At 37.6% G+C, this 1,153,433-nt stretch overlaps 7 protein-coding genes and 2 long non-coding RNA genes across 14 annotated transcripts; 6 read left to right on the top strand and 3 right to left on the bottom strand.

Moving 5' to 3' along the window:
* Window positions 1-21,798: 21,798 nt before the first annotated feature.
* TTC6 (tetratricopeptide repeat domain 6) lies at window positions 21,799-168,545 on the bottom strand. The gene is made up of 32 exons (XM_064486402.1): window positions 167,757-168,545; window positions 167,568-167,720; window positions 125,347-125,439; window positions 120,746-120,955; window positions 115,014-115,147; window positions 110,607-110,801; window positions 98,062-98,203; window positions 89,038-89,142; window positions 81,476-81,568; window positions 79,313-79,387; window positions 70,316-70,689; window positions 68,281-68,743; window positions 67,844-67,973; window positions 66,918-67,090; window positions 64,012-64,148; window positions 56,765-56,934; window positions 53,929-54,049; window positions 52,351-52,501; window positions 51,827-51,909; window positions 50,879-50,955; window positions 50,299-50,459; window positions 47,302-47,436; window positions 45,838-45,987; window positions 45,145-45,285; window positions 43,559-43,672; window positions 40,300-40,419; window positions 35,242-35,315; window positions 29,870-30,080; window positions 28,620-28,772; window positions 27,641-27,811; window positions 22,415-22,640; window positions 21,799-21,935 (listed from the first exon to the last, which is right to left on the bottom strand). The coding sequence occupies exons 1-32, from the start codon at window positions 168,528-168,530 to the stop codon at window positions 21,799-21,801; spliced, it is 5,646 nt and encodes a 1,881-aa protein (XP_064342472.1). The 5' UTR covers window positions 168,531-168,545.
* A 24,411-nt stretch (window positions 168,546-192,956) lies between these two features.
* FOXA1 (forkhead box A1) lies at window positions 192,957-198,289 on the top strand. Its single transcript, XM_010983786.3, has 2 exons — window positions 192,957-193,288; window positions 195,679-198,289. Exons 1-2 carry the CDS (start codon window positions 193,217-193,219, stop codon window positions 197,011-197,013), a joined length of 1,407 nt encoding a protein of 468 aa, XP_010982088.2. The 5' UTR covers window positions 192,957-193,216; the 3' UTR covers window positions 197,014-198,289.
* A 37,943-nt stretch (window positions 198,290-236,232) lies between these two features.
* Window positions 236,233-487,618, bottom strand: MIPOL1 (mirror-image polydactyly 1). 4 transcript variants are annotated; one of them, XM_031453611.2, is made up of 14 exons: window positions 442,909-443,490; window positions 441,855-441,916; window positions 438,276-438,354; window positions 430,441-430,511; window positions 421,084-421,315; window positions 419,458-419,593; window positions 418,003-418,108; window positions 405,965-406,094; window positions 396,488-396,521; window positions 396,058-396,228; window positions 367,865-367,972; window positions 318,075-318,169; window positions 273,437-273,667; window positions 236,233-236,992 (listed from the first exon to the last, which is right to left on the bottom strand). In XM_031453611.2, exons 2-14 carry the CDS (start codon window positions 441,874-441,876, stop codon window positions 236,926-236,928), a joined length of 1,482 nt encoding a protein of 493 aa, XP_031309471.1. In that variant the 5' UTR covers window positions 441,877-441,916; window positions 442,909-443,490; the 3' UTR covers window positions 236,233-236,925. The 4 variants fall into 4 exon arrangements, with proteins under 4 accessions (XP_031309471.1, XP_031309472.1, XP_031309473.1 ...); XM_031453612.2 differs by lacking the exons at window positions 430,441-430,511; window positions 441,855-441,916; window positions 442,909-443,490 and adding an exon at window positions 487,464-487,618; XM_031453613.2 differs by lacking the exons at window positions 430,441-430,511; window positions 441,855-441,916; window positions 442,909-443,490 and adding an exon at window positions 487,292-487,439.
* Window positions 487,619-496,930: 9,312 nt separating this feature from the next.
* SLC25A21 (solute carrier family 25 member 21) lies at window positions 496,931-908,233 on the top strand. Its single transcript, XM_031453618.2, has 10 exons — window positions 496,931-497,428; window positions 728,160-728,208; window positions 784,939-785,022; window positions 855,863-855,929; window positions 863,160-863,219; window positions 866,527-866,634; window positions 880,245-880,409; window positions 902,680-902,861; window positions 903,787-903,839; window positions 906,942-908,233. Exons 1-10 carry the CDS (start codon window positions 497,359-497,361, stop codon window positions 907,001-907,003), a joined length of 900 nt encoding a protein of 299 aa, XP_031309478.2. The 5' UTR covers window positions 496,931-497,358; the 3' UTR covers window positions 907,004-908,233.
* A 2,825-nt stretch (window positions 908,234-911,058) lies between these two features.
* PAX9 (paired box 9) lies at window positions 911,059-925,049 on the bottom strand. The gene is made up of 4 exons (XM_031453616.2): window positions 924,860-925,049; window positions 923,492-924,118; window positions 920,371-920,513; window positions 911,059-911,474 (listed from the first exon to the last, which is right to left on the bottom strand). Exons 1-4 carry the CDS (start codon window positions 924,861-924,863, stop codon window positions 911,220-911,222), a joined length of 1,029 nt encoding a protein of 342 aa, XP_031309476.1. The 5' UTR covers window positions 924,864-925,049; the 3' UTR covers window positions 911,059-911,219.
* A 67,472-nt stretch (window positions 925,050-992,521) lies between these two features.
* Window positions 992,522-994,360, top strand: NKX2-8 (NK2 homeobox 8). Its single transcript, XM_031453610.2, has 2 exons — window positions 992,522-992,911; window positions 993,604-994,360. Exons 1-2 carry the CDS (start codon window positions 992,755-992,757, stop codon window positions 994,158-994,160), a joined length of 714 nt encoding a protein of 237 aa, XP_031309470.1. The 5' UTR covers window positions 992,522-992,754; the 3' UTR covers window positions 994,161-994,360.
* A 15,502-nt stretch (window positions 994,361-1,009,862) lies between these two features.
* LOC116153340 (uncharacterized) lies at window positions 1,009,863-1,012,276 on the top strand. The gene is made up of 3 exons (XR_004137059.2): window positions 1,009,863-1,010,022; window positions 1,010,945-1,010,997; window positions 1,012,219-1,012,276. It is a non-coding gene; the product is annotated as an uncharacterized LOC116153340 (long non-coding RNA).
* Window positions 1,012,277-1,046,027: 33,751 nt separating this feature from the next.
* Window positions 1,046,028-1,050,382, top strand: NKX2-1 (NK2 homeobox 1). Of its 2 annotated transcripts, XM_031453609.2 has the most exons (3): window positions 1,046,028-1,046,342; window positions 1,047,030-1,047,415; window positions 1,048,332-1,049,996. In XM_031453609.2, exons 1-3 carry the CDS (start codon window positions 1,046,266-1,046,268, stop codon window positions 1,049,066-1,049,068), a joined length of 1,200 nt encoding a protein of 399 aa, XP_031309469.1. In that variant the 5' UTR covers window positions 1,046,028-1,046,265; the 3' UTR covers window positions 1,049,069-1,049,996. The 2 variants fall into 2 exon arrangements, with proteins under 2 accessions (XP_031309469.1, XP_031309468.1); XM_031453608.2 differs by lacking the exon at window positions 1,046,028-1,046,342 and having other exon boundaries at window positions 1,046,612-1,047,415; window positions 1,048,332-1,050,382.
* Window positions 1,050,383-1,121,324: 70,942 nt separating this feature from the next.
* Window positions 1,121,325-1,139,399, top strand: LOC135321401 (uncharacterized). Of its 2 annotated transcripts, none has more exons than XR_010381144.1 (4): window positions 1,121,325-1,121,520; window positions 1,121,809-1,121,972; window positions 1,123,465-1,123,587; window positions 1,139,318-1,139,399. It is a non-coding gene; the product is annotated as an uncharacterized LOC135321401 (long non-coding RNA). The 2 variants fall into 2 exon arrangements; XR_010381143.1 differs by lacking the exon at window positions 1,139,318-1,139,399 and adding an exon at window positions 1,127,836-1,127,898.
* The last annotated feature ends 14,034 nt before the right edge of the window (window positions 1,139,400-1,153,433 follow it).

Genomic DNA, 1,153,433 nt, shown 5'->3' with positions numbered 1-1,153,433 from the left:
CTGCCAAAAAGACGCACATCCCCTTCAGGACTCTTAGGTCTGCGCCACGCTGGTTCTGCATCAAAAATGCCAGAGGGCCGTCCATTCCAGCTCCATGTCCCACTTTGTTTCTTGGGCCTTAAAACAGCCTGACTTGTGCCCCACAGCTCACAAAATCTTCCGTGAGAACACCTTCATCGCTTCTGCCTTCTGCTTCTCTCTCCACCTGTCTCAGATCAAGGCCCTGGGAGTGGAATAAACACCCCTCCTCCATCACCCAAAGGAGTGCAGATGTCCTCCTTCCAAGAAATATTAAAGTCCCCCATGCGATTAAGTCCTCCGGGGCCTTCCCTCCCATTTGACAAACATGCCAAGATGTACTTGAACCTTAACCAGAGAGGGTCTAATCCTGTCTCACTCGATCTCTCACACCCAGGCACCTGGTCCTATAAATTTTTCCTTTGTAAAACTTCACCCTGACCTTCCTTTCCTTCTCATCTGCCACCATCTTCGGTCAAGCCTCTTATTTCTTTGCACGTGGCTAACCTCAGGGGTAAACTGATTGGAATCACTGCTCTGCTAAAAGCTGCTCCCAAAACAGTAATCCTGAGGTGCCGTCTTGAACACGTAAACTTCTTGCCTTAGTTTCTGAGTTTCCATTGGCTGTGTGAATCAGGTCCATTACAGAGAGAATGCTAGCCTTGGAGTCAGTCACCATGGGTCCAGATCTTAGCCCTGTGTAGCTTTTGTAACCTTAATTGACTTAAGCCTAAATTTCATCATCTGTAAAATGATATTAATATCAGCTTCATAGGGCTATTGGGAGGAAAAATAAAACAATAAATGTAAAGTGGTTTTTAAATGTCAAAATACAAATGTGAAGAATAACATTACGAAAATTCTAGCTCTTCCCCTGGGAACTAAAGTCCCCTGTAAGCTGGCCACCACCCACTCCTTCAACCTTTTCTCTAATTACTCCCATTTCCAGCCCTCCTTCCTGGACTTATCAACCTGTTTCTTGCCCTTCAAATGTATCTTTCACTTCCAGATAATGCTAGCTGCTGTAATAGATAAACAAAAATGTCACTGGCTTAATATAAGAGAAGTTTATTGCTTGCTCACTTCAAATCCAAGACAGGTGGTTCTCCTCCAAGTGATGATTCAGGGATTCAGGATCCTTCCATCTTGTGGCCTCACCATCCTTAACCTGTGCTTTCCAGGGTCACTCCAAAGGGAGAGCGAGCAGGGAGATTCACATGTGGAGGTTATTGTGGGTCAGGCCTGGAGGAGCTGCACAGCAGAGCGGGGCCACATAACAGCACATAACAGTAGAGTGTTCAGAAAGAAGAGGACACAGGTTTGGTGCCCAGCCAACTACTCTGTGCCACCACCACAGACACACAACTGGAATTCACTTCCCAGAATGTATTCCCCAGATACATCCTTCCAAAACCAGCTCAGGCCTTGCTCAATCCGTGAAGCCCTTTTGGAGCAATCTAGCTGATGATTTTATTCTTTGAATACAAACTCCTAGCATACATTGATGGCAATAGACTTTGACTCATTTGCCTCTTTTTTTGTTAGATCACAATGACTTTTGTCAAATCTCTTCCTTCTCAAACTCTGAGACATTTAAATCTGGTAATACCCTCCTCGATGAGACATTTCCTACATCGACATCCATGATTTCAGACCTTCTCCTGCCTCCCGTGAACTCCACAGCTGGCTCAGTGCTTTTCCCCGCTGAATAACTGTGAGAGACCCCCGCCCTGCTCCGAGAGTGATTCTTCTGGTTGAAGTGGCTGGGAGGCTGTGGTCAGGTCTCTGACCTCAACCCAAAATCCAGGAAGCACTGGCTGGGGAAGAAGCCGACTTCAGCCCGCAGATATTCCAAAGTTTCTAAGGCCCCTTCAGCTGTTAAGTAAAATTACGTGATGAAAAAAATTTAGACGTAAAACATAATAGAGTAGAATTTATACTTGTTTGTAGCCAAGGATCTGTGCTAAGTGGGGGGTTCTGGCTATAGAGATAGCAGAACTAATAGGAATTTAAATATATGAGTGATGTTGGGAGCAGCAGAAGATGTAAAAGTGTCTCTGTTCCTTTTCATAGTGCTCATTAGTCAGACGTAGTCAGTCATGTAATTCGTTCTCTCCCCAAGGAGGGCAACACATGTTCTATTCTCTCCTGTCTACTTCTTATTACTTTGGGGAACAAATGAGACTCTAGGAGACGAAAATAAGAGTATAATTTGGAGATGGAAGACATTTAAGAAATTGGATTCAACAGTAATTGCTTACAGAAATTTAAAATGTGAAAAAAAATAAAATTTACCAGAATTCCAAAAACCCACTTGCAATTGTAAAATATCCTCCAGTTCCCTCTCGTCTCCTCCTTGGGGGCCTGGATCTCATGGACGATTTGGCCAGCCCTACTCTGAAATCTCTAGGGAGGCCCAAAAGCTAACCATCACTGCTCTCAGCCACTTCAAACAGCACAGCAGGAAGCCTCTGGTGCTCCGGGTAGAGGAGCTGGCTCAGCCCGGCCTTTTGAACAGACACAAGCCTCAGTTCTCGTTCCGCTGCTGACAGCATGGAACAGTGTAAACGAAAGGCTCCTTCACATTTATTCAAGCAGCTCCACTCCTGCCCTGCTGACGTTCCTAGGCAGATGTACAAGCGCCCAAAGACAATTAACGTATGATTCATAGTCCAGGACGCCTGCTAAGGCAGGCTGCCGGGCTGTGCCTGAAAACACACTTGAGCAGTAGCTCATCTTTCCCTTTGGTTGAGGACCAAGTCAGACTAGGCATGGCTTTGAAGTTATTTCTGTCTCGGTGGATTAGAGGTATCAAAAGCAGCAGCTCCACAAACCTTTAACAAATATTTACAATTCTGCGCTAAACAACCTCCACCGTACCTTAACCTTTACTGTCTTGTGAAATGCTTGCCAGCCTCCCTGCCAAACTCGTACACTTGCCAAAACAGGAGAGAGGGCAGCAGCTCAAAGGAAATGAAGTGCAAACGGCAAGGGATCCACTGTCTTTGCCGTGGAGGAGGAGGCCTTTCCATGCTGACATACTGCAGAGCGGGACTCCTTTTCCCAGTCCCCATCCCACCCCGAGGGGCGCTCCCTCACCCCTGAGTGACTGCTCACCTTCTCGACTGGGCTGTTGAAGAGACATGTTCTGTATTCAGCTCAGCAAAGTCGGTGGGACTGCCCTGAAGCCAAAGTTTCCAAATGTGCCAAAGGGTGGCCATCGCCAGTGCAGAAAGGACGCAAAACAATAGGTGAAACCGCACAGGAGGCTGGTTATGGGGCTGTTGGTGTTCTCTGCATTTAGAGGACGGCCATGCTCTGCATAGTTTATTGGAAGCCTCCCTCCTCAGAGGTGTTTAAATGAAACTGCTCATCATAGAATTCTCTAGTTGCCTCTAAAATGCTGTAGGGATTAGTTAAATACAGGGCTGATGTATTTTCTATTTATAATATTCTTCACTGTGAGCACAAAAATCTCATAACAAAAAACAGATGGATAAATTTTTTTAAAAAAGAAGAAACGAAAGAAACCAGCAGGTGAATACCATGTTGACAGGGCAGAGGAGTGCAGCAGTCCGGCCCCTGGCTCTTCTCTGTCCTGACTTCTCGTGGGCCACTGCACTGTAACCCTGGAGTCAGACCCACGATGTGGTACATAAAGGAGACTCATAGCAGGGTCCACATTGGTGAGGTCCTTCAAGGGGCTTTAACCAGCAACAGAGGCCACTATCTGAGTTACCAAAAGAAGGCAGAGCTTTAGAGGGACCGATGGCAGCCACTGACATCACAGCCACCAAGGTTTATTATGAATCCCCACGACATAGTACCCAGGGACCCCCAGATCTTGCTGTGGAACTCTGAGGGGACCTAAACAGTAGCCCACAGCAGTAATGGAGGCAAGAGCTTAAAGTATGTGCTATACTGTTAACAGGACCACCAACTGTTACTTCCAGCTGGTTGGCCCAGGAAACACAAAGTTGAAGCAGATGAACTTGGAGATTTAGTGGCTAGGATCATGGCTAAGCAATTCATTAATTCATTCAACAAATGTTTATGTTTCCAGGTACTGGATTAAGTGCTTTGCAAAACAAAAATAAATTACACATAGGTCTTGCCACCTAAAAGCTTGCACTAATCACTGCTATAAGTACACAAATATTCATAATACAGGTCAGAAATGGGTCATTATATAGTCATAAATAAAATCTGCATGGGCCAGGTGGTAGAGAGATGATTTCTGTGTTGGAGGAATTTGGAAAGATTTTGTGCAGGAGCTAAGGGTTGAGGTAAAATTAGTGTGTGCAAAGGTGATGCAGAATGTCTTCTCAAAGAGAAACAGACTGAATGATGGTATTAAGAAGGGAAAGTTTGGACATGCTTAAAAATAAAAGCAGGTGGTTCCATTGTCTGGGCAATGGTGTGCAGGAAAGGGAATAGTGGAAATGGTGGTCAGAAGAGTGGGGTTGTCGGGAAATGCAGGGCCAAGTGTGCCAGCTCAAGGAGTCTGATTTTCTGTATCAAGTGACAGGGAGTCATTAAAGACTCCTTAGCAGGGGTGAGACTTGCTGACTACCTCAGGAAAATACATCTTTTAACAGCCAAGAAAACTTTTGTATACAGGACTATGTTGATGGTCAAACTTTGTAGTAGCTCCTGTCAAAATAACATTCAGTAGTGTGAACAAGCAAAAAGATTGACAGCTCATTTTATATATAAAATGACTCTCACTTACCAACAGGGAGCACATCCTCCAGGAAGCCTTTCTGGATGCCCCATAATCTCTCCTCATCTCAGATAGATGGGGGTGGGGAGGAGGGTCTTCAAAGCCCACAACCCCCAGGCGTGTACTCTTAATTTACTCAAATAACTTGCAAAGTTATTAATGCACAACCTCATTCCTGAAAATTGGTGGAAACACCTTTTTCTGCAGGGGTATGTTTGTTAATTATGTAATAGTAATAGCCCATAGACATTGTGAGTCTTCTTTTGAGGCATTAAGTACATGATAAACTCAATATACTTTATTACTCACATTTTAAGAACATCAAATAGGAACAATGAGCACACTCTATGAAATCTAGCCAACACCTGTTGGCTGTAATAAAAAGTCATAATCTCTATCTATAGAAAATGCTTCCATGACTCCTACAGCAGTTCATGAATATTTGCTTTTAACTACGGAATTGCTTTACAGTTTCAAAATTAAAAAGGGACTTAAAAAATTAAACTTTTTTCAGTTTTCAAAAAAGTATACATATTTATTTAGCAAAATTAGAAAAGGTATATAAGTAAAATAAAGAAAAATCTCTAATCCCACCATTCAAAGATAATGATTATTAATACAATATTGTATATATTCTTCAAGATACTTACGTAAACAGAAGCATACTTGCACGTTATCTTGTAGTTATATATTGAACAATATATTGCGAACACCTTTCTATGGAAAAAAATACTCAGTTATGATACACAGTATTTCTTAATAGAGAAACATTTTCTTACATAAATAGACCATAACTCATGTAGAGCGTTTCTAATTTTTCCATTTTAAAGGCAGAAGTTTTATGAGCATCCTATCTAAATACTTGCTTACGTTTGTAATCATTTCTTATGACACATTTATAGAAGTTTAATTTCTCGGGATAGGCATATTTTGATGAATACTGACAAATCATCCAGAAAACTTAAACCAATCTAATTTCCCTCCGGCAACAGGTGAAAGCGGCCATTTTCTTGGAAACTGGATAAGATTATATTTTATTATTTGTGTATTTGAATATTTTATAATGCATGTTATTCATGTGATTTCTTCCTTTTTGAGTTATGTTCTCTGCCCTTTTTAAAATTTGTAGGTTTGGGTCTTTGGAGGGGAAAAAGGGAGTTCAATCTCATGTTTAACAAGTCTTTATATATATGTTGCAGATATCTTTTATCATTTTGGTAGTATTTTTGATATAGAGCAGTTTAAATTTGTACATGGTCATATCTACCCACCTTTCTCTTCCATGATTTCTGGATTTGTTGTCAGCTTTAGAAAATCTAGCACACTCAAGATGACAAATATCATCAAATTTTTATACTATTCTTATGAATTTATGTTTGACATCTAAATTTCTTTAATTCACTTGGAATTTATTTTGGCATGTGGTGGCAGAGCAGTGGTTTGTCCCTGTGTGTTTTGCAAGTAGCTATCCAGCTGTCCCAACACTATTTGGTAAAAACTGCATTCTCTTTTCATCATTTCCCCCACTTAATCATATACCAAATTTTTATAGACGAAAGGACCAGTCTGAGGACTTCCTATTTTTTCTTTTAATCAGCACTCCACTCCTTAGCCAATACTATGCACTTATTTTAGCTTTATAGCACCTTATAATACCTTGCATGGTATGCTGAGGGCCTCATGATTGGTTTGTTTTGTTCAAACAGAAATTGCGCTAGTCTCATGCATTAATCCTTTCATGTTTTTCAATATGTTATGAAAATGTTTAACCATTTAAAGAGGCATATAGAATAACAAAATGAACATTCATGTACTTACCACACATAAGGCTCTTTTGAGTTTATTTATATCCTTACTATGTATATCAACATACACACCTGTTTAACACTGATGGTGTTTCATGTTATGTTTTTGAAGTTTGTGCACTTGATACATGTAGCTCTTGTCTTTCATTTTCATCACTTCCTAATATTCCATTGTGTGAACGAAATGTATCATTTAAATTATTTAGCCCTTACCTTGTAAATGAAGTTTTATGTGGTTTCTTTTGCTGTGAACATTCTTGTCCCCGTCTCCATACACACACGTAGGAATTTCTTGAGGATGTGTGCTGATAAGCAGAACTGCCAAGTTGTGGGATGTCCTCTTCAGCTTCATACTGGGTACCGTCCCACTGCTCTCCAGAGTAGTTGTACATTTACTTTGCTACCTACTAGCAGTGTGTAAGTTTCCATTGCTCCACAGCCTCACCGATTTTAGTGTTGTCAAGCTTTTAAACTTTCACCAATCTAATCAATGTATTCTTCCAGATGAACTTTAGAACTTACGTTGTTAAGTTCCAATAGAATTTGTAAATTCATATATTTGGAAAAATTAGCACATATATGAATATATAATATATGTACTCTTCTTATCTCAGAACATAATTTTTCTTTCCAATATTTTATTTTGCCTCTTTGAAAGGTTTTATACTTTTCCATACACTTGAATATTGCTTAAGATAATTCATATGCATTGTATATTTTGTTGCTATTGTGAATGAACTTTTCTTCCAAAAGTTGATTTTTAAGCCAAAAAGTTACTTTATTCTTTTATTGACTTTGAATATAAGTAGATTAGTGCCCCCCCCAAAAGATGGAAAATATGTTAAGAACAAATAACTGAGCACATCCATAGCATTATCTAAAATGTCAAATAAAAGGGCAGCACTGAAATTTAATTTCAGTACCATCACAAACACTGCTGGTCCCCTTCGCTGGATCTGCACCGCTCTCCAGAAGCCTGAGTTTTAAAAAGTCACTTTCAACGACTCCTCCTCCTAACAGGCTGGTACCTTGAGGTGGTCTAGAATTCAGAGGGTAGGCAATGCCTTTGGGACCCTCCTCCCCAGGGCACTATGCCAACACCTTACAAGTTTCACTAGCGGTCAGGACAGTGCTTAACCATTATCTTTAACCATATGCTCAAAACTCAAGGACATGAGAGAATAGGAGTAAGAATGGGGTCTCCTACCTTAATGCTCGTCCCTTTACCTCTAAGCATCCATCTCTTCATCAACAGAAGTTATCAAGTACCTATTATGGACCCAGGGCTGGGCCTGATGCTGTTAGGGTAGGAGAGAGAGATGAAAAGAGCCTAAGACGTGGTTTCTGTCCTCAAAGAGCATTACAGCCCAGCTGGAAAGAGGACTAGAGCGCATGCATGCAGAATTAGAGAGCAATTCAGTGCCCCTAAAGAGTACTCTCGTTTTTCCTGTAGTGCTTTTAGCTACATCGAATAATAGACACAGATATACAGATGATAGACAGATAGATAGATAGATAGATAGATAGATAGATAGATAGATAGATAGATAGATATAAAATACTTGGAGTATTTTAGTTTCTGTGCTACCCTGTGAATTGAAACATGGAAAATATTCTTTTAATATCACAACTGGATAGAAGACCTGTCTGTGGACAGCTGGGTACAAAGGATCCCATTATTTCCCTTTGAGCTCCAAGTGTGTCCCTCCTGCCGTCACCTCACACTGGCCCCGGCTGTGGGTTGTTCTGGACTACAGTACTTTTCTCCCCACCTGGGGGAGATATTATGTTGAGTCCCCAGCTCTGTTTAAGCAGCCTCTGGTATGATACAGTAAACTAACCTGCTTCTCAGAACTTTGAAAAGAGTAGGGGAAAAAAGTCCAGAACCCTGTGTACCTGGGATTAATTTTACCTCTGTTTAAAAAAGAAAAAAGAAAAAAGCTCCTCCCTCTAGCCTCTTGCTTTAGAATGACTTGGTGTAACATCTAGTGAGAGAGAGATTAGTCTGTTCATTTGTCTTGCATTATGGTGTACATCATTAAAGACCCAAATACAAAAGATATATACACAGTCTTGAAGATTAAAAGTAAACTGCAGGCTATTTTGATTCTTCAGAGGGAATTAATAGTATCACATTCCTTAATCTTTTGGAGAGGACTTACAAAGTAGTTTCATAAATATGATCTCCTTTAATTCCCACAACAACCCAGTTGCGTAGGCTAAGCAAGTAATACTATTCCCATCAAATCCACAGATCTTAAGGCTAGAAGGGACTTGAGGACCATATCCTGAAGATAGGAAAACAGGTTCAGAGCAACTGCTAGAGATGGAACTACAAAACCTAGTTCTGACAACCTGACCACTGTCTTCCCACTACACCATGATGCCTCATCTATCCCAAGTTGGGAAAGATAAAAGTGGTCATGCAGCCTGCGGACAAACATAAGGGAAGGAAGGAGGGCCAGGTGCTCAAGGGGTTCAGTGTCTCTGTTTTACGACCACATCACCTGAGACCCTCCCACATTCAAGACTATAAGAATGTGAGGTGGAGAACCCTTTAAATCTCCTGTGGTTCCTGTCCCAATGTCACGGCTGATGGAGGGGTGAAAAGCCCCACATCCAGCTTCTCCAGTTCCAGGGAAACATTGCTCCCCAGTCAGTGCATCCCACCTGGCTTTCTTGGGGGGGGGGGGGGGTTGCCCAGAATTCTGGAATTTCAGAATCTCTGAGAAGGATGGTCATTTCTAAGACTGACAATGATGCACAGAGCCCAAACTTAGTCCAAAATCTTGAAACCTCTTTAGAACAAATTCCATCTAGAATGGAATCAAATTTTACATTCTGCCCCCAGAACCAAAGCCATGGAATAGTTCTAGAGCCAGAATATCTGTCCAGCCCCTGCCTCCTTGAAATAACAATGCTGTGAACCCATAGATGTACTGACAAAGCTAGACAAGATGACAACCATGCTGTGAAGGGGGTGAGAGACCACTTATTTTATCTGGGATCCCTGTGTCTACCTTCATATTAATCAGCTGACATTTGAGAGGCAAAGGTGAGACTGGTTGCCCAAGAGCTGTGTCTCATGAGGCAGAGTAGTGTGCAGCCCCCTAGCTAAGCTCCTTACTTGGCAAGCCACCAGGCATTTGGGACAGATAACTGGATCACCATGCCCCTGTTCAGATATGGGAGCGAGTAAGACAGGAATTTGATCCAAAGATTGGTTTTGGAGACACACTCAGACTAGAAGGCTGAGCCCCTGAAAAAGATCTGTCTCGCCAGCTGGCCAAAATAAATACGTGCAAAAATAAAAGAAAAGGGGAGAAAAGCAGATTATGAATAGTTTTTCCAGACATGCAATTCTAAACCTAAGTCCAGATATGTGCTTTAGAAAAAAAAAACAGTGCCCTAGTCTTTTGAACTATTTCATCTCTGGAAATAGACTCATTTTACTTTAAATTTACTCTGATTTAGAAAACTGACATAGAGCGAGATCAAGGAACGTTTATGCATTTATGTATCAGTTTATTATTGTGAACATTAAAGCACATTAATACAAGACTGAAAGGCATGTTAGTTGATGATTACTGATACGAAACATATAGGACTACCTTCTATATCCTGGCAGTAAGACTTGACTTTTTGTTGTGAAATCACTAAAACCCATGTTCACATATTAAATTCTATTTTTTGTTTTGAGAAGTCAAATTTTCCCTCAGTATTAATGTACTTATTTCAACAAATAAGCATCAAATGCTTTCTCTATGCTACACAATCCATTACTGAATTCAGGATTTCTTGGTTTTTATGTGGAGGAGAGGAAGAAGAAAAAGAAAGTGAAGTTCCCCATGGAGAAATATAGCTTCTAAGAGATTTGACTGTTTACAATGGTAATTCCATATAACTTAGAAAAGTGCATATCAAAATTGGAGCTGTTTCGATTCTCCCGTTAAGAAGAGATATTTTTCTTAGTTCAGTCTTCCAAGGCAAAAGAAATAAAAGTAAAAACAAACAAATGGGACCTAATCAAACTTAAAAGGCTTTGCCCAGCAAAATAAATCATAAACAAAACAAAAAGACAACCTATGCCATGGGAGAAAATATTTGCAAACAATGCAAACAAGGGATTAATTTCCTAAATATACAAATAGCTCATATAGTTCAATGTCAAAAACAAACCACCAAATCAAAAAATGGACAGAAGACCTAAATAGACATTTCTCCAAAGAAGACATACAGATGGCCAATAGGCACATGAAAAGTTGCTCAGCATTGATAATTATTAGAGAAATACAAATTAAAACTACAATGAGGAATCACCTCACACCAGTCAGAACAGCCATCATCGAAGAGTCTACTAATAACAAATGCTGGAGAGGGTGTGGAGAAAAGGGAACCCTCCTACACTGTCGGTGGGAATGTAAATTAGTACAGCCACCATGGAGGTTCCTTAAAAACACAAAATAGCGTTACCATGTGATCCAGCAATCCCATTCCTGGGCATATATCCAAAGAAAGCTCTAATTCAAAAAGATACATACACCCCGATATTCATAGCAGCACCGTTTACAATAGCCAAGACATGGAAACAACCTAAGTGTCCATCAACAGATGAATGAATAAAGATGTGGTATATATATACAATGAAATATTATTCCATCATAAAAAAGAATAATGCCATTTGCAGCAACATGGATGGACCTAGAGATTATCATACTAAATGAAGTCAGACAAAGACAAATATCATATGATATCATTTATATATGGAATATAAAAAAAAGATACAAATGAACTTATTTACAAAACAGAAACAGACTCACAGACATAGACAACAAACTTATGGTTGCCAAAGGGGTAAAGTAGGGGTAGGGCTAAATTAGGAGTTTGGGATTAACAGATACAAACTACTACATAAAAAAATAGATAAACAACAAGGACCTACTATATAGCACAGGGGGCTATATTCAGTATCTTGTAGTAACCTATAATTGAAAAGAATCCAAAAGAGATATATGTATATATATATATATATATACACACACACATATATATGTATAATTGAATCACTATGCTGTATACCAGAAGCTAACACAACACTGTAAATCAACTACACTTCAATAAAAAGAAGAAGAGGTGGGTATCATTTTGTTTCTGCTCATAATGACCATGGTCATATTGTATTTTGATGAGATCGGGCGTGTTCAGGGTGGTATGGCCTAGACCTACTGTATTTTGCAATGGTAGTGTGCATTGGTTATTTTCAATCCCACTGTCTCATGTAAAGACAACATCAGTGAAACAAAATTATTATGAATAATACAATAATTATTATGTACTAGAAGTTTAACAGCAAGGATATAACTAGTAAGTAGACCATTTAGAAGTACAGTCTTCAATGGTAAAAAAAAATATAATTCATCTAGATACTATAATATGTAAAATGGAAAAGGATATTCTTATAATTAACTGCTGTATTCTCTTGTTCTAATACTCTCAGGACTGGGAGGGCAGAATGTTTACAGCCAGTATTACAATCCATAAATCCTAAACAGCTTTTTAATGACGCTGTTCCTCTTTGGTTAAATTATGTTACATAAAACCTCCCAGAGAAATGAAAGAACAAAGACATGAACAAGACATAGGAAGTTCCCAAACTCCTTTGACAGCCTTGTTGGTCTGCTCCTCCATTACCAAGCATGCTTTAAGAGCAGCCACTCTGACTTTACTCATGAGCGTCTTTGGAGAATCACAACTATCACAGAGAAAGAGGTCTTATTAACCAAGAAAGTTCATATTCCACGTAAGCCTCGCACATTAAATATTGCATAATCCATTCACAAGGGAGCAGGAAGGATCAATATTGTAAGAACAGTAATCTCAAATAAGCTTAAATAAATGTTTTTTTGTATTTGGATAATAATGACATACTTTGAACCCTAAATTATGAGTAAACATTTTAATACAAAGCCTATAAACACTTTCTCTTTTGACAATTTATTTAAAACTGTTAATTATGCCTTTGATGCCTGACCCATTTATACATAAGTTATACTACAAATGAAAGTCAAAGAGAAGATGCCTTTATTATCATGGCAGGGTACTATTTAATACCAAACTTCTGAATCCAAATAGCTAAAAATATCTTGTTTTAAAAACTATCAAATCAAATGTGGATAATAGGGGATGAATAATAACAAAAATGTTCAAAAACAAATCCACTCACGTTGCATCAATGCTGCACCTGTATGCTTCTTGTGTTTAGTTATGTCTTAATACGTGCTTCCCCACATCAGTGATGTGTAGTTCTGTGGTAAATCTCAGATTCATTACGTTTCTTTCACAGTGTCTAGCACAATACAAAGCCCATTTAATAAGAAACTTTGATGATGGTTACAAATCCCCAGCAGAACTCCCAGCTGCCACAAGGGTATCTTGTGAAAAAAAATATTTTTTTAACAAACTTATAATAGTGACTTGTCACTCTGTTTAAGGACTCTTCTTCAGTCAGAAGGAAATTCTCCTCAGTACTATAGTGCTCCTCTAACTAGAATGCACAAAGCACCTGCAGATTCTGATTCTGATCCCAATTCTGATTCTGATTCTGATCCTGGGATGAGGACCAAGATGCTATGTTTCTAATGTACTTCCATCCCAAGTGAGGCCAGTGTGGCGGATCCACAGTTTCTGTAACCAGATGGAGAATGATTTTTAGGAAACCAGTAAAGAGCCTCAGGATCTTACTGGAGTGCTCCTTGGATTTTAGTAAGTTTTACTCTAAAAATACTCATCCCAAACTCAACCTATCTCCTCAGCTAAATTAAAGAAAGACTATCACTGCTGTGAAGACAGATCCTTTAAATGGAAAATGTAAAGGATAAACAGTTTAGCTCTAACTTAGAGGAATTAAAATTATGCTTCTCCCACTGAAACATGCATTCATTAATGAAACATCTGTCAAGCATCAAGGAAGTGCCCCCCCCCGCCCCCGCCGTCAGGCAAGACAGAATTTTTAAAAGCGCACAAACCTCGTATTTAAACAGTTTGCAGTACGGTGGGAAAGATGAAACATCTTCCTCCAGACACAAATAGCTGTACCCTACGTAGAAAGGAGTCAGTGTCCTCGAACAAGTGAAAGGCGGGGAGGTGGGGAAGAGCTGGGGAGCAAGATGACTCACAGTTGTGTGAATCAAGCCTTCCTGAAGTGGGTGGGGGTCACCCTCTGAAGGATGAGCTGGGTTGAACATGCAGAGATGGAGAGTGAGGAATGGTCCCCACAGAGGTACAGAGAGAAGTTTCTGTGTTTCTGTTAACATTTTAATTTCTACAACCAAAATGCTTAACATTTAACATTTCAGAGCATGTTTTATTAAAACGTTTTCTAGACTACACCTTCTCAAACCTCTAGAGTTCACAAAGTGGGGTTTCCAAACCAGCAGTATCAGCGTCACCCAGGAACCCAACAGAAATGCAAGGGCTCGGCCCCGACCCAGTACCTACTGATCAGAAACTCTCAGATGAGCCCTAGAAATCTACTGTAACAAAGCTTCCATAACTAAGTCAGAAAACCACTGGCCTAGACCTTCTTTGCTTCAGTGTGGCTAGGAATCTCTCAGGAGCTTAGTGAAATGCAGAGTCCTTGGCTCCTTCTCAGAGAATGTTTTCGCACAATGGAGGTAAGGCCTGAAGGACGCATTTACTAAGCATTCTGGCCTATTCTGACCCAGGTGGACCCCAGGCCCCAGCTTGAGAAACACTGGGTTAGAGTCCAGTCTCAGAACAGGAGATGAAGGGAGGGGAAAAGGATGTGAAGAGAGTCAACAAAAACAGGAAAGGAAGAAAAAGAAAAAAAAAACGGCTCGGTGTTTATCAGTAGGAAAGCACCCAGTAAAGAAAGGGTTTGATTTTGAATGCTCTGGAAAGAAAATTAGATCCAGAAAGCTGATACCTTAGTAACTCACACATTTCATAAAGTTTGATGGACAGACCCACCAGGATTTCTCCATAGCCGTAAACAACTCCTCTTTTATAACAGAGGTCTCTGAGTATGACTCCTCTTGACACTACAAGTGTAGAGAAATCACTCGAGTTCTTCCCTGCTTGATGCCCAAGAATTCGATAAGCTAGTGCCGTTTTTAAAAGACTGTCATTTATTGCTTGTGGGTCGCAGGAGAGCTGAATGGCAGAAGTTACTCTTAAAGCCTTGTCCTGTTTAGAGAGTTAGGTCACATTAGCCATTTTCTCTGAAAGCCTCCTTCCTTTCTCCTGGGAACTTTCAGGGTGAAATCTCAGAGGCATGGTATCTAGAAAATAAAGTTGTGGCTCAGGAGGAGCTACACCCTACAGCAGCATGAGGTCAATCACTAGGTTTTAATGTCGAATTTTATCTTCTAGTCTCCCTCATTTTAAGATGAAATTGAATTGCCACTTTGGGTCTAGGTTATTCCAAAAAGAAGATGAAGCATGGAGTTCAGGAAGCTCTAAAGGAACGGTATGCTTTCTGGGGTGCCAAGAGATTTAGTTTCCAGGGCACAGATCTCCCTGAGACCTGCAAGCTGTGCCAGGTGACTCCCCTGAACAGGACGGGGCCTCCGTGTCTGCCCTCCCTTACACAGCTGAGAATGGGGGTGAAGAGCAAAGGCCCTGGGGTCAGACTGCTCAATCTCTTAATTTACATGTGATTTTAAGCAAATTACCTAATCTCCCTCCTGCTCAGTATTCTCATCTATAAGATGGGCATGTGAATCATAATAACTTTTGGGGGTGGTTGTAATAATTAAAGAGATAATACACACAGAGTGTTTAGAAAAGGTCTTGACACTGAATGAGCACTTACCTGTTTTCATTATTCCACATATTTTATTTAGCATAGAGTGGATCTAAGTAGACATGAGGATGACACTTAAAATAGTAAATAAAAACACATGTATCATTGAAAGTACTTTGAGAAATGAATTACTCTGCATCCAGTTAGTCAAAAATCCACTAGAGCAAACTCTAAAACAAATTAAAAAAAAAACCTCAGAAAGAGGAGCCTCCGCCCTTTTCATCTGGCTTTACTGGTATTTCCATTCCAAAGTATTCCTGAAACAGCATTTGTCGAATTTCTCAGGTTGCCTGGGTTTATATTATGGTTCCTTCCTTAAATGTGGGACCTCTGCTCTGCGGGTCTCCTAATCTTTCTGGACCCAAGTTTCCCCATCTGTAAAATGCGCTCATGGGCACCTGCTGTGGAGAGAGCCTCAGGAATAACACTGCTATGTCCCCATGGTGCTGAAGGCTGCTGTCTCATGGTTCCCAGCAGCAGAGGAGAGTGAATGCTGACCCCTATGGGTCTGTGGCACATCCCAAAGAAGCCCCCAAAAGGGAGAAATGTCTCCAAACTCGTACATTTTACTGTTAAGATTCATGTGAATTTTTAAAGTTCTATTCTATGACATTGCTGTTATCTTCTCATGTAAAAATGTTTACACTGCTTTCCAGTTAAATTACTTAAATTTCTCCCTTCTCTTTCTCTCTAACATTCCTCAAGTAAAATTAATACTCATTGGCTACCCATTTACTTCCCTTGTGGTAAAGACATCCCAGGTTCAGAAACCCAAGAGGAAAGTTCTATTCAAAAAATAACATTTCCAAAGCTAACTACACAGAAAAGTTTAGTGCATTAAGCAATTTTCTGGACTGTCAAGGACCTTCAGTTCTCAAACATTCTTCTCCCACCTTGTCTATTCACCAACAAAGATTCAATATGGCAAACACACAGCACAGGAATTGAAAGCAGGAGATGCAATACTAGAGAAACCAACTTTCCACGCAGATGAGAATATACTGCAGAGCCATTACACAACTCATACGTTACTCAGGGTAAACTACACCGAGGAAAACTGTGTTGAGATGTCACCCACATTTCAAAGACATAGAGTTGTACCACAGAATTTGTCAATTCCTGAATAGGGCTCCAAGACTTTAATAAAACCACTGTTCTATTATTTTTAAGAAAGAAGACCTCATCTCTAGTTTTTGTGCAATAACTCACTTTAACTTTGATACTAAAATTCTTACCTCATTCTTCAAATTCAAAAGAGAGATTTGTTCCTCGCTTATAAAGCAAACATATTAAATGGTAGTCTCCCAGTCTAATAAATTTGGAATATTATGATTTCTAATAGGCTTGTTAAAAAAAAACTTATTACTGTGTAATAGTCATAATGCCATAAAATATTAAGTTAAATTCCCAATTACTTTTTCTTTTTTAAAATATAAGTCAAGCTAAATTGATTTTATAGACTTACACAGGTTTCCTATGGAAAGGATATAGGAAAAAAAAGAAACATTTTATGTAACTTAATTAGGGATCTATTCCTTAAGTCTTAGAACCAGAACCACATAAGTAAAAATCGTATTTTAAAGTGTCAAATAATAATATATATTTAGTAACAATAAATGGAATTGTCTAACATATTAACCAATTAAAGTAAGATTAAGGAGCATTTTTATATTTGGACTGTAAATGATGGTTTTTCCACTTAGCGATTTATTTCTTTTAAGCAATGGTTATAAAATTACAAGTATCTTTAGCATAAACCATTGGTCTCTTAAGATTCCTTTCACTATTAAAATTTGTGTCATGAAGTTGATAGATACGTGGAAGCAAATTTCCCAGTGATTTTTTTTCTTTTTCATCAGAGACTTTGGAGATCTTTATGCTTTCAGAGAAGGAAGAGCTCTAAAGTAAAGCAAAATCAACCACATGAGTGCCTGCAGACTAGTACCGTCTCCTTTTGCAAATAAATCAAAATTGTAGTGTTGGGAAGACAAAGACTTCAACTGACTCACAGGTTTGCACAGCAAATTTTGTATTTTCCTTAGAAATGTAAGTGACTATGGTCATATCCTATGTATTTCAGAAAAAGAGTATTTCAAGACTAATTTTTTTCCAAAGGAATGGTGATGGTGCAAACATGGTCCTGAGGTGCTCTGTGAGCAGCACCTGCCTGAACCAGCTGGGCCTGTAAAGGGGGCCTGCCAGCCAGTCCTAGCTGCAAGCCCACTGCAGGCACCCAGGGGAAAAGGCACTGTGCATCATTTATAGAAAATGTTGCCTGAAAGAAACTAACTCAAGGGGTGAAGGACTTTTAAAAATATTTTTCTTATTATAAAACCACGACACGCTTAATGATTTAAAAATGAGTCAGTCAGAAAATGCAAAAATGTCAAAAGTAAAAAATCAAACTGAGCTTCTGTTAAACCTCCCACATACCCTCTACCAACAAACCCTACACCAGCAATCCCATTTGCCACAGGCACTCACTGCTAAAGGCTGGTGTATAAAAATCATTTCAGCCTTTTTATGAAATACAATAGGTATACTCTGTACATACAGAATTTTATAATTAAGTGGAATTATACTGTAAATATTGTTCTACATACGGAAAATCAAATTATCACTGGGAGATTTCTGAGATAGCACAGAATCAGAAAAAGAAAAAAAAAAAGAAGTAGCTGAATTGCCTTAATGGCTTAGTGGATTAAAACTATGACCAATGGTATGATCCATTACTTTACGGGGACTAACTAATAAGAAATCAAAAGATCAGAATGTTCCTATCCACTCTTCCGAGCACCAGTTGGCAGAAAGAGCCAGGAACATGCATATAAATGTTTGCACTCTGGCCATTCCTTCCCCTCATTATAGGTTCAATATACACCATACTCCCTTGACTCCTGCAAAATTTCTTTTTCAAAAAGTAGTAATTAAAAATTTGTTATAGTCTCTTATTCACTCTACTTGATTGGGTTACTGCTCAATTATGTCATAGCATCGTCCAATTATAAAAATCACAATGAGTGGCTGGAGGTGTTAATACATCATGATTGTCAGATATTTCACCCTCATCACCTTGACAGAGTTGTTTTTCAACTGCCTATAGTTGTTTTGACAGCAGATTGAGCTCATTCATTACATCTTGATCTTTCCTAATTCATTCTCTAAGGTTAGTCATCCTATAGTTTTAAGGGTGCCGTGTGTGTGTGTGTGTGTGTGTGTGTGTGTGTAAGTTAGGCATTGTGAAAGCTACATGGATGCTAAGAACCTCCCTACTCACAAGAAACGTTAAACAGGAACAGCACTGAGGACGCATGCTCTCACTGCTTTGACCTTTGAAGATTCTGGGCTTGCCTGGAATCTCTCAGGATGCTCACTTTAGCATAGAAATGAATAGTAAAACATGTATCTTTAGTGTGTTGGGTCACAGTGTCCTGTATTATGCATGTCCAGACCTGCATTTTATTTATCTAAATTCATCAAATATTTATGAAGCACCTGCTGTGTACCAGGAACTGTGGTAAGCCCTGGCGATACAGTGGTGAACAAGACAGACCTAGTCTGTGCCCTTGCAGAGTTCCTGGTCTAGTGGGGAAGACAACTATCAGACAAGGATATATAGGTGAAGGGTGTTCCAAAAGAGTAGGTAGCAGTGCTGTGGAAGCGTAGAGCACCAAGATCTAAGCCGCCCTCCTGGGAAGGGGAAGGACTCTCTTCCTGAAAATACGTCAGCCAGGCAAAGATGGGTGAGGAGAAAAAGAGAGGTTGAACATTGGGATCTCCTACAGGTTGGTCACAAAGTGCCTGTTATTTTTGGAAATCAATGATTCTAAGGCATTAATTAACCTCATTATACTAGGGGTTCTCTAAACTGATTATCTAACCTTTCTGTACTTTATAGTTTTCTTCTGTAAAATGGGAATAATAAGACCTAATTTATAATGATGAAAGGAAAATGTCCTCCAGCTGAGTCTCTGGTCCTTAGTAGGTTTTTAACAAATGATAGTTACCTAATTCTTCTCTTTCTTACTGCCTTTCTATACTGACCCTTCTACTGTCATTCCCAGCTGGCCTGTACTATTAAAGATAAAATGTAAAATATTGCCCGTTGACTGTATTTCAGATTCAAAGCTCAAGATAATCTTACTACTCTCACGCATTTATCTAAGGCTAGGCTGGATACATAGACATGTAAACACAGACATGAATACATACACATATATGCCAGTACAAAGGAAGGGAGAAAGACTGGACATCTTTTTCTGCACATACAATCATCAGACAGACAGAGGGCTCTAGTGTCATTATGACAAGTATTGTTTCACAGACTATGAGTTTATCTTGTTTTATTTCTCGCTAGGTGAAAAGGAGTAGGAGGAGCAGAGGCTTTTAAACTAGAACAGAGGTTGACTCAGCTTCACCATTCACTAGCCTAGTGACCCTGATCATGTAACTTGATCCTTCTGAGCCTCGTTTCCTCATCTAATGATACCTACTACCTTACTAGGCACAGGTAACAAGCAGAGACAGTGAGTGGGAGGCACAGGACACCACACTTTGCCTGCTCTGGCTTGGCCTATGTGTGGACGGAGAGGAAGGCCTCAGGGGAGAACGGTAGATTCATGCGATAGGACAGATCAGCACAGATAGAAGCTGTGGGTATCCAAGGGATATGCACTTTGGGACATGTAGCTTTTTGGCACATTAGATACTATGCTCCGTTATGCTATCATGGCCTTTGGTTTGTATCACTCCTGCCTCATAAGTATTTGTGTGTAATCAGGAAAAAAATATTAAATTACTGATTGTCTTAGCCTGGGTTGCCCCAGAAAGCAGAGCCAAAGGCAAATGTTTCTGTGCAATGACTTTATCAACAAGTGCAAACCCAAAAAAGGAGGAACAGTAATAAAAGGGAGCAAAGTAGGGAAGCCAAAAGCACCAGCACAAGACAATGTCTTGAGTTGGCCGCCAGTAACTGCAAACTGATTGCTTAATTTCCTGGGATGGTCCTCCAGGAGGCTGTATAAACTGAGTGTCTCAGGACCCTCCACCAAGAGGTGGAAGAGAAAAGAGCCTACCTACTAGTTCCATCGTCAAAAGTTCATCTGAATGGGACGTGGGTTCCCTGCACATCCACGGGGCATGTGGGTGGTGCTGGGAGAATCCCACAGCATGTGACACCTCTGCTTTACCAGAGATGCCCCAGGTCATGGGGGAGAGATGTGTGGCAGGTGACAAAGTGAGGGGCGGTCTGTCGGTGCATGAGGCTAGTCTGAATCTCATCTGTAGCCGGGCTGGGACTAAAAGGCCCAAAAACCAGTGAGAACAAGAGGATCTGAAGAGGCTTATTAAAGGTGTCTGATTCACCAGCTGAAATAACTCAGTCCTCATGTGGACCCAAGTACCATGCCAAGAAAATTATCCTGAAAGGATGTGAAGCATCCCCAGAGTGGCTTACAAATTACAATTAACTTTGTGTTGTGAAAACCTAGTACACCAAACTGAAAACAAAGGAAGCTGAGTAGATAGAGGATTTTTTTTTTCCCGTAATGCCTGACCTCAGTGAAAACTGGTCTCTGAGGAGCTGGAGATGTACTGGAAAAATGAAACAAAGAAGGAAAATAAACGGAGTAAAGCAAATCTGAATGAGTTCAAACAAGGAAACCTTGTTTGATAATGAAAGATAAATGAAAGGGGTTCTCTGGTTCACTCAAGAGATAGTCTATTAAGAATTTTTAGCTGTTTTAATTTATTTTTACTTGTCAAATTCTATGAAGCACTAGTTAGAAGGGTATGCGGATATTTTCTATATATTTATCAAATTTGCTTTAAGGAGGCAGAGGGATCTCAAGGAAAGCAGATGCTCAAAATCCTTATAGGTGCTGTCCTGCAACATGAAAAAGAGAAATGTGTTGATATGTTGGAAAAATATGATTAGCAGGAAGAATACAGACCTGTAATAAACATTGTTTAAAGGAGAAGAGAGGAAATGTGCTTGATTTCAATTTCTTTACAGTCATCAGCTCTTTGTTATTTAAATCTGGGTACTGTTAGCTTACATTTAGGTATTGATGAAAGGGTCACTTTTTCTACAATTATGCAGTATTATTTTTAAATGAATTACCTGACTTTAAAGAAAATATCCTAAGTGTTAATATTTCCCTTAAGAAACATTCCCATTTAAATTCTGCACCCTATGAAGCAATTCAGTTATTCCGTTGTTCCGAATCTGCAGAAAATGATCCAAAAGTTCTATAATTAATACATAACAAAAAGATGTTAAAAGGCATTAAAAAGTTACATAAGCCTAAACATAATGAATACAACAACGATGAAGATAATGCAAATTGGTTTTTTTTAGAGCAACAAATACGTTTCAATTTCTGGTAGAACAGCTGTATAAATTGTTACAGAATCCACAGTCTATATCATCATACCACTGAGGTATTTTCCTGAAGATCAAGTGCTTGGTTATAATCAGCCATAGCTTCCTCGATCAGACCTATTTTACCACGAACTTCTGCTCTAAAATTATATACTAGAGCATCATTAGGTTTCAAAGACAGAGCTGTAAATGAAAAAAAAAAATTCAAGACATTTTTATACGAGCACTCAAAAAGAATCTCTTTTTAAAATAAAATTTTAATAATATAAGAATATTACCTATTTGAAAATATTTTTCTTCATATATACCTAATTTAGTTAAATTTAAAATATTGAATCTTTCTAAGAAAATTAACTTGGGGAAACACAGTACAATATCTTTTTTTGGAAGGCTGGCAATGTTTACATATAGTTTTCCTAATAATTTTCTATATCTTATTTTTCTATATCTATATCTATATCTAATCTGTATTAGTTTACTAATACTGTAAGTTATTACATAAAGGAACTTATATTGATTACATTAGAGATATGATATTTAAAATCATTAATTTTAATGTAGGGTTTATCTAGGCAAAAAGACCTTACAATTTTCTTCTTTTGTCATCTGAAAACACGTATCAACCACTGTGATCTAACTCAAAAAAATTACAAAAAATATACCTTTACTTAGGTCTTCTTCAGCTAGTTCATATTGCTTTAAACAGCAGTAGAAGTACGCTCTGTTAAAATATACTGCAGCCCAAAATGGACAGCTTTCAACTACACATGCAAAATCTTCTTTTGCTTCTTCATATTTTTTTAATATTGTATTTGCAATAGCTCGATTCATGGTAGCACATTCATTTTCTGGATCAAACTTTAAAGCCTCTGAGAAGTAGTCACTAGCCTATAAAATGTGAAGATAATGATGATTTGAATATATTTTAATTGGCAGCTATACAGCAATCTGAAGCACTTTTACTCTTAATATAAAACTAAGGCCAGCGGCATACCAGGGAGATAGTAAAAGAATTTCATCCCAGATACAGGTGATAAAGAGGTGCCATGTTTGTAGAGGATGTAAAAGATAATCATAAAATCAACCAAAAGTTGGATCTACTTTTTGTTATCACCATGTGTCAGCAGTTCTAGACAATGTCAGTAATAAAATACTCCTCTCTGCTAAGGTGAAGTGTTCCATAACCCAGCCCCAACTCCCAGCCCAACAAACACAAAAATCCCACTTCCCTGTACAGCACTAGAGAAAGGTAAAATATAGGTTAGAAAAGAAGTTCGCAACAAGAAAATAAAATATAAGTTAGAAAATTAATATTTTTCATATAAAAGCAGAGAATTTAAGGGCTAAAGAGAGAAGCAAATTTTGACAGTAAGGTTCTAAACCATACCAGAAGGGATTAAAAACTCAGTCATATTATGAATAGCTATAAGGAAGGAAGACAGAAGATAAAAATCAGCTTGTCAAGAAGATCAAAGACTCTAGATGATTCACAACTCACCATCAAGCGGGAAGGGACCCTTCAAAGTGTGGTCCATGAACTGGTGTTAGGGCCTTGATTAACAGTAAGTTGGAAAATTTGTAGAAACTGGACCTTCACCACAAATAGCCTGAGATGCTGATTAGACATCCTACCACTCAAGCTGGAAATCTCATCTCTGACTCTATGATGAACGAAAATTTGGCTCCCACTTTAAAACCTACCCTAAAGGGAAGGTCATTTTTAACATTACAGCTTGCGGTCTCTAATTCTTTACCATTCAATTTTTCCCCCAAACACCACAGACTGGCCTCTATCTACCTCCCCCTATTCTGTGAGGTCTGCTTTTGCCAAAGTTGAAGGCATCCTCCAGCCCCGTAGACATTTTCTAGCCCTTTTCTTCCATGGCATTTCTGTGGCATGAACAGTCTTGGTCTCTCCTTCGTTCTTAAAACACTCTCTGTCTTTGAGACAGGGTGTCTCCCAGGTTTTTCTCCTACCTCACTGATCATTTTCAATCAGTCTTCTTTACTCAGCTATTTTTGTCTGCATTTTCCAGGGATTTGTCCTCAGTTCACTTAACTTCCATTGTGGGTGAAATGAAACACTGATAGCACGGTGGCCAGGGGCTCAGATGCCGGAGACAGATTTCTAGGTTCAAATTTGGGCTCTACCATTTATTATCTCTATGAGATATTACTCACTTGGGTGAGTAACTAAAGCTCTCTTTGCCTCAATTTTTCTCATCTGTAAAATGGAGGCAACAAATAGAACTTGACTTTCAGTGTTGCTATGAGGATTAAGTGAGCTAATAAGTAAATTACTGAGAACAATTTGCAGAATACAGTAAGGACTTAGTCAGTTATTATTGACATAGCATTTTTTTTTTTTTGGCCAGTGTCTACAAATGGAGAGATATCACAGCCCTCGGGCAATACTCCATGAATTTTGCTGCCTGTGACTTTTGAGAGGCTATTAGATCAAGATTGGGTAACCCATCTCATCCCAGGACGGGAGTTCTATGCTGTAGTTAAGTGCAGTTTAAGGATCTTTTGAGATGGCAGCAGAATAGACATCCCTCTGCAAAGAGCTTAAAGAGAATTCACTCCTGAACAGGAGGCTGGACTCAAGGTCATTATAAATGAGGCAAGGGAATGACTTGAAGCAGGGCCAAGACTTCCCTCAAAAAGTAATTTTAAGTTTCATCTTAATTCATCAATAAATGACCAGTAAAGGCTACACAATTCTACATCACCAAAGCATGACTTCAATCACGTAGAAGCAAAGGCCTCCCTCAGGTAAAATGACTGAACTCAGTAAAACACAACAGTATGCCTAACTTTGAACAATGTAACTTTCTATTACAGCTTTGAAAATGTATTACCTAGAAAATGAAAGCCCGTAGATGTAACGGGGTTACTTGAAGAACAGGAGCATTAACTATGAAGTAATCAGAGGCCAAGGGCACCTACCACAATGGATGGCCTTGATTCAGCAACTAGTCTAGTGCCTTCATATGTGTGATTACCGAGAAAGCAGATCCAGCTACTCTAAATCACCTGCACTTCATGATGCGTGAAGCTCATCCAAATGTGCTTTAAGATCATTAAGTCACTAACCAACCATAAAAGAAGCCAGAACACATACATGTTTTAACCCTCTAGGGATTATCTGACCTGTGGAGGGGCCCTTCCCCCTGGTCCTAAATCTTTCCGTATAGTCAGAAACAGAGGCCAGGGGAGGGTGCACAGGAACTAGGAGAATTTTCTCCACGGAGAGGCCTGCAGCATAGCAAAATAGCTGAAATACTGCCGTCAAAGTCTGCCTGTCTCTGAAGGGAGTGCAAAGCCCAGGTATCCAGTATATCAAAACAGAGGATGGAATACGTTTTAGATCAAATATTTGGCCAGCTATGTCCCCAGTTTGCGGAAAATGGAGCCATACTACACTTTAGATCTAACCTAAATAGTTTGATATGTGATGCTCATAGAGTTATTAAGGACAACTGAGTTTAAAACATGAAGGTTCCCTCTCATATGGACCTTAAACATTTTTGGAAACAGAAAATTGCTCTGGGCATTGTGTTTGTCTTCATCGCATTAGCTAACTCTCCAATGCAGAGAAACATTGCTAAGACGCAGCCAGAGAGTGGTCTGAGCCTGAGTGGTTTAAGGCAATCGACCTTGGCCTGTCAGCCTGGGAAAACACTAGCCTCCCAGCTGTCCACTGAGGTCTGAGCTACAACAGCCTCATTCACGCCTTACAGAATTAGACCTCGGATAACTCTCTGTTCCAGCATCCAGCCAGCAGCCGGCACCGATGTCAAGCAGCCTCATCACTGGGGTCAGCAAGCTAACTGATCTAATGCAGGAAAGAATAAGAGCTACACCAAGGCAATGGCAGTAGAAACAGAATGGAAAGGACAGATGTGAGAAAAAACTAAGAACCAAAACAGACAAGATGACATGACTGATTAGATGAAGAAGTTGGGGAAGAGAGAGTTATGGCTGGTGCTGACGCTTCCACTCAGGCGACTGTGGAAGACGACGTCCTGAATTGAGACGGGGTTTATACGAAGAAGAGATGGTTTGGGGTAGGAGACAGAGATTAATTCAGTTTGGGCTCTAACGCACTTGTAAAGTATACTGTTATAGCAACTGGTGATACATATGGGCTAGGAGTTCAGAAGAAAGGCGCAGGCTGACATGGAGTAGAAGCTGTGGGTGTAGGTGGGCTTTCTGAGTGAGGAAGTGAAGGGAGGAGAGGAAGGAGAGTGATCCCTCACGCTGATGAGTTTATAATCCAATTGGAGTGAGAAGATAAGAGATTGACGCATGGAAACAACAGAGCCATACTGAATCTGTGTGAGAAGAATTATACACAAAGCAGTGTAGGGTCAAGGTCTCACTTGAAATTTGACCACAAACCTCAAATGAGAACTTCAAGTTGTCTGGTAATCCAACTGCACCCCCCTTGCAGGTTCGCCCTACCACTTGCTACAACAATTATTTCACATTTTCTCTTTTCTCCTCAGAACTCCCAGCCATGCTGTCCCCCTTTTTATCGGTCCACCTTAACTCTTAACTAGTAACCGGTACTCCTATTCCACGGAGAAAATATCATCAGTAAACAGAAATGTGCCTACTATCAAAATCCAGCTGTGCCCCGACTCTGCCCTCCCCCTCTCTCCAGCACCGGCAATTTCTCCCTTTCTACCTGATCCTTTCATTAACATCGGGACATGAGCCACTTTCCCTCATATTTAAAAAAATTAAGAATAAGACCTTCTTACTCCACTTTGGCTATCACCCCCATTTTACTACTTCTCTTCACAGAAGAATTTCTTGAACTAGTTCCATTGTCTCTAATTCTTCACCTCACATTTCCTCCACAACTCTTCCATTCCAGGCTCTGCTTCCACTGCTACTCCGACAACGTTCCTGCCAAAGTCACTGCTGACTCTCTCCATCCTCGTCTTCCTTGATGTCTCAGCAGCACTTGACACAGGACACGTTTCCCTTCTTAAAGCACTTTATCCTTCAGGTGATACCATGCTCTCCTGCTTCTCTTCCCACCATCCTGGCTGGATCCTTCCTTCTCACTCTACACGCTGGCATCTCCTCTCTGCTTCACTTCTGAACACTGGTGTTGCCCCTGGGCTTGCTCCTTAAACCCGTTCTTTCCTATAGAATCTACTCAAGTAACCTCTTATAGTTACACACATATGTTAACACCGATATAATAACATGTATATGAGACTAAATTAGATGTTGATCACTACTCCTTAGTCAAAAGGGAAATAAAATTTCAAGTGCAACACTTGGGAAAAACAAAAATTAAAACATTAAAGACCTAAACACATAGGAATACTGCTGAATACAGTACTTGGAGAAAAGGCATAACCTTAACAACTTATCACAATGTAAAAGAAAGCATGACAGTAAATGAATTACGCTTCTGACTGAAAAAGACAAAGAACAAAATAAAATTGAAGACAAAGAACAAAAGAGTGAATACAGATTAGAAAACACAAAAATTAAAGTTGAACTTGAATCATGTAAATGCATTACAGTTCCAATAAAATAAATTCAAAATATAAAAAATATCATCTAATAACCCAACACTTCCATTTCAGACATTATAAATCGAGGTCCAAAAAACATTAAGTTGTCAAAACCAGAACTAACACACATATCTATCTCCTCACTCCCAGTGAAGTGCTCATGTGACTGAAACCCACAGAGGTGTAAACACTTAATAAATAATTGATTGACATTCTTATGAAAGAGAACTTTTTTGAAAAGAACTAACGAATGATTAGCCTGAGATGTAAAGCCTGAATTTTGAAACTATATATGACAAAGAAAGCATTCAGCGTCAAAAAGAAAATGTCAAGAAAAACTCACATTACCTGGGAAAACTGTCTGTGGTGAAAGTAGATATTTCCTGCATTAAAGTAAGCCAGCGAGTATGTGGGGTTTAGAGAAATTGCTGCTTGATAGTCTCTCATTGCGTTCTGTTGTTGTCCCATAAACTCATGAATCACACCCCGATTTGTTATGAATTCCGCTGTAGTATTGATCTGCAATATAACAGTATGAGTATTTAGCATCTGGGAATAGTACTTATCTCCAATTTCATGTCTGAAAAAATGAAGGTTATGAAATCTGCTTGTGGGAAACTAGTAATTTTATAGTGCAGGTGAAATTCCATTAGAGCAAACATTTTGAGAAAGGACTTGGTATGAAGTTGGTTCAGTGTCAACATTTTGTTGATTTGGTTGCAATAAAACAAATAATCTTAGTGTTTGACTCAGCTCCTTTGCAAAGAATAGATGCAAGGAAAAAGCTTGTGTGTTTAGCTTTGTTAAGCTGGAAAAGAAATTATATAGTTAACATGTTTATTTTTCCTGTGTAGTAGCAATTATCTTTCAGTTCTTCCCACTTCCCCATCTCAAAAATTACATCTACCCAATCTATAAAAAAATGAATAGAAAGTCTAGAAGAAAAAGGAAGATTTTTTTATCACTGCATAGAAAACCTGAGATTTTCACTTGCCGTTTCACTGCAGAAGAAGCTGAGGATTTACACTATTCTTTCTTTAGTTCCTTCGAACCCGGAACGTTATTTCATTTTTTGCATTCATTTTTTATTACAAAATAATATTGATGTCCCATGAAACTATACATTTGCATTTAGTGAGAGGAATCAAACACTTATTAGGAATTTGTTTTTTGAATTTTAAATACATTTAGGTTATTAAAAAAACAAAACAAATACTGTTTTCTCTATAAGTCACTTTGAAAAAGCAACAGAAAACTTCTTACTTAATCCTATTCATTGATGATGTTAATTTATGCTAATTATAATGTAATCTAGGTGGATTTTTACCTTTATGGCAGCGTTTATATCCTGAATTGCGGCGAAATTATCACCCATCTGGAGACAGACTACAGCTCTTCCTTCATAGGCTAGGCAGCTCTTTGGATCAATGTCTATGGCAATGGTAAAGTGGTTCCAAGCTTTCTGGAATTTTCCTTGGGCCTAAAATAATTTTCCATTTACACAAAGTAGGAAATTGTCCATAACATGACAAATGTTTATGATTCTAACTTAAATCAAATAAAGCCTTTAGTAAGGGTATATTTATATTGTGCTAAATCTAAACTACTTTAAACATGGATGTAGGCTGTACTGCAGGGGCATTCAATTGACTGATTACCTCTGAGTGATTATGCTGAAATTTTAATTAATTGAATCTAATTGTCAGAGTCATCTCATATCAATCTTGGACAACATAAAGTCACAACCACCATGGGAAACACCCAATGGTTCTGACAATCACCACAAAATTTACATTGAGCTCTGCACACACAGGCAGGAATCATTTACTTGCTTGGCATTGAATCTCCAGTTATACATAATATACAATAAAGTAAACGTGTTGAATAAGTAAATGGATAAGCTAATGGTGTAAAACCTATCTGATAAACTGTACCAGCATCTGGAATTTTAGGATCACTATACACATTCCATGAAAAATGCATGCAAATCTACCAACCTTAGCACCAACTAGAAAAAAAGAAAAAAGGTCAGGAGAGGGGCACCGTTAATAGGATGATGTCAGAGTATTTCCTAGAGAATTCAGAAGTCCCTATATAGAGGTTTGTCTGACCCAGGCATGGCTGGAGTCCACTTCAAAACTTTCATGCATTGTTTATCCTTTTAGCTTTTCACTAATTCAACAGGACAAAATCTATGGAGCCCAGGTATAAGCTAGTGAGACAAAACTGAGCCAGGCTCTTTTGTGAAATTCATCAGGCAAATTTTAAAAGTTATCTGTAAGTGTGGTAGGTTTAATGGGGTGAGGTAGAAAGGGGTGCAGGCTTAAGGAAACACAAGTTCAGAAGACTGGCATCTCACTAGCACACCAGGTCCCAGGGTATGCTGCCCAGGCAGGCTCTCTGTAACTCGTTAATCCCCTGCTTCCCACTGCTCCGCTGGATACTAACAAGGGAAAGGTGAAGTGCTCACAGCCAAAGAAATAACATGTATTCCCATCATCAGTGAAGGGCCAAATATATTGTTTTTCTTGTCCAACAGGTGTTTTCATGGTCCAAACTATTGTTATATAATATTACCTGCAAATTATAGCTTAAATAAATTCTGGCTTTTGTACACACTGGATTAAAATGCAGTGCTTTCACAAAGTCCTTCTGTGCTTGTCTGGTGGCCTCCTCATGTCCGTATTCCATGTAAGAATTTCCCCGTCCAATGTAAGCATCCAGAAAACACGGATCAATTTTAAGAGCCCAGGTGAAGAAATTGACAGCTTCTTCAAACTCTTTATTTCTGAAAATAAATGAAAATATTGATGTTTTCTGGTGAATTATCTAAGTGCTTTCCTATATATTAACTTTTTAATAAAGAAATGCTTTGTCTCTTAAAAAGGCTTTAATTTTTATTGTCTGTCATAGGAACTAAGTATGTAAGTCCACGTGACCGATGCGAGTCTGACAGGTTCTTTGAAGATACTGGTAAAGGAAATGGGTGACAGGGCCATTTTTATAGCAGAGTATGCTGAGATTATAATCTAGAGTTCTTTTTCAGAATTATATAAATCTGAATGGCATTCCTGAACCTGTTTTTAACAGCTATCAGTGGCCAATATAGAAAAACATGTGCTATTACTGATAAAATACACTATTTACATCTGTTTAAAATAAATTTACTGTTATATATTTAATATGTCCTCTATAATGAAAGGAACTAAATTTTCCCCACGTGGGAGTCCTTACTTCAGATATTCTACAAAGGTAGCCCATTTCACTTTAGATACTAAGAGAGGAAGGGAGAAAAAGAAGTGTATTTTATTTATTAACTTGTGACTAATTGTTAATTAATGTTAATTAATATGTGACTAAATGACAACTCTGTCTCTCTAGCTTCCCTAATTAGTCTCTTGTGGTGAGGTGGCGGCTGTTGAAGGAATCAAATATTTGTTCATGGGTATATAAAATCACTTTTCCATTTAAAATGCATATCTAATAATTATATGTAATCTCAATTAATATGGAGAGTCTAGAATTTTTTTAAAAATAGAATGAAGGCGCTAACTTTGAGTAACTGCTTACTTACCAGGTACTGTGCTAAGTCCTTTACATATGCAGTTTTACTTAATCCTGCCAACAATTCTGTAAGCTTGTTATAATTTTCCATATTTTATAGAGTAAAAGAATATCAAAGCTCAGAAAAGTTTGCACAAAGTAAGTAACATAGTAAATAGCATGCTAAGGTTGCACAGAGCAAATATCTGGAATTCAGACTTAGGTGAGCAGACTCCAAAATCCACACTTTCCCACACAGTCATCTCTACCCACATTCTTCACCTTTATCATACTTGTAGTTGGTGCACGAGAGCCAGGGAGCTGATATCCCAACAGTGCAGTCAGAAGAAAGGCTTAGAGTTCAAACCTAAGCTGAATATACAAATTACCACCAATTTTTCAAGGTTGTTAGGAGGATCAAACGACAGCATGTGAAAACCCTTGGCACAGAAACCCTCACCCAATAAAGACTATTATCTTCCTTCCAATCTTTTCATTATTTCTCAAAAAGGTTTCAAAATTTAACAAGATGCATCACTAAACTTTGCTAGCTTTCCAGGTAAAAATGCATGGAACCCAGGGTAACTGCTCTAGAAACTACCATCTCCTAGATATTACTCAGCAGTATCTCTCAAAATACTGCTTCCCAAACTTCAGCCCCTCCTGCACACAGCTGCCCTACGTTCCACCTACACTGTCATTTACTGAGTATCTTTAAGTCAAATCACATTTTTGCATACTAAATCTATTTTTTAAAAAAACTTAATTTTGATACCACAAATACAAAATCAATTATCTCATGCCATAAATAGAAGGCAACCAAAAAATAAAGAAATATTAGAGTTGGATACCATAGTCTACAGAAAGCTAAACCTGAGACCTGCACTGTCTATTACAAAGTGTTGGAAAGATGTTACAGGCTAACTCTTAGCTGAGACCTTCTCCTTGATGTATTCAGAGGGTCTGAGAAAGAATTCAGCTTGAAACCAAGAAAGCAATTCAATTGCTCGTAATGTGATTCAATTTTTTAATGAAAATTAATGAAAAAAATTAAGTGAAGCACCAGGAAACTTGGCTTCCAATGAAGGTTAACATCCATGTATATGAGCCAATGGGTGTCTTCTGAGCTCACTCTGTGGATTCTCACTAAGCAAACAGGTTCAGTTCCCTCGGGTAGTTTACAGTGAGATTGCGCTCCTCTTTTCTGGTAACTGGCACTATTTAAGAAGTAAAAGTTCACTGAATATAAGGTCGCAATGCCTGTGGTTGCTTTCTCACTATATTACAGAAAGAATTCTAGCATAGATAATAAATGCTTTATCGAGGATAATTACACAGAAGTAATTTTTGTACAAGCTGCATTTAGTTGATAGGTTCTTTTATGCTCAGTATTTCTACCTAAGGGTAATGAACTATTTACTTATGATGCATACCTATGGTGACCATGTAAACTGAAATTTCCAAGGTAACCCCCCATAAATCACTGAAATGTTTCTGACATCCAAATTGCACTGTACACATTGCTCCCTACTTACCCAGAGGGAGATTTAAAATCCTATGCCAATATATGGTTTATAAAACATAATCTCACTCTTTATATAGACTAACCAATTTAAAAAGAAAAAAAAATGAGGCAATAAATTGAAGTTATTTTTCTATGCTTATCTAGTTATCAGCACTAATGTTTAATGAACATCTAGTCTGCTCAGACTAAGTAAATAATCATTAAACCTTTAAGCTGGAAAGGGACCTTGAATGGCACCTAGCAAGCTCTTCAAAGCTGATGATAACTAAAAATCAAGTCCACAGGAGATGACAGAGGCAAACCAGAGACTCCTCAGCCCCCAGCACCATTAGGAAAAAACAAAACAAAACAAAACTCAGATACCACTATAGAAACAGCAACTTCATTTTTCTGAAGATGTGCGTATCACACAGTATCCTGTAGATCGAAGCTCTTGTTAAATAACCTGCAGTTAGACGATGGAGAAACGTGGCTGAGTATCTCCCTTGTATCAGGATACATGTTCGCTGGCACATAAATTGGTAAACATCAATCATCACAAACATGAAAGTATATTAAATTAACTTTTATAATATAAAAAGTGTTTGTATAAATCTAAAAGAACATGATTGCTGACAGAAGGTGCATGACTCTCACTACCATGTCGGTTTAACTAAGGATCGTGTGCTGAGCTCACAGGCCACAGGCCACAGACACTGAGGCCCACCACGTTGTCCAAATTAATCACATACGCGACCAGATGTGCCCTACTGCTGTACAAATAAATCATAAATACCTCCCAAAACTAAAGAATGTGGCTTGCAGAGCCAAAGGTCCAAAAATACTTTATGCAAAGATAAGAATAATAAAATAAATGTGCTCAAATAAAAAGTGGACAGAATATGTAACTCTGAGCCATCAGGCTCTCCTGTGAATTTTTTTTTAATCTAAAGGTGGTTTTCTCAAAGAGATCTAAAAATTAACTCTACCATAACACTCTTAGTGACCAAATGGGGCGACAAGTAGGATATTCAGCCTAAGGAATGTTGTCTCCTAGCAACCACAAGAGTGAGAGCCAGAGAGATACAAAGGCATACTTGAAAAGTCTGAAGCCCCACGAGTTCAAAGATCAAAGCCCTAAAATTTAGAGATGTATTCCTTTTTTAAAAATTTTCAAAATGGGACAAATTTTACCTTCTCCACTATGAGACGCCAATAGTGAACCTCAATATTTATTAACCATGCTGCTGTAGTAATAAGTGTGTTACAGCTCACCTTGAAAAGCACAAATATTTCTCCTGAAATAAATACAGCCAGTCACTAAACACTCCTTATGGTTAAATTCAGTGAAACTGTTGAAACTCGAAGTACATGGAATTGGGACTGTGAGTTATCGGAGCTTTACTGTCTATTTAAATTCTACTTTTATTAAAGGACAATAGAGATTCTAGCCGGCTGATGAAAGTTGGTTATTTGGAATTGCAAAGCAGTATCAGCTTAAGGAGGCTCCACCATATATACCCAGTGATTACATTTCATAAAAGAGATCGGGAAACGACACATGGAGGAATTTACTGAATCTAATAGTTGCAAAATACAGGAACGAGGTTGAGGAAAATTCTGGAGTCTGTTCTTAGTTTTAAGAGAATTCAGTGACCTCGGACGTTTTCGGTCTGGGCTCACCCACCAAAACAAACACACCAGTCCTCGTTATTCTGCCGCTTTTTAAGAATGACAGTTACTTAAAGAGACGGATCCTACAAAGGTTACTGGATTAGAATAGACAATGGTGTGACTATGTTTTGCTGTCTGTATAAAATTAAAGGTCTGAAACCAGTTTAGGCCTTTTAAACAAAAACACCTTCACAAGTTCTAGGTATTATACTATGTTCCTATTTTAAAAATCTAACTCTTACAGGGAAATGTAGCTGTACCACCTATGTCCTAAAAAGGGGGAAAGAATGTCAATTTTCTTAAATAATTCAAATCATGTTCTATTGTCTAAATTGGATATTTGCACAGCCTAGTCTACTACCCTAATTTCCTCATCCAATTAACTGTTACTGTTTCTCTCGAGAAAAATAACGTGTGAACTATTTCTTAGGCAAATACATTCGACATTGAAATATTCATGTGCTGAGTTTCCATGCTTTTAAAAGCAAAATGTCCAGAAAGCAATTTTTAGATGTAAAATGTATATGTAGCAATGTAAGTATTACAGTTAGAAAAATCAGTCACTGTACTCTACTATTATCTCAGAGTAAATTTTAAACTGATCTGCTTCTGTATCTTAGCCTTATGTCACTGTTCTTTTCTCCCCTTCTACACTTATTTATTTTTATTAATACCAGAAACAGGTAATAATGTTTTAAGTAGTATTTTTTTGTAGATTTTTATTCTATCTTGTAAATATTTACTGGTATTGTTTAAATTAGCTTTAGATTACAAAATGTTTTCTACATGCAAAATTCTTTTGGAAATACAATATTTTCCTAAATCAACCTCCCTTCCAGGAAATAGGCTTTTTTAAAAGTCAGTTCCATTTCATGAACAAAACTAATTACTTGATTTTATTCTTAGATATTTCAAGCTATGCATGATTCTATTCTGTGTATTACCACAGTCAAAATTTCCCAGTAAATGGGCTTGAATCATCAGATGGATGCCCCCAGTGCGGCGAAGCAGGGAATTTACTTGCTGCCTTGGCTGAAACAGTTCATTAGAAGGTAGAAGAGTGCTAAGGACACACTTAGATGTGGTCCCCACTTCTCTATAGGGCTTCTTTGTGTCTCTCCCCATTTCTGTACTGTCACTTCCACAACATTCTGCTCCCCTTCTTCTATTCTAATTATAATTCAATAGTCCCACGCATGTTCCCATCAACATAAATGGCACTCCATACCTGTGATAGCACATGGCAGTGGCTTGACAAAGGCTCACACTAGTCTTGCTTATCAGGGCAGCTTGTTTAAAATCCTGAAACAGTTTTACAAATTTCTGTTAATTTTATGACATTGTCTTTTGTGCTTTCTTAAACTTTCTTCTAACTTTGATTCTACCATGAAAATACTTAACACAAGCATTAAAATATACAACTTCTTAAAACTTTATTTTCCCTTTTAGTATCACATTAGAGTGGGAGTGGCTGGGACAGAGGAAACCCATAACCACAAGCTCACTCATAATCTGGTGCTACTCTCTCCACTTCTCCTGCGCTTCTGCCTGCTATGTATAACGAGGTCTCTCTTTTACCTTCTTTTTATTGTTGTTGTTTTTTTTTCCCCCAGTGAATACCACCAAGTACTTATCTATCCACACAGAGATAGAAACTGACCTGCAGAGAATCTTTGACGTTATGTGACTATAGGACAAGCAGGCACCCAGGCCCAGGGAAAGGGCATAACCGAGCCTTTCGTGTGGATTCTCTAAGGCTGCTCCTACCTTTGCAATCCACACTTCAGGAGAAAAGTTAAGTATCATTTGGTCCAGGGACCCTAGAGGCTTCCTGAGAGGGAGCAACGGAAACTCTAACCGCAAGATCTGAAGTCGGGGAAGTCAGCTGGGATGGACCTGAATGGCACTGGGGAAGAGGCTGTTTAAGGGAATTAAAAGTGCTAAGTCGGCCAGAGATCCCTGCCACTGTGGCCCCCAAACATGGTCCTCTATTAGGCACCAGGGTCTGAAGCTCAAAAGCTTTTCAAAGCCCTATAAAAACAACTGAATCCTGAAGCAAAGTAAGAACATCACTAAACTGAAATTAATAAAATATTTAAATAAATAGCTACATATCAAAGGATCATGTCAACTGCAATGAGATGTGTGCGTGTGTATGAGATATGAGATACAGACTGAATTCAATGTTTGCCATAATGTGAGAAGGAACCTTCCAAAAGTAAGAGTTCAAGACCTATGAAGGAATGAAAACAGCTCTGCTTTTTCCCAGAGGACAGCTTCAGCAGGCATCTTCTTGGGCAGTTCTCGTTGGGAGCTCCCTTGACCACGCTAGACTGTGGAGAGTACTTGTATCTCCCCTGGAGTGACAAAAGGAAATCCTTCCAGACTCCCTTCCCATTTCCCTGAGGCTGGGATGAGGGCCCTTGACAGCCTTAAAGGACAAGTGTCAGAGTTCTGGTTTCTGCCCAGCTAGAGAGGACCCAACCATAACGACAGCCTCCTTCTCCTCCCATCTCCTTCCCCTCCCCCTCCTCCTTCCACAAACCTTCCTTGCCGGTAGGAGGGAGAGGAAGCTGGCTGTTTTATGGGGTAGAATAAGTCTGGGGCTAATACTGGGGGTGGAAGCGGGAGCAGCAGGTCAAACCGAGCGCTCCACGGCCCTGCAGGAGGGGAGAGTATTAGTCTACGGAGCAGCCTGAGAATATGGACTCCCCACTTAGATTCCTGAAGCGTAATTTTGATACCAAATGGAATTATTTGGAAGAAAAGAAAAAATGTATTGTCTAATCAAATATAACCTAACCAAAATACTACTCACAATGCTTACACTTCTCCTTACCTCTGAGTTCCACTCTCCACAATCATTTTTATACCTTGCTGTTATTTCTTCACTATTTACCTTCAAATGTCTAAATAACATGAGTATCGTCTCATGTTTAACTTCAACGTAGGATAGAATTTAGCTATCTTACTCTATCACTCCATACACCTCCTCTTCTCCCACCATCCCTACATTATACCTGTGACAATGTGTTTTTTAACTCTCTACTTTTCTTCCTTCAAGAAAGCGTAGGATCTTTGATCACCCATTCATATTTAACTTTGAGGCACTAAAATCTGGAAAGGTAGTTTGTGGTGTCTAAGCATCTCTTCTCTGCTATCTTTAACTTTGTAGAATTATAGCTTTTTTATTCTTTTATGTTTTCTTGGTTTTCAAGAGGACAAAGAAATAAACAAATATTCTCAATCCAACAAGTTTAACCATTGACTTCCTAAACAATGCTGGTCTAAAGGATGCACACTACTTCCTGATCAAGGTGTTCTTATGAAGATCACACAACTATCAATTAACTAGTATGTTTTCATCTCTCATCCCACTACCTCTCTGCTAGTTAATTATTCCCAATAAAAATTTTTCCCTGCATATGTTTGAAGACTCTGCTCTCTCTCAGTTCTCCATTGAGTCCTCCTATTATTCAGTCGTATATTCCTTCATTGGTCTTCCTCAGCCACCATCTCTTTTTTTAATTTTTCAAATTAATTTCTAAATTTACACAAAGAAAAATTTTTTGGCTTTTAATTACAGGTATATCTTGTTTTCTTGTGCTTCACAGACACTGCGTGTGTTACAAATCAAAGGTTTATGGCAAGCCTGCTTCAAGCAAGTCTGTGGGCACCATTTTTCCCAATAGCATTTGCTCACTTCAGTCTCTGTGTCACCTTTTGGTGATTCTTGCAATATTTCAAACTTTTTCATTATTATTGTATTTGTTATGGTAATCTGCGATCATCAGTGATCTTTGATTTTACTGTTGTAAAAAGGTTGTGACAACGCTCAGATGATGGTTAGCATTTTTTATCAATAAATTCTTTTTCATTAAGATATGTACATTGTTAGACATAATGTTCTTACAAACTTATAGGCTGTAGCATCATGTAAACACAACTTTTATATACAGTGGGAAACCCCAAAATTTGCGTGAGTCATGTTATTGCAGTATCTCCAAGGCAAGCCCGTAGTGTGTGCATGGCGTATTTTTCTAGCCTTTTTATTTTTACTTATCTACATCACTATAGGTAAAGTGTGTGTCTCGCAGCCAGCATATTGTTGACACTTTTTTAAGATTCCAATTCAACACTCTCATTAGTTTAATTGGCGTGTTGACCATTTCCACTCAGTGTAACTACTGATGAGGCTGGATTTGGGTCTGCCATTTTATTTGTTTTCTGCTGATCTCCTCTGTTTTCTGTTCCTTTCTTTTCTTTTTCCAAAATTATTTTGGATTGTTTAAATTTTTCAATATTCCATTTTAATTAATGTACACTCTTTCTGACTGAGGAAGTCACATTTGAGCAGAAACCTGAAATGAAAGGAGGACATATGCAGATAGATGGGAAGAGTGTTCTATGCACAGGGAATAGCTTGCGTGAGGGCCCTGAAGCAGGAAGGAAGCCTGGCATTTCCCAGGAATGGCAGAACTTGAGTGGAGAAAAGAAGACTGTGGACAAGGAAGTCAGATCAGTGAGCAGCAGTCATATCATGCAGGGTCGTGGTCGGCCTCATCGAGAGTTAGATTTTATCCTAAGTGTGATGAGAAGCCATTGGAGGGTTCTGAGCAGAGGAATAACTTGCTCTGCTCCGGCTGCTGTGTGGAGAACAGCAGGCAGAGGGACAAGAGCAGAAGCAGAGAGGCCAGTGAGGAAGCTACGGCAGTCGTCCAGGGAGAGACGGCTGAGGCCTGAATGAGGAGGAGGGCAGTAGCAAAAATGAAAAACGACTGAATTCAAAATATGTTTTGGTGGTAGAGCTGACTGGCCTTGCTCATGATTTAGATGTAGGGTGTGAGGAGGCGGGGGGGGGGGGGGGTCCAAGAATGAGTAAGGAATGATCACCACCAGACCATGAGCTCCTCAAGGACTGGAAATCTTTTGTCTCCATATCTTAAAAGCCAGTGTCAGTGCCTTGCCTTGTCTGAAAGAACATGGGATTTGGAGTCAAGTGAGACCTGAGTTCAAATATTGCCCAGTACTTCCTAGCTAAAAGAGTTTATTTAACCTCTTTCGAATATCAGCTTCCTCATCTATAAGCTACAGTTATAAATTGTGCAGCATTGTGGAGAACCTGGTATGTAGCACCTATGGAACGAGTAGAGTTAATGTTGTTAAGTACAAAATAAACATTTACTAGGTAGATAACGCAGGCCCTGCAGTTAATTCTCCAACAGCTGAGGTCTTTTGCTTCCAACTCGCATTTTCCTCAATTTCTCCTCCCAACACTGTTGCCCAGAGTTCCATAGATTTTTTTTGCCTACTCCAAACAAAGTTCTTTAGCTTCCCCTACCTGAGCGAATTTCGACTGGTACATCTCAAAACCAAAATCTTAGGGAGTTCAACTCTTGAAATTACATTTCACCATAGTGTAAATTGCCTATAATAAGGTTTCTCAGACATTTCCTTAATGATGGGACAGAATCTCAGAAGATGACTCCAGAAGTTGAAAAATAATACAAGCTATCTCTGGAGGTGAAAAAATAGGAAGCACTTGGCTACATAGCGTTCTGTTGTGGTTCCTGAGAGACAAAGAAGCAAAGCTGCTATCACTGCACTGTGAACTTCAAGTTGCTATTTAATTTTTGCCTGTCTCTCTTAATCTCAATTCCAAAGTTAACTCAAAATAGACAATACAGACTATAAAAATGAGAATGGTGAATTTTGTTTAATTATTCTATAAAGTGATACACCTGAAACCACCTGTGTCTTTTCTGTATGTTGCAGTGTCTGTCTTCTACTGCAGTTCCGAGTATCTGTTCCCACTAACTCAAAAGCCTATTCCCGGTAGCCTAGTCTGAGCTGCTATTTTGTGAAGCAAACAAATTCATTTTGATATATTTTCAATGTGGAATGAAGAAAACTGTAAATGAGAAAGAGCACTGAGTAGCAAAGTAAACGGTTTATAAATCATTTTATCTGCCAAATAATTGAGTTTGGTCTATAGCTAAGACACTCCCTTTGAGGGAGATGATAATTTTGATATTTCATCAGTTCAGACTTTTTTTTTTTTAACATACTGGCCATTTACCTGTAATAAAAGACAAAGTGAAAATGCACATTTTTTTGCAAAGATTCCATTATTCATTCAAAGCATTTCAACACAATTCTTGCTCAAGTTGAATTATTATTCATTAATATTGCCATTTGATATCGAGAAAAACTTTTTCACTGGTTTTCAGAAGTGAACATGCAAGATCAAGTGGGTTCCTTTTTACAAATAAACAGGAAGGTTTACCTCCAATGCAAAGCTGAACTGCCCCAGTTCTACGTAGATTAGTCCACGATTAATGAGGGTGTTTAATGTCACAGTTTCTCCAGCATCAAGAAGAAGCACAATTCCATAATCTGTTAATGCCTAAAAATAAAATCATCACTTACAACCTAGAGTCCACTCTTTAGAGCCTTACTGCATGGGCCATGGGCAAATGAGTTTACACCCAAGCTAGGACCTCACAATTAGTTCCTTAATGTGACTTAAAATTTATGGCCAAACATAATCCCTGTTAGGTTTAAAGGGTCCCCTTATCTAAACACTATGGACGTTGCTACTTTCTGACAAGTGCTGTGCGCTGTGCTTGCACTTCACGTGCTATTTGTGAAACGGCCTCAGCATTTTTATCGTGTGTGGATTGAAGGTGGTGTGCAACACCCTTCCCCAACTCAGCAGTTTCACTAAGTGTCTGTTGACACTAAAGCTGAGTACTCGTTACCTTCTGACATTTAATTTCTTTTTAGTGTTTTATTGTTTTCCTCACTGAAACTTAAATATCATGGAGGCAGAGATAATCCACTTTGTTCACCACTGTAAAGCCAGTAACTGGCACCGTGCCTGCACATACTTGGCATTTGATTTTTTTCTGTTAAATGAATAAATCATAAAGCAATGAAAACAGAGATTATAAAATTAACAAGCACTTGTTGGAAAATTACTTCAATACTTTTATTTTTAAAAAGATACTCGTCTAAGATGAGAATCAAGTCAGAGGACCGTTCTCTCTTTCTTTTTTTTTTTTTTCCTAACATTCACTGAATGACAAGGTTTTACTGGTCATCTGCTCTGTACCACATTTGTGTTGGAGCTGAATCTCTTAACTCATTTTCCTACTGAACATTTTGTCCAAAAGAGCCATATGGTTTCATCAGAAAAGGGCCAAATCATATATGCCTGTAGCACATGCTAACTGAAAATGCAAATAAATAGTATTTTACCATTTGTTTATTGATTCTACTCTAATGTTTTATGATTGGGCACTCAAGTGTCTGAAAGAATTGTACAATTAACTATAAATAAACATTACCAGGACTGTAAAAATAATTTGTAATTCTTGTGAAACAAACAAAACAAAACTAGAATGTTAGCAATTTTCCTTTCACAGACTCACAGGTTATAAAACCTGTATATGTACCAAGATGCCTTAGAGATCCACTGAGCAGCTGATTATGTGACACGAGGAAACAACAGCTAGGAAATGAGATTTCACAAAGGTCACAATGAGCAGGCTTTGTATCATGCCTCTGTTATTATTGTCAACCTTTCAGCCTTAAGAAAGTTACTTAACCCTAAGCTTCAGTTTCCTCTTCCACAAAAATGGAATATTGATGTTGTTGTAAAAGTCCACTTTAAAATATTGTGATTGTGTGTTGGCAAAGGATTTAGCCCAGTGCCTGTCACACAAAAAGTCCTAAATGAGTGGTAACTGTTACTCTTTTTATTAATATAAGGTGGTAGGAACCAGAATTCACTTTTTCTTGGTTTTTAATGGAACCGTATCTCGGGAGGATACCTAAGTGGGTTTTCTGCAGAAAGTTACTTGGGTTTCCTCAGTCTAGTGATGCCAGGAATGCTGAAAAACAGGTGGAGGGGGTCAAAAGGGAAGAGGTGTCACTGTAAAATGGCATCCAGTCCACATGCTGGAGGTCAGATGGTTTTACAAAGCCACCTAATGACTATTAACCAGAAGCAAACAAACCTGTGAACACCAATACAGGTCTCGATTCCCTGTGTAACTTGGATGTGTTTCTAACCTCTCCCTACTTCCACTTCCTCATCTGTAAAATGAGTCCATTGGATGAAAAGCATTGGGTACCTGGCAGATCTAAAATAGCCAATATGTTCCTATTCTAGTTAGGGCTCTATTTGCGTAGTTTTTTGTTTTTCCTTATTCATAGGCCACTGGCTCTGCCACGTATCAGAGATAACAAAGTGGTGGTTCCCTGCCCCCACCTAGACCATTGTTTACCATTCAGGGTTACCCAGAAAAGGCAGGAATGGGGGTGGGGAGGGAGTTGTCAAAGATACCTGCTGTGCAGGTTACTCTGATAAATGATCCTTTAATTAGGTCCTAGAATGGTAACAACAGCCTGTGTTAAAAAAAAATTAGTTATTCATTTGTCAACATCTTTGGAGGAAACCTGATAATCTGGTTACCAGGAAGTCTACATCCTCATAGACAGAAACAATGTTTCTCAACTTCTTCCTTCCAGAGCAAATAAATCACTAAACTTTTAAATGTTTTAAACAGATTTAACTTTCCAAGTTTCAAAGAAATTGAGGCAGTGTGTCCAGAACAGCAGGTACATGAGGTAGACTTTCAGAAGAATGCTTCATTGACAATGGAAGTGGATAGAAACAAGGAGGGGGAGAAAAGTGGACCCCAGATAGAGAAGCAAGAGGATGGGACAGAACACTAAGAAACTACAGACTTTGGGGGGGCGGGTAGGGGGTGGGTACAGCTCAGTGGTAGAGCACATGCTTAGCATCACGAGGTTCTGGGTTCAATCCCCAGTACAAAAAAAAAGGAAGGAAGGAAGGAAGGAAGGAAGGAAGGAAGGAAGGAAGGAAGGAAAGAAATTACAGACCTGCCCTCTAGTGAGGAATCCTGATTGGAAAAGGACAAAAGGACAAGGGGACAGTGGAGGGGGTTAAGACTAAAAAATATAAAAGAGGGCTTGCACAGGTATCAGGACAAATAGAGGGAAAAAAAAAAAAAAACAAGTTTGCTGTAGCCATCAGTTGGGCCTTCAAAATGTACAGGCAATACTGGTCACTGATCCCCGGAGCTGGAAACCATCACTCATGCAACTCCCTGCTGCATCTGTGGTCTGAGCAGTATTAAACAAAATACCCCCACAAACTGTTGTAGCTAATGTTGAGATTTTTAAGTAAACAATATTGCTAGTGATCACTGCTTTAAAATTCTGCACACAATTTCTCAGTAGAAACATTTTCTCAAATGTCAATTATGTAATGTATTTTAATTTATATAGCTTTTAAATGCTTATATAAGCATTGTAAAATTAATTTTTCATTTGACATTGCAGAGGAGCACAAACAAATTAAATATTCTTTGAAATGGTTCTTTGGTTTCTCAAATTTTGTGTATTTCCACAGCAATTATTTTTCAAAATTATAACTGAAATAATAAGAAAATACACATGCTTTAAATATGTTTACAAATGCTTTAAAGTGTTATTTACCAAGATGGTCATCTTACCATTCGAAGTTCACTTATCTTGGTGTAACATAATGCTCTGTTATAAAATGCTATATAACTAGTTTTGTTCATGTTGATAGCTGTAGTTAAATCTGTAATTGCTAGTTTATAAGTCTATAAAGGAAAACATAATTAAGTGAGAAGGGTTAATCATAATGGACTGAAATTTAGTTGTAAAACAAATTCTTGATTCTATTAGAGTTTTGGGAATACTCATTTAACCATTCTGTGTATCATCTGTGAAATTAAGACAATCAAGCTAATCTTCCATAGAATTAATTAAGAAGATCCCTTGGTAGGAAATGTTATTATAGTTTCTCTTACCTTCAAATAAAATTCAATATATAAACAACTTTAATTTAGATGATTATCTGATTGCCACTGCTGTTATACAGCAAGGAAAAAAATTAAATGTCTTATTGGTTAAAGAGAAGCAAGCCATATTTATTCAGCAAACATGCACCAGAACTTGCTTCTGTCGCTAGTACTGTCATATCACATAATCGTCATGCTTTCTACCCATGTTCTCTTTTGCTTCTCTTTGATGCTTCTCTGATATCTTAGATCATCCATTTCTATAGATAGAAATTTTCATGGAATTAACAGGTAATGCAAGATCTTACCTTTTCTTTAAGGTATTATTTGCAAAATATTTTATACGAAATAGCTACAAAGAAAGGTTAGAAAAGAAACATAGGAGAAAAAAAAGTATTCCATGAAGTATCAGATAGCAGTGGTGCTGCTCACACCCCTTGACCCAGTAATTTTTTTAGGAATCAGTCATCAACTCAAGCAATGATTTTATTTTCAGTGTGTATAACTGTATTATTTAAAATAATAAAATAATAAAAAATTTCAATAAACAAGTTTATACTGTATAGCACAGGGAATTATATTCAATATCTTGTAGTAACTTATAGTGAAAAGAATATGAAAATGAATATATGTATATTCATGTATGACTGAAACATTGTGCTGTACACCAGAAATTGACACAACATTGTAAACTGACTATACCTCAATAAAAAAAAACAGAAAAAAAATTCAAACAATCCAAAGGCCCAGCAAAAAGTGGTTAAAAATAAACTATGGTGGAATATTATGCAGTCATTAAAAATTGTATCATCAAAAATTAAATGTAATAAGCAGGGCATTACACAAATTGTATAAGTAGCATAATCCCAATTTTGGAAAGTATATACTATTAGGGAAAAAGACTAAATGCAAATACATCAAAATGCTCCCAGGAATTGCCATTTGATGGTGGGACAATCAGTGATTTTAATCTTCTCCTTTATTCCTCTCTGTATTTTCCAAATTCTCTACAATCAATATATACTATCATCTTAATAAAAATAATCAGTGTTATTTAAATGTAAATGTCAAAAATATCACTATTTTATGAACAATTATGAATTAAAATCCCTTTCGATGTACTGTCAAGGTGTGCCATCTTGTACACAGTTCTGCCTTCATACCATGGCAATTCTCCTCTCACAGAGAAAAAAGGGAAGTGAGTCCCTGTTTGGCATCCGAGCATCTATCCACTCTAAAATGGCAGTGAACAAGGTAGGAGATTGCCTTACCTTGTTGTAGTATTTCAGAACTCCTCTGCAGATATAGGCATGCACACTCCGAGGGTAAATTTTGATGGCTTCATTACAATTCAAGATTGCTTTTGAGTATCTACCTTTCAAGCCATAGAAGGCTACTCGGCTTAAATATGCCTTTTCAGAGAAAGAGAGGAGGAAAGCAGGAGTAAACATTTTAGTAAAGGCATCAATTCTACCAAAATGTATGACAGTTTAAACAAATCCATGCCACCTAAAGATGGCTTAAAATACATACTTTTTCCCTACTCTTTTTTATTAAAAAATCTCAAACACACAGAATAATTGAAATAGTACAACGAACATCTATTTGACTATCACCTGGATTCAATCATTATTAACATTTTGCAATACCTGTTTTATCTATTTTTTCTTAACTATTTGAAAATAAGTTGTAGACATCATAAAACTTCATCCCAAGTCTTCCAGTATGTGTCTCCTGTGAAGAAGACATTCTCCTACATAACCATATTACCACTGTGTATATAAGAAAATTAATAGCACTCCCCTAAAATCATATAATATTTAGTCCAAATTCAAATTTAAAATAGCTGAAAAGTAGGCATAAGTGATAAGTGTTGCTAACTAATAACAATAACATTTAAAGAGTTAATCATTTTAGCAAATTTAACACACTTTCCAAACCACTGAAATTATTTATTTAATTACCTGGTAATGTTTTGGATTGAGGGTAATCGCACGATTAAAATCCAGGATTGAGCTATCTTTGTGGAGTTTTACTTTACAAAGCCCACGTTGATAAAAGCCTTCTGCAAAATCAGGATTTGCTTTCACAGCTTTTGTAAAAGAATCAACCGCCTAGAAGAGCATAGTGTTAAAAAGCAAATTACTTAGTAAGTAGAATATATTAATTTAAAATGTAAATAAATTACAGTATGTAGTTATTGCTGAACAGCTTTCATTCTATTTTTTCACCATTTTAAAATACATTTCTCCCAGTGAACCTTGTGGACCAAAAAAATATTTATGAACAAGCCAGATTTATTAACATAATATACAGATTCCCTTATTCCCAGAATAACATCTACATAATCCATGTGGTTGGATTACAGTACTTTGGGAGGTATACTTCTTATCATTATTCTTTACATTGTGTTTCTTCAAAGAAATCACAATTAGTACATTTATTTTCCATGCAAGCCAACAGATACCTAGTTATGAAATTTCAAAACAATGGAACTCCAAACATTTTTCCAATATTGTAAAGCAAAATGAGGTTTCCTCTGGTTGTCAAAAAGGGCTAAAAACATGAAAGAGATTTGTAATTAATCTTATATTTATTGGAATTTCTTAATGGAACAACTAATGAAGTGCAATTATTTTTTAAGGTTATGAAGATGCAAGTTTCAGACACTGTCCGCCCCGATGAATGTAAGGACTGGAATGGTGTGTGTGTGTGTGTGTGTGTGTGTGTGTGTGTGTGTGTGTGTGTGTGTGTGTGTGTGTGTGTGTGTGTGTGTGTGTGTGTGTGTGTGTGTGTGTGTGTGTGTGTGTGTGTGTGTGTGTGTGTGTGTTTGTATGGAGCTGTAATATAATCTAAGTAGTGACTAGAAAATATCAATTAATTTACATATTTATCATATCATTGACAATTTTGAAATGGAGAGTTGTGTAAAACAGTCAAATGCTGAATAAATACATAATAATTGAACCAACTAGCTTTCAGTGAGTCTGGCCATCTAAACAGTCAGTTTTATTCTGATTTGAATTGTTCAGTTGTCACTAAGAGAAATCAAACAATATCCTAATCAGTTTCCATTCATTCTACATTACATTGAAGCAATTTAAAGTACTTTTAATTTAATAAGTACATTTATATTAATATGATGAAATTATTTTGTTAGAATAATTTATTACAGTTAGATTTATTGTTTTGGTGGAAAACACACATTAGTCTTTAGAATATTGTTGACAAGCAAGTATCAATAAAATGTGAATAAATGAAACAATGTAGTAGGTATTGCAGTATCAGACTGACTTTAGCAAGCCAAGCTTTGTAAGAGGGTTTGGTCTAATCTATCACTGTTTAAGTAGACCTCAGAAATGGAACTGAAGGCAAGGAAACAATTTCTAAAATAAAAAATAACCTATGCTCCTAAATGCACAAATTACCATTTGTAAGTTGCCTTCCTCCATGTAACAAAGTCCCAAGTGATATAGACAGTCTGCTGAAGCTTCTATGGCATTTGGTCCTTTCTCAGAATGAGAAAACATATCCAGTGCCTTTTTGAACATTCTCATGGCTTCCTATAATGATTTTTTTTTAAAGAGAGAGGGAAAGGAATGTTTCTTTCTTATATTTATTTAACATGACAGCTTTAAGTGTTAAAATGAATCCTGAGCACACAGCTCTACTCTCATTTCACACGAGGACACGCCAACCAGCTAAAGACACTGAGAAGAGAACCCAGGTGGGGCATCTGATCACAGCAAGACCCACCCGGGGGCCTGTGCTGCAAGTAGGTACTAAGCAGGCTTACACACGTGGACTTTTGGAACTATAATTTCTAAATTCTAAAGGCTATTTTCCTGTAGTCTTAAATCAGACTGAAATTTATAGACTAGTTTATGACCAGTTTCCAAGCAATACTCCTGAAGGGAATACTGGACGGCTATTAGGCTGTAAAAGTTCTCCAATGACAGTATCTGAGATAGTTTTAATCAAACTTTATTATGTCCTGCTATGCTCTTAAGGGGGGGTTCCACTGACACTAGCAAATAAGGTAACATCAAAAAATTACTCATTTATAGATAAACAGCAAAGTTGTACTGTATAGCACAGAGAACTATATTCAGTATCTTGTAATAGCCTGTAACAAAAAAGAATATGAAAAGGAATATACATATGTATAACTGAATCCCTACGTCACACACCAGAAATTAACACAACATTGTAAACTGGCTATACATCAATAAAAATAAATAAATAAATAAATAAATAAATAAATAAATAAATAACCCATTTAAACTATTCTATCAAAATGGTTGAAACTCATTAGTGAAAAAAAATGTCAATTTTCCAGACAGAAACACCTTTTCATAACTAGCTACTCAGTGTATCTATACGGAAATACAAATACTTATGAATCTTTAGCCCATTTTCTCAATTATATTAAACTGCTAAAGAAACAGTGAGGTTTAACTTAGACATGCTAAGTGTCCTTTGTGCCCACCAAGTTTATGCCACATGGTTACAGCCCACTTCAACATCCATCCTTCCATTCTCACTCTTAGCACGAGAACTTGCCATAGAAAAAAATGCATCACCGTCTCAAATTCTATCCTTTTGACTTTTCAAAGTCTCTATCTTCTTCCCTTTGCACCTTTTCCCTCCTGTCTTTGGTTTCCTTTCTCCTCCTTTTCAGACCTAACTCCTCAAGCTGGGTCTTTGACTACCTGCTCCTTCTGCCCCAGCTGAGAAGCCTGTTACCTCTTTCCTCTTGCGGATCTCCGCCCCTTCACCGTCTCCGTGAGTCCATAATGCCTCCCTCCCGTTTAAGTTACAGTGAACACACCTTCACTTTCTCCTGCTTCCTCCTCTAGCTGACGCCCGCCTTTCTCTCCATCACTGTTCTAAAAAATCTCCTCAGGAAGCCCTGGAGGGGCTGCAGGTTAAGGCATACTTACATTCTGAACACAACACTGTGGCAGCTCTGTGGATAAAAGCTTGGAAGAGTGCAAGACTTTTCTATAATTCAAACAAAATAAAAATATGTTCTGGACTAGGATAACGACTATAGAAACAGAGAAAGGACGTGGATTTGAGAGATACTGAGAAAGAAAAACCAAGAGAAAATGACTATTGATTGGGTAGAAGAGGGCAATCCAAGGTAACCTCAGGCTCCTGGCAGAGCTACGTGGGGGAGGCAGGGAGGTGACTGTAAATGGAAGAGTATTCCAAAACAGGAATTCGGTATCTCAGAGATGTCGGTTCTCTCTAAAATAGTCTAGAGATTCAATACAATTCAATAAAAATTCCAGCAGGGTCTTTAATCAATCTTGACAAGCTGAATTTTAAAATGTATATGGAAGAATAAAAGCCTAAGAATAACCAGGAATTTCCTGGAGAAGAATATAGTGTGCTGACTTGCTCTATCAGGTGTCAAAACTTACAATACAGCTATGGTAATTAAGACATTGTATAATTAGGCCAGGGATAGGAAAATTGACCAAAGGAACAGAACAGGGAGCCCAAAATCAGATCTGCACATACATGAAAAGTTATGATAGATGTACCACTACAGATCTTTGAGTTAGGAGTACACTGTAATTAATGATCCTGGAACATTCGAGTATCCATATGGGGAAAACTGAAATTTTATCACTCTCTTGCACTCAAAAAAAATCAGTTTAGGGTAGAGTAAGGTCCTAAATGAAAAAGCAAAACTTTCAAACTTTTAGAAGAACATATGGGAAAATATCTTTATGACCTTAGCACAGGGAGGACTTCTTAAACAAGAGGGTTGTTCAACTACATTAAAATTAAGAATCTCTGTTCATCAAAAGACATCATCAAATTGCAAGAGGATACATGGCACACATATAACCAAGCAAGGATTAATACACAGCACTTAGTTTTTCAATGCCCGAAATCGATAAGAACAGAACAAACAAACAAAAAATGTGTACAGGATGTTGATAGAACAGGAAATGAGCAGCCAATCAACATATAAAAAGATGTTCAAACTGAAAAATGTGCATTAAGACCACAAGGAGACATTAGTTTTCATCCACCAAATTGACAGAAGTAAAGTCTGGCACCACCAGCCATCACAAAGGGTGGAGAGCAACAGGAACACTCATACCCCACAGGCGAGAGAAAAAATTGGTACCGCCCTACGGAACAATGTTATATTTTCTTGAAAGTAAAACATTTACATTCTCTCCATGCCAGTATGTTAACAAGACATGAGAAAGAATATTTATAACATCCTTACTCTTAAGAGGAAAAAAATAAATAAAAGGAAACAATCCAAATGTTAATTAACAGAAGAATAAATAAATAAATGGTATCATTTAAATTTGCAAAAAAAAATGTAAGCTGTAATTCTAAGCACAATATAAAAATTCCATTAATAGTTTTAGTAAACGTTACAGAAGACTTTTCACCTTGTTTCTCTTGGCCTTCATTTGAGCTTTTGCTAATAGAGCACACATGGTGATATCAGGCCTACTCAAAGTGATTCCGTCCAAGACCTGCATGGCCTTGTCATGGTTCTCACAAAATGAATAAATGAGGGCTTGCTGTATAGGACTCAATTCAATGAGACCTAAAAATAAAGGAAAGTTTATCAATAACTTTGCCAAGTAGCTAGGATTTAGGATATAATTATTTTAAGGAAGTTGAGCAATCTATAGTCTATCTTTCTAATATGAATTAATAAAGCAATATGATACTAAAATCTCTTTACTATCTATGAACAACAAGACATCCCAAATACAAACACAAAAAAATAAAATTATCAGCCTGGTATTTCTTATAACAATCTCTCACAAAATTTACTATGTTATGAAGCATTTTACTAATTGGTTATACACATGTGAAACTGAAGTTTTAAAGTTTCAAAATCTAACTCTGACTTTCAAGTGAGTCCTTCATGTTATACATTGCTGTTGCAAATAGTATAAAAAATTTAAAAGGTATTTTTTAAATTAAGATAATTTTAATTTTCTATTTAATTATATTTACCTTTGTTCATTTCTGCTATTTGATAAATAGTGAACTTTGCAAGATCATAAAATTTCATTTTAAGAAGATACTGTCCTCTGTAAGAAATAATAGCTTTTTAATTTGGAGCAGTTAAAAATCATTTTTTTCAAAAAAGATTTTTATACCCAGTTACTTAAAATTTTAAACTACAATACATTCATTTATACTTATATATATATGATGAAAACAATGTAAAGGTTATAAATATTTTATGCATGTCTAAATAGGCCAACCAGCATGGAGATGTAAGGAGAAGACAATTTAGGAAACATGAAGCTGAAAGAAAAGTACTCCAATCTTTCTATACTTATCAGTATTTAAAATGTTATATTCTGTTGCTGAGAAATTATAAAAGATAAACACAGTTCAAGGGACATAAAATATGGCTCAAGAGTTAAAAGACAAAGCCAGCCCTTATCAGAAAGCATTGTTCCAGTGCATTTTCCCACATCTGTTAAGCCCATTTCCCATGTTAGTGATTATAACATATGTTTTCTAGTGATAACTCATTAATTTGCAATGGGTCCCTTTATAGCAAGCTCTACTGCATTTGAAATACAACTCAATGTGTCATTTTCTTCCCCACAGAATTATCTGAGTTTTATACTCGGTACCTCTGGACACAATCAAACAACTGTTCATGAGATCTGTGATAACTATCTAACTAGTAATCGAGAGAGGCTTCAAAGAACTTAAACACTAAACAGTTGTGTTTTGATGCAAGGAGAGAACGAAGGGAAAGGTCTGGTTATCTCATAAATTATCTTAAAGCTTAACAAAAACAATAACTATATCTGACTGGTTGGGGATGGCCATTTCTGGGAGATTAAATATAGAACAAAGAAGGATCAAGAGAGACCTAAGAATTCCAACATCTAGTTCAGATGCTAAGTTATCCCAAGAAGAATTCCATTTCTATGTTCATACCTTATTATATATAACTGGGTCCTATCTGGCTGGAGGTGGATAGCACGAGATAACTCTCTCACTGCCTTTTTCAATTTATGCAACTGTTGAGTGATAAACAGAAACAGTATTATATTAGCTCATAATAATACTGATTGCTTCCTTTCTGATATTTATCCCCTCCCACACTTCAATACAGAAATTTTGCAGGAATCTCTCCTAATGTACATGTTTTTCTTAAGTATCATCAAAACACGTGGGATACAGAGAAGTAAAAGAAAAAAAAAGATGATGATGCAAAGCCTTCTTTTTTTTAAATTATCTTTAATTTTTGAAGAATGATCACATATACCCACTATATAGTTTAAAGTAAATATGATTATATCATACATTCTAGTTTTTTTTTTTTTTCTGTTTAGCTTTTCAGTTTTTTACCCTCAACCATAACATCTTTTTCACCAAACATTCAGGAAATTAAAATTTTTAAAAATCAAACTTTTAGAAATTAAAGATTTTAAAAACCCATATTCTCAAAACTTAAGTACCTTATGATAGGCTTCTGCTCGACAAATATACCCTTGAATATATGAAGGGTCAAGTCTAATAGCCTCAGAAAAATACCAAGTGGCTTTTATGTAGTTATCTAGGTATAGTAGATATATGAGGCCAATATTTATATAAGCCATAGTAACAGTTCTAAAAAAAAAAAAGAGAGAAAACAAAATCTTATTAGACATTTTAATTATTCCAAATGTTCTCAAATTATAAATGAACCTAATGAAATACACACATCAATAAATATCAGGGTTTTGTTTTTTTTCAATGTTTTACTAAAGCAAAGTACATTTGTTAATTACTTTCTATTAAAAATTATGAGCACCTTTATAAAATCCTTGATAAGGAATAAACATTTGTAGAGTCTATGCTAGGAACAGAATTCCTGAAGTCTCCTAGACTCTTAGCAACATTTCACTCTTCCTTGACTTAATCTTGACTTATCCTGAATTTACAAGCTTCTTTTTCCTCAACTCAATTTTTGCCTTAGGCTATGTTATATTCGCCATGAGGAAAGGTGAGGAACAGTGAGAAACAGCAATATTCTTGAGGCGTAGGGTTAAAAATCCTCTCCACATAAGTATTAACCCAGCTGCTTTTCTGTATCATATAAACGTTTTTCTCTCCTAGAATCAAACCGTTTTCAATATAGAAATGACCTTAGAAATCATTTGCCCCATGCCTCCATTTCAGAACGAGGAACCTACACAGCTTGCAGCCCAGCTTCATGGAAACCCTGACCCTTTGCCTACTGCCCACTTCCTGGCTTTCTGCAGCTGGTACTCATTTCTTTCTCTTCCTGACTCAAAAATATGCAAGAGAAAACCACTGTGGCCATTATGGAGCCATGCTCCATGACTTCCCTGAGTCAACGTCAAAGTTTACCTTAAATAAGCTAACTCAGCAGTCTGCTGGTTGCATAGAACTGGCATGATTTGCTACTCTTTCTGACACCCTCCATTTTAATGAATGCTTCTTTGGAAAGGAGAGTAATTATTTAATTAAATTCTGTTTTTTACAGCCTGGCTTTCTGACTGGTGTATGTAACTTTCAGTCTGTTTCTTCATGAACCTCTTTTCTAATGGTATTTGCTTTTTCCTTTTGCTTTACTAAACAAAATGTAGTCAGAAGTTCTAGATGGAAGATTTCCTCCCAGTGAGTCATACATTGTGCATACCAACAATATATCAAGCAGAATATTCTGCCATTATTTTAAAACTTGATGACAGTTTTCCATGAACTTAACTTCAAAAAGTCCTAATCTGGGCATCCCCAAACTGTTTTTAATTACTTACTGATTTTGTTATCCATGGATTTAAATTATTCTCAAATCCATTCAATCTCTAAAATTCGCAAAAGCATCTGAGGCAAACAGATGTTGAAAATAGCTCTTATTTTAGAAGTAATCTTATTTTTAGAAGTAGTATTCTAATTCTAGGATGACTTCATAATTGTCTCATATTTTACAAGGCCATTAATGATGAGAACAGAAAGCTTTTTCTTTCATTTAAGTATTTTCTTAAACTTACACAAAAATGAAATCAGTAAGACTAAAACGGAAAGCATACCTTTCCAGAGAAATAACAGCTTCAAAGTCACAAACTGCGAGCAACCAAAGTTTTAGATCTGCATAGAGTATGCCTCGATGTAGAAAACAACCAAGATTCTCACAGCCATCATATATGAGAGCTTAAAAATAAAAGTATGTATCTTATTTGGGTTCTGAAAAAACATATCCGAGTTAACTTTTAGTTTATACTCCTTTCTACTCTTATTCTTATTTTTTAACATTACACAAAATAAAACCTAGTTATAATAAGTGTACTTATTTGGTGAGGAAAAAATAGTATTCACGTAAAAAATGTATTTGTTCATAAGTAGCAATGTGACTATCACACTTCACAAACTCAATGGAGCTGGAAGAAATCCTGGTGGTAATCTAGGATAGTCCACTCACTTTACAGATGCAGAGATTCAGGTCCAAAGGGGTTAGGTACATTGGCTGTGGCTGTAATGCAAATCAACGGCAAAGACGGCCCTAGAATCTAACTTATTCAGTTCAGTGGATTGAAGTCAGAAAGGCGCCATTGCCCTTTATGACCTGTTATTATCAGGAAGACAGGAAGGCATCATTATTGGCCAAGGAGCAGGTTCCAGAACAAGCCCAGACTATGGCAAACAGCAGATATCAGGCTTCTAAACATCTACCAGGAAGTGCAGCTCAAAGGGGCTACTTCAATGCAAGCAGGCCTTAGAGTTAAGGCAGGCAACCTAACCATGCATGTCCCAAAAGACAGAAGCATGGGGCAAAAATAACCTCCTCTCAGTACTCCAGGTGTGTGGCTTTCATCAGTGACCAGTCTAGAGGTCATCTCATCTCCTCACTTACTGATTTCCCCCTTGACTTTCAAAAATATGTAGTGAATTAGATGAGATTTCCACATTTGATCCATATCTTCTAAGCTTCTCAAGCACATTCTGCGTAAAAAGGGAAAGTTTTGCCAAATGTGCATAATGCATGAAATGTGCAGAATGTTCAGAGTCTGGTACACAAGTATTCATGGTACTAGTTTTTGGGAAGTATACCTAGTGTAAGCAATGATCATACAGATTAAAGAAATAATCACTTGAAGGCAATCTGACTTTTCAATTCACAGTCTGATTGCCTAGCAAGGAGAAAGCCAGCTTCAGTTTTGGTAGTTAGTCTAGAAAAATAGAAACATTCTTCTTGAGGGAAAAAAAAATATATTAGAATTACTTAACCTCTCTGTGCTTTGGTTTTCTCCCATCCAAGTACTAAGCAGGCCCGACTCTGCTTAGCTTCCAAGATCAGACGAGACTGGGTGCATTCAGGATGGTATGGCTGTAGATTGTGCTTTGGTTTTCTCATCAGTAAAATGGGCATGACAACATTACTTACCTCACAGCATTATTCTGAAGAGTAATCGAGACACTCCATATATAGCATTTAGAATAGTGTCTGGCAAGTAGTAAAATACCTAATAAATGTTAGACATTATTATGCTTAGAAAAATATCTTGAAGGTCCTTTTTTGATTTTGGGAGATAAAACTCCTTAGGCTCGCCTCAGGGAAAGGATTGAGGCCAAAAGTAAGCAAGTCTGCTCTAAATAAAGAAATAACGAGGATTTGTATTATTGTGATAGCCTAGAAAAGAGCGGGTGAGGAACCCGAAACTTGGAGAAGAGGGAAATATGAAAAAGAGGCTTTTAGGAATACCAGGAAGAAAGCGGTTCAGCCAGATGGCAGATGGACAGGGCTGACAGAGCTAGATAAAAGCTAAACTTACAGAAATCGGGTTATTTACCCTTCAAATTTAAATTATCTGTGCTAACTTTATCCTCTGAACCCTAAAACTTTCAGTAACAGACAGTAGCCACAAGAAATGAATTGGTGAACAAAAATGGAGAATCAATCAGAGAGCAGAAATTAGATGTAAGGATGACAAGGGAACTGAACAGGAATCCCCAGCCCTCTCTTCCAAGAATCCTTGGAAATAGGCATGAGGGCTGTAGACTCCTCTCAGCACATAGGATGGGCTTTGAGTTACTTTATTTGAATATTCATGGGAAGGGTGATCTCAGAAGGCAAATGGACTTAGAGACATCAGGGAACAATCATCTTAGATTGCCTTCCCCAAGGAGCTGTGGATTCTCTTCCCAAGCGTTTAGTGACTTCCTTAATCTCTAGATTCTGCCTCACCTAGGACGATGAGATTGCAGCACTTGGCACCCAGATGAACACGGCTATGTTTGGAGTGTTGGACTCCGGCTAGACTTTGCCAGTCAAGATGAGCTAATTTATTCAGCTGGAAACTGTTTATTGAGCACTTAGCTCTGCCTAGAACTGTGCTAGACATATTTATATACCAAGAATGTGCTGGGACAGGTTAAGGTGGAAATGGCCACTCTTAGCTGTTGGTATCCTTTAACTGAGGATTCTCAAAGCCCACTTTTGGTTTAAGGGTTTAAAAAACTCTGAATTTAACTAATTTATGGGCTGGGAGTAGGACACAGCTCACCAGGAAAATTCACTGCCAATTTAGCCAGATGACTAAGAAGTACACCTGAATTTCCAAAAATATCCTTAGAACTCAATACATAGAAAGAGATTTCTTTGATATGCCATTCTCTCTTTACCACGGTTATACACGTGTAAATACACAATCACACACACTAAAAGAAACATTTTTAGCTAAACGATTATAGGTTATAAGTATAAATAAATATATATACTACAAAACATGTATTTATAAGTATGTACATAGAACTATATAATAATATACATATTTCATTAGTCATCCCACGTTAGTATTCCACCCCATGAAGGTGAGCCGCTGAACCTCAGATTAAATTCCTACGTATGTGCAGTTGAAGGTGAAGTACCTGAAACACTATAATCCTGTAGTGCTCTTAAAGGATTACTCTTTCTAAATAAGCAGGCTCTATAATACAATGCTAACCAGTTATTAGGATCTAAGTGAATTGCAATAGAAAGATCTTGAACTGCTTGCTTATAAAAGTGCCGTTTAAAATATGTTCTCCCTCGGTATGTCCTAGAAAAAGAAAAAAATTTCATTTTAACATGTATTGCAAAACGTAAGTTTTCTCTCTTTGGCAAACCTATGTAAATAATTTATATTTGAACGGCAATTGGCGATTATTTCTCTTCGCTTCCCGGGAAAGTTTAGCCATGATATTAACAGCAAAAAGGATATGAACTTTTTAGAAATAAATCAATTATACTTTATTATATATAAAATTATATGCTTATTAATTATATGTTTACTAGTCTTTGTTATATTTTACTTTCATCAGACAGGTATATCAATAAAATAAATGATATACTCAAGATGCATTGAAAATACACCAAAATAAATGAGAGGCTGCTTTATCTACATGGATAAAAGCTATTATATCCATTTTATGAAATAAATTCTATTTCCATTAAATTCTGATTTCAATGTCTTAATTTTCGTTGACCTATATCAACTCCTGAAAATCTCAGTTCTGATCACTTAATAATGTGAAGGAAATCGGTTTTTAGAACTAAAATAAAGAAGACAATTAAGGAAAAACAGGAATAAGCTTGTAGGTTGCCTGCTCTGATGAAGTTGAATCCAGAGGGGAGGAAAACAGGTGCTCAAGAAAGTTCTATGATGAAAACAATGGTAATCTGGAGAAAAGAGTGCAGTCAGTATGCTGGCAAACTAGTAACAGAGGTCTTTCAATATCCTGGAGCAAAATATTTTTCACTCAATGTGTAAGAAATGTCTTCTTAATTTTCTAATGAATATAAGTATCACATTAATTTTTTAAAATTTCTGATTGCTAAAGAATATTACTATTTTTTACCATACATATAATTCTGAACTTAAAATCTTACAGAATAAAACTTTAGTAATATTTTTTGTAGGATACCATTAAGTCATGTCAATTCTTCAAACACACTGACTTTTGCATCTGTTTCCTCTTTCAGTTCCACTGCCTCAATATTTCAGACCCTCATCAGCTCACACCTGGGCTTCTATATCACTCCATACCCATCTCTGGAGTGATAAGATTTGATCATCAGATAATAAAGATCATTTTCTTCAAAAACTTTCAACAGTCCCCCTTACTGACAATGGGATAAGGCCACTTTTAAATGGCATATAAGGCTTTCCACAACATAACACTACCTTACAATATCTTGAATTGACTTTCTTGTTCTCCAACTAATTTGATGCCTTCCTGCAAGTAATCCCCCTTTAAGTTAAGACGTAGACAACCAGAATAGACCAAGAACTAGGCAGGAATTTTAAAAGAGCTTCAAAAAAGTTTGCCCTCCCTTCAAATGGCTGCAAGCTGGGATAATTTTAGAAGTTATTTCAAACTTTCAGAACCCAAAAACTATCCAATCCTAAAGGACATGTTTCTAAGAAAAGAAAAAGATGAAAGGCTTAATTCATTTTGAGAAAGTAGCCAAGTCCTGAAATCAAAATCTGACTATGAATCTAGTGAACAATCTTACTCTGAATATAAATGAAAAAATCTTAAAGAAGGTAAAGACAAAGAGAATTCAGTATAGTTTAATAATATTCTATCTAAAAATATATGATGGCCAAGAGTCATTTATCCTTCAAAAATATAAAGCCTATTAACATGAAATTCTTTTAAGTAGATCACAGGAAAAAATTTAAACAGGGGAAAAAAAGATATTCCCTTGACATAATTAAAGGATAAATGGCTCAAAAACTGCAACTGTGATATTTCTTTGTAGAAGCCAAAGATATTTTCATTAAATTCAAAAGATGAAGATTCTTATTATCACTAACATTATTGTTAAGCTAAAGATGATGCAATGATAAAAAGAGTTGGGAGATTAGAGTAAAGCAAAAGTGGTAGAATAGGGAACTCCAAAACTCCACCTTTCCACAAAAGCAATGAATAAGCTGACAAAACCTGTCAGAATCAATTATTTGGGAACCCTGGAATCCAACTAAAAATTTAGAACTATCAGGGGAATGCTTAATAAAGGAGGAAAAGCTGCTGAATTTTGAAAAGAGAGTTCTGTGGCATTCTAACTTACTCTATTTCCCTACCCAACTTCCCAGACCTGTGGTGGCCTCGAGGTCAACAACCTGCATTCCTGGTACAGGTCACTAGTACAAGAGGGAGCAATACTGATTTTATTCTCAAAGAGCTGTAGCTGTGTGTTTTGACCTGTCTGGTGGATGACTGAAAGGTTGATGCAAATATGTCCCTCTGTTTTGACTGCCTTAGACCTTTCTCAGGGCTGATGTGACTTCCTGGGTGGTATTTATCAAAAGCATTTAAAGGCAAATGTATTAGCTGCTGCCACTTGGGGCAAGGATTACAGTTGGGGCAAGCAATAGGCAAACCAAAAAACCATGTGAAGAAAGAAGCTGGAGAAAGAGATACCAGGGGAATGAGGGCTTTAGAATGTTTCCACAAATTGCAGGGAATTTAAAAGGCCACATGCAAACCCAAGGCTGAAGGAATGCACAGAAAACACCTAAGAAGACCCTAAGCTCTCACCTCTGCTTAATTCAGGCTCTCTGCAAGTAGGACATGAAAGCTAAGGCACTGAAGTTGTCTAGATAAGCACTGAAGGAGTGCCCTAAAACAGTGCAAACCTGCAAAGATTGAGAAATGTTGTTTGGTTGGTTGGTTGGTTGGTTTCAGAAGTTTAAGGAAATCTCAGTCAGATCATGAGCTGCCAGCTAAGTTAGCAGAACAAAGACTTCAGTGGCCACACACGACAAAGAATACAGACTTTACCAAAACCTGTTCAAAAAAGTCACTAAACCAACAACATGAATGACAAAAAGTAGCAACAAAAAACCCTGGAAGAGGAGAAGGTGCATGTGATATCCAAAGGTGCCAAATTATAATATTCAAAGCCATTACTTTTCAACAAAAAATTACAAGTGATGCAAAGGAAGAAGAAAATATGGCCCATTCACAGGATAAAAGGAAATTAATAGAAGCCATCCCTGAAGAAGCCCAGACTTAAAATTAATTGTCTTAAAATCAGATTAAAAGATTTTAAATCAACTACCTTAAATATGCTCAAATAGCTAAAAGGAACCATAGATTAAGAACTGTAGGAAATGGAGAGAATGATGTCTCAACACACAGAGAGTATCAATAAGATAGACAGAAATAGATTAATAAATTATTGAAAAAAAGGAGCCAAATAGAAATTCTGGAGTTGAAAAGTACAAATACAAATGAAAATTCACTACAGGTTTCAACAACAGATTTAAGAAGACAAAAGAAAGACTCAGGAAACTTGAAGTTAGGTCAATTCAGATTATTCAGTCTGAGAAGCAGAAAGAAAAAAGAGTGGGAAAAAAGTCTGAGACACCTATGGAACATCATCAAGCATACCAACATGTACATACATTTCAAGTCACAAAAGGAAAGGAGATAGTAAAGGAGCAGAAATAACATTTTAAAGAGTAATGGTTAAATATACAACATCTTCTTTACCCAGTCATCTGTTGATGGACATTTATACATGGAATACTATTCAGCCATAAAAACCGACAACATAACGCCATTTGCAGCAACATGGATGTTACTGGAGAATGTCATTCTAAGTGAAGTAAGCCAGAAAGAGAAAGAAAAATACCATATGAGATCGCTAATATGTGGAATCTAAAAAAAAAAAAAACCAAAAAACCAAACATAAATACAAAACAGAAACAGACTCATAGACATAGAATACAAACTTGTGGTTGCCAGGGGGACAGGGGGTGGGAAGGGACTGGGATTTCAAAATGTAGAATAGATAAACAAGATTGTACTGTGTAGCACAGGGAAATATATACAGGATTTTGTGGTGGCTCACAGCAAAAGAGAATGTGACAATGAATGTATGTATGTTCATGCATAACTGAAAAATTGTGCTCTACACTGGAATGTGATACAACATTGTGAAATGACTATAACTCAATAAAAAAAATTCTTAAAAAAAAGTAGACTTATCATGTAATCCAGCAATCCCTCTCCTGGGCATATATATCCAGAGGGAACCTTAATTCAAAAAGACACATGCACCCCAGTGTTCATAGCAGCACTATTTACAATAGCCAAGACATGGAAACAACTCAAATGTCCATCAACAGATGATTGGATAAAGAAGATATGGTACATATATACAATGGAACACTACTCAGCCATAAAAAAGAATAAGACAATGCCATTTGCAACAATATGGATGGACCTGAAGATTGTCATTCTAAGTGAAGTGGGCCAGAAAGAGAAAGAAAAATGCCATATGACATCATTTATATGAGGAATTAAAAAAATAATAATAATAAGGACATGAATGAACTACTTATTATTTATAACTAAGATGATTGATTTCTTGAATATGTGTAAGCATACACATTTGACTGTCCTTTATGATTGGATTACTGCATCCTGCTGATTCTTATTTTGTAGTTGGCTTTATTCCTTTGATAACTATGTAAGTTTACAAAGCTAAAGCTCTAATCTGTTCTTAGAAACAATGATGAGTACATATATGTAAACTAAAAATACATGCAGTATACTGTATATATGTATTTACATGCAATACAATGTGTATGTGCAGTTGAACTGTAATAATTCTACCTAATAAAACTGAAAAAGGAAAAAAAAAAGAGTAATGGTTGAAAGCTTCTCAAATTTGACAAAAGAATTAAATCTATATATCCAAGAAGCTCAATGATTCCATGTAGGAGAAATACAAAGAAATCTACATAGAGACACTTAGTAATCAACCTGTTGAAAGCCAAAGATAAAAAGAGAATCTTGAAAGCATTAAGAGAGAAGCAACTCACCACGTACTTGGAATAATCAATAAGATTAGTAGCTGATTTCTAATCCAAAATCATGGAGGCCAGAAAGATTATGACTCACTGAATATTCTATAAACCATAAACACAAGTAAAGAGAAATCCACTCCTAGGCACAATACAGCCAAACTGTTGAAATTCAAAGACAATGAGCTAAGTTTAAAAGGAAAAAGACATATAACTTTCAAAGACACTGACTGACCACTGATTCTTTCACTTTAAAAAAAGAGCCTTAATGACACTGCATTGAAATACATTCAAAGTGCTAAAGGAAAATAACTGTCAACCTACAATTTCATATCAAGCAGAAACGCATAAATAACCTTTAAGAGCAAAGGTAAATAAAGATGTTTTCAGACAAACAAAAATTGAGGTGATTTGTTATCAGCAGGCCAGCCCTAAAGTAAATGGATAAACAGAAGGAAAATTATTCTAGATAGGTGATAGATGTAGGGAAAAAATACAAATAGACCAAGTACTACAATTAAAAGACACTGTCATACTGGTTAGAAAACAAAATTCCATTACATGCTGTTTTCAAGAGACATTTTTAAAACAAAATAATATAGAAAGTTTAAAAATAAGAGGTGGAAGAATATATAACATGTGTATATTAGCCAAAAGAAATTTAACCGTAATATTTGATAGTAAAATGTATCTGATGGTAAAATATTTCCCCTTGAGACTGGGAACAAGATAAAGACGCCTGCTACACCATTTCTGTTACAAGAATACAATAAGGAAATAAGGGGAAATATAATAAAAGGTAAAAAGATTGGAAAATAAAACTGGTATGCTTTGCAGATGATCTGATTGCACAAGGAGCAAATCCAGAAGAATCTGCAAACTGCTATATTTCAAAAGTTTAGCTAGATTGCTACACCACAGATCAACACGTATTTATCATCTGCATTTCCATATACCAGCAACAAAAGTTTAAAATAAAACTATACTAAAGTAGTACCTAAACTAAAATTAAGCAATACCAAATATATAGAAATAAATCAGGAAAAAGGTATGCATAAAGCTTCTTTACAGAAACTACAAAACATTACTGAACAAAAGGAACAAAGACCTAAAGAAATAATGTTCCACGCGTACGCGTGAAAAGACTCCATATTGTTGGGATGTCAGTTTTCCCTCTACTGCTCTAAAATTCATTGCAATTAAAATACAAAGGAAGTTGACACACTGATTCTACTAGGATAAACCAAATAAAATGGTGAAATTTTACTATTTTGATTTATAAAAAAGTGGATATCTGTATAGTTCAAGCCAACCCAATGTATTTGGAAATGCAAAAAGCCAAGGAAAGCTCTGACAATTTTGAAAGATCAAAAGAACAGTTCTACTGGATTTCAAGACTTATTATGAAACTATAGTATTCAAGACAACATAGTCTTGGTGCAAAGATAATTTTTTTTTAATTTCCAAAATAGAAAAAGGGACTGAGAAAGAAATCCATCCATACATAGATCTTCATTTTCTACAAAGCTAACACTGCAGAGCAATGGTAAAGTGACAGGCTTTCTACTAAATGTTGCTGGGAAAATTGGATATGCGTACAGAAAAAGTAAATTTTGGTCCCTACTTCACATAATATACAAAAATTGATTACATACAATAAAACTTCTAGATTAGCTAAGAGAACATCTATATAAGAGTAGGAAAACCTTACTTACAGGACACAAAAAGCACTAACCTTAAAGACAAAGTCTGCTAAATCAGACTATATTAAATTTTAAAACTCTGTTTACCAAAAGACAATACGTAAAGAGTACAATAACAATCCAGAGCAGGAAAAAATATTTGCTCTAAATATAACCAACAAAGGGCCCATATCAAGAATATGTAATCATTCATACAAATCAATAAGAAAGTGGAAATTGTATTATGCACAGTAAGTTTGAAAGAACCAAGTTTAATATCCAATTTACAATAAGATATTACAGAAATCTATGTGAACAGTTTGCTGTATTCAATAAATACAAAGGATACAAAAAAGAAATTCAAGGAAACAAAATATAGGTCAATACTTTAAAACTGATAATGTAACTAGTATTTAGGATTTGCAAATACAACAACTGTAAATTATTCTTTTATGCCTTTTAAATTAAATTACTCACTACTTTTAGGGTATAGGTAAATATTTTCATTCACTGGTAGCACTGAAAATTGATTCACTATTTTTAAATGGCTGTCTGATGTATTTCAAGCAATTTTCTTTTCTGAGAATGTATTTCAAAACAATTTGGAAAGCTGTATCTAAAAAAAAATTCTCACCTTGCTTGAGAATTTTGGGGATCTATATTTAACAAAGCTGTAAAATCCTGTTCTGCTGCAATCCAGTTTTCATTTTCATAGTAAAACATCCCACGTTTAAATAATGCATCTGTTCTTTTGGGATCATAAAAAATACACTACATGGGAAGCAGAGGAGAGGCACAAAAATATATCACATAATGAAAAAAAGTATATAAAAAGTATATACATAGCAAATTAAATGGACTACAACCATGTTTTTAATTTAGATTACATAAAAGCAAACTACTTTAAGATGACAAAACTTTCAGTTATACATTTAAAGACTTTAGGACGTCCATTTGTCATCAAATTTTAGAAAGGGGAGGTGTTAAAAAAACAAAAACTCACAGCATGTGATAATAAGAGTAGCCAAAACTTCCACACACTGAAATTTCTACTAATAAAACCTCGTAAGTGAATTGTTCAACTAGAGTGGGGTTATATTGGATCTATCACAGCATTTTATTCCAATTAAAGATGATACATACTAGAACACATCAAGGCTGACTCAATCAAATCAAATATTGATTAATCTAGGCCCTAAAATAGTGAAAAGAAATGAATTTATATTGGTATATTTCACCCATTTCACATTCACATATAGAGTAATAGAGTGAACAGACTAAATCATTGTATACTCAGTTGTAGAACTCCTTGCTTGTTGATGGTGGGGGGAAATTGAAACATAAATATTACAAGGTATTTTTAAAACAGAACCAAAAAACACTAAAGATTTGAAGCTTGTTTGACTTCAAGTTAGTGCATTAGCCAATTAAAATAAATTTATTGGAGTATAGCTGATTTACAACGTTTTAGTTATACAGAAAATGGTTTGGTTTTATATATATATGCATTATACGCATTCTTTATATATATATGCATTATATATATTCTTTTCAGATTCTTTTCCATTATAGGTTATTGCAAGATATTGAATATAGTTTCCTTTGCTATACTGTAGGTCCTTGTTGTTTATTTTATATATAGTAGTGTGCATCTGTTAATCCCAAACCCCTAATTTATCCCTACCCTCTTTTTCCCTTTGGTAAACGTAAGTTTGTTTTCTATGTCTGTGAGTATATTTCTGGTTTGTAAATAAGTTCATTTGTATCATTTATTATATTCCACACATAAGTGATGTAAGTGATACCACGGGTTTGTCTTTCTCTATCTGACTTACTTCACTAAGTATGATAATCTCTAGTTCCTTCCATGTTGCTACAGATAGTATTATTTCATTCTTTTTAATGGATGAGTAATATTCCGTTGTATATATATACATCTTCTTTATTCACTCATCTGCCATGGACATTTAGGTTGCTTACATGTCTTGGCTATTGTAAACAGTGCTTCTACGAACTTTGGGGTGCATGTATCTTTTTGAATTATATGCCCAGGAGTAGGATTACTGGATCATATGGTAACTCTATTTTTAGTTTTTAAAGGAAATTTCATCCTGTTTTCCATAGTGGCTGCACCAAGTTACATTTTCACCAATAGCATAGGAAGTCTTTTCTCCACACCCTCTCCAGCATTTATTATTTGTAGACTTTTCAATGATGGCCACTCTGACTGGTGTGAGGTGATACCTCACTACAGTTTTGACTTGCATTTCTCTAACAATTGACAATGTTGAGCATCTTTTCATGTGCCTGCTGGCCATCTAGATGTCTTCTTTGGAGAACTGTATATTAAGATCTTCTGCTTATTTTTTTGATTGGGTTGTTCATTTGTTTTGATATTAAACTGTATGAGCTGCTTGTATATTTTGGAAATCAATCCCTCGTTGGTCACATCATTTGCAAATACTTTCCCCCATTCTGTATGTTGTCTTTTTGTTTTGTTTATGGTTTGCTGTGCAAAAGTGTTTCTTTGATTAGGTCCCATTTGTTTATTTTTGCTCTTGCTTCCATTACTCTAGGAGATGGATCAAAAAAAATATTGCTGTGATATATGTCCAACAGTGTTCTGCCTGTTTTCCTCTAGGAGTTTTATAGTATCTAGTTTTACATTTAGGCTTTTAATCCATTTTGAGTTTATTTTGTACATGGTGTTAGAGAATGTTCCAATTTCATTCTTTTACATGTAGCTGTCCAGTTTTCCCAGCACCACTTATTGAAGAAACTGTCTTCTCTCCAGTGTATATTCTTGCCTCATTTGTTGTAGATCAATTGACCATAAGTGTGTGGGTTTATTTCTGGACTTTCTATCTTGTTCCATTAATCTGTGTGTCTGTTTTTGTGCCTGGATAATACTGTTTTGATTACTGTAGTTTTATGGTGTAGTCTGTAGTCAGAAAGCATAATTCCTCCAGCTCCGTTCTGCTTTCTCAAGATTGTTTTGGCTATTTAGGAGTCTTCTGTTTTAAATTTTTTGTTCCAGTTCTGTGAAAAATTTGATAGGGATTGCACTGAATCTGAATACTGCCTTGGGTAGTATGGTCATTTTTAACAATATTGATTCCTCCAAACCAAGAACATGGTATATCTTTCCATCTGTTTGTGTTGTCTTCAATTCTTTCATCGGTATTACAGTTTTTGGAGTACAGGTCTTTTGTACTCCAAAAGGTATGTTTATTCCTAGGTATTTTATTCTTTTTGATGCAATGGAGAGAGCTGGAAAAGTCAAGTCCCCTTCACAGCTGTCTCAATGCTCCCACACCCAACTCTGATATGAACCCATTTATTCACTAATAATTTTTTTAAAATATTGACATAATGTCAATAACAGTCCCAGAAATGAATGCTCCAGGCTCTAACCTATAATAAATTAATTTTGATTATACAACATATACAAAAGAATTTCAACAATTTGCTATAATATTAGGATAGGAATATCATCCTCTAAAATATATAAATGGCAACATTCTATGTGATACAGCTTACTTTAGAAAAGTCATCAATGGCCAGTACTTTGTTTTCTACTTCATACATCTCACCCCTCCTGAAATATGTATCAGCATCCATGGGCTTGCACTTAATTGCCTGAGTGTAGTTTAGAATCGCCAAAGTCATGTCTTTTTTTCTTCTGAAAATTTCTGCCTTTGAAAGATATGCCTCTAAAGAAAATTAAAAAGTCAAAATTTAGTGTTACAGTTCTAAATTTTAAAAGATTAATTCTTCTCCCTCCAAAAAATGTAGTCTCAGAATAGTGTTTCTCTATTATACCCTTTTAAACATTTAATTTAAGATTTGTTATTTATTTCAACAAAGCAAAATCATAACCTTTTAATGTTCATAGTAAAAGGTTAGATTTTGATGGCAGAAAATTTTATGGACTTTTAGCAGAGATGAGCATAGATTAAAAAAACATTTATTAAGCTCATTATTTTCCAGGGGTATGTTGTAAGTGCTAGGGATACAAAGATAAATACGACATTTTCTCATTCCTCAAATCTCCCACGTCTAGTAGTTTAAGTTGGTTAAAAGACGGTACATAAGCACAGATGTATACATTTCATCCATATGAGAAGTCTTAAGAACATTATAACACTAATTCAAATTAGGTTTGTACATTGTCTCTGTAATTCAAAATTTTAACTTTATATTCCTCTTATGGGATGAGCAGTAAGGAACCAATTTATTGTAATGTATACCAAAGATATCAACATTTCAAATCATGATGAGTATTTTTAAAAATATATATAGGATCACAAGAGCCCTAAATTTACAACATCAAGAATAAATTTATCTTAGAAAGTCACAACCACTTTTGGAGAATGATATGTCTTGAATTATGTATCTTTATAATAACACTAAATGACAAAATCTTAGGTAAAGATATAAGTAATATAACTGCACAGACAACCCACCTGCATTATTTTTATTATATTTATTTATATAATTCAAGTCATCCAAAGCTTCGTTAATTTTGCCTTGGAAAAGATAAATGAAATGTCGGTGCCAATAGGCATTGAGAAACAATGGCTCCAAGAGTATAGCCTAGAAAATAAATGTATAAATTCAATTTAAATTGCTTTATTAAAGGAAGATATCCTACCAAATAAATTTTCAAACATTATTGATCCCAATGGCTTTGTATGCATATAGTATAAAATGATGCTTCCCAACCTGACAAACAAAATCTAGTGTTTTTAGTGTTAATTATTTGAAAATGCCAGCAATTATAGTTTCACAATCCCACATGTATACTACAAATAGTCACTGTTCAAAATTCTAGTAAAAGTCAATATACAAATATAAGGAAGAGTAAATTTTAGTATTGTTATTTAGATTCAATAAAACTTACTTTCTGAAGATCATTCATGGCACTCTGTAACTTTCCCAATTTCCTGTAAAGAGCTCCACGCCTACAGTATAAAAATGCAGGATATTTCTTCTTACTATTTATTTCTTCGGTCAAGATCTTCACTTCGGATTCATAATGTCTAACGACCTCTGGAGGCAGATCAGACTTCAGACAATCACTCAACTCTAGTTTTAGCGGCTTTTTCACTCTTTCAGGAAAGTCTTTATCAACAGATATTTTAACAACTTTCTCCCTTGTGGTTGTCTTCTCACGTTTAGGCTTAGAGAACATTTCAAGAGCCCATGTTCGAGGATCACTATTCTTTGGAATACCTCCCTTACTCTGGGCAAATTTGTCAAAATATAAATACAAAGGTAGGCTGGGACACCGAAACTGACGTTCATATAATGGAACTTTGAGCAGAAATTTCTTCTGTTCTGGAAGGATTCCGTGAGACATTGATCTAGTTTTTAAAAGAGTGATTTTTAAATTACAAAAATACAATTATTTTTATAATCAATAAAACAACTCAGCCACAGACAAAATTACTATTTGTTATTGAAATAAAATCACATGTTATTTTTATACAAAGTCCTCCTGTTCTTTCATTAACATCATATGAAGACTCTCTAGAGTTTATAAAATCAGGAGACTGTTACTAAAGATGTAGCCTTTGTAGAGAACTGAAATAAGGGGTCAGTGCTCCTTTCAGTTTAATTTACACCCCCACCCCACAACCAGAGAAAATGCAAAGGAGGTAAAACTTGATGTGAGAAAGGAGATGCCATCCAAATGGTTGGTAAGGACATGAACTTGAGGAAACGGGAAGAAGGAAACTCTGACTTCATAGTAGATTGCCAAACAAACATCCCAGACCCCACCTTTCTTGAGTAGACTGTTAAATTAGATGACTTCTAACATGCTCTCAAATGCTGCATTTCTAGGATTATCCTCCTCAAATTCTCCATTATCTACACAGTTTTCATTCAGTAATATTTACTGTGTGCTAACTGTACTGACTACACAAAAGAGAATAAACATATCCCATTGGAAAGAAAAAAAATTAAATCCCATCATTTCATAAATATTTTACTGAGTGTGTACTATGAGAAAGACCTAGTGCTAAAATTTGGAGAATAGAAGTGAGAAAAGTCAATACCCCTCCCTTCCCTTACTTTGTGACGCTTCCCGCTCGTCTCCACATTCCAATACAAGCCACTATCGTCTCTTCTGCCTAGAGTACAATAATGTCTCAACTCCCTTCCTCTACTCTTGGTCTTTCATCATCCATTCTCCACGTAGCAACCGGCGCGGTTTTTTTTTTTTTTTTTTTAAACTTAAACCAATCATGTCACTCTTTCTAAGAGATTTCCTTACTACCCAGCATGCAAATCAAGCTCTCTCTCCACCATAGGCTACAAGACTCTACATGATGAGGTCTCACATCTTTAATAACACTACTCTCATTCCTTGCTCTTTGCCCTGGAGTATTAGTCTGTACAGGGTACATCCACAGGGCCCTTGTGGTTCTCTCAAGTATGTCCAGTCAGGAGCCCCAAAAAGGCAAGGAGAGTGAAGTCAAATATTTATTCCTCTGGCTCCCTCCTGAAGGGTTGCCTCAAACAGGCCACGATCCTTGACCAAAGTTCGTAACTTCTTTCAAGGAAATCCTTTCTATACAATTCTTCTTTTCCAAGTTATAGTAATCATCCCCCTACATTTTTTTTTTTTGTCCTCTCAGACTTAGGGGTAGACATTGGCTGTATTATTTCTATCCCCAAATACTTCTCTGTCATTTGTGTCTCCTGGTGCCCTGACATCCTTGCAAATTGCTCCTTTGTTACACTTCCCTAGAATTATCCTAACTTGACTGTGCTCTGTTTACTACTGGAACCCTGACTGATAAATTATTTGGTATCAGAGATGGGCCCAGGAAATACATATATAAAAGGATTCTTCAATGGGTAAATTATAAAATTAAGGACAAAACCATAATATATTTCTTAAACTATAACCATTATTGATTAAACAAGACCTTTTAAGAGTTTTTGGAGGCTTGGATAACTCATCACACACAACTGTAAGTTTACTAGGTTTCAATCCTTTCTTCAGTTTCATGCTCTTTCTCTTGGGATAAACAATGTAACTAATGCCAGCTTGTCTAGATGCTTCAATGAGAGAGAGAGACAGGTTTCTCAAACTGCCTTTGTCCTGAATGCTGTCTAAGATAGTATCTATATTTTCTTTCACAGAGGCGGATTCCTCAGCTTCCTTTTGCTCAATCATCGGACGCTCCAACTCCTTTGCTTTCTGAATCATCATCTCTTTCATATTGCTTTGCATGTCATCTTTAATCGCTAACGGAGCTGTGGTTTCCTCCTTCTTCAACTCAACTGCAGACTTTACTCTCTTATTTATAAAGAAACAAAGAAACAGAAAAAATCAATGTAACTGTTATACATACAAAATTAATCCAGTAACAATTACTATTAATGTAATTTGGTCACCACTGAAAATTTTTTAATCTTTTTCAATATTTTTCAAAAGTGAGTTTATAAGTTAATAAGTGGGTTAGTTAAACTATAATAATTTGTTTGGTCATATGACATTTCATTAGCTAAATAAAAATAACACCATAAAGTAGGTATGCATTAATTGTGATCTTATATATTTTTAATTAAAAGAGAATGCTTGAGTAGACTGTTCTAGGAGAACATTTTTGAGATGTATATCAGATAATGTTTTGCCTATATTTTCTTCTAGGAGGGACCCCTACTTGAAAATGACACCTGCACCCCAGTGTTCATAGCAGCACTATTTACAATAGCCAAGACATGGAAAAAGCCTAAATGTCCATCAACAGACGACTGGATAAAGAAGATGTGGTATATTTATACAATAGAATACTACTCAGCCATAAAAACCGACAACATAATGCCATTTGCAGCAACATGGATGCTCCTGGAGAATGTCATTCTAAGTGAAGTAAGCCAGAAAGAGAAAGAAAAATACCATATGAGATCGCTCATATGTGGAATCTTAAAAAAAAAAAAAAAAAGACAAACAAAGCATAAATACAAAACAAAAATAGACTCATAGACATAGAATACAAACTTGTGGGTGCCAAGGGGGCAGAGGGTGGGAAGGGATAGACAGGATTTCAAAATTGTAGAATAGATAAACAAGATTATACTGTATAGCACAGGGAAATATACACAAGATCTTATGGTAGCTCACAGAGAAAAAAATGTGACAATGAATATATATATGTTCATGTATAACTGAAAAATTGTGCTCTACACTGGAATTTGACACAACTTTGTAAAATGATTATAAAGCAATAAAAGATGTTAAAAAAAAGAGAGAGAGAATGCTCTTCACATATCCAAATAAAGTACACATTCTACTTTTACTTTTAATGCAAAAAAAATTGGTATAATGGGAAAATTATTAAAATGCCTTGCACTATAAAATCAATTTGTGAGTCTACTTTCAAAAGCACTTTAACAACTTGAATTTCTATACATAGCATTCAAATATTCTCCACAATAATTTTCAATTCGGCACTTATAGGCTTAAGTAACAGAATTTCAGCCTAATATTCATTTTATCTAATCATTAGAGTCAACTTAATTTTTAGCAATATTAATATTATAATACATTAATAAATATTTTACAATTGTGCATTAGTACCTAAAACTCTAACAACACTCACTATTAATAAAAGGGAGATTAGTTCCAAGCCTTTATATAGTATATTCTGCCTATTGAGCCACTGTCAATAAATCAACTGCATTTAATTTTGCTAATAAATAATAATTTGCTATAGAAATATTTTTCTTTGTAGTGAATATAGGTCCAAATTCTAAATATAACAATTCCATACAAGCTAGTCATTTACTTTAAGATGTACTAAAGTCCAATAGAGATACTGACCCTCTGTAACTTACTACACTTCCCCCATCTCAAGAAATAACAGAGAACTACAGACTATAGAATATATGCATATGTATATATCAAGAAATATAAACACATATGAATGTACCAAGAAAACATATGCCTGAAAAAAAGTAGAACGTAAGATACGCAAATTCCCCGCGTGCTGGCTAGATATGGATTATGCAGCTCTGTAGAACACTTGGGAGGGAATTACTGACAGAATCTGCAACTATGAAGAGAACTCTCAGAGTAGGTTTGGGTTTTTTATTTGTTTTCCAGCTTTACTCAGATATCATTGATATATAACATATTAAGTTAAAGGAACAGTGTGTAAAGATACGATACACATATATATATTGTGAAATGATTATCACAGTAAGGTTCGTTAACACCTCCATCCCCTCATATAATCACTGTTGTTTTTGTAATGGTGATAACATTTAAGAGCTACTCTTTTAACAACTTTCCAGTTTCATTTATCTTATAAACGGAAGATTGTACCCATTTACCAACATCTCCCCATTCCTATCCTCCTGCCCCAGCCCTGGCAACCACTATTCTACTTTATGTTTCTGTAAGTTCAGCTTTTTAGAGTCCATATATAAATGAGGACAGTATTTATCATTCTCTATCTTTTTTATTATATAAGTTTCAGGTGTTCAACACTATATGTCAACATCTGATGCACTACAAAGTTATCACCCCTAAAAGTCTAGTTACCATCCGTCACCACACAATTGACTCCTTCAGCCCTTTTCCCCACCCACCAGACCCCTTCTCTTCTGGTAACCACCAATTTGTTCTCTGTACCTATGAGTTTATTTTTGTTTTGTTTTGTTTGTTAATTTATTCTGGTTTTGTTTTGTTTTGCTTTGTCTTAGATTCCACAAATGAGTGAAATCATATGATATTTATCTTTTTCCTTCTGGCTTAGAATAATACCCTCAAAGTCCATCCACGTTGTTGCCAGTGACAAGATTTCATTCTTTTAAATGATTATAAATCAATAAAAAATGTTAAAAAAAATTTCATTCTTTTTTGTGGCTGAGTAGTAGTATATATACATATAATATATATAATGCTGCAATGAACATGAGGTGCTTATATCTTTTTCCAATTAGTGTTTTCATATTATCTGGATAAATATCCAGAAGTGGAATAGCTGGGTCACATGGTAGTTCTATTCTTAATTTTTTGAGGACTCTCCATACTGCTTTCCATAGCGGCTGTACCAATTTACAATCCCACCAATAATGAAGGTTTCCTCTTCTCCACATCCTCTCCAACACTTATAATTTCTTGCCTTCTGGATAACAGTCATTCCAACAGGTGTGAGATGATAGATCACTGGTTTCGATTTGCATTTCCCTAATAATTAGCAATGATTAATGTCTTGTCATGTACCTGTTGGACATCTGTATATCTTCTTTGGAAAAGTGTCTATTCAGACCCTGTGCCAATTTTTTAATCATGTTGTTTTTATGTTGTTGAGTATATGAGCACTTTATATATTTTGGATATTAATCCATTATCAGAAGTATGATTTTCATATTTTCTCCCATTCAATAGGTTACCTTTTCGTTTTGATGACGGTTTCCTTCACTGTACATAAGGTTTCTAGTTTGATACAGTCCTGTTTGTTTATTTTTACTTTAGTTTACTTTGCCTTCAGAGTCAGAGACAAAAACATTGCTAAGACGGATGTCAATAAGGTTAACATCCATGTTTTCTTCTAGAAATTTTAGGGTTTCAGGTCTTACATTCAAGTCTTAGTCCATTTTCAGTTAACTTTTGTGTACAGTGTAAGATAGTGGTCTAATTTCCTTCCTTTGCATGTAGCTGTCCAGTTTCCCCAAAAACATTTATTAAAGAGACGGTCCTTATTCCATTGTATGTTCCTGGCTCCTTTGTTGCAAATTAATTGCCCATGTATGTGTGGGTCTATTTCTGGGCTCTCAATCCAGTTCCACTGATCTGTGTGTCTGTGCCTATACCATACTGTTACGATTACTGTAGTTTTGTAGTATGCATTGAAATCAGGGAATGTGATACCTCCAGGTTTGTTGTTCTTTCTCAAGATTGTTCTGGCTATTCAGGATCTTCTGTGGTTCCATAATATTTTCAGAATTATTTGCTCTAGTTCTATGAAAAATGCCTTTGGAATTTTGATAAGGATTATATTCAATCTGTACATTGCTTTGGGTAGTATGGACATTTGAACAATACTGATTCTTCTAATCCTTGAGCACAGAGTATCTTTCCATTTATTTGTGTCTTCATCAATTTCTTTCACCAATAACTTAATAGTTTTCTGTGTACAAGTCTTTCACTTCCTTGGGCAAATTTATTCCTAGGTATTTTATTCTTTTTGATGCAATTGTAAATGGGATTTTTTTCTTAATTTCTCTGATACTTCATTATTAGTTTACACCACAGATCTCTCTATATTAATTTTGTACCCTGTGACTTCATTTATTAGTTCTAACAGGTTTTTGGTGGTATCCTTAGAGTTTTCTATATATAATATCATATATCTGTAACAGATTTAATGCTTCCTTTCAAATTTGGTTGTCTTTTATTTTTCTTACCTAGTTGCTGTGGCTAGGACTTCCATATTACGTTGAATAAAAGTAACAAGAGTTGACATCCTTGTCTTGTTTATGATCTTAGACAAAAAGCTTTCAACTTTTCACCATTGAGTATATTAGCTTTGGGTTTGTCACATGTGGCCTTTTATGTTGAGGTGCATTCCCACTATACCTGTTTTGTTGAGAGTTTTTAATCATAAATGTATGTTGAATTTTGTCAAATGCTTTCTCTGCATCTGTTGAGATGATCATATGATTTTTAGCCTTTGTTAATGAGGTGTAGCACACTGATTGATAGGAGGGTGTTGGACCACCCTTGCATCCCTGGTATAAAATCCATTTGATCATGGTGTATGATCCTTTCAATGTACTGTTGAATTCAGTTTGCTAATATTTTGTTGAGGATTTTTGCATCGATGTTCAAAAAAATTTGCCTGTAATTTTCTTTTTCTTTTCTTTTCTTTTTTTTTTTTTTTGTGATGTCCTTGTCTGGTTTTGGTATCAGGGCAATTCTGGCCTTATAAAATGTATCTGGAAGGTTTCTGTCTTCTTCAGTTTTTTGGAAGAGTTTGAAAAGGATAGGTATTAAATCTTCTATGACTGTTTGGAATAATTCATCAGTGAAGCAAGCTACCTAGTCCTGGACTTTTGTTGGTTGGGACATTTTTGATTTCTGATTCAATCTCCTTACTAGAAATCAGTCTATTCAGATTTTCTATTTCTTCATGACTCAGTCTTGGTAGACTGAATGTTTCTAGTAATTTTTCCGTATCTTCTGGGTTGTACAATTTGTTGGAATATAATTATTCATTGTATCATCATTCCCTTATGATCCTTTGTATTTCTACAATATCAGTTGTAACTTCTCCTCTTCAATTTGTGATTTTATTTATTTAAATCCTCTCTCTTTTTTTCTTGGATAGTCTAGCTAAAGGCTAGTCAACTTTATCTTCTCAAAGAACCAGCTAAGTTTCACTGAACTTTTCTGTTGTCTCTTTAATCTCTGCCTCTCCTACTCATCTGGATGCATCTTTTATCTTTGTTGTGGAAGCACTCTTCATCTAGTTCTCAGGTCCTTTTCAGAGGATAATTATTCCAAATAATATAACTTTAAATTTTTTGTGTGATGGAAGGTAAGTTCAGGATCTTTCTATTTCACCATCTTAAATCCAGTCCCCCTTTCTCTGTCATTTATCATAATGCCCAATGGTCCGTGCATGTTGTTACAAAAGGCAAGATTTTCTTATTTTTTTGTGACTGATATTCCATGAATGTAGATGCAAAAATTCTCAGGAAAGTACTAGTAAACTGAATTCAACAGCACATTAAACAGATCATATAACATGATCACGTGTGATTTATGCCTTGGATGCAAGGATGATTCAACATGCACCAATCAAGAAATGCGATATATCACATTAACAGAATGAAAGGTAAGGATCATGATCATCTCAATAAAGACATAAAAAGCATTTGAGAAAGTTCAACATCCTTTGAGGATAAAAATTCTCAACAAAGTGACTACAGAGGGAACATACCTCAACATAATAAAGGCCATATATGACAAACTCACAGCTAATACCATACTCACTTGTGAAAGGTTGATTGCTTTCCCACTAAGATCAGGAACAGGACAAGTGTGCTCACTCTTGTTAGTTTTATTTAACACAATACTGGAAGTTCTAGCCAGAGCAATTACAAAATAAAAAGCAAAAAAGCCATCCAAACCTGAAAAGAAGAAGTTAAACTGTCTCTGTATGCAGATGATATGGTCTTATATAGAGAAAACACTAAACGACATGAAAAAAAATGTTAGAACTAATAATGAATTCAGTAAGTTGCAGAAAACAAAATCAACATACAAAAATCAGTTGCATTTCTATACACTAATAATGAATTATCTGAAAAAGAAACAAAGTAATCCATTTACCATAGTATCAAAAATAATAAAATACTTGGGAATAAATTTAACCAAGGAAGTGAAGGATTTGTACACTAAAAGTTACAACATACTGATGAAAGCAATTGAATACACAAATAAATAAAAGATATCTCATGTTCATGAATCAGAAGAATTAGTATTTTTGAATATCCATACTATACAAAGCCATCTATAGATTCAAGACAAACCCTATCAAAATTCCAATAGTATTTCTCACAGAAACAGAGAAAAAAATCTTAAAATTTATATGGAACTACAAAAAGCCCCAAACAGCCAGAGCAATTCTGAGAAAGAAAAAAACTGGAGGCATCACAATTCCTGATTTCAAATTCAATTACTAAGCTATAGTAATCAAAACAGCTTAGGGTGCTGTCATAAAAACAGACACAGACCAATGGAACAGAATCAAGAGTTCAGAAATTATCCCACGCATATATGATCAACTAATATTTGACAAGGGAGCCAAGAATACTCAATGGTGAAAGTACAATAAACTCAATAAACTGTCCTGGGAAAACTGAATATTCACATGCTAAAGAATGAAATTGGACTTCTACCTTACATTACTCACAAAAAGTAACTCAAAATGGATTCAAGACTTAAGTATAAAACCCAAAACTGTAAAACTAGAAGAAATCATAGGGAAAAGCTCCTTGTTGTTCGTATTAGTGATAATTTTTTGGATATGACACCAGAAGCACAAGCAACAAAAGCAAAAATAAACAAGTGGGACCACACATCAAACTAAAAAACTATCTGCAGAGCAAGATGAACTGTCATCAAAATAAAAAGGCAACCTATGAAATGGGAGAAAATATTTACAAACCATCTATCTGATAAGGGGTTAGTTCTAAAATATGCAAGGAACTTTTACAATAGCAAGAAGAGCAAACAAGTCAATTTAAAAATGAGCAAAGGAACCCAACAGAGGTTTTTTCCAAAGAAGACATACAAAGGACCAAAGGTTCATGAAAAGATGCTTAACATCACTAATCATCAGGGAAACGCTAATCAAAATCACAATGAGATATCATCTCACACCTGTTAGAATGGCCATTATCAAAAAGATAAGAGACATCAAGTGCTGGTGAGACTCTAAAGAAAAGGGAACCTTTGTATGCTGTTGAAGGGAATGTGACTGGTACAGCCACTATGGAAATAGCACAGAGGTTCCTCAAAAGAATAAGAATAGAACTACTACATGATCCAGCAATCCTACTTCTGAGTATATATCCAAAGGGAAATGAAATCAGGATCTAGAAGAGATATCTACACTCCTGTGGTCACTGCAGCATTATTCACAACAGCCAAGATATGGAAACACCCTAAGTGCCCAACAATGAATGAATAAAGAAAATGTGATATAGACAGAGATATACACACAATAAAATGTCATTCAGCCATAGAAAAGAAGGAAATCCTGCCATTTGCAACAACCTGGATGGACCTTGAGGGCATTCTGCTAAGTGAAGTAAGTCAGAGAGAGAAAGAGAAATACTGTATGATCTCACTTATATGCAGAATCTAAAACAAACTCAAAGAGAACAGATTGGTGGTTGCCAGAGGCAGAGAGTGGGGCATGGGCAAAATGGTACAAACTTCTAGTTGTAAAATAAATAAGTCCTGGGGATGATTTAATGTAGAGCATGGTGACTATAGTTAAAATACCGTATTGTGTATTTGAAAGTTGCTAAGAAAGTAGATCTTAGCAGTTCTCACCACAAGAAAAAAAAATGCATGTGGGATGATGGACGTTAACTAGACTTACTGTGATGATCATTTCACAATGTATACAAATATCAAATAATTATGTTGTACACCCAAAATAATATAATGTCATATATCAATAGAAAAAATCTTAAGGATAGTGTCAGTGTACAGGGATACAAAACAGAACAATCAAAAAATCAGTAAGAAAGAAGAATGTCAGAAATGAAATAGGAAGCAGTCTAAAGTTAAGCAGGTTAAAAGCAAGTTAGAAGCAAGTAACATGAGGAATCAAGGAAGTTGACTGTCAGATTTCAGAGAGAAAAACAGAAGCTGAGAGCTAATGCCGCTGAGAGTAAGATCGGTGCTCAAAAAGGCCTATGGATTCTTGTTGCAAAGCAAAGTACATTGCATTTGGTAAGAGAAGGTGTGGGTTTAAGTACCGGCTCTGCCATTTATCACCTGACCTTTGCTTTTTCACATATAAAACAAGCATAATATCTGTCTCATCTTCCTTCTCATCAGGATGTTGTGAGGTCAAGATCAACCTGGAATAGTGTCCATGAAAATGCTTTAAAACTGGGAGCCCGATGCACGTGTAGATCAATACTGTAAGTGACTTGACTTATAATATACCGAGTAAAGTCAAAGTGTGAATATGAGACACTTCCATGAGATTTTGAAAATTGGCCCTACCAACAGCTACCAAATACACACTGGAATCCAAGATTTCAATCAACTCTGGATGAATCAACTGATGCTACCATTGCAAGAAAGCAACCAAAAAATATAGGTGGTGATTACTACTAGAAATGTAAACTTTTTTTGAATAACAGAAACTGAAAAATTATCATACCTTTAATTGTGGAGATTGTGTACTGAAATGCTTTCGGATATTTTCAAATGATGCAGATTTTCTTAGGAAAAAAAACTGTGAAATAATCAAATGATAAATATGCATTGACTCTAGATATTATTTGGCAAACTGAAATATCATATGACAATTGGCTAATGATAACTGTTTTAGGTAAATTTATGAAATGCAGAAATATTTATTAAACTACAAGTTATTACTGATTTTGAAATCGTTGACTTCACAGGAGTAAACTTAAAATCCATCAATTAATTTTAAAAAGTCTATAATAATGGAAACTATCTTTTTTTTTAATTCAACTTGATATTACAAACACCAGTTTCCAGTAAGTAGCACAAGTGTGTGTTAATGGGCTGCAGATACACTGAGCCACTAACCTCCTGAGCCCTGGGACTGCACAAGTGGGATCTGGAGTGGTTGCTGTTCCCTGAACAGTCTCCTCTAAATCATGAGCAGCCTCAACCTTTTACTCCTGAAGATCACACAAATATTATTACTCACTTGAGAACTATATACTAAAAGATTTGGGAAGTACTAATATACCACATAGAGTAGCAGATACCAAAAAAAAAAATGTTTCATGTATGATGGTGAAAACAGACATAAAGAAATAATTATAATTCAAAGCAGCTGTCACAATGACTGTAAAGCTGGCATGTAAACAGGTGTAAAGAGAGCACGGGAGAGGGAGAGGTCAGTTCTGAGCGGGAAGGACCCTGGACAGACCGGCTGGAAGAGGCAGCATTAGGCCTGGCCTGTGAAAGGCAGTGACATTCCCATAGACTGAGAAGGGGCTGAGAATATCCCAGGCCAACGGGACAGCCTAAACAAGCACAGAGAAGTAGCAAGGTGCCAGATTTTAGTCCCCAAGGACTCTGGTGCAGGCAGAGTGCAGGGCACAAGGAGGTCACACGGAAGCAGCAGCATAATGGGAGGTAAGGTGGAAAATACAGTTGAGGCCGGGTTATGAGGCTTCGTTAAGCACTCTGACTCTGATCACTGGACTTAGTCTCCTGAGACTGACTGACATAATTATTCCTGTGTTTAAAGAATATTGCCGGGGGCAGTGGGGAGGAGGGATTAGAAACAGCTGCTAAAAATGGGAGTATCTGGCAGGTAGGTATAAGCAGTGCTACAATAATACCCAAGCATCCCAAACTGCAAAGTGTCATTGTTGGTTCAGTTATTTTTTCAAGTGATGGTCACTGTTCCAGGTGCTGTGGATGAAACAGTAAACAAGAATGATATGACCACCAACCCCCACATATCACTCAAGCTGGCGAGAAATGAAAAGATCAAACATCCATAAGGACAGTGAGTAAGTGCTATAAGGAAAACAGCGAAAGTCATCTATATTACATAGGAAAATCACCCCCTCCAAGAAAAAAAAAGTATTATCTGACTGTATGAGGAATAAGGAAGGAGGCATAGGCACATGTTAAACCTAGTGAACTGACTAGAATAGGGATGTGATTTGTCCCAGGTCAATAAGGCTCCCTACTATGTGGCCCTCAGCATCCCAACATATCATCAAGGTGGGTAGAGGGCTGAAGGCCCTGAGGAAAGGGAAATAAAACCATTTCCTATTTGTCTCCCATGAAGTTCAAGACATTTATTAAACCAGTGATATAAATTTCATACCCTTCTTCTCTCCTCAATTGCTATCTCTTTATTCTCTAATTGTGTTTGTTACTTGATTAGTTTACTTGGATACACCGTAGTGATAATAAAGTTATGGGCATGAGTCCAATCACCACTTAGAGAATTCAACTTTACTCTGGTTCAGAGCCATAAACAATTTCCCTTTCCCCATTTGGTCAAAAGATTCATAAACATGTTCCTTTGATCATTTAAGGCTTGAGCAAGCAGTGATACATGAGTGCAAAACCAGACATTTTAGAAATTTTAGGAAAACTCACAGCAGATACCCTGCTACTACTTAGTAAATAACATCTTCTGAGTGTCATAAAGACAACATATTTGAAAAAGAGGAACTATGTCCTCAACAAAGACACCAGTGAATGTTCTGAGGCATTTCCCAGAATGAGGAAGCACCAAGAAATAACTTCTGAAAACACTAGAAATATCTGAATTGTAGTCTGATGAAGCAACCAACCCACAATTCCAAATAAAAATTATACATACCCTAGAACTTCTCCTACGCTGATTAAATGTAACAACACTTTCCTTGCTTTCAGATGTAAATTTCTCAATTAAAATTCTGCTTGCTTGCACACTCTGTGATAAAAAAGGTAAGTTTTAAATTATATAGTGAAATATTTTTAAAAGCCTATGATTACTGTTGCTTCATAGTACAACATTATTCCCAAAAGAGTAATGTATAGGAAAGGTAGAATTCCAGAAAACACCAGAGATACATCAAAGTCCAGTTGCAACCTTAGTATTTAGCCAAAACCCACAATTTGGCTTCATCGTTGGACTTTAGCCAAATAGATACTTCTGTATTATTCCTGTCATCCCTGTTCTTAGGAGCAATGATCCTGTGACGTCATAGGTTAGCACTGAATCTATTTAGCATACCAACATCAGGATTATGAATAAAACATAGCATTTGGACTTATTGTCAATATGCGACTATTCACTGACAAATACAAGTAGGCATTCTAAATGTTAACTGGAATGAAAATTTCCTTAAATGCTTTATAGTTTGAACTCTATCAGTCAGTTAAGTTATATTATGTATATTTATTGCTGTAAGGGTAACCTGCTGCAATAATTACGATAATTATTAAATGTGCTACTTCTCTATCTTGTAATCAGTGATTTGGATATGCAGAAACAAATAGAAGACCTAAGTTTCATAGCCTGGTGGATTCATGGTGAATTAAATCATTTTGCTGCTTTGTTTGCTGAAAGTTTTAGGTCTCAAGTAACATTTCAAGTTTTTTAAATATTTATTCAATAGAAAATCAGCTTTTAAAAGTATCATGTAATTATCACTGAGAATGGAACAGATATGGAGAAGGATACAGGTAATTTAGGAATCACCAGCACTGAATTTTTACTCATCCTCTCTGTTGCATTTTTGGAAAGTAGCTACAGCACAATGGAAGGTAAGAGAATTACCAGACACAGAGGAAAGATACTTGGTAACTTTCATCATTATTCTTCAAAGACAAACTATGCGACACACAGGAGACTTTGGAGCTATTCTGTCATATGCTTACACAAAATATTCAAATAGCAGCTATTACATATTTAAAAGAATGCTTTTAACAATAACAAGGACCAAAACTTTAATACTGTATTTTACAGATATCTAAACAGCAGAACTTACTAATAATCAATGATTGCTTTTTAAAAAGACAATGTGGTTCATATGCTGGGACCTGTCAGGATGTTGTCCATACTAATGTGCCTTGAGAGGGCAATTATAGCATTGCTCACATATACATGATATAAAAATTCTCCTGCTCTACTCCAGGGATATTGTTAAAATTATTATGCATGCAGTAAGAGCTGGGAGGCAGATGGAAATGGAAATAGTTTTGCTACCTTAAAGGTCAATTATGACTTCTGCTTCTAATTTTTGGAGGCTAGGTAATTCAGCTAAGAACAACTAAGAAAGCTACATGATAAATATATTCTTCAAAGCAAGAGCTTACAGGATGATGAAGAGGTACTGGGGCCAGAATATAGAAAAAGCAAAAACCTGGAAAGGTAAACCCAGTTCAAAGATGCTTTTGTTTACAGGATGTTTGCCAAAAAGGGGGCAAGGATGGCAGAAATACAAGCCCAGAGTCTCCCTGAAGTGTGGAAGCTGATTTTATATACACAAAATATACAAGTATCCATGGCTGCAGGGACACTTTAGGGCTACACCCTCAGATTAAGAGTGAATGTAAGTAAATCAACATTTGTGTAGACTTTCAACATAGGCTCTGTCACAAAAGTGATCAGAGACACTCAAGCCTCAACCTTAGATTTAGGCTGAGTAGTAAAAATCTCAGGTTCTGACAAAAATTTTTCTCCAGAAAAAGGAACTGCCGTGGTAGGTCTCAACTATATCCTAAAAATAGTGTTTTAAATACAGTGATAAACATTTAAAGACAGACAGGTACACAAAGAAAGAAAACACCAGAACATACTAGATTTGGAGAAAAAAAAGAAATTCTAAAATGAAAAATACAAAAACAAATTAAAAAATACAGAGAACAGGTTTAACAGTATACTAGATACAACTGAAAAAAGAATTTATGAGCCTGAACTGTAAGATAGATCAGAAGAAATTGTCCAGGATCCAGTATCAAGAGAAAAAAACGTAATTAATATATGTGACAAAAGTCCCAGGAAATGAAAGAGAATGGACAGAGGCAAAATTTGAAAAAACGGTGACTAAAAATTTTCCATAGCTGATGAAGATATCAAACAACAGATTCAAAAATCCCAATGATTCCAAAACATGATAAATAAAAAGAAATCTGCAACTAGCACATTATAGTGAAACTATAGGGAAGAAAAGAGGAAAATTTAAAAGTAACAAGTTAGGGAGGATGCAGAGAATTGATTATCTTCAATGAAAAGATTCATACTTAAGACATTTCTCAATAGCAACAGTGGCCACCAGAAAATTGTGGAACATCATTAGTGTGCTAAAGGAAAATATCTGCGATAATAAAAATACTCCTCAAGTATGAGGTAATATAAAAACATTTGAAACAAAGAAAAAACAGGGCTTTTATCAATTGCAGACCTCCCACTTCCCTTAAAGCAAATTCTAAAAGATATACTTTAGGCAGAGGGCAAAATGATTCCAGACAGAAAGGTCTGAGATGCTAGAAAAATATAAAGGAAAAAAGAGATAAACACATAGGCAAAACATAAGGAAAACTGCATAAAATGGTAAGAACAATGTCTTTGGAATTTTAAAAGATAAGGATCTAAATATATATCAAAGTAAGAGCATATTAAATCAAGAAGGAGTAAACAGAATAAAAAGCTTCAAAGTCACTGTGGTTCCCTGGAAAAGTATACAAGGTACTGATTAATATTAGATATTGATAAGTTAAAGATGTATACTCTAGGGAAGCCATCACAGGAATAAGAAACAACATATATAACTTCCAAAATAGGGATGATAAAACACAATTTATCCAAATAGTTGAAAAAATAAAAATAAAATCAGAATATATTATATGCAGTGAAATTTTTTAACAAAAAATATATATATTTAAGATAGGAAATAAAAGGAGACTATAAAACAAACAAAAGGCAGCATCTATAAAAAACATAAATGGCAGGATAAAACAAAAAAGTCAGTCATCAGAATACATGAAATGGGTAAAATCTGCTTTTAAAAAAATGAGAGACACAGATCTTTGTATTTGAATACCATTCCCCATTCAAAGGAATCAAGAATCTTTGAACAAAGGCCTGATTCCAGTTCTGGTGCATGGAAAGTGTCCTGGGCCCTCTTTTTGTACCAGAAAGTCCTGTTGGATCCTTTCTCTTCTGATCATTGGATGTGAACAACAACAGCACAAATTTACTTGGACTACCTTTCTAGTGGGTTGCTCTGTCATCACCAGCTCTAACCAGCTCTTCTTATACTTGTTACAATTCTTACTTCTGTTCAGACAATTCTACCTACTCTCAATTCCCTCTATTCACACTTCTTTATATATAAAGAAATACAGAAAAAAAATACATGCCCATACTTTATAAACATACAGTCTGAACAACACTGTACTCATATTACAGACTCCCCTATTGTGTCAGTTCAGTTAGAAGTAGATGATACCAGTGGAAAATAAAAAGAGAGGGAGCAATTGGCAGGGGGAGCCTTCAGACCATGATGCAGGTCTGTGGATGGGGAAGAGAGAGGAAGGATTGGATAGGAAGAGATTCAGACCATGGACCAGTTCTGAGGAAGAGTCAGCCGGGCAGATGGAAAGTCCTTAAGCCAAAGTATCCGTTAAAACCATCCCACAATGAGCAGAAATAGGTCAACTCCAGAAAGTCCCCTGTGCTCATTCAGTCCAGAAGCAGTCCAGAGGAAGAATGGACCTGCAGTGAATGCCATGGTGGATCTGATGGACAGCAGCTGGAGGCTGACAGTCAAGTATGCTCACTCAACAAATTCTCTTGAAGGACATGTGAGTGTCACATTTTTGTGGCTGCCACACTTATTTATACAATTAATGTTCACCGGTCTTTTACATTAAGGAAACTTTTATATAATTTATGTTATTAATCTTCTCTTTTTAGTTCATGGCATTCCTCCCCCCTGCCAAATAATGATTATTTTCTTAAGTAAATGAAAAGTTTAGACTACAGTTAAGAAAAGTAAGTGAAAATACACACAATAATCTTCCAATTTAAATTACACATATACTTTGGCCAGGAACTCCAGATAGAAAAATACACATATGTATGCAAAGACACATGTGTAAGTGTGTTTTAAGTGAAAAAATCAAGATGAAGAACAATACAGATTACATGATTCACATATGTAAAATCATTCATCTGCATATACCTGTATGACATAAATAAAAATGAAAATGTCCAAGTGGATATACACAGTGCATGTAACAGTGGTTAGTTTCAGGGAGAGAAGAGAGCCGGGGAGAGCAGCATTCATGGGGCGGGGAGCACACGTTATGCCATACACATTCTTGTATTTGAATTTCTTCTACAAGAAAGCATTCATATACTATTTGTGCAAGTTCTTAAGTAATTTTAATAGGCCTTGCCACTATGAAAACAGTGCAGACAGTAATATTGCTAAAGAAAATAATGGTGGTTTAACAAAAGACAGGCTACAAAGAAAATTTTGAAAAGAAACCACAAAGGGAACTAATATTCCTAAGACCAAATTAACCATATGCCACTTACATGGCTCATACAAAACAAAAACAAAGAGAAATAACAGAGAAATGATGTAAGTGAAAATATTCCGAAACACAAACAGAAAAGAACACAGGACTGGACATATTAGAATAGAATTCCAGCATTAAATAGGCCAAAGTAGGTCATTCAAAACTGATATGAGACAGAGTTCATAACAGAAATAAAATACTGCCAAATTCATGATAAACAACTTCTAATCACATAAAGTAAAAACTACTAGTAACATATGGAGAAACGGACAGATACAGCTGTGTTGAAAATCCCAAACAGTATTTTTTAGATCAAACCAAAGAATTACACCACAGAAGAACAGAATAATAAATCAATATAACAGTTATACCTATTATTAATTAAGCACTTACCATTCATCAAGTAATACACTATATAGCCTCACTCCATCCTCAGAACACCTACTTCATGTAGAAAAATCTGGGACTTCAAGGAGTTAATATACTAATACAAGGTTATCCAGGAAGTAAGTGGGAATTCAAAACCAAGACTCACTGCAAAGCCTGTGCTCTGCTTAGTGCAGCCGCAATATAAAAGTAGCCACTATGTACAACAGCATTGAACTGGTAGACAGTGTTGGGATATCTAGTACACCACAAAGCAAATATCAGTAGATTCCAAGACACTGTTATTCTAAAAAATATATTTTCTTATGTTAATAAGGATTAAAAATAAAATTTAAACAAAATAATTCCAACAAGTTAAAAGGTTTAAAAAACACTTTCCCTCATAAATTGTGTATCCAAAAGATGATGAAAACTACAATAGAAATTATTTAGAAAATAAATGAACCCACTATAAATAAAAATCTATGAAATAAGGTCAAAGTACTTCTATTACTTAAAAAGAAGAAAGGTAAATAAATTAAATTTTCAACACAAGAAATTAGGAAAATGCCCAAAGACGTCAACTTTCTGTGGAAGCAGGAAACCAATGACCAAAAAAATTTCAAAGAGAGAAGTAACAAAAATTCAGAGGGGTAAAAGTTGAATTTACAACTAATCCAAAAGTTTTTTGGTCGAAGATAGTAAGTTAAACTCGTTTGCTTTTCTGGATGACTGGCCATGATATTTAATAGCTGGTGGATCATATATCATAAACCTTGCTAAAAAAAATTAAAGGGATGGTTTTATATCAGTGTGAGTAATTTGACAAATAGAAACTAAAGCATTGGTAACTGAAAACAAATGAGAAAAGACCAAAAAAAAAAAAAACAAAAGCTAAACTAATTTCTAGAAGAACATCCCTCAAATATCATTAGAAATGGGAAAAAAAACAATGCAACTTTAAAAATGGGGATTAAAACTGAAGAGAGAATATATACAAATTCTGCAAATTTATAAATTTCAAATGAATAGATGGCTTTCTGTAAAAATATAGGTTACCAACTGACTTGAGAAAAAATATTAAGCATGAATAACCCAAGAATTAGAAAATGAAGTTTTAATTATCAAAAAATTACCTTCCCAGACAGCTCAAATGTTTCTAGACAGTGAATTCTTCCACATTTTCAAGATTATTCCTATGCTATTTCAATTCCAGAATATTAAAAAAGATGAAATGTTACCCAATTAACTTTATGAAGCAAGAATAACCTTGATACCAGAGTCCAACAAAAAAATACATTACATACATATTCCAAGCATGAGTATATATTTTAAAAAATAATAAAATATTGCCTAACAGAATTAAATGTAATATTTAAGAATACTAGATCATGATTAAGTAATCCAAGAAATGTAAAGGTGTTTCAATATCAACATTCTAAACATGCAGTGTCAATAATGAATGTGATTCCACACCTGCCTTGGTTGCAGGGAAGCTAAGAGGTAAACTGATGACACCATTTCTAGCAAGGGCACATATGGACAGAATTTCTTTGATTTAATCTTATCTCTGACTGTATTATGCTATCACCCTTAATGCTTTTCTCATGATTTCTTTAACTTTTTGGTTTTATCTTTTTCTGATACTTGTGTTATTAGTAAGCTGTCTAACAGCCTATGCAAATAAAATAATCCTAAATACCATTAAAATTTTATGTACTATTATTTTCATCACAGAATTATTTAAGGAGGAAAAAAGTAGGAAGAAGAAAATGGGGAAAGGAAAAAAAGGAGGAGGTAGAGAAAGAATTTTTAAAAATTAAAAAAAAAATAGATCAAAAAGTGGGCAGTAATTGTCTTGGGGGAGAAAAATAATAGATGATTTTAGTTTTCTTCTCTTGATTTCTCTAATTTTTAAAATAAGCAGTATAACATAAAATGATAGCAAGCAAACACTTAAAGGAACCAAAAAAATAGACTAATAATTGTACTGGATGAGTAGCTTTAAACTTTTTAAAACCTTAACTAAAAATGTACTTTTAAAAGCAAATGAAAATATCATAAAGATCTAAACAATCCAAGAAGTTTTATATCTTGTCAGTCAAATAAATTATGCTTTCAGAAAGAAAACAATATTCTTCCTGACTGGCTAAAGTAACATGGATAAGTACAAAATTTTTTAGAAATATATGTGTAATATAAGTATATGTGTATAAGTATACACAGAGTTATGGGCTTGTAAGTAGATTTATATATATATTTGCATTATATATATATATATTATATATATACACACATACACACACACATACAGACATATACATACATGTAATAGTTATTTACTATGTACATATATGATTTCTGTAGTGCCATCCAATCATTCAACTATGGCAATAGTTACCAACAATTTATGTAACAACTGTCCAGTAAAATTTAATGTCATAATCAATCATATGGTTTAATTATTAAACAACAATAGAGAAAAGCCATTCAGCAGTTTACCTCATATTTTGGATATACGGTTTCCTTCATGGCAGATACTGGAACAGAGAATTTGGGTGAAGTTAGATTCCAAAACAACTTTGTAAATCCTGGATAAGCAGACACCTTTGGAAATAATATAAAAGGCTATTAGAAACTAACAAATGGTCCCTAGGGTAAAAACCCAATCTCCTGTCAAAATTAGTTCTAGCTGCCAAGAAAATTAGGAGATTGGTTCCACAGTCTCTGTAAGCCTGGGAAAAACAACTTATCATACCTATCGGATTAGCAAAAATATAAAAGTCAGCGATTCCAAGTGATACCAAAGATGTGGGAAGTTAGCAGAGCCACACAAGAGGCAAACTGGGCATTTCTAATAAAATAGTAAATATACATGCCACATGACCCAATTATTTCACTTCCAGCTATATAATCTAAGGAAATTCTTCCACACATGCATGAAGAAATAAATACAAGGATATTCATACAGCATATGAAATAGCAAAATAACAAAGCCCAATTGAAATGTCAATTGATATAGAAACATGAACAAAATGTGGTATATTCATATCACTAAACATTATAAAGTTATTCAAGCACAAAAATTATAAACCATAAATGTCTCTTAGGAGCATAGTATGTCAGTAAAATAAGCAAGTTTTAGATATGTACAAAATCATGCCATTTACATAAATGTATCTAGAACACAGCACTAAGCATTTATTGCTTAAGGTCACAAACACATCTCATAAAGTATAAAATCATGGACTGGAAAAACCATAGTTGTAACAGTATCTAACCCTTGGCTAAAAAGGAAGAGAAACAGAATTAGTAAGCAGTACAAGAGGACTTAATTGCTTTTAAAATGTCTTTTATTTTGAAAAATCTGAAACAAGTATGACAAAATGTTCATTACAAATTCTTGATAGCATGTACCCACGTGTTTGTTAGTTTGGTTTCTGTATTTATTTGTTTCTTTATAAAGTTCTTCCAAATAAAAATTAATCAGGCATAGAGGAATTTTTAGAAAGGTGAAGCCATTCAGTATGACACCAGAATTGTGGCTATATGACATTACTCATTTGCCCAAATCTATTGAACTTTACAGCACAAAAAGTGAGCCTTAAAGCATGCAAATTTTTTTAAAAGTCACTTAGGCAGTCAAGAGGAATCCCAGGATGGAATATAGAATGTAACAAAACAATCTAACTATACTATTAATATATGCAACAACTTCACTGAAGGGGGTGAGACAAAAATTGCTGACCTTAGTAACTCTGGAAATGAGTGGAGTATATAAGACCAAAGGCAAAAGAAACTGTACGTAGCACCGAACTTCAGTTGATAAGGTTGCATCCCACAGGAATATGGGTTAATGATTCTGATACTTCTACACATGTACACTTCTATACTGGAATTGAACAATTAAGTAATTGGATGGAGGATGGTGGGAGCCAGTTGTGTCACTCACTACTGGAGTGGGAATTTAAAGAAAAGCAATGGAGGAGGTTAGAATTATCCATGTGGTCGTGAATCAGAGTTGCAGACATCAGTATGAACTCATGTTTAGCTTAATTTAGATAAAGATGGTTACATATAGAAATACTATGTTATGTGTGTTTATTATATAGTATATGGATTATAATATGCGTATTTACAGACATATATTTGCATGAGCTGAGAAGCCCTAGAAGCAACAAGGCTCCAGTAGCAACAAGCACATATAATGCCCAGAGTCTAGTTTCTAATTAAATTCTCTAACAAAGGGAACTGGGGCTTCCTGGAGAAATGGCTGATTCTATGGACTGGGGCAGGAAATATGCAAGATGAGCTTGGAGCATCTGTACTGCCGGTAATTAAGTAGTTTAAAAAAAAGTCCCACAATGATGGGACATGTCAAAGGGACCTAGGAGCTCTCAATGACCAAAGCTCAAACAATTTTAGCAAAATAATAATAATAATAATAATAAAAAAAAAATAAAGTAGTATTGGAGTATAACTCAAAGTACAACATAAACTTCCATGAGTCATACTGATGTAAATAAATGATTCAATAAATAAATAAATGGGAAGAACAGACAAATGTCCTGTCCAGATGAGTTTGAATTAACTTTTGCAGATACTCTGCCCTGAAGGAGGTGGAGCATAGCTCCCCATTCCTTAAGTGTGGGCTTCACATAGTAACTTCTTTGAAGAGACTACAGAATAGAAAGGGGCAAGCAGGGACACGACACTGAAGAAAGCTGGCAGACACCACCTCAGCCAGGCGGTTAAGGTTAACATCAACAACGATAAGTCACGTTCACAGTATGTACCCTAGACGTGATTTGATGAAAATGGGACCTTTCCTCAGGGAAGCCTCCTGAAATCACATTAACTACCAAATCAGAAAAACAGCAGGCAATCCCAGCTGGGGGACAGTCTACAAAATGCCTCACCAGTACTCCCCTAAACCATCAAGGTCACAACAAGGAAAGTCTCAGAAACTGTCACAGCCAAGAGAAGCCTAAGGAGAAGTGATGACTGGATGTAACATGGTGCCCTGGGTGGGATCCTGGAACAGCAAATGGACATTATGTTAAATCTAAGGAAATCTGAATGTTAGTTAATAATAACATATAAATACTGGTTCATTGGTTTAAAAAATGTACCATCCTGCTCTAAGATGTATTAGTAGTTTCTCTGGGCGACTGCAGCAAATTGACTGTGGCTTAAAACAAGAGGAATTTGTTCTCTCACAGATCTGGAAACAAGAAGTCCAAGATCAAGGTGTAGGGAGGGCCATGCTCCTTCTGAAGGCTACAGAGAATCCTTCCTCACCTCTTCCTGCTTCCAGCAGTTACCAGCAATCCGCGGCATTCCTTGGCCTGCAGCTGCACTGTTCCAGTCTGCCTCCATTATCACACAGAGTTCTTCCTTGTGTGTCTGTGTGCCTACCCTAAATCCAAGATGACCTCATTCCAAGATTCTTACTTTCATTACATCTGCAAAGATCCTATTGCCAAAAAAGGTCACATTCGCAAGTACTGTGGGTTACGACTTGGACATATCTTTTGGGAGCCACTATTAACCCACTATTATCATATTAATAATAGGAGAAACGGTGTGTGATGTGAGAAACCACCATACTGTCTTTGTAACTTTTCTCTCAGTTTAAAATTATTCTAAAAAATAAAGTTTACTATCAATAAAATAATAAAGCAAATGATAAAAGAAAATATAATTTTAAAAAATACTTGAAAGTGAAATTAATCAGGCGTTCATGACAAGATTTAAAAAACATGTGGCAAGATTTTTCAAAATAATAACTGTTTGAATCCATGATATTATTGGTAACTACGTTTTCGTTAATATTTCCATTGACTTTGAATAATATTTAATTGGACCAAGCATTTTCCCCAACAAGATTTGTCTTTCACCAGAAAAAATGACCTCAAACAATTAAGCATCAACTTGCAAGCATGATTCTAGCATTAAGTATGAAACCTTAACAGTGACATATCCTGGAGTGCGGGTGTTACACAGACTTTCTATATGGTAATATACAAAGACCCAAATGCAATAAATAAAGATTCACAATTATAAGCCGACAATGAGTCTCCAGCATTTTTACTTCTAGTTAACTATTCCATGATCACATTTCCTCTCTACCAACAGAGTATTGTATCTAGCAAAAGGCAGATTTTGCTGTTGCCAGTTTAATTTGTTCACTGTAGAAATTCAAATTGTTTCTATTTTACTCATCCTCTGCTTTGGTGGGCAAACTGCGTCACTTTATGCTGTATAGATCTAGAGCCAGGAATACCTCACTAAAAGATTAATAAACTCTTCCAAACTCAGCTGACAACTCTTCTGCTAAAGATGATCTAGAAATTGAGATTTCAGGTATTCAAATGACATGTCACATATCCCTTGTTGTAGATAAGCTTCCAGCAGTTTAAGCATCCAGAATAAAATTATTCCTCTAGAAGAAGGCAAAATACAGGCCTCTAAGTGGCAAGAGAGGTAAATCTATCACTAAACAACATGACTTTGCTCTCAAGGAAAAGCACAGATGCACCTTCAGGAGAGAATTTGTCCAATTAAACTAGCAAAGAAACACTCATCATGGTAAACTGGTTTCCCTGGAAATGCTCAGAACTTTCTAAGAGGAGAGTAGGAAAATGGCTACAAACAGCTGGGCTGGTGGCTGCTGGAACTTGACAGAGGGGTAGAGATTGCACAGCAAACTGAATTACTAACTAGAAAGCAAGCTAGGTTAATTTAGTATAATAGCACCTGCACAACCCCTAAGGTTACTGTGCATATTCCAACCCAGTACATAACTCATGTTCATAGTGAGACCGAAGGTCAGAACATTCTGTTCACAAAGGGAGAGAGACATGCAAATTAATTCAGGAGTAAGTTAAGCTTCATATAAATGAAATATAAAGACGAACAACAGATTCCAAAAAGTGGCTTGGGACTCTGGAGAGCCTCAAGACCTTTTCACACTAAAACTACAAAGAAGTCATTTGCCTTTTGTATTTGCCTTTTTCACAATGTTGAAATCTGCACTGTTGGTGTTAAAAAAAAAAAAGTAAAATTGATGGCACCTTGGCATAAATTAAAGAAGCAGAACCTTAAAAGTGACCCTCCCCTAGGAAGCAGGAAAAATGTTAATTTTATTAAATCTAACTTTTAAGTACATATCTTTTTAACATACAATGTAACTAAATGAGCAGTACACATAAAGTACTTCTGTGGCCATGGTGAAGTAGGATGCTGCTTTTGAGGAAAAACATGTGTGCTATTGTTTGAATTGTGAACTGAACTAGCCACCGTTTTTACTGGGGAGGACAAACATTAAACCGTGGTTATTCAGACTTCAGTATGTGGCAAGCATTTTCTTGAAAATGAATGAAGCAAATCTGTCATTTAAAATAAAGTAATTGAAAGTATTTGTGCCAATGAAAAAATTCAAGCTTTCAGCAAAAATTAGAATTTTGGAAAATATGTGTATTTCACCATAAGCTTGCCAGGTTCCCAGTGCTAAAAGACTTTTCTGATAATACTAAAATTGAGAAATTTTGATATTGTATATATGGTGAAACATGTCAACATTTGAAGAGCTACATAACTTGGACAGTATTTTCTAAATGACCAGTAAATAATGTTACAAAATCATGCATGGGTCAAAGTACAAAATAAGGCAATTGATTTTCATGTAATAAAGTATGAAAAAGTCATTGATATGGTTTCAGATTTCCACTGCAACAAGCTTTCTTAGCTGTACAAATTATCATTTAATACATTTTCTTTTTAACTAAGTTTAATTTTTCTTTTTCGTTTATTTGGTACTGGTCCAATAACTGTAATTTTTATTAAATTTTTTATTGAGATAATTATGGATTCACATGAAGTTTTAAGAAATAATACAGGGAAAAAATCTTAAATACTTTATTAAAAAAAAAAAAAGAAAGAATACAGGGAGACCTCCATCTATCCTTTACCCAATTTACCTCAAAGGCAGTATCTTGCAAAATTGTAATACAATATCACATACAAAATACTGACACTGGTTCACTTAAGATATTGAACATTTCTGCTACCACAAGGATCCCTCATGTTGTCCTTAACAGACACATTCCATTCATTCCCACCACCACCCCATCCTGAAACCCTGGAAACCACTAATCCATTCTCCATTTCTGTAATTTTGTCATTTCATTAATAAACATTATAAAATAAACTCATCCAGTACATAATGTTTTGGAATTGGTTTTTTCCAGCATAATTCTCTGAAGACTGGTTATAGTTGTATGTATTCATTCTGTAATGTGCTTAATCGTAGTTGCATGTTTATTTATTTATTAATTTTTAATTGCCAAACTATTTTCCAGAGGTCAGAGAAGGGAGTTTTTTAAATTATATACTTAATTTCCTTAACATTATAGTGCTTTTCAAATAATCTATTTCATAGAGTGAGTTGTGACAGTTTGTGTTTTTTGAGGAACTGCTCCATTTTGTCTGTTTTTAAATACATGTGTATAGAGTTGTTAACAGTATTCCCTTAATTATTCTTTGGATGTCTGCAAGTTCTGTAGTGATATCTCCTGTTTCACTTCTAATACTGTCAATTTGTGTCTTTTCTTTCCTTGTCAGTTTTGCTAGAGATCAATTTTATTGATATTTTCTAAAAACTACCTCTTTGTTTCACTGATTTTCTCTATGGCTTTTCTGCTTCCAATTTCATTGATTTATGCTCTTCATTATTCCTTCTCTACGCTTGCTTTGGGTTTATTTTGCTTTTCTTTTTCTAGGTTCTTGAGGTAGGAGCTTAAATTGATTTGAGAATTTCTCTTTTCAATTGTAAGCATTTAGTGCTATAAATTTCCCTCTCAGCACTGCATTATCTCTGTTCCACAAATTTTGATATGTTGTATCTTCATTTTAATTCAGTTCAGTTGATTTTCAACGTATTTTTAAGCCCCTTGAGAATTCCTCTGTAATCCATGGATTACTTATACCTGTATTGTTTAGATTCCAACAGTTTGGAGATTTTTCTGTTATCTTTGTTACTGATTTCTTGTTTGATTTCATTATGGATTTGTTCTATCTTGGTATATGTTCTGTGGAACTTGAAAAGAATGTGTATTGTTTGTTGGGTGTAGTGTTCTATACATTTTGATTAGACCTTGTTGTTGGATGGAATTAATGACTTCTCTATATCCTTGCTGATCTTCTGCCAACTGTTCAGAGAGGGGTGCTGAAATCTCCAACTATAACTGTGGAATTGTCTCTCCTTTCAGTTCTATCAGTTTTTGCTTCACATATATTACAGCTCTGTTGTTTTGTGCACATGCTTTTTTTAAGATTTCCTGGTGGATTGACATTTTAAAAATAATTTTTTCGTTTTATTTATTTTATTTTATTGGGGGGAGGAAATTAGGCTTGTTTATCTATCTATCTATCTATCTATCTATCTATCTATCTATCTATTTTTCATGGAGGTACTGGGGATTGAACCCAAGATCTCGTGTATGCTAAGCACACACTCTACCACTGAGCTATACTCTCCCTCTTGGATTGACATTTTCATTGTAATATAATGCCCTTCTCTGTCTCTGATAACTTTCTTTGCTGGAAAGTCTACTTTATCTGATATTAATACAGTCATTAATAATTAATGACTGCTTTATTAATACAGTCACTCCTGCTTTTCTTGATTAATGTTTCCATGGTTTACCTTTTTTTACCCTTTAACTTTCAACCTCCCCATATCATTATATTTGAGGTCAGTTTCTTGTAGACATTAAACAGGTGGGTTATGTCTTTTAATCCACTCTGCAAGCTCTGACACTTTATTGGCATATTGAGACCATCTACATTTATGTTAGGGATTTAGTCTGCCATTTTATTTTTTGTTTTCTGTTTGTTCTCTGGTTTCTTTTGTTACTGTTTCCTTTTCCCTGCTTTCTTGTTACACGGACTTATTTTAGAATTCTACTTTTATTTATCTATGGTGTTTCTGAATATCTCTGTACAGTTTTTTGGTTTTGCTCTAGGTATTACATTATATAAACATAACTTATCAAAGTCTACTGATGTCTCCATTTTACCAGTTCAAGTGGTGTGTAGAAACCTTACCTCCCTTTACTCTTTGTTTCAAGTGTGTTCATAGTTATCACTGAAGCATGTTTATGATGGTGGCTTTAAAATCATTGTCGTCTCTGTCATCTATTGATTATCTTTTTATATTCAGTTTGAAGTTTTCCTAGCTCTTTGTATGATTAGTGATTTTCAATTGAATCTGGATATTTGGGGTATTATGCTATGAGACTCTGGATCTTATTTAAACCTTCTGTTTAAGTTGACACTCTGCTAGGCCTCCTCTGATATCACCACAGTGGGCAGGGAGAGGAGTGGCTCATTATTACTAGGTGGGGAAGGAAGTCCAGGATCCCCATGTGGTCTCAACTGACACAATAAAGGGGAAACCTCATTCCCACTCTGTTAAGATGAAAGTCCCAGCCCCACACAGCCTTCTTTGACACCACCCTGGCAGGTGCCATCTTATACTGTGGCAAGAGTAAAAGTCTAGATTTCCTACCAGACCTTTGCTAGTAGAAGTGAGGGAAGGACCAAGGCCACCATTTTTTCTGTGGCGTTTAGCTGGGGTAGAGCAGTTCTTGTCAAAAAATTTTGTCTTGCTAGACTGCCCCTTTCCTGGTTTTTTGTCTAAAGAGAACAGGTTTTTGCTGCAACATTTTTTTTTTGTCTTTACCTGGTTTTGTTTCTAGGTTACCAGCTTTTTTCAGCTCTAGGTCTAGGATATGTGAAACTAAAAAGAAAACCCAAGGAACTAACTAACCACCATGTCATTTCCTGGGTCCCAAAGTTCCTAGCTAGTGCCTCAGTCTTTCCACCTTTCAGATCTGTCCTGTCTGTAACACCTAGGTTTTCACTTGTAGTTAGCAGGGAGAACAGGAAAAAGCACTTCTATTCCATCTTCCCCAGAAGGGGAAGTCTCACAACTTTTAAGAAACTATCACTTACAAAGCTTTGGCATATTATTAAAGGAGAATATCTATAATTATGTTAAAAGGCTATTAAAATAATCTTTCCTTTTCCAACTACATATCTGTGTGAGGCCAGAATTTTCCTCATATATTTCAGCTAAAACAGCCTACCACAAAATTGCATGCAGAAGCAGACACAAGAATCCAGCTGCCATCTATTAAGCCAGACGTTAAAGAGATTTGCACACACACACACAATCTAGTTTTTACACTAATTTTTTTGCTTTAAAAAATAATTACTTTTCATAAAAAATACATTATATATGTAACATATATGATTTTATTAGTTATTTTTAATCAAAAAAATAAACATTTTGGTATTCTCTCAGTTTTAATTTCCAACATTGTAAATGTTAATAGATAAAACCCACATAAATAATTATTTAAGTCCTCATAAATTTTTAAGAGTGTAAAAAGGGTCCTGAAACCAAAAAGTCTGAGAACCTGTGAGGTAGAGACAATGAATATTAAAGGAAGTACTCACTTCCTCTCCCGCGAGTTCTAGGTGTGGTTTGTGAGTGTTCTGTCTAGTTCCTGCTGGCAATTCAGGAGGTATCCCTGGTGTTGCTGGAAGGACGGCACCACGTTCTTCATTGTCACGCATAACTGGAATTCCTTGCAGTATTCTACAAAACAAGAAAATTGTGTGACAAGACAAAAACATTGTTTTTTAAGTCACTGATAAAGCAAAAGACGTTTGTTCTCATTTTATCTCTCTGCCAAAATAAATACATTGACATTTGATATCTGTACTAAACAGATACTGTCCATAATCTAAAATGGAAAATAATTCAAAAATAATTTGTTTGCTTCTGAATGCATTTTAGGAGTAAGCTTTATGATGGTTTTGTTTTATGATATTGGAATAACAAGTTCACCCTATGAAAGTCTGATTATAAAAGAGGCAAAAAATTTTCTATCTTCTGATCCCTAACCTGCTCCCCACTCCAAGCTCAAAGGAAATGGTCTCATTTCTCAGACTGGGGCAAAAAGCAGAGCTGCCTTTTCACATTAAGGTTTTCTCTTCTTGATTCTTATCTTGCCAGGATGAACAGAAAACTGTTACGGCATCCAGTCTTTACTTGTAGGTTATAAACCACGTATACATAAGAATATACATAGGAGGTTTAAAACTCATCAATAAAAGCCTTAATGAAACCAAAGAGATGACGTAAAACAAAATTTGAAGGCAAAATGTGTCATTAGTGACTGACTTACAGACTGCTTGAAAACACATTCATTTTTGTATTACAGATCTTACTGTGAAAGAAATATAAAACAAGTATAAAGTGGACCTACATAGACTATATCCATATCTCAATTTCACATGGGAGTTTTTAGACCCAACGTTCCCTCTAACTTTTTGGTATACCATTTTATGAATAGATAACCACTTTATGAGCCACCAAATGTTAAGACAAAGCACACACATACCAAACTGACTTGACTTAACAACATGCTGGAATCCTCAGATTCCATTATACCAGCTCTTCAAAAGCAGGTCCACCCGAATCCAGGCTGGAGAAGGCAGGGCTTTGCTAAAGTAGAGTCATGGGGAAAAGCTTCCTGTCTCACCTAGTCAAATCTCTGAATTCAAAGAGAAGATAAATCTCAACTCCCAGCACAGGGAATACAGTAGACTGCCATTCCACGTCCAACCCATCCTCCCTCCAATAATGCTTTCTTGAACTGCTGAGGATGGAGAGGTGAAGACTCTGCTGCAGCCGGTGTCCTAGATGCGAGTTAGGATCCACTAACCAGATGCACTCACGTACACTGTGGAAGGAAGAAGGTTCTATGTTTCTGTTGGCAAGCAGACATGGCAACACTGAGTTCTTCTGCAGCAGGGTTCCAGATACTTCTTTTGTGGGAAGCATGTTTCATTTTTGTTTTGGTTTTTTGCCAATGAGCATTTCAAACACTTATAGTATGGCTCCAGAGTCAAAAGTTGTGACAGTAGAGACCACATGATCCCTGAATCTCAATCAAGGTGGTATGTTGCCAGTGTCGGCTTCCAGATGTCCCACCTTCCTGACTATGCCAGAAGCAGTAGCATGCTATGTGAGCCATCTCTGGAAAGCCCTCCCTGCCTACAGCCCATTTTTCCAATCTTTCCATTGGTTTTAAAAGCATCATATTCTCATCACTAAATCCCTTTTTGCTTAAAATAGCTAAAAATATTTCTGTTTTCTGCAACTGAATCCTGAAGATACAACCAGGAAAAACAAAACAGGGTATTTTATCAGCTAGAACAATGAGCCAAGAGAGTACATATATCAAGATCAATAAAGTATTTCTAAGATCGGGAGGAGAAGGGTGAAGAAGCTACTTCAAGGCACTGCTATATTCTTACCTGGCCCTAAGCCAAAAACAGAATAGTAAAATCATTCACATGTTATTGTCTTTTCACATTCCAAATGTGCACCAAAGAAACAGAAATTCTGGCTGGACAGAAGGAACGTGAAAGAAGTCATTGCACCTTCCAGAGTGCGTAGCTCTGGTAGATGTAAACTGGGGACCTTAGTGGAAAGGCTACCCAAGGTTAGCAACGGTTCCTGTATGACAAAGATGAATCACTTACTTTGAAATTTTTGTCCAGATTATCCCTGTTTCCTTCTTTATTTCCAGAGAAAAGAATCAATCCTTTCTAAAGTTCTCCCCTCTAGAGACCACTATCACCTCAGTGGTTCAGGTTGAAAATTTCCTCATTTCCAATGCTCCCAAACTCCCAACAATAATTACTGGTCCTGATCCTTCTCCCTCCAGACTGTCTCTACCTTCCATTGCATTTTCTGTCAACTGAGTCCTATGATAACATCTTTGCTGTCCCTCACCTCTCAGTTTTTCCTCTTCCAACCCATGCTATATACATACCCCTGCCATTGTTGTCTTCAGTCATCCCCTTTCAAATACTTTAATGACTACACACACCATGTAAAACCCAAGCTCTTGAGCCTGGTAGTCAGGGTCCCCCACAGTATGGGCACCATCTACCTTATCAATCCTACTTTCCTCCTCTGACACCTGGCCCATCTACATTCACTACACAAAAGGGGCCCTGAGTGCTGAGATTACTAGCAGTGCAACAGGGGAGACGGGCAAACTTAACGATAATACAGTGTGGCTGTGAAAATGTTGAAAACAAGATTTTCAGATCTCAATCTTCCATGAGGCCTTTACAAAGACCCTCTACCCAGTCAAAATTCATCTTTGCCACCCTAGTTTTCCTGACACATTTGATCTGTAATTTCGTTGCACAATAAAATACATTTTAGTCTGTATTTTTCTATTTTTCTCAGTAGATTATAGGCTGGTTGGGTGGGGTAGGGGGAGGAGTGATTCTTATTCATTTTCTATCTCGTGAATATAGAAGATACTCAGTAAGTACTATTTAATACCGTAGTTGAAAAGTCCCACAGCCAAAGCCAGCCCAGACCCTGCCCGGAGAAATTGAGAATCATGGGTTGGCATGATGTACTGCAGTGGTTCTCAAAGTGTGTTCCCTAACCAGCATCATGAGCATCACATAGGAACTTGCTAGACATAAACATTTTTGAGCCCTATCACACCTAATGAAACAGAAGATCTAGGGATGGGATGGAACCCATCTATGTTTTAACCAGCCCTACAGTTGATTCTGGTGCACGATGAAGTTTGAAACCACTGATGTACTGCAATCTTTCCTAAAAGAGACTGATCATAAGAATACCCTGGGATGCTTGTCAAATCTATAGCTTCCTGGATACCTCCAATGGAGATTCTAATTCAGTAGGTTTGGAATAGAACCTGAGAACTGATACACTTAAACACTCCAATTGGTCCTCACCCTCAGGAGAAACCTAAAGATCACTGCTATTGTGAGAAGAGCTAGCCTTTGGAATGAGGTTAAAACCAGGATTTTAGCCGAGTTTGGCCACTTGATGTGCTGTGTTGGATAAGTCACTTTTCCTCCCTAACTCTCAGTTTCCTCATTTATGAACAGCAACAGTGATCCGGTCTTTCAGGGTCTAATGCTTAGAAAGAGTGTATGTCAAGAGTTGCGTAAAATACAAATAGTAAGTGGTTGATACTACCATCATTTTTGTTATTAATACTGACGGGGCTGAATGAAGGAAACCAGCCCACTTATCTCAGAGTGAGTTACACCTCCTTCTCAGTCAACAGTGGTCTCCCATGGGGCCAGAGATATAAAACGTATTTCTTATTGCATGTTGTCAAAGAAGTTTGGAAAACATTTGCTCTGGGATGTTAGCACTCTTAAAAAAAAAATCTCCACACACACCTCCTAGAAGTTACATAAGAGTGATTGTGAGCGCCATCCTGTGAAGCGTGGAGAAGGGTTCTCCCCCCAGCGACCTTCTCCCGTCCTTGGTGTGACTCTAGCAGAGAAGTCCCCCATCACATCTTCACTTCACTATCTCTTCCTTAGAAAATTTACTTTGGAGAAGACTTCACAGGATGGAACTCACAGTCACTTTTATGCAACTCAAAACAGATGTTTGCAGGGATACTTTAAGAGTGTTCACGTACAACGGTTTTGCCAAAGTAATACTTACATGCAATAGAGTATTCTATCCTAGAGATCATTTCTTTAAGGTGCTCACAGCAAGCCACTAAATTCACTTCACAGTCCACTTACTGGGTCACAATCCACAACTTAGAGAACAGTAGCTTACAAAGAATGTTGTTTGAAAAGAAAACTCCTAGGTCTAGAAAAGACTTTAGGAGTTCATCTTCTTAAAGATGCTAATCCACAAATAATTTTCTTTAGTAATGTCTGTAAAATCGACAGCAGAGGCAATGAATACTTTCAATACTTTAAAAAATTCAGGGAATATAGTCTTAATAAAATAATAAATCTGAAGACGAATGAGAGTATAACTATATAGAATTTTTTTACAAAACATGATTAGGGAGGGGGGATTTTATTTTGAATCAGTGTAACATCATTGCTACATGCAAACAGTGACATCTGGTGGAATGATATTGCTTTGCTTAAAAAATCCCAGCTTTCAGATTATTTCCAGTAGTTATGAAGTCAGTTATGAAATCAGACGAATTTCCAAATAATTCCCTTTTTTGGCATTTCTATGTAAAAACAAAAACACACTAGTCTCATATCTTATCAATTACTGATAGTGCATACTAAAATAAATTTGTTATCCCAATCTATATTTTTAAAAATATGCTTAAGGCTTAGTTAGGCATAGGGGCTACTTGTTGACAATGAATATAATAAAAATCTATTGGATATTATTGATTCTAGTTCTAACTCTGCCACCAGCTGTGATTTGGGCTGCAAAATTTTGCCTCTGTTTCCTCATCTGTAATATGAGATGGTTAGCCTAGAGAAAGGCTAAGATGTCTTACAGCTCTGATACATGTGCTTCTGTCACATATATCACCAGCTAGACCTCAAACAGGGATTAAGTCTTACATTCTTCAGCATTATATCATTGGTCATTTCCTGGATTATGCAGCAAGGAGCAAGTCCAAGTAAGGGGGGTGGGGCCAGGGCCAGGATTAGACCTGACCATTGAGGAATGGCAGACAATGCAGGTGAGGAAGAGTCAGTCCCAGATACCCACACTGGAAGGAATGTAGAGCCGAAGACAAAACACAGTATCCCAAATGCAGAGCTGCAGACCACAGGTGGTGGTGTACCACGAGTGACCTCAGAAAGGTCTAGCTTAAGATAATGTCACATTCTAGTCGGGGATGGGCGGTGGGGACAACCAGTGACAGGGAATACAGATACAGGCAGTATTCAGTGAAAGCTTTTAATAATTAAGTAATTAATATCAGGGAAGTCTCCCTCAGCAAGGCCCCAGGGCTGGCCCAGGACTCAGAAACAGGATTTCAGTTCCTAAGAGGGAACAAGCAATACAAGATAGAACACTCGCCCCTAAAAAAGCAGAAACCTTGCTTCCAAAAGTAGGTCACAATAGACCAAATATGAAACATCTAAGGTCAGTAAAATATGATTCTTCCTAGTTTGTATCAGATTAAATCTGAAAATAAGAGGAGAAGGAGTACTCAGAGTGAAACATAAAGAGAGAAAAATAAAAGGGATTTTCACAAGTTCACAAAGCAGCAGGACATAATGAAAACTACATTAGAATCAGAGAGACCTGGGTCTGAATTCTAGCTTAGTCATTTAATCTCTGAACTGCATTTTCTTCATTTGGGAAATAGAATAATTTTTATCTACATCACAGAGTTGCTGTTAATACTAAATTATGAAATAAATGCACCAAAATACATTTTCTATTAGATAATTTTCTGTTTTTCTATTCAAATATTGTTACCCTATTGGGGGGATGGGGGGCTCAGATAAAATCTTTCTAATGGAAGCATATCTTATATAGTTGATTTGTAAGCTATGTGTAGTACAGATAAGTCAAATTAATTACTCTTGTGCCCGTTCTTCAGTTTTAAAATAAAATTTCTCAAAGTAATACAAGCTGTCAAAACAACTTTAATGTTATTTTTGTAAAATGTATGCATATGCAATACGTGTGCATGCACAGAAAAAAAGCCTTGAATAATCTTTGCCATATAGAAAATCCATTAGGAAAAGGTTAGTTTCTAGTACAACAGTTTCAACAATCACAGAGAAAAACTGTAGAGACAAAATTTTCAGATCCTGTCCCCTCCCACCTCCTATACATTTCATGGTTCTGAATGCTTGAATAGTAATATAAACCTGCATCTCTGATTCTCCTACTTAAGATCTAAAAGTAGTATTCCAAAGCCTCCAAGAATAGTCAAGAATTGTCAGGTAAACCTAACTGATATTGACTTTGGGCAGACAGAAATGACCTATCTTCATTCAAAGATGAGCACACAGGAAAATCCAATATGGGTTCAATGAAGAGAGTCTGCAAAGTATAAGAAAGAAACAGAGGACTCTCCCCTTGAGAGTGTACTATCCATCTCATAATAAACCCTCACTTTAACAAGAAAGAAAAGAAAAGAAAAGAAAAGAAAAGAAAAGAAAAGAAAAGAAAAGAAAAGATCAAAAAATTATATGAAAAACATTCTGTCCAAAAAGATTTATTATAGAAATCAAAAAATATTTTTGAAAAGGTCTGCTTTGTGCTGTCAAGGAAATTTTTTTGATGCTTTCAGGAAACAGGTGGAAGACAAAAGACATGGATTTTTCTTAGGAGTCTGATAAAATTTTAAAAATTAGAAAAATGCCTTAGTGATATTCAAATGGTAATTAGAACAATTTTTTTTATATTTGCACTTCAGAAAATGAAATCATTGATACGCAACAGAGGTTTGAGAGATGAATGAAGGCAAAGGGGTGATAAATATAGATGATAGATAGTGAAGATTCAACATAAGGCTAATTAATATTCCTGAAGAAATATACCTAATAAACAGATGGAAACACTACTCAAAATAAAACAGAAAAAGCCCTAAACTGAAGAGCTGTATTTGCTATCAAAAAGGCTTTCCATGCACCAGGAAAATGTAATCAGAAAACAATCCACTCCCAAACATATGCTAGTGAAATTACTTAATTTAAAGCAAAATTTAAATCCTGTAAGCATCTATGAGTGAAGGTGAAACATCACATGCAAATAAAATAAAAACAGGAGGGCTTCAGATTTCTGTCTCACAACATTAGGTATCAGATAATGATACCAAAAAAACACATAGACAAATGTTGACAAATACAATAGATTATAGGAAATAGCAAAGAAGCAAAAAAGGGAGAGAGACTACAAAATTAGATGACAAGAATAATACCAAGTACATGTGATATAATAATAAACATGGGGTGATCCAACCTACTATAAGAAGAGTAATTTCTGATTGGTTAAAAAATATTCAATACTATGTAATCTACAGGGGACACAACTAAGAAAAATAAAAATAAAAGAAAGGGCAAATATATACAACATAAACAGAGAAAAAATAAGACAAATAAGAGTTTCACTTTTTAGTGATTTGGTGTACAATCTATAAGGAAAGCAGAGGGATCACAGTTAACAGTTTCCTGAATTTTCTTCCATGCAAAACATTTCTTTGTATTCAATCACATATCTATTATATACTTAGTTCTAACTCCTTTCAATGCACAGAGCTCTTACCTTATTCTTTATTGCAATTGCAGTAAATATATCCCATCACTGGGTGTGCTATAAAAAAAGCTTCCACTGAGGGACACTTGTTTCCAGTTTTTAGTTATTATAATGACAATGAAGGTCTTTATTCATTTATCTTAGTAAACGACAGTTATCAGCATACAGGTCATCTATAAAGCTATGATCCTGGATAAGATTACCCCGAAAGTACAGGTAGAGGAGAAAATGGGTCCCAGGATAAGCTTTGGGTGCTCCACTGTTTAGAAGTCAAGAGATGAGGAGACATCAGCAAGGGAGACTAGAAGACAAAGCAAAGGAGACAAGAATAGAACCAAGAAAGTGTGCAGCCCCGAAGGCCAAGGGATAAAACTGATTTAAGGACAAGCAAGTGACCCACTGTGCTAAATGCTGAGAAGTCATGATGAGGACAGTGGTGTCTTAAAGCAAATCTGATCATGTCATTCTTCCTCAAAAAATCCTATCAATGGCTTCCCAATACACTGTGAATAAAAATCTCTCCCCCAAGTCCTCAACCACACACTCTTACATACACATAGAGGACATCAATAAACCTGAGATGACCTGACCCTTGTGTCCTCTCCAGCATCAGCTGCATCTCTGCTCCTTCTAGTCTCTAATCCTGGACACCTTTTCAGTTCTCAGATGGGCTCCAACGGTCCACAGCAGAGAGAGACAAACTTTAATGTGCGTACAGATCGTCTGTATCTCTAACGAGCTCCCAGGTGATGGTGATGCTGCTACACTTCTGAGTAGTAGGAACTAAAAAAACTCTTTCCTCTCTTCCCAGCTATCTTCTATTCATCCCTCAGACTTCAATTTAAGTATCATTTCCTCAAACTTCCTCAGATATATGTTTCCATACACACTGCACGTCTGCATACTAATTGTCTCGCTCACAATAATGAATTCGTCACCTTCCTTCTCTGCTAGTCTTCAAATTCTGAGGGCAGGGATTAGGTTTCTCCTGTTTGTAGATGCTTTCCTAGTGCCTAACTCTATGTCTGCCACACAGTAGGTACACAAAAAATATTTGCTGGTCAATTTAAGTGATTATTCAGATCTGTATCTCCTGACAGAGAGAGATAATTACAATATAGTAAGTTTTAAAAATCAGGTTACAAAACATTATTTACATAGCATTATCTAAGTTTTGTTCCATATGATTTACCTGCATACAGAAAAGTCCAGAATCATGTATTTAAGAACAGTATTAATTCTCAATGGCAACATTTTCAGTAATTGTTTTCTTTTTTGCATTTCCTTGCATATTTGTACATATCTGCTAAAATACTGTATTTTTATTATTATTTTGTAGCAAAATAATAAATTAAATTAAACACTGAATTCTCACATTTAACCTTTGTTTTTCTAATTGTTGCTGTTGTAGTCACTTCTGTGTTAATGTACAGAACAGTCGGTCCACATTTTTCTAAAATGTGACTAGGAATTTCCCTTGTCGTCTGAAGCTAAGTTGAAGGCTAAATCTGGGATCTACAATCCAAGCAGTGCTCACCACCAGGAAGCTGGCTGCAGGGGGGCCTGACTGGAGCCGGTCAGCCAGTGCTTGTTAGGACAGCATTTTTGCCACCAACTCTCTGTTTATGGACAGTGGATCAACAAAATGCACAAGCAATTTTACACAGAAAAATCAGTGACACAGAATGTAAGTCCATAAACAGACACAATAACACACTGGAATTTAAGGTATGAAAAGCTGGCATTTCAAATTCATGAGAAAAAGAGGATTTATTGAATAAACAAAGTTGTGCAACTGCCCAGTCATTTGGGAAAGAAATGATAATGCTTCTTCTTCTTATCAAAGTAACCAAAGGTATGTGAAAGACTCAATTTTTTAAGAGAAAGCCATAAAATTACTCAAAAAAAATGAAAGAATATATTTAAATTTAAATATAGGAAAGCCCTTTCTAAGAATAACACCAAAACTAGAATACATAAAGGAAACTATTGGTAGTTTTTACTACTTCTGTATTAGCATAAAACACCATAAACGAAACTGAAAAGCAAACAATAAAGTAAAAAAAAAAAGTCTACATTATATATGACAGATAAAAAAGAACACCTACAAATCAGTAAGAAAAAGATGAATGTAACTCAACAGAATATGAATTGGTAATTCTCAAAAGGAGGAAAATAACCAAGAGACACCTAAAAATATGCTCCACCTCACTAGAAATGAATAAAAACATAAGTTTAAAAGGTTGAAAGGAAATGAACAATGTCATAAATTGTTGGTAGGCATACAAGTTGGTATAATTTTTCTAGAGAGAAGTCTAGCAATATACATCAAAAATTTTAAAGCAAAAAGTTAAGTAAGTAATGGCACACCTAGGAACTTTCTTACACTGCAGCTTTGTTAAGTTAGTGAATATTATGAAAATAATTTAAACGTTCACACATAATTTTGAGGGAAAAATATCAGTCTATAGAATGCCATATATGGTTTAAACACATGTATGCATACACAAGAGATGTTCAGAAGGCTATTCACCAAACTGCTAACATGGATCTGTATTTAAACAGTTTTAATAATTTCCCTAATTTTAAAACCCAAAATCTAAAATTTCATGTTAAGAATTCTAATTCTTAGATATCTATAAACTCCTTACAATACAGAAATTTTAAAAGTAAAAGTATGATCAATATGGAATATTTTTTAGTTCTTACCAAAATTACTATTTAGCAAAATAAACATAAGTTTGAACAGTACATTGCTAATTTAAATAAACGTATGTACCCATGTTATTCAATTGAAATATCCTTGGTATTTCCCACAAATAACAATTACTATATGCAAAATTAAGAAAGCATTAAAACTATATAACTACAAGTATTATGCTTTGTAGTTAACTGTTCATTGCACAGAAAAACCAAAAAGCCACCAAGTAAAAGGGTATTCATTTTGTGTTCACTATTACCTTTCTTGAGAAAGCTTATTAGCGCAGAAAAAATTATACATTTCTCTGAACTTGTAGGCTCAGCAGACAGATATATTTTGAAAAGGTTAAGCTATGTTTAGCAAGGTAATCCTCAAGAGATGGATGCCAGAGAATTAAATATTCAGTACTTAAATTAACTTCTTATTTGGTACTTAGGAACAAATTGCCAAGAATTATCATCATCAAATAGAACATTTATTGACTCTCTTGGAAAAAGAAAGTGAGATCTACTTGAAGAAAAAAAATTTAGAATTGGAAAGAAACCAGTATTTTTAACACTTCGCATGAATAATAGAAGCTGTAAGTCCTCAAAAGGATGCTTGGCTGGCACAGTGCTAATGGAAATGATTCAAAATAGTTTCTTGACTACCAGATTATGTTTACATCTTTATTTTCTCCACTCTCAGCTTTAGGCTTAAAGACATCCCAAAGAAGTCATACAGATCTGCTATTTCCTATCAGAGATACCAGAGCAATTTTGAAACTTCCGAAATTCTTCACATACAATTTTATTCATAAAATTATGAATAACACATTAATCCTTTAAAAAATCTTTCTGCGTAAATAGAAAGTGAACATGAAAATGACCTTCTTTTAGGGACTGAAAATGAAAAGCATTGTGATTACTAAACACAGGGAAACCAGATGACTATAAACCTTAGAAGAATGCAATAAAATGTTAAAATTTTTACTGAAAGTAAAGTTTGAGGAAATGGGAACAGAACATAGCATGAAAAGTGGGGATAAGTTATTAATTTGTTGATAGTGTAGTTAAAAGTGACCTTTCAAAATACTATTCTCATATATTTAGAAAAGTTAAAATATAACACTAAAAACACATCTACTTAAATTTAACTTAATATTTAATATTTTATTAATGTTAAAATACGTTGTAGATGATTTTTCAGGATTCCTACCGGCTGTCCTGAAAGGCAAGCGAGTTTAGAGTATGCTTTCTCCATGTGCAGGTGGTATCGCCCCTAAGGGAGTGAAAATTGGTGGCTGGCAGGGAGTGAGGGGAGTGACAAGAGCTCTATCTTTTTATGTGTAAGGCACAAATATACATACAGTACCAGAAACAGATACACAATATATCTAGGGTATTACAATTTAATGGGGATGGAAACTGGGGACGGGGAGTCTAAAAAAGCCTTCTTAAGGGGTGATAATGAAAAAACATTTGAGAAAATCTATGCTAAACAAATCTGGATTCTAATCACTATCTAAAGGTAAGAACTTGGGCAAGTAACCTGATATTATAAAGTCTAAGTTTCCTCATGAATAAAATGGAAATTATGGCTTCTCTTACAGCTAACAATTTTAACAGGGAAGACGTGAAGAGCACAGCACAGTGCAATGAACATAGTTTCTGTTAAGTAAATGTTAGCCCCCTTCATTTTTCTCCTCTCACTTGAGGATGTTATAAATTATATACTCTCTGCAAAAGAATACTCAGGTTCCAAAGCAGAGCGAGACAAGGCAACATGGAAAAAAACACCACAGGAAATGACTTTTGTACATGATCCCCAGATCAAGTATGCCCAATGATGGTGAAATCTGAAAACTGGTTTCAGCTCCCAAATCTGTGCTGTTCTTGGCTATACAAGCTTGGCAAAGTTGCTTGATTTTTATGAGCTTCAGTTTCCATACCTGTACTCCACAGGGCTGTTAAGAAGAACAGATGAGATCATGTATGTCACATTCTTTGGGAACGATAAACCACTAAACTGAAGTTACCTTACAATAGGGCATGTTTCATGTCAATAATGGCAGGAAATGAAGACACTGACACTGAAGACTGTGTACGTCCTGGGAAGGGATGGGGAGGACAAAAACTGCTCCTCCCTAGTGCCCAAGAACAGAAGCAAGTCTTCACAATCCAAGCCTCACAGGCAGACATTTGTTGACAGTTTAAATTTAGTTTAAAACAAAATTACTAGTGGAACCCTTACCTAACTCTTTGCTCTTCATCTGTATAGTGACCACCAAAGAAAGAGGTCCCAAATACTCTAATTACGGTATTGTGGCCTTTCTTGTCAGCTGTATGATACACGCGAGAAGCCACCTGCAAGTCAATGGGGAGCTCCTGGGCAGGGACCGTGGCACACAGATCATGAAGGGTTGGACTGGAGTAGTCTTGTGGAATTCTGCAGCAGAGATAAGAAAGTGGGCTTCTTTTAATAATTCTGTACTCTCGCTCTTTAGACATAAAATACATTTAAAATTGACAGTTTAGTTCAGGCCCTAAAAAGGATGCCTAATGTAGGAGATCACATTTAAAACTATAACAGTAGTTTATAGCAAATTTAATATTACAATCTCAGGTGATTGATCAGATCTTCAGTCATATATCCAACTGCCTGCTAAAGATCTCAACCTGTATGTCTTACAGATACCTCAGAATCAACAGGTCCAAAAGTAAACTCATTATCCTCCCACCCCACCCAAATCTCTTCTCTCTCGAATTTTCTAATTCAGTCAGTGACAACATAACTAGCCATCATACAGTCCTCCTTTGCTACTCAGCTCAAATGCTAATGTCAGGACACTATCCATTAACTAGCATCAATGGAAACCTGACTCTCTCTAAGTTAACATGGCATTTTCCTTCCCACCAGGCTAGAACTTGCCTCCCTCCTGCCTTTCCAAAGTGGAGAAGAGGGCATATGATCTGCTTTCTTACTCCCCAGGGTCACATGCCATCCAATCCAATCCACAAATGCTTTTTGAGAATATACTATGTACCAGATTTTGTGCTAGGCAATCTACACACATCGTCTCTAACTTTCACAATGACACTATATGGGAGGTAGTAGTATCCTTATTTTGGAGCAGGCTTATTTTGGATAGGTCGCAAAATTAGTGAGTGTCTATTAGGATCTAAACACAGTACTGCTAAGTATATGTCAGATTTGTTTCCAATAATGCCTATTAATGACCCCTGAGTAGTGCCCCATCTCCACCTCCCTACTAAAGTTATACTTTTACATTAACCAAATGACGACCTTCTCTTCCAACGAAATCAAAGGAATTCTAGATTGTGCAAATGAAATGAACATGAGCTTTTTAGTTCGTTGTCTCTATGACCTCTAAGCCACAACTGGCAGTATCGATGACCCTTCTTGAAATTGCTCTTCCTCCATAAGCTTTTTTTAAGCCTGCACTGTCCCAGCTTTCCATCCAGCTTTCAAATTCATCATAATTTGACTTAGTCATTGGTTTTTCTTTTGCCATCTTCTGAACTTGGGTATGGCTTCCAAGATCAAACTACTCTTTCTACACTGGAATCGTCATCTTCGGTGTTCCAGCAACTTCCTCCGTGCTGAGAGCTCCCAAATCCTACTTCTGGTATCCCTATCTCACCTACATGCCTCATTATCAAAGTACAAAACACTAGAGCCATCTCTGTCTCCTCTGCCCTTCATCAGCTTATCTGATGAACAACTGAGTTTCTCCCTTGCACAGAGTTGCTCCTTCTCCCTCCTCACTTCCACCACGCTCCAGTCCACGTCCTCATCACTTCAGCCTGCATCAGTGAAGGTCTGCCAGCTGGACTGAGCACTGCACCCTCTGTCTCTTCCCCCCCCTTCCATACCTTCTGCAAAAACCTATCACATAGATCTTTAAATATTCTTCTACCCTGCACAATGGCTCTTTGTTGCTTGCGCCTTTCATTCGACTTTCTCTAAGTTTCGAGCCTCGTAACATCGGGCCCCACTTCTAGCATAGTGGTTAAGACTGTAGACTCTGCAGTCAAACTATCTCTGTTCAAATCCTGTTTAAAATTCTCACTTGGCCATAAGCAAGTCAATTAATTTCTTTAAAATCAGCTAAGTTGGGAACAATTTTAGTGCATCCTGGGTAAAGCTGCTTTGAGAAAGAAAGGAGTGCATTTAAAACAGTATCTCTCACGTGGCAGGTGTGAGCTTTTATTTTCAGTCTACTGGACAATTCACAGGGCCAGCAAGACCTCTCAGTTCTTTCAGTTATGGATATCCTTTAGTCTGTGCCTAAGCATTCTGCAAACAATACCTCAAGGACAAGCCTCTCTACAAACTCTTCTTTTCTTTCCTACAAATATCTCTTTTCACACAGTACCCTATTCTTGTCCACTCATTCCCACCCTTCGTCTAATGGGTTAGGTGGGTCCATCCACTGACTGCTCCACATGCTGGTCAGCAGCACAGTATCAGTGTAGACTTTGGGGTTGGCTGGGCCTGGATCAGGATCCTCGTTCTGACACTTGCAAACGGTATCACTGGCCTCTCTGAAGGTCTTCTATAAAATGAGGATAGAAATTCTTAACTCCTGCCTTGTAAAAATTGGTAACAACAACAGTTGCTGATCTCTGAAGCTCTTAAGAAATGGCTGCTTAGTTTTATTGCTGTTGTTATTTACTTGCACTACACAGGACCTAACCCACTGCTAGGCACCATGTGTACATTATTCAATCACTAATAATCAGAGTGGTTTATGTCATTTCCAAAACAGCACAGGGCCCAACAAAAACAGGACATGAAATCTGCACACGTTTGAGTGGGGGAGGAAAAGAGAGGTAAATCTAAAGCATTTGGAAATGCCTGAGACAGAGACATAGCTCGGGCAGTGAAAATGGGTCTCCAGGAGGCCAAGGATCCCAGGCACTCAGGGCTCCTAAGAAAGGACCGGAAAAAAAGAGGAGAGAAAAAGGTGAGTTCTGATGTCAAGCTCACCTACATTTTCACTCTGTCTGGGACAGGTCCTGGCTAGTGGCATGTTCTTGAGATTACACTACAGATTTTTTTTTCCTTAAAAAAGCATCAGAACCCATCTGAATTCCTGTGTCCCTGTGACACTCTATAGTAGACATCTGCTCTCCCTTGGCTATTGAGCTTTAGCTTTTTAGCTATTTAGTTATTTATAACACTACGTTTTCAAGAGATGGCTGAATTCCCAAGAAAACAATTTAATGCGGAGGCTAGTCACTGGTAAGAAAAGTGAGGGGAAAAAAACTGAGTAGGGAAGAAGGAGCAGTGAATGAAAGATTTTCTAAAACTCTCCTTTGTTATATAAACTTTTTAAATACCAGATTTTTATTCCTCTGCATCTCATTCTTATTTCTTTGCAATGGAGATTTCTAATTTTCAGTTTTAATGAATTAACACAGTACTATATATATCAAAAAGATCTACAAATATTTTTGGCATGCTCAAGAAAGGCTGTGTGTTTTTATAGCACACTCTCCTTAAACAGGACTATTTGTCATTCTTTGAAACACTAAGACATAAAAAAGAAAAGACTCTGACTCTGTGTGTGGCCACACTACTTTGCCTAATGCACTAAATGCAAGGTTTTTCAGAAAAAAAAAATCAAGACGTTTCTGCTTCATTGATAATCTGACAGTAACTATTTATTGAAGGTAAAATACTTGTTGTCTGCTGTCACTATTTGTTTTAATACATAATCTTGCTAACTAAATGAGCTTAAAGCAATGCAGATAAGCAACGGCATGTACAGGGTCACTTAAATGCCAATTTGACTCTTTCATAAACTTTGGAATTCTTTTCCCATGAGTGTACTCTCAGCTACTAAATTGTGAGTAATATCCATTTACAAAGTTTAGGCTGGCCATAAAAAGCTTGTCTTCCACGTCCTGCACACCTTTCAGTGGCTGAAGCAACAACAAAAGCTAATAATTAAAGCTTCTCTAAGCCCCCATAAAAAGTTAAATGAAGAAGAGTCTAGAATAAACCAACCCATAAAAACCTAGAGGAGAAATGAAGAGAAAATCAGTTTCAACAAGGTAAATGGCAAAAGATAAACCATAAATCTAAATTGCATTTACACACTATTATTCGAAATTGTGGTTGCACCCTTATGCAATAAGAAACCCTACTGAAAATACGTGGTGTAGGGGGAGACAGGAATGAAACAGGAAATGATAGCAGAGGAAAATAAGGCCACCTAAATTCCCAAATCGATTGGACTGTGGACGTTTTGTGTTCAGCTGTCTTCTATTTTATCACAACAAAATTAACCAATATAATGAACAGTTCATCCAAATTAGGAATTATAGTGACCGACAATATCAAATCTGACATGCTAACATTTAATTTTCTTTTGTCTCACAATGAGCCATTTTTACTCTAGCTATTGTTATGACATTAAAATAAGTCCACTGGCTAAAAAAAAAAAGTGTGGAGTACAACATACATATCCTAACTGCTATCTGCCACCAATTCCTCCTGTGAGGTTTAACTTGGATCTCCTATATGAATTTCTAAAACACTCAGTTTTCCTTTAAAAACACACTTTCAGGTATCAATGCTACTGAATAACTTCTCTTCAGACAGTAAAATTTATAAAGTTAAGAAAGTTACTTTTTTTTAGGCAGTTTTTGATCATACAGGGGTTTTGAAACGTTTCTTTGCCTCTCTTGTGGAATTCTTAATTTACTTTTTCGCTTTCGCTTAACTTCTTTTCCTTTAATTTGCAACAATTCTGATGATTTCACCTTAAAAAAAAAAAATAAGGTGTGCTGTTGAGGAAAGTTGTAACTGAGAGTCAGATCTTTCTCTCATGGTCTATGTTCTATTTAAACTCCTAATTTCTATGTATATTTTATAACAAAATACAAATCCCAAAGGTGGAGTTGGTATTTTCCTCCAAATTCATTACTAAATTTTTACATATACATTTACATAGCAAAAAATATTAGTACCATATTTATTTATAATATTCTATATATTGCCTTAAAACTATTAAAGAAGAAATGTAAGATTTTTTTTCCCTCCGTAAATCTCTTCTTCTTGATTGGTGCTTTTAACAGAACTTACCTTTAGTCAGCTAAAAGTCTGGTGGTTGCAAGCACAAGCCAAAATGAACTTTCATGCTTAATATAACTGTTTTGAGCAATGCTTACCTATTTATATTTCTTACTGTTATACTGTTTTCTGTTTTCCTCTTGGGAAAAATCAAATGCATTTCTGTTTCTAAATAATAGCCTTTTAATCATTATAGATATTAGGAGTAGTGCTTTCCTAGATTATTTAGGAAATGTACAGAATTCATGGCAATAGTTCATCTAAAGATACTTCTCTCCGTGGGTTGCTCTGTACTTTTTTTTGAGACTAGATTTAAGAAAGAAAGAAGAGAGGTTTTCCTTGGGGAAAGCAGAGGGATATGACAGTAAGTAGAGGGAGACCAGATAAAGGGAGGTTCTTATAAACTAGGTAGAGGTTTTGGGCTCCATGTAGCAGTAAGGAGAGGGCTATTGCAGTGTCCTGGGTAAGGAAGAGGTGATGAATAAGGAAAGTTCAGAGTACAGGGCATTCCATCTCACCATCCAGTTTACGTATGAATTTCCTCTATAGTATCTCCACCACAGGCCATCCATCCTGACTTGAACACAATCAGAAACAGAGGACTTAGATACATGCAAAGGTAACCAGTCTCTCTTTGAAACCCTTCCAGGTGTTAGAATTTATGTTTATTACTGAGCCTAACAACTTTCATCTATTAGTCTCAATTCAAACCTCAGGACTGTACAGGCACAATCTGGCTCTCCTACATCTGACAGACAAATATTTGAATACAGTTGAGTCCCCTGGGCCTGCTTTTCCCCCAGATAAGCACCCCGAGTCCCTCCAACTCTGCCTTACTGACATGGTTTTGAAATACTCTGCTTTGTCATCCTAAGTGCTCTCTTCCAAACAGTCTCCAATTTGTCAGTGTCTCCCCTGGCGTTGGACACCCAGATCTGAACACAGTATCTGAGGTGTGATGTGATCAGACCCACCAGGAGAAAGATGATTCTCTTTTATGGGAATCCTCAATCAATACAAACTATGACTGCACGTGTCTTCTCGTAACAAACCTGAATTATAACTTAAAACCCTGAAATCCTTTTCACATTTGCTCTAAGTCATGCCATCCCATATCTATATACTTTGTGGAGCCAAGGACAGAATCATACATACATTTATTCCATGTAAATTTCACCTCAGGTCTGACCAACTAAATCTTACCAGTCACATTTTGGACATTATCTGAAAATCCAATCAATCTTCCATATTCTCATCCAAATTATTATAAAATACGCTGAACTGGACACAGCCTTCTAACAGTCCACTAAGGACTCATGACTAATTGTCCATCCTTTGCATAACTGGTTACAAATCTACCTGGCAGTTCACCTGATTGCAGTCTTTCTACAAAACTTTCTACAAAAATCAGGAGGCTTTCATACACATTGTAACTGACTATATTTTAATTAAAAAAGAAGAAGAAAAGAAAAGAAAGAAAGAAGGAGGCTTTTATAAATGGACTGCTGAAATCCAAAGGATAATAACAATTACTAATGTTTATTGAGTTTTCTGATAAGCCAGGCTCTTCCTCGTGATACTCTCGTGTTGAACCCCAGGTCTGACACTTTCCTTACGTTCAGTCTGATAATTGGAGGGAAAAGTAATAATAATAAGGTGGGTCTTCCATGGCTTGCCCTTAGGGAATCCATGCTGGCTCCAGGTGATTACTCCTTTTTATAAAGGTTCAAACACAATTCTTTTAATGATTTATTTAATCATTCCAGAGTTTGTCCAGGATCAGTGCACACATTAGAGAAACCATAACTTTTACTTTAAAAAAAATAAAATAAAACTCAGATTTGTAGTTGCCAGTCTCCAGGCTCCTAGCACCTCACCACTGCAGCTGCTCCTCAGAGCTGCCGCTAACAGGGGCACAGAGGCTTAAGCCTGCCTGCCCGAGCCAACAGGATCAGATATCTAAGTTAACTCTTAAAATCTTTTACCAGTCTTGGGCTGCGAGTTTCTTTTATCAATTCTTTTTCTCTTCTTTCTACACTAAGGATCTTTCTCCTTGTCAGACTTAAGAGAAGCAAAGTACAATTTTATCAGCTCCCCTTTCTCTTTGTCACAGTTCTGTTTGTTTAAAACCTCAACCTTTTTCCAAAAATAAATTAAGGCTGTTCTGTCATCTGTTGTCATCACACTATTCATCCGTAATGACAGGGTTATCCTTCCTTTTTTCTCTCTTTGCTCCAAAACTAACACCAAAAAAATACTTTCTTATTCTTAGCATTACTCACAGGCCTCAACCCATTCTGGATCTTAGCCTTCCTGATAGAACTGTTACAGCCACATGCCACTTTTATGTTTATCTGTGGATATGTATTTCTTGTTTCATCTTCGGTATATTTTTAAAACTCTGAATGCAATAGATCACTTAAAATTGTTTTGTGAAAATTTGGGGGCATTTCAGGTATTCCACATCTCTGAAACTCCCTTCTACTTAGAATCTCAGGACATGGGATTAGCTACATTCTTCAGACTTTTGACCTTTTTCCCTCCCAAAATGCTCAACAGTCTTCTCACGGGTTTTTCTGTTGGTCATTTCTTCACAGTCATTATTATCTAATTTCTCTTTTTGTCGGTCATGACTTAGACCAGAGTCCTAATAACCCTTATTATACTAATGAGCTTCTAAGGGTAGCAATGGTCAATAAAGTAAGGACTGGGCAAATTCTCTACTTTTGTTGCTGAGTGAGACCTTCTGGCATATATCTGGGCAGTGGGAGCCCTGCACTGTCACCCCTCTGTGCCACTTCTGTGAGCAATGTCAGAAGAGGCTTCCTCACCCCCCGCCCAAGTCTGGCCTGGCTGGCTGCAGTACACTGTTCCTCATTCCTGTGCCAGAGAGGCCAGAGACTAACTTTATGGGCTCAAATGTCCAAACAGGGTGAAGTTCACAGATGATAACTGACCTTGAGATGTTATCACAAATTTAAAAAAAAAGATGCAAGGTGAAGATTTGGAGGGATGAGTCAGAAAACCTCAAGCGCTACTTTCTATGGCACTTCTGATGTGTCCCACGATATTCATAACAATAAACCACAAAGTCTTATCAGACATTCTCTTCTCCTTCTTTTGAAACACTGCTGGTTTCAGTTGAGAACCCTTTTAATCCATTCCTTAAGGCTCTCTCACCAGCTCAATCCTCCCAGTTAAGTGAGGGACACTCCATCCACAGTCACTTCTGCCACTGTGAGTCTGTGCCCTTTTACTTATCCAGATACCTGTTAATTATTGTCATGAAAGGGCAGCGTTGCAAGGTGGAAAGAGCAAAGGCTCCAGAATTAGACCACCTCAGTTCAAGTCCTGCCTCTGTAACCCTAGGTTTGTACGAGGCAAGTTATTTATCTTCTCTATGACTCAATTTTTTCAACTATAAAGTGAGGATAATAATAAGATTATTAGGAAAAAGTAAAATAACATATGTAAGACACTTAGAAAAGTGGCTGGAACATGGTAAACACTCAATAAATTCTAGTTACCTTAGGAAATGATTGTGTTTTTACCAAAAATAAGTAATTGTGCATATTTCTTTTTTTAGTATCACCTTTATTATGGTATGATTCCTGCACAGTAAACTACACAGATTTCAGATGTACAATTTGATGAATTTTGATAGATGTATATCTATGTATTTGCGCCTCTTGGGGAGTGATGGAAATGTTAGCTATCTTGATCGTGGTGGTGGTTTCATTGGTGTATACATCTATCAAAATGCATATTTCTTGATAATACTTAATAGCACCCACAGTAAACCAAAAGAATGACCATTACGGGACTTTGTCACTGTCCAGAAAATTTACTTAATTCTTTGACACATTTAGTAGCTAACGCTGCCCATCATGCCCACATTTTATTTCCAAAGTCCCAATGTTCATCTGGGGGACTAGATAAAAACGCTACCTGTACTCACCAGCCTGACACTTTTTCACAGCAAGGCCATAGTTTTTAAAGATGCCTCCTAAGTTCTCCACACCTAGAAGGTGTCAGCCTAACACACAGGATTCACCTGGACTAGTAAGCGATGAGCAGGGGCACTAAGCCTCGGCAGGCTTCCCTTCACACCCCAAGGGTGTGTTTTAGAAAGACAGCATGAGCTCTGATGGAGTCAGTCACAGTCAGAGCACCAGCCCCTCCCCCCGACAGCAGTGGTGGCTTTTCTCTGGTCAGCTATTGTGCACCTTCCTTACCACCTATTATTTCAGGAAGACCAGTATGCTAGTGTCATACAGGATGAACCTAAGGAAGTAGGACTTGAGAAGTGAATAAAAACCAGGAGGCAGCTGTACTAATCCAGACATAAGGTCACCAGAACGCAGACTAAGATGGGGGCAACCAGAAAAGAGGAGGAAAAAAATTATAAGCAATAATGTTTAGGAGGAATCTAGGCCTTGGAGACTGACTGCTTTGTGAAAGGCTAGAAAACAATAAGGTCACAGATAAATCTAAGGTTTCAGAGTTGGGAGTTTGGGGCCAAAGTTGAAGAACTGGTAATAGCCAGTTGACTTGGGCAAAGCATAGTAGTAGGATTATGGTCACTGGTGGGGAAAGGGGGACCCAGAAGGAGAGGGACAGGCTAGAAAGGCTGTTTCTCCAAGAAGGAGTATCCATCTACATCAGCCAGAAAGGACCACTGGTGACAATCAAGATAATAAGCTGTGGTTCAGGAAAATGTGGCTTTTTAAAAAAATCCTAATCATATGCCTATTTTTAAATAAACTCATTTTTTAAGTCAAAAAGTGACTCAAAGAAAAGTACTAAGTAAATAATGGTAAGGCAATAGACAAATATGATAAAATTATGAAAATTATGTGTAAATAAAATGGAACAAAATTATAAATAAAATAAAATAAAATGCTCACAGTAGGAAAAGACTCAGGGAGTAGGATAAACCTAAATGGGGCAGAGTTAGGAAAGCTACAAAGCTCACCCAGTCCTGGCCCCTGGGCTACAGTTCCTGACTCTCTCAGGATGGTGACAGGAAGATTCCTAGTCAATTTCTGAAAGCCCTGAGGTTCCTTCACTCCTTAATAGTCTTTCTTCTCTCCTCGGAGTTGCAATTAGGTTTGAGACTAAAAGCCCTCAAAAAACAGAAGTCCCCTTTTCCCAAATGAGCCACGTTCACATCTAAGGCCCCTTTTTCAGGGTGAACCCTCCCCTGTGCCTTGGCCCTTGCCTGGGCCACATCTTTACACCTACACACCCTCAACTCTCATAACTTTACAGCTTAAGTAACGTTTTACCTTTAAAGATATTCTCTTGGTTGCTTTTGAATCACCTATGGGCTGTTCTCCTTCCAAAGATTTACTTGATTCATCTGCAGGCTGAACTTCCAAAGTTTCCTGAGGCTTAAATAATATGCTTTCTGCATCTGAGATTCCCCATTCTGATATATCCTCTTGTTCAATCTGGAAAACACTTGATACAGCTTCAGGAAGGTCCTCAAGTGCAGTCTGTTGGAAAATGTAAATGTACAAATATGCTCTTTTTATTGGTCCTTCCAAAGTTTTAAGTCATGCAATATTTTCCCTCTGACAACAAAATGATTATAAAAATGCATGATTAAAATTAAGCAGAGATAGTAAGTTTCCTCTGAAGATTTAGAAAAAGAAACTCAAATTGACTTAAGAAAAATGTGAAATTTGGCAAATTATTTTTCCTTGGCCCTTGTCTCAGAAAATATAGCTACTCCACACTTTTTATGCAACAACTTTAAGGAAATAACAAGACTCCAATCTTACCCTGACTCCACCTCACACTTACACAGAATCAAAGCCCACAGAAATATCCAACCTCTGTTCAACTTGAGGTTCTCTGGTCCTAAGACATGGAATTTCTGCCAACCAAATGCTCTTTCAGAAGTTTGACTTCAGTCCCTCAGAGAAGAGCTGACCCAGAGGCCCCAAGAAGACCATCCAGACACCCCAGCTCTATGCCAAGCCCTAATGAGAAATTCTCACAAAATATCATTTCTACACTTGTTTTGTGTTCCTTAAAAATATCTCACTGACTTAACCTGTATCTCACCAAGCCCTAAGGAAAGTATCTTTATAAACATATTGTGGGTATTACCCAATTTTAAACTAAGATTATTTGGGATTATAAGCACTGCTTCAAATTAACAGATAATGAAACCAGTCTTACTTACATAGAATCTGAATTTTATAGAATAACCTGAAAACACAATTGTATCGCTTTGCTCTTTTGTACGCTCATTTGCTAATAAGTAAAATAAAGAATAAAGACGGCATATAGTACCAAATATTATAGCCTCATCTTCCTCATTGTTAAAAAAAAAAAAAAGGTGTTAGTAAAGCCCTTCCATAAAAATGGCAGAAGAGATACATAAGAGTAACGTGTGCCATGGGCCCTATGCTGTCTACCTACGACAAACCCATTGATTTTATGTTCCAGAGCTTTTGGAACTGTTAGTCACCCCCTTCTTTTGACTCTCTATGCTCCTGGCTTCCTCAACACACTCTCCTAGGGTCTGGCTGGGAGACTGAACAGATAAAGGTACCACCTTCCAAAATTGAAAATGGAGGAAGAAAAGCTAGAGAGAGGATTGGTAATCCTCCAGCTGCAACTGACCCTCTCAGTATTCTGCCCAGCCTCACACCTTGTCCACAATGCCATTACTGATCTTATCACGACTCTGTGCCCTGCTCTATTTTAGCATATATCACACAATATATCATATTACAGTGTCTAAGTAATCATCATAATCATAATCGTCAACATATACGAGCATTATCTCATTCAATTTTAATCTTCTCCACAACTCCGTGAAGTAGGAATTGTTTGTAACCCCATTTTATGGATGAAGAAACTAAGGCTTAGTAACCTACCCAGGTCATACTGAGACTAAATAGCAGAACAGTATTTGAACCTTAACAACCTGATTCCAAATTGTACTTACTCTCTTACCCTCTTTCTCCTCTACCCAATAGACTAGTGGTTCTCAAAGTGTGGTCCACAGACTCCTGAGATCACTGAGACCCTTTCAGGGGATCTGCAGCATTAGAACTATTTTCAAAATAATATTAAGTTTATTTTCCTTTTTCACTCTGTTGACATTTGCATTTATAATGGAAAAGCACTGGGGGGTGGGATAAAACAGTGAGACAATACTTTTCAAGTAATTAACACATGAGATACTAAATAACGCAGGAGTTAAAGGTCCATTCAAAGAGCAAAATAGATCAATTAATTTTAATACAATGATATACAACAAGTTTATTTATCTGGTTTCAGATTCTCTATTTCAATTAATCTTAAAGAAACTACCACTTGTGGAGTTTTAGTGTATTAACAAAGAAAATCATTGATACCTATGTCAAAAGGTTATTAAAATATGACTTTTTTCTAATCTGCATCAGACTAGACTTAATATACTTCAACCAAAAGAACATATACAACAAACTGAATGTAGAAGCAGACATGAGAATCCAGCTCTCTGTTAAACCGGGTATTAAAGAGATTTGCAAAAAACGTGAAACAGTCCTACCCTTCTCACTGAACTGTTTTCTTTTGACATTATTTTTCCTAAAAAGTATGTTTTATGTTAATGTGTAATTCGCTTGCTATCATTTTAAATGAATAAATACATATTTTCTATTTTTCTCAGTTTCAATTTCTAGTATGGTAAATATTGGTTGATAGAATCCATATAAACAAAAACTCCTTTGGGTCCTTAAAATATTTTTTAAGAGTTTAAAGGCATTCTGAGACCAAAAATTTTGAGTACTTCAAAACCTTAAAGCTTGAGAATTCATTAATAAAGAAGTTGTGTCTCACCTATGTTTTATACCTCAAGCACTTAAGAGCATTATAGACTCTCTTCAATTATTTGTGAATGAGTGAACGAATAAATGAAAGAAAATCATATATATTTTTCTCTACTATGTAATTAGTCCCTATTTAGAATATTTATTAAACAGTGTCGTACTTTATCTCATTATATACTGATCTACACCATACAATGAGCTCCTCAAGAGCAGGAACTGTCTTTTCTATCTTTATATCAACCATGTCTAAAGCAATGCCTGCCACGTCATAGGAAAAGAACGAACGAATAAATTCCTTGATTTTCTTTTTGATAAGTATGTGAGGAAATCATTCTCTATGATGATTCAAAAACAATTATACTTAAAATGTTAGGTACTTAAAAAAGGAAAGATACTGCATTAAGGATGCTCTTTCTTAAAAGCAAATATATTGCATCAAAGAATTAAGAGCCCTCTGGCCTGTGGCACTGAGATGTTCACAACTGAAGCTGCCACGTTTTGAAGGTAGGGTGCCTGGTGCCACTTAGAAAGAGCAGGACCTCTCTGGATAGGAGCGTGCTGCCCAGACAAATCTCAGCCCAGGAGGCTTCTACAAGTCCAAAGGATAGATAGGATGGACGGACAGAGTTCTGCTCTCCTGTGCAGAGCAGGCACCCCCAAAATGTGTCTGGAATGAAAGATAAGGCAGAGAAGCTTTTTCACCATGGCCAGGTATCAACTTAAAGGTACTCTACCTCTAAAGAAGTGGTAAGCTTCCTCTTAAAAAGCCGGTGGCCAGGAGCGGTCCAGTGATTGTGTGTAAATGTCAAAGCTGAGAGTATGGTTCTCACAGAATTACAAAGCAATTGATAGTTTTGTTTAAATCTTTATTTTAAACAATCCAGATGATGTATAAGGTAGGTCTCTGATAACCGGCCTTTGTCATAGTTTCCTTAAAAATGGAATAGTCTCCTCTTATATTTTACATGAATATTCAATGAATGGTATTAAGTCAAGTTTATTCTATTAATGAAGATAACTATTTTTCTGAACTTAAATGATCTTATATTTTCAGTTTACTATACCGATTAGAAGCTTATGGGTCAGAGGGTTTGATATCTACCTGTAAATAGTGTCACCTAGAAGCAGCTACTCTGGATGTCAGTTTTTAAGCCTATAGCATACGTGGTAAGGCTTCAAAATTGAGTTATCCACATATCCACATGCCACACATGCTGGGTCTGGAGACAGACAATGCAAATACAAAGGGGAAAAATACATGCTCTCAACCCAGAGCATCTCAAACTCTAGTAGTCAACCATTTGTAATAACTCTAACATTTTGGATCCATAATTTTTGTGGAAAAAAATTCAGTACATATTCTAAACATGATATATTATCCTAAAAATGAATTGTGAACTGAATTTTTATGTATGTGGAATCATATTTTTAGGAACTAAAGGAGCCTGTTATTTAATGATATCATTTTAAAAATCCTTTCTTAAGGACTGATCGTCACACCATCATTTGTTTTATGTAAATACGGATTTCTATACACAGGGAGACACTCCCCATTCCCAGGGAATATGTTCCAGATTGTTTTGAATCCTGTAAGTATTTTGCCAATGATGGATGAAAAGGAAACTCTGTTTCTGAAACAAACTTCTGCCACCAAGTGTCCATATTTCTCTACAAAATACTCTCCTTGTCCGTGCTTCTCACTATTCTTCTAGCTAAATAAAGAATAAGGGGATGCTTTTTTAGAAGCTAATAGCTTTTAATTAATTCTCCAACTAACTTCTAGATCTAAATGCCTTTAGACCAAAAGAATTGTTAAAATCTTTTCCTTCTGAGAAGAGTTTGGGCCTTTAGTTCAAAAGGTCTGTGACAGGCAGCAGCCATGAGCCAAAGTAGCCCAGACTCTTGATGTGGTATTAGATTAGATGCGCTTACAGTTAAATATGTCTCTAAAGTAAGTCAGAAGAGTTTTTTTTTTTAACTCTCTAGATAAATATTCAAGCAACAAGCGGCAGACTATACTTCAATATAGCAAGGAGTATTTTTATAAAAGACTTTACCGTTTGAGGCTCCTTAATACTTGTCTGTAGTCCTTGCTCTGCTTGCACTTGGGGTGTTTTGTGCCAATACATTTTTCCCACTAAAGAAATATCCTTGAAAAAGGAAAAGAAAACAATTAAAATAATGCCAGTTTCAGAAATCATTGAAGCGTATTATTCAATGCAGTGAAATGCTAGTCAATATAATGCAGTAAATGAGAAATACAGAACAAAAGATACAATAAAATATTTTGTCTATTATTCCAATTTTAAGGCTTTTTAAATTACTGATCTCTATAGAAAAGTCATTAGACTTAATAAGACAATTAGGTGATATTAAATCAGACACTGCAAATCACTGCTATTAAATGGCTGCACAAGAAAGACAAAATCAAAACTAAAATTTAATCTAACCAAGAGCAAGAAGGAATATAAATATACTTTCAATTTCACTGGGCAGAACTGCCAGTGTCATTTTTATCATTACTAACACTAATTGCTACGATATACTCTCAACTCAGCAGCAGTGATAAGAAGATAGCACAGCACAGTGTCTAACGATGAATAGGAATAGAGCCAGTTTCTGCCCAAACTGTAAAGTCACAGTCCAGACATCAACAAGCAAGTTCTTTTGCTTCCCTTTACCTCAGTTTTATCATCCTTAAAATGGACATTCATGACTTTTCAATGCCCCTTTCTCCTCTAGCCTTTTAGTAATGTCAATAGCAAAATATGAACATTCTCTGTACCTTAAAATGCAGCTCTTCTACCTTTTCGTTGCTTCATTAAAAAGATTAAACTGAGGCGATTGGCCTCTACTTCTGCCCTCTTGTCATAAATAACTATAAAACTAGACAAAATAAAAGATTAACTCTTTTAGGGTTGGATGACAGGCAGGACAAGACTATACCAACTGAGAGAATGGAAACAAAAAGGCTAAGGGCTAAATCACCCAAGATTTCTGTTTTATGCAGTTTCCAGACCACAACACAATGAGAGAGAAATCACCTAGAGCCCAGGTTTCTCACTGCGTTGAAGGGACAGAAATTAGAATAAGGAGAAGACAAAGAGGGTAGAATTTGTAGGCACAGTATAGAGAGAAGGGAGCTGCAGCGAGAAAGAGCTCCAGAAATCTGCATAGAATCCTTGAGTCTTTGGCTGAATACCAATCTGTTCATGTAAGGGTGAAACCGATGAGACCAAAGAAAAACTGCCAGGGATGAAAGCAATGACCAAAGAGCTGAAGCCACAATTTCCAGAGCTCACACAATGCTAGGAATCATGAGGTCCCCAACAGACATTCTGAATACATGGTACACTCATTACAAACCAGAGACGGATCATACGTCAGTAGGGCTAAATCAGCCCTAAAGTGAAGGCTTCTCTGGACTTTGACAATACTTTAAAATAGTACCTGAAAAGATCAAGCTGATCTGCAGGTAGCTTAACTGCCTAATAACAAACTCCAACCCTTTTTAAAGGAAGGCAACAAAATCCACTACTCTACAATGTAAAACTCACAATGTTCATCACCCAATCAAAAGTTACTAGTCATATGAAGAAGCATGAGTATGTAACACATAACTGAAAGAAAAATCAATAGAAAAAGATCTAGAAATGACAAAGACATTCAAATTAAGAGACAAGGATCCTGAAACTTCTAATATTAATATTATAAATGCTCAAAGACATAAACATAATGAGAAGCAAATGCAGAATCAAATGAAATGTCTAGATAAAATATCCACTATCTGAAACAAAAATTTCACTAAGTGGCATAAATATCAGAGAAAACACTGCATAAGAAAAGGCCAGTTACCTTGAATACACAGCAGTAGAAACCATACAAAATGAATCACAGAGAGGAAATGAAAACTGAAACAAAATTAGCAAATATTCACACTAACATATATTTAATTAGAGTCACAGAAAGAAGGGTGTGAAGACAGCAGAAAATATTTGTAAAAAAATTGCCAAATTTTTTCTAAATTTGATGATGGCTATAACTCCTCGGTACAAAAGGCTCCATGAACTCCATACAGAAAGACACAAAGAACACTGTGCCAAGTATTTTATAATCAAAAAATTTTTAAAACAGTAATAAAGAAAAAAATTATAAGCATCCAGAGAAATGTTAAGCACAAAGACACAAAGAATCACTGGCAACTAATTACTGCAAATTAATATTGCAGGCTTCTTGTCAGAACAATGCAAAGCAGAAGACAAGGAAGTAACACATTTAGAGCACCTGTGCTAAAAGAAAACAACTGTCCACACAGAATTCCATATCCAGCAAAAATACCTTTTAAAACTGAAGGTGAAATACTTTTGTAAACAAAAGATGAAAAATTTATTGCTATCAAACCTGCATCACAAGTAATGTTAAAGGAAATTCTTCAGGCAGAAGGAGTAAAACTTGAATGTATATAATGAAAATAAGTGATAGAATGATAAAAAGTGAGTAACTAAAAAAAGACATTTTCTCTTTTTGAACATTGTTTAAATATAATAGACTTTAAATAAAAAATAACATATTTTGAGATTTATAACACATAGATGTGAGGTATGCATTAATGAGATCACAATAGTAGGATAAGGGAAAAAGAAGTACACTGCTGTAGGTTTCTTACAGTATATGTGAAATGGGATACTATTTACTGGGATAAGTTAAATATGCATATTGTAAATTCTATAGCACCCACTAAAATAATAAAACGAAAAGGTAAATAAGCTAACAGTATGAAATAGCATGAAATGCTAAAAAAATAAAAATAATGCAGGTAAAGAGAAAAAAAGAGGCAAAGAACAAATGTGACAAATAAAAATAAAGTAGCAAAATGTAAATACAAACCCAGCAATATCAATAATTGCATGTAAATGATTCTAAATGTTCCAGTTAAAAGACAAAGATTGTCACACAGCAGAAAAAACAAGATCCTACTATATGATTGCTATGGGAAACCTACTTTAAGTATAAAGACACAAATAGGTTAAAAGTAAAAGGAGGATCATTGCATAATAAAAAAACAGAAGTCAAGTCTCTCAGAAGACGTAATAGTATGTACTAATGACGAAGCTTCAAATGGCATAAAAGAAAAACTAAAAGAACTGAAAACAGGAACAGAAAAATTCGCTATTACAGTTGGAAATTTCAAACAATGACTATCTGGCTCCAGAGACAACACTTTATATACATATTATATACATATAATAACTAAATAGTTAATGTGAAATGTGAAAGCCTACAAAAAATTCTTCATAACCTTTTAGGTTTATAAATATACCATTAAATATAAAAACATGACAACAATGAACACCAAATTCAAAATATTGTTCACATCTGAGGCAGGAGGGAATTACTGGAAAGAGATACAAAGGGGGCCTCTATTTTACTTGTAATTTTCTATTGATTTAAACAATCTGAAGTGAATATGGTAAAAATAAATTAATTTTGAAAAATCTGAGTGATGAATATTTGTTCTGCAATTAAAATATATCATAATAAAAATAAATAAATTTCCCAACATATTTTATGTGAGTAACACAAAAATGTCAAAGATGGATAAAAACATCTTAATAAAGAAACCTAAAGCTTACATCACTAGTAAACATAAATGCAAAAATCCCAATTAAAATATTTGCAAATAAAATTAATCAGCAAATTTAGAAACAATGCATCTTTTTTACTGAAGTATAGTCAGTTTACAATATTGTGTTAATTTCTGATAGAGTGATTCAGTTACACATATATATTCCTTTTCATATTCTTTTTTGTTATAGGTTGCTACAAGGTAATGAATATAGTTCCCTGTGCTATACAATAGAACCTTGTTGTTTATCTGTTTTATATGCAGGAATTAGTATCTGCAAATCCCAAACTCCTACTTTATCCCTCTACCCACCTTTTTCCCCCTGGTAACCATAAGTTTGTTTTGTATATCTGTGAGTCTGTGTTTTGTAAATAAGTTCATTTGTGTCTTTTTTTTTTAGATTCCACATATAAGTGATATCACATGGTATTTTTCTTTCCCTTTTTGGCTTGCTTCACTTAGTATGACGATCTCCAGGTCCATCCATGTTGCTGCAAATGGCATTATTTTATTTGGCTGAGTAGTATTCCACTGTATATATATATATATATATACCACATCTTCTTTATCTAGTCATCTGTCAATGCCATTTAGGTTGCTTCCATGTCTTGGCTGTTGTAAATAGTGCTGCTATGAAGATTGGAGTGTGTGTATCTTTTCAAATTAGAGCTTCCTCTGGATATATGCCCAGGAGTGGGATTGCTAGATCATATGGTAAGCCTATTTTTAGTTTTTTGAGGAATCTCCATACTGTCTTCCATAATGGCTGCACCAAACTACATTTCCACCAACAACGTAGGAGGATTCCCTTTCTCCACACCCTCTCCAGCAGCTATTGAGAAATAATGCATCTTGATTGGATGGATAATTCATTACTAGTTTATGAGATTAACAGGTTAACATGGAAATTCACGTGATCCTCTCAATAACTGCTGAGGAAAATCATCAATAAAAATCAACATCTTATTTCTGAGTGAAAAGTAACTAGGAAAAGAAGAAAAGTTACTTAACCCTATGAGATATTTGGAGATTCCTGCACTAAACATTGTATTTCATAATAAAACATTAGACTGATCAGACCCACTGCAACAAGAAAACAATAATAAGTGTTATAAATAACATAAGGAAGAAAACCAAAATGTTGCTATTAATAGACTATGTGACCATGTATTTGGTGGAAAAAACAAAATTAACTGAAAAACTGTCAGACCACAGTACAGGTTAAAAGCATGTCTAATAAATTCAACAAATAAAATTCCATGCCGGAAAAAACTAAGATCCCATCCTCAAAATTAAAATTAGTTATGAATATATGTGGTGAAATGAATAAATCTCAAAAACATTGTGTTAAGCACAAAAGACCAGGTTAAAATGGCATCAGGACGACTAAAAATAGCCTCTCCAAACCACACAAAAAATAAGTATGAAGGCAAAAATATATGAAAACTTTAAAGTATTTGTCTCGTAAGTCCAATGCCTGGGCTTCTTCAAAGACCAGTTTCTATTAATTGCTGTTTTCCATGTATGGGCCATACTTTGTTTATTTGTGTGTCTCATAATTTATTGTTGGAAGACTTACAGCAGCCCAGGGAGCACTTATTCCATAAAGACTAACAAGTCTCAGTAAGAACAGTGAGGTTTTTAGTGTTGTAACTTGCTTTACTGCCATACTTTGCTGTCTAGCTCAGTAGTAGCCTTGAAAAATAAAGATAACAATAAAATAAATATTTTAGTGACTTTAGGCCATGTGACTGTGTAAGTTGATTGTTTTGAGTCAGTCTCAACCTATCGATAGTGAAGCTATCACCTAGAAATGCTTGTGGGCGCTCACTTGGGCTCATGCTCTACACGGCAAGCCCTCACAGATGTTTCTCTGACCGGAGTCAGAGAATTATGTTATGGCTGGACCAGCCCTAGTGGTTCTTTATGACTGGAAGGTGTACCTCAGCAACAACCATCAGGGAACTTTGGAAAGATAAGTTGTCTACTTATGGGTCCTGAACGATACACGGCATGCCCAGCGCCACACAACGAGGTCACAGGTAAAGGGAGAGAGAGGGAATGGACCCAGGGTTCTATCTTTACTGGAATCAAGGGTAGGGTGACCAGGATTTTACAGGGTCACTTGTTATTGGTGAATTGAAAACGTAACTGCGGAGATTAAAGTGCAGGAAGGGAAAAGCAGGCAGTCAGTTATCTAGGTCAATCAAGGTTTCCAGAAAGGGGAACTTCATGGGTAAGGTGGCCTGGCTCTTTATCTAGCTGTGTAGCTGGCAATGTGCTTATTTAAGAAGGATGTGTAGCTAGCAATGTGTTTATTTAAGTGGATGCCTCAGGAAACAGAAGCTTAATGTTAGGTACTTATATTACAATCAAAAAAGCTAATTGTCAAGTGTTTACACTACACTGATGTGCACACCCAAGGGCTGTACACATACTCACAAAAGACCTAGAAACCCTAAGTTTTCACATCTGACTGACCTTGAGGCCCTAGACAAGCTGGAAGTGAGGGCTTATGCAGAACTGTAAACTGCCTATTTGAGCACTGAGGCTCTGTCCCAACAAAAGAACCCCTAAGCAAAAACTGGGTGACACTGGCTCCAGGAATTTGAGCAAATCTATCTTCAATCATCACCTGACTATTAAGCTAAGCAAGCAGAGACTTCAGTAGTCACACATCACTACAAATGTAGATTTTACAAAATTAGTTCAAGAAAGCCACTAAATTTTTTCAATGATGACAGTAAGAATAAGAACAAGAGCAAACAGCATAACAATAACAAACCCTGAGGAGAAAGGAGAATCTGATTTCCACAATTAACACATTATATTATTTTAAATGTCCAATTTATATGCAAAGAAAAAAAAAAGTATGGCTCAACACAGGAAATGAGACAATAAACAGAAACTATCCTTGAGGAAGCACAGACATTGGACAAAGACTTTAAGTCACTGTGTCTAAACTGAAGGAAAGTATAACAACAAAGTCTCACCAAATAGTATCAATAAAGAGACAGAAGTTATAAAAATAAAACAAACAGAAATTCTGGAGCTGACAAGTACATTAACTGAAATGAGAAACTCCACAGAAGTGCCCAGTAGCAAATTTGAGCAGACTTAGAAGAAAGGATTAGTGAACTTGAAGATAGGCCAGCTGAGGTTATCCAGTCTGAGGAACAAAAAGAAAAAAATTGAACAGAGCCCAAATAAACAAAACTAAGAGAGTCTGTCACTAGCATAAATGCCCTACAAGAAACACTATAGGCTGAAATGAAAAGACACTAGACAATAACTCAAATATACATGAAAAATAAAGAGCACTAGTAAAAGTAACTAGGTAACATAACTAGGTAAATGTAAAGGAAAATATAAATAAAATTTTTGTTTGTAACTTTTTTCTCCTCTCTGACTTAAAACACAAATGAATAAAGCAATAATTATAAATATGTGTTGATGGACACAGAATGCATAAACATGTAATTTATATGATAATAGCCTCACAAAGAGAGGGCAATAGAGCTATAAAAGAGCAAAATTTTTATAGTATTGAAATTAAGTTGGTATAAATCTGAGCCAGATCGTAATGTTAGGATGTTAATTGTAATCTCTTAAGGTAACAACTAAGAAAATAAGTTTAAAATATACAGTAATATAAATAAAGGGATCAAAATGGTACAGAAAGAAACCTACAGCTTTTCATGCTTTCATCAGTTCAGCATTTCAGAAAACCACACCACGGATACTAAAGAATGTTCCACTACAGTGAAATAGAGATTCCACAGTGAAAGTCTGCTAGAACAAGGAAACGAGACTCAGAGGTAGGCAATTCAACCTACTCAGTAGATAGGGCTCTGGAAAAGAGTACAGGGTAAAAAATGTCTACAAACCTATTCAGTTCATAAACATCTAGACTTTACAGAATATATTTAGTTCATGAATAAAGAGAAAAAAGTAACTTAATTCCTATGGAAAATTATTGCAAGATAAGGGAAAGGAGACAACACTGAAATCTCTAAGGAATAAATTTTAATAAATTGTGTGATGTGCCCAAAAGATGCAAGAAGATATGAATTCTGTCAAAACACACAGAAATCCGTGCAGAGTAAAAACAACAAATTGAAAACTGCCAGATAAAAATGAAACTTACACCTAATCAACTAGAAAGGTCTGAAGAAAAACATAGTGCAATAATAGTATTAATATATTTACATACAGATTAAAAAGCAGATTTTTAAATATCTAAATGAAGAAAACTAAATCAGATGGTAGAGGACAAATTATAAGATCTTCAAAAATATAGAAGAAAATAAACAAAGAGCAATGAGGAGGATGGGGATGGAAGCAATGGGAAGATAGTAAGTAAATAAAATCAAAAGAGAGAAAATACAGAGACAAGGTGGGGATAATTGATGTTTCTGAATATTAAAGCAAATTAAATATAAGCAAAAGTCAGTAGCTTGATACAAATGATTTAACTGATTATTTTTAAAGGTGTAGGTAAGTTAAAAGGGTTTGCATTCTCATGTTCTAGGGAAAAAAAAAAACAGTGGAAATAAAAGCACACCTAAACATATGCTGTAAAATATTTAATTAGGAATGTAGCAGATGTCTGAGTCTGTGCCCAGAAAAAGGTGTTCTGACATACTCCTGGAAGCAAATAATGACCTGCTGGGCAGAGTCCCAATGGTCAATTTGGGCAGGAAATACAGAGAGGGTTTCAGGCAGACAGGAATGGGAAAGTTGGATGATTAGGAAAACAGCAGAATCTGTCTCAGATACTGGTCCTTGGTCCTTGGAAGTTCTACAGGCAGGAGCTGAAGGAAAACTTTTCACAGGTGACTCCATGAGGCTGAGAGACACACAAAGAACTCATTGACAATGAGCCTACACAAGTGGAGAACAGGGACATCCTCTCCTTTTGGCTCGGAACTCTGCATATTCCTTTGCAGTAGGAATCACAGACATACCCAGCTCAGAAAATCTGCCACACATGAAATGACTTTCTGGAAAAATTATTTGGAGATGCAATTAAGAGCTCCAAAATGGGAAGTTCAAGTATAAAAATAAATGAGTAAAGGAGGGATGCAATGAAACCATTTAAACATAAATAATAGTCTAAATAATTTTTAAATGGCTAACAAAACTGAGTGTAAACGTCAAGAATTAGATTTTAAAAGACAAATAAACTACTAAAACTGACCTAAGAAAAAGGAGGAAATTTGGTCAGACCTCTAATAAGAGATTGAATCAGTAATCAAAAACCTTCCAACAAATTAAAGTTCAGGACTAGATGGCTTCACTGGTGAACTTTACCAAACATTTGAAGAAAATTAACATCAATCCTTTTCAAACTTTTCCAAAAAATAGAAAAGGAAGAAACATTTCCTGACTCATTCTGTGAGGCCAATTTAACTCTGATAGCAAAGCCTGGTAAAGAAATTACTATAGACCATTTTCATTATGAATATAGATGCAAAAATCCTCAACAAATTACTAGCAAACTGAAGCAGCAGCAAAATTTGATGATTATAGGACATGATCAAGTGGGATTTATCCCAAGAGTGTAAGAATGGTTCAACATACAAAAAGCAATCAGTGTAATACACCCCATTAGTAGAATGAAGGGGACTAAAAACACAGGATAACCTCAATTGTTACAGAAAAAGGATTTAACAAAATCCAAAACCCTTTCATGATTGAAAAAAAAAAACACTAAAAAAACTGGGAATAGAGTGGAATTTCCTCAACCTGACAAAGGATATTTATGAAAAACCAAGACCTAACATTAAACTCAATGATAAAAGAGTGAAAGTTTTCCCCCTAACATCAGGACAAGACAATGGTATCTCATTTCACTACTTCTATTCATCATAGCACTAGAAATTCTAGTCAAAGCAATTAGGGGGAAAAAAGGCATCCAAACTGACAAGAAGTAAAGTTACTTTTACTCACAGATAATATGATCTTATATATAGAAAATCATAAATAACATCAAAAAACTACTAGAGATAATAAAATCACCAAAGTTGCAGGTACAAGATAAATATTTTTTAAAGTATTGAATTTCCATGGACTAGCAATGAACAATCTAAAAATTAAATTAAGGGAACTTTCTATTTACCACAGCAGCAATGAGAATAAAACACTTAGGAATAAATTTAACCAAGTTGGCACAAAACTTCTACAAAGCATTGCTGAAAGAAATTAAAGAAGACCTAAATAAAAGACAAGACATCACATGTTCATGGATGGAAGACTTAGTATTGTTAAGACGGCAAGATTCCCCATAGCAATCCACAGATTCAATGCAACCCCTATCAAAATCCCAAGGATTTCTTTTTTTTACAGAAATAGAAAAGCTGATCCTAAAATTCACATGGAATTGAAAATGACCCCGACTATGAAAAAAATCTTGAAAAAGAAAAATAAAGCTGATGCACTCACACTTTCAAAACTTGCTATCAAGTGACAGTAGTCAAAACTGTGATCCTAGCATAAGGAGATTTCATAAATCAATGGAATAGAATTGAGAGCCCTAAAGTAAACTCATCCAGTTGTCAGTTGTTGTTTACAAGGATGCCAATATCATTCCAAGAGGAATAAATAATCTTTTCAAATAGTGCTGGGACAACTAGATATCAACATGGCCCCCTATCTCACATGATATACAAATATTAACTCAAAATGGATCAAACACCTAAATGTAAGAACTTGAAACTATAAAATTCTTAGAAGAATATATATGAGTAAATCTTCATGGCCTTGGATTCTCAGAAATGACACCAAAAGCATAAGAAACAAAAAATTTGGACTTCAAAATTAAAAACTTTTGTGTATCAGAAAGTGAAAAGGCAACCTACAGAATGGGAAAAAATATTTACAAATCATTTATCTGGTAAGGGTCTAGTATCCAGAATGTAAAGAAAACTCTCAGAACTCAACAAAAACAAATATCACAGTTAAAAATTGGGCAAAAGATCCCTAGATCTGAAGTTAATAATACTTTGTGGCAATAACACTTGTCATTTTTAAGGTGAGAAAAGCAGAAGAAGGGGTCAAAGGAGCTGTACTGATTATTCAGCTTAAGGATTTCCCTCCCTTTCTCTTCCAACCTGTTGTAACTCTCCTGACCACCCCACTCTCTGACTTTAATCCTGTTATTAATCATTCCTCAGTGTCAATGACTTCAGCGTTTCTCATACAAGCATGCTTTTCCTCTCAGAATCACTTGTTTATCATTAATACCACCATGCAACAAAGAATTGTCTAGTATTCTTTCCTTTGGCACTGTCTTGATACTAACACGCAACAAGAATATTCTGAGAGTTGTAGCACTAACTCTTTGCTATAGAAAAACTTGTGATTTATTTGGTGAAAGTGAGAAGGGAATCACAGAAGAGAAAATAGGCAATAAATTTTCATTTCTACATAGTCAAAAAATAGGCAAAGGACCTGAATAGACATTTCTCTAAATAAGATATACAAATAGCCAATAAACACACAAATAGATATTCAACGTCTTTAGTCATTAGGGAAACACAAAACAAAATCACAGTGAAATAGCACTGCACACCAGGTCAATGTTGTAATAGTAAAAAGAAACAGACAATAACAAAAGTTGGCAAGGATGTGGAGAAATCAGAACCCTTATACATTGCTGGTGGGATGTAACGGTGCAGTCACTGTGGAAATTTGGTGGTTACTCAAAAACGTAAACATAGAATTACCATATGATCCAGCATTTCCACTTTTAGGAATATGCCCAAAAGAACTGAAAGCAGGTATTCAAACAGACATTTGTACATCATGTTCATAGTAACACTATTCATAATAGCCAAAAGATGGAAACAACCCAAATGTCTACCAACTGATGAATAAACAAACAAAATCTGGCATATACATACAATGGAAAACTATTCTGTCAAAAATACAAGTGAAGCACTGATACATGCTACAACATAGATGAACCTCAAACATACTATGCTAACTGAAGGAAGCCAGACACAAAAGGTCATGTATCGCATGATTCCATTTGTACAAAACATCCAGGAGAGTTAACTCCATCTAGACAGAAAACCAACTTGTGATTGCCAGGGGCTGGAGAGAGGGTAGTAGGTGAGGAGTGACTACTTAATGTATGTGGGATCCTTTGGGGATGATGAAATCATTTTGGAAACAGATGGAGGTGACAGTTGCTTAACACTGTGAATGTACTAGATGCCACTGAATAGTGCAATTGAAGATGGGTAATTTTATGTTATGTGAATTTCACCTCAACGTTTAAAAAAAAAGTGACTAGGTTTAATGAGCACTTGAAAATATTCCCTGCTCCTTTGATACTTTTCCTAATATAACAGCAAAATTTATTCTTGATAGTTCTAAGACATTGTCCAGTGACAAAAGGACTTACGTTTGCTTGTCCATATTATAGTAAGTTCATAGAAATAAAATTCACATTTGACATTTTTAAAAGACATGTAATGTAAAAAATAATGATTCATTGACAATTTTCTGGTTAATGTTAGACTGAAATTCTAGTAACAAAGATTTAGTAATGGATGTTGAGGTAACAGGTAAGAGTTTTCAAAAAGTGCTTCATTTAACATTAGGAAATCCATTAATTTATAAGAAACAAAATAACATATAATCATTATTTTAATAAAAACACCTATAATCATCTCCCTGGTAGTTTCAAGTGACAACCACGTGGAAGGCCGTGTGATAAGCTGGTTGAGCACACGTGCTTTGTAGTCAAACTGCTTCAATTCAAATCTTGAGTCACTCAAGGGCAGACTTAAACAAGTTACTTAATCTGTCTGGGCCTCAGTTTTATAAAATGAGGATAACAGTAGTACATACCTCTGGTGTTTACTGTGAGGAATAAATGAGATAATACACAAAAACAAAAAAAACTTAAATATAATAGTAACTATTACTGTTCACAGTGAAATAAAAAACAAAATAAGGATGCCTATTGTCACCATGATCATTTGACATTATACTGGAAATTCGAGATACGAAACAAATAAAATTTAAAATTGTAAGAAATTATTACCCCAATTACTCTCATCTGAAGAAGCTATGACCATATGCCTAGAAACCCAAAAAGAATCTATTAAGAAAGTATTCAAAATAAGGTTATTTAGATATAAAGTCAATTCACAAGAACCAAATTTAGAAAATGAGTAAAGGAACAAAACCAAAAAAATAAACTACCAAAACAGTGCCTTAGCAAATGTGAAGAGAACTAAAAAACTTTACTGAGATATAAAAATTGCCTTGCATTAGAAATCTTGGATTTAAGACCAAGAAAATCAGAGAATTTTTTAAAGAAATACAATTAGTATTTTGCCTAACATGTGTCACTTCTACCTTATCTCCCCAACTGAGTCTGAAACTGTAACGAGTAGTGTGTTTCTGCATCTTTCACATGGTCTGGCACAGTGTTGAACAAATTTTTTCAAAACTTGATAATTTATAAAGCCGTGAGCAGTCCAGCTTCACAATCCTGGGTAAGTTTTTCATGCATTTCAAAGAGCAGTTTCTACCTATGGTGTCTGACTTAGACTCCAAAATGTCAGAGCTAGAAGGAACTTGAAAGATTAGTAAAGTCTGAAGGAGACCCAAATTTTACAGACACTGAGACCAGAGCTTTGAGCCCCAAAGTGTGCTGTGTGGTATTCAAAACAAACAGAGTCCATGGTCTTTCCCCGAAACTACTTCCAGCAGAGGGACCAGCAACAGAAGCAGCAGTGTTCCTCTGGCCTGTTAGGCAGACCCAGTATTTTTTTAATCATCTTTAAAAAGAGATGGGGAGAGCAGCTCCCCCGCCCCCACTCTTCCTCATGCAATCCAGGTTCTCCCCAAATGACACTGGCTGCCAAGATATGGGCCAAAAGTATGTTTCTAACATCTACCCTTGTATGGTTTCAACGGCACTTATTCAAGGTACACTGCCTTTAAATAACTTACTATGAAGTTCAAGTTTCAGATAGAAGGAAAGAAAAGACATTTTTATGGCCCTAAGCAAATACTTGTCTGCACAGGTTATTTTCTTGAAAAACTGCTCTGATTTGCATTGACTTCTCTTGCTTCCCGGAGGCAAAACCCTGCCGGCATTGGCCTGTAGAATCCTGCGCATAGGCCCAAGAATGTGTCAGAGCTGCTTTGCATTCATTCTTAACCACATTTGACTTTTTTCTTCAATTGAACATTTCATGATTGTTCTGGATGGCTGGACCCTGAATTTAGAAAGCTGCAATTCTAAAAATTATGATTAAAAATACCAGAACCTGAAATGGCAGCCATATAAATGTGAACAACAAAATTACTACAGACACCATCTATGACTAAATATGTATGGTATCTTTTCCATAAAGTCCTAACAGAATAACGTCCATTACTTAAGCCTGTTCAGAAAAAAAAAAAGAAAAGATTTCCAGAATACCGGGTTTCGAGTAGATTTCCACTTTCTAATATCATTTTTCTGATAGGTGCCCTATACCATAAAACTACATTGTGCTTTTAGAAAAAAATTATTGAAGCATTCATGAAAAGCCTGTTTAACCCAGGTCATTGAAAACAGGTACAATCAGTAAAATATCTTCAGAATATGATCGAGTCTGTGGTCAAGCAGTGCACTCTCCTTGACTCCCTGACATTCATACCGGAGAAGACAACACAAAATCCGGGCTTTTCCTTTCCGAAGCCTGTAGATACATTTGAGTTAATATGCCTGCTTCTAGGTTATAGTATCTGCTGTATGAGATATGACATTCCTCTGAATTAAGCACCGACTACTTAGTGAGTTATGACCAGCTATGGGAGCAGCACCACACTACAGTGCATCAGGGCTGGGAACCTCTGAGAAATGTGACACAAGATTCTTTTCTTCAAGAAGTTTACAATCTGGTTAGAAAGATGAAAATAACAGACTACAAATAATGTTTTTTTTAAATGCAAGGCAATATATTCAATCAAGCATAATTATTATGCACAGGCTCCAAGTTCAATGGGGATTCAGTTTACATAGAGAGATAAGGATAGGAGAATAAAAATGCACCAGTTCCAGTTATGCCATTGGAGAAAAAAACTGGGGAAGAGCTGGGTTCTTGGGCTGGGGGGCAGAGGAAGAGGGAGAGGAGAACAGGGGTTCTCATTTTACATCTTAATATAAGACCACCTGCGAATAACTATGCACTTGTGTCAACTCATTCTGAAAGTTCTTACACCCCTTCTGTTTATTTAGTCAACAGGAATCTATAAAACTAAAAGTTTCAAGACACAGATTGAGGAAGGATGAAAACATACCTGTTATGGTCTGTATTAGTTTTTGCTGTCCTAAATCAAATAATAAGTTCAATAATTTTCTTAAATGTTTTCTATTGCAAAACCTTTCAAAAAGTTTGACTAAAATAAAACTCAACAAGCTAATACACAACTAACCTATCCTAATATTTAGCAAAAACATTCACAGTACCATTTGCAGATCTTATTACAAAAAGGCTCTGATAGCCAGTGTCCAAGATGGTCCCAAATGATTTCCATTTCCTGGTATTTATGTCCCAGAGTAGTCCCTGAGCTCCTCAGTGAATAGGGCAGAACTGTGTCATTAATAAGATAAAGTGGAAATGACAGTGTGTGATTATGTCATAAAAGATACTGCAACTTCTCCCTTGCTCTCTCTTAGAACACTTGCTCTGGGAGGCGCCAGCTGCCATGTACTGAGGACACTCAAGCAATATGGAGAGGTCCACATGGTAAGGGACTGAGGTCTCTGGGCAACAGCCAGCACCAAATTGCCAGTCTTGTGATTGAGGTATCCTGGAAGCAGATCCACAGGATCCCAGGACTCTCTGGAACACTGGAAATCACTGCTCTTGCTAAGTTACAATACAGATGGGCTGACTTAAATACAAATTTACACTTAGAACTCATCTCACTTGTAAACTGCTTTGTAATCACGTATTCATTTGTCTCCTATAAATGCTGGGAGTAGGGTAAGAAAAGAAATAAACTATTTAAATCAAGGCTCTGGTGTATGCATGAGATGAAAAGCTTCACTGGGCTGCTGCCTCAGTTCCTGATGCAGCCTCTGAGTATGAAAATCTCACCTAAGGAGTGCGATTCTGGTTTTGAGATGTACGGTCACAAAACATTAACCAGCCAGGTCATTTTGGGTTCAGCCTAGCTCCCCACTGCTTACTTGGAGAATGTGCAGCCATCCCACATGTCCCCTTTGCCTTCAAGATGTTCGGGGGTAGTTAGGGCTGTTCATCATTTTCAACCTAAGTGCTGATTTGGGAACCTGACTTCCTCATAAGATAAAACATCACATTAATTTTCATCATGGCAATTCTTTGATCTTCAAATAGTCAACAGTGGTACAAATGACACTATTTTCTAAAAACTTTATCTATGTTAATACCATGAACATCATGTCTGAAGCAACTGGCGCCTAATAAAGTAAAAAAGTTTCAATTTGGTAATATAAGTAGGAGAACTAATGATTTCGATTAACACTTGAAATTTTGGTAATTAATTATCATATAATTTCATTTCAAAGAAAAGTAAGCTCTGTGTCACACAATGATTACAGTTTTATGAGGCCAAGATACACATTTTAAAGTGGAAGAATAGATATATTCTCAAAAATGTCATGAGGTTCCATAACCATTTCACCTTACATACATTTCAAAAATGAAGGTGAAAGACTTCTTAGACATTCTACTTATTCAGGGTTTTTCTAAAAACAGAAAGCCAAGACTAGCAAAACCAAGAATACCCCCACCACCTCACACACACTTTTAAGTAACAACGGCCATGGTCCTCAAGGTCTCTCCTTCGTTCAAAAGAGGAAAATCTGATCACATAAAGTGGTAGACGAAGTGTTTCACGATATAATGTAAATCAAAGAGTTGGCAAAAGATGGCCCACTGACCAAATCTGGCCAACCACCTATTTTTCTTTGGCCCATAAGCTAAGAATGGTTTTTACATTTTAAAATGGTTTTTAAAAATCAAAAGTAAAATAACATTTCATAACGTGAACATTATGTGAAAGTCAAATTTCGAATTCTATTAATAATGTTTTTAATTTCATCAATAAATATTTGTGGAAATGTGTTTCCTCTCATTGTGTATGTACATACATACCATTCTTGATTTTTGGCTCCTGGCCCACAAAACTTAAACTATTTACTAACTAGTCCTTTACAGAGAAGTTTGGTGACCCCTGATGTAAATGACTGGTAACTAATAAGAAATCACCACTCCGTGGGAAAAATGCACCTCTAAAGAAAACCAAAGGAATTAATTTTTCACTCTGGAATTTCAGACAAAACAAATACTTTTAAGAGTTGGCACATATCAAAAAAAAAAAGAAATCAAACTATCTCCTTATGTAGACTTACACGGGTTATACTGATTTTATCACCTCACTACATACCATATTGTCTGAAAAACAAGATAAATTGGGATAGCCTCTCAAAATTAACTTCACTAGAAATTTAAGTCAAAGATTTAAGCAACCATTCTACTTTTCCCTTCTGCTTTAACTTGACAAGATTTTTATTAATCAAAACAATATTTTATAAAATTGATATCTGTGAAAAAAAATCTACTTAATGACAAGCAGTGTATTAAATAATTTTCAGTTCATGAAGCATACCATACACGTATATCTCATTTTACTGCACTTTGCTTTATTGCACTTAACAACTTGAGGTTGTAATTGGCAAATGCTAGAATGCAAAAAATAAGAAGCTGCCCAGCATTAATCCAATCATGAAACATCCATAGTAGATACGGTAGATAATGCATTTTTTACAAACTGAAGGTTTGTGGCAACCATTCATCAAGCAAGCCTACCAGTGCCATTTTTCCAACAGCAGTTGCTCACTTAGTGTCTCTGTGTCACATTTTGGTAATTCTTACAATATTTCAAACTTTTTCACTATTGGATTTGTTATGGTAATCTGTGATCACTGACCTTTGATGTTACTATTGCAAAAAGATTACGACTTGCTGGAGGCTTAGATGATGGTTTGCATTTTTTAGCAATAGAGTATTTTTTAATTAAGGTATGTACATTTTTAGACATAATGCTATTAACAGACTACAGTAGAGTGTAAACATAACTTTTATATGCACTAGGAAACTCGAAAATTTATGTGACTCACTTTATCACAAGGGTATGGAATGAACCTGCAATGTATCTGAGGTATGCCTGTAAACTTTTTATTTTTCTTTATAGATTGTTCAGATCTCTCATACTGGTATAGTTTCCCAAATACATTGGGTACTCTCTTGGCTCAGTGTCCTTGCTTATGTTTGTCCCTCCATCAGGAATTCTCTTCCATAACGCTGTCCGATAGTGGTTTCCTCCAGGGACCATAGATAAAGAAATAAGACATATGGGAAGTTTAGGGGAGAAGGGACTTTCCTTTTTTTTAATTGGAAAGCTTCCAAACCTTCGAAATCTTGTGAAAATAATTTTTTAGTGATATACCATTGCTCTTGAACGTTCACTCAGAATTCATTGCTCCCACATTACTTACACTTCTTTTTAGCACTTAAATGCCATTCTACCTGATTAGAATGTGATTTTAGAATTCTCCACCTCTATTTCTTTACAGATTTCAAGAAGCTGGTTGTTTTCTGACATTCCTCATCTCCAGATTGGCACCCCCAAGGTACAAATGCCAGAAAGGACGAGCCATCTTTGACATCTCTCTTCTTCCTCAACTCCCAAATCCAGTTCATCACCAAATCCTTAAATTGCTGCCTAAATATTTCTGGAACCCCCACTGTAGCCTCTTAACTATTATAACCCACAACCAATCTAACCACCCCATCACAGACATTCTTTCCCCACATCAGTCAGGGTAATCCTCTCAAATCAAACCCTCATCCATATACACACACGCACACACAGACATCCCGACCCATAGCACAAGGGATCACAGCACTACGTGGCTCGCAAAATTGTGTTTGAGTTTGAAGCTCTTCTCTCCCACTAAACATAAGGGTATGATCTGTATACAGAAGTCGCTCAAAGATGTTTCACGATTGGGTTAATGCTGAGAAACATCTTATTCTTTTCATTCTAGAAGTTGCCAACTATAACCTCAGATTGTTCAAGGAGGCCATTTTGGAAGTTCTATACTTCATTCTGTAATTTTTGGACTATTTTTCGGATTGCTTTCAGAGACAGTTTGCCATCCACAAAAGAAAAATTGTCTTTCTCCTTCATTGCTACACCTGGATTTTTTGATCCGGAATGGTTTTACTCCAATCAAAGTGCTCACCCATTTAATTTGAAAGACATTGCTTTAAATGACATTTGGTTGTTTCCGTAAGATCCAACCCACCCCTAATGGCTAGATACTTAACAAGAGGCAAGCAAAAGAATGTACCATGAGCTATGAAAGCTAACAGTTACTGGGTGCTAACAGCGTGCCAGCGATTGGCGAACATTTGACAAACATTATTCCATTTAGTTCTCACAACAAAGCCATGTGATAACTGCTACTATCATTCCAATTTTACACATTAAAAGAAAAGAGACAAATTAAGAAGTCTGGCTAAGAGTCTAAACTTATGCAGCCTTCTACTGTGTGACTGTAGCAGTCCCTTAAGGATGCCTGCAAATGAAACACTGGGTGGTGTACTATCAGATTGATGTTTATCTTTGCAGTTTCTGGGAATCGTCATTTATTCACTCTTTTGTGGGTCCCTGTTCAAAGCATTTTGGAACCCTTCAAGATGCTGTCATGCTGATTAAGTCTGAGAGGAGTAAGAAAAATAAAAATCTAGAACAGTGATATCACATGCCTTCATTAAAGATATAGCAAAAAGTTCAAAGAAAGGGATCTCACTTCAAATTGACACAAAGGTAGTTCTGGAAGAAAAGAGTGATCCTGGTTGGCTGTTTATACTCTAAATTCGAGGTATCGTGACTCATATTAATAGCATGGTAGAAAAGCAACAATACAGAAATTAAAACACAGGGTTTTATTTTAAAACTGCTGGAAATAGCTTAAACCACAGAAAGTGAAAGTGAAAACAGAATAATTAGTATGAATAGCTATCCATTTCATACATAGAGTATTTTTCTTTTTCAGTCTTTGCTCTTCTGGGTATCATTCAGTTTCTCTATTTAGGTAAACATATTTGTCATTTATGTTTTATCATAAATATTCATCTTTACAATATCAAAACTGAAGGGTGGTGTTTGGCCACGAGTCTTGCTTTCCCAGTCATTAAGTCAAAACCTGTAGGCCTACTACGCTAGACATGCAAGTGGTTGAAACAGCTTGGGGGTAGGGTGAGGGGTAGAGGGTGGCAGCGGCAGTAACTGTCACACACACCCTAAGAGCAGCCGAAACAGCTCACTCACAGACTTCCCAAACCCGTCCACGGGGTAATGAAATCACATGCTTAGTACGGATTTAGAAATTATTTAAGGAACAACATGATAAACGGAAAGCACAGTCTCCAGATCAGCATCAGCAGATTATAAGCAACTATAAAATCTAGCATCGTTCTCTATAAATCAGAAGACAAAGATTTTTAACGATTTAAATACCTGACTCGGCCGCTCCTCTCTCTCCCTCTTCGGAGACAGCCCACATATGTCTATGAAACATGTACCTGCTTTTAATCTAGCACCCAACCCCCACACCTCGTGGCCTTTCTCTTACCTTTCAATATATCTCTCTGAATAAATCTACCTTTACTCTAAATAAATAAATAAATAAATAAATAAATAAATACATACATACATACATACATACATACCTGGCTCACCATATTTCTGAGAGTGCTATTATTTAAATTAATTTAAATTTTGTCCAGGTACTAACCATATAGTTTTGTATGAATTCATGAGACTAAATAAAACAGGATAAAAATTGTTTATCCCTGAGCTGCTTTACTCTCTGACGATTCTGCCAGTTTCAACTTCTGTTTTCTTAAATTATGCTTTTACTATCTCCTCAATGAAAAGAGAATTTCTAAAAACTATCTATAGAGACAATTATCTTAGACAAGCTTTAATTATAAGAACACATTGCTTTAAATAAACACTCCTAATTGGGACAAACATATTACAGGAAGTTTACTTTGGACATGACTTGACAGAAAATAAGAACCTCAAAATGTATCCTACAAGACTATTATTTATTCTTGTGTCTTACTATTGTAACGCATATAGTAAGTTACCAAATAAATAAATAGATAAATAAATAAATAAAGGCAGACATTAAAAACAACAACAAACATTGGTGGGCTGACATGAGAATATCTTAAAAATTTTTTATCAAAAACCCTCTATGAAATATAACTTCATTTTACAAAAATGAAAGCCCAGGAGCAAAACAAGTCAAACTAGAACCTCAGAACTGGAAGCAACAATCTCCAAAAGCAGGAGTGCAAGTAGGGCTGAAGACAGCCTCCCTAGGCCCCTCTTCATACAGCCAAATAACTCTCTCTCCCACACCAGAGCAGAGGATAGAAAGGGCTGAAAATAAAATATGCCAGCTGGAATGAATACATCAATACAAAAAAAGAAGCAAAAATTGAGAAAATTCTCCTAGGACAGATGAGACAATGAGGAGAAAAATAGGAGAGAAATATATAAAAATAAAAGAATCGCTCCAGAGAACCAACATCCAAATAATAGGAGTTCCAGAATGCAAGACTTGAGAAAATAGAGGGGAAGACTATTTTTTTTAAATAATAAAAGGAAATTCCCCAGAACTGAAGAATATGAGTTATTAGAATGAAAGGGATACAGAGGGCCCACCACAAATAATAAAAGAACCACATCAAGTCATTGTGAAATTGCAGAAAACTTGGAGTAAAAAGCTTTGGGAAACGGAGAAAAAAAGGTCACTCAGAAAGGATGAGAAATGAGAACATCATTGGATTTCTCACCTGCAACCACAGATGTTAGAAGATGAAACAATGCCTCAAAATTCTGAGTATAACAACTTTAAACCTAGCATTCTGCGGCCAAACTTTTAAGTGAAGGTAAAATAATGCCATTTTCTCAATGGGATCTTTTTAAAGAAAGTACTTCCCAGGTATCCTTTCTTGGTAGTTAAATCAAGTAAGAGGAGAATATGGGATCCAATCAACAGATGATGGAGACAAATGCCAGGGCCACAGCTAAGTAGTAGCCCAGAGAGCAATTAATCCTGATCATACCAGGAAATCAAAACTGCAAAAGCAATGTCTCAAACAAAGAATATGAGAGATTATCAGATGTATCAAAGAATCCAGGAATAAATTAGTGATATATAAATAAAAAACTATGTATTGGGGGGAAAGAAGAAAATCACTGCAATCATCAACTCTAGGAAAAAGCAGTTACTCAACAAAAGAAAATGTTAGTTGTGATATCTTCCTAAATAATATATTGCAAACACCAAAGATGATTAACTGTATTGAGAACATAGGAAACTGTATGTGTGATGGGATGGGTGTAAGTGGTAGTAAAAGCATTAAATTGTCATATTCCATAAAATAAATCAATGGATGCTATCTAATATGAAGAAAAATCAGAAATAGAAGCATTAAAATATTATTTAGAAATACAAAGATATATGTAAGATGAAATAGCTAAAAGGTTGAATACTAATTTTCCACAGGGATGTATGTATATGCATGACTGGGACATTGTGCTGTACACCAGAAACTGATGCATTGTAACTGATGGTACGTCAATTAAAAAAATAATAATAAAATAAAATTATTTAAAAATTAAAAAATAAAAGTAATTTTCCACAGGGAGTAGGAATGGGATGTATGGAAAAGTTTGACAAGGAACTGTTGTTATAAACCTACTATTACTGTATGGTTTTTAAACTATTTTTATATATTACTTTGACCTAAATTAAAATTGTTAAAAATAAAACATATCAAGTACATTTAATAAAGTAGACAGAAGACAAAGCATTAAAAGAAACAACATGGTACAGCCATCATGGAAAACAGTATGGAGACTTCTCAAGAAACTAAAAATAGACTTACATATGATCCAGCAATCCCACTCCTAGGCATATATCCAGAGGTAACTCTAATTCGAAAAGATATATGCACCCCAATGTTCATATCAGCACTATTTACAATAGCCAAGACATGGAAACAACGTAAGTGTCCATCCACAGATAATTGGATAAAGAAGTTGTGGTATATTTATACAACGGAATACTACTCAGCCATAAAAAGAATGAACTAATGCCATTTGCAGCAACATGGATGGACGAGAGATCATCATTCTAAGTGAAGTAAGCCAAAAGAGAAAGAAAAATACCATAAGATACCATTCATATGTAGAATCTAAAAAAAGAAAAAAGAAGACACTAAAGAACTCATCTACAAAACAGAAACAGACTCACAGAGTAAACAATCTTATGGTTATCATGAGAAAAGGAGTGAGAAGGGATAAATTTGGGAGTTCCAGATTTGCAAATATTAACTACTATATATAAAAATAAATAAAAAACAAATTTCTTCTGTATAGCACAGGGAACTACATTCAATATCTTGTAATAACCTTTAATGAAAAAGAATATGAAAACAAACACACGTATGCATCTGTATGACGGGGACATTATGCTGTATACCAGAAATTGACACATAGTAACTGACTATACTTCAATTAAATAAATTAAATTAAATTAAAAAAAAAGAAACAACAAAACAACACTAAATCCACTATATCGTCAATCTCTCTCTCTCCCCAGGTGTTTCCCCTCAGCAATAAAAACACCTTTTCAAAGAAAATTCTTGTAGAATCTCTTAAGCTTAAGCAGAGGAGTGACATGATAGTGAATGTTTAGAAAGACTACCTGGCAGCAGTGCCAGCATGGCCTGATGGGGAGCAGACCCCCAATACCATCGAGTCAGACCTAAACTCTCTCCCATGACCACAGGCTGACCACTGCCTGCCTCTCTAGTTTATCTTCCTCCATTCTCTGCACCCAGCCGAGACTGACCTCAGCCTTGCACCCGAAGTTAAGTATGGGCTTGAGTCATACTAAACACTCAGTGTTCTCTTTAATGACCCAAAAATTAATCACAGATGAAAAAATATAAAGATTTAATTTCTTCTGTTGGCCAAGAGAATATTGATAAGGCTGAGTATGTTTAAATATTCAAATGTATAGTGACAGGGAACTAAGAACAACTTGAATTGAGACAGGAAAAGAGAGAGAAGGAAAGAACGAGAGAAAGAAAAAAAGGAGTGGAAAACGGAGGAGAGGAGAAGAGTCTGGGAAAAAACAGCTTCACCTCAATTTTAAATGTAATAACTACGTGAAGAAAATCTGCAAACATTACAACAAATCTGTGTACAGGAAATTGTTCTCCATTTTCCAAAAAGTGATAAAGCTGACCAACGTATGGTTAGCCTTAAAGAATATATGTACCAAGTATTAGTACTTCTATTTATTTTCTGGTGAAGAACGGCATCATTAAGTTTTAAAAGCTGTCCAACCAGTTCTCAAGCTAGCACCCCATCCAACAAAAATTTAATTGGGTTTAGAGTTTTGTTTAAACTGACAGCTGTGGTTCAAAAAGCCCCCAAGGTCAGCAGTATAGTTTGCATCTTAAATAATCAAATGGCCCAAAGGTAGTCTGTGGTTCTGTGGTTGTTATTTTTATTCTAACTTGCAACTATCCAGTTAATAGCTCTCTACTAAGAATATGGCTTATTCAAATTCAAAATATTTTTATAGTATCTCTGAATCAATAAAGAAAATAAGATTAAAAACAAAGCAGTTGTTCCTCACCTGTTCACTGTGCAGATATCCTGCATCCTCACGGATCTAACCTAGACAGAAAGCAGGATGTAGGCAAAAAAGGCCTTCGAGCAGGCAGAGATGTCAGCGAAGGCCTGAGCGGGCGGACAAAGCTCAAACACTTTCCCACAGGAAAGCTCTGGAGGCCCTTCCTCAGAGGCTATTTACTCTCACTTTACAAACAATATTACCAGGCTTATTTACCTAGATTCAAAGCCTAGGGCAGAATAGAAATAAGATATTAGGAAGAGAGCTGTGGGAGAGGGGCTACTTACAGCATACTGAAGTACTGACTGCAAAACAGAGACAGCTGTCAGCCTAATGAGAAGGAGGAAACAAAAATTATAAAAAGAAAACAAAAGAACGCAAAACACAGATGGATACAGTGTGTGGGACAAACACTTCACTCACCCAACAAGACCATGGGCATCACCGTGTTATAGCGTAGTATAAGGAACTTACATCCAAAATGATGTCCTTTCCTCAAGAAAAGGATTAACTTAGCACCTCCATGCCTAAGCTAGGTAGTGGGAATGCAAGGAGGAACAAGTACCACCCACTTTTAAAAAGGGGAAAAAACTATAACAGATTTTATAAAATGCTTCTACTGGAAGACCAAACATTTAAAAAGGGCATATTTGAGCTCAGTTGGTTAGAGCATGATGCTAATAAAAAGGGCATACTTGTCTTGAACCCATAATTATTAAGAAAATTCAGCATATACAGCAGTTCATTTGCTATGGGACCCTCATGATGGCAGTTACAACGTATTTAAAATCTAGGTGAAATATATATTGTGGTAGAGCATAAACTCCACACTGTTAAGACAATATATAACATCAAAGAACACAAGAGTAGTAGTTAGAGGATCTAGAATTTGGTCTCTCTGCTTCACCACTAACTATGTGACCTTGGCAAGTCAGTTGTTTCTCTGAGACTGTCTCCTCATCTGTCAAGTGAGGGTCTGAAGAGACAGTTTTGAAGAATACACTGATGTTTTCCTCCAATCCACATACCCAATATCCTCCCTTTATTCAACTTGGCTATTCTGGGCCCATGGTCTCAAGCAAAGATGCTACTGTAGTATATAAAGTGATAAAACAAGAGTCTTTTTCCAGCTTTCAGGTTTCAAAAACCAGGGAGTCTTGCGGAACAGAAGAACACAGGACAATAACAACTGATTTGGGAGAAAACAAAATGAGCTTGCCTGAGTAATGCACCCTTCCTCTACATCTAGAAAGAACTGAATTCCTGGACCGGAAGAAGTTTGTGAGGAGGTTATGAAAACATAGACGCGACTGGGTCCCTGGGATAGGGGCTCATACTCAGCTCCCCAGGGGCAAGCCCAAAGGAAACAGGAGGTAGATGTGTTTGTAGGAATGGGGAGCAGAAAAGATATGAGACCACGTCCCATGGAGAATCTAAGAAGCAGCAAGATCTTTGAGAAAAAATGTCCATGAGGGAGTGCTAGCAGGCTCCAGCATAGCATCAGAACAGAAAAATGACTTCTGTATGCCCAAGAGTGGCAAACACAGATGGGAAATCTGGAGAAACTGAAGGAGCCTTAGAGACAGGAACAAGGGGCAACTCAGCAGGGACCTGTGGAGACTGACGATGGAGGCGAGACCTGTTGAGCAAGTGGCATCTGTGCCTATCACAGGGAGCAGAAGTCTTCTTCTGCCCACTGCATCGTAAGTATTGGAGTCTCCAAGGAAAACAACACAGTCAAGCGCTGGAGAGAACAATGTTACATGAAGAGGAGACAGAATAAGACCAGCTTCACTAGTAGCCATTGGTCTGCCATGGCCAGCAAGTCCCTCCCGACAGCCGACGCAGGATCACAGGCCTTCCTACACCCCTCCTGCGCTGCAGAACAAAGAGCCCCGCCCCCTCCCCGCAGGGGACAAACATAGTAATGAGGTGGCCAAGTGCCATGTGACACACACACTTAAGCAGAACAAAGAAGTATTCGTTGTGTCTGAAACAGGAAAAGATATTTCCACACAAGGCTGCAAGCCAAGCACAAGCTGTGAGGACTCACGTTCTGGTAGGGAAGCACTCAAGCCCAAGGCCCATTTTCACATGGCTAAGTTGGGGCAGCTCAAAAGACTCCCTTTCCCAACATGACTTAAGTGGACCAAAGGACGGAAGAATGGATGTCCCAGCAGAGATGAGTATGCGATGTAATCTTAAGGAACTCTATAAATAGCCCAAGGATGGGGATGGGAAATCCCCAAATTGCTTAAGACCAAATTTCCGTGGTCCTGATGGAATGGGAACTCCAAATAAAGACTAAACTGAGTTCTAGAGAAACAGACATATTTCTTGCACATCTTTGTTTGGAGACTGAGATTCATATCCAGTACATGCTGAGACAGATTCCTCAACTATAAAATCAAAAGACTAAACCACAGAATAAGAAGAAATAATCTATGAATAACTTCATGCCAATAAATGCAGTGAAACTTGGATAAAAATTATTAGTATCTAGAAATGCATATTATAAAATTGACCTGGGGGAGGGAGGCAATTGAATGCCTGAATAAATTAATAATCTTTAAAGAAACTGAGATAATTTTTTAAAAATCTCTTTACCCAAGACACCACCCACAACATTACAGGTGAAAATTATCAAACTTCCAAGGAACAAATAACCTCTCTCTTACACAAACTGTTTTGAGAGAATAGAAGAAGATAAAAAGCATCCAACTTATGTGGCTAGTACAACCTGAATACCAAAAATGGACAAGGATAGTACAAGAAAAAAAGTATACACCAATCTCATGTATGAACATAAATGCAAAAACTCTAATAGAAATCCTCAGTGTATAAAAGCATACTGTAACATAAACAAGAATGTTTTTCCCAGAATGCAAGGATACTTCAGATGAACTAATATATTGCAACAACAGATTAAAAAAGCAAAAAATAATTCAATAAAATTCAGCATTCACTAATGATAAAAATTCTTAGCAAGGTGAGAAAGGAAGTCAAAATAAATTGTCTATCAAAAAGCTATAGTAAACATCATACTTGGTAGTGAAACTAAAAACCAAGCTTTTGTTTTAAAGTCAGAAATAAAATAGGGCTGCTCACTATCACAACTTCCATTCTGCACAAATTTTATTCAACAAGAAATTCTACAGGCAAACTCTTGGAACAAGTAAGAGAGTTCAGAGAGGTTATGGGATATATGATCAACACAATAAAACCAATGTAATAATAAACAATATGAAAATGTAAATAGAAAAACTCTCATTCACAAGAGCAATAAAATCTATAAGGCAGGGGTGTATGTGTGTGTCTAGTCAAATGTAATAGTTAAAACAGTGTAGTTAAACCTTACAGTGCTCATCTTACGTGACTTAGCAGATTTTGGCACAGTTATCAGATCCTTTTGGAAATACTTTCTTCACTTGGTTTCCAAGACCCCTTCTCCCAGTTTTCCTCCTACACCTGGCTCTTCTTAGCTCCTTTTGTTCATTCTACCTCTTCTCTCTAGCTCTATATAATAGTGGACCCCTCAGTCCTTAGATTTCCTCTCTTTTCCAACTACACTCCTCCCCTTGGTTATCTCTTCAAGTTTAATGAATTCAAATGCCACCTAATCCCTGATGATTCCCAATCTTTCCATCCCTAAACTCCCCACGGACCCCTAGAATTAAAAGTAACTGCCTATTCAACATCTCCACTTGGAAGTATATTAGGCATTTCAAACTTAACATGTCCAACCAAAATCAGTCCCACAACCTGGCTCACCCTTAGTTTTCACCAACTCAGAAAATGAAAATTACATTCTACTAGTTAGCTTCACTTACCAAAAACCATGGAGTCATCCTTGACTCTTCTCTCTCCACACATTCAACTCATAAGTGATCCTCAAAATGCATGCTCAATGAGACCACCTCTCACTTTCTTTACACCACTATCACCACAGCTGGCCCGAGCCGCCATCATCTCTCACAAGGATTACTGCAATAGGCGTCTAACTAGTCTTCCCTCCTGCACCACTCCCACCTCTGTAATCTCCTGTCCACGCGGTAATCAGATGATCATTTTAAAACAAGGTCAGATCATGTCATGCCTTTGCTCAAAACCCTCCAATGCCTCCCACATCACTCAGAGTGAAATCCAAAGTTCTTACCATGTTCTACAGCACTCTACACATCAATAATTCTCAGAAGGGATGACACTGCTCCCTAGGGAACGTTTATAAATAGCCTGAGTGGTGGAGGCAGCATTTGGGGTTGTCACAATGCGAAAGTGCTGCTGGCATTTAGTGGGCAGGGAAGGGCCAGAGATGTACTAGAGATCCCATGGTTCACAGGACAGTCCCACAAAACAAAAAATGCCCCATATCCTACATAAATTTTTCAAATGTCTGGAAGGCTTTCATGTGGGTGAAAAACATAACTATCTGAGACCAGAATTGAACTCCATTTTATATATTTAAACACAAAATATTCCCCTTATTTAACCCACACTGTATTTTATAGGAATGCAACTACTTCCTCAATCAAAGGAAGACTGTACTTCATTTTCTTGGAAACTTCAACAAGAGTTCCTTACCATTTTAGAATACCCGGTCAACCACAGGCAACTGTGCTAGTAGTAATCTACCTACCAGAACAACACATTTGTTTGATTCTGCATCGTTAGCAGTTGAATACAAACATGTACAAAGGATACATGAAGCTCATTTTGTAAACTGAGAACCAAACATAATTAATTTAGTAGAGACATGTGAAACATGTGAATAATAAATATTTAATTAATAAAGGAAACGTTCTAACTATTATATAATTACCAATCTATATAATTTTAAAATATTTTAGCAAAATGATGATAAATTTGTCGTGAATATTACATGTTGAAGTTATTTATTTAATTTTGAATGGCCTGGGGTTTTTTGTTTGCTTTACTCTCATACTGTCTACAATGGTCTACTTCTCCATGTCTTCTTGTATTACTTTCTTTTTTCCAGTCCATCCTGTAGTCTCATCATCTATCAAAAGATATGGCTTGCAAGCTCTTTTTAAGTTCCAGAAACTGTGTCCTGACACATATTAAAATTTCAAGTTGGACAGGGAAAGATACACAAAATCTTATGGTAGCTCACAGAGGAAAAAATGTGATAAGTGTGTATATGTCCATGTATGACTGAAAAATTGTGCTGAACACTAGAATTTGACACAACATTGTAAAATGATTATAAATCAATAAAAAATGTTTAAAAAAATTTCAAGTTCAGAGATAATGGTTTTTTTAAAAATACTTTGTCACTTTGTCTTATGTCACAAGAGAGATTTATTCTGACACGACATATAAAGAGGCCTAGCTCATTTTCTCCATTTCAGAAGTCATTAATTGGTCACAGCATACGTCCCTACTTCACTTAAGGTTAGCTCCCATTTTCTTTTATCATATACACATAAGTCTAGTCTGCCACATGCACTGCTTTTTATTTTTCTGGTCATTCTTATACATTATGGCTGCTTATATTTCTACCCAAAGCACATTCATTATCAGTAGACAAAAGCAGCTAACAACTTCATTATGTCTCCCAGTGCAGTCTAATTTTATTTATTATATTTTATATTTTACATAATTCATATTCTTTATTTAAATTTAGATAAATATATTTTTATTTATATTATATATTTTATTTACATTATATACTATATATTATATAGTATATATCATATATTATTATATAGTATATAGTATATATTGATTTATATAGTATATATTATATATTAATATATATTCTATTTTATTTACAAATTATTATGAAGAATTTATAATGTAATTATAAGTCACTCTCATTTTTTATGTTACAAATAGGGCATTGTATTAATTTTTTATATTACATGGGTAGGTAGGTGACAATTATCTATCAATTGGGTCTCAGGAGAGTAAAACAGGCAAAATATATGCAAAGTAAATGCAACGAGAATGGAGTGCTGAGTTTGATAGTATTGAAAACCTTGGCTGATCGGGCTCCTGGCTACCTCTCTGACTTTTCTTCTACCATAACCCCACTCAAGACTTCCACCTGACTGTTCCTCAAATACCGCAGGAACATTCCTACCTTGGAGGGTCACAATGTTTCTTCCCTCTGCCTAGAATGATCTTCCCCCACACATGTAGTGCATGACCTGCTCCATTACTTTCTTCAGACCTCTGCTCAAATGCCATATTCTCTAACTGGCCTTTTCTGACCATCTCATTTAAACATCTCTGCCCCATCATGCTCTCTCTCTCTTATCCTGCACTATTTTTCCTTATGTCATTTATTGCCACCTGAGACATTACTCTCTGCCTCCTGTCCCTAGAACATACGTCCCAAGAAAGCAGGGACTTCGTTTGTTCATTGTGTACTTCCCAGTGTCTGGTAGGGTGTCAGACATAATAGGCAACCAAGAACACTGAATGGATAGGCGAATGTCTTAAGGGTCAAAGAATGTGCTGGTAGGAGCCTGAATCTAGCAGGTAGGTTCCAGCTCCCTCATTCCCAACTGACACACTGCTGCCATGCTATTGAATGTCTGAGATATTGAACATTCACTGAATATTTCTTTGAAGAAAGGTTTCCACAAGTGAAAAGTACTGAAAAGCCACTGGCCTTTCAAATTAGCAAAGATTCAAAAACACAGTGATGCACAACTCTGATGAGGATGTAGGGAAACAGGCTGGTACTCACTATTTGTGGGAATGTAGGTGACAATTTTACTGGGAGGCAGTGTGGAAATACATACTAAGAGCCTTTAAAATCTGCAGTGTACTTAATGTGTGTTGTTTTATTTAAGATCATTTTACTCTCACAGTATTGTAAAATAAGTATTATTAACGCTACTGTGCAGATGAGAAAACTGAGGCACCGATAATTTTAAGGAGCAAATAAATTACAAGTCAAGAATCTCTAACAAGGCCATCACACTGCAATTCCAGGGCTTTCTCCACCAGTTTCCATTGTCTGCTATTCTCTTCTTAGGTTTACATAACTCCTTAAAAGCTAAAAAATGTGTCACATACAAAATCTTTCAATACTTAGTGCCTAGTGCAATGCTAAACATCGTGGGTGCTCAATAAACCTTTCCCAGAAGAGGGAATAACTCTTTGAGCTACAGAAGTCTCCATAGAAAGTGCATGACCCATAGAGACAACGAAAGAAACCCACTCAGTATTTCTTCTACCCTCTTCCATAGTAACAGAATGTGGACCTTGCTACACAGCTGCCCAGAATAATGACTTTATTTTCATCCTCTTTTATAGCTAGATGTGGTCATGTAGCTAAGTTCTGACTCATGAATTATAAACAGAACGGTGGGCAACTTCGGACACATGCTTTTCTTGTTCAAAGCCTTCCTGCTGGCTGAAGTGCAGATGTCACGGCCAGAGCAGCCATACTGTGGACCTTGAGATGACCTTAGTCATGAGGGGTACAGTCGGTCAAGCAGTAAGACAGCAGAACCCCCAACTGCAAAACACTGTATCAGTCCTACATTACCTTTTACATGACCTTTTTACAAGTGAAATAAACTTCTATCTTGTCTAAGTCACTGTTATTTGGGGTTTTCTGATTATCTGCACCCATTAGCTGCCTCGAACTAGTTCTATTGGGACTGCCACTTACTCCCATTTCCTTGTTACTTGATATTTGGCTAAACTGACTTGGCATTGTACTAGTGACAGCCTATATGAATTATGCATTCCATTTAGCATTTTCAAAGATTCCATTGTAGACGGATATTTAATAAGCTTTTTCATTTAACCCTAAAGAGCAACAGAATAGGAGTCATGCATAAAAAGCCGTAATTCTGTGAACTGTCTAATAATCACTTTCCAGAGTAATAATTGATTGTCAAAGACTGTACATCTAGGAAGGTCTCAACAGCATAATGAAATCAGAACAAAGAAAAGCGTCTCAGCTGTCTCAATCTTTAATTTCTTCAGAACCCTACTTCCAATGATCAAGAGATGAAGAGCTTGATACTAGAGATGTTCTTGAGGGGAAATCTGGCTAAAATGATGAGGTCTGGCTTTATTATAATCTTCTCCTGTGTGCCTAATAAATTTGTAGTAAGCCAAGCAAAGGACAGGAATCTTATTTACTGTTTTATCTGTGAGATCTAAAGGGAAGATAGACCACCAATTTAAAAGGTGGAAGAGAGGTGGAGAGCACAGAGGATTTTACTCATTATCAAGACTGGTCAAATCTGAGTTAACCATGTGATCATGATAACTCTGCAGCCTTACTTAGATAACATCTAAAGCGATGACTCTTCCTCCTGGCTTTTGCAAATTCCTGGTATGGCCACTGACACACTCCATCCTCTCAAGTCGAGGAGTCTCAACAAGACCCCAAACCCATGACAGATACTAAGATTTCGAGTATGTCAAAAGTAGCTCTCCTTCCCCATAAGGATGGGAACTCATAACCTATGCCACTGGACTAAGAAGAGAAAAAGTATTTGCAGGCATGTCTTCACTTTCAGAATAGCACAGATTTCAAAATAAAATAAAGCTAATAAAATGAAGTAGAAGTGGGTCAGTCTGATACTCTGCCATGGAGGATGGTAGATAATGGAGATTTCATCTTCTATTCATAGTAACAGCAACCTAAGTTGGCAGAATCAGGAGTACTTGACTGTGTATAACTGATCAGTGATCACATAACCAACTGCTAATGTCATCACTACCTGTAATCCATCCCACTTGTATTCGTTCACTTTATGACACAATCTTAGCCTGAGTCCCATCCCACACCTAACATCTCTGCCACCACCACAGGACTCTGTAAGCACCAATCCTTGCTTCTTGCTGACCTTCCCCAGCCTAAGTGCACTGGGCTCAGAATTCACTAGCAATAGGCTATAGGTGGCCATCCCATCCCAGGATGGGAGAGTGTGATGGTCCTCTCACTAATTCAGAGTCATCACAGAGATATGAGAGGGGAGAAATCACAGTGAGAAATAATTCTGGATACCTGGGGTCTAGGTCTTAAGACAGTGAGGGAAAAAAGAAGGGAAGTTGGGGCGAAAGAGGGAAAGGAAGTGCCATCAACATGATGTACTAAGAATAAAAATGATTCTGGTCTGGAAGTCAAACGAACTAAGTGGGTTCTGGTCTCAACTATGCTAACTGGCTGTACAGCCTTGCAAAAGTCACTTTCTCTCATTGGGTTACAGTTTTGTCATCTATAATACAAAGTTAATTAGGTTACCTTCCAGCTCCAGACACTATTTTAATGAAAAATGAGGGTAAGGAAATACTATGGAAAAACTTACCACAGGACTGTGAAAGTTCTTTTCCATATAATAAATACATAAAAATAAAGTAAAATATGTAAAAGAAAATTTATTAAATTAGAATGTATTATTTCCCTTTTCAATGCAATAGACTAAGAATTTAACCTTTTGTCTACTATGATTATAAAAACTCACAAAAATAATAAATATGGCTGATTTTGTCAAGCTATCCTTTTCCACTATAGTGAGACCAAGATTCAGTGCCCTTTACAGTGGACTAAGGAAATCAGGTACTTGTAAAAGAATGTTCTCCCCAAAATGACACACATATTCAGCACAACTGGGTAATGCACTACACCGTCTATTAGATTGCTTCTATTTGGGATGAAAGATGCTTAAACATGATTGTGGCTGCCTAGTTCTCAGGATTTTGATTTTACTATCAAAACTGTTTATCTACCTATCCTTAAAACCCACAAGTTTATCTACTATGCTTTAAAACAAGCATTGTAAAGCATACAGCTGCCTAGCTTCAGGCTATTTACAGCTACAGAATGACTGACTTAAATCACAACCAAATACTATAGTTCTCAGTGATAAAAAATAAACAGCTTCCTATGTACAATAAGTCAATGTGCAACCTAACTAGGACACTCCATCAATTCAATTTGCTGTCAAGGTATCCATATTCTAAATCCTTATATCAATTTTTGCATTTTTAAAAACTGCTTTAAATTGCATAAACTCTTTCCTCTCATTTTACACAAGAGATAAAAATCATGACTTGAAGACATCACAAAAATTACTCTTAAAATGGACCAAAATTCTACAATTTTAAGACGGCAAGTTGTGCTGGATTTTAAACATGCAGTTCATCGGCTATGCCCACCTCAACTCCCATTGAAATCAGAGATCTAAGCCCTTGGACTAGTCCTTAAAATTTAAAAGCATTAAAAAAGATGTACATTAGGAAATCAAAGTTAAAACTGAGTTATGTATTGAAGTAACAATCCACGGAGGGGAAATGTTTCTATCCTAAATATCCAAATAATTGTATCTGAAGTAGCCAGAAAAAGCAATTATTTTGCTAACATTTAAAAATTCCTCACTTTACCTCACATGTACTCAAACTGTAGTATACGGATCACTTTCAAAGTTCAAATGCTTTTGTCTTTTATAGTCTAAATTAAGAGATTTTATTACACAAACAAGCAAAGGAAAAAAATCATTGCTGGGCAGTATGTGTACTAAGAATCAGGGGGAAAAAAGTACATCTGAATTCTGCAATAAATTAGCATTCCATTTTTCAAGTAACTCTGTATGTCAGTCTTGAAAAAAAACTCCATGGAAAATAAACTGGACTTGTACCCAACAAAGAATAAGTTTATTTTAAAGGAGCAGTTCCTAGGTTGGCTCAAAATTATTATTAAAACCAAACCAGCTAAAGGAATAGGAATTTTCCCTCAAGAACTAATGTAAATATCTTATTTTTCACCTTTTAAAAATGAATGAAAATTAAATACATAAGCATTTTGTATTCACTGAAGGTATCCAAATGTTATCTGACAGACGTTAAAACTTTACAGAAAAAAAAACTAAATCAAGAAACTTCTTAATCATTATATCACTTGTACTAGTTTAAGCTGTTACGTCTATGAGAACAATAAAGTACTGCACAAAGGGAATGTGTAAGAGAAAAAGTGTAATAAACCTGTCACTTTGAAGAGAAAAGATTTGCCCAAACTAGTCCCTCCCAATTGTACTGGTGTCATTCAAACAACAGATTGTTTTTCTTTGCCCAGATCCTGGTATGCTCCCTGATTTATACCTCCAATGAGCAAAAATTTGTTCCTAGAATAGGGAAAGATGAAATTTGAAAAGTAAAGAGCCACGGAAATGTTTACATACTATGGAATAACACGCAGCTATCTAAAAGAATAAATTAGAAACTATACATATTGATGTATTTCCACTGACATGTCAAAAAGTAAGTTGCAAAATAATGCTTACCATATGTTCTTATTTTTATTACAAAAAAAACCTAAGTGTGTTGTATGTATGTGTACACATTTGTACTAAAGAATTATGGTAAGTGTAGAAGGATAAACAACAAATATTGATTGCTACTGGGGAGTTAAAGAGGGCATGAAGGGAATTTATTATTGTTTCCTTATGTTTCTTCCTCCAATGTGTAAAAAGAAGCATAAACTTTTATAAGAATCTGATAACATTTTAAATTAAAGTTTCAATTTTGGGATAATTATCTATTCATATTCACTTGTAACAAATAACTCAGAGCTATCCCATGTACCCTTTATCAGCTTTCCCCTATGGTAGTATCACGTAAAACTATAATACAAAATCACAACCAGGATACTGACCTGACATAGTCAAGATACAAAACATTTCCATCACTACAAAGATTTCCCATTCCCAAAGGTTGCCTTTCTAAAGCTACACATGCTTTCCTCTCACCCTCCCCCACTCCAAGCCCGTCCTCAACCCCCGGCAGCCACAGATCTGTTCTCCATTCCTATAATTAATTTAGCCATTTTAAGAATGTTGCAAAATGGAATTATAAAGTATGTAACATTAAGAGATTGGATTTTTTTTTTTTTTTGCCTCAGCATCATTTTCTGAAGATTCAGCCAAGTTGTTGCAGGTATCAGTACTTCGTCTCTTTCTATTGCTGAGTAATATATCCACTTATGCTTTGAAGGACATCTGGGTTATTTCTAGTTTTTGGTATTAAGTAATAAAAGCTGCTATTCATCTCAGATTTTTTGTTTGAATGTAAGTTTTCATTTATCTAGGATAAATGCACTGATTTACCTATATCCCATAAATTTTGATAGTTTGTATTTTTATTTTAATTTAGTTCAGTATTTATTTCCCTGCAACTTCCCCTATTTGACTCATGGATTACTTAGAACTATATTGTTTAGTTTTCAAGTGTTTGTAGATGTTCCTATTACTGTTCTGTTACTAGTTTCTAGATTGCATTATAGTCAGAGAACACATTCTGTACATCAATTCTTCTAAATTTACTGAAGTTCATTTTTATGGCCCTGATATGTCTTAGTATACGTCCTAAGGAGAGCTGACAAGAATGTGTATTCTGCTGTTGTTGGGTGCAGTGATCTATAAATGCTGATTAGATCCTGATGGTTGATGGTGTTGTTGAATTCTTCCAAATCCTTGGGGAATTTGTCTAGTCTTCTATCAACTGTTGAAAGAACGGTGTTGACATCTTCAACTATAATTTTAGATTTGTCTATTTCTCTTTTCAGCTTTTACTTCATATATTTTTCAGCTCTGTTATTTGGTTCATCCACATTTAGGACTGCTTTGTCTTCTTGGTGGATTGATCCTTTTATCACATTATACTGCCCACTGTGTTTCTGGTCATTTTCTTCTGAAGTCTACTTTATCTGAAATTAATATAGCCACCTCTTTCGAATAATGTGTGCCAGATATATTTTTTCATGCTTTACTTTCAACCTGCCTAAATCACTATACTGGAAGTTTCTTGTAAACAATATATAGTTGGGTTATGTATTGAATCCACTTGCCAATCTCTCTTTCAATCTGTATATTTACCATTTACATTTAATGTAGTTATTGATATGTTTTTGAAGCTATCGCTTTATTTTTTGTATTCCTTTTGTTCTCTGTTTTTTGCTTCTCTGTTTACTTTTACCTACCCTCTTGTGGGTTACTTAACATTTTTAAAATTCTATTTTGATTTATCTATAGTGTTTTTGAGTGAATTTTCTTTGTATAGCTTTTTTAGTCATTGCTCCAGATATTACATTATATATACACATAACTTAATCATAATCTACTGGTATTGTTATTTTCCAGTTAGAATAAAGCATAGAAACCTTATCTCCCTTTCTACCTGTTTACCTTCCTTTGCTTATAATTGTCTTAAATATTTCTTCTATGCACATTTAGAATCACATCAGACAATGTTATAATTTTAGCATCAGCCATCAAATACAATGAAAAGCTCGGGAGGAGAAAGAATGTGTACTATATTCAGCCATAGTTTTTGTTTACTGTGTTCTTTCTTCCTTGCCTGGTGTTTGTTCCAAGTCCTTTTTTCTAATCATTCATTTTTGTTTAGAGAATTTTCTTTAGCCATCTTTTTAGGATAAGACTGTGAGTGACAAATTCTCTTAGCTTTCCTTCATCTTAGAATGTCTTGATTTTTCCTTCATTCTTGAAGGATAATTTCATTGGATATAGAGTTCTTGGTATAATTCTTTCCTTTTAGCAGTTGAAAAATACTGTGTCATTCCTTCTGGCCTCTACAGTTTCTGATGAGAAATTCACTGTCATTTCAGGTTGTTTTCCCCTATATATAACACATTGTTTCTTTCTCATTGCTTTCAAGATTTTTTCTTTTCCTTTAGTTTTGAAAACTTTTGACCATTACGTGCTTTGGTTTGGATTTCCTTGGTTTGGGATTCTCTCTGCTTCCAGGACTTTGATGACATGAAGGTTAGATCTCCAGTTATAGTCCCACAAGTCCCTCAGGATCTATTTGTTTCCTCAGTCTATTGTCTCTCTGTTGCTCAGACTGAGTAAATTGCATTTCTGTATCTTCAGGTTCACTGGCTCTTTCCACTATCTCCTCTCCATTCAGTTTGTGAGCCATCCATCAAAGCTATTTTTCAGTTCTAAAATTTTTCTTTGGTTCCTCTTTATATGTTGTGTTTCTTTACTAAGACTTTCTATTTCTCTGCTAAGACTTTCTATTTTTTTTCTCATTGTTTCAAGTGTGCTCATTAGAGTTTTTTTTTTTTGTTTTTTTTTTTTGAAGGCCACTTAAAAATCTTTGTCAGATAATTCTAACATCTCTGTCATGTTGGTATCAAATGTCTTTGTTTCTTTCAGGTCTAAATGTTCCTGGTTCTTGGTATGGCAAGTGATGTTCTATAAAAACCTGAACATATTATGAGAGTCTGCATCCTACTTAAACTTTCTGTTTTAGCTGGCTTCCTCTGAAACTGCTCTAGTAGGGGCAGGAGGAGGAGAGCAGAGGCAGCCTCATTACTGCCAGGTATGGGTAGCAGTCCAAGTTCCCAGCTTGCCTTTGTTGATACCAGGGGTAAGGGGCTCCTTGTTACTGATGGTTGAGAGTAAGAGTTCTGGCTCCCCCTAGGTCTCTACTGACACTGGTTGGGAGGGATATGAGTGTCTCATTACTGTTCCCCAAATAGCATCCAGGGATCCCATAGAGAAAGGGGTGAGGGAGCCTCTTTACTGCTGGGCGGTGTTGAAAGTCTTGACTCTCCACTGACACCACATCATTAGCGAGGGAGTTGGAGTACCTTGTTACAGCCTGCTGAGACTGGAAGTTTAGGCTCCCCACTCAGCCCTGGCTGGTGGCACTGGGGATAAGGCCATAGGTTTTTCTGCAGTGTTACTGAGAGTAGCACAGTTATTGTCTAGAAGTTTTGTCCTGCTAGGCTTCTTGATTCTTTAGCTGAAGAGAGCAGGTTTTTTGTTGGGGCTTTTTCTGTCCACACCCACTGGCAGTCTTAGGTTACCAGCTTCTTTAGCTCCAAGTCTGGCAGATATGAGACAAAAAGAAAACTTGAGAACTCATCACTACATGATTCCTTGAATCCCCAAATCCTTGGCCAGTCTGTCTTCTCTCCAACTTTTGGTGTCTTCTCATGTTTGTCTTACATACGTTGTCCAGGGTTTGTACTTAGTTGTAATTAGCAGCAGAAATAAGAAAAGTACACCTATTTCATCTTCCCTGAAGTGAAAGTCGGCGTAAGTTTTATGATAAAGCATTTACTTGTGAGCTGTACATTATTTGTTTATAAGAGACCTTGGAACATGAACTCCCCCTTAATTAGGTCAGGGTAAGCTGTTTTTCTTTTGAGTTATGAGGCCAAAAACAACTACACATGACAGAAGCAAGGAGAGGCTGACTCCTTTATCCTCAATCAACATTTGGAGAGTAGTCTCTGAACGCCAGTCTCATGTAATTAGAATGTATTTTGTGAGTGACAGTATTGAATTCCTCGGCAAAACAAACGTAGGACCTATAACACTTCTGTCTCTCCTGCCATGGTGTATGCATACTGTTTAGGCCAGCAGTTCTCAGCTAGGTAGGAGGCTGAGAGGGGAGCGATTGTGCCCTTCTCCCCAGGGTCTCATTTGGCGATTGTTACAACTTGGGGTGGCGGGGGGGTGGGAAGAGTATCATACTTTTGGCATCTAATGAGTAAAGGCCAAGGATAATTCTAAACATCCTACAATTCAAAGGACCACCACCCACAGCGAAGAATTATCCAAACCAAAAAGTTAAGTGCCGAGGTTGAGAAACCCTGGTTTAGATGTTTGACCTATATTTGACAGCTAAGTTTAATCTTCAGGTATCCTGTGCACCTTTTGGTCTGTGTAATTGTTTGTGGTGCCCTGAATGCTAGGTCTGGAAGGGCCTTGCCCAAGCTCTAAACAGAGACAGCACACCCTGCCAAGACCGTCTTATCCTCTGGCTTTCCGTCAAGGGGCTGGCACAAGTCAAGATGTCTGAAGTGAAGAATCATATTCCTTGCTTATCATGGAGAGACCGTTGTTCATATAAACTTCAAATGCTTACAACAAATGCCCTTATTACTCTAATTTTAAGAATTTTTAAAATCAGAATTTTGACACCACTTTTACACTTGCATTTTCACTGCTGTCTCTCACATACCCAGCCACAGCCATTTCAACAAATTCCCCATGTTCCCTTCTCGCCCTAATAAAACTTCTGAGACCACCTTCTTTCAAAATAATGCAGAACTCCATCTTCTGGCATTGCTGAGGTGGGGGGAGCAGAATTTAAAAAGCAAGAATGAAATCTAGCTACATTAAAAGTCAATACAATGGGAGGCAAGGATGGGACTGAGGCATTTGATACTGGCCAAGTATTGGAACAAGGGGCTAGTGCCCCTGACTCCTGGCCCTAATCCTCCAGGCCACTCTCCTGCACAAAACAACTCGGGTAACTAAAGCACCAAAACAGGATACACAAGGGAAACGGAATACCAGGAAGAACAGAATTCACTGTCCTAGTGTTCATTCTTCATTTGATACTCTACTTTCTTATATTCTATTCTATTTGAACCCTTCAAAATGTGCTTGCTCTTATGGGCCCTTGCTCTAAAAGTGCGACCTTCCCCAACTGTACAGGACCTCTGAGCCAGTTTCTAACAGTTTATTCGTGTCAAGTCCCTTCACTATGTCACAGAACTCCTTCTCACAGGGCAGGCACTGAGGCCTTTGTTCTCTCTGTCCAGGCTCTCCAAGTGCACCCCTGATTCCTTTTTCTATCAGACCCACAGAAAACCTAATTAGAAATACCCATTTTGAGATGGCCTGAGCAGTCACACTCATCTTGTTCAGTAACTGCTGGGAGGTGTGGGTCTTAATTGAAAACATTTGTCCTATTCTGCCAACAAACATTAGGTCAAAGACAACACTGGGGACTCTTGTCCTTACATGTTTTTGTTTTCCTAATGGGCTTTAGGATCACATTGCTTAAATCACAGCCAAGAGTATATTCTGGGGCTGAAACTATTTTAAAGACATAATGTGGCAGCAGTATTCTGTGTACTAACAAGAGGTTTGGCACTGCAGCCAAGAACAGTAAAAGAATCTTCTTCTCTCTTACTGTCATTCTCATTGCCATTCTCAAAAATCTCTCTCTCACTTTCTACCTCCCTCCTTCCCTCCCTGTCTTTCTGTGTGGGACTCAGATTCCCCTGTTATTATTTTCACTTTAAATGTCCATGTCAGAGCAAGGGCTACATAATGAAGAAAATATCTTAAACCTCTACCCCATCTAGCTTTGCTCCCTGCTGGGGACACATCACAATCAACAAATAGATGGTCCTGGCATGGTTCCAGTCCGCTCACTGGGGTGTGACTGGCTGGAGTGGAATCCCAGCTCTGCCATGCCTTAGCTGCAGGACGGTGAGCCAATCCTTTCAACCTCACTAAAGCTTGGAAGGCTCCTATGTCAAATGGGGCTCTTACTGTATCCACCTGATAGGGTTGTTCTGGGGACAAAAATGCACACAAAGCATGTCCCATAGTGCTTGGCTCACAAGAAACACTTATGATCTCTATAATTGGGAAGGCCTAGAAAGTAAATTTTTAAAAGATATTTTAAGAGAATGGTTTTCACTAAAAATATTACACAACTCTTATGAATTCAACTTCTTAATAGTAGTACATTGATCATAGGATATAGATTCACAGTTAATAATGTTCAATGATACAGAAAAAGACTGAGTTTTTTAATACGAAACATCGGTTATGTCCATACTAAATAATCGGGAAGACTTTGGAAGGTTATCAGTGATGTACTACTCAAGTTCTTGGGACCAGCTTTCAATTTCTTTCACTTTGAAAAGATGATACCCTCCCTCGATGGAAAACTCAAAACTCAAAGAACTTGAATAACACCGCAGCATTTTGTCTAGCTGGTCTAGCTTGTAGCACACTGTACTCACTGAAAGATTTTATGTACCTATCCTAAAGCTGCATTTACCCAGGGAAACACCACTCTCCTGGTTCACCTACTTCCATCTTAATGTCGTAGTTCTGGCCGAGGACGCTCTGGATGAGTTCTTTGATGGTCTGGTCGGAGGCCAGCTGGGCCTCGGACTGCAGCGAGACGATGATCTCCTCTATGGACGTCGGGGCCGCGCGCAAGGGCTGCGGGGCCTGCGGGGCCTGCGGGGCCTGCGGGGCCTGCGGAGGCTGCGGGGCGGCCTCCCGCGCGTCGCTCGGCGCGTTGCTCTCGCGGTCGATTTTGGAAACCGGCCCCGAGGCCCCCCGCGGCTCGCCGCCCAGGCCCTCGCGTAAGGAGCGGGTGCGAATCCTCACTCTCCTCTGCAGGCCGGCCGCCTCCGCATCGCCGTCGTCGCTGGAAAGGGAGCTGCCCTTCCTCTCCCTGGCTCTGCGGGCCTCCGCGAGAGGAGCCGGCTCCCGGGCCGGGAGGAGGACCGGCTTGGAGCCCGCGGGTCGGGGGCTCCTCGGGCCCTGGCGCGCCCGGGCCTTCCCACTGGGCGCAGGCGGCGGCATCAGGACCACAGGTCTGGACGTGCCGGCCATGGAAGCGATGACCGGCGGCTTCTCCTGGGGCGGGTGCCGCCGGAACGCGGAGCTCCGCAAGTAGAAGTCCTGGGGGCGGAACGGCCGGGTCTTCCCGGGAGCGGCCGCCTGGCTCGGGCACGGGGGGAGCGCCGCGCCGCGGGGCGCCTGCTGCAGGAGGGCCGCAGCGCGGGGCGCAGGGCCCTTAGCCCGAGGGGGGCCTGGTGTCTTGAGGGGCCCGGCGTGGGAAGCGCTCCCCTTCTCCCCCTGCCAGGCCGGGCTGGGGACCTGGAGGCCTGAGATGACTTCACCCACAGCCGGTTTGGAAGCCAACTTCTGCTTGAATTGGAGAAAATCCTTTTTAGTCTCCTTGCGAACCTTCTCAAGCTCTTTAAAGATGTACGATTCTTCTTTGTATTTCAGTCCAAAACGCTTTGAAATTGTGGACATCTTGTCTAATTTGTCCTGTGAAAATAACAATACACTAATATATAATAACAATATTTTTATTGATAAATACAATTTCAGTTTTAAAAAGCTTCTCATGGTAGAACACTTCCTGAGGCACGAGTTGGGTAGTATTCGTTTGTATCATTTTAAATCCAACTATTGGCCTTCCCACAGAAACAATGACATATCTTTAAATCAGTAACTTTTTTATAGTGGGAGTTTCCGAAACCCCTATTGGATTTATTTTAACATTTGTTTAGACTGTAGCACCTCACTTCCAGGCAACCACTATACACAGGCGTAGAAAATCTGAAGTAACTCTAATGAGAATAAAGAAGAGGTCAGCTGTGGCCTGAATCCTACCTGCAAACATGTTTTTCAAATGCTCAGTGTTTTCCAAAAATATTAATTCATAGCCAGCAATTTTAAATTGAGAGATTTTTCACATAAAAATCCAGATTTGCAGTTTCTCTGGGGGAAAAAAAAGGCTCTGGTAATACAAGGGCCAAATCCCTACTCTTGTGGCAGGACTGCAATTTCCTTTCTTCTTCAGTTGGTCCCAGGTGTCCCCATCCCTTAGCAGCTTACTTGCCTCAATATGTCACCAGAGACAGAGCAGAGTGTATGAAGGGAGAGGGATGATCAGTCACAAGGTAGGCTGCAGCGAGATCATGAGGCCTTGAATGCCAAGTGTTTGTACTTTTTCTGTGGGCTACTGGAAACCATTCAAAAACTTTTCACAGAAAAGTGGCTTGATAGGATCTGGTGCTTGGGAGATACAAATATTAAGTGGGAGAAAAAAATAAAGGGAATGAGGGCAAAGAAGAGCTTCCATAACTTGAACCTAAGGCCTGGGTTTTGTAACAGAGGAGAGTGAAAACACCGTAGAAGGTAAAACTGATAGGATCTGGCCAATGATTAGGAATAAATGGGAGCAATTAAAGCTTCTTCATAAAATAGCTTTGAGTCACTTTGATGAAGTCTTGGTCATAACAAAGTGCATAATAGAGCTTTTGCTATTCATTGAATTCTACTCTTAAAAATGGTTAAGATGGTAAATTTTATGTGTATTATCACAATTTTTAAAAAAAGGGTATGCTGTTCAACACAGCCAGCTCTCTATGATTATCAGTGAATTGTGAGACCTTGAGAGCTCTGAGATCATTACCAAAAGCCAGGCTAACAGGAAATATAAGCAGAGAAGGACTAAAGACAGACTCTTTGGCACTCTCACAGGTGGGAGGTGGGAGGGGCAAGAGCAGTCACAGAGGTGAGAACATGAGAAGTCAGTTCCACAGAAGCCAAGAGGAGGAGAGTGTCAAGAAATAAGGGTAAAATGATGAAAATAAAAGCAGAAAATAATGAATTAGAAAAACTAATTTATTTATTTCTTAGAAAACCCAAGGCCAAGGTTCACTGAAGATAAAATACAATAATAAAGTAGAAACAGCTCTGGAATATCATCATTATTTGCAAATATGATTATCTATCTAGAAAATCTAAGCACTAAAGAACTATTTAGGATTATAACAGAGGTGTATGAATAAAAATCTTTAATTTTACTGAAGGACTTAAAAGAAAGACTTGACTGAATAGACAGTTAATGTTCCTTAGCGAGAAGACCAAATGTTTTAACTTTATCACATCTTCCCAAAATTCTTTACTGGTTTATTGCCATCATAATCAAAATCTAAAAATGATATTTTGAAATTTGAAAAGAAATTCTGAATTCATATGAAATAATAAACAGGGTAGATTAGCCAAAATTTTGAAAAAGAGAAATGAGGGAGCACTTGTCCAACAAGATAATTAAAACTCATACAGATAAAAGAACTAAAAATACTGTGGAGTCAACATAGAGACTGAGCAAAAGAATTAAGAGTAACATGGGTTATATTAGAAAAACAGCATTAAATTGGTGATAAAAGAATTATTCAATAAATTGTGCTGAGGCAATGGGTTGACTATGGGAGCAGGGGTGGGTAGTGAAGGGAATTACCTCAGTTTATGCCACACACTAAAATAAAATGGATTTAAGACGTAAATGTGGAAAGAAATACTTTTCTCATGTTACTTTGCATTTCTTGCTTATCACCTGTCCACATTTCTTGGTTGAATTTCTTTATATCAACTGATAAAAGTTATTTTTACAATTAGATTTCTTCATTTATCATGTAGTATGGGCAATATGAAGAAAACATCCTATTTAGCCTCTAAATATGGTCATAATGCTTTTAATCTCTAAAATATCCCCTGCTGGTTCTCAAATCCAAGACCCTGCTATATGACATCTGGGGATCAATAGGCTTTCTTTCTCTACCCAGTTCCACTACTGAATAGACCTTGAACAACTCAGTTCTATCTGTAACAAGATTTCATATTACAAAGTGAAAATAATAATCTGTTGCCCCTTTTCCCAGCCATAGTATATGAACATTAGAAATGACTTATAAAGCCCATAAGGAAGTTCTCTTATTTAAAAATTGCTGTATAATCCCCCCCGTAGTGTTTTGGCTGTTAATTGTTTGCACAGGTGGTAGTACGCTCACACTGACACCATCTGCATTTCTTCCTACAAAAGACTGAAAGGTAGTAACTGGAACAGAGCACAGACCAGAAACACATTAATACCTGATGGGAATCTGACTTGACTCTCTCAATTGCACTTCCCTTTTGTTTCTTAGTTCCTCCTTTGTATTCCTTCCCAGCTTGTCCCAGGCTTTTGGTTTGCTACTGAAGCTTAACAAGTGTTCATTGTTTAACACTTTTCAGTATATTCCCTCAAGCTCTTCATAGGAAAGTTGTTCTTTATATGTAAAAATGAAGCAATAGGAAATAGAACGTCTATTGTGTTTTCAAGGTAGGTGGTAGCTCAATGCTAAATGAGCCAGTCCTTCAAGTCCATCAAAACTGGTGCCTTTATTACCCCCACCCACCTCTTAACACTACAAAATGATTTTTAAGCATCCAATCTCACGGCAAAATAATATGTTCTCTTTTTTTGGTAGCAACTTATTAAAAGAAAGAGACCAGTTCTGGTCTGGAGGTACTCAAGGAAAAATAATATAGCTGTCCTGAAAGGAGGAAGTATTAATCTACATACAGTGTCACACCTGCTGCTCACAATCTAGATTGATTGTTTACCCTACACTTTAAAATGGGACAGGATGTGCTTGAAATCTTTGCAACCTGAGCAATAATTCCACTCTCCTCTTCCTTTCAATTATTGGAACTCTGTGCCTTTTCCTTCCTCCTCTACCAGGAGGTTCAATGTCTGAGCAGTGAGATAGAAAGACCAAGAGCCAGTCTTCTCTCTTCCACAAGGTCTGGTCAAACAAAGAGGAACCTCTCAGCCCAAAAGGGCTAAAGGTCCAGGGAGGGCTACCCATGTGAATTCTCCTGACTCTGAAACAGGTTGCTTACTGGTTCTTGCAGGTGTGGCTGTTCTGCCTGTTAGAACAGAAGATCCAAAACTGTGCTCTAGGCTGTAACCCAAGTGGAAATAAAGAAAGCAGACCACCAGATGACCTGGTTCCAAGCTACAGAAACACCTGACACAGGGGAAGGACTCATATGTTAGGCCTAGCCCATCAGAGTATTACGTTGGGAAATGGAGCCAAAGCCCCAGCTGGTTATATGAATTATTTGTCTTTGACCTCCTCCTATGTATAGTCACTGTCAATTCAGTGGGAAGAGTCACCCATTAAGGACAAGATTTAGGTTCTCTTGGGCCTATGGCCAAATATCATCTCAATTCACTTCCTAAATTTCCTACCAACATCAACTTCCAATACGCAGCACCACAGTTCCAAAAGAAACATGTAAGCCCAAGGACAGTCTATCTCATCTAGTAAAATCTTCAGCATTGCAAGGTAAATAAAAATATTCTGAAAACAGTGTTTGCTTTTGAAATATTAGTGGCAGAAACAAGCTCTGTTCACATACTTACAATTTATGAAAAAGTCTAAAAGGAAATATACAAACATTTTAATAATTTTGCTAAGAAATGGGATAATAGTAAGCTTGGTACATTCAAAGCTGGATAAAGTCAAAGAAAATCACATGTAAGTTGCTATAAACCAAAGACAAAGATAAAATACTGAAGGAAACAGAAAAACAATGCATTAATTATATGGCAATAATTCAAATGACCATGGACTTCCTATCAAACACCACTGCAACCAAAGGACAGTGAAACAAGATTTGTAACATGCGAAAAGACAAAAAAAACCGTCAACCCAGAATTAGATACCTAGCAAGCATATTCTTTTGAAAAAAAAAAGGAAGGTAAAATGAAGGCATACTCAGATGCAGAAAAACTAAGAGAATTACTCACCAGCTGACTAAAACTACAAGAAATGCTAAAGAAAGTTCTTCAGGCTGAAGGGAAATTATACCAGTGGAAAACCCAAATCTTCAGGAATGAATTAAGAAGATTAGAAATAGAAAACATCTGGGTAAGTTTAAAAAAAGCATATTTTCATTTTTGAATTGTATGAAAACTTACACCATTGTCTTGTTGGGTATTTGCATGCACAGACATAATGCATATGACAACACCTAACAAGACTGGAGTGGGGACAAGTAAGGGAACTACAGTTGTTAAGATTTCCACATTTTTTGTAAACTAATTCAATATTAACTTCGGACTATGAAATGTTAAGGACATATACTGTAATTCCTAGAGAAACAATTTTTAAAATAGAAAAAGTTGTAATAAAAAGTCAATGGATAATAAAATGGAACTCTAAAATATTATTAAATCTTAGGAAATATTTTAGACTAAAAAATAATGAAAATATAATATGTGAGAATGTGTGGAGTACAGCTAAAGCTGTGATTAGAAGGAAAATTAGAGTTTAAATGCTTAAATCAAAAAGAAAAAAGGCCTTAAGTCAATAACCTAAATTTCTACAATAAGAATCTAGAAAAAGAGTGAAATATACCCAAAGTAAATAGAAGGAATAAAGACATATATCACTCGAGAAGAAAACAAAAATACAGTTGAGACAATTAACAAAGCCAAGAGGTGGTTCTTTAAAAAACATTAACAAAATTTTTAAAACCCCTAGCTAGACTGTTCAAAAATAAAAGAGAACAAAAGTCACTAATATCAGGAATGATAAAAGGGTTTTCACGACAGATCCTAAAGATAGTAAAGGATAATAAGAGAATATGACAAATAACTTTATGCCAACAAATCCAATAATTTAGATGAAATGCATATATCTCTGAAAACTGCAACTTACCAAAATTAAAATAAGAAACAGAAAACCTAAATACTGTATTAAATAAACGTATTAATTACCAAAAATCTTACCCCAAAGAAACTTCCAGGTCCAGATAATTCTCTCAAACATTCAAGAAAGAAATAATACTACCTTAAAAATATATTCTCAGAAAAAGAGGAAGGAATTCATTTTCTGAGATTTGCATTACCCTAATACCAAACCTGACAAAGACATCCTTTTCAAAAAGTAAAATTACATAGCAATATTCCTCATAAACATAGATGCAGAAATCTTTAATAAAATATTAGCATATTAAATGCAAAAATATTTTTTAAAAAGAAAAATATATCCTGATCATATAGAGTTTATCCCAGGATTGAAAAATTGATTTAATATTTAAATATCAATATAATTCACAATATTAACAGGACATAGAAGAAAAAAATAAGATGATTTCAATAGTGGAAAATCACATGACAAAATCCAACACCCATTCATGATAAAAAAATAAATAAATAACTCGGAAAACTATGAGTCACAGAGAACAACCTCAGTCTAAGAGCATTTTTTTTAAAAAATGCAGTTAATGTTTTATTTTTGCTTTCCCCCTAAAGCTGAAACTAGACAAAAATGCCTCGACTCTAATCACATCTATTCAACATTGTACTGGAGGTCCTAGCCATTGCAATATGACAGGGAAAAGAAATAAAAGGAATAAAGACCAAAAAGGAAGAAGTAAAACTGCCCCTATTATCAGATGACATGACTTTTAGGTTAAAAATCCCAAGGAACTCACAAAACAATTACTAACGCTACTGAATGAATTATTTAAGTTGTACAATACAAGGTTAATGTACAAAATCAATTGTATTTTTATATACTAGCATCAAACAATTGGAAAATAATATCCCCCAAAACATAAGTACTTAGGAATTAATCTAACAAAAGATGTCCAAAATCTCTACATTGAAAATTACCAAAAAATGCTAAGAGAAATTAAAGACCTACGTAAATTTAGGAACCATGTTTGAAAACTGGAAGACTCAATATTGTTAAAATGGTAATTCTCCCCCAAAAGATCTATAGATTCCACGCATTCCCAATCAAAATTATAACAGGCTTTTTTTTTAACATAATTACAAGCTGATTCTAAAATGTATACAAAATTCAAATGACTTAAAATAACTAAAGAGATTTTTAAAAAGAAAAAAGAAGACTTACTTACACTACACAATTTCAAAATTTACTGTTTACTACAGTAATCAAGGCAAAGATCCCAGCAAATCATTATTCTCAGTAAAGGAAGCCAGGCACAAAAGAGCATGTATTGTATACTTTCATTTATATAAACTTAACAGAAAATGCAACCGATCCTATGGTGTTACACAGCAGATCAGTAGTTGGTTGGGGGCAGTAGGAGAGAGTGAGAACAGGGGTGGATGGCAAAGAGGGCAGAGGAATGAAAAGTGTCTGTTAATTTGATTGCAGTAGTTGTTTCAAAAGTGTGTACATCTGTCAAAACTCAACTTGTACACCTGTACATTATACCAACCATACATTCTGTACATTTTATTGAAAATAAATTATACCTCTAATAAGTTGTAAATGGAAAAAAAACAATTTGTTAAGTTTCTATATTTGCATATTAAACATAAAAAGAACTAATGAAGCCCTTTAGATTCCTGCAGTGGTAGCTGCAACAGATTCACAGTGGAGCTGTGGCTTTAACACCAAATAACCCCTGAATTAAGCCTACAGTGTCCCACTGTCCACTTAAGAGTTTTAGGGCCACACTGAGGAAAACAGCCCCCTATTCCAAAGTTAGACACACTGACCTCAGTGGGGAAGGTCACTTAACCGTGTTTAATGTTTGCCCAAAACCACCAGCCCCTGTCAAGGGACAGTAGAAAAGGTCAAGGGGTTGGAATTAAATTCCCTCCTCTGTGACCTTTCACCTTCCCCACAGCCCCTCTGACTCCTCCCCCTCTTTCGCTTTCCTAACCCTTATTCTTTTCCCCACAGCCTGGTCATCACAACATACCTATTATTTCCTCCCACCGGGTTTTCACTCCTCCCGGCTCGTCCTCACTCCGTGCTTCCAGCCCCAATTCCTTTTCCAACCTCAGCCCCATTCTCCGTCCTGATTTTCCCGGCGGTTAGAGAGGCCGAACGCAGGAGACAACTGCTCCGCCCAAATACCGCAGCCTCCCCTCTCCACACCTCCCAGACGAAAGTACCCGCGCCCCAGTCCGCGTCCTCCTCTCACCCGCCTCCCGGGACGCCTCTGCTCCCATTCAGGTGGCGGGGAAGTTGGCACCGTCGCCGACACCCGGCCAAGAGTCCAACCGGCCGTTCGGGGCTGAGCGGCCTGGTGGGCTCGCACCGGCTCTCGGGGACGCACCGACACGCCCCGTTGCCCAGCAACCAGCCGCATGCGCCCACCTCCGCCGGGGGCCCCCGCCCCTGGACTTGGCCCTCGCGGATTCATCCGCGCCGTGGGCTCCCACCTGGTGCGTTTCTACCTCCCAGAACCAGTTCTCGGACCGCCTCGAATTCGGAGTCCAACTCGCTGAGAAGCCTCCCCTTTCCAGGTGGTGTGGACCGTGGTCCCAAAGAGCCTCCTGAACTAATAATCTAGGTCGCCGTTTTCGCCCAGCTTTAACTCAACTGCTTTTTTTTTTTTTTTTTTTTTTGGCACTCTTGGCTGTTCTTTCTACATTTAAACGAATAATCTTGCATCAGGAGATCTGAAGTGGTTTTTTTTTTCCTTTCCTTTCCTTCCCTTTTTTTTTTTTCTTTCTTTCTTTCTTTCATATGTTTTTAACTATATGTCCACAGTACATGCCAGTTAAGCGTACATCTCAGGAGTTTTTTGTCATGCTTTCCACCTAAAGCCCAACTGGTAAAGAAAATCTGGAAATCAAAAAAATGAGATTGAGACTTCTGGAGAGTTCCTATTAAAATAGCAAGTTCAACCATATTCAGAGTTACTGATGTCCAAGGTAAGAAAGGTTTTAAGAAGCAAAAACTTGGCATTATCTATTAAAGTTTAATATTCAAATACTCTATGACTCAGAAACTCCACTCCCAGCAGAAATGCAGACACATGTGTACCAAGAAACATGTACATCGATATTCATAGCAGGTTCATTCTTAAATGCTAAAAACTGGGGAAAACCCAAATATCCAACAAAAGTAGGATGCGTAAATTACGGTGTACTCTTAAATGCAGACTATACTTGAAGGAAATGAACAAACTTCATCCGTGGGGAACAACATAAATGAATCCCTAACAAAAGTCATGTTGAGCTAAGAAGCCAGATACAAAGGAGTACAAACTGTACCATCCTGTTCATATACAGTTTAAAACCCACACCAGCAAAACTATAGTGCTTATGGATGCAAGCTCAGCTGCTGTATTACAGATAAACACAAGAACGTGATAACCCCAGGAGTCAAGACGGTGGTCATCTAGGGAGGGGGGCCGGTGATACTGAGCGGGTGGCCAGTACAGGGGAGTCGGGAGGTGCTAGCACTGCTGTTTTTTAATCTTGGTGATGGCTTTTTGAGTTTTTCTTTGATAAACCATTGTTTTCCATTTTGTTCATTTTTCTGTGTTATATTGCACCATTGTTTAAAAAGGCAAAAAGAAAAAGAAAAACCACTACTGGAAGTAATGTAGATAACAGTGCTTTGCTCAGTGCCTGGCACATAGCAGGCCCTCAAATGTTTACTTTATATTCCTCTACTCTTTACCAACCTGCCTCTCCCCAAACACCCAAGCAACTAGTAAATGAGATCTGGAAAGTGGCAGATAAAACCTTCTGGAAGTCCTCCATGAGATTCCAGGTGTTGGAAGGGAACAACATGCCTTCCAGAAGTTCAAGATAGAAGAATGCTCTGTGCTGTGCAATTCCCTGGTGCTGGGCCTCAGAGCAGCCCATCTGTGGAGATGGATGCACTCAGGCATCCTCAGGAAGCCCCTGCTCTACACACATACAGAGTCAGGTAAGGGCACCTTGCTTTGCCACTTGGGCAAGTTGCTTCCCTCTCTGGGATTCTGCAACCTCATCTGTAAAATGGAGATGACAGTCTTACCTCAAAGGTCTGTTGCTTTATCCCCAACAAAATGAGTTCAAAATGGTGGCTGATGCCCACAAAATGAGAAGCATTCTCCAGAGAAAGACCTGCCACCCACAGCACACCTCACCACCCTGTGGGTGCTCAATGAGGACAGCTTCACTCTAAGTGGGAGAGCAGCCCCTTCAGACAATAAGTAAGTTACTTTTCTGTGCTCATTAAAATAATAAGTAACCAAGTGCTTAGGAAGTGACTAATTGTTCTTGGTGCCATCCTGGGTGCTGCACAAAAATTAGATATAGGTCATGTTCCTAAACTTGGAAAACTTGAAAATTAATGTAACCTTGAAATATGTTTATCATACGGTCAGGAAACAATTTAAATGGTAAATAAATATTGTTGATCAATACTTTTATAATCAAAAATGGGAACTAAGCATTCAGATAGCCACATCATAGGATAATACAATCCATGAGCTAGATACTTAATAGTGTCTTCATTCCATAGATAAGGTATGAATGTTCAAAGAAATTAAGGATTTACCTTGGGTCCCCTAGCTAGTAATACCCGGTGCTAGGAACTCCATTCTAGGTCTCCTTTCACGAAAGAAAGAAAAGAAAGAGGGAAGGAGGAGGAAGAGGAATAGTTAATTATTGAGCTAAAGGCATTTCAAATTCATTGTTGATATTGTAACGCCTTCACATGAAAATGTTACTTTTGGTGCCATCTTAGAGAGAGAGAAACTAAACCCAAAAGGGCAACATAAAATTACTTGGGTGGAGGGTATAGCTCAAGCGGTAAAGCACACGTTTAGCATGTACAAGGTCCTGAGTTTGATCCTCAGTACCTCCTCTTAAAATAAATAAATAAATCTAACTACCACCACCCCCCAAAATTACTCAAGCAATCTCTGAAACACTGACTTCCTCGAGTTTTTATTACTCTCAAACCACCACCTACACCCATCCTCTTGTCATCTAGTTTTGGAACCCTCTGTTGGTTCACTTCACAGCAAGTAAAGAAAGACCCAAAGTACCAGGCAGCTTCTGTACCTCCAAAGTATCCTCACAAAACAACTTCCAAACAAAGTTCTCCAAAGAGAATTCAAGGCCCCTCACAATCAGGGCCTGCCCAAAGGTCTAGCTATTTGGAAAATAAATAATTAAGGTATATCTTCACTTCATACTATGTACCAAAATAAATTTCAACTGGAAGAAAGATTTTTATTATACCTAAGAGTAGCAGCTATAGATGAGACTTGTAAGCATTGAACAATAAAAGCCAGAAACTATAAATAAAATTATTGATGAATGTGTTTTTAAATCCATGCATTTAAAAATAAACAAAATTATAATGTAAATGAAAATTTGGTGAAAAACTCACAATATTTATGGCAGACATAGGATTAATGTTCTTCAAGTGAAAAATAGCTAAGCACTCAAAATTTTAACTTGACTAAAGAAAATGTGAACAGGCAGTTTCCAAAAGAAGATATGTCTTTTGATTTAGAAATTTCACTTTTATTAACTTTTCCTAATCATAGAGATATGCAAAATTAACAATAATGATACTGAAGTATTGTTTTAATCATTAGAAGGTAAAACTATTGTCTCAGATTTAGTCTCCCCAAACCTTGCTACACTGTTGGTGGGAATATAAATTTGTGCAGCCACTATAGAAGACAGTATGGAGGTTCCTTTAAAAACTAAAAATAGGTAAAACATTTTCTGACATAAATAGTAGCAATGTTTTCTTCAGTCAGTCTCCCAAGGCAATAGAAATAGAAGCAAAAATAAATAAATGGGACCTAATCAAGCTTATACGCTTTTGCACAGCAAAGGAAACCATAAACAAAACAAAAAGACAACCTACAGGCTGGGAGAAAATATTTACAAATGATGTGACCCAACAAGGGCTTAATTTCCAAAATATACAAATAGCTCATACAACTCAATAACAACAACAACAACAACAAAAACAATCAAAACATAGACAGAAAACCTAAATAGACATTTCTCCAAAGAAGACATACAGATGGCCAATAGGCACATGAAAAGATACTCAACATCACTAACTATTAGAGAAATGTAAATCAAAACTACAATGAGGGATCACCTCACATCCGTCAGAATGGCCATCATCAAAAAGTCCACAAACGAAAAATGCTAGAGAGGGTGTGGAGAAAAGGGGACCCTCCTACACTGTTCGTGGAAATGCAGTTTGGTGCAGCCATTATGGAGGACAGTATGGAGGTTCCTTAAAAAACAAAAAATAGACTTACCATATGATGCAGCAATCCCACTCCTGGGCATATATCCAGAGAAAACTCTAATTCTAAAGCTAATTATAAAACTCTAATTCAAAAGATACATCCACCCCAATGTTCATAGCAGCACTGTGTACAATAGCCAAGACATGGAAGCAATCAAAATGTCCAATGGATAGATAAAGAAAATGTGATATATATATGTACCACAATACTACTATACACACACACACACACACACACACACACACACAAACAGAGGAATACTACTAAGCTGTAAAAAAGAGTGAAATAATACCATTTGCAGCAACATCGATGGACCTAGATAGAGATTATCATATTGAGGGAAATAAGTCAGCCAAAAAGACAAATGTTATATGGTAACCACATATGTGGAATCTAAAAAATATGATACAAGTAAACTTATTTACAAACCAGAAATATACTCACAGACATAGAAAACAAACTTATGGTTACCAAAGGGGAAAGGGGGGGAGGAATAAATTTGGAATTTTGAATTAACAGATACACACTATATATAAAAAATAGATAAACAACAAGGACCTACTATATATAACAGGTAACTATGTTCAATATCTTGTAATAACCTATAATGGAAAAGAATCTGAAAAAGAGTATATATATACATATAACTGAATCACTTTGCTGTACACCTGAAACATTGTAAATTAACTATACTTCAATAAAAAATAAAAGTTAAGAAAATACAAATGAACTTATTTACAAACCAGAAAGAGACTAACAGACACAGAAAACAAACTTGTAGTTACCAGTAAGGAAGGGGAAAGGATAAACTAGGAATATGGGATTAACAGATACACACCACTATATATAAAATAGATAAACAATAAGAATTTATTGTATAGCACATGGAACTATATTCAATATCTTGTAATAACTTACAATGGAAAAGAAGCTGAAAATAAATAAATAAATAAAAATCACTTTGCTGTATGCCTGAAACTAACACAACATCATAAATCAAATATACTTCAATTAAAAAAAAATGTAGTCTCCTTAGTGTCTAGCACAGTGCCTGGGGCATGGAGCATGCTCGCTGACAGCCACACCTAAACAGCATCACTGAGTTAGCCTCAGTCAAGACTGAGCTGTTGCCAGAACACGGGTGTAGGGAGAACTGAGCTCTAGACTTAAATTCTAGCAATGAGCCAAAGCTGCTCAGGCCCTGGGGGAACACACAGGAATGCAAGCCCCTTGGTCACTGGACCTACTTTAGTGTCTAGTTATATTAACACAATCCACTCTAAGCAAAAGTCTCAGCCCTTGGTTTACAGGAAAGGTCAATTCACTCGAAGTCAAAAAAACAAAACCAGACAAACTTGGATACTATCAATATTTAGTCTTAACACCTTACTTTCACAATGATATCAAATGCAAATTAGCAAATTAATGTGGCAAATATAAAGCAAATATGCTCAGAGTTTGCTCCCCTGCTAGACCCAAAGGCAGCCTTGCTTGCAGAAAGCAATCACCACAGAAACCCTGGAGCCTTCACAGCTGCACTCCAAGACCACGACGAGGGAAGTGTAGAGCCTTTTAATGAGTTACAGTATGAGGGTGACACTGGAAAGAATCGAAGACACCGTATTTCACTTTCATTCCTCTCCTCATCAGTCAGATCCCCACAGGAAACAGATGGCATGCTCAAAAGGAGGGCAGGGGTTTACACAGAAAGAATGGAGAGAATTATTTACAGGGTATAGGTGAGGTTCAAAGGAACTAACATTCAAGGTCTAGCAGCAACAGAGCGGTATTAGTACCCTTCATCTGAAGGGACGGGGGGTAAAAGAGATGTTAGCAGAGGCCAGTGAGAGCTGAAACTGGCAGGAGGAGGTGCCTGACAGGAGCTACAGACACAGAGGCAGTAAAAGACAAAGCCACACCAATGCAGGAAGATAGCAGAATGAGTACTTCTAGCAGTCTGTCCTCCTGCTCTGCATACCTGCATCATTATCCCCACATTGGCCAAACCCAGTTGGAATCCCAAATGCAAGGAAAGCTGGGCAATGTGATCCATAGAGATTGGCTTCTGGGGCACAGAACAGAGGAGGAAGCTCAGAAGAATAAGACACTAGCTTGCAAAGTCTACTACCCAAAGTTGCCTGTACTTTTACCCACAGAAACTGATCAACTGAGACAGCTTCCCCTGCCTCAGGGTTCTCCTCAGCACTGCCTACCCCCAATCTGCTCACCCTACTTTCCCCATGGTGACTTAATTAACATATGCCAGTCTTCCCTCCTAACCTTAAACTCTGATTTGAACACCTGAGCTTATGGAGTTCAGGAATGGTCCCCTGGGAAGCCAGCCATCACCCTTCCCTGGGGTGCCTCAGAAGTCTGGCACCAGGCCTGATCTCAGGGTTTTTAAGGTAAGATTAAAAATAGCAAGCACTGAGCAGAAAGAAAACTCTGTGAGTAAAACTATCCACTTGAAAAGAAAAGATACAAATAACATTAATAAGCCTGGTCCAAAGCAGGTGTACCAGGCTGAGAATTAAGGATTTATTTTTCTCGGAGGTGGTGTCTGGTATTTGACATTCCAGTTACACTTCACACTTCCAAGGGGCTTTGCTGAGGTGTTCTCCAAGTATGGTAATGCACTAGAGATTCTGTGGAGTTTGAGGTCAGAACCATTCCTTTCTAAAGGTAGGCATATAAGACTGTTGGATGTACTTTGTAGCCTAAACATTGAGCTTAGGGAACTAATGCTCGGTTTATGCTTAGAAAAACTAACAACTCTCCATAAGTAAGCTGTAAAAACAGAAGCTGCATTTATCCAGAGATCACTTGCTGCCTAAGACTTCTGTGTACCAGACCACTTCTCCTAAATGCACCTCCCTCAATACCAATCCAAGAAAAATTAATAAGCTTTGAAGATGTGTTGTTTTTCTATCCTCCAGTGAAGGAAATATTTTATTTTATCTGTCTGGTTCTGATTACTAAGTGAAGCAGAATTTTAAAAACTCACTAGAGCCTTGTACACAGGACCCTTGTAGCCCATCCAAGCCCGGTCTGAAATACGTGTGTCATTATTCATAAGAGCTGCAGGGATTTATGCCAAAACTCCAGCTCTTCCAAGCCTCCTAAGTGGGAGGGGTTAATCAGCTTCTGAATTTCCACCTCATCAGATAGATCTGTATGTAACTGGCTAAATCCTTTTGTGGCTTGGTCTCTTCATATATTATATTATTTGTCTAAATTAAGCTTCAGCACCCCATTAAGCTTTCTCACATGTGCAAAGTATTACTTAGGGACTTTGATATTTGAAGGATCAGACATCAGTCCAACATGCTTGCTTCATTTCAAATGGACTTGGACTCCCAGAAAGAAACTTTTTTTAGGTGAATGTATATCAAATAACTCTAAAAGGAAGTAAAGCTTCTTTGCAGTAATATTGTCTCAGGTTTTGAAGATTTGAGAAAACATCTTAAGTGATACTTCTCCAAATGAGTCCTAAGTGGTTTCTTCTAACTCTGTCCATGACAGGAGAAGTGGAGAAGGGGATCTCAGGCAGGAAAAAAAAAAAGTGTCCAGGTGGATCAAGGGTCCTGCTTTCTCGTCTCATTCATTGCTCCCCAAGTTCAGGTGCTGTGGGTGGAGTAGCCTCCCAGAAGCCCAGACTCATTCTCTTCACCTCTCCTACAGGGATGCTTCCTGGATCCAGGCCCCAGGTCTTGCCTGAAGTCACCACAGCCCAGGAGACAGTGCAAGGCCATCTAGTGTGCCTGTGCCTTGTAGACCAAGGGGTGAGGGACTGGGGAGGGAGTTCTCCTTTCTCTTCTCACCGGAGAATGGGAGGAAGGATACCTTGTCTTGCTGCCCTGGGCGGGCTCTGCCCGGCCTAGGGGGCAGGAGGCACAGGACCTCTCACTCCTTCACCCCTTGAGCTTCTTCCCGCCAGAAAGTCCTTAACGCGTGCCTGATGCAGTCTCGGGACTCTCTTCAGGTGGCTTTTTTTCTTCTGCAATCGCCGACTCCCCAGAGAGAAGCACCGCGGGTCGGGGAAATTGGGTGGAGATTCTAGACAGGGTAGTGACAGACGCTGAGACGCAGCCGGACTTGCTGCCTGCGCTGGATCGCCAAGCGAAAGCTCCCTCCTCCCAATGGACCAGAGAGACCCTGATTTCGGGAAGCCCGGCTGGAAAAGATCTGTAAAACGGGAGAGGGGACGGCGCTTAGGTTGCAGCTCCGCGTTACCTGTCACAATGCGTTTCGGCATCCAGCACGGCCCAGGCTCCCAGAGTTCTGCAAAGGCTCTTTATTTTCAGTACCATTTATTGTACTTACTCTACACTCAACTGGTGTGAGGTAGGTACTAATGTGCCCGTTTTACAGTTGAAAAAAAAAAAAAGGGAGGTTCAGAGAGCGCGAGTCTCTTGCAGAGTACAGATTGGAACCCAGATCCGATTCCATATCCGTCCTGTTAAACATAAACTCTATTGTCCTTGTCCATTGCATGGACAAGTCTGGTTGGAGCTTGTGTAATGAGAGCCTAAGACTCAGAGCCCCTCAGCCTCAGAGGTGCCAGCGCTGCATCGCTTTCTAGCTAGAGACTTTTGCCTGGTCTTGGAAATTGAAACACACGCTCTGCTCTTGGTCCTGCTGCTTGCTGTCTTTGGAAATACTGGGAGGTGGGGTAAAAAGAAAGGCTTTGCCCAAAATTTACCATGAGACATAGACCACAAAACTAGAGCAAAAGAGGGGGAGAGGACCTTCCTGGTACCTGTTATCCCGGAGTCTTCGTCCCTTCCCCAAGAGATGCGTCACCACTCTGGGAACTAAGTCACCCCCTCAACCTCCATCAGCGTAACGGTTCCCTCCCTAGGTTCACACAGGTCCTGGTTCCCCTGGGTGGGGTCATCAGGCTTGACTGTCACAGCAGTCACTCCAGTCTTCGTTCCTATAAGTGACAGCTGCTGGGCCCCAGGCATCGAGTCCAGGCTCCTCATTTGGAAAAGGGGGAAACTGAGGCTGGAAATATATGCCCGGGTTCCTCAACAAATTCCAGGTCCGTTGGATCCCCGCCAAACTCCTGACCACACGCCCCCACTCCCTCCAATGTCCTGGCTGCATCTCCTCGTATCATCTCTAGTCCTCGCTTCCTCCCTCTCCCATCTCTTGGGACGAAGGTCTGGTTTATTCCCATTCCAGCACCTGCAGTTTTAGAAGCTTCTGCCCCAGTGTAAACTGACCTTCAACCCGAGCACTGTGCTTTATTTATTGAAACCACTTCTCTTGGCAGGGTGTGAGGGGAGGGTCATGAGGAGGTCAGAGGAGACCAGCAATCCACAATGGAAGGTATTTTGGCTGAAGGAGGCCAGTGGGGTGAAGAGAGTAGGATCCACCCGGTCGACTGCACCATCGAAAGCATTTGAAAGAAAACAAACCTATACCAGATCTATTAGAATTCTAAGTCTCCAAGGCGGGTCAAGCTCAACCCAAGTTCCGAGCGCCTGTCTTGGGCCGCGGGACAGAGGTCCACGTGGGCAGATGCCCAGGAAAGAAAGTGTGGTCTGAAAGCAGGGTGTTTGCCTCCCCCAGATCCGCGGCGGCACCCAAGCCATGGCTGAGCCCACACCGCCCAGTGCGAGTGGGTTGTAGGGAAACTGGTCATCAAGGACACCAGATGCAGCTGGAGTATCACGCTGCCAAGTGATTTCAAGAGTGACAGCAGCCCAGAAGAGGCAGACGTGCTTCCTCTCTCAATGACTCCCACGCATGCTTTCACGGCAAATAAAATTCAGGAAAAGTTGACACGAGGGGTCTCCAGTTAATACCTTGAAACAACACGGCAGGTTCTGAGAGGTCTGGTGGCCCTTTAAGAAAATGATTACATCACACTGGGAAGGCGGAATAAAACGCTTTAGATCCTAAAGATTGGAGGGAAGTTAAGGTAAATGCCAGGTAATTTCGAGCGCGCCGCCACCCGCCTGGCGCTCTGAGCGTCCGGCACGCGGGAGGATCACAGATGCGACTCTCGCTGTGCAACTCGACTCAGCTCGCACCCAGCGCCCCAGGCGCCCCCCAGCGCCGGGGCGGAAACGCTGCGCGCCTAGCTCTGAAAGCCCAGGAGCACAACTCCGGACTAACAGAGAGATCTGGAGCAAGACTTTTCCTTCTCACTGCGTGGGATTGGCTTCATTTGTTAGCCAACTTAAACATATTATTTAAACACGGACGTTTCCTTTACAGCTCCGAGTGAAACATTTTGCTGGATGGAAAGCTGATGGTGTTCTTTAACTTTTAATCAATATTTCTATTGAAGGGTGCTGCTGCTGCCTTTTCACAGCCAGGAAAACTGAAATATTTGTCTTGGCTCACACGTTAAAGGCCCTGGATAGGCAAGCGCTGATGCTGATTCTGCCAAAGTCCAGGTACAGGTGAGGTGGGGGTATTGCTGATTTGAATACACCACCCAGATGATTTTGGTTGAAATTAAGCGTCAGTGCCAGGGGGAAAGCCACACTCAGTGGGCCTGGAACTCAGGGATTCCAGGACTCTGAGACTCTGGCCATTCTGCCAGAAACATCTGTCCATCCATTCTACTGTCCATTAGTCTATTCATTTCACAAGCCCACTAGGCTGAGACTTGTCCCTGGGGTCTTCTCATTTGGAGACTTTGGAGTCAGCAGACACAGTTTTTAGACTCCAACATCCTTTCCCACCTGACACCAACCTGGCCAGTCTCTGGATTGGGGCAGTTAGTTCAGAGACTGAGTCAACAATCTTTATAGAACGTCTAATATGCTCCAGACTCTGCTCTGGCTGTGGAGACCACTATGGTCCCCACCCTCAGAGAGCTTGGGGAGGCAGGGGAGAAAAAAATGAAAAGACACAAATGGAATTTCCTGTCAGGGAGAAATAAGAGCCTGGCAGGAATCTAGAACAAGATGTGGACCTTAGGAGGGCAGAGCTCAGTTGGTTGGGGAGATCTAGGTAGCCTGCCCTGGACTTGCCACCACAGGTAATGCCCAGTGTTGGCAGCTGCATTTCCTTCCTTTGATCCGTTTAGAGTAGGCAACCAAGATGGCAGCATTCAGAAAGTGGCGACAGTTCCTGCACACCTTGCTAGTATCCCAGCAAAAGGGAATGTTGCCAAGGAGGCCTCTTTCTAGTGTTTCTGTTTAAAAGCAAACTCACTGCAATGTGTGCTAAGTACTGCTTTTGCTCTGTGGCCCTTAGGACAAGGAAAATCAAACAACTTCAAGTGCACTATTTTTAAAACAAAACTTTCCTCTGATGTTTGCTCTGGAATAACTGCTGGATGTCCCAGAAGCAGCCACTCAGTAGTGTCCTCTAATCGAATTTTAATTTTAAATAATGAATGTAACCTCCCTCTAGTTATGCCATGCCAGTCTAAAAGCACAAATCTAAAATTAGGGGAGAAATCAGGAAGCCAATACAATGAAAAAAAGCCTAGCCATAGTGCGTTTTTACCCTTTTCATTCCATGTGTAGGATATGATTTATATAATTGTTACAAAAGCTTCTATTAAATAGAACTATGTAAATTTGAGGGTAATCACATTTGAATAGCTGAAGTTAAACCACCAGGGCAGACCGAGGGGCCGTGGGAAAGCTCCTGGGTGTACGGGAGGTGGTGTAGGGGGCGCAGGAGGAGACGGGTGGATGAGGAAGGGGACTGAGAAGCTGAACATTCGTCGACCGTTCAGGACGGATTTAGGTTTTAGCTGGCAGCCTCGGCCCTGGGTTTCCTTCTATCATTGCTCCGCATTAGGGTGAGCCTCTGACTGTTTGGAGGAGTCTAGTTTCTGACCTACCCTCGCCAAGACTTCCAGCCTCCCAGGTCTTGTACACCCGGAGCATCAGAAGGGGGAAACGGCAGGATCTCAAAGCGCCCTCCCCGTCGGTGGCACACAGTAGGGCCTCCGCCACTCTAGTCCCTTTCTGCTCTCAGACCTAAAAGTTAGTCACGTTTCCCCCTAATTTTCCAATTCTGTCTGAAGCGCACGTTTCCAGTTCTTCCCCAAGACCACATCCCTAGCGGTTTTCAAAGAGCCACAGGAAAAGTACGGGCACCACTAAACAGAGATAGCACTCCGGGGGCGTGCAGGAGTCAGGAGACGACTTGGGATGGGGCACTTCCTCCAGCTGGCGCTGACTTATGTGAACAAATCGGTAGCTCGGAGAAACAGCTGCCTAGAGACACGCGACGGCCTCCGGGACCCAGGCCGGGCCGGGGTTCTGTATCCGCCACCCTCCAGGGAGAGAGGCTCCTCTTCCCTGCGAGGACCCATGGGATACTTATTCCTACCTTCCAAGGCTATGATTGATCAGGAGGGCAAGTCGCCCTTCCCAATCTTTCTCATTTAAATACATGAAAATGCGAGTTGATTTTGGCAAGGCAATGATCGCTCACAGCCAGAGAGACGGTTCTGTTGCCCGCGGGTGAGGCCGGATGGAGAGTAGCTCCGGCTCCGACATCCGGCTGCGGGCGAGCCAGGCCCCCGCCCCGGGCTGCTGAGAAACCCGGCAGCGGCTTCTGGAGCAGTAGGGGAAAGGACAAACCCAATGGTAAAGAATTGGAATTAAACTACTACATTGAAATTTTTTCAGTGAAATGAAAGTCCTAGATGTGCATATGTGATGTCACACAGACACCGGCCAGGAGTGCAGCCGGGGAAACTTAAGACTTCTCCGCATGCAACTGTCAAACAAGGCGGGTTAAGGAGGCCCCAGAGCCCTTACCTACTGAGGGTCGGACGCCTGGTGAATTAATGATTCCATAATGATAGAAGAAAGGGCAGAGGAAGGAAAGAAAGAAAAGTGAAGAAAAAGAAAAGAGAGGCAGTGAAGGAACAGGACCTCGATTCTTCCCTTCTGACCCCCTACGCCTCTTACTGGTCAGGGCAGCCGTGGGACCCGAAGGCCTGGGCCGCCGCGCCTCGGGCGCCTGTGGGCGGGAGGCTGAGGGCAGGCTCTGGGGTCCGCCCTCTCGCGGCTCCCGGGCCCTTCCCCGCTCCCGCACACACCTCTGTTGGTGAAGGCCAGCACACGCAAGTGTGAACAGATGCTTCCAGCGTCCCAGGCCTTTCTCAGTCCTAAACTGACTCAGGCTCTGGACCCGGGCGACTTTGAACCGCGTGAAAGACAACAGGTCTTAGTTTCATTGTGTCTGATTCTCCCCAGGAGGCGGAGGATTTAAACCTATCTGGGTGGCGGGCGGCATGGGTGGAGGAGCTCAGACCACCCTGCACCGAGTGTGGCTGGGCCCACGGCAGCCGAGATCTGGCCAAGCCCAATCGTGGGGAGGATCGGCGGGAAAAGGGGACTGACTTTTAGACCGGCCGCCCCACCCCGCAAAACGGTCCCGCGAAACAGGTAGGACCTGGCGCCTCCACGGGCAGCCAGCTGGGCCCGAGGCTCGAGCCCCCGGCCTTTTCTTCGGTCTCTCGCTGTCCTCACCCTCTGCTTCTCTCTGCCCCGGTGAAGATCTGCGAAAGGGGCTCCCAGCCAGGTAAATGCTGATAAAGAGAGGCAGAGGTGGCCAAGTTTAGCGGGTGGGCCGTGTGCAGCCGGGTCCCATGGCCTAACTGCGCGGGGAGAGGACCTCAAGGGCGTGGAATGTGCAGCTTCTGGAAAGGGAGGAGCCCCTTCCTCCGTCCTCGGCCACTTGGAGTAGCCGCGCATCTCACTGTTTGGACTACCCAGACTTGCTCCACCTAAGGAGCCTGCCCACTCCGCTGCCTGGGCCACTCCAGGCTCGCGCAATTCGTCCTTGTCCACACGAGTTTGGCCCGAGACGCCTCAGGAGCCGCCACGTGGCTGCCCTCGGGGCTCCCTTGCCCCGAGCCCCACCAGCCTCCCTGACCCTGAAAGCAGGTCTAGTTCTCTAGGAAAGCACAGCAGTCTTCTGCAGCGTGTAAAGACAGGGCCTGTCTGGGAGAAGAGGATGGGAATGAGCAGGCTGCAGCAGCCAGGCACGTCACCTGGCTGTCTACTGGCCAGCAACCCAGAGGCAGCAGCTTACTTTATTATCTATCCATCTATCTATCCATCTTTTTCCAAATCAAAGACTCAGCATGGCTCCGAGGATTTCCTTTTAACCCTCGGGGGAATGACCAGCTGGCATCTGGGTACATTAGAACTTCACCTCCTAAATTTTTTGGAATATTGGAACTAAGATGGAAAGAGGTTATGAGCTAACCAAGCTGCCACCTTTCCTTCCTCTTGGCCTCGAGCAGTCAGTTCTATAAAACAAAATCTCTGGTTGAGGGAGGAGTGCGGGTTCCAGTCTCGCCTGGCTGTGCTTGCTGGAGGCGCCTGGGGGAGGATTCAGCATTCCCTTCCCACGACAGGAGGCGCTGTGATCGCGGGAAATCCGCCGGCCGCGGACACGGGAACCCTCAAGCTGGCAGAGTCCACCCTTCACCTCTGGTCTTGGGCTTTGAAGAAGCCCTGGAGAAACTTTGCTATGGCTATCTGCTATGAAAAGTAGAAACTTTTTTTCACCTTAAGCTGACTTTGGGGTGTTTTATTTTGTTTTGTTTAGATGAGGCCTAGTAGGTCTGGGAAGTAGGCTGAAGAAAGGAGAATATTTGATTTTTTTAATTGACCCCCCCCCCCTTTAAGTTTACAGAGTTTTGTTTGGTTTGGTTTTTCCCTTAAAGCATCAGCTTTTTGTGCACCGTAAAAGCTATTACTAATTTGTTACTGCCCATAGTAGAAAACACCCTAGTCATGCACGATGTGGTTGAAGAGCCAAGAGAGTGTTGGAGAATCACCGCGGGAAGGAACAAGGAAGCTCATTAGCACAGAAAGTTCCCCCCACCCCTAAGCCTCCGTGTACTTTACAAATGAAATTAGGGTCCTGCTGCTAATGGGAACTTTGCTCAAAAGAATTAGTTTCTGACCGCCGTCCTGAGAAATATGTGCAGACCCATACATTTGCAGAGACATTTACACAAACTGATGGGACTAACTTGCAGTCACAAAGATGGGACAGACTGCAGTTGGGGAGGGTGCCTGCTCTGCTGAGTTCCAGGTGGATTTAATTTCACTCTCATTCCTTTCCTTAAAAATGTGACGTTTCTCTCCCCACTTTTTTTGCTTAAACGGGAATTGTAATCCAATGCTTTTATCTTTTTTATTTCCTTAACTGCACATCTTCACCCTCTCGTGCTCCCTTGCTGATTTAAGAGATTTGTTTGGTTCAAGGGTTTAACGTAATTCTCTTGCCAGATTTCAAGGAAGATTTAAAAGAACAAAGCACAGAGGGAAAAGGTATCTGTTTGGGAGACAAGTTAAAACACATTTCTTAAAATGAGATTAATAATATTTTTAAACCTTTGCCAAACAAGAATATTTTGTAGATTCTTAGTCATTTTAGAAAGACTTTATTTTATGCTACTTAGAGAAACCTAGTGGTTCTAAGGAAACTACAACACATACTTGGTCACACACTCAGAAACTCCCACACACACCTTTCACCAACTCAGTGCCTATCACCCAGTCATTTCAGTTGTTCCTTCCCAGGACTTGGGGGCAATCCAGGACCCAGGGCCTCACTGTAGCCAAGAGGCTTTGCTTGGGGGAGCACTTCCCACCAATGTCCAGAACCGATTAGAAACCAAGCGAGCACCGGGGGTCCTAGCCCAGCCACTCCAGATCAGAGATGTGACCAGGCACCGCCGCCGCCACCGCTGGCTTTGGCCTGGTACCTCTAGCCGAGGAGATGCACCCGCACCCGCGCCCAGGCTCTCCCAGCGCGTATTTAGGGAGATGTCCCCTCCCCCTGACCTTTCCCTATCAGAAACCAGACGGTCGCCTCCAGCTCAGTCCCCGAGGCCAAGGAAGGGGGGCGGGAGGAGGAGCTGGGCAGAGGGAGGACACCCGACTCGGGCCCGCCTGCCCTATCACGCAGACATCTGTTCTCAGTTTCTTCCTCTTTATGATCGCTACAGATGACAAGGGGAGTAGAAAGGACCGAGGTGGAAAAAAAAAAGTTATGTCATAAAGATATAAAACGGTGCTGTGACTCACCTGCTCTTAGCCGCAGGTACGGGTTTCGTGGCAGCGCCTTCACTCTGCTTACCAGGAGCCCAGATCCGCCTAACGTCACTCGGTTCGGCTGACTCAGATGGCCGAGTTTCTAGTGACGGGGCAAAAGTGGATCTTTTTCCTTTTTCAAGCCTTAAGTCCGAGGAGGGGGTGGGGGCGGGGGCGGAGAGGGGGGAGTCTTTATTCTCCCGGGGTTGAACTTTAGGATCAGAAATCAGAAGGCTCGAGGCTGGAAGCGGACGAAGAGCAAGAGGCAGGAGGGGCGCGGGACGGGACCACAGCTCGGGCCTCCGGAAGGCCGTGGGGCCCCCTGAGGAGACCCAAGGGTCAGGTAGCCTGCAATGCCCGGCGAGCCCAAGCTCCAAAGCCACCGCCCCTAGCCCTTGTCCGGCTGCGCGGTTCCCATCCAGAACCCTCGTTAGCCCGCCTGGCCCCGCCTATTTTTCTTTTTTCCTCTTTCAAAGGGGGTTACACCCCCCCACCACCACCCCATTTCCCTCTTCTTCCTGCCTCTGGGCTTAAACCAATTACGCTGCTTTGCAAACAAAGTGAGGGCCGGGTTTGGGGGAGGGGGCTTCGTGGGAGGGGGCGCAGGGGGCGCGCGCGGCAGCGGCGGCGCGGCTGGGCGGGAGGCGCGGCGGCTGGGCTGGCGGGCGGCCGCTTCGCAGGTGCACCTCGGGCTTTGTAGGTGCGAGCGTCTTTGTGCGGCTGACAAATGGGGAGAGGACGAGGAGGTGGGCACTCGAGCGACGTAAGATCCACATCAGCTCAACTGCACTCATCTCGCAGAGGCCGCCCGCTCACTTCCCGCGGAGGCGCTCCCGGGCGCCGCGCTCCGCGGCCGCCGCCTGCCCCCGCCCGCCGCGCCGCCGTCGTGCACGCCGCGCCCCGCAGCGCCTGGCTTCCTCCTCGCTAGGGTGGCGTTGGGCCGGCGCGGGCGCTCGGGTGACTGCAGCTGCTCGGCTCCCCGCCCCCCGCCCCGCTCCGCGCGGCTGCCTGTCGCTTAGCACAGGGCTGGATGGTTGCATCGAGCAGGGTGGCTCCAGGATGTTAGGGACTGTGAAGATGGAAGGGCATGAGAGCAGCGACTGGAACAGCTACTACGCGGACACACAGGAGGTGAGAGACGGGCAGCAGGCGCGACGTTCTTGGAGCCCGTGCCGCGGGAGACCGGACGAGGCGGGCGCCCGGCAGAGCGGGCGGCTGGAGGACTGGGGGCGCCTCCTCCGTCCTTGCCACTGCTGCCTGCGCACAGAGTTTGGCCCCCGCCGGGCCTTGGCCGGCCGGGCCTGGGAGCCAGATTCGCAGCCCTGCCGGGGAGGCTGGATCCCGGTGCTCGGCGCTCAGAGCAGGCGAGAGGGTTTTAGGAAACTCTGGCTTTGAAAGCACCCGCTCTGGGAAGCACTTGCCTCTTCCCTGCCGAGAGCGGGAGCCAGAACCTGGCCCGGGGTGCTTCGGGTTGGCGGGCGGGCGCGCGCCGGTACGAGTTGAAGGCAGCTCTGAAAAAGCTAGAGTTCTCCCGCAGGGCGGCCTCTTCCTTCTGCAGTTGAATTTTCAGCTGTCTTCTGATGAAACCGCGCAGCCGCTAAGCTGAGCGTCTTCATAATGAAACAATTCTGAAATTTTGTAAAACTTCTTCAAAAGCCCTGTTTGGGGAGAAGTGTACTCATTCTTCTCTAGAACCGCTGGGTGGCGCTGGTGCGAGCTGACTTTTCCTCCAGCACTCGGGGCGGAGAACCTGTTTCTCTTCATTGTCCCCTTGGTGGCACGTTCATGTGGTTTATTTTACAATGTGCACAAAGGAATTGTGAGGAAAACCAGGTACAGGCAGGGTCACCACCTACTAATAGTATTTCTCTGGAAATAGCTGCCGATTACCCCCCAAAAGTTTACCATTATTGAAAACGCTTATTGAAACTGCCTTGGATAATCTTGGGAAGAGGAAAAGAAAAAAAAAAAGTAAAAAATACTTTAAGACGTGGACAGAAAAAAATATAAAATCAGGAAATATTTTCATAGTAATTAATTTATTTAGATTTGTGTATGTATATATTCACAAATTTACCTCGAGTTTATTTGCATACCATAGCAGACTGTGTACTACCTAGTTAAATCTGTTCACGTTTTATGTTTTCAAATAAAGTCATATTTTCTGGTGAAAATGAATGTAAGGATATCATTATTTTTATTAAATTACCAGAGAGGTAGTTTTTTTTTAATTTCTGTACTCTATAGTTGCAACATATCTAGTGCATTCTCCAATTGCTATTCATAAGAGTTTTCTCCTACTGATGATTTAGGAAGGAGCTCAGAATTCTTCCTTAGAATTAATTCAGATGCAGTCATCTCCACTCACTAGTCAACTAAATTCTCTATGGAGAGAGCTTCCTGGTTAAAGCTGAGAATTGGGAAGTAGAATAGCATTAAGAGAAAATAAGTGGACTTAGATTTTGGAATTTTAAAGTACTTTAAACTATATATAGTCTCAAAGGCAGGTTTTGAGATGATCAGTGGTAAAATGTCAGAATGTGAAAAATAGATGATTATTCCTAGAAATTGTGTCACCAAAATTTTCCAACGTTAGGGACCTGGAAATAGGTAATGAAATTAGTACAAGTTTATGAATGGCTGTAAAGTCATGTTGAAGTTAAATGTATGTAGTGCATTGATGTTATTATGTGCCTCTCCCTGCCCCATTTCCTGTTACAGATCTGTTTTTAATTTTTTCCCCAAAACTTACTTAACTTCTGAGTTTCTTTCCGTTTTAGTATTACAGTTACTACAAGTAGATGGGAAACACTACTTCTAAATATAATAACAAAAAGTCACCATTTGGCAAAATTTGCTAAGACAGTAAAGCTATTTGGTCATATGGCCATGGATGATTTGCTCTATCCGGGAGAGTTTAATTAACAGCCAACCCTCACAGCCAAGGCCGCTACGTGGTCAGCGGGGCCTGGCAGGTTTAGGCGAGATGGGTGCAGGGCTGGTGCTGTTGTCCTCCCCGGGGGGTGGGGGTGGGGTGGGGGACTGCACCGCCGTACCCAGTGCACCCTTAAGGTGGAGTGAATGAGCAAAGGATCAGAGATTAATTCCATTTTCGGAGTTTTAACTCCTTTTAACCAAAAGGCCTCTTTGCCGAGGCCGATCTGAGGTGGAAACTGGGATATCGCCTGGCGTGGATAGAGGAGGCGATGGAGGGGCACTAGAAGCCGCCGCCCCCCCCCCCCCCAGCCTGTCGCGTAAGGCGATTACACATCTTCCTGGGGACATATTTTCTGTGAGCTCTTGTCTTTAATGCCTGCGGAGCTAGGATTTACCCCCCGCGGTGCAAGACCTCTCTTTGCTCTTTCTGGGGAGGGCGCCTGACAGTTTGCCTCTGATGGGGGGTCCTATGCTTTGCAGAAATGCTCTCCTCTGGTTCTAAGGTTTGCCCTGGCCCATAGGCCGCTTGCGCCCGCAACTAACTCCGCCCTTCGGGGCCTCTTCACTCGCTGTCTCCGCTCCAGGCCTACTCCTCGGTCCCGGTCAGCAACATGAACTCGGGCCTGGGCACCATGAATTCCATGAACACCTACATGACCATGAACACCATGACCACGAGCGGCAACATGACGCCAGCTTCGTTCAATATGTCCTACGCAAACCCAGGCCTAGGCGCCGGCCTGAGCCCAGGGCCTGTGGCTGGCATGCCAGGCGGCTCTGCGGGCGCCATGAATAGCATGACGGCAGGCGTGACGGCCATGGGGACGACGCTGAGCCCAGGCGGGATGGGAGCCATGGGCGCGCAGCCTGCGGCCTCCATGAACGGCCTGGGTCCCTACGCAGCCGCCATGAACCCGTGTATGAGCCCCATGGCGTACGCGCCGTCCAACCTGGGCCGCAGCCGGGCTGGTGGCGGCGGCGACGCCAAAACTTTCAAGCGCAGCTACCCGCACGCCAAGCCGCCCTACTCGTACATCTCACTCATCACCATGGCCATCCAGCAGGCGCCCAGCAAGATGCTCACGCTGAGCGAGATCTACCAGTGGATCATGGACCTCTTCCCCTATTACCGGCAGAACCAGCAGCGCTGGCAGAACTCCATCCGCCACTCGCTCTCCTTCAACGACTGTTTCGTCAAAGTGGCGCGCTCCCCGGACAAGCCGGGCAAGGGCTCCTACTGGACGCTGCACCCGGACTCCGGCAACATGTTCGAGAACGGCTGTTACTTGCGCCGCCAGAAGCGCTTCAAGTGCGAGAAGCAGCCAGGGACCGGGGGTGGGAGCGGGAGCGGCGGCGGTGCCAAGGGCGGCTCTGAGAGCCGCAAGGACCCCTCTAGCGCTGCCAACCTCAGCGCCGACTCACCCCTTCATCGGGGTGTGCACGGTAAGGCCGGCCAGCTAGAGGGCGCGCCGGGCCCGGGGCCCTCCGCCAGCCCCCAGACTCTGGACCACAGCGGGGCGGCGGCGACAGGGGGCGCCTCGGAGTTGAAGACTCCAGCCTCCTCGGCTGCACCTCCGATCAGCTCCGGGCCTGGGGCGCTGGTATCAGTGCCTCCCTCCCACCCGGCTCATGGCCTGGCACCACACGAGTCCCAGTTGCACCTGAAAGGGGACCCTCACTACTCCTTCAACCACCCCTTCTCCATCAACAACCTCATGTCCTCCTCGGAGCAGCAACACAAGCTGGACTTCAAGGCATACGAGCAGGCGCTACAGTACTCGCCCTACGGCACCGCATTGCCCGCCAGCCTGCCACTCGGGAGCGCCTCGGTGGCCACCAGGAACCCCATTGAGCCCTCAGCCCTGGAGCCGGCCTACTACCAAGGTGTGTATTCCAGACCCGTTCTAAATACTTCTTAGCTCCCTGGGACTGCGGGTGTGTCTGGCATGGCCATTCTGGTAGCAGGAGAGAGAGGGAGAGAGAAGGAAAAAAATCAACAGCAAACAAAACCACACATACCAAGCTTAATAAAATCCCACCTATTTTTATTTCATTTTTTGGTGCACAATCTTTTCCCCAGTGCAAAAGACTGTTACTTTGTTATTGTTGTTCAAAACGCCTTGTGTATATCATTACAAAGCAAACCAACCCCAAACCAACAAAAAAATTTCCTGCAAAGTTTCATGATCCACAAGTGTGTATATATAAAATCCTCCAACTTCCTTGTCCCTCTCTCCTTCTTCCCTCTTTTCCCTGCAGACCTGTTCAAATCTGTGCAGGGTTTATTTAAAAAAGAAAGAAAGAAAGAAAGAAAGAAAGATGGTCAAGCTTGTAAAATATTTGTTTGTGCTTTTTTCCCCCTCCTCACCTGACTTCCCACCCCCCCCCACCACCACCCACACAGAAGTTTACAGGTCTATGGCAATACTCTTAACCATAAGAACTGAAAGGGTGAAGAAACAAGTAGACACTAGGGCTGTTAAAAGTGTTGAAGGACAATGCTGCTGTTTGCAGCAAAACAAAAACAGATTATAAACATCAGAGCCATTTGTTTTTCAGCTCACGTTTTGGATACATTCAGATAGCAGATGTCTTAAAATGATATACATATACATCATATATGAACTTATTTATGCACATGCTCAGATATGTAGACATTCTCCACATATTTACATAACATATAGAGGTAATAGGTAGGTGATATACATGCTCTTGAAAGAGTTGCCTGACCAAGAAGTTACAAAGACACCCACCCCCTCTCCACCTACATAGAGCCCTGGGAATCAATTCTTCAAGAATTGCCCTCCTCAATAACTGCTCCTTGCTTTGCAGAGCGCCATGGTCATGTCATTCTGAGGTCACATAACATGTATAAAATTAGCTTCTATGTATCTATACCGTTTAAAGGATATTTTTTTCCAGAAAAAGGGAATATTACATTGTTGGAGGAGAGAGTACTTATAGGGAAATGTGTTTCAAAATTTGGTCCAAGATTCCAAAATCCAATTGATTGTGGCCATTTTTAACTATTGCCATCGTGTGCTTGTTTCATTCAGTGTTAATGCACTTTTCACAGTTGGACATGGTGTTAGTATAGCCAGACGGGTTTCATTATTATTCCTCTTCGCTTTCTCAATGTTAATTTATTGCATGGTTTATTCTTGTTTTTCTTTACAGCTGAAATTGCTTTAAATGATGGTTAAAATTACAAATTAAAATGTTAATTTTTATTAATGTGATTGTAATTAAAATATTTTGATTTAAAGAATGAAAATGATAAATTTTAAACTGTGGGATATGTTCTTGATCATTTGCAGTTAAGGACTTTAAATAAATCAAATGCTAACAAAAAAGGATTTTTGTTATTTTCCTTAATTAAATCCAAAATAGAAATTCTGAATATGATGTTTATCAAAATCTGGCATTGAATTAAGTAACAAAAAGGAAAACAATCTTAAAAAGTTGTTTTGTTTATGTTTATTATGTGAACATGTAGCTAGTAAAAATCAGTTAAGGAAATTCAATAAAAGTGGGTAGGTAAATAGATTTAGCATCCTAAGAACTGAGATTTTTAAGATTCTTTATTCCTAGTAATGTTTACTTCATTTTTTGACAAGGACTTAAGTCTTCTGTTTTCTTTGAACCTTTGCACAATGAAGTCAAATATTATTAATCTAACTACCTGTCCCCCTTCCCCAATGTATCATTTTCCTTTATCTGAAAAATATTCAAGAATAAAATATCAAATGTAGCCGATAAAATTAAGTTGTCCACAACAGAGGATCCCAAACCTTCTTTTTATTAAAAGAGAAACAAAACTTAACCATCATGATAGCTTTAGAGGGGGCCGAGGAGGGGCGAGTTAATTCACTCCTGCAGGGGAAGCTTTGTGCCACCAGGACACTTCAGGGTTGCTGCTATTTTGCATTTTGTGAAGATGTTTTTAAAAATATTATTTCTAATTTTTTTCTTAAGAACTTAAAGCCGATGATTTGCTTGCCTTCCAAGAAGCTTTTAAACACAACTTCACACCCCTACAGTTGGTTGAGATCACAAAATCATTAATCTCCTTTGATAGTAGGCTCACTTTCCAGTCCACCTATTTCTTTGTAAGCCTCGTTCAGATTGACATCAACAATAACACCACCAGCCCAAGCAGAGGCTGGCCTGCCTGAGCCCTTGTGTATGAACTCCATCCTCCCAGGGCTTGAACTTGGACAGCCTTTACTTTGATCGCCCCACTCCTTACTGCGGACAAGATAAAAAGAGCTGTGTGAGTCCCTTAATTATCGCGTAATTGCCTCCCCAGACGAGAGAAGGGGTGCCATGTAGCACTTGAGGAAAATCCAGAGACCCAAACCCCCGCTCTCACTTCAGCTAATGAAAGAAAGAGATGGAAATGACTGTTTTGAGTAATTTCAAAATCGAATTTTAGAGGCCTCTCGGAAGGACATTCATGTCCCAAAGAGAGGGAAAAGTTTTCAATCCCAGTAGATACTTATATTTATATAACGGGTACACAAACGTTGGCAAATTAGAATTCCAAAAGTAATATAAAGGCCTAAGTTTGGGCCTCGCAATTTTACCCGGCCGCAATTTTAACCTCAACGGTCTTTGTTCCTTCCCTGTCTTTAACATATTAGCATTACCAGTGTCTTGCCTTCACCCACCAAATTTAAGTCAGCCTTAGCTCTTGCTCTCTTAGTTGGCAGAGACTTGTTCTGGGTTTGTAGGGGACGAGGCGCCGCGGGGTATACGGCCGAGGCCACTTCGGAGACCTGCCTGGGAAGCTAGCACGGTGGCTCGCGGGTAGCAGGTCTCGCCTCCCGGGTTTCTCACGCGATTTTCCGACCCGGCCCCTGCCACCTCCGGGCGATGCCATCTGCGCCCGGTGCGTTAGGACGCGCGCGGGCTGGGGCGGGGGAAGCGGGTTGCCGGGGAAGGGGGACAGAGCAGGACCGCAAGCATCTCGAGGTGACAAGTGCAGTTAGTTCTTCATTGTTTGAGCATTTTCCCCTCCTAGCGAATAAATCTTCTGTTGAGCCCGAGACCTAAACGTCAACAAAGGAGGCCAGGCGTCTCGTTACCGCTCCCGCGGCCCCAGCGCCCGCGTTGCCGCGGCTGCTCCTGCTGCGTAATCCCTTCCTCGGAAACCCGGACACAGAAACGCCGGAACGCCTGGGGCCGCAGCGCCGCGCCCCAGGGCCAGGAGGAAAACATCTGTGGTTCCGAGGGAGTGCTGGGACCCTCCAGGAGCGCGCCGCCTTCCCGCGACCCCCTCCCACCTCCCTTTTCTGTCTTGGAGTTTCTGTATTTCTTCACCTCGGATGCTCCTGCAGAAGAGGGCCGGAAAGGAGATGCTGACCGTTCAGCCGCGGTCCACCGGACTCACTTTATTTAGGAATTTCGCCCTAGGTGGGGGGAGGGTCTCCAGAGGGGGAGGGAGGGAGAAGGGAAAATCTTCCTACAGACCCAAGTGCAGAGCTTCGGAGGCCCTCTGATCCACTGACAACACTACAGAGCAAACATTTTTAGAAAACAAGAAAAATGTTTTGAGAGTGAGTATAGCGCTGGGGAGGGGAACACCAAATGTTACCTTCACCTTGTCCCAGGCCTGAAACATTTTAAAAAATTAATAGAGAAGACAACTAAACTTAGGGAAGCAAAGCTCACTCGTTCTGTTCAGCAGTAACTACTAGTGTTCCCAAGTAGAAGGCGGCTCAGTGTTTTCTAAAGGATAGCTAATACAGTGTTTAAACCAAAGATAAATTTCAATTTCCATTGTCCCTTCGTGATCTCCTCATAGTAGAATAAACTCGTGAGAATTATTATGTGAGGAGGGATTAAACAAACAAAATCCTATTAAAGTTTTTAACTTCTGTTTTCATTTTCTGAAGGCTAGATACCCGACTGATTCCACTGAAAGTATAAACATTCTTCTCAGGAGTCTAACAGATTTGAATGAGCCGTAGCAGAAAAAATTTCCTGGAGTAATAAGATTTTTAGACATCGTTGTTTTGGCACTTTTAAGAATTGATCTCAATTCGAAAATGCTTATTACCATTCTTTGCAGAAAAATTTTGTGATCAATACAAATTCCTTTCAATGCAGACCAAAGTAGGAGACCTGGAGCCCAAATTAACCTTTCCTCAAGATCAATTGGTCTTCTGTTGATTTAGCAGTAATATTGTAGAACATTTAGCCATAATGTATTTTAATCTGATACCTCAATGTGTCAAGGGGAAAAACTCGTTGAAAAGATAAAACTGCTTAAATTATTTAATAGACATTTAATAAAATTGTAAAAATGTTTTACTTTCAAAAATTAAATTTTAATTGCATATTTGAATTGTAGTAAAATATGTTTTGCAACTAAATGGAGTCAAGCTAATGTCTAATTACTTTAAGATAATTATGCACAAAAAAGTGATTATTTGTAAGCTACCTTGGGCTAAATAGGGAATTAAATTATGCTGAAATTTAGCAATCAGATTTTCCCAAACTGAAAGAATCATTGACAACAGTGGAAACTCATGAGAGTAATAATGTAATAAAGTGAAATAACTTGGAAGATTTTACAATCTTACTATTTAAAAATAGAATTAATTTTAAAAGAAACAATTTATTCAAATTTTATTTTCTACCAACGATCTATTTGATACATACAAATAACGTTTAGTACTGATTACTTTAAATATTCTGATTTTTTTTTCTTCCAAGTAGTTAAGTTTGAGACCATAATGGTTCCACTGGTGCTTCTCTTTTTAGCTCCAGTCTAGCTTAGTTCACTGAACTTTGGACAGCTCAAACTGCAGCCCTCACCTTTTTTTCCCCCCTCCAGCTATCATACTAGCAAGCAATTTGTGGCTGCAAAATACCCATACAATTCAATTTTAACTTTTAAAACGCACGCCTTTTCCTACTTATAATTATATTTTTAAAATGTGACAACGGGGGAAATCTCACTTGTAACCTTCCTTTTTCAAACTTCCTCATTTTTCCAGTTACTTTAGCCATGACTACACAGTGTAAGCAAAGCTCATGGCCAGCATGAGGTCCCCCCTGCAGCCCTGGAAAGTGAGGAGCATCCCCCCTTCTATATGCCACTTCCTGACATTTTGGGGTTCTCTATGTTCTCGTCAACTTACAGCATAAAAGCAGAATATTCTCCCTCACACTCCGGGAGAGAAAGGGCTTAAATGGAATAAAATGCTGTAAGACCTCAGAACCCAAGTGGGATGCTAGTTAAGTCACATCGAGATCAAGTTCAGGACTCTGCCAGGGCCATGAAGGCCTGACTCAGAGTAAGTGCGAGGTTGCCTTGGGCTGACTTTCTACTTCTCAACTCTTCTTCAAAATTACACATCAGGACATTTTCATTTTTTTTTAATTCCTGAAACTAAGAAAAACAATCTGGAAATATCCGCCCCCCCTTCCCCCGCCGCCCAGCATTGCCTGGAATTAGGGAACAAAGTATTCAACTGGAAACCTCCTTAGTGTCTTTCCCCTCTCCTGTGAAATTTCAGTTACTTCTTTGCTTGTCTAATCATGTCCCAGGTCAGTTTTGGGGTTCCCCCCTACTTTCTCTCACACAAGGAGTTGTTTTAAAACACAAGCAACTTAATAAGAATGTAAGGGGCTCTGTTTCGTTTATATATTTAAGGATCCATTATGCACGAGGGAGGAAGGAGGCTCCTGTCTAGTGCTGCACTCCTGGAGAGCTGATTTTCTTTTCGCTGTTCAGGTCACTGGGGCGTTTCTGGAACGTTCCCGTAGCCCTGGGTCCCACCTGGGAACCTAGTGCTTAAGTCCCATAGCCCAGCTACACTTAACCCAACAGCTGCTGAACCCCGAGGGCCGGCTTCCGCCGCGTTCTCCGAGGCTTTTTCCTAGGAGGAGGCTGATTCCCAAGCTCAAACAGCAAGCAATGAGCTGTGTTGCAGCGCAGGGCACCGGCCAGGTTTCCTCGCCTCTCCCTGGAATCACAAGGCCTTCTGCTGACACGCGCTTCCTTTGTGTCACGCCTGGCTAATATATTAATGGGGCGGATAACCCAGATCATTTGAGGAGGGGTGGAGGGGTTGGAGACACGGAAAGGAGGGAAGGCAACCAAACGGCTCTAGTTGCTGACCCTTGGGCCAAAGAGTTCAGAGGCAGGCGGGAGGGCGGGAAGGGGAGGAGGACGTGGGTTGCGAATCGAGGTGAGGAAAGTTCACATTGAGGGCGCTGTAAGCAAATTTAAATGCCTGCAGCAAGTTTTTAGAAAAGGTGATCTGATGCTAATGTGCTGTCCTGGGTTCAGAACTGCGAGGTCCGGACGCCGCGGATGCTGGAGAACCTGCCTCGCTGGCGAAGCGGGCGGTGCGCCGGCTGCTGTGTCCGCCTCCCCCCCCCCGCCCCCCCCCCCGCCCCCGCCCGGAGCCGGGTCGCGCTGCGCCATGTCCTCGAGTCACAGGTGAAAAATCCTACCTGCCTGTCGTACGGATGCCCCTCTCTGAGGTGTATACCTTCGTAGTCTCATCAAGCTCTAGCTAACCCAGCCACCTTAGATGCTGGGTCTCAATGACTAGACATGAAGACTTCCAACGCCCTGGTCCGCCGCGCTCAAAGAGACCCCTGCCTTCCCCAGCCTCAACTCCAAAGGGCTGTCTGGCCTCCCAGTCGGAGGTCTTAACTGATTAACCACAGATGAACTCCTGCGCTACGCCAGGAAGTGGGCGCGAGGAACGGCGGCCTCCGGGCGGGAGGCCGGGGGCCCCAGAGGACGCTGCCGCTGGGTGCGGGCCTGGTCTCGGGTCCCAGCCTCCCTGCTCCCGCGGCCCAGCCCCCTCCCCGCTAGGCCTGCGGCCCCGCCCGCCAGACGGTGCCCGGGAGCCCCGAGACATATGCTGCCCGCAGGCCGCGCGGCCCGACGTGGTGCTCATTGCCGAGGCGGTTCTCAGCCCATCAAAAACCCAGGCTTTCTTCAGCCGTATGGGCCGCGAGGTGAACAACAATGCCTGGGCCCCTTCACTTCAAAAGCGGCGATCAGGGGAAAGGCCCCCCTAGAGAATTTTTTTTCTCTCCTCAGCCTTTCATTCTTGGTTGGAAAAAAAAAAAAAAAAGGCATCAGCAACTCCAGGGCCCGGGCGAGCCTAATGCCCTTTGATGGGGATTGAATTCATTATCTCCAATAACACAATTGTGCTTGGCCAACGAAAAGAGCAAAGCAGAACTCTATCCCACCCGAGGGGCCCGGCCGGGCGGGGCAGGCGGGCGAGGCGCGCTCCGGGGACCGACTCGGAGGCGCAGTCGCGGCGGGCCGGGCCCAGGATGCGACACCCCCTGGGCGCGGGGGCGCGGGGGCGCGGGGCCGCGGGCCTGTCCGGAGCACGCAGGACCTGTGGCGCCGCCCGCGGAGGCAGACCGGGGAGGGGGCGGGGCGGCTCTCAGGCTTGATTTATTTTTTCGTGCCTCCCTTTGCAACCATTCCCCGAGGGCGGCCCCTCCAACTGGGTGTTTACTCTCTTCCTCCCGGCCACCAGCTGTGAAGCAGCCCCTGGCGCCCAGGCGCGAGGGCCGGAAAGGAGGCTCTGTGCCTCTAGCTGAACGCAAAGAGCTCCCAACATCCCGGCCGCGCCGCCCTCGGCTCGGAGCCAGCTTTACTCGCAACCCAGCACGGCTAAAGCGGCCTTTAAATCGTCCTTGCCCTGGAGACCCCTCCGCTTAGGCTCCCCCCACTGGCTTTCACACCAGCCACCCGCACTGATCGCGGAAAGGCACCGGGAGCCTGAGCCAGGACGGCCAGGCGCCACCACGTTCTGCACCCAGGCGCGGGGTCCCAGCCCGGGACGTGAGGCACGGTCGCTTCGCTTCCAGCGGCCAGGTGGGCACTGCCCGGGACCGTGACCTCGACGCGAGCACCTCCTCCCGAGTTCCACTGCCATCCTTGCCCTTTCAGCCACCTCCCGCTTCTCTGCGCTCCTGACTGTACGCAGGTGAAAACATGGACTAAAACGGGCGCTGTCACGTGCCTTGATTTCAGGTGTGTGGGTGGAGGGGATTCCCCAATAATCATGCTCAAAGAAGACTTCCATTATAGTTTGGTGTCTCAAATTCGAGTTTAAGTCATGTCATTACTGGGCATATTTCCTCCACAACCCTATTTTCGCCCTCACCCATAACCGAGGACCGTATGTATTGTAGTTTTATTTAAGCCAGATAAAGAATTATAATACACAGAATTTAAGATTCCTTCTACTTTTTCGCAAGAACACACAAAATGTTCTATGGTAGTAACTGTGGGTTAGGATTAGTCATCCCTCACCAATTAGTCAGAACTCTCCCAATCTTCAAGCGATTGACTCTTCACCTTTCTCTTCAGGGACTTAGAGCCAGCACACATATACTATAGGAGGTACATAGCTATAGGTAGATACGCCAGCACATATATAGGATATGCACGCACACACACAATGCTGATTTAGAGGAGTGGCCATAACAAATTCCAGCCTTTATGACTGTCCCCAAAGCATGCAAGCAATAAATTAAGTGATCTGACTTGGGGAAAAGCATTTCAGATTTAAGGCTTCCAGCTAGGCATTATTCTCATCAGGAGGTACAGGAATTTAGTTATTTAATTCCCTTCAGTATTAAGTGGTGAAAACTTTACAAATTTAGTCCATGAACTCTGACCACCCCTTCAATTTTTAGGCCTAGGCACTTGGGGGACATGGAGAAGAAAAAATCTATTGCGATAGGTAACGCTAAAGAGGAGACTTCAGTTCTTTCTTCCTTCCTTTTTCTTTTCTTTTTGTCTTATCTTGAATATAACTTATATTAAAGCATGTGTTTACTTTTGTGATGCCTTTATGGCTTTCGTTTACATCAAAAAGGATGTAAAACATTTACTTGCAGATACTCTGAATCTCTAATAAAGAGGTTTACGGGTAAGGCTATTCTTTAGACGAATTGTCAAACTCCAAATACACATTACAAATGATCAAGGAATGAGTGACTTCTCTCCTGGACCCTTACCCCACATTTTATTAACTTGTTAAAGAATGGGCTTGAATCTTGGTAACTTGAACCGGTACATTTACAGTGCGATCTTACTTAAGTCACCTTTTATAAAATCTCTCTTCTTACATCAGGTGGAAGTTTAATCTTTGTCCTCCCTGTGACACACACTCCACACCTGGTGGACTGCCGTGCTTCCTTTGTCTATTCAGTCTCACATGTCTAGAAATACTGGGGAGAGAAAGGCACTTATACAGGGTAAAGATGGCAGTGATTTAGATTTCACAGATTAACAATTTGAGTAAGAGTGATATAACATGTATGACCAGAATAAGTTACATGTAGGTATAGCTATTTGGTAATTAATTTATATATTTTGAGGAATTCAGAGTAACCACATTCTGAACTCAGTGTAACAACCACTCTGTGAGTAACAGTATGTGCAAAGCAACCACCAAAAAAAGCTGTAATTATGACATGTATCTGTCAGACCGCAGAAGCTACAGGAGAGCCCTGTGGTTTATCACATAAACAATTTGTCTAATGCCAGAGCACACATAAAGGTTTATAAGTCTTCAGGTGAGCAGGGCACCACAGGATGGATGAATTACTAAACAAAAGATACCATGATTTTCATGTAGATGTCTTTGGCTATGAAATAAAATTAGGAGGGAAGGAAACATAAAACATTTTAGTAGAAATGCAAATACAATGTTATTTAAAGTACAACCCCAAAACATATTTTAGCCTTGAAATTCACTACCTGGGACCATAGAATATGGTAATGGAAAAGAGCAATTCATTATGTTTTCTACTTCACTCACCTGTGAGATTAGTCTCCTCAGAGTTTTCCCAAGTCAGGTCCAGAATAAATTTAAATGTCAAGAATTGAAGAACTCCCACTTCTTGAGTTTATCCATGTAATGGAGAAGCACTATATTCACAGTGCAAAACATTTTGCCAATGGAATATTTTCTCTGATATTTAGGTAAAATCGACTTACATTTTATATTAGGCTACTTTGAGGTTCCATTTTTATTGTCTTAAACCTGTTTCAGATACCTGAATGCCTGTCTCTCTATTTAACCAATTATTTAACCAATCTAGATACATTTACTTTCTTTAGATCTCACCTAAGATTGATGCAAATAAAGTGTCCCAGGTGGGAAACACACCTTTAACAAGTACAAGCATTTGAACTTTCTATTCTTAATACTGAAAGGGGAAAAATAAAATTAAACCTCAACAATTCCTTTGAATTATATCAGCATTATAAACGGGAGACTTGGTCCATATGTGAGATGCCACCCAAATGCTAGGTCATGCAGCTTCTTCACCTTTTGAGTATGATTATTGTAAGCAGTCAAGGAATGTCAGCTTCTCAAAATGTGGTGAGTTCCCAAATTATAAGAACAAAACCTAGAAACCAATCTGCAGTTTGGTTCATGTAGAAGAAATACTGTTCCTCAAACTTAAGAGAGTTTAGTGCATTTGTTAATTTGTAGCCCACAGATTTACATGTGATCCACTAGGAATATACTGTCAGAGTTTTACATAGTAAAGAGACTTAGAAAGTTCATTATTAAACTTCCAAAAAGCAGTTAAACTTTAAAATTTCAATTCCAGAGATGCAGAAGCTGAAGTTTCAAAGCAGCCTTGTGATTGGAGTCTCAGGTTCAAAATCTGACTCTGGGTTCCCAAGGCTTCAAAGGATGCACCCATTTTCTGTATGGGGACCACTGGGCCATGCTATGCCAGGGATTAACACTCCAGACTACTAGCCTCTTAAGTTACAACATCTCTACTGAGTCAGGCAATTAGAAAGGAATGCTTATTGAATCTGACAAATAATTCACTTTGGAATAATAAGAACAGATTGTGAGTTAAGTAGGGAGAACAAATGAGAAATGATTTCCACTGGATTCCACTCACCTATCTCATCTAATAAAACAGAAAGGGTGAAAGGGAAAAATTGGAATTGTAATAAAAATGAAAGGTTGTAAGGCCTCTGAGGACTCAAAGAGGAACACTTAAGTTGTTAATAATATTGTCTATATAAACGCATTGAATACAAGATCGCAACAATATCAACTTCTCCCAGGTTGGCTGTTGGGCTCTAAGATAGACAAGTTCTACCCTATTCGTGTTTCATATGGTATAACCAGTTACAGTGTTGGGTTTTGTCTCTGTAATATAGGTAAAACTTTAAAAATATTTAAAGAGCCTGTGTATTGTTAAGACACACAGGTGTATCTAATACCTGTGTTATGTAGATACACATAAACGGAGAATTTACGCGGGAGTGGAAAATTTCCTTTGCTCTAGAAACTACGAAATTCATCCTTCTGGATGGTTGTTGTCACTGGCTGCAAAAAATGAGGTCTGCATTTTTTTCAGGATATATTTAAAGTCTTATATTCACTTACAATTGTTACCAGGTGATGTCGTTTGTGGACAAACCTGATTTCAATAACAAGCACAGTTTAACAGAGTAAAACATAGCCCTTTTAATTTTAGCCTTATCTTCAGCAACAGGCAGAGTGGTATAGTAGCCAGTGTTCAACCTGAAAAATAAAAAATGTAGAACATAGTGAGATCCTTCTTGACTCCACTCAAGACCCCCTAAAAATGGATTCATCATGAGAAGTAATAAACAATGATCACCATGCTATGGCGAAAAAATATTTTTTTTTCCTTGGTGTTTTCAACTCAGGAGGTAAACTTGTTTTCAACAGAAACAAGAAAATAGAGATTGCCAGGGAAATGTAAGGGATGAACAGATGAGGGAAAAGGAGGGAGGGAAGAGGACCATAGCAGAAAAAGCAGAAAGAATTGGGTCTTACAGAGACTCACAGACCACAAAACTGAGGGAGTGAGAGACGGGACGGAGGCAAATTAATGGCTGGAGAGAACTAGAGAGAGTGTGCTAGGAAGGGCCAGGCGTGAAAAGACTTTGTGTCGTCATAGCAACGGGCTCAGCCCTGCTCCCCCTGAAGCCCATTCAGCTCTGAGCTGCCGGAACACGTTTTTAATTAAAGCGTATAAAAGTTGTTTTGTAAGGAGTTCTCCTCATCCGATAGATTTCAAAATGGTTAATCAGGCTTCATCTCCTTTTGATGCTCACAAGAGCATGGGCTACTGCGCGCACAGAAACTGCTGCTGCCGCCACTGCTCCTGAGTGAGTTATCTCTCAATCACACCTAATACTGGGAGTGAGCAAAGAGTCTAGTTATTTAGATACACATAAACAGAGAATTCAAGTGGGAGTGGGGCGTTCATTTTTACGGTTGTAAGTGAAAATATTAATTTCCTTTGCTCTAGAAACTACGGAATTCATCCTTCTGGATGGCTGTTGTCACTGGTTAATGTTCTGTTTAGCTTTTGAAAAGAGGAAGTTTTTTTTTTTTTTTCCTCTCTGGGGAGATACAGTCCAAAAGCCAAAATAAAAGTTACAAATTACTTGTATCAAATAATATTTAATCTAGCATAGGCATCTCAAGAAAGAGGTTTGTTGTACCATTCTTACATAAAAAGATACTAACCCATCACCCACCCCTTTTTTGGGGACTAAAAGGACTCTCACTCCTAAATCCTACCTAAATTCACAATACACAGCAACAGTTGCATTTTCTTTAGTAAAATTGATGACAATAGAAAACAGCATCTTTTGTTGATTGTCTAAACAATGGTCTTAGCAGATGACTCAAACCTTCTCCAGGCTTTTTTGTCTTTCTCCTAAACTCTGGCAGGAGATTGTTTCTAACTTCACTGAAAAATAACAAACAAACAAACAAACAAAAACAAACAAACATATCATTTTACCTGTCATCAATTCCTTCATCTGCCCTCTATTCCAACTCAGCATTTCTGTTTCTGTACCAACACACCCTCTGCTAGGTCCAGGATGAGAAAGGGTCCTGCCTCCTCTCCAGAACAGGCATATTCATTGAAGTTCTTAGTCCCAGACTCTCTTTTCTGTTTTTTGTGTACTAGCATCTTTGCTGTTTCTACTTCCAACTATTCCTTCTCCTCAGTGTCAAACACGCAGTAGCTATCTATTTGGGGGGGGGGGACTCCTTAAATTGCTTTCACAAAATCTTCTGGTTAACAGTCCCTTGCTTTCCTTTTTACTGCCAAACATTTCACATGAGTGGTCTTCACCCACAGGCTCTACTTCTCCATAGCCCTGTAATCTGTGGTCCCTTAAACTTTCTCGAAGATCATCAGTGATCCCTTGACTCAATGATGTTTTCACTCCCTTTTTTCCCCTCTGAGTCTCATATCGTCTCAAGAGTTCTGAATAGTCTTAGCAATACTCTCCTCCCAAGGACCCACTGTCACCAGCCTATCCTCAATCTTCATCTCTTCTTGGCTGATTTTCTATTTCTGTAACTGTCTTCTCCATCTGCTCCAACCTTCACTATAGTTCCCCGGGCTAAGTACTTTGCACTGAGAGAGAAAAATAGTCCTGCACACTTGAAAACTGGCTTGACACCTTCAGCTAGGCTATGGTATTCTTAGGAGTTGATCTGGCACTCACAGGAGTGACACCCTTAGGAGTTAGGTCTAGGTGTTCTCCTGTCAAACATAAACAAATTTACTGAACACCAACAGACCAGGCCACCCTAGAACTATGGAAAAGTGAGACAAAAAGAAGATGACTTTGTAATTTTGTCTAAGCACAGATGTAAACAAAGTCACTGCAAACCACAAAAATAGCAAACACTCCCCCATCTGAGCTAGTACTAGTAACTGCTGCTTCTTTATAACTTGCAGCTTTGGCTTTGTTCTAGTCTTTCCTCCTTTTGGATAAGATTTCTTAAGATACCCAACCATAGAATTATTCCCCATCCTGACAGCATCCAACTGAAAGTCCCATTTTCTTGAGCCTTCCCCTCAAACCAACTAACACAAACTGCAGTACAATAAGCCCTTTCTAATGCCCCCTCACTGAAATGCCACACAGTTGCACTATTTGCAACAAGCAATAAACTCAGCTTGTTCAACTATATCTCTGTACCAAGCTACAAGTCGACCTCTGTCCTCCAACAAAAACCTCCCATCTTATTTCTATATTTTGTCTACAAGTTAGTTTCATGAATATTTAATAAATTTAAATTACAGCAACATATTTCTCTCAGTAACAAGGCATGCCTCCTGACTTCCATATTTTTCTTTGTCACCCAGGCTTGAAAAGTTGTAATCATCACTGACTCGTCCCTCTTATGGCCCATACATCTATAATTAATTAATTTGCTCTATCAATACCAACTATGCCTCCACCCTCTTATTCCTTGACATCCCACAGGTCCCAATTTTAGTTCACACTACTGTCCACTATCTAATGAAATAGCCTCCAGGATGTCTTTGGCTAGTTTTTATCTGTACACCATTTCTAGCCTAATATTCCTGAACAATAATTTTCAGTGAATACAACTACCTCTTAAGGCCAGAGTTTCCACAGAGGTAAAATGAGAAATAACACATGAATAAATAGCATGATTTGCCCTCCCCCCCTTATAAAAGGTAAATGCCATTGGTGCACCCATGGAATGGGGAGGGCACTGGTTACCACAGGATCATGTATCACGTGTCCAGATCTATTCTTTAAGAAATATTTTAAAAAGTGGGGTTGATTTAGAAGATTCTGGATTAAATGAGAACCAGACCATGCCACATGAAGGATGATTTAGATTGGCGCTCTTTGGCCACAGAATAAAAATTCCTGTTACCTGTGTGAAAGAAATTAGAATATTTACCACATGTGATTGTAGAGAGCAAAATTAGGGCCAAAAGTTAGAAATGTGAGAGACTTACAGATTATAGGTCAACGTAAAGACATTTATAGCATGGTTATAGATGGAAAGCTCAGGAAATAGTGAGTTTCTTAACACTGAACATTCACATGTGGACTAGATGACCACTTGGGTAAAACATGTCCTCAAATTTGTGCTTCATTTATTTAGCTGTGATCATTAGACTTTCGATTAAAATAGATTTGTTGCTTTTGAACAAAACAAGCTTCCTTTTTTGTTTCCAGGTCTGACAAAGCAAACTTTTTATTATATGTATTCTATTTTTTCTTAAATAGTCAATATTCATTTATCTTATCTCACATTTTTACCCTTTCAGATGCTCTCATCCTTTCCAATATTACTGTGATTTCATCCGTGTTCATTTTTCACTTGCCGAATCAACTCCTTCTAGGATTTCTTTCATTGGCATTCTGCTTGTGATATTCTGATTTTTTGCTGAGCATTTAATTCTAGGCTGTAGTTTTTGTTTTGTTTTGCTTTCAGCACTTTAGAGATACTACTTCATTTTATTTTGGATTCTGTTTCTCTGAGAAGTTCTCACTCTTATTGTTACTGTTTTGAAATTAACATGTGCCTTTCTTTTTTTTTTTCCTTTTCCTTTTTAAGTCTCTGATAATTTCAATATCTGGGTCATCTCTGGGTCTGGTTCTATTGACTACTTTATCTTTTCACGTGGCTTTTCTTTCTTTTTAGTGTGCCTTGTAGTTTTTGAAAATTAAACACTAGATACTGTGTATAAAAGAATAGTAGAAACTGAGGCAAATGTCCAATATGGACTACCCCGTTCACTAATGGATATTTGAGTGAATTCAGGTAACATTTCAGGTGAGTTGGGTTTTGTAGTTGCTACAGTTAACACACTACAGATTTGAAACTCCCCCAGGGGTGAGCTGGACTGCCACTATCTTGTGTTTTGTGTGAGGCCTGGAGAACTGGAGGGTTTTCTTCTCCTCTGTTTCCCTGCTCCACCCTCAGGTTTCAGCAGGTTCTCTATCCCTGCAGCATACAGGGAGCCTGTGTCCACATTTTTGTTCCCCCATCAGTACACGGTTGTTACTAGTTACTCATGGTGGGGCGAGGAGGGGATTCTCAGCTCTCCTGCTCCCATTTCAGCCTGAGGCAGCCTCTCTGCATCTCCTCTAGTGGCAGACAGTCTGCCTCCAGTTCAGTGCAGGGTCCAGAGTACAGGCAAGTTCCCCTTCCTCCAAACTCCCCCTTGCGATGGTGGGGGCACCGCAGATGTGAGTCTGGGAAGTTCACCATGATGTAGCTGAAGTTGGTCTGTTTATAATTTATCCTTACTCCTACAGCATAGCTTCCCCAGGATCTGAGTCAAAAGCTGAGTCTCTCCTCTTTGGTGAGACTTGCACTCAATTTTTGTTTCCTCAGCATCATGGGACAGACGAATTCTCTTCTTAGCTTTTTATCTTCTTAGTAAGTGTTTTTACTTGATTTCTCTCTGTCTTGTCCTGAAGTTAGCCTCTTAGAAATCAGAAAAGGCCTTCAGGGGAAAATTGCACAGAGCATGTTGGTCTCAACTGTCTGTAGTTCTCTGCTCCTCATGTTGGCCCATCAAAGCATAGCTGCTTAATTTAGCCCTAAACTCCATTTTTGTTTCTCCAGCCCAGTCAAACTGCCACAAACTCGAGAATTGCTGCTTTTGTCATGCTTCTATGCCCCAAACCTTGACTAGGCAAACGCCCCGAGGGAAGAACACAGCTGTGACTGCAGGACTCACCTCAGCCCATTTTCCTTCTCTCCAGCATCCTGGCCCCTCAGGTCCTGGCTGCACTGGTTGTTCTCCGATGCCTTCAGATTTTGTTTTGTTTAAGTTTGCATTTTGTCCAAGTTTTCTAGTTATTTTCAGTGAGTGAATTAATCTGATTCTAGCAACTCTGTTATAGCCAGAAGCAGAATACATTTCCTTATTATATTCTAAACCCTAGTCTCTAACTATCAAGTCTTGGCGATTCTTACGAGATCCTCTTAATTACCTTGTGTTTGAGCCTCAAATTCATTCTCTTACTCATAATTTATGGATTGGCATATATTTGAGCATTTTTTGTTCTGTAAATTTTGGTTGATTAGTTAATACAGATCCTGTGGTCATACTGTAATTCCAGAAGAATTGACTATTTTAGTATTATTTTATCTAGTATGTTTGTTTGTTTTACCTAAAGGTCTGAAAACTACAGATTAACATCATCATGAAGAGCAAACCTTCACACTTAAAATTCAGATCAGTGTTCAGGATTCGTATTGGCGTTTACACTGTTTGAATTTGATAATATCCTTAACAGAGGACACTCATAGAGAGGAAAATTAGATAACTACATAATTGATTCAAATTCATATTATAGTTGAACAATATGTAGGAAAAAAGTACAGTAATACACGAATCTAGGTTAATCAAAAAATTCCCTTGAAAATGAATTTTAAGTTGGGTCCCAGGTAGCTGGAGTGATAGTACACTGTTACGGTGGAAATGAAGAGGTAGAATGTTCCAGAGGTGAGGTACATTTTAAGCTAAAGATTGTTGGCAAATAGCAAGAGGATGAAGGTTAGGGAAGAAATGGAAGGATAGTAGTAGTGAACAGTTTTATAATGTCTACGGAAAGAAGAAAGATATGAAAAGGAATATAGTCTGAGTTTATATTCAAAGCTAAATCATGTAGGATTGATTGAAAGAAGAAAGTGGGCCATGTTGAGTGACTTTTTTAAAAAGAAAGTTGTAGTATGGCCACCAGCTAAATGAGGTAGTAATGGAGATAAAATGAAAGGATTTGATTAATACTGTAACTGTGGACTCTTTCAGTTGAATGGATAGTGGAATGGATAGAGCTGGAGGCAGGGAAGAGTTTAAAAGAATAAGTAGAAGGAAATAAAATACCATTTAAAAAAATGCTATTTTTAAGGTGGTTAAGCTGAGGAAGTGACAAACGGTATTCTTGCAGATGATGGTAGGATGGAATTTCATGGCAGAGAGGATAAAAGATTTGGATGCTATTCTTGTCTAATTGAATTTCAGGGGATGAATCTCCATTTGAGATTAATTCATTAATATGATCAATCTATTTTTGTTGAACAATTACTATGTATAAAACACTGTAATAGATACTTAAAGAGCTGTATCAGATGATTCTTGATCTCAAAGAATTTATAGGAGTGATGAGATAAACAGTTACTCAACTGTGGGAAAAATGTAGAAAAAGGCAATTTCAGTTCCTGGCACATAGTAGGTGCTCAATAAAGGTTTGTTGAATGAATAAATAAATGAATGGATGAAAGGCATAGAGAGGCACAAATGAATACTAGGAGTTGAGAAGAAATGCTGTATGTGGGAAGATCAAGAAAGGCTTTTATATTGAATATGCCAATTGGGTAAGACCATAAATGTCAGGATTTCCGGGAGAGGTTAGTTCCAGGTAAAAGTAACTGCCAGGAAATGGAAGCCAGAAAGTTCAGGTTGCATAGAGGGAAATGTGAAGCTGAAGAATGAAAAAGAAGCTACAGGAAGATAAAGCTAAGAATGTAGGCTGGAACAAGTCTGGAGGGCCTTGGATGCTCTAAAGAATTTGAAGTTTATTTGGTAGATAATATTTAGCATTAGAAAGATTATGTACATATAATATCTGAATCCCTTGAGGATATATGATTAGAAGTATAAAGAGAAATTCTAAGAAAGACGGAAGAGAGGAAGGAAAGCGAAAGCTCCACTGGGGTACACTTGGCAATTGAGACTATGAAGCTCCTGAATAGAAAAGAGGAATAGAAGACCTGGGGATCAAAGACGTGATCATAATGCAAAGGTGTAGACATGACCCTCTTTCAGTGCTAAAGTTCCTGCTGGAAGGATTTATGCAAGTGGAATGCAGAAAAAAAATCCATTACTATTATTAGCACTTAATTGTGCTATGCAATGTGAAATTCCTTATTAAATCTCAAAGGCAGCAAGTAAGAAGAGTTGAAGGTAATTTCCTAGGAAAGTAGTCTGTATTCACTGTGTCTATTTCTACATTTCTCATTCACATCTTAATTCACTGCAGTCTGGATCTTGTCTCTCATTACAATAGAAATTGATCTCATTAAAGCCACCAAGGACTCCTTAATTTCCAGTCCCAAAGGCACTTAGTTCAAATGCCATCTCCTCCGGGGAGCCTTCCTTAAGCTCATAGATAGGGAAAGATACCCTTTTACCTGTTCTGCCAAAGCATTCTGAGCCTACCTCTATTAGGGTACTAATGATACTCTATTATAGTTATTTACAATTCTGTCATTCCCCCTGGACTCTGATTTCTATGAGGGCAGAAACTGTCTTACTCAACTTTGTATCCCCAGCACCCTGGGATGGTGTTGTCTGAATTACTGACAAATATAAACAATAATACTCCCTCTCTTAAAGACTCTTTCAACCCTCTCATCAAGATATATTTTTAGAGAAATACTGAAGACTTCCAAATATAACTAGGTAGAAAAATATCCTGAAAACACTACTTTCACCTTCACTTGTACTGTAAATTGTCTGTATGTCAGTAAGTGATAAATATACCAATAAGGCTTATTAGATGTTTTACAAGTGATTCTCTTGTCCTCTGGCCCTTACCCATTGATACAGTAGATTATTTACAACTTCTTGCAACTCTATTGTGATTTCATTGGGTAAGGACAATTTTAACTTAGCTAACTATTTTTGTTTCCCATGGTTAGTATGTTCTAGTTAGTGCTGGAGGTTCAACGATAAATAAGAATTAATACAAACAATACATTCCATGAACAAACTTATTATTATTTCTAATTTCATCTAACATGGCTTTGTCTAGTAATATAGTTCAAGGACAGTAAAGATGCTCAGTATTTTATTATTCTAATTGCTTTTCCACATCTTTACAACTTTAAAATCTAATACATGACTTAACCATAGTCTTACCCATATGATCCAGCAATCCCACTCCTAGGCATATATACAGAGGGAGCCTTAATTCAAAAACATACATGCATCCCAATGTTCATAGCAGCACTATTTACAATAGCTAAGACATGGAAACAATCTAAATGTCTATTGACAGATGGCTGGATAAAGAAGTTGTGGTATATTTATACAATGAAACACTACTCAGCCATAAAAAATAATAAAATAATACCATCTGCAGCAACAAGGATGGACCTGGAGAATGTCATTCTAAGTGAAATAAGCCAGGAAGAGAAAGAAAAATACCATATGATATCACTTATGTGTGGAATCTAAAAAAAAAGACAAATGAACTTATTTACAGAACAGAAACAGACTCTGAGACATAAAGAACAAACTTGTGGTTATGGCAGGGTTGGGGGGAGGGGGTGGGAGAGGATAAATTGGGAGTTAGAGATCTGCAGATACTAACTGATATATACAGAACAGATAAACAACAAGTTCGTGCTGTATAGTGCAAGGAACTATATTTCATATCTTGTAGTAACTTATGGTGAAAAATATGAAAATGAATATATATATATGTTCACATATGACTGAAGCATTTTGCTGTTAACCAGAAACTGATACAACATTGTAAGCTGATTGTACTGCAATAAAAAAAATCTATACAATGATAATGACAAAAAATAAAATCTAATATGTGAAGACCACTCTTGTCTGCATTTTTATAAACACACACACAAACACAACTTCTTTTTATTCAAGTTTGTAAATACTTTGGGATTGATCAAATGTGGCAATTTGGAATTATCTTTGGTTCCTTTCTTCCTTTATGCTTCTTTATTTTAGTTTTGGCCAAATTAGTTCTCCCCATTACCTACAAAGTCCATACTTTTCATTCTTTTGTTTCTGGTTAACATCTGTCTTTTCAGTCTTATACTTAGTTATTACTTCTCCATTATCTTGTTCATCTATTATCTGGACACTTTATTCCTGTGAAAGATCCTCCTATGGCTATCTTATGGTAGGGCCATGAATAAATGATATACTATATAGGCATTTATTATGCCCTGAAGATGGTCATCCAAAATCATCCTTGGAAAAATCTGGGGGCAACCGAGGTATAGAGCTGTTATTTCTAAGAACATTTCTATCAAATCAGTATCTAATGTAGTACAAAGTCCCAGAGAAACAAGGACTTGAGTCTGAGAGGTAAATTAAAGCATTCCAATTGTCAACTCATTATTGTTTTAAGTGAGTTTAAAATTTCCATGAAAAAGTAATACATATTCTGGATTTAAATAACAATGATGGTATATAATCAAGTGCTAACAAGTGATAGAGACTAAGCTTCAATGACTGTCATATGAGGATTGGTTGGAGTGGAACCAATAAATGTAGGCAGGGCTGAGGTGGAGGACAATGATGCCCTGATTTGATCTTACTTGTGATAAATATCCTAAGGTCCTAAATGTATTATGTATATATTTCTTACTTTTAAAAAACATATTTATCAAACTAATTTCAATATTATGGCTTAAATGAAATATACTATATGATAATGAAATATGTGACTGCAGAAATCTGTAAATGTTTTGCTATGAATTTTTTATTTTGCTAAGAAATTTTCAATTTAATAATGCTGAAGATAGTTATTTTGAGTGGAAGAATTGAATACATGTCAAGTTAAAAATCATGTTCATATTTTTAAAGAATAAATGAATAAGCTTATATTCAAATTTAGTTTGTTATTTTTTCTTATGTAACAAAAGATAATGAAGGAAAATCATTTGGATAATTACAAGTTTGTTGGAAGATGCTATTAAGGAAACAAAGTATTCATACAAGCAGAATTTTTTAAAATGTAAACTTAACAGTTATTTATTTATTTTTTGTGTGAAATACTTGCTTTGCTGCTTATAAACAATTGATCTGCTATGAGGAGGTTAGCAGCCATGGAGGTTTTGCTTTTGTTTTCAAAAAGAAGCATTGGTTTTAAAAAGATACATTGAAAGCATTGCAAAGACTATGCAAACACACTGAAGGAAAACAGAGGTCGAAATTAGTCTTTCAAACGTATCTCATCATTCCTAATGTAAGCTTTTCTTCTAATTATTCTTTGCTTTTAGTAAAGTATAAACTATGCATACATGACAACGTTTGCTAGTAAGTGAATCTTATAGAAGAATTTCAGGAAATAAAATATTCTTTAAAATGTAGCATTTGTTAAAACAATGTAATGAACAATAAGATATCTAAGGATAAACTGGCTATATATTTATTTAATTCGAAAGATATCAGGATACATAATATAAAACCACTCACCCTTAAAAATAAAGCATGATTGTTTGCCACAACTATTTTAACATACTTTTCTTCTAAGATTATTTGAAACTCTGGAAAGCAAAGTTTGGAATGGGAAGAGTTAAAAAACATGAAACAACAGTAACCCCATTTAGATAAGGGGACAGAGGGGTGGGGCAAGGGAACAATGCACTAAAGCGCTTTTCCTTCACAGATCTTGGTTCAAATTAAGGTTAAATTCCAAAGGAGGATGTGTTTTCCCCATATGGAGTCTTAAAGGACATGCCTTTGTTTCCACCTTCCCAGAGAAGATATATGTTAACACAAACAAAGCATTTCATAATAAATTTAACTTTTATAGAGTGACTAATGCCCTGTGGAGATAAGGTAGACTCTCAGTCACCTGTGCTTAATCCAGGCTGAAGAAATTATGCCAAGGGCACACTGACAAAACTTTATTCCTTTGGCGGGAATGGCAGTAACTCGGTAGGGAGCAGAAAGGGTCTTGGTTTTAAAAGTCTCATTGGAATGACTCTCCCTTCCTCACTGTGAACACAGTTTAGCATTTATGTACTTTGGAAGGACAAAGAGGTGAGGTAAGCCTGCCAAAATCTGAACCTGGGTTTCTGGGAACCTGTTAGTAGGTCAACTGTTACAAATGTAAGAGAAGCTGCAGTGGATACTAGAAGTTTGGGAGTTGGATCACAACTTTATTACAGCCTGCATGCTGTTTCTTCCTCTTGGTCTCAAGTGGGGTGATATAATGTGTAAAATGCCACAGAGGATCACTATTATTCAATCAAACCAGCCTCTGGTGAAAAGTAGGAGTAGGAGGTGGAACAGTATAGAAAGAGACAACTCTTTCTGCTAGAAATGTTTACAGTTAACAGATAAAATATCTTCAAAAATTTACTTGGGGTCTTGTTAACAACAATTTGTTAATCTATTTCTTCTAAGAAAGACAAACTATTTATGTAAATAGTGCTTTTCTTTCCTCTTTCCCTTTCTTTTATCTGTACATTATTCTTTATTAACTAGATGCCTAACTCTTATGTCCTTTTCTTGCAAACTGTCTCTGATTTTTATGTCTAGGTAATTCACTCACTGAATATTATTATCCCTTTTCCATGTGACTTCAATACTGACTTCAATTAAGAAGTAGAAATTAATCTTGTGGCATGTGAAGAAATTCCCTTTTTCAGAAAGACAAAAAACCTATTTGTGTCAATAGTATCAAACATATCTGACCATACAATATACCTTTATTTTTTACATTTATGAATTCATCCTTGATGAGAAGTTTAGGGAGTCTATTTAAAATTTAAGTAAAACAGAGTAACATTTCCCCCTCCTTTTCCACTCACTACAAAAGGAGACACTGACATAGAAAAAATTTGATTTTAAGTTACTTTATGAGAATTTTGAAACCATCTCTTTAGTTTATCAGTCTGCAGGTCGATAATATTGACTCCAGACAAAATTAAGTGTCATTATTTATTCCAAGCTACTAATTTCTTTAGAGTGCTCAATTTCCTTCTCGTGCTATTTTAAATGAAATAAAAAATATAAACTCTTAATCTTTTAATGTAGCTAGTGACCAACAGAAAGACACTTTTCTGATCCTAGACTGTTAGACAAAAGTAATGAGGTTTATCTTCTCAGGCTATGTAATACCAAATCCAAATTTCAGAAATCAATTAGCTATTCAGAGAGGAACACCACAAGGGGGCAGGTGAATCCAGGCTAGGTCCTAGGTAAGAGGGTCTCAGTATTTGGAATTCTGGTCAAAGGAAGGGAAAGAAAATGAAAATTAGAAACAACTCTGAAGAGATGATTTCTTCATGAACTTAAGCATTATATCTGGATCATCCAAGTGAAATTTTATTTAAAACATATCCAAAGACATTAACTACAATATACCAAGGAAATGAATAAAAGAAATCAAACTAATGTAGTCACATATTGAAAGTGCTTGCTATATTTATGAAGGCCAACAGTTTCAACAAGAAGAGAAAAGCTATAAACACAGTGAGAAGAAATCCAAAATTTACTACAGAGCAGTTAGGGTATACTTTAAAAATATATTACAACCAGATAGGAAAAGTGTCAAATAATTAAAAAGATATATGAAAAGATACTTTAGTTTCAAAGTGATCTTAATAAGCAACAATTTTATAACAGAAGCATAAACTTTGAATAATAGAGCTATACTAGGTTTTTTCTACACAAAATTGAGAGATTAATTTCAGACACTGTAGGAAAGATAAAAGCTGCTGCTCAGAAGAATCTGCTGTAATTTTCACTAGAAATTAAATTTAGCCTACCAATAGGAGGTAAAAATTGATAAAAAAAATTTGTTCTTCTAAACAAATATTTTAAAATTGACAGTAGACATCACCCATGAAAATGTCAATGACAGTATTAGTCACCAACATTTACACACACACACACACACACACACACCCCTTCTATGCAAAATAGCCAGGATTAACTCCATTTGGCAAAACTGGAAATTATAGCCAGCCTCCATTTTGTACCTTACTAAGGAAACACGTAATTATTTGATGTGGGTAGATAGTATATTATTTTATCTCTGACAGATTAGTAAAATGAAATGCACAGAACATTGTAGCATAATATATAGTATAAAATAGTATAATATATAATGTAGTATAATAAAGGATACAAATTTTATCTCTTAATGGTAGATTTATTGAGTTTCTATTAACAAATAGAATCTTTAAAGTGAAGTTTTAAGTGGTTTCTTTTATTTATGATAAAATGAATTTATGAGGCCTCTACAATAATTTTTAACAGTAAAATTATAGAAGTCAGTTCTTTTAATTATAAATCTATTGATTGGTGAAGTCATCTCCTAATAGATTTTAGGGAAAGTTAGATTTTAGAAACTGGGGGGGCCAAGTTGAATATGATACATTTGGTTTCGTGGTACTATATAACTTAACACCAGCCAAATCATTAAGCCTATTTACAAAGTAGAGCTCCGGACTCAAATATAAATGCTGATTCTTATGTCACCTTAACAAAGGCTGTTTTCCTCAAATTCACTCATTCTCCTCTTTGTGTATATAAATATACACATATACATAATATATGCAGGTACACATAAACTCACACATAGAGACACACACATACATACATGATGCAATCCACCGGTGGTGTTTTAGGTACTCTTTCTTCTCTTTTCAGTCTGTGAACAGCTTTATCTTCCTTGTCTTTCTTTATCCCAAGTAGTCACTGGGTCCTCATAGGCTTTGTCACCTAAAGGACATGGAAGCAGCTTCTGCAATACCTGAAATAATAATGCTTTGATTTGTCAATGTGAAAAGTTGGATGGCTTTTAAAAGTTGACCAGTCCAGGGCTATTTGCACACAGTAGACATTCGATAAATATTTGTTGATTTGATTTATACTAGGGTAAAGAGCTGGGTTACAACCTTTTTTTTCTCCACTGATGTGCTATGGGTCAGCCTATGTACAAATGCACTTATGAGTAAATATTAATGGTCATGGTCATTGAGGGTGTTTTAGAGAGAAAAAAAATCTAGATCTGCAGACTGTTAGGAATAGCAAAGATTGGGAGCATGTTTACTAAAATAGACAGTAGTTATAAAATAACAGATGACAGGCACCATAAAATAGTGTATTCTGATAAATTATTTGGAAACAAAGTAGCTACTTCATAGGTTTTGAATCAATCACATGCTGAGGGTTTAAATTCTTGACTCCATACAATAGGACAAAGGAGCTTTCCATTTAAAAAAACCGGTAATATTTTGGTGATGAATGAGCATATTCATAAGCCACATACTATTTATTTCCTTCGGTATCTTTTCCCTTGTGATAGTCACAAAAGTGTTTGTGTATGTTTTATTGACAATTTAGGGGTCTTGGATATAAAAAATGAGAATTTCTCTCAAATTTCAAGTAATGTGTAACTTTTAAAGAGTTAAATTCTCTACTCCTATCATTCTAAAGGCATAATTGACTTATTTCCTTTTCTGGTCACTAATAGGAAAAACTGTTTCTGAGCTTACAACATGTTAAATTGTGGCTCAAGGCAAATTTACAACAGCAAGGCTTATGATAAAATCTGTCAAAACATTAACCACGATGGCACAAGTTTCAGCCCTTAACAGAAACAGGGAAGCAGGAGCTCAGGAATGGACACACGTTTTACTTCAAGCTCTGAAAATGCTCGCTTATGTCACATTATGAAAGTTACTCAAGTCCTTTTTCCCCTCATTTTACCCTAACGTGAAAGCTCTATAGGGTGATTATGTTTTTACTTAACTGGTTTCAAAGAGGTAGAAGGTCCTAGGATTAAAGATATGAATCTAAGTAAGAAGTTACCAGCTAAGAGAATTTCAGATGTTCAAGACAAAAGCTAAGCATCTATACATAGCATTTTTACTTCTTGTCTAATAAATTTGAAGAAAATTGTCTTAATATAGGTTGTATCTTACCTTTTGCTACTTTAAGACAAAGATGATTCATTTGGCCATGTGCCAGGATTTGCATATTATTTATTAAGATGATTTTAATTTTTCAATATGGTAGACAAATTGGTAGTTTGGGTTTACTATTCCTTGAGTAAAGAAGCTGTATTCCCTAGAAAATTACGAACAAAATACTGTTATCAAAAGTGAATCTCTCTGCTGGCAGTCAGTTATAACCGAGATAGTTAATTTTGTGTGTGAGGCACATACTAGAAACAATTTCAGAGAAGGGCATACTATCCTGAAAAATGTAATTTCATTAGACACAGCTGGGACAGATTTATAAGAAGAAAGTTTTCTTTAGAGAACTTAAAGGTTTTCAGTGCGTTAATATCGTGGTCATACAAGTAAAATGCAGTGAATATTCCATGCTTAAGTGTTTCAAAAAGCCTTTGATATAACTGTCCTGTTTTATTGAAGAAGGGTAGGCATTTTTTAAGCTTTAGGATCTTCATTCAACAAGGTACATGATGAACCGGTGGAGACTAAAGTAAAGACAAAATAAAATTAGTAACTAAATATTAATTTCTAAAGCTGTAATTTGGTGGGTAATGTTCATGCAGCTTTTTTTTTTTTTTTTTTTTTTTTTTTTGGTCTCAGATATCTTAGAACAGGGTTTAGGTATTGAAAGAATAACAAACAATCAGAAAATAAAATCTTGAAAAAGTTTATAAAAATAATCAGAATTCAGAGAATTTTAGTTACTTTTAGGAAATGAGGAATTACTGAATTTGAAATCATGATTTAAAGTAGAGTGCAGCAATATCGGAAGGCATCCACACACACCCACTGGTTTATACATTGATTGCCTTGTCCCTCTCCTTGTCTGAATTTTGATACTCTTGGTTCCAGAAAGCAATTTAGTTCTTACTGTTGTTCAGTAAGATTTAAATGGCCTATCTTGTGGTCTGAAAATTTTGTATAAACTTACAAGACAACAAAACCACACCTTCACTTTATTATGGAGTGAAATTTCAAACTTTGGACTGTATGGGACGAAAATCTAACAGTTACACACAAAATTCTGATTAAACTTAACCAAATCAATCAAACACAAAAACTTCCCCTAAACCCCAAAACTCTTCACTTTAAATTGATTATGGTTAAAAGTTAAATTCTTCAGGTAAACCCAATGTTTCACCTGGTAATGTGCCAGGTGCTAGATAATTTGACATGATAGTATATTTTAATACCACTATTTAAAAAAAAGGATACTCATATCTTAATCTTTCAATGTCATGTATTTTTTAGAAAGATGGAATACACAAATGCTTATAAAACAAAAATACAATTCGCAAATTTAGGCTTCATCGTTAATCAAAATGATCATTCATCAAGTATTTACCTGTGCAAAGAAACGTGAACAAGACTGAATCTCTGACGTCCAGAGGCTGCATGCTAATGGGAGACAGTACAGGAAAAAGGAAACAAGAGGAAACTTAATAACTGCCCTAATAGAGATGAAGAAAGAGCTGTAAGTCATACAGAAGAGAGATTAACTTCTACTTGGTGGGGCGGTGGGGGTGGGGAACTAGGGAAAGCTTCGTGTTGGGGGTGGTATACAAGTGTTCTTGAAGGATGAATTGGATTTAAACTCATGAAGGTGGATTTGACTCAGTAGAGGATTAAAAATGTCAAATGAATTAAATAATGAAAGTATAGGGTAGGAACTGAAATGGAGAGTATGCTTAGAGCATAAGGTCTAAGGCATTAGTATAAATGAAAGTCACTTTTATTAATTTTCTTGCCATCCACAGTAAAACAAAATAATGTCAGAACCTTGATGTATGATTTGGGCTGTTGGTTCTTTTAAAAAAATCCAAAATGGGCCCAGAAAACATTTCTAAAATTAAAAAATAAAAGCATACACACACTTCATTCTTTGATTCTAGAAATGATAAAGCCACCTTTTGTCTTACTGCAACTTTAACCCAATAATATCTGCAATATTTGAACTTGCAGTCCACAAGGTAGCTAGCTATATTTCTTGAAAGTTGTTGCAATTTTTATAAAAGCAGAAATAAAATTATTATTTGATATGATTGAGGTCTTAATTGAAAAGAAACTTCTGATTTCAAAAGTTTCTCCTCACTTCTATTCAACAAGCAAGATTACATATTCACATTCCTCTGTGTCACCTAAATAAAAGTACACAATTACTCTTTATAATATGACCACAATTTAAGAAAATAAGGTGCAAAAGCAAATCTAATTTTGTAAAGTGGTAAGACTATGATGTAAGACATTAGTAATCAGTGTACACATTCAAGTAAAGAGTAGTTCTTCAAAGCAATAACAGAGATATTTTATGTAAAATTATTATATTGCTGCTCAAATTATATCTGAGTTTTCTCCTCTGGAATTTTCTTCAGAACTGGTTTGGGAGTTGGAGAAGAAATTCAGTCTCCTCTCTTCTAGTCACCTGGTTTTTGTTTCAAAACAGTATGTCTAGAAGCAAAATGAGGCTTATAGATTTAAAATAAAAACTTGTCTCTAGCAAGCCAGTGTGTACATAATCTATATGGGCTTGAGAAACATTCTTTGTGACATTATCAGGAGGATCTCCCTAAGCAACAAAAACTGTTGGCTTGGAAGAAAAGTCCACAGGAGACAAAGTATACTTAACTGGTGCATTTGGCAGCTCTCACCTTTTCAAATACTATATAATTTTAGTTTCTCTGTTTTACTCAAAGTTCCTAAGCTTTAAAACAGGTACACATTTTGAAGTTTCTCCTATAGTAGGTGTGATTTCTTGAAATGAAAGCCACTTTTTAATTTAAGCTTTCTGAGGAGCACCTTGATTTATTTTTCATACATATCATGAAGGCTACTTTTTAGAGGGGGAGCAGCTGGACTAGACAGGCAGAAGCATCTTACTTGCTTAAAAACATATAAATCATATGGTTTTATTTATAAAACCAGACATGTTGATTACTGCTGTTTTCTAAGTCTTGCTTTACGTGGAACCAGTGTTAAAAGTTCGTTAGCTAGAGCTTAACAACACAATGGCTGAAGGAATGGAGTTACCACACAAGTGTTTAAATTCCATGCCGGATCCCTAGCTACAACAGAGCAGAAAGTTCAAACAACAAAAACAGAGTTGCAAAGTCTGAACTTGTGTGTCACGGATACCTCTTACTCATCACCAGGCAGCTCTTATTCAGGGCAACCAGGCCCTCCCAAGCAACATGGTTAATTGAATAAGGATTCTGAACCTTTTGGCTGCAGATAAACCAAAGTGGCACATGGCTCATAACTCAAACATTTCATTTTAGGCAGCTGTTAGTTTTCTTGCCCAGGCTAATTTGGATTATTCAATCATTTTCTTTTCTTTAATGAGAAACTGCTTGTAGTTACTGGTGGGGACAAAGAGCTGCAATTATGGATCTTGGAAGGTAAATTTATTATCTACTCATTTTAATCATGTATACAAGTGATACTAAATTCAGAACATTTTAATAGCAATATAATTATGTGTGTGTGTGTGTGCACGTGCATGTGTGTATGTGTGTATGTGTGTAAATTTAGTAACATTCAGCCCTGACTACTGTTTCCTACTGTGATGGATCTGGAACCTCCCACAGTGAACAACTAAAAATGCTGAACAGAAAATGACAAACATCTTCCCAAATACATCATTATGTTGGCATGTCAGAAAGGAATATTGAGAGGCTAAAACCTAAGTAAACCTGGGAACCCTTAATGGCATGTGAAGTACAAAGGGCAGTTTTTACCTTGAGAGCATTTGACTTATGACAGGGGTGAAGCTGAGCTTTGGTTTCCATGGCCTCCTAGTGGAGCAGGGGATAGTGGACAAAGTCCAGGGCCCACCCACAGAGAGAAATCTTGAACTCAGACTATGAATGGAGGATAGAAAAAAATATTCCCCTTATGAATTTTATAATCACAAGCTAGCCCTTATGTGGATTGTCTACCTAAACTAGTATTATTTAAGTGGCCCAATAAAATTCAAATGATGTTAAAGTGTGCCGAGGCCTGCACATGCTCCCAGGCTACCACCAGAAGCAAATACAAAGCCTCTATGAAGGAAGCCACCTTCAACTCAGGCCTTGAAAAGTCCCACAGAGACTAATTTTAAGACATATAAGTTCACATTCGTGAATCAGTAAACCTGCAAAGAAATAAGGCAAGATAAATGAAGCTAGCAGAAGTAATACCAAAATTGGAGCAGGAAATACTTGAGATACTAAAATAATCAGAAGGTAAGTACAGAATAAGCATGTTTAAAATGTATAAGAAAATTAAAAAGGAGTTGAAAATATGAGATAGTAACAAGAGACCATAAAAATCATCAAATGGATTTGGGAGTGAACAAAATATAACTTCCTGAAATAAAAAATATAATAACAGAAATTACAAACTCACTGGAATGCTGCTTCCAGACAGAACAGAGTTGGTTGTTGCAGACCAACGCTCCTGCCAAGAGCAACTAGTAAAGCTGGATAAAATACAAAAAGTATTTGTTTAAAAGTATCAGAGATGGGCGGAAACAAAGACAACTAGAGGAACTAGGATTCCAGAGAAGCGAGAACAGAGAGGTAAACTGAGGGTCTGCAGCCGCTCTCCCCCTGCAGGCATTACTGGTTCTGGGTGAAGGTGAGAGAATGGTACTCTGGGCTTTGTCCTGGCAGAAGACTGCTGCTAGGACAGAGACACCAGCAGAATTTTCGGCACTCTTGCAGGGCTAGACTGACAGACCTGGAGAAACAAATGACCTGAAACACATGCCTAGTTCCCTCTTCAAATATTTGGCAAATTCTGAGCTGTCCTAAGTGGGCGGGTAAAAAAGCTCAAAAGACAACATTTAAAGGGACCCGAGGGAAGATAGCACCTTCACTACCAAAAGCCTAGCGAGCTACGCCATGGGAGAAGAGGCAAACCAGAGAAAAATGGAGCCTCAGTCAAACTGCAACCCAGCTTCAACTCAGCACAGTACCTAACTAGATTAATGTGATTACCTTCCACCCAATCTTTCCAATAGAGGAAAGGTTAAGCTCTCTCTGGTGGAAAATAAAATCTGGAGGTTCAGGACGTCTAACATTCAATCAACAATTAATAGGCACGCACGCTGAGAGACAGAATCATGCCTCTAGACACCTATAAACAGAACAGACGACAGAGAAAGACCCATGGGTGATTCAGATACTGGAGCTAGTAGACATGGACTTGTAAGGAACTATGACCACTATGTTCAAGAAAACAGGTAAAGGGGAGATAATATATTTAAGAAAGATGAGCATTTCACCAGAGAACTGAAATATACCAAAAACAGCAGGAAGAAACCATAGAATTGAAAAATACAGAACCTGAAATTAAGAATTGAATAAAACAGAAACAGACTCACAGACACAGAAAACAAACTTATGGTTACCAGGGGGGAAGGGGTGGGAAGGGATAAATTGGGAGTTAGAGATTTGCAGATATGGACTGGTATATATAAAACAGATAAACAAATTTATACTGTATAGCACAGGGAACTATATTTGATATCTTGTAGTAGCTTATGGTGAAAAAGAATATGAAAACAAATATGTGTATATTTATGTATGGCTGAAGCATTGTGCTGTACACCAGAAATTGACACAACATTGCAAACTGACTATACTTCAATTAAAAAAAAGTTAAAAAAAAAGAATTGAATAGTTTTAATAGCAGAAAACAGGGTTGGTGAAATGAAAACAGCTGATTTTGAAAATGAAAACTAATGCACATAGAAACAAAAATGGAAAATACAGAAGAAATACATGGGAATGCAGTAAAAAAAATACTAAACATATATAATTGGAGTCACAAAAGGATGGAGAAAAAGACACTTAAGAAAGATTTCCTGAAATTGATAAAACGATATTAAGCCGGAGGTTTAATAGGTCTATGAACTCATGCAAAGAACACCACATCTAGGCACAAAATAAAACTGCCATCCTCCCTCCCTCCGCCAACCAAAACCCCCAAAAAACAAAAAGGAAAAAAGATCTAAAAAGCAATCAGAGAAAACAGAGATTTTACTTTCAGGAGAAGAACATTAAGGCTGACAGTTGATTTCTCAACAAGGGAGATGGAAGCTAGACATTAAGAGTGTGACATTTTAAAAGAGTTACAGGAGGACTTATACTTTTGGCCATGATGGAATAAACAAGCACCGCATTTACATTCCCACCTTAAAGAAACAACCCCCTCAAACAAAAAATTCAAAACAAAACAAAACAAAAAGAAAAAAATAAAAAAAGCAACCAATACCAAAGCAACAACAACAAAAACAACAGTGGAAATACATGGTCAATGTTTTTGTATTTGGACAACAGGCAGCACAGGACAGTGATCCCACAGAGAAGGGAAAGAAATGGAGTCCTAGGGTTGCCCCAGCTTATCCTATGGCAGGTTTATGGAGCAGACTGCAGCAGGGGGAACAAAACAGAGCTTGGCAGCTTCCCTGAGTTGAGGACACAGAGTTGGAAACTTAGCGAGGCCATGGTGGTTAGAATTTGCAGGTCAGAGGGCTGAAGAAGAAAGATTCTGCGTGGAGCAGGGAGGGCTGCACAGAAAGAGAGTGAGAGAGCCAGTGGGCTCAGGAGAGCTACAGTGCACTCCCTGAGCCTTCCTCTGAGCATGGCCAGTAGGGACTATGGAGTAAAGCCTAAGAATCATCAGAGAGAGGCAGGCAGAACAGTGACCAAAACTCACATACGGTTGTGACCAGTCAGAGCAGAGAAACCTAATACTACACTGGACATCAGGTTTTCAGAAGGTGATTGCCTAAGGTGGGAAGAATCAGCGTCAGACTAAAGGTGCTCTGGTCCTACCTACTGAAGCTTAAAGCAGACTTCCAAGAATCAAACTGATTCCCAAGTAGTAAAACTGCATCCCTGAACGAAGTTCAAAAGTGTATAATGAAAGGCAAAAGTATCGAACACCCAACAAGATAAAATTGACCATGATTGGCATCCAAAAAAGTCACCAGGCATACAAAGCAGGAAAATACAACTCATGATTGTATAGCTCAGGGAAATACAGTGATTATTTTACAACAACTTTAAATGGAGTATAATCTATAAAATATTGAACCACTATGTTGTACACCTGAAACTAATATAATATTGTAAATCAACTATACGTCAATAAAAAGAAAAAGAAAAATACAATTCATGGTAAGGAAAAAAAATTAGTACAAAAAGACCTGGAAATTAAATAGATAACAGAATTAACACACAAGGACATCAAAACAGTTCTTATGACTCTATCTTTTATATCCCAGAAGATAATGTAAATCATTAAAAAATTCAGAGATACAAAAGACATTAAAAAGACCCAACTTTAACTTTCAGAGATGAAAAATGTATCTGTGACGAAAAGGGCTCTGGATGGGATTAAGAACATTAGACACTGCAAAAGAAAAGGTTGGGAAATTTGAAGACAAAGCAATAGAAACTCTCCAAACTTTGTTTTTTCATTTGCTTCTAAGATATATAGACAATTTTAATGCAAACATGCAATAGGGCATCTTTCCCATCACGTCAGAGGAAAATGAGCCCCTCCCCAGAAATAATGAAGAATGAAAGAGCTGTAGGACAATCTCAAGTGGCCTAGTACAGACCAAATACAAGTATAGATGGAGAAGAGTTTGGGAACCAAAACTACTGAAAAAATAATAGCCAAAATTGAAAAAAATTGATAAAAATTATTAACCCATAGTCCAAGAAGTTCAGCAAATCACAAGCACAGAAGCATGCAGAAATTTATACCATAACACATCATAATCAAATTGGCTAAAACAAGTGATAAAAGGAAAACCCTTTTAAAGCAGCCACAGGACATATGTACACAGAACAAAAATAAAAGTGACAGCAGGAACAAAGCAAGCCAGAGACAGTAGAGTGGTATCTTGAAAATATTTCTTAAAAAAGTTAACCTAGAATCCTACAGCCAGCAAAAAACTTTTTTCACAAAATGAAGGCCCCCTTCCACAAAAAAAAAAAAGAGAGAGAGATTTTCACTATACAAGCTGAAAGAATTCATCACTGACAGCCCTGCATTAGTATAAAAGAGAAATACTTCAGGAGGAAGGAAAATGGTAACAGGTGGAAACTTGGATCTACACAAAGAGAAAGAGCCCCAGAAACAGCAAATGCATGGGTAAATACAAAATAATTTTCTTACTTTTAAAATCACCTTAAAAATAGTTGATTGTTTAAAGCAAAAAATAAGTTATTATTCTGTACATACATAGAAGTAAAAGGTATGACAACAGTATCACAAAGACCATACATGGTGAGATAGTTTTTTACACAGAAACATGAAAGTTTAGGTATTACTAGTTTATGGAAACTTTGTCCCAGTGATTCCTACTGCTCACCTGACTCTGGGCCTCTTTAAGCCACGTACCTTAAGCTTTAAATTCTAAGTTTACTACAGGTCACAGAGTGTTACATGGTCTGTTTCTATTTACCTTACCTTGATTAAATAATCAAACACAGCAGAAGCAGTGTTTTTAGATTTTAGCTATTGATTGCAGGAAAATTCCACATACAAATTCTAAAATTAGTCGAGGTGCTTTGTAGTAGATTTCAATCATTCTATTTTTTTTTTTTAAGTAAGAGAATTTAATTTCCCTTTTTAGGTTCTTTCTAACCATATTTAGCAAAGTAATGTTTCTCTTCAATATTTTATTACAATTTTTATATCTAAATAGTTTTGAAAGTTTCCTAAGGTACCTAATAAATTTGTTCATAATTACTTTTATCTTTATTAAACTTGTTTAGGAAGTCAGACGGTTTGACAGTGAACTTAGTCTGTTTCCTTACTGTGGTATATTTTACAGGTACATCTAGTATACTGTCTTCAGGATTGTACACTTAAAAGTTTGATTAAGATCAATGTATAGGAATTACATTGAAATGTGTAGGATTTGCAGTGGAAAGTTTATGTGACTAGAAAGTAAATATGTATTTCAGATATTTGGGTTTGTGCATTAAAATGCACCTTTGTTAATAAACAGAGAGTCAAGAAACTGGTGCCTTTCAAAGTAATAGCATTCTCCAAAACTGCGTTTAGGAAACAGTAACATTAAAAATAAGTATATTAATATATAAAATAGATAAACAAGTTTATACTGTATTGCACAGGGAAATATATTCAATATCTTGTAGTAGCTCACAGTGAAAAAGAATATGAAAATGAATATATATATGTTCATGTATGACTGAAGAATTGTGATGTACACCAGAAATTGACACATTGTAAACTGACTATAACATAATAAAAAATAAGTATATTAAGATTTCTGCAAATAAATATCAATAATACACAATATTTCAATGATTATTAAAAATACACATTATCATTATTAAACTCTAGTTATGAAATCCTACATTAAAAATAACTTCAAACTTTATAAATTTAATTTAAAGTACATAATAGAAAAGAAAACCTTTCAAAAAAGGTTATTCTAGTAAAAGGATTACAGAAAATCTGGTAACTTGAGATGCTGTTCTGGAACGTATGCTACTAGTTCAAATGTGCAAGCTCCAACTTAACAAATGTTTAAAATATTTGAGTTTTGAAAACAGTGCCAAAATAAACCACATCTTTTCTAGAGATGGCATATTTAGCTAAGCACGAGTAATATAAATCTTTCAACCATTCTATGTATTTGTTTAAAAGCCTCAGAAACCACGTGCATTTGTAATAAAATATGAACAAAATGCTGAAATCACTGGAGCCTAACAATTGACTTATAAATCAATTTTTTAAAAAGGCAAATGTATTTCTGTCTGTGTATTTACATATCTGTTTACATCTAGACATAAATAGATAGACAGGTTAGCTGTAAATAACAGTTACTAATGACATAATAGTGTCTTGTGGAAAATTTGGTTCCATACAAACCATATGTGAGAAGACGAATGTATAGGCCACTGCTATTTTATTATAGTGCCTCACTAATCATGAATACTAAGACAGAAACTTTAATAGTTATTTTTAAAAATATACTATTCATAAAAATGGGTTTCTATGCAACCATATCCAATATTAAATGTATAAGTCAGTAATATTCTAACTTTTTGTGAAATAAGCTAATTCTATTGGTAAGTGACTTGATTAGACTCATCAATTTGTTTGAATAAGGAAATATACAAAGGATCAACTTTCTCACTGAAAAAAGAAAAATATTTTAAATAATTTTAACATAATGGCTTACTTATAAAGGTAGAATGAAAATAACTCATATATTACTAATTAACTAATAGCTCTGCTGTAAGTACTTATACTGTGTTTATAATCAATAACCTTGTTTACAACTTGCCTATAACTGGTTTTATCTCTAACAGATGCTCTAAGTGGTAGACATAATATAATACAATATAATAATATATACTATACTATACTATACTATACTATACTATACTATACTATACTATAATGACATTGTTGGGTTTTAGCGTCAGGTCAAATTAAAAGGAGTACAAAGCAACTCAGGCTATTTTTTTAATTAACAATAAATTGTCACAGTATTCCTAATTAGAAATTGCAGGAGTTAAAATGTTTAAAATTTTCTTACAGAAAGGTTGAGACCTATGGTTGCATGGAGTTAAGTCATGAGACTTCAGTTGTAAGTCCTAGCCAGTCCTTGGCAAATTCCTACCCCCTTTTTAGTGTGTTTCCTCATTTGTAAAATGTAACAACAACAACAGTACTAAAATATTACTCTTATCACCATTATTGTGTAGTTGATATATATATATATATATATATGATATATTGTTATTATATGATTGTTGATAGGATCCAACAAAAAACACAGATGTAAAAGGACTTTGTAAATCATTAAGTGCTACACCTTTATATGATCTTTTCCGTTCTTCCTCTGAATCTCTTATTTGTTCAAGGGAAAGTGAATTCTCATGTTACTATAGGAATTATACTTGATGTTTAAAGTAAACTCAAAGCAACATCTCTGGACAGTGTGCAATACTTCTGCAGTTGCAACAGTATTGAATATGTAGAGAATTGATCCTCAGTGAGCAAGGTTATACCTACATCCAAAAAAAAAAAAAAGACTATTTGAAACACTGTTGGTGGACACTTTTAAGTGTGAGAAATCAATTAATAAGAATATTTGGCTGTAATACTTAGCATTTGTTTTTCTGTAGACAACTTATTTTCAAGGGGATGTGATAATTTGGGGGAGATTACCTACACTGAGCAATAATAGATGTTAGAATTGTTTTGTAAATTTAATGTTATGATATGAAATTCTATAAAAGTACTGGATACTGATTATAGGAATTGGCTGTGCTAATTTGATTGCTTAGTTATAGAAAGAGGTGTCTGGAAATTGTAAAATGTCTTTATTCTGTACTATGCGTTTTATAAAACCCCAAGCAAAATAACTCAAGAAAGTTTTGTCTGTTCTTCAGAGACTAAGCTGAAAAATCAAGTTTACTTGTGATTTATTTGAAGAGGATTCAGGAACAGACTATTTTGTGACAAGAATGGTTTCTCTTTACTTACCTGCATGACTTGAAAGGTGCTGTTCCTTTACATAGGGAGCTGTTACATGTTTCAGTTAGAGCCCAGAGAGACCAAAGGCACTCCATGCATGACCAAATTATTTCAAATTTCTGTATTTATATAGTCACTGGTCTATGAGAGGCTAGAATTCTTTTTAGGAATGTAGAGTAAATCCAGTTAGTTTATTTTTAATCCCCATTGTTCCTTTTTCTCTAATTCTCATAGTTTAAAAAAATAATTAAAAGCAGGCAACATGAGTAAATTCTAAATTTGAACTCAATGGGATGATTCTGTCAGTTAATTTAATAAGAAAGAAACTGAGCTTTTTTTGCATCATGATTCTTTTGTCAACCTATGATAAAACACCTTACATTTTCCTGCAAAGTAAAAAAATTCAAATGAATAATCTCCAATGGTATACGCAACAAATTATTCTGTACTTGTCCTGAAAATAGAAAATGGTAGATAATTTAGCTAAATCTTAAACATAAATTTAAAAATTTATGGACTTAGAACAGTTTTCACTTGCCTACAGAATTTTCATTCCATCTCTCCTTGTCTATTTCATCCTGCTCTGGCCATATTCATTTTCTATTGGCTTCTCATCTGTTCAATCAAAAAAAAAAAGAAGATATTTCTCCTACAGCCAAATATATGTCTTAGTTTTATGCACATTTCATATGATTAGAAGTGACTACTATGCTGTAATTACTTTAAGTTATCGCTTATATTAATAAAAAAAGTAGGTAACCTGAACCAAATCCCAGTTTTACTTTTTTCTCAAGTCCTTATTATTTTTACATTCTAATTATATTGTATACTATATACCAGATTCCCCTCCTCCAAACCAAAAATTCATATGATAATCTAAATAAAGATAATCAAAAAGAAAACTTAACATGTCTGATGGGCTCTTGTCTTTTAGAGTCATGCTGGAACATGCTAATTTTCAAGCCAAAAGTATTCCAGCCTATTGGACAGACTTGACAATTCCTACAGCTTAAATAAGAGTTTAGATAATTATTCAGACCCAACATTAAAAAAGAGTGACAAAATGAATTTATAAGAACACATTAACAATACTCTCTTTTTATTGAAAAGTGTGCATTACTTGTAAAGTGAAACAAAAATCATGCCTTGATTTGTGTAATTTTAATGTGTCAAACTCTTATTAAAGCAAATTATACATTTAACTCTTGCTATCTATTTAATGTTCTTTAATACTAACAAAGATTAAATGCATGCACTGAAGGAAGACTATACATTCTTATGTAGGTGCTCCTCTCATCAGTTAAGAAATAAACCCTATGTTGAAAAATGCATGTATTTGAAGTTTTGACCTAACACAGTGGATTAAGGTTTAGACAATATTTACCTTGCTGCATTTTGATTCAGAAAGGGCCATATGTGAAGATATGATCCTGACCAACTTTACTATGTTTCTATAATGATCTTTCAGCAAACATATTTATATTAAACACAGTGAGATATAAAATAGTTACAAAATAAGCTGCAACTTTATAGCTACCCATTGGTAAAAGTCTGCAGTTAATACATTTGGATAAATAACTCAAGTCAGCAGCAAAGTGGTTAAACATTTGTGATTTGATTTTATCTCAGCTTGGAATGTGGTTGGAGTGTCCCACTTCTAACAACTGTTTGCTAAGTTAAGGCTTTCGTGTTTACACAGTGTTGAATGAAGCAGCCTGGTCACCAGATGTGACTGCTTCCCCAGACTGTCGTTTTTTTCAGTCAGATCACTGTCCTCATGGTCCCAGTTCCAACCTTCTTCCTCAGGACGTCCACCAGCCTTTCCAACCTAAGTTGGGGGTAGGGAGGTGGGAAGGGAAAAAAAAAAAAGAATATAAAAAGTGAAATTAAGATCAGGAATGTTTTGGCTGAAAAAGGACAGTATTTGCCTGTGACCAAGCAGTCCTAGTAGTCATGGTAAGAAACAAAGCATTACTGTAAGTGAGAGACACTGATGCAGAGTGCCAAGTATTTGAGGTTAAAAAAACAGCAAAACCACAAACTTTTTAAACCCAGATCTTCAGATTGCATCAGCTTTCTGAAAAATATAAGACATTCATTTAAATAATTTACCTACTTGCATTAAGGCTGTGGAAGAATCATTACTATGCAATGACAAGATGGCATATTAAATGTAGAGAAGTTTCACACTGATTTTTACCAAAGACATAAATATTTCAATACAGAAATACCATCAATCTCCCACCTGTTACTTAGCTAAATAAGTGACACACTGGTATATCGCACAATTGTTATGTATTAAATTCTTCCCTTTATTTTGTTTTTGGTGGGGAGAGGTCATCAGGTTTATCTATTTTTTAATGGAGGTACTGGGGATTGAACCCACGGTCCTGTGCTCACTTCACTACTGAGCTATACCCTCCCCTAAGTTTCTTCTCTTTAAAGACAGGTATTAGGTGACTAGGTGGGAAAACTTCATGTCTCAGTGGCATGATAATAATTTAAATATGTATAAATGATTTGATGCTAAGAAAATTAGATTTTCTGTACCATGCTTTAAAAGTTTCTATTCCTGAGTAATATAAATAGGCTAGTAATGACTATACATGTTTTTTAGTCAAAGACAAGTGATTTTTTAGTTGATTAAAACTCCCCAATTATACTGAAAATAGAGTCAAAAGTTCAGAAGTCATTCTGTCGTGTTCTTAGGCTACTCTATAGGAGCACGATCACATTCACTGAATCAGTAAGAGCTTTGCTTGACAGAAGATGATGGAATCAGACCATTAATTGTTTTTTTTCCCTTTTATTTTCTTTACTGAAAGCATAAAACCTCAACCAAAAATCTTGCTTGATGTTACACACACAGAAACCTTCCTTACATATGAAAATCACACCCAGCAGTTTTCATACACAATCCTCCCTCCTTAAAGACGGGTGAGCGATACAGTCTAGTCTGCTGCAGCCTGCCTCATTTATATGGATTCATGCATGAGGGTCCTTTGCAAATAAACCCAGCACAGAGCTAGACACTAAAGGCATGAGGGTATTCTTAGTGTCATACATGCCGGTTCAGATGGACTAATCAGCTGCACGCAACACTGAAAACTAGCTTACGTTTATTGAATGATTCTGCATATATTAGTTTGATTAATAGAAAACAGGGATATAAAACAAAATAATTCAGTGCATCAAAAATCTCTTTGAAAAATATAGTGATGATCTTAGAGTAAAAGGCAAATCTTGCCTAAATTTATTACTACAAATTTCTCAAATGTAAACTTTATCTATTATACATCTGTTAAAACAGTTCTAAGCTAGTGATCCAAATACCTGAACTAGAATATTCACTAGACAATTCCCTATATTCACAAATCAGTCTGTATTGTTTGAACTTTCCCTAGTGATAAAAACTAGTGCTATCTTACACACTCTGAGTATTATGAGTCATAGGATTACACAAATCCTTTAAGACAAAGTTTCACTAACCTGAATTGTGGAGGAGGAGGAAGAAAAATGTCAGTATGAAATTTTAAGTGTATTGCTAAAATGTAATAATTACTTGAATTAACTGTTAACAAATGACTCCCGGGAGAAACCTTGATAAGCCATTAATAGAATTTGTTGGTATGTATTGCAAAAAGTAGAAAATATTACTTTTAAGTGGGTTAAATATATCTCTCCCCACAATTTCATTTACACTAATTATCACTATGAATTCCGAATCATCGGAATCCCAAATTACTGAGGGAAGTCTGTGTTGTGCTTCTTTTGGCTTCTCCTTTACAGATGAGCTCATCTTACTTTAGTTTCTTTTTTATACAATAGGATATCTTTCCATTTAGAACTCTGAAATCTTGCTAAAGTAAGAAGTTAGGAGGAAATACTTAAATATGTTTTGCAATGTCTTTACTATATTTCAACAATTACTAGATCAACCACATTCTCAGTTTATCCAGGTTGAATGATTTATGAAAATTTGATCTCAGAAATGAGAAAAATGTTAATTACTTAGTTTTGTAAAAGCTTACTGACTTTTGAAACACAATGAAGCACCTATTCCTTCTTGTAAGGAAAGGAATACACCTGCCAGACATGGGCTGTGCCGACAGGAAGGTAGGTGTGTCTGCCTGTTGAAGCACCTTGCAGGATCTACCTGCAGGCTATTCTTTATTGTCCAAATCAGTAATATCCTTTAAAAAATTACGTAGCTTATTAAAATAGGATCCAACTGCTGTACCTGTTACTTAGCGATAGCTTCCCCTGGGCTTCATGAAATAGGAAAAGGGTTAGAGCTAGGATTTTTCTAAATATGAAGAAACTAAAGCACAGACAAACCAACCCTCATACAAGGTCCCAAGGTAAGACAGTGACAGATATGAGCCTGGATTCCTTGTTCTTAGTTCAAAGCTACTTCCACTAGGGTTTGGGCTACTAGAGAGCTACAGATTTCAGATTAATGTATTATTTGTCTTAATACCTTCATTAAACTGTTTCCTCAAGTTATTAAGCCAAATCGGGTATTTGCTGGTGTATTTCATCTGCCAGTTTAGTAACACATTATAAGAAAGTAAACTGATGACATTGCACATTATTAGGAAATAACAGTTACAATCTATTATTTGCGGTAACACAATTTCTATGTAAACTTGAAAAATATACTTATAGCTGTATTTTAGAGAAATCCTAGTTTTTCCAATTAACATTACTTTCATATTTTCTTTGTGTCTATATAATACGTATATAGTACAATAAAATACATATTTTCCATCAAGCAGATTAACCATGAGTTATTTACCAATTTTCTGAATTGGTTTACTTTATTTTTCACTCTTAATGAATATTGTCATACATTTAGAAAGGCAAATAATATTTAATGAATACTAAGTGCCAGGAATTATGAGAAGCAATTTAGACATATTTAATTTTCATTACAACTACATGGAGTAGATGTTATCTTTAAAAGACAAACCAAAGCTAACTTGATCAGAGCCACACAGCCAGTGAGTTTTGCAGCTGGGATATGATGTAAGATCCAATGACCACATCCCTGATCTCTCCGATGTGCTATATTGCTTCCCAAAATGCTGTGACTTTTAAGGCTTATTTTTGATTTTTTTGTGGGCTTGAATTACTGACTAGATAATATTTTTTGCAAAATGATAGAAAGGAGTGAAAACAAATTCCTTGTCATCAACTGAATTGTACCAAACCAAAATCTCACTCTAGATTCCATTTTTGAGAGCAATTTTTGTATCTGTCAATCTAAGTGTAGAATTCTTACTGGCTGGGCAGTTTTCTCTCTAGAAAAAGCATTCCATTCCTACTGATCAAACACATTTAGTTTAATTTTTTTTTTCCCCAAGGAGAAAGGACTAGGAATTCAAGAGAGATGGATACCCGTCATCTTCCAGTAGAGGAGACAGAAAAGCTATTAAAAGTCGTGCCCTATTTCTACCATGGACAAGATCTAAATGTAGTTTTTCCTTTTACTATTATTGCTGTTCTTCCTCTGCTGGTCTTTTTACTGTTGGTTTATTTTATCACCTTTTCTTAACACTTTTCATACTTCCCTCAAGATGTTATTTGCTCTCTTGATTCCACTTAAATGCTGAGGACTTCCAAATACAGATCTCTCATCCCAAATTCTCCTGAGTTTCAGACTCATATCCAACTGTCTTCAAGACATCTTCTCTTGCCTTTTCCAAGGAGAAAGAATTAGGAATTCAAGAGAGATGGATACCCATCATCCTTCCAGCCCTAGAGGAGACAGAAAAGCGACTGAAAACACTGGCATGAATACAGAAGATGGGGTAGAGAGGAAGACATTGACTCAGTTGCCTGAAACTCACATTAGAGGAATGGCACTGATTAGGAGGAGATAGTAGATACTGAAGAGCAGAGAGTGTGATACAAAAGCTGGATGGTATAAACCTGAAAGAAGGGAGGGTTTTTACATGGATGCAGAAGGTATGAAAGTAGCAAAGGGGAACCAGAGAACTCTCCCTCCTAGTATATATGGTGTGGGGAAAAGACCGATGTCCAGTAGGCTGCTAGGAAATGAGTGCCCTTGATGAATTCAAATTTCAGGTAGAATGTGTGTATGAAACATTCAGTGCAGGAGTTGTGGAAAGATGAGAGGTAGTTACAATGCAAAGAAGGTTCCCGAAGGCAGATTGAAATGAGTTGAGATCAGAGGAATAAAGAAAGAGAAGGAAGGAAACATGGGGGAAGGAGGAAGCACACAGTTGTAAGGAGGAGGACAGGTAATTGATAGGGTGTAGTCACTCCCCCATGCATAAATTGTAACCAATGAAATAAAAGTTCTTGCTCAGTTTTAGACACACTATGTAATGGAAAGATACAGACTGAGATACACAGATGCATAAAAATGCACATATTTACACAGTGCACAAAAGTATCTGTAAGAAATAAGGGAATATCAGTAGAAGAGAGAATAAAATGGAGAAAGAAAAAGAAGAAAGACCATTTACATTTGAAACAGAAGGGAGAAAGAGCTTGTAAGTGAAAAGGCGAATGTAGAAGTAGATGGGAGACTGGGTTGAAAAGTCATGGTGAAGAAAGTGAAAATGGTAGAAAATGGCTAGAATGAGGTGCTGAATAATAACAACACAGTCAAAATTATTTATTTTAATAGGAAATCTGCCTCAGATCTTCCACCCATCTGCCTAGACCTAACCTTTAACTCATTAGACGATTTCCTGTATGAAGTGTTGTCAAAATGTTAACAGAGCTGGCATGTCTTTACTTTATTTTTTTTCTACTTTAACACTTCCAGTCTTTAAATGGTTTTGTACATTAAAATTAATAGACCACTCACATTATTGTTCAGTGTACAGGTTCTCTAGCATATCTAGTGTCTTTAAAAATATTGAGGCTGACATAAAAATCCAGTCTAATCATTAGAAGGCAAAGTGGGACTGACATCTTCCCTGATTCGGACTTTTACTTCTATTTTAATGCTACCATGTTTCACTATTGGCTTATACTAAGTTTTGGTGCAAATGAGTCTACCCACTAGCCTGCTTTGCCTACCAACCCAAGTCTCTCCTATTCTGGACACACATAATTAATATTCCTGTATCAGTTATTCACTGCTGCATAGTGAACCACCCCAAACTCAGTTGCTTAAAACAACAGCTATTTAATTTACTCATGTCAATTTAGACTTGGTGCAGCTGGGCAGTTCTGCTAGCCCTGCCTGGAAGCACACATGCAGCTGCAGTAAACGGGGGCTGGGTGGTCACATGCCTGATGGCTGGTGCTGACTTCTGGCTAGGACTCTCTTCACGTGGTATCTCAATCTCAAGTAGACTAGACCAGATTTATTTACATGGTGAGCACGAGTTAGCAAGAGGGGAATGCTGGCAATACTCTTGCAGCCTTGTTAAGAAGCTGTACAACATCGCTTGGTTTATTTTACTGGTGAGAGGGAATCACAGGCCACCCCAGATTCAAAGGGTGGGGAAGTAGATTCTACCTTTTGACAGGAGCAGCCACAAAAAATTTATGGCTATATTGATCCTAAGTGAAAATTTTACCTTTATCCAAGTCAGATGTCATCTTGGTAAATTTAGCCCATTTTCCTAACAATTAATATCTTTTGATATCCTGAGTTTATCAAACTTGGTTCTTGTACTTATGATAAGCCTACCTTTTATGTTTTAAATTTAGATATTACAAAATGTTAAGAAAAGAACCAAGGGTAAATTACTGACAAAAACTCTCAGAGACAACCCCACAGGGTGGTAATAAGTATTCCTACTCAAGTAGTTATGAATTCTCTGAAGTGTGCAATCATTTCTTGATCTTGTCCACAAAGATATTTTGAGACAAACGACTGCTGAAATCAAGATATAGTAGAGTTCTTCCTCCTTATCTATCAGTTATAGAGGTTAATTCCTGAGATGCAGCTAGACCTGCAAGGCTCAATATATGGTAGCCAGAATCAGCTTGGCTACCAGAGCATACTAAATCTTAGTGGGCGATTTAGTGAGTGACTAGGTGGGTCTACAACAAAGATACCTGGGCTGGCTGTAGGGTGTCATCCAAACAGCACGATTAACTCTTTCAATTAGTGTACCCAAAGGACTTAATTTGAGCTTTTGCAGATATCCAAAAATGTCTAATCTGATGATGTGTGGCACAAAAACCAGAGTTTCTAGGTTGTGACAATGCTTGGCAAATATGGAGTTTTTACAGACCATTGCTTCCTGAAGTTGATATCATGCCTAATATTGTTCCCAGCACATAGTACTTACTCAATTTTAAAATTTAGTTTTAATAGCTGGTCTATCTGTGTTTCAACATGCAAGCTATATTTACTGAAAAACTTCAGTGAAAAGTCCATGACTCACACTATCAAATCCAAGCAATAATTCTAAAATACCAATCTAACAATACTGTGATGGTATTGTGCATTTTGCTTTATGAAAAAAGATGTCATTTCTTTTATTGAACAGGTTTACAGTGAAAAGGGCAGGGACTTATAAATAGATCTTGTTTTTAGAAAACTTTAAGCCTAAAACATTTTTATATTCTTGTTAGCAAGCTCAGTGTTAATAATAGGTTGTGAATGATTTGGACATGGACATAATTTATTTATCCAAAATTGGACATTATAGCAATAATAGTTAAAATAAGATTTCAATTGTAATTATACTAGAGAAAACGAGGGAAAAATTGATACCAGCAGAAATGTAGAAATGTAGAAAGCCAAGGTAATTATCATAAGGCTAAATTACTGAAGGAAAAAGAGAATATAGGACAATTACTTACTGTACAAATTCATTTTTGAAAAAGCATCACAAATACTACATTATAAGTAGATGAACACCACTTTTAAGATTTTCATTATAAAACAAATTTAAAATTTGTCTTTCTTGGGAAGTATCAATGCCAATGGCTAGGGAGATTTTTAAAAATGTCTTCATTGACAAAAGATTGTGTTAAAAATCTTAGCCTAGTTAATATGTCTTTGATCAGTTTACATGAATATGCTATAACAATTAGAATCAACCATTTGTCTCCCTGTTAACCCTCATATCAAGATCTTTGAGATTAATAGAAACCAAAGACTGCATTTAGAAAGGTTCTCTTGCTGTCTACTTGACTTACTGTGCTTAGGTCTCTCCAAAACTTTATGATTGTCATGAGATTTAAATTTCTGTCAGTACTGAAATGTTGGTAAACTGACAGCCTATGTAGGCTGATGCAAAGTGCATGCCTAGGTTTTTAGTACATTCAGTGAAAAAGCCTACCTTCAGCAAAAGCATTGCATTTGGAGCTCTAGTTTTTGACCTAAAAGTTATAAATTCAAATCAACACTGTAAATTAAGCATACATAGTATTCAGAACCTCCAATATCCCAAACACAATATAAAACTCAGGAAACAAAGCTTACAAAATTATTATGGTTCTTGAAATAATTTTGGGCCATGTTTTCCCTACACCTCACAAGAAATGATTCTAGTAATATTTGTTTTGTTTGGGCCAGTCATGGGGCAGAACTGTAAGAGAGGAAGAATTTGTCTTTATTTCTCACAGAGCTTTGCCTAAAACAGCTGGTAATGATAATTATTAACATGGAATTCCAACAATAATAGAAAAATTGAGGAGGGGGAAGAAAAACAAAAAGAAAAACAAAAAATGTTGAGCAGAAATCTACCCAGTGGTACTTCGCTTACTCCCTATCAAGAATCTAGTCCTTTCATATTCTCCTTCCATTGACTCTTAACACTAGCTTTAAAAAAAACCCAACCTTCTGATAATAATATTATTTGATTGAAAAAACAAAGGCTACCAAATGTAACTACATTTTATTATAAACCAAAGCTTTAATCCAAATCTGTGAATCTCTGATAGAGGAATTTCAGGTATCAATTGATAGGTGTTAAAAAAGATATATTTTTGGATTTGCATTCTCTCTTAAATGACACCAAGGATGTGACTATCATCTCTGTCTATATATAAGACTGTCCCTATTTGTTGTCAACTGGTATTTTTGGCTGGATTTACATTTATTAAAAAAAAAAGAAAAACAAAAAATTTGGTATATGCAATCAACAACGGTTTTAAAGCACCATTACTAACCATTTACTAGTTTGTTGATTTCTACCAAAACTTTCAATTTAATCAAATCTAATCCAATTCTTTCCCCAATGTATAAAAAGATATTCTGAGTTATTAGAATACAGGATACAAATAAATAACATAAATAAATTAATCTAGCTCTATAGATGTCATTATATTAAGTATTATTCATTCATTCAGAAGTCTTTCTTAAGTATTTTGTGAATGGCACTTTTAAACAGTTGTGTTCTGGAAAGTTTTTAATGTGTCTATTGTAGATGTACATTACTCGAAGTCTTTTTATAAATATAAAATCCTCTGTAAAGAGGAACCATAACAGAATTCTCAGCCATACCAAGTTATGATATACTGAGCTCAGGCTATACCTTTCACAAATAGTTCTAAGGTTTCAAATACTGTGGACAAGAGGGTGTATTCACAGGAAGTTACTGATAAAGTGGGAATAAACTGTCCTCAGACAGCACAATTTTGGGACATTTTATTTACCCTACTTCCTTTAGCTTCACTTTTAGATGTATATTAACACTAAGAAATTGCTTCCCACTTGAAATTAAGCAATAAACTTGGATTTATCTTTGAGATTAAATAGAACATAGAAAAAACTTGGTACATGTATATTTAAATGTGCTTAGATTAGATATATGACATTATATGACACTCCTTATTCAGTGTCACTAATACCTAAGGTAGACAAGGGAATGATATATTCCAAACATAGACCAACAATCATAGTATCAGTTTAGATGACTAATAAACTTGCAAATTAGACACAGAACAATAAAAAAAATGTAAAACTTGGCATTCTTTCATTTTATTTTACCCCAGTTAAAAATTAAAACATGGAGAAGAATTAAAGCTGTGTTTCCTTCTTTATAGGTTCTCTAAGGTAATTCTACTTCAAGATTTGGATTTTAAATTAATAACTTTGGTATAATTTTACCCAGGGCTTAATGAAGACTTTGTTAGTAAATGAGATATCTAGACAGTCCGCTGGATTCCAAGTGTCTTGGCAGCACAAGTGCAGTTGATATACCATTAGGAGAGTACTTACAGAAGATAATGGAGTTATTCTGCTTAAGCCCCTAACTTAACATGATAAAAGTGATTGAGATAATAGGATGAATTAAGATCAAGTGTCAGTTTTATTGGGCTCTTTCACTCTATCAGGATATTTAAGCCATGTGTAAGATTCCCAAGAAAGCTCAACACCAGTAACAAGCTCATGAACCTCCATGAGGGCAGGGACAATATGTATTTTGTTCGCCACTGTAATCTTGGTAACTAGCAGAACAGACCCTCAAAAGTCAATAGGATATTGTTTACCTGTTTGTGAATAAATATCACACACACATGCACACGTCAAAGGTCTTTGCAGAAGCACATTAAATGATAAAGCAGTTATTTGAAAAGAATAGATTTCTCCTACTTTAAATGCAAGGAGTTTGGGGGCTTGGTGGGAAAATGTTAAATGAAACTCCACCCGTAGGGAGAACTAAGTTAAGGTTATCCTTTCTGTATCAGGAGGAATTTTGTCAATCCAATATTAATGAATTACTAATTCTGAAAACTAGCATCTTCAGCTCTTCTTTATGATTTCCTAACATAGCAGGAGAAAAAATGAGGCATACAAAGAAATAAAATCACCTCCAATGCATCTTCTATGCATATTATGCATCTTCTACGGGAGAAGCATCAGTGTCAAAAACAAGCAAACGCCTGACGATGTAGGAAGAGCAAACTGAAAATAGGTCAATCATTTTAACTATTCCATTCAAAACTCTTGATTTCTAAGAATTGAAACAGGGTATGTTAGTGACATTTTAAAAAAGGATGTAGATTTGGGGAAGTTACTCTTTTTCTGGTTTTTGTGTTCTGCCCTGTTCTGCAGCTTCTAGGATAGTCCTATGAATATTTGCATAAGTTATATCTTAAGGCACACAGAAGACCTTTATTTCATTTAGACTGAAAAAGACTGTTAATTGCATCACTCTTCTATCTAAAATATCATGGTTTCACTATTCTTAGAGTGTTTTTTGTTAAAAATTAAGAGTGATAAGTCATTTTCTTCTTAAATATTGTTTTGAAAACTTCAATTACATTCTCCTAAAAGGCTTTTTCCCCCCCTATGAAGAATTGACCCTTGGTTTCAAGATAAGGATACAGTAAGTAAAAGTTTGAAGTTTAATCTCATTCATGATTATCATTAGATAGCTAGGCATCACTGCTTCTTTCTGGCAGTTTAAAATTATATGGTATTGGACTTAGATATTTTACATATAGTCAAATTTTAAAAATATGAACAAGAGAAATTAATCCTTCCAAAACATCAAAATTTAGCTAAGTAATATAATCACGAAAAGGTAGATTTCTCTGAAAAGTTTATGATGCATACTAGTCACAAAACATACATTATTTAACTAGAATTGTCATCAGAACAACATACTAAAAGAAAATATTATAAAGATCTATATGACATATGTAAAAGAATGAAAGAGGTTTATATTTTCATCTATCTCAAAAAGAGTGTATGCCAAACATATACACATTTTTGGTAATTTATAGATAAGGAATTCTGGATGCATAAAAAAAGCATTTCTGACTGATTTATATTTCTTTCTGATTTCTGATTTTTATATGCCACTTGTTAAGTGTAATTTCCAGTCTTTTAATACCCATTCACTTCACAGTTAATACTTTTCAAGCACCACAGAAGACCTGAAATTAAATCACATGTCTTTCTTTTATGTGTTAGTGACAGTATTAAGGATGAATGGGCTTTATTCGCAGTATCTAGATTATTCACTGGTGATAAGTCAGTGACACAGGGACACATTCACTCTTTCAAGCTGACTGAATACTATTTAGTAAATTGCCCCACGGATCTTAAGTGTGAACTATACTTATGTTCAAATTTACTTACAGTGAGTAACGTATCTGCTGCGATGGACTTTTTATATGATGTCCTTTAGATTTAACAGTATTTGTGGTGCCAACAATATATAAGGATTTTATATTCTAAAAACTACTTTAAATTTGGCACAAATATAATAAAAAGGCCTCATATTTATAATAATTATGTTCTACAGAGTATTACAGGGCAATTTGTAAGGCCAATGAAAACTGTTCTTTTATCTTAGTTGGTAGACCAGTTCCCACCTGGATGTGATGAGCTGTGCCTCAAACCTGCCTTCTGATAAAATTGACAAAATTTCAAGGGTTTTTCAAATATCGTATAAAACATCATACATGAAAATTATCATTTGTTATTTTTCCATAGATTAGTTTAGGTTTGGGGAGCATTTACAGTTTCTAGTATGTGTTTTGTTACCTAAATTTGGTAGAAACACTTCTTTTGAGTAAATAACCTAGGTGGTATTAATGAGTAATTGCTGTAAATCTTTGCTAGTAGCCCATCATTATAATGTGCCTCTTTAAACAAAATAATGACAAAAATTCCTTCTACCTGCTGCTTTCTGCTGCATATACCTGGACTTTTGAATACACACCCACCAGCCTGGTTCAGACAGTTCTCCCCAGTGAGCAGGGAACTGATCTGCCGTTGGCCCAGTAGAGGAGCTACGTGCTGCGTTTTGGTGAACGACTCCTCAAACCACAGCCTTGACGTTTGGCCTATCTTTGAATGGTTGGAGATACAGCTCTTAAGAATAACATTTGGACGTTATTAGCATTAAACTCCCAGACAGAGTTTCATGCTGTGGGAAATAGGGTTATATAATCTAAAGTGCCATCATTCTAAAGACATTTTCATGGGTATTTCTATTATTCCCAGAGAAGAATCCTTAGAAGCCCTTCCTTTCCTTTGCTCTTCAGTTGCTGGAAGCTAATTCTGATGAGTTTTATGCCTGCCATCTGACAGTACTATTCTCAAACTCAGTATTTTTTTCTCATAAGTTTGTAAGTTCAGGCTACACAAAAAGAAAATGAAATTAGCTCTCAGCACTGAACTAAGGACATTCTATTAATGGCACTGTGTTGTTTCTATCTCTTAGGAAGAAAATCTTAAAACAGTGACTACTTCTTTACCTTTCACACCTCTTCAGTCACCATATTGAACTGTTTTTCTCTATAGTGTTTCTGATATAAATCCCTTCCTCTCATTCTCAGTGCTACCAGCCTACACCAGCACTTCGGGTCTATTATTGTACTGTATTACGATGATTGCTTCTTAGCTGGGACTCATCTCTAACATCAACCTGCTGATATTAATCTTCCACAATAGTAAATGGGATTGATGTACTTAAAATGTTATTTCCATCGAGTAACCTTTGCTACTTTCAAAACTCTGTAATGGCTTCATATTCCCTATCTCATAGAATCTAAATGCCTTTGCATACCTCTGAAGGCTCTCAGTAACTCAGCCAGCCCCGCCTGTCTGATGTCATCCCACAGGAACCTCTGCTCCTGCCAGGCTGACCTTTGTACTGCTTCCTCTCATACATTATACTCACATTTGGTCCTCTACTTCATTTGTGCTCTTTCTCTCCTCTTTTACCTTCTCCTTTTTTCTCTCTGCTTATTCGTATCCCACTCACTCTATAGGGCCAAGTTCAAATTCCTTGAGGGCTCCCTTTTCTCTGTATTACCTGCCCTGAACAATGAACAGATATTCAGTACCATTCTATGAAATAATAAAAAAGGGCAAAATATATATAAATGTTACTAGCATTATATACAGATGCAAGATGGCAGACTCTTCAACAATTCCACTTGTAGGAATGAACATTTAGCTACAAGTATGTTCACTGTGGCAGTATCCGGAAATAACTGAATACCAATGCTCTAAAATTCCTGTGGACAAGAGCTGTATAATGCACTTTTCATTTATTTTACCACATTTATTCTACTAAATACATATTACTATCTTTTTTGGTGAGTTTTCTTTCTCTATATTTTGTAATCACAGTAACAGAGATGAAAATAAAATCCAAATCTATTGTTATTGTCCACCTCCCATACTGGTCCATATTTCTCACTACAATTCCCTATCTTCCTAAGAAGAGGTAAAATAGTTTAAATTCCATACAGCAGTCAGACTAACAAGGAACACAAGAAACTTCCTGCATTAGTGTCTACAATGAAATGGCTAGGAGGAAAGGTACTGCCAGCTGTAAAGGAACAAGTTGAAAGAGTTCATCTTACTCATAACTGTTACCTTTTTGCCAAAAAACTTCCATGGGCAGGGCACTTCTAATGCCATGCACATACACTCAAAGACTTAAATCATTCATATGAACCTGTCAAAGTGCTGGTCCACTATTCTGAAATGCTTCCTGAGAACAGAGGATGACTTACTATCCTCAAAGCAAGCTATTAACTCCTGTCTAAACTTTCTCTCTCAATCTCAACTACTGTAGGGTGGCTCTTTGATGGGAAGCACACTCTTGTCTTTTTCATCTTCACATCATTCTGCTCTATTATATGCCAGTGTCTCTGAAGGCTATAAGAAAGCCATATTTAAAGTATAGACATTTTGAATAAAAAGATTCTTACTTCTTGAACTGTAAGAAGTACATCCAGATAAAATTCTAGCTATCACTTCATATCCTTATACACGTAGTTTTTACAATTTATGTCATTCTTATAACAGAAAGTCTTTAAGACACTGTGTTTTATAATTAGAAAGCAAGATGAAGTATTATCTATCTACTATATAAAAGCCAGCACCATATTTCTCTCCTTCCTGTATGACTGAAGAGATTTAAAATCTTCAACAGCATCTCTGTAAATAGCCTAATTGTGCTTCTAATTAATAGAAGCCTTTTCTAACAATTTCAACTACTTTTTAATTCAACAATTCCACTTCCAGGAATTTGTGTTTCCTGTAATAACTGCAGATATGTACAAATATTTAGCTGCAAGTATATTCACTACAGCAGTATTTTAAAACAACTAACTAGTAACAATAATGAATTCATTACGTAAATTATGGTATATCATCCAATAGATGTAAAGCCATTTTATTGAGTAAAATTTATGTATAATGATATAGAAAGTTATTCATAATATATTAAGTGAATCAGGTTATAAAAGTATGTGTACTATATGAAAACTTTTTTAAGTGTCAAGTTGCTTAGCAATATTTAAATTTTTTTCTAAAAATAATATATATTACTTTAGTAATTTGCATATATAGTGGTTTAAAAGCATTTAAAAAATGCTTGGCCTAACAAAACAATATTATTTAATATTTCTCTTTATAAAAATGAAAACATGTACTTAACTACTAAAGTGAACAAGAGGGCGTTTAAAAGAGAAAAATGTAACCTCTTTCTCTTCCCAGTGTCACTTATTTTTTGCTGAACTCTCACAACTTTGGGGATCCAAGAAGGCTGACACAGAGCACAAGGCTTAAAAATTACACGTGGCTATAAAGTATTTTTATTCAATATGTGTATTTTGCAAATTTAAGAATTTTACTTCTCACTAGCTGGAAATTTCCCAGAAAAGTAAATGAAGGGAACATATGGTATACAAAGATGGAAGAACTATTTATTTCACTGTTTTTAACATCATATGTCAAGACCATATAATTTTGCTAATTAACTGTTTACAAGATTTAAAAACATTATTTGAACTGAAAGAGTTTTTTTTATATAGTCAAGGCTGCCTCAGGTACTTTCCTTTAATCTCCCACACCCAAACGAGGCCAATCTAGCAACTAAGCTCAAACCTGTCATTGTGTTTTGATCCTGTTTGTTCTATCCTTGCAGGATATTTGCTTTGGAAGAGGAGATTCATAGCTGAAGAACTATGACTAAATAGTTTATTTGCTAAGATAAACTAACCTGCATTAGTATTAAGGTAAAAAAAAAACTATTACCTACTGGACTACTAATTAATAAAAACAACCCTTTGTTTAAAAGGAAAAAAAGTACACAAAGATCAAGTTTATAAATAGTTCTAATGCTTTGTCTAAATAGACAACCATAAGTAATTATTTTTAAAAACCTCAAATAAGCAACTTAAGAGAAGGCAAGCTGCCTTAGTTTTATAAAATACAACTTAACAAATAAACCTGACATTGTAAAACAAAAAAAAAGTCTGTTGGAAAAAAAGTTTTAAGCAGAAAAATGTTCACTGTACACATAATAAACAGCTCATTTGTTTACTATCCAGAGCTCTTACAAATCAGTCAAAATTAATAGTCAAATACAAAAATGGGAAAAGGTAGTGAACAGGCAGTTCACATAAAAATAAAAATATATTTTAATCAGAAATAAAAATGACTCTACTTATAATTAAAGGAATACATGTTAAAATGAAATATCTCTTCATCTTTCAGATTGGAAGGTTAAAAACTTTGATAATACTAAATATTGGTGAAGCTTAGGGAATAAGCATCCTTATAGATTATTAGTTGTTGATGTAACTTTTTAACAGATCTGGCAATACTTAGAATTAAAAAGACACAATTTTTAACCTTAAGTTTTTCATTTCTAGAAATTTATCCTATAGATCTAGTGAAAGGACTATACAAAAATATGTTTAAAGAAGGCTGTTCATTTGTATCATTGTTTGTAACAGCAAATTTAAAAAAACCCAAATAAGCAAACCCAAAATCTTTTCTCACAGAACTTGTACTCTAGTTTACAAAAGACATATGTATATGGTATTTTTTTTTAAGATTCAAAGTATAATTTTACAATGTTTTGTATTCACTGGGAGTTAGCAATCAATGCTTACACTTTTGAAAGTCTGTAAGGAAGTTGATAATATTTTAAAGACTGAAATTTCAAAAGTTATTTTTTTCTTTAGCACTATTAAGATACACAAGTTCGTCTTTATCTTTCTTGGACACATCGATATAAATTCTTATTCATGATTAGGCAAAATGCTTTGCTTAAAACAGGGATCATATTCACAGAATTGTGGAGAAGTTTTAGGGAGGTCAAAACAACTTACATATGGGCCCCAATGAGAACATGATGTTCTAAAGTAATTTGAATTGCTTCTATAGTTTCTCCTGTTGTTTAGTGGCTCATCCCTCAAAAGCTAGCTGGAGCTTGTAATAAAAGGACGTCTATTCCAGAGAAAACCACGGAGCCCTCTTTCTAAAAAAATATCCTTTATGTGTGGCATTTCACTTTTTCTCTTTACTTAACCAAACTAACAGGTGGTCATGCATCTCACTAAACATAAAACACAACTGACTTGTAAGATTCCAGAAAAATTTTAACAACAATAGAATAAAGTTTGGGGAAAATGCTGAAATATTTAAAAGCTCCCACTTGTGACAAATCCCTCTTAATAAATTCAGCTTAGTTTGTTAAGTTAGTACATCTGATATTACAAAGCAGCATATATATGACAACTACCCCGGCCAGAGGCCTGACAGAAATATTACCTTGGAGAGGTTAACATTTAATAAAGTTATTAAAAATTCTGCTTAAGTCTGTTTATCACTCTTTTGTGATTCTTATACCCCAAAAACTTAAAACAATTTTTGCTATGCTAAAATCTCTTAGAAATACGATGGTAAGAAGCCATTAGGAGTATTCTCTGCTCTTCCCCACTGATCCTCCCAATCACTGAGGGACAGTCAATATACCATCACAGAGGAATGAGTGAGATCTTTCCTTTAAATTGTAATAATTGACATTACAGGCACAAAATAATGCCAAGTCTTCACTGGGTATCCTTTTGTTAATTTATCAGGTTCCAGTTATCTTTTTATGGAAAAGGAGGCTATATTCATAATGCTTTAAAGGACAATTTCAAAATTGAGAATGCTCTGATAAACCCAAAGTAGTTTGCTGCAAACTCATGTTAACAGTAAGACCTGAACAAGGGTGATAATTCATATATTTCACTGCATAAATATTCATATGTTTGATTACAGGGTGCTTCACTGAAGGTGTCACATAATAAAGAGAATATACATCATATTACCTTTATAAAATTTGTAAAGTCTAAATTCTAAAACACACATAGCCCCAAGGGCTTTAAATGAAGGATGTGGATCTGATTAGATTCTGTTATTTCTTTAGTAGGTGAATGAATGTTGTACATATGCTATAGCCTGTTCAATTAAAATAAAAGTTGGGGAGGGCCTTAACCTTAGACTATTTTTCTATGGCATGCTGTAACAAGTAACCAAAACTACTAGCAACATAACCCACAAAATTAATGAAACATATGCTTTTCACTACTATGAAATCTCCCCCAACTGATCTAAGTCTGAGATAAGTATCCTTAAGTGTTCCCATAGTACCACATGCTTCTCCTTTATAATTGCTGTTTACTTGTCAATATCCTTTGCTAGACTGTAAGCTCAGTGATGGTAAGTATTGCTGTCTTTAATTTTATTTACCAGTGATTCCCAGCATCTACCTCAATGCTTGGTGAAGAGTATAATCTTCATCTAAATAATAATTGAAGAGCACAATAAATAAATTTCAAAGAATTTTCTAACCACCGTCACACAATTCATGGTACTCTGAAATGAGTAGACACTACTCATTCAACTTTCATGTTTTCATTATTTAAAGCTCTTTTCATCTTATTTTACCAAAATATTTTAACAGCTGTCCATTCACTGACATTTCTAGTGTAGTAATTGTCATGTTTAGTATTATTTCAACTCATTTTTTTGGTAATCTTTCATTTAATGATTACAATTCTTTGTCCTTTGAAAATAAGCTTCAGTATTTTAAATACTTATATTTGGCAACTTAAATTTTTGCTGAATTTCTACTGCTACTAATTTAAAAATAATACTATGCTTATAATAATTAATAGCATCAATTATCAACAACCAACAGATTGCAAGTACCAATATAGTTGCTACACTTCAGTATATGTTCAAATATTGACTGGTTTTTTTACAGCCACTACAGCTGAGCAGTCCCCCACCCCCATTACTGTATTTTTCTCATTACTAGTAGGGCTTGCTCGAATCTTGAATCAGATTCTCTGATTCTCTGTATTCATTTTTATTTGAAAGAGGTAAAAATCAAATTCTTCCTTCCTTGTTTTTTACACTAGCTAGTGGCATTTTGAATTTTTTTTTGCTTTTTTTAAATGGAAGTACAGTCAATTACAATGTGTCAATCTCTAGTGTATAGCACAATGTCCCAGCCATGAATATACATATATATATTCGTTTTAACATTTTTTTTCCATTAAAGGTTATTACAAGACATTGAACATAGTTCCTTGTGCTATGCAAAAGAACTTTATTTTTAATCTATTTTTATATATAGGTGGCACTTTGAATTTTAAAATTCAAGTTTATAAGTAGGAAGCAAGGCAGAACTGAGAGCACCACGGATAGATTCTGCTAACTGCTCTGTTCATGAGCTATTAAGTTTCTGAATATGCATGACTCTTGGTACTTGGTTTTGGCTCAGGCTTTGGTTTCTTCAGAAGTTTTGACCCTGTCATGATCTTTGGTTTCTTTAGATAGGATCTTGTAGATTTTCAGAGGATTGTGATGGTGTTCTAAGGTCAGGTAGTGGTTGTGCATTTTCCCATAACTGTCACTGCTCATGAAGCAATATGATTCACTGAATGTCTTACAGATCACCAATTATTAGCTATCTAAGGCCCCAAAAATGTAACTTAACCTTTGGAAAAGCTTATGGGAAGCAGCTTCTGACATGGCTCCCAATGCCTGCCTCCTTTTGTGTAATCCACTCCCCAATGGTGTGGACTGGACCCAGTGACTTGTTTCTAATGAACAGAATATAGCAAAAGTGATGGAATGTCACTTCTTTGGATTATGTAACAAAAGACTATGACTTCAATCTGCTAGCTTACTCTCTCTGTCTCTCTCTTGTTCATTCCAATGAAGCCACCTGCCATGTTGTGAGATGCTACATGGAGAGACTCCATATAGCAAGGAACAAAAGAAGACCTTAAGGTCTTGAGTGTGAGAGGAACTAAGCAGCTTTAGTCTAACAGCTTGTGAGAGCTGAGTCCTGACAACCATGGGTCATCTAGAGAGTAGATCCATCCCAGCCTTGTGAGATACCCAGAGCTGGAGGACCCAGCTAAGCTGCACTGAGATTCCTTACCCAAAGAAACTCAAATAATAATACTTTCAAGCTATTAAGTTTTGGGGTAATTTGTTATTGAATGTAAGATAATAAGGCAATACAAACCTCAAAACCAATTTTTTTTGTCCTGAAACAAAAATATAATATAAAATTATGGTTTCAAGTTGTGTACTTGTCTGGTTCATATGTATCCATTATATCTTTTAATAAGATACAAGTTCATTATTAGCAAGAAATACATATAGTAATAAGAATTCTGGTACAAAGTATTATCAGATATGTATGAATGGCATTACTTTAAAACCTTAACTGATTTTTGGCAAGATAGTTCAATGAAAACTTTTGGGTAAAAATGGTTTATTCTACTGGAAGGAAAAATATACTAACTAAATAGTGTTCTTAGATTACGTCTGGTACTGTAGACATCAATCATATCACAGGATGTTATCTGGCCATTGCATGTAGCCAAGTATTAAGGCTATGATGCAAGATATCTGCAGGTTACCCTCTTTTCAATAGAATTTTAAACTCTAAATATAAGAGACCACTTTAAACATAAGTGATATAAATCTCAAAAATTTTCTTAAATGGACCTATTAACAATTCTGAAGGATTATCTGCAATAAGTGTAAGCCCTTTCCTTGAGAAACTAAGATACCATGAAGAATAGCTATTTGGATTGTGTACTATTTAGATTAAACTTGTTAAAAATGTTCTTCCATTTCACCCCTGTTCTTTGTCTAGTCTTCTCAATCTCAATAAATGGTATTTCCATTTATCAAGTTGTTCAACACAAAAAATTTTGGAGTTCTCCTTAACATGCTGCACCCTGTCCAGGAAGTTTACTGCTTGGATACTATGTAGATCTTGAGTCCCACTCCTCTCCATCTCCAATGATAATTCCCCTGGTCCAAGTCATCACAGTTTCTCATAACTGCTCTTCCTTCCTAGTGAGTCTCTTTACTTCTACTCTTGTCTCACTCCAGTTTATCCTCCACAGAGCATTCAGGGCTAATCTTTTAAAAATGCAAATCAGAATATGTCCCCTGATTAAAATCTATCAATGACTTCTACTGCTTATAAGATAAAGCTAAAAAAATGGAAAATGACAAAAATCTTGATGAGGTTACAAGGTTCTTTAAGATCTGACTCTGCATACTACTCCATCCTCCTTTTTTGTTCCAAGCTGCCCTTTGGCCACAAAGATCTTCCTTCAGTTTCTCCAATGTGCCCAGTTCTTTGCTTTGGCTTCCCATGGGAAGTTTTTCCCCTTGGCTACTTCCTATTTATACTTCTGGCCCCAGCTTGGTAAAAACCTCTTCCCCCTTTAACACCAGTCTAAGTTACATCTCCCTGTTACATTCTCTTACAGTTTATAGAGAACTTTTCCTCATCACATTAAACACAAATTGTAATTATATACTTATTTGTATAAATATTTAATACTTATCTCTCCTAGAGAAGGTTTGTTTCATGAAATCAAGGTATAGTTTGATTTTGTTCACCAGTGCCTGACACACAGCACATGTTTAAAAAATATTTGTTGAATAAAGACATGAATAAAATTGTTCAAGACTCTGCTTATTATAACTGGGAAAATATTTAAATCATGGCCTTTCATCCATTAAGAAATTTTACTTTCATCTTTTTTATTTAGACTGCAATACATTCATTTTTGAGATCTGAAAAATTCTTATACTGGCATGGCTATTTACTTCCTCAGTCAACCCAAATGTAACAATTTGTACTTACTTTTTCACTTTACAATAACTAATTAGGACATCTACATCAACCAATTCTAAACAACTATTTTCTAGTGGTCAAAAGGGCTATTTACAAAAGTGATAAAATCTATCAGGAAAAGAGCATCAAAGCTATGTTTTATCATGGAAGTAGAATTTCATTAAAGGATCAGGCAGCCAGATGGGTTAGCTCTTTAAGAATTGGCTTAATTTTAACAAGTAATGAAATATTACATTAAGCAGGAATTATCTTAAAATGAGCAAGACCACATGATTGTAAATTCTTTGATGTATTAGTTTTATTCCCTTCTGAACACATTTACTTAATCAATATAGCTTAAAAGTTTTTAACATATTTTTGCTATCATAATATGATACAGAAAATTATGGAAGCAATATAAAATTCAACTACTAAAGATAAAAATTTTATCAACAGGTCCCAGTTTCACTCCCTAAGCAAAAAATATGAATCATGAATTTGCTCAAAGATACCACTAACATGTGCCTCTTCAGAATAATTATTTAAAATGTATTCCTAGGATATAAAAATTTTTATTGTTTTACTGTTCATGGATTTATTATTCAAAAAATTATGAACAATACTACAACCAATTTATACTACACAATAAATGATGTATATCATTAAAGTCAAATGGTCTCAGAGTCAATATAATCACAACATACTTTTTTTGGACTCATGAATTCACTTACAGTTCGCTTATAGTTGCTTCATAGAGACAGGAGTTTGTACACTACAACAAGGTTTTATTAATTTATTAGTTATAGAATATACAAAGCGTACTCAGTTACCTGAAAAAGCTAGCTCTGAAGATAGTACTGTATTAACAGCAAGTTGTAGAATACTTCTGAACAAAATCAGAGTGTTGGCATAAAAGAGAAGTGGTATAAACTGGGCTAGTGAAGGTTAGTATCTAGTAAGTTCACTAACAAACAAATCAGGTCTTAGAGTTGTACACTTTGTCCATGATGAGAAAAATATTTAGCATTTTAAAGCATATAATTATTCTACAACAAGCTATTAAATTTCCCTTAAAAAAGTTTTTATTTGGAGAGATATAAACAAGCCACTAACATTTATTTAATATGCTGTAACATACGTTTTCCAGCAAATGATTCCTTTCTTTCAATAACTTATATCCTAGTATAACTAAATCAGGTAATTTATTTGACTTGGATATGTATTTGTGTGCGGGGGCACTGGTTTATATATAAATTTTAAAACATGCTTTTAAGGACATAAAAATTTTTAAACAATATAAAAACCCATTAAAATTGACAAAAGAGTAAAATTGGTATGTAAAACTATATAATGAAACTCCCTAAAGGATCATTGTTTTCATTTTTCAACTTAAAAATTCACAGATCATGTAGCCAAAGGTGGTAATGTTGGTAATGAGTACTGTTCTGAGTTCTCGTTTGGAAGCCAAAGCATAAAATTATTATTAAAGATTTTTGCCTTAATTTGTTCAGCCTCATAAGATGGACTGCTTTGCGGACTTCTGACTGCATATAAATGAGCAGAATGAAGGTTCAGCAAAGATCAGCATAGCATGCTCATGACTCAGTCCCTCAGCTGATTTATCATTCAGCTGAGCATAGCTGGTCAACATGCTGTTCTTGACCATTCCTCCCCACCTTTTTAGTTGTAATTTCTTTAATTTCCACCTCTAATGGACCACTGAATACTTAGAGGAAGCAGAAAGTACACTGAATTTGAAATATAAATGAGAAGCATAAAAATAAATCTGTAAATTCACCTGAAGATTTTCTTCACCAGATTTCTATATTGTGTTCATTTGATCAAACTACTCACATTGCTTATGTAGTAGGTGTTACTTAAGAAATAAAAATAAAGAGGGAAAACACTGGAATAATAATAATATTTAATTTACTTTTACACATATTGGGGTTAAGGATCAAAACATCCATAATGTGCTATTTGTGGAAATATTCTAGCAAATGCAGTCTGAGAAAACACCATTATTTCATTTTAAAAGTAAAATGTTAAGAAAATTCCAAATATCATCTTGGAAGCAGTTATTTAATGTCATAATACATTACTAAATTTTAATCTACTCCCTTATATGTATTTAGTCTCTAATCCAAACTTAATATATTATTATAAAACTTAATAAATTATGCTTTTTTCACACAGCTGAAGTCAAATACCATGTGATATTACATATGAATAGTAAAGATTGTATTTAAATAAAATATATAAAACAATCAATGCAAATTAACTTCTGTATCTTATACCAATGCAAGAAGGATGCTTAAAACTCTGTCTAGAGAATACATATTACTATTGAAGGGAATTTAAGAGTCAAGAAAGGTTAGGAAACGTTGCTGTAACGTTGCCGAGGTTTTTGATCATTTTAAACCCAGAAAAGTTTCAATTAATGATAGGGGAAGTGAGCCACTGAATTTTATACTGCCAAGTGAAATGCAGCAAGCTAGAATAACTGGTTAGTTTTATTACGGTATCTTATTAAGATGGCTTATTAAGCTACTCATTGTTTTCATAGGGCTTTAGGCTGATACTAAACTTTAAAATGTAGGATTCTTTCCTTCCTAACTTTCATAAAAGTCATATATAATTAGCACTGAATGAAATTTTCTAATGTCAACATTTCAAATTTTGATTAACAGGGAATACAAATCAACTTTATTCAAGTTTAATTCAAAAGACTGGCAACATCCTTCGGAGACTAGTAGAGATAATATATCAATGCATCTTCAAACTTCAGACTAAGCCAGGGGCCTACAAAGTAAAAGTAATATTCAACTTACTAAGCTGGAATTGTCACAGTAATTTTCTCTACTTGATTTGTCTTTGATTCATAAAAATGATATGCTCTCAAACTGAAATCAACACTTATGGTGTAGAATATAACCAAGACCCTACCATTGATAGATGTGATGACCTATCTACATAGACGATTGAAATAAAGTGGTGCAGGTAATGACCATAAAATAAGGAAGAGACATACAGACAGTGGTAAGCTTTCCGGACAGTATATAATTTAAAACTTGACCAATTTCCATATGGTGGGAAGAACCACTGTTGTTCAGCTCCATTATATGGCTATCATTTCTGAATATGAAACACCATTCAGTAGAAATCATACACACTAGGGTAATTTAGTACTTTGTTCTTATTTTTGAAGGAAGGTAAACTAAGAGTATTTTTGTTTTTCCTCCATCACTGTCTTTTCCATCTTCCATGGAATATTTAGGGCTAACTCTAGGATGAGGTGAATGGGGCACTCAATTCAGACGAAAAATTTAACAGGGTTTTAAAAAAAACCCCTCATTATCAGGATAAAGAATACTTTAATGCAATGTTTCAAAAAAATCTAAATTAACACAAAAACTCCATGATAAACAAAATATCAAAATTTAAATAGAGGATCAGTACCTAGTCTAATACTGATAAAATCTCAAGGCAAAACTAGGGAGATTTTTTAAAGGATGAATTTTGATAAAAGGTTGGATGGTTTAGGTCTATCTTCTATCATTTACATAAGCACAGAATATTTGAGGAAGAAAAATTTCTAAAGTAAATTTTAATAATAAATCCCTAAATATTGTTCAAAGGCACTTGACATCTTAAATCCCCATATCTAAGTCCTCTCTGATTTTTAAGCTCTAAACTCTTTGGTATATGCTAAGTAAGTTTTCCCAAACTAGACTGACAAAATAGCTTCTTTTAACTCATATGGCTGATGGATGGTCTTTGATTGAGTTAATTACACTGTGGGTTACAAAATGGTGATTTTCTAATTCTATCATCCTATCTGTATCTGTTAACTGCCATTCTTCTCTACAAAAGGGCTTCTTCCTTTCAATCCTCCATCTTTTTTTCTTTTTAGTATCTTTATAGACCCTAAATGTAACAATTAAGCATTTTGTAATCAAATACAGTTCTTTTTTCTTGCATACATTATCCCAGACTGGTCTGTGGGAAGTTTTTCAAGCTGTTCCCATGTCCTTTCTACATGACTCCATTAGTCTTTGAGTACTTGCTTTCTGGCACAAAATGATAATCAGACTCACTGTACTTGCCATGCTCCAGACCTAGGAATTTTGGTACCCTTTAATACGAAATGTGTTCAGAAAGTAAAATCTGGGTGTTAGGTGCGTCCATAGATTCTAACACCTTTTAAAAAAATACAGCTAAGGAAAAACATACATTTTTAAAACATAAGTCTGTATTAGTAGTTTAAATTCAAATTAAATATTACAGTTTCTTTTTCCTAATGCCATCTAACAGTGAAAAATTTTGGCTCCTAATATTTATTTGCATATTTGCTCAATCCAATAATATATATATAAAAGTTTCAAAATTTTAATAACAACTAAATTAAACAACTAAAATGGACATACTGAGCAGAGTTTAAGATTAGTTTGCATTTCTTTTTGTCCTTAGAATACATGTCACTAATGATGTATATAGTCAGTCTGGTAATCAAAAGATACTTGCATTAATTATTTTCACTCTATAAGTCTCATCAATCTGATATAGTTAGGTACATTTATTTCTAATTGTATTCACTTCCAGCATTTGCTTTTTTATTTTTATTTGATTTTAATTTCTGAATATTTAAAAATGTACATATGGTTCAAAAGTCAAAATATACAAAAAGGCATAATTAGAAAAGCTGCATTTCCATCATATGCCTGCATCTCTTTCCCATCCACCTTCAAAGGTAATGATTTGTATTAGTTTCTAGTTTATCCTTCCTATTTCTTTTATTCTTATTTCTCATGTCAGAGGTGACACATTATAAGTACTTGTTCTTTTTTCAGTTAGTAATATGAGTAATATGTCCTGGATTTTTTTTTTTTTTAGTTAGAAATATGTTAATCAATATCAGTTTATAGACATCTTCCTTAAGGTTTTTTTTTTTTTTATGGTTGCACTGTATTACATCATGTGAATATGTGCCACAGTTTATTCAACTACTGTCCTATCTGGGTTGTTCCTGCTTGCTATTAAAAGTAATACTGTAATTCTTACACTGTTTCATATTTAGGAGGTATATATTCAGGAGAGATTCCTAAAAGTAATTTTCCTTAGTCAAAGGAAATGTAAACGTAATTTTGTTAGATATCATCAAAGTCTCCTCCATAGTTTTCTGTTGTTTGTTTGTTTTTACCACTTTGCATTCTCACCAGTAATGGATGAGACTGCAAAGAATCCTTTTTACTTCTGGTTTCCAAGATCCATGTGAAGAATCTCTTTTTCCAAAGTTACATGGTATTTACATTATGTCTCTGAGGCAAAAATAGTACTTTTCTAGCTCACTGTTTCTGGTTCCAAAAAAGTGATTATAACTTTTTATCTAAAATGCATATTATAAGTAAAAGATATTCTTCAGCCAATGGCTTGCATTTACAGAGTGCATTACATTTTTCAAAGTACTTTCATTTGATCCTCACAGCCATGTCTTGAAGTAGACAGGGCAAGTATATCAGCTCCATCTTCAGATGAGGAAACTGAGAGGAAATACGGTTTAATGACTTTTACATACCCAGATAATGAGTCAAGGGTCTGTTAGTTCACTGGTATTTCTATTAGATACTAAGTTGTTTCCTTTTAACTTTCAATTCTAGCATTTAAATTTATTATATGTTAGTGTTCTTAGATTAAAATATTAGGAATACAGACTTATTATATTTCCTTCACATACAGTAGAAATATGAAAGTTATGTAAGTTCACATTTTAAGCTTATTTTGGAAAATAAAGCTTAATTTGTTTGGATTTAGCTCAAGAATTTTAAACTATAAAGTGCTAACCAAGTCTAAAAAAATTTATTCTGGAAAAATACACCATACTTTAAACTAAAGTAAGATTCAGTTATGTAAGCATAAGTAACAAGTTGAATATAACGAATTATCTTTCAATATAGATGCAATTATGAATTTATAAAATCATAGAAAATCAAATGCAAAGTACCAAAAATGTAATTTCAAGACTGCATTAAAGTTCAAAGGCTTCCTTTGTATTAAACAACATTTCTCTGCATTCTCTAAAAAAAAAGTAAGGGGAAAAGTCCTATTCCAAGTATAAAATTTTAACTAGATTGATTCATCCCTGAGAATGGCAACATACTACCAAGTGGGCTTCAAGAAAATATTAAAGGATGACATTAACAAATGTTATAAATTAAGAGTTCTCAAACAGAAGCAGTGAAATCAACAAGTGTAAATATAAACCCTGATTTTGGTCTCTTTTTCATAATGTAAACTGTTTTCCACAAAACACAATCTGTATGTTTCTCATTTATTTTTGAAGATAAATGCCATTTATTTTTGAAGTTGCAAAATAACAAAAAGACTTTAGACCCACATATAAAAGGTACTCTTTTTATCCTTTTCTGAGACATTGACCTGTATATTCACTTAAAAATGAACACCACATCTTTACGTTATAAATCTTTGTTTTGATCTATTAGTATTCACCAAGGTGCCATTTTATAAAACCTCACACTGAATAGACAAGGCTGGAGGTGACCATCTGCAGCTTTAGAGCCTGCATTTGAATTGATGAAAAGAGCTTTGTGTTTTCATTGCCAAGTTTGATTCTTCCAGTCATTAGGCATTCCCCTCAGATCGCATCAATGAAGCCGTACTCTCTTACACCCATGTGTTAAATTCTCTTCTCCTCATGGTTTCCTTTGCCAGCTCTACTCAAGAATGACTATTGGGCCTTAGCCACATTCTTCTCACAGCTGTGTTAAAAAGAGCATCAGAAAGTCTTCTTAAAACCCATATGTGTATCTGGTCAGTTCTCTGTCTTAGGGTCACCTCACATTGTAGTGTGATTATACAGAGATTCATTCTTGTTCTTGAACTGTGCTACTCCCATCATTCTGGGAAAGATTAGGCCCTCCAGTTGGTAGCAGAGAACTTCTTGGAAGACTGATGCAAAACGCACATTGTTCAGAAGGCAGATTAGTTTAAATTAAGGAAGAAGATGTTTCAAGATTTTAAATATATTTATATGTCATTTTTACCACTATGTAGCTTGTCAAATGGTAACATAAAAAGAAACAACATATGCTTTCATTATGCTTTTAGGATCCTGTTGTAAGTGGCAAGGGAAAAAGTCAAATGATGATGATATTCCAAGAACTATTAGTTTGAATGGTATAAACGCCAAAACAATTAAAAAAATTAGTAAGTTTAGTAAGTTCCAAAATGCTCTTTATTATGTCATTTTTGGAGTTTTATTATCCACTTTTAGTTAGTCTTTCTAGAGAAACACCTGACGAAGCAATCTACAGTAGTACAGCAATTTTTTCCTTTACACTTAGGTTAAGAGCTGAAGGAAAAAACTGTTTGTTGAGTTGCTCAGGACTATATAACAATATAAGAAAGAAGATGGATTTCAGCTGCTTCTGTAAGGTATATTGTTACAGAATGGTTTTTTTTAATCTTTAAATGTAAATGATCAAGGACGAAGTTTACGTGTGGACAGTGTTTATGATTTCATAATCTGACAAAGTTACCTTGAAATAAGCAAAAGATTCTTTCATTCTCTATTTATAAAGGGTCAAACGGGCACATGGGAAAAGTCTTTTACTGGGGGTACAATTAAACATGGAAAAATGGGGAGAAATAATCACACATGAAATCTTAGAATCCATGTAAAATTTGTATTTCTACTTGCTCTTGGGTTCAATTTAGTTTTTTTAAATTGTATTTTGGGAATAAAACCTACACTTGGTAAAGAGATGTACATCAGATTAGATGAGTATACTGACAATTTATTAAAAGAAAACTAGACCCTGATTTATATAAATATGTAGACATTTTCTATATCAACAGATAGATATAGTGTATCCACCTGTCTGCGTGGTTAATAGAGAAACCAAAGGAGGAAGTTCTGAGTGAGCTATCAAGTATAATGAGGCTGAGCAACATCCAAGCAGGAATGATGAAAACTTCTAAAAATCTAATTTCTACAACAGCTTCCTTTTTTCCTTTACTACAAAAGAAGTAGTTTAATGTATACTAGTGGACAGTGCTATTAAGTTTACTTTTCTAGGACATTCAAATCAATTTATATATCTTCATTTTATCAATTCTAAAACTATCCTCAGGTAAGATGGATGACTTCTCCTATCTTCACAGAAGTACCCTGGAGTCAAAGGCTAATCAGTTAAGAAGGTTTTAAACTGGAGCTAAGCATAGAATCAAGGAAAAGGCTATTGGTTAGATCACATGACCACTCTAAGGAACTTACATTTCATAGTTATGTGTGAAAATCACATTTGAAACGTCTCTGTGGTATAAGAACTCTTGTATTTTTTTCAGCCTGTCAAGTTGTAGTCAAAGTGTACTTGATCATCATTAAGGGGGTTCTGTAATTTCCCTAAAATTGCAATTAATGAAAAACAATAAAAATTCCCACATTTGGTCTTAAACCACAATAGTACGAATCTCTCTCATTTTACCCTTTTCTTTTTCTCTCGTTCATCTCCATCATGATAATCTGAAACATGTTTTGTCTATCTCACTAGGCTGAAATGTGTACTAGCCCAACTCTAGATCACCTATTGGAAGACAGACTGAAACGAAGAAGCAGATCAAATGTAAGAAGCTATGTTGTAATTTAACCTTTTAGTCCCTACTTTCATGCTCTTTATGATTCATTCCATAAAGTTAACCATAAAAGGGAACTTATCAGGGACAGGGCAGATGCTAAAGTTTAGAGAATCCCTTTTCTTCTTTAGCCTGGATCCTTCACTTTCCACTTCATTGGAATTTCTCTATTTTAATAATCCTACATTAATCCTTCCCTGGTAGAAAGGAATGAGCTAGACAATTAAAACTACATTTCTTTTTCATGTCAAAATTCCTTGAAGATCAAGGTAAAAGCCTCGATTCCTTAGTTTTTATAAAGAAATGAACATAATTATATCATCTATAAGACATGGTAGGTATCTCTGTATATAATAAAAGTAGCTCTAAGGAAATCTACTTTATGTACTCAATGGATAAGAAAGGTGATCCAATACACAAATATATAATGAAATTAAAATTTTTTATAAAAATACATACTTGTTTGATAGAGTACTATATGACTTGTATTTTGTAAGTTAAGTATGTATTTAATTTAAAACATGCATTATGTTAAAAAAAAACCCCAGAATATTAAATTCTTAAAAAGCAAATGTGTTCAAAAATAAAAATTAAGTATATTAGATTCTGTACATCTTACAATTGTTTAGGAGGCATCTGAGTTCATTTTCTATATATAAATAACAATAAAGCTATATCTGATTAGATCCAGATTTAGAAGGTGCCCTCCAAAGCTGACCGGGGTGTTCAGTTGTACATAAACTATCACAAATAAATTAACTACTTGACTTTTTATTTGCTAAGGTATGTATCATATTTCATAGAGCTTTTAAAACTCAAACACAAAAAAGATTTTGAAGAATAATTTCCAGAAAAGTTAAAAATCCTCTCATTTATTTATTTTTTCTCTCATTTATAAATAATACTAATAAATCCAAGTCAACTTTCAACATTATATTAAATATTGATTTAAACCTTGTGCTGAATTGAAAAGCTATGAAATGCATTCCCTGATTCAATCAACACATATTTACAAAGTGTTCAGACCTGCCTGGTATTGCCTTGCAACTTACAGTCCAACCACAAATTTATAGGAAAAATATCAAGATAAAGTTGGTAAGAAGTAGAATAATTTTAATAAAATGATAATGCAATTATAAAAAATACAGTGCTTCTTTTCATGTTAAACTGTGTAGGACTATTTTAGCACATTTATTATGGTTAAAATCATATTCTGGTACCATTAACAAAACTAAAAAGTTTAGTAAACTCTTTTGATGAAAATCGTAGACTTTTTTTTAAAATAAGACTAGCAAGCTTTTTTTTTTTTTTAAGTCAAGAAACAGTAGAAATGCTCTGTTCCCCTTCCCAGCACCCAGAGACATCTATTCTGTTTTATAATTCAACCTGCAAACAGATTAAGCAGCTGAGATTGTGGAAAGTATGTTTGCTCTACACTAAGAACCCTTGTGTGACACTATGGCTACTCCCCTGATACCTCGAAGTGAACTACAGACAGTTCTTACTCATCAGCAGGGAAACCAGGCTGAGAATTCACAATTTCTTTGTAACCACAACTTCTTCATAGAAATCAGTATTTGGCCAAGAAGCAGGAAAGACTTTTTATTAGTTTTACATGTTCTTCTTTTTTTCCCCCTGTCAATACCTCTCAAAAGACACAGGATGCCCTAGATTTCAAAAGGAAATGTTTTATACTGATCAGTGAAATTTTAATTATGCAATTAGAAATTTTTACTTTAAGTAACTGATGTTTTTAAAGTATGGAAAGAAAGAAAATTCTAAATAGTTAATACATTTTTATTCTTGAAAATGTGATTAAGTTTACATTTTTCCTACATCTCTTTGTCTAATCTATTAATTATATAGTAACAGTTTATGAGGGAATTTGAATCATATCAGTGTAAATCTGACCCACAGTAAAGATGATAAGTGATAAAATTTCATTGTAAAAAGATCTTTGTGAGATCTTCTAACCATATAAGCCTGGTTGTAAATACTTTTATTTTGAGTGAAAATGTGTAGCGTAGGCATGTTAAACATAGTAAAATACGTCTTAAAAATCCTTTGGGAAGCTTTTGTTCTAGGCCACAAGATGCCTATCTGTAGACGGAAAGACAGATGGAAAAATACAGCATAAAGAACCAGAATTTGAAATTCATGTGATAATACAAACATCATTTAATGGACTGGTGTGTCAGTTTTTCCTTTAATAAATGAGAATTATGGATGGTCCTTGGCAAAACTGTTAAGAAGTCTTTTTACAAAGTTCTGTACTCTTAACTTGCTCTTCAGCCTCCACATAACTCGCTGAAACCAAGTGCATCCAGGATGAGCAAAAGAATAAATTTAATAGCTAAATTACCATGTGCTCTTCTTCCACAAACATACACCATTTTTACAGAGACATACATAAGGATAGTAATGCTTAACCCAAAGAAATGGATTTCCATTGGTAAAATTCTAGGCTTTACAATACCTAGGCCAAGAAACTATTTTGGGGTGATGAGGTCTGACATTCATTACATTTTATCCACTAAGTGACTATCTGTCTATGAATACTGGCTAGCTTATGAATGGTGATTCTGTACAACTTTCTAAGTACACTCCAATAGGTTCAAAAGTTCAATAAAAAAATTTTGACTATGAAAGAAAACAAAATATAAATAAAAAATTCTACAATTACTGGAAATATTATATGGTCTCTCTCTACTATTACAGAAGATTTCAGGTCTTTTAAATGTAATTAGACTTGATGCAAGTTGATGGTTAGAACAAGGGTTAAAAGCCAATCACTAGGAAGCACTAGGAAATCCCAGCTCAGAGGAGAGTGGAAGGGTGGTGATGCCAGTGAGGGAGACTGGCAGCAACAGTCATAAAGGCCATGCTTTTCTATGAAACTGGTAAGCTCTGGGTACTGGGTTGGTATAAAGAAAATTTTTATCTAGGGCCTAAAGCAGATCAGAGCACATCTGAAATTTCCCTGTGTATCCATGACCTGAACTGCCTTTACTTTATCCTGTCATTCTATCAAACTATTAAATTGTTCACATTCACATGTTCATAAGCATTTATGGAGTCCCTACTTTATAACAGGCATCCGTCCAAGTATTTGGAGGCAATGGGGATTCAAAGATGAATAGAACACTGTCTATGTCTTAGAAAAGCTCAATGATGATGATGATGATTTTGCAGGGAGTAGAGTAGACAGGAAACATGCATAGAACACCTATAACACCCAGCTGATTAAGTCCATAAAGGTATGGACTAAGTGGTAGAAAGCATTAAAGGATGAAAAAATAAAGATGCATCATAGGGGTAACATTTAGACTGGAATTTAAGGAGCAATAAAAATCTGACCAGGTACTAAAAGGGAGGAATATGTTCTAAGAAGAAGAAACAGAATGTGCAGATATATTGTGCTAGGAGTCACAGGAGAAAATGATGCTAGAAAAACAGGAGGTGGCCAGTGATAGGTCTCATATGTCAGGCTAAGTTGTTTAAACTTTAACTCATAGAGGATGAAGGGCCCCTGACAGATTTTAAATAGGGAAATAATTTAACCTGATTATGTTTTAGCAAAATTAAACTCTGGTGGCAGTGAGGAAGATACACTTGACAGAGCTAGAGGCAGGTAAACTAGTTTTATGAATATTTCAACTGTCTAGAGGAATGATTATTTCAATAGTCATGAGGAATGGTGAGGGCTTGAATGAATGCAATTAACAAGTGAGGAGGTGGAGGGAATCAGGAGATACTTAGGCAGCAGACAAACCAGGGACTGATGGCAAAGTGAATGTGAATGATAAGAAAGTGAGGGAACAAGGGCAGTGCTGAAACTGCTGAAGACTACTAACGGGGACAGAAAATACAGGAGAATGGGGGCAGCTTCTTTTCAGGGGAGCAATTTCTAACAAAAAACCCATGACAACACACAGAAGAGTGTGATTTGCCTTTCTAGGAAGATGTAAAAGACTTTGTAGAGAAAAGGTAATTGAACTAGTCTTGCTAGTTTGATGAATATGATGATACTAATAATCTATGGAATGCTTATAATAAAGTAATTGGCACTGAACTAGGCACTTTTACATATTATCCAGTTTATTCTTCACATCAACTCTGCCTATGAAGCCAGTATTACTGTCCAACTTCTTTAACTGAAAAACTTTTGCTTCCCGGGGTAAGTAATTTGCCCCAAATCTCACAGCTAATAAATAGGAAGGCAGGGATTCAAACACAGGTCTGTCTGACTTGACTACAAAGCTTGCCTCTATCTTCTATGCTGCAATGAACCTCACAGGATGAATAAGCTTCTTTCTCATAGGGGAAAAGGGCAAAAAGCTCCAAGCAGAGAGACCACATATACAAAAGCATTTAGTTTTGAAAAAGTAGTGCCCTTCTGAAAAATGAAATAGTGCAGTATGAGTGAAATTACAAGAGAAGGAGGGACTATGCAACATGCACTGTTCTAAAAGCATTACATGTATTATCTCATCTAATTCTTATAACGTTGTACGGTAGGAGTATTACTGTCCACGTATTGCCGTCCACATCAGCACAGTGTGTTATAATAAAATGTTCAAGTTCACATACCTATACATTCTCAATTCAGAGCCTTGGCTTTTAATTGCCATGCTGTATTGCTGAAGGTATATAAGCGCTTTTACTTATTTTTTTTAACTATGATCATGTATTAGTTTTATAATAAAATATAATTAGGAATGGGTCATTGAACTTAATACTTAGGAAATTACTGGTAATCTTAAAAAGAACAATTTTAGTATAAGTGCACTGAGTAGCAGGAGAGTAAATGAAAATTGAAAAATTAGAGACAGTGAATACAGATCAGAAATTTAAGAAATTTGGTTATGAAGGGAAAAGGGGAAATGTGTAACTTTTTAGTTTAAATTTTAATTATTGCCTGATATAGTTACAAAGGACCTTCAAAAATAATAGTTAATAATAGTAATTTCCAATTACATGGAGAATATTAATACCATCTAACAAAGTCTTATAAGTCTTACTGGTTTCCTGGAAGGTTATTGTCTTATATCCAATAAAATAGGCTGATGCCCACATTAACTACAATGAACGTATAGTGCACACTTGAGGGCAATTAAAAATTAAACATAGTATATTGAATATGAAAGGAAAGCATGACAATATTTCATCTAGGTCTTATTGCTAGAAATCAGAAAAAAGATTTAACATTTAAATTAAACACAACTCTTGTAAATGATGTAACTGTTGCACTTAAAATCTGTCAACTTCAACTCATTTCCATTAAAAAGTTTTCATTTGTCTATTTTTAAATATAAGAATAAAGACAATATAGTGAGTTTTTCAAAAGGTTAAACTTATTCAATTTAAAGCACTATCTGAGAAGACGTTATTTCTAATTGTTGGGGTAGAAAGCTATTTCTTTTACATAATAATAGTTGATGAGATCTAAAAAATAAAAGTTGACTACATTTCCAAAGATTTTTTAGAAATCTAATTGGTCTCTGGGAAACAGTGTTTTAGGGAATTTCAGTTATGCATAGAAATAAAGGATTAAATGTAAAGAAAATTTTGAAATTTTTAACTATTGGTAGATTTTTAGCAAATAGAGTTAAATCAGATCTTGACTGACAAAAGGAAATGAGATTTATCTATATGTATCTATCTTGGTGATCTTAGAATGTTAGCGTACATTGTGAATAATTGGATACAGTCCTGACTGAACATAACTTAATCTATAAACCTGTAAGAATATAATACCATAAATCATTAAGTTTCAAGGTACTGACACTGATAGTAAAGATTACTATGGATAATTCTTAATCTGTCTTAAAACAGTATTGACTATAAATTTTCCTGACCTTGGGCTATTCAAAATATAATTTCAGGGATGTTGGGGAAATGTTTGAGATGGCTTATTTTCAGGTAAAAAGTAGTTAGAAGTAAGAAACCTTGAAGTTAGCACTACTTCTTCATACTGTAAAACTGAAAAAAAAAAACATTAAGGAATAAGGTATGTTTTAGAAATTGATGGTGATTAGGTGTAGGAATGATGTAATGCTGTTAACAATAACATGAAGAAGGGCTCAGTTAAAATGACAAATTCTATTACATTAAAGCTGTCTTAGAAAATTCTGCTATGGTGTTCAAATCCCACAAATTAACAAGTGACTTCTTTGTCTGATAAGTTATTTGTTAACATTTTGCTAGCTATCATTAAGGACTGACTCATTATGTACCTTTATTTAAATTTTAATAAAAATGCAAAGATCATTGAAAATAAACAGTATAATCATGCACTTTGAAAAGCTGTATTGAATACTTCAGAAGAACAGCACAAGAAAATTAATTTCACTGTACTGGATTCTATGTGCCTAGAGTTCTCAGGATGCAAGGTCAGTGATGATCTCAACTCAAACAGGATTATTGTGAAGCTAAATGAGTAAAGCTGGTAACTTGACTGCCTCTTCCCCTTGCTAATAACTTTATCTATTATCTATGAAATGATTTTAATCATACGGCCTCATGAGCTCATGAAGATCAATTATTAAATAAAAGTGGTTTGCCCTACATAGTAACCATGATTCCCAAATAAATGACTTTTTGACCCCAATATGGATATGATAAGCAATCAAAAAAGTTCTTTTGGCTCAATCTACTTTCGTCTTAAACTATTAATAGCATGAACAATAAATAATATATTATTCAGTTGCCAAAAGAAAGTGCTTGTGATTTATGCTTTTGAAATGAAGTAAGACCATTTTACTTACTTCTGAACTTTGTCATTGGCCGCTCGGGAAGCCTCTACGGCGTGCTGAAGCTCTAATTCCATGTTTGCTCGATCTGTCAGAGCCTGCTGCAGTTGGGTAGCTAGTTCGTCATTTTGTTGTTGGGTGATGGAAACAATGTTCTCTCTATTTTTTAAAGCTTCTTCATACGTACTAAGGGTATGGTTAAACTGATCCTTCAGATTTTCTTCTTGGGATAAAGATTTGTGGAGACTGAGAAAACATAAAAACAAATAATTTAAACCTCAATATGTAGGCTAACTGACCAATAAAATCCTTAATGAAAATCTCCAGTTAGAAATATCCATTTCTAAAAAATCAATAAAGACATACTTAGATGGGTAAATGAAAATCATTTTTATATCACAATATTATACTTCGTAATTGTCCGTATCTCTGCTTCTAGGCTGAAAGCTACCCAGACAAATGATTATCTTTGCTACCAAAGCATACAAAAAGATGCTGCAAGATGTTAATTTAATTATATCAGTGTAAATATTACATTCAATTTTCTTTAAAAGGAATAGCAAAGAACTGGAAAATAAGGCATCTCTAGGTAAATAAAAGAATATAATAAGCTGACTGCAAAGAAGTGAGAAGTAAGAGAGTGAGCATCAGTTTAGCAGATCCTGGGTCTTTTCCACTGAACACTTAATGAGAATGAATGAGGTTTGTACAAATACTGATTAGCCTTATACACAGCATTTTCTACTTGTCACAGTTGAGATATAAATGAAGTTAAAGTCACTAGTCAGACTGCACAGAAATAATGTGTATGCAGATATATTTTCTTTTTGTTAATGAATCTGATGCCAAATACATACACTCATTAAGTCATACAGAGAAACAGCATATAAATTAATACTAAATGAATGCAGAAGAAAATGCAGACAAATAGAATCCTAAAATGCTAAAGGTCAAATCTTTGATATGTCATTACACCTACCACCTGAGGTTATTTTGAAATGGCACCAAGGACCTCACTCAATTAAATAAAGACATTTTGAAAATATAAATATTTAATAAGGGAAATTTAAAATCCACACAGGAGATGTTCTTTTTTTTATTAAATAAAATCATTTCAGTATATGCATACAAAGGAAATGTCGATGGGAGACTTGAAGTAAAACAATCTAACTATATAACACAGACTGATAATGTTGAAAGAAAGTAATATAATTCTTAAAGCTCCAAAAAGCTAGTCAGGGAACTTTAGCTCTGGCTGAATATCTCTTCTGATACTTCATTTAAAACTGTCCAAACTAATTACAGATTTCTTCTTTTTGCATAAGTAACCTATAAGCCTCTCCAGGGTGCTCACTTTGGAGAAGGTGTCACACAGAAATAAGGGGGCCCTGAGATGGGGACAGTTAGCATCCCAAAAGAAATCATTTCAGGATTCAAATTAGTCCCTAAGAAGTAAGAATGCTGCTAAACTGTGGTCAGCTGATTACTAAACATGAAATAAGAATCACCCGGTGTATAGTGCCAGGTTTGCAGAGTGCAAAAAAAGTATCTTACTTCATGGTTTTCACCTTGTTACGTATCTAACCCTTATTTCAGTCTTCTCGTTTCTTTCTACCAATCCGTACGCTTAAAGACACCTGTCTCTTGCTCATTTTCCTATTTTTTCCATGTTCCCTCATATTTTCTGCATTCTTCCAAGTTCCAATTTCTTTCAGTCCACTCTCTTTGTCTATTTGAAAGATCCAAGAAAGAAAGAAACTAAAAACAAACAAAACAACCTTTAAAAAGTCTATGTTCTTCACCTTTGAATGTCAATTACATTTTAAATTACATAAAATGCACAAATCTAAAGTATTCAGCGTGACAAAATGTAAAGAACAAAATACAGAAGAAATGCAAAAGACGACTCCAGTCCCCCTAGTTGATTCCCTCTCCAAAGGTAAACACTAATCCAACCTCTATCAAGATAAATATTGCCCGTTTTTGAACTTTTTGTCTGACTTGTTTTGCTTAACATAAGGTTTATGAGACTCATCCTGTTGTTGCATGGAGCTCTTTTTTTTTCAATTGCTATGAAGTATTTCATTCTATAAATATATGGCAACTAATTAAACCATTCCGTTGTTGCTGCTATGAGTAATTCTTCTAAGTGTCTTTTGATGGACCTAAGAACTCATTTCTTATTTTTTTTTGTTCAGTTTTGGAGTTCCCCCCTAAGCTTTATTGAGATATAACTGACATAAGCACTCATTTCTGGAGCAGAATTTCTCCATAGGGTATATGTATGTTCAGATTTAGTAGATACTGCAAACAGTTTCCCAAAGTGGTCGTATCAATTGACATTCCCATCAGCAATGGAGTTCCAGTTGCTCTACGTGCACCCTCAGAGTGGCACTGCCATTTCAGTGGGGGTGCAGTGATACTTCTTTCTCTTTATGTTGTCTTTTGATGACTGTAAGTTCTTAATTTTAAAGAAGTCCAATTCATCATTGTTTCATTAATGGCAGTGCTTTTTTGTGTCTTGTTTAAAAAATCTTTGCCTACCCTATTCCTATATATTTTAATCTTACATATACACTCGTCATTTAAATAACTAACAATAGGCCAGCTTAATTTGAGAATTCTGCATTTGTCTATGATGTCTAAAACATCGTCCAGTATACTACAACCAATTAAATATTACGAATCAATGACTCAGTTTAAAAAATTGCACCATTATTAAGACCAATGTTATACGAATTTAATTTCCTAATCATTCATTATTTACTAGTCCTCTATCATTTAATCATGTTTTTGGGCAAATTTATACTACCTGATTTTAATTTTTCTCTCAGATGGACTGTAACTGAGACCCTTTATTCTCAAGCTTGAAAAGCTATTCATCATTCAAAATGCCTTTGGAACCTTTAAATTCCCACCAAGACTTTCTCAAACGGAAACAGCAGCTGGAGAGATCTTTTAAAAAGATAAATTAATGTCACTTAAAATCCCGCAATAGCACCCCATTACACCCAGAATAAATCTAAAATAATAACATATTACATAACTTAACTTACTAAACCTCACAACAACTTATGAAGGAAGTCCTATTAATATTACTTTTTTACTAATGAAGAAACTGAAACAAAGAGAGATAAGTAATCTAATTAATCTCACACCCCTAGCAGAGACAGAATCTGAACCCACACCATAGTCTTTTTCCTAGGCTGGAACATTCCCCTACTTGCCATGGGCTACAAAGCCCTCTGTCATCTGGCCTCTCTATCTACCACCTTCTAGCAGACATTCCATTTCTCAGGTACATCAAGCTTTTCCTGCTTGAATCATTTGTTTGGAATGCCTTTCCCTCCACGCTTCTACATGACCAACTCCTACTCATCCACTAGGGCTCAGCATAAATACTGCTTTCTCAGAGAAACCTTTTATGACTCGTCCATCTAAATTTTGATGTTCCCTCTTTGCTATCCTGTCTCAGAGAACCTCCTCTTTTCCTTCTTAGAACTTATATAATGGTTCGTAGTTTTCCTCAGTTTCATCTTGTGATTTGCTTCCCAATTCCAACATATTAAATTACATAGGGCAATTTTATTTTATGGCCAGAATGCATTCCTTAAGAACTTTAATAAATCAAATGTTTAGAAATCTATAACTACTGAAGCACATTTTTGTTTTAGTGCTGTTTTCTCCCTCAGAATGCTCTTTACTAAACCGACAAGAGAGCCACATTGTTTAGCTTTCTCCAGTCATATCACATTTAACCTCTTCCCAAAGTTATTAATTTTCAGATGCATTTTCAGCATGGCAGCAGCATTACAGTTTAATGACACTTAAGTTACATTGTATTGGGAAGTATTTTAAGTTATAGTAAGAATAAATAATAAACAGCAGAAAAAAACATTAAATCAGTCTTAGAGGTTAAATCATTCTCAGAAATAGTGTAGCTCACACAGTATTGACATAGGATGGTAACTATCTCTATCATGAAGATAATGAGGTACTATCATAAACAATTCAATTCACTTCTCCAGTTTTGTAATTATGTAATTCGTAATGAAATAATTTTTCTAATTTAGTATGGAAAGTCAGATGTTTAAAATGTTTTTACTCAGTAATCTTTCATATTATAATTCGAATCCACATCAAAGGACACTATGCCTTATCTCCTATGCTGCTTATTACCACATTGAGTCCAACAGCAGGCCTACCTAGGCATTATACCAGTAAGTAGCATGTAATAGATTCCTCTCTGTAGTGGTTTCTGTCTTCATTTCAACATCTCCTGATCTATTTCCTCATGTCTGTGGTCCTAATTGTTTTCCTGATCCCTGACTCTCTGTGCTGCCTCAGCTTAAAATACCTTGGAATTTTCAGGTTTATGACCCACATTTCTGTTTTGCTTGTCGATATTTATGTTCCTCTCAGCTTGTCTGCTTATCTGCTTGTTCAACTCTCTCGCAATTGTAATGTCACACTCAAATTCATGTTAGTCTTGCAACTAGTACTTTTCCATTTATACCAAGTTTTGATGCTACTTTTCCTGGATTCTTGTCTCCATGATCAACTATTTCTTAAGTCTTCCATGAGGTTACCATCCAACAATATGTACTTACTATTCTGCTCATGCTTCATTTATTTACAGTAATTCCTCAGTCAATTGTGTTTTATATATATGTGTTTTGCTTTAACTGAATATTTTTGAATTAAAAATTTAGAGGTGAGGTGTTACAGTAAAGACCAATAGTTCTCCACTGGGAGTAATTTTGCCCCTCAGGGGATGTTTTGCAATGTCTGGAGACACTTTTCACTGTTACAACGGGAGGAGGGATGCTATTAGCATGTAGTGGGTAGAGGCCAGAGATGTTGCTAAACATTCTACATAGCAGAGGACAGGCCCCCACAACCGAGAATTATCCAGCCTATTCTGTCAAGAATGCCAAACCTGGTGTAAATGAAAAGATGCCAGATCTGGGCTCTGAAGTAGATTCAAATTTCAGTCCTGTTGTTCACTGTATCTGACCTCGGGAAAAATACTTTACCCCTTTGAGTATTACTTTCTTCAAATCTAAAACACTGAGAAAAACCTCACTGAGTTCCTATGAGAACAAAATGAGGTGATCTATCTATGTGGACATATCTATCATAATACTTGGCAAAAACCAGGCATTTGTACATGCGTAATTTTTTAAAGAAATAGTTTATTTCTAATTAATTTTGTGTAAGACTTACACAATACGTAGACATTTTATAAATACTTGGATGAAAAACAATTGCTTGTTGCTACAGATTTTTCATGAACTGGGAGAAGTAAAGTAGTTTTCCTAACCTTTATTATTTACTGATAACATTATTAAATCATTCTAAAAAAAGAGGCAGGTTTGGCTTGTTTTACTGAATTAAAATAAGTAAAGACAAAACAAGTATGGAAAGCAGAAGTATGTGTTATGTTGTCCTAAGTACACATTTTCTGAAAGGACAGTGTCTGTTTTTACTTCCTGGTTTATTGCATCAATTAATTTGATCTGAGTTTCTGACTTAATGTGATTGCCTTTTCTCTGAAGAACTTTTAACATTTTTTGCAAGGCAGGTGTATTGGTGTCAAATTTCCTCAGTTTTTGTCTACCCAAGAAAGTTTTTATTTCTCCTTCACTTTTGGAGGATAATTTCACTGGATACGGAATTCTAGGCTGATGTCCAAAGTTTTATTTAGTCTGGCATTCAAAGTGCTCCAGAAATCTGTCCTACTATTCTTTCCAGAATTCTTGCTATCTACTCTATCAAAAATTTTTTATTCCAGCCAAATGGAAATATAAACTGTTCTTTACAAATACCCTCAGACTTTTCACTCTGGATTATTGCTCACACTGTTGCCTCCACTCATTACCCTTCAAGATCCAGATGAATTGCCACAACCGTCATGAAGTCACACCCCCATATCCTGCCCAAGGAGACACTTTCCTCTAAGCTCCCAGGCCATGTCCCTTATATTCATCACTTTCTACTACACCTTATAGCTAATGAATACTTGTTTTATCTTCTCTAATGCTATTGAAGGAAGGGACCATGTTTTACTCTTCTTTGTTTCCTTCTAGGGCCTAACACAGTGGCTTTTTTATAAGAGAGAGACAAAAAATACTTATTGAACATTGTTGCTTAAATGCTCCGTTTTAACAACTGGGCTCTAGTATCACAGAAAAGTCACATCAATTTTATTTCCCTTCCTTTTCTCCTTATACTTGTGCACAGCCCCACCCCATATTCTCCACTGCGTTCTATCACCCGCACTCCATTCCATTCCATTCCATTTTTGAGGAATATTTTAAAACCAACCCTTTTATTTTGAGACCATTGCAAATTCACATGCAGTTGTGAGAAATAATACAGAAAGATCCTTGGTACCCTTTACCACTTTCCCCCAATAGTAACATTTTGTAAAATTATAGTATAATAGCACCATCAATATACTGACATTGATACAGTCAAGAAACAAAACAGTTACATCACCACAAAGATTCCTCATGTTTCTCTACTTCCTTACCACCTCCTTAGACCCTAACAACCACTGATCTGTTTCCCATCTCTATAATGATAATTCAAGAGTGTTATATAAATGGAAAAGTTTGGGGATTGTCTTTTTTTCACTCAGCATAATTCTCTGGCGACTCATCTAGGCTGTAACACATATCACTAAGGCGGTAATATGCTTTTCTGAGGAATTGGTTTGCAATTTCTAAGTTGTTATTTTTATGTATGTAGGGCTGTTCATAGTAATCCCTTATTGTTTTTGTCTCTGTAAAATCTATAGTGATAGCCTTTCTGTTCATTCCTGATATTGGTACTGTCTTCTCTCTGCTCTTATTTGCTTCTTTCTGTTCTTATTTTAAATATTTTCTTCCTCCTGTTTGCTTTGCATTTATTTTTCTGTTCTCTTTCTAGAGTCTTGAAGTAGGACCTTAGACTGTTGATTTGATACATTTCCAATTTTCTGAATGTATGCATTTAGTGCTATAAATTTCCCTCTCAGCACTGCTTTTGCTGTGTTCCACAAATTTTGCTATGCTGTACTTCCATTTTCATCCACTTCCATATATATTTTTAAATTTCCTGTGAGAATACTTTGACTAAAGAATTATTTAGCAATGTATTGTTTAGTTCACAAGTATTTGGAGATTTGTCACATCTTTTACCACATAAGGTAACACTTAAAGGTTCTAGTGATTTAATGTGATTATCTTTTTTTGGGGGGGTCATTTTTGGCCTATTACAAGTAATAAAATTGATAAATCTCAAGCCAGGCTAACCAAGAAAAAAGAAAGAGAGAAGATACAAATTATTAGGATCAGAAATGTAAGAGATGTTATCATTGCTGACCCCAGGGACACTAAAAGGATAATGAAGTAATGTTACAAAGAACTCTATGTCCACACAGTTAATAACTTAGATAAAATGGACCAAATTCCTTGCAAGATACAAACTACCAAAACTCATACAAGGAGAGATAGATAATCTGAAAAACCCTTTATTTATTAAAGAAATTGAATCAATAATCAATAGCATCCCCCCAAAAGAAAGTATGAACTCAGGTGAGTCATCAAACATTTAAGGAAGAAATGATAACAATTTTCTATAATCTCTGCCAGAAAATGTAAAGAGAGGAAACACTTCTTAACTTAATCCATGAGGTCAGTATTACCCTAATACAAAAACCAGATAAAGACATAACAAAAAAGGAAAACTTACGGAATAGTAACTCTCATGAAGATAGATGAAAAATCCCAAACAAATTACTAGCAAATCAAACTCAACAAAGCAGACAAAGAACTATGCACTATGACCAAGCAGGATTTATTTTATGTATACAACATTCAAAAATCAACTAATGTAATCCATCACAAAACAATTTAAAGAAGAAAAATCATTTGAACATATCAATAAATGCAGAAGCACTGGCAAAATCTAATGTCCATTGATGATTAAAAACTCTCAGCGAACTAGAAAGACAGAAGAAATTTCTCAGCTTGATATAGAACATCTACAAAAAACCTACAGTTAACATTATACATAATGGTGAGAAATTATATGCCTTCTCCTAAAGATTAGGACCAAGGCAAGGATGTTTCCTCTCACCACTCCTGTTCAACAGAGCATTGGAAGGCCTAGTTAATGCAGTAAGACAAGAAAATGAAATAAAAGGTATACCAATTAAGAAGGAAGAATAAAACTATCTTTTTTCACAGATAACATGATTGTATATGTAGAAAATCTCAAAGACTCATTAAAAATAAAACAACAAGACTCCTGGAACTAATAAGTGATTATAACATGGTTGCAAGGTCAATATAAAGTCAACTGCCTTTCTGTGTAGTAGCAGTGAACAATTTCAATTAAAAATTAAAATATAATACCACTTATCTTACCACACTCCAAAATGACATATTTAGATATAAATCTAACAAAATATGTACAGGATCTACACAAGGAAAACTCTGATGAAGGAGATACCACTTATACCTATTGGAATGGTTAAACCCAGAAAAGTAGTAACATGAAATTCTAATGAGGATGTGGAGCAACAGGAACTCTCGTTGATTTTGGTGGTGGGAATGCAAAATGGAACAACTACTCTTTAAGACAGTCTGGCAGTTTCTTATAAAGCTAAACATAATCTTACCATATGATACAATGGTGGTGCTCCTGTTTACCCAATAGTAATAAAAACCTATGACTACACAAAAACCTGCACATGAATGTTTACAGCAGTTTTATTCAAAATTTCCCCAGACTGGAAGCAATCAAGATATCTTTCAGTAGGTTAATATATAAACAAACTGTGGTATATCCATATAATGGAATATTATTTAGTAATAAAAAATGAGCTAGCAAATCATGAAAATACATAGAGGAATCTAAAATGCATATTACTTAGTGAAAGAAGCCAGTCTGGAAGGCTATATACTTATAATTCCAACTAAATAAAGTTGCGGAAAAGGCAAAACTACAGAGAAAGTAAAAAGATCAATAGTTGGTCAAGAGTTCAGGGGGAGGCAGAGAGGGATAAAAAGGCAAAGCACATGGCTTTTTTAAGTGTTGTGAAACAATTCTGTGTAACACTGTAACACTGGATACAAGATGTTCTGTATTTTTGAAAACCCACAGAACTGCACAACACAAGAGTGAATCCTAACCTCAACTATGGACTTTAGGTAATACTAATATATTAATATGGTTTTATTAATTATAACAAATGTGCCACACCAATTCAAGATATTAATAATGTGGGAGGAGGTATATGAGAACTCTGCACATCTCAATTTTATTGTAAATCTAAACTGTTCTAACAAACAAAATCTATTAAATCCCACTCCCGTAACACACATACAGAGAGGTAATGAAAACTGGCTAATCACATGTTCAGTGGGAATGGAAAGTGACATGAGATAGAAAGAAACAAGGGCAAGATTGGCCAGCAATGGCATAATGTCCAAATCAGACCTGAATCCAGCCATGTCTACTATAGTTTGTTTGTAAGTGATAAATTGAAGCACCTCCATAGGGTAAGCCCTGCCTGTGATCAGATATGGCATTTATGTAAGCTGCTAAATAATAAGCTGTTAGAAATGGTATAGAAGAAATCCTGGCACAATGTAGAAGGTTGGACTCAGTCACCTTTAGATATAAGTGATCTCACAATGCTGAGGCCTAGTTAAATGCCAAATATCACAGTTTGTCATCTTAATTCTACTGAGATGGGTACTCAGTCTAAGAACCGTCACAAAGGAAGAGTGTCACCTGAATAAGGGTAAGTTCTAGATAAAAAGATTTTTGAAGAGCTGGGCACACACCCTCACTAGCCAGTTTCTTAGCAAATGGCTGAGTAGTTTGCTCAACTAGTGGAAACTATACTTCATACCATCTGTGTGAATAAATGATTATATTACAAATGTTAAAATAGCAAATAACCAACTGTTCCTACATAGGGTAAATAATTTTCAATTTTATTGAGGACCTAAGTGACTTCCTTAGGAAAAGTAAATTAAATCCTATTAAATAGAGAGTTTTATTTCACATTATATACACAGCTTAGGATAAGCAAAAATGGTGATCTCACCTATGAGATCTAAATAGATTCATTTCATAAGACAATCACAACCCTCACAGTGCTGGATACAGAGCTGAACAGTTACTTGATTAACCGAACAGGGTTTTGTCAGTTCACGCATATTGGAAGCACGTGCTCTGCTTTACTTGGAATTGGGTGGCTGCACTGTGACACATCAGGCCCTGCTGCCCTCACTCATGTAAATGAATGACTACTGTGTGCTGGGCACTCTGCTAGAGCTAGAGCTAGAAAACACACATTTCAAGCTACTATAAATGCTATAAAGGAAAGGATGTGACGTTTGAGTTGAAATTTAGAGACAGAGTAGGTATTAATTAGAAGAGAGGTGAAGAGGAATTTTAGGTGCAGGGAAGAGCATGTCCCAAGGCTTTACAATAAGAGAAAGGGTGGCTCATGAGCTCAATGAAGTCCAGTTACAACTAGTGTCAGTACCAGTGAACAAGTGGTTGGCATTAGCTCACGTAGGGCCTTCTTGGAACATGAGGAGGATTTTGGTCTTTGTCTGAAGGCAAACGAGAAGCTGCTGAAGGATTTTAAAGAGAGGGGAACAAGAATTGTTCTGGTCTGGCTAGGAGGTGTTTGTGTCCTACATTATAGGACAAACAGCCTCCAACCGCCAAGACTCACTTTGTTCCTTCTCTGAGTGGGATAGTCCTGGAATTTCAAGAGAACATGGAACTACACTGAGGCTCAAATCTAGGGAATACAATAAAGTTCTAGAACTCACCTTTTATTCATTTACTTGGGCCAGATATACTACTTACGAAGATTTTTTTGTTTTGTTTTTCTAGCAGGGATTTGGACTCATTAGGTTCTAAAGATATGCCAGTCTGGTCTAAAAGATGGGGTTTCTCTTGGAACTAGTTTGGGATCATCTTACTTAGAATTAAATTGTCTGAGCTCACTGTCTTTACCTCAACTTCAATTCAAGGCTCTGCCATCTGCTCTGTCCAAAACTGCTCCAACGATCTTGTTGCTCAGTATAAAAAACACCTTTTAATCTTTATGTTATTTGACCTACTGGAAGCCCGTTCTTTCTGGAAATGCTTTCTTTCCACGCTTTCCATGAAAATACACTTCTGGTTTTCTGCTTCATCGAAAGTATTTCTTGATGCTTCTCAATCTTATCTGGGAGCTTCTTTTCCTTTATCTAACCCTTAACTGTTGATGTCTTCTCTTCTCATTCTAGCCACTCTCTCTCGATTTCAACTCACTCTCATGACTTAAGTCAGTCACATCAGTAATGACTTTTAACTCTGAGGTCTTTCTCTCCAGCTCAGATTTCTATCTTGAGCACCAGATCTACACTACCACCTAGGAGACATCTCTGCTTGACCATCTTGCAAATATTTACAATTTAGTATGTCTAAAACTAAACTCCTAATCTCATTTTATACCCCTCTACAAATCAGCCCTTTCTTTCCCTCCTTTCTCACTGGGCACCACTCTTAACTTAGTGTTCAAGCTCAAAGCCTATTCATCATCCTTGACATCCATTTCTCAACACACAATCTTATCAATCCTTTTGATTTAAACTTAAATCTCCCTTGCATCTTTCTAGTATTTCTTTCCAGCCCTATTACCATTATCTTAATATAGAGTGCCTGCTATTACTTCCTTAAGTAGGTTACTGCATAGTCCTCACTTGTTCCTTGCCTCGAGTGAGTTTTCTAAAGCACACATATGAATATATGACTACTTGGATTAAAACACTTCCATGACTCCTCGTTGCTCTGAGGATAAAGTCCACATTCTTTAAGCATCATTTACAAAGCTCCTCATGCCTCTCTTTCCAGCTCATTTCTCACTATTCACCTATTTACCTCTATACTCCAGTCAGGGTGAACAACTTTCCTATCTCCTAGAACACTGACCTTATCCTCTTTTACTTAACTAGCTCCTCCTCATCCTGTAGATCTCAGTTTCGCCAAGAAATCTGACCTGCTGTCCAGATGAGTTGATCCTCTCATGTGTTTCTATAGTACTCTGACCTTTCAACTGGATAGATGAAAAGCAATTTTTTTTCAACATCTGATCTCTAGTGCCCAGAAAAGGATTTAATAAATGTCTGTGGAACTGATTAGTTAATTATTGATTCCACAGGACTGCTTCATGTGTGGTTCTTAAATTTTTTATGTTTTAATGGTTGACTAGGATCTTTGTGACTGGTATGTGCACTGCAGAATATAAGCTACAGATATGTAGTACTGGCCTGTAGTTCACTGATGTGAATTTCAGGTTAACTGCTTTATGAATAGTAAGAGTAATAAAAAGCCTAAGATTTAAAAAGGAAATGAAAGAAAGAAAGTAAGCAGAAATAACTTTGATGAATTAGTCCCTTCTGGAGGGGGATTTTAAACAGACTCTCATTACTGTGTCACCATTGTGGATTTCGGCAGTTTTCCTGGAGTACTAGAAACAAGTGCTACTGGACGACCCCCTGGTGGCGGAGTGAACATTAGCCTGTAGTAAAATAATCCTTGAAAGGAGTCATTCAGTCAATAAATATTTATTGAGCAACTATACATACACAGTGCCAAGTACATATGAAATGTTCGGGGATCCAGCAGTAATCAAAGCAGATGAAAATGTCTGATCTTACAGAGGTTTAGCTCACTACATTATCTTTAGTGCCTGGAAGAACTGCTTAATATTTGTGAATTGATTAATTAATGTTTCTTAAGACCTGCTTAGAACCTGAGTCATCCTGTGCTTCCTTACTGTTTGATGGTCTTCCATTCTAGATGCAGGATTGCATGGCAGACCCACAGATAAGGAAGGAGAGCTGTGACAGAATTCCCCGAGGGGTAACTTCTACATCTCTCCTATTTTCCTTTATTTCTCTGATTTTTAAATCATTTTTACCATACTTGGGTGTAATCACCAACAGACGTTAGCTTGTGAAATTAAAAGCAGGTCTCTGTACAGGGAATAGAGTTGTAAGAAATTACCTTTTATCCTGATTTTGTTGATGATTTTGGCTATATTAATTATGGACAAATAATATTCACACAAACCAGAATGATTCCTTAATTTTAGCAAATTATATATGCACTCTATACACTTTATTTAAAAGGAAATGAATTTTTATTACATTTTTTTTAGCAGTTTCTCTGTATAATATGTGAAAATCGAAGACTTGAATAAAATCAGCCCAAGCTTCTATCAGACTGCTTTATCTACGTGCTTTAGGGATTATAAAGATAAAAGTAAGGTTATTGTTTCTTTGAGAGCTAAAGAACTCAGTAAAGCATTCGTTCAGGTTTCTTCAAAAGGGAATACCTGTTTTATCAGTAGTCAGATAACACTAAAACATGCCTTGTATCACGTTTATAGGCATCAGAATTCTTTCAAAAAAATGTAGCTAACAATCAGGATGAATGTCATTTACTTTTGTTTTGGTCTCCAGGAAATATTGTTTACTTTGCTTTAAAATTTATGTGAGTCATTTTGGTTATATGCCTTTTTTAATTAGCTTGAAGGAAGCAATCACTGGGGAGAAAGCGGAAATCAATTCTGATCCGATATTGATAGCTACTGTGCTGTAAACTGTGTGTCCTTTCTAATTAAATGTAAACATGTTCAGTTCTAAAGTCCAGCAGCAATGACAACAGTCACTAGGAAAGATTGCTTAAGTACTGCTCAACTGATCTGCCTGGCCTTTATTTCTTTCATAGTTGTGCTTGTGCAATCATTGCTGGGGTGAATGCTGGTTGTAACTGACTTTTTTTAGGTCATCTTCAGAGAGAATATTTGACAAGAATGTAAAGCACTCTGTAATACCTAAAGTTATTTATTAACTATGTCCTTCTGATAGCTAATCAATGGCACTGCATGGAGTCAAATTTGTTGCACTAAACTGCCCCCCTGCCCAAAGCCAAGTCTTGGTAAATATTTAATGGCAGTAGAGGTGTTTTGCTAGTTATCAAACTGATAACGTTAAAGGACTCTTAAAAGCAACTTTATCTTGCCTTCCTCTCCATAAATAATTTGCTCAGCAATATAGTGTGTAGGTGTAAAAGCATCTGGATTTCATTTGATTGAGGATCTTGCTCAGAAAAAGACCAAATGAGAATTAATATGAAAAAAAATGTTCATTTTAATCACTACTCTGTGATTTAAATGTAAGAGAGAAAAACAAACCAACACCAGACAAACTTCTTTCCTTGGTAAAACGACAACTCAAAACATTAAAAAAAAAAAACACACCTGAAAACCAGCCTCTTTCATTTTACTAAACACTACACCAGACTTCTTCAAAACCCACTATACAGCTGCTGTCATAAGGAAATGTTATAAAGTTTCCGTTGCTATACAGTTGCCACATGCTTTATAAAAATCAGAAGACACAGGGATTTTTACTTTCTATTCAACACAGTACAGGTTGGGTTTTACATCTTTGTCTTTTTAATGACTGAATTTTAGGCGCATTTGTTTTATTTACTCTCACTCCTGGCTGGGCAGGAAAAAAATAAATTTAAAGAAAGTTAACACATTTCTTTTGTATTCTGGCACGCATATCAGTCCAACAATTTAACACTAAATTTACTGATGAATACTGACTTCTGAAGTATGCATTTTAATAGCCTAACTGTAAAAAGTTAAAAATTATTTTCCTAAGTATCAAATAAGAACTGGTGACTCAAAGCACTGCACTGAATTTATGATCCTTCAGGATGCATCATGCATCAAAAGGGTTAAAATTGAAAATAAAGAAAAAAAGTGGAAAGCAAAAAGGTTAAAGTTAAGTTTTCAGTGTGGAAAAATATTACAAATGTGCCAGATTCGAGGTGGAAACACAGGATTTCACAATATTGGGATGGATCTGTTTATTTTACTTTGCAGTGGTCTGAAAGGAATGTTTTTATATTTTTTGCCTGACACAGCTAGTGTACGGAAGAGATACAGCCTTCCACTATCAGTGACATATGACATATGAAATTAATTTTTAAGATATTACTGATGGTCCAATTGCTATATAGACAAGATTTCTGAAATTTTTCTAATGGTTATTTAATAATATGGTGCTCCGAGAGAGCAAGGTATCATACTCCAAGTTCAAAAATAGTTTCATTTTGTACATTGCTGACCTCAGTATACTGAATTTTGAAAAGATGGCACAAAATATGTATGTTTTTAAATTTATATTTCTGGCTTATGTCTCTTGAAGACACATTTATATTGATTTTGCCATCTGAAATGTTATGTGATACAATACTCATGTAAATGAAAAAAGTGTAAATTGGATTACTGCTGCTAAATAGGTATTTCAACTGGAAATTTAAAACAATATTTTTTCTGGCTCTTACACACAACTGCATATTATAATGTATAATGACAGACTACATCAACTATACTCTACCAGCCAACTAACTTCTGAAACCAAATAATACATGACGTGATGCCATAGGTGATTTAGTTCTAATATGCTACTTCAGAAACTGTCTGGTTTGGGAAATTGCAAAAGACAAGCAGAAGCAGCTATGGCAGTACATGGTAGGGGCATCCAGTCCAGACGGAGTGAGGGGTAGGGAGTATGAGAGCTTCTTAAAAGACATGATGTCTAAGCTGAGTCTTGAAAAAGGAATAGCAGTTGCTCAAACAAGGATATCTAAGGGGTGTTCCAGCTAAAGAAGGTCGTGCATATCAGCATGGTGGTAAGAGAAAAACTTTGCGGAAAATATTTAACTCATTTTGGGCTTGCAAATATGGCCAGTCCTAAATAGAAACCTTCAGATTTTTGTGAAGTAGGGGAAGAAGAGATTATTTAAGAGGGAAAAAGAATATTCTCCTACTTTGAAGTATTTTCTGACACTAAGAGAGAGAGCTGATGCTCTGAGGGCTAAAAGGCCAATGTGTAGAAACTCTGGTCTAGTTGAGGATACGCTTATTTTCACTGTCATCATTTATCGCTCAACGAATACTTACAAAACATCTACTCTGTGCTAGACACAGTTCTAGGCACTATGATAGAGCAATGAATGAAACAGAGCAAGACCCCTACTGTTTTGGAAATTTGAGAATGAAGTTTATCCAGCTCTATTTAGCAAAGACCCACCTGGCAGGGGAGGCCCCCTTTTCTGGGGACCTAACCTGCAGCCCTAGTCCAAGAGGCTCTTGTCTGTCACCTATTTTCCCCTCTATTTTCTACATCAAGACTCCCAGATACCAATTCTTTGGTTTTTAAAACTAATTGCTTTATTTCAAATTTTACATTTTCATGGTGAGTCCTCTTCTTATATGTATTTCTGGAATAAATTTCTGTCAACAAAGTATATATTGTAGTATGTCCTTTTTAATAGTAAAGGCATATTTGAATATTATGCAAATACCAAAAAGAATATTAGTTACAATTAAAAGACTAGTCAACTGTAAAAACAATTCCTTGAAAGGAGCCTGTAAAGTGAGTTTTCATATATCCATGATTATTTTCCAAAAGACTTGATATTCTTATAAGAAAAAATATTAGGATGAACTGAAATATTTTGATAAGAAAAGGTCTGAAATCACAAATACTAGATTTTGTAATACTTCAATATCCATCTATATTCTGGTAATCACTGCCTAGAAGAGGTTTACTTTGGGGAGTGACAAATATAACGTCTGGATCTCTTTGAAGCAAGCAAATCATCAAAACAAACAAACCAACCAGTCCAACAAACTGACAGCTAAACGATATAGCAGGGACATTTTTATCGCCCTTATAGTGCAACATTTAGCTAGCTTTGGATTGAAATAGTGGATTAGGACAAGGTGCACTGCTGCTGAGCCTACTGTAACAAAGAATGCTAGGTTTCTTCCAATAAGCAAGAGTCTATTTCCTTTATCTGAAAAATTCATAGCTGTGACATGCTTGTTTTTCATTTAATCAGTTTCTACTCTGGGCATGTACAGAACTTATCCATAATACAAGTATAAACATGGGCCCAACTATAATTAGTTCTTTACTTGGGGAATATAGTATGGACAAATATCATTTAGCTATATTTATTTAGGTTGGGGAATATGTATCCAATCTTTTTACTACTCAAGAAAATATCTAATTGAAAGGTAGATTCAACTAGGAAAAAATATAAAAGGAGACTGATTTGGATGGGTAAAAGACTGAAAGCTGGTCTTCAGTTTATTTATTTTGTTCAGTTTGTTCCTGCTGTGGGTATGATAAATTCATAAATAAAGAGCTACTAATATCAATGTAATGTAGAAGAAATGTATGTTTTCATCTACATGATTTTAATGAGACAGGGCTTCTGCAGTAATATTGTCAGCATATATTACTTTTCTGTAATTTATTGAAACATACTGCAAAACAGAATTTAATGAGAAAATGACATATATATGGATTAAATACAATTTAGTAAACATGAATTTACTGAATCTGAGCTATTAAAGAGGTCACTGACAAAACAGTGAAATAAATTAAAAAATTAAAAACATGTAGTTTCCATGAATAAGATGATTTCTAAAAGTATACACACTTCAAAAATATCTGAGTGTCTATAATATACCAAATACGCTAGTAGCCCAAGTGTTAAAACTGAGTAAGATTATTCTTGGCCTTAAGAAAATCAGAGTGCAAATGAGAAGACAGATAATTACAATACAAACAGAGCGGAGGCACACCTAGTCCGGGAGGTGAGAACGATTCCTTAAAAAAAGCATAAGCAAAAGCACACAGGTGAGAAAAAGAATAGTATATAGGCAACTGTGAGCAGTGTGGTGTACCTGGGGCGTCAAGAAAAGGCAGGGAGAGGGCAAAGATGAAGCTGAGGAGGTAGTCAGGGGGCTTAAAAACTATGACTTCATCTTGTGAGAATGAAGGACTATCACTGAAAGGCTTTAAGAAGGGAAATGGCAGCCAGGAGTGGGGAATGAATCTGAAGAGGGCAAAACTGGCCAAAGAGAAATTAGGAGGCTGTCTCAGTAGTTCAAGTGAGACATAATGAGGATCTGAAAAGGGTACTGGTAACCAGGATAGAAAAGAGAAAACAGATTCAAGAAATATTTAAGAAGGGAAATAGATGAATTTGTTGACTCCAGTGTTCTGAAAAAAGAGTAATATTTTAAAGGAAGTTGCTCCTTCAGTTTCAGACATTCTGAGTTTGGATGCCCATGAAATACCAACTGAAAATGTCCAGCAGTTAGTTTTCATATATAAACTGAAGTTAGAGAGAAATGTATGAGCTGCATATCTGCATTTGGGAGTCATGAGCTTATAGGTGGGGGTTCAAATCAGAGGAATAAGTGGAGGTAGTCCAGGGAAAAAAGTTATAAAATAATTATCATTATGAACAATGAAAAAATTGCTGAGAGATAGTTATCATAAAAGTCATAGACTTTTTCCCCTAGAAGAAACAGTATCTTTTTCCTGATATTCTAAGTGAAAAAAATCAATCAGAAATATTTATCAGCTTCCTCCCATTTGCTCAGTATTGAGAGAAATAAGAGAACTGTAAGACTTCTTCTGTAGTTAACACTCCTAATACTTTATTTCACACACAGATTTATATATAAATATTCTTCCACTAGCTTTCATATCACAACACAGCACTTTAACTGTATATTTTCATTCTGTTATTATCTTGGGACATTTTTGTTATCATTTTCCAGCAACAGAATCATAAGCAGTGATTGAGAGGTGAAAAGAGCATGGGGTTTGCGGTCAAAGGCCCTGGGCTCTTCCATTTGTGATCTGTATGACTTTGGGCAAATTACTTAATTGAACTTGAGATTCCTCAATTGTAAGACAGACAGTATGCTTACTTCACACAGTTGTTATGAGGATCAACTTAGATTATGATTATGAAAGAACTCTGCCAACAGTAAAGCTCTATATAAGTATTAGCTAACACCATCACTACATCTCTGTGGTAGACTACCTAGACAGCAGGGGAAGTGAGGAGCGGAAGATCCACATCCAGGCTGGCAAAGAAAACTAGCCCCAGAGAAGGCTAAACCTGGGGATCACCCTGAAGCCTCTAATCCAGGAGGAGTAAGAGACCTGGAGCTATGAGCACAGTTTAGGTCAGAGAGCACGCAGAGTCATGAACAGGGCCAGCAGACAGAACACAAAGTGCCATGCATCAGTAGGTATTTATATTGGGGCAACTGTATGATCGAGGGTGGAAATGTCTTATGTTATTTATTCTAGGTCATGGCTAATTAGGCCCATTTTCCAGATTCTGATAAATGGCTGCTGAAAAAATTCTTTTGATTATAAGAGTTTGACAGCATCTCTTTAAAAATAACAGGATTCCTTAAATCCACATGAAAAAAAAAATCTGGGATTCTGACCTAAATGACAGACATTCAAATCTTGAATTTTGGGGACAGGAAAAGAAAGCAATGGTACTATTGAGTAAAATGTGAGTATTCACCAATGAATAATTCTGACTAAAGAGCTCGGACAATTTCAATAATTAAGAGAAAACATTGCAAATGCAAGAACACTGGATTTGGTTGGAACACTTTGGTTCTAACTCTACCCTTGCCACTAACACGTCATGTTACCTTGGCTAATCCTGTTTTACTTCTCTAGGACTGATTCCAAATCTGTAGATAAAAATAAAAATAATGCCTTTTGTTTTATTGAGTGGTTTCAAAGCTTTAAGCACTCATATGGGCACTGAACATACACCGTATCTAATCTGTACAATAACGGTGAAAGGTAGTTGTTATTTCCATTTAAAACAGGAAAATGGAGGCTAAAGAGGGTACATAATTTACCCAGCAAGTAAATGGCTGAGCCAGGGTTCCAATCATGATGTGTTCTTCCAAAAATTAAGTCATTTTTGCTTTTTAAAATATGATTTTCTCAGGACTCTTTCAGCCTTAATATTTTATAATACCAATGCTTAATCAAGTACAATGACTAGAGGTACATATTCTAAGTTATATTATGTAGTATATGAAAGATTAGTTATGGGCTACAAAGAAAACTACCAAGCCTCTCCCTGTTTCAATTTTTAAACCATCTTTATGAAGATAATAATTCATGATACTATCTCACAAGAGATGGGAAATAAAAAGTGCTTATGATCTTGATATGGAAGATACAAAGAACTGGATAATAGCATTATAATTGTTTAACATACACTTAAGAAAGCTTTCAAAATTGTTTAAAATTAAAGAAAATCATACTTTTAATACTCTATGCATGACTTAATAATAAAGACTATCAGATGGGAATTAAGGAAATTTCTTCCATTGGGAAGTAAAATGTACACGCTGACATCACTCATTTTCCAATCCAATCCAACTTCTTAATACCACTGCCTGGTTTCTGAAATACAATTCCTTAAAAGGCCGTTTCACCAAAAACACCTAAGAATAAAGCTTAAGGAAGAAAGAATGAACATCCTGCTACTTGACATTAATCACATTAACTCAGAGAACCTAACAGACAGATATGGCATTACTCCTAACTGGAAGACACTGAAATTAAAGCACAGGGCTTTAAAGCTAATGGGAGTTGCACAACTGAAATACTCTATGTCAACTTGATAATATGCCCCTAAGATATTGTTCATGGATAGTGCCGTTCCTCTGTTTAATCAAGAGTTAAAGCATGTGCAGTAATTCCCTATTTTCACAATATTCTTTCTGACAATAAAGATAACAACTACAAGAACAGTTTTTAGCTGGCTAAACCTGATGTACTGGTTTTGTTAATAAAAAATTCATGACAATTAATGAAATGGATCTATTAAGACAGTCTCCCAAAGTAGTACAGCTGCCCCACCTACAAATGAACTTCCCATGACCTATATTATTCAGAAGGAACTGTAGTAACTTGCTGTAAGAATTGTTACATACAAAAGGTTCAACCAAATGAAAGCATTACTCAGAAAGTGGGAAGATAATTCAAGAGAAGAATGTTTGATATGGCCACCTTTAATCAAGTTTTTATTTGCTGTTCATATTCACGAGGCTATTTTTGTAATTAATGCTTTTCTACTATATTAAATTTTAATAAATGCAAATCTATATTTAAAATCACTTAAAGATATTAATAACTAACACTTGGCTGAATTCCAGATTTCATACTTTGTTATTCCAACTGTACTGAAAAGACACTACTGAGTAGCCATATCTCTTTCTTTTCATCTCAAGCCCTTAGTGATCAAGTGCTAGGCAAAGAGAAAAGACAGAACTGTAAGGTTCATGATGATTTGTTTGATATACTTTAACAAATACAACTCAGCAGAACATTTATTTTATACAGTTTTCCCCTTAAAAATAATCCTTTGCTTTAACTAAGTCATGCTTTGTGTTTCAAAATCTATTGGATGACAGTGCTTTTTCTATCATATATATAGTTTTCTTTCATTAAATAATTTTATCAAGGGAGTATCAAAGGACTATCAAGGGAGATAATTAACTCCATCTCCATATACAAAAGCCAGAGTCTACACAGCAAAGTTCACTGTACAAACAATGATAAACTTGTACAAAAAGGCAGGCCGTGTGTTTTCCATGATGAGGATATGAAAAACTTAAGATATACAATCTTTTCTAAACAAAAGAAGCCTCATCACATTAAAATCTAACTTTAAGAACCAGAGGGTGAAAGAGAAAAAAGAAGGTAAATAAACAGAAAACCTGACCCCTCAAAAAAACAGTTTAGCTAACAAAAATAAGAAAAAAAATTAATAGAGATATAAGACATGTTGACTGTACAAGATCAGGATGCTATGAAAAAAGAATAAAAAATAAGAAGGCACTTTTAGATAATAAAAATTTCACTGACTAAATTAAAAGTAAAGAGAAGGTTGATTGCATAACAATGTGAATGTACAATGCCACTGAACTGCACAGTTAAAAATGGTTAAAATAGTAAATTTTGTTATACGTATTTTACCACGATTAAAAAAAATTAATGTGGAACTTTTATGTAATTTGCTAACTGGGAGAATAGTTCCCAGAAAAACTCCTTTTAGCAATAGCTCTGGTGGATATTTTGTACTTACAGACAACTTATTTTTCATTCTTGGAAATGGAAAGCTACTTAAAAGCAACAATAAGGAAGTAGACTGCATTATTTATACAAATAAATGTTTTAAATCCATTGACAACAACAAAAAAAGACCTTGAAATAAAACACTGTACTAGAAAGCTCAAGATTTAGAAAATATAAAAATATAAAAATTAGTCCAGGAGGTACAACATCTGGAAATTAGAAAATCAGAAAGAGACACTAGAAAGGAAGAAAAAAAAAAAAAAAAAAGAAGAGGAAACACTCAAATAAGCTTAAGGAGCATTTCTCAGAGATGAAAGTCAAGACTCTTCAAATTGAAAGCATCTCTAAGTACAGAGCACAATAAATGAAAGAAGATCCACTCTCAGAACCTCCTTATGAGATTTCAGAACACCAAGGTGAAAAAAAATTAATATCTTTCATGAGAAAAAGTCTACAAAGGAAGACTAATTTGAATCATGCTGCAATCAGTTACTGGAAGCTCAAAAATTGAAGAGCAGTATCTTGAAAGTTTTGAAGGGATATAATTTTCAAATTTTACTTCTATATTCAGAGAACTCCTCTAACATCTACCCTTTGTTTGGAAGTTTCCTGAACAGGCTATAAAGCAAGAAAGAAGACATGGAATCTTAGAAACAGTGAAACCAACCCAACAGAGAAGTGAAGCCCTAGGATGACAGCTGGGTAGCAGCCTAGGGAGCAACCAACTGGCCTGATTACAGCAGGAGGACAGAGGGCTCTGGCGAAAAATGGAACTACATAAAACAGAAAGCAAGAGCGACAAGATGGAAAAAGCTGAAATAATAAAGCACAAGATCCAAGAAAAAGAAAGGTAATTAGAAATTTCAGACAAGATGAAACAACTGTACAGGAAAGTCATGGCTTAAGTAAGAAAGAAACACAAAATATGGTATGATTTTAAGTACTTGATGGAGCTTAAAAAATCCTTTTGTCTTGATCCAAAGAACATTCTCCTTTGTCACAGGGGCTGACAAATTCAATCCAAAGGAAAGGAAATGTAGTTCTTAAATACCACATGGCCAGCATAGTCAATAATGTTGCTTTCTATTTTTCAAACTGGAAAAATTTTACATCTTAATATCAATCTGTATATAACACAATGAAGAATTTCATTACTAATTTCACTGAAGGCCAGGTGGAAAAAAAGAAGAGAAAATGAAATTCAAATTCTTCAGCTTCATTCAATTTGCTGAATACTTTTTAGGACAGCTGGGACAATAACAGTTTTCTATGAATTTATACATTTGCTATTTCAATGTTTTGTGGAATTCTACATTTTGTCAGTGTTTATACTAATAAACATAATTATTTAAAATATAATCCTAGTGTATGTTTGTTTTATTTGAGTATTCTGAGAATTGTTTCTGGATTATCTCTGCCAAATACTGCTTCTATTTTTAAAACTGATAATATCAATTGCAGAACCCATTAATAGGGGGATTAAAAGAAAATGAAATAGAGCTATTGACTCATTGGAACGACTCTGACATGGCAAAAATTTCAGCAACCTGTCTGATCAAGTACTGACGTATGGAATGAGAAGAATAATCCTCAGGTGACAGAAGGAAGAATGTGATCTTGCTGCCATTCCCTTCTTTGCTGGTATAAACCAGATTTATTTTAAGGTGGTCTTTGAGAATGTCTGTGGAGTCATATATGAGTTAGAAAATAAATATGTAAAAATAAATACCTTGAAGACATAAAGGAATACATCTGTCATGGAATTTGAACACAGTATATATTAAGTAATAAATATTGATAAATGCAAAAAGTACAAGTGATCTTCACACACATGAAAGAGTCAGCAGAATACTGATTTTGAAATCTGAGATCCTTTTGTTCTTTTAGGATAACTAATAAGTGTAAAGGAAGACTTTCAGTCCTCTAAGATCTCTTTGGGAAGTTTTCTATCCCTTGCACTCCTGATTAACACCACCCCGCTAATTTTAAAGGGTAACAGCATAGCAAACAATTAACTTCCTTGCAAAGATTTTAAGAATATTTAATATATAAGGAATAAAGTGAACTAATGGGACTCTGAAAGCTGCTAATGATTTTGCTGGTTATCATTAACAAGTATTTATTCAAATCAAACAATCCTTTAAGAAAAAAATGGTCAATATAATTTGGTCAAAAAGAATTCTGCTATGTACTAGTACTTACTTATAATAACATCAATTAAAACAAAGATAATTTCCTGGTAGTGACGCTGTGGCCACTTTACAAATAGACAATCACAATACTAAGAACTTAGACCAGTTTCAAAAAAAGCAACATTTATAGGACACCTTGATTCACAGTGTTGTTTCAGAATATGTGCTGCCTTCCGCAAATGATACCTCTGTCCTATACCAGCCCACACTGATTACCGCTGCTATGGCCATAGTACAGAGACTGTCTTGTTTAAAGGGAAGATCAGCCAGCCTGTAAGAGCTATCAGGGAATACTACAACCTGTTGGGGTTTTCTCTCTGGTGAGTGATTGAAGTAGTATCATGAAACATAGCTTTGAAGAGAAGCATTTCATTTTTTTGTGGCTCAGACTTTTTTGTTTTGTTTTGTTTTGTTTTTAATTTAAAGGCATACCCAGTTTGCACTCAATTGCTAAGAGAGGTATCCTGTAATACATTCTACTTCTTTAAGGACTGTTTTATAAAATCAGCCATCAGGAGTCCTGAACTTTGCCTGCAATCTTGCTCTTCTGTGTCGACGGTCAAGTCACCATACCTCTTTAGTTCATCTACCAACATTAATCACTGTCTATCAGCCCTCACATTGCAAAGATAGATACCAACATTCTTTAACTTCTTTGAGCAAAATAAAGTCATATTGTACCTGTATTATTTAAAAAAGAGAGCTCACTGGAATTAAATATGAGGATAAATGAATACGTCCTGTTCACTCTAGCTGCCAGTGGGAGTAAAATGCGAATCAGGATCATCAACAAACAGTACTGAATTATCCACAGGCACATATCAGTGTTCTGCCTCTTGTTACTCAATCTAAGTTTAATATGTTCTTATTCTTGCAGCTTCTAATATGTACAAATGCAAAGACACAAAGAAGTATCTGTAAAACTATTAAACATGTCAGTGCCAGGTGAGTGTATCTGGAAGCTATGACTGGAAAGCTACCCAGACTGACACAGTGAAATGAGAGAACTGGAATCTGTCTAATTAGGTTAGATATTATTGAAGCTTAAACATAAAGTTTGTACAGCCTTCTAAAAGTGTGATAATTATCTCTTACTGAGAGTAGAGCCAGAAACCAAGAGACCTAGAGTCTAATCATTTATTCATTATACAGATAATTATTTGGCACCTACTATCAGACAGACAGTATATTAGATGCTGGAATAAAAATTCAAATAAGACAAAGTCCTTATCAAGGTATTTTTTGTTAACGATGTGAGATAAGAGTTAGTTAACTTTTTACATATAGTTATCCAATTGTACTATCACTATTTGTTGAATAGACTTTCTTTTTGCCTATAATTTGCCTTGTTTTCACCACTGAAAACAAATAAATCATATATGTGTGAGACTCTATTCTATTCCATGATCTACATGGTACTTCTTTCACCAGGACCAATGTCTTCACATCTGTGACTTTATAGAATATATCTTGAAATCAGATAGTATAATTTCTCCAAAGGTTTCTTTTATAAAATTGCTTTGGCAATTGACTGCATTTTCCTTAGATGTTTTAGAATTAGCTGGTCAGTACCTGTAATAAAGAGTGATGTAATTTTTATTAGCATAATATTAAATCTACAGATCAAATTGGAGAGAATGAATACCTTAGCCATACTGAAGACTCTTCCCACTTAGGAACACTCTGAATTTCTCCATTTATGTAGGTCTTCCATAACTACTTTCAGCAATCTTTTGCAGTTTTCAGGGCACAGGTATTAAATTCAGCCTTAAATTTTTCATAATTTTGAATCTGATCATAAAAGAAATTAAACTCTTCATTTTCAAATAGTCCACTACCAATAGATAAAAATACAGTTGATTTTGTACATATTGATCTGAATTCACTTATTCTAGTAGCTTTTTTTTTTTTAAGATTTCTTATGCTTTTCTAAGTATACAATCATATTGTTTGCGAATCAAGGTAGCTTTATTTTTTTTTCAATTTCCAGTGATTATAACTTCCTATGTGAAGTTCAGCTGAAGTGGTGAGTAAACATCCTTGCCTTGTTCCTGGTCTTACATAGAGAGCGGTGAGTCTTACATCATTAAATAGGTTAGTGGTAAGTGTTCCCCTATGTGCTCTTTATTAGTCAGATTGAGCAACTGAATGGATTTTGAATTTTATCACTTGCTTTTCTGTATTGAGATAGTTGTTTTTTCTTCTTTATGTTGTTAACATAGTGAATTACTTTGATTTTTAAATGTTACACCACACTTGAATTGCCACCTGGTCACAATGCGTTTCATTTTTATATATTGCTGAATTTGAGTTCTTAGGTTTTGTTGAAGATTTGGCCTGTGGTTTTGGTTTCTTTTATGATCACATTCAAAATTATGAAAAATTTAAGGATGAATTTAATACCTGTGCCCTGAAAACTGCAAAAGATTGCTGAAAGTCATTTTCTAATAGTCCACTACCAATAGATAAAAATACAGTTGATTTTTGTACATAAAGTGATTACAGGTGTGACCCATGGATCTAATGAGCTATCTCAGCAGAAGCTAGGAATAAACTGGGATTTACCAGGAGAAACACTGCCAGTTTGGACTAAAGGGGACAGAGACAGGACAGAATGAAGAAGGCTGTTGGACTTCTGGGATTCTATAAGATGAGACAATAGAGATATCCATCTTGTTGCATACATGCATCATCTTTCAAGAAAGAGAATGACTCTGAAGGTGGTTCAGAGATCAACAGGGCTGCCACTCTCACCACAGGTCTGGGCTGTCTCCTCCTCAGTTTCAGGGTGTCAGGCTCCCATCCAGGGTGAAGTGGTGACATTATCCACCTAGTGGGCCTGAAAGGAGGGACTGCTACCTCACTGGGCCTGAAGTATTAAAGCACTGAGCCAGAGAGGATTATTCTAGAGATTTTAAATCTGATGTATTCTGCCCTGATAGGTTTTGACATCCTTTCTTCTTTCTGATTCTACCTTTTGGAATGAAAATGTCTACCCTATGCCTGTCCCACCACTGTATTTCAGAAGCAGATAAGGTGTCTGGTTCACAGTTTCAGAGCTAGAGAGGAATTCTGCCTCAGGATGAATCATACCTCAAGTTTTACCCACAATTAGATATAGATGAGATTTGGGACTTAGAGTTGATATTGTAATGGGTTAAGTTTTTTGGGTTGCTGGGATGGGGATTAATCTACTTTGACTGTGAGAAGGACATAAATTTTGGATTATTAAGGAATGAATTCCACCCCCCTCCCCCAATTCATATGTGGAAGCTCTAACTTCCAAAAGCTTAGAATGTGACTGTTTTTGGAGACAGGATTTTTAATGAGATAATTCAGATGAGGATGCCAGGGTGGGCTCTAATACAACCTGACTGGTAACCTTATTAAAAGAGGAGAGTAGGACACATAGAGATAGACATCAGTGATGTGTGCACACAGAGGAAAGACCGTGTGAGTACACAGCAAGGTGGCCATCTTCAAGTCAAAGAGAAGCCTCAGGAGAAACCAGATTTCTAGTCTCCAAAACTGTGATAAAATAAATTTTCATTGTTTAAGCTACCTAGTCTAAGGTATTTTGTTATGGCAGCCCTAGCAAAATAATTATAAAGTGCAACCCATGTATTGATTTTAAGCTGTTAAACCAACTTTGCATTCCTGGGGAAAATGCTGCTTGGTCACAGTAAATATTTTTTTGCCAATATTTGTTATTTTCCATTTTAAAAAAATATACCATCTTGGTGGCTATAAATGTTTAATCCTAATCAGAACTTTGCTTTATTTTGCATTAGTTTATTATGAGACATAGTTCTGTGACTGTAAGGTTGGAGGCTCTTCTAACAGTATACTCCCATGCCTGAAATGAATCCACTGTATTTTCCTTCAAGGTTGGTCTCAGAGACTATGCTATGGAGCAGTTCCATGAAGCCATATTAAAAGAAAATTCGTATAATAGTCTTGTGAATGAGGTCCAAGACACCTCTTTAATGGAATTCCAAACTTTAGTTTTAGTTCATAGTGGGTAAATTTTAGATAGGCATAGTACATTTGTTTCAATTTTTACCTTTGATGAGCTGTGAGGAATATGAGAGAAGTTAAACATCAGTGTTAATATATAGATTAAGAACTATGAGAGAAGTAATAGATAACACAAGAATTATAATATAATATATAGCGTAAGAAACTGGCATAGAATTATCAACTAAAATGCTTTTGAAAAAAAAGTACTATACAGCTACTCAAAGGAAAAAATTCCAAAATACCATGAAAACAGTAGTAGGACTAAAGCTCACTTTTAGTTTTGTATTTTTGCATTTTTTATTATACATATTATAAATAAATTTTGATTGGATGACAAAAATGTTAAAAAATATTTTCATTGCACAAAATAGCATATACTTATTGCTTTTTTCTTTCATATGTTCACTTGTAATCTGTTTCTAATTTCACAAAATTAATGATAAATATCATGTAAGTACCAATAAAAAGAAATATGAGAAGACTAAACTGAATGATATAAGTTCTAAAAAAAGACGTTCCCCTCCCCCCCACATACACATTAGAAGAATAAAAAAAGGGAGGTGGCATCAAGATGGTGGAATAGAAGGACACAGAGCTCACCCTCCCCGGGAATAGATCAAAATACATCTACCTGAGAACAATTCTCACAGAATATCTATTGAACTTTGACAGAAGAACTTGGACAACTGAAACTATAGAGAGAATCTTCATGAAACCAGATAAACATCAAGGTCCTACTGTAGAGCACAGGGAACTATATTTAATACCTTGTAATAGCCTATAATGAAAAAGAATATAAAAAGGAATATATATCTGAAACAGTATACTGTATACCAGATATTAACACAACATTGTAAACTGACTATGCTTCAATTAAAAAAATTTTTTAAAAATGGTAACTTGAAAAGTTTATTCAATGTTAACTACCTCATGAGGATGCAATCTGCAAAATTCTCACTGTAGAAACTATAGAAGAAACCATTTTTATACAAATAAACTGTAACAAAAAATTAAAGGTGGAGTGAAAATGTTTAGATTAAAATATATGTATCAACCAATTTCAATGTGTAGACCTTATTTGAATCCTGATTAAAACAAATAAAGTAAAAAGGCATTATGACATAATGAGACAACTTCAAGTTTGAATTCTGACTGGATATTAAGAAATTACTGTTAAATTGCTTTTAAGTGTGTTAATGGTATTATGGTAATGTTAAAATAGTTCTTATTTTTTAAGAGATATATACTGAAATATTTATAGATGAAATGACATGGAAAATGGAATTTACTTTAAAGTAATATCTGAAAAGGGAACCCTCATATACTGCTGGTGGGAATGTAGTTGTGTGCAGTCATTATGGAAAATAGAATGGAGATTCCTCAAAAAACCAGAAATAGACTTACCATATGATCCAGCTCCTGGGTATATATCCAGAGGGAACTTTAATTTGGAAAGATACATGCATCCCAATGTGCATAGCAGCACTATATACAACAGCCAAGACATGGAAGCAACCTAAATGTCCATTGACAGAAGACTAAATGAAGTTGTGGTATATTTACATAATGGAATACTACTCAGCCATAAAAAGAATAAAATAACATCATTTGCAGCAACATGGATGGACCTCCATGAGATTGTCATTCTAAGTGAAATAAACCAGAAAGAGAAAGAAAAATACCATATGATGTTACTCATATGTGGAATATTAAAAAAAAAAAAAGAAAAAAAGGACATTTATGAACTCATTTACAAAACTGAAACAGACTTGCAGACATAGTAAACAATCTTGTGGTTACTGGGGAAAGGAGGTGGGAAGGGATAAATTTGGGAGTTTGAGATTTTCAAATATTAGCCACTATATATATAAAGATAGATTAAAAAAAAACAAGTTTCTTCTGTATAGCACAGGGAACTATATTCAGTATCTTGTAATAACCTTTAATGAGAAAGAATATGAAAACGAATATACGTATGTATATGCATGACTAGGACATTGTGCTGTACACCAGAAAATGACACATTGTAAGTGACTGTACTCTAATAAAAAATAATATCTGGGAGTGTGGGTATGCGCATGAGGGTGTAGATGGAAACAGACTGACCAGGAGTTGATGGATTTAGGGGCAAGTGATGGGGACATGTGGAATTCATTCTTTCTACTTTATATATATTCAAAATTTAAAAATTCACTTAAGCTGTCAAATTCCTGCCACTTTCTCTCAGTTCCATAGTGAAACACACTATATTCATTACAACTTCTTCATTTTTGCTACTACTGTTCTTCTAGACTAGAATGTCCTTCTTCCTCCTCCTCTTTCTTTCAGAATCCTACTTGTTCATATTTCAATTCCCAAGCACTCCCTAAGACTTTACTTCAGTCTGCAATAATTTCTCCCTTCTGTGACTTTCTATGGCAATGTCAAATTATTTTAACAGCATATAATCCTAAATGTTCATTTTGAGTATATTTTTTCTTTCTTTCTACTTAATTATAACTTATTTTAGGGTAGCATTTGAATCTATCTTTTGTTACTCTATTTTCTATGGGAGACTACATAATCCTTTGCATATAGTAGGCTGTTATTAAATTCACATAGAATTGAAAATGGCTATTTGATTAATGATTACTTCTAAATATGGTTAATGTTATGCTAGCGATTGTGCTAGGCCACTGATAAAATAACAATACCAATATCACAACATATAAATAAAAATAAATGATTGTACAGATAAAATTACCTTCAGGCATAGTATTTACCTTTGTTGCCTGACATATGATATAATGCTTAGAGCTTAAAGTTTCTTAAAAAAAGTTCAGAGGTAGTCTATTTATAAATCTAGACACTGACTGCGGTTGTAATTTGTATAGTTTGGTTGAACACAGACAAAGACTGTTAAACCCCAAAGCAGGTCAGATTCTTTTACCATTTTAACGTATCTTTAACGTTGTCACAAAGGTGTGTTTTATGTGATAAACATATCAAGCATACCCAAATTAGGAAAATAATGCTGAAGTACCAGTTCTGCCTTAGCATTTTTTCTGAGAGAGGCGGGGATGGGGGAAGCTGTTAGCAGGTAGACTAAAAGGCCCAAGTATCAGACAGGTTAGGTAATATTTTATACTTCTGTTACTGGCCCTGATGTGACCTAGGGCAAGTTAGTTTATAGCTCCATGTTTCAGTTTCCTCATCTGTTAAAAGGGTAATACCTTACAAGGATGTTGAAAGGATTAAAGAAGATAATGTTTGTCCTGAACTCCAAGATACAAGAGAAAGAATTACATCTGTATTATTTTCTGGGGTAGATTTTTAAAGAGAAAAAACATTGAGAGAAATGGTATATTTTGAATGTGTACTCTATGAAAAGCATAATTTAGTAATTTTTTCATTTTTCTTCTACTCTATGAAAAATGTTTCATTAAAGAAAAATGAAATTATTAAATTTCTAATTCTCAATAGATTTCTGAACATTAAGGTATTCCTGTTTGAAAAACAACTGAAAATAAACTGTTAATCAAAAAGGGCCAAATCTAAGTTCAAGCACGTCATTTTGACTAAGTATTTTTTAAGTGTCCTGTAACAACAATAACAAATTAACCCTCTAATTCCAGTGAAAACTTGCTCCCAGAGAAAAATCAAATGACTCCATGTTGCAACCACAATACTGTACTTTGAGCCAAAAAATGCTAAAAATATTTGAAATGCATTAATAGAATCTCAAAGAAAAGCAAATGACAAGTCAATATAAGCTAGCATAGCCATTATATTAACAATGGTTCACACATTAAATACCCAAGTCTGTACTCAGGTACTGTACAAAGCATTTGACATGCATTATTTCAGCTGATTTTTCTCAAAAATAAAATGAGGCAGGTATTATTTCAATTCTAATTTTATAGGTCAGGAAATTGAGGCTTAGAGAGGTTAATTACCTATCAAAGGTCACCTTAGCTAAGAAGTCAGAATCTACACCATCTGTCTGACTATAGTGTTAGCTATATTGTACCGAAAGAATGATTGCAAAAGAAAAATTTTACAAATAATAAGATGAACAAGATCCAACAAGTTAGATTTAGAATAAATGAGGTTTTCTGTATATGAATTATAACTTAAGTCTACTTATGTCACATTTTAATCATGTTACTAACTATAAAACAAAAAGAAGTATCTGTTAAAAATCAAGTCAGAGATTAATACTTGATTCTTTGGTTTCACTCAGTTTTCAGGTAACAGAGTAGAATAAAAGTGGATGAGTGGTTATTTTAATTTTGAATCAAGTACAACAAAACAAAACAAAGAACAAATGAAATCAAACCAGAGTCAAAAAATGTATACCTCTCAATTAGGAGTCAACATTGTGTCCAACTTTCCAGATCAAAATCTCAATTCTCACATTTTTCATAAAATTGATGCTTTAGAAAATTTTTTATTTTTTCCAGTTCAGATCATCTAACCAAGCTTGACAGGACAATTAAATTTTCTATAGATTAAAGCAGATTAAAATATTTACCAGGTCAATAATGTCTAATAAAACTAAGCTAAAAAAATTCCCTAGGCTTCTGAATTCCTTGATTGCTTCATGAAGCAACAAAATACTGTTAATTTCTGATCTAATCAGAGCCAGTTATTTGGGGGAAAAAACTGGAAGTATAATAATAGAATATATCCGCACCTTGCTCCTCCAAAAGAAAAAAAAATTAGAATACAGATAGTAAAAAAACCCTTATAAGCCCAATGGGAACAAGACAGACTGTACAACAACATTTAAAACTTAACAAATAAATAAAATAGTAAATTAAACCCTAAAAAATTCAGAAGTTTCCTAACTATCTTGGGTCTGAAATAGTTAAGGGGAGCAAAATATTGTAATATTGACCTGAGTTTACAAAACAAATTTTTGTTTAGAATTACGGAAAAAACATTCAATTTAGCCTATTTTGACCTTTGCAAACTTTTGGAACACACCTTTAACCTTCAGAGAACAATTGTTTCATGATTTAAAGAGTGAAAACTCTAACTACTTTATATATAGTTGAGACTAGAATATTTACACATTTAAATGCTTCACTGCAGGTAAACATTTGTCCTTTTGGGAGAGGCCCAGGTGGAAGGGCCCCATGGCAAAATGACAACGTTAAGTCCCGGATACCTGACTACTGCCAGTGCCACCCAGTCTTGAAAATACTGCCAGATCATCATTATCATTCTTGGTCAATATTTACTAAGCTCTTTGTGGCAGCAGTGGCATTAGAAAGTTTATAAAAATCAAGAGCAGCTCAAAGATTTCAGTTTGTTGTATCTTGCTCTATATGTTAACCTTGATATTTATTTATTTTTTGCAATTAATGAATCAGAATGTTTCTGAACAAAGATATTTATCATCTACTATTTCCATTTATTTTAAATATTTTAAACTAGTATATATTCAATAAAACTTTAACATACTTAATAATGTATATATGTTATATACAGAAAGGGAAAACATTTATAATTCAATTATCTAGATGAATCTAATTATACTGAGAGAAGTCTCTAGAAGTACAAGGGAATTCTCTCTTTTCATTGTCTTTCTGGCCATAACTAATGTTTCACAGGATTGAATTTTTTAAAAAGCCATCCTTTTCCTTTACTAACCTATAATGGGCTCCTGCTTCTACCAAGCGGCAGAAGAATTTTATGGTTAATACTTCTTTTAAAGTTGTTCATATTTTTCCTAACATTTAATTTCTTAAAAGTGCTTGAATTTCTGCCATGTAAAGCGCTTTAAAAATAGTTCAAATTTAAGACATAAGTGAGGTTATCATTTATAGATATCTATTTCCTAAGGTAGGTGAATCTATTTTGGACTGTCATTCCCTTATATATCTCATCTTTTCGTAAAGCACAACACTAATAAAATGTATTAAAGAGATGAACTTCATTGATACATATAAATACATTATTCAAGCACACTTACTTTCATACATACATATGTAGGCATTACAGACCTATTTTTCATAGATGCTTATTCGTTTCTAGGCATCAAATTTAATTTGGCAAGTGATTATGAATAAAGGCATTTTAAAAACTGCAAGTGCATTTTTATATAAAAGTAATGCATATACATGAAAAACTCAAACATTTTATTAGGGTATGAAATGCAAGTTAAAATTTCCTCTCTTCTCATTCACCATATATATACAATAAACCTAACTGCTAGACTCAGTCATACTTTCCATAACCTGCTGTTGAGTGTCTGATGTATCAGAAAAAACTTTATGGAGCATCAAAGATGTGCCAAGCACTGATTCATGTGTAAGAAGTAGTGGTAAATAAACAAAATCCTTGGCCTTGCAGAATTAAATTTCTAGAGGACAATCCACACATACAGTAAAGTGTCATGTAGGCTTATCCATTATTTAAAAAATTTAAGGAGGGTAACAAATAGAGTGATGCAGTGAGAAGGTAGGCTATTTTAGATAGTGTGGCAGGGACACTTAAGCAGAAAGTTGAACAAAGTGAGAAGCAGACTTATGACTCTGGGGTGGGAGGTGGGTGTAGATCACACAAGACAGAGAAAAAAAAAGTCAAGGTCTTGTGATGGGAGCATTCTTAGAATGTTTGAGATAATACGGGAGTTGGTGTGGCTAGAGTGAAGCAAGAGTAGAAACATGTTAAGAAATGAGGTTAGAGAGGTAGCCAGGGGCTAGTGCCATATGTATATGTGTACAAATACTCCTTTTACAATTAAATAAGACCACGACATACATCTGGGGTCACCAATTTAAATGCTTATTATGATTGAGGCAGATGATGTTAAATGCATGAAGTAGGCAGGATAGGAAATGTGGTAAAGTGGAAAGTGCATGACCCTTTTAGAAAAGGTAGCTTTGACTCAGCCTCAGCTAACTGCTGAAACACACAGGTGTGATGGTTAATTTTACGGGTCAACATGGCTAGGCTATGGTATCCAGATATTTGTTCAAACACCAGTTTAGATGTTGCTAAGGTATTTTTTACATTTGGTTAATATTTAGATCAGTAGACTTTGAGGAAAGCAGATCACGCTCCTTAATATGGATGGGCTTCATCCAATCAGTTGAAGGCCTTAAGAAACATGCTGAGATCTCGTGAGGAAGAAGGAACTCTGCGTCTTGGGACTTACAACTGCAGCATTGACTCTTCCCTGGTTCTCCAGCCAGCTGGCTTACCTTGCAGCTGTTGGACTTGCCAGCCCCTACAACTTCATGAGTCAATCCCTTAAAATAAATCTCTCTCCCTGTAAATAGAGTCTATGGGTTCTATTTCCTGGGAGAACCCTAATACACATGCTATGCCATAATCCTGAGTCCCACATCGGCAGATCTTCCAGTTCTTATTTTTTTCACTGTAAGAAACAATACTGCAAATGAACATGTGATAGTTATATTTGTTTCCTATTTTTTTTAATTCTAAATTTCAAGATATGTAAAATCCAAACAAATGTTTTTGATAATGGTTTTCAAATTTGAACACTGTTGGCCTGATAAAAAAGAAACTTTGTTGGCAGAGGATGTGCTTACTTTATCACACAGAGACCTCATTTTGCCCCACATCCCTGGAAATGACTCACCAAAATGCCGAACTAGGCCCATGTTATCTCCAATCATTCACTTATCATTGAGCCCTCATTATATGCATTTCACAGACTATCACTCTGTAGAAGAAACTTTTAATTTTGAAGAAAATTTCAATCTAGGGTTAAATTTGATTGTTTATTCCTTTGCTTGGCAAATATTTACTGAAGGCCTGTTATGTATAAAAAATAGAAGCCCTAGCAAGGGAACTGAGCGAAGTATTTATACGACTATTATGTAGGTAAGCATTAGGTATATATTGTGAGAAAGCACTGTGAGTAATTATGGTAGCTAATTTTTGGTAGAATGAGATCACTTCTTGTTGAAAAGGTCAGAAAAAGATTACCGAAATAGTTAGTACTTATATTGTGTTCTGAAAGCGCAGTAAGAATCTGATAGGCAGAGATGGGAGTATTCCAGAGGGAACAAGGTGATATAAAGAAAGCACTAAAGTGGGAAATTTTGGGGTGTGTCCAGGAAATAGTGAATGATTCATTTTAAGAGTGCAAATAATAGTCAATTTAGTATAACAAATATTTGCTGAGTGCCTACTATGTGTGAGGCAGTATATTGGAACCAGTGACACAAATATGAATGAAACAAGAAGGCAAAAAGATGGCTAATGGGATATTAAATCAGAAACAGAGGTGACAGCAATATCAAGAGTTCATGAATCTTACATTAAAGAGTTTGAAATTTATTGTATAGGTAATGTGGCATTATTAAATACTGCTAATGGCTAATTAAGAGGTGGAAAATAATGTTTCAGGAATCTTAAGAGGAATAAGGAATGGAGACAAGTAGATAAAATAGTTAGAAAAGCCCAGGCATGAAATGATACAAGTCTGGTCTAAGGCAAGAGTTTTGCCAAAGAAACAGACATTGCAAGGAAAAGTCTAATAAAATTTTGTTACTAATTAAATATGGGAAAAGGGACACATCTGTAGAAGGCAAATGGCATCTGTGGAACTATAATAATAGTGCCAAAACCAAGGGAAACACTTTACTTTTTCCTTTAACAAAATTTAAAATTAATTTTTTCTCAAGCTTATAAAAATGATGTTACTAGATAGCAAATTTAGGATCTGTAATTGGCAAGCCCATTCTACCTCTGGATCTGTTGTTAACCACAATGATTAAATGGCAAGATATTTTGTCAAATGCTCTTAAAAGAGGAAGCTTAGCCATTGTATAGAATGAAAAAGAACAGTTGAGAGCACCTGTTGAATTTGTTTTATTCTTATAACTTACTGTTAGAATAAAGCACAGAAAACAGTGAAACTAAATAATGTGAAAAATGTCCTGGATACAAAGTCATGTAAGACAAAATATTTTGGTAGAAATAGCCTCTTTACTAATTGTTGTCTTATATGTCAATAAAGCAAAAACTTTTAAAGTAATCTGATCAATGATACTTTTAATATATTTCCTTTGCACAGTACAATACAGTTTTCAAAAAACATTCTTATATATCACATCATTGATCTTTATAATAAGCAGCTCAGATATTACTTGTTCATAGGTGAAGTAACTGACATTCAGAAGTTAAGTAATTTATTAAATGTCACATTCTATAAGTTGAGAGGAGGAAGGAAAGAATCTCTAATGACTATATTCCGGATCACAGGACTTATAGAAAATGCAAACTTTAATGTTTTGTTTTTTAAACTTTGTTTGAACTTTCTTTTTGTTTTGCATCCCAGAGCTGCCGATAAATATGTACGATGACTTAAAAAGTAAATGTGAAGCCTTAAATAGTAAAGGCCTTGAAAACAGGTGCAACTCAGTTGTGTAAGAAGACAGTTCTTGAAACTAAATAAAAACTTTTAATCTACCTCAAATGAAAGGGTGATAAATTTTACAAAATGTTAAAACTAGAGAAAGCCCCAAGTCTAAGTTAGAGAAGTTGAAACCAAGAAAGCTTGGAGCTTGCCTATGTTAAAAAATTTTTTTTTTCATTAATGACAAAGATGAAAGAATTCAGGTATTCTTTTGTTCTTTCTATTATTGTTTTAGCAGTACAGTACTATAACATAGCTCCACGATAGTTAATTCCTATAGAAAATACAGATATAAGAAAATGTTTGTCATTGGGTAGTTCAATTAGCACAACTGCTTAGAGCATAGAACTAATGAGTCAGGATCGAGTGTTCAGCCCTTCTCTGTGAGGGATTTGCATAGAGAAAAATGTTGCTTCATGGCTAGAGTTTTGCATGCTATAATCACTGCTGTCTTATCAATGTGTAATTCTGACTAAGAGAACATATGATTCAATGAAAGACTATCACCACCATAAAAAGAAAAAACCCAACCAGATCATAGTGATAGTAATATTTCTGATTACTAAAAACAGCATATATACAGACAAAAAAATTAAGAATTTCACTCTCTTTTTGAGTATATTTTATATAGTCTCTATCTTTATGGTTCTATGACTTTGAAATATAGGATATTATGAACTCAGTACGTAGGATTTATGTTTACTCTGGTTTCACTATATCAAACACAAGTATTCTATCTAATTATTAAAAAATACTAGTAAAATTATAGGAAACATATTACCTTAAAAATGAAGCATACTATTTAATTTTTTTGGTCTAAAATGTGAAATTTACCGTGTTCTGAAAGGCATTACAACTTCTCACTTGGAATTACACAAAACATAACAAAAATTTAAAACATAAACTGCTGTTATTATAAATATATTAAATCCCAGTCTCCTGGCACCAAACAACAGGATCTAATTCTTATCTCCACACTTGAAGTTACACCTTCTTTAAGCAAAAGAAAATATAAGGAAGAACTATAAAATCAGCAAACATCGAAACTTATGCTTTCTCTCGATTAGAAAAGTTTGTTATTATTATGCCTTCTAAGCTTAGGAATGCAGCATTACAGGTTTACAAGAGCAGGAAAAAAATCATTATTAAATACAAATCTAACTCTTACAAGTTTAAGATTCTTCCTTGATGAAACTGTTTAGATTTAGAGTAATGAAGCTATTGCAAATAAATTCAGCATTTGGCACAAAGGAGATACAAATACTTTACTAATAGTACTTTGTAATAAGTAAAATTTATTTTAAATCTTCACATTGCTATCCCTCTCCTGCTATCCTTTCTGCTTTAATGTGAAAGAGCAGTCAGTTATAATGGTAAGATTAATATCACTACCCATTTACCTCACTTGCCCCTGTCTTTAACTCTACCAATGGACACAAAAGGCCTACATTTCCTTTTCTTAGTACTCAGAGTTTTCTAAAACTCAAAGGAAACAGAAAAACTCTGAAAAATACACTTCCATATTCCTCATTTCCATTCAGGGAAAAGGAATGCTTGTAGTCACAGCAGCTGTTAGTATAAAACAGCAAAAGAAAATGATTTTTGAAAAAATTCAGTATCACTAATTGGTTAATTAAAGGCAAGGAAGAATGAAAGTCACCAGTATATTTTAATTTGCCATTAAAACTAATAACTGATCATACATCCTTCTCTGCTTTGGCTATTGGAAATCTGACAGCCAGACTTACTCTTGAGGCTTATTCTTTTACTGTTTCTTGGAACACATGCAAGCTGTATAATGACTTGCTCCTGGCTTTAGCTTACTGTCCTACTCCTATATTTTTTGTAGTGTATTTGTTCTTAATTATTGAAAAATAACTTTCTTTGACATGGCAAAATACATGTTTATGTATGTGTGTGTATGTATTTACGTATGTATATATATATATGTAAAATTGATCTGAATAACTGAAAGTGCATCTTTTTCTAAAACTTTATTTAAAAAATTCCATTATCTATGAGTTCTTTACACACACACACACACACACACACACACACATCAAAATTACAGAATTAGTTTTGGTTTTCTTCACAGTAAAAATGGAACTTTTTCCTTGTCCTCTATAACACAAAAAACTTTGAGGAAGAACACTAGTATCTCAAAAGAACAAAGCTGCAGGCATAACCCTCCCAGACTTCAGACAATACTACAAAGCTGCAGTAATCAAAACAGCATGGTACTGGCACAAAAATAGACATACAGATCAATGGAACAGAAGAGAGATCCCAGAAATAAACCCATATGCCTCTGGTCAATTAATCTTCAACAAAGGAGGCAAGAATATACAACGAAGAAAAGACAATCTCCTCCACAAGTGGTACTGGGAAAGCTGGACAGCCACATGTAAATCAATGAACTTAGAACATTCCCTCACACCAAACACAAAAATAAACTCAAAATGGTTTAAAAGACCTAAATATAAAACATGATACCATAAAACTCTTAGAAGAGAACCCAGGCAAAACATTCTCTGGCACAAATCCTGGCAATGTTTTCTTAGGTCAGTGTCCCAAAGCAAAAGAAATATAAGCAAAAATAAACAATGGGGGACCTAATCAAATTTATAAGCTTTCACACAGTAAAGAAAACCACAAACAAAATGAAACGACAACATATGGAATGGGAGAAAGTATCTGTAAATAATGCAACTGACAAGGGATTATTTTCCAAAACATATGAACAGGACACACAGCTCAATATCAAAAAACAAACTACCCAATCAAAAAATGGACAGAAGGTCTTAATGTTTTTCCAAAGAAGATGGCCAACAGGCACATGAAAAGATCTTCAACAACACAGCAGCACTATTTACAACAGCCAAAACATAGAAGCAACCTAAATGTCCATTAGCTGATAAATGGATAAAGAAGATACGGTATATACACTCAATGGAATATTACTCAGCCATAAAAAGAACAAAACAATACCATTTGCAGCAACATGGATGGACACAGATTACTACACTAAATGAAGCAAATCAAAGATAAATATCAAATGATATCACTTACATGTGGAATCTAAAAAATGATGCAAATGAACTTATTTATAAACAAATAGACTCACAGACACAGAAAATAAACTTATGGTTATCAAAGGTAAAAGTGGGGAATAAATCAGGAATTTGGGATTAACAGATACACAGTACTATATATAAAATAGGTAAATAATAAGGATCTACCATATAGCACAGGGAACTACATTCAATATCTTGTAATAACCTACAATGGAAAATAATCTGAAAAAAAATATATATAAATATACAAATAACTGAATCACCTGAAAATAACACAACATTGTAAATCAACTAAACTTAAATAATAAAAAAAAAAATCTCTATGAATTAATTGTGTTTCACATATGGATTTGTAAACACCACCTATTCAGGTGTGTTCAGAAACATTGTTCACTTTCATTTAAATCAGAATCTGAGATTCTGGGAAATTGAAGTTTTGTTGTTTGTGGTAACTGCCTCCACCTTCCTGGAGCTCTACATTCCAGGGATCTTACTCCTAATCCATTTAAAATAAATTTCTGTATATCCTCACAGAATGTCTCCTGTACCTTTAAAAAAAAGAAACTATTATTTGTGAACCAAAATTTATTTATATTCACAGCTATTCTTATCTCCTTCACTCCTGTCTATAAGCACAAGGAGACCATCTCCTGTTCAAGGTAAACTCTTCTGCAGATTAGAAATTCCACCTCTTTCTAATTTGGGAGGAATTCTGTTCTATAACAATTTTCCTCTGTTGGCTCATTCCAACAAGTCATAAACATGTTCAAGTGTCTGCCATTTTTCAAAAACAATAAACAAAATTCTTAAGCCATGTTCCTTTATTCTCAACTATAATGAACAACTTTCTTATTCAAGTTTCTTCAAGAATCACTTTATAGGTCCAACTGCTATGATTCTTTACCTCAAATCACTTTTCAATTTACAAAAAACTGGCTTCTGTACTTAATACTGTATTAAAACTACTCTTGTAGAGGTTACTAATGACTACTTAATTTCCAATAAAAAGGATACTCTTTGCCTTTATCTTACTTAACCATTTAGCAATATTTGACTTTTATAAAAAAAAAATCACCTTCCTTGGTTTCAGTGATATCATAGTTTTTATTCGACTTTTACCTCACCATCTTCAAGCTGTAAAAGGAAATTTATCTTAACATTGGTTGAGCACTATCAATAAGCCAAATACTGTGCTAAGACTACACAGTTAATTCTATGACGTAGGTACTATAATTCTCAGTTTACTGAAAGGAAATGGTTTTGGAGAGGTTCATCTATATAAGGTCACACAGGCAGGGCTGTCTAACTGCAAGTTCCTGTAGCTTTGCTACATTACCAGCAATCTTTCAAAAAGGTAGTAGAGAGGGGGGTCCTTGTGAAGCTTATCTTTAAGCCAGTAATCATTAACCCTTTATTTAGAAGAGGTTATTTAACTCTGTTAGAGTCATGCAGATGAAAAAGTCTTTGAAAAATAAATATTTAAGCTTCATAATTAAAGAAAAATCTTTCATAACCCTCTGCAATTCAGCAAAAAGAAGGAGCGTCAAGAACTGGTATCAAGGTTTGTTTTTCAGTAAGGAATGTCAGTTCATGCAAGATTATCACATGGCTCTAAGAATTCTTGGACACTGTCACTTTAACAACAGAGCACCTGCTGTCCTATCTCACAAGGATGGCAGGAGAAGGTTCCATAAAAACTCTCCCTGTCAGTGGGGTGAAACTACTACATACCATACTGCAACATCCAAGGTCTGGGCACAAATCACACAGTATTCATAAGTCTTAATAAAAGGTTTAATAAATGCTTCTATTTTTCTACCAAGAAGCAATCCTATTTAATGCGTAACATAAGTGTGCTTGTAGAACAGCAGCCTTCAAACTTGGCTGTGCGTGGGAATTTCTAAGGAGCTTTAAATACACTGATAGCTGAGTCCTACTCCAGGAGACTCTGATGTAATTGGCCTGGGATGGGATGGGGATCAGGCTTTTTAGAGGCTCACATGATTCAAATACACAGCTACAGCTGAGAATCCAGTGGTGTAAAATACAGATGAAGGACTATTATATTCACTCTCTTAAAACAAACAAACAAAAAAGTATGGGTGGATGGGATGTCTTCATTCACTATCAGGGTTCTGCTAACTTAAATGCCTATGGATTCTAATTGGAAGCAAATGATTTCCCACAGTCAGTCATCAACCACACATACTTGGTACTTGAGATATTTGAGAACGGTATGAATTTCCTAAGGCTGCTGTAACAAAACACCCAAACTGAAGGGCTTAAAACAATAGAAATTTACTGTCTCACAGTTCTGGAGGATGTTAAGTCCAAAATCAAAGTGTCAGCTCGGTTGTGCCCTCTTTGACGGCTTTAAGGGAGAATCCTCCCTGCCTCTTCAAGCTTTTGGTGTCTGCTGCCAATTCCTGGCATGCCTTTGCTTGTAGATGCATCACTCCAGACAGAAGTCTTCACCTTGTGTCTTCATATAGTCTTCTCTCCATGCCTGTGTCTCTGTGTCCAAATTCCCACTTTTTATAAGAACATCAGTCATGTTGGGTTAAAGCCCATGCTAATGACCTCATTTTAACTTGATTAGTTCTGTAAAGACCCTATTTCCAAATAAGGTCACATTCTGAGGGACTAGGGGTTAAGACTTCAAGGTATTTCTTTGAGGGACACAATTCAGCCCATAACAATAACCAATTACTTTGTATGTCAGTAACTGCTCCAAAGCATAGGTTCTTAACATGAGGGGAGGAAGAAGTTTTCACCTTTATTTTTCACTAACTCTCATGTAAATACAGTATTTCCTACAATTATAAACACAGACAATAAACTACAGTAGTAGTATCAGTGGTTCTTCAGAGTTTGCACCCATAGAAACCACTGGTATTTTCATGTCACAGTTCAGTGTTTGCAGTTATCCCCAGAATACAATTTACAGTCATCACTACTTTGAAATTACTGTTTTTAGTAGACTTGCTGTTAGGTCTAGTTATTTGATGTATTAATAATGGTGCGTGTATATAGTAACATGTCATGATGTAATACTTTCCTAATTTTATTTCAGTAAAACCGATTTTGATTTAATTTCATCTTATGTACTTAACAACATTATTCTGAGAGGGGGACCAAATTAAGAAAAAATCTTTCAATAACCTACAGCCCCAGTTAGTGCATTCTTACATTTTAAACTTGAGGGTTTTTTTTGTTTTTTAATCTTTGTACGTATTAAAGAATATACAGGGCATTGTACATCATTTTTCAAACCTTTTTTAAAAACCATGATCCACTGTGAGAATATATATTTTACATATGGCTCAATACAAGATTTTACCTCTCACACAACACAAAACTGAAACAAAAATATCACAAAACAATTTACCCTTACCACAGTAGATGCACTCTGACATTTTCTATTTCTTTTCATTAAGAAATGCCAATGTGACCTAGTGAATTAAATTTTGTAACTACTCTTGGACATAAATTAAATAAGTCTTAAAAATAATTTAGTGGCATTCCTTTAGGAACTTTTTATATTTTGATAGGCAAAAAGCTGTTACTACTGCTATTCATGTATTATTTGAAAAACATATACCATCATTTTAGAGGTACCATTTACATCAGCAAATAGTTCAAGAGCTAACCAGACTCCATTTAGACAACTGGTTAATCAGAGTTATGTAAATTTTATAATTCTGATGGGAGTCTAAACTTAACCTTTACCAACTGCAGGAAGGAAAAAGGTAGAATAATATTTAATGTCTGAATCATTTTTAAACTACAAAAATGTTTTAAGTGCACAATGTTCAATTTCACTGAGGTATTTCCTCATTCACCACTATAAAATTGGGTAGAAACATGTCCCAAATTAACATTTATTCGTGTCCAGGCTAAAAAGAATTTTACCTGTAGTAAACTCGAAGTGTCTGAATTTCTTCTTCCAGTTTTCTATACTGCTGAACTGTGGTTTCTCTGGCTTGTTGCATAGCTAACAACTTTGCCTGCAAGTAATAAATATTTTAAGAAATTTAGTATTAGTCTGATACATTAAAATACAGTAATATAGTGTGAAGAGAAGTCTTTAATTTCTGGGAGTTTTAAAATCTATTAGTATTTTCAGTAGTGTTTCATAATTTCCCACAAAATAATTCAATTATATTAATAACAAAATACTAAAGACATGAACGTATTAAATTTACCAACATTGCTCACTACTAAACTTCAACCTTATTCATCTGTATCATCAGATATATGACTTTCTGCAATGTTTAACTTTATACACAGAATTCAGAATGTGGAACATGGGTTCAGAGCAATATCTAGAACAGAGATAAGCACAATGGGTGTTTCACATACAAATTTTATGTGGCTCCACTGCCTGATCACTAGATTTTCTTTTAACTTTATTAATAGAAACTCAGAAAGTTCTAAATATGTTAAGCCATCTTTGATATTTAATGTGAAAAAAACACATAGGACTACAACCTGATTCTTACAGATATGATTTAACCTTTTCAATTCCTTTTCTGCAGGAAAAAAAAATCTCTAAAGGGAGAATGGCAGCAATCTTGAATGTTAGAGGTATTTCACTCAACAGATGTTATTGTTCTTCTCTGCCCATAATATTCAAAATTTAAAGCACCTGTAATCAGTTTTTTGATAGGGTTCAAACTAGTAATTTTAAAAGATTTGCTACCTTCCAACCATCCTTCCCACTGGATTTCAGGCATAATCAAAAAGAGTTATCAACTAAACTTTAAAAATACGATACTGGTAAGTCAAATTTCAGTTCTGTTTATTCAAAGTTTTATTTAAATGAAAAAGTTTTTACTTTAAATGGTATTTGATAGATAACACAGAACAAACTGTTATCACAAACCTCACAATCTACATTAATGGTAATAATTAAAAAGTAATAAAAAGTTTGGAGGCGGAAATTCACTAATTTTGCTGAACTCATATGATTTCATTGAATTTATTTTCTTGCATAAGAATGAAGTCTTAAGACAAATTGTGCAATCCTGATCATAGGAAAATTAATGAGCAATATAAATGAACATTTCACAATGCTGTTTTTCTATTTTAATAATGGAGAATTATATAAACATGCAGCAGTTTAGATATTTGTATATAAACTTAGCCACTAAAACAATTAATTTGTTCTCTATCTGGGCTAGCAAATTCTAACTAAGAATTACTTTTTAATTAAATTTAAGATTTTTGAGTGCTTGCTTTTAACATGTCACTTTCTAGAATTACAGATGAAACATTCTCAAAAATTATTAAAAAACATTTAAGGATGGTTTTTTATGCCAATAATTAACAGCTTTGCCAATTTTCGAGTATACTATATAATGTGATTAAAATGGTAACTTGGAAGACCAGCTATCTACTGTCAAAAAGAATTACCCAAAAAAGGATGTATCACATTCAACTTACAAAATGTCAAACATCCTGTTGCATGTAATTTAAGGAATATCAAATACTGGACAGGTGATTGAGAATTTACTAATAAATATGTGACATTGTTTATTTCAAAGTTTTGCACCTGGTACTTTTGCATAAATCAACCCCCCTCCAACCTCCCCTCCAACCCAAAACCAACAATGTTCTGGCAGGACATTGCCATAATGAAGATTCTGCCTAAGAAATTTCTACAATGAAAATGGGATCATGAGAACTGTACTTAAATTCCCATGCCTTGGGTAATAATGAGTATTTCACTTTTCTTCCTACTTTTAGTTGGCTATGAAGATTTGGTGTGGCTTCACAGCAACTCACTTATTAATTCCAAATGCTTAGTCTTATGTCTAGGCCCTGGTGACTATGTTCAAAGCTATTATAAACTTTCTGGCCTTACAAGCTCCTTCCGCCACTTTATCAGATATATGCTTATCTGGTCAACATTTTTTCTGGGCGTGGGCGGGGTGGGGAAAGCCCTTACCCTCTGCCACAGTGATCCTGTTCAGTCCTGGTGGCTAGGGTGAACTTCTTTCCCTTCTACCCCAGGTACAAATGATCTAGACTGTTCAGAGTACCCCATCCCACCAGCTCTAGAAGAAAACTGAATCTTGATGACACCATTTGTCCTGCATCCCCTTATACCAGACAGATCCAGATCCATTTCTTGGACTTTCTGGGTACAAAAATCATTTATTTTTAGCTTAGACAAGTTTGATTTGGATTTATTGTATATGCAATGTAAGAAAATTTAACTAATTTAAATGTGCTCCTTACTTCTATTGCATTTCCTACTTTCATTATTAATATCATATAATTCCATCATATTACAAGTCAAAAATACAGTTCATCTCAAAAACATTAACACAAACAAGATTCTTTTCCTGTTTTTCTGGCAAAGTATTTCCCATATTTTTGGCAATTACTTGCAAATCTCCCACCCCAAATCTTCAGTACTATGAATCCTCTCCTGAGATTTCCAATTACCCATACAAGCATATATGTATATTTGCAACTAAATACATGCATTTACAATATAGATGGCACTCTTTATACAGTTATAAATCTTGTTTTAAATTAAAAAGAATTTTTGCTTTTTTGCTTAGTATTACTAAAAAAACCTCCACTCCAACCCATGTGTTGCACTCACTAGCCACATTTCCTTCCTCCCATCCTACCCCCAAAGTGAAACAAACATTTCCATGAATTTCATCATGATTGGGTTGATAATTTTCAAGAATACTGTATACTTTTACTATAATAGATACATACTTACAGATAATATATCTAATTGTTTACAGGTTTCTAAACTATATAAGTGATAGTTTACACGTTCAAAGACAATGACTTTTCTGCACAGTTATACTTTTGACTCTTATTTGTATTGACACATGTATCTATTCTGATTATAGTTACCTTCACACTGAACATGTGCAGTACACTGTGATTACATACATATATGGACTTATTTTTACATATTTTTTCATGTTGAGTATCTTTTTGTTTGTTTCTTTTTTCTCTCCTTATACTGAATTAAAATATCTATATTCCCCACTTTGCTGTACTGTTTTGAATCTATATATTTATATTCTACCTTGAAATTTTTAATGAAAACACTTAAAATATTTTTTTGAGCAAAGCCTACAGTGAGTCAGAATTTCTATATACCATCAGCCCTCTGTATCCTGGGGTTCCACAGATATTGGAGGGCTGACTAAGGGACTTGAACATCCACAGATCTTGGTATCTGTGGGGGTCCTAGAACCAATCCCCTGCAGATAACGAGAGACAGCTGTATGTTGTCACAGATTTAGGTAAACATTTTACACAAGCATAATACTTTAAAAAATTTGTATCTTTAGGTAAAAATTTTATTGAAGTAAAGCTTGCATGACACACGTAAGTATACACACGGGTGAATATTTTTAGGTAGGCTTATTGAGTTATAATTTACACAAAATAAAAAAAATTCACCCATTTTGGATGCATAATTATGTAAATTTTGACAAATTTATACAGTCATGTATGTAATAACCATCACAAACAAATATAGAATATTTTCATTACCCTAAAATGTTCCCTCATGCAACACTGCAGTCAATGCCCTTCCTTTACATCCAGCCCCTGGCAACCATGGATGTGATTTTTATACTTATAGTTTTGCCTTTTCTAGAATGTCATATAAATATCATATAGTAGGCAGCCTTTTGAACTTGGCTTCTTTCATTTAATGCTTTTAACATTCATTCATACTATTATATGTCTCAATAGTTCATTCCTTCTATTGCTGAGTAGTATTCCACTGCACAGATATACTATAATTTGTATATTCATTCACTAGTTGATGGACATTTGAATTGTTTCCAGTTTTTGGCAATTTTAATAAAGCTGCTATAAATATTTGCACATAGGTTATTTTGTAGAAATATGCCTTCATTTCTCTTATGTAAACACACTGAGGAGTGCAATTGCTTGGTCCCATGATAAGTGTGTGTGTTTATACACTTTAAAAGTTATGTACTCTATTAAGTTATACACATTATAAAGAAACAGTCAAATGTACTCCCTAAATTGATAAAACCTAGAAACATCTGTCCTTAACTACAATAGTAATGCCACTTGTTGAAGGCCTTCTATGGGACATTATACCAAGTATTTGAAATATATTACTGTAGTCTATCCTCACAACTAATCTAAAATTCCTAGTATCCCTATTTTATAAGTGATAAAACTGAGGTTCATGGGCATTCAGCAACTTATAAGAGGCTAGTGACTGAAAGAACTCAAATACAAATTCAAGACTCTTTAGTCAAAAGTACATATTTCTCCCTTATACCACAACATACAGAATTTTAGGATATGCATGTGTCTGTGTGTGTCGTACCTTTCCTTTATCTCTTTGTGTTTTTAGTCTTATTAAGATATAATTGACATATAACGTTAATTTTAGGTGTACAACATAACGATTTGATGTATGTATATAATGCAAAATAACTACCACAATAAGTTTAGTTAATATTCATGACCTGACATGATTACAAATTCTTTTCCTGTGAGGAAAAGTTTTTAGATTTATTCTCTTAGTCCAGAAATACCCACAGACTTTGGGTCAATTAATCTTTGATAAAGGAGGCAAGACTATACAATGGAAAAAAGAGAGTCTCTTCAGCAAATTGTGTTGGGAAAACTGGACAGCTGCATGTAAATCACTGAAGTTAGAATACTCCCTCACACCATACACAAAAATAAACTCAAAATGGCTTAAAGACTTAAACATAAGACAAGACACTATAAACCTCTTAGAAGAAAACATAGGCAAAACATTCTCTGACATAAATCTTAGCAATGTCCCCCTAAGGCAGTCTACCCAGGCAATAGAAATAAAAGCAAAAATAAACAAATGGGACCTAATTAAACTTATAAGCTTTTGCACAGCAAAGGAAACCATAAGCAAAACAAAACAGCAACCTACGGAATGGGAGAAAATATTTGCAAATAATGAGACCAACGAAGGTTTAATTTCCAGAATATATAAACAGCTCATACAACTTAATAACAAAAAAAGTCAAACGACCCAATCCAAAAATGGGCAGAAGACCTAAACAAGCAAGTCTCCAATGAAGACATACAAATGGCCAATAGGCACATGAAAAAATGCTCAATGTAGCTAGTTATCAGAGAAATGCATATCAAAACTACAATGAGATATCACCTCACATCAGTCAGAACGGCCATCATTCAAAAGTCCACAAGTGATAAATGCTGGAGAGGGTGTGGAGAAAAGGGAATCCTCCTATACTGATGGTGGGAATGTAGTTTGGTGCAGCCATTATGGAAAACAGTATGGAGATTCCTCAAAAGACTAAAAATAGACTTACCATATGATTCAGCAATCCCATTCTGGGACATACATCCAGAGGGAACCTTAATTCAAAAAGATACATGCACCCTTGCTATACAACTTTTTATACAACTATTAGAAGTATAAAAATATTTATGTGTCTATGGGTTTTGATAAACTTTTAATGACATGTATCTACCCTTATGGTATCATACAGAATAAGAATAGTTTTGCTGCCTTACAAAACCCTGTGCTCCACTTACTCATCTCTCCTTCCTACCTAACCCCTGGCAACACCTGATTTTGTTTTCTGTGTCCATAGTTTTGTCTTTTCTGAAATGTCATATATTTGGACTCCCACAGTGTGAAGCCTTTTCAGATTGACTTTTTTGACTCAGCAATATGCATTCAAAGTTCCTTCATGTCTTTTCTTAGCTTGATAGCACATTTCTTTTTATCACTGAATAATATTCTGGATATACCAGTTTATCCATTCATCAACTGAAGAACAAATGTACAAAGAGCTAACCCCAATGTATACTTTGGACTTTAACAACAATGTATTAGCATTGGCCCATCAATTTTAACAAGTGCTCCAAACTAAAGCAAGATATCAATAGGGGAAACTGGGTGGAGGGAGAGGGTCATATGGGAATTCCCTATACTTTTGCCTGATTCTCCTGTAAACCTAAAACTGTTCTAAAAAACCTATTAATTAAAAGTATATTTATATATCACATTCAATGAAAAAAGCAGGCTAGAAAATGGAATTGCTTTATGATTATATGCATGTGAAAATACCTACTTAGGTAGTCAACAACTGGAAAGTAACATTAGGAAATTATTATATTGGGGTTGGAGTGAGGGTATAGCCATGGTTTATCAATTTTTCACCATTGTCTTCCATATTATGTATTTTCTTAATTTTCAAAATTTCTGGAAGAAGTGGGAAGGAAAGAAACAGTGAATAAATCAAAGTCTACCTCCAATCTGATACTATAATTTATTATTTTCTTAGTAGGAATTTTAAAATAGCATTTGGAGATAGGGAATCCATCTACCACTTTGGTATTAAAAAAAAAAATCAAGTATCATTCACAGAATAGTTAAGAGTGACAGCCACTCAACCAAGCTCTCAAGTCAGAAATTTTATCATGACTATTTTGTCGTTAGCACCTAGTACTGGTGTCACAAACAGAACGTGCTCAACAAATACTTGTTGTTGAGCAGTTATTAATAGTTGAATGAGTAAGCAATTGTCCTTGATATAGGATTAAAAATTTATTCTCCCACTTTTCTGTTACAATTTCCAATTTCTTGGCTCCACTCAAACTGACACTAGTTGTTGAATAAAAAGTTATGCTCTTACATTAAAAAAAAAAAATACATGCACTCTAATGTTCACAGCAGCACTATTTACAATAGTCAAGACATGGAAACAACCTAAATGTCCATCAAGAGATAACTGAATAAAGAAGCTGTGGTATACTTATACAATAGAATATTATTCAGTCATAAAAATGATAAAATAATGCCATTGCAGCAACATGGATGAACCTGGAGAATGTCATTCTAAGTGAAGTAAGCCATAAAGAGAAAGAAAAATATCATATGATATCACTTACATGTGGAATCTAAAAAAGAAGACAAATGAACTTATTTACAAAACAGAAAAAGACTCACATGGAAAACAAACTGATGGTTACTGGGGAGGGGAGAGAAGGGAAGGGATAAATTGGGAGTTCAAGATTTGCAGATACTATCTACTATATATAAAATAGATAAACAATAAGTTTACACTGTATAGCACAGGGAAATACATGCAATATCTTGTAGTAACCTATAATGAAGAATATGAAAACAAATATATTTATGTATTTTTATGACTGAACTATTATGCTGTACACCAGAAACTGACACAACATTGCAAAACGAATATACTTCAATTAAAAAAATTTACTCTCTTAGCAACTTTCAAATGTACGATGCAATATTATTATTACTATGCTGTATATTACCACTTCCCCAGAACTTACTTACCTTAAGTGACTGGAAAAAGTTTGCTAACTAATGTTAGGTTTATCTTATAACTAAATTTCTTTAGACTAAAATACTTTTCTTAAGTTGTATCTGTCTTGAGCAATACCATCTTAATAGGACAACCATTTGTACTATTGCTGTATTAGAAATGAACTACATTGTTTTATGTAGTAATTTGGAATAATAGACACAGACTGCATTATTCACATCACTGAACACTATTTGTAATGGATATTGTGGACAAATCTTTTAAAATCTTGTTCTGTTTGGTTTGAATGTGTTTTTAATTGTAATAGTCTGATACAGTTAAGCCTTCCTTTGGTAACTCCAAGACCATTAATGGAAATCTGTTTTTATCAGAGAACAGAGGTGTTTGATCTTATGTGTGATATCTGCTAAATAAAGAAACATAGAGTACAAATTAAATCACAGAACCAAATAATGTTAGATATGAAAAGGATCTCAGAGGTAATACAGTCCTCTATTTTTATAGGTAAGGAAATTGTTCCTAATATAACATGTTTATGAAAACATTTGGAAATTGTTCAAAGTTTCATAGCTGGTTAGAAGGAAAGCTGAAATTAGAATACAAGTATCCGGAAAAACACTCCTTATTCTACCATTCAAGACCACATTTCAGTATGGGATAATATGTATGTTAATTGTTTCAATATAATTGTTTTACAGAGTAACCATAAATATATAAACTGTGTTATGCTACTAAACACATCTGTAAGATATCTAATTACATGTTTTCAAGCAATACTAATTACACAATTGCTCAAACAGTGTGACTATAACCATCCTAGTATTTGACTTTTTAACCTCAGAAGCAGGTTATGAACCTAGTAAAGAAACATAACTAAATACCTTGCAAAAGGATATCTTAAAAAATTAGAAGCTACTATAACAGAAAGATAAAAATGATTGATTTCATCTACTGAGATGATCATGTGATTTTTGTCCTTTCTCTTGTTGATGTGGTGTATCATGCTAATGATTGATTTCAATCACACCTCCCTTCACAGGAAGACTGACTGCTCACCACAGTCATAGCCACAGTGCATTGCTTTTTAAAGGTTACTCCTCAGAGGCTGTTATGTTCTGTCTTCAAGTAATGTCTCTCAAACCAAGGATGATGAGGTTCTAGACTCAAAAGCAGTTATTTATGCACTGTCTAGTGATCTATAGTTTGACATGAGAGAGGGAAGAAAATAGTCTGTAATTGTAATGAAAAGAGAAATAAAAACATTCACAGGCAGACAGTGACCCAAGAGCAGTGAGCAGAATCCATGAAACAGAGAAAGGGAGGGTAGACAGAAGTACGTCAGAAGGAGAGTAGCCCACAGTAATTAAGAACAAACTTGGGTTTGACTTCCAGTAGTTAGTTCTATGACTGAGTTAGTTAGAGCTTATGAACCTCAGTTTTCTCATTGGTAAAATGGGGGTGATAATATTCATCTCATAGGATTCTTATGCAGTGATAAAATGAGATAGCTTACTATATGATACAGCCATATCAAAGTGAACAAGTATGTAAGTTGTACAACAGACACTATTAGACCTCTGATGTGAAATTACTGTGGAATGTCTGTAAGAAATGTCTGTAAGGAACAGCATTACATCAAGTAACAGGTCAATAAGGTGAGAAGGAATTGGGCTTAAAGACAAGTTCAAGCCATGTGGGAGTCTTAAAGCATGGTCATTAAGCACCAGATAATAAACATTTTAGACTTCTGGGCCATAAAGATTCTGTTGCAATTACTCAATTATTGTCATAGAGTGAAAACAGCCATAGACAATATGTAAATGGGCAAACATGGTTATGTTTGAGGCAGCTGGTCCAGGCCACAGCTTGCCAACTATGTATCTAGAATGCCAGAGACTACAGGTTTACATAAAGCCCAGAGTATCTGTTGGTCTTTATAAGCCTTCAGTTAATACCTGAAGAAGGGAAATGGTAACCACTGAAAGTACACTTGATCTGTCCAGAATGAACATGTTTCTGGGGGCAATGAAATAAAATACCTGAAATTCATACTGTTCTAGAACAGGTTCTTCAGGCCACACGATAGGAAGGAAAAAAGGAGTTAATAGTGGTTACTTGGCAACCATGCTCTTGCATAGTAGCACTGCATTGCTTCAGGAAACCATCTTGTCAGTGAGCCATGATCTCATTATTGTATATAAAACAAAACAAATGAATTAAGAAATCTTGTAATTTTAAATTGTATTTTCCCTGACAGTAGAGTTTCAACAGCATTCTTTTTATTAGTGTTTGCATGGCATATCTTTTAAATATCATTTTAATCCCTGTTTCTTTTTACATGCCTAGGCTTAGATGTGAATACTGTAAACAGCATATAGGCATACCTCAGAGAAATTGCAAGTTCGGTTCCACACTACTGCAATAAAGCAAATATTTCAATAAACCGAGTCACATGAATTTTTTTGTTTCCCAGTGCATATAAATGAATGTTTATACTATACTGTAGTCTATTAAGTGTGAATAGCATTAGGCCAAAAAAACAATGTGCATACCTCAATTAAAAAATACTTTATAGCTAAAAAATGCTAACCATTATCTGAGCTGTGAGTTGTTAATCCTTTTGCAACAGTAACATCAAAGATCACTGGTCACAGAGGACCATAACAAATATAATTTAAAAGCTTGAAATATTGAGAATTATCAAAATATGACACAGAGACACACAGTGAACAAATGCTCTAGGAAAAGTGGTGCTGACAGACTTGCCTGACAAACGCTTGCCAAAAACTTCTAATTTGTAAAAAATGCTGTATCTGTGAAGAACAATAAAGCAAGGTACAGTAAAATGAAGACTACCTGTATTTATTTCAAGTCTAAAAATCTTTTAACTGGAACATTTGATCTTCTTTACATTTAATGGAATTACCACTAGATTTGGGCTAAATATATAATCTCATCTTGTGATTTCTATTTGTCCTGCTAATTCTGTTACTTTTTACCTTCAAAATCACCTTTTCTTGTTATAGTTCAGATTTTTTTTAATTTTCTTAGCTCCCCTTCTTTATTTGAATGTTATAATTCCTTTACATTCTTTTAATGGCCATCCCAGAAATTACAAGATACAAGTTGACTTATCAAAAATCTAATATTAATACTCCTAGATAATGAGAGGGCCTAAAATCCTTTAGCTCTATATACTTTCCACCTAATTTATTAGTTTTTTTCAAAATTATACTTCATTTTATTTAAGTTTAAATGTCAAAGAACATTACTAATATTATTTTATTGAATCAATGTTCATTTATATCTATCACTTTTTTGTGTTCCATTCCTTCCTGAGAGGTTCCTTACAGAATTATGTTCCTTCTGTTTAAACATAGCTCCTTAAAGTTAGTTTCTTTAATAAAAGCTGAATAGGACTAACTCAATTTTCAGTTGTCTGAAATGTGTTTATTTCATATTCATTCTTGGAGGATATATATGCTGGGTATATAATTCTAAATTGGTAGTTATTTTCTTTCAGCACATTGAAAGCATTATTCCAATGTCTTGTGATTTCCACTGTTTTGTTGAAAAATTACCTTAAGTCTAATTGATGTTCTTTTGAAAGTAATCCATCTTCCCTTTAGTTAGCTACTTTTAACATTCTCTCTTTAATATTAGAATTCTTCTATTTCATTATGATATGATTAGGTATGTATTTCTTTTTTATATTTAAAAAATTTTAAAAATGGAGGTTCTGGGGATTGAACCCAGGACCTCATGAATGCTAAGCATGAGCTCTACTACTGAGCTATTTCCTCTCTGCTGTGTATTTCTTTCTATCTTGCTATGAATAGGTATCTTTCATCAGTTTTAGAAAATTATGTCATTTTCCATTCTAAAAATGCCTTTCCTGGATTATCTGTATTCTTCTCTTTTGGGAGACCAATTAAATGTTTGTTGAACTCTTATCCTAAATCTCCTAATTTTTGTTTCATATATCAATGTTGTATTATAGGTAGTTTTTTGGATATATTCCAATTCATGTATTCCAGCTCACTAATTCTTTCTTCAGCTGTGTATAATCTGATTTTAACTTCTAGAGTGTTTCACTTCAAAATATTTATAGTATTTTTTTTTTAACTTGTCTGTGATTCTTTTTCAGGTTTGCCTGATGTTTCCTAGAAAACACTTCTGTTTTTCTTGGTTGTGATTCATACTCTATTTAAATATTCACTGAAGCATTTCATACATAGCTATTCCATATTCTTTAGATGACTTCATTGTTGTCCTTGTGTGTGTGTGTGTTCTGTTTGGGTTCAATGTGTCTGTTGACTGCCATTTATAATGGTTTTCTTCCTCATGTGCTTGATTCTGGTTGTGAATTCATTTTTTCCTGATAGTAAGTTAAGGGAATTGTGCTATGCTAAATTGAGAATGCCTTTCTCTGAGGAGGACTTGTGTCTGTTTCATCAGGGAGCCAGGGGAGACAATTCCTAGATAAAGTTCAAGAAGCCTGGATTAATACTGGAATTTCTGGCTCAGCTTCCTAGTCTTGCTGCTGGTCTAAGGACTGGGATCCCAACTAAAGATCAAAATACTTCTATAGATGTTGGCCCCTGGAGCAGCTGTGGACCACTGGTTTGCTTACTACTGTAGAGGGAAGTGTCTCTAGATTAACTCCCAGTTTTTTGGTTAAGTAAAATGTTTGGAAGATTTCCTCTATTTTTTGTGAATCTAGCAATGCATGAATTAGTCTGTCCAGGACCTGGCAGGTTAGCAGCATGAGGGTCCCCACAGTATCTTTTTGCCACACTTCAGAAAGGAAAAGCCTGTATTGAAATTTAACACATACTATGCCATCAGAAGTAGACCAAACTGTTTTTCTAATTTAAAGTTAAGAATTCCTACATTTGGTAGATTAACTGGATTTACTTATTTAATACGTTAATAATTTTCCTGAATTGCTTTTAAATAGAAAAGATACAAGAGAAGTTTTCAGACTGCTACTTGCAAGCCCTTCTCTGAAAACAACCCACTATGTGGCCGTCTAGTCTAAAATCTTAATCTTTCCAAATATATGAAAAGTAAAGTAAAATTTTGGACACAGCCACTCTAACAATATTTCCAATATCATCACCTTTAAGCTCTTTATTAACTTGTTTGACATCATTAGTGTTTCTTTTGCTTCTTATCTTTAAACAACAGATTCTGTTCTACAATAAAATAATGAAAACTATTGAAAACAGTTTAATGGTCAGAATCACTACAGCAGCTAGCATAGTTGAGTGATAAACTGTGTCTGTCATACCCTTGTCATATGTCTGATCTTCAATAACTGCCACATACTCTAATTTAACAAATAGAGGTTATCATGGCCTCACTTATTTTAAAGGGGTAAAGAACACGTAAATAATTATTTAATTGACAAATGCTGAAAAGTAGAAATTGAAACATTCCCCATAACTACCTTCAACAGTGTGAACACTTTAGGAAAAAAAAAATCCATGGGGTGGGAGAACCATTTGTTAGGAAATTATTTACTTAAATCCTTTCAGTTTTTAAGGTTATAAAAAGTTACTGTCAGAACCAGAATTTGAGTACAGAACTCTTAACTACCTTTTCAGTAAATAATCCTGAGTCTGTGCATTAACTACTTTGCCAATCTCTTCTCTAACTTTAAATAAGCCATTATATCCTACCGTGATGATTCGAAAGGTGACACAGTTTACTCCAATTTAGAGTTCTTTTTCTGCTCGTTGTCATTTATTTTAAAGTCTTCTTTTTGTACTTTTTTACTCTTAGTGTATAATAACATTCAATTTTTAAGACATAGTGATTTAACATATTTATTTTGAACCATTTCTTTGTCCATTAATTCAGACTGTGGAGGCTCTATCTTTACTGTTGAATGAACTCTATCTCAGAAGATACTACCTTGACCTTAAGTTTGCTGCTAGATAGATCCCATTAGGTTTCAGGCTCCCAAGACTTCTTGACTATACCTTTGAAAGTCGTTTATACTGATATGTACAAAACCAGTGATCACCTCACTCGCTTCACTAATAATCTGTCCATCACTTAATGAGATTTGCCTCTTTTAGTGTCCAGAAAACAGGTTAATCCTGTAGTATTCAGAGTCTTCAGAAAATATCCAGTAAGTTACTGAATTACTGTCTATCACACCACTTGTTCTTGAGGTCACTTCCTCAGGGAAACAAAAATTCCATATAAGAAAAACACTTAGAAGCATCAGCTGGAATGTGAGTATCCCCCAAAAAAGTCCATTCTCTTTTCTCATGGCATGATACATTCCTTTCACTAAGCTTGCTCTCTCTGGTACTACCTAAGAACATGAGCACACAGAGAAAATTAAATTCTTATTTAAGCTTAAGAAGCAAACATTTCCCAAAATGACAGTATTCCCTTCCTTTACACTTGAGTTGTAAACATTTCTCTACATGCCACTGCTCTTCTATTTAGTTAGAATTTTAGTCAGCAGTATTTTGTTTATTTGTTCAGGATTGTATATGTTTTTTCACTATGTCTATAACACACTTCATCACCTGAACACCTGCTGAACTAAACTTAAACTTGTCTTGCCAGCAAAAAATTTTGAAATTATGCAATCTGCAATTCAGTCCATGGCAAGCACTTAGGTAGAATTTCTTTATATACCTTTCAACATACCTAACAACAATTAAAGAACTGCCTGCATAGAAATATTGCCAACTGAAAAGTTAGTGAAGCGAGCTTAATCAAGTGAACTTGAGTAACATTTTAGCTAAGGACTTTTAAGATACTCATACTAAGTAAGCACCATAATCATTGTCTATCAGATTAAACTTAACATTAATCTAAAATTTTATAAATGAAGTAAAAGGAAAATCAGTATGATCATATGATCTCTAATTAATAAAAATAAAAATTACATTCATCAAAAAGTTTATATATATATATGTATATATATATATACAGGCTACAAGGAGAATGTAAGACTATGGAGAGGGCCATTGAAAAATCAGCCATGATAACTGTAAAAATATATTTTTATAGAAAGGAAAATGTCTTAAGTTACATTTTACATGAAAATTTTTAAGATAGGAGGAACTCAGATTTTGAAACATATAAACATTAAGACATAACTAGCAAAAATTATAATTACAAAAACATAAATATAAAGCTTTATAACCAAGGCTATATGCAAGATATTTTTACTGAAATAGTTCATAATTAAATGAGTAATAAAAATTTTCGAATAAAAATTTTTGAGGTCTCTCATTTGTGAAACTATTTTACTTAGGTTTTTAACAATGAGTCAGTAAATTTCCTATTCATTTATTATAAAAATCGGTAAGAAATAATGGAAGCTATCCGAATTAAAGACAAAGTTTGAAAAATACCAAAACACGTTTTAAAGAAAAACAGCCCAAGCAAGATTGCATAAATAAATTAAAAGTTTTCTTAAATACTTTAAGTTGACATACAGGCATTAAACAAAGCAACTAAAGTTTTTAGGAGATGACAAACCAAAGGAAAAGGAATTGCTAAATCTGACTTCATTATGTTAATCAATATATACATTAACTTAAACAAAAATTCTGTATATGAAAGTGGAATTATTTGGGAGTTGTGTTTAAGCATGTGAAAAAGCATTAGAAAAGAGAATTCCCTGTTTCCTTTTGGATGCTGCAGACAACAGCAACACAGCCTAGGGCGCACTGCTGCGGATTTTAACTGTTGTATGGAACTACTCAAAATGCTTTTGATCCATTTTATCTTGCAAGTTAGCAAAGAAATGTTGCAATAAGAAACACCAACAAAGATCTGAAAAAGTTAAGCTCTGGATTACCATATTGTGTTCTCCTGCCATTCAATGCTTCATACAAAGGCAGTGGTGTTCAAAGTAAGGGAAAAAAAAGTGGAGGGAGAGAGAAAAAAGAGAAACTGGTCTCAGAAAGCGCAAAGCACAAAGTAAATAATATTCTTCTACATCCCTTCTTTTTCACAGATTGGATGTTAAAAGAGTTGCAGCAATTAGGCTTTTGTTAATTACCAGCTGTTGAAACAGATGTGTTGACTATCCTTATTAGCCAACAGCTGGGTGAGAAGAACAATTGATGCTCCCTAAAACCAACAGCCAGCTGCTCTGCAGTAATTATCTCCAATTAATAATACAGGTGATAAAGGCAAAAAGCTCCTATCCCTCTGTTTCAATAACTTTGGTAGTTTCAATAACTCTGGCTTTATCATTACACAGTAATCGGGAATACATTTATTAGAACAAGTAAGGTTGTATATTTGAATCGCATTAACTCTATGGTAGTTTCCATTATGCAATATCTGGAGAAGGAATCAGACAAGTGCTAAAAGTAGAAGCAGACATTCTGCAGGCTTTTATTTATCATATTTCAAATGTCACTGCCAACTTACTTCTCTAGTACTAACAATAATAGCTAAGCACTTAAGTTCTTTGAAAAAGAGAAGCATAACTAAAATCTGTTCTTTTTGATTTCCAGGTGTTTTCACTGATCATGTTTTATATTCAGTTCACTGAAGCAATATATTTCCTCTTGGTATGCCTAAATATCAGTGTCTTGTTCTCTAGCTTACATTTCCTAGGTGACTGGTAGAAGCAATTTTACCAAACCCAAAAAGAATTTACTTCATAACAGTAAACATTATTTTATGTACACAAAGAGATCAGCAAAACAAACAAGCAAGCAGGAAAACAAAAAAATAAAACCGTATTTTACTTTGTAGACATCAACTTACATAATATTCAAGTTTCCATTTAGGATGATGTTAAAAAAGAAATAACACAATGGAGCATACTAACAAAATAGGAATAATCATATGCATAAAAATTACTTTAACTATTTCCTATTGTTAGATGTTCATATTAAAATTTCCCTTAAAAGAAATGTAAAACAAAGATTTAAACAAGCCAGGCATCCATCTCTGTCCTACAAAAGAGGTGTCTACAAGAATTTACAACCATATCTATTCACTAATTAGAGAACACTTAAAGACACTGCCTTTCTGAAAACAAGGATTAGAGCTGGATGAATACACCCCTTTCACAAACCTTCCTCATGTCTCTGTTGGGTCATCATAAGCAGCTTGTTCTTCCAGCATTAAACAGAAAAGCCTACCGATTATCAGTCCCGAACGCCCTCAGTTTGGCATCAGGACAATTAAAAGGGCCAGAAACTTTAAAAAACATGTAAAAAAAATCATTTCACTGAAAGAGGCTGTAATGAAAAAAAAAAATGAACAAAGGCAAACTTTCTACAGAAATATTACTTAGGTTGTCACTTGGGCACTCTATCTGGCTTTCCCATATGAAAAGTAGGAAACCAGAAAACTCTTACCACATTCTATGTAATTATAGTTCCTAAATTAGGAATTTCAACATTTATCTGATTACAAATGAGAGATAAGCACGTTATAAAAAAAGAGAAAGATCATCCATTTCTATGAAACCAACTTCCCATGAGAAGTTTTAATATTTAAAATTCTATTATTTATAAGGAATATCCTGATATACAGAAGCTAGCAAAATGTGTAAAGAGAGGAACAAACTGTTAGCTTTCATGTCTGAAAATCTTTATTAGGCCATAGAATTTATTCTGTGATTTCTCAGTTCTAAGACAAGACCTAATTTCTCGCACAGTACCATGAGAGCAAACATCTCCCCTGACACTAGCGCGGTCCTCTTTTCCCTCTGCTCTACACAGGGTTACTAGAAAAGTACACCAGTGACACAGCAGCTGATCATGCTTTTCTCTTCTCTGTGGAAAGGAGCAGGCTGTGGTTACCATCTTATGGCAGCCATGGCTACTACTGAAGAAGGAGGGCTGCCCTCTCATTGTATCTTAGGTGACCTAAACAGGGAAGGCAGAAGTGAAACCTATTCCTAAACTCACTGCTGTTTATAATTAAGCCAGGACATTTATATTCTCTCTCCTCCACAAAAAACCAAAACAAAAACCTTCCCCCAAACTAATGGCAATATGTAGTGAGTATCTGATAGCTATACACAATTGCTGTAAATGATGCCTTTTTTGAAATTTAACAATACCTAAGGATAACCCAGAACAGTACTCAAGTATTCACAGCTACTTTCAACAGGGAGTACTTGAGATACCTCATTTTCACATCAACTTCAATGCATTTCAATTTAAAAGTTTTACTGTATGACTTAATAATCTGTGATACTCACCTGCATTTTCTCACCCATAACATACGTTTCCACTGTTCAGCATGCCTTTCCCCCCTTGCTCACTAGCAGAGTCATGAACTTCCTCTGCACTAAGTGTTTCACGTCTTTCCACAAAGGTTTTTCTTTTTCCTACGCTCCACTTCGCCTGGTGCATATATCTCTCAGAGCATTCATCTAATTACATCCACATTTTTTTGTACATTTATCTACCCAATAGATGGCAAGTTTCTTTTCCTTTTAGTATTCCTAGCATGTAGTATATAAGCTCATATTACATTTTCAATGAATAAATATACATATTGAAAAATGACAGATATTTTTGTCTACTAATTGTTCAAAAAGTAATTTTTATAAATATAAATCGTTTTATATAAAATATGATTTATTTAATTTAGTTTGACCCACCACATATATCGCCATGAATAGGAGTATCTATCCTCTTAACCAAAGTAATCAATTTGGCTTTACTAAATTTCATATTTGACCCTAATTCCAGTTTTACATCACCTCGTAATTGATATATCTCATAAATAAAGGTAGAACTTTAAAGCAAAAATAAGATTTAAAAAAAAATCTCCTCTATCCTCACTTACCATTCCTACTTGAAATATTCAAAACTGAAGTCAATGCCATACCTTGAATTTTTCCTGTTGTATGTAACATATTTTAAGAATCTTTTCCCAACATATATCACAATTAAAATTATCTTATTGCTTCAAGTTTCACTATAAATTTAAAGGCATATTGGCTACCACTGATTCTTATACAGTCTTTCCCTCTTTAAAGATCTGTTTTACTTTTCTTTAGGCTATAATACTTCTTAATGTAAGGATAAATAGGTACTCTCTTAGCCTGGCTTATTAAAAAACAGAGGGCTTTGCCCTCTTCTATACATAATATTTTGGACAGACATGGGATCCTTAGTTAGCAGTATTTTCCTGTAAGATTTATATAATTACACTGCACTACTATCCAGTTTTGCAAGTGAGAAATTTAATGTAAGTATGATGCTCTTTCCTTTACAAATAATGATCTTTATATGGGAAAGGTGTAAGATTTTCTCTTCACCAAGAGTACAGATATTTTAGTCAGATATATCTATACATTTAACATACATATATAAATTCATATATGTAATTAAAAAATTATTCTACCCAGTCCATGTGATGCACTTTCATTTTGATAACTTGAGTTTTTCTTTGATTCAAATGAGTTTTCATCCATTGTTTCTGTGAATATGGTTTCCCTTACATCTATTCCTTTCTCTTCTACAGTTACTTCTGTTTTTCCCTTACTAGGTTTTCTTTGTCTAGCACTTCACTCCATTTCTTTGTTTCCCTTTGTTCTTCCAGATTACTAGATTTTTGTCCTTGATCATTCTGTTGTTCGAATCACCTATTACTGTTTTTAAAATGTTAGTCTATTTTGATCACTTTCTCAAAATATCCCTAACTCTCCATAAGAAGTCTTATTTCAATGTCTAAATTTTCTTCTTATAATAAAACAGCTTCAATTGGAGCCAACTCTGTGGTTGAATGTGGTCTCTCTCCACGAAGCAATCAAATTCCTTGAATTACATGTTGCCTCTCAAGCCTATTCATGTCAGCTCATATGGGTTCCCTCAGTACACTTGAAAGTGATGTATTTGGAAGAGTGGTGTTGAGCAAGACTGAGTAGTAATAAGTACCTTCTTCATTAGGCAGACCGGCAAGTTTCACTTAGGGCATGATCATCGACTGGACAGAGACAGCTTCTTTCCAGATGAGAGGACCTACTGAAGCTCTGGTATTCAGGGCAAAACCAACTTTTATTCCACCACTTCTTTCCCTATTATTTATTCAGACTTTAAAAAGTTGTATTTGTTTCCTTTTTGTAGAAAGGACAAATAATCCTCCTTTTGCATCATACTATTGACTCCATCGGGAGTTAGTACTAGTCCTGCAGAGTTTGTTGAACTTTGTCCTATCCTTATCAATGAGCTCCAGTCTCAGTAACTGAACTACCAACCATGTATCTGCCTTATGCACTTTTTCATGAAATACTCTAACAGCCTCCAAGTCAGTCTTTCCTACCTTCCTATATCTGCCCTAGTCAATTCCACTAAAACCTGTGAGATTACTTTCCTCCAATTCTGATATTATCAAGTCATACATTTTATCACTCCTCCAGGAAAAAGTCTTCACAGTTTGCCTAATTCCTATCATACCAAATACAATCTCCTTTGTTTCACTTTCAAGACCTCACTCTCTAACATCAGAGTTGCCATAGGGTGACCAACTGTTTTGGGAAACCCCTCCATGGGATATAAAAAGTTCTGGTCTTTGGCAATGCATGCAGAAGTTTGGGGGGAAAGTACAAACTCATATGGTAGTCCAAAAAATAGAGCTAAAAGCAATATTGATTTTAGTAACTGATGGATACAGCAAAATTATCAGCCTCCTGCACTTACTGCTTTTTCCTCTGGCCACTAATGTTAGCAACCATTATCTGTGGTTCACAATCATGGATCATTCATCATTTCATTGCACCTGGAGTGATGCAACTTGAGGTCAACATAAGTACACTGTCACTGTTAAAGTTAACAGTTCATCTCTGACTTTCTCTGTGCATTAACTGTTCTTTGCATCAAAATAGTGCTAGTTTAATGTTTAGTACTGTGAATATTATGAACATACTTTTCAAGAGTTCAGATAATAAAAATGAGGATGATGACAATACCCATGCCAGCATGATCCAAACATCACCAAAAATGAAGGCTAAATGACAGGACACATACACAGCTGGATTAGGCAGATAAACAACCAAAACAGAACATACTACAAAATATGCAGAGCAGATTAGGGGATTGGGCATGCTGGAGAAGAAGCTGTTAAAGCATATATGGAAACTGAATCGCACAAGTCTGGGATGAGATAGGCAGGTGTTGCTAAATCAATCAGAAGTGTGTATGTATGTGTGTGTGTGTCCTCAAATCACACCAATAACAATAAATTACACCAGGCTGAATCAGCCTAGGCATACTACACAGAACAGACACATGTTATTGTTTTTGTTTCCTTGACTGTTCAAAGAAACTGAGCAAAACTACCTATCTTGGCTTTCAGGTTGCAAATAAAATCTCTTATGGATAAACAAAAAGGTATTCTGATTAAGAGTTGTGCTGACTTCTTAGAGTGTAGAGCTGATTCTATCAGTACTTAATAGCAATCACACTTTCTACAATGTACCAAGTGATGTGCCAAATCACGGCAACAAAAATCATTTCCCATACCTATTGGGTACTTCCATTTGAAAAATGAGGTTTCAAATTGTCTTGATTATTATGAGGGTTTTTGTACTGCAGAAAACATAAAACAAAAGATTGCTGACATCTTGTCCAAATGTAAACTAGACTGTTCTCATTTATTTGGATATTAGGAAGAGAGCAGAAATGTAAATTTTGGCAGTTTCCACTCAGTTGACAACTTCTTACCAAAGAATTGAAAGGATCTTACCTGCCAAATGTCCTGCACACTTCTAAGAATGGGGTGTGATGTGTTTATCTGTGATACTGAGGCTTTTATAATGAAAATTTTTGTTCATCTCTGAATCTCTCAAAACACGCAAAATTATTTAATGAGATTTTTTACTTTATCAAAATGGAGGTAGACAGCCTCCTTAGACATGTGTCTATGATGGCTATCATTGCTGCTGGCCATAGAAAAGATATTAAAAGGTTGGCCTGTAATAAAATCATATTTTCAAAGTACAGGACAAAAAGAATGTCCCTCTGTAATTTGGAAACACAATGAGGGTAAGATATTTACATGCTTTTCTCTAAAACTGTTTCATGATCACTGAAAAAGCTATAAGGAGCCTAAAAAAGGAAGAGTGGACCACTTACCACTTGAGTTGTTTGATGTTATGTGTAGGTTGTGAAAACTACTAATACAGCCAAAAAACAAACAAAAAAGACTTTTTTTGGGGGGGGGATAAGAGTCTTTTAGAACTCAAAAAAGTCACCAGAAGGCAACAGTATATTAGTTTCCTAGGACTACTGGAACAAATTACCACAGACTGGGTGGGTTGAAACTACAGGAATTTATTCTCTCATAGTTCTGGAGGTCAGAAGTCCAAAATCAACTGGGTGTCATTTGGGCTGTTTCCTTCTGGAGACTCAGAGAGAGAATCTGATTCATGCCTTTCTCTTGTCTTCTGGTGGTTGCTAGCAATCCTTAGCACTCCTTGGCTTGTGTACACATCACTCCAATCTCTGCCTCTGTCATCACATGGTTATCTTTCCTGTTTTTCTAGGTCTGCGTCCAAATTTTTTCTCTGATAAGAATACCAGTCATTAGATTAGGTCTAACTGTATGAGGTATGACCTCATTTTAACTTGATTACATCTGCAAAGGTTTGATCTCCAAATAAGGTCACATTTATAGGTGCCAGGGGTTGGAACTTAAAGATCCTTTTAGGGGGACACAATTCTACCCACTACAGACAGACAAGTTAAACAGGACTTTCTCAATTTCTTTAGTAAACTGTAACTTTATTTAGAATCCAATTTCAGCTTGATGAGTTCAAACTACGTCTATGCTCAACTGATGCTGAAAATGCCTTTGAGAAAATTCAACATCCATTTATGATTAAAAGAAAAAACTCTATAGAACATCCTTGTTGTGATAAAGAGTATCTATAAAAAATTTCAGTTAACAACATAAAGGTGAAAGACTGAATGCTTTTCCCTAAGAATGGGAACAAGCAATGATGTCTGCCTCACCACTCTTATTCAGCACAGTGCTGGGAGTTCCAGCCAGTGCAATAAAGAAAAGAAAAGAAAAGAAAAGAAAAGAAAAGAAAAGAAAAGAAAAGAAAAGAAAAGAAAAGAAAAGAAAGGCATACATGTGTGAAAGGAAGAAATAAAAATGTCCTATTTACAGAGGAATGACTGTCTATGTTGAAAATCCCAAAGTCTCAAAAAAAAAAAAAACCAAAAAAAAACCCCAAAAAAAAACAGCCTACAACTAATAAGTGAGTTCATCAAGGCTGCAGGATACAGGATAAAGCAAAATCAACTGTATTTCTACATACTGGCAATGTATAGCTGGAAACAAAATTAAAACCAATATTATTTACAATACTAGTAATACATTAAATACTTACCTATAAATCTAACAAAGCATGTATAGGATCTGTACGCTTAAAACTACAAATGCTATTGAAGAACTCAAAGAAGACATAAACAAATGGAGATACATACCATGTTCATGGACTGTAAAATTCAACATAGTAAATATGTCAATTCTCTTTGAATTGATCTATAGGTCACTTCTTATCAAAATCTCAGGACTTTTTGTAGATGTACACAAGCTGACTTAAAAATTTATAAAAGGCAATGAAAGTAGAATAGCTAAAATAATTCTGAAGAGAAGAATAACATTGGAGTAATCACACTATTTAAAGATTTACTATGAAGCCACAGAAATCAAGACAGTCTGGTACTGGAGAAGGGATAGACAGATCCACAGAACAGATTGGCTAGTCCGGAAGGAGACCCACACAAATATGGTTGTCTTTTGATAAAGGTGCAAAGCAATTCAACAGAGTAGTGTCCTTTAAACAAATGGTGTTGGAACAACTGAACATCTATACATGAAAAAAAATCCAAACCAGAACAAAAAACAACAAACACTTCAACCTTAGTCTCACATGTTATATGAAAGTTAACTCAAAATGGATCATAAATCTAAATGCAAAATGTAAAACTTTACAACTTTTAGAACAAAATGTAAGAGAGTATCTTCATGACCTAGGGCTAGGCAGAGTTCTTAGGAATGACGCAAAAATACAATCAATAGAAGAAATAATTAATTGGAACTCACCAGAATTAAAAACTTTTGCCCCACCAAAAGCATTAAAAAAATTAGGTAATAGATCAAAATCCCATCAATCAGTGGTTCCCGTAACTGGCTACACATGAGAATCACCTGGAAAACTTTTTAAAAACAGAGTCTCAGACCCTTTTACAGACCCTTTGAGGGAGGGCTTTAGAATCTGTATTTAAAAAAAAACTCTATAGGTGCTTTTGATCCACAGCTGATCCACAGACTATCATTTGGAAATGACTGTTAAAACAGGAGAATATAGGATTAAGAACACAGTAGTGCAATAGCCCTGTAGAAAGAGGGATGTCATCTCTGAGACATTAGGAAAGCAAATAAGGATGAGGTCAAGAGATCACACTTATTAGACACATTTTTCTCTGTGAAGTAAGATGTAAGTTTATCTTCTTAGAGAGAAAGGGGAGGAGCACCAGAGTAAGAACTCCAAAAAAAAAAAAAAAAAAAAGTGAAAGTTAGAAACGGTTGTAGAGATTGTGCTTAAGAAGCTGCTAAGGGGCACTAAGGACAAAACTGAGGTTGACGATAAAGCCACAGTCACAGCAACTGGCTCAACTGTGTAATTATTATTATTTTTTATAGCAGCTTAGGATTAAGAATGAAGAAATGGTACTGTATATATTTTGATTTCACCTCAATAACATAATAGTGACAAGTTTGTGATGGATCTATAATTCAGGCCATATTTAAATCTCCCCTGTGCCACAATTTCCCAAACTGAATGATAGGAAACTAGCACCCAGGGGAAATTAACTTGTGCTAAGGGAACAAAGGGTCCCATGGTCATATAACTGTCCCTCCTGTATTTTAAATCTCTTTTAGAGATACACAAATAACATTAAAGTATTAAAGACTTTGAGTAATCCCAAAAAGTAATTTGTTTAATTTTGTCTAATAAGTATGTAAACTTATTTTCAGGGGAAGGCTGTTTCTCAACACACTTACTAACATTATCTCACTAAGGTATTTCCAGTTTTGGAAACTGGGAACAAAATATCTATTTACCACATTGTCTTTGATCTATTTGATACAAGATACTCTAGAAAAAAATTCGATTCCAAAAGTTTCCAAATATTCACAAGATTCTATAATTAACTGAAGTTATACTTTAATGTAGATTTTAAACGTATTTCTAATAATAATGTTGAACTAAGCACTAGGACATTCTGGATACCTAAAAAAATTCTTTCTTAAACTACAATTTAATGGAACAAAACCAACATCAATTCCTTAATTTATCACAAAGGAATATAGTCAATGTCCAACTATTACTGCAGATTTTAGCATGAAGCAGGTCCATCTTAATATATTTCCAATGAATTTTACTATTAGACTGTTACAGATAATAAATAGTTGAAGAAAGGAAAAAGGTGAAGAAAATGAGATTGTAGATTTTCTTTTGGCACTGCATCCTTGGGGAAATAAAGGTGAACGAGGTCAGTAATCTGCATCTCTATTTCACTGGAGGAATGGAGGTGAGACTTTAGTATGCTGAGGTCTACAGAGCTAGGGAGGAATTTCTGGTATGTTCTTAGGTGATCTGACATAAGCTTACTGTGTGCAGAGCTAAGGACATGTTCCTTATGTATTACAGTGAAAGGATGAAAAATACTCCATGATATTGTCTCTACTTTCTCACCTTTCATTCATTCATTCGACAAGCTGAGGTTTGCTTCCACCAAAATATGAAAAGTTAAGGTGAAAACAACACCCTCACTGGTTATGTGTATGAACACATATCCTTCGTACACTGTATTTTTAAAAATCTAACACATGATTGTAAATTCGTCTATTTCTTCTTTCTGTTCCATCAGTTTTTACTTTATATATTCTGAAGCTACTAGTGGCTGCATACAGATTTAGAGTTGTTATATCTTCTTTATATTTGTCAATATTAGATAGTCAATTTCTAATAACGCTTCTTGATTTAAAGTCTACTTTGCTTGCTATGAGTACAAATAATGCAGCTTCCTTTCAACATGTGCATAGTGTTTCTTTTTTCATCCTTGACTTTCAACGTTTTGTACCATTATAATTCAGGGGCTATTTCCTGTAAGCAGTACATAGTTGGGTTTTGTTTTATTACAAAGTCTGACAATTGTTGCTTTTTAATTGGAACATTTAGCTGTTTTGATTTCAAAATTACCCTTTTCTTTACAATTAAATTCACTGTTTTAATCTTGGTTTTCATCTAATTCATTTTCTATGTTCCTTTTTCTCTCCTATATTATCATCTTTTGGATTATTCAATATACTCTTCTATACCACCAACTTCTTCTGTTGGTTCCTAAGTATACATTGTTTAACATCTTTAGAATGTTTTGAGTATGAAGGTAACTTCTTGCCTGAAGAACTCCATTTTCTATTGCTTTCAATGCAGATATGCAAGTGATTAATTTTTTTTAGTTTTGTTGTTGTTGTTGTTGTTGTTGTTTTGTCTAGAGTATGTTTACATTCCACTTTGAAGTATATTAAACTCGATACAGAATTCTACATTGGCAACTTTTTCAAAGCTTTAATGATGTCATTCTACTCTCTTCTGGCTTCTATTATTTCTATTGAGAAGGCAGCAGTCTAGTTGTTGTTCTTTGAACAACCTTTTTCCTCAGCCTGCTTTTAAGATTTTTCTCCTTTCCTCTGAGTTCATCACTCTTACTATCTTGTGTCTATGTGTGGTTTTCAGGTTTATACTGCTTGGAATTCTTAGAACTTCATGAATTTGTGGTTTGAAAGTTTTTCATCAATTTTGGAAAAATCTTGGTTCTTGTCTCTTGGGACTATTGTTTCTGTCCTATTGTCTTCCTCATCTCCTTTAGTGACTCCAATTACACATATACTGGACTATTTAAGCCCATTTGTTTTTCTCAGATATATGTTTTTTCCCCCCAAATTCCTTTTTATTTCTGTGCTTTAATTTAAAAATTTACTGTCAATCTGTTATCTAGTTTACTAATCTTGTCTTCTGCTTCTAAACTCATCTAATAAGCTTGCAATTTCAGATACTGTGTTCTTCAGTTCTAAAATTTCCAATTGATTCTTTTATAGAGATTCTAATTTTCTAGTGAAATGCTTAATCTGTTTATCCACTTTCTCCTTCATTTCCTCTACCTTTTTGAATATTTTAATCATACCTATTATAAAGTCCTTGTCCATCTAATTTCAATATTTTAATCAACTTTGATTTGGTTTTTATAACATCCCATTTCTCTTGGTTTTGGTCATGTAGTCTTATCTTTTCGTGTGCCTAGTCATTTTCAACTGAATGCCTGCCATTGTGTGTAAAATAATGATAGATTCTAGATATTTTTTTTTATTCTGACAGTTCAGCCTTATTCATGTCAGGCAGATGGAGCAAAAGCTGATCACATTAATTCAAACAAGGACTGTGCAGTGTAAATGCCAGTTTATAACTTCTGGTTCTCATAAAATAGCTATAAAGTACATCACAATGTTCAGAGACTTTCTGTTTATGTTTTTAAGCTCCTAACCTGTGCAGTCCCAGAAGTCAGGAAGGCACTACTAAATGTGCGCCTGAGTCACCCCTCCCTCAACAGCACCATGAAAAATCTGCTGTTTTTTTGCGATATCCTAGCAGTGAACTTTCATGAATATAAAGCTGAAATTTTCAGACTTCTGCAGATAATCAACAAATGTCTAAAAGGTACAAGTGACTAAGATATCAGTTCTCCTACCAGATTTTTTGCTTTCACTGTCTTGGCCACTTCATTGCTACCAACAGCTCTCTGATGCCTTCAAAGAAATTATTTTTCTCAGTTGTTTTTGAAAGGAGTGCTGGAATGTTGTAAACTGCTCAATCCCACCCAGAAGCAAAAGCTAAAACCTTTTATTTTAAAATACACATTTTTTTTGTGAATAAAAGATCTCAAGAATAAAAAATCAAGGGTCAGAGGACACAACATAGGATATATGCCATAAAAATAGATGAAAAAAGAATAAAGACCTAGATTTCCACACTGTCAAGGAATCCAATTTGAAAAACACAGATATATTTCATATAAACCATGTGATTAGCCACAATATATATGTATGTGCATAAACATGTGAATGTTTATACACATATACATGTTAAATTTGTGCTTATCTTTCTTTAAGAGTTGAAAAGGTGAGGAATAGAAATTAAGTTCATTTTTACTACAAGCTAGCATAAATTTTTCAGTCATGTTATTACAGTGGAAATCTCTCTTTGTTTTACTACTCTTCATTCTTTCTTAGTTCTTCTGGTAAAATAATATTCCAAATTTCTTTTGGAAAGACATCTTATTAGTCAGGGTTCTCCAGAGAAACAGAACCAATAGGGCTCTAAGAAGTCCCATGATCTGTCAACTGCAAGTTGGACCCTAGAAAAACTAATGGTGTAACTCAGTCTAAGACTCAAGGCCTAAGAACTAGGGGAGCTGATTATATAAATCCAAGTTTAAGACCAGGAGAAGACTGATACTCTAGCTCAGTCAGGTAGAGGAGGAACAAATTCTCCCTACCTGTCTTCTGTTCTAGTCAGGCCCTCAATGATGCTCACCCACATTGAGGAGGGCAATCTGCTTTACTGAGCTCAATAATTCATATGTTAATCTCTCCTGGAGCCACAATCAGAAGTAAGATTTAGTTAAAAATCTGGGTACCTTGTGACTCAGTCAAATTGACACATAAAATTAAACATCACACCATCCTTCCCCACTCACAATCTAACTTTAAGGATAGACCTAGATTGTCCTAAGGCAGTCAGCCTATTTCATTCCTTTGGCTACAATTATTTCTGAGATACGTAAATAAGCACATGATCCCTAGTAGTCCAAACCAAGTTAGCAAGACCCTATTCAAGAATTTCTATTTTTTATATAATTTGCTTTTCCTTTTAGACTTCAATTGGGAAGCATAAAGGACAAAGCTGCTAGCTCCATATATTCTGAAAATTAAGCCAATACACAGAGGAAAACAAAATCCAGAGAAAGAACAAAACTTTTTGGAGAGCAAGACTCTCCTGAAGCTAAAAAAAGGAATGAATTACTAATACACACAACATGGTTGAATCTCAAAAACATCATGCTGAAAGAAGCCAGACACAAAAGAGTACATATTATATGATTCTATTAATATAACATTCTAGAAAATGCAAATGAATTTATAGTGAAAAAAGGAGATCAGGGATTACTGGGGCAAGGGAGTGGAGGGAGGGACAGACTAGAAAGCAGAATAATTTTTTAATTGAGATGATTAAAATGCTCTTTATCTTCATTATGATTGACATATAACTATAAAAATGCATTGAACTGTACACTTATAAAGGATGCAATTGATTATATATAAATGATACCTCAATGAAGTTGACTGAAATAACAGTTAACAACTGAACAAAAAGTAATCTCTGGAAGTTAGCCTTATCCTGGCCTTTTAGTTATGTGAACAGTAAGTTTTATTTTTTTTTTAAGTAATTTTTGGTATGGCCCTCTGATCCTTGAAACAAGCTAATCCTATCTGATACAACTACACTAGATTTATAAAATTTACTGTGGTAAGCAAATGTATTAATACATTTTTGAAAGACAATCAATATTGGTTGAACAATAGGACTTATAGGTGCTTAATGACTCAGCTTTCTTTTAAACAAAAATACATGATTCTCCAATAATGGTGATTAACTCAAGTTTTATTTTTAATCCTTTCTAAGAAGAGGGTCCAATAAGGTTTCTTAAGGTGTTATATTGTTTCCAAATTGTTAATAATTTTCCTGATCATTGATTTAGTATTTTTTCTGTTCACGCTTACTTCAAAACTGGACGTGAAATAAACTTAATTCTCCAAGTTACATCATCAGACATTTGTATACTTATAAGCCATATCTTTGGCTTTCTCTCTTGATACTTCTATACTGTCTTACTTAATTTTTAGACTATGTTTTGGATCTTAACATTTTCCCATTTCTCCCTTAAAACAACATGGGAAAATATTAGTTTTAGACAAATATGAATTTTAAAAAACCCAGTACTTTATGAAAAATACATTCCAAACACAAGACTGATAGCTCAAGATTCAGAAAATCTGCTGCATATGTATAGAGAACAATGGTCTTACAACTAGGAAGTTGAAAGTGTGCTTGAGATAGACACACTATTAAATTTTCGTTAAGGAATCATAAATCTTAAATAACACGAAAAGTGACAATAAGAATTATGCTGAAACTTACGTCACAGATATATATTACTATCTAATGAGAACTGCCACCAGGACAAAACTGACACACCCAGTGGAAATCCTGTATCAAGTTTCATGATTTAAGTTAAGCAATTTGAGAGTTTCTGGAAACAAATACACTAAAAGCACTGAAAGAATCATTTCTCTCTTATACTTCCTCATTAGTAGTCACAGAAAATAATGAAAATGGAAGATTTTAAATAAAATTATTCTTTTTATCAGCAGTTTCATCTGACCAGAACAATTTTTTCTGATCCATGTTAAACCATATACAATATAAATCCTTATTAAACATTTTATTATAAATCCTTATTAAAATATTTTAGCTTTTTGTCATGACTTATGCTACTTAAAATAACTTTACTGCTTTTCCTCTGTTTCAAGTATTTTAAATTATTTTTTCTTTACTTTTTTTTTAACAACTCAATTATTAGTTATTTTCCTTAAATTTTCATTATCTTGCAGGTGATACACATTATTACTATATATCATTCCTTTAGGATACTATCTGCAGCTGAGCATTATCCACCTAGATGGATGCCTACAGCAAAATGATTCAGTTTTTGAAGCAGAATATCATTTTTTGCAACTTTAATGTAATAATATTAGCTGACTTTACCTTTCAATAATATAACAGGTATATTGTTAATTGCTTCTAGAAAAATGAGGGAATTATCATTTTTACTTCAAATCTACTGGGATTAGGACACTGACATAATAAGTAGCCATTATAGGATTTGAAGTACATTGTTAAAAGACTATTTATATTTAAAGCTGGTAAAATCAATTACTGCTTTGTTTTTCAGTTCCTAACATGGTGATTTGTACTAATTTGCTCTTAATACTTTATTTGACTGAGTGATTCTCTGTGACATACTAGGTTAACAACTGTCTAAACTACTATTCAAAGAATTAACAATTGTTTAAAGAAAATAAGACCTAGAATAGAGTTCTTAACCTGGGGCACAAAATGGACCTGGGAAGGGAATAAATTCCTTGAAACTATATGCAAATTTCTGTGCATGTGTGTTTTTCTAGGGAAGAGATTCAAAACTGGCATTGGCTTCTCAAAAGAGATTAAATACATAAAATGTTAAAAACTAGTCATATGGAGAAATAAAGAACACTAATCTCTCATTAAAAGGCAGAATTATTCCTTTTACACATCAACCAGGCTTGACATAACTGTAATCTCATTGAAATGTCTTGCTACTATAATTAAGAATTTGAATATAACAGGAATGCACCATAGTGTATATGACACCTGACTTCTGTAATTAAGAGGTCTGAAAGCAAAAAAAAATGCTAAAAATGAAATTGGTAAAAACTAAATTTTGTTAAACTAAACTGTCATAGCTAGGCATACCTCAATTTTGAGAATAATAGTCTATACAATATGTCGGTGTTATGTGAATGCTATAAAATAAGAAATGTACAAAATAATTATTTAAAAGGTACATGTTCTTAAATTGGATACAATGACCAGATAAGTAATGATAGGTAAGTTGAAACATCAACTTATATCCAAATCATTAAAGATAATAAATTAGTAAAATAATGTAATGCACGTTAGGCAACATTCACTTCTCTTCAAAAAGGTACTGAATTTTTACTTTCATTTTTTCAGGAAATTTTAAAATTCTGAATGAAAATACATCTGTGGAACATACTTAACAGTTTTTCACCAGCTTTTTCTGATCAGTGAATAAAAAGCAAAACATAGCTACAAAAACAAATGGCTTTGTTATATTATAATCTATAGATTATATAAATCATGCATTATCTGATGCACACGTTAAGTATAGGAAGAGATAAAATGTATAAAACAAGAGAAGTAAATGCTTGCAACAGAAAACCAAAGTATAGAATTTAGTTCTTTCTCTGTATTATAAAAACCCCCAGCCATCAAGAAGGCCTGTGCCATTCTTAGGCCACTTTCAGGCAGATTCTGAAAAGCTGGAAAGTAAACACAGGTGTTTTAAAACTAGAGCTGCTGTCACGGACAACCACAAACACCCTTAACTCTGATGTGGCAACGCCTCTTTCCCGCCCTCTGTTTTTTAAAGCAATGCCAGAAAAGAAAATGTCAAATGTTTCACCTTTCAACACCTCAAAATAAGTAAGAGCTTAAAGTATTGTTTTGCAAATCTCTAGCAAATAGATCATTTTTTCACTACTTTAAAATGTAGCCAATTAAATATTAACTGCATAAAATAAAAGTAGAATTTTGTAAAGAATTACTATCATCCCCAACTTTACACCCCTTCTCTTTCACCATGTTTTACACTACTTCAGTTTTGGAGAGCAAAATCTTTTCTTTGACCACATTTAGATAGTATGTTCTGTTGTATAATTTTTACAGAAAGTATCTGACTTTCTGTAAGGTTTAACACACAAATCAGAAATAAGTAAGAATCTTAAAAAAAAAAGTACTCAAGTACCTTGGGTACCATGCGAGGAAAGATTTAGACTAAGAAAAATTCAAAGCTTTAAAGTATTTAATTCTCTTTTTAAAAACTGTCTTAATGGATATCTAAATAGGGGTAGAAATTGTTCCCAAGAAAAGTAGAAAGCAAAATAATTTCCAAACTGCTACAAACAAGGAACTCATATTCATACATGAAATCAATTTTCTAATACTGAAATATCATTTAGTATAAAACAGCTCCCTCATAATTGTATAAAACAGCCCCCCAAAATAAGGATAAGACTCATTAACAATTGATGAACTACTATCTAACTACTGAATATAAAAACCAAGTGAATGAATTATTCACATTTTACCATACTCATCAGGAAACAAGTGCTGTTAAAAGAATGGCCGAGTTTCTATCAGTACTCAAATCTTGGAGGTTATTTAGAGAGGTTTAGTCCTACCGTCAGAATTTCACATATAATTTCTTTGTGCAATTCATCTAAGAACTGCTCTGTGAAATCATACTTGTATATTTGATTATTCATAATAAAACACCAGTGGTGTCTCACTGCCCTAAGTTTTTTTTAATAAAGAGAGATATCTGCCTTTCAAGATGACAAGAAAAGATTAAAACAAGTAATCAACAAGAATAAAAATTAAGACTGAATAACATTTTATATCAGTATTTACATTTTTTTCAAAACTTTCTTCAAATATTTAATAATTTTTCTCTTGAATTATATTTTCTCAAAATTTAAAGAACTAATATCAGAGGTGCATGATACTGGCTAACCAGAGGCAATCAACTGTAAATGAGAGAAAAGCAAATAAACTTTCCCGTCTTGTTCAGATCCACCCATGCACTGCTTCATCTCACATGTGAAGGACATTAGATAGCAAGAAGAAACAAAATAATAATTTTAAGTTGTGACATACACCAACAAAGTAAAGAAATTTAGAATTACGTTTGACAGTTCTTAACCGAGTCTACTGTACTTTGGTATTAAAACACATGTATGATACCTACAGGCACAAAAGAGCAAGGAAAGGGCAGTGTGTCAGCCTTAGAAGTTAATTTCCTTGCTTTTGTTGGTTTATATTACCATCTAATATTACGTAAACAATCCGTTTCTAGGCAATTTATTTTTTCCTCTGCCATGATGAGTGGAGCTCATTTAGACGCTAAATATCTTTCAGCATATAAAAATCCAGTTCAACAGCAACAGTGCAAAAGCCCCCAATGGGGCTTTTAAAAATCAAATTTACAAAAATATGATATACAATATCCACTTAATTGGAAACAACACAATCACTTATATTTTATAACCTCTGAAAAGGTGATGGTAACTGACACAACTGAATTTATTTTTTAAAAAATGGTTTACCTTAATACTTAGAGTTTATTAGTAATTATTTCTTGGTCTTTCTAAATGTAAATGATAACCTAAAAACTTATAGATCTATATAAAAATCAAAATAAGTGACTATTAACACAAGTTAGATTCCAGAAACTATTCAGAATAATAAGTGAATTTTTTAAGAGGCAACTCTGAGTTAAAAGCTGATCACTATACAATGGAGCAAAAATACAGGGGACAAATGTACTTTTTGATCACTGTGATCATAACTTAATTTCATTATCTTCTTATTCTAGTAAAAATGAGTAGTCATTCTACTATTTAAAATAAGTAATTATGTAATAGAATTCAGTTTTAAAATCGACACTTTTAGAAAGAAGGACAGAAAAGTTTGTGTATCTTCAGAGGAAAATGCACAAAAATGATTCTGGATTTAAAATAGCAAGTATCAAAAGGAAGTGAAGATTTAACAAAATAGTCATAAACTATAAACAATACCATAAACAGAATATTGGATTATATAGAAGAGACTTCAATGGAATATATAAAACTACACTGTATGACTTTGTGAAATTACTTAAGAAAGCAGATACATGATAATATAAATGTCATGCAGATACAGTTATGGTTGTGCAAGATTCAAAGTTAACAGTTTCTAAAGAAAGGGTTACAAGTTATCAAAACTGAGGCTGCTAGTTATCTAAAAATACTGAAGAGTTTTTTTTTAAGATTATGAAATATATTTTTAAATATATATTTGATGTAAACATAAGAGAATAAAGTGTTGGTGGTACATTTTGTATTGCTGTGAACTTTAAATATTGAGCAATAAATTATAGGATCTTTTTAAATGTGTCTATGAGTCACTAGGCAAGAGTGATTTTTCAAGATGCCTTTTTTTGTTTCAGTTAAAATTAAAATCCATGCTGTCTAATCCTTGGAGTCAATTTGTAATTAAGGGGATTTGATGAGAGACCAGGCGCTGAATTAATGATAAAATTTAATATCTGTTTTAATGCATCAACATAACAGAAAAAGTAACCAACACTGAACAACACAATAAAGTCATTTTGATATAGAAGACATAATATAGCTATGTCAATTTGTGAATGTTAGTTTTTTCTTAACAAGTGTACATGCCAAAGGTCTGTAGATGCATTACTAAAAACTATGTGTCTAAAAACCACTGAAGTCAAATATGCTACTACAATAAGGATCTGCTTGGTACAGAAAACTACACTGTTAAATGCAGTTACTTTTACTGAGAATTTTACATAATCTAATGAAGGACTTAACTGCTTTCTATCATGTCCCAGAGACATTTTTACTTAGTAGTCAAAGTAAATTAATTGTATTTGATAATCAGAAGGCTTTTTACATACATTTTTAGTTCAGAAATGTAACTTTTAAAAATCTACCAAATTAAATTTCATAGTGTTTTAAATAACCATCTGGATTTTGCACTACACTTTTCACAGTATTACTACACTGCAATTAACAAGAGAATTTAATATGTTATTTATCACAAATCACTATGAGGTACAACCTTATGTAGAATTTGGTTGCTGGAAATGCTAAAAATGAAAGAGAAAATTTTCATTTGGGCAGCAAATCTATGTAGCCTCATCCACCTTACCCCTAAAATACCAAGAAAGCACTTTAAAAAAGACATAAAACTGAAAATGCCACAAAAATACTTATATCAGCCCCAAACTGAAATCAATTAGACAATTAAACAAAACTAAAATTGAAAGGCACAACTGGTAGAAAACAAATGTTATTATTTTCAGAAACAAAAAACCCATCGGTCTAAAAGAAGGTTGAGAAATATACTGTCTCTATTTTACTTCCAAACACCAAGTCTGTCGGTAACTTTTCAAATTCAGTGTAAGATATTTCAATTCAGTATGCTTTAGGTCAGGCCCAGAGTTACTGTTTCGTAAATGTTCTTTTCATGATTCTGATGCATGCCTCTGCTAAGAACCATTAACCCATGCTCGTTACCTAACAACCAATGAAGTGGACCTTTATTGTTTTTAAAGGTTCCCAGGGTTCTGTTTCCAACCATGTACCAAAGACATCTGCTCTTCTTCTTGTAGGCCACTGTAAGATCAAAAACCAAATAGGTCAGGGAAAGAGAGAGGAGATAATGAGGTGAGAGCAAAAGACAAGGGGGAAAGTAGGACTGTTGATGTGGGCAGATTTAGGAAAGGCCTGGGAGGAAGTCCTGGGAGTGCTGAGAATATTCCATTTCTTTTCAGATCAGTACTCATTTTGTTATTGAAACAATTTCATTTTACTACTCAAATCCCTCTCCACTTTGGCCCGAGACAAGAGGACTGCGGCCAAACTGAATACAGGTTGAGTAGGTATTAGCTGGGCAAAGGAAGTAGGACAGTAGGTGATGTAAGGCAGTTCAGTCAGAGGAGTTACTAGGTCCAAAGACTAGGTGATACAAGACTGGATAAAGACTCCAGGATCTACCTAAAGCCAGTTCATAGTGAGGAATCTGCCTGGTGCGCTTAGAATTCAGTCTCCTGTTGAAAGTGTATGTCTTAGTTCAAGTATTCATTTTGATTATTTTTTTTAGCATATTACAAAATGTGTAAGACAGTAGGGAAGCATGCAGTGTAATTTTATATTTCTATCATTATTTATCAAAATAATGTCTCAAATTCCTAAAATAGTCCTATGAAAGTCAAAATTAGAAAAATTAGGAACCAATGTTAAAGAGCAATTAGATTTAAGTACTCACAAGTATTACATTTGTGGTTTGCCACTGATAATCTCCACAGAAGTTTCCCACAGTAATTCCGTGTTCCTTCTGTGTAAAAGGTCATAGTTCACAGCTGTTTCATCTGAATCTCATCAGTTTTATTGTGTCTTGATGTACTTGATGAACTCACACTGGCTTTGATGATTTGGCTATACCTGGTGCACTAATACACAGAGCCACCCTTCGGTGTAACTGTTCATTTCAGAGAGCCTATAATGAATGCTGTCATAGCAATTCCCCACTTGGTATGCAAAGACAGTAAACCTGGCCTAGCTGAGAGTCTTGCTTGTTATAAACAGAGAAAAAATGTATTGTGTGGAAAACAATGCCTGGCATGGGGACAGACTGCTGTTAGGAACCAGGATAGAATCTCTCTCCATCTCTCTTGTTCAGAATTTTGTGTTTTTTAATATATTGGCTCCAACTTTTCCAAATGGCTGCTTTGTAACTTAAGAATGCACACAGCCTACAGTCGTCTACCATGCCCTAAGCCTACCTTGGGATCACTGCACTCAGCATTCAAAAGCTGATTGGCTCATTCCCTCTCAATTTCCCAATTCAAAATTATTAAATTATTATTTGGCCTACCAACTTTTTGACCCAGACCATACAGGTTGTTCCTAGCTAGCTTTGTGTTACACAGGCACATGTTAGATTTCTTATAAAAAGAGAATGATTGAGGTATGTTTGCTATTATTCTCTCTATTCCTGAAGTCTTCCTCCAGGTTACACTCGCATTACACTCTAACCCTTGCATATTTACTTAATAAATAAGTTCCTCAAAGAATAATCAACCTTTTTTTCACTTTTAAACTTTCCATTTACTCTGCAATTTACTAGATTCAAGGCTACCACTGAAACCACTGTTAAATGGCAACAACAAAGCTACTATCACCTTTCTAACTGCCAGATCAAATGGGTACTTGTGGTTTTACTTCTTGGTAGCATTCAACACAGCGAACTGTTCCCATCACAGCATTTTATTCTAGTCTGAATTTATGAAAACACAATCTCTTGGTAATTCTCCTATCTTTCTGACTATTTCTTTTCAGCCTTCTTTGTGAACTGCTTATTTTTGTGCACCAATAGTGAAATGCTGGAATTCACTATTGTTTTCTTTTATTCTAAATCTGACCTCTCAATACCCTCATACACTTCAATGATATGAACTACAACCTGCACAACATCTGGTATCATTCTCTCTATTCTCAACTGATTTCCTGCCACTGTACTTCCCACTGTGTGGTCACTTATGCCCTAACAGAGAGGTGTACACACAAGAGTATTTATCAAAATTTTGCTTATGATATTGAACAGCTGGCATCAAAATGTTCTAAAATAGAAGACTGAGAAAATTACATGTTAAGTATCAAGCACAGGGACCTACAGAGCCAGCAAAGGGATGATGTAGATCCGTATTTATAGATGCAGAAAGATCTCTATGACACATTTGGTTAAGTTACTCTACTTTTGTTCAAATTCTTAACAATATAGAGAAAAAAGGTCTGGACTCATTGGCTTCAGGTGGTACATGTGTCTGTTTCTGAAGCAATTGCTGTGGCCAAGGGAATCTGACATTCTTGACATTCTGATCTGTCAGACCTGTGGCCACCATGGTACCACCTCCAACCAAACCACATCTGAGGATGAAGGAAAGTTGGCTTCTTATGGGAGAACAAGGGTTATAAAAATCAAGTGAAGGATGAATAAACTCTGAGTAGCAAAATTACTGGTGAACAGCACCATTATACTAGGTAAATGTAAAAACAAAACAAAGGAAGAAAAAAAAAAGAAAGAAAAAGCAGTCTAAATGTTTGTGTTACTCCAAAATTGCTATGTTGTAGTCCTACCCCAAAGAAGGTATTGGGAAGTATGGCCTCTGGGATGGGAGGTGCCTATTAGGTCATGAAGCTGGAGGCTTTGTGATACTGATGTTCTTATAAAAGAGACTCCATAGAGATCCCCTGTCTCTTCTAGCATGTGATGACCCAGTGAGAAGGCGCTGGCTATGGATCAGGGAGAGGGCCCTTACAAGATCATTACCATACTGGTGCCTTCATCTGGGACTTTCCAGACTCCAGACCTGTGAGAAATAAATTTCTGCTATTTATAAGGCATGCAGTCTGTGATATTTTGTTACAGCAGTCTGAATGAACCAAGACAGCAGCGTTAATACATATGTCAGGAAAAGCAGACGTAAGGGTATGAAGCTGTAAGCAGTCTGAAGAGGAATATTATACAATGAGGATATGTATGTGTATAGCCTAGAAGATACAATAGTCATAAACATCTATATAACAAAGAATGGAACAGACAAATGTATAAAGCAAGAAATTCCAAATATGACAAAATTATAAAAATGCAATTATAATGGGAGCTTAAATAAAGGTGTTTGAATAATGTGAGAATTGAGTTCAACTGAATATATATTGAGCCTTATGCTCTGTGAACAGAGACTAATTTATTTATTTAATTAACAAAACCTTTTAAAGTGGATTATTTACATGGTGAGAAGGAAAACATTAATACATTTTATATAGAAATTTAAATTATATTCTCTAAACTACTCTGGATCATACAAAGAATAAAAATAGAAACAAGCTAGTAAAAAAAAAAGATGAACGATGACCTAAGAAACAGAAAAACTAGATAAACATATTGAAACAACTGAAAAGGCAATTAGCTGTACACCAGAAATTAACGTAACACTGTAAACTGACTATATACTTCAATAGAAAAAATGTGGAAAAAACATGAAGAAATATATCTATTTACTTATATTCACATACACACCTCCCTTGAACATATGAACACTATTAATTAGAGAAATACTTCAGATACAAAAAAAAAAAAAAACAAATCTTGCAGGATGCAGGAAAAAATAAAGAAAAACTAGTTAATTTTCATTTACATTGGCGAGTGTGAACTTCGGAGACCCACTGCCTTGGTTTAGATCTGAGGTCTACCAGTAATTACTACTTATAACACTGGTCAAGTTAGTTAACACATGTTCCTCAGTTTGTTAACCTATAAAATTATAGACAGATGTACCAAAATGCATGTACTAAAACTATCCAATGAGACTTTATATTATGAAGGGAAATATAAAATCCCATGGTAACTTTCAAAATTAATTGGTGTAACACAGAATTCATTCCCACTGAAATTAGGTAAAAGACAGATAAAATAGAATATCTATTGTAATGCCTAGTCAAGGTTAATTTGGCAGTTCGAAAACTGTAAGAGAGGATTGTTAAAATTTTCTTTATATATTTTAGCACTTTTTTTACTGGCTTTGGTGAACATGTAAAATTTTTAAATAATACCTTAATTTTAAATAATTCAAGATCCACAAAAATTTGCAAAGAGTACAGAGAATTCCTGTGTAGACTTCATCCAACTTCTCCCAAAAATATCATATATGTACCATAGTATATTATCAAAACCAGGAAACTGACATTGGTACAATTCTATTAAGCTGGATATAAACTGTATATGAATTTCATCTCTTTTTACATCTTCCCTCCATTACTTTTTTGGCATATAATTCTATGACATTTCAATATTATAAATCAGAACTATTATCACTAGAAAGAAATTGTTACCTTTTAAGAATAATACCCTGCTCCCCAACCTAACTCCTAGAAACCACTTATCTGTTTTCTATCACAATGACTTTGCCACTTTGGGACTGTTACATAAGTAGGATCATATAATTATAACACTTTGAGATTGACTTTTCTCATTTAGCATAATGCCCTTGAGACCCTTCCAAGTTGCTGTATATATCAATAAGCTGTTCCTTTTTACTGCTTAATAATATAAGCATACCTCAGAGATAATGTGGGTTCAGTTCCAGACCACCACAATAAAGCGAATATTACAATAAAACAAGTCACATCAATTTTTTGGTTTCCCAGTGCATATAAAAGTTACGTTTACATTATGCTGTAGTCTATTAAGTGTGTAATAAAATTATGTCTAAAAAAACAAAGTACATACTTTAATTAAAAAATACTTTATTGCTAAAAATGTTACCATCATCTGACAACACAGGATTGACACAACCTTCAATTTGCTAAAAAAAAAAAAAAAAATGCAAAATGCAGTAAAGCAAAGCACAATAAAACAACATATGCTTGTTGACTTCACTACATGGTCACCTACGAATATTATAATAATAATGCAAATGCTAAACATTGATCTAAGAAAAAGATAAGAAAGCTAAACTCTCATCTTCATAGTAGGAAGTCAATAATAACTAAAAGTGAAATTTCAAGAAATAGTATATATAAGCTTTTCATTTAGAAATATAGAGTGGATACAGAATAAAATGTTAAAAGGGTTGAAAGTGATTTCTTCTCTGGAGCAGAAATCAGAAGAGGTAAGATGAAGAAGTCAACTGAAATATTTTTATTACAACCCTTATAGAATCATTTATTTCTAAAAATATGTATTTATTAAAAATAAAAATTTGAAAAATTATCAAGTTTTTCTTTGCTAAATATGGTTAAATAGTTACATAGAAATTTTTTCACAGAAGGATTTTTAAGAATGTAAAACTGCAAGCAACCTAAATACTCAACATTAAGAAAAGATTTAAGAAAATTATGGTACATTTGTGCACTGCAAATTATGTAATATATTAAAGTAATATTTATAGAGTTAATGTACTGAAGGATGCTTATGAAGTACTAAGCAGGGAAAGAAGGATACTAAATTGCATATATGGTATTAACTCACTCAAAAGATATTTATTCAATAGCTGCTACGTGTATTTATAGGAGATACAGCTAGAGCTAGCTTTAGCTGATAAGCAGAAGTATAGCTATATAAATTGTTAACATCTGGCATCTGTTATGATTAGTCATGTCTGTAACTTACTGATTGTCAAATATTTTTAATATCATCAGTAGATACAGAGGTATACAAAGTAAACAAAAATCCCTGACCTCATAGAGCACTTATTCCTATCAGAAAAAGAGACAATAAATATAGTAAATAAGTAAAACATACACAGGTGACCCTTGAATGCAGGGGTTTAGGAGAGCCCACCCTTCACACAACTGACACTCCACGTATCACTTTACAGTGGGCCCTCTGTATGTGTGATTCTGCATCCACAGGGTCAGCCAATCGTGGATCACGTAGTACCACAGCACAGATTTACTGAAAAAGACCTGCATGTAAGTGGACCTGCACAGGCCCAACCCATGTTGTTCAAGAGTCAACTGTACTTTCTTAGATGATACATATTTTGGAGAAAAAGCAGGGAAGGGGATCGAGACGCTTGTAAAGGTGTGGGTTGAGACTTACGATAGGTTAATCAGGGATGGCCTCACTGAGGAGGTGGCATTTGAATAGACTCGAAGGAGATAAGAAAATGGGCTGTGTGAATATTTGGGGGAAGAGTGATCCTCGGAAGTCAGAACAGGAAGTACAAAGGCCTCTAGATGCAAGCATGCCTGGTGTGTTTGAGAAACAGCGAGAGAGGAGCATGACTAAAGTGAAGCACGATGCCAAGGAGTAAACAGAAGGGTTAGATCAAGAGGTCTCGTAGGTTTATCCTCTGAGTGAAACGGCAGGCCACAGTGAGGTTCTTATCAGAAGAGTAATGTAATGTAATGTAATGTATATTTTAATGGGATCATTCTGGAGGATGTGTTAGGAACAGGGGAAGGCAAGGATAGAAACAAGAGACCACTAGGAGGCTTTTGTAATAATTCAGGGAAAAATGATGGCAGCTTGAAAGACAGAAGTGGTAGTGGAAGTGATGAGAGATAGGTGAATTCTTGATATGCACAAAAAGGAGGGCCAAGAGAATTTGTTTAAATAGGACATGGGATGTGAGAGAAAGAAAGGAGTCAAGGCTAACTTCAAGGATCTGAACTAAGCTACTGATAGGACAGAGATGTTATTTTCAGGTAGAGTCTCAGAATGAACAAGTTTTGGGGGTAAGACTGTGAGTCTGGTTTTTGGAATAGTTAACTGAGGTGTTCATATACATTCAGGTTGATAGGCAGCCTAACATGGCCCCAACAGTCCTGGCCTCCTGGTATTCACACCCTTGTGTAATCCCTCCCCTTGACTGTGGACTGAACTTAGTGACTCATTTCTTAAAAATAACTTTTTATTTTGAAATAATTATAAACTCACAGCAGTTAAAAAGACATATAGGAAGGTCCTATGCACCCTCTATTTGACCTCTCCCCATGGCTGACATCCTGCATAATTGCAATACAATATCTAAATCAGGAAACTGTGACACAATACACGGAGCTATTCAGACTTCACTAGCCTTACATGTACTTGTGTGTGTCTATGTATGCAGATCTATATAATGCTATCACATGTCGACCGATGAAACCACCACCACAATGAAGATAAAGAGCTGTTTCATCACCACAAGGATCCACTGTGCCATCCCTTTGTAGCCACAACCCCATTGTCCTGGTGTAATTATTAATCACGTACCTTTTGTTCTTAAAAAGTCTTAGTTTAAATATAAATATTTATGTGGTCATCCAACCTATAAGCATACTGGCTTGAAATTGACTGCTTTTCTCTTAATTCAGAATCTATATGGGCCTGAATTCAGATCATATCATATATATATATTGTTTAAAAAATGAGTAAAACTATAACACTACAAATTTTAAAAATCACACTTTCTAGTTTAAATGGCTTTGAATGATATTCAGTCTCCTCATTTTGAAAAAATAAAATGGTTGACAAAGACCACATAGTCTGTTTGTGGCAGAGCAAGGACAAGAAAAGAGGCGTCTGGCACTTACACTAATGTTCTTTCTACCACCATACCATATGGAACACGAATGAGTGTCATAGATTGCCCACACATTTTATCAACTGTAACACACTCTCTCTCTCTCATTATCATACAAATTGGGAGCCAATACTCAGAGAAGCTACCCAACTTTCTCAATGCTCCACAGTTAGTAAATGTTAGGAAGTTCAACATTTTAAAATTAAAAATCTAATACTAGAGTTATATACCAGAAAAACAATCCAAAACCATACCCTAATGACATAAGGAGGGTGGTATCATCTGGGCATATCAAAGACAGTATATTAATATGGCTGACATAGGATAAAGACTAGTAATTAATTCATCTTGACACAGAATTTCATCATAAGACAGTACACTATTATTTACTATCAAGTGCAATGAATAGTGCTTGCTATTTACTCAGTCTCTTAAACGAGAGTCTCTTATCCAGCAGTAAACTCTAAACAGCAAAGGGCAAAATGAATAAACAAAAATCTCTTTCATCAATATTTTTAAGCCAATAGTAAAAAATGAGAAATTCTGGTACTGCACTGTTCAATTCATGAGCAAAGAAACTTTAGTACAAAATAGAGATCCTTCTACAGAGCTTTAGTTGGACACAGTTAGTGATTATGAAGACAATATTAAACCAGAATAATTCCATGTCCTCTATTTCTTGAACTTTGTAGATATCAATAAATTTGCTGACTCCAACTAGGATAGATTAAAACTGATTTTGGACTTAAAAAATTACTGTTTGATTTGAGTTCAACAATATGCTAAATTCCAAGAGAATAGCAACATGAAAAAGTTATGATCCCTTATGTTCAAGAAGTTTTTGATATAGAGAAGATGGCATGTTAAGCAATCAACTAATATTAGAGATAGAAACAAAACAAAGTCATAACAGAATATCATAAGAAATGAAAGAACACAACACATTTAGGAAACTAAGTAGTGGGGGATGGTTGGGGTTTAAGAAGACTATATCCCCCCACCTAAAAAAAAAAAAGAAAAGAAAAGAAAGAAAGAAAAGAAAAAGCAGGCCAAAACTACTGTGCTACCTGTGTGGAGTCCTAAACTCCATATTTAGGGGGTTTGGATTATATTCCAAAGACAATAGAATGCAACTGAAGTTTTCGATTTATCTAATCATTATTGTACTGTTGCTCTTGACAGTTATTTTCTCTCTACATATTTGAGGAATTAGCCTCCTTGTTGCTTTCAGTGTATTTAAGATATTATTCCATTATTACCATTGGGAAGTCAGTGAGTCTAATTGTTGTGCCTCTGTAAATATGTTTTTTCTAACAGTTGTTTTTAAGAGCTTTTCTTCAACTTTGGTGTCCTGCAGTTTCTTCTAATTTATCATACTTGGAATTTATTTGGTATTACTAGATCTTAGGTTTGTGTCATTTGACAACCCTAGAAGATTTCCAGTCATTATTTCTTTGTATCTGTTTTCCCTTTCCCCATTTCCCATATTATCTCCTCTCAAACACCAAATAGACTTATTTTAGATCTTTTCACTCTATCTTTGTGCCTTTTAACATCTCTTGTATTTTTCATTTCTTTGTCTTTCTGGCTTCCATTTCCATACTTGCTTTATATCTATCTTCCAGTTCACTAACAGTGTCTTAAACTCTGTGTAATCTGCTGTTTACTCTATTTGCTGTTTAACTTTAATATTTAAAAAAAATTTCTCTTAAGTTCCATCTATTTTTTCCCAAGTCTACTTGATAATTTTTAGTCATTTTCTTTGCTCTTACTTTCTAGCATCTCTTTTTTAAGACATTAATTAAGCACATGTCATGTTCTGGGGTCCAAAATAGAATATCTGAACTATTTGTTGAAGTGTATGATTCTGCTGCCTTATGATTTTACATACACTAGAAGTGCATTTTTCTCATGCACTTTTTTGATAGCTCAAGGTGTTTGAAACTTTATCTCTTGGAGTTATTAGAGGCCTATTGTGAAGGTAATTTGCTTGGTCTGTTGTTCATGGGTCCCTCCAGCTTAGAATCACCTCAGATTAAATCCTCAGCTTTTAGAAGCACAGACAGCAAGAATTCAGGTAACCGGTGTGGTTCTAAACCTGCCTGAAAGCGGGCTGCGGGTGATGAATTTTCAGAGACTTTCCCCCCAACTTCACACTCAAGAAAGCCAAGTTCCCTCGCCTGTATTTTGTACGAAGGGCTTGACCCTTGTTCACCTAAACACTAATGCTGCAGCCACCTAGGATATCAGCTTCAGGAGAAGATCTCCCACTACATTGTGGCTTAAACAGGCTCTGGGCTCTGTCTCCTATCTGTCTTACCCTTGTAGCCATTAAAATGGAAGCTGAAATTCACCAACATTTGACAAATGTACTTGGGGTGGAAGATGGCTTCATGCAAGCACTTATTTCCCATGGTTTTTTGTTTTTGTTTTTCCTATTTCCACTTTGTTTTAGGCCTTTTCAGATTCCTTATCTTCCTTCCTATTATTAAAATACAGCCATCCTTTTCTCTTGTTTTTATCAGGACAGTTATTCAGGACATCTCTATTTTCTTACACTGCTGAAATTGTAAGACCAAAGGTTTTTTGGTAGAAAACTGTCACCTGCATTTTAGAATGATAGCTAATGGAAGTGTAACAATGGATTAGAAAGGTGAGAAACTGAGGAGAAAAAGATTACTTGGGAGGGTACTATTATCATCTAGGTCATGAACTTGAGACAGAGTAGAGGCATGATAATACAAATGAGAGAAAAAGAGGAAAGAAATCACTGTTGCAGAACTGACACAACTGGATGCTCAATTGTGCTCCAGTAGGTGAGAGGTTGAAAGGACACGAAGATTATGTCAGGTCTATTAGCCTACATGTCTAGGACTGTGGCAGTATCATTAATTACAGACGTTAACTGATCAATTTGGAAGTAATGATAGAAAACTATTAAGAATGATTTAGAATATAGGGCATTCTGTCAGCAGAAAAACAAGTGAGGGTATAGGTGTTTAATGTTCTCAAAGTGGCTCACTGGCTGAAGGGCTCAATGATGTTTAAGGTCAGCTTCTCTTGGCGTTTGCTTCATAGGTACAAAACTGCTGCTGCAGTTCCAGACAGCAAGTAAGTGTTCAAGGTAATAAGGAGGGAAGGACTGGTGTCTGCTGCATTTGTCATTACGTCAGGAAAAAAAACTTTCCCAGAGACACTCCACCCATCCCTGCTATAGACGTCCTCTTATGTCTCACTGGCAAAAAGAAGGGCTCAAAAAGTACTTAACTTTTCCTGCTTCTATAAAGTTGTAAAGACAAACAAAGGAGAACATAACTGAGAATAAATGTTAAGTTATACAGTCAATATTATTTGACTCAGGTCCTGAATTCTTCGAAATTGAAGAGAGGGTTTAGGAAGTCAAATTAGGGATCTGGTTTCAAATTTGTTGGGGTTAAGGACAGTAAGATATCCCAATGGAAGGGCAGACAAAGCATTCTTTACAACATAAATGATAGATGATGTCGTACGAATGGATAAAATGAGAAGAGAGAAGTCTACAATAAATAAAATATCAAATGCTGGCAAGAATATGGAGTAACAGAAACAGTCATTCATTACTAGCGGGAATGCAAAATGGTACATCCACTTTGGAAGACAGTTTGGCATTTCTTACAAAACTAAACAGACTCCTGGCATAAGATCCAGCAATTGTAGTTCTTGGTAATGACCCAAATGAGTTGAAAAACTTATGTCCACACAGAAACCTGCACATGGATGCTTATAGCAGCTTCATTTATAATTGCCAAAATTTGGAAGCAACCAAGATGTCCTTCAGTAGGTGGGTGAACAAATATACTGTGGTACATTCAGACAATGGAATATTATTCAATACTAAAAAGAAATGAGTTATAAAGACATCAAAAGACATTGATCAACTTTAAATGCATATCATTAAATGAAAGAAGCCAATCTGAAAAGACTACATACCATATGATTCCAACTACATGACATTCTACTAAATGAAAAGACAAAACTATGGACACAGTAAAAAGGTTAATGGCTGGCAGGCGTTGCAAGGGAAGGAGGAATAAATAGGTAAAACAGAGGATTTTTAGAGTGAAACTCTTCTGTATGATAGTACAATGGCAGATACTTGTCATTTATATTTCTCAAAATCCAAATGTACAACACTAAGATCGAACCCCAATGTGAACTGTGGACTTTCGGTTACTCTGATGTAGGTTCATGGATTGTAACAAATGAATCACTCTTGTGCTGGATGCTGAGGGCAGGTGAATGTATGGAGCACGGGATATGAGGGAACTCTGTACTTTCCACTCAATTTTGCTATGAACCTAAAGCTGCTCTAAAATAATAGTTTGGAGTTTTCTTAGAAAGAAGAAAAAGGGGCTAATCACATAAGCTAGGGGAACATTCTTTAGGAATAGATATAAAAAGAGGCACCAGCTAAAGAATAACAATCAAAGAAAAGGAAAATGATGACATAGAAACAAAAAAGTACAGGAAAGTATTTCATGAGGTCAGGGGCAAGATCTAAATGTGTTCCAGTTAGGCTGACTGGCATATTGACAGGATATGGAATGATAATTTTCACAGATTTAACCATTAGAGGTCACTTATAATTTAAGAAAGAATGTCTTTCAATGGAATTACAGTGGAGAAGTTCAATTGTAAGAAGTTAAAAATGTGTGACAAGGAAAGTAAATAAAGAAAATGAAAGAGGAAAAAAAGGCAGTTTATATGAAATTTCTTATTAAGTCTAATGCCTGCATATTTATGGCTAATCTAAATTTTTAAAAAACCATTAAATGTTCAAAATTGTAGTCTTCAAGAAACAAATTACTTAACGTGGATAAATTTTATTTTAAATGAGAGTATCTTTTTAATTTAAGTAACTCTCAGGGTATAGATTAGTCAGTATAAATTTAGCCCATCATCCTATATGTATCCATATGTTCTATTTATTAGGGAAAATTGCAAATATAAAAGGAGGGAAATAGTGTCAAGTTAGCAAATTTAGTTAGTATATATTCCATGCTACTTCAAAAATAATACATATAAATGATCACCAAAAGTCAAATTTTATGCTCTACCATAAAAAATAATTTAGAATGAAGGGGAAGAGTATAGCTCAAGTGGCAGAGCGCATGCTCAGAGCCCGGGGTTCAATCCCCAGTACCTCCTCCAAGTGGATAGCAACCAAGAAACCTAATTACTTCCCCCTCATAAAACAAACAATACAAGCCCAAAATGTGTGCTTTCATTTGGCCCACAAATCTGTCTCATCCTTTAACCAATGCTTACATTAAAAATCTTAGATTTCATTGAAAGATCAATACTGCTGCTGTTAACAGTGGGTTGTGTATATCTTGGAAAAAAAAAAAGAATTTTCTGGTTATTAGAATAAGCAAAGGCATTATTATTCAAATAGCATTAGATTATTAAAAAGTATATCCCTGTGTGATAATTGTGTATTCAGCATAGTCATCACTTTGGAAAGGTCTATGTAATGTATGACCATTAACTTTTTTAAAAGATTTTTTCCAAATCTATCCCTAGGACTATTTCCTTTAGAAATTACAGCATAATACAATGAAATAAAACATAAATCTTTCAGCTGTCACCCTATTCAAATTTATTTATTTACTCTATTAATTATATTAACGCTAGTAAGATTCATGTTAAAATACTAGAAATATTTTTGGCAGACTGTAAGCTCCTAGAGATAGTGACTTGTAAAATTCTTCCTAAAGCTCATTTAGATACTAAATATTAACATCAGTTAACAAATAAAAAATTGATACTTGTAAATGGATTGTAAAAGATAAGCTACTGCTCAGAAAGGAGATAGTTTGTTCACCAGATAGCTTGGTAATAAACTTCTTATTCATAACTTATATGGCAACTTAAGGACAAGAAATGCAATAGTAAAAGCACAAAATAAATAATAAAGTCCCTGAAAGATAAGAATAATTTTTAATAAATGATTATAAATTCCTTGGGGGTAAGCACCTTGAGGGTAGGGACCACTATTATGTCACAGGCACTATGCCAGGAACTGGGGCAAAGATAATAAAAGGGAATGGAAAGTATCTTAAGAAAAAAAAGATAATTAGTAGAATTGAAATAATGTCCTTTTTCATGATTACTGGATCTATATATCAAAATAAGACAGAACTTATTATGAAATGTACACTTCACTTGTTTCAAGTTCCAGTAGAATATATTTTCTTTCTTTCTTTCTTTCTTTTTTTGTTATAAGTAACATTTTAAGTACTCTTTCAAGTCCCATATATAGTCACTATCTTTCAAGGAGTATCAGTTCTATAGGTTACTAATATTATAAGTTATTTAGAAAATTACTGTATTTCATATTGATGCAAAGAAAAAGCTCATTATTTAATTTGTTTTCTCTCAGTGTGGCCACTTTTTTATTAACTACAAAAAGTAGCAATATATTTTGGAAGCAGAAACAGAATGAACATGAACCAAAAGTTATTAATATACTACTACTTGAAATTCAGAAAATATGTTGTTTTCATGTACACATACACGAAATAAAATAATACCATAACAGAAGGGTGCTGTATCTGTGTTTAAAGAAGGGGTTGTTGGCAAACACCACAGCTCACTTCTGCTGAAATGTACACAACTGATATATGCTAGCACAGAAAGCTGGCACCAAGGGCTTACAACCTTAATTTGCCTGCAAGAAGGAATGGAGATTTACCTTCAGAGCACGTTCTTGATTGTTTTCAGCAGTCAGATGTCTCATGTTGTTTGCTGAAGTCTGGTTCTGCTCTTTCAGATGATGAAGCTCCTGCTCTAGCCGTTTGCACTGCCACAGGGGAAGAATCCCATTAAGTAAAGGAGTTCTAGCATTTTTTTCACAGAGCCACATGAATGAATGTAAATAATACCACTGTATTCTCTAAAAGACAAGGTAGCCTCTGCAAGAAGAACAGTAAGCCAAAAATGATGTTAAATATGAGCAAAATAATACTGTTTTTACTACTCTGGCAAATCCAATTGCAATTTTCAGTTTGACTTTTATTAATCTAAGTACTAACATAAATGAGAAAAATACTTCTTTTTTAAAAAAATTAAGATCAAACTACATTTAAAATTATTTTTTTTATTAAGCAATTGGTTTTCATTATGTATCTGCTGGCTGAATAAAAGCATACTTCTAAAAATCACAATCGGTTCTAAATAAACCACAATATGATATTCTGTGATAAATTTTTTAATTAATTTTTTAAAATTAAAATTATCATAAAATGTATGTATGTGAGATTTTCCAGATTTTCGAAGCAGTTGAGTAGAGAAAAAAGTAATAGCCACAGAGTGCTATAAGACTTGGAAACAACTAAGGAAATAAGTGTTTTTTTAGTTTCTGTTTTGTTAAACCTCACTTTTAAGTAAAATAAGTGACAACAAACATGTGGAATGACATTTTGAGCTACCAGTAATATATGAAAATATAAATAAAAAAGAAATGATAAATAAAAGCATAAATGGGCTAGCAGAAGTATCTATGTTGAAAAAAAATTGAAATATGCCATTTGAATATAAGATCTTAATATGAATATATAAAACATTGTACACAATAATTGTACATGTGGCTGCATATCAACCACATGAAGATAAGGGTGATTTGCAAAAGAATAAAGTAATAAACCCATTGTTCAGGAAAAATTAAACATCATTCCTTAATTCATCTATTGTTAAATAAGGATATTTAAGTAACAACCAGTAAGTACACATATTGATTCAAGATCTAGACAAAATTAGTTCTAGATTACTTGACAAATGGTTAGTTTTCATAATGAATTAAAGATCATTATTATGATACAATCAAGAGGCAGTCATATCCAAGTTGGCATTCCTTACTACTCTAATGTTGATTTCTGCCAATGACCTCTGTATTATTCTGCAGCCTGTATCAGTATTTCCCAACCTTGAGTAATGTACAAATTCTTTTACAAGAAAAAGACTTGCCAAACTCCTGATATTAACTTAAATTATATAATGATGTTTGTGTACCTATGACATTTTTAAAAATTACATGAGTGAAACCTTTGTGAGATGGCATCATTTGGATTTCATTGAAGGACAAATGATTTACATATTAAACTCTATTTGTCCCCGTTTAGCTTGTAACAATTAAAATATTTGGTCACAAATGCAATAAAAATATAAATGTGTTTGGTGAAGACAAAAATCATGGGGCATGAAAATGAGTAAGACATATACGTAAGCATCACAATCTAGTAGAAATATTCTCTACCAGAATCATCCTCTACATTTTCAATTAATTTTAATACAAATGATTAAGTATTAAAATGGAATGACTAAATATGACCTACAAAGTCACAAAGATGAGATAGGTAATTTTGGCTATAGAGGTAAAAATGTTTCATGGAGAAGATACCATCCAAGCTGGGCTAATTTTTCGTACATGATTTTACAAGCTGAAAGAGGAAAAAGAAGAATACAGGAGAAAAGGATTGAAGGTAGAAACATCAGGGGTCTATCTAGAGAAAGTGAAATTGGTCACAAGCTGTCTGACCATCTATTTTTGAGTCCCCAAGTAAATTAGAAATGATCCAAGGATAGAAACTTGTTTCTTTCTTTTTTTAATCACTTAAAAATTGAAGTATATAGTCCGTTTACAACTTGTTTCTTTCTACATAATACACACACAAAAATTCATTCACTCTTGCTCAAGGAATAAATGTTGAGTTTATTTTCATTTCTTCATGGGGTCTAAATTAACACTGACCTGAGAATCAAGCTGTGGTGAGCCAAAAATAACTCTGAATTGAATAAAACCATATGTAAATACTCTTGTCAAATACATGCTTGTGATTTATATTTAACTACATTTAAGATTTCTTTGGATTTATTCAGTCCTATATTATTTCTTCATTTAATGTTATACTTGGAAAGCCTAATGTATTCCCCAAATTGCATATTTATATATAATTTCTTGTAATTTGTATTGGTTTTTTTAACCATACTCTTTAATTTTGGAATTTATTTTGAACCAATGAGATACAACTGTTTTTTCATTATCAAGTGCTACACTGTATTTACTTTCATTTTATGATTTCATATATTTATAAAGTAGATAAAAATCCTACCCATTAATTTACATCTCAAATTTTCTTGACATTGTCACCAATTTAGTCTTTATACATGTTTATTTGTAAATTTTAAAATTCAATTGTCATTTAAAACATACTGAATGAGACAGGAAATAATATAACAGAAACTACCGTACGGATCACTAATATTTACCAAATGAAAAGAAATTTGCTATAACTCAGATTTTTAAAATATAAAATATTAAAACTTTATAACAAATTTCTTCTTCTCTGATCTCACTGCCATTGTTTTCTTCCTCAATGAACCCCTATTTTGAAGTGTATTTTCATTCAACCAATATTTATTAAGCACTTACTCTGTACTAGGCGTAATTATAAATGGTGGGAGATACAGCATTTAACAAAATAGTTAAAAATCCCAGCCTCCATGGAACTCATATTCTAGTTGGGAAAAGAGATAATAAAATAAATAAATGAAATACACAGTTATGATAGGTGAAAATGTTATGAAGAAAAAGATTAGAAATATAGGGATTGTAAAAAGAGTAGGTTAGGAACTCTTTTGTAACTTTAAATAGGAGAAATTTTAAACTGAGAAAAAGATACCTGAATAAAGACACTAAGAAGATAAAGCAGTAAGTCTTTAGATCTTTGGAAGGAGTGGTTCAAGCAGAAGGAAAAACTGCAAAGGCTCTGAGGGAGGAGCTTGTCTGGCATTTTTTAATATTAACAGGAAGAAGAGTGTAGCAGAAATGAAGTAAGCATTGAAGATGAGATCAGAAGAGCCCTGAGATCTTTATGTATCAGATTATTATATATCAGATTTTATATATCAGACTTTATATATCAGATTATTGGTATGTTTCTAAGTGAGACTGACCTATATTCTTCCTTTTTTGGGCTATCCTTCCAGTTGCTATCAAGGCTGGATTAACCTCAAAAAACAGAGTGTTCTCATTTTATTTTTGGAAACAGTTTATATAAAATTCTCTGTTTTTGTAAGAATTTGTAGAAGTCCTCATCTTAGCTTTCCTCCTGAGTTCATTACCTATTTTCAGAGATACAGCATTTAAAAGATCTTTTAGTGAGATAGTCTGCCTGAAAATGTGATCCTTTTGTTCTTATACTCTTTACTAGATATAACTGTTATAAAAGTTTTATCTTCAGCACTTTGAAGATACTATTCCATCGCAGTCTGGACCTACTGTTGCTGATGTGAAGCCACTTGTCTAATAATCATTCTTTTGTAGGTTTGTCTTTTCTCAATAGTTGCTTTAAAATCTTCTATAGTTTACCTTTGGAGTTCTTCAATTCTACAGTATATCAAGGGGTAGATTTATTTCAACCTTCTAGATATTTTCCGTGCTTCTCAAACCTGGAAAATTCACAGCTATTATATCTTGAAATGTTACCTAGTTCCCATTTTGAAACTCTTATTAGTCATATATTGGATCTATTCATTTTTTTATATATCTTGTAATCTGTTTTGTATTTTCAATTTCTATGTGTGTGAATTCTGAGCATCTGTCATTAGTAAACTGAGATTCCTGATTCTACCATCAGCTGTATCTACACCCTTCCTCTGTTCACCTACCTTTTAATTTCAACAGCTACAGTTTTCACTTCTAGATGTTTCCTTGTATTTTTCAACTCTGTCCATATTTTTATAGTGCTCTTTTTTATATGTCTTAATGATTTCTGTTTCAAAACATATTTTACAGTCTTTCATATATTCTTATTATCTCAAATTGTTGATGGCCTTTTTAAACTGTGTCTCACAGTGGAGTGTTTTCTTATGTGGTATGTAGAAAGGTGGAGAATCCTTTTTTGGTATAAGTTTTGTATTAACCTGTGTGTGGAAGAATTACCAGACTGGTTTTGCTTTTGCTTCTGTGGGGTGACCCAAAGTTTTTATCCATCTAGGACAGATTTTTATGTTAATGTCTTAGTTTGTGGATTCTCACCATGATTATTTCATTTAGTGTCAAGCTCTTCTATTTCTCAAGATAATATTTCTCCCTTTGCTCAGTTATGCCCAAAGACAAAATTCCTTACCCCTTTCCTGAACCAGGGAGTTGTCTATTTTTTCCTAGATTCCCTTACACTAAAGAGGTGATCTTTCTGTGGTTCTGGATATACACGCAAGGGTCTCCACTCCGTTCATACCTCAAATGGTCCTATCATCAGTCCCTGTAAGGGCAATAAAATTCAAGTTCCTAGCCTATGGGAGCTAGATCTGGTCTTACACCCTTAGTTAATTTGTATGTTTGTAATTCTCCAGGTTTCTTTTTTTTTTTTTTTTTGATTTCTTCTTATTTTTTTAATCCTCATAGATTTTCTCTTCCTTTCACTCTTTCTGAAAAGAGGGGGAGTGGGAGAAAGGTACTCAAAGGCTAACTTTTATATGAAATTGTGTAACCAAAGAGATAAATATAGCTTAATGAAGTTATTTTTGTGCTAAGGACATTTATCCACATTGCATACTCAGGCTCAGTCTCCAAGGCCGTGCAGTACAAGAGGGAAAGAACATAAGGTCCAGGGACCACTCAATGTGGCAAAGTGTCCCAAAGTGCCACACTTCCAAATGTTTAATGAACCTACCTAATTTAATGAATGAAAAGAAAAAAGACAAATGCTAGGGAAGAAGTGTGCCTGTAAATCAAATAATATATAATTTCTTCTATGATTTTAGACAGCTTCATTTTGAATTGACACAATTAATAACACAGTATCTTCCCTGTTCATATTCTGTCAAACACTAATGTTCTTAAAAATTCTAATGCATGAATTAAGACCTAGGAGTTTTTCTTTAAATATCTTTTATACTTTAAAATTTTTAAATATTCAAATTAAATGTAAGTAAATGCTATCTGTATATTGTTACACTATTCTTGAGAACTAAGATTCTCACCATGAGAAAAAGACACAGATGAAAAATAAGTTACCTAAAAAAACCCTTTAGTTAAAATTTTGAATTGGAAGTATCAGTATGGAGATACAAAGTTTTATTTTAAAAAAGTCTGTGTGTTTGTGTATTTCCTAGTTTTGCCCACTGAAAAAGGCTAGAAGCAAAAACAGACTCAGTGGCAATGAATACCCCTCATGTCCAGACTGTGGGTTCCAAGTAGCATTTCTTACTAAAAATAAAGGACTCCCTGGATATATGGCTGACTCCCAAGTCTAGGACAAGAAATGTACAATCTGATCCAAGAACATATATTTCTGACAGAAGTTTTATACTAACTACCAAAACTGAAGAAATACCAAAGACACTCAGAAAGGACTCATGAACCAAATTGAAAAACTCCTCTACAACCTAAAGATAAGACAATTTGAGCAACAGTTATCAATATGATAAGACATCTAGGCAATGAGATCTGTTAACAACATAGTTCTTTCACAAATTGATATGTTTCCAGATGAATCAACAAAAACTACCTGTATAATAGTCATGCTAATAAAAACTAATCTAAATCTGGCCAAGCCTCTGGGCAAATCACCACACTTACAGTAGAAGAGAGAAGACAGGAACGTATTAAATTATACTACAGAGATGCAATGAATAAACTGGGAAATGCTACAGAAAATGGACTCAGTTTCTTTAAAAAACAAATTCCAAGGGAAAAAAGAGACAGAAGTGAATCTATAAATTTTAAAAAGAGTCTTAAGCATCAATTCAATCATTTGCAATGTGTGATTCTTATTTAGATACAGATTCAAAACAAAGAGGAAGAGTTAGGATATTTATTAGATCACTGGAATTTGAAAACTAACTGGCTACTTCATAATATTAAAGAATTGTTAATATGTTGGATGTGAGAATAGCACTGTAGTCATGTTTTAAACAACAGTCCACATCTTTTAGAGATATACAAAAAAACTTATAGATAAAAAATGTATTAACTGTGATTTCCTGCAAAATATATGAGGAGTAAACGAGTGGGGTATATAGATGAAAAAGATGGATAGTTGTTGTAGCAGGGTGGAAATATCACAGGGGTCATGATTCTATGCTCTATAAGGTCACTAATAAGAAGAAAAGAATTAAATTCGCTTCTGAAAACAAACAAAACTAATTCTACAATACGGGTGAACTAAACATTTAAAACATATGGAAAATTTTTAAATGAATTTGACCCATATTTATTATAAGGTTTCACCAGTAATTTCTTCTTATTCATATTGTGAAAACTGAAGAACTGTATCAAGCAGACAGTGTACTGTTATGATTGTTTTACTTTATGTTTACTTTCTGAAAGATTAACATGTCTTTAGTTTTTAACAAAAAGTTCTCTAATATTGTCTAGGTTTTTAACAGCTGCTGTTTCTCCTCCTGTACAATCTTCTTTCAGTCACAAATCATGTTGATTGCATTACAATCAAACATCTTCCCACTTGGATGCTATACAACTCTTTCCTTTGCAGACAAAAAAATAATACCAGGCTCTTCCAGTCAAAACAGAAACTAAACTTTGGTGTCAATGTGAATTATGTACTTTGAACTGCAGATGTTTGGAAACACTTAGGATTATATAAATAAATTATATACAGTTTTTATTCCTTTTCATTTAGAAGTTTTTAAAAAAAATCACTTCATTTTAGATTTAAAAATAGTAACTAGAGTGTTTTTCTAATATTACAATAACTTGGAATAAAGAGTTTTCAAACTCAAAAAGGTAACTTGTTTCTTCAAAGCCCTGGCAAAATATCAACAACTTGGTTAAATGAATAATTTATGCAATACGCAGAGGTTTAAAAATACTGAAGATCAAAAAAGAAAAACAATAATTATGTGAGTGAATCTCTGAAAATGCATAGGCTATAGCCGACACATGCACAAACACACACACACACAAATATAAATAATTAAGTAAATACTTATTGAGGATTCACTAGGCAATATACGAGGACTTAGCAGGCAACATGCCAGGCAATGACATGTTTCTATGTATTTATACATATATATTATCTTAATTATGCTTACATATAACATTTCAAAAACACCATATGAAAGTAAATAACAAAGGACTTAATAATGAATACTGTAATTTATACTCATTTTAAACAACTAAGATTAAAGAAACATTTTAAATCACAAAGAAAAAGGGTTATTAGTAAACACAACAATTATTTAAACAGGTATCAACATATATACCTGTATAGGTATTTATTTAGTATGCTATGCTGTTAAAATATTTTTATAATGCTGTTCATTAGTTAGCTAAATTCATAAAAAAGCTACTCATTTGAAAAATCATGGTTTGCATCTCCATTTCAAAATAAAGGTCAACACATATTATTAATGATAGTCAATCAACTCTTATAGGAGAAATTATTATGTGCCAAGCCCTGTTCTACGCACTTTACATGTATTAAATCAGTCAATCTTCATGAGGACTCTGTAGGTTAGATAATTATACCATTTGGCAGAGAAGGAAGCAGAAGCAGAGAATAAAAAATACCTTCTTTAAAGTCACACAACTAATAAGTAGGATTCAAATTCAGGCAGTATAATTCAGTTGATCAATAAAATGTAGAGTGCACACACAGGAAAATAGCAAAAAGAACGAAATAGCTAGAACAACAGAAAAAGTTAACCATGGTGACATTTTAAAATCTGAACTTTGAATAAATAAAGATACAGATAATTTTTTAAGTAATACATAAATCTGATGTAAAGAAATACTCAATAAAGATCAGAATGGAATATGAACTAGTTAGCATATAGTATGACTACATTTAACTCAGTTCATTCACACCCAAAAAAATTTATGCTACATTTGTGGAAACCACCCAGGCAATTATTTTTCACCTTTTAATGGCATATCGTCAGGCTAACACAGTATCTAAAATCATAATGTTCTTTTTAGGAACATAAAACAAAAAAATTAATATTGGTAGTGTTTTCTTTTAAATGAAGAGTTTCAGCTGTTGCATATCCTCACCAATATTTCCTGTCTTTTTAATTTCAGAGGCCACAGTGCATGTTATGTGGTATCACATTTAAATCTGAGTTTCTCTGTTTACAAATTATAATAACCTTTTCATGTGTTCATTGGACATTTGTGAAATTTTTCTTCCAGGCTTCAGTCCATTTTTGTCTTGGGTTGCTTCCTTTTATTATTAGTTTGTGGGAATTATCTAAATATACTTAATGTAAGTTCTGTGTCAGATACATGAATTACAAGTAATTTCTCCTCAGCTATGGTTTTTTTCATTTTCTTAAAGTTGGTCTTTGATGAGTATTACTTTTTAATTAACACTTGTTAAAGTCAAATTTATCAATTTTTTTTGGTTATGGTTGGAGCTATTTTTGCCCTTCCTTAAATCCTTCCTACCTCAAGGGACTAAAGATATTTTCCTGTGGTTTCTTACAACATCTTTGAGGTATAAATAAGCTTTCTCGTTTAGGTCTATAATCCACCTTGACTTTATATTAGAGTATGGCAAGAAGGAAGAGTTAGGGCTCCTTTTAGTTCTATACTGATACCCAGATGTTCCACCAATATTTGCTGTAAATGCATACCTTTCCCCAATGGACTGACTTGATGCCTTGATCAAAAATGAAGTGTCACAAGCAAAAGAATTAAATTAGATGGCTTTCTTAAGGCATGTAGAAAAATTAACTTAAAATTGATCATAGATCTAAATGTAAGAAATAAAACTTTAGGGAAAAATAGCAGTAAATCTTAAGTGATACTGGATAAGCCTTCAAGTGAAAAAGAAAAAAGATAAATGGGACTTCATCAAACAGAAAATCTTTTGTGTTGCATATGATATCATTAAGAAGTGAAGAGACTGCCCATATAATGGGAAAGTTATTTCACAAATGGTATATCTAATTTAAAAAAAACTTTGAATCTTTAATATATAAAGAACTCTTACTCCTCAGTAACAAACAAGAATAACAACATAACCAAATAATGGGCAAAGGGCCAGGATAGACGTTTCTCTAAAGAACATATACAAATGGCCAAAGAGCACAAGAAAAGACAGTCAACATCATTAGCCATTAGGGAAATGTAGATCAAAGCCACAATGAGAAGAATGACGCCTGCAAGATGATAGGCTAATAAGCTCCAGGCCCTAGCTCTCCAACCAATTTGTCACTCTCAAATTGGTAGGAAAATTTGTGGCATTTTTTACTTGCCCTTCTTGCACTGTCTCCATGGCACATCATAGTGATGTCAATTGGGAGGAGGCTGCCCAATTTTCAGTTCCTCCCTTGGATGGAACGAAAGAGAGGAACTTGTTTCCAACATTCTGGCTTGTCTAGGGGCTGCCCAAGGTACTTGTTTCTGTCTTTCCTGACTTTTTGTACTGATGGGAACATGGCATAGTTTGCATTATTAATTTGGAGTTTGCTGAAAGCAGTAGTGAATGCTGCAGTGATGAGAGCTATGGGGGAACCGTAGAACTGTGGTGTATGGAGTCAAGAGACTATTAGCAGAAGAGGACAGTAGACATCTAAGGCCTTAAGAAGAAGCAGGTATGAGACTCTTAAGAGACACTGAGACATTTAAAAGCAGACTAGAACACAAAAGAACTGGGGAAACAGCACACACATAGGCCCAGGAAAGACACAGCTCCAGAAAAGGCCTAAGAAGACTTTCAACCATCACACTAGGCTGATGAGTGAAAGTCTTTTCCTGCTCGGAATCAGCCTACAAAGATTGAGAGATGTGGATATTATTTCCATTGACCAATTTTCAACACAAAAATCAGAAGGCCTACAAAGAAACAGGGAAACATGGTTTATCCATAGAAACAAAATAAATCCCCAGAAACCAACCCTAAAGAAACGCAAGCCTCAAATTTACTGGACAAAGACTGTGAACAACTGTCTTATGTATAATCAATGAGCTAAAGGAGAGCATGAACAGAAAACTGAACAGTATCAGGAAAATGATATACAAACAAAATGAGGATATCAACAAAGTAACAGAACTATTTTTAAAAAGAATCTAACAGAAATTTGTGGCTGGAAAGCACAATATCTGAATGGAAAAATTTACTGGGGAGGGGGTCAGGAGGAAGGTTCAACAACAAACTCAAACAAGCAAAAAGAATCTGTGAACCTGAACAAAGAGAATTTGAAATTACTGAATCTGAGGAGCAAGAATGAAAAAATAATAAAGAAAACTGAGTAGAGCCTAACACACTTATGCTTCTATCAAGTGGACTGGTATACACAGTGTGGGATTCATAGAAAGTGAAGAGAGAAAAGAGCTTATCTACAGAAAATGGTTGAAGCCTTCCCAAATTTGAGAAAACAGGGTATAAAATTCCAGAAACTCAACTAACTCAACTAAACTCAACTAAGTATAATAATTCTAAAAAGATCCATAATGAGATACATTTAAATCAAACTGCTGAAAATCAAAGACAGAGAATCTTGAAACAGCAAGAGTAAAGCAACTCTTCATATACAAGGAATCCTCAATAAAACTGTCGGTGGATTTCTCAGGAGAAATCTTGCCGGCTGTATTTAAACTATTGAATGAAACAAACAAACAAACAAAAAACTCTGTCAAGTGAGAATTCCATATCTGGCAAAAATATCCTACAAAAAATGAGGGCAAAATTAAGACATTCCCAGATAAACAAAACCAGTGACAGCCCATTAACATTAAACCTGCTCTAAAAAAATGCTAAAGGGAGTCCTTTAGGTTGAAGGACACTAGACAGTAGCTAAAAGCCATATGAAAACATTAAAGTTATCCAGTAAAGGTAAGAATACAGACAAATATAAAAGGCTTTATTACTGTCATGTTGGTTTATAATCCCACTTTTTATTCTTTTATAAGATTTAGAGACAAAAGCATAAAATAACAGATCTATGTTAATGAGTATATATTATATAAAGATATAATCTGTGACAACAGTAACAAAGTGGAGAGGTAGAGCTGTAAAGGAGTACAGTTTTTTATGTGATTAAAGTTAGCAGTTTGAGACAGGTGGTTATGGTAACCACGCAGAATATATTTAGAGAATATACACAAAAGGAAATCAGAAGGGAATCAAAACACAGCACTATAAAAAAACAACTGAAAACAAAGGAAGGCAGTAGGGCAATGAACACAATGCCAATAATAAGTCCTTCTTTATTAGTACTTACTTTAAATGTAACTAGACTAAATTCCTGAATCAAAAGACACAGATTGGCAGAGTAGATTAAAAAAACAGAATCTAAATACATGCTGTCTACAAAAGACTAACTTTAGATCTAAAGACATGTATAGGTTGAAAGTGAAAGAATGGAAAAAGACACTCCATGCAAATAGTAGTCTAAAGAGAGCCAGGGTGGCTATGTTAATATCAAGTAAAACAGACTTTGTTAAAACTTGGTACAAAATACAAATAAAGACATATATTATAAAATGGTTAATCCACCAAGAAAATAAAACAATAATATAGAAGTTTCACACTACCTGATTTCAAAACTTATTACAATGCTACAATAACCAAAGAGTATGGTACTGGCACAAAAACAGGCATGGAGGCTAATGGAATATATTAGAAAGCCCAGAAATAAACCCTTGTACATATAATCAAAATTTTTTCCCAAGGGTGCCAAGACCATTCAGTGGAGGAAAGGAGAGTCTTTTCAAGAAATGGTGCTGGGAAAACTGGATATCCACATGCAAAATAACGAAGCTGGACTGCTACATTACAACATACACAAAAATTAACTCAAAATGGATCAAAAATAATAATGTAAATAAATGTAAGAGGTAAAACTATTCAACTATACAACTCCAAGAAGAAAATACAAGGGAAAAATTCATGACATTGGATTTGGCACTGACTTCCTGGATATGACACCAAAGGCACAGGCAACAAAAGACAAAACAGATACCTTGGACCACATCAAAATTAAGAACTTTTGTCCATCAAAGAACACAATCAACAGATTGAAACGGCATCCAATGGAACAGATGAAAATATTTGTAAATCATATATCTACTTAGAGTTTAATATCTAGAATACATGAAGAACTCCTATAACCCAAAAACAAAAAAACTATTAAAAAGCAGGCAAAGAACTTGAATAGACATTTTCCAAAGAAGATTTACAAATGGCCAATAAACATATGAAAAGATATTCATCTTTACTAATCATTATGCAAATACAGATCAAAACCACACTATCTCACACCTCTTAGGATGTTTATTATAAAATAAGCAAATAAACAAAAAAAACAGAAAATAACTAGTGTCAGTAAGTATATGGAAAAATCGGAAGCCTTGTGCACTGCTGGTGCGAATGTAAAATGATGTGGTCGCTATGGAGAACAGTATGGCAATTTCTCCAAAAAAAATTAAAAACAGAGTTACCAAATGATCTAGCAATTCCACTTGTGGGTATATACACAAAAGAACTGAAAGCAGAACCTCAAGATATATTTGTACACTATGTTCAGAGCATTATTCACAATAGCTAAAAGGTAGAAGCAACCCAAGTGTTCACTGATGGATGAACAGATAGACATAACATGGCATATACACAGAATAGAATATTACTGAATCTTAAAAAGGAAGGAAATTCTGACACACTCCACAGCATTGAGGACATAATGCTAAGTGAAGTAAGTGAAATAAGCCAGTCACAAAAAAGACAAATATGATCATCAAAATGTTCAATACAGAGTTGCTATATGATCCAGAAACTCCACTCCCAGGTATATACCCAAGAGAATGAAAATATACGTCCACACAAACACTTGTAAATGAATGTTCATAGTAGAATTACTTGTAATACATACAAAGTAGAAATAACTTAAATGTCCATCAACTCACAAGTGAATAAACAAAATATAGTATATCTACATTAATTTTTGGCAATTCAAAAAAGATGAATTAGCAATAAAACTACTAATACATGCTACCACATGGATGAACTTTAAATGTCTTATACAAAGTGAAAGAAGTTATTCAAAAAAGGCCATATATTGCATGATTCCATTACATAAAATGTCCAGAAGATAAACCTATGGAGCCAGATAGTAGATTAATAGTTACCAGGGCTGGTGGAAGGGTGTTTTGGGGAAATGAATGGGAATGACTAATAATGGTAAACGGTTTCTTTTGGGCTGATAAAATACTCTAAAATTGTGAGAATGCATAACTCTGTGAATACAACAAAAATACTGAATTGTAACTTTAAGTGTATAATTGGCATATCAATCTCAAGAAGCTATTTTTAAAAAACTAAGGAATTATATATAAGACCTATTTCAGGGCTCTCTATACTGTTCTATTGATTTGTATATGCACAAAGTCTTGATTATTGAATCAGTGAGATACTACTGCATACCTGCTAAAATGTCTAAAATTCAAAACCTTGAAAAGACCAAATGCTGGCAAGGATGTAGGGCAACAGGAACCCTCACTGATTGCTGGTGGGAATTCAAAATCTACAGGCACTTTGGAAAACAGTTTGGCAGTTTCTTATAAAACTAAACCTACTCTTTATGTGACTCTAATTTTAGAGTAAGTCCTGAAATCAGGTAGTACGAGTGCTCTATTTTCATTCCTTTACACTATTTAGCAGTCATAACTGGTTCTTTCTGTAACTGATAAAAAATCTAGACAAAATCATTAACATTGTACAAGCACTGACTTTTCACTCACTTTGGCCTAAATGAAATTTATAAAACAATCAACCAATGTAGAATACACATTCTTCTCAATGGAACAATAAAAATTACCATATGCTGGACCTTAAAATATGTCACAATAAATTTGAAAATATTGAAATCAGAGAGTGTATTTATGCTTGCAAGGGAGCTAAATGACAAATCAAGAATAAAATACCTAGAATATCCCTAAATATTTGGAAATCAAACATTGTTAGGCTGCTTGATACTATACCACAGATCACTGAGGATATACTCTTATTTTCAATTTTTCCTCTCTTCTTCAAGTTGGATAAATTCTACTGATTTGCCTTCAAGTTCAGTAATCTTTTATTGCACAACCTTTAAACTGCTATTAAGCTTGTTGACTGAATTTTTCACATCAAATGTTAAAATTTTAGTTTCATGATTTCTAGGGTTGTAGTTTCCTTGCTGATACTCCCCGTCAGTTTACTCATTGGGATAATCTTTCCTTTAAGTCTTTGAAGAAACTTAGAATGGCTTCTTCAAAGTACTTTTCTGCATTTCTAACATATTGAGGTATTTCAATATTTGTTTCTATTGATTATAATTTTCTCTAGACTGGGTGTCACATTTTCCTGCTTCTAGTATTTTTAATTATATGCTGGTCATTGGGGGTGGTTCATTCTAAGGTACCTATATTATGTTGTCTTTCTTTGAAGAATGTGACTTCTTCCTTCAGCAGTGAGTTAAGTTATTGCTGGATTCCTCTGCACTTATCAGATTTATTTTTGTAACTTATTTGAGCAGGTCTACACCAGTTTGGACTTAATCCTAGGACCTGACTCAAACTAGAGCTGCTCTGATACTGTAGCCAGAAGGCACATGTGGCAATTAAAGTTTAACTGTATATTAATTAAAATTAAAAAATTTTTTTGCACTAGCCACATTTCAAATGCTCAAGAACAACATATAGCTCATGGCAGCCAAACCAAGCAATGCAGAAAACATTTCCATTATTGTAGAATGTTCTATTAAACAACACTGCATTCGGGCTTGGTCCTTAACCTAAGGAAGAATCAACTGAATGCCCAAGGTTCTCAGTAATGTCTCTCTTCTTTGGTTATACCAGAACTCCAACTTCTCCATTTAACTCAGAGCAATGCGGCAATGCTTCTAAACCACTTGCATGCAAACCCTGGGCATGAATTACAAAATTCCTGGACTAGGACTGAAGGTGAATTACCACACAGCTATCTGGTGTTTCCCCTTCAGCCTCCCCCCAAACATATGGGCATAGTTTCCTCTCATCTAATATCATCTCCTGCAAGTTTCAGATGTTTCAAATATCTGGACTTGAATTCTTCAGTGCAGCAAGACCACTTCTCTGCCTGAGTTCTACCTTTCTGAGTCAGCAGGAGTGCCTCCAGGAATAATACCAGGGAAATCACTGAGCTCACCTCTGTGCATTCCTGTACAGCCTGTTTTTCACATATTTCCCCCAATTTTAAAATTATTTCTTGAGGGATAACAAGATTGGTAACAACTGCCACAACAAGATGACTCTATTGCTTTTCAAGGGATCAAAAGCAATTTTTCCCTATTAAGGAAAAGATTCCTGCAGTAAAGAAATTGACTGGAATGGCATGTTTTCATTTATTTCAAACTGACTTAACACACAACGAAACTTTTTCCCTTCCAATTTTCTATAACTTTCAATATATCTTTTTTTAATACCTGTGATTTTCTAGAATAGTTAACAGAAAATGAATTTATGTACACAAATTTCTAAACACTTCCTTAGTAGAAATTTCCCAAGTTTTGCAATAATATGTAAATGATATTAATTACTAAATCATGAGTAAATTAAAAGTAAATTAGTAATAGTATTATTTATTTACTTAGCTTCTACTAACTAGAGACTGCTGACCTACCAAATGTGATTACTGAGTCTAACAAAGTGGAGAGTTATGAAACCACTTTTTCTTGGTTTTAATTAGAACACATCTAGAAATGATTACTAACATTCAAACTGCTAATAACATAAGAAGTTAAAAGAGATTAAAAATGCAAGTAATACTTCCCTGAAAAAAAGAGTAGGCCAAAACTAACTTATCACTTGTCCATTTAATCTACCCCTCTCTGATCTCTCTTCCGTAGCATCCCAGTTCTCTGTCTGTATATTCTAACTGGCTGTGTATTATGGTATATTGTTCCCTAGGGGTTAAAGAAGGGAAGGGTAGGATGATGAATACAAGGAAGTAATCTAAACGGGTAGTCACAAAAATGAAGAAGGAAGAAAAAGAAAAGCCACACAGTCCCTTGATTTCAGTAGTCTCTGCTATTCTGGAAAGAGGCATCCCTTCCACGAGCTTCTCAGGATTTTAATCTGCTGGTGTAACCTCCAGGTCTAATAAGAAAATGACAATCTAACACCGAAGCTATTATATCTCAAATGTAATGTATGTATCATTAGTTATAGCAATATTTATTATGTATATGGATTCATAGTTACACTTACTTAACACATCAAGTTGAATTAGAAATATGAAATTTAAGAAAACTTGTTTGGTAGTTTCCAGACATTTAGGATAATCACCTAAAATCTTAAACAGATTTGCGATTACAATTCTAGTAGTTAAATTAAAAGTTACAATTCAAAGTTAATAACAGTTCTTCTTCAATTTCAATAATAAAATATCTAGAACTATTTTGAATTGTTGTTTTGTTAAAAATTGTATCAGAAAAGTATTGCATTTCTGTAGTTTAACAGGAATAACCAGAAATTATTAAAATATATAACAATATTTTATAACTGAAATAATTAAACTAAAGATCATTATAAAATTACTACATAAAAGAAATGTGATCTAGCTTATTCAATTTCTATATTCTCTTCAGTGCTGCAAAGGCATTTATTTCTAAGTCGGTAACTTTACTTCTCTTCCTAATGCCACTGCTAGGATGTGGTACTGTGATCCTTTCTGTGCAGATATAACCATATAATGCTGAACCCTGTAGTTAGCTAATGGTCAGAAAAACAAAATTCAGTAAATAATACCATTGTAATGAATTGGTTCTTAAGTAAACTTCAATGGATTTTCTCAAAATCCATAAACAAACAACAGTATAACCTAAATGTTAAGTTGGCAGTTATTGCACAAAAGGAGATGATTCGTGTACTATTGTAAAACACAAAGCAGAGTTCAGGAAATAGTATTAGTAGTCACTGGATGACAGCCACAGTTTAATAGTTTATTAAGTTCTTTTTCAGTTATTGCATTACTGGAATCACAGATGCCTTTTCTTGGTTTGCAAGCTTTGTTTGTTTGCTATTATAAATGTTGTAATCTCAATAGAGCTGTCAATTACTCAAGTGCTTATTCTTAATTTTCTTGTTGTATAACGTGTGTTGCCCAAACACTGTTAAATCCTAACAGAAGTCACTCCAACTTCTAAGATTACAACAGGAAAAAAACTAAAATATTGTTTGATAAATCAAAGTTATCAACAAGTTGAAAAGTCATTCTTTGTGAGAGATAAAACTCAAATTATCTTTGATTACATAAATATAACTAGTGTTCTCCTCAGGAAATCAGTAAATGCTTGTGGACTGACTTACTGACTACTGTTACAAACACTTTGGAAACTTGGGTCATTTCTCAGGACACTTCCTGGTTTTACAATGAATTCAATCATTTATACCTATTTTAAAAAAATATTTAAATGTTCTAGAAATTGCTTTACTGATATACACATGCAAGGCCAGGAACACCATCCAAACCATTTAGAAGTGATTAACTTAAGAACAACCTCAGTGAAAAACAGTCTATATTATATTCAACTCCCTGAAGTCAACTAAAACTCTAATTCTCTCCTGGTTTAGCTCTTTCTCTTACTTAACCTTCTTGTACTTTTGATGTCCATGGCCTTTGGAAGTACTTTTTCATTGCCAAGATACTTCCACATGTTCTTAAGCTTAATCCTTTAAATTCTTCAGCTCAATTAAAAAATCACTTCACTTCCAGTGACATTTCTGTCTGAACCCTCTCTAGTAGAGCGTACTCCTTCTTTCATACACTGTTACTTCAGAGAAAGGAAAAAAGGCCATATATTTTTCTTGGTTTCCAACTGCCATTTCCAGTCCACTAATTCTTCATTAAACAACCTTTTTACTTTTGAAGTTTCTGTTAATCATTCAGAGTGTGTGGTCCTTGGGCTAGTAGTGGTCCGAAACTGATACTACTGTGAAACTGGTATTAAAATTCAAAAGAAGCAATTAAAAATTTTATAGGACTTTCACAGAGCAATTTTTATGGCTGTTGAATCAATTAAAAAATGAATGCTTGAATTATGCATGTCTGTATATTTTTTCATTTCATTTTTTTGTAAGTCATTTTTATGTTATAAAAGTAGTGGTCCATAACACCTTGGAAAAATACTTTTAAAATAACTGGTCTTTCACTACTGACAGTTTGAAAGCACAGATTTGGATAACCTGCTACTCATCTATACCTCTTTGATCTGACAACCAAGGTTACTTTCTCACATTTAAAAAAATTGTATTGTCAATATTCTTGACAAAAGCAAGAATCACCCATATAACACTACCCTCACAATTTCTTGCCCCATTTATTCTAATAAAATTTACTTTCAAACAATATCCCCAACCAATATCTTGTTTTTAGTTCTCTTTAATCCTTAACTCTGAAACTCTATTCTTGGATCACAACCTTTTATCCTTTTACTTTCTTACTAAAACTGTCTTTACTGTTCTTACTGGAATAAACGCTTCCTCTGGATATGGATCTGCCTCCCCTGAATGCAATGCTTATGCAAAAACAGCCATCTACAAACTTACAGAATGCCTGATATACCACCATGAGATTCCACACAGCATTGTTCTGATCAAGGAATTTACTTCACAGCAAATGAAATGTGGCAATGAACTCATGAACACTGATCTTACCATGTTCCCCATCATCATGATGAAGTTGGCTTGATAAAACAGTGGGATGAATTTCTGAAGACTTGGTTAGAGTGCCAGGTGTGCGGCAATTTGTGGGGCTAAGACAAGGTTCTCCATGAGAATGTATATGCTCTAAAGCAGTCCAGTATGTGGTGCTTTTTCATCCACAGCCAACATTCACAGGTCCAGGAATCATGGGGTGGTGATGGGGGGGTGGCTTCATTCACCATTACCCCTAGTGATCCAACAGAAAAATTTTTGTTTCCCATCTCTGCAAACTGAGATTCTGCTAATCCAGAGGTCTTAGTTTCAAAGGGAGAAAAACTTCCACCTAGTGATACAACAAAAATTCTATTAAACTGGAAGTTCAAGTTGTTAAAACCCTAGCTGCTTAGGGCTCCCCATGCCTCTGAATCAGCATGTAAGGAAGGAGGTCACTGTATGCGCTGGGGTGACTAATCCTAACTATCAAGGGGAAGCAGGGTTACTACTATACAGTGGGGTAAAGAGGAATACAGATTACAGGAGAAACTTCAGGGCTCCATATATTCATCTTATAAACCACATCCATCTATACCTAGTGACTATATTCTTACAAAATGAGGGAGAAATACAGATATAAATGAGAACTGAACTCAACAATAGCAGATGTATATTAGAAAAGAGGAAGAGAGAGAGGAAAGAAAGAGAAACAGAAAGAAATGGAGAGTGGGAAAAAGCAAGCAAGCAAGCAGGCTAAAATACATTATTCAACTTAAGGAAAATGATTCAAAATGAAAATTACTTGTTCAACAAAAAGGAAAGAACTACTAATATAAAGAGCAACATAGATGAATATCACAAATATTCTGCTGTCACTGTATAGTCCACCTGTATGAAGTTCTAGAATAAGCAAAATCAATCTGTGGTTAAAAACAGAAAAGCTGTTTGCATGGGGCAGGCATGTCTGTTACGGAAGGGAAATAAATGAGGGGACTTTCCTGGGTTACGGAAATGTTCTATATCCTTGTAGGAATGTGGCCATGTGGGTGTAAGTATTTCTCAAAACTTGTCAGACTGCTGATTTAATATTTCTGTATTTCATTTGTGTATGTAAATTTTACCTGAAATAAAAATTATACATAAAAAGTGAACATATTAATGGTGAAAAACTCAATTTTTAATGCTCACTAAACCAAAATAACACTCATGAAATTCTATTAATACATTTATGATCTATAGATATATTCACTGAAAGTTTCCAGATAAATTATAATTTAAAAGTATATTTTATTATATACTTTTACCTACTTATAAGATTATTACAACTTTTTACCATGAGGGGCTGAATAATATTAATGATGAGTTAATACATAACTTTGGAATTTTTTTCAAGGGATTATTATACTGAAAACAGGCCATTAGTAACAATAAAAACCATCTTCCCCTGAATCATTTCGAAGTATCAATCTTAGATATTTAAATTAATCCTGGAAGGTGGTTTGGGAATCTGATCTTTTGTGATCCCTGCGCTTGGTATTATGATAGATGAGTCAAGTAGCAATTAATCAAGCCAACCTGTAGGCAAATGTACAAGCACAGCCACAGAGTCATTTTCAAAAGAGTAGAGGCCTTGATGTAAAACATACCAGTTTTATTTTAAAGTGTCCTGATACTTTAGACTAAATATAAATACTTCGAGGTGAATGATATATTTGCATATCTTTATGTTCCTCCTGCAATACTTGTGTAAGCAAGGCAAATAATTTTACTAGCTATTTGGTTGCATGTACTTGTTTTTGAAGATAAAATTTAGCATAAATATAACCCACCAAAATGTTAACTGAAAAGTTTCTGCATGAAATCACAGATGTACTGACGAAATAAAACGATAACAATTTGAATTTTTATGCTCAAATGGCAGTTTATGAAACTATCAAGCAGTTCTCAATATTACTATAAAATTTAGGGATTTATAAATTATAAATTTATAACTGATACAAAACCCTTCATAAAGTCCTGTCTTTAGAGTAAAGATGCTTTCACACCAAAATGTTATAATACAGGTTCCCCAATATTTAAAGACTTCTCCTAAGTATCAAATGTGTTCATAATGAGTTCATGGCTTAAATTCACACTCCTTGCAATCTTGCCCAACTTGCTATTGGAAGAACACTACTTCTTCTGGAAAATCAGGATAGGTTTACTATTATACTGAATAACAACATATTGAAGAAAGTGGTATTTTCTACTTAATATAGTCTATTAGATTTTGAAAAGAATTAGTTACAATGCTGGTGAAGACTAATTTTTAGGTAAATAATTTCAGTGTTTGGTATCATAAGGTGGCAAAACTATGAGATTTAGGAGTGATATGCTGAAATGCAGTCATCATTTCTAACAGCATAACCTGCAGAAATTAGTACAGAGAAAGAAAAAATAGAAATCCTAGACCTACTTCAAAAAGACAAAGAAAATCTTAAGAAAAAACCTTAGTATTTAGTAGCCAGATGCAAGCTTAGGAAAAGACACATTTCTTACCCACACAAAAATATACGACACAAAAAAATGTAATTATCTTAGACATATTGTGATCTCAAGTATAACTTTCTAGAAAAAGTAAAACTAATTATTGATGTAAAGACATCAGATTAGTGATTGCTAGTGGGGAAGGGTGGGAGCATGGATTAGCTGAAAAGAGCATGAGGGAAACTTCTGGAGTGATAGTAATGTTCTGTATCTTGATTGTGGTGGTGGTTACACAGCTGCATGCATTTGTCAAAACTTAGAAAATGAACACTTAGTGTTTGTACATTTTTGGTGTCTGTAAATTTTAAATCACAAGAAAAGACTGTAAAAACATTTAACTCTAGCTAATGATATGCTATGCTGAAGAAATTAGAGCCCAATGTACTGATGTCTGGATTTACCTGAAATGCACTGAGTGAGATGAATTGATGGACAGAGGAAAGGATGGATAATACAGAGACAAGGTAATAAATTAAGCTTAGCAGGTGGTGAGTAAATAGATATTCACTGTAAAATTCTTACAACCTGCGATATGTTGGAAATATTTCATAAGAAAATGTTGGAGGAAAAAAGTTGAAAGCAAGAATTAAAAAGGTCAGGACATTCAGATACTTAAGCAGAATTCAAGGCAAGAAGTATTATAAAAAAGATAAAAAGAATCATTTCATAATGATAAAACAGTCTATTGAATAGGAAGATACAGTAATCCTAAAGATTTAAGAACCTAACAAAATGGCTTCAAAGTAAATAAGACAAAAGTTAACAGAATTAAAGGAAGAAAAATTCATCATAATTATTTGATACTTTAAACACCTTCCTCAGAACCTGATACAATAAGCAAGAATAAAGAATTGAAAAAACATAATAAACTTACTTAGCCTAAATAATACATATAGAACAACACTACACTGAACAACTGCAGAATAGACAATATTTTAGAGTACATAGGTCATCTAACAAAAAGGGCCATGGGAAAGTATCAACAGATTTCTACGGTTGATAGCATATAGCTTACGTTTTCTTGCCACCACAGAATTAAATTCTAACTCAATGACAGAAAGATAATGTCCAATCTCCTAAGGTTTAAGTACTAAGCACACACCTCTAAATGATTCATGGATGAAATAAGAAATCACATATAGAAAATAACAAATATTTTAAGGTATATAAATACAACATATCAAAAACTTGTGGGATGCAGCTAAAGCAATATATAAGGAAAAATTAACAGTTTTCATGAAAAGGTCAATGGTTTGTAAGACTCAATATTGCTATGAAGCTAACCTTCCTCTAATTGATCTTTAAAGTTTATGCAATCCCTATCAAAATACTAGCAGATTATTTTTATGGGAAATAACAAGCTTAACAAAGGATCAAAGAATAGCTAAGGAAATACTGAAGAACAATCACAAAACTAGATCTTTACATTATGACAACTCAAGGCTTACTATAATGTAGGAATTAAGACCTAATACAGTATTAGTAAAGCATTAGAAAATTACACCAATAGAACCAGGACAGAGTCCAGAAACAGAGCCACACACATACAGCACCTGATACACTACAATTCATGGGTGGCGGGAGGAAATAAGATGACCTTTTTAATACATGATACTGGGTCTAGTCAACCGGACATTCATATAAAGAAAACGATGAACCTTGATCACACCAAAATTAATTTGAAATCAATGAAGACTTAAACGTGAAATCTAAAATAATCAAGTTCCTAGAAGAGAGCATAGAAGAATGTGTTCATCACTGTAGGAAAGCAAGGGTTTCTTAAACAGAACACAAAACGCCTTAAACATAGGGGGAAAATGATAAATTTTACTTCATTAAAATTAAGAACTTTTATTAACAAAACACAGTATTAAGAGTATAAAAATGCAAGTCCCAGACTACATAAGTATTTATATCCAAAATATATAAATCAACAACAAAAAAACTCCCAGGCAAATAAATTTAATATTAGACAAAAGCCTAACAGACATTTCACAAGGGAGGTTACCAAAATGGCCAACACAGATACATGAGAAGGTGCTCAACATCATTACTGATTAAGGAAACACAAATTAAAGCCTAATGAAATATGACACATATCCATTAAAATGATAGAAATTAAAATAAATAATGATATCAAATGTTACCTCTCACACTAGTGCAGCTCTTACATTAGTGGTGTAAACTGGTACAAGTCTGGAAAAAAGTTTAGTATTGCCTGCTAAAGCTGAGTCTATGATAGCTATTCTTTTCTTGTGTATATACCTGTGTATGTACCAAAAGCAGTGAATGGCTTATGACCACCAAAAGACATGTAAAGAACACCCATAGTATTTCATTCACAAGAAATCAAAAATAGACAATCTAAATTTCTAATACCTGCTATTTTCATACAATGGAACAATGAAAACGATAAATCACGGATAATCATTACAATATACACTAACATACTGGCAATAAATAATACTGCCTGAACAGTCAAACACAAAAGAGCACATAAAATGATTCCTTTTATATGAAGTTTAGAAACATGCAAAATAACCTATGGTTTTAGAAGTAAAAGTAGTGATTATTCTTGGTAAGGAATTCTGGCTAGGAAGAGACAGGGAGGAGCCCTCCAGATTTCTGCTTCTGGGTGCTGCTTACATGACTACATACATAGGTAAAAATTCATCAAGTTTTTTACTTAAAATTTGTGCTTTTTACTATACGTTACATATCCTAACGTGGTTTTTTTAAAATAGCTTTTAAATAGCTTAGCTTTCATATCTATTGCTGTATTATCTTCCTGTTTAGATGCTCATTATTTCTTGTCTGAACTATTATATTAGGTTCTCAATTATTTCCTCAGCCTTCTATGTATATTACTTTCATTACTGCATTCACTTTATGCAGTGCTGCCCAGAAAACTTCCTCAAGAATATACTTTCTATAGTAATATAGAGAACTAAAATGTGTCTGGAGACCCCACTGCCTAGAAAATAAAGCCTAAATTCCTTAGCATTTTATTCATTGAAAGCTCCCTTGAATGAAATCTCAAATAACACTTCTGTGTACAATTTTTCTAAGAAGGTAATTTGAAAACATATACTTATTTAAAATGTTTATATTCTTTGATTCAGCATTTCCACTTCTGGGAATTTTCCCTAAGGAAATAAACATGGATGTACATAAAAATTTAGCTACAAAAATGTTCCCCATAGCAAAAGAAAAGAAAAAACATAAATACCCTTCCAAATAGCAGATGAGTTCAATAAATCTTAATATAGCCAATTATAAAAATATAAGAATATTTGACAAAATATAAAATCAAAGTGAAAAGTTAGATTACCAAGTAGTATAATGATATAATACGCATTGAAAAAAAAAGACAAAGGATTTGTGGGTGTGATTGTTTTCCCTTCCTGCTTATCTGTACTTTTCAAAATTATCTATAGTTTCAAAAAGTAAAATTTTTATAATAAGAAAAAAGAAAAGTTATTAGAATAGATCAAATATCAACAATATATTTCAGCAAGATGGACTGGAAAAAAATGCACAGGCAAATAATTGTATGACAGACAGGAGAACAAATTAACAAATTGGCAGGGGAAAAAATTAATAAAAATTTACAGTCACTATAATAATGTTAAGCATGTTTCCTACTTTTCTTGAAAACTGAAACTCTAAATGTTATGATTTATTTTCTTTTCAAGTATGAGTTTTTTTCAAACTTCATGAGAACCAAAACTAGGTGAAAGGTTTATGGGAATTTTGTATTGTGCTATTTTTGAAGCATTTCTATAAATCTAAAAATATTTCAAAATAAACATTTTATTTTAAAAGATTAAGGCAAAAAAAGTTTCCTTTCAGAACTGTAAGACAGTGGGGAGAGGGTATAGCTCAGGGGTAGAGTGCATGTTAGGTTCTGGGTTCAATTGCTGGTACTTCCATTAAATAAACAAACAAACAAATAAACCTAATTACTCCCTTGCAAAGAAAGAACTGCAAGACAGTAATTCGAAAGTTAATGCTCACAAAGATTATAACATAAAATGAAAATGAATATTACTGGGCCAGAGAGCTTGACAAATATGCAAATCAGTGATTAAAATAAACAACAGCTTCTTCATAAAACATAATATACACAGTGATCAATAATAAATACATTGCTGTGATAGATAATATCTATTTATAAATAAAGATATGTTGGTAAAAATTACCAATATTCCTTTCTTTATCTTTTTATAGCATGAAAGGCAAAGGAAAGAGAGGAAGAGGGAATGGGTGGCAGTCAATATTTAATTATGCTCTAGTGTTTATTTTTGGTTAACTTAACAAAATAAATAATTAAAAAAAAAACCAAATGTTTGAGTTTACACTTATAATTATTCCCAAGTACATAAAACAGTTTTGGCTATCTCTTCAACAATATATCGAATGAGCCAAGATTGAATACACTTGGTAGGACACAAAATGATAAAAACAGTTGCCTTTTTTAAAAGCTTACATTGAAATTTCCCCAATTCTAATCTGAAGATAAATGTCAGATTTCCCCATCTAGATAGGATGGAATCATTTGTGGCAGAATAATCCTCCAGCCAAGAGCAAGGAAAGCCAGATTAAATTTTAAAAATCATCTCTTTAAAGACTTCAGAAGGCTGCTTCTTTACAATGACTTGAGCAGCTAAGATTCTGAAGAGAGGTTAACTGGACAGAGTTAGGTTGGAAGTCTGCTGTCATTCTTCCCCCTGAGTTTTAAAGATTCAAGGAATGGGCAATGGGCAGAGAAATCAGGCTTCGACTACACATTAGGTGCCTGTTGGAGGACAGAGAAATCATCTAAGTTTTTGGCAGTTATGTGGGGCTGAAGTGACAAAATTGGATATTTGAGACTTGTTTCCATTTCAAATCACTTGCTAAATCACAAATCTGTACAGGACTTGGAAGTTAAAAAGCTAAGCCCTAAGACCTCTGAAAAGAATAATGGAGTTTTCCATAGTCTTACAATGCTGAGGAGACAAACACTAGAATACAGGATCTGCCAGGAGTAGGGCCCCAGTGACTACTCAGCTCTCAGTTTGGGAAGACTCAGCAAAGGTACAGGGGTGAGCCACAAGCAGACAAAGACCAAAACTTCCACCCAGCCTCCCTGGGAGAGAGTAAAAAATATCAGATAGTGATAGAAATGAACAGGAAACATTTTATGAAGTAGGAGAGAAAAGGGACAACTGGTTAAGTGATAACCTTAAGCAGACAAGAAAAGATGTAAACTAATGTGAAATAGAAAGGATGTCCTTAAACAGAAGCATATAAAAAAGAAATAAAGTAGAAAAGGCAGAGTATATGGGTGAAAATGCAGCTAGGCTGGTAGAGACAAGCAGAAATTCTTTTCTCCATCGGGGAGGAGAGGTTGGGTGTGTGAGGAGAAAGGAAAAGATATAACATAGTCCTTTAGAGAGGAGAGTAAATGGACTAACAAAAGGCAAGAAGGTTACCAGGCAACACCAACGGTCTACCTGAAGACACTAGTCACGAAGTTAAGGCAAATTTGTGTGATATTCTCCTGCCATATAATGCTGTGAAGGTGTAGAACAGGAAGAAAGTTAAATTTATAAGGACTAGGCTTTGCTAGGTGAGTAGGACTAAGGATCAGAGGGCCAAGAAAAGTGAGGTTATATTACATGCAAGTGAGTGATAATTATGGTGAGCCACGGAATCTCACCTAGATAAAGAGGTGAGGACAGGAGGGGGTTAAGGGTTAGGAAAAGAGGTGCTAAGATCAATACTACTGGGTGCCAGTAGAGTTGAAAATTTGCTAGAGTTCTAGAATAAGTGAGCTGGGAAGATAATAAGTGGTGGTCATCAAGTGGGATGCTTGAAATTGAGACTAGTGATGATCAAGAATAGGGTATGACCATAGGGTGGATGGCAGAAATAGTATAGAGCACACAATAATTGGAGGAGAGAGATTCAAGGAGATGAGAGGCCAAGATATTGAAAGTATCATTACAGAGATATTTAAATCACCAAGAATTATGACAGGGGTAGGCTGAAGACACAGTGAGATAGCTCCTAAAATCTTTAATAAATGACAGAAGTGACAGCGGAGTGTGTACACGACTGCAACAGGAGTGTTTACTGGGTGATACAATCTGACGCTTGGGCTTCAAAGCTGGAGGTGTTTAAAGAGGAAAAAGGAACAATGATCTAAAAACACGAATGAAGGGCAAGCCTCCAAGCCCAATGGTCTAAATGCTGAGGGAGGGAATACAATCACTCCTTTCTTGAGAGGCCTGCAGTGGAAGCAGTATCCTCAGGGAGGTAATCAGGTTTCAGTTGGAGCAGGAAAGTGTAAGTAATGTTCAGAAAGGAATACACTAATAATCGGATTCATTTACCGGTATTTACTAAAAGGCACTGAATTAGGCACTGGGAATAAAATAGCAATAAAGATGTAATCTCAGCCCTCACAAAACTGTGACTCAAGTAAGAAGTCTCATATAAAAGTGATTACTTTAAAGAATATAACTAAATTTTTATAACAAGCTAACAGTTTTATTAAGAAATGAGGATGCGTATATTTGAAGAATGATGCAACAAAATATGTGATTATCTTAAAATAGCTAATCATTGTGGTATTAATTATAAACTAAAAACAAATTTGAATTAAGCATATGTGGGGTAAAAATCATTTTTAATGGTAAAGAAAGAGGAGAAAATGATAAGTGTATGCTTTTACAGACACAAGCAATTACCTGAGACAAAGCAGCATCTCGTTCTTGTATCACTGCATTCATTTCTTCTGCAGTTATTCTCTTTCTACATTCCTTGGTCCTGTAGATTCTATCCACAATTACAGCTCCATTCTTCTGAATAGCTATCCCTGTGTCTGCATTGTTTATTCTGTTCAGTAATTCCTGTAATGTCTACCAACACCATTATATGTTAGTCAGACATGAAGTTTTAATATATTTTATTTAATATAGGGTTTTAATTAATAGGCACATGTGAATTGTAAATTGACTGAGTGAAGTTATTGAATTTTCATATTGCAGCAAGGATGTACATTATTAGTGTGTCAATTCTTCTTTTTCCCACATCTTAGTTCTTGAAACCCACTCAATTGAACTTAAGCCTCTAAGATATAAGACTGACATCAAGAAATCTCCTCAGAGAATGGCTTACCATGTCATTTTCTTCAGGGTTAATATTTTCTAGCCTAGGAAAAAGGGACACAGAAAGCCTGATCAGTAGCATTTCCTTAGTGCAGCAAAATGAGTTCGCTTTTTAAATCTTTAGAACCTCAAGTAATTTCATTCGACTAGTCTTTGGAGTCAACCATGACACTGAACATATTAAAGTGCCACCTGCTCGACTCCATCTTTCAATAATGCTCCATATCTTCTGCACTGACTTCAGACTGTTAAGTTATTAATGTTTACTGCTATATATGACTACAAGGATCAATTGTTCATATGTGCTTAGATGAAGAAAGTTCCCCAGTGATAGAAGTACTCATTCTCATCATTATATTTATTCCTGGACTTTCAATTCTTACCAGAAACTGTATTTCCTCTCTTTTTTGGACATCATCACAAATAAAACAAGGCAAGTATTTTTATTACAAAGTTTAACTATGTTCCCTCAAAAGCAGTGACAGTAATTACCACTAAATTTGACCTGAAAATCTGCTGCTACCTGTTTGTTAAAACAAATACACTATATAGAAAGGCTGACTAAAATTGGGCCACATTTCTAGATGACTAATGTTGTTTTCTCTTTTTCGTAACATCGATAGAATTATTCAATTTAAAGACAAAAAAGGTAAATTGGTTCCTCTTATACATGTATTTTGACTTACGAGTCATAGTGCTTACTAAAATGCTTGTTGATGTTAGTAAATTGAAGAAATGCAGTAAAAGTAAAGAAACGTTCTAAATATGTCGACATATTTATAAAGTGTCTATAATATAATTTAGGTAACCATTAATTTGGGTAGATTAAATGAAAATTTTTAATGCATACCAGTGAAATGATACAGATTTTAGAAATGATCTCAATTATTTAAAAACTGTACTGAGAAGTTTAGATAACCAAATTCCTGTCTCAAGTTACCCCCCCATATCTGTGTTCTTATGATTTAACATTTAACACACACACAAAAAGGATACTAGGAAAAGATAACAGAAGACACTTAATAAATTTGTTACAAAATTGTTTCAAACTCCACAGTTCAATCAAATTGCTACATTCATGGAGAGAAAGTGAATCTCAATTTTGTTTTATTATTGTCCTTTATAATTGATAAAAGTATAGTGATGAGTGGTTACGAATAGAGAAATAAAACTTAAAAAAAGTTAAACTCTTGCATCTACTAAATTCTGCCTTTGTGGTGCAAAACCACTCAGAGACAATACGTAAATGAATAGGCATGGTTGTGTTCAAATTTGTATTTATTTAAAAGTTTAGGAAGTATTTGTCACAGATATCAAAGATCAACTACATTATAATTTAGTCTAAAGTAGACTATACAGAGTAGGGATGAGCAAACTTTTTTTGGTAAAAGGTCAGATAACATTATAGGCTTTGCCACATGTTTATTGTTGGCAGCTACTAAATTCTGCCTTTGCAGAGCAAAATCACCCACAGACAACAGGTAAATGAACAGGTGTGGTTTTGTTCAAATAAAACTTTATTTACAAAACAAGTGGAAGGCTGAATTTGCACCACATGTCCTTACTTTGCTGATTCCTGATATAGAGTATTGAAAAATGAGAACAGATCTTTGATGTTAATATACAGTAAATGCTACTTCATTATATTTGACATATTTTTCTGAGCTGGGTCATTCAACATCTAGTTAAAGATTAAAAATCAACAAAAGTGGTTTCCAGAAAATTAAGTTCAGTCCTACAATAAGTACATCACTTACTGTATCACTTAATAAAACATAAAAATTAAACAACTTATTTTTAGAAAAAAGAAGGCAACTAAAACACCTATACAAAACATTCAATTTTCTATGTAAAATGACTTTTTAGGTTTAAGGTTTACTAGCAGCATGTACAACATATAAAGTTTTACTAGCTTAATAAATACAATGAAGTAGTTGGTATTATATGAAATATAACTGACAAACTGTACATTATATATTATTAGTAAGACGTTTACAATTAAACAAAAGAATCTCATCCTTTCTTAAACTCTAGATTATGCCTACAACAGTCTAACTAGACATAGTCATGATAATTAGTAAGAATATTGCTGAAGTAAATGTACATGGGCTCAAGTTTCAATTGATTTCCTATACCATGCAAATTTTGATTGACAACCTTGCACTCTAAGTGAAAAGACTCATGCATGAAATGTCACATTTCTTGATTTATCCATAAATCGGTCAATATCACATCTTTCCATTCTGAACCTACATTCATTTACCTTGTTCAATGGGAAGAAGTTAAAACCTTGACCTCCAATGATAAAAAGAACTAGTGATCAGCTAATCAGAAAAGTATGAATTGTTTTTTCCTCTGTCTCACTTCTTATACAGTGGCACCCTCAATATGTTAAAAAATGATACACCAACAATAACAAGGAGACTGAAAAAAGATCATAATCTCAAAAGTTGGAATGTACATATGCAAACATGTCTTTATTGGCATGCATATGTAAGTGATTTTGACTTGTATCCTTCTTACTTTTTCATAGTTTTAGATAAAAGCAAAAGGGACAAAGAAAAAAAGCACTGAAAACTGAAGCGGTAAGGGAAAGTAGAGAAGTAGCAGAATGAGAAGACAAACATAACAGAAAGATGCAAAGTAGATCAGAATTGGCAAAAATGATGACAGAAAAAATAAGAAAGGAATCTGCAGATTACAGGAAGCAAGATACCAACTAATATATATAAAATACATAAATAACAAGGTTATACTGTATAGAACAGGGAACTATATTCACTATCTTGTAGTAACTTATGGTGAAAAAGAATATGAAAATGAATATATATATATATATATATATATATGTTCATGTGTGATTGAAGCATTATGCTGTACATCAGAAATTGACACAACATGGTAAACATGGTAAAAGAAAACAGATTACAGGAAGCAAGAATAAGGAATTAAAACAAAAAGAGATGTGATATAATTTACATAATTTCATCTTATACTTACGCCTCTAAATATGGCTTTCAGTCAAGCAAAACCCAGTTATAAGTTGGTACTATTTACACAAGGATTTAGTCTAAAATGCACTATTAAAAGTTCAGAGCCTACAGACTTCAGCTAGGTAGAAAGGAACCTCCATAGTGCCATTTAAAGCTATACTGACATACTATTCTTTTTTGCTGTGGTTGTTCTTGATTCTTATGTATGGTTTTTCCTGATCCCCTCATTTGAACCCCTAGACTATATATAATATAGTAGGAGCTGTCTATAAGCTTTTCTTAGGAACCAGTAATTCTTTATAGCAATTAATATTATTTTAAATACTTACATAATTATTTACTTAATGTTGATCTTCTTAACTAAATTGAGACAATAATGCTGTGTTTCTGGAAGCTAACAGTGTACCTAACACATAGCATATATTCAATAAATAGTTATTGAATGGATTAACTAACTAAAAGAAAAGTCTTGGGATGGGATTGAGTGTTTTCCTTTTCTCCCTTTCCCATTCCTCCCTCAATATGAATGCCACAAAGAACAAAATGAAAAAGCCTTTGCCTCAAGGAACCCTAATTTTCATGTATTATAATAAGAACTATAACAAGCATATGTACAAATTAAATGCACAATGGAGGGTTAAAAAAATTAGGGAAGAAGGATAGGCTCAATTTAGATCCATCATTTAAAGAGACTGGAATGAAGAAAACTAAGAGACCAATTTAATAGGGGTTCTGATAAGAAGTTTTGGTTTGGATATCTGGGTGGATTGTCGTGCCACTGATCGGTACAGGGAATTGAGGAGGATCAGGTTTTAAGAATGGATTAATATTCCACTTTGGATACGCTAAGTTAGGGTTGTTTGTATAGATCTGAGATAGATAAGTCTTACATATGTAAGTGACTGACCATGTCTCTTTGGGCAAGTAGTCAACCACTCTAAGTTTTTTCACCTACAGAACCTGAATATCACCTACCTCAATGAGTTGTGACATTGTTTAAAAAACTGATTTGTTATCTTTAAGGAGTGAATTTTATTTCTGAAAATCAGTAAAATCCAATTAGAAGTAAATTTCATGAATAAAACTGGTGCTCAATCTACATAAAAGATGCATGGTCGTAAATTATGTGTTAAGTACAGTAGTGTGCAGCAGTTGATAAACTGAAGGATATAGTACTTGCAAATCCCTAGAGAGCTCTAAAGTTATTAATGGCTACATTACTGAAATAAGAAAAAAAGGTAACTATTTTGAAAACTATGCTTAAAAACATTTGGCTGCAGCAAGTGTTTTTGTTGACATAAACAGATTCTGAAAGTGTATGGAAAGGCAAATGTATCATAATAATCAAAATAATTTTATAATAAAGTTTATCCCATTTCAAGAATTACCATATAGATTCAGTAACCAAGAATATGTGGTAATGGCAAAGGAACACACAGATCAATGGAACATAAAAAGAAAGTCCAGAAATGATCACCCCGACACACAAAAGAACTGATTTTTAAAACAAGGATGCAAAGGAATTAGTGGAGAAATAATAGCCTTTTCAACAAATGGTGCTGGAATAAATAAATGTCCATATTTCAAAAAAAAAGGAAACCTCTAAATGCATCACATGCAATCTTACACAAAAGTAAACTCAAAATAGATTACAGATCTAAAAGTAAAACATGAAATTTATAACTTCTAGACGAAAACACAGGAGAAAAATATGTGTGACCTTACATACGGCAATGAGTTTTAGATTCAATACAGAAAGTACAAAACATGAGAGAAAAAAGTCAGTAAATTGGATTTTATTAAAATAAAACCACATATCTGAAAAGGGACTTAACATTCACAATGTATAAAGAACACTTAAAATTAACAGAAAGAAAACAAATAACCCAATTTGAAAAACTGGTCAAATATCTGAACACCTCCAAATAAGATATACAGGTGGCAAATAAACATATAAAAAGAAGCTCAATATCACCTGTCATTAGAGAATGGTTAATGTCCAAAACAAGAAACAAGACAAAAACGACAGCTCCAAATGCTGCCAAGGATAGTGAGAAACAGGAAGCCTGAAGCATTGCTGGTGGGATGGGGCATATCCCTATGAACCATGACCCTGTTGGTAGTGCTTCTTGTAGTGTCAGAAACTAAGAAAGTGATCAAAAATCAAAAGGATGGGGACATGACAAAGGGATATAGGAGCCACCTGAAAGAGTTTCCAATGGCCAAAGCTGGAACACCCCAAGCAACAAAATAAAAAACACAGCATTAGGTTATAAGCCAGAGTAATAGATGACTATCAATGAATAAGTCCATACTGTCATAAATAATGAAATAAACAAATGGGTGATCTTCTGTACTGAAGAATTACAAATAATTTATGCAGATATTCTTCCCTGAGGGGAGAACTCAATTAACCTCCAGCTCACCTTCCCAAGCCCCATCCTTGAGTATGGGCTACACTTTAGTGATCTGCTTCAAAGAGTAGAGCATGAAAGGGAAATGTAGGTAACCCACACTGGAGAAACATGGCAAGCACTGCCTTGGCCAGGTGACCAAGATTAGCATCACTGGCCGTAAGTCATGTTGATAGAATATAACCTTGAAAAGATGTGAGGAAAACGGCATTTCACTCCTGTACTATTCGTCCCATAAAACCAATACCTCAGAATAACCACGAGGAAAGCGTCAGAAAAACTGAAATTGAAAAACATTCTACTCCTGAAAACTGTCAAGTCAGCAAAAACAAGGAAAGTTAGAGAAAATGTCACAGAACAGAGTAAGCAATGGAGATACAGCAACTAAATGTCTACTGAATCCTGGATAGGATCTTGGAAAATAAGAAGGACATTACAGTAAAGTGTGGCCTTTAGTAAACAGTTATGTAACAAGGTTGGTATCTCCCCTGTGACATAGGTATCATCATAATGTAAGATGTTAGCAATAAGGGAAACTGGGAACTCTACTATCTTCACAACTTTTCTGTAAATCTAAAAGTATTCTAAGATATTAAGAGTTCATTGGTGGAAAAAAGGAAGTTCAAGTAAAGAGAGGAGTGAAATCTGAACACAGAAATACATTTATCCCATCATAAAACCACTTGAACAGAAGATAAAAATTAATCAAACAGTAAAGGAAGTAGGACATCACGTAGTAAGTTTTTAAAGTAGGCACAGGGAAGAAGGTGAAAAAATAATGCTGAACAGGTTCAACCAACTTCTCCTTTTACACATGAAAACAGGTATTGAGAAAAGACAGTGATCTCACCAAATCCTGGGAATTTTTCACTAATACCATACAGCTTGGAAATAACCTGAGAGACCAATGAGTTGAGTAGACAGCCCAGAAAAAAGAAAATCTTCCTGCATTACTGAAGAATCTTTACAGAGGAAGCAAGAATCATCAGAGCTGGTCATTTTCTAATACACTTGTAGAACAAAAGTCCAAAAGGTAATACTCTGTCGAGTCAGGATATCCACAAGGCCAGACAGAGTGAACCCAGAGTACAGAGCTAAACACCAAACAAAATCCTATAAGCAGAGGACAGAATCTCAAACAACAGGGGCATACAGTCCCAGAGAAGTCTTCCCAATCACTACTCCCACCCCACTGCCCTTGGGCTATATAGAAAGATGGTCCAGAAGCAATAAATACCTAGCCAAGAATCAGAGGAGCTAAATAGATTTCAAATAATATGAAATGTTTATCAAAGAAAATTCACTTGCACCATAGCAGAACAAAGAAATGTTCTTGACAATTTAAGCATGAGCAAGATGAAGAGAAATGACATGTCAACTATGAATTCACCACAAACACATGACAAAACATCATACAAAAGAGATAAAGATGATAATACAAAAGATAATATAAACTGAGGGAAAGAAGAAAATTTTCCTATCAGTGGTTGGCATTTTAGAAAAACATAAGAATAACATGAATTCAGTAAAACAAAGTTCAAAGAGAAGATGTCAAAACAAGAGTGAATAAATAGGGAAGTTAAAAACAAGACCTAAAATTTACATAGTTATAAAAATAAAGAAAAGAAAACTTAAGGGAACAAACTGAGCACAGTAAACAAATAAATATTTAATAGATGAAATATGAAGAACAGGGATTAAATAACTATGAACAGATAACAGGTAGGGATAGAAGTGCTCTAAAAAAAATAACTGAAGTCCCTAAAATAGAAGATTAATAAATCTAAAATTTCCCTGAAATAAAGGAAGAATCAAATAGCCTTTAGAAAGGCAAGCTGTGGCTCCAAAGATATTACAGAACAACCAACACAAACATCCTGATTTAAGTTCTTCTACTTCAAGAATAAAGAAAGAACCCTTCAGGTAGCCAGGCAGAAAAAAAAAACCCAAAAATCAAAACCAAAAAAACTACCTATAAGTGAGGAAAAGAAATCTGATTGACCTCAGAGTTCTTTTCAGCCAAACTCAATGTCAGAAAAGTAACATTTTTACAAACTTTAGAATGAAAAAAAATTTGAGTCAAGAATTTTATTCATAACCAATTTGAATATAAAGATAATACACAGCCAGTCTGAAGTATGCTAAATTAGAGAATAAAGTATGTGTAAATCCTTCCTTAAAAAACTATTTGAAAGGGAAATTTAGCTATCCAGGAAGTCCCAACAATAAAGAACCCAGGTGTAAAAATTCCATATACAATAAAAGTTCCAATGATTCTTCAACCCTTTCAAATATAAAATTAAGAGTAAATAAGAGGGACACTTTGGCTATAGAATCCAATACAACTTTTACAAATATTTGTAAAGAAAAAGAAAAAAAAGGAGTTTAAAACTGTTATTTATTTCATAGTTAAGAGTCAAATGATAGCTTAACTAAAATACTCTATAAAAAAATTGATGATTCCAATAACTTAATGTTTTCCAAAGTCTCTTTTCTTAAATTTAGAAGGCTCTTTAGGGAATTAATACATCTTACTGAGAGAAAATACTGCATGAAGTTCAAAAATTCCTTCAGTTTCACTTCAGTTGATTGTGACTCAAATTTGAGTAACATCTAACTTGCTATGAGGCAAGTACTTCTCAATATTTATTAAATCATTTAGTCTTCATAACAAACACTATAAAGTAGGCACTATTTATCCATTTTGTAGACCAAAAAGCTGAGTCTCAGAGACTCTGAGCAATTTGTCCATGGCTGTACAGCCAGGAAGCAAGAGTCAAGATTCAAAGACAGGGACCGGGGTCTGGAATGTCTGCTCTTCATCTCTACACTATAATGTCTCTCCAATAAAACAACATGTAGAAAATGAGATTTTTATCAAATTAATTCTATGTATGCATCTATTCAACCAACATCCATCCTTCCAGATAGTAGTATTAATGTAAGCAAAGAGAAGTGTTTGGAATAATGTTTCCCCATTGACAGAGATAGTTATTTGGGAGTGGGCAGTGGGGAATTTAGCTAATTTTTTGTTTCTTATTTTTTCAGTCAATGAATTTAGTGTTAGTCTCTATCAGTCTTAAAAAAAGTCTTTATAAAAATGCCATTAATATAAACAAAAAACAAATCACATTACCTAATCAGTCTGAACACTGCAATATTAATTATTTAATGACTTTTTGTCTCACTAATAAACCATCATGTTTTAATTAGTTCTTTATAGTGATTCCCTCACAGAGCCTAGCACAATGTTGCACAGAGCAAATATTCAGTAAGTATATTGAGGGATCGATATAAAATATTCAATTACTACAGTCCACCTATCCTGCAGGTAACCTATTTCGAGAAACTCTAGGGCCTTTCTAACCAAAGTAGACTCCTCAGATTAGCATCATTTGCATCGCCTGGGAGCTTGAAAAAAGGCAGAATCTCAGGCTCCACTCCAGACCTACTAAACAAGAATCTGCATTTTAATAATATTCTCCATGTGACTGGAATGCACATTAAAACTGGAGAAGCACTTATTTTTAGAGCACTGTTTCTCTAAGTGTGGTTCATTATTTACCTATATCAGAATCACCTGTATTGCTTGTTAAAAATGCATATTCTCAGGCTCTCCCCTATTTCAGGTGTGATTTAAGTTTAAGACCCACAGCTAAAAGAAGTAGAAAGTAGTGAAGAATAGGAAAAAGCATATTAAGCAGAAAGCAGTAAAAGAATCAGAGAGAGCACTGAAATAAATCAAGAAGGTGAGAGTAAGGAGAGGAGAGAGTAGTCACAAAGGAAAGTAAGCACAATGACAACAGAACTATAAAGAAGTAAAGAAGGTAACTGTACTGAGAATGTCATGCCTTTCTTTACTTGTCTTTCTTTCTGTTTTTTTTTTTTAAGTCACTCTTATCCCTGACATGCAAACCATTAGCATGGCAAAAGTATTTTTTTTTTAAGACTGTGGAATATGGAATTTTCCAGTGTAACATGTAAGAATCAGTAACATTTTTGAACATGTAACCACCATATAATCCATGCACTTTATAAATGCCCCAATGTCATTCCACGTAGTTTTAAATGTATACTTACACTTTTAGAGACATTTCCATGTGTTTGGCTCGTGCAATTGCTTCATCTCTCTCCTCATTGGCTAACTGCAGTCGAGACATAACAGCTTCATCACGTTCTTTCTGTGCAAAGTACACTTCTTCAACCAGAGCTACCAAAATATATAATTCATAATTCATTAGATAAGGGAGAACAAAATACTTTTAGCAAAATCAAAAGAAAAAATAATAAACATTATTTTCAAGCTCCTGCAAAACTGAGACCACTTCACACCTATAAAAGCAAAAATTAAAAGGTCAAATAATAAAAAAATACTTAGATGACATCTAAAATCCGTGCTATGGTTTACAAGGCCTAGTGCACTCTCCCAAAATTCTCACCCTCTCTCAGCCACATTGTGTTCCAGCCACATTGCTGTTGTTCTTCTAATACTTTTACAGCCTTTGCACTGTTTTTCCTTCTGCTTAATCTACTTCCCAGTACATATAGGGTGTCTCTTCCTTTATTTCAATGTGCTAAAATAGGAGTTATTTTAAAAGGTCTTTTCTGACTACCCTTTCTAAAATAGTCTGCTCTATACCCCATCTGCCAAGCCACTCTTTGCTCTGATACAGCTGTATTTTACTTCTAGCAAAAGCAATCTATCCATATACCTACCAACCTACCAAATTTTTGGCCTATTTTAAACAGTGAAGTCACTAATAAAAAGTATAAAAATGCAATAAATTGGCACTAAATAAGCTGCAAAAAGAACACTTGCTTTCAATATAAGAGCTGAAACAAGCAGGCAGAGTGTGGTCTTAAGATGATCAGGTTGTTTTTTTCTTCTTGGTTTGTTATCTTGGTAATTTTGATAGATTTTTTTTTAAACGGTAAACCAACCTTGCATTCCACAAAATGAATCATAGTTCCAAATGCAAACCCTAAAACTGTAAAAGTTCTGCAAGAAAATCTCTCTCACTTTAGGTAGGTAAAGTTTCCTAACAATACCAAAGCATAATCCAATTTTTTAAAATTAGTAAGTAGGGCTTCAATTTAATTCAATTAAAAATTTCTACTCTACAAAAGACACTGATAAGAAAATGAAAAGAAAAGCCACTTACAAGAAAATCATTGCAAAGCAAACACCTGATAAAAGACTTGCATCTAGAACATAGTTTTAAAAACTCTCAAAGCTCAATAATATCAAAACAAAAAAACAACTAAAAAGGGGGGAAAAAACCTAAACACTTTACTACAGTAGATATATTGATGGTGAATAAGTCCCCCCAAAAGTGCTCAATTTCTTTATTCGTTAGAGTAAAGCAAATTAAAACTATAAGATAGACATGACATACAGATGACCGTTGAACAATGCCAGGTTAGGGACTGCCCCCTCCTACCTCCTGCAGTTGAAAATCCATGTATAACTTTACAGTCGGCCCTCTGTATCCACGGTTGCAGAACCATGGATCATGTAGCACTGTGGCACTTTTTTTTTTTTAATCTGTGTATAAGTAGATCTAGAGTTCAAAATGGTTTTGTTCAAGGGTCAACTATACATACCTATTATAATGGCTTACATGAAAGATTAATTAAAGATGTTGGCAAGGATGTAGAACAACCTGGAACTCTCATACACTGCTGGTAGGAATGTGTAATCATATTTTGTCGGTTTCTTTAAAAAGTAAACATACACCTACCATAAGATTCAGCTGTACTACTCATAAGTATTTTCCTAGGAGAAATTAAAGCATCTGTCCATACAAAGAATAAAACACAAATATTCATAGCATCTTTACTTACAATAGCCAAAACCCAGAAACAATCCAAATTTCTAGTAACAGATGAATGGATAAAGAAACTGTATGACAAATTGTGCTACAACAAATGGATATCCATATGCATAAAATCAAATTCTTTTAAACAACAGTTTAGATAAGGTTAAGAAATTCTTGCTATGAACACAGCTTCTGGAAGACCCAGTACTTTCCAGCACAATTTTCATATGTATTTTTTAAGGCAGTATCATTACCACTACGTGGCTGGCTATGGCTATACTACTCTGCTACCATGTATTAATTTACCATGCTGTGTTGAAAGAAACTTCTGCCCGTAATCCAGTACACAATAATGAGCTTTATTTTCCTCTTCCAATTGTATACAATCTCCTAGGAAGGATATTCATAACACTTTAGAGAAAATATTATGAAGAATATAGGCTTTGATTCAGATTCAAGGTGTTATCATACTAAGCTAGGCAACTTGGTTGTTTTGTATTTCTTAAAAGTATTTTAGTCACTGCTCAGTTATATAAAATGGATATAATACCATTATTTATGGTTATTAGGGGAAATTAAATAAGATAATACATAAAGGCTCTTGGTCAAATAAAGTGGATTCTCAACAAACATTAGTTCCATGCTGCCATTACCATCATCACTCTCAATCCACAGAATCACAACTTGGCTTCATTTCCAGACATATTCAAAATGTGATTGATTAATTTGGACCATTTATGTCTCTATCCATTTCAAAATTCCATACATTTTAGCCTTTTTCACTGGCATGCAAAAATTATGCATGAATGGAAAGAAATATTATTTGGAACATGTTCTATATGGCATACTTCAGTATAATGACAAGTTTGTATAAAATACCATGATATTCTAAGATATTTAAAAATTTTTACATTATAAAATACTTCTAATGTGTGGGTCAGACAGAATGAACAAAACGATGCTAAATAGTGATCTTAGTACAGATTAACATGTATGTCATATTGTCCTGAAATATTCTGGCAATATGAAAGGTTAAAACTCTTATTACTAAATTTTAAATGCCAGTAGGCTTCCTATCACTTCTGTATAGTGGGATGAGATCTTTACAAAGTGACATTTAATGTAAGCTATGTTCCACTTTATATACAATAACACTTAATGAAAGAGGTAAAGCTGGTAATATCAGGGACTTTAATAAGTATAGTTGTCCTATGCTTAAAGGTAAATGCTTTATATCAAGGGTCTATTTGGTCCCATATAATCAAAAGAAAACATTTTTTTCTTCTATAATGCTGCACAAACTCTAAAGATATAATGTATGTATTTGAAGGTGTAGTCTAAGGTTAAATTTTAAAATGCCATAAAAACACACACACAAAATCTGATCATACATTTTATAAACACTAAGAAAAGCTTTCCAAAATTAAGGTATTATGAAATGCTAATTTTTAACACCTATTCGGTTATACGTGAAATTTGTTGATTATGAAAAACTTGATTCTTTCTAGAATTAAGTACTTCTAAAGAATCAATATGCAACTCTCAAACATTTTTAGTAAAGAAAACTTAATTGTAAACACTGAGCTTTTCCAAGGTAGATGACTATTACAAAGTTCACTAGAAAATCAATATAGCATTTTAGTTGGAATTTGCTCATTAAACACCCACAGCTCTAATGCAAATTATGATGGAATGAATAAAGCAAATACACATGCTTCTTTCTTTTTATTAAATGTAAAATCTACTGTTAATTGCATCTCGTATGTCATACAAACTTTTTTCCTTAACTATTAAATAGAAGCTTTAACAAAAGTCATTAGAGATTCTCTTTCTTTGACTTGAATAAATTTCAATATTTGTTCAGTAAAGGTTCACAGCAGTTAAATTACATTAACAAATATTATTAGCTACTATGTAAGCCAACCAAGTAAAATACTTATATTGTAGGTAAAACAAATCATTGGGTGTTTACAATAATATTTGGATATCTCCATTTTTAAACATGGTTATCAAATATCCTATAATTCTTAGTCAAATGAGAAAGATTCAGAGAGGATTACCCCGACCACCCACCCCCAAATACTCAAATTTGTTTAGTAAGCTAATTGTTTTCTAATATGGACAAAAGTAAATATGAAGAAGCTGAACCATACTAAGCATGAGTTTATTGAGTCAAGACAGAGTACATATTTTCTTAGGAGAATCCAAGTCTATTGACAAACCTATATTCTACACTACTCAAACTACTTTAAAAAACAGTAGAAGTGAGACAGTATATTGGAAAACATTCTAGTTTAAACATTGAATCATGATTCTCTAAATAACATAATTTGGAGTACAGACATTCCTCAGGAAAAAGAATCCATTTGTTAACATCCTCAAGGTAGTTATGTAAATAGAAAAGGCTGAACTAAAAAGAGGGAAGAAGAAATCATTAGGATTTGAATTTGAAACATATAAAATAATCACTGACTACAATTCAAGTTACAAAATTCTAAGCAACAAATATAATATAGATAATAGTTTTGTAAGACTTTACTATATATAAAAGAATTTCAGATTGTCTGAGTGTTTTACTACTGTTCTTTTACATGATGTTAAATGTATTCCTTGCAAATGTGTAGTCTTTTATGAAACCACCACATATATATTCCAGAACTACAAACATTACACTATGTTTTAATTTCCTTAAAATTTGTAATTTCTCTTTCTTTGCATAAATTGTTTATTGGAAATTTAAACACAGATGGTAAATGCCACACACCAGTAGAAAATTAATCAACCTACTCCCAAGTAGTTTGATGGCTCTATTTTAGGCATTACAGTGCTAGATTCAACTTAGTTCTTCAGAACTTCTTTTACAGACTAGACTATTGTTTCCTAAAACTGGATTTGAATGTTCAGTATTTTACATAATTACTCTGTAAATAACTTTTTCTGATTAAAAAATAATACATCGTAAAAATTTGGAGACATAAATGTTTTGCATAGTTTAGTAACTTTCTGTGTATATTTAAACAAACAATACATGTTCTTCAGTATTCTGTATTCTTCAAAGTATAAAATAGTGCATAGAATTTTACCATTTTGACATGCCATATTTGATTGAACTAAGTAGCTCCTAAAATTAGATTTTACACTGTTTCTAATTATTCACTATATAAACAACACTGTAATGAACATCTTTGTCCACAAATCTTTATGTATATACATAGGTAATTACTTAGGAAAATTCCTAGAAGTATGATTACTACATTAAGTCAGCTTTTTAAAAGCTCTTAATATAGGCTTTCAAATTTTCCTCTGTAAACTTTCTATAATTTATACTCACCAATAGTATAGAAATGACAAAAGATTAATTAGAAAATCACATAAAATACTAAGTTTAAGTAGCAAAACTATGAAAAAATAACTCTTTTTTGGCAAAACCTTCAGTTATTATATACATGCATTTAAAACAGATAATTCAAAGACTACATAAGAAGACTTTATAAAAATATCCTATTTACATTCAAACATTTAATATATCTGGTATTAGCACTATAATTTTTAATGTGAAAGAGATAAACTTACCTCTGAAGCATTAAAATTAGTATCAGTTACTTTATGTACTTTTGAAATACAATTTTAAGGAAGATCTGACTTATTTTCTGCACAGAATATCTACTTTAAATTTTAACAGACACGAATATGAAAATTCTGTGAAATATAACTGCTTCCTATACTTTTTCTAAGATCATTTCTTCTGTAGAGTTAATTAAACATATGGAAAAAGTTTTAAGAATCATTTTCTGAAAAGTTTTCTGTTATTTTTGTTTTAAGTATCTAATTATAAGATATGCTCTCAAACGCCTGATATCATGCTGAAGTCCACAGTGTGCCACACCTAAAAATGTTTCCAACTGTTGACTGTTATCCATAATGGTTTCCCTATTTCCTCAATGCTTATTTTTTTTTTCCAGAAAAATACAACAAGGAAGGATGTTACAAAATTTGCCACAATCTATCTATAAGCATTACTTGACCTGGCACTCATGGTAATTAATTCTGATTCATACCCACAGGATTCTGCAGCCAAAGATAATAATATATTCAGTGTTCTACCTATTGATATTTCTAACTGCTGTATTTCAGAGATGGGCCTTTTTATTTCTGTCTGAAATGAATGGTCATATTCTTGAAATCCTTCTTCCTTCCAAATTAAAAAATATATAAATAGATACATATATACAGATATAGATATATAGATATATATGAAATGCTCCATTATAATTTAATAGTTACTGCATTTGTTAGATTAAAGGCTATCATATTTTAATAATGCCCATTAGATATAGAGAAAAAAAGGATTCTAACATGTATTATTTCTTAAAAATAAATATTATGCTATTTTCTATTCTTCTGATATATAGAACCAACTCACTTTTGTTCTTCTTAATCATTAGATGGTCAGTATCGTCTGAGGTATGGTGTAAGGTAATAATTTTTTTTCACATGAGAACAATGTAAATATTTTCTACTATACAACAATTTTTATTTTTCCATGTTCATTAGTTGGGATGTCTTAATGTATTTGCTATAACAGTAGATTATATATCTATACTTTTAACATTTACATATTAACCTGAATACAAATACTCAAGTTACAACTTTCAGGGATTCTATGTTCTGACGCTTTGGACAATCACAATTAAACTCATCTCCTCCCTACCAAAAATAAATTAACATTCTCTGTATTAAGACGAGCTTTATGATATTTTTTTAATTTACAACTATCAGTCTAAATTTAGGTACACAGAAAAGAACCTATATTTGAAGATTAAAAAGCAGATTAAATGCTTGCAGAATCAGTAAGGTAAACTAAGCAAATTACATAATCATTAAATTATGTGTAAAATGTAACTTGATAGATCGACAGACAGACAGACAGACTGATTTATAAGCATAAGACAAGGAACTAAGGAGTTCTTTTGGCTAAAACCCAATATTGGCCTTATTTCAGTTTAATTGGAAGAGGATCTCAAATTCATCTTCTCCATGAGATATCAGGAACCTGGATTTCTCTTTGTACCAAAGGTTAATAAGAAATGTGTCTGCAAAAGTCAAACAGCATTAAATACCAAAAACTGATTATTATTCTACAGGAGTTGTTCTGTCATTCATAATCTCTCCATGCTTTAACCTTCCACAGCTAATCTTTAATGGATGACATGCAAGAAAGAAAAATAACTAACATATAGAGCAGAGACTTTAAAGTGAGCATTCAAGAAATAGAAAAATAAGATTTTTAAAAAATATAAATATTTAAAATATCACAAAAATAACATAAAAATTTAGATAGATATACCATTGTGTAAAAATTTAAACACCATCTGTATGCTGCAAATGCAATAGATTAATAAAAATTAAGAGACATTAAACACTAGATAATGCCCACTGAGACAGTTTTGGAAAAAAGAAAGGTTTATTTAAACAAATTATTTTTAAAAGTTATAACCACATCACTGACCTAAGAGTAACGTAATGGATGCAAATCAGGTCATAAAATACTATCTCTTACTATCAAACTCAATTTAAGTAAAAGAAATTTTGAAGTGTTTATGGTTTAATCACTTTATTTAAATGAGAAAAGATACTTACCCAAAGGACAGAGTCAGTGTTTCTCCTGCACTACTCTAAAATATCCCCTGGTATTTAAATAATTTTCAAATAATATTATCCAAAGGTGTTATAATGAGTTAAAAAACAGTAAGACCTACTTATCATATTTTCCCCTTATTTTCCTTTTTGTAGAGAGCTAAGATTTCTTTTTCATATTTTCAAACTTTCTAAAGAAGGTTAAATGTTAAAATCAAGGAAAACTAAAAAATGTGAGGATAAAATGAAAAAAAAAACTTTGTAAACTATTTTAGCAAGGAATATATATCAATTCTTTGTGAAACAAAATCATATATAAATAGCTATGATATATGTATATTAGATACAGTTTGATATGCCATTAGATCAAGAAGTCTTGAGAAAACAAGATGGTGACATCATCTTATCATCATAATTACCATTTATTGAGTACCTTCTAGTGGGTTAAGTACTTCATAAACACTATCTCACCTAAATGTCACAGCAACCTATAAAGCAGGTTTTAAGCAAATTTTTGTGAAGCTGTCACTTACACATGGTAAGCGGTAAAAAGATTAGAACAAAGGTCTGAATCCAAAGTCTGAGTATTTAACCACTACCTACCACAATGGTGTATTATGAATAAGAAGTGACTGCAAAAAAAAAGATATGTTTGAAATACGAAATCTATTTTATTTGCTGATATATATTCAGGGCCTAACACAGTGTCAAGTACAAAACACCCCCTCAAGAAATATTTCTTGCTTAATTTTTGAAGAAGTTAGCATAGTTCCTATAAAGTGCCTACTAAAAACAGTATCTATAGTGACAACGATGATGACGGTATTGGTGATGGCAAAAAAGGAGGGGAAGGTAAAAAGGGTAACCATTTGAGATTTTATCATGATATACGATACAACTGAGTTTCAAAGTCTCATGAGATCACATTAGAATGAAATTATGTAAAAACAGGGAAGCAAAGGAAACACTATTGTAACAGTCTACATGAAGGTTTATTATAGGTATACATTAGATTAAAGCCCAAATCCTTTGTATCCCATTTCTTTTATTTTGGATTCATGTTTAAGTAACATGTATAAGTGCTAATAAATATATATATCTCAATGGTAATTTTTCTCATCATCCAATCCTCTGTTCCCCAATTTTTTTTTTACTTTTCTATTTATATCCCTTTTAAAGTCTATTAATAATGAACTATTATTTTAATTAAAAGCTAAACAGAACAAAAAAACATTCTTTGACGTCTGACATTATCAAAGGTTTAAGAACTTCATAAGGATAAAAATTTTCAAATATTAACATTAGCTACAACTGACTGAGTGCCAGTTATATACTAGGTGCTTTTCTACATTATCTCTAATCCTTAAAATAATCTGGTAAATTAGTTAATATTCATATCTTACATGGGAGAAAGTAAACCTGGAGAGGTTAATAAGTAACTTGCCTGCAGGCACATAGTTGGTATTAAGTGTCAAAGCTGTGATTTGAACCTCAGTCAATCTGATTCCAAGACATTTCATCTTCATATTGTTTCAATCTGACTTACAGAGCACTGGGCACATTTTGTTTTATATGGTTTTGATTATACCAGATTCTTATTCTTATAAGTTATACAACCAGATGGGGAAACAAGATGGACTAACATATACAAGTTACATAATAAATATAAAGACATAAAATAAGTAAAAGGGAAATTTGAAAGACAAGAAAAATGGCACAGGTAAAATAGTAAGATTTGATCAAAGACATCATTTGAATTTCATAAAACTTTGGTTTATGTGGTCTTTATCTATCAAACCTATCACAGAAATTATTTTAAGATTAGAGAGCAAGTAACTTATAAAAAAAATCACACCTTTTAAAAGTAACATTTACTTTTTCTAATACTAAATCTAATCCACACTCATTGCAGAAAATCTGAAAAGACAGAAAACTGATAATTGAAGCATTAATACATCCATTAATACTAGCAAAATTTGACTCATTTTATATTACATACATGTACATTATTTTTAACAAAAACTATATCATAAATGCAGTTCCCCCTACATCTTTCAATTAGTTATAAATATTTTCACTTATCATCAAATATTCTCCAGATAGGGTTTTGATGTCCATAGCATAAATGTACCTGAATTTATTTAACCATTGCCTTATTATTAAACTGATTCTAATTCTATTGCTATCATAACTAATACTGATATGAATATCCTTATATATATATAAGTAGTTACATTTTATACACTCAAAGAAAATGGCTATTTCACTTGAAAAACCTATAGGTATACACTTTTGTATCCTATTTGCAATTTCCAATGTTCAGATGTTTTAGCATGTTATTTCTTTTAATATGGAATATTTTAACTTTTAAAACATTTATATTCTGCTTAAGTACACTGTAATACTTTTATGTGTATGCATATTTTTAATATATTTTTGCAAATACACTTTTAATTTGAATATAAATATGAGCAGTGATAGAAACAAATATCCATGCTTATATGGATTCTTTGTTCTTTCATATGACTAAACAAAACATTTTTCACGTACAATCATAGTACTACAGTGTTTCTCTTTCTATCAGGGTAGTGACACAGTTGTTTTTGTTACTGTGTTTAGCTTTCTGACTGCACTTACTACTGATCAAGTAGAAGATACTTTTTTAAGATAATCTTTTTTAAAAAAATAAACTTTCAAAAAAGTTATATATAATGAGAAAATGTGAAAAAATACCAGAGTCTACCTAGGGTCAGTTGATGAATTTCTTGTAGTTTCAAACCAATGGATTTCTTAAACAATTCAGTTTTTTTTCCTTTTGACATATTACAATCATAATAATTCTTTCTAATGTTAAAAATAAAATACCTTAAATCTTTTTTAATAGGCTAGAACTGAAACATTAAAAAGTATAAAGATAAATTTTGAAAATTTATACTTTAAAAAACTTTAGGGAACTTAAATTTTGTGTCATTTTGTAACTAAATGAATGGACCTATCTCTTTTAACTAGATTGCTTAGCTCCAGAGAAACTATATAGCAATTTTATTTTCATCAATTTAGGAGGCTATAAAAACATACTAAACATCTTTCAAATATTTAACATTTACTAAAATAATACTTTGTCATTAATGAAAAGAACTTGATTAACAAGAATCATAAAGCAATCAGTCTTTCCACTTTATGCATGCATGATTCATACTGTTTAGTCATAGGGAACCCTTAAATATATACCAATAAATAAATATTTAAAGTATACAATTAGCTATGTTATGCAAAAGTTTAAAAAGCAAATATTAATTTTAAATGAGTTTTCCCCTCCAAGAGATAAATGAGCTATGCAGACACATTAATTCATGATTTTCAGTAAATCACAACGGCCTAAATCTTATTAAATCACTTCTGTAAAACACACAGAAACAAATGTACTTCTTGAGATAACATTCTAGCAATTAGTATAGATACCTGATTATAAAAAGCCAAGAAATTCCTAAATTGTTCTAAATTCATATTTGAATTATTCATTTTTAACATACTGTTAATTTTCCTTAAAATACATTGCTCTCATATTTCCCAACTAAAAAAGAAACAAAGAATTCATAATAGTTTAACATTAACAGAAAAGCAACCATCTGGTATATAGCTAGAATATTTATTTATGGTCATCATTTATGGTCACATTTTCATAGTGATGTTTAGTTCTACCTTGCACAGGAATATTCTGAAGAAACTCTGTATCTGTTAATCATGTCTCTGATCTAAAATACCAGAATCCTTTCATATAGGCACCCAGGTTAAGTGGTTTCTAAAGTATGATTATAACTTCAAACTAATCACAAAATACAATTTTTCTTAAAAGCATTCTAACTGATACAAAAAAAATAAGTATCTACAAAATACTTTTGAATGCTAATTTCTACAGTTCTTTGAAACGTCTCTTTCCTTAATACACTAAAACAGTGTGAGGGAACAGTCACAGGGTCACATACAATAGAGAGATCCATTAGAGACAATGACAATCATCTGATCATATTTGTAACATAACACAGATATATTTTTTAAATGTTCTCCCTGCAGAGACCTGTAAGTGAAGATAGGCTCCAAAACATATTTAAAGCAGTCATTTATAATCTTAAAACTTTGGCAACCTTTTACTTTAATCTTTTCAGGGAAAACATCTTCATCATCATCCACATCATCAGATGAAAATTTATTAACTGCACAAAGCAGATTTTTGAATCAAATATAGGTTTCCATTGGCAATGAATACTTGACTACCTTCATACAAAGGAGAACGAGCTAAAACAGAAAGTGGTATCTGAACTGTAGTTGAAAGGTAGAGGCACTGGTAATCATTATTTCCCCTTGTTTGTTCAGGCCCTTCCAACAAAACAAACAACCTTTTTGTGATTGGATTGACATGGTGTTAACAATGCATTTAATGCCCAAATCAGTATGAATACAGGTAAAGCTCTCACTAATACCAGTACCAGGATGTTAAAGCCACCTATTTTCTAAGCAGCCAAAAAAAAAAAAAAAAAAAAAAAAGACAGAGCTTCCCCTCCTTTGGCAAATAAGCTAGTATGCTAGTATTCACCAAGCTACATCATAAAATAATCTTGTGTATGATTTTTAATGCCATATGTTAATACTCGTCTACTATACCTGCTGTCTTTTCAGCAATTTGAGCTTCTGTTGCTTTTTCTTGGAGTTCGAGCTTAAGCTTTAGTTTTCTCTGTTCTTTGTCTTCTTTAGTCAGTTTTTCTTGAAGCTGAAACACATTGAAAAAAACATAGATTCTTATCCAATAAATTTTTTGCACAAATATAATTAATCCCAAAGTTAATTTTTGCTTTTTTCTACACCCTTATATAATATTACATTTAACTTCTTGAATAAACAACTCTAGGGGAAAAATAATATTTAAAGTATTAAGACATTTTATAAAATAATAATTACTGAAATGATAAGGAAATTATAAAAACATTTTAATACACAATTGATGTATGTGTATAGAAAAATGAAATTAAAGGAACTATATTATTATTAAAAATAACTACTGCAAAAAGCAATCTGATTCATTCTTTTGTCTTAAAGTAAGAGACTTGGAAGGGACTACCCTAATAAAACAATGGATAGCACAAATTACAGCTTCTCATAGTAATTCCAATATTTTGAAACAAAATTAATTAAGATAATAATCTTTATATCTGATACAAATCTCTCTCTGAGAATGCTATCCCATCATATTCCATTTAAATTGGCATTAGCACCTGACTCATAATTGGCATGTAATAAATAACTGCTAAATGGAAGTACAGAAAATATCTCATGCTTTCATACGGAATCCCTCCAAACTTTTATTTTTAATTTCTCCTAGGCTTTTGTCATTTGTGTTGTTTTCATCAAACATGATCAAGATCCCTAACATCATGCTTCAGTTTGATTAGGTCAAACAACTAGAATATTAGAATCAGAAAAGTATATAGGTGTTAAGAAAAGAAAGTGTATAAAATGAACATTATTTAATAACATTTAAAGCTCAAAGGAATATAACTAGAAAACCAGTCAGAAAGATAAAACATGACATGACAAATTGGATTGGACAAAATACAGCAGCAAAAAATAACACAAGGTAAATGACAATATTGCCAAGCCTTGCTACTTTAAAGTTTAATTACATATTATTAGTGAGGTGAAATACAGGGCACAAATACTAACAAAAAAGGAAAAAAGTTAAGAAAGTAGCATGAAACCAACGCATTATATTTCTCACTGTCTATAATACTGAATGAATCTTTTTTTAAAGGTACCTCTGCAAGGTACTATAGATCTATGAAAAAGGAAATGGTATCACAAGCCAGCAAGGCAGGAAACCAAGAAATTGCTTTTCATAGCTCATGTCTCAACTCAATCATATCCTGATGGAATGGTATGGCAACAGCATAAAGCTACTGCTAAAGGATTAAAGTACACAATAAAACTGAATTATGATGGTTGACAAAGCAAACTTGGAAGGTCAACAGCTAAAAGCATACTGTACAATTATCAGCACCACACTCTCACCAACTGAGCTAACTGGCCCACTTCCGTATATTTATCAGACTTTCTATATTGTACCTTTTTATTGCTTGCTTTGAGAACGTCCAATTCTTTTAGAAGAAATGCTATTGTCTTCTCTTTATTTAAGTCTGAAGTAACTTCATGAGGAATCATGTATTCATAATGCAAATCATTACTTTTATGTTCCATAATTCTGTAATAAAGAAAACTATTAAAATATGTATATATATAATTTCTACTATACAAGGTCTCTACATTTTACACTTCAAATGGAGGAAATAAATTTAATTGTAACAATAAATGTATAAAGTTACTTAATTCAAAATTTCTCTGTATTCACTGTTAAGAAAATACCATGGATGAAAAAGAATAAATATTACAATTTCACAGAGGTGCTAATCTATCAACTGAGAAAGCTAAATCTGTGAAAAGCATTTAGTAATGTCTATAGAGACTCATGGTTCAGTATATTTAAAGAATTCAGATTTAAAGGGGTTGTAAATATTAAATCAAGCTGCACTTTTGATCAGGAGTTTAGATACATTTCTCACTTTTCAGAAAATGGGAACAATAAATTTTTTTTTCATTATAAGTGACAGAACATCATAGTTTCATTATTAAATTCAAAACACATCAAAAATGAAAACCTAGTCCTGTAACATTTAAGGGTAAGCAAAAAAAAGTTTTGACCATGTATGTGCAATTTGAGGACAATATTGACTTGTCATCAAGTACTATAAAGGAAAGGACAAGAAAAGAGATGGCTTTGACTCAATCTCTACTATTTACTTTTTCCATGTGGTTACAAAATGCTTATCACCTCTTCATTCCTACCCTCTAAAAATGTACTCCAGTCTGCACTCTGGTAAGAACATAACTGATTGCTAAGAAATAGGAACATATTAATATATCTACTTCATTACATGTTCATTAACATATCCACTAAATAATTTTTAAGTAAACAGAAGTAGCAATTCCTACGTAAAACTGTTAAAATAGTATTCTATAAAATATGATTTTATCTGGACTGAAAATATAATATTTATACTTCAATATAATTTAATAAATATATTAATCATTGAAAATCTTTAAATTTAGCTGTATAGTACATAACTGATTATCAAAGTACCTTACGCTCACAAGTAAAAGTCACAGGTGTCACAAATTTAAATCCCTTCATGAGACAGGTAGGTACAGGGAATGGGGAGAAGCCGGAGAATGTAAAATAATTAAGGAAGGCAAATGGGAGAGTGGAAGGCCCTTCTAAAAGCATTCAAATTCATTTAAATGAAGAACAGTGCTAACCAAAACCAAAACATATCTTTGGGCTTATTTTGTCATTGAACTGCCAGTTTTTGGCTCTGATGAATAATATTCCATTTACATCAATTAACAGTTATTTCGAGATCCCAAATGAAAGGTCACATAAAATAATATTCAAGAAAATATAAAACCTCATGGCCTTCATTCAAACTCACCTTGTGCCTTTTCACACAGTGATCGAGACACATGATATCAATGTAATGAAAACATAAAACTCTGGTAGATTCCCCAAATTCTAATATGCTAATGACAGTCAAATTTAGGCCACATCAAAAAGAAGAAAAAGAGAAACAGAGAGGAGGAAGGAAGAAAGAGTTCTCCCAATTCTTACTTTCTAAATCTAAGGCTGCGAGCACTCACTTGGATTTTTCTGTAGTGCAGTAAACTGTCTCATCACCTGGATGAGGACTGATGAGCTGAAAATTCCTCAATCTCTGTTCTGGCAGTTCTGTGTCCTCATTTGTAGCTTCATTAACTAATTCACTGGATTTCTGATGCATGCTTCCCTTAGAATTTACAGTCAGTTGCTCCTCTGGCTGTGTACTTATATTTCTCCCTGTAGTTTCTTGTTCAAGATAACTATGGGCTATGCCTGCATTTAAAACAAAAGAAAAACATGGTAACTATGAAATGCCATAGATACATATTAAATCAGTCAAATGAGTCTTTTCCTGAAAATAAGTCCTCTCATAGCTTTAAACATGTACTTACTAATCTTCTATTGTAATCAGACAAGCATGTACAGTGTGATTTTACCACTAATATTTCCATTTCCACAGTCTGAGGGCATTTAAGACAGTGGTTTTAACTGCAGATTGGCTGGGGAATTTCTAAAAATCCTAAAGCCCAGGCAACACTTTATACTAATTAAATCAAAATCTCTGGGTGTGATCACGATTCCAGCATACAATCAAGGCTAGGACCCACTGATTTAGAGGTATTATTTTCTACATTACTTTTCTTTTCTTGATTTTGAAAAATAGGATGCAGTAAGTTAATTGATTATAGTGAAGAGATAATGTGAATGGAATTCTGGTATCAGACTGCCTGAGACTTTCGGCAAGTTACTTTACCCATCCATGCTACAGATTCTTCTTTATAAAATCGAAATATAATTGTACTTACTTGAGTTGTTGTGAGGATTAATTGAATTAATGAATGCAAAGTACCTGGCTGAGTGTCTGGCATGCCAATAAATGTTAGTTATTTTTGTAATCATCATCATCACATTAAAATGGAAATGATACAAGGAGAATTATTTCTAACTTCCCTGTTATCAGCTGTATACTATACATTAGAAAATCTATTTTATAATGTCTATTTCATAAAAATTAATTATTTTAAGCTATAACTAGTAAATAATAGGTATTTCAAAGAAATAGTGTATATCTGATGTTATAGTGAAATTTTGGGGAGAAAAGACACACACACAAGTACACAAAACAAATTCTTTAACCAATAAATCAAATCAACAGGCACAAATACTGATTCTAACTAGTACTTTATTATTTCCAATAGAAATAGTTCTTCAACTTTAAAAAGCAGGTGAATCTCACCTGCTTGTTGGCAACTCCTTTAACCTGCCAAACATAAAATCCTTTTGAGGCAGAAGAAAAGTAGTTTTAGAATAAAAACGAAATAGGGGCACTTATAAATAAGGTACCTCTCACAAAGTATTTACTCTTTAAGGAGAAATTCTTTGCTTATATACATGCTGAAATTAGGTATAGCCAGTTGTCAACTCCCGGTCCTGAACGTTATCTTATTGGTGGCTGAATGCTATATCAGAAACAACTCATTTTTGGTCAATTACTCTCAATTTCACCTTGTTTGAGGGGATAATCCAGGAGAATGTGCTACCATAATTACATACTATGATGTATCTATGAACTTTCACTATATTCTGTTTTGATTTAAACTAACAATTTTAAGTATCTGAAGATTATTTGTTGGTTCTTGATATTTCAAAACACTTACTTGGTTTGCGTTAGATGTTCATTTTGCTACTTTTCTAGAATAGGCTGGTATTAGTACCCCCAGATCTGAATGAGGTATTATAAAACTTTATAAGTGGACAGTAAGGAATACCACTGTATCATTAACAGACCATGCTTTTTTTTACTACTAACATGTAACTTCATAAGTAATTCAAATGAAAGAAAATTATAAAAATTACTGAAAATATCAAAATAACAAAAATTGTCTCCAAGGGCATATCAGAAGTAAACTATTAGGTCCTACACTATTCTCCAATTAGTGAGGTACAAAGATTCTTCAAAAGGTAAAAGGATAAGCCAAGGAGCATTGCCAGCTAGAAAGAGCCCCCAGCTCCCCATGAATAATACATATTTTTGAAGAACTGATACTGTGTGATTTGGCTCTGACTCTCTCTGGATGTTTCTAATCTTGCTCTGTAGTAAAAGCTTTTAGATTCCTAACTGAAACTGTTCATCAGATATTTGGAAACTTCTCTGCAGATCAGACTATCCATACTATTTTACCAAAAATTTAATTTTACTTTAGAGTAAACAAAGCTGATTTATAAAATTTTCCTTCCTTCCTGCCTTTTTTTTTTGACCAACTATTTTAGCAAATATATTGCATAAATCCTCTGAATGTTCTCAATACTCTTCTACTCTGCCATACTGCATTACTCTATGTCAGAAAGCTTGACTCCCCTCAATTTATTTATTTATTCATTAATTTAATAATAATCCATGGAAAAGCTGCAGTGTGATATGTCCTGTGGTAAGTATTGGGAAAACAAAGATGAGTAAGAAATAGACTCCCCTCAAGGACTCTTCGCTACAATGAGACAAACTGATCTAATTATTTGAATACAATGTACTAAGAATGTTTGGGCTACAGAGGCCACGTACAAAATATGCTAGATATCTTGATGCTCAACTAAAAGACTTTGGGAAGATTCCAAAAGCCATTTGTTTCAAAACAGGACAAGTAGGAATATGCAAAGTAATGAACTGTCAAATGGTTTGAGTTAGGTGAATTAAAGAGAAAGGTGACTGCCCTTTATGACTGGATTACTGCATTCTGTTGATTCTTATTTTGTTGTTGGCTGTATTCCTTTTATAACTATGTAAGTTTGAAAAGCTAAAGATCTAATCTGTTCTTAGAAACAATAATTAGTATATATATGTAAACCAAAAAAAGTGCAGTATACTGTATATATGTATTTACATGTAATATAATGTGTATGTGCAGTCAAACTGTAATAATTCTACCTAATAAAACTGAAAAAAGGAAAAAAAGTATACATGTATTTACAATAAAGCATACACATTAAAAGAAAAAAAAGAGAAAGTTGACAGATTTTAAGAATAAGAGAACAAGAAGAGTAAGAATGAGTACAGAGTAGAAGGAATAGCTTTAGGAAAAACACAAAGATGTTTTTATATAGTGGAAGAGTGAAAACTTGTAAAATGAGTAACACTGTAAAGACAAATTCCAAGATGTGGTAGGTCTGGGAATGGGTTGATTAAATAGATTGATGATAAAGGTACCTGGAGAGGAGGAAATCAAGGTATCAGGGAACTGAGAGTGCCACCTTTCAAGACACTGAAGTCATTCAGCAAAATGGCAAGAAATGGAGAGGAGAAATGAAAGCCAAATGCAAAAGACTTCACTGACTGCGTAAAAATACTAAAGAAGACAGAGACAGATTAGAAAGCTGACATATGGTAGATAACAGTTATTTCTTGCTACCTTTTTATTTTGAAATAATTCCAGTCTTATTAAAAAAAAAGTTGCAAAAGTAGTACAAAGAATTCCTACAAATCCTTCATCCAGATTCCCCAAATGTTAACATTTTACCATGTTTGCTTTATTATTCATTCTCTCTAGGTCTGTCTATCTACAAATAGTTAATTTTTTCTGAAACATCTGAGAGTAAGTTTCAGGCATGATGCACTTTGACTTTTCAAATCAAATTGTAAGATACTGCTCTATCATACTGCATTTTGCCAAATTTTCTTTATCTTATTCAAAACTCACCTTAAATTCAGTTTCTCACTTAGTACTTTTTCTAACCAAGAGAAGATGATAGCATTGAGTGACTCTAATTCAGTCTTCAACTATTTTCCTAAACTCTCCAGCCCAGGAAAAAAAGTTTTTACGAAGTGATAACAGGACGAAGCTACTAAAAGCTCTAGTTGAGATGCTGTATTGCCACATCACTTGAAAAAGAATTGCTTTAGAGATATAAACATGTAAGTCAATAAAATGCCACAAAAAGTGAAGTTATGGGTCTGTTTTGTACACTATTCATTTAGAAAGATAAGTGTTTAAAGGAACAGCGTATTCATTTCTGATTCAAACTCATCTTTAGGCAGATGAAAGCTAAAACTAAAACTATTCTGATTCTTCTCCATCTCTCTCAAATGGTTTGAAAAGGAAACTCTATAACTTTCTTTAGTAATTTGCTTCAGTGTTGAATCATTATCATTGTTAATTATTCCATCATTATGACTAACAGAATTAATACATTAAAATTTATTTCTCCATATGAACTTGGGGAACAAATTATCAATCTCTTCATACATCTATGAAATCTAACTTTCTTTCCTCAAACAATAGGAAAAATTTTTATGATGACCATCAATATCTTTATTTGTTTGCTCTCTTGTGGGCACACTGTATTATTTGGACATAACAATTTGATCACTTCAAACCAAAAATATTTTCCAATTTTTGCTATTACTAGCTAATACTATCACTTGTCATGAAAACTTACCCTGTGATCATTTGAAAACGATGCTACGGAAGACTATTACTTGGTATTCCTCAGACGCCACCTACTGCTATTGCTAGAGACAGTTTATTCATCTGGGCAAAGGGGGTGGATTTAGTAAACACTTTTTTAGACTCCTAATGCATGTGCCCAAGGCTAAGTACATTATATATTTTGAAGGCCCTGTATCTCTCTAGTGACTTTCATACTGTTTCCAATGGAGCATTTCCATGATTGAATACGTTCTCTACTTCTGGAAGTATCCATATTGTCAACTATGTCAGTGTTAATGTTGCTATTAAATTCTCCATTCCTTGGTCTAGAATATTAACAGTACTTATAATATTTCCTAACCCAGGAAAGAAAGCTTTAGGATCCCCTTTGAGTTCAATTCTCCAGACAATTAAACATTAATGTATAATACACTCAGTTAAATAGAAGCTATCCAAGAAATCTTGACTCATAACCAAAAATAACTTTTTTCACAAGCACGATACGTAAGTGAGGTGGCTAGAATCAAATAGGGTTTCTTAGAGGCTGGGAAATTCTGTTCTGTCTGGCTTTGTAAAGAGTTTGTGACAACTGGTATCTGTGTAAATGGATTTGATGGTCCCCTTGGGGGTCAATACTGTTTACAGAGCTGTTTCTTCAGAGTGGCTGAGCTAGAACTGTCCCTAGGGATCCTACAAGGGTTACAAGAATAGCAACATCTCAGCTACCTGAGAGCTCAGTGGCAGAAATGAGAAAGAGGAATAGAAGTACTGCTGGCAAGTACATTCAAATAAATGGATCTCTTGCTCCTTGGATGCAGGTGCTACTTAGGGGCACAAAAATGAACCATAAAGGAAGTATCTGTTAATGTGCTCTCTGACACTTGCTATCATAATTGGTCACCAGTTCCTTAAACTCTATCTTTTCTTTTTTTGGGAAAGATTATTTATACTTATTTTGGGAAAGGTTATATAATTATAGCATAAATTTTATAAATATAGAACAAAGACCTCACATTTATTGCTTCTTTCTTTTGTATATTGTCTATCACCACATTATGTAAAACCATCAAAATGCTATCACATTTTTTTGCTATTAAATTAGCATAAATTTTATTTGATAATGGAATTACTATAGTCCCACATTTTAAACAAAAGATGTCTTTTTTCAATAGTTAATAATTTTTCTAAATAAACATTAGTTTCAACATAGTATCAGCTAGTGGCTCCTAATAACTTGTACCAACTCCTTAACTAAGTTACATGTAGATCATCTATCTATCTGTATGTGTGTGCAAATACTTATTTCCTTTATTTAATATTTACAACTGTTCACTTCCTTTTATGTGTTTGTGGGTGTTAGTTTTCCACATAGATACATAATGGCTTTTCTCCACCCAAATATAAAAGAAAGACATCAGAAACTTCTGCCATATTGTAGTGGTTCCACTTAATATGAGTGTATACAAGAGGAAAGTTTAGACCTTCCACGTAGAATACCGGTTTGCCTAGAATTTTCAAGCAAAACCACAGTGCATGGGCTCTGAAGACAGACTGCAGAGTCTGAATTCTGGTTCCACACATAGCTGTATGACCTCTACCAAATTAGTAAACCTCTCATCAATTTCCCTCTCAATAAAAAGAACATAATAATAGCACCTACCTCAAAAAGTTGTTTTGAGAATGAAATTATTTAATTTATATAATCTCTTGGAAAACTGTTAGCACAGAATACACACTCAATAAATATTAGCTATTGTTATCTGCAAATATCTGCTTTCCTAAAAGCAAGAGATTTTCTTATTAAAATGCAATAAGTAAATAAAATATAATAAAAAAATTTCTTACTAAAGTATCAGAAGACATGAACGTGGAAAATAAATAAAATGCTACCTTATTCACTGAAAAACATACAATAAAGAGAAAATATTAACAAGGTTAAAACTTGTAGTTAATATATAATGGTTTAATAGTTTGTATCAGATTATAAAACTAATAAATTACAAAAGCAATAGAATGTCAAAATTTAGGGAAAGATTCTGAAAGAAAATTCAATCTCATAAAAAGAAAATTAAGAGTATATTTCTGTAAATTCAACCCCATGGTAGGAAAATGAGAAAACTTTAAATAGCATGTTTCTGTAACTGGAACACTAGTATATTGGCACATGATATCAGAGATGATCAGGATCACAGCTAACAGATCACAAGTACTTATCCTTCAGAAATTCTAATTTAGGAAATTAGGAAACTTTTGGATCCTTGGCTTAAAAAATGCAAACTTGTTACCTGGATACCATACACTCTCTCAGGGGTTTTTCAATTTACTTTTTGGCTTGAATAGTTGTAAGAAGAATAAAAAACTCCTATAACTCTCATCTTCTGTATTCTCATGGCTCACATTTCAAATGTCTACAACCACATGTAGCCATTGGCTGTTAGGGTGAAAATACAAATACAGAGTTTTATGTGATTATAATAAGGTGTATTACATATACTGAAGGGAGGTCACAGACATGTGATGGAGGAGAGCCTAGATATAGCTATAAAATTTTGAAATAAGACTTCATAAAGGTTTATAAAGCTGGAAAATCATGAAACCTGTCAACACCACATAATTTATTCATTTGGACATGAATTCAAAATAAACTATATCCTTTACATTCCCATACGTAGCTGTATCTCTAGATAAACATGTCAAAAAGACATGGTGAGGTTATTTCATCTTCCATTAAGACAATTCAACGGCTTAGTGTACCCTATTCAAATTATCCACTGGTTAGTCATGTAAATCACTTTACTTAAATTTTGTTTTATTATTTTAAAAGCCTCTAAAATGGTGATACCACATCAAATTTTTAGAGGTTTTTGTTTGTTTCATCAAGTTTGAAATAGTCATGAACACATCGATGTTCATTCAACACAGATTCCTGTGTAAGAACTAAGCTTTATTACGTTTCAGCTTCTGTTAACATCTTTCACCATATGAAGGCCACGAACACAGTGTAACAGTGTAATTGCCTAAAGCTTACTCAATTAACTTAGGAACATATCATGCAAATTAAAGCTCTGTTAAAATTATATCACCCTAGTTAAACCATTACAAATATTATTTAGGTTAAAATGATTATGAAAACTATCCTAAAATTTGAATAACCAGCACAACAGTAATCCCTATTCTTTTTTTTCCCTAATGATATGAATTATTTGGCTACTTACTATACATTTCTAACCTTTTCAACCTTCTCAAATTTTCCTGTTTGAGAATAATTTACATAAAGTAATTAAAATACAAAAGAACTAGGTATATCTTAAATTTCTATCACTTCAAGTAAAATAGGTTTCACAATTACGTATTTTTTTGTTTGTTAAGTATGAACACATACCAAGTGTCCATGAATTCAACAATTACATAAATCATTTATGGAAGGTAACTTCCCTAGTAACAACTGTAAAGAGAAAAAAAACCTTGATTTTCTTTATATGTGCCTTGCATTTTATTCAAGAACATTTTTAGATTTGGAAAACAGAAGAATCACCAGCCAGATACTAAGTGGAAATCACTGAAATGCAATGTTAGTTCTAATGGATGGATGATTGTGCTTGGTCTTTTGAAACTTTGAAGTATAGGTAAGTCTTGATCACATAAATTAATAAATCCTAAAGCTGGAGTTAACAATAACCATTACACCCAAATTCTGCAGCTTAGCCCAGCCAATTTTTCAAAAGGTCAGGTTGTGAACTGGAGAAGATCAGGGAGGTCCACCGCATAGCTTTGTTGCCAGGCATCTCTCGTCTGGATTGTTGCAGGCGTTTATTAGTATTCGTCAGCAGACTCAACAGAGCAAACAAGAAATTCAAGCACGAATAATAAAATGAAATGCTGCTATATAACCCTTTGTCATTCAGCAAATATGGGACTTTTTAGCTACATTGTTCCTAAACCTGGGTTACTACTTTAATTTTTCTCCCCAGTGCTGACTGAATGAGTATGCATGTGTGTTAAATGCAGAGCTCCCCTAACAACTGCAGGACTGCCTTTTAATCTGTTGGTAGATGGACCATTTCCTGTGGGAACCCTAGCTATGATTTCCAGATCCACCAAATAAATCTCAGATTAAGATTCCAAATGAAACCTGCCTTCGGCAGATAAAAAATGTCAAGATGGATATAAACAGTAAAATTATAAATTATCTAGGTGTTGCATGACAAACCAATGTTCAATTTTTTTTGTTGACATGTGCCTAGATATCAAAACTATATGAGACATTCATCAAATGTCACACTTTCATAATATTGGAGGCATCATTAAAACTGTTTGACTAAGGACCTCAAAGTGTTTAAGCAGTAGCTCAAAAGTATATTTGTGCAAAGTAGAAGAATAAATTTACATATCAGCAGCAGCTCATAAGGGATGGGTAAATATTCTGTTTATCTCTTATTGTAATTCAGGTTACTTTAAATACAAGGTTTTAGGAAATCATTATACTCTATATGGCATCATTACATAACTTTCTATGCAAATGATGTGTGTTTTATTCAAATTCACCATTTGTTTCTTCAGAGGAAAAAAAACAAAAGCATAAAAGGAAAAGGTAGGGACTCCCATTTCATTAATCAACTATGAGTACTATACTAGTGCCTATACTCAGCTGCACCATAGCATCATCAGCTCCTTGTCAGAGTTACCATTTTTTAACTTTTAAAAAAAAGCATTAAACACTTGGGGCAAAAAAAGCCTCAGAAAAGTAAAAAAAAAAAAAAAAAAAAAGTATAACATATTCATTTCAAATGACTTTGAGGAGAAGCAAGGACTTCTGAAAAAGAAAAAGATAATAAAGAACCAATATAGGACACATTAGAGACCAATGGCCTATTAAAAATGCAGAGGAAGTCTCTGATGCTAGTCTCTACTGCATTCTCAAGAGATCAAGGACTTCTTTTTTAATGAAAATTTTTGTTTTGTCTTTGTTCTTCTTACCTGAACTAATGCAGCCTTGTCCTGGTCTTAAAATATACTGGTTGATTATAAAATATAGGCAATGAAGGTTTCTGAAAGGAAAAAATCAGATTTGCTGAACTGAAATCATTCCTTCTTTTAACCTTAAACTCTTAAAAGCAATTGAATAAAAGGTTTCTGTGACTCCAAATTCTGCAACATTTGGTTTCTTGATGAAGATTCAAAAACTTAAAATAGGAATTCTTTTGAATTGTAAGTTCTTTATGCTTACATTAATCTGTGGAAAGGATACTCTACACTCCATATGCCAGAAGTTAGAATTTATACACAAGCCTGAATCCTTCTGTCATTCCTATCACACTTCCACCAATACATGTTGCTGGTTCAAGGAAACTAATGTTAAATAAACCCTACCTATCCTAATCTGTTAGGAATCAATATTAATCTGAAAATTTTGAACAGAGGGGTTAAAATGACTCCCTAAAAGCCCAGGAATTACTTTAAAAAGAAAATAAACGTATCTTGTGTTTAACTTTGATTATATTTCTATAGTTATAATGCTCAAAATCAGAGAACATTACTATGTTTTAGATTACATCAAATTAACCTTAAGTCCAGCCAGTGAAACTATTAAAAAGGAGAATTTAGTTTTTAATTTAAAAAATGTTTAATTAGCAAAAACTAACATATTCAATATCTATACAAGTATAATTTTATCAACATGAACTTATTACTTTTACCTTTTCATCTACTAGCATTCTGATTTTAAAGTGCCAAAGAGTTTCAACAGTGACTAAAATCACTCAAACAATAAAAATGAAAGTCAAAATAGGATTTTCTAAAATAATTATTTTTCTTATTATCTTGTCAGCACAATTTCAAAATTTTGTAGCCTGATTTGTTCCAAATTTGCTTTTTCATTCCCCAAGAAAAACACAGGAATACTAAACACAAAACACAAAGAAAACCTGTATCTGAAACTTCTCCCCAAAAGATAATAATGTCCTACATGATAGGTTGTTTGATTAAAACAAACATACATACATGTACTGAACCCCAATTTTTTTGATTCAACTACCAGATTTATTTATAACCAAAAATAGTGAGTAAATGTAGTAAATGTAGTCACAATAGTCCTGCTCTACAAACAGCCAGTCAACCTGAACCAACTGTGTAAATGGCCATAAATTCAGTCTATACACCATGTATATTGATTCAGATCTACAAAATCAACAAAATGTCAATGCACACTCAGGACTTCATAGCAATCACACAAAAGGTGACAAATATAGCCACTATGGAGACCACAACAGCCATCTTAAATATGATACACTGAAATTCTAATTTTTAGAAAATTAAAGATTCAATAATAGTATATTAAGATTTGTGTCATACGTATGCGTTTCAGGAAGTGCTCTGGCATGAAAGGGCCATAACCAGAAATGAATGAGAACTTTTATCAAAGAGCTCAGAATCTTAAGAATGGAGAATTTAAAACAAAGCAAAAAACTTGAAAAATTCAAGTAGTTTTTTCTATTGCAAAAAAAATTCATATTTGCATGGCCACAAATAAATATGAAAGAGTTTGCTTATTAAAAGTAGAGTTGCATTTCCTTAAATCCAAGAAATAGTCACAAGCTGTAAAAAGAGAGGATCATACCAATAGTATAGAAATAGGAATAGTCTTTTTTAAAAAAGAAATTGACTATTTTTCATTCTTATTCTTCTTAGTGTCATTTTACAAATGAAAGGACCAAAAGTGTAGTAGGAATTCCACATGAGGAGTATAGCCTAAACTGATTTCAAACACTCTAAATGTAGTAAAAACAAACAAAAGAAATAAAAAAAAGACTCCTATTAGCTCACAAATGTTTCCCTTATGAGAATTTAAGGCTGGGTTCCTCATTTGTAGCAAATGTACCAGTGCAGTGGAGTGTGCTGATACTGGGGCGGTTGTGTTTATGTGGGGTTAGGGAAAAGGGGTATAATGGGAACTCTACTTTTCGCTCAATTTTGCTGTGAATCTAAAACTGCTCTACAAAATAAAAGTCTATTTAAAAAACTGTCACAAAAAGTAAAAAAAAAAAAATTTATGGCATAAATTCACAAATGCGAATTACTCATAGCAGAAATGATGAATCTCAAAACACAGTTTATACAAACTTAATAGCCAGTCAGAAAGCTAAGATGCCCTTATAAACATTTTTTGCTTTTTCATTCCATTTTTCTAATGAGACCAAGAGTAGTGATAGAATCATTCAAATCAAACTTAAAAATATGAAGACACCCAGAATCCCATTTATTTTTGAAAATTTATTTAAAAGAAGAAAAATTAATTTTTTTCTGAAAGAGTATAACCTCAATCATGCTTTTAAGAATAGCCTTAGCATTTCCTCTGGAAATGAAATCAGTCCTGTTGGCCCACTGCCAGTAGTTCCAAAATCACTCTCTCAAATATTCTGGATGGTCGTGTGTGAGAAACTACCAGTACTCTATTAAGTTAGGTCCTACGGAGATAAATAGTAAATTCAATCAGAACTCAACATGCTCTTTTTTAAACCCTTCTATGGCATATGGAAAATTAAAAAAGCATTCTTAAATTCACACTTGCCAAAAGGAAAAGGCACATTCGTGTGATGTCACTAGTCTGAAGATTTTTATGCAATTGGGATTTCAATGCGGATAAAATTAACTTTACCCTAAATGAACATCATTGATTCTACATTCCATCCTATCAAATACAAAAATATACTAAATATAAGCTATACTACTTTGAAAAAAATCAAGTTTCTAACGATATTGTGAATATTATATTTGAAGAGAATGAACTTTCTATAAAACTAATAATAACCATTTGAAACACTGTTACTTATGCTTCTTAATACTTTGAAACTTTTTCTTATGGATCTGCCTTTCACAGCTGGATGGAAAAACAATGACAACAACCTCTACCACTTACCTAGGCCCTGTAGAATATGTCAACAATATTTTTTAAGCATCTGTAAAGACCATTATCACCAGGAGACTATTGAAAATAATTACTCCTGTACATGAAATCCATATTAAATAAACTCATTTCCAGTTTCAGGTATGTAGTAGGGCTTTTACATACACAATCCCTAATCTTCAAAACTGTCCTGAAGGAATTAGCTCCCAATTCCACACACAATAAAACTCTGGCTTAAAAATAATTATGAAACTTGCACCCAAGTCCAGGTAGGTAGAGTAAGTGGAAGATTGAAAAACCCAGGTCTACTTAGGTTCAAACCTATGTTTTTTTCTACTATAACATTTTATTAAAATTATTAAATGCATTGATTCTCCAGTGGAATCTACCTTTAAGTTTAAACAAATAAAAATAAAATTAATAAACAAAAACAAGTTGCGTTACTCACTCAGAGAAAATATACCATTACTTCCTAGAAAGCCAATTATTAAATACTATTCAAGTCCTGTAATTCAAGACAGAATGTTTAATTATGTAGATATTTTCAAAATGCTCTTGAATTTCAAGGAGTGTCTAATCGTAATGTCTAAGGAATAATTTTTTTCTAGCAGCTATCTTCCTAGTAGAAATGGATATCCATTCTAGGCAACTTGACATTTCCTTCTCTTCTGCTTTAAAATAAAATAGTTTATGAAAATGATATGAGATTCTATCATCTTGGCCATAATGATCAAAGACATTTAAAGCATCCCAGTTGTTTCTCCATAGTGTTTCTAAAGATGTCTACTCTTATAAAATGCTTGCAAATCATGCAGTAGTTTTAGATGTAATTCAATTACAGAACAATAAGTGGGCAAAAATTAAAAAGAATAAATACTGGGTGAAAAGAGAGAAAGATAAATGAAGTAACAATAAAAGAGGTTGTTGGTGGCACATAGATTCCAAATGCCAAGCAAAAATAAACAGTATTCTGACTCAAGAAGAAACTAACAAACCACTTAAAAGTTATCTTTTGCTAGGTTTTAGTCTTTGTTATTTATTTTATTTAATAGAAAAACCACAAAAATCATGGTAACAAAATATAATTGCTAGAAATAAAGAGGACAGTTGCTTTTTACTTAAATCGGCAAGATAAGATTTTAAAAAATATCTACTAGCCTAAAATAAATTGCAACATGTAAGAAATCTATTAGCGTAAGCAGTTCTAGAAGTGGTTTTTCACCTCAAGTTTCAAGCAAGTATAATGATTTAGAATCATGTTCACTTTTTATGCTTAAAAGAAAATAGTCTAAAAACATATGATTCACATCTAAATTGAGATAATATAAGTGAAATTAACTACTCTGTGTATAAAACATATTAAATACAATTTCCTAAAATAATAAACCTAAAGATAATATTAAAGAAACTCATACAATTGAAAGGTTTTTGTCTAAAGCTTCTTTAAGCTGTATGATTCTTATCATTTCTTACCCTCAATTGGTAAGAAATATTTAAAATAAAGCAGACAATGTTTAATCTGGGTAGGCAGTCACCTTTTTAACCTTTCTTAGGGAACACTGACCCCTAAAGGTTCTATATTTAAATAAGTTTCACAATATTCTAAATTTAACTGGCATCCAGACCTCATTTTACCTATATTATTGTAGGTACGTATACTTATGGCAGACATGTTTATTCATAAATAACTCTTAAACTATTTCCGGTGGATTCCTGTGCACTATAAAAATGAACCATGTTTCTGCTAATTTAATAAAAACTACCAAAATTTAAGGACTATCAGGAAATTGATCACACTATTCCAAATAATTACTTATAATAGATTTCTGACCCCCACAACTTTTTTCTCATGTAGTTAAGTAAATAATAAGTAAATGCTAAAAAGGGCTAAGCAATCAATGACATAAGAACTGATTCTTTCTGAGGGTTAACTTTACATATGTCCTTTGATTATGACATTCCATCTTTTTTCTTAAAAAGCAGGGGAAAAAAGACAACCCTCAAAAATAGAAAGCTTTCATGAAAGGACAAAACATCATTTACTTTTTAAGAAACCAGATGTTACCAATATTTGCTTGGCAACGCACATTTATTCACTCACCTATTGCTTCCATCAACCTAGGGTTGTTGTTTTTAAACTACCTAAAGAAACCTGGACACATTTTGTAGATGTCTTCATTCATTCTAACTACCAACCTCAGCTTTTTAATGACAAAAACAGAGAAAAATGTATATCATTTTAACTGTTAACATTATTTACCTCATCAACACTTTGACATCAAATATTTCAGCAATGTTTCTACAATAAAGCTAGGAAAAGAGTAACCACTTCAGCACTCTTTATAATGAAACTTGTAAGATGATGCAACGGCATATTTGTATAATAATAATTTTTAATTAATGCAATTCCTTTAAAAAATAAGTAAAATAACTTTAAAGTCACTATTTACAAGGGCAGACTATGAACATTCCTGTAAGACAGATTTGAACAACTGGTACTTTATGATAAATCCCATGAACCTTGATATCAAAGAGATAAACATAAGAAATTTTACTGTTTAAACATATCAGTTATCACAAAACTCAAAAGATATTACATTTACCTGCTTAACTTTATTTCTTAGTAATTTCATTAATAGGCCCTTCATACAAAGGAATGTCTTATTCTTATTTCCAATGTCCAAAAAATGCCTAAAAAACGCAAATTTTCTTAATGATGTTTCAGTCATGTCTACTGCAGTCTGTGACTCCTGCAAACTATTTATGCATCATTGTCTTTAGCCCTAAAACCTTCCTTTCCATGTGTCCTAGAGTGAGCTTCAGCAGCTCCCTTCTTTTTAACATCTTTCCTGGTTATTCTACATTTCTGAGAAGTATTTCCTCTACAGCCCCTATTCTTTATATAAATTAAAAATAATTCCTTTGACTCCTTAAAGATCCTTTTGTCTATAATTTGAACAAGGCTTTTACAGCAATGTGACCTCTGAATAGGAAACACAAGCAATAGGGGCATCATTATTTACTCCCTCTTTTCTTATTTTGTACACAAATTGAGTAAAATTGATCTGAATTCTTCAAAAGAAGAATGTTTGCTTGCTTATTTGCATAAATGAATAAAAGCAGTTATCACACATTAGTTCGCAGCTTCACACTAAGACATCCTTATCACAAACTTGAATACAAAGAGAGTAGACCAAAAGTGTCACAAAATCCATTCACTAAAGTAAAGCCATTAACTTTGCATTAAAAACTTTCAACTACCTCACTCAGGTTTTACTTGCTATTCCTTCATATACAATTCAATCAGTTACTTGGATTCTCAACTCCTAACAAGTTGCCTAGAATCACAAATTAGAAGAGACAGGTTGCTAATGGTAGGCATAAACTGCAAGAAAATTTCTGAACAGTGTGGAAATAAAAAAACGAACGCAGAAATAAAAAGAAAGTATACTCAGTATGGCATCTTTCTATACCTCAAAAAATGCGTAGCTATTAATTTATTTAGTACATTGACAATAGAACAGTCCCGCACAATGGCCTTTAGCCTTCTGAAAAAGGTTAACAGCGTGGTTGAAATCTGGTGAAAAAAGAGCTCTGCTGAAGGAGGAAGAAATCAAAAAAAAGAGAGACATATGCACTGTTTTGGTAATAATTCTATTTTTAAATCATACAATTTAGAGGAAATAAAAAGAATGAATATAAAGGTTTGAGTCTTCAACTATATGTAATACTGATTTGCTTCCCAAGGATTCCAGATTTGCAACTATATCCAAATACAGTGTAAGAGACTGCAATTAAAACCTAACACTTTTTAAACCTCTGTCTTTATGGCTCTATCTTGCTCTATAGATAGATGTGCTCTACCTGCCTAAATCCATCCTTCCATCTATCCATCTACCATTTCTGTCTTTTTCAGGCCATCTCTCGGGCTGTCTCTCAAACTGTGTTTCCATCTCTGACAGTTTTCTCCCTCTGTCTCTGCATATCTGTGTGTATCTTTTTCTCTCTGTTTCTCACCTTGTCTCTGCCTCTGTTTTCATGTCTCTCTGTCTGTTTTGAAGTGTCTTTTTCTTCCTTTCTTCATACATCTCTGCAAGTCTCTGTGGCTCTGACTCTCCCTGGCCCCTCTGACTCCATTTCTCTATGATTGTCTCTTTCTGGGTGTGTCTTTTGGTGTGCATGTGTACATGTGTATCTGTGCCTGTACGTGTCTTAGTCTGTTTCTCTGTGTGCGTGTGTGTCTCCCTCTCCATGTACGTCTATCTTTCACTGTATATGTGTACATCTTCTAGGTCTCTAACTTTGTCTCATCTCTGTGTGTCTGCATGTTTGCCTAGGCCCCCTCTCTCTTAGTGTGTCTTCTTTTCCCCAGTCTCTCTCTCGCTGTAAGTCTCTGTCTCTTTCTCATCATGTTTCTGAGTCTCCGTATGTGTGTCTTTCTGTGTATATCTATATCTATGCATGTGTGTCTTTCTGGGTGTGTGTGTGCCTCCATATGTGTGTCTGTGTCTTTCTCTTTTGGGGTGAGTTATCTCCCTTCCTGTGTCTGTGTCTCCTTTCTCTGAGTGTACCTCTCTGCATGCACTTCTCTTCCTGTCATTCTCTCAGTCTCCTCCATCAATTTGTGTAGATGTATGTTTCTTTCTCTCTCCCTGTTTGTTTTCCTTTTTCTCTCAATTGCTCTTCCTCTGTGTCCCTTTCCTCTGTGTGTACATGTCTCTTTCTCCATGTCTTTCTTTGTGTCTCTTTTTCAGTATGTCAAGTCTCTTTATGTGTGTATATGTATGTGTGCACACACGTGTGCTTGTCTGCCTCTGTCTAGTACATTGGTTAGAACAAACACACTTCATTCAGTGCCTTAAACTAGCACAACACCTGGGGTTTGGTATTAAACCTTAAAAGTCCTTACCTTTTGACCAGTCCTCCATTTGTACTTCTGTTCTTGTTTGCTCTGGCAATGTCTCTGGTTTTTGCTCCAAGATTTGAGGCTAAAATAAAGCCAACTCTAGATAAATAAACTTAAAACAATATATCAGAACACACCTAAATCTTACCTTTGTTTAACAGAGAATGTACAGGATAAATGATTTTCTAAAACATTTATAATGGGACAATTAACTGTGTATTTTAACAGGTGAAATGAAATCTTTTTTTCTCAGAAAAAATTTTTTTCATTCACACTTGTATTTTAGTAAATACAGTTTAGGTTAAGCTTCTAGACATTCTTTGCTCCTTTGGTTAGGGAACCATTTAATTTACTTAAGTCTTTTTCAACTATATCTTCAACAATTTAAGAAAAATAAAAATTTTACTTTATTTGTTATAAACTTTATACCAAAAATTTCAAATTTATTGCTTTGAATGTATATTTTCATATAGAACATTTCATACTTGTAAAAGTACTTTTAAAATGTTATTCTAATTTCTTTTAAAAGATTATCATTAACTTGTGGAATTATTGGTATTTTTTAACTTGTTTTCATAATAAACATGATAAAAGCTATGCAAGTTTTTTTTTTTGCATGCTTTAAAAAAAAAAACAAAATTAGATTTGTCTCACAGCTAGAACTCTTCGTTCTTTAAAAGTCCTCAAATAAAGCTGTAGTAAGCTTCTCTTTTTCCAATTTTCTCTAAATATGTTGACCTGGAGTTAGCAATCTTTTTCTAAGTTCCTCATTTACTTTTGGATTAGCTGAAAATATAGGAAGTTATTAATACCAAAGAAGTATGTTCCACTCAATGAAGCCATTTCTCTCCATATTGCCCAAAAAGGTTAATAATAATTGCAGTCTTTTAATAAGAGATTCATATAGCAAGACATGTAGAAAATACAGTCTTTAATAACCTCTGGAGTATTTTAAAACATGTCTTACAGGCCTTAATGTGCTTAGTAATATACTATTTAAAACCATAATTTTATCCCTCTGCAATATACAGTCACTCTTCCTCATCATTTACCCAGCTAATGAATGCCAGCAATTAGTAAAATGTAATCCCATTGCACAATCATTTTAATGCTTTTAGCACTCAGAAAAGTAAACACCAAATTAATACTGCTCAAGCCATATCAGATCCTAGTTGGAAGCAAGCAATTATAGTTCAGCTCCTCAGGTGTAATTAAATGATTGGAATGATTTAGTTCCATAAATGCAAGTTAATTCATAAGCAAGCAACAAATATACTGGGAGTAATTACAAGAAACACTGACAGTCTAAGCAGGGCTAATTCTTTTATGAGACAGACATAGTAAAATGCTGCCCTCTCCTGGGCATATAAGCGAATATCTCAGAGCCAAAAACAAAACAAGTCTCCCCAACCCCCAAAACCTAACTTAAAAAGACACTTGAGGAAAAAAAAAAAAAAAATATATATATATATATATATATACACATATCTATTTCATTTCATTCCTTATACAAAATTTTAAAATTTATGGCTTACTGTGATAATTTCTACACACCCTAGTAATTAATGCTTTTTCTCATCAAGCTCTGAATATGAGTCTTAAAACATACCAGGTAATTCCTATAAATCTAATGAAAGTAAATCATTCATATATAACATTGATAGATTGCAAGTGAAACTTCTAGTACCCTTTTGGACTGCCAGGCCAGTGCCTGTATTCTCTCACTGGTAAATCGGAACTGGACTGTTAAGAGATAATGACCAACATTATGCTTTTATAAGTACTAAAATCTGTAATAAAAATAATCTGAGAAATGTAAAACAAAATACTCAGTATTATTGTGACTATACATAATGGCCTAAAATTAACTGTTTTTAATGAACTCCAATAACAAAAAAACTATAGCACTGGTACAATGTCATTTACAAGGTTATTTTAAGACATATAGAGTAGCAGGTAGTATATAAAATAAAATCCACCCCAGTTTTACTTAAACCATTCCCAACTTTTTACTTTCTTAGACTAACATTTGGAACAAATTTACTTGTATACTACTCGATGGTTATTAAACTTCTTACACTAAACATTCAGAAACTTATTTATTATACATTTAAGTTATGCTGTAGTCAGTAAGTCTGTGTTAACACATACGTATTTATAGCACTAAACCTATTCACAATTCACCCCTTTGACTTTCTGCAAAATTGAACATATTCTCAAATATTACCAATAGCACACAAATGTTTTAATTCTCTAATAAATGCAAATGATAACTTGTACAGGATAATGTTTAACACTACCCATAATGGGGGGAGGGAGAGAATATTATTCCTTTCTATTATGCATTCAGATGCACTAAAATAACCATATTCTAACTCATAGCCTATGCAAACTATAAAAATAAAGTAAAACAAAATATTAAAAGTCTTGCCACTAAGTTTAAAATGTACAGCACATTTGCTTTGCCCTTGATGTCACAGTCTTATTTTTCAATTCATATCTTGTACACTGTAAGTTAATTGCTTTTGGAAAGTACTTATTATTCATGTAAAAATTAAAGTGCCAATGTGTTTAAATCCTCTTAAATGACCATTCATGCATCTTTCTTCTTTAAGTACCAATGAAATCTGTCAAAAGACATCAATGCAAAATGGTCTTAAAGAAAGTTCTAATAGAGATTTTTTTTCTGCTAACACAAGATTTTCATATTCACCAACTTTACTTAAATTCCATTAATTTTTTAAGCTACTTTTAATACATTCACCAAGTAAAATTTTTAGGCCCCATAGTCTGTCATTTGTGTTCCAGCTGACATTATGAATATTAATAACAGTGTTATCCTGATTAAATAGGCTTCATGTGAAATCCCTGTGAATCCTATAGCTCAGACATCTCATTTTTCCAACTCTTTATGAATTTGGATTCAGACATTAAACTGGAAAAATCTTAAAAAACAGATTTAATGGCACATTTGCATACTGTCGAGCAAAAATTAGATGTTCTAATGATTCAAATAATTATAACTTATATATCTACATATTGTAATAGGAATAGAGGATTTTTGTAAATATGAAACATATTTTACATATCTACTTGTTTTAGGACAAAGGATTAAGACTAATAAAACACTGAATTTCTTTCTTTACACTTACCTTAAAGATTTGATATCAAGAACTTGATTCAATTAAAAATTACATATTCGTGTCAAAACTAGTGGGATGATTTTACAATAGACGCCAGATAAACAAGGCTTAATCAAAATGCTAATTCACTATATCACAAATAAAATATAATTGCTTTATCGTTACTAATATATATGCCAGGTCCAAACAGCAAAATAAAATCTAGCAAGAAGAGTTTGTTTCTAAGTTGTTCTGGAAAAAATTAGCCATGTTAAAAAAGAAAAATAAAATCTTTGCCATAATGGACCGAACATACCATATCAGCATCTGTGAAATTAAAATCTTCTCCATCAGAGATTCCTAACCTCATTCCTTCAAGTTGTTTTTAATTCTCAAAAGAAGTGAGCCTTATTACATAGAAAGAAGGAAAAATAAATAACAAATTAAAGAAACCACATACCCCTTTCTCTCTTTAAATACATTGGAATCTGAATATATCTGCCAAAATTTTCTACTTTCACCCTGTCAAAAATGTAGATTGAAAAAAGTTAAGCAAACATCTCTATGCTCTCAAACGTGACTTGACTCTCCTTGTTTACTCAGCAGTAAAACACTTCATGAAACAAAACTTGTTCTTTGACCAGTCTAAAATTTCTAATCTGCCTAAAAAATTCTAAGTAATTCTAACATTTATCCTTTAAAATTAAACAATGCCTTTTTGAAAGAAAGGCATCTAAAAATAGGATTTCATTCCCTAATGTAACCCCACCAGGATTTTTTAAAACTTATTTTAAATAGGAGATACCCTCCTATCTCCCTCCATACATGGCAAACTGTTTTTGCCTTACTTTGGTTAATAACATTTTTTTTCATAATGCCTCCTTAGTTTAATTAAAAATTTGTATAAACTGAATCCAAAAGGGTCAAATTAGAAATCATTTATAATGCTGCCTTATATCCAACTATAACTCTATAAAATGTCAAATTTGGGGTTTTCTAGATTGAGAAATGTTGATAATTTCTGCATTGAAATGGTTTCATTAAATGGCCAAAGGAGAGCACTATATATCTGAGAACCAAATATTTTACTACATAACTCAACATATACAATATATGCACATCTTCTACTGCTGGATTTTCTTCTTATTAGACAAATGTCTTTCAAACATTCACATTTCCTGGCACATTCTCTCACAAAGAGAATTATTTTCACTCACTGTGTCTCACATCACAGGCCACTCCCTACCAAGCTCCAGACAACCCAAGTTCCCCAGAGCCAGGGAAAGCAAGAAAAGGTTTAGGGAGAAAAAATGAGAAATAAAAGTAGCCCCACACCATAGCTACCAAAATTTTAAACGCATATGTTTTTGACCCCTCAGTTCCACTACTAAATGTATTTTTAAAGTATGTAGAACACATTTTTATGTATAAAGATAGGAACTGAAGCAGCATTTACTTGTAAGAGAAAATACTCATGCTCTAGCCATACTGGACTTTCTGTCCCTTGAACTCACCAAGTTTATTTTTCCTCAGAGCTTTTACACACGCTATTTTCTCTCCTTACAATTCTCGTCTCTAGATTGTTGAAATATTTTTCTCATCGTTTAAGCCTTGCTCAAAAGTCATCTCTTCAAAAAGGTTTTTCCTGGCCAGCCTATCTAAAGTAGAAACACCTCTGTTTAGGTTTCATTTCATTGTTTTTGCTACATCTCAGTCAACTATATATAGGAAAGTTACATCCAAGCACAGCCCTTGATTTTCTCTTTCATCTGTATCCTCGGAAGGGTGTCTGGCACACAGTAAGTATTCAGTAAGTATTGGATGAGGTGAGTAGAAGTAGGCTATGCAATACCTATCCATTCTCAAAGTATCAATTGTAACTGGCACTGAAAACTATTGCAGTTTCCCATGTGGTAGATGCAGTGTTCCCAAGATGAGTATTTGATGGACAGATGTGGAAGATTCTTTCAACAAGTATTTGGTAAGCATAATAAGTCTATTATGTGTCAGACAACTATTCTAGACTTAATATAAAATAAATAAATAAGACAAATAAATTCCCTACCCAAAATACATTTTTAGCCAAAACAATATAGATACAGAACATGAGTAAATTAAAGACAGAAAAAAGTGTACAATTATACATACATATGCAGACATGCTTGAATACAATACACATAGGAATGTATTACCAGTGGTTACTCTGAAGAAAGGGTCTAAGAGCTGGAGTAGGGAGACTTAAAGAATGAAGGAAAGAACTACTTCTATTCCACTTTATATCTAAGTGTATAACTTGAGTTTTTTACATGTGCATGTATTATTTTAACTTAATCAAATATTTATTAATAACCTGGAAATTTAACAGGAAAATTTGAAAAAGGCCACACTACATCTAGGAGACCCAAAATGAATAAAAAGGAAGTAACCTGTATGACTCCCTTGAAATTTTGAAAAAATAATTATTGCCTAATTAACCTCTTATAATTATACTTTGTTATGGTTGTTTGCTTGCTTGCTTGGTTTAAGTAGACTGTAAGTTCTAATTAAACTAATACTTGGCAGAACGTTTTTACAATAGAAAATTTAAAATGAATGAGTTTCCTGAGAATTAAGCATATATTTCTTAAAACAACTATATTTCTTTGTTCAATTAGAGACTATTAAAGTCTTAGTATTCAGGATTTTAAAGTTTAAGTTTTTAATAAAAATCAGTTGTTCTATATTATGACCATTGTCATGATATAGGTCCCCTGGGTTATATGCTTTAGTAATCAGGAAATTACTATCAAAAAAGATGAATTACTTCCCCTCATTTAAGCTCATGGAAGGGCATCAAATTAAGAGGAAATAAGTAGTGTTAAAATACATGGCTTTTATGTTTTCAAAACTTGGGAATACCGTATATACCACATGGGAAACTGCAATAGTTTTCAGTGCCACTTACAAATGACACTATGAGAATGGATAGGGCATTGCATAGCCTACTGATAAAATTTAAAAAAAAATAAAACGTTAAAACTATTTCAGAGGGCTAATCAGATACAGGATTTTCTAAAATATCCTGAAACGTTTTACCCTAGGCCAAACTAAACTAAATCACTTAATCTAGCACAGAACAGAATATAAAAACAAAGTCATCTTATAGAATAGTTTCTCTAGGGAACAAATAGCTTGTTTTCTTAAGATTCATGTGATTGCCAAGTTCTGTTGCAATGACACACTCCTTCACACAAAGGCTTACATTTCCACACAACCAACTGAAGTTCTTAGTAAATCAAAGGTAAAAAAGTATTAGAGCAAGTTAAATCGATCTGTAATGACAACTGGTATGAACAGCCACTTGAAATCAAATAAAACAACAGTTGTCAGTTGTCAGTTCTAAAATAAAGTAAAAATAAGCAGATAATAAGGTCTTAATTCATCATACATCATAATGCTTACTAACAGATTTTATCAAAAAGCTGCTTAATAATTCTCTATGGTTTATATAGTTTAATAATAATAATGGGGAGATTAACAGATAACATATATACATGAGAATCAATATACTCTAATAAGTTATACATTTGCATTGTGAACACTTAATAAGCAATTTATACACTGTATAAATATAATGTTAATCTATGCAATTTGTGAAAATTACAGTACTAATTATTCCCAGTGGTCAGTGTGCTGCATGCAAACTATGCATTTCACTTTTTAAATTGTAATGTTAAAGGCAACTTCTAGGTTGCAAAATATATTTACTAGAAATGAAATCTTTAAAGAGAATAAAATAAATGTTAGGCTTACAGCTCTAATTTCTTGTTCAATATCAAGAAAGTCACAGCCTCAACTCATCTTTGACAAAGGAGGCAAGAATATACATTGGAATAAAGACAGTCTCTTCAGCAAATGGTGTTGGGAAAACTGGACAGCAGCATGTAAAACAATGAAGCTAGAACACTCCCTTACACCATATACAAAAATCAACTCAAAATGGATTAAAGACTTAAACATAAGACAAGATACAATAAACCTCCTAGAGGAAAACATAGGCAAAACATTATCTGACATACATTTCAAAAATTTTCTCCTAGAAGAAATAAAAGCAAGAATAAACAAATGGGACCTAATGAAACTTACAAGCTTCTGCACAGCAAAGGAAACCAGAAATAAAACAAGAAGAAAACCTACAGAATGGGAGAACATTTTTGCAAGTGAAACCGACAAAGGCTTGATCTCCAGAATATATAAGCAGCTCATACGACTCAATAAGAAAAAAATAAACAACCCAATCCAAAAATGGGCAGAAGACCTAAACAAGCAATTCTACAAGGAAGACATACAAATGATCAAAAAGCACATGAAAAAATGCTCAATATCACTAATTATCAGAGAAATGCAAATCAAAACTACAATGAGGTATCACCTCACACCAGTCAGAATGGCTGTCATTCAAAAATCCACAAATGACAAATGCTGGAGAGGCTGTGGAGAAAGGGGAACCCTCCTACACTGCTGGTGGGAATGTAGTTTGGTGCAGCCACTATGGAAAACAGTGTGGAGATTCCTCAAAAGACTAGGAATAGACTTACCATATGACCCAGGAATCCCACTCCTGGGCTTGTATCCAGAAGGAAATCTACTTCAGGATGACACCTGCACCCCAATGTTCATAGCAGCACTATTTACAATAGCCAAAACATGGAAACAGCCTAAATGTCCATCAACAGGCGACTGGATAAAGAAGAGGTGGTATATTTCTACAATGGACTACTACTCAGCCATAAAAACCGACAACATAATGCCATTTGCAGCAACATGGATGCTCCTGGAGAATGTCATTCTAAGTGAAGTAAGCCAGAAAGAGAAAGAAAAATACCATATGAGATCGCTCATATGTGGAATCTAAAAAACAAAAACAAAAACAAACAAACAAACAAAAACAAAGCGTAAATAAAGGACAGAAATAGACTCACAGACAGAGAATACAGACTTGTGGTTACCAGGGGGGTGGAGGGTGGGAAGGGATAGACTGGGATTTCAAAATTGTAGAATAGACTACACTATATAGCACAGGGAAATATACACAAAATGTTATGATAACTCACAGAGAAAAAAATGTGACAATGAATGTGTATATGTCCATGAATAACTGAAAAATTGTGCTGAACACTGGAATTTGACACAACATTGTAAAATGATTATAAATCAATAAAAAAATGTTAAAAAAAAAGAAAGTCACAGCCATCTGCTTTATTTATCTGAGGAACTACAAAAATTCATGTAATTTCTTAAGAATTATTCTTAATAAATGTTTTTATTAATGAAAAGTATGCAATGCAAATATGATTCTAAAATAGATATTCCACAGTTAATGTAGAATAAAATACTGTGTGAAAAGGAAAAATAAGAAGCTAACTACATAATATACTGAAATTTCCTTCAATAAACAATTTTATTCTTCTTGCATTTAAAATTATAAGATAATGTCCACTATAAGTTATATGTAAGTATTATACTAGCTCTTTTGTTCACGATACCATAAAGTTTTTTAGGATGTAGAAGTATACGTTCACTAAAAATCTGTTTCAGGAAAGTTATTTTTTAAAAAAATCTCAGGATGGCAAATCGACTGAATTAAAAATATTACTTACAAAATTAATAGTAATATAGCTGCACAGGGTTCCAAAGTATAATTAAATTAAGCAAACTGTGCTGTTAATTTTTAAAAGACATTTTCCAAAAGATGATGTTCTTTCATTTTATACGATAAGAATTTTATTTATTTCAATAAAACTGCATCTCTATGATGTGCTGATTTATGCTATAATCATGATTACAGCAAAATGGCTGTATGAATAACTTGACATTTTACACTACTAATTGTATAAGGAAACCTTTTATAAGCTGTGAAGAAGATAAAGAGAAACCAAAACCTGAACCACATCCTGTCATAAATATTAAAATTATTATAAAACAGCAATCAACATTATAAGCCTCCTGGTGGAAGTCTTACTAATAATAAGTATTATCATGGGGTGGGAGTTGGGGGTAGAGACTGGGGGAGGGAGGAGAGCGGGATTCATAGGGCAGGCAGAATATGGGGGTATAGATGAAACAAGATTAACTAACATGAACTATGAAGGATAACTTGAAACTGGGCTATCAGGACATAGGAGTTCATTATTCTGTTTCTCTACTCTTGTATGTTTGCAATTTTCCATAATAAATAGTTTTAAAACATTTCATAAAAGAGAATATACAGCATCATTTACTTTTACAGAACTAGCAACGAGTATTCCATTTTATATTAGAATGTTGTCAAAATCCTATCAGTCTCATGTCTGATGTATAGGCACGTACAATATTATCATGCAACAAATATTGCACATCTCTCACAAATATATACACACACCTCATAAGGATTCTATACTGCATGTCATTTAGAGAAAAGCCTAAAAATTTCATCTTAGCATGTAGGAACTGAAAATAAAACATTATCCACTGAGGGATACGTAGTTTATTTATTAAAATTCTTTGGAATTACTCCCTGATCTTAAATTTAACAACTTCCTGAAGCTGAGTTTATGTTACCAATGAGCTAGTGCATGTGGGAAACAGGGTAGGTACGCTCTGTCACCGTTAGCAACATTCTCTTTACCAAACCACTTAGAGGCCATCTGCTGCACCCTGAAGCAATATCCTAGTTAGTTACTGCTACTGACTTGCAATGTAAGTAACCAAGTTTATCATTTGCTGGAGTCATAACAACATGAATCTGAAATATTCCCTAATTTTATTTTAAAAGATGTGTATTTCCATTGCTGGGGATGTTTCCCATTTGTAGAACAGTCATAGTTCTCTGAATATGCACAACAATAATTTTTTAATTACCAAAGATGGTGATTTAGAAGAATCACAAGCAAAAATAGTGACAATGACTATACCACCATGCTTAAAAATTTCAACACCTTTCACCATTTAATAGATGTCAAGTCTATACTTGAACCAACAAAGTTAGGTAAATCTTATACTTCTTCACAATGTTTAAAAAATTATTTTAATAAATAAGTATTCATATTAGTGAAAGAAATATAATAGCTTGTCATAGGTCAGGTCTCACATCCAGTTTGATTCTTCTTTGACTCTCCATTTTGAGGAACTGCAAAGTCAAATCCCATTCCAGTTGAAATAATTAAGCATTTGCTGAAACACCTCCTGATAACTACTATCTCAAATTTTGAAATACTTACTAAAATATTTTAATATATTCTTAAAAACATAGATGAGCTCAAAAGGAAAAAAGAAACATCCACATGTCAAAATCAAACCGTTAACAGTTACAATGGGACTTGAAGCCAAGCAGTCCATGAGAATGTTGCAAGCAAATAGGCTTAAACATTAGAGTTCAACTACGCAGACTCTCCCCTTTCTTAAATACCAATATGGTCATCTCTAACCATGTGGTCAGTATATTTGCCACAAGGCACTCACCAAATTAGATGGAAAAGTTAACTACCTAAGATCAAAACCAAAAAGCCTTGGCCGTGTTGGGGCAAGGAATCCAAACTTGTACTTAAGCCAATCAACTAATGTAAAACCAGTTAGCACCTGAGACCATATTGTCCAGCCAGAAATTTAAAAGGAAAAAACAAAACAAAACAAAAACAACAATAGGTCATGAGCTAGATTCCTCTACAAGATAACATCTTTTGAAAATAAGCTCACAGCCACAAAGACTATATAACATATATGAAAGAACTTAACATAAAGAAAAGTAGTATAGACATACAAAAGAAAGGTGGAGATTCTTTCCTGAACAACCAGAGGAAACTAAGCAATCTGAAATTAATCTTCAAAATAGGTATAATTTTAAATTGCCAAATAGCTAAATCAATGTAACCTATTAAATAAGAGTAGGGAGTTATTAAGGAAGCATAGTTAGATATAAAAAAGAACCAAGTAGAAATCATAGAAAAGAGAAATGTTAATTGAATTTGAAACCCTATAGATGAAGTAAAACCTAGAAAACATTAGAGCACAGAATTAATGATTTGGAAGCAGAAGGGAAGAAATTCCCCAGAATGCTGTACAGAATAACAGAATTAAAAAATGTAACAAAGAAGAGACATGGAAGGCAAAAATAAGAAGCTTTAACATATGTCTAATAACAGCCAGAGAAGGGTAAAACAATAAAAAGAAAGGAAAAGCAAAATAATTATACATACTCCAATTAGGATAAAAAATGTGTCTCTGGAAAAGAGTAACTGAATCAGAATTATACAGTATCAACATCACATAATTCCCATGGAGATGTATTCCCAGCATCATGTTCTGGCAATGATCTTTCATTTTTCCTCAAATTTTCCTGAAATTATTGCATATCTACACTGTTTTGTTAGCTACAAATCAAAATGGTGCACATAATACCCTTCAAAATATTCAGAGATGTTTAACAATGCTTCATCTGTTGATCTTTATCCTGTTTCCTCAACCTTTCCATGAAGGGACAGGGAGTCACTAACATAAATGCACGTTAACATCCAGCATATTATTTCTCCATTTTTAATAGTTCAGCATTATCACTTGCACATCTCCTGTCACCAAGTTGGTCAAAACTGCTTGCCCAAACTCAGAAATAAATGGCAGAATGCAAAGCCACACTTAAAGGCCTAGAGCATATAGTACAGTCTGCAGGCTTAGTTCTCATGGGCTAAGACCAAATGATAGCACTCAGAGCATAGGAAAAATATGTATTAGCAATGTTCTATGAGGTTTTTCTTCATATACACAGAAATAAATTGGACTAAAAAAAAATCACCTTGCCCTTATCTACATTCTTTCTCAAGAAGCTGGTAGAGGATGTACTCCACCAAAATGAGGGAGTAAAGCATGAAAGAGGTGAAAAGAATAACTAAGATCATGGTGAGGAAAATCACAGGATAATAGCTATACACCAGTCATAGAAGAAAATGATTCAAAGTTGATGGCATTAAGAAAATTCCAGGAGCAACCTGTTCAAGAAAGAAAAGTCTGAGAAGAGATTCAAATAAATGACAAGAGAGTTTGGGGTTGAATCAATAATAAATACAGAGAAAACCAAGCAACAATATAAATAAAATAGCAAAAAGCAATGCAGGAGAGGGGAAAGGGAAAATAATCAAGTAGTATGTGTATTTGTCATGAATAGCATCTACATGAGCATAATAATGTAAATACTAAATATTTTTTCCAAACAAAATCACAATAAAACTTCATTGGAAGGATAAGAAACAGAAAGTGAGTATGTGTACTGTGGCAGAGGTATCAAAGAGACCTATATCCTTGTCACAGTTACCAGGATCGGCTCTCCCAACTTTCACTCTTCCTTTCTATTTAGAAGAGGTTAATAGCTAAAAATTATACTTCCCAGTCTCTGTAATTTCTGACCTGACTGTAGAAAAAGGTTCTACCAAGTAGATGTTCTCTAGCAAGATATGGAAGAAGAAAGTAAAGCAAAGGTCACCTGACTGCTTTCAGCATTTAAGGTCAGACAGACATGACTGTTCTGGTGGCAGAGACTCTGCAGTCTCTTGTCAAGCATGAGCCTCCTGGATCTGACAGCCAGTTGTGGTGGCAGCAGCAGCAACAGCTTTCTGACTTCTAGATTGCAATAATAATATCATGACCCTGAACCATGGTTTAGACATAGTCTGACTTCTGTTCCAGCACTCAGAATAATTTTGTAAGCTGTTAATTTCCTATGTAAAGGATCTTTCTGCTTGAAATACTTGGAGTTTTTTTTTCTTTCTGTCCTATAATGTGACTGATATTTCCCCATCTTCCACAGCAGTGTCTATGAATTATGGTAAAACTGGGGTGAGAGGGTATCAAGAAGCTGCAATACAAGCATGTGATTTAGAAATATTTCAGGAGATCTGATTCAAGATGGTGACATAGGAAAATCCTGAACTCATTTCCTCCCATGGCCACAACAAAGCTACAACTACATGTGGAATAATTCTTCCTAAAAGGGACTTAAAAACTTGATGAACAGAGTCTTCACAACAAAGGGTAAAAGGACAATATTGAGGCAGGTAGAAAAGAGAGGCAGAGATGATCTAACCAAGGGAAAAAACACACCCCAACTACAGCAATCCACAGACAGGAGAGATTACTAACATATGCTTATTTCCCCTGGGGAGAAGAGGATTCAAGCTCCACATCAGGCACCCAACCCCTAGATCCTGCACAAGAGAGATAAGCCCCCAACAGCTAGCTTCAAAAGCCAATGGGAGATGTGCCCAGGAAAACTACAGAACTGCAGGAAATGGAAAACCTGCTCTTAAAGGACTCGAGTATAGACTCATTGGACCCAAAAAACAGCACAAAAACACCAGATTGAAAAGCACATGGACTGAAGGTGAAGGGGACCTACCCATTAATCTTGAAGCATCTGCTAGAGAAGCAGGAACAGCTGGGATAACTCTCCAGGGTCTGAGGCACTGGTGGGAGCCATTTTTGTGATCTCAGGCTACCATGCAGATGCCAGTGCTGGTGGGTACCATTTTGGAATTCTCATTCTAGCCTGTTAGAACCAGAGGGCATACCCTGCTGAGAGCCTTGCCCACCCTTGTTTCTGCTAAGCCTTACAGCCAGCAGAGTGATGACTGCACCTACCAGCTCACTGCAGCAGCCACCGTCAGGCCCTGAAGCTGATCAGAGGGCCACTGCCCACCACCCACCAACACTCCACAGCAGCAGTCACAGCACCATGACAACAGGATGCAGAAATACTAAGGATCATAAAAGACTACTACGAACAACTATACAAATCAATGTCAACAAATTGGACATTTCTGAAGAAATGGATAAATTCCTAGAAAGATAAAATCTTCCCCAGGGTGGAATCATGAAGAAATAGAAAATTTGAAAAGACCAATTACTAGTAAAGAGATTGAAACTGTAATCAAAAATCTCCCAACAAAAGAAGCCCAGGACTCAATGGCTTCACTGGAGAAGTCTACGAAACATTCAAAGAACATTTAATACATATCCTTCTCAAATTCTCTCATTGGAAGAGAAGGAAAATCTTCCAAACACATTTTATGAAACCAGCATGATACCAAAACCAAATAAACCACAAAAAGAGAAAAAAAAAAAAACAGGCCAATAATCTTTATGAAAAATGCAAAAATCCTCACAAAATACTAGCAAACTGAATCCAACAATACATTAAAAGGCTCATACACTATAATCAAGTGGGATTTATTCCAGGGATGCAAGGATGGTTCATCTGTAAATCAATCAACATGATACACTAAAAAAAAGAAAAACCAAAAATCATATGATCATCTCAATAGATGCAGAAAAAAGCATTTGATAAAATTCAACAAAGTGGGTATAGAGGGAACATACCTCAACATAATAAAGGTCATAAATGACAAACCCATAGCTAACATCACACTCAACAGTTAAAAGCTAAAAGGTTTCCCTCTAAGACCAAGAACAAGACAAGGATGCCCACTGTTGCCACTTTTATTCAACATAGTATTGGACATACTATCCACAGTAATTAAGCAAGAAAAAGAAATAAAAGGCATCCAAATTGAAAAGAAAGAAGTAAAACTGTCACTATTTGCACATGATATACTATATACAGAAATCCCTAAAGACTCCACCAAAACCCATTAGAACTAATAAATGAATATAGTAACATCACAGGATACAAAATCAATTAAGAAAACAATCCTATTTACAGCTGAAACTAAAAGGCTAAAATACTGGGGAATAAATTTAACCAAGGAGATGAAAGCCTGTACCCTTAAAACTATAAGAAGCTGATGAAAGAAACTGAAGAAGACAGACACAACAATATTCTTTACTCATGGACTGGAAGAATTACTATCGTTAAATGTCCATACTACCCAAAGCAAGCTACAGATTCAATGCAATCCTATCAAAATTCCACTGACATATTCCACAGAACTTGAACAAATAATTCTAAACTGTTCATGGAACTGCAAAAGATCCTGAATAACCAAAACAATCTTGAGAAAGAAGAACAAAGACGGAGGTATCACACACTCTGACTTCAAATTACAGTTGATCTTTGAACAACTTGGGGGTTAGGGGTGTGGAACCCCCCCACCCCATGCAGTTGAAAATCCACATATAATTTTATAGTTGGCCCTCCACACCCAAGGGTCTGCACTTTTGGATTCAACCAACCATGGATACTGTAGTACTATAGTACATATCTATTGAAAAAAATCCATTTGTAAGTGGACCCACTCAGTTCAAACCTGTGTTGCTCAAGGGTCATCTGTATGCTACAAGTAATCAAAAAGTATAGTACTGGGCACAAAAAACAGATACACAGATGAATGGAACAGAAATGAGACACCAGAAATAAAGCCACACATATATGGAAAATTAGTCTACAACAAAGTAGCAAAGAACATACAATGGAGAAAGGACAGTCTCCTCAATCAGTAGTGCTGGGAAAACTAGACAGCCATAGGCAAAAGAAGAGACAAGACCATTACATTACACCATACACAAAAAATAACCCAAAATGAATTAAACTTGAATAAAATTCTTAATAGAAAACACAGGCAGTAACTTCATTGACACTGGTCTTAGGTCATGTTTTTGTGGCTCTAACCCCAATGTAAGGGAAACAAAAGCAAAAATAAACAAATGGGACTATATCAAACTACAAGCCTTCTGCACAGCAAAGGAAACCATAAACAAAATGAAAAGGTAATGTACTGAATGGAAGAAGATATTGCAAATTATACACCTGATAAAGGGTTAATATCCAAAATATATAAAGAGCTCATACAACTTAAAAAAAATCTGATTTTAAAAATGGGCAGAGGATCTGAGAATTCCAAAGAAGACATACAGATGGGAAAATAAACGGAAAAGCCGTTTAACATCACTATTTATCAGGGAAATGTTAAATCAAAACCAAATTGAGATAATATCTCACACCTATTAGAATGGTTATTATCAAAAAGAAAAAAAATAACAAAATGTTGGAGAGTCTGTTGAGAAAAGGGGACTCTCGTACACTGTTGGTGGGATTATAAACCAGTGCATCCACTATGGGAAACAGTACAAAGATTCCTCAAAAAATTACAGATAGAACTACCATATGACCCAGCCATTCCACTTAGTTTAGGCAGTAATTTAGATAGTAATCATGATTCCACTATCACTTTCCTTTCAGCTGCTTGGATAAAATCATGCATAAATTCGACATAATTTGACCTAACCCATATAGTTTCACATTTTATATTTATACTACAGTCCTGTTCATAACTTATAGATAAAAATTTTGAGTTGCAGTAAGCACATTATTTTTGCCACTACCCTTAGGATTCAACTAAACCTTTTTTTCTTCTCTACTTTTAAAATCAACTTTGAGATATAATTTACATCACATAAAAATGTATCCATTTCAAGTGTGCATTTGATGAGTTCTGACAACTCTCTACAGTGGTATAATAAAACCCCATTAAAATGTTGCCTCATGCCCCCTTGCAATAAATCTGACTCCCCAATCCCAGGCAACCACCAATATGTGTTCCTTTACTATATAAATTTGATGCTATTTATAGAGTTCTGTATAAATGGGCTCAAACAGTGTACACTTGTGAAGAGTCTAGCTCCTTCGTGTGATTTTTCAGACCTAACCATAAGCAATTGTATAAGTTTTACCTGGCAGGCCTCACAGAAAGAAGCTGCCCTCCCTACACCATACTTTGCATAACCAATGCATTGCAGGCTCTAAAGAGAGCTGCAAATACTCAGCATCCTCCCCTCCATAAGGTGCCCCCCTCCCCAGGCTGGCTGTGCTCTGATGTGTATCTGCATTCCTAGCCTTTCAGAGGTCTCTATCTGGAGTCTTCTTCAGAAGGAGACCTCTTTAAAGCGTGGGGTAAGGGGAGGACACTTTTCTAAACAACTCTGAGTCAGTAAACAGTACTATCCCATTCCTAGTCCTTTTCTCTCTCCCTCCTCCCTGCACTGCCCCCTAATCTGGATCCACAAAAACTCAGCAACTTTTTGTTAGGGGTTCACTAAGCAGTTAGATGTCTGTCCGATGTCTGTGCTGGGTGCATCCATGGGGAAATTCTGTGTCTGAATTTTTTCATTTAGCATAGTTTTTGAGATTTATTTATGTTGTTGTATAAAACAGTAGTCTGTTCCTTTCTATTGCTCAGTAATAATATTCCACTATATTGTTTAAACACACGGCAATTTGTTTATTCATTCACTTGTTAATGAATTTGGTTGTTCCTAGTTTGCTATTATGAATAAATCAGTAATGAATGTGAAATTTTTTGCAGAAATATATTTTCAGTTCTCTGGGATACATATCCAGAGTGGAACTGGTGGGTCATATTAACTTTATAAGAAATTGCACCATTTCAAATCTACCAGCAACATATGAGTTCTAGATGCTCCTAAAGATAAATAGATACACACACAAATATATTTTTTATCATTCATTGTAGATAATATTACAGATTGTAATATTACAACCTGGAATAGGCAAAACACAATGTATTTTGCTTTATCAGTTTTCATTGATGTAATTAACATATTATATTAGTTTCAAGTGTATGATATGATTAAATATTTATCTATATCAAAATATCACCATAATTATTAGTCTACTTAACATCTGTCACCATATATAGGTACAAAAGCTTTTTTTCCTGTGATGAGAACTTCTAAGATCTACTCTCTTGGCAACTTTCAATTATGCAATGCAGTATTACTAACTAGTCACCATGCTGTACATTACATCCCCATGATTTGTTTCATTCTTTTAAATCTTAGTCATTTTCTTGTGAATGAATTTGTATCTCATGATTTTAATTTGTATAACCTGCTTAATGATGATATGCATCTTTTCAAATGCTTATTGGTCATTCATAGATTTTCTTGTGTGAAGTGTCTGTCCTTTTGACTCCTTTTTTTTAAATCAATAGAGGTTTTTATATATTTTAAAAACAAGTCCTCTGTCAGATATATGTATTGTAAATACTTTCTCCCAGTCTGTGGCCTGCCTGTTCATTTAGTTAATGGTGTCATTTGAAGAAATATTTTTATTTTAATGAAATCTAATTTACCATTATTTTTTTCTTTTCAGCTTAATGTTTTTGTGTTCTAAGAAATGCTTAGCAACTCCAAGGTCACAGCAATTTTCTTTTATGTTTTCTCCAACAAGTTTTATAGTTTTAGGCTTCACATTTAGATCAATGATTCATTTCAAATGTTGTATATGGTCATAAGGCAAGGGTCAATGCTCATTTTTTCCCCATACAAATATATAGTTATTCCAGCACCATTTCTTGAAAAGGCTGTGTTTTCCCTATTGAGTTATCTTGTCACCTATACTGAAGATGAGTTGACTACATACGTGTAGGTCTCATGTTTGGATGCTCACTGTGTTCCATGTCTACCCTTTCACTAATACCAAACTACTTTCATAACATAAGCTTTGCAGTAAGTCTTGAAATTAGGCAGTATTATTCCTAATAAATGTATTAGTCTTTTAAAAATATTACATTCTAGGCCCTGAGCATTTCCACATAAATAGTGGAATGGGCTTATAAAGTTTTTTTTTAAAGCATACCAGAGGGAGGAGCAACATGGAAGTAGAGGAGTGAGAGCTATAAACTACTAGGTATAAAATAAGCTACAAGGACATACTATACAACACGGGAAATATAGCCAATACTTCATAATAACTATAAATGGAGTATAACCTTCAAAAATTGTGAATCACTATACTGTACACCTGTAATATGTAATATTGTACAGTAAATATACTTCAATTTTAAAAAAGCATGCTGGAATTTTTGATGATGATAGATGAATTAAGAAAGAATTAAAAGCTTAACCATCCAATCCAGGAACACGGTACACCTCTTATTTTATTTTTCTCCTTTAATTTCTCTCAGCAATGTTTTATAGTTTTCAGTGTAAAGGTCTTGCACATATTTTTATAAAGTTTACTTGAAGTATTTAACATTTCATAACGCTATTGTAAATGTAATTGTTTTATCTTGTTTTTCCAATGTTCTAGCTAAATATAGACATAAATTGATTTTTGTATATGAACTCTGAATCTTACAACCTCACTAAATTCATTTGTACGTTCTGCTCATTTTATTTTAGAGGCTTCAGAATTTTCTACATACAGAATTATGTTCTTTGCTAATAAAGGTATTTTTACTTCTTTGCTCAGTCAATATGCCTTTATTTCCACAAAGCCCAGTAATTAAGGCAGTGTGGTATTGGTGCAAGGATATAGAAATAAACCAATGGAATAAAGTGTTCTGAAAAAGACCGCTTACTGCCCCCACCCCACCCCATACACACAACCCTTATTTGGGGCAAACGACCCACTGCAGTGAGGAAAAGCTGGTCTTTTCAATAAAAGATGCAGTGTCAATTGGATATCCATGCAAAAAAAAAAAATTACCCTCAATTCCTACTCCACACCATAACGAAAAGTTAATCTGAGCTAGATCATAGATCTAAAAGTAGAATCTAAAGCAACCAAGCTTCTAGAAGAAAAACTAAGGAAGAATATTTTACTGACCTTGGGACACACAAGATTTCTTAAAAGGGATATATTAAACACTAATTATAAAAGACTGACAAATCGGAGTTTAATAAAATCAAGATTTTCTGTTCATCAAAAAATGCCATTATGAGAATGAAAAGGCAAGCAACAGACTGAAAGAAGATATCTGTAATATGTTTAACTGATGAGATTCATATGCAAAAAAAAATTTTTTAAGGTCCTACAAATCTATTCAAGAAAGACAGACAATACAACTTTTTAAAAATGGGAAAACAAACAGAACTTCCATTTGACAAAAGAGTTTTAAAAAAAAGGCTAATTAACATGTAAGGGGGTTCCTCAGCATCACTGGTCATGAGAGAAGTATAATTAAAGCCACAATGAGATATCACACGTTATACATACACCAGTGTCGCTCTAACTAAAAGTTCTGACAAGGTAAACTAGTGGTGAAGATACAAAACAACAGAAACTCTTTTGCATTCTATCTTATTCATGTGACATAAAAGTTGGCTAATAGAGAGATAGAAATAGCTCAGCGGTATAGTGCTTGCTTAGCATGCACGAGGTCCTGGATTCAATCCCCAGTACCTCTATTTAAAAAAAAATTGTTTAAAAAAGTAAGTCAGCTAATGACACTTAACTGAAACTCAAAGCCTGGTCCAATCTGTGAAACTCTAAGGAATAATGTGTGCCAGAAACATCAAGGATATCCTTAATCTTTGAAAAATAATTCAGTGTTCCTTATGACCTCTCCCTAGACAGACAGCCCAGACTAGTGGGACGATTTGGGTTTTGGCAAAGTCACATCTTCCACCTAAGGATGCTGCTAAGCCTATTAATAAAGTCAAGAAAAAGAAATCTGAATTTGAATAGGGCCCTAAGCCAAAGTAATCAATAAAAGATTTACAGAGGATTGTCTCCCAGGGCAGTGCCACTAGGTCCTTTAGTCTAGGACATTATGACCTCAATGCTCAAATTATTTTAGAAGTATCTTCAATGCTGACACATGAAGTGAGAGAGGAGCCTTGGGCAGAAACTGATTATTACACCCTAGTGGGGAGATCAGTAGAGATTGGAGAGCTGTCTTATGTAAGTATTCAATATAGCCCTTTATACTATAGCCACCTTGTTACTGGGTATTGGCAGAAACAGTACCTGTCATCAAAGGTCATCAAATAATCCTGAAGCAAGAAATATCCATCATGTCCTAGACGCTGTCAAAGAATCATTCAGATACGGAGAAGGCCACTCAAGAGAGCTCACTGATAACACAGAAATGTCATATGCAACAAGTGTTCTCTAGGGGTAAGTTCAGGAGTGGTTCAGTGCATACATACACAGTCCATTCACTACCTTTGAAATCATGGATAGAAATGTCCACTTAGGACCCCCCAGTTTGGACTGCTGCATGATGTGAACCCTATCATTCTCAGCCAAAGCAAAACATACACCTGTTTTAACAATGGGAGTTCCCTAATTATAATGAAATGCTAAAGCCAGCCCGCAAGAGCCATTTTTGTCTCTTTCCAAGTGCAACATCAGTGGTGCCATGTTTTTAGCTTGAAACTGGCCACAGTGAGATTATTTATACCACAAAAAACAACAAATGCAACATTTAAGAATTTTTTGGTCAGAGAGCCTATACCCTATCACTGCCTACTTCAGAGTTGTGATATTTTTGAAAATCAGTCATATAGCTTACAGACCGTAAAACCATAGTAGAAGGCAGTAAAGGTAAATCTGTACAATAGGCCTTTGGGGAAAGATCTGAATATTCACAAAGTTTTGGGTCATTTTAGTACAGTCTGGTAAAAGACCCTGAATGACTGGGCAATTAAAAAACAATCCCTTTTGACATATTCAGCTACAGAAATTCCTGTGAAAATTTATCACAAAAATTAAAATGCTGGTTTGGGGGAGTTGGAATGCTGAGGCAAATGCCCTAGTTAGACTCTAGAACTAGTCTCCCAAGTTAATGAAATGAGCAAGTATTGGGCCACACAAGCAATACAAAGATAGAACAAATGACAATGTATTTCCTTTGCACTGAATAAAACTATTAAAAGTCAACAGGAGGAATGTCAGCAAAATGGCAGATTAGAAAGCTTCAAGCTCTCATTACCCTAGAGTAATAACAATTAAAAAAAGAAGCAGCAGCAGAAACTGTCTAAGCCAATTTTGTTAGAGCTCTTCAAAATGGTAAGAGAGTTTTGAGGTATTTCTCCTCACTGTTTTCCCATCACTTCCCCAGTGCAATGATGGTGTTGTTCTTAAAGCAGCAGCAGCTCGGTTCCTAGTTTCCTCCTTCCACCAGAGGGAGTAGAGAAGGCCTGATATGCACATTACTGTGCAGGTCTATTCTAATCTAGGGGAATCAGAAGGAAGGCGGCAAGGCGTTTGCCTCTGTACCACCAAACTCGCAACTTAGGTGGGCAAATAGGCAGCCATTGCTTGTAAAAGCTTCAAGAAAACCTCAGACCCATAGACACCCAGAGTAAGAAAAATGGAGACATACACTAGACTATCTAAGGCCTGGAAGAGAAGGTAGGGAGAAACTGGGAAATTAACACTTGAAAAAGGAGCTAAATATATGGGGGAATTAAAAAAGTCACCTTCGTGCTCAGAAAAGACCTGAGAAGGTGTTAAGCTTTTACCCCAGGCTTATCCTTAGACTCAGAGCAGATCCAGTTAGGAGTGCATAAGTACAGGTGCAATCTACAAAGACAGGGAGAGCTCGTGTTTAAGGAAACCTCTGTAAAGACATTAGCTGAGCATACACTAAAGAGCTGATCTTTCAGTGATCACACACAACAAGGAATGGTGCACAAACGTAATATGGAAGAGTCTCAAAACAAACTACTACAGCCTTCAAAAGTTAAAATAAAAAAGAACAAAGAACTTGAATATTTCTTCAGAGAAGATATATAGATGGCCAATAAATACATGAAAAGATGCTCAACATCACTAGCCACTGGAAAAATCCAAATCAAAACCACTTTGCACCCAATAAGAGGCTGGTATCAAAAACCTGAAAATACCAAGTGTTGACAAGGATGTGGAGGAACTGGAACCACTGTGTATTGCTGGAAGAAATGTAAAACGATGTAGTTGCTGTAGAAAACAGTTTGGAGGCTCATCAGAAAGTTAAACACATTATCCATAACATAAAACTTGACCATACATACTCCCAAGGGAACTTTGGAGTGGTTCATGAGTTCACCCCATGTAGCTAAATTAACTATAAGTGCTGCTTCATTGCCAAGCAGGAAACAGTCCTTTTATTCTTTACCTGTCAAATTGTACAAAATTTTCCTACGAACAAACAAAAGCAGAGGTCCTGGCAAGGCTGGTGTAATTACCTGCCATGTGGACACGTGGTTTGGCCAAATCAGAGCACTGCACTAGGGGAGGAAAAACAGAGGTTAAATGACTAATAAATGAAAACTGAAATAAACAGTGGCCAATAGCAAGGGAGCAGAGAAATGGGCTATGGCACAAGAAAGAATGCTATTATTCTTTTTCTACTAGAACTTCTCAGAGAAAGAAAATAATGACAGGCTGGAAAAAAGCAGTTGACCTCTAGAGTATGAACGCTGAACTTACGATAACTTCTGACAACTGATAAGTTGACTTATGACAATTACCTGAAGTGATCTGGAGAAAGGATATCAAAGGAAAAAATCCCCTTAATGATTAACCCAAATGGTAGTAAATTAGAATAATCACTTGAGTCATATTTTTGTTGATGATGTTTATCACGCTGGTTCCTTTGTAGTGCTTAACAGAGAGTCTACCTTTCAATCAGGGGAGATGAACTGTAACAGGCAGCAGACAATTGGTGTGTTGTATGGCCAATTTTACTGGCAATCAAGATCACTCCCTCCTGAGAAAAGCACTGGGGTATGAGGGTAAAAATACTGCTATAGCTTACTTACTTTGTGAAAAGCCCACTGCTTTGTCCTTTGGTTATAAAAGGCATGAATACAAGTGAAATAGCATTCATAGGATTAGAGTGGTCTCTAAAAAGAGTGAACATGATACAATATGATGGCTGCTTATCACTCACAGATTCTTCACTAGAATTCAGAAAAGGGCTACCTGTAGTAAACCCTGTGGCTTTCAGAGACTAAACTAGCTGAAGGGGAAATACACATAATTGACTATTTCTTCAGGCACAAAATATATTTGGGTGTGTTCATTATATTTAAATCACACACAGGCCTAAAGTACTCAGTGTGAACAGGATCTGTGGTGGCTCGTCATGGCTCTATAAACTTTGGCCCCAACAATCAAGAAGCAACTGGGGAGCCTTAGTTAAGAGGTTAAACACAGATTATTGAACCAAGCCCAAAAGGTGTTCCTAGAAGCACTTCATCAGGATAAAATATACCTGTTATCTGAAATAGGGACACTAGAGGGTGCTTTCTTCCAGAAGATTGGTAAAGACTGGCAGTCAGTTTAGAAAGATGAAGCTATGCATGAGTGAACAGACACCCCACTAAGCTAGTAAAACAGTACACACCTTAGCTCCACTAGAGAAGGCTTATACCCTACTCAGGAAGGACTACTGAATATTTTAATCACCATGGAATCTGACAGTTTTAAACTGATCATGAGGTTTTAATCTTTCTGCCATGTTAGTATGATGTAATAATGAGAATATAGGTTCATTAACAGAATTAAATGAAAATCAAACTCATTTGATCTCTAGGATAAAAAATTGGGGAGACTGACTTAAGGTCCTCATTTGATATGATACTTCTGGAAAATGGACCCCAAAAAAGTGAAATCAGCCTTAGAAAAATGACATGCAAGTAGATGTCTCAATCAACACATAAAAAGGTACAAGTGTCTGTTAGTGTATGAGGAACAAGAACAGTCAAAATAGCAACTGTATATTAAAAGACTTTTGAAGGGATATACCTGCAATTATCTTGCAGGGGAAACTCTCATTTCTCATTGGATGGCTCGTCCTGGTGATATCAGGATATTAGTATGTTTCCCGTTTTATATAAAAGTTTGCATATTCTAAGACAAATTATGAAAAGATGACTGAGAAATATGTAGCAAGGAGACACAAGGGATAGGTGAATAAAAGACTTAAGCTGATATATAACTTGGCTCCTCCCTCCTATGGAGTGCCTGAGGCAGTTTTGACCATAACCAGAACTCCTTATAAACTATGATCAACAAAATTTTTTAGCTGAAAGATAAATCTTTGATTGGTAAGTAACTTTCTTTCCACTGTTTTATTTTCTATTCTAAGTACTATTTGCATTTATGATGTATCTTTATATCATTGTATATAACCAAACAGTACACATTATATATACTGTACAAGAAAAGTATAATTATATGCCGAACTATTACATATCTACTAATTAGTTCATTAAACATTGTATAGTTAGGTATCAGTATTTTAAATGTCATACTATGATAACAACTATATATGATTATACAGATGTGGAAGAGCGTTTTAGTGCTATTTGGAAAATACCTGGTTAGGATTTAGGAATGGACTCATAACACTTTACTACTTTTTTCATTTAATACAATGGAACCTAAAGTCCTCCCAGTATCCGAAAGTTCACTATTTAATACATTTTCACAGTAGGATTATAGTTACAAAATAAAGATTCCTTTTTTTATTAAACACTAGGGAAAAAATCTCTGTATCTCATCTATTTTCTGGTCCATTTGCACATCTGTTCTGTATTATGTAGATAGATAGATATAAAATATATATTCCAACTACTCCTTTAAAAATTTTATATTACAAAGTCTCTGAGAACCTTAGAGTTGGAAATGATCTCAAAAATTATTTGGTAATATTTCATCTCACAGAGGAAGAAATTAAGGTTTAGGAAGATAAAGTAACTTCCTCCAAAGTCAAAGAAACAAAGTCCAAGGTACATTATAACTCCTAACTATAAGTTCAGTACTTTCGACTACTATATCAACTACTGGCCAATGTATAATATTGATCTAAAGCAGTAGTCAGAAAACTTCTGTCAAGAGTGAGAGAGTAAATGTTTCAGACTTTATGGTCCACATGGTCTCTGTTGCAAACTCCTGATTAAAGACTTGACTCAGATACTAAAAAAAATGTGGCTCCCAGTAAATATAGAAAGAAGGAAGGTTATCCATACTGTAATCCTCCTAAAAAAGTTTAAAGATCCCTGAGAAAATAAATCTGTTGACTCATAAGATATAGATATTAGTTAAATGATTATATTAATCAAATTATTATTATATTTCAAAAAGTCCTTTATTTAGTAGTTATTTATCTAAAAATCAAGTAACCTATGACTCAAAAAAGTTACTCTACAGAAAATATCCTTAAAAAATTTACAAGAATGCTAGAAACTATCTAAAGCTCACTCTATAAGTAAGCAGCTAAATAAAGTTTGGTACACCCGGAGCAGCATGTGAAAGATTAAGAACTAAACACAGATAGCAGCCACTGCAATGTTGAAAGTCAGAGTTTGTCATTTGTGTTTAAACAATTTAACTACCTCTACAAAAAACCAACAATATCAAACTTTAAAAGAATAAAACAGAATTTTTAGACATGGAAAGAAATAGTACCCAAGGCATATGAAAACTATAAACTATAAACCCATAGATCTAGGAAGTTCAAAAACCCCAAGTATAAAAACAAAAAACAGAAAAAACTACATGATGGCACATGATAATTAAACTGTTCAAAACCAGTGTGAAGGACAAAATATTAAAAGCAGAGAAAAAAGGACATGTTACATACAGAGGAACACAGGTAAAGATGACATCAGAGTTCTTGCCAAAATGCAAAGCAGGAGACAGTGCAGCAACATCTTTAACATACTGACAGAAAAAAACTGTATAGTTGGAAAAAATGTTTCAAAAACAAATGTGAAATAAAGACTTTTCAAGCTAGTCCAATATTGAAAAATTAATCAATGTAACCTACAACAGAAATAGTCTAAACAGGAAAAAACATGGTCATATGAAAAGATGCAGAAAAACTGCATTCTAAAATATAAGAAAACTCTCAGCAAACTCTGAATAAAAGAAGCTTTCTCCACCTAATGAATGGCATCTACAAAAAATCCTAAAGCTAACATCATACTTAATGATGAGATTGGAACTTACCCCTAAGATCAGGAAAAAAGCAGGGGTGTCCACTCTCATCTCTTATTTATCAGAATACTGGAAGTCTTAACCAGAGTTGTAGACAACATGATTATCATGAAAAAAATCCCAGGAAACCTACACACACACACACACACACACACACTCTCTCTCTTTCTCTTTTAGAATTAATACATGAGTTTGACAAGACTGCAGGATATAAGGCCAATACAAAAAATCAATCATATTTTTATATATAAGCAGTAAACAATTTTAAAAGGAAATGAAAGAAATAATATCATTAATAATAACTTTAAAAATTAGATAATACAGAGTCTATGTGCTGAAAACAAACACCGATGAAAGTAATCAAGATCTAAATAAATGGAGAGGCATATCATGCTTCTGAAAGAAGACTCAACGTAGTACAGATTAGTTTTTCTCCAAAGTAACCAACATATTTAGTGCAATACCAATCAAAATCACAGCAGGATATTTTATATAGACAAAGCGATTCTAAAATTTAAATGCAAACTCAAAAGAATGAAAATTGCTAAAACAATTTTGAAAAGAATAAAAATGGAACCAGCACACTACCCAACTTTAAGATGTACTATTAAGTACAATAATCATAATAGCATGGTATCAGCAAAGAGAAAGATACCTAAGTCAGAGGAACAAATTAGGGAGTCCAGAAATAAATCCAAATACACATGACCATTTGATCTCTACCAAAAATACAGAAACAATTCAAGAAAGGCTAATTTTTCAACAAATACTATTGGAACACTCAGATGTAAAAGTATCCAAAGATGAATTAAATTGGGTCATAGATCTTAAAGAAAGCATTAAACCTATAAAATTTTTGGAAGAAACATAAGACAAAATATACCAGCAATGAACAACTGTATTTAAAATTAGGTATAAATCCAACAAAATATGGACAAGATCTATATGAGGAAAACTACAAAACTCTGATAAAAAAAATTCAAAGATCTAAATAAATAGAGAGATACTGCATACACATGGAAAAGAAGACTCATTATGATCAAGGTATCAGTTCTTCCCAACTTGATCTATAGATTCAATGTGATCCCAATCAAAACTCAAGCAAGTTGTTTTACTGATACTGATAAACTAATTCCAAAGTTTACATGGAGCGGCAGAAAATCCAGAATAGCCAACACAACACTGAGGGAGGACAAAGTCAGAATACTGACACCTCACAATTCCAACACTTACTGTAAAGCTACTGTAATCAAGATAGTATGGTATTAGTGAAAGACTAGACAAACAGGTCAATGGGAATGGATCCAGAAATAGACCTATACAAAGAGAGTCAACTGATCTTTGACAAAGGAGTAAAGGCAATTCAATGGAGAAAGAATAGTCTTTTCAAAAGTGATACTGGAACACCTGGACATCCAAAGGCAAAAAATAAATATAGACTGTACATCTTTCACAAAAATCTATTCAAAATGGATCATAGACTTAAATGTAAAACACAAAGTGATAAAATTCCTAGAATATTACACAGATACAACAGAGTATTATTCAGTCTTAAAAAGGAATGAAATCCTGATACATGCTACAACATGGCTGAATCTTGAAAATATTATGCTAAGTGAAATAAGCCAGACACAAAGGACAAATACTGTATGATTCTACTTATACAAGATACCTAGAATATTCAAATTCATAGAAAAAGAAAGTAGAACACTGGTTACCAGGGGCTGGGGGAGGGAAGAATAGGAGTTAATATTTAATGAGTATAAAGTTTCTGTTTGGAACAAGGAAAAAGTTATAGAGATGGATAGTTGTAATGATGCACAATGTGAATGCAGTCCATGCCACTATATTGTGCACTTAAAAATGGTTAAAATGGTAAAATTTTATGTTATACACACTTTACCACAATAAAAAAAAAACTGATAGGAATATACACCAAAGGAAAAAGAAGTTAATCTACATAATTTAAAATGTAAAATTAAAAAGAAATTGTCAGATTTGATTTTTTTAAATCTATCTATATATTCACAATAGTCACCCAAAATGAAAAGGGTCAGAGAAGTGGAACAACAAAAAGATATAAAAAGACACACCATTTAAATACTAAGCAAAAGAACTTAAGATGCTGTAATATGAGGCAAAATAGACTTTAAGGCAGAAAGAGGGTTCCTTCATAATAACAGTTTCAATTTGCAAGGAAAATACAAAAATTCTAAATATACACAAGCCTAATAACATAGTCTCTACATATGTGATACAGAAACTAACAAAACTTTGAGGATAAAGTGAACTAAGCACAATGATGGAACAAGACCAAAAACTCAGTAGGAATATATAAGTCAATTAACAAACAACATCATTAACAAACTTGACCTGACAAATCTAAACATAAATTAATACTCTACCCAACATCCAGAATATATACTCTTGTTAGTGATACTACAATATTGACCATATTCTGGAACACAAGGCAAGTAGTATCAAATTTCAAAGAATTAAAACTTGATAGAGCATCTTCTTTAACCACAACATGAAGTTAGAAATAGGTAACAAAAAGAAAATTCTCATATGTTCAGAAATTAAAATTCCCATATATTCGGAAAGCAATAAAGTTCCTATATGTTTAGAAATTAAGAAATAACTCAAATCAATGAAAAAAAAAACCCATGATTACATTTAGAACATATTTTTAACTCTACAATAACAAATTCCACAAAGCACAACTTGTGAGATATACCTTAAGTACTACTTGGAGACAAATTTGTATCTTTAAATACACGTATTAGGAAAGGAGAATGAAAATTAATGAGCTTGAGCTAAGCATCTATCAGAAATTAGAACTAAAGCAAAATAAGCTCAAAGGGATTAAAGAAAAAATTAAGAGCAGAAATTAATTGAATAGAAAATAAATAGACCACTGTGAGGCTTAACAAAGCCCAAAGTTGGTTCTTTGAAGAGACTAAAAAACTGACAACTGGGAAAACTGATCAAGAAGAAAGGAGGGGGAAAGGGTATAGCTTAGTGGTAGGGCACGTGTTTAGCATGCATGAGGTCCTGGGTTCAATCCCCAGTACCTCCGTAACAAATAAATAAATAAACCTAATTATCTCCTCCCTTCAAAAAAAAGTTTATAAAACTTATTTTAAAAGAGGAGAAAATACGCAAATAATATCAAGAATAATAATAAGAAAAAATCCTTTTGACAATATATTTGACAATTAGATGCAATAGACAAATTCTCAGAGAAAATAATTTCCAGAACTGATTAATTAGACATATACGGAGAATAGAAATCTTGATACCAAACTCACATAAGAACAGTATAAGAAAGAAGTGAATCTTATTAGCGAACACAGATATAAAAATCATAAACAAAATGTTAGCAAGCAGAAACCAACAATATATGAAAAATAATAATGTATTGTGACTAAGCTGTGTTTACCCCATTAGAGTTATTCAATATTTGAAAATAAATTAAAGCATTCATTACACTAACATTAAAGAAAATCAAAGGATAAACGTCTATAGAGATAAACCATCTGATATAATTCAATATGCATTTCTCTAAAAAAAAAACTCTTTGTCCTCTGAAAATATAATAATCTGATAACAGATGTCTTAAAACAAACAAAAACCAAGAAAAATCTTCTAAGAATGGTGAAACATTAAAAACCATTCCCTTGATACTGGAACAAATCAAGAATCTTGGCTATTCACACTTCTTTCAACACCTATACTTAAGACTCTTGCCGTTGCAACAATGCAAAATCCCTAGGGAGTAAATAATAGCACTTTATTGAGAGATATAAAGAAACCTAAATAAATATAGGTATTTACTACAGCCATGGACTGGAAAATTCAAAATTATAAAGTGTCAATTCTACTCAAATTGAATGCAGGCAAACCAGATAGGATTTACGGGCAGAGTGAATGACTATGAGAACCACTAAAACCTCACTGGAATGAATTAGAAATATAATGTCAGCTAACTAAGGTTTCTGGATGTCACAACTATGTGGAAATTTTATAACATTCCTCAACAGTATCTACTACAATGTGGTTGCACTGAGTTAAAATTGAGAAATCAATCCATAGCATTTTTCTGGTAACTTACATTATTATCCAATTTTGAAACTCATAAATATGCTTCCCAAGAAACTGCTGGTTCAGAAGTGAAAAGAAGAGCTACGGAAAACTGAAAAATACTTCACAAAATCTTTTTCAGAATTGTTTTCTTCAACTAGTGAAAGAAAATTAATGTTTCACTGTTTCTAAATAATTTTTTCAAGATAATAGAATCAGTTTCTTCCTAACCGCTGTTAAATAAATGTTCAACGAATACCTACAGGTTTAAAGGGGCTTTCCACTTGCCTCTGTTCAGTTCTATCTGTACATACCTTCATCAGAGCATTTGTCACAGTGCATACTATTTACTTCTGTGCTCCTCCCAATTAAGCATCTGATTGAAAGGAGGTTTATATTTTCATTGTTGTGCCTGACTCGTAACACTGAAGAAATGTGTTGAATTCATAAAATTCCATTTCATAGATAAGGTTCTAAGAGAGATTAGTTAATTGACCACGTTATAATCTCACAACTAATACGTGGCAAAGCTACTCTACTCATTCATTTACATATTCAGGAAATATTTATTATTCTAGGTCTTGTACTTTAGAACTAAAACCTAGAACTTCTGACTCCCAGTGCATTGTTCTCTCCAGAAAAGCAGAAAAAAACCTTCAACCTTTTCTTAGTATTGAAATTGCTCCCATAGGATTATAGTGGGGAGGAGAAACTCCTATTAGAGAGGAACTCACTACTGAACCAAAATTGTCTGTCTTGTGTATCTGGAGGAAGACAATCCATTGCTAGTTAAACACGAAGAGGCCAGCTAACCTAGGGACCAAGTTTCAAACCTTTGGCTAAAAACCAATTCAGCAACAAATTATAAGGTATGGAATAAGAGAAAGATAAAAATCATTACATGTACTCAACAGCAAGACTGGAAAAGCTACATTGTTTGCTAAACTATGTATCTGAAGCCTTTGATAAAATATTAATTTTCTTCTATCTAAATACATTTCATTTTCTACTAATACTTTTTATTTAGATGTCCTATAAATAATAACCAGTTAAAACAAGCACATAAAACTATAGCAAGACAGTAATATTAAGAGAGAAACAAATTTTAAACTTAACAAGCGCTTAAGTAAATTCTTTAAACAACTTTCATTCAGGACTTTGGGCCTCTTCAAGTAAAAATTCTGTGGAGAGTTCTCTTTCAGCTACAAGTATCAAAATATGAAACTTGTACATTTGTAATTACACTGTTAAATAAAAGAGCTTTTTGTACAGAACTTACAGAATTCCAAGCATTTTCTGCCTCATAAACAAGTTCATTATCTGGGTTTTTTCACAGCTTTCTTACACCTATTCTGATAGTAATTTTTTTTAAGCAATTCACCTTACTGAGTGTTGCTAAACATCACTGTGGTTTTTATAGAAAGAACATTTTTAATAAAGATGTTTCCATTAGCTGTTCTAGATTTAATTTAAATTATATGACACAGTTAAAACTGCTATAAATAGGTTTGGGGACAAATCACTCTTGGTAAGTATATAAATCAACTGAACTAGTAGGAGCAGAAACATCTACAAGAGATCTATGTACTAGCCTGAGCATTAAGCATACCTTAGGCATCAGTCAAGTAAGTTTATGCAAAAGGAAACGCAGAACTTTGGTTATCCTGGAAAATCTTTAAGTGGAAGCCATTTAAGATAATTTCAATTGTTTACTGAATTTTTAAAATATTTTTGGCCGTTAGGATACTGACAAAGAATAAGGACAGACAAATACAAAATTAGCAAGTCTACCAAAAACATAAACAATACACATTCCCCACAGAAGGCTGGTAAGTAACATTTATATATATATATATATATATATATGGGATACGTTTATATTTTACCTTTAATTATGCAACAAATAAACAATTATTTAATTGTATTAATACATGGGGTTACCTAAATTACCTGAGTATTACCTCATCAGATATGTGTCCTTGTTGGCTATAGAGCAATAACTAGTATACACCGCCATCTAGTGGAGACATAGACAAACATGTCCAGCGCCTCTGTTTCAATCCTTTTAAACACTAATTTCACAGAAAATCTAACAAAACTGATTTTTAAAACCGCTAGTTTTTCAATTATAACATGTAACTACAAAATTTTTCCTAATCAACATTCCAGCCAACATTTCCCATTTGATATTGATATTTATGAATCTTTGGGATTTCCTCAGTATCCTCTAACAAACTTCCATAGGAAAAAAAATAACAATTTTGCAAAGGAAAAACTTAGTATGCACATTTTTCCTTTAAAGAAGACAAGAAAATACACAAAAGTCACTGCATAAAAATAAAACTATGGAGCAATATTCTGTAACCAAATAACAATGTAAAACACTCCTCAAAGTTCCTGTGGTCACAACAAACAGCTAGGGAGATAGGGACAAAGCACAAGCAGGGTTTCTAAACACTTTTTTGACCTTTCCTCACTACTAAATAACATAATTTAAAAATTTTGTATTTTTTAAAAGTTTGATGCAAAATTTAAACATAGCAATCTTTAAATAAAGACTATAAAAAATTCTCCCTTTAATAACTATTTTAAATACATTTTTAAAACTATAAAAACATTCTAATCATTGACTAAACTCAAACTCAATTATTTTTGAATCATGATGCAATGTACACAAACTTAACATAGAAGTTGATGGAAACCAGGAACCAGACATGAAGACATATACAACTAGTAGTAACATTAACAGATTTTTCCACTTAATACTCATTTTCACATCTCTGCACAGAATTTAAGTTTATTTCTCTTTATGTTGTTGATGTAATTAAAATTGTTAGTCCACTAACCTGTGATGTTAATTCATATGAATAATAGTGTTATCAAACATTAATCTTTTAATAATGTCTAAGGATTTAACACTACACTAACTCTAGTGTCTGCTGAGAACAGTACCGAGCAGAAGAGTATATATGTTTTAAATGAACAATCCAATGTAAAGACTTTTGATGAAATCATTGGCTTATTTTGGAAACCTTAACATTTTCAACCTTATAACTTTTCTTTACTGGTCAGGGTGCTTTTTTTTTTTTTTATCAAATCAAATTGTTTTAAATTCTTCTTCCTTTTGGATGCCAGGAGAGGCTAAAAATTTGAGTAAAGTACCTGCTTTGATAAACTAGCTTTTAAATTATTGTTTCAGACCTTAAACCTGACCTGAGAGAAGGGAGTAAGGATAGTATCAACAGTTGGAAGAAAGAGAATCCGCTCTCTACAAGAATCATACCCACAGATAATCCACCACAAAGTTTTCTGCTACCCTTGGTCAGTATCAGATACTCAAAGTTACTAGTTTATCAAAATTACTCTTACCCAGACCTTAATAACACAATGTTTATTCTATTTATAGGGATAAGAAATAAAACTGTTCCCTTCTCAGTTAAGACAAGGTTGGAGTTTTTTTCCTAAGGAAGTTTTACTCAGAAATTAGGAAGGCTTCCAATTATTCAGAAAGTAGGAAGGGTTTAGATAGCAAACCACAAAGATTGCTGGCTCTCTACCCCAAAAATCAACCTAGGAAAACTAGAAAAAGGGAATCACGGACCTGAGGAACTAACCAAAAACTTCAAGAAATCCATGTACCAGCTGGCTTGAAAGAAGACTGGGAAAGAGGAGGACTATAGCCTTGGATGAAAAGCAGACACTGGTGATGCTGAAAGAGGAGGTGAGAGAAAAATGGCATTGCTCTTACCTCCCCCCATTCCATTAGGACAATTCTTGTCTATCCTATCATTACAGAAACCAGCAGCAATAACCCAAGCTGCAAGTGCCATAGGGTCATACCACAGCTGGGCAAAAATCCTAATGAAAAGAGATGAAACCTGTCTTAGTCCATCTGGGCCGCTGTTAACAAAAACAACATAGAATGGATGGCTCACAAACAACAGAAATTTACTTCTCACAGTTCCAGAGGCTGGAAGTCTGAGATAACAGTGCCGAGCATGCCTGAGTTCTGGTGAGAGTCCTCTTTTGGGTTGCAGACTGCCAACTTTTCATTGTAGTCGTATGTGGCAGAGAGCAGAGAGGAGAAGCAAGCTCTCTTGTGACCCTTATAAGGGTACTAATCACACATACCTACACACACACATACACACACTCTCACACACAAATACCCACACTCTCACACACACATTTCATTTTTTTCAGACCTTGGATATGTCTGTTCAGCCCCATCACCAGTTTTAAACTCCAGATGTAGAGAGAGATAGTAGACAGTGACTGTGTACTAGTTAAATGAAATAAACTATACTAAGTAAGTTCAAAGAATGAAGTATATAAATAGATTATGAAATGTTAACTGATAACCTCCTGGTAGAAATGTACCATTTTAATTGAAATGTGCTGCCTCTAAAAGCAGGAAAAGAGTGCTTCCTTGAGGATTCTACAAAGGAACATGGTCCTACTAGTATTATTTGAGTGCAGTGGGAGTCATTTCAGATTTTTGACCTCCAGAACTGTAAGATAATAAATTTGTGTTGCTTTAAGCCACTAGATTTGTGTCATTTGTTACAGCTGTTACAGCACCAACAGGAAACTAATACAAATGTCCTGTGAGTTTTCTAGCTCTCACACCACCTAGTATTTTCAGAAGACATTTTCAGCTTCTCTTATGGAAAAAACTTAAAATAAAAGGGGATTACAGACATGCATCAATTGGAAAACTGAGTTCATGATCACCAAGAACTTGCTAAAAAGTATATATCCACTCTCTCTGAAGGTTTATTTCTCATACCACCCAAACGAGAGTCCTAACAGCACAGATGAAGGATAAAATACTTCCTGAACAAAGTTCACTTTCACTCAGTCACTTCCCATAACTAGTTCAGGGCTGATTACTGTGGTGTCATAAAATGAATACTTAGATACAGATGTTGCCACTTACTAACTCTGCAGCCTTTGGCAAGTCACTTATTTTTTCTGTTCTAGGGAATCGAAGAGATAAGTGGTCACTAAAATTTTATATTTCACAAACCAGTAAAATTTCTAAAACAAAAATTGTTACTAGGCTTTTATAAAGTTAAGGCTTAAAAAAAAAAGAAGCAACTACCTTAGCTTATACATTCATAAAATAAAGAACATTTTAGCAAAATGTATCTTCAAAAAACACAACCCTTTAAATTGAATAAATTTAACTTTCTGAAAAAGCCAAGGGCATTCTGGGAAGACTGTGGTAGAAGCTGCACAGTTTTTGAACCTCCTCAAATTATCTCCTTAAAAATAGAGCAACCAGGATGGCAAAAACAAACCCATAAACACAATATTAACCATAAAACTAGGTAAACACAAAAATACAACACCAACCACTATAATAAGACCTGCAAGATATCCAACATCTGTGCAGGAAGGAGGAGGGGGAACAACAGAGAGTGAAGGGGCATCTTAGAGCCATGAGACTCTCTATAAGCAGCAGGTATGGGGTATGCTCTCAACAAGCAAGTAAGAGTGCAAAGGTCCTCAACAAGGTCTGCAGTAAAGGGACTGGAGCAGGCAAAGCCTTATGAACTCTCAAAACTTTTGGACAAGTTTCTTGCATCTGAGGAGAAACAGAAATAGTCTAAATTCAGTAGGGAAGACACAATATGAACAAAGCAAAGTCCAGATAAAAGCTAGAAAAGGGAAGGTGATACAGACAAAAGATCTTAGAAAGTTACTGGCCATTATTTAAAACTTCCCAAAACAACAGTAAATATTTTTCTAAATAATTATTTACTTTAAAATTTTTGACAATTCATCTGGAAGATTTCAAAGGGCTTAAAAATCATTATATCCTTAAAATAAATACACTCAACTATATAAGCACAGAAGTCAAAGCCGATCCAATGTTAATGTCAAATGATGCTGAATTCTCAATTTGGTAGGAATCACTGATCAAAAAAAATATTAGAGACAGAAATTCTAGGCACTGCCCAAATGACCCTATCCTATAGAAAATAATCCAGAATCCACAGAAACAAAAGTAGGAAGGAAGAAGGAAAAAGAAATCATCCCTTACATTCACCACCAAATATAAAATACTTTAAAAACCCTAGTGAGTTTTGTCATTTTTGTTTTACATATTTATACATGTCCAATCAATGTCTACACATACTTGATGTTTTCCACAATAATATTAAGTATTTTTCTTCCAATCACTTCAACAGTTGTTTAATATTCCATTGGATGGCAGTATCATAGTTTTCTGTTATGAATACCACTAGAGGAAACATCTTTGTGACAGTTAAAAAAAACTCATTAATACTAAATGTGGCAATGTTAAAGAGTAGTCTAAATTCTTCTCCACTAATAGGCAAATAACACAATCTTTTGTTTTTCATAAAGTAATTCCTAAAATCAAGAACAAATTTTGGAAGAAAATGATTCCAAAAAACCTTAGTGAAGAAAATAATTAATTTCTCTTGTTGTTTTTTAATTGAAGTATAGTCAGTTTATAATGTTGTGTAAATTTCTGGTGTAATGTTTCAGTCATACAAATACATACATACATTCATTTTCATATTCTTTTTCACTATAGGTTACAACAAGATATTGAATATAGTTCCCTGTGCTATACAGTATAAACTTGTTTTATTTATTTTTTTTACTGAGTTATAGTCAGTTTACAATATTGCGTCAATTTCTGGTGTACAGCACAATTTTTCAGTCATATATGAATATATATATATATATTCATTTTCATACTCTTTTTCACCACAAAGTACTACAAGATCTTGAATATATTTCCCTGTGCTATATCTATTTTATATATAGTAGTTAGTATCTGTAAATTTCGAACTCCCAATTTATCCCTTCCCACCCCCTTTACCCCCGGTTAACCTTAAGTTTGTTCTCTAGGTCAGTGAGTCTGTTTCTGTTTGGTAAATAAGTTTGTGTCTTTTTTTTTTTTTTTTTTTAGATTCCACATATGAGTGATATCATATGGTATTTTTCTTTCTCTTTCTGGCTTACTTCACTTAGAATGATGATCAGGTCCACTGCATTGCTGCAAACAGCATTATTTTATTCTTTTTTATGGCTGAGTAGTATTCAATTGTATAAATATACCACATCTTTATCCATTCATTTGTTGATGGACATTTAGGTTGTTTCCTTGTCTTGGATACTGTAAACAATGCTGCTATGAATACTGGGACTCATGTATCTTTTGAATTAGAGTTCCCACTGGATATATGCCCATGAGTGAGATTGCTGCATCATATGGTTAGTCTATTTTTAGTTTTCTGAGGAATCTCCATACTGTTTTCCATAATGGCTGCACTAAACTATATTCCCACCAATAGCATAGGAGGGTTCCCTTTTCTCCACACCCTCTCCAGCATTTATCGTTTGTGGACTATTTAATGGCCATTCTGACCAGTGTGAGGTGATATGTCATTGCAGTTCTGATTTGCATTTCTCTGATAATTATCAATATTGAGCATTTTTTCACATGCCTATTGGCCATTTGTATGTCTTCACTGGAGAACTGCTTGTTTAGGTCTTCTGCCCATTTTTGGATTGGGCTGTTTGTTTTGTCGTTGTTGTTGTTAATTTCTCTAATTTTTAAGGTATACTTGCATACAGACTAAAAGCTTCCAGAACCAGTTAGTAATCATGTGACAGAATATTTAAATGAGATTTTAATTCTAAAATGGCTAACAAAAAATATAGGCGTTTTAAAGATGCATAAGATTTTAATTTAAAATAAGATGAAAATCACCTGCATGAAATAAAGACAATAGAAATCAAGTCACTGAAATCCTAAGCTGAGTGTCTTAACCAGTACAGAATCACAAAGAAACTCAGTGAGTTTTTGTATATGAACTTCCCAAATTACAATTCATCTACCCAAATGAATCAGAATAATCCTGCCTACTGTGCCAGCTCATGCCACTGAATAAAATGTTCTACTTTGGGATACTGTAAGCTGTATCACACAATATCTTCAGCTCCCATGCTGTTAACAAGCTGTTAGACATAAATTAAGGAAATAGCTCCAATTTACATTAAATTTAAAAGATAATAAAAGTATTAAACTACTAATTAGTTCCAAGACAGGCGGCTTAAAGAGGAGGTCTGTCATGCTTCAGAAAATACACCATTTAAAGAAATTTAAATGGTTAACAATTTTTTAGGTTGTATGTATGCGGTTGAGACTTAATGCAAAACAATATTTCAACCCCCAAATGCAAATAATATCTATAAGAAATTACCATTCAAATTCCACCTAAGAAGTAGAGCAATAATGCAAAATTTTTTCTATGTGAACACTTATATTCTTGTACCTTAACATAAAATTACATGATCTTAGTTCATACTTGGTAAGACATTACTTTCTAAAATCAAAACATTTAAAATAAATAGATAAATAACAAAATGCACATGTAGGGGTGAAAAAACTTTTCACTGATCCTCTTAAGATCCCTAGCTGGACCTGAATATTAAACTGACAAAGACAGATCAACAAGAGAAAAACAGACAAATTTATTTAATGTAAGTTTTATGTGACAAGGGAACCTTCACAAAGAAATGAAGACCCGATGAAACAGGCTTGGGCATTTTTATACTGTTTTATACTATGAACAGCGGAGAGTCATGGATAAAAACATTACAGAACAAAAGGATATGAGCCAAGAGTAGTAAAATGGGGAAAACTTAGCAAGGCCTGTTCGTTCAGATTCCTCTTGGTATCCTCCATCTTCAGAGATAAAGATGTTCCTCTCCTCCAGGTAGAGGGAAGGCACCTCTCACATGAGGGTCTTATGATCTGCTTAGGTGAAGAAAGGGGAGGTCAGAGAGTCCTTCCTGCACCTGCTATTTCTCAAAATCCTTCAGCTTTAAAATAGTCAACGTGTCAAGGTACCATATTTTGGGGTAGCATGTTCTGAACCCCATCAATACAAATGAAAATATCCTACAAATTACCCTTTCCTAACTATATATTATTTAGGATAATAGAGCACAGGGGAAAAAAGCAAGCAAATACTAATTAAAAGAAAGCAGAGGGGCTATGTTAACATTAAACAAAGTAAAACAAGAAATATCACCAAGACTAAGGGCATTAAAAGGCTTAAATCACTAATAAGACATAAACAATCCTATATATGTAAGCACTTCACAAAAGAATGTCAAAATACACAAGGTGAAAACTGATGAAAGGGACAACAAATCCATAATCATAGCTGGAAACCTCACCACACCTCTCTTCAGTAACCATGTACTAGAAAATTGGCAAAGATATACAGGACTCAGTACTGTCAACCAACCTGACCTATTTGACATTTATAGACAACTCCACCCAGCAAAGAATACACCATCTTTTCAAGTGCACATGGCACATGTGCCAAAAAAGACTCTATCCTGGTCCACTAAAAAACAAACAAACAAACAAACTCAATACATTCTGAATAAAAACTGAAATCATACAAATGTTATCTTACCACAACAGAAATTAACTAGAAATCATTAACCGAAAGATACTTCAAAAATTTCCAAACACTCCTAAATAACATATGGTTTAAAAAGGAAGAGTAAAGGGAAATTTAAAAATATTTCTAACTATATAAAAATGGAAGTGTATCAAAATTTGTGGGATGGAGCTAGAATCAGTGCTTAGAGGGAATTTACAGTACTAAACATATGTATTAAAAAAGGGAAGAAGGCCTCTCAGTCATATCTAAGCTTCCATCTTTTAGAAAATGCAAAATTAAGAGAAAGTTAAACTCAAAGTAAGCAGAAGGATGGAAAAGACAAAAATCAATGAAACTGAAAATGTAAAATCAACACAGAAAAATCAATGAAACCAAAAGCTGGTTCTTTGAAAAAAACCATGAAATTGATAACCCTCTTGCTAGATTGATCAAGATAAAAATAAAGATGACATATATTGCCAATATCAGGAAGAGGAGGAGGATATTAAAACAATCCCATATGTGTCCTTTTTCTTTTCTTTTTTTTTTGGATTCCAAATATAAGTGATATTATGTGGTATTTTTCTTTCTGTTACTCCAAATGGCATTATTTTATTCATTTTTTATAGCTAAGTAGTATTCTTATTTACAAAACACAAACTCACAGATGTAGAAAACAAACTTATGGTTGCAGGGGGAGGGATTAATTGGGACTTCAGGATTTGCAGATATTAACTACTATATATGAAATATATAAACAATGAGGTCCTACTGTATAGCACAGGGAACTACATTCAATACCTTGTAATGGCCTATAATGAAAAAGAATATGAAAAGGAATATATATATGTAAAAATTAATCACTATGCTGTACACCAGAAATTCACACAACACTGTAAATCGACTATATGTTAATAAAAAATCCCATAGATAAAAAGGGACTATTACAAACTACTTCACACCTACAAATATGACAAATTCCTTGAAAGATACAATTACCAAAGCTAACTCAGTAAGAATAGATAACCAGAATAGTCTTGCATCTATTAAAGAAACTGAATTCATAGTTTCAAAAACTTTCCAACAGAGAAAACTCCAGCCCTGAAGGATATAAGATCTCTTAAGTCTTCTTTCATTCTTGGACACCTCCTTCTTGAGGAGGCTTCTCTCAAATCTGGACCATCTGTTCTCTAGGCCTGCTACACAGATACCCATTCTGGGACATCATTTCATCGTTCTCCTAGGTTGCATTTACTATTTCCTACATTCCAGGTCTTTCCTTCACTTCTTTATTTTGCTAGAGCACAGGTTCTGAGGCTTTTCAGGTCTGAAAACATCTTCATTCTAACTCTTTTACTTTGCTGTTGGTTAAGAAAACTGAAGCTGACATATTCAATTCTTTTTTGTTTTTAGGTTTCCTCTCTGGAAACCTTTAGGATTTTTTTTTCATTCTTGGTGCTGTGAAATTTCATAAACATGTGCCCACGGCTAGGCTTTTTTATTTTTTAAATCGAACACTCTTCAGAACAGAAACATGGAATCCTGTACACCTAGTTTTAATGAAGGTCGTTTTTGTTGGGGGTGATAGAATTTGGGGCAATGTTTTTCTGTCATCTTTTTATTTATTTTACTTGAAAGAGTTTATAATGGCATACTGTGTTTTTATAAAAACTACACCATAGAAAATTACAAGAACATCCCACGATGTCAAATAAGGGTTTAAATGTGCAAACTCTGATTCCACAATTCTACTTCTAGAATTCCATATTCTAGCAAAGGGTGCAATGCAAACATACATTCAAGAACATGAACTGTAGTGCTGTTTATAATATTAGAAAATTAGAAACAACATAAATGTCTTTCAGCTAAATATCTGGACAAAAAAACCTATGGTGCATACATTCTATAAACACTATGTATGTATATACTATATACTATAAACACACGTATATTGACATAGATGTATAAAACACTATTAAGTGAAATGGGGTAGTTGTAAAATAAAGCATGACCATTGTTATAAGAAAACTAAAAGCAACAAACCAAAACCACGTGTTTAGATACATAAATACACGTAAGGAAATGCATAAAGAAATAAATGTCTGAAAGGATATATTTCAGAATGTGATAGTCTCTACAAATAGCCAGTAAAAGAACTGCAAAGCATATATAATTTTCATAATAACAGAGGGTAAAAAATGGAATAATAAAAATATGAATGGATGAAATGATCCAACTACCAAGTGTTCCAGTAAGAAAAGATGTCCCAGTGGATTTTTAAAAATCCAATTCATGTAAACATTAGCCAAAAGAAGGCTGATATAGCTACACCAAAATCAGAAAGAGGTCACAGATGGGAGAAACTCAGGAAACATGACAACTATAATATGGGATCTGGATTGCGTCCTAGAGCAGGAAAGGAACATTAATGGAAAAACTAGCAATAAAGTATATAATTTAGTGAATTGTAACAATATTAATTTCTTGATTTTGAAAACTGTACTATGATTATGCATTGTATTAATATTAGAAGCAGAGTGAAGGGTTTACAGGAACTCTCTACCATTTTTGCAACTTTAGGATGTATAAAATTATTTCAAAATAGTTTTTAAAAAATTAGATTAGACTTTAAAACAAAAAGCATGAGAGATAAAAATGTACACTTCATGGAACAAAGGTTCAATTCATAAGAAGACAGACTAATTATAAAGTTGTATGCTTCTAATAACATGACCTCAAAACAAATTAATCAAAAATTGACAGAACTACTAGGGAGAAATAGGATCCAAAATTACACAGAGAGATTTAACATGAAGTAAACTGTCAGCAACTGATAATTAAAAGACACACACACACACACACACACACACACACACACACATACATACAGACACACAAATCAGTAAGAAAGATTTTTAACAACAGTATTAACAAACTTCACATAATAGACACATATAACTGCATCAACTGCAAAATTTACATCACATATATACAGTCATACTCACAAAGCATTCAAAAAATATACAAAACACATTTCATTTGTCCCTTTTTTTTTTTAGGTTCCACATATGAGTGATATCATATGGTATTTTTCTTTCTCTTTCTGGCTTACTTCACTTAGAGTGACATTCTCCAGGGCCATTCATGTTGCTGCAAATGGCATTATTTTATCTTTTTTATGGCTGAGTAGTATTCCATGGTATAAATATACCACAAGTTCTTTATCTAGTCATCTGTCGATGGACATTTAGGTTGTTTCCATGTATTTGCTATTGTAAATAGTGCTGCTATGAACATTGGGCATCTTTTTAAATTAAGGTTCCCTCTGCATATATGCCCAGGAGTGGGATTCCTGGGTCATATGATAAGTTTATATTTAGTCTTTTGAGGAAGCTCCATACTGTTTTCCACAATGGCTGCACCAAACTGCATTCCCACCAACAGTGTAGGAGGGACAAAGCACATTTCAATGATTATTCAATTCAAAATATTTGATGGTAGTTACATGTGTGTTAACTTTTTATTTATTCATTGAACTATCCATGTATATTTTTTACATGTACTAAATTTCACAATAAAGATTTTAAAAAGTTAACTGATCTATATTATTTATTTATACACTCACTCACTAATTTGTTTTTAAAAACGTGTTCCACAGCAGCAAAACCCTGAAGATAAAACTATGAAGATGGAAAACTGGTATGCTCCAAGAGGAAGCAAAACAAGATTCAAGATCAAGGGTGCCAGTAAAAGTATCCCTGTTGTACTCTAGTAGTTTCTGAAACTTATAAATCCAGGGATACTAAAGGCAATTCTCAAAATAATATTTATACATACTCACATCACCCTAATGCAAAACTGGAGATAAATAAGAGCAGACTACCTGGCTATCTACATCCCAAACAGTATCAAATCTAAATTAAAGACACTTCAATATAGACAATATCTGAATCAGAGGTGCTCATGCCAAACTGCCAAAAGCAGTTCTATGGTACATTCGCCCCATGATTATCCAATTTAATAAAACCCCAAACCAAATCAACTTTCAGAGTCATCACCTCTTTATATTGCCAGTTTTGAGATAAAACAAACGGAACAGTTAAGTGGTTAGTATTTGACTATGCAAAAAGTAAAAATTGTATCCTCAAATAGGTTTAAGATGATAAAAACAGACTGAAGCTATGTTCACAAAAACTTCAGGAAGAACTATTTCTTTCACTAAAAAATTTCTGAAATTAATAAGAGCAGTTTATTAGTTAGTTATTGCTACCTAACAAATCACTCCAAAGCTCAGCAGCTTAAAACAATGCACATTTGTCATCGCAGTTTCTGAGGAATTGGATGTTGCTTAGTTCCTCAGTTTAGAGTCTCTCACAAGGTTGCAGTTACAGTGTCAGTCTGGGCTACAGTCATCTCAAGGCTTAACTGGGATGAGATCTTTTAACTTCATTCAGGGATTGTTGGCAGAATTCAGTTCCTTGGAGGTTATCAGACTGAGAACCTCAGTTCTGCATGAGCCATTGGTCAAAGGTCCCCCTCAATTCCTTGATGGGTGAGGCTTTCTATAGGTCAACTCAATATGGCAGCTGGCTTCATCGCAGTGAGCAAGTAAGAGAGTGACAGCAAAAAGGAAGTAATAGGCTTTATAATCTAATCTCAGAAGTGATATCCCACCACTTTCACCATATTCTATTAGAAGTGAGCCTCTAGGTCTAGTTTACCCTTAAAGGGAAAGTATTACATAAGACTGATTACCAGGGTTATCTCAGAAGGCTGCCTATCATAAGCAGCATAATGAAAAAGCAACTGGAATACAAAGTGAGGAGAACTGGAGTCTAGTCACTATGTGCCTAAATATAATCTCTCAAAATATAATCTTCCACTGAAAAAAACTGAGAGGGAAGCCTACATGACCTTAAATTCTAAACCCTGTGCTTCTCTATCATGTCTTTTGGAAAGGATTACCAAGGATTAGAGATACTCAGTCAAAATGCCTCATTTTACAAAAGAGAGGAGAGTTGCAGGAAGGGTTAACACAGACTGGTAGTAAGCCACAGCTATTCTTCTCTTATGCCCAGTGCTCTTTGCACTGTAACATATTCCTTTTGCAATTAATGCTCTAAAACAAGTCTATCCTCTCTTTGTAAGTCTCAAAATCCAATAAATTCAAAAAGGGAGAATAATAATACAGTAATACAGTACTAACAAGAGCAGAAAGAATTGGTTCATGTTGTGCAATGTATCTTAATATTGTGCAATATACCCTAAAGCTATCTCTGTAGGTGGCATGTGAGATGGAAGTGAGCTATCCTCTGCCCATCCCCAGTCCCAGGTATCCAGACACACTAGTAATAAGATTACTGGAAGGAAAGTATACAAGCAACAGATAATAGATCAAGTAATAAGATTTGTTGGAAGGGAAGTATAAAAGCAACAGATAACAGGTCATAGCAAAGAATAGTCAACTTAAACAAAGTAAACAAGATCAGATGTAACCTAAATGAAGTATCTAAAAACAGAAACTGCAACCAGAAAGGGCAAGGTTTGTTCCCATTGGAATCCTGGCAAATGGACAATCCGAGGTCAACAATGGCAATGCATGCAATGAAGGCAATGTCCTAGGTACTCTAGGAAGCAAATGACAACAGCTAGACTGGCAGAGAAATCCTTATGAATGCAGAAGCATCAATCAGGGTCTAGTACAATCACATATTTCTACTACATAAATACCTTATTTGCTCCGTTATCAGGGCAGGACAGGGAACAGTTTTCACTTGTCAGAGAATCCTGTCCACCAGCACATACCCTTTACCAGCCACAACTATTTGTAGTAACTCCAACTCTGGTGAAAATATTGCAGTGAAAACATTTCATGTGTGTACAACTGTTGTGTTGAAAGGTATCTGTATTAATCTAAATATGTATACACATACATACACACATATAAATGTATAACTGGATCCAGAATTTCTATATAAGAAAGGCTTATGGACACCAGTAGGTTGGTGGTGGAAGCCGGGGCCTAGAGGTTTATCTTAAATCTGTGTTTGCATAAAAAGCAAGCAAGATTATCCATATCAAAGAAAAAGATCACACTGATAGAGACTGCCCAGAGCCTCTCATTAGTATTAGCAGATATCTAATTATATATCTAAATTCACTTCTATAAACAACCTAGAAAAAAGAGCTAAAAATGTTAAAAGGCTAAAATAGTATTTAAAGAAAGCTTTTGGTACTTTCAAGAGTTTTGTTTTGCTTTTTAATGTGTGTGTGTGATACTTTTGGTACCGATGAAAGGCAGAGGGCCAAAAATAAGAGAAGATGAACTGGACAGTTCAAAGGGGTATTTAAGGAAGAGAGGACCACCAATCCAGGCAGGGGTGCCACAGTTGAGTTTCATGGCCCAAGCCATTGGCTATTTCCGCCTATATTATGAGTATACTCAAACAGGTAGAAATAAATTTCAATCAAGCCATCCCAAGATGGAACAGCTCAAAAGACAATATCCTTCTCAAAGTATTTAAAAAAGTAGTTTATGCTTTTTTACACTCTTTTACTCAGTGTCCAAAAATGGCCACATATTTATCTCTTTTCTAGGCTTTTATGCAAATCAACAAAGAACTGTGTTTCCCTTCTTTTCTCACTTCTTACTCCTCTTCTGTTCCTTAGCTTTGAAGGGACAGGAGAAAGGAGGAGCAGCAGTAAGAACAATTTAGATAAGCCTCAGACAGGTCTCTAATTAGTCTTGAGGTAAAACTGGCAAAAGGCAAAGAAAGTATGCTTAGAGATTTGAAGTTTAACACCAAAACAGTACAACACACACTACTTAATACATTATGTATTTATACTTTTCCATTATAGCCCCATCTAATGATATCACCACCATCAATAAGCAGAATATTGAGCAGTCATTTATGAACAGTCATTTTTCAGCATAACCAGTGGTTAACAAATTGGAAGGAAGCAAGGAGAGAAAAGAAAATTAAAGAAAGAGGAAAAGAGGGAAGGCAAGCAGGAAGCATGCAAGCAGGGAGGCAAAAGAAAAAAGGTAGAAAGAAAAAGAAAGAAACAAAGGAAGGAAGGAAGAAATTACAGAAGAGATTGTATATGGCCTGCAAAGCCTAACATACCAGCAGCCCTACCTTTGCACAATACTGCTTTAACCGAAACTCTACAAAGCAAAGACTGCCTATATTAACTATCCTGTCCTTAAAGAAAATTTGATGACCCCTGCCAATGGCCAAAAGACATAAGAAAAGGTGTTAAATATCATTAGTCATTAGGGAAATTAGGGAAAAACCCCAAGGTGATATCACTACCCACCAATATGGCTAAAATGAAAAGGACAGTACTAAATGTTGCAAGCATCTGGAGAAGCCAGAACTCTCAAACACTGCTAACAGGAGTGTTAACTGACACAATAAATTTGAAAAACTTTTTGGTAGTGTCTACCAGAAATACTTATCTGCATATTCTATAATATAGCCATTTCACCAGTACGTATACATCCAACAGAAATGTACACACATGTTCATCAAAATACTTACAAAAATGTTCACAGTAGCCCTACTGGTAATAGCCAAAAACTAGACAGAATACTGTATAGCGTTAAGAATAAACTACTGTTGCATAACTTGTATAAATTTCATACATATAATATTGAGCAAAAGTGAGACACCAAGGACTACACATTGTATGACTCCATTTATATAAAGTCAATATGTAAATTTACTGATGATCAGAAACGAAGATAATTGCTTCCTTTGGAAAAGAGACACAAAGTAGGGCTTCTAGCATGCAAGTGATGCTCTTTCTTGATCTAACTACCAGATACTTGGATATGCACACTTTGTGAAAATTCAATGAGCTGTACACTTAACGTTTCATGCACTCTATCATACTTCCCTCACCAATGAGGTATCTTAATTCCTTTTAACTTACATAGAGGTCAGCTTTGTTTTAATTTTCTTGGTATACTATTGCACAGGATACCCAAATGTTTACGTACCGTCATTTTAGGTTAGTTCCACACTAGATCCCAAGGACAAACTTTAAAAAGCCAATAACTTGTTATTGTCAAAATTATCCGGGGAAGGGGTGGGGAGAACCTCCTTAAAATGGAGTTTTGTTTGGCCCTTTGTGTTGGCTTACCTTTGTCAACTACCACTCTGATTTAACCTGCATAAAATGTTCACAGGAGCTTTTCAAAAAGCCTGTGCTTGTGGAAAGTTTCTTCTTTCTACGACAGCTCGTCTAATAATGCTGTTATTTTGTGTTTATCCAGTTCCTCCCATCCATGGAGCTTAAAGTATTTCACAAATACTGTTGGGTGGTGTCACCTTCAGTTACAGAAATTTGGGCCCAGAGACATTGTGAACCAAAAAAACTCTTACAGCATGGCTCAACGTGCCTAAAGAAGCATGCATTCTTTGCCGAAACTTACAAGTGTGAGAACTGAAATATAAAACGAAAGAGTGACTATTAAGGGCACAGAGTCAATCATAGGTTGAGCCAAGACCCAAACCTAACTCGCTGCCTCTTAAGAGAAAAGCAAGCAAGCAAAAACCTACACACTTGAGTAAATGCTCAGCTGCTGAACTCTTGTAATAGGAAACAGGCGAAGATGCCGAAATCATGCCCATGGGGAAGACCTGAGGACCCCACGACGCTGACCTTCGCGTGAGCCCCATCACTCCCGGCCACACGGGGCAGACATTCACTGGGTGCAGTTTCTGCGTGGCCCCTTCTCCTTCTTCAGGGAGGCTGCGGCCGGAAATCCCAGGGCTGGTCTAAACCCACCCGTCCTTTTCTCCGGTCGCCCAAACCTCCCACCCTCCGGGTTTACCTCAGATGCGCCCCGCACCGCCCCGGGAGCCGACTCTGCGCGCTCGCCCAGAGTTTCTCAGGCCCGATGCGCAGCCACCACGTCAGCCAATCGCCGCTCGCTCGGAGGCTCCCTGTCGGGGGCTCCTCTGCGCGAAGAGGTACGCGCGCCGCCGAACGACCTGGCGCGGCGCGACGGGGGAGGGAGCCAGCCGCACGCGGCGCGGGGGCCCACGGGGAACGGAGGCGGGGCCGGCGCCAGGCAGGGGCAGGCGGCGCCACGGGGCATGCGCGTGCCACACCACCGGGCCGCGGGGCGGAGCCTCTGGGCAATGGAGGGGCTTGGAAAGTCTTCGCTGGAGTTCGGAGAAGGGAGAAGGAGGTTTGAGTAGTCTTCTTCTGTACCTGCTCCTTCGGGCGCTACGGTTGTCGGATCTGAGGCGACGGGCGCATTCTGCGGAAGCAAAGTATTCTCTGGACAAAACTTAATCTACTTAGAGGAGGAAAACCGCGTCCTTAAAAGCGCCCCAATTTGAGCGTTGTCGAGTGTCCACAAGAGCAGGCAGAATTTGGCTTCCTATTTTGTGTGTGGTTTAGAGGTGAGATGGGACGCCAGGAAGAGAAGAGGGTCGTGTTGGCAAGTCATGGTTGAATGAAAAAGGCTGTTGTTGGACTCCAGTTGGGGGAGCAAAAAGCAATGCCTAGCTCCTAGACTAAAATTTGGGGGTGGTGACCTGTTGACTTAAATACTTAAGAGACACGGTTACTTAACGTTTAATATATGGATTTTGTTGAACCTTTCAGGATTAAGTCCTCAATACCTCCCTGTTGAAACAAGTAAGTAGTATAGCTGATAGTAATTCAAGTATGGTTTTCTTGTACCACAGATCAGTAGTGCTTTTATAAATGTTACGTTAACTCCTTCAGACACCAAATATTTATTGAGCATATACTATGTGCCAGGTACTTTTCTGGGTTTTGGACAATAAGCGATAATAATGATGTTTTTTACACATCCCCAAAGAGTAGGCATAATAGGAAGTGTTGACAGGTTCCCAAGTTAGTGGGTAAAGTTAATGAAAGGAACTTAAACTTTAGTAGATGTAAAAAAAAGGACTGAAAAAAAAAAGACATGAAAAAATTGGTTATAAAGTTGGAACAAAAAATTTATAATGTTTACAAACTCTTGGTTATTGTAATGAATGGACAGTGCTCTGAAGAGGTATTTTTTTTTTCTTTGTATGTTTTGTTTTAATAGATTCAGCTTTCAAATGCAGTTTTCTTTACTTTACTTCAGTCAGGGTCCGAATCAGATATTTATGGACAACAAGTACCATAAAAATACAATAGACAAAAGGAGGAGTGGTATAGTTTGTTAGAGTAGATGGGAAGGGCACTTTAATCAGGAAAAAAGACTTGTGAAAAGGTTTGGGCCAACTCAAATTTTATGTAAAAGAAAGGAAGGAAAGTTGCTTTGCCTAGCTAATGAATAACAAGAAATAAGTGGGGGAGAGGATAGTGACCACAACACTGAAAAAATTCAAACCAAGTAATGAATTCATAGGTTAAATTTAGGGAAGGTGACTGTACTATTTTTCTTTGGGTAAAGGTACATTAACCCTCTTTTTTTAAAGCTCATTTTCTGGGTGCTTGAAGTCTCCAGGGTAAAGAAAAAAATCCATTTTTTTAAGTAACCTGTTTTTCTTTTTTATTCAATGAGTTCAAATATGCCTTTTCTTCTAAATCCTTCTTCCAACTTATCCGAAGTAACTCTGTAATGTTCTTTTCCTGAACTTTTCAGACCACGATAGCTAATTTTTTCCCAGCTCCCCTTTCACCACCATCACTCACATGTACTTTCTTCATTCTCTATCTTGCTAACATTTGCCAGTCTACAAGAAATGTAAGAGACCAATTAGAGCTTTTTTTCTCTTCTCAAGCTAATTATCTATGCCCTTATCCCTACTATAAGTTGGATAAGGAAGAGAAGGTAAAGACAGTGAACCTCTTTTTCATTACAAAGAGCAAAAGAATGTCAGACTGTGAGTACTCTCAAATCCACAAGTATCATTGGCTTCCCACAATGTGCCAGGCTCTCCAATCACTTTTGGAAATAAAGTAATGAATAAAAACTGTGCACACAAGTAGCTGAGAATGTCATGTATATTAGTCAGGATTCTCTAGAGAAACAGAAACTACAAGATGATAGGTAGAGATGGATTGATTTTTATTGTAAAGGGTATCTTGTTTTAATCTGCAGTTCTGAGCTTAATCTTCTCCTGATGTGTCTATTTCTCTGTTCTCCACCATTCCCTTATTCACCTAATACAGAACTTCAAAATACATAAAGGAAATGTTAGTACTGCAGAGAAAAATCCACAATTAATATAAAATTATAGTCAGATTTCAAATTCATCTCTCTATAATTAATATAAAAAGCAAAGTAAGAGTATATAAGACTTGAACAACACTATCAACCATAACACTATCAACTAACTTACCTAATTGATATTTATAGAACACCTATTAACAGTAGGATACACATTCTTTTCAGATCTGCATAGAATACTCCAAGACAGACCATAATCTATATCATAAAACAAATACAAATTCATTTTAAAAGAGTTATATCAGGAGTGACATTAAGATGGCAAAATAGGCAACCCCAGACCCTCCTTCTCTCATGGAGACACAAACTTAACAATAATACATGGATCAATTGCCTTTGTGAGAAATCCAGAAACCAATTACATGGTTCCCATAGCCAAGGTGAATGTGAAACCAACTGCATCAATGACCAGTAGGAAAATTTGTGGCACTTACTTACAAGTGACCCACCCCGAGTATACATGATTGGGAGGAAACCCTCAACCCCCGTCTTCTCACTGAGGAGAGAAAGGAGTAGGACATATATCCAGTGGTCTGAATTTTCAAGGGGGTGCCTGAGAGACTGGTTTCTTTCTTGCCTGAGTCTAAGTGCTGATAGGAATGGGTGGCCAGTTTGGGGGCTGTTGAGAAAAAAGTAGTCAGTGTGCACCTAATTCCAGAATACTACAGATAGAAGCTAGGTGGAAGTCCAGCACCACAGCTTACTACTGCACCACAGAAGCCACAGTATTGCAGGCAGATGCCAGAGAGAGATCCTCAGTAGAAATTGGTAAGCTTCTTCAATTATTGGGTTACATGTGCAAGCCCAAAGTGGTCATATCTCCAGATAAGGCATAAAAGGTCTCCAGAATCTCTAGCTGGATTGATTGGAGAAAGTCCTCTATGTATAGACAAATGCAGAATCCTATAGTATTGTAATATAGATGCATAAATCACTTTTTAGATGAAATGGACACATTCCTCAAAATAAACACATTACCAAAACTTACTCTAGAATAGAAAATCTCAACAGACCTATAACAAGTAAAGAGACTGAATCAGGAATTTAAAACATGTCAATAAAAACAAGTCCAAGAACAGATGGCTTCACTGGTGAATTATACAAAACATTTAAAGAATTAACAATGGTTCTAAAATGATGCTACATGAAACATGTCAGACATATTGTATGATTTATTTTATATAAAATACTCAGAATAGGCAACCCCATAGAGACAGAAAGTATATCAGTGGTTGCCAAAGGCTGGTAAAAGGGTTAGTGAGGTGTGATTACTTAAAGGGTAGGAGGTGTTCTTCTGGGGTGGCTGTCATTTCATTCACTGAATATTAGTAAGTGCCTACCATATGCCAGGCAGTATTTCAGAAACTTTTGCATGGACTTTACATTCAAAAGGAAGGAAAGACTAAGAAGAAACAAGTAAGTACAGAATATATCTAGGTGTTGAAAACTATAGTGAAGAAAAATAAATCAGGCTAGCTGAAGAGTGAACAGATTGAAGAGAAGTGCAGTTTTAGACAGGTAAACCCTGCCTGTTAAAGTAATATTTGTGCTGGTGGCTGAAAGATGTGAAGAAGCAAGTCATGAGAATGTCTAGGAAAAGAACTTTCCTGGCACAGGGAAAAGCAAATGCAAAGATGGGAGCACACTTGGGAATGTTCAGAGGAATGCCAAAAAAAAAAAAAAATCAGTATGACAGAGCAGGGTGAAAGAGAGAAGGGTTAGGAAATTAGTGTGGGGAGATAGCCCTAAGCCAAATTGGGCTATGGCTAGGACATTGGATTCTATTCTCAGGATGACAGGAGACCACTAGGTGGCTTAGAACAGGTGAGCAGTACCTGAAATATGCTTTAAAAGGGTCACTCTGGCTACTGTAACCACAATCTTCAGTTCAGTTTTTGGGAGATGTCCCAGACATTAATGCCAAGATTATCAGTTCTGAAGCCAGGAAATATCTGGCTTTTCCATCCAACTCTTCCCCTAAGTTGCTGAGGCCCCCAGTCTCTTTACCCTTCTGAACTGTCAAAGAAGAGATTGATTAAAGTCTCTTCCAGGTCTGTCATTCCATGATTCTAGAAAGTTAAAATAGGCTTCACTACTATATTAGCTCTTTTACTTAAGCCAGTGATTCTCAACTGAGGCTATTTTTGCCCTACAGGGGACATCTGGCTATGTCTGGAGACATTTTTGGTTGTCACAATTGGAGAGGGAGTTGCTACCAGAAGCTAGTGGGTAAAGTCTAGGGATGCTGCTAAATATCCTGCATTGCACAGGACAGCCTCCCATAACAAAGAATTATCTGGCCCATAATGTCAGTGGTGCTGTTGTTGAGAAACCCTGACTTGGCAGACAGAAAATTCACACCATGTACACATAATAAAATTTATGGCACTGAAGTTAGTACTTTTCTAACTTCAGGTATATAAAGTTCCTGATCCAGCTTATCAATCATTTATGGAAGTCAAAGATGCCACAAGCTATTTACTGTGAATAATTTTATGTCTTGATTCTTTTCTGTAGCTGACATAAAAATTAGACCATAAAAACAGTATAGGTAGTGATTCAGAAAGAGGCCTCCTAAATTATATATACTTAGGTTCAAATAATAACTCAAATACTCAGTGTGACTTCAGGCAAAATTTACTTAACCTCTGTCCCAGAATTTTCTCATTTGTAAAATGAAAATAAGAGTATCTCTGTCACAGGTATACTGTGAATAAGATAATGGGTTACAAAATGCTTAGCCTAGTGCCTTGCATAAGCAAGCATTACGTGAATCTTGTAATTATTACCATTTGCTAGGCAGGCTGAATATGACCTGAAGGTTGCAGATTGCTCTTCACTTTTCTAGAATCTCCCCTATTCTCTTAATTTTTTTTTTCTAATCTGTTGTGAACCAAGATATTAGATATCCGCCCTACCAAACTTTTTAGAATTGGGTCTAAAATTAGTTCTAAGCGAAGGCCTGGGAAGCTCCCAGGAGGAAAGTGCATGGATTTCTGCATGTTGACAGCTTGGAAGTCTTAACTCCTAAATTCACAGCCAAGTCTCAAATAAGAGAACTCTGTGATATAAATGACCTGTAAGTGTTGTTCTTATCATATCACAATAATATATTGAAAAATGTTTTCCAAGTAATTATTTTCTTCATACTGTGCAGTTAGAGTCCCTTGGAACTTACGAATGCTATGTTAATACATTGGAACCTAAGATCTTACCTAAATAATAACATGATAACTTGGTATTTGTAAGTTATAAGCCACTGAGAACTTAGAGCTGACACTCAGACCCACAGAATTTTAAAGCACATAAGAATCTTTCACTTGAAAACAGCATTTCGTTAATACTTCTAATACTTCTGCCTAAGAATGTTCTAGAATAATAGATCTCTTCAATAGTTCAAGAGTTATAGTCTCTTCTATTGGTCAAGAGTTTTTAATTTGGTGTCCATCGACCACCTTTCCCAACTTCCCACCTTATTCCATGGAGGGGCTCCATGTATGCCAACTTCTGCCTTTGCCTGTCTGTATGTATACAGTGTTCTAACATCTAAAGAAAAGAGTCTCTAGCCTACAATGGCTATGTATCTTTCAGGGAATGGTATTTTAAAATGTGGCTCCACTCATAGTACATCAAGTACTATGGGATTATGTTGCATTTTCTAGTTAGAAACTGATGAAGATAAACTTTAGACTTGAGGAACACAAAATCGTTCAAAACGAACAAATACTGTCATTTTAAAGTATAGCTTTTTGTTCCTAAATGTTTTCCCAAACTGCGGTTGACACTTCTGGTTGTTCCCGAATATGTTTTTCCCTTTTTTCCATAATGGTGTATATATATTTTCTGGACACATTGTCACCCAGCAAAATGCTGCCTTTCCTAACCTCCCTTGGGCCTAGGTATAGCCCTGTGGCCAAGGGGTTCTAACCAATGAGATTCACGTAATTTCCAGGGCTTTCTTTACCCTTCTTACCTTTCTTCCTCTCTGCTGGCCAGAGCTTTATTTGTGGTTTACAATTGTGTTATTACATGAGGGCGAAATAAATTTCAATCTTGTTTAAGCCACTATTATTTTGGTCTTGAACAGCTGATCCAATGGCCCAATACAAAAACTTTATTCCAAAAAGACACTGAAGAAATTGTCAGATTCTTAAATTCAGTATTTTAAGTTTCCCAAAGATTAAGTTTCTAGTCATTTTGCAAACTGATAAATCAATAATTATGTAATTTTCAACCAAGATCAGCTACATAAATCAGTACTTTAAAAATATAAGCTTGATACCTTAGCAGTTTTGCTCTAATATCAGGCAGGACATTACAGCATTATATAAAATAATAGTAGAAACGGCAAAGTGATGCATTATGTATACAGAATTTAAAATAGTAGGTCAAATAAAATTTCCCAGTGCTAAACCTCCTAGCATTCCAACACTGGCCATGGGCAAATTTGGCTGTAGATAAGAGTTATGTCCCATTATCACAGCTCTTAGCACAGTGGATACTTGTTGACCGTAGACTGACACTGGCTGACTTCAAAGCTCCAGAGTATTCTTAAAACTAGGCCCTATCTCCTCAACTAAACTAGAGGTATAAGGCTAGATTACATGTAATATCAAGCCTTGCTTTTTTTTACTCAAAGAAATATGTCCTAGTCCAGAGAGGTTAAAGAGGGGTAGCAATTTTCTAACAGGGTATTTGGAAAGATGCCTGGGAGAGTCTTCTGACTGAGTCAGTAGGGATCCTGAGAGAATGAGTTCTTAGGGAGACCACAAACTTGCACCCACTTCTTCAGGTTAAATATTCAGAGATTAAGATATTCATGAAATAATGGATGATGTCAAAAGGCTGTCTTTAAATCTTGACCTGTGAGTATTATTGTATTTCCTGAAATAATCTAGGGAAGGCAAAAATTTACTTACGTTGCAACATGGTACAATCTCCTCCATTAGATTATATGCTCCAGGAGGGAGTTTAATTGTTAACACTGCCAGCACATAGTGCTGACACTTATTAAACTCTCAATGAACGAATGTAGAATCTGGTTCAGTGTACGCCTTGGAGTTTAATAGTATTTAATAATATAACACATTTCTTTAACTTTAAAAAATTCTTTACTTAATATATGAGTAAATTAAATTAACTTGGGGGGACATTTAATTATTTTAGGTTTCTGTGTGACAGAATGTAGTTTGGCCTGTGGTTAATATTTAAATCTACAACCCCATGGCTATTAAAAGAGAAAATCCTGGATTGAATACTAGCTATACCATTAACTTATGGTGTGACTTTGGGAAGCTTAGTTTCCTCAGCAGAAAATGAGGGAAATATTTTCTATGAGCTCTGAAACTCTGATTTTAGTTTTTTAGTGTATAATAGGTTCTTAATATTTGTTGAATGAATAAGTGATTCTATATTGCACTCAAGACCTCATATTTAATTAGCAAAAGGTTGAAACATTGCCTGAAAGCTTTTACTCTAAATAGCAAAAGTTTCTGAAAACTATTTCTTGGTAAACATTCAAACTTAGTAATTTTAATCAAATGTGAAAAACTTTGTTTTTGTGTTTATGATCACGTAAGTAGCAAGTCTCTCCAATTCCTCACTTTAAATATTTCTGCCAGTCAGATATCATTACTACCAGCTTTTAAATAGCTCAGGCTAAGAACTAAGAATAAAGTTTAAAAACAACTATTGTCTTTGGTACATTGAATTGGTAACCATACATATTAAGCTGAACATTATTACTAACAAAAGAAATGTTCACATCTTAAGCTACAGAGGAGTCATTCTGGCTTATACATGAGTTAACTAGAATTTTATGCTAACTAAGATAGCCTGTTTGTGGCCTATCAAACATACATTGTACATCTACTTTAATTATTAAAGAAAAGAGCACACCAGCCAGAAGTAAAGAATGTCCATGTTAAAAATAAAGATTAAATGCCTCTCTTCCTGGGACTCCAATGCTGGTAACTCCTTTCACGATGATAGGACTCCCTTCCCCGGTACCAAGGCCATACTGACTCGCTGTGTACATGCCAGCCTGTTCTGTTTTAAAACTCTGAGGAAATGTAAAAGGACTTGTTAATGCTTCTTTGTTCTGACAAGACATAAAACTGTGCTGAAAACTCTGCTTCTCTGGAGCAGCCTCTCAGAGTAATCTGGGAAGCTGACATCTGGGCTAGTCCTCAGTTTGGCTCAAATAAAACTCTTTTCTAGTCTTATTATTGATTATTGTTTTCATTGATATTATATGTCACTGATATTCAATGGTTTTTGAACTTCAAAAATGGCAATTTTATATGGTTCAAATAATATATTTAGTTTTAGATACCATGTTTAATAAATAATATGGCAATAAGGGTTCCAAAGCCTCTCATTCTCCCTTTTACTCCTATCATTTCTTGCCTGCTAAGGATGTGACAGGTATTTTTCTAAAATTTCAGAAATTTGCGTCTCTTCTACACAGCATTTGCAATTTGTGGTTTAAAGATGGTATAAGTAGTATTTTTGTTTTGTCAACTATCCTAAAGGGCTAGTGTGAACAATTAAACATTTTACAGAGAGAATATACCAGTAATTCATTAATGTTCCTTGATTATTTAGGTCAGTGGTTCACAAACTTTAACATTCATAACAATCACTGGAGAATGTATTAAAACACAGGTTTCTGAGCCCTATTCTAGAGATTCTGATTCAGTAGGTTAGGGCTGGACCATGAATTTTCTTTTCCTACAAACTCACCCATTAGGCTGATACCTCTGGATTCTAAGTTCATACTTTGTGAACCACTGACCAGGGGTACAGAAGAGATTTATTTCTAATAAGGCCTTCTTTTTCTTTTTTTTGGTCATTCAGTAAATAAATCCCAAGTAGATGAGGTATTCGATAAATTCCCTTCAGCCAAAACCATTTCTTAGACTACATTAGCTCAACTGTAAGATAACTGTAAAGTGGATTTGTTTTTACTTAGTTGCTACAGCCCACAATTGCAGGAGAACTCCAAGGAGTTTATTCACCTGTCTCTTCTTTAGAGCTGGACTGTGCTCTGGCTTTCCAGAGGGCAAGGGCCGCCCCAGCCGTACTGCTGGAGTTCGAGGCCAGGGTCACTTTTAACTTGCATTATCAGAGGCAGAGCGTCCAGCTTGCCAAACTCTGCAGAAGGTTCCCGATAGGCGCCAATCTAGGAGACCAAACCGTCCGCCTGCGGTCGACCAATCCAACCCCACCCGCGAGTCTTTTCTCTTCCAGGGACCCTCCTGGAGCCCAGGGAACCAGGCGGGGGCGAGAGGGAGCCCCCAAAGGAGCGCGACAAGCAGGTCCCGACCCGCCGGCGTTCACGCGGCGCGTCTGTTGCCCAAACCTCCCGCCGCCTGCGAGCAGTCGCCGAATTGCCGCCCCACAGGGAGCCACTCGGCCCACAGGCAGCCCCGGCTCTCTCGCCCAGTTAAGGCTCTACAGACTGGCACTCAGGCCCGCGAGCTCGCCCACTCCTCTCAGCCCACTCCGTGGTGCTCGGGTGTCGAAGATGTCGGCCAAGCCCGCTGTCGGCTTCGCGAACGAAGCTTCTCGGCAGATCCTGGCCGGTGGTTCCGCTGGTAAGGCCGCCCCGCCCCGCCGGGGGCTAGTCACTTTTCCCTTCGCGTGCCCCAAAACGTTTCTCAGACAAGTCTCCCAACCGAAGTTTTACCTCCTTCCTCCACATTCCGCGCTCCCCGCGCGGAGCCCGAGCCCACAGAGCGCGCGAGCAAAGGAGGCCGGGAGCGGGCGGCGGGCGCCGGGTGTCCCGGGTCAAGTCCCCGCGGCGCCCGCGCCGGCCGCTCTCGGGTTCCCGCCTTCTGTGCTCTAGCCTGGAAAGCAAGGTAGGCAGCCCCAAGGCCTGCGCCTCTGAGGAGGCCTTTTGGCCTCGCTGTTTTACTTGAAATGATCCAATTTCTGTCAGATTTAGTTTTGCTAGCAACTGTAGCCTCTTTTTTTCTCCCAGCTAGCTCATATCTTGTAGACTGTAGAACCCCCCCACCCCCGGCCGTCCTTGGAGTATGTACCTCAGGATTCCACAGGTTTTCCTACTCATCCTGTGCTTGCTTGGAGCTATTCGTGCCTTAAATAAGCATATTACGGTGAAAGGAACACCTTAACACATTTAGACACCTCTGATATAATGGGCTCACATTACTTTATGGAGAGCTATGCTGTGGGAAGAATTCTGTTGTAACTAACCGTGGAAATAATTACTAAGTGTGGCTATAGGAAGTTACTAAACCATGAGATTATGTTACGTGAACGTATTTTAAAGACACTTTAAACTATAAATTATGAGTTGATTGAAAATCTAATCTTACATACTGTGATGCATTTTTATTATAAATATATAAAATAATTACTATAATTCACTCACCACCATAAAACATGTTTACAAATGTAAATAGTCTCTTAATAAATTATATTGTGGTAACTCTAATAAATCATATTAAGATAATGACTGGATGGCTAATGTTTAACTTTGACCAGTAAATTTTACTTTATTTTCAAATAAACTTGGACTTTTTATGAAGGACTGTTAACATGTTAATTATGACTGGCTATCATCATGTCAGAAACTCCTTGCATCTCAGGGGGGTACCACAGGTAGCCAGATGTGTCTCTTGCAACCTGTACAGTTTCCTGAAGATGACATTTCATGAATATGGCAATCAGGTATTCATTTCTTCTATGTAATTGTGCTATGTCCATCCATTGTTATGATGTCAGTGGCCCTACTTTCTACTTTTTTTAAATTGTTTCCTACTAGTGATGATGAATTTGCACCAATTTATTCACTATTTTGGTCAAATTCCACAATGTGCAAGACTCTGCCAGCTGTCCCTGGCTTGCTTGATTTAGAGTCCATGACCCTGATTAAAGAAAATTCAGCTGGCCCAACAGGGAAGTGAGGCTAATTGATGAACATCCTAACCTACCACTAGTGATGCATAAGCATTTGTATATTGGCTTATATAGGTGATCATACTTGTTAGACACAGCTAAACTCAAGAGGTGTTAAAATTAAATCAAACTTGAATCCTGTTTTGTTGGATGATGAATATTTGGCATAAATATAATGTGTTGTTCCATCATATTCTTACAATTGTAACTAATATGAGTGAAAATTAGTACATTTATAAGATAAATTAATCATAGCATATTGACTTATATATTTATTACTATGGAATTATTGATAAATGATGAGAGTAATTTATACTTTCATCATAGTGAAAAAGAGTCATGTTTTTTTCCACTTGGCCAATAACATTTTCATAAAACTTTACTGGACTTTAATAAAAGCAGGCTAATCATGTTACATATAATAGGCCAAGGGCCAAAAATAACTTAATATACAAAAGAGGTAGAAATTTAAAAAAATCAGAAAGTACATTCAAATCTCTAGGACTGGAGCTCTGATTACTGATATTGTCATCAAATTCAAAAGCTCTTTGTGTATGTCTTGTATGATCTTTTGATGGTAAAGGTTAAAAATACATTCTGGCTTTCTTAAGGGTTAAAAAAAAAGCTAGAGAGGTTTACTGGAGAAATACTAGGGTATCTCATGGAATTCAAGGTCTGAGATGCATTCCTGGAACTGACTGGAATCAGGAGGTAGAACACTGAGGGGAACTCAGGAAGTAATCTCTTGCCATTTCTTACTTCTTCTCTTTGCCAAATAGTTGAGTATTTCCAAGGCAGCTGGGTGGTGGCCAATAATAGAGTCACAAGTAGTATTTCTGTAGCTGTCAGGATGGCTTGCCACACTTCCATAGATTTGCCCAATGAGGAGTAAACATGCCTAAATGGATTTAGACAGTTACTTACACAGACAGCAAAAGCAAGTCATTATGGTGTCAGTTCCCTGTATCCCTTGTTCCACAGACAACACTGAAGAGATCAGGTGATAGATGGTGTGATTGGTGGGTCACTTTTGTTGAGGATCCACCTCAGAACCTCAGCCTAGCAGTTCTGTAGACTTACACTGAAGTCTGTAGCTTTCCCCTAAGTGAGAGTGAGGTGGAAAGTCTTGTGCTGAACTGAAACTAGGGAGATGGATCAGAAATGGCCTTGTGACAGCCTTCCACAAGATAATGGGGTAAACAGCCTCTTAGGTCCTCACCAGGCTGCTTATCTTCCCTTAGGATAGAAGAAATCACAGGGCATTCTGTCAAGACTCAGGTCAAACTGTGGTCAAGTCTTACCTTTGTGGTCTATGTGGAGATTATTTTCCAAAGGAGCTAAACACATCATGAGATGGGCAATAGGTAGCTTTTATAATGACATATGTATCTTTTGTTGAAAGATGGTTTGTAATGTTTGAATTTAAAAGACCAAATTGATTGATGCACTGATGGTTGGAACATACACATTTAAAGACTGGCCTGGAACTTGCTGCTGTAGCTATTATATATAGATATTGTTACTAACAGCAACTTTATTTTATATGATGAAAGCTGAGCTCAAGACAAGTCAATATGTACTGGAGTTTTACAGAGCAGACTTCTAGTCTGCGTTCTCAGCTTCAAGCAATAGCATAAAATTTAGGTGAGTGAACAGAAGCTGATGATGAGAGAGCTTCAGGAAGATTAGCAAGGCCTAACACTGCAGGGGGGGCAAGAATGAGACTGAGAAGAGGCCATTAGATTAGACACTTGGTACTCAAAGTGTGGTCCACTAATGAATAGCGGGGAGGACCGTGCTAGTACCTGCAGTAGGCTCTCAGGCTGAGCTTACTCCAGACCTATCATAGCAGAATCTGCATGTTAGGAAGATTCCCCAGGTCACCGGTTTGCACTTTCAAGTTTTTGAAGCACTGCATTAGAAGACCTTTGAGAAGAGATTCCACACAGTGGGAGCCAGATCGCAAAGGGTTGCAACTTAAATCTTTCTTGATTTCCATTGCTGATCAGAGAGAGAAAAGTGAATTCTGCACTCCTTAATCATGTGCCCTCAGTTTAGCTTTCAGGCTTATTTTCCTGTCCTCTGCCACACATTTCTTTCAGTTTCTGCTCCATAGATCTGCTCACCACACTTAAATGTTGCCTATACCTTTCCATCTTTATTCACAATACCTGGAATGTCTTCCCCTTATTTTCTCTACCTGTTATTCATACCCATTTTCTAAGGCCTAACTTGAAAACCATTTTCTGCATGAATATCTCCCAGATGGCCTCTATAGCCCCCTCCAATTTTAACATTCTCATTAACATTGAATGATGCAAATAATAAAAATAGCTAACATTTACTGAATGAAACCTAAACGGCTTACCCAGTTCTCAGCTTTACCTGTATCAACATTTTAAATCCTTGCCACAACTCCAGGATAAAGAAACTGATACACAGAGGGCCTAATTAACTGACTTGTGGTTGCACAAGCATGCAACTATTTCCATAGGAACAGGATAGGAGAGACACTAGGGATGTGCTATTCCCATTTTTAGAAGTTGGAGAGATCAAGTCTAATAAACTAGATAGTAGATAATATCCTCTATTATCTCTCTCTCTCTATTAGTTTACATCCCTTAAAACAACTTTTATCTACAAATACAATCCTTACAGTCTTTCTGCTTAATAGTATCTTGCCTCTCCAAGTCATTTCATGTGTATGGGCACAAGATTAGCTTTCAGTGAGAAGAAAAGTCTCAGTCCATCCAGGGCCTCTGTGTACTGAAAAAGGGCACTGGCCACTGGGGCAAGTGGGAGCTGAAATCTAGCCCATGCTCCAGTTCATAATTTGTGTATCTTAGAGCAGAGATGAGTCCGCCGGGGGAGGGGGGAAGTGAGAAGGAAACTTTTTTCTGTTCTTCACAAAGACACCAAATGGATTGGCAGCAAATCTGACAGCAACACTGACAAAATTCCCCAAACTTGCTAGAGCTCCCAAGGTTCCTGGGCCTTGGCATCCCCAGATCCCAGATCATTACATTGCTTGCTCCCCAGCAGGGCTCCAGGAGATTTCCCTGTTATGCATATCTCTTCCTTGGAGCCAGGAGCATGGCTCCACCTTAGACCCTCTCATTCTCCCTGATGACCAGTTTGGACCCTTCCATGTGTTTCCAAAACTCATGGGGTTCTTATTTCCCATGTCGTGTAGGAGCCAAATTTTAGGCCCACTCAGATGGGTTTTCTTCCCAAGTTCTCAGAAGGCTCTTGTACCCAACTTCAGACTCTCCCAAGATCTCTGACGAAGTCCCTTTGGCCTCCTGAGAGACCCTGCTGTCGCTCAGGCCTGTTGAAACTTCCTCCTAAGGGCATGCCTGAGCCCTGTCCACACTGAATTCCCTCCATAGTGGCATCTCTAGGACCTTCCTCCTCCTGCCTCCCAGAATCTTACCCTCATATTTCTTGACATCTGCACGTCCCACTCAGAATGCTTCTTAGGGCATTTCTTCTCCATTTATCATTCATATGATCACCATGCTGACAGGACAACGATTTATTTCTCCAAATTTCTAGGCTGCTGTTTCCTCCTCGCCAGCCCCATCCTAGTCCCCTGTATCTTTTAGGTACACACCCTACCACATCCTTCAATCACTGTTTTTGTTCTGTGTATCTCACTGGAGATGTTTTTGTCAAATTGTTTAGTCAAAGTATTCTGGAAATAAGTTTTCCAGTTCTGCACCAGACACAGTTCAGGTACTTTGTGCAGTTTATTTCATTAATCACCTTCAAGGGATCAAATGAGAAAGTGAAATGACTTTTTCTGGAGGAGGGAAATCTGGGATTCAAGGATAGATAGGCTTCTGGGAGATTAACTCTTGAGACTATATGTAAAATGTGCTCCAAATTGTTGGGATAGAGTCCAAGGCCTTCAACCTAAGAAGGTCACCAAAAAGGTATAGGATAATTTCGAGTCTTATTTTTTAGACTCCTGATCTTATATATCTTCATTTTCACAAGATTTCTACTTTTTCTTACTCTAACCCATAATAGTTAAAATACAGTTAAAAGAAATGCCTTAATAGGTAGTGTGTATACTAATAGTTCTCTGGATCTTAATTTGGACTCGGTAATAAAAGGGCTGATGCACCCGGGGGGTAATCAAGGTTAAAATTTTGATCAAGGAATGGGTGCAAAGGGGACGCACATGTGATTTGAATAAATGGCACCTTTGGAAATTCAAGATTTGGCAAACTGCATTTGTTTGATAATAAATAGCAGGTTGTAGTGAAACAGGTGAGCCTTTATGATACATCAGAGGGAGGCTGGAACCCATTATCTGGGTAATTAGGGAAGAAAAAAATCCCCTTATTTCAACCCATAGGAGGAAGCAACTCTATTGCTCCAATTAATTATGAAATACCTTTAAAGGATGCGTTTTAATTGAAATACAGTCTTGTCTCTCTCAAAGAAAATGTAGTTTTCAAAAATATGTATTTAAGGACAAATGCCATATGAATTATGTAAGGATATTTCAAAGGATTTATTTTACTATCCTTCACTGAAACATGTTTTAAAAGTATAAGTATAGTATGTGGGCACAAGATTCAATTGACATGAGATCATAAGACAACTTTTACACAACATTTTAGGGACACTTTGTTAAACCAGCCCTTCCTCACCTCCCACTGCCCTGGCCCTGTGTCCCACCTCTGTCTTGACTACATCTCAGACCACTGAGAACCTGGTACTTTAGGTATATAGCACAGTAGGTGCCCAGAAATGTTTGTTGACCATATTAGTGAATAAATATCAGAAGCCCAAGCCACAGAATATTATCCTTAAGGTCCTACTCTGAAGAAAGAAAGGTATTCTGGGGTTTTAGTCATCATACAACTGATAACTTGCAGCAATACTTTCTTTCAACAGTATTTTCTTTTGTTGTGATCATTCAATAAAAGAAGTGAAGACATTCAGGTCTAAAATTTCTGCCACCTTCTGAGTGAGAGGCCCAGGAGCATTTAAAAAAATTATGCATCATCTTTTGTTTCAGGACCCCAAACTGAAAAGAGATGAACCCATCATTTTCAAACATCTTTATGATTTAAGTAGGTGGTCTCTTAAAATGGCAATGAATGAAACCAGGTAAAGGGATTTTTACAGGGTTCTTTATAACTGTTTTACATTTTAACTAATTTTTCTTACCAATTTTCTCTTCCCTTTGCTTTTAAGTGATTATCTTTGTGTCAGTTATTTCCGTACTTTGCAGTGTGGTTTATACACATTGTAAATATTCTAGTAGGTCTGTATCTTTTGATTGTTATCCATAGTCCTTGTATTAGTTTGCTAGGGCTGCCTGAACAATGTACCACAAACTAGGTAGCATAAAACAATAGGAATTCATTCTCTCACAGTTCTGGACATTAGAAGCCTGAAATCAAAGTGTGGGCAGGGCTGGCTCCTTCTGGAGGCACTGAGGGAGAATCTGTTGTATGACTCTTACCTAGCTTCTGGCAGTTCCAACAATCCTTGTGTTCATGGCTTTCTCTCCCTGTCTGCCTCTGTGTCTGTGTCCAAATTTCCCTCTTACAGAACACCGCTCATTGAATCAGGACCCACTCCAGTCTGGTATAACCTCATCTTAACTTGATTGTGTTTGCAAAGACCCTGTTTCCAAATACGGTGACATTCTCGGGTACCAGGGGTTAGGACTTGAACATATCTTTTGAGGGGACACAGTTCAACCTACAATAGGCATTTGATTGTATTTTTCTCTTCATATTGTGTTTCTCAATTTCACATTCCGTATCTCAGGCTAAGGTCATGTGTTTATCTTCCTTTCATTGGCAACCTTTGTGAAAAATTCCTCACTCAGTTTTCAACCTACTCTAATTGAATATCTGTGTTTACCTTTTTGCTGAAACTGTTAACTATTGGCTTTCATTCCTGATTTTACCTAATCTTTGTGGAATTTCACATCTCTGACCAATTTTTCCCTTTAAAGTTGTCTCTGCTGTTGATTTTCACCTCCTCCATATTTGATCACTGTTTTACTGTCTTCTTTGCTAGTTTCTCTTCTTTTCCTTTCCTCAAAAATTGATGTTCTGCAGGGTTCTAAGTTCCCTCCTCCTCTCCACTCTGTTCTCTCCCTGCTCTCTTGCTTCTGTATTATCCATCCCTAGGTGAGTAACCCCCCGATCTATATTTCCAACTCTGTGCCCCCCCAGACTTGAATTTCTAACTTAAAATAATGAGGAACTCAAGAGTCATGTGGATTCTAATGATTTTCAAAAAATATTTCAGAAGTAAATTTTGAAGCCGATATAAGGCCCTCAAATACCATTTTCTCTTTGTTTTATAGTTGTGCTCATTCTTACTTTGAGTTCAGTCTTTCTCATTCATTCTTCTTGTTATCTTAAGAAGTTACAAATGAACTTCCCTGGGTGTTGTGTGGATCCTACCTAATTATCTAGTCAATAATTACAGTAAGACAAACAAGAAATGATAAGATAAATTTAAGTGCTAATACTTATTGAATGATTGCTATGTGTAAAGCTTACTTTGCTTAAATCATCAATATTAATTTGTAATTTCTTGAGGATGAGGAGAGTGAAGCTTAGAGAAATTAAGTAATTTGCTCAAGGCCAATGATAGAGCATGGGCTCAAACTCTGTTCTCTTTGCTTTCAAAGCTTGTTCTATTACCCACCTCACCTTGTGGTGTGCAGATTGAGAAATCAGGTTAGCAGCCCTGCACAGAGTACTGCTTTCATAAGGCCTCTTTTTTTTTTTTTTTCCTCTGGCTGGATTAAATACTGTAGCTTTTCCAGGACCTTGAGTATTGATGAACAAACAGGGTCTGCCCTTGGTGCAACCAGCCTTTTCTTGTTTTTGCTGGAACCTTGAATGCCAGCCACAGCACCGATATGAAATTCTCCATATTACCCAGCAGGGGTCTCTGTCAGCTTCAACAGGACTACATCTTTTCTGCCAGCCCCTGAAGGCAATTAATTAGGAATGAGCTGTGCCTCAGTCCTCAGGTGATTGTTTATTGAACCCTTATGCAACTAGGTAAGGCACGGGAATGACTCACTGGAGTGGGAGCAACCCCAGAGCAGACAGGACAAGCTTGTGCATGGAAAAAAAAAGGAAATTTAATTTGCATGAAAATAGGTTTGTCTTGAGCCTTTTCATTTGTGTAAATCTGGTAGCTTTAGGTTAAACACAAGGGTGAATTTAGTTGAATGTGTGTAAAAACTAGAATGGACCACTGTAAGGAGAAGATATAACTTTGGTGAAAGAATAATGAAATACATGTTTTCGTAGAATTGAATGACATCTAAAATAGAATTGTGGGCAAAAGGTTTTACGTTGTATGTGTCTATGAGAGAGAGAGGGAAAAGACATGCCACTGTGCTATTTCTTCACAGTTACCATGGATCATCAAGTGTACCAAAATCAGAATAATGCAATTATGGGGAACTTTGGTTTTAGTTCTTGTTGCTGTGGCTGTTGTTGTTGTTATTACAATTATTATTTTGGAGAATGACTGTAGAGATAGAGTAAAATTTTGGGGAGTAAATTATAGATGCCTCTCCAGAGATTCAAGAATGAGCAGGATTATTTTGGAATTTTCTTCTAGGGATGTACATTTGGTTGGCTATCATTTCACAGTGGGCAGTAGTAACATCTGAGTCTAAGAACTCCATTCTGTACTTGGGCAGACCTATAGATGGTGCTGTCTTCCTATAATTTTGGTGATTTGTTTTAAAAAAAGGGAAAAGCTTTCTGCAGACAGAATTAGATGTAGAAGTGTGTTGACTTTTAATCAGATTGCACCACTATAAAACATTTGGAACAGGTGCCTTACATAGATCATAGAGGGTTGATTATACACTTGAAAAATATAGTGGACTGTACTTTTAGAATTAACTTTTCCATTTAATTATAATTCTTAGCTATGTATGGAAAAATATGTTGCTATTTATGACTGAGAGGGATGAAGGAAACTATTTCTATTGCTGTAATATTTATTTTCTCCATGGTGCTTTTGAATTTAAAGTAGAGCCCTGAATCAAATGAAAATTCTTGATAAGCGTAGCATAAATGTTATATTAGTTGCTTGTAGGTCTTCGAGATTGATTACCTCCTGAAAACAAAGTTCCTAGATTCTGTAATTTTGTTTCTCTAAATTCTCAGTGTTAGAGTGTATATTACACTAATAGTAAATTATAAACTTCCATGAGCAGGCTCCAAAGTGCCAAATGAATAGTTCATTTTATTTATCTGAGGCTGCCACTCAAAATGCCATTTCTTGTTTTAATCTAGTGGAATTTAACATAAGAAAGCAAGGGAGATATATGAAGAACATATTTTTCTTAAACATAAATTCCAAACAGGATATTATTATTTTTTGATTAATGCATAGTGTGTTGTAGAGTTAATGGGAAATTCTGCAAGCCCTTGCTACTGTATATGAATTTTTAACCACAAGATGGCAGTATAACTTTCCCATGTCTCAAAATACTTTAAAAATGATTACTAAATTAAACAAATTCTTTCTTAGTGAGAAATGTACACAGCTAGGAAATTTTAGGAAAATTATTAAAAAAGATGAATATTGAAGGTACTTAATATAAGAAGTGCTAAAGACTCTAGTGAATTTTTTCAGCAGTTTTTATTTTCACTAAGAACATATTTATATTCTTTTAAGTTGAAAGTAGGAATATGATGATATCCAAATTATAAGTCATATCAGTAACTTTCTTTTACAGAGCAATGTAGTCTCGTGTTTGCCTAATAGCGCCTTGAGAAATGATAAGACTTTTTCTGTCTCCATGTTTTCATCAAGATCTTTATTGGTCTATACCTCTATTCCTTCAAGCACACATATGCTAGAGATAAGAAGGCCGAAGGAGAAACAAAGAAGGGAAATAAAAGAAAGAAAAATAGAGATACTGGCACCTACAGTATTAAAAAAAAAAGCAGTGGTGATGTTGTCTGCATGACCCTTGCCTAATTTATGTATTCCATAGTTAAAAAATGTATCGTTTGTCCATTCAATATTGGGTATTTAGCCATTATCCAGTATTATCTGTATTTATAGTGTTTCCATTTATATTCTTATATATTATGCTGTGTTATATTTCACTCTACATGGACGCTTTTCACAATTACTTTAGTGTTCTTTGATTTTGTAATTAGTTTAAATGATTACACAGGATCTATTTCTTGTTTTTTAAGCCTTGTGAAGACTGAGCCCCTTTTTGGTAGAGACCAAGTCTTATTTATTTTATATCTCTCGGCCCACCACAGTGCTTAGAATATAGTAGCCAGTCAATAAATCTATTTTTGTTCAAATTGCATTTGCCACAAAACAATTCTGTTGAGACTTATTTTGCTTATGTGTCCTGCCTAACCAGTCATAAGAGTGGCATAGGTAAAGAAAATACCTTTTAGTTTAGAAGCTAAGTACTTTGGATTTTTTCGTAGCATCTTATTTTGCCAATAGAGTAGGGAATGTTCCTTATAGGAGTGGTAGTTTCTCAGAACATTCCTGAAAAGAAAACTTTTACTTTTTGACCAAAGATGTCTAATAAAAGTAGTCCTATGCTAAACAGTATGATTTGCTTTCCATAATGGAATATTTGACATATCATCAATATAAGATGTGCAGAAATTTTTTTATTGCAAACCCAAAAGGGAAGTCTATTACTTTCCATTATTTACATAAGTTAGAAATGGATGGTAAGTTTTTTTGTGGGGAAGTTAAGATTAAAAAATAAAAGACAGTTACCATGTATAGGAAAAACATATAAGATAATACTAAAAAAAAAAAAAAGAAGAAATGCAGTTACCATGTGTGAAAAATATACAGTTTCATGTAATGCCCTAAATGTGTAGGTCACGTTCCAAAAATTTGTAGTTTTAGGTTAGTTTTTTGCAACCAGGGTGCGTTTCTTTCTAGAACAATGTTACGAAATTTGTAGGTGAGCCACAGAGATCTTTTTTTTTAACCTGTAATAAATATAAAATATCACTAATCGGATCCCTGAACCCCAGGACATTTAGGACTCTTAAGCCCAAATGCAGGGTCCTAAACCCTTCTGATGTTAACTTCCCTGGAGGTTTCAAGGCTGTAAGCAGTGAAGAATGAGATTGAGATGCTAGCATGTGGAGATAGCCTGGTGTCATATTCAGAGCAATGAGATAGGAATGTGCCAGCAGGATAAGGAGGGACCTTTGGATGCAGCTTCACATTCACAGGAAGTCTTGTAAATTTAAAATTTTGGGTATTTCTTCCAACTAAAGCTGGAGGTAAAGTCATTGCTTTTGTCACTGCAACTGTGTGTACTAAAAGAATTACTATGTGAAATGTAGGCATTTAGAATAAACTATTTTTTTGCAATTAAAAAACTTTTTATTGTAGTGTAGTTGATTTATGACGTTTCAGGTATATAGCAAAGTGATTCAGTTACACATATACATATACACACACACATATATATATAAATATGTATTATTTTTCAGATTATTTTCCACTTTAGGTTATTACAAGATGTTGAATATAGTTCCCTGTGCTATACAATAGGTCCTGTTGTTTACCTGTTTTATGTATAGTAGTGTGTATCTGTTAATTCCAAATTCCAAATTTATCCCTTATCCCTCCCTGCCTTTTCCCTTTGGTAACCATAAGTCTGTTTTCTATGTCTGTGAGTCTGTTTCTGTTTTATAAATAAGTTCATTTGTATCGTTTTTTTTTGATTCCACATATGAGTGATAGCATATGGTATTTTTTTTCTCTTTCTGGCTTACTTCACTTAGAATGACTATCTCTAGGTCCATCCATGTTGCTGCAAATGGCATTATTTCATTCTTTTTTATAGCTGAGTAATATTTCACTGTATACACATATAACCACATCTTCTTTATCCATTCATCTGTTGATGTACATTTAGGTTGCTTCCATATCTTGACTATTATAAATAGTGCTACTATAAACTATAAATGTGTATCTTTTTGAGTTAGGCTCGAAAATAAACTTCATTTTAATAACTCTATTAGTTGGCATTTCTTCACTTGTTTAACAAGGAAAATTGAGAGTCTCAAAAAATAGGTTGTATGTCTTTTTCAACCTCTGAGAAATTCTAGGATTAAGGGACAAGGACAGATGGGTTCTAGAGGTTCTCACTCCAGTTGTTCCTGTACATATTAGTGCAGTAAACAAATGAATGGATGGATGGATTTTGAAGAGTTAGACAGCAGAGGAGGACTGAAGGAGAAGTGTGAACCAAAGGAGGTATCAGGGTTGGAGAAAGTAAGGATTGTGGTGGTCATTAGATTGTTAGGGAATAAACAATTTCTGCATTGGAAAATGCATTTTTTAAAATGATTTGTGCAGCCTATATGAATTTATGTATTCTTGCATTTGAATAAACATGAAGAAAGTCACACTTTTAATATATATATTATTACATATAATACATATTATATTTTAATATATATATATTTTATTAACATTTCATAGCTGGGATAAAAGCCATGTATTAAATTAAAAGAAAATCTCTTAGTTTTTATATTTTATTGATCTGCAACATTGATATGTTTATTTAAATATAAGAATTCATAATATTAATCGTTCAATAAACTTGATATAGAACAATGACAGATATTAACACATGTCCTGATTTCTCTCAGTAGACAAGAAGCTCCCTGAGGATAAGAATCTTGGACTGTTGTTATCCTGCTGTATCCCCTAAAACAGAATCTGGCACAGGATAGGTACTCAATAAATATTTGTTGAATGAATAGATGGCTGAATGAATGTCACATTTATTTTGGTTTTCAATTTTGAATGTTAATTAACTTGAAAAATTCTAAACCTTTCAAGACACTAGAGCATGTGTTGCTTCCTAAATGACCTGAAGAAGTTGGTTCAGTTCCTTCCATGCCAAGTGCATGTCATTGATGGTGAGAAGAATCATTACTGAATGCCTGCCACCAAATTGAGACATTACCCCAGGAACCACGCACTGCCTAAGATGCACTATTCCATTTTATTCCTAACAGCTGCAAAGGAAAAAAGGAAATCCAAAGGGGCTTAGTTTTCCTGCTCTAAGTAGGAGTCAGTCTTGGAGAGACTGTAATCCTAGGTACTATAAGTCCCATTGATTCTATAAATGGATATGTGTCTTCCTGGATCTTGACTGTGCAGGGCTGTAGACCTGTTTCTTCCCAATACCTGGCTTCCCAGAAATGATTATAAGAAGTGTGGACTCTCTGATTGTTGAGTTGTTTACTGTTTGGAGATTGGTTTATTTTCTGGGCTCAAAGGCTGCTGTGTTGTATTTTTTTCCAGTCAGTCTTTCTACTCATCCCACCCTCCCTTAGGAACTGCCAAGTCACTCCCACACATATTGCAGACACAGAGAGACACTTGTAGTCACACAACAGGGGACTTCTTCAGTGGGGTCAGAGCAACCTAATCTTATTTTTCTCTTTTGGTCTATTAAGTTCTACTCTGGTGTCCCAAAGAATTATTTAACATATTCATGTGTGTGTGTGTCTGTGTGTGTGTGAAAAAATATATGTATATATGAAAACATTGATCTACTTCACTTTTGTTATTGGATCTTTGTTTTGGAATTACATGGTTTTCCAAAAATAGTTACATAGATGGCAAACTTTTGAGTACGCTGTGGGAGCTAAGCAATGAAACAGATGCAACTGAGGTCAACAAAGAAGAAGAAAACAGGGCACCCTATCAAGAGGCATCCATGGTTTAATAGTGAACTTTACCTTATAGAAAGAGTAGAGGTACTACCGGGAGGTGGTGTCCGATGTGCGTTCTGATGTTTTACCACCTGTCATTAGATTAGAGCATCTTGGATACTCACTAGATGTGTTACCTCAGGCAGGCAGTTTAACATGTTTGTGCTTCATCCACAAAATATGGGTATCTTGCAATCTACTTCATAAGGCTGTTGGAAGGATCAGATGGGTTGCCACATGGAAAGTGCTTAAAATTGTGCCAAGCACTTAGTAAGCACTCTGTAAGTGTAGTTATTACTAATGGATAGAGAAAACATAAAAATATTTAGGCATATTCCAAACACTTTAGAAAATCTTCATAGGTGAGTGACACATGATATAAATATAAGCTAACTATAATTCTGTTCTACAGCCTATAAAGTAGACTCTTATTTTTCTGTTTACCTTTTAGAAACCTAATCTTATTTTGTTTAACTTGACTGACTTGGGGTGATAGAGTTTTGTTTTGTTCTCAAACCTGGATATCATTAGCATAATCCTATTTTTTATCAGATGAAGTGGTCTTTTATTCCCCAAGTGGAGTCATTAGGTTGCTTCTGGAAATTATAGGAGTGATTCTCATTTCATTATCCCAGTGGTCACTCTATCAAATAACTTGGATTATTCCCTTATCCCAGGGCTTACTTTTTTAAAAAAGAAGGACATTTATGTTTTGTAGTTGTTGTATTATATTTAGCACTTATAATAAATTTTTGGATCTTAAAATTATTTAATATTTAGAGTAAATTTTATTAAGCATTTTTTATTAGTCAAGACAAGTAAAGACTTTGTCTTTAATGTAGTTATTTCCATGTCCCACCCAGTGATAAAGAGATCACCTAATTGACAACTTCTTATTTATAGGTTAATTAGGTTGTGTTAGTTCTTTTCCCAGGATTTGAGGCAAAATTATTACCCAAGTTTGTAATTAGTTGTCTTTCCTTTTCTCATTAGTTTCTGTACTATTTTTCCAATCCCTCAACTCCAGGATTCCATGCTCTCACTCAGAGCTTGTCCAGGGCTTCCCACCAAGGCACCCATGTTTCCTGACTCTCATCAATAGCTGCCTAATGTGACTTTTTAAAACCCTGATTTTATTCCAGTAGCCAGATTGATAAATATAATTAATTGTACTGTTTTCTATGAGGTAGGTTCCAAATTGTGGCTTTCCCCCAGAAAATGGATGTTATGGTAGGCCAATCAGGAAAAATGTTTTTGAGCCACCTATAATATAAACCAGCCCCATCTGCTTCATTGCCCCAAATGTTGGAGAAAGCATAAAAGGTATCTTTCATGGAACCCCAAGTATCTGATCTTTGATGCTAATGGTTATGGAATTATCAGTCAAATGCCTTCTTTTTTCATCCTGGTTTCTCCCAAACAAACAGAAAACACACACACACACACACACACACACACACACAAGCAAATAAACATACACATCAAAATACTTTCTAGCTGGGTTTTAAGCTTTATGTCTTACTATTTACACACTGACATTATTATTTACTGTATATACAATCTGCTTTTCAAAATATTTTTCAATTAATTCTCCCCAATGTCCATGAATCCATTTGGAAAATACTTCTTAAGTGTCTTACATATACCAGGCCCTGTGATAACAGGTACATGTGGCTGATCTGACTTTAGTGGTGAGGAATGTGCAGCGTAGAAAGGGTGGTAACAGTTAACTGAGTCCATTTGCTAGAAGGCGGGTGCTTAGTTCACCAAGCTTCACTAAAATTTGATGTTTTTGCTTTCGCAAGCTGGTTAGAAGCATTGCATTAAAACACTGCCAAATTTAGTCTCTTTTTATCCAAACTTTTTTAACTTGGAAAAGGAATTTCAGTGTGTAAAACTTTCCATTATAAGGCCACCTGTAAACTTAAAACAGTCAAACTGTTTTTTCAGCTGCCTGCAGCTCTGTTTCTCAACTGACTAATACTGACAGATAAAGATGGCTTTCCCCTGAGAAGGATTGTTTTGTTTGTGGTTATTCTGTCACTACCAGGAGAGACAGCTCCCCTGATCCATAGGGAATGCAGAGATGCAGTTTACAGACAGAATCATATGCTGACTAGCAACTAAAAAATACTAATCAAATAATGATTTCATTGTTCCTTCCTGTGTCCTTGACAACTGAGTGGTATGCAGCTAGATCAGAACACCGTCTGGGTGTGGATTTTTTTTTTTGGTCTCAAATACTACTATTTTGAGAAAGTTTGCAACTTATTCTGACAATCAGGCTAAGGAGAAAAATGGGCATTTCCAATATCTTGCTAACTTTCGGTTATGTAGCAGAATACAGAGTTTTTTATTGCTTATGCCAAATCAGCATCTTTAGGCATCTAATATACTATTAGTGTTTTTGTATCCCTGAAGGTAATTCTTCTGTCTCTTCTATTCTTATCTGGTTTATGGCATGATTTCTACCATGATGGTAGTCAGTGATGAAGAGTTCCCTCTCTGGAGTTGGAGAGAGCTGTCTTTGAGTTCTCTCTCAGCCAGTTAACAGTAGTGGAGCCTTGAGAGAACTTCCTAATCCTTCTTATCTTCATGTCCTTATTCATAAAGTAGGAATTAGTACCAGAATCTTTCCCCATAAGATTGTTTTGAGTTAAATGAGGTAATGCACATAAAGTGCTTAGCTGCTTGGCACAGGGAAGCACCCCATAAGTTGGCAGTTTGTTGCTATTATTAGTAATCTTCCCTGCAAGACTGTAAGCTTCCAAAGCAGCTATTCTCAGCCTTGGCTGCATGTTAGAATCACCTGGGTAACCTTAAACGATCCTGATGCCAGGGCCGTACCCCAGATTGACTAAATCAGCCTTTTTGGGGGTTGGGCCCAGGACTTAGCATTTTTTAAGTTGGTTCAGCTGATTCCAGTGTGCAGCCCAAATTGAGAAACACTGTCCCTGAAGGTGACATATGGTACTTTGTATATTTTGAGTAACTGAATAGGGAAAAGCCAAATTAAGTGATTTTTTTTCAAGGGCCCACTTATTATCAACATCATAGTAGAGCAAATCTACTAAGAAAGAAATGGAAAATTATAAAATATATAGGAACTCAGAGTTTGAATGTGAGAGAGAAAGTTATACGAAGGGAAACTATAGTAAAGCAAAATTATTTTTATATTTCAGTGTTTGTTTTTAAAGGTATTGACAGCAATGATCGTAAAGACAAATCTGTACTATTTTAATACGAAGATCAGTATAAATTTAAACTTCCCACTTACGTCTTACCTGTGTTTGTTTAAATTTTCAGGAAAACCACTGACAACAGAAGAATACATACTTTTATATTGCTTATGCCAAATCAGCATCTTTAGGCATCTAATATACTATTAAACTTTTTGGATTGGGAAGGCTAATATCCAGGATAAACTCAATTGTATAAACTATATAAGAAAGCTTGAATTTCTTCCCGGTAATCCAAAATATATTAATTACTAAGTTTCCAACATCTTATAAAGTTAAACAAAATGATACAAGAGTTAAATTTTCCCAAGGGAGTGCTTAGCCCCCAGTTTTTAAACTGTATTTCCAAAGTGAATTTCTCTATATTTTGACATATCACATTATCTTTGTATAAACAAATTGTTTTAATTTTAACCTTCTTCAAAAGAATACTTTTTAATAAATACTTTACCTCATTTTCAGTATCTATTTCTCTGGTATACAATTCTACCCTACATATATTGTTGAGAATCATAATAATTACACTTGTTTACTATTGCTGGTTTTTCAGATTTTTAAAATATATGGTCTCATTCAGTTCTCACAATACTTCAGTGAGGGCACAGTTCAAAAATTAGCCTCATTTTATAGGTGGGAAAACCAAGGCAGTTTATAGGTAGCCTGTTTCAACTGAACCAGGGCAAAAATTCTTGGTTTTTAGTCAGATAGTCCTTTCATTAACTCTTCCATGCATTTACTGAGTATTATCAAGCTGTAGGTGTGTGTCTGATGCAGCTCTAGGCAGTGGCATCCAAGATGACACACTTTTTGCCTTTGAGAAGTTCCACATATATAGCATCGTGAATGCATTTTAAAATTCTTAGCCTGAACCTACCAAGGCAGAATCCATGACCTGAAAGTACCAGGGCCAAAAAGCTATCAGCTCTTCCGAGACATAGGCAGGAAGAAGAAAGGAACTGCGGTAGTTCTGAAATCCATAGTTACCACCTTTTACAGTTATATTTTGTGACAGTCAAGATCAGCCTAGACACTAATATCCCTTGCAGCTGAATTTTCTGGTGACTTCTGCTACATTAGGGAATGCTGTGGTGTTTTCCTAAGAATGTATTTTTCAATAATGCTTTAATTTGTTTTTCTCCAGCTTTTCTACTGCTAAAGTTCATTTTACTTTTGGCAGAAGCTATTTTGAAGATTAAGCATTTCAGTTTATTTTTAATGCTAATTCATCTCTAGTGTTTAGCTGGTTTTTGAAGTAATCCTATTGCTGAATTAAAATATTTGTACTTACTAGACACATATTAAATACTACAGTAAGGCATAGAGTTTGTTTTAATTAAACTTTAAAAAATACATCCATTTTTTGCAAATTGTAAAGTCTTGAAGGGAAGTTACTGCCTTAATTGTCTCTCATAATTAGCCATATTCATTTTATTTTAAAGCATAAAACACAAGTCAGTTAAATGGATAGAACTATTTTAGTCCTTGTTGAGGATTCATGGTTGCCCTAAAGGAAGAAAAGTTCAAAAAGACTATTACTAGTTTTTCAGTTACTGAGTGGAAACATTTTATGTCTTGAAAATTTTCCTTGAATATTTTGCAATTAAGAATACATGGATAGATAAAGCAATGTGTATAATGTTGAAAAGTTAAAATATAAGTATTGTTAAGCAGCAAATAAATGAAATATATCTCTTACTCTTGTATGAAACTATTTTAACTTAATGTCAATAAAGTTTAAATTAGTTCAGACTTTTCTTATTAGAATAAATGTTTCCTTTTAAAATGCATGATAATCATAATCAAGACAAAATTTGTCCTGTTATTTATTTTCAAAATGATTGTACATGTTTAGCAGACTTTTGATTTAAATCCCCAGTGATATATTGGAGACAGATGTTTAGATGACCTCATGTTTAAAGTAATGTTATATTTGGACACAAGATTAAATTTTCCTTAAAATCTTTCCTTATAAGTTAAACTGTGTGGTAGTATACAAAAACTAATCAATGATTTGCAGTGGATTAATGCAATTCCTATATTTTAAATAAAATTTTCTATCTTTTATGGAATTCCACATAGTACAAAAGAGCTGATTATGAAGCAGCTGTTTACAAATGAAAATATTGTTTTTGGCTGGTCAGCTAAATGGGAAACAGATTTGAAAAGTTCCATGAATTTGAATGCAAATTTACCATATCATTTATACCGAACCAAAGAACGTTGGTAAAAGACTGCAACATAGTTTACCAAAAAAGTCAGTTGTAAGACTGTTTTGTAGGATATAACATAAACATTTAAAATAGTTTTTCCTTTTTCAAAATCAAAATTATCTTGATTCCTTATGAAAATCAATATAACTGTAATGTGTAACTAGCCTATTGGGAAGGATCTTAGGGAGCTCATAAACAATTTTTAACATTTCAATGGAGTTAGTAGTGGGAACTATTATAAATGTATAGGTAATTGAGTGGAGTGAAACAGATAAAAGATAAGAGATATTGTCCAAAGACAATGAATTAATGTATGTGACAGATGTGTTCAAGGCAGAGCTGTATATGTATAAGCATGTTGTTATTTTTGTCAGCGGCTAGAATGTTATCCTGGAAATCACATTGCTTTGGGAATAATGTTAAAAACCTGGTCTGCAAGGAAAACCTTCACATTTTACCTCAAATTTTAAATAATTATTAAGAATTATTTATTTTGGAAATTATTTTACTTAGAATTAAATAAGACTTAAACACTTTATCATATGAATTTTCATTATGACTCATTTGAATGCCAAAGTACATAAATTACTTGAGGTAATTCATGAGTTAAAACTTCTAGGATAACTGTTGTTAGCTTCTTTTTCTTTCTTTTTATCTCTCCTGTTGTCTTTTTGCTTGTTTCATTTTTTTGAAATTGAGATCATGTTTATTCAGTAGCATTTAAAAAAATTACATGAGGAATAAATCCTTTTTGGGGGTGGGATGTCACATCTGGTTCTGTTGTCACTATAACAGAGTGGCTGCTGATTCCCCGAGTGGCTGATGATCACTCAAGACAGAAGCACGTGGAGTATGTGCATACTATTTTAAGAAACAAGTTTTGGGCAAAATGAAGAAAAGCAGAATCTAAGAATGCAAGCAACATTAATAAAAGCACTTTAAAATAAAAGACTATTTTATTGACATTGATGAATAATGTCAATGGAAAAATAATGGAGGATCCACCTTTAGCATACCTGAATTGTTTTCTACATATTCTATTGAGTTTCAGGAGTCAATGAATACCTGTAAAATTAATTCACTGATTTACAGACATGCTAAATGGTAGTAGACTATAAGTTTTAAATAAGGTTCAGTGCCTTTGGATCCTTTAATGCTGTATCCTTTACTTTTGAGAATAGCAGATATAATTGCCACTTCCTTGATAAGGCAAGACTACGTAGTAGTGATGGCATACACCACATCACCCCATTCTTTCTGGCTTTCCTCGTGATTTTATAATATAGTGATGTATAAAAATCAGGCAGCTGGCACAAATGAAGATGCATTTGAGAGCCATTAAAGGAGGTTTTCTTATTTACTTATATTTCAGCCTAATATATTCACATTCTTGACATAAACAGTAAGAACGTTTTAAAGAAAATCAGCTGATGTCTGTGCCTGTAGCAAGGAACTAAAATTGGGCTTTTGCATATGGGCAAAATTAAATTTTGGAAAGAAATGTAAATGATACAGTTGAGTAAATAGTAATACTTAAGCATAAATATAACATTTGAATACTAGTACTTAAAAATCTGTGCCATATTCATTTTGCCAAATGCAAAACATCATGTATCCACCACCACAGAATTATACAGATAGTTTCACTGCCCTAAAAATGCCTTATGTTCCATCTATGCATCCTCCCCCATAAAACCCCCTGACAGCCATGACCTTTTTACTGTCTCTATAGTTTTCCCTTCCCCAGAATGTTATATAGTTGAATCATACAGTATGTAGCTTTTTCAGACTGGCTTCTTTCACTAAGAAGTATGCATTTAAGGTTCCCCGTGTCTTTTCATGGCTTGATAACTTTCCGTACCATCAGATAAACCACAGTTTGTCAGTGTACCTATTGAAGAACATATTGGTTGCTTTCAGGTTTTAAGAATTATGAATAAACTGCTATAAATATTTGTGTGCAGATTTTTGTGTGAAGTTTTCAACTCCTTTGGGTAGGAGTATGATTGCTGAATCATTGAAATATTTTTAAATGAACTTAACTGTAACTGGTATATAGGAATATCCATATCTTTAGTTAATAGTAGGAGAGGCAAAAATATGTTTCCTGGGCTCATACAGTTGAATTTAGGATAAATAAGTATTCATTTTCTCTTTCTTCTTGCATAGTTTACAAAGGCATGAAGACTATTCAAATCCATGTTTGTTTATTTTTGATGAGATTTCAAAGCGAGATAACCTCTTAATTTGATAAGACTATTGTAATTAACAACCGAGAATGGGTCATCTTAAAGACAGTGGAGAACATAGCACATAAAAGATGACTACTAGAGAATAGTCAGGAGACTGGAGTGTTTCTCTAGATTACTGAAGGTCTATGTTTAAATAGAATTGGTTCTGTGCTAGGTATCACTCCAAACCTTTTGATAGATGTATATCCTTCTTCTCCTGAACAACCGAAGAATTTTTCAGGTAAGGCAGGTAATATTCATACAGATATTCAAGATGGACCAGTCACTGAACTATCACAACTATATCAACAACAATAACAGTAATTATTATCATAATGCCTAACATTTAGTGAGTACTTGCCATATGCCAGGTACTTTCTAAGATTAGAGCAGAAATCAGGTTTTGTGGGACCTGTTAACAATGTCATTTTACAAACAAGGAAACTGAGGAAGAGAGAAAATTAAGTAACTCTTGCTTATGTTGTAAGCAGCAGCACTGGAATTCAAATCCAGATGGTCTGGCTCCAGAGCCCTTACTCAAAATCACAAAACTGAATATTTTACCTGTTAAAACTAAATTATTAAATTATGTGCAGAAAGAGTTAGGCATACTTTTTGGATCAATGAAGAGGGTGCTATAGGAACTAAACTTAGAGAAGACTTTTAAGTGGATGGAGAAGATCCTACGGAAATGATGTTGAGTAAATGATGTTGACAAAAGGGCAGGAATTGTGGAAGAGACACAAGATATTAAACTTGATTGTGAGTCTCCCTGTCAATGGAATTATTTGGTAACTCCCTGCCTTTAGATATTTTTTCTTCTGGAATATTCAGTTTCCAAGTTCAGAATATTAAACCTAATCTAAAGAATCAGAATAATACAGGTGGGAAAAAAATTCTGAATGTCAGGACACAAGTTTTTAGTAATAATTCTGCTGTTGAAGACCTCAGGAAAATTACTTCACCTGAGGGCTCTCTTAATTCTAGGATTAAAATTTGAAAAATTTAAACCTTGAAAAGAATTTCACATGAATTGAAGTTGGGTTTGGTATAAAAAGACCCATCACAGGGAATACAGTTTATTTCATCTTTTAATTTTTCTAGTATTACCCATGAAACATCAACCTTCAAATCTCCCAAGCACAAAAACATTGAGTTGTTTTGATCATTATGCTGTTTTGTGTACTCCTCATCAAAACTGTCACTAATTTCTCTGGCCTTACCTCCTTCTCTTTATTTTGATCACCATTGTTTTCATTTGTTATAGTTTCTTGACTAGGTGACCTCAATTATTATGTAACTTCCTGGGTCAGGTTTCTTAGTTCTTAGTTTAATGAACGTTAAGTGTATTGAGTGTCTACTAGGTGCCAGGTGCTAAGGTTGGAAATGCCAAATCCTCACATACTGCAAAAGAACCATAAATGCCTACCCCAACCCACCCCTATAACTTGTCTTGTTCACTCAGAAAACTCCTACTCACTCTTCAATACCCAACACAATTATTTACTTCCTCAGTAAAACCGGCTCCCTCTTTTGGGTCTCACAGTACTAGAGGCTGTGAAAGGTGTTTACAAAGGGACAACATGTGCAGATTCTATTTAGCAGAGTAAATTGGTGATGATGCATAGATCAACTTAGAGTAAGGGGACTAGCTGGAAAGTTGACATTACTCAGAAGAGAGAGGGTGAAGTCTTAGGTTAGGGCAGTGTCAGTAGGAAAGAGAAAGAGGACTGGATTTGTAGAATAATCAGTTCGAGTTCGTGATGGGAAGTTGAGTGAGCAAAAGCCTTATAGACTGAATGAAGCTGATGTCTGATGCCATTAAGCATAATAGGGAATATCAGAAGAGGGACTTGAGAATAGTGAGCTATGTTTTATGTATGTAAACTTTGATTTATTTAGGAGGTAGTTGGAAGATAGATGGGTGTCAATAAAGTCTGTGGAGTCAGCAGCATATTTATCAGTGGTTCTCACATGGTATGTGTGTTGGGTAGGGCTGTGTATCAGGATCAGCTGAGATGTACTTAAAAAGTACATCTCTACCTGAGTTACTTAAACATGCCCCTCTCTGCACCCTCTGTCGCCCTAGTAAGAGTCATAGCTATTAGAGAAGCCAGAAGGGCAGAAGAGCAGAGCATTCAGAACCCTGAAAAACACCCAGGTAACTGGAGGTGGGAGGAGGAGGAGGAAAATGGCAGCAGCTGCATTAGAGGAGCCTGAAGAATGAATCACCAGAGAGATGGAAAGAGAACCAGAAAAGAGTGTTCTGAAAGCTAAAGAGCTTTTCAAGAAAATCAATAGTGTCAAATGCTCTTCCCTGAAAAACCGTTCCTTTACGTTTCACTCCATATGCATCTATCACCAGTAAGTTGAGATTCTGTGTCCTGGTGTTTAAAATTTCCACCTTTAAATGTGTACCTTTTACCCATGCTGTCCTCTCCCAGCTTATCTATGAGATAATGGGATGGAAGATTACCAGACTGCCTGGCTTTGAATCTCAGCGCCTCTGTTTATTAACAGGTGATCTTGTCAAGTTCTTCTCCATGGGTCAGTTTTTGCGTTTTGGAATTAATAAAACTATCAGTCTTATGCGGTTGCTGTGTAGGTTACATGAATTAGCGTGAATGTGCCCAACTCAATTATTTTTGTGTTGGAACTAAAAACATTGCTAGTACAATATTGTCCTAGGTGCCCTAAGCATGTTTTAGAGTACTTCACTAGCCACATAATATCCCTAATATCTCCATCACTCAAGGTGGGGAAGAGAATATAAAGGTTATTCGGGAGTAAAGAAATTGTGATTTTTTTTGCCCCTCAAAAATCTCAGATTGGAGATACAGATAGCTATAGCCAGGATGAATGATGCTGGTATTCCTAAGCCTAAATGGAGGCTCCAAAAGAAATAAAAATGAGTTTTTGGTTTTTTTTCCCCTGGGGTGGAAACTGCCCAAGACTTTGGGAACCACTGATCTAATCTGATCTCTCAATGTAACCCATTGTCCCTGGTCAAGCATACTAGCTCTTCCTAATCACAGGACCTTTCTACTCATTCTCATATTTTTCTTCTTGATATTATTCTTACCTGAAATGGCTTTGCAATTGGCTATCAACCTGAGTCCCAGCCTAAGCAGTAGTTTTCATGGCTGCACTTGACTGAACATTAGAATCATCTGGAGAGTTCAAACCAAACCAAACCAAACCATGGCCAGGTCAAGCCCCAGCTAATTAAAACAGAATCTCTGGAGGTGGAACTGAAGAATCAGTGCTTTAAAAAATTCCCCCAGTGATTCCATTTAACAGCCAAGGTTAAGATCATTGCTGTAAACTAGTTAGCTATTTTCCTGGAGGTCTGCTTTAATTAAAGTAATCTAGATGATCAGTCATTCTCCCTTTAGTGCTTACAATCTTAGTGTGAATCAGCAACTTGCTGATGTTACTTACAGGAAAAAAAAATGTCATTTTTATTTCACTGTGGGCGTAATATATCTCTTGCCACAGTGGCTACCTGTGAGACCAAGAGTGCATCTGTGAGGTCTTCTACATATGTCTGCTGGCTGGCAACTGTATTGGTTAGTGCCAGTCAAATATAAAACATCTTGTTGAGCGTGCACCAGTGAGCTTGGACTGATGCCACACCAGTTCACAGAGGGACCTCATAAGATGAAATGTCACTTCAACAACATGTGTATAATTCAATGACATGCCCTAGTGTTACCTTAAACAAATTCCTTTTTGTTGCTTCTTTCATAGAAACCCACAGAGATTCTGAGGTTAGTCTGTATGGCTCTCTATTGAGGAGGGGGGTGTTTTAACTTCTTCACATTTAAAAAAAAAGTGTGTAACATACACACATAAAAATATACACATCTTAAGTATAGAGCTTGACAAATCATCCAAAGGGCACAAATTTGTGTAGTTACCACCCCAGTCAAGAAATAGAATATTACCAGCAACCCAGGAACCTCCCCCTGCTCCTCCCTCTAATTATTACTTTCTCCTTCCCCTCCAACGGTAGGGCATTTCACTTTGGCTTTTCTTTTTTAGTGGCCAGATCCCCTCAAACTTCTTTTTCAATGAAATATACTTTGCTTGCCCATTAGAAGAACCCTTTTACAATCTAGCGAAAGCCAGCAGCTTTTTTTCCCTATGATTATTTTCCCCATCTGTTTAGAATTCACATCCACTTTGTATTGTTGCCTCATCTAATCAAGTGAGGGAATGTCTCAAGAGTATGTACTCCATAAACTACTTAATTTTCTGAAATACCCACTGCCAGGGGCTTAATGAGAAACCACCAAATCTTCTTTGGCTATAAGTTTCTCTCAGGAACCATGTTTCTCAAAAGAGCCATGCCGTGCACATGAGCTGCTGTGTATTAAAAAAAATTATAATTTCCTTTAATTTTTGCATAGGTCAGAGTTCCTATCATATTTTAGTTGCAGCAATGGGCTTTACTATTTTTCTCTAGATTTATGCTGTAAGTAATGTAACATGCTGCATATGCTTTTATAAGTTGGAAAGTTAAAAGTAATCGGAGGATAGATCCAGTTTACATGTTGATGCAGAATGAACATGTCTTGCTGCTGTCTCAGGATCTATGTCATGATATCTCTGTGGTCTCACACTGGCCATGGCTTTCTCTTAGTAGGGACAATCTGACAAAATGGAGCTAGGCTACCTTAATAGTAAGGCTCAGCTTTATTTTTATTCTTTATCATCCTAATAGGATACTATGGGTACTGAATCCTTGTTTTAAGAAAAGACTTTTAAAAGTTTTTGATAATGTCAAAGACACTGGTCTTGGGAAAAATTATTAAAATAATTCTCAAGTGTATTTGGAGATTTTAATTCAGACAAGATATAAATATAGATCCCTTAATTATATTTATAAGAAATTTTAAACCCTATAATGGAATTAGAAAAGACTCTAAACTTAACTTGGGGAGCTACATATAGACACACTATGGAATATTGATTGTCTTCTCGGTGGACTGTTTTGAGCACTCTTACGTAAAATATGTTTAATACAGTGTTTCTATCTCAATGATAGACTGTGGGACCTGGGGAAATGCACAGCTTTCCTCTATCCAGAATCAATCCTTTTATTATCTCTAGGGCTTATTATGGTTTTGGAAAAGTTCAGGATTGTTGGGTGGTGTAATTGTACTTCATAGTCACTTAGGAATGATCCTGAAAAGAACACTGGGTATGTCTGGGACGTTGCTGAATGGGGAGCATGGGTCATGTTTTCCATTTTCTCACCCAGCTGTGTTCTAATCCAGAAAAATGGAGCTGCACGGATAACTCTTGCCAACAGAAAGGTCAGGACAATAGCATCTCCAAACTAGATGCTGACCTGCCACTGTGCATAATAAAGTGCCAGTTGTTGGATTTCTCTAGGTTGTAAATCTTAGAATGTGATATTTATGGGACTGTGGAGTATAGCTGTCATTGTATGAATGCTGTGAAGTCAGTGTGGGATGAGAAGCCAGGAATTTCTAGAAACAGAAGCCGTGGCTGTAGCAGTGGTTCTTTCTCTACTCTCTACTGCATCCTTCTCGACCAGCACATCACAGTAGATCTTTCTGCACTGATGGAAATGTTCTGTCTGTGCCGTCCAATACAGTAGCCACTGGCCACAGGTGACTTTTATTTGAAATGTGACTAGTAGGATTGAAGAAATTAATTTTTAATTTTACTTAATTGTAATTAATTTAAATTTATATGGCTGTATGTAGCTAGAAGCTACTGTATTGGACAGCACCATTTATTTATTTATTTATTTATTTATTTATTTTTAAAATGTAAGTTGTTTTATTTCTCCAGTTCAGGGATTCACAATACAATTTGCATTCTGAAGGCAATTCTCAATGATTAGCATTAAATATTTAAGAAATGCTTTTGGCTGGTGATTCTCAACCCTACATGGAAAATAGTGGTTTCATTGGTCCAGGTTAAGACCCAAGCAAAATAATCTTTTTTTTTTCATTTTTCAGTTTTATTAGGTAAAACTGATACAATTTGACTGCTCATATACACTATATTGCATGTAAATACATATATGCAATATACTGCACATATTTTTAAGTTTACATATATGTGCTGTTCATTGTTTCTAAGAACGTTTAGAGCTTTAGCTTTTTTATCCTTTTATTTTTTATTCTTTATTTTTTAACAATATAACATTTTTTATTGATTTATAATCATTTTACAGTGTTGTGTCAAATTCCAGTGTAGAGCACGATTTTTCAGTTATACATGAACATATATATATTCATTGTCACATTTTTTTCTCTGTGCACTACCATAAAATCTTGTGTATTTTTCCCTGTGTTATACAGTATAATCTTGTTTATCTGTTCTACACTTTTGAAATCCCATCTATCCCTTCCCACCTTCCGCCCCCTTGGCAACCACCAGGTTGTAATTCTATGTCTATGAGTCTGTTTCTGTTTTGTATTTATGCTTTGTTTGTTTTTGTTTTTGTTTTTTTTTTAGATTCCACATATGAGCGATCTCATATGGTATTTTTCTTTCTCTTTCTGGCTTACTTCACTTAGAATGACATTCTCCAGGAGCATCCATGTTGCTGCAAATGGCATTATGTTGTCGGTTTTTATGGCTGAGTAGTATTCCATTGTATAAATATACCACATCTTCTTTATCCAGTCATCTGTTGATGGACATTTAGGCTGTCTCCATGTCTTGGCTATTGTAAGTAGTGCTGCTATGAACACTGGGGTGCAGGTGTCATCCTGAAGTAGGGTTCCTTCTGGATATATGCCCAGGAGCGGGATTCCTGGGTCATATGGTTAGTCTATTCCTAGTCTTTTGAGGAATCTCCATACTGTTTTCCACAGTGGCTGCATCAAACTGGACAGCACCTTTTAGATTATGGATTTGTGTAAATCAAGAAATTCTGTTTAAAATGTAAAAGGATGGACTGTATTGACCTGGATATTTACTTTGGAGTGGGGAAATCCTTTTGTGTTAACACATCAAAATAACATATTTCAATTTAACTTATGCTTCACTTTAAGAGATAAAAATTTTCCTATACAATATAATGTTGTTGGGCTTGAAACAATAGATATTTATTGTCTCATAGTTCTGGACACTAGAAGTCCAAAATCAATGGATCAGCAGAGTTGGTTCCTTCTGAAGGCATGGAGGGAAACTCTATTCCATGCCTCTCTCTCCTAGCTTCTGGTGATTACTGATAGTGCTAAGCATTCCTTGGCTTAAAAAACATAGTATTTTTAAGCCACTGTAGTGTGGGCATTTGTTAAAGATGAATGCCTATTGCCATGAAAGTAAAGAGATGCAGAATGGGCACTCCAACAATGATATCATGAAAATCAGGGCTACTCTTCAATAATTTTCGTGAACTGTATCTAGGAGCAAGTGAGGTTATTAAACTTTTTGCTCAGCACAAGTGGTCAGGAGTTCTGAAATATTTTGAAAATCACTTTTAAAGGGTGCATGGTGACCCTCAGTATGCCCTTTGGGTGTTTACTGAAGTTACTAAGGTTAAAAGGCCTTGGCAATGATACTTTTTGAAAGAAATATTTATTTGGCCCTTTTATTAGCTTCAGAATGTCCTGTCCTCATTAATAAGTGACCTCAGTTTTGTAACACCCATAGAAGAAGTAACAGAAGGGTGAGACTGACAGTACTTATGCCAGTTAAGATATTTTCACTCTTCAAGGTACAGAATATATTTTTACAACTAATTTATATATGGAGAAGCCTTCTGTGTAGTGTTCTCCCATTGCTGAGCCTGCTGGAAATGTTGCGATTATTAACCCCAAGAAGAGGGCATTACCTAAAACAGCCCAGCTCTGAATGTTTTCCCTTGGTAATTTTTTTTAATCCCTCAAATTGAACCAAGATGCCTGGTAATGAAATTTGAGGGATGACAGACCTACTGAGTGTGCAGCATCTTTTTATTGATGGGACCAAGGTAAAGTAGTCAGTGATGGTGCTCCTTGTGCTGCACTGTAGCCTCACCCACGTCCTCTGCTGTGCAGAGTTGGCCGCTATGCTTGGTGTCTTTAGTTTCTAACTCTGGATGAAAGATAGAAAGGACTTAAAATTGGCAATGCTTTCTCAGGGAATTAAAGACAGTATTGCTGAACATGAAGTAAGTCCCTTTGGTCATTTAAAAACATTTGTCATTTTTACTTTCCGTAGCACACTTTATAATAACTTTCCAAGACATATTCTTTCAAATGACATTAAATGCTTGTAAAATATATACTTTTTATCAAAATGTCTAAAGCTCAAATGTTTAAACCACAGATTGATTAAACTTGGAGGTGGTGGATGAAGAGATAATTTGCTCCCTAACTTTCATATAAAAACTCTTAGTTATTATAGGAAGGAAAAATGTCTCATAAGATTCATTTCATATTTTACTTAAAGAAAAACTTTCTTGAAGTTTTGAGTTATTAAATTTAGAAGGCATAAAACTTCTATTATTGTATTTTTGTGGTTAAATTTTAATATAACTCTCATAGCTTATATGAAATGTGTTCTTGGTTGGATAGATTTGGAATAATGTTTCTGTCTTATTCTCTATTTCTAAAGTCTGAACACTGAATCTCCTTCAGCCACTCATGTTGTTAGAGCGTTGGTCCTTTACGACTACTTCTTTTCCCCACTTGGGTCAATGGCCCTTCTTGAACTTGAACCCCACTTTTAAAGGAGGTGGACTTCTTGTTTATCCACTGGGAAAACAGAGCTGTTCTGTCAATGAGTAGCCTGTCCAACAGCTGACAAAACGGAAACTTCCCTCACCCTTTCTAGACATCTTCTCTCACAGATCTCAGTATACCAGAGGGAGAAGAGGTGTTCTGCAAAACAGTTTAGGGTGTGAGTACATGTGGTGGAACAGTGCCTCCCCAGCCTCTAATTCTCTCAGGCTGATTCTGAATGTATTCCTCTTTGCTTTGGATCTGAGAAATGGCTGCTGTCATAAGTAATCTATTCAGTTTGGGAGGAAGAGATTCTATATTAGCATTTTTGTTCTTTTGGAAAAGATAAATTGCTCAAGAAGTTAGTGATGAAACAAATCTAGTGATTTACCAATTATTTTCGCTAACATGCTTTACTATTGTTAATTAAGATTGTGTTGCATTTCACACTGCATGGGTTTTGCCTCATAAGTCCTGTAAATGTACCAACTAAGTAATTCCCTGAGAAGCACTCTTCCCCTCAGCCTTCCCATTCTACTTACTCTCCACTCACTCACTTTGGTAGTGGCCCCCGAGTTGCCCTGATGGCCTCCTCTTTTCTGCTAAATCCTACCCTCAACAAGGACCTAAAACTAGGATAATCATATAATTTATGAAGATTGATAAGCATAACTTTTAATAGTTATTCTGAGACAGGATGCATCGATTGGCACTGTCCGGGAACTTACTGTCGCCCTATGGGAGAACAAGGCACCATAAGATCTATGTACTTGATAATATGTTACAAATGTACCTCTCAGTGAGCGCTTAGCCTTTTAACAGAGCTTAAATCCTTAAGTTAATAAAAAGCATCCTAATGATGGATTTTTACCTATTGATTACTAGGTAATCAATAAGGTAAGGAAACTATTAGAATCAAAGAATGAATAGAAAAGCCCTAAAATAAAGATATTTCAGTGAAATACTCTGCCTAAATTTAAGGCTGGCTTTATTGATTCCTTTGTAGCTGTCTCAATCCTTAAATATTTTCAAAATAAGAAAAATAACTTGGACTATTATCAATAATAGGATGAGTAAGTTGTGTATATTTCCTTTTGGGAGGAGGGAATCCACCAAAAAAAAAAAAATCAGTCATTTTGTAGTTAAAAACATTTGTTAATTTAGTAAAGCATATATACTATCTTTAGTGGTTGTACTTTCCCTTCAAAATGATAAAAATTATGTATTTGGTGAATTTTATGTGTCCAGTAGTTACTTCTTTTTGCTTTGTTATCCTGTATTTTTATCCTGAAATTGCTCCTTGTATTTCAGCATTTAAGAAGGAGATGGCAGTATTGAGCCTCAGCTCTAACTTGACATTATTTGAAGGAACTTAAAATTCTTCATAAAGAAGTATCACTTTAGCTAAATTCAGTTTCATCTCTTGGGATTTCTTTTTTTTACCCTTACTCCTCTTGTAATCCCATATGGTGAATGAAAGAGTGAGTGCTCTAATATATATTACATTAGATCTGTCATACAAAGATACTGTTAAATTACTTATTCTCATTTATGCACGTTTAAGAACACCGATTTACGGGACACATAGAAACAACCCTCTTCTAAAATAAAATGAGGGCAAACTCTTAAATGCAAAGATTTGTTTACAATGTGCCTATTTTCCTAAGGCTTTGAGAGGAAGAATTAGCTTTACATTTCCAGAACACAAAACACTTTGCTGAGCAACATCTTACGGTAAATAAACTGCTCTCTGGGAATAAATTTTTCAACATTTCTTTTTTTAGGGCACTAGGCTGCTGCTAAGAAAATGACTTTTTCCAGGGCTGATACTCTGAAAAAAAGTTTAGATGGTGAGAGGAATTATTTACTTAGTCTCCATTCACATCCACTGTTTTGCCTGCATTCCAAGTTTCAAAAGGAGGATTCATGTACCTTTTAGCTCTATGTTGAAAAATAAAATGAGTAACAGTGCCCTTTGTCAATATCAAAAGCAGTTTAACAGTGCATTTTTTAGGTTATAAACTATGAGAAAGATAGAATGCTACCAGGTAAAGTTGTAGTAAGTTGTTTTTAAAAGTATAAGCCAAGATTAGCAAACTAAGCTGCCATGTCAAAGGATCTGAAACGGCAGTTGGAATGGCACCCAATACTACAAGTTGTATTTTGAAAATCTGTCCTGCCATGCCTAAAATATGTAAAAGCAATATTTTAACACATGAGATTATGTAGTTTTCTTTGAAATCTGGGCAGTTAAATCACATGCAAGAAGATGTGTAATTGTTTAGTTTGATTATCATTGATAGTGGGATTTTCTTTTGTGCCTTAATTTTTATGTGTTTAAAATTATTGTTGAAATGTTACGTGATGAATAATTTATGGATTTAACTAAGCCAGCAAGCCTGTTTGGTTTCCATTATAAGTGAAGGACCCAACAACAACATCTTCATTTCATATTGTTCCGATAAATTTAATGACATTATTATTTTTTTGAACCAAAAGGAAATTTCTTCTCAGCTGGACTCTTTCACTGTAGGTTTTAATCGCAAACTTTGAAAATGAGAACATAGCTATTATTTTTTATTAAAAGGATATGTTCTGGTTAGTTTGGAAAGGTCTGCCTAGTAAGGGCTTCCAATAGCATGTCTAAGGACTTAAAATGTAATGCTGAAGTTAGAGAACATAACATATGCCTTTACTACCAGTATATCTTGCAAGATGCACACACAGTGAACACATGGACATGGTGAGGCAGTTCTTGCTGCTCTTAAAACTCCAATTTAGAGTAGCCTAATTAAAGACTAGCTACTTTGGGTGGGACAAAGGTCTATACATGTGGTACCGAATTCATCCTGTGAGGTGGGTAGGAGTGAGAGGTTGTATATTGTGTGCCATGATACTTGAAACACAGTGTCTTACATGTAACATGTGTTCATGTAATGTTTTCTGGCTGATTTAAATTTTATGACTATCCTTGCTCAATAATTTCAACTATTTTTTAAAACAGCTCATTCTTTAAAAATCTTTTTGAACTTCCTTAGCCTTTGCGTTAGAGTATGATTGCTTTTCTGGACAAGTTTTGTTTTATATAAGTAAGTCTGTGACATGAATGTCTTAAGAATGTATTTTTATATTTTAATTCTTAATGTACTTGTTAAGTAGAAGAAGCACTTGAAATCTGAATATTTTAGTTGTACTGACTAATTACAGTTACAGTATTGAAGCATTAATTGGTTTTTAGTTCAATTAGAATGTGCTTTAGACTTGCTAGATATGATATCTTCTACTGGTATACAATGAAGAAATTCACTGGACTTGATATTTCAGTCATGCTTTAGTTGTCTCACTAGTATTTTAACCTTTTAAATGTCTCTGAGGCTAGATGCTGTTATCAGCAGAATCTCCTTAACTCTTCTCAGCAACTTGAGTAGGCATAATATCAAAGTCAAATACACTCCCCTAACCCTAGACAGATTTCTGGGAGGAACAAGTAGTCTTAGAAAAAAATCTGTGCACTTGAATTGTTAGTGTTTCTACATAAAGTAAGAAGCCCTGAGGAGAGCCTTCGAGTGCTTTGAAGTTATGTATGCAGTGATGTGATTGAGAAATTGGTGAGGGTTCTTCCTTTCCTACCAGTCCTTCCTGTGGCTTCCAGGCAGGGGCAGGCCTTACATACTTTTGCTGGTGATGTGTGATCCTTACAGTAAAAAAAAAAATCCTCTTGGTGTTTATTCATTCAAATGTTCATCAGACTCTTCTATAAACTAGTGATGCGGGGGAGGAGAACTGAAAAGGGCGCTGTCCTGTTTTCAGTACTCTGTAGCATCAATTCCTGGCAAACTGCAGTGGGGCCTTGGCAGTGCTGCCCTCACGGACATGTGCTTCATTATGGTGTATAAAGAGCCACCTCTCTTAGCCAGGCTTGTCAGGATATAGCCCAAGGGAGAGGACGCCAGAGAGTCTAGGACACTTGGTCTTAAAGTCTCCTTGATTGAGTGGTCAGGGTACATATATTAGCCAAAGACTTGATGATATGCTGGTATCTGGCCATCCCGCATTTGGAGCAGGGTATTATTCTGGATAGAAACGTCATTATTTCAATTTCTTTGGAGCCAGAACAATTGTTATCTTCAGCTGAAGTGCCTACTGTGTCTAGATATGTACCCAGAAGAACTCACTTGACAAAATTTTACCAGAATACCATAGAAACTTGATTTGAATACAAAGGAGAAAGCATCAAGATTCAGCTTTTCTAGAAAACAAAAGTGAAAACCAAAAATACCCTCTGCACCCAATAAAATGATACTCTGTTTAGGTTGTCCCACACTTCCTTACATCTACTTCCTTCCATATGCTGCTAATTAGAATGAAACTCTATGATATATTGATAATGTAAAATTAAACAGATTGTTTACTCACTCTTAAAAATAGCATGTTTTATTAGAGCAACCTCAGAGGGCCATTAAAGAAAATGATTTAAGTATTGCGCAGCAACAAATAATAGTGTCTAGTAAAATTGGATATTTTTTTTACCTTCTAATATACTTGGTCTATTTAGAAAACAAATGCGTTTAATTGTTTCCATGTCTTAAATATGTCTAGTGAGTTCAGTTTTTAGTTGCTGTACAAATAAATTGGTCCTTATTGCATTACTTTCTTTCAAACATCATTTCAAATTAGGGCTTAATGTGGTTTGAACATTTTGCCAGAATAGTCATCCTGCTTTTGTCTGAGGGTGGTTGATTACATCTATCTTTTCCAGCTTACAAATGCCAGTGTATTTAGAAGAATGCAAACCCAACCCTGAGACCATTTGTCATCACACATTGATTGTAACTCTATATTTTATTATGGTACGTAGGAGGAAAAGCAAACAATAAAGAGTCTGAGGAAAAATGGGATGTCAAGACATGCTAAACATTTTTATTACATCACCATGTTCAACCTATTTTTTTCTACTGCTTTTAATGCTTAATTACCCGGATTATTGAAATATATATAAATACCTTTTCATGTTAGACTCAATAATAGCCTTCATATACCTTAGTAGCAGACATACAAGCAGGTATAAAATATATTGAATGGAAGAGAGAAGTTTAGCATTATTTCAAAGCAAAAGTTTCAATAATTATATGTAGTATTCTCCAAATAACTAAGAAAAGGCTCTGAGGAAAGAAGGCAATGTTAGTGATAAAATAACATCTAATTGGTTTGTCCCTACGTATATTCTGTGTACTGTATTTGCCCATTTTGAGTACACTCTCTATTTTATTGTCCTGAGGAGTGGAATTAAAGAATGAAGAGACTAGAAATATTCAGTCAGTTCCACCCCAAATCTATCCCTCTAATCTAAATGGAAAGGTAAAGATGTTTGCATGATAGGAGAAAAAAGGTGTATTTTTAAGCTCCGTGTAATAGGAAACTAGTAGACAGCCATAGCTAACACAGGAGCATGGTGAATGATTTTAGCCTCCTTTTGAAATCTGACCTAGCTGAAGTGTCTATTGAAACTCTCACAGTCACTTTATGAAGCTTTCTTAGTGTGGTTTGACACTAGGAACTGAGCTAAGACTCCTTGATGATTTTAGCCCTCATAACATCGAGGCAGAGCCACTTACAGGATATTGTCTTTTGCATCTATCCCTATATTTTTATTTCCATTTTTAATCATTAATAAAGTAGAAGGAACTTACATTTGAGTATAATCTAAGCTGTTGTAACAAAGTGACCTTAAATTATGGGGACTCAAAAAAGCAAGAAGGCTTATAGAAGTTTCTGTTCTGTAAGGTCAAGGAATATAGGTCACTTATATTTTCCCTGATTTCCCTAGAATATGATCCCCATCTGCATAGTAAAAGCTGGATTACTAGCGCTATGTCCTCATCCCAGCCTGAGCTGGTGGCGGAGTGGTCATGTGTAAGGAGGGGAAGCAGCTTCCTTGATAAAGATATGACCTGAAATTGCTCACATCACTTTCTTTTACATCCCATTGGCTGGAATTTAGTCATATGGCCACACCTAGCTGCAAAGGACTTTGGGAAGTATAGTTGGGAATAGGCAATTATGTGTCCATCTAAAAATAAGTGGTAATGGTGGGGTGTTCTGTTACCAAAAGGAAAGAAGAGTAAAATGAATATTGGAGGATAATTAGTCTCTGAAAGAATGGTCTCTGACAGCTGTGATCTCTAATTCAAATTTATGATTTTCCTTATTTCTTCTCCCCTTTTCTCTTCTTTCTCCCTCTTCATTCTTATTCTTTTTTGCTTATTGCTTCCTTCCCTTACTCTGTACTACAATAATGACAATGTTAATATTCAGCCTAAATAGCTAGTATTCACCAGTGGCCTGTGCCTTATGGGAAGCAGATTGAAAAAGAAAGGGGAGAAAGAAAAAGAAAGAAAGAAAAAAGAGAGAGAGAGAGAAAGAAAGGAGAAAAAGAAGGAATGAACGAAGAAGAAAAAAGAAAGAAAAAAAAAAGAAAATGAAGGTAATAAAATGAGAATTCAAGCCTTATGAAGGCAGGGGTTTTTGTCTGTTTTGTTCACAGCTGTATTTCCAACATCTAGAATATTGCCTAGCTCGTTGTTGGTGCTCAAGTAATATTTGTTAAATGAACAAGTTTATTTTTCCATCTCACTGTTTGTCTTCATTTGTTTCAGACTTCCAGCTCATCCAGCATAGGTACTAGTTTTCCATTAGAAAAGTCGTTCTTGAAAGCAAAATAGTAGAAATTTGCTGTCTGCAAATTCAGCTTAGTATTATCTCAAACTGCCTCATAATAACAGACTTAACTTTGTTTTAGTTTGGATTTCGTCTTTGAATAAGATTATAATTAGTTGTTTCTCTAAGGGATGTTTGACATAGAATTCTTATGTAAAAGAATGTACAGGAGGCAGCCTGTGCCTTAAACTTACTTTGGCTCTTCATTGAGGAGAAGGTGATTGCTGAAACTCAGGTTATCTGCCCTGTTTTCAACCAGAACAAGTTCACTCTTATTTTAACAGGTTAGGCTCATTAGTAAATTTTGTTGAAAAAAGGGGTTCTGATTCTAGTGAAAGTTCAGAATTCTTCCATTGAACCCAACTTTCTTAATTTCTAGGTGAAAAGACTGAGGCCTGGAGAGAAGTAATTTTTCAAATATTTCAAAGGCAGAACCTGGTCCAGAATCCATATCTCCTTACTCATAGGCTGAATAATCTCCCTACTACACTGTGCATGCACTGGCTCCAAAGCATCCTTATATCAGTGATTTGGCACTGTATTAAAAAAATGAGTAATCTCTTTTGGAATTATATAATGAGATTCAGCATAAAATAGGAAGCCAAGCTCTTCCAATAGTTTATAGTCTCTTAAAAACCAAATAACATATGTGATTAGTATTGGTTCAAACAGGTTATTGCTCTGTTGCAAGTATTAGATTATCAATTATTGATAAATAGTTGTTTGAAAGTGAAATATTTTAATTTCCATGGCTTTAACTGACAATGACCGAGTGCGGTATGGTGGGGTCCCTCATATAACTGAATCATGGTGCTAGGAAGGTTGTGTGGGTGGAGATGACCCTGGCTCAGTGCAGGGACTGGCCTGAAGACAGATGAGTGACCCTGTCACCCTCTCTTCTGTACTCTTCAACCCAAGCAGGAGGTGCCTTCCTTGTATCTTTATCATAAAAAAATTGTGTCTATACATGCTGTGTTTTTGGTCCTGAGTAAGAAAAGATGAAGATTCCTTCATACTTAGAAGAGCCTGTGTGTGCCGTATTTCGAGTGGATGTGATAAATACTTCAGAATTGAGTGATACTCACCTGTTCTCTGTAAGCTTAGTAGGTAATTTTGGTAAATGTGAAAGTTGCCTTCATCCTGCTATTTAATATCTCATTTTGTATTTAATAATGAAGCAAGTTCTCTAGGGACTAGTTTTCTGGCTAACTAATGCCTTTGCAAACCAATATAACCTCTTAACATAAAACATAAGTAATAGAAGTTCAGAGGAAATGAACTCTTGGATTCCCTAGAGCATGGTTAGAAAGTCTGAAGTAGTGTTCACAAACTATTGTTTTACAGCAATTATGCAATTTTTTTTCACAAGTCTGAAAATGTTCCTCATAGAAAGCACAGGTCAACCTAAAGTCAGAAGCAGCTCTGGTTCTTGGAATACTATGATGTTATAAAGAGTACTCATAAAATATTTTAATAATTTTGTAATAATTTATTTTCATTATATTTAAGTTTAAGCAGTTTTGGTTTTAGCCATGCAGTGTTCATAATTTTCACATCTCTGTGAGAAATCTAACTGGCAAAGTATTATTCCTTAAATTTCTGTTTTTACTTTCCTTCATAAAGACCTCAGATTATCTATGAAAAAGAATGAAGTAACTATGTAGTAGTTTTGCAACGTGAAAATGTTGTGAAGCACAGAGGGTATAAGGCCTACTATTATTTCCCATCGTAAGAGATGCCTCAGGAACATGACAAAACCCAGGCCTGTGGAAACCAAGTGACTTGCTTGCTCTTGGGCAGTGACTTAGAAGTAGAGCTAAGGCTAGTGCGTGAGTCTCCTGACTACATGACGTCATTTACTTTCATAAGCACTCTTAATGACAGGTAAAGATAAAGTGATGTTTCAAAACGCCGAAGTTTCATTTATATATCTTGGCTTTGTATTTCACATTCTAATGACTAACAGATCAAATTTTACTGGAGCAAGAAATTAAGGGAATGCCATAAATCTAACACATGTTTTTATGTGCCAAAGGATTCTGTCCCCTCCTCCTTCCTTCCTTCTTGTCCTCCCTTCCTCCCTCCTTGTCTTCCTTCTTCTTTTCCTTCTTTGGTCCTTTCTCTTTTTGTTTGACCAGATATTTATTGCTTAATTGAAAGAGAGTTAGTTTTTATGTTATGTTAGTTGGGGAAGATTTTTCTTCCTCAAATAAGAAAGAATAATTCACACCAACATAATCTCTATCCTTGTCTCAGTCTGAAGCATTTATTAAGCTCCCCCCATTCACATGATATATCCGTGATCTATAAAGCTGTGAATTTCATGGGGATCAACTGATCGAAACTTCTAAATTTATAGATGAAGAAACTTTAACCCAAACTCTGCTTTTGCAAAGTGGGACAAAATGTAAGAAAAAATATACAGTGAATATATGTAAATTTCTTTCCTTATTTTCAGCCAAAGAGATGAGTACATTTAGTGAGATGATAAAGAGGAACAAAGGAGGTGATAGACTGTGAAATAATGACCAATATGTCAGAAATTAGAGTGGGAAGTGAATGGATGGAACTCAGGGAAACTGAGAAGAAATAAAAAAAGATAAAAACTTATAACACCTTTATCCATTTTAGATGTTCTTTCTTCTGTTTTTGTGAATTTCCATACCAAAAGGCCAAAACACAAAGGAATATATTCTCTCTCTCTCTTGCAAACACACACACACACACCCATGATAGAGCTCACACCTTGTAATTCCTAATATATAGGCTATTTTCATGAATTTCAACTGATTTTTATAGCAACACGATCTCAGTATAATTTTTCTTAAAAAAAAAAAAACCTACAGCTTTTCTTTCTGATGAATTACTTAACAGTACTAACCTTTCAAATTGTTTTTAAATAACAAAACAGTTTATCCTTTTCATTCTGCTCATATTCTTGCTTATATGGAAATAATGAGTCAACCATAAAGTGGATATTATATAATGAAATTAGCAAAGCTTCCTTTTCAGACTTCTTGACATAATTTCTGGTTCAATAATAATGGTTAAGAGTGACTTAATGACTTGTTTGTTTGTACTCTATCCTGACACCAAGGTTTCTATCACAAATGTTTGTTTTGTAAGAATAAAAAAGGCATTATATACTCAAGGGCAATGAGTCTGCTAACAGATGTAAAGCATCCACCTTCATGTGCTGTGTACCATGGGAACTTAGCAGTTATGAAAGCTCCCCGTGCTGCTCTCTGACACTTGTAACATTGCAAAATAGCTTACATTTATATTATCTTTTATAATGCCACAATAATATCATCTTGGGAGGCAGAAAGCGAGCAAACATTAGCATTTCCACTTTACAGATGGGGAAATTATGGATAACAAAGCTTAAGAACCTTGCCGATGGTAGCAGAGTAGGGCCTTTCTAAAAGGTCGAACTTGTAGATTTATTGCCCAAACTTAGACACTATTGAGAGTGAAAAGGATACTTTTTTTTTAAGTGAAGTATGGTTAGTTTAAAGTGTTATGTTAATTTCTGGTATACAGCATTGTGACTGAGTTATGCACATACATATATATATATACACACACACACACACATATATATATATATATATATATATACACACGCATACACATTCCCCTTCATATTCTTTTTCATTATAGACTACTATAAGGTATTAAATATAGTTCTCTGTGCTATACAGTATAACCTTGTTATTTATCTTTTTTACATATGGTAGTGTCTGAAAATCCCAAACTCCATTTGTGTCTTCCCATCCCTTTCCTCCCTGGTAACTATAAGTTTGTTTTCTATGTCTGTGAGTCTGTTTCTGTTTTGTAAATAAGTTCATTTGTGGGTTTTTTTTTTAGATTCCACATATAAGTGGTATCATATCATATTTTTCTCTCTTTCTGGCTTGCTTCACTTAGTATGATAATCTCTCAGTCCATCCATGTTGCTGCAGATGGTATTATTTCATTCTTTTTTATGAGTGAGTAATATTCTATTGTACATATTTACCATAACCTCTTTATCCAATCATCTGTTGATGGACGTTTAGGTTGTTTCCATGTCTTAGCTATTGTGAATAGTGCTGCTATGAGCACTGTGGTGCATGTATCTTTTGAAATTAGTTTCCTCCAGATATATGCCCAGGAGTGGGTTTACTGGATTATATGGTTAAGTCTATTTTTAGTTTTTTAAGGAACCTCCATACTGTTTTCCATAATGGCTGCACCAAACTACATTCTGAAAGGGATACTATTAATAATTACTGGGACAATAGTCATGAACTTGGGTATTTGTATAAACATACTTAAATGTGTAATTTAATATGTTTAACTGAATTTCTGTATTCTGCTTTTTAAAGTTATTCTTATATTGTAATGTCACTTAAAAATCTTCACAAACCATCATTTAAAATCCATTGCATGACTATAAAGTTTGTTGGACCATCCTCGTATTATTGAACATTTACTTTTTTCTGACTTTAATAATTAAAAATAACATTATGATGAATGTCTTTGCATGTGAGTAGTTTGTGTTTACCTAGTTATTACATTTTAATGGATAGTTGAGGTTTTTAAAGCATAGGGTAGTATCCTCACCCACTGGCATCTCTTGTGATAAATGGTTTTCATTAGTAACATTGGCCAAGATTCAGGATATATTCTGCAGCCATCAAACAGGGAACAATCTGACTTACAAAGGGAGTGAGTTTATGACTTTGGCCTCATCAGCATTTGTGTGTTCACACAGGGTCAGATAAGCAGACTTAAAAGAAATAAGAAAAGAGAAAAATAAAAATATAGAGTTTAAGTAGTTGAAGTTTTAGAGATGGGAAAGAAGAGGTAGATCTTGTTGGGAGAAATTCTAGAAGTTAGAGAATATCTGGTCAATTAATAATTGTGTTTGGCATAAAAATCCTCATACCTGTTTGGTCTAGGCATTTTTAGATAAGATTAATACATAACTTTGCAATACATGATAAAAAGCCCTTCATGAGGCTTTTTTTTTTGTGAGATAATCATATTAGATCATTTTATTTAATTTCTTAGTTTATAATGGCTAGTTAAATTGGCTTGCAGTGAAAGAGGAACAAATGGGCTGAATGATACAAGAGAACAGCTAATATCATTAAACTCCATGTTTTAGACACTATTCCAAGTTTACATATAATGTCTACAACGTTCACTGTGTTCTGCAGCTACCCAGTCTCGTTCTTTTTCCTCATTTCATTCATGTGGAAACTGAGGTTAAATAAATCACCCAAAGTCATGTGTGATAACTACAGAGTTCACTCACTTGACCACTGTATTATACTGTCTCCCATGTACAGCTATACTCTACTGATGGGTGCTCCAGAGGGAGTATATGGACACAGTCTATAGGGAGTGGAGGTGTAGGCTCCCCACCTGAGTGGTGCTGGGTGGAGGAGGCAATCTGCTTGTTTTAACTAGCCATATCTCCAGGGCTTGGAATGAATAATGAATCAGTGAATGATCATTCCACCTCAATCTTAAATAAGAGATATATCCAGTTTGACAGACAACTGTTAAGTATCTACTCTGGGTTGGGCCATGGGAAGATAAAGATGAATAAGACATCATCCTGAACTCAAGAAGGTGATAGTCTAAAAGGAAAACAAACATGAAATAAATGATTAGATTATAGTGTGGTATGGCCAAGAATGATGTATAAGACAGCAAAGAAAACTGAACCCTTCAGAGAGGAAGTGGCATTTGAACTGGGAGGAATTAAGATTGCCAGGGAGACCTGGACAAGAGGGTCTTGCAGAGCCTCCAGCTGTGGAAGGTGGAGCACCACCTGGTTTGCTTTTAATTTAATTAAGGAGTGCAGTGCGGTATATGGAGTTAGTCACATCTAGGTTCTTATCAACTATATGGTTTTATGCAGATTGCTTAATCTCTCAGAGCTTCAGATTCTAAATCTGAGAAAGTAGGAAGAAATATGCTTTTCTCAATGCGAAGGTTAAAGAAGCCATAAATAAGTTCCTAGTACGGAGTCTGTTACTGTTGATGCCCCCAAATAATAATTATTATTAACACTCTGATTATGTAACTAAAAGAATATAAAAAGTAACTTAGAACAAAAACTTTATTACCTAAGAGGAGGAAACAGAAGCTTGGCAAGGTCTACCAAGTAAGTGAGGAATAATAAAGATAAAGATACTGATAAAATAATGAAGATGAAAATAATAAAGAACTGTCCTTCTGGAGTTCAAATTTATGACTACTCAACCGAGACTGCTAGGAATAAAAGGCCTTTAAAAGACTCAAGAGGATTCTTGGGACAACAAATGACTGTTACAACTGAATATTTTGATGTGTTAAGTGTAAATTACTCAGAAGCATGTGGATTAAATTTCCTTTCAGCAATGCATGGGTTTAAACATTAACGGGAAAGAGACGTGTGAACAGGGCCTTCCTGGGTTAGGAACTCTCTGTCGTTTGCCCCAGGAGGGTTTTAGGTGGACTCACAGAGCAAAGGCTGAGAAATGTTCCCTGGGGAAGATCGGGAGGAGAAAAAGAAGGGAAGGACATCATGCTTTCAGCTCCAACTTTGGTGAAGTCCAAATGATTACAAATTAATGTAGCCTGAACCCCAAAGCAAAGTGAAAAACATTTTAAGTCCTATTAGGAGTTTAGGTAATAGGCATCAGTCCAGAAAATAGTAGATTGTCTTTTCTTCATGTGAATGGTAAAATTGAGAATTCTTCCCATCAAAGGAGATACAGGATTCCCCAGATACCTGAAAGCAGTGTACCTAAAAACCTTTTGTAAATGGTGTAAAGTGAAAGAAGCAATTACCTTAGGACACATCTTGCTAATGGATTCACAAAATAAATCGACATAAAGTGCAGATGCTCACAGACACAACAGTTCAAAGTTGTGGTGGCTTGATGTTGAGATGATGAGTGTAGTTCCTGGGGAAGGAGCTTGGGGGTACCGCTCTCACCACTCAGAGGTGCTGCCTCTGTAACCACTCCCTGCCAAATAGACACTGAATGCTATTTTCACTTTTCACCTTTTTTCCTAAAAGTGAAAGTCTTCTTTAGATTTCTTTCAGTTAATGAAAACAGGTACTAATGCAGGTCTTTGATAGCAGTGGAGTATAGAAAACGTTTGGAAAGCAGGGGTTAAGTGTAATATCCTGGAAAATGAAACCTCTTTTGCAGCAAAATGGACTTGAGAAGAAATATGGTTGTGCTCTCTCATTTTATAGACAAGAAACCTGAGGTCCAAGTAGGTGAAATGACCTGCCTAACATTCTCCAGTGGGTTCGTGACAGAGCTGAGACAAGAGACCAGGTCGACTAAGGAATTTCACACTTAAGAAAATTACTTAACTTGATCAAGGACACAACCTGAGTAAAGTTGGCACTGAGGGGATTTCAACCAAGGTCTGTCTGGTTCCAAAGGCCACACACTTTCTACAACTCCACACTGCTGCCTTAAAATTAATTAGGCATCCTTATGACAAAGGTAGCGTATGTTCATGTTAAATTATGATGGTGTAGAAGGATATTATAGGATATTAAATGAAAGCTAATTCCTCCTCCCTCTCAACAATCATATCGCCTCTGCCCTCCAAAAGCCCTCTGTTTCCATTTCCTAGAGGTAAATACTGTAAACACTTTTTGATATTTACTTTCAGAAGTTGTGTGTCTTTTAAAATTTTTATCTGGGGTGGAGGGTATAGCTCAAGTGGTAGAGCCCATACTTACCGTGCACAAGGTCCTGGGTTCTATCCCCAGTACATCCTCTAAAAATAAATAAATAAGTAAACCAAATTACGTGCTGTCCCCCAAATCTAAAAAGCTAAAGTAAAATTTTTATTTGGAAAAAAGCTCAAACTTGCAAAAACATTGGAAGAATTATAGAAAGAGCCTTTCATCCAGATTCAGTGCTGTTGACATTTTGTCCCAGTTGCTTTACGATTTATTCTCTATAGCTGCCTGTCTGTATGTCTAGCTATCATTCCATCCATCCATCCATCCATCCATCCCTCAATTGATATTATTTTTGTCTGAACCAATTGAGAGTAGGTTGTTAACACTGTGGTCCTTTAATTTCCATCTCAGTCCATTTGGGCCACTATAACAGAATACCATAGACTGGGTGGCTTATTAAACAACAGCAGTTTATCTCTCACAATCCTAGAGCTGAGAAGTCCAAGATCAAGGTGTCAGCTAATTCAGTGTCTGGTGAGGGCTTGCTTTGTGGTTCATGGATGGCTGACTGTCTTCTCGCTCTGTCCTCATTTAACAAAACAGGTGAGGGAGACCTCTGGATCTCTTTTGTAAAGGCACTAATCCCATGCATAAGAGCTCCATCCTCATGATCAAATCATCTCCCAAAGGCCCCACCTCTAGATACCATCATATCAGGCATTAGGATTCAACATATGAATTTTGGGGGGACATGATCATTCAGTCAGTAGCAATCCCTAAATATTTCAGTGTGTATTTCCTAAGAATTAGGATATTCATAAGTGCAATACAGTCATTAACTTCAATAAATTTCTCATTGATACAATACTTCTATAAGATTGATCCAACAATATACATTATAGTATTTTTCCCTGTCATTATCAGGTCTAGTTTAGGATCATGCATTGCATTTAGTTGTTATATCTCATTAGTCCCTGTTAATCTAGAATAATTCTTCGGCTATTCTTTTTTATTTATAACACTGACATTTATGAAGAATTTAGTAGAAGTTTCTCATTTTGGGTTTGTCTGGTGTTTCTTCATAATTAACTACTGGCTATGCATTCTTGGGTGGAATACTACATGCGATATTGCGTTCTAGGATATCACAACCAGAGGCACACATGTTCATATGTGCCTCATTTGTGATGCCAATTAAGGTGCTGTTCATAGATAATCTTTTTTATTCATGCTCTTTCTTTAATACATTTTTACTGAATAACATAGTTATTTCAGTTCAACAATATTTATTGAGTGCATATGTGCCAAACACTGTTGTACACCTTGGTGACACAGCAGAGATCAAAACAGACAAAATTCCTACTCTTACAGAGCTTACATTCTATCTTGGATGTATGTTTTATATTCTCATTGTTGAGTTATTTAATTCAAAAAACTAGATATTAGTATTTTACTTTATTATATTTCTGTACCATCATTTACTTAGCCAGTCACCACTGGTGACATTTAACCTGTTTCTACATTTTTTTTGGTTATTATCAACCATGCTGCAATAAGCACCCTGCAATGTAGTGTATGTGTGTGTATGTATGTGTATCTGTGTATATGTGTGAATGTTTGTGTGTGATTGTGTGTATTTGTGTATGTTTGGGTAAGTATGTATGTGTGTGTACAAACTTGTTTATCTGTAGAATAATCCCCTAAAAGAGAATTTATACGTCAAACAAATTTGGTTTTTATATTCTGATAGATGCTACCATTTTCCTCCAGTTTTTGTTTTCTGTATTTTGTTCTTAGTACAGTGCTTATTTCTCCCAATCCTCACCAAGCTGGACAACGTCAAAGATTTTCAACCTTTCCATGCTAATAGGGATGGTAATGAAAGGTTCAACTTTTTCCAAGTCTGGTATGTTTGATTGTTGCAGTGCTTCTAGTCTTGTCCTCCACAAGACTCGCCTCTGGTGAACAGAGACTGATCACAGGTTGGCTACTTATAGCTTTAGAAAAAAATGCCTAACTACTTTTTCCTTCTAGCTTTATTGAGATAAAATTGACAAATAAAAATTGTATGTATTTAAGATATATGACAGAATATTTTGATGTGTATGAATGGTTACCACAATCAAGCTAATTAACATGTCTATCACCTCTCATAGTTAACCTTTTTTTGTGTGTGAAAACAATTGAGACCTACTCCCATAGCAAATTTCAAGTATAGAATACAATATTGTTCACTGTAGTCACCAGGTTGTACATTGCATCTCCAAAACTTATTTGTCTTGCATATTTGAAGCTTTGTGGCCCTTGAATAACATTTTTTGATTTCCTCTGCCCTGTAGTCCCTGGAAGTCACCATTCCATTCTGCTTCTAAGAGTTGAACTTTTTTAGATTCCATGTATAAGTGAGAATATGTAATATTTGTCTTTCTGTATCTGGCTTATTTCATTTAGTATAATGTCTTCCAGTTTCATTCATATTGTCACAGATGACAAGATTTCTTCTTTTTTTAAGGCTGAATTATATTCTGTTGTATTGATATATGCACCACATTTTCTTTATTGATTCATCCATTGATAGATGCTTAGATTGTTTCCTTATCTTGGCTATTTGAGTAATGCTGTAATGAACATGAGAGTGCAGATATCTCTTCAAGATATTGATTTTATTTTCTTTGGCTATATACCCAGTAGTGGGACTGCTGGATCATATAATAATTCTATTTTTAATTTTTTGAAGAACCACCATACTGTTTTCCATAGCAGCAGCATTTTACATTCCCATCAACAGTGTACAAGGGTTCCAGTCTCTACAACCTTAACAACACTTATTATTGGTTTTTGTTTTTGTTTTGATAATAGCCATTCTAACAGGTGTGAGGTGATATCTCGTGGTTTTGATTTGCACTTCTCTGCTAATTAGTGATGTTGAGCATCTTTTCATATACCTATATATCTTCTTTTGAGAAATGTCTTTTCAGGTCCTTTGCCCATTTTTTACATTGGGTTGTTTTCTTGTTATTGAGTTATTTGAGTTTTTTATATATTTTGGACATTAATCCCTTATCAGATGGTTTGCAAACATTTTCTCCCATTCTGTAGGTTGTCTTTTCACTCTGTTGATTGTTTCCTTTGCTGTGCAGAAGCTTTTTAGTTTGATGCAGTCCCATTTTCTATTTTTGCTTTTGTTGCCTGTGCCTTGGGGTTCATATCCAAAAAAATCATTGCCCAGATAAATGTCAATAAACTTTTCCCATGTATTTTCTTTTAGTAGTTTTATAGTTTTGGGTCCCACACTTAAGTCTTTAATCCATTTTGAATTGATTTTTGTACATGGTGTAAGATAAGGGTCCAATTTCATTCTTCTGCATGTGGATATCCAATTTTCTCAACACTGTTTATTGAAGACACTATCTTTTCCTTTTTGTGTGTTCTTAGCACCTTTGTCAAAGATCATGTGACTGTAAACATGTAGATTTATTTCTAGGCTCTCCATTCTGTTCCATTGGTGTATATATCTATTTTTATCATGGTACTATACTGTTTTGATTACTATAGCTTTGTAGTATACTTTGAAATCAGGCAGAAGATTAGTGTCTCCAGCTTTGTTCTCTTGCTCAAGATTACTTTGGCTATTCTTAGAGTCTGGTCCCATATGAATTTTAGGATTGATTTTTCTATTTATGTAAAAAATGCTATTGGAACTTTGATAGGGATTGCATTGAATCTGTAGATTGCTTTGGGTAGTATAAACATTTTAAACACCTAATTTTCTATTGAAGTCTGTTAGGAACTAAATCTTTAAAATCTAAATTCCACTCTTGACCACATTGCTATGATGTAGGAATGTTACCTAAGGCTTAGAGACATTTTAGTAGAAGACTGATGAAACAGTATAATCATAGATTAATAACTGAAAACAATGTACATTTAGACACAAGTATTTTATGCTATTTGTTATATGCTATGAAGAATAGGCTATAATAGGGCCTCCAAAATTGCTGGAGTATCACTCAAACATTTCCGAGGCATATAATAAAGAGGAAATATTTGTTCATGGCAGATGACCTTAGAATTATTTTAAATATTTAGCTAGATGGCCTGATTTTAAGATTATTACTGAGGTTATTTTGGTGGGGGGTGGTTGGGTAGAATTCTGCCACCTTGGGAGAAAAATTTAGATTAAATGTTTCTTTTTTTTTTTAATTGAAGAAACCACTAATTTTTCCATTTACCCCTATCCCTTCATCCCCTCCCCCGCTTTTTTTCCTGTAGGTCCTCTCCCCTCCAGTCATCCTCCAAAAAAGAGGTTTAGATATTTTGAAAAGAAAGCCTCTTTCTTACACACAGTGAATTTTGCCCACAATGGGCTAATTGCCAAAGCAGTTGGCCACCTGTGGGAGTAATTAGTCACTTGTCAGTCGTTCTGAGGTTAGTCAATTGCAGTTGCAATTTATTATACACACAATTTTGCATCCACAAATAATCATGGCTGTTAAAGCCACCCATAGAGAAAGGAAAGGTTGGACAGAAACTTTAAAAAGTTGGCATATTGCTTTACATTTATGTATGAAGCTTGGGTAACATTCAGCCATATTCATTTTATCCCTGTCCACAGAAACTTGAGTTAGGGATACTGAAAATGTATTCCAAAGTTGTCCTACTTGGAGGGGTAGGCAAGAGATATCATTGTTCTCTTTGTAATTTTACTGGATAAGGTGAAAAATAATTCTTGATCGGTTATACTAAGATTTTAGTCTTCTCTCATATAGATGTGTGTAATGTAAAATGCATCATTTTATGTTTAAGGTAATCATAATAAGAACCTTGTTCTCATGAGTGAACAGCAGCGTGACAGCAGCCATCTTGGTTAACCATTGTGCAGTTATGTGGTATCCTCTTTAAAATTACATCCACAGAAAGTATTCTCCATTCTACTATTTAAATTCTATATATTTATCAATGGCTGCTCTTATCATGATGCCAGGAATTAAAGAGTATATAAAAAGATGAGCAAAAGATAATTCAGGTAATTAATGTTTCTGTGTGTGTGCATGTGTGTGTATGTGTGTGTGTGTGTTAGGAGTAGGGGAGTAAAAACTAGCACATAAATCTATCAGGATTCTCTTGGGTATGAGAAAAACAGAATCTCACCCAAGCTGCCTTAAATAATGAACACTATTTATTAGTATTTATTAGTTATTGAATCGAAACATTAAAAAATAGAGTGGGATACATGTGAGACCTTTTCCAGGAGCACAACACTATCACCAAGGACCCAGATTCTTTACATTTCTCTGCCTGCTTCATCCTGAGGCTGGTTCCCGCTGTGGCTCTCACAGAGAGGAACCATTTTTCCCAGATGAGCTCAGCAAATATCTCCTGTGTGTCATTAGCCCCGACTGGGTCATGTACTTGTTCCTAAAGGAATCGCTGTGCCCAGGGTGGTAGATGCAGTAATTGGCTTAAAGGCTGATAGCCTAGTGCTAGAGACAACCCCACTTAAACAGCATGAGTGGGAAATCTGAGACCTAGGCAAGCAGGGGGAAGAGGGAGATGGATCTAGTTGAAAACAGCTATCCACTAAAGCAAATGACAATAATTCAAGTGCTGCGATAAGGTAGAGACACACTACACAGCACCATGTAGGGTGGGCTGGGTGTGGGTTGATGCTATTACCACAGTAGTTATAGTTGCCATCAGCATTCATGTTCCCAGGATGCTAAAGAACAGAAACATTTGAAAGGCTGTGTAGCTTACCATGTTATTAGGAAGTCTGTGGTCACCTACTTTATCAGTTAGCTCTGAAGGCTGTGCTTGACCCTGAGGCTATGACCCTTGCTTACTGAGAGAAAAAACTCAGAGATCTTCAGTGAGAAATCTGAGGGGAGAAAAAAAGTATGAATGTATAAACCGTGGATCCTCATTATTTGCAGATTTAGTATTTGTGAATCTGTCTACTTGCTAAAATTTATTTGAAACCTCAAAATCAGTACTTGTGGTGCTTTCACGGTCATTTCCAGACATGTGCAGCGTGGTGAAAAATTTGAGTCATCTGAAGCCCATGTTCCCAGCCGAAGTTGAACAAGATGGTACTCTGCCTTGCTGTTTCAGCTCTCATACTGTAAACACGTGTCCCTTTCCCAGTCTATTCGGTGCCACATTCTTCACATTTCTATGCCTTTTGTTGGTGCCTTTCAGTTTTGAAAGGGCCCCCAAGCATGGTGCTGAAGTGCTATCCTAAACGGAAGAAGGTTGCGATGTGCCTTATGAGAAAGTAGGTCTGTTAGGTATGCTTTGTTCAGCCGTGAATTATAATACCATTGGCTGTGAGTTCAGTATTAATACATCAACTCTATATTAAATAAGGTGTCTTTAAACTGAGACACACATAAAATAAAATATTGAGTGGTTGATGAAATGGTTGTGACCAGAGGCTCGCAGGAACTTAATCTTGTTCTTTCCCCTAGGAGCAGTGGGTTCTGTATGCACTAATTCGGTGCTCACAGTACCTTTATAGAACAAAACTACTGCAAGTAATGAGAATATGTGACTGCACTTAAATGAAGAAAATATCCAGGCAAGGGTTTAACCACAGAGTTCTAGTATGTAAAGGAGTTAACACCACTTTTTTAAAAAAAAATTCCTGTCAGTTAAAAAGAAAGAGTTTAGAGTTTCTAAGTAGTGTGTTTGAGGGGACATACCCAATCTATCTGCAAGTTAACGTTCCTCTCCACCTGGACTCTTCCAACTATGTCCTCTTAACCTTCTCTGAAATGATAGGCCACAACTTACAGGCTTCAACTGAATATAGCTTCAGCCTAATCACAGGATGTAGTGAAAAATAACACATGATGGAATCCACTGTCTTGTCAAAGACCACATCTGTTACTTCCTCTCCCTCATGCCCCAAACCAAATGTCACAAAATTCTGGGCTGCCACAGGAGATCATGAGTTGAGACCCACTAACTAAATCGTGATGGGCAGGGTGAGGATGTGTCTTCTGCATCTAGGGCTCTGCTTGCATCATTCCATTTGACTTTTGTTTCGCTCAGGCTTGGGGGCTGTGTTGCCAGCAGCAAGTATGCTGACTGAAAACTGTCACAACAGCGATCATTACAATCCGGGAGTTGAGTTTGACTGGAACATATGTCTTCAATTTTAATAGCTCAGCTTCCCAGATGCCCTAAAGGAGAATATTGCCTGAGAAGGAGCTTTTCATGTAAGAATAATTTGTGTTAAGTAGCTCAGTGATCTGTTTGTTAGGTTAGAGCTGACAGTTTGTTTATATTTCTAAAGGGGTATGATGAATGGGGGAGAAGTTGATGCTAATTAGCCTAAATTGTTCCTAAGAATGTAGAGGGCTTTGCCAGTTTCATTGTTTCTGTTTCTTTGCACATTTTAAATAATTGAATGGAGCTCAGACCATTCATCATAATTTCAGGCAAGATGGAAATAAATGAATTTAGCACGGGTCTGCATGTGTAATGGAAGATGTCACTTTAAAGAGCAATTAGATAAGACATCAACTTGGGGCTAATGCAGACTATTCTAATCTATTTGCATAAAAATATCAAACATGAACGTTTTCATTTACTCCATTAATTATCTCTGTCATTATAGGAGTTCTTCCTTTTAAAAACTCATCTATCTCCATTAAAGAAGTAGTACTATAGTGTAAAATTTGGGCTCATGGCTTCTGGACAAAATCTATGGCCATCTCTCTAAGAAAGCTCTCTCCTTTCACCTGATGTCATCAAACACCTCTAAGAAGCCTGTTTGAGGACGGGCTTAGTGTCTGGCCAGGTAGATAATGAAAAAGGCAGCAGAGAAACACTTTTGAAACTTGGGACCCATGTAATGGTATGAACTCCCCAGTAAGAGCTAATATACCAATGGGGGAATATTTTAGTTATTTTTAAAGCATTCTCATATATTTATTTCTCGTGTACGCTGGGTTACATAGTGATATGATGGTAAATCTATGACGTAACTACCTGAGTTGATCCAGCATTTCCTCTAGGTAAAAAGGTTAACATGAATGGATTATTTTGTAAAAGTGTAGGAAAATATGTATGTTTTGTTAGCACACATTTTGAGAGTTAAAATAAGAAAAATGAAACTAAATTTAGAAAGTCTATAATTTTTTTCAACCTTTTAATCCTCATTGGAGGCCATTCTTTTTTAATTTATGCACATAAAATACCACAGGAAGAGATGGTATAAATTTGTGGACTGTGGAGAATGAGTGAACATTTTTGAATCAGGATCTTTAAAAGGGGTGAAATTTGAGTATGATTAAGTTAGGAAAAAGCCTCGCTTACGGCGGAAGTCAGAGACTCTGTATACATTATGGGCATGTCATGGCTTTTAAAAAGTTATGTTAGACTTCTATACAAATTGTGAAGGAATTTGTATAACCCCAAACAAAATTCTGTGTGGTTCTGAACTTTTCCAAAGTTGAAAAAAGAGAGAGAGAAATAATGCTGGTTATTATTCTGATCAGGAGCAAACTTTACTGTCGGTGGGCTGAGTGCTTGTGTTGCCCGGGTGTTTTCTTGGTCACTAGTTTTTTCGGAAGGAAATGATGCTAGGGCTTCTGCTAGCCATGTTTGTGCATCTATGCCCTCTAATTGGCATTTATTAAGGAGACCTTCAGTTTGATGGATGACTGTCAGAGCCGAGCCTGCTGGCTTAGAAAGAGAGTTGACTTTGCTCTAGTTCTGTTACGTTAACTCACTAGAACTCTGCACTGCTTCAACCCGCTCTTTGTTTACTTTCTTATAATTAAGATTTTTGAACAATCGATTTTCAGAGACTTGGCAGGGGCCCATTCCCAACTTGGAGACTTTGCCTGACAGAAAAGTATGCAACAGAATAAATATTCACAGTAAGAATCTGTAAGTATTAAAAGTAAGGTTTTTGTACTCTCTTTAGTTAGCTGCCCAGTTAATGAACTGCTTTTGAACATAAAATGATTTATAATAATAATATCTTTATTTCATTAACTGCATTATTCCTCAACTTAAAAAAAGTGAGTTCTACATAGGCAACAGATGCAGAAATATTTTCAAACCAGGGTATTTAAAATTGGTCCTTGTATATATTATGATATTTTAGCAACAATGTAAGCAAATAATTAGGAAGTGATTAGGAAAATGAAAGGGCATCTGAATTTAAGGATACATTTTCAAGAGAAAAAAATGCATTATATGTGATCTAAACATTTGGTTGTGAATAACCAATAAATCCCAATTGTGTTTTTACTTTTATAAGATGAAAATCCCCAAAGCTGTGATGACACATTTAAAGTTAAAGCTGATATTTCACTTTCTCTTTTGAAACTCCAAAGAAAGTGCATATGAAAAGGCTGAAAATGAGACTCTTTTCCTATATGTGTTGATGAGGCAAACTGTACTTCCTGTTAGGCTTGAGGTACCTCTCACACACTGTCTGGAGAGACACAAAAGGGTGATGTTGTGTTTAGTGTGTGTATATTTTGAAATATTTTCAGTTGATATCTATAAAAACTAAACACTCGAGGAGAAAGGATGTGCTTTTACAAAAAGCAAACATGGTAGGAGAGTGTTTGCACTAAGATTTCAGACTCACTCATGGCTGTCTCTTTTTTGACTTGTTGTAGCTAGTTGATGAGTTGATTATCTGTGAAGTGTGTTTACCAAAGGTGGCTTGATGAGTAGATGCATTCATCACATTGTCCCAATATCTAGATGAGTGAGAAAGGAAATTAAGAATAAGTGAGGAAGGAAAAATAAATAACATCTATCTATGAAAATGAAGACTATACTGGGTTGTAATTTATAGGCAGCTCTCTAAGTGATGGGTTCTTAAAGTAATTGTATGGGGAGTGCTACTGTAAAACAGTACTAAGGTCACTCGACTGGTCTTCACAGAAGGAGAGGGAAAGTGAAACTTGGTTGTTTTCAGGTCACAGATAATTCAACTTTCCTTATTCTTTAAAAGGAACTGGAGTTAGGAGAACAATATTTAGACTTCTTTGCCAATGAAGACAACTTTTTAAGCTTAGTGATGAAGTTGATTCATTTGTATTTCATTCAGATGATGGAAAATACAACTAATTGGCTCCTTATTTGGTCCACAATGCTCAGTTAATGTATTCAAAGTTATTAGTAGATTTAAAAAATGAATTCACAGGTCAAAACTTCTTTTATTGTGGAGGAAACTGGCAGTCATCAAAAGGGCCATTAAAAACAGCTTCATGAAGAAATATGTGACTGTTTAAGAAAAGAGTCTAGTCTAAACTTAGCAAGAGGGCCATGGATTCTTTTCCTACTAGGCTACAACAGTATAAGAAAATAATCTTGCATCTTTTAGGCTTATGCATAAATTTTCACTTCAGAAAGTCGTTACTTTAGCTGCCCAAATAAAATATAATTACACATGGAAAGCCTGAAACTAAAGTAAAGTCTTCCTGCTAATTTTATATTAAAATGTGTGAAATTGTATTTTTAATTTTTAATTGATGGTAACTAAGACTTTAATTTTAAATGTGTTTTTCCTTTCAACCTAGAAACAATGACACTGATGATGTGCTTTGTAGCAAGCACAATTCTAAGTACTCCACATGGTTAACTTATTTAATCATCACAACCCCTTGAAGTGGGTGTTATTATTATCTTCACTTTAAATGTTATAAAACTGGGTATACAGAGGATAAATAACTTGGGCAATGTTACACAGCTAGTAAATGGTAGATTGGGGATTTGAGCATTCTGACTCCAGATTCAAGGCTCTTAACCATTCTTCAGTACAGCCCTTATTATGTTTAAGTAGTTGAGTATCTACACACAAACATCTAAATTCACAAAATGTATTATTGAAAAGACTTTTGGAATGGTATTCCAAAGACTATTTCATTATGTTTAGAAACCTTTTCTAGTAGGAATATTATGTTAATATAGCTATACACATAGTAATATCCTTTTTTCTTAACTTTTATATCCCAACACATGACTGACAAAAGGGTTATAGGCTTAACACTGTGGTCAAGTTTATAGCATGTGTAGTTGTCGCATTTTAGGAAGGACAGGATTTGACCCATGGCCTATCTAAACAAGTGTAATATTGAGCCATGTTATAACAGAGTTCTGCTTTGTTTTAAAAATACAACTATTATTTTGAAAAGGAGATAAAGCAAAAAAAAAAAAAAAAAAAAAAAAAAACAAACCCCAAAAAAACTAGGCTCCAAGAAGTAGTTTCTATAAAAATTTGTTGAGTTTTTAGAAGTGTTTTGAAGTCTGTTTAACAAAGTCCAGCAATATTTAGGTTCAATAAAGGAGGCTGGTTTTTATCACTAGAGTAGAGTAATGAATTCTGGGATAATCTAAGCTGATTAGCCTTAAAAAATTATGTGTTTTTCTTTGGTAACTTTAAGAAAGAGACATTGCAAAGTTGAGTGAATTATAGCTCAGAAACCTCATTGAAGGTTATTAAAAGGTATAAAATACCATACATAATTTTTTTTGGATTTCAAACTCCTAAACAAAGAGATTTTGTTTGTCCAGACATCTTTGAATTATCTAGCAGAATACGATGTCCATACAGGAAATAATCTATGAGGACATGGGTGAGAATCAGTTTTCATCTCAACATTAAAAAAAAAACACAAAAAAACAGGAATTGTGCACAAAGACAAAACTTATGTGAAGAAATTTAAGCAGCAGATATAATTTTTAGTGTGTATTTATTCACCAAAACTGATTGAATGTGTTCTATGGTTATACAGAAGTGAGCAAGGCAGACAACCCTTTAATGAACTAACATTCTAATGAAGGGGCAGGAATAAACAAAGAATACACAGGTAAGAGTTATATAGATTGTAAAGCTGAGTAAGGGGGAGAAAGTGATGTCATTTGGGGACATGGAGTGGTATCTATTTTAAATAGAGTGGTTAGGGGACACTTCCCTTAGATGCTGATATTTGAGCAAAGATAATAATGCAGAGCCAACAGTGACATTTCTACCATATTTGTCACCTAGTATAAATAATTTCTTAATATTCCTCTCCTCTTTATACAAAATTATTTTTAGTAACAGTCATGCAATGAAAAGAATGATAATAATGGCCAGAAGAAACATAGACAGTGAAAAAAGTTATTGAACTTCAAATATTGTCATGCCAGTAACAAAAAATTAATTTAAAAAATAAAATAAACATTGCTGTACAAAAAGAGGAAAAGTAATGGATTAATGCTTTAAAACTGCATCATTGTATTTTTTAATAAGAAAAGAAAAATAACTTATCTATACTGTATGCAATTTGCAGAGTTTCACTGTTCTAAATCTTTTTTTGAACAGCTTTATTGAGCTGCATATACCATAAAATTCACCTACTTAAGTTGTATAATTCAGTGTTTTTTAGTATACACATAAAGTTGTGCAGTTACCATCATAATCCAGTCAAGAACATTTTCATCACTCCAAAGAGAAACCCTGTACTCTTTATCAATCACCTCTTGTTTCCTCATACCACCACCCTTTCCTCCCAGCTCTAGGAAACCACTAATACACTTTCTGGGTCTATAGGTTTGCTTATTTCAGAAATTTCATGTAAATGGAATCAAATATGTTCTCATTTGTGACCAACTTCTTTCACTTTGCATGATGTTGTTAACATTCATCTATGTTGTAGCATTTATCAATACTTAATTCTTTTTGTTGCTGAATTATATTCCGTTGTGTGGCTATACCATATTTTGTATATCCAGTCCTCAGTTGATGGGCATTTGGGTTATTTCTACAGTTTTGCAACTTGAATAATGCTTTTATGAACATTCATGTGCAAGTTTTTATGTGAACATATGTTTATATTTTGAGGGGTATTATATACGTAGGAGTGTAGTTGCCAGGTTGTATGGCAACTCTATGTTAAATCTTTTGAGGAACAGTTTTCCAATGTGGCTGCATCATTTTACATTCCCACCAGTAATGTATGAGGATTCTAACTTCTCCAGTACTCTTTGCCAATGCATATACTATCTGACCTTTTGATTCTATCCATCCTTGTAGGTGTGAAGTGGTAGTTTATTGTGATTTTGATTTACATTTCCTTGATGGCTAATGATGTTGAGGATCTTTTCATCTTCTTGGCTATTTGTATGTCTTCTTTGCCCATTTTTAATTGCATTATTTGTCTTTTTATTACTGAGTTGTAAGAATTCTTTATGTATTCTAGGTATAAGTCCTTTATCAGATTTAGATTTGCAAATATTTTCTCACATGCTTTGAGTTGTCTCATCATTTTCTTGATGGTGTCCTTTGAAGCACGAAAGTTTTTAATTTTGGTGAAGTCCAATTTCTACTTTTTGTTTGTTTGTTTGTGATGTTGGTGTCATATCTAAGAAACTATGGCCTAATCCAAGGTCACAAAGATTTACACCTGTATTTTTCTTTAAGTTTTATTGTTTCAGCTTTTATATTTATGTTTTTAGTACATTTTAAGTTGATGTGAGATGAAGCTCCAACTTTATTATTTTGCATGTGGATATCCAGTTGTCCTAACATCGTGTATTGAAAAGACTTTTCCCCACATTGAATTGCTTTGGCACTTTTGTTGAAAATTAATTAATTGTAAAGGTGAGCGTTTATTTCTGGACCCTTAATTCTATTCCGCTGACATATGTGACTGTCCTTATGCCAGTAACACACTGTTTTGATTACTGTACCTTTGCAGTGAATTTTTAAGTTGAGAAGTGTGAATCCTCCAACTTTGTTCTTCTTTTTGAAGACTGTTTTGGCTCTCCTGGCCTCCTTGAATTTCCCTGTTTTGAATCTTAAAAACAAATCAGAATTACAAGAAGTCAAATATGGTGACAGAATTGAAGTAAGTCAAGTTCTATTTTTTCATATTGATAATCATTATCATAATTTATTTCAGATCTAGTGTTTAAATTCTACTCTCACTTCTGAGAGTGAAAGAGGCCACTGTTAATTACATCATGACAATAGGCTTAATGGAATTTTCCCAGGAGGATTAGGATGAATAATTACCCCATGTAAAGGATATGGCACAGAGTTGTTTTTTTGACTATCCATAGAATCTAACCCAAAAGGACAACTATAATGAGGGCTAAAAATTCTTAAACGCAAATGAGTAGTAATTTAACCTGACACCATTAGTATACTATGAATTAGGGAGACTAATAGTGTATACTATAATGGTGTAGATCAATGCTTACCAAACTTTGCATAAGAATCACATGGAGGTCTTGTGCCCTCCCCAATATTATGATCGTGTAGGTTCTGTATTTCTAACAAGCTCCCAGGTGCCACTGATACTGCCAGTCCATGGAGGAACAGACTTTGAATAGCATTGGTTTAGACTTTACAGAATGGATTCTAGAGTCAGACAGACTTGGTTTGAATTTCAGATTTCTTGGTTACTAACTGGGTGGGCTTGGCAAGTTAAATATCTTTCCATAGCTCTTTTATTCATCTGGTAAAATGAGGAGTGTAATAATCCCTGCTTCATATAATTGTTGTGAAGACCAAATGGGACAGAGCCCTTGGCATTGTAGATGGCATGCTTGTAAGCATTAAACATATGTATTATAGTTAGGAAGAAGATAATACTGATTAGATAAAACCATGAACATGTTTTAGATTCTGCATTGTAAATCACCTCTAGAAGTACATACCTACAACTGCATACCCTAGAACGGTGTATTAGTGCTTGGCACATAGCAGTCTTGCTGAGTGAATAAACAAATTTGTGAATTTCCTTAGTGGTACTGTGTGGACTAAGAGAACTGATTTCCATCCTTTACACCTCTTTTACTCTTAGAGCCTACTTTACCATCTAATGTTCAACATAAACTAGGGCATAGGAAAATCTTGCCTCCCAGCTGCAAACAATTTGATGCATTAAGCCAGTTAGGATAGATTTAAACTTGAAATTGATGAGACAGTTATATTGGGAGTTTCCTGGTGTTTGGGAACTTTAGCCTTAATAGACTATCTTCACACAGAGGTAGAATAGTTATAGAACTATATACTTCAAAACTAGTTCTATTTAGATTGTTGTGCTGAATTATAGCTGCGTTAAACACAGTGAGAAAAGAAATACTTATTCGCTGTCACAAAAGAAATATTTCAAAAAACAGCAACCCTAATTTCTATAGGAAAAATAACAAACCAAACTACTGTGAAGAGAGGGCTACAGATTGATACCTGCTAATATCAGATCTGAATGGTTTCTAATTTGTCCAGTGGATGTGTTGATTGACACAGCATAAAGTAGATACTTGAGTGTGGGTGGAGAAAGGGAAAAGGGAGAGAATGTTTTTGAATACCCATTATGGGCTAGGTATTTCATGTGTTAGGAGATTTACATGGACTAATTCATCGCTCATAACCATCATGTGAATAGGTATCATCACTCCCTCTTCATTTCTGAGGACTAAACCTTTAAAAGGACAAAAAGAGAAATAGGTGGAATGAGTTTTCTTCTCCAGGTGTCCCTACAAAAACTACTCTCTTTTTTACTACTAACTTTGGAAAGGGCAATTATATAGAAAGTCACTATATGGTTTTCCAGGAAAGTTGCTTCATTTTCATGGTTTCCTGGCTTGTTACTAATGACAGCTTAGGTACTGAAGAGATTCTAGTACGGTAATTGAACGTGATTATTCTTGCTGAGCCTTTATATTTATCCAGAGTTGATCAAATTCATTCCATTCAATAGTTTTCTCTTCTGTACAGCATCTTACTCTATAATTTCCAATGCTGGGATTTGAAGCATCTGTAGTTGAAATACAGAATTAAAGAGACCAATGAAAATGTTTTAATGCCTAATTGTTGCATTATTTCATCACCCTAAGCAGTATAGAGCGATAAAACTGTTAAGCCAATGTTTTTTGGCTTCATAATGTAAACCTTAAGAATAAATAAGACAATAAGAAATTCCTGTTTGACATAACACTTGGGAGACAGGGACAATTTATTTGGAGATGGTCATATTGATAGACAGGGGCAAGAAGCAGAACATTGTAAGGGGGCTGAGTGCTGGTCGTGAGGTGAGACCACTGCAGGTGGAGTGCCTTTTGTTTGGATCATGTCTTTTGACCCAACTTTGGCACAACTGCGTCACTTTCCATGACACATCACTAACATTGCATCTTTTGTCTATTACAACTATCTCAAGAGGTTACATCTGATATTTCATCTAACTTCAGGAGGAAACATAACCAACGGTTAAAGAGAGTTACAATGGCCCCTTTTTAAAACAACAACAACAAAAACTCTTCTAACGTAGGGTATCATGGTAATGCCTGTATAGACCCATGATTTTTCTCATGTTCTCAAGATTGGAAAAGTTCACAAAAACACCATACTGGCAATGGGATCAGCGTCTAAGTGTGTTGTTGGTAGTAACTATCAATTAGACTCAGGGGATGTGTTAAAATATTCCTTCAGCCTAACATCATCTTGAATAACCCCCTACTTTTCTATCAACTAGGTGATAGGTTAACAACTTGACTCACGACTTTTGAATTTGCCGAAGGCAAGCATGTCTTTGAGTCTGGCAAAGCTTTGATGACCCTGCTACCATCTGTTAATGAGGCAGAATTTGGGGCAAGTGATGCCTGTGAATTCTGTGAGATGTCTTGATTATGGAGCATCCTGAATCTTAATTTCTGCCTGGGATGACTCATACTTCCTCTGGTGAATGAACCAGTCACTGGTAAGTGTATAGCAGGTCATGTGGCCTCTTGTGCCAAAGAAGGAAGAACTATACACATAAATATATTCATTTGTTCAATGAGTATTTATTAAATACCTTCCCAGTACCAGGTACTGAGTAGTAATTAATAAGACAAATGTGGTCCCTGCCCTCATGGAGTGTACAGTAAAGTGAAGGAGACACGACACACTATTAAATCACATGTGGTGAGTGTTGCACTAGAAGTTAGAGTGTTTTACAAGCATAGCTTGAACCATGATCTTTTTTAGGGTAAAGAAATATATCCCTAAGAAACTGACATTTGGATTGAGGGTAGGCAGTGAGAGCTGTGGGTTCCAGCTGAAAACATGGCAGGCTCTAGGGACTGAAAGATGCTCTGTGTGACTGGAAGGGGACATGAAACCTCATCATTGGAGAAGTAGGCATAGGCTAGATAGTAAGATTGTTTTAAGTGAAGATGTTTACACTTGATTATAAGGATAATGAGAAATTAGTGATATATTTTAACCTGGTGTGTCATGATCAGATTTGTGTTTTATGAGGATCACTTCAAGAATGATTACTCCGGGGGCTGTGTGGAGTGTAAATGAATTGGAAAGGAGTAAGATTAGTGGTGAGGAGACTAGTTAGGATGCTGTTTTAGCAAAATTTGTCAGATGTAACGATGACTTAGGGTGATAGTGGAGATGAAGATAAAGGATATTAAAGTGATATTGGGAAGGCAGATTGATAGGTTGGTCATTAGTTGGATGAGATAGAAGATTCAAAGAGATGGGTAGATATGGGTAGACACTGAAGACAAGGAATGCAGGGGTCAGGCTTGGATAGAGAGAGAAGAACGAAGGACAGTGAGTTCACTTCTAAACGTGACACACTGGAGGGCTTATGAGATATCAGGTAGGCTGTTTGTTCATTAGGCAGTTGGATATGTGGGTCCAAAGAGCAGCAGATCTGAACTGAGATTAAAAAGGAGGATGGTCAGTACATGGATGCTAACTGAAGCTCTGCAAGTCAATGCAGTTACTCAAAGTGCTTAGAATAAAAAAAAAAAAAAAAAAAAAAAACCAAAACTGAGGGCCTATGACTGAGCCCTCAGAGAAACACTGACATTTAAAGGATCTTTTTCAAAGTGATGATTTAAAGGTAATATTAGATGAAAACATCTTAAAAATTTTTTTAAAGAAAAGAGAAAGGCTTGCAAGCTTGAGAGTTTCCTTTCTTTTTCAGAGCTGATTTCCCGTTTACTTCCACCTCAAGTGAAGTCATACAGATTCCAAATCAGAGCCTCTTCTGTTGTGGTTAAATTGATTCTTGAACACAAACCATTGTAAAACATGCAATGAAAAAAAAATGGGGAATAAAGGAAAACCAAAGCATCAAATTATCCATGGCTAAAACTTTTGAATTTAGCGCATAATCAAAGCAACCATAAAAGGCAGTGTTGCCAACATTCAGTGATGGTGAAAGAAGGACCTTGCTTCCTTTCCCTTTTTTCACTTGCAATGTCTTTCCATTTTTAAAATCCTTTAGAGATACGGATCTCTTTGTATTCTCACTCCCATCTTGATCTCACAGGTGTGTAGCAGAAATGAAGAATAATGGCTCTGAACCTGCTCTTTAGCTGCTTGTAAAGGACCTTTGAGTAACTGGCAAAGCCACTCTTCTTTTTCATGTGGACAAACCCATGTCCACAAAACTTTGATTTTTGGTATGATTGTAGTGGAACTCTTCCTCCTTCTTAAACACATGGTGGACCTATTCCTTATCCTGACATATCATCCAGCTTTGTTTCTGTTTTCCCCTCTGGGGAAGATAATGTGGTTTACATTCTTTTAGAAGTCTTGAACACCAAGAATGTTGAGGTCAGCCCAACTGGGGAAGTGAAGGAAAGAATGTCAGCTAACCCAGCGATGAAACCTCAGGAGTGTGCTGTGTAAAGACCGTTTCTCCCTGTTTTTCTTTTTCTCCCTTTTGTATATTAACCACAAATAACCCACGGCCTTTAAATCAGCTTCACAAGAAGCCACCAACAAATGTTTAAAGCATCTCAACGAGGTTTGCAAGAAAGTCTTGAATAGGATTGTGTTTGTATGATGAGCAATATATCAGCTTTCTTTTTTTACCCACTGTCTCCTGTTGAAGCAAAACTTACTTAAATCTCAAATTTTAAAAAATCAGGAAATGTAGCAGAAGGAACAGTTATATTTCTCTAAGGTAACTAACTTTAAGTGAACTAAATGAATCCTTAGTCAGATAAGGAAAGGCTAAGGAATGAGGGACTTACATGCCCTCCAGAATAATTGGATGTTAGTGTTTTATGGGCAACTCTCACTGAGTATAGAAACACCTTTCTTTAAAAAATTTGGAAAACATTTCTAAAATGTCTTTGGATTTAAGTTCTTTTAATTTGGTAAGAAGGAAAGCAAAAGCCCGATGAAGTAGATTAACACTGAGGATGTTGTTCTTAGCAGATTTTTGTGGCTTTTTGGCGGGGGAGAGGGGCAGAAATCAAAACCTGGGGATTTACTAAACATTGTATTAACACTTTCATTTAGATTTGGGCAAAGCACACAGACATACTCAACCATACATACATATGTAAAAGTCCTTCTTTTTTTTTCCTTTGGGAAATATTTTTAATACTATCTGGCAAAGATTATGAATGACACGTTAATAACCAGTGTTGGATGGTATGAGAAAGAATAATACAGGGTTTTGAATATTTTTACAAAGGGATCTGCTCCTTGTACACCTGGCCTTTTGAGACATATTTCCATGTACTGGGTTATATGTTCTAAAATTCCTTTGTTATTCATGCCATAGAGATTTCCATGGGTTCATAGATTGTGCCTGGGTATATAACGTAGTGTGAAGATAGTCAAGTAAAGGAGTAGACAAAGGGAAAGCAAAGTAACTCACTTGAAATCCAGAGACCTTTACAATGCTGAAAAGTAAGTAAAAGCAGATGTTGTAAAGTTTAGAAAATCAAGACATTATTTTCCTGTTTCCATTGAATTTTTTCTAAACACATTATAAATAAGCTTTGAAGTAATAAAAAGTCCTCTGTTTGTTTTGCTGATAGCATCTTTTGTAAAAAATTTTATCAATGCTTATTTAAGTTATAGACTAAATGATATCTCAGTTGGTGAAAGATCTGACTATATCTGCTGGCAAATACAATTGCTACAATGCTGAAATTATTTACAATGTCTGAGTCACTTAGATATATATTTGATTAGATCTTTGGGGTTTAATGTTAAACAACTCAGCTATTTATACTGTAAGAATACAAACATGGAACCCTAGTATGTCATAATTCAAACACTTTACATTTAATTTTATATTTTATGTAGATGTTATTTTACTCTGTAATAGAGAGAACCTGCTTTATGAATCTTGGAATTATTCTGAAGAAGGTGGCCTAGGAATTTGAAAATAAGGTTATTTATGCCACACTCCTCCCTTCCACCATTCTCTAACACAGACTCATATTAAACTTTTAAAAGTCTTACAATGTGGTCTCTAGATATGAAGGCTATTTCAAATGAACTGTAATTATTCAGAATTACTTCTAAAACTTAATATCTAAAAGAGCCCGGGGAGAGTTCATGGTGAGAGCAAGGTGTTTGCCAGCTCAGGGAAGCTGCAGGACAGGTGCCCATCCTCACACGCTCCCACTGGCCCTCGTCATTTGGAGTCACTGAATGTCTTCCAGCTGTTAGAGAATGTCCTAGGCTCAAAACAGCATCCCTGCTGAGGATATTTTCAGGGTCTAAGCCAATTCTGGAAATGACTAGCTGCTAAAATATGGAACGAGGGAAATCAGTTTCTATCAACAACATAAACCATCATCTGTCTGCTATTACAGCCATTCAGCTGGGTCACATGTGACTCAATAATCAAATTACCACCCTATATATCTTAAATCTGTATGTTCATTCGAGCACCATGTGGACATGGGAAAACAAAACAATCTAGGCTGTCTTCTCTTTATTTGGTTTCTTTTAAATGTGTTTTTTTCTGCTTATATAAGGATAATGCTAGTAAAATTTTAAAAATTATATAATATAGAAAGCTAAAGTCCCCAGTGGCAGCCTCCCCATCTCCCCATCACTTGACATGTATTGTTAGCAGTTTGGTGTGTACAAATTACTTCTTAATCATTAATGGAATTTTCTATTGTGAAGACTTTACTAATACAACTTTGGCTTTTTAAAACTAATTTAAGTGAAAAATTAGGTGGATGTGTCAATAAAAAAAACTTCAAAGGTAGATAAAATTTAAGTGAGGGAAAATAAAGTAATCTTTTTTGTTGTTTGTCTTGTTAATTTATGCTTCAACTTCTTTCAAAAAGCATTTGAAACAGCTTTCAATGAAAAACAGGGCAAAGGAAAATACAACCAAGAACCATCCACAAAGTGTAAATGAGAGAAAGAAAGGGGAAATATTCAGAGAAGAGGGGAATGTTAAGTCAAGAAGTTCTAGTGGTAGAAAGCTATACTGTTTGATATAAAACATGGTATAAAGTTTCAGAGTGATCTTTCCAGCTCTTACTGGGATGCAAAAGGAAACCAGTTCCTTTGAGTAGAATTTGCCCAGGAAGCCATTTATGGACAAGATATGACCCTCACAGGGTCCATGTAATTAACAATGCTGCTTTCAAGGAGGAACAGTGCCTCACACAACTTTGTGTTTCCAGGACCTAGTGCCATGCTGTCCAATAGCAGACCCTAAACACATTTTATAGAACAATAAATGAATGGAGCAGTGAATGAAGCAATGAGTGACCACAGTACTTGCTGGCAGTTTATTTATAATGCATGTATATTCCACCTATGATTGTTCCTGATTATTGTCTCATCAACCATTAAATTCAAAAGCATAATGTTCTGCTCATTCATTGAAAAAAAACATATTATTGAGTGTCTAGTTGCACAGCTTTAGGAGCCTTAAATGCTAAAGCATGTAAAATGGTTTGTGCTCTTACAGAGCTTATAATCTAGTGGGCAGATAGATAAGTAAAATTTAAAAACAGCTACAATATGGAGAATCAAATAGATAAGTTCAGGATGCTGTGAGAGCCCATAGGAAGACTAGCTAATGCAGACCAAGGAAATTGGAATGTTGCAGTTTTCTTTACAGGCAAAACAGGTCTGCAGAGTGTGTACAAAGAGACATGATTGAGGTATGTAGCTTCTTTGTGGCCTGGCCCAAAATGGGGACAACACTTCGGCCCCTGCAGAGAGAGTGGTTGACATATACCATTCTCTTAACTATGAGATATTTCAGGCAGGATCTGACAGTAACAGAATGATTAAACTTCTTTTCTTTTTTTCAAAATCGAGATTATTAGCAAGCATCTGAGGAAGAGATATCCTCAGCTTTAGACTGAAGGAAGGAACCACACCATGCATTAGGTGGCATATACTATTGTAAAATCTGATATGGCAGTCAGGTCCCAGGAGGAAAAGGTACACTGGAAAGGTATAATTGAAGAGAGATTAATGGAAGAACTGATGACAAGGTTGGACATATTTAAGGAAACCACAAGAAAGAGTGCAGTGCCCAGGGCCTGGCAACAGTGGGAAACCATTATCAGCCCCAGCCATAGCTGAAGCAGAAGGCTGCCTTGCAGGATCTGTGGCCTTAACTAGTGGAAACCATTCGAAGCCATGCCTGGGAAGGAGGGAGCTGCTGAGGAAATAAATATTCAATCCCTCTGGCCTTTGAATAATTATTCTCCCCTCCTGCCTTTGAATTCTTGTAGGTACCTCCCTTTGGTCCAATTCAACTGGAAGCCAGGAGGCAAAAGGGGAGTACAGTTGATGCAGTCCTTAGAAACCAGCCTCCTGGGAAAAGAGTGGAAGAGAGAGGATCTAGAGGGGCAAACGAAGAGTATCAGCGAAATTGAGGATCCTGATTTCTGATCCCACAGTAAAGAGCTGTCCCATTTCATTCAGTAATGGATATAACTTATATGTTACAAAATATAGAAAACATTGGCTTCAACCCTAGAAAATAGTACCAAGTCGTTATAAACAACCTTCTTTGTTGCAGAAAACAGTCTTTCTTTTTGCTGCACTTGAGATGTTTTATTGTTGGTAGTGCTACAGAAAATGTTAATGATTTATCCATTTGTATTACATTGTATCTTTGGAATAATATTTCTTTCTTCTTTCCTTATTTTCTAAAGTAAGATGCTACCTGACTAATTTAGACAGAAGTGAACTGGGAAGATAAGGAGAGTGATTCTAGAGGGGATTGAAGAGCTAGATTTCTGGGCTTCTTTCTAAAGCTTTCTAGGGATTTTGTATTTCAGATGTACAAAGAGTTTTTTGTTTTGTTTTGGTTTTGGTTTTGGTTTTTTATAGAAGAAAAGTAGGAGGTTATTTGGATAGTACAGATGTGTTTCAAGAGTATAGAAATCTAGAGAAATGATTAAGTTCCAGGGTCAACCAACGAGTACTGGGTTCCCGGGAGGCCACCCTGGGTTTTGCTCAAGTAAGACAGGTCAGCACTTTATCTTGAACTGATGCAGAGAGCACAGGAACAGACCATTTAACCTGGACACTAAGAAAGCCTGTTGGCTTCTGGAATGATGCCAGGAGAGAGCCTGTGTAGCAAGGGCAGGCCGAATGAACCTGAGAACTAAGCTCAAGGGTGATGCCCTGTCTTAAGACTAATGTGTCGTTTAAGTGTATATGGTTTTTATTATTATTGTTATTATTTTTGTTACTTAAAGAGGATATATCTGATGTTTATTATGTTTTCTCACATGCATGTGTGGCTGAAAGGACTACTTCATAAACAGTGGTTCTTTTAAGCCTGCTAGACAGTTTCTTGATTTCTTATTTAAAGTGATGTTTCCAGAAACTGTTCTTATGACTCTTTCTCTCTGGTTTACAGTCAGACAGAAGCCTTACCTCAAATAAAACCCTGCTTGTCCCCTATTTCTGACTGAGTGTGGGAGGCTACTGACAATGATGCAGTTTCCCAAAATTCACTAATTGAAGCTGCTTTTGGGACCACTTGTGGAAATCAGAGTATTGCTCTGAAAATTGGGGATTGGTCTGAGAAAAATATGAGAATGAAAATACTATATTTCACAGATTTCAACACACATTTCCCCCACACTTTAACATTTCTGAAACCGGGGTGTATTTTACAATTTCTGTAGCCTTACAAATAATTAGCAGCACTTTTCTTCTATAATGGCACATAAAAACAATGGTGCATTTGATGATTGATGATTAATGGCCTCTTAGAATAGGTGAAAAACTAAACCTTAAAAGGATGTTTATAAATATAATTTGGGTGTTTCTCTGTCTTGAGTGACTGGAATGTATCTCTGGCACTAGAATACAACCCAAGAAAGCTGAAACCAGTTAATTACTAGTAACCTAGTAATAATTCTGTAATGATTACCAAAAATACTGAATTAAGAAACATTCTGAAGTTGCATTCTGGCTCAGAGCTTGTTCCATTTATAAGGACTTTAATGGATAGGGGAATAGAAAAATGGCTGCTTGTGAGGTATTTATCCTCTTTCCTATAAAGCAATTGAAAAGGAATTGTCCACCTGGAGTGTAAATTAAAAGGGAAATTGGAAATTGCTAACTTGTAACTGTTTATCTGGCATTGTCCAGGTCTCTGAAAAATAATATCTGATGGACACAGGTTTTCTGGTAATCATACTGATGTACTATATTCTGCAGGATTAATTTAGCATGCTTTTTCATTTTCACCAATACCCTGTAAACATTTTTGCTTTTATTCTACACTTGCCAAGAAACCTTCTGAGTTAGCTTTCCGAGGGATTTATGCCCTTGAAGATCTATTGGATGTTTTATAAATGGGTAATCACTTTGGAATGTGGGTTAATAAGAGCACAAATGGACAAATATCCTAGTGTCTTTTTCCTTTCTCTTTTGCTTAGTCACTGTACTTTAGCTCATCTTATAAAATTATTTGAAAATTGTACTTTAAGGAAACTCTTGATAGTTCAGAGCCTTGTGTGAAAAGGCCTTATCCTGGATAAACTGATATGACAGCTTGCCCAGTGAGGAAGGCAGCCCAGGGTTAAGAGGAGGTGAACCTGACAAAGGCAACCTGCTTCTCACCTCTGCACTCTATCTTCACTGACAAGCACCATTTCACCCAAAGCCCTTCTTGATTCCATGGTGGTGGTATGTGGTGATTCCACAAATGTCTTAATCATTTCCAGGCTTGCTTATAAATTGTTTTAGAATAAGCAGTCTCTCTTTGTACCTCATTATGTACTGTACAAGGAACATGGTGTGCAGTTCTGGTCAGCAATCCTCAATGAAGACATGATTAAAGTGAGAGAGACCAGAGAAAGTTAACTAACATAGGCCAAAGGATAGGTGTCTATATTGATTAATTAGCTTAAATTGCTGAATTCATTCATTAAATATTTGTCTGAGTGTAGCATAAAGAAAGGAGGGCTCTATTTACAAAGGAAGAAGGCTGAGATTGAGGATATGATTAAAATCTATAAAATTATGAAAACTATGCTTTCTTATTTATTGAATTCTGGTATACTAGATCTCAGAGCACTCTCAAAAACTTAAAAGAGGTCTACAGTGAAGAAACTTGTGGAATGCATTATCCCAGTATGTGGTGCAGATTGAAAATATAAATAGATTAATTTAAAGTTTAGATAAGCTCATGAATAACAGATTGGGGAAACAATGACACTTTGGGGTATGTCCACAACTCATGAAGGAGATCAGACATACTCTTTTATTCTATGTCCCTTGGTGTGCCCATCAAGGAAGGAATATCATTGTGAGTGAGCCATGGGTAAGATATATATTACAGTCTGATTAGGCAGGTAGGACAACTGCAAAAATGTGGAAAAGTGGACTCATTAAATTGTCTGGGTTCCTAAGACATGTAAATAAAACAACTGCTTGTGAATTCCATGGCATTGGTGGTGAGAAGCCTCTGTGAAAGAGTGTACTTTATACTCTAGGAGCATCTGATCTTTGTTATCAGAGGAGTGAACAATAATGTGCATATGTTGGACACAGGCAGAATTAGGGGTCATGTAACCTTCTCTTTCATAGACCACCATGTTGCTTGTGTCAAGCATTTTGTTGCAGAGAACCAAGGTTTTTGTCTGCAATTAATGCATAATAAATGAGACCCAGCCATATATATATAAAAAAAGAAATGAAAGTTTCCTTTAAGCTATATCCTTTTAAAATGTTCCTGGAAGGGGGCCTCTACTCTTTTATTGAAAACAAAACTGGAAATGTGGTAGAAATATTTTTGCAGTAATTTTTTTTTTACAAATAAGTTTTATTGGCATTCTTTGTTGTCTCTCCCAGTATGAATTAGTTCCTTACATGATTTACTTCTGTTTTCAACAAAGAGCTGAAACTAATTTAAATTAAAACAGCCTGCAGTTCTATTAGGATGCATGTGGTACTGTTTCTCACCTTCTATCTTCACTGATGATAATAATACATTTTTTCTCTTACCAATTTGCTGGCATGTTTTAAAAGGACATTTCTGTATGTGTTTGTAAGCACGTATTTGTGTACGTGTGAGAGACAGAGGCATATAAAAATTATGAGAGCATAATCTATTGTTGCCACAGATACAACCTTTTTATTCTCTCAGCACTTCATCTTATGAGATAGTGGATGCAAATGCATGCTCTTGAAAACCATATCCTAGAATATGAAAAATGCCCAATTAATATGATCACACAGTTAAGTATTGTAAATAGTAATAAGAGAACTGCCTAAATTTTTTTTAAAAAGACTTAGATTGCTTGATTTAGCTCTTAATGTTTTGGGAGTCTCAAAAATTATAAGAAAATGTAAGATTGTATTTACAGATCTTTTTCTACCATTTTATGTCTTTATGGCCTTCTTATGTCTTTTACATGGGCTATACATATTAGGTGTTAATAAGAAGTCAATGTGTACAGAATATATATTTCAACTGAGGTCCATCATTTGCAATGGAACAGGCAAATAAATTACACTGAATATTAACATCTAGAAGCATATTTTCAGGCAAGTGACTAATGAGTTTAAACCAATTAACACAATTAAATCACATCTAAAATTTGATAGTACTAAATGATTTCAGTATAGCTATGTGATACAAATATACAAGATGTCTTAATATCAAATAATGCAATCAAACTGAGAGAGCAAAACATATAGAACTCTTTCTGAAACATTCATTTAATGAAAGTCTACTGCAAGTAAAATCATCATACCTTAATTTGTTAGAGTGCTTTTACAGTTTAAGAAATACTTTATCACACATGATTTTATTTGGCCCACAAAAGAACTCTGTGGGAATTATTACTCCCACTTCATAGAGAAGGAAAGTGGTCTCAGAGAAATCACTTTAATCAACATCACAAAAAGATCTCCTCATCAGTCTTCCTTTTCTATCTCCCTTTTCTCTATTCCACTTACCACATGGCTGCTAGAGTGTCCTTTCTCCTGCTTAAAATCCTTTGAAGACTCTACATTGCCTGTATGTTTCTGTCCACACTGTGATGACTTATGAGCCCTTTACTCTCCTTTGCTTGCCCATGTTCAAGCTCAGGGGTTGGAAACTTTTTCTGTAAGTCACCAGATAGCAAATATTTTAGACTTCATGGGCTATACATCTCTGCCATAGCTATACAACTGTTGTAGCATGAAAGCAGTCATGTATTATTGGCAAACACATGAGAATGACTGTGTTCCAATAAGACTTTATTTATAAAAACAGGTGGTAGGTCAGATTTGGCCCGCAGATTAGTTTGCCAACCCCTGGTTTTAGAATAAAATCCCTTAGGGTATGGGAAGAAACTATCAGAAGGTCTATTTATATTTTGTTTTTAATCCCATCCTTTTTTAATTTGAATTTTTTGTGCATATTTTATATTCTACATAATATAGTCACTTTAAAAATCTGCATTATTCATAGCACATGCTTAATTTTATTTTTTTACTGATACGATTTGTATTTGATAAAGTTGAGGGGTTAACTCTGCTCCACCAACCCATAACCAGGCTTCTGGCAATACTGTGGATATACTGACTAGAATGTTCTTTCCCTCTATGCCTTTCTTAATGCTGTTCTTTCATGTATTTAGCACTCTTTTTGCTTGTTAGTCCTTCTTGCATCTCAGACTTCCCCTCTGGGATCACTTTCATTGAAGTACATCCTTTTAAAATTCCTTTATCTGTGGTCTACTAAAGGAAAAATCTCTTTATTTGCCTGAAAACATCTTTATGATAAAGATGCTTTTTCTGGGTATAGAATTCTAGGTTGGTAGTTTTCTCTCAGGACATGGAAGTTGTATTATTATTCCACTGTCCTTTGGATTTAGTTATTGTTTTTGTGAAGTTGGGTGACAAACTGCTGCTTTTTTGGAAGTATCCTGTCCTTTTTCCTCTGGCTACTTTCACTTTTTATTTATTTATTTTTTTGGGTGTAATGCAGTTTTACTCTGATGTTCCTTTAGGTACATTTCATTTTACTTGCCTGTTCAAGATTCATTGTGATTCATGAATTTGGATTGCTAGCTTTTACTACTTCTAAGAAAATGTTAGTCATTATTTCTTCAAATTTTGTCCTGGTTCCTGCCTCATGATTTTTCTCCTCTCCTTCCGGAACTCTAGTTAAACCATATGTTTGCCCTCATTCCTTAGCCCATGCATCTTAGCCTCTCTTTTATATTTCTATTTTCCCCTCTTTGCTAGATTCTGAATAATTTCTTCTTCGCTACTTTATAGTGTACTAGTTTTCCCCTTATCTATGTTTGAATTTATTCATGTAGGTTCTTTTTTAAACCTTTTTAAAATAACTTCAAATAGTTAAAACATATGGATAAGTTGAAAAAATAAAAGCAGTACAAAGAACATCTTTGTACTCTTTGCCCAGATACACCTATTATCAAGATTGTCTGCCATTTGCTTAATCATTTGTGCTCTATGTATAATTTTATATATTACGTAAGTTGTAGGTAATAATTTTCATATAGATATACATATATACATAAATGTGTGTATATGTATATAAATAATTTTTTCTGAAGCATTTGTGGGTAAGTTACATACATCATGTCCCTTTACCCCCGATGACGTCAGCGTTTATTTCTGAAGAATAAGGAGGATATTTTCATGTAACTACACTAATCAATTGCAATAAATTTTTACATGGTAAATTTAAATTAATTAGAAAGTATTGGTACAGTGCTTTTATCTAGTCTCCTGCCGTATTCCATTTTTGGAATGTCTTTTATTGCGTTTTCCCCCTCCAGTACAGTGCCCAGTCTAGAATCAGGTATTATATTTACTTGTCATATCTGTTAAGCCTCATTTAATCTGGTTTGTTTCCTTAGCCTTTCCTTATCTTTTATGATATTTACATTTTGGAGGACTATAGGCCCCATGTCCACCTTTTAAAAATAGAATATTCTTAACTTGGGGTTTGTCTGATGTTCCCTCATGATTAGAGTCAAGTTAAGCATTCTTGGCAAGAATACTGCATCAGTGGCTGTGTCTTTCTCAGGGTATCATATCTGTAGGTGGTGACAGTAAGTCTATCAATCAGTCAATTTATCTGATCTCTCCACTGTATAATTACTTTTCCTCCTCTCTTGCAACTAATAAGCAATGTCTGGGGTAACACTTTAAGATCATACACATATCCTCCCTCTGGGAGGGGGAAATGAGGAGTTGCTGTGCAATGGGTATAAAGTTTCTGTTACGCAAGATGAATAAGTTCTAGAGATCTGTACAACATTGTACGGATATAGTTAACGATTGTATTGTAGACTTAAAAATTTGTTAGGAAGATAAATCTCATTTTAAGTTTCCTTACCTCAATTAAAAAATAAAACCTAAGCCTGTAGAAGAAATGAAATCAAGTAAATAAGTCAGCTGTGCATGGAATAACAGACAAAACAACACACCCAAATATCCTGCTTCTTATAAAAAAACTCTCTCTAGATTTAGCATTCACTGATGATTCTTGCTTGATTTAATCTTTACTATGATTGTTGGAAAACCGTTTTAAATTAATATTATTTTTCAATTCCAAAAACTATTCTTTTCTTTTCAAATTTGCTAAGGGCACATTTTGATATTTTCCTATTCATTTTAAATTTTATTCTATGTCTTCCTTATTTCTTTAAATATTGTAAGGATAACTGTTTTATAATATATGTCCTGTAACTCAGTATCTGAAGTCTTGAAGATCTGTTTCTGCATTTTAATGTTTCTGCTGGTTTCTGCTCATAGTACCTTTCTTTAAGTGATGTGAAAGTGGTCTTTATATTTACTCAAGGGCCATCGTATAGTTGCAACTTCTCAAGGACTCTCCCCCCTAATCTGCTCAGCAAAGACACATTTCATTACAGTCCCCTGGGGTTGAGGATGGAATAGGGTGTTTACTTCTAGTTCAGCCTTTCCTTAAGAGTATAACCCTTTGGGGAAACGGTTGAATGTAGGGGTCTCCTTGATTTGTCTCCCTACCTTAAATGACCTGAGTTTTAATTTAGTTTCTCCTTATCGTGAGAGGTTTACAAAAAAAACAAACAAACAAAAAAACAAAAATAAACCTCAAAATTACCTAACTGACAAATGTCCTGGAGCAAAAGCAACTCCAGAGCTCTGCTCACCTCTCTGAGCTCCTGCTTCATTTAGATTTTAGCCTGGTTATTCTATACTTGTCAGCTTTTTAATGGTTTTAAGATGTTTTTATGCATTATCGACATTGTCATTTTCAGTGGGAAGACTGGTTTGACTAACCTAAGCTGCAGTATTCTCCCATGCTATAATCTCTACACTGAGTGTGTATTCTGTCTCTCAGATGCCTCCTTAGCTTTCACATCTCAGTTCAGGTGTCACCTCCTCCATAAAGACTTTACTGAACAAATCCCTCTCCCAAGGTACAGTAGATTATTCTTACTCTCTCTCCCCAAAAGACTATGAGTTCTTTGAGAGTAGGTACTGTATCTTGTTCACTTTTGTATCCCCGTATTGTGGCTGGCATATAATAGGCCCGTAACAGAGGTTTGTTAAATGAATGAATGAAAGCAGATCCAGCTTTCTGATGGACTATACTTTTTGAGAATTAGTGTGTCCTATTTGTCTTTCTGTTCTCAGTGCTTAGTATAGTATCTGCCATATAGTAGGTGTCTAATAACTATTTGTTGACAGAACTTTTCTGTCCACCTGGAATTGAGATAGGCTATGAAACAGAACGACAAGTGCAGTATACAGGCCAGGGACATAGGCAGGTTAATTCATAGAATGAGGCGTTGGTGATGGTGGCAGAAATGGTGGTAGAATTACAGGGAATCCTGAAGGGCTACAACCTGGGTTGTCTAGCTACACAGAAACAAATTTGGAATGTTTGGGCATTTATAATTCCCCATTGTTCAGAGATACAGGCTAGGGAGGAGGATCCAGATGGAAGGCAGAGCTGAAGCAACTCTAGAACTAGAAAGGTAGATGGTGACACTCCATGGCACAAGTGGAAGTGGCTTCAGGAAGGTCTTTTCTGGTTTGCGTTCTGGTCTGGAGCTTTGACTGCTGTGTGGGGCTGATGTAGGTAGTGAGCAACAAACGGGCTGCTGCTTAGAGTAAGGCACACTTCTTTTGTGTTAGTTGTTGCATCGAGGGCTAAATTCTCTGGAGAGAGATTTTACTTCTACCAGGCCCACTTTTTTTTTTTTTTTAATTGAGGTACAGTCAGTTTACAATGCCATTGGGCCTGCTTTTAAGACTTCAAAGTTTGGCTCCTTCAAGCCTGATTCACCTGGCACCTTTCCAATAAGTGCCAGTCAAGCTGAAGTGTCCCCAAATTCACACTAATTGCTGCTCCTGGCCCTTCCACAACAAATCCCCCAGTTTGTGCCTTTGCTATAACATTTTTTCCATTTCAGTTTGCCTTTCTTTGTATCTACTCCAGGTCCAAGGCCCAGCTAAAATTCCACCTCTGCTAAGATACCCTCTCTTTTAGTCCAGCCTGTTGACCAAACTCCCATGGCTTATTTGAACCCTGAGATTTCTGCATTTAATTATATTCAGTATTGTCGTGCTTCCTTATTATTTCACAAGAGTTACTCCTCTTTCCCAGTGATGACTGTTGGCTCCTTAAAGACTATTGTATTCCCCCTGGCCGGCCACTCATCGATCAAGTTGTAGTACTGACTATGCACTCAAGAAATACTTTTTGACCTGTTGAGTATAGACAGAGAGCATCCACACACACCTCTTCAATCATCCTGTTCTATATTTATGATCACATCCCAGGAAATTCTAGGAGTTGGACTGAATAGACAGTTCTTCTTATTTTGTTTTTATAATCTTTGTTTTACAAATACATGAGAGGAGATTATATGGTTTGCCTAGCTTCAGAGATTTAAGTCTGGGAGTGGCACAGCTGGAATTACAGTCCAAGCATGATGGCTGCAGTTTAGGACATATTCTTTTCTTGACTCTTCTGTGAGAACACAGGCGTAGCATCACTTACCCTCTAATAGGTAGTTTACTATGGGGATGTGGTGGTGTTTTCCTTTCCTGACTTCCAATGCCTATAGTATTTGGTTTAAATCAACACATTGGTGAAAGTTATACCAATTGGATTTGCTTAATCCATATGTAGTTAAAAATTAAAGAATCACCAAAACAAAGTATTTCATTACTTCTGTTCTGTTTACAGGTTCTTTTTAGTGTTTTATTTAGACTGTCACAGCTACTCTGTACATAGCAAAACCTATCAGTGGATTATTGTACATGGGGTTTCTACAGGGGGGCCATGCTGTTCAGACCATTTTCCCATGGAGAGCTCTGCCAGCCCTTCCAGTGCCCTGGTGCTTTAAGTCTTCTTGTGGAGGTGGCCTCCCCTTAGGCGGTCATTCTGAAGAGCCTTTCAAGAACCTGAAATGTTGCCATTGGAGCGTTTCCCAGAAGGAAATTGAACCACAATTTTTTTGAAGTTCAGGGAACTCTCTACCAGGAGTATGTCATGTGTCTAGACATATTCTGATGTGTTTTTCATTACAATAATGCAATAACATGGGCTGCACCAAATGATAGGGTAAATTCATTAAGACTGTTTTCTTGTCCATTTCTTTCACAACACTCAGCAAAAAGGACACTGAACTATGAACTACCTTTGTGTAGCATCTGCCTTCTTTGTGTCTTTCCCCTTCTTATCTCTTTGTGCTTAATGTTTTTTTTGCTTTTTTTTTTTTTGCTTATTTTTTCTCTGAGTAGAGTTGAAAAGTAAGTTTATCAATTCTACTGTATTTCTCAGATGATTAGAGAGAAGAAACAAATCATCCTGAACTGACTAGTAGAGAGCCGGGGAATTACAAATAAGTCAGCAGTTGCTTAAGGGAGGGAATGAAATTTAACTAAGGAAATTGGGATCTCTGCTGCCATGAAAAAAATAAATGAGACAATGTAGAATCATTATAAGAAGACTGGGTAGTCTGCAAGTAAGTGGGCAGACTGTGCAAACTGACATATGAAGAATCGACCTGAATGTTATTGCTTGGGACCAGTGCTGTTCTTTGGTGTCATAGCAAAATGTGCTTTATTTGTGGAACACTTAAGGAGCCCTGGCAGACAAGGGAGGCTCTGAAAAGTAAGAGGGTTTAACCTTCTTGTCTCTGAGGTGTGCTTCCTATATAGAATGGAAAGTTCAGGGACCCTTACCCTAAGAATCTCCCTTGAATCTCTGCTGAACTGTCCCTGTTCCAGCAGGGATCAGAACACACCTGCAGGGAGAGGGCGTTCTCTTCCAACCACTTGCCTTCACTTCCTTGTACATACTGTGGTTCCAGAGATGGCCATCACCCGCTACCAGCTTCAGCTTACAGGGAAAAGTGATGGCTCTGTTGGGCAAAACATCCCCTGGCTCAGGTTGCTCTCTGTGGTTTGACTTTCTGGTACCACTGTCTTAACCCACTTAACTTCCTGGCTTCTGGGCTCTCTCCTGCTTTTATGTCTAGGATCCCTTTGCTTCTCCACACCTTGCTTAACTTGCTGAATTCTGTTCTCTTTTTATTTCTGACCATGAGTAACCGTATTTACCCACATAGTTGTTTTCTGTTTTCTAAATGTCGGAGACCTCGGAGCCTCTATTCCAAGGTTGCAAACTGGTGGGCCACGGGCCAAATCTGACCTGCAGTTGTCCACAGCTGGAGTTTATTTGCACAGTATATGTGTGTCTTAGTTGAATCAGTTGCTAATATTTTCAAAACGGGGAGCTTTCACATTAAAACCTGGGTATCTGATGTTACATGAAAAATTGAAAGATTTGGCAACTGATGCCTGGAACGGGGTCCATTTCTCCCTTTAGTTCTCTGTAGTTCCCTCCATTGCCTGTTTTTCTCATGGTTATTATTATTTTTAATGTAGTCGAGCTAAGAGAGAAATGAAATGCTTTCTTTCATATCAGGGTTTGTAAATGTCTTCCTAACAAGATATCCTTCAATATTGTTAGTTTCCTAATTCCCTTAAAATTGTTGAACTTGTGACCACTCTTTAGGCCTTGCTGGTGTGGAGCTTGCTAGCTGCTGGCCCCAGGTTTTGATCCAGAACTATTGCTTGGTGCTTCTGTAGTTTTGACCGTGCCCACTCTGCCAGTGCCCTCACCTGGCCATCCCAGACTGGTGAATGGCTCTCCCTGGGGATGGCAGTATTGGAAGATGCCAGATTCCATCCACACAGGGCCCTGTTTATGCCTGTCAACTCTGTGAAGACTTCCATTCTAGAAGATGATGCTTGCAGGTTTGCCCATGTGGTCGTTTTCTCCCAGTGACAAACACTAAAATAGTCTATTTCTCGTGCTTTGTTTTTTGATTATTTACTTATTTGTTTGTTTCAGTTAACCTATCCCAAATGGAGTTATAGCTATTTTAAAAAATATGATTCTACTTTATATAATTCTATATATAACTTCCATATATCATCTGGAAGCTCAGTCTAGAAACAGAATGAGAGGAAGATAATTTGCGTGGTAGTATATGTCACAGTAACAGACTGAAAGATGCTATCACAGAAGAATTAACTGCTAAATAGTAGTTCATAGCACAGACTTTGGAGCCAGACTCTTTGGATTCATGCTCTTACTCTGTCACTGTCTAGCTGTGTGTAACTGTGAACAAGTTACTTAACATTTTGACTCAGTTTCTTCATCTGTAATATAATGATGATGATAACAGTATATACTTCTTAGGGTTGCTGTAAGGATCAATAGTTGATATTTATAAAGTGTCTGCCACTTAATAAATGCTTTATAAATATTGACTATTACTATTATTTGAATGTCTCCTATGTGGTAGGCTCTTCTGTCAGATACAAAGATATATAAGACACGAACTTTACTGTGAAGAAGCTCATGGTTTAATATATGAGAAGATACTTAAATAATGATAATATAGCATGAGTATAGCCATGGACACAGTCAAGTTAGAAAAGTAACCAGGGAAGCAGGGACCCCTATCTGGAGAGATCATGAAAGGCTTCATGGAGATACATAACCTTTCTTGAGAGAAGAATTTGAGGGAGGAGGGAGGGGGTTGCCACCAGTTCAGAAAGCATTTACATTCATCTGAAAACAAGAGTGCAAGGCCATGCGAGGCTCTCAGGAGCAGACCGACAGCAGGTGCCAGTTTGTACATTCCTCTCAGTGGAAAAGGACTGGTCTTGCAGACCAACTATCAGCTTCAGCAAAACTTGACCAAAATATGGCAGGCCCTCAAAAGATCTTGCTGTGGCCTTTAAATTCTAATGTCCCCAAATCCAGTCAGTATTTCAGGTATTGTTACAGTGCATACTCAGAGCAGCGTCTGTCTAGTCCTTCTTACCAATGATAGGACAGAATCCATGTACCCTAAAATTAGAAGAGGCCTTAGACATCATCTGGCCCTGTCCCTTCACCTTACAGCTGAGAATATTACAAGTCATGGAGGAAAAGTAACTTTCATAAAATGACTGATTACCATATTTGACAGGCCTAAACACAAAATAACTATTAAGATCCCTTTGTTATTTCGTGTTATTTCATAGAAGTGATATAAAACAAAGATTGCTATTGAAGGTTGCTTTAACAGTCACATATACAAGTTGATCAAATGAATTGTATCTTTACCAATTTAAAGTCTACCAAAAGAGTGATGGTCACCTTAATGGTAGTAAAGATATAGGAGCTTTGTTAGGTAGTAAAGACTGTTTTCTATTATTAAATTTCTGGCATTTAATAAATATTTGCTGATTTGACTTCAACAGATTTAATTGAACTGTATGGCTATTTAGTTAGTATAGAAAATAATTCGCCATTGATACACTTTATTCATTTTTCAAATTATTTAATAAAATTTTGAAAGTTTTAGATGAATAGGGTGTAGTTTTACTGTGATTTGAATGTGGGAAAGATCTGGCTATCGGATCTCATGAACACATTTCAAATTTAAAATTGCATGGATATGATCATTGCCACATGGGTAGGAAGCTGTTCATATGCCAAATGTAAAAACGCAAACCATTCCAAAAAATTTTTTTGAAATATTAGTATTCTAGATCTTAATATGCATATGTTGTTAAAATGGAAGATACACTCAAAATACTGAAGGAAGCATCTATTGACGAGATAGAACTAAAAATCCAGGAATAAATAAAATATTTTACCAAAAAAGAGCTTTTTCTTGTAAGAAAACTCAAGTTAACATAAAATAAAAAGTGACAACAATAATTCATCATGAGAGAGAAAAAGGGAGAATAAGATTTGGTTACTTCTAATTGTACATATTCACTAGAATCAGTCAGTGCTATAAGCCTTTTATTCTTAAAGGACTGTTATATTTTATCTTATTGGTGCTAAATGTCTGTTGATTTAACTGGGAGAATTTCATAAGATTTTCAGATACAGTAACTTTTTGGCTAAAGATGTGAAAAGGGAGCTAGGAAAATGAAAGGAAACTGCACAGTTCATATGAAAATCCTCCATTTATAACAATTTGTCCTTTTTCTAGCTGAATTTGCTGAAATTTTCTTAACTTAAATTTATCATACACTTGATTGGTCAGAGAAAAAAACTACTTTGTAAAGGATAAGGAACTCAGGACCCACCTGGAATACTGCTTTAGGTTCCAACTGTCATTGTATCACAGATGAAAGCAAAACAAAATTGTTTCTAAAAAATGATCTCGGGTGAGGAATGTCAAGACTGCAAAAACTAAAAATAGTTAGGGAGCCCTTGACTAAAGAGAGGTTATTATAGCCATGTATACATATTTGAAAGTTCTAAATCCAAAGGGAAGAAAATAGTACTGTGTTACTTTAGATATAATAGTAACAATTTAGAGGAGGATTTACATTAAATCTCAAATAAAAAATAATAAATCTGTGAAATCTATCTAAAATCATCTTTTACATTCTCTTGAGATGTGGTTAAAACAATCCAGCTCTCAGTGTGTGGAAACTTATTTAAATGCTTCCAGGGAGAGGAATGAGAAGATTTTGAAGTGTTTCTAGTTTTTATGGATCCAGGGTTAAAATCAATACCATGTCTAGATAAAGATTTTCGGAAGTTTGTATGGGAGAAAGAAAAGCCTGATGGTTTGGAAAGGTGTGATGGATCTGGATGAATGCTTGCCCCTTGGATGTAAAAATAAATTATCTTTCAGTGTTGACTTGGCTACAGACTCCAAGTCTGTAGTCGGAGGTCAGTGCACAGCAGGGTAGCCAGAATGTAAGGAAGAAAACTATGGCAGGCCTATCGTGTGTGGACCCCATGGGAAAGGGTGTGAGTCATTTCATTGACTTGGAGAGTGTGTAAATTATGGAGATATGTGTGTGTCACTTTATGGATGTACAGATTGAGTATTCTATTGCATAGAATTTGTAATACTTGTGAAGTTGTATAGTATCTTTACTTAGGTTGTTACCTAAGCTTTTAAAGAACAGGGTGAGATAGGGATCTTTGTTTCCAGTCTGTATCTCTGGACAGTTATTCTTATGTTGGTGCACTGATGAGGGTGATTAAAAGACTAGGCTCAGCTAGGACTGTCATCTAGGGAGCCTACCCCTTACCGCTACAGCAGAAAGGTTTCAGAGTAGTTGGATTTCCATGTTTGGAAGATCCTGCCTACCAGCAAAATATTTCAAAAGGGCCAGGTGGGAGCTTTAAGGCTTGGAAGTCATAAGAAATCCTAAGATGTCACTGTTACTGCATTCTTTGGCCAAGCAAGCCATGAAAGCGAGCCCAGATGCAAGGGGAAGGAAATGAGATTCCACCTTTCACTGGGAGAGGCAGTGAAGAATTTGTGGCTGCATGTAATCTACTTAAGGCTGCCCTCTGTCAGAGTATTTACGTTCCTGCATTCCTACCAAGGGCGAAAGAGAATTGCCTCCTTCCGATTTCCCCCAAACTCTCATTTTATTATAGCCTCTTCTTTGAAGTCTAATACTCATTATCTGTTATGAACTGAATGTTTGTGTTCCCCCCAAGATTCTTAAAACCCTAATCCCCAATGTGATGGTATTAAGAGGTGGAGCCTTTGGGGGGGTAATTAAGTCATGAAGGTGGAGACTTCATAAATGGGATTCGTGCTGCTAGAGAGCTTGCCTTCTCTCTCTCTCTGCTCTCTGACATGTGACGAAACAGCTAGAAGATGGTCATCTACAAATCAGGAAGTGGGTTCTCATCAGAACCAAATCTGCCAGTATCTTGATCCTAGACTTCCTAGCCTCCAGAGCTGTGGGAAATAATGCTTGTTGTTTAAACTACTCAGTCTATGGTAATTCGTTATAAAAGCCTGGACTAAGACATTATATTAATCAGGTCTAGGTACTAATGAAGTTCCTAGGGTGTGACTTCTCAGGTGTGACATGTTTCAGCATAGTTCCTTTTGATCTGAAGGTCTGTGAATTAGAGATGAGTTTATCTAAACTCCCCCCATAATCTCCCCCTCCCCATATACCTACCGTCTGCTGATGACTAAGGCATAAGATATCTACAGTACACATTTCTGTTCACAAAGGGGTAAAACAGGAGGCACATAGCCAAGAAGCTCTATGACAATTCTGATTTCAAGCTGGGAAGAAATCACCAGTTCATTGATCAGGGCCCAATCCTTCTCCCTAGAAATGATTCTCTGTGGCTCTTGGCATGGACCTCTGGGCTTTTGTTTTCACACTGAGTCTTTCTTCCTGTTTGTTTCTATTTGCAAAGGAATAACCTTCCCAGTCTGACTTCTGCTAGTAGAAGTTTGGCAATCAAATTCCTCTTTTGCTTTTGGACTGTCTTTGTATCCTTTAGTTGAAGCAGATACAATTTCTTAAACAAGTTGTGGACTTCCTGTGTATCAAATTATAATACATTTAATTAGACAAAAGCCACATCTACATTTTATTGCCCAAACTTGCCCTTCTCAATGTTGAGTTGAATGTCTGGGTGCTGTGACAGTGACTTTAAAATAGAAGCCTGTTACCTAGTTGAAAAGGGCAATGAGGCACACCCTTAAGATTCCTAGAAGCCAAATTGTCTAGCAGAGAGGGGCTAAGAGGCATACCTCTGTGATTCTTAGAGACTTTACTAGGCATACCCTTAAATGTTTTGGAGATTTCGCCAAAGGATTTTGGAGACATACTTGACATCTTTACTCTGAGGCCATGCTTTACTTATAGGCTCCAGATTTGATCTTTACCCTGAAGCCGTTTCTAACTTGAAAATATTCTGCTGGGAGAGAATAGAGATGAGAAGCAGTTTTAATTAAACATTGAAAGGAGTGAAGTTCTGGACCTTTCTGTGGAGATTTACAGTTAGGTTCCTCTCACCTGTCAGATGTCTTAGGCAAGTAGCCAGTGACATCTCCATGGTTACAGACAAGCTTTGCATTTTTGAGTCTGTTGAATAATGTAGATATAGGTGGTGGCATCTTCTCGTTTAAGTACAGAGGTACACTTTTTAGCTTCAAAACCAGTAAGACATAGAAATTTAGTTCTGCTTCTGCTGCTCCCCTGATCCCAACATGACCCAGGTTATAACGGTAGTTTCCTATCTATGTGTTGTTAGAAAATGGTGGTTTAGCATATGAAAAATGACGTGGGAGAATTAGGTATTTGTATGGTCTAGCTTAATCTTGCAAAATCTAAATGTGTTACTGTTCTCATGAGTTCTTAGGAGACAACATTTTTTTCCTGAAGGTTTTCCTTGGCTTCCTTTCAGATATTATATTGATGGAGAAATGGAAGTAGTGGTCATTTTTCAAAACAGCCTAAGTGGGTACACAAACATGGCAAACAATGGAAGAACTTTGTGAATGGACCAGGAAAGAAGTTTTTAGAGAATAATTTTCTGTCTAAACAGTCTTCATTATTTGCTGATTGTGGTGAGTTCCATATTAATTTAAATTCTTTTTCTAAAAAAAAGACAAACATATATATATATATTCCTTTTAGGAATGGTATGAAATCCAACACCTACAACTGTGCTATTAATATATTCTTATTGTTTTTCCTGATAAGCCTGAAAAAGATAATTTGAAGCCTGCATAGAATAGGTAAAATCACATCTACTTTGCATGAAATTCAAGAAAGATTTGCTTTCTGTCACCACATGTGGATATCAATAACACACTTTTGTTTTCTAAGAGCAAAGCAAATCAAAAGCACAAGATTGCATTTTGGTTTTTAATCAATGTGAACTTCTTTACTGCCCAGAGACTGATTTAATAGTTTTTGTTATGTTACATATTTTCTGTATTTCTGGAATGATCATGCTGCATTAATTCATTTATTTTTGCATTGCTTTCTGGGTTTGGTGAGACCCAAAGCCTCCTGCTTTTGCCTCTTAGCAAAGTTCCAGCAATGGACCATGGTTTGCTCTTTGCTGCATTGCCACTTAAGGTCATATTTTTCTTATTGCTCCCATACTTCTGACTTTGTTCTGGTTTCACAGCAGTTGATTAGTATCAGTTATACTTGTGTTAGTGCACAAAATGTACGATTCAAAATATGTCTCAGTTGCCTGGACAGTGTCTTATTTGCATTTTCCAAGGGTGTGGACTTGACACCCAGGTTTCATTTCCTCTAGCCTACAGTCTGCTGTTCGTAATCTCACATAAATTGATTTCCAGGTTGGTTTAGGGATAATATAACCCCATCAGTGTGTGTTTCCTTAGCCTCAATGCCTTTCCAAATCCTTTGACTCATTGTGACTTTTAGAAATTATTGAAGTCTTCAAGGAAGACTCTAGTTAAATTATATCATAGTTCCTGTGTGAGAGATTTCTTTGTGATTAGTGCAACTCAGTAGTTGCTTAGAGGCTTTTGAACTGTGGTGTCTTAAGACAAACTACCATAAGGCCAAATGTTCTGGATACCATTGTCCTGATTGGCTCCTATTTAAGACAGATCTGGGGAATCTTGGGAGAGTAGGAACAGGGGCATTGCGTGGGGCAGAAATAGTTCAACATTTGCAGCTGTGTTCAGCCCAATACACTTTCAGTTCTTTTCTCATTTCTGTTGGGACCTCAGAATCCCCTATCCTGTACAATCTAATGATAAAACTTCTAATGAGGGGTGAGGGGGAGGTGTAAAGGCAGAGCATAATCATGGATGTATACAGACTTTCAAGAAATCAATTCAACATCAGCTTCATGGAAACTTGATCCATATTTTCACTTTACAAGCTGTTATCCTGTTGATACTTTGATATCAATTGCAAAGTGTCTCTAACAGAAAGTTCCAGATTTGCCATTATTATTAAAATGATCATAGGGAGTAATATTTAACGAGATTTTCAAATTTTCCTTTTCTATTCTAAATTCATACATATTGATAGTCCAGTGCAATTAAAATGCCATTTTGAAGCTATTTAACCCTCCCTCTCCCCCAACTACCTGCGTCCTGCAAAACAATAAAATCCTTCTTTAGGGAGAAAAAAAAAAAAAAAACTAAGGCCAGTATATGTCATAGTCTATGATTGTGTGAAAGAAAACCTAGTTAATCTGATTAGACAGGCAATTAAGAGAGCAGATATGCCCTGCTCATGGCACCAGATCTGGGAACACCTGGCAGCTTCCATGGAGAGGAGATGGTGTAGTGTAAAGAGCAAGGGGCGGGGAGCCAGCAGCCTGTGCTAGTGCTCTGGCTCTGCGGCTTCCCAGCACAGTGACTTTGGGCACGTCACTCGACTTCTTTGTAGTTGTGCTGCCTCATTTGCAAAATGAAGGTTATGGTACACCTAACTGATAAGGCTGTTGTGAGGATTACGTGAGTTGATTTGTGTAAAGAATTTAGAACAGGTTCTGGCACAGAATAATCCCTCAGAAAGGTGCTAACTGATGTTTTTAGGTATTGAAATGAAAACCATTGGCAATAAAGTATCAGCATAACCTTCTTTAACACATTTTCAAGCACTAGGAGACAACATAATCCCTATAATTCCTCCATCATCCAGAGGGGAAAGATCATTTCACAGATACTCGAGAGGGGAGACCTTCAAAAACTCCGGAGATGAGTCAATCACAGAATCAGATAGAGAACCCAGGTTTCCTCATCCCTAGTCAGGTGCTGGACCACGATCAGAATGAATGATGTTGAACAATGGCTCTGCTGTTCAGAGCCTGACCTTCCAGGTCCAAATGGAGACTCCAAAACAAACAAACATGAGTTCTTGTTTTTGTTACCCTGGGGTGGAAACTGCTTTCGACTTTGGGGAATTAAACTCATTACTTTGAGTCCTGGATGTCTTGAGGTTTCTTCAGACTGAGTTCCTGTCATTATTTTGTGATTCTTGATGAAACTCACTCTTTTCACTTTCCAGTTTTGAAATATTAATGAAATTCTTTTCTCCAGCAGTTTGTCTTTTCACTCAACTATACATGCCCTCACAGACTCCCTTAAATGATGGAAAGTATTAGATTAAAAAAATAATTACAGAAAAATTATAGAATCCGCTAATTCTATGGTAATAATTTCCAGAGAGATTTCCTTTGTAATTGTAGTAATTTAAAGTCACACCTCTATTATACCACATACTTTCCTAATCCCTAGGAAGTCCCAGTATAGAGATACTTGATGATTTAGCCTGTCTTCTCTAGATAACAACATACACAGAAATGCTTGTAAACTTTAGAATCAGGTAACTTCAGATTTGGAAGGGGTCTTTGGAGACCTCACAAACCAGAGGCTTTAAAGCTGTGCTGCTTTTACTCTCGGCATTTTAGAAGCAGCATCCTGGGGGACAAAGGGAGTAGGGAACAAGAGCATCTCCCTCTCTTGTTCCCCCCAACTGAATTTCGTGAATGTTTTATATATTGGTCATCTCCGTAATATTTATTTTAAAGAATGAAAAGATTGTTCAGTTGAAATAGTGTTTGGGAAACAGTGGAATAGTTTTTGGGAAACATTGATCTAGACCAGTTTTCTCATTTTGCCCAGGAGAAAACAAATGGCAAGTAAATACCTTCATCTTCACCTTTGGGATTTTGCTGCAAATATAAAAACCAAAAGGTTGGAGGTCAGTCCTTAATTGAAGTCATGATGAGGTTAGAAGAGCATTCTTTATTATGTAATTTCAAATTTTACTTTTCCTTTCTTCATGAGCCTGAAGTCTTTCTGGATTTTTAGTGCTTCATGACTATACCTTACCTTAGGAAAACCCAATACTGCACATAAAAATTCAAGTTTCTAAAACTAAAAAGAATGATTAGTCACTTTACACAAAGCAGTGTTCCTATAAATAACAAGGCAAAAGTTCCAGTGGTACATTCAAAACTGATATTATTTCTAAAACCTGCTTACCTATAATCTTTGAGAATCTCCTTTATGTTATATATCAAAATATATTGGCATTGAAATTTCTCTTGAATAGATAAGTGTACCTTTAGTTTAGAATAATAGTCTACCGTTAGTTTTCAGAAGAAAAAACATGCTTAATTTTGCATTTAAATAAGATAAAGTAAACATTTTGCACTTTTGTTTTTATTTTTTATATACTGGGAAACAGCATAAGGTTATCAAAAAGGAAAGCCAAACACATTGAGTTAAAATACTAATAACAAAATGGAAAAAAATGTTTTTAATCCTTGATGTATGTTTCTTTACATACTTTTATTCATTCCTCTATGTGCTGAGTATCTACTATGTGCTAGACTTTATTTCTAACACTGAGAATGGAAAGTAAGGCACAGTCCCTGCCCTCAAGAAAGGGAAGCTTCCTAGAAAGATCATATCCTGAAATGAAACATCAAAGACAAGTAAGCAAAGACAATTGGGAAAGAGTTTAAGAAGGTTGCAAACTCAGATTAGGCAGAACAAGTGAAGTGATTGTGAGTGGGCCCCTGGGGACTGCAGGTAGCCATGTATGGTTGGAGCTCAGGCTGGAATGTGGAGAGAAATAGAAGGAGGTATGTCATGAATGGTCTTTTACACCATGCTAAGGAGGCCTTATCCTGGGAAATTCTTTGAGCATTTGAGCAGGAATGATTTACTTAGATTTGTAGTTAGTTTCAAAAGATAATTGGTTGTAATATGCAGAATGGATTTGAGAAGAGTACCACTGGATAGTACTGCATTTGTGTAAGGGGAGTGGTGTCGGTGTGAATCAAGGTGAAAAGTGGAGAGGGAGAGGAATGGACACATATAGTGATATTAAGCCAGTAGAAACCACAGGACTTGAGTTGTATCTGTGTTTAAAGGTGGAGAGGACTGGAGAATGTCCCCAGGGTCCTGGTGTGGGTTGCAGGTAGCTGGTTCAGCAATATCCTGAAATAAAGAATTAGAAGGGGAACATGGAGGGTTTGGAAGATGGAGTGATGCTGTCAGTCCTAAATGCTTTGGATTTGGATTTCTTTGGGTAAAACAAGTAGAGATGTCTCATAAGGAGTTTAATCTATGAGTCTGGAGTACAGGAGTGGTACAGAGCTGGTAGGCTCTGGCATGTCAGGAGGAAATCAAATATGTAACAGGAAACAGAAGAGAGTAATAGCCTGAGTATCATGGACCCATTGTTATAAAAAAACTCACGTGCCTTAGTTACACAATAAGTGTGTTTCCTCAAAGGCCGTGTAAACAAAACTTTTATAAATTAATTTTTTAAGTTCACTGAAGAGATGGTGTACAAATGAATCTTATAATGTGAAGAATGCTTTTTTTTAATATAATTAATATCCTCCTAATTTACCTTCTTCAGGAAGACTTTGTCTATTAAATTTTCTTAAATGAAATTAAAGCTAAACAATATTTCTGTAAAGAGTTAGTAAATGTACCTGTAATTCAAATACATTGTTTTCTACTTTAAAAAAAGAAAGAAACTTCAGAAAAATGAGAGTCTAAGAAATTCCTTTGAAAATTGTTAGACGTCTTTTGAAGATTGTGAAATTAAGTTTGTTGTTTTTGTTTCATTTGTAAGGTTCTCCACGTAGAAGAAATTGGGGGGTATTTTTGAAACAAGTTTGATGATATCAAGAATAAGAATTTTTCTCCCTCAACATAACTTAGTATTTTTACTGTTCTTAGAAATCAGAATAGACACTTTGCTATGTCCTGAACTGGGCTTATAGCTAGCTATGTGGCAGCTGAAGCAAAAAAATTCACATTCTGCACTCTATTTGTTTGCCAGCTTTAAAAACATGTCAACAAACTGAGAGTATCAAATTCACATGTCTGTTTTTCTATGGCAAGTAAGGTTACCCCTTAATGTATTATGGGGGAGAAATCATGGAAGACAAAGTTACAGGGGAAGCACTTTCCCTAGCAGAAATTGCTTAAGTCGCAGCTTCTTCACTTGATGTTGTGAGAAAAATGAGAATTGATTCACTGAAGTTTTCCTGATCTCCTTACACTCATTTACCTTGAGATAATCTAGTTTAAAGACACAATAATACTTATAATCTTCAGATTTAATTTGGATTAGGAAGGCTTTCTTAGTTTCGGTGGGGACGATGTTGAGAGAATTGGGATTCTTAATCATTTATGCAAAAATGTATCCAGGTTGTCACCTGCTAAGTTCTGCATGGTGTGAAAAAATTGCAAAAATGATGTTCAATGTGTTGTCTGAATTTTTTTTTAAGGAAATAGGACATTAATTTCTTTAATTTCCTTTGTTGTTGTTGTTGGAGGTACTGGGGATTAAATCCAGGACCTCATGCATGCTAAGCATGAGCTTTACCACTCAGCTATACCCTGACTCCCTGAGTTTTTATTTAGGTGTATATTTTAGCCCACTGCTGGACTTGCCTGTTATCATGGTTTGGCTAGAGTCACATTACTAGTTTTGAAACTGGAAGCACTTTTTCCTTTTACATATTTGGTTAAATATCAGAAAATTCTGTAACTAGCAATTTTTGTTCCTACTCAACAGAAATAGATCCCATCTATGTGGTAGTGATAGCTCAGGCACTAGCACCATTAACCAAGTGTTTTAGCATTTTAGAATGCCACATACATTGATTTCTCAGAGATAGCTAGTTATGGACCCAGATTGACTGTATTTTAAATTTGCAAGTAGGCAAATAATGATCTAGTTTTGAACCCCTTCTTTGTCATAGGCACTGAGTTACTGAAAAGTTTAAGGCAAAGCCCGCTCCTTTAGGAATTTACAAACTAATTATGGAGCAAAAATAAATGTATAAGCTACATGAGCTAATTTTTCCCCACAAAAGGCAATGTTTCCAAGAACTGCATTTTAAAGCTTTTGCTCTTTTTCATTTATCCTCTTCCTCCTTCAAGCCAATAAATACAAGGAAATGTATCTTCATCTCCAAACTCCTGCACAGTCTAAACCCATATTTATATCCATCTAAGTTCTGGACTTCTCCCTTTGAATGTCCCATACAACCTTGAATTCAAAATGTTAGAATGAATTTTATCATCCTCCCCAATCTTACAATCACTTCTTAATCCATTGTCTATTTACCTTATTGCTCAATATGGTAATATCGCTTAGCTCTTCTCTATGCATTTCATCAATCAACGAGTACTTAGAATTCAATTTCCTCTGTCTCTTTCACTTTCTTTGTGGTCTGTCCACTTCCCTCAGTCTTTACACCCACCATCTAAGCCTAAACCTCTGTCCCCTCCCATCTGGGCTACTTTGATAGCCTCTTAATTGGTCTTATCTCTGATCTTGTTTTCTTGCAGTTCGTTCAACACAGTAAAATGTAAATTTAATTATGTCATTCAGTTGCTATTTAAGTGTCCTTTATAAGTCTTGATATAATTCAAGCTTCTTACTTAGCATAAAAAGGTCCTTCTCACTAACTTCCTCTGCCCCGACCATGTAGAACTTCTTGTAACTTTGACTTGCCCCTGTAACAAATTTCTGCAAATCCACCAAAACCCACCTTAAGCACTAGTTCCTCCAAGAGGCTTTGCTGAACCTCTCCCACAAGTCTATTTACAAGGTCCTTGCCATATTTACCTCCCTTATAGCATAGATCAAACTTTACTGCAGTCAAGTTATTTATCTATATTAGACACCGAATTAGATTCTTGAGGGCTGAGTCCTAGCCTTTAGTGACTGTATATTCCGGTGTCTAGCATAGTACCTGCCACATAGAAGCAGCTCAATAAATGCCTTTCAGATAGGCACAGCCTCACAATGGAAGACAAGTCAGCAATCAAAATAAACATACTAATGATACATACAGCAGCATGGATGAGTCTCCAAATAACTATGCTGAGTGTAAGAAGCCAGACAAAAACAGCCCATACTGTATGGTTCCGCTTATGTAAAATTCTAGAAAATACAAATTAATCTCTAGTGACAGAAAACAGATCAGTGTTTGGAGAGGCAGTAAGGGGAGAGAGGGATAACAGAGGGAGATGAGGATTCTCTTGGGGGTGATGAATATATTTATTAACATCTTGAATCGTGGTAGTGGTTTCACAGGTGTATATAAATTAAAATGATCAAGTTACACATTTTAAAAATATACAGTTTATTGCATGTCAGTTGTATCTTAGTTAATAATAACACCAGTAAGACAGCAGAATGACTGTTTTAAGCTTTACTAGGACATGCAGTCAGGGACTTGATAGGATCGTCTGCTAATGACCATGGTGCTCTGGCGGTGGCTTGGGCTGATAGTCCTCACTCCCTACCTTACCTCATTTTACCTCCCCTGATGACTCATTAGCAACTACCTGTTCCCATTTATAAGACAATGTTAGATTCAGTTGTTTGGGGATATTGGAAGTAACCAAAACTTTGGATCATGGGGTTGTGGACTATATTTTAGAAGAAGCAAAGAGGGGGCTGTGGAAAGGCATATCCCCTGTCTATGTTGTGGTGAGGATGGGGGAGGCGTGTGAATGGCAATGATGCTGGGTGACCCAGACCAGAGGGCACAAGACCCCTGGAGGCTGTGAATCTTGAGGCACAGGAATCTTTGTATTAAGGAAAATGGAAAGGCAGATAACTCTACTAGTCTCTCACTAAGAAAAATACCTCAAACAACTAAAGCAAGTTCCCTCTACGGTCTGTAAAACCAGAATTAAATGCAGCACGATTTTAGGACCAAGGGGAAGACTCTATTCTATACCTTCCTCCCCCTGTAACATTTTTCTCACTTTCTGAATATTCTCTTAACTCCTCTCTCAGGAGATACTTTTATTCTATAACAGGAAATGAGGGTTGAATTGAAAATTCTTAGAAGAGTGAATATATTTGTGATAATTAATTTTAGGTAAAGTATAGAAAGATTATAACTTGCTGTTTTTATTTGGAGAAGTTAGAAATTAAAGAGGCACTTAAAACTTGAGGTTGAGAAAGGAGAGAGGACTCTCCCAAATGCTGGAGGGGAGACTAGAGGCGAAAGACTTATTTTTTCAGATGTTACTACTTTGCCAACTCTGTTATTCTTCATTTTTGTACTGACAAGTGGAGGGTGGATATACCCTATGTCTCCTCAGAAATCTTGAATCCAGTGGGTGTCACCACTAATATGCCTACAAGATAACAGAGGACAGTGGGTGAATGGTCATTTAAGATATGCTTAGCCATCACAGACCAAAGAACATGACAGCCAGAAAAGCAGACTTCAGTTCAGTCAAGTAATCATGTTTCTTGACTTTCTTCCATTATAATACAGTGAGCACTGAACTGAGAACTCTAGAATCACACAAAAAGTATTTGGTTATAGCATCGTTCCATTCTCACAAAGAGCTTCAAGTTTAAATAAGGATGGAACGATATATGCAAATGAAAGAACAAAAGAACAGAAGCAGAAGAAGCGTATGAAAAATATAAACATCTGCAGAACATATAAACATCTTCCTAAGAGATTTCCCCTGTCAGTGTGCAAACAGGATTGTTGAAGTGATGCGGTTGAGTAGAGCCATACAGGGGGATAGGGTCAGAACATAAGCAAGAAAGAAGGGAAAAAATCACCAAAATCACCTCTGAAGTTTGGTGAAAAAAATAAATGTATTAGTAACTGGGCAAAAGAAAGAGATTAGTGTAAATAGCATGAAAAGGGGAGGAAAAAAGAGATGGAACTCTCACCTTAGCTGATAAATTGTCAAGTAATGGCTTCTTCCATATGGAAGCAATGCTGGCTATTGTAGGCTTTCCTTGTGTAGAGGATTCAGGTAAAATTCAAAATCAAGTTCACTGCATTTTAAAAAAGACTGATCATTAGTAGCAAAAGTAAGATCATGGTGACACTTCCGGGAACTCAGTACTGCATACTAAAGGGGATATTCTGAAAAATTTAAGTTTGTTACATTGCAAGAATAACCAGAACTTAGAAATCCTTCCAAAGAAGGGCACTAGGAAGGGAATGTGTGCCAGGCTGAAGAGCAAAACTTACCTGTTAGCAAAACGCTTGAAAAATTTTAAATTATTTTGTTTCACCAAGAACTCTGAAGCAAAGTCCCTTCTGGTCCCCCAGCCCAACACTCAGTTCCCTACCCTACTCCCTCCCCCTTCCCTCCTTTTGAGATTGTCTTTTGCTTCCAACCTGTCATGATGCATGTACCCAGGCACATTGTAAAATAATTTAATGTTCATTTATGGAAAGAGAAAACATTCCCTAAATCTTCTTTCCAGGCCACCTGTAAACTAGTGACAGGGCTAGCTAAGTAAACAGGAAAGCAAGCGTCCTCTGCTTCAGAAACTAAACACTCACACAAGGAGTGATTCTCTGGATAGGTGGGTCATTCATGTCTGAACATCTGCTTTTCTTAGCTTGCCTCTCCTTTTCCCTCTCTTGATGTATAAAGTCCTTAACTTTCTTTATTCATGTGAAATAAAATCTCCTTTATTAATAATGGAATGGAAGCTGGTTTGGATAACTTGAACATTAAAATTTTGGAAAGTATGGAGAAGTGGTAGAAAAAGAAACCAACCAGACCCACTGATTAGAGAACATGTGAACAAATACATTATAAAAAGATAGAGATTTTGAAGTTTTTTTAACTAAGAAAAGATTTCATCTTGTTGTTAAATGTTGGGTATGTATGATAAAAATGTTAACAGAGCAGGTGTACTTTTAAACTGCCTGTAGCAACAGAAAGGCAGGTAGAAATCCACATTTTGCACGGGAGGTCAGCTTGAACCTCTGGATTTCACTCCATATTCCTGATCTGAAGTTTTACTTTTTGATTATAGCACAGCCTTGGCATAAGAATCCAACTCGCTAAGTGTTCAAAAAAAAAAAAAATCTGTGGCATTTCCTGTTGGTTGGAAGCTGTTTGGCTTTCTCCATTACTATTTAGTGTTATCATTGGCCAGGCACCTTTGCTGGGTAGAAAAATACTGGTGCAAATTTTACTGGCGAGGTGGGAATAGAAGCCATAAAAATTCTCAATTTCCCTTTTAAAAACTTAACTCATTTGTCCAGGAGGAATGAATACAGAAGGACAAGAGATTTTAGACTTCCCGTACATCTGGGTACAGCAGTGTATTTTGACTCCAAGCACAATAAAACAACCTTACTTGCTGGTGGTATATGACATAATGACCCAAATATGTTTTTAAAAAATCATTTATTGCTATACATAAACAGCAAAGTTAGCGCAAGGGATGATAAAATAACACGGGTAATTCTTCCTTTAGCTGGGAACCATTGGCGGCCCATTAGGATTCCAGATGTAGCTGTGTGTGCTTTTCCATTTGTTTTCCAATGTCTAGTGCTTATGCCCTTGGTACCTTGATGGTGCTTGTCAGGCATGTTGGCTTTTCAGCTTGAGGTCTTCCTTGGAGAAACACACTGATCGGGCTCTGGGCTATAAAGCACACTATTGTCTTGGGCCCAGTTTGTTGAGAATATAAGACCCAGGGCAGCCTCCTGCCAAAGGTCAAATACCAGCTTGACCAAAGTTCCTCAAGTCAACACTGGACCTCCCCAGACAAGAGACACTTCAACTCTTCCTGAAGAAAGAGTGTTAATATATATATTTTTTAAATCACTCTGTAATAACAGAGATAGTTAGTGTGAAAATAAGCTGAAATGTATTTTGATAAATTATTATAGTTGCTCTCGTAAAAAACGGCTTGCAGGGCCAGAAGCTTACAAATAAAATAAAAAATAAAATCTATTCCAATGTTTTGAGCATTTAAAAAAGAAACAATCTCCCAGCCTAAGAGACAGTCTAGTAAGCAGTATTGGAGGGCATAGTTGTAAAACTGTACAGATAGAATCATTGTATTTTAGGCAGAGAAAGAAAGCAGCTAAAAATAGAACCATAGCTAATTTAGCCAGCACCCTGACTGCCAAAAATGCATGTCTGAAATCAGGTGGGTGTTTCTTTATGAGTCACTTAGCCAAATGTAAAATTTATAGCCCAGTCTTGTATATACTCTAGCAAAGATTCAGAGCATCAGTTTATTACGGGGCTACTATTAAGGATGCTTAAAATTCCCCAGCTTTACACTCCTCACCCCAGGGGTCTAGCCTTGGCTAGTTATGGTTGGGCCTGGCCCAAATGCTCTTATTAGACAGGGATTTAAGTATTCAACAATACAGCTAGGCCTTTTCTGTGGAGCTGAATGCTGTTTCTCCAGGGGAGCTCAACTCACCCCTCCTGTGTCCAACGACAGCAACTTCCCTTTGCTTCTTACCACTTTTCACCTGTGCCCTGGCTTAGCCAATCGAGGGAAATAATGCTTAAAGAAAACAAAATAAATAGCAGATGGTTGAGTGTACTTTGGGATGAATAAATTATGGCTGCAAAGGGGGAAAGTGACTTAGTGGATGCACACTGCTATATTTGTCGCTGACATACAGGATGCTCAGCACGCTGACCTCAACATGTATCAGGCCCACCATCATTAATCACTCTGCATAATCCAGGCCAGAAATTTAATGAGCCCAGGAGATCCATGACCCTTTGGAGTGGGAGCTGAGAAAGTGAACTAGAGGCAAAACGTAATATACAAAAGTGGCTCCAAATAAGATGGCAGTGACTTCTTGGTGCCCAAGAAACTCAAATGATTTTGGATGGGCTTTATCCCATGTGGAATTAGATGGAGTACAATCATCAGATGACCTACATCTTCTATGGTAGGCTCATTATCTCTAATAAATAACAAAATAATTACCATCCCCCCATGATATCACAGTGTATCATTCAGGAAACATTTCTAAGTTGTTAAATGGAGCACAGTGCTCAGCATTTTAGACATCAAATAGTTTATCAAATTCATCACCAAAATAAATCATGGAATACCTGTAACACTAATTTTCTTTGACAAATTTGGAATTTAAATGTAATTTTTATTAATCAAAAATTTTTTTAATCTGAAAAATTTGGTACTGTGTCTTCATTCATCCACGCATGGTACTTTTTCTCAGCCGAGCTACATCTCTTACAGCTGTACTACTAGACTAATGGAATAAAAATATATTTATATCCATCAATATCCTCTGGATAGTTCCATCAAGAAAGAGTGCCAAAATAAGAGGAGGTTAGAAAACAAAACTAGATAAAAAATAGCTTTAGTTTCTTATAGATCCACTGAGTAATTTCCATTAGGTCTGCCCAGTTTCTTATAGTCCCTGGAGTGATGAATATCAAGTGGATGACTTTTGTTCCAGTAACTGAACATTCATTCTTTCTCCTTGTTGCTTAGTTGAGTTTTCTCACAGCATATTTTACTTCAGTTTCCTCAGAAAATATATTAAGATGAGGAGTTTGAGGTAAAAGTAACCCAAATGCCCATCGACAGGTAAATGGACAAAAAATAAAATGTAGCATATACATACAATGGAATATTATTCAGCCTTAAAGAGGAAGAAAATCCTGTTACATGCTGCAACATGGATGAATCTTGAAGGTGTTATGCCAAGTGAAATAAGCCAGTCACAAAAAGACAAATACTGTATGATTCCATTTATTCAAGATACCGAATGTAGTCTAATTCATAGAAACAGAAAGTAGTGGTTTTGGGGGGCTGAGGGAAGGGGAAATGGGGAGTTATTCAGGGGGTACAGAGTTTCAGTTTTGTGAGATAAAAAGTTCCAGCGATCCATTGCACAATATTGTGAATATACTTAACACTATTTAAATTCACTTAAAAATGGTTAAGATGGTTGTGTGTGTGTGTTTTTTTAAAACACAAAAGAAAAGATGAACACATTGGTTGCATTCTCCTTTACTTTTTAACTGTTGGTTAGAATAGCCTGCTGGTGTACGTTGGATTTGGTAATTAAGTTCTCCCCAAAGCTAGTACATGGATTGATTTTTAAAATAAACATTTTATTATGAAAAATTTCAGATATTCACTGAATAGAATAGTATCATAAACCACATATATCCATTACCAATGATAATTTTATAACAATTATAATTGAGTTATAATTGCAATTGTAATTTTGCCAATCTTATTTCATCTATTGCTCCACCTTTTTTTTTCCCCAATGGATTAGTTTTTTGTTATAGACTTGGCACTTATTTCAGAAACTCAGAATGCATTGCTTAAAGATCTTGTCACATAAAAATAATATTTGTGTCATTTAGATGTAATACTTTCTGTTGTACCTTAATTTCTTCAAACACAAAGTTCAGCTAGCTATACAGGAAAGACTATGGGGAAGGTCTGTGATTACAGGAATAGGAATGTTGAATGGGAGTGATCAAACACTGTGACTGAATTTGATACTGCTTATCAGTGCTAAAGAGAAGAGGACTAAAATGCTTAACATCTTTGTTTAATCTGAATATACTATGAGAGAAAAAAAATTTTTTAAATGTGGTTGTTTTGCCATGACTCCCCAGAGAAGAAGAAAGGGATAGTCTGGGTTCATTCACCCACCAGCCATGTGACCTTGGGTGAGTTGCTTCATCTTTCAGGGCTTTAGTACCTTCACATATAAAATGATGACTTTGGAAAGACTAGTTGCTAAGGTCTTTTGTAATTTAAGAATCTTATGATTTGAGAGTAGGGAGTGAATATTTTACTGCAGAAGATTTCAGTAGATTAAATTCATGGCTGCACTTAGTCTAGTAAAGGCACTAGCTTTTGATATGGTTGCCACTCTATATAGGTTATGAAAGTTGAGATATCTTCTCATATCTCAGCCAAAACCAAGTGAAGAAATGCCTGTGATTTGAGGTAACCTGTAAGTTAGTATAGAATAGTTGCCAAAACATCTTGGTAAGGTCTTCTATTAAAGCTTTATAAAAGTTAATATGGTAAACAGTATTTGACATTCTATACCTGTTTTATATTCTAAATTTTTAAAACTTAATTTGAAAATAATATATAATGAAATAATTTTAAACTAAGGAATTACTTGGTTACTTTGAACCAAGGAATTTTTTAAAAGAGAAATTTCTTCATTAGAAAATTTAAGAGGAAAAAGAAAAATGTGTGGGAAACATGCTTTGAAATGGCTGACTGGAAGTGTGTAAGCTGTGTAAGAAATACTATTCACCATTCAAGTGCAAATGTTCTTCTGGGTAATTTTTAAATAATCTTGTGCAGTAAGAGTTGCTGCCTCTGAAGGCTCTGGGTTTTGGAAAGTGGCTCTGTATTAGAGTTCTGAGGAAAATGAGAAAGAAGGCAAAGGAGGAGCTTACAGAATGCTAATCTTTGGAAACTCCATTTCCCTTGAACAGTGTCCTGCTCATCCTCAGAGTAAATGCCAATGATCAAAGAAGCAAAGGAAGTAGAAAAGAATATCAGGAGTAACTGAGAGCTAGAGAAGGGTCGGGGACTCACATGAAGTATTTGAGAGTGAGGTAAATCATTTTCAGGGAGGGAGCTTCTCTTTTCAGGAGAGGGGTCTTATCTGGGAGAACTGCTTTGACACTGCTTATGAGAACACGTCTAAGGAGAACTGAGTAATTTGACTTTATACTTGACTTAGCACTTAAAGATGCACTGTTTAAGTGCCTCTGACTATGCCCCATTTTCTTTATAAATTTGAGTGAGTGGCATTTGCCTATTCATTAAGTTTTATGCATAAGAACAGCGGGCTTTGTGTTTCTCGAAAGGAAAACACTGACTCTGCGAAGTGGTGGGACCATTGCTTCATGTTACCCTCCTCGGGTTGTTGACAGCTAGGAACGTCGACTGGTTTCTTGTGCCCTATCATTTTTGAAAATCTCAGTTAGTAGAATTTACATTAACTGTCTGAAAGGGAAAAATTAAACCTTCCTTTAAAATACTGCTTTTCACTGAGTTCCTCTCTAATCCTTAGGTAAATTGTACGATGTTGATCTAGTTCCAGAGCACATTTTCTGAATGGAAACCCCGAACATGATAAATTCTCCTATTTAAGGAATATTGACCCCAAAGAAGGATCATAATGTGAAACATTTTAGAGAAATAACACATGTAACTCCATTGTTTCTATTATTCTGATGTGCTGGCAAGCACTAGTTAAAATAGTTGGCAAGGGCCAGCAAGAAATACTATTTAGACTTAGGAAAGCTACAAAACTATCCCAATGGAAAGGTAAATATGTCATGTTTTGTGTCCAGCAATAATAATTATAACAAGAACATCTGAGATTTTTTTCCCTGGGCTTTACACCACCCAAGTAATTTTCTTCAAAATATTAATCTTCTGGTGCAATCTTTTCCCCCTCCCTCTCCCCGTCTTTTTTGTTGAGAACTGAATTGAATGTACCTGAATGAATTAAAATGCCCTAAAGATGTTACTTTATTGAAGAAATGTTATCCTATAATTCAAATAGTTGTTAGTATTAGAAAAATATTTTAATGTTATTGTTTCTTCATACATTTAGGTATGCATCCACTGATATAATGGAGATTGACTTAAAAATTAACAATGGCCAAGACTTTAGTCTTTGTTTTCTTCAAGAACTTAAAGTCTTGTGTTAGATAGATACTATTTGAATTTTTTTTAACTATTTAAAAATAATTTCTGGAACATCATTTAAAAAAACTACCAATAATCTACCACTGATTTTCCCTTTATTATCATAGGCAAGTGGAAGCAGAAATAAAGTGCTTAAATAAGAGAGGAATAACATTGATAATTGTGATACATGAATGAAAAGCAAAAGTTTGCAAACGAGAAATGGAATTTGAAGTGACTTGAGTGATTTATTTTATTCTGAATAGTGTTAAACACAAAAGCCTCTTCCTCAAGAATATTCCTTTGCTGTGATTCTTTATCATAATTGTTTTTTTCTCAGCTGCTGTTAGTATGCCAAGGTTGAATTAGAAAAATAAAATGAGTTACACTATTAAAATAGACTTGTTTGGGGACTCAAGAAGTAGCTATTCATTTGTTACTCTTCATAAAATCTCTATACAAAAAATGATCTTTACAGTTATTTGAGAATTGGATATAATTTATCACTTCAGTAAAACTTGAAAAACTTAGTCTTTTAAATTCAAAATATTAAAATATTTTCTCAGGAAAGATACTGAAAGTTATTACTGTAATGTAATTATGTATTGTGTAATTATGTCTTGGAAGATTTAATCAATTGGTATTTGAAAAGGTTTCTAGGTAAAGTTTTTAGAAGATTACGTTTCTGGAATTTTTTATACAGTGGAATTTCTGATGCTACAGTAAATTAAAAAGTTGGATGATTTTCATGTGATATCCTATTTCACTAATACAGAACAACCTTGAACCACACTAGAGCAATAATTACTTAACCTAAATCAGAGACCAAGCCAGGCCAAACAGCTGTTTTCATTTTGTTAGGAGATCCATTTGATTTACTCTTTTAGTCAGCTTTCATTACTGTAGAAGACAAAACTTCACTTGAGTTTTTAACCCTGAATTCTCTGCCTTGTTTGCTGCCTGCTATAAAATTGCATGGTTGAGCTGCCACAGCCGCTGAGCACACTCCGGAGCTACTGTAGTGTTCTGGGAGGCTGCACGTCAGCTCGGGGAAAAGAGGAGCTTCACAAAAAGAGATAAGATCTAGGTCCTTCCTGCTGCCCTTTAAAAAAACAAAACAAAATAAAACTAGTCATCATTGTTCCGATTATAAGAGAAGCCTTTAAGAATGAATATCTGTTTTGAGTTCCAGTAGTAACTGTGTCATAGCTCAACTGTCTTGGATACTACGGAAATGAATGTCAGAGACAGAGATAAGAAATTTGAATTCAAGTGAGTTCCTTATAGCTAGGTTCAGATGTACTAGGTTTCATTACCCCTAAAATTTATCTCTTATATGCTGTAGTATGTCCTCTTTTTAATTGTGAAACCAGTTTTCCTATAATTTCTAAAATGAGGATGCATCAGTATTTTGTAGTTTGTATCATGGTGTTTGTAATTCCATAACATGTTGTCCCCTCTCTCCCCAGTGAAAATAAGATGAAACGATATTGAGACCTTGTGACTTCGTGGAAAAGGTAGCTAAAACCATTTCTTAAGATTACTGTCACTTGGGGGAAAAAAATTGTTGGTGCTGATTAAATCTGTTTTTCTCTTCCCTCAAAGCAATCTGTATCTACTCCTTAAGTAAACAGAACCTGGCAAGACAATAGGTTCTCTGTGGCTGCACAGATTGACATAAATAGAATCAACCACACAAAGACAACTATTCGATGGTCATGATAAACTCCTTGACATATTTCTGCTGTATTACAGAACTGCATTTCTTAAATACGTCTCTTCTAGATTTTTAGAGTTCCTTGAAAAAGACTTTCATGGTCAGATAAATTTTGTAAATACTTTCTTAGAATATCACAATGCACGATAGCATATTGTAACCCTGAGAAATCCAGTAGAAAAAAAAATCTTTTAAACTTAGTTGAATTCAGTATTTCCCACACTCATTTGAATATGAAACACTTTTTTTTTTGCATGACACCGAATATCCCACAAAATAGTTTTACTTTAGATACTAGTTTGCATTGGGGCATATGCTTTATAGATATTATCTAATGTAATTATTTCTTAATATGCAAAAATGTGCACAATTTAAAGTTGGTGGAGACAATGAGCTCCTTTTGGTGCTTTTTTTTTTTTAATAACAAAATTATTTGGAGGTCTTGCTACTGCTAGCTAAGAAAGATACTTGGGAGATTACCAGCTTGGTCAAGGCTCTTCATAAATACCTTTATTAAGGAGTAATCATTTTGACAAAACCTGGAGAACTGTAGTGATGCCTCTACCTTTTTCTGGCCAACTCATCATAATAGTTGGAGAAGAGTCTTATTGAAAATAATTGAGAATTGATGATATGTAGAAAAACAAAGATTATTTCCTGTGGTACAACAGACTCTTTACAAACAGCCATGGACTGCATCTTAGATGTTAGCAATTCACAAAGAGAGAAAGCTGGTTGAAGATTGCTTCTTTATTTAGGAAATCTAGTCTTAGGAAGATGGCTGGTATCCTCTGGTGCTTTTGTGTTATCGAGGATGTACAGGGTTATGTCCAGAATAGCTCCTAACCTCCATGGTGAAGTGTAAATGACTGCAAGCCTGGTCCAGGACTTCTTGCCTTTGCTGCAGGTTCTGATATTTACTGCCCAGTTTTGTCCACACCAGTTTGAATTTATGTACTAGTCTCTTTATCTCAACTCCTCCCTTCTTTCTTTCTTTCTTTCTTTCTTTCTTTCTTTCTTTCTTTCTTTCTTTCTTTCTTTCTTTCTTTCTTTCTTTCTTTCTCCCTTTTCTTTCTTTCTTTTTTTTTTAAAGAAGCTTGAGTAGGAGTTGCTAAAATTGCATCTGCAACAAGCAAATCAAGGAAGCTGAGGGCTGAAAATCTCTGTGTGAAGTTTACTCTTTTCACAGTCAATTTAATAAAATATGATAGATGTTTGCTAACAAGTTTCTTCTACAAGAGTGAGGAGGAAGCCAGATGAGAAAAGGACTCTTCAATTTGAAGAAATATGTACTATAGTCTTTCTGGCAGAGTTGTATAGTAGATGTGTTTGTTTATTACTCTCTGCTTGAACTATTATAAGTTGTTTTCACTTGATGTTGAAACAAATATTTCAGTCTTGCAAATGGCTGAATCTGAACAAAATTAATTTGCTGCTATGATAATTGCATTAATGAACAGCAGAGTATTAGCAATGCATCTCGTGGCAAATGTCAAACCATAACCACCATCATCACCATCAATATCCACATGCCAAAATAATAAAAAGAATGTCTTCATTGTGTATAGCTTTCCATAGTTTCAAAATTACTTTCAGTTATGTTATGTTCTTCTCAAAACAACCTCAAGAATTAGATAAGAGCAGAACTGTTATTTCTGTTTTAGAAATGAGCAAGGTGAGGTTCAGAAAATTTTAGTGACTTGCCCAATGTCACAAAGTTCATGACTGGTGAAGCTGAGATTCAAACCAGGATTTTTCTGATATCCAGTTCTTTCTACCTGTCTATTCTGTCTAAAGTAGTATAGTTCTGTCTGTCTTATTATAGTTTTCATTAAATATTTTGTCTGCCACTAACTTAAAAAAATATTCATCTTGCTTTTAAATTTGTAGGGTGTAAAAAAAATGCTGTAGATGTCTGACAGTGTTGATTTCAAATATAGTCATGTTTTCAGTGTAGTTTTTTCCCAGCTATTTACAAAATAAATGACTGCTTGTAAATTGAAAGATTTAAATTTACAAATGCTAAGTATTTTCTAAAAATTATGCTTCCTTATGAAACACAATAAAAACATTTCCCCCATTTCTGAAGCTAGACACATGTACATAAGGAAATTAATTACAGCCGCAGAGTGACAAAAGATTAAAAGTCTGTAAATTTTAATGTGTTGTTTAGTTTGAATAACTTTGCTTTTCCTGCTTAGATCAAGTACAAATGATCTGGGAAAGGAAAGATGCCAATAAATATACACATTATAAGTAACAAAGTTGTTGGTCTGTTTAAAAAACATTATTTTCTTCCTCTAATAATCCTTAAAATCCAGTAAAGATTTATCTTGATCCTATAAAATAAACATATTGGGAGACCCGTCTTACTTTTTGTATAGAGGATTATTCAGACTTCATTTGGAGAAACCATGTGCTAAGAGTTGAATTAGTTGTGCAGTTTACAGACTGGTATATAAAGATACCAGTAACTCACTAGAGTAGTGGGGTGTGGTCTTTAAAATGTGTGTTCAGTCATAAGTTTCACAGAACTAACTGCACACTGCCCTCAACTGACCCTGCTTTAGAACCAATGGCACTCCCATGAGACGACTGACAGGGATGAGGATGTGATTTTTGTCCCATGCACAAGAGGTGTGGGGTATGTTCAGCATCAATGTAAAACAGATGACTCAGTTATAACACAAAGCACAGGAGAGACTAAGACTGCCCCACAGAGGTCAGATTTCCATTAGCAAAGCTAAGCATTGGAATGAAATGATGGATTAGTTCAGTAAGGCAAAATCTTATTTACTCACTTTGCCCAAATTAGCACATTTTTTTGTCCTCAGTGATCTGGATAATTACTTCATTTCACTGCTGTCCTGTGTTTGTGCAGGCTTGGCCTTAACCAGTAATTAACATGGCCTGAATCGCAATTTGTCAGTCCAATTCAATTCAGCAAATAAATTTATGGAGCACCTAGTATCTGTTCATTACTATGCTGTGTTTTGAAATTCAAAGGTGACTAAAACGTGGCCCTGTCTCTCAGGAGTTCATAGACTGTGTGGTCAGGGAGGAAGCAAACTCATATCACTCCTGTAATACCATGTGGTAAGTGCTATATTAGAGCTGGGGGTGGGAGGAGACTGTTCTGTAAGTGCACACATAGGAGAACTGTGGATCAGAAGTCAAGGAAGTACTGTTTGAAGTAAGTTAAGTGGGAGTATACAGAGTATTTGGAAGAACGTTCTGGAGATTCAGCATTCATTATTTACATTTGAGATTGTAAATGCCAAATAAATACAGAATTAAATTTCTTGCATACAAAGGCAAAGATAGTTTTAGAAGAAAAGTTAACTTACTGATGGGTGGAAAAAAGGGAATCTATTGGTTTTAAGTTTCCTTGTTGTTGCTAAGGTAGGTTAGTGCTCCTTCTAACAGAGGAAGTAACTGTGAACTCTTGACCAAAGGTGCAGGGAAATTGGATCGTTTTAAACACTGGTTTTTTTTAAGGTTCCTCTTGAACTTTAGAGATGGAGCACCAATTTAAAACAAACACACCATTCTTAAAGCAGCACATGGGTGCCCAATTGTGCCCTAAGGCTTTTTCTTCCATTTAGTTCTGTCTGAAGTTTCCTGGCAGCGCAGTAAAGTCCCTACATATTAATCCATGTTAAGGAAAAGGTTGACTTTTGGAACACTTTTGGAATAAAGATTGACAGTGAGATCCCTTCCAGAAAACCAACGGAAGCAAAGATTGTTATAGAATGTCACTCAGGTTTTCACCAGAGGAGCAAAACTGCTAGAGGTGTGTTCAGCCTGTTGGTAATCACAGCAATCAGAGGCAGCGTGTGAGAGTTGGGATGCTGACCTGGAGAAGTGATGCTGGAAATGGAGAAGGACCCTGTAGGAAAATACCTTAAATTGATAATCAAGCCTACACCAAGGGTTCCATTAGGTTATCTTTTAAAACCTCTTCCAGTTTAATAATTATATGCTATTGTTTTTATACTAAGAAGGAAATGTTGACTAACAAAAACATTGCTTGGAATAGTTTGTCTGAAAGTGATTTGTCCCAATCCATTTATTGTCTTATTCCATTATAGATGACATAGGTTGTTGCCTGCCACCACAGAACTAAGTAAAGGCAAATATCTCAGAGACCAGATTTTATTAACTCATGATTAGAGTAATGTTTTAGGAGGATTAATTGGAAATGTGTGTATAAGCTGAAGATCTGGGGAAAACTGAAAGCGAAAAGTGTGGACAGAATGAAATAGTAATAACCTAGAGTAGATGTGAGAAGACATGGAACTAGGGTGATGGTAGTAGAAAAAAAGTAAAAAAACAAAATAAGAGAAATACAAAAGGAAGGACGGACAAGAATAAGTAACAATGGGACATGCGTGGAATAAGATATCGAGTAGAGTTGGAATGCTGGTCACAAAAACAGCCAAGTGGAAAAATTAAAAAATGAAAGTAATTGGAGGAGAAAAGGGAACAAGTATTAGTTAGGGCCAACTGGGAAAAGATTTGCTAAGAGATTAATGAGAGAGGCAGAGAATAAGCTGTGGAGAGAGAGAAAGAGGGAGAAAAAGAGAGAGAAAGAGTGGGGAAGAGGAGAGGTCTATCCTGTGTATTGACAGTAACAGAAAAAGAGAAGTCTGTTAAATTCAAGTGATGGGATCTTCCACGGAGATGACCTTCAGAAACAATTTGGTTTGGAATATTGAACTGCCTTCCCTATCTCTATTCTTCTTGCTGTTTTATTGCAATATACACTTCATTCAACTTGAACATAGTGTTTTTTTTTAAATAAGGAACATTTTAAACCACATCATATTACGCCTATAATTTTACATAATGTAGTACCTCAACTATACTTCAATAAAAAGTTTAAATAAATAAAAAATAAAATAAAAAATGCACAACCTAAAAAATAACACATCATGTATTTTCTACGGAAATATCCGAGTCTATTTCCTAATGTGATCAGTGTTGGTATAACGTGTGTAAAATATGCTTATTATAAAATAAGTTTTTATATAATTGGCCATGCTTTACATCCTAGTTGTTATAGTTATTAACTATTATTTTAAGTGAGACTTACACTATACAAAAAATAATGCAATCTCTCAAATTTCTTCCACCTCATCGATGGATTTCTAGAGGATTTTTCATTTTTTGAGCAATAAAGGCATCTGAAGCCCTATAGGAAAATAAATTCCCTATGAGCCATCTAATTCTCAGAGGTTTATTTTACAAATAATCCCTCACCACCACTTTTGTCATGCAGCTTCACTCTGTCTTTTTAAGGTGCTCTATTCCATTTAGAAATCTTATCTCCTAGGGGCATTAGTCCAGCTTACTTTGCTTCTGCTACACTCTGTTGGGCTTGTTAGAATCCTCTGGGAGTGTTCTGGGGAGAGAATCTCCTTTGGATGTACTTTTTCAATCCCTGATATTTCTGGACCTCCCCTGTTCTGTATCAAGGCACAATAGTTACTGGAGAAAGTTAACAAAAACACAAGTTGTGTTATAAGCTCTTTTCCTGGAACTTACTCTGGTATGAAACTCTCTTTCCTCCCCCTACTTCCGGCTCCACCAATTTGCTAGTTGTCTCAGCCTAACTCAAGCAGGGATTTAAAATCTGTTAGAGAGCTCAGCCTGTTGATTTACAGAGCTGAAGTCTGCACAGAGGAATCATCTGTAATGGGATTCTTTGCTCCCTGGAGAGACATTACATAGCAGAGCTGTAAATTACTGAAGAAATAGAGGAGGAGGAAGGGGGTGGGGATATGCTCAGTGAAAAAAAAAAAAGGATTTACTATTGATCAGAGCAGTTGTCTTTTAACTTTTTATTTTTCACCATAAAATTAAAGGTTGTCCTGAGAAAAGGAACAGTGGATATTTAAGAAATTGTGTGTAGTGTATATGTTGTCCTGTTTACTTAGTACAAGATGTTTTGATTTGTTTGGTTTGCCAGTTCTCTCTTAGTAAATTCCTTTTTTTTTCTCCTGGGATTTACTTTTAAGGCATTCATTTTCTTTAAGTCTCTGTGACTGTGTATTTGAATCTGATTTACAGCCAGAAGTCATCATAATCAGCCCTTTGCCCTTTCTTCGTTACCTCTGAATCAAACTATGATACTAGCTTGATCATGGTAATGCACAAGGTATAGTGATATAAAGTTCTAAGTGAAAATGTCCTAAACACATTGCCAGTGCAATGAGACTAGCCAACAGAGAAATAGATGACCTCAGGAAATGTCTGGCTTAACAAATGTATATCTTTAAATTGGAAATCTAATTATTTGCCTTAGATTTGCACTGCTGGGAACCTAATGCAAGCCCATGTTAAATAAACTTATTATTTCCGTTTTTCATTTAACCTATGGATTGTAGTATGACCAATCTGTTTTATATCCTCAATCAACAGATGATTGTATTTGGTAATAATTTATCAAGAATAAAAATCTGTTTTTGAAACTAATCACCTCATGTTAGGTCTGCCCTTTTTCAAAACCACCATCTGATATTCATTTTGTCTGCAAGACAAACATACTGATGAAAATGCATATACCACAGGATACAGCCAGTGGAATGAAGCATTTCCACTCTGTATATATTTAGAACATTTTCTGTTTTCCCAACAGATGGACCAAATTTTAGTATTAAAGAAAAAAATCAATTTTACATAGTACAAACAAATCGAACAAGTACATTGTGCATTTCTAATTACTTTGTAACAGAATGTCCAGTGGAATTCGGGGTCAAATCAGTTCATATCTAAACTTTGTGATTTGAAAAAAGTGACTTTTTTTCATGGTGACTAGGTTCCCCCCCCCCAGATTACTGGATGAATCTCTAAATGGCAAATACTAAGTTTCAAGTATTTGCCAGTTAAAATTTATTTAATTTAATGATTTTTATTTATGTGTAAATACCTTGACATTGTTTTTCTGTAAGTCTAGCAACCTTACTGTGTGAGTTTTACCAAAGTGATACATAGATTATAATAGTCAAAAATTTTTCCTTTTTTTATTTAGGGCAAATTACTCTACTCCTGTTCTTATAAACTAGCTACGTTGACTGACTTTTATCCTGCACAGTTTTGGCAGTGGTTCTTTTGCAAAATTAGCTCACATTCCCTAAATTGCTTTATTAAATAAAAAAGTTAACTTTTAAAAATATATTTGAATTTATACTAAAAATGTACATATATTTTCTTATATATTCAACTTTAATTAAGAACTACACTTATTTTATCTCTCATGTTTTAGACTTGTATTGCATATCTTAATTTTGTTAATGAGGAAGTTGAGGCTACAGATTTGTTTTTTAGAAGATAGTCTCCAGCCTTTTCTTGTCTTACTCCATCTAAACCATAAATCTAATAGCTCACTCTCCTTCTGTTTAGATTCCTTTGGCTCCTGAGTGTTTATAGGACAAGAAAAGTCTCAGTCTTTCACCATCTGGTGGCACCTATCTTTTCAGCCTCAATGCCCCATTCCTCACTTTCCTCTTTAGGTCCCAAATGTACAGTCTTCTGGGACTTGACATCTTCTTACATGCTTTTGTCCAACTTTGCCAACTGTTCCCTTGACCTGGAATAGTCTCTCTCATTTCCTTTCTTAGCATATTCCCTTAAGTTCAGGACTTAATGTTATATTCTAAGAGGTCTTCCATGACTCATAGCTCCCACTACTGATGCCTTCATGGCTGTGTTGCATAGAATTTCCAGAGTATTGGGAATACAGATGACAGACAAGTAAACAATTTCAACTCATGTCAAGTGATATAAAGGAAATAAGTATGGTGCTATGAGAAAGAAAAGTAGCAGTAGGCTACTTGCCGGTCAAGGAAAGAGTCTCTGAAAAACTGATTTAAGCTGAGACTGAAAATGTAAGAAGGAGCCAGCCACATAAAATGTGGAATAAAAAATGTTTCAAGCAGAGAGGCACATACAGAGCTCCAAGATGAAGGAGAGGTTGGTATATTTGAGCCACTTAGAGGAGACCACTTGGCTCAAGTGTAGTAATCAAGGAGATAATGGCATGAGATAAGGTTGGAGAGCTAAATGCAGGCCAGATCAGGTGGGTCTACACCGCTGGAGGCTTTTAAGCAAAAGAATGTCATGAATGTATTACTTCTTTTGATGCTATGTGTAGAATAGATTGGAGGGGAGCGAGAATCTCAGGGAAAGCAATAAGGAGACTGTTATACAGATCTGGGCAAGAGATGACTTTCAAACAGTTGGTCCTGAGATGAACACTCTACTATCTTCAAAGTAGTTGCTAATAGTTACAGTTGGTCCTTGAAGAACATGAGTTTGAGCTACATGGATCCACTTACACCTGGATTGTTTTCAGTTACTACATATCACAGTACTACACGATCTGCATTTGGTTGAATCTGAGGATGCAGAATCGCAGATATGGAGGGCTGACTATAAAGATATGTGGATTTTTGATTGCTCAGGGGTCAACTATATATTTCTTAAACAGTTCTTTTGAAACCTAAGTGAGGAAACATTTGACAATATCACTGTTGCTTTTGCAATAATAAGGCCCCATTGGCTGGAGAAGTGGTCAGTGTTGAGATAAAGCAGGTGGCATAGGGCAAGGAGAGTAGATTTCCTCTAAGTGCAAAGTGATGCCGTGGAAGGTTTTAGGCATGGAGTGACATAATCCAAAATTTTTAAAGGGGTATAAAAGTGGATTAGAAAATTGCAAGAGTAGAAGACATCAAATTAGATACTAGGCTATTGTAAAAATCAGGGGAAATATGATGGAGACTTAGGGTAATGGCAATGCAGAAAGCAAGGAATAGACAGATTTGAAATGTTTAGAATTGGATTAGAAGTGGGGAATACAAAAGAGGAAGATATTTGTGGTTTCTTGAATGAACAAGTGAGTGGATAGAGGTGTCATTTAGTAAGATAGGGGACAGGGTTGGGGGGAAGGTCAGTAGTTCAATTCTGGAGACATTAAATTTGAGACATGTATGCCTAAGTAGATGTTTTTTAAAAGAGGACAGTTAAATATATGGATCTGAAAATAATATGTGTTATGTATTTGTAAATTAAAGAAATATCATACTATAAATATTATTCTGTTTGTTCTTTTTCATTAAAAGCAAATTATGGGAATTCTTTCATATCTATAATACTCATTCTTTTTTAAAGTTGCATGATAGTATAGCTATATCATGATTTAATCAACCGTTTACATATATGGTCTTTATTATGTATATTAATATGTAATTTTACAAATATTTCTGTAGGTTAGATCTTAAAAAGTAGAATTCCTGGATCAAAAGGTATGCATTTGAATTCAGATAGAAACTGCCACCATTGAAAAGGACTGCACCATTAACCACGTATTAGAGTGCCAATTTCACTAACATTGGACTCTATCAATTTATATTATATTTTGCAGTCTGAAAGGGGAAAATGTTATCTCCGTGTTATTTTTCTTTACTTTCTCATGATCCATAGTGTTGAGCCTCTTTTCCTATGTATATTAGCCATTCCATTTTTTGGTTGTATTTAAAAAAGATATGAAATGATCCTGGAAATGAAAAGGCAAAATAAAAATCAGATATTTGAGAGAAAGAAAATGAGAAGTTAAAAAATGAAGAAAAGAAGGAGGAATGTAATAAGAAAGTGTAAGAGAAAGAAGTGGATGCCTAATTACTATTTGTTCGTTTGTTTGCTATTGGATGACTTATGGGAACTTTTGAAGAGTGGTTGGTAGGGGGAGGGTTAAATATTTTACAAAAATCACCAGTTACGTTTTTGCCTATGAAAGTTGTACATTAACAAAATATTAGAGGTAGGTTTTTGGAAGGCATTTTAGAAATCAATGTCTAGAAAACAATTTAATATCTGTTTTTGTTACCTACATATTAAAAGACTTGAAAACAAACCTTCAAATGCCCAAGAAACTTTGATGGTTAAAATAGAGAAAGTTAACAAGGAGCTTGGTGAAGTATTTTTCCCTTGGATAGCCCAGTGTACTGCATAGAGCAGCTGTACTTTGCAGACTGCTACAACAGTCATAGAAAACCCAGTAAGAGGTCACCCACACCCATGTGTATCCTGTTCTATTAGTAAAGGAAATGTCAACGAGGACACTGGGGATTAGACACAACTAATTTTCTAAAATGCCATTGAATTGATCTTTATCTGTAAAGCCAACACAGACATATGAATAGTTAAAACGAGCGCCTTGCCTCTCAGATTTCAGTGGGATAAAGCCTAGTGTTTTATTTCACACCCATAGAATGGCAGCTCTGAATGGCTAGAAGTCTTTAAAAATCATATTTGTTGAAGCTATTATTTTCAAATACTACTCCAATTATTTGGGTTCTTGGAGAATATATATTTTTAATTGAAAAGCAATTTAACTTTTGTTTAGTTTTTTAATAGACTCTGAGCTCCACATTCTACCCCTGTCCCCACCAAAATGTCTGATACGTTGCTCTCAGAGTTTTAAGCTCATGGTGGTTGGACCAAGTTGGCATGTCCCCAAAGCATACTGGCCTTCTTTGGGGACTATTTATGATCAAATCAGTTTTGTCATTTCAACAGTAGGAATGACAAGTTAAACATAGCCCAGCACTGTGGATTCTTTGTGGTGACCCCTAACTTCAAGAGCAGCTGGTTTATACTGAATGTCCTAAGTGGTTGGTCTTTTATAAAAATTGAGTCCTTTAAGCCAAATAACTATTATTAAAATTGGGAAATTTGGCTACCACAACACGTTGTGTGTATTAAATTATTGAATCATGAAATAATGAGTCAGAATTTGACTAATATTTATCAAAAATGAGAAAACATTAAACTTCTGTTAATGCCTTGAAACTGAGGTTAACTTTTCTGTGATAATTGAGAGTTGTTCACTACTTTTTGCATGTACAGTGTATACTATTTGTGGGCGTGTTATTACTCAGACATACAATTTAGCTTCCAATTTCCTAATCATCTCATTTTAAGAGTGGTAGAGGCAGAAGTCACAGTGCTAAAGTTTTCTTATAGTAGGTAAATTGCAAGTGTGATGAAATATGTGAATTACACATGAAAAGTACACATCAAAATAACATAAAAAAGACATTTGATAGCAGTGACTTTTAAACTTTATTCCTAAATATTGCAGTCATGTTCTCATTATGTAGTTTATACATCACGCTGTCTCCTGACTTTAGCAATCACATGCAATAGTAGATCTTTGAATTTAATATCCTTGATTTCACTCTTCATGCATGGTCCCAAAGTCCTGACAGGCACTAATCTGTCATTTTGCTGAAGCATGGATTTGAATTGCTTGTACTGGGTAGGAGCAAATCACTGTGGTCAGGGAGTGAGTCCAGCCGACTACTCTGTAAGAACTTCTCAGGACAACTTAGTTGTTCCAGTTTGGTCATCACTATGTTGTAATTCCTATAAAGAGTAAAGATTTGGTTTACTTGTGAAAAGTAGTCCAGAGTAAAAAGCTAAGAGCTAAGTGGTGAATATGGTATGAAGTGAGACTGTAAAAGCCTACAGAAAGTGATGTTTATTTATCTTATCACGATTTAGGTGTGTGAAGTGAGCCTATTACATGCTCCATGGAGAAATAAGAAATGGTTTATAAATCTCTTCTGGGAGTGCTTTAGCAAGTGTAAGAATTGTTCATCAAGCTAGAATTGTTTAGCAAAATTTCAAAGGCTGTTGACTTTTGGTGTGGTAACATGTTCATCATTTTGGGAAATAAACGAGTTCCTATCTAGTAAGTGCTCAGGACAGCATTTAGCACATAAAAACCATATAAACATTAGCTGCTGTGATGATAGTGATGATAATGGTGATGATATGATTCTGGATGAAACAATGATTTGAGAGAAAACCAAGAACAGGCATTTCCATACACCAGATATCAAGGGTCCTCTGTGTAGTCTCTATGTTGTTAATAACAATTATGCAAAAGCAGAATGTTTGATGTGATTTTGTCAATTTATTCCCATCACTGCTTATTACTATAGAAGTTGTCTGGAATATCAAAAGACATAAATATTTCTATTACTCTTAAAATTATCTCAATTAGAGTCACTGGGGGAAAATGTGTCCAATTATGAATGGTTTAATATGGACACATAACCCATACAAATTGAGAATGTAGACATATCCAAAAAGAGCATTTTAAACATTTAAAAATATTTTAGAGTTTGTATATCTTTCTTTAGGTTCTGTCAGGAAGACCTCCCCTCTTTCTTGTATGCCTGACAGATTCCTTTCCTGATGCCTCAGCCAGAGTCCAAGTCCTGCTTCTGGCCAAAGCCTCCCAGACTTCCTAGGGCTCATGGACTCCTCTTTTCCCTGATGCTGCCAGTGTATCACCATCTGCCTTGTTGTGGCAGCTCCACCCTGGATTGTAATAATTTGCATTTCTCTGTTACTGCTAGACTGCAAGCCTGTTGAGGAAGAAAGTAGATACTCACTAAATGTATGAATGAACCTCAAGTCATTTCACATATGGCAAAGGGAGATAAGTGAGACCTAGTATTTCAAGCAATGCAGATATCAGGCAGTGACCATATCGGAAAGAATACAAGTTTCTCCCTACCCTACCCGCCCAGAGAAGATTTTAAATTATGAGTTGATAGCGCACAGCTGCAGTGGAGGAAAGTTGTCTTTGTAAAATGTTTATTGAGTATGTACTGCATTTCAAGTACTATGCTATTAAATTTCCCGTGTTTCATCTTATTAAATCCTCACGACAGTCGCATCCTGTATGCAGTTGTATTTTCCCAATGTTCAGATAAGGAAATTAAGGCTAAGAGAGGAAGTATGTCCAGTCATAGGTAATAAATGGGAGAGTAAAATCTGAACCAGATGTTTGACTCTTAAGTTGAATTTTCTCCTCACCATTCTATTCAAACCAAGCCTTACTTTTTATTCATCTAGATTAGACAATTATTTGAGTTCTAGAGATATTTTTCACACTATGTCAAAATGTCTTAAGTTAAAGGCTACAAATATATTTCCTGAGCCCTTCCTCTCCTGGCTATCTATAATTTGGATTTAGAGTTGATTTTGCCTGTCCTATCCTGCTTGTAAACATTTATTAGGATCGCTGAGAGGATAATGTCAGGACATCAGTCTATCTGTAATATTCATTGAGCATTCTGTGGCGAGGCTATTGCTTTTACTGGGTGGGACGGCGGGGGGAGTTGCTTAGAAGGCAACAAGTAAGTCAGAGGACTTTCATTATGTTTAGGTACCACACTATTTGAGAGATGTCACCAATGATGGTAAGATAACATTTAGGGACAAATAGAAGCCTCCTTTTATTTCCTTTCTTTCTTCAGATCTTTCTGAATTTAAAGTTTTCTTGCAAAACTAAACTAAGTTCTTTATTCCTTAGTATTCCTTAGTTCCAAGGAAAAGCATTGAGCCTGTTACTGAAGTAAATGAATATATTGGCTCTGAGCAGCTGATGGAGTGAGATTAAGAAAGGAAAGAGAGAAACAAGAATAGGTGTGGGTGTGGAGGAAAGAACCAAGAGAAGACCTGTCTTTGTCCCACTGTGCTCATGCCTTCACCTGGGCCTGGATTCCTCCCACATGTTTTATCTTCCTGCACTTTTGTCCATAAAGAATTACCCTCCTGGACTAAGGTTGTCTTCCATTTCAACTTGTTGTTTGCCTGATTTCTTTGGTTACATAGATGTTGTATGAGAAGCAGGAAAAGATATTTGCAACCTTTTGGTATAAATTTTTTTGTCGTGAACAGTCCTATAACTTCACCATAAAATAACTGAGACATAGAACTTTGAGGGAAAAAACTTTAAAGGAGGAACAAAACAGTAGCATTTAGTCAAAGCATTTCTTCCTTCTCCAGCATCATTTCCTAACTTGATGATGAGATTTAGCTCTTTGTAGGGCCATCTCTGCATTACACTAGCTAGTTAGAATTATGGGGTGCTGCTCTAGCAGGTGGGTTGGTGGTTGTGGTGAGTCATCATAAGACGTAGTTTAAAACTCAGTGGCAGAATGGAAAAATACGATATATATATGTAAAAGATTCAAGCTTGATTTTCATTGCTTTGCTTTCAACTCTCTTACTTTTAATTTATACAAACTAGAAACACCAATTTGGGTGAAACTAGAGCAGTTTGCTCATTTTCAAATGTTACATTTCTGTACAAGTTTCTCTTTAGAATACAATTTGGATTATATGAAAATTAAAAAATGTCAATGCAGAGGAGGTGCCTTTATTTTGACCTGGTTCCAGCTGCTGCAGGAGACCATGTGAGCTTTGGGGCTCCACATCTTCTCCTGCAGTGGCTGAAACCCCACCCCACTCCCTAGCCTCCTTTGTCAGGTTCTGTAGGGATGGAGCAGCATCAAGACTATGTATCTAACCGGTAATTTTTCACACAGATATGAATAAAGATAGCTGATGCAAGCATCTAGAATTCTATTCAGTAAGTCATCAGAATAAACTCTTGCTTTGGAGCAAAGAATTCAGACAGTGATATTTGGAGCAATGAGTAGTCTGGCAATTGGTTTGATAGTCTCTTCCAGCAATCAGCCCTAGGCAGTCTGAAAATCCGTACAAGCCTTTTAGCCTGTTGGTTTACTTGAGCGTGGCAAGTGAGAAAAGATATTGGTAGTTTGAGTAACAATCATACAGACAAATTCTTTAAAGTGACCAGAGGTGAATGCAGAAATTTTGAGATGGTAGAGGTTTTAAATGGAATTTGGGAATTTTTAAATGTGCCTCATGCTTTGGTTGCAAAGATGAATGAATATAGAAATGAATTAACTGTTGATATCTCTTCCCTTCAAGTATGCCAGTAAAATCAAGGCACAAGGTTTTTTTTTCTTACCAAGGGTAATAGATTTCTTGGGTAAGTTATGGTGAGTGGTCTGAAAGTTCTGGCTTTGTAATGCCAAAATAAGTTCCAGACCATCGGAGGTAATTTTTAGCCAAGGCTTTTGCATGAATAGTTCTTGGAAGTGCTGCGTGTAGTCTGGCCAAGCTAATGTAATGGCCAGTTCTTGGAATAACAATGTGTCATCTTGTAAGTGAGTGCCTTTACAACAGATAATTCATACTGTCAATCTGGCAACTAACCTCATTATTTTTCAGTAAGTTTTTGTCTCTATTATCTTTCTAATCTCTAAATCACTGTCTGGTGTCTTCACTTTGGTAAGTGATAAAATGACTTGGCATTAGTTGCCACTGTAGAAAAAAGTATATTACAGAAAATTGATTGGTTCCAGGATTATGCCATTTCTTTGTTTTAGGAGATTGTAAGGGCTCCACTTTGGGCAGGGTGAGTTGTAACTGTAGCAAGTATTACTGGAAGAAATGGCAAATTAAAAAGTACTTAACTTAGAGTTCCCCTTGGTGAGTAGTACTATATTTACTGTATTTCTTTCATTCTAAATCTCTATCTCTTGTTATATCGACATCAATTTAGTATAGCTCTTTTTTAAGATGGGAACTACCATAAAATGTATATGTTCTTTGTAAGATAATCCCAATTTTAGAAATATTAAAATATGGAGAAAAATAGGAATTAAGGAAATGAAGGAAGTAATTTTGGGTGAGGTTTGTCTGATATTCTGGCACAGTGTTTTAGAAAATTAACTGTTGATAAACTTGGACAGTATGGAATTTTGCAGGCTTTCTTTTTTCTCCAGCCAGTTTAACAAATTGTTGAAAAGCTGTACTCGAGTATTCCTTCCTGTCAATCCTTGTTTTGCACAATTTTGGTAAATCTTTTCACAGGGACCTTATTTTAGCAAGTTGTTTAATAAATACATGAATATGTATGCTGTTCTATACATATATATAATATTTTAAAATTGGGGTATGATTTGAGGTAAGGAGAGAAAAATAGGGCTATTATACTTCAAAGTAAAATGCTAAAACTAATATCTGAAGTTTTTATTGAACATTTGAAAATACCACAAAAAGTTTAGAAAAGGAGGCCAATAACTGTTCTTTATCATTAGTGAGACAACAAGGGGAAAAGCTTACACTTCACAAATGTGGTACTATGTTTATCATTCAGTTTTTTAAACATAAACATGTTTATTTGAACAATTTACATTGTATTTCATATAATGATATTTATTTTTAAATTAAATATATTTGGAATAACTGATGGGCTGAAGCCAAGAACATAGTACGCTTACCCAGTACTTTTTTTTTTTTTTTTTTTTTTTTTAGAAAACAGCATTGTTTAGTCAACAAGTGGATAATGAGCTTTATTTTTTTTTTGAGAAGAAAAAAGGAAAAAATTCCTAGGGATACAACGGCTGTATATTTTATGTTATATAGGCAAGAAACATGCTATCTGTGTTTTATGCTATAGTTCTTTTCATTTTGTGTGTAATATGATTTAATTCCACATGCACTGATTTTGTACGTATGACTTCGAAAAGTTTTAAATTTGACTCACATCATATATATAAATATATATGCATGAAAGGTATACAGCATATTGATTTATAAGGGAAAGTAAATTACAAAATATACATACAACAAATCTAATCCAAGTGCAGTATTTAAAACTAAAATGTATAATAACTAGGTAAGTGAACTCAATTCTTAACAGATGCTGTATTATGTTTCATAGTTTGTAACAAACCTTTTAAAAAATTTTTTTGGGTATCATTATACTATCCAATCATGGCTATTTAATAAAGTATAATGGATAGATATTGACATAGTTCTTAGAGTATAAATAAGAGAAACCAAATAAGGTACCACATTGGCTACAGATGGCAACTGAGAACCAGAAACAAGAGGTTGATTTTGAAGAGCTGCCTGAGGTGCAGATGTATAAAGGATGGTACTTAGATAGAATCATTTGGAAGATAATATTCCAGAGAGCAGCATCCTTAGGAGAGTTGGTGAGTCCACATAAGTACGTGTCACGTAGAGTACCACCTCTCATTGGATAACTGATTGAGACCCAGAGCCGGGATCTGAAGGGATGGGTATGAGTCATATTTAATTCCTTGGCCTTGCCTCTGTTTTTATTTCTCTTTCTCAAATGAGGGCAAAAAAAAAAGGTGTTTTAAAAATTGGAAGCAATATAGTGTAATAGTGATGAGATCGGGCCTTGGAATCAGCAGATTTGGTTGGAGGACTGGCTCTGCCCACACCAGTTTTTCCACAGCAGGTGCCTCTGACTAATGAGCTATTTATGGGGCTCTGAGGGAGGGAGGGAGGATGTGACCCCCCCCCAGGGGCTCCACAGCTGGTCTCTTTTCTGGAGGAGCCCTGAGCAGGCTAATGGCTGCCCACGCCAGAGGCAAGAGGTGGTCAGAAAACGGCTGGAACAATTCTGGATCTTGTTTTTCTCAGAGGTGTTTACTCATTAGCCATTTGGTGGCACAGAAAATGTTCAATCCATCCATCTTCCTGTCTAGTGGCTTTTTCAGTTACCCCATGAATTATACATTTTCACTGACTTAACACATAACCTTGGCCCAGGTGCCCTCGAATGCAGCACTAACATGAAATGCATGTGTTGATTCTGTGGTCAGGTTTCAGGTTAGTAGATAAAACACTCTTGACATCTTTAATACCCTTTATAGGGTCTTTTATAAATAATAGTTGTCAGTTGATAGTTTTTCCCCAAGCATTGATGGCATTTCAGAACAGAATTTGGTGGGTGGCTGCAGGTTGTTTTTGGAAAATAAAGACAAGCTGTTTACTTGCTTTACCATCAAATGACTCTTTCATTATTTTGCCATTTAAAAAATGTCTTAATGCCCCATAGAACATGTGTCACCAATGAGCTAACCATCGTCAAAGAAAACATTGATTCTAAGAGTGATTTGCAGCAGTACTCTCTACTTGAGTTATGCTTACGGAGGGAACAATTATTAACGCTTAAATTGGGTGGGTTCTCAGAGTGCTTGGCCTTGAGTAGAGTGACACACAAAGCTAAGAAACATGTGGACAGTGAAGGGGATGATAACGTTTTTCGGTGGGAGGAGTGTTTCATTGAAAAATAACATACATTAAGAAAAAAAATCTCTTAATTTTACAGTTTGATGAATTTTTACTAATTGCTTATGCCAACCTGACTAGGAGCAAGAAACAGAACCTCAAAGGACACCACCTTTTTGTAACTCCTTCCAATTATTAACCCCCTAAGAAACCACTGTTCTAACTTCTAATATCATGGATTAGTTTTGCTGTTTTTGAACTTGATTTTGATGCAGTCATAGAGTGCATGCACACTTTTATATCTGGCTTCTTTGATCAACACTGTATCTGTGAAATTCATCTATATTGTTGCATGCAGTTGTGTTTTTTTTTTCATTATAACTGCTGTCTAGTGTTGAGTGAATATTCTACAGTTTATGTTGATGAGTAAGTATATGGGTAGTTTCCAGTTTTTACTGAGTACAAATAGTGTAATTATGAATATTCTTATAGACGTCTTTTGATGAGAATATGAACGTTTCTGTTGGGTATGTGATGATGAGGGGGAATTACTAAGAACCATAGAAATGTTCAGCTTTAGTAGATACTGCCAGTTTTTCATCATATCTATTACCTTTTAAAAATGCAAATAATAACTGAAGCTCTCTTGCTACACCATGGTTTCTGAATGGTAGACTTAGTGGAAAGACTGCACCATGATATGATGGACTAACCCTTGTCTCTAATAGGGACACATGTTTGTACATGGATATATACTATATTCACTGTATGCACTGTGTTTACTAGCACTATTATGTATAGTTTGTAATAGTTTTACCTGAATGTTACTGCATTTTGTCTAATTAACTCCTCTCAGTGTTCTTGATTTTTATCATGTCTGTGCCCTCAGCACCTATTGCTATGTTGTTGATACTCCTATTTAACCTCGTTTTATGTGAGGTACAGAGAAGTAGCTGCTCAAAGTTACAAAAGTAGGAGGTAGGGAAGAATGTATGCTCCTTCTTTACATGTAGATTGTACATGATCTTTAAAAGTCTGACCAGGGTATAATCCTGAAGACCATACCTCTTTGCAGAGAAAGCTCATTGGGTAGGGAGAGCCTTTAATAACTCTACAGAAGACAAAGTATTTGGATAGTTTATGTTAAAATACCAGAGATGAAAATTTTCTATCTTACAATAATTACTGATGCTAAATTCACACCAACCTTAGTGAACATAGTAGACAGACAAGGCTAAGTATAAAGGCCCTGGGACTGGACTCTCTGGATTTAAACCTGTAACAGCCCACCCAGAGAATCTAGTTCTCTGTAGAAAACACATCCAATCCTGCACTTTCCTTCTGATGCTTTTGGCTGGGGTCTTGCACTGCACTTATTTTTTCTATGTCCCTCTGCCTAACCATGAACTCCCTGAGGAACAGGTGCCACATCACAGCCATTTTTAATCCCTCATGGTACCTAGTAGTATGCCTTGATGATAAATATTTAAGGATCAATAAAATACTTAACATTTTGTGTCATTTACTATTTATACTGCCTCTACTTTCCAAAGAACCAGAAACAACTTGCAAGGAAAAGAATGCAAAATATGGTCTGTAAATGTTTTATGGAAATTGAGATAAACAGATTACAACATTTAAATGATGACTTTGACTAAAATTTCTTGCAGTTTAATGCAAAGTAGAAAATATGTTGAGGACAATGATTCCAATTTTCTGAGAGAAAATACATCCTTATCTTGGGATTATTTGTTTATATGTCTGCCTTCCCTCTCGGTAGGGCAGCTCTTTGTGAATGGGGAACATGTCATTTAAATTCATATCCCCAGAGCCAATCACAGTGCTTAACATGTGGGCACATGAATGAATGCATGAAAGAACAAGAGGAAGAAAGGAGGAAAAAGAGGAAGGAAGAGAGAAAATATATTTCTGGAAACTATCATGAAAATAAGAGTATTGGAATGACTGGTACATGTTCCCCATAACAATGTAAGCCGAATATAGAGCACAGAAGTTCAGAGCCAGAGTTGGCCTGCTTGGGTTTAAATCTTGGCTTCTTTACTTGCTAGATGTATGCCCTGGAGTAAATTACTTAACTTCTCTGAGTATCAATTTCTTCATCTATAAAATGGGCTAATATTATTAACTGCCTCTTAAAGATCATGAAATAATGCATTTAAAGGTCCTGGCATATAATAAGCACTGGACAAGCATCAGTAATTCATTCATCTAGCACATTTTTATCAGGGGTTACAATGGGCCAGGCACTATTCTGTGTACTGAAGCTACAGAATTTAGCAAGACAAAGTCTCTAATTTTGTGGAGACAGAGAACAAAGAGTCACACAGAATCAGAGAGTGGCAAGTACTGTGAAAAGAATAAAGATAAAAGCATGGAGGGGATGGTGGTGATAAGGCTGCTCTTTTAGGTCTCTTGGGTGAGGTGGCCTCTGAGAGACACCTGAAGGAAGCAGTGCGTGGAGTGTGGATGTCTGAGGGAAGAGCCCCAGGTGGAGAATCAGTGAGTGTAAGGCCTTCCAGTGTGGAGGGTGCTGGGTGTAACCAGGGACAACAAGGGGGCCAGTGAGCCTGGAACAGCAGTGAGTGTGAGTGAGGGGAAGAGGGGGGCTGGATCATAGCCTTGTGAGGATTTGGAAGGTTTGGGGCATGGGAGCAATGGAACCTGATTTGTAATCTTAAAGGATAATTCTGCCTGCTGTGTGGAGAAGAGATGGTAGCAGGAGGAAACAGGGAGAAGGGTTAGGAAGCTATTCAAATAGGCCAGGAGTTGATGGTGGCTTACACTAGAGTGGTAGCAGTGGAGATCGGGAGAAGAGATCTGAATTGGGTTACAGATAAATGCAGACATGATTCGGTTTGCTGTTGATTGGAGGAGGATGAGAGAGAAAGAAGAGGAAGTTAAACCCCAAGATTTATGGCCCCCAAAACTAGATCAACTGGAGTCATTATTAACTAAGATGAAAAAGAAGAACAAGATGTCTTCTGGGTGCTGGGGGTGGGTGAAGGAGAGATCAGAGTGTGATTTGAGTGTCAGTTTCTTTTATGCACTTATTCATTCACTGTTGATTCATCTCCAGTTGGGTGCCAGTGCCAGGCACTGTTCTAGACTCTTGGGGGTAAATCTGTGGGGAGAAAGTGAAAGAAAAACCTCTGCTCTTTAAAAGTTTTCACTCAAGTAGGGGAAGATAATAATGAATACCTAAGTGTTATAAATAATACTTAAGTGAATTTGCTGTTACTGCCTCACTCCTCTTGTGAGCTCTCAGTCTGCTTCTAAAGGTGTTGGACCACAACCTTTTCAGTTGTCTCTGATGGTATTTTCTTCCAATTTACATTTTTCTCCTCATCCCGGTGCAGATGCAATAAATAGGCTTTTTTTCTTTTTTTTGGTCACACAATTCACACCAAATGCTATCTCCAGACATTATTTATATCTGAATTCTCCATACACACGGGCTTACTTATCCAGACTTAGTGTTGCCTAGATATTTATGGACGTGTGGTCATCTTGTTTAGGGGCACCAGTTCCTTTCAGCTTAATGGTAAGTTGTTCCAAGTGGATAACTTATTCCAGAATCATCTTGTCATAATTTTTCTATCTCAAATTTACATTTCTCTGCTCATACTCAAAACCTGTCTGGCTTCCTGCTCACCTCACTCCACATTGGTGCAGCATTTTCCAATGTGTTCCATATTACTCGAAGTCCAAGAGATAGACCATGAGAAAAATGTTCTGTGATCAAATAAGTTTAAGAAAAGCCACAGCCTATGTCTCCCACTTGGAAATTCACATTGTACATGATCATTTTTAAGGCTCTGACGAGTCTGACAGAAGCTTGTTTAACTCTGTTCACTCAGCATGTCCAACACGTACTTTACCATAAAACAGAAACTTGCTAACGCTCTGTAGAACTAGTATTTCAGAACTCGAACTTTGGGAAAATGCTGAGTGAGTCGACAGCATTATAGGCAAGAAATCGAGAGAAATATTCTCCAAAGTTGAAGCAGGCTTTCTTTGTGTAACCTTAGATGAGGCAGTTAGCCTCTGTTTCCGAGATTTCCCATTTGTAAAATGGTGACAGTAGCAGTCTCTCCTAGGGTTGCTTTAGGTTTTACTCAGTATATATAACTGTATAAAACATGGATGAAAGCACTTTGCACAAATTTAAATAATATAGTTTTAAATCTTACTTTTTGTGTCTCTTTAAGCATTTAATTTCCACCTCATGCATCTTGTGACGTAATATTTATTTTGAACTGACAGAGTAATTTTATCACCAAGTTAAATTTCTCTTACCAACAGTCTAATTTGTACTGGTGACCCACAGCATAAACTATCTCTTCCTACACGAAGTCATCCTCAATTTGGCCTCCTCTCCTCTCTCCCCTCTTTACTTTCTTGGTCACTCGTTGAGAAAGTCCGCCTCTCCTCTGGTATGTAGCTCTGCAAGGGCGCAGACCGTATCATCAGTACCTGGCCCACGGCAGGAATTCAATTAATACTGAGCTGAATCCTAGTTTGTCCCATTTTTAAGAATTACATCATCCTGTTTTCAATTATGATACCCACAGAATTGGGGGAGGGGAGCTCTCATTCCTTCATCTTGAATGTGTTTATCATCAGGATTCCCACAACATAATCCTTCACTGAATTTGCTTTGGTTCTAGTTCTGAGAACTAATTGTCCTGTGGTTCAGGGCACTGCCTGCTTTCCTACCGGGACTTGGACTGTCTCTTCCCTCTCATTCCTTCCTTTTCCCTCCGGGAAGTCAAACACTAATCAGTAGAAGTAGGAACAACTCGAAGGTTTCCTTCTTTTTCCTTTCTTTTGAATTAATAGGTCCTCATTTTGAACCTCTTTATTTTTTCTGCATTTCATATACTTTGTATTTGTCACCACATTTCTGTTGGAAGACACTCTGAGGAGACAGAGCCCATGGACTTGTCATTTCACCTGTGAGTCTTAGGAAAATACTGACTTCCTGGCTGATTTCTGAGACCACTCTCCCTCTTCATCCCACTGTTTTCTCCTTTATTCCTTCACCTACTTGTTTCGGTTTCGTTGCTTATGAGTTCTCTATAAGGCCATTTACTCATACAGGCAACAACCTATGGGACCTTAAGGAGAAGACGGTAGACACTCAAACGGAACAGATAGGATGTACATAGCCAATGTGACTAATCTACAACTTCCATTTGCCGCTCACAATGGTGTATTTTTTATTAAAGTACAGTTGATTTACAATGTTTCAGGTGTGTAGCAAAGTGGTTAATTCATACATATATATGTAAAAATATATATATTTTTTCAGATTCTTTTCCATATAGGTTATTAAAGATATTGAATACAGTTCCCTGTGCTATACAGTAGGTCATTGTTGCTTATTTTATATATAGTAGTGTGTATCTGTTAATCCCAAACTCTTAATTTATCCCTCCCCTACCCCTTCCCCTTTGGTAATCATAAGTTTGTTTTCTGTGTGAGTCTGTTTCTGTTTTGTAAGTTCCTTTGTATCATTTTTTTAAAGATTCTTCATATAAACTAGTATCTTATGATATTTGTCTTTCTCTGTATGACTAATTTAGTATGATAATCTCTAGATCCATTCATGTTGCTGCAAATGGCATTATTTCATTTTTTGAAGGCTGAGTAATAGTCCATTGTATAAACATACCACATCTTCATCCATCTGTCGATGGACATTTAGGTTGCTTCTGTGTCTTGACTATTGTAAATTGTGCTGCTATGAACATTGTGGGGTGTGTATCTTTTTGAATTAGTTTTCTCCAGGAGTGGGATTGCTGGATCATATGGTAACTCTATTTTTAGTTTTTTAAGGGAACTCCATACTGCTCTCCATAGTGGCTATGCACCAATTTACATTCCCACCAACAGTGTAGGAGGGTTCCTTTTTCTCCACACCCTCTCCAGCATTTATTATTTGTAGACTTTTTGATGATGGCCATTCTGAACGGTGTGAGGTGGTACCTCATTGTCATTTTGATTTGCATTTCTCTAATAATTAGTGATATTAAGCATCTTTTCATGTGCCTGTTGGCCATCTGTATGTCTTCTCTGGAGACATGTCTATTTATATCTTCTGCCCATTTTTTTTTATTGGGTTTTTTTTTTTTTGAGCTATATGTGTTGTTTGTATATTTTGGAAATTAAGCCCTTGTCAGTTGCATTGTTTGCAGATATTTTCTCCCATTCTGTAGGGTTGTCTTTTCATTTGTTTATGGTTTCCTTTGCTGTGCAAAAGCTTTTAAGTTTAACTAGGTCCTATTTGTTTATTTTTGGTTTGTTTCCATTACTCTAGGAGGCTGATGAACACAATAATACACAACAATGTATTAGTATTCCCATTTTGCAGATGAGGAAATGGAGTCTCAAAAAGGTTAAGTAACTTTCCCAAGCCAGAAAGTAGAGAATCCAAGCTTTGAAACCTGGACATCTGGCTCCAGAGGCCCTTCTTTTAACCACTGTATTATTCTATTACCATATACAGTAGGAAATCCTTAATATCTGACCCTGAGCATCTGTGGGAACCCAATCAAGGCTGGCTTGTGTGATTTTGATATTATGATTAAGTGAAGCACAGAGAACTAACATGATGATTTGGTGGACCAGGAGATGGAAGTTAACTGAACAAGAATGCTAGGTACAAAGATTTCTGATATTAATGAACACATTAACCAAGAGAAGACACAAGGGATGTAATAGACTATGAGGACAGAAAGAGTGGAAGCCAGGTATGGCCATGACAGAAACAAAGAGTAGTTGGAGAGGTAGTACAGTAGAATGGTTAAGAACTTGGGAGGCATGGGTTGGAAACCAGGCTCTGCCAGTTTTAGCTGACTTTGTAGGTGGTCTACCTACAATAATGCTCAAAATGCAGTTGTTGACTGTTCCAAGATCTGAACAACATGTTGACTCTGTATCATGTATTGCTCCCATAAAGATTTTTTCCAAGTGTTTAGAGTCTCTGTACAGTTTTCTGGTTTACTTAGCAAGTCTGGGACAGGATCAAAAGCTAATAAAGCATCTTGGTTCCTGGTGAGGAGAAAAGAGGTTTGGCACAGTTTGTAGTGGCTGGCATGGACCCCTCTATAAAATTGTGTCCTATGTTCCTGTTAGTATTCCTATTCCAGGCAATCCCATATAGTCTCAAAATCTGATACTTAAGATTTATTCTTTCTGTAGGCTTCAATTCAATAAATACAAGTCTTTTAATACTGTATATATGGCTCTAGTTTGCCCTTGGCTTGAGGTTTTTGGGGTTTTTTGTTTCTTCTTTTTTTAGTCAAAGATGTACAGATTCTCTTCATATCTAAACCTCTGAGATAACAAAGTAAATCAATAAAGAGAAAAACCTGAAACAGAAGTTTTCAAATTTCACAGTGGGCTTATGATACAGGAGCCATCATTTCACCCCTATTTATAGTCTCTAATTATAAAAATGAACTGGACTTGAAGGAAAAATTATGTATAATATCAAAGCTGGATTAAGAGCAGGGGCAGTTAGTTATTCAGGGCACCAACACATTACTCTGGGTAGTAATGTGGTCACCTCTGCGAATGAGTTGCCTAGGATGGGACCACAAAAGGTATACAACAATAGTAACAGATGGTTGCCATATGGCTTCCAAGAACAGTGGGTCCTGTTATCTGCAGGCTTTTGGTTACAAATGGGAATCTGGTGGTCCTCCTCCTGCCTCCCCCACTTCTTTCCCCCACAGCCCCCGCACTTAGCTCACATCACCATTAGATGAACAAATAACATCAGTTTGAAGGGGTCAAATTAGTAGCCTGCCTGGGAAATCCATTGTTTTGGTCAGAGCTGTGCACTATCCCAGGGAATATATTAAATAGAAAAATGTTACTCTATTAACTTGATATTGCAAAAATGTAAAATCTAACAACAGTGTGGCTCTTTATTATGACAAATTATGAGAAGGCAGCATTACACAGACAAGAAAATATGATGAATAATCAAGAGACTCAGGTGCCAGTCCAGAGCTTGTCCCTATCCAACCCTGGGCATTTGGGTTAATCATTTGAACATTTCATCAACTGCATTTTTCACTTCAGTTTCTTTATCTTACTTATAATGCCTTAAATCCTAATGACAGGAGTATTAAGCAAATCAGTTTCTTTGGAAAACCCTGAAAAAACATACACTTCCAGGTAGAGTATTACTAAGGAAGAATATATTGTCATGTTACAAAAACTCACAGACTTAACTAATGCAGATGTTTTTCACTCATTCAGAGAATTTTATTGCTGAAAAGAATCTCAGAGTATGTAGGGTTCAATTTGCTTAGTACATTGAGGCCTAGAGAAGTTGCTAAATGCCACAGACTTTGCCCTGGCATTTAAAATTGCTGAATGTTTGGAAAACACCTTCTCAAAAAAAAAAAAAAATTGCTCTTGGAATTGCAAATAGGAGCAGAAGGAGGGAATTTTATTCCTTTCTCCTAAGTAGTCCTTTAGTTGTTTCCAGCTCCTTTTCTTTAAATATGAAATGAAGGAATGTGTTTCTGAGTTTTACTGCCTGAATTTTGCCTTGGTGTTTATTTCAAGTAAAATGTCACAATCACAACTGTAATTCTCACTACATATTTTTCCCCAATGAGCTTGGCCCACACTACTTCTTACACATTTTATGTTATTTATTAGAAAGAAGGGAACCCTTAACACTGAACCAAAAAAACAAACAAACAAACAAACAAAAAACTTGAACCAATAAAAGTAATTTGAAAACCATATCAGAGGCTTGGAAGGGCAGGGTGAAACTCTGTGACTTCCACTCACTTGATCATGGCCAGGTTTGATTCCCAAAGGAGCTAATTTTAGGGGAATTGGATTAGAATGTCCTCTTAGCGTCCTCTGAGTAGACACCAAACTGGGATTATATATGCTAGGGGGTTGTATACACATTTGCTGGAAGATACCAGGGCCAGCCCTGTGGGTGAGCTACAGTGCAGTTGCACAAGGCCCTGTGTTTAGAATACTTAGTTTAATGCTCAGCTATCCCGGTCTTAAAATTCTTAATGACTTTTGAACAGAAGGTCCCACATTTTAATTCTGTACTCAATTTGTGTAGCTGGTCCTGGAGGAAATTCCTGTGAAAGGAAATGGGAAGGGGGCCATGAGAGGTCAGACAGCTCTATCTGACCCCTCTGCATATCTGACCCGGAGTGGAGGGAAGGTGAGTGGAAAAAGTGTCCTAGCCTGCAGTGCAGTATAAGGAATGTCCAGCAAGGCCATCATGAAATGGAGCCTCGAAGTGGGCAGAGGAGCTCGGTGTCTCCTAGGAGCCCGTCTGCCTCAGTCATTAGCTGGGAACAGCCCTGGGAGGCACGGTCTCCGCACAGACACCAAGATGGAGTACAGAGCAGCAGCTGGGGCCCAAGGCCGTTTCTGCTTCTGGGAGTTGGAAGTCTGAGAAGTGATGCCACATAACATTCCTTGACCCTCGTCCTCTGCCTGATGACTAGAGATTAAAATTAACATCCATATCGCTGCTAGCCTCCTATTGCTGCTGTAATAAACTGCAACAAACTTGAGGGTTTAAAACTGTCACAAACATGTTTATCTTACAGTTCTGTAGGTCAGAAGTCCAACAAGGGTCTCACTGGGCCAAACTCAAGGTGTCAACAGGGCCGTGTCCCTTCCTGGTAGCTCTAGGGAAAAATGTGTTTCCTTGTCTTTTTCCATCGTTTGGAGGCCTCCTGCCTTCCTTGGCTCATGGCCTCATTCTTCCATCTCCAAAGGCGGTAACATTCCCTCTCTCTGGGCCTTTATTCAGTAGTCAGGACTTCCTCTGACCACAGCTGGGAAGTGTCCTTTGATTTTAAGGATCCTTGTGCTTAGATTGAGCCCACCTGGATAATCCAGGCTACCACCTCCATCTCAGCGTTCTTAATTTAATTCCATGTGCCATGTAAAGAAATACCTTATGCCCTAGGGCTTAGAGTGGGACATCTTTGAGGGCCATCATTTTGCCTAAAATGCTACTTTCCCCTCCAGACTAGCTTTTCTGCCTAAATTTCTCTCTCTCTTTCTCTCTTTTTTTTTTTCCTAAGAGGATGTTTGCTTTTGTAATGAAAGAGGTGGCATTTTGGGGCCTATACAGTGGAAATAAATGATACTGATGTCAAATGAAAGAATGAATGACTAGGATTCTCTGTTTCACCCCAAACTAATGGTAGGACACTTAAAGGAAAAACTACAGATTCATTAACCGTGCATATTAAGTTTGCACATTTTCATTCTAAAGCAGTGGTTCGCAGGTTTGGACTTACATTAGAATCACTGGGGGAGTGTTTTCAAGTCCTAATACCCAGGCACACCACATACCAATCAAATCAGAATCACTGGGGCTACAACCATCAGTGTTTTTAAAGAGCTTCCGGGTGATTCCAATATGTAGCCAGGGTTATATTTTATAAGCTTTAAACTGTGTGATGTATTTTTAACTTGGGCAATGACAAGTAAAAAGCTTTTAACATGAGCCTTTTCTGTAGTTGGTGCTCTTTGTATTGAACAGCTTTGATTTATAAGATCCTAATAGACTGGTAAAAAGCATATAATTCCATTTATCAGCAGCAATCCATGACCTATAGTCAAAGACTTAAAGGCATCAATAATTAAACTTGCATTTTTTAGAATAATAAAGGGTAAGTTATGATTTTGTTCATATTCTCTCTGTCAAAGGCTTTACTATTATAAAAATCTGAAAAGCCTAATATTATAGATCTTAGAAGCAAAATAACAGACCAATCAGATATTAAAATTGCACAAAGCAGAAAAATAATCCACAATTGAAAAACTTAGAATAAACATGTTTATAATCTACAGCCATAATTAAGAAACTGTGGGATATTTACTTTTTAGTAAAATTTAGTGTTAAATTTCTATCATCTTACGATTTACCAGCCAGTATTACTCTAAGCTGAATAAAACAGCACCACTTCAACACATTTTGGGAAGTATAATGGGACATCAAAAAAAAAATTGCAAAAGAAGGCTTAGGACAGACCTTTGAGGGTATCATTTCAGACAAACTTGAGGAGCCGTTTGACCTAGCATCAGGGAAAACGGAAAGAGAACTTCAGTCATTTGCTTATTTAACTATTTTTAAAGACATAATTAGTTCTATTGAATTATTGCAGTGGAGGAAGGATAGAAATATGAGAACTGGTACAAAGTAAGAGGGGAAATAAAGGCAATGGTAACTCAACTTGAAAATTTCAAGATCTGGATAATGTTGAACATAAGGACCCCTTGGTTTAATGGTTTATTTCCTTTTGTTTATTGTGGGGCACTAAACAGGAGGTCCATGGGTCTGTGTGTGGAAGAGGCACTGGTAGGTTCAGTCTACCTGCCTCACTGACCTGGTGCTGCTCAGTGCTGGCTGAAGGCAGATCTACACAAATGGCCAATAGTGCTGGTCTCTGTGTTTGTCCTCAGATGGTGACAGGTTCACCTAACACCCTAGGCTCCCACTCCTATAATAAAATGGGTTTACACCCTCTCTAAAATGTGTAAAGCTGCCTGAATAGAGAACAGTGGGGATGGGCCAGCTGAAGATAGAATGTAGAAACTTATTTCATCCATTTCAATGAACAGTCACATGAAGGAACAAAATCCATTTTCCAGCCATTTTATTGAATACACTTACTAGCTTCCAAGTTCCTAAATAAGGACCAGTGAAAGAGAAATGTCTGATTACTTTATTTTCCCCATTCTCACAAAGATTTTGATTCCTCGCCCTTTCCATACCTTTTGGGCTTCCCTCCTCTCCTGAAAGAAATAAACAAACAGAACAGAATGCAGAATCTCCGGGACTACCTTTAAGATATAATACATTTTCTTTTTCTAGACTTACAAATTATGAAGCAGGTACCACAATGTGGTTTGGAAAACAGCATCTCTCGCAACCCTTGCGTCTGACACTCAGGCCTAATTTGTGAATCAGTCATCACTCAGGATCTACCTGAGGGAAATCAGTTATTAGAAAGTTAAATGTCTTCTTTTTCCAGAGCTTGTTATGTCTGAGGTGACTATTATTGTGTATAGTTCATTCACCACTATGTGTAAGTGAAAAGAAGCTCTTCTCTTTACCAATGCAAAGTGAAAACTCTCATCTCCTTCCAGAAAATGAAATGTTTTCCTTGTAGACTTATTTTGTTGTAATTCTCATTGAGTGTAGTCATTTTCTGGGTTTATGGTAAGCTTAGGTGAAAGATTGTCAAGTGGCCACATTTTGGGGGATTGATGAAGTGTTCCTTCCCTTCCTTACAAATTCACCCCAGGGTACACAGTTTCCTAGGGATTTTTTTTTTCCATGCAGAGAGCTGTATTAGTCCCACATTAGTTAATATTTATGATGAAAACAACGATAAAATTTATTGTCTGGAAATGAAAATATCAATCCCTCGTACCCAATTTGTCCATGGTGCTTTGGTACAACCTCAATCAAAATGGAGTTAATCAGGAGTGACCTCATAGGGTCACTAACTCTAAAATTAATTCTGGTTTTAATGATATATGTCTCTAATTTATACCTAAAAAGTGTGGACCACCTGTGTTGTTGACTGGTTGTGATCATCTTGAGACCCAGGGGATTTGTATCAGGAGAAAATCCAGACATTCAGGATACGTGTTTCTTTAAAGTGATGCTATAAAATTATTTTCTCAATTAAATCTAAGTGATTCACTTTTTATTTTGTAAAGTCATAAAACTCGTGGCTTTGAAATGATTGAATATATGTTTGTGATTTGTTTTCACTAGCCTCTTTCCTTATTACCCTTCTCCAATGACACCATTCATGTAGCGTAACCACAAGTCTTTTAAAGCACATTTCGTAGCCAGGGCCACATTTGGCACTGGGCTTTAGCTTGCACTGATACAATTTTATAGAAAATAACAGTATTAATTAGATGTATTCTGGTGAGCTAGAAGTAAATGTTTCTGATTGTTATCTAAAGCCAAACAGGAAAATGTAAAAGCAATAATAAGTATGTTCTCTCTCATTCTGATATACCAGCATAGGCAAATTTTTGGCTGGAAAAGCATAAGTGAGTAATTAGATAATTGCTGCCTTGATTGAGCTTAATAGGAAACATTTCAATTAGGCTAAAACTACATAGAAAGGAAGTGGGTTTTTTACAAAGGGAAACATTCCTTGTCATGCAACTGTCAGCTTGTGCCCACACTAAGAGATGGGATTAAGTGGATCTCTGCAAAGGAAACAAAAAAGAAATGATTGCGGTAATTAGACCTATACTTAAACATTGTGTCTTCTGATAGAATTTCTTGATGATTCTAGCTTCGATAACGCAGCCCCTAGAAATGTCTTGCCTGTAACAAATTACTGCCTTAAATCTGTGGCAAAACAAGTTCCTGGGGAAAAAAAGTTATGATTTTCTCATACTACAAAAACTAACATTCTAGAATTGCAGTCCTCTTCTCCAAGCCACCTGCATGCTAACAAATAATCAGAAAAGCCATTTGGGGCTAGTTTGCATGGTTAATGGTTTCTCCTTAGCATACCTTGAACTTATGTAGCCAGTTGCTGACTCAGGGCTTGAGTCAGATGTAAAAGGCTCCTTTCTCAGAGTGAATGTCCAAGGAACAGTGCTATTGCTAATATCCTGGGAGTTGAGGTAGTGATGTGACCTCTCTGGCCTGTCAACATAGGGGTTTTATCCACTGGGAAAGCAAATGGTTCTACCCACAGGTGGTTACATTGGTGGGGATCATGTAGTTACTGATGCCATTTCATGGCCCCCAGCTCAAGGCCTCACACATAAAGACACTTACTAAATTGTTAATGGTGTTTTCATATTGCTTTATATGAAAAAGGACCAACTGAGCTCTTGCTAAAGGAGAAGTGGAGAAGCCACTGATAGAACTCCAAACTACTCTACCATCCATGTAGGAATGTGGTATGTCACCCAGGTCTCATAAGGATTTTGTCAAGTCAAACACAGGTGCAATTTAAGGCACGCTGAGTCCAGGGCACTGATGTTACTGAAACAACCTCCCAAACAGCTGCAAAATAGTTGATTATTTCTGTTTCTGAGTGGGCAGCCTTCTCCCTCAGTGTTTCTGCCGTATAGGGGAAGGTTAGGACAGAACAGCTTGAAGAGACTTCCTTGTACTGTGTGGTGGTTTAGAGCATGGACTTTGGAATAAGGTAGGTCCAGTTTTAAATTTGAGCCTACAGGCTATGTGATCTTCAGCATGTTACTTAACTTTTTCAAAACCTCAGTTTCTTCATCTGTAAAATGGGAATAATAGTGTTACCTCCTTCCTAGGGTATTGTGAGGAATTAATGAAGTAAGCTGATAAGGTCTTAGCACAATTAAGCACTTAAAAAACCTTGGTTCTTATTATTACTAGAGGGTGAAAATTCTTATAAGAAATGCTTTTTGAAGTCAGTGGTGCCAAGTTGCTTCTATATGCCCTTCTCTAAGCCAGCAGCCACGTTCATAAGTTTTAATGCCGTGTGCCAGGGCCACCTCTCACCTGCTTTAGTCTGGCAGAGTGTAAAGCTGGTGTGAAGTTGAGGAGCAAAAACTGAGATGAGCTGGAACCTTGCCTCAAGTGGTCTCCCTTAATAGTCCTCCCACTTCTGGTCAATGTTATGCAGCCATCTGACAGATGGCCAGTCTCCCATTGTGGTCAGCCGCTCTGTACAGAAACAGCCCTCCTTGTTCATACCCAGGTGAAGCCGGTGGGTGTGTGATGTTCTTTCAGTGCTAATGACTAAAAATGCTCCATTTGACTATTTACATTATTAGGACTTTAACATAAAATAGGCTTCAGAGGGAGTTACCTTTTTAAAAGAATCCATTTGGGAGAGGGAAGGGAAAACTGTATGCTTTTGAATAGAATGATTTGCACTGATTGGTTTCCCAGCACATGGGAGAAGGAACTCCAGTCCTACTGATTATAACATTAAAAACTTGGGTTGTGGCTGATTTTAGATTCCTAAAATTCGATTCTTACAAAGCAGTACTTTGTAGTTTGCGTGGTGAAGATTTCTTTGGGGGATGAATTTGTAAGCATGTCATGCACCACATGCAGAATTATTTGTTTCTTTTTTCTCTTTCTTGAAAACCAACTATGATAGGTTAAACAGAAAAGAATTTCAGGCTCTCATGTAGTGTGTAAAACCTTAATTAGTTTTTCTTTCTTTGGGGACGTGGCCTACTAAATGATTGAGTGGAAGAGGACCTACAGATCAGTACCATGGGGAGAGCTGGGGATGGTTCCATGGGGAGAGAGGGGGACGGTTCTTTGGGGAGAGCTGGAGATGGTTCTGTGGGGAGAGAGGGGGATGGTTCTGCGGGGAGAGAGGGGGATGGTTCTGTGGGGAGAGAGGGGGACGGTTCTGTGGGGAGAGCTGGGGACGGTTCTGTGGGGAGAGAGGGGGATGGTTCCATGGGGATAACTAGGGACAGTGCTGTTGGGGCTGGGAAGGCTTGTGTAGCTTGACAGGCTTTTGCTTTTCTTGGAGAGCCGATGGAGATTTTCACTGTCCCCGTTTGTCCTTCGACTATTTACTAATAGTTTCCCTGTGGGGAAATGCCAACCTGGAATCTCAGTAGCAGACCCCAGTTTTGTGGCAAGACTCCGGGACTGTGTGTGCCCTAAAGGACAGAAACTGCTTGTCTTTTCTGTTATATTCTTTCTTATGAGGTTCTGCATTCAGTCCTGCCTCCTTTCTCTAAGAACCCCTTTTACTGAGAGTTTGACTTTATGACAGCAGCTTGACTTGCTGCCAGAGAAGCTGGAAATGAAGGAAGTTTAAGATAAATGTCAACGGTGATTTTTTTTTCTTGGTCAGTCTCTCTTGCTCTTTTTTTTTTTTTTTTTTTTTTAAGGAGAGTCATGTGCTCATATCCTAACTTGTCCCAGTAGAGGGTCAATTACAACCAGTTGGCTGTAAATCCAATCCAAGAAAAACACCGAGAGAAGGAACTGCAGCACTAGATACCAGGGGTCTCTAGAATCACTATAAATGTTAAGAACGTGTCAGCTGTGAACTCAGGGCCTTTAAGTGATATTTTAGGACCCAGTACTTCCCAACGTGGCCCCAGATGAATAAAAATTAGCACGGCATTTTTGTATGGTTAGATATTTTTTTCTGGAAAACTTTTAAAGTTAAAACAAAGCTGTAGTTAAGACTTCATAAACGATGTGATTAAAAGTTCATTAGCAAGCTGTCCATAGTCAAAATTAAACTGTAAAAACCTGGTTTAAGGCCTTTTACCACCCAAAGCCTTTAAATCATTGTACCTCCACTATTGCTTACCTAAGCTACATTCAACATTCACCCCTTCCCCAATATCTAAAGAAGAAACATTATATGTTAAGAGAGGAGGTCAACACAAAGTTCGTGGAAATAATAACAATTACATTTTAGAAGTTAAAAGAGAGTTTTGGAAATGGCAGCCCTTGGAGAACCTTTCCAACAGCAGCTACACCTCAACCATTGCACATTCAAACAGTTTTGAAAACCAAGAGCTAAGAGAACTGAATGTACTGAGGAGAACTAACAGAGATTCTGCAGCAATAGTCGCTCTCTTCCTGGGGGAGAGCAAATGGCAAAGCAAGCATATTTTGGCCCTTCATCCAGGTGAGAACTGAGATCCAGTTTCTTCATCTTGCATATACATGCAATATGAAATATGATAATTTAAAACTGAGAGCAGTAAAGAGTCCTTGCCAAATGGCAATACTCGCTTTCAAAAAGTTGATTTTTGCATTCTATGAGACATTCGTCTTCTATCTAATAAGCTTCTTAAAGACATTCTGGCAATGTGCTAGAATTCTAGGGTTTTGTCCTATTATTACCAAACTACGTGATGTTTAACAAGTAACTGAACTTCTGTAGGCCTTAGTTCCTAATCTATAAATCAAAAGTGTTTAATTAAAGGTTTAGATGGCCATTTCTAGTTCTTTCACTCCAGAATCCATGATCCACATTATACATTAAAGCTCAACCCGGGCAGTGAATCAGAATCAGCTAGGGAGCTTTAAAAATTACAGATACCTGGGCCCCATCCCACCAAGGTTCTAATTTAGTAGGCCTGCGTGAAGCTTTTACTTTTTTCAAAAAGTAGATGTACAAGCAGGGGTGAAATCGCAATACATAGTTAACTCCTTGCTGGGTACTTCCGTGTTCCTAGATAGGGAGCAGACTGATTTGATCAATTGAAATGTGATGAAATATCTTATGAAACCTTTCCATTTCAGCTTCTATATGCTGTACGCCCTCTCCCCTAGGCCAGTTCTTCGTAAGTCCCATGCTTCCATGATTCCACGTTACAAACATGTAAGCATCTAGCATACGAACTCACCGGTCATGTACGTGGTAGAGCGTGTGTATATACTAACTGATGTGTGGATATTAACTGTGCCCTGTGGAAGAAGCATATCCTGTTTCATCTAGCTCATGGAATCATCTTAGATTTTCAAGCTTGATAGGGAGGACTAATTAGGGGATAAAGAAGTATCAGGCGATTTTACATTTAATCTTTGTAATCAGATACTCATCAATATTCCAGTCTACAGATAAGGAAGATGTCTCAATGAGGTTTACCTCTCTTACTCAAGATTACACAGGTAATAAGTGATAGGAATGGGACAGGTAAGTCTACCACCAGAGCCTGTGATCTCCCTGCAAGGCCATATTGCTGCAAAGAAGGGAAGAAGGGCCATTCTGCATAAGCAGGGCTTTTCAGGTGCTCCCACGGTCATTCTAACACAGGTCTATCTAGAGAGCTGTCCGTGGTATTCCCAACCTCCACTCCATAATTCAGGAGACCTTTAACTTGGAACTTTAGGAAAATATTGAAAAGGAATACTTAAGAATGGTCAAACCCATATGGAAGAACCATGCTAAGGATATAAGACCAACTCTCTTAAACCCATAATTTGTAGCATAAATTGTTGCTATCTTTCAGGAAAGTGATTTGGCAGTGTATATCAGGAATCTGAATTTCATCTACATCCTTTGACCTAGAACGTATACTTCTGGGAATCTATTTTTAGGGAATAGTTGTTGGTGTGGACCAACATTGAATAAAAATAATGTTCTTTAGAACATTATGTATAATAGCAAAAAAGGGGACAATGTAAATATTTAGTGAAGGTGAATAGTTCACTATACTTAAGTACATCCATATGATGAAATATTATGTAGCATCAAAAATAATGCTTATGAAGAGATTTTAATGAGGTGAGGAAATTTTAATGATATTACGTGAAAAAAAAGAGAAAAAAAACTATGTGGTATGATCTCAGCTATGAAAATAAAGGATATGGGCATTAAAAATCCCAAAATGTTAACAGTAGTTATCACTAGGTATTAGGATTACAAATAAAGTTTATTTTTAAATACTTTTTATGCATTTAAATTTTTTGGTAAAATGATCACATATTATTTTAATAGGTGGGAAACACATTAAAATATGCTTCATAGAGTTTGGCTAAAAAAGAATATTGGACAGAAATAAATTAGGGATACTAGACCAGAGACCTGAGTTCCAAGTAAATCTAAGCAAACTCACCAAAATGCCATTTACTTTGGGAGAAATCCTTCCTCTCTATTTGGGCTGCATTTTCTCCATGTGTCAGATTAGGGGAATGGGTCAAAGTAATCTTAATGACTTTTTATCTTTAAGATTTAAAAAAGACTTATTCTTATCACAGTCTTGCTATAAGGAATCCCTATTTTCTTTTTTTTAATTGAAGTATAGTTGATTTATAATGTTATGTTAGTTTCAGGTGTACAGCAAAGTGTTTCAGTGTTTATAATGTTATGTTAGTTTTGGGTGTACAGCAAAGAATATATTCTTTTTCAGATTCTTTTCCATTGTATGTGGGATTTTCCTCTCTCTGTGCAGAAAGTCAAAAAAGGAAGATATTAGCACCATATCTAATTTACAAACAAAATTTTTTAAATTGAGTTTTGAGAGCTTGGGTTTTTCTCCATGATCTGTTGTTTATTTAAACAATGAAAAGACTGTTTATCTTTAGACAATGTAAGCAACTTTTAAAAAGTACTGTCTCAGCTGGTTGTTTAGATGACCTCACAGTCTTATATATTAATTTTTACTGAAATTTTTGCCTGACTTATTTTCCAAAATTGTAATATAAGCTCTAAGGTAAAAAGACCTCAAATTTAACTTAGTTTGACTACCTTACAGGACCAAGTACTTGGCAAATACTTGGTTTTCGAAAGTCCCAGCATCATGATATCTAACCGGTTACAGCGTACTCTTGTCTTATGGGAAACTGTCTTTTAAAGGCTAAGAATAGCTGCTTAATAGCAGTGATCAGTAAGTTAGCTAACAATGCAGTGATCTTAGCAATGCTGGTGAATGGCTCAGGCACTGACATCAGCTAACTCTCTCTGGGGAAAGGACGTTCACTTCCAATCTAGTTAAGAGTAACTAAGTCCAAACAGGACATGATGTACAATATGCAAAACTCAACCTTCCAAGCCAAATAATTGTAGTATTCTAGTGTATACTGAAAGTATATGGGTATTATACTTTATAATTTTAGATTAGACTTTATACTCTACTTTGAGGCATGAGTATCATCATGAAATAGAATGTGCTTCTATACATGTATTTATTTATTCATGTATGTGTATATACATTTGTTATTTATATACAGATAAGGATTATCCATCAAAATTGCCATCTTAGAATTGTTGCAGTTCTGCCACTGCTCACAAATTCCTGTTACACTCTCAGAGCCAGTTTGAGTCACAGAAGAAAACCACTAATCAATCACTCATCTAGTGACAATCACACCTTGATTTTAACCGAATGGTATCCAGCGTGATCGTGTTATTGCCCATGGTTACCTCCATGTACGGATATGTTAAAAATTCAAATTGATTCTCAAAAGAAAAATTTTATGATCACTGAGCGGAGTATGAAAATAAAAAAAGGAAATGAAAAGAAAAAGCTCTCAGGACATATCCAAAAGAAGAATTCCTAAAGCGCCACGTGCAAAGAGAATGCTAATGATACGCATTTGTCTTGACAAGACCCCAACTTTGTAGGAGACAAAATCTGTTTCAGTCTTGAAAATTAAGTAATATCTTTATCTTTTAAGTAATATCTTCTTTCTTTCCCTCTTTGGGGATGATGTGTGATGTAAATAATACTGTTGTATATTATACTATATAACTGATAGAATCTAACAAAACCAACTTAACTAAAAGATCTCACTTGCATTAGAACATATATAAAACTACTATGTTGTAACATTTTCCTCTAGAGGCCATCTTGCTGTAAGAGAAGAGAGGTATCAACAACCATTCTGTTTTCTCAAAAATTTGGGAGAGGCTGTTACAGAGCTTAAGGTCCCCAACAGTGTTTGTGTTTCATTTTTAGGAAGAATCTTTATTATTTCCAGTGGTTTTATGATATAGCAGACATTTTCAGTAAGGCCTCTCCTGAAAATCTTTTTTTATTTATTAAAACACTTAGCATTTACTATGTGCCAGTGGGTCTGCATAGCAAAGAAAATAAGACTGAGTTCTCCCTCTCTGATCAATCAAAATGCCTCACTTATATTAGGAAAAGGAAGGCAGTGTTTGTTTAAAAATGAGCCAAATTTCCTCCTCCCCAAATTACAAAACCTAAACCAAAGCTGTTAAGGACAGATTAGGCAACTGATCACTAGTTCAGAAAAATAAACTAAGGAAAGAGGATGGAACAAATAATTAAATGAAAGTAGAAAAAAATTAGTGCCTTGAAAGCAAAGTCCTAAATATAGATATGTAACATGTTTAAGACTAAATACAGGTCATGTAAACATTTTGTCCTCTGTGTGCACAAAGGGAAAACTTACGATTTTGAAAAATTCCGAATAACATTTACTCCCAAGTACGTCTGATCTGGCTGAGAAAATTATTTGAGCGGTAGCAGTGATGATTAGCTGATGTGAAATAGGGCCCAAGGCCTTACATCCAGCAGGGAGGCAGGAAGAGATGACTAGTGCTTTGCACACAGAGCTCTCAAAGCAAGAGGGTGAGCTCACGTGGGTAGCAGGCGTGGCAACAAAGCGTGGGGAGCACACCTGTTTCCTTCTGAGACCGAGCCTCTGCTGTCTTGCCTGGTGCCTGGGGAGTGACTCAGCAATTTTCAAGAGCCCGGGTTTAAATAGGCCTCGCCCTGGAGGTGAGGTCCTTCTGGAGCTGGGGGTAGCAGGAGAGGTGAAATGCAAATCCTCTCACCATGTCCTGACCTCACTTTTCATAGGCACTTTTCATTTGAGTTTTTTTCATCTACGGGCCATGGCTTGTTCTTAAGGAACCGCTAATCATTTAATTTCAGTGATGCCTAAGATGTGGGCTAAACAAAAGCAAATGATATTGTAGGCAGAGAGAAGTCTCAGAGATGACTGTGTAGCTATGAGCCTTGTGATGCTCGGCATAGTTAGGGTTTGCCCGCTGAAATCAGGTTTCTGGAGGACATTCCAACCACCCCTGTCCGGTGCTGATCTGACCTTTGTTCTCATGGGACGTTTTTACTAGTGGGGCTCCCACATGTTGGGGACCTGCCTACAATCATTTCATGGGCTCCTTGCATGTTCTCTCTCCTCTGCTGCATGATTGGTGGTCTACCGTACACTCTGCAGATGTTCTCCTGTGCTATTTCATGATTATTTTTCAAGTGGCCTCTTCGTCAAGGGATGGCAGGTCAGCACATGGAAACATCTGCTCTTACCATGTTTCTAAGCAAACAGCAGATGGCATTGCTGCTGTCCTTTTGATCTGGAGCAAAAATTCCCACGGCTAAGGTGTTGGTTTACATTGACGCTGCCTGGCAAGGGACTGCCTGAGGGTCTGCCTCCCCCAACAGTAGCACTGCTTACAGATGTTTTATCTGCAACTCTCAGTTTTAGTTTGTTTCTTCCTGGGACTCTACTTCTGCAGGGTGTCTTGAACTTTGATTCTTCCTCCTGTGATTGTTGCCCGATCACCTCACTGATATCAACCATGGTCCCCAGGTTTCCTCCCATTTGTCACCTGTTGGACTTCTACTCCTGTTGCCAAAGAGGAGACAGAACTGTCTGTCTGGGTCTCCTGAGGATTTGGACACTGGATATGTATGTGCCAGGAACTAAACAAAGTTACCTGGGAAATAGCTCAACCACCAAGCTTTTTCTAGGTGCTTCTTAAGCCAAACAAGACCATCTTAAAATTACATTTTTAACAGTTGGATCTGTAAAACTTTAACATATGTGTTTCTTTAAGTTTGTTCTCCTTATTCAACTGTTATCTTTGCAAATAGTGCAAATATACAGAAGGAATTTCTTCTTCAATTTTGTTTTCTAGATGGTGTGCTAGTGTGTTGGAAAAAAATCTTTCTTACATTTTTTCCTTGTCACATGGACTTTTTCCTCTTATTTCATTGTAGTGTAACCTTTGGTCATCTGCTGTGCATCCTCATTCTCTTGCATCTTTCTTTGGTAGGAATATTTCTTCTTTGATGTCATCAGCCAAGTTCTTTATGTGTGTCTTTACTTATTCTACCTAGTCTTGTACATCCTGCCAAGAGTTCCAGGAAACTTCAATTTCTTCACCTGTAAAATGGGGATAATTATTTTCCTTATAGAATTGTTGTGAGGATTAAATGACATAATGTGTGCCTAGGTAGTGCTTTTAAAGGGGCAGTCATCATCATCTTCATTATCATCATTACATCATTAATAGGTCAAGGAAGAAGAAGACCCAGCTCGATCATTTCCTTGTTGAAATGTTGGGCACTGTTATTATCTCTTCCTTCTCATCATAGGTCCAAGTTTGATTGCCTTTTATTATACTACTTGATTTCTTGTTTTACGTATTCAAGCTCTGCATCAATTTTTTATATCCCTAGATAACTATACTAAGATCCAGTTCTTGAAATTTTTATTCATCTTACTTGATATAAGTATTATTGCTTTTTGGCTCAAGAATCCCCAGGTTCATACTTGTAACTTTAACATGGTATAGTAATTATCACATTTAAAGATTTAGTCTAATCTGTGCCTTTGATTGTTGGCAAAAGAAAAAAAAAATGCAGTCATATTGTTAAACTCTCACGGGGAGACTAAAATACATTGAAACATGCCACAGAGAAACCATGCCTTTCCATATATCCCCAGTTTGCACTCCCCTGCCACCTCTCATCAGAGTGCTACCCACTCTGATTTGCACAGCCTGTGATGATACAAAATGGCAGGCATGTTCGCTTGATTGCTTATTATGTATCAGATGGCCGGGCTACGGTAGTAGCTCCATTCAATTTAAGTTTTATGCAACTACTAATTTGTTTTTTTTTTTTTTGCAAATTAGATTTCAAAATGGCCCACTTTTTTAGGGTAAGTTTTCATAGCAAAGTATTTGGAGGTTCAGGCAATAACAACTTTTAGCACATTGGGCAGCTGCCTGAAGTGATTAGAAAAAATAGAAATAATACATGTGCCTACTGTTTTTTAAGACCAAGTTCTCAAATGCAGAAGAGTTGTCAAAAAGAAGGTCTTGGTATATGCCACTCTTTCAGAATGATATTAGCAAATATAAAGGGAGGAGTAGAGGGGATATTTAAGAGGAAGTATGACTCACGTTTCTAGCAAGAAAAGGCAGTCACCGCCTTTGTGTGGAAACAATGCGGGAGCACATCTGTTAATGTCTAAGTCATTCTAGAAGTTGGGATTACCAAGAGTCAGTAAACTTTAAATACTGGTGATTAGTTTACGTAACACTGGAAAAACAAATCTTCTATCTTTCAGGCAAATATTTCTGGTGAGCCCATCCCAGTGTCTTTTTATTTCACTTCCACTCAACTCTTGGAGTTTGTCAGGTCTTCTTATTCAAATATTGCTTCTTTTCCCCTCTCCTGTGTAGCCTTAGGAATAAGGCTGTCCCACACAGCTCCAGAGTCTTACCTATTCTTAGCTTCTTTCTTAATTTAGTACCACATTTGACTTTGTCCTTGTAAATTTTGATTTGAGGATTTGATTTGAGAATTTGATTTGCCACACTCCCTTCTCCTGCCCCAGTTCAGCTCCTGATCTTCATCCTTTAAATGCATCCTCTTGTGCTGTTTCCTTTCCCCTTTCCCTTATGACCTTTCAGTTCATTTCTCCATTTACTTTGTTTCCTTCAATCCTTACAGCTTATTAAGTTTAATTCTCCCAGTGAAAACTTTTCCTTTTCTTAGTTATGTAATATTTTATGAATCAGTAAGTTGGTCAGTTTTCAGCTCAAGGAGGTTGACTCCAAAATTGGCCCTGACCTCTTTCCTGTACTCGAATCTGTCTTCCTCACCCCTGCTGAACATCTGTTGCATCAGTGTGGATCCAACGCTATAAACTCATCATGTCCTGATGTTTAGTGATGGAACCACTCAGTTATCCTAGTCAGAACATTTTGTGTTTTCTTCACCTTATGCTTCCTCTTCTTGTTCCACATTCAGCTGATTACCACACCCTATTAAGTCAACTTCCGGTGTGCTTCTCATATGGATTTGCTTGGTCCCATGCTTAAGTCACTGAACTCATTCAACCCCTCACCACTTCTCTCCTCCTCCATTGTTCCTGACTTACAACTCATCCCCCTGACATTACCGCCACCCCCACCACAGGTACCATTCTCATCTTCCCTGCCTCCTGCCATTGCCAATCCATCTTATACACAGATTAGATTTTAGATTTTTCTTCCTAAAATGTGATTCTAATAGTTGTTTATTTCTGCCCCAAATCTTTCAGTACCTCTCTACTGCCACTGCCTCCCTCCCCAATTACTACCTGCCAAGATACTGGTCATTCTTCAAGAATGCTCCAGAAAGCCATCCTTGGTTCTGTTATGTTGCTTCCTAAGAATGCTAGCCAGTCTCACTTGACTTGTTCCTCCTTCCTAGCCAGTCAACCTCTATCTCTCCTTATAGCTTATTGTGTTTCTTTCTTTTGGGGCTAGAATTTAAGATCCATGAAGGTGATGACCATTGCCTTAATTATTCTTGTATTTTCCCTGGTGCCCAGCATAATGTCTTAGACATGCTTGGTACTTCATAAATATGCATATGTTGAAATGTATATATTACATATTTATAATTAAATATTAATCTCCAATATCTTCACTTATTTGTTTCCTTTTTTAAAAACATAATACTCACAACTAGTGTTTCTCTACTTTTGTGATACTCCAACAATCAGGACCTCCCCTTCCCAACCAGGATGTATATTTTGAGGAAGAAAGTGGGAAAGACTCCCTCAAAAGCCTGTTATTATCACATTTGGATTAATGAGGAAATGCTGAAGGAACTCAGAAAGATCATTTCAGTTTGCTTTGCCCGGTGAGCTTACATATTTACCTGAACTTTAAAAATCTTGAAGAGTTTATTTGGTTATATGTTTATCTCCTCTGCTAAGAAGTCTTTGAATCCCTATGGACAGGAACTGATTGAACATATTCAATGTGTAAATGTTGTATATACAAATGAATGTATAAATATAGACTGTATAAATGTAAAAGAAGCTAGACATTTTAACAATTTCTTTTTTTAGCATTTTCATTGAGTTATAATCATTTTACAAAGTTGTGTCAAATTCCAGTGTAGAGTACAATTTTTCAGTTATACATGAACGTATATATATTCATTGTCACATTGTTTTCTCTGTGAGCTACTGTAAGATCTTGTGTATATTTCCCTGTGCTATACAGTATAATATTGCTTATCTATTCTACATTTTGAAATCCTAGTTTGTCCCTTCCCACCCCCTGCCCCCTTGGCAACCACAAGTTTATATTCTATGTTTATGAGTCTGTTTCTGTTTTGTATTTATGTTGTTGTTTTTTTTTTTTTTTAGATTCCACATATGAGCGATCTCATATGGTATTTTTCTTTTTTTAACATTTTTTATTGATTTATAATCATTTTACAATGTTGTGTCAAATTCCAGTGTAGAGCACAATTTTTCAGTTATACATGAACATATATATATTCATTGTCACATTTTTTTCTCTGTGAGCTACCATAAGATCTTGTATATATTTCCCTGTGTTGTACAGTATAATCTTGTTTATCTGTTCTACATTTTGAAATCCCAGTCTATCCCTTCCCACCCTTTGGCCCCTTGGCAACCACAAGTTAGTATTCTATAGACATTTTAACAATTTCTTTTAAGATCTCTTCAAAGAGTGAAAGATTAGTAATATGATGAACATGTAGTAACTTGTTACCCTTTAGTTCAGCACAGGGATACCTGTATGAAACTATTAGGTTGAACTGTGTGAAACTGATGATGTTTGAGCATTTTAACAAAAACAGCAATTTCACATGGTTCAACCTATGTAGGCATGGGGTGGGATCAGTCTTGAATCTCTAGAACTTAATGTTAGTACTTAGGCTCAGTGTTCTTTCTTCACCCTAAACTGGTTTGTTATTTTACTTTTGACTCACCCTGTGAAGATAAAGTGCTAATTAGTAATGCTACTTGTTAGTCATTACTGGTAATTATTGGCTTAATTCCCTGCAGTTATAGGTTCGTATTAGTTCTCAATTATTTGGTTTTATTATACTAGTAATTACAATATAAAATTAATTGAGTATTTCCTTTCCTTTGATGTTGGCCTAAAGGTATATACATGCCACATCATGACTCTGAGCTCAGTAACTTTCATGCTTGTTGGTGAATTATGCTCTTAGGCTCATCTATTCATTGACAATTCCATCAGCAAGGGTTTCTTGAGCACCTGCTCCAGGCATACCATCTCAGACAACACAGGGCTCCTGACCTCAACGGATGGTCTGAAAAGTGTCTGGCCTACAATCTTTGTTCAACTGACTGTCACCGTGACAGTCATGATTATGATGATGGTCACAATCCCAACTGATAGCGATATTTCAAAAATTTCTCTTCATAATAAAAAAATTATTGATATATCTTTTTTTCCTTTTGATATTTTCATGACCAAGGGGAGTGAGAAGAATCCGGAGGTGGCTTCATTAAGCAAATGCTCAATTGTAACAACTTGCTAAGAATTTATTTAGATCTTTGCTCAAGGTATGCAGAGACAATGGAATCTGGAGCCTCACCCCTCATTCTTCTCCTCCCCTGTTGGGCTCTAATCAGAAGTGTTTTCCATCTGAGAGTGTAGCTCCAAACCTCTACCACCAAAATGATCCTGCTTGCATTTGCCTCTGTCACCTGCTTGAGATAGAAGAATTGAAGTATAAAAGTGAGTGTCTAGGTATTCTATGGACTCTGATACTCAGCTCGGTCAGTGGTAATAAAAATTGGAGTGTGAGTTCAGGCCCCCAAGTGTCAAATAGATTCACTGTGGTCCAGACCTCATTTCACAAAGGTCTTTGTAGCCACTGGCAGAACCAGACTGAGACAAGATAGCAGGTGCTAAACAAACCTACTCCCACTCCTAGAAAAGCAGCTCAGCTCACAAGCTCTAGAGAAGGATCCTGGAACATCAGCCTTGGACATCAAAGGCCACATGTTTATTTATTTAATTAATTTGTTTCTACTTTGTATGTGAGTCTTGGGTCCCAAAATTTAATTCTAAGTGTTACACAATTATTCAGAAAAGGAAAAACCTGAATTTTTAGATATACTTTCTTATTTTCCATACTTCTTTTCTGGCATCATCCTTTGATTTTTATCTCTCTGTAACTTCATAATTTGAAAAAAAAAAACAAGGCTGAATGAACTCTAAAGGACTTTGTTCTTATTAGACTTATTAATTCTGCTTTATTGAGAAGACTTGACCCCTTGGCTGCATTGTCTTGGGATCAGGCTGTATTTCACTGTGTTTTCTTTGATATATGTACAGTAAAATACCAGATCCTAAAATAAAACCCCTTGCTGGGCTCCTTCTCCCTGGGAAAGAGTACACTTTATGGCCAGATGGAATGGCATCATGTCTCACCGTTGGGGTAGCACAGAAAAGACAACATCACTGAACGCTATCCATTCTCATTCGGCGGAGGCTCCTTAGTTTTGTCAGGTGCTGTAACTTGGACCCAACACTGAGCTGCAGCTCAGGAGACAAAACAGTTGGAAAACTTGAGGAAAGGCTCTAAGGGTCAGTGAAATTTACTGTGGGCAGCTGCTGCTTCAAAGCCACTCTCTGTGCAGAAGCCTATTAAGAAGTAGTAGGTTATGTCTCTCCCGTTTCCCCCAGCATGATGGATGACGCTCTGAAAAGAGAAAAGACTTCCTGTTCTGTGGAAGTGGCTTTCCTCTTAGTTGCCTTGCCGAGTTTCTCAGGCTCTCTCCATTCCGTTTCCAACCATTGAATTCACTGCTCCACTACATTTAATCATAACCTGGGTTTGTCAGGAATGACTGACTGTGAGTCACCAGTGACTGCTTGTCAATCAGCAGGACCTCCCACTCGCAGCCGAGGGGCTCAGCTGTGCTCTCCATGCAGGAGAGAAGTTCTGTGAGGGAAAAGAGTCAGGTTGCCTATAGTCCAATAACAGAAGAAGAAGTGGCTTCAGAGTTTGCTTGACCTTTTTTGCCTTCAGAAGCATTTTCACTTTACCTCATGTAAAGAAATTATTCCTCCCTGGTCTTCTCTCAGGCCCTGGCACTTTGCCAGGCTGGCTCCTACCACAGAGATTTGGTACAAGCTGTTCCCTCAGCTGTGCATGCTCTTCCCTCGTTGTTTTGTTTCCTTAACTTCCATTCCCAGTTTATGGAGAAGCCCTCCAGCCACCCGAGTCTGCCCCAGACTTCTTACTTAGGTCAGAGCTCCCAGTTCAAGATGTTCAGAGGACAAATTTCCTTCCTTGGTAGCAGTTTCAGTGACCATTTGGATGTCTTTCTCATGCTCTGTGTTATTAAGTACTATGCCTGTGTGTCTCTCTGTCTGTCTGTCTGTCTCTCTCTCTCACGCACACACATAGGAGGATGCATCTGTCCTTCCTGCCCCAACTTCAGATTCCTCAAAGGGGAGGGTGGCTGTCAATCCTCATCATCGTACTTTTATTACCCACTACTCTGCATAATTGTTGCTGCTGGATACAGTGATGTTTAATTTCTCTGTCATTAGGAAAGTAGAAGCTTGTCATTATATCTCTTTTCACAGGCATAAACAGATGCACAACATTTCATTGTATGAGGTACCTTTTAAGAGCAAGGCCAAGTTGCTTACTTAGAACAAGCATAGCAACCCCCTTCTTTTTTGTGTGTGGGAAGACGTTCATAACTAATGACTAAAAACATTCAGTATTTTCAGATCAGATGAATATATATATAAAAAATAAACGTCTCTCTTAGTGACCCTATCAAACAATGATTACCAAGTGCTGGTTGTTGTTTTCGACAGTCCTTTGCTGATGTATAGAGATGACTAACGTAGACAAGATACCTGACTTCCCGAGGCTTGTCCAAATAACAGACATCAGATAAGATCAGAGAAGAAAGTGTTCACTTGTAGGAATGTGAGAAAATCGCAAACACGAAGCAGAGGAAAGCTTAATTCTCTCCCTTTCTGGAGGGTCAGATTTGTGGAGTCAAGAGGGATAAAAATGTAACTGACCTTCAGTTAGTGACGATTTATATAAATCTACAACATATAAATCTATGATTTCATTCACAATTCAAGAGGAAAAAGAATCAAAATTCCTTACAAGATTTGGAGGCGCCAGCAGGTGCATTTTGTTGACTGTTGTGTTTAGATGGAACTAAGGAGTTAAGTATTTAGGGGAATAAAAATTCACACAGAGGTTTCCTCTTGCTGTCTGATTTAGAGGTTTTTCATTTCCTGTGAAACCCCCACCGGGGCTTCTGAGGGAGAAGCCAGGAAGGGAAGAAATCAAGGGATAAAGGTCTAGTCCCCCTAGTCATCCAATCAGAAGACTGTATTGAAACCTTCATCTTAGAATTTTAGAATCTTAGAAGAAAAAGTTCTGCTGCCGTTATTTGCTAACTTTTGTTTAAATGACAGTGTTCAAGAATTCTTGCACAGGGCAGATTACAGTAGTCAGTGAATTTGAATGTCGGAGGAGAATGTTGGTAGGCTGAGAGGTGTGAGTATAATGTGTAGACAGTGAAAGACATAGTCACATTTCCTATCAGAAAAACAAACAATTGATAAGACTATCACACTGATCCACCGATCAGTTGGGACATTAGCTCAAGTTGTGCTGAATATACTCCAGGACACACAAGGGCTCTTCTTCAAGGTACCCACATTGAGTAGAAGACTGTTAAGCAACTCCCTTGATCAGCTCAGGAATTTTCTCTAATATACTTTCTCATTGCTTAGAGGTTCATTCTCTGTGGTGGAGATAGTTGCTGGAATGTCTGTGGAGTCAGATTGCTGTGCTGAGGGCAAACTCCCCTTTCCCCCTTTTTGGAAACTTTCTTGAAATGTTCTTTGGGGATAGCGAATGAGGCAGAAGAGCAGAGGAAACAAAGAAGTCACCCTGAAAATGAACATTCAGCAGTGTCTCATGACTGTCCCACCTCCGAGACATCCACTTTCTTATGTTCTATGTAGTTGCTATCCCACACCAAAAGTATATTTACAAATTTTTGTCTGATTTGGGCTTTTGTAGAGACTGTGATTTATTTTTATTTTTAAATATTATATTAAAATATTTTATTAAATAAAAACAAATTATATTAACTTAAATGAAAATACTATATTAAATGAAAATATAATATTTTCATAAGAATATGAAAGTTATTGGTTATAATTTAGTGAGAATTTATTAGAGTGAGAGAGTGGAGAACAAACTCAGAAGGAAAATATTTCTGATCTAGTGCACTCCAAGAAATACTGGACTTGCTCCAGAAGATTTTACTTTTATTTCTGATAGGAATAAATAGGAGTGCTATAGTTCTTACTTGGAAAGTATGTCTATATATAGTTTGTGGGTATTTATATACCAAAACCAAATGAGATTTTTCAAACATTGGAATGTTAGAGATTGTAACATTCTCTGTAAATTTCTTCATCTCTTGGGGTCTCTGCTCTTTGTTAAAAAAAATAAGTAATTTAAGTATCTATTGACAATCTTTAAAAATAATAAAAATTTGAATCTTAAACTGTCAAAAATCATAGCCAAGATTCACTGATCTGGTTGAGAGAAGATTCATTTAAAAAAGAATATAGCCTAAGATTTTTAAACTTAGTGGAGTGGAAAAGATGGATAATAACTGTTGGAATTGTGAATTTATTATGTTTACATGGAAAGTCATAGTGATTTGTGAGGATGTTCTTTGATTAAAGCATAACTTTATTCCATAGGTCAGGATCAAAAGGGAGCATTTTCACTTTACCTTCAATTCTGAGAATTCCAGAAGAGAAGCAAAGCTAACAAATATTTGCAAAAAAAAAAAAAAAATCAGATTAGCACATGTGCTAGCCAATTGATCCCTATCCTTTGAAACTAACCACAAACATTTAAAACTGACTGAATGTGGAGTAGATAATTGGAAGACAAAATCAGAGCTCGACCAGAACTATTCCTTTAAGTAACTTAGAAAAGGCTTTTCTCAATTTATAGAAACATCCACATGGATAGAAAACACAAACTCATCCAATCAAACAAATCAGAACTAAATTGATGAGACAGATATAAGAAAATTGTTACCCTCCCCATTACAAGCAAGTCTGTAATTCCACTATAATAAAGATATTAAAATAGATATGTCCATGTGAAATAGTTTATCTTCTTGAAATGCATAACTCAAATATAGTTCTGGGTGAGCACACTGGGTGGGATTATGTGATTATACTGCAGGCACTGATTCTACTTATATTTATATTCACTTTTGCTTAATACCTAAGCGTATTGTTTGAGTGTTGACAAGGTACCAATAACGTTGCTTTGTCCTTTTACTGCACCTCTCACGAGAGGATCTTAAAGAGCTTTACTCACATTAGTGTGTTATTCCCAGGATTATTCTTCCTGTTTTATAACTGAGGAAACTGCTTCCCTTGGATATAAGTAACTTGTTCAAAGCTGCAAACCAAGCCTTTAATGTGGCTACAAAGCTGCTCCTGATTCCAGGGTTTGAAAGTTCCACCCTCGAGATTAACACTTGAAGGAGATATTCTGTGATGGCTCTTAACCAGAGAATGGTCACGTGGACCCCATTAAATTAAGAATTTGTGAATATACATGAGGGATCCACTTTGTAGAGCCCATTCAGAAAGGGTTTGCTGAGCAAATGAAGTAATAGAAATACAGAGGAAAATGGTTAACTTGCTGCATAGAAAGGTTGCCAAGCATTTCATCGGCAGTGGCTTACACTTGCTCTGCTGATTATAAACAAGCTATTGATTCATAAATTAGGATGCATGTACTTAGAAACATTTTATTAGCATTTCATTTGAGTCCATGATAATTAGTATTTATGAGAAGGTAGTAAAACTATATTCATTTAAAAATATATTTACCCATTTTGGTTTTTTATGGATTTAGACTAGGAAATTATATACATACATAAGAAGTCTTGGAAAATGAAAACACTAAATAGCTTTTGCAAATATAGCTAAAGTGCAGTCTCTAAAGGAGGTTTCAAGGGAGAGATGGAGAGGAGTCTTGTGGAACTGTGAATGCAGCGATCCTGGTAGGAAAAGCCATTTTTCACCAAGCATTTTTGAGTGTCCCGCCACTTCAGTTAGCAGCAACTTTCCTCACAAACAGAAAACATCGATATTGTATGATTCTGTTGGGTTGTGCCATGTCATGAGGGGTCACCAGTGCTCCTGGTTCTCTTTGAGCTGGCTTGCAAAGTTGCAGCAAGACTGGCCTGGCTTAAAATGAGGGTCTGTGCACTTCTCTGCATGAAACTTTGGCAGCTCATTTTGCAGGCAAGGTTAAAGTTTCTAGCAGCCACCATTTTCCACTGGTGAAGAGTCAAAACATGCCTTCCACCAAGATGGTGTAGAATACCGAGGGGAATGGCCTGCTTGGCTATGTGAGCTGATTCAACTGTTTATCTTGATCACAACCCTGTGCATGGTCTTCTATCCCTTTGTGTTGAAGGCAGATAGAGCTATGATGGTCCCTGCATGAATAATCTATTACTTTAAAATATAAATTTTCCCATTACTCTGTCAGCCATAAATACCTTTTTTGCTAACATACTGTTCAGAATCACCGTAATCTGGGGAGGGCCATTTTATATCCTCTGTTCACATGATCTAAGCAGCATTTTTGCATGGCTTTGGGGAATAAAACAGGAAAAAGGGGGAAATTTTAAAAATAGAATAAGCTTAATGGCTTTTTTACTTATCGTTTCTTTAACCACTTTAATATACTATGGGGGGATATGTACTAACCTTTGGTAGAAAGGGTGGCCTAGTTTGTAACCAAAAGAAAGTGGAAAATATTTCTGGAACATTTTGACTTTCTTTCAACCTCTTAAATGACTCAAAAGAAATATGGAACAATAAAATAAAAACTCGAAGGCTGCCAACTCAGGTCTCACAACAACTTTTCTGCCAAAAACTAAAATTACTGCTGTTCATATTAATAGTTCTACCCCACTACCAAAAGGAAAATTTCTGGCTCATTCAAAACAACGTATCTACCACCTCTACCTCAGATTTTAGGATCAAGGGAAGCAGTAAAATTATAAATTTTTAAAAGTGAATTTCATTGTGTTTGGTATGTCTAACCCCTAAATGAGACTGTTATCCTTAGACTCAAGAAAGGCTGGGTGGTTACATGGCATTCTTTAATTAAACTTTGGAATAATTTCTTGATTCCTTTCTGGATAAAACATACGCTCTTACTACCTTTTCTGGTTATTTTCCAGATATTTCAGCTACTGATTTAAATTTGAGGCTATCTGATTATGTTTGAAAAACATCACACCAAGGAATAGCATGGAGCCTAATAGACAGAAGCAAGGATAGTAACACTAAAACAATTGATATGTGAGGAAAATCACTTTGGTAGAATAGAGAATGGCTGAGGGGTAGGAGAGAGTGGTGGCAGCGAGCCACCTTGGAAGCCGCTTAAGTTGTCCAGACAATGATGAGGAGATCTCACACCAGGACTGTAGAGATGGAGTTGAAATACTTCCAAGAAGTAGCATCCTTCATAGGCTGGCCTGTGGCTCAAATTCTTTCCTTTATTGTATGGGAAATTAGGTTTGAAGACATACAAAGAGACGGGAACATGTCTACCCTGGGGGTAGTTCTCACATTCTCACAACTGCTTCAGCGTCTAGTGGATTCAAGGAGTTTAGCTTCCAGGTTCAGGGAATACTTCTTATCTCCCCAACTCCAGATAGAGGATGTGCCTCTCTGCTTCTGATGCCCCATCTGTGTGCTAAGGGCATTTGCAAGGCATTGTTTCATCACTTTGGAAGGGCCTGTATTTCCCTTGCTCTTCCGCTTCATAGACTATAGCTTTGGGAGTCAACTGAGAGCCCAGCTGCCAACTGCTCCTCACCAGCAACGGAGCAGGGCTGGCAGGAAGGGGAATGGCCCACGAGCTTGTGGGACAAGACTGAGGCTAACAACAGTAAGAGGTCAGCACCAGGCCTGGAGCCAAAGTGACCCTCTTGGGACCATGTCCTTTCAGAAGATTGCCAGGCCCTGTATTATAGTGGCCACTTTCTCAGCAAGGCCTTAGAGCAGTGTTTTTCTAAGTGTGGCCCCAAACTCTCAGAATTAGACTCCTTGCGGGTGGATTTTTACAAGCTCACTCAGAGAATTCCACTCATGAAAGTCTGAGAACCGTTGTCTTGAACATCCTCACCGTAACAGATCGTGATTAGTTTAAACATGAGCACAGTGACAGCAGCGTTACTGCTGACAGAATTCCATTTGAGCAGTGAGCCTGTTGGGTTCTACATTGTGTGAACTTTCCTTTTCCTGGTTGTTGGCAAAGAGCAAGAGTTACATATGAGGAGAGCGGCTCCGTGCTCAGGGTGACTGGGAGAGTGGAACCGCCACTGCTGTTTAGGTAGGTGTTCCCATGGACTTTCTTGCTTGTTTTGGCTGCAGCTGTGTTTGGTGCTGCTGAGCAGGCCTGTGCATGGAGCTATAACCCACAGCGTTACATTTCCCACTCTAGAGGGATTTGCTGTAAAGGTGCAGCCAGCAAAGAAACTGGAGAATAATGGTGAGGCCATACTCAGGGAGAGCGGGTCAGAGAAGGGAGGGAAGGAAAGGACTGAGGCGGCAGGTGGGGTGAGGGGGAAAAAGAACAAAAGAAAAGACATGGCAAGAGCATGACTTCAGCATAGTGTCTGCATGAGGCAGGAAATTTATATGAAAAAGGCATTCTTGAGAATAGAAATAATTATTGATAATTGTTATGATTTAAAAAACATATAACAATGTGTTTAGTATTATCTCCACCTATCTTCTTCTCTCTCTACTCCTCATCGTTAGCCCCAAACAGGAAAAATTAGTTCTGTTTTATGGGAGCAAATTTTCTCAATTCTGGCTTGTCCTTCATAATTATCTTAGAAATTACAGGTGGCTTTTTCAGTTACAAGCATATGTCTTTATGTGGTTAAGTGGTCAAACTACTGATACGAAAAAGGTGGAATTACATTAAGAATAGGATTCACACAACTAAGAACAGGGATGATGTAAATTGGCCAGTGAAAAATATTATGGTTGATTAAACGCCTAGCCATATTTTAGATTAAATGATTAGATTTCCATTTTCCCCAGGACAGTCCTGCAGAGAAGCAGGGATTGAGTTACTATCTGAACTGGACAGATGGGGAACCTAACAGAGAGTGTAAGTGACCTGCTGGACATTTTATGATCAGCGAGTGGCAGAAGTCCATTTCTCCAGTCCATTTCTTCTGGCTCCAAGTTCAATGATCTTTCCAGTGTGCTGCCTTTTCTCTTGTCTTAATGTCCCAAAAGAAGATAGATGTTCAGGTTCTTCCTGGTCACTGATTAAATTATTATGGAATAGGTACTGGAACATCCATCATGTATTGCTCTGTTTATTAAGACCAGACAGAGGAATTGTGGTCTAAACTGTGAAATCTAGATTTAGGAAATGCAAAGATGTGAAGGTGAAAGTGAACCCCAAGTTGGGGTGCCCTTTCTTCCTATTATTTTTTCCATAGCTGTCTGAGGTCAGTTCGTGGCCAGTGCCCTTTCATCTCCATCTCAGGCTTTCCCTTTCTAAGGGCCCTCACAAACACGGGCAAAACTGGGTGTGCTCAGGTTCAGAGCCCTTGTTTCTCAGGTTGTAAAAGCAGGTGAAATGTCACCTCCTCCCTCCACCTGCAGTCGGTCGGGGATTACAGGGAATTAGAATATTTAAAGACATTTCCTGGGGCTTGTTTTTAGAGACAGTAGAGAGAAGAATGTCCTGATTTGAGTGAGTAGGATCAGATACAAAGAGCTTGGGATCTAGCAGTCAAGCCAGTCAGCTCCACTGGCCCTCACTCCATTGTAAGGATTCCTGTTGGAGGGGAGGAAGGGAGGAGAGTAGAACCTGGTGGAGGAAACAGTGAATCAGCTGCCCTCAGGCAGTGTGCCTGGGAGGAGTGGGGCACATTTGTTGGGGTAGCAACCCCCATGGAAAGCAAAACTGAGCATTGAATTATTGCCACACACTCTGGACACCCTTCTAAGACATTTTAACTTATAGTTAAAGCAACCACAAGAAGCACATGACAGTGTTTCCCTGCTCCATGTTCATGTATGGTAGAATCATTTATGGTCAGCTAAAGGCCTAAGAGTTTATGGAGTCGCTGCACAAAGTCTTCCAAGACAGTTTAAACAAACAGGACGGAAGCAGTGTGTGGTGAAATCTACCATGAAGCTGGTTGCAGAAGACAGTTTTGGAGCATGGCCTTGTTTTTGGAGGCTTCCTTGAGCTGGATTTGGCTCTTTCTACTCTGTTGTTCTTTTTTTTTTCAGTTAAAGTATAGTTTATTTACAATGTTATGTTAGTTTCTGGTGTACAGCATAGTGATTCAGTTATACATGTGTATATTCTTTTTCATATTCTTTTTCATTATAGGTTATTACAAGATACTGAACATACTTCCCTGTGTTATACAGTAGGACCTTGTTGTTTATCTATTTTATATATAGTAGTGTGTATCTGCTAATCCCAAACTCCTAATGTATCCCTCCCCTCACCTTCCCCTTTGGTAACCATAAGTTTGTTTTCTATGTCTGTGAGTCCATTTCTGTTTTGTAAACAAGTTCATTTATATCATTTTTTAGATTCCACATGTAAGTGATGTCATATGATATTTGTCTTTCACTCTGTTCTGATTCATTTGTGTGGCAGCCTCATGTAGACTGAGCAGCCTCACTCAGTGTCTTCCTCCCTCTGGCTCCTTTGCACATGTGTGTTTGTGTCTATGCACATGTGTGTGTGAGCCTGACAGTGTTTTGTGGGTGGAGGTTGTCAGTCTCCCATATCTGGGTAAGGCCTCAACACCTGGTGACAAGACTAGTTCCCACAAGGCCCATTAATAACTCTTAATGTCTCTGATGCCAGGAAGCTTGCCTCTGAACTAGTGCTGCGTGTTCATTGCATAAAGGACCGTAATGAAACATATACCTGCAGGAAGACTTCAAAGGAGTTTAATCTTTGAGATCCCTGAGAGGAAAATTTCTTGAATGGTTTCTTAATTAAGAAACTTTGTTCAGACTCACTTTACTCTTTATTATGTGAAATGAATGTGTGCATTGATTACACAAGGCAAAATATAAAATTGAATGTTGCCAGAGCTATAGTTGTCTGTGTTTCTGGGTGTTGTCTGTCTTAGACAGGAGGGCCCAGGGAGGTGGGCATGGTTAACTTGCTTGTGCACACAAGCAGTTAGGCAAAGTGGGACAATGGAGCTGTTTTGGCAATTTGGCTGTCTGGGCAAACACACCTGGAAATGGCCTGGTTGCATTATCCTCAGGAGCTATTTATGTGAATGATAATGGCTTAATGGCTGAGTGAAAAAATGAGCCTTAAAGAAAATTTGTGAAGACATTCTTTGTTTTTTTCTCTACTAACATGTAACACAGTCATGCCCTAGGATTATATATGTTCAAGTTAATGAACACTGTATTTTATCACTTCCAATGGAAAGATTAGAGTTTTGCCTAGAGTTACCAAGGAGAGAGATATGTAACAATAAAACATAAGCAAAATTGAATATAAATGAGTATCATTGTAAGAACAAGTTCCATATAATAAAACCATTTTCCTGACATGGCCAGAAGTCTCTACTAATGCTAATTGTTAAGGTGGACATAATGCATTACACTGAATGAGAAATCATTTAGCAGGCACATTTTTCTCAACAGAAATATTGCTGTTTCACTTGGTATTTATACTGGCAGCTGCGTTTGAAATCCTAACCAAAGTTAAATTTTGTTCAGACAATGTGATTGGTTTCTCAGATTTAGGGGTTTTATGTCATTTTAGTTGTGGTTGATGAAGGATGCTTTCTGACTATTGGTGGTTGTCTGGGAGGGGGTCACAGAACTGTGCAGCAGGAAGGGTCTACAGAGATTACCTGTGGTACCCTCATCCCACACCAACCAACTTATCTTGTGGGTGAGGAAATTAAATCCACTGAGGTGGATTCTCTTATAAAGGTAGCATGTTAGTGATTGAACCAGGACGGGAACCCAGGGCTCCAGCCATGGTCAGCCTGGTTCACCCCGCATCAGCTTTGAACACTTCCCACAGGCATCCTGGTGAATGATGAGGAAGGCACCTCTTGCTCCCGGGGGCCTCTGCATATTTCACTGCCCTTCTCTGAGTCTCTGGATCTCTGCCAGTGGCAGCACTAGGCCCAGGAATGAGGGGGAAGAAAGAAGTAAGAAGAGACAGGAGGAAAGGGATGATGGCCATGGAAGACTATCCTGGTCTCCAAAATGATAAGATGGACCTTCTTTAGTGATCACAAAGGGTCTCTGATGTCCATTTCCAAGACTAGGGCCAAAAATGCTTTGGGCAACAGATAGCACCGTTCGAATATGCATTCAGCCTTTCAGTATGGTGCCTTTCAAAAACAACACAAATTTGGACGAAAAACTCTGCTTTTGTTTCTGTTTGTCTGCATTCAGAGACATGAACTTAGGGGTACCTAAGAATTTTTTTTGCATTATTTGTACATGCTGTTTGTATCACCATGCCCAAGCCATGTGGCATAATATATAAATGAAGGTATCTGTTTTTGTCACTCTAAGAATAGTTGTTAGATGGTAACATTTAGTGCAAAAATTTTATAAAACCAAATTTCAGGGGTTTTTTTTTCCCCTTTCAGCTTTGATGAATATGATTGTGGTTAGTGAGTTACTTCTGTTAGACCTTTAGGGGAACTCATAAATATTGATAAAAGTGGTTTAAGCTTCCATATATCTAAAAACTATTATAATTTCTCTCCAGCTATATAAAGTAAGTATGTGATAAGTATTCTATTTGTTAAAAGAAAGAATGCATGAATGAATGAGGGAAAGCTAGGTAGCTAAAAATGGCTGAGTAAATTAATAGTGATCGGGCTATTTAAAAAAAAACACTTGGCAGCATTAGCCTGATGTTATTTGGTAGACACAGTAAGGTACAGTATGCATTACTAACCTCATTAAGTTCCAAATAAAACTCTATACTTTACACCATTTCTACAAGAGGTTTTATTAGATTTCCTTAACTGGTGTCATATTTTTTGGCCAGAGCATTTTTAACCAGTTTCACATAAATAAAGTTCTATTTTGTCACCATGTCATAGTAAAATAAACTGCTTGTACTATGCATCCCTGCCAAAGCCAGAGCAGACGGGGAAAGGATATAAATGTGTCAGTATTCGGGGAGAGAAAACACATAAATGCACATGGCGACTCTCTTAACTCCGAGGCTCAGCGTGATACTAATTCATTTGGGTGACATTTAGAAAGCTACTCCCAACATAAATAATACGTATATGGTGGGGGGTATCTCTGACAGACACGAAGTTGAAAAAAAATGGCCTGGAAGAATGCACATCGGATTTTACAGGTGCTCAGAACATTAATGCACAGTGATGGATGACCTTTTTGCTGAAGGTTGACATAATGTTGAATGGAATGTTTTGTTTATATCTGGTACTGAGTTTATTGACCAGCACCAAAGGGTAGGACCAAGCTGGGATTTGAACAGTCTCTACTTTTTTCTTTTTGTGGAAACTGTTTTCGATGTCCCAACCCCTCAGAGGCAATAGTTAAGTTGTTTCACAGATATCATTCCGCAAGATGGATTGCTCTCTTTAAAAAAAAAAAAATCTTAGGCCTAAGTATTCATTACCAGAGGTGTAATTTTTGATGGGTAAATATGAAAAATTAAGCAGAGGAGGTTTTTTTTTTTTAAACACATTTATCATACATCTTTAATCTTGGTTTGTCATCTCCAATGTGTCTGCAGTGAAAATTCCCATGATTAATGGTGAGTTGCTACTGAGAGTGCCTGTAGATAAAATCATGAAGCCCTGAAACCAACAAGTTAACCTGGCCATTTGAATGACAGCATAGACTTGTCCCCATGGTGCCCTTTCCCGTATGGATGGTAACAGAGTTAGAATTAAAAATAGGAAAAAGTTTTAATATCAATCCAAGTGATAATTTCCTTTCACCACTAAGTAGGAAATTATCGCTAAACAAAAGTAATCCCTTTGGGAAAATTTTCCAAGTACTTAGCATAAATTATTTCTTTCATAATGTCAGCCATTATACCTAGTTATTATAACCTCTTGAGCAATGCTGTACATTCTTTTTTCTTAATGGTTACACCTTTCAAATTAATTTTACCATGACCATCTTTAGTCACTTTTAGTTTGTTTACTCATTTATTCATTCCTTCATTTATTCACTTAGTAAGTATTTCTGAAGCTTACACTGTTCCAGATTTTGAGGAGGAGGCAAAAATACATCAGACAAGGAACTTTCAGTGGCTTAAAAAGCAGTAGAGTAAATAAAACAGTAGTAAAAATGCCCTCAATATAAGGCAGAATGTGATACATGTCCTTAGAAATTTACAGATAGCAGTAGGAGGTGAAGATGCAGGATTGTCCATTAGTTCTTGCTGCAGGGCTCTGGAAAAACTTCCCAGAAGTGGCAGTATTTGAGGTGGGCTTTAAAAGATGCCTAGAATTTGCACCTTCAGAGAACAGGATGAAGTGGAAGAAAGCCACTGCAGGCACAAGGAATATGAAGAAAGGCACAGAGGAAGGGAAGGAAGGGAGAAGTGAAGGAGTCAAAAAATAATGGAAACATAAGTTGGGGCCAGACCACCAAGGACCTTGAGAGGCCAAGCTAAAGATTTCAGGCCTTCTTCCTTTGTCAGTAGGGAGGAATTGAAAGTCTTGAGTGGGAACAGACTTGATTAGAACTGTGCTAAGGAAGCGCTGTCTAGAATGGGAAGGGGGGAGGGGGATAAAGAGATGAAAGATGAGGAGGCCAGTTGGGAGCCTTGGATGAGAGGGAGAGAATTCCTGTGAAAGAACATGGAGAAAGAGGGGGCAGTGGAGTACAAACAGGAGGCAGAGATCATATCAGAGATCAGAGACATTTTTAGGGGGCTGCTGCAACAGGAAGTTCAGTTCTGGACATCAGTATGATAATCTGGTTCTATAGAATCATATCATATACATCTATGAATCCCCAATTTCTAACAAAGTGTGGATGCTGAATAAAGTTAGAGTGTTATTTAACAAGGACATTAACTCATGCGAAGATGTCCAGTAGACAGCTGGAAAATCAGGCAAGTCATAATTTATTTTCTGTCTTCACAGTGTCTGGTGTGTAGTATACACTCAAGTGTGTATTAAATATCTAATAAGTTTTATTTCTTAAATGTAAGAGTGGTTAAAATGCATAAATAGTAAATAAATATGTTTGAATAAATTTCTTTCTTATTGTGACAATTTCCAAAATGATAGATTTATGACCTCTTTTCCCAGTTAATACAGATCACAGTGTTTGAAATATAGGGTCTTACGCTGAGAAAAATTTTATGCCAAAAAACTTTGTGCCAAAATTAGTTTCTGCCAGTAAAGGACACTTCCAGCCATTTGCTTGCAATATGAACAAAGAAAATTACCCAAAGATTTTTGTCTGTTAGTTTTGCCATCTATTGAATATTAATTTTAGTAGGCATGGATTTACATTTTTCAATTTGGAGCTAACCACTTATAAATTTTTATATCCTATTTGGTTATATTTTGATTTTTCCTTGGTATTCCGTATTCTTGACCTTATATATGCTTGGAGATTTGTGACTTGATTTTGCCAGCTGTTTATGCCACTTTCATGTTATGAACAATGTGAATCTTGTGGGTTACAAAATAGAAATATTAATGCAATCTCTGTTATTTAGCCCAGCCTGCTATTTACACAATTTAGCCCCAAAGTATCCTGCTGTATTTATATTAAATTCAAAAGTTGATGATTAAGAAACATCTTAAAGTTCAAGCACATTGCTGATTAGTAATAGCTTATACGTAGTATGTCATGTTATCATTAACCAAATATTTTCTGACATTCAACCCTTTATAATCAAAAGCAGTGTTTAGACCTGGCCCATAATACAGGCAATTGATACATTAAAACTAAATAAGTAGAGGTGGAGATAGAATAGCAAAATGATAAAAATCAAATTCCACAACATCGCTGAAGGATTCAAAGAACACTGGGTGGCCACAGCTTGATGATAGATGAGTAACCAGATCTAAACGTTCTGTAAATACTCAGTCATTTGAGGGAAGTCTTCTTGAATGTCCCGTTCTTCATACCTGAAACATGACAACTTGGAGACTGAGCCCAAAGTCTGGAAGGTGTAGTCTTTTTGCCCAAGACCTGTAGACTGTATAAAAATGGGATTTATTTGTATTGTACTTTGGGGATTTGTTTTTTTAGGATTTGTTGTTATAATGTTAAAGAATCACTATTTTTTGTTTTGACAATTAAAATTCCCAGGAAATAAACTCCAAATATCTGGAAATGGTAGGACTTTTTGAGGTCTAGGCCTCTTTGGTCTATGATTTATGTCTGATCTTGGTGTCACTTCTGGTTACTAAGTATAAAAATTCTATTTATTTAGTAAACATTGGCATGTGATAATATAGTAATAAAATTAAGAGGAGAATTCCACCTTTTAAGAAACTTATTCACAGAGACAATAATAGTCATAGAAGCATGTAAATATAGGAATCTTTGAGAACATCAAATAATAGACAACCCCCACCCCCCAAAAGTGATACTCTATTTCTTGCTTCAATATCTGATGGCTAAGAACTGAAGGGATCATTCTGGTGTGATCCCTTTTTTGGTTCAGGTTTGCCCTGCATTCATTGTACCTGAAGCAAAATGAGTGAAAATGAAACCATTGCAGGATTCCCCTGCCTAGGATGTATGTAACCAGTGAATCATTCTGTGGAGTTCCAGAATGCAGTCTTAGCTGGTGAAATCTCTGGATAACCCAAAAGTAATCAGGAGCTCTGAATTGATTCTTTGTATGTGGGTAGAGCTGTGCTGTGCATCCACAATGGCAGCTCAGGACTGAATTCTTAGCCATGTACTTTCTTTGTAGGAAATATTAGGAACCCTGAGCGGTCTCTTTACCCAGTATGGAAAAACAGGCTAACCTATGAAATTGAGTGTCTTTGGTGTGCCTGGATTTCATTCATTCATTTGTTTATTCCTTCACTGACTTATTCTCTTATTCATTCATTTATTCACTTACTCATTCATTCACCCATAAAAAGATATCCAGAATTTATTATCTTAGGCATTGAAGTAAGAAGATGAATAAGATAATACTGTCCAGTGGGAAACACGCAAGTAAACAACTATGTGATACAGTGTAATTGCTTCTATAATAGAACTAATATGAGCAAATGCCTAAGGGAAATGGAGAGAGAAAATACCCTGATAGAGTAGGATTAAGGAAAGGCTTTACAGTATAAATCATGATTCTCAAATACTGTTCCCTAAACTCATGCCTATCCATAATGGAATCTTCACTGGTTTGTGTGAGATAAGAAAGTAAAGAATACATCTGCATAAAACTGATTTTAATTAATTTAAACTATTATTCTTCAGATTCTGCCCTTTCTACTTCTGTGCTATTAAAATATCCTTTCTTTTGTGAAATAATGGTGAGAGTAGATGATGGTAATCTAAAAAATTTTCTTGCTTGGCAAAACAAAAACTTGGCACGTCTGTTATTCCTCAAGATTAAAAAAAAATTACTGGTCGGTGAAATCTGGCTTAAGAACCATGTGGATAGTGTTTGAAGTCAACTTTTGCATAGGCTTACCTGTTTTCCAAATCCTGACAACAGTTAGAAACTAGTGAATCCAAGAAGGGTAAGACAATCTGAAAAGATAGTTTTAAAGAGTGTAAAGTGTTCTCAAGGACAGTTCTTAAGAGGCAGAATCATCACTGAATAAGCTTTTGGCAAGTGTTCCTTTTCTTGTCCTCTTTGTGAACTCATGGTGGTCAACCATGCTTTACCACAAAATTGACCCTGGTTCAATATCAGAGACAGAAAATTTTGTAGCACGGACCAATGTTTGCTTCAGTGAGCTGTATTTCTGTAATAAGTGGATACGTTTGTGGTACCCCTATAGTTATAAAATACTCCAAGTTCCTCTGCTTCATTGATAAAGAACCACTGAATTGGATGAGATTTCCTGATATCTACCCTTATCTGAAAAGCCAAGAGTTTTCCTCACTGTGCTCTGCATACACAGCAGAACTCTGGAGATGCAACTAAATGGTTGCGAGACTGACATCCACAGCCCTGAGTTGTGCAGGTAGTTGAATGCCCAAACAGAAGGGCCAGGCCCCATAGCCCCTCTTCCTCTGGGTCCCGGGCATGTCCCGGGGCTTAAGAGCAATAGATATATCCTGAATGGAATAATTTTACTCTGCATTGATACCAAATTACCAATTCTTAATCACAAGGCAGCGTATTTTAAAACAATGTGAGTGTATACAATAATATATTAACTTTTTTTTATACAAACACACACAGGGTTAATTTGTACAAATCTCATACTTACTCCTTCCAAGAGATTGGCCTTGTCTCTATTTCTAGACAGAAAATAGTAGCACTCAGTTGGCACTGTTTTACTTTTTCTTGCTATTTAAATAAAAACCACAGATCAACTGGATATAGTTTTGCAGTGACTAAAATTTAAGTAGAACTAGCTAATTTTCTAAGTGGATCATGAGTTGTCTAAAATTTAGAAATGCAAAATATAAGAAGGCATGGAGTTTTAAAGATAGATTTACAGTTAATTTAAGTTTCAAGACATAATTTTTTATTCAATAATGGCATTTGGGGACATTTTAGAGATCAAAGAAACTTTTCCCTTCATTTTTAGATGGAGGAAACAGGCTCAGAGAGGGTAAGTGACTTTTTCAAGAGGGGACAGTCAGATCTAAACTAGTTCATCTTAATAGCAATTGAATTGTTTTGGTATTATGACATTTGAATTGTTTGTTTATAATTTTTTAAAAGAGTTGTCTGCAAAAAGAAATTTGTTTTTTGCACAAAATAATTGACCTTGTCTAATAGACAGGTTTGTGGATAAAGAAAGCCCTATTTCTTTTATTTGCTCCAGTGACATAGCTAGAGGAGTTAACCAGGCCTATGTACTGGTTAGTAGGGGGTTTGGCATCTGAGATACAGAGAGTTACAATGATTCAGAGACAGTGCTGTGGGAAAAGTAGTAAAAATAATGTAACTGATCAGCAGTTTCCAAATTTTAACTAAGTTATATATTTTTGAATGTCATCTCTCCAAGTTATTATATTGCTTACATCGTATTTCTGAACATAAGTATTGCTTGCTTAAAAATAGGCTATTTGTCTTGGTAATAATTAGGTTTTTGGTTTTTTTGTTTTTGTTTTTGTTTTTTCTCTTTGTAATGGCAAGAGAGAAGTCAAATTATTGCTCTTTTTGTGTAATTTTAAAGGAGAGGGATCTAGTTCATGGTGTGTGGCTTGGTTACCAAAACCTTGTTCCTGAGACAGATAGAGAAGGCTGCATCTCTGGGGTGTAATGGATGGGGTTCACTTCAGATTGCCTCCTTTTTTCTTTTGGAAATTCAGGGGCAGAGAGTACCCACAGTGTGGTTTCAGCAACCATGGCTAAGGAAGTCTTGGGATGAGGGTGAGGGAAGCATGGAATGTATGTTTCTGGGCACCTGGTTGGAATATCCTTCCACACTGTAAGACAGGGTGAAGGGACTCAGGCTTTGATTCTTGGGATTCCAGGCTTTTCCAGAAAGTGAGAAGGAGGCAAGAGGTCCAACTGACCCATTTCTTCAAGTTAAGATCTTACAAAACAAATCATTTGATTATCCCTTTAAGTGAGAATCTAAGTTGGAGGTTGTGCTATGGGGCAAGTTGTTGCTGACCCTAAGTCAAGGAGAGGGTTGTCTGACACCAGAAACCCACACTGCTCTTGAACTAGAATGTGGGGACTATGTCTGTTTGTTCACCATGTTCATCCCCTAAAACATGATAGGAGCAACGTATTAGTCTGCTAGCATGGGAAGAACAAAATATCACAGATTGGGTGGCTTAAACAACAGACATTTATTTTCTACAGCTCTAGAAGGTTAAAGTTCAAGATCAAGGTGTTAGCAGATTTAGTTTCTAGTGGGACCTCTCTTCCCACCTTCTCTCTGTGTTCTCATATGGCCTTTGGAAAGAGAAAGAGATCTCTGGTATCTCTTCTTTTTATAAGAACATTAGTCCTATCAGATTAGGGACCCACCCTATGACCTCATTTAACTGTAACTGCGCCTTAAAGGTCCTATCTCCAAATACAATCACAGTAGAGGGTTAGGCTTCAACATTTGAATTTTGGGGGGAAGTAATTCAATCCATAACAAGCTATTACAAGTTTATTGGATAAATGAATTGAATAAAATAAATGATTGTTATTCAGCAGTAATATAAAGGTTAAGGGTGATATGTATTTATAAAGTTATCTTGCAGCAAATTCCATGATGCAAGGTTTCTTCGAATGTGTTCTGGGGGATACTAGTCTCTCAAGATATTCTGTGAGAACAGGATTTACATAGTTTAAATAGGTTTAGAGAACTCTGCACACTACATCCCTCTCTTGGAAAGTCAGATTATACTTCAGGAGATTAAAGTCTCTGAGATATACTTCAGAAAAGAAAACTATTTAATTGTGTTTAACCTGGAGTTTCCTGCCACATTTTGGATTTAGAACCATCTCTCCAATTTTTTTTTAAACCTATTGCTGTCTGTTGCCCACTTGGAAAAATGCTTCAAACTAGGCTGAAGGGTAATATCCTCAGGCTCAAGGTTGGGGGTGGAGAGGGGTGTGTGGAGATCGCTAGTTTATCCTGTTTTCCATTTACCATTTCAACTCAACCCCAGACTCTCAGGAAATAGGAATCTAGAAATGGACATTAATATATAAACTGAAACTTGGTATCATGGTAATAATAATAATAATAGTTTTAGTAAGACATAAAAATAAAATAAAATAAAACCCATTATCCCATAGATAAGGAAATGATCTTGGAAAGGAGAAGCCCTTTAGGCACAGGGCCTGGACGAAGTGAGGGATGGTAGAGGGGGAGTTGGGGGAGAGGATAGATAATTCCTGAGAAAGAAAACGGGTTCATGTGAAGGGTGACTTAACCTTTATTGTACTTTAAAGACAAGTTTAAAGCTTATTTTAAAATTGCTTGGTTTACAAACTTGTTCACTTTCTAATGAATTTATCTTAGTGTATGACATGAATTAAAAATCTTAATTGAAATACATACAAATAATGTTAATGGTACAAAAGAGGCACTTCTTGGGGTAAGTGTCCACCACCAGAACCAAGCAGAAAATGAAGACAATTGCACAGATGACTGTAAGTCAACATCAAATGTTCTTATATTAAAGCTCAAAAGATGAGAAAAGGGTTTTGAAACTGTCTGAAAGCAGAGTACTTTTCATTTAGAGATAAGTCATTATCTCTCCTTCATGATACTCTCATAGAAGGAAAGCTGAAGTGATGGACACTGGCCTCTGAAAGAATCTACAGCTCATTCTGTGCTTAACCAGAACACATCACTTTCTCTAAGCCTTGGTTTCCTTTTTGTAAAATGAGGGTTTCAGACAAGGTGATTTTTAAGTTCTCAACTGGTTTTCACATTCTGCAACTTTATCCTTTAGATCAAATGTTGCAAACCACATCTGTAAGTTCAAATTTTTGAGTAGCCACGTTTAAAAAAGGTAGAAAGAAACTGGTGAAATTGATTATATTATTTTATTTAATATAATTAATTCAAAATAACTAACCTATCAACATGGAATCAGTTAAAAATGTTAATGAGATATTTTACATTCTGTTTTTAATACTGAGTCTTTGAAATCAGTATGTGTTTTGCACCTGCAGCAGGCTCAGTTCAGACTAGCCGTATTTCACATGCTCAATTGCCACTTACAGCTAGTGGCTGTCATATTTGACTGCACAGCTTTAGACTCAGAGCATTTATATTAGAAAAACAAACTTTTCATCACCATTTGGTACTACAGAATAACTTTATTCTGCTTTTCAATGTTGGTTATTTTATTGTATACTATTAGATATCTAGTTACTTTCATTACCCTCAAGCAGGTTTTCATTAAATGACTCCTTACTAGTTTTTTCCTGCTTCCTTCCCCTTATCACTATGGAACGGCTTTTTTTGAGTGCAAACTTGTCATTTATGCCAAACTACTCCTGTGATCAATTTGTAACCTATCCCTGCTGAGAATGACAAGTTTAACGAATCCATTCATATTCTAACTTAGCATCTGAGCTCATGCTACCATGTATATCCTAAGGAAAGTGTATAAATCTATATACCAACTAACATTAAAAATTTATTGTTTTCTGAGTAGTATTATTAACCCAAAAATTAGAGTGGCAAATTTTAAAAACTGAAGCCTTTGACTTACATATTCTGTACACCTAAATATGTCATACATAAGGCAGTCCTTACAGCTGTGTATATAGTTGAATGTATGCATGACGTAAAGTCATAATCACACACTTAGGAACTGGCATTTCTAAACTGGTGTGTCCAAACTTCCATTAGAGCTAAAACTTCTTATTAATACTATATATTCTTCTGTGCTCTTATAAAATATTCATACTCTGGGGTAATGATGATCCCTTCTTAAGGGAAAAATAAATATCTGGTTGCTAATCCAACATTCCCTGAGAAGCTTTCACTATTTATTTCCACATACACATCATTTAAAATAGAGTAATGCCTAAAATGTGTTTTGGGCGCAATACTCCTAAGTCTTAAAAATAATCCCTTCTGAAAGGAAAAATGAATCTCAGGTTACTACCTCAATAAAACCCGAGATGCTTTTGCTATATGTGTTCAGATACATATCGTTTAAAATAAAGTATACCCTAAAATGTGTTTTGAGTGTCACATTTGAGAGGGAAAATGTGTGCAGGTGACCAAACTCTCTGGTTTTAGTGGCACAAAAGTAAATCAGACCTAAAATACCATCAGATGTGTATGTCTGTATATGAGAGAGACATTTCTGAAACAGTCTGTGTCATGCATTTCAGAGCAGACATGGTAAATCATCCTAAGCTGAGGACCACCACTGTGTTTGTGGAGCAAAAACCCAGCCTTTCTTTGCCGGATAATAAATGATTGCAGGGCTAGAAAGGAGTCATATGTTTTAGGCTGGCTAAAGACAAACTGTCTTTGAGTCCAGTCTTCTTAATTCACCTGTACACATCCCACATTATTACTCAGGTGCTAAGCAGAAGTGCTTTTTGTCTTCCAGGCTGAAAGACCCTTTAGTTTAAATTATGAACCTTCTCTGGTTTTCTTTGAGAAAGTAAAATAAATGCTGTAGTGGTTACTAGTTGTAAAAAGTTGTTAAAATACACAAGTTCTGCCCCATTTCCAGTGAAATGCTGTGACTTAAGAATGCCTGTTTATTGTTACTTGGTGTGCAGCTGAGGTATGCAGGTAGATGTAATTGGATTCTCTTTCTCATTCCTTTATGCATTTCATTATCACTTATGGGCTGTTTCAGAAGGCGAGGGTTGAAACAGCCTAAGAGTAAAGGACTAAATAACTTTTAGAAACTTGGGCTGACTATGTGGGGTGGGGTTGGGAGGGTTGGAGGATATGGAATTAAGAAACTTCTCAGCATCAAAAAAAAAAAAAATTGTTACAGAAGAGAAACAGTTTCCAAAATGGGGTTGCTACAAGACAGACTAAAGAAAAGTTGTGATGTTATGCCAAATAAACACGTATAAAATACCAAAATGTGGTCTGAGCACAGGTTGGTTTGTGTTAATAGCTTATTTCCATTATCTGTCAAGTTAGATTTCATGCTCAGGCCATGACACGCTGACAGCCTAGAGGTATTAGTAAGATTACAGGGGTGGCCATCTTTCATAGGACTGCTAGGCTGGACAGTTGTTGAGCAAAACCAACTGTTACGTGGGTTTGAATTAATTGGACTTTAGAGAATTGTGACAACACATTTGAAGTAATGATTTATGGAAGAAAAATTTCACCTACTCAGTATTTAGCAGGTCTTTTTCTTAATGTTGATTATATCAGGCAGGCAGATGCATGTATAAAATAGAAGTTTAAGGGGGCATATGTTAATGTCATTGAAAGATTTAAAAACAAACACTTAAGCTTTTGTTGGAATTACTATTGCTGTTATTTACCTATGGGGTTATATATTTATTGGTCTTAATAACTGACAAAACTTGAGTTTGTTTATGGTATATTTGATTAAACTTAATGAATTGCATTTAAAGTAACCACACATACTTTCTTTCTCCTGCATTGATAATGGCTACTGACTAGTAAATACAGAAATTACTTAAAAGCAAGAGAACTTAATCCCTGAATGCCCCTGTAGTTTGTGAGATCCCAGACTCTGTTTAAAGCTTTTACAATTGAAGTTTTATTTATTTATTTATTTTTGTTTTTTTATTGAAGTATAGTCAGTTTACAATGTTGCGTCAGCTTCTGGTATACTGCACAATGCTTCAGTTATACATGAATATACATATATTCATTTTCATTCATTGTAATTTAATAATAAAATTTTACTTTATTAATACAGTGTGAAACAAAGGAGTAAATTGGCATTTGTAAACTTGTCTCATGTATTATTTGTAATTGGTAACATTATTCCACCTATTTCTTGTTCTGAATCTAATGTTATTTTTATATTCACAATATTCTCCAAGTATGCACTAATTTATTTGATGCCTTTATCTTGTACTAACAGAAACATAAACATCATTCACAGGATTAGAGAGTATGTTGCTAACTTGCTTACATTCAGATGTTCAAACTCCTAGATTTTAAATGGCGAAGTTTATTTTTTTCCACCTTTTTTCTTTATCAAATAACATTCAGTATGTTCTTTATTGTGATAAAATACATATAACATGAAATGTACCATCTTAAGCATGTCCAGGTGTACAGTTCAGTAGCATTAAATATATTCACATTATTTGGCAGCTATCACCACCATTCATCTTTAGAATTCTTCTTTTTGCAAAACTGAACCTCTGTACCCATTAGACAATAACTCTCCATTTCCCCTCCTCCTAGCCCTGGGCAACTACCATTCTGCTTTCTGTCTCTGTGAATGACTACTCCAGGTACCTCATATAAGTGGAATCATATATTATTTGTCTTTTTGTGCCTGGCTTGTTCCATTTAGCACAATGTCCTCAAGGTTCATCTATGTCATAGCATATGTCTGAATTTCCTTCCTTTTTAAGGCTGAATAATATTGCATTGTATGTGTATACTACATTTTGTTTATCCATTCATCTGTTGATGAACACTTGGATTGCTTCCACCTTTTGGCTATTGTGAATAGTGCCGCTATGAACATGATGTATAAATATCTCCTCTAGTCCCTGTTATTTTCATATTTCTACCTCCTTTTGTAGCAAAATTCTTAATGTCAATGTCTCACTTTCTTCATTAAATGAATATAACTTTCCTCATTACCCTGTAGTTTTGAAATGATTACAGGAACATTTTAGAGGCAGAATGAGTAACCACCTCCTCTTACACTCACAGGTAGTCCCTAAAAACAAAAAATAATAATCTGGGTCAGAGGAAAGATTTATTGTTTGGTTTGGTTTTAGTTATCCTGGGAGAGTTGGCTGGTAAGGGTACTCCTAGAGACATGAACCTGGAGAAACAAACATGATTTGGCATGTTCTTAGCAACTATTCCAGGGTTTTATGAAAAGGACAAAATGATGACAAAGCATAATATGTTTCAATTTGAAAATTAGAATTGGTTCATACAACAAAAATGAATTATGGGATAATCTGCTGCAGGCAGTGGACCTAATATTAGGGCACTCAGTCTTGGTTCTCTGTTTTGTTGGTTTGGCTTTGGAAGTAATGCTCATTCTACTTGAAAAATGACAGGAGATGGAATGGGCAGGGGAAAGAGAGAGATGCAGAATTTATCATTGCTACTGAGTCTATAGGTAAAGTCATTGGGCTTAGTAATACTTTACAAATGTGCAGTGGTTTTCTTCTGAATTAAATAGGGCAGTTGTAGTCACCTGTTCATGCCTGTGCCCAGGTTGGCTGCTTGGAGCCCTGCCCTTTTGATGGCCAAGTAGATGTCTTCGTCCTCAGGCTGTCTGGCTGTGAGGGAGAAGAGATCCGGTCACCATCTGCAGTGTATCTTCATCCACAGTTTGCTCTTCTCCCATGTGATGGTTTCCCAAGTCCTAACAGTATCTTAATTCTCAACCACCTCCTTCCAGAAATCTTTCTTGACACCATCATCCCCAATCCCTGCCTTGAGCTGGAGGCAGTTCCCTTTCTCTGAATTCCTGTAACAGTCTCTCTGATCCACTGTAGCTATCACTTTTTTTCTGCTACTTGTCCACATGTCCTTCCCTCTCAGTAATGGCAGGCTCTGGCTCTTACATCCTTGTCCTTGTCCCAGAGTACGCCGGGCCAAGGTCCCAAATGTGGACAGGCCTCAGGACATGATCCTGACAACTGGTCTTCCAGGGCCAGAATCCTTTCCCTCTGGTAACTCTTGGGCAAGGTCACCTGAAAAATTACAGAAGTGGACATAAGACCACGGTTTCTGTGGTGCAATTAGAGTGGGATTAGGGAAGAGGTTGTGTTTGTGTAAATCTGGGATTTCAGAGGGAATTGGGGTGTCCTTTGAAGGAAGCCTTCTCTTGTCAGCGAACTAGGATCATCCATGCGTCTGTTTGGGGGGAGTATGTCTATCCATCCCTCTGTTGGGTCTGTGCCCTCAGCTATCCTCGAGAGAGGGAGGACTCCGCTCCAGCTCCGCCAGTAAACCTGTGTCTAACTGCAGCAGCAGCAGCAGCAACAACAACAACAACACCTCTTATAAATTTCTTATTTCTTCTTTTATAAAGTTAGTAGTGATAGTGTCAGACTTAACATAAAAGCTCAGTTGCTATTAATTTTCTCAATCAGTTAATCATACTTGTTACCAGGAGGCTTCCTAGCCAGCCAGAGGTTACTTGTCAGCTGGAAGGCATAGCCAGGTGGTCTAGGACATGAGCCCATTCTAAGTTTTGAGAAATAACTACGACCTGACTTGGCAGAGCTTTCCGGTTACGTACTATATCAGCTCTGTGGAGCCAGAGGAGTTACACTGCTGTGAATGTGGGTTATCCAGCAGTTCACCATGATTTCATGAGCACCAGAGTCACAAGGGGCAGTTGATCTCGTTGTCTCACATTGCAGCAAAGTGAAGACCGAGAGGGCAGAACCATCCCTCCCATAGTGTGGTGCTTGGGATAGTTCATTCATGTGATCTGAAAGAAACTCCTAGATTCCTAAACTAGGATATGAAGCAAACCGATGATATTAGCTAAAATATCAGTTGTTAAAATTGAGCATCAGTGAAGAACATAGGATAAGGTGTGAGATAGCAGATTAATGCAATAATATGAAAACGGGTTACTCTCCGTGATTAAAAATGAGGAAAAGGTTGTTAATAGGAAAGACTGTGTATATACCTCTCTCATCATGTATTAGTGAAACATTAAACTCACCTTCTAAAACAGTGTAGCTGCTGGGTAAAGCAAAGTAGACCTGGAGTAAATAATTGGGTACCTAAGTGACCTAAGTTATTTAATTACGGAAAACTTGACTCCTAATCTACCATAAGATAAGTCTTGGTTTGACTTCAGTTTGGTTTGATCCTTCTGTGTCTCCATCATAAAATAATTACCAACCACTCCAGGAATAACAAGAAATAAGGAAATAGATGCAGTCCTTGGAACACTTACAGGGATGGTGAACTAAAATCCATTTCCTAATGTAGAAAAATATAAGAAAACTTTTTCTTTAGGAAATCACAGAATCTCCCAACTGGAGAGACCATAGAGGTCACTTGGGGAGCTTAACCAATATATGACTCCCCCCAGCAAGTTGTAGTACTTCTGCCTTTACTTGCTTGCATTGGACTGGGGACACGTTACCTTCTAAGGCAGAAGCTCTCCACCGAAACTTACCTTTCTCCAGTCACAAAAGATAGAGGCAGCAGGGCTCAAATTTAAATTTTTCCTTCTACTAAAAAATGCTGTGAGGGAAAAAATATATATATACTTCTACATGCAACAGTGACATTTGAAAATTCCAAATTTAATGTTAAAAGGTGTGTGTAAGTAGTTTGGTGATTTATGACCCCAATACAGACAGAACTTCACAAATAGCCTGTCAGTTGATTTCATAAAAATTCTTGGCTTGACGGAGAATAGACTAGGGTGACCATGTTTGGCAGAATCTAGCAAAGGCAAAGAAAATTGCACATTCCTCATTTTGACTATGTTATATTTTTCACCACAGCTAGTCTTGTTCCTCTCTACCACCCCTACCCCTTCACATTTTCTTTTCGTCCTTGAAGAAAATCAAAATCTTAACATTTATCTGCATACTTAAGAGGAATTACCCCAGATACTTTTCATTTATCTTCTTTTGATATGTGTGTGATAAAAGCATAGATTAAAATAATTAAAATGTGTTCTTTTCCCAACACGCCTCTGAGTCCCAAGGTAAACGACTCTCCTACTGCCTTCTCCACTAGGTGCCAGCACAGCACTGCGCCCTGCTTTTGTTCATTTCTGGAGATGGTTATTTCAGCTCATCTTCCAGACTCCGTAAGAATACAGACTTTACATGTATGGTGTATTTTTGTTTGGTTGGCCTGGTTTGGTGATTTTGACTGAATTTAACCAAAAAGAGTTTCATTAGATGGGTTTTCTAATTGCTAAGAATTTCATTTTCAAAAACTTTTCAAGGTACGACGAATTTAAGTCGATAGAAGCAGCAAGATCTTTTAGCTTTAGTCTGAACTCTTGCTTATAAGCTCAGTATTAATTGTGAAAGAATAAATAATAGTCAGAATAATTGAGAGCTAAACAATTGTGTAATGTAAAATTTTTAAAGTGGGTGGTAATAAGTAAAGTAATAAGTAATAAAGCAATAAGAACGAAATTTTGGACATTTACTGGTTTTGTTAATTCAAGAATCAGTTTTTCAGCTTGATACTGTTACTTCTTCAGTGCTGGGAATGTAATTTGATGTATCATTTGTTTTGCTTCATCCAGTTACGTGTTTAAACTTTATTTGAAAGAATTCTTATACATTTCAAAATGAAGATAACACCACCATATTTGTACTCAGTCTTTTACTTGTTTTATTTTCTATGTGTGTAGCAAGCTCTAAGTTAATATATTTCAGCACTTTGTTGTTCACCTATTCTCATAGGTTTCATAATTTTTAAATTAATGTTTAAAAATAAAAACCCTGAATTTTTCAATAATTAGTAGTTAATATTTTGACTACAAATGAATAATGGCCTGTAAGATTTTACTGGGAACAAAAGCATAGTTATATTTAATTTTGTATATTCTAAGTTGTATAAGAAAACATAGTAGAAATTCCATGCCGTCACTAAATATATACCCCCGAGCTTCTATCTAGAAAATACCATCAAAATGCAAATTAATGTGGTAAAAATTATTTATTTAAATGGTGGAAACTATGTGATTCAAGATTTATACAAAAATTATGTGAGTTTCAAATTTGTTTGATACAGTTCTCTGGATAATGTAAGTTAAAGCTACAGTTAGCACTATTGTTGCCATCATTCCTATTTTTTTTTAATGTCAAATATATAGTCAAAACATTCTCTGTACAATTTTGTTCAGCATAACGTTTAAAATTGATAAATGTTGACTGCCTACACTGTATATTTAGGCTAATGGGACAGCTTGATTTCTAAAAGTGTGAGACGATTTCTTTCCCCTGCTTTGTGGCATATTATGGGATAGGATTGCTGCTGTTACTGATCACACACATTGTAGAAAAGACTGCTGTGTGCTCCCAGAGTTTGGTTTGATACTACTTAGTGTCAGTATTTTGAGTAAAGCCGGATTATTAAATTTCAGGAAACTTTTGGACCTATGTAGGTATAATACATACTGCATAATTTTGTTACTCTGTTCTGATTGTTTCTTTTAATCTGTAGAAGTATTTTTGTGTTAAGAAAAAGGAAAGCAATGAAGTGCTGTTTAATCTGAAACAGAGGTTTTTAAGTTCAGTCTCAGAAGCAAGATCAAATGACTTATTCAGTCATTCTATATCTGTAATTCCTTCGCAGTACTTTTCTTGAGTTTCTCAGATCAGCCCAAATCCTGGTTGGAATACTGTATTCTGTACTTTGTCCTTATTCCGTATCAGACAATCATAGAATGGTCGGCCGTCCTATCCAACTTCAAAGATGGTCATCTGTAAGTTTGAAATTCTTTGTTGCTGTGAAATTCAATAAAAGATTTCAGTGTTGAATTCAACCCAGACCACAGAATGATTAAATTCATTGTTTTTGATATGTTGCATGGGAAGATATTATGTAATTGAGTTCTTCCATCTTTGCAATTTATTTTCTTTAAAAAAAAAAAGTCAGGCTATTAACTATATATGGCAATTAAAGGAAAGTGTACTGAATTCCCTGGCAAGACATCACTTTTTTCTGTGTTTGATTTAGGCATCTGTAAAAGGACACCACTCATGCCTTTATAGTTAAAATGCTGTCATTTCCACCATAAACTCCTATTTTTTAGGAGTTTTGGTTTATAATTTAACCGTTAAAAAAATACCCAACGTACACTCAGATTAATACATTTCTTTTTTTAATCTGAGTGAAAATTTTATTAAAAACTTGAAATCAGTGTAGTTTCATTATTTTAAATTCAGAAGAAACCAAATGAAAGAAAAATGTCAGTGGTTTTGAATGCGTTTTTGTTCTTTTTCAACTCCAAACTAGCTTGGTTGTGTGGGAAAATACATTTTAACGTTTTAATTCAAAAAGACTGCTGATAGTAGTTTTTAAAGTTGATGGAATTTAAATATAATTATGAAACTTTTGCTATAAGTGTTTTAGGGCATACATTTAAAATTTTCTTGTTAGATTCCCTTTCAATAAAACCATGTGGAAAAGTAGGTGTGTACATAGCTAAGGTGATTTTTTAAAGTCTACTTCAGTACACTGCGGAGAGCTAATGGTGACCCAAAACTCTTTAGAAAAATCTGTAGTGAAAAAGCATGATGCTGAGCATAAAACAGAAAAGCACCATAATCAGAAACTAGATTTCCTTATTTCTTACAGTGCACATTCTTAGTGACCATGTTTCCTATTCATTCATTTACGATTCTAGCTAAGTGTTGCTCATGGTACTGATTTTTTTTAAGTTCCCTGTGTCTTCTGAATCCATTTTTTTTCCCTTTTGGGAGATTAATAAAACATAGAACTGTACGTATACAACTTATTTACACGTGTGTGTGAATACTGAATAGTTTTCCCTCAAAGAACCTGTTGATCTATTTGATATAAAATACATTTTCTTAAGAAGGCTTCATCTTCACATAGGACAAGAGGCAGATTATCGTGAAAGTGTGAGAAAGGAGAGAGACTAGATTCGGGAGATTTGACATAGCTCCAGGTAATCTGGAGATGGTATGTCAGGAAGATTTAGGTGGACAACAAGAAGATTATGGGTATGAGAAAGAGGGGCATAAGTCATGTTTACTTGACAGAACCGTTTAACAAAAATGCTGTCTTAACAAGCAATGCCTGTGAATATATTCCTTTCTGTCATGTTGCAGTCAAAGCCCTCACAGCAGGAAATATGCATGATAGAGAACTCATATTTACATTTTCCCCCTCTGGTTCCAACTTACTGTATTTGGAAAAAACAAGCTATCCCTCCTAACTTCTTTTAAACAGAGAAATATGGCTTTCTTGTGTTTTTCCAAAAATGAATCTGACCACGAATTTAGGTTTACTAAAAATTGTTACAAGTTATCTGGGAAACACAGAATTTTGCAACAGAACTCACTATTAAGCAAAATTCTGTTATATGAAATTCTAGCTCTACACCAGAGACATGTTTGAGGGGACTTCGTTGATTATACACAGATTCATAATTTAAGTAGCAAATTCTGTTAATGTACTTAAAATATCATGAGATTTGCAAAAATTTGGTTTACATAGAACTTTTCAGAAACGTAAGCTGAAAGTAGTGAATGAATTTATTATCTAAGCATAAAACAATTAAATCTGACTATATTACAGGTTGATCTATTTCAGTGATGCAATGAGAGAAATAAACTGTTGTTTTTTTTAAATAAATTTGTGTTTTACTTATCATATAAGTCATATATGTATGTACACACACACACACACATATACATCCCAACTTGACTGTTTTTCATCAGGTCCTTGTTTAGAAGTTTATGAGATTAACTGATTGCTTAAAGAGCCAAAATTTCTTCATGGTTGATCCTGTTTGGTCATTAAAATGAGTAAAATAACCAGATGTGATCTTGGTGATTAAATTGGATTGGCTGTGCAATGATCCAATTGATTGTTTGGCAATTGTTTATTATTATGTATTGAAAAATAAAAATCGGTCAAGCAGAAGAAAGCCTGTTTGATCCCGCATTTAGACAAAAGCTGAGTGGGACGTGGAATAGAAGGGGATGACACAGAGATGCCAAGTATCCCAGACCCGCTGTTCTCTCACGCTGTCCAGAGCCTGATATTCTCCATCAGTATTTGCCCTAAGGCACAGACACGGTGGTCTTGCCCTTGTGAAGAGCTGTCATCCGGCATCAGGTATACCTGGTAATTAGGGCCCCAGATCAGTAGACTCCTGTGGAGTCTTGGTCAAAGCCCAGGGGACAGTCCACCCTGTGCCATGGAGACCTGATTTGTTGCCACCCACAGGTCAGTTTAAATCAACTTCTAGATGTTGCCAGGGGAAAGTTTCTCTAAGAAAGATAAAGTTAAAAAAAAAAAAAAAAAAAAAAAAAAAAAATCAGGGGACCTGTATGTAAGTTAACAATGTACTTTCATGGGGGTTTGAGAAAATAATCTAAATCAGAGTAGAAATGTAGACCTCTCAGATCTCATCACAGTATTTTCTTTGGCTCTCAAACAAAAAAATAAGCCAAACATATTTAGCCCCTGGGGGAAAAAGTATAATAATAGTAGTAGTAGTAATAGTAGTAGTAGTAGTAGTAGTAGTAGTAGTAGTAGTAGTAGTAGTAGTAGTAGTAGCAGTAGCAGTAGCAGTAGCAGTAGCAGTAGTAGTAGTAGTAGTAGTAATAATAATAATAATAATAATAATAATAATAATAATAATAATAATAATAATACAGCTTTTCTCTCCAGAAAGTGTCTGAAATAATAGATTAATTTAAAAAGTAAACATATCTGGTTAGCCTATGCTTGTTTATTATATACTTTTGTTTATTTCTTAACTGTCTATTAGAAACTCAGTCATCAAAACAACAATAAAAACCCTTTTCCTCTGCCATGAGTTTTTGAGCATTTTCTATTCTTTCTCCCTTCATGGCCTTTGCATTTGCTATACTCTCTGGCAGGATTGCTCGTCTGGCTCCTTGCATGGCCAGCTCTTTTTCCACTTGATTTTATCCACCTGAGTATTTTATCTATAATAATCTGTCCTCTCTTGGCCCCAGTACTCTATCCTGTCATTTTTTTGTTTCCTTCATGATCCAAAAATTATATTGACGTAGTTTCCTTTATTTTTTCCTACTCTCCACACTTATCCACTTATTAACTCAGGTAAGAACACCACCACTCCTGGGGGGTTCTTCTTTGGCTGTATTCTTCCTAGGAGCCCAAGACACTGTGGGCCGATGTGAGACAACATGCCTTCAGCATCGCTCCAATTTAGTCAGACACAGCACTTCCTGCCATGCAACTGCAGGATTTTGTTCAGTGACAGGCATTTGGTCAATCAACAAAAGAAAACTTAGCAGTGCTCTGAAAAGGAAGCAAATATTTAGCAAATTCTCTTGCCTTTATTTTTTTTTTCTTTTTGTGTCTCTAGCTGAAATGTAGTATCTGTGTGTCCTCGTTGTGCCATAGGAAGAGTTATAGCTGTGTCCTTGCACCTCCAGTTACACTATTATAAATGAACTCAGGCAGCATGAAAATACATGCATCAGGGTTGGGGGAAGCATTATGCTTTGATCTCCCCCTATATAAGTATTTACTGTGTTTCTAAATGAAAATCAAAGTTGTAATTCTTCTAGGATATCAGATTGAGAAATTACATGATTTTCTTCTGGATAATCTAAAAGAAGAAAGTGAAAAAATAAAATTTATTTTTAAACTATCATATTGAACCCCTCTCCTTGGAAAAAACAAATAAACAAACAAAAAACATAAACAAAGTGTGTATACATTTATTACTATTCTTGGTATTCCTGCTGATTAAAGAATAATGAAAATAGATCTTGCCTTCACATGTGCTTTGAACAGTTCTGTGGGTGAATCCTTAGGAAAAGATTCCCAGAGAGCCTTTGGGTGATTTCCATTTATTCTGAGAAGTTCTGGCCTGTGATTTACATTGTCAACATTTCTATCGCGTATCAGTCACCAAACATGGAAAAATTGTCAGTGGCTTTGAAAGCTAATGCAGGGTGGCAGTAATCATTTAAAAGGCTTATCTATCTGCCTTGAGCAACACAGAAACTGAGAAAAGGCAAACAGTACAGACAGCGGCCAGGGTATGGGAAGTGGAGAGGGGACTTTGGAGGGGAACTCATGAAAAGCATTCCACTCTTGTTTGGGTACCTCACAGATCCTAATGAGATAATAGCTCATCCAGTCAAGCCCATTCCTTACTTTCAGGAAGTGCCACACAGGTAAATGAAGAAATTATTTGAAGAGGGATCATGATGGGTGTGGACTGTTTGTGATTCAGCTTGAAGGAAATGTAGATGCTAAAGATTTCTTTAGCCTGACTAGGATTGATTTCCCCTGATGGGGTTCTCTCAACTTCTGTGATTGTTGGCCTGAGGTTTGCAAAACTGATGGTACTGATAGATAAAAACCCAGGACCAGTAGCTGAGGGAAATGTGGAATCATTTACCCTAGAGTAACTATTCCATTATTTAGAGACAAGTTTTTTCTTTCTTGACATCCGAACCATGCAGAATTCTACTCTTCAAACTCTTAAGACTCTCTTTAAGGTTGCCCTTTTTAAAACAGAGGTTCCAGATATATTTGTGTTTTAAAAGAAAAGCTTAAAAATGTTATTTTACAGACACTCTGAAATTTAAAATGGAAATGAAAAATCTATGAGTTTACCTTTTTTGGGGGGGTGCTGCAGAATCTCAGAATTAGATATAAACAACATTTATCCTGATAGTACTTGAAGGGTGCCCACCCCACTTCCAGGTTTCTTTGCTAGATTTGCAAACTGTTTTATTTTGTTTCAAATACGCTATGGTCTGATATAGTCAAGAAGGTGGCAGTGAGGAAAACTTGGAGTTAAACCATCTAATCAACCACATGTTAAAGAATGACAGTAATGAAATAATGGGGATTTATTCTACTAAAGCATTGTGACATATATAGATCTTAGGTGGCTTCCATTTGAGCCATTTGCTTCTACAAAACAGTTTAGTTCTCAGGATTGGCCTAGAAAGAGATTCATTGTGTGCACAGTGATGTCATCTTTCCTATAGTCCGGGTGAGAGAATCCCTTGAAAACAGTTACCATTTAAAGTCAGGATTAGGGAACAGGAGGACCTCTCAAGTCAAGCTCTGGGTCAGTCTTCTGGCAACAGCTTGCTCCATGCCAGAATAAGTCAAAATGGAAAGATATAAGGAATGAAGAAATTTAATCATAACTCAAAATTATCCTGCTTGGAGATTCTTGCAGAACATTAAGGGGTTTAGCCAGAACAGTATTGTGGATAATGTATAGGCAGTTAGAAATTCTACACTAGCTCAAGGCTTTACAATCCTAAAGAGTTGTTTGGAGGTGTCAGTGGCAAAATATGGAATTTAGACTGGATTGGAAGCCTTCTGGGATCTCTTTTTGCTATTTAAAATGTGCTGATAAATAACTGAGAGTCCTGGTGATAGTCCTCAGGAGAAAGGGGAGGAACCACAAAGTTTTAGCTGCTAGATTTTTTTTTTTATTCATTCATCCATCAGGGGTAGTGCTGGGTAGGTTGTTTGAAGTATTTTGTGGAATGAAACTCATGAAAGTGAAAAAGCAAGGCTACTGAGATGGAAACAGTACCTAGAAAACATAGCAGGGGCTTAATAAATGTTAATAAATGTATCTTAAAGTTTTGGGAATAAAAGACACTAAACATATAAAAAGTTTCAAAATCTCAGCGCCTCTGCTATGTGTGTGTTTGTGTGTGTGTGAAATCTAATTAGAGAGCAAGAGTGAGAATTTTAACAATTGCATTTGATAAACTAAAAACAAAGTGTCCTACCTTCTTTTCACCCTGCAAGTCCTGGAGAATTAGAATTTAAGTGGAAGTGGCATAGGAACTAGTATCATTAATTTCAGTCAGTGGCTGGTGGCTGGTGATTTATAGCTTTAATATAAATGAAGAGTTAATTCCCAAGGGCTTTCATACTTTTAATTTTTTTTAATCTCTCAAGATAAAACAGATACAGATTTGGTATAAGGGAGCATTTGAGACTAAGAATTTTAAGACTCTGAAATGTGTTTCTAAGAAAATTGTATAACTTACTAGAATTTATGCCTTGCTTTTGCTTAGATACTTTAATTATTAGAGATTCACCTTTCTAAATAGATTTATTCAACTTTCAAAAAAGTATGTGAGGTCCTCTGGATTATAATCAATAGAAAAGGCATACACAGCTTTGCCTGAGATTTAGACAGTGGTTCTCAACTCAAGCCCCCAAAGATTAATAATAATGTAATTTCCACTTGTTATTCAAAGAAGCCTCTTTTTAGAACAATTTGGGTTTAACCAAATGTGACTTTTAAAACTACTATTTTGGAACTTTAAAAATCTGCTTAAAGTTTAGTGTTTTTCTAACTATTCTTTTCCCTTTTTCTACTCTCCCTAAATGCTAGGTTATAGTCAAAAGCTATTCCTGAAGATTTACTTTAAATTCTCAACCATGCTTAGCATCACAGAACCTTATGGTGCTAAACTTTTAGGCTCTAAAACTCTCCTGGCCCATCTCTACTACTCATTTCCTCTTTCCGTAACTGAAAGAATTGTTGTGAGTAAGGTGAAAAGAAAGAAGAAACCCCACTCGGCTCTCTTTTATCCTCTTATCTACAGCACAGAAGCAGAAAGAGAAAGAAATACTGTGATATTGTGTCTGTCATTTCCCTAATCAGTAAGCTTCCCATCCTGGGATTCGAGGTTAGCACTGAACAGCTTTCTGATTCTTCTTACTGAGCTTAGAGATAGTTCTAATGTGGAGGTTTTATCAGGGTAGCTTCTCTGTTTGGTGTTAGTGTCTACCTTAGCTTTGGGCATATTAGCAAGAAAAATTTCATGAGAAATTTCTTCTTCTAGGGTCTGGATATTTTGTAACAGAACTTTTAAACAAAATCTAAGTAAAGTTTTCGAGCAATGACAAATGAATTCCATTCTGGTCAACCTCTCAAGATTAACAAATGATTCTGCTGTTGAAGCTGATATGTATCAAATACCCTGGTTAGATGTGTTCCCATTTTGGCCCTTGAGAGCTGGTAGCATCATCTTCAATGGAGGCATGACCCCCACCAATTAAGAGTTTCTGTCTCAAAGCTGCAACCAGATGAAGATTCATTTTGAAAATCCAAGAGTGGTCGACCCAGCTGGAGCTCACGCTCACCCTCCCAACTCTATAGGCACAAACTAGACATCTTGTAAGTTCTGTCCTGTGTGAGGAACCATCTTTTAGTCATGCAGCTAATTCCAGTTTTAATTTTACTTTTTAACTGATCTGATTAGGGGTGTGGCCTGATTTTTAGTTATTCAACTCACTCAGCTTTCATCTTGGGATTTAAACTTCCATTAGAATAATTACAGTAGGCTTTGAACTTTAATGTGATTTTATGTAATGCTACCAAACAACAATACCTAATATTTACTTAGTGCTTTTTCTTAAAGCCCAAAGTGTTTAATGTGCTTTTACTTATTTAATCCTGATAATATCCTGTGAGGAATATTAGAAGTAGGCCTTATTATCTCCATTTTATAGGTAAAGAAATAGAGTCACAAAGTAGTCAGGGAGTTTGTGAATGTTCTATGAGTTCCAAGTGCACTCATGATGATTTTTCAGTTTTCCTGCCTTCCCTTCTCAGGGGACCTTGTTGCCTTGCTTTATACTATAAATACATTATACAGTGTATAGTTTTACTGTTCTCAGGCCCATCAAGTTTAATGGGGTAGCCTGGCATGGTTCCTAGAGCAGGATCATGTATGTGATAAATATTACTTTATAAGATGATGTATTTTGGCTTGAATATGGTTTACAGTTTTAAAATGTAACAAAAAGGAGCATGTCTCATTTAATTTTGTTTCTCTAGCACCTAATGTAGTGCCTGGCACATAGTAGGCACTCAATAAATATTTGTTAAACAAATGAAAACACTTCATTAAAAAGTAGCATGATAAAGAACCAGACTGTGAAGACAAATAAAAGGAAGTACTACTTCACTCAGCAGGAGGTGCTTACATAGGACAGCTTACCTCCACCATAAATCCCTTGGTTCTTGTTGAGGTTCAGCCACTGATCTGGGTAGAATGTAGCTCCAACCAAGTATTCTGACTTATGGAGTTATTGATATTAGAGCTGAAAGGGCCATTTGAAATCATTTAAGCCTTCTCCTTTTTAAATTTTTTTAATAGAGAAGGAAATTGAGATTGTATTTCATTTTGCCTGTAGGAAACAGAAATTACCACACAGTCAAATTTACTTTTGAATTGTTTCACTGAATTATCTGGGAGGCATATATTTTTTCTTACCTGTATGGAAAAATTTATAAGATTAAGGTGCAGAGAGTTTAATGACTCTTTGGGATCACACAGAGAATCCAGGGCACAATCCGAAAGGATTATATTTCATGGCTATTTCATAGCAAATGGACATTAGTGTCAGAAACATCTCTTTCAAAACATCATGCCTCTTAAACTACAGACATCTCTAATTCGCTCAAAATACATGATTAAATTCTCAAAAAACCCTTGAAAATCAATTTAACTTTAATTTGATATCACCATCCACAAAATGACACAGAGCAAGATTCTGAGAAGCATTCTAGTTGCCCCTCCCTTGTATCCAGTCGGTTAACAAATCTTGTCAATTCTAATTCTGTGTCTTTTGAACTTACCTGAATTACTGCATTAGACTATTAACCATGCTTTCTATATCCCTCCTTTAATCAGTTTTCCAGAATTAAGCTTTCTAACATGTAACCCCAGTGTTTCTCTTCTGGTTTAAGTTTTATAATGGCTCCCCATTGCCTACACAATAAAGTATAATGTTTTTCTCCGAGCCTCCCACCTTCTGGCTTCTGCTAATTGTACCTATCTTATGTGCTGCTTTTCAGAATGTGAAGCATTCCCCACACTGATAAATATTCATGCTTTCTGAACTCTGTTTCCCTCAGTTCTACATCTTTGCCAAGATTACTGCTTCTGCTAGGACACTCCCGCTCTCCACTCTGACAAGCTCTCCTTACCCTCGTTATGGTGACCTCCTCTGAACAACTTCTCATTTGCCTCTACTCTGAATTGCATGCCCATCCTCAGAGAAACAATTTTATACTCACCGTTGGAAGTAGTATTTATAATTTTTCACTGCATAGATGAGAGTATCATGGCTTTCAATTATCCATTTATTCTCTCAAGGAATATTTATTGAGGCACGATTTGTGTCAGTTTTGATTGCAGTCTCCCATGCTTTAAATGAAGGGCTCAGGAAGTTAAACTCAAGGTGCACCCAATACACAAGTGGAATAGCTAATGATGGATGTGAAAATTATAAAACCAGTTCAGGGAAGCCTTCCTAAAAGAGATGGTTTTTGAGCAGAGTTTTGAAGAATGAATAGAAATTTGATTTAAAAAGCAGAGTGATGGGCGTTGTAAGCAGAATGCAGAGTATTTGGATAAGCCAATGCTGCAGTCCCTAACTCCCTCAGATAGCTACAAGAAGTTTTATATGGTCTGATGGACATATGGGGAGGAGCATGGTGAAGGATGAGACTTGAGAGGTAGGAGGATGCCTGATCATGAAGGCCCTCATGTGTTAGTCTGAGGAATTTAAAATTCATTTTAACCATTATTGAGAGCCATTGAAGGATTTTAGGTAGAAAGATGAGAGGTTTGAATTTGCTGTGACAAGATTGTTAAGGTGGTAATATGAAGGATGGCTAGACATGGGGTTGTGTTATCAATGATAGCTTAGGGGTTTGAAGCAGGGAATGGATAGTCTGAAGGAAGGAATATTAGTTGTGTAATTTAAACAAGAAGTTTAATGTTACATAAGGCAGTGGCAGTGTGAATGAGGAGGAGTACATAGAACCAAGCAATATTAGGAAGGTTAACTGCAGACCGTGGTGATTGGATGCAGGGGCCGAATAAAAGGGGAGGGTTTAACATGGCTCTCAGTTTTCTGATTTTGGCAACTTGTAGAACAGTGAACATTAGTTTGGTTCCTACTTTATGTTAGTGGAAAATCTCCCTGGTTTTTTTTAAATGTTTAGCAATAGAATAACGTTAAATATTATTCTGAAAACCTGACTAGTGGTGATATTGTGGCCAAAACTTAATGGCCAAAACTTTAGTTCTTTAGCTGCCAAGACTTAATGGCTTCAAACAATATATAAATATGTCTCCTCTGTCTGGGGGTTGATAGACTCAGCAAGGCAGTCCTCACTTGGGGTGCAGCTGGATGCAGGTAAGGCTAGAGTCATCTGAAGCCTTCTTAACTCACACGTCTGGTGCCAGGTTATAATGACTGGTTCGACATTTCTCTCTTAAGAGGCTTCTTCCTGTGGCTCCCTTGGGTTTCCTCATGGCATGGCACTCTTAGAGTAGCTAGACTTCTTACATGGTTCCCCCAGAAGTGAGTGTTTCGAGAGACTAGGTAGAAGCTACACATTCTCTTATAACTGAATCTGAGCAGTCATACAGGGTCATATTCCACTGATCACAATAGTTACAGGCCAGCCCAGATTCAAGAGCATAAAAGGATTTCAGCTTTCAAAGGAGAAATGGTTGCACATACAAGGAAGGAAAGAATTGATGGTAGCTATCTTAGAGAAAAACTATATTATAACCTCTTGTCATAGTTCTTTTTAAGTGAATCAAGATGACTTTCACCTTTTCCCCTTAAATTTTTTTTTCTCTATCTAAATGGTAAAAGAATTACAGCACCACTTTTTATTTAAAAACACAAGATGTTTTCCAGCATCCAATGTTTGCATGATGTTTATTCTATTTAACATTATAGCCAAGCCTGCTATTTTTAACCTATACAATTCCTATCACTTTTCCATGGTCACACCCCAAAATTTTCTTTTATCTAATATTCTCTAGTTGGAAACAGATTTATCTTTTAAGAAGACAAAAATAATTGCAATGTTTACTTTTCCCATTCTTCTCCAAGACAGGGATAGTCAATTAACTAAGGCAATGAAAAACACATTTAAAACACGATAGGGAATCTCTATAAAAAGCCCTATTAGAAACTACTTAAGGTGGGAATTTAGTTCTCTACATTTTTTTTAGGAACAAAAGTCCCACGAACTGTGAGTGGGATATTTCAGTATTCATTTGACACATATTTATTATAAGACAGCCGTGTCCAAGCATCTTGCTAGGTAGAGTTGTTTACTTTTACAAGAATATGCTTTGTTGTTTAGAGCAGATTTTATTTTTTATGGAGACCTTACATGGTGTTAGGTACTAAATTACCATGACTTTGAGTTTTTTATAAAATGTGATGATATTAATGTTAACCGTTCCTTGTGTGTTGATAGAGTCATACGAGATTGTTTTATGATAACTTCAACTTTTCAAAAATGCTCCAAAATAATAAATGCAACATCTCCATCTTCTCCTTGTAGTTATTTCTAACAAGCCTGCCATTACACAGGATGAGAGAATTCTTTCTTCACCTCCATTTAAGTGCTGTTGATATTTATAGTGTTAGTTTTTCCCGCAAATAAACTCCTTAAATAACTAGGCGAACTGTTCACGTTTCTCCAGAATGATTCTTAGCCAGGAAAATGGGGTACATTTTAGGAAGAGGATTTTGTTTGCAGGGATTTTGTTCTGATTGAATAACCAGATGGAGAGTCACGGATTTGAAAATGTTTAGCTGAGTAGTTCGGCATTCTCGACTGGGTTCCACAGTAGGATGCCAAATAAAAATCACAATTTAAGCTGTTATGAATTAATGAGAGCCTGCAATACACATACCTACTCATTCTAACCCAGACCTAAATGTGCATGCATTGCGGATAAATACGTCGGAGGATAAACACAGGTCCATAATGTACAACATTAACCTCCCGTTAGTTAACCGTGGTAAAGTTTGGAAAAGTGCTTCCATTATTTAAAAAAAAAAAAAAAAAACAACACTCTACTTAGAAGCTTAATCCTACCATAAAAATTGATTGAAATCTGGCAAAAAATAAAATAAATAGTAATCAAATTAACCACATTTTTATTTAAAAGAAAAACTATCACATTTAATGTTTCCGGCGTTATTCCTTACGTAAATTAGTCCTCTTTGGAGTACCTGTTTATTTTTCACATGTGACTATTATAAATTCTTGTGCTGTGACTATTGCCAGGACTTATGAATTATTCTGAGTTATTTTAAAGATAAGGGTATCAACTTGATGTTGTCATAATGAGGCAAACTATTTCAGGAGGGAAACCCTCTCCCTGGAAAAGATTAGATGCTTTAGGAAGTCAGCGTTAATGCTTCTGGGTCTCTAAGGTATCATTAAGAAGTCACTGTTTTAGGGTCCTAGCTTCCACTGCCTTAGGTTGTGTGTTAGGAATCAAGAATTCATAATGAAGGCTAGTTTCTACACAGTAAAGGGAGTAGGAAGATTCCCACCCCCGAGTAGTTGCTCATACAGTACTGCTGAGGCTATTAGCTGTTGAATAGGTGATTTCGGATGCCACAGAGTTCATTTTTCATATTTGGGGGGACATGTACAAAGCTGGATTCAAGTCAGTTTTGGTTGCTATTTGGCAACTAAATAGTATGCTTGCATTAGGCAAGGGCACTGTGGATATAGTGAGTTTGCTTTAAAAGATAACGTTTTTCCCCACACAAACTTTATACTGGGCTGGCTCTTCATACTAGTAAGAGTTGCCAGTTTCCTGATCATCTAGATTACCTCTGTGTTGATCTAGCATCAGAGTCTATATTGAGTAAAATAGGGACACAGTCAAACACTTCAAATGCGTGCTGTTGCTACAGACTCCCATGGGAAATGCCTAGCCCTGCTGCAGAGCCGTCCATATCCTTACTGTTGATCAGGAAAACAAAATAGGACAGAAGCTCCTCTGTCCGTTCACTTTGTAATCTTTAGAATTCCAAACACAGAGATGAACCTTAGAAGAGAAAGTTATAAAGAATAGGTTCAGGCTATTTCTGGACAGAAACAGCTAAAGATGTACTGAAAATGTTCTGATTTATTCAAATGTCTAAAATATCATTTTATGAATTCAATAATTTGACTTTTTTTAATCATTAGTGGCATCAGCACAACCTAGAAATTTGTCTAATGTGCCAAAATGAAGAAGTGAGACATATCCTACAAGGGCTTGGTTATTATAACTTTTCAGTGATATGGAATTACCACATCTTTAGATTCAGTTGGAAACAGCAGATACAATTCACTCTCTTGTGGGCAGGGGGCACTATACAAAGATTACAGATATATTCTAAAATATTTAATATACAAGTGCCATTGTAGTTAAATATTCAAACCACTGTAGGATCCAGTGTCCTAAGCCATTATCTTTTCCAAATCCACTGAGTTGGTCCTCACCCAGATGCTCTTTCATGTACTAATCTCAGTAAGTTTCATTACCTATGTTGCCCTCTCTGCTTTCTCTTTTTCCTGATTTCTCGGTTTTGTTATTTGGCATCTCGAGATAAATGTCACTCCACCTCTATCCTTAGATAGTTCTGAGAAGTTCCCTCCTAGTGTTCCACATACCTCTACTGATTTATCTTTCTTCTTCCTCTTCCACGGGTCTTCTTCCTCTATTTCCTCGAAAGTCTTTGTTTAAATTTATCACTTTTTTTCTTTTATAGTTAATGCTTTTTGTGTCCTAGCTAAGAAATTTTTGCCTACCCCAAGGCCAAAGTTTGATATGCTGTGTTTTCATTATCATTTACCTAAAAATAACCTCTAATTTCTGTTATGATTTCTTCTTTGTGACATGAGTTATTTTGGATTGTGTTCTTTAATTCCAAATAACTAGGGATTTTTCAGATATTTATCAATGATTGATTTTTAATTTAATTCAGTATGGTCAGAGAATAATGCTTTCTGATTTCAATTTCATCAAATTTATTGAACCTAGTCTTATGGTCCAGCATACAGTTTATTTTGGTAATGTTTCATGCACACTAGAAAGACTGTATATCCTGCAGTTGTTGAGTGGAGGGGTTTATAAATGTCAGTATGGTCAAGTTGGTTGACGATACTCACCTCTCCTATATACTTACTGATTTTCCATCTTTAACTAACAACTGCATTTGTGAATTTGGGTTTTTTGGTTTTTTGCTGTTGAATTGTAGGAGTTCCTTATATATTGCAGAAATTAACCCCTTATCCGATACATGGTTTACAAATATTTTCTCCCATTTTTTAGGTTGTCTCAACTCTGCTGATGGTTTCCTTGGGTGTGCAGAAACTTTTTAGTTTGGTGTAGACCCACTTGTCTACTTTTGCCATTTGTTGCTGTGCTTTTGATGTCATATGTATGAAATCATTGCCAGAACCAAGATCACAAAGCTTTTCCACTGTTTTCTTCTAGTTTTACAATTTTACATCTTTCATTTAAATCTTTAATCCATTTTGAGTTGATTTTTAGTTGTGGTGTAAGATAAGTATTCCATCTCATCCTTTTGCATTTGGTTATCCAGTTTTCCCAACACCATTTGTTGAAGAAACTGTCTTTTCCTCATGTATTCTTGGCACCCTTGTTGAAGTTTAGTTAACCAAATATAAATGGGTTTATTTCTCTGCTCTCTATTCTCTTCAATTGGTCAATATGTCTGTTTTTTATGCCAATACCATACTGTTTTAATTACTATAACTTTGTAATATATTTTGAAATCTGTATGTATAGCACTTCCAGTTTTGGTTTTCTTTCTAAAGACTACTGGATCTTTTGTTGTTCCATAAGAATTTTAAGATTGTTTTTTCTATTTCTGTAAAAAATGTCATTGGGATTTTGATGGAAATAGCATTGAATTTGTAGACTGCTTCAAGCAGTATGAACATTTTAACAATATTAAATCTTCCAATTTATGAACATGGGATGTCTTTTCACTTATTTGTGTCTTCTTTAATTTCTTTCATCAATCCAAAGTGAGATAAAGACAGTACAAAAAAAGAAAATTACAATCCAATATTCCTAGTGTACATAGATGCAAAAACCCTAAACAAAATACTAGCAAATCAAATTCAACAGCACATTAAAATCATCATACACCATGATCAAAAAAGATTTATCCCTGGGATGCAAGAATGGTTCAACATACACAAATCAATAAATAGGATACATCACACTAACAGAATGAAGTGCAAAAAATAAAAAGTAATATAATTATCTACATTTGACAAAGTTTAATACCCTTTCTTAATGAAATAATGAACTAATTAGCTATAAGATGAATGTCCCTCTGTTCCAGAAAAAATGTGTTACAGCTCAGTGTTATAGCTCAGTGTTACAGCTCAGTTGTGACAGCAGCCTGGATCCAGGCGAGAGACCAAGCAGCACTCAGAGAGTTGGAGAACTCACTTTTATTACGCCAGCGGGCCCAGAGGAGTTAGCACTCCAAGCTCTGGACCCCATCTGTAGGTTTACACAGGCTTTTATAGGCTATCAGTTTACACTTTGCAACATCATATGCAAATGGTATAACAAAAGTTGACTAATTAGGAACAAGCTTTGTAGAAATGGACCAATCAGGAGGGAGAGAAATAACCAATCAGGAATGAGGGAAATGGACCAATCAGGAGTGAGATAAATAACCAATCAGAAGTGAGCTCAGGGAACCAACAGAATTTTAGGGGTAAGTAAGCCATTTCAGAGGCAAAAAATGAGATAGAGCCTCAGGGCCAGGGAACCGGATGGTGCTGGCAGGAGAGTAGTGGCCCTGCCTGGGGGTCCTACCGGTCTTTTTATGGGGCTTCCCACCTTACCTCAACATAATAAAGGTCATATATGACAAACCCACAGCTAACATCATGTTAACTGGTGAAAAACTGAAGGATTTTTCTCTAAATCAGGAACAAGAAAAGGATGCTCATTCACTCTTGCCACTTCTATTCCATACGGTACAGGAAGTACTAACCAGAGCAATTAGTAAGAAAAAGAAAGAAAAGGCATCCAGAACTGAAAGAGAGAAGTAAAGTGTCCCTATTTGCAGTTGGCATGATCTTTTACAAGCAAACTCTAAAGATTCCACCAAAACTGTTAGAACTAATAAAGAAATTCAGCAAAATTTCAGGATACAAAATCAACTTATAAAAATCAGCATTTCTATACACTAACAATGAACTATTTGAAAAGGAAATTGAAAACAAATCTCATTTACAGTAGCATCAAAAAGAATAAAATACTTAGGAATAAACAACAAAAAAGTGAAAGACTTGCATATTAAGAACTACAATTGCTGAAAGAAATTAACAAGACACAGATAAATGAAAAGACATCCTGCATTCATGAATTTGCTTTATTTTTTAGTGCTTGCTTAAGCGTTTACAATATGTATTTTTACCTTAGTTTAGTCTACCTTTAACTAATATTGTACCACATTCCATATTATATACAAACCTCACCATAGAATGTTTCCACTTTTTGCATTCTGTTCTTTGTGCTATTGCTGTCATACACCTTAATTCTGCATATGTTATAAACCCTACAATACATTGTTACTATTTTTTTGCTTTAAGCAGTCTATTGTTGTTTAAATAAATTTAAAAATAAGAAAAAATTATTTTACATTTACTCATAGCTTTGTCATTTCTGATGTACTTCATTTCCTTGTGTAGATCCAAATTCCCATCTGGTATCATTTTTCTTCTGCCTGTACGACTTTCTTTAATATTTCTTATAGTACAAGGAGTTACAGGCAATGAATACTCTAAAATTTTGTGTGGAAAATTTTTTTATTTTACTTTTGCTTTTTAGAGATATTTTTCTCTGGATATAGAAATCTAGGTTGTCATTTTTTTTCCTATCAGAACTTTAAAGTTGTTTGTCTATTGCTTTTGGCTTATAAATTTCTAGTCATTTCTACTGTCATTTTTATCTTTATTCTTCTGTACATAATGTCTCTTTTGGCTGAAATTAAGATTTTCTCTTTATTGTTGCTTTACAGCAATTTGAGTATGACTTTAAATGGCTTTAAATGGTCTTTTTCTTTATTCTACTTGGGATATTTTTTGTGCCTCTTAAGTATGCGATTTATAGTTTTCCTTTAAACTCTCAATATATTTACTGTAGCTGCTTTAAAATATTTGCTAATTTCATCATCCCTGTCATTTCTAGGTCTGTTTCTGTGAACTAATTTTTCTCCTGGGTATGGGTATTGTTTTCCAGCATCTCTGTTATTTTTGATGGAACACTGGACATTGTAAATGTTACGTTGTTGAGTGTCTGAATTTCACTATTCTCCTTTAAAAGGTTTTAGTTTGTTTTTCAGGCAGTTAAGTTACTTGTGGATTATCTTGATTCTTTCAAAGCAAGATTTTAGGTTATTTAGGATGGATCTAGAGTATCTCTTATTCTACCACTAGTTCAGCCCTGCTACAGAGGTGTGACCCTTCTGGAGTCTCTACTGAATGCTCCATGTTTTCAAGGAGATCTCTCTACTTAAGCTATTTAAAACGTATGGATATCTTCCAGACCTGTGTGAACTCAATATTTTAGCTCCAGTTCCTACACAGTTGTTTGCTTGGTCTTGTAGAATTATATATATATGTGTGTGTATGTGTGTGTGTGCGTGCGCACATGTGTGTGTGCATCCTACAATTTAGCAAAAAAGCAAGAGGAACCTCATGAAGATTTCTGGAGCTCCTTCTCTGCATAGCTGATTCCTCTGTGGTATTCAGTCTTCCAAATTGGAGCTGTCTTGGCCTTCCTGAGCTCTAATCTCTGTCTCCTCAGTTCAAGAGACTACTGTACTTTGGTTGGCCTGCCCCTTCCTGCATTGCAGTCTATAAATTATTTCCAGGAGAAATGCAGAGGCAATCATAGAGATAATTTTATTTGTTTCCCTTCTTTTAAGGAAAACAGCACTGCACTGCTGGTTTTCTATTTTTTGAAAACATCTGTTCTATATTTTGTCCAGTTTTCTAGTTGTTTTTGATAAGAGGGCAAGATCATTTGTTTACAGTTCTAGACCAAATCTTGGCCAGAATTGAAAGTTTTCATATTGTAACTTTTAAAGTGATGTTTAATTAAAGTATAGCATTCATACAAAAAAAGTGCACAGATCTCAAGTGTTCAGACTGACAAAATTTTCACAAAGTGAACACACCCATCTAGACCAGCATTGCACATTTCCTCTTCAAGATTCTACTTCTTCCCCAAGAAGGATAACCACTACCCCAATAACTACTACCCTAGATTAGTTTTGCCTTCTTTTGAACTTTATTGGATTGGAATCAGACAGTATGTACTCTTTGGGATCTATATTGTTTAATTCAATATACTTAGAAGATTTATCCATTTTGTTTTAAGAAACCGTAGTTTGTTCATTTTAATTGCAGTATAGTGTTACAATGTAAAATAATTTATTCATTCTACTACTAATGGTCTAATTTGAAGATACTACATTTATGAACATTCTTTTACGTGTCTTTTGGTGAATACATATCTTTCTGTTGGGTATATTCCTAGAAGGGAACTATGTGTCGTAGGGTATTTGCATATTTGTCTACAGCAAATCCTGTCAAACAGTTTTCCAAAGTAGTTTTACCAGTTTATAGTCCAGCAATATATGAGAGTTTCAGTTGTTCCACATCCTCAGTGTTTGTGTGTGTGTGTGTTTGTGTGTGTGTGTGTTTGTGTGTGTATGTGTGTTCATTTTAGCCATTCTGATGAGTATATTGTGATATTGCATTGTGAGTCTAATTTGCATTTTCATGATGGCTAATGAGTTGGAGAACTTTCATATATTTGCTTATATGAAATGGCTGTTAGGTATTCTGCCCTTTTTTCCTTCTGACTTTTCCTTATTGATTTGTAAGAGTCATTTACATGTTTAGGATAGATGTCATTTGTTGATAAATGTATTGCAAATATCTTCTCCCACCCTGTGGCTTTCCTTTTCACTCTTGTAATTGTTCTTTTGGTGAAAAATTTTTAAAAATTAATGCAACTTAATGTATCATTTTTTCTTTTATGTAGCACTTTCTGGGACCTGTTTAATAAATCTTTTTCCACTTCAAATTTCTGAAAATTGTCTTTTATGGTTTTCCTTTAAAGTTTTATTGTTTTACTTTTGATGTTTAGACATACAATCCATCTGGACTTGATTTTTGTATATAATGTGGTATACGAGTAAAGATTTTTTTTTTTTCTGTATGGATATCTGATTGTCCCATTACCACAGTTTTTCAGTGGCGCATTAGTTATAAATCCTGTGATCCTATATGCATAGATTTATTTTGTGGATTTTAAAATTCTATTCCATTGGTCTGTTTGTTTGTTCTTATGCCAGTATCACATTATCTTACTATAGATTTATTATACATCGTGATATGTGGTAGTGTAAGTCCTCCAATTTTGTGCCTTATCACAATAGACTTAGCTATTCTTGATTTTTGCATTTCCATGTATTTTGCATTTCCATGACAAGAATATAAACATATTATAATTTTTTCTATTATATTATCATTTCATTGAGGGTAAAGACTTTATTTATTTTTGCATCTTTAGGACCCAGTATGTGCCTTGAATGTAGAAAGTGCTCAATGTATTTTTATTGGTTGAACAAATGAAATATTATACTCTTTAATGGAAAAATCATCAGTACTACTATTATCTCCTTTAAGTATGGTCCAGAATATGACTAGGTGAATTTCATATAGAAACAAGGTCGATTCATTATCAGTCTAGGGCAAAGTTTATTGGGCTCCAATTTCTAGCTTGTATATTAATATCTAAATAACTGTAAAGGAAGACTCAATTTAAGGAATTCATTAGACTTAAAAATCTATAATTTGTTTTATGGAACAGTTGAGAGCAAACAGACACATTTTCCCATATGATTGATTATAAATCATGAATCAATAATTATCAATCTAATTTGTTTTCCTAGTACATGGGTAGTATATGACCAATATTTATTGAACAAAAATGAGCAAATTAACTTTGGTTAATTTTAGAATTCTTTTTGGGTTCAGTGCCATAACATTTCCCATAAGATCTATGGAATTGCTAGTACTTTTTCTTTTCTATTTGTGTAACTTTTATCTACTATAATTATCCGTGAAACCCAAACTGCAAAAGTGGAGGTAAAAATATTAAATTTTTCATTCAGTGTAGCATTACTACATAATGCACATTTTTCTGTCTCTCTTGTGCCACTTCTACTAGGGACACTTAAAGGAGGTGTGATAGAAAGTCTCTATTTGGGAATGGCTGGTTTTGTTTTTTTTTTTAGGACATGTGATACCTTCCCAACATTTGGAGCTTCTCAAATAATATTTATATGAATTTGTTGAGAGATTCTATTAGGGTGGCTGTCCTGATTGTAAAGAATATTTAACTTGCCATGATTTTAAAATGATGTAAATATAAACATATTTAAACTGACTTAAATCCATATTTTAAAAAAATATATCACATTCCTACCACCTGTGTGTGAACATAAAATTTTAAAAGGAGACTGTTTTATAATTCTAAGTTTTCTAAAACTGTAATTGATACCAAGAATTATTTTACCTGAATCAATAGTTTTTTTCACACGTGTCTCTGTAAGAGAATAGCTATATTGTTTAAAGAATATTCTGCCCTGCCATAAATGTAACTAGAAAAAAAGTTCTTAAAATTAACACAGTATCTAGAAAAATGTTAACTGGTTAACTTGCCCAATACAGCAAAACTTCAAAACTTGCTTCTTCAGCTGCATTTTGTGTTTGTGTTTATTTATTTGACTGATTTCCAGAGTTGAAATTAGTAATCAGAAAAGAAAAATTTGGAGAACTGACAAAACAAAATATCTTCAGGACATCTATTCAGAATAAGAGCTTTTTATGGTGGTATAATTTCACTTACAGAGAATGAAATTCATTGGCAAGATCTTTACTTTCATTCATCACCATTATTTGTCTTTTTGTGTTTAAGTATATGATATAATAATGTGGTCTGTGGTCTTTATTAAGGAAACATTTTGATTGCAAATCAAGTGAGTGTATATCTCTGATTCAATCAAAATTCCTACTATCTGTTCTTCGGCCTCCTGAATAATTACCAAAAATTTGGCTCTTGAATACTTCAAGTCTTTGGGCTGATATATGTATACATATCACATGTGAATATATGTGTGTGTTTATACATGTATATATGTACGTGTATATATGCATTTATACATCTATATGTGTATATATATGTATACACACACACACATTATATTTCTCCCATTTCATGAAAGGAATATCAAGGAGAAAATTTTTAATATCCAGAGATAGAGTAATTTCTTTGGACAAGGGAAATACCATTATGAAATCATAACCCTGGAATAATATATTATTCCAATGTCAGTTTGCTGTACCTCTTAGCAGGTGTTCATACAAAGATTAAAATGCACTTAGAAATAATTCATTGTTTCTAAAGATGGATTAGGAGTTTTTACCCAAAAAGTTGACTCCATAAACAAATCATGTTCAAACAGGATAAAGAAACGTAATGAAGATACAACCTAATGAGCAATTCCCTAATTCCTAACATGGAAATAGCTGTTTAAATCTCACTGTGAAGCAGTTTAGAATGAAGTATTAGCTAACGCCAAAGTGGATTTGGTAAAGAATTTTGGTTTTAAAGATTGAGAGGCTTTTAGCATCTGAGGTTATAAGAATGAATTTATCTTATATATTTTTGAGGTAAATATTTCTAGGAACAATGGGACGAACATGAACTCTTTTGGTCTCTATGGTTGGATGCTAACTCTTTTTATTGTCTGTTTCTCTCTGTTTTAGTTACTATCTAGAAGTTCTGACTGAACACATAAAACGTTTCCCCTCCCCCCCCCCCCAGAGGAGGGCTGTTAAAAAAAGAGAAAGAAAAATTTATGTGTCTTACACTTAAAAGGATCTTTTGGACTTTTCCTTTTACAGCTTCTCTCTTTTCTCCCCCATTTGATTTTTTTTTTTTTTTTTTTGGTGAATGTTTTTCATTAGTAATTTTTAAAGGTAATAAAGATGTGTGACAAAGTTATAGCTTCTGCATTTTTTTCTACTTCTACAGTTGTGTTGGTTTCTGATCATTTACAATAAGAAAGTATGAAATTTATTTATATTAAATTGAAGGTGATTTCTAAAAATGGCTCTAGATTTACACAGTTATTGTGTGCAATATTTCCCTGCCCTTGGCGAAATCCCTTTAAAGCCCTGTGTGTTGGACTTTCTTGTCCTACAATTCTGAAAACAATTCTGATTCAAGTCCAGCCAATTCCCTAGGTCCAGATCGGGAGTCTGTAGTAAATTTTGTTTTTCAGGACAGATTTAAATCAACTTGAGGATGATAGCTTTTCAATAAGTTAGTTAGGAAACTGGGGATGTTTGAGAAATACTTGCTTATCATGTTGAGTTTGGCAATTTGGAAGATAATCATGGCATCCCACAATCGTCCCTTGATCCATAAAGACACGTGATTCTGGGGTGGGTGACCCATGGGTCTGACTCAATGTAACAAGGCCATTTGTGGACATCTGGAGCTCAAAGTATGTCTAACATCTGCTATACTGATGTTATGATTTTTTTGCAACTTTTTCAACTCAATCTTTATAGTAAATCTTATGCAATAAGAAAGCTGGCCTAAGCTAAGGAACTTACGGGGCTTTCCATTTTATTTTCCTTTTCAGAGAGTGTACTCCTGAATCGCAGTCACATAAGGAGTCTCCGTCTCTTCCCTGAGGTCTAGTGCTTTGATCAATGTACATATTCATGCACAAAAAGTGATGCTAAGCTACACACCTCAGAGTTTGATAACATGTATAATCATGAAATGGTAAAAAGTAATTGGATTACTAGTTTGATGCTAGTTTTAGTTTTTCAGATGAGAACATTTAATTTGCCTTTAGGTTATAACGGATTGAATTTAAAATTTTAATTTCCTTCACCCTTTCTGTAAATATTTTTACTCTTTTCTACTAATGTTACCATACAAATGTAAGATACCTCGTGGCTTTTTACATAATTAGCATTATGTTTCTCAGGGACTTAACTTTCTTCTTTATAAATAATATTTCACTAATGTTTGATTAGGAACTATTCAACCACAGATGCCATCAGTTTGCCTCTGTCTTTTCTGCTTTCTTTATGTAGCATTGAATCCAAGAATTGAAGCATCTTTCAGTGTTTGATTGGTTCATTTGTTTATTTATCTGCTCAACACTATTAAGTTGCCTCATATGTACCATGCCTTGTGATAGATGCTAAGACAGAAATATGAACAGCATGTTGATTCTGTTTTTTTAGGGGTTCACTGTTTGGTGGGAAAGGGAATAGATATGTACAAATTACTATAATAAATAAGGTATAAACAAGAAACTGTGGAAAAGGGACTTTGTTCTGTGTAGAGGTGACCAGATGGCATGCAGAAAGCAAACAAGGAACACAGGGCATTCCGACCCCTGATGTTCAGAGGGCCAGAGTCAAACAGGACCTGCAGCTACTTTTCTAGGGCCAGAAAACAGGAGGCCCACCAAGGAGAGAGAGCTGAAGATTGAAGGTGAAGGCCTGGACAAAGGGATGGGGTTTGGATGAGTCTTTGTGCTATGGGTGGTGGGACACCACTGAAGTATTGGACTAGTGATATCAGATATGCATGGAGAGTGAAGAGAAACTTGAAGCAGAAAAAGCCACAATAGAGAATTTGGTTAAAGTCCAGTCAAGAAATAATGAAGGCCTGACATTTTTGATAAGGAGAGTAGAAATGGAGAGAAAGGAAGAGATTTGAGAGAAGTTAAGGAGTTAGAAATGCCAGGATCTACAGACTGCTTGGAAGTGAGGGCTGAGGGCATCCAGGATGAAGTCCAGTTTCTGATTTGAGTTACTGCATGTAGAACGTATGGGAAGAGCCAAAGGAGGAGCAGGTTGGTGGTGGGCTCCGAAGAGAGCCGAGAGATCTGTTCTGGTCAGATCCAGATTCAGATGCTCCTGAGACATCCAGGTGGAGCTGTCCAGGAGGCAAGCTAAAAGCTGGTGGGGCTGGGCTTCGGAGAGATTCAATCTAGTTCTATAGACCTGGATGTCAACAGTTCGAAGGTTGTAGTTAGAAGCTAATTACTTTAATAATTCCTATAATTCTCTCAGGGTCTGTGCCCTCTTTTTTCAAAGTTAACTGAACTTAAACAAAATCAACAATTTGCACCATTGTGACCTACAATTTGATAGCATCTTTTTCTAAGTTTCAGTAGACTCCCCCAGCGCAGTCCCATTATCCACAGTTGTTAAAATGTGTGTTTAAATGAAACCTCAATCAATGTGTGAGTGAAAATACATGGAAATACATTGTGTTTTGCTTGTTTTGTGCTAGTAAGTATAAGTAAGTCTGGACTACATATACACTAGAGAGAATGAGTAATATTGGTGTTTATTCTCCCTGACAGTGGGGTATGAAATAAATTAATTTTTGAGAGGACAAAGGATAAATAGCCCAAATGAGAAGCAAGCTCCTCAAAAGACAACATCTGAGCTCTTTTTCATGTTTTTTTATGATCCCCAAGATGCTATTAGCATCGTCAGAGGCCACTTGTATTGAAGACAGTCCAGATCTTTAGATCTCTGTTCTTTTCTCAGTGAAATTTTCTCATATTGCTGAGAATCCAGGAAATGCTTTAATCGATTGTTTTTTAATCTGAAAACCACTTTTTACATCTTTGTTTTCTCAAATCTTACCAGAAGTTTTGAACATTTCCTTTTTGTTTCCATGGTCTTTCCACAGAAATCCTTATGGGTCCACTTATCTGAGAAAGGTTTCAAGTATGTGGGCCACAATGTCCCTCCAGTGTACGACTCTCAACTTGACTCTGACAGATTATTTAGAGATGCCGATTAGGTTACATGGGGTCATGACCTTCAGAGGCTTGGCCGATTTGTCCTGTGGTTACTGGTCACTTTTCAAGGTCAGCAGGACTGGGGCAGTGCTAAGAGAAGCTATCCTCCAGTGTGTAGCTTGGCTGGATATAGAATGTTGACCTCTTGTCATTAAAGGGGACATGGGGGCAGATCACAGCCAAAGCTGATGCCTGAAAGTGTGATGATGCCTCTAGGATGTCACAGCAGGAACCTCAAGAGCTGTTCAATTAGAGTCAGATGTTCCACAGAGGAAGGGACATGACATGCATCACAATAAGCTGAAGGGCACGATCCTTTCACTTTGGAGGAATAGAGAGTCTTACTCAGATGGCCATGTGGTTCTTAATTAGAAGAGTTTGTTCCCTGACAAGACGAACAGTATTACTTTTCTAGTTCCACACTTAAATATTCATGGTGGATTTTGTGTGATTATCTTACCTTTCGGTTACAGAATTGTCTCCAGCATCTCTTCATCCAACCCTCTCCACTCACTTTTGCTGAACTTCTGCTGTAATTAAGTTTTGAGAGAAAGTGTGGGAGTTTGCCCCTGTTAAAGACAGGTTAATTCTAGACATGGCTTTACATGTTGACATTTCCCAGTTAGCTCACAGCTCGTAGTAGAATTCTGTTGAAACTGTGCCATGATATACTGCCAGCAAGTGGGAGTGGTGAAAAATACTAGGAAGGCTAGTGACGGCTAAAATAACACAAAATAGTACTGCTGTCATCACCTGTTTCGACAACACAGACCTTACCAACAGTGCAACAAGAAGATCCCTACATATTTGATAGTATTTTAAGGAGGAATCATTAGCTTGCGTCATTCTGATCATTTTTTAAAGTAAAAAAATAGTACTCTTTTTGAAAAAGGAAACTAAATCATCTTATAGTAAACAAGCCGGCCACCGGATGGTTTACCTACCCCCTTTATTTATTTTTATTGAAAATGCTTTGTCTCTATTATTCCTTGCAGCTTGAAATCAACTTTCAGTTTCTTTCCTTCAGGGAAAAGACAATCATTTAGTCCTTTAAAGTTCTTGCTTTGTGTAATAGCCAAATTTTAGGGAAATATAAATTAAAACCACTTGTTGTGATTAAATCTGAAACTAACAAATACTTCCATGCATGCCACATAACCACTTTTTTTTTTTGTACTGACATGATTATTTGGTGCAAGATACCCTATTTGTAAAATGTTTGCATTTGGCTCATCATAAAAGGTGTTTTCTCTTTTTTTCTCTGAAAAATACCAATTAGCCCTGATTATGTGTTGTCACTCACTTTATGTTCTTTTTCCAATGCAAAGAAAAAATAAACAAAACACAGAAGTTGGTCTTAAATATCAAAGATCAAACAAGATGAAGAAAAAAAACCCATTACCCTATGGACTCTTGGAAATTAAAATATAAAAGTCTCCTGAAATAGCACTGCTTTGTGTAATGTTGCTGTGGATCACAGGCAAAAGCCTGTTTATATGAATCATCCTTTCTTGTAGCGTCCATTGGCAGTCAACTGCTGCACTTCAGCTGCAGGAGCTTACCTTACCAGTGTTTTCTGTCACTGGGTGGTACTGGAAAATGTTTTCGCAAGCCTTGAGTATACCAGATGGAGACTATGCTGTCTCCTAGAACACTGACAAATCATTTATTAATTTTCGCTGTGGTGATTAAAACCAGTTGGGTATAGGGAATCTGGAAGCAAATTAAACACATACTTATTCTAAGCTGGAAAATTTCCTTAAAGTCTTCTTGATTTTTAGAAAGTTGATGTTCATTTGTTCTTGTTCACCTTCCACCAGTGTCAATGTATTTAGCTTAGAGGTAGAGGCTCTGATTTGGAAAAGTTGCTTGTTAAGGGAAATCGTTATATAATTGCGATTGTACCACATTATATTATGACTTGCTATTACACGACTTAGCAGTATTCTGCATAAACACATGTTGTAAAATTCTAACATTTCTTGGAGTCTTTTGATCCTTCTTTATTGTGATGATTGAGAATATTCTAATTTATCTGATTCTGAATTCCCATGTCTATTGCAGACATATGCATGTGGTGCTTTCCATTCATGTTTAAATATTTAACTTGGTATTTAAAATAATTAATGCTTAACATAATGGTAGAGGGATTGTAAACATATACTCATGCAACTAACTCATATTTGTTCTTTAAAATTCAGTTCAGACATCACTACTTCTACCTCTTCTTTAAGATGTTTTTCCTTCCCAGGATATCTTTTGGATTTTAACCATCTAAATAATATAGAGGCTCATGCAGTAGCTTTTGTGTTAGGAATTTTCCTTTTTTTATATATATATCATTTTCTGAATCTTAAACCCATACTGTATAAGTTGAACGTCTTTTGAAACAGAAAGGGAAAAATGACCTAAAATGATAACTTTGTTTCATTATTACTTGAAGTTATGTTATTACTGCTATTTCTCAGTAGAATGGGGTTTTTCAGCCACTGGCAGGTGGAAGGGCAGCCCAAGCAGGTGGCTCCTGGGGAGAGGAGAAATGTTGGAGGGAGGTATCCTTCTACCCTGGGATATATTCTTTCACCAAGGATGCTGGGACAACATAAATTTTTAAAATATGTATTTCTTGTTCTCAAAGTCTTCACAGTCTAGTGTGAGTGGGAGAGAATTAGGAGGTAGATTAGTGACTAGAACATTAGAATTCACTGTGATACATTATATGAAAGATAAGATTGCATCTAACTTGCCTAGGATAGTCCAAGTTGATCAGTTGCCTGAGGAGGAGAGGCCTGAGCTAACAATTGAAACACTGACTTTAGCTAGACAGAGGCTTAAAATCTTTGCAAAATAACACATGGGCAATTTGTTACATTGTTACCTACCCACAGAAAAGAATCTTATGTATCAAACATTAATTTATGTTTGTGTATTAATTTTAAAGTAATCTATAGCTTTATCTTAAATTGTAGATTATGTCAATTTAAATTAAAACTAGGAATAGGCACTTTTGAATGTCTTTTAGGAGACCAGATATGCAGTTACGCTTTCAGTCAGGTTCTTAATTGTCATAATTTACAGTGCTTTATGGCAGCATCATGTGTGGCAGAATATAGGGGAAGAGCTTGGTCTCTGGGCTTGAACCTTGACTCAAGCTCTGCCACTTACAGCTGTGACCTCAGGCATGGTTCCTGGTACAGCTCCACTTCTTGTACAATGTTGTGGTTGTGAGGAGCAAATGTATGTAGATTGCTTAGCATGGTTACCAGCACGTAGTATTCATGCAGTAAGTGTTAACTATTTGTTGAATGATTGAATAAGTGAATATTATTATTTTAAACTCTTAGCAGAGTTAGTGAGATAGATTTTATCCTTTCTGCAAATTGGTTCTTATGGTAAAACTGAACTTTCTAGGCAATGGATAGGTAGTTTGTTAGTTTTTAATTCCCATGATACATTTTGGATTTAAGGTAGAAATTTATAATAAGTAATATAGTATACCACACAGAGAAGACAAATTTTATAAATATAGATTTAAAATAATGAGTTATAAGCACACAATAACTAATACTCATTAAGTTTTATATATATATGTTTTATATATATATAAAATGATTATTTAGGAAGGTAACTTCAGCTCAGTATAGCAAAGTGATTAAGAGCACAAACTTAGAGCCAAACTCAATTGGGTTTTGTTTTGTTTTTCTACTGTTGTCACCCTAAGATTTAGTAGCTTAAAACAACCACCATTTTTATCATCTCTCACGATTCTGTGAATTGCTTGGCCTCATATGGGCAGTTCTGCTGGTCTTGATCGTAGTCTTTCATGCCGTTACAGTCAGGTGGTGGCTGGGGCTGCTGTGGCCGAGATGACTCCTTCCCCCGGCTGGCAGTTGGTGCAGGCTGTTGGCTGGGACTGGAGGGCCTCTTTTCTCCTCCATGTGACCTGGGCTTTTCCACCCATGGCATCTGGGCCCCCAGAAGAAGTGTACCAGCTGAGCAAATACCATTGTGCAAGCAGCTTATCAGGCCTTGCTTGTGTAACACATGCTAATGCCTCATTGTTCAAAGCAAGTCATGTGACCAAGCTTGGAATCAATGCTAGAGGCCATTTCACCAGGGCAGGAATACCTGGAGGTGTGGGCCATTGGTGACCACCAAAGTAACAGCCTATAACAGGATTGGATCCCAGCTCTGCTCCTTAATTGTGACTGTGGGCAAGTTATTTCTCCTCCCTGTGCCTCAGTCTTCTCATGAATAAAGTAGGGGAAATAGTGGTATTCTCTTCAGAGTACTATTGTGACTATTAGTAAGTCAGCAATAAGTTGATGAATTAATACACATAAAATACATACAGTAGTTTCTGGTATATAGAAGCACTTAATAAAGTGTGCAAACCAGTTTTAGTGGTGATGGTAATAATGGTAGTAGTTATAGTAAGGGTAATAGTAGCATCATTAGTAGTAGTAGCAGTAATAAGTGTATAGAAGAAATAGCATCTTAGGAATAGAGTAGAGCTTCACGACAACTGCTGATTTAGTTTCACCAGAGCTTTAAAAATCTAAGTATGTTGATACTTAGAAAACCAGCAAGTTGAGTTCAGTTTCCCTTTGATCATATTAAAAGCTAATAAAATTTTCCTCACAGTTCAGGAAATAGAAAGCACACATTGAAAGATAGGTAGAATTCATTTAGAGAAGCAAATCAGGGTATACAAAATACAATAAAAGGATCTTTGATTTAAAGAATTAGAGAGCTCTTCCTGGTTCAGTTAAGAATTTTACAGATCATTAACTTCTTGACAGGGCTATTCAATGAAGAAATAACTATAATTCCAAAATAAGCCACTAATGAGTGCTTAGCACTTCCATGGTGCTTCTAGGGGAGTACCACAAATAGAGGTTGAGAAATAATTAATATCTTTAGAGATACCTCCTGGGATCAAAAACATCTACCCAGTCCCCCCAGATAATAACCTTGGAATTACTTCTCAATTTCCAAATCAACTTCTAAATATCTGATTAATCCCCTTCTCTCCATCCCCATCACCACTTCCCAGTTTCAGGCACTAATCTTTTCTCATCCAAGTTAAAATAAAAGCCTCCAGTTAGGAGGTTCATGAGCCCAGTCTCTCCGCAGTAATTCTGCTCCCAGTGTTCTCTGTCTGAAAACACAGGTGAGATCCTATCACTACCACACCGTGTCTCATCTCCCAACACTTTGATGCCTTCTTTTCTCATACTTGTGAAGTCCAAGCTGCTCAACATAATGCTCAAAACGTCTATACTTTGATACTTAGTAAATGCTTAATAAGAGGTTGTTAAATGAAAGAGTAGCCCAACATGGGGTCTATCATGATCGAATAGATCAGTGTCAATTGGGTTCTTAAAATAAGAATTACTGAGTTGTATGAACTGCTCATACAATTCAGTAACAAAAAAGCAAACAATCCAATCTAAAAATGGCAGAAGAGCCTAAACAAGCAATTCTCCAATGAAGACATACAAATGGCCAATAGGCACATGAAAAAAATGCTCAGTATCACTGATTATCAGAGAAATGCAAATCAAAACTATAATGAGGTATCACCTCACATTGGACAGAATGGCCACCATTAAAAAGTCCACAAATAATAAATGCTGGAGAGGGTGTGGAGAAAAGGGAACCCTCCTACACTGTTGGTGGGAATGTAGTTTGGTGCAGTCATTATGGAAAACAGTACGGAGATTCCTTAAAAAACTAAAAAATAGACTTACCATATGATCTAGCAATCCCACTCCTGGGCATATATCCAGAAGGAACTCTATAGTGAAAAGATACATGCACCCCCATGTTCATAGCAGCACTATTTACAACAGCCAAGAAATGGAAGCAACCATCAACAGATGAATGGATAAAGATGTGGGATATTTATACAATGGAATACTACTCAGCCATAGAAAAGAATAAAATAATGCCATTTATGGCAACATGGATGGACCTGGAGATCATCATTCTAACTGAAGTGTGCCAGAAAGAGAAATAAAAATATCATATATCACTTATATGGAATCTAAAAAATTTACACAAATGAACTTATTTATAAAACAGAAACAGACTCACAGACATAGAAAATGAACTTATAGTTACCATTGGGGAAAGGGGTGGGTGGAGGGATAAACTGATAGTTTAGGATTTGCAGATACTAACTACTATATATAAATAGATAGACAACAAGTTTCAACTGTATAGCACAGGGAACTATATTCAATTATCTTGTAATAACCTATAAGGAAAGGGATGAAAAGGAATACATGTATGTCTAACTGAAACATTATGCTATCCACCAGAAATTAGTACAACATTGTAAACTGACTATACTTCAGTTAAAAAAAGAGAAAAAAAATTGACCCATAATAGTTCCTAGACTTATACTTTCATTGCCTGCTAATTTTTATGAATATTTAAAGTGCAATAAGTAATATCTCAGTTAATCTGTTAGCTCTGCTTCCCCAAATAAGAGCATTTGATAGTCCAATACACATGAATAATTGAGAGTAGTACTTACATACCTTTACCCTGCATGATCATAGGTTTTATGTAGAAGTGGCATCCTCCATTAAGATTCTGATTTGCACTGTAAAAACTTGATAAAGCAAAGTAAACTACAGTTCTCTGAAATGGTATCATTGTTTTTATTTAGTTAGGACAGTTTGTATTATGCTTTCACTTTTAAAAATCAGTATATTTCCTTTTCTCATGATTAGTTATTGATACTTTATTTGACGGCTCGGCAGAGATAGGAAGGGCACCTGACATTTGTTTGATAATAAATAAACACTTCAGGATTTTATTTTTTTAATTAAAAACACTTTTTAAAGAAAATTTTAATTTTGGGATAATATTAGGTTTACAGAAAAGTTTCAAAGATGGTACAGAGAGCTCCCTGATACACCTCTCACCTACTGCCCCTGAAGTTAGCATCTTATAATAGGAGAATGCCACTAAGAAGCCAACATTAGTGCATTACTATTAACTGAATTCCAGGTTTTATTCATAGTTCACTAGTTTCTTGTGGATTTTATTTTTGATGACTGTGTTATTAACTTCTTTTAAAACGTGCTTAACTAATATAGTCTCTGTCACCAGTAATTTTTTTTTGCATTAGTGTTCGTTCTGTTTTATCTGAAATTGTGTCCTAAATGAAAAAAAAAACCCTTAAATTTAGAATAGTACCTTTCATATGTTAATGTGTCAACAAAGGGGTTGTGGCAGGAGAGAATCCCAAATACTTGCCTGTTGAGAGAAGGCTTTGGGGTGCTGAGACTGTGAGCTTGAGGTTTTTATTTAAAAGATGCAACATCTTGTAGTAACTTATAATGAAAAAGCATATGAAAATGAATATATGTATGTATATGTATGACTGAAACCGTACACTGTACACCAGAAATTGACACATTGTAAACTGACTATATTTCAATTAAAAAATGAAAAAAAGAAACATTTAAGAAACTATAAACAATAATACACAAATAGAGAAAAAAGAATAAATTTCTATTAAATATTTTTTAAAAAAGACTCACAAGTGCAGATTAGTATGGCTTGCTGCAATCTGCAGGAATGAATATGTAACTGACTTAAAAGCAAAAGAATCATGTCAGGGTAATGCTGTTCTTCAGGGTTGTTTCCTAGGCCCTCTTCTTCTCACTTTAAGACTTAACCCTGGATGGTTTCATTCCTTCCCATGGCGTCAGTGGCCATTCACATGTGCATGTCCCCTAAATGTGTATCATCCCATCTGGATGCCTAGCAGGCCCCTCACCCTCAAAATGTCCCTAAGTGGACTCGTCTCAAACCATGGCACCACCATATACCATTCTCAAGTCTCATATATCCATCCCTCTACCTCCCTCATCCCTTACATCCAGTCCATCCTTTGCTGCAAATGTCCCTCAAGTCCCTCTATTTCTAACCTTTTCGTCATGATATCTCCTGCTTGGATTATTCAGTAGCCTTTTCCCTGGCACCCCTGCCTCCTAGGTAAACAATCATTCCAACCCTAATCCTTCTCTGTAGCCTGAGGCCAAAAAGCAAATAAATTGATCCTGTTCATTGCTACCTCCTTAAATCTTTTCATTGGTTTCTCATGTCCCTTGGGATAAGTTGAATGCTCCTTAACATAGCTGAAGATCCTCTGGTATCTAGCAATCTCCTATATAATTCCTGTGTATCTACTACATAACTCTCCTCCATGTTCTCAAGACTGGCAGTCCATGCTCTCTCCTGCACTGTTCAATATGGTATCTGTTATTCACATATGGCTACTTAGATTTAAGTTAATTAAAAATAAATAAAAACAAAATGTCATTTCTTCAGTCATACTAGTGGTCACATTTCATGTTCTCAGTAGCTATATGAGTCTGGGGCTACCTTATATATAGGACAGCACAGATTTCAAAATATTTCCACCACTGCAGAAAGTTCTGTTGGACAGTGCTGTGCATACTTAAATCATTTTGTTTTCTGGAACTTTGTCTTCTCTCACTAATAGTCTTATCCTTTGCCTGGAATGCTTTCTAATTCTTCTTTCCTCCCATTCCCCATCAATGCCTTGTGCTTTCCCACCATTTTTTTTAGTAGACTTTATTTTTTAGAGTATAAATGAAGAGAAAGTACAGAAGGTTCCCATATACCCTCTGCCCCTACAAAACACACACACGACACCTCCCAGTCTCAACATCCCCCACCAAAATGGTGCATTTGTTATGAGCAGTGAGCCTACGTTGACACATTATTATCACCCAAAGTTCGTATTTATATTGGGGTTCACTCTTAGTGATGTACATTCAGTGAGTTTTGACAAATGTATAATGATAGTATCCATCATTGTAGTATTATAAGGAATAGTTTCACTGCCATAAAAATCCTCTGTACCCCCACCATCATTTTTTGTACATCATTCCACCTTCCAGAAATTCACTCTTCGTCTGCTCTCCCAACCATATCTTGCCTAGCCTTCAATAACAACCCAAATCCAAATTAGACTGTAAAGCTTTCCCTTATCTTCCTCCTCTGAAGTCCTATGCAATTACAGATGTGGATATAAAGTAACCAGTCCTTTTTTTAAATGAAGAAGAAATCAGAATTTACTCATTCAATTAAATCTTGCCCTTTTAACTAGCAGCTTATTTCAAGGTACTAGCTTAATCAAAATATTTTGGGAACACCCAATCTTGGAATACTCTTCAGAAATAATATCTTATATACAATGATTAATTTCATTATTCTGTAGTCACATTTCTTTTGCTGTCTAAGGTGGTATGATCGAGTCTAATCAGCTCCTATATTTACCACTCTTGGTTTCATCTGATGCTTGGTTCTTTCCAGAAACAAATCTATCTTCAAAATTACCACTTTAGGTTTTTAAAAATTATCATAGGCTCAAGGGAATCCCATGAAGTCCAAAAATGTTTTAAACAGTGGCAATACTGTTACAGTATGTTTACAGATGGCAGAGGTGACAACTTCAAAAAAGGTAACACTCACTTGTGTTGGTTAATTCTGATGTTTGTTTAGAAACAAATAAGCAAACCCAAAACCTCTGCTCTGCTTTATCATCCCTTCGCAGGTTTTTATGGATCGTTTGATGATTATCTTGCACACTGCTTACATTGTAAAGGTGAACCCATTTTTCAGAGTTTCATTAACATTTCATTTGTTTATATATTATACCTCCAAGTACATGATAAAAACTCCTTAAAGGCAGGTCCTTATTCATTTTTAGTGTCTTCCACAGCACCTCAATTACTGCTAATAATAGTTAATTAATAATTAATACTTTACAATTCCAAAGCATTCCTAGAGATGTGATCTCCTATTTCTTTATACAGTCCTGTGAAGTAGGCATGTTCCCTATGATCTTTAATCTACAGTCAAGAGAAAGTGGAAGTCAGGGTATAGAGCTTGCCATTCTGGACATATAGTAAGTGAGCTAACAGGCAGACCCAAGAGCTATCTAATCACTTTGGGGATTATAGGGGATGTAGTGGCTTTTTTTTTTTAAATCTATGCTGGAGATGCACTTTTAAGGAGCCAGTGCACACCCTGACTGCCATTTTTCTGGAGTTGATAGAGGTTAATTACATGCCAGAATCCAGACTATTCATCCCATCATCCATGCTTTTAGCCATCTTGGCCTTCTACAAGCATAGGCACTATGCAGCTTCACTGTTTTTTTGTTTTTTTTTTTTGGTTTGTTTTCTTTTTTTTTTTTTTTTTGTTAGTACCTATTCAGATTTTTTTCTCTTGACTTAAATGTAGATCTTAACGAGATTCTCCCAGAGGCTGATGTTTGGGAGGAATTTTCTTTTCTTTCTTCCAAATCTCTGGGATTTTTCAAGTATTTAGAATGAACACGCATTGCTTTAAAAATTATAAAAAGTTATTGTTTTATTTGAGTGATTTAGACTTAGTAACATTTGAAAAAATTTAAACAATTGTAAAGTTTTACAAAATTTAAATGCTGTATAAGAGTATTCTTAGTTCATTTTCTTTCAAATTGTAGCATAACTATTGCATATCACCTCTCAAATGTTACCTTTTATAATCTGATTATCTTCCTCTACCTCTTTATAACAAACTATTTATTTTCAATGTGGGAAAAGGCTCACTGCGTTCTAATGGAAACTCCAGGTGACTTCCACATATTCCAGGTAACTTCCCTTTCATTTGTATTCTTCCACATCACTTCCTCTTTCTTAAGCCACACCTGAACTTTCCTTCCTTCTTTCCGTTTGTATGTAATTTGAGACGTATCCATTTCTCAGGTTTGGCGACAGTTCAGGACTAAGGGACAAGGTCACAGAGATTATAGACTGTTGACTGTGTGACAAGGCGGCTCATAAAGAATCTGGTCAGATGTCCTTCATTTGCCTTTAATTAACTACAGCTGCTTTTTATGTTGAGCGCTGATCTTTGATCTGTTTTCCCCTTCAGACCTCTGTGCACAAGGTAGTTAAAAACAAACTAAGAGGCCAATTTTAAAGACAAAAAAAAAAAAAAAAAAAGAAAAGAAAATCCCTCCGGGGTAATCAAGTGACAGTTGAAGCAGCCATAAGCCGTTAGCTTTATTCATTAGAGAACTTTAAACATGTCAAGAAATAGAATAATGTTCCTGCTGTTAGATCAGCATCTACAATGAAGATTACAACAGCTTTGGGACGCATGAGTGGGCAAACTTCTTGTGAAAACAAGTTTATTGAGGAGCATTTTACTACAGTGGCATAGAATCTAGCTTACACAGTTTCATGGCAGGGATATTGGTTCAATATGCATTGAGAAAGCTGGCCCTCTAAGAATGGCAGATTTACAGTGCAACCTCGCTCTAACCCAAAAGGCCCCTGCAACTAAGTTTAGAAAAACTTCCTGTGGTCTGCCGCTGGAATGGATGGCCTCTGTTACACCACACAGCTTTTGCTGAAGCATCTACTGTGTAGTACATGATCCAGCATAAATTTTAGTTTGGTAATGACTATATAAATCTTGAAATCTTTCACAGGTCTAGGTAATTGATATAATCTTTTGAATCAAAATTCCAATGCCAGTATAGCACCAATTTTTAAAAAATAGAGTGCTCCTTAAAGCAAGAGCTTAAGAACTGTTTTGGAAAGGAGTCCATTCTAACCATATCGAGGTGGATTTCCTGTTGCCATTTTTTTCTTCTTTACTATAACCATCATTATTTGGGGGCCCTTAATAATATGAGAGAACATTTGATTTGAAAAGGAAGATCAAGGACTTCCCAGTCCTTAATTTTCACCATGCATGTTCAAATTTTATGGTGGCTCTTCCTCCTCATAAGTCCCAGAGAAAAGTCAGCCTCATGCAATTCCTTGTAACCTATGAAATTTAAGAGAAACAAACATCCTCCTGTATTTCACAATTTTCTTATCCTTAAAAGTAACATTTTTCCTCAGGATAAAACTAGGAGGCCCTTTGAGTTGCTGATTCCTTTCAAGTTCTCCAAAATGATATGTTATCTGTCCGTCTATCTCTTCATACCTATTGACTTGTGCTTGGTCAAATTATGAGTGAGGGCAAAAACTTTCCCTTGGCTAGAATGGCTTTTCCTCCATCACATCACTTGCCTCTTTTTTGGCTCTTTTAATCACGTCATGGGTCTTGTTGCCCTTCAATATTCCTGTTAGAGGACATTCTTTTCAAGGACAAAAATTCACTAATAGAAAAAGCAATGTATATGGAAAATGTAGACACTGCCCTCAATTGCCTGAATGTTTATCCTAATTATTCTGTATTTGAAGTTTGAAAGAACTTTCTAAGAACAAGAAAAGGGGGAGGTGGCACCTTATATATTTTCAAAGCAGAATGATTATACGCTCTTAAGATTTAGAATTAACTTCTATAGACTAGGGACACTTATGTGGCCAGTTAGTCAAAGGAGGGGAACAGAAAAACTAGATTCACTATTGGGTGGGGAGTGGCACAAGTCCTTGTTATCAGCTCCAGCCGGTGGCAGCCTTGTAGGAAGGTGACAAAGGCTGCCAGATATTTCAGTTTTTCAAATAACCTGGAAGTCTGATTTTTTAAAAAGAAAACATCTGATTTCTAAATGTTGACAGCCATTTCATTTTAAAAAGAACACTATGCTAACTGAACAAAACACATCTGTAGACTATTTTCTGAAGGCAGTGCCTCAATCTTCTTTTCAATGCTTACTGCTTGGGCAAGCGATATGACATGGTTTTCAAAAAGTTGACGGAAGAGTTCTGAGCTCCTTGTAGATGACACTGTATAATCAGAAAAGTTCACACAAACTGATTTAAAAAATAATAATAATGACAGCAAAGTTAGGAATCACAAACGCTTGTGTGGTGATGACTTACAGTGTGCTTTCACACTCTATTTCAAGGGATCCTCAGGACAACCCTGTGGACTAAAACAGTAGGACTATTGTTTTTATTCTCATTTTACAGATGAGCTCAATGAGTCCTTCTTGATCATTTTAAGGATACAGAATCTTTGGAGAAATTGTTGAAAGTCATAGACATCTCTTGCCATAAAAATGAACATTAAAATAAAAATTCAGCATATAATTTCTGGGAGTTCATGGAAACCTTTTCTTTCCAAAGTCCAACCACAGAATAAGAACCTCTGGAATAAGTGATCTGTGAAACTTGGTACAGAATTCAAACTGAGATTTCCAGAGCCGCGTGCTGTGTGTGTGTGTGTTTCTACTACATGATGCCTCCCTCCTTAGAGAAGGGCGTGGCTGAGACAGCGGCCACCAGAGTAGAGCCTGCCCAGGCTGAAGAAGCATCCCACCTGTGCCACCACCACTGGGATGTCTGGACTCTGAGATGAGGCTGGGACCGGGGAGGGTGACCTCAGCAGTGCAGCCGGAGCCCGCGTCACCGTAGTCTCTGGAAAGCTTCTCAGGGTTGCCTACAAATCAGAGTCTTAGAGTTACAAATAGTAATAGCAACAACAAGAGTAGCCACTCTTTATCCCATGCTTGTAATATGCCAGGCACTGTTCGGAGTGCTAAAGTCAGTACAGTTTACCTGTATCACACAGATAAAGAAACTGCTAAACCAAGATATTATTATCCTGACTCTGGGTCTGACACTATTAACCACTCTGTAATACTGCTTTCCTTTTTAAAAAATACTTTTATTGAAGTGTAGTTGATTTACAATGTTATGTTAGTTTCAGGTGTACAGCATAGTGATTCAGTTATACATACATTCTTTTTCAGATTTTTTTTCATTATAGGTTATTACAGGTTATTAAATATAGTTTCGTGTGCTATATAGTAGGACTTCATTTATCTGTTTTATATACAGTAGTGTGTATCTGCTAATATCCCTCTCCAACCCTCTTTCCCCTTTGGTAATCGTAAGTTTGTTTTTTATGTCCTTGTGTCTAAGTTCATTTGTATCATTTTTTAGAGTCCACAAATAAGTGATATCATATGATAATTGTCTTTCTCTGTCTGACTTACTTGGTATGATCATCTCTAGGTCCATCCATGTTGCTGCAAATGGCATTATTTCATTCTTTTTCATGGCTGAGTAGTAATACATTGTGTAAATATACCACATCTTCTTTATCCATTCATCTGTCCGTGGACACTTAGGTTGCTTCCATGTTTTGGCTATTGTAAATAGTTACTGCTTTTCATTTTAGAGTGAGCATACTGGGGAGAGGAAGGTGCAGGGGAAGATCCTTTAGTCGTCATCATTCTTAAGATGTATGATAGTGCAGAAATTTCTGAAAAGTTAATTGTTTTTCCTTTTAAAACACAATGATTTTTTTTCCAGCTAGCATGGATTTGAAAAAAAAAAATACTGTGTATTTAAGAAGGTAAAGGAAAAACCTTAATTGTACCCAATCTAGTGTGGATTTTCATATGTATAATATCAGCCATTGCTAAACTCTTGTTAAGCTGCCAAAATCAGTGATAATCTGTGTAATCTTCAGTGTCCCTTAAAGGCCAGTGATACCAAATTCATTTACAGCTCAACTGAGTATCCAATATTTCCAAACCTTTGGGGAGTTCATACATTATGGATTTAAGTTCTTCACTTTTCATGCATAGTGTTATATGAGTCATATAAAATGAGATAGTTGCCAAATTGAAATGAGCAGATGCCAAACATGAATAACTTACACAAGATACAGAGTTAATCATATTTTATGTGAAAAATTCCAGTATTCAAGAGTATATCCCTTAAAAGAAGTGCATAACTTTTAATGAGTTATATAACCCCCTTGTTAAATGGATAATCTTGGAGTTTATGGAATAGAATGTTTGTTATGCACACAGTGTATAGAAGATTAATTTGCTTTGTGTATGATACTTGAAATAGAAACTTAAGCTTCAAGTGAACATCCAAAATGGAGAATTTGAATTTTTAAAAATATTTTACTGTTATTTAAATGATGGGAAACATAAAAAGTCAATTTTTTTACCCTCTATATTCTTGGAAGTAATTTCTACTTAAAAATTATTTAGGTTTAAAAGCAAGATTTTATATTGGAAATCCAGTTTAAGTACAGCAAACTCTCTGTTGTCAGTTGTTAAATATAAATCCCTATTAACTAGTACTCTAGGACTCAAAACTAAAATGAAATAAAAATTGATATTTTTTGGTTTATTGAAATCAGGTGAGGTTCTAAAAGTATGTGGTCTAAGTGGTTTGTCTTAGTATCATTACTAAGTTTGGCATAGCATCTTGCACAAAAGTGTATCCCAGTGTTATTACATGAGTAACATTTTATAAAATTATATTTTTAATGCACAATTATGTATAATGTTTATGCTTATGAAATTAGTTCTCACAGTACATCTCATTCCCTACCCATTTTAGCTAATGGTTTACTATAATTCAGGGTAGCTCAAAATACATCATAATATTGCCTTTATCCCATATTAGTGGAGATTACTAATCTTGTGTAATTATGCCACAAACTTCTTACTTTCTATGTTTATCTAACTTCTGCTACTACTCCTTTGGATTATATAAAAGACAGTCTCAACTTTTTCTAGGGGAAAAAGTGTGTGATGTGTCTTTAGCTTATCACAGATCTATTTTTAAAACTTGCAAATTAACATATTTCCTTTCTTATCATTCCTTCCTCTTCTCCTTCCTTTCTAGCTTACAAGTCCATGCCTCCTAAGTTTTTCTTTGGATTTTCATCTCATGACCTAATGCCTTAGGTTTTTTTTTCTTCTTTTTCCATGAGGCAATGTTTGCACACAGCTGCTCTGTAATGTATAGCATATATTGGCTTGAGAATGGAAATTTCACTTCTGTAAAGTGGTTTGGGATACACTTTTGTGCAAGATGCTATGCCAAACTGAATTGTGGATTGTACCATGCAGCCAAAGTTACCTCTGCCCCCCTGGGAAACAGTGTGCAGTTTTAATAATCATGATGCCCTATTGCAATGCCTTCCAAAGTTATTATGTAAACCTTTAAAACAGGGATTATGTCTTCCCTATTTCTGAACACTTTTCCTGATACAATAAATACTTAATACATGACAAGTTTAGGTGAGCCGGGGCCTTATCCACAAGTTAACATAATATCTTATGCAAGATATGTATATTTAAAACTTAAGCCATTTCATTTTCGTTCCAAGTCTGCTAATCTCACAGGAATATAAAATAACCAAACTATAAACTAGAGCTCCTAGTAGAAAAGTGTTTTTGGAGATGAAGTGCAGTTAATTAGCCCCAGTAGCATTGTCATTGCATGGTTAGCAGTGTGGAAGAGGAGTCAGCTACTTAGGATTAAAACTTAATTATTTAGATAAGGAAGCAACTAGTGTATTGTTTAAATATTGCAAACCAGTTTTATTTTCCAACTTACAAAGAAAAAGATTTTATAAAGAGATTTAAAACTCTGAAATTCTCTCTTCTATAGCCCTCTATCCAGGGATACACATGTGACCAAATCCCCACCACTCAGATGTCCACAACCTCCTTCCCACAGTTATTGGGTCAGAGATTCACATGTGACCAAAATGAAGTCAATCAAAGCCCTGCCAATATTTTCCTGTTGGAACCAGCAGAGAGGAGTCCTGCTTGCCTCCTACATCTAAAAGATGACAGGACAGGAATCGGGGCCTCTGGGAGGTAGTAGAGCTCTCTATGTTAGGAAATCTCTGTAGTGGGAGTGAATAAAGACAAGCCGAGACAAGCAGATGGGGGAAGGGGAGAGAACGTCTTGGAGCCAGTCATCCCTGCCATTTCCCGTCATTTCAATCATGAGCCAAGAGATTACCTTTTGATGTTTAAGCTGATTTGTGTTGAATTTTGTCTTAAACAACCAAAAGAGCCCTGACAAATGATTTTTGTTGGAACTGACTACCTTCATGAATAAGAAAGCATTGTTTCTCTTAACACAAACCTCCTCTAGCTTTTCGCTGGTAAGGTGAAATAGAAAATGTGGAATATGTGTTCACCCTGGAAAAAGCCATTTTCAAACACAGACGGCTCCTTGTAGGAGTATCTTTCAAGTATCTTTCAAGTTGTGTGAAACAAATATTGAAAAATTAAACTCTGCAATGGAAAAAAAAAACAGGATTATTTCACTTTTTAGACAATGACATTTTTGATTGCTCATTTTCAAAATTGTATTATGGTCCAGCTCAAGCCATTTCTTCCATATCAACTTTAAATCTCACATTCATAAATTCGGTTTTCATTATTCATGCTCTAAAACCCATTCCAAGGCAAAGGAAAGCCTTAAGTGCAGCTTGAGCAAACCCACTGTACCCTCACAGCCCTGGTCTCTCGACATACTTTATGATGTCACCCTTCTTCTTTCCGGGAGTGAGGGACATCCTCTCTCCTTCTTGGTAGTAAGATGAATTTAGTTCAGAAAAGTTGCCATTTATGAATTCATAATGTAGTTAGCAACTATGTGATGGCACTATTTAATTTGGCATTGGTAAGTGTCAGGATAAAGCTTAATTGTTGTATCAAAGAGACCCAACGACAGAGTGGCTTAAAGAACAAAAAGTTTATTTCTCTTTCATGTAACAGTCCTGATGGTAGTAGTTCAGTTCATCATGAAATCTCTGCTCCTCATAGTCACTCTGGAACACAGGTCCCTTCTAGTGGTCGCTCCACCATGCCCTAGCGCCCTGTCCTGTTATCTGTAAGGTGTAACTTGAGTTACTAACATACTGAAGTTCCAATTAGAGGGAAGGGGAAGTTAGTTATTAAAGAGGCATATTCATGGTCTTAATCTCTCTGACTCTCACATTCCGTGAGTGAGAACTTAGTTACATGGTCACGCACAAGAGATGATGGGAAATGCTATCTTTCCATCGTGGATCATGGAAGAAAGAGAAAATGGATTTTGGCGGAACTCTGGTATTGTTCCCAGAATTACAGTGGCCTTTTAGTTTCTACCGTTGTTTCACATGTCCCCTACATTACTTTATAAGAAATAAATGAAGAAATTGATCCTTGTAGCCTCAAAATAGCACATGAAGAAATTAGAGTTATAGCAGAAATATTGCTCTTCACTTTTTATTTATTCAAAAATTATCTGGTAGCTAAATTTAGTCCTTGAGTGAATATAGAAATAACACCTCTTTTATAAATTCTGGAAAATAGACATTATTAATTTACCTTTTTACAGATTGACAGTTCCTTTCGTGATGTTATGTTTATTTGTCTATGTTTTCAGACTTGGTAGGCATTCTGTAGAATTTCAGAGTAGATTGTCACAGTTTTAATCCTCATCAAGAGATTCTTCTAGGGAGGATGCACTTTAAGTTGCTTGACGAATGTTAGGGCTGCCTTCTCTAGAAAAGATGATTAATTAAAAAAAAATTTCATTAATTACTATCCGACCTTGCTTCAGATTATAAATAAGAATATATCCTTTTACTTTTGAGGTCTTAATACTGCAGATTCAAAATCTCTTAAAGTAGTTTTGTTTGGGTTCTTAAATAATCCATCTGTGGAGGCCTGTGTTTATTTGTATAATTATTTTAGTCAGTGTTTCAAATTTTATACATTTCTATATGATGTACATTGGCTATTAAGTATATTAACTGCTTAAGGTGTACAAATTCCGGTCCTTATAGGATCTTAATTAAATATTTGTCAAACTATAAACTCAAAGGAAACTTGAAGATCAAAAACAAAACAAAGACAGTATCTGCTGAATCGAGTTCAGGGAGTGGTGAATGTCCATTAGTGTATTTGTTCTTCACATACTTGGTGTTACTTACTAATAGGATCAACATTTTGTTCCTCCAGCATTTTTATTCAGTATATAGGTGATATACCATACCTTGTGCTAGATGCTGGAGATACAGAGAAAAAATTCCAGACTTTAGTTACTGTGTATTAATAAGAATGGAACTTAGAAGTTAACTCAATATTAACTCCACCTCTTATCTTTCTAGCTCTCTCCTCTAGTATCCTGACTCCAATAGGACCAAAAAGCCACTGCTCTGACCACCATGTCCTCATCCTCATTTGTCCTCACTGCCCTCCTTCCTAGCTTACATTCCATATTCAACCATTATAATCACTTCCTGGCACACATTCTTTATTGAAGTATAGTTGATTAACAATGTTGTGTTAGTTTCTAGTGTACAGCATATTGATTCAGTTATACATATATGTATTCTTTTTCATTATAGGTTATTATAAGATAGTGAATATAGTTCCCTGTGCTGTACAGTAGGACCTCATTGTTTATCTATTTTATATATAGTTTTTAGTATCTGCAAATCCCATACTCCTAATTTACCCCTCTCCCTCTTTCCCCTTTGATAACCATGTTTGTTTTCTATGTCTATGAGTCTGTTTCTGTTTTGTAAATAAGTTTGTGTCATTTTTTTTTTAGATTTCACATATAAGTGATATCATGTAATATTTTTCTGTCTCTTTCTGACTTACTTCACTTAGTATGAAAATCTCTAGGTCTATCCATGTTGCTGCAAATGGCATTATTTCATTCTTTTTATGGCTGAGTAGTATTCCATTGTATCTCTATACCACAGCTTCTTTATCCAATCATCCTTAATGGACATTATGTTGCTTCCATGTCTTGGCTATTGTAAATAGTGTTGCTATGAGCATTGGGGTGCATGTATCTTTTTGAATTAGAGTTTTCTCTGGATATATGCCCAGGAGTGGGATTACTGGATTATAGGGTAACTCAATTTTTAGTTTTTTAAGGAATCTCCATACTATTCTCCATAGTGGCTGTGCCAAATTACATTCCCACCAACAGTGTAGGAAGGTTCCCTTTTCTCCACACCCTCTCCAGCACTTATCACTTGTGGACTTTTTAATGGTGGCCATTCTGACTGGTGTGAGGTGATACCTCATTGTGGTTTTGATTTGCATTTGTCTGATAATTAGCTATGTTGAGCATCTTTTCATGTGCCTGACACACATTCATTTCTTTGCCTTCCCTCACTTCCTCATATTCATTTCACAAAAACCTCATCCTGGTTAAATATTACTCTGCCTACTCTGCCTGCCCGCATATAGCTGAATGTGACTACAGAAAATGACACTAAATTCATCAGCATTGGCCTTAAGTGGACCCTCAGTGCCACCCAGTAATCATACTACTTTCTCCCAATCCATCCCTCCCCTCACCCCTACAGACAGCTATTTCAAGACCTCCCTCTGCTCTTTCCAACGTCCCCTTTCTCATCCTCAGTCTCAGTTTATGATCTTGCTTCCTATTCTCCTGAGAAAATGGAAGTAAGCGGAAGAGAACCAACATCTATAACTATATACACAGTAGACACTCAAAAAAAATTTGGTGAATGAAAACCCTCCTGGATATATACTTGCCCAGCACTTAGAAGACTAAGATTAAGCACATTCAATGTTGTACAGTAGCAAGGAAACATACTGGGGTGCTCGTTGGGATGGAAGCCATAGAAGCAAATATTGTTTCTAGTGAGTTAGTAATTTAAGAATATTAACTGAAATCAAACATTGATTATTATTTAGATAACCTTTCTGTGAGTAGTAATATATTCAATGCTATTACAACTAAATATTTGTGTTACGAAATCTGTCTGCTGTCGTGTTTATGTAATGTCTCACACTTTAGTATCCAAATATTGTTTTTCAGCTCGTACTTATTTTACTTGAAGTGCAGTCAGTTTCATTTTTGCAAGTTTTTCATGTGGAAGTAAAGATTAGCTTATCCAGACTTAGTAGAAATTCTGTGTGATTAAACTGTGTGGCTGCCTGCATAATTGAAAGAAGAGTTCCTGAAAATGAATCAGCTTTGTTCTTTTTTCCCCCCATAACCTAGTCCTTGATAAAGACTGTGATATAGAGCGATTTACCGAAGACACTTGACTCAGTAAGCTGGACTTCATGGAAGCGTGGCACAGAGGCTGGTGTGGAATAACAGTTCAAAACAAGAATTTGTGAACCAGCCAAATGAAAACCCAATGGCACAAACAAACAAAAAAATAAGCCAAAAAACAACAACAAAAATAAGAACTTGTGTAGCTATGGTTCTTGGTCACTTGGCAAATTAAATACTAAGAGCTATCACTTAAAAGTATTAAAACAGTGTGATTAAGTGAAGAAAACTTGGCTATATATGAATTAAGGCAATGGTGACAAATATTTTTAAAGTTCTAAGTGTTTTACTCTATGAAGATGAATAATATGATTACAAGAAGTAGTACTAATTCAAATAGGAAGAAAAGCATTATAATTTCATCCTGCATTTTCTTTGATGGTAATTGATGTTAGTGACTTTCTTTTCTAAGAAAGAAATGGCTACTTGTGACCTAAAAACCTGAATTCCTCACTAAGCAAGATGCTATGTATTTGCCCAAGGCCATCTGTTTTTGGACTTCCATCCAATGACTAAGGGCAAAGCCGGCCTTGTAGCCACATTTCCTCTCCTCCCTTTTAAGGTGCTTATACTCTTAGAAGAGGCCAGGAGAAAGAAGCTGTTTTCCTGAGAAGTGGAAGACTGTTGCTCTCATCACCAAATTTCTACGTGGTCTGGATAACAAAAGTATCTGCACAACAGCATGGTGAAGCACAGGTGTGGTTGGCAGTGTGACAGGCTGGCTGCTTTCCTTGGGTATCAGTTCCTAAGGATTTCTTAAAAATTCTGGTGTAGGATCATAATTCTTATTGTTAAATTGTTGTGAACAGAGAATGTAAGCTAAAGATTAACTTATGGCACCTTTGGAAAGTTGTGACAAGCAGAGTTAAAGAGCTTCTGGAAATTAAATGCCCTCTATAGACTATACTTTTAAAATTATTTGAACCTAATAGACTGGGCAACAGAATTTGTGGTTAGATTTGATCAGTGTTCTGCTAGTAAATGGTTAACAATTGGCTCTCTGGAAAACAAACAAATAAACAGAAACTCTGATTTGTAGTCTTTGCCATTTTCCCTAGTGTGAATAATCCCATGATGGCCAGTTTCAAGCTACCAACTTGATGCCATTTAAATACATGGTTGGGAAGAGAAGCATCCTGTCTGTCCTGTATGAGCCTCTTCAGTGCAGCACTGGAGGCGTGGGCAGGGGGGACTGAGTTCTGTTTCTGACTCTTATGACAAATCCTTCTTTCTAGGCAATTCAATAAAAGAAGAAAGAATGACCAGTGCTGTAGATGTTACCAAACTTTTGAAGAAACTAGAATTTAATTATTCCAACCACTGAAAAAGAAGGGCTAACTATGTGATGTGATAGAGGTGCTTATTATTGCTACAGTGGCAATCATACTACAGTACATAAACATATAAAGTTAACATGTTATACACCTGAAATCCACATAATGTTTCATGTCAAATATATTTCAGTTTGAAAAAATGAAGTCCTGAGGCAGAACAAAATGTTTTTTTCTTTCTGGTTGATGGAGAAGTCCCCAGAATTGGGCAAGGCTTCTGTTGAGTAGAAAGATAGGTCCTGGCACTCGGCAGACATATCATAGAGTCCTGATCCCTCCTTCAGCTGCCCTTCTGCATTTTGATAAACTTCTACTCTTGAAATGCTGGTCAGCTTGAACATTTTTTTTGCTTCAGATAAACAAAATAAAATGCAAACTTTTTCTAAATGTGTATGTATTCTATACACATAATCTGTTAAACAAATGCCTCTCTTTCTCTCTCTTCACAGTTCCTTCTCTTTAGAGACATTTTATACACTTCTAAAGGTATATTAGCATCTGCCAACCGAATCCACAGTTTATTCTCCCCCTGGTGTTTCTCTTTGCATTACTGATTGTCTTAAGGCCCATATATAGCAGTTAGCTTTCCATAAAAGACAAAGATAGCTTAAAACTGGACCACGTATCTAAGTGCACTTGGAGCTTGCTTGGGATCTAATATAAAGCTTAATTACAAAAAAAGGAAAACAAAAGGATAACTTCCATTGAATTAAAGTAGGAAATAATTTTTAAGTATATTACACTGAGCTGAAATTGAGTTAAAAATACAAAAACTTTGTTTACAAGTGAGATTTTCATTAGTTTAATAATTTTCAACCCCTCTGTCTTTGCACTCAAAGTATGATTTTAAAAATTCACTAATTTTTAAATTCTACCTCAAATTTTCTTGCTACCTGTACATTATCTACCATGATTTCTAGACCATAATGTATGTATATGTTTATAACTCTGAAATATATATTTCTAAATTCTTAAGTCAATGGAATAATAAACTCTATGAGAATAAGAAGTATGTACCAAGAAAATTACTGTTCTCCCTTTACATTTGTGCTAACAGCCATTGCTTAGGGTTAGTTTCTTTAGAAAAACACATGCTAATAGTAAACTTCCATGAAAATATTTGCTTCAGAATTTTTAAGGAAGGCTATGACTTGCCCAGAAGCATAACTTTTAACAACATCTTTCAAACCTGCCAAATAACATTGCCGATTTAGCCAATTCAGTGCACATAATATTAATTTACTGTGCCACAAAGGTGACGTGCCTTAACTGTTATTAGGGGAAAGTATAATGTATCTGATGTCTCTTTATGAGTCTCATATTGCTTATAATTCAGTAGGGCTACCACGTTTTCTGGGCAGGCTATCAAGTAGGATGTTGTAATGATTTGCTTGACTAGTAGAGTAGATGAAAAAATATCAGTTCTGTCTGTAGCTGTTCTATTTTTGAATTTCAGATTTGCACAGTTTCAAACCATTTATTCCTCTGTGGTTCCCTTTAAAAAACAAAAAACTATTCTTTTATTTTTAAAGAGTTAAACATGTCACACAAAATCAGTTAAGGTAATGGTTAGAACAGTGTCTTTCAGAGAACAAAAGGGAAGTCTTAGATTTAATTTGAAAATGCCCAGGAAGGATCTGTAACACAATGCAAATTTATTTGGTTTGATAAAATGAAAACATAGGTCTTCCTTGTAACTGACATCTTGGGGATGCTTAAATGCCTCAGTTCTCTGTCTGTACTGCTGTTCCTTTGCATCTTTACGCAGATGTTGAGATGCTTTCTGACTCATAAAATGTTAGTTTAAAAAATTGTCTATGGAATAATCCATTCTACTTAGAGGATAGGTACAAGCTGAGAATATTTCAGTAGACTTACTTCCTATTTTGACATTATCATAAATTCCTTGAATGAGTGGGCTAGTTCTCCTTGTATACACTAAATTCTTCAAACGTCGTCTTCTACACACCACTGAAAAGGAATCCCCTCCTTGTGGCAGGCTTATTTTACTATGTAATTCGGTGTCTTTTTTTCAACAGATATTTATTGAGCAACTACTAGATGTCAGGCATATTCTAGGTATTCAGTGTGTGCTGGTGGACAGTACGGACAAAGATCTCTGCCCTGGTGAAGCTTGTATTCTACTGAGAGAGATGGGAAACATTAAACATAAAAAATAAGTAAATAATGTAGTATGTTAGAATTTGATAAGTACTATGGAAAAAGGAAAAAACAGAGCAACATGAAGTTTTATTAGTGCTGGGGTAAAGAGGAGCAGGCCTCTGTGTTAGAGCAGTCAGATTATTTGCTGACCATGTGAGGGAAGTTGGCCAATTAGAATCTGGGGGAGAAGCATTCCAGGCAGAGGGAAAGGCTAGCACAAAGGCCAAAAGCTGAGACAGTCCTGGCATGTTTGGGAAACACCCCAGGCCATTGTGGCCAGAGTAGAATCAGTGAGGGGGACAACAATAAAAGAATTGGTGAGAGAAGATATGCAGGCCCCAATTATGTATGTCTTTTCCCTGAGTGAGATGGGGAGTCATTGCTGACCAGAGGAATGTCATGGAATGACTTACATTTTAAAAAGGATCACTCAGGCTGTTGGGTGAGAACAGATGCAAAGGGTCAAAGATGGATGAAGGGAGACCTGTTAATGAGGTGCTGCAGTTAATCAGCTGAGAAATGATGATCATGACAACCAGAAAGGGGGCAAAGGCACAGGCAGTAGAGGAGGTGAGAGATGGTAGAAGTCTGCTTATATTTTGAAGTAGAGCCAGTGGATTGGAAGAGGGTTTTTAGAGAAAGAAGAGTCCAGGGTGATTCTAAGGTCGAACAGATTGGCTTTTGTTTTGTATTTTGTTTTTTTGAGCAGAGGTGTAGGGGAAGATGGCCAGGAGTCCAGTTTTAAACATGTGAACTTGGAGATAGGTATTAGATATCGAAGTGGAGATGTCAAACAGGGCAATCAGATATTTAAGTCTAGACTTTGCAAGAGAAGTCTGGACTGGAAATGTAAGTTGGCAAGTTGGCAGCATATAGATTGTAATTAAAACCATGGGTTGGCATGAGATCACCAAGGGAGTGAGTGTAGATAGAGAACTTCCTGAATGTATTTCATGTATTTAATGTTATTTACTCAATGGGCCTATAAACTGAAATACTCCCTCTTCTTAAAGAGCTCATGGTATGTATTTGACTACACACTTTCACAAGTGCAGGAGATGCCATTCACATAGTATACAATGTCCGGAGATGAATATTGCAATGGTTAGCATGGGGGTCAGAGGAGCAGTGTGGAGAGACAGGTATATATTTCTGTATGTTACTAGCCATAGTACGGTGTCATAACTGCTATTCTTGATATATGTAATGGAATTGTCATATAATATTGGTAATGTAAAATGTAATATAACTGGTATATGTCATGGAATTTTAGAGAAAGGAAATGTGGATTGACTCAGTGATAAAGAGGTGGGGTTAATTTAGATGACTCTGATCTCAAATGATATATCTTAGAACAGATGAATGTATAGTAACATTGTGTATAGTTAAAAAATCAAAATTAAGACCTTAACTGAAGGATCACTCAACATTGTCCTTTAATAATGTTCAAGTCTACTTTTGGGCACCTAGTTTGCCTTCTGCATTTCCCCATCCTATTGCTAAAAAGCTTACTGAAGCCATTGCAGCAACTGCTCGTGGGTGAAGGCAGAGGTGGACAGGAAGGAGGCACAGGAATGACAATAGCTTTCCAGGTTTCTGTACTTTAGGATTCTGTTGGGAGTTAGCAGAGGTGGTGTGTCCCCTAGTCAGTCGGGCACCCTCCATTGTCTCTTTTCTGTGGCTCAGGTTGTAAAGGGATGGGTAAAAAGGTGGGTTTTCTGCTTTATGTTGTAAGCGTTCTAAATCCGCAAAATGGAAAAAAAAAGTATCATCCCATCCTTTCTGGGAAGTCATGCCTTTAATGTGATTTTCTACTCTCAGCTCTAAGGAAAAAGGATGCTATTTAGTCATCCACCAGTGGTTTTTGACAAAGTAGGTGAAAGTTGTAGACAATGCTTCCCAGTGAAATAGATAGATAGATTTTAAAATTTTTGAATGATCTTTACAGAAATCACAGAAGTCAGCCTTGTGACCTAGCATGAATAATCTCAAATATAAAGCATACCCAGGCCACAGATGAATTAAAATTTTACCTAAAACTTAAAAATATTTGTCTGTGTTTTCTGTTGTTCATTTTATGAGAACCGTGACATAGTTCCTTGATGACTGCTGACAATTTGGGATTAAAAAGAAACAGTTATGAAAGACTAGAATAGATGTAGAACATAAATAGCAACTTTCACACTATAAATAGCAACACTGAATCACTGGGCCTGAAACTTAGTTTCATGCATGTTGCTGTTCTCTGCTCATTGTTTTCCCTTTACCTGTGAGGTTGTTCTCAATGTGTCACTCCTGTGTCCACCTTTGAAATCCTTCATCCTATCAGGCACCCTTGACGTTGCATCAGGCTGTGTCCCGGCATCTAGCATAATACCCTGTGTGCACACAGCTCTCAAGAATCATTTGTCAGTCTGTTAGGTGCTGAACCATCTCACGTTTACATAGCAACTGAACATCTGGATATGTGATCAACAATATTGCAGTCCTACATTCAGGTCCTTCCTATGCTTTACTGTGTATCATTTTAACCAATATTTCTCTGTCCTTACTTATTTGTTCAAACTAATGAAATAAATGCAGAAGAAATATCTGCCAGTTCAGTTTATCTAGAAAATTAACTGGCATAGCGGCATGTGCAGTAACCCTAATCAGCATTAATTTATTTATTCAACAAATTTTTGTTGAGCTTACTGAATGCCAGCTATTGTACAAAATGATTCATAAGTGAAGGTGAATAAGGCAGGTAGAGTCTGTCTTCATGGAGCTTTTAGGAAATCAAAACAGTTGCAGAACCAGTAATAACACAAGTGCAGGGTGCTGTGGGAGCATCGAAGGGTACTTGTATCTGTTAGAATTAGGTTCCGGTACAACTGGCGGAAAATCCAAATAGCAGCTGTTTAAAGGAAACAGAAAATTTTCTTCAACATGAATGTCTGGAGGTAGACAGCCCAGAACTCCATGATGTCAGGGACACTTCTATCTTGTTGCTATGCTGTGTGTGATCTCCATGCCCCAAATCACCCCACTGTGCAAGGTGGCTTCTCCTGCACTAGGTCCACATTCCACCGGGAGGAAGTAGGAAAAGGGAGGAGAGGAGCAGGCTCTGGAACTTTAAGGACTTCCTAGAAATTGCTCAAAACACTTTCACTTACATCCTTTTGGCCAGAACTTGGCCACATGGTGACCTAGCATCAAGGGAGGCTGGGAAGTGCAATATTTATTCTGGACAAATAGGAAAAAAAGGGGATAGATACAAGGGGACAATTAACAGTCTCTGCCCCAGGATTTCTGGGAAAATAGTTGCCCAAATTGAGACCTGAAGGTAAGTAGGTTTCTCAGAAGAAGTGCATGTGTGTGCGTCCTCGCAGGAGGACAACATTCCAGAAAGAAGGAAAAGCCCAGAGAATTGAACACTGAGAAGAAACTGTTCTTTCACCCATCACAATGTGTCCTTGCACGATAGTGTTTGTTCTCTTCTAGATGGGCATTGACTCATTCTTAGACGTGCTTGGGACTCTGGTACCTCCATGCTGTGACGAGAGAGGTGGTGCATTTACCAAAGGGGAGAGGGCTGAGGCATCAGTGCTCATGTGTTTGCATGTTAGTCAATGTGATTGGGAGCAGTGGGAGGATTAATGGACAATGAGTAGACTGCTGGGAGAACACATTAATAGACATTAACATCACTCCTCTGCTTGAAATTCCTGCTTGTGCCAGAGCTCTTATAAAGAAGTAGCCACTCACATATCTTGCTCCCATTGAAAAGACTTTCGTCTTTTGCTGTTAGCCTCTATTACCTGTCATATCCAAAGTCCCAACTTTTTTATTTGAATCTTTATAGCTGAGAAATCAATAGAGTCAAGTAAATAAGAACCAGTATTTATGTAAGTGTTTATTGGGCTTTTCTTTATCATCTTTTAGGTCTTGTGGAAATTTGCCTGATGCATCCTCTCGATGTTGTGAAAACCAGGTAAGGTTCTGCATGAACAAGTTTTATTGACTTTGGCTGATATCCAAATTAAGATCTGTCAGAACACTAAATGCTAGAACTTGTCCTAGGCCGGTAACTTCTCCCAATAATGGCATTTATATTTACTTCTTAAAGAAAATACTATCTGACAGATAAAATGTGAACAGTGAAAAGCATTTCTAGATAGAGGTCATTCGAAGGTATATTTTACTGCCTTCACATGACAACCACAAGGTATGATTTGTGACTAAACTGGTAAGTGAGGGGAATTTATCAAAATGAGGTAAAAAACTAAACTTTAGTGAATTATGACAGCAGATTTCATTTGGCATTGCATATAACAGATGGCTATTTAATAGTCAGCATTTTGGTGTGGGACTCCAAAATTTCAAGTGAACTTCTTAAATGGTGCTTAAAGAATTTATTCCTACAACTGTGTCAATGCAAAATGCCGTATTTCCTGGAAAATGCATTTGCCTTTAAAGGGAGATACAAATCAAGGCAATATATTAAATTTGTTTACCAAGAGAAAAAAAATTGTGGGTTTTGATGTGATCTAGAGCATTTTTAAAATTTAAATATGTGGCTGAATTACTGAACTCTCTATTTTTCAAATTAGAAGCTCTGAAAGTTTCTGTTTCTTTGCATTGTGTAAAACCTAACAGTACCATACCTAGGTTGGAGCTTAATAGCAAACAGTGCCATGAAAGAGTGATGGTCAAACAAACCCTTACTGCCACAATTAGGAAATACTTGATGAGTCAGGCTGACCATTGAATGGACATGTTTCTTAATTTACCTAAAGAGGCAACGGAATCTTAGGCTGGTTGCTGAAAACAAAGGAAGGTGACTGTGACATGTAAATAACATTTCATTTCTGATAGAGGTAGAGAAAAGAATTTGACCTTTTTCTTAGTTCAGCTTGGGCAGCTATAACAAAATTCCATAGACTGGGTGGCTTAAGCAACAGACATTTATTTACTGTTCTGGAGGCTGGGTAGTCGAAGGTCAGGGCGCCAGTCAGTTCGGTTCTTGGTGAGGACCCACTTCCTGACCTAGAGACAGTCACCTTCTTGCTGTATCCTCATGTGGTAATGGAGGGAGGGAGCCCTGCTGTCTCTCCCTCTTCTTATGGAGAACCAGTCCCATAATGGGTGTTCCACCCTCATGACCTCATCTAAACCCAGATATCCACCCCCAACAAAAGCCTAACCTCCAAATACCATCACCTTAGGGGTTAGGGCTTCAATATATGAATTTTAGGGGACACAAATATTCAGCCCATAGCAACCTCAAGTCACCAAACCTAAACAAAGAAAGAAGGAAATCAAAAATTATCTTCAAATGTAAGGTGTGTGTACTCCATGGACCATCTTTTACATAGGGTTCAGAAACAGAAAGCAAATCTCACTGGCATTTCCTTCTTCAGTCCCATGTTAACCTTCTTTGAAAAGTCAGATTATTGTTGTTAATCTCACCAAGGAATAAATTGTCTTTTTCATTTAATGATTATTTCCTAAATTAGCACAGTGTTCAAATGAGCATGAAGGAGAAATAAGAATGATTTAAATAAGACAAAAATTGACATTATGGTTACTCGTTCATTCATTCAATCCTTCATTCATCCATTTAGCAGTGTGTATTGAGTATCTAGTGTGTGTGGGTTCCAGACTAGCACTGCCCTCAAAGAGCTCAAAACCTTGTAAGTTAATTGGAATCTCATCACAATGAATTTCAAACACTGTATCATTTCATGGTACTGGATTTGAATAGAATACTTCTTGAAATGGATGTGCCAAGATATTGGGGCTGTATGTCTTCTTTGTTAAATAGATATTTTAATGAAAATAGCTTTCATTGATTGGCATTAGTCACGTGCTTTACCTAACTTCAGGGACCTTGAAGGAGAAGGGAACTAGATGCTGGATCATCATAACAATAAAAAGTATACTGAATAAAGACCCACAATCATAGAGTAAACTGAAAGCCCAAAAAATGTACAACTGCCTTTTTGTCAGAAGTGGAATATACAATATTGGTAGCATTTATCACCAGGCACTAACACACAGGTGATAGGGAGTGGGCAGGACAGAGTAAATTATTGCCAAAATCTTCGCTATTATATTGTACAGGAAATGACTAGGTTTCTAAATAAGATAAACTGTAAACTGTGAAGGTTGATACATGAAACCTTGTAGCATTGGTGTTCTTTCAATGACATCCAAGGGCACTGGATTCTAAGTTGTTGCGGGCACTGGATTCTAAGTTGTTGCAGTCACTGTCAAAGTCAGGCGTGGGATACAGCAGGCCAAATCTCACTTGCTTCACAGTGTGTGTGTGCGTGTGCATGTGTGTGTGTGTGTGTATGTATGTGTGTGTGTGTGTGTGTGTGTGTGTGTGTGCTTGGCCTGTTTTTGCCTTTCCTTGGATATTAATCCTTGAAGGGTGGTACAGTGAATTAATCTGAGTATGGAAATGACTCATTTTCCACAATATCTCATGTGCTGGAGTGTGGCAAAACCAATGTGTGTGTTTACTTCTTGAAGTCTAGTCTTTTCTTCTTGGGTTCTGTTTGTGCCTAATCTTTTTCTTTGTTGAATGAAAGATAACAGATTCTAAAAAATATATTTCCAAATTCTTTCTTCATGGGATTTTTTTTTCATTATTTTTTTCACTCTGTAAATGATCAATTCTGTTACCCCCAGCTGAAAGGACAAGAAGGTGGTGATGTTACCAAAGCCCAGGGGCCAGGGCTACCTGGAGAAAGCTAGGACCATAGCAGATCTGTCTAGTGGTAGCTGGTCTCAGAGGAGCCCAGCCACTGCCAAATTCCCTGCCTGAGGCAGACAGAGAAGGGGGAGATCCTGTGTGCTCTCTTCTCCCTACTGCCTAGTCTCCCATCAGCGCTCCTATATGCTGAACCCATGGGAGCCTGGGAAGTCCAGTCTGGCAGAGGGCGGTCCCTCCACATGACAGAGCAGAACAGTACAAGGGAAGAGTGAGACATGGTTCTGAAGACAAAGAGAAACAGGACTGATGCACTGCCATTTTAGTGGGATTTGGAGTAAGAGCTGACATAAACATGCATTTTTTTTAAACTGAGATATAATTGACCTATAACTTTATATTAGTTTCAAGTATACAACATAATGATTTGATGTTTGTATATATTGCAAAACAATCACCACAATCAATCTAGTTAACATCCAGTGCTGCACATAGTTAACAGTTTTTTTTCTTGCAATGAAACCTTTAAGATCTACTGTCTCAGCATCTTTCAAATATATAATGCAGCATTATTAACTGTACATTACATCCCTAGGACTTACTTATTTTATAACTCAAATTTGTACATTTTGACCATCTTTATTCATTTTCCTCATTCCCCACTTCCAGGACCTGGCAACCACCAATTCATACTCTGTATAAGTTTGATTTTTTTGAATTTGTTTTTAGATTCCACATATAAGTGAGATCATATGGTATTGGTCTTTCTCCATCTAATTTATTTCACTTAGCTTAATGCCCTCAAGGTCCATCCATGTTGTTGCAAATGGCAGGATTTCCTTCTTTTTTAATCACTGAATAATACTCCATTGTATGCGTATAATGTATCACATTTTCTCTATCCATCCATCCATTGATGGACACGTAGGTTACAGGCACGTACTCTCAATTCAGCATGCTTGACAGGAATTCACTTTTCACTTTGTATTTAAAAGATGATTATAATTGATAAATATTTTATGGAGAGATTTTATATATATATATATATATATATATATATATATATATATATATATATATATATATATATATATATATATATATATATAGGAAATAGCTTATTCTCCTCCATGTAAGTGCAGCTCCAGGGATAGACCTAATGTGAACATAGGCTAACCACACCGCAACTGCCTTGTTCTAAGTGACCCCACCAGATTTTAGCAAAAGAGATCTGGCTAAGATGCTGTAAACATGGCAGTTAGATCAAGAGCTCCTTTAGCATTCTCCACAGAGACATGCACATACACTGTTTTATAGTTCTGTTTATATACACAAAGAACTTTGTGTACAATTGTGGTTGGATCCCCAGTTAAGAACTCATAACTGCAAATGACAAAAGACTTTATATTTGCTTATATAATGAGGAAGACCAAAGGTAGTTTAGTTTCTAGCTTCATATCCTCCAGAGATTCAAATAAAATAATCAGTAATATCTCATACCTCTCTCATATTGTCTATTCATCTCTCTCTCTCTCTCTGTCTCTCCCTTCCTCCCTCTCTCCCTTCAGCTTTCCTTTCTCTACATAGGCTTCTATTTAGTGTGGCTTCTTCCATTTAGCACCAGATGACAAGCTTACATGATCTTTGGTGTTTGTTTGTACTCTCTCTCTGAGACAGGATTACCTAGTATGTGAGAACTCTGGCTCTAAAGTTAGGCTGCCTGGATTCAAGTTCTGCTTCTTCATTTATTATCTGTATAACATCAGTTAAGTTATTTCACTTCCTTGTGCCTCAGCTTTCTCATCTTTAAATGGGAACAATAATGGTACCTGCATTTCTGTAGGAAATAAATGACTCTCTCTCTCTCTCTCTCTCTATATATATATATATATATATACACACACACATACATATATGTGTGTGTGTGTGTGTTTAATACTATATCAGCAAAGAAAGTGGGAACTACAGAGACAAATGGAGTTTAAAAGGTAGTCAGGGAAACACAAGGGAGAATACAAAGTGTGAGAGAGGGGAAATGTTTAATATGGATTCAGGAGGTTTCAAGTTTCCAAGCCGGAAGGCTTGTGTTATGTGAGCACCGCATTGAAATCCTTCCTCAGAAGGGTGTTTGCAAGTAGAGAGTCCTCCTGGGTCTGAGGGCAGGAGAGCATCAGTTTCGTCTCTGTGTCCCTGGTGACATCATTCCACACATCATTTTAGGGCTGTACGCTGACATTTTTAGAGAACCCCCATGGGAAGCACAGTGCCTGGCCTCCAGGAGGTGCCCAGTGATTGCTGTTGAACCAATGAATAAATGAGTATTTGGAAACAATCAGAAATAATAGCTGCATGAGTTTTATGGCCAAATTGTAATGTCTGGCAAGTGAATAACGTGCAGCTGTGTTGTCTTCATTGAAAAACCTTAGATTTTATAAAAGAAGTGGAAAGTAAGAAGCTGTGGAAATAAAAAGGGAGAAATTACTTGATAAGATGGTGGGCAAAAACATTTCAAGCTTGTGTTGGAGTTTTGGAGACTAAATCGGGGAAGAGGGAGGTGAGAGGGATTCCAGAAGGTGTGTCAAGATGAGAGGTGAAGGGTGCCGAGGGAGCACGTGTGACAGGCTTTTTGATGGAAAGCAAAACGCTAGACTTCACAACTAGGACGGTACTGACTTAACATTATGTAACACATACATAATTTTAAGATTCCTAAAAACCATATTTCAAAAGTAAAAAGAAACATTTTGTGAAGTTAATTTTAACGTATATCTTATTTGACTGTGTCTTATTTGACTGTGTATATCCAAAACATTGTCATAGCAACATGTTAATCAATGTAAACATCATTGAGATATTTTGCATTCTTTTTTTTTTCATACTCAGTCCTTGAAATCTGGTGCATATTTCATACTTAGGGCACATCTACGTATTGATAATCAGTCATATTTCAAATACTCAATAGCCACATGTGGTTAGTGGTTACAGGATTAGACAGCACAGGCCTAGAGGGCAATGGGAAAAGAAATTCTTTAAGGGGAAAGAGAGGTGGTCTGGTGGTTCTTTACTAAGAATACTCTTGCTTCAAATGGGTTGACAGTTGCAAATAAGCAAGGTCCCAAGTGGGAGGGAATTTTGCTGCATATGCATTTGAAGGTTTGTACTTGGTGCAGAGAGAGTGGTATTCAAAACCCCGCAGATTTGTTGAAGTCACAGTCCAAGGGGGTTTTAGCTTACATCCCCGTTACACTTTTATTCCCAGAAAGGGAAATGGCTCATTGTGCTTCAGGAAGACAGAATTACTGAGGTGTACATTCGGTTTGGCCCAGAGTCATTTTTCATCATTTTTGTTTTGTTTCATTTTCGAATGGAGCATAAATCAGGTGCAAATGAAATAAATTATGCATCCTGTAAAGACTGATCTCTTAGAAGTATGTCCAGTCAAAGAGCTGCAAGGCACGTCTTTGGTGGGTGCTGGGGAAGGCAGGGAGGAGGGTGGGAGGTTGCGGTGTGAGGACGCACAGCTCCTTCCAGACGCACAGTTCTGGGCTGCTGCTGAGTGGACAGGCCAATACATACCTTGGCTTTCATCCTTCCTCACATCAGGACTTACCTTGCACTGAAATGTCTTATCATACTTCCCTCCAAACATATTAATCACTGTGTGAATTCTAAAGACTCACATGGGTTGAAAATTTGGCATCCACATGTTGCTACGTATGTGCTTATGGGGCTTTTACTCAGGCTGTTGAGATTGATTTACACTCTCTCTCGGTGGCTCCCAAACCCCAGACCTGCTGAATCCGAAACTCTGAAGGCGGGGCCTGTAGATATTCATGTTTAACACCCTCCTGGATGAATCTTAAGCCTGACCACTTGCTGGGTCAGCCTTTGGGAACTATGGCTGAGCACCCTGTAGGCAGTTCTGTAAAAGTCTTCGTGTCAAGAATTCCTTGCGTGTGTGTGTGTTAAACCCCTCATTAACCTGTGGTTCTCGTTGGTTTTTTGTGTAAACGGCTTTGTTAGCAGTGACGGGAAGTGGAAGGGCAGAGGTTTCCTTGCAGAGCTCATTCTGTGGTTTGTGAGAGTGATACGGGAATATATTATCTTTAGCCAGAGAAAACACATCTTGTCCTACTGAGGGAGGTTACAGGGGCAAAAATCAGTGCCAGGAGATGGGAGAGGAGTGAGTGTTGGTTGTTACAGAGGAAAGGTAAATGGCTCTGATGGGTAAAAATGATTTAGATGCATGAACCCACCACAGACTTTATTAAAAAGAGAAATCTGAGGACAGGCAATGGTGAGAGGCTGCTTTATGGGAAGCCCAGCAGAGAGCGAGGAGCCAGGGCTGGGGAGCATCCACAGCCTCCCTTTATAGGGGGGAAGGGAGCTCAGCAGTGAACTTGAAAATGAACACTTAATCTAGAGGTTGGAGAGGGGATGTTGAGCATCCATGAGGGCCTGCGGAACAGCAGGGTGGAAACAAGGAACGAAGGTTTTCTTTTTTTTTTCTCTCCCCAATAGATCCTTAGGAAAAAAAAGAAAGAAAGAAAAGAAAGGAATCCTTTTATAATGGGGAGAGAACAGTGGGAAAAGGTCAGGATGGAGTCAGTAGAGTCTATAGGATTAAAAAAAAATTACAGAGCAGCTGAGAGGGTTATTTCCATATGTTAATGATTTGTCCGTGGTGTAAAACATGAAGATCACATTCAGGGTTAGACTCTGGTTATGCCTGATTTCTCACCATGCACAGAAATCCCAGGCTAGATCACTGTCATGGCTTGATTCTAACCATGGAGAGAATGTGTCTGAAGTAAAGCAAGCAAGGAGTAGACCACATTTTTATAAACTGTATTTTTCTTGGGTCTTTGTCATGTAGCTAAACCAATCAATGGCAACATATAATAGTATGAAATGGTTACAGACTCCCAAAATACATTGTGAGTGTAACTTCAACTTTGCTTTTGAAGTTGGGTGACCATATCAAGAGTTTCTTTGGGATTTGTTTTATTTAGTTGAAATGTCTTTCTGTACAGAGTTACTGAGCCAAACCAAGGAAGTCCTGGGTGGTGGGCACACTGTAGCTCTGCATTGATTGAATATCTCATTCTTTCCATGCAGTCATCATTAAAGATTTCATTTATTAACATAATCAAATAAAAACGGTGCACAGGATGGATAATATATTTGGAAGGGATCGAGGTGACAATTAACTGTGCTCTGCTTGGCATATCATAGGGCTGCAGTGAATATGTGTTAAGTGAATAAATGTGTGCTTTAAAATGCCATTTGCTCCCACCTAAGTGCTTTATTACAAATTAAATTCATCATTGGCAATGAGTTCATGCTGACTTTAAAAGGTCCCACATTTGTGTAGTGATTTAATTAAAAAGACTAATATAACCTGAGCTTGACCCTAAAACAAGAGAAAATAATCCTATTTTGTGCACTGTAAAGAATTCTGCATGACGCTGAGACAAGTGTGACTTTCTGGAGAAAGGCAGAAGATTGGGGTGTGATAGGCCACAATCCCATGAAGAGGTTTCATTAATATTATTACTCCTGGGATTTTTACTTTGACAATGTTCTGCCTCTCTTAGGGAAATAAGGGTTGTATCTACTCTGTGAAGAAGTCAGAAAGGTCCACAGGAGACAGTCTTGTTGCTCCCTCACATTTGGTGTTCCTTCCCACTGAACATAAACCCAAGCCCTGGGCTGGGTTGGTTGCAAGAGTTTCCTTATCCACAGGGAACACTCCATGCATATCGGCCTTTGCTGCTACTGAACAGTTTTAATCATGTCTCCAGTGGCCCAATAATAAGAGGAGGAGATAGGGTGAGAGGACATCTAAGGACCTCTTGCTCTGAGGCCTTGAGGAAAACATTGGTCCCAAAGATCTTATGCAGAATAATCTTGCTGCCATAGGCTAAAATTATTTTTCAGATTTATCAATAAGGAGACAATCCTTTCTTTTTAAAAAAATCCAGCCAGTTTCCCCTACATAAAATAACAAAGTTCTATTAAGTCAACTGTAACTCACTTTATAATCTTGAAATGTCTCCAAGTTTTCTTTCTTTCTTTTCTCTCTCTCTCTCTTTTTTTTTTTTTTTTTTTTTTTGGTAAATGGAGTTCTTTTTTAAATCAGTCCTTAGAGGAGCATGCTATTTTTATGTTGGACCCTTTGTGAAGTGTTTAATCTCTGCTTAATTTGTGTTATCTAAATTTTTAAAATAAAGATTTGGTGTTTGTTTAAAGTATGGTAGTACTATTCCTCAACTAATGAAATGGGCTTAGAAAATTCTCCCTTAGCTAATAACGTAAGAGGTGCTCTGTGTCGATGCTTCTCTCATCCTGCTTCACTGCAAAGGCTCCTCCTTCTATGACGATCCAAGCCTGGAGGATGAGAAGAAGCATCTCTGCATTCTTCAAGCCTGTCAAAGGGCTTCTCCAGACATCCTTTTTTTTTTTCAGCTGAAAGGTAAATAATTCTTAATGGCTTTCTTATCTTTGTCTCGGGAAAGTGAATTACTTCTAAAGTGAGCATCAGCACAAAGGCTACGTCCTCTCCCCGCTCCTGCACTGGTCTGCATCCAGGGTTTTATCCCAACTGCTTTTAAATTTTCAGCAACTTCATTCATCTACTTTAGCCAATGCCCATCACAGTTTCCCTGTAATGAGATATTCTGCCTTAGCCACAGCATAGATTCTAATTTTGGATTATTAGAATTTAATATGAATATAAAATATAGGGGTAAAATAAGCTCATTTGGGATTATTTTGAATTTAAAAACAAATGGGATTTTAAAAATGTTTTTATACAATTATAAACTTTTTTCAGATAATCATCTGTTTTAAGTACAGGTTTTGGGGGAAAGGGAGACTTGGAAACTAAAACCTTGTCTATTTTCAGCAGCCATCCAAAGGCCATTTGAGATAAGCTCTTGCTCTAAATTCAGGAAGTAAAGTGAAAGTTCAAACTGTTTGCTGTTTATTTGACTATAGCACTGATTTTATTTAGCTCTAGGCAGTCTGTCACCAGGGAAAATAAAATGGTCTTCTCAGGGGTGTTTGCTCCTCATCTGCATCTATAAAGAGCAGGTGCCTGTCTGAAAGGGCTAGAATGTTCCTTAACAGTCTTGGGTTCTGGAGGAAACACGTTAGGTTTCTTTTCTGGGCTTTTCCTGTATCATGAGAGAACCTAAAAGTGTGGAGAAAGGAGCTGCTTGAGAAGAGAAAGTGTAACTGTGGTCTGACGCTCCGAGCCTCAGGCCCTGCCCCAGGGAAAGCTGCTTCTGCCTGAGCATACAGTGCAAATGAAGCTGAATGAAATCTGAATTATTGGGATCGTAGCACAGCTGAAAACTGAAAATGGTGGTTATCATGGACATTCTAGATTATTTTTTCTTTTTGTGAGGCAAGAATAAAAATCATAAATTTCTTTAGATAAACATAAATTCAAGGATAATATAATATCATAACTGTGAACCCTGACCCCAAAATAATAAAATTGTTTAAACATCCCTGGAAATTGATTAATTCTCAAAATATTCTTGTTGAGATGGCTAAAATAGACTGTATTGCTTTTGCTTTGCAGTCAGGGCACAGCTGAGATTCAGTTTTGACACAAAGAAGAAGTTTGCAGGATGATAAATAGAGCTGTATATTCTCTGGATGCAACTCTGCGTACTCTGGGCCAAGTTCCTACAGAATAAAATTTTCCCATTTGGGGGTAATTGAATAATATTTTCTCTAGTGAAACTTTTGTACCTAGGTTACATGCTTTTCTTTTATAGTAAAAACATTGGAAAATTAAACTGAATATCTTCAGTTTTTGATAATCATACTCTATCTGGGATATGCATTTCTCTTTTTTTATGAAAAAACACAGCATCATGCTACACGTCTCACTATCAGGTCTAATTCAGTACTGCTAAATTCTCAAAGAAAAAGTAGACTTTAGAATTTAAATTATTTCTATATTTGTGTCCTTTTAAATTCTGAAAAGTAACCAATATACATTAAAAAAAGGATTGATTTTTTTCTTTTCAGATGTTTTTAAAGGAGGAGCTTGTTAGAATTCTGACTCGTTTTTATTCCAGAAGGACAGGTTAGGAGAAATGATCCCTTTGTTGACAGGCTGTAAGTGTCAAGCAAGAATGTGATTAACACATTTACTCAGAGAGACCTCAAATTCTGCAGGAAGGTAAACACAGGAGCCCAGCATTCTAGTTCAACGCTGCGGCCCCAGTGGTGGGGGTCAATGGAACTGCTCTAGGACTTGGTTCCTCACCTGGAAATGAAGAGTGTTCCCCTAAGTGATCTCAGAGCCTTCTTCCAGCTTGATATTCTGTGTTTCCAAAGTCATGTTTTCATTGCTTAAACATAACGTGATCTTAGTACGTGTCCAGCAGTGAGATTTCTCAATTCGGTGAACATGCCAGGCTTTCTCCTATCTCAGAACCTGGGTGCTTGGTATCCCTTCTTCCTGGAATGGCTGATTCCTTCTCAACCTTTATACCGTGGCTAACTTGACATCTCCTCTGAGAGTCCTCCCTGCCACCTCATCTAAACTGGCCTCTTCTGTTTCTCTCTTTCTCATTACCCTATTTATCTTTGCTCTAGTCTCGTTAACTTGATTTCTGTGTGTATTCATTAACTGCCCACCTCCACTGGAATGTAGGTTGGGACCGTCTTTCTCATGTTCACTGATCTATTTATATACAGTAACTAGAAGAGTGTTGGCACAAAGTAGGTGGTCAATAAATGCTTATTGAATGAAGGTAGTTTCAAAATTGACACATGTATATTTTTTAATTATGTATTTGGAAAAATAAAACAAACAAAAACATTAAGCCTGTCTTTAGCTCCAATCATGAGCCAGGCTTCACACAAGGGCAATTCACATACTTTATGGAATTCACATATTTCTTTGGCCACGTAACCTGGGCATTTTATACAGCATAAGCTGTATTTTCTTCAGTGCTCAACGTGTGGTTTATAGCTTTATACCACAGAGAATTAGCAATGATATTCCTATATTTACTCTGTCAGTGGATTTTCCAGCACTTCTGCACCAGCTTCTCCTTTACCCCCGACACTGAGAAATTGTCATCTAGACCCAGATAGTTGAGCCTCTCTCAGACCTGTCCATTCTCCTCTGCCAAGGGTCAGGGCTCTTTTTTCCAGTCTAATGCAGGGACGACCCCCACCCAGTAGAGTAGAAAGAGAAGGACTCACTCTTGTGGGTGATGCATGGCTTGGTGGACAGGATGCTGGTGACAGGTGGGCTTCGGGAGGCCAACCTGGACATTCCTTAAGGAAATGTTTTTAGTGCACACAGTATCTTATTTTTACTTGCAGAACTCATGAAGCTAATTTTTTTGTTTGTTTCTTTGTTTGCTTGTTTCCAATGAATAATGCCAGATGGAGTAGGGAAAGGCTGCTGCATTGCTCAGTGGATTGGCCTAACCTCTTATTGAATTAAAAGGTGTGGAAGTCTTTTTTTTAATCAGGATTTGTTAGGTATCTTAAGCTTTTTCTTTTTCAAAGACAACCATGATTAGTAGAGTAATAGTGTCAAACAGGGCTCGAACTCCATTTCAAGACAAAAATAATGCATGACTTCCAAAAGTAATATTTTCTAGTCTCTTCTGGAATCTGAGAGAGGCAGTGGGGTGGGGTGAGGGGAGACTGGGGGCTGTGGAGGGAGTAGTGGGGAGGGAAAGGAAGAGAAAGAGGGAGAAGGAAAGATTTATTAAGAAAATGTTGATCATTGCTTCTGCAGTAACAATCTTGGAACAGTTTTTGGCTTTTTGCTACGTCTGGTCCTAAAGAATCTCAAATTAGCATTTCTATTTCTTTGTTACATAAGGAAAACTTAAGATTATTTGATTTTCTTTTAGCACTAAAACAGAGAAAACTTAGGTTAAATAGGAAAAAATAAACAGAAAAAGAAACAACCTCAGAATTTATCCTCAGCTTGAAAAATTGGGAAAAAACTATTGTTTTACATTTTGATTTCCCAGAGTGTGAGAAAACTGTCCCTGTCCAGATGCTTGCCAAGTTCTGAGAGAACATTTAAGAGTGTTTTCGAGTAGCACAGGGAGATAGCCAGGGTCTTGTATGCGGGTGTTCCAGGTTTCAAACTGTAACAAGGGAACAGGAGAAAAGAGGGAAGCATTCCCAAATCAAACATAACTCTCAGGAAATGAGCCAGAACACCTGTGAGAGGTCGGGGGTCAGAAAAGACAAACTCAGGGTTCGCTATTTTGATCACATTACACAAAAGAAAATGGTCATAGATAGTGGACAGAAGAAAATCTGGAATTTTATGGAGAAGTTAGGATCTAAGGATTCTGCCATTCTAAAACTCCTTTCTCCCATGACTCTATGATGTTTCAAAAAATATTCTCAGAATTGACACTGAAACTTTCTGGTGGTCTCTTGTTGCTTAAGCATCAGGTTGAGAAGTTATTTATCTCTTTCTTGTAACTCCCAGAGGTTCACTTCTGGGAACCTTCTGAGCTGGATTCTTTGGCTAGTGTGTACAGGACTTTTTGGCGGGGTGGGGGTCCAACAGTCAGAGATGGAGAGACATCACAGCCCTGAATCACGGGCAATTCACTTCTATGGAGAGACCAAAAGAGGTCTGCAAACGTTCTTTCATGGGACCTCCTAGGGAAAAAGAGGGTGTTTTTTCCATCTCATTTCCCAGCTCTAAATTCTCTGAAATCTGCTTGATTTTTGCCAGGTGTCAAATTATAACCCTCCTTGTCAACCACAAATGACTAATGCTTAGCCTAATGACTATGCAAAGTTTGAAACTCACATTCACATTTTGTGTTTTCATAAATTGTGAAGAAAAAAAAAACCCTTTCCCCCCCCAAAGCCAATAAAAACAAAGTTTTAGAGTCTTAATTGCAATATTCACTTGCAGTTGTTGGCCCTGAAGGTACTCCAGGAGAAATAAAATGGGAGCCGCTGCGGCCCATCTTCGGGTCTGCAGCCGGCCAGCCCAGCGGATGACGCCAGTGCCCTTCTCCTGGGGAGAGTCAAGTGATGTCAGCACCGCTGGGCAGAGCAATATTTGACCCTTAAACTGCTTCATATACAAGCAGCTGTTTTCCACTTTTCTCCGTTCCCTGAAGGAAGCAGGAGGGCTGAAATATCTGATATTCTTTTTTCCTTTGAATCCCCCTAGATAAAGTAAGTTTAAAACTTTGTAATCGAATGATGACCATTTTGCTCGCTGGCCATTTACTGGTAGCCCAGCATTCTCAAAATGCCTTGGCACAATTTTCTTTTCTGTACATGGTGTGTAAAAGGAGCAAGGTCTCAGCAAGCTTTCTCCATATTTACGCCTCGCCCCCAATGTGTGCCTGGAGAGCTCATAAAAACAAATCTGCCTCGCAGCCCGGCCTTCGGTAATGGGATCTGGAGCCTCTTTCCGCAAGGTCACCTGTTTAAATAGAGACTCCCGGGGTGCTGCCTGAAAGGTGTTTCCATCCTAGGGCCTCTCACTTCCTTGCTCAGTGTCTTTTAGGAAGTGAGCCTTCCAGTGTTGGTCCTGCCCTCCTGAGGAGTCTTCATATTACCCATCTCCATTGCAGCTGATGATAAGAAACCTGGGCACCCAAATCCAGGCAGATCCAGACAAAGCACGCTTTAGACTTTAAATACAAAGAATTTCCTTTAAAATTAAAATAGAACTGTATTCCGTTTGGCTACTGGAGTGTATTATAGAGTCATCAAATAGTGGTAACTGTGAAAAGACCCCATGGAAATGTGAAGGCTGTAAAACTCATTGTGAAAAAAGATGCCAAGAGTTGTTCACAGGAATTTAACAGCCTTTTGCACCAGCAGCAAGCTCCCTTGGACAGCATAACAATAAGCCTCCCCCAGATTACATGAAAAGAAAATAAGCCAAATATTGGTGACTGTCACTTGTTTTGATTCCACTTTTTTTGTGTGAGATGTGCTTCCAGTGTCCAGCTGTCAGCCTCCATAGATCTGTCTCCTTCCCGCCCCTCTGTCCCACAATGAAGGCAATTCCTGCCTCGTTCAGATTCTAGCCAAATTCATTCAATAAATGGCCCTGTGTGCCGGCCTCTACTGTACCAGCCGTGTGCCAAGGTGTGAGGGTCCCAGGGCTTCCATATATCAATCACCCTGTGATGGAAGAGCCCTTACTACCTACAGATCTCTCCAAAGTGGTGCTAGTGGCCCCCTTTCCGGTGGCTTCTCCTAACTTAGGAAGGAAGGGAATCTTGGCATCAGCATTTCAGTGAGGTTGTCCCTCCAGCGCCCACTACCAGAACTGGTGGTCTCCAAAATACCCCCTCTCTTCTAACAAGCCCAGTCTGAGCTGCCAGGACTCAAGCGTTAGCCTGAGATCCAGATCAGGACTGGCCTGACTGCTTTGGAATCAAAGAATGAGATCAGGATAGAAACAATATACAGAAGGACGAGCTCAAGAGAGGGAGAGCAAACAAAGCCGGCAGTTCCTGGTTAGGGTCATAAAGCTCCTACTTCCTTTACGGACCAACAATAAACAGTCAATCACCAATCAGTAAACATTCCTCACACACGAGTCGGGATTTGTGTTTTCAAAGACGCCAGATTGGACGCTGACTTCCCCATCTTACTTTTCCCTTCCCCCAACTTAATAGGGATCCTAAAGAAACCTCTGACTTTGTAAGGTTAAGCAAGGTTTCTCCACCTCCGCTCTGCTGACACTGTGGGCTGGTTAACTCTTTGTTGTGGGGGGTGGGGGGTCCTGCCCTGGGCATTGTAGACTATTTTAGCAGCATCCATGCCTCGACTCACTAGAAGACGGTAGCACCTTCCTTCCAGTGTGACAACCAAAAATGTCTTCAGACATTGCCAAATACCCCTTGGGGAACAAAAGCCACTCTCCACCTGCTTTGAGAACCATTGGGTTAAACCAAGCAATGAATCCATTGGTCTCATGTATAATAGGTACAAATATTAATATGTGGACAAATGTCACAAATACCAGTGAAATATCAGAATACGATATTATAACTCAGAAGACTTAGTACCGTATTGAGGGAGTTGCTCCGTAGATGGGTAGAGCTATGGTTCTCAAACTTCGGTGTGTGTCAGAATCACATGGAGGGCTGGTTAAAACACAGATGTCTTGGCCCCACCGCAGAGTTACTACTGATTCAGCTGGTCTGGGTAGGGGCCAGTAATTTGCATTTCTGTTAGGGATGCTGATGTTGGTGTTCTTGAAAACCACCGGGCTGGACCATTCTGGACTGGCACTTGACTTATCAATGGTGGGGAGCTACAGATGAGGAAGCTACATTGTCTTAAGCCTTCTCTCTGTATCTTCCTCTTCATCGCCCACCATCTAGCGTCATTTGACTTTTTTTCCCCAGAGTCTCTTTGAAGGTGCCTCTCCCTTTGTCCTTTTTCCCTGGGGAAAGGCTGTCATTTTTTCCCAACGACTGGACCCCACTAGAACTTTTAGTTTGGCTGTTTGTTCCTCAGGTCTACTTCCCACTCTTGAATTAACCCATACCTGTGTGTCAGGAAGTACTAGGGGGCACCCAGCTTCTGAGTGCTTGTTAACCATCCTCAGACTTCACAAAACAAACTACCAAGTTGTGGCATATGGAGAGGGAAGTAGGGAAGAATGTATTTTATCACTGACATTGTTCATAATTGCCAGGGCATGGTGATAATAACAAGCAAGCCAAAGTTTATTATTTTTTTATGAATTCTGTACAGTGCACCCCCTTATTGTCTGCACCTCAGGCAAACTGCTATCATCACTCCCCCTTAGCAGTTTCCAAGGATGGCAGAATACCTCCCCTGCCTCATGCCCTAGAAAAGTATGAAAGACACCAATTACCCTCCTATGATGTGGGCTTCTGTACACTGTAAGTTTCTTAGCAGGTGCTTTACTGAACTCTGTGACCATTCATGGTTCCCCTTTGTTGATGAGATCAAATCCAGACTCCTTAGCATGACATATGAGGCCTTTTGTGGAGCACCCTAACTTACCTTTTTCAGAATCCACTGTATCCACTGACTCTGATGTATATACAATCTATCTGCACTACCAGACTTCATTTATTATTCCCCAAACATAACCTGTAACTACACATGATAGTGATAATAGTAATAAAAATTGCAGGTAAAAGGGGTGGGAAGACATAAATTGGGAGTTTGAGATTTGCAGATACTAACTACTATATATAAAACAAACAACAAGCTTATACTATATAGCACAGGGAACTATATTCAATATCTTATAGTAACCTATAATGGAAAAAGAATATGAAAATGAATATATATGTATATGTATAACTGAAACACTATGCTGTACACTAGAAATTGACACAACATTGTAACCTGACAATACTTCAGTAAAAAAGAATGCAAATTAAAAAATAAAGTACATCTGAATTTAAAAGAAAAAAACAAAAGAAAAAAGAAAAAATCATTAGCAACTACCTTATTGAGCATTTACTATGTGCTGTGTACTTTTCTTTACCATGTTGTTTATTTTACTCCTTCCAACAAGCCCATGAATTATTATACCCATTTTATAGATAGGAATTTGGAACTTGGGTCAAGAAGTAAGTAAAGGAGAGAGTCAGGATCTGAACCCAATCTGTCTGACTCTATACATTGGTATTTCTGGATTGGTACTTTACCTAGCCATGGTGAGGTAGCTATAGATGAGGAAGGTATATTGTTTTAAGCCTTCTTCCTCCCATCTTTAATTTTCTGTGTTAAGCACTGTACACACTATTTATATTTGCAATGATTACTCTCACCCAGCTTCTCATTGGGGAAATTCTCTCATCTTTCAAAACTCAACTAAAAAATAACTACTTCTGTGAGTCCTCTTCTACATCTCCAATTGGAGTGAACTATTCCTTTCTCTGACATTGAATAAAAACATGTGTGTGAGTGTACGTGTGCTATGTGCGTGTGTCTACATATATATAGTATGCATATTTCACATCATAATGTTATTAGATTTTTGTAGTCCCTTCTGTTCAAATATGAGATAATGTCACACTTATATTTATACTCCTAGCAGCTAGCATTTTACCTGGTACTATATAGATATTATATACATGCTAACTGAAGGAATGAGTGAGTAAGCAAAGGAGTGACATATCCTGACTTTAAATATTGCTTTCAATGTACACAGTCCACGTCAATCTACCCATTGTCGAACCTGAGTTAAAGTGAACACTGAAACATATACTTCTGCTTTCTATAGTTTAAAAGATTTTCACCCTACCTACTCTTGTATAAAGGAAGAAAAAAATAAGACAATATATGAACTGTACTCTCTAATCCAAGTGGAACAAAAGCACTGGATGCATAATGCAGCAGTGTTTGTTGGAGGGTCTCAGAGGACACCTAAGACCTCTGAAAAATAGGGTGTTGGCTGATGAAAGTCTCAGAGATCAGACCATTAAAACCTGTGGCATTTGTCACTGGTCCAGCAGAACCAGGAGTAGCCAAGCTGGAACAACTGCAGTCGTCAAAGCACGTTTCCCTGTATAGCCAATTATTCATTGGAGTAAGTGCTCGTTTGCATGTCCAAATGGGCAGAGGAAGCACTTCTGAGGAGTGAGCTAGCAGGCGGGCCCTGTACAGGAATGGGTGCTGATGGCCTGGGCAGCAAGCAGGAGGCCTGGGAGGTGAGGGAATCGACCTGGCACTGCTTAACAAATTAGGAAATAATGTCTAGACATTAGAAATGAATATGCAGATATTAAAAAAAACAGTGTGTCCTAGCCGTGCTGTACTTCAGAGAGGGCTAAGTGTTTGTTTATAAGAGGTCAATGAATTGAAGTAGAGTAGTGTTATGCTGAGAATTGTTCAGGCAATCTGCTGTGAAATGCTTTACTTGAGTACAACATTCACTTGGTTAGATTCTCAGATTCTGCAATTTTAGGGCTGTCCTTGGGAGATTTTAATGGAAGCAGAGCCTGCCAAAACATTTATCTGGAATATGTGATTCATATCTTATCATTACAGTTTTCAAAAGAACAATTTAATTATACTGTTTTCCCCTGAACAATTGTTGTTTTGGTTTTAGTGCCAAATTCCTTTGTAATTTTCTGTTTTATTTTGGCTACTGAAACAATCTTACCATGTAAGTGCTTTGCTGCACTCCTGGTTTTCACAATAAGAATGTCACAATTTATTACCAGGGATATATGTTCTAACACATTTACAATTTTCCTTTTTCAGTGCATGGAAGCAATTTGATCCCGTTTCATGTTTATGATATTCATTATATTCAAATTCAGTATATTTGGTTTTCATCTAAAAGGTTTAGGAGTGTTTCCGAGGTGGTTTTTTAATATATTTATTTAAAGCTGAGTATGGCTAGCTGTGTGTTTCTCTTGGAAATATTCGAGTGACAATTTCTTATCCAAAATTTCCTGTATTGTTCCTAACACATGACAGTGGACTCCCAAAGAATGCTATGACCATGCTCTAAATGCACAAACAAAAAAGCCAATAGGGATTTATAAATTATGTGAAGGTACAGTTCAATTTTTCTAAGTTTTTATAATCTTGTGAAAATTATGTCGTTCACGTAAAATATGAATTTTTGGCCGTCTACATGAGTCAAGTGCAGTTACATAATGCTAGGAACCGTAACTGCACTTTCAGCTGTAATAGCCACATAATGCACAGGAATTGCATTGACATTTTAACATGCTGTCACTTTAAGATACACCGTGAAGTGTGAACAGAGCGCAGGGCACTTTAAGCAGGTGTGTCTAATTGTTCGTTTTCTTTTTTTCCTAAATAGCAATTGTATATTTAAGAAAAGATTAGAATCCAAGAAGAGTGTTTCAGGGCTAAAGCAAACTAACCAGGTTCACTTGTGCTGGCTAGTGGAAATGGGTTGGACCTTACCATCATTTTTGTTGCTGTTCTGTGTGTAGATGGTTTTGCTTGGTAGGTTCTCCCTGCTCCATGCAGTAGAGGAAAGGATTCATGGCGTGCTCATTTGGATAGCAATGAGTGTGCTTCCCGTACTTTTTGGCTTTGAGTTAAAGTCTGCAACTGCAAAAATAATCATAAGATCTGGGGGGAGGTAAATCTATTTTATTATTAAAAAAATATGTAACAGTGTTTTCACTAACTCTTCCAAATGTTTAATATCCTTGGTATTCTTCCAGAGTACCATGTTCATTATTTAGGAATTAGGGAAAACTCCTTAAAGTAGCTAGCTGATCTGTCCCAGGAAAAGACTTTGTTTTTAAATGTGGTCATCACATTGGTGAGCAAGTGAGCAAGCAAACATCAGTATACATAAAATAACGCTTCATGGGGTTCTGGGGATTAGCAACCCCAGAGAAGATTCTTAGCTGCTCATTTGGAGAACATACATTAAAGTGTAAGTCTCTCTCTCTCTCTTTTTTGAAATAGGAGACACAACATTTTGAATGCCCAGATACTATGCCATTGAGAGTAATAATTTCCATAGTTTTTCTAGTCTCCACTTTTGTCTACTTTATCAGTTTATTTTATAATCAGCCACGTTCAACTGATTAATTCTCCTGACACCCAGAGCAAGAATGTTGTTACTCTGAAAATTGTATTATTCATAAAAATAGTCTGCCTTAGCCAAAGTTAACAGGTGTCCCCACTGCTTAAAATGACATGGGTTAGAGCTATTGAATACACCAAGGTGACTTGCCTTTCTGGGTTCATAAATTCTTTCTGCTTGATTGTAGAAACTCCTGGGTATCAACTTGTTAGCCAGGCTCTAGTTAAGGTAAAGGAATTCTGATCAATTTGCTCAGAATTGTCTCCAGCTGCGCAGGTTTCCGTCCTTGGTTGAACAGAAGCTGACCAAACTCTCCCTTAATTGCCTGCCTCTTTTTCTCCAGCCACTGAAATTAGGTGTGATTGGGTCCTAACAAATCATGTGACACATATGGTTCCCAGGTTATCTGACATACTTTACTTTGTGCATAGTAAAGGCTAAGTTTAATAAACTATTAGGGACTCCAGCATCTGTTAGCACATTTGTAATAAGAATATTTTCCTTTAGATAGAGATACCAAGCAATTCCCTGTGCAGACCATATGCTACCCTTTAAAATAAAAAATTGTGTCTATTATTTAAAGAGGACTGTAGGATGTCATAATCTTTAATTACCATTTTTACCACTAACATTTTTAGTAGAGGGAAAGAATAGGTAGAAAACAGGAATCTCTGTCACCTGCTGTGGTCCCTCTGTGTGCTCCCTGGATTATGCATTAAACCGGAATTTCTGTTAGTGAATGAAGGAGCCCATGGAGCATAATCAAGATGAAAATATTACTTCCTAAATAGATGCTAAATCCCTGCTCTCCTTTTTCACCGAGTAATGCTAAAATACATTCTTTTGTAGGCTTTTGTGCCCTGTGACTCTTTTAGGTGCTTAGAAAGTACAGGTGATATGGAGAAAGTAATATGTTATAACAAAGCAATGGACTACCAGTCGATTTTTCAAGATGGTTACAAGTTACCCTAGTGAACATTATTTTTGAGAGATTAAAAAAAAATAGTCAAAACTGAGTTCTGATTAAGTAGCTTTCTGAGACCTTAAGCCTTTTTCTTAACAGAAACTGCAGGTGGGACCTTTCTTTCATCTTCTTCTATTGCTTTCTGTAGTTGGCAAGCTTGGTATGAAAAGAATTTGAGTTTTAGAGCAAGACAGACCTGGGTTTGAATCCTGACTCTACAACTTACGAACAGTTTGATTTGACCAATTACTTAACTGATCCTCAGTTAACTTGTAAAATAGAGGTCGTGATACTCACCTAATGGAATAGTTGTCTTAGATGCTATGAAATATATCAAATGCCCTGCAATTTCTGGCAAAGAGTCAGTCACTGGTAGCAGTCATTACTTCTCTGCAAACACGGATTGGTGGATTGGAAGCATGCATGAATATCTTGTTTGAGTCAGGATAACATCTGTTTAGACAAAGTTCAGGCTCCTCTTTCATCTTTGGGGCTCAGATCCCCCTTATCCTAGAATAAAGCCCACACACCTCAGCCCTGCTTACAGGGCTGTCAAATCTGGCCCCTATGTCTTTTTCCTCCTCCTCTCCTGCCATTCTCCCATCCTGAACTCTGTGCTCCAAACACCACTCTCTTGTTTCACTTTGCCTTTGCCCATGCTGGTTCCTCTGTCTGGAACACTCTTCTCCCTCCACCTTATTCCTTCCTCTTCCCCTGGGTTCATCCTTTAGGTCTTTGTTTACACATCATTTCCACTGGAAGGCCTTCTCCCCCTCAGGTGTTAGGGTCAGGTACCCACCTCCTATTGTGCCCCATTCCCAGTCAACTTCTCCTTACCAACACACTTCCTACACAAAGTATTGCCTGTTCACTTACCTGTAACCTTATGAGACTGAAAGTTTTGTGGCTGAAGGAGCTGTTCATCATTCACTGATCCTCAGAGATGGGCACATAGCTAGAGAACAATAAAGGTTTGAACTATTGTGTAGATGAATTAATTAATTAACCAGTGAATTAATAAGTAATTAGAAATAAAAGAAGCGCAACTTTTAAAAAAGTCTAAGCCTTTAATTCTGAAAAATGAACAGAGTGTGATAACAGATTCTGAGTCCATTACAGTTCTGGCATGAGTTTTAGCAGGAAATAAGTTTTGGGTACCTGATTGTCAAGATCCATCGGAGATATAGATAGACTTCCCCAAATATTGGCATAGCCCAAAGTTTTAGAAATGCCATTTCTATCTTGTTTTGCTCTGTATCACTTAGAGTCATTTGTAAAAGATAGGCAATCCAGAATGTTTTATTTCATTGAATTGATATGAAAAGAACCACATTCTTACTTCTCCCTTTAGAATGGTATTGGTAAAATAATTTATGTCAACTGGAGTTCAATTGTTTTGAGTTATTCTCAGACTAGTAGTGATAGTTTTTGCTTATTATGAAACATATAAGCTCTTTTCATCCCTGTAATTTCCTTAACACCAGATTTGCTGAATTGGGGTATCATTTCAAAAATGTGTAATTCTTCCCTGTGCTGTCCAGAAGAGCCATGCTTCAACATAAAAATACTTACTATGGCAGCATCTCATGCAATTATTCTCCGAAGTCCTTTCTATATCAAATGAAAGGGGAATAAACACAGATGGGCAGATAGGGACAGGAGGAATTAGAGGAGAACTATCTAGGGGTGTACCTACCCAGTCATATACAGCAAACTCAAATTCCCATCTTTTATCTTTAAAGTTTATTTTAATGTTATGTAATACTTCATAATATATCGATGCTGGTGTTTATCCCAAATCTTAGAATAAATTAGAAGATCCCAGAGTATTCACCGTATTAGTATTACAACTTTGCAAATCCCCTTCCTTCCTTAGTTGGAAAACCACAGAATTAAGAGAGTATTTTAGGGAGGTTACTGTGATCAGCTAGGCCTGAACTAACAGGGAGAGAGATGAAAAATTGGGGTTTAATTCCAGCACATGAGATTCCAGACAGCCCAGCAATTCAATTCCACCATTGTTTATTGCTCTCATAATATGTGAAAAAGAAATGAGGTTCCGCTTGAGCCCACCTTGCCCTGATCAGCTATTAATGAAGCCACTACCAAAATAAGAAATGTAATTTGAAATATATAACTGATTTTCTTAGGCAAGTTATTGATTCCATTCACAGGTATCTTTTGTAAGAAAGAGAAATCTGTTGACCATTTGGGGATAAGAATGCATTTCTACCAAGAGTGGATGAGACCCTGTTTGGGGCCAAGTTCCATTTTGGGGAATTGCATTCCACAAACCTAAATGCTGCAGGGAATCCCGGGGAGACTCTGCCTCCTCCCTCTTGTTCTGTCCCCGTGGCAGAGTGCTGCTGACAGCTGTTGGACAGCTGAGGCAATTCACCTCCAGAGTTGCATAATTTGGAAAGTGCTTTGGGATCCATTCGGTTGAAAGGTTGTTAATTATGATGATTTATGACACTGGAAACGAATCTGGGCCTTGATAGTATGGAGAGTATACTTAATGTCTCATTCTTTTGCTTGTCCCACTAGAAAGTCCCTAAATACAAGAAAAAAAAATGTTTAATCTTATTGTGCCTTATGAGTAGGGTCTACAGTGGTGTAAAACAGAAAATAATTGACCTTTTGAGGTAGGGGGATAAAAAGGAGAACATCTGGGTGTTGATGGACAATATTTAGCAAACCCTTATGATTGTCTTCATTCATAGCGTTTTTCTCTACCTGGTTTTCTTCACCTAGTGTTCCAGGATAGACACGCTGACTCTTCTCTCTCCTTCACACACACATCCATCAGCCACCACACTGTTTTGGGTCTGCCTTGGAAATGTCTTTTAAATCTACCCTCCTGCCCCTACCGCCCTTGCCCCAGTTCAGCCTTTATCACCTCTTTCCTAGGGCCTGCCTTCCACTCTTGGGCCCTATTCAAACCTACCTTTCATACTGCTCCCAGAGTTACCTTCCTGGGACAATAAATGACACAAAGCAAAAAGCTGAGGGTTCTATTCACTGCCAGGCCTGGAAATGTTCTGTAAAAAACATCTAAGCTCTTTTGTAAAGCCACAGACAGGCATTCCTATGGCTCTGGTCTTTTCCACCTTGTAGCTGTCTATCCCCATGTACCCTCTGCTACCACCACAGTGACCTTCTCACCCTCTCCTCAAATATGCCCTGCCCTTCTCAAATTCTATGAGCCTTTGAACATAGAAATCCACTACCTAGAGGGTCCTTTCTCACCTTCTCTGCCTGGCAAACAGCTACTCATCTTCCAGTGCCCCTCAGATGTCACCTCCTCTGCCGAGTCTTCCCAGGCAGAATCAGGTGAGCATGGCATTTATCACAGTGTGTGACATTCTTCTGTTTTCATATCTATTTCCCTTATGAGATTATAGTTCACAAAGATAGGGACTGTACCTTACTCACTTTGGTCTCAGCAGACTGCATAGATATCATAAATGAACCAATAGTTAGGGCCAACTAACCTGGGTTTAGGTTGTAGACATTACAAAATGTGTAAATCAACTGATGCCTGAATACTTTAATGGTATTATCAGATCACCTGAAAAAAATAATTCTAAACATCTATTCATTCACCCATGCATGGATTCATTCATTTCCTGACATTATGACATACAGATCTAAATCCCTTATGAAAACTCTCGTACACTATTGGTAGAAATATAAAATGGTGGGGCCACTATGGAAAACAGTATGGCGGCCCATCGAAAAATTGAAAATAGAACTACCATGTGATCCACCAGTTACATTTCTGTGTAAATATCCAAAAGAATTAAAATAAGGATCTTAAAGAGAGATGGGGACGCCCATGTTCTTTGCAGCAATATTCACAATAGCTAAGATATGGAAAGAACCCAAATGTCCACCACAGATGAATAGATAAAGAAAATGTGATATATACACACAGAGAACTATTATCAGCATTAAAAAAGAAGGAAATCCTGCCATTTGCAACAACATGGATGGACCTGAAGGGCATTATGCTAAATAAAGTAAGCCAGTAACAGAAGAACAAATACTGCATAACTCCATCTATATAAGGCATCTAAAATAGTCAAGCTCAGAATCAAAGAATACAATAGTGTTTGCCAGGGACATGGGGAGTTGTCCAACAGGTGTAAAGTTTCAGTTTGTTAGATGAATAACTTCTAGAAATCTGCTGTACAATATGGTGCCTACAGTTAACAATACAATATTGTTTGTTTCAAAATTTGTTAATTGGGTAGATCTCATGTTAAGTGTTCTTATCACAAAAACAAAGGGACACGAGCTCTCAGAGATGTTGGATATGTCTGTGACCTTGATTGTGCTGCTGGTATCACAGGTTTACATATGTCCAAATTCATCAGGCTGTATGTGTTAAATATGTACAGTTCTTTGTATATCAATTACACCTCAGTAAAAGTGTTTTTAAAAACTCTTGGGGACAGATATGTCTTGGAACTCAGAAATGTTTCTGCTTTATAAAAGTAATATGGTACTCTTACTTATCATGTGTATTACAGACACCCCAGTAAGGTCTGGGGCAGAACTCCATAATCAAATACAGTAATTCTGCAGCTTAATGTATAACCATTCACACTGAATGGAATAAAAACTATGGGTAGCCTCACTTTTTTTGAGGTAAGTTTTTGTCACTAACCAAATGAGTTTGCCACAAACTTGGGAAAATCATGGTTTGGGGATGCGTTGAGCATTTGGATTTGGGAATTGTCGAAGGGATAAGGATCTGTTTATGAACTTGCCTGTTAGTTCATTGTTCATCTCCTTCCCTAGAATGTGAACTCATTGGGGTCACAGACTTTGTCTTGTTCACTCCTGTATCTCTAGTTCTAGGACTGTTTCTGATGTTTAGTATGTGCTCAATAAACTTTTGCTGAATGAGTAGATAGGTAGGTGGACATGTGAAGTAGACAAAAGCCTGGCTTAATATAAAGATAACCCAAATTATGGAGACTATAATGTGTTTCTAAGCATTATTTTTTTTCATGGACTGTAAGTTCTTATGGGTCAGGGTCCTTCATTTTGATCACATCTTATTCTCTGATGCTTTGTATAGAGTTAGTTCTGCCTATATATAAGGAATTATAAATTCTTTTCACAACTAGAAATTAGTGGTTTGAATTTTTTGAGAAAATTAAAACTCCTCCTAGAAAGTTCACTAAGCTGCAAAGCAGAGTAATGTGGTCTAGGGCTTTAAAAGTAAACACTATCAGTCACTCTTCACTGGAGCCCTGGGCATAAAGAAGCAAATAAATATCCTAATCACCATGTTTTAGAAATATATTGCCTTACACTCCAGTTTACTATCCATGTCCAGTGCTGAACTATAAACTTTTATTTCCCTCAAACAAACCCCCAAACATTTATCACATTAAAAATGAATCATCTGTTATGCTCCAACCATAAACTGAATAATAAACAGAGGCAGGAATTATGATCTCTGGAAAACTGGAGAAGCGCCGGTGTGTGATCACAATATTCTACCCCATAAATCTTCAAGTCCATATTTTCATTGAATTCCCAGGCTTGCCTGTCAAGAAAATGCCTAAAATTCTGGCTAATTCTTTTGCAAGATTAGGTAAAACCAATAGCAAGTCCTACTTCCTGACAGAGGAATTTGAGGCAAATATGCTAATTTGGCCATCGATTGGATCATATACTTGTACAGAAGTTTTATTTGAAATAGTTCACTTTAAGGTTCTTTTAAATGTGGAAATGTTCTCTGCATTCCTGAAAATCCCAGTTCCTCATACATGGCTTGGCACATTTTAGACTTCCGCTGTGTGTAAGCAAGAACATTTTTAGTATATGATTTGACTTATGGCATATCTAAGGCCATGTACTAGGTAACTGGAATATAATTTCTACTGTATTTTAAGATGAATCTCTAGGGTATAAAGTTTGCATCCATCAGCATGAAAGTAGCATTTGATCTTTACATTTTTCTGTATGGCTTTTTCCTGCACTCTGAAAATGATACATACTTTTTTTCAGAAAGCCATCCATTTCTGTGTTGCTATCCTAAGCAAATAAGACAGATTTTAAAAATAATGTAAAACAAATCCATGCCTGATTCTCTAGGAGTTGTGAATTTTTCGATGGTCAGTTTTTGTGAAATTGTTAGTTTGCCTTATGCACTTATGCTTCTAGAAAAATGGAGAAGCTACTTTGCAGGCTGGCTTTGTACAATGTTACATGATTGCAGTAGGTCAAATCTGACATGGTGTTGAAAGAAAGTTCTTTTTGCAGATAATTAATGAAATGCAGCACAAAGCATGCCATCACCTAATAAAAACATCAGCTTGTAAGAAATGTTTACTGCCCTTTTCAGAAACTTCCCCTTGGATTTGGGCATATAGAATATTTCCTTTCATGTACGATGCTGGCTTCCCATGCAATTTTCAACTACTTGCTGCATCCCAGCTAAAGAAGAGATTCTATAAGGAAACTATTAGCCCTTGGCCAGTCTCTCAGGCTCATGATTCAAAATGACCAGCATTCATTAAACTTTATTACTGAGCTGCATGAAGTTTCTTTGGATTAGGAGACGGCATGACCCTCTGTCCAGATTTTTGAATGGTGCTGAAGCTTTTCATTAACCTGGAAGCCTTCTATTTACAGGGTTCACAGCCTGGTCTCAGCTCACTTGGAGGTAACAAAGGGTGTCGGGACAGGAGGGCAGTGGGGGTCCCACTCGTCTAAAACTTCCATCTGACTCTGATCAGGCCAACATTTTGAACTCCTGCCTCATTAGGTAAAATGAAATGGAAATGATTGAGTAACCAGGGATCATATTTCAGGTTTGGCTTCGTCTCTTCCTCACACCTTCTTTGGGCAACACAGTTTGATGTGATCTGATTTGCTGAGTTCTCCCCGTGTGTGCTGCTGACATTGCTGGTTCCTGTAGCCAGCTTCCTGCAAGGGCACATGGAAGCGAAATAGTGAGTGATGCTGTATCCTTGTGTTACCTGGAGCAGGAGCAATTCTTCTTGACAGAACACTTGTCAGAAATAGGGTAACATTCATGTCTCTAATGGAAGGGGAGTTGTAAATTAGGAAGGATGTGTTCTTAAGGTGTGACAAAAACAAACAAACAAACAAACCAATGCTGATTAAATTGTAGTAACCCGATTAATGCTGGATTAGCATGCTAATAAGGTTGATGCATTTAAAATAGCTGACTTCTTTAATACCATAAAGCATTAAAACCTGTAGCGTTGCCCACCTATAATGGGACAAACTGGCGTTCTAGGCCTCCTGAAGTGACAAATAAAAAGGACAGAATACTGCCTATGTTGCATTTTTATCAAAAATGATTATGTTTAACCTTAAACACTATAAGGAACCAATCAGTCAAATTCAAATTATTGGACATACTACAAATAGCTGATCTGTATCCTAAAAGGTCAATGTCTTGAAAGACCAAATAAAAGGTCAGGGAACTCTCTTAGATTAAGAGTTCCTAAAGGGAAATGACAATTGAATATAATATGTGATATTGGATACAAGCCAACAAACTATAAGGGATGTTATTGGGACAATTGGGAAGTTTGAATGTTGATTGAATATTAAATAATATTATTGTTGATTGAATGTTAAATAATATATTATATAATAATGCTAAATTTTCTGAATGAAATGGCATTTGGCTATCTGGAAAATGTCTTTGTTCTTAGGAGATAATGTTATGAAGTATTTCGGGGTGAAGTGTCATGATGTCTTCAATTTAATATCAAGTGATTCCACAAAATATCCATTTTATAAATCTGTATCTGTTGATACACACACACACATATGGAGTGAGAGAGAGGGAGAGAAAAAAAGTCTCAAAATGTTAAAACCTGATGACTCTAGATAAGTTTTACAAACAAAGTATGTAAATATTTACTTCATAGGACTGTTTTAATAATTAAATGAAAATTATATAAGCAAAGTGATTAGCACACTGATCAGCAAAACGAGTGGTCTCTGCTGCTATTTCTAGTGATATTAACAATAATGTCCTGACAGCCTCCCCTTCCTTAGATCAGCCATGGAGTTTCCATCATGCAATATCCTACCTGATTAGGACTTTCAGACTGAATTGACAGCTATTGTGAGTGTCTTATCTGACATATGAATTTTTTAACCAAGTTTTTTTTTTTTGTAATATTAGCTAGACTTTAACCCTTAATATGCCAAACATGTCCCGTAGCAGTTTCTTTCTTTTGATATTCAGGGATCAGCCCTCTTAGAATAATGGATCCTGGTGCATCAGTCTCCCTGCCCCAATCTTCCTGCCTCCCCCAGCCCAGGTTTCTGCTTCTGTAGCACCAGGATGGGGGGCCATGAGGGTGTATCCCTCGATATGCCATGTCTTTCTACCCAGTGTTAAACCTTTTCTACTTTATTCTTTTCCAGGGGGTTGTGATTTTCTCCTCACTTTACCTCACATTCAAGCCTCTTTCTTCTTTATTGGCACCAAATAAGTTAGGAATTGTACTTAGCTCTAAGTAATAGAGAGCCCTCTTTCCCAAATGAATCAGGAGTATAGTCCCACAATATCATCTGGGAGGCAAGCTCCTTCTGTCTTAGGCTTCTCGCTCCTTTGTCTGTGCCTTCCATCATATTTGCAAAGTCACTTCAGAGTGCAAAAGAGTTGCCAGAACTCCACCTACACGTCCAGCTTCCAGGCAAAAAGAACATGCTTCCTAGCTGAGTCAGCTCCCTTCAAAGCAGTCTCCTGGAAGCCTCACCTAATAATTTCTGCCAGCACTTCACCAGGTAGCACGAAAGGTTGAGAAATATAGTCTTTCCCCTGGGCACATGGTTCTTCCAAATAAAATCAGAAAATGTATTAGGAAGAGAGGAGAAGGAACACTGGCTAGGGAGCTAGCAACTGGTGTTACAGCATCTGTTTGGATATCTTGGATGGAGTGAGACATTTGAGCATAGACTCTGGGCTGAGTGGGAATGCATGAAAAATAGGATGTTTTTCCCAAACCACTTAAGCCCTTGGGAGCTTACAGTTATTAAAGGAAGCAAAATGCTTAGAAAAATTAGAAGAAAATTTGCTGCTAATCTAAATGGAACTCAGAGAAAAGACAGCCAAAGTCTTCAGGCAAGGTTTCTGGCTTTTCATAAGATTTAGGTAAGAGATATTGTAAGAGAACTTTCCAAGGGAAAGAAAGAACACAGATAAAGCACAGAGTAAGAAATGAGCAGACTAGTCGGCGGTCAGCGCCTCAGTCTCATTACTGGACAGAGGGGATGGTTTGGATAAAAACAGAAACTAAAATGACAGTTGAAAGGGGGATGGATTATGAAGGATATTGAACCCAAGACACATGTGTTTGGTCCTGGTGGACTAGACACGAAGGAGCCATTGTGAGTTCTTGAGCAGGATATTAATTAAGTGAAAGTGGTATTTTTAGGGAGACTGTTCGTTGCAAATAAAAGTAAATGAAGATGTTGGAGTTAATAAATGAGTACAGTTGTGTTAATATAGACCTTGTGTTAAGAAATCAATGGAAACGGAGAGGAAAAGCCAAATCTGAAAGATGTTTGAAAGAAAAATTGGGGTGGAATGATGATCAGAGAATGGAGGAAAGGAAAAAAGTTCAAGATGATTCTGAGGTTTCTAGCCTGCGAGGCAAGTAGAGGCTTCAGCCAAGGGGGAGAGTTGTGGATTCTGGGGGGCTTTGTACATTTGAGGAAGCACTGCAAAGAATACAGTTTACAGTTGTGGATAGAAGAGACATAACAAAAGTTATTAAGTGATTCTTACAGAATTGAAAGCCCCAAAGTTATTTCTATTGAGTTAATTGAGCCCTGAACTATGCCCTTGTGTTTACCTGTATATATTTCCAGTTAGAACATACCCAGTAGTTTTTATTTTTTAAGTCTTCAATGAGACTTTAAAAAGTAAAGTCTTCATGTCAAAGACAACTACTGTTTTTGAAATCCTTGTGTACTACATATAGTAGACAAACTAAAGTCAATTGATACTTTGAATATGCTTCAAAAAGTGCAAGGCTTACTATGTTCTTTCTTCACAGAAAGAGAAAAAGAAATCTCATTTACTCAAAGTTCTGAAAAGGAAAATAATTGACATTTAATTTTGTGCCATAATAATAAACTAAAATATAAATTAATTAACATTTAATCCACTGCCAAACAAAATTCCAGTTCATCCTCCAGCACTCTTATTTTTAGACTCAGAGCAGGTGATGCTGTCCTCGGTTGCACAGCTAAGTGGTGGAACGAGCATTCAAACACCAAAATATTAATGTCGAAGCTGCCACTCACTTTTTTCCATGCTCTCCTGCTTGTCTTCTTAATTCCTCTTTCCTTCTTTCTGGCTCATCAGATATTAGGTCTATTGAAAAAGTATTCCGCTGTAATTTCTGAAGTCACAGCTTATTAAAATTTAGAAATATTTTGAGAACCTCGTGTGTTACATAATTCTATGTTATACTATTAAGCGGGAGAACTTTTGGATAGCAGCATTTAGTTGTTCAGAGCCTAAGCTAAGGGAATTGATGCTATCAAGCCATTTGAAAGACAATACATTTCAGGAAAATTTATCTCAGTAAGATCTGTCCAAAACAAATGGATTCTTCTGTCCTTGTTAGTGAGGCTAGTGAGGAATTTGCTCAAGTTACCCATTTGGAGAACTTATTTTTTAATGTTGTTGCAAACACTAAAATATTTGGTAGATGAAAGATAACTCCAAGTAGAGATAGCATAACAGTTCTTTTGCTTCAGAAATTCAAAAGATAAAGACAAACAAATATATTTATGGTTGAAATAAACTCTTCCTTTCATTATCCGTTAGCAAAGTTTCTTGTCTTTAATCACAGAGGATCGACTCTGCTGGGTTTTCCCCAGTGACACTTGGATAATAATTTTTCTTTAAAAACTCTGGTTTTCACTCTTGACTGTGAGTTCAGTTTTCCTCTGATGTGAGACAGTGAAGCCAAGAATGTTCTTGTAGAGTTAGCTCTGTGAACCCCAGTTCCCTCTGGAAGGTCCCCTCTGTGGCACTGCTGTGGGATGGCGGGGGCATGAGTTACCTCTTTCCCCTCAAGTCACAGTCCATTTCTCACCAGCTTTTGGCCAGCTCCCAGAAGTGAATAGACCGTCTGAATCTCTAGGGTACACTTCTTTTGCCAAGGAGCTTTGTGTCCCAGTTATGATTGTCAACATTTGACCGGATTCAGGTGGACAGGGAAATTGTTTCATATATGTCATACCAATGTTTAAGAGCAAAAGAGTGTCATTTAATGTGACCTTTTACTAAATTGAGCTCTAGGAAGCTTAAGTGAGTTCCCTTTGGTCAGTTCCCTTTAAGCTATGGAGATGATTTACCCACCAGTTATTATTTAAACTAAACTGGTTCTTTTCATTCCCAGTTCTGTGTTCCCTGGGAAAAATACTCACCTCGTAGTAAATACTCAATGAATGTTTATTGTATTCACCTTAGTACCTGCAAACGCAAATGCTATCTGTTTCTAAAATTTGATCAGAGAAATGAGTTAATGTGTTAAGACCGTGGGGATTTATAATAAAATCTGTCAATATAATTTGAGTGAGAGCCTCTCACGGTTGACTGTAAATGCGCTTTAATTAAGGTTTAATAACCTTCAAATGGAAAAGAGAAAATTATTGTAAGTGATCTTGGATAAACTCCAGTGACTCCTTTAAAGGCAACATCAAATAAAAATATAGTAAATATATTTTATATAGCAATTATATAGATTAAAGAACTTCATTCAGCTGAATGCTTTTTGGCAGATTATAGAATGCACACTCCATAGCAAAATGAGATGTTGAAAAAGGTACTAGCCTTGTAACAACTTGAAGTTTCCATTAAGAGACTAGTAGCTTTACTGGTATAATGTACCTAGCCAACTAAAATGTGTACTAAAAGGGAAAGGTGTGTTTCTTCGGCAACTACTGACTACCAACAAATGACTAAGGCTTCCCACTCAACTCTAGAGATAAGCATCACTGTTTCATGCTACCACAAACAGAAATGCTGGCTAATGTGCCGAATGATATCTCCCTAATTCTGTAGCCTGGAATATCAGTCCAAGTAACATAAATTGCTTCTGACAATGGTCTTTCCCTGTCTTCCAGCCCCTCTGAAATTTATGCTTTTTCCTATCTCTAAAATCGATTTTCTAAAGACTAGACCATCTTTCTGGGATGTCAGCCTTATGATATCACATCCTGTTCTTTACACTCCATCCACATTACCTCAAGTAAGCTATAGCTTGGCAGGAAGAGACCATGCAGTCATGCTCTGTGAGCTATATTACAGTCTTGATTTATTTAGCCAAAGGTCCACAATCTGTTAGAAGGTAGGTGGCCATCCAGAGCAGGTGCAGGTGCAGCGGGGCCCCGTGTAGCTGCCCGAAGACCCCAACAGGGGTGTGCAGCTGCCAGTGCTGATGTTTGAGAAGGTACCAGTGTGCTGGGCTGCAGCTCTTTTATAGCTCTTGTGTAATTGGCACTTATTTCAGTCTTCCTGAAGAAGGTAGGAAATCTTTACAGACATCTGGGCTCCTCTGTTTTCCATCTGAACGCCACATCAGCAAGCCCAAATCCTCACCCACAGGAGAATGCTGTGCGAAAGCTCTGGCAACTGAGAGCACTTGGCCCACCTCTGGCCATCTCAGTTTCTTCACAGTCCCACCTCGGGACTCTGACTTAATTCCCTCCGTGATTAACCTTGGCGTTTCTGGTACCAGTTGAGTTTGAGGACCAGGATCATAGAACCATTTGCCTGTGTCAACCTTCCATGGGGAAAGCTGGTACACCTGTATCTCTAATCCCTTCATTGACTCTAGGGCGATGACTTGGTTCCTGGTGCTCATTGCTACTGCAAACCTGCAGCTCATGTGCAGGCCCTGCTGCCCAGAGACTGGGTGATGGACATAGTAATGGGTGTGGGATCATAGGACTGAAGAGCTCGTTCACCAGAAAAATTGGAAGGACAAGACAGCAACAAGTCCGAGTTTGAGATCATGGTAGTGGAAAGTCTTCCAGTGTGACAAGATCAAGCGCTAGCTATGTGGGTGAGTCGTGGGAGTGTAGTGTGGAGACAGAGGGCACTGGAGTTGAGAAAAGCAACGGACTCCAAAGCCAGAGTGTCCTCATGCTCTTTGAGCCCAGGCTAGGCCAGCCCTACGTCTCCCTGAACTTGCTCCACCTCCAGCCACTGCCCACCAGCCCCACCCACCTTCTCATCAGACGTCCCCTCACTCCTCTTTCTGCCTTCTTGCCTGACTCTCTCTAATACCAATCAAAATACTTCAGAGATGGCTGCTGCTCCTTCTCTTCTCAGTTCACACAAGGGGCTGGTACGTTCCTCACCTGCCTTTGCCATTGTTCTTGATCCTCATTCAACATCTTTCTCTTTCAGCCCCTGGTCGTTTACGGATCGCCTGGGCATGACTCCACCATCCTTCAGGACCCCAGAGCCTGATCCCTGACAGCAGTCAATCTCAGCTTTACCAAGTATCTAACCCTTGTCCTCACAGTTCCTGCTCCAAGCCTGGTCTTCCTCTTCCTGCAAGTTGGTGCCTGGAAACTCACCTCCCTAACATCAAATGTGAAATCCCCCTCTTCTTGCTCCTCCACTGGTCCCCTCTTGTGTGTGCTGCACCTCCTCCTCATCCTGTTCAGGACTCTTGTCCTTCTACCTCTTCCCCTAGCCCTCCACTCCTTCCTGACTTCACTTGGCTCACAATCTGCATGCCCAGAGTTGGCCTTTTCAGCCACATGTAACCCCCACTCTGTGTTCCCCAGTCCTGCTGCAACTAGGCAGTACTTCTGATTTCTTTCTTTGAGTCCCCATCTCACCCCCACAGCAGCCTCTCTAGGCGCCCTCCCACTGCACAAGCCTCCAGTCACTCCTCCTCACTCTCTGCAGATGAACTTGCCTTCCTTTCCACTGACAAAACTGGGGACATCCAACACTATCTCCTTCAAAATTCCTCTACTTGGGCCTACACCTGGATTGTTTCTCTTGTCTTTATTCTTGTTTCTAAAGAAGAAAGTATCTGGTCTCTTTTGTAAAGTTAGTTCCTCCTGATTCTACTCTTCTAGGATTTACTCTATCCCTTCTTTCTTTTGCTTCTTCAGTTTTCCCCTCTAGCTACAAATATGTTCATCTCCCCCACCTTTAAGAAAAAAAACTTCCTATTAATTCCTCTTGTTATTGTCCTCTCTCTCTTCTTTTAATTACCAAACTTTTTGACAAAGAATATTGTCTACATCCGTTTTCTCTGCCACCTGCTTATTTCCTTAGCCAGGTACTCCAATGCCCACCTGCACCATTCTACTGAAACTGCCTTCTCAAATGTGGCTCTTGTAGTGTTTCGCTCCAGCAGAGCTCAGGGGTGAAAGCTTGGATCCCTTCATCTTCATTACATAATACTTCCAGGTTGGCATGCACCTCATCTGTGTTTCAGAGCTACATACTCTGTTAGTCTTAGAATGTACATGAAATGCAACAAGATCATTATGGGCCCAAGTCTAAAACCTTCAACCTGCAAATAAGAATGTGAATTTATAGAAACGTTATCTATATTTTGAACAGAGTTGCACTGATACATCATAGGAAAACCATGTTGTGCTTCCCCATAGGATTCATGGTTTGAACCAAGTTGGGTTGTAGCAAATACCTATGACTGTCCTGAGCATTCCACATTTTCTCTCCCTGCTGCTTATTATCAAGTGACAGAAGTAGCAGGTCTCACTTTGGCAGCAGTTGGTCCATTCACTAACAAAACAGCTTCTTAACAAAAGCACTCTTATAAACATTCCTAAATTATAACTTCATAGATAACAGGAACCACATGTTCTGCAGATCCATTATATTTTCTTTTCTCAAACATTGTACACTGGAATCAGGATATGGTCAAATAGAGAGACTATTTTGATTTTGCCAATAGTAGCCAAGTGTCCACTCTGTGAAGATACTTGGTCAGATTCTGGAGGGAGGGGATGCAAAGGTAAATCAAGATGAACTCCCTACCCTCAGGGAACTGACAGTCAAGTACTAGAAACAAGTACCTGGAGACCACAATTGAAGGCAGGCAAATGGTGAGTGCCATTTAGAGGAGGAAGGGAGCACTCCAAAGGAGGGAGACTCCACTCAAACCCCCAGCAGGAGAAGATGACCCTTTGAGAATGAAGACTGAGAAAAAGCCAATAGATTTGATGTCTATGAACAAACATGCCTGTTATTTAAGAAAGGCTCTGTTGGGAAAAGACTACTTTTATCTGAAAAATCAGAAATCTCTCTGAACACGTATCTTAACAGATGCTAAGCCATTAAATTCTTGTTTAGAAGATATTAGGTCCTTGTGAGTTTGTCAAGATTGAATTGTGTCTTTTGTGTTTTCTTTGTGTCTTTTTTGTGGGCTAAATGTTTGTGTTAAGATGTTCCTACCTCTTGGCATTGTGTCCATTTAGAGGCTTTATGACCAAAGAAAGGTTTCCGCAGGGAAGCAGGGGCCCTATAGAGATAAAATGCCTTGTGTTTCCCTGCAGGAGGTCTAGCTCTCTCAGCTGAGTTTAACAGCCATTCCTGCACCGAGAAGATCTTATCTCATGTCCTATTGGTTCAGGGTCACTTGCTGGCTCACATTATATTGAAATGTGGGCAGAAAGAGGGAGTAATTTGTTAATGTCATGTAGGATGAACTTGGTTAGAAAGGGAAGTGTACCCGTTTTATAATAACACAAGTGTTTCCTTGCTAATCCCTTGGCAGGTTCATTATCTGTGCAGCCCTGGGCAATGGTTAGCCTATCGTGAAAGTGAAATTTAACCCTCAGCATGAAATTAATCCTCAAAGACTTTTGTCTGCTTGGTCTAAAAATAATACATTCTAAGTGATTTTATAATCTGAGTCTTTATACATAGGTGCTAAATTGTTATCGAGATGTTATAGAGCGTGCTAGGAAGTTGATTTTTGTTTACTTGAGAAAAGTGGACAATTCTGTAAGAACAAAGATTTCCCAGTTCAGGGTTGCTGTTGTAAACCTGACATGGTGGGATGGCTACACTTTAAACACTTATAGAGATACCATTTGTTGATGATCATAACTTATGTTTGCTCTGCATTTTACCTAATATATACAGGAGTAAAGAATTTAAAAATATATAGATCACTTGACAAGGTGGCTCTTTCGTTCAGCTTATTGGCATTTGACATGGAGAAACTGGAAAACACTAGGAAAATGCCAAATGAGAGTGAATCGTTCCTTGTAGAGTCCAGAAACCTGTAACAAGGATTTAAGAGTAATAGGAAGTGAGACTATGTCCCTTTTCCTGTTTCACAAGACAGAAGTTTATTCTTAGCCTTTTCTTGTATCTTTCTTTCCAAGGTGTGTGGACAGTTAGGGAGGGAGAAGGGAGGAGAAGATTAGGATTGAGAAGGGGTGGAAGGGAGCCAATATCTATTGAGAAATATACATACCAAGCATTTTACACATATTGTCTTATTTAATCCTCACTGCAAATGGCAAGGTAGGATCATTTTTCCAGATAAATGAATGGAAAGCTTTAAATTTCCCTGTTCAAGTTTGTACAGTGGTTAAGTGACATAAGTGAGGATTTGAATACAGGTCTGTCTGACTCAATAGCCTTTTCTATTTCCACTGTATCAAAGAACCTGATCCTAAGAAAGATAAAAGATTTGAAATATCCAAAACCTTGCTTGGTTGAAATTCAATCTTTTTCACCCCAAAATGCAAGAGATCTTTGCAGTTTACCTAGTTGCAGTTTAGAATATTAATGTTCCTCTGTGCTAATTTGTGTTTTCTTTTAATGCAACATGATGACTTATTTTACTCATGTTCTTTGGTTGCTCATAGTTCCATATACTGCATTGTTACAAAATTAGACCATACCTTCACTCATAGCACTTTCAAAAGTGGTTGTGAGATAAATGTACAGGTTGGGGAGTAAGTGTACACTAGAATTTACAGAATTCTTTATCCCTAGATATTTCAAGGAAATGGAGGGTCTCCTGAAATTAGGAACTATATCAGATTCACTATTTTAATCCAGCAAATGCACATTTCTTATTAGAAGTTTACTATTGCTTCATTATCTACTTCATAATTTTAAATGATTTTTACATAGGGGCAGTGGATTTTTAAACAATGACAGCTGTACCTGTGTGTATCCTTACTTTGCCAAACCCCTTATCGAATTTGTGTTCCAGATTTGGATTCTCTCATGCCTGGCCTGTTTTAACATCCTTTTTCTTTTTACTATTTCTTCCTGATGGTTGACATTGCCTGTCACTCTCCTGTGGGCGGAAATTAAATTGGTCTGGCACAATTTTCCCTTCGCGGAGCCAAGTTCAGTGGAAGCCAATGCCCTTTCCTAAGTATATACAAATCAACTATTTGATCATTTACTCTCATTTCTGCTTACTGTTTAGGTACTTACTTCTTTTTGACTCTAAATGTACCTTTTTATAAACTTCTAGAACATTCCTCCTAAGCTTTCAAAAATCATAAGCTTAGTTCCTAGGAAAAGGTTATCAGCCCTTACCGATGTATACATACCTCCTTTAAAAACTCTCTGACAAGGTTCTTTTCTGTTCTGGTTTAACTTCCCATCCACCCATGAAAACTCTCTGCTCACTGCCCCAGAATGGTCCTTCCTGGCCTCCCAAGTTAGCTGCTTTGAATAAGTTTTCTCCATTTAACCCCATATTTTCTCCAATCTGTCCTTTAAGCATTTATTTATTTTCTGTATGTGTGTATAAAGTTTATTTTAATAGGACTGTATATTTACACTGAATCCCCTTCTCATTGACTCTGATTTTCAAACCTCCATGTATCTCATCTTTTTTAGTGTTCTTATGGCTGGTACAGTTTGCTATACACTTTATAGATGGACTGAAAAATTAACTTTGATGGACTTACATGGTTTTACATTTTAGTGAAATTAATATTTTATTCTAATTTTATGCAAAGTAGAATTATTCAAACTCTGATAAATGAGTATTTATTTTACTAAAGTTTATAGATTCTGATAAAACCATTTTTTGTTGTTTAATCCCACAAAAAGGGATGTCATTCACTTTGTTTCATCACTGTAAAGTGCCACAAGATGTTCCTTTGAAGTGATGATTTTCGTAAGGGTAGAAACAGTCATTTATAGTATTTTTAAAAATCTTCAAAAGGCATAAAGCTGAAATCAGTCAGGAAATTTTGTGGGGTTTTTTGCAGATAGATTCTTTTGAGTATCCAAGAATGCCTTCCTCTTGGCATTTGTTTATAAGTTTGTTTGTTTTTCTAAAATTACTTCGAAATTGTCAGCCTGCAAAAAAGTGTGAAAAGGTGTAATAATCACACTTCAGATCTGTTAAGTTAATACCAAATATTATAGAAAATTGTTTTAACTCTTGAAAATCCCTCTACAACTATAAAAGTGCAAATGAGATTGTCCCTGCTGTTTTAGCCAGGGCTGTGAGCCTCAAAGCAATAGGATATTTATAAGAAAATTCCAGACATAGCAGTGCTGCCATGATCCATATGACCCAAACTTTCCAGTTTTTGTCTCTTGTCCTGTCTAAGGAAAAACAAATAGGCGTAAAATTTAAATTGGAAGATCTCAAATCGTTGTTATGACTTATAATGAAGATATGTGTATTATTTTATGGAGTCAGATTGATTTGGAAGAAAAAAGCACTTTTAAATTTTCATTATATTCTGGTGATTTTCAAGTCACTATCTCTCCATAAATATCTCCAACTTCTCTCCAGCAGTGTCCTGAGAAAATGGCTTTTTCTGTTTTCCAGTGAGGGATTTGGCTTTCTTTAAAACTATACTGACAATCCCTTAGGTTTGGAAGATTCTATTTAATTTTTATCAAACTAGCAACAACACAACATGGAAATGACTTGAGCATATCTATGTATTGATCTTTCTCAAATTTTATACTTGGAAAAGACTACACTGGAGTCTTCAGCTGGGACTCAAATAGCTTGAAGGAAAAGAACATTGTGTATTTAAGAGTCTTTTCAATGTTCCTAATTTGGTTTGGAATTAAATTCAGTAGGCTCCAATTTGGATCTCTCAGAAAACATTTTTGCCAGGCTTTTGGGCACTGCAGCTTCATTCTCAGGGTTGATACATCTCATGAAAGATTGTTCAGGGAACACCAAGGAGGCGTCTTCGTCTTTAATCAGTTCAGAACTGGCATAATAAAATTATCTTGTGGTGGAAACTCTATTTTAAACCTAGATAAACAACTGAAGTAATGGGGGATGATATACAACAAGGAACACTAAGCTTATAAGAGGAGAGTTGAATTTGAAATTCAGGATTTTTCCCTAATTTTGTATCTACTGTATGTACTAGAGAAGTCTCCCCCACAAACTCTGAAAATGCTACATATATTAGGGTGCAGGTGTATGCAAAATATAAACTAGCATTTTAGCCTTAAATCTTAGCTTTTCAGCTAGATCTTTCTAATAGAAATATAATGTGAGCCACACATATAATTTAATTTTTTTTATTGAGGTATAGTCAATTTATAATGTTGTGTTTCTGGTGTACAAAATACTGATTCAGTTGTATGTATATATGTGTGTGTGTATACACACACACACATGCACATACAAATATTCCTTTTTGTATTCTTTTTCATTATATACAAGATATTGAATATAGTTCCCTATGCATACAATTTAAAATTTACTATTACATTTTAAAAAGTAAAAAGTACATTCTTACTGCTGTATATCTTATGGGATCCAATGGTTAAAGTGTAGTCCTAAAAAGACGATGAAGTTATGTTTAATGGAAAAATATTTTATACTCCTTGAGCTCTTAAATTTAAATCTAAATTAATTAAAATAAAATCAACTCTTTCCCTCAGCTCCACTTGTCACATCTCAATTGCACAATACTGCACAACAGCCGCATGTGACTAGTGACTACCATATTGGACAGTGCAGTTTCAAGCCTTTGTGGATTTTACCCAAAGTTCTAGTGCTATTTTACTGGTCTTTTTGTATGTAGTTTAGAAGAAACACGATAAAACAAACTGCTTTCTATCGATCCACTAGAAATCGGTGTAAATAAAATGCTTTTGTGCTGGACTGATTTCCAAGCGCACTTATTTCCTATCATTTTAACTAGGCACTGCATCTATGTTCTAGAAGGCTTGTGGGGATGGAGGGTTGGAAATTGTGGCCATTTTATCAACCTATGACTTTTAAAACCAGATAACCATCTCCCACTTTGAACCCCATCATGAAATCCTAGTAAATCTAAGCTTTTGCTTACATTCCAAGTCGTGAAATTAATGATGTAGAATATGGAGGAGGGAGTGGCGTGGGTTTTTGTATGTGTGGTGAACGGCAGTGGTAAAATTCCTTAAGAATATATTAATTTGGGAAAATAACTATCTTGCAATATTCACTTTTTTCACCTTATATAAGACATGTACCTTTAAGTAGAGTGAAAATATATATTTTCTTTCATTTTGTCTTCTCCCAGGGGATGAATGTGAGTGCCTTCTAGTTCCCCTTTTCCTGAAATAAGAAAAAGGATACAACTGTTATTACCAAAGTCTTGCTATTATCCTAGGGTAAAATACTTAGAGAAAAAAGAGCCCTTAAAATGGAATGTTTGGATTCTGTACCTGGATAATCACACAGTCTTCATAATGTTTCAGGTTACACATTTTACCGAAACTACTTGCCTCTCCCCTGCCATGTGTGAGGCACTGTTCACAATGAATGGAAGTGATATGTTTGATTTAATAATAATGATTTATCATCCAATTTGGTGCTTATGTAGCATCTTTTGCTGGGAAGTAACAGCAGTAAAAGACTGTGAATGCTACCCAAAAAAATGTGAAAGAGAAAACTGTGATTAGTTCTTTCCATGCAAATGCTGTATGACATATCCATAGCATATCCAGGTTGGGACAAAGATGTTTTTTTGCTCTAAGAAATAACATGGCAATGGTGAGTTCTACTTTTTCCCTCCCTTTTTGTTTTAATGAACATTTCCATTTTTTAAATGTAAAGACTTGGATTCTAAATGGTGTACTAGGAATCTGCATTATTCCTAGTACAGGTGCACAGTCCTATGAAAAGCAATAAAGCATTCTCTCCATGGTGAAGCAATCTACTAGCGAATAAAGAAATGCAACAACAGATGATGACAGTCATATAGCTGAAGAGGAGTGGAATGAAGCAGAAGAAATGAAGTATACTATTTGGAAGATGTGTTTTGGGGTGTTTGCGCGTTTCATCACTGCAAATTTCCGTCACTCAAAGGCTCTGCCAAAGGGGTGGGCTTCACTGCCATGTTTGCACAATAACTCCATCCCCTGGACATGGCTAAGTGAGATGAAGGAAGATAGCTGACTCCCTAGAGAATTTTAATTCTGATATGATTTTGCAGTGAGAGAACCACCAGGAAAAAGAAAACACTCTCAAGTTAGGATAAATTGAAGAGGGTTTATAAATGGATTCATTTGAAGAGTGTGGACAGGGTGTAAGGAAATTACAAAGATAACTTGGGATCCTGGGGCTACCAGAAGCAGGAAGTAAAGCTGCCACTATGTCTAGGCTCAAAAGTGTGTATGAAGGGAAAGGTTACCAAAACTTGAAAGATGAAAAGTCATGAAGAAAGGGCTCCTTGAGAGGGGCAGTGAACTTCTGTTGACAGAGATAAGCCTGAGAAAGCCTCACAGGAAGGAACTCGACAAATAAATATCCTCAGCTCATTTTCCTCCCTTCTTCTTGTCACCTGCCGGGGCTTCTCACTGACCAAATCCAACTGCAAGGCAGAGAACATAGTAGTCAATTAAGATCACCTCTCAGGGCAGCAAACAGTGTGGAGAAGAGTAGAGGGTGGATCTGGAGAAGCAGGTGAGAGATATTTGGCTGAAGTAGTGGCAGAAAGGAGTAAAGGGCGGGCACTCGGTTTGCGTCGTATTACACCCAGACTGGGGTTGCTCTAAGTCAGTGCTGTGGAGGAGCAGGAAGTATGAGTAACCAGCAGGAACCCATCTACAGAAAGCACATGGAGAGAGACAGAGACACAGTACAGTGTTGATTCTTGGATCAGTTAAGGCAAATCTAGCTGCAGTAACAAACCCCTAAATTTCAGTGGTTTACCCCAATAACGCATACTCATGCAATAGTCCAATGTGAGTGTTACCAGGTGGTAGGAGGTTTTCCTCGGTATGTAATTTGGTGATCCAGACACCTTCCATCTAGTGGCTTTGCACCCACTAGAATTTTGGAGACCTCTGCTTCCTTCTTACAGGTGGTACAGCTGTGATGTAAGATGCAGCTAGTCTTGATGTAAACATATCTTGCAAAGTACATCTTGCAGGAGAAATGAGAGAGAATGGAGGACCTCCTCTCACTTCTTTAAAACCTCAGTCTGGAAGTAACAGACATTACTTAGATTCCACTGAGAAGAACTAGTCACATGACCTACACCTGGATGTACAGGGGCTAGGGATGTTCTTACTATCTGACTGTGTAGGTATCTCCCAGCATCAACTTTATGTAACAAATCACTTCCACAACAGCCCCTGATGGATTCGCGTGTCCCATGTCCCAGTTCCCAGTAGAGCTCTTTACACCTTGTCACACGTGGTCTCTGTAACAGCCACTTCCCCCTGATATGAGTTACCTGGAGACATGTCTGTTCTAGCAATCAAAGCCCTTGGTGAAATCATACTCATTTAAGATAGGTACTGCAGTATAACAACAACAAAAAAGACATCTGTTTATGCCTTCAAATGTTTAAATTTGGGATTTTAAAGAAAATTTTACTTATCTTATTTGTGTCTATAAGTGCAGTATCTTCACTGTGCATTTGTTTACCTGTGATAAATTTTTCTTAAGTCATGAAAACTTTCAGAAATCGTATAGCTTTTTAATTCTCATGATAGCTGAAACTCAACCTGACACCAGTAATATAGATATATATATTTTCAAACCAATCTTCATTGCAGAAAGTTCTCTTGGCATCATATATTTAAGGTTATGAATATACTGACTTCACCATTGAAAATACTCATTTCTCCTCTTCCTTTATTCTAAAAGTTGTCTACATTCAAAGGAATGAAAAAAATAGGGAATACCTTCCAACTACTTTATAAATTATATCAAGATTCCTTTTAATAGGCATTTCAAAGTATGGAATTGCAGCTGTCCTGTGATTTCTGCCAGAATTTGACCTAACACACATGAGAAGAGTGGGCTTAGCAGTTCCAAAAGTTTTGTACTGGGAAGTCAAATTTTTTTTACAGTGGTTCTGTTTCTTTCCTCCCTTCCTCCCTTCCTTCCTCCCTCCCTCCTTTCCTTCCTTCCTTCCTTCCTTCCTTCCTTCCTTCCTTCCTTCCTTCCTTCCTTCCTTCCTTCATTCCTTTTTCTTCTCCCCTAAAAGGGCTAATGCAGCACCACCAGAGCCAACCTAAAACCACAGTGATTTGATCAGAATTCTGAACTATACATACATTTTTCAAAAGAAATTTTCATATTTTCTCAAATTTTCAAACTAAACATGCATCTATGAGAATCTAAATAACAGACACTTACCACATAGTCCATAATGCAGAAGTGGAAAACAAACACAGAAGAACATGGAAAGGCATTTTATTTCAAGAAAATAAACAAACTAAATCCACAAAACAAATTGGGGAATAGAAGGAAGAAGGAATCGTTATGGCTTCTTCATGGGGTCAGCTGTGCTTTGTGTCATCGTCATCTTCATCATAAGTTATAAATTAGTTCTTCTTTGGCTTCTAGGAGCGACAGGTTTCTTTATTAAGCCCTCAAAGCAGAGGATGCCCAAAGAGGTAGGCACACGGCAGCAGGGCCATCCTCTCAGCAGGAGGAGGGGCTGTACCTGCCTGAGCTGCTCCACCTCACCGTGACCATGGTTCCAGGAAGAGAATACCAGCGGAGACTGGAGCTGGTCTGCCCCTTCCTCCTCTCAGCACGGCCCATCCTCAGGGAAAGTTTTCAAACTCAGCCAGAGACCACTTTTCCCAGAACCTCAGCTCTGGTACAGCACTGAGAAACAAAACACATGTAAAAATGGTCTCTGGACAGCCAAACTGTATGTTGTGCAGGGAAGGCTCTGATGTTCCTGGGCCTGACTCAGTATGGTCCCTCTGGCCCTCACGAAGAGTTATGACCAAGCTAGGTTATCTGGTCCTTAGTTTACTGCTGGGTTTAAGTGATGAATTAAAAGTCATGGGAGGAATGCAGGAGAGAAAGGTGGGAGGAGGAGAGAGAGGCTGGGAGAGTGCTTAGGGGCAGACATACTGATGTGCAAGAAATAGTTCATTGCCTAGCCATAAGGATCAAACAAAACCATGTAGGGAAAGCCAAGAATCAGAAAAGCACCATGAGGTTGGTAGTGTAGGGACTGGCCTGCCCAAGCCTTGCGAGACCTGATGAGATCACCGTGTAATAGTACAGGAGGGTAGTTCCTACCCAGAGGGTGGCCACCAACTCCAGGCACTACAAAAATGCTATGTGGAGTTCCCTGTGTACTACCCGAGGAAGCAGGCAAGAATGCAACAAATCTGAGCTTGCCTGTTACTAATGTTTTAATGCTACATGTTTGTCTCCTGTTAGAATGCCAACTTCTGTAAGAGGGTCAATGTCTTAAGTTAAGCAGAGTCTAACACCCAAGTGCTCCGTGAAGAGTAGGCACTCAATAAATACTAGTTGGCTTGAATTTTCTGTAAATTTCACTGTTTCGGAACACACTTGCTCTTTTGTACTCAATGATAAGGTATTACTTGTGAAGGGAGGGACTAAAACCCCAAAATGTTTTAAGTCTAATCTTCACACTTAAATTTCATGATGATTAATGAATCAGAGTGAGTGGAGACAATCAGAACTCACCCTAGCAGAAGTTTGAAGGGAGGGGTTTAACTCTTATGTATTCACTGCAGTTTCCTCGCTTGGGCATCATTACATACATATGTCTTATGTTTAGTCTTTGAGATTTTAGGGATCCTAGATTAACCAAGATATCCAATTACCTGGATCTTAATTTGCAGAACAGAGCTATTTTTTAGAAAATGATTTGTTTTAAAATGCAAAATTACATTTATGTAAAAGCTGGTGGTTGGTATTAGATCCATGACTTGAACTGTCTCGAAGTGCTCTGTTACCTTCCAAAGTACCCATCTGTAATCCAGCCAAAAATGAGTTGTCTTTTATTAAACATTTGATTAATTAGTAAAGTGCAGATTCCTGTACAAGTTCTGTGGATAAGTTAGGCTTGCTCCTGGGTGGGAATAATTCATGCAAGTCTTCTGTTGCCAATGTTCTAAAGTGATTTTTAATTATTTTTAGCATGCTATTTGATGATAGTAATGAAACCACACCCTTCCACTGGGACTCTTTTGAGTGTGGGTTCATGACATAATGGAACTGTCATTATTAAAAGCACTTAGCTGAGAGAGAGAAAGAGAGAAAGTACAATAGGAGAATTTACAGAGTTAGTAGATAGTGGCCTTGACAGTATTCCCCAGGTGCACAATAGGCACTTAAACACTTGGAAATAAACCCCACAGAATAAATGCTAGATAAATATAGAGAGATTTTTTTTTTTTTTTTTGGTCTGGAATGTATCACTCCAATTGTCTACAAGGAGAGGGCTGAAGGGAGTCACATGATGTCTTTTGCTCTTCAGATAGGACTGCATCTAAGTTCTTCCGCAAAGATGTCCATGCCACCTTCCTCTTGAAGAAATGTCTCTCCAGCCATAGTATTATACTCCTGACAGGGAGGGATCAAATTAAATGAGCGCTGTTGGTGTTCATTTCGGTGATGTGTGAGTAAAATTATTTCCTTTTTAACAAGTGAAAAAGCTTAGAATCAGAAAAGATTTTACTGGTCATTCACTGAACATATTTACAGTACAACTGAGAGACTTCAGGAAACCTACCCACTCTAGTCTGATTCCTTTTTAGTTCCAAGCTGATATTTTTTTCTTTTTTGCTTTTTCAAGTGATTTTAACCCTGCAAATATAGGGAGCTGTGAAACTAAGGGGCACCCTGAGATGAGATCACATATATAAAAATGCTCTCAAAGTTAAAAGTGATTTAAAGTAAACAGTATTATTACCATTTTGGGGGGTCATTTTCAGATCCTGTCTACCAGGATCTGAAATGCTTTTGAAAACTGTGTCCTCATTTAGAACTGAAAACCCCTCCAAATCTTGGTAACAAATGAGGCCAATCTTGGTATAAAAATATAAACTTCCCTTGAAATTTTCCTCAACTCTGATAAGCATAAGCATGTTTTCTTCCTTAATAGCCAAGTTTATTATCTCCATTCTTCAAATTTCTTTCTAGCATAAGCATTTATGCTTATGAATACAAAGAAACCACCCACTCTCTTAATCTTTCTTTCTTTGACATTATGGAAAAGCATCCTTCCTTATCAGTACTAAATAAACCATAAAATAGGCACATTTGGTCAGTTAAAATAAGATGGATTATATATATTAGGTCTCCAGAGACTCCAGCTTCTCTGACATCCCCCTCACTGGGACCTCGGCTTAGGGTCTCTAGAGCATAATTAGTTTCTGTCAAGTGGATCAGTTCCCAGGGCCAGCAAGAAGATTCTGGTAGATTTGACTGCTTTTGAATTTCAAGTCCTGGAAATCTTTTTATGGAGGCTAGAAACCAAGAACTTCAGTCTCATCCAGAGCAAAGAGCTGAGGCTCAACAGGTAAGAATGATGTCGTGTGATTCTGTCATGAGATAGTAGGTGCTATTGGTGAACATTAGGGAAAGTTGTGAACCCAAGGAGGTGGGTGGCGAGAATCAGAGAGAGAAAGAACATAGCTGACTATTTTTTAAGGGGGGTCAAATTTTTTTAAATTGTAATTATTTTGGGAATATGGGAAAACTATGATACTTGTCATGACCATGGTTATTTTAATCTTTGAGTGTTGAAGCTGATGTAGCCCTCTCTATTTTCATCATCTTGGTAATGGGTTTTATTTCCAATCTGTGAGCCATCCTTCCCTCATTTCCCAAGTACGAGTTGGTTTCATGCTAATTACCTACTGAAAATGGCCAGCCTAGGTTAGTGCACTTGGGAAAATGTGAGTAGGTACATCTGAGTGTGAGGTCATTTGTTGGCATTAAATATGAATTTTAATTAAGTATATGTATACATATACACATACATCTTTTCAAAGAGTGGCAGCACTATAATCTGATATTAAGCATAGTTTTATAATGTGACCAGTATTTTACAAAGCAAAATGACTGAAAGACATGCTAGCAAAGCTTTTGTTTAATTGAGACCAGTTAACGCTTGGAGCATTTTAATCATACAGCTCTGTCAATTAGCCTATTTTATTGCTTGTGATTTAACATTATTAGATTTAAGGTTGTAATCTCTAATGATCATTTGTCTCTGACTTGTTAACTAGCATATTGCCATTAAAGTAAATTGTAGAATTATATTGTCAGTGTACTTGGTTATTATCCCTTAAGTAATGTAAACAACTGGAAGAACTTGTGCCAGGTGGTAGAATAAACTCTCTTATCATGATTCGTTTTACAACGTCAAATTTTACCCCGATTCTAAATACTAGAAATACCATATGTCTTCTAATTGTGTAAGATGTACAAAACTAGACCTATTTTTATCACCCTAATCAGAGACATGTAGGTAAATGTTTATTGTAACAAAACTTGTGGTTGGCACAATGATGAACCATTTATAGGATATTTAATTGTACTATGAAAGTGTGAAGTGTAAAATGTACAGTCACAGACTGTCAGGTTTTAAATCTCCTTGGCTGGTGAAAGGAGACCGCAGTTAGATGTGTCTAGGATCACAGGAAATTGCCGAAAATATAATCAGGCTATCTGGGTTGATCTAATATTTCACAGAGATAATACTTTTGAGGCTCTGTTCAAAACCATGCTCAAAATTACATGGCACAGAAGATTTCCCTTGCTTTTGTGGCCTTGCCAAGATGTTGTTACCTTATCTGTAGTTATTATCTGGGTTAACTGAGTGCTCCAGGTTACATATTTCTTCACAGTATAAACTGTTTTATAATAACATAGAGAAATTTACTGGTCTTCTTTACAATATCATAAAGCCTCCGCCAAAGCATAGCTCAGCCAACCTACACCTAGTAAAGGCATTCAGACTTTAAACAGGCAAAGGGCATCTTAATTTTTACCAGGTATAGATTTCTATTTCTTTTTATAAAGAAACTCTCTCCTAGGGAAATGACTTAGCAATAATCAGGAGACGTTTCTTTCTTTTCCCTGAATTTTAAGAATAATTTGATAAGCAGCCAAATGTGTATGAGTACAGTCTTTGAACTTCAGTCAGTGATCAGTGCTGAGGCAGAGCCAAACTCATGACCCTGTGGGTTTGTTAGCATTATTCGAGGGTGTTAATTGATGCCAGGCCTAGACTGTGAACCCAGCAAGCAAAGGCAATTTTTAAATTGCAGATGAACTAAGTTCCTAGAGTCTCTATTTATTAAGTGTGTTCTGCCTTATTTTATGATTAATTACTAACATCTCCCTGCGCCCCCACCTGTTTGTTTCATTTGTGAAAGCAAGATCTGTGGTTTCTCCATCATTGGGTCTCTTAACCTTGTGCCTTGTGCAGATGGGGATCTCAGGAAATGTTGAGACAGAAATCTGTGTCTAGAACTATAAACCACACCCTTCCAACATGATTAAAGGGCTCTGGTGCTCATCATTGCTAACACAATGTTATGTGGATTATTGTTATATTTAATCTGGAATAAAACAAAATAACCATAACCAACGTTTTTAAAAAATTACCACTCACAATTACCAGGTACTTAAAATCAGAACAAGAAAGCTATTGGCCATAGAGAAATGTTAAGAGAAAACCTTTCTCCCCAGCACTTGCTAAAAAAGTGGACAAACTCGTCTCCCAAATGAGCAGCCTCATCTCCCCACCGTTCGACGTGGTCTTTCTGCAGGGATGATAAAAGCAAAGGTCCCTTTCCCCTTCTGTTCAGTGGTTAGCCTTTCACGGGAAGCGGGCATTTCCCTTGGTACAACCTCCGTGTAAAGTGATTTTTCAGAGTACAGAAACAAATATACATAGTGGGAATTTTTCTAAAGATGTGCTTTCCAGGGCCTTTTCCCAAAGTGTTTAAAGTAGGTGTGTACACCTAAATTTCAAAACCTCAGACATGTCTTTGCATGTTCAGTGACTTTGGCCATGCTCAACCAACCAGTAAGCAAGCAAACAATCTCTGTAGGAGCAACATCTTATTTCAATAAGATGGGCTAATTACAGTGAATTAAAATCTTTATTTAATCTTCCAACAGTTATCCTTTTAATGTGTTCTGTAATTGCAAACCTTTAGTCTGTTAATCTCTGATTCATTAGTGGGTTTCTTAAGTGTTTATTAAGGAGCACATGTAACATTCTGGTAATTACTAATAATCTTTGTTCATAGCACATTTATAAAAGATCTCTGCAGGGAGTTTCATTAAGCTCACCACCACTTATTATCAGTGTACAGTTTTTATTAGCAGTCTCCTGCCCTTATAAAATATGGAATTCAGGACTTAACAAAATGAAATCTCTCTTATCTCTTATGGCTAACAAACTCAAATATTAAGTCAGTGTGTCACTGTCCCTTCAAAATCAAGTGTCTTCTAATGTCTGCGATCCCATTTTACTGCTGAGGAGAAAGGCAAAGAGGGGTTAAATTACGTTCTCACCAATTTACATTATTTGTTGGTGGCAACACTGGAACTGGAACTGGTGGCTCCTAGTTGGTATCACAGCCTCCCAAGTGCCTCACCTCCTTTGATACAAAGGTGTAATTTTTATGTGGCCCAATGCATTATGGTGGCATAAAATTCCGCTCAGCAAATAAAGAACCACTTAGGGCTGTCTCTGGTGGTAAAGGTACCCCTGCATTTCCACCCAAAACAAAGCCAAGCCTTCCTGCCTCCTCCCTGGTAGCTGAAATCTGTTAACAGGGGACAAGTTCTGGAAAACAGCATATCAAATTATAAGTCACAGAAAGGGTAAATGATTGGTGTGAGTACGTTTCTGAGAGCAGGGTTGAATAAGGGAAGGCAGGAGAGAACACACGAATACTCCTGAACTGGAAAATGATCTGGAGATAATACTAGAAATAAACTCCACCTATCTCACTGCTTTGGTTAGGATTGCTGGCAGTGCTAAAGGGATGGCTTGGGTTGGCTTTTGCCCCCACTCCCAGATCTCCCTCAGTTCCCAACCCTAAAGCACCACAAGTAATCATATAATCTAACTAAAAAGCAGGGTGTGTGCTATACAAATATAGCTTCAGCACAAATCTCAACACCTACCCTAATCTGACTCTCTGCAACTCAATTGCTGCCCTTCATATTATATATAAATTGCATATACATATACATATACATGTATACTTGGGTGTGTCCTGAAGCCTCCACTTTCCAGTATAGATTTCGTTAGCCAATGGTATTTTTAAAGAAGATGATAGATGTAAAATTACTTTGGAAATAAATGCATTGCATAAATTTGAGATTTAGGAATTTTCAAACAACCTCATTCTACAGCTTTTAAGGCAACCAAGTCATTGTATTTCTTAAGACGTATCTTTCTTGTGGTATCTTAGAAAGTGCTCAGACAAGCTGAATGCCTAAAGTGGCATTTCTAACTGTGCTAAGAGTCAACAACAGACTTTGACATCACTGACTAAGCACAGAATTAAGTCAGTGGAAAATGCTGCCGTAATGGTTCTTGACTAGTTTAAGGAAAAATATTTTAGTGACTGAGAACATTCTTTGACTTTTAAAAAATATGCTTGTACACTTGCTTTTGAACGTTGAGCAGCTCTTCCTTACGCTGGTAGGAATCGCAGTAACTCACTTCGTATTTATGGTGTGGCGGATGGTAGGGCTGTTCCCTTCCAGTTGTGGGAGTGTGTGGTACTGGGCTCCCTGGCCTGCGGCAGCTGGGATTGCTGACTCCTGGACCCCGGAGCAAGCGTAGGGTTTGAGCCACACTCCTTTCCCTTGTGTTTCATTCTGACCTGCTATTAGGCACTGAATATTTCTTAAGTATTGCTCCATTGTCCAATTTGCCAGTTTGGCAGTGACTTTTCATTCTAATAAAAGAAGTTACTCAGATGGAGATTCCAGATGTGCCTAAGCTACTTTTATTAGGACAATGGGAAAGTCCAACCTTTTCTTCTAAATACAATCAAGAGTAGTGTGGCTTTGCCTTTGCAATTTTATAAAGAGTTGTATTACGTAACTGGAAAATTGTCTCCCCGAGTATAGAGAGAATTTGTTAGCACAGAATGCAACTTGGAAAATGCTGATGTAAATCCTCAATCCAAGAAAGAAACCTTTTAAGTTACTGAAATGTAATGGAAAGGAAGAAGGAAATTGCTGTTTTACATGATTGACCAAAATGCACTATAATTATATCAACTTGAAACAGATTCCTTAGAAGAACTGATAACTCTGTGATCAGAATAAGTCATGTGTAGTGGAACTAAATACAGCATATACTTTCTCTGCAGAGTGTAGACACTCCCTATATGAGATGTGCAATCGAAGAGACAGCTGTACTTGCCTTAGCCTCTTTAATGGGACCTCCAGCTGCTTTAGGATAGTAAGGAATGGTGGGAGGCTTTACAGAGGAATTAATATTTACCATGCCTGTCCATCGTCTTGCATTGCTCTACGACACAGTTTATGGACTCTCCTCATGTAATGCTGTTTTGATGTTGCCGCTCCTGTTTGTAATTAACACAGCATCACTCATCATACAATCAGCTTCTAAATGGAACACTCCTTAGAGATTCCACTGTCTTTGTTGCCTGTTCTAAAATGGGAGTGTAAAGTTTAATCACAGATATTTAGCCCAAAGATATCCTTCCCATTTTCCCTCTTCTCTCTAATGTGTCTACATAGTACTGTTTTCTGTCAGCCATAGTCCACCCATATAAGAAGATTTTATTACTTTTATTGTAGTAAAAGTAATAAAAGTGTTTATTCAGTCCCAATAAAACTCATTGGTTGACGTGTGATACTCTGAAATACTATTCCTAAACATTATTTCTTACATATGGTAATCATCTACTTGAACATATCCTTTACCTAACTATAAGCTTCTAAAGGGCAGGATTATGTCTATTTCTTTGTAATGCCCCAAACAGTGGATACCTAATACACAGTAAGTAGTCGGGAACTCATGAACTGAGAATAGTGGATTGGAAATATTATCTGTTGGATTCTGGAAAAAAGAAACAAATTACAACTAATGAGTGACATGCCTAGACTTCCAATAGCAAGTTAAATAACTAGTTATTTATGAAATAATTGTACTCTGTATTCATTTTTGCATAAGCTGACCAAAGACCTACCTTGGTATTACTTAAGCATGCGGACCTCAGAGACAAAGCTGATGTCTCTAACCCCAGCAGTGAAAGAGGAGCTAAGGTTGATTTTCTTGCCTTTGGGATGCACTTGACTGGGTCCCTCTGCTGACTATTTCACAGTTCCTTGTAGGACAATGTCACATGACTGTGAGACAGCCATAGAGTTAGAAGTAAATCGGCTGAAGAGCAGGAAAAGGTCGAATGCTGTATACTGGTTGTTGACTTTATCCCCTAAATGCGTTCTTGCCCGCTCAGGTCTCCACCCACCTGAGCAACTAAATGTCACCAGCAGGAGGCTATAATGTCCATCCTGAAGGAAACAGGAGGTTGCTGTAGTGGTAGATCTTTTCCTTCACTTCTCTTGAAAGGACATCTTTCCGTCTCATTTCCCTACCTGAATGCTTCCTCCTGTCTTCCTCTGTTTGCTTCTCTGAATCCTGCAGGAACAGCTCAAATCCCTTCTCCTTCCTGAGATCCTTCCTGACGCTCTGCAGAAAGCGTAATTGCTCCCTCTGATGAACACCTGGGCGACTTGTGCTGATACTACTTGATGTTTTGGATATTTTCCCTTATATTGTCATTTTTTTCTCATATATTTATTATGCTTTTGAGAGTGGAGCTAATGCCCTGGGTTTTTGTAAAACCTGTAGTGTCTTATTTCATGTGACAGATTTTTCTTAAGTACTTGGTAATTTGGGAGAAAAGCATCTAGAAAGGAATTTGACAGAGGTAAATGAACTTAATGAAAATTATTACAGAGATTATGAGAAAAATCTATGCACATGTAATTCTTTTATAATATATAAAACTATTTTAAGTAATTTTCTTAAAAGAACATTAGAGAAGAATCTTGGACTTCCCAACTAGACATAAGAAACTTTTCATACTCAGTAGTGAATATAGGTTACACATATTCAAATACAGAGATAGAGATTCTTTTTTGAATTAGAACGAAAGTCATATTTTGGAAATTGCTCTTTATGTTCCAAAATTATTTGTTGTGTAAACCTACATACGGTTCTCCCATTGTACTCTTTTGTGTTTAGCATTAGTTAATTCATTTGTATCCCAAGTCCCATCTCATTATTAACTCATTTACATGCAGTAGTGCGGAAATACCAAACATGGTCCATCTACCTGACCATCAAATCACCTTCTTGATTCTAGACCGAAGTGTTTACTGAGTCTTCTAGGCCAGTGGTTATGCACACAGTGAACGCACCTCTGGATAAAGAATAGTTTCAATGAGCTAGCTGTACTGGTCCATGATCTTCTGATAAGCTCCATGCAACTTAAATTTTAGAGATATAGTTCTTCTAGACACCTTCTAAAAATGATCAGGCCAATAGAGGTGTAAGTTTGACAAGCAAAAACATTATGAAGTTGAATATTTATGACATTTTAAACTGGCAAGAGTAGATCTGGGGCAGTGGAATATTATTTACTGAGTTGAAGAGGATCAAGAGGGGACCATGTTGAATGCACCATTTAAAAATTCATTTATTTATTTAAAGACAAAAAGGGTCACCCAACAAACTCACCCCTTTTATTACATTTCTGTTGCATCCATTCATATTCTGGCATCATTATCTTCACCCAGGCTATCATAATTGCCTTCGTGATTGTTCTGCCCTCTTTACTCCTGTTCTAATCCACCTAATCAGGCAATAAAATTTTTTTAAGAATTTTTTAATGCCAGATACTCTACTAGAAGACTCAGCTTACTCATCTCAGGACATCTACTCTCCTGTACAATCACATTCAGCAACTCTCCATGTTACAAAGTCAAATGTAATTTCGCCTCACTTTCCAGTCTCATCATATAATTGTTCTGTTCATATGCTCAACTGCTTCAATCAAAGAAAAATATTCACTCTTTTCTATGATATATGTGTCACTTTTCAGCGTAATTCTCCGGGACCTAGAACTATAAAATAAATCCTTCTTTGAGGTAGAAGTTATGTTCATATCATAACTCCAACAACCTGAGAAAAGCATCTTAAAGTAGACAATATCAGGGGTGTTTTTGAGAATTTCTTTTAAAAAATGGTTGGTAAAACTGTGGAGGGAAGTACAGAAGGGAGAAGGGCCTTAACTTAGAACTTTGACAAGGAAGCTAAACACAAGTAGTAGGCAGACTAAAGAAAACCAAAAATGGAGAACTGGAGTGTAGGGAAATAAGAGTACTTGTCATAAATCCCATCAGAAACAAAGCCCAGGGGAAGGTATAAAATAGATAAGTTAAGACCCTCATACTGGAAACCTCCACATTTTGAAGTTTAGAGTTCTGAGATGCATGATCAAACCCAGAAAGAAGAAGAAAAAGAAATTTAGCTTTCTAAAATGGGATGCATTTTTATGGCACACAAACTATATACAAAGCACTGTGCTTCTGTGAAGGTCCAGGTCGCCTGAATTACCCTTCACGACCAGCTCTGCTCCATTGTGAAGTAGTGATAGTAAACTGTATCACAGTACAGCCCTAGCTGTTGCTGTAAACACAGGCTCCTATCTTCCAGAATGAATTCCAAATTCATAATGAGGATCAAAGTTAGGCCATATTAGCTGCTCTGTATTTTTAACCTTTGTGTTAAATTACCATCAAGGAGCACTAATTAAGATAAGAAATAGAGCTACTTATTTGTTTCATATGCATCTTCAGATTTCTGAATTATACATTAAAACAATCTATGACATCTGTCTGTGCTTTTCACAAAAGAAAAAAGCATAAATGCCTCAGGGTGCATCCGCCTGGCTAGGAAACAGATGAAAAAAATTCTTTCTGCAGTTTCTATTGAAGTACAGAGAAATATCATAGTTTTAAAGGCTTCACAAATAAGGCAAAGATTATATAAGGCAAAAAAATCAGTAAAATCTATGGCAAAACCAGAATACTTTAGGTTAATCTGAAAAGGCTGAGTTCCCTAATACTTTCAAAAAGGAGAAAAGCCATTTGGCAAAATACTTAACTTGGATTTTTTGTTTGTTTGATTTTGTTTCTAGGTTCCAGATTCAGAGATGTGCAACTGATCCAAATAGTTACAAAAGCTTAGGAGACAGCTTTCGAATGATTTTCCGCACAGAAGGGTATGTATCGTTCTTTGTATATAGTCTCTGTGTCGATGAGGACATTTTAATATATTCCTTCATAACACATTTTCTCATTTTGAATGATTTATTTTTCTAGTCTTAATAGGGGAAAGTATTTAAAAGGGTGCTTTCCTATTTTTGTATGTGTGTTTTCCTGACAATACAGTTGAAAATTAAATATGTATACAATAGAAACTACCACAAAAAGGATATTAATAATATCCAGACCAGAGGACAATTTTTAATGTGATATTAAGGCTTTTTAAAGTTCTCATAACTGGGGATATCTAAACGTACTAGTCCTTTCTTTCGATTCTTAGATATAATGCTCAGATGTGTTCCCTGTATGCATTGTAGTTGATGAATATTCATTCAAAACCTATCTTCATCAGAAATTAATGTGTCATGTTCGTTATCCCAGTGATTAAATAGAATATTTTTGTTACATAAGCTAAAATTGTCTGTGATGTACAGATTCAGTTAAAGACTCTTCAGCATAATTGTACAAAGGCAACTCGATTTGCTTTTTGAAGTTGCTTTCATAAGAGAGTTGGTTGCAAATAATAATTATACCAAAATGACAACAGAAATAATAATAACTAGTATATATTTAACCTCTACCATGTACTAGGAATTCTCCATATAGCTCTTTGAGGTAGATTCTGTTAGGATCCATTCCAGCTGGGCAAGTGAAGAAACCAAGAGTCAGAGAAGTTAGTAATTTTTCACATATCTGGGAGATCATGAAGCTGGAACTCAAATCCAGGCTGACTTGACCCCGAAGCCCATGCTCCTAATCTCTGTAGTTCACTATCTCTCTTGACAGATTACTGGGGATACCATTTTGCTAATTATTTATTTCAGATAAATGTATGTCATTGATGTCCTTCTTTCCATGTCAGTATATTCTTTTTAACAACAGCGTAGTAATTTATTTATCTACATGCTGCAATGCATTAAATTAGTCCCTCTAATGGACCATTAGGTTGTTCCGAAATTTTCTCTATTATAAACAACAGTGCAATATATATTCTTATACTATTTTTGCACATTTATATATGTGTATATATAAATTTTCTATTTTAAAAAGTTGCTAGCTATAGACTTACAGGATCAAATGATATATATACATTTTGTATCATAGATGTTGCCAAATTATCTTCCAAAAAGTATGTATCAATTTTATACCATTAGTATTTGAGAGGTCTCACTTCTCCACACCTTCTCAAACACTGGACATGATCAGTCATTTGATATATCTCACTCACATTCATCTCCTATTCATAATCTAGTAGATAAAAAATAAAACTGTCTTAATAATATTCCTTTGATTGTAACTGGGATTGAGCATACGTTTATATCATTGGATATAATTTCTTTCATGAATTGCTTATTTGTGTCCTATGCCCATTTCTCTTAAGTTAGAATATTTATTACTTTGTAGGAGCTCTGTATATATCACAGGTACTAATCCTATAACTATTACATCAATTACAAACAATTTTCCCAACTTGTCACTTGGCTTATAACTATAGTGTCTTATACCTTTCAGAAGTTTGTGATTTTTGCAGATTGTGATTTTGTGATTATGTCTATCTTTTCCTCTGTGATATCTGACCTCGATAGCATATTAAAAAAGAAGGACAAGTGGGGAGAGTGTAGCTCAGTGGTAGAGCTCATGCTCAGTATGCATGAGGTCCTAGGTTTAATCCCCAGTACCTCCATTAAATAAATAATAACAATAAATAAACAAATAAACCTAATTACCTTCCATATGAAAAAAATTTTAAACAAAATGAAACAAATGACATCCTCTAACCCCAAGAATATAAACTTTTACATTTGAATCTTTAATCCATTTTTTGAGAATTTTTTTAATGTGCAGTGGGGCATATAGGAATTAAATTTTATATTCAACTTGTTCAAACACCACTGGTTGAAAATCCATTCCTTACTCACTAATTGGAAATACCAGCTTTTTTGCATATTAAATTTATATATTTTATATATGTATCTCAACTAAATTTTCTATTCTGTTTCTCTATTTCCTATTCTGTTCCATTAATTTGTGTTCCTCTACACCAGTATCATAGTGTTTTCATTACTTTGTCTTTAGAGTATTTGGGGAATATGTAAAACTATGGCCTGTAGTAGAGAGTCTAAACTCCTTGCCAGGTGTATGGAACCCTCCCTAGGATGGCCCTCCCTTCTTCTCCAGGCTCATTCCCCATGCACAGATCTGTTCTAGGAATAGCAAATGTTTTGCTGTCCCCTAGTCTCCCACACTCTCATAGATCTGCATCCTAGTCCCTATTTTTGGAGGACCAGCTCCCTAGTCCACGTAGAAACTCTTCCTCATTCAAGGGCACCCTAGAGTTTCACCCTCCCTCACTATCTTATCTCTATCACATATTTTCTTTACCAGTCTTTCTTTGTATACACATGCTATATAAAATGTAGCATGCCACCCTAATTTATTGAACTTGTTTTCTGTCTGTCTTCCCTCTCCTCCCTTGAGAATGTATTTCCCTAAGGGCCAAGTCTCATTTACCTCTGTATTCCCTATGTCCGTGTTTGGCACTGGGTGGAGATACTCAGTAAATGCAAGCTGAACAAATGAATGAAAGTCATCACAGCAACATCATGATGATGCAAAATGAAAAAAAGATAATTCTTGCTATCAGCTGCTGCCTCTGAAGTTATGATACCGATCCTGAAGCCTGATTAAATATTAAGGTCACCTAGTGACATAGAATCAGCAAATTCTTGCTGATCCTCTGGCATATGATACCTAAATGTCATACATTGATCACATACCTGCATTTACGGCAATTGGGATCAAGTTTATTTTACCCAATACATTTATATAAATTTAAAGAAATCATGGTGTATTATATAGTCAATAATAAGTGTCTCTTCCCAGTAAAACAATAGTGTCAGTGTTGCCAAGTTCTATAAACTGTAACAGATATCTCTGAATTGGTTGTGGGAGTTCCTTAGCCAGGCTCTTCATTTCATGTGTGTTTTAGGAAGAATTTGATGTTTCTGCTTTGATATCAAGTAATATAACAAACATGCAGTATGTGTGGTCCTTGCACAGTAAAATTGGCCTTTTCCTCTGCTGTATGTATAATTGCTTCTAGAGCAAACTGACATTCTTTCTGTAATGCCTTTAAATCTGGACACGTTGTTAGTAAAAGTCAGAAAGCTCTAGTCTTAAAGATGGAAATATTTGTAAAAATACAAAAGAAAAAAGCTGCCTGTTATTTTTGATACAGAGCAAGAGCATTCTGTAGCCTTAAGTTAAAAGAAAGAGAAAAGAAAACCTTTTTAACAGATGCTGTGTAGAATTTTTTGTCCCAGTAAAAGTAGTTCTTTTTGATTTTTTTATTTAGCTTTTAGAGTACACTCTGCTTTCAAAGATTTTTTTTTTTCACTTAGGTACATACAGGCCCATTTGGTCTGTGGTCTGCAGGAAGGATAGTGCCAGTCAGTGTGACTATTAGCATATTAAGAGAATTCATCTCTCCTGGTTCTTTGTACCTAACCCCACCCCCTCCAAGTTAAAGGTTTGAAAGCTAGTCCCTTCCTGTTGTTTAGAAACGTTAAAGTCTCTTACTACACTTAGAATCTGCGCAGATCTCCCATTTCCCCACGGTAACAGAGTGAAGTGGTACTTGTCACCATTCTTAGAGATGCAATTCTCCACCTCTCAGCCCAGAATTCACGTTTCCCAGAGACAACAGCTCAGTCACCTGGGTCTGAATCCCCTTACTGCTGCTAAGATTATTTTTCTTTTTAAAAGCATAGATACATTGTACTGTTATTAAAGACAGTTTTTAAACCCAGCTTTACAAAGGCGAAATTAAGTTAAGAAAAAAAAAAGACTTCCAAATTCTGAGTAAGGATTTCTGTTATGTGGAATTGTCAGATTTACTTAACTTTTACCCTTTTGGGTAGGGTAAAAAAAGGCTGTCATTGTGGAAAAAAAAAATCATGGGGAAAGAATTTGTCACTGTTGAGAGTACCCCCATCATCACCATGATTCTTCATCTTTCTCTGGCTTGACAAAACAAACTAACAGGTCCATCTACGTGTAATCGTGAGCCCAGAAGACAAAGATTTAGCCTAGTTGATTAGGTGCCTTCAAAACCAACAAGGTTCATTTTATAAACTCCCCTGGCAAATAGCAGCTGGTATCTCTATTTACCATGCGTTCATGCATCACAACTGACTTCCTTTTGCTTCAGAAAATCTGTTGAGAGTTTTTTCAGTCTTGTCTGTACTTATCATTCCTTTAAAGAGAGTGATTGAGCCTTTCACAGATGGGTGAGGGGATTTTAAATTATGCTAAAATAAAACCAGCACTGCCCACCTCCTCACTCTTCCTTCTCTGAAAGCACCTAGTAGCCATTCTTCCTGAAATAAAGAGGGAAAAAAAAAAAAAAGAGAGTTAAACAGAATTTAAGATAAGCTGGTGACATAGGTAAAGAAAGATGAGAAACTAGTATTTTTTTCTTAGTGTAACAGGCACCATGCTAGAGACTTTTTCATACATTATTTTCAACACAGCAGTATTCTCAGCACAACACAGCATCATTATGGCTATATTTTGTGTGAGGTAACTGGTGATCAGAGAAGTTAAATAACTTGCCCAAAGTCGAACAGCTATCAGTGACATGCCACGGCTTTTCCGTTACACTATATCACCTTTCACTAAACACCAAACACCAAACACCATTCGTTGTTTATTAAAGGAAAAGAAGACAATGTGGAAGTAGTGGCTGTAAGCCTCTAATTTTTAAATAGCTGTTCTAAAACCTTTGGTCTTCCTACCCTCAAATCACATAGCAATTTAAAACAGCTTTTATCGCTTCCTTCAGATGAAGTATGAGAGACCAGTACGGGTTCAATAAACCAAAACGTGTCGATTCCAAGGCAGCACCGCAAGCCTCTGAAAACGCAAGACTTAATCCAGTCGTTATCCCATCTCTTGCAGATAGCTCCACAGCTTTGATAAATTCATGATTTCCCATCAGTCTGCTCTCATCCTGCTTCTTTGTTAGTTTTCTTATGAGAAAAATTCTTGAGCATTGGTTTTGCTCAGGGCAAATAACTGGGAAACAACTAGGTCAGATTAAACTTAGTTTCAAATGAGAAACATGTTGATTGCTGGTGCCTTCAGAAATATGGTATTCTTCAGAAAGTATTACTGTAGAAAATATGTGGTTGCATTTGGGGGGCATTTGAACTGTGTTTTGTTTCACGATTTGTTTTCTGTAACCACTGATGCTGCCCCAAGTATCATCTTACAATCAGACCACTTGGTGATTATAATATTTTCTAGTTAAATGACATTTAAGGCCTCGTTTTATGAGCTCCAGCGTAATTGGCTAATTTGGTAAACTCCAGATGTGTGAGATAATGTGCCACTCGTTTAAGTGCCTTTCAGACGGCACAAATGGCACAGCCCCAGGAGGTATAATCACTCCCTCTTGTTTTCATTAAGAAGGGGAATGAGTGGCTTGTGACACAGACAAAGGAAGCGGGATGTCTACAACTCAGAAATCAACAACAACGCAACAACCTAGTAAGATTTGGACATTTTCTTTTTACAGGCCAACTCACTCCAGGATTGTTACCTTAAGTTGGTGTCTCGATGGGCCCGCCTTTTAAAAAGTGGTTTACCTAATCTAACAGGGCCAGGTGATTTTAAAGCAACCTCTGTAAATAGAAAGACCTGCTCCTATAGAAAACCCTGTAAGTAAAGTCATCTCTGGAAACTGTCTCTCACTCTCACATGGAAATGAGAGGAAGTATTGGATTTGAAGAGACAATGGAGAAGATAACTCCTCCCTTTGCCAGGAATTGTAGTGGTTTGAGCAATCAGCATCCTTACCACCTAAACCAAGTTCTGACCTCACAAGGCCCAGTAGTTGCTGCTACTTTTGTCTCTCTCGACCCCACTTTCATCCAACACAAACCCACCCATCTATCCAGCACTGCCAAGCAGGAGTGAAGCAGGTGGTTCTTGACATCACAGCTCCCTGGAGCCTCGGGCTGGTCCCTCTTATCTGACTATAGATCTGGTGGAGGTCACATGTCACTGAGTCGTGGGTCACTGTGGACTCACTGCCATTTAACAAACTCAGAGCTTTCACTCAGATAGCTAGAATTGCAGGCTGTATCCAGGGACCTAAGCAGATAATCCACAGTGTAAATCAACTGTGTGTAGATCACTGGGTGTTGACTGGGTTTGCAAGCTTGGTTTACCCAAGTGAATTCATCCTCTGGTGGGCGCCAGACATGCACTGTGTCTTCTGGGGTGAGTTTCCTAGCACCTTGAGTACCATCTCTCCTCTCCTTTCTATTTTCACCAAAGAATATTTTACCTTCCTGGTACCCATTGGACCTCCCCTGAGTGCTCCCTTGTTTTACTTTCTTTTGTTTCCAGCTTTATTGAGATACAATTGACATGTAACATTATATAAGTTTAAAGTGTAAAACATGATGATTTGATACACGTCTATTGCAAAATGATCACCACAACAGGGTTAGTTAACACATCCTTCACCTCACATAAATTACCATTTTTGTGTGTGGTGAGAACATTAGAGATCTACTCTCCTAGCAACTTTCAAGTAATCAATACAGTACTGTCAACACATAGTCACCATGCCGTACATTAGATCCCTGCTCCCGTGTTCTAAATCTGCTCTTGCTCCCACACTGTGCAGTTCAGCCCTGGCCTGCCTGGGCTTCTTAATGATGGCATAGCAAGTGTCCTTTAGCTATAGGGATAAAAAAGGGAACAAGGGGAAAACCAGCACAGCAGGTGAGAGTTTAGAGGATAAACTATACCAAAACTATCTGGCAGGTCTTATAAGTAATGGGCCCAGGTCCAGAACGTGGCATTCGGTAGTCTGAAGCCATTGTCTTCTTCCAAGCCTTCTCCTGTTTTGGAAAGAGACAGAAGAGATTATCTCAATTCAGGCATGGACCTACTGTTACTATTCTCTAATGGTCTATGTTCCTTTAAAAAATCATTGAATCAGTGCTTTAGTATATTACACTCACAACATTTTAGTCATAAAATATATACAATAGCTTTTTGCAGAAAGCTTATGCGAAGAACTCTAAACTTTGATTATTTAGCAATTCAAGGTTGAAAATCAAATAAATGAAGGGTAAGGAGAAAGAATACTAAGAAGAATATTTTTTAAAAATATGGAAGATATGATATACTGCCCAGCCATTAAAAAAAGGATGAATTATTGACATTTGCAACAGCACAGATGGACCTTGAGGGTATTATGTTAAATAAAACAAGTCAGGCAAAGACAAATACTGTATGATTTCATTCATATGTGGAATATAAAAAACAAAATAAATGAACAAACCAAACCAAACAAAAACTAAAAAACATAGACACAGAGAATAGAGTAGTTTTTACTGGAATATGGCATTTGGTAGTCTGAAACCATTGTACTCTCCCAAGCCTTGTCCTGTTTTGGAAAGAGACAGAAGAGATGATCTTGGTTCAGACAGAGGGGAAGGGGCGGGGGATGGCAAAATAGGTAAGAGGGATCAACTGTAGGGTGACAGATGGGACCTAAATTTTTGGTGCTGAGCACGCTGATGTGTATACAGAAGTAGAAATATAATGTACACGTGAAACGTATAATGTTATAAATCGAAAACAAGTAATTGAACCATTGAGACATTATTCGGCTTTTATATTTTACCAGATTCATATACAGTGCTGCTAAAGCAAATAGTTGTTGGTTTAAGCTGTACTGGATTGTAAAGTGGTCTTTACAATCAGGAAACAGATGATGAATTTTCAGAGTGTACAGAAAGCAGCATCCTGGGGCTTCAATGTCCCAGAGTTCTGTTTCCTTTTCTAAATCAGAAGTCTTTTTGTTCTGCTCACAAAGTGACCTTTAAAATGGTTTCAGCTCCTAGATTTCCCTCCTGTCATCACCATAGATTGCTAGCTGACAGTCACACTCCTTCTCCCCCAGCCTCTCACTAACAATGCTTTCTAACTTACTGACCGGCCTTTGGCAAGGATTTAAGTGTTGCCAAAGAGTAAGTGAAAACGTTTGCAGTGATGTCAGCCCGTCAGCAAGGCCTGATTAAGAGACCAAACACGGCCTCTCTCAGAGCACAGTGCTGACAAGAAGGAAAGGAGGACCAGTTGTTTGGGTGGAAGGAGTTGTCTTTTGGGAGGACTGGTGTCTCAGGTCAGAGACTGAGCAGATATTCTTCATGTTTTTATAGAGTGTTAATGGGGGTGAGGGGACCCAATAGTCAATGGGAGATGTCTGTCTGAAAATATTTTCAGGTCTTTATTTTAACTTATTCTGGATTTCTGACAGGCTAGATGCATAGTCACCTTGGGAGGAAAACTGTCTTTACAAAAATCAGAATCCTTTTTTCAGTGGTTGTTAAACTGAATGTTTTCAGATGAGAATGAGAGAAAATCTCCCAAAACTCTTCTACCTTTGTCTGATTCTTTTATTGTAGAAAGTCACTTAGGCATGATTTGACACAGACAAGGTTAAAGGAGTTAATATTTTATTCTTATCATTGATTTCAGGTAGTGTCTGTGATTTTGTAGAATTACGTCTTTCAATATACTATCTTTTTGGTAGGAAGTCCTCTATTCCTAGCCATATGCAAATATGATCTCATTTTATTTTCCTCAGAAAGAAAAAGGTCACATGGATTTTTAATATTCTAGAACACGGTTAAGAGGTTGAAAGTGTTGGATACATACATACCTATGCATACATACATATATTTGAACTAAATTTAATTATTTATAGTTTAGGTTGCTGTGTTTTGTCTGTAAATCCCATGAGTCAAATGTCATCAGAGAATCCATGAGTGTTAATTACAATTCGCTTCTACTCAGCATAGGAGTCTGTTTAGTCACTCAATTACAATGCTCTCGTCACCAGCCCATGAAGTTTTTGTCTAGTCTCATGACTCTCACTTTACCTCTCCTCCAGCTTTTTCAGATGGTTTGACACAGGAAGAAAGGAGAAGGTTCAGACACTGTTGTTATAACAGTGATTATATTCAAAGCCATTGTTACCATTTTGGCCCTTTGCTGAATGTGAAATGTGTCCACATATCTTACTTCACTTGATGCTTACAAGAACCCTGGCAGGTAGAGAGGTGGGGAGTATGATTTCATTTTTTTTTTAGTTTTCTGGTCAGAAGCCTGATGAGTAATGTGAAGGGCCTTGCCTAGCATTCCACAGCTGGTGTTTGTTGGAGCAGGCTTTCATCCAAGGTCTTCTGCATCCTGTAGCATGCTCCCTATTATAGTAGTATTAGTAATAATAGAAACAACATCTCAGCTTTACACTGTTCCCATTATGGGTTCAAAGCATCGCCACATATCTTATCTCACTTGGCTGAGTAGCATCTGGGAGAGGTACAGAAAAGATGGTATGGTTGGTTATATTCTACAAACCAGAAATTTGCAGCGGAAAGGAATTTACTGCGATTCCCAGGATAATAGATTGGATCCTAAGATCAGCACTCAAATAATACAAAGGTTTGATTTTTTTTTTAATGGCATCTTGGGCAAATGAAATTGGAATGAAAATGTATTCTGAAATGTGGCACCACTGTCCCATGAGACCAAGATAAAGGCTCTCAATCCTTAGGACAGAGCCCTCTCCAAAAGGAAGATATAGGATGCAGTTTAAGGTTAAGGCTCACTGCATGAACTAACTCAGTTATTTGACCTGTAGGTGTCTTTGCCTAACTCAACTTGAATATTGGGTAATAACCAGGAAAACCTCTTGAAACATGAGATAAGGCATTTAACCAAAGTTCCTTGGTTGAATTGTCAGATGGGATGGAAATCATACATGATTGCAATATATGTTGAAATATGTGGTCACCAAAACCTAGAGCAGATGACAGATATATGCAGTGGCCTTGTTCTCCTGCTGATAAACACTGTGTTCAAAACTCTCCTTGTCTGGCCACAGAGAACTCATAGGAAAACAAAGCCCTGGGTACCAGGAATTCTAATGTAGACACAGCTTCAGTGGTAACAAAAAATGAGATAAAGTGTGATTTTACACTTTATCTCTTATGTGTGGGATTCTAATCCAGGTCTCTCTGACTCCAAAGAGAAATGTTATGGAGGGAAAAAGTGCCATAAGAGAAATGGAGAAAATTATTTCCATTTTGGATAATGAAAAAAAAAAACAACATCAAAAAGAAGGCAGCATATGAGCTTTGGAAGTCTTGGAAACTGTTAAAGAGAGTTTGTAAGTTTGTGTTAAATGAGTGAGGGTTTTTTTTTTTTAATTTATTTACATAAAGCCTTTCCTAATTAGAAGAATCAGGAACCAAAATAAGAGAAAAGGACATGCTTTGGTGTCATTACCATTTTGTATCCTTTACGTTTTCAGTGAACAGGTCAACATGCATTTCAAAATTCAAATGAAGTTTCCAGAAGTTGGCACTAATTATACAGGAACTCAAATTAAAAGAATATTGCAGTGTAATCCACTAAGCAATAGGACATATCAATTACTATTGACCTGGCTTCATGTGTAAGATAGACTATGTGTTAGATTACAGAATGTTTCTTAACCACGTGTTCACTCCTTAATCCTCATGATCTGGCTTCTGTCTTATTTACAAACTGCTCTCTCAGAAACCACCACAGTACTCCTATCCTCTTCCATAGAATCTGAGACACTCACTAATGATTACAAGATGTGCAACTATTTTATGTACCATTAGGAAGAAAAAAGGTTGACCATTAAATGCCTTGGAGTGAGAAGAAGAAATTTTGAATGACTTCTAGTTTTGGGCATGGATGACTGGTGATAGCCAAGTCATGTCATTTGCACATTCAGAAATCTTTGACGATTTCCCATTGATCCTTGAGATAGGCCACCGCTAAGATGGCCCCAGTGACCCCTGCTCCCTTGAATTTATGTCCTTGTATAATACCCTCCTTCTGAGCATGGACTAGGCTTATTGACTCTCTTCCAATGAGGAGAATATAGCACAAGTGGTGAGATGTCACTTCTGAGAGTAGTATATAAAAACCTAGCTTCCATCTTGGTAGCCCTTTCTTATTTGTCCTGCTCTTCTGGTGTCTTGCTTTTCTGTTGCTTTGAGGTCACTGCCCTAGGGAGGAGCCCAAGTGTCAAGGAACTAAAGTTATCTCTGGCCAATAATCAATGAGGAACTGAGGCCCTCAGTACAATAACAACCTGGAAAGAACTGAATTCTGCCAAGAACCGTGTGAGTGAGCTTGGAAGTGAATCTTTCACCAATGAAGCCTTCAGATAAGGCCTCAAGGACAGCTGACAGTGTGACTGCAACCCCTTGAGAGACCTTAGGTCAGGGGCACATGCTAAACCATGCCCAGATTCCTGACCCACAGAAATTGTGTGATAATGAATTTTGCCACTAAGTTCTGAGGAAATTTGTTCCACAGAAGTAATTAACTATTACAATACGCAAAACAAATCTGAAACCTTTGACATGGTATTTACTTGGGGCCTTCCATATCTGGTTGGAATCTTTCAAACTTTATCTTACCTAGTGTCATCACATGCATATTCTGTTCCAGCCCTTATGGACCAATTTTAACTGCTAAAACAAATTTTCCGTGCTTCTTCTCATGCACACTCATCAGCCAAGAATGGCATTTCCCCTTTTGTCCAGCTGTGGCTATTCTGGTCATCCATAAATGCCCAGCTCTTAGACTACCTTCTCTTCGATTTTTTTTCTCATTGTCCAAAATGGAAATTTTCTCCATCTTATGGCAATTTTTTCCTCCATAACATTTTTCTTTTTTTTTTCTTTCTTTTTTTTTTTGTTTTTTTTTTAACATTTTATATTGATTTATAATCATTTTACAATGTTGTGTCAACATAACATTTTTCTTTGGAGTCAGAGAGACCTAGATTGGAGTCCTACATATAAATTTTGGGGCCTTGGGCAAATTACTTAATCTCACTATATTTCACTTTCTTTATTTGTAACATGGAGATAATAGTATCTGCTTTACCAGGTTGCTAACACTAAGTGTAGGCTTATAAATACGCACACAATAATTGTTAGCTAGTTTCATTATTAGTTCCTTGTATTATAGCTAAGTATCTGTAACTATTCAAAGTAATTTAAATATTTAAATTTCTGGCCACATTAACATAGAAGATAAATATGGTCAAATCAAAGCAAATACCAAGAAAAATTTATGGCTCTAGTAGTATCATTAAGACCAAGACTTTAGAGATGATCATTTGTCTCTGTCTCCAGAAGAGTAGCATCTTTTAACACTCTCAGGAAGACAGTAGAATATTTTTAACAGCCGTGTGGTGGCTGAAGGTCAGGGGTTGGATTTTGGCACATAGGTTTTGGATTCAGAGGACTCACCATTAACAAGTGTTGCTGGGTGGTATTGGGGGGTTTAGCTAGGGAAATTGAAGGGTTGATGAAGACCCAAGTGAAGGGCAAACATTCTACTCCCATTGCTTAGAATGTGTTCTGTCTTCATCACTGACATCATGACAGTGCTTGACTGGGGTTTAATAAGCACAGAGACTGAAAATAATACAAATAAAAATCAAATATTCTGGTCAATAACAAAATGAATTAAAATAAAAGCAAAAGACTTTTTAAAACAGAATCAGAGGCAAAATAGGTAAAGGGGATCAACTGTAGGATGACGGATGGGACCTAAATTTTTGGTGCTGAGCACGCTGATGTGTATACAGAAGTAGAAATATAATGTACACGTGAAACGTATAATGTTATAAATCGAAAACAAGTAATTGAACCATTGAGACATTATTCGGCTTTTATATTTTACCAGATTCATATACAGTGCTGCTAAAGCAAATAGTTGTTGGTTTAAGCTGTACTGGATTGTAAAGTGGTCTTTACAATAGGAAACAGATGATGAATTTTCAGAGTGTACAGAAAGCAGCATCCCGGGGCTTCAATGTCCCAGAGTTCTGTTTCCTTTTCTAAATCAGAAGTCTTTTTGTTCTGCTCACAAAGTGACCTTTAAAATGGACACAATACAGAAACTACTTTTTTAAGGCAAGAGAACCACCAAACCGAGCAGAAGTTGTGAGGGGCTAAAGACCTGAGGGAAGGAAGCCCACTTCAGTGAGCTTTACATTCATTCTGGCTTTTTCCACCCAAGAAAAAAATGTGCCCAAGAAAGCGACTAAGTCTTGTGGGAAGGACTGGGGAAGGGAGTTGAGACCAAGTCTTAATTGAGGAGAGGAGTTGGAGGTCGGTGTTCAGGGCTGGCAAACGGCCGGGACCTGAGAAGCAAAAATCCCAGAGACAAGGGAAACTGCAGAGAAGTGAACCCAAAAATCTATAAGCAATTTCCCCTTGAGGCATTTGCCAACTCCTAAGCTGCCCTTGAACAGGAAGAAACTCCAAGAAACCCAGGAAAAACCCTGGAAGTCAAGAAGCTACAGAGATTTCAGTAGCCCCATGATGCTGGTAAGACAAGGACTGGAGTTTAAGCCCAGCTGGTGGAAGAGTTCTGGTAAACAATCTACGTTTTCAGTTGAGACCCAGAGGGTCTGCTCCCAAGATAAGGGCAGTGCCCTAAGAATGAGGGCAAAATAAAGCACGTTGTCCCTAACAAAGTCTAAACCAAGCCCTCAGCAAGATGAAGGTCATCTGCTAGACTCCGTTTGCTAGGAGAAAATTGATTCTCTTTGGAGGAAGATACTACCCAGAGGCTCTTTGAATTTTTTTATGCACAATGTTCTGCATTCAGTAAAAAAAATTACAAGATCTTAGGGGGAAAAAAAAACAAATAACCAAATATCAGGAAAAACAGAGACAGTAAGTGATTCAAATTTTGGAATTATCAGACAAGGACTTTTAAATTTAATTTAATTTTTACTGTGATAAAATATACAAAAAAATTGCCATTTTGACCATGTTTAAGCATACAGTTCAGGGGTGTTAAGAACATTCACATTGGTATGAGACCATCACCACTATCCAGCTCTAGATTTTTTCATCTTCCCAAATTGAACTCTGTAACCATTAAACAATAACTCCTCATTTCTCCCACCCTCAGCCCCTGACAAACACCATTCTACTTTCTGTGTCTATGAATTTGACTACTTTAGGTACTTCATGTAAGTGGCATCATACAGTATTTGTCTTTTTTTGTGACTGGCTTATTTCACTTAGCATTGAATCTTCAAGGTTCAATCATGCTGCAGCAAGTGTCAGAATTTCTCTCATTTTTAAGGCTGAATAATACCCCATTATATGTATAGACTACATTTTGTTTATTCATATGTCAATGGATAGTTGAGCTGTTTTCACCTCTTGGCTATCGTGAACAATAGTGCTACAAACTTGGGTGTACAAATATTTCTTCAAATCTTTGCTTTCAGTTCTTTTGGATATATACACAGAAGCAGAATTGCTTAACAGACAGAGACTTTTTGAAAAACGGTATAATAAATATGTTCAAGAAAGTAAAAGAAAAGATGGGGGATTTCACCAGAGTTTTGAAATCTGTCTTAAAAAGAAGACTCAAATGGGAATCTTGAAAAATACTTAATGATAAATAAGAATTCAACAGGTGGGTTTTCAGCTCACATATCATATTGTCAGCATGTAACTTAACCATTTTATAGGTTCTTAAATATTAGGGACCATGTTTTATCCTATCAGTGTGCAGTAGTAGGTACTCATTATTACAATTAGTTGATTGAATAAGTACAGGAATAATAATAATACATGTATTTTTGGTGAGAGACATCACCAAATTTTTTAAAAACTCATTTTAAGCAACCAAAAAAAAAAAAAAAATTAAAATTCACCAGAGGCCAGGCACTTTACTAAGTGCTTCACATGCTCTAACTCAGTTAGTTCTCACAACAATCTATGGGAGTGGAACCAGCATTCTTCCCATTTTACTGATGAGTCAACCAAGGTCAAAAAGTTTATCTAAGTTGGTCTACTGTTTCGTAGACTGTAGAAATTTGAAACCAGGTAATCTGAATCCAGATCTTTACCTCTACATTATTTAAAAAGAAAATTTTATTAAGAAACGTTGATCGTTCTGCTTTGGCTGACTGGCTAGTTGAAAATTTTAGAAAATAAGTGGAAAATTGAGAAACCAAATTGCATAGTGACATCTGCTAGGGCACGAAACTGCTCTTGTAACATGACCTTTACATTTTTTCAGATGTTCCTTCTGGACAGCAGGGCACTACTTAATATATCTTGGCATGGGCTGTGTTATACATGTTCGACATATAAGAAACACCACCATGATGAACAGAATGTCCCTTCTTTCTCCTTAAACCCCAGATTGCTCAGGGCCACAAGATACAAACCGTGGGTTTAAGGTTGACACTCTCAATTTCCTCCTTTCATGTTTGTGGATCTCATTTTCAGGATGCTGACATTTTACCTTTCCTACATCCCTGTCTTCACTCCTTCCTCTACTCCATCATCTGTCTTAAATGTTTAATCTTTTTGCTACACCACCTCAGAGCATGATGGCTTTTGATGGCAGATCTCTTCTCCTGTGATGGGACATTCCTTGGGGAAATCCATTTTCTTTCAGCCTTGGCAGAGAAGATCATGCATTTAGTACGTAGAACAAAGGGAGTATTCATCAGGACCTTAAGATTCCCGATATATTTGCCTTCAGCTGTCTTTTCCTCCAACTCTTTGTTCATCCAGGTTACATTTCTACGTGGCCCACATCCTATATTAATCTCTTATTTTGGACCCTCCAATATGAAAAACTCTTTTCTTTCTTTCTTCCTTTACTTTCTTTCTTCCTTTAGTTTCTTTCTTCCTTTACTTTCTTTCTCCCTTCCTTTCTCCCTTTCTCCCTTTCTCCCTTCCTTCCTTCCTTTCTCCCTTCCTTCCTTCCTTCCTTCCTTCCTTTCTTTCTCTTTCTTTCTTTCTTTCTTTCTTTCTTTCTTTCTTTCTTTCTTTCTTTCTTTCTTTCTTTCTTTCTTTCTTTCTTTCTGCCTTTCTTTCTTTCTGCCTTTCTTTCTTTCTGCCTTTCTTTCTTTCTGCCTTTCTTTCTTTCTGCCTTTCTTTCTGCCTTTCATTCTTTCCAGAAAAAAGAACTACTTGTTTTATTTTCAGACAGAATTAAAATGAACAAAATTAAAAGAACAACTCTTCTTGTGATATTAGGCAATCGTATTATTAAGTATTCTTTCATTTCTCTCTGATGTGAGGCCCAATTTCTTAAAGTTTACAAGGCTTTTTTATATAGGCGACAGACATTATGCCAGCTAAGGACAGATATCTACATCTTTCCTATACTTACGCTGTTTCTTTTCTAGCCTTAGAAGAACACTTGTAACCTACCAAGCAAACAGTATGTAGTGGTTACCGGTGTATACACAGTGCTCTGTTAGGCAGCATACAGAGTACACAAAAGAGACACAGCTTTGTCCTTCTTTTAATTCTACAACACAGTTACTGTAATGAGCAAAACTTCTTATTTCAGTCACATGACTATTAGCCTTTGTGGAAAAATCCCTCCAAAAGCAACTGCAAAAATGGGAGAGATTCGACCAGTTGGAAATGGATTTGCATTTTTAATACTTCCATATTTCTTAATGCTCTTACATAACTATTCTCACTCACAGGACAAAACCCACAAAAACAAGAAGGGACTTTCCAGACAGAAGTAAACTGTCCCCATAGGAAATAAAAATCTTCAAAGTGTCTCTTTCGTTGAACTTGTTTCTTTTCCTACAACAAATGGACACATCGGACATAAAATTTAATTGAGACACACTAAAGTAAGACCTGGCTTACCTGAATAGGAGAGGTCACAGCATTCCATTAAGGAGACAGCAAGGCGCTAACAACGCATTGACTACTTTATATCACAGTATATTGAACCTCTAATCACCACCAACTATTTAGGATTTCAACAGCCTCCCGTTAAACTCTGCTTCGTGATTCTATTTTACATTTCTTTTCCTGTGTGTTTGTTTTAACTTAAGAGCCAGTATGCATATTGACAATTCTTTGACAGCAAAGGTAAAACCACCAGGAGTGTATCTGTTTATTGAGGACTGACAGCTTTATAGCTAACATAAAAATAATCTAATGTTTATTGGGGCAAATGTTTGGACGGAGGATTAAGTGAAACTACCGAATAGAGAAAACCTTTTCATCCTATTCAGACTTTTCAAATAAGGCTTGGGATCAACTGCATAAAAACTTTTTGTGTTGATTTCTTTAACGCTCTTCCCTTAATCTGACCCACTACTCTCCTCCTCCCCACTTCGCTGCCTCAAATGTTTTACGATAGGGGTTTTGAAGTAAGTAAAACCTTAGAGGGGAAGATGTACCATTCAGAGATTCTTTGCTATAGAATTTACATGGGCCATGCAAACTTGGTACATAACTGTGAAGCAAAATCTAAACCACATTGCTCGTAATATAAACTGTCTTTTTCTACTGTTTCCTGTAATTCACATATAAGAAGAGCTTTTATACTTTATGTTTTTGTTTTTTGTTATTTTTCGTCATCATTGGTGTGGAAGGGGAGCAGAAATAGCTTTAAACTGTTTGAAAATTGGTTTTAAACTGTTAAGGAGTTGTTTTCAGTTTTGCCTTTAGCCAAATATCAACCTCATTAGATTGTTATCTTTATTTTAAATGAGACTTTTGAAATATTTTTAACAATCAGCTATTCTTTCTATAAGTGGAAATATTACCCATTTGGAAATAATCTGTTTGACTGAAAGTAGTTCATCAGACTATTGTTAGGTTAACAATACTTGCTTTAGCTTTTTTAAAAATCTTTATGTTAGTTATAATTACCACTAACATCTCTTTTCCTAACATCTTTCCTCCAAAAAATAAGGAAGAATTTCATACTCATCTAACTCATCCTAGCAATGTTCGGGTCACCTATTACTTGTCTCTTCACTGTGCTTCCCCACCCCCACCCTCTCCTGATCCTATTTTGCACTGAGGAAAATAAATAGGAGAGAAAAATTAGGCAGCTTGTTAAAGATCGTTCGCTAAGGAGTGACTGCAGAGCTAGAAATGGAAACCAGGTTTACTGGCTGAGTCCAGCACCCCAGCCCCCAGGCAGTTAAAGTGCGCCAACTCTCTCCTTTTGAAAAATCTGCTTATCTTCTGACAAGGCTGATTTGTGAACATAGCTCAGTTTTCAAATTTTATCACTGGAACTAAATGTCTCCATAGATATGGGTAGGTTTTTGGGCAAGTGTGCCAAGTATCATACATGCTAATAGAACGAAGAGATTCTGGAAATGTCAGAACCTTACAGCAGCTGTGAGGTAACTTTTTCAAGCAATCTTATACCAAGTATGCATCTAAAGCTAACTAGCACCTCACCACCAGGCAGTAGTGAGCTATTCAAGGGTCAGAATCCAATCGATTTCCCTGGGACCCAACATGGTGCCTGAATCGTAGATGGGGTTCAACCAAGTTTTTGAACTCAACTCACCTATATTAGAAATTCTAAGTCTGTTTAAAGATAGATTTGGCCCTTAAAAAAAAAAAAAGAAAATAACATACTTTAAAAAAATTTACTACGTGGGACCCATAATTTATTCCTCAACAGATTTAATATATTCTTAATCCCTTTCTACATCATGTCCATGGTGGTGATAATTACCTACATTTTAAAGCATTATAATGTCTTGTCATGCAGAGAGTGCTATGTAAGTTGCTAGATATGGTGTTGATAGTATCTATGGAATTTTTGTTTCATTCCTAGAGCATCAACATGTTAGCTTTTCCTGAGAGCTAACTGACTTAGAGAGCTAACTGACGAGATGCCTTCTTCAGATTTATGTTGTGCAATATTTCGCTTTCTTAGTAAATGAGGGAAGGCATCTTGTCCCTTGATCAGACACCACTGTTGTCCTTTATCGCATTTCCCATGACTCTGACGCACTAGAACAACTCCTTGATATCTAGCTTGTTCTTGTTCTGTGGAGGTTGTGTACACGCTGTGTTGCACATGCTGAATTCTGCTCTCCACGCCCTCCGGACCAGTCTGCATGAATTTCCTGTTACTTTTCAGGCACAGCTTATGGCACCGCCATGGTTCTCTAACTCATTCTGTGAGTTTGGTTCCTCCTCTGGGTTTGTGACAGGAATCTTAGCTTGGCAAACAGCTGGCTGTTATGTGTCATCCCAAAAAGGACCGATGAACGTCATTAGGGCATGTGTGTCACACGGCACAGATGCTTCATACATCCACACTCTCAGTCTTGGATCCGCACTAGCCCCAGCTTTAGAAATAAATTCTTCCTCACTCTTGGGCTTCTATGATTAGAAGTCTAGAGGTTGCAAGTAACCACTTGCAAATCCATTCTTCCTTTAAAACCCAAACCAAAAACCTCTAGCAACATGCTAAGTCTAAGTGATTTTGCATTTTATTTTACACTTTAAGACATCTGGACCTTTGTTAGAATCTGTTAGGCAAATAGAATTGTGGTACCAGGTATGTTATACTCTCACCACAAAGAGCTGGACTTCAGAAATTGGCCTAAGGAGTCATGTAATGCAACAAAACTCTGCCCTGAGCAAACTTTTGCTCAGAATGAATTGGTTTGCCTATAACTTAAATTGGCCAAACTGACCACTTTATTTATGATCCTTAGGACTTAATAGCAAAGTTAAAATCATTTTCTAAGCTGTATACCACTCAGCAGCATTTTTAAATCATGTTCTAATTTTGTTTTTTTAAAAAGCAATTTCCCTAAGAGCCCCCATAACAAAAAGAGCAATTTAAATAGATTAATTTTTGTTATGGTGTCTTTAAGGTTATTATAATAAGCCGCAGTCGTATAGGGTGGCCTGGGAAATTCCCTCTTTTCCCCTTGATTCACAAAGTTGTAATAAATAAAGTTTTCACCAGAATGGTCTAGTGGCCTCCAATAATATACACATGGTGTATGGTAAAAACAAATGCAGTAAATGCATAAATTCATGCTGCAGGTAAAACTTAGATTATTTGAAATTTATGAGATATTTATATTGTTGATTTTTGAGTCAATTTTATGCACTGAGCCACTGACATAAACATCCCGTTAGTTTTTATTACTTGAACAAGAGTCTTATTTTGCTAGTACTAGTATGTTTGTCTACATCATTGATAAACAGGTCTACAATTAAATTTTTGATTCATTACGTAATCATATTTTCTAACCCTGCTTCAGTCTGAAACAAGCCTATTACATTTTGGTGTTGTATGTCTGTTAAAAGACTCATTGCAATTTATTTCATTAAAACTTTATTAAAAGTGAGGGTTGATTTTTTTCTCCCTTCTTCCTTTGAGGAAATAAAACCATTCTTGGAGAAAAATGAACACGTGAACGTCACTAACTAGGAAACACATCTTACTCCATCGTACTCCCTGTTAACACTCTCTGTACCTGCTCCTGATTGTATGTGGTCATTACCGCATGATATTTTATCTACACTAGACTTGGACACAGACCTTTATTTTTACACATTTGCCTTGGTGCTTGCTAACTGACCCCCACACCTCTATTAACTATTTATTTTCCTTTGAGGTTACATCATATTCACTTTCCAAGTCTGTATTTTTTTCATAGCACAATAAAACAAATGGGTTTCATGGACTTCTTTGATTTGCTTCTTCTTGCCAAGTTTTTTCCACTTCTTTACTGACCTTCACAATGAGTATTTTACTCTGGTTCTGTTAAAGGTGTGTGTGAGTCGATGAAGTTCCACTGTATAAATAAAACCAAGCCAAAACTTGCCACTCAAAAGATAAAGCCGGGAGAGAATAAAGGCCATATGTCAATAGAGAGAAAGAGACTGACTGCAGCTATTTTTCCCTGCTTGATGTTTATAGTTATTTCTATGGAAACTGCACGTGGATTTCTGAGGATTGAATTTGACCCTGGGGTACACAAGTAACTCTGAAAACAATTGGTCCCTTAACTTTGGGTTCTTCGTATACATATGCTTGTCCTTCTCCTTAACTCCTGAGTGACATGAATGAGGCCATCAAGGTATACATGCTGGGGGATTTTTTGTGCGTATTTCAGGGCAGGGGAGGTGGCAGAGGGTAAAACAATATGGGAAGAGGCTTCTCCTCTTTTGAGATGACTGTGATGGACACAGTAATGCATTAGCTTTCTTGCTGCTTAGATGTGTGAACCTGAGCTTCTTCCACCTATTCTGTTTATTCAGATCTTCCTGTTAGTCACTTTGCCAGAACCAAAGCAATTTGTCTACCTACGTCTTAATCCTCATTCCCCCAACACCCTACCTCTGTTTTCTCTCACTGAATAGCTGTTAGGAGATTTCAAATGATGAGGAAATTTCCTTTTTGCATTCCCCACACAGTATATAGAGAGGTGATCAGATCACAATATCTTTACCCATATGTCACCTGTTTGCCTCCAGGTCTTGTATACATATGTGTATGCTTAGCGATATTTTTATTTTAATCAAATTTGGAAAAAAAATTAAGCCAGTGTAAGACCCCATTTCAGAGGGTAAGGGTACTACAGGAAGACCAGGGTTAGCAAATAAGTACATGAAAGAAGAGTTTTAGGAAGAGAGAACCGGAGAGGACTGCCTTTAAGATGTGGGGTGTAAGATGGGGAAGGATCTGTGATAGTGGCAAATATTTTGCCTTCACAGAAGTAAGTCCTAGTGATGTTGGGCAGCTGGGCACTATTTCAGAATGCATGATACCAAATTAATCCTAAACACTGTTTCTAATTTTTTAATGAGGTAAGAAATATTATGTTGAGAAGAGGGAAGGAGTAGATGTTTTTGTGCTGATGGATTAAACTTTAGAGTTTTAAATACCAAACTTCACAGAGCAAGTGTACAAATTAAGCTTTTGCTACATAAAGGTATCTACTTAATGTCTGCCGTTCTAGAGTTTTTCAGGCAATCATTAGCTGAATTGCACTCTTTACTTGTCCTGCATTTGCCCAAACATTTGGACATTTCAGTTTATTAACATCTCAAACACAGTCCAATTTTTCTATTTATTTAATACTTTGGCCTCTGTTTTGATGGGGGAGGGGTCTATTCCAGCTCTTGACTGTAGGTTTTCAATTACCCATGTGGCCTGCCTTCCATTAACAGCAGTAATTGGGAACTGGATGTACGGAATACCAATTCACAGCCATTGAAAAGTTCTACTAGAAATATGAGTTTTATAAGCCTCTGTCAACGTGTCTTCAAAAAGATCCTGTTTTTGTGGGGATTTCATATATGAGACTTCCGATACACACTCTTTCTCTCTCACACAATTTCTCTCTCCTAAAATGTAAAATATGACCCTATCGTCTGCTTCTTTAGGACTAGCCTGAAACTCATCACATGAGCCCCTGGCAGAATTTTTAGTTCTAGTAATACAGTTTCGTGGGAGAATAGTTGATGGTCCAACTTTACCTCAGGGTATTTACAAAAAAGAGAGTGGTTACACTAAAACTTTTTTCATACTATCAGTAAAAAACAAAGTATGCAATCTCCTTTTAAAACTTCTCATTGACGTACATAGTATAATACAGAAAGTACACCCAAGTGTCTAGTTCCAGTGAAGCCTCACAAGCTGGATACTCAGGTACCCAGCACTCAGATCAGAATCCAGAATCTTTTCTGCTCCGAGAAGCCTCCTGGGGCCTCCCTCTGCTCCCTGTTGCACACCTCCCCCACCAAAGGTAAAGACTATCCCGGTGTTGACTCTTTAATTTTCAAATATCACATCGTTTTCTCACCAGGTTTATTGGCTGATTTTTGTGGAAGCGCATAGGGGGGTGGTTAATCCCCTATAGCTGACTTCTTTGCATTGTGGGATTTTCCTAGCTGTTAATTATTAACTTTTCCTTAAAATAAAACTTCCATTGTGTAAGGAGAAAAACTCCATGAGCACAGTACATGTGATATAAATCACTTTTATGTCTGTGAAACAGCTGAGTTTACATTTTTATTACATTGTTTGAAAAAGTATCTTTTCATCTGGAAAGAATCAGTTTAAAATGTGATTGTCAACACAACTAAACCAGTTTCTGTTTAAAATGGCTGCTGCTGGAGCTAACTATAATTAAGCCAGGTTCTCTCTATAGACATTAGTTACTAAAACCTAGAGGTTTTCACTGAGATTTGTCAAAGAAATTTCTAGACTTTAAAAGGCAGGTAAAATGTTTTTGTTTAGATGGAGGAAGTAAAAAGTAATGGACAAGAATATTATTTTAAAGGGCAGAATGTTTCCCTGATTTAGTGGTGTAGTTTTAAGTTAAATTCAAAATAATATATGCATTTATAAAATGTTGCCCCAAGGAATACTTTAGTGTGAAAAAAAGATGCTTACTTAGTAATTAGCACCTTCTAGCATAATTTCCTCTCTAAAAATTTTTAGATATGAATAATTCTGAGAGGATCCTTTTAGATATATACTACAGTTCAATTAGATTAACCATTCTAATATAAGTATAAATAGTAGTTTAAAAGTCTGAAGTCATTTGCTTTTGTTCACTAAATTCTTGCTATTTATTTTGAAATTTTAAAAAAGGAAGGACAAATCTTTTGGTAGTTATTTCTTGCTGCATTAAATTTTGAACTTGTTATTAAATGAAAATTGATATATATAGCATGTTCCTTTTATTGCTGACATGCTATCTTTGCGAGATGTAATATAGATTTTGATTATACACATCGCCTGTTTCCAGTACTGTAATGCCATTATATATGTCGTTTTATAATAGACCAACCTGCCAAATTCCTGCTTTGAAAAGTTTATTTTTCAAAATGTAGGGCAGTCATCACCATGCAACTGTGTGTGCTTGCTAACCTTTCATCTGAAACCAGATTTCCCAAATCCCATTATTTTGTGGCTTTTCTAACAGAGGACTTATTTTTACACCCTCAAATATGTTGCAGGCTTTTTAGAGAATAACATTTCTCAATCATCCATAATTTAGTGAACTATCTATTTAAATATGAGCAGAACAGAGACCATCTTGAATATACAACATGGGTTCATAAGCAAGAGAATTTTGTGAGTTCACAGCATTAAATCTGTAGTTCTTTTTTTTTTTTTAATGAGCTAAAACAGCATAAATTCAGCATTTTACCTAGCAAGATTAGACGTGGTAAAAGGCAGAAGGAGCTATATAGACAATTTACAGATTTAAAGAGATTATGGCACCAACCCTCCAAAATTAGGTTTAGAAATAATTGAAATTTTTGCGCAGATCTGAAACTTTGATGGTGATGATGGTTTATTTTGGTTTGGACATTTCATTTGAGACAGTTAATCATTACTATTCTACATATTACCTTTGAATTATCACTGTAAATATACTTATATCCCAAGTATAGCTTTAGAAGGAACACCACCCTTTAGAAAGAATATTTAACCTTCACAAAAACACTTCCAGATCCTGGGGGCAACGGATGTTAAATGTCACCCATGCAGCTGCAGATTTCATCCTGAAAGCTCCTAAACAGTATTTTGTACATACCTTTCCCTTTTTATCAACTACTGATTTAGGTGGAATACTTTTCTCTACTAAAAAAAAAATGTACATATAAACTTAACTGTAATAAGAAGGTGCATTCTTATATGCACAAAATGAACATTTTTTTTTCTGCTTATCTTTTAGTTTTCCATATTTTCTTAAACATTTTATTTTTATCTGACCTTGCCTCATATGTGTTTGTGCCAAATGACAGGCACAGGGTATAGTGAATACGGCCTGGTTTCTTTGGTGAGGACTAAAAGAATTAAATTTTTTCAGGAAAGAAAGGTGTTAGTAAAACAAAAATATAATGACCACTTTAAATACATATGTATATGTATTTAAACTCCCAGTGATTTTCTCAAAACAAAATTTCATTTTCTTCCTTTGCTCCAATACTTGACCTTTCTTCCCTGAATATACTTGCTTCTCCTTCCTGCACTTCCCCCCGCCCCCAAAATCTATGAAATATTTTAAGGAAAACAGATTGCAGAAATAGCAGAAATTCAGATGACTTCTATTCATTTTACTGAATTTAATTACTTATGGGAGAGTATCATAGTAATGCAATGTCAGTATTAACTCCAAATAATTCGACTTCCTGTAAAGCTTTTATTTCTGTTATAAAGTTAGTATTTTTTATTTGTCATAAAGTTAATATTTGTGTGTATTATACTTATCAGCTCATAAATGGAATTTAGTGAAAATTAACAAATAAATCAAAAGTTACTACGTAATCAAAATAAAATAAGGTACAAAAGCAGCAAGGAAACATGAGGTAAATATCTTTTTCTGGAAAATCTGTAGATATTTTGTTTGGTTGAAGATGCAGTAAAATGAGTAAAACCAAATCTACAAAAATCCTGTTTTCACCTGGACTTTATAAATTTGACAAGTCCATTAAGCCACTTAAACCCTTATGGGTGGAAAATTGATCTTTTCTAGGTAAGTAAAATAACTAGAGAGAAAGCAGGGACTTACTTTTCTTGAGGGCCAAACCAGTAAGACAAGTTTAGTTCTCAGGAGTATGAGGTCCTCTTAGGAAAGGAGAAGAAAGATAGATGACAGCAAAGCACACACTTTCAATATTGATAGAATCCAAAGATTTCCATCAGAATCTTAAACATATGCACAGACACATTCCTTAGTTGGTTGTGAAATGAAAGATGCAGTTTAAATGCCAACTATTTTATAGTATTACAAGAGAATGTTTGGAGCCTGTTAGTTTTTCAACACGTACAGATGTGGGATGCCTGTCCTCAGTTGCCGTGGTCATCCACGATTAAAGCGTGATGTCGCGCTTGGGCTCAAGTGATCCAGAAAGAGGGTGGACTACGGGGAGACAGTGTCCCTGGGCGCCTGCTGCGGTGGCTCAGCCTTCCATGACCGCCGCTCTTTGTTGAGAATTGTTGGCAATGGCAGCAGTTTACAGCTTCAGATAAGAGCCGCCTTCTCAGGTAATGCCCTCGATCGGGACCCTGATGACAGACTGTGGAGTGCAAGTTTTTTCAAGTGCTCTGTTTGCTCAGTAATCCTTCAGTGCCAATCTCCTGCAAAGAGCGAGCGGGACCCATCAGTAATGGACATCAGCCATTAAGCTCGTAATATTTGTCATATATCGGGTTACTGCTTTGTTACTCCAGAGTGATGAATGGATGCTGTTATGCTTTAAGAAAATAAAGCAATGTTGTAAATATGTCCAAACTTATAAAAATGCCTGCTCTATTTCTTTCCTTCCTTGAGAAATAAATGCCGAGTGCCCCAGAAATGCTGGTCTTTTCCTTTCGAAGTACGGAGAGCCATGTACTTTAAGTTAATGTTTGTAGTTGCTTAAGGTCCACATCAAACAAATTACTCTCACAGTGTCTACACCATGTTTCGCCTTGATTTGATACAGCTAAGTTTACGCGTTGTACAAGCACTCTGATTAAAACAGGCATGCTTGCAGAGAACTATTCAAAGAAACCATTTGTTCCTGCAGGAAAAAACCCAAACAGGGAATTTAGGTGTTAAAAATAGCATGAGACCAAAGCAGTTCTCCATCTTAGTTCTTCCTATGTTAACTAGACATGTTTCTGTATCACAGAGAGAAGTAGTAATTTCTGAAAATTCTTAATATGTTTCAGGAAGAAAAAGTTTCTAGGAAATGATACTGTATTTAACATTACTTCGTACACAACATTTGCATCTGTCTTATTAATATATGTATACAATTGTTTGGATTGTATTTTGGATTGTAATTAATAGTGTTAATTCTGTTTAGTATGAAACGTGCTGAGTTTTCACTCTTTTCATCTTTTCTAAATTAGTGTGAATTTCAGCATTAACTTTTGAGATTCTTCAAGAAAGTTTGTCCCTTTTTGAAAACATCCAGAAATTAAATTCTAGAACTGGCATGCTACCTATGTTTTAAAACCCTTTGAATTTTATCTATTGTTTTTGTAAGTTTTTTTTGAAAATGCCATTGGACCTTTGCAAAGAAAAGGAAAATTAATGGTGGGAGCCCTGAGGCAGTACTATGGTAAATGAGGAGCCCAGCCAGGATTAGAATAAATGACCACTCTCCCACCCCACCATGGTTTTCATGGCGCTCAGGCTGTTCTGAGGACAGAGTATTTGGAGGGCCATTTCACGGACTCTGTTTTGATGGCCACTCTCCTCCTCCTCACAGCTCTTGCCAACGAATGCAAAACTCTCATGTCACTGAGAGCAGGTGCCTCGAGTTATGTGTGAATCCATCTCATTGGGGCCACTGAGTAAATGTTAAAGAACCCCGCCCTAGTCCCTGCCCTGACACTCCAACTTTTCATAATCAAGGCTCTCAGTGTTGATTCTGCAACCCTCAAGCAAGAAAACTTATAGAGGACAGTGGCTGCGTGTGTTTATTTTATTACCACAGACTCCTAATTGTCAGAGAGGTGAGGGGCCTCGCCTCCATCAGCTCTAATTGCTGTGAAAGCCTGTGGGCCTCTACCGACGCCCACAGCTCGGCCCAGAACATTTCCTGTACAGAGGCTGGGGCCTGGGGTGCAGGGCAATATGCCAAACTATCTCAGAGTTTCCCCACCCTACCCTCACTTTTGTGCCATTTTTCCCCCTCCTTTTCTAAGTGCATTTTAAAGTGCAGGGCCATCCAATAGGATGAATGGAGCAGAAATTGTATAGGACTTGTGTGCTCCAAGAGAAAAGAGTTAGAGTGATCTCAGGACTCAAAGGAAGAACTTTGCAGAGACATTGTTGGAGGGATTAAACTGTCTAAGAATGTAAGCTCTGCCTGCAGAATGATGTTTCTGGGAATTTAGAGAACAAATTAGGAATTGCCTAGAATTCATTAAGTGGTGATCCTCCTGATTACTTTTCAGGTGGAGCTGTCCCAATCAGCCTGTTGTGAATGGGCCTGTCCTAATCACAGAAATACTGCAGAATATCTCTTTTAATGAGTTATCTGTAGAAAAGAAAGTCACCTCTGGGTTGCTCAGCATTTAGATTTAAGCATTCAAAAGTGGGTATTTTTTACATGCCAGTATATCGATTATATTTGAAGAACGATATAGCTGCTTGAAACGTGCCAAACAGCAGGGAACGGGAATAATCTTTAACGAGTGCCTACTCTGGTGCTGGGTTCTTTATATGCATTACAGTATGTGATCTTCATAACAACCTTTGAGGTAGATTTTATTGTCCCCATTTTATAGGAGGAAACCAAGGTGCCCGAGGTCCCACAGCTAATAAATAAATCCAGGCACGTCTGATTCCAGAGCCCCTGCTCTTGCCTGTACACCAGGGTGCTTCCCAAGGATCAAACCCATAGGCAGGGTCTGAAATGACTAGAAATCTCACATTTGTCCCCAAGAATGAATGTTCTGTGATACCACATCTTTAGTTTCTATCAAAAGTCTTCACTTATCAAAGCAAAATTTCAGTATCTGTTTCCAGCTGTCCTCAGGTCACATAATCTGTACATGAAGCACTTAATAAAGCCTTGTAAGAGTCCCCGAACTTCACTGTGGCGGTGGGACTTTGTAATATAAACATGCATTAAAGAAATGAGAGCTCGAGCCTGCATTCTGCACAGGTGTTACCTGTGCATGTCTGTTCTTGCACCTTCATTATTCTTCTCGCAGGGTGACTACATCTGGCCCCTTGAATGTACTTTCATCAAAAGAATGCTTTAGTATGGGACCCAAGCATGCAAAGACAACTAACTTTAAATTGAACGTAAATTATGCAGGATGCTGACACACTGATCTGTAGACCCTGCTTTTCATATTGTAGTTTTAAACTGCATAACAATGGTAATGCTAATAATAATTTGTATTCCAATGGCACCTTTTGGTAAGACGCTCAAATAGCTTTATGGTTATTGTCTCAATAATCCTCTTACCATCCCTCTGGGGAAGATGAGAGAAAATGTATACATCTGCACTTTTCACATGGAGAAAGGCACAGCAAGGTTACTTTCTAGATGACAGGCAGAGGGACGTGTCAGACTATTAAATGCATGTTGATGAATCCGACAAACATATTTTTGTTTGTCTGCGAGTTGGTTTGGTTTGGTTTGATTTGGCTTGGCTTGGTTGTCAAATCTAAGACCCAAATGGAATCAATTCCAGGGGAAAGAACAAAGCAGCCCGAGAGCATGGAGTTGGCTCTGCTCCATTCGCCAGCACCTACCTTTGTGCCAGAGAGGAATGGTCAGGTCTTAAATGGGCTTCCCTGATCCATTCCTGTAGGAGAACTGACCACATGTTCTTGAGTTAATTTTGCACCCCATGAGGGTACAGAAACTCATTGAGACACTGTGTTGGACCATCTTTCCTTGGCTACCAGTTTCTGAAAGCCATCCAGGCCAAGGAATAGTAAGGATAGATGCCATCCCAGAGCATCCAAGGGTTCCTTTTAGCTTTCCGTTCCAATGTCCCACCCCTTTGCTTCCACTAGAAAACATTTTTAAAAAGCAAACTACCAAATGTATAAAGTATAGTGAGTGTGTTCTATATACTGGACTCTGTTTCCTTACCTGTAAAATGGGAATCATGATAATGGCTCACGGGGAAAGATAGCAGGTGGCAGCTGTTAAGCCCTGGACTTATGTTTCCACTCCCACCTCCCCTCCGCTCTGGTGCAGGGGAGAGAGACACAGAGGTGGACCCTTTCGGTTTGGCTCCTTGTTCTGCTGCTCTTGCTCTTGTCTCCAGACGTTGTCCGTCTGGCCTTAGCTTACAGGTCTCTTTCTACAAGGAAAGGATATCCTCCCACCTGGGGACACCGGCGGTTACTAACCCAGTCTAGCTCGCTCAAACCCCAAAAGAGATTATGGTTGGTCTTAAAGCTGAGGAGGGTGAGGTTAGTTCTAGAAAAAACAGTGTGCTGCTTACGGAGGTCTCAGGCCTCTCTCACATAGAACTCTTGCCACCGATGAGCTAACTCTCAAGATCTCTCCAGCCCAGAGAAGAGGAACAACCAGAGCCAATGTTCTGCCAGCACGTGGGTCATCTAGACCGCATGGATGTAATCCGTTTCTATCCGGAACTATTGAACTTCTTGCACAACAAGCCTCATTTAAAACACTATCTCTTGTGCTAATATTCATGAAGATCAAATGTGTCTCCTGAATTCTGTGCTGGAAAATGCCCCATAGCTTGGTTTGAACTTTCACATCTGTGGTATCTGGCCTCCTCTGCTTAAGACTAATAACTTTCATTAATAAAGGATCTGACAACCTGAGTAATCATTTTTGGTGGTGCGGGGAGACTTCGAACAAAAAAATGGTGAAAAGAATGTCCAAGACCTTAAATGTTCTTTCATTTTTTGAATTAAAATTTATTTTTTAATTTATTCATCCCAGAAGCACAATACAGGTTTGGGCAGTGTGCCTGACTGATGGATGGAGTCTCAGGGGGTGGGAGGTGGAGAACAGAACCCAGGATGTAGTTCCTGTTTTGCATGAATTCACATTGACTCTTTTTTCAGCCTGGCACTCATGCTGGGCTTTCATTGGCCTCCCTTCCAATGGTAAGGCCCCTCCAACCATGATTTGAATGTGTCTTTATTGAATCTGGTCTTCTCTGAACAATTAGACCTCATTATTTTAAGCAACATAGTGATGGTGAATTGTTCTCCCCACCCACCCCCTGCCCCAAATTTCAGTTCTTGCTCAATTTAACTTAAAATGATTGAGTACGATGAAGAATGTTTTAGACACCAAAACAGTTCTCATCATCCCAGAGTCAATAAAGTTACCTAATCACTTAAGTTCTACCTTTAGCTCTTATCAGGCACACACAGCTTGGCCCTGGAGGGCAATTTTGATGTGTGTGGGAAAGCTGGATGAACAGTGCTGCTGCTGATACTGCTTAAACCCACTTTTGTGCCTGTGCAAAGGCTTGTGATGGGTGACTGTCCCCTGAGAGAACATCTTTAGATGCAAGTGTGCACCTTTAGAAGATGCCAAGATCAGAAACCCTGAGCATGCCTTCACTAGAAAATGAAGTGGAGCTCCCCGAAGCCAAAAGAAATGCCAACGGGCATCATTAATTGTTGAGAATGCTTCAGGCAGCAGAATGAAAACATGACTATGATTAGCTGCTGTTACATTAAAGCATGTTCTGTGCAGGGCACCATGTGCTAAAGCAGACAGTTCTCTGAGACGTTGTCAATGTGGGCATTTTGATGTACACCCTGGGAACATTACTTGTGTATTTATTTCACTTAATGCAGTTTGGTAGAACTGGCTGCAAGTTTTCTGGGAAACCTGTTGGATCCATACATTGGTGTCTGGTTTAGACTGTAAGTTGGCAAAGGGAACAACTGTGCTGGTTTTAGTTTGGTGCACCCACACTATCCTGAGAGGTAGATACCACCACCAGCTTTGCCACCCGCTCTACTGGTCCTCCCATCTTCCAGGCTCTTTCCAACCCTAGGTCCCTTTATCTGTCCCTTGCCAAATCCTGGTTCTACTTCTGGAACAGGTCGTCTCTGCCTCTCCATTCCCACTGCTACCATCGTAGCTGCTTTAGCCAGACTTTCTGCTTCCTGTCCCCCTCACTCTTCTCTTCTGTGTCCACTTGTCTGAACATCACTAGCATCATGTTTCTTCTGCCCAGAAACTTACACAGACTCCTCACTGCCTTCTCTGTGCCAAGTTAGATTTGGTCCTACCTTACACCCTGGCATCCTTTTCCTCCTCTCGTGCATGCTCTTACATCCCTTCAAGAGGGTCGCCTTGATGTTCTCCACATCATGTCTCAAAATAGTCCTCGATAGGAGGGGAAAATAATAATGTTAGAACCACAGCTGCTGTTAGAAGGTATAAAGGAAATGTTAGGGTGAAGCCCCTGCCCTCCGTCTATTGGAGTCTTAATGAGAGCTAAGCTTCACCCCACAGGGAAAAGTTGAATAGAATTCTAGTTTAATTCTTGATTGGGCGGAGCTAAAGGCAGATCTACAGTTTGGAGGCTTTTGCAGTAACTCAGGAGAGAGATCATGTGGGCTGCAGTGGATGCAGGTGCTGGCAGAAGGGAGGGGAGGGGCCTGATGAAGGAACATCAGGAAGGAAGAAACGATGGGACTTGGGCAGTTGTGGTGGTGGAGTGATTAGCAGGGATGAGGTGATAAAAGAAATGAATCAGCTTTGTGATCCCAAGGGCTTCTGGGGTGATGAAGAGAAATAGTGTCATCTGAGAGCAAAGAAAGCTTTGGGGAGAGAGGAGATGTTGTGTTGATCTGGGGTGAGGAGGAGGAGACGTCAAAGTGGACATGCCCTCTGGGTCATCAGGAACAAAGAACAGGAAATTAAGGGAGAGATTTGGGCCCTGCCCACACAGTCTTGCTCAGGTGTTTTAGGTATGCCCAAAAACTAATTTTTAAGGTCTTGAAGGACAGACTCTTTTACTTTTCTTGTTGCTAAACATTGGGCTCAGGTAACTCAAATCATGGCTATCATGGCTGTACCACTATGTGTGCCCAAAAGTATGTTATTCTCTCTCTGAGCCTCCACTTACCTCTATCTGGGGGGAGGATCGGTGTACCTATCTTACCAGATGACTGTAAACATCAAATTGAACAGAATGTATGTTATCTGTCTGCTTGGGCTGCCATGACAAAATACATAGATTGGATGGCTTAAACAACCAAAATTGATTTTCCTGCAGTTCTGGAGTCTGGAAGTCTAAGATGGAGGTGCATTTATGGTTGGTTTCTGGTAAAGGCTTTCTTCCTGGTTTGCAGATGGCCACCTTCTTGCTGTGTCTCACAGGGCCTTTCCTCCATGCATATGCAGAGAGAGAGCTCCCTGGTGTTTCCTCCTCCTACAAGTACACTAATCCCATCAGATTAGGGTTCCACCCTATGACTTCATTTAACCTTAATTACTTCTCTAAAGGGCCTGTCTTCAGATATCACCACACTGAAGGCTAGGGCTTCAACATATGAATCTGGGGGTGGAGGAGATATAAACATCCAGTCCATAATGGTAGGTTAAAAGCTTAGCTCAGTTCCTGGCACAAAGTAAGTGCCCAAAATAGGGCACATCCCTCACTGCCTCCATTCATCCATTCAGCAGTGTTTTAATGAGAGTCTTCTAGGCATCTGGTACTATGTTAGTGCTGGGATAAAAATGTAAATCTGCTTGTGTTCACCTCTAAGCCATTCCCAGTTTAGTCAGGGGGAAGATATATTACTTGATGATGTGTGTTTTGATAGATGTGCCCACAGGGTGGAAATATGGCTGAAGCGTTAAGGAGTAGATGACACCAAATGGTCAAAACAACCAGATGAGAAGAGGAGGGGTGTTCTAGGTGGAGGGGACACCACAGGCGAAGGCATGACAGATGAGGAGCATGGCCTGTTCCAGGACAGTCGGTGATCTGGTGTGTCCAGAGCACAGGGTGTATGCAGGGGAAACCAAAGCTGGGGAAGGAGGCTGGGCAGATGATGAAATAGCTCATACTCTAATCCTGAAAGTCCTCGGAAGCCACTGAGGGATTTAAGGCAGAAGAGTGACACATTCAGATTTATATTCAAACTCCCCTTCTTGGGTTCAGATCCTAGCTCCATCACTTACCATCTTTGGGAGTCATGGAAATTCCTTAATCTATGTGTGTCTCATTTTCTCATCTGTTAAATGGAGAAAATAGATATACCCACCTCAGAGGGTTGCTGCGATGTGATTAAATTGTTTGATATGTGGAACACACTCAGTGTCTGATACATTTGATATGCTCCATTATGTTGTCTATTATTACTATTTTAATAATACTGCTCAGGCAGTAATAGGAAGGATTCAAAGTGGGAAGAGACCCACAGGGACAACTCCTTTCAGAAGCAATTATGATCCTCCAGATGAGAAATGGTGGCCCTTCCCTGCTCACTGAGCTCCAGACCTGTGCCCTCCTTTCTGTTCTCAGCCCCACCAGGCTCACCCCGACCTTACCCCTTTGCACTTGCAGGTCCCTCTACCCAGAATGTTCCCTCTCCCAGCTTTTTGCAGGGCTGGCTTCTCATCATTCAGCATTCGGCTCAAATGTAGACTTTTCAGAGAGATACCCCTAACCACCTTAGCTTAAATACTCCCCCTTCTTTATCATTCTCTAATATACCAGGTTATTGTTTTTATCCTTTATAGAAGTCATCACTGTCTGAAATGTTCCTTTGTATTTTATTTGTTCATGTCCTTTTTCTTCCACTAGAATGTAAGCTACCTTGTCTGTCTAGAGTAGCAGAACAGGCCTGTTCATGGAGGTGCTCAATAAGTAATTCCAGAGTGAATGAATGAATGAATGAATGAATGAGCACTTGAGCTAAAGAGGTGGAAAGAGGAGGGAGCTAACACATGCTGAGTAGTCACTCGTACTTCATGTCTTGGGTGCAACCCCAGAAGTTAGTGGCCTCCTCATACTGTAAAGGAGGGGACTGAAGCTCAGAGAGATTTATACTAGTCTTTCTCCACCCTATCCGCTTCTGATTGTATTAGACACATTAGATGTGAGGTATATGTAGGAGATGGAGCCAAAATGCCTTGGAGAGTGAGAAGAGGACCAAGGAAGAAGCCTGGCTACCTGAAATTTAAGGCAGAAAGGGGAGAAGTGAGTCCACTGAAGGGACCTCGAAGGAGCAACCAAAAAGTAGAAAGTGCGCCAGCCGGGTGAGATCTCATGGAAGGCGAGGGAGAAGAGCTGTAAATCATGAAGGCGGGGACAACAAGCAGCGTGGAGTGCAGCAGAGAGCTCAGTGAGGGAAGGACTGGGAGTTCCCGTGAGATGTGGGTGCTGGAAGGTCATGGCTTTGGGGAGCATACTTTTAGCATCCCAGACGGGGTGAGAGATGGACTGTGATGAGTACAGACTCTTCTCTTAGAGGGGAAGAAAGATGATGACATTGTTGATGCGTAGAAGGGCTGTGGAATGCAGGCTGTATTCGTTTCCTAGGGCTACTGTGACAGTGACCAAAAACTAAATGGCTGAAAACAACAGAAGCGTGCTCTCATACAGTCTGGTAGCCAGAAGGCCAAAGTCAGGGCATCTGCAGAGCTGGCTCCTTCTGGAGGCTCTGAGGGAGAATCCAGCCCGTTGTCTCTCCTAGCTCCCGGTGGCTGCCGGCAGTCCTTGGCGGGCATTGGCATGCGGCGGCATAACTCCACTCTGTCTCCCTCTTCACGCGTCCTTCTCCTCTGTGTATCTTCTCCTTTTCTGTCTTTTATAAGATCAGTCATCACTGGGTTTAGGACCCACTCTAATCCAGGATGGTGTCACCTCGGGATCCTTGTTAACTGTATCTGCAAAGACCCTACTTCCAAATAAGGTCATGTTCACAGATGTAGTGAGAGTTAAGACTTGGGCATAACCTCTTGGGACCACTATTCAACTCACTAGAGAGGTCAGTTTTTTAAAGATGAGAGGTTTTTATGCTAGGTTTTATGTAAGAAAGGGGTAATTGACAGATCTAAACCTCTAAGGAGGCATGAGTTGACAATGCTGGTAGAGAAATACACCCTAAAAGGATGAACTGTCTCTAGTTCTCTGAAACAGGATGTGTGAAGGTAAATAGAGTTAAAGGTGGGAACTGGATGTTGACAGATATCCTCCCCGATAACCACTATTTACTCTGTGAAATGGAAGGCAAGATTATCTGCTGATAGTGAAGAGGGAACTTGAGAAAAGCAGTGTGAAGGTTAGAAATAGCACCTGTGAGTATAGACAAGAGAAAAGATCAGGAACTCATAGCAGAATTGTGAAGAGTCATTAAGTTCCCAGTTGACTTGGGGCAGCATACACTTGGGGTGCCACCAGTTTTCGGGTCATGTGCTATCCTCCAGTGAGGCTGGAATCTGAGGATAGGGGCAAAGAAAGCAGTTGATGGAAATTTTTAAGGATTGATGGATTGAGTGTGATTGCAAAAAATAAAAAGAACATAACAAGAATAAGGCAAGAGGAGAGTCCAAGAGACGTTCCTTTAGACTGGGATGAGTGGGAGGGAGGAAAGGAACAAGTCTGGATGAGGTTGATAGGCAAGTATCACTGAGCCAAGGCAGGGAAAGGGGCAGGGCAAGAATAGGAAAATGGACCCGTGGAACCTAGTGTCTCAGAATGTCTCATTTCCAGACGATGCAATGCCTAGGCTTTGGGACTAGGCTGCTAAAATGAGGTAGTGGTAAAGAATTTTGAAATGAAGACTTCAAGAAAATATTAGGCTAGGGTGTTTGGGAGCGGGGAGGGAACTGTTCAGTGTGATGGCTAGTACTGATGAGTGCAAAGTGAGAGAACTTCAGTCCTCACTAAATGTGGGCCACTGGCATGGAGGTCACTCCCAGCAGTAAACAATGGGAGAAAGCAGAATGAGTACCTCCTCTGCTTGGGGACAGTCAAGAAACAATTATTTATTGGTCGCTTGATTATGGAGTATAGTCAGTTCTTTCTCTTACTGTGGGTTTTATACACATCCAGTCTTCCAAACCTTTCTTTCAGAGTCTCTGCCAGCGACTTCAGCACTGCAGAACCCTTTGCTTAGCTAAATATTCTGTCCTCCAGCAACCCAATGATGAAACTAGTATTTCTCTTTCCACGACCAGAGTTGGCTGTTTTTGAATTGCAAAGCCCTTAAATATTTGACAATTTGTAAAATTATACAAATTAGCTGGGACTAGATCTTTTCCAGAGGTCTGTACAGACTTCACATCCCTGGTTCCTTTCAGTCATTCTTATGTGTAGCTTCTAGGGGTAAATCTAAGTATTCTGGGAACCAAACTTAAACTTAGAACTGAGTAGAAACTCTGCTGTTGATTTCCTGAGTGGCGATTGTTTAGCTTTCACTAAAGCTGACATACTTCTTACAAGTCCTATGGGAATTAATTTCTACTCAAACAGTTATTTGGAAATGAGCAATTACAAAATGTTCCATATGCAGCTCTTGAGTGAGGGGAGTAAAATCTTATGGATAAGAATAAAGTACATGGTTACTGTTGTTATATTTATCAATATAACAAAGGTGATTAAGATAATTTTGCCTATCAGTACCATTGGGATCAATTCTAAATTATTTTAAATTTTCATGAAAATATTTTAAGCAGTGGTCGTTTCTAAACTAGAAGCATCAGCTGTTTCCTTTAATTTGCAACAATTTGTTTAAATCAAATGACAGGATAGTTGACAAAACTTATATTATTAAGGAAATAAAAATTTCTAGAGTTATTCAATGTCCTTAAAGACAAACAGATAATGTGAGTTCTTATTGTAACTTTTTATTTTTCATTTAAAACGAGTCTTTTAAAAACTCAAATTTTGTTAGTAAGATGAATATAGAGGCTTCTGTTCATCTTAGCATTTGGAGTCCAAAATACACTGTTATCAAAATCTGTCTAGTAAGCTATCAGTTCTTTTCCTCTTACTGGCTTTACTTGAAGTAATCTCAAGAAAAGAAAAATACTGAAAAAACATTTTGTTTTCGTCTGCTTTTAAAATATTTTTTCCAGTGTCACATGGAATAGTATCTGCTAACATGCAAGCCATAGCAATATGTAGAAACTAATAATATAATGAAAGAAATCAAGAGCATATATTAGGTGACTACTTCCTGTATCTGCTGAGTAATTAATGAAACCATGAGAGTTTACAAATGTCAGATTCCTACTGCATAGAAAACACTTGCTAAGTATTAAGAAAGCAACCAAATACTTTTTGTTTAAGAGCTTACAGTCTAGTACTGAATTATAATAAATACATAAAACACTACAGTAAATGGCAAAAGGTGTGACATGCGCTGTTAGAGAGGACAGAGGAAGCACTCCTGGTTCTTCCACAGAGGACAGGAGGACCATGAGCCAGTCTCCGGGCATTCCCCTCACCTGCTCAGTGGAGATAGACGTTAATCCAAGACATGTGCAAATGTCCATCAGATGGACATTTAACATAGTTCATGTTTACTCATTATGTAAAGCATCAGTGAATACCACTGACCCTTCACCTTGTTACCGTCCCATCTTCCCCCACTACCGTGTGTGTATGTATGTATGTAGGTATGTATGTATCTATCACGTAATGGTTGAGAGCATGTATTTTGGAGTCAGAGAGACCTGTCTAGGTACATTATTTCACTTCTCTAAGCCTCAGTTTTCTCATCTGTAACCTGTAACAATCTCAGAACTCTCCATGTAGGATTATCATGAGGATTAGATGAAATCACACAGCAGCAGCCACCTAGTAAGTGTTCAGTAAATGTTGCTATTACATTTGCTCTTATTGTGCTGCTTCTTATCAATACAATGAGATTTTGAGTTCCTTGAGGACAGGGACTGTTTATTTTTCTTCTTTTGTAATTTATTCAAAACAGCTCTGGATTTCGAATAAATGCCGAATAAATGCCTAATAAATGTATGCTGCTTTGACTTTTAAACTTTTGAATATATTCCCTCTGACACTGATGAAATCTGAGGGTGAGCCAAGCAGAGAGTCTTTTTCCATCACATATTCTATTTCTAAGATTTGTCACTTATGTGCCCATTAGGGGTCTTTCCGGATGAATGTGAATTGATATGGCTTTCGGTGACATGGGCGCCTGAGACGGTGAGCCTTGTATCACAGCAGTGTCTGGGAGGACTAACTCATCACTCACAGCTGAAAAGACATAAACATTCCACATTGTTGTTTAGCCACCCAGTGGCTGGTGGGCAACTCTTTTTTCTTCTCAAAATCTGTCATCGTGCATGCAACCAGGCAAAGTGTTTTAAGTTTATTTTGAAAGAACAAGAAATCCTCAAGAATGCTGGTAAATGTGAGATGCTTTTTCTTTAACATAGTACCTCAGCAGTAGAGACCTCTAACCAGTTTTTCTCCTGAACAATGTTCGGCGATCCCCCAGTTTCTTAATTCATACTATATTTACCACCACCCCAGTGCATAGTGAAAGCAAGAGAAGTTCATGTAGGCAACGGGTATGTTAGTTTTTAAAAATATATTTTGCTTCTATTTTATTGTGCTTTGCATTGAAACAAAAGAAGATGTAGTGATTGTTACCATTTTAACAGCAGCCTGGGTTTCTCACCCCAAATTATGCAACACTGAACTGCCAGAGAACTAAGCAGGAGACCCTTGGAATTCACAGATTTAACACTCTAGGTTTTGAATATTTGCAATCGACCATGAAGGTTTGTGATGTGTTAATTGGCAGTTTTGCTGAGGTTCAAATTCGAATCACATGTACTTTGAAGCTAGTGTTAGGGAGTGATTGAGGAGCTAGTAAGTTAGCCTAGACAACCCCTCAGCAATCCTCTCCAGTCCGACTTTTTTGTTCTCTAACTCCTCACCGAGGCGGTAACTTTTAGGGTGATTAAAAACTTGGTTTCCATGGAAAAGAAAAAGAGTCATCATCAGAAAGATAAAGTAAATCTTTCAAAAACATTTGCCTGGTTTTGGAAGATGATATGCTTTGGGAATACATATGTCTTGAAACAAAAACAAAAACAAAAACAAAACTCCAAAACTATTTATTTAAAAAGTGAGGAGCCTGTGCAGGTATCTCCATATTCACATATTTGGAGATGTTGGGATTTATCCCTTGCAATTATCAAGGACTTCCAAATGTGTAGTTTGGAGGGTCTGGATGAGATTTTAAAATACTAAAAACTTCCTCTTACCTTGCTTCTGATACGGATGAAAGATGATTGCTGAGTGCCAGGCTACAAGAGTTGTCTCTTTTCACTGCCCATGAAGGCCCTCAGTGGCGCAATTTGCTCATGAAGGAGCCCAAGCACACGTGAGCCGTGCTTTGTGTCCAGAGTGTGGCCTTGAGGTGGTGGAACGTGAAGGCTTAGGGTTTGACAAGCTCTCCCATCGCTTGTCCCTGAGGAAAGCGCTACCCCACCTGATGCTGCTTATGGATTCAGACATCCGTGCATCAGTAATCAGCACTTATCAGACAGGGGCGAAGCCACTGGGCCCAAACACCACACTGTGTATAACAAACAGTTCTCTGGTGCCCTGCAAAATAAGAAGACAGAGTTTCTTGGTAAAGTTTAAATGTATTCAAATTAAAAGGGCTATTCTTTATTAATATTTTATGTTAAAATGTCCTCTTTTAACAAAATGATAGAGACGGTAGATGGTAGGTTTTTTGAATGTTTCTTACTTGGCATGATTAAAAGGTGGCAATTTTATGTAAGTCCTCCCACCCAACAGTTTTTGAAATTTTGCTTATTTGGGAAATCCTAAAGGCTATATCTAGTTCTAAGGTTCTAAGATCTAGCAAGGAGGAAATTTCTCTAGAGAGCACAAGTTTTTCCTCTCAATCAGGAATAGACATAGTATGTACGGCCTCTGGCCTTCTTTTGCACAAAAGCATCTGAGTCCTCAGGTCACACCTGAAACAAGCGCTTCTGTGACAGTGTGTTTCATTGCCACTCAGGCTATTAGACCAGCTGTGTTTACATATCTTGAGCCATTCAAAGTCAGTGATCTTTGTTCTGATAACAATGGGAGAAGTTGTACTGTGAATTCATAAGCCGCATCAAAAAAATCCATTCTTGGCTATCGTCCAAAAATGACAATTGCAAAAAATAAGATTGAATCAATGATTTATTTTGTAGCTTTTCTTTCCTGTTGTTGTTGTTGTTGTATTTCTGTTTTTGTAGGACTCATACAGCACTTAAGGAATGGTGAAATTTACAAATCAGGCAAAATTTTAGGCAATAATTTTTAAAAGCATATTAAAAGATCTAAATATAGCAGCAGACTGAAGACCAGATGGGCTGTCAGATAACAAAACTTGAGCTAACAAGAGATTATTCTTGAAGACCTACATCTTCACCTATTGTTTATCACAGTGGAATGCTGACATATCAGTTACTGCACTGTGAAGTCAGAATGCGGCACCTTAGACCTGATCCCCAGGAAGGGCCTTTAAACTTAGACTTGAGCATAGGATGGACATCAGAGTATAAGATAAACAACACCTAAATAGAACAGATATGCAAAAGTCAAGAGAAATAGGATATAAGCCAAAACATGTTTAAGACCAATGATACATAAGACATAATTACACATGACAAAATGAAATGCAGGCAGCCTCTGAATCTACCTACATTCCCATGAAACGTAATGTAAGTAAGAAAGACATAAGTCAAACCTGATTTCCTCATAGAAATAGTTATAATGGGAGATTATATGCCTCACCAAGAGCATGATGCCTGACGTTTTCTAGAAATCACCAGAAATCATAAATAATCAACAACAAATGGTGTGTATACATAGTGTAATGCTTTCTGAAAGAGATATAAACCAAGCAGGGCAGTCCTTCAGGTCCCAGTGTTAGAGACAAGCTCTGTCTAGACTGAAGCCCCTTGACTTAGATGAGGCTGGATTCTAGGCAGCTCTCTGAACACGTGGAGCCACTGCGTTCAAAGGCGCCAGAGACTCTGGCCTGAAAGGAGGTGTAGATTGTTCATTCTTCAAACTAGGCACCTTGCCAGGGCCTGTGAGGATGTGACACTGAAGAAGGTAGAAAACAACGGCGGCCCCGGAAGAAATCTAGGGGTAAGAAGTCTTCATTAAAGAAACGTACACACAGAAATGACCCAGCAGGTATTTCAGAGCCGCTTGAGGCTTCATACTGAGACGTGTTCAGTTTCTTTGTCATGAATTCCATTTTTGTAGGAAAAAAACATGGGTCTACATATTTTTAAAAGAATTTTAAGCAACTAAGGAAAGTTTAAAGATCCTAATATACCATTGGGAGAAGAAATATATAAACATGGGCCATGGAAAGATAAATTGCCATCCTTGTTAAGCATTTTGATAATATGGAAATAATGTGACGACAGCAGTTCTTGGGATTTTTAGAAATTTAGCTCTGTTTTGTAATCACTAGTAGTTTATTTTAAAATACTTTTCCAATGTTGATAGATGAAAATTTCCAAATTATGAATCACTTTCAACACTAATACAGTTTTTAAAAAAAACAGTAATACTAGAAGGGCTATGGAAAACTCCTTTGAATAATAATATATTAGTGTAGAGTGCAGGAGGAAACTTTCGGAGGTGATGAGTATGTTAATGGCTTAGATTGTGGAAATGGTTTCACGGATGTGTACTTATCTCCAAACTCATCAAGTTGTACATTAAATATGTACAGCTTCCTGTATGTCAGCATACCTCAATAAAAAGAAGGTTTAAAAAAAGAAAAAAGAAAACTTCAAAAACAAGCTCTTTCATTCATGAGAACATTGAAGAGAGAGGGAGAATGTATGCCTGCTGGACAATTCCCAGACAGAGGAAAAACTCGTAATTGTTGGAAATATGATAGAAATGTTAAATAGAACCAAGATAGAAAGCCAAAATAGAAAAGACAAAAGAAACTGCATTGCATTGCAGGAGACGTGAATTGCATTGTCTAGAGAAGAGCCCCACTATTATACTTGCAAATAAATCTGTGCTCTCCACAGACATTTAGTAATACCCTATCATTACATTCCCCTTGTCTTTGGCAGAAGCAATACTGAGTGACATCGCATCAAGTGCTATCCTATCAATTTGTGAAGGAGTGTAGAGTAAAGAAAATCTAACACATGGATTTTTATCACCTTGAGCAATTATAAGGGTAGCTACCATTTATTGGCTGCTTCCCCTTGCATTGTGCTGGCCTTGTACATGCATTAACCATTTTATCTTCTCAACAACCCTCAAATATGGCTTCTATTATTATCTCATTTTACAGACAGGGAAGCTAAGGTTTAGAGCAGTCAAGTACCCTTCGCCTTGTCCTGGAATCTGGAGAGATTTGAACCCAGGTCTGGCTGAAAACAACTTCCGGTCAACTGAAAGCAATTTGTGTCTTATTGCCTCAGCCAGAGGGATTAGGAACGAGTAGGGACGCTCTAGCCCCAATTAGAAAACTTGGGCAAGTCAGAAGAGGTGACAGTGGAGTCAGAATGAGAGAGACGTGCAGTGCTACTCTCAATAAAAGGGATGGACGTGAAAATAATTTTAATAATTCATTTATTAAAAATAAACTAATTGGTAGCTAAGCCCAAGTCATCGTCAGTTTACTGATTTGGGTTTTCTCTCTATTTTAAGGCTGTCAGGTCAGCACTAACAGGAAGTGCCACAGCTGCCTCCCTCCTTGTTGGTTTTGACTCTGACGCTGATGTTAGGTGCACCTCCCTTGCTGGTTCTCAAACTGTAGCTGGCTCCCTTCCACCACCTTCTCTAGGTCAACAGCTTACTGGGTCCCCTCTTTCTCTGGTACTTAGACTACGAAGCCCATCCCAAATGCACCGAAGCTGTTAAACAAAGGCTATTGCTGATGGGTGATTCCAGGGCCATAGACACGTGAAGAGTCGGTTGGAATCCTGAAAATTCTTAGAGTGCAGCTCTGCAGGCAGCTACATGTTTTTCCGCACTGCAAAATTCAGTGAAACAGGGCCGCCAGAGTGGGCCCAGATGCGTGTCAGGATTACCGCAGCCCCGTCACAGCAGTGTTTGCAGCACCAGATGTCCAGTATAAAAGGGTTAAAACTTCAGATCTGAAGCCTGTTTTGCCACTGCCTCACAAAGTGCCCTGGTGAGACAATCCTTTGTGATTACCTCATTATTCATCACCTCCCAGCAGATACCAGCAGGCTTGATTTGCTGGGCTAGAAATCCTTTTGGGTGTCATGTGTCAGCTAAACAGGCTTAGTTACAATAGAGCCTGATTAGTTTTCACCTTGGCCTCATAAAATGTGGCATATGTATTAGCATAATGGATTAGGAGGAGAACAGCATTCACTACAAGAAGTGAGTAAGTGCAGTTCTGGGATTTACACATTTGATCTTTAGTATATTTGACTCACTCCAACTTTTCAAGATTTGATGTCTTCTTTTTCTCTTAAAATAACTCATTTCAGATTCTCGCGCTTCTTACTTTTGTACTGACTTTCCCAAAGTACTACACAGAATTTATAGACTTGATCTTCTTAGTCTGTCTCTAAGGCAAATTGTAATACCACAATCTATTTATTTTTAATTCTTTTTTTCCCACTGCAATCTATTTTTCACCCTAAGAAGAGGTACTCATGGATATGGACTTTAAGTTATATATATGCAACCACTCCGTGAGTCCAGAACAAACTTAGACTGAAGAGTCAGCATTCACTCTTGTTGGTTTACCCAGGGCCCACAGATGTCGAACTTTTCTCTGGCTAGAATACAGTGTGGTAGCATTTCTGCTTCCAGTTTCTTTCCATTCCATTCCATTCAACTCCATTTTTTTTTTTTAGCACTACCTGTACAAAAGCCATTTTAGTAAGCTCTATGAGATACAGCAGGTAGGTTTTTTAAAAATTCCTAATCTAGGAGTATTAAGTCCACTGAAAGATTGACAAGCACAAGAATCATCGAATTTAAAACAAAATTAGAAAGAAAGCTTGGAGTGAAACAAAAGAACTGATATTTGAGTGTCACCACCATGCCTGCCTGATGTTATGTCATCTTTGTTTACACTTTTAGCAATATAAGTGGTATCGTTCTAAACATAAATATCATCACACAGCATTGGCATGTTGGAAACACTGGCTCCCACCTGTAGATTCCTACTGGCAGCCACACAGTGCTGAATGCAATAGCTGCTTTATCTCCTGTAATCCACGTGCCAATCCTACAAAGTCCCTTCTTAGAGATGAGGAAATTCTTCAGCCTCATTATACAACTTGTTCATAGAGTGAGTGCCAGAGCCTGGAGTCACTTTCTGGTGACTTTTTGGTGTGACTCCATGGCTGGACCCTTTCCACCCTCCCATGCTGAAATGTGGAGTCACGGAAATGGAATCAACATGTAGAAATGTCGGAGAAACCAAGGCAGGCAAAGGAGCAGTGGAAGCAGAGACCCAGGTGACATACCCGAAGTGTGTTCTGGAAACAGACAACAGCCCACTCGGGACTGGAGCCTGTGAAGACAAGTAGTGGGAGATAAGCTAGAAAGGGGATTAGGCCACGTCAGGAAGGTTGCGGAACCCAGGGTGAGGCTGGGCACTTCCTGTGGTCAGCAGCAGTTAGCCATCAAAGGCATTTGAGCAGGAGAGCAATAGGACCAGAACGGTACTTGAGGAACATTAGTCTGACCAGACTGTACGGTTCAGACCAGTGTTTTCTCACCTTCCTTTGATCACAACCCATGAGAAGAAATAAATACTGCATTGCAACCTAGTGCATATGTATTTAAATCATGTTTTTAATTGAAACAAAAATTGTGGAAGAGTACCTTTATTGTATGCAAAATATGGATACTTCCTATTCTGTTGTTTTATATTCTATTTCTGTTTCCCTTTCTAAAATAGTACTAGTTGTAACTGATTTTCATCATTCAGTGATGGGTTACAACCAGCAGTAAGAAAAATAATGGTTTAGATCATAGTTAGGAGAGATGGGACGAGGTGGGGAAACCAGTTGTAGACTCTGGCAGGAGTGGAGGCTAGATGCAGGGAAATGGGAGGGCATGTAAAAGAGATATTCAGAAGGGAATGACTTGGCAATTCAAGAGGCTTCAGGGCTGAGAACCATTAATAGAAATTGGAAAGATGGGTGGGGAAACTGGCTGTGTGTAGGAAGAGAGCTTGATTTTGGATGTGCTGAGTTGCAGGTCCCAAGGAGACAGTTTCAGATTGCGAGAGGTATCAAGCAGGCAGTCATGAGTAAGAACCTGTGGGCCAGGATAGACTTTGGCACTAGAGATTCTGTTTTGAGTGTGTATATTGTGTATTGTGTACTGCTGTCTGTATAGAGAGTAGTTGAAGTTGAAGAAAGTACATAATATCCAAGAGAGGGAAGGGAAAAGTCCGAGGTCAAATCCCTTTGAACACATATGTTTGGGTGGGAGCAGAGGAAAAGGAGACACAGGAGAAGCCAGAATAACCAAAATGCAGGAAGAAAACCCAAACACTACACTGTGTAACTTCTTCCTGTTTTAATTTTTCGTCTTTTCTAGTCCAGCCTGAGTTTTGACAGGCCACAGCAGAAGGGGACCCAAGCAGTAAACCACAATGAACAATGTTGGCTTCCACTCTCTTGCACCCGTCAGACAAACCCCTAGTACTTGTACTTTTCCTTCAGCCTTCAGGTTCTAGTCATCTTCTGCTGTGTAGCAAACTACCCCCAGAACATTGGAGCTTAAAACAACCAGGACATTTTCCCACCCTTTGTACATTGGAAATTTGGGGAGGGCCTGCAGGGAGCTTCCTCTTTGCTCCACGTGGTCAGTGGGGCAGTGGGAGCTGGATGGTCCTTTCCAAGGTGTTTTCTTCACTGACAGCTCTGGTGCCTCAGGGCTCCTTGACATCAAGCTCTTTCTACATGGGGTCTCGCCTCCAGGGCCTCCTCACAAGGCCCGGGCTGCTCAGAGCTTGGCGATCTCAAGGTAGTCAGACTTCTGACGTGGCAGCTCGGGGCACCAAGGGCAACCACTTCAAAATACAAAAGTGGGAGCTCCTAGTTGTAGAAGGCCTGCGCTCCAAAACTAGTCCTGCATCATTCCTACCATATTCTATCAGTTCACGGAGTCCCAGAGCGAACCCAGATTTAGAGAAGGGACATAGACCTTCCTACACAACTAGTTCCCCAAGTCTGTACAAAGAGTCTCAAATGTGCTCAGGAGCAAGACAGCCAGTTATCCTGTGGTCCACCATGTTCTTCGTCCAGGTTCAGGTCCCCTGTGTAGAAGGGCTCCTGCGACATGTACAGCCACGTGAGATGGCTTGTCACAGACCCTGCTAGGGGGCCTGCCTTCAAAACAACACTTCAGTGGCATTGTCTCCCATTACGGAGAAAGCCCTGGCCACTGCCTCCCCTGCTGGAGGAGTGCTTCATGTTGGGCCACTTCCTGAATTGTTGGAGCTCCAAATACATCAATGCCATGCTGGGTCCTGTGCCAGAGGAGAGTGTGTGTGTTTATGTGTGTGTGTGTGTGTGTGTGTGTGTGTGTGTGTGTGTGTGTGTGTGTGTGTGTGTGTTGGGGTACGAGTCTGGAATCACTTATGTTAATATTACCTTGATCTCCAAGCAATGCAGCTTGTGCTTTAATGTCTCACAGACAAGGTATATGAGAACCACTCTTCTTGGACTAACTTTTTTCTCCATTGTTTCTGTTTTTAATGGGGGTCCCCAGGACTCAGACCTAGTTTCTCCAGGGGGCTGCACCTAGGGAGCAATCTCAGCAGAAGACAGCACTGACCCAGGGCTGAGGCATTGTTATTAAACGAAGTGAAGACTCCTAGATGGTGCCTCTCGAGATGCATTTTGTCCCGGGAGGTTACACAGTGTCTATGGTAGTGGACTTGATGGAGCTTCTTTTTCTGGTCTTCTCAACATGCTTCACAGTGTCTGGCTCCTACGTGAGCACCGCTTTGAATTCAGCAGGGACCACACCCCAGCAGTGAACATCTACTGTTTCAAGCTCACCACTCCCACCCAAATACCTGAGGCAGTCTAGCAAGCATTTCTTACCCAGCACAAGCAGCTCAATGTTCTTTCTGGTCTCACCTGCAGTAGAGGAGTGACTAAGAGACATGTAGTTCTTATTGAAAGCATTCATCACCTTTGTAATAAATCAGTTATTTGTTAATAGCAGAATATACCCTCCTTCCCCAAAGGACTATAAACCCTACAAGGACAGGGAGGAATCTCCTGTGATTCACCCCAGTATTTCCAGCACCACCCGAGCACAGCTTAGCAACACCCAATAAATATTTGTTCCATGAACAAAAGAATGATTGAATGAATGAGCAAATAAAGAAATGAATGTTCTCTCTGCCCTAATTTCTTCCAGAGAAAAATCCAGGTTTGAGCCTCTGTGGTACTGATTCAATCCACCCTAGAATCAGTGTCCAGTTTTTATTTGGTATTTGGAAGCCTACATTGACTATAATTTAATTAACATGTTTCACTCATTTTATAAAATTATAGTGTTACTTTTTGAAATTCCAAGATCTAATCTCTGCTTTGCATTGTTTAATGCAGGTTCTTTAAACTAGAGGAAGATAAGTATCACATGATATTCACCTTCTTATAGTAAGTTATAAGCTCGTGCATCTACTTAACTACTAGGGTCTGTGTAATTTAGAGAATGGGTTTATTTTTGCTAAATTGTCTAAGTATGTTGGATTAATTCAGTGACATATTCTTAAACTCTACTTTATGCTACGGAGATACAATAATATTAACATTTATTAAGGGCTTACTATGCACCAGGCAAAGGTATAAGCTCTTTACAAACATTATCTCAATCCCCGTTCCAACTCATTTTACAGATAAAGAAACTAAAGCTTAGAGAGATCCATGTCCAAGGTTACACAGCTGTGAAATGTCAGAGCTAGGATTTGAACTAGGTTCCAATTCCAGATTTAAATGCTTGATAACCACACTTTATACTAGAATTGATTACAGTGTATATTTTCAAGCTCAGATGAGTTTGCAATATTCAAGGAAGTCTGAGCTTTCTAAATACCCCATGATTCTGGTGTTATACACATAGTTTCAAATTCTTGCTATTTATGTGTCTTTGGACAAGTCTCATAGCTGCCTTTTCCAAGACGGAGACACAGACTCCACTGAGGACTGGGCCAGGCGAGCAATCTCAGTGAAAGGCTGCCCTGCGACCCAGAGCTGCCTCTCCTCTCTGCTGGCACTGTTAACTGAGTTCAGTCTCCTCTTTGGAAAAAGATGGAATTAAGAAAATCTACCTCAGAATTATCACAAGGATTAGATGACGTAAGATAACTAACACAGGGCCCGATATGTAATAAGCACCCCAATATGAATTGGTATTGATAGGATCATTTTTTACTGTTAAGATAAAAGTTTTCTGAATACTTGGCAGATCTGTTCTGAATGATCGCTGGCAGAGAGCACCGCTGTTCTGTAAGAGGTCTAACTAGCACTGGTAGTGGTGCCTTTGCTAGGTTTATCATCACTCACGGTACATTCTTAACACATGCAGATATAGCTCATGTTATTGAAATCTACCTATAATCTCTTATGGTGCCTCTATTTTGAAAGATTTTGACAATAAAAATGAGCAGACTTGAGCTATACCTTTTCTCCTCTCTTATCTATACCCCATTTTTAAGCGATAAACAGAAATCTGGCAGCAGGAACAATAAAAAGAAACTAAAAATTGGCCCCAGGTATTATCTATACAAGATGAATAATTAGCACCTAATAACCTGACATATCCTTGTATCCGGATCTATTATGCATCAATTTGCATATCTTTGAGGTTGATTTGATAATCTGATCAAACTACTAAATGCCATAATAGTCTGCATTTTCATGTATCATTTTTCATTCCTATAGATCGATCTCATTTTAATTCTTAAGTTGCTTCTATGCAAATATATCCTAATGTCAGTAGCCCAGAACAGTGATTCACAAACTGAGCTCTTAAGCTGGTTCTTTTCCAGCTTGCTGTGTGACCTCTGAGAAGTCAGTTAAGATTATTGGTTTGTTACTTTATTCACAAAATACAGTTTGTGATCCTCCATGAAAATTAGTGCAGATTAACTGACTTTCAGTAACTGTTGCAAATCATTTTACAATGCTCGTTAGCAGACTCTACAACTTGATTGGGTCAGCTTTCAAATGAGCCAACTCTATAAAGAGAATAGCAAATTTTTTTTGGTTTGCATCTTTTGAGAGGGAGGCACATAATTGCTGCTCCTTCAGGGCAGCTGTCTGGAGCGAATGCTCCATGTCGTGGAGACATGTCTGGCACAGGGCAGGACACTAATGTGATATGTGCTCAAGAGGAGAACAAAAAAAGAACGCGGGAGAGTAGAAAAGTCACACCCCGCGGGCTGGCCGTGCCAACCTAAGCAAGAGGAAAATGCTTCGAGGCTTCTGTTTGGATGCACAAACTGAATGGTGACACGGCACGTATAACCTTTCAGGAGATAATGGCAAGGGCCAGAACTGAGCCCCAGAGAGGCCCAAGATGAAAGGGAAGAGGAACATCTCTGTGGCTGTAATTAAAGAGATGTGTTTAAGCCTGGTCTAGACGTCCAGTTGGTTTTCAGGGAACAGGCTCTGCAGTCTCTAAGAATCTGCCAGCAACTTTGGCAAGAATGAAAAATAATGAGGCAGAAACCATTTGATACCCTTTTTTTTTCTTTTCCTTTCTTTCCTTTCTCTTCTTTCCCTGCCTTCCCTCCCTACCCCCACCCCCTTCCTTTCTCTTCTCCTGTGATCATCTTTCCTCTTTCCCTCTCTCTTTGGGAAGGAGCCAAGTGTTCTCCTGAAGGATCTTCTCCTAAACATGCACCCTGGCATTCTGTGTTGTTAGTAGGTATGGAAATGAGTTGAGGGAGTTAGACGGGAGGTGAAAACATTTTCAGAAATAAATGAGGTAGCTTTTTGCTCTCACACATCTCCGGCTAAACCATTCCTTTTAGCACATAAAAGTCTTGGGTACTTAGACAAACTGCAGGTGTGCCAGTGTGGAGCTGACAGTTCCTTCCCTGGGACAGGCAGGGAATGTGCTTAATTTTGTGTTTAATTTTAATTTTTCACTCCCACCAAATTTGAGAGGCTTTGGTTGGTATGTTCCAAGTTTCTCCTTGCCTTCCTAAGACAAAGCAAGAAAAAAATTGTGAAGTCTCTTCTCCAGATATTATCATCTACAAGGTTTCTTTCTTTTTCCCCTAGCTTGATAAACCAACATGGTAATAATGTCACAGTAATTATTTAGTCTTGTAAAATGTGACTTGGGCCAACTTTTTCCATGGCTTGTGATGATGCAGAACATAGAGCATTGCGAAGGGTCCATCATCAGCGCTTGCAGCTCCTAGAATTAGCGTCCACATCTCCTGGGTACATCCCAGGAGCACGAGTCCTCAACAAGCTGCCAGTGAACAACAACCAGGTTCTCTCCTGACTCGTCCAGGCTGAACAGATGCACAGGAAGATGTCCACTGAATCCTTTACTGAGATGACGTAAGGAAAAAATTGCCCAGGGACTTAGCAGTTTACTTTTGTAACTGCTTTAGTCATTATCATCTGGAGATGAGAGCTATATGCTGGGAGGGGAAGGTGGGTGATCTTTTTCTGCTCTTATTAGCTGAGTTATTCTCTGATCCTGGCCTTTCTCCCTTTGGGACATGGTTTTCTCCTCTGTAAGACATAAACGAGGTCATCTTAGGCCAGACAGCAATGAGAGAACATGAGGGCTATGAGGGCTCACTCGTAGCCAAGGGATTATGTCAGCAGCGCAAAACATTTAGCGCCTATCCGCGAAGAGTTTGGAGAATCAGGGAGTTCGAAGACAAGAATAAGCATTTCCATGTTAACACAAAAGAATGTCCGTCTAAGATTTTGAAATGGAGATGATGTTTACAGAGAAAGGGTCTCCTGGCTTTCTGAGAAGGAAACTAGATACACATTTTAAAGTACTTTCCCTGGATTTGGATGGCAGCCTCACTCTCATACAAAATAGGCTAAGAGTCGGAAGGGTGCTCACTCAAAAGAGCATATTCAGAAGAAAAAGAAAACATTTCTGAAGGGATGTGTAAGGTATAAGGCAGGCCTGCTGGGGCAGGTTTCTGCTCAAAGGGCTCTTTGCAGGGTTTTAAAAAAATCCTACAGAAGCTGCACATTAGGGGCTGGCAGGTCACGGATGAGATGCCAACCCCAGCGTCCTCTCCCTGTGCAGGTGATGCCTGGGAATTCAGGGTGCCATCTCAGAGCCCAGACTGAGCAGATTAACCATGAAAATGGCCCCTCATCTCTGGGCTAACACCCCCAGCCTCCTTTGACATGGATAACACGTGCTGCAGAAGTGAAGCTGAATCAGCCTTTGGTGAAACTCCTTTCTCCATGTAACTTAAACTTGGCTATAAGCCTGGATGCTCCACGCAGGGCTGTTCTCTTCAGGATCACTTGAAGTTTTAGCAAGACCAAAGAATTAGGTCCCCTCACTGCCTCTCAGTATGTGTCTAGTTCTCATGCAAGAGAACTTCAGGTCCTTGTGAGCTTTTGGGGGTATCAAAGATTTTTTCTCTTCTCAACTGGAAATGCAGAGGGAAGTATTACTGGATTTCCTCATCTGGGTTAACCAAACCCAAGATGATGAACTTAGTGACACAAACCTAGACCCTCCATTTCCTTTTGACCTGGCTACCCAGTAGAAAGGAAAACTCGTCTTTCTGCTTGAGCAGTTTTGCCTTCAACACAAAATCCTTTCCAGTCTCTCCATACGTGCCCGGGGACCTGACATAATTGGCTGTGTTGGAGACATCCGAAATATAAACATCAGAGACACGGTGCCCCTCCCTGGGTCATGCCCTGGGCCTGGAGCAAGACTGCCAGAGCCAAATGCTCAGGTTCATCTTGACTAGACCTGCCTGCCCGGGAGTATGGTTTACACACACAAAGCTGACTGCTCCCACAATGGGCCACTTGATGCCCTAGCAGTAATGTGAAAAATCACTCAGGTAATCATGTAGAGCCCCAAATTCAGTGAAAATACTGCAAGAGAAGAACTGGGCTGAGGTTAGTCACCAGGCAGACCTCCCTTTCATACAGGCTCTCTGGTGAAGTCTGAGCCACCGAAATAAGAGCTCAGCGTAGGCAGAGTGGTGGTGGTGTATGGGGACCCCTGAGGCAGCCTGCATTTACTGTTGCACATTCACTTTTCTGCTACTAAATGGAAAAGGCAAGGCCTGTCCATTATTCAGCTGCCTTCAGGAGGACTGCCTTATGCCATGTGTGGTGACAAATGCTTATTCCAATCATTTCACCACCAGTGTGACTTTTAAAGGGATCAACAAACTGGCTTGGAGGAAGAGAACTTCTGCACTGCAAAAAATTTTGCTTTTGCTCACAGAGTCTAAGTTCTCAGAAGTGGTAGTGGTGCCTTTGGCATCAAAAGGCATATAGAATTAATATTAGTGCATTTCTGAAGTTTATTCCATCAAATTTTGACTACAAGCAAAATCTAGACACCATCTGCATGTCCATAAATATTGAGGCTAGCTAAAAATAATTATAGTATATTCATAGTATTGAATGCCTGGCAGCCACAATAAAAGAATAAGGTAGATTTTTAAGAACTAATACGAAAGATGTAAAAATATATTAAGTACAAAAGGCAAGGTGTAGACCAATACATATATTGTGATTCCTCTTATGTTTAAAAAGATGTATCTGTATGTACCTGTGTTTGATATGTATAAACATTTTTTATAAATCTCCAGTGAAAAATGAGTAGTCAACGTGTGGTCCACAATATGTTTAGAAATTGAGAGTGTTTAGAAGTGTGACAACAATTGGATATTTTCACTACATCCAAGTGTGTAATCTGTGTAACCTAAACTTTTTTTTTTTGATGGGCTTGTATTTTGTATGCCTTTGGGTGCTTTTTTGATAATTGTTCTACTATTTCATTTTTATTGTATTCTATAAAAGTATTGGTCCATGAGGATTGGAGATAAGGAAAATTTATTCCTTTACCTCAGAACATCTGGGAAGCACCAATCTAGGACTGTGGGTGAACAAGGGATCCTATTTACACTTTCACTTCACACTTTCCATGTTTATGTATTGTTGGAATAAAAATTCAAACCTTGAATTACTTTTAGGATTGAACATTTGGAAATGTTTAAATTTGGTTCTAAGAAATTATACCAGGTCCATGGTTTTATCTAGCACATCTTTCCCTGACACATTTGTCCTAAAGCCTCAGTCATAGCATCTCTTCTTCATGCTCAGAAATCGCCCAACCTTCAAAAGAAGCATTTTTTTTGGCAGGAAGGCTGAAAGGTTCCAGGAGAAATGGGCAGGCAGTGACCAATCAAGAAAGTCTGCCTGTATTTTGCAAGAGAAGTTTTCCACATCCTTGAACACAGCTGGAGTGAGATCGTCTCTCGCAGATGAGAGCACTAGGCTCACGTCTCATTAAAATCTCCTCACTGGATTACAGATCCAAAATCCTCTGGGGAGCCTTGTGAACCACGTAATGCTTCTCGCTTTGCATCTTCAATTATGCATCTTTGATTTAGCTGACAGATGTGAGGCAGCGTGCATAGCCAGGCAATCCCCTGTGGCCACACATGTGCAGAGGGAGGCGGCAAAGCGCCGTCTTCCAGCTCCATCTGGCACCGGCTTCCAATCACTCAGAACTTTTCTTCTCCATCCACCTTCCCTCAGCCCCCACCCTCCCCTTCTCCGCCCAGGCCCTGGCATGGGTTCGGTGCACACACCCACTTTTACTCAAGCACCTCTTCCTTTTGGAGGGACTCCCAAAGCAAATGGGAATGGTGTGCCAGTCTGAAGGACCACCTCTTTCATTATGGGATGGCACCACCCCAGCATTCCATCAAGCTTTTCAGTATAGAAATCAGGCCAAATTCTGGCTCCATCCCAGGCCACGGCTGCCAGGACCATATAGAGAAACATCTGGCTGGACGGTTGGAAGCTGTCAGCTCAGCGGTGCAGGAAATCCACTTTCAGCCCTGAGTCCCAGGCTCTCATTTGCTGTCCCAGTAGAGATGCCAGGCCTTTCCACAGAATCCTCTTGGTCTCCAGGGGGAGAGGGACAGCTCTGAGGCCATCACCAGGAACACCGGCTGGTTGCTCTGTAGCATGTGTTAGGTGTGTTACCAAGCTACGTGGGAGTGGATGCCTAGGGATCACCACAGGGCACTGACAGAGGCAGAGAGAAAAGACCACCACATATGTGAGTGTGGCCTGTGTGTGTGTGCACACATGTGATTCATGTATTGTTCTATGTGCAAGATGCCTACTTTCTGAATACAGCGTTGATTTTTCCTGATGGGTGCTGTGAATTCTTCTCAGGTATCACACTGTTGCTTCCTTCAGCAAATAGGGAACTTCCATGCCTGTGGCTAGATGAAAACTGTTCAATGTCAGATATTTCCAAGATGCAGTCAAATAGCAGATTTGTCCCCATTAGTCAATATTTAATATAAATGGTGTGTGTTTTGGACTGTGGTGTTCCAGGATCAAGACTAAATGGCATTCTCTATTTTATTTCCCTTTTCTTCTTTATTTTAGAATTGTCGATAGGAGTTTCTATTATTTTAATTTAAAGTGTTTATTTTCCTACACCGTTGTTTCCCCAGTACTTACAGTTCTCATCATAAATACCGATTTTAAAGATAACAGTCAGGATTATTGAGAGTATATTTCTTAAATTCCATTTCCTCACCCCTTAGCTCACCTGAAAAACATATAATTATGTCTCCTTTGCCATACATTCTGCTGTTGGTGGTAAGAATTATTCTGTAAAAATTCTTGAATTCTGTAGGAAGGTATACAAAGAACCTAGGAGATGAATTAGTAATAACCTTTGCTATTACATTTAATTTTCCCTTGCATTATAATTGTCTTCCTTTTTTCACCTTTTGGGCACTGTGTTTCTCTCATATTTTCATACCATCACCTTTTACTACTCTAGAAGTTATTTTAAGCGCCCACAGTATGCATGCTGTCCATTGCAGGGCAATGGAGAGACCAGGGGCTTCAGGATCAGAGGGGCCTGGGCCTCAATCTCATCTTAATGACTTTCTAACTGTGAGGATGTCCATATACTTAGGCTCCAAGAGTTTTTTTTTTTTTCTTCATCTATAAATGTAAAATAAGATTATGTATGTCAAGCAACCCTTGTTAAATCTTATTTACCTCTCCTTTAATGTACTCGGAATGTATTTATCCTTACTCACCCCCTTTCCTTCTGTCACGGCCTTAAGGAAGAAGACTGGTAAGTTCACGGCAGCAGGTTGTATATATGTGTGTGTGCTTCACATATACACGGCAGAATGGCATGGATGAAACAAAGCTCAACTGGTCTTTGGCCACATGAGTATAAATATAACATTTAGAACAAGGAGGTAGTGGTCTTGCTCTCCTGTGCCCAGATCATCCTACACTAAATGTGGATTTTGGTCCAGGGAATCTGAAGTGGACCGATGAGAAGTCTGAGGTCCTGTTATATGAATAGCTGAGGTGTTTTACTTATGAAAGAGAGGCATCAGGGTGCTCAGTAACCACATTCAAGTATTTTTCAGTTCCTTGAGAGAGGACTGGAATTAAATGTATTTTTTATTGCCTAGTGTGTTAGTCAGGGTTCTCCAGAGAAATAGAATCCATAGGATGGGTGGATGGGTGGGTGGATAGATAGATTTATTTATTACTTATTATTTACTTATTTATTTATTTATTATAAAGAATTATAATATTTTCTCAATATAGTAAAATACTTATAGAGGCCTTCAACGGATTGAATGATGCCCACCCACACACCCAAATATCCATAATATAAAGTTTACCATTTTAACTATGTTTAAGGGTACAGTTCAGCAACATTAAGTACATTCACATTGTTATGCAATCATCACCACCATCCATCTCCAGAACTCTTTTCATCTTGCAGAACTGAAATGCTGTACCCATTAAACACTAACTCCCCATTCCCTGCTTCCCCCAGCCCCTGGCAGCTACTTTCTGTCTACTTTCTCTCTCTATGAATTTGACTACTCTAAGTATCGCATATAAATGGAATCATAGCAATATTTGTTCTTTTGTGTCTGGCTTACTTCATTTAGCATAATAATGTCTTGAAGATTCATGGTGGGGGATGGTGTAGCTCAGGGGTAGAGTTCATGCTTAGCATGCATAAGGTCCTGGGTTCAATCCCCAATACCTCCGTTTAAAAAAATCTAATTATCTCCCCCCAACAACAGCAACAAAGGATTCATCTATGTTGTCTTATGTGTCATAATTTCCTTCCTTTTTAAGGTTGAATTATATTCCATTGTATGTATATACTACGTTTTGTTCATCCATTCATCTGTTGACGGGCCATTGTAAATAATACTGCTGTGAACGTTGGTATACAAATATCTGTTTGAGTCTCTGCTCACAGTTCCTTTGGTTATATATTCAGGAGTAGAATTGCTGAATTATATGGTAAATCTACATTTAGTTTTTTGAAGAACCGTCATATTGTTTTCCGCAGCAGCTACACCGTTTTACATTCCCATCAGCAATGCACGAAGGTCCCAGTTGCTCCACATCTTCTTTAACACTTGTTATTTTCAGGCTTTTTTGATAATAGCCATCCTAATGGGTGTGAAGTGATATCTCACTGTGGCCTTGATTTGCATGTCTCTAATGATTAGTGATGTTGATCTGGCATCATTTGATTCATTTGTTTGTTGCCTGTTCGTTGTCTGGCTCCCCCAATAGGACGCAGGCTCTGTGAGTCTGAGATTGTGTCACTGCCTGTTCCCTGCCTTATCTCTAGCCTGGAGAGCCACGACTGGAATATTAGTTATTTGTTGAATGAATGAAGAGATGAATTTACTTGAGAGAAAAAGTCGAACTCTATATATGGAATCCAGGTTCATCTTCAACCACTTAATTTTTTGCCTGAGATAATAAGTAAATACAATTTTTCCATTACTCAGTGTTCCTTGAAACATGGGAGAAAAATATACTTGTGCCTTTCCTGCTTCATGGACAAACTACACAGATTAATAGAATGTTAATCTGGATGGATCTCTCTGGCTTATGGACTTGATAACTGACAAAACTATAGCATGTTTGCTCTTTTAGTGACCAAATTAGATGTACTGTTGGTAATTAGTACTAGGTATATAGTAGGTTCTCGAGAAATACTTGCTGATAAATAAGTGAATGGTCTTGAAAATGGTAACCAAATGGAAACAAAAAATACAGACTGTATTCAAAAGATATGGAACTCCTTGGGACAGAAAAGCGCCAGAGGCTTAGTGGTTTTGGTGGGAAGTGTAAGGATCACTATTAGTGGGCAACACACAGGTCTTTTTTCTTCAAATAAGTAATCCATTTAGAAGCTAAATCTGTAGCCACACTCCCCATGCGGTGTTGTGTCTCTAAAAACCAGCCCCCTGCAGAACCCCGGAGAAGTCTGGCTTCTTCGTTGGTTCATTCCATAAAGCATAAGGAAAGCATTTTCCTACATTCTTCAACTCAAACAGCCATAGGTGTGGTCCTGCTTGCTTTACACCAAGGGCCACTTCCTGCTGTGCCTGTTTCTGCAAAGTGCACAACTGGTAGGGAATGAAAGAAAAGTACCCTCACTTAAATTTTGTTTTCATATTTAAACAGTGGAAACGTGCTTTATGCCAACCAAGATTTCTGCTAGTCTTGATAGAGGTGGAATGAAATACTAATCTCTCCTGAAAAGATGCGGGTAAGATAATAATCTGTTTTTTGCATATCTCAGTGTTCCTTCTTAAATAAAGCAAAGAGAAAACCAAGAGGTTTCCAGCATGAAGGAGGGTTGGGGTGGGATGGGTGGGTAAAAACGTCGTTTACTACCATAGCTTACTGGGGGATAATAACTCCACATGACGTTTAGGCTTCCTCAGTTACAATTTCTTGAATTCAACTCATGTTCACCAGATCAAATGCCCCAGACTTTCCTCACCGATAGCCATTTGGGCAAAGTCTAGGTTATGCCAAAGAAAACAGGAAGAATTGACATTTGGTAGGAAAGTGAAACAGTTCAAGGTACCAGGTATAATTTTCTGCTCACATCACCATCACACTGGGTCAGTGGGAATATAGTGCATGTATTCTTCCGTTCAACAAGTATTTACCCAGCACCTGTTCTGTGTCAGTTCCTGTATTTAGCCCAGGGGATACATCAGTAAATAAAATAGACAAAAACTCTACCCTGTCCTTACGAAGCTGGCATCCTAGTGGGGGGAACAGGCAATAAATAAAGCAAGCAGGTGAACTATAAAACATGTTTGAGGGGGAAAAGTTCCATAAGGAAGAACAGAGGAGGCAGAAAGGATAGGTAGTACCAGGTGAGGGTGTTGCATTTTTAAATAAAAGAGAGGTGAGGTCAAGCCTCACTGAGAAGGTAACATCTGTGCAGCTTAAGGAGGTGAGTAGTGAGACATGGGGATATGTGGGGGAGAGGATTCCAGATGAGATGCTGCAAATGTGGAGACCCTGGGGTGGGAGTGTGCAATAAGAAGATCAGTGGGGCTGGAGGGGCATGAACCAGTGAAGGCATAGTAGGAGATGAGCTGGAAGGTATGATACAGTGCGGTGGCAGCACATTGCCTGCGACCTTGGAAAAGATTTTGGGTTTGCTCTGAGGGAGATGAGAAGACATTGGCAGGTTGAGAGCAAAGGAGTGACATGGTCTTAGTAAGACTAGTCTGTCACTGCTTTGAGAGTAGAATGTGGGAAACTAGTTGGGAGGCTAACACAGTGTTTCAAGTGAGATATGATTGGAGCTTTGACCAGGGTAATAGAGATAAATACGAGAAAGAGAGGACTCAAGTTTGCTTTCAAAGTTTCTGACCTGCATGACTGGAAAGATGGCGTTACCGTTAGCTGATGTGGAGAATATTGTGGGTGGAGCAAGTCTGTGGAGGAGGAATCAGGAGTTCCTTTTGAACGTGCTAATTATGAGATGCCTATTAGATACACAAGTGGAGGTGTTGAGTAGGTAACTGAATGAACTGGAGATGTATGACAGTCAATAGCATAAGGATGATCTTAAAGTCACATGACTGATGAAACCACCAGGAAGAGATAGACAAGGTCCAGAAACTAAGCCCTATGGTTGACCTCTAAATTGTTTCTCAAATGTCTTGAATTCTGTGTAGTTTATCTCACTTGTAGCTTTCTAGAACGTTGACTGAAAGAGTTAGGTAAGAAAATAATTAGCCCTTAATTACTCATTGATAATGTGGTATGAAGGAAACAATTTTTCAAAGTGATCTTGAAGACTGTGCACATCCAGAAATCCATAAAGTACAAATAGACTTTGACTTATTAAATCCAAAAATCTTGGTGACTACTTATTTATTTTGTGTTTAAATCAGTTAAATAAGAACTCAGGCACTTAAAAAAAAAAAAAAACTGGTGCAAAGGACTGTGGATGACAAAAGGGGCTACAAACCCTGGCTTGGCTGTTCCTCCTTTCAAAGCCCAGCATTTTAGCCTCTCTCAGAAACCAAACAGAGCCTGGAGTCCCAGCACTGGAGACACAGGCCCAGCAGGAGCACTAGAGCCAGAAAGTGGAATGACATTTCTCAGTGATCTGACTCTTAACTCTCTCCCTCGGGACACAGGAGTCAAGGACAGCATTCAAGGATGGACGTTTTAGAGTCAAGAAAACTTTCATTCTTATCACAATGATACCACTTACAAGCTGTATGACTGGTAGGAAAGTTGCTTAACTTCATTGAGTCTCTGTATTCTTGTCTATGAAATGGAAAGAATAGGGTCCGTTTCATGTAAAAGTTGAATGGGATAATAGTTGTAAAGTATTAAGCACAGTGATTGCTGTTTTTGTCTCTAAAGTTTCTCTCAGTTGTCTCAATTCCATTAGAAGTTCAAATTGTTATAATACTATTCCTTTAGAGTCTAATTTGTTGAATTGGACATCTACTAAATCAGGCAGTAATCTGTAACCTACAAAATGCCCTGGTCCAAGGCTTTGTTCTTTGATAGGGTTGGGACTATCGTTGAGTTGCATTTAACTCTGGTACCACTAGGGGGCACCTCAAGAAATTAATGTGGCGCCTTCTGGAATAACTGGTGGCCATAAAGAATTAACACATTTTCAAATGTGACTTATACTTTGGGAGTACCCTACTTAGTGCACAACATTTTTGGTCTTAGGCATGTATGAGTTGGTTCTAGCAGAATTTCAAAAGAGGGTGTGAATTCCTAAAGCACTGGGTCACACACTTAGGTAAGGTTCCATTTGTGAAGGACATCTCTGAATTGTGAGGCTTTCTGCCCCCCGCTGGGGTCAGGCCATAAAATCAGGCAAATTCTGGCAGTAATCTTTTGGAATTAATTTGCTCACCTTTTGTGCCAACAGTTTTTCATGCTCAGTAAACAACTAACACATGGTTGAGCTAGAATTCCAACCCAAAGAGTGTGGCTCCAGAGCCTACAACTCTTGCCCACTACATTATGTTACCTTTACTGACAGGTGGAATCAAATTAATGCTGAATGCCAAACGGTGGTGATACAGCACAGGAGTGGCCATTGTCAAGCAATTTATAACCTGGATTAAATATGATAATCATGTGAATAATACATACTCCATTCAGTGAAAAATATGCAAGTCGTTCAGACTGGTAATATGAATACTAAGTCATGTCTGTGTATAAGGACTATATACATATGTGTGTATATGTATAGATGTATATATATGCATAAGTATATGCATTTCTTATTTGAATATCAGTATATTCAATATAATATTATCTGAGTGTTCCTGTGTGCCAAGCACATAATGTAACATGGAAGACAACATCTTGGTCAAATGTTGCAAGCAGGTGCAATATCAAGATTTCGGTCTGAAAGCTCAAAAAAGACTTCTTGGAGAAAATTAAGTTCTCAGTTGTCTTGGGAACAATGGGACTGTTCCATCAACATTCGACCCTGGAAAAAGATACTTAGCTTAGTGCTCAGAACAAAATATACTGAATGAATGAGTGAATAAATGATGACTTCATGTCTGTGAAGGACAGAAAAGAGAAAGAGAGGAGGCAAGAAAAAGGGGACTGGTGAGAGGATGGAGATGACTAGCATGGAGCAAGGAACTCTTTATTAGGACTTGTCTGGCAGACAGCTGGCTGGGAGAGGACTTCTTGACTCCACGATCAGGTGCTTTTTTCCCTGGTTTTCAGTCCCAGTCCAAGAAATAGAGTTGGTTTCTTCTTCTTCTCCTTCTCCTTCTAGTCCTTTCCTCATAGTTACCATCCATGTGAGTGAAAGACTGCCCTTACTTGATTCTTATTTCCTAATGGAAATGTGTTCATCTTTACAAGTAAGGTAATCATGCTGTCACTGAAAATTACTACACTTTTGCATAGTCAGTTCTAAATAAGTCTCTTCACTTATATATTAATGGAGCAATTAACACCACATTCTCCCCATAGTATTTACGTTGGTTGCTTCTCAAATAACGTTTTTTGCTTTTTCTTTCCATGGCGTTTTCCATCAGGGTTCTGGTTCTTATATCACGCTAATGCCTTCCTTGGGCTGAGCTATGCAACATGTTTAGTGCGCTGAGTGCCCTGCCAACTTTCCAGGGAATGGAGCCATGGACCTACCTCCTAAATGATACTGACAGCAAAACTAATTTTTTGGTATCATAGAAAATCAAAGTTGTAATCTATTTTAGACACATCAACAAAGTTTAATTGTTGTGATAAAATCACACTGAAAGTTCAGCTAGAAACGTATGTTCAGGAAAACTTTAAAGAATTCCTCCGTACAGCACGTAATGAAAGTGGTATGGTTTGGGTAACAAATAGATCCAAGGACCATATGCAGAAACTCAACTTAGTTAATTCTCTGTAATGAAAAATAATAACTATATTGTTGGTGCCTGAAGACCTGATATGAGTGGAAGCAGGGAAAACTTTTGTTAGTTTTACACTAGAACATTAGCTGAAACTTTCTTTATATTACACTTACTTGAAGTTCAGTTGCTGCCTTTAAAAGGTGAATCTGTGTCATGTACTCTTTTAAGCTGTTTTCCCTCTCCTCTGAAGGATATCTACTTCTCCCTCTCTCCTTTGCCTAAATGAAAATGGCCCCAAGATACATGCAATTTTAAGAACTTCAGATTGCAGAGTCTATATAATTCAAATAACAGAGCCATGGAACACCACTCTTTCATTTGGATTCTGTGAGCCCTGAGGCTTGTGCAGTGTAAATGATGTCGGAGTTATGTCCTCGAGGTGTAGTGCCAAGGCCAGAATTCTGCCCTGGGCTACCGGACCCATCAACAGTGGAAGCTGTGCACCCATAACCCAGGGCTGAGTACCACCCTCATTGTTTTAATTACAGAGCTACAGCCTGTGGGTAAGAAGCCTGGATTTGACAAGAGCAGAAGAAAGAGGATATTGTATGCCTTCAATCAACTTTGTATTAGGGGATCCTTAAAGGGAAAATTATGTGAAAGAAAGAAGGAGGAAGAAAACAAACTAGCAAGATCCCGATTTCAATATAATTTGGAGAAAATGACTGATTTGGGTTGGTCGTGATGCCAGAACAGATGACTCAAGACTTCCAAACAAGAAATAGAAATCAAGAGAATGCCTGAAGCCTGAAAGAAGAACAAATTGTGACGATATGATTGACTGTAAGGCTTCAAAATCAACTGTACCAAAGATGAGCTTGGATCATTGCCCAGAACAGAACTGAATGGTGATGTTCATTTAGGTCCTGACTGTTGAAGCAAAATAAAATGTGGTAATTGTGCTCTGTTAGGTACACAGACATGTTAATGCTTTCCAATTTCCCCAACTGGGGATCTGGTGTCACTTTCCCTGTCGCTCCTATTTCATGCTTCACCGGTGAGTATTATTGCTGCTCTGGACTCTTACTGAATGCCAGGTTTTTGGCAAAGAGGTGATCCAGGTGAAAACATCCGTCTCATGCTGCATGTGAGTGTGCTGCAGGTGGCTTTGAAAATGGCTCTTCAGCTTGGAAATCATTTCTGGTAATTGCCCCTTTCAGGCCCGGATGATGTGCACCTCCATTCTGCCACTCACTTGTGATGGTTGCTGGACCTAGATTCTAAATCTCAGCAGTTTGGGCCCCAAAGCCCTTCATCTCCAACAACCAGGGGAGCCTTGGCATCTATGGGCAGCAGATTAGATTTGTACATTGATCTTTTCCTCTCTTAGGTGGGAAGATAATTTAGTCACAGTTTCCTTATACTTATTTACCAGTAATCTATTAGTTGAGTTGTATGATAACCTTTCTGGTGGACAACAGGATGTGACTCCCTCTAAAGGTTAATAGTGAAGCAGCTACACTGTTTCCCTCCCTCCATGGGAGCTGCAAAGAAGAGATTCCATGTTGTTGCTCCTTAGGACCAAACCCTGCTGACCAGCCTAGCAAGTTTGGAAATTTCCTAGCCTGGCTGTAGGAGCAGTCCAACTCTATGGTACGAAGGATTTCCAAACAAACATTTTCTACATATTAAATTAGAAAAATAACAGCAAAATCAACAAGGAGGGGTGACTCAGAGGGAAAAGAAGGGCAGACAGGACATGGTTTTTTTCCCACTTCTTTTTGGTTTCTTACCTAAGTCAAATTTTGATAATGTTAAGCCCTCTCCTGTCTACCCAATATTTACCACAAAGTCTTTAGATTTTAGTAGCTGGCTTAAAGCAGGTAACTTTTTTTACAGCCATCCAAATGGACTAAAGATGTCAGGTACAAGATGTTTCATTAAGGATCTGTCTGGTCTCTTTGCGGGTCTAAAGTTTGAGCCTTAAACAAGGCAACCTAAAATTGGTCCCTACTAATGAGAGACAGCAGGAAGGCTTCTTCGAGGGTTTGTAAATGAACTACCAACTGGAACTCAAAGGAAATTCCACATTTCCTTGCTTCGTACAATCAGCGTCTTTTTACTGGTTGGTCTATGACCTTGGAGCCACCCAATATGTTAAATAGCTTCACACTTTAAGAATGGAGTTAGGGGGAAATGAGGGGTGAAATTATTTTGTGGGGTTTCGCATCAATCTGTATTTCAAATAAGCTACGTGTGAGCTATGTCTTTGAGAAGAACACGTGCAATGCAGTTTTGGTCTTCGTTTTATAAGTGTACATTAGTAATACAAAGCCTGTTTTGATTATACAATTAAAAACAAATGTGATCCAATACTGTAGTACTCTCTGTCTACTTATATTCCTGAATAATAACTCTTATCAGTATACAAGCCATCGTGATCTAATGGCTTCAGAGACTGGAGCCCCGTCCTCATTTTTGCCAATGAACTTTCCACGTTCCATCTGCAGTGTGGGGGCTCTCTCATAAGCAGTCATCCTAATGGGTGGGGTTTTAATGTGTGATAGGCTCCTGAAAGAAATCATCTGAAAACATTTTTTTAAATGGTTTTCACTGTCTCCTTGTAAATTCTTTGCTTGACATTTAATAACTATCATCACTATGATTATGATTTAAGAACTATAATTTAAGACTTTTTCAGAAATGGGGGTGTTAAAGGATATTTATATCAGAATGCTTTTTAAGCTGTAGGTGAACAGAAGAAATCATTGAAAGTATCTCAAGTAGTAAAGACTTATTTTTTAAAATTTTTTATTGAAATGTAGTTGATTTACAATGTTAGTTTCAGGTGTACAACAAAGTGATTCAGTTATACATATACATACATATATATTTTTTCTTTTCAGATTCTTTTCCATTATATGTTATTAGGAGCAATTGAATACAGCTCTCTATGCTATACAGTAGATCCTTGTTGTTTATCTATTTTATATTTAGTAATGTGTGTCTGTTAATCCCCAACCCCTAATTTAAGATTTGTTTTTAATTTTATGTAACCAGAAATCTGGAGTTAGGATGTGAGGTCCTTAATGCAACATCTGGTACCTGACAGCAGCCCAATCATGTCATCGAGGTCCAGGTCCTTTCCATGTTTTGCTGGCCATCCCCAGCTGTGGGCAGTAATATCTCATGGGGATCTCATGCAGCAAGGACAACATCTAACGAGAAAGAGGAACTTCTCTTCCTACATGCCTTTTTTCCTTAGGCTAGACACCCAAGACTTGTAGCATACATTCCTCCCTCCTTGCTGGTCCCATGGGCAAGGTTTGGGTCATATGTCCATGTGTAACCCACTCATTGCCAAGGGAATGTGACCACCGTGACTGATTTGAAGAACTCTGCTTCACCCTCTGGACCGGAGAAGGGCACTCTTCCCTGAGTACAGGGGGTGGTGAACACCTGCACCTGGACAGAGAGGGGTGAAGGAGGGTATGTGTTGGCTCAACAGCCAACAGTATTCCCCATTGACCTTTTGGATAATAACAGTTTTATTTTAGTATTTAGTATTAATATTTTTGTGTCTTACTATATGACCGAACTATGCATGGTCTTTTTCCCACACTGACAGAATTATCCTAGTGTGTCTCTTAAGGACAAAAGTACCCTATTGGGGGGAAAAAGTTTATCCTAGGGCCTACTTTTTTTTCTCATTCTGATCCAACTAGAAAATATTTAATAAACAATCCAAAAGTTTTTACAGAAAACGATCTTGTTCATCTCAGCCCAGGTCTATCTGTCATGCAGATAGTGTTTCACATTACTTTAAAACAGAATTGAATGGCAGTGGAATAGAAACCTGATTTTTAATTGCTGCTTCTGCTTCCTCCTAAAATAAGAAATGACAGGACATTTTTTGCAACAGAAATAACTTGACTTTTCAAAAGTGTTTGTAAAAATAGTTTTTATGAAAAACAGCAATACTTTTATAGCTCAGTGGTCAAGGACAGGGACTGTGAGGACAATGGAGCTTGATTTGAGTCTCTGTCCCCAGTTGGCAGTGATGTGACAGTAGGCTTCACCTGCAAAATGAAGAAAGTAATCATTCCTACTTCAAAGGGTTGTTGTGAGAGTTGAATGAGATTAAAATATGTCCAGATGCTTTCACATATTTATTCTTAACAGAGTTGCTAGTGCATATTAAGCATTCAACAAATTTTACTATTTTTACTTATAACACTATCAATGAAAGTCTGTACACATCCAAGTTAACATTTTCCTACACTCACAACTTTTAGAAGTAACAAGTCTGAGAAACAAAATATGAGGAGCTTCCATCCAGTTCATACTACAATTTTATGAGAGGTCTTGCAGTGGTTCTTGTGTCTCTTCCAAAGAGTTCTCCAGTTGGCTTGATGTGGGTCAAAACTTAAAACCACAGTGGTGGCTTTACTTTCTTTTCAGTAGACATTAGAATCTCGCTTTCCATTCAGCCAGGGAGTAGACTGAATGTGTCGATCTGCTTCTTGAGAAGTGAACAGAATAAAGCTTATTGATATGGGTGTCACAAATCTCTTAATTTTTCTGCTTATTGTCCTGGTAAGCTATATGCTCTGTATTTCAAGCTAAAACTACATGAAGGCATTAACAAAATGGCAGAATGAACAGTGCATGTGGGTATAAACATCAGTTCTTTTGCAGGAAAAAAAGTATCTTCTTCATAAAACATTACAATTCTTTTTTGTTTTTTAGAATTTGTATATCATACTTGACATTAGGACAACTTCCTGTAATTATCTAATCGAGTCAGAAAAACAGGTCATCAGCTTGAGGCCTTGCCCACATTCTCTTGCTCACAGTTTGGGTGTGACTCTACTGATTGGCCCCAGTGCCACTCATAACTGACCAAAGGCCCTTCATGGGAAACAGTGTGGTACGGAGGTAGTGCGGCAGTCACTTTGGCTATAGGGGCCAGTTTCTGGATCCAGGACTTTGAACTGTAATTAACAAACCCAACTCAAACCTATATAAGTAAATAAAGAAATTTATTATAAATGTTACTAGGTATCTCAAAGAATCAAAAGCAAAGGGAAATGTCAATGTTCAAGAAGGGTCAAGATGTAACTAGGCTTAAAAAATCCTGTCAGCAGGTCACATTCACAGTCCCAGGACTTCTCTTCTCCTTCCTGTTCCTGTTTTTCCCCGAGCGATGGCTTCTTTATTTCTTATCACTGAGGACTGACTTTCCCCAAGTGACAGAAAACATGACTGCTGTTCGTATTCTAGCTTTATATCTTAGATTTTCAATCGCACAGAGCAAGACTGACCTTTTCCAGTTCCAATTCCAAAATCCTGGAGGAAAACTCTGCAAAGTCTAGCTTGGATTAGACTAACTGTTGTAAAGAGACAGGATACCATTTGGATCCATTTGGCAAGATGCCCAATCAGCTGCTGCCTACGAGCAGTACCATATTGTACTAATATGTTGGTTCCAGTGGTTTAAAGAAAATTAGGTGGAGCGATTCTCAGCAGAAGAGGTGCCAGCCTGACTGTTCCATAGATGTCCACTATTGCATGGCTATACTGTAAAAATAATGCAAGGAGGTAGTTCGAGCTTCCCATTTGTCAGCAAACACCGCCTATGGTCCTTGAGAATTTCCCATTAAAGCTGTTCATTCACCATTAGAGAGTTCAGGATGGCTGGAGGGCTGGAGCTGGTGGGAGAGGGGCGCACATGAAAGGAGGAGAACAGAGAGAGAATAGAAAGAGGGCGCATCAAGGAAGAATCGCCAACTGGAAGCAGAGGGCTTGGGACCTCCCAGTTCTTTTTGAATTAAATCCTTATGGTTCTCCCAGCTGCCTCTCTTCCCTCCTGCCTTACACCTCTTTTTAATATTTTCTCTCATCAGTTTTCAAATGAAGACCTTCTGTGTGGCTTTTAAGACTTCTGTCCTCCTCCAGAGAAACAGTACTCTACTTTAGGCAAAAGCTGGAAGTAATGCAGAGTTTATGTCTTCAGAAAAGCGCTTTCCCATGTCTTCTTGTTCCTTTTCTTAGAATAACAATATATGAGGGTTGGAGTAAGCCAACTTTGAGGGCCATCAGGTTCTTCCATTTCTGTGTTCATCCATCTCTGGCATCCATGACAAGTGGCCATCTGGACCCCTTGACCACATACCAAGGAGAACTCACCACTTTTTAGGAGAGCCCTGAAACTTCTATCTTTAGATAGTTCTGACTGTTAGATGTACTTCCTTGTATTGAGCTCCTGCTGAGCCAAAAATGTTTTTTTCCCCTTGTTGCTTCCACATCTGGAAGCAAACAGAAAAGTCCAATCTCTTTCCTACATGCTCACTTTTCAAAAAATACACCATGTTCATCATGTTTCACCCTAAGATCTTTCTTCTCCAGACTGAGCAACTGTTCGTCCTATATCTGTTCTCTTTTGCATAGGATTTCAAGTGCTTCTATTAACCGGGACACTCTGTTCTAAAAGCTTTACTTACTTAAATGTTCTTCTTCATTTTCCCCTCTATAACCAGGCATAATCTTACAGATATGGGAAAATCAGCACAAAAAGAACAAAACAAATAATGTCTTTTGTTATAAATATGGAACTTCTATTCAGGAAAGTCCCATTTGTCTTTTTTTAGGAAGTCCAAACTTATGCTTAGTCACTCTCATGCTGAAAATCGTATAATAATTAATTTACAATAAAATTTCAATGATAAAGAGTATTTAAATTTTATAAGTGAATTTAAGGCATTAGTAGTTGGAATTTAAGGAATTAGTAGTAGTAGCAAAGGAAAGGAGGTGGGAGGAGTTCATGAATTCCCACAGTTCTTCAAATCATGTCTACTTTACTTCCTATTCACAAATGCTAGCACTATCCATTAAGCTGAAAACCGTGTCAGAGTAAGCCCACATAAGGGGATCATTTGATTCCTCTCTTGAGAGCTTGTTTGGAGGTTCTAGCAGGGGAGCGCGGCTACTTGTATACCCTTGACCGAGAAGAACAGTCCTCCTCTATCAGGGATAATCATCCTCTTCAACCGAGCGCATAGCTTCAGGAGGGACGCACATGGAGCAGTGAAGGAGGAAGGGGACACCCGCCTAGCCAGCCAGATCAGCTGAATCAACCCTTGGTGATCAATGGGGTGACAGATGTTGCAGCCAGATCACCCTCACATCCAATTCCTCTCTTCCTCTTCATGAAATCTATAAGCTTAACAAATATTTGTGTCCTAGTTACATACACACGCACGACTCTGGGGTAAGCACTCTAATGCACACCCGGCCCTCAAGGAGCTAACAACTGACTAGCCTTTTGCTCCCCTCACTGATGCTGTGTAAGCCAGTGAATCGAGGAAGAACAAGAGGTCACCATGTTGGACTGGGTGGCACAGTGGGTTAGTCTGAATAAACTCAACTTTCTTGTTCCAAAAGCACAGCTAAATGCAGAACCCAACTTAAGGGAGCTGGAGTGAAGTTTGAGAGGTCAATCAGAGAAGCTCCAGCCTTCTCTAGGATGTTGAATAGCTATCCTAGAATCGGGGCACCTTGAGTCCTGCCTTTATCCGTAGCCACTAATGGGTTCATCAGGAAAATTGATTACCCCAGAAAATAATGCAGAATATTTTCTTCTATTGAAATAGTTTCAGGGATAAAAGAGATTATGGCATGTACATTATAAAGATTCCAGGACAGATGAATTTAAAATTTTGAATCTTAAAATCTAATGAGAAATAAGTGGTGACTTATAAAACTTATCATAAGCATATGACATTCATTCTTTTTTTTCCTAAAAAATGTCTGAATATGTGACCATGAATCCCTCAATATTAGCAACTATAGCTGTCCCATGCCCTGTGAGATTGCATAGCAGTAAGAGAAATTGACATTTCTACTGTCAGCACCATATGTCCTGATAATTAACCCTCCCAGACCTTCTTCCATCTCCCTCAAGGAAGTGAAAAAAATTATAACTAAAAATTCAGGACAGGGCTGGGAGCCCTAGTTCCATAGCCATAGAGTGTGTTAGTTCCCTTGTGTTAGTAAGCTAAAATTGAAGATTTCATCACCTGGTTAGCCTCAGAAGTTTCAGTCTAAAGGGCTCAGGGTAGCCCTAACCTCATTTGGTGACCACAGGGAGGAGGTGCAAGGCTGTAGACAGTTTGAGGCTACCAACCACACAACCAAGAAAATAAATTCAAGATTCCTTAGATTAAGGAGGGTTGACTTTATCCTTAAGGTATAACTCATGGCTATGTTTAGCACTTACCAAAGGGATTTCAGTCTCAGTATCATTTATTTTCTTCTGAATAGCATACTGCTAATAAACGTAGAATCATCATCTCTCTACTTCAGAATTAAAACAGAAAAAGACTTCATAGCGGGTGTGCTGCATTGAATAATTGGGAATACTTTAAGATTAGTTGCTTTGTCCATAAACAAAGGCAGAACTACCTGTTTCCTAATTCCCTGACTTATGAAGAATCTTTTTATTTCTCCAATAGGCTGTTCGGTTTTTACAAGGGAATTCTGCCACCCATCTTGGCTGAAACACCAAAAAGAGCAGTGAAGGTAAACATCGTATGTCTTCCCGCTGAGTGAAGATGGACTGTGGTCAGAGCTTCAGCATCAACACATCCCACAACAAACTCTGGGACATTAATGGGAATTAAACATAAGACACTAAACATTTTAATGCAGAAATTATAACATAAGCTTTAGTATAATTAGACTTAGTCTCTCAAATATTGGTATATTGGTTTCTGGATTTTTCCCCAGCTAAAGACATTCTCTTCTAATGGGGAAATTACACAAAAAGCACAGTGGGGAATGAAGTTCATGTAAGCAAACCACAGCAGCCACAAAAGAGCTTGGACTTTTTCTCAAGGCAATTCATAAATTTTCCTTTGGAGCAATGATTACTAAAGAACGAGAGAGAGAGAGAAAAGAGGAGAGCAGTAGAGAAACGTTTCTCCCTAAATCATTCCCATTTTATGAACACAGCAAACTAATACATTCTATTTCTTTCTCTGTGATTCTTGTATAACACATGTATTTGGTATGCTAACTTCCTTTTTTCCCCTTGGTCTCCTCTGTAAAAATTCTCTATTCTGGTTTTCACAAAATTATTACTTCCTCACCACGCTGATTTCCATTCTTTAACCACATAACTATGGAAGTTTACGTACTACTTGCTGGTTCAGTATCTGGATAGGAACACAGAGATCTAGCAGGCCTTCCAGGGGAGAAAGAACTAAGTCTGATCACTCCTTTATATGTTCTCTCAGACAAAAGTCTTGATCACTGTGACTCTGACTGGCATCGCCCCCTCCCCACCACCACCCACGTCACCAAATATGGCTTTGTCTTTCGGTAATAAGGATAACACAAACTTAGACTGAAAGACTTCCTTTCCAGCTAACGACATAAAGCTTTCTTCACGTACATTGCTCAATTTGTATTCCCAGTATTCCTGAAAGGTAAGGAAAAGCAGCTTATGTACTTTTACTCAGTAAATTAAGAGGGTTACTGGGTTTAAAATTATGATTAAGAAAACCAACATATATACACAGACACCAAACTTTTACATTATGTCAAAATGGCAATTTAGTAGGATTTAATTCAGGTCTAGAATTTAGGAAAGAAAGCTTTAAAACATACTTTATAAATTCATTCTCTTTGTTGCTGTAGTTTTGTGATTTTATATTATTGCTTCAATATAAATTTCATTATAAGGATCTGAATTGCAGCAGAGAATCTGGAAAAAGTTCACCAAAGTACACAAAAGGGCTGAATTGAATTATGAAATGGCTTCACTTGATAAAAGATTGCCCAAGTAAACAAACAGAGCAGAGTTCCTGTTCAAACGGAAAGTCACTTTGTCTCCATGGAATAATATATTCATTTGTTCAGAGTTTTACATGTATAAATAAAGTAAACTATAAGTAAAGTTTTTCCTGAAATATTTTCCCTTAGTACTATACAATGGAGACAGTTTAAACTTCAAGAGGATTAAGGTTTATCAGTGTTGAACCATCTTTCATGGGCAAAAAAAAAAAAAGTTGAGCTTTACAAAACTGAGTTAGTCTCGACTTAAAAAAAGCAACGCTCCCTGCCAGAACAATGGTTAACAGATGAACTTTTGGGCAACTGGATATGGTGTATGTGTCCCAGACATCTTGTTTCAAGTAGATTTTACCTTAAAATTATTGAGACATATGGTAAGTACGTTGGCTTTTTAAGTATAACTTTGAGTTAAATGTATCTTTACCAGATGGATAGCACTAGTTTTTCAACAATTTATGAAAACATTCATTTTATAGATATTTGTCTTAGGATTTGTGAGGAAAACGATCATCTGATTGCAATGATTTCTTATATCATAAACTGCTTCATTGTATGTCATCAAAGTTTACTTCAAAAAAATATTCAGAGACCATAGATACACACCTGCATACATACATAAATATGGTCTCTGAATATTAAATATAAATAGAAACAGACAATGCTAAGTTTTTTCTGTACTTTCTTCTTTTTTTTTTTATTGAAGTATAGTCAGTTTACACTGTTGTGTTATTTTCTGGTGTGCATCATAGTGATTCAGTTCTATATATATGTATATATATATATATATATATATATTCCTTTTCACAATCTTTTTTATTATAGGCTATTACAAGGTATTGAATATAGTTCCCTATGCTATACAGTAGAACCTTATTGTTTATCTATTTTATATATAGTAGTTAGTATCTGCAAATCCCAAACTCCCACTTTATCCCTCTACCCACTCTTTCCCCCTGGTAACCATGAGTTAGTTTTCTATGTCTGTGAGTCTGTTTCTGTTTTGTAAATAAGTTCATTTGTGTCATTTTTTTTAGATTCCACATATAAGTGATATCTTATGGTATTTTTTCTTTCCCTTTCTGGCTTGCTTCACTTAGTATGACAATCTCCAGGTCCATCTATGTTGCTGCAAATGGCATTACTACCCTTTTTTATGGCTGAGTAGTATTCCATTGTGTGTATATATACCACATCTTCTCTATCTAGTCATTTGTCAGTGGACATTTAGGTTGTTTCCATGTTCTGGCTATTTGTACTTTATTCTTTGAAATGAGATTCATTAAAATAAAATGACTAAATAAATGAATGGCAAGTAAATAAAACTTCCACTTTCACAAATGAAGACTGAATTAGTATTGAAGTTAGCAAAAGGAAATGAAGACCTCTGAAAGAGACCAACTGGTTGCTCAGAGATGGCAGGCACCACATTCCAGGTTCCAGGATCTAGTCTTGAGCTTAACAGTTCCAGAAATACCATTTTTCAAAGGTCATACTCTCAAGGACTGCTTAATGCTAACCAAACTTGTGAAAGGTTATAAATTTTGAAGGTTATTTGTTCACCACTCTATCCTAATGCTTATCACGGTGTCTACACATAGTAGATGTTCGATGGATAGTAGATGAGTAAATGAAACATATATAAATGGAAACAGAAAGAAAATTTATTACTCTATAGCAGGATATATTCTGGTCCTTCTCCCCCAAATTCCCAAATCTACTATTCAGAGTTTCTGAAAGGCCAAGACTTCCATTTCCAGCCAAGATGAAGTCAGAGGGACCAGATTTACTCTCCTGCCTGAAACAGCAGAAACAGAAAATGAACAAAATATATGAAACCACAATTTTTATGACACTGGACATGAGACAAGGAAGGATAGTCATACCTGAGAGATGGAGAACAAATGAGATGAGCCCTGTGGCTGCCCCAGCTTACTGCATTGAGAGAGTTTCCAGGCCCACGGACACGCAGGGGAAATCCAGCTCACTCCCTGGGATGAGAAGGAGCTGAGATGCTGGGGAGGCAGCTAGAGTTCACAGGGCAGAGTATCAGAGAAAGAGAGTGCTGCATGGAGAGAGATTCCTAAGATCTGCAGAGGGGCGCCTCAGGTATCTAGCTGACCAGCTCACACAAGAGCAAACTAGCAAGGCCTGGAAAGAGCATCCAAAGGATTTCAGGGAATGGCAGGATTCATGAGCAGTCCCACGGGGCTGGGAATAGTGCCTGTTCCCACCAGCTCAGGGCATTGAGGGGGTACCCAGAAGAGGTTTGCCTCTGTAGTGGGGAATAGTTAGTCCTAATCTGAGCACTGCTCAGGTCCCATTTGTTAAAAGCAAGACCCAAATGGATCAAACTGTTTCCATGTAATTTAGCTGCAGCCCAGAAGAGAGGATCAGGGAGGTCAGCTTAGTCATCAGACTGCTCAGTGAGCGTGGATGAAAGCAAAGGGAAAAGTGCCGTCTGGAGGGCTGGGCCACCCAGGCACTACACCCGCCTCCCGTGCCCAACCACAACATGACACTTCTTCAGGGACCACATGGCCCAGCCCTTCTCCCTGGGATAAACTTCTAGATTCCACTATATAGGTTACATATAACATATTAATTTGGATTCCAGGTTTTATGTTCAAGGTTCCCAAAACCCTAATTGAGTATGTATGTTTTCAAAACTCTTTAGTGGCATATTTGCTTGACTTCGGGTAGGTAACATTATTACATGTTGACCTCCTAATTCCATCCTTACCATGTAACCTCATATCTTATATGATAGGGTACTTTTATCACATCTCTGCAATAACTAATGTTGTGGATGAGAAATTACTAAGAAATATCATGAAAGCAGGAAGGGTGTAGTGCTGTATGGAAAGGAATTAAAATAACAACTAGTCTACTAGTTTTTAAGAATATAGTTCTAGTATAACGTCTTCCAAGCTTTGAACATGGGAGACATCCAATAAATATTTGTTGAATGAATGAATAAATAAATGAATATGTTTAGTTAATATTGGTTTCAAACTATAATGACATCACATTATTTTACTATTGTTGAAAATCCATTTTAAAAGATTTTAACTTTACCTTTCTTGAGATATTGATTTATTTTATATTTAGTAAATTAAACTTTGGCTGCAAAGGTAGAAATTAAAACAAGATTTTTTTTTTTAGTTTGAAGCACTACTTGCTTATTAGAACGTGTGATTATTTATTGTTCATTACTTCTGAATTTAGTACACTAGCAATTTCTCACTGACCTGTAGGGCTTCTTCCGTTCCAGGAACCTGAATTATTCTATCCTAGCCATTCACCAAAATCTTCCAGCAAGACTCCTGATGAGTACCAGTCAGCTAGGAGTAGTTTGGGTTTTTTTTTTTAACAGTTTTAGAGATGGGGAAATGAAAAGCCTAGAATTGCCTCAAAGTGTAGACTTGGAATTCCCAGTGAGAATTGCTCAGAGGAACTGGTCAAGCCCATGTCCCCAGACTATTCCTTTGAGATCCCAGTTTGGTCCTTAATTCCTTGTCATGACAGAAAGTCGAAAAGAGAAAAAAATGCATCCTCACACTGGAAGGTAACAAGGTAGTGAGGCCTCCCTGAGGTCCAATATCTCCCAGAACTCAATGTAAACCCCATAGAACAGTGTTCCCAAAATATGAGTCATGACCTCTGAGTCCTGAAATCAATTTAATGGGTCACTAGATGTCGTGGATCATGACCAGAAAATGTTTTGATGAAATAGAGTAGAAACAGAATGCATCACACATAGTGAAGGGGTAAACATTGTTTTATAGCTATGTTTTGTTTCAGTTATAAATACGAGCCTGTACTGTGTGCTCGTATGGCACCTGTGTTGGGTAAATATTTTTTACATAGATTGTGATCAGAAAAGTTTGAGATCTTCTGCCTTTAGAGACTCAGTTTCCAGAGTCAGGGACGGCAAGGAGATCTCAGCAGCAAGAGAATTCCAGTGCAGAGAACCTCTTCCCAAACCACTAACAATCATGGCTCAGCAGTGAGTAGTACAGTCTTGTGGTTAAGAGCATACCCGGGCTTTGAAATTAGACGTAGGGGGAATCACAGGCCTCCCACTCAACTAGCTGCAGAACATGTGTCTACAGATGGGAATCATGGTAGTACTATGACCTGTTACCTGATGAGATGATATGGATTAAATGCAGTAGCACGTGCAAAGGCCTCGGTGTGCTTCCTGGACCACAGCAGGCTCTCACAAGTGCTACATGTAACTTAGCTATCTATGGTTCCTTTAGTAACCAAAGTGAAAAAGGAAATGGAAGCTAAAATTTTCTGAAAGTCTGCTATGCACCAGGCATGTCAGGAAATCATAGTCAAGTTCTCTTATTTAAGGGCTACTCTAGAAGCTAAGTTTTAAGTTCTTGAGGCCTAGAAAGTTCAACTTACACTGTCACAGCTAAGTAGCATAGCCAGGATTCAGACCTAGGACTGCTCACATCAAAATCCTCACAAGGTGATTATCAAAAGAATAGTGATGATGATGGCTATGAAAAAGAAGAAACAATAAATGATCTTTTAAACCCAAGACTCTCTTTTCCCTTTAATGGTTTCTAGTGCATCTCTCCTCAAAACTGTGTTGGATCCTGGTGGTATTATTTTAACAGCAGGATAGTTTCAAGTTTATCACCACCCACCAGAATGTTAGACCTAGAAGGCAGGGGTTTCTCTTTGTTTTCTGATGCATCTCCAGTGCCTAGAACATAGAAGGCATTCAATAACTATTTGCTGAATGAGTGAATGAATGGATCCCTCTTCTAGAAAAGACTACATCCATTGTTGATCGAAAGGACCATAACACAAATATAGTTCCTGAGTCTTTAAAAGAATTAAAATCTATCCAGTGATGTAATGACTCTTGAGCTGCCCAAAGACTCATTATAGCCCTATCTATATGAAACTACCTCTTTCTAACAACAGAATATTACGTGGCCCTCAAATCTACATTTTTTTTCTTGCCCTATTGTACTGGGTTATAAAGTAATAGATAGAAGAAGACATTTAAGACCATGAACTACCCATGCCATTTCTGAGGTGTTGAGAATCAGACCCTAGCAGGACCTAAGAGTGTGTTTTATCAGTGATGTTGGCAGCTACCTTACAGAGTAGGAGCTATTCTGGAGCAAATCATCATGTTCAAGCAGACTGTTGTCCAAAAGCTATAATATAGAAAGACGGGAGAAAAATTTATTTGGGGCATATTATCAAAGTGATCGATTAAATTTGCCTCCATAGAAATCTATTTGCAGAGAAAATTATATTAAACATCATCTACTGAAGGAACCAACAACATCTTCATCATGATCAGATTTTAAAGAGAGGAATAAGCAGCTCTCTTTCCTCATTCAGGTTAAGGACAGTCTTACTTTCAGGCAGGGGTAGACTAGATGTCCTTGTTGGGTCCTTCCCTAGTTTATCATAGCATCTTCATCATCACTGAGTGTTTTGAAATTCCATGGAACAGTAGAGATAACGCAGCAATATAAATGCAAGTCAAAGCTGAGAAGTGGATGTCTTTTACAAGCGGGTTAGAAAATTGGGCATTCACTGGGAAAGCATAGAAAAAGCATAGGAGACCAAAGATTTCAGGTCTGTATGCCTATAATTCTGAATCACTGCCATAAAAAAGAAGTCTATTGATGTCTGGGGAAACTGAAAATGGTCATGGTAAATGGAAGCTGTACGGTTCATTTACTGCTATAAAGGATTCCATCAGCTCTTCTGTAGGTTATTATAGCTATATTTGAAAATGTGAATGTTAAAGTAAGATTCAATAGCAACTAACCGAGACCGGATTAAAAACTGTGTTCAATGGTTTATCATTTTCTAAAATACTGGTTAATGTAATGATTTACTAAAGAAATTTGAGTCATTTCAAGGGTTTGTTGCAGGAAATTGTTATAAATCTCTGGGTTTGGTTTTCTTTCACAGTTTTTCACCTTTGAGCAGTACAAGAAATTGCTAGGATATGTGTCACTGTCACCAGCATTGGTAAGTGAGAGTATTTATTATACTTAAGTGTGTGGGTTATTTCATAAAGCAAAATCTGGAAACAAAACCCCTTTTGACTCCCCAAGCCCAGCTACTAAAATATGAATTCGAGTTATTCAATGTTCAGCTACTTGTTGAAAGCCATCTTCCTAATAACTCACAATTTGGCTATTTTATAGCTCCCAGTGATGAATTTATGATAATAATGATATGTGTGGAAAGGCCCATATGAGATATGGTTGAAAATATAAAATAAAGGGTTCATTTGTCAAAGACTCTTGTAAAGCCAAAACATGCGTATGTTTACAGACACACTGCACATATCTATTTATGTGAAAGTCAATGTGCCTAAAATTATTTCCTAATAGGTCACTTTTCCAGCTTTTGCTCAAGGTGTAGTAAATATAGGACTTCAGGTCACTCTGTGGTCAGATGCAGACTGAGGAACCTTTTGTGAGAATAGTGATCTCACAATGACATGTCTCAGCTATTACATGAAAATCATTTGGTGATTTGAACCTTTGCCCATGCCTCTCCTTCTTGGTCATTCTGCTGCTTTTCACAGAACAAGTTAAACTATACTGACTAAGCTAGCTCTATGTGTGCAGCGAGGGCCCAGAGAGAGCACATGCACTAACTTCTCCCTCCAAATCTGCAAAACAAAACTCAACTAAACTAAGTCGGCATTGCCCCTGCAGTTGACCAACAGTGAGCCTCCCACCCACTAGGAAAATCGCCCAGTTTACCTGCTGGAATGTACTTCAGAACTCAACCAGAGGGGCAGCGTTCTGAGCTTCAGCTCTTTAATTACTTTGCTTGTAAAGTTTCATTAAAAATAATTGTCTGCTTTTTAAAAAAATCATCCATGCTCTCTTTCTAGGAAGGATCCAATTAAGAAACCTTATAGTGTCACTTTGGGTTATAACAGAGAAACCTCTCATTCATCCTCTTGCTTAAAAAATGGGGACTTTGAGGTGACCTTGCACAGAAGGAAAAGTGGCAGCATGAGTCCTAAAATTACCTAAGATTTTTTTTTTTAAGTTCCTCACTGTCTTCCCTGAATGTCTCCCTTTACTTTGAAAACATCTTGTTAAAAAGAAGATTAAAAACTTCCTAGCAAAGGACAATAAAATATGGTCTCCAGAGGGCAGCCGCTGTTCTGTGCCAAGGATTGGTACCACGTGAGAGACTGCAGTTCTTTGGACCCTCTTGAGAGTACAAACAGAAAAGCACTTGGCCACTCCAGATAGTCTAACTGAATTCATGCGGACTCTATACAGTTTTTCTCTTTTCTTGAACTCATTTATTCCAGTTTCTTTTTGATACAGCTAAACACTTCAACAGCCCTTAAATGTCCCCTGGTGCTCGCACATGAAAAGCCTAGGAGGCTGGGAACCCGACAGTTACCGCTGGTCTCTGGAACAATCTGGGTAACATGATCTGCTGATAGCTGATCAATTCTTTTGACAAGAGACTGCTGAACACTAGTTCTGACAGCAAATGTAGCTGAGTTTTATACAAGAACAAAAAAGTGAATTACTTGGAAGATTGCATATAGTAATAAAAACCTGAACATCTGGATTTTCGCTCTTTCAGTCAGAAGAGTCTGGGACTAGTTTTTTTTTTTTTTTTTTTCCCCTGCATTTGGCTTCCATGATGGAAGTCTGAGATAAATGAATAAAATATTTGGTCTGTTACCCTATACAAATATGTTTAAAATCGTAATGAAGAGGCTTGGAAGGAAGACATCGTTAAGAATTCCCTCTCTCCTGGAATCTGTATACAATCCCATTCTTCCTCTCCATTTTTACATGCAACAGTAACAGTGGGTTTTGTACAGCACATTACAAAGGGCTTTTGCATGTTATTTTGACCCTCATGATAACCGTATTAAATAGAAAGATTAGCTATGATTGGCTCCATTTTACAGATGGGAAAACTGTGGCTTATAAAAGATTCAGTGATTTAAACACAGAGCTCCAGCTAACACACATCGTGTTTTCATGTGGATTAGGAAAATGTATCCCTTTCTCCTGACTGATGCCTCTCCAGGACTCCAGCATGGCAAAGAAGTTGCAGGATTTCAGCCTCCACATCACCTTTTTGCCCAAACTGCTGTATGTGGCAGCTCTGGTCACATAGCCAACAAAGAGGCAGAACCGGGACCTAACCCCACATCTCCTGGCTCTGGACTCTGCCCTGGCTCCACCTTGCCTCCCCCTCCAAGGTTACAGAACATTCCTTCCTCCCTTTTCACTTTTAGTCTCCTACTTTGAAGAAATTAGAGACTTCTGACAAGAGTTTCTGTTCTTTATTCTTTACTGGCTTTTTTCTTCTCTTAGTAGTATATAGTACTACCTCTTCCAGAATTAGAGGTTCAGCACTGAAGAATTTCTTCTTTTTTTTCCCGGCATCTGTTTTGGAGGTTTGAGGCTTTGTTTCATTTTGTTTTCCTGCTCTGTGTGTGTATATGTGTGTGTGTATGTTTTAGTAGTTGTGGTTATTTTTGATACAGATTTTCTGAAAAAGCCTTAAGCATTTTACTTAGAGGAAAATTCTAGAAAGTTGTTCTTTCCTATTGTAGAAATTCTTAACAGCAAATAAGAACCTGACACACAGCCATCTTTTGATAAATGGTTTAGATTTTAGTTGAGCCCTTCAAAACAGCCTAGCCATTTCTGATCTCACCTTTTATTCCTCAGCTTCTAGAAGGACAATTAACAGTTTAAAAAGATAAGGAAAGAATGAATTTTAAAATCTTTTTTTTTGTCTGTTAATAGTCTAGAATAGTGACTCTCAGAATACATTTATATGTTTTCAGCTATACTCTTTGGTCTATACTCCTTGGTTACCTGAAATCTAGCTTTTTATGTACATTTTATTTGTGGTTCTGCTTCTTGAATTTTTTATGTGCTCAATAAATGTATTTACGTGTGTGTTTAAAAATGAAGCTCTTTTTTTTTACAAGGCGAACTCTTTTAATTGTTACATGTGCAGATGTTTTAGTATCCACCTTATATAAATAAAACAACCTTTCTTTTCATTAAAGGAAAAATTCATTGTTGATGGGACTTTGACGTTTTATTTTGAATTGTTAGGATGTGGTTTGTGGCTTCTGTAATTTCTTCTTCATGAATTGTCAGCATCTAATCAAGATCCAAAGCTGTTTAGTAATGGTATATGGTGCATTTATGTGAGTTTCTCCATTCTCTTTATAACATTCAGCTGCATAGTGTAATGAGTGGGATGCTTAATCTGGTACATATGATAGCTTGTTTTAAAGTATTCATTGACTTAATTTTTCTAGACATTTGCCATTGCTGGATTGGGATCTGGACTAACAGAAGCCATCGTGGTCAACCCTTTTGAGGTAGTAAAAGTTGGCTTGCAAGCCAATCGGAACACATTTACAGAGGTAATCATTTAATGATTTCCTATTGTTGAGGGAGTGTAAAAAATTATTTTTTGGTGTATATACATATAAAATTATGAATCCAGGTCTTATCCACTTGTTAAAGCTATAGTAACTTATTAAGAAAGTAGCATAAGAGAAAGTGAAATTTCTTCAACAAGGAAAGCATAAACAAAAATGTCCCAAAGTCTGATGGACAAACACTTGTTTATACATTTTTATTTTAGACTTGCAGTGTAATCTATAATGACTTGTTTGGAAATGTTTTCTCTACTTCTGGCAAAACTTCTATTTCACATTTTACTAGAATAGACTATAGCAGAAACCACTGAGGTGATAATATTAGTGTGCTTTCTTTAAAAAAAAATTATGAAGTCATTTTATGAAATTACCTCACTCCTTTCCCCACTCCACCCACAGCCATCCCCCAAAGATTCTGATCATCTGTCAAGCTTGTCTTTTGGTTAAATCTGAATGAGCAGGCTACCAAAACTGTGGAGATCACCACCTGGACAATGATGGGTCTTGACATTTAATCACTGGTACATGATGTTCCATGAAGACAGCTTCCCTTGGTGTGTGCTGCCTTCACTTCCTTCCGGTTGCCTAATAATTCCCTTTAAACCACCAAGTCCAACTGTTCTTGTTTTATTCTTTTGGGTGCCAAGCACAAGACAGGGGAAAAAACAAGGGGATTGGCATTCCCAGGTCCTTTCTTAGCATTTTAATTTACTTCCACAACTGGGTAGCATGTGGTATAAATTGGTTTGGAGTATCTGCTGACCTGAATTTCTCCGTAGAAAAGTTCCCCTGCCTACTACTTAAGCAGCTGCTAATGGGTGGAGACCCCTCTCACTCCCGCCGCACTTCCTGCCTGCTGATACTGCCTGAGAGCTCCCTGGCAACTTCTTGAGCAGGAGTGTGGGAAAGGGGAGAGGGGCCTGACTCACCTGCAGCTGCCATGCCCCGTGGAGGACAGGGTTGGGCGGCTACAGCAGATGGTGTCTACTCAGATGAAGGTAATCCTAATTAAGGGAGTTTGGGGGTTTTTTGGTTTTTTGTTTTTTACGCTTCAAAAGATTGTCTTAATTGCAGTGATATATAGTGCTTCAGTAAAGGTTGAAAATTCGTGGATTGCTCTAGTCTTTGTTTCTGTTTTGCTTTTTCTCTATTCTTCCTTGAATGATGGAAAAAGATGGCAAGGACTAAGGAAAAATGAAAAGAAACACTTTTCAGATGTCCTATCAGTGTGAAGCATTTAAGACAGCCCCCCCATGGAATGTGATCAAGGAAAATTTGATTTGTTAGGCTGGGAGAATTAGCAGCTAGAAGAGAACTTGGAGCTCCCCATTCGATGCCCGTCTTACCCATTGGGAAGCTTGCCTTGGGGCAGCAAGGGGTAAGGGAAAGAATACACAGGCCTTCAAACTGCAGTCCTTTATCAAGACAGCATGTAAGCAGAGGAACACAAATGGGACAGAGCACCGAGAAGCACTCAGAAGAATGAAAATAACGTTATCACAGCGCCTCTGCTCATGCCTAACGTTCTTTCTCTCTCCTCTGCTCTCAAGAAGGTTCTACACTGAGGCCATGTAAGAACTGTTGATGTTTTGCTTGTGCTAAGGCCTTGCTCGAACCTGGCAAATACTCTCCAGTGCAACACAAGAATGCTGCATGTGCATGTGTTCCTGGTTCATTTACACAAGTGTGTTCTGTGCAAATTGTTTATGTAGATGCAGCCATTTTCTTTAAGTAGGGGAGAGAGGGGAGCTCGTTTAGGGTCATTTCTTTTGCAGAATCCACTGAACTGGATTCATTGTCAGATACTTACTTAGAGAAAATAAAATCTATTAATTGCATTATATTGGTCATATTACCTCAACTAGTCAGAACTTAGGAAAAGAGGGTCACACATATCAGCATTTATTTCCAGCAGCTGTCAGGACTCAGTGGCTAACCTGAGGTGGCACTTTATAGGCAATATTGATCAAATTGAAAAGTAGTCAGCACACAGTCACCCGACATAAAACAATAGGACTGTGCCTATTAACGCAAAACATCTGAGAGAAAGAAATGACATGATATGAATAGCAAATTTCAGATCTAGTTATTTAAAAGTAACTACCAGTCATTTTTGGCAAATGAAGCTGTTTCCTGTGTCTTTTGACTAGGACCCACTGGAAGGCCAAAGCCTTCCTCCATTGACTAGCACTTCCTTTTATCCAACAAGGGATACCCTTTTGTTCATCTGTACCTGTGTTGAATTAATCCATATGTTAAGTATGCTCATGTCAGCATTTGTATGGCCAAGGATAATTATCCTTTCTTCACTCTGAGGCTTTGTAGATTGTTAAGAAGTACGGGGGTGGAGTAGGGGGAGAAGAGGAAGAGGAAGAGAAAGGGAAGAAGAACGGAATTAACTTGCCCAGGGGAAGGTATAGCTCAAGTGGTAGAGTGCATGCTTAGAATACACAAGGTCCTGGGTTTGACTCCCAGTACTTCCTCTAAAAGTAAATAAGTAAACCTGATTATCTCTCCCCCCAAAAGTTTAAAAATAAAATTAAATGCACAATGCATTTGAAGATTACATCTCTTTTTTTAAGAAAAAAAGTTGTAATCCACGTATTAAAGTAATGCATATTTATGTTATGAAACACCAAAAAACTGTATGTTTCCACATATACATAGAAGTGTATAAATGTATTAAAAATGATCCAGACTCTTGAGCAGTGCTATCCAACAGAAATACAATGTGTGCCACATTTTCTAGTATCTATAGAACAGAGGAAATTAATTTAATCCTATATTTTTTTAACCCAGTATATCCAAAACAGTATCATTTCAACATGTGATCAGTATACAAATTATATGAGATATTTTACACTCTTTTTCCATACTAAGTCTTAAAATCTAGTATGTATTTTATGCTCACAAGCACATTTCAGTTTGAAGTAGGACATTTCAATCATTCAGTAGCCACACATGGATGATCTCACTGACTTCCTCATAGGACAGTGCAGGTCTGGAGGAATTCATGCACACTCCTCACTGTGGTTGCCTCTGGAGAGGAGACTGGAAGAGATCAAGGGAGGGCTTGATGTATTTGAATGTTTAACATGAGAATGTATTCAGTATTATCTGAAAAGTTAATATCAGTATTAACATTTACTTTAACACTTGCTTATTGTAGAAAATTTAGAAAATACAGAACCATGTAAAGAAAAGTAAGTAATCCAAAAGAAATGTTCTAATGGCTCTGTCAGGGTCAAACCCACTTCAGGCAGAAACCCCAGCTGATTCAGGTGGGGATGACTTGCTGGCCCATCTCAGGACTCAGCCTTGCCTAATTCAGCTTCCAGTACTTCACTTATAGTAGCAGGAACCCCCATTTTTTCCTGCTGTATAATTTCTTAAGAAGTTTAAACTTTATGCGCAAATTATCAAAGGACACATATGAACAGAGCCGTCTAGAACAGGAAGGCTATTGGTTTGGGGAGAGAAAACCCATGAGGCTTTAGGGAGAAACCCGATCAAGCTCTTTACCATTTCCTGACAGTACGGCCTTAAACAAGTGACTTGCAGTTCCCTCCATTGTAAAATGATGGTGATCAGTCCAACTACATTCCAGCCAGGCATCTCTGTGAAGTGGATAGAAACACTAGCACTGCCGGGCTGTCTGAGCTACTGACGATGTGACAGCCTCCTGCTTCCTACTCTAACCAGATCCCAGTGTCCTCCTTTGTTAGGGAAGAATAGTAGCCATGGCCACATCACATGGTGTCATGAGGGTGAGTTGAGACATGCATGTAAAGCTGTCAGCACAATCTGTCATGTAGTGATGGTTTAATAAGTGTTAGTAGTTATTATTGCAGCCTGCTTTTTATGAGAATTTAAATGTAATAATATACACAAAGGTCTTACTTGGTACATGATAAGCACTCAACCAATGACAACGATTTCTAGATGCAAATTGAGCTTATAAATTCTTGAGGTTAACTAGAGACAGGTATAGCTGGAGATATTGCCCCAATTAATATCAAGCAGTCACAGCTGACTCCAGTTGTGGGCGTGAAAGCAGCTCACTGAGCGATGGTGTCCCATTTGGGTCATTCCCAGCTGCCAACACAATCCATTCAGCCCAAATTCTGTATCAAGGCTTAAGGGCTGGAAACCTAGTTACGGTGACTACTGACAAGGTCTTTAAACTCAGATGCAGGCCTACTATCATAAACAGTAGTAATTGGATATCTGTTTGCTGTAAATAACTTACAAATAACAGCAGAAGTTAGAGATGAAACTAAAAACACCGGAAGCCACTTTCGAAAGTGTTCTACCACAATCAGGATATTCTTCCTCTGGAATACAACCATGTGGGGTTAACGTGGATTCTTGATTAAGCCTTCTAGGTCACTTCACCTGGAGGTCGTGAACGAAGCTCCTTTTCAGTTACAGCTACCAGGTGCGGTGGAACACGAGATGCATGGGCTGCACACAGCATGGCCAAATGGCCTGACAACAGCTGTAGGGAAAACAGAGCCATTTCCCCAGAGGCTTATTTTGCAGGGAGCTGACTTGCTCGTCTGCCAGTAGTGTGTTTCTCAGGCCACAACTCTGCTGCTCAGCCTTTCTGACTTCGTGCTTTAGTTATGAACCACTGTGGATTCCCACACAGTAACGGTGGATTTTCCTATCTCATCAGCCTGAGGAGGTGAGTCATCATGGTCCTTTAAACATGAAAATTTCCCGAGAAGTTGTCTGCAGTGCAAGAGAGCCTAGGGTAACAGTAGTCAGATATTACTCTTAATATTACACCTTATGTCTTGTGGGCAATGGCAGAGTGATAAAGATGGAGCAGAAGGGCTGCCGTGGTCCTGGGTGCAGAGAGCATAGTCTAGAAGGAGGTTGTGGGATGTTCGTAGATGTCACTTGGCCCTGTGTAGAGGCATGGCAGGCAAAGGGCCAGAATGGGGCCCTCTGTAGTGGTGGGAACCAGGAAAGCGGCCCCTCTGGCTGGGGTCCCAGGGCTGAGAGCAGAGGCTGTGTCTGCTGTGTTCTTGGAGCCCTCAGTGAAATTCCTGACAGGATTTCCCAGGAACGGCAGGTACCCTGCTGGATCCAGCTGCCTGTGTTCTCCCCTCTGTGGTCTAGGACTCATTCTCTAGCCAGTCAGAAGTATGTTACCCATAAAATATGACTTCCTACCCAGTTAGACCTAAACTCTTCTAGAAATTTGAAGGAAATTGTGATTAATTTGGTTCCTGATACTTCCCTCATATCCTTCCAGCTTCTGTATAAAGGTTTTCAATAGGTGTGCTTGTCTTGCCTGCACTGTTTAAATTACCACCATATCAGTCAAAGACTATAATCCCTGCCACACTTCCTCCAATTCCAATACCAGAATCTTGGCCAGCATCTTAAAATTCACAGTGAATAAAGAAAACCGGTCTCTAATTTAAATATGTTTGACCTTCTGTGGGGAGCAAAGTAATCACAGCTTTGTCATGCTCTGGTTTGGTTCAGTGGGTGTAAAAACATGTTCAGATAAAATCGAGATAGACCCAAATTTCCCCCCGTCCTTCAAACTAAACCCAAGCAAAGTGTTGTTCTGGTTTGTAGTCTTTTTGGCTGAGGACTAGGCTTGCCAGAGGATTTCTCCATTGGGGATGGTTTGTACATTCAGTCTTGCCAAAAGTGTGACTTTGTAGCTTGCTGTCCTTGTAAGACCCTGCTGCCTTCTAACTGGGTGCATCGTTTTTTTCCTGTACGCTTACAAGAACTAGAAGTCCTTTATCAATTATGCTAAATCAAGTGGTGTTTGGCTGGCATGCTCTCTGCTAGCCTGGAAAATGTGAATTTCTCCCCAGGAGCAAAATCTTGTATGAATTGTTTCCCGGTTTTTCTCTCCACTTTGAAATCTACTTCAAAGTTATTATTTGGCTAACGGGTTATGTTTTCCTTCCCTTGAGGTCTATAGGATTTGCCTCTGATGTGTGGATGGGGCACAGGTTTCCCTTCTACTCTGTCATTTTTATCTGCGTTACATATGAACATAATCATTCTCACCCCCAAATATGAAACTAAGCCCTTAAGAAATTTCAAAAACCTGTTTTAACTTTGTTTGGTCCTTAAAGATATTCAGCCCAAGAAAGGAATAATTAGTCTTCCACCTATGCTCTGTGACTACAGTTTTAAGGATCAATGAACAGACAGCCAATGTGTCATTGATGGTAGAGTCTTTAAAAATAGGTGCTTTTAAAAAATTAGTTCAGGGTTTGAGTCTGCTTTTGGATAACACCACTAAATATAGCTCTACACACTTTATCCTGGGAGCTTAATAATCTAATAGAGACCAGTTAGGTCATACACGGTATCACAAAGCTGAGTGATGGTTTTCTGCATAGGCAGTTAACAAACGTTGAAACTTAGTTACACTCTTAAGAGACAACGCAGAGTGAATAGGACTGGATTTTGTGATCATCTCTTCCAAAAAAGAGAAAAGTTAAGTTATATAGAGAGAGTGTGTGGTTCTGTTTTCAGATAGAGTAAGAAGCCGGCTTCGAGGGCATGTCAACATTCATGATAATGTATTGAGTTAAGTTCAAGTTTTCCCTGCATTACTGTGTGAAATACTGCCTGAAAGCTGCTCCATACGTAAATTATTTCTTTCCAGTCTATGATTCTTGTGGGCAGAAAAGTGAATTATGTATATGAATCCATTCCTATGGTTATCTTTCAACAATACCTAAGGCAGCAGCCAAGATGACTCTCCATTATCATGGAGAGAAACCCGATCTTCAGTCTTCCACTCGGCTGTGCCAGGAACCCTAGATTTTTGCTTTCAGAGTTGAGACTTTGAAGTAATGATAATAGCTACCATTTACAGAACATCTACTATATGCCAGATACTATGCGAGATGCCTTATATTTTTTTCTTTATTTGAATTTTTAAATTTATATAATTTTGTAAATTACAAAAGTGATACTTTTTTTCCCCCCACAAATCAAGTAATACAGAGCTATATAAGAAAAAAGTAATTGATGATTTCTGCCACCACCACCCTCCAATCCCATTGCTCTGGTAACTGCTGTGTGTCCCTCCACCTCTTCCAGTGCTGACACACATTTGATCAAATCAGATCCTCCCACTATCCCTATAATGTTGGTGGCTTTATCTCTATGTTATAGAGAGGGGAAAATAAAGCCTAATGCAGTTATTAGCTCTAAGGGACTGAGCATTAACATAGAGGTCTCTTTCTCATCAACCACAGTTTTCATTGGGATAAAGAAATGTGGGTAATTAAGATGCTTAAGGGAAAATCAAAAGGGAACCATGAAAAAGCAGAGGCTTCTTGCACATTGCCAGTCTCCTCTGAGCCATCACCCCTGTGTCCACAGCAGTGCCAGAGCAAGGTGCTGGGTCAGCGTCCTGTCACCGGAAGACTCCGTGTTCCTCCAGATGGTTACTGGGCAGCAACTCGGTGTTGACGTAGCTTGTGGCTCAGCATCTGGAAGAGTTTGTTTAGAGCAAATTATTTTCCACTCACAGATCATTTAAAAATAGACCTGTTCATCAAATGTAAATTTTAGAAAGAATATAATTATATTTTGGATGCTTTTTGGTCCATAATCATGCCCTATTAAAATAAACTGCAATGATGAGTTAGCAAAATGCCTATCTAAGCTAAAAGAGATGTGTAACTGGGATTTTGAGCCCAATTCTTCTTTTTTCACTTACATTTTGTTCCCAAATCTATGAAAATGCTTCAAGACTTTATTTGAGGAATGAAAAGCTTAAATGATCTTTTATCCTAATGAGCAAGGATATTTTCCTACCTAAGACTGGATCTCCTCTTTTTTAACAAAGCAGTATTTTTCTTACAGCCCAGATATGAACACTCACTCCACTGTATAAAGGTCTCATCCGGTTTGCTTTCCAGTCATGTGATGAACTCCAGTGCAGCACCCTTAGTCCATTGGCTCTAAGGTGCAACCAAATCCCCTCACCATAGGAAGCAAGTAAAGAATACACATGGAGCGTGCTGTCTTTGGACATGGTATGCCTAGAACTCTTCTCTGGCTTTAGAGAAAGAGGAAATTGACTGACACACACCCCATGCCTCTACCTACTGGCCATGCTTTGATAGCTATTTACCCAGGGAACAATGCCTGCTGCCTAAAACCTCTGTCCGTGATCTCACAAGGTTATCAGAGCCAGCTCTGGTCAGTAGTTGGATGGAAGAACTCCAGAAAAAATAGATCAGGCTGCCATAAGTGATCTCAGTGATTTGTTGGTAATCCTGGGCTCTCAGAGAGTAAGGAATCAGTGCCCCAGAGTGGTGCCTGGGAGCATTGTGTAGGCAAAGGATCTTCTCTTTTATGTCAGCCTCTTAAGGACTTTTAATTTTTAAAAAATTATTGAAGTATAGTTAATTTATAATATTATATAAGTTTTAGGTATAAGCATAGTGATTCAGTATTTTTAGTTTATATTCCATTAAAAGTTGTTACAAGGTAATGGCTATAGTTCACTGTGCTCTATAATATATCCTTGTTGCTTATCTGTTTTATACATACCCCTAACATGCCCCTTCCCCTTCCCTCTCCCCACTGGTACCCAATAGTTTGTTCTCTATGTCTGTGAGTCTGTTTCTGTTTTGCTGTATACATTCATTTGTATTATTTTTCAGATTCCACATACAGGTGATATCATGCTATCTGTCTTTCTCTGTCTGCCATTTCACCAAGCATAATATTCTCTAGGTCCATTCATGTTGCTGCAAATGGCAGAATGTCATTCTTTTTATGGCTGAGTAGTATTCCGTTGTGTATATATACCACATCTTTCAATTTTTTATTGTGGTATAGTTGATGTACAAAATAAGTTACAAGAATACAACATAATGATTCACAATTTTTTAAAGGTTATATTCCATTTATAGTTATTATAAAATATTGCCTATATTCTCCATGTTGTATAATATCCTTGTAGCTTATTTATTTTATACATAATAGTTTGTACTTTTTAACCCCCTACCCCTATCTTGTCCCTCTTCCCTTTCCTCTCCCCACTGGTAACCACTAGATTGTTCTCTATATTTGAGAGTCTGCTTCTTTTTTGTTCAATGCTCTATTTTGTTTTATTTTTTAGTTTCCACATATAAGTGATATCATACAGTATTTGTCTGACTTATTTCACTTAACATAATACCCTCCAGGTCCATCCTTATTGTTGCAAATGGCAAAAATTTCATTCTTTTTTATGGCAAGTAATATCCCATTGCATATATACACCACATCTTCTTTATCCATTCATCTGTTGTTGGACACTTAGGTTGCTTCCATATCTTGGCTATGACCATTGAGATGCATGTGTCTTTTTGAATTAGTATTTTTGTTTTTTTGAAGATACACCCAGAAGTGGAATTTCTAGGTCATATGGTAGTTCTGTTTTTACTTTTTTGAGAAGACTCCATACTGTTTTCCACAGTGGCTGTACCAATTACAGAAATTTGCTTTCACATTTCATAACCATTGTAGAATATTCTTATGGGTAGACATAATATTTATCAGTATATCTCTCCAAATAAAAAGCAAAGCAAAAATATTTGTTACAATTCTATAATATGGACAAGGTACTGTACTAGATAGCACAGTGCATGGCATGTAATAGGCACTCAATGGGTATTTGAATAAGTGGGTGCATGCATGAAAGAACAGGGAGCTATCAGAATTAGCAACTGGCAGTAAGTAAATTGTGAAGTCACAGTTAAAGTAGACTTTGAGTTCCTTCAAATGGAAATACATCTGGCAGGTACTAGTAAACTGAAGATGTTTATAAACCATGGTGGAAAACTGTGGATAAACCATTGTGGAGAACTGTGGTATCACAGCTTTAGCTACATTCTGACTCACTTATTCCATGCTTGCAGCTCTGGTGCAGTCAATGAAAGGTATATCTAGGAAAGTTAGAATGCAGTTTGGCCCACAACTGGTAACTAAATATGAAAATTGAAGTGAATCTAAATATTGGAAGGAAACTGAATTGGTGGGTGACTTGCTGGGCTGGATAGTACTGGAATCATTTGGCTGATGATGCCAGTCAGTCACCATTTTGTTTTGAAGTGGAAGCCCAGTAACCAAATAAGTTTAGTAAAATTCCTTGTGTTTACAGAGATCTAGTCAAAATGATCCTATATTTTCCTATTTAAGCATCCTCGTGGAAGTCATGTTTTGCCTTTCTAATTAAATATTTGCTTATGTGTGTGATACAGTCACTGAATGAAGCAGAAAGCACACTTCTAATTCTTATGAGAGTTAGAGTTTAGGTTTTTCTTTATCTCAAGGCCCCAGGTTGCCAGAAAAAATATATCTGTATTTATTATCTGTTACCTATATCAGTTGGATTATCAAACTCTGAAAATCTTACTGCATATGTATAACAAAAATGAGTCAACAAGAATGAGAACAGCACTGAGTTAGATGCAGAATTCTGCTTAAGCCATTTAGCAGAATTTTTACCATAGGAATATTACTTAATCCTTGATAAAATGAGAATATACCTGTCTCCCACCTTGCAGATTGTTGAGACAGACAATCAGGTACGTTGGATGTCAGAAGAATGTACAGTGTAGAATTACGAACTTGGAGTCTGAGGGGGTGGCCTCAGTTTGTACTCTGGTACTACCACTTGCTCTGTGATCTTGAGCAAGTAACTTAACCTTAGTTTCCTCATCTATCAAATGGGGGTAATGATAATATCCATCCCACACACTTGTTGAGAGGATTAAATAATATGTGAAGTACTAAGCATCTGTGATAATGGGCAACACTGATGAGTACTTACTGTGTTCCAGGTACCTGGTAACACGCATGAATGTGCTCTCTAGGACGTCAGTAAACTGTGTGAGGTAGAGGCCCAGTGAGTGTGCTTTTCCTTTCCCAACCTTTGTTGCCCTGCAGCCTTGCTTCTGTGGTCCTATCGAGTAGAGACTTCTTACCAAGGATGCTAACCAAGGGATCGGGAAGGGGCCAGTTTACAGGATCTGCTGCTCCTGAGAGGAAAGCCCTGGAGTGAGGAACTATCCCTGGAAGGAGAGCTCCAGCCCAGGAGTTAGATTTGGTTGAGTTGCAGAGGAAGCAGACCTATGATCTTGCATTCTGGATGCGTTTCTGTAGGACATTGTCTCAAGGGTCCAGGACTCTGGAAAGAAAGGACACCCAGAAGGACTGAGCAGGAAGAAGCTAGTTATGCATGCCCTTCCTCTCCCTTGAAGCAGCCTCCACCTTTTGATTGTCATTGCCTTCAACTAACAAGGAAACCGTGTGTTATTTTACTGATATAACTATTTTTATTATCAGCATAATTGCCATTATTATTAACAGCTAATATATAGTAAATGCTTACATTGGGCAAAATTCATTCTTGCTTATCATCACCATAATCCTATGAGGAATATTCTGTTACTATCCTTATTTTACAGATGAGTAAAGTGAGGATAAATCAGAGGATAAAATAACCTGCTTCAGCTGGCAAGCAGGATCGTTGAAACTCAAACCCTGGGCTATATGGCTCCAACTCCCTATTTCTAACTACTATGCTGTCCTCTTGTTTACTTAATTATTCACAACTGAATTCAAACCCACCAAGGCACTTGAGTCGAAATCCATGTGTTTCATTACTTTCTACCCACCGAACATCCAAGCCAGTGAAAATCAGTAAACAGACCATCAGTGTCATTTGAATATTTGCTGATCCTCACCAAGATCTAACAGAAGTCTTCTCTTTTAATTTTGATGATTTAGCACACTGGATGTTTAAACAATAGGAACATCTTTATACCTGCTCTATTTAGGGAAAGCCATGGTAAGCTGCACTTTAATCCAATCTGTTGGTTGCTCTGTTGCTCAGGAATCAAGATGGTCTCTGAGTTCTACCATCTCTTACGCCCTGAGGGCCTCAGAGTGGGTGAGGATGCCGAGAAAGCTTGGGCTGGAAGCAGAGAGGACCTTTACTGGTCAGTCTGGACCCAGGCAGCCTCACTTCTGCCCTGTTTCTTCCGTCCCCAGGAGAGCTGCCTCCTTTCCTTTCCTATGCCTTCTAGGCTACCTTCCTCAGAGCTACAGAGCAGTGCCTAGGAGTTTGTTCAGCACTTTCAGAGTCTTTCCAGTGGAAATGAACTTCTGCTCAACTTGTCCTCAAGTCTGTTTTGAAAACCAAAATAAATAATTTGGGTTGATAGTCAATGTGCCAGAACACGAACAAAAACGTCCCATTTTGTAGCATAGAGAGTGAACTTTAACCTTCTGAAAATTTCTGGTTTTCCTGTATGCAATGTCTTTTATGTTTTAAGGTTTGTTCTCATATGATTTTTTCATGTTGAGTGTAATTAATCCTCTTAAATGAAAAGATAAAGTTGAGTGTAGAACTGTAGCTAGAGTTTTAAAAACATTTATCAGCAAAAACTATAGGATTTACTATATAAGCAAGCTCATTTAAATGTATCACGTTAATTACATAGCTGCAAACACAAGTTGGATGAAAAGACTTGATTGGATTTGTTCTATTCTGTTCTGCTGGCACGGCCTTAATTGCACATGATAAGAAAACACTTTTAGGCAGTAAGTGCATCCGATTACCATGACCACTTAAGCAACCTGCTCCAGTGAAATATCAAACAAATGTCATGTCAGTGCTTGCCTTCTGGGGAAATAAAAATAATTAAATGCTGAACATTTCCCCTTATTGACTATTCAGTATTCAAAATTTAAGAGGGAGAGATATCCTTTGTGCTATACCTCCTGAAAGGAAACAGTCACTCATTACTTAAAAACCTCCATGAATTGTTGTAATTATATTGTAATGAATTATAAACCTCAGGGCAAACTACAGTGAGTTCTTCAGCAAGTTCTAAAAGTAGCAGAGACGATTCCAGCAGTCAAGGTATTTCAACCTGGGGTAATCAATCAAAGGATTGGAAAGGAGTAAATTAAAGGTACCCCAGTACTCTCAACACCATTGAATTTTCATTTATCACAGCAAGTGATAGACATACTGATTGCCCACTTTCTTCAAGAAGTCTACAATCAACTGCTATTTCTCCATGGCCGATTTCTAACCTAGCACCAGTTTAAACTGTTGTGGCAATGAAATCAAGACTAATTGTAACATTCACTTTGGAAAACATAATTAGAAAAGTAAATTTGCTAGATTCAGGAGCCAAATATAAATTCCTTCTGGATTATGCACAGTTAGGGATTACCAGTTTATCTGTATGGCTAATCCCCTCCATTAATGTGGGTGATCCAGAATTAGGAGCAACTATTGACATGTTGAAAGTGAAGAAAGTGATAATATGACATTAGTTTCACTAATTCCACCAAAGAGATGTTTTCTTTGCCAACAATCTTCCCTTTAAGGCCTGTTGTTATGCATGCAATTTTGTTTATTTTGGGGTTTCCCTATTTAAAAAGCACAAATCTAGGCATGATTATTCTTGTTTGCGGGGGAAGAAAAGTCCCTAATAATTCTGGCTTGAAGGGAAGCTTAAATGGTCATTTACTCTGTTTCACGGTCCTGAAGATGACCTTTCTGGCTTTGCTTCTCTCTCCTACAGCAACCATCCACTATGAGTTACGCCAGACACATCATTAAGAAGGAAGGCTTGGGACTCCAGGGCCTCAACAAAGGATTTACAGCAACTTTGGGACGTCATGGAGTTTTCAATATGGTTTATTTTGGCTTCTACTACAATGTCAAAAACATTATTCCTGCCAATAAGGTAACTATTTCATAGATTTGAAATCCTGGAGGAAAAATCCTATCAATGATGACAGCTATACTTGTAGAGTTTATTATGTCCCTGTCACTGCGCTGAACTCTCACATCTGTTACCAAATGTGATCCTCACGTCAGCCTTGTTCATTGAATGTTGTTATCAGAACCAAAGGCTTAGAAAGATCAAGTAAATTGTCCAGAGTCACATAGTAAATAGCAAAGCAGAGCCTTGAATTCAAGTCTGACACTAAAACTCATCTTCTTGAAGAACATTCCATGACATTTGTCACTAATAGGAGTTCCTGGAAACTATGTTATTATTAAGTTTTTATCTCAGAATCATAACTATCTTAAGAAAGTTGAAGTTTTCATAGTCTAAATAAATTCTGAATTCATGGGGAAAAATTAACAAACCTAAAATTTAAATCTTACCTAGGTTTTAATTTTTAAATTCACCTAAGTTAATTAGGGTAAGTAGTAAATCAGTTCTTCTAGGATCATTCACCTCTGATGTAAGATAATAATTTTTACTGGTAACTTCCAAATGGCAGCAGCCTTTCAACTTTGACAAGATAAAAGTAGCACTTGTTAAATTGAGCACTTGATTTTAAATGAGCATCTTTTACTAGAGTATCACAGAATTTTCTCCCACCATCATATTGCTTGCTTGCAGTCAAAGTTGCAATTCCGGAAGCATCAGCTGCAGACACATTTTTCACATGCAGGCAGCTTCCCACAGGGTTCTTCATCTTCCTTAGTACAGAAGTATTGGAGGACTTCTTACAAAGCATAAAAATATGTCTAACGTGGCTGTCACCCGATTCTGTAAAGTACTATTGGTTACAGCTGCCTTTGTCCAGCTATCCCTCATAATCTAGGCCAGTACTTATTTCAAGTAACAGCTAAATCCAAGGCATGTTCCACATTAACCATCTGTTGACATTGCCTCACTCATTAGCCAAGACTGTTAACCAGTTTTCACTGTGTTTAGAAATCTCACTTATTGAGTATAAGCTCATGTTTTGTTGAAATCTCTGAATGGTCTGAAATCTATGAATGGCCACGGTACCTGTAGATCCCCCCACTGACTGACAGTTCCGACTCTGGTGGTCCTCAGAGCTCTTCTCCCGTTGAGTTCATGAAATACAGAAACAGAGCACAATAAACACTTTGGTCCTAGATGACATGAAAGAATTCAACTCTTAATACATTAAAAAAATTTTTTTTAGCAGGAACGGGCTAAATAATCTGTGGAGCCCAGTGCAAAGTGAAAATGTTAAAAAATTAAGAATTTTAAGACAGCCACAGTGGAGCAATAAACCACTCATGGGCTCTTTTTTAAGTGCCGGCCCTGAGCAGCTGCACACATCACACACCCCTGAAGCTGATGCTTTTTTAAAGAAGGCTGAGATGAGTAATTCATACAACATGGGAGAAACGTCCATGCCTCTATTTCTCCAGCTCCCAAAGGCTTGCAGCAGATAGAAATTACACACAATGAAATTAAGTATATAATTTATAAATATCATATAAATAATATATATTTTATTACGTTTATTTGTACATGTATTTTAATGCATGTTATTACAATAATATGATATGGTTATATTTAAGAAAGAATTTCAGAAAGATCAGTAAGATTTATATATGATTATATGTTACTAATGCTTTAAAAAAAAATCCACAAATGCATATTCATTCTACAATTAATCAATACACTTACATTATTATGTTATGCATTATTTTTAAAAATCAGAAGCTTAAATATTTATTTTTTTTAAAAAAAAGACATCATAGTATTCCAAAACTATGGAAAGAGCTTATTTACCTTGGCAGTGTACAGAGGTGAGATTATACTGGCCCTTCTAGACCTCATTAAGGATTCTTCTGTTTATCTGAAGAGCACTGGGAAGCCAACAAAAGATTTTAAGTAGAGGAATTACCTGATCACTCTGACTACAGCATGGAGGATGGGTGGAGTGGGGATATCGAGGAGAAGACAGAGTGTAACATGGAAATGATCTCAATGTGAGATACTGCGGTCTTGGACTACAGTGTTCATGGTAAAGACAAGGAGAAGTGGACAGATTTGAGAAATATTTAGAAGGTGTGGTGAAGTCTAGATACATGTTGATAAAAGGGGTGATGGGTAGGGATGATGAATAGGTTTTGGGCTTGAACAACTGAAAGGATGATGGTGTTGTTCATTGAGAAAGAAAACCACTGAAAGAAACACGTTTTGGGGAGAATATTATGGACTCAGGCTGGAAAATGAGGTTTAACTGCATTTGGACTGTGAAGTGGAGACGTTGAGTCACTGATCGCATGTTGGTCCTGGAGCTTGAGAGGAGAGGTCTGACTTGAAAAAGACATCTAGGCATCATCAGTATCCCTGGGCGAGGATGCTTTTACTGGGTAAATGATCTTGGGCCAGTCACTTTACTGCTCTGAGCTTCTGTTTCTTTATTCTGTAAGTTGAAAAGCTAAGATTATTCTTTCCACCTGACAAAATGGTTTTGAGGATTAGAATAAATAGTATGTGAAGTTGTTTGTGGATTTTAAGGTGCCGTGGAAGTGTTAAGTGTGGTGGTGCTGATGACAGTAATGGGGTAGAAGTAGGGGTGGCAAGGAGGGTGGTAGAAACAGTTAGCATAAAGAACTGCATGAAAGTTTCCCCCCAGAACTGTTCCTTGTGCACTTACATGAACACTGTGGGGTGGGTTGTGTGGGGGTTTTTTGGTTTGGTTTTTTTTTGTGGAGTGGCGGGGGAGTTGCCTACAACAAAATAGTTGATTTTATGTGTTCTGTAATCTAAGCCTGATTCAAAACTGAGAAACCAGTATTCTTTAAATTTAAACCATAATAAATCAATCCTTTGTGAAGGGGAAGGTATGATAATCATTAAAACATGTTGAAGAACATCACCGGGTTGTTAACCACACGGAGGAGGTGGTGTTCCTTGAAGGCTTTTTTCCAACTTTGCTCTAGGCTGCCTCTAGCCACGCAGGCTGGACAGTTTATTTACAGGGTTATTGTTTCAGTTCCCTCACCCAGCAACTGGTCATTCTGTTGTTCCAAGGGGATTTGAGATTTCACCAAGTCTGACTGGCATGGGATAATTCTAGATTTTTTAAAATATTTTTTTAATTTATAAATTGTCTATCAATGTTTTCCATTTTCGAAGTATTTGATTTTACTAGAAATTGTCCATAATGATCATACCTGGGGAGTGGAAATGGGGAGGCCTGTGAGTGTGTGTGTGTGTGTGTGTAAGTGAAGAGGTGTGTGTGTGTGTGTGTGTGTGTGTGTAAGTGAAGAGTGGGTGGGGGAGAGCAGGAAAAAGCAACTAGCAGTGGAGGGAAAAGCGCTTTTCTTTATAGCATTCTGAGCTGTTGGAAGCTTCTACAAGAAGCTTGTGTTAATTTTATAATAGGAAATAAATCAGTGAAAACCTTAATAGAATCTCATAAAATAGAGTACCTAGTTAACTTTTTCACATTGTTCAACTCTAAGACTAACTATGTCTACAGAGGTAAAATAAGAACTAGAAACTAAATTCAGGTAACTCAGGTCAGATATCCACCCTTGAAGTTTTTAACGTTAACTCTCCAGATTGGTTAATTCTGGTAGATACATCTTTCAAGTTTCACAGAAATATCCTGACTTTCTGTGCCATTTTATACTATTAAACCATTTTCGTAGACTCCATGGTTTTGCCTGATCCTCGTCACAATAACTCGTCATTTTCAGATAAGGAAATAAAATGGAAAGTAAAGGCCCAGAGCTGAAAGTTAATGCCATAATTTATCTAAAGGCACACAGCAGGGAGAAGAAAGAGCCAGACCCAGAACTCTTCACACTATACCCGGGAATGCCCTAACTCTACATCTTACCGTGTCTTTTGTTACACTTAAAAATGGGTACTAAAGTTTAAGTGAAAAGGCTAGAGTATCCAGACAGTGCAACCAGATTCCTCTTCTGCCTCATTCAGACCTGGAAACTGGTGCTCCCTTTTCACATCCTTAGTCTGCCATCCACAGAAACAAAGAATTGTTAAGTCATGACCCTGGAAAACCTGGGCCTTACCGGTTTGAAAATGGTGCCGTGTTATATTCTTGCAGATTTATTTTTAGAATCTAGTTGTTCCTATTGAAAGGTAACTAAGTGGATACAATAGAAGAAGTTGCTTTGAATGTTAACTGACCATGGAATTCATTTAATGGAGGCATTCATTTACATCTTGCAGTAAATGGAATGGAATGTCAGTATAATTACCCCTTCTCCCCAGCAAAGGGCCATCACTTCTCAACGTAAAGCCCTCTAGAAATAGACATTAACTTAAATGCTGGCATCTTTTTCAAATATCCATGAAGGTAAGCTTTCCTTGCAAAAGCTATTTCTTTCATTTCCATTCCAAGGTAGGGTGTTCAGGGCATATTATTTGTGATGTTGACACACAGATGAGAATCATAAGACTTAAATGTTACATCTCTTTAATAACTTTGTCTTCTAGTTCCATATTTACTTCTTTTCATATGTTTCCATAAGTAAAGTAATAATAATAGTAAAAATTGCTGTCTAAAGCTCATGGCTGTCAACAGTATTAAACTATGTTTTCAGTTTGCATCCTAATTAAGCATGTTTGCAGGTTATTTTGCCAAAGACAATAGATCTTTTGTGTGGAATTCTGCCATGATATAAATTACACGTGTGGGTTAGAAGTATTCTAGGAGAGAACAATTTTTCATATGTTCAATCTTTCTTACTTAATAAACCATTTAGACCGGTCCCTGTGGTCATTTTACTACAGACAGCATTAAGAAACATTTTATTTTCTCCTAAGGTAATATTCATAAAAGACTGCCTTTTAGAAATGCAAATGTTTTTCTTCTTTTGATTTTTAATATTTTCTTTGTTTTGTAAATTCTGTGCAGTCTGAAGGTGGTGCCAGATGCACTTCAGTTTACCAGGAGAAATGAGGAAATGTGCTCAGTTCGTGATTTAAAGCTCTATCCTTCCCTAAGGTGTGCACTGAGCTGAATGAAAAATGCACCTTTGGGTTCAAGTGGAGAACTTAGAGAGAGCTGTTTGTATTTTGAAAAGAAGAATCTCAGTAGAATTAGATCATAGTAGGATTTAATTTATGACCATTTATGTTTCTGATTCTCTCTTACTCCATCATTAGTCTTACCAGTCATCCGGTAATGGGAAGGGCAAGAGCATTAAAGTTTCATTAAGAGCACCTCTCCTTTGCTGGTACCTCACTGAGGTAAAACTACAAGTATATATTATCTATAAAATTCCAGGACATGTGACAAGATTCTGCTGTAAAAGTAGTATCTTTCACTGGCAGTTTTCACAGACTCCTTACGGGGGGTGGGGGTGCGCTGGGCAGGAGGAAGGGACGGGAGGGAGGGGGGCAGAAAGAAGGGGAGCTGGGGTTCAGACACTTTCTTAAATAAACTTCAGGCCAAAAGTTTCCAGTCTCGTACCACCCAAGTGGATGGAAATGAGGTGCAAGTGGCTTTAGATTCTCAGTGGGTGCCTTCTATTCATTCATTCCAGAAGTATTCGTGGCACATCTATCATATGCCAGCACCATCTCACAAAGTGTCAGCACTGCTCCTGCCTTAATGGGGTTTACAGTCTAGTCCAGGAGACAGACAATAAACAAGTCATTACACAGGGAACTGAATCACAACAATCGTGATAAGAGCTGTGAAAGACAACTATCAAGCTGTGGGAATTTTTAACCAAGGATCCTAGATTAGACTCACAGCAAGGCAAGGTGAGGATATAGGAAAGAACCTTCCTTCAAAAATGATGTTTACGCTGGGGCTCAAGGATGAGGATTAGCCAGGCCAAGATGAAGAAGATGAGCAGACACCAGACAGAACAGGATGTGTGCGCAGAAGCAGAGAGAAGCATCGGGGAACCTAGGAGAAGATGAAGAATGAGGGTGGCTGGTGTGTGGTGGACCAGGTGGGAAAGGAGGCACTGGTGCTGCAAAGCCAGAATGTTCTGAGCCAGAATGTTTTAGGAATGCAACAGTAAGCCAGTTGTTTCCCCTTAAATGATTTAACTGTGGGGGCATGTCGAGCAAACATATCACTTACGTGGAACTAAATGGGCATGAGAAAGTTTCATATATAGAAGCCTAGAAGTAAAATCTCATGAAATCAACTTGGCTCAAAGATTTCTTCTTGATCGTCTGCCTACCTCCATATCAAAGCATCTCAGTGTGTCCTTGCCCTGACTTCTCAACATCTAGAATTTTGTTTTGGGAACCTGGTTTGTTAGTTTTCCTTGGGGTCAGGGCTTTTATTGAGGCAAGGAAAAGAGCACAGCAAAACAGAAAAATCCTACAGGGTTCCCAAGGAAATATATTAATACTCTCCTGCATAGGATAATACTCGGTGATGTACCTGACTCTCAGAAGGTATTACCTACATATACACATGTGTTTGTATTTATAGAGAGATATACATAGATAACAGATATATAGAGAGGTATGTATGTATATAAAACAATCAAGTGACAACTGTTAGGCTTAAACCTAACCCATTTTGACATTTTATGTATTTTATAATTTGAGCTAAGTAGGTAAGACCTTTAAAATTATTCTACATTTCACAACCCTTTAGAGAACAGATATCTTAGGAAGAGAAAGGAATTTTCATGGCTATTTTCTGAATGGCTACATTTAGATGTTGAGCTTTTAACAAGACTTTGATTTCATTCCAAAGCCCAGAGCCCTACAAGGATAGGATCTTGGGAATACTCCACATTCCTTAAAGAATGCTTATCAGTTAAACCATCTCATTTTAGTTAGTGACCTTCTGTGGAGTGAGGAGCTAGCATTTCCCCAAATTATCTCACATGAAGGAAAAGCAAACACTCTAATAGATTCTTCTGATAGCTGTGAAGTGGAAACAACTGTACCTTTTAATTAAGCTCTAATAGCAGGTATTTTCACTGGGGGACAAGACAGCATGGTACCCTAATATTGGGGGGGGGGGAAGTTCTTTTGTCAGTTGTTGAACAAAACAAAAGACAGGCAAGATGAGAGAAAATGAAAGGTGTGTACTGAGGGCTGACTGTACTCCTAGTTGACTTGGCTCCATTAAAACTAACAATATGTAAAATGCAAATTTCTTCTTTTAAAAAAACTTTACTCCCACTCAATCTGCCCCCTTGTTCAGCTACTAGGAGGCAACTATGATTTCAGCACACCACATCATTTTCATGAGGACCATGGCCAGCTGTGGGGGGGAAGGTGAGGAGCTGCTATTATTTGCCTTCTGGCTGCCACCAGGTGCTTAACCAGTGTGTGTACTTTCTTTGCAATTTGCTTCCGAGACCTTGGTTCTTTGTTTATTGTGTCTTTATAAAGGAGAGATAAAGCATTTATTAAACACCTACGATGTCTCAGACCTGGAATACACACAAAGATGAATGTGACACAGCACAGCTCCTTCCTTTAAGAGGCTTTGAAGGAGCCTTCATGGAGAACGTCCGAGTTTGGTGCCCTTCTCCACTAGACCCTGTCAAAGATTGAAGCCAGGCAGTCTGACACCAGAGCCCTTGCTCTTGCTCGTTGTACTACTCCTTCAAATGTAGGGCTGTGTGAGCTTGTGTGTCTTTTCTTCTTCGAAATATATCCACAGTTCCTCAGCCCCTCTTCAAATGACATGGTTTCTGGTCCTCTGTGCCATCTGTCTCTCCCGCTACAAATGCATCAGTTTTGTCAATGTCGGTGTCAGAACTAAACACAACACTGCAGTTTTGAGTTGATCAATTCAGAGTACACTAGCATCATCCATTCCCATGGTCTGAACACACAGCTTTCTTAACGCAGTGAAAGATTGTACAGAGATTTGTCGGGGGGTGGGCATGATAGGAATGGGTGTTGCTTTGACATCAGTACGTTAGTCTGTATAAATCTTTGGGGCCAATTAAAATCCCCAGATTACATGATGTGTAGTCAAGTCTTCTTTATCTTGAACTTTGTACAGTTTGTATTCACTGTGCTTAGATTTAATACTGTGGATCCAGTCCAGTGCTAGAGCATGGGATAATTTTTTAAATTGAGTCCCTCATCTGTCATCCTAGCCTCCCCTCCAAGACTGTGTCATCAGCAGACCCAGTGAGCAGGCCTTCCACATCTTGACCCAGACTCATCTGGCCCCTCTTCAGTCTACCAAATGGACACATCCTTCACAGAAGAACTGGATGAGGTTAGCTATATGCTCACCCATCCTCTGTTTGGTGTCAGGATAGCATGGGAGACTTGTTCAAGTGGTTTTCTGAAATCAAGGTATGCAGGGTGATTCAAAAGGAAATGAAAGTTTCAAAAATGTTTTACTAGACTGGGTTTTCTGTAGTTTCTTCATGTGGGGCTACATCATGAACTTTTTATGTTTGTATCACCTCTTCCTTGCAGCCTTGATAAATAAAGGACCACATCATGACCACCCCTTCAACTATTGATGGGGAAGTACTACAAAAGAGATGGAATGAATTAAGTGTAGAATTGATGAGTGTTTTAGCACAAACTGACCATTTGTAAAATTATAGAAATAGCTGTGTTAGATCCTATTAAAATTGGTTTTGACTATATGTTTATGTAGTCTAGTGACCAGTTAGTAGATTTATTAAAATGTGCAGTTCTTTTTGAATCACCCTGTTATGATCATAACATTCTCATTGTCAAACAATTTACTCACTCACTGGGGGAGGAAGGAACTGAATAAAAGAGTTCTGCAAAGAAATATTTTGTGAGACCCTGAAAATTATGTGACGACTCATAGGACTGCCATATTGTCTTTAACTTTCTTATCCAAAGCATTTTATGGCAATCTTTTTTTATCATTTCTAAACAATAATTTCAGTCCTTCAGATGGCAAATGTACTTTAGCAATTTTTGACAAGCAACATTAAACCCACTCTAGGATCATCCAAGGCCAATTCTGAACAGAGAACATTCCTCTCAGTGTACTCATTTTAAAGTTGTCTGAGGAACCAGGTATATTGACTTCAAGTGAGGTCATTAGGAACTCTGTTAAAATGACCCAAAGCTAAAATCAGAGAGAATCTCAGATTTGGTGTGGTACCAAGAGGAATTAGACAGTGAGTGAATTGCAACAAAGGAAATGTGATTTGGGTTGACATGAGGTAGGAAGGTTCTACGAGTAGACTTTAATGGATATATTTATGCTGAGTTCCCTTAAATGAAAAGCCCGTCACTGCTGTCTGCTCAAGCTTGCCTTGTGGGGAACAGCAGGCTTCATGGCCAGTCTCCCTCACCACCCCTCGTCTTCACTAGCTAACAAATCCTGCTTCCTCTGTCTTCCTTAAACCCCCTCCTTCTGGCATGCTTCTATGTGGAATGTCTTCTTAAAGACGCCAGGCCCTAATCACAAAGGCCTGTGAGATGGGCGAAGGTTCTCTGTTTATCAAGCAAGCGGCCAGCTGGCCAGTCACTAACCAAAGCATCAAAGCTCATGCCAGGGAAGGTAAAAAGGGAGGCAGCATCTGCTCCTTTTGATCAAGATATTTTGCCTCTCTACATATTAACTCCTTAAGTGCCATTGCCTTATCCCATTATTACAGTGCTGTATAACAATTTGGATTAGATGGTTAAATTAGTTACAAATATGTAGTGTGTTGATTAACTTTTTTGAATCATATGATCCCATTTCTGATGACTTGTGCCTCTTGCTGAATTTCTAGAGATTGTAGAACATCACTGCTGCCAGTGTTTTGGGATCACTTATTAGTGTCTCTTGTTAAGCTGTGGAGAGTCTATAAGCAATATGTCCTGTCAGGGGAATTTATTGATATTCCTGAAGAAGAGCTGGTAAACACACTTCTTTAGCTCTGCACTCACGCAAAGATCGCAATGTGATGGAAACAGAGTTCTAGTAAGAGACCTGGTGTTAATTCCCAGTCTGATACTTACTAGTTAGCCATGTCTCTTTGGCGAGTTATACTTTCTTTGTGTCTCAGTTTTCTCATTTGTGAAATCGAATGTTAACATCATCCTTAAAATGTTTGCAGAGAAATTAAATAATTTTTGAAAACTATGAATATTGGACTTTGTATTGCTATTGCAAAATAAAGTCAATGTATATAATAGCCACTAACACTTAAGACTAGTCTAGTCAAGTCTAGTTTAGTGATAGGTCCCATATTTTATGAGAAAAATTGAAAATATTAAGAGGAAAAGAATAAAACTCACCTGTAGATAGGGAAATAATACATACTACTTAGAAATAAATATTTTAAAAGGAACTGTTGTATTTAAGCATGAGGTTATTGCAGTAATGGTTTTTAAAGCATGATGAATTGCATCAAGAATAGTGACAGCCAATGGCCCTGGCAACAGAGCAAAAAGTTGAAGTAAAATAGGCATATGCATGAGGAATGTGGGTTAGGAAAAAAGGAAGTTTTCTGGTTGATGACAGTTGGAGCAAATTATGGAAATAAGTTGGAAATGTTTAATAACAGAATAGATTTTTCATCAGCATTAATACCCATTTACATTGTTAAGGTGTAATCCATTTAAATATTTTACTTAGGCTAGGTGACATTCTTTTTTTTCCATCAATGTTTAAAAAGTTTTTATCTTGTTATGGTAAAAACGCCTAACACAAGATCTGCACTCAACAAATTTTTAAGTGTACAATACATTATTTTTGTCCATAGATACAGTGTTGTCCAGCAGATCTCGAGAGCTCATTTATCTTGCTTAGCTGAAACTTTATGACTGTTGATTGGAGAAATACTCTAAGAAATGGGACTTCTAGATCATATAATAGTTTTATTTTTAATTTTTGAGAAACCTCCATACTGTTTTCCATAGAGCGTACACCATTTTGTATTCCCACCAACAGTGTGCAAGAGTTCCAACTTCTCCACATCCTTGCCAACACTGGTTGTCTTTTGTTTTTTGATAATAGCCATCCTCACAGATAAAAAGTAATATCTCACTGTGATTTTGATTTACATTTCCCAGATGATTAGTGACATTGAGCATTTTTTCATATACTTGTTGACCATTTGTAAGCCTTCTTTAGAGAAATGTCTGTTTAAGTATTTTGCTCATTTTAAAATCAGGTTATTACTTTCCTTGGTATTGAATTGTAAGAGTTCCTTATGTATTTTATATATGAACCCCTTATCAGATACATGGTTTACAAATATTTTCTCCCATTCTATAAGTTGCCTTTTTATTCTTTTGTTTCGTTTGCTGTTCAGAATTTTTTAGGTTGACATATTTTTGTTGTTGTTTTTGCTGCCTGTGCTTTTGGTGTCATATCCATGAAATCATTGCAAAGACCAAAGTCATAAAGCTTTTCCCGTATGTTTTCTTCTAGAAGTTTTATGGTTTTAGGTTTTATTTTAAGTCTTTAATCCATATTGAGTTGATTTTTATGTATGGTGTAATATGAGGGTTCATTTTCCCTCCTTTGCACATGGATATCTGGTTTTCCCAGCACCATTTGTTGAAGATTGTCCTTTCACCATTGTGTATTTATGGCACCTTTATTGAAGATTAGTTGACCAAATATGCTTGGATTTATTTTGGGGCTCACTAGTCTGTTCCATTGGTCTATAAGTCTATCTTTATGCCAGTACCATACTATTTTAATTACTGTAGCTTTGTAATACATTTTGAAATAAGGAAGTGTGATGCCTCCAGCTTTATTTGTCTTTCTCAGGGTTGATTTGGCTACTTACGGTCTTTTGTGATTCCATATGAATCGTAAAATTTTTTTTTTCTATTTCTACAACAAATACCATTGAGATTTTTAGAGGGATTGCATTGACTCTGTAGATCACTTTGGGTAGTATGGAAATTTTAACAGTAAGTCTTCCAATACATGAACATGGAATATCTTTGCATTTGTTTGTGTCTTTTTAAATTTGATCACCAATGTTTTATAGTTTTCAGTATACAAGTCTTTTACCTCCTTAGTTAAGTTTATTACTTAAGTATTTTATTTTTGTTGGTGCTATTGTAAATGGGATTATTTTCCTAAATTTCTTTTCAGATAATTCACTGTTAGTGTATAGAAACATGAGCAATGTTCATATAGTGATTTTTGTATCTTGCAACTTTATTAAATTTAATTATTAGTTCTAAATGTTTTGTTGTGGAGTCTTAAGATTTTTCTACATATAAGACTATGTCATATGTAACAGGGACAATTTTATTTCTTCTGATTTTGATGCCTTTTATTTCTTTCTCTTGCATAATTTCTATGACTAGGACTCCCATTATTATGTTGAATAGAAGACTGGTGAAAGCATGTGTCCTTGCCTTGTTACTGATCTTAAAGGAAAAGCTTTCAGGTTTTCACCAGTGACTATGTTGTTAGCTGTGGGCTTTCTTATATGGAGTTTATTATGTTGAGATGTTTTCTTTCTGTTCCTAGTTTGTTGAGAGTGTTTATCATGAAAGAATGTTGAATTTTGTCAAATGCATTTACTACATCTATTGAGAGAATCACATGATTTTTATCCTTTTTTCTCTTAATGTGCTGTATCACATTAATTGATTGTCATATGTTATGTTGAACCATCTTTGCATCTCAGAGATAAATCTCACTTTGTCATAATGTGTAATCCTTTTAATATGCTGTTGGATTTGATTTGCTGGTTTTTTCATGGAGGAATTTTACATCTGTATTCATCAGAAATCTTGGCCTGTAATTTTCTTTTCTTGTGATGTCTTTGTCTGGCTTTGGTATCAGGGTGATGTTGGCCTCATAAAAATGAATTGGAAGTGTTCCCTCCTCTTTGATTTTTTGTAAGAATTTAAGAAGCACTGATGCTAATTCTTCTTTAAATGTTTAATTGCATTCACCAGTGAAACTATCTGGTCCTGGGTTTTTACTTTGTTAGGAGATTTTTGATTGCTGATTTAACCTCCATACTAGTTATAGGTCGCTTCAGACTTTCTGTTTCTTCATGATTTAGTCTTGGTAGATTGTATGTTTCTAGGAATTTATAAGTTTCCTCTAACCTATCCAGTGTGTTGACATGTAAATGTTCATAGTAGTCTGTTATGATCATTTTTAGTTCTGTGTCATCAGTTATAATGTCTCTTCTTTCATTTTTTATTTTATTTATTTAAGTCTTCTATTTCTTTTCTTAATTAGTCTTACTAAAGGGTTGTCAATTTTATCTTTTCAAAAAAAACAACTCAGATGCATTGATTTTTTTCTGTTGTTTTTCCAGTCTCTATTTTGTTTATTTCTGCTCTAATCTTAATATTTCCTTCCTTCTGCTAGCTTTGGGCTTGGTGTGTTCTGCTTTTTCTAGCTCCTTGAACTGTAAAATTCAGTTATTTGAGGTCTTTCTTCTTTTTTTGTATAGGTGTTTATCACCATGAATGTCCTTCTTTCTACTCCTTTTGCTGCATCTCATAAGTTTGGATATGTTGTGTTTTCATTTTCATTTAGGTTGAGGTATTTTCTAATTTTCTTCTTTATTTATTCTTTGACCCAGTGGTTGTTCATGCATGTCATTGTTTAATATCCACATATTTGTAAATTTTTCCATTTCCTTCTGCTATTAATTTCTAGTTTAATTTCATTGTGTTAGAAAAGATACTTGGTATGATTTCAGTCTTCTTAAATTTAAGACTTGTGACCTACCATGTGATCTATCCTGGAGAAAAACCCATGTGTGCTTGAGAATATGTAATCTGATGCTTTTGGGTGGAATGTTCTTTATATGTCTTTTAGGTCCATTGGTCTATAGTCTTGTTCAGATTTTCTTTATTCCTATTGACTTTCTGTCTGGATGTTCTATTCATTATTGAAAGTAGAATATTAAAGTCTCCCACTATTATTGTATTTGCTATCTATTTCTCCCTTCATTTCTATCAATCTTTGCATTATATATGTAGGTGCTCTGATTTTTAGTGCATATATATTTATAATTATTATGTTTTCCTGGTTGAGTAACCCTTTTATCATTGCATAATACTCTTCTTTTTCTCTTGTGACAATTTTTGACTTAAAATCTATTTTGTCTGAAATAAATAATAGCCATCTCCACTCTCTTTGGGTTAGCATTTGCATGAAATCTTTTTCCATCACTTTATTTTTAGCCTATATATGTCATTAAATCTAAAGTGAGTTTCTTGTAGACAGTATTTAAGTAGGTCTTGTTTTTGTTATCTTTTTTTTTAATCCATTCATCCACTGTATGTCTTTTGATTGGGGAATTTTATCAATTTATATTTAAAGTAACTAATTAGGGAATACTTTGCTATTGCTATTTTGTTAATTGTCCTTTGTTAGGCTTGAAGTTCTTTCTTCTGTCTTTTCCTCTCTTGCTATCTTCCTTTGTATTGTGTTGATTTTTTTTGTATGGATATGCTTTGATTCCTTTATTTTTTTTTAATAACTTTTATAGGTATTTTAGGGGTGAAGGGCTTATATAAAATGTCTTATAACAATCTATTTTAAGCTGATAACAACTTAAATTCTACTGTATACAAAAACTGTACACTTTAACCCCTCCCCCACACTTGATGTCACAGTTTATATCTATTCATATTATATATCTTTTAACCTCTTTTTTTACTTACAATTAGTTTTAACACTTTTGTCTTTTAACTTTTAGCCTAGATTTAAAAGTGCTTTACCCACCACCATTGCAGTAATACAGTATTCTGATTTGTCTGCAAATATTTACCTTTACGAATAAATTCAAAATTTTCTCATGCTACATACTGCTGTTTCAATATACATCAATATGTTTTATTTCAAGTCAAGGGACTCCCTTCAGTGTTTCTTGTGAGGTAGGTCCAATGGTGATGAACTCCCTCAGCTTTTTGTCTCAGAAGTCTTCATCTCCCCTTCATTTCTGAAGGAATGTTTTACTGAGGATAGTATTATTGGTTAGCACTTTTTTTTTTCAGCACTTCAAATATATCATCCCATTCCCTTCCAGCCTATAAGATTTCTGCTGAAAATTTTGCTGATAGTTTTTGGGGTTTCCCTTGTATGTAACAATTCTATTTTCTCATGAGGCTTTCAAAATCCTCTTTTTATCTTTGGACAATTTGAATATAACGTGCTCACTGTGGACTTCTTTAGTCCATCTTATATGGTGTCTTTTGAGCTTCTTGGATCTGGATGTTCATTTTCTTCTGCAGATCTAGGAGTTTATTAGCCATTATTCCTTTGTGTAAGCTTTCTGGCCCTTTCTCTCTCTGTTCTCTTTCTGGGACTACCATAATGCTTATTTTGGTCTACTTTATGGTCCCATAATCCCTTAGACTGTCTTCACTCTTTTTCCATCTTTTTTTCTTTTTTGCTCCTCTGACTGAATTATCTTCAGTGATTTGAGTGATTTCAATCTTTGAGTTTGCTGATCCCTTCTTCTTTTTGATCTAGTTTCCTGCTGAATCCTTCTAGTGAATTTTTCAGTTCAATTATTGTGTTCTTCATCTCCATGATTTCTGTTTGGTTAATTTTTGTATTTTCTTTATCTTCAGTAAAATTCTCTCCATTAAAATTCATTTTGTTCATGCATTGTTCCCTTAACCTTAGTGAGCATCTTTATGACAGTTATTTTGAATTCTTGTATCAGGTAAGTCATATATTTATGCTTCATTATGTTTATTTTCTGAATATTTAGCTTGTTCCTTTATTTGGAACATCTTTGTCTGATTCCTCATTTTCTTTGACTCTCTGTGTGGTGTCTGTACATTAGATAAGGCAATCTACATGCACTGGCCTCACAGAGGAGAAGTCCCCCATGATTCAGTCTGACTAGAGATTTTGGGGACCTGTACCAGCTCTTTCCATCCTTAGGGAGAAGTAGGCAGCTATCATTTTTGTGTGCTTGCTCTGTGCTGAGCAAGGGGAAAGCTGTGGTGTCTACCAGTCCAAACCTTCATCTCAGTTCTCCTCCAGATGGCTAGATTGTGCTGGACCCATCAGAACTCCAATAAACTCCAACTCCAACTGACAATAAACATGCCAGTTCTTTGGGCAGCTCCAGAGAAACTGAGGTGATGAAAATGTGAACCAATCTCTTCCCTCCCCTGTGAGCCCCTGAGCTAGGGAGTCTTCGTGACCGCATGGTGATACACTAGGGCAGGGACTTAGATGGGAGGGTAAGCTGCATCTCCTTACTAGCTTCTGTGAATCTAGTTTCATTTCGCCCAGAGTGTAGGAGACTTTCAATTAATTTCTAGATTTCTCACACAGAGAATTCATCCCTGAATTATTGCTGAATCATTGTGTTTCTGGGAGCAAGGAGGATCCAAGGCTTCCTACTCTGCCACCTTGCTGATGTCTCTACTTAGGTTAGATGACATTATGAGTTCACTTCTAGTCTTGTGATTCTAGGATTTTATTTTCTATCACTTAAGTCTTTCCCTGGGCTGAGAGGAAATCTCCTCAGATATTGAATTAGAGTACAATACTGAGAGGCAAGCTTATGTCTCTAATTCTGCTATTTGATACCTGACAGTCTCAGGGCTTCTCAATATTTTGGCTTCTTCACTTTCAAATAATAGAATCTTGGCCATCTTTTGGCTAATTCAAAATTATATTCCTTTATCAGGTAGACAATGTCTGTAAGCCTCAGTTGCCTCATCTGCTCAGGGATGTTGTGAAGAGACTTAAATATGTAGAAAGTGCTTAGCTCAACACAGTGGCTGGCACATAGTGAGTGTCTTATCATTATCATCATCTTTTTCCAGTTTTTAAAATAACTGATGGAAGGAACAAAATGACATTCCAGGTAATACGATTCTCAAGCCAGAGGGCTAGCCATTCAGCTAATGCATGGTGACTTGTAACAATGAGATGTCTTCTGTTGACTTCCTAAAGTTTTTAAGAGGCAGAAGTTAGGTACTGTCTCATTAGAGTTTGATAGTGAAAGTCCAGAAATAACTCCCTCTTTTTATTGCATGTTTATTACCCCTGCACTTTGTTTACACCCCCATTTCAGTACTCATCACATTGTACTGTGGTACTTGATTATAAAGTCACCCCTACCCTTTCTCTGGACCATTTACCCTCACACACAATTCTAGCACCCAGTGCAGAACCAGGCATATATAGACATCCAAGAAATGTTTGTTAGATGAATATGCAATGAATGAGAAGCAATATAACATAGTGGTTAATAGCATATGATTGAGAGTCCAAGGAACCTGAGTCCAAATCCAAGCTTCTCCTCTTATAAGCAGTGTGATCTTGGTTAACTGATTTAACTCTTTAAGTTTTATGTCCTTATCTGCAAAATGGTGTTATGTACCTAATTCATAAGGTTCTGATATAATATATATGTTTTGTATATGATTTGACATACGTATAACATTGTGTCTAGCAATAAGTAACTATTATTAATAGTCCCGTTATTTCTCTTCATGAAAGTTATGAAAAATAACACAAATACAATAACATGTATATTATTTTATTACTTCTACTTATTTTTACTATTAATTTTATTGTTATTTGTTGTTACGGTTATTGACAGAAATGCTGGAATGATTCACTGATAGCTAGTACAGAATGACCTATTCAGACTGTGACAGGTTTCACTCAGACCTAACAGCCTCACAGATGTGCATTCTTGCTTTGGACTGAGCAAGGGTAGGAAAAGATGAATAGAGTTAACAGTGTTGCCTTTGATTCTGCAGCCTAAAAGAAATGAAGCCCTGCTTCTACCAAAGAAGGCTTTAAAGTGCTTCCCAGCACATCCAGAGCCTCTTAGAACATCACTTATCCAGCCCAAGGATCCAAAAAGATGAACCATAAATTTCAGTTAAGCAGTGGTTCTCAGACTTTAGCATCCATCAGAATAATTTGGAGGTCTTGTTTAAACAGACTATTGTGCTCCATCCCCAGAGTTTGAGTTCAGTAGACCTGGGGTAGAACCCCAATTTTCATTGCTAGTAAGTTTCCACCTGATACTGATGATAGTGGTTCAGAGACCACACTTTGAGAACCACTGAGTTCATAGATATGATTGAGGTATGAGTAACCTGAATCCAGAGTGGGAATGTTTGCAGAAATCTTTTCACTGAGGTGATTGCCTGATAACGCCCATGAAAATGAGGGCTTCCTGTTTTCAGACCCAATGTTTTTAACACTGAATTGTCCTTTTCTTACTTTATAAATTTATTGGTAGGGGAAATGATTTGATGAAGTTGTTTCTAAGCTCTTATGAGCCTGATAAAATCTATAGACACTTTCTCCAGAAAACCCCATGTACACATAAGCAGAAGCATTGCTTATAATTTCAGGAAGTTCTCAGACACCTCCCCCAGCAGCTCACTGACCAACTCTTAGAAGGATCAGTAGAAAAACTGTCCCCTAAGGCAAAGTATTGGATTCACTTGTGTAACAAAAATTACCTTCTTATACTTAAACTTTCAGTTAACTCATTTGTAAAATAGGAATAAAAGTAACAGCTATTACATCAAAGATTGTAAAGATTAACTGATAAAATACACTGAAGAGCCTAATTTGAAAACCAGAAACGCTAAATATTACCTTTTGCTCTCTCTTTGTAGTCCCCCTACAATAATCCTCATTCTTGAGGCAAGTGGATAGCTCTCCCTACTAGGGAAAAGATCAGGAAGTGTAAAAATAAGAGCCCAAAGAGTAATAGTTCAAGATCTTCCTCTATGCCCATTGCCTTCTCTTGCTAAAACCTGGTCACAGGCTGCAATCACGGTTCCCTCTGTGAGTCACTGAACAGTGGGGTCTAGCAAGCCCAGGCCTGGCTCTGTGACCTGAGAGTCTCAGGCCATTTGCCTGGAAACACTCCACTTTGCAAATGTCCAGTGCCTTGTCATGTCCCCATGTTAATGCCTCCTGGCAGGAAGACAGAAATATAACATTCTAATAGGGGTTCATTTCCAAGGTAGGAGACACTGAGTCTTAAAAAAACAGTGATTGAGGGTAAAGCCTGATTCTCATCATTTCTATAAAAATAAATAGACAAGCACATTGATAGGCTAATCAGCAGGCATCTGTTTAGCACTTGCTGTGCACACTGCACAGTAGGTGACACAAAGAGGAGTGACAGGTGTCCTCTGTGGGGCCGGCTCACACACCAGCAGGGAAGATAGAGACACACAGACATGAACTGAACACAAAACGAACCATAATATGGGCAGTGACTACGGTTCAGATGGTGCTGCAGGAGGGCAGAAGAGGAAGAAATCATGTTTAATGGAGATGCATAGACGTCTCTTGGGCAAGTTGGGATTTAAGCTGGACCCTAGAGAGCAGGACTGCTTTAAGTGAGTATAAATGATGGAGAATGGCATCTGGGCTGGAGAGCAGTTTGAAGAAAAGTGTAAAGTTAGAAGAGTGTTTGGTACAAATTTGCATGATTGTAATTTAAGCAGTGTGATTATAGTGTGGGTTGGAGGTAGAGGTGTAGAAGTTGAGGCTAGAAAGGTAATTTGGAAGCATATCGTGGGAAAGAACCTGAGGGCCCATGGGGAGCTTTGGCTTTACTGTCCATGCAGTGAGGAAGGGTTGAGGGCCTTTGAGTAGGGAGACACCAGAAGCAGATCTGTTTTTATAAAAAAAGAGAACACTGGTGCTGCTGTGAAGAACAGATGATAGAGGCAAGAAGAAAGCAACACCTGGTGAAAGTAATGGGAACCTGAATTAAAGCCAGAGAAGTGGGAGGGGACGAAGGCCTGGGGCATTTGAGGGGCTGCTTTCATCTGAGGGTGGTTGATGACATGCAGCAAAGAAGGCAGAGAAGAGCCGACGGGGCTCTCTCCTTGGCCCACCCAGTCACAGGCTGGGTTGCTGCAGAGAGCAGACCCTGGGCTCCGAGGAAGAGACTGGAGAGGAGCTCAGAGTTCTGGGTGGTGACTGATACCTCCTGGCCATCCTCAAAAGGCTTTTCTCCTCCCTAGAATGCCCAGAGGGCTGGCAACTGACCATCTGCATAGAATATCAACATAAGTGATTTCAGACCTGGGCCCTCAGCCTGGCAACATCAGAAGTCCTGACAATCTTTTAAAACAATGCTCAGGCGCTTTCCCAGGGAATTCTGAGCTGGGAACCTAAGGTGGGTCTGAGGTGGGGCCAGGCATCCGTATTTTGTAAAGCTCCCAGGTGACTCTGATGCACAGCTGGTTTGGGGAACTACTGTGGGACCTTACTGTTGAGCCAGGCAATGTGTAGAAAACACGGGTGCAGTGAATGCTTGTGCTGGTGAACACTGTGATGGCTTGAAGACCTTAGGATTGGTCTCCAGCCGTGTCCCAGACATAATGACCTTCATCAAGTGTCAGCCACCTCTCCCTCCCCAGTTCATCAGGAGAAGCTGCGTGCTTGACACGATCTCCTGAACTTCTCAAAAGGACCATGTGCAGACACGTCATCATTTTCACCCTTGTCCTTGGCTGGGTCACAGGAACACCATGAGAGGGTCTCATTACAGGGTGCTTTGAGGCTTTAGAAAACAGGCTACATAAGAATATTATCCATTTTCTGCCGAGGCTTGTACAACACTCATAGCACTTTTACTGCTATTATTGTTTTTATTTCTCAGGAAAATCGTACAGTACAAAGATAAGGTGGGTGTTAGAAACTTCTACCCCCTGGGCTCTGAGTGATATAGTGACTCGTGCCGGGTCCGACAACCAGAGCTGGTCCTGAATCCACCATCCTGTCGGTCTCCAGTTCTGCTTCTGTGCCGGAGTGGAGAAGGCTAACATAAAGGCATTTTTCTCTCCTTGTAAAAGAGGAAAAAATAGGGGGAGGGGAAATTATTTAAACACACCTCACTCATACTGCAATCACTGCATTGTTTTTCCTGTTGAAACACCCTGTTGGTTTTTAAATCCCTTTAAACCTCCCCAGCACCTGTATGGCCCAGATCCAAGAATTATTACCGAACCCCTCACTTTTTATATTTAGCCACATAGGAGTTTCTGTGATGGTATCTGTGCCCGAGAAAGGCTCTTGGTTCAGTTGAAAATTTCAGAGCTTCCAGAATTTTTCTTCTTCCATCAAAGCGAGAAGCATGCAATGCTCAGACCTGACTGTTTTTAAATCAAGCAGGGAACGGTTCCCCTCTCAGTTCTCTTGCTGGATAAAATAGCATCACGGCACTACTCTGTGTTGTTGCTCTGTGGAGATCCTTCTGAAGTACTGACCAAAAGAGAGGGCAGGGGAAGGATGAGGGGTCTCCGTCAGCAACTTGCGGCTTCTCAGATGACCTCTCTTCAAGGCAAGAAACTGAGGCTGAAAACAAAATGAGAACTTTCCAGCAAGTTCATTATAACAAAGCACAGTGTGAACTTACTGGGCACAAAAATCAGCTGAAGAAAAGTGACTCCCACATAAGCCCTAATTAAATACTTTGATGTCAGAAAGCAGAGCAGGGAGGGCTGGAAAATCAAATCAGACCAAAGTAAAGGACTTAAATTCAAAAGGAAAGAAGAAATATTTCTCTCTCTCCCCCTCTCTCTCGCTCTCTTTTTCTCCCTCCCACTGTCTCTGTGTCTGTGTCTGTGTGTGTGTGTCTCTCTCTTTCTGTCTCTCTGTCTCTCTCTCTCTCCTTTTCTTCCTTTGCCATGAAAGGAAGGATAAGATTCAGGAACAATGGGTTGTAAATTCTTTAGCCAATTAGTCCAGTGACTTACTACTGTTTATAATGCACAGAATGTCACAGGCTGTTTTGCAGCCTCCCCAAGTTGGTTTGTTAATAACAGGAAGCTAGCACTTCTCAGTACAGTGGATCAGCTACATGTGAAAATAAATGCAAAAAACCTGGAGGGGAATAGCAGCAGACCGAGAGTAGCCTTGATTTAATTTAACATTTGGGGGTCCACACACAAATGAGCATTTTAGTAGGCTTCATGGTGGAAGTTGCTGTCATTTGTAAAATATTCTGGCCAATTAGCTAATAGTGTGCTTGGATTTCTCCTGTTTTGATACAGTAATACTAAGTACATTGTGAAGCCCAATTATACAAATCATCCCCATATGCCATACCAGTCTTTCTTTATGAACTGTGTTTATAAATCCTGTGTGAGGAAATGTGTACTTCAGCAATTTAGACCATGTGTAAAAACATAGCCAATGGGATTGTCAAGAAAACAAGTTCCAGCCTAGGAAATCCTAATGTGTTCCGCTGGAATAACAGGAGGGTGCCGGGGAGTGCAATGCTCTGCTTAAATACATATTGCTTTATAGTGTTTAACCGACTTAGGGGCTTCCGCTTCCCTTTCTGTTACTTTACTCTTCTTTTCTTTTTAGGATCCAACCTTGGAGTTTTTGAGGAAATTTGGGATTGGTCTTCTCTCGGGCACAATAGCCTCAGTCATTAACATCCCTTTTGATGTTGCCAAAAGTAGGATTCAAGGGCCTCAGCCAGTTCCTGGAGAGATCAAGTACAGAACCTGTTTTAAAACAATGGCAACAGTCTATCAGGAAGAAGGGTAACACTGACTTCAATACGTGTGCAAGACTAAAACCTTGTTAAAACTGTATTGTACTTCCATTCTGATGAGCGCCCTTAAGCCGTCCAGCATGGGGGCAGGGGGAGGGCGGTGTCTGAGAAGACTGAAGGGGTAGGTGACACACTTGGTGAGATAACATAAGACTGAGATGTTGGCAAAACGTTCTTACACCAGCAAGAAACGTGAGCCACCATCACACAACATGCTGGGGGGTCAGTTTCAGGGTGCGGAGATGAACTTTTTGCTTGTCAGTTTGCATAATGTGCTATTGCATATAAAATGGCCTGTTCACATGTGGGCAGAATGATTGTCTTCTGACTGTAAATCTAATCAAGATGTCACCTAATTATATTCTCCTGGGAGAATTAAACATGAGAGTTCTATGAAAGTTTTCTCTTAAAATTTTCAAGTATATGCTTGTTTCTGCAGGGTTTTTTTTTTTTTTTTAAGTCTTACTTTTGTCCCTTCATCCCTCCTCACCAGGTCTTGTCCTCTAGTAAGCAAGTAATATTTTATTTTTTGGATCTAAATGGCATGATATTTCCTTATGTGAAGACTGAGTTTGTGGTCTTTTAAACTCAGTTACAAGAGTCATTTAGTCCCTATACACAGCTGTCTTGAAAGTAAGGCCTGTCTTGAAAGCAAAAACCATCTCACTGATGAAAGTCATATTTCCAATTAGATGAAATCAGCAGAGCTTAAGTAATAAATAATTTTTTTATCATCCAATTTGCTGCAGAGAATACTTAGCCAGATACTGTTTGGGGATTTGAAAAAAAATTATGAAGTTTTTTGGGGTTTTGTTTTGTTTTGGTAAATACTGGGTCAGCATCTCAGTAAAGCTGAGTTACAACTCCATTTTATTTTCAGAATAAGAATGTTGCTCTTTCCCTTCCGGTTATAGGATTTTAGCCTTGTATAAAGGCCTGCTTCCCAAGATTATGAGGCTTGGACCAGGTAATGATGTTGTCATTACTTATATCCTTCCTTCTTTATTGTTCTAGTAGCTCTTTTTTTCCTTATTTGCGTCTATCAGTCACACAATGAAAGTTCATCACACTGTGAAACATGGAAACCTTGAGGATACAGAGTTGTCTATGAGTATTCAAGACGCTAAAGGCTTCCATTAGAAATGTTCTATCTTTGTTTATAAGCTACTGTTTCTGGCCTTGCTGGAGGCTGATAGAAACCAAAGCCCAGCTTAAGTCAATAGGAAAGGATCCACAGCCAGTTGGAGTTGGAGTCGCTTCTGGGGAGGACTGTCACTGAGTGAGGCATCAGCCCAGTAAAACGCTTCCTGGTCCATTCTTGCTCCTGCCTCAACTTCACAGCAAAAAGAGAAAAGGAAGACAACTTGCCTCTCTGAATGGCAAGAGCCACCATCCTCACAGTTACCTCCGGGGAGCAGGAGTGAGGAGGCTGCAGCCGGGCACTCACCCTCCTCGCTCCTGTCAGCACAATGGCCGAGGCTTCTGGCTCAGGGCCTTACCTCAGGATGCCAGCCACAAAAAACCGGCTGCCATTCCCATAGGGAGAGTCAGCTGCCTCTGTGTAAATAGATAAGAAAGTAACGGCTGCAGACTCAACCACCTGGGCAAACAGTCTTGGATTATAAGCAACCTTGTGAATAAGTACAGAAGTATGCACTAGACCACACTTTTTTTCTTTTTTTTTTTCAAACCAGGCCACACTCACCTACTTAGACATCCTGGTAATCTTCCCCAGAGCCTCCTGTACTCCTCCCATCTCTCCCTTTCCCATCCCTCCCTTTTAACACCAATGTTTCCCTCCCTCCCCTAACACACTCACACACATGCGCATTTACCTTTAAATTTCAGCCTGATGGACCAGCATTTCTGCCAACCTGAGATTTAGAACAGCAGCCTGTAAATTGAAGCTGGTGAACAGTTCATACTTTCATATGCTTAGAAAACACTCCCACGATTCCCAGTCCATCTATCCCAGCCTTTCTAGAAATGCCTAGCCTTTAAGCTTGGGTTTTGCTTCACATCTGAGATTCAGACCTGCCTTCTATTAGTCATTGGCCCATGTGTAAAAAAAAACTCAATGATAAAGAATATTGGTGATTTTTGCAACTCTCTCTGCAAGTATGTGGTGTTTTTCCTTCACCACACAGTAAAAACCTGCTAGTAGACCTAGTATTAGAGAAGATCACAGGACTGGCCCTAACCCAGCTTTCTCCGGAGGGGATGGGCCTGAAAACGGTGGTGACCAGGGAGAGTTTAGCTAAAATGGTAATTGACTGGAACCTTAATCCAAAACTCTTAAATAATCTGACCCCAAGTTTTGTTAGAGGGTTGCAAATGTTTGGTTGGCTTTTTAAATGTTTTTGCATGAGGTGTCCTGAGTTGCTGTGGTGTTAAATCCAATGAAACGGGTTGTTGTGAATGTACTGTCCAGGCTAAACAAAACTGTGAATAACTGGAAATCTCATTCAAGGACCTGGCCTACACTCTCATTCCAAACATGCAGGTCCTAGCAACCCCAAAGGAAAGAAAGGTGTAGAGAGAAAGGTGAAACTTTTGAATTAGGGATTAGTTTTATTTTTTGTTTGTTTGCTTTGATGGGGGGTGGTTTAAGAGAGAGAGAGAATGAAAAAGGAAAGTGAACCTGGAATTGTCATCCTTTGTTCTGGAGAAGCATCCTATCTTATTTTTATAACAGCCTTAGCAGCTCTGTGTGCCTAATGACCAGGACCTCCGATGAAAGGAGAATCTCGAAGTCTCTGGTTTAAACTCCAAATAGGACTAGGCTGAAAACTAACCCAATTCTGCATGTTCTGATCTTACATTGTGAACAGTTAATGAGAGTAAATACAGCAATTACATACATGTCAACAACCCTCTGTAGTGTGTCCCTTTTTGTTTGCCAGAGAGCCAAGAGGGCTACAGCAGCTGAGAAGGGGCTAGCAGAGTATCTTCATGGGTTAAAAATGAAAATTACAGGCAGATAATTATCTTTGGTATAAGGTTACACAAACATATGCAGCTTGTGGATTAAAAAAAAGCATATGGCAGTGTGTACAAAATAACTAAGATCAAAATCAAGTTGTTTCTTTCTGTCAGAAGTCACTCTTCTGTTCATACAGCCAAGTCTTCTCTAAGCTCTGCTCTGGACAGTTGTCCACATTTTGATTTTGTAATATTGTGCACATAGACAAGAAAGGATAAATAGAGAATATCTTAAAGGGCACAGGGCACGAGCTATTTACTGCATCAGATAGAACATAAAATCATCCACATACAAATGCTTCTCCTAATGCCTATGTATTCAGCAGCCTCGGTGCTTGTCTTCCTGTCTCGTATTCCTGTTGACGTATTACATTGCAAGCCTCTTCTCAGCCAGTTATATAACTCTCTTCTTCCAAGACAAATGGTGGTCTTATGACACCCACCCCCCCACTACCAAATTTTCAAGTGCAATCGTATATAGCTGAGGCAGGTAGAAGGAATGAAGGCAACAAAAATATGAGGCAACAAAAGAAGGTTGAAAGCTAGCTAAATTTTGAAGCACAGACTTTAAGAGTACTCAGAAGCTATTTTTTACATTGCAGTCAGTTTGAAAGCCGTGAGAGAAAACCAGGCTCACCCATCAAGCACCGTCTTAGAGATTTCCTTCTTGAATGCCACTATGACAATGATAATTATGAACTGAAAAAGATAAATCCTTTGCCTTCATATGAAGAATCTGAAACTTTCTGTTTGCAGGAAAGCCACATGCCCTTACATGACTTAATGTGTCTATATTTATTTACTTTAAAAAATTAAAAGTGCCTGAAAAAGAATCTGATGAGAAATGACGAAAGTTACAGAAACTCATGGGGGAAAAAATGTATTTGGAGACTCAGGATGGTCTTGATTTTGCTCTGAGAATTTTCCACAGTAGTTTTATATCTGTGTATTGGAGCTTGAGAGCTGATGATTCTGAACAGCCCCTGCCCGATAGGCTGCACAGGACTTCATGGATTCAGAAACCCAGCGGGAAAGATAATGCAAATTCACAGGACTTGAAATAAAAACCAGCTCCTTTCTTTTCTAGGTGGTGCGGTGATGCTGCTGGTTTATGAATACACCTATTCATGGCTTCAGGAGAACTGGTGATTGCCTACAGAGGATTTTCGCCCCTTCAGATACGGGATATTTGTTATACAGCGCCATGAAAAGGAGAGACTATCGATCAGCTAAGCCAATACAATTATAAATTATAATTATATAGTTATATACAACTATAAAGGGTAAAACAGTTTGTTCAAGAACAAAACTTATATTGATACTTTAAAAATTATCTCTAGACAATTTGAGACTGTAGTTTTGGTTGTATCCATAAGACTGTGAGAAGAAGAAGAATAAGATGAAGTAATGAGGTATGAAACTGAATATAAAAAATAGCATAGAAATCAGATATATTTCATAAAAGCAACATAAATTTTATGACCTACACTGCTTATACTGCTTCACAATGAAAATTCATTGTATTGATGATTACTTTTTCCCAAAAGGTCAAGAAATGCTTAAAAGTTAAAAATAAAAAGCCAAAATTTAAACCATTTTTATAAGAAATTAAATTCTTCCATAAATATGATTTAATTATATACAAGGAAAATATTTCTAAAGTGTACTAAAACAGCCTTTTAAAAATTTTGTGTTAAAATGTGAAGTTATTGGTTTCCTTCAGTCATAATACATATCTCAGCTATATTTTCCTAAATCTACTTTATATTTTGCACTGTTGGTTAAAGCAGGTCATATTTTTAAATCATGATATTTGAAGTCTTTTATGACAAATATAAAACATGAAATTATATTAAACTACTTTCCTTCACATAGGTCCCTTTGAAGACAAGTTTTAATGCTGAAGTATTTTCATATTAAATCACAAATTGAAACCACTCTGTGGGCCCATTTGTGCTGTCTGTATTTGCATCCAAATACCTTTGTTCAGAACTCTTACCTATGCCATTCTTAAAAAGAGTGTTTGGAGCAAAACTACATTTCTAGGTTATTAGTTTTAAGTGACAGTTTCAAGTGTGACATCTGCCAACTGCAGTGTTAAAATATGTATTACGAAGGGGCAAATGTTTCAAATAGAAATACATTCTTAGCAATTCCAAAGATTCCTGTACTAACACGCACTCCAAAAAAAATCTCCTTAGCGTTGCTATAACCAAACTTAATTTTATATCTGCATTCTGAAATGATGCTACTTTAGTAGCTAAAGTTAACAAAAGTATCTGCATGTTCTGGATGGCAACTACTACTGTGAGGTATTTCTACCAAGAAGCTGTGCCACTAAAACATTTTGAAAATAAAAAATGAAAGATAGCATGGTAATTATTACTTTTTATTAATTTAGAGCATTTGAAGTATAAAAATAAAGGCTTTTTGACATACTGTATATACATACACAGCCTTCAGTTGTACATCCTTTCCAACGTGTTTTTTAATTTATATTTCAGCCCAATATTTAATAAGAGGATTATTAAAAGTAGGAAAAAATGAGAGAAATTAGAATGTGTCTGTTGTACAGCTGCATTCTGTCCTTGCAGGTAATACTCTGGCATCCTGTGAGAGAGAGCATGGCCTGCATAGAGGCCATGAAATTGAACCTTTAACCTCTCCATGTGGATGGGATGGAAAAGGATCTCTGAAGAGTGCATTTGCTGGTTTAAAAACAACACTTTTGCCCCCGTAAGAAACAGGAAATATGTCAACATCAACCAGTAATAATAATGTTTAAAAATCAAACAATCCTAACCCCATATCCCATCCCACTTTCCTTCTCTTATTTTTAAAAATAGCTTTAAATCACAATGTGCTTTGAGTAGCACATTGTATTTGGGCTTTCTCTTATCTTTTTCAGTTTACTCCATGTGAATTCATTGTTGCTGAGAAAAGACCTAGGGGAAAAAAAGGAAAGCAAAAAAAACAAAAACAAAAACAAAAAAACCCAAACTTTGATACGATTAACATTAGATTTTTAAAAATACAAGAACCAGAAAAAATATATATAAATAGGATAACAAGAGATTTCTTAATTTAGATAAAGAAAATAACATTTCATTGTGTTTTCATACAAACAATTGGTATTTTTTTAAAGACTCCTAATAGCCACCTAAAAACATCTGATAAGAAATAATTCTGTACCTTATGCCAGTTTCTCTGCATGGCAGGAGAGTCCCTGTACAGTATGGTTTTAAAGTCTCCACCCAAATATTGGACTGGTATTTTGTTCCATTCAGTTTATAGTCTATTTTTTCAGCAGACTGGGAACTCCAGATGTCAATAGGAGTTTTACAAGATCAAAGGAAGACTATGGCCCTGAGAGTTCATCTGCTCCTTCTGCTTATTCTTCTCCTGAAGTTATAATCCTCTGTTTGTAGCGCTGAATTTCGCTTGCTTTAGAAATAAATGCAGTTCAAAGCTCTCTATAAGATATCTGCTGCTAGAAAAAAGGAGTTCCTCAAACATAACTTGTGTGTCAGAAATCTCCTTACTGTTTACATCCTAGTGATTTGAAAACCTAGCTAATCTAGCATCCGAGTTTTAAACGAGGCCGTGAAACTTATGTGACAGAACAGGATTGCCATGTGGGCTGTGCACAGCACAGGAAGGAAAAATCAAAGTCACCTAACGAACATATCTTTGAACATCCATATCTAGTGATGTGCCCTGTTATTGCACAGAATTAATACCAAAAAACCCACAATATATTAATTTTCCAATAGATGAATTGTACCAATGTTTTAAAAACATATTTTCAAGCCTATGTTGCCAAGCAGGAAGAACTTTCCAAACAGAAGAGATTATAACTGTAGAATTTTGCCCAAGAAAATCAATTGTTTTAAAATACAACACATAATCATGCGCACGCACGCGCGCACACACACACACACACACACACACACACACACACACACACACACACTCTCCTCAGCTCTATTATTAACATTAAAGTGAAAAACAAATTGGTTTAAAAAGATCCATCCATTAAACTGTCCTGTAACTCCAAAAATGAATAAAGGGAATTTTTAAAAATTAAATAGCATTTGTATTTCTAACACCACCACCAGTTTACCTACACGTGAAACATGCTTCTGTACAACAATGTAAACTTCACAGCAAGCCATTTTTACATTCATTAAAGCAGAATTTTCCATTTTTTAAAAAATTACAACGTAATTTTGGGCTGAGATTGCTGAACACACAGGTAAGCCAACAATAACAGTACAATTTAGTTTCACAGTGGTTTTCTTAACATAAAGTTCATTTTAAGTGTCTTTGCAAAGCATTTCACATTAAACTTAGATTTCTAAGTGACTTCCTTTAGAGTCTTCTTGTTCAGATATTTTCCACCCTCTTGTCCTTATATGCTTGGCATGTGTGTTGTTTGATTGGGATACAAAATGGGAGACTAGCTTGTTTTATCTGTGTTTTGAGTCCTCTGTCGTAGAAAGAAAAAGTCCTTCATGAGATGTTGAAGCCTTCACTGCGCACACAAAATGTGGGGCAAGTCCAGGTCCCGGAGCCCAAGCAGCCCAACCACCAAACAGAGAAAGAGATGTTGCCAGAAAGTCACCTTTGCAAAAAGAAAGGAAAAAATGGGGGGGGGGGGGTAATCCCATGGAATGAAAACACAAATGCACCATCCAGAGTCCATATTTACAAACTAATACAAAATATAAACATTACTGTATTTGGAACCAGGTCAAAACACCAGGAGGAGCTAAATTCAGATATTGCTTGAGTTATACATATATTTTTCAACAAAATAGATCTGTTAAAAATAAAGGATCACTCAAACAAGTCAATTACTGATTGGTTTCCTAATGATGAATTAAGGCTTATTTTGTTACCTTATTTGATTAGAGGGTGTAGTGTAACTTTTTTCTATATGCATTTTCTTTTATTGATTTTGCAAAAATCTCAACAATTGCACGTTTCAAAAGTTCAGGTTGATTTAGAATAAATATACACATGTGGTTTTACCAAAGACTAATTTTAAAAGTTCCTTAAGCCCTTTGAGGGGTGCAGATTTCTTCACTACGTTCAAACAGTGTGTGGGCAATACAAATGTCTCATTCAGTCCTTAACATTGCTTTTGTTTTTAAATCCTAAAGTCGTGTCAGGCTTTCTGTGAGAGAGAAGTTATGGCAAGAAATATTTAAGTGTCATCAGCACAAAGGATGTGAGTCCGTAAAGCCAGCTTTGGAGGCAGGAGGGTTGGAGGGCAGAGGGGTGGGATCCGAGACCAGGGAAGAGGGGGAGGGTGTGCTGAGAGAGGGGGCTTGGGTGAAGCTGCAGCAGATGGAATTTCCCATCAGAGTGCAGAAGCCGTGACAGAGTGGCTACCTTCTCGGGCTGCCTGCATTCCCTTGAACGCCAGCGACGCGGGAATGTCACAGTTGTGGGGGGAAAGTGGGGTGCCACTGGCATGTTGCCACCCATGTCCAGCAACATAACCAGAAGGAGCAGCGCTGTAGGTCATGTAAGGCGACACTTGGGCCGGGGTAGGATAAGGAGCCATGCTGGATGCTGACACAAAACTGCTTACAGCTGGGAGACCATTTGGTGCCTAAGAGGAGGAAGAAAAGAGAAGAGGTGAGGATAGCCGTCTTATAGTGTTTGACATTTCACAAGTTCTTAGAAACAGAATGCACGTTATGAGTAGTAGCTAATAACATTCTGACTCTGGGGTTTTTTTAGATTTGACTTTATTTATATTCTAAATACATTCACAGTCTTGCTACTTAAACATACTCTTTCCCCACAGGTTTTGAGGAGACTACAACCAGAAGATTCACAGTATTTGCTTTTGCTGTTTGGAATTATAGGAAGGAACTGCAGGGTGAGGAAACAATTAATGGTGATTAAATACTCTTAGAATCCATTCAGCTATTGATCCATCTGCCTTTGTCAACCTTCCCTATACTTTGGCTTTGTGTAGCTCTTTGTTGAGGCATTTGTGAAGGGCCTGGTTGGTGCGGGTTTCACTTCCAGTAAAGAAGGGCACCGAGTGTGGGCTGTCACTTTAGAAATTCAAAATGAGCACGACCTTTGTTAAATAAAGCACAAGTCATATTTTAAAACATCATGTTGAAAATGCCTGTTGGACAAAGGACACGCAACATCAGGCAGTTTGTCTAGTAACAGTTTTTAATGAACACTGGGGGTATTTTTTCCCAGAGCTATTTTATCAAAAAGGAAACACTCTATCAGAATATGAAAGAATCGCATATGTATGGCTTTGGAATTGGAAAATCTTCTTGCAAAGTTTCAGGGCCCTATGATGTAAAATTTTAAAAGCCACATGGATAAATCTCTTGAAATGAATTTAAATGTAAACATTTAGTTTGCAAACAAAAGCAGCAGCTCTGGCAGGCAAGTCTGCCTAGAAACCAGTACTCTCTTGGCATTTAAAAACTTATTGTTGGTATTGTTACTAATAACAACACCAAAAACACCCTGATGTCTAATCCTGATTCTGGCATGAATAACTCAGCATCCTTCTTCAAGTAACTTAATTTTCCCCCCTCAATTTCTAGATTGTTTAGAAATAAAGAGTAAATCCTGTTTCCCAGCAGTGATGTGAATGAATAGACATCAACTTATTTCCTAATAAAAGCATAATGTAAATAACAGAAGTATTGCTAGTAAAACCAATTTAAATCCTTACGGCAAGAAAAGCAGACATATGTTAAGTAGTTACTTTTTTCCAATTCAATTGCAACATAGAAATTATTTTCTAATGTAATTCATTTGGTTATTCTTTTCACTTCTGTATCTATGAGAATACATTGCTGGGGTCTCAAAAATGATTTTCTCAATTTAGAGTAATGCATGGAGTAGAATATATACATGGATGTGATTTAACACTGCTTGTGGATTTCCGACAAAATAAAAATATAAGTAGAGGGGGAAACTTTGTGTACCTGATGTGTAAGAACACATACCTCGTGTTCTTTTTGCCAGAGTGCTTGTTCTTTGAAAAACGGGGAAGAGGAAAGGAAACCAAGGTTTCCTGAATATGTCCTATGTCCCAAGCACCAAGAAATATCCAACATATTTTACTGAATAATTAAGATCAATGATTGTAACTAATTATAACCTGTTGGGTTTACAATAATTATAAGAATATATAGTGATTATAACACAATGTTCAATTGAAATTAAAATGTGTTACTACACAAGAACATAGATTAAGGAGTTTAGCCATTTACCTTAGGCCAATCGGCAAGCCAATGGCCATGTGTTAAAAGGAGTTATCACTCCTAACTGACACAGGATCTTCTGTCGTGCTAATTTTCCTGGACAATTAAAAGATAGATGTAATTTAATCTCAAACTAGAGCATCTTTTCTAGTAAAGGATTCTTTCCTCTTCTAGAATCAGATTTTCATTCTTAGATCCTCATTCTGTTTCTTAATTTGTAAAAAAAATCTTTTTCCCCCTTTCTGAGAATGTTTCATTAGAGAATGCCTCAAAGGAGACACACTTTACGGCTCTCAGCAGATGAGTAGAAAGATAGAGAGCTATCAAATTGCAGAAGAAATCTAGCATTGCATAGAGATTATATTTCGGATCACTTTTATCTAGGGTTTTCCCAAAGACTTATGAGAAATTAATTTGGAAAGGAATCATTTCAATTCAGTTACGGAAAGGTGTTCATCTCTATATTAGATCTCTTCCATTCTAGCATTAATATTTTATACTACCGATGCCAGTGTGCACCAAGAATCATAAAATAAGAATGTTAAGGTTAAAACATTAAGGTTAAAATTATTTTTAAAAAATAATGAAGACCTTTCCTCAACATTTTACAAGTACATAGGTTAGATTATTTAATATTACACATGACAGAAACAATGTTCTAGTTAGCAGAAAAAATGTATTGCTGAGTTCTATTTTTCATCACAGATGAATTTTTCCTACGCATTCTTTTTTCTTTATATTTTTTTCTATTAGTCACAGTTACAGTTCTCTCTGAAATACTTGCTTTGTCATCTTCCCTTTCCTCCCCTTACACCCTTGCCCTTGGAACCATTACTCCTTGATGTGGCATCTTTATTTCGGGCTCTTCAGCTGTTCTGTCATGATGTCTACAATCCCTTACATGGATTCCCCTACTTTTTGCCCAGAAATGTTTCCCCTGAGAAGCTAGGCTGGACTGAACTCTCATTTTAGATAATGCTCCTAGGATTTGGGGGAGGCAAAACATTGGATTTAGGCCCGTGTTACCTTCAGGTGCCTTACTTATTCCATAACTATATTTGCGTGTCAAGTGTAAAAAACACTAATAATTCTTTCTATATTTGTCTGTTTTTTTCATACTTAAGCTACCAAACTTGTTTTGTGTTATTTGTCCTATTAGTATTAAATATTTCAAAGCTTTCTAAAATCTGCAATATATTTAGAGTCATTTTAGTGATGCTGGCCCGTCTGGGCTGCAGAAAGGAAGGTTGGGAAGGGAAGCTCAAAGAGCTTTGACCTCCTCATCTTGTAGAAAAAGGCAAGGGGAGGCTAAAGTGTTTGCTTAAAAAAAAAAAAAAAAGGACAGAAATCTTTAAATTTAAACAGTATAAAAATAGTTCTTAGCTTTCCCTCAGGTTAAATTATGACCTAGATTGGGTGGAAAAGTTTTGTCTTAATTTCCCTTTTTACTTTTAAAGTTAAGATTTAGAAATTTAGGAAAAATGGCATAAGCAAAATGAGAGAACAAACAGGTTTTAAATAAAATATCCCTGCCACCTTCTACTCATTCATCCTAGTGATTCAATAAACACTTCAATTTTCTCACTATTAATTTTGCAACATAATATTAGTAAAAGATATAAATCTCTACCAGGTAAAGTAATTGTTATTTATGAAGCAATCACTGAAAGAGTAAAATTTTCCACCACAAAGGAAAACAACTACAGGTAGCACTGATGTTTGTTTATTCTTTCCAGTAAAAGAGTACATGACTTAAACTTCCAAAATCTGTTTAATGTTTTCGGTGAAGGGCATGTAATTAATCTGAAAAGCTAGTTAGGCTGAGTAGAGACTACCAAATGTACACCATAAATATAGTGGGAGCAAACATGCTAAATTACTCTGTTTAATTGGATTGTAAGTATGATTTATAAATCAACCAACATATGGAATCCCCAGGGAAGAGTAAACAAATTTTCCAAATGAAACCCCAGCAATGGGCATGTAATGGAAATCTCATTTTTGAAAATGACTTTACCTAAAGATTCCATAAATAAAACCTCAATCCATCAACCCCTTTTTCATGTGGATCTTCTGTGAAAGCCATAAGTATCCTTTCCTTAAAAGAACTGTACAGGGTCCCCTAAAGCAGACTATCCTCTACCTAATTTTGAGAACGAGATTTACTAATACAAAGTAAAACAAACCGATTTGCATACTCTGGAAAAAGTAAGTTACTTACTTTGTTGAATGTTTTTAGAAAAAGACAGATACTATCCCACTGACATTAAATGGAAGAGTCCAGAAAAAATACATAAGATGCAATGTAGTCTAGTTAAGGTTATCACAAGAATGAGTGAAAGTATGAGTTTTCATTTTGTTGGGTCTAAAATGTTAGAACTACAGATTTGCAAGTTTTTTAAAATATGTTTTTAAATAAATACGTTGAGAAGCTGTATTGGCAGAGAGCTAGATTGTAAACAGTCTGAGGACAGGGACTTGCCTTTAATCGTCTCATATCCCCACAAAATGGGGCACATCATAGGCATTTCAGAATCATTTGTATACTTAAGCTTGTGCAGACTTTTGAAAGCAAAAGATGTGATAGTCTTGCTTTAAAAACAAAAACAAAAACAAACCAAAAAAAAAAAAACCTGGGCACCCTTCATCACAGAACAAGCATTACACTTTAAGTAAGCAAAATGAATAAAGCTGTTGAAAAAAGTAAATAAAAGTTGTAACTTAGCTATTACATTATTTGATTTATGGTCATTCCATTTATTTCCACCCAACCCCCTGCCACCCACTCCCACTCCCCAAGAAAATGGAAATGCATTAGTATCCAAACACTTGAGACCAAGAAAAAATCTGGTATGACAACTGTCTGGCAGTTACAGGTTTTAGACTATTCTTCAAATTCTGGGAATTGTCTACTCAACATTTTCTCTCTTGAAGAAAGTGGAAATAGCAGTGCCAAGTCTTCCATCCACAATCTTTCATCTATTCATCAGTTCTACCAGGTCCTCCCCTTATGATAAAATGAGTTTACCTTGGCTTTATAATAAAGTAGATTCAGCCACAAATAAAGATATACTTCACTTATAATTTCAACCTCGATATTTTAAGTAAGAAAATGCTTCGGATCTGAAAATAAACAAGATTCTTTTTTTTGCTGAAATCATTTTTCTGACTGCTGTTCTACCTACCTTTCTTAATCCATTATGCAATGACCTAGGAAAACAAATCTGATAAAATGAAATGACGGTTGTAAATGTGGTTTCAACATTCAAAAGGATCTTAATTATGCTTAGTTATCAGATTGCAGATCTAAATGTCTCTAGGTAATGGAAAACTATTATTTTAAATGTTTTTCTAAATTTTATATTTCTAAAATTATTAAAATTGATGTCGACTTGAAAAAATTTAAATCACTTTTTTGTATTTTATATGACACATTTTACTGATACATAATAATTAATTTTGTTTTGAAACACTAATAGTTAAAAGCTAACCAGGTCAAAGAATATTTTCGTAATAGACAACATGAATTTCAAAGACTCTATTGGCATTTGCCTAAGATTGAATTCTCTACAAAATTAGAAATTATTTGACACAAAATTAACTATTTGTTATGAAGAAAAATCCAGGACAACTTTGTTTATATTTTCATGAGAACAGGGTCTGCAAGGAAAGCCAGTTTGTTAAATGGTGCCCTAGAAAATTATATTCCAGATGCTGAAATTCTATATTTCAAATATATGTTTCAAATACTATATTTCAAATGAATATTTCATAAGAATTTGAGATTAATTTATATCTCCAAATTCAACTGTTTTCACATCTTGTTTAACTCTGAACTTTTTCTTAAGTTATTTATAGATTATTCTCCATTCCTGATATCTCAATTTGTCGCTAAATTTATATTAAACTTGCTGTCTGAGTTCATGTACACTACCCAAAAATGAAGATACTCAAAGCTTTTAAATCTACTGTTCAGATTACTTTAATTGGAGTACTAGATACGCATTTTTTTTCTGAGAAAGCATGCCCAATTATAGAAAAAAATTTCAGGAACTATACAACTGTTTGTAAACTGTTTAAATAGAATGAGGCATTAATTGACTAAATACCATGTAAAAGGGTAGATATATTCCAACTTCATGTTTCTCTATATGTTTTTTTTGCCATACTATTGTATTCAAGAGAGTTTTTATACTTTCAACAGAAAAGAACCAGCCATTAGGAACCAGAGAACATTGTTGCCAGAGTTAGATGAGATTAAAGAGTTCTGGCCCAATATTAAATGTAGGTGAAAAAAGCCAAAATAAATAAATATCCTTTTTCTTCTATCCTCAGAGGTAGACAATCAGGACTTCTAAATGGCACTATAAAATATCAATTGCAGTGTAATATTAATATGTAAGACAAGTATGAATATTCTAAACTAATGTTTTAAAAACAAAATGGATGTGTGCATAAGATTCTGATTACTAACAACAGCATCCTTGTAGTTATAGCTGAAAATAGAAAGTCTAGATTATAGTAATTAATGGAACCTGTGATCAGTTGTCAAATTCAACCCCTTTCGTAATTTTATAGGTGTCTTCTGAGAAAAGATTATGCTTCAAGTCCTATAATCCTGAACCTTTAATTTTCTCCTTTATATACTAAAATGAAACTGAGATCATGTAATATTGCACTATTTAGTAACAACCATGTTAATGTCCTAAAAGTATTATGTGCAAAAATTTTGAGAATTTTTTTTTGGCCAAAGACTTTCAATTTTTATGCATATGCAAATAGAGGGAAATGTTACCCAAATCTACACTTGGGTTGTAGAAATGTAAATATGCTGCTAACATTTTAAAAATAGCTTTTAAAAAATAAATATTTTAGTTTTTTGAATATTTGTAAGAGAAATGCATATATGTATATGGAATGTACACAACACACCTTAGAACTGCATGTTTGTTTTTGAGCAAGTTTTAATGTGTAATTTTACCTTCAAGGAAATCAGTGTCTAAACTCCCAAACTGCTCATAAAATAAGTGTACGTGTCTACTTAGCATACCTTCAGCATTAGGCACTATTTTGGTAATTACAATAGAGTAGCTACTGATTTTAATTATGCTTAGAAACTTCTAAAGTTTTAATATTTTGCATCATTTGTATTATCTTACTACATGGCAATGCAGAAGATTAGCATATTGCAATTAAGAACTTTACAAATGGAATTTTGATACAAATGTCTTTTTCTTCTGGAAAAATTTTTAAGTTGTTTTCTTAAGCATTTAGAACAATACTTATTTGGGCACTTATTTAAGTTACTTTTCTAAATCTGTTAATTTACTGATTTGATATTCACTGTATAAAATGTAATGGATTTGTAATGTTTGGAATATATAGAATAGATTACTTGACACAGTGTTCTATTTTTATTTTCAATTGATTAGTTTCATTTTAAAGTGTATGTATAAATTAACCATTTCTAAACAAGATTAAACACTGTCTATAATTCAAGGGAGTTAAAAGTAATCATAAAGATCTTTGGATTATGACACTGCTTTATATATAAACTAGGTTCATCAGCTATATGTGGGAATTAGAGACTTCTTCAACTCTATACATCACAATGTTATTTCAGGAAATGATGACCTAATAAACATTACTGAGCACCTATTAAATGCTTGCTGCTCTGTATACCAGGTGCTTCATAGACACTATTGTTTGTAACAAAATACCTTGACGCTTTTTGACTATAAGCTCTCTAAACAAAGTATTTTCAGACCAAAAAAATGCTTGTTTTTAAAAGTCAATCTCTAACAGCCATTTCTATCCACAGGTAATATTTAATGATTGCTTACTATGTGCCATATGGTTGCATTATCTCATTGAATCTTCACATCTCTTGAGACTGGAGCTATTATTTCCCTGTTTTATAGATGAAGAAACAGAGGCTCTAAAAGGTTAAATAACTTGCTTAAGTGGCAATGGTGCCATTGTACATAATGTGTCTTCTTTACAGACTACCTCCTCGTTTGCAGAAAATAGTGACAAACTTTCTTATACTTTCTTGTTAGCATTCTTTACAGTAGAAGGAGAGTCACGAAAGGGACTCTTTTTCCTTAATGCTGTTTTCTATGATATTTCTTGTGGGAGAGCTACTAATATATGTATCTGTTTTATATGTCATATAATATGTACCTGATTCTGTTTTTAAAAAAAAAAAAAAAAAGAGGGAAATGGGGTTTGTTAGAGAAAATAACAACTAGGATTTTTCCCCAAGTGAATGAAAGTTCCATTTAACTTAACAAGCTGATTTTTACAAATAAGAAAACATTAAAAGTTTTAAGATTTCAAGATTATAAAATGAAAACTGGGTACTTTGAAGCTTTGGAATTGGAGTTTGGTATTAATAAATTTGCAAACCTACACAGGTCTGCTCAAAGAAACCTTAAGCTGGTTTAAGGTCCAGGTTTTTTGTTGTTGCTGTTGTTGTTTGGTTTTTTAAGAGTTTTGAACTCCTGACTCCAACGTGGTGATGAATTTAGACTCAAAACTCTTGGGCTTTTGTTGTTGTGGTTGCTTAGTTTTTCTCAAGGGAAAACACACACACACACACACACACACACACACACACACATACACACACACACACGTTTTAATTTTTCTTTTGTAAACCCGGGGGGGTGGGGGGACAGAGAGAAAGAAAAATTAAACGTCCCACAGCCGTATAATTTGAGGTTTTCCCACTACCCTCCCTTGGGAGACTGCGACGTGACCTTTAATCGAGAAACCGTAACTTTATTAAGTGTATCTGGCTGCCCTCGCCTCACCGTCGCGGAACCAGCCACGCTCGCGGGTTCTCGGGGACCCGCGGCCCCGGGACGTCCGCGCCGCAGGAGTCGCAGGGCCGCGCCCTCGGCCGGCAGGCCGCTCGCGCCCGCGCGGAGCTGGGAGCCCACCGCCGCTCGCCGGGCCTCTCCGAGGCGCCTTCCTGGGGTAAGTGTAGCCCCCACGCGAGCCGCGGAAAGGCCTGCGGGCGCGGCCCTGTCGAGCCTTCAGAGGCCAAACAGGCCTGGAGGCGCTTCCAGGGCCGCGCCTCGAGCAGCCGCCGCCCTGGTGCCGACCCGCCCCCATGGTCCCGGCCTCGGGCTCGTGGAAGCCACGACTAGTCGGCCTGGCCTTCTCCTCGGTCGAGGCTCCAAGAGATACCAGGGGCCTCCGGCGCCCAAACCCCCGCCGCCACTCTCCCACCCGGCGGGACCGTCGCCTCCTCACCTGACCGTACTTGGCTTCTTGCTCCAAGGCCCCCTTCTCCAGCCCGTTCACCGCGTGCGGGGCGGCGGCGGGGAAGTTGCTGCGGCCCAGGCTGCTCCACTCCTCCACCTTGGGGCTGTGGTAGGGGGAGCTGTCGCTCACTCCTGGGGAGGAGGAGAAGGCGTCAGGCTGAGGGTCGAGCGCGCGCCCCCTCCTGAGACCGGCCCCGAACCCGCGACCCGGGAGCACGAGGGCGGCGACCTCGGCCGGCCCCCTGCCCTCGGCCTCCCGGGGGGCGCGGGGCCCGGCGTGCCTCTCCGGCTGGCAGCCCGGGGCCGGGTGAAGGTGACTCGCCTCGGAGTAAGACTCCCAGCTCTGTCCTCCACGCCCGCGGGAAGATACTATTTTTCTTTTTCAGTCGGCCTTTTATTTCCTCCTCCTCTCCTCGCTCTCCCGAGGAAACGAGTGGAAGGAACCTGAGAGGTTTCCCAAAATTTTCCCAAGTCGGGAAAGAACCCGTAAAATTGCACGCGTCGTTCTCCCCAAACCTAACCCAGGGTCCCAGTCCTAACCCCGGGTCAACTGGGGTTGACAAAAATCTGGGACTGGTATGAACTGAAAAGCGAGAGGGACGTCCTGGCCTTAACCGCGCCTGTGTTGATGCTCAGAGACATCCAGAAAAGTGCTCACTTTGCTGTGGGGATCTAGTACTTATGTCAACAGATGGAACAAAAGACCTGCAAAGTGCTTTGCAAACAAATAACTAAAAGATGCCCACAATAAGTATGCAAAACATAGGTGCTTAGTGTGTGCGCCTACCTTGCCTTGGGTGCTCTATCTCTATACATGAAATATGTGAAGTTATGTGCACATGACTCACAAAATATACTACAGTTACCACTGTAAATGCCACTAGTGTCAGCGGTAAACTTGTAACTTTTCTGTTTTCAATGAAATAAAAGGTTAAGAAAATGAAAGCAGAATTAAGTGTTTTGGAAAAGAAGGAAAGCCATCAGTTATCCTTTATGTTCTCAATAGAGATGCAGAGAAAATCATGTGTTGTAAAATGATTAGCTCAATGCCTAGAGGTGTGCCTATTGAATCATTGGCATCTTTAAGTGAGCAAGTACAATTTTAAGAGAAGATAGTTGAAGACCCTGAGCAGTTTGTCTTTGGGACCTATGGGTGGAGGACTGAGTTTTAACCAAGCTATAACAACTTGATTTTAAATAATTCCATCTGACACAGTGCTTCAAAGGGGCAATCATTTTGAAGAAATGATCATTTGAGGAAATAATCATTTTATATTCACAGATTTGTCAGAAAACAGGTTGCTTAAAGCTGGCATCCAAAATCAACAGCATGTAGAATGAAGAGTTGCTCCTCTCCATAATCTAATACTTTTCCAACTGACATTTAGTCTGATTGTAGGATCCCTAGGGAAGAAAAGTTTTCTTTTTAACCCTGTCAGTCTCTTTTCACTATGCCTCTCCTTCTCCAGAGAATTAGGTTGTGTTACAGTTTGCACCAGGAAACCGTATTTTGGCCCAGAACTGCCAGTCTCTCCTTGCCTTCCCAGACAAAAGGTAATCGGTGGGCACAAGCCTGAAGTTATCTTAAGAAATTGAGATCCCCCTGCGCGCTCCCATTTCTGCTGATCTCACACTTTCCCATGAACAGGGGCTTCCTTTAAATGTCACTGAGGTCAGTTTATCCTATAAATCAAGGGCAAACTCTCTCCAACTAAAGCTCCAACCAGCTCCGCATAAGACAAAACTGAGATCTTAGAAAGATCTTGTAAATTCCCAGTCAGAAAACAAAAAGATGAGAAATCAGGGCTATGCTTTAATTACTTAAAAAGATAATTGTGCCAATGTGGTGGCAACCGAGAAAGGCAGGAAATCATTAAAGGAACTATTTCCCCCTTTCCTATTTAATTTTTCCTCTTCTCTTTTAAAACTTTTTTTGCTGAGAAATTAAGGAGGTAGGCTCTTTATCTCTGCAGTATTTAAATTCTGCGTCTAGGGCATTTTGACTTTCTTGTCTCCCTACTGAGAAAGAAGTTAACGCTGTTTTTTTGTTTTGTTCTGTTCGATTTTAACAATGCAGTAAAAGAAAACAAACTCGGGTCTCCTGCGGAAGCCCGACTGAGCAGGAGGGCTCCGGGAATCGTTCTTAGCAAGCAGAGAAGACACTCAAGACATTGCAAGGTCAAGGGTGAGAAAGGAAAGGAACAGTAGGGTGGCACCTCTGAAAACGTGCAGGGACTAGACCTCCATTCGCATTCCCGGGGACTGGTGGACCCTAAAGGGGAAGCGGTAGGCACGGGGAAAACGGGAAAGAACCGGAGAGAGGACGGCATGGAATCGCCATCCTTTTTCTCTTATTCACCGCGGCGGTTGGTGCCACTTCCTTAGATATATAGATATGTAGATATAGGTATAGTGAAGTCTGTTAAGGTAAAAAGTGTCAGGGGTTGGGGGATGAAGGGACAGAGAGAGAAATAAAGCAGAAAATTAGTCCCAGAATGAGCAATGCTGTAACATGCAAGTTACTAGTAGTAACTTCGGGACCTCCGTTTCCTAGGAAAATGAAGTGAAGCATAAGAATGAAACCAATTAGGTGACATTTGAACTTCCTGCCTAAGCAAATTTGGTCTGATTGCCAGAATCCAAGAAGAATACTGCAATTTCCACAGGGTGCCCGACTCCTCGCGGCCGCATCTGATCCCCAAACAACCTTCCCGCAGCAGTGTCTGCAGCCGGCAGCCCCACGCCCGCTTAGGCCTCCCGGGCTGCGCCCCAAGTCCAGCCCCGGCCGCACTCTCCAAGTGAGCGCGCGGGTCTGAGGCTGCCGCCGCGCGAGAGGCGGGGGAGGGTGGAAAATGCGAACCATGTGTTGGGGATGGGGGGATGTGATGGGTCTGGTAGTTTGAGATGAGGCAGTAGACTGTGTGTGGCAAGGAAACGAAGGGCATGAATTTCACGTTAATGAGATCAGGACACCCCTTGGGAGGACTCCTTACGTTTCCAAAGGAAAAAGCCTCAGGTGGTGGGATAGAGGAGGCCACAGATCCTGAGACCCCAGAGAGAGTGTGGAGGCAGGCTCTGCACATCCACACTTTCGGCGCCCGGGCCCTTACCTTGATCGGTGATGGAGCGAATGCCCAGGATGTCAGTGACGGAGTGGGAGGAGGGCCAGGTGCGTGGCATGGCCACCGAGCCGGTGATAGCGGGCACTCCGGGCGGCGTGGGCACCTTGGCGGCTGCCGCCGTGATGGGGCTGGGGTACGAGTAGATGTGGTTATAGGGCAGCGCCGGCTGCGGCGCGGGCTGGTGCTGCTTATATGAGTCGTAATGACCCTGTTGGGCCAAGTTGCCGATCTTGTTGCGCAGGATGCGGCTGATGGAGCTCACCGAGGGCACGTTGTACTTGTCACAAACGCCATCCGCCAGCAGGCGGTCCCGTATCTCCCAGGCGAAGATACCGGGGTCCCTCTGCTTGTAGGTCCGGATGTGCTTCACCACGGTGGGGGTGGTGACCCGAGGCTTGCTGCCCCCAATGGCTCCTGGCAAGATCGAGCCTGTCTCGTTGTAGCGCGCCAGGATCTTGCTGACGCAGCCGTGAGAGACCCGTAGCTGGCGGCTGATGTCACACGGTCGGATGCCCAGTTGGGCCAGTTCCACTATGCGAAGCCGGATGGCGTTGGGCAGAGGCCTCCCGTTCACAAATACTCCTCCCAGCTGGTTCACCTCCCCAAAGGCTGGCTCTGCAAAACGAACACAGCGCGCACCCGCAGTTTGGGACAGCCGCTTGCCACTCGGCCTCCGCGCGTGTCAGGGGGCAAGGCAAGTGAACCCGCCTGAGACTAAGGACCGGGGCTTTCCCCAAACCATACGGTCCCCGAGCCGAGCCGTGAGGAACGGACCCAAATCACTGCGGTCTAGTCAGACCCCTTCCCTCATCCCCGGTCTGCGGCAGCTACAAACAAATAAAGTGGTGAGACGCAGGGCCTCTCTGAGCGTTTTAAATTCTCCAAAGCAGGCGAGGAAATCGGTCTTGACGCCTGCAAGCAGCTCCTTCTCGCCTACTCGGCGCTAAAGTTCTTGGACCGCTCCCCCCTGAACCCCAGCGCCCCGCCTTGAGACCTGCGCAATTAGACAGAGTCCAGGTTTTTTTTTTTTTTTCCTGGTTTGTTTGCGGGTCTGTGAGTATGTGAAACAAAATTTGGTCCGGCACGGGAGCCGCGGGGCTTGCTGATGCCACCGCTCCCTTCTCTTAAAATCAGAAAATGGCATCAGCAGCAAACCAGTAGCCAGCCTTCAGACTGAACTGCTGTGCGCCGCTGACCCTTGGCGTGTTCCTACAACTTGTAGGAACACGAGCAAAGTCAATAAGAAGAGTGCAAGCGCTCAGTGGTGTGCGCCCTCGCGCGCCCTCCCTCCCTCCCTCGCCCGCTCGCTCCCTCCCTCCCTTCCCGGCTCTGACAGCGTCCCCCGCCGCCACTCACCCATTGCTCCGAGCAGTACACCAACCGGGCCCCAATTCCGCACTCCCAGAAAGAAACTTTTCGCGTGGCCTCAGTGGCCCGGCCTGTCGCTGCCCCGGGCCGCCTGTGCCTCCGCTTCTCCCCAGGAGGAGGCGGCGAGAGTGCAAAAGGAAGGAGTAAAAGGAAGTCTGTGCCCCGATGAAAGAGGCTTGAGTTCTGCATTTCAATCTAAGCAGCAACGTGGGCTGGGCTGAGTGGGGCCGGGCGGCTCCGTCTATCACTCACTAGGGACACGCCCCCAAAGAGGAGGGCCGGAGGGCAAGCTGCGTGGTGATTGGCGTGGTCCGTTGAGCGACAACACAGTCCGGGAAAGTCCTTCCGCTGTCTCCTTCAATCTTGCTCTGCACCTGGGTGACTAAATACAAAGAAAAGAGGTGTTTGACACCTTCCCAGGCGCAGCGCAAACAGACAGCAAAATCAGGCTGTTAAAAATGCTAAATAAGCAAATGAAAGTGGTCTGAATATGAGAGACTCGAAGGAGGGAAAGGGTTGAGAACCCTTCTTTGGGAGAAAGACCGACATCTCAATTTCAGTTAAAACTCTAGGTAGGAGGTGAGCGTCACCGTCACTGGTGGTGGTCGTGAGTGTTCTTAGAATAGCCTGGCATGCAAGTCCTCGAGGGGCTGTCAGGAGGGGACAGCTGTTACCTGCGGATACCACTGCACTACAGCCTGTGCCAGGTGGTAAGAGCGCAAATATGAAAAGGTAGGCCGGTCGGAGAGACAAGGAGAACTGGGGGAGACCGAACCAGGGATGGAGGCCACTCTGGGGAGGACCCATCTTCCAGACTAACTCCCCACAGCAGTCTCTACAGAGTTCATCCAGGAGCGCGGGGCCAAACCTTAGCCTAGGCTCCAAGCAGGGGCTGCGCCCTGTGCAGAGAACTTAATCACAAGCGGCTAAAACAAGGGCAGAGCCAACGTGGATCGATTGCCTGTGCATGGGGCACTCTTTCGCCGAGGTCAGCACGCCGCTGCGTTCAGCCATGTTGCTGGTCCGTTGGCCCTTGGTGCTAATGATCATTGATTTCCCCCCACCAATGAACCACTCCAAAGGGTTTTTGTTTAAATATGAAAGAGACTTGGTCCCAAGAAGGTAAACACCAACCCTGCACATGTGATTCCCCGAGTCTTCTAATTAGATACCATAGGCCCTGTGGTTCTGCCTACTTCTGAGTTTTCACTTTCATTCACTCTAAGTCTAATCTAAAATGTACAGTATTCTTTTTTGGTGGTCAAAGTTATTCACATTTTGAGTATGGGTTATGGAGAATGCTAATCTAAATGAAAAGCAAGATTGAGGAACACTTTTAGTGAACTTAGGAGTTTGTACTACTTCGGGTCGAGGATACTGATACTGCTATTTGACAGTCGTAACGTTAGATCCTTCTGTGCATATGTTTCGGGCTGATTGTCCCACAATCCTGAAGGATGTGTGTGGCTCTGGTCTACACACAGGGAAGCTGATTGGGCCCGGATCTCAGACCACTAAGTGACAAGAGCCTAGGAAAAACTAATGATCACCTGTGCTTTTTGAAAAGAACGGTAACTTCTAGATCCTCACGCTTGGGGGAGGAGCTTGGGGGGAGGAAGCACACTGTAGGTTCAAATTTACGGGTATGAAGGATTTGAAACATAAAGGAACAATGAATTCAAACATCCTTAATTCTTTATGATTGGGTTCTTGTGGAAAGTCCCACAACTAGAAATACTTGAACTTGTCTCCTTTGTTGTTATTGTTGCTGTTTAGATTGTTTAAAATCCCGAAGTTTGACTTAACAGTGATTTCATCCCGGTCTGATCCCCAATACCTATTGTGTAACACTGTATGGCGCTTTACAACTCCGAGGTCCTTTGGGAATCCCAGATTTTAAAAGCAGCAGCTCCTTGGGGCTGAGATGCAATATCTGAAGGGAGCATACAATTTCACCTTAGGTTTGTGCGAGGGAATGAACATGCTGGACAACCTGATCAAGAATACTCCCGATCCCTCATTGACACACACTGTGAGTAGCGACTCCTGGGAGGACTCTGTGTCCAGCTTTTGGGTGCCTAGTGAGCACTTCGTGAACTGTGCGGGGCTGTGATGTGTTGATAAAAGGCTGTTCCTCTTCTGACTGGCAAGACTCAGTACCACCATGTGGGTCTATGCTTTCTATGAGGGCTTTAGCAGTTCTACAGCACCAGCCCAGAGAGACCCAGAGATTCCTATTGTTTGGAGATCTGGCTAGGTGGACCTAACACACAACTCCCTCTCCTTCGCCCCCAACTCCTTCAGCTGCCTCACATTTGCCATACTCTGGAACAGGTCCGCTGCTGCCTCTCCATTTCCACCTGTGGTCGAACGTGTTCTTGGCTGCGTGGACCTCCCTGCTCTGCGCCCATCGGAGCCCAGCAGGTCCTCATTACAAAGGCGGGTGTAGATCTTCAGCACTCAGCTCAGTGCATTCCCGAGGGTACACGAAGAACCTTGTTTTGGGACACCACCTATGTGGGGCAATAGGAGGCCCAGGTTCCAGGGACAAGAGGAGTCGAAACTTCAGGGGACAGACAGAGGCGTCCAACTCTACAAGAAGGGGCAAATGTAGAACCATCCTGGGGACGGACACTGAGTGCTACGGCCAGGTAGCCCGAAAACTGATGAGAGACAAGTGACCTGGAGGCGGGAAAGAGGGATAGGGTGAGGGGAGAAAGAGAGAAAAACACTAAGGGCCAGTAAGCCTCGACCACGGTGGATTTAGGGATGCAGAGCAAAAACGGGTCAGTTGAGGTCAGCTCCCCCTGGTTACTGCCCGCTCTGGACCCGGGAGATCACACAGAGATCGGAAGAATTTCGATTCAAGAAAGTTAAGACCAAAACACAACCAGTAAGGCCTGCAGCTGACACAGACCGGGGAGAAGCCAAAAGCCCTTCCCAGGACGCTGTCTAGGCCTCCTTTGAGGAGCGACATGTTCTCCGGGTAAATATTTACTCAGTGGGAGACTGGAAGCTGGTGGGGCAGGAAGGTGTGAAGGAGGGGACTACTCCGGGAGGAGAGAATCCGTACCCTCGGCACTGACTGAGACAGACGGATAAACCGGCCTGAGGGGAGCCGGGGCCCGGACTCCAGAGGCGGCCGGGCCCTGGCACGCGGCTAGGGAACTTTAGCCTGCAGTGCGCCTTTGGCTGGACTCTTGCTCTGTCGCTGCGGGTCCAGGCCAGATGCTGTAAAGTCTTCATAAATCTGTCAGCGGTCCCAGTGCCGCAGGCGGTCACCTGCGGCGCCCCCCTCCCGGCACCAGCGGGGTCTGAGGAGAGATGCGAAGAAGGAACAGGAATCTAGCTCCTTCTGAGGCCGCCCTCGCGCGGCCTGGCAGACGGCGGCGACAGGGGACTGCGGAGTTCGGATCCGGGCGCAACAGGCTGTGCAGGGAGCGGGAAGCCCTCTGTTCTCCAGCCATGCCCAACGCCCTGGTCTGCTCTACCGGGCGCCTGCTTCCCCAACTCTGCAGGTCAGCAACGACTGCAGATGGCGGGGAAAGGGGTACAGTGTATAGCGAGAGAGGGGTATGTGTGTGCGCGGGAGAGGGGTCCTCCTGTTCCCAGTTGCATTTATGAAGAATAGGGTTGGCTAGAATATTGAGTAGCAGATTCCTCCAACTTCCTCCTGCCGGGAACAGACAGGATCGCGGGTGAGGCCCAGGCGACGGTGCTCGCCTCTCGCCTTGTTTGGGGAGTGCTAGGGATCGAGAACAGCCAGAGTCTGAGCTCAGAGATGGGTTTTCAGAGCACAGTGACCTCTTCTAGTCGTCTGAGAAGGAATGCGATAGACCTCGAATCCGCCCCCCCCCCCCTTTCCCCGGGAGCACCTCTTTCACGGTAAGTGGAGGATTTCGAGCGGCGTAGAGAGAGAAAGAGGCTGGACTTCTCCAGTCCTCGCCAGACTGCGCTGCCAATGCCCGGGCTGCGGGTTCCATCCCGGATCGGCCCAACGCTACGCCGCAGCCTGGTAGGGTCAGTGGCTGCTCCTCCGCCCACTCGACCTCCCAGCGTTTACTGCCGCACGTGGCAGCCGGAAGCGCACTCGGTGACCAAGGAGAGGGAGGGTCCACCTTGAGTTGCGGGCAGGACCCTATCTGCGCGTGGAGCCGCGGGCGGGGTCGGGGGGCGGCGGCTAGAAGGAAGGGCCAGGGGGTGTGAGAGAGACAGCCCGCAGGGGTCCTCACCCTGGGGTGGTGGTGGTAGAGGGGGGTTAGGGAGGGGACTCCCAGACACTGACCTGCGGGCCTGGACTTCGCGTTGCGGACGTAGCGGGATGCACCAGCCCAAGTAGAGGCCGCTTGGGCCCCCGAGAGGAGCCTGGAAAATTCTCTGAAAGTCGCTAAGGCCTCCCCGCATCCTTTCTGCCTTCCCGCTGATGATGTTCACCATCCAAGACCCTTTCCCAAGAGGGCCCAGCCCTCGGGGGTCCCGCTAGAGCACGGAAATCCCGCCACTGGCCTTGGGATCTGCCCCGGGGTTGCGAGCGTTCCTCACCGGCTTTCTCCTTCCGAGGGCAGGGGAGGGGCTTGTTGCCGCCTGAAACCCGCTTTTAATTCTCCGCCTGCCTGTTTCCGATCACCCCGGGTTGGTTTTTCTGTTTGCACACTCCTTCTGTTACAATAAAAACAATCGACATTTCTTTTCAGTTTCCCCATATTAGCGTCACTCAGTCAGTAATTGTTCTCCACCCCCTCCCTCCCCCGCGTTGAAGGCGAACGGGATTGCTCGTACCCTCGCATTGGAAGGTTTCCGAGTATATAAGCAAATCTTTCCTAAAGACTTTAAAGTAAAAATAAATAACGGCCCGAGAAATTGCTGTGACCCTAACATCACTTTCTGAACTCAAATTACACCCATTTTTCAGTTTTCAACAGCGGAATTGCTCTCAGAAGGACGACGCGGAGCCCCATGTGATATGGTTATATTTGTTTATTAAATCCACAAATGGAAGAGAACACATTTTGGGGGCAAGGGGCAAAACCCGAGGCTGCAGAACGGCAAGTTGGATCAAGGATCAGATCCTGGCTGGGGGAAGGGGCAGGGAGAATCCCTGAAGGGATGCCGGCAGAGCCTCCAGCCAAAGGGAGGGGTGTACTTCGCCCAGCCTGGGTTAAGTGTCTGTAGAAGCCAAAGAGCTCGGTGATACGGTGACAGGAGGAGGACGCTGTCCACGGTCACTCTACAGACTTGAGCTGAGGTGGCTCAAGAGATTGCAGCTGCGTGTGGGAAAAACAGGCTTTGGGGTTCTTAAAGACCCTCAGAGTCCGTGCAAGGGCAGTGGGGCTGCCTCCTTCCGACGATCCAATTTGGCTTATGGAAGAGATAAATTCAAACATGGCTGTGCCTGTAAGCCCAGGTTTCGGGTCTCTGGGAAATGCAAACCCTTCGGGTCCCCCACAGTGGTCCAGGTTCTGTTGAACGCAGCGTGGTTGGGGTTGCGTGCAGGCTTCAAGGAGCCGGAATCAACCTGCAGGTCGGAGTCTTGGTACTGGCGTGCCTCTGGTTTTCAGTGATGCAGAGAACCGGGGCTAGATCACTTCGCGGTCTCCTCGGATTGCAGGTGGCACAGTGCCCCCGCGAATCGCCCCGGGCCCTGCCCAACTCCACGAGTCCTTGCACCTGGGCAGTGGACACTGTAGTAGGGCTACCTGGCGCTGTGCTGTCGAGGTGCGGGATTTCCAACCTGTCACCTTCTTCAGATTAATTCCACCACGAACCAGCCTCGCGCTGACCCGAGAACGAAGTATTATGCTGCATCGTCCTCGCTTATCACTCCGAAAACAGGAGTCAGGTGTTGGGAGCAGAGAGTTAGGGTGGGATTCATGGAAAATTTCTTACGTTCTTTGAATCCCCGCTACCTCTCTCCCGGCGGTCACCTCGTCATAGCGCCACCTGCAGGTGTCAGATTTGATCGCGCTCCCATAGCAATTTTTGCCAAGGTTAGGGAAGGCCTTTGATAATCCACAGTACTTCGATAGCCCGAAACTTTTAGTTCACCCTCCCAATTCCTCCACTCAAATCTCCGCTGGGTTCCAAATCTCTGGGTTTTTCCCACCATACTCCAAAGCAAGCCAGAGCATCTGTCTTTTCTTGAGTCACCAAAAGCTTGTCTCCACGAGATGCCAGGCTGAATCCTCTCGCGGTTATCAGGAGCTACTCAGGGACACCGGCTGTGAGCTATTTCTGTGCTGGGGCGGGAAAGCTGGAAACTGCGAAAAAGACTCCACGATTGGAAAGAAAGTAATGGGCTCACAATTTTCCAGTTCATCCTACCATTTGCTGAGGGCTTATAATGTCCAAGCACTCACAGTAACCTTACAAATCAGGTATTATTATCTCTTCTGTTTCAAAAGCAGATAAAACAGAGACTTGGATTAAATAAGAGCACACAAAACACTTAGATTAACATGTTGATCGCCCACCGTGGACCGGGTGCCCCTGAGGAAACCCAATCGTCACCCAGATTTGGGTGCCGTGGCGATCAACGGTTAAAAGAGATCACATGGTTAAATGGACCAGAGTGTGACCCCACTATGCCCTCCGCATTGCCCTATTAAGCAGGAACAGCTCACGCTGAAGCCCCAAGAGAAGCCCCTTTACCGTAGGTGTCTGCACGGATAGTGGGCATTCCCCTTACCCACCTCCACCACCTAGGAGAGAGAAACCCGCCTAAGGCCACACTGAGGGCCCGAGGCAAACAGGACTTGCATCCGACGGCACCTCACTATGGGCACAGAGTCTAGGGTCTGTAGACTCCATGTCAAAACTGACGGGGCGAGGGCGGGAAACTCGATCAGGCTCGGATACGTTCACTGTCCCCTCCTGGCCCAGGATACCCCAGGGTATGGAGGCGTGGGCTGCAGCGACCGTGGGGACCTGCAGCTTCCCCCAGGAGCGAGCCGCGGTGGAGCGGCGGAGAAAGGGGCACTGCCAAGTACCAGGAAGAATCCGGAATGAGCTGCTCTTTGCTGGTATTTGTTCCCAGTTGTCCGGAGGTGCCTATCTGGCTCCCTGTGCGCTCTCATGTCAACCGATAGGCAAAGAAATCCACGTTTGTCTTTCTTGGGAATTCATTCTGGTGTATGCCTGTGAGTGTTTCTCTTTAAGTCCATTGTAAGTGGGGACAAGCCAGGAGAAGCCAAGATGCAATAAAATTAGAACCCGTAATTAACACAACTAGCTGGGCCCAAGTGCCTCGCTCCCTTGCCAGAGTCGGGCTGCAGTAAGGTTTTCCTTGCTCTGGCGTATGTCTTGGAGTCCGGCTCAACTCTTTTGGTTATCCTAGATTCAGCGGAGAAATAAATGATTTCATATTTAAAACTCTATAATGATAGAAGGATTTCAGCGCACCCTGGGAGAGGTGGTAACTCAGAGAAGAGAAAACCTCCAGATTGTTAGGGGCAGGGATCACTTTTACTGATTTGGAGAAATGCTCTCTAGCTGTGGCCCGCGCGGAATTCGCTCCGTCGTTGTCCCTTTAGTGGGGATTGGGCAAGGGGGGAGGGAGGAGGGGACGCCTCCCAGTAGGGCACCTGTACTGCGAAATCCCAAGCGAATGCTTTAGTGTTTGAAGGGAAACTGCAATCCACACCAGGATCTGGCCTCCTGAGTCTTGGCTGGGGTCACCAGAGCGCTGCAGGGCAGGAGGAGCCTGACCCTGTTCTTGCAACAAGGGCCGGTATTCTAGAAATCTACAGAGTGTGTCCTACAGCACAAATCTTCCTGGCTATGCTGGGTCCTCCCTGGCACTGGATAGGATCAGATAGGCCCCTCCACTCGAAACCTGTCTCCCCAAGAGACACACATGCTGTGTCCAGGGAACACTGTCCTTTCCTTCCTTCGACCAGCGAGAGGGATGGCCTCCCATCTCCTCTGCAGCGGCAGTGGCATTTGAGACAAGTTGTATGCCGAGCCAGTGGGAGCACAGAGGGTAGTCACCTCTCCACAGACAGGACTGGAGCGTAGTTCTGAAGAAATTGTGGAAGGACCCAACAATGTGGTTTTTAGGGGGTACATAGAGGCTAAGGAAGAGAAATATAAAACGGAAATAAACCTAACCTCCCCGAAGCATCTCTTTTCTAGGCCAAAAGAGATAAAACAAGGTACATCTGTGTGGAGTAAATGAATTTCTTTCTTTCTTTCTTTCTTTTTTTTTTACCCTGAGAAGAGAATGAGAGGGGGAGAAAATTACTAGCTTTATATGGTTCATTTTCTTTTTCATTCAAATGAAATGTTTTTAAATTAATATAAATTATTCCAAATTATTTTTCAAGAAAACCCAAGTAAGTGCTGTTGTACATGTATGTCCTTTGTGCAGACGTGAAAAAAATTTTTTAAGATCTTTTATGCTGTAAGGAATTTGCATGTCTAAAAGCTACTCACACTTTTTTAAAAAAATGTATACAAAAGTGTTTAAGCACATATCTTAATTATGTAAATCTACTTTGTAGGGCACTTAATAAAAATCTCTTTTTGTAAATCTTAATAAAAATCATTATAATTAATGAAGATGGGTGTAGGAAAGGAGAAAAAATTCTTGAAAGGAGAATTTAGGAAAATAAAGAAGGGTTTTTAGGCAATATCAACCATTTGTATTTAATCCCAATTCCTACAGTTTTGTGTTATTTCTGTTCTTACATATAAAGGCATTACACTTTTGGTTGTGCTGCTGAATCACGTCCAGCTTCTAGGTTTAGTGGCTGCAGGGAGAGTGGGGGAGAGGGTTGCAACCAGCAGAGATTAACACCAGAATTGCTGGGCCAGGGTCTTAGGTATAATGTGGAGGCTACAGCAGCACAGCTGCCATTCTTGACTTCCAGGGTATAGAAGATTTGGAAAACAGGCTGGTTCCATTTTCTGCAGAATCAAGATGGGAGCCCATGATAGTGGCTGGCCTGGAAGCCACTTCTTAGGATAGAAAGCCAAGGTCATGGCACTAGGGGACCTTTAAAAAGCTCCCTAGAACCTTCCTATGGGACCAGACGTGTGAATCTGATGTTCTGGCGAGCTGACAACCCAAATTCTCATAGCAGTTTTTATTGCCTGAGTGATTCCTGTACAATTCCCTGTGGGATTGCATTCTGCCTAGCTGCATGGTTCTGTTCTTGGAGACACCCCTTTCAGTTGGGGGAGAAATAGTGATCCCATTACTCAATGTGAAAAACCTTCAGTGATGCCAGTTTAAAGCTAAAATTTTAAACCCCTGAAAGTCAGGAAATAGAAAAGTTAAATTTCGTTGGGTTAAATCACCCTAGCTGTGCAGGCTGTATAACACGGGTACATTTACAAGCCTCCCCAGCAAGGCCAACGAAGAGCTGCCACTGCTGGGTTTAAAGGGAGAGGCTGTAGCACCACTTGACTGGGTAGATTTTCCATTTGCAGTTCAAATGTTTCATGCCAGTAGATTTCAGTGGTTACTTGCTATAGGTGAAAGTGCTGCACTGCATTTATTAGTAAATGGGTTTAAAGATTAAAGAAGGCAAATTAACTTGTAGGTAACAGAAAGACAACTCAAAACAAGTTAGAGACATGCTATAAATGTTTCCATTCCTCTGAGATCTTCCAGATACTAAATCCAGAGAGTTTTATCACTCTAAACCAGCTCTATGCATTTCTTCAACTCTGATATAAAATGAAGTCCTCAAATGGTAGTTGATGTGAGTATGTAGGTGTGTTCCTCATCATTTTCTCAATTTTTATTTTAGAACTAAATATGTGTATCTAGCCACACTTTTCCCCCAAGAGAATATACAGTAGAAAGATATGCTATTTAAATTCTGTGCTCTAATTTCAGATTTTGCTGAGTTATGTATGAGTTATGTCTCCCAGAGTCTCCTCCAAATTTTCTTCTTTCAGGGGAAGAGTAGACAAAAATGATGCATGAATTTTCCTTTGGAATCAGACTTGTTATACATTTTAGCTGTGAAACAAAACAAAACAAAACAAAACAAAAAAAAAGACTTTCTCATGGGCTCTCCGTGTCAAAGAGAACCCAAAAAGGGCAAAAAGAAACTAGTGGGTTAACTTTGTAGAGTTTTTTGTAAGATGAACTACAGCTTCTGACCACACGATGCGTGTTTCATCATGGAACTACTAAGTCACATGAGAGTCTTTTGAGATGAAGGTATTAGGTACAGTGGTGGCATAATTATTTCTATTAGAGCAAATTAGTCCCACTGGGGAAAATGTACCCCTGGGGTAGGGCATATATTGAATTATATAGGACGAATGAATAACATACACTTGGATGATGCTACAAAAAAAAAACTGCTTTTTTTTTTTTCTCACAAGGGAACGTTTCTTGTGTCAGTAGAAATGATGAGGGCAAAGCTAAGCAGTCTGTACATGTCATCTATACTGAACTCAAGGCAGAATTTGGGATTTCACAGTTCTATCCCCTAGCTGTCCAAGAAAATCTTCAAATATATTTGTAAGCCCCCTGCCCCCACCAAAAGCATACTTCTCATTATGTAGTTAAGCCTTAATGAACCAGATCACCCAGGTAAACAAGTGTGGGTGAAATTTGTAGGAGCACATAGCATATTGGGAACATTTTCTAATGACCTGCATGTCTTTAAATAGAGGAGAATATAAGAACAAAAAAGTATACATAACGTGCTCTCCTTTTACAATATTTTTGACATGAAAACTTTTAAAAAGTCCACTTGGGTAATTTTCATGCCTTTCCCCAAATATGGTATAAGGGAGAGCTCCGAAGGGTGAATTCAAATGGTTGCCTCTTTAGTAATCAAACCTCCCTGGCAAATATTTTAATAGAGCCTAAAGGAGATGATTTGTGTGAGTGTGAAGATAGTATGGAGAGTCTAAATGACGTTTGTTGGTTGAAGAATAGTTATTTTGAGAAGGAAGGTGAAATACTTTTGTCATTGACTAAGTGAGGTACTTTCTCCTTTATATCACCCATTTAAGGCATCTAGGAAAAGCAAAATGAATGATGAGATGAACAGCAGAGAGATACGAACATTATAAAATATTTTCACTGCTGTTGTTGTTGCTACAACGCATATTGATAATGTATTTGTGTATGTGTGTATCTCAACAGATAAATTTAATGAACTCAATTATAAGAAAAATTTGCCAATTTATCTCTGATAACTTACCTCTTATAACTGCATGGGCTTTTTGAAATTGTCCTAAGCTGGAAGTGCTGAATTTAGATCCCTTATTTGCTTCTTAAGTCCAGTAAAGATACTCTGTTCAGCCTCTGGGCTGCTTTGTAGGTCCACACGTCTTTTTTCTCCTACCCTTTTTGGAAGTCAATGCTAAACTGGGGGAAAGAGAATCTTTCTTTTGATGCCTGGCATCACTGTGCCTGGGAGTATGAAATAGTAACTCAAATTACTGGAACTTGTACCCACCAACTAGGAAAGGCTATGGACACCAGGAGAGTTTGCCCTTTAGTTAGTACTGAATCCTATACTTCTCTCTCTCTCTCTAACACCATCTCTGTCCCTTTCTCCGATAAACTCATTTTCTCTTTCTCAAACACACACACACACACACACACACACACACACACACACACACACACACACTTGCTTACACACTCCCTGGAAGAAAGCAGCATTTTTCATAAGATTTTGATTTTTAAAATGTTCTTTTCTAGTTAAAATTCCATGAAATCCCTGAAATATTTTAAGGCACACCAGGAAACTAAGCATAACATTACCAAGATGAGTTCCAGTGAGGTCATAAAGCAGTTAGCATTCTTCATATTAGATTCCTAAACCACCATAAATGCATATATGCCTGGATCTATTGAAGCTTATATTTTAAACAATCCATGAAAAGTATATCTAGACCTTTACATGTTTAGGAAAAATTAACATGTGGCTAACACAGGGTCAATCTTTGCCATATGTACTTGCTCACAAATCTCTCTGCCCTAAAAGCAGGTAGATTGACCTTAGTATGAACAGCATTAGGGGGGCATGGGCTTCAGTCAATCCAAAGTGGAGTTTGGGGAGATGAGAAGCTGCTCAAAATTGTCACTGTTTTGTGGCTGATTCTTTCTTTGATCAGTGGTGTAAGTCCACACATACAGTTGTATCAGAAACAATGATGACAGAGCTAGGGCTGGCTGTCTCTTGGAGCTTTCTTGGAACACCAGTTCGGGTTCTTATCTGCAGAACAATTCTAACTGCTGACCTCAGTTAGGGCAGTTGCGTTCCTTTAAACTCATGATTTGCGGGGGTATTATTCATCCATCCTCTCAGTAGCTCTCAGTACAAGTTGATCATTGAAAACAATTCAGTCCTCAGGTCACAAGCCAAATACTGCGTGGCTATTTGCCCCTCCCTCTTCTTTCCCCCACCCATCCTCTACCTCCTTTTCAGCTGCTTCTCCTTGTGTCTCTAGAATGCTATTTGTAAAACAGCAGCAGGCTAATGTGTGCTCTCAATGTGGATTTGGAACTATTGGGGGGGGAGTGTAGACAAATTTATTTATTTTTAATTGAATTATAATTAACTTACAATATAATATTAGTTTCAGATGTACAACATAGTGATTTGATATTTTGTACATTACCAATTCATCACCATCATAAGTATAGTTACCTTGTGTCACCAAAGTTATTACAATATTATTGACTATGTTCCCTGTGCTGTACATCACATCCCTATGACTTATTTTATGACAGGAATTATGTGCTTCTTAATCTCCTTCACCGACTTTGCCTATCCCCCCACCTCTATACCAATTTGTTCTCTGTATCAATGAGTCTGTTTTTGTTTTGTTTTGTTCACTTGTTTTTTAGATTCCACCTGTAATTCAAATCATACAGTATTTGTCTTTCTCTGTCTGGCTTATTTCACTTAGCATGATACCCTCTAGATCCGTCCATGTTGTTGCAGATGGCAAGATTTCCTTCTTTTTTTATGGCTGAGTAATATATATATATATGGCTGAGTATTATATTATATTATATTCCTTCTTTTTATGGCTGAGTATTCATATATATATGAGTAATAAAATTATATAATATCACATCTTTATCTGTTGGCCTATCAATGGGCACTTAGGTTGCTTCCATATCTTGGCTTTTGTGAATAATTCTGCAATCAACATAGTGGCACATACATCTTTTCAAATTAGTGTATTGGGGTTTGGGGGGTGGAGGGGTGAGTACCCAGACATAGAATAGCTGGATGGAATGGTAGTTCTATTTTTAATTTTTTGAGGAAAATCCATACTGTTTTCCATAGTGGCTGCACTTGTTAGGCTTCTCATGCACAGGTTAGGGAGCAAATACTCTTTAACAACTGTTAATGGTATCTCACAAAATCTTCCAAAGAGGAATGACTCTCCATCCTTACTTGAACCCAGGATATGTGCTAAAAATGGATGGTCGAACCCAAAACATTGCATTGTTATCATCTTTTCTACAGTAATATTTACAGAAAAGAACAGGATGTTAATTTCATTGCTTTATTTGCAGGGATGAAGGTCAGTGTGTCAAACTGCAGATCTTGGGTCTGCAATAATGGGCCACTGTGTCTCACCTCAACTTCTTTTCCCCACTTATAGGAAGGAACAAAATAAAATGTTTTGTGGAAGTTTATATTGAAATGAGGTCAGGTAAACTAATGACTGGTATTTTATGACAAGTTTTATAACCTTGGAGTTGCCATAACTTCCAAACGATCATCAATAAAGTTTTATTGCGAAAGGGTCGCCATGTGTCTGAATGCTTTTGCACACAGTAAAGGCTGGCTGCCCCATTGGCTAAGCTCACCAGCTCCTCTCACCCTAGTCATAAAGTCTTCCTCTTTTTATTGAAGGTTGAAAAATCCTCGTCTGTGTTACCCCATCAGATTGCCAATTCAAGGATTACGTGGAAATTATTTATTCGTGATTAAATAATATATAGGGCTAAACTTGAAAGAATATGTAATGAGACTTCTAAAATTAGATTTTAAAAGAACTCAGTGAAATAAATGACTGGGGTGGGGGGAGGGGGTCTGACAATAGTTTACTCCAGAAACAGGTCTTTGAATGCTAGGCTACAGATATCTGCATACCTCAGAGGGCAGCCATTAAGTAATTAGGTGCTCAGGGATGGACAATGGTTCTCAAAGACAAAGCAACAAGTCACTTAAGACTCCTCTAGCAGACAGAGGATCTTAACGATTTAGGAGACCTCGTATTTCATCCTAACCTGAATTGTTTCAAAGGAGGGAAAGAGGATTGAACTGGGACTCTTGCTTGCAGGGTTACTCCCAAACACACTCCCAGAAGCGCTCCCGAGGGTTGAACCAAGAACTCTCAATGTCTAATCCACACCGTCAGTTCTCAGGTTCAGGTTCAAGTCCGCCTACACTAGCGCTTCCTCGTCTGCTGTCAACTACTACGTGGAAATGAAGCCGAGAATAATACCCGGCGATTTGGATGAAGAGAGCTGTAACAAAAATTGTACAAAACGAAGCCTCTGCTGTATGATCTCTTTAGAAGCAATTCTCCTTAAGGCGATAGTTGTGACGCTGGGAGTGGCAGGAGTGCTGTCGGAGTGGTGTCAGAAGAGGCAAGACGAAACCTGGCAAACTGGCTGCACGCACTTGTCCCATCCCGGGACCTAAGTTTAAGAGTCTGTCCCGGAGTCGAGCAGACCCCTGGGTGGGAAGGCCCGCGACTCCTGACATTTTCATACCGACTCGTGCAGATCCTCCACCCCAGCCATCCCCAATTTGCGCGGTTGCTCTGAGGAAGGGATTGGTGAATATCGCCCTCTCCCGGATCCCTGGAAACTCTCCCCAGCCAGCTGAATCCGCTCCTTTCCAAGTTCGGCGTCCTGCATGCGCAGCGGCGCGGGACCTCTAGCCCAAGGCGTCCGGGGCCGCTGCGAGTCCCCTTCCCCCAGGCCGAGGACTCCAGTCTCGGATCCCGCACCTGGGCCCTGAGTTCGATCTGCGGAGGTGAGAGGGCCCAAGCCCCAGCTGGAACCCATAGCTTGGCCGCGGAGCTAGCGCTTCCACGCGCGTCGGTCCTTCCTGGGCAGTGCGCGCCAGACCCTGTTCCTCTCCGCTTTCTGAGCGCGGTCGCCGCTGAGTGGCCCAAGCACTGAGTGCGCCGCAAGCGGGAAACTTTGCATACCTTCTAGAACTTAGGAACTTCCTGCTCTGAAACTCTAAAGATGAGGGTCTCTTTACGGTGTTTGGTGGCCACTGCGAGGGGGTTTGGGGTTCCCCACAACAGAGAATATCATGAGGAAGTTGATTCCCAGGCATTAGCCTCGGTCCTCCCTTGGGCGCTCCCACGAAGGCACCAAGAGCAGTCATGGCCTAACAAGTGGCTTTGAGGTCATCAAAACGGGAGCGTGCCCAGATCAAGGGCTCGAAGGAGCCAGACCCCGGTGCGCCCTCTATGCGCCGGGAGAGCCGCAGGGTGGGGTTCCGATCGCTGTGCACCAAAGCTCAGAGCGCCGGAGAAGCCGCGCTGCTGGGGTCCAGCCGCCGGCTCTCTCCGTCTGGTGTCTGTGCTGCCAGAGTTCCGCTGGCGAGAGGCAGGCTGCCGTGGCGCAGTGACGGGCTGTGGCGCCATCTCCCGAGGAAACCTCGCAGCAAGTGAGGCTCCCCAGGTGGCCCGCGCCGCGGCTACTTTAGGGTAGCACACGTGCCTCTCCTCCCCTAGTCCTCGCGATTTCCCCTGATAACTCCCGGAAATGCCCCCAGAACTGCCTGTGGTAACAACTGCTAAGCCTTTGGTCGGTGTCCTCTCCAAGTGGTGAAAGGAAAGTCCTAGCCACCCCGCACCCCCGATCCCGGGATGATCTACACGCACCCATGCAGGCACCCCGGCTCCTGGGCTCCAGTGCCGCTGCCTGGGGAAGGCACAGAAGGCTGAGCCTCCCTGGGACATGACGGCCTGTGTCAGCTACCTAGGGATATAGGATCCTCCTCACGTCCACGAGAGCCAAGTCTTCTAGACTCCAGCAAGAAATTGGAAGAGGTGACTCGAGATGGGGGTGTCTTGGGAACCCCTTAAGGCAGGCTCCAGGTTGCTGTGGGGTCCTGCAGTCTGGAGGGGATCCAGCGCTGCTTACCGGACTTGAGCAGAGCCAACCTGTCTGCGCTCATTTCCATACCCTCCCCGGAGACTGGCCAGTCTCTCTCTGCACCACCAGGGGAAGAGAGAAAGCTTTTCGTTTCCACTTCTGCCGACAAGGTTAGAAATTTTTGAAAGTAACGTTTTTAAAAAGAGATTAAGTCACAAGGTGGGAACAAACACTCATACAGAAAGAACAGCTTTCAGTTAGGTTTCCAATGTCAATTACAGTCACACACACACACAAACACACACACACACACACACACACACACACACACACACTTTCAGCGGCACGCTATTCCTGGGTTCCTTTCTCTGGCTTCATCCTTGCCTCATTTTAAAAACGTCTCTGTTAGTGAGCACTGGTCTCTTGAGTGGAACCATAGCAGAGTAGTGGTCATTTCTCTTTACACATTAGTAGCTACTGTAAGCGCATCTTATTAAAATTAACCAAGGATAGCTGTGAATGGAGAAGCTCAAGGTGGAATACAGGAGCCGGATCCTCCCATCCAAGTTATGTTTAGTGAAGTGCTCGGCATCATGTTCTTACTGTAATGATCTTGCCATTTTAATGTTGGCCTGGGGAGGTGTTGCTGCCTTTTTAAAGCTCTGGCCAAGGGGCCATAGGTACCCATTCTCATTAATGTAGGATGGCACACTCATCTATACAACACAAATTTATTGAGCACCTGCTATGTCAGGCACTGGGCTAGGTACCAGGGGTAAATGACAAAAACAAAAACAACAACAACAAAAAACATGGCCTCATAGCTGGACCATTTGGCTGATAAAATACTGCTCTCAGCTTGGGATTCTGTACCGGGTTGACTGCTTCCTCCTGGCAAAGGCAAATTTTCTTTTCCCTCCCCAGGTGTCCTCAAATACATATCCTTTTTGTAAGTCAAGGAGAGGGAGGCCACAAGACAAGTGAATTCTCCAGCCAAGCTGAAACCTAGCTTCCAAATTCCTGAACCCAGGTGGCTGAGGACCTACCTCTTGCTTAGATGATTCACCCAAAATGGTGTGGTCTTTCTTTATAGCTTCAATAAGACAATAGTACCAAAAGCAGTGAGATGCCCAGCCAGAAAAAGAGAGACCCCAAAACGGTGACAGGCAGCTGGTTCCTGTTATCACAGAGCAAATCCTGCACATGCTGGTACCCACCCAGCAGGACAGGAGCACCTCCCTACTTCTCTCCCAGCTTCTCTCCCTTCCTTTTTCGCTAGGGCAAAGGACAATTCCCACACTTACGTGTGCAGACTTTGATAGCTTACTGAAGATGTTCCATAGGCCCACCCAAACAAAGATCTGCAGGAGACCTCTGGACCCTTGAACATGGAATTTGGAAAACCTCTAAGGACCAGCCAAGATGGGAGGCTCTGGACAAGAGGCATCAGCTTCCCCACAGAGCCCTTCTCCATAGGGAGCCACAGGGTTGTGGGGGGTTTGACTCCAGGCTTCATTCTTTGAACCTTTCCCCACCATTCTCATTAAGAAGCCTCACTTCCTGCCCCTAAATGGAAGCCAAAAGCCACAAGCTCTTGCAAGGTCAATAAATATAATTTCCTTTTTTGATAAGGCTGCTAGAATGAGGGAATGCTAATATCTGACATTTACACATTTTGTAGTTTTGTAAAGCACTTTTTACACATGTTATTTCATTTATTAATCTTGATAAGTTTTGGTAATATACATATAGGGAATCTGAGGCACAGAGAAACACAGTGACTTTTATTGAAAATAGAAGGTAGCAAAGTATGTGCAGCTGTAGATTTATATTTCGATAGGGCATTTGACCAAGTTCTTTATGGCAACCCTGGGGCTGAGAAACAGAAATGTGACCTTGGTGATACAATTGGTGGAATGTATCATTCACTCATTCATTCTTCAAAATAAACAGTTTTTCTTTTAGGCATATTCTATGTGTCAGGAGCTCGACTCTAGACTGGAAATACAAAGATAGAGAAGCCATTGTCCTAGGGAGCTCACAGTTAAGTGAGGAAAGAGACATGTCAAAATATAATAGGCAATAATGTAATGTTGAAATGGAGTTAGACACACGGGAATGCAAGAGGGCACCAAAGGGTGGTCTTGCAGGCCTGTTGACATGCTCTCAGGTTTGTGGAAAACATGATACTTAGAAAGGAAAAGAAATCTGAAAGAAGTATACAAATACAATTATATTTATATAATAGTTATAATAATAACAGTATAACCAAATATACAACCAAATTATACAAAAATTATTATAACTATACAAAAATACCTTAAATAGACAGGAATAATTGACCAGAACTAAGATTAATAAATATGTGATAAGTATAACATTCTATGTTCAGATACAAAATAATCGCACGAATGTGTGAAGGGACTGTCAGGGATGGCAGCATAATTAAACTCAAGGCCTATGGTTAATTACAAGCTTGACATTAGCCTAGAATGTTGATATTTGTGGCTTATGCTAAAGAATTAGAGAATCTAGCATAAACGTGATTGTTCTGCTCCATGGGAGTTGGAACATGTCTCAGTTCTGGTCTCCACACATTTAAGATGGAGGTTGACAACAGGACTGTATGTGCAAGGGATGCCACTGGGATGATGAAGGACCTTAGACAAGTCTAAGAATGGCTGATGGAACTGGGATTGTTGATAGAGACCAGAAGATTCAGGAAGGAAGGCATAGCTGTCCTCAGATACTTGAAAGCCTGCCATATAGAAAAGATGTTGAACTTGCATCTGTCAAAGGAGCAGAGTCAAGGCTTTCCCAGTTGGTAATCCAGAGGTTGATGAAGCAAGCCATCCTCTATGAATTTGACTGTCCTTTCCTGGTAGATGCTCCGTGAATGTAGGGACCATGTCTATCTTGTTCACTTGGTAACCCCAGTGCCTTACTCTAGAGGGCAGTCAATGAAATTTTGTTATAGGAACAAATTAAAAATGAATTCTTCCATGTGGCTCCAAAGGACATACCTGAGACACAAGGGCAAAAGTGTAAAGTTGGGTGACAAATGAAGTCAACTAATTTGGCTATTAATTAGGACCATCAATGTAAGTAAAGAGGCATGATTCCGATTTTTTATTTCAACCAGCAGCACTCACTTGTTTAGCAAGGAAATTTTATTACCCTTAAATTTTTTCTCCATTAGGGATGTTAATTAAAGTGAGATAAATGGGCCTCAATGGCCCTTGGTTGGCTTTCTAGCTCCTTGATAACCAGAGGACACACCATTACGTAGACTCTTCTTGAGAATAAGAACATAAGGAAGGCCTGGATAAGCTTTTGTTTGTTTTCAGCTGTGATTCTAACCTGTAAGCAGTGGTCCCAAGAGTATCTAGGTCATTTAGGGAAAAGGTTGTTTAGTTTGCCTTTGTTCTCTGTTAGTTCAGTGGGTTTCAAACTTTTTAAAAAGGGACTGCTTGCATATTGTGTAAAAAAAGATAGCAATAAAATGCTGGTTCTGGAACTGCAGAAGAACTGAGTAGCCCTAGGGTCCTGGAGAATTCAGTCTCTAAACCATGGGCCAGTTTTACTCCAGATGTAATGACATGTGCCCTGACCAAATCACAGTATGGAATTCAATTTGGGTAGAATGAACTTCTAGCTCTTGTCAAACCCTGTTGATTTTCAACTCATCAGCTATACATTGCTGTTTTCACTATACTGGTCTTTATTCAGAGCGTTAGCAAATAGCATCTCCCTTAAACTAGATATGTTACTGTTGGTCAGCAGAACTTGGAGGCTTGCTGGTTCTTATAGCTCATGAGGTCAGAGGAGAGACAATGAGGAATGTTCCTCAGATGCCAAGGGATGCCAAATCCCGGACTTGAGAATGCTCACTTCATTTCTCCATCCTACCGAGGTCAAGAAATGTGTCAGACATCAACCCCTCCATTGTCTATCCCCTAAAGCAGTAACATTTTCTTTTAATGGAGCACCTTAAAGTGCTTACAGATTAACATTAGAATTGAGGGAGGGAAAGAAAAGACATCATTAGCCCCACTTTGCTGACAAGGAAATATGTTGTTGTCCTCTCCCTCCCATCTCCCCCAGTGCACAGAATTAGTTATCAGAAAAACTGCCTAAATGCTGTGCAACTGGCTCAATGAGAAGACACACAAGTGATCATAATAATAAAAAATAAAAGCTAATAGAATCCATGTGGCCTCCGCGCCAGGCATTGTGCTAAACAAGTAACATTTTCTTATTTAAGCCTCACAACAAAGCCATGAGGAACAAGCTATTATGATCCTTATTCTATAGACAACAAAACTCAGAAGCAGGAAAAGTAAGCAACCTGTTTGAGGTCACATAGGTATTACACGGTGGACTAATAATTCAAAGTGTCTCCATTACCAGCTGAAGATAACTTAATTATTCTTCTTGGCTGATGTTAGCATCACAGAGAGATAGAAACCAAAGGAGTTCAAATTGTTTTTTAGTCATCATTTTATTTTTATTTAAAAATTTACTGTCGTTAAAAGATATTTTTGCATAGTCAAGTTCATATTTTATTTTAATTGGTTTCAGTTACTCAGATTTCTTGGTGATCCAGCTCCCTTGAGAAGCCACATTCTGTAATACATAATTTGGTCCAGAAAGTCTTGCATATGATGAAGTAACATCCAGGTTCATTACATTTTGTATCTATTTTCTGTCTAGGCCATCATTACAGAATTTGAATGGTTTCAAGATAGTCAAACTGCCCTTAGTCTTCTGAATCCTAAAAACTATACCTTTGGCTTATTAATAATAATAATAAAAGCAATAATAGATAACACTTAAGCAGTGCTTACTCTATGCCAGGCACAATTCTAAGCACTTTATGTATTTAATCCTCACAAAACTCCTACAAATACAAGTATTAATATCAGTACCATTTTATAGGTGAGGAAACAGAGACAAGAAAGATCAAATGACTTGTCCAAGTTCACATAAGACATACTGGCACTTTGCAGTAGGCCCAATTGTAGGCTTGGGAGAGACAGTTACTGTATTTGTAGGAATTTAATGAGGCAATTGTTAAAGTCAGCCATTATTTACAACCAAACTATGTAAATCTAAAGATAAATAAATAGTTTTAAAACAAGGTAATAAATATTTAAAATTTATTGCTTCCTAGTTATATTTCTGTATTTTACTATTATTACTGTTCAGGAGGTTGTGTCTCCTATGCACATATGCTAGAAATACCATATAATATGGTATTATAATATAATATAATATAATAACTTATATTAATATAATGGTGTGCTACTATTTATCTTTTTTCAACTCTGAATTCAGTGACATCACATTGGTAGCTTTAAACTTGCTATGGTGGAGTATTTACAGCACAGAAATCAGCAATTGCTCCAAATAGGGCTTTTTCTCCCCCAGAGAGCTAGTTGTTAAATATTGACCATACAGCACTGTGTAGACCTCTAGGCCCAATGCTATAAGCATGGAACCCAAAGAACCTAAGGAAAGAAGAAGTGAAAAAATATTTTAGAAGTGTGATTTCTGAGACAGACTACCGGATCTGAACCATGGCTTGATCACTTAATGACTATAAAGCTAATGCATTGCCTTAGCTTTTTGAAGTCCTACTCTTTGCTAAAAATCAGGCAGACTAAAAGTTAATTTCAGATAGTTAAAAAAACATTTTACAATCCACAAGATAGAAAAGACTTTCAGTTGACAACTACACCATCTATTTTTTTAATGTGAGTAGTTGCAAAATCTCTACTACAGCTTACCTATTTTAGGAATATTTAGTGGTAAGGACTATGGTTCTAAACTAGAGTTGTGTATAGCATAATTTTTTTTTCTCTGTTGTATTGCCTTTGCTCAGTTGACTATATTTGACTATATTTGTATGGGTCTATTCTGGGCTCTCAATACTTTTCATTGATCTATTTGTCTATTCTTTCAACAATACCACACTGGCTTGATGATTGTAGATACTGTTTTTTGTTTTTTTTTTGATGGTGGGGAGCTAATTAGGTTTAATTAATTAATTAATTAATTAATTTTTAATGGAGGTACTGAGGATTGAATCCAGGACCTTGTGCATACTAAGCACGCACTCTACCCCTGAGCAATACCCTTCCCCCATACAGCATAATTTTTTGATGATTACAAGATTATCTTCTTGAAAGAGAAAGAAGAGCCATACCAAAGATGTGACAGTGCCAGCTTACTAATCTAATTTGTTTATTCTTTCTCTGACCTGCTGGGTGTAAGAGGGTGAGGAGATAAATTGGACACATACCTGTTATTCAAGGTTTTACAACCCATGGAAAGAATAGCCATGTAAACAACCAATTACCAATAATGTAATGATGAGTGCAAACCTTTAGGATAATAAAGGATGCATGATTATCTTGAAGTGACAAACAACATGCTAATCACTTACGTGAAGGGTATAGGAAGACATGATTAATTCTGAAGGGCTGAAATTAAAGGTCTCTGTATATTAATGTGAGGATATTCTCAGGTTTAAGTGTTTGTTGGTTACAAATAATTGTGGCCAAGTCTTATGGCTGTTCTTAAGGGAAGGTTGTCAGTGGAGGGTTGGAAGTTCTTGGGATTTTTGTTCACTTTTGTTTTGTTTTGCATTGCTTTACTGAGAAGAGTACTAAATTAAGCATGGTGTAAGATGTCCTATCTGTAAGTGATCATGAAGTATGTGGGGCTCATTGTAAATAGCTCTGGACTTGGGATTTAAGAGAGCTGGGGTTTGTCACCAGTTACTTTGGGAAGCCATCTTCCCTCTCCAGGTCATCTATAAAATTTGAGGCTTAAATAAATGATCAGTAAGGACCCTCCAAGCTCCAATGTCTTGAGATTATCTTGGGAGAAAGGTTGGGAAAAGGGAAGATTTGCATTGAGAGACATTTTTATCCTTAAGATCCCAAGATGTGACTACTCAGGTTGAGAATGGGGGAAAATATAGAAATGTTGGAGATCAGGATTACTATCTATGCTGTTGGTTAGCTGTTCTATCAATGCTCTTTTTTGGATCTAGTTGTAATCGCCTGGATCAGGATGCATCTGCATCATGGTAAGATAAGGGATGCCGTGAAAGAATCCCATGGTTAACTGTATTTCAACTAGGTCTTAATTCTTCAGAATTGTACATTACATTTGCAGAGGACTATGGTGTAGGAGTTCTTCTCCAATGTGAGGATTTGGAAAACCTGTCTATTAAGTGCTTTTCTCTTACTATCACTCTTTCTCATATAGAATGCCTATTTTCACTTAGACTTGAATTTTCTTAAAATTCTTTATTCATTCTTACCCTGCTTATCCCTTCCAGCCTCCCCACCACCCAGCACACATCTCCCAGGGCTTACTGTGTGTTGCTGCTTTCAGCTATGGGACTTTACTCACACAAATTCCCAGATGACCAAACATTTGTATGGATAATATAAAAGGGTTACTGATTAATTCTGTGATTTTCCCCCTTTCTCCCCATGTGGAACTCTCATTGGTTTCAAAGAGTTATAAATACACCCTTGTTCTTTGTGTCTTTTTGTAAGTACCTGGGAAAGAGCTGTTTCAAAAAAAAAGCATACCTTTAACATCCCTGGTGTTGGAAATGCTTAGGGGTCAGAGGCAAGTGTGGGTGCACATGTGCAGCTCACATTGTGAGGTGAGAGGGGCCTCTTGCTAAGTCTCACATGCCATTCAGAACTAGTGTTACTTTCTCTGACAGAGGAAGCCTTAAGGTTTCAATCAGCTATTTGTCAGCAATAGCACAGAGATGTTAAAGTCCATCTTAACTTGGACGCATTGTTATAATCTGAGGAATGAATGTGCTGTCTTGACCTTCAGATATTCGTGCATCTCCCATGGTGAGGTTGAGAAATTAAAAACACAAGGTGTGCAGATGAAGCCTGAGTCTACCTAGACCAGGGTGAATTTCAGGAGACTCCCAGTGGTGTGACTCACCAGCCTTAATTACTCAGGTTACTTGTCTTACAGCCTCTGTATTTCCAAGAGTAAAATACTGATGGAGAGGAGGACCCATTCTGTTGTTCATGGGTTAGATTTTGATAGAGGAGTTACAGGCAAAGGAAATAGAGAGCAGAGTTCTACAATCAAGTCTCAGGGGGAATTTTATAGCCTGTTATTATTACAACAGCGCTATCTATGGTGGCAAATTAGAAAATAAAAACAAACATACATTAAAAATTAAAACACTATACACAAGATAGATAAGCAGCAAGGATTTACTGTCTAGCACAGGGAACTATATTCAATACAACAACCTACAGTGAAAATCTGAAAAATACATATATAACTGAATCACCTTGCTGCACACTTGAAACTAGTACAATATTGTAGATCAACTATACTTGAATAAAAAATTTAAAACATATTCCTACCAACCAGATACAACCACTGTCAATTTTTAGTGTATATTCTTCCAGATCTTCTTCCGTGTGTGTGTGTATGTGTATTTGCTAAATGAGATCATGCTCTACTTGCTTTTATAGTCAACAATCTCTACCTTTCCATGTTAGGATGTTTTCAATTTTCACCCTGTAAGATAACTAGATCTAATTTGAATTTTGCACTGACTCCAAAAAGTCCATCACAGGAGCTACCTCAGGATCCCTGTGGCATCTGCTTGTGTCCCTCAAGTCTCAGTTTGAATGTAGCACAGCTCCAATACAAACTGATTACAGAGACTAAGCCAGGGCTCCTGCAAACTGTCTTGCTTTCCAGTTGTATTTGGCTGTTTTCTCGTGAAGTTGTTTAGCCTGTTCCTCCACCTCTTAATGTCTCCTCTAAGTTGGACGTTTGACTTTTGATTTGTAAGTCTGGAGTGGGAGACAACAAATGCCTGAGATTTCATGAATCTCAAGAAGTGACTGCCATTAAAAATGATATGAAAGAGAATATCAAGTGCCAAAAATGGGAGAAAGGACAGAATGTAGCGATCGTGGTGACTGGAGCTGAAAGCTTTTACCATGGTCCCAGAAATAATAGGGAGCTACTAAGTAAGAGCTAAGTTCCCAGACGGGCAAATGAAGACTCAGAACCATTACAATTTGAGCATAAATATAAATGTGATCTCAATCATAGCCACAGGCTGGTAACATTTGGGTTGCACCTGGAAAGATGTTCATGATATGTGACTATAAAGGTAATACATGCACATGTTTTAAAAAATCGTACCATATAGGGATATGTAAGATAAAAAAGTAAATTCACTTTTTTTGACCCCCAGTGTCCCCCCCACTCTGCTAACAATTTCTGTTTCTGCTTCTATGAAAATAGTTATCATTGTAAATTTAAAATACATAATGTTATTATGCTTCTATTTCTTGTTTTTATCAAGTTCAGGCATTATACACTGGCCTCAAGGTACAAAATGTGAGGAATTTGGAACCTGAATGTCTTCTCATCTATCCTGTTTAACTCCTATTTTTTACTGCATTTGTATTTATAGTGATTACAATTTTCTTAAATCATAACTTAGTCTTCAGTCCTTTGTCTAAAGCTTGAATATAATAATTAAAAAACAATGTGAAACATTTATAAAATTAGTGCATGAATACAAATCTCTCTAGAAAAGAAATTGCAATGCTCAATTTTGAACATCTTTGTCACACAATCTTTCACACACCCTTGTCTAAAGGATTACCTTTTTAATTTTCTTTCTCACGTCTATAAATCTTCTTGGGTAGTATCAGGTAGCTGCAGCTTCTTGTAGCTCATGTTGTCTTCCTTCTTGGCTTATTTTTAGATTTTGTTACTTTAGAAGCAATTTTTTCTTCTTGGCTGTGTAGTTACTAAATGTACTGAATTTTTATGTGCCTGCAAGTCCCTTTCCTTAGCCCTCACATTCGACATTTGACCGGGGTAGTAAACTAGATTCAAAGTAACCTCCCCTCAGAACTTTGGAGGCTCTGCCCCATCGCTGTCTGGAGCTGCATGATGCCAGCGCGAGTGTGCTGTCCGGCTGGGGTTCCCTGATGACTGCCAAAGGCAGGCTGGCTTTTCTCGAGGGTGAAGGTCTTCAGCGCTGTCCTCTCCTGGGTGGCTCTGCCTCTTTTCCTGAGCTGTTGCGGGACCACAGATCTGTCTCCAACTCTGTGTTGCTTTTCTTAGTCCCTAACTTGTTCACCAATTGTCCTTCCAGACTTATTTCCTAGTCTCTTGGAAGACAAAAGGCACCTCATTAGTCATTCTATTTGCAGAGGGAGAGAAAGCAAGGCTCAAGTGCCCCAAATGCAGTTCTTCAACATCCCAGACGAACCTGTAAATTCTGAGTTGGAACCATCCGAGGGACTCCCCTGAAGAAGTCAGCCTTTGTCTCTGGAGTCTGGGCTTTTGTTGCTTCTACTGTAACTTCTGTATGTACCATGTGCCTTTTTTTCCCTATTGACTAGAATCCTTCAAACTTTCTGACCAATTGAAGACTCTTGGTCTTATTTGCTTGTTTTTCAGTGCTGTAATAGTTTGAATTTAAAAACTAACCTTTTTATCATTTCAGTGAGACCTTTGGAGAGTGGTAGGTGGGTGCAGAAATGCAAGACATATTGTTAATTAAAAAGTACAGAAGAGTATGTACGTAAACACAGAGAAATATTGGAAAGATAATGTGGATAAAATTTAACATTGGTTATCCTGAATAGTAGGAAAATGCTTTTTTATTTTTACTAAATCTTTTTTACAATGAGCATGATTTACTTTTGTAATGTTAAAGAAAACAAGGCATGTGTGTGTGTTAAAGAAGAAGATGATGGCTTTGTCACATGTAGCTATAAACCTACACAGAAAGGGAGGTTTTCAGCTGATCTTCAGTTGTCCTCTTGCCCTACAGTGCAATTCAGTGCAAACCATTTACAGGCACACTAACTTTACATGAGCTCCTCAGCAAAACCAAATCAAGAAAATGAATTATTTGTTGAGCACATACTATGCACAATGCTAGGCAGTGCAACTGAAAGGGGTTGTTCCAAGTGAGGGCAGACCTCAGGAGACAGTAGCAAAAGGCCAGCTCTGAGTTAGATCTGTCCAACATGGGCCGGTCTGCTTTGTACTACAGGGTCCCCCAGGAGACTGGGTAAGTTCTGGGCCTCCTTCCAGGTGTTCTAATTTCTGAGAGTATAAATGTCATGTTACCTATTTAATCTGATTCTAAAAGGGCTTCTTGGCAGAAAAATACGGGAACTACTGTGGCAGATCAACTACAAAGACAAACCAGTTTATTGGTTCAGGCTTCAGAAGAAACACTAGATGATGCTAAAATTGGCTATAAGAAAAATGTGATAAATCTAGTATTACTTAAAAGCTTCTAAAGCAATGGAGAATAATGCTAATAAGTTGCATACCTCTTCCACGTGCACAACTTCTGCCCTGTGACTTCAAAGAAAGCTCTTGGAGGCCAGAGGGAGATGCACAGCTCTGCTGAGGAGGTATTATTTATGGGGCTGTTATGGCACTGAGGATGCTCCTATTATACTCGTCATTCGAACCTCCAGATTTCCAGGACCCTAGAAAACAAAAGACTTGAGGCGTTTTAAAGGGGGGAGAGTGTACTTTTTCCTATAACACAAATGATCCAAGTTGCATTGTTGTCATTCAGTTTTGAACTCTTAGCATTTATTCCACTTATAGCATGCTTTACCCATTTTACCATGGAGAGACAGAACTGGAAAGGTCCTTCAAGCAGCCTTGAGTGCAGTAGAGAGCTGGTAGCTCTATGGTTCATTTACTAAATGTCACCAGTCAGAGAATAACATGTAGAGCTTGCACAAAGGAGCTTAGCGGTATAAGTGAAGCCTGATAACCTGGCGGGGTGCAGAGAGGGCTATCCCTTCAGTACCGTGTCTGGGGGACTGTCACAGCCACACTCTTTGGCAAAAGGTCAGGGAGGGGCTGTACTGCTGAGAGAACTAATCTAAAACTAAAATGCCCAGAGGTGGTGGGTGAAGGAGAAAGTGACAGTGGCAGAACCGTGTCTAGGTGGGGGGATCGTTGCTGAGCACATGACAACAGTGGCCCCTTCTCACTGACAGGTTCTCAGACTGCGATAGTGCAGAAGAAAATCCATAAGGAACACAATTTTGATCACCAGAGAGTGTAAAAGTCATGAGAAAAGGTTGGAATAAAGATGGAATATTTTAAGAACGCTTCTGGCGAAATTCTAAGTTTACAAAGAGATAAGGCTTTGAGAGACTATTGTGCCTTTAAATTCTCAGAAGTCAGTGATTTCAGTCATTAAAAAGAAGGGCAGACACCTGGGGTGGAAGTTGCACACTGAAGAGGTTTGATGTTCATCAGGCTGGTAGACCACGGAGAGCAGCTACGTCTACAAACATAGGTGGATGATATGGGGAAACTATGCATATAAAATAAACTCTTTCACTATGTGACCATTTCAAAACCAAATGCCATTTTGAAATCATTCTGTTGCAAGCTGCTTCATTTCTCCTTATTTTCACACAAATAACAATAATGTTACGGTTCTTTGTATTCTTTTTGATAATTAAGTCTTAGATTCTAAGACAAAGTTTCTCAAACTTGAATGACCATATTGAGTCAACTGGAGATATTGTAAAAATGTCAAATCATTTTTTGGTTAATCGAGGTATAGTTGCTTTACAATATTATATTGGTTTCAGGTGTGCAACATAGTATTCAAAAATGTTGAAGATTATAGTTCATTTAAAGTTATAAAATATTAGCTATATTCCCTGTGCTGTACAATATATCCTTGTAATTTATTTATTTTATATATAGTAATATGTACCTTTTAATCCCTTACCCTGTCTTGCCCCTCCCCTCTTTCCTCTCCCACTGGTAACCACTAGTTTGTTTCCTTTATCTGTGAGTCTGTTTCTGTTTTGTTATATTCATTCATTTGTTTTATTTTTCAGATTCCACATAGAAGTGATAACATGCACTATTTGTCTTTATCTGACTTATTCTACTAAGCATAATACCCTCTAGATCCATCCATGTTGCTGCAAATGGCAACATTTCATTCTTTTTTATGGCTAAATAATATTCTACTGTGTGTGTGTATATGTATATATTCATACCACATCTTATTTATACATTCATCTGTTGATGGACACTTAGGTTGCTTCCATATCTTGGCTACTGTAAATAATGCTGCTATGAACACTGGAGTGCATGTATCTCATTAGTGTTTTCATTTTCTTTGGGTATATACCCAGCTGTGGAGTTGTTGGATCATATGGTAGTTCTATTTTTAGGTTTTGCAGAATCTCCATACTGTTTTCCATGGTGGCTGTGCCAATTTACATTCCCACTAACAGTGTGCGATGGTTGTCTTTTCTCCGTATCCTCACCAACATTTGTTGTTTGTGTTCTTTTCGACGATAGCCATTCTGACAGGTGTGGGGTGATAGCTCCTTGTGGTTTTGATTTGCATTTCTCTGATGATTAGCCATGTAAAGCATCTTTTCACATGCCTGCTGGCCATCTGTATGTTTTTCTTTGGAAAAATGTCTGTTTGGGTCTTCTGCCCATTTTTAAATTTTTTAATGTGGATTCTAAAAATGTAGACCCTGATTCAGTAAGTCTGGGGTGGAGTCAGACCTCCTGCAGGTCTAACAAGCTCCCAGGTGATGCCAATACTGTTGATGTGTGGACTACATTTTGAGTAGTGAGGGTTTAAGATGCTGTAAATTACACATTACTCCATTTCAGCAGCCAGTTGGCGCTAGGTAAGCATAGCCATACATATGCCTAGTTTAAACATACTCCAAAAAAGGCCTTACTGAGTGAGATCTGCTGAGTCAGAAGGCATTTGTGGAAGAATTTCACTACCTTTATCCCTCTCCACCTGCTGATCCTCCATCCCCCAACTTTGCAGCTGTATCATGGCCAGGTGCAGTGCTGGAAGCACCCAAGTTTCCTCAATCACCCAGTTTCAGTCTAGCACCCATGAATTTAATGAAATCTTATGACAGAGAAATAAGTTTGGAAACTTTTTTCCCCATGTTCTTTCCCTACCCCCAAATGAACTCAAGTAATTAGGAAAAATGTCTGACTTCAACGAGTTTTATAATATACTTTGTGCAGCAGATGAGAGAAAAAAATAAGTAATGCTAGCTTTAAGATATGGCTGTAAGATGTGTCTCTGTCGGCACACATTTGTTGAAGACTTTGTTTCTTTTCTTTTGTTGTATAATTAACCCTTTGATCATTTAGTATTTGCTATTATAGCAGTCCAGATGTTAAGCCATTTCATTCTTACATGTGCTAAAAATTATGGGACATTTCTTATAAACTCATGCTGCTATTATCATGCCTAACAAAAATCAACGATATTTCCGTAGTATCATCCAAAACTCAAATTTCCCCCATTATTTAAAAAATGTCTGTTACAGGTGCTTGTTTAATCTAAAGCCTACACAGGGGGATGGGGATAGCTCAGTGGCAGAGCACATGCTTAGCATGCATGATGTCCTGGGTTCAATCCCCGGTACCTCCATTTAAAAATTAAGTACATAAGTAAACAAACCTAATCACTCCCCTGAAACAAAAAAATAAAGCCCTTAAAAAAATTACTATAAAGAGGGGAGGGTGTAGCTCAGTGGTAGAGTGCATGCCTAGCATGCACAAGATCCTAGGTTCAATCCCCAGTACCTCCATTAAATAAATAAATAAATAAACCTAATTACCTCCCCCCAAAACAAAATAAACAAAAATAGTAACTATTTTTTTAAAAGGAGTACAAATTTGTACACTAGAAATTGACACACTGTAAACTAACTATACTTAATAAAAAAAATCTAAATCCTACACATTATTTGGTTGTTATATATCTCAAGTATCTTTCAATGCTCCTTCTTTTTCTTTTTTCTCCATGCTATTGACTTGTTGAAGAAATCAGATCAGTTGTCCAGCAGTCAATCTTGTAGTAGTTTCTTAATCTATTAGATTTGGAGTAATGGGACCTACCCACTTATCTTAAGAGAATGCCTTTGAAGCACAAAGAACCTACCCTAGCCCAATCCTATTGATGGGAAAACAGGGGTACAAAGACTTTGAGTGATGCACCTTTGAAGATCTGAAACCAAATCCTCATCTCCTAATTTATCTAGTTCTTTTTCTACTAAACATTATTGACTCTGTGTTTTTGTGTTAAAGAGTAAGTATGGTGGAGTATGGTAAATAATCGTGGTTTCAAAAAGTGGGCTTGCCTATTATGCTTTGCAAGTCATTTGTTTAACAGACTTGACTATAAGTCTCATGAGGACAAGGTTAGGTCTGTCTTATTCACCGTAGTAGTCCTAGAGAGTGGCAGAACCTGGCATAGTTTAACTCAAAGAATGTTTGTTGAATAAATGAGCATGTGTTGGGTTTCACCAAAGTGCAACAAAGCCTTGATCTTTAACTAGTGCCTCACCCTCTGCAAATCTCCAGTGTATAGTCTCTCATTTAATCATTCAACAACTACATAAGACAAATATTCCAATCCTCATTTATCCCATAAAGAAATGAGATGGAGAGCATATCCTTAGGTACATTTTAGGTATAAACAAAAGTGAGACTGGGTTCCAGGGTGTTTTCATTTCATCAGCTGTCTAACTCTTTATACAACGCGACCCACTCTGATAAGGGAGGCATGCAGTATGCTTTACAACTTGCAAAGCCTCTTAGCTCCCTTGGTTGCTTCAGTAACCATCCAAAGTAGGACTGATTATCTCAAGATTATAGATGAGGAAACTAACCCCCAAGCCACATGATTATTAAGAGGAAAAGCCTAACTTGACCCCAGATCTTCTGACTTCAAATTCAGTTTGGTTTCTGTTACACAACGGATTGTACTCCTCCCCCATTTGTCTCCTGCCTTCTTCCATGTCATCTTTCCTACCTCCCTGAGTACATTGCTGTGTATACCTCTCTGGATAGCCATGGAGTGTTATGGCCGTGCTCTTATATCATAGTCTCCTCCCATTTATATCACTCTAGCCAGTTTCTTTTTATCACCCTCTTACCTCCCTGGATGCAGAAACAGCATTTTCTCCTCTATATACTTAACTCTATCCTCTTAAGTAGATGAGGCCCAACAGGTGATGTTGACTGACTGGACATCTAACTGGTCAGTATTTTGGATGCCCCTCATTTCTAACAGGAATCCAGAAATGAATAAGCTAGGGTGTTTTGCAATTCGTCTGGCATAAATTATTATGCATCTAAGGTAGTAGCTGTGTGAGAGGCTGATAATAAAGTAATTTATATTCCCCCCCCCAAAAAAAAACAGGGGAAAAAAACACCATCAGCAAATGTTTGGAGAAACAGCCATCACGTAGATGTTAACACGATGGTGGAAACCCCACCTTTTGGGGAAAATATGCAACACTTTGGGCATATACTTACACATAAACCCCTTTTATTTTTCCTTACAATAAGACAAGCTGTTTACCAGCCATTTAAGATTATTTTTTCAGGGTTCATTTTTAAGAGATTCTTTTTAAAAGGGTTGGCTACATATACTTCTTCAATTTGATCTTGAACTCAGGTCCTAGTAATATGAGAATATAGGATTTGAGGTGTTCACCCCCACTACACCTTTGGAAAATTACTTTGAAACTTTTGGAAGATCTGCTGTAGAGGGAGGAATGGGGGTGGGAGCAGTTTTATTATGCACATTCTTTTATGGGTTGTGGCCAGATATTTTCAATGTGCTATTATCCTAGTTTTATGGAATTCTTGGACCCTGTTGGTATAAACATCTGGGAATAAATGGTTGAGTGAGAGCTATATGCTATTCTGCCTGGGAAGAAATACATTTGTGTTACATTTAAAATTTAATGAATTATTCACAAGGGAAGAAATAACTTAAGTATACTAACTACACATAAGCCAAAATAAGAGATTTTTTTTTAAAAGCCCTTCACCTGGCTGTATAAAGATGTTTCATTTGTGTTTCATCTGCACGCATGTGATCAAGTTATACAGCTTCTTGTCTTCACCAATGGCCATGTCTACCCATGGAGCATTTGAGAAGGAAACTAATAAGTGAATGAAGGAAAGATTCTGCCACTTAAATCCTTTCCATGGTTAGACTGAGATGGAACTTGAAGTTGGATTTCATGGCATTCACTTTTTGAGGAGAAAAATCAATATGCCTATGATGGATTCCTCTTTTGAAAGTCCTCTTGATTCTCTTCTGTCTCAGACTTCAGTACTTTAATTACATAACTCTAAAAATGTTCTTTCCGTGCTAAGCCCTTTTCTTCTTTAGCCTTGCTTTCTCCCTCTCTCCTTCCCTATCTTCTTTCTTTTCTCAGATTCTCTGTGGGAAGCTCCTACAGATCTCAGCAGGTAGGGATGGAAATCACAGTCTCCTGTGTCACTGCTGAGTCCCACGTGTTATAGCAGTGTGAGCTCCAGCTCTGCCAGCCAGCCTCGTTTCTGTGCCAGTTCTGAGTGGAGTGTGGTCAGCGATCCTTTTTCTGTAGGTAGGAGAGTCCCTCTGGTTCACAACTTTACCCCAGGTGCCCAAAGAACAGTATTCGTCATGTTTGCACTTGGCCTGGGACAGGCTTTCTAGGAGCCCGCGAGGTTGGAGCTGGAAGAAAGAGCTCCTCTGCTCCCTGGTAGCGGCAGCTCTAACGGGGAGCTCTCACCACGTAACAGATCCCAGGATACCAGCAGCTCAGAGGCTTACGGCAGAACTGAGACTGGGTTCTATCCAGCTCTCACTTTGCTCTTCAGATTAAAATTGATCCACGTTGAGGCAAGCAAGGAATGAGAGAGAAAGAAAAAAGAGGGAGTGAGGGGAGAGAAAGAAAAGGCGGAGGAGAACACATGTGCATGTTCAAAACCCTAATAGGATTGGGTGAGAGCCATTGAGTACCTGGTCCGCTGCAATTGTGAAGTCTGCTTTCACCATCAGGCGTGGGGTTTGGCATCTGGAAGTGATTTCAGTCTGTGATTACCTTTGGACTGCAGTGCTTGTTGGTTCTTTACTAACAAGCAAGCACAGACCCAGAGCAAGTCTTTCATGCTAACAAGCAAACAAGCCATCAGGCTGCAGATTTCAAAACCAGAGGCAGGAGGCAGATGTGGAGTGGGTCAAAATTCTGCGGCTTCTCAGGGGGAAAAAAAGTTGAGACAGAAAGGGAAGAAAGTGCCTTTGTCCTCCTTAGCCCCTTCTCAAAGCACATGGAAAAGTCAACAACTATTTCGTAGATTATGAGTCTCCCCATGTATTTCTAAACTTTTGGAATGTTACTAACACTGCCTCAGGCAAGCAGTAAAAGATATTCTACTCTGCTCAACTTCAGAATGCATCTTCAGTGAGCAAAGTGTCTGGGGGCCATCTTCCTTCTGAAACATTTGGGGCCTCCAACCCCAGCCACAAGATATGAGACCATATTTCCCTTCTCTCTGGGGATTCACTCAGAAACCACCCCTTCAAAATGTGGGCAAAGATTAAAGAGGTAAAATGGGAGCGATCAACTCCACTTCTCCCAATCTATAATGTTTTGTTCTCTGCAAACTTCTGCAGTAACTGGTCCTAGTTTTGAGATGCTTTGTTTTGATGGAAGCCAACTACCAGGATCAGATATCCAAAGACCGTGATTATGACTTACAATTATATTAACTTATAATTCTACTGGTGCCATTAAAAAAACTGTCTGTGAGTCTTTAACATTGACCAGTTTTTATTAATCTTAAGGGGAGCAAGCCAGGCTTTAAGAGCAGAAAGTTTGAAACAAAATACATTAGAGTAAATAATAGTAATGGAATAATAATGATAATGATAAGCACCAAGATTTCTTTAGTACCCATAATGTGCCAGGGGTAATGCTAGGTCTTTGTATATATAATCATTTTTATTTAATCCCACCCCAAAACCCAGTGGCATGAATTCTGTTATTATCCCCCAGTTTATGGATATAGACAAATGGAGCTTCAGTGAAGTTTCTTGCCCAGAATCACACAGTTAGTAAAAGGCAAACCAAAACTCAAACCCAGGAGTCACGAGAGAATGTGGAGAAAATATGCTGGATTTATGTTTTAGGTTTATTTTCCTCAGCGAACTACAGTATAACTTGATTTTCCCCAGGGTCTGTACATGGTTTATGTCCGTGGTGCATGTGTGGAGCTACATCAGTCCTTGACATTTGTAGAAAGAGAGCTGATATGGACAATTTCGTGTATTTCCCAGCTTATTCAGAGATGGGCCAGAGTCACATCCAGAGGGATATGACCGTTACATCACTGCTTGTGCTCCTTGTGGGCCCAATAACAAGACGGGATTAAAACTTCCAAGGGTCCCTATCTTGTGACATTCAAGCCCTGTGGGTTCCCTTCTTCTTGAGTTTGGGATGAACCTAGTGACTACTTCTGATAAATAGAATAGAGCAAAATTGATGGGGGTGTCTCTACCGTGATTAGATCACAGAAAAGTCTTGCTCTCTCACTGGTTCGCCCTGAGGGAAGCCTGCTTCTATGTTGTGAGCTGCCCTATGGAGAGACCCACATGCCCAGGAAGTGATGTTTCTGGCCAACATCCAGGAAAGTCAGCTTGGAAGTGGATCCTCCCCAGTTGAGCATTGAGACGGCTACAGCCTCATGAGAGACCTGAAGTCAGAGACACCCAGCTAAGCTGCTCCCGGATTCCTGACAGTCAGAAACTAAGATAATAACTGTTTGCTGCTTGTCATCACTAAGTTTTGGAGTAGTTTCTTACACAGCGTGGATGACTAATACACTTCCTAAGGGTGAAGGGAGAAGAGGAAAGCCCACTCTGTGAGGAACCTCTGGGAGAGCTGACCAAGAATGCTGGTCCAAGGAGTGGGGCACAGAATGTTTTCTGCAAGCTAGTTCCATCACTGAAACAACCAGCCCGGCTGGGGCCAGGTTGCAGCTTGGGGAACGGTCCAGCCTATCTTTGTTAGTGGGTGGGCTTCTTAGCTCTCCCCCAGTCTCCTTATTCTGTCAGGGTTGGTGATGCTGATGGGCCCAGGGGAAAGTGAATGTGAATCTGAACTAAATTTGTACTTCTTGAAAAAACAACCAGGATGAAGGCAGCGGCATTCACTCAGCAAATAGTGAGAGGTGAAGGGGCCCTCATGCTGCCCTCAGGCGGCTCACAGTGTGATGGAGACACAGCCCGTAATAGGTAACACACAGGTGTGAGTCACCCTGAGAGAAGACCTGCAGGGCGTGGCTCTCCCTGACCAGAGTCAGCTCAGAACAGCAGTCTGCCAACCAAAGGATAACCCAAAGAATTAGTCTTTATTCAATCTTTTGAGGTAACATCCAAGTGAGGAGTCCATTCTTAACATCCAGTAAAACATCTTTAAAATCACCTCTTTCAATTTCAGCCACTCATGAACTCCTCCTCACTTTGGCAGCTTCTCCTCTGAATTCTCTCTCAACTCCCAATTTAGGACTCTTCATATGTGTGTGTATATGTACACACACACACACACACACACATTTATTGAAGTATAGTCAGTTTACAATGTTGTGTCAATTTCTGGTGTATAACACAATGCTTCAATCATATAGGAATATTCATATATTCGTTTTCATATTCTTTTTCACCATAAGTTACTACGAGATATTGAATATAGTTCCCTGTGCTATACAGTATAAACTTGTTGTTTATCTGTTTTATGTATATTAGTTAGTATCTGCAAATCTAGAACTCCCAATTTATCTCTTCCCACCCCACCCCGTAACCATAAGTTTGTTTTCTATGTCTATGAGTCTGTTTCTGTTTTGTAAATAAGTTCGGGGGGGGGTTGGTGTTTTTTGTTTTTTGTGTTTCGGATTCAACATATGAGTTATATCATATGGTATTTTTCTTTCTCTTTCTGGCTGACTTCACTTAGAATGATGATCTCCAGGTCCATCCTTGTTGCTGCAAATGACATCATTTTATTGATTTTTATGGCTGAGTATAAATATACCAGAGCTTCTTTATCCAGTCCTCTGTAGATGGACACTTAGGTTGTTTCCATGTCTTGGCTGTTGTATATAGTGCTGCTACGAACATTGGGGTGCAGGTGTCTTCTTAACCAGCTCTTTACCTTGCCGCCCTCACTCCTGTTCCTTTCTAATGGGCATCTTCTTGTCCATAGGTCACATGCAGGCAAGCCCGGGCCACGCTGCCTGCAGGTTGTTTCGTTTAACTTCTACAACTGTCAAGAAATTGTGTACCGGAATCCGAATTTGGGGCCTGACCTGACAAAGGGTTCTATCTGGCCACCAGGGGGCTCCACTCCAGCCTGGCAGCAGCTGGCTGAGCCCCGCTGAGCTCAGTGCTTCGCGCCCTGACTCTCGGCTGCTTGTACACCGACCCCCTCACCCGCTGCATCCCTGCCCGGCCTGCCTGCGTTTCCCTCTGCGTCTCTGGTTCTCCCTTCTCGCCCAGGTCCCTGCCCTGATCCCAAGATGGAAGAGAAAGGAGCGAGCTAAGTGGACAACGCAGGATTTTCTTTAGGGGGCAGCGTGGAGGGAGGGAAGGAGGCAGAGAAAACACACAGGATAGAAACGTTTGTCACTGTTACATGTAAAATTACCAGCTTTGATAAATGCCATGAAGGATAAGTCTAGATTTTTGCTCAGTTGCTGCCAACAGCGTGACGGTGATGGCAAAGCCTGTGTCCTTAACCATCTGGCTGCACGGCCTCCGTGGAAGGGCCGAGGCCAGAGGCTGAAGGACATCGGGGGTCGGCTGTGCCCGCGTCAATGCTGTTAAGGGGCCCGAAAGCTGCCCTGGTGATACGCGGAGCCTGGAGAGCAGGCTGAGCACCCGCTCTGCCGAGTGTCCGGGCGCTGCTGTGTTTTAAGAAGGAAACCAGGAATGAGCTGATGGGTTTGCTCTGGCAGCAAGACGCGGAGCTTGCTTAGCAAAGGAAGACCAAGGTTTATTATGATTGGGTAAAGCCCTTAATTGCCACTTTGGATGCAGCTTAGTTTTAAAATTCATATTCTGTAGCCAGAGGGCCTCTCTTCATACAGAAGTACTGTGGCTAATTAGTGGCTGGGCATCTTGTAAGAAATGGCTATTTACTTTATTTTTAGTAAAAGCTTCTTGGAATTTCCCTGACTTCTGCCTCCTTTCAGTGCCCCTGGCTGCCAGGGGATGTCAACAGGAATGAGCAGGGTTGAACTCTGCCCACAGCCAGCGAGCCTTTTCCAGGGGCCTGCTTTTTCTCTCGGGAGGGGGAAAGAGCACGGCTCTGGCTCCTTTTAGGTGCCCCGCCTGCTGTGGCAAGAGCCATATCCCAGTGAGAGACCCCCGGCTCCACTTCAGAGACAAGTGAACCTCAGAGCTTTTCCTCCCAGGAAACAGATGCCAGGAAGGGCACAGAGCAATGTGTTTGCCCTGTGAAGAGGGGCTGTGAGTACAGGAGAGGCTGTGAGGCACACGGCTACTCCCTGGAGGTCTTCCCATTGTCCCTCTGGGGTCACTCCAGACCTGAGGAGCCTCACCTGTGTGGACCACAGCAACCTGCTCCCTGGTCCCCTGGTCTCTGTTTGGGTTCAGCCAGTGTGGAACAGCAGTGGGAGACTGAGAGGGGGAGAGGGGGGTCATTCCTTGGCCCCCATCCCCTGGGGTTGCAGCTCTTCTCAGGAAACCCTCTTCACACAGCTTGTTCCATTCAGATTCTGGAGACCATGTCCTCCCCTCTTCCCTTCAGACTTGGGGCAATAACCGAGCCCCACTATCACTAGCCCTAGAGTGACATTCATATAGCCTGCCCACACCTTTGCAAAGTTTGCTGATTAACCTCTCAATTATCCTAATTTGAATGTGCCATTTCCTTCAAGAACCTTGACTGGTACAACTGTCCCTGCCTGACAAGATCTTCAAGGACAGGGCTGCCTTTCCTTGGGAACAGGGAGGGAATCAGCCAGGAGTGGGCTAGGCTGCTGTGTGCAGAGAAGAGCCAAATGCCCTCATGCCAGAGGGGAGGGGTGGGCCCCGCTGTCATCGATGAGAGGTGGAGTGGCCTGAATCCTCCAGGAGTTCCCTCTCCACCATGACAGACAGGCAGGAAGGGGAAGGGGGTAAAATCACAGGCCTGCACAAGGCCCTTTATTCTTCCAACCTCTTCGATGGCTTTCTGTCACCTGTCTAGCTGCTGTAAAATTATGAGACAATAGCAAGAAAATATGGGTTCTCAAAGGACTGGCCTGTGTGTTGAACCCATGTTCAAATGTAGGTTTGTTCCAGGCCTGAAGGGTCTGGGCTTCCTGCAAGGTTTTGGATTTCAAGGCAGAAAGCTCTTGAGGGTAACATGAGTAGCAGACCCACACTTCGAGAGCAGAGAGAGTTTTTGCTCCATCTTGCTTAAAGGACTGGATTTTGAAATGATGTCCTTCCCCTCTGATAAGTAATCATTGTCCACGTGAGGCTGTGAAACATGGTGCCTCATGTTAGTTTCCTCTGAGGTTTAAAACACTTTCTTATTTTTCTCTCATGTCATACAGTAATCCTTGGAAAGAATCACAGGAACACATTCACACACACATGGCCTTTTCAGGGTTTTTAAACCTCTCCTGTGTATAGAAAGTCCTTGTCTTCTTAGTTCAACCAAGACAACTTTAAAGTCCTTCAAAGAATCATGTACAGAGGACCTGAGGTGAGGATGGAAGGTCAAAGGTAAAATGAATAGAAATGGATGAATTTAAAAATTCAGGTTTCACAAACTCTCCGAGGAAATAGAGGACAATCAACGACTTTCCAACCCATTTTTATTAAGTCAGTATCACCCTGGTTCCTAAACTGGACAAGGGCATTACAAGAAAACTACTGAACAACCAAATGTTCACCAACTGGTGAGTGGGTAAATGAGCTTTGGTGCACCAACCACGTCCGTGAATTCCATTCACAATGGAATACTACTCAACAATGAGAAGGAGTGAACTATTGATATATGGAACAACATAGATGAAGTCCAAAAGCATGATTCTAAATAAAAGAAGACAGATGCAAAAGACCACATACTATACAATTCCATTTATATGATACTCTAGAAAAGGCATTACTATGTAGTTGCCAGAGTTAGCAGGTAGGGAGGAAGAGACTGACTGCAAAGAAGCAGGAGGAAAAGGTTTTGGGGTGATGGAAATGCTCAGCATCTCAATCATGTTGGGGGCTGTGTGACTGCACACATCAAAACACACACAACTATACACCCAAAAAGTGCATTTTATTTTATATAAACTATTCCTCAATAGACCTAACTTTATAAAAATAATAAAATACAGGTTTCTGCTTGTTACTCAACTAAAATCTAGCCAAATTGGCTAGTCTTACAAGCTAATGAAAACACAACCCTCAGTTCCTTTCTCCTTCTTTAGCCCTGTGTTGGAAACCCAGTAAAATATTTCTTTTCAGATCTCATCTGCTTCCTTCTTCCATCACCATCTCCTCCTCTGGGCTAAGCTCTAGCCTCCACCTCCTTTAAAGGGGAGAGAAAATGCTGGTGGAGCTCTGCTCACTGACAGCTAGGCCGGGCAATACTGTTAAATGGCTAAGAGAGCCCACCCACCCTGATGTTCCCATCTCTACTGGAAAAATGAACCCTTGTTTTATTTTTTTACTGGTACCTGTCACTGTATCAGCTCAAGCCCAGAGAACGGTTAACTCTTATAAAGAGGAAAGCATCATCCCACAGAGTGGGCAGAGGCACAGAGGAAAGAACAGGGGCTCCAGAGTATTCCAGCCCTGGGCCTGTCACATACTAATCTTAGCTTTAAGCAAATAATTTAAACCTCCTGAACCTTGGTTTCCTTTTCTGTAAGCCAGGGACATAATACCTGCCTTGAGAGGTGGTTGTAAACATTAAATGGGACCTATGTTCATATTTTAAGAATCTAGCATATAGAATTTCTCAACCAACAGTTGTTGTTGTTAACATTATCATCATTATAATTATTTTATTAGGCTTGATCAAGAATGCTCCAAAAAAACCAAGTCAAATATGTGGCTCGGTAAAGAAGAGAGGGAACTAGAGTTGAGATGGGTATTCCATTTCATTTATAACCAAGCCTCATTCTATGAAGGATTTATGGCAAATTATAAAATATATACAAATAAAAGGATGAAAATAAATAATCAGAGCCTATGACAAGGAAATGGGCAGAAAAATAGTAACATTAATACCAAGAAATGCATATCCAAAGATCTTCATAGTAGCTATGGGTGAGTCACAAAATTTGGCTTTGAAATTTTTGGTAATTTGATGTAAAGAGGAAGATAATACTGAGCTTCAAGATTCAGACTTTCCACTAGCTACTAACAAGCCAGGTCGTGAGGAGAAGTACGTATTTTCCTGACACCCAGGAGACCTCATACAGAGGGAGCACAGACATGAAGTGGATGGTCTCTCCACCACAGCCTCATAAATTCAAAAGTGAGTTCTTACAGACTCCCTCAATGTAGGCCATAGCACGGACCTACACTTCAGCAAAAAGCGTGTGACTCACATGGTTTGATATAGTCCTAAGGTACAATTTTAAAATATCTAGAGGACTAGAGGAGTATCTGTGTGTCTTTTCAAGCCAGCCCCTATAAATCCTGCTTGAAACTGTGATAAGTGTTAGAGAGCAGAGAATTCAAAACTGTAATTTCTGGCAAGAATTTGAAGGGTGAATATTTTGAATTGTTAATTAAAGGAAAAGACAGCCACTGGCTAAGAGTAAAGACCTTTTGAAAATTAAAAAGAGTCTAACCAAATCCACCTCTGCATGGCAGCGAGGTGAGAGACAAGCTCTGGGCAGAGTAAAATCTAGTCGTAAGATACAGCCCCAGGGCCTGCTCTGACACACTGAGCAACAGGCAATCGAGATCCAAAGTTCTAAGCTACAGTGTAAGGCCATAATGGTTTTAGTTTGGAAAATTTTCAAAGCAGATGTTAGCAATCACCCACCATGGGCACTGAGAAAAAAAAAAAACTCAATAAAACACACATAGCATTTCTAATTTTAAGCGGTGTAGGTTCTGGTCAAACACTTCAGGATGAATTATTTTCAAATCACATTCTCAGATAGTGAAGTGATTTGACCAGTGGTAGGGAATTGTTGGATATAAGCCACACGAAGCACAGAGCACATCTCCCAAGGATAATGAATTTGGTTTGGAGAAGCTGATCTTTCTTTCTGGTAACATTTAGATAGCAGGGTCAAAAAAATCTTTCTGAGACCACTTCTAGTATATGCTAGAAAATTCTCTGGAAGGGAGCCGGACTGGGTCAACTTGAGAAGGGCTCAGCCCAAGAGAGTGACCTGGAGGGGTGAGGAGACCCCGACAGAGATGCGCAACTGAGACTGGGAGCTGAAAGGAAAGTTGTCAGGCAACTTCAGCTGGAGGAGATATCACCCAAGTCCAGATTTTCAGTAATGATCAAGAATCAAGAAGCCTTAGGCAAGAGAAGCAATTAACATTTTGAATATCCCATACCCAGAGGGTACTAATGTCCCATTGCAACTGTGACAATTGTAGTGGATGCTGTTGTGTGCACCCAGATCCTTCTTTCAGGACCAAGGCACTCATTCCCCAGCTCATGGTTGAGTTGGTCCCAGGGAATTTCTCTTGGCAGAAGATTTCGTCTTCTCCCTGGAAGCAGCTTGAGCCCAACTTCCTTTATAGGCAGTGGTGGACCCTGTGGTATATCTGAAGACAATTCTAGCTTCAGAACTCCCTGTGGGAATGGCTGAGAGCTCTGTGGCAACTGCACTGCAGTTAATGCATAGACACAAAATTTCACATAGAATTTTGAAGGTGAGCTAAAGGTTAAGAACCTCTGTCTTACAGGACTAAGATCCCTGATATGATGACCCTAACTAATTCTACTAGCAAGTAGGAGTTACAGAAACCTTGAGAGAAGATGACCATGCTTTCATATATGTATAATTGGCCAAGAAGTTACATAACAAGATTAACCATAAGCCATTTCAAAGTGTACAATTCAGTGGCAGATAATACATTCATGATATTGTGCAAACATCACCTCTATCTAGTGTTAAGAAATTTTTATTACCCCAAAAGTAAACTCTGTATCCATTAAGCAGCCTCTCCCTATTCCCTCTTCCTTAGCCCCTGGCAACCACTAGGTTACTTTCTGCCTTTATAGATATACCTATTCTGGATATTTCATATAAATGAAATCATACAACATGTGATCCTTCGTATCTGGCTTATTTCACATAACACGATGTTTTCAAGGTTAATATACATTGTATCATGTATCAGTACTTTCTTTCTATGTCTGAGTAATACTCCATTTATGGATATACCACATTTGTTTACTCATTCACCAGCTGATGGACATTTGTGTTGTTTACATCTTTTGTGAATAGTACTGCTATGAATATTTGTGTACAAGCATTTGTTTGAATGCTTGTTTTAAGTTCTCTTGCGTGTATATCTAGGAGTGGAATTATTGGATCACTTGGTAACTCTATGTTTAACCTATGGAGAAACTGCTAAACTGTTTTCCATTGTGACTGCATCATTTTACATTCCTACCAGCAATGAACGAGAATTCCAATTTCTCCATATCTTTGCCAAAACTTGGTATTTTTTGTTTTTCATTATGACCAACCTGCAGGTGTGAAGTGGTATTTCACTGAGTTTTGATCTGAATTTTCCTAATGACTAATGATATTGAGCATCTTTTCATGTGCTTGTTGGCTGCCTGTAGATTTTGGGGAAAATGTCATTGGGGGTAATCAGTCCTGCCCGTTTTTAAGTTAGATTGTTTGTCTCTTTGTTACTGACTAGTAGGAACTCTATATATTCTGGATACCAGACCCTTATCAGGTGTATGTTTTCAAATATTTTCTCTCATTCTGTGCACTGTCTTTTCATTCTCTTGGTAGTGTCCTTTGGTGCATAAAATTTTGACAAAGTCCAACTTATCTTTTTTTTTCTTGTGCTTTTGGGGTCATATCTTACAAACCATTGCTAAATCCAAGATCACGAAGATTTACCATTACATTTTCTTCTAAGGGTTTTATAGTTTTAGCTCTTATTTTTAGGTCTCTGATCCATTGTGTGTCAACATTTGCATATGGTGTGAGTAATGGTCCAACATGGTTCTTCTTCATGTGGATATCCAGTTCTTCCCGCACCATTTGTTGAAGAGAAGGGACCATGTCTTTTTGAGTGTAATAGGACAAGATTTCGAATATGGCTGGATATGTTCCTAGAGCAGATTTTCCCACATTACTCAGTTCATAATGCCCTCAATGTTCCAGTAATTTTTTTCATGGTGCTCCTGGCCCAAAAGAAATACCTAACAGTTTCATTTATTCTAAGTGGTTAGAGCAAAAAAACTCAGGAAGTGTTTATGTTCTAACAACTTGGTAGCTGTTTGAAAACATATTACACATTAATTGAAAGATAAGACAATGTTTTTATTTCATTCTTAAATAACCCACAAATACTAAATGTGTGTACCTGTTGGGCACTGCACAACTTCCCAAACTCTGGATTCAGATAGGACAACTGCTACCCTTCTTTCCTGTTTTATATTGATTTTTACACTGAACTTCCTTTTTATTATAGTATCACTTAAAATCCAACTTTGCAAAAATACGATGTCCACAAAAGGAATGCACTAGTAGTTCATGTGGTGTCTGATAGATGTTGGGTATCCTTGTGTTTTCCTCAAAAAAAAAAAAATATTCTTCAGCAAGCCTGTGAGTCAGCAGTAGTGTCCAGGGAAACCCACACAGTTGGGGAAACATGATCTTAGACTTGGGGAAAACTGATTTTTAAAGCATAATGTAAAAGACACAGAGTTCATCACAAGAAGCTTTAAAAGAGAAGGCCACTTAAGAAAGCTGAGAACTTGTAAAAATGCAATTTTACATGATCCTGGTGTGGAAGGATAAAGGCAAGTCTCAAAGAAACCCTAATAAGTCAAGACTTAAAATCAACATGCACCAATGATAGAAAGTTTGTGTTTGGGATGGTGGGGTGGTGGGAGACATAATATTAAGTACAAACTTAAGAAAGTGGCACAGATATGCAATGGTGGGGCTGGAAAAGTTGATGTCCCAAGTGAGGCCCATCTGGCCAAAAGTACTAAAGAGAGCTAAAAGGGAGATCAATTTTTAGAGTAATGAAATTAGTTTCAGAGGAAGAAAGAGTAAGGCGGCATAGGCCAAATGTATAGGTGGTTGTTGTCATGTTTACGGAGATCAGAGAAACGTGAACTTCTGATTGTTTCTGTCTCCCTCGTCAAGGAGAATGATGTTCAGACTGAAAAGACTCAATTTACAGTAGCACAAAGTCATGTACCAGCAGGAGAGCTTGGATTTGCTGCAGTAACAAACAATGCCAAAAAAAAAAAAAATCAGTGGCTTAAACTGCAAAGGTTTAATTCTCATTCACACAAAGTCCTTTACAGGCTCATTCGGTTCTCTGGGCAGCTGTCATCCGGGTGTTGGCTCAACATGCCAGGTGACTTTGGTCTTGTGGTGCTGTGACACTGACACATGCTTCCATGCAGGGATGAGGGGTGTGGAGATTCCTACACGACCCTCAGAGCTTTCTACATGGAGTGATAGTCTTCACGTCCTCTCACATTTCACTGGCCAAAATAAATCACAGGGTCCTTTGCTTTGAGGGAGTGGAAAGGGGCAGCCCTCCTAAGTGCCCAGAAAAAGAGGGGCTCAGAAATATCGGTGAGCAGCAGTAAAGCCCACTGTGAGGGATCTCTGCTTCCTTCCTTTCTCAATTCTGTGACAAATCGTCATTTCCTGAAACCTGGAACAAGTTTTTAGGACATGTACAATGACAAGATATAGTGCCCAGAGCTCTAATTTGACCCTTTATTTCTGAGTGGGTGGAACTTCTCCCGCAGCCTCTCCTCCACTCAGCCCTCGGCAGTCATAGTGGTCTAGGTGGGAGGGATGAAGGCTGCCCCATGGGCCGTGCCAGGGCAAAGGGGGCTGGTCTTGGGTCGGGGAGGGGAGGGATTCTGGGAGTTTAAGAGCAGAACACACGGCCAGAACAGAGAATAGGTTCTTTCGAACAGACTAGATAATCTATCATTCTCTGTTCCCTGGGGATTCCAGAATGCTGCGCCTTGGCTAAACAGTGAAAACCGCTAGGTTGCTAGGTTGTTCTGGTGGCTACTTTATGGGTAACTAGAAAAGTCGGATTTATGGGTGGTCCCTTTAGAGTTATAACAAATACTAATAATCCCTTAAGATTAACCACTGGGATATCCTTTTATGATTATGAACAGTGAAGAACGTTTGCAGAAAGAACACTTGCAGCTCCGCAAATCTCTCTCCAATGCTTCATCCACTGCCTGACACAGTGGTGCCTAAAAAGCTCTGTGTAACCCCCACTGTGCCTGACTTCACACCCTGCAGGGGTCTGGACCCTGGAGTGGGTTAGACTTTGAACAAGGCTGTAGATCAAGTAAGAAGGGGTCTTTGGTCTGCTCTTCAGCAGCAATCCTGAAAGGGCCACTGTGTAACCTCTAGGTCTCCTAGAACTGGCTTCATGGCGTGTTTGAGTTTATAATAGGTCACTAGCAACACTCTGACTGCTGGCATGAATTTTGAAATCTATCACTGCTGCTGAAAGATATCACTACTCTGTCAACAGCAGGAGTCCCACTCAGGGTAAAAATCCCACCTGAACTGAAATGCTTTTGCCTTAAATGGAGATTTTGCCTGCTTTAGGAAAGATACAACTGCTTAAAGGCATTTGTTTCCATTTTTCTCTAACTACAGCCACCAAATGGCAGATTGCACGGATCAAAGATTGGCTGTGGTTCTGAGAAGATTCAGAACTGAATTATAATTCCAAAACAGGACTGAAAATGTGGCTTCTCTGCTGACTCGGCTGGAGAATGTCACTCCGTGGCCCTGGGTTTCTTTGGCAGTTTCGTAGCAGGATTCTCATGCTGTCAGCGCAGTGGAGGTCTCGATGCACGGGTTTCTTGGAAGTGACACAAGAAAAGAGCCCGGGATTACTTTTATAAGCACTGGCTCCAGAAATTAGAACAGATAACCCTCCCTGGTACCACTGTACAACTTACTCAGAGGAGACACATTTATGGAGCGGAGAATCCTTTACAAAAACTGGCCCCTTTTTCCAAGTAAATGACATGGGTTTAACTTCCAACAGCCAAAAGCCATAAACAGGAAAAGTTGGGAGAGAATTCTGGGATGAATGGTTGAATTGAACTGAAGTGTATCAGAAGATGTATGAAACAAGAATAGAAAAGATAAATAACATTTTGAAAAAAAAAAAAGAAGAAGAAGAAGAAAAGAAAAGAAAGCTCTTGGGACTGCAGGGATCTGCCAGGCTCTAAATCTCAAGCAGGCTCACCCCTTACTTGGGGGATTTTTGTTTTAAATTCATGCAGATTTCAGGCAGAGCTCTAGAGGGCAGCAGAGATACGATTTTCTTGAAGAAGGTCAAATTAAAAAATGCAGGGTACCAACATTTTTTTTTTTTTTTTGCATATGGTGCCAACCTTTTGGACTGATGTGTGGGTTAAAACAGAGTCTAGGTTATTACAGAATACAGAATCTTAGGCCTTAGAAGGGTTGCGGTGCTGTCAAGTTAGTTCAGTCCTCTTATTTTACATGAGAGGAATTTAGCCCTGAGGGGCTGAGTGATTTTCCTCAGGTCATCTGGTTAGATGGCAGCAGTTAAGACCATCCCTCGCCCTCAGGCTTACACAGGACAGGCTCTTTCACAGTTAATCAAGGTTCTAGAAAGGTTTTTTCCATCCTGAAATCATTTGGGTTTTATGGAGGCTTGAGTTCAAACACATATTCTTCTCCTATGAAAAAAGGACTGATGGACATTTTTAAGTCTGAAGCTGATGGTTTTGGAGTGCAGTAATTAAACTTGGAAGGAAGCACATCAATTTAATTTTCCTCAGCCCATACTTCCAGACTTTGGCCTCTAGGTGGCAACATAGGACCTATGTTTTGCTTTCCAGAGGCGTCAGCAGTTTTTCAGGAAAAAACCTGATTACTGTAGTTCTTCTTGACCCTGGGAGTCTAACGGCATTTCCTCCTGGCTAAGCTGATGATCCAGACTTGGATGCTCACTTCTTAAATGCTGTAATTATTTTCGCTATAATCCTCTGATAATAACTTATTTAAATGGTCATACTCTGTTATGTCATCTGTTTGGCAGGGTCATATCTACAGATAAGAGCATTTAAATCGATTTTTAAACTTCATAGCATTCATGTGGCTGCTGCCCCTTCTCTTCACTGAGCAACCCCTGCCCTCACCCCACTCTCCTCAGCCCAGTCACACTCTGCAATTCTACCTACCCCCTCCACTCAGCCTGATGCCCCAGTCAATATTTTAACTCAGTGGAATCAGCTTTAAATGGGCAGAAAGGACCATTCTGAAAGAAAAAAAGGGTTCAGCAGATGGTCTGGAAGAGAGAGGGCGGTACTTTATGCATTTTCTGGATCTATAACATCTCTAGAGCAGGGTTTTCAAGAAGTGGTCTAAGAACTGCATGGGATACCTGGAAAAATGCAGAATTCCTGGACCACACTTGGGACTTGCTGGGTCTTAATCTTTGGGCTGGTGGATCCTGGAATCTGTTAGCTCCTAAGTAAACTGTGCTGTGAACCACAGCTGCAAAAGCTGTAGTGTTTTTTTTTTGCTTTTTTGTTTTTTGTTTTTTCTTTTTGAGCAGCTGGTGGCGCCACTTCTATCTCCTCGCTGCCTCTGGTTCACTGGCCTCGTACCTAATTTTCACTGCTGAACTTGGAGCCTTGAAGTTCATGAATAAAGATAGCCACCCATCTCCAGCGCCTGCTCTTTCCTTCCTTCCTGTTAACAGTAAGCTGACTCCAATGCATTTAAGGACCCGTAACTGGAAAGGTGATATGGAGTGGAAAGAACATGAAAGACTCCAAAGAGTCAGAGAACCAGGACTGAATTTTGGATCGATTGAGGGATTTACCCTGCAAGGGCTTCAGTTTCATCAGTTAACCACAATTACACCATTGGAGACAGACAACTATAAATGTTTAAGGAATATTTTCTTCCAATATTTTTTCTTACTTTCATCCCCCACTTTAAATTTTTTAAATATGATTTTACATTTCACAATAAACAAATATATTCTCATTACAGAAATTCAAATGATACAGATGAAATTAAAGTCCCCTTTAACTTTCCCGATCCAAAATCCCTGCCAAGTAGGATTGTGCTGTACATTTCCAAAATGTGCTTTCATGATGTGATGTCAGATTTTAGGATTTTTTTCCATATTAGTATATGTAGACTCATTTTGTTCTTTTGAACTGCTGCACAGCACAGTCTTTTCTAGGACTAAAGATAGATTCTCAAAAAATTACATGTGCAATTTTGCCTACTGCTTTTTCCATCTCACATATGTGGTGAATATTTTCTGGTCTCATCATATATTCTTCAGAAATAATTTTGTAGTATTACAGCATATATACTAAAATCAGTTTTTAATTATTGATTTAATGCATGTCTAATTGTTGGGATACTGAGGTTGTTTTCAGTTTTTGATAATTGTTTTATGATCAACTCAATGTCTCCTTACACTTTCCATTTCCACTCTTCCCTTACTTAGGGAATTTTTTTTTTTGATCATAATCAAATAATTGAGGTCCTTGAAAAGTGGCTGATGGGGTCAAGGTCACTTTGTAGTTTCTGCACTCACCTTAGGCACAAATTGCTCTACGAGTGAGGATGGGTGTTGAATTTATCTTAAACTTCTGTTGAAACTCCACTCTCCTCAGCCAAATAACTGAAGCAAAATGAAAGCATCTTTCCAGAACTGTTTACTTGGAGCAGGTGAGCATTTTCACAATTAGAAGCGAAGTTTGCAATCAGTTTCTTTAATGGAAAAGGTGCTCTTATAGAATTAATCCATGCATGGCTCAGAGGAAGTAAGACTCTCTGAAATTGATTGGATTAAAGGGGCTCCTTAACATCAGAAATACTTAGGCACTCATCTCCTCTGCTGGGTAGTTGACAGAGGTCTCCAAACCATCATCCTTCATGGGAGGTACTTGGCACAGAATTGTCATGATTTCAGAGCTTCTGGATTAGAATCAATTAAATCCATAAACAGAAATCAGCTGCTATTATTATCCCTAAAATGATACCCTAGCACCTTCACCTGGCCCACTCCTGTGTCATGCAGGAATTACAGCAGGCCTGCTGCCCTTGAAGGGGCAGAGCCAAATGCAAACGCTGGGAGTCACAGCGATGTTGGGAAGGGATGAATTGGGTTTAAGTGAAACGTGAACTTGAGTATCTGTTTTGCTCTTCCAAAAATACAAAGGGAGCAGAAGACACAACTTCTACCCTTGAGGACCTGTTAAGCAAATGTTGCTGTACCACAACAACATTTAAAACACTATTCTAGAAGGCTTTACAGGCAAAGTAAAATGCAACAGTGACTAATGACAGTTACAGGTTAAAATAACATCAGAAGGAAATAATAACGTTACTCTTTGCCCCAGGTACAAGTCATGTGGATATCCTAAGTATCCAACGTGTTTCCTAGAATTTCAGTGCTCTATGACTCAGAAGGACTTAGATCATTTGGGGCACCATTTAGGTTGTAGGATTTCCATTATTTAACATCTGCTATCTTTGGGAGTGTAATTAGAAGGATGGTCCCTCAGGCTGAGAGGAGACTGTTCTCTTTTCTGTTTCTTCGTCTCTGTCTCTTCCCTCTACCCCTTGACAGATTTACCTGGTCCAAGGAGAAAGAAAAACAGGACATGAAATGCTCTGGATTTACACAGCACCATCACTCTTGGCATCTGTGATTCTCCTAACAGCCTCTGTGATGCTGGGAACAGGGCTTGCCGCCTTCATTTGACTGAGAGAAAGTGAGGCAGGGAAGGGTGAATGGCTCACTGGCCACCCAGCAAGACCACAGCAAAGCCAGGATTAGGACACAGGCCTTTTGAATTCCACAGTTCTCTTCCTTTCTCTTTACCCCTCGTTTACATTTTGGGCCAAATGCTTGCTTTCTTTCTGCTTAAAAGAATTTCTTTCACCAGTTTTTAACCACAAGTCAAAACCTACCCTTTGGCCATCTCCTGGGTGGAACTTTGTTTTCAGTCATTCACTTCTAACTCCACAGGGTGATAAGACACTGGGTCTCCCGGGGAATTTGTGCTGGGAGCCTGAGGGTGAAAGGTCATCCCCTTCTCCAGCCCCTGTCCTTCCTTTGGTGAGTTGTCAGGCAGCCTCTCAACCATTGATCAATCAACCTCAACGGCAGACTGCCTACCATGCCGTCCTCACTGATTCCGTCAGAACAGGAATCTTCCTCCAACCCATCTGGCCTCTCCCAGCACCTCCATGCCTTTCCCAACACTCCTTCTCTGTCATGTTTCCCTGCTTCTTACTCCCTGGTCTTCACAGCCACACTGACTCTAATCTCAGGAGTTAGTCCCTAATTTTCCACAGACATGGGGAGGTTTCCATGGATTTGCACTCAGAACCTCCTCTAGTGTATTCAGATCACCCAGAAGTGTGGATTTTTGTGCATATGAGATAAACAGGGGATCAATCCATGGATAAAGTCCAGTTACTTAACTTCTCTATACCTGAGATTCCTCATCTGCAAAAATACTGCTAATATAAACTTCACAGGGCTGTGAAGAACAGCTGAGGTAACACAGGTGGAGTGCTTAGAGAACTGCTTGGTGCATCTTAGCGCTCCAGAGATGTCAGACACCATCCCCACCAGCCTCATCACAGCCGGAGCACTGAGCCCAGACGAGGGAGTGGTGGGAGAAGTGGGGTCGGCAGCGGAGGGTCAGTGCACGAAGGCCCTCTGTGACATTCTGCAAAGGACATAATTTACCCTGACGTCCAAATCTCCCTGCAGGTGTTTGGAGTTTCGGAGTAAACTGCCTAAAAGCAGGAGGCCAAACTGATCATCTCAGATTCCTTCCAGCTCTGGCACACGATCCCTACCTGACAACAAACAAACTCAGTCTTAGTCTTGGGCTCACAGTCTCAGATAACCCAACTCCTTTCACTTTGCTTCCAGTCAATAACCAAAGGAAGGTAACTTTCCTGCCCTCTGGAGCATCTTAATGATTAACATCCACTCAGTGGGAACAGTTCTTTTAATAATATCAGACTAGTTAGTTAGAAAATAAATTCCTGTTAGTGGAGAGTGTGTAAAAGAAAACTCAGCAATTTTTTTTTTTCTGAAAAAGATCTTAGGAATTTTCACCCACTATGTGGCTTGGTTTTCCTGGAAGGGAATGTGAAACAAGATTGGTTGATTTTGTCCAGAGAACAGAGACTCTTTGCTTATTGTCCCTCTTTGCTCTTGCAGCTTAAAATAAAGCAGCAGGGAGACAGCTGTGTCCAGCTGCTTGCCCCATCGACAGCCCTGCCTCCCAAGTTGGGTTCATCTCTGACTATCTGGTTGGTACATGACGTCCGCCCAGGTACTGTTCCCTGCCTGCCTCATTCCTGCCTGTCCCCTCTTCGCACTCGGCTATGCCAGCTTCTGTGAGGGCAAGTATGTCTCCAGAGATGCCCTGTTTCCTCCCTGGACGGACAGGCTGCGAGAAAGGGAGTAAGCATCCCTCCCAGCTTACGCCCGTTGTCCTGGCATGATTATCACAGTGCCTCTTTTCCTTTCAAAAATGTCTTGTTTGGGTAATAAATTATATGCAAATTATATGCAAAGTCCCGTGTATATTAAACATAGCCCCTCAAGGCCAGGGACTGTTCCTTTCTTTACTATTAAATCTCCAACACGGTGCCAAGAAGAGGCATCCGATAGTCTTCTGTACTCTCTAGAGTTTAAGCTTGGATGACTGTCCTGCCCTCATAAAAGCCCTGGGAACTGAACCTCAGTTTTCACATCTGTAAAGTGGAGATAATACTCCTTACCTTCTAGAACTGCAAACAAATAAAAGGAAATAGTGATTTTTACATTCTGGGAGTTGTAAAATATTATGCAAATGTCATTTTCTAGAAGTTAACCCAGGCTTTGTCACATTGTAGACATTCTGTAAGTGCTTGTTAGTTGAATGAACAGAATGAATAAACTTGCGGTAACAGATTAACAACCCTCATGGGGAAATGATTCTCTTAAAACTGGAACAATATACTTAGCGCTCAAAGCTGGTTTATAGTCATACCCTGAAGCTAACTGATAGATGACAGTGAAATGAACCTCTCTCATAAGCTTGCTATGAAGCCTAGAAAGGAAATAAATAATTGAAAAACATTACAGCAAGTAGTACATGAGACTGAAGCAGGGCTGAAGGTGACACAAGGAGGCAGGTCCCTATAAGCTGGCCCTTTCTGTAACTTCAGGACTGACAGATGACAAGAGATGGGCAGGAGCCATTATACCTGGTTTTCTGGTGAAGGTCATAACCTTTACACAGTACTGAACTTGGATGGTGATTTAAACTGGATTTCTTGATTCTTGTTTAATTTAGGAGCAGTTTAGGACCCAAGGGAAGTTCATTGCTTATGCCGGTGTGGAAACTCCTCTGCCTGGGTGCATTTTTATGACCTGCCTGGTTCGTCACTAATAGGCACCATAATATGTGAATTGACCTTTTTTTCTTTTTCTTTTTTAACATTTTTTATTGATTTATAATCATTTTACAATGTTGTGTCAAATTTCAGTGTAGAGCACAATTTTTCGGTTATACATGAACATGTATAAAATTCATTGTCACATTTTTTTCTCTGTGAGCTACCATAAAATCTTGTATATATTTGCCTGTGCTATACAGTATGATCTCTTTTTCTGATTGGAAATAGAAAGCATTAGTAAAAAACAAAGCACTGAAGTGAATTTGTTTTCAGCCTGGGTCTTAGGATGTATGATTTTGGAATCACAGAAGTCAGACTTCCACATCAAATTTGATTTTCAGTAGCCAAAAAAAAAAAAAAAGTAGATCCTGACAAAAAGGCAGGATTGTCAAATAAACAGCACTAAATAGTGAGTCTGCATATTTCTCCTAATGCTGGCATTGGCCCTGAAGCAGTCATCCAGCATTTTGTGGCATTTAAGCCCCCACACAAATTATAAAGGCTGTCAGATCTTTTCTTGAGTGGTAGAGTGTGAGCAAAAGCATGCTTTTTCTTTTAGAAGCAAAATTTTGGGGTTGGGTGAGAGCAAAAAGATTGCCTTTACTTTTAGAAGCAAAATTTTTTACTTGGAAAAATTAAAACGCACCCATCTTGTCAATGACTGAGTTTCCCATTTACATACACTTATCAGACATGGTCCTCTATGAATGTCAAGAACTAGAGACTGGATGAGGTTACTGTTGGTAACATGAGGACAGAAGGAGAGGGAGACTCTTTCCTCAGAAAGCTTGCTGTCTAGTTGGGCTGACGGGACACATACAGAAGAAGACAGGTAGTGATGTAAGGTGGGAATGACAACCATTCCATTGCTCTGGGCATCTAAGGAGGAGCAGAGAAGTGACATCACAAAGATAGAGAAGCAACACCTTACCCAAACAAGCAAGAGAAGATGCAACACTTTGGGGCCATGACGGTTACAAATTTAGGCAGGAAGTATTTTCAGCAGTTCTCTTCTGCTGGACGTGCATCCTTGGACACCCCCTGGTGTAGGGCAGGCCCTAGCCCGCTGCTGCATCCCAGTCCTGACGATCTCATTCACATTTTTGGTCTTGTTCATGGAAGTCTATAACCAGTTCCCGTGCCTGTGCTTGGACTCTAGGACTTGTCTTCTCACATCTGAACTGCTGTGGTGCCCTGATCAATGCAGGTTTCCAAGTTCTTTACCCAGTCATCTGGGCAATGCATCCTCCAAGGCACCAGAAGCTACTTAGGAGACTTCTGGCAGCATGGCAAAACCAGAGCTGGAGCAGCACAGAAAACATTCCTGGACAGGCCTGGGAGTATGAGACAGCCACGGACGTGGCAGCATGCAGCCAGGCACACTGGGATGTCTTATATGTTATATGGCAGAGGTACAAGCACTAGAGACAGGAACACTCAGATTCACATCCTGGTTCTGTCACTTAACGGCTGTTTGAGTTTGGACCCCATCAGAGTCTTAGTATTTATACCTGTAATATGGAACGACCAGCATTATGAGGTCTGAGTGTGCTGCCTTTTATAGCAGGTTGAGCACTATGCTTGGCCCACTTTCCTAGAAGCATGGAAAGAATTGCATAAAGGAGGCAGTGATTGACCCCTCAACTCGGTAGAGAGCTGCAGAAAGAGATTTAATCCACGTGGAGAGACTTGTCCACAATTAGTGACACAAAAATAGCAATAAGGTCCTTGAAGAGAAGCTTAGTATCAAGAAAAGATCATGAGCTTTTGCTTGTCAAAAATAGTGGAAGAATGAGATGTTCTGTTTAACTGGATAATCTGGTTAAGAGAGAGTTCTCATCACATTTTTCTCCACATAATGGAAACTCAGCAAATGTTCCTTGAATATACTAAATAACACACTATATATCACATATGAATTCTCATTTCTTCAAATAATACAATATTCTGTCAAAACCATGCAACATACAAATATTTCTTAAAGGAAGGATACTTCAGATAATATTTCAGGAGCCTTCAGTGCTCAGAGACATTATTTTGCAAATTAGTTTTCCTTGAGTGTAGTGGGTTGAATTGTATTCTCCCAAAAGATATGTTCTAACCTTGGGTGCTTGTGTATGTGACCTTACTTGGAAAAAGGGTCTTTGCAGATATGACTAATTAAGATGAGGTCATACTGGAGCAGGATGGGTCCCTCTAAGAAGAGAGGACACACAGACACACGGGAGGAAGACTAGGCACCAGCAGAGGCAGGACTGGAATGACTCAGCCAAAGCCAAGGAACACCAAGGACAGCTGGCAACGAGCAGAAGCTAAGAAGAGGCAAGGAAAGACTCTTCCCTAGAGCCTCAGAGGGAGCAAGACCCTGCCGACACCTGGAGTTCAGACATCTAGCCTCTAGGTCTTTGAGAAATAAGTCTCTGTTTCTTCAAGTCACTAAGTTTGTGGTAATTGGTTATGACAGCCCCAGAAACCTACTATATCGGCAATACGTGGGTGGAAGTTTTGATGTCCACATTTTATTACTTCTCATACGAGCAGAAGTTATATTGTAAAGAGAAATGAATTTTAGCACCCTTGGAAGCATACTCAATTAATAATCCTGCACTTTAAAGAATAATGATACATTATTGAAAAATTATATGTATATCAAGTTGTAGCACATAAAATAATATCCTAAATACCCTGAAAGAAGTCACCATGAAACATTCACGTTCAGTGGAAACAGTTGTAAGGCAATTCATCATCCCCATGTAGTAAATTTTCTGGAGTAAAAGTAGCAGAGTAGAGCGACCTCTTTATTTGTCAGCCACTCACCTTTACTTTTGCTCTTTTCTTATTAAATTAGCTATTATCTGGACCTGCTAGAATGAACAAAATTAAGTTCCATTTTGAACAAGATGCTTTTTTTCCCCCGTGAGGTAAAAACTTAGCATAAACCTCTAAGCATGAGAAAGTTCAGGTTGCCTTTTATTTACAGTCTTTATCAAGCAAATAATATTCATATTTTGAATTATGCAAATAAGCATTTACATGATAAATCATAATTGCTCTCAGACAGCTGTTTATAATTGGGTAAATGAGACACACTTTTAAATTGTCTAAATACATACTTACCCATGTTTACATATTTATACACTAGAGTCTAACTGTTCTGAATCAGCTGTTATCATCTATTGTGTCTTATACAGACCAGGGAAGAGAACTTTTCATACAAACAGCAAATCCCTTCTCATTTGTTCTGAGATCAGAAGCATTACCAGTTCTCTCAAATAAGGGTCACCTCTCTCAACGTACCCTTGCCAGTGGCATTCGACAGTACCTCCCGCAGGAAATGATTTTATATCACTTTGGTTGGGAGGGAAGTGAATCCTGACTCATATTCTGATCTGATTAGATACACCTGTGACAAAGAAGAAACACTTTCCTTTCTAATGAGAGGTTTTTAAACCTAAGAAGTCCAGTTGCCTTATAGTGAGCAACATGTTCCTACATCAAAAAAAAAAAAAATCAACAAGTATTTCTTTTGAAAAATACAGAAGAGATACAGAGCATACAGGTGCCTGTCCTGGAGAGGCTGACAATCAAATTAGGAAGATGAAATTAGCACATTTGAAATATTCAGAAAGCAATTAAGAGGAAAAGCAGGTGGTGTTGACTGTAAGAGCTAAAGGAGATTAGGAAAGAGAAGAAGGCCCCAGGGCCCCAGGCTTGGGCCAGGTGGCCTGGGTTTTGAGGACTCTGGGAGCTATCGCTCCTCTCTGCAGAGTGAGGGAGGACTCAGCCTCGGTAAGGCAGCCAGAGATGAGGAAGGCAGGACCACAGAGTCCAACATCCAACTTCCTTTCACCCCATTCACTAGCAGCCCTGCAGGGACATCCAAGGGTCTGATGTGAGAGATGGCAGCCTTGTCTTGAAGCACCATTCTCTCTTCCATTTCTCCCAGCGGGGGGAGAATTCTACACCCCCCCCACCTCTTTTTTTTTTTTTTTATCTTAATGCATTTCCCTTTGCTTTCTTAGTGCCGTCAACATTTGCCCTGTTTCTGGTCCTCTCCAGGAAACGCATTTGTTTCCGATTCATCTGATTTCTGTTCTTACATGGTGTTTCATATGTGCTGAAGAGAGAGAACTTTTACTACAAGATGCTCTGGCTGAATTGAGAGGACTCAAATGCTACTTCAGGGATTCACACACCGGCAAGAATGAATCCTGAAGCACAGAGACTGGGGGAAAAACACCTGAAGCAGCTATAGAAGCACCCAGAAATGAAAACATTAGGACTTGGGGATGCCGAGCCTCTATCCCTCCATTAAGTGCAGTGAGAGCCTTTGCATCACAAGCAGAGATTTGACATCCATGGCAGCAAGGAGGCCTGAGGCCAAAAATCTGAAACTGGAGGGTCTGGGTAATGCTGCCAGGTTTAAGGAAATCTCTTCTACAGGCAGCTTTTCCCTAACTCTGTTAGGAGAAGAAAAGCTACTTCAGGGACCAGTAATGCAGGATGTGCTGAAGTAGAAAGAACCCCAGATTAGGAAAATCTGGGCTCCAAGCCTGACTCTGTGAGACACTGGGCAAGTCACCCAACCTCTCTCTACCTTAGCTTCTTCCTCTGTGAACTAGATAAAGTTCACTTCAGCGTATGACTGATGATCCTAAATGCATCATAGGATTGCTCCCAGCAATACAGGAGGGTAAAACTCAGCCCCCCACATGTATCCCACCACCCCAAGATATGTTATTACCACAGCAACAATTGCCACTATTAATTGAGTACCTACTAGCTGCAGGCAAGCCCCGTGCCAGGCACTTCACATAAAATATCTCCAGCCTCACAACACCCATATACATCATTATTTCCATTTTACAGATGAGGAAACTGTAGCTCCAAGAAATTACAAAACTTGACCTGGGTCACTCAGGAAAGCCAGATCTCAAACCCAGATCTGGTTTTGCCTGTCTGATCCCCTGGTCTGGTGCATGTTGGAAAGAAAAATCAGGTTCCTTCTGCACTATGCCTTATCCTTCACTAGATCGGCCTCAGTAGCAGCTCAGTGCCTGGTTCTCATGGTATATACCACTGTGTATTTGTGGCTCACAACTTTCTCAAAATTCTGTCTCCTGCGGGCTTTGTATGATAATAAGGCTGACTGGGTGGGAGGCCTTTCAGTGGGGAATGGAAGGGGTTATATATTTGTGTAATTCAACTGACTCTGGTTAGTGCTCAGTCATCTCATTAACAGCCTCTGGGTTTACTAGGAATGCAGCTGCTGACCACAGCTGCCAGAGCGCCAGCCTCCTGCCTTTGGATTATATTTGGAGGAAGAAAACTAGCTGTGGATACACGTGTGGCAGGGAACAGGAGTAAGACCATCCCCAGCCACCTTGGCTCTCTCCTGAGCAGGACTCAGGGTGGCTGGCCTGGCCCCTGGCTCCAGGTTTCTGTCTGTCTCCAGAAGTGACTCGGATCCCCTTGGGTGGTCGCTCCCATGGCCATTATGCACGTGTGGCTTTCTGCCTGTTGACATTAGGGGATGTGCCCCCACCTTCCCTTTGTTCCATCCTCGATTTAAGACCCATTTGTTCTCACTGGCTTTTAACTGGTTTTCAATCTATGTTCATTGCTAGGGTGAGTTATCTTTTTCAAAAAATGCAACTTGCAAAGAGTGTCTGTGCCCCCTATTAGCATTGTTAAGCAGTTGGGAAACAAACACAACTTGGACAAGATGAAATCACAGTCTGCTAGTCACTGAGATGCTGCTAAAAAGCAAATCACAACAGGATTCCTAGAAATGAGTCTGTTCCTTACAAGGATTTTTGGAATGCTGCAGGTCTTCGGGTCCCTTAATTGGCATCTGAATAAAACCACCCTTTTTCCTCTACAGATCCCGGTGTGCTGCTCCAGAGGTGATAAAACCCGCTCCCTGCCACTGGCTTACCCTTTATCAACCCAAAGCTGGTAAAAGCCAGGCTGGATGGAGGTGGGTGATTACCAAGCCGACACAGACACTCACTCTCTCTTTCTCCTTGCTCACCCAGTGCTGCCACCTGCATTCAGGCAAACATCTTGATTTACTTGGAGACCCTAGCAGTTTCCCCCTCTATGCTGCCTGCCCTTTGGGAATGTTCTTGTGACCAGTCAGCTGATGGGGGAATCAGGAACCTACTAGGACCTGAATAATAGAAAATCTGTAGGATTTGGCTTCTCTCGGATTTGCATAATAGAAAATCTCAATAATGGAAAACCAGTGTGCACGATAAAAAGATATTCATGTACTTTTACCAATGGTTCTATAGAAGACATGATTAAGACGATAATTCCTGAAACCTGGGTGGTTTTACTTTATTTTTATTATAGAAGAAGCCAGAAGACTATATCCATCAGAGATGACCTGATAATTGTATTGTATAACCCCCTGCATGCTGGCATCTGAGCTTTCACAAAGGTCATCACTTTAATCATTTTAATAATAGGTAAGGAATAGAATGTGTAACTTTAGGCACACTATGAGTTCTTTGACTCCTCCCTTTAAATTTGTTTTACAGCCTAATTCTTTTATTTTTTATTGAAGTATAGTCGATTTACAATGTTGTGTTTCCAGTATAAAGCACAGTGACTCAGCTATACATAACTTCATATTCTTTTCCATTATTGGTTCTTACAAGATATTGAATGTAGTTCCCTGTGCTATGCAGTAGGACCTTGTTGTTTATCTGTTTTACATATATTTTATATATAGTAGTTTGTATCTGCTAATCCCAAACGCCTAATTTATCCTTCCCCTCCCCTTTCCACTTTGGTAACCATAAGATTGTTTTCTATGTCTGTGAGTCTGTTCCTGTTTTGTAAGTTCATTTGTACCATCTTTTAGATTCCACATATAAACAGTATCATATGATTTTTGTCTTTCTCTGTTTGACCTACTTCACTTAGTATGATAATCTCTAGGTCCATCCCTGTTGCTGCAAATGGCATTATTTTGTTCCTTTTTATGGTACAGCCTAATTCTTTTGCTTAAGGATAAAAGGCGTGTGTGTGTGTGTGTGTGTGTGTGTGTGTGTGTGTGTGTGTATCTTTCTTTCTTTTTTAAGTAGCCAAAGCCAAAGAAGCAGCTAAAATCCAAAAGGGTAGCCATCCATTTTTCTCTCACACCACAAACCACCCAAACATACATGTGCTCCATGCATAAGGAAAGAACTGAGTTCCAATTACATATTTAAAAAAGCGTGCACATCCTGATGCCATAGCCATCCAGGAATATATCAGGCTAGTTTTTGTAAACCGCCTTGATGTGAGAAGTTGGTAAGGAAAACAAGCAATGGACATGCACTGTCAGCCACAGACAGTTTTTACAGTTGGTTCACGTGGACCAGGGACTAGGAAAGCTAGAAACAGACTCGATGGAAATCGTAGGGAAATGATCTGGGATTGGTTATAAATTAAATAAGAACTTGACAAGAAGATGGAATTTTAAAAAATACAATGTAAGTTTTGTGAAGCACTCTTTTATATTCCCTTGGGTTCATGTTACAAAGCAAAATGTTATATTTTAAGGACAAGTCAACAACAGTTTAGGATAAATCTTGTTAAACAAACAAACAAAAAACTTGTTCAGTGAGAGAACTTTTTTTCTTTCAGTTACTGAAAGGTCATAAGCAATTAAAAAATACAAACATATATTAAATATGAATTTCTTATCTAGGGGATACTCAAGCTACCACTAAAAACTTATCTTAAAAAGTATAGCTTTACCATACAGACTTAAGTTAAATACATAGCATACTTATTTTAGTATCAGCATCCCTTAGATAAAGTCATTTCTTAGTTGTTTCCTAACTTGAGTAAGTCCAACTTGTGGGTTTTCAGTTTCAGAGCAAGACAAGTAGAACACTAAATTTCTCAAGAAATTCTAAGCATCTTTCCTCATGCGCTGTTGTTGAGATAAAGCAAAACCTAAAGTGCCCAGTGTTGAGCTCGGTCATTTATATGTTTGTCTGATGGCTCCAGAGGTAGTTTCCATGGTAAGCGCCCTGTGCACAAGAAGCAGGGTGAGTGGAATGTCTCTGTCCAATGCAGAACTTTTCACTGACAGTGATAAAGGCCAAGAACCTCCTTCACACAAATGATTGAAAAACGGAACACGAAGGACATTTTTATTTTGTTTTGTTTCCTTTGTGTGGTATGTGACTTCAGTGCAAATACCCATTTAATCAAGAAAACAAAGACAGCCACCTTTGCTGGCTAAGGGATTTCCAGAGACTGCAGTAAACATATATAGCTCTTTTACTTTTTTGTGAGGAAATTCCTGTGAGGAATTGTGAGGTTGTCATTTCATGCTCCTGTTGTGCACTTTGGCCTCCTCTTGGAAAAGGGCAAAAGATTTTTTCTGAAAGAACACTTAAGAGTAAACTAAATCAAATCTAGAAAAGCTTGAAGGGCTTTAAAAGCTGACATACATCTACTGTCATTTTGAAAAAGATATAATTGATATATAACATTGTATTAATTTTAGGTGCATGGCATAATTATGTACATGTTGCAAAATGACTACCAGAGTAGGTTTAGTTAACAATCACCACATATAGTTCCAGATTTTTTTTCTTGTGATAAGAACTTTTAAGAGCTATTCTCTCAGAAACTTTCAAATATACAAAACAGCACTGTTAACTAGTCTCCATGTTGTACATTACATCCTCAAGATTCATTTGTCTTACAAATGGAAGCTATTATCGTTAATTTTCAGAAATATGAAGACTTTAGGAAAGAATATAGAAGCCATATTCACTGGAACTTCCTCATTCATGCATTTTTTCCCCTCTTTTGAGCCGATGAGATCAAATCGAATGCGTAGCTCTGAGCACAGGCTCTCTTTCTCTTTCACCTTTTAAATCATTCTTTTCTAATACCTTCTATTACAATAGACTCTTTCTCCTCTTTAGGTCCTCTTCATTCTCCCTGCTAATTTCTTCAATTCTACGGATATCACAGTCTATCTGCCTTCAAGTCTCTCCTTAAGCTTGCTTCGTCTAGGTAATCTATTCTGACTCAGGATGTGATAAGTGTGAGTGCACATTGCAAACATTCCCAAATGTATAAAACATAGAGTGACATTTTATTACTGATGCTGTCATCATCACTAGTAAGAAAATGGAATCGTTGATTCTTTAGCTCTGAGAGACTGAGAGACTCTGGTCCTCTGAGAGACCATGGTCCTTGTTTTCAACAAATATTAACAAATACTCCTAGAGAATAATAACTGGTGTAGTGTTCAAATTGCTGTCGAATAAGACAGAAATAATATCTCATCTTAATAATGCAGCCCTTTTAAAACCCCAAAGTTAATCTCAGACAAAGTAAAAGTACATTTAAAAAGAAGCCTCATTATAATGCTTGGGTAATTTAAGGGAAAATAGTAACAGCTGGCTTGAATTGAAGTGCTGGTGGTTATAAATACGCACTGAAGGCAGGCCTCTGTGAGGTACTGGGGCAAGTGCCATAAAATATGTTTCTGGGGTCGGTCTACTCTGTCAGTGTCTGGATGTGACACTACGTGTGACTTAGGGCCCAGACCTTTAGTGTATAAACATCAACAAGGATTCTGTATTATATAAATTACATCTATATCAGTCAAGCAAAGAGGTATAAGCTGGTACCTTAAAAAGAAAAGATCAGACTAAAATGAGAAGCTCAGTTCTGGATAAATAAGATTTAGCAGCCTTCCCAAGGTGTGTTATTATTTCTATTCTGATCCTTTACATTCCACGCTATCTTCTACCCTTATTTTCCCATGGTAAGGCATGGGAAAGACCAGAAATATTTAATAAACTAGTTAAAAAATTAAGAAGTTACTTGCTGGCTCTTTAGGAAATGAAGACTATAGATATGTAACTTTTTAACTCATTGAACCATTTTACTCCCTACATTTTTTTTTTCGTATATATACCTAAACAACTAGATAAACATATCTAGAGAGAAAAGGTTTTCTCCTACAGATCAAGCACAACAACAAAAAAGTCCATGTAAAGTCAATATTTTAAGGAATTTAAGGTGGGATCTTTCAAATCTTGTCATTTGACATTGAACAATAAAATCTAAAGCCCATTTCAAAGCTGTCCTAAATTCCCAGTCTGAAAGTAATTGCTGTTCCTTGTCCCATGTGTATATATCATCAGTTCAACTAAGAAAGAACTGCAGCCAGTCCTGGACCACCGCCAAGCAATTGATTATTAGCCATTAAAAGGGAAATGTTTGCTTATTCATGGCAAGTAGTTTTTAGAAGAAAAGACAAAGAGGTCTGATTTTTAAATGCTGCCTTTTCTTTCCATCCTAAGGCTGATGGAGATCATTCACTTCTGCTTGGAAATGTCAAAAGCCCATTTTTATTTCCCTTTTGCTATTTAAACCAGAATACTGATAAAAAGGGGAGAGCAGTTGCTATGAGGCAAAGAAAAATGTCCTGGCAGTTGAGGGCCCTCCATCTATCAAGGGGAATTTGCAATGTTGCCTCTCTTCAAGACTGTATAGATTTGCAGGATTTTGTGAAACACTTAACCAAAATGGAAGGATTTAAAAGCGGAATGCAAGATATAGATGCAATCATTTTTTAAAAATCAAGATACTTTAGTTTTACTTCAGAATTTTCTAGTCTTAAATTCTCAAGCACACAGCAGTGATGATCATCTTGGATAATACTTTTGAAAGGGTGATTAGTGCAGACTGCCTAAATATATTCACTGTAGCACAGATGCCTTAAGATTAAAAACTCTTACTGGGATTGAGATGTACTACATCCAATTACAGGGAAATAAATACTTATCTAATTAAATAATAATATTCACAAGCTATGTTGAGTTTCAAAATAAGTTCAAGTGTCCAGAGCACCAAACACTATTTTTTAAATATGGAAAGAATATCCAGTTAGAAGCTTACCTGTGATTCTAGGAATCTCCTGTGAATTGGAGGTGATTCATATAGATATTTGTAATATGTATAAAAATTAATAGACTACATTTTTCCTATTGAACCAATGCCAAAACAGTTTCCTCCTCCCATGTCTTTGAGTTTATTCGATGTGAAGAGACAAAAAAGCAAGCAACTTTCTCTAATAATTCTGACTCTCCTCCTCCTTTCCTGCATTTCTTCAGAACTGCAGAAGGCATAGTTTAAATGGAACTACCTCCTGGAGTCCCCAGGCTCTGGCTCTTGGAGATAATTTAGGTAAAGTCCTAGAGCAGAGTTGAGAAGAAGACTGGACAAGTGGGGAATCCACAGTGAAGCAGGGAAGTTGCAGCACTTTCTAGAACCAGGAGGTGCAGAGCTTCCCTGGGATATTCAGAGCACAGACTGGGGCCCAGGAACACTGTTCCCAGGTCAGGGAGGGTGAGGCTAGAAGTAATATTTGGAGGTAATCCCACAGCTAGGTCCTCCCTGGAGCACAGCTGCTAGATGGAGGATGTATCTCCTCTTTGGGAGCCAAATACTAAGAGTAAAAGCAAATATTTGATGCTGAAGAGCTCTTAAGAACTGAAGAGTGCCATTTACTTATTTCTACACGTCAGTGTGGCTTAGGATGTTAAATAGATTAAAAGGCTAAGAGAGGTCAGTCACTCCAGGAATGACTCTTCTTTTGCTTCTTCCGACTTGGTTCTCTTTCCAAAGTTGTTACCTATCCCTCCCCACTTTTGTGGACAGTCTTTCAGAAACTCAAAAAAAGTTACATCCTCTTCTAGAACATTCTGGAGAATGTGGAGTCAGAATCCTGAGGATGAAAGGTCTAGAAGGGGAGGGAGGAGGGAGACCAAAGCCTGCTAGTTAATACAATGAAGATGGTTTTGGAAAAATTCCAGAGATAAGTAATCATACAACTGGTAGGGTCCTTAGAAGTTACCAAATCGATTCTTTTCTGTTTCTGGTGAGAGAGAGAGAAAAAAGCCTCAGAGTGATGAAGGGATTAGAGCTAGTAAGGGACTAAGCTGGGATGCCAGCCGACTCCCAGGGCTCCTTCTACCTGACACAGCCTGGAAGTTCAGACTCGAGTTTGGGAGTCTATCCTCATCCTTGCCTAGGACAGTCCTTGTCAGTGCCCTCCTTCCACCCCTCCAGGAGACAGGCTGGCAGAGGTTGCCAGGCTCTGGGGCTCTAGCCCAGAGATAAATCCGTGGAGGCCCAGTGCCAGTCTGACCCGCCCAAGCTCTAGGACGCTGGAGCTTAGGTGCTGGGCAGGGTGGGCGCTGGGGTTCTGGCCTCTGCCACCACCCCCTACCCCCCACATCTACCCCGGCTCCCTCCTCCGCCCCACCTCAGGGAGGACAGCCAAGTCATTTCAATTTAATCTTCTTTAAAAAGACATAACTAATAAATCTATTGCCGGGACCGCGGAAAGACGGCCAGCAGAGTCGATCGTGCTCCCAATCCCATTGAACTCCATTGAAAACCATGACAACACAGGACAAGCTCCGATTTATCCCGGCGCGCTAAAGCGCATTGTGAGCAAGCGTCAATCACTCATTATTTCGGACTGAACAAATGCAAAATCTTGACTGGAACAAATGCTTCCAACAGGTCCGGGACGTCGAGCTCCATTTCCCCTTTGTCCGAGGCCTAGCAGTTGGCCTGTATTGGGGTTGCCTCCGCCCGACCACCCAGCGCGCCGCACAGCCCGGGCGCCTAGGGCACGCTTGACAGGGAGGCTGCTGGGGAAGGCGCGCCGGGCCGGGCGGGGCGGCAGCACCCGCACGGGAGCCAGGTCCGAGTTCGGCTCAGGTGGAGCCAGGATTTCAGGTGTCGCGCCCCTCACTAAAATTTAACAACCTAATACCCAAACCACTGGCTGCGGGAGAAGAGGCCTCTGAAAGCGCGCTCGCTGAGTCCTAGACTGATGTGCGGCTACCATGAAGCCATGGGTCAACAAAATGTATCCAGGCCGCGGGCCGGCTCCTTGCACCTTCTACACCGATCATTTCCTCCAGTGGTGGGAAAGGGGGGCTGAGGGGAATTAGAAGATGCCGAGGAAACCCTGGGCAGGCCGTTTTTTCTACCCGGCAGGGTCCCACAATCCGTCGCTTATCGACCAGGCCGGGCAGCTGCGCGGAGCGGAGAGCCCAGGTTGGAGGCCTGCTTTTAGGCAGAGGCCGCACCTCCCGCACTGGGCCTGACGTTGAGGCTACGGTACGGAAGCCGAGGTGCACAAGGTGCCAGAGGTCTGGCAATGCCAAGAAGGCGGCAAAGCCCTCGCTGGCCGCCCTTCCAAACAAGGCTGCCCGTGGGGCCTAGCGTGGGCTTGGGCCCGTGATGCCCAGCAGCCGGGCGAGGGTGGGCCAACGAGGCTAGCAATTCAGAGGTGAATGATTTGGCCTGATTTCGCTTCCACTGTGCGGGTCTGGGGCAACCGGCGCAACGCTAGGGCTCCCAGGATGCTGCCAGCCCTTCCCAAGCACCCGTGAAGTTTGGAGGACGTTAGAGAAGGGGGAGACTCCGAGCGGCCTTCGAAACCCTCCGCACAGATGAAGGCGGGGCCAGGCCACTCTTCTATGCCTGAAACTTTTCGCCTCTCAACACTTACAGGGGCCCAACCAAAAGGGAAAGAAGAGTTTAACACAGTTTAACGTCGCCTTGTAAATCACTTTCCAGATAATTGCGGAAAACGAACACTCCAGTAAACAAGCTCGAGGAATAAAGCAAACAGGGAATAAATTCCTGGGTGCTCATAAACCCTCCCATACCGCCCCCACCCTTCCCGGTACTCCAGCGGGGCCAGACCGGGTGTCAGCCCCGGAGGAGGAGGAAGCTGGGGCTGGGACGGGCCGGTGGTGGCCACCGCTCGCCACCCAAGATGTTATTCTTTAGTAACAATCCCCATTATCTGTCCCCACTTCGGGCTAATCAGACAGAATCGCTAATGCCGAGGGCTGCTTCCAGCCGCCTCTGGGAGGTAACGGGGCTCTCGAGGGGCGGGGGACGGGGCGGGGCGGGGGGCGGAGGTGGCACCTTCCGGGCTCGCTGGGGCTTTGGTGCAGCACTCATTCAGGTACTTAACGTCTGGGAGACCCAGACCTCGGCTTTCAAAGCATCCCGGTGGGAAGAGCTGTCTGTTTATATAAATAGGGATTTGGCGGTAAACGCGCTAATATCTCGGCGGCCAGCGCATGGCGTGCGCCTCTCACGCCCACCCATAGGAGCGGCGTCCTGGGTCGCCTCTCGGTTCCCGGCCTGCCCTGCCCCCGCCTCCTTCCCCTCCTCGGCCATGGCCACCCCTGGACGCCTCAGCTTCACCGTGCGCAGGCTCCTGGATTTACCCGAGCAGGACGCGCAGCACCTGCGGAAGCGGGAGCCGGATCTACGTGCCCCAAGGCCCGGTCCCTGCGCCACCTGGTTGGAATCTGAGCGCTGCCACTACCCCTGTGAGTGAGCGGAGGACGGTGGCGCGGGTAGGGGTAAGGAGCGGGGGGCGCAGAACCAAGCACCGACTCGGTGCGGGGCTGGGAAGCTGAAACTGCAGCCTAGGGTCTGGATTTCCTACGTGTTGAACGCGGAGGCTCTGTGCTCTTCAAACCCCTACGCCTGTCGGCACATCTGGAGAGCAGATCCTTGCGCCTGGCACCAACGACCGGGATATAGGTTTCAGTTTCTAAGGGTCCGACTATTCAAATACTTAGGACACCGGCCTTAAATGCCTGAAAAAGTGGCCACGTTCTCCAGGCCTGGTCTGAGATGGACAGCATTGGGGAGCCTAGTTCCCCTGGGTTCAGGGCTTTTGCGAACCTAGGCAAACTGTAGTGCATTCCACCTGGAGATGGCCCATGCTGGTGAAGCAGCTTGCAGTATATTCGTCTGCCAGCGAAGCGATAAGGGCGGACTCGTTTTAAGAGGGCTTCAGGGTGGGTTTCTTTGCGGTCCCAGGTTGTGGTATAAAAGGTCACAGAATTCGCAGAGGTAGGTGTTCAGATAAGGAAACGGCCTCATCCCAAAAGCCGCGGGCGGGGACGCGGGGGCGGGGGGGCCTCCGGCCGGTAGCTCGGCGCCCGCGCGACAAAAGCAGCGGCGCGCGGAGGGGCCGGCGTCTCACCAGGCCGTGTCTCCTTTGCGTCCCTAGCCTCGGACGAGAGCAGCCCAGAGGCCAGCCCGCGTGACTCGTCTCAGCGGCCGTCCGCCCGGCCTGCGTCTCCGGGCTCCGACACCGAGAAGAGGAAGAAGCGGCGGGTGCTGTTCTCCAAGGCGCAGACGCTGGAGCTGGAGCGGCGCTTCCGGCAGCAGCGCTACCTGTCAGCGCCGGAGCGCGAGCAGCTAGCGCGCCTGCTGCGCCTCACGCCCACGCAGGTCAAAATCTGGTTCCAGAACCATCGCTACAAGCTGAAGCGCGCGCGCGCGCCGGGGGCCGCGGAGTCGCTCGACCTGGCAGCGCCGGGCGAGGTGCGCCCCGCGCCGGGCCTGCTGCGCCGCGTTGTGGTGCCCGTGCTGGTGGGCGACGGGCAGCCATGCGGCGGCAGCGGCGAGGTGGGCACGGTCGCCGCGCAGGACAAGAGCTGCGCGTCCCCGCTCGCCACCTGCCCTCTGCCTGGCTACGCCGCCTTCGGGCCCGGCTCGGCGTTCGGCCTCTTCCCCGCCTACCAGCACTTAGCGCCCCCAGCCCTGGTCTCCTGGAACTGGTGAGGCAGCCACTGGGCGCGGGCACCTGGGGCTACGCCGGACTTTGGGGTGCGCTCTGCGAGGTCCCTACCCTGCTCTCACCAGCCGCCTCACCGGGAACTTTCGCCAAGATCCTCCCTCTCCTCTTCCCTCCACCACCAGCCCCAGAGCTAGATTTTATTGCTTGAATCTGATTTGTATATATTAAAGTAGCTATTTGTATGGGAAGCAATTTATTTTGAAAGAAATAGAATATTTTTCTTTTTTGTGGTGTGAGAATAAAATGTGTAGGGTTGGGCCCCTTGCGTGTTTGTCGGCAACATAGGTGGGAGCTGTGCTTTCCTGACCGGAGTTCGGAGTTCGGAGTTCGGAGTTCGGAGTTCGGGCGCCTTGACGTGCCAAGTTAAGGCCCACCCCGAGTTGAGTCGAAGGGAAGATCGCAGTCCCTACAGGGCTGTGGGGAGATACTGAGGGGGAGGGTGTAGGGGGAGAAGCTGAGGCAACTCTGGGTTTCCCGTTAGTGGGATGTGGCTCTGTCCCTAAAGTACCGGCTGGCCCCTCTGGGCTCTTGAAGCTGCCGGCATTTCTAACACCAAGCCAACCAAGTCGGCCACGACAGGGCATAGTGGGAGGGCATAATGAGCTTCTCCGTAAGGATTCTCCGGAGAAGGTCCACCGGGGCCTGGGGCTGAGCGTTCGGCGCCAGGAGCAGCCCAGGCCTGACTGCAGGCCGTCCGTTTCCGGAGTGCAGGAGCCAGGGCCAGTCAGGACCGGAGAGCATGCGGGGGGACTTGTAACTCCCAGTTAAACCTGCTAGTGCCTCGCTTGGCAGCTGTGATTTTCTGCCTCTTCTTGGTGCCACACCTGGCCTGGGTGGGATGGGGAGTGGGTGGTGTGGTGAAGAAATCAAAGGGTGGTAAGGAATGACCCACCTCAGGGCTGCCAGTTGAGGAAGAACATCTTTGGAGAGCCCTTGTGGCCCGACATAGGTGTGGGATCCACTGGCTGGTCTGGTCATCTCAGTTCACCTACAGCCTCAGTGTGCACTCAATGTACAATGTACACTGGGGGATCTGGTGTTCCACCCTTTGGGTTTGTAACTGTTCTTTGCTTCTGTACCTCTCGATATGGGATATCCAGAGCCTAGGGGCCTCCCATGAAGCGCAGTGGTCACTCTCTTGGAGAAGAAGTGAAGACTTTCTCGTGGGCGCCCACGGAAGTGAGATGCGAGTGAGCAGAGCAGTTTTGAGCATCAGATCCAGGGCAGGGAGCAAGGGCTCAATGAGGTCTGTGAGGAGTAGGCATTGGGCCTTTTGGGGGTCCTAGCTCTCGGGTCCCAGAAGGAAGAGGAGGAGGGGAAGGGGAGGGTGGCTGAGGCAGTGTTATCACCTGGGATTTGGGGGACTGCGGAGAGAGTGGAGGGCAGGGGGGAAGGAAGAGGGGTGTTTGGGTCTCAGCTGCTGGCCACCTTGCCTTCCATATGGATGTGGTTATCTTAGAAGAATCTCGATCCTTAAACCTCCTTTTGTCTTGGGAACTGAAAAGAGCATTGTCAGGCCTGAAAAGGACCTAGACAAAATCCGCACTGTTTCGATTCAGGACTCTGTTTAATCAGTCCCTGGTGACAATGTAGTGGGTGTTAGGGAGGACAATAGTATCTTTTTAAACCTTGTGGCCTTCAGGAAGACAAAGGGCTTGAATTTCATGGGCTTACAACTTCAATTAGAACCGTGCCAGTGTGCATGGGAGATTATCAAATTTGTATCATAAAACCTCTTTCTAATAAATGATTGCTGGGGTGGGAACTTGGACATTGTAAGACGTATATTGGAAACTGCCCCGGGGGCTTCCCAGTTAACCCTGGCAGAGTAGATAGGAAAGAAAAGGAGGGAAGTTCCCGGGTCAGAACTTGTCCCTGTCGTCAGCTGGCTGGGTGCTTGGCTCTTCCATGCTCTTCTTCCTGAAGGGGTGTTGCTCCAATAATTGGGTAAAGATTTGTAGCTCATTTTCTGCTATTGGTGGTGACAAAGAGCTGAATATTATTGGGGAGAAAGTGCAAACTCACCATCTGTTAGTTTATTGCCTTTCCTTCCCTGGAACTGCAGAGAAAGTAGGTCTTGGGGTGTGCAAAGTGGAGAGAGTCAATGAAATGTGAGGCCCTTAAGACTAAGGGATTGGGCTGTGGAGAGACTCTTCCCAGGAAGCTCTTTGGGAGAGCATGTCCTCGACCAAATTCATCCAGAGGTCTAACCAATAAGAAACGACTTACCTGCTTCTTAATGAGGTGGTCAGAGCCTTAGCAGGATGCTCACCAAGCAAGCCACCCTATGTCCTGGGCAGGAGAAGGGCAGACATTTCCTGTGGCATTGGCATCAGAAGCCCTCATGTCTACACTGTTACCCACTTCTTTTTGCTTCTTTTCGTTTAGGCCCCTTTCTTTAGAAAAGACAAGACATAGGGGAGAGTTAATGCACTCCAATCATCACTCACCCGTTTTAGAAACTCAGGCTGTCATGTTTCTTCTGTTCACACCTGTGATAAGCTGGAAATGATAAATGTCAATTTCCTTTCTGACCTGAAAGATCAGTTATTCTAGGTTCTGATAAGAGAAGCTAAACCCAAGGCCTCTCCCAGCAGCCATGAGAACAGTTAGGATCTCCTTCCCCTGATGAGAGTATTTCATACCTGTCATGCATCACCAACATAACAAGGCAAATTTCCACTCAGTGAACTTTTATTGAAACTTACTGTGCTCCAGGCATCATTCTAGGCATTTTTACAGCTGATCTCATGGAAACCTCATGCACTGTATATTTAACATACCCATTTTACAGATAAGAATCTGAGGCTCAATGTGTAAGAATAATTGACTTGTCCAAAGCAGTTGTAAACCTCACAGAATGTTACCATTGTCCTCAGCTTAGCCCACATTTAAACTACCCTGAAAGCTGCCCTTGAAGAGAACAACTGTAACCTTGATGTGGTGGCAATATAAGTACTACTCAACCATCATAATCTGTTATGGACAGTCTGGAAGGATGATAAGGCATGCCGAAAGTACTCCACACGGCTCCAGGCCGCTCGCAGAAGCTGATCACAGAATATCACAGCAGTGGCTAACACTAATTGATGTTTCCTGTGCATGAGGCAATAGTCTAGGTTTTAAATCATATTAACTTTTTCAACCTTCACAACAACGCCCTAAGATGGTACTACTATTTGCAGATGAGGAAACTGAAGGCCAAAGAGGTTAAAAGCAACTTGTCCAGGGTCATACAGCTAGTAAGTGAACCCAAGCAGTCTAACTCGATCTCACACTCCTAACCACATAGTAGGAATTATTTCCCATTTTTTGTTTATGCTTTATTTCTCCCAGGTGTCAGTCTTGTTTACCTTATAGACACTTCCATAAGAGACATGTTTTTAGCATCTTTGTGTCTCTTGGTCTCTCTTTCTCTCCTCTCTCTCTTTCTCTCTCAATTCCTCCCTCCTCCCTCCCCCTCTCCCTCCCTCCCCATCTACCAAACCTCCAGCTTTTGGACACAGCCTCTGTGTTTCCCCTGTGTCTGTGTGCATTCTTGTCCAGCTGTCAATGAAACACAGCTCTTGTCTGCAGGTCACAATATTTTCCTGTGACTATCATTCCACCATTCTTCTTCCAGGAAAACATCTGCTGCTGCTGCCTTGACACCAATTGTCCACTCAGCCTTTGGTTGCTGCTGACTCTGATAAGCTCCTCTAAGCTTCCCCAACCCCCAGGCCCAGATCCCTGGGGAGCTTAATGACTTTGGCTTCCCTAGTCCTTTCCCCAGTCTTTTCCCTTCCTGGATCTCTAGTGTTATCCTTATTATTAAATATCATCCTCCTCACATTTTCTCTCTCTCCTTCCATTGTAAACATTTTCACTTCATCTCACTCTTGTGGGTGGAGACTGCAATTTTCACTTCAGTTTTCTTTCCTCATTGTTCAGAGGATCTTACATCTTAACACGTCTCTTATCTGGCCAATTTAGCACTTTAGAATCTTAGATAATGTGCTACTGATGCGTTAGGAGGAAGTTATTTGAGCCCAGGTTAACCTATACCTTCTCTTCTGACAGAGGTGTTTAGTTGTTTATTATTCTCTTGCATTGTTAACATAATTAATTGTTGCTTCTTCAATACACACACACTTCACTACCTTTAAAATGTTTTAGACTTAGGAATAAAATGCCCAGGCGTGATAACTACGGGTTCAGGGTGGTTCAATTGTTTGTTACATGTTTATCTGTGCTGCGTGTTTCAGTTAACCAGCCTAGGTAGGTTATCTGTCAAATGAATAACAGACAGTCAAAAGAGCTTTGGGAATGCTGAGAAAGGACTGTCCCTACTCCAAGGCATAATCAAGTCTGTGGATGTGATTGCATCACTTAGTATTCAAAATTTGTGTGAGAAATTGAATCCCTCCAGGTCACTCATCATTTCTGCAAGCCATAATGTGGGCGTGGTTTTACTAAATGGTATCTTTATTTCCAGAAGTCCAATTCTGCACTTGTTAACTCCCCTCCAGTGCCCCCTGCCCAGACTAGGAACTAAAGTTAGTGATAGTCCCCTTTCTCCTATATTCCCACCATTCATGTTACTCAGTCTATAAGCTCACCAAGGAAGTGAGCAGTATTCCCTTCAATGCTGAGCCATAGAGCCAGATTTTAACCAGGGAGACTCAGGTTATTAAACAGTCATACAGCCTCTTCAAATTTTCAAGCATAGGGGTTCTCATTTTTCCCAACCATGTCCAGCAAAGAGATGTTGTTTATCCAGAAAAGTAACATCAGATTTTAGAGGCAGAAGGTAATTTTCTCTTCAACACCTTGCTCTAAGGCCCAGTAAAAATCTCTAGGTCTTTACTGAGGTCATGTAATTTCAAAAGTGGCTGTAGTTTCAGGATAGTTTCTGTGAGTAGGGTGTTATGGAAAGAACATCTAAGGGGACCTTGGTCATGCTTAATTTCCCCCTGCATTCTGACTGGGTGGTCCTTTATGAGTCAACAGGTTTTCAAATGCATTTCCCCAGCTAAAAGCTCTGAATTGGACTGTTCCTTTTCTTTCCTACCAATACTGTCTGCCCCTACCCCTTCTCCTTTCCTGGGGGCTGGGTAGGATGCTTGGCAGCATTCACTAGGAAGTGGAGTGGAGGCTGTTTGCAAATTAAATCAGAGACAAAAGTACCAAATGATCCATTAAAAGCGCTCTTGAATCTCTCACTTGAGATGTCTGTTATACCTTCCTTCTCCAGCTTTGCTGAAAGATAGTGTTTTAAGCAGCTTTTCCTTCTAAAGAAATTATCAACTTAGGTTTAAATTACCTCTCGGGAGGTAAATTCTCAGCTAGAGGCAACCCTGAGTCCTCATAACATATCAGGGTCTGACACAGTCAAACAGGCATCAGTGCAATGACAGGAGAACTTTTATTTACAACAAAATTGGAATTCAGAGCAAGAGACACAAAACATCATGAAAAGACAAAAGAAACATGATATGGTGAGTAAAGAAGTAACTGCTTTTCTGGGAAACGGTTTTTACTGCCTAGTCACAGTGATGAATTCAGTCATCTGCCTGACCACGTGTTCAATGGTGCTTCTAATTCACTGTGGGGAACGTTTCACATTTAACTCAAGTCAAAACATAAAGATAGAGTGATATTTTCTAATTTTCCATATTTGTGGGTGAAATGTTATCTTAAGACTAATCCTTTTATCATTTTGAGGGTGTGTGGGAGCAGAAGGGACAACCAGAATAAAATAGAGCTCCCAGAATTTTGTTGTCCAAGAAACATTACAATAATCTTCTCTTTTTTCACCTAACTTGTCACTGATTAAGAGGAAAGTGAACATGTACTCAAATTCTTCAGGTGTGCCTAACAACTTTTCCACAAAAGTCCTTTTAACTTTTAAATTTAAATATGTAAATATTTTATACATGCATATAAAATACATATAAGTGGATATGAAGCAGATTCGGAAAATGTCCAGTTCTTTTAATGAGAAAGAAAACCTCTAAATTATAATCTCACCTGTCATATTTACATAGGATGGATATTTTGTTATTTCTCATTCTAAAAATATTTTCTTTGTAAGACAAGATAGAAAACATAGAAATGTATAAGTAAGCTATGCTCTTAAATATAGTTATTTTCATAGGACATTTGGTTTTTCATTGATATAACAGTGAGTGGTGTGATGAATAGGAGACTCAGGTGGGCTGTTAAAAGTGCAGGGGGACATCTCATTTGTTTGCCATAAATTATAGCCACAAAGAGAGACAGTTGGGATCATATTGGTTTGGAAAGAACAATTCTCTATCCTTCAGTCTCCTCTTCTTTGCAGCCTTGGATTGTTCCCGCACCAAGGGTCATGCATTGGGATCCACAACTGTTTCTGCCTCTAACAGGTAAAAACCACGCTGTGAGGCAGTTCAAAAGGATAGAGACAGAAGGAGCTGACTGTTGGTTTACCTGGTATGAGTTCAAACAGGGCAATGCAGTTTCTAGGGAAGCTCTAATCCCCCAGCTTCTGGTAAGTCATGGACTTCTGAGAGCGCCGCCACCCAAAACCCATGCCTGTGAAGCCTCAGAAGGCAGAGGAATGAGGAATTCTCAATTGATTTTAGAATTTTTAGCTGCCTCCAATCTCTGAAAAGGCACTTTTGCAGTTTGTTTAACATTAACTTTCTCCTGTCATTGCCACTGTATGATGCCTCAGCCAGCTGCTTTGTAGACAACAGAGGGAGGCTGAGAAACTTGTCTAATCATAGGCATCTAGGTGTGGGGATTCCCAGGATGGTGAGAACTCTAACTTCTTACCAACTAATGACTCTGTTGGGGACACAGGGGCCTATTTCTCCACAGATGCGATAATAGCACATCATTGAATATAAGAAAGACAAAAGCCAAAATATCTACCAAAAAATCCAAATTAATTCTCTTTCAATCAACCCTTATCCCTCTGAATATGGCTTTCTATGGCCGTTTTAACAAGGCCCTTCTTTCCCATAACCTCATGACTCTCGTTCAAGACTTTTCTTCACTCTGTTTCTAGGAGGTCTTCACCAAGACCTCCTTGCTTCCCACATCTCCTTACACACTACAGCTTTAAGCTCCCAGGTCATCTCAGGGACGTCTACTGTGTTTCATCATCCAAACATCGTCCTTCTGCCTTAGAACTTCCTTTTTTTTTTTTTTTTTTTGACTAAATGCTTTGCTCAGAAATGCCCTAGTCTAGGATTCACTGGCTCTTTTTCTATCTGCAGATGGTTACAGTTGCAGGGCTCCTACCTTGTCTGTAAAGCTTTCCCTGACTGTTTCGAGTATGTCACCCAGGTGCATCCTATCTAAAGTTGCAACAAACTCAGAACTCCTTCATTCAGAAGTTAGTACGATAGAGTGGAAAGAACGTCAAGTGGGCGTGAGAGTTGACGGATCCCTGATTTGGAAAGAAAGAACTGAATATTGATTGTCTCTTTAATTGTGTAAAATTACTTTTCATCTCAGTCCCTTAGACCATCATCTAGAGATAATACCACCTACCACATATGATTAATATGAGTATTAAATGCATGAATAGCATCTCATTGTTGTCACTGCACGGATGTAGTCCCTATTCCATTCTACAGAGTGCACTTAAGTCTTTTACATACATCCAATGTAATGTTCAAATTATTTCATTTATTATAGCAGTCAGCTTGGACTAAGTTTTACAGAACTCATCACCCCAACATCCCAGTGTCTTAACTGCAAAGATTTGTTTCTTGTTTATGTTACGTGTTCCTGCAGCTTGCACCATTTCATTTTCATTCTGAGACCTAGGCAGAAAGAACAATCCCCCATATAGGACATTTTAGAAGAGAAAGAGGACATACCATGGCTGTTAAAGCTTCTGATTGCAAAGGGTCTATATCACTTCTTGTATATAATTGGCTAAAGTCTCATGATCAAGCTTAATACCACTCAGGAGGGAAGGTGGATATTTTGAATAATAATACAGTCTGCTACATTTGTGTTCTTCTTAAATGTTTATGACTGTATATTATGCATGCTTACAATGTTAGTTATTCCTTTAAACTTTCAGAATAAGAAATATCAAAATGTGGTATTTCATACTATAAATTGTATTTCATACTATAAATTGTATTTTATACTATGGACTCCAGAAGAATAGAAACTATGTTCCCATTAGTTTGAACATAACCCATACCACAGACTTTTGCTGACATTTGGGAGAATGATCAACACCCAGCTTTACAGGCAGGTAGGAGGGCATCTGAACATATCATGACCAATGGTCATCAGGACACACTGCTTAACTGCTTAATATGAGGTTATTCCTATGGAGACTCTTCTGCCACTGCAAGGACTAATTGCATTCTCACTTACTATATTACTTGTTATTCCAGGAAATCCACTTATATAATAATATGGATATCAGAATAATGGAAGGACCACCAACAGCTATTTGAAATGCCAGAAAATAAGTTTTTCAGCCCAACATCCAGAAAAATCCACAGCATAACCCCACATATTACTGGACAGATAAACACAATCACACAAAACCTGTTTTCAAATTAGGACCATAATTTATTTAACCAATTCCCAATATTTATATAATTATATTATATAATATAATTTTTACTGTTACATAAAATGTTGGAATGAACATTCTTATACGCATTGTACATTTGCCTCAATATTTCTCAAAGATAAATTCCCAAATATGGATCATTGACTGAAGTGGTACATCTTTTAAAATATTTTATTTGTTTATTATATTATTTAATTATTTTATTTTGGTGGTAGGGGTAGATAATTAGGTTTATTTATTTTTGGAGGAGGTACTGGGGATTGAACCCAGAACGTCATGCATGCTAAGCACACACACTACCACGTGAGCTATACCCTCCCCCAATGTGTACATCTTTAATGCAAATCTTTAATGCTTTTAATTTCAATCCAGTGGTCCTCCTACGCTTCACTATCCCCCAGTCCTTTGATGCACTCACTTCTCTCCTTACCCAAGCCAGATTCCATGACCAGTCATTATAAACATTCCCTTGAACATACCCTTAATCCCCCAGACCCCCTCTCATTTCACTACACAAGGCAAAACTATCTCTCTTGTTAAGTCCAGCCCTCCTTTTATTCTGCACCTGTACCCAAGCAATTCAGTATGGCTGGAGAAAATCACACAACCACCTTGACTGGTCTCACTTTAAATTTATGACTACTAACTTCAAATGAGCTCTTAAAGTTGATAGGCTGTCATGCTAGGTATCTCTAGACCATTCATTCTCCCATTATCCTCCTTGACTCTTTCATACCGTCTTGTTTCTCCTCAGTTTCCCACGTCCTCCCTTGTCCTTACACTCAGGTTCCTGCTTTACTGTGAAAACTGAAGTAACCAGAAGAGAGATCACCCAAAGTCTTCTACCATGACATCATTACCTTAAAAGCAAGTGCTCCCTTATGCTCTGTCTTCCCAACTGTTACCATAGATGAGCAGTCCATGCTCCTATCTCATCCAAGGATATCACTCCAGCAATTTTTGCTCTGTTGCTTCTACATTATCAATTTTTTCTCTCTACTGCATCATTCCCATCCTCATACAAACATGTGCTATATCCTCCATCTTAAAAATAAAAGTATTTTCTCTTTATTCTCCTTCCCTTGCCAGCTATCATCCCTTTTAGCAAAAGTCTTTGAATACCTTCCTATAGTTAGTCTTCAATTTCTCTCCTCCTCTTCTCTCTTGTTATAATCATCATTGAGAGAGAATTTGCATACAATAACATTCACAGTTTGGTAAGTTTTGACAGATGTAAACAGTCATGTAACAGCTACCACAATTAAGACAGAGAACATTTCTATCACCCCAAAAATGTTCCCACTGACTCTTTGTAGTCAATTCCTTTCTTCACTCCTAGCCTCTGGGAACCATTGATCTGCTTTCTGTAATGATTATTTTGATTTTCTACACTTTTATATAAATGCAATCATAAAGTATGTAACCTTGTAAGACATCATTCACTTAGTGTAATACTTTGTGATTCACCCATGCAGTTTTTTTTTGTTTCTTTTAATTGCTGAGTATTATTCCACTATATTGATATACCATACTATTTTTTTTTACCAATTTACCAGTTGATAGGCATAAGATTTGCTACCAGCTTTTTACTATTATGAATAAAACTGCTATGAATATTCATGAACAACTCTTTGAGTATACATATGTCTTCATTTCCCTTGGGTAAATACTTACAAATGCAGTTGTTGAATCATATAAAAATATACACTGAACTGTAAAAAGAAACTGCCAAGCTGTTTTCCAAATTGGCTGTAGCACTTTGCATTCTCAGTAATAACTAGAATGAGGGTTCTAATTGTTCCACATGTCCAACAACACTGGGTTTGTCGATTTTTAAAATTTTAGTTATTCTAGTGAGTTGTAGAGGTGTCTCATGATGCTTTTATTTGCATTCACTTAATGATTCATGGTGTTGAACATCTTTTCATGTACATATTTGCCATCATATATCTTCTTAGGTGAAGTGCCTCTTCAAATCCTTTGCCCACTTTTAAAAATAAACCAGATTGTTTGTCTTCTTTTTATCATGTTATAAGTGTTCTTTATGTATTCTGGACAGAAGTCTCTATCTGTTTTTAGAGATTAAAAAACTACAATACCAGAAAGTTTTGCAAATATTTTCTCTTGGTCAGTGACTTGCACTTTTATTTTTTAATGATGTTTTTGAAGAGTGAAAAAATTTAAATTTGATGAAGTCCAATTTCTTCCTCTTTTCTAAATTCAAACTTATTTGCTCTAAGAAATCTTTATTAACCCAAGGTCATGAAGATGTTTTTCCTAGAAGCTTTTCTTCTGAAAGCTTTGTATTTTTAGCTCTCAAGTTTAAGTCTGTGATCCATTTAAAGTTAATTTTTGTCAAGAGGTAAGTGTCAAGGTTTATTTTTTTCCATCTAGATGGCGAGTTGCTTTATCAGTATATGTTTCCTTATACTTAGTATTCCCAGCTGTTACCACAGACATGAACAGCCCCAGACCAGTATTAAAGACTATCTTTTCCTTTTAAATTACCTTGGTATCTGTGTTAAACAAAATTGATTTATGTCTCTTCTTGTATCAACACTACACTTTTTTGATTACTTACTTTTATAGTAAGTCATGAAATCAGGTAGTGTGAATCCTAAAATTTTGCTTTTGTTTTTGTTTTCTCAAAATTGTTTTAGCTATTCTAGGCAATTTGCATCTTCAGATACATTTAGAATCAGCTTATCAATTTGTATTTTTAAAAAAATTCCTGCTAGGATTTTGTTTGGGATTACTTTGAATTTATAGATCAACTTTATGTTTGGAAGATATTTTCACTGGGTACAGGAGGTATAGGGTTCTGGGTGGAGGGTTTTTTTTTTCTCCTCACCACTCTAAAGTTGTTGAGTTGTCTTCTGGCCTATGTGGTTTCTGATAGGAAGTCTGCTTTCATTCTTTATTTATTTCTCTTCAGGTAATGAATCTCTTTCCCTTGGCTGCTATAAAGACTTCTCTCATTATCGCTGGGTTTCAACAAGTTCATTATGATGTGCCTAATTTGGTTTAAATTATGTTTATTCTTCAGGAGTTTCTTGATTTTTTTGATCTATGGGTTTATAATTTTCAACAAATTGGATTGTTTTATTTCTTATTTCTTTAATTATATTTCATGTCCCCTTCTCTTCCCCAAGTCTCCTCTCCTTCTGAGACTCCAGTTACAAGTATATTAGACATTGATTAGTTGCACAGTTCATTAAGGTTGTGTTTATTTAAAAAAAATTTTTTTTTTTTTTGCAAGGGGAGGTAATTAGGTTTATTTATTTGGTTTTTTGATGGAGGTACTGGGGATTGAACCCAGGACCTCGTGCATACTAAGCATGCGCTCTACCACTTGAGCTGTACCCTCCCCCCTATTTTTTTTTTTTCAGTGTTTTTTTCTCTCTGTGCCTCATGGTTTGTTTCTTTTGTGGATCTTCACATTCACTTTCTGGTATTGTAGTTTTTTTTAATCTCTAGAAGTTTTATTTAGGTCTTTCAAAAATATGTATCTTCTATTTCTCTCCTCATCAAGTTTAATTTCTCTTGACATCTTTGAGCCTATTTATAAGATATATAATTCTTCAAAGTCCTTGTTTATTAATTCCATGAGCTCTGTCATTTTCAGTTCCATCTCTGTTAATTGCTTTTTACTCTGGTTATGGTCACATTTATATGCTTCTTTGAAGTTCTGGTAATTTTTAATTGGATATAGAATTATGAATTTTGCTTTATTTGCTACTGGATTTTGTTGTATTCCTTTAAAGGTTGTTGATTTTTTTCTGACACCCAGTTAAGGTACTTGTGGATCATTTTCATCCTTTTGAGGCTTGATTTTAAGATTTGTTGAGTCCCTAACAGCCTCTATTTTAGGAACTATTTTAGTTGCATCACTAAGGAATGATCTTTCTGTCTACCCCCATACCACCCTGAACGTGCCTGATCTCGTCTGATCTCAGAAGCTAAACAGGATTGGGCCTGGTTCGTACTTGGATGGGAGGAATGATCCTTCTGAGAACTCTAACGGATGTGTTATAGAAGCTCTCCATTTTGGTTGGTGGGGACGTGACCTCCTTCCAGCACTGAGTGATCTCTGGGAATTGTTCTGGCTACTCTTTTCCCAGAGTTGGGGCAGTTTCTCTCATTTATATGCAAATCAGTACTCAGCCAAAGACTCAAGAGGACTCCTCTGCTGATCTTTAGAGCTTTTTCTCTGTGAAGCCACTCTCCTTTTCAGTACTTTGACTTAGAATTCCAGCCATTTTAGTATCCTCAAACTTTGATTTCATGTTCTTCAACTCAATACGAGTGTTAGGTTCTTTGCAGTATGGCCTGAAACTGGCTTTAAACAATAAGCTAGGAAATCCTAAAGCTCATCTCATTTGTTTCCTTTCTGTCAGTGATCACTATGCTGCCTATTGTCCAATGTCTGAAAACTATTATTTCATTTCATTTTATTAAGTTTATAGTTGTTTATAGTTGAAAGATAATTCCTATTGCTGCTAATTCTTCATGGTCAAAGGAGAAATTCCTCAGTCTCCTATAAACTTAATCTAATATGCTTTGGCTCCACCTCCTGCTGAAATTCTGCATCAAGGCCACCAATGATTTCCAGGTTACTAACTCTACTACTACTACTTGTATATAAGAGTCACAAAAGACTGTTAACTCTCCTCCAGAACTTATAAAACTGCTATAGATGACATAAGTAGGGTGACATTTAAGAGCACTAAGTAAAACTGTATAGCAGTTTAGGTCTAAAGAAAATTAATCATAGAGTCTCAAGACTTTCTTAGCATAGGCTCACCCAGGTGAAATGCAATTTGTTTTAAAATGTACCTAGGATTTTGTTTTTATTCAGGTATGATGAGGACAACAGATCAGGGGACAACTGCTGTTGAAAAGATAATTTGTTAATTACTGCTTCCAGGAAGAGGGGGCATACCACACTACACAGGGCCATGTGGGGAAGCACCAGGGTCAGTCAAGGGGCAGAAGGAGTGAGAGGAAAAGTATGGGCAAAAGCCTTTATTGTGGTTTTTGTGGAAAGGAATGAGCAAGGCCGGGTAGGCAGCTGATCATAGGGCTGCATAGTTTGAATAATTTCAGTGGGCTCAAGGCTATAGGCTTGGTCCCTAGTTGTCCTGTACCTGGACCTGGGGTGATTAGGGCAGAAGATTGTTGCTTCTTAGAGTGTAAAAGTCAGATAGGGGGAGGTAGTTTGAAGTATGGGCATTGGATTGGTTGGTTTGCACATGGAAGGCATGCTTACAGGCAAGCTGTTTACTGTCTCTAGGAATTAGCTACCCCTGGGAGGGGCTGTCCCTCCCTCGCCCACAAGGTCCCAAGATATCAAAGCATCCATAAAATATAGATCATAAAAGACATGATTAATACACAACAATAGCAAACTAACCCAACTCACAGAGATTTTTTTTTTTTATCCAGGAATGAGAGAGGGGAGATATGGCAATTTATGGAGACTCTAGTTCAGTCATGGTCCAGAGGCTGGGCACCAGAGCCACTGTAGCGTATGGGCCACCGTCTTCTCTCAGCTGGGTTCCTGCTGTCTCCTCCTTGCATCTAGTTTCACGTTTTTCCTTCCACACTGTATTCACAATGACATTTATGTGATGTGTGTTTGATCATATTTGCTCATCTGCTTAACACCCTGGAGTGGGTACCCATTACTTGTAGTACCAAGCCCGAACTTCCTAACATGGGATGTAGCTGTTTTTAAGTCTCGTTTCTTGCTGTGAGCCACTCCGGCCCCCTAATGCCCTCCACTCACCAGATCCCTCACCTCACCCCACCCCACACACAGTACAGGCAATTACACTTAATTTCCTCCAGCTTGTTGAAGACATCAACCTTTTCTTTCTAATTCTTCATACTTACTACCTGTTGTTCTATTGTCCAAGGACCCTTCTGACCTTGATTCAAACATACCCCCCCTCAGGGAGGTTTTTCCTGCCTATCCCCCAGTATAGCTGGGACCCACTCAGTTGTCATGTGGCACTCACTGCCTCCGCATCAGCTCTTAACATGCTTCTATAACTGCCTAGTTACTCCTTTCACTTGGCATGAGGACAGGGACCATGTAGAACCAGCACCTAGTATGGTGCTTGGCACAGGGTAATCGTTCAGGAAATCCATGTAAAATGTATATGGATGAATGAAGCAGCAGGGCTCTAGGACCAGGCCTGGGTGGGGCAGGGAGGAGCTCGAAGTATTCCCAGAGGGGTCTGAGCTGAGCCAGTGGTTTGAGAAGGGCCTCAGGCTTCTAGCCCTTTTTCTGCTGGGATGACTGGTTGGGCTTGGGTTGGGGACATCATAAACCTTCATTCCTAACCCTGAATTAGAACCAGGCTGGTCTCCAGGGGAAGAAGGAAGAGAAAGTACAGCATTTTCTTTGGAAATTTCTTCTCAGTAAGTTCACTCTGGGTCATTTTGTTCTTTATGCCCAAACAGGTTAATCCATCCATCGGTAATAGTGAGTGCTGTGGTCTTAAGCTGGTTTACAATGAGGACAGGGATGACTAGGCAGAAGAAGGTGAGTCATAAGAAAGCCAGTGTTGTTAAGAAACAATAAACATTTTTAACGCCTTATGAATTTTGTGATATTCCTCTAATTTCAGCATTAGAGAGAGGTGATGAATATTACATCTCCATTTTTCTGAACCTGTACCTTAAGCCATGTTTTCCAGACAAAGATGATTAAATTCATAAAAGATTTGAGAAAGAAATCCCCAAAGGCTAAATAAACCTTTTGATAGGAAAAGAAGTTACTCATGCCTACAAAGGAAAAAGAGATGAGGACGAGGGTGGGGAGGTGTTGAGTAGCTATAGTCCATTTGATTCAGGTCTGGACTAGAGGTACTGGCCTGAAGTTGTAGCAGGATGCATTAGGTTAGACAGCAGGCAAAGTGAGCAATTGAGAGAGACTCACTCTCTCTGTCTCTTCACACACACACACACACACACAAACGAAGATCAATTTATACCTAGTTTGTTTAAAAGCTGCATCTTTTAAAAGAGAAGAGAGGATGCCAGACAGTTTTCTAAGGCAACTTCAATCATTAAATAACAGATTTCCCCCCCTTTCTCTAGCAGTTCTTCTTGCCAAAGAAGAGGACCCTACACGGTTTGATTTCTTTTGTTTAGACCTTTGTCAGCATTGTTTTTTTCCACTTCAAGGAGACATTTTCAGGAGTTGTGAAAAACGAGTGAAAATCACTGGTAACATCAACACCATCATCAGAAAAGCAACTGCGCTGGTAGGTGTGCACTCCGTACAACGTACTAGGAATAGGCGGTGGGGACGAGGTGGGGCGTGGTCACCAAGTGTGGGGGCAGGGGTGGGGTTCTTCCTTATTATTATTATGTATAATGAGCCAGAACTTAGGGAATATATGTCTGGCTGTAAATATTTGCTGTCAAATCCACCAGCACCAGCCAGAGCTAGGACTAACGGATTTCAAGATAAAGGCAGAGTTAAAAGAATGTAATTTAGAGAAGGACATGCTGAAAGTTAAGAGGACTGGCCGGGAAGCTCATACAAGGATTTGTGCCTTTTAGGTAGTTGAGTTAGAAAACCAACTGGTAAAGTCCTTTTCAAATCTAAGGTGCTGTGTTGCTGTTATTTACTCGTGTGTGTGTGTGTGTGTGTGTGTGTGTGTGTGTGTGTGTGTGTGTACAGGGCACACTGTGTGTAAAGTGCCATCTGCAGCTGTTTATAACTGAGAATTACCCTTTTCTGTGCTGTAGCTTTCCACACCACAAACTCCCTCTCCACTAGCACAGCGTCTGTAGCAGCAAGAACAGTTTTATAGCCTGCCCTGACCTCTTTGTTGTTGATGTTGTTTAGTGTGGGAGGGGTGAGGGGGCAGGGGATAGGGAGAGAAGTAGCCAGCTGGGAGCAGCCTCTGGGAAGGGAGCACATATCCCACCTGGAAAGGCCCACAATTCTCTAAGTGGTCCTCCTGTGAGGTATGAAGCACCCCAGCGGTCGGAGGTCGCAATTCTACTGTTTAACTATTTTATGCCGTTTTTCTTATTATTTACCCTGTGTCTCTAGTTTTGTTTTCTATTGTTATTATAAGTTATTCTGGCCCACTCCCTCAGTACTTGGACCTGGCTTTCTCTCTGGTCCTTGGCCTATGCCACAATACTAATTTTCATATTTGGTTTCCTTTCTAGGCTATGTTAGCAAAATTGAGGTTTTGGATAAATGTGTTGCCAAATGATAAAAGGTATGTCATATATTTATTGATCAATCTGTAAATCCTTTCATATAAAACTAAGGCCATGATTATTGTACAAAATCAGAGAAGCCTAAAAGGAAAAGTGTCAAATTACAAGTTGTTTAAAAGTTAACCAATAGCCAGCTGTATTTTTCTGGGGGCAAGATGGGGACTGCACTGATTTTGGAATAAGGAAACGAGTTCAAACAGAGGTTCTGATGTTTCTTGACTTCAGTCCTTTAACAACTCAGTAAAACTGAAGGTTGGGTTTAATGTGGCTGCATGTGGAAGGTCCTACTGAGAGTAGCCATCAATAAAGGGTAAGAGACATTTGCACTGAATAATCAGGTATTGGGGGATTATGGTTTTAAAATGCCTGTACATTTTCTCTCTGTCCCACCCACCCTACATCATGGCAAATACTGAGTCTTAAAAACATAAAAAGAGGGAGAGAAAGAGTATTATACTGAACCTGATACTGCTTTATTTAGCCTTTAGAATACATGATAATTTCTATGAAATAAAATATTTCTAGAGCCGAAATACAATTGGATGAAAAGATTGAATCGTTTTTTATGAAAAAAACCTAGGAAAGCACTTCATTCGCTCAAACACGGCTCCTCCACCTCTGAAATCCTCCTCCACGCCAAGTGCTTCAACCCCTAGAGGGCAGTATGCCCTCAAAGAAACTCACCCAGGGCCCAATTAGAAGCCATTTAAATGGCCAGTTACCTTCTTGAATGGTTTCTTATCGACCTGGAAAAAAAAAAAGACCCTCGAAAAATCGCATTAGAAACCCTATCAAGAACTTGAGAGAGTATTACCAATTCATAACGACTACCACAGAAATATGTTTCATAGATACCATCAAACAAAAAGCATTACAAACTGAGACATGAAGAAACCTGGGGAATCCCCGCCTTTACTGAAGGAACTCTGCTCAGGAGGAAGATCTCTGGTTTCTCAGATGGGGTTGCTTCTTCGAAAGTGATTCCCTGTCGCAGCCGCTCCTCTGCACCCTCTCTCCATAGTGTCTCAGAGTGACAAGGGGGAGAATTAGGGGGTCTCTGCTCTTCCTCATCCCCCCACCCTTGCTTTCCTTCATTCTTGGCCCGGTAAGCACGTGGGTGCTTCCAGCTCTTGAGACTGGGCTCCTAGCCGCCCTTCCTAGTTTCTAGGATTGATTTTCGCTTTCCCTCACCAACACCTTCATCACTGCTTCCAACCTAGTGGGAAGACTCGGGCCCTGCTCACCCCCAGACCACGGCCCCCAGCGATACAAGCAGGCCCAGGGCGGCACACACCCTTCACGCTTCAGAGACTCGGGGCCGGCGGCTCGTGGCGCTGATGCACTACACCTGGGAAGCACTCGGCCGCCTCAGCGTCTGCTCTCTCTCCGGAAGCTCTGGGTTGTAATCCAGGCTCAGCCTCTGATCAGAGCCTCACGCTTCTAATGCGCAGAATGAAGAATGACGCCAAGCACCTTCGTCCACATTCTGGAGAGGCAGATGGGAATTACCAGTCCCTTTGATGCCAAAATCATCTTGTATAACAGGTAATACAATTTCTCCCACTCATAAAGATACATCAGTGAGGTTTCTATACTGATTCTGGTTTGACTTCGGATTTTTGGTGGCTCCGCTTTTTTCTCAAATGACGGCTGGGTTTTGGTGGATAAAACAGTTTTCATCCTATGTACGGGATGTTGTCAAAACAGGACACTAGAGTTGTTTTTCTTTTTAATGAAAAATAACCCTTCCAATATTAAAAAGCAGTATCCATTAATTCAATCGAACATTATTTTCACAAGCAAATATGTTTGAAAAAATTAGCAAGTAAATGCATAAATAAATTACCTACATTGAAAGCTGTTACTGGCAGATATGATAACATGTTTCTTGTTAACTAGTTTACATTTCTTTTGAAGTGAATTTCTGGCTGACAGTGTTTATGTCACAGATGGTATCCTCACCTGCTTCATTAAGGCCTGTTTAGAATAACAGTTCTAATGTAGGTTTTATTCCATGTAAAGACACCTAGAGATAATTTTAAATGATCATATCGACTAACAAACACGTAATCAAGAAGCTCTTAAAATTTTATTAAAATTCAGATCTCTCACCATTAGCAAACCTGCTTCATTAACATATTAATGGATAATGTTCCTGCTCATAATTACGGTGTATTTTCTTTGCATCATTGTCGTTGAAAGAATTCAGGTGGAGTTTGATAGAAAAGTTTTTTTCTGCCTGCCAACAAAGCACCTGGGTAAAACAATGGTGGCTCCTGACCATCATTTCCATTTTAATCACTGCTTCCTTCTGTCCACAATTTTCTCTCCTTACACTCCATTTTGTCATTGATTTTCCCCATAGTCAACCCACTATGCTTTATAGACATGATAAGCAATGAGCTACATGCAGTGGGGGAGGGTTTGGCCCACGCACTGAAGGATGAATGCTACCTGCAAGAGAAGCCGCATGTACAAAAATATTTTCATCTCAAATTTGAGAGAGGTGGGAACATTAAACCTGAAAAGCAGCTCATGTTTTTCTTTAAAATAAAAAAAAAATTTTTAAACCACTTGTTCAAAATGTTAGTGTATAGAACAAAGAGTAGAGCCCATGCATTTATATTAAAAGAGCGGTATCCACTGTCTCTATTCAAGGAATGACATCTTATAGAGAGGAATAACTCAGGGAGCCACCTAGGAAGGATTTTTTCTTTAATGACCACAGCATTAGATTGTCTGTAATTGAGATCCTTGGAATAAAGCCACATCATTATTTTGAAATACTGTATTCTCACTGACATGATGTACTGGTTGTGATACATTCACAATAAAGAATGGAATTAGCATTATCTCTTGAGGTCACAATTATGTTAAGCTCACAATCTCATTTTAAATAAAAGGAATAAGGGAAAATGGTATTCATACTAAAAAATAGCAATTATTTTCTAAAATGGTCTAAACGTTTAGCTGATGCTATTTACCAAAACTGTTCTGAAGCCACACCATTCTGTGACTTTAAAGCTCATCTGTGACATGAGGCAGAAGCTGCTCACATGTTCTAAGCATATTGGAACCTCATGTATGGGCCAGAGGTTAGTTTTTCTTATAAGGAATACACATTGTAGTCTTGCTACACTTTAGTGTCCTAGGTCTTAGAGAACATCTGGTCACCCCACTCATTTTATCCAGGAGCATATGCAGGCCCAGAGAGATTCAGCAGCTCTCTGTCTCTCAGGTGCTAGGAGCAGAGGTGGGGATGAAATTAAGATCTTCTGACTCTTTTTTTTTTTTAAAAACACGTTTTTCTTTTTTTAATTTAATTTTTTAATTGAAGTATAGTTGATTTACAGTGCTGTGTTGGTTTCAAGTGTATAGCAAAGTGATTCAGTTGCACATACATCTATTCCTTTTCAGATTCTTTTCCATTATAGGCTATTACAAGATATCGAATATAGTTCTCTGTGCTGTACAGTATGCTTCTCTTTCTTATCGGCCCTGATTTTCTTAATAAGAGAAAAAATGAAGTAATATCTATGAATTATTAAAGAGATATAATATTCTGGCTGTGCAGAGAAAGTATGTTGAATGTGATCATGAAGAACGTTTTCATCATCCACCCAGGACACCACTTGGATAAAGGGAGGATTCAGATACCATGCTGAAGGCTTAGCTGGGGCAGTCAGGAGAGGTGTTGTCTCCTTGTCCTTTTAACAGTGTGATCCTGAACTTGTGTTTCTACATTGATATATTATACATACAGGATTTCTTACAGCACTGTACACTAGAACTTTCTGCAGTGTTAGATGTCTGAACTGTCCAATATGGAAATCAGTAGCCACATGTGGATATTGAGCACTTAAAATGTGGTTAGTGCAATGAGGAACTGGATTTTAAATTTTATTTAATCTTAATTAATTTAAATTTAGATAGCTTCATGCCTGTAGTATTGGATGCACCGATTTAGTATATTCCATGAAGAGTTAGATTCAGATAATGTCAGTGAGCTAGAGACCCCTGGTGGAGGGGACTGTTACCTGCAGAGCACAACTTAGTAAGGTGGGTGTTGTTTTTTTTTTTTTCCTAAAGTGCAGATATTTCATGATTGTTCACATATTTTGATGCTAACACCACCACTTAGAGTAACTTGAAAACTTCTCTAGGTGTTAAAGGATGGATAATGAAGAAGTCAGGGGTTCATTATTATACTGATTGATTTTCACTGTGTTGATATCAAGTCTCTGTTATTAGGTTATTAACAGGACGTGGGCAGGACAGTGAAACCTGTTTAAAACACTGCACTTTGGTTGCTTGGTGTGAGTAATGGGATATCGTAGGTCCTAGGCAGGCCAAGAAGCATTATTCAGGAAGGATGATGGTCTCGAGGTGTATTGTCAATTAAGGGATGATAGTGTTTGACTGAAGTCTGCACTAAAGTCAAGACAATGGCTGTTTGATCACTTATCTAGAAAAAAAAAATGCAGACACTGCTTCCACCCTCTTGCTGACACACAAGCACACATAGTTGCCTTCATAAAGTTTAGGCAAACTGGTGTCCTTATATTAGACTAAAAAGGAGAGATATTGGCCTTAAATCGTGCTCCCTAAAATGGAATTTTCTGATGTTTTTGGTTCCTTTCTGTTCCCACTGCCTTCCCTACTACTTGTTTTCTTCTTTAGCCGTCAAAACCTGTAATTAACCGAACCATAGTCCTTGTCTGTTCACTCTTTAGAGAACTGAGGGCTCCTTCCACTTACTCTGGTCATTCTTATCTCTCCCCACATTCCATCTTTGCTTGGCTTCAATCCTAAGACTCCTGCTTTCTTGAATGAAAACAGTATGATAATGACACATAGCTAGACTAGGCAAAGAACTCATTAGATAGTTGAACCATAGTTCCAAGTTCATATTGTAAATGTGTCACTTCAATTCAGTGAGAAAAGAGTAGTTTAATACTTAGTCCCAGCAAAAATCATCTCCCACGTAGAAGAAAGCGAAGTTAGATCTCTATCACACACAAAGTTTTAAAAAATTTGTCTAGGGTTATTTTATTCTCAGTAAATCACTGGGAATCCCCAATTTCAGTGTTTTACTTTTTAATGCATAGATTGTATCAATTAAGAGAGGCCAGAGCTAGAAGAATCCTCTGTATAAGGTTGCTAGCTGAAACTTCTCTGTCCCTTAAAAAAATATATTTTTTATCTTATAAAAATATGTTTTTATCTTATAAAATATATAAAAGATAGACACTAATATTCTCACTTTTTAGAAGAAATGTTAAATTACCTTATTCTAAATAACATGGATAATTGGAGACAAAAATGAGATTAGAGGCCCAGATTTTAAAAATTCCAGTATTCAATTATGCAGTACTTTGTACCGTTTTAAATGTTCCTCCTGTTCTGGTTTTAGCATTGAAAGTCCTGTATGCCAGGAAAACCTTCAGTCCTGGGCAACTGGACAATTGGTCATCCTACAAAAGATCTTCTCTTTTGTAAGCTAAGACAAATTATAGCAGTAATAGGGAAAAAAGATGAAGTTATTGTTGTAACTGATGAGACTTTTAATGTGAAGAATCACTATCAGCTTGAGGAATTTCTAATACTTGTAATTATAAGCAGCACTGTGTGAAATATTGAGTCTGGGTCCCTGTAGAGAAAAATCAGTAAAGTATATGCATGAAATTGCCATCTTAACTGACAGGGATAGATGACAAGTGAAGATATAAAACAAGTGATTATTTTATAAATAACCAAGTTCGGTGAATTTGTTTGTTATTTTTCCTGACTTTGTGCACATTAGCTGCCAAATTGCTCGAAGCTAACTAGCTAGAATGATAGATCAATCTATGCCAAATATTTAACCTTGAATTTAAAAATTCCATTTTCTTTCTGTGTTGTTTTTATCTAAATTTTTGGTAACTTATGTTTAGTTGGTATTTGTGTAATTAAAAAAAATGATAAGGTTTGATTCTTAAAAACCTGAAAAATTTATATGCATCATCATAGACATTAAAACAGATTCCTTTTCCCTTTGAATCATCAAATTTTAAGCTAGCTCTGTGCTGAAGCCCAGCTGTGGTGGAGTAGGAAGAGTTTGCACTTTGGAGTCAGACAGATTTACATGTTGTGTGATCTTGGGTAAATTGCTTAGCCCTTCTGATTCTAGTTTCTTCCTTTATAAAATGTGTATAATACCAACCATCTGAAAGAATAGTGTGAGTCAGATGACACTGCACACAAATCACCTGCCAAGTGGAAGATTATCAGGAACTAATAATGGTACATGCCATGATTAACAGTGGCAAACAAAATGCAAGGTGCTAAGAGGCAGGCATCAATATTTGGATTAAGACCAAACTTGTCACTTGCTAACCTTGACCGTGAAATATATACTTAACAACTCTTTCAGTTTCCTCATATGTAAAATGGAAATGATTTATCCCTGTGTACTTTTGTTAACTTTTTTCTTTCTTTTAATTGTAAAAAGTAAAATGAAATAAAATACACCCTCAGAGTGGAGAAAGGACTCTCCACCCTTGTGATGCTGGGTTCCTGGGTGATATTAACCCTCCTGTATGTTCATGTCCTCACATTAGCTCATTTTCCACAAGTTTTGCTTCCCACACCCACCATTTAGGCATTCATGACCTCCAAGCTTGGCCTTTATTTGGCTATTTTGTGCCCTCCCAACTAAGATGTGTCTTCTCGCTGCCAGCCCAGTTCCTTGCCCTTTAAGTGGGTTCCTGGCAGGGTAGCTATGTGATTTGCAGGGCCTGGTGCAAAAATGCTGAACACTTTGTTCAAAAAGCAGGAAAATAGTGCTGCTCAAGTTACTAAATATAAAACATTACAAAACTACATAATTTTACGATTTGACCCAGCAATCAAGTTCCCTGGTGTTTACCCAAAGGAGTTGAAAATTTATGTTCACACAAAAACCTGCATGTAGATGTTTACAGCAGCTTTATTCACAATTGGCAAAACTTGGAAGCAATCAAGATGTCCTTCAGTAGGTCCATAGATAAATAAACTGTAGTACATCCAGACAATGAAATATTACTAGTGCTAAAAACAAATGAGCTATCAAGCCATGAAAAGACATGGAGAAAACTTAAATGCATATTACTAAGTGAAAGAAGCCATCCTGAAAAGACTATGTACTGTATGATTCCAACTCTGTGACATTCTGGAAAAGGCAAAACTATGGAGATAGTAAAAAGATCAGTGGTTGCAGAGGTTAGGGAGGAGGTAAGGATGAGTAGGCAGAGCACAGATGATTTTTAGGGCAGTGAAACTGCTGTGTATGATAGTATAATGGTAGACACATATCATTATAAATTTGTTCAAACTTATAGAATGTGCAGACATCGAGTGTGAATCCTAATATAAACTGTGGACTCTGGGTGATGATGATGTGTCAATGTAGGTTTATCAGTTGTAACAAGTGTACCTCTCGTGTGAGGGATGTTGATAATGGGGAAGGCTATACACATGGAGGGGCAGGGTATGTATGGGAAATTTCTGGACATTCCCCTCAGTTTTGCTGTAAATCTAGAACTGCTGTAAAAGGTAAAGTCTATTTTTTTTTAAAGGACATGGAGTTGTTCCCTTGACAGATTTACCCATCATTCTTCTTTGGGTAGATTGTGACTACATCTTTTTTCTTTTTAATGAAGTACAGGTGATTTAGTGTTGTGTTAGTTTCTGGTATACAGCATAGTGATTCAGTTATACATATATATTATATTATTTTTCAGTATAGGTTATTACATGCTATTGAATATAGTTCCCTGTGCTACACAGTAGGACCTTGTTTATCTATCCTGTATATTTATATCTGCTAATCCCCAAATCCTAATTTATCTCCTCTATTTTCCCCTTTGGTAGCCATAAGTTTGCTTTCTATATCTGTGAGTCTGTTTTTATTTTGTAAATAAGTTCATTTGTTTCATTTTTTAAGGTTCTACATATAAGTGATATCATATGGTATTTGTATTTCTCTGTTTTACTTCACTTAGTATGATAATCTCCAGATCCATCCATGTTGCTGCAAATGGCATTAGTTCGTTCTTTTTGATGGCTGAGTAGTAGTCCATTGTGTGTGTGTGTGTGTGTGTGTGTGTGTGTGTGTGTGTGTGTGTGTTATAAATCTTATCTCTTCATTTGTCAATGGACATTTAGGTTTCTTCCATGTCTTGGCTACTGTAAATAGTGCCGCTATGAACACTGGGGTGCATGTATCTTTTTGAACTAGAGTTTTCTCCAGATATATGCCCAGGAGTGGGATTGCTGGATCATAGGGTAAGTCTATTTTTAGTTTTTTAAGGAATCTCCTTTCTGTTTTCCATAGTGGCTATACTGATTTACATTCCCATCAACAGTGTAGGATGGTTCCCCTTTCTCCACACCCTCTCCAGCATTTATTATTCGTAGACTTTTTAATGGTAGCCATTCTGACTGGTGTGAGATGATACCTCGTGGTAGTTTTGATTTGCATTTCTCTAATAATTAGTGATGTTGAGCATCATTTCATGTGCCTGTTGGCCATCTGGATGTCTACTTTGGAGAAATGCCCATTTAGAACTTCTACCCATTTTGATTGGGTTATATTGTTGTTATTGAGCTGTATGAGCTGTTTGTGTATTTTGGAAATTAATTTCTTATTAGTTATATCATTTGCAAATTCCTAAGCTCTGTTTTAATTGTTCAATAAAAGATTCTCTGTCCTCTACTTTTTCTAATTCCTTTATCCAGAGTATTTTTTCTCAACTAATGTTAGTACTAAAAAAACCCTATTTACCCTTTAATGGTCAATTCTACTGTCTGTTTGAAACTATTTCTTCTTTTTATATAATCACTAGGGCTTGATTGAAATGTATGAGTGTGCAGATTTTATGTTATTCTTTTATACATAACTATGTCTCATGTTTTACATTTCTCAGCAGAGACCTAAAATCAGACATTTCACCTGAAAATGAAAATAAAATTATAAACTGTTCTTTAAAAAAATCAGTGAAAGAATGAAGAACTGATACATGATCTAACATGGACAAATCTCAAAAACATACTAAGGGAAAGAAGCCAGACGCAAAAGATCACATATTATATGATTCAATTCTTGGGAAATGTCCAGAATAGACAAATCTATAGACACCAAAAGTAGATTAATGACTGATGAGGGATAAGGATGAAGAATCAGGAGTTACTACTAATAGACAGGAGGTTTCTTTTCAAGCTGATGAAAATGTTCGAAATTGCATTGTTGTGATGGCTTCATAACTCTGTAAATATTCTAAAATTATTGAATTGTAATTTACAATGGGAAATTTTTATGGTGTGTAAATTATATCTCAATTAAGTGGCTTAAAGTATAAAATGGATGTGCGCCTCTGTTGAACATACATATCTAATTCCAGTTTCCTCTCTTTTCACATTTCCTCTTTCTTTTTGTCACTTTCTATTTTTATTCTTTCTACAGTCACCACCCAAAACTCATCCAGTCGCTTTAGAACCAAGAATGTCCCAAACTTTCCTTTAAAAGAAATGTGTCAAATATGTAAAAAATCTGAGCAGAGACAATTACTAAAGTATAAAATTTTGATTTATTTTATGAAATATTCCATAGTTCCTCTAAATTGGCAAATTTACCTAATAAATTTTAAATATGCCTATATGTATGAAAGGTTTATTTAAGCTGTTATGCAAGTTCATTTGTTTCATGAAAAATATCCAGGCAGCATTAGAGAAGGAGCTGTCCCAAAGTAGGGCTGCTGCTATGGACTGAATGTTTGTGTCCTCCTAAAGTTCCTTTGTTGAAGCCTAATCCCTAACGTGGTGGTGTTAAGAGATGGGGCCTTTAGGGGAGGTAATTAGGTCGTGAGGGTGGAGCCCTTGTGAATGGGATTAGTGCCCTTATGAGATGAGTCACAAGAAAGCTTGCTTCCTCTCTCTCTGCCATGTGAGGATATGATGAGGAGACGGCCATCTGCAGACCAGGAAGCAGACCTTGCTAGACCCCGGATCTGTCAACACTTTGATCTTGGACACTGCAGCCTCCAGAACTGTAAGAAACAGATGTTTGCTGTTTAAGCCATCCAGTCTATGGTGTATCTGTTACAGCAGCCTGAACTAAGACAGCTGCTGAGCGGGAGTACTAGGACCAGCAGAGCCAGAGTCCCCCGGAGTTCACAGCCACTGGGACAAAGTTGCTGCCAATGTCAAAATTGTGGCTATGTAAGCAGTCCCTAAGCATATGTTATTTGTCTGGCTGCAGGAACCAAAGTGAAAAAAAGCAGTAGAGGAAAGCTAAATGTAAATTTATAACAGCAACTGCCATTAATGACCATCGCTATGCACCAGGCACTGTGCTAAGTGCTTTACACACGTTTGGTGAATGCACACAACAATCCTATCTCTAAAATACTGAGACTCAGAGAAGTTAAATAACCTGCCCAAGGTCTCGCATCTATAAACTAATCTCCATATAGGTCATGTTAAGAAGATAACAGATAACATTGAGTAAAAACCCTGGAGAATGACTTGTTCATTTTGGAGCCCACTGGTTGTGTGGCATAGAATTGAGACTGGTATTATCATCAGTGAGGTAGTTGTTTTCTTCATATTTGTCGGTTCTGTTCCAGATTGCTGAGTCTATTCCACCAGAGTATAAAAATGCATTTTAGAGCTTTAACCCATAACAAAAGGAAATTTGTCATCTTACTACTTAGTTTGAACTATCCCCTGGAGTGCTGCGATTTGTTCATGTGTGATCAAAGGTTCTTCCCAAGCTGTCTGATTTTATGAATTTTCCTGAGCTGTGTTAAATAGTGTCCCATTAGCATCATCATGAATGAGGAGCGAGGGGTGGGCTTGGCACAAAAGCATGACCTCTTATTAGTTGCTATTCTGATACTTTATTTGTCAGCACTGATTCAATGGCAGGGAGTGAAGGCTCATAGGAGATTATGTAGAAAGACTATGCTACACTTTTCAGCCTTTCTCAAGCCATCAGGGTAAAGAATTGACTGCTACTCACATCCATAATTATATGTGGCAGTTTGGCTCTGTAATTAAATTCAAAATAAATCACATGCAGCAATTTGTTAAATTTAAATACTGTTACAAAAAAGAAAAAGATCAGTGAATGAAATGAGCTTCTGAACTTAGGGATATGATTTGAGGAAAGACTGTCATTCACTCAAACTAGCAGTGTTTGTGGCTATGAAAATAAACTCAGTAACGCTTAACTCTGCCGAATCTAGGATGTGATGAGGCCATTAAAATCTGTGCCATTGGACTGGATTATATGGGAAACAACTGCAATAAACTCTCATGTACAGGAAATTCAAAACAAGTAATGTTCATAGACTGGTTTCAATTTATTATCCAAGTGATTACAAATCACACTCAATATTTATTAAAACCTAGTGGGATTTTCCCAGTCCTTCAGAAGAAGTTGAGGTACAAAGGAGAGATTGCTCCAAATCAGTATCAGAACTAGGCTAAATTAAAATAATGAGGTATAGCAATAACAATAGCACTTCATGCTTGCTGAATACTTTTTGATTAAAAAGAACTCTCATATACATTAAATAGGTACAAGTGTCCTGAGAGAGAGCCCAGGAAGAGACTTTTGATTTGTGGTCACTTTAAGCTGCTCACTGTCAGTTGAGGGAGACAGGCTGGGACAGGTGAATGGGATAGCGTCGGGCTAGATTTGCCCAGTGGACGTAATGGACAGTAGAACAAGGGTTGATAAGGGGATTTTTCGCAGCATCGTCATAGAACTTCAAAGCCTAAACCTAGATGTGACATTAGGCATGGGTGATGTGGTGGAGTTATCAGTCTGTGTGGTAGAATATAGTGTGCTGCTGGGGCTAGAGGTATGAAGGTCTTCCCTTCTCCAGCTGGATGGAATACCTGACTCTGGGTAGGCAGGCAAGAGGCACGGAGCTTTTGTGTGCCTCCCTGAGGTGTGAGGGAGACAATGGGAAGCCATATCTGTCTTCTTGCATCTCTATCACGTGTATAAACTTTGTACCACTTACCAATTTCTTTAGGAGTAAATCAAAGTAGAAGCAACCTTGAACCAAGTCTTAGTTACTATTCTTGCCCATCCTTGAACCTGAACCAAACTTTGTGGTCTGCTGAATACAGTGTAGTCAGGCTTCCCTGGCCAAAACCAGGCCCCCAATAATCTGAATTATGAAATATTCAGTCTATTCTAAATTTTAACTTAAAACACAAGCAAATAATTCTCCAACTTGTCAAGGGAACAATCCACTAAAGGTAGGCAGCTTCTGCAGTCAGACTTTTTAAAAAATGCACAGATTTATCTAAGAAAATTTAGTAGATATTTAATTTGTATGTTTTTCTTATGAAAGGGCTGATTCTAATTGTCCCCAACTGAAGGAAGCCTGTCCTGTGGTAGGTATCTACCACATCATATCTGCCACATTCTCTTTGTTAGAAGTGAGTCAGTAAGTCCAGCCAACACTCATGAGGAAGCAATTACACAAAGGAATGAGTATTAGAAGGCAGAGATTACTGGGGACCATCTTATATGCTGCCTACCACAATATCCAGCCTCACTGATAATTAAACACAAATTAAAATAACAAAGTACTATTTAAATTGTTATATTATAAAAGTCAAGATATGATATAATTTGCTTTTTTTTGAAGCAAACATAAATTGATACAGTGTTTTGGAAAGCAATCTATAAATATGCATTAGAAGCCACAAAAATATTAAAATCCTTTAAGCCCAGTAATCCCACTTCTAGGAACCTATCCTGAGGAAAAAGTCATAAAAAACAAAAAACCCCCCAAATCTGTAAGCATGGATGTAATTATTACAACATTTTTTATAATAGTAAAAAATTGAGGGGAATGGTAAAATAATATCCAGAAAGGAATGGTTAAATAAACAGAGGTTCATTTACCTTATAGGATATTATACAGTCATTGTTTTTAAGATCATGGAATAACATTGTGAAATGCTTATGATTTAATGTAAATGGAAAAGATAAAGATACAAAATTTTTTATAAATTATAGTTACTATCAAGTAAGAATATTTATAAGAATAAAAGACTAAAAAATTTACTCCCAAATGCTATCAATAATTGAATTTGAGTGATGGAATTATGGATGATTTTTATGTTCTGTTGACTACTTTTAACTTTTTAAAATTATAATTATTAAAATTAAAAATAATTATGTAGGAATTGATTCATCAACATACATATATATAGCTATAAATATAGGAAACCAAACCCCTGAGAAAAATTGTGGACTTGTTTGGCTGAATTATATTTTATGTGAATTTAAGTATTTCTTAAATCTGTTTCATCCAATTACTTACCTTAAAAATATCACCATACATCTATACATATTTATATAGTGCTTTTATAATTTTCAAAGCATTTTACCACTACTCTTAATTTTTATTGTCACTATATTCTTTTACTTATCCTTCCCATTGTAGAAATTAAAAACTGAGGTTGAGGAGTTGCTGGCAAGGTTACAGATGGTGGGAATCCAAGATGGTACAGGCACTTTGGAAAATACCTTGGCAATTTCCTACAAAGTTACACATAAACCTATCATATGACCCAGCATGCAGTCCCATCCCTAGGGATTTACCTAAGAGAAGCAAACACTTATATTCATACACAAAAACCCCTATATTTGCATGCTTCTAGTAGCTGTATTCCTAATCAGAAAAACAAAAACAAGATTCCCCCAAATTGGAAACACCCTCTGTGTTCTTCAACTGGTGAATGAATAAACTATAGTACATCCATACAATGGAATATTCCTCCATAATAGAAAGGAACTACTGATACATGCAACAAAATTGATGAATCTCAAACACACTATGCTGAGTAAATGAAGCCACACTCAAAAGGCTATATATTACATGATTCCATTTGTATGCAATTCTGGAAAAGGTAAAGTTATAGGGACAGGAAACCCATCCTTGGTTGCCCGGAGCTAGGGGTGATAAGGGTTGACTGCCGAAGAGCAGCACAAGGGAATTTTTGAGGTGATGAAACTGTACTGCATCTTGGTTCTGGTGGTGGTTACAAGACTGTACTTACTTTGTCAAAACTTACAGAACTGTGTGCCAAAAAGGGTGGGTTTTACTCTATGTAAAAAGGAAATATTAAGTGACTTGCCCAAGGTCATTAGACTAGTCTGACATTGTTTCCAATACAGAGTATTTCTATCTCTACGTCTTTCTACCTTCACCCTGCTGTTCATAAACCAGAACTATCTCTTGTTACAGATATTTCAGGCACCAGCAAACCAGTTGGGTACATTTTGTTGAGTCATGGTTCCCACAGGAATGTCCCTGAAAAATAGCCATGTAGTGTGTTTAGAGTGCCTGGAGGAGTTGGTTTGGAAGTCATCTCAGTGGTATCTCTTCCCTCTTTAAGGATCTTCTGCATTCCTAAAGACAGTGGGCCCCAGCTACTGCAGCATTAGGGCTTTTCCTTTGGGAAAATAAGAAAAGGAAAACCAACATTATTGAATTCTTACCATGGTGACTGACAGATCTGAGAATAAGAAGTTTTACACATACTATCTCATTTTATCATCACAAAAGCTTTCCAAACCACAATGCTATTATTCCCATTTTACACATTAGGAAACTGAGGCTCAACGTGATTAAGTAATCTGCTGAGAGTGAACTCATACACCTCTATGCTTAACTGGTTCTCACCTTATTTGAACAAGACAGTTGACTCAGACTTCTTATTTCCTCTTTCTTTCCCATTGCAGAGTCACAGGAATTTTCTATACCTAGAATATGAAGCTATATCTATTCCGGAGGAAGGAGGAAGTGTCTTTTTCTAATTTGCATGAAGTGCTATATGGGCAAATAGTGGATCTGGAGTCTGTCATTGGCCCTGACTGCCCTTCCAGGTAAGTGGACCTGTCTCTACTGATCACCCTCTTCCCCTGTAGCCCACTTTCCTTCTGGCTTCATGGGTGAGAGTTTTAGCTGGTATGTCTGGGGGAGGGAAAAATTCTCTGGAGTCTGGGGACGCCAGATGAGTGGGCCAGGAGGGCAGACGCAAAGGATAAAAATCTTAAGGAAGTAGAATGAGATGGGTGAGGGCAATGTACCACCAGGAATCTCTCATTGTTTTGTCTGAGGCATTCATTGTGCTAAGCTTTCGGAGTTTGCTTACCATAGAGAAGGTAGGTCTCTGGATAATCAGTCTGGTGAATTAACACCCAGGCCAGAGTCTTTAAAGCTCATTCCCTGTAGACTTAAATTTTATCCTCGTTTTTATTCTAGGAGAAAAGTAGGAGCCAAATTGATGATAAGCTTTGTGACTGAGTATTTTGTCTGCTGGGTACAGATCTAAGATGCTTTTCGCTACAATCTTCCAGACAACTCTCTTGGGTTCCACCAATCTCTAATATTCACTTACCCCTGATGAAGTAGAAGTGGGCTCCAGAACTCACAGAACACCGCTTTCATCATGTTCTATTGGTCATTACAAAACATATCCAGATTGAAGGGAAATAGACTACATTTCTTGATGGGAGATGCTTCCAAAAATTTGTAGCTCTATTTACCCTCTAATCACATAATTATTTACATTCCTCCCATATGCATAAGACACTTATCCCCTCCTAAGACCTCCAAGAATTTGATACAACTATAGCATCATATGCAATATTTTATTATCTGCATCTAGTTCAGTTATGGATAAGGCTCCTCCCATGTGACAACCCATGATCTAAAGATCAGTGACCTAAAACTGGAGTCCAAAAATGATTTCTGTAAAGATTCTTATAGTAAATATTTTTGGCTTTGTGGGCCATTTAGTCTCTGTTTTAAGTATTCAGTTCTGTCATTGTAGTGTGAGAGCAGCTCTAGATAACATGTATACAAATGAGCGTGGCTGTGTTCCAATAAATGTGATATTTACAAGCTGTGGAATGGTTTTAGCCCATGTTTCAGAGTTTGCTCGCCCCTGAATTAGAGGCCCCACAGAGGAAAACTGACATACCTCAGCCAACAGTACAAACTAACTGACATAAGAGTGAGATGGTTTGTGCCCTTTCAGTCCAGCCAACTCTTACTGACTTAGCTCGTGTGAAACCAGCAAGGAACCTCCCAGCCAACCCACAAAATCATAGGAAATAATTAGTTCTTGCTTTTTTAATCCGCTAAGTTTTGAGCATTTCATTACACAGTGATATTTAACTAAAAGAAAAATTGGTACCTGGAAGTGGGGTGCTGTTGTAATCATGTGGCATTTGATAAATAGTAAATATATGAACAGTTTCTTGGGGAGAAGATCAATAACTTTAATTAAATCCTTATAAGGATGTAAGATTAAGAACCCCTGACCTTGATATATCTCAATAAAAATTTTAATGTCAAGATGTGGTAGATCAAATGCGATCACACGTATTTTTGCTCTAATTTAAATTTTTCATTAACAACCTAAAACACATTCATGGAGAATGTCAAGTTAAGAATCCTTGGCTCGAGTATTGGTATATTTTCATTAGTTTCAGCTCACCCTTTCCTTTGGCAAACACAGTTCTTTATTTAGCTTATTAAAATTATTTTTCATTATTCTATCTTTTTTTACTTGAATATATATATTTTTCAAAGGAAATCCTGACATTCTTCTCTTTAAAAATTTTTTTAATTGAAATATAGTTGATTTACAATGTTGTGTTATTTTCTGGTGTACAGAAAAGTGATTCAGTTACATATGTGCATGTGTGTGTATATATACATAAATATATATATGTATATATACTTTTTCATATTCTTTTCCATTTTAGTTTATTATATGATATTGAACATAGTTCCCTGTGCCATACAGTAGGCCCTTGTTATTTATCTACTTTATACATAGTAGTTTGTATCTGCTAATCCCAAACTCCTAATTTATCCTGCCCCTACCATCCTTTCCCATTTGGTAATCATAACTTTGTTTTCTATGTCTGTGAGTCTGCTTCTGTTTTGTAAATAAGCTCATTTGTATCGTATTTTAGATTCCACATAAAAATGATATCATATGATATTTTTCTTTTTCTGACTCACTTAGTATGTTAATCTCTAGGTCCATCCATGTTGCTGCATTCTTTTTGATGGCTGAGTAGTATTCTATTGTATATGTATACCATAACTTCTTTATCCAGTCATCTGTCGATGGACATTTAGGTTTCTTCCATGTCTTGGCTATTGTAAACAGTGCTGCTATGTACACTGCTATGTACACTGGGGTGCATGTGTCAAGTTAGTGTTTTCTCCAGATATATGCCCAGAAGTAGGATTGCTAGATCATATGGTAAGTCTATTTTTAGTTTTTTAAGTTACCTCCATACTGTTTTCCATAGTGACTGCACCAATTTACATTCCCACAAACAGTGTGGAAGGGTTCCCTTTTCTGCACACCCTCTCCAGAATTTATTATTTGTAGACTTTTTGATAATGGCCATTCTAACTGATGTGAGATGGTACCTCAATGTAGTTTTGATTTGCATTTCTCTAATAATTAGTGATATTGAGCATTTTTTCATGGGCCTATTGGCCATCTGTAAATCTTCTTTGGAGAAATATCTATTTAGATCTTCTGCCCATTTTTTGATTGGGTTGTTTGCTTTTTTGATATTGAGTTGCATGAGCTGTTTGTATATTTTTGAAATGTAGCCATTGTTGGTTGTATCATTTGAAAATATTTTCTCTCAGTCTATAGGTTGTCTTTTTGTTTTGTTTATGGTTTCCATTGCAGTGCAAAAGCTTGTAAGTTTGATTAAGTCCTATTTGTTTTTTTTGCTTTTATTTCTGTAGCTTTGAGAGGCTGACCTAAGAAAACATTGCTATGATTTAATTAAGAGAATATTTTGCCTAAGTTCTCTTCTAGGAGTTTTATGGGTCATTTCTTATATTTAAGTCTTTAAGCCATTTTGAGTTTTATTTTTGTGTATGATGTGAGAGAGTGTTCTAAATTCATTGATGTACATGCAGCTATCCAGCTTTCCCAACACCACTTGCTGAAGAGTCTCTCTTTTCTCCATTGTATATTCTTGCCTCCTTTGTTGAAGATTAATTGCTCATAGGTGTGTGTTTAGTTCTGGGCACTCTATTCTGCTCCATTGATCTATATATTCGTTTTTGTACTGATATGCTCTTTTGATTACTGTAGCTCTGTAGTATTGCCTGAAGTCTTGAAGGGTTTTGCCTCCAGCTTTGTTCTTTTTCCTCAGGATTGCTTACGATTTTGGGTCTTTTGTGGTTCCATGTAAATTTTAGAATTATTTGTTCTAGTTCTGTGAAAAATGTCATGGGTAATTTGATAGAGATTGCATTAAATCTGTAGATAGCTTTGGGTAATATGGCCATTTTAACAATTTTCTTCCAATCTACGAGCATGAGATATCTCATTTGTTTATCTTTGATTACTGCTTCTGTTCTAAGTACACCATCCATATCTAGGCTCACTCTGCTGTGTCTTCCATTATCACTAGCTTCTTGCTTGTTATTTTCATTTCTATATCCTTTTCTTTGTAATTTTAGCAAGCTTCTCAACTATTTTCTACTAATTTGATTTCCTTTCCTCTCAGTCCAATTCATATCACTTAAAGATACTGTGTGGATCTGGTTTGGATTCTAATTAGACAAGCCAAGTACTTCAAGAAATAATTATTGAGACAATTTAGGAAATCTGAATATGGTCTGGGTATTAGATGTATCAAGGAACTATTAGTCTTATTAGCTGTGATGGAATTGTGGTCATTTTTTTTTAAACAAAGGGGAAAAAAGACTATCAAATATGCTTAAGTAGGAGACTTCTCATTAAAAATAATGCAAGGCAGAAGACAATGGAATGCTGAAAGAAAAGAAATCATCTTATTAGATTGTATATGTTAAATATGTACAGCTTTTTGTAATGTCAATTATAACTCAATAAAGTGGTTTAAATAATTCCATATCCAAAAAAATTCTTCAAAAAAGAAGGCAAAATAAAACATTTTCAGAGCAATAAAAAGTGACAGACTCCATCACCAGCAGACTTGCACTACAAAAAAATGTTAAAGGAAGTTCTTTACACTGAAGGAAAATAATACCAAATGGAAAATAGGATCTACATGAAAGAATAGAGAGTGCCAGAAATGGTAATTGAGTATATATAAAAGACAACTTCCCTGGTTTTTTAAATATATTTTTAAATAATAAGCTCTTTATAATATATAGAAATAAAATGTATGACAATAGCAGAAATACTGTAAAGAAAAAGTTGAATTATACTGTTGTAAGATCTTTACATTACATACTAAGTGTTATAATATTTGAAAGTAAACTGGTAATTTAAAGATGCATTATAACTTATATTGTTTATAAAATATAAACTCTAGGGAAATCATTTTTAAAAGAATCAAGAGTGGATAAACCAATAGTGATTTTAAAAAGGACTAATAAAAAATACTACCAAAAGAAGGATGAAAAGAGGGGAAAAAAGAAGTAAGAATAGAGAGAAAAAAATATTAGACTAATAGCAGTATAGTAAAATTAAACCAACCATATTATAAATTACTTTGAATATATATGATCTAAACATCCCAGTTCAAAGGCAGAAATCATCAGCTGGATAAAAAAGCAAGATCCAATTATATACTGTCTACAAGAAAGATTTATGTAAAGTCATAAGTAGACCAAAGTAAAAAGATGAGTTTCTGCTTCTTGTAACGGCAAAGTAGCTCCTGTTTAACCAAGTCTTTCACAGATAACTATGAATTCTAGAGAAAATATAGAAAAAGCTACCTGAAAGCCCCAGAGAGTAACAAAAGCAGGGAGAATCTAGAAGGGAGTCAACATTTGGGTGAAGGGAACATCACTGGAGGAGTTTCAGACTTTTATCGCTTTTTTCTTAAAGAGAGGCCATAGTGGAAAATGAAACTCAGTTAGAAACCCACAGAGCCTCTACAATGAATTGTTCACAATGGATGAAATCCAACATTACTATGAAGAAAAAGAAAATGAGACTCATATACAAAAGATAATCAATGGATACCAACTGTAGAATAACCCAAATGCTGACATTAGCAGACAAGGATTTTAAAGGAACTGTTATAACTATGCTCAAGGACATATGCTTCTAAGAAATGAATATGCTTGTAATGAATGAACAAATAGAAACTATAAATCAAAGCCAAGTGGCAAGGCAGCAGCTTAAGCACATGGTAAGGTTGTAGGGCTCATGGACACAGTGAGCTGGAAGGCCCTGAAGCAGAGGGAGTCCAGGCCAAGTGTCAAGTTCAGCTTGTGATGCTTATAATTAGAATCAATAATTTGCAGTTGCAAGTTTACCTGATGTAGTCCTGTCCTCTTCATCCAGTTTCATAAGGTCCCTTTCAGGTTATGAACCTCTTAAAACCATTAATCTTTTAAGATCTGATAATTAAACCCTGTGGGATAAATTGAATCATTACTACAGAATTGTCAAGTTAACATTGCTGCTGTTTCAAGGTCCAACCATGGATCTGTTTCCCACTAAAACATGTGATGATGACCAGAATACCAAAATCCAGTATAGCCTACACTGTGCTTCTAAGGCTTGGGCCTTTAACCCTTGCATGTAGTCATATGTGGTGACAAGGGAAGGATCCACGAGCTTGTCTATAAAATATATGAGAGGTATTTGCTGCTGCTTCATGCATCAGGATGATAAAGTTCAGCAGTTTAAGCAGGCTCCAACCCAATGCCTAATGAAGTTAAGCAACTTCTGTTGGATATAGTGCAGCCTCAACAGCATGGAAGATGTTGACTAAACAGGCATCAAATTGGTGAGTCTTTAAATGGAACTTCTACTGGGTTCCCTGACCAAGCATTGCTGATCCTGCAGAAAATGCTCAGTGGCATCACTGCACCTAAGAAGTATTTACCATGGCAACCAATCTGTCAGGTATGATCATGTAGGGAAGGAATTTCTTTCTCCTTCTTGAAGACATGTTTGAAAATTGCAACCAACTGAAAAACAGAGAGATCATGGTGGAGTTATTAATGTCTTTACTCAATGTACTGGAAAGAATTCTTCAGCCGGACTTTCCAGACAAAAAGTAGATCTAGACAAACTGGTTAAAGAAACATTTCATTAGTTTCAAAAACATGAGATTCAACTAAAGGAAACTGGAAAAAAAAAAAAGATGATATGACTTCCTTTTACGACACTGTCCCCAACCCTCTGGAAAAAAGAGGAATGTATAGCTATTTAACAAAGTTTCTGATAAATAATCTGCTGTAAGAGAAGCCATGCCAAAGCAATCGTGACCCATGTTTGCTTAGCTAGTGAGACAGGTAGAAGAAACTGTTGAGACACTTTGGCCTGGAGCATGTTAAGTTTTGTTGTTGAAGCCTAAGGAAGGCATCCATAAATGAATGGACTGATTATGCTGGTCAGGTGTTGGCCACACTGTTGGTAGAGTGTTCGGACCTCTTGAATGCTATAACCGATACAATAGTAAGAGATATCTTTATTCAAGGGTAAAAATTTTGATGGTCATACCAGTTTCAATAATAATCTTCATGGAATGACTGAAATAATTTTAAAATGGAAAAGTCACCCCTGCTTGTTTAATGATCTGGTAGAACGTAAAATGAATCTCTGTTTTATGTTTTTTGATCACTTGATACTGTCTCACAGGTAACCGAGGCTCTGCTTTTTGAAAAAATCTTTTTTCTCTCCACTTTTTAGATTGGATAATTTCTATTGCTCTGTGTTCAATTCTTTGTTCCTTTCTTCTTCTGTCTCCAATCTTCTTTTCAACTTATCCAGTGATTGTTTTTCCCATTCATATATTGTAGCTCTTTAGTTTCAGAATTTCTATTTGATTTGTAAAATAGCTTTCATTTCCCTGATAAGATTCCCCTATTTGTTTGGTTATTATAATAATTTAATTTGTCTTTGAATATACATATTATTATATATTTACCTCTTTTAATGTACCTTTTTGTTAATTCCAATATCTTGGTCATTTAGAGTCTGTTTCTATTAACTGATTTCTCTTTTGACCTCGGGAATTATCTCCTATGTCTTCACATGCCTAGCAATTTTTTATCATAATCTGGCCATTATGAATAATACATTTTAAAGTCTTTGGATTCTGGATTCCTTTACTTCTACTATTTGTCTTTGAAGAGTATTGATTTTTGTTCTACCAAGAAGTTAAGTTGCTAGCTAATTCCCCTTGAACTTCTAGATCATTGGCTTTTCACATTGCTAGGCATATTTATTTCCCCTTATATTGGAGGCCAATCTTTTAGTACTGTGACATTACCGTTTCTCCCAAGGCAAGCTATCTTTTGATAGAAAGCCAGAGGTGTTCACTGAATCCATTTAACTTGGTGAGAATCAAACTCTAAACTCTCTTACTCAGCTTTCACATTCTTCCAGGTACTGTTTTCTCCTAAGCTCCTTGGAGTCTGTCCTGTGTATATGCATTTCAAGAGTTAGCCTGTGATTTGAGTGGCATATAAATGCAAATTTTGGGTCTCCCCTCTCCGCACATCCTCCACAGACTTCTTCTGTTCTGGGATTTTCCTACCATAATCTTCCACATATTTTTGCAGTCTCTAACTTTATCCTCTGATTCCCCAAGCTGAAACAACTGGGCTTTTCTTCATCTTTTCTACCTGCTCTGTGTGTGATCTGAGTAATGCCCTCAGTGGAAGAGCCTGGTAAACTTGATTCTCACTCAGTGAATGGTTCCATTAAAGACTAGAACCTCCTTCAGTTTCTCTCTGCTTTTGATCACTTTCCAATACATTCAAATTACTGTATATATGTGTGCATTGTCCAGTTTATTGTTATCTGAGAAAGACTTAGTCTGATACAAGCTACTTTCCATTAGCAGAATCAGAACTTGCATTCAAGAATATACACTTAAACAAGCTTTTAGGTGATTCTTATGCACTCTAAAGTTTGAGAGCTGCTGCCTTAGATGAACTTCTGTGCTTAAATTTTTCTTTTAAAAAGTTATCTTCTTCACTGCAAAAAAATTTTTTGAACTATGTACATTAGTCGCACTCCTTTTAACAGTGAGAGTAAAGTCCTGCAAACATGATAACTATATCCTACCCCACAGTGTGTTCCTTGTTACTACATTTTCCCAAAGGGACTGGAACCTGTGTGTTAAAAGTCAGCGAACACTGTAATAGAGTGGAAAGAATACAGTGTGGTCCCATAGTATGGTTGTTAAGTTTTGATGTAATAATGTCTCATGTAAAGATCCAGTAATATCAAAATTACCCTAGAAAATCCTATGAGATGGTGACAAAAATTTGTGTACATAATTTGTACAGTAATTTTTATGCACATTGATGTTTGAGAACTACTGAGCTATATAAAGGGGGTAAATACAAAGAAATTCTCTAAGCAGTAGACAAACTATCCTGCTGTCAAAATAACTACAAAATTAGAAGATGTGAATGGGGGATAGGTTAAATTCTTAAAATTCCCTATTTGTCTGGGGTGTGACTTCTTTTGTGTTTTGGAATATGACATGCTGACAATGAAAACTTAGCTCTACTACTTATTAGCTATGTAATCATTAGCAAATCACTTAACCTTCCTGGACCTTGGTTTGCTCTTTTATAAAAACTGGGAACCCCTCTCTGGTAATAATGAATGCTAAAATACCTGGAACATTTCCTGGGACATGTCAGAAGGGAGGGTCCAGGACTTTCCCTTTATCTAAGAGTATTTCCCTAAGCTTTGTTCTCAAAAGACCCAGGCAAATTCATTTCTAGTGATTGGTTTAGAATTCTCCTAATACTTTGTTTTTAAAGGGGGCAAGGTTTCAATGAACAACTTCAACTTAAACACAAGGTGACTTTTGAAAAGTTATATTGTAGTTTCCTGCTCACTTCCTCAAAAGAATGCAACTTAATGGATAATTTATAAGAGACTTAGGCAAGAGAAGAATAACCATGATGATGACAATTACATCCTGGAAAGGGCTTAAATAATGATTATAGAATGTCTAACTCTGATATCTTCACATAGAAATATACCGCCTGCTGTTCTGGAAGCAGTTAGTGGCAGTTCCATAATTCCCACATAGGATACAGTGAGAGGTGACACTCTTGTATGCCCTTTGGGCAGACAGGAGATTGGGCTAAGAAACTACTTATACAAGGTAATAAAAATAAACTTTCTATTTCAGAGGCTGGAGGGAGTTTTTAGAGATTATTGGGGAAGAGGTGAAGCCCTCTCAATGCATTTCACTTTTGTTCTGTCTCTGGAAACAATGTAAGTCAGAAGATAGTGGAGCAGCATCTTTAAAATATTGCAAGAAAAAAAATGCTCTGCACCTAAAATCCTATACCCAATGAAAATATCTTTGGGAAACGGAGATTAAAATAAGGACATTTTCAGATATGCAAAAGCTGAGAGAATTTATCACCATCAGACAAAAAAAAAAAAAAAAAAAAAAACGTTTAAAATAAATTCTTCAGGCAGAAGGAAAATAATGCCAGGTGGAAATATGGATCTACTGCAGAGCACAGAAATAGTAATTATGTGTGAAATCGAAGAATTTTTTTCCTTAGTATTTAAAATCTCATTAAAAGCTAACTGACTGTGTAAGACAAAGGTAATAAATATTTACTTTGGAGGTTATAATACATTTAGAAATAAAATGTTTGAAACAATAGCACAAAGGCTAGAAAGTGAAGAGTTGAAAGTATGCATTTGTAAGTTTCTTATATATACATGAAATAGTATATCATTTGAAGGTAAACTGTGACAAGTTAAATTAAATCTTAAAGCAACTACTGAAATAACACAATAAAAATTACAGCTTATAAGCCAAAAGAAGGAAATATAATGGAATCATAGAGAAAACTCAGTTAATCCAAAAGAAGACCAAAAACAAAAAAGAGGGAAAGGGAAACAAAGGAGCAGTCTCAGATAGAATACAAACAGTAAGATGGTCAGCTTAGCCCTAGCAATACCAATAATTATTTTAAATGCTCTAAATATCCCTATTAAAGGCCAAAATTGCTGAGATAGACTAAAAGCAAGACTCAACTCTATGGTACTTACAAGAAATCACATTTAAAGAAGAAAAATAAATATATGATGCTAATACTAATCAAAATAAAGCCATAATTATATCAGAAAAAGAAGAGATCAGAACATGGACTATTACCAGAGATAAAAAGGATCACTTCATAAGGGTAAAGTGTTGAATTCAAAAGGACATAACAATCCAAAATGTTTATGAACCTAATAACAGAGCTTTAAAGTACATGAAGCAAAAGCTGATAGATCTGTAAGGAGAGATAGAGAAACCCACAATTATAGTTGGAGATTTCAATACCTCTCTCTTAATAGTTGATAGGACAAGTAGACCAAATAACAATAAGAGCACAGAAGACTTGAATAACGCTATGAAAAAAGTTGACCTAGTTGACATTTATAGAACATTCCACTCAGCATTAGCAGAGTGAACATTCTTTTCTAATGTACTCATAGATTTACCAAGATAGACCATATTCTGGGCCATTAAACAAGTCTCAGTAAAAAAGGATTTGAGTCATCAAAGTCTAAGTACAGTACTATGATCACAGTGGAGTCAAGAGTACAACAGAATCATAACAGACCACAAGAGAAATTAGTAACAGCAAGATCTCTGGGAAACCCCCAAATATTTGAAATTAGCATAAATCTATATAACATGAGTCAAAGAAGAATTCAAAACAGAAATTAGAAACTATTTCAACTGATTTTAAAATGAAAGTGAAAAAACAAAATGTATAGGATACAGCTAAAGCAGTATTTATAAGAGAAATTTGTAGCACCAAATGCCTATTTGGGAAAGAAGCTCTCTTTAGTGGGCTGCATTGCGGGTTTCGGAACGGTATGTCCACATCCTAGTGCCGAGAACTTGTGAATGTTAACCTTATTTGGAAAAAGAGTCTTTGCACATATAATTAAGGATCTTGAGATGAGAAGATCATCCTGGATTATCCAGGCAGGCTAGATGCCATCACAAGCATTTTTACAAGACAGAAGCAAAGAGAAACACACACAGAGGGGAAGACCATGTGAAATGGAAACAGAGGTTGGAGTAATGTAGTTGCAAGCCAAGGAATGCCAACAGCCACCAGAAACTGGAAGAGGCAAGGAACAGAATTTCCCCTAGAGCCCCTGGAAAGAGGGCAACCCTGCTGACACCTTAATTTCAGACTTCTGGCCTCCAGATCTGAGAGAATAAATTTATGTCCTTATAAGCCTCCAGGTTTGTGGTAATTTTTTACAGCAACCACAGGAAACTAAGCACAGGTCAAATCAATGACCTCTGCCTCTATATTAAGAAACTAGAAAAAGAAGACCAAATCAAGCAGTTAGCAGAATAAAAGAAATAATAAAGATGAGAATAAAAACTGTTGAAATGGAAAACAGAAAATCAATGAAACCAAAAGTTTCATTTGCAAAGTTCAGTTAAATTGATAAACCTCTAGCTAGACTTATCAAAAAAGAGAGACAGAGAAAATGTTACTGATATCAACAATAAATGGTTATGACATAACTATAGACCCTACAGGTATTAAAAGGGTAATAACGAATAGTTTATATGAATATTTTATGTCAACAACTTGGATAAAATTTATTGAAAGACACAAACTACCAAAGCTCACTTAGGAAGCAATAGATAATCTGAATATAAATATACATATATAATCTTTCCACAAAGGAAACTCACTGGTGAAGTCTACCGGACATTCAAGCACTTGGGGAAGACATACAAATTCTTCACAAACTCTTCTAGAAAATCGAAGAGGTATCAGTATTCTTGACTCATTCCATGTAGCTAGGCTCTGATACCAAAAACAGATAAAGTCATTACAAAAAAGAAAATTACAGATTAACATGATCATGAACATAGATACAAAAGTGCTTAAGTAGCCTTTAGCAAGTTAAATACAACGGTATATAAAATGGATAACAAATGATGACCAAGTAGAATTTATCTCAGAAAGGCAAGATTGGCTTAACATTCAAAAATCAATTAATGTAATTCAACAAGTTAACAGACCCAAAATGAAAAATCAAATGGTCCTATCTCAAGAGATGCAGTAAAAGCACTGGACAAAATCCAACATCCACTCCTGGCATAAAGTCTCAGCAAACTGGAATAGAAAGGAACTCCCTCAAACTGCTAAGTGGTGTCTACAGAAAGCCTATGGCTACCATCATGCTTAATGACAAAAGACTGAAAGCTTTTAGTCACACATGTAACGTATCACCCAGCTATTCCACTCTTAGGTATTTACCCAAGACAAATGGAAACATATATTTACATGAAGACTTGATATAAATGTTTATAGCATTTTTATTTGTAATAGCCTCCAATTGGAAATAACGCAAATGTCCATCCACAGGTGAATGGATAAAGCACCTTTGATACATCTATACGGTTGAATAGTACTCAGCAACAATAATGTAATAATAAACCAACCTATGGATGTTTGTAACAACATTGCTGAATCTCAGAATAATCACGGTAGGTGCAAAAAGCCAGATAAAATAGAGTGCATACTGTTTGATTCCATTTATGCATATTCTTAGAAAATGATAACTAATCTATAGTAACTGAAAGCCACTACAGTGATTGCCTAGTGATCAGGATGATTATAGGGAGGGATAGGAGAGAGGGTTTTCTCTAAGGGTCATGAGAAACTTTTGGGGTGTTATACATGTTTATTATCTTGATTGTCATCATGGTTTCATGGGTGTATATATGCATCAAAATATCTAATTTTACACATGTACAGTTTATTGTGTCAGTTATACCTCCATAAAGCTATATAAAATGAATAAAATTGTGAGAAGTTTAGGGTAGCTGGAGAGTAGAGTGTGAAAATGTAGGTAAGAAGGCAGGGGGAAATTAGTTTGAAGACATAGGCTGGTCTCTGTCCTGTGGACAGGATCGTGGATTAGACTGGAGACAGCATAGTGGTAGAAACAAGAGCTAACTGATTAAGCAATAGATGATGAACAGCCTTGATGAAGGCAGTGAAAGGAGAGAAGAATTGGTTATGAAGAAGTGGGGCTGGATCTGGGAGACATCTGAGATGTGGAATTGGCTTGACTTTATGACCAGTTGGATAAGGAAGAATAGACTGATATTCAGATATCAGGCTTGGAAGCTGCTTTAGACTGAATTTTGTTTTCCTAAATTCATATATTGAAGCCCTAACCTTTAGTGTGACTATATCTGGAGATAGGATATTTAGGGGGTAATTAACATTAAATATGTTAAATGAGGTCATACAGGTGGGTCCCTATTCCAATAGACTGTGGCCTTACAAAATGAGGAAGAGATAGAGATCTTTCTCCATCACGTGAGGACACAGTCAGAAGGCACTATATGCAAGCCAGAGTCTTCACCTAAAGCTGAACCCTGCAGGACCTTGATCTTAGACTTTCCAGCTTATAGAACTGTGAGGAAATTAATTTCTGTTGTGTAAGCCACTCAGTCTAGGGTATTTGTTATGGCAGCCCAAGAAGACTAACACAAACATTTGGGAGTAGTGGGGTGAGGAGGGAGGGGAATATGTTCGTGCCGTTCATCTAGATCAGGAACACAGAATGTGAAGCAAGTTGGGACAGTGTTATAAGTTCAGAATGGGACATGTTATGTTTGGTGGACATTCACATGAGAATGTAAACAATTGGAAATAGGTCTAAAGTTCTGGATAGAGACTGACTGGAGGTATCTATTTGGGAACCATCAGCAATAGGTGGTAGTTGAAACTAGGGGGATGGGTACACAGCGGAGGGAGGAAGGTCCAACAATGGAGAAGAAATGGTCAGAGACAGAGGAGGAGAATCATGACTGGATGGTGACTCTGAAGCCAATGAGAGAATTTTGAAATGAGTGGATTTATGGTATCAAATGTCACAGCACACTGGACACATTTCTGGGGACATGTTAAGTGTTTGGCATGACCTTTAAAATCAAGGACCCTATAGTCTAGCTGAAAAGAGAATACAAACACATGAAACAGGAAATCATTCAGTGAGGGTAAATTGTCTTGTTAGTGTAAAAGAAGAGCAATAAATATTCGTCCATTTATTCTACAAACGTATTGAGCTCCTACTGTGTGTCAGACATTCAGTTGTTGGATCAGACAATCGAGCCTTCTTTTAAAGGGTAGGACTGAGTTATAGGAGTGCGAGTAATGATATTCTGGCTAAGTGGAAAAGAACAAGAGCAGAGTAATTTAGGTATATGGGGAGGGATGGAGAGGATCCAGTCTTGACGAGAGTCCAAGGAGGGGAGAATAGTTGGGGAGAAAGCTTGGCTAGGTGCGTTGATGCTAGAGAAGGGAGGACTGGAGGGCGCACGCCCTACTGTAGCTAGTCTCAAAAGTACTCTTGCGTCAATATTTTCTAGGGCCTAAGCACCTACTGCTGCAAGTAGAGCCCCCTTGTATCGACAAGCAGGGCCACTGCTTTCTGCAGGCTTTGGACATGCAGAAAGTACAAGTTACTTCACTGGCCACCAAGTACCGTGTCCAGTTGCTATCAGACATGGAGAGGAAATTTTCATAACGAGATTCCAAGGCAAAGCATTATTAGAGGAGTGCTTTACAGCAGCTTCCGGGGCCCTTTCAAATAGCAGGTGCAAGAGGCTGGATGATCCCGAGTCGATTATAACCTATTTTTCAGTAGCTTTGGCAACCAGACCTATGATATGGTGAACAGTTAGGTGGACAAATTCCTGGCGGGTGAACCACTTCCAGTCCGTGAACACCACCAATCTTGCGGAGCTAAACTAGCAATAAAGCTTCCCCACGACCGCTCTGAGGACGCAGTTCTCCAGGTGGCCGGAAGAGGGCGCTGCGGATTGCCTCGGTCTGCTACCGTCAGAGACAGACCGAGTCCCGGACCGCAATGGGGAAGCCAATTTTGGTCAGGTCCCGGAAAACCCAGAGCCTCGAACATCTCCCAGAGGGCGCCTGCAGTTGGTCCTGCGGCTACCTGAAACTTCCTGGGCCCGGCGTTGGCGGCAGGGGAATGGTGGGACGTTGGAGAGGAGAAAGGAGCGGAGTTAAAAACCCCAGCGCTGCTGGTGATTCCGCAGGAAACGCGAACACTGAAAGCCCATGGGCGCACACAGCTTGAGCTGCAATGTGATAGGCGATAGAAGGTAGAAAACAGCTTCGGGTTCCGGCCATCCAAAGCTGAATGTGGCTGCATACGGGTCCTGGGGCGAACCGAGGCGCCGCCATGAGCATCCTTCCCGAATCTATCATTTCGGTCTCACCAGCGGCTGCAAAACTTTCCTTCGAGCAGCACGCGCCTCAGAGCGCCTTCGCGAGTGTCCCCACTCCTTAGCAGGGGGGCTTCCAGTCTATCCAGAGTATGGTGGAATCACCACTATTCACTCTGTCGCCCTCTTAGAGGCTCTTAATTAAACAGTAACGAAGAACTGGGAAGAGAAAGCCGATTCGCGCATCGGCCTTGCGGAGTCTCCGAGCAGCTGCAGGCCTGCGTCCCTGACTTCCCACCCACCGCATCTCTGTTTTCCCCATTTCAAAGGGTGCTGCTAGCGCTGTTACCCCTCCTCTCAGCTTTGTAACCCAGTCCCCAAATTCACGCCTACCCCAAACTCTTTCCCGCCAGGGGGCGCCCCTGGAGTTAGTGGAGAGGAAAGGAACCCTGACTATAACTTGGGACAAGTTGAATTTAGGCTGAACTGTATGACATGAAAATTGGAGGATTCGAGACCACTGGTGTCAGCCTCTAGAGGGCATGACCTGACAGAGGAGAGGTTTCCTCGACACTAAAGGCCTGAGGGTGGGACTTTCCTCTTCTTCAGATGGACGCTGGTCTTCACATGCACGACCTCACCTCCTATTCTAACCTCAGAGTGTGGAGTGGAGCGCAGGGAGAGGGCTGTACAGGAGCCGCGCTGGCATGTCCTAGTGTTGCCTCCCTCCTCCTTCCTGCTCTCAGGACCTACCCAGAGGCCACGGCTTGAGAAGACCGTCCCCAAAAGGAAGGCTACCCTGTAAGACCCTAGACGGTCAAGGCGAGATGAGCAGTTAGAGGGATCTCCGAATCTTTTCACCTCGTCTGCGAAATCCTCCTCCGGAAAGCCGTCCGACTGCACGTCCCCGGGCTTTGCGTAGATTCTCGAGAGGTTCTCGATTCTGGTGCCTCGGAAAAGGGCGCAGGCGGGTCCTGTGAGATTCTTCAGGGAGAGGTATACGCCCTACAGAGAGGGCCCCGGATCCTCTCTCGGTTCCTTGCATCTCGGGGTTGGAAAACAGCGACCCCCAGCGCCCGGCTGCATTCCTGCTTCCCGCTCCCTGGGCGGAGTTGCTTTGACGCCCCCGGGAGCCCAGCTCAGCCAGGCTCTGAAGTCTGTGCCTGGCTGAGGAAGACACGCCCGCCGCCGCCTTGGGCGTGGGGGCAGCAGAGGGGCCCAAGAGCTTCATGCAGAGCGGTAGATGCCTGGATCCACAGTTTCTATAAACCCAGGATACAGAACCAGAAGTAATAACCTCTTCCTTTTGCTAGCAATTTTTATGATTTACAAACTCACGTACATCCCTAGCACAACCTGGAGGGTATGCCAGACAGGTAATGGCCATTTTTGCAGCTCAGGTAACAGGTGCTAAGAGGCTTTGTTTCCTTAATGTCAATATTTCTTGAGGCACTGGAGGATTCAAGGATAAATAAAGCAAGGACTCGCCCTTGAGGAGAAGGGGCCAGAAAACAACCCCCTCTTTTACTTTGGCCATGAAGGGGCCTCATCTAGCTTGTTTAAGGCTGAATTTTCAAGCCTAGCACAGAGCCTGGCACAGATGCCACATTCAGTGAATAGCTATTGAATGAATTAGAATTGCAATAAACCTCAGAGCAAAATAACACCACCAGGAAACGTGGTCGCTTCCTGCCCTAGAAGTGTGAAGGACCCTGAAGGGAATTAGAAAGATGGGGGAGAGGAGAGGACAGGCATTCCTCTCTCATCCTCCACCTGGTCGGAACTACAGACCCTGAATCAACCTTCTGTATATCAAAGAAGTATCCCAGGAGGAAGAGAAGGACGTTTCCCTTTGGACATGCGGATGGTAATCAAAGGCTGATAGCAATTCCGCGTGTCCCCGGCAGGGTCGGGGCCTGCCCCTCCCTGACTCCTAGATTCTGAGCCGCAGCCAGCAAAGCAGTGTACAGCGGAGATTGAGGCGGGCGTGGGCGGCGGCGCCCGGGAAAGCTCCTGGAGAGGCCAAAGATGGGCGCTTCTCTGCTCCTGGCCCACCGTACCACCACGCACGGGAGCGAGTTAGCTGAAGGATAAGGAGAGATATGCAGACCCTACAGGGTAGATTCAGAGTTCTCCAGTATCCCCTGCAGTCATGGAGAAACTATGGGTTTAACCAGAATACGTGCTATTTAAGATGAATGGGGGACTGGGGCGGGGGCAGAGGTGGGAAGAAAGGACACTCCTTGGTCAGGAAGAGGTGTTGGGGCCAGGACAGGGATTCTCAAGGCCTTGCTTCGACCAGCTCAGAGATATGGGTATCTGACTTTTCCCACAGGACGCCTTGATCTTCAGGCTCATTCTTGGCAATGCAGCGCATCTGGGGAAAGGTGTGGAGCAGTGCGTGTGTGAAGGGGCAGGAGCGGGAGAGCCGCGGGGGCAGGTGCCTCAAGGTGCTGCAATGGCCCAGACAAGGTCCAGATGAGAGCTGGTCCTGGTGTGCGCCCTTGCTGGGGGGAGGTTTCCACACTATCTCGGTTGCAGGGATGGGGAGAAGGTTGGAGAAGGAGCCCTAACCCGCCACCCCCCACCCTCGAGCTCCAATTCCTGATCAGTGTCCCTACCAAACGCCTGCTACATGGCTCTGGGTCCCGTCAAGTCGTATCCACATTCCTGGGGAGGGGGCAGGGAGCTGCCAGCCACGTGCGCCCGGGCCTGCTGCGGAGCTGAAGGCCGACGAGGGACGAAGGCCGAGGAGGCACAGCTCAAGGACTGGAAGATTCACCGAGCTCTTCTCTTCACTCAGATTTAGAGCTTTAACTGGGGTGGGGGTGGGGAGGATGCTAATAGCAGTACAGAAATCTGGAGCGCTGGCATCGAACTTTAAACATTTCCAAAGCTTTCAAAGCACTTATATGTGCCAGATCTTATTTCAATTTCACAAAAACCTTGTGAAGAATTACCTCCATTTAAAAATGGCATTGAGACCGGGAGAGGCGTACATTTTACACTTAGTGTTTCTTGCGTACACAAAATAATGGAGAAGAAGAGAGAAAGAAGAGGGGTAACTGGGAGACCCATCCCGCCTTGGCATTAAGACCCCAGTTGAGCCGCAAGCCTGGGGCTTGGGGCCCTCCTGCAAACAAGATTCTGTATTCAGTTTTGTCCCCTCTCCTTAGTTTTATCCTTTGTTCACTTGAGATCAGCGTTCGTCCTCTTCCTTCTTCACTCCCTGGACTTAGACATTGCATTGATCAAGGCACGGTTGATGGGGTTCTGAGTCCTTCCTCATAGCGCCCCCAACAGAAGTCCCTTGGAAGGAAGGGCAATTGAGCCGACTTGGCGCCCATCTTTCGAAGCACAACCGACTAGCGAGTCTCCGCGCTCAGACGCAGGTTTGCCTGCCCCAAAGCCGCCAAGGGGGCCCAGAAACGTGGGCCGGGGCAGGAGGCAGGGGGGTGGTTCTCTGAGCTTTCTCTCCCCTCCTAAGGGACGTAGGTGGTGAGGAAAGTGAATGTAAGTGTGTAAATTGGCTTTGTATTGAGGGAGTGCAGGGCACTCCTCAAGGAGAGGATTGAAATCTTGAAATAAAAAGCCAATAAACAAAAGTTTCCCAACTACAATTGCTATTAACGAAAAAGGCATCTAACCTGCTGAATTAAATCGTTCAAAAGTGCCTGTTCATCATCAGGAGCTCCTTCTCTACAAGGAGGGGAAAGAAAAATGTGAAAACAAAAACCAAATTCGAGAAGCCTCCTTCACTGGCCCCCGCAGTGTCTTGGAGGCCCCTGCCCGACCAGGGAGCGCTCCGCCTTTCCAGCCCCTTGCGGGGAGAGAAGGCTAAAACAGCCAAAGAGAAAACAAAACAACAACAAAACATTAAAGAGCCAAGGGGAAAAGTCGGAATGGGTCTCAGAATCTGCATCGCGCAGGGCTCGGCTCCGGACTCCGCTCTGCTGGAGATTCTGGCCTGGCTTGAGCTGCGCGGCGAGTGCCTCCGGCCGGGCTGGGGAGCGCAGCCCACAGCTCCTCCTCTCCAGGCGCCCAAGGACCCTCAAGGCGCGGGGCTCACACTTGAAGCCTGGGAACGCGCAGACAGGAAACCCACTTCCTCCTAAGCAGATTCTTGCTCGCCGGATGAGAGGCGCCCAATTGAAGCAGAATGATCCTCATCTACTAATATCCAGCGTGGCCACAAAGCGACTGGCCATTTACGCCGCCACTTTAAACAAAGATATTTGGTTATTCCCGGGGAAGCAAGTGCACTTTCGCATGGCTGGGCTCCGGGTGGAGGTGAGCCTCAGCCCAGCCTCCCGCCGGCTGGGCTGCTCACGCCTAGGGATTCGCCCCCTCCCGGCCAGCTCGTCCCGCCGGGGTTCAGGCTCAGTTCCACCCGGCAACAGGCGGGTGGGCACCCACGACGCTCCCTGCCCGCGCCCTCCCTGAAGCATCAGAGGGGAAAACAGCGTAACCCTGGGATCGGGTGCCAGGGCTGTGATGTCCTCGGAAAGTCAGCTCCGACCCCAGAACCCCGCGTATCCGGGCGATGGGCAAGGGTCGGGGACACCAGGTTTGTTCGAGGTGGAGCAATTTAAGCGATGGCCCTTCGCGTTAATCCCCCCAGCCTTCCAGCTCGGGCGACCACTGGTGTCCTTGTCTTAGCTGGAGGTGGGGGTGGGGAAGGGTAGCCTCATGTGGATTGGGGGTGGGGGGCGTGAAGCAGGGGGCCCTGGTCCTCTGAGAAAACCCTGAGCTGGGGGAGGGGGGTGCGGGGATCTGGGACAGCCTCTCGGCGCCGATCCCTTGCTCAGCGCCCCCTCCGCCCGCCGGGATTCTCTCTCGGGTAGGGGGAAAGGGGGCGGGGAGCAGAGGTGTCCTTTTGACGGCGGCAGAAGAGGCAGACAGACTGACAGACACGCAGACCAACAGTGCGGCCCCAGGGTTCGTCCCCAGACTCGCGAGCTTCTTTGGTGGCGACTGGGGATCGGCGCCACGAAGCCAGATGTGGTCCGGAGGCAGTGGGAAGGCGCGGGGCTGGGAGGCCGCAGCGGGAGGGAGGAGCAGCCCCAGCAGGCTCAGGTGAAACCCCCACCCTGTCCATCGGCCCACTCCCGGTACCCGCCCGGGAACCCCAACCGAACTGGAAAGTGGTTCACTTTTTAACTCTGCAAGTTGGTTGCAAAGCAGCATTCACCTTCCTTCCTCCCTATCATTCCTACTCCTCGGCTACTCCCCCATCCCACCTCTTGCCCTCCCCTCTCTCGGTTCCCTCCTCCTTTCCCTCCCTCGCCTCCCCCTGCTCGCCGCCCGCACCCCACAAAAATGGGGGTGGGGGGTCCGGGGGAGGGGGAAAGAAATGCTTTCGGTCGCGTTTCTGCCTCTCTCTCTCTCTCTCTCTTTCTCTCTCTCTCTTTGAGACCTAAAAATCCTGACAAGTGAAACTTAAAGGTGTTTACCTTGTCATCAGCATGTAAGCTAATTATCTCGGGTAAGATGTAGGCTTCTATTGTCTTGTTGCTTTAGCGCTTACGCCCCGCCTCTGGTGGCTGCCTAAAACCTGGCGCCGGGCTAAAACAAACGCGAGGCAGCCCCCGAGCCTCCACTCAAGCCAATTAAGGCGGACTCGGTCCACTCGGTTACGTGTACATCCAACAAGATCGGCGTTAAGGTAACACCAGAATATTTGGCAAAGAGAGAAAAAAAAAAGCAGCGAGGCTTCGCCTTCCCCCTCTCCCTTTTTTTTCCTCCTCTTCCTTCCTCCTCCAGCCGCCGCCGAATCATGTCGATGAGTCCAAAGCACACGACTCCGTTCTCAGTGTCTGACATCTTGAGTCCCCTGGAGGAAAGCTACAAGAAAGTGGGCATGGAGGGCGGCGGCCTCGGGGCTCCGCTGGCGGCTTACAGGCAGGGCCAGGCGGCACCGCCAGCCGCGGCCATGCAGCAGCACGCCGTGGGGCACCACGGCGCAGTCACCGCCGCCTACCACATGACGGCGGCGGGGGTGCCCCAGCTCTCGCACTCCGCCGTGGGGGGCTACTGCAACGGCAACCTGGGCAACATGAGCGAGCTGCCACCGTACCAGGACACCATGCGGAACAGCACCTCGGGTCCCGGATGGTACGGCGCCAACCCAGACCCGCGCTTCCCCGCCAGTAAGTGAGGCCGCCCCACTGTGGGGCCACGGGCTGAGCGCGGGAGGCGCGAGGAGAGCTGCGGGGAAGGCGCGGCGCCTGCCGGCTACACGCTGGGCATCAGGGTGGGCGGCCGGGAAGCGGCGCCAGGGAGTCGGGCGCGGGAGCTGAGGAGTCTTCCCTTGCTAGGCTGAGAAGTCAAAAAGAGGCACCTGATAGCTCTGGGGTCCTGAGGGCAGGAGCTGGTATTCAGTGTCTGCCAGTTGCGGCCGAATGGCCGCTCAGCTACGCGTGAGAGACCGCGGAGTGCCGAGGGAGGCATCCCCCCACTAAGGGAGCCAGGACAAGCAGGGCGCAGAGAGACGCGGCCGGGCAGGAGTTTGCCCTGCTGGGATGCTCTCAGGCCCCTGGCCTGGCCCACTCTCCAATATGGGCAGGTGGGAGGGCGCGCGGCTCCAGAGGGGGTTCTAAATGGGCCGAGCAAAGTGCCCTCACTCGGCCTGGCAGGAGAAAGCGGCCAAGAGGCAGAGTCTGGGGGCTCTAGGTTTGGAAAGTGAACACCTCCCTCTCCTAAGCTCCTAAAGTTGGAGTCTACCGTCGGACCCCAGCTCCTAGCCTGGGCCCAGTTCGCCGCCTGGGAACAGGGAACGAAAAGAACAGAAATGGCTTTTCTCCACTCTGCTTTTTGGGTGGAGCGCTAAGACTGAGGGAAGTAGCCGGGGTTGAGGCCGGGAGTTCTTCAGTAAACCCCTCGACGGCTCGGCCTGGGGCAGGCACTAGCGATCCCCCGTGGCAACTGTGCCTCTCTGAGTGAAGGCGGCCTAGCTGAGCAGGGCGTCGTCGGGGCGGGCCGGGCCGGCCAAGGGCGCGGGAGGCAGAGGTGGTCTGGCCTGGCCCGGCCCGGCCCCTGCCGACCCTGTGCGTTTGTCGCTTACAGTCTCCCGCTTCATGGGCCCGGCGAGCGGCATGAATATGAGCGGCATGGGCGGCCTGGGCTCGTTGGGGGACGTGAGCAAGAACATGGCCCCGCTGCCAAGCGCACCGCGCCGGAAGCGCCGGGTGCTCTTCTCCCAGGCACAGGTGTACGAGCTGGAGCGACGCTTCAAGCAACAGAAGTACCTGTCCGCGCCCGAGCGCGAGCACCTGGCCAGCATGATCCACCTGACACCCACGCAGGTCAAGATCTGGTTCCAGAACCACCGCTACAAGATGAAGCGCCAAGCCAAGGACAAGGCGGCACAGCAGCAGCTGCAGCAGGACAGCGGCGGCGGCGGCGGGGGCGCGGGGTGCCAGCAGCAGCAGCAAGCGCAGCAGCAGTCGCCGCGCCGCGTGGCTGTGCCTGTCCTAGTGAAAGACGGCAAACCCTGCCAGGCGGGCGCTCCTGCGCCGGGCGCCGCCAGCCTGCAAGGCCACGCGCAACAGCAGGCGCAGCAGCAAGCGCAGGCCGCTCAAGCGGCGGCGGCAGCTATCTCAGTGGGCAGCGGTGGCCCCGGCTTGGGTGCGCACCCGAGCCACCAGCCAGGCAGCGCAGGCCAGTCTCCGGACCTGGCGCACCACGCCGCCAGCCCCGCGGCGCTGCAGGGCCAGGTCTCCAGCCTGTCCCACCTGAACTCCTCAGGCTCGGACTACGGCACCATGTCCTGCTCCACCTTGCTATATGGTCGGACCTGGTGAGAGGACGCCGGGCCGGGCCTAGCCCAGCGCTCTGCCTCATCGCTTCCCCTCCTGCCCGCCACACAACACCCACCACCCCGCTACTCCATGCGCTTCGACTTTTCTTAAGAACATGTCCCATTTAGACCAAGGGAAAAAACACAAAGACCAAACTGCTGGACGTCTTTCTTTCCTTTCCTTTTTCCCCCCTAAAATTTGCAGGATTTTTTTTTTAAAAGAAAATAAAAAGAACCAGCTAATCTAATTCTTTAAGGAATCTTTAAACAGAGAAGGACATAGCAAGAATCGCTTTTGGGATGTCTTTTGGGTGATTCAGAGGGGTTCCTATGCTCGGGCAGGGACAGTTCGGAGAGGGCTCTACGATGACATGGCTCTGGACTCTAAAGATTGAAAACTTCACTCTGGGTACACCGTGCCAGCAAAGTGGACTCGCTTGTAAATACCAGGATTTCTTTGAAGGGGAGACGGGGCTGGGGAGAGGAAAAGACTCTTCAACAGAACCCACTGGCCACAGACACAAAGGAAATGCCCCCTCCCAGCTCCCTCTGGCCACCCAGGCTCAGCTGGGACCGGCTCTTGTTAAAGTTGTTTTATGTTTGATGTGAACTTGTAGCTGTAAAACGCTGTCAAAAGTTGGACTAAATGCCTAGTTTTTAGTAATCTGTACATTTTGTTGTAAAAAATCAAAAACAAAAACAAAAAACCAGTCCCCATTCCCAGCCCATCATATTTTTTATGGGCATTGACAAATCTGTGTATATTATTTGGCAGTTTGGTATTTGCAGCATCAGTCTTTTTCTGTTGTAACTTATGTAGATATCTGGCTTAAATATAGTTCCTAAGAAGCTTCTAATAAATTATACAAATTAAAAAGATTCTTTTTCTGATTAAAAACCCACCTTTTGTTTGGTTTTGATTTGGCTTTAAATGGCATTTTTTGGTGGTGGGGGAGTGGCTCAACATTGGCCTGATAGGATTCGAATTGTCTGAGGACTCAAAGGATTCTGAACCAGCTAAGGAGGCTGGACCCAGAGTCCTTGCCCCACGGGAAGAGGGAGCATTTGAATTAAGTAGAACCAAACCATAAGCAGTCCTGGGACTCGGCAATAGAGAGTAGAAAAGCTGAACTACTTCCACTGGGAGGAAAAGGGAGAAAGGACGAGAAGGAGACCAAAGGACTAGCTTTCAAAGCTTCTATTTTTTAAAACCTCAGAAGTATCTACTGTAGTCTTATACAGCTGAGTCAGCCAAATGCTTTAAAACAGTCGGCCAGGATATCCGTTTTAAGTAATACTGAATGAAAGATTATTTTTACTAGACCGATCACCCCTGTTGATTTCAACATTAATTCTTTATTTCTAATCCTCCGCGGAGTCTCCTCGGAACTAGAATAACTAGAATTCCAGTGGGAGGCTGTTTTCGAAAGTGGGGAAGTCGTTACTGGGTTTCGTTTCTGCTTTAGAACAGTTATCCCCGTGCGGGGCTGGCCGCGGATACCCGGCTTCTCACCGCTTCTCTGGCCTCGGGAGGGGTCGGACTCGACTGCTGGCCTGGTGACACCCCTGGCAGGACTTTGGGAGCCGGACTTTCTGCTCTTTGTTCCATGGATTCCATCTCTGGGCTCCTAAATCTTTGTAGAAAGGAATCTTTATCCGGTCGTCGACTCTCCCGGCGCCCCTCCACTCCAGCCTCAGAAAAAAAAAATCTTTGACCTCTCTTCCTATCTCTAATTTTTTGGTCTCTTTGGTGCCCAAATGTAGCTGTTAGTTGCTCTAGGGAGAGGACAAGGAAGGACTGGTTGAGAAATCATAGTCCCCGGATGGGCTATTGCCCCTTCCATGTCATCTCTGATAAACCTAGAGGAAAAGTGGCTGAATATGCTGTGGCCAGATACCCCTCCCAGCAGTTTTCAGTTTTCTCTAGGTCTGAAAATGTTTGATTGTGGGGGATTGATTCATATTTGGCATGTACTCAGATACTATCTAGAATTTCAACTTTCTTTTTTCCTTTCTTGTCTCTCCAGCTTTTATTCCTCTTCTTTTCAGCCCATTCCGTCTCCGTCTCTCTCTTCCTGGACCTCACCCTCCTCCCCCAAGGAAAATGGCCGCGGGAGCTTGGTGGCACCAGGAGTCCTCTCTGTTGACTTCCTGGGGCTCTTCTCCCATAGCGCTCTGACTGGGAGCCAGGGTGGGCTTCCTCCTTGGGGTCTGGCTGCTGAGATATTATTTTCGATATCCAGAAGAGACTCGGAGACTTTGACAGGGTGGTTGTTGGATCTAGAGAGCGTACTAGTAGGGGGAATTCTCAGCAGGCCTCACATTTTGGAAAACAAGGGAAAACCCAGGAAGTTTGAACGCTTGCGTAGGAATGGGCAGCAGTGGTCCTGGGACACTGCGTGTAGGCGGTCAAGTCACCCACCTCAGGCCGGGCTTGGCAGGGGCGAGTTGTTGGCTCTAAGGTCCGAAATCGGTAGGGTGGGAGTTTCGCCTCCACCTGCCCCCGTGCCCAGCACAAGCCTGGGAGGGGAGGGGTGGGTGGCGCCTGACAATGGCCACGGGGGCTGTCCCCCCAAGCCATCTAGCAGGGGCGCCCCTGAAAGTCACAATTTTGTGGGCTGTTGTACTCTGGCCTTACCATCCTGGAACTAGACGGAGTTTCCATCAAATACATTCTTCTCCCCGCTGTCTGGATCAGACTTAATTTTGATGTCTGTTTACTGGTCCTGGTGAAAGGGGAATTCACATGGGACAGAGAAAAACAGGGCTTTGGCCACGTTTCTCCATCCATCACACGGGGTTCACCAGCTCCCGCCCCTGGAGAAGAGATTGCTGTAGCTGCAGGTGGAGGTGCTGGAAGGTAATCTGAAGCTTCCTTGTAGGGAAGTGGGTGCTCTCTGGGTGCAGCGAAAGACCGAAGACTGGAGACAACTTCCACCCCCACATCCTGGTCATCCTCTCTGAAGTGGATAGTTCTCCTCTCCAGTAATGAACCTTCCCTAAGTCTCCAGCATCTCTGGCCCTGGGAGGTTCTGGTCTCCTCTGTGGAGAAATCAGCCTTCTGGGGTTGTCCCTGGCACTGAAGTGCCTGGAAGAGCCGGAAGCTTCCCCACGTGTGGGGGTAGCGCAGTTCGCCCCAGATTCCGGAGAAGCTGAGCGCCCCCGCCTAAGCACCCCATCCATCCCTAGGCCCCAAAGGCTGCGGGGAGATTTTGCAGACAACATCCCCTCTTCCTCCGCTCCCCCACCCCCCACTCTGCCATGTAAACACGAGGACTTTCTCGAGAGCCTTGGAGAGCGGCTCTAGTGGCTTCGGGGCCTGAAACCCCAGGCTTGGCTTGTTTGATGTTTAGCATCCCAAAGCGGCTCCCCACCCCCGCCCCAGCCTGGGAACCCAGAGTTGTGGGTCGGGGAGGCTGGAAAGCATCCCTCTCAGCTGGCCCGGCCAGGGACAGAACCGGGCTCAGGGGAGGCGAGAAGAGCGGGGCAGAGATGCTCTGAGCAGGGGAGAAGGAAGCCCGGGCTGCCGCCGCCCCGCAACAGGAACACCAGCGGTTACAGCTGGAGCCCTGAAGCCCAGGAGGTGGGTGGGGGTTGGGAATGCCTCAGCCGCCCGAGCAGCGGCTCTGGGACAGGGGCTGGCCCGGTAGGAAGAATCTCAGGTCCGGAGAGTGAAAGCAGAGCCAGGAAGGAGCTGACTCTGCTAGGAACGCTCAGGGCACTTACTCCTAGAGGCGGGGGAGCCCGGCGCCCTCCAGTCCAAGGACCTCGCAGGAGGCCGCTCTTCCCACTGCTTAGGGCTTGGCCTTTCAAAGGCAAGACTGGCTCGGGAGCTTTCCAAGGGATTTTAAATCCTCCTGGGGGCAGGTCTAGTCCTAGATCTGGCATCGAGGTCTCCGCTTTTGAGACCTCAGGGAAGAATTCTGATACTTTAGAGGCCGCACACTCTTCGAGAGCGCTTGCCGGCCTTTGGGCATCGGTGAGGGTCTTTCTCCAGGCGCGAGTGTACAAAAGGTAGCGTGAGTCTCCTCTCAGGAGACCCGAGTTAAGAGGAAAGGAGATCGGGGGTTTTCTGACTTCCAACTCGTTAGGGACCAGGTAAGGTCAATGCTTTCTCTATTATGTCTTTATCTTAAAAGCGGGTCAGTTTAAGTCGGGGGAGGGTGGCGGGAGAAATCCAGGATCTGTATGAACCGTGCTGATAAAGACTGACCCCTTTCCTGAACTAAAAGCAAGCCAGGCAGACATTCATTTTCTATAAACAAGAGAGTTGTGAGAAGCTGCCTAGAATTCTGATCTACTGTCTCTAGTCTCTCTAGACATCTCTCTCCCCTCCCCCCAATTATTAAGGGTTGGGGGAGCAGAGTAGAGCCATCGAGGATATTATTTGTGGAGAACTAGAAAGCCTGTTGGGAAAAAGTGAATCTGAGATGATATGGCTCTTAGGCATGATTTGCTGGCTTGTTTGTTTCAAATGCTGCTGTCTTTTAAAATGGATGGAAAGTGACAGGCTTGAGTATTGGGAGGGATGAGGCTGAATATTTTCCTTGATCAGCCAGTTCTCTGTTAGGAGATGCTGGACACCACCTTCCTCTGGCCCTCCCTGCTCCCTGACTGGTATGCTCTTGGTTGGGCAGTTGTGTTCTTCCAGCCTCAGGCCACCCTCTGTGGGGCCCAACTTGGGCTCCTACCTCAACTTGGAGCACAGGAAGTTTTCTGGTGCCTCTTCAGCCAGTAGCTTCAGTGAAAAGTGTCCTATCCCCAATCACCCTCTGTGGCGAGCTTGTCCATCCAAGTGGCTGAAGGAATAGGGTGTGGATGGGAGTAGAGAAAAGAACATTTTTGTTGAAGGGAGGTCCAGAGTCTGAATGCCACCTTCCCTCCATGTAGTTGTACTTCTAACTTTCCTTGATGACTTTCAAAGAGACGGAAGAGGAGCAGGCTTAGCAACTTGACAGCACAGCTTTATCTGAAGCCACAGCTGAAGTGGCTGGCTGCATTTCTCTCTGCTAGTGACCTAATGCCCTTCTTGGAGGGCATCTAGGCACAGCCCCAGGCTTCTCAGTTGATAATGTTTTCCATTTGGTCTCCTAAACATGTTTTGTCTTTGTTATTAGTTGAGTTGTAACAAAATTTTGGAAATGGTGAGATTTAAATTGATTTTCCTGTTTTATTTCTTTTTTTTTTTTTAGTTATTTGCAGGACACTGCAATATAAATTGATTGTTGTTAGTGTTCTGCTTGAAATGGAAACAAAAATAAAAAATCGCAGGCAGTAATAGGCTTTGTTAAAGAGGTCTCTTCTCCAACACAATATTCACATTTGATTCTGCCCACCCTGTAGGTGTAAGTGGTTGCATACAGACACCTGTGTGTGTGTTATAGAAGTATATACACATGTACCCATCGTACCTATTTTAAGATGTTCAAAAATTTTAAAATTAATATATGATTCTCTAGTAGGGGATCTTATAGAACCTGTTAGGGGCAAGAAAGTTGAATGCATTCATTACCTCAAGTAAGATGTCATATGAAACTGAGTTTCCCTTAAAAAAATCAAGTAACAAAACCCTTCTTTAGTTTTTTCCCACTTTAAATTGGGATGTTAATTTATTTTCATGTGAAACTCTGGAGAACTAATTATGTTTCAGGAAAACATTAAAATTTGTTCTTAAAGAAAACGAACTTGTTGCCTGAGACACACTGCTGTAGATGAGACTTCTTGAAACAATGTATAACAAAAATTGTTGTCATGTGTGGCACCTACATTATCCACTAATAGAAATCCTTAGTATGAACACCCTTGCCAGCTAACAGAAACAAATGGAAATGTTTCTGCTTCTCACTTATATCAAACATTCCCTCTACTCTGGCATTCACAGGGTGGTGAAAATAAGAGGGCAGGTCTGAGTGTAGTCTAACAAGAAAAAGACAAACTTTCCCTCCTCCCTCCCCCTGTTTTGTACATTGTGTACATCTCCAGGAATCCTGTCTTTGATTGCTAGATGAAATTGTCGGTAACACCAGGCTTTTGGTGGAGTGTTTAATATTGCATTTTTAGAGGTTTTGGTGATTGTTGATGTCATTTCTACAAAATCAAAGATATCAGGCCCCGACAAGTGTCTTTGGAAACCCTTTCCCAGTCGCTATGTCCTGGCACCTTCTGTGGAAAATCACCCGAAACGGCCCAGCCTACACCTTACCTAGCATTCTCTCTCCCAATGCTGCTGCTGCGTTAATGTGTCCAAAGCTCTGGGAAAACAAGGGTTTATTTGGTCTACGTGCTAACGATTTACCTGATCTCCGGCGCGCGCGCGCGCGCACACACGCAGCTGAGTGTGTGTGCGCGCGCGCGCAGATGTAAACCTGGGAATTACCGTAATGACACGAAGAGGACTAAGGGCTGGTTCCTTTGAGCTTGCTGCTGGCTCTGTTCTAACCTAGACCAGGTCAGTGGTTTAAGGAATCTGGCTATATTTGTGTATAGAGTGAAACCTGCAAGTTAGGGCCCCCGCAGGCACCCCTAGAACTCTAGGTTTCTAAACAGACCAGCAGTTACAGGCTTTTTCAGAGGAGACTCTGAAGCCTAGAGGATTAAACCTCTTTCTCCTTCTGGACACTCAACGGTGCCTTGAGATCTGCAAGGCACTGTTTTCTGGGTGGAGACTAAGGGGAGGGAGTGCTGGGCTGTGATGGCTTCTTCCTCCCCTTGTGAGTGTGCCTCAGAAAGAATTGCAATTCTTGCACCACAGGTGTGCACAGAGCATACATCCTTGCCTCTAACCAGGGCAGACAGCGTTGTAGCTAGTTCATTACTACTCACCAACCTGCAATATTCACAGAAATGTTGATAGCTGCTCCCTGGCAGGACTTCCGAGGCAGAGGCCAGTACATTTGGAAGTGCTGCAATGTATCATACCTACAACTCACACAGCAAGTAAAACTCAGGTATCTATCTGCATGTCACTTTGGCTGCACGCTGAAATCAAATGGGAGAAACTTTGGAAATACCTAACAAAAAGCCAACCCACCCACAGACATAATCCAACACAGGATGAGGGTACAGAGAAAACCTTTGACATAGATGGTAGCATGCAAGGACCATCATGCATCCCTAACTGTTGACATTAACCTTCCTGTGTGAACTGTTGTCTAACAACTACAATGCTATGCAAACCCAAAATTAGTTGTTGAAAATTCTCCACATGGCTAAGTACTTACAATCTGTTGGTTGGGTGTCTGTGGAAGCTGGGGTTTATGTGTACCCAGTTCTGTTCATTGGTAAGATAAGAGAGGCAAGGAGAAAAGCCCAGAAAAAAGGGGAGGAAAGGGGAGAGGAACAACTGTGCCTGGTGAAAGTGTGTGAGGTTCTGCTGGTGTTTATGACAGCTGAGTCGTTCTGGTCTTTGGGTGGAAGTGTTGGGGCAGGGTGGATAAGGGTGTGGTGTGTCTGGTGTTTAGGGGGTGATGCTAGTAAGAAGGGCTGGGGATCAGAATGGGAGGCAATGTGTGTACCACATCTTTGCGTTGGGCCGGTAACACAATGGCAGCGTAATTATCCAGCTTAAACATGCCCAAATGGCAAAAAGTTGCAAAATAGATCGACCTTCCTGAGAAGAGAGGGAGCTGGTTACAGAGGTCTGCAGCCATCATCCTTTTTTCAATACATTTTAAACAAGAGGATCTAGCGAGTGATTCCAATTCAATACACATAATCAGTTTGCAAGTCTTATTTCCATTTGAAAACAGGGCCATTTGCAATCATAAGAGCTGGACACACTGAAAGATTCAGAGCGCTTTCCAAGCAGATGATGGGTGACAGAATCTGCAGGCAGGGACTAAATATTTTCTTCTAGCCTCAGACCTTATGCATCAGTCTTTAATCCCCACGTATTTTAAATCGAATATTCCTGCTGAATATATATAACTTAATTGCGTAGAAAATCGAGACTCTTTGATTGGAGGGGGGGAAAAGCCGGCAAGAAAGGTGAGAGAAACCATGTTAGTACTTTTCCTAGATGCTGGTTAACAGTCATTAGTGAAGAGTGCACGGATAATAAAAGATTTGATGAAAAATCAAATTTGTTTTTAAAGGAAGGGCTGCCAAAAGAGGTTGTCTGGGGCTAAAACTCGCGGGTTGGAGCCGCGAAGCCCTGGTCGGGTGTGGCGGGGGCCAGCAGGGAGTCTGCGGGGCAGGGGTGGGGGGCACTGAGCTGCCGCCAGAGCCTAGGGACAGCTCCGTCGCCTCCCAGCCTCGCCTCCAAAGACCTGAGGCCCTCTCCCGGCCCCGCCGTTTCAAATGGACTGTCAGGGATCTCAGCTAGAAGTGTGGGCAGTTAAAATCTCGAACTATTTTATGATCTCTAGTCTTAGATAATTTTGGTTTCCAGGACCTAGAGAAGCGGCTGTCCAAGAGCTCCCCTTCCCGCGGGCGGCCTCAGCACTGTTCCCCCCCACCCGCGCCTCCGCCTCCGCCTCCGCCTCCAGCCCAAGGCCTCCCCCCGCCCAGCCGCGGCCTCCCTCTCCCCCAAACCCAGCCCCAGGCCTCACCCTCTCCTTTCACCCAGCCTCGCCTCCCGGGCCCCCACCCCTAAGCCAGCCGTGACTCTCCGTCCGATTCTCCGCCCGCGCCAGGAGCACCCTCCTCTGCGCGCTGCCTGCCCAGCCGGCCCCCACCCCCCTCCGGAGACCTCCCCAGGAAGTCTGGTGTGCGGAAGAGTAGAAACTTCCCGTGAATTTTGATTCCCTAATCTATAATGAATATATTAGTTCACTGGGTCAGAACGATGATCCAAATCCTAACCTGAAGGGATTTTTTTAAACGATCTTAAAACACAACCTTTCTTTGAACAAATAAAATCAAACAAAGCCGGCGAACTGCTGCTGTTTCCCTGATGAATGTTCTTAAGGAAAAAAGAGATTCCATCTTCTGCCCAGATACCAACATCTAACGAAGTTTCTACTAAGCTGAAACTCAGTCTAATAATAGCATGTGCTTAATGTCCATTCCATTTTTATTTCGAAAGGAGATAATTTATTAACCTCCTCAAGTTGGTGCCTCTTAGGCAGGCGTTGTGTTTTTAGACGTCCTTGCAAAGCATTTTCCCCTCTGGGGAGATCTCAGGAGAACCAATAGATGGAGGGGGAGGGGGGGAGATTCTGCACAGCTCCCGCTGTCTTACTCAATTTTCTGCAAAATGCATCCTAAAAGCTCCGGTGTTCTCTTTAACAGATGTCAAATTATAGGAACCACAAAGATCTAAAGACATCCTTCACACATACACACACCAGCTGTAAACTCTCTAGTTTTTTTTTTTTCTTCTTCTTCATCTCTAGAACCCACTCTGTATGTCAGTGAGAGTGGTTCTGAGGGACCAATCCACCCCAAGCCAAGGGGTGGGGGCTGATCAGCCTCCTACAACAGGGAGCCTCCAGGCTCCCTATTTCTGCAAACCGGGAAGACAGAACTCCTACAACTGACAGGAGGTGAGGGTGCGGCTGGACCAGTAGAACCCAATCTGCTAGGATGTAGGGGAGCTAGCTCATCCAGCTGAAGGAAGAGCTCCAGCCTAGGCTTGGCTGGGTAGTCAGAGGGGGTGCACAGGAATGTGCCCCCAAAGAAGCAGAAGCCAGAGCAGGCTTCCCGGCAGGGACTTTCAGCCACCTGACAGCCCCACAGAGATATGGTGGCTATATGTCTTTTTCTGAGGAGTGGTGGTTGATTTGTGCTGATTTCTTCCCACCCTCTAGCACCTCCCTGGGGACCAAGGATACACAGGCTGAGGATTGCTGGCCCAAATCTTCAGGAGCAATTCCAATCAGGGAGAAGAAACCTCAACCTGCCTACCTTAGGCAGCTCTCTTCCTGACTCCCAAGGCTGATGTGGGAGACCCTTGTTAGGGACCAAAAATCACCTGTAGAAGCATCACGTTCTTTTATTTATACCCTGATACAGTTTTATTATCTGCTTTTCATTTGTTTCCGCATTCTTCTCATTTTCTATTTCTTTATATCAATTCCTACATTTTACTTGCTTTCTTGTCCAATTCCAGCCTCATAGCTTCAGTCTTACTTCGCTGGCAATTCGGTATCATTTCCCTAATGCCACTAGTAAAAGGAAAAGCAGATAAAGTGGCTGCACTAAGCCATAAAAAATGAAAGCCAGGAAGGTCCATACGGGAGGCCGGTTGAGGGGTAAGAAGACCAGAGAACCCCCAAGGTCAGCCTGTGAGAGGACTAGCAAGAAAAAAATGACAGAAGAAAAGAGAAGCAGCAGCGCAGAGAAATTCAATTAATGTTAGCAGATGGAAAGGAAGAAATACAGCCCCGACCTAAGGCATACCCCTGGCCTGGGCAGGCATGGAACAGGAGAAGGGAGCAGGTCTGTGTGTGGTGGTCTGTCTCTGAGCTGAGAGGCAAATCTAGCAACCCCTTCCTTCCCTCCTGCCAGACCTGAAGAATAGAGACTTTCTGCCAGAGCCAATTAAAGGGCTACGGAGCTGAGGGACCAGGAACTGGAGTTTGCCTCCCAAACCCCAGCCTGCTCTTCCAGCTTGGCCAGCTCTGGGCTCTGCACCTAGTCCCCTCCCCCTCCCCAACCAGGAATAAATTCCGGGGAACCTGGGAGGGGTGTGGCAGAGGGCGGAGCCACCGGGTGAAGAAACAGTGGCTTCTGAAATTCTGGAAACTTTGGTGGAAACAGATAAAAATCCTTCCCCCCACCACCCGGCACAAGTGCCCCCACCCTCCTCGCTGCAACTGGAGAAGGGACTTGAGAAAAATTGGTCTTTCCCGACCCTGGCTATTGGACAGCGTCCCCTTTCGTCCCTGTAGGCGCGACTTCGAAGGACGCGCCACGTGGAGCGAGTTCCAGTTACCTGGGAAAACCGCAGGGCGATTCCTCCGGGACTCGGAGTCAAACCCGCCCTGCAGGTCTCACCTTCAGGTCCTGAGCCATTTCCCTTGGTAGAAGGAGGGTTCCCAGGGGGCGACCGGTTCCCGAGACCCTCGCGGGAGTATAGCGCATAGCGCATAGCGAGCCAAATAGCGTCTCAACTGGAGATCCCATCCCGGAGACCGGCGCGTTCCCCATTCCCTCCCCGGACCAGCCAGGCTCTGCCGGGTGTTCGTAGCCTCTTAGCCGGCCCAGGAGGAGGCCAGAGCTTGCCCGGTTGCCGGGGGCTCTGCCCTGCTGGGAGGAGAAGGGAGTCCCCCACCTAACTTTAAACGACTGCTCATCACCCCGGTCCAGCCCGCTTGGCGACTTCTCCGAGGGGCCTGGATCCCCGGGGCCCTTCCTTTTTTAAAGGTCTCTCACACACTGTGATATATTTTAGCCGCAAATCATTAGCATGACACTATTAGTGAGGACCTCCTTGTGGTAGGTGATCACAGAAGGGCGCTTTTGAAACGCTTCCTGGCCTATGAGGCACAGGCCTCCTCCCCACCGGTGAGGTCGGGGAGAGAGACCCAGGCCAAATAACGGCTCGTCGGGGCGGAAGGCCGCTGCCCAGACTACCCGCCTTCGGCGCCCACCGCTCGGCCCCAGCGTCCAGAGGCGGCCCGCATCCCTGGCCCTGGTCCGGCGGCGGCTCGGCCGTCGGGGCTTTTTCCGAGAAAGACGAGGCACCGCAGAGCGAAGTTAGCCCGGAGGGTTCCGAACTCCCAGGTCCTTCCTCCTGGACCCGCGCGCTCGCCCTCCCTCCCCTGTTAATATTCTTCGACAATTTCGAAGGCAAAGTTTTTCAACTCTGGGGGAAATTTGTTTCATCTCTCCTAAATTCAGAAACGGAGTCTTCAAAAGTCTTAATGTGTGTTTATTTTTTTCTAGCATTCAAATGAATGCGAAGCCACGGATCGCATCCCGTCACTCATATGGGGTTAGGTTCTCCCGATATTTCACACGGAAAACAAAACTGGGTCCCTCTTATTTGTACTTGTCCTTAACCTTTGCAGCAACTGCTGTAGATGCGGCTCTGTCCATTCTCTAATAGATTTTACCAGGGGCTGGTGACAGAGAACTGATTTCTTTTCTATTAGGGTTTAGCACATCTTTGTTGAAGGCCTGTAGAATGACCAGGGATTAGATTTGCATCTCTTAGACGCCCTGTGTGGTCTTTGTGCGAAGCTTGTAACTGTTAAAAATGACTTGTTAGGAAGCGTGTGGGCTCTCATCGCTCCCCTTTTGACAGAATGATTGTGAAATTCAGATTGGCCCTGTAGGATTTAGCCTGCAGATTCCATCTGAACCCTAAGCAATTAGACCCTAATCTCACTGCAATCATATTTGAGTTAGGATTTGTTGCACTTTGTTTACTTCAATTAAAAGCAGTGGAATAATTTTTTTTTCTTCAGCATTTAAAGTGAAATCTCCAGGCGGAAAACCTCAGGACTTCTTAGAGACGGTTTTGGTGGTGATGTCGATTTCTTTTCCGGCCGGTTTCGTCCTAGTCCTCCCGCCCGCCCCTCCCCCATTTAAATAACACTTCTTTCTTCCCCTGAGGCACGCTAATGCCCGGAGCGTCTTCTCAGGGGCTGAATTCGGGTCGCCTGGGAAGAACCGCGTGGAGGTGACTCCCTGCTTCAAGGGGCGCCCAAACTCCGGGCGACCCCAAGTCCCCGACTGGGCTCCTTCGTCCTGCTCCGGCGCGGAGCTTTCCCCTCCTCGCCGGCGGGCCGGCGGGTCCCTGCGTGAGCTCGGTGGGAGCCGCTCGGGCGTCCTGCTTCCCGCCGCGGAGCAGACGCTTCTAAGGCGCCCGGCACCCGCCCTGCCGCACGGCGACTGCGAGGCGGCGCGCTGACTGCGAGCGCCGCGTGGGTCCCGAGCGGCCCCCGGGACCCACCGCGGCCGGGTCGTGGGCCGGCCTGCCGCGCGCGCCTTGGCGCCAGGACGTGGGGGACGGTGGTCTCCTCCCCGCCGTGGCTTCCTCTGCGCCGGTGCCGCCCGGCGGCCGTGGGGCCTCGGGGCCTGGCTCCGGCCAGCGTCCAGGCCCGGCGCGCCCGGTGCGGCCTGCAGCCTCTCCTCGCCAGGCCCCGGTCCTGCCGGGCCGCCAGGATCTCATCAGTTCTCAGGGCATTTAACCCCGATGCGGTTCCCAAGGGTCGCCTGCGGTTACTTACCGTCAGGTCAGGTCATCTTAGTAGTATTTCTTGGTTGGGTGGGGAGTTTATCGCCTTCAGTTATTGATCCGGTGCGACTCTGTCATTCATATTTCTCAGAATATCTTATTTGGGAGACACATGACAATGACTCCGGGTTATCGGTTGTTTTTTTTTTTTTTTTTTCCTATTTTGATTCACGACCACTTATTTTCTCGTAGTGAATTTGATTCTAATTTAATACTTCACCTTTCTCAGTACTAGCGAGCGAGCCAACACAGGATGTAAACACAAGGAATTTTCTGGCACGGAGGACCTCAGTGCCATGTATTTCAGGAGCAAAGAGGGAGATACTACTTTTTAAACTTCCCAATAAACTTTTTAATAACAAGTGTTCTCACTGTCACGTGTCTCAGGCAGAAAATTTTTTTTTTAATGTTCTTTGTTTTGATTCCATAGGAATGAAGGAAAGCCAGCCTACCTAACTCTGCCTTTGTAACTAAAACGATTTAAAAATGAGGAGAAAGTAACTTTGCTGACACTAGATAGTATATAAATGTAAACGATGCTAACTGGTTTAAGCAAGTGGTGCTGTTTTCCAGTATTTCCTGAGGTGGAGTCTATTTTAAAGTCTATTTTCTCTTTGGAAAATTCTTACAGCCAATTATTCTTAATTTTATTAAGAATTCTTAAGAGTTCAAAGGAATAAAGGAAATTCTGTCTTTCCTGTTGAATTGGGGGAGGTGGGAATGCCTGTTGGGGGTGGGGAGGGGGGGCAAGACTGTGATAATCTCCTTGAGATCTACCAGGAGAAGTCTTGATCTATTGATTGAGGATCCCTGCTTTAAATGAGTCCTGCGTGCAGTTTAGTGCAGTTTTTCATTTGTGAATAGGGACTGTATCAAAATCCTAGTGTGACCATGACAATTGGGTAATCACACACAAGGCATCTTTGCTAATGGAGAGATTCTGTAAATATGTTTCTAGTGAATACACAGATAACAGTCACAGTGGAAGGGTCAGGTGCCACAAATCATAGATTACTCTGCCAAGGGTTGCCAGCCATCTGAGGTTTGGAAGGACATTAACTGCCTTTGCATTCTCAGAATACTCGCCTCAGTTTGTGATTTCACTTACTTGACCCTACTTCTGTTATTAAAAAGCTGGCAGGCGCAATCAAGGGCAAGCAGGTTGGCTACCTACCCTTCTGGCAGCTCTCCAATATTCCCATTTAGCTGCCAGGAGACAAGGAGAGGAGTGAATCAGCCCTGTAATCCTGCAGTAGCTAGAAGGTACCAGGAAAACTTTAGTGGCAGTGGGCAGGTCCACCAATCAGCTGTTTCTAAACTTCACTTCATATATGTTATTAATTACTCAGGGTGGGGGGATTCACTCCTAGGAAGGGCAGGGAAGGGAATGATAAGAAATGACAGGTACAAGAACTCTCCAGCAGTTTTCTTGGAAAGTAAGTTGTAAGTGAGTTACTTAATAGCCCCTGTTTTGAAGCCTGTCACAAACAGAAAAAGAATTTTCATTACTAACAGGGAGCAACAATCAGGAAAAGTGTCCCTTATCAGATAGCAGTAGGGGAAAAAATAAAGAGATTTAATAAAATTTGGGGGATTAGCATTTCCTTTCATAGAAAACTATTTTTTTCACATTTGCTATAATAGAAAAATTATTGCTAATTTGATAAGATTTAGGTGCTTAACTTTCAGAGAAATGTGAAATTGAAATTATATAAAAATAATTTTTCCTACCTCAAATTGAAACAAATAGGTATTTGGCATATAGGGACGTTGTAAAAGCAAAATACATCTCTCAGTATTAGCATTCTTTCCTTGAAGATGTAAAATCTTAGATTATAACATGAAAGAATCATAAAGGTGACAAAAGACTTTCTAGGTTCTCTCTGTTGGCAGGATGGGAGCTTTTCTCATATTCTTACATTGGAAGTGGCTCTGGGATCTAGAATGAACTCTCATCAATGATAAAGCCATCACTTCTACTAGCAGGTACCATGAGAAGTAGACTGACTTAATCAATAAAGTCTTCTCCAGGGGGTTTGCTTATGTGAGAGGATTTGTAGCACTACTGGAACAGGAAAGAAAAGTATAATTCATTGAAGTGTGAATTTTCAGGATGGCTAGCAAAGTGTATTTTTTTTTGGCAGAATATTATATTTCTAATATGTCATGAGGTCTCTAGATGTGAGATGTAAAAAAACTAACTTTTTTTCAAAATTAGACTATCATTACATTAGTGTGTTCTTACAGAATGGAGATAGACATTACTCATCTACATTACCAAAGGGGAAAAATATTTGAAAACCAGATGACAGATTGGTGCCTTATAATCTAAACAATACTGAATGGTGAACAATCTTCCAAGTTCATTTAAGCAGGAATGGGAGAGAATCTCTATAAAAGTGAATAAAAAAAGATCTTACGGTACAAATATGCCTAACCCCCAATTTTATTACCTTATAATGCAAATCATTACTTCCTCTTGTTCTAAGAGCCATTTTAATGTAATGAATTCATTTCAGACCCTCAAGAAAACCAAAGCCTATGTTTTTTAAATATGTTTATGAAGAACTTTTCAAATGGTTCCACCCAACTTGGAGACATAGATATATTTTTTCTTGCTTATTAGGTTAAAAGTTGGAATTTATGCTGATGAACATTCTTCCATCTTGATGAACACTTCCTGCCAGAGTTTTTCTTTCAAGAGAACAGATAGCAAGTGGACAGAAGGAAATTTCAAGCCTATGTCATTTGATAAGAATCACATTTCACATTCTTAAATTTACAGCTTTAAGCAACCATCTTCTTTTTTCCCCATTTGTGTATCTGCTGTTAGTCAGTACCTCGTATAGTGCCTGGCACATAATAGTTGTTCAAGAAGTTTGCTGAATGAATACATTTATGAACCCATTTCACTATTTCCCTGGTTGTAACTTTTTCAAAATGATAGAAAAGAATCCTGCTTCTATGCTAATTAGCAAGAGAGGAATCTCTGACTCATTTTTCTGCCTATTCAAATGAAAACTGTTGAGATAATGCTGTAATGTTTAAAACAATTACCTCCCCACCAAAGCTTATATGTAACACAAAATGAATCCTGAAAATTAATGACTTGGAAAATCCGTAGAGTCAATCTCTTTTTACATTCCAGGCTTGAACTTTCTATGGCATACCTGCCATTTTAGACCTTTAAAATTCTAAAGGCAGCCATCTTCTGAAGTGATGTGGGGGCCAGAAGGTCACAAATCTTATCATTCTATAAAGGGTAGGGGTGGAAACTGACCAGTGTGGTCTCATCTACTAGAAAAGTCTAGTGTTTAAAAACTAGTGTTATTGTTAATAATAATGCCCCATGGGGCTACTCCATGGAAGGTGGTCGATGGTCAAGAGGACTCCATCATGAAGGTGCAATGGCTACTGTTACCGTGTTCCTAACTCCTATCCCTTTGTGAGTCTCTTCACGTTTGAGTAGGAACCATAGCTTTGGGGCAAAATGGAATCCTGGAGTGAAGTGAGTTTTGGGGATGGGTGGTGATAATCAAATGATTGGAAGTAGTTTCCGAGTTGGGACACCCTGTGCCTTTTATTGGCCCAAACTGCTACTGGAGCCTCTCTTCATTGATTTGGAGATGATATACATGAGAAGGCAGATTCTTCTGTATTTTGAATATGAAACATTTTATCAATGAGTATGAGGGTATTATTTCAAGTGGAAAGTGTGTGCTTATGTATGAAGGATGTCCCTGGCTTCAGCCGAACAGGCTCCCTAGGAGACATTTGCATCTGGGCTGTGTTTGTTCAACAAGAAGAGGAAGACTGGAAGGAGTCAAACAGCAATAGAACCTCAAATAAGCTAACTCTTAAATCTAGATTCCTTTTGTTTAAGACTAAAAATCCTTTTTTAAAGCACCCACTAGGCATAGGCATGAAAATACTGCTGTCACTTCCAGTTTGTATACAAATCAGCATTTATAGTCTTAGGGGGTTACTGGTAATCCTTCAACTTGTGTTCCTAATAAGAAATGGAGCCATAAAAGGAACAGTTCTTTACCAAGTCTGGAACAATGGTGACCTACTGTTTACCTAAGAATTCTTCTCTTGGTTCACAGTTAGATAGGAGTTGAAATTTTGTCACCAACTTCATGCCAAATTCAGCTTGCTATAGTGAGAGCATGGTTATAAAATTGTACTCAAAGAAAATAGTTGATAGAAACCAAAGCAAGAGGTTGACACAAATATCCTATTGTCAATGTATATCATTGTTTAGACATTATATAGAACAACTAGGGGATATCACCCTAACACTTAAAGATTCTGTGCTAAGGAACTGAGTGCTTATGCCAGGCAATGTACTAAGCATGGAGAAAAAGATACATCTCTGATCTCAAAAACAATGTTTGGGGAAACAGGCATGTAGAGTTCAATGCAATGAGTGGAGCAATGTGAGGTCTGCGCCAAATGCAGTGGGATCCCATGGGAAGAAGCATCTATGTTTGGCGAGAGAAGAAAAATTAATATTTGTGCTCACTCTTGGAGGAGGAGCAGAGTTTTATCAGGCATTCCAGGTGGAGGAAACAGCATGTGCAAAGGCCTGGAGGCAATGAACAGCAGAGTATGTTCAGGGAATCATACCTAGTTTGTAATGTTGAAGCAGAAAATGTAAGGGGAGTGTTAGGAGGAAAATTGAAGGGGTAGTACTGGCTAAACATTTTGAAGACATGTCAGACCGAGAAATGTAGATTTATCTTGTAGCAGATACAAAACCAGTGAAAAAATTCAAACATAATCAGATGTGTATTTTTAGAAAGACCATGTTGTCAGCAAATGGACAGTGGATTAGAAGTGGGGACAAATTAGTGACTATATGGTGGCGGTTTCTAACCTGCCTGCTTGGTATAAGAGTGCTAAAGAGAACTACCTCTCCTTAAATACTTACAAGTCCTCAAACCCTGGCAAGAATAAAAGCATGAAGATAGCTTCCAAAGAGGCATCTTTCAAAGGAAAATGACTGTTCCTACTGGATAAAGATGGTTGGTTAATTTTGTGTGTTCTGTGCATACCTTTTAGGGTCAAGGGTGCATTGCTCGTTGTTTTACTTAGTTGTGTGATTGACATCCACCTGAGCTACCATTTCTGTTACTGTATTGAAAGACTATGTAGTGTTGTAGAAATTGTGCTGCCAGGAGTCAACAGACGTGCCTCTAGTTTATAGCTTTATATCTTAGTCTTTGTAAGACCTTGGGGAAGTCACTTTATCTCTTTGGACCTCAGTTTCCTCAGTCATAAAGTGAGGGGCACAGCGTAAATTATTTGTAATGCCGCTTTATTTATATCGTTCTATGACTTGTGACTTTGCACTTATTAATCTCTCCTAATGTTTATTTCTTCATCTGAATGATTTTTCACAATTTTAAGAAGCTTCACAGAAATATGTGGAAGATAACCCTGGATATGTTATTTGGGGCAAATTGCACTACATTTAACATACTTACCATTCTTCCTGAAAATAGCAGGATATTGATAGCCGTTTTGAAATTGTGGCCTCTCTGCTCACACGAATCACATTTTATCCTCACATAAACAAAAAGACGACTATTTAATCATTTTAAATATCTATTAGTATAAGTTAATAATTTAGCTCTAATTTTTAGGTTCTGGATTTTCCTTTCCAAAATGATTGTTTCTCAGTCAGATAATTGTATGTTCTAAGAAAGCTAACGTATGGATAAAATTGTGGCCCTTAAAATTACAGAAAATGTACTGCTTCTAATAGTGCTTTCCTTACTTTAAATTCCTCATTTCCTTGGAAACTTAGTGTTATTTAATGCTCTTTTTTTTTTTTTTTTTTTTTTTTTTTCACTTAAGGGCTTGTTTACATTAGTAATGTATCTTCTAGGGCTCTGGGAGTTCATAGGGTTTGTACCTACAAAACAGCACAGCACAGCTACTGTGCTTCAGAGACATGCAGGGGTCCCAGGGCAAATCAAAATGTTTTTAAATGTATGACATGTGTGAAGTTGATGAAAATTCATGACTTCTCTCTGTCAGGGCTGCTCGAGCTTAAATCATCAGAGTAAGGTGAGTGCAAAGAATTTTATTTAATACTTTTGATTCTGGAATCCTTCCCATCCCTTGCTCACGCTCCCATGTTTTAGTTCTGTTCTATTTAGTAGTCTGATTACAAAAAAAAAAAAAAAAAAATTAGCAGCATGCTCTAAATTTGCTTTTCAGAATTTCCTGCTTAAGCCATCACTCAGATGTATAACTTTTAAAGAGGAATTGAAATGTGGTTTGAGAATGTAATCACGTACTATAGAACATGCAAAATACATGTGAAAGATCACACGAGTGCTGTTAATTTAACTGATTATACTTTATGCTTTTTCAAATTTATCTTTTAAAATTGAAAGGAAAATATTGCAAGAAAATTTAGGAGATGAAAAAAGCCAAAATGCTTTGGATATTGAGATCAGCTGTTTTTAAGTAAAAATCCATTCAAAGCACAATAAAAGGCATTGTGTAGTGTGTGCCGGCTAAAACTGAGAACACAAGAGCATTGCAGTTAATTAGAACCAATCAACAGGATGCTTTGCAACATTTCTCACATCAGTGTGCCATCTGATCTTCATAATACAAATTTCCCACAGCCTTGGTGCAGAAAGGACTAGAAATAAATATTTGTTGTTAAAATATAAGATGTATTTCAATTGCTCTTTTCAATAGTTATTTTTAGGTCATTGTTATAAAAATGATTTTGAAAATCCCCAAATGCTGCTCTATTTGTGAATTAGGGGGATAACCTTAGTTCCATATTTTTGGTTTTAATTTTATATGTGTTTGAACATGAGAAAAAGTATCAAATTTTGAAAATAAAATTTAAAGTATGAATTTGAGTTTTTATATGATTTATGTATGGTTATTGTACTTGTGAAAGGCAACTGGGCTTCTCCTGGACTGTTGAGTCATTATATTGTGAAAGATTAATTACAAATTACAAAGTACTACATTATGACTATTTTCATCATAACAGTACACTGAACTAAGTTAACTATGTTAACATTATATCATACGTGTTTTAAAAGAATATGCAATAGTTAACACTACTATATTTCTACTGTTTATTCAACACTTGGGTTCAAGTCAGAAGTTTCACTTTAGTTTTATTTATTCTACATCAGGAACTGTTCAACTAGGGCAAAAATACTGCTTTTGCCATATGTTCGTGAAGTTCATAGTCTGTTAATTAAACAACATTTGTTTTCCTTTTCTTCCCCCCACATCCTATTTTTGATTTTATCTTATTATTTTATTTTTGGGGGGTGTGTATATGTGTGTGTGTGTGTGCATGCAAGTGAGACAGCTTCTTTGTTGTCTTCTCATGTTAAAGGTAGAGCTCCCTCTTGGCCACTGAGGTGCTTCAAAACAGAGTTACAAGATGGCTTGTTATAATGTTTAACTTGAATCAGAAACATATACATCTTGACAATAGTTTATAAGTTTTTCTCCCTTTTATAGGTTAATTTGTGAACTTCTAGTAGGTGCCCTTTTTAAGAGGCAAAAAATAGCTTTGAAACTGGTGCTATTAATAAGAGAATTGTCTTCCAAATATGTGGGTGATCCATTTTCCTATATTTATAAAGTACAACTCCCTGACGGGAGTTATTTACCCTTCAGTTTGCAGTCACCTCTTGCCGAAATGAGATGTGCTTTAGAGGAAAACAAATACAGTCTGCTTTTTACTGTTTTTGGGTTTTGTTTGTTTTGTTTTGGTCTGTATGTTTTCTCCTATCACATCACACAAGATGTTTTTTTCTCTCCACTCCCCAAAAAACTTTTTGCTAACCATTTTCTTCCTTGAACACTCATTACATATTTCTGTAGAAAGACAAAAAAAAAAAATAGTTTCAAAGAACTATATTCTCTTTAGAACTAAACTTTTTTCTTTGTACACTTCTTGGCGCAGATTTGATCTACTTCATTGCAGGAGGGTGTCTCTTAGCAGGGTTCTTTTTAGGAAATTTACCCTTTCTACTGTTTCAAAGAGACAAATAACTTTGATGACTATTTATTTATTTATTTATTTATTTAAATTGAAATATAGCCAGTTACAATATGTCAATTTCTGGTGTGCAGCATAATGTCCCAGAAAGACAAATACTTTAGAATGCTCATCTTACAAGTACAGACAAAGACTATGTTAGGATGTAAATATTTTTTCTGAGTAAAGAGCCTATTAAATGCATAGCAATATTTGTGTTTACATTTAAAAAATCATATCTATTTGCCTATCAGGATTGGAGCATTCACTCCAAATGTTCACTGCTCCATGAAAAGCAGTTTCAATAAATAACAGCCTGAAATGGGCTCTGTTGCTGTTAGATTTATAAGAATTAGAATGATAATGCTCTAAAATTCATATTAAAATACCTCTGCTTATCTCTAGGATCATTATTTCTTAAAGCAAACAATTTTGATAGAAAAGTCATTTGATAAAAATAATTGGTTCATGCCAAATAGGACTCACATTCTTCTGCCAGATAATGATTCAGCAGCTACTCGAACTTCAGTGGTACTTCATTAGACACAATTCTCATTCATCTTAAGGTCTTAGGAAAAAAGCCAACTTCTTTATTTTTAAAAATTATTTTTAAAGAATTAAACACATGCAGAAGAATGGGATAAAATCTCTAACAGAATTTATTTGCTGTTATTCAATTCTTTAAAATTTTTCTTAGAGGATAGGAATGTCATATGTTTAGTTTCAGGACAAAGGCACCTTTTAAAATAAAGAGCTTAAAGAAAATCTATAAAGAAGTTTGTTTAACAAAAATTAGGCTAAGCTTTTGGTTGTAAAAATTATCTACATTACAAAATTAGAAAATAACTAATATCTAATGAACTTTAGAACTAATATAGGCTAGACTTTAATAAAGAGCATCTTTTAAAAAAATAAAAGCAATTACAAGCAATTTCTGGAACTCATTTTGGGTAGCATGTCCAAGGGGCACATTGTTTTACTGTTTTTCTATGATATTCTATGGTAGAGCTGATTTAACGTAGGAGTTAAGGAAACCTATGTAACTTTAGAATGTTTTTAGGTAGTGGTTTTATGCAGGACTAGTGTTATGTAGTTTAAAACAAAACACAAAATCTTAGAGTCATATGCAATTAATTAACTCATTTAGCAATTATGGATTGTTACTACTGTTATTATTTTGCTTGAAAAATAATCAAGCTATACAAGTCAGGAATTAAAGCAATTCAAGTTCTTAGCAATGTTATAAATTTGTTTTAATTGTTTAGCAATTAATTAAAAGCCCCTTGCATGTACCCCATTAATATTCATATTTATATTTTGAGACTTACCTGAATTTAAAATTTTCAGATCATTAAGTGATTTTAGCTGCATGTTATGTTAAGGCAAAAAAAAATTTTTGTAAACTGAGTTTTTTGAAGAGAATGTTTACATTTATGTTGTTTTTCAATAGTAAGTTGCTAAATTTAAAAAATGTCTTATTTGTTAAATGTTTTATTTGGTAATGGAAATAATTTAATATATATTAATAAAACCTAACTTTCTTGATACTTTCTATCAATTTTTAATTTCTTCAAGAATAAAAATATTTATTTTTAAAGGAATGAGGAGATACATTTATAATTCAAATACACTCTAATGAAAGAGAGTTTAAAAGCTTCAGCAGGATAGTAACTATTTACTTGGCTTCAGTTTGTCTGTCTTATACTTGATTTGACAGAACTAACCAGTGAAAATGAACTGAAACCCAGAATCAACTGAGAAGATAGTCAAGAAGGAAAAAGGAAGACTTGCAGGAAATGATATTTTCCCATCAGTGGATAGGCATGCATACATTATAGGCATAAAAGGCAGCAGGGGGAGAAACAAAAGCTGTATCCTGAGGATTCTGCAAGTCTGAATTAGCCAAATGGGAAAAAAATGAAATCATTCTGCTTAAACTTGTTCAGTAATAAAAGGAGAATCGCTTTTGTTAAATATGCTTGGTGTGATTATCAAGCAAAATTTTTTTTCTCCCAGACATCTATGAATAAAACATGTGTTTGAGCATTAGGTAAACAAACAATAAATGGATGAGTTCAGTTGCAACATAATAACATTTTATTTAGAAAACATATATAATCATATTTGTATTGGCAATCCAAATTTAATGACTTCTTTCAGTAAAATTAAAGTGCCTCACAAACAGCATCTTATGCTTAAGGACTGCTTATTCTTTCCCCACTTTTTTTTTCGATTTTTCCAAAGAAACAGATTTCTGAGGTCTCTGCTGAACCACGTATAAATCAGATGAAGCACAATTTCTCAGAAAAATTTTTTTCTTTTAAATCGTCTTAATTTTAGGTTATGGATGTTGTAAAAAAAAATTTAAGAATACATTTCTAGGACTGAGAGAGGAAATGTTCTCAAGTCTTGTATAGCTCAGGCTAATTTGAACAAGGCTCTGTGTGTAGCTGGCCCCAGCTTTGGCTTATTAGTCATTTCATTAACACAACATCTTCTGTAAACTATGAATGAGAAGAAACCATTTACAATAAGGAAAGCAAACAACAGAATGAATTTCCTCTGTTGGTGTTTTATAAGACTGTTAAACAGAAAATGGAGGGAAGAACTCTGTTTAGACGATATCACTTAATTAAGTAAAGCATCCTAATCAGAGTCCCCTCCAATTGTAATGACTGTAGGGAGTCAAGTACGTTTCTGTCTATATTAGAGTATCTAACTGCAATGATTTATTGATATTTATTTTAGAAATACAACACAAAAGCAATGAAATAGGAAAAGCAGGGAGAAGGGAACTGCTATTGTTTACTGCAGGTACAACCAGAGCACTTCCACAAAATTCCTGATTTTCCTGTGGGAGTTTTTCCTTTCTAAAATAAGAGCACATTTTTAGATGAGAATGTTCCTTTCCCACATTTGACTTTTCCAAATAGTCGCTGTGACGTTTCTTTGTCCATTGGGTGAATCATTGATTCACTTTCTTCACTGCAAGAATCACCACAAATGAGTGGATGAGCACCTGCTGTTTTCTGCAGTGACATTACTGGATTGTATTCTACGCTGATTTTAGTCTTAAAATACAGCTTCTCTGTATGGGAGAGAGATTTGAGGAAGGAGAGTCAATATACTGTATAGGCAGACAGACATTGGCTGCCCTCCAAGCTGCACACAGCATAAACCTGTTTATCTGCCACATTTCACAAATCTCAAAAACATGTGAATAATCAGGCAAGCAACTGGATAAGTGATTCACACTAGGGAATCTAACCAGTATTCTGACGAGAGAGTTCTATGATGCTAAGACATTGGGGCAAATAGACTTGTATTGTAGAAACTGCACATAATAAACTTGATTAGTGGTTCAAAGGAGAAAACATTGTATACCAAAACGGATTTGAAGAGGAATCCCAACTCTGTGGACTTTGGTTGGAGATTTACGTGCAAGTTCTCTGGATAACTGGGTTCAAAAATATACTTTCACCCACACCATTCCAATAATTTGGTCAATGTTGCATTTGGACTTCATATTAGTTGTCAAGATAATCTAGTCTAGATTCCAGGATCTAAATATTAGAGGCTAGTGCCTTAAAACCCCCAAATGGACCAATATATTTCAAATTAGATTACCAAACATGCATAGAACCTATTTACTTTGTGGAAGCAAACTTTTCTTAGTTACACTCATTTTTATAATTGAAGATTAATTGCTTGGTAATAAGTGAATTAAGCAAACAAAGGTATAATTACTGATATATTTACTGTTTTCTTTATTTTTCTCTTAATTTCTGTTATTTCTTCCTCAGTTGCTGATCTTTTAACACCTCTTTCCTTATTGCAGTGGTTCTTGTGCTTTAGCATTCAGTTGTAAAATGGAAGTTCTCAAAAGTTTTGGGGCTAACCTCAAAATTGTGCTTTGGTTCTGGAGATCTCTTCAGATTGTTTATGAACTTCAGGCTTGGATTGCTTTTGTAAACTAGACCTGGTATAATCACAGCAGGATGAATTGGCTATTTGCTTGGTATGTCTGTCTATTAGCTTCTAGTATAGACCTACCATCTTCGTACCAAGAGAATGCAGGTTTCTCTACATTTTCAAATATGAACTCCTATTCCAGAGAGAAGAGGAATCATATGGGGCATTTAAACTAACGTCATACACCTCACAATTTTTTTCCTTGCATTGCAAAGAGAAAGGCAAATTGCTAAAACTTTTTGACACTGGGAAACTTTTTAGATTAGTAACCAAAGACATCATTATCTTAGCAACAAAAGTCTTAGAAAAGGTAGGTGACCTGGAAATTGATGTTCCAAAGGAAATTTTGCTGCATTCAAGCTTCTTGATTAAAGCCTTGTCTCAAGGGATCCTATGTTTTAGTCTATTGCCAATTGTATTACTAATTTTTTTTTTCTTGTCTTGATGCTTTCTCTTTTCCTCCCTTCTTATCTCTGGTTTTCTTTCTTCAGGATCAGACACAGAAGCTGACTGAATGATTCTACTGATCAGGATTTGAACACTTAATCTCAGAATCTACCACTTGGTAAATGTCTGCCCTGAGCAATCTCTTCTTTAGTAACAGGACACTTGCACGATATGGGAGCATCTTTTCTTCTTCACTTCTCCCTGGCCTTATAAAATGTGATAACATTTTTTTTTTTCATATTTTTCTGAGAAGTCTGCTTCATGGGAAATCTTGCCACAAACACAATATAAAAACTAAAGTGCGCCCTTTAAAAGATGTGTGCAGGTAAGTGTCAAGTGGAAGTTTGTGGGTGGTCAAGAGTGATATTAAAATTATTGACAACCCCATCAACGGTCTGAAGGCTCAACACATTGATTTTTGTGATCACAGGAAATTTTACTAACCTTTCTGAAGGAGTTGGATTTTGAGTGTATGTCCATAAACCTTCAGTAGGGTCTGTGAACTTCAGCTAAGATCAACTGTAGCTCTGCACTCAGCCATAAAGAACTCTTCTGGAGGATTTTTACAGTGATAATTATTCTGAGTCAAAAATGATTGTCAAACCCCATAGAACCTATACACCATAGGAACTTAAGAAATAATAGACAGCCTGTGAGTGAACTTTTTGATTACAAAAGTAATACAAACAGGATACAAAGTTTAAAAAATTTCCCTTCTTTACCCATAGCTGCGTCAATCCCATTCCCCAGTGGTAATCATTAATATTTTCTCATATATTTTAACATTTTTCATTCATTTACAAGCATATTTTCTTTTAAATCTCAAATAAAATCATAAAATAAATGTACTATTCTGAACTTACTTTTATCCACTTAGCAATATGTTTTGGTTATGTATGGCACTAGACATGAGTCTACCTCGGTCTTCTAGCAGCTGCACAGGGTATCAGATAATATGCCATTGTGGATATAACCATTCTCATATTGATGAATATTTAGAGTTTTTTAAAAGATTTTTTGCTATTTCAAATACTGCTTCAGCAAACATTGCATATTTTGTCTACTTTTATAAATGCATTTTAAGCATAAAGAATTAATTAAATGATTAAGAATTAATTGCTTGAGGTGAAATTGCTAGATAAAAACACATTTACAATTTTTGAATGATATTGTCACATTGTTGATACAGCCAAAGAGGTTGTTCCAATTTACCTTTCATTGATAGTTTTTGAGAGGCAGGAATTTTGACAAGGGCTGAGATGAGATCTGCTTGTGACACATCTGCTTACTGTTCCACCTCTTCAAACTTGGCTTGACACAGGTCAGTGGCAGCTGGGATGTCAGTGATGGCCTAGTAGAGGGAGCGCATGCTCCTGTGGCTTATGCGCCAGGGTAGCAGTGATGGCTGGGGAGGGGGCAGCCCTGGGATGGTGAGGGAATGAGCTGAGAAGTGCAGCTGCAGTCAGTTTAGGACTGGGTCTGAGTTTTCACCACGGCTTGCTTGCAGCCTTCCTGACAAATGTGGGGGGGGGGCACAGCGCAGAATCAGGAGCCATTCACATGGGCTGTTATGAGAATGGAGATGGAAGTGAGTTAGAACCATGTGATACACACATACAACACACACCAACTCGCACAACCTCCCTTTCTGCTGGGATTCTAATCCAAGTATGCACTTACCATTTTTCCTGTCTTGGGCTGGGCTTCTAAAGAGGTGCTGTCCTCAGTCCATTGTGGCTGATCTTATGTGAGCGGGAGTCCTCCAGGCTTCCTCTCCGTTTTACCATTCAGCTTCTCTGTGTTCAAATCACCCAGAAATTTTACATAACATGTCCCAGTCACTGGATTTGAAAAGCCATCCTCATCCTTGAAACTTCTACTCCTCATTCGATATTTTCATCCGGCCTGGCATCTTATGAGGCCCATCTTTTATTCCTTAAATAGAAACTTGGAAGTGCCTCTTAATTTACAGCCTAGATCTCAGCCTTTTAAGTTGAGGGTTACTTTAATGTTCTCAGAGTTATAGTTACACTAGGAAGTTTAGCTTGTGTTCAGTATTAGCACCCTACGTGCTATGGTGGGGGCTGTGGGTGCAAAGATGAATGAAACAGTTCATACCTTCCAGAAGCTCATAAAATAGTGGACAGACAGCAGAAACTAAACTACAGGCTACTCTTTGATAAGTGTTAAGACAGAGATATTTAATAAAAATTCTATGAAGCCCCACTTCTGGAAATGTATCCTACAGATATACATTTATGTGTACAAACGGTATATATACATAGACCAGTTGTGCAAAACATAGACCAGTGGTTTACTGCAGCGTTGTTTGTGATGGTGAGAGGTAAGGAACATCCTGAGTATCTGCTGACAAGGACACTTAACGTGGTTTGATAAATCTCTCTATGCACCGATAGGAAGTGATCTCCCAGGATGCATTTCTATGTGAAAGAAGCAAGCTGCAGAACATGTGTAGCATATGTTGCCTTTTGTATAAGAAATATAGGAAAATAAGAATATATATTAACGTTTGCTTATATACGCATAGAAACATTGGGAGACTCCATAAGAAATGAATGCAAGTGCCTCCCTCTAGGGGACATCAGCGATTAGTGGGGTGGATGGGAAAAGGGGGTGAAGCACTGCTTCTCAATGCATACCTTCTTATGTCATTTTAATTTTTGAACCATGTGAATATATTATCTATTCAAAACTTATATTAAATAAATTTACATTATAGAATAAATTGCTCCTCTCAAAGCTCTGCATTCTCTGAGGTGCTTGGGAAGGCTTATCTACACTGATTTGGGATAAAGAACAAGGAGGTTCTGAGCAGGAGAAATAAGTCTTTTTAGAGACCACTGATTTTTTCTTACCAATTTCTTAAACCCACTTTCTCATGGAAGTTATGTTCAACAGAGCTAGGAGGAAGAACACTGGTCTCTACAAAGTTCTCAGAGAAGGAATTTCTTATAAACAGGGCACATGTAAGACATGGGAACATTGTGAGTAGTAAATTTCATTCTTTAAATGTCCTACGGGTGAGGCTGTTCAGAGTGGCCACCTCAGGTTTCCCAGGATGGCTTTGTAGGAAAGGCACGGTTAGCCCATACCTTGAGTTGACCTGCTGTGTGGTCAGGCCACTCAGGATGGCTGTTCTCTGGCTCTGTGTACATCCCCTGCTGGTCCGGTGCCTGCTTCACCTATACCCTAGTAAGCAGGAAGGATGACTGACCTTCTACATACCTGCTCCAGGTGCCAGTGGTGATTGTTCTTATCAAAGGGGGCGGCGAGGGGCGTGCCCCTCTGCTAGTTTCCATGGTAACCAGTGAGCCAACCTGACATCAATTCCCTCTATAACTGGTAATCTCCCCTCCTTCCCGGGAGTGGGAGCGAAGCCTGCCGCCATGTCCTGCCCACCATCGGCCGCACACTGTGGGGAGTCACTCCAGGACCTTGCCTCGGGAGTGTAAGCTCTCCCATCCGTTAAACCACTGATGTCTCGGATCCTGACTCCCGGCTCTTTCTTTGGTCTTGAAGCTGGGTAAGTACAGGCCTTGTAGGCCTGCGGGTGCAGCCCAACTTCTGCTTAAGTCATGAAATTGAGCAATGTGAGAATTTTCATTTTTAACATTTAAATAAAGGTCTTATGCTGTTACAAAGAAGAGAGATTAGCTGCTTTGCCAACAGAAAAATGCTACTTTTCTTTGACAAAGTTGTGCTCCATAAATTTTCCAGAATGCCACATTAAGGTGATTTGGGGGAAAGTACTGGGATAGAATCAGATCCTGAGAATTCTCTGGTCTCTTCCATGAACTGAGATTATGAAGTTATGAAAAAAGGAAGCAGAGAATAAATAAGTAGAGAAAAAAATGTGGATGATTTGATGATTGTAAAAGACAGTGTTAGGAGATTGGTGAAGGGTGATATATTCGCCACACAAACCACAAAGGGACAGAAAGACGGCTGGTGGACGAGGGGCGTTCTGCTTCCTTGTACACTTCTGCACCGAATCACCTCACTCCAACTGCTCCTGCCTTTTCAGGCTATTTCAGCCATTTTGTCCCTAAGACCTTTATATCCAAGTGATGAGCCCCGGTCACCCAGAGGGCTAGCGGCGAGTGGCTGGAACATGGGGGTGAGTGAGCACGGAGGCTGGTGACTCCCCACCTTCCATTCAGCAGTTTCTTTAATTCCACCCCCCGCCCCCGCCCATATCATTTAGTCTCTCATTTGGTCTCAAATCAGTCCTGTGGAAAAGGACCTGAAAAATCCTGGTGACCTGGGAACAAGGCTTCCAGATGTGATAAAGTGGTCATATAACTTATCCAGCCTAAACCTAGTATCAGGTTCTCTTTCAAAGTACTAGTGAGTCATTATTTTTATGCGATTACCATGCAAACGTGAACATGTTAAGTAAGCTGTTGCCAGCGATCAGGGCCGCTTGTTACATAACACCAGTGAGGGGGGACACAGGTGAGAACTACTCTGATTATAGGTATTTCGCCCAAATGTACATCAGCTGTGACTCCTTAAATGTATTTCTTTCAGCAGCTAATTGAAATCCTTTATCAGTGAAAGTCTTGCCACAACAGTTCTACAAACATACATATAAGAACATGGGGAAATTAAATAAGGCTTACAATATACACTTTAACAAAACGATGGCTTAATTTGTGCTCCCTTTGTAATTGTAGCTAAATATTGTGGTGAGTATTTCTTACTTTAAATCCTAAGTATATGGGCATTTATTGCACACAATATGAAAATACTTCAGAATGCTTGTGATTAACGCCATGGTATTCAGGCACAGTTTATAGCGACTTTCAATCAAAGACAAAAGGCCCAAGTGGATGATGAAACACACGAAATAGATGTATGTATACGACCAAGGACGTAATTCAGACACGCTCCTATGAGCTCAGTCCTAGCTCTTGGCTTATCAGGAGTGTCTCCAAACGAGAATTCTTTGCACCTGGCCCAGGGCTGCCCTACGAATCAGCCCCTAGGAAGGGTGGCTAGAGAGATGCAGGATGCAGTCCAATTTAATTTCAGATAAGCAATGTAGTTTTTAGTATAAACATGTCCTAAATATTGCATGCAACACACTTAGGCAGGCATATGCTGTTCTTACTCTCTGAGGCAAGATGCCTCACAGGTTTGAAACCCCTAAATCTGGAATTTCAACTGAGTGTTACAGTCTGGTTCTTTTCCTGGGTACTGCTTCAACCTCTACTGCCTACTTGCTTCCTCCTAAGAGAGCATTTTGTTCATACTGCATGTTTGCAAATAATTTTTTAAACCTTAGGGATGGGAGAGAGATGTTCGTTGCCTTGCCACCAATTGTAATGCATGGGAAGTTCTCAAACCTACTCTCTCTCTCTGCCAATTTTGATTTTTCAACAGCATGTCCTTAAGGTTTAGTGCTAGATTTAAAAGGGTGGACAGATGTGGAATAGACTAAATTCTGTGAACACTGGGGTGCATGTATCTTCTTGAATTAGGGTTTTTGTTTTTTCCAAACCTATACCTAGGAGTAGAATTGCTGGATCATCTCGTGGCTCTATTTTTAGCTCTTTGAGGAACCTCCATACCATTTCCCATAGTAGCTGCACTAATTTACATTCCCACCAACAGTGTACAAGCGTTCCCTTTTCTCCACATCCTTTCTAACATTTGTTATTTGTGGACTTCTTGATGATAGCCATTCTCACAGGTGTGAGGTGATATCTTGTTGTTGTTTTGATTTGCATTTCTCTAATAATTAGCGATGTTGAGCATCTTGTCATGTGCCTGTTAGCCATCTGTATGTCTTCAGAAAAATGTCTATTCAGGTCTTCTTTCCATTTTTTGATTGGGTTGTTTGTTTGATATTGAGTTTTATGAGCAGTTTGTATATTTTGGATATTAACCGCTTGTCAGTCATATCATTTGCAAATATTTTGTCGATAGTATTCTTTGCTGTGCAAAAGCTTTCAAGTTTAAGTAGGTCCCATTTGTTTATTTTTGCTTTTGTTTCTCTTGACTGAGGAGACATATCCAAAAAAGTATTGCTGTGATTTATGCCAAAGAGTGTTCCGTCTGTGTTCCCTTCTAGGAATTTCAGGGTTTCAGGGCATACATTTAGATCTTTGGTCCATTTTTTGTTTATTTTTGTATATGGTGAAAAATGCGATTTTTAGAATATATTTTATTTATTTAAGATCACATTGAAAAATGGATAATAGAGTGACATACTGAGAAACATTTTTTAATATATATTTTTATTGAAGTATAGACACTTTACAATATTGTGTCAATTTCTGGTGTACAGCAAAATGCTTCAGTCATATAGGGGCATACATATATTCGTTTTCGTATTATTTTTCACCATAAGTTACTACAAGATATTGAATATAGTTACCTGTGTTATATAGCATAAACTTGTTGTTTATCTATTATATATGTATATTAATTAGTATATGCAAATCTTGAACTTCCAATTTATCCCTTCCCACCCCCTTCCCCCCACCCCCAGTAACCATAAGTTTATTTTCTATGTCTGTGAGTTTGTTTCTGTTTTGTAAATAAGTTCATTTGTCATTTTCTTTGATTCCACATATAAGTGATATCATATGGTATTTTTCTTTCTCTTTCTGGCTTTCTTCACTTAGAATGACATTCTTCAGATCATCCATGCCGCAGCAAATGGCATTATTTTATTCTTTTTAATGGCTGATTAGTATTCCATTGGATAAATATACCACAGCTTCTTTATCCAGTCATCCGTTGATGGACATTGAGGTTGTTTCCATGTCTTGGCTATTGTAAATAGTGCTGCTATGAACATTGGGGTACATGTATCTTTTCTAATTAGAGTTCCCTCTGTATATATGCACAAGAGTGGGATTGCTGGATCATATGGTAAGTCTATTTTTAGTCTTTTGAGGACTCTCCATACTGTTTTCCATAATGATTGCACCAAACTACATTCCCACCAACAGCATAGGACGGTTCCCTTTTCTCCACACCCTCTCCAGCATTTATTGTTTGTGGACTTTTGAATGATGGCCATTCTGACTGGTGTGAGGTGATACCTCATTGTAATTTTAATTTGCATTCTGAGAAACATTTTGTTTAAAGCCTTTTATTTTGGGTCAATACTCAGTCAACAACCAGCCTATTTATTTTGAACAAGCCTCAGACACATTATTATTATTACTATCAGTATTGTTGTTATTACTATAATTAATACTATTAATAAGTAATTATATTATTACCATTATAATTGTTATTACTAAAATATATTACTACTATTATTGATGTTATTAACATAACAAGTTGGAGTTTTTGATGCACAGAGAAAGCTTTCATGAGATGTTGAGTGTATCCATTTGCTCAGTGATAAAGCAGAGGGAGCAAAAGAAGAGATTGGGCCAGAGGTCCACTCCTTCCCTTCTAGTACTTCCATCCTATGCTCAGGGAGAAGGGTGAAGACTTAGGGAGGACTGAGCCATCAGGGCACTTGGTGCCAACTCTCATTGAAAGATATTTATCCTTATTTAATTTTATTTCATTTTTTACTATACAACCTATATATATGTGTGTGTGTGTTATAGATAACTAGAGAATGTGGATAAGCAAAAAGGAGGCCACAACAATCACCCTAACTCTACCCTCCAGTGTACAGTAGATATGGTCATACCTGCATACCTGCTATGGTACTCAACAGAGCGAAAAGCATAGAAGTGACATCTTCCACAAGAATTATAATCAAACACATGTGAGACACAACACAAGATGCATGCGTGTGTGTGTGTGTGTGTGCAGGCAAATTCTAGAGAAGGCTCCATTTCAGCCATCTTATCTTACTTCCCCTTCCCTAAAACCAGTCCTGAAACTTGTTACTAAAGTGATAAAATGATGGTTCTTTCCTGGAGTTTAACTAAACTACTTCTGGACTCAAAGCCTTCTTCTGGTTTTCTGTAATACTTGGATGGATTTAGGCATCTCCACCTCCCACTCCAGAATTTCTGGGCTAAGAGTACTATTTATCTTGTAGGATTGTTGGAGGATTAAACGACATAACTTGGAAAGGGCTTAGAAGAGCAGTGGGCCCCTGGTAAGCCTTCCTCGGTCAGTGTCAACTCTAGCATGACTGCTGTCCAAGTTCACCTCCCGCACAGGCCCCGTTTTCTGCTTAGTGTGGCGTGAGAGAAACTTAGGCTGAAATTACGATTGCCTATTTACTAGCTATATGTCCTTGTACAAATTAATCAGCTTCTTGGTAATGTGAATTAGTCCCACAAATATGGGGCACATTGTGTGCTAGACATTTGTGCTGGGTGTTGCAGACCCGTGTAGAACAGCCTGAATGTGGCCCCTGCCTGCCAGGCACTTGGTGCCTGGGGAGTGGGCACAGGCAGCTAAATAATCAAAAATAATACAGAGCTGTAGGACATTTGTCCAACTTGAGTTGCATCAATAGCTAACAGATCAATCGAACAGGTCAGTAAAGTAGAGAATGATAAAAAAAAGTAACTTGCATGCCTTAAGATTCTATTTCAACTTAAGCAGATAAGGGGTTCTCAGGGGACAGGGGAAGGGGAGTAGGGGATGATTACTTAAAGAATACAGGGTTCTTCTGGGGTGATAAAGTTTTGAAACTAGAGGGAGGTGTTGATTGCACTGTAAACACACTGACTGCCACTGAATTGTATGCTTTAAAATGGTTAATTGTATGTTACATGAATTTCACCTCAATTTAAAAAAAATCATATCAATGTACATTACTTTGATTTTTCTTTACATATGTGTCCAATAACCGAAGTCCCAGGTCATCTTTCTGGAAAAACCATACCCATAATATATATATACAGACTTCCAGTTTTAGTTTTAAAAATTGGGACAAAAACTTAAATACCTGAAAATCTTAGAGTCTGTATAGGCTTATGATTTTTTCCCATTTCCAGCTTTTAGGTCTACATATAATGCGATGGCAGTTTTTTAGCAGCTCACATTTGTGTCATTCTACATCATTTTTCATAGAAACAACAACTTTCCTTCTGTACTCATTTTACGAACTTACATAATATTTTGTTGACTCATATAATTATAAACAAGTAAAACTGGTATAGATTTGAAACAAACACATCTCACGCTTGTTAGGCATAGAATTCAATTCAGCTAGTGGGAGCGGAAGTTAGCTGGGTGTACTAGAAAGTGGTTTACCACGTCTGATCATTGGTGAGGCCAGGGCTATAGTCACTATGTTTCACAAAGGAAATGATGTGTGTCAAGTGAGTTGGTGAGGTAAACATCAGTTTTGAGAACTTTAACAATACAATGGATGTCCCTACCAAGAATATTAACCTGGACATGGAGAAATGATTACAAGCTGAGACCTAGAGTTTTGGGTGGATCTAACTAGAAAGCCAGGAGATGGTGTTTCAGGCACTGCAAACAGCCGGGGAGAGAAGAGAGCACCTACAATGGAGGAAGAGCAGGAAGGAGGGCTGGACCATGGTGTGCAGAAGGGGACATGTTGAAAACGAAGCCTGAAGAGGATCTTGCAAGCCATATTAAGAAGTTTAGACTTCATTTTAGGGGCAATAGAAATCCATGGAAAAATCTTGAGGAGGGACTGATGTAATTAGACTGGAATTTTTGCAAGATCCCTTCCAAAGGACAGCTGAAAAACGGTGGCTCGGCCGTGGAGGGATGGGGATGCGGGTGAGGGATGGTAGGATCTGGACTGAATGTGGTGCTTTAGGGGATGAGGGAGAGTGCTTTGAGGGTAAAGGAGAGGGAAAACCTGGTTAAAACTCAAATGTTTCTGGCTTTGGTGGTGGTGTCATTTACCACCATAGAGAAGACAGAACTGGAGTAGTTTTTAGGGGAAGATGAGTGCAGTTTGGAACATACTGAGTTTGATGTTTAAAGGAGTTGTGGAAGGTTTTGGGAGAAGATGGCGGAGTAGAAGGACGCTCGCAGGTCACCCTCTCCCACAAATACACCAAGACCCACATCTACAGACCCACTCAGCCAACCAGAGCACCTGTGGAACTCCGACAGAACATCGCCCTCTTCAAAAGATAAAGATGCCAAAAATCTGGTAGGAGAAAAGGAAAAAAGAAAGAACAAAAGGCAAAGCAGCGCGGGACGGAGGGAGCGGCAAAGGAGGACTGGCGCTCGCTCGCTGGGTCTCCCCTCTCCAACTGAGAGGCCAGCGGGACGGAGGGGGAGCCTCCGAGGCTCGGATCTGTACAGAGCAGCCCTTGACTAACAGAACTAAGTTAAACGGGCACAGAGCATCCCCCCAACACGCAGCCTGAGACGCGGGCCGGCAGCGGCGGGCAGGGCCAGGCTGCACAAGCCGGGTGGAGGACGGAAGTGGCTGCACGGAGGCAGCCCCGTGGGAACGCAAGGAGCTGCGCGCCGTGGCTGTGGGTGCACAGGGCAGAACAACCTGGGCCCTCCATAAAACAGCAAGGTTGAGGTGCTCTCGGGGGAAGGGTGCACACCCCCATCTCTGAAAACCCGCGGAAAGTTTTCGGGGGAAGAGAGGCGGGGCTCAGGCACAGCCGCCATATCCTCCGCGCTTAGCACCCAGGCAGGGGCGGGGGCGAAACCCGCATCCGCACGGAAGGGCTTAGCAGCCTCAAAGGCCAGACTGAGACTGGCCTGCAGCCAGGGGCAGATAGGATCTTTCCATCCTGGTCCCTCAGAGAACTTGCTCCACAAAGACAAACAAGGAGCTGGGTTTTGGCTCGGAGCAGGGACAGGGCTGTCCCTCGGTCTTCCCCGAGCCCACCCGCGGAGCGCGGCCAGGGCAGAGCGCCGACCAGGGCGGAGCGCGCAGCCGCACAGAGCAGCGGAGCTACCGGCGGCGGCGCAGGTAGAGCGAGAGCGGCCCACCGCCTTTCGGGCAGGAACACAGCCCCTGACTGAGGTGCTGGGAGGGGGCACGACCCGCCCTCCTACCTGGCCAGTCTGCAACATCTGACTGCGGCATCCGGAGGGGCAGCGACCCGCCCGCCCACAGCAGAGAGCTGCACCTGACCCAGTGTTAGGAGGAGGCGCGATCTGCTTGCTGACAGGTGCTGGGAGCAGCACAGAAGAGGGCGCCAACGGAGGGCCTCTGAAAACAGCAAGCTGAGCTTCCAAAACAGGACGAAGACAGAAAGACTTCACATTAAAAGCACACAGACTCCAGGAGAACACCGACAACCCCCCCTCTTTTTTTTTTTTTTAAATCTGTTTTTACCTGTTCTATTTTCTATTACTCTCTTAATCTTTACTTCTTAATTCATTTCTATTTCTCTTGGGTTTTGATGTCCTGCTATTGATTAGACACAGGTTTCAAATACATCTATTCATCTCCCCCCCCCCCTTTTTTTGTAAAGGTTTCAAAAGGACGTCTCAACCCGACTAATACTCTGCTTCAACTCACTCTTCTATTATTCATTATACACTGTTTTCAAACCCTCTTTCTCCCTTCTTTTAAAATTCTTTCTCTCTCTCTCTTATTTTTTTTTCTTTTTTTCCCAAGTTCTATTCCTAAATAGGCATCAGATAGATAAAATCCTTAAGGACCAAAATAAACAACTGATACTCCATAAACCACAGTGCCAAAGAGGTATGAGCAAGATGAAGAAGCTGAAAAACCTTTCCCAATTAAAAGAACAAGAGAAATCCCCTGAAAGAAAGATCAATGAAATAGGCATCGATAGCCTACTAGATCAAGATTTCAAAAAAGGAGTGATTGAATTGCTGAAGGAATTAAAAGAGATAGTGTTTAGAGATACAAAATATGTCAAAAATGAAATTGAAGCTATAAAGAAGAGCCAAGTAGAATGGGTAAACTCATTGACAGAGATGAGGAATGATCTAATAGCTGTGCAAAGCCGACTAGATAATGCAGAGGAACGAATTAGTGATCTAGAAGACAGGGCAATAGAAAGCACCCATTCAGAAGAACTACAAGAGAAGCAAATAAAAAATAATGAAAATAGCATAAGGGACCTATGGGATAATATAAAGCGTCCCAATCTTCGCATAATAGGGGTCCCAGAAGGAGAAGAAAGATCAAAGGGGACTGAAAAGGTTTTTGAAGAAATCATGACTGAAAACTTCCCAAACTTAAAGAAGGAATCAGATATCCAAGTACAGGAAGCTTAGAGGGTCCCAAACAGGAAGAACCCAAATAGACCCACACCAAGACATATCATAATCAAGATGGCCAGAGTCAAGGATAAAGAAATGATTCTAAAGGCAGCAAGAGAAAAGCAAAGAGTAAGTTACAAGGGAACCCCCATAAGGCTCTCAGCTGATTTCTCTACACAAACACTACAGGCCAGAAGGGAGTGGCAAGATATATTCAAAGCCCTGAATGAAAAAAAGATGCAGCCTAGGATCCTTTATCCAGCAAGGCTATCCTTGAGGATAGAAAGAGAAATAAAGAGTTTCACAGATAAAAAAAAGCTGCAGGAGTTTAGCAACACTAAACCCATGCTAAAAGAAATATTGAAAGGGCTATTCTAAATAGAAAAACAGCAGGATGCTACAGAAATGAGAAACACACAACTGGAAAGGTGATAACTCATGAATTACAAATAAAGTAAACATGAAATTATAAAAGAAGACATACAAATCACTGAGAGTGAGAGAGGGAGGCAGGGAAATATAGAATATTTTTTTCTTTCTGTTTTAAATTTTTTTAACAGTAGGATGGGTTTGAGATCATGTTACTATCAGTTTAATAAAAACAGTTATAGTAATGGGTTGACAGATTTACAAAAAAGGGTAACCACAAGCCAAAAATTTACAAAGGAGTCACAAAAGTTAAATAAAATCCATGATAATACAAAGGAAAATTACCAAACCACAAAAGGAAGAAGAAAGGAACAAAGAGGATATACCAATTCAACTGCAAAGATAAGTTCAAAATGGCAATAAACACATATCTATCATTAATTACTGTAAATGTTAATGGACTAAATGCTCCAGTCAAAAGACACAGAGTGGCAGACTGGATAGTAAAGCAAGAACCTTCAATATGCTGCATACAAGAGACCCACTTTAGGGAGAAGGACACATATAGATTGAGAGTGAAAGGATGGAAAAGGATATTCCATGCAAATGGAAAAGCCAAAAAAGCAGGTGTTGCAGTACTGATTTCAGACAAAATAGACTTTAAAACAAAGGCCATAAAGAAAGATAAAGAAGGACATTTTATAATGATTAAAGGAGTGATACATGATGAGGATATTACACTCGTTAATATATATGCACCCAATATAGGAGCACCTAAGTACATACAAGAATTACTAACAGAGATAAAGGGGGATATTGATGGGAATACAATCATAGTTGGAGATTTTAACACTGCATTAACATCACTAGACAGATCTTCCAGACAGAAAATAAACAAGGCAACAGAGAAATTAAATACTACAATAGAAAAACTAGATTTGGTGGATATTTTCAGAGCATTACACCCCCCCAAAATAGGATATGCATTCTTTTCAAGTGCACATGGAACATTTTCCAGGATCGATCATGTACTTGGGCACAAAAGAAACATCAACAATTTTAAGAAGATAGAAATTATCTCAAGCATCTTTACTGACCACAATGCCATGAAACTGGAAATCAACAACAGAGAAACAAAGGAGAAAAAAAGGAAAGCATGGAGATTAAACAATATGTTATTGAAAAAACAATGGATCAATGAGGAAATCAAAGCTGAAATTAAAAAATACCTTGAGACAAATGATAATGAAAGCACAACCACTCAAAACCTATGGGACACAGCAAAGGCAGTGCTAAGAGGGAAGTTTATAGCGATACAGGCCTTCCTCAAAAAAGAAGAACAATCTCAAATAAACAATTTAACCCACCACCTGAATGAATTAGAAAAAGAAGAACAAAAAGCCCCAAAAAGCAGCAGAAGGAAGGAAATAATAAAGATCAGAGAGGAATTAAATACAATAGAGATTAACAAGACCATAGAAAAAATCAACCAAACCAAAAGCTGGTTTTTTGAAAAAGTAAATAAAATCAACAAACCTCTGGCCAAACTCACAAAGAAGAAAAAAGAGAGAGCACAAATTAGCAAAATAAGAAAGGAAAATGGAGAAATTACAACAAACAAAATAGAAATACAGAATATCATACGAGAATATTATGAAAAACTATATGGAACCAAACTGGATAACCTAGAGGAGATGGACAAGTTTCTGGAAACATACTGTCCACCAAAACTGAATCAAGAAGAATCTGAACACTTGAACAATCCGATCACTAGAAAGGAAATAGAAATAGCAATTAAAAACCTCCCTACAAATAAAAGTCCAGGACCGGACAGCTTCACCGGGGAATTCTACCAAACATACAAAGAAGAACTCATACCAGTCCTTCTCAAACTCTTCCAGACGATTGAAAAGGAGGGATTACTCCCAAACTCATTCTATGAAGCCACCATCACCCTGATACCAAAACCAGGCAAAGACACTACAAAAAAAGAGAATTATAGGCCAATATCACTGATGAACATAGATGCCAAAATCCTCACCAAAATTTTAGCAAATAGAATCCAACAACACATAAAAAAGATTATACATCATGACCAAGTGGGGTTCATCCCAGGGACACAAGGCTGGTTCAACATATGCAAATCAGTGTAATACATCACATCAACAAGAGAAAGGACAAAAACCACATGATCATCTCAATCGATGCAGAAAAAGCATTTGATAAAATTCAACACCCATTTATGATAAAAACTCTCGCCAAAGTGGGTATAGAGGGAACATATCTCAACATAATAAAAGCTATATATGACAAACCTACAGCCAGCATAGTACTCAACGGGGAAAAACTCAAAAGCTTCCCACTAAAATCTGGGACAAGACAAGGATGCCCACTATCACCACTCCTATTCAACATAGTCCTGGAAGTCCTAGCCACAGCAGTCAGGCAAGAGAAAGAAATAAAAGGGATCCAAATTGGAAAAGAAGAGGTAAAAGTGTCATTATATGCTGATGACATGTTACTATATATAGAAAACCCTAAAAGGTCGACACAAAAGCTACTAGAGCTGATTGAAGAATTCAGCAAGGTAGCAGGTTACAAAATTAACGTTCAAAAATCAGTTGCATTTCTTTACACTAACGATAAATCAACAGAAGAAGAAAGTAAAGAAACAATCCCCTTTAAAATAGCACCCAAAGTAATAAAATATCTGGGAATAAATCTAACCAAGGAGGTGAAAGAATTATACACAGAAAACTATAAACCATTGATGAAGGAAATTAAAGAAGACTTTAAAAAATGGAAAGATATTCCATGCTCTTGGATTGGAAGAATCAATATTGTTAAAATGGTCACACTGCCCAAGGCAATCTACAGATTTAATGCAATCCCTATCCAATTACCCAGGACATATTTCACAGAACTAGAAAAAATCATAATAAAATTCATATGGAACCATCAAAGACCTAGAATTGCCAAAGCATTACTGAAGAGAAAGAAAGAGGCTGGAGGAATAACTCTCCCAGACTTCAGACAATACTATAGAGCTACAGTCATCAAGACAGCATGGTATTGGTACCAAAACAGACATATAGACCAATGGAACAGAATAGAGAGCCCAGAAATGAACCCACAAACTTTTGGTCAACTCATCTTTGACAAAGGAGGCAAGAATATACATTGGAATAAAGACAGTCTCTTCAGCAGATGGTGTTGGGAAAACTGGACAGCAGCATGTAAAACAATGAAGCTAGAACACTCCCTTACACCATATACAAAAATCAACTCAAAATGGATTAAAGACTTAAACATAAGACAAGATACAATAAACCTCCTAGAGGAAAACATAGGCAAAACATTATCTGACAGACATTTCAAAAATTTTCTCCTAGAAGAAATAAAAGCAAGAATAAACAAATGGGACCTAACGAAACTTACAAGCTTCTGCACAGCAAAGGAAACCAGAAATAAAACAAGAAGAAAACCTACGGAATGGGAGAAAATTTTTGCAAATGAAACCGACAAAGGCTTGATCTCCAGAATATATAAGCAGCTCATACGACTCAATAAGAAAAAAATTAACAACCCAATCCAAAAATGGGCAGAAGACCTAAACAAGCAATTCTCCAAGGAAGACATACAAATGATCAAAAAGCACATGAAAAAATGCTCAATATCACTAATTATCAGAGAAATGCAAATCAAAACTACAATGAGGTATCACCTCACACCAGTCAGAATGGCCGTCATTCAAAAATCCACAAATGACAAATGCTGGAGAGGCTGTGGAGAAAGGGGAACCCTCCTACACTTCTGGTGGGAATGCAGTTTGGTGCAGCCACTATGGAAAACAGTGTGGAGATTCCTCAAAAGACTAGGAATAGACTTACCATATGACCCAGGAATCCCACTCCTGGGCTTGTATCCAGAAGGAAATCTACTTCAGGATGACACCTGCACCCCAATGTTCATAGCAGCACTATTTACAATAGCCAAAACATGGAAACAGCCTAAATGTCCATCAACAGGCGACTGGATAAAGAAGAGGTGGTATATTTATACAATGGAATACTACTCAGACATAAAAACCGACAACATAATGCCATTTGCAGCAACATGGATGCCCCTGGAGAATGTCATTCTAAGTGAAGTAAGCCAGAAAGAGAAAGAAAAATACCATATGAGATCGCTCATATGTGGAATCTAAAAAACAAAAACAAAAACAAGCAAACAAACAAAAACAAAGTGTAAATAAAGGACAGAAATAGACTCACAGACAGAGAATACAGATTTGTGGTTACCAGGGGGGTGGAGGGTGGGAAGGGATAGACTGGGATTTCAAAATTGTAGAATAGACTACACTGTATAGCACAGGGAAATATACACAAAAGGTTATGATAACTCAGAGAAAAAAATGTGACAATGAGTGTGTATATGTCCATGAATAACTGAAAAATTGTGCTGAACACTGGAATTTGACACAACATTGTAAAATGATTATGAATCAATAAAAAATGTTAAAAAAAAAATAAAGGAGTTGTGGGATGTCCATTGAGTAGCTAGACATGTGACTCTAAACCAGTACACAGGAGGTATTCAGAAACTTAGTTTCCCTCTATTTAGTATCTGTTTTCTCATTGTTCACCTTCAAGCCATTTCTCTGCTGTCTCCTCCTCTCCATCTCTCTATTTTTTTTTTTTAACATTTTGGTGTATTTCTTTATTTTTATGCTTTAGAAAAACATAGCTGAAAACATACTGTGTGTATTCTTTTCACTTGCTATTTTAATGTGAGCGTTTTTCTGTTACTATTGTTAACTATGATTTTTGATGACTGCTAGAAATACCCAGAGGTGTCAAGCTGCCCTTGGCCATTTTTCCATAGTTAGGCATCCAGGTGCTCGTGTGTTTACAAACAAATCTTTGTTCATATTGCTGATGACTAGGCTTCTAGAAGTGGGATTACAACAGTAAACACTGTAACAGAAATAAGAAAGCTGGTTTCATATGAAGGATTGGAAGTGATACTGCTGTTTTCTCACCAGCACCAAGACTAACTTTTCAAGCCCCATTGATATTATTACCAAAAAAAAAAAAAAAAAGTGGCATTATGAATCTCACTCATCTTTATATTTTGTAAGCAGCAGCATCTTCATCTTAAAAATAACAATCATCTAACTGTTTAGTGTTGCACACTGTTCAGAGAGAACTACATAGATTTGATCCCTACATTCTAAAAGTTTACAATCCAAGAGAGAAATACTGATGCAGGCATGAACACTTAAGGTTCACCAGAAGCAGACAGCAACTGTTAAAACTACATCATGGATGCAGCTCCAAATGAGTCTAGGGCAAGCACTTTGAAAGGATCAGGACCAAAGGACATTAGTACGTAGACTGAGGAGGGAAGAGACCAGTGTTCACCTGGGCCAAATGTGGAGTCTGCTCATTTCTTCTAAAAGTCTCTGTTCTATCCTGCTTCCTCTTCTCTTCCAGTGTGTGATACCAAGCATCTGCTCTCAGAACTGTACTGTGACCACCACCTGCTTGGTTCTTTAACTTCCCCCTTTTTCCCTCTTGACCCACCTTTCCCATATCACTTTCCTGTCTCCCAGCCTCTGGTCCCAGACTAATCCTGCCCTTTATCAGCAGGGGCGATGGGTGGCACTGGTTTGAAGAGCTTCCCAGGTCTCCTGTCAGCCTGGAGTTGTGTTTGGAAACCCTCTGGCTCTGACCGTGGCTGTCAGCCATCTGCTGCCTGTCTGTCACCATCATCTTCAGGCTCTGTGCTCATGTGGCTGGGCCTCCTCCTGCCCCCTCTGCTGCAGCTGTCCTGTGTGCGCCTGCCTGCCTGACCCCAGAGAGCCCGTTCTAGATTCTTGTCCGCCTCATTCCCACCAAAGGTAAAAATAACACTGATAGCAACAAAAAACGTTCAGTGAGTGCTCACTATTATTCATTTAATTGTTTTGGCCCTTCCATTCCTGGCCATGACAAGAAACATGCTATGACTAATTCCTGAAGAGATCTGATGACACACGTGGACAAACATACTAGCTCTTATCACCGGCATCAGAGCTAATAGCCCCCGTCTACCCAGAACACTGCTCCCGTCTCGCTGCTTCTGTGCCAAGGCCAGAGATGATGCTTGCCTGCTGCTTCGAGCGACCAGTCCCAAAGAGGGAGGTCATCAGAAGCCAAGGTGTTGTTAATAAGAATATTTACTAAAATAAATGCACTGACTCCATCCTAGGGCAGATTCTCTTCCTGCGGAACACCTAATCCCTTTACCTAGTTCTCTTGTACTTCCTGAGTCTAATCTGTATCTGTTTTTACTGTGTTTCAGCTACGAGTGTAGTAGAAGTAAATTAGAAAGAACTTTAAAAAGCTTTTTTCCCTTCCTATATTGGCTTCATGCTAATATGAACTTATGGTCTAAAAAGAAGTTTTTTGATCATTGGGGCATGCAGTCATCCATTCTAGCTCTCTTCTGACACTGACTAACTAAGAGGTAATTATCATTAAATATTCACCCGCCGAGGGTGAGTTACAAGTTATGGCAGGTGTTTGGTGAATAATACCATCTTAGAATAATCAGCTAGTAAAACACAAATGATGGATTGGTACTTAAATTTTTTGTTAGTTTGTTTGTTTGTAAGGCTTCCGTCCATCATATTAGATTTTTATCAACGTAATTTTACTAATTGGATTTGCTGTTCATGAAATCACATCATCAAGAATACAGTGTGCTGTGCGAAATACCTCGTGTAGGTTCTCTCACTTAGTGCTTGAAGTAACTCCATGAGCCTGACACTATTATTATTGCCATTTTATTGATGAGGAAGGAGAAGCTCAGAAATTGAACTCCAGAACGTTCTGCTCTCAACCACTGTACTATCACGGCATGTTTCATTTTAATATATTTTATTATTTCATGGATTCAAGTTGATCACGGTTTAAAACTTATCTCCTGGACATACCAACTACATTTAGGGAAAGTTCTTGCTACGTACACCTAGTACATAAAGTATATATTTTTATAAATTCAACACTACGAGGAACTTTCCTAGAACTCTGTGCTGCATTGTTACCGTATGTCTCATAGAAATAATATTAGATTCATAAATAGGGAAGTTTCTCTTTTGTGTGAAAGTAGTGAGAAACTGTGAACTATTTAGAAGGACAAACAATTGTGGCTGGCATGGGCCCCAAATTCTTGGGAACTGGTCAGGAATTGGAACGCTAAGGTAAACATCAGACTGTGCTAAATCTTGGATTCTGTCTTTAACTTTGCTGCAATCTAAAATATTTCATCTTGTGTCCCAACTTTCCCATTTCTGACCAGGTACAGAAAAAATTAGGAAGTGGAGAGATTTAGGAATGCCTTTTTCCCCCACAACTTAAGTCCTATTTGGTTCAACGTTCTGAGGAGCTGAGGTGAGATTATGACCCCACTAGTATGTCTTCTAATGAGAGTTCTTTCTATTCTGCATTTATCAGATGTTAATTATTCATACTTCATGATTAAGGATTTTGGATTCAGAGATTCCCCTGCAATATTTGGAATACCAGTGGAGGTCTATAGCAACACAATTTATACAGCAGCTGGTGCTAGTCAAAGCTAATGATGGAATTTCAGTTTAATAAAAAGACCCCCAACTGAGCACACCATCTTCAAAAAAGTATACTTATCAAACAGCTTTCAATCAGTTCAAGAGAGACACCTTAATTGGGGAGAGGAAGATTTGAGAGTAGTTTGTCATCGTGCCAATTCCAGATCAATACCTGCACGTCTGTGCTTTGGTAGACATAGCTTTTTGCTTTATGTCAAGTAACCACATCTACATCCTCTCCATTTGGATAAGGAGATCTTTGTTTCATCTGACAATGTTAAATATCTTCTTTTAATTCATCTTGTGTCTTCATAATAAACATGAATGAGCAAATTTAGTTAATGAGCATAACTTAGACTTGTGATTTTTAGACGTGTGATTTTAGTAGTCAATATTGGCTTTTATTTATATATGTGTGTATTTTTATTGCAGTTTAGTCAGTTTACAATGTTGTGTCAATTGCTGGTGTACAGCACAATGTTTCAGTCATGTGTGAACATACATATATTCATTTTCATATTCTTTTTCACCAGAAGTTACTATAAAATATTGAATATAGTTCCCTGGTCTGTACAGTATAAGCTTGTTATTTTTGTATTTTATGTTTTTTATTTTAAAATACATTTTGTATTTTTGTAACAGGAAAGCAGAGCTTATGAGATTTTTATATTTTCAAAAGTTATTTCATGAAAATAAAATTATGAGTAAAATTAAATTATGGTGGCTTAACTAGAAGAAGTATATGATGAGCAGTGACTATTTGGAATCATAAAATTATTTTGGAGAAAACCATACAGAGTAATCTAACAAACAAATTTATATCTATTTATATAGATATGAATGAACACATAGAAAAACTGAGTTTCTATAAACGATTTCTTTTTGAAATGAAAAACAATAGGGAGAAATAGGGTTCCACTGCTAAAATATAGTTTGAAAAGCACTGGACTAAACAATTCTAAGTCTTCTTCCTTCTATGAATTCCTTCTTCCTGGTAATTCTTTGATTACTGTTAGGATTTTAAGATCAGGAACAAAATGGCAGGGGAGGCTGAAAAATTTTTAGGATATACAACAATTATTTATCTTGCGTGAATTGTAGTTCTGCTAAGAGGCAAAGCTACAGATGAAATGGCATCTTGCGGACCCCTACCGAGACGTGGGACTATGATGAATAGGTCTAGTTTTCTTTCAGAGCAACTATGGAGAATAGAGCCAAACTCGCGTAGGTGCTTAATCTATTAGATGACAGACTAAGGGCCTGGAAAGTCTCTTGCATTTAGAGGACCATGTGCTGTAAAAGTCAGGGGTGGGGTTATACTCTGAGATCATTTTCCTCATTTTATATGTTCACTCATCAATTAAATCAGTAAATTTTTATTGAATTTGAGTATGTGTCAGCCACTATTGCTGGGTATTGGGGCAATAGTATATTGTCCATATCTGTATAGAGATTGTTTTAGTGGAGGAGACAGTCGACTAAACAAATAATCAAACACATAAGAATATAACTACAAATTTTTATAAGTGCTATTAAGTGGAAGAGCAGGGTTCTTTGAGGTCATATGTTAGAGAACACATACGAGAACACTAGACTGGAGAGAGAGAAAGTGACTGGCTTCAAGTCCTTGAGCTGTGCTCTGTGGAGCACTAGACGCAGTCATGTGTGCTCTCTGTCTCACCAGCTTGGTTGTGGAAGTTTAGGCCAATAGTAAGGGTTAAGTGATGGAAATCAGAAATCTATGAGCTCCTTTCCTGGCTTCTTCATTACTTTGAAATGTTGGGCAACCTTGAGAGACACCCAGATATCTGCATGAGGAACGGAAGCTTCAAGTTTTTGAAATTATTTTTAACAATTTTTAAACAATTGTTTTAAGGTTGCAGTGTGGTTGACTAGCAGCTGAAAATGTCTTGGCAGAGGCAACAAAGCTCACAATTCTAGGCTGCATCCAGGCTTAGCAACTTCCTTGAGTCTACTTTGCTATGAAACAAGTGGTTTTGTTTCTATGTAAGATCCAGTCCAAATGCACATCAATTTCCATTACAAATCTTTGCCCAGATAGATGTGCCAGACCTATCAATTAGAAGAAAACTCAAGTTAAACCATTAATACTAAAACTATTAGCTAACAGCAACTACAGTGAACTCATTCTCCTATTTGGAGACTGGGCCAGTTGCGATAGCCTTCAGCCTATATGGGTAACGGGAAGTTTGAGGTTATCTTCTCTGAAAAAGCCTGGAGTAGGGGTGTGATGTGTATGGTTAATGGCAGATCCATATACTTGGGAGATCCAACACACCCACAACCAATGGGCATCCTTTCATGAACATCAAGAAACTTTGCCTGCAAACATTGATATCATCTACCACTGGGACACACCTGTTGTCAGTTGGTAACAGTTTAAGTCCTTTCTAGTGTTTGATGGGATATGGGATAACTGATTGGCTTACCTCAATCTAAAAGCCCAAATTATAGTCAAGTGCCATTAGCTTGGAATGTTTCATTTGTTTTTAAATGAACATACTTTCATTTTTATGATGATTGGAAATTATGTGTACATATACACTATATATAAATCTTTGCATTAATGAATAAATGGGATTCTAGCACAAATGTTGGGTTCTTTGTGTAGATTATCTGTTTTCTTTTTCTTTTTGCAAAACTCCTCCCTCCTCATCTCTTTTCCTGCTACCCTCACCTCTACCACAATACTTGTTATCAAATTAGCTTGTATCTTTGCATATTTTTAATCCATGCTCATATAATCCTATGTAAGCATAAATATGTGTATAAAATATATATGCATTCCCATGAATGGGTTTTGGGAGGGCCATTTAAAAAAATAGGATCATATTATATCCCCTTTTCTGATATTTGTCTTTTTCACTGGGAAATGCCTCAAGAAAATGTCTCCCATTGACTGGTACAGGTCTACCTCACTTTCTGTGGTACCTCATACTTCTATGGTACAGATGTAACTTGCCTTACTTAGTGTTCAGTTTTCTGCTGTATCGAACAGTGCTGTGATTAACTCCCGTGTATATGTGTACTTTTGTACTAGGGTTTTTATGTTTATAGGGTGGCTTTTCAGAAGTGAGAAAGATTCTGAGTCAAAAGATATGGTTAATTTAATTTTAATAAACATTGCCAGATTGTTATTCAAAAAAAAATTATAACAATTCTCATTTCCACCAGCAATAATGAGAACACCATTTGTCTCTGCATCCACACCAAAATGGATGTGATTGTTCTTTAAATTTTTTTAATTTTTATATAATTTTAAAAGGTTACATTCCACTTACAGTTATTAAAATATTGGCTATATTCCCCATGTTGTACAATACATCCTTGTAGCCTCTCTTATACCCAGTAGTTTGTACCTCCCACTCTCCCACCCTTGTGCCATCCCCCACCCCCAGGGTGGTAACCACTAGTTTGTTCTCTACATCTGTGAGCCTGCTTCTTTTTTGTTATATTCAATAGTTGGCTGTATTTTTTAGATTCCACATATATGTGATATCATATAGGATTTGTCTTATCTGATTTATTTCAGTTAGTAAAATGCCCTCCAAGTCCATCCATGTTGCTACAGATTTTTGTTCTTTTTTATGGTTGAGTAGTATTCCAGTGTGTGTGTGTGTGTGTGTGTGTGTGTGTGTGTGTGTGTGTATCACATCTTCTTTATCTAGCCATCTGTTCTTTTTTACTTTTGCCAGACTGATGGGTTTAACCCTCACTGTTACTTTATTTTCCATTTTCCTAACTACTAGTGAACCTAAATGTCTTTTCATATAGCAAGTCCATCTGGTTTTGTCTTCTGTGAGTTGACTTTTTATTTTGGGTTGTATGTTGGAAGAGCTTATTGTATAATAATCTTATATTTTTCATCTATATTAAATTTTTTTCCTAAATTTCTCATTTGTCTATTTTTGTTGTCATTTGAAATAATTTTAATACAGCTAAATGTACATCTTTTATAGTGTCTAGGTTTACTGCCTTAGTTGCAGAAATTTCCCCACCCATGTACATTCTTGAAGAATTTTTATTCTTTTATTTTTAGTTTTTAACCCACCTGAAATTATTTTTGTATTTAAGTTCAACTTAATTTTTCTATACCACTTAAAAATAATCCACACTTTCCCACTAAATTGGACTATCATTTTCATCATGTGTTAAATTTTCATATATATTGGGAACTATTTCTTGATTCTATGTCTTATTCTACTGATTTGTCCATTTCTGTGCAAAGGACTGGTTTGTTTTTCATGCCTTTTTGAGATCTTCTGGTATTTAATAAAGCAAGTCACTCCTAACTATTCTTTTCTTTTTATTAAAAATACTACTGGATTATATTTTCAGGCATTTGTCACTCTAAGTAAACTTTAAAGTCAGTGAGTATAAGCAGAAGTTATATGTTTCTCTCCGGGACAGAAGCTTTGGGAGCCAGAATATCATTTGCCTCCTCCTCTTTTCCTATCTTGGTGATGGCAGAGACATTTTGAGATGAAACTTCTTTCATCCTGGGTTTCCAAGTGATAGTGATTAGCGAAGCCACCCTCATGATCCACAGTGGACATGTGGAATGAGTGAGAAATAACCTTTGGCTATGTTCACTGAAGTTGTGGGGTTGCTTGTTACTGCGGTGTCACCTGACTCATTCTGACTGGTGGGCTCATTTGTGAGGCTTAAGTCAGGTAATACATAGACAAAATGTATTCCAAAGTCACCTGGAACCAAGTTACAGATCAATAAATGTTAGCCAACATAAGTAAAATTACTAGAAAATAGCAACTATCATGCAGCTACAATTGTGTATGGAGACAGGACTTTCTGGCCATATGGTTTAATTTCAAGTGATTATGAAATGCTTATTATGAGATGCATGTACCGGGAGAAATATATACACTCTACCTACTGAACATTGTAGTTAAAAGTTTAATGCCTATAGAAATGCAAACCATTTCACATTGATAAGATGATAGTCCCTAATATAAACAAAGACACTTGGAACACATTTGAAGATGATGATTTATGTCAGAGATTACAGACTGGTGGTCCATTGCATCAAACTTTAGTCATAGATATGTCTTCCTTTAATTAGTGTTTTAAAATCAGGAATCACACATACACACACACTTCTGGCTTCTCTCGAGAAAAATTGGAATTATTTGCAACTGTGAGATCACATTTCTACGTGACCCAAATCTCTGGTGCTGAGTAACTGCGTTGTCTAGTCCACCAGTGCCCCCACCCCCATCCTTGTTTTCTTAAACCCAGGCCACTTCTCCCATTTACATTTTCTACTGGTCCAGGGTTGTGTATGGACATGTGACTAGTGGGTATTTATAGTGAGAGAAAATTTGATTATTTCTTCAGCAGCAGGAGAGAGGGAGATCTGGGTACAAAGAAGATAAAACACTCATGAAAGGAAAAGTGAGGTACAGATGCCAAAGCCATTTAGTATGTTTTTGATAGAACTGATTAGTGAGGGAAGAGACCTCTTTCTCCCTGACAGAGAGAATAAAAATAGATCTTTGATACCTCAGCAGCAATTTTCTTTATCAAATCAGTTCCAGACCACATGGGATAATTAATTCTCTCAGCCCCCTTATAGGGTGAGAATTTCAGAAATACCATTAGTCAGAAAATGAACTTAGGAAAACATTTGCAAAATCTTTTGTTACCTCAGAAGACTGTTAACACAACAAGCTACTGAATTGTCCCAACAAGCTACTGAATTGTTGTTAAAACCTGGAAACTGAACCTCCCCATCTTGTTCATCTAGGAAGGAGGCTGTAACACAGAAAGGGACTGGATAGAAAGGTCTAGGGTCTAGATTGTTTGGTGTATAATTCCTATGCAATTGCTTGAGCATTATCTAAACCCCTTCACATTTACATCCCTTAAAAGTTCCTCTTTGTTAATCACATTCCTCATTTTGGTTCCATTTTCATTAAAAGAGAAAACATCTTCAGACCAGTACCATCTTAGAATCTGCTAACTGACCCAATTTTCAAAGGCATAACCTCCTGGTAAAAATACATCTCTTGTTACATCTACAACCAATAAAACAAAACAGCTTGAAAAATTTAATGTAGCCTTACTGCAGACTTCCATGGGATCTGTCACTATTTTATTAACAGTGATTGATTAATTCAAAGCATTAGAAACCAAGGTGAGTATCAGATATTGCTCCAAAGTAATGACCCTGTCTTCTACATTATCTGGCACTGACAGTGGGTTTGAGAGCGGGGCAACCTTGGTTCTTTAATGAGATACCTCTTTTCTGTTTGCTGATTTTTAAAGGTCAGGAAGAGTTGGTTGAGAAAGAAGGAAACATAGAATATCTGGTTTTAGATTATCCTAAACTTAAATTTATCTCATCAGTAAAATGTCACTTTGGGTCTGCTTACTTGTTGGACAGGAAAGAGGTAGAACTTTAAAAAGACCTGGAGTAAACTTGTGGATTGAAGACAGACCTTCTCAAATAAAAGATGAGGACTTCTTCACCTTCATTTTTCAAACACAGACTTAAAAAAATAAAATTGTAATTTCAACACCTGAAATACCTTAGGAAATTGTATTACCACTGATAAATTATTAGAATAACTTTTTCTTCAAACATAATAAAGATCATTTTCAGAGACCTGTCATATAGCTTCAAGTGGTATAAATACAATAGATAAATGAGCTGCTTTCTATTTTCAATCTAGGTATAGGGAAGGAATTTTTTGGAATCCGGATGTTAGTTTCCTTAAAAAAAAAAATACTCTGGAAACCCTCTATAAATGAAAGAAATGTGTATAGTATGCAAATTCAAAGTGTGCAGTCCTCATTTACCCAGTGGAATTCAAAATAAGCCCCAACTTGTGAACATATTAAAGCAGATTGAAATGGATATTAGCGGGATTTGTAAGGAGAAGCACTCCAGTCAGTCAAACATGCTATGCACGAGAACTTTGATAATGTTGTTTTACTGATAATTACCTGCCGGCTGTCACCTCAAAGTGGGATTTCATGCAGGTTCCAGTATTTAAACATTACATTCGGAGCCAAACCTGCAAAGACACTTATACCACTCTGGCCATGTCCATTTTATTTCACAATTATCTGTGACTTTCTTCATGAAAAGCAATGCAGTTAACTCCCTTTTAATTGTGTTTGATCTGTGTGGGCAAGAGAACACCAATTCCGTGTTCCCACTTCGCTGGCCCAGAGCAGATACTGCCTTCTCTCTGTCGCAGACATCAGCAGACACCAGAAGTACTGGAAAGCAGCACTTCCTGGCTGGCATGAATATGCATCTGACCTCAGAAACAAGTTGATGGGGCAAAGCTATTTATATTAAGTCAAGGTGGTTTATAGAGGAAGGACCATCTTCTGTGGTCCTCCTGGGCGGCTAGTGCCTATGGGTCCTCCAGCTTTGCAGAGAACTTCCTTTTCTTCATACCCCGCCCCTACTTTTTTCCCTCTATACCGAACTCCTAATTAAATTTAACAGTTTCAAGAGTTTAAACTGTATACCTTTTTAATTGTGTCCTACTTTGTATTGGCTGATGCACAAGTCTGAAAATGGATATTACAGCTTTTTATGATATAATATCACCCTAATTGGTGCTTCATAGGCCGTGGCTGAATTCTTTTCAATTAAGCCCTAACATACAGTAACTGTTTCTCTCTGCAAATGCTGGAAAGCCATTCACAAGAGAGGACTGGTACTGCACAATTCCAAAGTACCTTAATGTGTCAAAAATGTTTTGTGAAGAAAGCTACACTGTAAATGCAATCACCTACATTGGTGTTCCCATTGTTAACTGGGAGTGAAAGTATTGCTAATTGTCCTGCGTTTTAGCTGGGTTTTTAAAGCATTATGTAGTAAGTACACCGGAGGGTCAATTTGTGAAGTGAAATACTTAGCATGCAAAGCGTAATACAAGATGCTGTGTAATACTTGACCTCTCAGCATAATAAATGTAGCAGTGAAACGCTGTGCATTCAGTATTCACTGAATAGAGCCTTCGCAGTGGAACAAAACCAGAAAATGTTCTCTTCATTCCTTTTTTTTTTCACTAAGCGAAAATTATTCTTTATAATGGCCATTGCAGCAATTAGCTGGCATTTGGTAGAATAAATGTGCAGAAATAGCAATTTCTTATTTTAAATGAGATTTTGTATGGAGCCTGCAAATTACTTGAGGTATATGAATAATTGTGCCTTAGCTTTATGCTACAGAATAGGGTGTGGGTGGGTATAAAGATTTCCTATTTGCAGTTAAATGTTTAGACATTTTATTATTTTAATTTCACTCACAGTCTGCCTGGACTGACCCTGCTTTCCCATTGATCATTTCATGTGCGCCTGGAAGCAAGTGTGCAGATGGCGGGAGACTCCCAATTAGCGCACCATGTTTTTTATGAATGTGACATGTGAGTGCAATCAGGTCTCCTCTGGAGGCAATGATGGTGTCGAGACTTTGAGTTCCTACGTCAATACAATTTAATAATCTGCTTGGAATGAATGTTTATCAATATTCTCTGTGGTCAAATGCAATTGGAAACTTCATTAAATTTTTATCCAAATTTTTTCACCTTATTGAAATGTATTCTTCCAGGCATTCATGATTCATCTAATTAGCCTTAAATAGGGTATTTTTTTTTCTTCTCTCAAAGTAATTCAGTTAATTATGTCCATATATTCATAATTATGAGGTGGATGAGTTGGGTAAAACTGAAATTATGAAATCTGCAGAGAGATTTCTATGAGGTTTAAAATGTAGAATACAAAAAAGGAATGAATAAAAGAGCAATGAAATACTTTGTTTTAATCCCCCCTCAGCCTACCCCACCCCAACTGCTTTCTCACAGGGTGTTATGTATTCGCTTTTCCACTTATCATTTCTAAACCAATAACTTACAAAAATTGATTTGAGGTAAGCACATAGTGAATAATAATAGTAACAAAAAGCAAACACTATAAATACTAAGAACACTTGACTAATGTGTCAAAAGCTATTTTTAATTTAAAAGTGTTTAAGATAATATATAGTCATTTAAAGGTTAACTGTTCAAACAGTAAAAGAAAAAAGTCCCTTTCACCGACTGACCACCATCCCGTGTTCTCGTACCAGATGTAACTGCTTTAGCAGGTCTTATACATGCTCTCTTTCCACATTTTGAAGTCCTTTCGTCTTATCACAGTCCTTCACACATTTTATTTGCATATTCTAATTACACATATGCTACATAATAGCTTAAGTTTCAAGCATTTTGTTTTATTATTCTCTAGGCAAATTTTCTAGTTCAAGAACTTTTTCTGGTCTTTAAAATTATGTTTTGGATTATTTTTTAGCTAAATGAAAGGACAGTCAACCTTAATTTTTATTTTACCTGAGATCTGAGCACATACAACTTTTTACTCAAACTAATTTTCTTTCTGCCATTGAGGGACAGCAAAAATTTCTCTGCCAAATGCAACAGTGAAGGCAACTCACTATCAAATGACATAGCTCATCTGTTAAATCCAACCTGTGATACTGAAACATTGGAAATAGCCCCAATTAGTATTGTGAATCTAACGTGGGTAAATGATGTCCTCACACAGCAAGCAGATACCAGTCCTGCATCACCCTACAAGCAAGGCTTGTTGGCTAAACTCCCCCACAACAAGCCCCAGGGAGGGTGCTGGGTCATTATATTACTGTTGGTGCCCAACGGTCTTGCTCAAGCGCTGTAACCAATTGCAGAGCCACTGGTCAGAAAGAATTGTGCATGATTTCTATCCTATTTGATCTCCTCATGACTTTTTACCCAGGGGGCAGATAATAAGTCACAATCACAGTCTTAACATTTGAAATGATTTTAGTAAACCCAGAAAGTTGACCGCAAGAATAAATTTATTTTTAAATTTGTATATATAAAATGAGAGAATGTGAGTTACAACATTTTCCTTTCTAATTATTCCTTTCTGAAATTTTCCTCTTGAGACTTTCCATAAGAGAAGAATGTAGTGGACTAAGGGTACAATTTCATTCATATCTTTGTCAGGTATATGCAAGTGTCATGTAAGTAACCGAGTAAAGATTTTGGTAGGTTAAAAAAAAAAACACAGGGAAATGTCAACTGTGTTTTCATATTACTGTTATTAAAGAATAATGCCCTGGGCATGGTGACTGGCTGGATAATTCTTCTCATAAGATACTCCATGTCATTATGATCATCTAACAAATCCTCACCTCTTCCTGGGAGGTAAACAGGGGGCTTTATAGTTCTTTTTAAAAAAAAGAAAGAAAAGAAAAAGGATGGCGCAAATAGCAACAATCTGTTGTATGTTGAACTGTTAGTCGAGGCATTATTGGACATTTTATTTCATTGCTGTAAAATCTAATGACAATATTTTCACCTGGGACACTGATCAAGGAATAGCCTTTCTCTTTCAAAATGAGTAGAATACCTATGTAGGGGGTGCTTCCTGTTTTAAGTGCCTGCATTAAGAAAGAAACTTCCTTTTCCCATGTCCCCAGGAAACTCCCAAGCAAACTCCTAGAGATTCCTTGGGAACCTTCAATGAAGAGGGTCTCACTGTAGTTCACTCAGACTCGAAGACTCGCCCTTTTGCATATCTGTCCTTGCTCACCCGCATCCTGCCTTCTCTTCAGGGAACTCCTCACTCCCACACCTGGCTGTCCAATTCCTTTCCTTGTTCAAGGCCTAGGTCAAATGTTCTGTCCACCACAACGCTTTCTCTGCTGTCCTACTAAGAAGGAACCCCTCTGTCTTCTGATCCATGAAAGCAATTTGTCTCTACCGCTCAGTTTATGTACTTTTCATGACCTCTGCCTGACTGTCGGCTTCTTGGGGGTAGGAGCCACGTCTGAACCAATTCTGGTGCCTTATGCAATGTGAGCCTGCGGTAAGTACCTCTTGAGTGAACACATTTTACCAGCAAGATTCTGGCCATTGCTCCATCATTCTATATGGTAAAGAGTTCCAAACAACCAAAGAAATTTCAACATTTCAGGAATGACCTAATATATTCTCTAGAACACAGCATTGAGCTTTTCTCATTCAATCACAAGCTTCCAGATAGTAGGCAATTTCTGGCGCTTTGGATCAAAGACAAACTATTGTGCAACTTAGCTGGCATCTTTGGATACCCCCAGGGCTGCTGTGCCAAATGATTCAGAATAGGAATTAGTCATTCTTTTCCACCAACCGTCAATCATGAACATCGTAAGTATGGACTGTTGTGACCTTGAAGAATCTGTGTGAACTTCCTGAGCCTTAGTGTCCCCATCTGTAAGTTGGGGTCATTAACACCTGCCTCCCATGGTTCTTCTGAGGATTAAATGATTTAAGTGCCTGCCGAATGGATAGAAAAATAGTACCATTGTGGTAGGGCTGCTGTATCACATGATGCCGTTTGTGGTTATTGGAAGAAGGTATCCCTTTCCCATTCTCAGAAAATTATACTAATACATAAAATCAGTGATACCTATGAAGTGATGGGTGCCCCCTTAAAATGTGGTACCCTTTTGTACTCCACAACTGTGCACGATGGCCCAGTATCTTGATGATGATAATTATGATTATGGTAGTGGATCCTTCTTATTTTTAACTGTCTGAAAACATTCTGGCAGTATTCCTGTAAACTGAGAAAGTTCTGAGGAACCAGGAGTCTTTTGCTAACACATATCTCATTGCATTATAGCTACCTGAAAACACTTCTGCCTCCATTTCTATCTAGACTGTGTACAACATGAGGGAAGGGGCCAAGATCCCATTTACCTCTGTATCCCCAGTGGCTAACCGGAACCTGGCACATAAGAAGTGCTCAGTAAAAGCTGGTTACATAAATAAAGACATGTGTCTCCACCACACTTCAGCCACTTGTTTCTTCTCAACGTACCCCAAAGGTGGCAGGCTGAGATGTGGTATCAGAAAAAACATCACATCCACACGCGTATACCCCAAAGTGAGAGCACACATCCTCCTACACTTAGGAAACACAACTTACTCTCATTTAACCTCGGATTATTGAGAGACGGTATGATTGACAGAAATCAATCTTTTTTTGAACTGGGCATATAGTAGTATGACCAAAGTATTTAAAAAATGTTTCTCAAATATCCACTGGTTGCTACTGAGGGCTGTGAATCTTTGAGATGCAAAGAGAAAGTGTGTGTAGTGCCCTGAATGGCTGGAGCTCACTGCCTTCTTGTCCGAGGGGGACAATGATGATTCTCTCCCTGTGGCTTCCTGGCCACTTCCCTGGCCAGGAGTCCTGGTACATATTAAGAGTGAAGTCTGTGGATGTAGGCAGAGAAGACTTATCAGATGGTCTCCCTACTTGGATCAGTGTCCTAGGCTTTGAACAATTTCCTATACTTGATTTCTCCTTCCTTCAACATTTGAAACATTTAAAACCCAATTCCTTTCTATTGAACAAACACAATATACATTTGAACACTTTTTCCCAATTCTTTCCCAATGCTTATGCTCTACTGAGCCTGACTTTTCATGTTCTTCAGAGTCCAAAAACGTCAAGGTACGCGCACAGAAAGTCCACCGTGGTGCCTCGTTCCCTGAGAAAGGGTCAGGTTCCAGCAGCACCCCTCCTCCTGCGGCAAAACAGCTGGTGCGCAACATGGGTGACATCGTGGGACTCCTCGCATTGTCCCCTCGTCTGGTTAAAGACAGATAAACTCTGATCAACCCTAGTCCCTTTCATGGATGTTTATTTGCTATTCTAGTTATCAGGCAGAAATAGTTTGTTAAAAAATTTATAAAAGCTGACTTTTTTTTGAGAGTTGTGCACCAGGAGCTGTACTGAGGAGTTTATAAACGTTGTCTTATTTGATCCTCACGACGTCACATGAGGGAGAGGCTATTCCTGCCCCCTGTCACTGGGAGGGAACTGAGCTGAGCGGTTGAATGCCTTTCCCAAGTTACACTATGATTCTGGAAAAGAGCAGAATCAGCACCGAGCTCTGAGCTCTTACTCCTAGTCTTCCTTTTCATCCAGCTTCACAGGTTTCCTCACTCCCTCTCCTCAGTGAACTTCCCACGGAACAGCTGGACTCGGAGTGTTTGTACACCCTTATGGGAACTGCTAACCCCAGAGCAAACCAAACTCTGGGGGGCTACGGGCAGCGATGGGTGGGTGTCTAGCAGAAACACTCACTTTCAACCAAAAATAATTGACTGGAAGTCCATTTCTACCTCATTCTATATAGTCTGGGTGGTCTAGGGGGCAGTTAGGAAGTGAAAGGAGGCTAAGTGAAGGCACAGACACTTCTCATCACTTCTGGGGAAGGTGCTCTCACATAGCTGAGCAGGGAAACGTTTCACACCAGGGACGCGGGCCCACGTGAGAAAGAGGTGATCCCCAAGCCCACCCGGGAGCCGTGGTGCTCAACCTGGGCTACGGCCCAGGTTCCCCAAGCCCTGCTGTGTGCAAGGCGGATCCCTGCTGCTCCGTGGAGCCCAGAACAGAGCTCCTGGAGAAGCTTCTGCTTGGTGTCAGGAGAGGAAGAGCACCCAATACAAATTTTCCAACCTGAAGGCCAGAGAAAAACCAGACATTTACTCCCAAACCAGGTAAAAACCCACCTGATAAATCCTGCCACCATATTTTATTCAAGTTTTATTTATTCAGCATTTATACTAGTGGTTCTCAAATTTTAGGATGTAAAACTACCTGGGGAGTCAGGAAAGTGAATATACCCAGGTCCTTTCCCCTAAAATTCAGATTCTGTGGGTTTGGAGGTGAGTTCCTGGGCTCTGCATTTTAGACCACCGCCAAAGAGACTCTCATGTCCCTCATTAGAGAAGTAAATTAGGAGAAAACCGGCGTGGAAATTAGGCAAGTGCTCTGAGAGCTGACGTTCTGTGTGGTTATTTAGGACGAAGCTTGTTAATAACATTCTCCAGGAATGCTTCTCTTGGGAGAGCTGGTGATGGCTGACAATGCCTCAGCTACTGCTAGAAAGTTTCCTGTTCTTCTTCAACAAGGAAAACTTGTTCTAGGAAAACTTTGAGACGGGACTGAGGGTGGGGTGAGGTGAGGGGCAGAGAAGCTGTCCTCTCGGGGGTGAGAGGGTGTCCCCACTGGCCTTAGGCAGGCCTCCAGGGCACATTCTGCAGGAGGAAGTCAGAATGAGCCTTGAGCTCCAAGGAGGATCATCTTCCGAGGGAGAACTCGGGGTGTCTGAAGTCCCCACAACAGACCGTTCGTTCACTGACAGTTGGAGAGGCCTCTTAGGCCTCCATTGCACTGCAGGCCTGGGCCTTCCTTACACGTGCTTTTCTCTCTTCCGGGGAAGCTGCTTTCCCCCAGCTTCGCCCAGTTAACTCTGTCCTTCCAGGTCCGGCCTCCAGTGAGGCCAGCTTCCCCAGGATACGCCCTCATGGTATTGATTCATGCCTGTCTCCCTCTTGTAAGCTCCATGAGGGCAGGGGCCGTGTTGTTTTATTTCTATTATTTTTAGCTCTGAGGCACTTATAAAAATAATTTGCTGAAATCCAGTTTTTGGAGTGACTGCTACATTTAGCAATGTACTGGTTTAAGAGAGTGGATTATTTTGCTGATATAAATTTTACAGCAAGTTGTATTGTAGAGAATGTTTTAACAGCTTTTGATGATTTCTGTGAAGGTTTAGTTGATTGGTTTTAATTTTGTCTTCAGAATAGCATTGTAAGGAATATTTGATTGTTAACAGCTAAGGGTCATAGCTGTTAAAAGTGCTTTAAACTTTTATAGTATATGTTAAATATGCAGGAAAGGGTATTTAATAACCAGTAACCAAAACTTTACTTAAGATTAGTTTCCTAATTCTGACATTCATTCCCTAAAGTATGAAATTGTTAAAGAGTGAGTAAGAACAACTAAATTAACATGAAATGCAGAGATGTTTGGACACTAATTGCTAGTCACAAAATCAAGGTTGATAGGCCATTTGAGGCATTGGTAAAAGGATGTAAAAATGCTTAAAGAGAAATTTTAACTGACATTCAGAAAGTTGGGGAAAAACTAAGTTAATTGAAACCATCTCACCCCATGTATAATTTAAAAATTTAATTACTAGAAACAAAAATTAAGTCCACCAAGCAATTGTAAAGAGTATTAATTAATCATAATTATAATTTGAAAAAATTAGAAAATTACAGAAGTTAGAAGTAGCCGAAGAGTCAATTTTTTATTTCTAGCAAGGAGAAATTGAGATAATTACATGGTTGTAGTGCATCAGCAAATTTGAAATAAAAGGGCAAATGTGTTCAAAGATGCATAAAGGAAGTGAGGAGGCTCATAAGGGGTTGGCATGATTGAAAGAATGTCAGAAATTCAAACTTGGTGTATATATTACCATACAACTAAAATTTACAAAAAAGGATTTAAAAGATTGGTTAAAATTTTTTCAAGTGCTAAAAAGATAGGTAAAATAAAAAATTATCAGGAAATAATGGAGCAATATCATATACTGAGACCAACATTCCTTTCAGCAAACTGGCAAAAATAATTCTGTAAGTGCTAAAGTGTTGACAAAACTGTAAATGACAAAAAAAAAAAAAGAATTCTGTATAAGACTGAATATTTGTAAGAAAAATAACTCCAATTTGGGGTAAAAAATGAAATATTTTATGGATATAAATTTTATCCATAAGTAGAATAAACTACCCTTAGCTTTTGACAAATTACAGTCCCTCAAAATGCTGTTATAAAAAGCAAATGGAAACTGATCAACTAAGACCATCCTAGACAAATTGTTGCAAATTGTATAGTTAACCTTGTTGTTGATATATAATGGCATTTGTTAAATCTGACAGGTTAGTGATTTAGTAATCTATCAACTGACAAATCAATTTTGCAGAGTTGATTTTTGGCCAATTAGCCAGTTTCTTTTCTTCAGAAATTCTTTCTTCCTTCCTTTCTTCTTTCTTTTCTTCCTTTCTGCCTTTCTGCCTTTCTTTCTACCATTGTATCTCCAAAACCTGTTGCAGTGCCTGGTCTGCAGAAGGTACTCAGTAAACAGTGGATGAATCAATGAAGGAATGAACTGTGCTGGGTGAGGAGGGGACTATAAAGGGAAAAGAGACTTCAGGGCTCCTGGCTTCATGAGGCTTACAGTCTCCAGTTGGTGGTAGTTCAACTATTTTCTGTTACTGTTTACATAACTATAGGGCAACTTCATCTTTGTGTTCTTGGGTTCCTATGAGCAGGTTCACTCTACTGTTGCTACGCTAGATTTGGCATTTAGGTAGAAATGTAACTTCATTCCACAGAGAGGTGAAAAGCTTTTTCAAATAGGCCGGAGTGAGGCAATATTACACAGGGTTGTTTGGCAGCAAAATTTCTGATAAAATAATTCAAATTCTGCAGGTAAGTTCTGTCTATATGACAGTCACACAGCACTTCATTCTGAAGTGACTGTCAAACAGACAGTGAGAGAGCGAAGCCCGCAGAGAGGAAGGAAGAGCCGGGTGGTCCACTCCACCCGCTGACTCGGGAGGAAGTACTCACACAAATCCCATCCCAGAAAGTCCCAGCTGGCCTGAAGTCTTTTTTTTTTTCCCCCTCTTTTCTCTTTCTTTTCCTACCCCTTCAACTTGTCTCCTGGTGCCCGATCAGTGAGGAAAGGAACTGAGGTCAAGGTAAACGCAGAGTTGGCAGAAGGCAGGTAGGACGCGTAGGGAGCGCCGGACCCCTGCACCCAGCCCGCCTTGCCCAGCGTGTGGGGACCGGGTACAGTAGGAGCCAGAGGCTTTTCCTGTGCAGTGAGTTGGAATTAAACATGCTAATTTGAGGTCTCTTTAAAGCATTTTGTTTAACTCCATTGGCCTTTAATTCCTCTATATTGCATCATTTAATGTAATGTTATTTATATATGAAGCATGTTATGCTTATTAACCAATGTGCAAAAATCCGAAGTACAGATTTTCTGTAATGGGCTAATTACAGGACTTTAAAGCCACCTACTGAGTTTTGCTGAGCTTCACAACAGGTTCACTGAACTGGATAAATTTATTCAAACGTGTGGAAATGAACCCCATTCTATGTGCAACCGGTACTGGGAAAACACACAAATTATACCTCAATACCAGTTTAATGGGTCAAACAGTGAACCTGAATACTGAACTCATCTACATCTTAAACTAGTGGGGAGGCTTGTGCTAAGACAGGGACGTGCCCATTCAAGGGGGTTTCTCCCTATTTGTAAACAATGGTAGTAAAACAATATGCCTGGCGATTAGGAGCAAGTTCTCTACACTCAGAAAGCAGAGGTGGGTTGCCTTCCAATGACCTTGGAAAATACACAACTTTCATAACCGAATCTGAGTGGAATGGAGTGACGAAAGCTCAGCAAACACACATCTCAAGCACAGCCCTTTAATCTTTCCTGTGGAGAACAAGAGGCACATTTTCTTGTGTCATGGTTTAGGAAGAATTCAGCACAGAGTGTTCAGAGTTAGAAACACAAATAATGTCCAAATATGCAATGGAATTAAACACTCTCTTCAAACCAGCTTTTTACCCCTGAGCTTGATCAAAACAACAGAGATATGTTGATCATGTTAGCATTAATTCTTCATTGAGCCATTCTCAAATGGCTTTTTTTTTTCATCTGAGGGTTCCAGAGGACTGACTTTTATGCTCAGATTCCATAGCACCATGTTTAGAACTATTATCCCATTCTAAGAACACAAAGATTGGGCGGGGGTAGGGTGGCAGAAGAAAATGGAGGTAGAGGTTTGGGAACATTGACAGGGACAAAGTTGAAAGAAAAGTCCCTATATCCTGTGTTGCATCATCGCCAATGGAAGTACTGTTTTCCACTTATGCCATAAATACACACACACACTCATATGTGATCATTTATATGCCTTAGATTGAAGATGTGCATTGCTTTTATTCTTTGATAGCTTCCTATAGTAGATCTATTAATTTTGTCATGAAACAGAAAAGAACGTCATTTTCAAGCCCGAAAGAGTTCCAGTCTTATCCTCAGGGCATCTTATTTACAATGTGCAATCCACCCAGCGGCTGACAGTTGGGTGTTGATAACCTAATTCATGCTTATCTCTCCAGGGAGATGCTGGTGCACCCAGCTCTCAAAGCAATGAGCCTGGATTTTCAGAGTGCCCTTCAAAAGTGCCACGTATACCAATAAAAAGCGAGTTCTCCAGGAAACGAGGTGTGACGCAGGCCAGCTTCACCGAGACTCTCGGACCAAGAAATAAGAATTTAAATATGAAATACTAAAATTTAACATATGACTGAAACAAAATAGATGGTGTACCAGTGAAAGCATTTGAGGTAATTAATCAATGCTGTGTTTGTACATATCATTAAATATATTATACTCAGTTTAGATTTGATTTCTATGCTCCTTTTATAAAGAGTTAAAAGAAAATACATTTGAATTCACGCTGATACCGAAAACATGCTCCTAGCTTCTAGTTTTTTGGATTTCAAATCATTTCCATTAACAAACAGCTATTTGCCCTCTAATAAAATATGTCATTATGCTTTATTCACATCGCACAAAAGAATCACTGAAAAATCGCCCCAATGATGGCCAATAATTACACATTTTGCTCCTGTGCTCGCGATGAAGAAATCTGTTCATTGGAGAAAGCAGGTGCTGGGGCATCAAGCTAATAGTCTATGTGAGCCGTGGTAATTAGCCACTGCGATTGCTAAAATTAACAATTAGCTAACATGCAATTCTCTTTTTTGCGGGCTGCAGTTTACTTTGTATAATCCTTGTATGTTCTTAGTAATTATTCTGACAGCTTATTATTTTTATTTTTTCTGGTTTGAACACAGCTTTAACATTTGCATCGGGTGACCCAAATGTTCAACAGGCAGGGGTGAGACAACTGCTTGACTAGGCATTTTTCTGAGGTGCCCATTTGGTGGTTTTCTTAACTTTTCATTGTTGGGGAGGGGAGTGGTTAGGAGATGAGATCGCTGATTCTTTCACAGCCATTGTCTTCTCCCCTAGCGCCTTCCCCAGGGCAGCGCACTTGGTCATCCCGAAGCTTTTAGAAGGAAAACTGCCCAGTCAGCGGCAATTTAGACCCGAGGGAACAACTCCAGGGATGAAATGCCAGTCAAGCTGGTCAGAACATCTTCTTTTCATTCTTCCTCCCTGGAGTGTGTCTTTGGTTAACGCATTCACTGCCCCAGCACAGCACCCTCCACCCTCTTTATCAAGGGGGAAGACTTAGCATCCTGTGTGGATTGTTCTTGTTGGGGGCTCTGTGCCGAGATGATATTGCTAGAGCCTGTCAGTAGGATAAGCCTGATGAAGCCTCAGCCTATGTGTGAAAGAAAAGAAAATTTAAAAGGCAAGGGAGTTGTTTGTTTCCAGAAAACTTCTGGGAAAGAAAGATGTGATGAAAGCTCTTGAAGCATTTAAGTGAGATGAACTGTGGCAACAAATTTAGCAAATGGCTATTCCAGACTGTAATTCGTTTCCTACGGTGGCCAACAAATCACCACAAACAGTGGTGTAAACAAGACAGTTTCAGTATCGTGCCGTTCTGCAGGTCAGAAGTCCGGGAAGGATCTCACTGGGCGAGAATCAGGGTGTCACCAGGGCTGCATTCCTTGCCTTACCTCTTCCAGCTTCTAGAGGTTGCCCACACTCCTTGGCTTGTGGCCCTTCAAAGCCAGCAACGTGGCATCCTCTCACTATTCTTCCATAGTCACGTCTTCCTCTGACCACAGCTGGGAAAGATCCTCCAGTTCTAAGGACCTGTGTGATTCCACTGGGCCCACCTGGATAATCAGGCTCCGCTCCTCATCTCAAATCCTTAGCTCAATCCCATCTGCAATGGTCTCTTTCGCCGTGTAAGGTAACATATCCGCAGGTTCCAGGGATCAGGACGTGGGCTTCACTGGAGGACATCGTTACTCTGCCTATCACACAAACCAAAGAAAAACACACAAACAGTAAATATGTGCTTCTCTACAGTTGTGAGCCATTGCACTTTTAATGTCAGGGAATTGGATTATTTAGGAATGGTGGGGGTTGGGGGCAGAGGGTAGTGGATTCTGTGGCTTCCGTAGACAATGGCTACATGGCCCTTCCATGCCAGGTGTCTTAACACTTGCATGGAGCAAGTGTCGGCCAGGCTTTGTCCTGTCCCTCCCAGACTCCTGAGTTTGGAGGGCCTGTTCACCCTCTCGGTAAGCGGGCTGTCTTTTAGAGCGCAGAGCGTGGGCTTGGCCTGGCTGAGAGCTATCATCATGTGTACTGTGCTTTATGCCGGGGTTGAGCTGTAGCATGCTGGTGTACTGTGCGGATGAGTGACACGGACGGCTGTCCACAGAAACTGTGACTTACGTGAAGAAACACCACCCACTGCAGCCCTGATGTCTGAAATGCAGTGATGGGAGAGGCGAAGTGCTGGATTCCTAACAAGTGCTGAGCCCTTGCCTGTGTGCGGTATGAGCTGATTGTTGGGGCTCAGAAGGGCTTCTGTAGACTTTAGGATAAGCCTGGGGACTGGGATTGGGGCTGGCTGCGGGCTGCAGAGGCTGAGGAGGGCCTGGCTTAGCAGGAGAGGTCAGGGAGGTGAGCTGTGGCTGAGGCTGGGGCCAGACTTGCGGTGGTAAAACATAGCAACGTGTTTGCTTAAGTGGGAGGAACCTGGAATGAGCAGTCAGCCCAGAAGAGTTAGGCAGGCAGGAGTCAACCATCCAGAGAACAAATTGCTACTGAGTTGAACTAAGGTGAGATCTCACACAGTCACAGATGTCCCCAGTCTGGGAGCAAGAGAGATGGGGCTACTGAGGTGGGCCTCGTCTTCGGAAAATCTACTCTTCAAAATAGAAACATGTTGGATTCTTTGCTTTACAAAATAATTCATCAAATAGGTTGTTGATACAGTGAACTCTTCTTAGGTATTTAAAGCAGAATTGTATCCACAAAAAAATGCACTGTCCACCTCAGCAGCATATCTGTTGTATAAAGCAAGCCATGCACACAAGCTAAGACTCTTGAGAAACAGCGGGCAGAGGGGAATTTGGGGAAGCGTGGAGCCAAAGCATTAAAATGCTTTGCTAAAAATTTCAAAGTGTTTACCTCAACTTAAGAGGCTGGCCACAACGTAGGGACGAAGTTTTCCATGGTGAGGCGAGATCATCAGAATGATAGTGATAGAGAGAAAAAATATGGGGTGAGGGGATGGCAATGTCCCAGGTCTTGGTTGAGTCCCCTGGACGTGCCCCGCCAATTGTAAGTCCTTGGCTTTGCGCAGGAAAGAATTCAAGAGCAAGCCACAGCTGAGTAAAGTAGATTTGTTCAGAGATACATCGTCCATAGACAAAGTGCAGTCCGTCTCACTCAGGAGGGAGAGAGGCCACGAGGTGCGGTGTTGCTAGTTTTATGGGCTCAGTAACCTCATATGCTAACAAGTGGGAGGATTATTCCAACTACTCTGGGGAAGGGGATGGGATTCCCAGGAACTGGGTCATCACTCACCCTTTGACGTTCTGTGGTCAGCCTTAGAACTGTCCTGGCACCTGTGGGAGTACTGTTTAGCATCCTGCTGCATTTCAATGAGCATATATTGAAGCTCAAGGTCTCCTGGGAGTTGAATCTTCCACCATCTTGGTGCTAACTGCTGTATCATTCTTTTAATGGTTGTGCCCTGCCCACTGCCCTCCTGTCTCAATAGCGATGAAGCTGGGCAACATGTTTAAAGGAAAATGAGTTCTAATGAGGAAGCATCTCACTAGAAGATTTTCCTCATCTCACATAAGAACAACTGCAGCTTGCATAGAGGAGCTGCACTGGCTCAGAGCACACACACCACCTTTATTTCCCACGACCCGGCACTATTTCTTCACTGCTGGCTTCTTACAGTGTTTAGTATTCTGGTCATTATTTTTTTGATTTACAGATTCCAAAACACATTGTGTTAGAAATAGTTTGAGTTCCCAGAGGCAGGCCTGGTAGAGTTGGGAATAGAACCTAGAATTCCTGAGCTGTCCTCGGATGTTGGTCTCTTTGGGCTGCGTGTGCCCAATCGGGGAGAGAGAGGAGTGAGGAAGGGAGTGGGGTGCGGACCTGGAGGGGCTGGGGTGGGCAGTGGGGGAGTGGCAGGAGTGAGGGAGAAATCTGTGTATTTAGAAAACGGTGAGCCATCTATGCTTCTTAAGGGGCAAGGGTCCATGCAAACCCAAGTCTTGGGCATCACAGAAGATTCTCAGAGACAGGCTTCAGTGAATAAAAACGTTGAATCAAATGCTACCTTGCGATCAGGGATGACTGAGGAAAGGGAAACTGTCAAAAGTCACTGTAAAGGAAATGGAAGAACAGGGGGTTAAGTAGCCAGGAAATGGACCACTCTCCTCAGTCTAGAAAGTTTTCATAAGTGGGGCAAAGAGCCAAGTGTACTGATGCTAAAATTACTTAACATGCTTACTGTCAGGTACAGCACAGAACAGGAAGCAGAATTCCAAATGTTCTCCAGCATAAGAAACTTTATACCCAGCCTGGCATGGGGAACACCATGCTTCATAGATATGCAGCCAGAACCACTCCCACCTTTGCCCCTGCCTCCGAGCTGCTCTGCTATCATCCCTCAGCCTCGTTATCTCATCCTCTGCACCAGGAGATGGTTCACTGTTACAGCACACAGAGTAGCATCAGAAGTTGGGTCACTGTAGGGAAAGATGGCAGTCTGAATGTGTTATGGGTCCATTCACATCAGTGGAATCCAGTCCAGGGAAAATATCAAATAGAATGAATAAGAACATGGAGGAGGAGGTAGGGGTGTGTGTGTGTGTGTTTTCCAGGGACCCTCAGAAATGCCCACTCTTGATTTTCATTTGGTGTCCATCCCAGTTTTTATTTGGCTAAGTCTCCTCTGCCTCCATTTAGAACATAGTTTGTAAGGTTGCATTTGCTCCTTGGTTTAAGCCAGGATGACAAAACATGGTCTTGTCTGTGGATTCCACTTTGCTAGTGCAGTCTTTGCCACTTTCTTCTCTTCCTCCCAATGACTACTCTCAGATCAAGATACCCAGCACTGTATCTGTACTATCCTTGGGAAGATTCTCCTTATCTTGAGGTTACCTAGGTGTGGAATCAAGGTCAATGTCATTGGGTTCTTCTCTGACCCACGGCTCGTCCATCTGTGATTGGTGGGCTCTTTCTAGTACATAGATTGTCCAAATAGTGTTCAGGAATCCTCAGTTCAAATGAAGATACATTCACTTCACAAGACACAAGACAACCATATTAGAAAGAACATCACTGCAGAATTTGACCACTGTGGGAATAGAAAATACTCCTTACATTAGATAAGGAAAAGAAGAATTTGGCATCAAAAAGTTAGGCTTGGGTGCACTATCTCCATGTGTCCTAACTCAGGTATCACACGGGCGGCCTAGCCTCAGCTTCACAGTAGCTCAGTGAGAAGCAGAGTCCTGTCACATGATAAAATCCTGATTTTATGTCTCCCTTTAAAACCTTTAGGCAAGCTGGGTATTTTATTGAGATGTCTAAATGTAGAAATCTAAGTTTAAATCTTCCCGTTAAATGTCTCCACACTAGTGTTTTGGATGGTCTGATGAGTGGCACCATTTATAGGATACAAGGTTATAATCTGAATTTAGGAACTATAAAGAAGGTACCAGTATGCTGACTAACTAATGAGCTTTTTAATGACGAGAAATAGATAAAGCTTAAAATGCAGGATGCTTATCAAGGACCTCAGACAATAGCAAAAGTGGAGAAATTTAGAAGTACTTACCAGTGCTACTGCTGTGACAGCGAGACGTGAACTATTTTCTTTCATTTTAAAGCACTTCTTTTCATACATGGGAGTAATTTCTATATTTTATTAACTAAAATTAAATGTCCTGGTATAATCCCCTTTTCAATAGAGTTCAAAATATAAATAACCTATTGATACCACTTGTGACAAAGCAAGAGAAAAATATGTCTGCAAAGCGGCGAAATATCTGAATGTCAACACGGACAATGGGGTCCTGGGTTTAGAGAGTCTGAGGGTTGAGACTTCACTAGGGAAACTTTCGTGGAGCACCTTTAAACAGCTGGCTCGGCTGACACAGCATCCCCATGTCAGGTGATGTATTGCAAGTCTGGATTTCCCAAGTCTGTGTTTGTCTGTGGCTGCCTTTGCCCTTGTGTTCTGCAGCATAAAAAGAATCATTGAAATAACATGTTCTCTTGCTGTAAAGGCTCTTTATCTCAGGGCTTCTAGAACGTGGCACCCCGGGCGTTTCTGGGATGTAGCACCAGCCTGGGAGAGATGAGCCTTATCAGAGCAGACAGGTGCACAGCAACTACTGGGATCTGAATGTGCCCTCCTCAATTTGGAAACTCCAAGTCTAAGTTCCCATGACCAAGGAGTAAAGGAAAGGCTGGATACGCTGTCATGATGGGCTTTGTTTGTGGTTGCTGCCTTTGCTGCTGCTGCTGCTGTTGTTAATAAGGAACTCGGCTGAGCTTGTCTTTTCCTTCTCAGAAAGTGAGCTTTCTGGCTGGTTAATTTCAATGCTCTCCCTTGGACAATGGAAGGGCCCCCGGAGAGTTTTTGGTGTACAACACAAGCGTACCGGCCCTGACAGTTTCAGTCCTCTAGAGGAAGCAGGACAGGGGGCAATGGAAGGAGCAGAGAGAATAAAATCCTGGGGCATTAATTGCTGGAGAGGCAGTGAGGTATGGTGGCAAGTATGAGGTGTTTGGTGTGTCGGCCCTGGATTTGAATCCCAGCTCTACAGCTATTGGCAAATTGCATAACCTCCTGGAGTCTTTGGTTCCTTTATGTCTTGTAAGTCTGAAGTACAAGCAGCATTGGCTTTATCCATTTCAAAAGAGGATAGAGGGGGATGTCACTGGGTAAAGTCCTGCTGGAAGCCGCTGGCCTGGACTCTCTGCCAGGATAATTTCTGTCTCCAGCTAGCCTCCCTCCTGCCTTCTGACTTATCTCACTCCTCCTCCCCTCTTAACGCCTCATCTCTTTACTCCCCTTTCAACCCTGAAAATCCTCTTTGATTTGAAAACAGCTCACCAAAACCAGCCACTTCTGAGTTTAGTTCAAATTATTGGACCAGTGAAAACAGAAGTTCTCTGACATCACTCAGTTATAACCAACACTTGGATTTACTTGCTTTATACAATACCTTAATTCAGGATTTCCAGCAAAAATACAGAAGAACCAGCTAAATCTGGATTTCAGATAAGCAAGAAATAAATTTTTTAGTATAAATATATACTATTCAATGTTTGTATTTTTATTTGCTAAATCTGGTAACCCTAGTTAACTACATGTGATCTAAGTTCTCCTTGATAATATCTTTAATTTGTTACTTGCACATCTTACCAATCCCCAGAAAGATTTTACTTCTTGAATTGTATGTCTTGTAAATCTGTAAGTCTATAATCAGGCTCGTATAATGCAGAGAAGCACCATTTATGTGCTGGCACTATTTTGCTTTTGCCAGGCTCTCCATGGACACCAGGTGTCCATGGTGTATGGCCTTGACCTGTGTAGACTTGAGTTTTGTAGATGGGGGTCACGGAGAGGAGCCAAAACCTAGGAAGGCACAGAGGCCATCTATGCTCCATGAAGTTCAGTATAGTCATATGTGTGGTGGGCTCAGAAACAGACAGGACTGGTTGGGCTCACTTCTCTTCTCTCTCCCCTCCCTAGAGCTGCAGTGACAGGTTGCAGGGTACCTGATGGAGCATTGGAAGAGGCCATTACTGCAGGAGGCGGGGGTCCTTGGATGGGGGGAAAAATGCATCTTTATTTTTATAACCCTTTTCAATGAGAGATGCAGGCAACAAAAACAATTAACTATCAGGACCTGTAGTTGTGTCACCAAGGGAAATCACAGATGTTTTTAATAACACATTGAAGTTATTACAGATATTCAAAATTTAATTACTCTTTATGACTTCAACATTGCAGGAGTTGCTAGATTTATCCATAGATCTTATTATTTAAAGCAACAAATTCATTAACAATAAATAATAGTAAAATTTCTATATATAAATTAGCTTTCTAAATGTTTTGTCAACTTTATATCAGTATAATTGGTTTTCTCTATAATCTTGGGTATTTTATTTTATGCATTTAAAAACATTATTCTGAGAAGATGTTCAGTCCACAGGCTTTATCAGATTGCCAAAGGATTCCATGGCAAACAAGAAAAGAAAAAGTTCAGATTTTGGATGAAAAGGTCTGAACTCCTATAAATATAATTTACTTTCCCAAATCAACTGTCTCCAAAGCAAAATGGGCACAACTATCCTTATTTTCTCTTCTAAGTACATACTTTAAACTGAAGACTGCCCTGTCATGACTTCCAAGTGGCCTTTAATAGTCGTTTTAACCTGAATTTTACCTGCTTAGAATTTTTTCAAGTGAGTGTGATTACGGAGGAGTCGCACAAAGGCTTTAGGAAGACTCAAGGGAAAATAAAAGGTAAAAGAAAAAGAATTAAGACCAGAGCCCGAGTTTGCCTTCTTGGCTCCATTTTCAAACTCTGTGTAATTAGGGTCACTAGAAAATCCAATATGGCATGAAAACTATATTACATAAAAATATTGAATATATAAATATGTCAGGTAAGAGAGTGACATTGTATTTATTTGATGCATTTAGATGCAGTCCCTGGACATTTGCTACTTTGAATGCAACTACTCTCAACCACCCTGTTGGTGAGCTTGGACGCTCAGGAAAAGAAGGGCTCTGGCTTAGGAAGGAGGTAACTGATGGGGAGAAAAGGGAAATTTTTACTGCCCACCCCACCCCTTTGTTATCTGTGAGCCACCAAGGGCTCTGGGAAGGTCGTGAGGAGGCAAGGGGCCTAGAGATGGGGGACTGCATGCTGGAAAATGGGTTGCTTGCTGGGTGGGAAGAGGGGGTGCCCGATCCCAGCTTGGAGGTGCGGGGCGAGGGTGGGGGGGACTTGAATGAATGCCTGAGGGTTGAACGGGGAGAATAAAGCCACGAAGGAACCCGTCTCATTAAAGAATCCATTTCCCATTTTCAGCAGTTTGCTACATTAACAAGCTGAGCCGTGAAAGGATTAGATCCGCTAAGTGAGTGCCTGTTCCCTGCACCATTGCTAAACACATTTCAGAAAGCAGTGGATTTGCCTTAAATGAGTATCTGCTGGAGGAGCAAAGCCCTAGGAAAACAAAGGGGCGCGGCAGGGTAAGCTAATAATTCCCGCTGTGCTTTGAGGGCAATGAAATGACTGCAGCCCTGAGAATTTTCCTCCCTCCCCTGCAGTTGGTATAAACACAGGAGCCATTTTGATGATCATATCAGCACGTCAGCAACAAGTGCTTCCCAGGTGCCAACAGCATGTCGCTCTCCAAAGGGCTGGATGACCCCAAAGTCCCGGCCGCAAATATTCTTTTTCTGCGCCCATTTAGCATGCGTCCCTATTAAACAAAGCAATGGGCAGAGATTCATATCCTGTCTACGAATAACCGAACCGTGCAAGGACAAATCCACCACCAGCTGCTTGGTCCCGTGCTGGCTTTGACTGGGAGGGGAAAGCCAAGTTTCGAGCTGGTCTGGCCTGACTCAGGCCGTAACTTGTGAATCCTGCTATTCTAACCCTTTCTCTTGATCTGCTTTTCAGCCTGTCTCGGAGCACACAGCTCAGAGCAGCAGGGAAGTTGCTTAGCAAAGGGCCACCCACTTGCCTATTATTTCTTCCTCGCCTGTGACATGACACAAGAACAAAGTAGACATTAACCGCTACATTAAACCCAGAAAGAAAGTAATCAGTAACCTGTTATTCCCTTAATAAAGGGAAACACATGCAGTGTGAAATCCAGAAGACCAATCAATCGCCACAGACAATGCAATGTGCCAAACAAATTGCAAATCAATTAGAATCCTTGTTTTCTTTGAAATGGTTCACTATATCTAAAGCAATTACTCCTTCATTAGACCTAATTTAACAGCATGACTGCCCTGGCTACAACTGGCAGCGTCTGGCTATCAAATGGAAGAATGGTAGCTTATTTCTGTCTGTCTGTGAGTCTAGCACTGATCAAAAAAAAAAAAAAATTGAATTCCTTTATATAAGAGAAACTTTTGATGAATGGGTAGATATCTGTCTTCATCAAAATATCAGTACCAAAATCAGGATAACTCCCCCAAGGGGAGTGTAAAAAGAAAAGAACTACAAGAATTACTGAATAAAAATCTGTGATTAAAAAATTGTATTTCTTTTCTTTCTATGTTTGCCTGCAATAGATAAAAATGACATTTGAGTATGGAAAGCCTTTTTAGCTTGTCCAGCTAACACATCTCTTGGTACTAGTTGTAGGACTTTTGAAAAGAGAAGCCTCCTGAAACCTCCCAAGAACATGGAATAGTCTTGTACGTGATCACTCAGAAAAGCACAGTTCACTTTATTTGTAAAACTGTTTTAAAAAAATAGCTTTATTGAGGTATGATTTACATACAATAAAATTCATCCATTTTAAATGTACATTTGTTGAATTTTGGCAAATGTATAGTTACGTAACCACCACCTCAATCGAGATATAGGACATTTCTGTCTCCCCAGTAAGTTCCCAAGCACCCCGCCCTACCTCCCTGGCCCAGGCAGCCCAGCTCACTTTTAAGTCCCAGCCTGTGGAGGTATGGGACTGGAAAAATAACTGAAATAAGGTTTTTCTACCAGTACAGGGAAAATGATGTTGTACGGTTGGGGCGGCAAGCGACAATCTCTCAGAACTGAAGAAGATTACAGACTTTTTGGAAAGTAGCTATGCCAGGGGAGATCAAACCACTTCTGGAAGCTGAGGTAAATATTTCTAAATGAACCAGAAAAAATTTAATACTCAACTAGTTATTAAATCGCTAAACCTCATAGGCTGATGTTTTCTTCTCTTTGAAAATAGTCATAGTTCCAAGAATTGTTTTTTAATTTCATGTTCCTGAATTATTTATTTTCTGACTATAAAATCAATCCATCTTGATTATGTAAAATTCCAACATTACAGAATTACAAAAAGCAGGAAGAGAGGTCCTTATATTTCCATTCCTCCCAATAATTTTCACATAAAGCTCTGTGTATACGGATGTTCTTTACAGCATTGTGGTGATAGCAAAACCTGGAGTTTGAGCCTTCAATTAAGTCACACATGGTCCCGCGTCCATTCCTCCTCCCTTTGCTTCCCTTATAACAGCTTTTCCTCCCCCTCGCCTCCTCCTAATCCTCCCTCTTCACCTCACATCAAATGGCTTTTCATTCTCTGCATCCTTTGCCTTTCTTCTTTCTTTCTTCAGAGTTCAGGCAGGAAAATCCTTGCCCTGAGAGTACCCATAGCTTTTGCAAGCCAACCAACCCATTTCCCCTCTCCTTCGCCTCAAAAGAAAATAGTCTGTCAAAGCTTTCCCATTCTTAACAGAAATGTGTGCTACCCCCACCGGGCACCCCATCTTGCCCCCTTTAACCTTTCACTATTAACACTGTCACTCGGTCAAATTATTTTTTGTGTCTATTGGTTAGACTAACACTCATAATTTACCCTAGTCAATCAATCAATTAATCAACGGGCATTCAATGAAGTCCTGCTTCCCAGGAAAACCTGATTGGCTGGTTCTGGGAGTTGGTTTGTAACTCTGATGAAAAGCCTTTGCAATGGTGGGGGATGGGATAAGGAAGTTATGAAGTTTAATCACCACCTGAAGGTGATTTGGCTTGGCACTCAGGCTAAGCAAAAGCTGAAGTGAAAGTAAGCAAGGAACAGTGCATTCTTCCTTTTCAGCCCTCTGTACTGACCTTAGTGTGGAAAAGGCTTTACCGTGGACACTGCAGCTGCTGCGATCCCTTTTAGGGCTTGGTTTAAAATGAAGTGGCTTTGGGACGGACGATGTTGTAACCATCTGAAGAGTATTTTTAATTACTTAGATAAAATCTTTCTTAACCCATGGCTCTTTATGCTCTCCAAATTTGGGTGTGCAGAGATTGTTTATGTAAAGACACTGTTGTCTCGACTTCTCATGTGCACCCCCTCCCCGTGCTTTGCTATAGCTTCAAGACAACTGTCAGCTGACAGTGGGTAAACACTCAGGCCGGGCCCATGGAGGCTTCACCTGGTGGTAGTTAAGGAAGAGCTAAGGGTTGGTCTCTGACCAACAAGATGTTGACCACCATATCATTGCATAATGAATAAGTCAATGTGAGCTTTTCTAGGGAGAGGAATGGCAAATTTTATCCTTGGGGAGGCCAAGGGACGAGGATCTTCTGGGCTTTCAGACAGTTTCCCAAGAAAGATAAAAATGAATTAGATTATGTAAGTTCCCACTAGAGAGTCTTCACTCATCATTTTATATCCTGCCATCTTCACAGGTTAAGTCACTGCCGGCAATTTTTGAATTATTTCAGCTATTTAAATGTTTTCTTTTTTGCAAAGCAATGTCCAACCAAAAGGAACTATCTGATGGCTCTGGTTCACATGCTTTACTTTATTCCCGCACATGGCCAGGAGACCTGATTCTTCCTAAGGCACAGATAAAAGCTATACCGGAATGGTGACAGAACAAATGAAGCCTGTCCTTCAAAGCAAGTACAGCCCTTTGTTTGTTCTGCTTTAGAAAAAGTGAATAGGCGGGTCTTTTGCAAACTTTCAGGGTACCAACTTTTTATCCTCTACCCCCACTCCTTGGAATAATCATTTCAGTTATTGAATCTTTTTCCTTGAATCTCTTGTTGACCATCGCTATGAGAATTTCATCCACCATGGATGAATATTAACTAATACAGTTTTTCATACAAATGCAAACTCCCTCTTTACCAGCCTCTGGTGACTCGGCGTCTTGCACTGGCGTGGTATCATTCAGCTTCAGTTGCTATAGCATTTTCAAGAACCTCTCTGTTCTTGTCATAAATTATCTTTAAGTGAAAAAAGCTCAAAGGAGGCCTGCAGCAAACTGTATCAAATAATGAATTTGTCAGCGGTGGAAGAAAACACTTATCTTACTTATGCTCTTCTCCCATCGATTGTTCAGTGACCCTTCTTTGGGATACAGATGAGCATAACCCTGAAAAATGTTTGTGTTGTCTTTCTTTAACTGGCAGCCTGCGGGCTGCATGATCTAATAAATATTGGCAGGGCCAAATGAAATAATATAGAAGAGCTTCTCTTCTTTAAAGTCCACAGACCAAGAGACTCTTGTCACTTGTTAATATCTCCATCAAACACTGAAGTGTTAACATATGTGATACGACCACGCAATCAAGTAAGGACCGATTTGTTGACTAATTAAACCAACACAACAAGCTCTTTAGCACCTACAAGTGACAAGTTTAGAGCAGGCAAGTGGAAACTCTCAATTGAGCCCCCTTTTATGAGACTATCATGCCAAATTCAATTCTGACTGAGTAGTATTTGAATGTACTTGACTTCCACCATGTGCTGACATGCTTACAATAATTCATCATGGTTGACAATAGCCCAATATTAGAGATTTATGATATATACAAAACAGTTACAAATGAAATATAACCCTAGTGTGGGTCTGCTTTCCTTACCCACTGCCTATTGATATTATAATTAATGGTCAATTACTTAGGGAAAAGAAAACAGAAAATAGTCATTACTGGTTTCAGTCATCATTGGATTTTTTTTTTTTTGGGCAAATTCTGGAGGTAATGAAACTATTTTCACAGTGGTTGCTTCAAAATAATAAATGGACAAGAACACCTGATGTTTATGACTTACTTTAGCAATGAGAATGAGCTAATCATAATATTTTAAAGGAAACTGAATATAAATTCAGCCCGAGAAGTAGAACAGCATTCCAAGGTGTACCTTTTGTGAGTAGACAACACAGACACGTTATGTCTGTGTGCATAGATGCACCTCCCCCCACCTACCACCCAGAGTCTTCATACTCAGTCTTTGTGTTTGTAAATTGAAGCCGTTCCACTAATTTATCTCTAATGTCACTCTGAGCCCTCTAATTTCATGGCCTCTGATCTGACTTCTCCAAATCCAAGTTGGTGAAAAGAGAGGCAGAACTCTTCCTATTTTTTTCGGCATGCAGTCCATCCCTCTCTCTCTATGCTCACTTTTTTATCCTTTATATGCACGTATCCAGCTTATCTGTACCCAGCCCTAACCTTCTGATTGACCCTCATCCTTGCCAGCTGAAGATAATCTACTTGTGGCTGTTCTTCTTGTGGATAATCAAGAAGTAAATGTATCCATAGAGACATAAAACATGTACCTACACATATATGTGTCACACTTTCCAATCCCTTTATGCCTATAAACACATTAGTCCTTAAGGCACATTAGTAGTAGTAGGTCCCCCCAGGGGCTTTTGAATTAGCAGGGGAGGCTACAGGTCATGGCCACTTAATGTAGAACTGGCCCGGGGCCAAGCTACAGGTGCTCTGCTTTAGCTACGCCCCGGGGTCTGTGCGTCTCACAGCTGCACAGAGTCAGGAAAGCTAGTGGTATAATTCAGTCCGAGGCCAAAGACCTGAGGAGCAGGCGGCGCCTGGTGTAAGTCCAGAAATGCCCAAGAACCAGGAGCTCCAATGTCCAGTGCCTGCGAGCAGGAGAAGACGGTTGTCCCCACTCACAAAAGGGGAGAGAATTTGCCTTTCCTTGGCCTTTTTGTTCCATTTGGTTCCCCAACGGACTGGATGACACCCATCTGCACTGGTAAGGGAGATCAACTTTACTTTGCCTACTAATTCAAATGTTAATCTTTTCCAGAAACACACTCACAGATACACTCAGAAATAATGGTTTACCAATAATCTGGGGATTCCTTAGCTCAGTAAAGCTGACACAAAACAATTAACCATCAGAGAGTTACAGTAATAACTTCTTGATGCCAGTATTCCCAAACTGGAATATGTTTACCAGTGTTTTTGAGGATATATGCATAAAGATATTTATTTCAATGGTTATAACTTTATTTTTTATCAGAAGAATTAATGATCAACATATTAAACCTATAATATCATGAATATTATTTCTTAGGATGAGTCTCAAGACAAAAAAACAATAACTAAAGTGCTTTGCTTTTAAAGTCTTTTAAAGAGAACCATAAAGTAAACAATGATGTGCAGATACGGCAAAAAATGTAATATATCAAAGACCAAAATTTGGTAAGTATTGCTCTGTACAATATATGTATTTCTAAAAAGTACAAAATGTTTTCAAATTAAATTTCTTCAAAGCTTTTAGAGGTCGCTAATTTAAAAAACTCTAAAATGAATCTTTTCACAACTTGAATCATCACCGTAATATAATCACCCTTTACTGTAAAGGTCTCAAAATTTCATGTTTTGGCTTCAAGTTGCTTCAAGAGAAGGACATAGGTGTTTCAGTTTAGAACCCTAACTCAAGATTGGAGAAATAGCTGATGAGTTTCTGCATATCATAAGTGTGGGAAGCACATTAGAATTCCTTTTTTAAAAGCTATGTCCATTTTTAAAAAGTATATGCAGTTTGGAAAACTTTGGGTTTATGGGCTTATGAGATATTTCAAAGAAAATTTTAGCATGTTTGAAAATATGGTAATTGTCATTAGTAAGTAGAGAAATCAAAAAGTTCAGCACAAGAATGAAGTATTAGGTTTTTTTTATGTACAGACACGCACACTTTCATTTTTGTTTTTAGATTCAAATTACTGGGAGAAGGAATCTTTTCATGCTCAAAAAACTGAGAGCTTAGATTTTTAAAAAATCCATTAATTTTAGTTTCTTTCAAGGTCCAGAGGATTTTTCTTACAGACTGCTATTGAGATCAGATGGTCTCTAAAGAAATCAATCCAATTTCAATAGAAGAGCTGTGCTGTGTTGGGATTTTTCATATAATGCAACTGCTAAATGATATCAGGGCTACTTTGATTTAAAAGAAGAAACACAGACAACTCACTATTCTCAAACCTCTACATTCTCCCAAGATCAGCTGACCAAAAATCCTTCCCTAAAGAGAAAGAATGCATTTTCCATGATCAAGGAAAATCAACATTAATGAAATAACATCTGTACTGATATAGAATGTTATATGTTTGACAATATCAAACATAGTGCTAATGCTGTAAGTGAAAGCCACGAGAGTAAGGATGAAGCATATGACACTTATTTCTGCCTTGTTCCTGAATGTCACTCAACTCCTGAGCCTACAGGTGCTTCTTCAGCCTCTTGACCCAGAGGAACCTATCTATGCTCTTCAGATTTGGCAGATAGCAGAGCAGGGTCATGAATAAAGAGGGCTGTCAGGAAGTCTAAATCTAAGAATGTGTTTCTATGCCAAAGAGAGAGGGAAGTGAATTCTTATTTTATTTTTATTGAAGTATGGTTTACAATGTTGTGTTTTCTTCAGGTATACAACAAAAGTGATTTGGTTATACACATATATATTTACATCTTTTTTCCCATTATAGGTATTGAATATAGTGCCTTATGCTATACAGTAAATCCTTGTTGTTTGTCTGTTTTGTATATGGTAGTGTGTATCTGTTAATCTCATACTCCTGATTTATCCCTCCCCCACTTCCCCTTTGGTAATCATAAGTTTGGGTCTGTTTCTGTGTTATAAACAAGTTCATTTGTGTCTTTTTTTTTTAAGATTCCACGTATAAGTGATATCATATGGTATTTTTCTTTCTCTTTCTGGCTTATGGCACTCAGAATGACAATCTCCAGGTCCATCCATGTTGCTGCAAATGGCATTATTTTATTCCTTTTGAAGGCTGAGTAGTATTCCATTGTATAAATATACCACAACTTCTTTTTTCATCTATAGATGGACATTTAGGTTGTTTCATGTCTTGGCTATTGTAAATAGTGCTGCTAGGAACTCTGGGGTACATGTATCTTTTCAAATTGGGGTTTTCTCCAGATATACACCCAGGAGTGGGATTGCTGGATCATATGTTAAGTCTGTTCTTAGTTTTTAAAGGAATCTCCATACTGTTTTCCATAATGGCTGCACCAAACTGCATTCCCACGAACAGTGTGGGAGGGTTTCCTTTTCTCCACACCCTCTCCAGCATTTATTGTTTGTGGATGATGACTTTGATTTTGGCCATTCTCATTGGTGTGAGGTGATACCTCATTGTAGTTTTGGTTTGCATTTTTCTAATAATTAATGATGCTGAGCATCTTTTCATGTGCCTATTGGCCATCTGTATGTCTTCTTTGAAGAAAGACCTATTTTGATCTTCTGCCCATTTTTTGATTGGGTTGTTTGCTGTTTCTGGATACTGAGTTATATGAGCTTTTTGTGTATTTTGGAAATTAAGCCCTTGTCAGTTCATCATTTGCAAATATTTTCTCCCAGTCTGTAGGTTGTCTTTTCGTTTTCTTTATGGTTTCCTTTGCTGTATAAAAGCTTACAAATTTGATTAGGTCCCATTTGTTTATTTCTGCTTTTATTTCTATTGCCTTGGGAGATGGATCTAGGAAAATATTGCTACGATTTAAGTCACAGAATGTTTTGCCTATGTTCTCCTCTAGGAGTTTTATGGTGTCATGTCTATTTTGTTTTTACTTGAAGTACAGTCAGTTATAATGTGTCAATTTCTCACATACAGCACAATGTCCCAGTCATGCATATACATACATATATTTGTTTTCATATTTTTTCATTAAAGATTATTACAAGATATTGAACATAGTTCCCTGTGCTATACAGAAGAAACTTTTTAAATATATATTTTTATATATAGTAGCTAACATTTGTAAATCTCAAACTCCCAAGTTTTCCCTTCCCACCTCTGGTAACCATAAGATTGTTTACTGTTTCTGCAAGTCTGTTTCTGTTTTGTAGGTGAGTTCATAGTGTCCTTTTTTTCCCTTTCTTTCTTACTTTCTTTTTTTTTACCACATATAAGTGGTATCATATGGTATTTTTCTTTCTCTTTCTGGCTTAGTTAGAATGACAATCGCTAGGTCCATCCATGTTGCTGCAAATGGCATTATCTTATTCTTTTCATGGCTGAGCAGTATTCCATTGGATAAATATACCACAGCTTCTTTATCCAGTCATCTGTTGATAGACATTTAGGTTGCTTTCATGTCTTGGTTATTGTATATACTGCTGCTATGAACATTGGGGTGCATGTATCCTTTTGAATTAGAGTTCCCTCCAGAAATATACCCAGAAGTGGGATTGCCGGATCATATGGTGAGTCTATTTTTAGTTTTTTGAGGAATCTCCATACTGTTTTCCAAAACAGCTGCACCAAACTACATTCCTACCAGCAGTGTGGGAGGGTTCCCTTTTCTCCATACCCTCTCCAGCATTTATCGTTCATGGACTTTTGAATGATGGCCATTTTGACTGGTGTGAGGTGATACCTCACTGTGGTTTTGATTTGCATTTCTCTGATAATTAGTGATGTTGAGCACTTTTTCATGTAATTATAAGTTTAATTGGGTCCCATTTGTGTATTTTTGCTTTTATTTCTATTGCCTGTGTAGACTGCCCTAGAAGAACATTGCTAAGATTTATGTCAGAGAATGTTTTGCCTGTGTTTTCTTCTAGGAGATTTATTGTGTCTTTGTCTTATATTTAAGTCTGTAAGTCATTTTGAGTTTATTTTTATGTATGGTGTGAGGGAGCATTTTAACTTCATTGATTTACATGCTGCTATCCAGTTTTCCTAACACCACTTGCTGAAGAGACTGTCATTTCTCCATTGTATATTCTTGCCTCCTTGTCATAGATTAATTGATCATAGCTGTGCGTGGGTTTATTTCTGGGCTCTCTACTCTGTTCCATTGATCCATATGTCTGTTTTTGTGCCAATACCATGCTGTTTTGATGACTGTAGCTCTGTAGTATTGTCTGGAGTCTGGGAGGGTTATTCCTCCAGCTTTATTCTTTTCCCTCAGGATGGCTTTGGCAATTCTGGGTCTTTTGTGGTTCCATATAAACTTTAGGATTATGTGTTCTAATTCTGTGAAAAATCTCATTGATAATTTGATAGGGATCACATTAAATCTGTAGATTGGTTTGGCCATTTTAACAATATTAATTCTTCAATTCAAGAGCATGAGATATAAGTGAATTCTTATTATTAAAAATCCTCCCAAATAAAAGTTTTTAAGAGTTAATCTAACAGATGCAACCAAAGCTTTTTTTGTTGACGTGTTGTCGTATTGGTTTACAAGATGTAAGATCTGAATAAAAAAGAAAAAGGTTTCTATTTCCCAAATTGCTCATTTATAATTTGCATTAACAATTCTCCACCTCCTTCACCTCAAGTCAGTACTTCCCTGCAGACTCCAATGTTTTTAACCAGTCATTGTGAAAAAGACACTTTCTAGAAGGCTGTTAATGATGGCTGTGATTTGTAATTTTGAAAATATCTAGATCAGGTTTCACAAATTGGATTTCTTGGAACCAAAGCTCTTGATGATGTTAAATTGGTGTTTTACAAAAAAGAGTTGAATGTGAGACCCAGGATGACCAAAAGACATCCCTCAAACTCTTGACTGAAACAGTAGTTCAAGGAACCTCTTGGAAGGGTCTCAGGCTGCCTTTTGATAAAACCCATTTTGTCTGATGAGTCAAAGTTAGGATGTATGGTATAAAAAGTAACTTTACCATATTTATATATACTTTAATTTTTTTGTCAAGCAGTAAAAGTCACACAAACAACACATCCTAATTATACAGAAATATAAAATACAGACACACTTTTAGAATAAAGCCCCTATATTTTGCCACATTGAAATAATCTTAAGCAGTTTTGTCTATGTTCTTCCTGGTTTTTCCTAAGCACATATGTGTACACACACACACACATTTTTAAAAATGTAATCATGTCATGTCTGTGGTTTTACAATTTAAATTTGTTCATTCAATAAATATTTCACAGTATCTTTTTAATGGCTATGTAATGTTCCATTTACAGATGAATAATCAACTAATCTCTGTTGAATATTTATGAGCTCTGAACATTTCAGCAGCTTGAAAAATAAATTATTCCATCAGGCTAATGACTCTATGAAATAGGTTATAGAAAAGTTCAAAATTAAAAGCAGAAAAACTTTTTCTCCCTTTTTTTGCCCTATGATACCAAAAGTGTATACCAACTAAAACATCAGAAGTATAGCGTATTATTATCTACAATTTATGCCCCATCCAGATTCAAAAAGAATTACAATAAAAGACCTATATTTTTCATTATTACTTTTAAACTAAAAGCAATCAACATACACCCTGCCTGTGGCTAACATGTTTTGAAAGCATCTAGGTACCAAACAAATAGCATTTTGTTAAGTGTTGGCATAATTCCTACTTCAATATTGAGTCAAGTTTTCATCAGTAATCAGTGGTCATAAGGGTTGTGCAATTATATTATAAGATCAATAGTCTACAGTGTAAAAAAGCAACTTAGTTTAGAAAGTATGGTTAAGTACTGATTGCTCCTAGGTATCCAATAATTGTAATTATCACACACTCACTTGTCCTGGTGAGGAGGTCTCTCTGCAGTGGTTGCCTGGCCTACAGGTCTGATGACAGAGCCAAGCCTCCCAGCCACATCCCAGAAACACCTATGATGCCAGCGACAGTCAAGCCAAGTTTCTTATCTATATGATCTAAGCAGGGTTTCCCTAAGGAAAAGGTGACACATAATTCTAAGCAAAGGCAACGAAGCTTAATGTTTTAGTTAAACTTTCTGAAATAGTGAATAAAGTTCACAGATGAAGCTAGTTGCCCTTCCCTGCCCTCCTTTACTTCCTTGGTGGATGGTAAGAAGTCCTGGGTCTGGATATGGAGGAACCCACAGCTACACCAACCCAAACTCCCTCCAAACTCTCTTCTGAGGCTGTTTTTTACTCTCCTCCCTTCTACTCTTCATCCCTTTAGTCTATTCGCAACTCAGCAGTTAGAGCGTTCCTTATCTGGTATGTAAGTTATATCACTCCTCTGCTCACCCTCCCCAGCCCCAGGGACCCCCTGCTTTGACTCAGAGTAAGAGCCAGAGGCTTAAGACCCTCTGCAAGCTCGTCCGCTCCCACTCTCCAGCTCACTCGTCCCATGTCAGCCACGTTGGCCTCCTTCCTCCTGCTCTGCAAATTTCCTCCTCCTTCCACTTCAGGGACTTTCCTCGTAGTCCCTCTGTTTGGAATGTTCTTCCCCCAGATACACGCATAGCTTGTTCCCTCAGCCCCTCGGGTCTTTACAAAAATCTCATCTTTCCAATGAGGCCTTCTCTGGCCATCCTACCTATGGTAGATTGAAAAATATGGCCAATATTGTGGTACATCCCAACAGTGTGGTACCACTATTTGTACATCTAACTTTAGACATGGCTGGATCCAGGGTCTCCAATGACATCTCTGAAGCTGTCATTCTCTCTCCATTCCTTGGACACTCTGTCAGCTACCAGATTAATATCTCCAGAGAACAGAGATAATCCTTCCTGACAGTAATTCCAGACAACTCCTGGGGTTGTGTCCAGTGACCATTCCTGAACTGGTCATGGACCAGGTGCATGGTTATCCTCTTGCTGTCCAGGCCTGAGTTGTGGGCTTGTCCTTTTGGATAGAGTTGGGAGCAGGGCTAACCTCATCTTCATCATATGGGATGAGTTCCCCTGGGAAAGGAGGGCTCTGTTACCAGGGGAGAGGTAATGTGTTCCAGATATACTTAAGTTCTACATGTCTGTCTGCTTGCATTCTGTTGGTAGATAACTGCAGATAATGTATCTAACTGTAGATAAACCCTCCCAGATAGTAGAAAAGACACTAATACATTGAGTTTCCCTTATGAAGAAGGACTAGTAACAGAGGAGGAGACATTTCACGTTGGGTGGAAAAACAGACAGAGTGATTGCCAAGCTTCTCAACTCCCTTGCCTTGGCTCCAAATGGCTTTCTACATGGCAGGATTAGAATTTAAAGCCCGGGGTGGGAGGACTCTACAGTGTTTGTAGTAATTCACATGAAATAAGCCTCCACAACAATATCCACAACCTGGAACAAAAGTGAAGTGCTTCCAAAAACCCTGCCTTGAGGAGAGTGAGGGGGTGGGGGTAGGGGTGGGAAGACTACATTTTACTGGAAAAAATCACCATGTTTAACAAAGATTTTAAGAACAAGCTAAAATGAGAATGCACAATGTCCATTATAGGGCAGAACTCAGATGAGAGAAGGGAATCAATATGCCTCTGCAATACTTAAGAGATGTTTTTCATCTGGAAAATGATCTTAGGACCACTTTTGCTATTTTGAAATCCAGCCCAAGCACTTGTGAGAAGATGACCTTTTATATATTGCGTTTTGCAGAGAACTATATGTAGTTGGACACGATATCTTGACCTAAAGGGGAAAAAATGAAATAGAGCGAAAAATGGTGTTTCCGGGTTTTCAACCAAAAAGCAGTACATGGCAGGAGAGGGAGGGAGGGAGGGAGGGAGAGATGGAGGAAGAGAGAGAGAGAGAGAGAGAGAGAGGCTGCAAACTTGGCTCATAGAGTGCGCTGGCTGAAATGTCATTATCTGAAGGATTCTAGACATCTGCATTATTTTGCATGAGCCTCCATCAGCAAGGGACTTAAAGCAGGGATGAAAAGCATTGTTTTTTCATTTCTTAAAAACATCTTTTTCCAATTCTTGGTTTCATATGCTTTTGCGGGGGTGAGGGGTGATGGAAGGAGGTGCTACTGAGGAGAAAAGGTCACTGATTTCCAAAAGGTTAGAGATTCTTTTTTTTTCTTTCAAAGAGGAACATTTCAGCTTGATATTACTTTAGTATTTACCACTCCGTATTGTCTTAGACCTCATCTTGGCAAAGGGCTCTGAAACAACTGCCACTTTTAGCATCACTGCCAAAAGGCGCCCTTTCACAATAAAGCATGCTGTGCTTTGGCAGGAAATCAATAAAGTGAAAATCTGTTCTCATCATCCATACATTTACCATCACAATCAACAATCAAAGGCAAGACCTGGGTTCTTTATCCACAGGCTCCAGCCTCCCAATTTTCTGCTATGAAAGGCAGCATAAATTAGAACCCTTGGTTCCTGTTAGCTGGGCTTAATGGGTATGATTTATGAACCATTAAATGAGGTTATGTAAATTGATCCTCAGCAGAATGCTAGCGCCCAGGTGACAGGTGCAGCGCGCTCGTCCACAAGGGTTCGGCACAAATCAGATTTCAGTGACATTCAGTTTGAGGAAAGAGAAATATGTTGTCAACAAGGAAGTGATTTAAATAGTGCCCTGGGTTTGTCAGCAATTATGCCTTTCTTCTTAATTGCTGAAAACTATATAAATTCTAATAGGAAATAAATTAGTAATTTGCCAGTTAATGACAAGGAGGATAAAGAAGAAGGGCTTATGTTTTAAAAGCCATATTACCAGTGAGGCCGTACACTTGGGTGATTTCACTTACGCTGTTCAAGTTGAAGAGATGCTTTAAAGCAGGGGTATAAACTTTGACACACGACAACTAAAATTACGCTCATTGACACAGAAAAGAAGACTGGGTCCACACAGAAAACGCCCTGGCAGGACTGCTTCATGTGTTCCGGAGAAACAGAGATGTCACTAGGATTTCTATTTGTCACCGCCATTAACATCCTAAGCTTAAAACAAATGGTCTTTTTAACCAGGGTGTAAAAAATTTGCTTTCTCTTTCCAAAAACTTTTTGGAAACCTGACATCTGATCACTCAAGTCAAAAACATGCGATTGTAAAAATATGCTGACAGTGAAGGTTGCCTGCCCTGCTCAGACATTACACGGCAAGAACTTTCTGCTCTGCTCCTTGCGGTGAAAGCAAGAGGCTTTGTAGGTAGTGATGGTCCCCTCACTTTGAGTCTCCAAACTAAAGGCCCAGTTTAAAAAAAAAAAAAAAGTGCCCCAGGGAAGCGTCTACAAATTAATTTGACTAGTTTTAAAAAGGAAAACACAAATCTTGCCGTCCCTAATCAGGAATGTGGTGGCCTTCAGGGCAAGGCTCCTCCCGGGAAAGTGAGTTCAACACCATCCCGGCTTTTGTCTGAAGCTCTTATTGTGCCTGTTTCCCTGAGGCTGACCCCCTAAGAGGACACATATGGGTGTGAAAGTGATGGTCCCTGGTCCCTGCCCAGGCCTATTGGAGCTCTCAGCAGGGAGTCCCTACCATTCTTTTTAGGAGTCACTTCTGCCTCACAAGTGCGGTTGTTCATGGACAGGGGAGATGATTTGAAGTGCTGTGGCGCCGTACGAAAGAGCGACGACAGGGCAGAGGTCGTGTGTTTCAAGAGGGTTTCGCTGTGGCTCGCTGGGAGAGGCTCTCCCCAGCAGAGGAAAGTACTGTGTCATCTGTGAACTTAGAAAAGTGGCCTCAAAGGCCACAAGTGGAGAATCACACACATCACCCTTGACATCTGTAGATGACTTTAGTGTTGGTAGGTAAAAATCTCTTGCAGGGATGGAAGGGTTATGAAAAGTAGTTTTATAACTAGTACAGGAAAAAACACTTGAGGACCCATGAGAGAGTAAGGGGCCACCAGCTCTTTCACATACTAGCACTGTGATTTAGAAAGCGTATGGCTTTATGCCAGGTCTTTTACCGTCTCAGGTTCTGGATAACAGCCCTGTCTCCTAGGATACTGTTGTGGCGATTAGATAAGATAATGCATGAAAGTGTGTGTGTGTGTGTGTGTGTGTGTGTATGCAATAGCCCAAACTTGCATGATATATATATATGTATATATATGTGTGTGTGTGTGTGTGTGTGTGTGTGTGTGTATATATATATATATATATATATATATATATATATATATATATATAAAATATATATATTTAGAGAGAGAGAGAGATCTCAGTTTCTTGCTGAACCTTGAGATAACCACTCCTGGATCTCTCTGTCCACGCAAACACATCCTTTAATGCCAGGTCTACATGTTCCTCTCACCCAGACCAAGCCCCTCCCATGTCCCTCTGCTCTGGTGCTCCCTTGCCTCCCAGCCTGTGCAGAAATGGTGTGTTAAGAGCATGATTCTGAATCTTCTCATCGGGATGTACATCCCAACTTCCCAACTTGTTAGCTTTGTGACCTTAAGCAACTTATTTTACCCACCTATGCCCCAGATCCCTTCCCTGTAAAATGGGGATAAAAAATAGTACCAGATGCATGGGGTTGTTCTGAGGATTAAATGGGTTAACATACATGATGCACCAAGTATAGAATGCCAAATAGCAAGTGCTCTGTGCTATTACTAATATTACTATTGTTATGACAGTGCCCTCTACCTCTCTTGTCTTTATTTTCAAATGTTCAATTGCATGCCTGGAAGAGGGCACTAACTGAGCCCAAGCCACACACTAGGCGCTTTCCGTACATTGCTAACATCTAAAATGTGCATTTTCTCCCCATCTGATTAGTGAAGTGAAACTCAGTTAAATTAAGTAATCTGCCAAGAATATAAGGCAGATAAGTGTAGAGCCAGCATCCAGACCCACATTTGTCTTATCCCCAATCCCATGCTCTTTTCACTGCACATCACAGGCCCAAATCAAAACATTCATCGGCATGGAAAAGAATTGGACAGGAATGCCTGGGAGGAGGACTTTGCCTGGGTATCGTGGAAAGATCACTTGGCTCTGAATCCTACTCTCTTTAGTTTTAGTTTCTTCACCTGTAAGAACAGAGGTGCTAGACTGGAGGCTCCCAAGCCATGCTCCTCCAAGCCCGAGGGTTTCTTCAAGATCGCTCAGGGGCCACTGCAGAGGGAAGGTCTAGCGCCAGAGCCCAGACCCTCCGTGAGATGCTTATCCTATCTAAATGAAGTAGGCACTAGGAGTCTGGATAGGATGCTTGACAATCTCTAGATCAAGGCATCAGCTCTAATATTTCTGAGTATCTTTTTCAAATTATAGAGAGTGAAAATATGACAGCCGTCTATACTGAAATAATGTTCTATTCGGTAAACATTTCTCTGGTTCTATGACATGCGAGACACCATGTTGGATGTTGAATAAACACCTCCCCTTCCCCGCAAATTGTCTTATAAGAACTCCCTGCTCTACGCTGAGTACACTCTCAAGATGCATTTCTTTCAAGAACTGTGTTTTCAATTTACTTAAAAGTCAGAACGTGAAATGTTCCCCTAAAGCTCTTAACCTTTGTATTTTAGACCCCTATTTTCCCGAAGAATATTTTTATCCCTTCCCTTTCTCCGTGCTTTATCAATGTACTTTATCTTGTGAACACAGCTCCGAGTCCTACAGAGCCTAACACTTTGCTAGCTTTTCAATAAATAATACTCGAGTGAACAGCCGCTGCCCCTTGGGTGGCCGGCTCCAAGCGTTGCCAATATTTTCCCTGTTTGTAGTCTGGGTACCAGTCCTTGCAGGTCCCCCGCCCTTACTAGTCCAAGAAGTTTATTCTAGGACAAGGCGTTGCTTGCTAATTGAATTAGCCTCCCTCTTTGTGTTTTGATTCAATTGAGATTACCTCAGGGAACTCAGTGGCTCCTCTGTGACTTTGTTCCTGGGAGGCTAATTCTTCCCCATGGGCTCCAGAAATGATTCCCTGCCCCTCTTCTTATTTTTTGGAAGAGGGATCAAGAAGGAACGTGGATCTCAGCGAACACTACTGGTGGAGGACAGAATGCAAATGAAGGGTTGACTTTAAAATGAGGGCTGCAAGAAAGAGTTTCCAGATCTCTCACAGGGCGGTGAGTGAGGGCTTATCGTCACTTAGGAAAACTGCTTTTTAAGAATGTCATGCTTTTTCATTATAGGTTACTATAAGATAATTGAATATAGTTCCCTGTGCTACACTGTAGAAACTTGCTTATCTATTCTATACATTGTAGTTAGTATCATAGTGAAAAAGAAAATGGAAAGGAATATATGTATGATGGAAATATTATGCTGTACACCAGAAATTGACACAATGCTGTAAACTGACTATACTTCAATACTCATAACAACAACAACAACAAAAAAGAATGCCATGCTAGTTGGGAAAGTACTACAAAGCAATAGTACTCAGCTTTAAGAAAACCCTGGAGGGTAGGGGTATAGCTCAGTGGTAGAGCTCATGCTTAGCATGCACATGGTCCTGGGTTCAATCCCCACAACCTCCATTAAGAAAGAAAGAAGGAAAGAAACCTAATTACCTTCCCCCACAAAAACAAATAAACAAACAAACAAACAAGAAAATCCTGCAGACTGATCTTCTCATTGACTGAAGAGTTTAGAGATTCTGAGAGCTCACTAATCCCAGAATATCTGTGAACACCTGTGTCTGTAAGAAAAAATGAGCAAGTTTGACTGGCTGTCACAGAAGTGTGTGTGTGTGTGTGTTTGTGTGTGTGCACATATTTTTCCTGAGACCATTTCAGCTTCACCATCTAAACCAGTGGCTCACAACTGCAGTTGTGTGCCAGAGTATCTGGGGAATCAAAAAAAATGTCGTAGATAAACGTAGGCACCATCCATCCTTTGAGATTCAGATTCTGGTGAGAGCCCTGCATCCCCTCTCTTAGAAAAGCTCCTTAGGGAATTAGGTTGCCCAGCCAGGCTGAGAATCACTAGTCCAAGCAAAAACAGGCACCAGAGGCCCTCTCTGTAATATCTTTGGCTTTTGTGGGTTTTATACCCTGCTGAGTGTCGATCAGCCATGTGCCACACGCTAGTGACAAGGTGTTGGACAGTTTGATTGCATACATAGACATACAGTCATCACTTTCTTGAGTGTGAAAATTCACTGCTCAGGGTTTCGTCCTAAAACAATGCTACTTTTAACCAAAACACTGCTAACTCCAGCAATGACAGAAGTCTGTCTTAATTAATGGGTTTAATCTCTTCGTGAGGTCATTGATTCTCCTCTGGATAACTCAGGCCCTATAAAAGCATTTCATTTGACATAATGGGTAACACTGAGAGACCATAATTTCAGTGTTGTTTCTTTTTGTTGTTGTTGTTGTTGTTGTTTGTTTTATCATGAACTATTTCTTGATACTAGCTTAATAGATTGCATCAAATTTTTTTTAAACTGAAAAGTTGATGCCTACTATAATAAGCCAGGAAGCTCAATCCTGTGGTTAGACCCAGATCAGCACACTTGCTTTAGTTTTAGAGCAACAGTGCTCTGGATCACAGATACAGCCCATGAACTACTGCCCTCTCACCTCACCCGACACCACACAGTCTCTCCTCTTTGAATCATTGGACACAGTCTTCAGAATTGGCCTCTTTAAACCCCTTTGCAACATGTCACTTCTCTCTCAGGAACTTCCAGGGGCTTCCTGGTGTCAATCATTTTACACCTAGCCAGGCAGCCTTCTCCCCCCACAGTGACCGCCATTTTTGACTGCTCCTCTTCATAGACCTCTCCGCGCCCCGTCAGGCCAGGAGGAGCTGCAGAACTCTTCCTCAGGCTTTGTGCTGGACGGCGCTCACGCTGACTAGACCAAGACACCCCTCCTGCTTCTGCCGTGGACTTGTGTGTCTCTTCCCCAAAGGAAATAGTGACAACAGCAAACATATCTGGAAGATGCAGTGACAAAAAATGAAAACAAACACTTAATTTAAAACGCTTGCATATTGGGGGGATGCTTTGGTTGAGAAAACAAAGGTCTCGTGAAATTAAAAAAAAATCCCTTCCACCTAGTGGCGTCCTAGGGCGTGCCATTGTGGTCCCTTTAATCCTGGCTCCAATTTTGAGCCTTGGTGGGTTGGGAATGGAACCTTGGAAGCTACATGGTAGTCAGCACAGGGGTGTGTTTGCTCTGCAGAGGGCCATGCCCACTGGTCAGGATTCGTGAGATGTGGGGTTTTGTAGGGAGGCTCAAACTATGTGACTAACAGGGTCACGTTGCTTTTACCCTCGCCAGGGAACGTCACTCCAGTGACAGAATATTATCAATGTTAAATTCATTGGCCATTTGATTTTTTTTTTAATTTCTTTTTTTCACTTAATGGGGGGACCGGGGATTGAACCCAGGACCTTGTGCATGCTAAGCACACATTCTACCACTGAACTATGCCCTCCCCACCGTATTTAATCACTATAGAAGAATTTAAAAGGATATTTACTCCTAATGACCCAAATGCTGATAGTAGGAACAGCTAGAGTCTACTTTCAGGAACTTACAGACAAAATCAGGGAAACAAATATGAATAAATTCTAGAAAGTTTTTTTTTTAATAAGAACATGCATAGTGTGGAAATGATCATAGATCTCCCTAACACACATGTAAAAATTGCACTCTGCCAAACAGCAGTGAAATTGAAGACATAGGAAACATCATCACTCACTCCCAGCTTCGTCTTACTTTCCTATCCTCTAATCCGTTTGCTTCTCCTTGCTTATTTTACTTTTGATCTTGTTGCGTTTGTGTGTGTGTGTGTGTGTGTGTGTGTGTGTGTGTGTGTGTGTGTATGTATGTACGTATATCACCTCGAAGTCTTTCTTACAACAAGTAAGGTGTACGTAAAACAGGGCTTATGCTGCTGATGACTTTAGAACTAATGTGAGAAGCTTGCCATTTCAGTAGGAATCTCTCTCACCAGCCACTTCTGGAATTTAAGTTTGAAGTGGTTTCCTACCAGAGTGAAGGAAGCAGGCTTCTCAGATCGTGTGGCTGACCTGACAGCCACCATATCACACTCTTGCTTTTGTCTTTATATGCTATATAGGAAAACGTCAGGGGTGAGGTGCTTGTTGGCAATAAATCATTCATTTGCATTCACATTACGTCATGGCATTTCTACTCAGAGCCAGAAATATTTGTTATTTTAAGGTTTGGTCTTAAGGAATCTAAATCCAAAGTGCTGTGGAAAAAAGCAAGTGATAAATGGTTTTTAGAAGTATAGTAATCCCTTATTTGTCTGAGGTTGCTGAAATTAAATGATAAGCTTTAGTTAGTGTAAAAGGAGGTTTAAGATTTAACACCAAATGCTTGGAATTGAGTAAGATTTTAGAATAATGCTAATGAATATGTTATACCTATATGTATAACTATAAATAACAACAAAAATATCTTCTGTGATATTTGCAAGCCTTGGAAAAGGGAAATGATAATATTAAAACTATATACGTATGAATATATATGGCAGTTATCAGTTTACAAAGCACTTTCTACATATTGTATCTATTTTGATTATTGTGTCCTGTTTGTGAAATAGGTTTTATTGACCTTATTTTTTAAGCTGGGGAAACTGGGCTCAGCAGAAGTGGAATGACTTGCCGAAGGTCACACAGTTAATCAGTCATTGATCAGGATCTCAGGCAGGGTGGATACGAAAAGGAAAAGTGCCCCAGAAACACTTCCCCAAGACCACGGGGATTGTGATCAGTGGAGGCAGAACGAGGAGGCAGTCTCTCCCTTTGGCCAGTGCTTTCCTTTCGGTCAGTCATCGCATTTGGGTTTGGGAGGCTCTTTGGAGGCAGATCAGAGACAAGCATTGCCTCCGCTATGGGGTCACTCTGTTGCTCAGCTCTCCTGGTGCCCTGCTGCCTCTCTGTGCGTCTTCTCCAGGGCTCGCCGGTGCTGTCAGGGACTGTCCAGGTGGATGACGGTGGAGAGGAGTCCAGGCCATGTGCCCCCACCTCTCATGGTCCACACGGACTCTGACTCTGCCCTTTTCCTCGGGTCATCTCTCCCCTGTGACCTTTCAGCAACAGCAGCTCCTGACCATACAAAACGGCTTATTCTATTTGTATTTCTTACTATAAATTTGAGAGATGGGGTTGGGGGGGGGGATCTAATGCACCTAGGTCATTTTTTTAACAGGACGCATCATGGCTTACCAGCAGGAGTGGGATGGCTCCTGGCCCACCAGTTATGGAACAGTCATAGGACAGACAAAGGGCTAATCTCCATAGGGCAGGGCTATACGGAGGGCAGTTCCTCTCAAAGTGGGATGTGGGCATGGCAGGCTTGTATTTTTTTTTTTTTTAATTTCTAAAAAAATTTCTGTTTTTTGGGGGGGAGGTAATTGGGTTGGTTGGTTTGTTTATTGTTTGTAATGGAGGTGCTGGGGGTTGAGCCCAGGACCTCATGCAGGCTAAGCACGCACTCTACCACTGAGTTACACCCTCCCCCCATGGCAGGTATTTTGACATTTGGTCTGTCTGGAACTGTCCAAAGGGGAGAGACTTATAGTAATTATCACCTGAGTTTGCAGAGATGAGGGGTCATTGTGGTTGAGGTGAGGCTGGGAGACTTCACAGGGACAAAAGAGTTCGGATTGGCTCTGAGGTATAGACTTTTGGCTGGCCTGTTAAGAGAGGGCTGAAAAGAGGATGTTATAGACAGAGGGAACAGCACATGCAAAGGGCCAGAAGTTTGGCTTGAGAGGGCACAGCATGCTCTGGAAGAGCCGTTGTTCAGTACGGCAGAAATGCCAAGTCTGTGGAGGAGAGTGGTGGGAGATGAGCTGGAAAACTAGGGAGGGCTGGACTGTGATTCTCAGCTCGAGTCAGTGTTACCCGACAAGGAGCCTTAGGAAATATGAAGGATTTTTTTTTTTTTTTTTTGGCTGTCTTGGTGACTAGGGATTGTTATTGGCATTTAGTAGGTGGGACTAGGAATAAGTCATTGTGTGCAAAGAACAAAACTGCTGTGTACCAATTGCCAGAGGGCTTTCATTGAGAAACACTAGGCTATACTGTGAAGGCCCTCCAAAATCATGCCAAGGAATTTGGAGTTTAGTCCCAAGAAGGATGGTGATGAGAATCAGGAGTCTGGAGTAGCTTCCAGATTTTGGGTTGGGCAGTTGGGTGGGAGGTAGTTCCAATCACTGAGGTTGGGATTATGGGGAGGATGGAGCAGAGGTGACAGACTGTAGGAAAGATGATGAACTCATGTTGCACATATCACATATAGATGAAGTTGCCCAAGAGTCAGTTGGATGCACTGCGTAGATCAGGAGAGGGGTTGGAGCAGAGATGGGGGCTAGAAGTCCTCAGAGCATCAGAGACAGATGATGTCATGGGCATGAATGAGCTCATCCCTAATGAGTGTGAATTTTGGATTATTCAAGGTTGATTTGTAATCTCAGGAAGATTTTCCTGCTTCCTATTCAGTGTGTTCACAGGAAATATCAATTAAAATTAATTTCAACCTAAGTAAACTATAATTAGGAAGATAAACCTGCTGCCAAAAATATAATGAAACCCAGACTGAAATGTTAAATTGATTTTAGCTCGCTTACCTGTTATGTTATATGATGCTTTATCTTTCTCAATTCTACAAAGCCTGGTAATTTAGGGTAGGAAACACTTGAGAGATTTCAAGGAGATTAGTAACAGAAAAAGAAACAAAAGTATGTCTTCCTCATCCTTCTTTGGACTCTCTCCCACTTAGCCTGGTGACGTGGAATCTGAGGATCTCTGGTCCCTCATTTAGTTAATGTTTTTCTGACATATTGCAAAGGGAAGTCTTCACTTGGTTAGAAGGACTATGCCAGGACACAAACCTCATTTCTTCTCCCTCTTGCCACAGAAATTACATTTATATTTAGTCTGAAACATGCCTTGCCAGAGAGAAGGGGCAGTGCACTGTATGAGTTTTTTTTTATGGTCTAATGATTTAAATCAATCTTAAGTTTCAGTGGAGAAAATCAAGCAGCTGGAATTATTGGCACATTAACGTACAGAAAATGGAGTCATTGATGAAGATAATCTATAGCTGTTACTGTCAGTAATGTTAGCAGTGTGCTCCTCACCACTTCTAGAAGCACCTAGAAGTTCTTGGGAAGAATCCCATTACTGCAGTTCACACTGACTTTGATTTTCAAATTGTTTTCCACTGAGTTGATTCAGATTGTATGACTGGGTTTAAACAGACTGGAGTCATGACTGTTTCCTAAGACAATATTTGGCCTGCCTTTGGGTCCTCCCTGCAGAGGGTGTTTGGCACAAAGATTGATTACGAGCTTTTTCTTCTCTTAGATGACCAGCCTTTCTTTTGACTGTCAAAGCAAAAGGTCCATTTGTAACTGACAGCGTGGAATATCTGTACTCTGAATTCTTGCCAGAGGAAATCACTTGGACCACTCTGTGCACAGATTCTTATTAAGAACTTAGTTCTGAAAAACAATGTTCACATAGAGCTGCCTGGGGATTTGCAGTCCATAATTTCCCTAGATGTTTGTTTCCCAAGATGTCATCCTTCAATTTCCCTTAAATATAAAACAGGTACTATATGACGAAAGAATCAAAGTATTATTTGGGTAAAACTCTGGGACAGTTGTGCTTCATCTGAGCAAATTTTCTTTTTAAATCCTATACGCACTATACATTTTGTAACTGATTGTTCTTCTTTGCTTTGACTACTAAGAAGTTCAGAGTGAAATTTGCAGCCCATCTCTAACAATGCTACATGCCTGTATGGTATGCCCTTGGGACAAATTTTCTCTTGGTTTACATATGATTTCTTCCCCATAACTTCCACTTATTTGATTTCCAAATTTAAAAATCTAGTTCATTCGCTCTTATTTTTATTTATTTTATATATTTATTTATTTATTGAAGTACAGTCAGTTTACAATGTTGTATCAATTTCTGGTGTACAGTATAATGCTTCGGTCATACATGAACATACATATATTCGTTTTCATATTCTTTTTCACCATAGGTTACTATAAGATGTCGGATATAGTTCCCTGTGCTATACAGTATGAACATGTTATTTATCTAGTTTATATATATTAGTTAATATCTGCATATCTCCAACTCCCAATTTATCCCTTCCCACCCCCTTCCCCCCTGGTAACCATAAGTTTGTTTTCAATGTCTGTGAATCTGTTTCTATTTTGTAAATAAGTTTGTTTGTCTTTTTTTTTAGATTCCACATACAAGTGGTATCATTTGGTATTTTTCTTTCTCTTTCTGGCTTTCTTCACTTAGAATGACAATCTCCTGCATGTTGCTGCAAATGGCATTATTTTATTCTTTTTTATGGCTGAGTAGTATTCCATTGTATAAATATACCACAGCTTCTTTACCCACTCCTCTGTTGATGGACATTCAGGTAGTTTCTATGTCTTGGCTGTTGTAAATAGTGCTGTTATGAACATTGGGGTGCATGTATCTTTTCAAATTAGAGTTCCCTCTGTATACATGCCCAGGAGTGGGATTGCTGGATCATATGGTAAGTCTATTTTTAGTCTTTTGAGGACTCTCCATACTGTTTTCCATAATGGTTGCACCAAACTACATTCCGTCCAACAGTGTAGGAGGATTCCCTTTTCTCCACAGCCTCTCCAGCATTTATCATTTGTGGACTTTTGAATGATGGCCTTTCTGACTGGTGTGAGGTGATACTTCATCGTAGTTTTGATTTGCATTTCTCTGACAATTAGCGATATTGAGCATTTTTTCATGTGCCTTTTGGCCATTTGTATGTCTTCATTGGATAATTGCTTGTTTAGGTCTTCTGCCCAATTTTGTATTGGGTTGTTTGTTTTTCTTCTTATCAAGTTGTAAGAGCTGTTTGTATATTCTGGAAATTAAGCCCTTGTCAGTCTCATCTTTTGCAAATATTTTCTCCCATTCCATAGGTTGTCTTTTTGTTTTGCTTATGGCTTCCTTTGCTTTGCAAAAGCTTATAAGTTTAATTAGGTCTCATTTGTTTATTTTTGCTTTTATTTCTATTGCCTGGGTAGACTGCCCTAGGAAAACATTGCTGAGATTTATGTCAGAGAATGTTTTGCCTCATTCGCTCTTTCAAAGCAAATATTTATTTAGCCCCTTCTATGGGTCAAGCACTTGTCTGGATGTTAGAAACGCAATGGTAAAAATGATGTATACGGTCTTTGCTCCCCAGTCTCCAGGTGGATATAGTCTAGTAAATGTACAATATACTGTATCCAATGTGATAAAGACTTGACGGGGAAGTATAAGAGGGATATCTTACCCCCGCGGGGAGGTCAGAAACACCGTTAAAGCTACTACATATAACCACCAGAAATAAACTTCTTAAAGCATGCTGAGCTACAAACTGCTTTGAATCCTTCCTTTATCCTGTGGTCAAACACCTCGGTGCCCATCCTGTATGCTAAGCTACATCTGAGCACGGCACCCCAGTGCTTCTTTGCTATGCTGCTTCCTCCTGTTTTGGTGCTTGGGCCTGCTCTCAGTTCCGGGTAGGAGATTCTGCAAAGTCCCATGGCTAAACATACCTGGCCTGGGATATTCTGTTTCCAACAACTCACTGTCTGGAGGCCCTTCCATATCCAGTGAACTAGACATAGCCAGAGAGAGGGTACAAGGAGGGAGGAGAAGGGCAAGAAGACACAAACTTTGGCCACATCTGCACTTAGGGGGAAGAAGGGAGAACAGGTAAAAAAGGATCCAGAAGAGGAGCTGTCAGAGACAGGAAGCCCAGAGTGGCGCAGGGTCATGGAAACCTTGGGAGGAGGAAATTCTTTAATGTATTCAGTGCTACAGAGCATTCAGAAAGGTTAGAGTTGTTTTGCAGCCATTGGATTTGGCGATGCGACAGGTAATAACAACATCCCAAGAGCAATTTTAGCTGAGTGGTGAGGATGCAAAGAGTTAAAGTTTATACAATGCAGTGTGATTATGGGTGGTGAGGCAGTAGAAACAAGCATAGACTAGCTTCTTGACAATTTAGGGAGTAGAGGGAAAGTGAGAGATAGGGTGGTACCCTAAGGGAAGAGCAGGGTCAGGAGAAGGTTGGTGCTTTTTTGAATGACCAAATGCTTCACCCATATATGTCTTTCATCACTAAAGACTGACAAAATGTAGTTATGCCACGGTTGCTGGGCACTGGGATAATGCATACAGTCAACATTCCGAAATGCTTCTTAAGAGAGCACTTGAATCATAACCTAAGTTTTTAGGAGGGGCAGTGATTTCTTATCCATCATATCTTGATCAAACTTCAGATAGCCTTAACCTAATATTTGAAAAGTGAATAGTTTAAACTCATTTGTTGAGTTTTTCCTTTGCAGTAGGGTAATAGCTAAACAGTGACAACCAAACAGAGAATTTTGCAAGCAGAGCACCCCTGGTGGTGGCAGCAGCCCAGGGTGACAGCAGTTCTGGATGAAAGGTGTGGGCTTGACATTGAGAAACTGGAGAGAAGGCTTGGCAGGTGAGGGTGAGGATGGCCCCCAAAGTCTTAGACTGTAAGTATAGAATATAGTACAGTAGTTTAGGTAATAGTGCAGTGGAGCCAAGAACTTCCTGATGATGTCTACACGCACACGCACACGCACACACACACACACACACACACACCAAATACACATCCATACTACTGGTCTACCTCCCTGTGTCCCTGCTGAGGTTCAAACTTGCTCACATTCTGAGATCATTCTGCTTCCAGGGAGGATGCAGACAAGAAACCCTGAAATGTTTCTCCAGATCCTTTGTTTGGCTGCCTCTAAGGGTCTTCTGCCCAGATGATTCCTGACCCGTTGGTGGCCACTCATCTATGCCTTCATTGATGAGTCCTGGCTTCCTCCTATCCCCAGTGCAGATGTTTGCCCTCCAGGGGCTTATTTCCTTCATTGCTTGTCCTTGGAGCCCACTCCCCAGCCTGCCACTGTACCCATCACCCTTGCTTTGCCTGCCTCTCCAAGAGCCAGCGCTGGCTCATTGTGCCAGGGGTATGCTAACAGTGACGTCGGCTGACTTGAGTGAGCGTTCACTATGTGCCAGGCACTGTTCTAACTGCTTTGCATGAATTATTCCATTTTGTCTTCTTAACAGCTCTTTGAGTGGTGGGCTTATAGGTGGAGAAACAGGCACGGACAGTTTAAGCAACTTGTCCAGGAGACACATCTGACACATCTGACACTTCTTAAGTTTCCGAGCTGAGAGTCTGGCTTCAGAACCTATGCTCTTAACCCTCATATTGTATTGCCTTATCTATAAGTTTAGGTGGAAAGGACCAGGAACACAATTTGTCTGTATTACTAGGGGTCAGAAGCCCAGGCAGATGCCGGATATCAGAAGCACTGATATCCAGGCCCAGAATCTGAGCAGCAGCCCCCAAGGCCTCAGTACACAGGCCAATAGGGGGATTCCTTTTGGAAAGTCCATCCAGGGGCTAGTTAGGCAGGGCTGGAAAGTGAAGAAGCACCCAGTGGGATGGGGGGAGATTAGCACTGTATCTGCCCAGTTCAGTGCTTCCCATCGTCTTCCTTGGATCTACATTAAAATACCTGTTATGAGTTGAATTGTATCCCTCCCAGAAGATGTTGATGTCCTGGCCCCCAGTACCTGAGAATGTGTCCTGATTTGGAAATACAGAGTCTCTGCATATGATCAAGTTCAGATGAGGTTATTAGAATAGGCCCTCATCCCACATGGCTTTGTGCTTTAAAAGGGGGGAAGTTTAGACCCAGAGACAGACACACACACAAGGAGAACTCCATGTGAAAATGAAAGCAGAGATTGGAGTGATGTACCTACAAACTAAGGGAAGCCAAAGATAGCCAGCAACCCAGCAGAGGTGAGGAGAGAGCCATGGAAGCTTCTACCTCACAGCCCTCAGAAGGAACCTACTCTGCTGACATTTTACTATTAGACTTCTAGCCTCAACAACTGTGAGTCAGTCAGTTGCTGTTGTTGAAGCCCCCCAGCACAGGGTCCTTCGTTATGACAGCCTTAGTTAACTAACACAACACCTCATGCCAAGATCCCAACTCTATACCCAACTCAGGTGTGGCCTTTAGAGGTCTGGGGCTGTGGTTCACACTTACAAGTCATAGAACTCTCTCAGGGACCCTCTTTTCCATGATGGAGACCCTGGAATAAGCAAGAAGGGAAGGGAAAATAAGGGATGCTTGTGAGGAGCTAGTCTTTTAGAAGGTAGATGCACATTAAAGGAGTGTTTTCAGGCTTAATATAAACTCAGCTGGCATCATGCCAGAAGCTGATGGGGCCTGGCACCCGCAACACTCTCATTGGAAGAAATAAGCACATTGCTTGCAGATCAGCACATACCAGTATCCTGCATTGGACTAGTTAGGGTGGGCTGCGCATCATTCTAGAGGAGATGCCTGCTCGTCATGCACACCTCCATCACCCAAACTGAAATCTTCAAGCCATATAGAGAATGGGGAGATAGGTTTCCATCCCCAAGAATTAGCTGTCATGGAAAAGCCCTGTGAAATAAAAGTAAGAATGGCCAGCGCTTTCTTTTGAAGATCTCTATACCACTGGCAAGGCTACATTTATAAAGATGGGACAGGTGACTTGCCTTCTGACCTCTCTAGTTGTTTTATCCACTCTTCCCAGTCCTTGGAGTGTGTGGGGCCAGATCTGTAGGCTTAGCCTTAGTGGAACACAATGATTCAACTCTTCTTAGTAGGAGAATGTGTCCCAGCCATCAGTTTGTGACTGTGTGGGAACCTGAACAAAATGGGACGTTGGAATCAACAAGGGTATCGCATTCTATTAGTGGTTTTCGAAATCTCACTGAGTGCTGTTGTCACAACCACCCTGTAAGGTCTGCGAGGGTTCTGGGCACAGCGATGTTAAAGCCCAAAATGCTGAAACTCGCAGCCCATGTGTTTATATGCTGATAAGCTTCATCAGAGTCAAGGTTAAGTAATCACCTCATATTAAGTTGGGGTTCCCAGCTTCAAATCCAGTTTTCTCTGGGACATAGGAAACAATCCTGAACCTGGTCTAGTCAAGGAGCATCTAGGCCTTCCTTTTCTTTTAGTAACAAAAATTTGCAGCTAACATATGCATATGGTAATACCAGAGCATCCATTTCTCCTAGTGGAAAGAAGACTGCCAGGGAATCAGGAGGTTTGAATCTTTGTTCCAAAGTTAAGATCCTGGTCAATTCCGTGTCTCTGGGCCTCTTTCCTCATTTGTAAACGTTGGACTTGTACCCAAAAACCTCAGAGGTAACCTCTAATTCTAAAATTTCACAATTTTGTCTCTAATACCAAAATATTCATATGATTGAACAAATCATGATTTTTTTAGCATATTCTCAAGTAATCGTTTTAGAAATCAGAAAGAACAAAATTATTGCTATCATAATAGAAAACATTCACTCTACTCTTTTCTGTTATCCCTTTGTGACCTAGAGTATGAGCATCTTGTGATAAATTATCTATTAATATTAAATAAAAATTCTAATAATAGTAGTATAATGATGCAATATGGTTCAATACCCATAATAACCACATAAACACCTGTTTGGCAGCTCTCAGTGAATGTGAATAGGAAGTGGAGTGAGAGGGGAGGGCATAATTACCAATTACTGGGACCAATTTTGTGTTTCAATTGTTCTTGTGATTTCAGTGGAGCTTTTGCATCATTTCTGCCCAGAACCTCTGTATCGTTTTCTTAGGTGTTGTCAAAATGGCTGCCTTGCTCCATCCCAGAAAAGAAAATGTTTCTCCAAAGATCAAAGTATCCATCCTCAGCTTCAAAGTCCACGGCAATATTTTCTCTATTATTATTACCATTATTATCATTGAAAATTAAAGGAGCAATATTCAATATTTTCAGTGGTAGAAGCCACACAACTTTTACCTTTTTACAAAGGGAGGAACACAATATGGCTCAGATTACCCGCCGATTGCGTGGGACAGCCAAGGCTTTCAGTGAATGGACTTTCTGCCAACAAGCTCTTAAAAGGTTGTATGCTTGGCCCTTAGCCTTTACGCATGGTGAACATTTGCCATGGATAGCAGCCTTGAAAACCCTATGGCCCATAACAAAAGGATATTTTCCCCCTTCCCCAGGGTCAAACATATGCCGCATACTTCCCCGTCAGCCCCAGCACCACAGACAAGCTCCTTTCATAGTGCAGCATAAAGCCTGTAATTATCGGCTGCAGGTAGTGGCCACCTGCTCATGGCATACACAGAAATGGAAAAAATGTGGAAGAATCTGTAGTAAGAATTCTCCTTTTGAATTGGCCCTGAGAGGCCCTGCCTCTGAGGGGTTTAGAATACATATGACTTTTAATCAGCCTCCTTTTGCTGACTGAACTGGCAATTTCAGAGTAATTGTACACAGACAGTTATGGCTTCAAGACCTCTCCTAACGTATTCAGCCAGGACACGGCTCTATCAAGTTTCACACTGCTGTATTCTCTGGGCTGACTGCATGCTGCTTTCAGAGCCGTGATGCGTTTGTTTGGTATTCATCTTGGTGTTTGATTATGTAGTAAACTCTGTTGTGTACTGCCCAGGTCCCCTCTGTGGTCCAGAGTAGTAATTCTCTCAGCTACCAGGCATTTGCCTGCTGAACATCCACGGCTGAGTCCCTCCCCAGGAACTGCCTTCCGCCCAAGAAAAGTGCCTCAACCAGTCCCACCCCTTCCCGAGGGTGGCCCATATCCAGTGATTGGTCTTTGCAGGGATAGAAGACCCACCCTCTTATTTTAATTCTGGAAAACTCTGAAGAGCCACCCCAAGTTCAAGGCTCCCAGGGGATCACCTGAAGTCTGTTGTGACTGAATTAAGTTCAACCTCTCCTTTTGGCCTGTCCCACCTCCCTCACTCCATTACAGGTTTTGTTACTGATAGCATTCTCCAAATAAACTACCTGCGGGCAACCTAAGATAGACTGAGAAGGTTTTTTTTTGGTTAGTGTTCATAGTCTTTTTTAAAAGAAAAACATAAAAGTTCAGATTACGGGTCAGACATTTTAATGACTATCTCAGATTTAGGTTCCTAGAATGAAAGGCGTTATCCAGCTATGCATTGCCAGCTC

The sequence above is a fragment of the Camelus dromedarius genome, chromosome 5 (assembly GCF_036321535.1).
Source record: "Camelus dromedarius isolate mCamDro1 chromosome 5, mCamDro1.pat, whole genome shotgun sequence".
NCBI lineage: Eukaryota > Metazoa > Chordata > Mammalia > Artiodactyla > Camelidae > Camelus > Camelus dromedarius.
Note: the sequence above shows the minus strand (reverse complement) of the source record. Positions and strands in the feature narration are given on the sequence as shown.

Excerpts from the sequence above, each read along its gene's own strand:
- TTC6 (XM_064486402.1), bottom strand. The coding sequence starts at position 168,530 with ATGTCCACAATTTCAAAGCGTTTTGGACTGAAATACAAAGAAGAATCG. Across the intron at positions 56,935-64,011 it reads CCCCAAAATTCTCAAGCAAG|GACATACCGAGGGAGAACAT; the intron begins GTGAGAATTTTT and ends TTCTTTTTCTAG. Across the intron at positions 47,437-50,298 it reads TGAAGGCCAAGAGAAACAAG|GAAGCCATGAGAATGTTCAA; the intron begins GTGAAAAGTCTT and ends AAATCATTATAG.
- FOXA1 (XM_010983786.3), top strand. The coding sequence starts at position 193,217 with ATGTTAGGGACTGTGAAGATGGAAGGGCATGAGAGCAGCGACTGGAAC. Across the intron at positions 193,289-195,678 it reads ACTACGCGGACACACAGGAG|GCCTACTCCTCGGTCCCGGT; the intron begins GTGAGAGACGGG and ends TCTCCGCTCCAG.
- MIPOL1 (XM_031453611.2), bottom strand. The coding sequence starts at position 441,876 with ATGTATTTAAAGAGAGAAAGGG. Across the intron at positions 421,316-430,440 it reads ACAAGGCTGCATTAGTTCAG|GCATAGCCCATAGTTATCTT; the intron begins GTAAGAAGAACA and ends TTTTAAATGCAG. Across the intron at positions 367,973-396,057 it reads GAGATGCTGCTTTGTCTCAG|TGCAAACGGCTAGAGCAGGA; the intron begins GTAATTGCTTGT and ends CCCCTGTGGCAG.
- SLC25A21 (XM_031453618.2), top strand. The coding sequence starts at position 497,359 with ATGTCGGCCAAGCCCGCTGTCGGCTTCGCGAACGAAGCTTCTCGGCAG. Across the intron at positions 855,930-863,159 it reads CACCAAAAAGAGCAGTGAAG|TTTTTCACCTTTGAGCAGTA; the intron begins GTAAACATCGTA and ends TTTCTTTCACAG. Across the intron at positions 880,410-902,679 it reads ACATTATTCCTGCCAATAAG|GATCCAACCTTGGAGTTTTT; the intron begins GTAACTATTTCA and ends TTTTCTTTTTAG.
- PAX9 (XM_031453616.2), bottom strand. Across the intron at positions 920,514-923,491 it reads TCGCTCCATCACCGATCAAG|GAGTGAGCGACAGCTCCCCC; the intron begins GTAAGGGCCCGG and ends CCTCCTCCCCAG. Across the intron at positions 911,475-920,370 it reads AAGAAGCCAAGTACGGTCAG|GCACCAAATGGTCTCCCAGC; the intron begins GTGAGGAGGCGA and ends TCCTCCTCTTAG.
- NKX2-8 (XM_031453610.2), top strand. The coding sequence starts at position 992,755 with ATGGCCACCCCTGGACGCCTCAGCTTCACCGTGCGCAGGCTCCTGGAT. Across the intron at positions 992,912-993,603 it reads TGAGCGCTGCCACTACCCCT|CCTCGGACGAGAGCAGCCCA; the intron begins GTGAGTGAGCGG and ends TTGCGTCCCTAG.
- NKX2-1 (XM_031453609.2), top strand. The coding sequence starts at position 1,046,266 with ATGTGGTCCGGAGGCAGTGGGAAGGCGCGGGGCTGGGAGGCCGCAGCG. Across the intron at positions 1,046,343-1,047,029 it reads AGCAGCCCCAGCAGGCTCAG|CCGCCGCCGAATCATGTCGA; the intron begins GTGAAACCCCCA and ends TTCCTCCTCCAG. Across the intron at positions 1,047,416-1,048,331 it reads AGACCCGCGCTTCCCCGCCA|TCTCCCGCTTCATGGGCCCG; the intron begins GTAAGTGAGGCC and ends TGTCGCTTACAG.